The sequence below is a fragment of the Dendrobates tinctorius genome, unplaced genomic scaffold, assembly GCF_039654945.1.
Source record: "Dendrobates tinctorius isolate UK_male_01 unplaced genomic scaffold, ASM3965494v1 ptg000035l, whole genome shotgun sequence".
NCBI classification, from domain to species: domain Eukaryota; kingdom Metazoa; phylum Chordata; class Amphibia; order Anura; family Dendrobatidae; genus Dendrobates; species Dendrobates tinctorius.
The window spans coordinates 51,161,164-52,145,000 of NW_027361703.1; the positions used below are offsets into that span (position 1 = coordinate 51,161,164).

The 983,837-nt window shown below is 41.2% G+C and overlaps 1 protein-coding gene across 2 annotated transcripts; it reads right to left on the minus strand.

Annotated features, from left to right (window-relative positions):
- Positions 1–83,762: 83,762 nt before the first annotated feature.
- On the minus strand, positions 83,763–965,124 carry TAFA5 (TAFA chemokine like family member 5). Of its 2 annotated transcripts, none has more exons than XM_073573490.1 (4): positions 964,551–965,116; positions 519,791–519,940; positions 246,261–246,388; positions 83,763–86,372 (listed from the first exon to the last, which is right to left on the minus strand). In XM_073573490.1, exons 1-4 carry the CDS (start codon positions 964,639–964,641, stop codon positions 86,364–86,366), a joined length of 378 nt encoding a protein of 125 aa, XP_073429591.1. In that variant the 5' UTR covers positions 964,642–965,116; the 3' UTR covers positions 83,763–86,363. The 2 variants fall into 2 exon arrangements, with proteins under 2 accessions (XP_073429591.1, XP_073429590.1); XM_073573489.1 differs by lacking the exon at positions 83,763–86,372 and adding an exon at positions 245,298–245,538 and having other exon boundaries at positions 964,551–965,124.
- Between the last annotated feature and the right edge of the window lie 18,713 nt (positions 965,125–983,837).

Genomic DNA, 983,837 nt, shown 5'->3' on the forward strand with positions numbered 1-983,837 from the left:
TCTTGTTTGCCTGACTTCTGCTTCTGCACTAGCCAGCATTTCATCTGTCTCAGCCCTTCGTCTTCATCTTGAACACATCCCCATTCTTCATTGGTTCTCCACAGAGATCGGGGTAGAGCATAGGCCTATCCTACTTGACTGGACAGCAACCACTGGGGTCCTGAACTTACGGAAGTCTGGGGTTTCTTCCTCTTTGAGTTTTTCATCGAGATCCCTCACTGGTGTTTCCACCATCACTCGTGACTTGCCGTCAGCATTTGCTTTTTCAGTGGCAGAGCGATAACGAATATTAAAGTCAAACTTGGCCAGGTGAGCCACCCACCGTTGTTCCAAGGCCCCCAATTTAGCATTCTCAAGGTGGGCCAGGGGGTTATTGTCCGTTCGAACTTGAACTTTGGTCCCTGCCAAGAAGCCCGCAAACTTCTCTGTCATGGCCCACACCAGGGCCAAGAGCTCTAACAGTAAAGAGCTGTAATTGTGGGGGTTTATTTCGCTGTCTTGCAGGGACCTGCTAGCATACCCGATGACTCTCTCATTTCCATACTGTATTTGGGAAAGTACTGCACCGAGTCCATGAAGGCTACCATCTGTGTACAACAGGAATGGTTGATCGAAATCTGCGTAAGCCAAAATCGGGGCTGATGGAAGAGCATTCTTTATAGCCCGGAAGGCCTCATCTCGCCTCTGGTCCCAAGGGAAGCACTGGGTCTTCAGCCGTCCAGCGGTCCCCCTCAGCAGCTCATTCAGGGGACCCGCCACCTTTACAAAATCTTTGACAAACCGTCGGTAGTACCCTGCTCGCAGCACCACTTCAAGCGATGGCCTGGGGACCACCACAAAGCAGGGAGTCTATGGTACACAAGAAGAGGTGCAAGCAACAAAGGGTTAATTTATTCACAGTCAAGGAATGCAGTGTTTAGGAAAATGCAGAAACAGGGGTATGCTATGGAAGCAGACAATTTACAAGGATACTATTCTTTAGCTCGGCCATCAAACAGCATGGAGCACCAACTATAACAGCTCAGTGTATTTATCCAACTGGCAAGACAACACAGTAATGTAATGTATGCTGCTACACTAACTATAGCCTATCTGGCCTTTGCTAACCAGGCCACACAGCTGCCGTGCTCTATCTATTGCAGCCTATCCTAAACCCTAGCATGTGCACAGAAGAGGTTAACACTCACAGTAGCGTTGGTATCTCAGTCCATTCCTGGGGGCCTGCAGCTTTGCAAGATGGTGCGCACTTCTTCCTGGAAGCTCTGTGCAACGTGGTATTTTCCTTGTGTGCAGGTCCAGTGATGCTCCTAGAAATGATGGATTCCCTCCTCTGGATTCCTTTCTTGTCTTTTCTTCATGGCTCCTCACAGCAACACAGGAAAGCCACCTTGCTATCCCCAGAATAGTTTACAAAGTCACAGTCTCAGACTAAACGTTCTTTTCCTCACAGCTCCAGGCAGGCACGTCTGCTTCCTGCAGAAATCTGGGCTCTCTACTCACAAACAGAAAAGCAGCCTGTCCCCTCTCCAGTGCTAGCAGAAGAAATCATACAGTCTTTACTGCATGAGAGAGAGAATGTCCCGTTGCTCTAACCAAGGGGGGATGCTGTCTCTTAAAGTGGCAGCTTGTCTCTACGATCCATACAATGCCACCCCTACAGCTGCACAAGACAATGTGATGTGATTGCTGCAAGGCATGGCGGGTGCAACCATGCTTCATGTTATAAACCCACTGTCTTTCTCATGCAACATTCAGCAGTGGACAAAATGGTGTCTACTAGAAGAGCCAACATCGGCAATATTCTTAATATTGAGCACTGGACCTACATTAACCCCTTGATGAATCCAAATGTTGTAAGCGAGAATAGAACATAAAAGACATGTTTAGCAATAGGGGAGATGACACATGATCTGTTTTGCCACCAAAGTCCATGTAGTTCTTTCTTACTATGGGCAAGTGCAGACACCTGTTTTCTTCACAACACAGATTTTTTTGGAAGTCGAGAGAAAAAAAGGTTCTCCACCTTCTCTATTTCAGTCTGTGAAATTTGGACTGCGCTCGGATGTCATTCGAGTGCAATCTTATTTTTTCCACTGACCTATGTAGTTGAATGGATGAGTGCCAACTGATTCTGAATGGATGAGTACCATTTCATCCTAGATCTGAGGAAAAAATCTGATATGTGCACAGCCCCATAGAATAACATGGGGAAGAGTGCTATCCATCAAAACAATAAATAGCACTTATCTGAGTAATATGGTTGTTACCGCTCTTCACAATAGCTGGGTCTCTTGGAGCGCAGCGTCCATTTGTTTTACCTTTTTTTTCAATTCATGTTGTCCTTTAGGCTCTAGTCACACAATGTGTTGCATTTTTTTGCACCAATCGCTGTCGAGCAGCAATATTTTTGTCACGTTTTTGTAAAACTGAGGCAAAACGCAATGCAGTACAATGTATGAATGCAACTTTAAATAGGTAAATCTAGGAACAAAAGTAGATTTTAATCAATAGATACTGGAGTATTAAGAAGTTCTAAATTGGATGTGATTAAAATAACTGCAGCTGTGATAAGTTAATGAAGGTGTCCCTGCTGTACATTGTGTAGCTAGTCATGTCCAACCATATAGAGATATTGCAACTGATGGTCGTGCATGCACAGCTTATGTAAAAGGGAGGAAGCATTAGTGAATATATCATTGTCACTGGCAGAGACTCTTTCAGCTGCTTCTTTTTGTGAGGTAACTTATTTCTCTGCCTGATTGTTTTATCAAAGACACAAATGTGTCTGTTTCTCTGCTTCTATAAGCTCTTCTAAATAAATCAAGTCAGTGAAGAGCCTCAGTGGCCTGTATAACCTGAAGCTTCAATTTTTCTCTTTAGGTTGCTTATATAAATGTGTACATAAGCAATTTTTATTAGATATTGCAATTGTATTTAGATTTTCACATTAGATATCCTTGTACCCTTCAGATTCGGTTTTCCTTTGATTCTGTAATATCTCATTTTTTGTAGCATTGATACTCTTTTGCTAATTTTTGACTTATAGTCATCTAGATATTCTGATGTATCCCATTCATTCATGAACTTGCCCTATTCATAATACTATAGAGGATGCTTCGTGTTCAATATAACATTTTTTACTAAATACTTTTTTTTTTAAAGGGCCTGTCACACCTGTTCGATATCGCTAGCAAAAATCGCTATAACTTGTGACGTTATAGCGATATTGCTAGCGATATCGCTGTGTGTGATACTTACCTACGACCCGCTCCCCCGCTGGTTATCGCTGATCGAGCGAGAATGTCCAGGACTGTTTCTTGTCGTCAGCTTCCTGTGGTGCTTCCTGTGGAGCGACGAGCGTGGAGCCGGGCGGGAGGACGCAGGATCGTCTAGTGTGACAGGTAAGTAGCGACCCCCGTCCCCAGCGATGTCGCTGGTGAGATCTGCCCGTGTGGCAGCTCACTAGCGACCACTTAGCGATGTACCAGCGATCCTGACCGCGTCATATCGCTGGTCGGGATCGCTGGTACATCGCTAAGTGTGACAGTACCTTAATAGTGCCATACACACCTTCTGCTTATTACCATATTTTTTTGGACTATAAGACACACACTTATAAGACCCAAAATGAGGAGGAAAATAGGGGGGTGCATCTTATAGTCCAGATGTACCGGCTCTGGCTGTGGTGGGGAGCTGGGGGAGCGGTTTTGTCACAGCAGCAGGTCACAGAGGCAGAAGCCGGCGGCTGCGGCTAACTCCTGTTCCCACTGCTAAAGAAAAATGAATATTCACTGCATTCCATGTCCATGGGCATGAAGGGCAAGTAAATATTCCCTAACAGGGATGAGAAATAAAAAAAGAAAAGTATGTTTTATTCAGGTCTTCATCCACTTTATGTTGTGGCCCGTATTGCATTCAGAAATGCTTAAAAGTCCTCTTTAATACATTTTCTTATTAATAAAATTGAAGATCAATCACCAACTAGAAGTAGTCCAGAGTGGATATGATAAATCCCCTAGAAGTATGCACCAAAACCCCCAGCATGAGCAATGTTTCACAATTAGCAAAATGCAAAGTGAATGAACAAAAGGAATATCTAAAACAAAGCAATATTTGATGAGACCAAATAATTGATGCCTTTAAAACAGCAGCAATTATTCTAGGTGTATGTGCAGAAAGCCAGGCATTTTGTAAGGTTAGCCATTTGTATGTCCAATTATACCAAACTGGTGAAAACGATCGGTATTTTGTGCTTATGTTAAACACAGTCATTAACAGAGATATAAACAGCTATGTAGGCAGCTTAAAACTGGGTGAAGAACAGCCAAATGATGGTACAAAGCTAAGGTTATGGAAGACTGTTTTATGTCACAGGTCAAACACCATGGCAAGACTAAGCATAGTAACAAGACACAAGGCAGTGACATAACAGCAAAGTCTCTCCACAGTGTGACCAGGAGATTTCAAAGCTGACCGGGTGTTTCAAGATATGCTGTTCAAGCTCTTTTGAAGAAGTAAAAGTTAAGGACTGTAGACACCAAGCAAACTTAAATAAGCAGCTGAAAGACGCGTTATGCTCACTTCCCTTTAAAATCAAACAATGTTCTGCAGTGCCATCAGCTCAGAACAAGTAGCAACCAGTGGGAGACAGCTCCACCCATCTACTGTTGGGAGAAGTATGGCCAGAACTGGTGCTAATGGAAGAATTGTAACCAAAAAGCTTTACCTTCAACATGGAAACAAGCTAAAGCCTTTAAACTACGCATAAAAATATTTGTATGTAGATGAATGTGTAGAGATGAACAATTGGTCCTCAGAATTAATGTTCCTAATGAACCTGTGGCAACCTAAAACAAAACCAGATCAAACCAAGAGCTGTCAGACAGTTATCAATAATGTAAAGAGAAGCTTGTACTCTTCTGGCAGAGATTTGATTTATTTGACTAATCACTTTATGCCAATCCGCTATTTCTCTTTTCCAATATTTTTATTGACAAATTTTAAAACCATACAGTAATGACAAAAGTGTTTCACAGCTGGATATTAATAGGAGGGGGGAGGGGGACAGGAAAGGGGGAGGGGGTGAGAAAAAGGTAAGGGAGGAGGGGGAAAAACACACAGAGAACTTATGCTTTATTAAATATTACCATATTAGAAAACAGTGAGATAATGAGATCTACAGTAACATGGCAATTCTCTTAAGACATTGTTATGGTTCAAAATATTACATTAACAAAAAGACTATCAAAGCCTAAAAAAAAAAAAAAAAAAACAAAAGCAATAATAGCACAAAAGTTTCCTAACCAAAGAGGTATAGGTTAGACTATAGACGAAGGAAATGTCAGGTCCCATCTAGACCATTTTTTATAGAATTTTGCAAATTGGCCGTTTGCCAAGGCGAACTTCAGCTCATAAGATCTGTGTAGAGCTATTTTCCGGATAATGTCGTCCTTGTTCGGAAGAATTTGACTTTTCCAATGAAAGGCAATTGTATTTTTAACTACCAGGCAGATGTGAATGAACAATGGTTTTATTACTGTCTATATTTTCTAAATCAAGAGAAAGTAAGGCCGATTGTGGGGAAATATTTATGTTTTTACCAGTTAATTTATTTATAATGGAAGAGAAAATTTGCGACCAGAGTGATTTAACAGTAGGACAATACCAAAAGATGTGAAGTATGTCGCCTCATTGACCACAATTTCTCCAACAAGTGTGTGATTTATCAGAGTCAAAGTGTGCCATTCAAACTGGTGTGTAATACCACCTTGATATTACCCTAAAGTGAGTTTCCTGTAGGGGCATTGACAAAACTGAGGCAAATGACAGGGTTAGGGCGTCTTCCCAATTTTCAGGGGAAAAGGTGGCTTTGGTTTCTTTTTCCCATCTATCCATAAATGGGCTTTTAACCAAATTAGTGTCTTGGTTAAACCAATCATAAATGAAACTATGATTCCAAAAGATCCCATGATTAATATTGCTTAGGATCTTCAAGGAGGCTTCAGAAAACCTTGCTTTCAGTTGGAGAAACAACAAAATGTTAACCTTCAAAATTGTGTACTCTAGAAACAGTGATGAAGGTACACCATATTTAGTTTTTACATTGCTGAAGTCTAGAAATTTCTCTCTATCAAAAATATTTCCAAGCCTTTCAATCTGCTATTTCTCAAAGCAGCTGCTAAATTGAGGGAACCATTGGAGTTTTGTCAATAGCTTACTTACTATTACCTTATTTTGCATACCTTGATAATTTGCACCAGCACCAGCGATCCCGACCATGATATGACCCAATCAGGATCGCTGGTACATCGCTAAATGGTCACTAGTGAGCTGCCATACAAGCAGATCTCACTAGCGATGCAGCAGCGGTCAGCGGTCATACTTACCTTTCAGAAGCTGCGAGGGTGTCTGTCTTCCACCTGCGTCCATGGCTCGCTCATCGGCACCAGCTGGAAGCCGACGACGAGAAATGGACCAGGCCGATCTCGCGTGATCAGCGATAGCCAGCAGGGGAGGCGGTCGGAGGTGAGTATCACATGTAACGATATCGCTAGCAATATCGCTGCTGCGTCACGAATCGGTGATGCTTTAGCGATATTGCTTGTGATATCGCTATGTGTAAAGCCCCCGTAAGCTGCCTAGCTAACTATCTGACCCCCTTGCTTGCAACAGCAGCAGCAGCTGATGTCTCACTATACTGTTACAGTCACAAAATGGCATTGAAGCCACATGTTCACTTTTTATATGGAGAGGGACAAATGATTTTGTCAGCCAATGACACAAGCCCTTGTGTCTCGACATTGTGAATGGTTTCTGAGCCCTGATTGGCTGCCAGAATCTCTACATATTAAATTAATTAAAAAAAACAATAAGAGTCGGATGCTCTTTTGCACCACTATCCTAGTCAAAGTTCTATCAAAAGCATTTGTGGAAACGTAATCATTTACTAAACTTTGGCTAAATTTTGCCAATTTGGTGGATAATTCTTGGGAATCTGACATGAATCCGAATGTGCAACGTTCGTGCTGAATTTGAGATTGGCAAATGTTTTTCAAACAAGTTTGCTCATCTCTACTTAGCAGAACATTTGTTCAGTTGGTCACTGCTCAATTTAAATATGAGCCTACTATTTCTCATATTCCATACTGTTCTGTTTCTGTGGGCATGAAATTGTACATAAGATAGGGAAACAGCCAGACAATTTTGCTCTGTATATATATATATAAAAAAGAGATAGTGGCTCATGTAATTGATTACAATGGTTTTAATACGACAAGTAATATGCTCAATTGGCTAAATGTAGATATACTCCAAGCTAAGGTTTGGCCTAAAAGAGACTGTATCCAAGAGTTTTAAAGGAAAACTCTGCTATTGCTGTGCCCCTTTACCTAATTTTTATAGGCTCTTTATAAGGAAGGCTCTTTGGAATTTGCCTCTTCAGCAAGAAAGAGGATTTAAACTCTAGTGCTACCTATTGTAAGTAGCAATCCTAAAAGTCACTATAGACCCTTTAACAAACCTTGCGTATATTACTTAGGCTAGGTACTGTTAGGCGTAGTAGCATTAGGAATAAGAAATTCCATAGACACCCATTTGGTGTCATCCTAAACATCCTTTTGCATCCAAAGGATTCTCTAATTTTTTGATTGATCTCAATGGACTGAGAATTGTAGGGATCTTAGTACAAAGAGTGTATTTATTAATACTGTGTATATAAACTGAGTCACTACAATCTATTGTCACTGTTTTCGAATCATTTGTTTATACATGGCCTAATACTACACATGGCCGAATACCATCACTGATTCATTCTTTGTTTTTTTTACATAATGTTGTTGGAACAACATTGGCTTCCAAATGTGGACCTTGATATGGGGAATATACATTCAGACAATGGAAAGGTGCTCAGAATTTCACTATGCACTTTATTTTGATTCTATACTGCACTTTATCTGCTAAATGTCTTCATATCTTCTATGTGTGAATCTTTGAATTTTTTATCACTTTGAACTCTAATTGATAACTAGCTATAGTCACATTTAAATGGTCCCCTTCACTGTCTGCCAATGCATGTTTAATGAGGCCCGTTATGCTATGATACACCTACACAACTCCACATGTTCCTATGTGTATGTTTATGTAGGCTTTTCCTGCTATTTTTTATAATAACACCTCTTTAATATATTTTTGAACAAAATAAATGTATTTGAATGTAATCTATGCATATTTTTCTTTTTGAATCCAGGAATAGAAGCATCTTGGCTTGTGAAGTTATATTCAATTTGAAGTGGTATGCAACTATTACAAATCAGGACAAATGTGTTAACTATTAATCAATAAAATATTGGGCATAGGTCTGAATTTTTTTTTAATTTAGATCATTATTTTTACTTTTCCACTTGAAAAGATTTCAGTTTATTTTTCAATTTAAATGTGCAGATTATCGTTGACATTAAAGGTGGAAAAAGTTATAAAACGGTTCTTTTATAGCAGAAAAGTTAACAATTAATTAAAATATGTAGCAGATACATAAATATTGTTACCTTTTCAGACAGTTCTACTTTTTATTATTTGTACCTAATGTTTTTTCTAATTAGAACACATGTTGCAAATTTCAGCTATTGAAAATAGGTTTAATGGATATGGAATACAATTTACAGTAATTGTTATTTAGCACAAAATGTGTTATATCGGTGGCATAAGGCAATAAAAACACAAGGTCTCATGCCATTAATCTAGAAAACTACTGAAGCCTGAAACAGTATCAACACTTCCATCATTTTGTTGTGACATGCAATCTTTAACTTTAAGCATTTCACCATCGATTAATTTAAAGATAAGAATTACATTTAACTTTTTGACCTATACTTTACCCTTCATAAAACAATGAAACATTTCTAAACTGTTTTGAAAATCTTTCTGTTTATGTGAAACAATAGCATGATTGTGGCTCGGCTACTTGCATTGCTGTCGCTATAACTGTTTGAAAAATAATGAACAGAAAAACTGAAACATCAGAAAGGAACATTAAACAATGAAGATACACAAAAAATATCATGCTTAACCATTAAAAAAACAGCCTATTTAGATCTCCAGGAGCCATTACTTTTATTTTTTTTGTTCACCACAAGCTTCATTTTTGTTGGATAAACTTTATTCAACAGCTTCAAATTTTGGTACAGAATTAAATAACTAATTTGTGTTTTATGAAGAGGAGTGGAGAACAGCGAACCTGAACAGTAAATTATTCAGGTTCGGCTGCCCGAACACCGAATGTTTGTTGCAAACACTGCTTCTGATCGACGGTGATATCATCCCCATCAGTCAGAGAGCTGCAGTTACCACGCTGTCAAAAGACAGCGTGAGAACACAGCTGTGATCGGAGCTAGAACATTTACCTCCAGTCACTGGTGTCAACGGATGGGACTACTGATCCCATCATCCGACACCTGCTGCTGCTAATAATAGTGAAAGGAGGAGTGGCGGATGGGAGTATTCATTAGCTGTCTTCTCCTCTGTTAATAAAAAAGAAACAGCATAGGTTCCCCTGTATTTTGTTAATCAGCCAGGCAAAGCTCAAAGATGGGGGCTGCAACCTCAGGTGTCAGCTTCAGCAAGGCTGGTTATCAAGAATAGGGGGTCCCCATGCTGGATTTTTAGTTATTTAAATGAATAATTAAAAAAATGAAATGGGGTCCCCCCATTTTTGACAACCAGCCAAGCTAAAGCTTACAGCTGGGGGCTGGTATTCTCAGGCTGGTAAGGGGCCATGGATATCCATAGCCACCACTACAGTGCAAGTGGAAAGAGCAGTCAAAGTGCCAGAATTGGTGCATCTAATAGATGTGCCTTTTCTGGGCAGCTGCAGGCTGCTATTTTTATTCCTGGGGGGCCAATATCCATGGCCCCTTAACAGCCTGAGAATACTAGCCCCTAGCTGCCTGCTTTAGCAAGGCTGTTTGTCAAAAATGGGGGGACCCCATGCCATTGTTTTTTAATTACTTATTTAAATAATCTAAAAAAACGGCATGGGGACCCCTCTATTCTTGATAACCAGCCTTGTTGAGGTTGACAGCTGAGGGTTATAGCCCCCATCTATGAGTTTTACCTGGCTGGTTATCAAAAATTCAGGGGATGTCACATCAGGTTTTTTTTTAATTATTTAATTACAGCGCTGGAGCTGGCTAATGAATACCCCCATCAACGGCTCCTGCTCTTGCTGTTATTAGCGGCAGCAGGTGTTGGATAATGGAAGCAGTTGTCCCATCTGCTGACACCAGTGACTGGAGGTAAACGTCATGCCTCTGATCACAGATGAACGCTCCCGTTGGGAACCATGGCTCTCTGACCAGCGGGGATGATTTCCCCGCCAATCAGAAGGGGTGCTTGCTGCACATGACAGCACAGCAAACACTGGATGTTCGTGCCCCCCATTCAAGCTAATGGGGTCCGGGTTCAGGTCCAGTTACTGTTCTGGTACCCGAACCCAAACTTTTTGTAACTGTTCGTCAGAACCCACCGGACCTGAACATCCAGGAGTCCGTCCATCTCTAAAGAGGAGTAAAAGAACAACAATGCTGCCATTATTTATTATTTTTTTTGGCATTTTACATTTGACGTTATTCATGTGCTGCAAAAATACAGAATTAATTATATTATGTGGGTCTGTATGCTTGCGTTGATGTCAAATTTATTTATATTTTTATTTTTAAACACATTTTTATTGTTCTTTGCATGAACAGTAATATGGTGTCTGTATATATCTACAATAAGACAATGCTACAGAGTTTACAAATATTTTTGTATGCAGTTACTTTATAGTGTACAAATTTGTACAAATACACAAATATATCAGAATCATTACTTTTTTTTTACAATATATTCAATTAAATAGTCTTATATTCCCGTAGATGGAAGAAGAAACAAAATATAATAAAGTATACACCTATACTTTCAGCAATTCTTGACAATTTTTTGTCTGTTATTTATTTTTTTATTGCACCCATATCTTTTATAGGACTAGTCTATAGCTAAAAAAAGAACATAAAAAAGAGAAATAAAAAAAAAACGAGTACCGTATATACTCATGAATAAGCCAAGATTTTCAACCCATTTTTTTGGGCTGAAAGTCCCCATCACGGCTTATACACGAGTCATATACCTGGGGGTCAGCGGAGGAGGGGGAGCGGGGGTGTCAGAGATCATACTTACCCCCCTGGCGCGGTCTCTGTAGCACCCCCATTTCTCCACAGTCTCCATTCCTGCCTCCAGCGGTCACGTGGTACCGCTCATTAAACTCATGAATATGCTCATATTCATGAGAGTAATGAGCGGTATCAAGTGACCGCTGAAGGCAGGAAGGGAGACCGTGAAGAGGTGGGGCTGCAGAGACTGTGCCAGGAGGGGGTAAGTATTACGATATTCACCTGTCCGGGGTCTGTCATTGCTCACCGCTGTCTGCTGTGTCCTGTGTCAGAGATGTTTAGGCAGCAGAGGGAGCGTTGACATGCCCTCTGCTGCCTGAACATCACTGACAGACGATATGGCAGACAGCGGTGAGCACCGATGGACCCCAGCCTTGTAAATATCTCAGGTGCTGGGTCCTGAGCAGGAGAGGTGAGTATGGCATTTTTTTGGCAGCAGCAGCTTATGGGGGCATAATATATGGAGCATCTTATGGAGGCAGCATATGGAGGCATATTCTATGGGGCAGCATAGGGACATAGTCTATGGAGCAGCATATGGGGGCATAGTCTATGGATCAGCATATGGGGCATATTCCATGGAGCAGAATATGGGGGCATATTCTGTGGGGCAGCATATGGGGGCATAGTCTATGGAGCAGCATATGGGGCATAGTCTATGGGGCAGCATATGGGGCATATTCTACGGAGCAGCATATGGGGGCATAGTCTATGGGGCAGCATATGAGGGCATAGTCTATGGATCAGCATATGGGGCATAGTCTATGGGGCAGCATATGGGGGGCATATTCTATGGAGCAGCATATGGAGGTATATTCTATGGAGCAGCATATGGTGCTTATTCTATGGGGCAGCATATGGGGGCATAATCTATGGAGCAGCATGTGGGGGCATATTCTATGGGGCGGCATATGGGGGCATAGTCTATGGAGCAGCATATGGGGCATATTCTATGGGGTAGCATATGGGGGCATAGTCTATGGAGCAGCATATGGGGCATAGTCTATGGGGCAGCATATGGGGGCATAGTCTATGGAGCAGCATATGGAGGCATATTCTATGGAGCAGCATATGGGGGCATATTCTATGGGGCAGCATATGGGGACATATGGAGCAGCATGTGGGGGCATATACTACGGAGCAGCATATGGGGGCATATTCTATGGAGCAGCATATGTGGGCATATTCTATGGAAGAGCATATGAAGGCATAATCTATGGAGCATCATATGGGGTATAATCTATGCAGCATCTTACTGGGGCATAATCTATGAAGCATCTTTTGGGGGCATAATCTATGGAACATCTTACAGGGGCATAATCTATGGAGCATCTTATGGGGGCAAAATTTATGGTCTAAGGAGCATCTTTTGGGGCATCTTATGGGGGCATAATCTATGGAGCATCTTATGGGGGAATAATCTATTGAGCATCTTATGGAGGCATAATCTATGGAGCATCTTATGGGGTCATAACCTTTATGAAGCATTATATGGGGCATATTATTCTATGGAGCATCTTATGGGGGCATTATTAACCTTTGTGCAGCACTATATGGGGTTTATTTTGTATGGAGCTTCTTATGGGCCCATCATCAACTGTATGGAGCATTATATGGGGCTCCTGATTCAATATGGATATTCAAAAGCATTTAACCTACTGATGTCTCAATTAATTTTACTTTTATTGGTATCTATTTTTATTTTTGAAATTTACCAGTGGCTGCTGCATTTTCCATCCTAGGCTTATACACGAGTCAATAAGTTTTGCCATTTTTTGTGGCAAAGTTAGGGGTGTCGGCTTATACACGAGTATATACGGTGTAGATACAGATAATAGATGTACTTTTTCTCTAAAGGTGAAATGTAGGGATGGTCTGTCAAACAGAGGATATAGAGCTCTATGTAAGTGTGGCGCCCTACATCTTTATCGCCAAAAAACGGTTACATATGTACTGTTTTGTATGTGTTTTGTGAGCAATGGGAGTTATGCTTTCCGTGCTAGAGACCACAACACACACACACAATTTGCCTCACTCCCTCACTTGTCTGAAGCTTAGAGCTTTGCAGACATGCCCTAACTGGGAGGAGGGGCCGAGTTGTTGCTTCAGTGAACAAGAAGAAGGAAGTGCGTCTTGGAGGCCATGTTTAGACATGTGCTCGATCCAGGAGTGAGAGCTAAGAAGCATCAGGGACCAGCCCCTTGACCATCCATGCTTTCAGAGCAGGGTGGTAACCTGAGAGACTGCATGGGATTATATGACCAGCAGAAAAGTGTTTTCCCTCAGAAATACTACAACAAGCTAGGATCAGTGAAGGATAGTGCAAGTGGGAACTTGGGCTGCTTCAAAAAGGATTCAAGCTGCAAGTTGCTGAAGGTGAAATACACAGTGAGTAGAGGCAATACTGGGAAGTTCTAAACTCCGTGAAACCTTGGTCCCAGAAGAGATTAGAATATCAGGAAGTTACACTGAGTCACAGCAGGGAAAGATAACTCCCATTCTGCAGAGCAGACTGTAACCTGGTGAGAGTTGTAATAACTCCTTTGAACTGCACCTGAACTACAGTAAATGATAAAGTGACTTTTCTTGTCTCCTGCCTTATTACTCCATGCCTTCTACTTTCATCACAATCTTTGGGGGGTCTGCACTGGTTGGAAAGGGTTTAACATCTGCACTGCCATCACCATCTACTCCCCCAGGGATCATCTGCAGTGCCGACTATACTACAGTCAAACACTCCAACTGGCATCACGAATCACTACATAAACTTTAACCCCATCCAATTCTACCCCTTTTACATGACTGCCTGGGGCCACAGACCGGGTCACCGCCACTGTGACATCTCCCATTGAAGTTAACGGGCTCGGTACCGAGTATCCCATGGCCCCTCTGGCGTGTCATAAGCGAGAAAAATAATAGCCTCCCATTATTTAAATATTTTTAATTACATTAATAAATTCTTATATTGAAAGGATGACAACTTTTTTCCATATTTTAGCTATCAGCATCTTAGTAGCGATTATGATTGGAAAGTCAATGTTTTTGCCATCTGGTTGGAAATCTTGTAAACTTATATAGAGTAATGCTTGTTCTGGGGACCATAGTGCAGAAAATAGGAGTACCTTCCTCAACAATAATGGGTTCTGTGACTCCATGGATAACACTTTAGCCTTGCAGCACTGGGGTCCAGGGTTCAAATCCCACCAAGGATATCATCTGTCGTTTGTATGTTATTCCTATGTCGGTGTGGGTTTCCTCCATGTATTCCAGTTTCCTCTTACACGCCAAAGGCATACTGAGAGGTAATGTAGATTGTGAGCCCCATGTGATGTTGATGTCTGTAAAGTTCTGTTGAATTCATGGTGCTATATAAGTGAGCAAAATAAATAAATAATAGTATATTATTCCAAATGGACTGAATGGAGATACAAGTCCAGAAAATACAGAAACATGAGAGTATACACTACCGTTCCAAATTTTGGAGTCACCCAGACAATTTTGTGTTTTCCATGAAAATTCATACTTTTATTAATCAAATGAGTTGCCAAATGAATGTAAAATCTAGTCCAGACATTGACAAGGTTTGAAAAAAAGATTTTTATTTGAAATAATAATTTTCTCCTTCAAGCTTTGCTTTCGTCAAAGAATGCTCCCTTTGCAGCAATTACAACATTGCAGACCTTTGGCATTCTAGCAGTTAATTTTCTGAGGTAATCTGGAGAAATTTCACCTCATGCTTCCAGAAGCCCCTCCCACAAGTTGGTGTGGCTTGATGGGCACTTTTTGCATACCATATGATCAAGCTGCTCCCAGTTGGGGTTGAGATCTGGTGACTGCACTGGCCACTCCATTACAGATAGAATACCATCTGCCTGCTTCTTCCCTAAACATTTCTTGCATAATTTGGAGGTGTGCTTTGGGTCATTGTCCTGTTGTAGGATGAAATTGGCTCCAATCAAGCGCTGTCCACAGGGTATGGCATGGCGTTGCAAAATGGAGTGATAGTCTTCCTTATTCAAAATCCCTTTACCTTGTTCAAATCTCCCACTTTACCAGCACCAAATAACCCCAGACCATCACATTACCTCCACCATGCTTGACAGATGGCATCAGGCACTCTTCCAGAATCTTTTCAGTTGTTCTGCATCTCACAAATGTTCTTCTGTGTGATCCAAACACTTCAAACTTGGATTCATCTGTCCATAGCACTTTTTTCCAATTTTCCTCTGTCCAATGTCTGTGTTCTTTTGCCTATATTAATCTTTTCCTTTTATTAGCCAGTCTCAGATATGGCTTTTTCTTTGCCACTCTGCTGTGAAGAAAACAGACCTCAAAAAATATTTTAGATAGGATTATAAAGTCGATTGAAACACCAGAAGCAAAGCAAAAAAAAACCCCTAAAATATAGCTTTTAATTCAATCACTAAAAACATTAGTAGTAATGACTAAAAAGGGGAGGGGTAGGGGACAAATTATGAAGGGTAGCAGAATTAATGTTTTAAATCTATTCAGTTATGACAAAAATATGGGCCACAGGCTAAATCGCCCTAGTCCACCCTATTACAACCCTTCCTAGCTGCGGAGGTTGGCACCCTAGTTGTTGACGATATGGCGCCCCCGCTCAACGTCGGTATCCCTAAAAATCCCTAAACCTCCCTAAGTATACAAAAAAGGACACAAAAAAGTTATACACACACACTTATAATACCGAAAAATTGTTTTAAAGAGACATAAATAGTCTCATAGATAATACTAATGTGCTATGAACTTATCTCGTACTAATTCTGATAGTATAGATACTCCACAATATACACTTATCTCGTAATAAAGAAAAAAAAGGGGAGTATCAAAAAATGCAGCTTTAGGTACAACTTATCTCGTAGTCACCAAAAATACTAATAAGGCTAGTTTCACACTTGCTTTTTTTTGCAGCGCGTTTTTCCCGCAAAAAAAAATGCATTGAAAAAACGCATACAAAAGCATACAACTGCTGCGTTTTTTTCAAGCATTTTTATGAGCATGCATGAAAAAAACGCAGCGTTTTTATGCGTTTGTATGCATTTTTAGTGCGTTTTTACCGCGTTTGCGGTTTTTTCCAACATTAGGTGGCCCCTCACACTAACCCAAACCATGACTTTACTAACCCTAACCCTGACCCTAACCCTAACCCTGACCCTAACCCTAACCCTGACCCTAACCCTTAACCAAACCATACTTAACCCTAACCCAAACCCTAAACCCTAACTAACCCTAACCCTGACCCTAACCCTGACCCTAACCCTAACCCTAACCCTAACCCTGACCCTAACCCTTAACCAAACCATACTTAACCCTAACCCTGACCCTAATTCTAACCCTAACCCTAACCCTGACCCTAACCCTTAACCAAACCATACTTAACCCTAACCCTGACCCTAACCCTAACCCTGACCCTAACCCTTAACCAAACCATACTTAACCCTAACCCTGACCCTAATTCTAACCCTAACCCTAACCCTGACCCTAACCCTTAACCAAACCATACTTAACCCTAACCCTGACCCTAACCCTAACCCTAACCCTAACCCTAACCCTGACCCTAACCCTTAACCAAACCATACTTAACCCTAACCCTGACCCTAACCCCAACCCTAACCCTGACCCTGACCCTAACCCTAACCCTAAACCCCTTTAACTAACCCTAACTCTAACCCAAACCCCTAAATTCCATGGTTAAAAAAAAAAAACGCTTGTGCAAAAAAACGCATACATAAGCATGCCAATGCGCACATATGCGCACCCATAGGCTATAATGGCCATTTTTAGCGCAAAACGTGCGCATATGTGCGCATGCGCTTTTTTGCAGGGCCAAAAAATGCAACATGCTGCGTCTGGAAAATACCAACGCACACCCCAAAAAAACGCAGCGCATGAAAATCGCATACATGCGCATGCCAGCGCGCAGGTATGCGCACCCATGTTAAATATAGGGGAAAAAACGCATGCGCACATATGCGTTTTTTTCCAGCGCTAAAAAACGCAAATGTGAAACCAGCCTAAGCTGCACAAAACAGACCCAGATATCAAATAACAAAGTCAGTAAAAAACAACTACAAGGGAATTCAATATATAGCACATATGTACACATATGTATACTTAGGGAGGTTTAGGGATTTTTAGGGATACCGACGTTGAGCGGGGGCGCCATATCGTCAACAACTAGGGTGCCAACCTCCGCAGCTAGGAAGGGTTGTAATAGGGTGGACTAGGGTGATTTAGCCTGTGGCCCATATTTTTGTCATAACTGAATAGATTTAAAACATTAATTCTGCTACCCTTCATAATTTGTCCCCTACCCCTCCCCTTTTTAGTCATTACTACTAATGTTTTTAGTGATTGAATTAAAAGCAATATTTTAGGGTTTTTTTGCTTTGCTTCTGGTGTTCCACTCTGCTGTGAAGGCCAGCATCCCGGAGTCGCTGCTTCACTGTACACATTGACACTGGCGTTTTGCGTTTACTATTTAATGAAGCTGCCAGTTGAGGACCTGTGAGGTATCGATTTCTCAAACTGCAGACTCTAATGTACTTGTCTTGTTGCTCAGTTGTGCAGTGGGGCCTCCCACTTCTCTTTCTACTCTGGTTAGAGCCTGTTTGTGCTCTCCTCTGAAGGGAGTAGTACACACCATTGTAGGAAATCTTCAGTTTCTTGGCTAATTCTCGCATGGAATACCCTTCATTTCTTAGAACAAGAATAGACTGTCGAGTTTCACATGAAAGTTCATTTTTTCTGGCCATTTTGAGAGTTTAATGGAACTAACAAATGTAATGCTCCAGATTCTCAACTAGCTCAAAGGAAGGTCAGGTTTACAGCTTCTCTAATTAGCCAAACTGGTTTCAGTTGTGCTAACATACTTGCACAAAGGTTTTCAAGGGTATTCTAACCATCCATTAGCCTTCTTACACAGTTAGCAAACACAAAGTACCATAAGAACACTGGAGTGATGATTGTTGGAAATGGGCCTCTATACACCTATATACCTATACACATATTTCATTACAAACCAGACGTTTGCAGCTATAATAGTCATTTACCACATTAACAAAGTATAGAGTGTATTGCCGAATCATTTAATGTTAGCTTCATTGGAAAAAAACTGCTTTTCTTTAAAAAATAAGGAAATTTCTAAGTGACCTTAAACGTTTACACGGTATTGTATTTCCCAGTGGACAGCCAGGAGATATGTGAATGGTGTGGCTATGCAATTGCAATGGCAGGAGCAGCACGATAGAGAGTTAGGATGGGACAGGCAAGAAGATTCTTAGCTGTTTAGGACCAACAGTGGCAGTTCAGTCTAACACTATTAAACAGGCAGGCAGTGTGGGCAGACTATAGATGTGTTGCTTCCGTGACTGTGCAGTGGAGGCGGGAGAAACAGATAGAGAGATGAGATGGGGCAGGCAAGTAGATGCTTAGCAGTTTAGGGCCAGGAGCCCCAGTAGCAGCAGTATAACAGTGGAGATGACATGATGCACATGGAGTCAACAGCATTCGTGGCAGCAGAACAGTGTAGACCACAGTAAACACAAAAGCAGGCAGGTAGACAAATGGTATGGCTGATATAATCATTGGCAGCAGCAGTCGGTGCATGAAACTCTGCACTGATCCATGCCTGATTCATTTTGACAAATGTTAGGTTTTTCATGCTTATGACAGATAACCTGGTTTACTTTAGTGTGTCACATCCTCTAGCTGCACTGAATACCCTAGCTGATATGACACTAGACATGACAGAACTACTATATCAAACTGGGCCAGTTCTTGCCACTAGACCAATTTATTGACTCAGAAGTCCATGGTATCAGAGCTGAGGGTATCTGTCTGAGAAAGGATATTGTTTACTTATGAAAGTACCTGGCTATTCAGAAAGTGCACCTATGATTACAGGAGTGTGCCAGGTTGTCACAATGGCAGAAAAAACATGTGGTCAATCATGTCAAATATACTGTAGGTGTTGCTGTTGCTGCTTAGCCTACCTGCTGAAGCCTTAATGCTGGCACATGTGAGGGAGCATTTTGTGTTTGTAGATCACAGTGGAGTATGCTGGTCAGTCATGTGGGTGGCAGGCGCTTGCTCAGAGAAATTTTTGCAGAGCAGGTAACAGATAATACTGGTATTAAGTCAACTTAGCTTTCCTTTTGGAAGTTGGAATAAAATCCCCCCATTTTACTTTTATAGAGAGAGTCTATAAGCGTGGCTATCCAATAGTCATCATTTTGCTTCATGTTAACAATATGTCTTTCCTCCCACAAGCATTGCAGTATAGAGTTTGCCATACCTTCCTGCACGGATGAGTACCCTGTTATTTCATTGTTGTAACCCAACTATGATGCTTGATTGTCATTACAAGCATCATAGTGATCATAATTTTGGCTGTAACTGTCTTGTAATTAGCCTGCACCAAGTCTATGTCCTCCTCCACTATCCACATTCTCATGTTACTCCTCCTCTTCCTCACCAAAACCTGCGGCATATGTCACGGATCTTGAGAACCTGTAACAGACACAGGGCAGTGGTGAACAGGTGCAAATTGATGTTATTCCTCCATTCATTCTTGAGTGTTGGTGTTTGTTAACAAGAAATGAGACACTCCATTCTGTAGTTCCGTAAGAAGGAAGTTAAAATCATACAATAGGTGTTTGCTTTCCTGGACTGTTTGTGAAGGCTACAGCCACAAAGCTGGTAGAAGCATGAAAGTAATTGGGATCAGCATGTTGCTGTACCAGCTGAACTGAAAGGAATCTAAGTGCCGAATGTTGGTGGAGAAAGAAAAGAAAAAGGTTATGTGACAGTCACTGGTAATGTAATATAGGTAAGAGATGTTTCACTACGCCTAATGGCATCAGTGTTATAAAATCCAGAGTTGTATTTCCTCCAGCACAGTAAGTGTTGTGAGGGTTAAGTTATGTTATGGGCTGGTTTTTAAGGGAACATTCATGGAGCGGGTGGGAGAGTGTCCCCCCATATCTCCCCCTACAGAGCTAGCACCACTGTGTGCTGACAGGACCTTCGTGAGTAATAAAGTAACTTGGCACTCAACTGAATAATCCTTTGCAAACTAGATTTATTTTATAATTTATTGCAGTCCTGGAAACGTTTCGGCCTATTATCGGCCTTCCTCAGTCTGCTATATAAAGGTACAAAATATATACAGAAGAAAATCATAACAGGTCCTCATACAAATAATATACAATGTTGTACAAACATATTGATTAATAATCTTGATGTAGATCACAGGTGATATAATCATATAGTGGTATCTGCATTGTATACAGAGCAATATATATCACAATATTGAGAGAGGAGAACCAGGTGAAAAGGAAAAACAAAATTGAAATAAAATTGAAATAAAAGAGAGAGGGGACATACCTGACTGTTATCGCGAAATACTAATCCGGTACCCAAGTAAGAATTCCTATGGAGATCTATGGTGAATCAGGTGAATGGTTATGGTGGTGAAATATCAACTGATAGTGATATCAATAGGTGAATGTTGTGGTCATACCTACTTCAGAATGTCATGTTGATCTTAATGGTATCTCCTATTATTATAAGAGTAGATAAAGTGATTTAAATGCCTGGGAAAAAATAAAAAACAAAAAGAAAAAAATAAAATAAAAATTATGTAATGATTTATTTTTATAACGCAAGGATGAGTAAAAAAATGAGTGGATATAGTCAGATTTTATACCTTGCAAAAAGGAATATATAGCCATACATAAGGAGATGTATAGATCTCCTTGGAGATATCATGGACGCTTGATCTGTTTGAAACTAGTGCTGTATAGTCCAGGAGATAAATGGGTCCATATGAAGCTGAGGCACAAGAGGAAAAACACATGTATGCTCAGCAATAAAGAAACCTCTACCAAGCCCTCTAATTAAGTGGAAAGGGGACTCTGCTGTAAAAGCTTACCTTGTTTAAATATGGAAGCGGCATACACTGGTGGGACGCGGTATTCCCCCGCTCGTCAGCTGGCCACGTGTGCCCGTGCCAGCAATCCTAAATAATGTGGAGGCGGGACAGCGTCCTCGCTCACCGGAAGTGGTGAACAGGACGTGTCCAGCTCACTGTGTCAATCATGCAGAGCCCCGTGTCTTGTGTATAGGAGCTTCCGCGCTCCAATGACAACGGAGGAGAGTGTGTCATGTGGGAGGACTGGGAGGAGCTGAGTGAATGGGATTAATCTGAACCTTTGCATAGGGAGAGAGGAAAAAAATGTATGTAAAAAAGAGAAGCCCTAGCGTTCTGAACAGTAATGTCCCTAACGATCAGAAGGGACAACTGTAGTATGGCAGTAGTGACAAAATGATGAAAAAATTTAGTGGCCAAATAAATGGGAAAAAATGGAAAAAAATGAAAAAGGGGGGGGACCTAAAATAAGGCTAATTGAAGGTGTAGAAGAAGGTGTAGGTCATGACCTGTGGCTGTGCAAGATTTCCTTTAATGAAAGCACTACAATTACTATACCCGTAGTGCTATAGTACAGTATAGTGAGGAGTTACAGTTACCAATATCAATATTTTGCGGTCAGGTGAAAGGGTGATAAAGTGAAGTCCAGATGGACGTGATACATGAGGATAGCCAATTGAGATCAGTAGAGGCGACTCTAGAATAAAGAAAAAGACAAAATTAATCTTCATAGTATCGGCCAATAATTGACAGGTAAATATTCAATCTTACAACTTAATATTCAATTCCTTTGTCGCCCACAGGAAATGAACACACGAATATAGCGAATCGGACATCATGGTCAATAATTCCACATCATAAGTAGTATTACCTATTTAAAGAGAATTATCCTGAAATCATATGATGGATAATAGGTCATAGTCTCTATTTAATCCCCGAGGGGCAAGTGTTTGCAACTCATGAATCCAATAGGATTCTCTCCGTTTTAATAACCTGATCCGATCAGCCCCCCGTCTGGGCATTGGGACATGTTCGATCACTTGGAATTTAAGCTGTGTGACATTATGTCCATGTGTGTGAAAATGGTGGGGCAAAGGGAGGAGTAAATTCTTACATCTAATGGTCGATTTATGCTTACTAATCCTGTCCCTTATGGCCTGAGTTGTTTCCCCTACGTAGAGGAGCCCACACGGGCATTTTATGAGGTAAACTACGTAATTTGTGTCGCAAGTGGAGTAGTCTTTAATGGAATATTTTTTCCCGGAATATGGGTGAAAGAATGCGTCTCCTTTTTGTACATTATTACATTGATGACAATGTAGGCAAGGATATGTACCCATGCGAGGATTCTTCAAAAATCTCTGTGTGGATTTTCTATGTCTAGGGCCAATGTCAGCTCTAATGAGAGAGTCACGTATGTTGTTGGGCCTTTTATAACATGGGAGAAATGGGTTTTGGAATTCTGGAACCTCAGGGTGTGCGGTAGATAACAAGCTCCAATGTTTCCTGATAGTTTTATGCAAAATGTTAACATAGGGATGATAAGTATGAACAAATGGTATCCTGAAGTTATCTTTCTATGGGTGGTCACTGGTGGACCCAGAGCCTCAGCTAGTAATTCTTGTGGATAACCGCGTTCCCTGAACTTGGAATCCATCTGCTGTAATCGTATCTTTTGTTTCTCCGGGTCTGAGACGATCCTACGGACCCTCGTGAACTGAGATTTAGGGATAGCCTTTTTGACAGCTGGCGGGTGTAAACTCGAGTAAAAAAGAAGGCTATTCCGGTCCGTGGTCTTGGTGTATAGGTCAGAAATCAGATTACCCTGCTCATCTTTAATGATCATTGTGTCTAAAAAACTGACCTGTGACACACTACTTGTGACGGTAAACGAGAGGCCGGGCCAGGATGTATAAAGGACATTAAAAAATATGTCTAGTGACTCAGAGGTCCCAGTCCAGATGCAGAATATGTCATCGATGTAACGTTTCCACACTAAGCAATGTAATTGAAATAATGTGTTGGTATACACTATTTCTTCCTCAAAAGTTGCCATGTAGCTATTTGCATAGGGGGTGCCATGTTGGATCCCATGGCAGTACCCCTAGTTTGAAGGTAGAAGTTTTCCTCAAACATGAAATAATTTCGTGTCAGTACTATCCTCAGGAGATGTAATATTAGGTCCATTATGTCCCTGTGTATGTTAGCTCGAGTAAGTAGACTATGGACACAATCTAAGCCTTTGTCATGTGGGATAGAGATGTACAGGTCCCTGACGTCAAAGGAAACTAGTATCGCTCTTGTTGGTATTGGACCTAATTCATTAATTTTTCTAAGAAAATCACTCGTATCTAGAAGAAAAGAAGGTGTATCTTTAATCAGGGGTGTTAGAATTTTCTCAATGAAGACCAATAGAGGAGATAAAATCGACTCTGTGGATGCCACAATGGGGCGTCTGGGGGGATTTTCCAGGTTCTTATGCACTTTAGGTAAAATGCAAAAAACAGGGGTGATGGGATGGGAATTAGTAAGAAATTCCACTGTTTTCGTGTCTATAATTTTGCGTTGGCAAAATTCTGTTAACACTTCCTTGATCAATTCCCTAGTATCGTATAGGGGGTCTTTTTCCAATTTCTTGTGTACAGTAGAGTCATTAAGCTGATGGTAAACTTCCCTCATATAATCAGATTTGTTCATAACGACGATAGCTCCACCCTTATCGGCTGGTTTGATAATTATATCCACATCGGACTGTAAGCTTTGTAGGGCCTGAAAGTCCGTGGAGTCTAAATTGGAGGCATAATGGAGTGTATTGTTGTTAATATCCTGTCGTAACTTACCAAGCGATTTATTGACAAAATCAATAAACGTTTCTAAGGCGTGTGACCCCTGTGGAGGAATGAAAGAGCTCTTTGACCGTAGGCCTAAACTGGCAGCAGACATAAGACATGAATCTATGGTAGGTAAGGAGCATGAGGTATCGGGTGTATCCTTCTTAGCAAAATGGACCTTCAATCTAAGTGAACGGTAGAACTTTTGCAACTCCATATCCATTTTGAACGTATCAGGTTTATATGAGGGGCAAAATGATAAGCCCTTCTGTAATAGATGATGTTCTGCTATACTCAAAACTCTGGAAGAAATGTTTATCACCAGCTGGTTAGTACCTGGGATCGCGTTACTCTGTTGGAATCGGGATCTCTTCTTTCCTCTGCCCCTGTGGATCCTCTTCCTCGTTGTCTCCGTCGTCTTTGTCCTAAAAAACGATTCTGTTCGCCAAAGTGTTCTTGTTGTTCACTCTCTGAGCCCGTTGAAGATTGATCCGTGGAAGACCTAAATGTAAACCTGTTATGAAAGGGACGGGGGTTAGGATTGAACTGCCACCGATAAACACGGCCTTGCTCGTAATCGTCCGTGTCACGCTGGAACTTAACCCTCTTCCTGCTTTCCGTATCCCTTCTATGCTGTTCAGTCACAGTTTTTATACGAGCTTTAAGCTCAGAAAGCTCCTCAACAGTCCCAATAGTGTTCAATTGGGATTCAATATTATTAACAGACTCTTTAGAGATTGTGATGGCTCATTGTAAATGTTCGATAGTTAGAGTCATTAAATCAAATGAACACTTATTAAGGATATATTCAAATTTTTGACAAAATTCCGTGGATTCTCTAAACAGAGTCGGACGTAGAGGGACTCTTAAGCCCCTAGGGATCCTCTGTACACGTAGATATTCACTCAAGGTAGCACAATGTAGCTCGTAGTCAATCTGGCGGCGTAGCTCACGTTCAAAGTCTCTCCCCCTGGTCTCCTTCGGTGGTAATTTAAGGAAATCGCTGGGGAGATTCAACTTGGACAGAATATTAGAGGTTTCATCATTGTTATATGAAAACGTATTGGAGGACATTACGTGCAGTGTGCTCACGAAAAGGAGGAAACTGTGTCAAATATAGCGTGGCACTACCGCAGGGTGCGCAAGTAGGTTACCCAGACCAAAGTGAATAATAAAGTAACTTGGCACTCAACTGAATAATCCTTTGCAAATTAGATTTATTTTATAATTTATTGCAGTCCTGGAAACGTTTCGGTCCATTATCGGCCTTCCTCAGTCTGCTATATAAAAGTACAAAATATATACAGAAGAAAATCATAACAGGTCCTCATACAAATAATGTACAATGTTGTACAAACATATTGATTAATAATCTTGATGTAGATCACAGGTGATATAATCATATAGTGGTATCTGCATTGTATACAGAGCAATATATATCACAATATTGAGAGAGGAGAACCAGGTGAAAAGGAAAAACAAAATTGAAATAAAATTGAAATAAAAGAGAAAGGGGACATACCCGACTGCTATCGCGAAATACTAATCCGGTACCCAAGTAAGAATTCCTATGGAGATCTATGGTGAATCAGGTGAATGGTTATGGTGGTGAAATATCAACTGATAGTGATATCAATAGGTGAATGTTGTGGTCATACCTACTTCAGAATGTCATGTTGATCTAAATGGTATCTCCTATTATTATAAGAGTAGATAAAGTGATTTAAATGCCTGGGAAAAAATAAAAAACAAAAAGAAAAAAATAAAATAAAAATTGTGTAATGATTTATTTTTATCACGCAAGGATGAGTAAAAAAATGAGTGGATATAGTCAGATTTTATACCTTGCAAAAAGGAATATATAGCCATACATAAGGAGATGTGTAGATCTCCTTGGAGATATCATGGACGCTTGATCTGTTTGAAACTAGTGCTGTATAGTCCAGGAGGTAAATGGGTCCATATGAAGCTGAGGCACAAGAGGAAAAACACATGTATGCTCAGCAATAAAGAAACCTCTACCAAGCCCTCTAATTAAGTGGAAAGGGGACTCTGCTGTAAAAGTGTACCTTGTTTAAATATGGAAGCGGCATACACTGGTGGGACGCAGTATTCCCCCGCTCGTCAGCTGGCCACGTGTGCCGGTGCCAGCGATCCTAAATAATGTGGAGTGCGGCATTGTCATTGGAGCGCGGCAGCTCCTATACACAAGACACGGGGCTCTGCATGATTGACACAGTGAGCCGGACACTTCCTGTTCACCACTTCCGGTGAGCGCGGACGCTGTCCCGCCTCAACATTATTTAGGATCGCTGGCAGGGGCACACGTGGCCAGCTGACGAGCGGGGGAATACCGCGTCCCACCAGTGTATGCCGCTTCCATATTTAAACAAGGTACGCTTTTACAGCAGAATCCCCTTTCCACTTAATTAGAGGGCTTGGCAGAGGTTTCTTTTTTGCTGAGCATACATGTTTTTTTCCTCTTGTGCCTCAGCTTCATATGGACCCATTTACCTCCTGGACTATACAGCACTAGTTTCAAACAGATCAAGCGTCCATGATATCTGTTATGATTTTCTTCTGTATATATTTTGTACTTTTATATAGCAGACTGAGGAAGGCCGATAATAGGCCGAAACGTTTCCAGGACTGCAATAAATTATAAAATAAATCTAATTTGCAAAGGATTATTCAGTTGAGTGCCAAGTTACTTTATTATTCACTTTGGTCTGGGTAACCTACTTGCGCACCCTGCGGTAGTGCCATGCTATATTTGACACAGGACCTTCGTGAGGTCATAGTCATGTGATCAGTCATGTGGTTGAGGAGTCACATGGTCTAAGCTAAAAATGGCTGAGAGAAGCAACTCAGTGTTCAGTGTGTGGGCCTGGAGAAGGAGTAGTGCAGGAGAGTGCTCCATGGACTAGAGAACCTGAACCGTGTGTGTTCTGTCAGCTATGAGCGGGAGGGACCCAGCTCACAGAAGGACTCTGTTTGTTCTGCTATGTTTTCCTGTTTTGCTCAGTGGGCTGTATTTTCTTTACTACCTCCCCCTTGGTTTATGCTGCCTATAATAAACCAAAGGAAGTTCTCAAAGCCACAGTGTACCCGTGTCTACAGCCGTGTACAGCCGACTGAGACGCTCTACCGCAGTTTATTAATATGTGTTTTGGAGAAGATATAACTCCTTCACTTTGTACATATAGGCAGAATAAATATTTAGTTTTATACACTTAAAAGTGACGCATTCAAATCACCTGATTAATTAACTATTTGGGTAAATAGGTCATTAGGATGTTACCTGGTACAGAGTTAATATTAAAAAAATACTTGAACAAGAAAAAAAATTACTAAATATGCTTGCAAATATTTTGAAAAATAAAAAGTATATTATTTATCATTGAAATGATCATGGGTGAATGATTAATGTATAGTATATCTAAATTAGTGAACATTAACAGTTTTTTTTATAGTTTTATGTAGGTACTCAAACATTTTCTTTGAAAAACTACAATTGATTTTAAACCTGCAATGAAGCAAGATGAGTATAATAAAACTAAACTTTTAATAAAACATGTATAAAAGCCAACTTGGGTAATATAAACTTAAAAATGAAAACGTCATTGTATTCCCATGTACAGTTGAAATTACATACTTTTTACTTTTACTTACTTTTACATTTTTATTACTTACTGCAAAGCTAAAAGTTTACATATACTAAGATTGCAATGTCTTTAAACAATTTTGGACTGGTCATATGATGATGTCATGTGTTTGGAAGCTTCTAATAGGTTTTATGGCAACAGCTAAGTTAATTAGAGACACACCTGTGGATGTATTTTAATGCACACCTGAAACACACTGCTTCTTTGTGTAGCATCATGGGGAAGTCTAAAGAAATCAGCCATGATACCAGGAAGAGAATTGCAAACTTGCACAAGTCTGGTTCATCCTTGGGTATAAATTCAAGATACCTGAAGGTGCCTCGCTTTTCTGTAGAAACAATTATACACAAGTACAAACAAGATGGGAATGTCCAGCCATCATACCGCTCAGGAAGGAAATGGGTTCTGTTTCCTAAAGATGAATGTACTTTGGTCCGACATGTGCATATCAACCCAAGGACAAAAGCAAAAGACCTTGTGAAGATGATGACCAGAAGCTGGTAAGATTGTGTCAATATCCACAGGGAAACGAGTACTGTATCAACATTGGCTGAAAGACCACTATACCAGGAAGAAGACATTACTCCAAAAGAGACATAAAACAGCCAGATTAATGTTTGCAAATGCACACAGGAACAAAGACCTTAATTTTTGGAGACAGGTCATGTGGTCTGATGAAACTAAAATTGCACTTTTTGGGCATAATAACCATCGTTACGTTTGTAGGCCAAAGGGAGATGCTTGTATCATGTCACTACTTACACTGAAAGTGGTCAGTGCTAGTGACATGATACATGTATGTATTTATAAAATGATTTGTGTGTTTGTGTGTTGCACTGTTTTGCACTTTAGATCCAGCTGGACTATTTTCGTCAATAGGTTTTATACTTTGCATTTTGATTAAAAGTTAAATCTTAATATACCACATACTGTAACTCTACTGCCACCCTTAACAGCAACTACTGCAATCAAGCAGCAATGAGTCTTTAACATCCATTCTGGATGAATTTTGGCCTGCTCAACTTTACAGAATTGTAATTCAGCCACAGCAGTTTCCGAGCATGAACTACCCTTTTAAAGTCATGTCACAGCATCTCAATCGGATTAAGGTCAGGACTAAAGATGAGCGAACCTTTCAAGGTTCAGTTTGGATTCAGCGAACGGTTCGTTGAATGCATCCGAACCTCATTGAATTCAATGGGAGGCAAAACCAAATGCATAAACAACACCTTCAGGGGAGGCAAAAAGCTGCCCAAAAAGCTCAAATTATGGACAGACAACTGGAAAAGTGGCATCAATTGACCCACAGCACAAATTTGATAATTGCACAGCAGCAGTCAGCCATGGGCCATGCATGTGTTTTACTGTCTGGGCCACCATTTACAGCTTTGAATTTAAGTTTAAATTAAGAGAAGATGGATGAGGGACCAGTGAAAGCTTGGTGTTCCTGAAGTGCTAATATCTCATGCAACAGCTTAAATGTGATTTTTGATCAGCCCCACTCAGATGTCACAAATATCAGCTTTGTATACCACAAGTGTTATAAATATTTAAGGATAGTAACACAGATAGTTGACTGAAAGTAATTTTGCAGGTCTGCAAAAAAAATTTTTTTCGAGAGCTGTTTTGGTTATTCCACGTAATCTTTGTGTTTTTGAGTGCGGTGAATCCAAAAATGACCTCCGTTTTGTCATAGGACATCACGTTTTCTGACAATTTAAGTAACTATGTTAAATAAGACAATACCTCAAAATAAATGAAAATAGACTCATATTATTAATTTTTTATTACAAATGTTTCATGAAAATCATTTTTTTAACTGCAATGAGCTCACTAACACACACTAAAATTGATTCTTTTTCCCTGTGAGGCTTCTCTTGGTACATTTACGCTTGTGAGTAGCATCTGTAATGTCTCTCTGAAGCGTCCAACAGTAGTCTGCCATCATTGTAATGCTCCATCTTCCCTGGTATCTTCTTTCCATCTCTTTAATGTCCTGGTGGAATCGTTCACCTTGCTCTTCACTCACAGCTCCCAAATTTTCAGGAAAATTGTCAAGGTGGGAATGGAGGAAATGCACTTTCAAACTCATCAGGCAACCTAAAGCTTGAAATGCTTTCAGCATTCGTCCGACGATTTTTTTGTAGTCAGGGTCTTTGTTATTGCTTAAAAATTTCTCAACGACCTCTTTAAATGCAATACACCCTTCTTTTTGAGGATGCATCATTGTATTGATAAACTCTTGATCAGCTATAAACCTAATGTCTGGTCCGACGAACACACCTTCATTCAATTTTGCCTCCGAGAGGCCTGGAAACTTGGTGACCAAGTATTTGAAGCATTCTCCATCTGTTGGAAGTGATTTTACGAATTGCTTCATCAATCCCAATTTGATGTGGAGAGGTGGTAGAAGAACTTTATGGGGAGGGACCAAAGTTTCTCGGAGGACATTTTTTCACCAACTGTGAGCACCCTCAGCTGCCAATTCTTCTTGGTCCAGTGATTTTGTCAGTCTCGACTGTCCCATAGACACAGACAACAATGGCATTTGGTATACCCAGCTTGTTGCTCGAGCAGCATGCACAAGACTTTCAAATCCCCGCACACTTGCCAACCGTGGTCTTCATATTTAAGTTTACGAAGAACCAATTCCAATTTCTCGCAGGTTTCCTTGAGGTGTATGGAATGACCTACAGTGATAAAAACATAAAAACCGCCATTGTGGAGTAAAACTGCTTTGAGACTTCTTTTTGAAGAATCTATAAAAAGATGCCATTGCGCTGAATCATATTGGATTTTGAATTGACCCATCAAACCTTCGACATCGATGCAGTAAACCAACTTATCTTCCTGGGCAAAGCAAGGAATGAACTCGTCTTCACGATGTCTGAACCATGAAAAACAACAGCCGCGGAGACACCATCACATGTTTCTCAACGCAAGCAATGACTAGCCAGGTCTTTCCCCGGGAAGGAACAACCACGGGAAGGGCAGTCTCCAATGAAGGAAACCACCTATGCCAAAACATGGTATCCATCCACAGACAGCTGTTTCGGGGTATTGCCCCTCATCAGTGTGGAGTAGGAAACTGGCTAGTAGGAGCAATGCCTAGTGAAAGGCTATGAACATAAGGATGAGTGACCTCATGGAGATCAACATCCAACACTGCGGAGACACCATCACATGTTTCTCAACGCAGTGATCTAGAGCAATGCCCCCATCCCTTATGGGAAATATGCAAAAGCATGTAAATCAACAGCCGAGGAGACACCATCACATGTTTCTCAACGCAAGCAATGACTAGCCAGGTCTTTCCCCGGGAAGGAACAACCACGGGAAGGGCAGTCTCCAATGAAGGAAACCACCTATGCCAAAACATGGTATCCATCCACAGACAGCTGTTTCGGGGTATTGCCCCTCATCAGTGTGGAGTAGGAAACTGGCTAGTAGGAGCAATGCCTAGTGAAAGGCTATGAACATAAGGATGAGTGACCTCATGGAGATCAACATCCAACACTGCGGAGACACCATCACATGTTTCTCAACGCAGTGATCTAGAGCAATGCCCCCATCCCTTATGGGAAATATGCAAAAGCATGTAAATCAACAGCCGCGGAGACACCATCACATGTTTCTCAACGCAAGCAATGACTAGCCAGGTCTTTCCCCGGGAAGGAACAACCACGGGAAGGGCAGTCTCCAATGAAGGAAACCACCTATGCCAAAACATGGTATCCATCCACAGACGGCTGTTTCGGGGTAAAGACCTGGCTAGTCATTGCTTGCGTTGAGAAACATGTGATGGTGTCTCCGCGGCTGTTGATTTACATGCTTTTGCATATTTCCCATAAGGGATGGGGGCATTGCTCTAGATCACTGCGTTGAGAAACATGTGATGGTGTCTCCGCAGTGTTGGATGTTGATCTCCATGAGGTCACTCATCCTTATGTTCATAGCCTTTCACTAGGCATTGCTCCTACTAGCCAGTTTCCTACTCCACACTGATGAGGGGCAATACCCCGAAACAGCTGTCTGTGGATGGATACCATGTTTTGGCATAGGTGGTTTCCTTCATTGGAGACTGCCCTTCCCGTGGTTGTTCCTTCCCGGGGAAAGACCTGGCTAGTCATTGCTTGCGTTGAGAAACATGTGATGGTGTCTCCGCGGCTGTTGATTTACATGCTTTTGCATATTTCCCATAAGGGATGGGGGCATTGCTCTAGATCACTGCGTTGAGAAACATGTGATGGTGTCTCCGCAGTGTTGGATGTTGATCTCCATGAGGTCACTCATCCTTATGTTCATAGCCTTTCACTAGGCATTGCTCCTACTAGCCAGTTTCCTACTCCACACTGATAAGGGGCAATACCCCGAAACAGCTGTCTGTGGATGGATACCATGTTTTGGCATAGGTGGTTTCCTTCATTGGAGACTGCCCTTCCCGTGGTTGTTCCTTCCCGGGGAAAGACCTGGCTAGTCATTGCTTGCGTTGAGAAACATGTGATGGTGTCTCCGCGGCTGTTGATTTACATGCTTTTGCATATTTCCCATAAGGGATGGGGGCATTGCTCTAGATCACTGCGTTGAGAAACATGTGATGGTGTCTCCGCAGTGTTGGATGTTGATCTCCATGAGGTCACTCATCCTTATGTTCATAGCCTTTCACTAGGCATTGCTCCTACTAGCCAGTTTCCTACTCCACACTGATGAGGGGCAATACCCCGAAACAGCTGTCTGTGGATGGATACCATGTTTTGGCATAGGTGGTTTCCTTCATTGGAGACTGCCCTTCCCGTGGTTGTTCCTTCCCGGGGAAAGACCTGGCTAGTCATTGCTTGCATTGAGAAACATGTGATGGTGTCTCCGCGGCTGTTGATTTACATGCTTTTGCATATTTCCCATAAGGGATGGGGGCATTGCTCTAGATCACTGCGTTGAGAAACATGTGATGGTGTCTCCGCAGTGTTGGATGTTGATCTCCATGAGGTCACTCATCCTTATGTTCATAGCCTTTCACTAGGCATTGCTCCTACTAGCCAGTTTCCTACTCCACACTGATGAGGGGCAATACCCCAAAACAGCTGTCTGTGGATGGATACCATGTTTTGGCATAGGTGGTTTCCTTCATTGGAGACTGCCCTTCCCGTGGTTGTTCCTTCCCGGGGAAAGACCTGGCTAGTCATTGCTTGCGTTGAGAAACATGTGATGGTGTCTCCGCGGCTGTTGATTTACATGCTTTTGCATATTTCCCATAAGGGATGGGGGCATTGCTCTAGATCACTGCGTTGAGAAACATGTGATGGTGTCTCCGCAGTGTTGGATGTTGATCTCCATGAGGTCACTCATCCTTATGTTCATAGCCTTTCACTAGGCATTGCTCCTACTAGCCAGTTTCCTACTCCACACTGATGAGGGGCAATACCCCGAAACAGCTGTCTGTGGATGGATACCATGTTTTGGCATAGGTGGTTTCCTTCATTGGAGACTGCCCTTCCCGTGGTTGTTCCTTCCCGGGGAAAGACCTGGCTAGTCATTGCTTGCGTTGAGAAACATGTGATGGTGTCTCCGCGGCTGTTGATTTACATGCTTTTGCATATTTCCCATAAGGGATGGGGGCATTGCTCTAGATCACTGCGTTGAGAAACATGTGATGGTGTCTCCGCAGTGTTGGATGTTGATCTCCATGAGGTCACTCATCCTTATGTTCATAGCCTTTCACTAGGCATTGCTCCTACTAGCCAGTTTCCTACTCCACACTGATGAGGGGCAATACCCCGAAACAGCTGTCTGTGGATGGATACCATGTTTTGGCATAGGTGGTTTCCTTCATTGGAGACTGCCCTTCCCGTGGTTGTTCCTTCCCGGGGAAAGACCTGGCTAGTCATTGCTTGCGTTGAGAAACATGTGATGGTGTCTCCGCAGCTGTTGATTTACATGCTTTTGCATATTTCCCATAAGGGATGGGGGCATTGCTCTAGATCACTGCGTTGAGAAACATGTGATGGTGTCTCCGCAGTGTTGGATGTTGATCTCCATGAGGTCACTCATCCTTATGTTCATAGCCTTTCACTAGGCATTGCTCCTACTAGCCAGTTTCCTACTCCACACTGATGAGGGGCAATACCCCGAAACAGCTGTCTGTGGATGGATACCATGTTTTGGCATAGGTGGTTTACTTCATTGGAGACTGCCCTTCCCGTGGTTGTTCCTTCCCGGGAAAAGACCTGGCTAGTCATTGCTTGCGTTGAGAAACATGTGATGGTGTCTCCGCGGCTGTTGATTTACATGCTTTTGCATATTTCCCATAAGGGATGGGGGCATTGCTCTAGATCACTGCGTTGAGAAACATGTGATGGTGTCTCCGCAGTGTTGGATGTTGATCTCCATGAGGTCACTCATCCTTATGTTCATGAACCATGAAAAAGACACTCCTGGCAACAATAAATTCTTGCTTTTGAGCCTTGATCCGAGTAACTCAGCGGCATCTTTGGGAAGATTCAAGTCTCTTACCAAATCATTCATCTCCTCCTGGGAAAACAATATTGGTCTTGTATCATCTTCAAAGTCAGAACTTGATTCATCATCTGGTTCAGGTATGACTCCACCTTCATCGGAGCTAGTTATCTCTTCCAAGGTAGCAGGGGCCTTGGGTACTGGTATATCTGTGCCATGAGGGGTGGGATGGGATGAATTGCTGGGTGAATATTGGGGTATGAAATGGAGTGCTTCCATTTTGAATTATACCCTTTCACATCGCATGAACAAAAGTAACCATCGTCACTATGGTTCTTTTGCTCTCGCCATACCATTGGAATCCCATAATGGAAAGCTTTTTTCTTGCCCTTGAACCAATTTCGGAGGTCCTCAACACACCGTTTGCACACTTTATGAGCTTTATCTTGATCTCCAAGCTTTAGTCCGAAATATGCAAAGTATACTTTTTTCACAAAGTCTAATATACAGCTGTTGCTTCAACACTGTATATTCATCACAAATGTAACAGAAACTGTCAGGCGAATTAATACACTTCCGCTGAGCCATAATGCTAATTTTCGGAAACACGGTTGAATATGACGAGCTAACACGAACTGAGATTAAAAAGTGTGAAAAGGCGAGAACCAAGATAAAACAAATGAAACAAGCCCGGGCATGTCAGAGCCCATTCGTTCAGTTTGCAACATGTTGATGCTGGTTTCATTAGCTCACTCTGAAAGTTCTTTTCTTTGAAAGTTATATTTTTTTGGCATTGTATATCTTCAATGCATTGATGTGAATTAATTAATAGTAATTTTGACTTTCAAAACCCTAAGATAAAAAATACCAAAAATTGAGAAAAATTTACTAAATTTGAAGAGAATTTTGCATTTTGTGGCAAATCCTGAAGTCCAGGATTTTTTCAATATTTTTTTTGTTTTCAGCACACCAAAATACATGGAAATTAGGTGAAAATAATCAAACAGCTTTTTAGTTGCAGACTAAATTACAGTAATTACAGGCCTGCCGGTCTGGGAGCCCTACTGCTACATGCAACACAGATGAAGGAGACCCAACTTGGAGTGCAAACATTTCTAAAAGTAGTGGACACACACCACTAAAGTGGTATTAATTTCCCAGAGTAGAAATATTATAATTGTGCAGTTTTTTAAAACTTCAGTTACTGTATGGTCTACTTGACTCCCTTTCTTTGGCAGCCGCACTGTGGCATTATTAATATTTATTCTTATAGTGCCATATATGTGAAAAGGGGTATACATAATAAAAACAAGTCCAATAATCTTAAACAATACATGTCACCGATTGATACTGGAGAAGACAGCAGGACCCTGCCCATGAGGGCTTACAGTCTACAAAGGATGGGAGAGGATAGAATAGGTGAGGGTAGAGCTGCTTGTTCAGCAGTATTGTGGAGCGATGGTTATTGTAGATTGAAGGATTGTCAGAGGAGGTAATTCTTCAGGTTTCCTTTGAAGGTTCCTATAGTAAGGGAGAGTATGATATATTAATATGTTGGGGTACACAGTTCCAGAGTAGAATCTCTAATTGTGGAAAGAGGAGATAAAAAGGGAGTAGAGAAGAATATCTTGTGATTGGAGATTGCATGCAGGTTAAGTACCTGGATAGTAGGGCACAGATGTGTGGAGGAGCCAGGTTTTGGATCATTTTGTATGCTAAAGTTAGGGTTTTGAAAAGAAGTTTCAAGGCAATGGGGAGCCAGTGCAGAGATTGACAGAGGGTAGAAGCTGGGAAATAGTGCGGTGACAGGTGGATTAGTCAGGCAGCAGAGGGATATATTTAGGAAATATTGGATGGGTGCAATAGTGTTATAAGGGAGGCCACAGATCTGGAGGTTGCGGTAGATGATGAGGGCATCCACTAGTGTTTTTGAAGATTCATGGTTGAGGAATCAGGAGATATTTTTGAGTTGGCATTAGCTGGAAGGACTTGGATCTCAGATTTGAAGGAAGGATCAGAGTCAAGCCATTGATTTTGATGGATAAGTCAAGTGGGAGTTGAATGTGATGGTGGAAAGATGATGAATTCAATTTTATCCATGTTAAGTTTTAGAAATCTAGAGGAGAAGAAAGATAAAATAGAGGACTGACATTGTGGGATTCTGGTTAGTAAGGAGGTGATATCAGGTCCAGAGAGGTAGATCTGTGTTTCATCAGAACAGAGGTGATACTTAAAGCTGTGATACTTCATTAGCTGTCCCAGTCCGAAGGTGTAGATAAAGAATAGCAGTCATCTTAAAACTAAACCCTGGGGGACACTGACAGATAGAGGACGAGATGAGCAGGTGGTGTGTGAGTGGGAGACACTAAATATCCTGTCTGTTAGGTATGAGGAGTGTTAGGATTGTCGGAATGCATCAAATACGAAATAATAAGGTGCATTCACAACCCTGGGTCCACCATGCATTGATGGAGAAACCACAGCTAGCACAATGGTGGAGCAAGGCTGTGAGAAAACACTTTAAGTACACTGAGTTAAATGTCACTCAGTGTGCACAGAGTGCAAAGTACCAAGCTCTATTACAACACAGAATGCTACTATGAAGCCACACAAAAAGGAATGTACCCTGTTAGACTGCACAGGCATATAGAAAAATACTTGTTGTCCCTATTACTTAACAAACTGAGGACTAAGAGCACTACACGTGTTCGAAACGCGTCCAGTTATCTAGGACATTCTTTCCTCCAGTATACACTGATTATCTAGCAGCTTATTACCTTTTAATTTGTTTCAATAAAGATTTTGGATTTTATCTCCGGAGCTGGATACCTTCTTTTTTCACAAGTACCTGACGTCAAGCAGAGACGCTTCCTTGCTCGGATAGAACTACTCATGTGCGGTGTGGACATCACTATAAGGGTGAGCTGAATCAACTTTTTCCTATTACTTAACCCCCCAGAGAAGAGTAACTTTGTAGTTGACCCTACTCTGACACATGGTATGCTTTAGCATGCACACCTGAGGATGCCCGGTACAGATGCTAAGTTAAAGCGGGAGTTCCCACCCTACACTGCCTGTCTAGACAAACACTAGCAGTGCTATTAGTGGCACATATGCAAACAGGGTGGTAAAGTAGCCACCAACACACTAAACACACAAGATATTAGTGCACAGGCATGCGCCATTGAGAGATTTTTATACTTTAAACTCAAGTCCAGAAAGACAGGACCTTGCCTGTGGACCAATCTGACGCTGCCACCTTACCAGAGCAGCTGACATCCGAGCACCAATGAGAAGGCGCCACATCATGGACATGCTCAGTAGGGTGAAATCTGGACATAGGCTCCAGAGTACAATGCTGCAGGTGTATACCAGTATTCACCATAGGCTTAGCTGGAGAGCCAGCAGCGACTACACATGCAGCATGAGCTTGGGCAAGGAGCTGAGTCCGGAGTCTTTGCTGAGCAGTCATCCCAGTGGCCAAGCCTGAATGCAACTGTTAAAAGAAAACTTAGCAAGAGGTAAAAATGAAGACCAGCCCTCCTGCCGAGCTGCAAGAAAGCACCTTCAAATTTGTTCCAAGGATTGATTTGTCCTCTTAGTCTTACCATTGGTTTCAGTGTGGTAAGCAGATGAAAATGACAAGTCAATCCTGAGTTTACTACAAAAAACACCCACAATCTAGGTACATAGGCACAAATAATTTGAGCCCTGGAGTAGCGGAAGGTGCTCATAACTGGACTTTACGGTTCTCCTCTTCCAATTCCAAGATTACCATAGAAACCACAAATACCCTGAGGAATAATTAAGGATGGAGGTTATGGAGGAGAAACTGAATCAAGACTACAAGATAATGAATCGCCTTTCATATTCTTAGACCAAGACCAGTAGCGTAGCTACCAGGGGGGCAGAGGGGGCGGTTGCCCCAGGCCCTGCGCTCTGAAGGGGCCCACCCAGAGCTGCCTCCGGTCAATGATCATCTTTTTTCCCCTGCATTTGTACTGTGCATGTATCTAAGTAACATGCACGGTACAAAACCTGATCACAGGGAGTTAACAGAAGGAATGACAGGCCTCCAATCAGAGTGCAGGGAGCGAGTCATGTGACCACTCTTCTGCTGTCTGTGGAGGAGAGGGGGAAGGGAGGTCACTCACCCAATCCTGACTGAGCGCGCTCTCCTTGAAAGCTCCCTGCTGCAGAGAAGTCATCAGCTCCAGCAGCAGCAGCCTGGATGCAGCAGGGTTCTGCATCTGCCTGTGACCTCGGCTCACTGTCTGCATCTGCACTTGTCTGCTTCTGCCTGCCCAGGGAGAAGCCTGACAGCCGAAGAGCAGCACCAGGACCAGTGGACACACTGCATACAGCATGTGGACTGATGAGTATCTTAGCACATGTCATTTACTATTTTATATGTCTAATCTGTTGCTTTGGATGTATACATACAACTTACTACTATTGGGGTGTAATATTCATTGCATGATGCTCTCCTTACGTGTTACATAGTTTTCAGGCACTTTGCAGCGGTCACTGATGCGCTAAATGGCGATGCTTTGTCTTAGCCTGTGAATTTACTGCACTTTGGGACTGAAAGAAAACCAGGAAAAGTGCAAACTAGAGATTACACTGATGGCTGCAGTCACTGACCTGTGCAGAGAAAGCGGCGCATCCTCCCTGGCAGGCAGAGGGAGAGTTAAACCAGTGTAATGATCACCTTATCTCGCTGTTTGTGCCGGCGTGTAATTATTAGTCTGTTTGCCCATGTTGCGTTTGTTTAGCATTTCCACCGTGTTTTTGCAGCTGCGGAAACACTAAAAAAACCGCTTAAACGCATCCCCATGCAATCCTATGGGATTCTGCAATTGCTGTGCCCATGCTGTGGATTTTACCACTGCGGAATCGCATAGCCTTAAAATCCGCAGCATGTTCATCATTTCTGCGGAATCGTGGCGGAATGCATTGAAAAGCTCACTTTCCGCATGTGGCTATGCCCACCATGCGTAAAGTGAGCGTTTCATGTGCGGATGGTACCCAGGGTCTGGAGGACAGGAGACTCTCCTCCATGCCTTGGGTACAATAATCCTGTGAAAAATAGAATTAAAATTAAAAATAGTGATATACTTACCCTCTGTCGGCCCCCGGAGTCCTCAGTGATGCTCCCGGTTCGTTCCGTTCCCATGGATGCATTGCGGAACGTACCGGGACCATCGCTGAGTACTCTGGGGGGCCGTCAGAGGGTAAGTATATCACTTTTTTATTTTTTTATTATTTTTAACATTCTATCATTCACTATTGATGCCGCATAGGCAGCATCAATAGTAAAAAGATGGTCACACTTGTCAAGCACTATGCTTGACAAGTGTGACTAACCTGTCAATCAGTTTTCCAAGTGATGCTTCAAATCACTTGGAAAAGCGCAAGCATTCTGCAAGCTAAAAACTCTTGCGAAACGCTATTGTTTTGCCCAAACTGTCATTTTATTAGACTGTATAAGAGAGCATTATACTGTGTATAGGGGAGCTGTACTAGGGGGAGACTTGGGACATTATTAAATGTAAAGTGGGCACTTATTGCTATAGGAGAACTCAGGTTACTGTGACTGTCAAAGGGGCCCAAATGGCAGTATTACTTCCTAGGGGACAAAATGTGGGCACTGTTTTCTAGGGCACTTTCAACCAGGCATTACTATATTCTAGAGGGTTGCTTTAGAATTTAGAGGTCACACAGAACCACACAGCAGGTGCAGTAATAGGGACACATATGACAGCAGCGGCTCAGCATTGGGGTATCAGGTGCAGTAATAGGGACACAGATGGCAGCAGCAACTCATTATTGGGGTATCAGGTGCAGTAATAGGGACACATATGACAGAAGCGGCTCAGCATTGGGGTATCAGGTGCAGTAATAGGGACACATTCGGCAGCAGTGGCTCAGTATTGGGGTATCAGGTGCAGTAATAGGGACACATGGCAGCAGCGGCTCAGCATTGGGGTATCAGGTGCAATAATAGGGACACATACAGCAGCAGTGGCTCAGCATTGGGGTATCAACAGAATGAGGAGTTGGGAATTGTCCCATTGGTGACAGTGCTGAAAATATGAGAAGTGAAATGTGTCTTTGTTGTAATCTCTGCAGACGAGTCCTGGCTGGAAGAAGTTGTCATGGCAGTCTGGGCCAGGTGGAAAAGACGTGAAAAGTGAACAATTCCATCAGAAAGAACGTCAGCGGTAAGTCACCATCTGTAACTCTGCTGTAATCACTTATATGTTCTGTAGGACTGGTATCTACCACTGACTATATGGCGGTAATATCAATATTGGCCTTTATTTAGAAATTATATTCAGCAACAGCGCGGTCCTCTGCTGAGGTTCTCCTCCACTATTAGGGTGCGTCACCCAGTTGTAATCAAGGTTACCTGGTTAGGGGCCCACTCAGAAGCTTCACCCCCCCTGAACCAAAACCTTAGCTACGCCTCTGACCAAGACCTGAACATAATCGAAAAATTAAACTTAGAGAGAAGCAAGGACCTTCTGACCTATCTAGGAGTTATCCTTTTATCTGATTCAATGTAAGCTAGATTCTTGTGATCAGTGATTACAGTAACTGGATAAACCACTCCCTCAAAAAAGATACCTCCATTCTTCAAAGGCCAATTTGACAGCAAGTACCTCGCAATTCTCAACATAATCATTTCGTTCCACAGCCAAAAAATTGTTAGAAAAAAATCCCATGGACACAGGTTAGTCAGAGTTAAAAATGCCTCTACTTTAAGCTCTAAGGCATCCTCCTACACAATGTATGATTCTTGGAGATCAGGTCAGAGCAGAATGGTAGCAGACATGAAACACCCTTATTTTTTTGAAAACCTTAATATCACCTGGTAACAAAACCTTGAAATTTGCCCACTTACGTTTAAGGTCAGTAAGAGGAGGTTTAGCAATCTGAGAAAAACCCTTCATAAATTTTCTATAATAGTTATTTAATCCAAAAAAGTGCTGCAAATCCTTTAGATCACTAGGTTGAACCCAATCAATTATGACCTGCACCTTTCCAGGATCCTTCTCAAACCCTTCTGCTGACAAAATAAACCCAAAGAATGAAATATACTTAACAGAGAAACACATTTCTCTAATTTAGCAGACAAAGAATTCTCCCTCAACGTTTCTAACACAACATTGACATGCTTCTTCTCAGAGTCCAAATCTGGCTAGAAAATAAGAATATCATCAAGGTAAATCACAGCATATCTTCCAATGTAATCAGAGAAAATATCATTCGTAAAGATTTGAAACACAGCAGGTGCATTGTGTAATGGAAATGGCATGACAAGGTTTTCCAATACATCCTGAAACATTAAAAATACCATTTTCCACTCATGTCCCTTCCAAATGCTTATCAAATTGTAAGCCTCTCTAACATCAGGTTTAGAAGACACCCTTGCCCCCAGAAGCTAATTATATTGGTTTCGGATGAGTGGAAGTGGGTATTTTTAACTGTGATTTTGCTTAGTTCACAGAAATCAAGGCAAGAATAGAGACCCCCATCTTTCTTTTTTAAGCAAGAGAAATCCATCAGCTAAAGTGGAGGAAGTAGGATGGATTTGACCCTTCCGTAACTTCTATTAACATATTCTTTCATGAAGATCCCTTCAGGCCCAGACAAATTGTAAAGGCGATTTTTAAGCAATTTGGCGTTAGGAATAAGATCAATAGCATAATCACATGGTTGATGAGGAAGTAGTATATCTGCTTTTTTTAAAAAGACCACATCTATGAAGTTCTTCATGTACCCCAGCAGCCCCTTCGGACTAGCCGAGCATATTTGTACAGTTTTTACAAATGTCATGCTACAATTGGGGCTCCATTTAAAAATCTCTTTCTGACATCAATCGATAACAGGATTGAGGATCTGCAACCATGGAAGCCCCAGTACCAACCCAGCAAATAAATTATCCAAAACAGGACAGGAGATGGATTAAGAGTAGAGTGAACCCACTTGGAGAGTGAAATCCACCGTTACCCTCTCGACCAAATTCCAGGCTATCGGTGTCTTGTCAAGGGCAAAGATTTGAATGATTTGAAAGATTCTAAATTAATTATCCCTAACTTCAGCACTAGTCCTGAATCAATAAAGTTAGCAGCAGACCCAAAGTCAATGAACGCTAATGTTGATAACACCTGGTTCTCAAAGGATCGCACCATATTTATCAATAATTTATTAGAGGAAGAAAAGGGTACCTTGGAGTCTGGGTGATCTTCTCCGATATAACTTAGATTCAAATTTTCTCCCAATGGTTTGCCAGCCTGAGGATGAGTTGGGCAATTCTTGAGAAAATGTCAAGAGGGACCACAGTACAGACAGAGTCCAAGATCTTGGAATACGCAAAGAAGAAAAAGAGCAAAAATTGCCCCAGCTAAAAAATATCAAATTTTATTCAAGAAATACTTTTAACACAAAAAAAGTAGCCTAAATCACATTAACCGACAAAGTGGATAGATGATTTACACAGGTGTAAAGCAAGGGTTCCACAGTTAATATAGAGTATTGGAAGACCAAGAAAAAGCAACAAATCTCATAAAGTCGCAGTGCCTATGAAGTTGATGCTCCAATGCGTAAAACATAATAATTGTCAAGAAGCATGTGTAAGAGATCAATGTTGAGGAAGTGTATGTCACCACCCGGTGGTTGGCGCTCATAGCAAGTGAGGTAGTCTGCTACATACAGGTGATCTGATCATTGCCTGTGTGTAGCAGAGCTGATCGGGTTATGGCAGCTTCTAGTCTCCCATGAAGACTACTGAAGCATGCCAAAAGTAAAAAAAAGTTTTCAAAAATATAAAAAAATATAAAAGTTCAAATCACTCCCCTTTTTCCCCATTCAAAATAAAACAATAAAAAAGTCAAACATACACAAATTTGGTATTGCTGCGTTCAAAATAGACCAATCTATAAAAAAAGGATTAACCTGATCGCTAAATGGTGTAGCGAGAAAAAAAGTCGAAATGCCAGAATTACGTTTTTTTGGTCGCCGTGAAATTGCATTAAACTGCAATAACGGGAGATCAAAATATTGTATCTGCACCAAAATGGTATCATTAAAAATGTCAGCTAGGTGCAAAAAAATAAGCCCTCACCCAACTCGAGATCACAAGAAATAGAGATGCTACGATTATTGGAAAATGACGTAATTTTTTTTAACAATGTTTGTAATTTTTTTCACCACTTGGGTTAAAAAGAACCTAGATATGTTTGGTGTCTATGAACTCGTAATGACATGGAGAATCTTAATGGCAGGTCAGTTTTAGCATTTAGTGAACCTGGTAAATAAGCAAAACAAAAAACCACTGTAGGAATGCTCATTTTTTGCAATTTCACTACACTTTGAATTATTTTTCCCATTTTCTAGTACACGATATGTTAAAACAAATGGTGTTGTTCAAAAGTACAACTTGTCCTGCAAAAAAGAAGCTCTCATATGGTCATATTGAAAAAATAAAAAAATTATAGCTCTGGGAAGAAAGGGAGCAAAAAAAATGAAAACGCAAAACCAAAAATACCTCCGGTCATGAAGGAGTTAAAGAGCTTGACATTAGTTGAATACAGTTCCAATAGACCACAGAGGGTTACATGCAGTATGTCTTTTCAGGGAAATTGACGCTTTTGCAATAATACAATTCAAGGCAAATCAATTTGTTGTAAATCACGGTGTTTTGAAAAAATTATTGCATTTGGTGAATTATATTTGAAAAGATTTGATCATCTCAAATAAAAAGTGGTCAACAAAAATAGTGTCTCTTATCTCTCTTAGAATTTAGTGTCATTCAATAATGCAAAAAACAAGTTGGCATACTTATAAAAAAGGTAAAAAAATGAAAAAAGGCCTGGTTTTTAACATGTTAAGGAACCTTATCAATTTTATTATTTAAGTGTTATGTTCTACTTCCAATTCTTGCATTACATTGATAAGCTGCAACATGGTTTTGGGAGGATGGAGACCTAGGTATATTATATAGCTTGCGTTTATGTCTTTAACTATTAAAAATGCTTTTTTTACTGTGTTTGGGACAGCCATTTGTATAAACTGACAGTCACTGATCTGCTAGTACAGAGTAATCTGTTCTAGCACTGTGGAGAAGAAGAAATAATTTTTCTGTATTCACGTTTGTCTGTTAGGTTACAAGCTACATTCTCAGCTGGTAAACTTCCAGAAAAAAAAAAATTGGAAGCAAAAAAAAAAAAAAAGGAGTTTACAAGACTAATTTTCCCCATAGATGTAGAGCTACTATACACTTGGGAAAGAGATTTCCCCAAATATTTACTCAACAAACATGCAAATACCCAAACTCTGCTTTTAGGGTACCGTTACACTTAGCGATGCACCAGCGATCCCGACAACGATATGGATCGCTGGTGCATCGCTAAGTGGTCACAAGTGAGCAGACAGGCAGATCTTACCAGCGTCATAGCAGGGGTCGAGGGTCGTTACTTACCTGTCAGACGCGGCGATCCTGACGTCCTCCCGCCTGCGTCCACGTGTCGCTCGTCGGCGCCACAGGAAGCCCAGCAAGGAAGCGCCCGACGAGAAATGGTCCAGGACGTTCTCACGTGACCAGCGATGAGCAGCGGGGGAGCCGGTCGGAGGTAAGTATCAGACATAGCGATATCGCTAGCAATATCGTTGCTACGTCACAAAATCGGTGACGTTACAGCGATATTGCTAGCGATATCGCTATGTGTAACGGGCCCCTTAGGTAAGTAGGGTTTGGGTACTCAGGTATAGTTTAAAAAAAACCAAAAAGATGACAAATATATAACTGATCTGCAAAGTGCTGTGCACGCAATAGGCTATTTGTAGCTAAAGACCTGATCAATTTCAAGGATGGCAACAAAATGATGACATGATATGTTATCAGGTAACAGCCAAACATAATTTCATTTGTACTACATTCTCCATAGAGCCAATTGCCAGCTAATGCCCCAGGGATGAAAATCAAAGCTTAGATTTGTATGTGTGAAGATTCCTCAGTTAACATTCAAAATGTATTGATAGTTGCCTTTGATTATGCTCTCTGATAACTAAGCCATTAATTGAGGAACTTGTGAGTTTGGAACCTATTTTATCTCCTCTGACCTTGTCTCTATCATTGGAAACACAACAAAGAACATGTATGAGTTCAAAGTATTGGCATCTCCCCCTTCATGTTAGCAATGCTGAGGAAGGCAGCTGTGAAAAACATATTAGGTATTGATTTTTCACACAATCTTGAATAGTCTTTAATTAGATTTAGACTACAGACAATGTCGGTGGTTCCAATCCGCTCCACTATTATCTGCATACCAGGTGCTTGCAATTTATATTTAATCTGAATGGTTACTCTCAAATATACTTTGTAGATTTTTTAATTACAAGGCATTGTTGGAAAATCTTTGCTTTATTGCTATGTCATACCTTTCTTTTTAATAATTTATTCAAGCACTACTGCAAACACAAATAAAACAATGAAATCAATGTGATATGCATATTCATTTAAAACAGTAAAGTGTTTTATTCAAATGAATACAGGAGATGTCATCTAATTCCCGCATAACGAATCACAAGGTCACCTAATCCTTGCAATCCTGATATATTAAGCATAAAATAAAGTTTTGCTTACTTAATTGCTATTTCTCAGCAGTAATGTAGTCTGACAAACTTTTATGTTAAGTAATGAAATGAAGGTACTGTTGGGTATCAAAGGCTTAAATGCTGAAGTGTTATTTGAAACAATGTGTAATAAAAGTAAATAATTAATATTGCGCAACAACAAAATTAGTAAGCTTGACTCGGTTTTTTTTGGCTGAAGTGAAGTAACATCAGTTATGCTCATTCTGGGCATTTGTGTCAGTTTTCTTATTTGATGAAATTGCACTGCAGCTGCATGTATGACTATATACATTATTAGGGCTCATACTCACTTGTGAGAAACTCGCACGAGTCTCACACATCAATACCCAGCACTGCCGCCGGCACTCGGATCAAACCGTTCAGCTGCATATATTTCTATGCAGCTGAATGCTCCGCTAATGAGTGCCAGCATCAGTGCCAGGAATTGACGTGCGAGACTTGTGCGAGTTTCTTGCAAGTGAGTATGAGCCCTTATTATTATTCTACTCACTTATATAGCGGCATTATTCAACAGCGCTTTACACACATCATTATAACTCTCCGCAATGTGGCTCACAATCTAAATTTTCTATCAGCCTGTCTTTGGGGTGTAGGAGGAAACCAGCTTACCTGGAGAAAAAAACCCACATAACATTTTTGGAGTATTGGCTAAAACATGTATACAGTAAACACATGGAAAGCATACTATCAAATACTGTCTTTGGTGAGATTTGAACCCAGCAGTGCAAATCTACAATGCTTACCACTGAGCAATCATCCTGTCATGTATGAAGTTCATTCACTGATTTAAAGAGACTCCATCAGCAGATCCAACAATATAATCTGTGTCCATCAAAAAATAAATCACTTAGCCCTAATAGATGTTATCCTTACTTTGCAAATCCTAGACATAATTTTTCTGAAAGTTCAACATTTTTTGAGCCAGTTTTTCAAACTATAACTAAAGGCACCTTTACATTTAGCAATGCACACGCGATCCCGACAACGATACGACCCGGTCGGGATCACTGGTGCATCACTAAATGGTTGCTAGTGAGCTGCCACACAGGCAGATCTTACAGCGATGCAGCGACGCAGCAGTGGTCATTACTTACCTTTCAGATGCGGCGATCCTGACGTCCTCCCGCCCGCATCCACGCATTGCTCGTCGGTGCCAACAGGAAGCCCAGCAGGAAGTGCCTGATGAGAAATGGAGCTGCACGATCTCGTGCAATCAGCAACAGACAGCGGGGGAGCCAGTTGGAGGTAAGTATCACACATAGCGATATCGCTGCTGCGTCACAAAATCGGTGATGCTTTAGCGATATCGCTATGTGTAAAGGCCCCTTAAGCAACGTGCATGCTTAGTTACCCGCGTCATCGCTGGTCCTGATCTCTTGTTATGAATGAGTCACCGAAGGAGGAAAAAACAAAAAATACAAGCTAAGTCCAGAAAACTGGAGAGGTTGGTAGCTATCGGATTGCAGACCCCTGATCCTATTCAAACAACTAACAGTAGCCGTGGGGGGTTCCTACGGTGCCCTAGACCCCTCGTTCACAGCCGGAGAACTAAATAAGCCTAAAGAAAGAAAGGGGAAATCTAAACTGCCCCAGAGCAGACCCCAAAGCAATAGACAGCCCCCAACATGTATTGTTGGTGAAAAGCAGATGAAAACACAGACAGAAAGACAGGTTGAGCAAACGATGGGGCCCAACTAACTAAATAGGAAAGGACAGAAAAGATGCTGGCTGCAATCCGCAAAAATTCTGCCAAAATAATGTCCAACACGTCTGATAGAAAAAAGGCCCTGAAGTCAATAGACTTCAAAATCACTATATCAGCACTCAGGTATATTCTGAAGACTGAGCAAAAGATCAACTTGACCAGAGACAAAAAGGAGCTCAGCCTGTACCAACAAGGGCAGGCAGAACACAAACACTAAGTACACAGACACAATCTCATGGAAAAATAAGAGAGCAAAAACTTAGCTTTCAGAAGACAGGTACTGAACTGGTTTGCAAGAGCTCAGAGCAGAAAGGATCACCAGCACCCCTGTAGGGCGTCGGCTGCCTTATATCCACTCAGTGATTCCGGGTGTCCAATCAGGCTCCACCTGTTCAGATGACAGGTTCTTCCCAACACAATCAATTTCACTACCTCTCTTCACCAGCAGAGGGAGTTCATCAGACATCAACGGTGAAGAGGAAAATGAACTCACAATAATCTCTGTTGAGTCTGCCTGTTTGACAGCTCACCAGCGATCATGTAGTGACACACCAGTGATCCTGACCAGGTCATGTCATTATCAGGATCGCTGGTGCGTCGCTATGTGTAATGGGACCCTAATAGCGTTCCTGTTTCCAATGCTAAAATTTTGCACATGCTCAAGGGAAGCTAGAGTCTTCATAGCACTGTAGTAAGAACAGCCTGTCTCCCAGCAGCAGTTTCAGTGTGTAATAATAAATCTTTATTTATATAGCACCAACATATTCCTTGCTAACACCATCAGGTCAAGAACCATGTTCACCATGTGTAAGTCTGCATATGTGTGTGTTATATCTATGAATAGTGATGAAACACCAGCTGACTTAACAACCCCTGACATAATTTACAAAGCGATGACTGACAAGTCTTTTTCATTGCCTGTTAATCAAGTTAATCAACTAGAGCTATGCTCTGATTAATGCTGCTCATTCACGGTTTGGGAAGCATTAATCAGATGATAGGTTCATAGTTATATAGGTTGAAAAAAGACCTAGGTCCATCAAGTTCAACCTTTCTCCACCAATTGTGCATTTTTTCACTAAATGAACTATAACCCACAATGTTATGTGTATTGAGGAAATCATCCAGCTCTCTTTTTAAAGGCTGCTATAGTGTCTGTCATTACTACCTCTTATGGTAAGACATTTCGCATTCTGACTGATCTGTTAAGAACCTTTTTCTATTTAGTCTTTCTTCCACCTGTAATGATTGTCCCCTGGTCATTACTATTGTCTTTAGAAGGAATAAGTCATGTGCCAGTCCCCTGTACAGACAACACAAATATTTAGCCCAACTTTTCCAACCTCTCATCATCTGAGAGTAATTCTATCTCTTGTAATAATTTATTTGGCCACTTTTGAACTGACTCTAACTTCTGAATATTCTTTTTAAAATGTGGAGCCAAAAATTGGATCACATATTTGAGATGTGGACTCACAAGTGATTTATAGAGTTATAACAATGCTTTGGGTATTAGGGATTTTCTCTCTCTTTTTATACACCCTAAAATCTTGTTTGCTTTTGTGGCTGCTGCTTGACATTGAGTACTACTGCTCAGCTTACTTGTAACCAGAATACCCAAATCCATCTCCTGTTCTGCAGTCCCGAGTATCCTCCCATTTAATGCATATGCAGCAATAACATTACTCTGTCCTAGGTGCATTACTCTACATTTATCAACATTAAATTTCATTTTCCAAGTGGTTGCCCATTCAGTAATTTTATTTTTCGTTTTGCAATATTGTAATGTCAAGGTCAGATTTTATATATCATACATAGCTTGGTGTTGTCAGCAAACTTTACAGCTAACATCCACAAGGTTATTAATAAAGAGGTTAAAAATAATCAGTCCTAGTACAGATCCCTGTGGTACCCCACCTCTGACTACATCCTGTTTAGAAACCGTACCATTTATGATGACTCTGTTTCTTGTCTTTTAACCAATACCTTCCCCATCTACATAGTTTCCCCCAGTACTTGCTTCTGTAGCTTCAGTATAAGGTATGTGCTACAGTATCAAATGTCTTTGCAAAATCCAGGTAATCAGAGAAAAGAGGGAGACACAAAAGCGCAAATAGGGTCTTATCAAACGTTACACAGAGTTGCCCACCAAGAGAACTACTCACCTGGTGAGAGTGAAGGAAAGACATATATTAATGGCGGCTGCTGCAGATCCACAGGTCAGTGTAGGACCTGGTTGAAGCATACACTTAGGTAGGAAGGAAGGATCATCCCCGCACTGCCGCAAGAAGAATTCTAAAAATTGTAGAGGTTTCATCGTGGCTTATTCTATGCATTTCAGGGTTCAGGTGACCCTTTCATCAGGACATACCATAAATATTGTACAAGAGTCATAGGCATACATCAGCATTTGAAAACGAAGTTCACATGAAGATTAAAAGTCATCAGAGAAATACAAATTAATATCTTACACATTTAACCTTATTTTTGTTTGTAGGATAATTAAATAGAAATAGAGAGATATCATGGAAAGAGAAAAAAAAAGGGGCGAGAAACACAGTCTCACTGAGAAAAAAGGTGGACTTGAACTCACATAGGAGTGATGGAATCAATTCAGAGGTGAAGGTGATTGAACTTTTTATATTTCTTAAATATTGGTATCACGTGAGCCATCCTCCAATTCTGTGGCACCACCCCTGTTACAAGAGAGTCTAAGAATATAAGATACAGCGATCTGTTAATTACTGAGCTCAATTCCCTCAGTATCTGTAGAGGAATGCCATCTGGGCTGGGGGGGTTGTCAAAGTTTAATTTGCTCAATCATTCATTTTTTTTTCTTTTTGGTATTAATGTATTTCTTGCATTTTTTTGGATTTATTTTAATTTAATATCAATGGTGATTTGTTTCTCTGCAGATAACTTTTCTACCTTTAAAGCAACAAATATGAACCTAGCACTCAACTTAAAGGTATTTGTAAGGCAGTTTATTGTAGTATAAACCACCTTACAAATACCTTTAAGTTGAGTGCTAGATTCATATTTGTTGCTTTAACGGTTTGGGAACCTAACCTTAGCACCATCTTGAGTTGTGCTCACGGTGTTCTTTCTAAACTTTTCTACCTTGACTTCTTTTTTAGATTTCTTATTGAGATCATTATACTCCTGAAATGCTATTTCTATATTCTCGGCCTTCAAAATTTTGAATGTCATTTGTTTTTGTCTTATTATTACTGTTGAGCGATACCACCCGATACTGAAAAATATCGTATCGGAATGGATAGGCCGATCTAAAAAAAGTATCGGGTATCGCCGATTCCGATCCCGGAAGTCCCATTCAAGTCAACGGAAAAGAAATATCGGAATTAAAAAAATCCCTTTCTTTCCCTGTTAGTTAATTCTACATGGAGAAAAACAACTAATAATAATGTAGAATGTATTGTGGGAGGTGTAGGAGACATTAAAGCCATAGAGGTTTAGCCCAATGAAATGGAATAGCAGGAATTTTTTTTTTTTTTTAAGACGTTCGTAGTTACAAAGATATTGACTATGTTAAAGTCTTTAATTTTTTGTCAGATATGTATGTTTCACTACTTCCATGCTCTTCACCTTCTTTTTTACTTCTCCCACACTTTCTCCTTCATCATCTTCAGCAGCAGCAGCAGTATCTTCTTCTTCTTCTTCTTCTTCTTCTTCTTCTTCTTCTTCTTCTTCTTCTTCTTCTTCCTATTCTTCTTCTTCTTCTTCTTCCTATTCTTCTTCTTCTTATTCTTCTTCTTCTTCTTCTTCTTCTTCCTATTCTTCTTCATCATATTCTTATTTGTGTCAGGCATTCCTGTAGTTGTAATCTATAAAAGTTTAAAGATTACACCTTCCGTTCAGCCTGTCACAAAAGATTTACAACAGGATTTGTCCGCGTTCAGTTTGGCCTGCAGCAGCAGGCCTTTTCCAGGGGCACCACGAGGAGGAACGGACTCACCCCCATACACTGCTTAGTCTTCTTCTGCTTATAAATTTGATAATCTCATTTGCTCAGATTTTTAGTCTTATGCTTAATGTTCTTCTGCTTTTGGTTTTTATGCTTCTTGGTCTTCTGTCTCTTGTTGTTCTGCATCTTGGTGGTTGTCTTCCTGTTCTTTGTCCTCTTGGTCATCTTCTTCAGGGTCATCTTTTAGGTATTCTTCTGTGTGGTCTTCAGGGTCGTCGTCTTCAGGGTCATTGTCAGGGACTCCAGAGTAAGAATCAAAAAACATTTCCACAAGCTTGAACTTTGAAAAGTAGCAGAAGTTACAAGAAGGCTGAGGAACTGGCGAGAACCTGCTGATGGCACTGGAACCCGGAGTGGCAGCAGAGTGAACAAGAGCCAATGGCACAACCGTTGACCAGCTGACGGTGCTGGAACACGGTTACTAAGCAGTAGGTACCTGTGCTCCAAAGCACTACCAAGGACCAGCAGATGTTGGTGGAACTCGGATATCGCCAAGGAGGCACCTAGGCCAAAGGCACTGCCGAGAACCAGCTGACGGTGCAGGAACCCGGATGGGCAGCAGAAGCTGCAAGAGCAAATGAAACAAGCGAGGACCAGCTGACGGTGCTGGAACCCGGAGGGGCAGCAGAAGGGACAAGAGCCAATGGGACAACCGTGGAACAGCTGACGGTGCTGGAACATGGTTACTAAGCAGGTGGTACCTGTGCTCCAAAGCACTACCAAGGACCAGCAGACGTTGCTGGAACTCGGATACCGACAAGGAGGCACCTAGGTCAAAGGCTCTGCCGGGAACCAGCTGACGGTGCTGGAACCCAGATGGATAGCAGAAGGTACCTATGATTAACAAAGCGTCGCGTCCGCGAGCAGGCCGCAGTTACCGAAACCCACAGTCCTACAGGGGGTGCTTTTCCTATTGGCACTATGGAACCAGCCTTTGTTACCAGAACCCGCAGTCCACATAGGAAGCACTGAAACTGCAGGCACCATAGACTCGGCTAACCCGACCGCAACACGACAGGACAACGTATCAGTGGCAAAGTGACGTTGATACTACCCGGAAACAGCAGGCGTGCTGTAACCAGGCGGGCAGAAGGGAGTGCCCATGCCAAAGACACTTCCAAGAACCAGCTGATGGTGCTGGAACCCGGAGGGGTAGCATTAGCTACAAGAGTCAATGGAACTACCGAGTACCAGCTGACGGTGCTGGAACCGGAGGGGCAGCAGAAGGAACAAGAGCCAATGGGACAACCGTGGACCAGCTGACGGTGCTAGAACACGGTTTCTAAGCAGGAGGTACCTGTGCTAAAAAGCACTACCAAGGACCAGCAGACGTTGCTGGAACTCGGATACCAAGAAGGAGGCACCTAGGCCAAAGGCACTGCCGAGAACTAGCTGACGGTGCTGGAACCCGGATGGGTAGCAAAAGGTACCCAGGAAAAAGCAAAGTTGCAAGGCCGTGAGCCGGCCGCAATTACCGAAATGCACAGTCCAACAGGGGGTGCTTGTCCTATTGGCACTACGGAACCAGCCTTTATTACCAGAACAAGCAGCCCACATAGAAAGCACCAAAAATGCAGGCACCATAGACTCGGCTAACCCAACTGCAACACGACAGGACAACGTATCGGTGGCAAAGTGACGTTGACACTACCCGGAAACAGCAGGCATGCTGTAACCAGGCTGGGCAGGAGGGAGTACCCGTGCCAAAGACACTTCCGAGAACCAGCTGACGGTGCTGGAACCCAGATGGGTAGCATTAGCTACAAGAGTCAATGGAACTACCGAGAACCAGCTGACGGTGCTGGAACCCGGAAGGGCAGTAGAAGGAACAAGAGCCAATGGGACAACCGTGGAACAGCTGATGGTGCTGGAACATGGTTACTAAGCAGGCGGTACCTGTGCTCCAAAGCACTACCAAGGACCAGCAGACGTTGCTGGAACTCGGATACCGACAAGGAGGCACCTAGGTCAAAGGCTCTGCCGGGAACCAGCTGACGTTGCTGGAACCCGGATGGATAGCAGAAGGTACCTATGATTAACAAAGCGTCGCGTCCGCGAGCAGGCCACAGTTACTGAAACCCACAGTCCTACAGGGGGTGCTTTTCCTATTGACACTATGGAACCAGCCTTTGTTACCAGAACCCGCAGTCCACATAGGAAGCACTGAAACTGCAGGCACCATAGACTCGGCTAACCCGACCGCAACACGACAGGACAATGTATCAGTGGCAAAGTGACGTTGACACTACCCGGAAACAGCAGGCGTGCTGTAACCAGGCGGGCAGAAGGGAGTGCCCGTGCCAAAGACACTTCCGAGAACCAGCTGATGGTGCTGGAACCCGGAGGGGTAGCATTAGCTACAAGAGTCAATGGAACTACCGAGAACCAGCTGACGGTGCTGGAACCGGAGGGGCAGCAGAAGGAACAAGAGCCAATGGGACAACCGTGGACCAGCTGACGGTGCTAGAACACAGTTTCTAAGCAGGATGTACCTGTGCTAAAAAGCACTACCAAGGACCAGCAGACATTGCTGGAACTCGGATACCAAGAAGGAGGCACCTAGGTCAAAGGCACTGCCGAGAACCAGCTGACGGTGCTGGAAGTCGGATGGGAAGCAAAAGGTACCCAGGAAAAAGCAAAGTTGCAAGGCCGTGAGCCGGCCGCAATTACCGAAATGCACAGTCCAACAGGGGGTGCTTGTCCTATTGGCACTACGGAACCAGCCTTTATTACCAGAACCAGCAGCCCACATAGAAAGCACCAAAAATGCAGGCACCATAGACTCGGCTAACCCAACCGCAACACGACAGGACAACGTATCGGTGGCAAAGTGACGTTGACGCTACCCGGAAACACCAGGCGTGCTGAAACCAGGCTGGGCAGGAGGGAGTGCTCGTGCCAAAGACACTTCCGAGAACCAGCTGACGGTACTGGAACCCAGATGGGTAGCATTAGCTACAAGAGTCAATGGAACTACCGAGAACCAGCTGATGGTGCTGGAACCCGGAGGGGCAGCAGAAGGAACAAGAGCCAATGGGACAACCGTGGACCAGCTGATGGTGCTAGAACACGGTTTCTAAGCAGGAGGTACCTGTGCTAAAAAGCACTACCAAGGACTAGCAGACGTTGCTGGAACTCGGATTCCATGAAGGAGGCACCTAGGCCAAAGGCTCTGCCGAGAACCAGCTGACGGTGCTGGAACCTGGATGGGTAGCAGAAGGTACCCAGGAAAAACAAAGTTGCAAGGCTGCAGGCCGGCCGCAGTTACCGAAACCCATAGTCCTACAGGGTGTGCTTGTCCTATTGGCACTATGGAACCAGCCTTTGTTACCAGAACCCGCAGCCCACATAGGAAGCACGGAAACTGCAGGCACCATAGACTCGGCTAACCCGACCGCAACACGACAGGACAACGTATCAGTGGCAAAGTGACGTCAACACTACCGGGAAACAGCAGGCATGCTGTAACCAGGCTGGGCAGGAGGGAGTACCCGTGCCAAAGACACTGCCGAGAACCAGCTGACGGTGCTGGAACCCAGATGGGTAGCATTAGCTACAAGAGTCAATGGAACTACCGAGAACCAGCTGATGGTGCTGGAACCCGGAAGGGCAGCAAAAGGAACAAGAGCCAATGGCACAACCGTGGACCAGCTGACGTTGCTGGAACATGGTTACTAAGCAGGAGGTACCTGTGCTAAAAAGCACTACCAAGGACCAGCAGACGTTGCTGGAACTCGGATACCATGAAGGAGGCACCTAGGCCAAAGGCTCTGCAGAGAACCAACTGACGGTGCTGGAACCTGGATGGGTAGCAGAAGGTACCCAGGAAAAAGCAAAGTTGCAAGGCCGCTAGCCGGCCGCAGTTACCGAAACCCACAGTCCTACAGGGTGTGCTTGTCCTATTGGCACTATGGAACCAGCCTTTGTTACCAGAACCCGCAGCCCACATAGGAAGCACGGAAACTGCAGGCACCATAGACTCGGCTAACCCGACCGCAACACAACAGGACAACGTATCAGTGGCAAAGTGACGTTGACACTACCCGGAAACAGCAGGCGTGCTGGAACCAGGCTGGGCAGGAGGGAGTGCCCGTGCCAAAGACACTTCCGAGAACCAGCTGACGGTGCTGGAACCCAGATGGGTAGCATTAGCTACAAGAGTCAATGGAACTACCGAGAACCAGCTGACGGTGCTGGAACCCGGAGGGGCAGCAGAAGGAACAAGAGCCAATGGGACAACCGTGGACCAGCTGATGGTGCTAGAACATGGTTTCTAAGCAGGAGGTACCTGTGCTAAAAAGCACTACCAAGGACTAGCAGACGTTGCTGGAACTCGGATTCCATGAAGGAGGCACCTAGGCCAAAGGCTCTGCCGAGAACCAGCTGACGGTGCTGGAGCCTGGATGGGTAGCAGAAGGTACCCAGGAAAAACAAAGTTGCAAGGCCGCTAGCCGGCCGCAGTTACCGAAACCCATAGTCCTACAGGGTGTGCTTGTCCTATTGGCACTATGGAACCAGCCTTTGTTACCAGAACCCGCAGCCCACATAGGAAGCACGGAAACTGCAGGCACCATAGACTCGGCTAACCCGACCGCAACACGACAGGACAACGTATCAGTGGCAAAGTGACGTCAACACTACCGGGAAACAGCAGGCATGCTGTAACCAGGCTGCGCAGGAGGGAGTACCCGTGCCAAAGACACTGCCGAGAACCAGCTGACGGTGCTGGAACCCGGAAGGGCAGCAAAAGGAACAAGAGCCAATGGCACAACCGTGGACCAGCTGACATTGCTGGAACATGGTTACTAAGCAGGAGGTACCTGTGCTAAAAAGCACTACCAAGGACCAGCAGACGTTGCTGGAACTCGGATACCATGAAGGAGGCACCTAGGCCAAAGGCTCTGCCGAGAAACAGCTGACGTTGCTGGAACCTGGCTGGGCAGGAGGGAGTACCCGTGGCAAACACACTTCTGAGCAGCAACATGCGATGTTGAAGCCCAGGAGTCAATCAGGCAGCAGGCTGAGGCCAACTTGGAGCGAGTTTTACATTGGTTGTACACAACTACTGATTGTAACCGTGATCCACTTTGGCCTCTGGCTCTACTGTCTCTAGTATTTCCCCTGACCTCCAACCACGGCAGTTGCTGCTCTGCAGAGTTGTCTGCAAAATCCACACTTGTTCCTGAGTTACTGGGGCTCAGTCACGTCAGTTGATCCCCTGATGTGTGTCCGGCAAGGTGTCCTGCTCTGTCCACATTCCCACAACTATTAATGGGAATGGGGACAGAGCAGGAGACATTGCTGGACACACCACAGGGGATCAACTGACGTGACTGAGCCCCAGTAACACAGGAACAAGTGTGGATTGTGCAGACGGCACATCAGAGCAGCGACTGGCGGGGTTGGAGGCCAGGGGAAATACTAGAGACAGTACAGCCAGAGGCCTAAGTGGACCATGGTTAAAAGTCAGTAGTAGTGTGATGTTGGAGGCAGCAGGAGACTTTACCATCCGCACAGCAGGGGAACAGCTGGCGTTACTGAACCCCACAGACAGAGGAGCGAGTGTTTCTCTCTGTGCGGACGGCACTTCCAGGCTACAACTGGCTGTGTTGTAGCCCAGGATGAAGCATGCAGCAGGCGGAGGACAACTTGCAGCTGGTTTTATAGCGGTTGTAGACTACTACTGATTGTCGCCGTGCTCCACTATGGCCTCCAGCTCCACTGTCTCTAGTATTTCCCCAGGCCAACAACCCCGCCAGTTACAGCTGTGAAGTGGCGTCTGCACAATCCACACTTGTTCCTGTGTAACTGTGGCTCAGTCCCCTCTGTTGATCCCCTGATGTGTGTCTGGCAAGCTCTCCTGCTCAGTCCTCATTCACACTACTAGTAATGGGAATGTGGACAGAGCAGGAGACCTTGCCGGACACACTTCAGGGGATCAACTGACGGGACTGAGCCACAGTAACTCAGGAACAAGTGTGGATTGTGCAGATGCCACTTCACAGCTGTAACTGGCGTGGTTGTTGGCCAGGGGAAATACTAGAGACAGTGGAGCCAGAGGCCTAAGTTGACCAAAGTTACAAATCTGTAGTAGTTTGCATGTGGCGGCAGCAGGAGACTTTGCTGTCCACACAGCAGGGGAACAGCTGACGTTACTGAACCCCACTAACACCGGAGGTTGTGTGTTTTTCTCTGCGGAGATGGCACTTCTGAACACCAACTGGCGTTGTTGGAACCCAGGATGAGGCATGGAGCAGGCTGAGGCCTGATGGTGTTGGCATGTGTATGGAGCAGGAGACATTGCTGTCTACACAGCAGGGGAACAGCAGGCATTCCTGAACCCCACTGACACTGGAGCTAGAGTGTTTTTCTCTGTGGAGACGGCACTTCTGAACACCAACTGGCGTTGTTGGAGCCCAGGATGAGGCATGGAGAAGGCTGAGGCCTGATGGTGTTGGCATATGTATGGAGCAGGAGACTTTGCCGTCTACACAGCAGGGGAACAGCTGGCATTACTGAACCCCACTGACACAGGAGCTAGAGTGTTTTTCTCTGCGGAGACGGCACTTCTGAACACCAACTGGCGTTGTTGGAGCCCAGGATGAGGAATGGAGCAGGCTGAGGCCTGATGGTGTTGGCATGTGTATTGAGCAGGAGACATTGCTGTCTACACAGCAGGGGAACAGCAGGCATTCCTGAACCCCACTGACACTGGAGCTAGAGTGTTTTTCTCTGTGGAGACGGCACTTCTGAACACCAACTGGCGTTGTTGGAGCCCAGGATGAGGCATGGAGCAGGCTGAGGCCTGATGGTGTTAGCATGTGGAGGCAGCAGGAGACTTTGCCGTCTACACAGCAGGGGAGCAGCTGGCATTACTGAACCCCACTAACACAGGAGCTAGTGTGTTTTTCTCTGTGAAGACAGCACTTCTGAACAGCAACTGACGTTGTTGGAGCCCAGGATGAGGCCTAGAGCAGGCTGAGGCCTGATGGTGTTGGCATGTGGAGGCAGCAGGAGACTTTGCTGTCTACACAGCGGGGGAACAGCTGGCATTACTGAACCCCACTAACACAGGAGCTAGTGTGTTTTTCTCTGTGAAGACGGCACTTCTAAACACCAACTGACGTTGTTGGAGCCCAGGATGAGGCATGGAGCTGGCTGAGGCCAACTTGCAGCACGTTTTATAGAGGTAGTAGACTACAACTGATTGTAACCGTGCTCCACTATGGCCTCCGGCTCCACTGTCTCTAGTATTTCCCCTGGCCTCCAACCCCGCCAGTGACAGCTCTAAAGTGGCGTCTGCACAATCCACACTTGTTCCTGAGTTACTGTGGCTCAGTCCCGTCAGTTGATCCCCTGAAGTGTGTCCGGCAAGGTCTCCTGCTCTGTCCACATTCCCATTACTAGTAGTGTGAATGAGGACAGAGCAGGAGACCTTGCCGGACACACTTCAGGGGATCAACTGATGGGACTGAGCCACAGTAACTCAGGAACAAGTGTGGATTGTGCAGACGCCACTTCACAGCTGTAACTGGCATGGTTGTTGGCTAGGGGAAATACTAGAGACAGTGGAGCCAGAGGCCTAAGTTGACCAAAGTTACAAATCTGTAGTAGTTTGCATGTGGCGGCAGCAGGAGACTTTGACGTCCACACAGCAGGGGAACAGCTGACGTTACTGAACCCCACTAACACCGGAGCTTGTGTGTTTTTCTCTGCGGAGACGGCACTTCTGAACACCAACTGGCATTGTTGGAGCACAGGATGAGGCATGGAGCAGGCTGAGGCCTGATGGTGTTGGCATGTGTTTGGAGCAGGAGACATTGCCGTCCACACAGCAGGGGAACAGCTGGCATTACTGAACCCCATTGACACAGGAGCTAGAGTGTTTTTCTCTGTGGAGACGGCACTTCTGAACACCAACTGGCATTGTTGGAGCCCAGGATGAGGCATGGAGCAGGCTGAGGCCTGATGGTGTTGGCATGTGTATGGAGCAGGAGACATTGCCGTCCACACAGCAGGGGAACAGCTGGCATTACTGAACCCCACTGACACAGCAGCTAGAGTGTTTTTCTCTGCGGAGACGGCACTTCTGAACACCAACTGGCATTGTTGGAGCCCAGGATGAGGCATGGAGCAGGCTGAGGCCTGATGGTGTTGGCATGTATATGGAGCAGGAGACATTGCCGTCCACACAGCAGGGGAACAGCTGGCATTACTGAACCCCACTGACACAGCAGCTAGAGTGTTTTTCTCTGCGGAGACGGCACTTCTGAACACCAACTGGCGTTGTTGGAGCCCAGGATGAGGAATGGAGCAGGCTGAGGCCTGATGGTGTTGGCATGTGTATTGAGCAGGAGACATTGCCATCTACACAGCAGGGGAACAGCTGGCATTCCTGAACCCCACTGACACTGGAGCTAGAGTGTTTTTCTCTGCGGAGACGGCACTTCTGAACACCAACTGGCATTGTTGGAGCCCAGGATGAGGCATGGAGCAGGCTGAGGCCTGATGGTGTTGGCATATGTATGGAGCAGGAGACTTTGCCGTCTACACAGCAGGGGAACAGCTGGCATTACTGAATCCCACTAACACAGGAGCTAGTGTGTTTTTCTCTGTGAAGACGGCACTTCTGAACACCAACTGACGTTGTTGGAGCCCAGGATGAGGCCTAGAGCAGGCTGAGGCCTGATGGTGTTGGCATGTGGAGGCAGCAGGAGACTTTGCTGTCTACACAGCGGGGTAACAGCTGGCATTACTGAACCCCACTAACACAGGAGCTAGTGTGTTTTTCTCTGTGAAGATGGCACTTCTGAACACCAACTGACGTTGTTGGAGCCCAGGATGAGGCATGGAGCTGGCTGAGGCCAACTTGCAGCACGTTTTATAGAGGTAGTAGACTACAACTGATTGTAACCGTGCTCCACTGTGGCCTCCGGCTCCACTGTCTCTAGTATTTCCCCTGGCCTCCAACCCCGCCAGTGACAGCTCTGAAGTGGCATCAGCACAATCCACACTTGTTTCTGTGTTACTTGGGCTCAGTCCCGTCAGTTGATCCCCTGATGTGTGTCCGGCAAGGTCTCCTGCTCTGTCCTCATTCACAATGCTAGTAATGGGAATATGGACAGAGCAGGAGACCTTGCCGGACACACATCAGGGGATCAACTGACGTGACTGAGGCCAAGTAACAATGGAACAAGTGTGGATTATGCAGATGCCACTTAAGAGCTGTCACTGGCGAGGTTGGAGGCCAGGGGAAATACTAGAGACGGTGGAGCCAGAGGCCTAAGTGGAGCAGGGTTAAAAATCAGTAGTAGTTTGAATATGGATGGAGCAGGAGACTTTGCCGTCCACACAGCAGGGGAGCAGCTGGCGTTACTGAACCCCACTAACACAGGAGCTAGTGTTTTTCTCTGTGCAGACGACACATCTGAGCAACAACTGGCTGTGTTGAAGCCCAGGGATTATAGTTCAGGTGGTAGAAACATGAACACAACAGGAGACCCGGATACAGTTGCCAACCAATTATTTAGTCTGGAAGAGGACTGGCAAATTCTGGGGAGATCCAGGCCTTGTTCATTTTCAGAAAAGTAAGCCGGTCGACGTTATTGGAAGAAAGTCGCGTGCGACGGTCTGTTAGTACACCACCTGCGGCACTAAAGACGCGTTCCGATAATACACTGGCAGCATGGCAAGCCCGCACCTCTAATGCATACTGGCTAAGCTCTGGCCATGTATCCAGCTTAGAGACCCAAAACTTGAAGGGGGAAGAGCCATCTGGGAGTACACTCACAGGGCAAGACATGTAGTCTGTCACCATGTGACGGAAACGTTGCCTCCTGCTGACAGGAGCTGTCAGTGATGGTGTAGACAATTGTGGCGGACACACAAAACTTTGCCACATTTGGGCCATAGTGGTGTTGCCTTGTGCTGAGGTGCTGCCTCTGCTCCCTCTTTGTGCCGAGTTTCCTCCACTGGGTCGACGCACAGAGGTGCTTTGTAAAGCACTAGTACCACTGCTCTCGGGTGGAATGGAAAGCATGATGGACTGCACCAGTGTGTCTTGGTACTCCTGCAGTTTACGCTCCCGGTTCAACGTTGGTATGAGGGTTTGAAAGTTGTCCCGGTAGCGGGGATATAGGAGGGGGTACACCCAATAATCAGCCGTGTAGAGAATGTGGGAGATGCGGTGGTCGTTTCTCAGGCACTGCAGCATGAAGTCAACCATGTGCTGCAGACTCCCAACTGCCAAAGAACCGCTGTCCTCTGCTTGAGGCGTGATCTCTGCCTGCTCTGCATCACCCCACCCTCGCTGTACATGCTGTGTCTAATATCATGTCCTCACTATATCTGAAACTGAACCTGTCAAAGACTGAACTCCTGGTGTTTCCTCCCTCTACTAATGTACCTATACCCGACATTGCCATTTCTGTGTGTGGTTCCACTATTACTCCCCAGCAACAGGCCCGCTGTCTTGGGGTCATACTTGATTCCGAGCTTTCCTTTGCCACCCACATTCGATCACTGGCTCGCTCTTGTCATCTGCACCTCAAAAACATTTCTAGAATTCGACCTTTTCTTACCTTTGACTCTGCAAAAACTCTTACTGTTTCTCTTATTCATTCTCGTCTCGACTATTGTAACTCTCTTCTAATCGGTCTCCCTCTTACCAAACTCTCCCCTCTCCAATCTGTCTTGAATGCTGCAGCCAGGATCATATTCCTCACCAATCGTTACACCAATGCCTCTACCTTGTGCCAGTCATTACACTGGCTACCCATCCACTCCAGAATTCAGTATAAACTTATTACCCTCACTCACAAAGCCCTCCATGGCTCAGCACCACCCTACATCTCCTCCCTTGTTTCAGTATACCACCCTACCCGCGCCCTCCGTTCTGCTGATGACCTGAGGTTAGCATCCTCAATAGTCAGAACCTCCCACTCCCGTCTCCAAGACTTTACACGTGCCGCGCCAATTCTTTGGAATGCACTTCCCAGGTCAATACGATTAGTCCCCAATCCCCACAATTTTAAGCGTGTCCTGAAAACGCATTTATTCAGACTGGCCTACCGCCTCAACACATTAACCTAATCTATCCCTGTGTGGCAGAGCCAAAAGTTTTACCATAACCAGGTTCCCCGCATCATTCTCCCACATGCTTTATGCATCCATTAGCCCTCTGTGTCCGTACTGTTACACACCTAACATTATGGCTGGTCCATACAATCAGGGCAACTGTTACCACCCACCTTTCGTGTCTCCCTCTTTCCTCACAGACTGTAAGCTTGCGAGCAGGGCCCTCTTTCCTCTTGGTATCTGTTATGATCTGTGTGATTATTGTTATTCTGTAATGTCTATTGTCTGTACAAATCCCCTCTGAAATGTAAAGTGCTGCGGAATATGTCGGCGCTATAAAAATAAAATGTATTATTATTATTATTACATACTGACTAGAGCTTTGTGTACCTCCCTCCTGTGGAGAGATGTCTTCCTCCTCCATCGACTCCTCCTCATCCTCCTCACAAAGTGTCCCCTGCCTAGGCCTTTGTTTGAGGAAGCACGTAGCGCAGACTGTCCAGAAGCAGATGGCATTTGGGACTCCTCATCCTCCACCTCTTCCAAAACCTAATCCCTTAGTGCTTGCAGTGTTTTTTGAAGCATGCAGATAAGGGGGACAGTCATGCTGACTAGTGCATCATCTGCACTCGCCATCCGCGAGGAATCATCAAAGGCACGCAAAACGAGGCAGATGTCCTTCATAGATGCCCACTCAGTGGTGCTGAAGTGTGACCGGCGCACATTGCGACTTGTTTGCGCCTGATGCAGCTGGTACTCCATGACTGCTGCCTGCTGCTCACACAACCGCTCCAACATATAAAGCGTTGAATTCCACCTGGGAGTAGGTCACCTATGATGCGATGTTCCGGAAGGCGTAATCGGCGCTGCAGAGCAGCAAGGCGCGATCTTGCCGTGCTGGAACGCCGCAAGTAAGCGCACTCTATGCGGACCTTGTGCAGCAGTGCATCAAGATCCGGATAGTCCCTCAGAAAGCTCTGCACGACCAAGTTGAGCACATGTGCCAGACGTGGGATGTGAGTGAGGTTGCCAAGGCCAAGAGCTGCCACCAGATTTCAGCCATTGTCACACACTACCAAGCCCGGCTGGAGATTCGCTGGCAGAAACCACACGTCGCTCTCCTGCTTGATGGCATTCCCGAGCTCCTGCGCTGTGTGGCTTCGATTCCCCAATGAAATTAATTTCAGTACGGCCTGTTGACGTTTGGCCACGGCTGTGCTCATATCGTTCGTAACAGGCTCCTGCTGCGCTGTTTCAGAGGAACTGGAGTAGGAGGAGGAGTTAATGTGTATAGACTGGATTCCTGCAATCCATGGAGTTGGCAGAACACGTAGAGCGCCACTCTCCAGATCTGTACCCGGCTCCACAACATTGACCCAATGGGCAGTGAGGGAAAGGTATCGTCTCTGTCCATGGTTACTGGTCCACGCATCGGTGGTCAGGTGGACCTTGCTACTGACGGCGTTTAGTAGCGAATGTTTTATGCTTGCCTCCACATGTTTCTGCTCGCCTGCTGAAATAAAAGCGGCTGGGCACAGTGTATTGTGGGACTGCCAATGCCATGAAGTCCCGGAAGGTGTCAGTCTCCACCAGCCTAAATGACAGTATTTCAAGGGCCAGTAGTTTGGCAATGCCAGCATTCAGAGCCTGTGCTCGGGTATGGTTTGCCGAGTATGGCCGCCTTTTCTCCCATGCCTGTGCTACCGGTGGCTGCCGAGTGGCCTGGTAGTGTGAGGATGACTGGGAACGTGGTGCTGTGGGTGGAATGTCACAGGGTCTCCGGACAACAGTTCCAGAGGTTCTTCCTTGGCGATCCTGTGAGGAAGCCGAACCAGCTGTGTGTGAGCTGGAGGAAGAGGCCCCAACACGAGCTGAAGAGGTGGTAGGTGGTGCTGTACGTTGGCCTATGTCTTCAGTGTGTCTGTGTAACTCCAGCTCGTGCTTGGTCCGCACATGTTTCCACATATTAGTGGTATTGAGGTTGCTGACATTTTTCCCTCTTTTGACTCTCTGATGACACAGCTTACATTTGACAAAGCAAATGTCATCTGCAACTGTGTCAAAAAAGGACCACGCACTGCAAGTCTTGGGAGCGCCCTTTTTGCCTTTTGAAAGTGGAATGCTCCTAACGGGTGCCGAAGTGGAGGCTACAGGCAACCAAGTCTGCCCCCTCCCTCTCCCTCTGGTTTTGGCCATTCGGGGAATCTCTTCCTCAGAGCTGCTCCCACCACCTTCCTGTTCCTCACGCCATGATGGGTCAAGGACCTCATCATCTACACTCCCCTCTTCAAACACCTGCTTCTCCTGGGTTGTCTCGCCAGCACCGTACGCACCAGAAAGTGGTAACTGAGTCTCGTCATCATGTGATGCGTACTGAGGTGTGCTGACCATAGGCACTGGCCCACCCGCCTCTTCAGATTCAGAGGGACAAAGAAGTTGCGCATCACTGCATACTCCCTCTTCTTCACATTCTGGAATGCTGCTTGGCTGGCCCCCTCTTTCCAAACCAACAGATTCCGAGAACAGAAGTAGAGACTGTGATGGCTCCTGTCCAGGGGTCTCTGACTGCCTGGGCACTTTGTCAGGTGGTGAAGAGACAGATGGTTGCTCTTCAGTGCTCTGGCCCTGAGAGGATGTGGAAGTAATTGAAGTCGATGCGTTAGCTGCCATCCATCCGACAACGGCTTCAATTTGTTCCTCCCGCAGCAGTGGGGTACGGTGAGGTCCTACAAAGCTGCGCATAAAGGACTGTTGCCTGCTAAAACTGGGGGATGCTGACTCACTGGTGCCAACAGCAGGCACAGAATCCCCACGTCCTCTCCCTGCAGAATCCCCACGTCCTCTCCCTGCAGAATCCCCACATCCTCTCCCTGCTGAAACTCCACGTCCACGGCCAAGTGTCTTACTCCCTGCCTTCTTCATCTTGCTAGACTGAGAAAGATAGGCAGAAAAGTACAAAGGGGGGCCTTAGTGTGCTTATTCCTGAACAGCTGGTTACAGGTATAAGAAACACTAATTTTATGAAGTGTGTGTCAACTACACTTTAATGGGAGCTAATGTGGCCTACACAACTTTCAAATGTAGTGTTTGGTGAACTTTGTTGTTTTTTTGGGGGGAAAAAACTAAAAGGATGTGACCAAAGATTTGAAAATCAGAGTATCACCAACTTTCTGGAGCTATTACAATGCAGGCAGGTAACCTACAATGCAAAATATGAGGCTCCAAAAAAATTGAGTAATACTAATCTGGCTGCAGCTGAATGGCACAAGCCAGAAAAAAGGCTCCTCTATCTACTCCTATATAGTGTTTGCAACCAACCAATGTAGATGGATATGGATGGATGCACACTAATAGGAGAAGAAAAAATGAGCTGCAATTAAAGAAATATAGTGTGAGGCAGTGACGCACGCTGAGCAGCTTACAACCAGATGTAGCTGCAGGACACACTACTCAGCGTGAGCTGCACTCACACACAGTCAGAGACCTCTCAGACAGCCGTGAACAGTGTAGCTAAGTGGGCACTAGCACTGACAGGATGCAGAAAGGCTCCGCTGTGTACTCCTAGAGTGTTTGCAACCACCATATATGGATACGGATAGATGCACACTAATAGGAGAAAAAATGAGCTGCAATAAAAGAAAAATGTGTGAGGCAGTGACACGCTGAGCGGCCTACAAGCAGACGTAGCTGCAGGTCACACTACTCAGCGTGAGCTGCACTCACACACAGTCAGAGACCTCTCAGACAGCCGTGAACAGTGCAGCTAAGTGGGCACTTGCACTGACAGGCTGCAGAAATGCTCCGCTGTCTACTACTAGTGTTTGCAACCAACGTATATGGATACGGATGGAAGCACACTAGATAGAATTTTTTTAAAATAAGCAGCTCAAAAAGAAAAATATGTATGAGGCAGCAGTGAGGCACACTGGGTAGCCTACAACCAGACGTGGCTGCAGGACCCACTCCGCAGCGTGAGCTGCACTCACACAGCCCTTGCAGACAGCTGTGAACACTGCTGCTAGGGAAAAGCAAGCTACAGTGGTGGTTTATGTAGCCTGGGTAAAACACAATATTGTTTTGAGAATCGCTATTTCTAACTGTCCCTCACAGTCTTCAACAGCAGCCTGTCCCTAACTGAATTTACAGCAGAGTGACCAGAAATGGCGGCGGCAGTGGCTTTTATAGTGCATCATGACATCATTTCAGCAGCCAATCACAGCCATGCCAATAGTTAACATGCCTACATGCCTAACAGGATGTGCCCACACTTCTGAGGAATCCCATTGGCTGAATCAAAGCGAGCAGGCTGATAGCATTATGGGAACTTCCGATTCCGGTATCCGATATGAAAAAAGTATCGGAAGTCAGTATCGGAATTCCGATACAGCAAATATTGGCCGATACCCGATACTTGCGGTATCGGAAAGCTCAACACTACTGATGGCATATCTACCTTAAAACTGCGGCTTGGGGGAAGAACAAGGCAGAGGAGGAGGAAGTCACCAATGCAATTGAGCACTACCACCACCTTGGAAGGTAAGGTTAGCATGGCTGAAATGTGGCACAACTTTCTCAGTGCTCCACAACATCCAGCAGCACCATTTGATACGGTTTGTATTGGCAGTGTAAAGCCCCCTTCACACATAGCGAGATCGCTAGCGATATCGCTAAAGTGTCACCGATTTTGTGACACAATAGCGATATCGCTACATGTGACACTTACCTCCGACCCGGCTCCCCGCTGGATATCGCTGATCGCGCGAGATCGTCCAGGTCCATTTCTCGTTGTCGGCTTCCTGCTGGCGCCAATGAGCGATTCCATGGACGCGGGCAGAAGACATCACCCTCGCTGCATGTGACAGGTAAGTGACGACCACCGACCGCTGCTGCATCGCTGGTGAGATCTGCCTGTTTGACAGCTCACTAGCAATCATTTAGCGATGCACCAGCGATGCTGACCAGGTCGTATCGTTGTCGGGATCGCTGCTGCATCACTAAACGTAATGGGACCTTTACAACAACATGTTGGACACGTCCACATACTAACTGATGGGTCTGTCCAATTTAACTTCTGGTTCTCCAAATTGGACACATGGTCTGAGCTTGCACTCTTTGATTTGGAGGTGCTGGCCTGTCTTGTACTGTCAAAATGTGCAATTAGCTTGACTGGGTGTGTGATCTTAGGCAGGCTTTTTTAAAAAATAACAGAGAAACAGTAAGTCTACACGTTTCAAGCATAACAAGCTTTTAGTCATGGCACTATTCACATGTGAATGGAATCCTTGAGTACCTATGAGCACCATGATGTAAGTCTAGTATGTCGCCCATAGTTAGTTTTAAAGGGAATATGTCACCCCCTGAATGCTTTTAAGATATTACTATGAAAATGCATGTAATAGAATGGTTAAGCCAGTCTTAGGCTGGGTTAGGGTTGGGGTTGGGGTTAGGGTCAGGGTTAGGGTTAAGTATGGTTTGGTTAAGGGTTAGGGTCAGGGTTAGGGTTAAGTATGGTTTGGTTAAGGGTTAGGGTCAGGGTTAGGGTTAGGGTTAGGGTTAGGGTCAGGGTTAGGGTTAGGGTTAGGGTCAGGGTTAGGGTTAGTAAAGTCATGGTTAGGGTTAGGGTTAGGGTCAGGGTTAGGGTTAGTAAAGTCATGGTTTGGGTTAGTGTGAGGGGCCACCTAATGTTGGAAAAAAACGCAAACGCGGTAAAAACGCACTAAAAACGCATACAAACGCATAAAAACGCTGCGTTTTTTTCATGCATGCTCATAAAAATGCTTGAAAAAAACGCAGCAGTTGTATGCTTTTGTATGCATTTTTTCAATGCGTTTTTTTTGCGGGAAAAACGCGCTGCAAAAAAAAGCAAGTGTGAAACTAGCCTTACCTGTATGCCTCATAGCTGCGGTGTAGTGAAGAAATAGAGCTTTAATGTTTTAAGTTAATTAATTCTTCCTGGCTCTGGGGCATGTGGTGCCTAGAAGAAATCTCTGCTTCCTGACTTCATTATAATACCACCCCTCCCATACATGTCACACTGTCCTGTGACTTGCAGTTGTGGCACTGTAATCCTGCTTCTGCAGTGCTCCCGCACTCACACTGTTCTGGGAACCTTTTCCACCCTTCTATGCACAGTATCTTGATCCTGCTTCTGTGCAGGCGACGGTAAAGTTTTATTCCCCATTATTGCAATGATTCTAGTTTAATCTATAGAAAAGACAGTAGAGAAAGTAAGTGGTGTTTCTTTGTTTTTGGTGCGCTTTTTTAGAATATTTACTGAAAAGAGCATCGTGTCTAATGCCATTCAATGCAATTGACATAGCTATCTTAAGGCATGTATTTGACTTACCCCTCAATCCAAATCTAGTTTTTTTATAACGGTTTTTGATAACAAGTTGGCAGCTATCAGCTTGTAAAAAAGTGTTAATTGACTTAGGTTTTCAGTATAATTTGGTCACAACTTTCCCTAGGGATACATTCCCAATCAAAAATTCACCCAAAATATGCAGTAGCATTCTCTTTTTTTTCTGATATAAATTCTAATTTCACATTATTATTATTTAAAAAAAAGGCAAAAACATCTGGAATGTCATTGTGAAAGATAAAAATCAATAAAACTACCACACAATTTTATGTATTCGTTATTTGGATTATGAGTAGAAAAAGTTCTTCCCATCACAAAATATAGGTGTTCGCCAGCACTGGAGAGCAGTTTGCCCCATTGGACCATCCAAAGTCTGTAAATAAAAAATCCCATTAAACATAAAACAATTTTATGTTAAAAGAAAAGACACTTGGGTCTCATAATTTTCTCCAATTGTCTGTATATTTTATTCACATGATTCTGTTCTCTTTATCCTCAACTGTCTGATTCAGAACTGGATGTTGCCCAATCCATACACCTGTTATTTTAATTGTGTTGTAGTGTATATGTCTCCCATGTTTCAGCATTCCATGATTAAGACCCTTACGGGTCGAAATGCGTTGGTTGCAGCTTGTATCTGGGACCCCATCTATGAGATGTTATTCCTTGAATTCTGTGTTTTTTTAATTATGTGATTTAATATTCAATTTTTTTTTCCATCATACAGTATTGTCACCACAGCTCCTCATATACATTTCTGTTCCCATTGACAGACCCTCATTTCATGGCCTTGTCCAAACACACATCTCCTCATTTGATGGCCCCCACATAGCCCCATATTTCATGGCTGTGGAGGTCATTATACTGGGGACTGTGGTGACTATACTGGATAGGTGGCTGTGGTGAATATCATACTATTTTACTGTTTGGGGTGTTGTTTGTGGGCCATAATACTGTATGGGGGGCTGTGGGGCCCATTGTAGCATACAAGGGGGCTGTTTTGTACATCATAATATTTATGGGGGCTGTAGTGGTGATCATACTATATATTGGGAAGATGTTGCGGAAATCATACATTATGGGTGACTGTGTTAACCATCATACTATGTAGGGGACAGTGTGAAGAGTGGATACAGATTGAAGAGGACATTGTGGTGGGCAGTCTGAGTGAATAGTGTAAAAAGGGGCAAAGAATATACATAGAGAGGGGACAGCGGAAAATGAAGGTAAAATATGGAAATGGGTTAGCATGGTGGGGGACAGTATAGAGATATAGAAAATGTCATGGAAAATTATAGAGGGGACAGATGGGAGTTGGAAGTTTCGCCCCCAGCAGTTCGCCCCCAGCAGTTCGCCCCCAGGTACACTTCGCCCCCGAACATTTCGCCCCCAGCATTTCACCCCCAGGTTGTTTCGCCCCCGCACATTTCGCCCCCAGCAGTTTGCCCCCGGATGTTTCGCCCCCGGATGCTTAGCCCCCAGCAGTTCGCCCCTGAATGTTTGGGGGCGAACTGCTGGAGGCGAACTGCTGGGGGCGAACTGCTGGGGGCGAAACTTCCTAAAACCGGACAGACATGGTATAGGCTGTGTTTCATAAAGGCTGATGGTGTAGTGGTTATAGCTGATAATTGTAGACAGAAGTGTTGAGCATTCCGATACTGCAAATATCGGGTATCGGCCGATATTTGCTGTATCGGAATTCCGATACCGAGTACCGATATTTTTACAATATTGGATACCGGAATCGGAAGTTCCCATAATGCAATGAGCCAGTGTTGTGGCTGTGACTGGTTGCTAAAATGATGTCATCATGATGCGCGGTCTGTGCGCATCATGATGTGCATTCTGTGCGGGCCTGCCAGGGGTCTGTGCGGACTGCTTGGGGTCTGTGCGGGCCTGCCAGGGGTCTGTGTGGGCTGCCGGGGGTCTGTGTGGGCCTGCCGGGGGTCTGTACGGGCCTGCCGGGGGTCTGTGCGGGCTGCTGGGGGTCTATGCGGTCCTGCCGGGGGTCTGTACGGGCCTGCCGGGGGTCTGTGTGGGCTGCCGGGGGTCTGTATGGGCCTGCCTGGGGTCTGTGCGGGCCTGCCAGGGGTTGTGTGTGTTTGTGCAGGCATTGTCCGATGGGACTACAAGTCCCATCGGGCTATGCCTGCTACAATGACAGTGATTGACACATTAGCCAATGATGGGACAGTAGTAGTCCCATCATCCGGCTAATGTGTTGAATGTAAAAAAAAAAAAAAACATACATACTACATACATACTACATATATACAACATTCATACAACATGCATACATACTACATATATACTACATTCATACAACATACATACATACTACATACTACATATATACTACATTCATACAACATACATACAGTCATGGCCAAAAGTATTGAGACCCCTGCAATTCTGTCAGATAATATTCAGTTTCTTCCTGAAAATGATTGCAAACACAAATTCTTTGGTATTATTATCTTCATTTAATTTGTCTTAAATGAAAAAACACAAAAGAGAATGAAGCAAAAAGCAAAACATTGATCATTTCACACAAAACTCCAAAAATGGGCCGGACAAAAGTATTGGCACCCTCAGCCTAATACTTGGTTGCACAACCTTTAGCCAAAATAACTGCGACCAACCGCTTCCGGTAACCATCAATGAGTTTCTTACAATGCTCTGCTGGAATTTTAGACCATTCTTCTTTGGCAAACTACTCTAGGTCCCTGATATTTGAAGGGTGCCTTCTCCAAACTGCCATTTTTAGATCTCTCCACAGGTGTTCTATGGGATTCAGGTCTGGACTCATTGCTGGCCACCTTAGAAGTCTCCAGTGCTTTCTCTCAAACCATTTTCTAGTGCTTTTTGAAGTGTGTTTTGGGTTATTGTCCTGCTGGAAGACCCATGACCTCTGAGGTAGACCCAGCTTTCTCACACTGGGCCCTAAATTATGCTGCAAAATTTGTTGGTATTCTTCTGACTTCATAATGCCATGCACACGGTCAAGCAGTCCAGTGCCAGAGGCAGCAAAGCAACCCCAAAACATCAGGGAACCTCCGCCATGTTTGACTGTAGGGACCGTGTACTTTTCTTTGAATGCCTCTTTTTTCTCCTGTAAACTCTATGTTGATGCTTTTGCCCTAAAAGCTTTACTTTTGTCTCATCTGACCAAAGAACATTCTTCCAAAATGTTTTAGGCTTTTTCAGGTAAGTTTTGGCAAACTCCAGCCTGGCTTTTTTATGTCTCGGGGTAAGAAGTGGAGTCTTCCTGGGTCTCCTACCATACAGTCCCTTTTCATTCAGATGTCGACGGATAGTACGGGTTGACACCGTTGTACCCTCGGACTGCAGGGCAGCTTGAACTTGTTTGGATGTTAGTCGAGGTTCTTTATCCAACATCCGCACAATCTTGCGTTGAAATCTCTTGTCAATTTTTCTTTTCCATCCAAATCTAGGGAGGTTAGCCACAGTGCCATGGGCTTTAAACTTCTTGATGACACTGCGCACGGTAGACACAGGAACATTCAGGTCTTTGGAGATGGACTTGTAGCCTTGAGATTGCTCATGCTTCCTCACAATTTGGTTTCTCAAGTCCTCAGACAGTTCTTTGGTCTTCTTTCTTTTCTCCATGCTCAATGTGCTACACACAAGGACACAGGACAGAGATTGAGTCAACTTTAATCCATGTCAACTGGCTGCAAGTGTGATTTAGTTATTGCAAACACCTGTTAGGTGCCACAGGTAAGTTACAGGTGCTGTTAATTACACAAATTAGAGAAGCATCACATGATTTTTCGCACAGTGCCAATACTTTTGTCCACCCTCTTTTTTATGTTTGGTGTGGAATTATATCCAATTTGGCTGTAGGACAATTCTTTTTGTGTTTTTTCATTTACGACAAATTAAATGAAGATAATAATACCAAAGAATTTGTGTTTGCAATCATTTTCAGGAAGAAACTGAGTATTATCTGACAGAATTGCAGGGGTGTCAATACTTTTGGCCATGACTGTATATACATACTACATACATACTACATATATACTACATTCATACAACATACATACATACTACATACATACTACATATATACTACATTCATACAACATACATACTACATACATACTACATATATACTACATTCATACAACATACATACATACAGACTACATACTACATACATACTACATATATACTACATTCATACAACATACATACATACATACTACATACAAGCTACATATATACTACATTCATACAACATACATACATAATACATATATACTACATTCATACAACATACATACATAATACATATATACTACATTCATACAACATACATGCATACATACTACATACATACTACATATATACTACATTCATACAACATACATGCATACATACTACATACATACTACATATATACTACATTCATACAACATACATAATACATATATACTACATTCATACAACATACATGCATACATACTACATACATATTACATATATACTACATTCATGCAACATACATGCATACATACTACATACATACTACATATATACTGTACTACATTCATACAACATACATACATACATACTACATACTACATACATACTACATATATACTACATTCATACAACATACATACTACATACATACTACATACATACTACATTCATACAACATACATACACACTACATACATACTACATATATAATACATTCATACAACATACATACATACATACTACATACAAACTACATATATACTACATTCATACACCATACATACATACAGACTACATACTACATACATACTACATGTATACTACATTCATACAACATACATACAATACATACATACTACATACAAGCTACATATATACTACATTCATACAACATACATACATAATACATATATACTACATTCATACAACATACATACATAATACATATATACTACATTCATACAACATACATGCATACATACTACATACATACTACATACTGTATATACTACATTCATACAACATACATGCATACATACTACATACATACTACATATATACTACATTCATACAACATACATACATAATACATATATACTACATTCATACAACATACATGCATACATACTACATACATACTACATATATACTACATTCATGCAACATACATGCATACATACTACATACATACTACATATATACTGTACTACATTCATACAACATACATACTACATACTACATACATACTACATATATACTACATTCATACAACATACATACTACATACATACTACATATATACTACATTCATACAACATACATACACACTACATACATACTACATATATACTACATTCATACAACATACATGCATACATACTACATACATACTACATATATACTACATTCATACAACATACATACATACAGACTACATACTACATACATACTACATATATACTACATTCATACAACATACATACATACATACTACATACAAGCTACATATATACTACATTCATACAACATACATACATAATACATATATACTACATTCATACAACATACATACATAATACATATATACTACATTCATACAACATACATGCATACATACTACATACATACTACATATATACTACATTCATACAACATACATGCATACATACTACATACATACTACATATATACTACAGTCATACAACATACATACATAATACATATATACTACATTCATACAACATACAACATACATACTACATACATACTACATATATACTACATTCATGCAACATACATGCATACATACTACATACATACTACATATATACTGTACTACATTCATACAACATACATACATACATACTACATACTACATACATACTACATATATACTACATTCATACAACATACATACTACATACATACTACATATATACTACATTCATACAACATACATACACACTACATACATACTACATATATACTACATTCATACAACATACATGCATACATACTACATACATACTACATATATACTACATTCATACAACATACATGCATACATACTACATACATACTACATATATACTACATTCATACAACATACATACATAATACATATATACTACATTCATACAACATACATGCATACATACTACATACATACTACATATATACTACATTCATGCAACATACATGCATACATACTACATACATACTACATATATACTGTACTACATTCATACAACATACATACATACATACTACATACTACATACATACTACATATATACTACTTTCATACAACATACATACTACATACATACTACATATATACTACATTCATACAACATACATACACACTACATACATACTACATATATACTACATTCATACAACATACATACATACAGTGGGGAAAAAAAGTATTTAGTCAGTCAGCAATAGTGCAAGTTCCACCACTTAAAAAGATGAGAGGCGTCTGTAATTTACATCATAGGTAGACCTCAACTATGGGAGACAAACTGAGAAAAAAAAATCCAGAAAATCACATTGTCTGTTTTTTTTTTCATTTTATTTGCATATTATGGTGGAAAATAAGTATTTGGTCAGAAACAAGCAATCAAGATTTCTGGCTCTCACAGACCTGTAACTTCTTCTTTAAGAGTCTCCTCTTTCCTCCACTCATTACCTGTAGTAATGGCACCTGTTTAAACTTGTTATCAGTATAAAAAGACACCTGTGCACACCCTCAAACAGTCTGACTCCAAACTCCACTATGGTGAAGACCAAAGAGCTGTCAAAGGACACCAGAAACTAAATTGTAGCCCTGCACCAGCCTGGGAAGACTGAATCTGCAATAGCCAACCAGCTTGGAGTGAAGAAATCAACTGTGGGAGCAATAATTAGAAAATGGAAGACATACAAGACCACTGATAATCTCCCTCGATCTGGTGCTCCACGCAAAATCCCACCCCGTGGAGTCAGAATGATCACAAGAACGGTCAACAAAAATCCCAGAACCACGTGGGGGGACCTAGTGAATGAACTGCAGAGAGCTGGGACCAATGTAACAAGGCCTACCATAAGTAACACACTACGCCACCAGATCCTGCAGTGCCAGACGTGTCCCTCTGCTTAAGCCTGTACATGTCCGGGCCCGTCTGAAGTTTGCTAGAGAGCATTTGGATGATCCAGAGGAGTTTTGGGAGAATGTCCTATGGTCTGATGAAACCAAACTGGAACTGTTTGGTAGAAACACAACTTGTCGTGTTTGGAGGAAAAAGAATACTGAATTGCATCCATCAAACACCATACCTACTGTAAAGCATGGTGGTGGAAACATCATGCTTTGGGGCTGTTTCACTGCAAAGGGGCCAGGACAACTGATCCGGGTACATGAAAGAATGAATGGGGCCATGTATCGTGAGATTTTGAGTGCAAACCTCCTTCCATCAGCAAGGGCATTGAAGATGAAACGTGGCTGGGTCTTTCAACATGACAATGATCCAAAGCACACCGCCAGGGCAACGAAGGAGTGGCTTCGTAAGAAGCATTTCAAGGTCCTGGAGTGGCCTAGCCAGTCTCCAGATCTCAACCCTGTAGAAAACCTTTGGAGGGAGTTGAAAGTCCGTGTTGCCAAGCGAAAAGCCAAAAACATCACTGCTCTAGAGGAGATCTGCATGGAGGAATGGGCCAACATACCAACAACAGTGTGTGGCAACCTTGTGAAGACTTACAGAAAACGTTTGACCTCTGTCATTGCCAACAAAGGATATATCACAAAGTATTGAGATGAAATTTTGTTTCTGACCAAATACTTATTTTCCACCATAACATGCAAATAAAATGAAAAAAAACCAGACAATGTGATTTTCTGGATTTTTTTTTCTCAGTTTGTCTCCCATAGTCGAGGTCTACCTATGATGTAAATTACAGACGCCTCTCATCTTTTTAAGTGGTGGAACTTGCACTATTGCTGACTGACTAAATACTTTTTTTCCCCACTGTACATACTACATACAAACTACATATATACTACATTCATACAACATACATACATACTACATATATACTACATTCATACAACATACATACATCATACATACTACATATATACTACATTCATACAACATACATACATACTACATACATACTACATATATACTACATTCATACAACATACATACATACATACATACTACATACATACTACATACAATACATTCATACATTCGTACAATACATACATATAGACATACAGTACATATAACATAGAGTACATACTCACCATCACTTGTCACTTTGATCCCCGAAGCCAGTGTCATCTCACTGTAAAAAACATTAAAATAAGAAACAACCGAGATACTCCCTGATCCGCAGAAATCCACTAGTGTCCCACGACGATCTCCTGCAGTGCATCACTGAGAGGCTACTATAGTTCACTGGTCTCACTTTATGGCAAAAGCTGCGTGGGAACTTTCTCACACAGCAATACCAAAAGTGAGACTAGGGACTATTTTTTTTACAGTGGCGGAGGAATACAGTGCGGAAGGATACCTACCTCCCGTCATTGTATTCCTGGGGCCCCTAGAGAGCGGTGGCATCAGCTGATGCTGCTGGTCTCCACGGGAGATCTCGTGGGATACTCATATATTTCTGTGGATCAGGGAGTATCTCGGTTGTTTCTTATTTTAATATTTTTTAAAGATGACACTGGCTTCGGGGATCAAAGTGACAAGTGATGGTGAGTATGTACTCTATGTTATATGTGCTGTATGTCTATACGTATGTATTGTATGAATGTATGAATGTATTGTATGTAGTATGTATGTAGTATGTATGTTGTATGTCTGTAGCATGTTTTATGCATGTTGTATGTTGTATGTATGTAGTATGTACTATGTATGTATGTTTTATGAATGTAGTATATATGTAGTATGTATGTTGTATGTATGTTGTATGAATGTAGTATATATGTACTATGTATGTAGCATGTAGTATGTATGTATGTTGTATGAATGATGTATATATGCAGTATGTATGTAGTATGTATGTTGTATGAATGTAGTGTATATGAAGTATGTATGTAGTATGCATGTATGTTGTATGAATGTAGTATATATGTAGTATGTATGTAGTATGTATGTATGTTGTATGTAGTATATATGAAGTATGTATGTAGTATGTATGTTGTATGAATGTAGCATATATGAACTATGTATGTAGTATGTATGTATGTTGTATGAATGTAGTATATATGAAGTATGTATGTAGTATGTAGTATGTATGTATGTTGTATGAGTGTAGTATATTTGTAGTATATATGCAGTATGTATGTATGTTGTATGAATGTAGTATATATGAAGTATGTATGTAGTATGTAGTATGTATGTATGTTGTATGAATGTAGTATATATGTAGTAGGTATGTTTTTTTTTTACATTCAACATATTAGCTGGATGATGGGACTACTACTGTTCCATCATTGGCTAATGTGTCAATCACTGTCATTGTAGCAGGCATAGCCCGATGGGACTTGTAGTCCCATTGGACGATGCCTGCACACACACACAACCCCCGGCAGGCCCACACAGACCTCCAGCAGCCCACACAGACCCCCGGCAGGCCCGTACAGACCCCCGGCAGGTCCGCACAGACCCCGGCAGCCAGCACAGATCCCCGGCAGGCCTGCACAGACCCCCGGCATGCCCGCACAGAAGACCCCAGCAGCCTGCACAGACCCTCAGCAGGCCCACACAGACCCCGCCCGCACACACAGACATGCACAGTGTCCGCCCACGCACCGCCCACACTCTTCCCCCCTCTCGAACTGAATGTGCAAGTAAAGAAAGGGGTTTTTTTTTACTTCCAATATTTCTGTCCCATTGACTTGAATGGGGTTTCTGGTATCGGAATTGGTGATACCCGATACTTTTTGGGTATCGGTCCGATCCAATCCGATCCGATATTTCCCAATATCGGAAAGTATCGCTCAACACTAGTAGACAGTGTAGAGGCCATATACCATAGGAGGCTTGTTTAGGTTAGAATATGAAAAGATATTTGTATACAGAGAGCATTTTAATAACACTGTTATTTTTAAGGGCTCTGTGTCGGGGTATGTTGCAAAGACCGGAGAAGAGGGACATCAACAGAGAACAGCTGTGGATTTGAAAAGTAATTTTGGCATGTGTTGCACTGCTAATGGTGCCTTTGCATGGTGTACCCTTCCCCCTCCATGCAGGGACACGGGCTTATTCACCATCACAGCCCTGCAGGGTGGTATCCTGGCATGTCCCTCATGCTTCCTCATGTGTGTGCCTAGTATGTGCACGGGCTTCGCAGCTCTTAAAGGGGCAGCGATTGCATATACTAAATGCTTTCAGTTTGTTTAGTATAATATAGTGCACCTACAAGATGGCTGCCAGACAATAGCACATTGTATAAAAGACTCCCTCTCCATAGTCGAGTCGCCAAGCAATGAGTAGAATCATTAGTCAGTAAGATGAACTACTAGTGAGGTGTTAGGTTCCATGATCTCGTGATTAGTATTCTGAACCTTTATCCTTGGTTCCGATGTGACCAGTCCTGTATACGTAGTCCCCTAGTAGCGGAGTGGCCAGTCCTATATCTATAGTCCCCTGGAACCAGAGCAACCAGTGCCTGAACCTTGTTCCCTGGTCTTGGAACAGCCAGTTCACTAGTCCCAGATTGGATAAGGCCTGAACTTTGTTCCCTGGTCCAGGAGAGTCAAGTGCCTTAACCTCATTGCCCTGGTCCTTGAGTGACTAATGCTTGAACCTCATCCCCTTTTCATGAAGCAGCCAGTGTCTGAATCTTGTCCCCTGTTCTGGAGCAGCTAAAGCTTTAACTTTGCCTCTTGGTCCCAGAGCGGCCAGTGTCTGAACATTGTTCCCTGGTGGTTCCAAAGTGGACAATGCTTGAACCCTGTTCCCTGGTCCAGGAGAAGCCAGAACCTGAGCCTCATCCCCTTGTCCTCGAGCAGCCAGAGCCTGAACCTCATCCCAGTGGGTCAAGTACATAAACAATATTACCCTGTTCATGAGTGGCTAAACCTTGATCCAGTATTCTTGACTGGTGTGTCTGAACTAAGCCCTAAATCAGTGTCAGTGTACCTGATCCCTGGGGTCAGCAGCTGCAGTAACTGGTTCTGCTCAGGAGTGGCATCTGGCGGCTACCTACTGCACAAGGTACCTGCTTACTTACTGCCCTTCCAGGGTAGTTTTGGCCCTGTGGGTGTAACAGCATCTAGACAAGATGAAAATGAAAAGAAAGAGACAACTCTAGAGAAAATGTAAGGTACTTGGATGTAGATGTTTATTTGTGATACTAATTAATTCTCATCAGTACTGTGGTTCCTGTATGGTCTGTAGTCTGATTATGACTGTTAATGAAAAACTCCCAGTATTTCCTTACCATACTTAAGGAAATGCTAGGAGCTGTAAGGTTATCGGTTCATGAGATAAAATTGGTTATAGGACTCACTTGATATCCCAATTGATCATTGTACTAAGCTTGATTCTTGTATTCAAGTACTCTTGGTTCTGGTTATGTATTCATGCACTTAAGGTGGTTCTGGTGGCATATTAATCTACTGATAGAGGTTCTGGTGACATTCATGTACTGATGGTGGTTCTGATTATGTATGTATTTACTGATGATGTTTCTGCACCAAAGTCATGTACTATTTATGGCTCTGATGCTTTAATTATGTACTGATGATTACTTTGGCTTCATATTTATGTACTGATGATGATTATGATGATTACTATATCACCCAAATCATCATCACTACATCAATATAGCACGAAAACAGCCATCTCTACATGAATATATCTCCAGAATCAAAAAAATCACCAGAACCACCATCAGTTTTGTGCATGATGTATTTGTCACATGTCGAACACAAAAACCATCAGACATATCACTTTATTTACAATGTGTGTCTGTTTATTTTTCAATAGGGTATTTACCAAATGCTTTAGTTCTACATTGAAAATATAGGACTCAGGGAAGAACATCGCTAATTTTTACCCAGTAGTATGTAAATGGTCAGCAAAAAATTATTGATTCTGCCTCTAACTGTGAAATCGGTCTGTTAAATTACATCCCTAAAGTACATTACTTTATATATTTTTGATGACTTTTTGTGAAAAAGCTAACAATTCTAGTGGAAGTAGTGAACAGTAGAGAAGGGCAAACCTGTGCAGTAAAGTTCGGCGTCCATAGAGAACACCTACTGCTCGTGCACGGTCACCGAACACGGGCTTCACCAGGAAGTCCATGTTACTGTTTGGGATAAGCCCTTCGAACATTGGGGGTTTGTTGTGCTGTCATGTGCATGACAGCACGGCAAACACTGATCCAATTGGTGGTAAAATCATTACCGCTGGTCAGAGAGCCGTGGTTCCAATGCCGTCAAATGACAGTGTGAGCCTGCAGCTGTAATCAGGTAAAAAAGTTCACCTCCGGTCACTGGAGTTGGCTGATGGGACTACTGATACTGCTAATAACAGCGAGAGCAGGCGGATGATGGGATTATTCATCAGCTGATGCCTGCATGATAAAAAAATTAAAAAAAATCTGACTTGGGCTCACCTTGTGTTCTCCTGTATTTTTGATAACCAGATAGGCAATACTGACATCTGGGGGCATCTGTCAGTGTTATCAAGGTTATCAAGATCAGAGGGGTCCCCACATTGTTTTTTTAATTATTTAGATAAGTAGTTTAAAAACAAACAATGTGAGGTCCCCGCCATTTTTGACAACCAGCCATGCTAAAGCAAACAGCTGGGAGCATGTATTCTCAGGCTGGTATGGGGCCATTGATATTGGCACCACCTGCCTAAAAATAGCAGCCCATAGCCACCCAGAAAAGGCGCATCTATTAGATACACGTATTCTGGCACTTTGCTCAGCTCTTCCCATTTGCCCTGTGGCGGTGGCAAGTGGAGTTCATATTTGTGGGGTTGATGTACGGCCAAACCTGCGAGACATGAACATCCAGGAGTCTGCTCATCTCTAATCATCAGAGTTTGCTACCTAAACCATCGGAGGGGAAGGGGGATGTGCTTTAGAGGTTCTGTTACCTTAGCCCGTGAGCCATTCCTTTGCTTTGGTGGAGGGATGGGGCGCCATTGGCTTCATCTGCCTAGGGCACCAAAATACTTTTTCCCGGCCCTACCTCAACCTAATGTTTGAATTACTGATTGCAAAGTAGAGTCTCATAGAGTGATCATGGAAAAGACTTTGGGATTTTATTTGAATAACAGATTTTCACTGACAAATCTTGTTTTAACTATATTAATGTAATAGTATTAAAAAATAAACATTTTTTAGCTTTTGTTTTTGATGATTACTATAACATTTCACTTACCTTATTACTTACATTTTTTCCTGTTGGCTCGACTCCAGATTTCTGTACACAATTCATCATAGATTGCTGACTTGGTTGATTTTTGAAGATAATTTCACTTATTTTACCTTAACATAATGTCTCATAGTAACTTCCAGTTATTAATGCTTTCAATGTTTGAATTCAAGTTAAAAACACACTGTATTTCCTTTCAGTAGGTTTAGAAGTTCATAATGCATTGCAATGTGCACACGATAGCGAATTAGCTAAGCAGACTCATTATCGTACAGGAAACAACAGGTAACATAACAAAAAATAATCAATAATCATAAAATTAGTCTTTGACTCCTGGTAGGCCAACACTTTTCACTTTTGTGAAGATTTCAATACCTTTAAAATCAATATAAGCTATTCATTGCATGAAAACATTTTTTTCATAAGAAAAGTAAAAATGAAATGGCTGACTTTTAACACCATTATAATTTTTGCCATTAAAGAGAGCCAAAGTTATGTTCTAATACATTTCAAAATTAGAATTGATCTAAAAGACTGTTAGTCTGTGTAAGCCTGACCAGGGCCCTGTGAACCTCCTTCTATCTGCTGGCATTCCCAGCACCTCTTCTGATTAGCATTCTCAGTTCCTCATCATCATATTTGTGTCTTGATATTATAACAATGATCTCGCGCCTGCAGGGCCTGTTAATCAGACATTTTGGAAATGATGGCAAGTATGAGTAGATTGCAAGGGTCTGTTCTAGTGGCAAAAGCTACCAGTGTGGACCAGGGTCATGTAAAGTATATATTTAATATTTCTTCAATAAAGAATAAGGCTCAATTTTTAGGTTTAAATGCTGCAAATAGCCAAATAACTAAATGAAACAATAACTAGTTCTTGCGACCATGATTATGGATGACTGTCTACACGCGCATTTATATAGCTTTAGCTGTGCTCACCCTAGTGAAGATTGCAACCTTGCAGAAATTCATCATTCAACTCGGCAACTTTGAAGAAAATCAGGATATAGCTATCTTTTTAAAAGTAAAAATGAGTTCAAACTCTTATAAGATAAATGATGAAATTAATCAGCATAGAATTTTGGACCTAAAAACAAGTTGGTGCTAAAAGGTTATGTCTGAAAATTATAACTGTGCATAATTCTGCGCATGCAGTAGTTCCATCTGGTAAAACAAACGCCATTGTAAAAGATAATGTACATCCTCATAAAAAATAAAGCTTCTCTGCATAAATGGCACTACCCGCATGGTGTTTTAGTGAACAAAAGGCTCCATAAAAAGACTTATCTTTATTTTTTTTTTTATAATTTAGCTATACCAATACAACAGCAAATACTTTAAAGCAATAAAAATGGAACACCTTCAGCTGCTCTGAGTGCATAAAATATAACTACTTGCTCCATAGTATGTACATTAACCCCTTCATCCCTGAGTTTAAAGTCTACAAAAAAAAATGACACAACATCAGCTACAAAATTAATTTCAAAGAACTTTACTGTGTGCACGTTGTCACACTCGGATGTAATTTGGATGCCATATGAAGTATTCACACACTATTGTTTTAGAAATTGATATCCCACAGTTGATAAAGATGTAGAATTAAACTGAAATCCTTGTAGCCATACACTGTAGTTGAGTTACAAAGTAAACTGAACTTTATTAAAAGGGTAACATTGCTTGTAGTGCAGAAGGAATGGGAATCTGAGAGCACAGACTTTGATCTTTTCAATACTTAATAAAAGTTGGCTCTCTGCTGTTAGAAGGGCTTTCATACTTGCGGAATTTCCATTAGAACTCAGCAGAAAAGTTATTTCCATGACTTTGTATCAGCCTCATACCATCACTTGAGGGATATGAATTCAAATAGGTGAGCTTGCTTCTAGATAAATATTACTGTTACCAGTGGTGATGACTAACTCTGTGAGGTGAAGGAGTTAACGCAATGAGTTGGAAACATGGGAAGAAGAATTTAATCTGAGAACACCATTTATTGCAGGATATTTGACTTAATACTATGAAATGGTGTCTGTCAAAAAACACTGGGCAAACACCCAAGATAACTCATATTAGTCAAACGAAAGGGAACAAAAAGTGATTATGCCAAAATATATTTAATCTCATGATAACTTAAACAATTGAAACAGCAGCCCTACAGTAAAATAATTGGAAACCTTTAATCCGTCTGTAGCCTATAGGTGCCGTACTACCATTTCTATTTCCTCCAAGATCATTTTTGATTTTTCTGAATTTAACCTGCAATTTAATGTTGCATGTAGTTTAGTATGCTAGAGCTAGACAAACGTAAAGAGTAAAGACTTAAATGTGGTAGTTTGCAATGCTTCTGTTGAGACCATTGTAACATAAGTAAGGGAAATAACTAAAAACAAAAAAATAAAATCTGCCCGGAAGACAGTACACTAATTTTTAACACACTAGCTATGAAAATACAACCAAAGCTATGAGTCTATATTGTATGCTAAATGTCACACAACTTAATTTTAATTGCTTGCTTCATGAAACTGAAGAATAAAAATTGATTTCTAACGATGAGGTAATCTTGTACAGAATACGGGTGATATCTATTAAGGTACACATATGGTCTACAATGATAAATATCATTAGCGTCTGCATAAACAATTGGACTATATGTGCACTTCAAACATATCCCGATAAACTGTAGAATAGGTGCATCCTTAAGAAGGGCTGAAAGTAACTTGAAAAAGAAATGTAGATATGTTTTTGACTACTTTTACCAGTACGCAAAGACCAAAAAAAATGCCTTCCAACAGTGCAATGGTTGAATGCATTTATATTATATAAACATTATTCTTTGCTTTTTCTACAGAGTCCTCTCTGCTCATGCTTTACATCCAAAATGTCCCAATGGAAGAAAGCAAAACTACACTGGTGACTTCAGAGACAACTGAAGTAATAAACACAACAGAACTCTGACATTTTTCCATGGCAGAGTTACCACGTTAATTGTTAAATAGGATTTTCTACAAATATACAACATATAAAAACTGTTAAATATATAACTTTAGGCTTTTCAAAATACATTTAATGATCTCTTTCAAACAAGTGTCACGTTTTTTTTCTTTAATTTTCTTTCTGGTGCTAAATGGTGTACTGAATTAGGCCACGGGTGACCAAACATGCTCTTTTGCAAATACCGTTTTATCCAATTTCAACTATCAAAATGGAATTGTAGAAGAGGCATATTTTACTGGTTAAAACTGAAAATGAGTTTAGTATGGGAATGCCATTCTAAGTACAGAGGAATAAAGATATCATTAAGACAGTTTCTGTTTTGTGAAATGTGTTTTAAAACATAGGCTGTTACTGTTTTCTCCATGCTCCATTAGGTTCTTTAGATGTTCTCGTGAAGAGCTATTTCTGCATCCATTTTGCTGCAGTTGTCCATACTGATGTCCCCTATATAGTAAAACTCCAAAGTTGGAAAGGCTGAAAACATGTCCTTTTGATAAATCATAAGAAGCATTCATGTTTAACCTTTACATTTAACCCCAATATGCTTGATGATATTAGGTTGGTGTCCTTTTTAACATAGGCTTTACTCTTTGGTCTATTGTATTTATATCCAACATATAAGAAAATAAAAGCAATTCGGACAGTCCAGGGCACAAGGAGTCACTCTCTTTTGCACATTAGTCCTCTTGTAGACAAAACAGTCTTCGTTCTAAGGCTGATAAGGGGAAGAATACTCTTCAAAATGGTAGAATATTCAGTTTCAGAGGAGTTGGTATCATCAAGTCTAGTAGTGGTGTACACATATCGTAAATGAAATGTTAACCATGATCTGTATTGCTAATGCCCAAGCATATCTCATATCAACATACAGTGTTCTTGTTGCCAGTGATCCTTTACGTGGAAGGTCAAAGTTTAGCTCGTAATGTGGAGAAATTAGGCCGTCTTTTATGAGATACCGGGGAACAGACAGAGTTGATGACATACAAGATGAGGATCCACAGCAGTGAATTTGTCTAAAGTACATAGCTTTCACGAGCCTGAACTCCTTTTTTCAGGGGATGGTTGTTGCATTTGTCAGGAGACCTGTGGATCAATAAACACACACACTGTAAGTCAATATTTTACTTTCACGTCTCTGTTGTCCTCTGGTAATTGTAACCTTTAGTAAGTATGCTCAGATCTCAAAGGAAACTATAATGAACTAAACAATGCTCATTCCAGTGGCATAAAAACTACTCAGAAAATGACATGAAGATAAGGTCCTTCTATTATATTGCCTAAAATAACATAAATAACAAACATGGGTCATTATGTACTGGTTTTACTAAGCAGTAGACTATTCAGACATAGAAATGTACCTATTCAATCATCAGATTGTGCAGATCATGCTGAAACAGAAATACTACATCATGATTAAAAGCATTATAATAAAATGTTAATCAAAACAAAGAATTACATGAATCATAAGCATGAATAAATCAACACAAACATAACATATAATGGGTTCCGAATATGTAACAAATGCATTGATTATGAAAAATTCTTGTACTTTTAATATAGTAAATTATCTAATTTGTAGATAGACCTAAACACCGTCCAAAATATCTAGCATAGCAATAGATTAGTGGCCCTACCTGAATAACTGTAAATAATTCTCCTACATTTTTACCATGTGAACTTTCTAGAAATTATACCAATAAATAAATTGCTATGATGTCATGTGATTAAATGTCAACACAATGCTATATGTAATAACTGTTTTCATAGCATATCCATGTTTGTTTATTTTGCCTGCATAGGTTTTGCTTCTGCATGTTTTCACAAAAAATTGAACATTTGCACAGGATAATTACAATTTTAAGTTAGCAATGATGGCTAGAACACTCTTTATTATAAAGTGGATTGACAGCGTTGCTTCATCTTCTTTTAAGTTGCTAGCATAACGGAATAGAGACTTGATTCTAGCTGTTAGCCTTTGATCTCAGCTGATATGATTGCCAGTTTGAAGTGGGACAACTATGGATAAGTTGTACAAAAATACAAGTTCCTGGATACTTTACTTTATTTTAGTTGCAAAGATTATTGATTAGAGATGAGCGAATTTATTTGAGTGGAATTGAATTAACTTTCACAATCCTAATTTGCAAAAAAAATTGTATTCTTCAGAATATAGACTTATTTCCAATTTGCTACACATGAATTCAGCAAAATAGCACCCGACTGACCACCTGTTAGCTGAACCATGAAGGGAAAGCAAAAGATTGAAAAACAAATAGTATTCACTTGAGATGAGATGATTATTTGAAATTTGAATTTGCCAGCTTTGTTGAATTTTCCAGGAAAGTTTGATATGCGGTGAATAAATTTGAACTAATCTCAATAATCAAAAGCTTGTAATTGCTAAGTGAGAGGAGAGAGAAAACTCACTGACCATAAGTACTTAGACTTTACTAGAGACAGAGAGAGGACCGCACTGATCATAAGAACTTACACACTACAAAAGAGAGAAAGAGCGAGAGGACTGCATTGATCATAAGAGTTTACACTCTGCAGAATAGATAGCGTTACCCTTTAACTCTGATGATGGACTCCACCAGTGTACAAGGTATGATAATCTGTAAGATGTCATAGCTGAATTGCATTACAGGGAAGTCCGTGTGACATTACAAAATGATTTTTGCCTTCACTCTTATCCTTCAACAGTGAAAGAAATGGTGGTGGGTACATTTTTTTCTGTGAATCGAATCTCAATGTCTGAATTCTCATGAAAAAGGGAATTTCATTTCATTTAACTTGATACATGGATTTATCTGCTCATCTCTATTATTCCCCTCACCAATCTCCCATCCTCCAGACCTGGACTTGGGTGACAGTGATATCAGTGGGCTAGTTGGATAGAAGCCACAGCCGAGACTGAAGCAGACTGAGGATGATTCATCACTTACGGATAGAGTGCAAGAGTGTAGAATTGAGAATAAATATTATGTGTACACTTATTCTCTCATGGTCCTTTGCTACTCCGTTTAGCTTCTAGTTTTGGTACATTATTTGCAGTACTCAACTTCTGTGTTTGTATATTGGTCACATGTTGGAAGAATTTGACCCTAATATGCTCTCAGCCCCAATATATAAATTATGCCTATTGATTACTGTTTTAGTCTGATTCTCTGTAATAGCAGGCACACATGATTGCCTGTCAGCTGCAGGAAGCCAGCGGCTGCTACCACTGTGGCCAATATTAAAGATCAATGAATATTCACTGCTCTCCACACCAATCCCCTTTAGTAGCGGGCACACGTTATTTTAGTAAGTCAAGCATAAAATCAGACTAAACACCATACATGTAAGAATAACAGACATAGTAAGAAAACAGAATGGCGGATACATGAAGGGAGGCAAGGGATAGGCTAGGGATCAGTATAGAACCTGCTTACCCATGGTAGGTCCAGACCACTACAGCCTTCCTTGCTGCCCCTGATGTGCATTTCATCTGCTTGCTTTATCAAAGGGGAGTAGGGTTGCAAGGAAGGCTGTAGTGGTCCGTACCTACCATGGGTAAGCAGGTGCACTTCATTCTATTTACATATATGTATATCCTACAACTATCCACAGTGTACCTCACTTCGTGTCACCTATATGCATCATTATTGTGATTCTCATTTACCCTGCTTCGCCAGGGGATCATGCATACCAGGAAAGGGATGATGGGGCCATGCATACCAGGATGGGGATGAGGAGGCCATGCATACCATGCTAGAGATCAGGGGGCAATGTATACCAGGATAGGGATGAGGGGGTCATGCCTACCAGGATAGGGATGAGAGTGACTGTGCCTACCAGGCTAGGGATGATGGGGTTATGCCTATCAGGCTAGTGATGAGGGTGTCATGCATACCAGGATAGGGATGAGGAGGCCATGCATACCATGCAAGAGATGAGGGGGCAATGTATACCAGGATAGGGATGAGGGGGTCATGCCTACCAGGATAGGGATGAGAGTGACCATGCCTACTAGGCCAAGGATGACGGGACCATGCCTACCAGGCTAGGAATGATAGGGTTATGCCTATCAGGCTAGTGATGAGGGTGTCATGCATACCAGGATAGGGATGAGGAGGCCATACCTACCAGGATAGGGATGAGGAGGCCATGCCTGCCAGGCTAGAGATGAGGGGGTCGTGCATACCAGGATAGGGATGAAGGGGCCATGCATACTGGGATAGGGATGAGGATGCCATGCATACCAGAATAGGGTTGAGGAGACCATGCCTACCAGGGTAGGGATAAGGGAGCCATGCATACCAGGATAGGGATGAGGGGGCTATACATACCAGGATAGGGATGAGGAGACATGCATACCAGGATAGGGATGAGGAGCCATGCATAGCAGGATGGGGATGAAGAGACCATGTACACTTGGATTGGGGATATATATATACCAGGATAGGAGATATTAGTACAGAAGTTACCATATTTTTTGCTTCAATTGTTTTTTTCTCATTTTCTCCTCTTAAACCTATGTGCATCTTATGGACCAAAAATATGGTATATACATTATGTAGCAATGTTTTTTTTACCACTGACTTACCTGTAGCTACTTTCAAATAATCTTGGACATCATTTTTTTTCTCTAAACTGATCTCATTTAATAATTTTGTTACTGCTGAAACCAGTTGTCAATTTCTGCAATGTAGGTGTCTTTTTGTAATGTGATGAATTGACATTTAATTCTGCTATGTATAATAACTAAAATGAAAGAATATTGATGATAAAGTGCAGTTGAAAGATGTATGGGTCAATTTATCCAGACTGTTAACTGGAGTAAGATACACTAAATTTGTGTGGCTCTTAATGAAATTGTCACATCTTTCATCTGCTGTACAAATGCATCAGAAATGTACTTAAAAACTTAAGTCAAAGAATGCAGTACATTTCTGTCTTAATCTATGGCACTTCTGTAACATGAATTTGCTGAGTTGCGCTGGGCTATGCCCTTGCTGCTGGGCTCTACCCATTTTTCTAACAGTTAACTGAGCTCACTTTAAAAAGCCATGCAAAAAATGTAGATATTTCAAATTGATTTATGTCAGATTTCTAGAGCAAATTTGATGAATAACCCCTTACCCTCTAGAAGTTCATTGTAAGGAGAATTATAATTATGGAGCAGATTTTTTATTTTCTTGTATCACTTTTATACTGTATTACTACAGTATTACTATCATATTAGTATTTTCTATATAGAAAAATGGATAATATAAAGTACAAGTGTAATTGCAAAAAAAAATCACACATTTATTTTGCATTTGAAAAACACAATTTTCTTGTTCTTTCCAGAATATATTACTTCTGTCCGGCTTCGCCCTGAAATAAGAAAACAGAGGAGCTCTCTTGGTAAGCTAGAGACAAAATAAATAAAGAGGCCTATGACTGACAGGTTTCATGACTGCACGAAAATGGCAATGAAATAGCAGGCAGACAGTGACATTGAGAGAGATTACATTTGTTAGGACAGGAAAAGCATTGTACATAGATATTGTTCACAAGCTTTTCAAGATCATACGGGACCACTTGAAAAGATTAAATGCGGTTTAGAAACTGTGTGAAAGAAATCTTTTTAAAACTTGTGTGGTATAAATTCTATGGGATCTATGTCACTCGCACTGTGTAAATATATAGTTTTTTTCCCACAAAACAAGAGTAGAAAGATCTATGCACATGAGCATTGCACTTCTGTAACTACTGATAATAATAGTAATAATAACGTAAAAAAAATCAATATTTTCTGGTTTAAGGCTGCCTCAGAGCAAAATGTACCATTATTACCAATAACAGTCATATTTAGACTAGTGGTTTCAGTTGCAGTTTTGGCTGTAATTTATATATATATATGTATATATATATATATATATATATATACATACACCGTATATACTTGAGTATAAGTCGACCCAAGTATAAGCCGTGCCCCTAATTTTGCCTCAAAAAACTGGGAAAACTTATTGACTCGAGTATAAGCCGAGGGTGGTGCTGCACAAGGGTTAATGGTGGCCCGAGGAGATGATCCATAGATATATACCCCCATGTATTGCTGCACAAGGGTTAATGGTGGCCCAAGAAGATGCATCATCGATATATACCACCCATATATTGCTGCACAAGGCTTAATGCTGGCCCAAGAAGATGCTCCATATATAAATGCCCCCATATATTGCTGCTGCTGCTGCAATAAAAAAAAGGACATACTCACCTCTCGTCACTGGGGGCCACGTGCTAGTGTCACCACTTGCTCAGGCCCCAGGCACTGGCGATATTTACCGGTCCCCGCTCCAATGCCATCAACCGCTGTGTCTCCCGTGTCTCTGCTGTGACGTTCAGCAGAGGGTGCGCACTTACGTCATCGCGCCCTCTGCTGAACGTCACAGCCAGAGGACCCGGGAGACAAAGCGGTGGATGGTGATGGAACGGGGACAGGTGAATATGGCTCCCCCTGTCATACTCACCCCCTCCTGGCGCATGGTCTCTGCAGCTCCTCTTCTCCTATGGTCTCTGTGCCGCAGGTCTCCAGGTTTCAGCGGTCACGTGGTACTGCTCATTAGACTCATGAATATGTGCATATTCATGACTTTAATGAGCGGTATCACGTGACTGCTAAACTCAGTAAGAGCTAGGGCACTGAAACTGAGACCATAGGAGAAGAGGGGCTGCAGAGACCATGCACCAGGAGGGGGTGAGTATGATCTCTGACACCCCTCCCCCGCTGACCCCCTTAAATGAGTATAAGCCAAGAGAAGGACTTTCAGCCCCAAAAATGGGCTAAAAATCTCAGCTAATACTTGAGTATATACAGTATATATAACTCAACTTTGCTGCAGCAAAATGATGTAAGTCAACCCAGCAGTAAAAATACTGTAAACATCTGCATTATTCAAATGTATTCTAGGCACACCACATAAATTTGTCTGATGCGACATGTATTTGTGCACAAATTAAATGAGTAGCCACCTCACACAGTGTTAGCAGGAGTGCCATGACATCAGCATAACAATATCATCTTTTTTTGTAACTAATTAAAGCCGGATAGTCAAAACATGTTTTCTTATCTGTTTTTATTCTCTGGTTGTAGTTTTTTTCATTATATACTCTGAAAATTATTATGGGGGCAGTCATCTTGCTTGAGTGCCTGTCAACAGTCATGAGAGATATCTTTTACAGTAGCTACATATACACTGCTCGAAAAATAAAGGTAATACTAAAATACCACATCCTAGATATCACTGAATGAAATATTCCAGTTGCATATCTTTATTCATTACATATTGGAATACATTGAGAAGAAAACAACATAAAAAAATCACTGAACAGTAAATCAAAATGAATATCCCATGAAGGTCTGGATTTGGAATGATACTCAAGATCAAAATGGAAAATTAAATTACAGGCTGATCCAACCTCAGTGGAAATGCCTCAAGACAAGGAAATGATGCTCAGTAGTGTGTGTGGCTTCCACATCCTGTATGACATCCCTACAATGCCTGGGCATGCTCCTGATAAGGAGGCAGATGTTCTCCTGAGAGATTCACTCTCAGACCTGGATTGAAGCATTAGTCACCTCTTGGACAGTCTGTGATGGAATGTGGTGTTGGTGGATGGAACAAAACATGATGTCCCAGATCTGTTAGATTGGATTCAGGTCTGGGGAATGAGCAGGCCAGTCCATAGCATTAATGTCTTCATCATGCAGGCACTGCTGACACACTTCAGCCGCATAAGGCATAGCAATGTCATGCATCATAAGGAAATCAGGGCTCAATGCACCTATATATGGTCTCATAATGGATCTGAGGATCTCATCCTGGTACCTAATGGCAGTTAGGGTCCTCAGCACATGGAGGGATGTGCTGCCCTCAAAAGAAATGCCTCCCCAAACTATTACTGACCCACTGCAAAACTGGTCATACTGGATGATGTTGCAGACAGCAAAATGTTCTCTGCGGTGATTCCAAACTCACATCTGTCACATGTGCTCAGAGTGAACCTGGTCTCATCTCTTAAGAGCATAGGGTGCCAGTGTCAAATTTGCCAATCTTAATGTTCTCTGGCAAATGCCAATATCCCTGCATGGTGCTGGGCTTACAGCCCAACACCCACTTGTGGATGTCGAGCTCTCATACCACCCCATTGGAGTCTGTTTATGATAGTTTGAGCAGACACATGGATGTTAGTGGCCTGCTAGAGGTCATTTTACAGGGCTCTAGCATTGCTCCTCTTGCTCTTCCTTGCACAAAGGAAGAAGTAGCGGTCCTGCTGCTGGGTTGTTGCCTACATACGACACCCTCCACATCTCCTAGTGTACTGGCCTGTCTCCTGGTGTCTGGTCCATGCTATGGACACTGTGCTGACAGACACAACTACCCTTCTTGCCTCATATCATTGATGTGCCATCCTGGATGAGCTACGCTACCTAAGCAACTTTTGTGGGTACTCCTATAATACCTCTAGGAGTGAGAGCAATGAAAAAATGCAAAAGGGACCTAAAACTGTCATAAAGGATGAGAACAGAGAAATGGTCTGTGATCACCTCCTGCAGAACCACTACTTTCATTTCTACCTGTTGTCTGTTCCATTTGCACAACAGCAGGGGAAACATATAGGAATTGTAACCATTTTTTCCTCAAAGCCTCCTCATTTCAGGAGCTCAAAAGTAGTTGGGCAAATTAACTTTACCATTTTTAATATTTTGTTGAGAATCCCTTGCTGGCAATGACTGCCTCAAGTCTGTAAGTCATGGACATCACCAAACACTGGGTTTCCTCCTTTGTGATGCTTTGTCAGGCTTTTACTGCAGCTGACTAAAGTTGTTGCTTGCTTGTGCACTTTTCTGTCTTAAGTTTTTTATTAAACTTTAAAAGCATGCTCGATGGAGTTGAGATCTTGTGATTGACTCTAGCATTGGAGAATACTTAGCTTCTTTACCTTGAAAAGCTCATGGGTTGCTTTTGCAGTATGTTTTGGGACACTGTCCATCTGTACTATGAAGCGCTGTCCAATCAATCTTGCTGCATTTGGTTGAATATGAAAATAAAGTATAGCTTTGTACAATTCAGAATTCATCGGCATCAGTCACATCATGAATAAACACTAGTGACCCAATGTCATTGGATTGCATGCATATCTATGCCATCACATTGTGTCCACTATGCTTTACAGAGGATGTGGTGTGCTTTGGATCATAAGCCTTCTTCATACTTTCTTCTTCCAATCATTCTTACAGTTAATCTGTGCTTCATTTGTACAAAGAATGCTTTTCCAGAACTGGGCTGGCTTCCTCTGATGTTTTTTGTCAAAATCTAATTTGGCCTTTCTATTTTGAAGGCTGATTAATGGTTTGTGTCTTGTGGTTAATCCTCAGTCTATGCTCTCATTAAGTCTTCTCTATATGATAGCCTTAGACACTGAAACATCTACTTCCTGGAGAGTGTACTTCACTTGGGTGGATATTGAAAAGGGGTTTTTCTTTACCATGAAAAGGATTCTAAAATTAGCCATCACAGTTGTCTTTTGTGAACGCTTCTGTGTGCTCTATTTTTTTGCAGAATGTAGGAAATTATTTATCTGGCTACTCCTAACATTTCTGCTTGCTTTCTGATGGATTTATTCCCTTTTTTCAGCCTACTGAAGCTCTGTTTCACTTCCAGTGAGAGCTCTTTTGACAGCATCTTGTAGATTCACAGCAACAGCTTCCAAATGCCACACCTGGAATCAACTGCAGACCATTAAACTGCATAATTGATTAGGCATTAACATGGGAATAGCCTAGGCTGCACATTAAAGAGCTATTGAGAAACTTGTCCACTTATATTTGGTCCCTTTAAACAGAGGCAGCTAAATATTAAAGAGATTTCATTCCTAAACCCTTATTCAAATTAGGATGTGAAAACCTACAAATTAGAGCTGAGAATGAACTTTAACCCCATATTGATTGTATAACTGTATCTTGAATATGTTTTGGGAAACAGCTAAAATGCCAAAACCCGTGTCACTGTCCAAATATTCCTGGACCTAATAGACATATTGCAGGTGTAGCCAATGCAGCTGCACTGGGACTCAGAGGTGGAGGGGGGCCTGCAGGCACCAGTGACTGTTTCAGCTGGATGTGTGTCCTCAGGTGCACATTCAGCTGAATTGTATTGCGGCACAGGAAACCCGCCAGCTCCCTACGCTGCAATACATGCCACTGGCCAATCAGAGGCCAGAAGCTGACATCGGCATGCCCATTACTGGGAGTGCATGGCAGTGACATCATGCTCCATGTCAGAGACACTGAAGTCAACTGCAAGCTCCCACGCTGGCTGTAGAAGGGGATCCTGTGTGGCGTGGGAGTGTGGGGGAAGGTAAGTAGAGATGAACCAATATGTTTCAAAAATGATCGCCAAACATACATTTGGCATGAATATGGTACATTCAGATTCGTTATCATTAACACAAGCATTTTTCTTAAAATTGAAAAAATGTTGGGAACATTCTGTAAAAGGTAGAATAAAAGATGTCAATTTATGTGCCGCGACAGGTTAGACTAGATAGAATAAATATATACACATAGAATAGATAGATATATAGATGTCAGTGACACACACACATTTATATATACACTCACTGGCCACTTTATTAGGTACACCATGCTAGTAAGGGGTTGGACCCCCTTTTGCCTTCAGAACTGCCTCAATTCTTCGTGGCAGAGATTCAACAAGGTGCTGGAAGCATTCCTCAGAGATTTTGGACCATATTGACATGATGGCATCACACAGTTGGCGCAGATTTGTCGGCTGCACATCCCTGATGCGAATCTCCCGTTCCACCACATCCCAAAGATGCTCTATTGGATTGAGATCTGGTGACTGAGGAGGCCATTTGAGTACAGTGAACTCATTGTCATGTTCAAGAAACCAATCTGAGATGATTCGAGCTTTATGACATGGCGCATTATCCTGCTGAAAGTAGCCATCAGATGTTGGGTACATTGTGGTCATAAAGGGATGGACATGGTCAGCAACAATACTCAGGTAGGCTGTGGCGTTGCAACGATGCTCAATTGGTACCAAGGGGCCCAAAGAGTGCCAAGAAAAAATTCCCCACACCATGACACCACCACCACCAGCCTGAACTGTTGATACAAGGCAGGATGGATCCATGCTTTCATGTTGTTTACGCCAAATTCTGACCCTACCATCCGAATGTCGCAGCAGAAATCGAGACTCATCAGACCAGGCAACGTTTTTCCAATCTTCTACTGGCCAATTTCGATGAGCTTGTGCAAATTGTAGCCTCAGTTTCCTGTTCTTAGCTGAGAGGAGTGGTACCCAGTGTGGTCTTCTGCTGCTGTAGCCCATCTGCCTCAAAGTTCGACGCACTGTGCGTTCAGAGATGCTCTTCTGCCTACCTTGGTTGTAACGGGTGGCAATTTGAGTCAATGTTGCCTTTCTATCAGCTCGAACCAGTCTGCCCATTCTCCTCTGACCTCTGGCATCAACAAGGCATTTCCGGCCACAGAACTGCCGCTCACTGGATTTTTTTTCTTTTTCGGACCATTCTCTGTAAACCCTAGAGATGGTTGTGCGTGAAAATCCCAGTAGATCAGCAGTTTCTGAAATACTCAGACCAGCCCTTCTGGCACCAACAATCATGCCACGTTCAAAGGCACTCAAATCACCTTTCTTCCCCATACTGATGCTCGGTTTGAACTGCAGGAGATTGTCTTGACCATGTCTACATGCCTAAATGCACTGAGTTGCCGCCATGAGATTGGCTGATTAGAAATTAAGTCTTAACACACAGTTGGACAGGTGTACCTAATAAAGTGGCCAGTGAGTGTATATAGTGATAAATCACTCCGGGATCGCCTTTGCTGGGGTCAAAGGTCACGTGCGTTCAGCATGAAACGCAGGCGCAGAGCTGGGATTCGGGTATAACTGACACTGGGTCAGGTTTATTAATGGTGAAAGCAATGCATAAAGAAATAAAACATAAAACAAATCCTTGCCTGTCCGGCACTAACTAAACAATGTACCACCTAACTACCAACTGGCGGGCTTCTCCCGTCCAGCCAAACCACAGTTGCAGTGGGCACTGCTTTCACTCACGTGTGTCTCTCACACAGACAGACTCTCTGTGTTCCCAGGCTGAGACACTCACACAACCACCTGGCATCCTTTTATATCCACCTACCTACCACCTTTTATATCCACTTTTATATCCACCTACCATTATTCATTAGTAAGCAGGTGCGATACTGACCAGACTAGGCCACATAGGAAAGGAATCTGGGCGAGATATACCTGCCCTCATCCACTATTCCCACATGATTCTCACATATCCCCCCCCTCTGCTCAAACCACTCCGGTTGAGCAATGACACCCGCCAAACAGTGCACTCGGGACAGGGCATCTGCATTCCCCATCTGTACCCCTGGGCGGTCCTCCACCGTAAAAGTGTAGGCCTGCAGGGCAAGGAACCACCGGGTCACCCGGCTATTCCGTTCCTTGTTCAAGTGCATCCACTTGAGAGGGGCATGGTCAGTGATAAGCCTGAACTTTCGGCCCACCAGGTAATATTTGAGGGCCTCTAGAGCCCACTTAATGGCGAGGCACTCTTTTTCCATGACTGCATACCTTTGCTCGTGTTTATTCAGCTTCCTGCTGAGATAGAGGACTGGGTGTTCCACTCCGTCCCTCACTTGTGAGAGTACGGCCCCGATACCGGTATCAGAGGCATCTGTTTGTACCACAAACTCGCTGCGGAAGTCCGGAGTCACCAGTATGGGCTGAGAGCAAAGCGCCCGTTTTAGGCTATGGAAGGCTTCTTCAGCCGCTAAACTCCATTTAATCATGATGGAGTCTTTCCCTTTTGTAAGATCCGTCAGGGGGTAGCGATGGCTGCAAAATTGGGTATGAACTGGCGATAATAGCCGGCGATCCCCAGGAAGGCTTGCACCTGCTTCTTGTTGACAGGTTGTGGCCAGTCCTGAACCGCCTGAATCTTATCAACCTGGGGTTTAACAACACCCCTCCCAATTACATACCCCAAATACCGGGCTTCTTCTAGCCCGATATGACATTTCTTGGGGTTCGCGGTTAGACCTGCCTCCCACAGGTCGTCAATCACAGCTTGTACTTTCTGGAGATGAGTCTCCCAGTCCAAGCTGTAAATGACAATGTCATCCAAATAGGCCGAAGCATACTGCCTATGCGGCCTCAGGACACGATCCATCAGTCTCTGGAAGGTCGCCGGTGCTCATTGCAGTCCAAACGGCATATACACATACTGAAATAGACCTTCCGGCGTAGCAAATGCCGTCTTTTCTCTGGCAGCCTCCGCCAAAGGGATCTGCCAATACCCCTTTGTTAGGTCTAGGGTCGTAATATACCGGGCTTTTCCTAACCGATCTATTAACTAGTCGACCCCGGGCATAGGATAGGCATCAAATTTTGAGACCGCATTCAGTTTCCTGAAGTCATTGCAGAACCGGATTGTGCCGTCCGGTTTAGGAATTAACAAAATCGGGCTGGACCAAGCACTGTGCGACTCCTCAATGACTCCTAACTCTAACATTGCCTTTACTTCTCGGGAAACGGCTTCACGGCGCGCTTCCGGAATTCTGTAGGGTTTCACATGAAATGTGACACCAGGTTCCGTTATGATGTCATGTTTCATTAGTGTAGTCTGCCCGGGTTTTTCTGAGAAAAACTTTTGGTTGGTTGTGAAGTAGAAACTGCCTGACCTCAGTCTTTTGCCGCTCCTAGAGAGTCTCTGCAACCCGTACCTTCGGTACGATATGCGAGCAGACGGGACGGGCCAGCTCCGCTGACAAGGCAGACCGATCTTTCCAGGGTTTTAGCAGATTTTCATGATAAATCTGTTCAGGTTTCCGTTTACCTGCCTGGTATACTTTGTAGCTTACTTCACCAACTCTTTCCTTAATCTCAAAGGGGCCCTGCCACTTTGCCAGGAACTTACTGTCCACCGTGGGGACCAGGATCAACACCCTATCTCCGGGTGCAAACGTACGGATCTTGGCGCCCCTATCATAGATTCTTTTTTGGGCTCCTTGAGCCTGCATCATGTGTTCTTTGACGATAGGCATAACAGCCGCAATACAGTCCTGCATTTGTGTGACGTGATCTATCACCGTTTTAAACGGAGTGACCTGACCCTCCCAGGTTTCTTTTGCAACGTCTAACAGTCCGCGAGGACATCGGGCGTACAATAACTCGAAAGGCGAGAACCCCGTGGAAGACTGGGGCACTTCCCTGATTGCAAAAAGCAAATACAGAAGTAAATAGTCCCAGTTCTTCCCATCCTTGTCTATCGCCTTTCTCAGCATCTGCTTCAGAGTTTTATTGAACCGTTCGACCAACCCGTCTGTTTGAGGGTGATACACGGATGTGCGTAACAGTTCGATTTGTAACAATCGGCAGAGCTCCTTCATTACCCTGGACATAAAGGGGGTCCCCTGGTTGGTGAGTATCTGTTTTGGTATACCGACCCGACTAAACACATGCACCAGTTCCTTGGCAATCGTCTTGGTGGCCGTGTTACGCAAAGGTATGGCCTCCGGGTAACGAGTGGCATAATCCAAGATGACCAGGATATGTTGGTGTCCACATGCAGACCGTGGAAGGGGCCCAACTAAATCCATCCCAATCCTCTCAAACGGGACCTCAATAATAGGTAGGGGTACCAAAGGGCTACAGAACCGGGGCTTAGGTGCAGAGGCTTGGCAGTCAGGACAAGACTCACAATATACACGAACATCGTGATGCATGCCTGGCCAAACAAAACAGTGTAATATCCTTTTGGTGGTTTTCTGGACACCCAGGTGACCTCCCATCACATGTCCGTGGGCCAGGTCCAGCACCTGCCGCCGGTAGGGTTTTGGCACGACTAATAGTTGCACCTGGTCTTCCCCCTTTTTCTCTATCTGATAGAGTAAATCATTCTCCAGAACCATGTAAGGATATGCCAGCCTAGAGCCAGGTTCTACGGGTACCCCATTTATCACTTTTACATTTGTCCTAGCCTGAGAAAGGGTAGGATCCTTTATTTGCTCACTTTGGAAGTCATCTTTCTGAACTTCTAAATCCGGCAAACGGGGAGGTGGACGGCTGTCGGCCTCCTCCTCTTTCCCGGTCTCCTCCGTATCACCCGCCATGACTGAAAACGGGAACTGTAGGTCATTTCCAGCAGACTCTTCCCCCGAGTCTTCCGGGGAGACCTCTTCCAGGAGTTCGGGACCCACACGTGCCCGGGGAGAAGAATCATGTACATTATTACCCTGGGGTATCAACTGATTCTCCCACAATTGCCAGAAGTGGGGAAAATCATGGCCCAGGATCACATCATGCAATAACGCCGGGAAAAGTCCCACTTTATGTTGCACAGACCCATAGGAAGTAGTAATGCATATGACCGTGGTGAGGTACAAACAGGTGTCTCCATGCACACACGTTACAGAAAATTTGTCTGATGGTCCAGTCGGGGCTGACACCAGACGGGCTTCACCAGAGTCACCACACTTCCCGAGTCTAACAATGCCACCACATTTTTTCCATCAACAGTTAAATCACACAATTGTTTTTCCACCTCCTTTTGACCAGCATTCACACTCACTACCAGTGCAACCATAGACATGCGGTTTTTAGAGTCTGTGATGTCGCACTGCATGGGTTCAGTAGTGAGCGGACAGTTCGCAACAATGTGTCCCATCTCTTGGCAGCGGAAACACCTAACGGGCCCCTTGCTTAGACCATAGTTCATTACTCTCGGCCTCGCAGTGCGGGCAGTCCCGTTTTCCTCCCCCACTGTCTTAGGGATTTTTCCGTCTCCCCTACTCCCTGGAACAGTCTTACCGGTTCCACGGGGAGACGATGAAGAACGAGGTGGGGTAGCGTCGTCTCGGAGTCCTTCCGCCACGGAGTAACGTTCAACCAGATCCACCAGTTGATCTGCCGTCATAGGATTTCCATGGCTTACCCACTTCCTCAGGGCTGGAGGTAGAGCACTCAGGTACTTGTCCATGACGACTCTCTGGATTATCTCTGGCGCTGTCAGCACCTCGGGTTGTAGTCACTTCTTCGTCACATGGATCAGGTCGAACATCTGTGACCGCGGTGGTTAATCCGGCTGATAAGTCCATTGATGCACTCTCTGTGCACGGACAGCGGTCGTCACTCCCAGCCGGGCCAAGATCTCGGCTTTCAGTTTGTCAAAGTCCTGCGCAGCTTCAGGCTCTAAGTCATAATAAGCCTTTTGGGCCTCACCGGAAAGAAACGGGGCAATCAGGCCGGCCCATCATGCCTTCGGCCATTTTTCTCGCACTGCCATCCGTTCAAACATGGTCAGGTATGCCTCGACGTTATCTTCGGTCGTCATCTTCTGCCAGTACCGACTCACGTGAATCACTCTCGACTCGGCTTCCAGGTTAACCTCATGTAGGCTTGCCAGGCGTTGCGCCACCTGCTGGAGAAGCGAACGATCGGTAGCTGTCATGTCCACCAACTCCTTCAGCTGGGCCATCATCACCTGATTAGCTTCTTGCTGGACGGCGGTGGACTGTACCAGCGCTTTCACCACATCCTCCATGATCATGCTTGCAACGTGATGCCCGCGTTCTCCACCACAATGTGATAAAACACTCCGGGATTGCCTTTGCTGGGGTCAAAGGTCACGTGCGTTCAGCATGAAACTCAGGCGCAGAGCTGGGATTCGTGTATAACTGACACTGGGTCAGGTTTATTAATGGTGAAAGCAATGCATAAAGAAATAAAACATAAAACAAATCCTTGCCTGTCCGGCACTAACTAAACAAGGTACCACCTAACTACCAACTGGCGGGCTTCTCCCGTCCAGCCAAACCACAGTTGCAGTGGGCACTGCTTTCATTCACATGTGTCTCTCACACAGACAGACTCTCTGTGTTCCCAGGCTGAGACACTCACACAACCACCTGGCATCCTTTTATATCCACCTACCATTATTCATTAGTAAGCAGGTGCAATACTGACCAGACTAGGCCACATAGGAAAGGAATCTGGGCGAGATATACCTGCCCTCATCCACTATTCCCACATGATTCTCACAATATATATATATATATATATATATATATATATATATGTAACAAACCATCCCATAAATGTATATACGGGACTAAGAAGAGGTCCCAAAATTAATAAAAACAATTTTATTACATGCTTATTAAAAAATACAACAATAAAAAAGCAAAATGCCGTCTATGGGGACAATGGAGCACACCAATATAATGATCCTTAATGGGGTAAATTATAACAACAGTCCAGAAACATTTATATTAATACAGGGAAAAAAAAATAATCAAAATCTGGCATACAGGTATTTTGATTCAATACAGCAATCAATAAACAATGCTCAAGATGCTAACATATACTGGTGTAAGAAGTGCCGATAACATTATAATAAGAATGACTAAACCAGAATACCCTGTTATGTTTAAATATAATAGACAATAGCAGACCGATATACTCAAAAAATACCCCAATCAAAGTACGTTTGCATCACCTATACAATGCTAGCTGAAAATGCCCAAGTGTATGGTAACACTATAAATTAGGTCATAGGGCAGGGAGGAACAGTCCTGACATTCCCCAAGATGATAAGGTAACTGATAAGAAATGCAATCAAGAAAGCATATATTAGGTTATAATTACCAATAATTCATGGAGATGCTCCTGGCGTTCCCTCACCCCGACGCGCTTTTCGCCGCTAGCTTCTTCCTGAGAACCACTCAGGATTGAACTGAGCAGCGGTGATGTCAATGAGGTTATCGCCGGTCACTGAGTGTGCATTCTCAGCAGGACCCCTGAACTGCAGTGACCTCAGTGTGATCCCCGCTAGCACCATGAGAAAGTCTCATTGTGCAGTGATGAGCTTAGATAATTCACTGCAGTTCACTTTGAGAAATTTCTTGCAGTGAACTCACTGCTGCATCAAGGCTTTTTCTCACTCCCCCTTCCCACACAGCCCCTCATCATCCCCCTTCTCCGCAGAGTCCATCATCATCCTCTTTCTCTGCACACTCCCTCATCATCCTCCTTCTCCACACAGCCCCTCATCATTCTCTTTCTCCACACAGCCCTTCCACGCAGCAGTCTCTCATTTCCTTCCTCTTCGGCACACTGAGCACAGCACTGCTTCCTGCTCTTAGGTCTTCACTGGACTGAGTGAGGCCCTGCCCGATCCTATGACATAATTCCCCCCAAAAATCAACTTTGTTCTAGATGCTCTCATGCAGTGTGCACTCAGCCTGTGATTGTGCTGTGCTTTGATGTGCAAGTGTGCGTGAGTTATTCCATTCTTTGTGCCGGCTGCCGTCTGCACTGCTCAGCAACAAGTGATGTGAAGTGAGCGCTTTCTCATCACCTGCTGCTGCCAGTTTCTACTGATCTCATCGAGCACTGTGCATCTGAGAGAGCAGTGAGTGCATTGAGATCTGCTGAAGTGGCAGCAGTAGGTGATGAGAAAGCGCTCACTGCTCGTCACTTGTTACTGAGCAGTGCAGACGGCGGCAACGGGAATGGAATAATACACTCACTGCTTGATGCAGGTGATAGGAATACAGGGCAGAGCAGGCACTATCATGAAAGAGGCAGGGGTTGTGGAGCAGGTCAAGGGACGGGGCCCACCGGAGGACTCTCCGATTTCCCGATGGGCCAGTCTGACCATGGTTCAAGGCATCACATTTTACTGTTGTAACACACAGAGTCCTAATATTAATTACATTGCATGTATATGTGTCTGGCATTTTTAATCAAGTAGTTGATTTTGAACTTAAGAGCTCATTGGAAATATGAAGATATTGTTGAAATTAAACAAAGCATGAAAATGAACAGTTAATCATTGACTTCAAAGTAACATTTTCATGTCTTACTAGACAACTAAGAAGTTTAAATCTACATTCTAATTACAGAACAGAACAGATAGGAACATTTGTAGGCTGGCAGATGATTGACAAGACGCAATGCTGAAACTTGCATTCATATTTAGCAGCATGTCTTTTAAAGTAACTGATGAACATCACAAGTCAGCTAAAATGAAGGACGCATCATCACAAAATAATACAAGACTGAGGGAATAATAATTATATAGATGTATACCAGGCACTAGTTTTACATCACTAATCAGACTTCTTTATAGCTACTGTATGGAGGACTTGTATCACTGGAAGAGAAATAGCTTGAATCTATTTTTTTAACATAATATTTTTGTACTGTTGTACATATATTTCTTAAAGTATCAATATGTAAAAGCAAAAAGAAAATTCTCTTGATGATTTATTTTGCCATCTATGCATCCAACAATGAAGCTGCCAATAGACAAGGATGTTGCCATATTTTATACTCTGGATGATTCATGGAGTATGCCAGACAGAAAGAGTGTCTGCTTCCCAAAATGCTATTTGCTGTACACCTGTATAAGTGTTCTAAATAAATTAACAAGCTAAGTCAACTACTGAATCTTTAACTGTAGCAAAACGTAAATGTGTGCTCCTGGGTATTATAAAACCAAACTGAACTGAAGGCAGAGGCTTTTAAATGGAAAAGATGAAAAGACTTTGATATTCTGTCCTCCTGAAATGTATGATGCAAGGAAAATTCTAAAAATTGCATGCCCTACCAAGATTTGTCACTGGGGAGTAAATTAGTGAAAAAGTTAAGATTTTACTACAAAAAATGAGCCCATCCTATGCTCAGCCCAGTTACACAAACCTAGATAACCTTTTCAATGAGGACACCAAACCTGCCTTTGGTCTTATTCCTTAACTTTTCTAATTTAATATTTTTTAAAACATAAATTGTAGAAGTATTGGTTTCACCATGAAGTTTTAGTATGTTGTTATATGTATGACCACAAAACCAAGGATACCCATCACATCCTCATCTGTACTAAAAATATGATAAAAAGTACCAAAGGGGTGATAAGGTAATTTAATGCAATATGGGATGGGTAAACAAATTAGAGGCTGGATATGACAGCGCCAAAATTCCAACATGAACTGCATATGCATAAGATTGTTTGAAACCAACCCACCAACCTACTGTCTCCTTCCCCACCATCCTGTAGAGTGTAAGCCCGAAAGGGCAGGGTCCTCTCTCCTCTGTATCAGTCTGTCATTGTAAGTTTGTTTACTGTAAGTGATATCTGTAATTTGTATGTAACCCCTTCTCATGTACAGCACCATGGAACAAATGGTGCTATATAAATAAATATTAATAATAATAATAATAATAACCTTTGAAAGATTCAAGTAAATGGGACCCTATCAAATAAAAAATGCTGTTAACTAGCATATATAGGGTTAATCTTCAGGTTAATATCTTTCTAAAGCCATGTGGCAATCTCACTGAAAGCCCAGCTGCCAACACTGACTGACAGCCCACATCTGTGCATCAGTACTGAGACGGCTGTCTGTCAGTATTGAGGTGTGGTGGCAGCTGCCACTCACTATGACTCGCTGGTGACTCCAACCTTGCCGGCCCCAGCTCTATGACTGAAAGCCCAAGGCTGCCAAGAGGAATAAAGTTCTTTACCTTCCAACAGCCATGCTTTTGAAGACTATTAAACTGCAGATTAACCCCATATCTGTAGGCTAATAGCATTTTCTGAAATGACAGGTTGATTTTAAACATTATGAGAATAGAAATTTTCTGCAATGAACCCACTATAGTCCCTTAAATCAAGAATTTAAAATACTATGTGAGTGTAAATAAGAATAATAAATAATGCATGTATCTCTTTGTCATTAAAAACTGTTGTTGAAAAATGGAGTCACTGTTCACTCCAAGTGCTAACACTGTAAGTTCTCAATTGGTTGCTAGGATCTACACATGCCTGCTTTTACTGTCCACTACCCATTGACTCCATGGGTTAATACTCAATGGTCCGTAAGTATGAAGGGGACTTTAGAGCTGAGCTGTATCTACTGTATGCTAACTGTTACATAGCAGGCATATATCTCTAACAGCAGCATCCAAAGCTAAGCTCCAATTGCTGATGTTAACCATTTAGATCCTGCTGACAATCTTTGACAACTGCATTTAAATAGAATAATCATTGATGCATACGCACGCACAATGGCACCCATTGGCCCCACACTACGTGATCATGTGATCATTCCTCCCATTAAACTAAGGCTGATTTTCATTATTAAATAAAAAACAAATCTGAACTGAGAAAGTAAATTAATGTGTATGCACAATGTAAGTGCATATTAACACATGACCATTAACCAGAAAAAGCAAAAAGCAAAAAACACACAAATATCCTGAACTAAAAGGTAAAAAATAAACTGCAAATAATGCATAAAGGTAATAATAATAAGGGTGTTTAGTAAACATAATTTTGATCAAAATAATGTACAAGCCATCCCGCCACGTCACGGCAACCCTCGTGGGACAGTCCCTACTCTAGTATTTAAAACCTTTTCACTTGCCAAGTGGCGTAAATGTGAACAAGGGTCGAGCGGCTGAACCACTAGTAACAGCTTAGGCCAGACAGGATGGCTTTCCCAGCTCAGAAAAAGGGCGGTCACACCCATATATGCACTGAATGCACAATGAAATAAATAAAAAACAAATCTGAACTGAGAAAGTAAATTAATGTGTATGCACAATGTAAGTGCATATTAACACATGACCATTAACCAGACAAAGCAAAAAGCAAAAAACACACAAATGTACCTTTTAGTTCAGGATATTTGTGTGTTTTTTGCTTTTTGCTTTTTCTGGTTAATGGTCATGTGTTAATATGCACTTACATTGTGCATACACATTAATTTACTTTCTCAGTTCAGATTTGTTTTTTATTTATTTCATTGTGCATTCAATGCATATATGGGTGTGACCGCCCTTTTTCTGAGCTGGGAAAGCCATCCTGTCTGGCCTAAGCTGTTACTAGTGGTTCAGCCGCTCGACCCTTGTTCACATTTACGCCACTTGGCAAGTGAAAAGGTTTTAAATACTAGAGTAGGGACTGTCCCACGAGGGTTGCCGTGACGTGGCGGGATGGCTTGTACATTATTTTGATCAAAATTATGTTTACTAAACACCATTATTATTATTATTACCTTTATGCATTATTTGCAGTTTATTTTTTACCTTTTAGTTCAGGATATTTGTGTGTTTTTTTCTTTTTGCTTTTTCTGGTTAATGGTCATGTGTTAATATGGACTTACATTGTGCATACACATTAACTTACTTTCTCAGTTCAGATTTGTTTTTTATTTATTTCATTGTGCATTCAGTGCATATATGGGTGTGACCGCCCTTTTTCTGAGCTGGGAAAGCCATCCTGTCTGGCCTAAGCTGTTACTAGTGGTTCAGCCGCTCGACCCTTGTTCACATTTATGCCACTTGGCAAGTGAAAAGGTTTTAAATACTAGAGTAGGGACTGTCCCACGAGGGTTGCCGTGACGTGGCGGGATGGCTTGTACATTATTTTGATCAAAATTATGGTTGCTAAACACCCTTATTATTATTATTACCTTTATGCATTATTTGCAGTTTATTTTTTACCTTTTAGTTCAGGATATTTGTGTGTTTTTTGCTTTTTGCTTTTTCTGATTTTCATTATTGCTGCATTCCACTTGCCTTAAGACAAAAAGACTTTTAGCCCTGGAGAAAAAATGTCTGATGAAAATTGGTTTAGGGTCTCATTAAAGAAAGTTATTCCTTACCAAAGCTAGTGGGCTTTCATAAATTGGCCAATTTGTGCGCTAAGTAGTTTCATTTTATAAGTATATTCTATACTAGCTGAAGAGCCCGGCGCTGCCTGGGCATAGTAACCAACTGTGATTAGTTATAACAAATTATAATGATTATATTGCACATAAAAACATTTCACATCATATATTCAACACTACAGATTTGCAACACAAATTAACTAAACGATTACCCAAGTATCCTCTCCTGTGTGATACTTTCTGCTCAGCCGTGTATCTAACCCTATCCTGTGTGATACTTTCTGCTCAGCCGTGTATCTAACCCTATCCTGTGTGATACTGACTGCTGAGCCGTGTATCTAATCCTATCCTGTGTGATACTGACTGCTCAGCCGTGTATCTAATCATATCCTGTGTGATACTGACTGCTCTGATGTGTATCTAATCCTCTCCTGTGTGATACTGACTGCTGAGCCGTGTATCTAATCCTATCCTGTGTGATACTGACTGCTCAGTCGTGTATCTAATCCTATCATGTGTGTTACTCACTGCACAGCCATGTATCTAATCCTATCCTGTGTGATACTGACTGCTGAGCTGTGTATCTAATCCTATCCTGTGTGATACTGACTGCTCTGATGTGTATCTAATCCTCTCCTGTATGATACTGACTGCTGAGCCGTGTATCTAATCCTATGATGCTTTCAGAGTCCAGACGTGTGACTGTGCAAAATTTTGTGGCTGTAGCTACGACAGTGTATATATGTAGTATGAATGTAGTATATATGTAGTATGTATGTAGTATGTACGTTTTTTTTTTTCATTCAACACATTGGCCGGATGATGGGACTACTGGTGCCCCATCATTGGCTAATGTGTTAATCGCTGTCATTGTAGCAGGCATAGCCCGATGGGACTTGTAGTCCCATCGGACGATGCCTGCACACACACACACAACCCCCGGCAGGCCCGCACAGACCCCCGGCAGCCCGCACAGACCCCCGGCAGGCCCATACAGACCCCCGGCAGGCCCGTACAGACCCCTGTCAGGCCCACACAGACCCCCAGCAGGCCCGCGCAGGCCCGCACAGACCCCCGGCAGGCCTGCACAGACCCCCGAGAGGCCCGTACACACCCTGCCCGCACACACAGACACGCACAGTGTCCGCCCACGCACCACCCACACTCTTCCCCCCCTCCCGAACTGGATGTGCAAGTAAAGAAAGGCTTTTTTTTAATTCCGATATTTCTATCCCATTGACTTGAATGGGGCTTCCGGTATCGTAATCGGCGATACCCGATACTTTTTGGGTATCGGTCCGATCCAATTCGATATTTCTCAATATCGGAAAGTGTCGCTCAACACTACAGACCACTTCTCTCTACTTCACGCCTGAATGCACTTTCTAGCAAATATATTTGTATATATATATATATATATATATATGTATATATATATAACCTAAGTCTACCAAGATGTCAGTCTGCAGTTTGTATCCTATAAGTGTGTATCATACAAGTGTGAATATTCAAAATTAATCCAGAATTGAACCAGTAGGGAAATGAAGGTAACTGGATAGAGACTGTAAACAATGTTTCTATTTGTTTTCACTCTGACCCCTATAATCCTTCACTTTCTGCTAACTCTCTAATCTCTACAACTAGGAAGGATCTGTTCATCTCTTCTTCAATCCTCCCCATCCATCTCACCTCCTCCTCAGAACTTTTCCTCAACATACAATCCTCTGTCTTCAAACACAGACAGCCCCCTCATGCCCTCTCCTGATCCCAAATCCTGGTCCTCCTCACCACAGTCACACAGTCATTTCTACCTCCCATCCACACTCTATCGCAACTTTCCGTAACCTCTCTAACCTTATTACCATTTGCTCTGCCCCCACTTCTGCAGTCCCACTAACAGGAGCTCTATGGAAAGCTCACTCTATCTGCAGCAAACTTTCCTACATCCATGATCTCTTCATTACTAACAAACTTTCCTTCCTTGCCACCATTGAAACCTGGCTCACCCCCTTTGACACAGCCTCTGCTCCTGCACTTTCATATGGTGGATTCCACCTTTCCCACACCCCTGCCCCAGCAGCAAGCATGGAGGAGGAGTTGGTTTTCTCCTGTCAGATAACTGCTCCTTCACCACAATCACAATGCCAACCTCTGTTACCCTCCCTTCCTTTGAGGTGCACTCTGTGCACATCTACTCCCCCTCCAACTTCCAACTGGCTCTCATTTACCACCCTCCAGGGCCAACCACCACATTCTTTGACCACTTCACCAACTGGCTACTTCATTTCCTTTCTGCTGACATTTCCACTATCATCTTGGGTGACTTCAACATCCCTATTGACACTTTCCTCTTAGCTGCCACTAAACTTCTATCTCTCACTTCCTCCTTCAGCCTCAATCAATGGTCTTCTGCAGCCACTCACAATGATGGCCACACACTGGACCTCATCTTCACCCACTTCTGTTCGCTATCCAAACTCTCTAACTCACCTCTTCCCCTTTCTGACCACAACCTTCTTACATTCTCTTGCCTCTCCTCTCTTGGTCCACAATCCCCACCCCACAAACGTGCACACCCTCACAGAAATCTTAAACACCGCAATCTACACTCACAGTCTGAATCCCTTCCACCTCTCACAGACATAAGTTCCTTCCACAATGCGGATGCCGCTGCCACTCTAAATAACACCACAATAGCTACAGCACTGGAATCGGTTGCCCCTCTCACACATACCAAAACTTATATAATCATCAGACAGCCCTGGCACACCAGCCTGACCAAAGAACTGAGGCAGGCTTCCAGGGTTGCAGAGTGGAGATGGACAAGATCCCACTCCAACAAGGGCTTCATCGCATTTAAACTGTCCCTCACTATAAAGGCCACATTCGCTGCAGCAAAGCAAACCTACTTCTCATCTCTCATATCCTCCCTGTCTCACAAGCCTAAACAGCTATTCAACACCTTCAATTCTCTCCTCCATCCCCCAGCACCTCTTCCCTCTCCACTTATCTCAGCTGAAGACTTTGCCTCATTTTCCAAGCAGAAGATTGAAAACAACAGAGACAGTTTTGGCCGACAACCCCCAGAGCCCATTCTCTTAACTGCCCAGCTCTCCAAAACTAATTTCTCCACCATTACAGAAGATCGACTCTTTACTCTAAAGATCACATCTCACCACCTGTGCACTTTGTACGATCCCATCCCACTTCATCCCAAACCTCCCCACAGTCTTCATCCCAACCATAACCCATTTCTTCAACTTATCACTAGCAACTGGTGTTTCCCCTCAAGCTTTAAACACCTATCCTCAAAAAGGCCTCTCTTGACACATCCTCTGTATCTAGTTATTGCCCTTTATCACTTCTCCCCTATGCCTCAAAACTACTGGAACAACAAGTCCATCTTGAATTGTCCGCCCACCTCTCTTCTTGCTTCCTCTTTGACTGCTTACAATTTGGATTCCGGCTGCACCACTCCACTGAAACTGCCCTAATTAAGGTCACCATTGACCTATTAACCACAAAGGCCAAGCAACTCTACTCTGTCCTCCTCCTCCTGGACCTGCCCTCTGCCTTTGACACCATGGACTACTCCTTATTACTACAGACCCTCTCATCTCTTGGCATCACAGTTTTGGCCTTATCTTGGATCTCGTAATACCTAACAGACTGGACATTCAACGTCTCCCACTCGAACACCACCTCCTCACCTCGCCCCCTACCTGTCAGAGTCCCACAATGTTCAGTCCTAGGGTCCCTGCTCTTCTCCATTTACACCTTCCTCCTCAGACAGCTCATAGAATCACACAGCTTTCAGTATCACCTCTATGCTGATGACACACAGATCTACATCTCTGGACCAGATATCACCTTACTACTAACCAGAATCCCACATAGTCTGTCTACTATTTCATCCCTCTTCTCAGCTAGATTTCTAAAACTTAATATGGACAAAACAAATGGCTGCCCACTCTCCCCAGTCCCACAAGCTCGCTGCCTCGGGATAATCCTTGACACTGATCTCTTTCAAACCACATATACACTTCCCTTTCCCCTTCCTGCCGACATCAACTCAAAAATATTTCCTCAGCCAAGAATCTGCAAAAACCCTAGTCCATGCCCTCATCTCCTTCCTTGACTACTGCAACCTCCTGCTTTGTGGCCTCCCCTCTTAAACTTTCGCACCCCTCCAATCTATTCTAAACTCTGCTGCTCAACTAATCTACCTGTCCTCCTCTATTCCCTGGCCTCTCCCCTCTGTCAATCCCTGCACTGGCTCCCCATTACCAAAAGACACCAGTTCAAAACCCTAACCATGGCATACAAAGTCATCCACAACCTGTATCCTCCATATATCTGTGACCTCGTCTCACGGTGCTTACCTACACGCAACCTCTGATCCTCACAAGATCTCCTTCTCTACTCCCCTCTTATCTCCTCTTCCCACAATTGCATGCAAGATTTCTCCTATGCATCATCCCTACTCTGGAGCTCTCTATCACAACATATCAGACTCTTGCCTACCATCCAAACCTTCAAAAAGAACCTGAAAACCTACCTCTTCCGACAAGCTTACAACCTGCAGTAACCACCGATCGACCAAGCGCTCCAAGACCAGCTCTACCCTTGCCTACTGTATCCTCACCCATCCCTTGTAGATTGTGAGCCCTCACGGGCAGGATCCTCTCTCCTCCTGTACCAGTAGTAACTTGTATTGTGATTACTTTCTTCATTTTTATTATCCGTAACCATTTCATGGAAGCAAAACCCATTTAAACAATTGTAACAGATTAATTATATAGCACATATTGAAATATGGTAATATATAATGGGTTTGCATATGGACGTGAAGGGACAAACGCAGAAAACATCAAAATTATAAGAGATAAAAGGCGATCAAAAGAGTCCAAAACCACATATTTATGAAAATATGAAATGCAATTTTATTGTGATTTTAACAGGAAACAGGAAAACAGTGGGATAGAAGTCAAATGACCCCAAAAGCACATGGGCAAAAATGGGGCATACAAAGGGTAAAAAAGACCAAAGGGATAAAGGTAATTTTAACATAGCCATGGTGTCATGGTTCAAATGTATATTGCACTTATCCCTAATCCAAATAATATAGCCAGACCAAATATACAAACAGTATTCCTCTGTTGAATTACAATATATGTATGCTGAATTAATTACATATTCCCATTACAAATAAATTTAGTTGAATCACTCAAACCCTTAACTAGCCACTCAGCAAACATTAAAAAAACAATGCTTTAAAAATAGCAATTTTAATAGCTTATTTTAGTCAATGACCAAAATTTATAGATTAATGAACATAAGCGAAGTCTAAATCAAATATGTGATAGTCACAACGCTTAGCTATAGAATGAGAGTCATTACCTGTCGGGGTATAAAGGTACTGTCACACTAAGTGATATCGCTAGCAATATGTGACGTTATAGCGAGATTGCTAGCGATATCGCTGTGTCTGATACTTACCTCCGACCCGCTCCCCCACTGGTTATCGCTGATCGCGCGAGAACGTTCAGAACTGTTTCTCGTCGTGCGCTTCCTGTGGAGAGGCGAGCGACGAGCATGGAGCTGGGCGGGAGGACGCAGGATCGCCTAGTGTGACAGGTAAGTAGCGACCACCGTCCCCAGCGATGTCGCTGGTGAGATCTGCCTGTGTGACAGCTTACTAGCGACCACTTAGCGATGTACCAGCGATCCTGACCATGTAATATCGCTGGTTGAGATCGCTGGTACATCGCTAAGTGTGACAGTACCTTAAGGTAGAGGTCCACCCTGGCATGCCCCCCCCCCCAATTTGAACATTTGAACCATGACACTATGGCTATGTTAAAATTACCTTTATCCCTTTGGTCTTTTTTACCCTTTGTATGCCCCATTTTTGCCCATGTGCTTTTGTGGTCATTTGACTCCTATCCCACTGTTTTCCTGTTTCCTGTTAAAATCTCAATAAAATTGTATTTCATATTTTCATAAATATGTGGTTTTGGACTCTTTTGATCACCTTTTTTCTCTTATAATTTCTCATTTTTATTATGTATACCACTTTTCACATGTAAAGCGCCATGGAATAAATGGTGCTATAATAATAAATAATAATTTGTGCGTTAAGTACTTTCATTTTATAAGTATATTCTATATGGCCGTAATGCAGTCAAAATTTTATATATTGAGTGTTTGCATACATCTTATTGTATGCAGATTGAAGCTGTATTCATTTGTTTATATAATATGCAGTTAATGCAGCATGCGTGGATTCACGATTAGTTTATTCTATCCGGAGGTGCTGGACAGTTTTCCTTTTTTTGCAGGATTTCTTGTTCTATCTACAATTTCTATCTATCTATCTATCTATCTATCTATCTATCTATCTATCTATCTATCTCTATATTTCTATCATCTAATATCTATTTTGTTTGAGTTACTTAAACTATTGCTAATTATGAAATATCTTTTTCAATATATGCCCCAATGAGATTAAGCAGACGTTGTTTGTATGGTTTCAATTCTTTCCATAGCTCCGGCAGTGCTTCTCAGATCTGACCTACATTAATAATACTGTTCCACTCTACAGATTCCTTGATCAAAAACTGACATTTGTGTTGAAAGATGCCAAATTTTATAGAGATTCTGTGATAAGGACAAATGTCCTTAAGGCACTGTGTTTACCAAACAGTATTCCCTGCTGAATAACCCTTTCTTTATTGTGAATCTTACAACATTTTAAAAAAAGCAAAATGAATTACAAAGTGAATTACAATATATATATGCTGAATGAATTACATATTCCCATTGCAAATAATTTTAGTTGAATCACTCAAACCCTTAACTGGTCACTCAGCAAACAATGAAAATAACAATGCTTTAAAAATAGCAATTTTAATAGCTTATTTTAATCAATGACCAAAATTTATAGTGAATGAACATAAGAGAAGTCTAAATCAAATCAAAATCTGGTGTGATCACCATTTGCCTTTAATATATCGTGAATTCTTCAATGTACACTTATACACAGTGTTTTCAGGAATTCTTCAGGAAGCTTGCACCAACTAACTGGAGAACTAACCACACATCTTCTGTGGATGTAGGCTTGCGCAAATGCTTCTGTCTCTGCATGTAATCACAGATTTGATGACATTGAGATCAGGACTCTGAAGGATTCATTATCACTTCCATTGCTCTTTTTTATGCTGATGATAGTTTTCCACTGACATTGACTGTATGTTTGGGGTCATTGCCCTGCTGTAGAATAAATTTGGAGGCAATCACATGCCTTCTTGATAGTCTTGCATGATGTTGTTGATGATAAATTTCTAACTGTATTTCTCAGCATTGAGAGCACCATTAATCCTGTCCAAATCCACAAATTCATTGTCTGAAATGCAGCCTCAAAATTGCAATGAACCTCCAACATGCTTCACTTTAACTATTGAATGCAGTCAATCTTTGTAGTACCTCTCAACAGTCATTCAGCAAACAAACTGCCTTCTGCAGTTTCTCAATGTCAAAAGTATACCTTTTTGGTCATATTTCTTTAATAAAGATTACTTTTGATAAGACTTCTCCATACAATAGATCAGTGTCGCTTGGTCCTAAAGGCTACTGCCAGTTCTGAGCTGATGTTGCTCCTGAACACCTTGCGATTTAGAATGGAAGTAAGCATGATTAATCACTCATATGCTTCTCTAAGTTACTTGGCAGACCTAGGCATCAATGTTGCCCAGTTCTTGGTGCTTTTTCAAAAGAGATTGTACAGCACACCTTGAAACTTCAGTCTGCGTTGAGGTCTCTGCATGGGAGAGACCTTACTTATGCAGTACAACTACCTTGTTTTCTGTTGCTATCCTAAGTATTGCCATTATGAATGAGCTGTGATGTATTGTCTTCTAAAAACTCACCTTTATAGCTGTTCCATGCCAAGTTTTACTTTTTAAACCAGCGTTTGGTTGGTTTTCACCCAGTTGTAAGCCTTCTACACACTTGGTTATGTTTCAGGTAATGACCGTGTATCAACCTTTGTATAAAAATAATGATCACTATCGCCTGTTTGATATAATTGGTTACTCATATACCTGACAAATCATACAAAATCCCGTATAAGTGTAACTGAAAGAATTGCTGCTATTTTGAAGTTACAGGGTGGTCAAAGCAAATATGCATTTGTTAATTGATAAAGCTAAAACATTAACACTTCTATGTTTTAAAGTATTCTTACTTTGCCGCTTTAAAAAATGCAAAGATTTACTGTGCAGAAGTTTTAGACAGATGTGGAGAAATGATGCAAATTAAGAAAACTAAAAATGTTTTTTTTATCAATTAACTAAATTAAATGTGAACATAGAACATACTGTATGTGTTAGCAGTCAGGATTCTCCCACTGCACAGGATAGATCCCAAGTCTTGTCTGATGCAGCGGCCTACTATTCAGGCTCAGCCGCTGGGATGACTGCTCAGCACAGACTCCAGACCAAGCTCATGCTGCATGTGTAGTTGCTGCTGGCTCTTCAGCTAAACCTATGGTGACTGCTGCTATACATGTGCAGAATTATGCTCTGGAGACTAAGTCTGGATTTCACCTTACTGAGCATGTCCATGATGTGGCACCTTCCCATTGGTGCTCAGACTTCAGCTGCACTGGTGACGTGGCAACTTCTGATTGGTCCACAGGCAAGGTCTTGTCTGTCTTGACTTGAGCTAAAGGTATATAAGGATCTCAATGGTGCATGCCTGTATGCTAGTATCATGCTTATTTGCTGTGTGTGTGTAGATGGGACAGCTACCACCCTGTGTGCATGTGTGTTGCTAATAGCACTGTTAGTGTTTCTAGACAGCGGTTTCGCCATCACCACATGGTGGACCCTGGGTTGTGAACACATCTTATTATAATTTATATTTGGTGCGATCCGCCAGTCCTAACAATATGTGCAAATATGTACATAATATTTCCAAAAGAAAGATTGGGGCACCAATTTGAAGCTGTTTATGTGTGTCAATACACCCCATTTGCTTTATGAACATCTTGGAAGAACCCATAGAAGCGCAAGGCGTGAAACAGCCATAGTCCATCAGGTCTTTTGTCTTTCCTCAAAACTTCCCTGTTACCTGCACAACCGCACTTTATGATGTTGTCCATGTAAAGCAATAAAGGACTTTACATCCAATAATCTGGTGAGTGCTGCCATTTTTTTTTTCTCTTCTCTCTACATTAGATATACATAATATATTCTTCCCATAATGATTTTGCCATACCCTCTATAAATTTTCAATACATTTTCTCTTTGAATAGAGTTAAGTGTTCACTTATGAAATAGCCATTGGCATATGGGAGGATGCAATGGTGGCATAAGCACTGACATGAAATAATTTTGAGCCAAGCAGATGACATGCCTATGTTGTGCTGACTAATGGGTTAATTGACAAACAATATATTTGACTTTAAAAGTCATTAACTTTTTTGTTTTTGCTAAGGAATCCCTTGCAAGCATCAAATTTTTCATAGATGCAAGGTATTGACCGTTTTAAGTGAAATAGCTTTAATATACAGCTCTGGCAAAAATTAAGAGACCACTGCAAAATTTTCAGTTTGTCTGATTTTTCTCTTTATAGGTATATTTTTGAGTAAAATGTAAATTGCTCTTTTATTCTATAAACTACTGACAGCATGTCTTCGAATTTCTAAGCAATAAATTTTGCATTTATTTTTAGAAAATGAGAAATGTTCAAAATAACAAAACAATGCAGTGCTTGCAGACCTCAAATAATGTTAAGAAAACAAGTTCATAATCATTTAGAAGCAATAATATTAATGTTTTAACTCAGGAAGAAGTCAGAAAGCAATACTTTGTGGAATAACCATGATTTTTAATCACAGCTTTCATGCATCTTGGCATACTTACCACCAGTCTTTCACATTGCTTTTGGGTGACCTTATGCCACTCCTGGTATAAAAATTTAAGCAGCTCTTCTCTGTTTGATGGCTTGTGACTATCCATCTTCCTCTTGATTACATTCCAGAGATTTTCAATGGGGTTCAGGTCTGGAGATTGGGCTGGCCATGACCTTTCCCATTTTAGGTCAATTAGAATTACCATAGTTATTAATATTTGCCAAATGCCAGAATTATGAGAGAGAGAGAATGTGTTAAGGAATTTTTATTACTTAATGCAAAGTCAAAAGCTTATATACATTTTATTAGTATTTGGTATCATTTCCCTTAAAATGAATGACTTGGGTCAAATGTTTGGTATATACTTCCACAAATTTCTCTCACTAGTTGGTGGGAATTTGGGCCCATTCTTCCTTTCAAAACTGGTGAAACTGATCCAGGTTTGTAGGTCACCTTGCTCGCACCTGCCTTTACAGCTTTGCACATACATTTTCAAAAAAATTGAGATCAAGGCTTTGTGATGTCCTCTCCAAAACATTGACTTTGTTTTTCTTAAGCCAATTTTTTTTACCATTTTGACAGTATTCTTCAGGCCATTGTCAATTTGGAAGACCCATTTCAGCTCAAGCTTTAACTTCCTAGCTGATGTCTTGAGATGTTGCTTCAGTATTGTCACATAATCTTCTTTTCTTATGATGCCATATATTTTGTGAAGGGCGACAGTCACTCCTGCAGCAAAACAACCCCACAACATGATGCTGCCACCCTCGTGTTTCACAGTTGGGAAGATGTTCTAAGACTTTCAAGTTTCTCCCTTTTTCCTTCAAAGGTAATGATGGTCATTATGCACAAAATGTTCAATTTTAGTTTCATGAGACCACAGGACATGTCTGCAAAAACTAAGGTTTTTGTTCCTGTGTACATATGCAAACATTAAACTGGCTTTTTATGTTTATTTTGGAGTAAGGGTTTCTTCCTGGCAGAGTGGCCTTTCAGACCATGTTGATATTCATGGATATTGACATAGTCTTACCAGCTTCCGCCATCATCTTCACAAGGTCTTTTGCTTTTGTCCTTGGGTTGATATGCACATGTCGAACCAAAGCACATTCATCTCTGGTACACAAAACCCGTCTACTTCCTGAGCGGTATGATGGCTGGACATTCCCATTTTGTTTGTATTTGCAGTTTGTACAGATGAACAAGGCACATTCAGGTATCTTGAAATTGTAGCCAAGGATGAGCCACAGTTGTGCCAGTCCACAATTCTCTTCCTGATATTTTGGCTGATTTCTTGAAACTTTCCCATGATGTTACACAAAGAAGCAATGTGTTTCAGGTGTGCATTAAAATACATCCACATGTGTATATCTAATTTGCTCAGATGTTGCCAAAAATCTATCAGAAGCTTCCAAACACATGACATCATCATATGGGCAGTCCAGAAATACTTAAAGGCATAGTAATCTTAGTGTATGTAAAGTTTTGACTTTGCAGTAAGTAATAAAAATGCCTTAAACATTCTCCCTCACTCTGTCTCATTATTCTGGAATTTGGCAAATATTAATAATTATGGTAATCCTAACTGACCTAAAATAAAAAAAAGTTTATTCTTATTTCATGTCAGATATTGAGAAAAACATGCATATGTGTCTTTTTATAAAGTGTATGTAAATTTCTAGTTTCAACTGTATATTTTGTACAAGTCTCAAATCATGCTATAATATCAAACCTCTTACAGACACTGTTTTTTCATTATTATTATAAAGTAGTAAAAATACAATATCAAATGCAACATAAAGATTGTAAATGAAAGAACAATTGAAAAAAATCTAATTATTCTAGCTAACTGTCACTAAGAAGCTTTCAGCATCCAGTAAAATGTAATTACAATTCTTCACTTTGTTCACTATCAATTGATTAAATGATTCACTCATTATAAAGTCCCTAAGCAATTTATGGTTCGGGTCTCATATCTTCCTAATTTTGTATAGGATTCTGCAGTGGTGTAGATTGTGCGGTGACACCCTTTATACACTCACATGGTTTCAAGAAATAATTATGTGATAAATACTGACCCTAGTCATTGATAATTATTCTCTAAGGAAATATTCATATGAAATTTCACTGAGTTAGCAGAGAACATCTAAATCTGGCTGTAAACATTCTAGAGTGAAGCAAACAAATGTACCAGGAACATTTTATACTGTAATTAGACAAAATGAAAGATATTCTTTAGAATTTGATGCAACTTCATTTTATACAATAATAATAATAATAATAAATTTTATTTTTATAGCGCCGACATATTCCGCAGCACTTTACATTTCAGAGGGGATTTGTACAGACAATAGACATTACAGCATAACAATAATCACATACAGTAGATTATAACAAATACCAAGAGGAAAGAGGGCCCTGCTCGCAAGCTTACAGTCTATGAGGAAAGAGGTAGACACGAAAGGTGGGTGGTAACAGTTGCCCTGATTGTATGGACCAGCCATAATGTTAAGTGTGTGACAGTACAGACACAGAGGGCTAATGGATGCATAAAGCATGTGGGAGAATGATGCGGGGAAACTGGTTATGGTAAAACTTTTGGCTCTGCCACACAGGGATAGATTAGGTTAATGTGTTGAGGCGGTAGGCCAGTCTGAATAAATGCGTTTTCAGGACACGCTTAAAATTGTGGGGATTGGGGACTAATCGTATTGACCTGGGAAGTGCATTCCAAAGAATTGGCGCGGCACGTGTAAAGTCTTGGAGACGGGAGTGGGAGGTTCTGACTATTGAGGATGCTAACCTCAGGTCATCAGCAGAATGGAGGGCGCGGGTAGGGTGGTATACTGAAACAAGGGAGGAGATGTAGGGTGGTGCTGAGCCATGGAGGGCTTTGTGAGTGAGGGTAATAAGTTTATACTGAATTCTGGAGTGGATGGGTAGCCAGTGTAATGACTGGCACAAGGTAGAGGCATCGGTGTATCGATTGGTGAGGAATATGATCCTGGCTGCAGCATTCAAGACAGATTGGAGAGGGGAGAGTTTGGTAAGAGGAGACCGATTAGAAGAGAGTTACAATAGTCGAGACGAGAATGAATAAGAGAAACAGTAAGAGTTTTTGCAGAGTCAAAGGTAAGAAAAGGTCGAATTCTAGAAATGTTTTTGAGGTGCAGATGACAAGAGCGAGCCAGTGATCGAATGTGGGGGGCAAAGGAAAGCTCAGAATCAAGTATGACCCCAAGACAGCGGGCCTGTTGCTGGGGAGTAATAGTGGAACCACACACAGAAATGGCAATGTCGGGTATAGGTACATTAGTAGAGGGAGGAAACACCAGGAGTTCAGTCTTTGACAGGTTCAGTTTCAGATATAGTGAGGACATGATGTTAGACACAGCGTTTAGACAATCGCCGGTGTTTTCTAGAAAGGCTGGCGTGATGTCAGGAGAAGAAGCGTATAATTGGGTGTCATCAGCATAGAGATGGTACTGGAAACCAAATCTACTGATTGTTTGACCAATAGGGGCAGTGTACAAGGAGAAGAGGAGGGGGCCTAGAACCGATCCTTGGGGGACCCCAACAGTAAGGGGAAGATGAGAGGAGGAGGAACCGGCAAAAGATACAGTAAAGGAGCGGTCAGAGAGATAGGAGGAGAACCAGGAGAGAACGGTATCCTTGAGGCCAATGGAACGGAGCATAGTGAGGAGGAGCTGATGATCCACAGTGTCGAATGCTGCAGAGAGATCCAAGAGAATTAGCATGGAGTAGTGACCATTTGATTTAGCTGTTAGCAGATCATTAGAGACTTTAGTGAGGGCAGTTTCAGTGGAGTGTAAAGAGCGGAAACCGGATTGGAGAGGGGCGAGAAGAGAGTTTTCTGAGAGATAGCGGATAAGACGGGAGTGGACCAGGCGTTCCAGGAGTTTAGAGATGAAGGGAAGATTAGAGACAGGTCTATAGTTAGCGGCACAGTTTTGGTCGAGGGATGGTTTTTTAAGTAGTGGATGTATGATGGCATGCTTAAATGAGGAGGGAAAAATACCAGAAGAGAGAGAGAGGTTAAATATTTTAGTTAGGTGAGGGGTGACAGCAGGGGAAAGGGACTGGAGGAGCTGTGACGGAAATGGGTCACTGGTGCAAGTAGTTGGGCGAGAAGATGCAAGGAGCCTGCTTACTTCTTCTTCTGTGACTGGTTCAAAATCAGAGAGTGAGTTAGATGCAGTGGGGGAGGGAGGACAGTGCATGGTATGAGGTGATTGGGAGGTAATTTCCTGTCGGATCTGGTCAATTTTTTCTTTGAAGTAATTGGCCAGATCATCAGCTCGGAGCTCCGTGGTTGGGGCCTGTACTCTTGGATTGAGTAGAGAATGAAAAGTGTCAAAGAGACGTTTCGGGTTATTGGACATTTTATATCTTCTGCTAGAGATATGTAGACAACATTTTGCTAGAATGAATAGTATTGAGAGGCAAAGCATTTTAGTTGTGTAGCTGCTTCATAGGTATTTTGAGCATTCAAAGGAGTTGACATCATTCAAAAAACTTCTGCCCACAGGCTATGTTAAGTGTTAAATCCCCCAAAATAACCCAATCCCTTTAAGATTGATTTTCTTTTGCCGAGTCCAACTCTGTGACTTTGCCACCACCTCAAACCTTGTTTGGCTGCAGCAGTGACATTACATCTACAGAGCTGCAGCAAATCACTGGGCTCCATGGCTTCACTTTAGATATCATGAACTGTTAAGCTCAGTATTTCACTGCAAAGCTGTCAACACAACTTCAGCACTGCAGCCGACCACCAAACACTAGGGCAGCTGCAGAGACACAGTGATGGAATTGGGGAGGGTATGTTAATCTCAATTTTTTTGCTTTTAACCTAACTGAATCTGCAGCCTATTGCGCTATTGTTTAAACTCCTAACAACTGCCTTTTAACAGCTGTTAAGGTACATATGCCACAGCACCGTTTTTTTTTAAAAAAGTGCATAGTGCCCCCAGAGTCAGATTTTCTCTGGGGTCTCGGCTACTGAGGGTAGCTGAGACCCCAGAGAACATGATTTGGGGCAGTTTTTACCAACCCCAGTGTTGCAATCACCATTATTAATGGTATAATGGTGACTGCAAAAAAAGTCTGATTTCTCATTTAATTTCTCTTTCCTCTGATGTGATCGCACATCAGGGGAGAAAGAAATGGGGTCCTCCAATCCGCTGATCCCCACTGGTACCTCCAGAGTCTTTGAAACCCCCTCGTCTTCTTCCTGGAGAAAATGGCAGGCACATGCACAGTGCACCCACCGAGATCGGCCAGCCAGCACCCGGCAACAATAGGAAATTTTCCCTATTGGTTAATTTTGATCATTGTAATAGACCGTGTCATGGTGATCAAAATAAAAAAGTAGTAAATCAAACCCCCCTTAATCACCCCCTTAGCTAGATAAAAATAGTAAAATAAAATAAATGTATTTATTTCCATTTTTCCATTAGTGTTAGAGTTGGGCAAAAAGAGTTGGGCTAAAAGAGTTGGGCTAAAGTTAGGGTTAGAGATGGGTTAAAGTTAGGGATAAGGTTTGGCTAGAGTTAGGGTTGTCGTAACGGTTGGGATTACGGTTAGGGTTGTGATTAAGGTTAGGGGTGTATTGAGGTAAGGGTTATGGTTAGGGTAGGGATTAAGGTTAAGTATGTGTTGGGGTGAGGGCTGGAGTTAGAATTGGGGGTTCCACTGCTTAGGTACATCAGGGGGTAATCAAACGTGACATGGCACAACCATTGATTCCAGCCAATTTTGCATTCAAAAAGTCAAACAGTACCCTCTCCCTTCTGAGCCCTGCCATGTGCCCAAACAATAACCTTCCCCCACATGTGGGGTATCAGCGTGCTAAGGAGAAATTGCACAATACATTTTGTTTTCCATTTTCTCCTGATACCCTTATGAAAATAAAAAAATAGGTTCCAAAATAAATTTTTTGTGAAAAAAGTAAAATGTTCATTTTTTCCTTCCACATTACTTTAGTTCTCGTGAAGCACCTGAAGGGTTAATAAACTTCTTGAATGTCATTTTGCGCACCTTGAGGGGTGCAGTTTTTAGAATGGCATCGTAATTTTTAACCCTTATAACGTCCTAAAAAAATATGTTTCCAAAATTGTGTTGATGTAAAGTTGACATGTGGGAATTGTTATTTATTAACTATCTTGTGTGACACTCTGTTAGGCATCGAGTTCCCGCCACAGCACAGGGGGAATCTCAATCCTTATCCTCTGAGGTCTCCCAATCTTCTGCAGCCACAGAGGTTCCTGCTCAGCAGAGACATCGGTCCCAGTGTCTTTCTCAGGCTAATGGTATGCGTCTGATTGCTGCTGCTGCCCCAGGTTCAGTTATTGCATCCAGCACTAGTCAGCGGCGAGCAGATGCTCCTGGGACTAAGTCCTGCTTTTCTCCATCTGAGCAGGCCCGTGAGATGACCGTTCATTGGTGGTCAGAGGTCACATGCTCAGGTCCTCAAGCAGCTCGGATTGATCCATCAGGAAGGTCCCAGAAGGCTGCGGTTATAAAAGGATTGCACGGCCATGCACTAGTATAGACAATATGGAGTGAGTGCTGTATGCACGTATGAATGTCTCTGGTGACTGACTCATTATGAAACCCCTACCCTTGGTACGCATGTGTTGATCAGCCTTGCCAGGTAGTGCCTAGGCTGATAGTGCAGGTCGGAGTCAGAGTCAGGGCCTAGCTTCAGCGCCAAGTAGTGGCTTTGCCTGTACGCCATTGTGCACTTGGTGTGCACTCCACAGCAGCCAGCGTCCATTAGTGGCATTCGCAGGTGTGACACCATGCGCCTAGTGGGTCTAGAGAGGCTCTTACCCTGCATCTTTGGGGCAGAGTCTTGTGACCATACACTAGCGCTGACTCAGCTGTGCCCTGTGACAGCTAACAGGGTACGGCATCCGTTTTATGCGGTACCATGGCTCTGTGAAGCAACAGAACCCGTCTCTACTACATACTGGGTGGCGCTTAACTCACGTGTGTCCAGTGCGATGCCGACATTTTGGTTCCGCCATTACCGAACATCTCTGCACGGTGGACCCTGGGTTGCAAAAGCACCTTATTACCATCTTTTTATTATTTGGTGCATTCCGCCAGCCCTAACACACTCTGATTCAATATGTCCAAAAATTAAAATTTGGAAAATTGCAAAATGTTCAGATTTTTTGCTAACTTTCCATTTTTTTCATAAATAAACGCAAAGTTATATCAAAGAAATTTTACCAGTAACATGAAGTACAATATGTCATGACAAAATAATCTCAGAATCAGTGGGATACATTGAAGAGTTCTAGAGCTATAACCTCATAAAATGACAGTAGTCAGAATTGTAAAAATTGGCTTGGTCATTAAGTACCAATTTGGCTCTGTCACTAAGGAGTTACAGTCATATGTTAAAGTTTGGGCACCCCTATTAATGTTAACCTTTTCTCTTTATAACAATTTTGGTTTTTGCAACAGCTATTTCACGTTCATATATCTAATAACTGATGGACTCAGTTATATTTTTGGATTCAAATGAGGTTTATTGTACTAACAGAAAATGTGCAATCTGCATTTTAACAAAATTTGACCGGTACAAAAGTATGGGCACCTCAACCTAAAAGTGACATTAATATTTCGTAGATCCTCCTTTTGCAAAAATAACAGCCTCTAGTCGCTTCCTGTAGCTATTAATGAGTTCCTGGATCCTGGATGAAGGTATTTGTGACCATTCCTGTTTACAAAACAATTCCAGTTCAGTTAAGTTTGATGGTCGCCGAGCATGGACAGCCCGCTTCAAATCATCCCACAGATGTTCAATGATATTCAGGTCTGGGGACTGGGATGACCATTCCAGAACATTGTAATTGTTCCTCTGCATGAATGCCTGAGTAGATTTGGAGCGGTGTTTTGGATCATTGTCTTGCTGAAATATCCATCCCCTGCGTAACTTCAACTTCGTCACTGATTCTTGCACATTATTGTCAAGAATCTGCTGATACTGAGTTGAATCCATGCGACCCTCAACTTTAACAAGATTCCCGGTGCCGGCATTGGCCACACAGCCCCAAAGCATGATGGAACCTCCAGCAAATTTTACTGTGGGTAGCAAGTGTTTTTCTTGGAATGCTGTGTTTTTTAGCCTCCATGCATAACGCCTTTTTGTATGACCAAACAACTCAATTTTTGTTTCATCAGTCCACAGGACCTTCTTCCAAAATGTAACTGGCTTGTCCAAATGTGCTTTTGCATACCTCAGGCGACTCTGTTTGTGGTGTGCTTGCAGAAACGACTTCTTTCGCATCACTCTCCCATACAGCTTCTCCTTGTGCAAAGTGAGCTGTATTGTTGACCGATGCACAGTGACACCATCTGCAGCAAGATGATGCTGCAGGTCTTTGGAGGTGGTCTGTGGATTGTCCTTGACTGTTCTCACCATTCTTCTTCTCTGCCTTTCTGATGTTTTTCTTGGCCAGCCACTTCTGGGCTTAACAAGAACTGTACCTGTGTTCTTCCATTTCCTTACTATGTTCCTCACAGTGGAAACTGACAGGTTAAATCTCTGAGACAACTTTTTGTATCCTTCCCTTGAAAAGCTATGTTGAATAATCTTTGTTTTCAGATCATTTGAGAGTTGTTTTGAGGAGCCCATGATGGCACGCTTCATAGGAGAATCAAATAGGAGAACTACTTGCAAGTGGCAACCTTAAATACCTTTTCTCATGATTTAATACTCCTGGCTATGAAGTTCAAAGCTCAATGAGGTTACAAAACCAATTTAGTGCTTCAGGAAGTCAGTAAAAAGTAGTTAGAAGTGTTCAAATCAAGAAAATGATAAGGGTGCCCATACTTTTGCACCGGTCAAATTTTGTTAAAATGCAGATTGCACATTTTCTGTTAGTACAATAAACCTCATTTGAATCCAGAAATATAACTGAGTCCATCAGTTATTAGATATATGAAACTGAAATAGCTGTTGCAAAACCCAAAATTGTTATAAAGAAAAAAGGTTAACATTAATAGGGGTGCCCAAACTTTAACATATGACTGTAAGACTTGGCAGTCAGAACTACAGAAAAGCAAATAAAAAAGTTTTATACTGTACATCACTGAATATTGCAAATTTGGGATGAAGAGTAGTGTTGAGCTTTCCGATACTGCAAATATCAAGTATCGACCGATATTCGGTATATCGGAATTCCGATACCGAGTACCGACATTTTTTCAATATCAGATACTGGAATCGGAAGTCCCCATAATGCAATGAGCCACTGTTGTGGCTGTGATTGGCTGCTGAAATGATGTCATCATGATGCGCGGTCTGTGCGCATCATGATGCGCGGACTGTGGGGGGTCTGTGCCGACTGTCGGGGGTCTGTGCCGGCTGCCGGTGGTCTGTACAGGCCTCTCGTGGAGGTCTGTACAGGCCTGTCAGGGGCCTGTGCCGGCTGCTGGTGGTCTGTACGGGCCTCTCGGGGGCCTGTGCCGGCTGCCGGTGGTCTGTACGGGCCTCTCGGGGGCCTGTGCTGGCTGCCGGTGGTCTGTACGGGCCTCTAGGGGGTCTGTAAAGGCCTGTCAGGGCCTGTGCCGGCTGCCGGTGGTCTGTACGGGCCTCTCGGGGGCCTGTGGTGGCTGTCGGTGGTCTGTGCCGGCTGTCGGTGGTCTGTGCCGGCTGCCGGGGGCCTGTGCCGGCTGTCGGTGGTCTGTGCCAGCTGTCGGTGGTCTGTGCCGGCTGTTGGGGGACTGTGCTGGCTGCCGGTGGTCTGTACGGGCCTCTTGGGGGCCTGTGCCAGCTGTCTGTGGTCTGTGCCGGCTGCCGGTGGTCTGTGCGGGCCTGCCATGGATCTTGTGTGTGTGTAGGCATTGTCCGATGGGACTACAAGTCCCATCGGGCGATGCCTGCTACAATGACAGTGATTGACACATTAGCCAATGATGGGACAGTAGTAGTCCCATCATCCGGCTAATATGTTGAATGTAAAAAAAAAACATACTACATACATATTACATATACACTACATTCATACAACATACATACATACGGCATACATACTTCATATAGACTACATTCATACAACATACATATATACTACATACTACATACATGCTACATATATACTACATTCATACAACATACATACATACATACTACATACATGCTACATATATACTATATTCATACAACATACATATATGCTACATACTACATACATGCTACATATATACTACATTCATACAACATATATACATACTACATACATGCTACATATATACTACATTCATACAACATACATACATACTACATACTACATACATACTACATGTATACTACATTCATACAACATACATACATACTACATACATGCTACATATATACTACATTCATACTACATACATATATACTACATACATGCTACATATATACTGCATTCATACAACATACATACATACTACATACTACATACTTGCTACATATATACTACATTCATACAACATACATACTACATACTACATACATACTACATGTATACTGCATTCATACAACATACATACTACATACATGCAACATATATACTACATTCATACAACATACATATATACTGCATACTACATACATGCTACATATATACTACATTCATACAGCATACATACATACTACATACTACATACATGCTACATATATACTACATTCATACAACATACATACATACTACATACTACATACATGCTACATGTATACTACATTCATACAACATACATACATACTATATACATGCTACATATATACTACATTCATACAACATACATACATACTACATACATGCTACATATATACTACATTCATACAACATACATACATACTACATACTACATACATACTACATGTATACTACATTCATACAACATACATACTACATACATGCTACATATATACTACATTCATACAACATACATACATACTACATACTACATACATGCTACATATATACTACATTCATACAACATACATACATACTACATACATACTACATGTATACTACATTCATACAACATACATACATACTACATACATGCTACATATATACTACATTTGTACAAAATACATACATACTACATACTACATACATGCTTCATATATACTACATTCATACAACATACATACATAGTACATACTACATACATACTACATACATACAACATGCTACAGACATACAACATACATACATACATACTACATACTGCATACATACTACATACATACTGCATACAATACATTCATACAATACATACATAAACATACAGTACATATAACATAGGGAACATACTCACCATCACTTGCAATTTGATCCCCGAAGCCAGTGTCATCTATGAAAAAATATGAAAATAACAAACAAGCCATATACTGCCTGATCTGCAGAAATCCACGAGGGTCCCACGCCGATCTCCCATTGAGAACACCAGCATCAGCTGATGCGACCGCTCTCTAGGGGCTTCAATAATCCAATGACGGGAGGTAGGTATCCTTCCGCACTCTATTCCTCCGCCACTGTAAAAAAAAATAGTCCCTAGTCTCACTCTTGGCATTGCTGTGTGAGAAAGTTCCCACGCAGCTTTTGCCATAAAGTGAGACCAGGGACTATTTTTTTACAGTGGCGGAGTAATACAGTGCGGAAGGATACCTACCTCCCATCACTGGATTCCTGGAGCCCCATAGAGAGCGGTCGCATCAGCTGATGCTGCTGTTCTCCATGGGAGATCGGCGTCGGACACGCGTGGATTTCTTCGGATCAGGGAGTATATTGTTTGTTTGTTATTTTCATATTTTTCCACAGATGACACTGGCTTCGGGGATCAAAGTGACAAGTGATGGTGAGTATGTACCCTATGTTATATGTACTGTATGTCTATATGGATGTATTGTATGAATGTATTGTATGCAGTATGTATGTAGTATGTATGCAGTATGTAGTATGTATGTATGTCTGTAGCATGTTGTATGTATGTATGTATGTAGTATGTATGTATGTTGTATGAATGTAGTATATATGAAGCATGTATGTAGTATGTATGTATGTATGTATGTTGTATGAACGTAGTATATATGTAGCATGTATGTAGTATGTAGTATTTATGTATGTTGTATGAATGTAGTATATATGTAGCATGTATGTAGTATGTATGTATGCTGTATGAATGTAGCATGTATGTAGTATGTAGCAGGTATGCATGAATGTAGTATATATGTAGCATGTATATAGTATGTAGTATGTATGTATGTTGTATGAATGTAGTATATATGTAGCATGTATGTAGTATGTAGTATGTATGTATATTGTATGAATATAGTATATATGTAGCATGTATGTAGTATGTATGTATGTTGTATGAATGTAGTATATACTGTATGTAGCATGTATGTAGTATGTAGTATGTAGTATGTTGAATGAATGTAGTATATATGTAGCATGTATGTAGTATGTAGTATGTATGTATGTATGCTGTATGAATGTAGTATATATGTAATATGTATGTAGTATGTATGTATGTTGCATGAATGTAGTATTTATGTAGCATGTATGTAGTATGTAGTATGTAGTATGTATGTATGTTGTATGAATGTAGTATATATGTAGTATGTATGTAGTATGTTTTTTTTTTTACTTTCAACACATTAGCCGGATGATGGGACTACTACTGTCCCATCATTGGCTAATGTGTCAATCACTGTCATTGTAGCAGGCATCGCCCGATGGGACTTGTAGTCCCATCGGACGATGCCTGCACACACACAAGACCCCCGGCAAGCCCGCACAGACCACCGGCAGCCGGCACAGGCCCCCGGCAACCGGCACAGACCACCGACAGCCGGCACAGGCCCCTGAGAGGCCTGCACAGACCACTGGCAGCCGGCACAGACCACCGACAGCCGGCACAGGCCCCCGAGAGGCCCGTACAGTCCTCCGGCAGCCGGCACAGGCCACCGACAGGCCTGTACAGACCCCCCAAGAGGCCCGTACAGACCACGGGCAGCCGGCACAGGCACTCAACAGTCGGCACAGACCCCCGAGAGGCCCGTACAGACCACCGGCCGCCGGCACAGGCCCCCGACGGTTGGCACAGACCCCCGAGAGGCCCGCACAGACAGGCACGCACAGTGTCCACCCACGCACCGCCCACACTCTTCCCCCCTCCCGAACAGGATGTACAAGGCAAGAAAGGGGTTTTTTAATTCCGATATTTCTGTCCCATTGTCTTGAATGGGACTTCCGGTATCGGAATCGGCAATATCCGATACTTTTGTGTATCGGGCCGATCCAATCCGATCCGATATTTCGGAATATCGGATGGTATCACTCAACACTAATGAAGAGGCTTTCACTAAATAGCAGAGATCATTTTGAATAACAAAATTGTGTAGAATATGAAAGAAGGTAAACATACAGTGCAACTTACTGCACAGGAGACAAGACTACTGAAGCTCTATTGATACTTACTATGTTAGAAAACCTAAACAATCAAAGCTGTCCAATTTCATATCTATATATCTACAGTGGCTTGAGAAAGTATTAACCCCCTTGACTGTTTTCATGGTTTGCTGCTTCACAACTTGGAATTTCATTTTTTTTAGGCTTTGCATTAGTTCATATAAGAACATGCCTACAACTTTGAACATTTGGTTTTCTTATTTTTGTGAAGAAAACACAGATAAGATAAACTACCTCAAAATTTCAGTGTGCATATCTTTTCACCCCCTAAAGTCAGTACTTTGTAGAGCCACCCTTTGTGGCAATTACAGCTATAAGTCGTTTTGGATAAGTATGACCTTTCCACATCTTGCCACTGGGATTCTTGTCCATTCCTCAAGGCAAAACTGTTCCAGCTCTTTCAAGTTAGTTTCCTCTGGAAAACAGCAATCTTTAACTCTGACCACAGATTCTCAAGGGGATTAAGGTCTGGGCATTGACAAGGCAACTCCAAAACATTTTCACGTTTCTCCTTAAACCACTCGAGTGTTGCGTTAGCAGTATGGTTTGGTTCAATGTCTTGTTGGAAGGTGAATCTCCATCCCAGTCTCAAATCAATGACAGATTGAAACAGGTTTTGCTCAGAAATATCCCTGTATTTTGCACTATCCATCTTCCCTTTGACTAAGACCATTTTCCCTGTCCCTGCAGCCGAATAACATCCCTACAGCATGATGCTGCCACCACCAACTTCACTATCAGGTTAAGGGATGAAGGGATTAGGAAGGCTACTGAGTTTATAATTACATCATTAAATAATGGAGATGGTGGTCACACATTTAGACAACATATTTCTAAAGGTGCTATTAACATGAAATTCTCACCAGATGTCGGCAACAGCTATCAAATCCACAAAGGAAAAGAAATAAAACCATAGATGTCTGTAAATTAATTTTTTTGTAATAATGAAAAATGACACAGGGAAAAAGTATTGAACACATGCAGAAAGAGAGGTGCAAAAAGCCATGGAAAGTCATAACACCAGCTGAAATTTATCAGTAATAAAAAGCAATCCTGTGACTTATTGAAAAATAGAATCAGCTGGTTCAGCTGATGGCCTGTAAAAAAGTGTCTCATTACCAAGATGCCAAACAAGAGACATCTTATGATGAGTAAAACTAGTGTGCTTATCGTTGCCAAACATACTGATGTTATTGATTTCAGAAGAATTTCTAAAACACTTAGGCTAAGTGCACACGTAGCAGAAAATTTCTGCTTAAAAACCAGACTCCCTTCCCAGAAACCGTGCGTTTTTTTCTGTGCGTTTTCCGAGCGTTTTCTGTGGGTTTTTTGCGCAAAAAACGCACGTTTTTTATGCGTTTTTTTCCCGCGCGGTTCCAGACCCATAGAATTAGCCAGAAATGCGGAAAAATCCACGAAATTAATGAGCATGCTGCGTTTTTTACCGCAAAGCGGTTTTTTCGCGGTAAAAACGCATCAATATGCACAAAAATTGAAAAATGCATAGAAATGAATGGGAAGCTTATTTTTAGTGTTTTTATGGTGGATTTATTGGCAAATCCTCTAAAAAAACGCTGTGTGTGCACACAGCCTTAAGGTTCCAGTGAGCAGTCTACTAGGTCTACCGCCAGTAAGCATATACTCACAAAAATTAACAAGTGTGCAAACATTCATTCTGTTGGCATCATTATAGTCTATGGTCTGTTCAAGTCATATGCGTGAATCCTTTTTTGCAGGGGTTTGAACTTAAACCCCGATGGGGCAATGACCAGGTGCTTGAATGTTATGTGAAAACCCCTTAGTCTATTGCTGCTAATTTACATGTTTTTTCCTGAGGGAACAATGAGTATTAGCCTAGAATGGCTTCAGTAGCCAGTTTAAAAATGGCAAGATTTCTCATATTTTTAATACAAGTTATGATATGAAAAAGATATTGCCATTTTTTTTAGAAAATACATTAAGCATAAAAATCTGAGTTAAAAATAGGTCATTTTCTTAATATGCATTCTTCTTAAAGTCAATGTGACGCCATTAATTTCTGACAGGGAGCTTTTATGGGGTGACATTTAGGCAATGTGCACGCGTTGAATATTTGATTGCAAAAAGTTCTGCAACATTTCTACATCTGTAAGAATGTGTTGGCAGCAAAAATGTAATGAAAAAATGCACATTTTTTGGTGCATTTGTTATGCATTTTTGCGCACTAATGAATACTTTTTGGAGCTAAATAAAGATATTTGTTAAAAAGGAAAAAAAAAACTGTGGTTTAATTTCCTTCTTCAACACCTTTTCCATGCTTATTTGCCCCGACCCAGGCTAAACATACCAGCCCGCAACTGCCCCAGAAATGGCACTTCATATTTGAAGAGCCAATTCTGGCACAGCCCAGGCTCTTCCCCATGCCCTGGTGCAGTCACATTGGTTTAATGGGCTGAGGGGTATGTGTTAGCAGCTGTGGCTGACACCAAGCCCTAGGTTTAGTAATGAAAAGGTGCCAGCCAGACACCCTAATTACTAAATCTGTAAGTAAAGAGTTAAATAAACACATATGCAATGAGAATAAAACAGGAGAGATTTTGGAATAGAGGATACAGTAATAGATGTATCAAACAGAGTTGTGCTAGAGCTATAAGAGCCCCCAGAAACTAACTACTACTTTCTAGTAGGAGAAAACCTCAAGATGGTGCCATACATTTTATATCTGCATTTAATCACCAATGAGATGCCATTAGAAAGATACTCCAGAAAAATTGGCAGGTACTACAAACCTAATGTGTGTTATCCAAAATCATTCCTAAGTCACCACTACTAACAGCAAAGAGAAGTAAACCTTGAAGGACATCCTTGTAAGAGTCACTATGTGCCTAAACACCATGACCCATTCAAAGCAGGTAGACAAAAATGGGGATATTACCCATGTGAAGGCTGTCTCGCGTATAAAAATCTTATCCGGAATACATCATTCACATCTGCAGATGGACAACATGAATATCAAATCAGAGATTATAGTTCATGCAGCACAGCACATGTTGTCTACTGTGCCAGATGCTCCTGTGGACTGATGTATATCGGGCTCTCTTCACGTGAAGTATGAGGTAGGACATGTGAACACATTAGTGACATAATAGCAGCTAGGATTGTGAAAGACATTAGTACTCTGAAAACAATTCCTCAGTATTTTAGGACTCACCTCAACTGCAATCCAGGAGAGCTACAAATGTGGGGGATGGATAGAGTTCACCTGGCCATTAGGGGCGGTGATGCTAATTGGCTACAAGCACAACGTGAATGCTGATGGATCACAATACAGGGGACTATGGCACCAGCAGGTTTAAAGAAACATCTATGCTTTGTACCATTTCTATGATCATACATCAATTGATTTATTTTTAATTTTGTGTGTTGTTCTTTATTGTAGTTATATATACAGTATGTCTAGTGATTGTGGACTGGTTCTACTGAATCCTTATTCCATGTATGGTACGACTCTCTGGCTTATGTATAGGCAGTGGAGAGGCATCTATAAGACGCCCCCATTACTAACTCCATAGTTATATTATATAAAAAACACACAATCACCCAGAATAAAGTATTTTATTTGAAATAATGACACAGATTCCCTTAATGACTGTAAATTAAACCATGTTTTTGTCATCGCCCAGTCTGCTGAAGCCAATGTTTTCTGTAAATGAATTAAAATAATAAACAACAATGCTACTCACGTGACTGCTGAGAAGATAACAATCCATAACATCCCATGACAATCCTGATGTCTTTGAGACCTGTCACTGATGCTCTACAAGTAAGTGGGCAGCACGGTGGCTCAGTCCTTAGCACTGCAGTCTGTCAGCGCTGGGGTCCAGGGTTCAAATTCCACCTAGGACAATATCTGCAAGGAGTTTGTATGTTCTCCACGTGTATGTGTGGTTTATTCTGGGTACTCCGGTGTCCTCCCATATTGCAAAGACATACTGATAGGGAATTTAGATAGTGAGCCCTATTGGGGACAGCGATGCTAATGTGTGTAAAGTGCTGTGAAATATGTTAGCACTATATAAAAATAAATACTATTATTAATCCGAATCATTACAGGACAGTGTGGATTAAGGCAGAGAGGTGAAGGATGATATGGTGGTTTACCATTTTTTCTCTTTTCCAGGTGACATGGGAATCGGGGATTAGGTGTTAAGGTGAGGATATGGTTTTTTAATTATTATTTTTTACGAGATCCAAGGGCTTTAGGGATTAGGTGTAAGGTGAACTGTGTTATTTTTATTTTCATTTCCATATTTATTTCTTTATTTTAACTTTTTTTACTTTGAGCACAGGCACTGGCTGATGACTATGCCCACCAGCTGTAAACAGTGACAGCGGTAAGCTTTTTACCATGGGTGATAGTCACATTTGAGGGGTCATATTGGTATATGATAGCTTGATCCCACATCACTCTGACCGGTGGTAATGATGTTACTGGTGTTAATATTATCGCCAATCAGAGCTGCCGCAACGGTGTTTCTCATGCTGTCACAAAGATGACAGTGTGGGAAACACCCATTTTTAAACCTGAATATTTATTTCGGACTTGACCGACTCAATTTAAGTCAATGGGTGAAAAATGTGGCAAAAACGCACAAAGAATTGACATGCTGCAAATTTTAACGCAATTCAAATCCTGAAAAGAAAATTACTGATCATGTGCACAGCACTCCATGATTCTCATTTACTTACCTGGCATAAAGATTCCATTGCGTTTTTGATCCAATTCCGTGCCTAAAAACCTTCACAAAAATGCACTATGTGCCACAACCTTAAGCACTGAGTACTGGTTTTATTGACTAGAGAGTTCATATAAAAGGAAAAAATACTGGTGTGCAATAATTACACATTTGATGGCCAATGCTGCTTGTATATCCAAATGTAATAGTTTTTCCACATTGGACCTTTCTGTACTAGAATTGGAAAGTAATTTTTTAACCATGGAACTTTGTTCTTTTTTGTTTGTTCTTTTTTTCAGTAGTTGCTTTCATAAGATGCAATCTTACATCATAATGTAATATTAACTGTTTTGTGTATCAAGTATCATTTTTTACTAGACTATCTTGAGTTAGATAAAGGACTTAATTTTACCTGATATAAAAAATATGCCTTAAAGAACAGATATCCTTGACATGAAATCAGATATCATTTTTTAAGGAAATGTTGTATAGATTTTCTTGTTCTTAAGTACTTGAACTTTCCTGAAAAATATTTTATAAGAATTTTGGTGTGATGTGAAATCAATAAAATGTGACTGGTTGAAAAATGTCTATGGAAAAAGAGGCAACATAGATGGAGGACATCTAAAATGTTTCTGGGTTATTTCCAAAACCACTTGCATTTCTCTAAAACGATTTGCTGTGCATTCACAATGATTCAAATCTCAAACATAGACAAAAGAGACATCTGCTGGCTAAAGTATAGATTACAGAAGCCCAATTTCCTAATATACTTTCTACCAATCTACATGTTTTCATGAATGTTTCAAAGTAGACATGTCCATTGCTCAGTTATACCCTAAATGTTTGTCATAGAATGTATCAAAGTACAAAAAAATTGCATAAAACATGTATTTTAGCTTAAAGAAATTAAAAGTATTTTACAGTTTCTGCAACGTCTTAAGCTTCACATCACAAAGATTTTTATTATTTGGTTTATCTTCAGTCTTTTATTTTTATACTTAAATTGAACCTTTCAACTACAGAAATGTGATTTAGCTGCAGGTGCGGTAATAAGCTGAAGGTAATTAGCATTTACATTCCGCAATATGGAGAAATTTGGCAATATGGAGAGAATGAAGTCAGGTTCTCCCAGAATCTGCTCTATTCCGGTCATCAGGGTGGTGTAGGGAGCTGTTACAGTCACCGCTCACGACACAGTAAGTTATCACTCCTCAGCTATTATCATTCCCCAACACTTTGATTGACAGCTTGCTCTTCACACACGTGGAAAACATGGCGCAAAGCAGGCTGTCAATCAAAGCACCTAGGAGTAATTAAAGCACGCTCACTGTATAGTAAGCAGTAATTGTAACACCCCCTGCATCATCCCACTGACTGGCAAATATACATATATCAATAGTACAAACAAATAGAATTCAGAAAAGTAGGTACTGAGGCTGAGGAAGGATTGGGCGATCACTGCTCCTAATTGTAACGGTGTGCAGAGTATGCTCATACAGCTTAACCATGTGGTAAAGGAAGGAGTCATGGTCTCTCAACTGTCACGGTCACGCGTGTGTCTGGACGCAGTGAGTACCGCAAGGCAAACCCATGTGACGCACGTGACCCTGGATACACCGCCTCCAGTGGGGCAAATTTAAACAATAAACACGTGCAGCTGGATACACCGCCTCCAACTGGCGAATTTAGACATTACACGTATATACAAGTCTGGAAACCCCGCCTCCAGTAAGGCGAATTTAAACAACAAGGGAAACCTGGGAAACATTAACAACGGTGGGCCCCTGCGATAGGGAACAGGGAAGTGGAGACCTCCTGAGCTCCCCTGAGCCAGTGTCCCTGCACTCCTAACGTTCCCTATGCCGGTTCCGCACCGGGCACAAAAAAACCCTAGCTCGTCCTGACCTAAACCCTCACTAGGGAATTGGTCGGTGCGGAAACCAATCCCACCACTGCACTAAAACACACATGAGGAAAGACGACAAAACAGGGGAAACACCACTCAGCTTTGCTCTGTTGCGTACGCTCCTAGCAACAGAGCCCACCACCTGTGTGCATCTTCTCCTCCACCCGGATCCATCACCATAACTGGATCCTTCACCATAGTGCAGCCTTGGAGCAGAACCACCAATTGCAGAAGTCCAGTAACAGAGTCCCAAAGATGAGTTCAGCTCCTGCCCAAAAAGACAAGCATGCTTGAGTCCAGCTCTCAGCAACCAAGTCCCGCATGCTGAGTGCAACTCTTTCCATAGTCATCACTCCACCAAGCCATGCAAGCACTTCCTGCCGACACCATAAACTGTGACTCCACCACGCCATGACAGCCCTTCTTGCAGACCACCTAGCTGCCACTCGTCCCCTCTGGCTGGGCTGCGCAGGACTCATGTTCAGCTCCTTTTTTCACCCAGGCTTCCTTGTGAATGACTAACACACAATATCACCAACAGTCATCAGACACACCTTGCTCCCTTTTACAGAGCCTAACACCTGATTTGTAATTAAGTGCACATTAAACCAAAGAAACTAAAGTGCACTACCGCTCACCACCACCGGGGCAACTTAGAATGAACGACACCACGTGTAATAATTCTAATGGCCACCGGGGGCAATCAACCCACTTTGGCACCAAGCCAAAGGAAAAAAGTTCACTTTGTGCATTTAAACTGTCAGATCCACCTTGGATCATGACATCTGCCCTACGACTTTCAGTTCTGTAGGTCACAAGTCACTTTAGGGCTGAGATCTACAGAACATCAGGGGCATGCACATGTCCGAGTCCGACCATATAGGCACCCATGCATTTTATAGAATTTGTACACCACTCTGTGAGCACACTGAGGCAGAAGCTGTGCATTTCCTTCTGCTGAGCTGTGCCCTGTTCAGTCTATTAAGCAATCAGTGTCCAGAACCTTATCAATCTGCAGGCAATTAAAGTGACTTCCAAATTTTAAAAGAAAAAAAAACAGCAGGTTCATAGTTTGGTTCCTTTTTAGAGAGCACACTGGGGGCATTTTATTATGCAAGGGCACAGTAGTGGGCATTATAAGGCAGGGCATTAAGAGGAACACTGTTTTTGGGGACACAGCAGGTCCAATAATGGGGACAAATATGTCAGCGGAGGTTCAGCATTGGGGAAACAGTAGGATGAGGAGTTTTTGCAAGTTGGTAATAGATGGGTATGTTGTGAAAATAAGAGAAGTTAAATGAGTCTGTCTTGTAAACTCTTTAGTGGAGTCGTGGCTGGAATAAGTCGTTATGGTGTTATGACCCATGCAGAAAAGCCAGGAAAAGATAACAACCACATCAAAACTAATGTCACCTGTATATCTCTATCTATAACTGCATTGTAATTTCAATATGTTCTGCAGAACTGGTATCTACCACTATATGGTCACCGTTTAGTGGAAACACCAGCTTTGGCTTTGTATAGTGATTTTTTTCACTAACAGCGTGGTCATCTACTGAGATTCCCTGTTACCCATCATGACTAGGGTGCACCACCACAGCTGTATACAACCCGTTCAGATTTGTTTTGGCCTCCACTAGCTGAACCCCTAGCTTCACCAACTACAGTGGGGAAAAAAAGTATTTAGTCAGTCAGCAATAGTGCAAGTTCCACCACTTAAAAAGATGAGAGGCGTCTGTAATTTACATCATAGGTAGACCTCAACTATGGGAGACAAACTGAGAAAAAAAAATCCAGAAAATCACATTGTCTGTTTTTTTTTTCATTTTATTTGCATATTATGGTGGAAAATAAGTATTTGGTCAGAAACAAAATTTCATCTCAATACTTTGTGATATATCCTTTGTTGGCAATGACAGAGGTCAAACGTTTTCTGTAAGTCTTCACAAGGTTGCCACACACTGTTGTTGGTATGTTGGCCCATTCCTCCAGGCAGATCTCCTCTAGAGCAGTGATGTTTTTGGCTTTTCGCTTGGCAACACGGACTTTCAACTCCCTCCAAAGGTTTTCTATAGGGTTGAGATCTGGAGACTGGCTAGGCCACTCCAGGACCTTGAAATGCTTCTTACGAAGCCACTCCTTTGTTGCCCTGGCGGTGTGCTTTGGATCATTGTCATGTTGAAAGACCCAGCCACGTTTCATCTTCAATGCCCTTGCTGATGGAAGGAGGTTTGCATTCAAAATCTCACGATACATGGCCCCATTCATTCTTTCATGTACCCGGATCAGTCGTCCTGGCCCCTTTGCAGAGAAACAGCCCCAAAGCATGATGTTTCCACCACCATGCTTTACAGTAGGTATGGTGTTTGATGGATGCAACTCAGTATTCTTTTTCCTCCAAACACGACAAGTTGTGTTTCTACCAAACAGTTCCAGTTTGGTTTCATCAGACCATAGGACATTCTCCCAAAACTCCTCTGGATCATCCAAATGCACTCTAGCAAACTTCAGACGGGCCCGGACATGTACAGGCTTAAGCAGTGGGACACGTCTGGCACTGCAGGATCTGAGTCCATGGTGGCGTAGTGTGTTACTTATGGTAGGCCTTGTTACATTGGTCCCAGCTCTCTGCAGTTCATTCACTAGGTCCCCCCGCGTGGTTCTGGGATTTTTGCTCACCGTTCTTGTGATCATTCTGACCCCACGGGGTGGGATTTTGCGTGGAGCACCAGATCGAGGGAGATTATCAGTGGTCTTGTATGTCTTCCATTTTCTAATTATTGCTCCCACAGTTGATTTCTTCACTCCAAGCTGGTTGGCTATTGCAGATTCAGTCTTCCCAGCCTGGTGCAGGGCTACAATTTTGTTTCTGGTGTCCTTTGACAGCTCTTTGGTCTTCACCATAGTGGAGTTTGGAGTCAGACTGTTTGAGGGTGTGCACAGGTGTCTTTTTATACTGATAACAAGTTTAAACAGGTGCCATTACTACAGGTAATGAGTGGAGGAAAGAGGAGACTCTTAAAGAAGAAGTTACAGGTCTGTGAGAGCCAGAAATCTTGATTGCTTGTTTCTGACCAAATACTTATTTTCCACCATAATATGCAAATAAAATGAAAAAAAAAACAGACAATGTGATTTTCTGGATTTTTTTTTCTCAGTTTGTCTCCCATAGTTGAGGTCTACCCATGATGTAAATTACAGACGCCTCTCATCTTTTTAAGTGGTGGAACTTGCACTATTGCTGACTGACTAAATACTTTTTTTCCCCACTGTATACCCCATGAACACAAATACGGATATTGTGAAAAGTTGCAAGACTCTTTAGAAAGCATTATCTTGACTTATAAGGTAGCTACCTGAAATAGATAGCCCTAGAGGGATACTTTTATTTATTAGTATTTCTTTACACTTCATTTCCTTAAGTCTGTAAGTTTTCAGGGTGCATATAGTCAGTCACTTATGAAACATATTGTTTGATTGACAGCATTCCAGTGAAATGCTTCCTAAAGACTTATTCAGACATCAGTGTTTTTCCTCATTTTTTGTCATTTTTTTCACTGACAGCACACTAACATCATGGGCGGACATAGCACTGTTGCAACTTGTGCAGCTGTATCGGGGCCCAAGAAGCAAGGATGCTCAATACCACCTCTCGAGCAGGTAGAATTGTGTATTATGATGAGCTATTGGACTACAAAGTGCCCATAAATTGTTCTTGTACAGGGGCCCTCATCTGCCTGTATCCATTCCTGACTGACACATATTCGATGAAGTTATTCATGTTAGTTTTATTGGTTTTTCTAGTAATGATCCACATATAAAAATCCAGACATGTCCAACTCTGGTCCATTTTGCAGATAGAAATTACTAATTCAAGGAAATAGGGTTAGACAATAACATCCGTGTGCTGTCCATTTTTCACTGCCTGCTAAGAAACCTCTGTCATTTTTTTGCATATGAGAAAATGGATGGTACTTGGATAGGAAAACTGACACACAGATCAAAAATAGATGAAATATTGATGCAACACATGGATGAAAAATGGTCTGATGTGAAATAATTGTGAGTCCTTGAGGTCCATTCAGAAAAGCTGATTTTTAAAGATCGATTGTATATACCATATATACTCTAGTATAAGCCGACCTGAGTATAAGCCGAGGCACCTAATTTTACCACAAAAAACTGGGTAAGCTTATTGACTCGAGTATACACCGGAAATACATTGTCCCCTCATCGCTGTACTGGTATGCATGGCCCCCCCATCCCTGTCCTTGTATGCTTGGCTCCTCTGTCCCTGTCATTGTATGCATGGCTTCCCTGTCCCTATCCTTGCATGCATGGTTCCTTATCCCTTATCCTTATATGCATATTTCCTATTAAGAAAAAACAAACATCCTACTCACCTTCTTGCCTGCAATAACTGCATCTCTTTGGTTCCGGCGCATATTCATTACCTTAATCAGGGGGCCACATGATCGCTTGGCCGGAAATGCGGCTGATGCCGTAATCAATGAGATGCAGCGAGGGCACGCAGGAAGGTGAGTAGGATGTCTTCTGGAAGCCGGCATCTGTGGGTGGCACTGTGTGTGCTATATGAGAAATAAATATTAATTTCTATTTAGCAGCGGGCACAGTTACAGCCACAGCCGCCGGCTCCTGCCTCCTGTGACCAGCTGCTCTGCTGCTCCCCCTCCTCCACTTTCCCTCTGGGACAACTGACTCTTGTACAAGCCAAGGGGGGCGTTTTCAGTACAAAAAAATGTGTTGAAAAACTCAGCTTATACATGAGTATTTACGGTAAGTCAATTGTTAAAACAATTTTTCTGTGCCCTTACAGCATCTAGCTATCAGCTGCACATCCCCTATTTACACAAAGTGTTGTACTGACAATAAGGATTTTTATGTTGACATAGTCAGTCTAGTTACCCCACAATTGAGCATTTTGCTTGTTCATTGGGTGATCATCACCACAAGGGCAAATAATCAGTCTGCCAATTATTGGCTTTTCTAAATGAAACTTTATTCTGTCTGACATCGTGAAATTATATTTAGACTCTCAGCTCCTACAAGTGTCATTACCACCCATATACAATGCTGTGGTATATGTTGGTATTAGTAGAAAAGAAAAAAGTATGCATGTATCCACTATTTTCAGGGAATGCGTTTATGCAGTATATATGCCTAGAGTCCAGGTTCATCTTGTTGAGCATTGCTTTGATTGTAAAAAGTATTAGATCTGCGTATGTTTTAAATCTCTGCATGTAAATGAGATTGTTTTCATCCACTGACAGAAAACAGAAATAATGAGAATTGGATAAAAATGGAAACACGAAAGACATGTCAAAACAGATAGCCTTATTATCTTACAGTATTATACAATAGGCCTTTACATACAATATGACTGAAAAATAGATATATAGATAGAAGAGAAAAAGTAAGAAAGAAAAAAAAGAGAAAGAAAGAAAAAAGGAATTAAGAAAAAAGAAAAAGAAGGAAGAAAGAAAAAAAAAAGAAAGAGCCGCACCTTGGAATATTGGGTGCTAGACACTGATGTGAGTTTCACTATATAAAACGTAAAGTCGGCATGTAGCAAATAAAAATGATGAGTACTTTATTTACCCATCTCAAAAGCAATGTAATGGCTGCAGAAAAAAAGACAGTGGTTGAGAAAGGTTGGCCACTAATTTTTCGGGAGCTGAAACATCACATTGAGATGTGCCAATAAAGTATCCATCCCTGTTTGTATTTTGTTTGCTGTCCTGCATGCATTCTTTATATTTTAGGTAGACAGACCATTATAGAGAATTTACATATACTGCCACACGATAAAAATAACATATTGTAAGGTAGCCCTGTCATTCGGGTAGGGGATACTTGCTTGGTAGCCAATAAATCACATCCGGCACAGGTTTTCCATAAAAACAATCACAGTGCATGCGGTTTATTTAGGCATCATAAACCATGACCAGCAACATAAAGTTCATATTAACAGCATAGCGTCCATGACAGAGCTTCCCTCTGTTATCCCTGTGGCCACACAGGTTAGGCCATACGCAGGCTGTCTTAGCCTCACAGTTATATCCCCTCTCCATGTTTACCTCATGGCCACTTCACCACGCTGCAGACATCCATTCCCTCCAGGGAGCTATCAGGCACGTGCAGCCATTAAACACAGCGTTCACTTGTTGTCAGAAAGATATCCCCATCTCTCTCAGACGGGACCTTCCAAAACGGACCAACCAGGTCCCAGCATTCACTCCATGTGACCTACCCTGGCCACCTTATATGGTCTGTAGCCACGCCCACCGGGTCACATGGCTATAACCTCATCACAGGTCCTTCAAACACTCATACACACTTTACAATAGCGTTCTTAAACACACCCCCTTGGTGGGTTTGTAGGTAACTGGCCAGTCTCACCAGCTAGCTGGAGACTTCTCCCTGACACATTGGAATGAAAGATCAGCTCTGCTGATCAGCACATAAGCAAGCCTCCATCCCAAGGCCACCCACCTTGAGATACATAAAGGTCCTTTAGCACCATGCTCCTGTTACCACTCTGGACAAGGCTATCTGATCGTCCTGGGACACCAACACAGTGCCCCCTAGTGGACACAGTGGTCACTACACCACAATATGTACTGCAGGTATGTTATATGATATAAAAACAGACAGCTCTCTTGGTATGTACCGTAGATCTGAAAATTGTTAAACAATGGCCATAACTGAAATAAAGAATAAAAAGCACATACACTTTATAGATACAGCTGAGGTAGTCATTCGTCCTTAGAGAACACTACATAAGAATGAGTAAGGCTGGGTTCATATTGCGTTATGGCGCTGAGTTTAACGCATCCGCTGCATAGCGGCATTAACGCTATGTAACGGATGTGTTAACGTACCCATTGACTGCCATAACGTAGTGCATCACTAACGCATGTCATAATCGGCATGCGTTAGCGATATGCCGCCATTCTGTGACGGACCCATCGGACGCGGTCTGCAGCGCTCGAGGGTCCGTCACTGCTATCGCAGATGGAGCATAACGCAATCAAAAATAAGGAGAAGCATTAGCGCAGTCCGTTTAACAAATGAGTTGAATGGACTGCTCTAACGCAGTGTGAACCTAGCCTTAGAGTTATTGAACATGATATATTTTACCTGTTATTTTCAACTGCATGCATAATTTACAGTATGAAGTCAATAACAATTTAAACTAATAGATGGTCAAATACATGTGAGTGTAGTCTCATAGAAATATTTTATCATCTGTATTTGCCTTGAGCTAATTATTCATGTTATTCTTCTGAAAGTTCTCATATGTGCTAATTATGATATGACTGTCTACAGAATTTGCAGACTGGCACAATTATCATAATTGTAGCATCTGATGAGTTGCCGCACCAAGGTTTGCATGGCTCACCTTCCATTTAACTGGATCAACCAACATGTAAACATAATACCTGGTCTCACGTGGTGCATTAGCATTAGATACTGTAGATGCTGCAGGTATAGCGCTGTATTGTATATGTATGTCTCCTTCCTGGGATTAATTCAAACAATCCTTTAATGAGCACATGCGAGCAAATGCCTGCACAGTGGTGGCTACAGAGCAGGACGCAGCGGTAACAAAGCTCTCTGAATATCACAAACCCATCAGGATCATTGGTGCTTATGTCCGCATTCTTGTGCTGTTTACATGAGCAGCATGAGAAGCACCGAACACTATTATGCAAGCTCAATTCTTTAGCGTTGATCTTTTCCTTTCTTTTAAATCACTGTTCGTCCTAACAGCAGATAAGGGCAGGGACCAAAATCAATTATCCTGATGCCAGCAAGACGTTCAGAGCAGGTTGTACATGTTGTACTCTGTCTGGAATACCACTTGCAATCCTTTTTATAAAATGCTTGCTAAAATCTTTGCATACAAAATTCTTCCACTCAGTAGCTTATGTAATGTATGACGATGGAAAATAAAATAAGGGAATTGTCTGCTACATTTTTAGATTGCTACGTCACCCTAGAAGCTCATCATTACAATATGGAGACGTAGAGCTATGCTTACTGTACAAATGTATTGGCATGTAGTAGCAAATACATCATTTCTGTTTTCCTTCTGTGGTTTCAACAACACTGAATGGACTAGATTCACTTTACAGATCGATTACAGTTTATATCACTGCATGCAGTATTGTGGCAAACAATATTTCATTACAAAATTGTGCCCAGTGCTCACTGCATCATAGCATGAGCAGCTATATACAAGCCACAACCTGAGAAGAATTTAAAGGGAATCTGTCTTTTTTGTGCAGTATACTAGTAGTATGCTGAAATAGGGCTTGGGCAACCCTTTCAGGATATGTAACTTTTATTTCTCTATGTGGCCTTGTTGTGTTGCTGTAAGCCCCGGACAAAATTATAGTCATGGATCATCAAGTCAAGCATGTGTACATGGCAAAGGAATATTCATTGCTCCCCTTGCCCATAATCCCACCCACCCTTCTGAACTGGTGTCATTGATTCAGTCAGACTGCCGTATGCCCAAGGATCACACCACAATCCTCGGGCTGGCCGTATGTTCTCCTGACCTGAGAGTGACATCTGCATAAAAATACATGTCACGCTCAGGTCAAGAGAGTAGACAGACAGTCAGAGGATTGCTATGCGATCCTGGGGGAGTAACTCAGAAGTCTGACTGCATCCATTCAGTGACGCTGGCTAGGACCATATACACAAATTAAAGCCTTATATCCATAAAGGGCTACCCAAGCCCTATTTCAGGGCATAATTCACTATTATTATATCACACAAAAATGACCTGACAGATTCCCTTTAAATACAAAGTATGACTACACATCTGTGTTCTGTGTATTACATAAATGAGGAAATCATTTTTTATTATAGTTTTCATTTTAAAATACTACTTTCAGCTTACAGTAAAACATACTACTCCCAAATAAGACTCAATGAAGAATAGGGTGTGCGGTGTTTGGGGATGAACAATGTATGAGACTGAATAGAGGGGAGTAGGATTTGTGAATGGTGATAGCTTGCAAGTGTTTAGGGAGTAGTTTCCATTTTTTATTTTTCTACAAAGGATCTGTTTTTCACATTACATTAAAGGGCTAACTCACATAATAAGTAACTTGCACATAGTATAAAGAGTGAAAAAATGTTACTGTATAGTGATCCCTCACTGATCTGCCCCCTAGTTTGCATAATGAATATGTATATACTTTTAAAAAAACCTTCTGCAGGCAGGTGCTGAGCAGGTGCAAGCGGTGCCATCTTGGAGGAGGAATTTTTTTCTTCTTCAGTAATATAGCGCTGCTGGCACATGCGCAATAGCAGCCATCAGATCACAGCCGCAGACACAGATAGCAGCTACTGTGCAGGCATGGCGGGCGCCATTTTCAAATTGATTTTTTTCCTCTAGCTGAATAACCTGAAAAAAATGTATTATTGGCCCACAAAACATGCGATTTTGCTGCAGCGGCCGGCACCTGCCTGCAGAAGTGTTTTTTGTCTCTTTCTTCAGTATGTGCTGGCATTCATTATATAAACTAGGGGGCAGGTCAGTGAGGGATCAGTGACCTGTCGGCTGTCTGCATTATGAATATCTAATCAAAGCACCACATACTCCAGCCCCGCATTAGAGCGCGAGAATCTCATTAGCACAAAACTGAAAATAAAGATTAAACAACAACCACAAGACGGATTTTATCAATCCAGGCATCATTTTAATCAGTATAATGGTGCTGACCTGACAGTGTGTGTACTTTACTGTGCACAATCTTTTTGACACGTTCCCTTTGATTCCAGTTCTTTGCGCTTTCATTTTCTCCTCCCCTTTTTACAAAAGTCATAACTGTTTTATTTTTCCGTTGACATATAAGGGCTTGTTTTTTTGAGAGATGAGTTGTAGTTTTGGATGACATCAGTCACTATGCCATATAATGACCTGACAATGTTGATTTTCTAGGTCAGTAAAATTATCACGTGAGATTGCCAGCAATCACGCAATTGTCTCCTATTAGGTTCATTATTCCCTTAGTGCAATAAGAGACAGCTTCTATCTAGGTGATAAGTTGTAATTATTAGAAAAAAAAAACTAAAGTTTACATTTCTATTTATTTGCCCAAAAGATGTCAGTTCATCAGAGGACCGAAACGTGATTAATCAGATCATCAACAGTTGATATCTAAAATATAAAACCCATTAAAAAAACAAATAAATCATATACACTAGAGCAAGTAAATCAGTAAATGGTTATAGTACATGTAAATAACATAGGGTACATAGTAAATGCTAATTTGATCAAAAACGCATAAAAGCCATCCTACCACGGCAAGGTTTTGATCAAAATAGCAGTTCCCCAATACCCTATGTTATTTACATGTACTATTACTATTTACTTATTTACTTACTGAAGGGAATATGCTCATCTTGCATTTTTCTTGTTTTTTTCTGTGAAATGGCCACATAGAGTGATCTTTACTACTGAATACAAACAGCAAAAGCAATGAGGAGTTGGCCTTTTTGTATTTAACGCTGTGGTTTAGTGAAGGAATGGTTCTAGCAATGCCACAATTAAATAATCTATTTTCTCTAAACAGTTAATAGATATAAATTTGCTTTTTGGGGATTACTGCTTGTTTAAGTGCTGGGTGAAACTGTCATTATGAAATTTGTATACATTACAATTCTGCATCATGTTACAAACCAATTATTCTCTGTAAAATACTTACCCAAGGCCAAAATAATGAGTATTTTCTGCTGTGGCTTAAATGACAAAAAAATGACATATTGTTCAAAGTTATTGAAAATGTATTCCTCATCATCAGAATATTTGAGTAAAATGACTTAAGGCAAAAAAGTGTTGACCTATCACTTCATACAGAATATTCACAATCATAATATTTTAATGTTTAAAGCATATTATTAGCAAACTAATTCTTAATGTTGTTCCCTGTGTCTCTTAAAGGCTATGTGCCCATGGTGCGTGTTAAAACGCACACCAAAAACCGGACTCCTTCCCAGAAATCGCGCATTTTTTTCGCGCGATTTCACCGCGATTTTACAGCGATTATGATCGCGATTTTGCCGCGATTTTCGCGTGCGATATTCAAGCACTTTCCAAGCGATTACAAGCATCGCTTGGAAAGTGATTGACAGGTTGGTCACACTCGTCAAACATAGTGTTTGACAAGTGTGACCAGGTTTTTACTATTGAGGCCGCCTATGTGGCCTCAATAGTAAAAGATAGAATGTTAAAATGCTAAAAAAAAATAAAAAAATTGGGGTATATTTACCTTCCGGCGTCCCGCGCTGCATTCCCGGGCCACAGCGTTCCCAGTAATGCCTTGCGAGACCTGTGATGATGTAGTCTCGCGTTGCTATAGCGATCTTGCGAGACCGCTAGAGTCACGTGAGACTACGTCATCACTGGACCGTGCCGCAAGGCATTACTGGGAACGCTTAGGCCGGGAATGCAGAGCGGGACGCCGGAAGGTAAATATACCCGATTTTTTATTTTTTATTCTTTTTTTTACAGGGGTATGGTATCCAGGGCCTGGAGGACAGTCTCCTCTCCTCCACACCGTGGGTACCAACCGCACATGAGACGCTTAACTTCCCGCATGGTGGACATAGCCATATGCGGGAAGTAAGCGATTCTCATGCATTCCTATGGGTGCGGAATCGCGGCAATTCTTTGCGATTCCGCACAAAAAAATGAGCATGCTGCGATTTTTTTCCGCAATGCGATTCCGCTGCGGAAAAAAGCGCAGCATTAGCACAGCATGTGCGGAATGCCATAGGAATGCATGGGGTGCATTCTGTACACGATTTTTAAATGTTTTCGCTGCATTTTCGAACTGAAAATCGCGGCAAAAAATCGCTACGTGGGCACACAGCCAAAGACTACATGACTTATGGGTTACACTATATACAATATATTTAAATGGATTTAAATTCAACTCAAATTTTTTTAAAAAGTTGACAAAATTTAAATTTTCACACTCTTCTGTGTGATTTTAGCAAGATAATGGCCTCTGGCCTCCCATATTCAAAACTGTAAAGAGCCATCAAAAAGTTAAAAAAACAAAGACATTTCTAATACTCACCTCACTGCTAACTTCACTTCACCAATGATCTCTGCTTGCATTGACATACATGAGCCAGTCAGACTAGGCTGGGACTTACAGCTCTGTTGAGGCCCGGAATGGTTCTGAATTTGGGGACTTCAATGCGAGCAGCGGTGATCAGAAGATGTGGTGAGACCAAATGAGTGCCAAAGAGGAGAGCCGTGAGGCGAGAATAAGGTTTTTTTTTATTTTTTACATATTAGGTTTATTAGAGATAGGCGGACACCTGGATGTTTGGGTCTGGCGGGTTCTAAAAGGGGGCCTGAATGTCCATTGTTTGACACGCTGTCATGTGCATGACAGGAAGGCAAACACCACTACTGATCGGTGGTAAAATTATCACCGCCGGTCAGACAGCTGCGCTTCCCACTCTGTCAAATGACAGCGTAAGCCCGCAGCTGTGATTGGAGGTATAAAATTTACCTCTGGTTACTGCTGTCGGCTGATGGGAATACTGCTTCCATCAGCCAACGCCTGCTGCTACTGATAACAATCTGAGTAGGAGCGGCTAATGGGAGTATTCATTAACTGGCTCCTGCTCTGTAAATAAATAATTAAAAAACCAGCAACAGTTCTCCTGTATTTTTGATAACCAGCCATTCAAAACTCACTGCTGAGGGCTGCAACCCTCAGCTATCAGCTTCAGCAAGGCTGGTTATCAAGAACAATTGGGTCCCCAAGCTGTATTTTTTTTTCTAAATAAATAAATTTAAAAAATTGTGTGGTGGTCCCCACATTTTTGACAACCAGCCTTGCTAAAGCAGACAGCTGTGAACTGGTAAGGGGCCATGGATATTGCCCCAGCCTAAAAAAAGCAGCCCGCAGTGGCCCAGAAAATGTGCATCTATTAGATGCATCAGTTCTGGCACTTTGCATTGGCAAGTGGGGTTCATAGTTGTGGGGTTGATGTCACCTTTGTATTGTCAGGTGACATCAAGCCCACAGATTGCTAATGGAGAGGTGTCTATAAGACACCTATCCATTAGTAATTCTATTGTTATTTGGTAAAGTAAGATACAGCCAGAATAAACTCTTTTAAATGAAATAAAACAAAACACTTTTACTTTATTATTTAAAAATAGCAAACACAGGTATACTCACCTAACATCTAATTCCAACAAAGCCCTTGTCTTCTGTAATAAAACAAAAATAAAAAAGCTACAATATCCCTCACCTGTCCATCGATTTGTCCCACACCGTAATCCTTGTCTGGGCGATAAACTCTGGTATCATTTTATTCAGCTTCCCATGACCTGCATGCTCATATTGACGGCTTTGGGGGGTTGATCCTTCTAATAGATTCCCTTGAAAGCATAAATCCATCACAGACATTTAAAGATAGAAATTCCCCAGTTATTGATAAAAAGAAACTTTGTGGTTCATAGGTGTTCATGCTTTGGTGTATATTGAATACTTTGCATTGAAAAAGTTGCTGTAAGTCAAAAATGGCTAAAATTGTTTTTGCAAATAGCAAATCCCTCAACTGATGAAGACGTCATGAACACACAGGACAAAATTAATTTCCATTCAAACTGAACAAAAATAGCCCTGAAAAAGATCATGGGATAGTCACTGGTAAAACGCTTCAATCTTGTTCTGGAGCTATCAAAAAAATTACCTTTCTTTTATTGATGTCAGGGTCTCACATTGTTAAACACATGGATAATAGATTCTTCTTAAAGGTTGATACTTGGTTCTTGCTCAATTTAGTAATTGGTTTAAGATCAAATTATTGTAATATAATTAGACATTGCTTATATTAGACCTGCTCATGAAAGAACAAAGCTAAACGCCTATTAGTTCTATGGTTTAGCGCAAATGTTAGCAAATGAACCCAAGAGACTTATGTAATAAAGTGTGACATATTTCTGAGAGCAACGTGTGAAATGTCAAGCAACATTTGAGATTTGAGACTGATTGTCACATCGGTTGAAAAAATCCCTCCCAAACTATGTACTCTTTTTATTTAGTGTACTTTCTAGACATTTTATTGTAAGCACAAAATCTTGAGTAAATAGCAAACTTTATAATATTTACCCTGAGCAAATCTTATTAAAGGGCCTAGAAAATAAAACTTTTTCATACTCTGCACTAAATTTTCTAATTGGGAGATTTAAAAAAAATCCCAAAGTAATATACACATACTTATGATGACGCCTGCGGAAGAAGCAGTGTGAAACGCGCGTCGGGGCTGAAGGGACATCCAGGAACCCCCACAGCTGACATTAACAGGTATTTAGCTTTTTACTCCTCACCCTACCTACGGTTAGCGCCATCTAGGAGGAAAAATATAAGAGGGGATTGTTACACTTGGTCATCTATATATGTCTGTTATAGACAATAATATTCATTACTTTACCTAATTGGTTGTGTTCCTAGTTTCCCCCATTATTATTATCGAGCTTTGGCATATTATATGGGTGTGTTAAAATGTCTATGACAACTTTCTGTGGTGGGGTCTCCTATAGACTTTTTTAGTCCCTTTACCTATTGTTTGACACTTTTCTTTTGTACTTGTGTTTTGTAATGTTAATAAAGATGTGGTTTTAAATAATTATATACCATTGTGTGGTACCAGATCTTCTTCGTACTTTTTGGTTGCCATAAAGTGAGACATACTTATAATCTAGTGCCAACTGAAATCATGACACTTTTCTCGATTCACTTCTATTGAGTAATGTAAACGAGTCTTGTCGGCATCTGACCGCAAATATGTGACTGACCATTCACACTGTAACTAGTAGAAACAACAAGGCACTCATCAAATGGTTCGTGGCAGGTGCACAAGTAGGGTCTCCAGCCCATATAGTAGTATAAAAGAACTTGGCACTCAAATGGTAAATGTAGTGAATCTTTGTTTTATTCGCATCCAGAAATATGTGTTTAAATGTTTTCGATCCAACAATGGATCATCATCAGAAATTCTCTGGATTGTATGTCTTAAGCTTAAAGAGGAAATTGCGCTATTGGAATGGCGACGTGAGTCACTTTTTGTGGCGCTGCTCCTGTGGCTCTGGTCGCATGCGGTATACACCGCTGAGTGGAGGATGCCAGTGGTGTATACCGCATGCGACCAGAGCCACAGGAGCAGCGCCACAAAAGACATACAATCCAGAGAAATTCTGATGAAGATCCATTGTTGGATCGAAAACGTTTAAACACATATTTCTGGATGCGAATAAAACAAATATTCACTACATTTACCATTTGAGTGCCAAGTTCTTTTATACTACATTCACACCGTAAAAACCAGGGAATCGCAGCAAAGTGAGCACCACATGGTGTCACAGTTCATAAGTCTGAAGCCACATGGAGTGACTGCAGACTTTTCTCACAATGCTAAATGCTTTTATAGTCTCCAACACATAGTGATAATTGTTATATTTGCATATATAATCAATACTTCCTTACAACATTAAAAATACTATGTCCTTATGTATTATGTTGTGCACATTTCAAATAAACACTATGGTTAAGAGGAAAAACCATAGTTAAATATTTACTTTCTAGGACTGTAAACTTAGTAAATATTTAGAATTGCTAATTACAAGAAGAAAATGTTATTAATTATTCATAGGCATATATTGGTCTTTTCCTTTTTTTAAGATCCTGGTTAGTATTATTGTCTTTGAGATTGTGCAGTTCATAGAATGCTGCAAGTTACAGACCAGATGCATTGCATAGTGATGACTAAATTAAAAGGGCTAGTTGCCAATGATCCAGCAGTAAGTAATAAATAAAGAACACTCCTGCATTGGTATCCTCTTGACCAAGCAGAACAATCATTAAGAATTAAATGCTGTGATTCAGCCCCTCCGTCCCAAGGGGCAATGCCTCATACACTACCAAGTATGCCGTTATCTGGGACAACAGCCAAGGCTGAACTCTCTGTCTACATTATAAACACAACTGTTCCAGCAAATTTAGTCAAACAAAACATTTTGTCACACTTTAGCAAGTTTTTTTCATGAAAAAAATAGACTGGTCATTTGGAAGGAACACATGATCCGTTTGTTATTGCTTTATTGCTTTACATAGCATATTATTGCTATTTTGCTACACTTTACTGAATGTAATAATTTTGCAGTGGCAGTAGTAATATTAATAACAATGAGAATACAAAGCAATGATTATTATTATTATTATTGAGCAGAACCAAAACAAATGCAATAATAATTACGCTAGTGCATGATAGCACAGTTGTAGCAGAGCTAAACTAGTCAATGTAGCATAATATTTAGTGATGTGTTAGCAATGGTTTTGTGTTTATATTTGGGTCTTACATGGGTTGTCTGGTCTAAAGCTACAGGACTGTAGCCACTGCATGTGACTGCACACTTGTGAATCCTCACGCTGCATGCACTGTATGTCGGGAGGATTCTCCAGTCTTGGCCCTGGCAGTGGCCGATCTTGTGAGCCCAAGTATGCGATATGCATAGTCTCGGCCACCTTCCTTTATTAGATGGGCGCAGAGCTGCTCAATCCAAAAGCATTGAGCGAGGTCGAAAACAGTCTAGTTGGAATGTGGCCGAGATTAGATATATCACATACTTGAAATCACGTGACCACCGGCTCAAGGCGCCTGCACCAAACAATCCTCCCAGAATGCAGTGCACTTCATTTGATGATTCATAAATCCACATAGAGTGCCTGCAGACTTGTAGCTTTAGACTAGACAAACCCTTTAAGGGAAATGAATCAATAAGTCTACTGCATTTCCACTAACTGTAAATTGAAATCTGTTGAGCCCATATCAAATAGGAAAGCTGCGATAGGAATAGTAACAGGAAAAAAAAATCCTGCCCATTTATCACTGCCACACTTTTTATCCATTTCTGATTTAGTTACATTTGGACTTAATATTCATAGCTCTTGTAATTATTAATATTCATACGATTTCCAATATAGACATAAAGGTATTGTGGCATTTTTTTTTTAGTTTTACAATTAATACAGAGCTCAGCATAAATGAGTACACCCCATTTGAAAAGTAAGATTTTAATCAATATCTCACTGAATACAAAAACTATTTCCAAAATTCTGAAAAAACTGAGTTTCATTGAATATTTTTTTACTCATTACAAAGTAGGGTCAATAATACAACTTCCATCACTCAAATGAGTTGATGCAAAAATGAAAACACCCCACATAAAAATAGCTACTATAACTGCCATGATTAATAAGGACAGCACCACAACAATGATCCAAAACACACATCTGTTGCATTGATGGGGAGCAGGGTGAAAGTGATTCAGTGGCCAAGTATGTGTCCTCACCTGAACCCAAACGACACACATACGGAGAATTCTGAAGAGACAAGTTGAGCATCACTCTCCATCCAGCATCCAGACTATAAAACAGGTCATTATTGAAGAAAAGAAAAAGATAGATGTTGTAATGTCTCACTAACTTGTCCATTTCATGCCTAGAAGACTTGGTGCGGTCTGTAAAAATCCTGGCAGTCATACAAAATACTAGATGTAGTAGTTTTGATGTGAGGTGTACTCATTTTGAATCAACTAATTTGAGTAAAACTGAAGATTTTGTCATGAAAGTAATATTATTAACCTTACTTTCATGTTATGGGTTCAAATGAAATTCAATGTTGTCAAAAGTTTGGAAAGTGTTCTTATGTTCAGTGAGATATCAAATAAATCCTCACTTTTCAAAGTGTACTCTTTGATACTGAGCAGTGTACACCTAATGTTGCAAGTCATGTTTTAAACTTGTAACATTTGCTAAGATGCTTTTAATTTAGTTCTGTGACTTGCATGGTAACTCATGCCTACAAAAGTATCTACACTACAGTGAGATAGAGGGTGATATATGCCCAATATGCCAACAACTATCAATAGTAAAAGAAGTGCAGGACTGAGCAGTGAAATGTGCAACATTTTGCACTTTAAAGCCACAAAACAGGCCCAGAACAAAAATAAACAGCAATTTTCCTATTGAACAAACTTCATAAACCACATTTGCCATTTTGAAGAATTTAGCTCAAAAAACATCAATGAACAGAACAAGACAAAAAAAAGTCACTTCAAATAGCTGCAAATAGTGAAACGTGCCCATGGTTCTTACTTCATTCTGTCCATATTAAAGGATACATATGTTTCCTGTATCATAGACATTTAGAAACTGAATGTAATCTACATATTGTATTGCTAGTGATATAGGATCAGGGGATCTAAGTTTGTTTGTGTTTTTTAAATATTTTATGGCCTATTAGTAACTTTACTCACAATCTGATGCATTGAATTTACCTGTTTCATTGCTAGGGATATTGGAACATGGGATCTGTTTTGCTCACATGTTGTTTTCTTTTTGTCTAATATTATGTATGTTTTTATATTTTTTTATCAATCAGGACTTTTATTGCTTTCTACATTTCAAGTCATGCACTGTTCTTATTATATGTAGTGACTTACATAGAAATTTTGCCAGCCTAATTTTGCTGATGCAGATTTGCATCTTTTTGGAAAAACTGGATTATTTAATGAGACTGAATAGTATATCTGCCCATAACAAGGCTCACATTGAACACACAGCAAAGAGTATATTTTCCCCGCATATGCTCCATAAATCAAGCGCACACAGTAGATGAGATTATTTGCATAATGTGACATAGTAGTAGATGTAGGCCTTCACGCAAAAATGCATAAGGAAAGACCGGATGAACTACTGATTGCAAATGGACTTACGTACAAAATACTGATGACAATCTCATCCAGCACACTGATGGAAATGAATCCATATTGTTCACGTATGAAAGAAAAAGGATGTAAGGCTTTAAAGTAATGACCCTAACAGGCAGCACATATAAATGCTGTATTGCATATTACTATGGTTGTCCATACATGGCACAGCCTTTGCATTTGGTTCTATCCTGATGAAGAAGTCTGAAGACTTTGAAATGTATTGATAATAAAACTCCCATCAAGTCTACTTAGTATCATAGACCATTATATCCGTTCTCCATCTGCAGCACAGATGGCGCAGCTATTGTTTATCTTCCAGCGCAACAAGTCATTTTGACATTGCTGTGCATATATTCATTATTATTAAAGCTTATTGAGCACTTTTTCAGGTGGATACGGACAGGAATCCACCTGAAAAGGACCCTTAGGCTGGGGTCACACTTGTGAGTGTGATGCGAGAAACTTGCATCAATACCCGGCGCTGCCACCGGCACTTGGGACCGGAGTGTGCGGCTGCATGTATTTCTCTCATAGGGTATTGATGGGAGAGACTTACGCGAGTTTCTTGCATCACACTCACAAGTGTGACACCGGTCTTGAAAGTCAATCAGGATTCCTTGGGATCACTTTGCCAAACTAATGCATCTTAGCTGTTCTGGCGTCTATGTGACCAAAAGTCATGAACCTAATGTGAACATGGATCGGGACCGATTGACCAATTTCATGTAGATTATTTCTTCATACTATGTGTGAACAGCAGTTTGCTACAAACTGAAACAAAGCCTACCTTTCATAGAAACATTAATCCAACTGTCAGCAGAGATTTATTGCTTGCGCCCTCATTGTAAAATAAATAACAATAAAATAGAATTCACTTACAGGTATTTACAATGTAAACTAAATGCTGCAAAAAAATATTACGTTGTAATCACAAAACTAGAAATTTATATCTATTTGTATTAACGATCGCTTTTGCTGACATGTTTATACTGCTGTTAGTTTTCCAATTTATGCAGTTCTCCTTCACTGATATTTGCTTGTAAATGTGGAGATATCTCAAAGTACATTTTTGTTCTTTTTATTACTTCCACGAGTTATGTAACTATTACTGCTATAAATGCCAAATATTTCTATTTAAGAGGATGCAATGGAGATAATAATTTTAAGAGCAGTAAGCGGATATTCATGCATGTTAGAAACTAAGCAGTTAATTAGATTGCTACTTTGCCATTTCACTGTAAATAGCTTTATACACGATAATCTTCGTTTAAGCACATTTCATTTGCTAAGGATCTTACAGACTTTCAGAAGAAATTGAATTGCATGTTGGCACTGGCCATAGTAACAAATACTTTTAGTAATGGTTCTTAATCAGTAATCATGTTCTTCTAAAACACAGTATTAATGTAGTAAAGACTGTATTCCCCTGATCCAATATTCGCAGTAGGGTAGTATCATTTACAGATTGCTATAGATGATTTTTAGGAAAGTCACACTCAAAAATCACAGGAATTTGTATTTGTAAGATCCTACTTGATTACTACTACTACTACTACTACTAATAATAATAATAATGATAATAATGTATGTTTTAATCAGAAAAGGTTAGACTAAATATAAAAAAAGATTTGCCAATACTAAAGGACCTCTACATTTTTCTTACAACACAGCACACAGGTAGCCAAGCTTTCAAAGTCTCTTTGCTTCCCAAGGTACACGAAAAATGGTGTAGCTATAATCTGTCTTTCCCCTGAGTCATTAGAAAAAAAAGCTAAAAAATTAAGTTTCACATCAGTATGTGGTATAATAAGTGACTAATCTTTAGTCTTTTCTTGATCATATACTAACATCTATCCTAAACAGTAAACTTTGCTTATTTAAACAGTGGATATACATGTTCATTTATTTAATTAATAGGTATATGAGGTTTTATGGTATATCTAGTATGCAATGTAATCATGTATAACATTAAACGTTACTTCGGTCAGACAGGGCATCACTAATATGACCATATGTAACACTAACAGAAAACAAAGGAACAAATGTCCTTCCTTTAATGCCCAGCAACTATGAAATTATTGTAGTAAGAGAGTTGAGTGTGGTAGCAGTTGAAAATACAGAGCAGGGAGTAAATGTAACGTGAAAGAAGGGAAAGAAGAAGAGAAGAAAAAGAAGAAAAAGAGACAAAAAAGCTGAGGGCAAAAGGTGGGGAGAGGACTCTTAAGGCCCCTTTACATTTAGCAATGCACCAGCGATCCCGACCATGATACGAACCGGTCAGGATCGCTGGTGCATCGCTAAATGGTCACTAGTGAGCTGCCAAACAGGAAGATCTCACCAGCGATGCAGCAGCAGTCGGCGGTCCTACTTACCTTTCAGATGCGGCGAGTGTGACTGTCTTCCACCCGCGTCCATGGCTCGCTCGTCCGCGCCAGCAGGAAGCCGACGACGAGAAATGGACCAGGACGTTCTCGCGCGATCAGCGATAGCCAGAGGGGGGAGCCAGTCGGAGGTAAGTATCACATGTAGCGATATCGCTAGCAATATCGCTGCTGCGTCACAAAATTGGTGACGCTTTAGCGATATTGCTAGCGATATTGCTGTGTGTAAAGCCCCCTTTAGATGGGGGAGGGTTCACTAAGAGTTCAATCAAATGTGGAGCAATTAATGGACGAATAATATCTGAAACTTAGAAGAATCTTTGAAAATAGTGCTTCCAGAATTGTAGCAATTTATCATTATCAACTTAAATTCCGCAGACTGTGCCAAATGGCAAAGATGTGAAACTAACTGATGCCACTTAGAGAAGGCAGGTATCTATGTGGAGTGCCAGTGACATGACATGCAAATGTTAGGTAAAAACACAGAGATTATTTGTGTTTGATGGTAGACTTTTAACAAGAAACATGGGCTCTTACTGCATTCCCACCAAACAATAGTCCACAACAAAAGCAAATGTCATAGACAGAGGGGTAGATGGCATGAAATTGGATGAGAATAAATATGACCTAGTCTATACCTCATAATTTTTGCTTTGAAATACCACTAAAGAAGCATTTCAATGCTTTAAAGTTTTCTCGAGCAGATGATGCTCCATTCCAAGAAGTGATGGCTATTGAGGGAATTCAGGGGAAGTTAAAATCCCCACCCACAATCTAGATAATTTCTGAAAATTCAAAGAGAAATGCTAGGAAAGTGCATTATGGAGAAATTTGGCCTTGATTGGAAATATAACATAATGTAATCATACAAGTTGTGTATGCTACCTTTAGAAAAAAAAAACAAATCTACTTTAACTGTTAATTTGTGAATCCAGAAGGGTATGGAAAAGAGACTTATGTACAGCTATAGAAACTCCTTCAGATCGGACATAGGGGTTGACATTGTGAATCCAATGGATGAAGGATCTATATTTTCAAGGTAGGTTTATTACTAGTGTTGAGCATTCCGATACCGCAAGTATCGGGTATCGGCCGATACTTGCTGTATCGGAATTCCGATACCGACTTCCGATATTTTTTCAATATCGGAATTCGGCATCGGAATCGGAAGTTCAGTTGATTGACGGCCTGACGTCATCATGATGCGCGGTGTGTGCGCATCATGATGCGCCGTCATTTCGGGCCTTCCGGGGGTCTCTGCCGGCCTGCCGGGGGGCTGTGCCGGCCTGCCGGGGGGCTGTGTGGACTGCCCGGGGTCTGTACCGGCCTGCCGGGGGGCTGTGCCGGCCTGCCGGTGGTCTGTGCACCCTGTGGGGGTCTGTACCGGCCTGCCGGGGGGCTGTGCCGGCCTGCCGGGGGGCTGTGCTGATGTCCGGGGGTCTGTGCAAGCATCGTCCGATGGGACTACAAGTCCCATCGGGCGATGCCTGCTACCATGACAGTGATTGACACATTAGCCAATGATGGGACAGTAGTAGTCCCATCATCCGGCTAATGTGTTAAATGTTAAAAAAAAAAAAAAAAAAAAAATACTACATGCATGCTACATACATACTACATGCATGCTACATATATACTACATACATACTACATACATGCTACATACATACTGCATGCTACATACATACTACATACATACTACATACATACTACATACATACTACATATATACTACATACATACTACATACATGCTACATACATACTGCATGCTACATACATACTACATACATACATACTACATACATACTACATACATGCTACATACTGCATGCTACATACATACTACATACATACTACATGCATGCTACATACATACTACATATATACTACATACATACTACATACATGCTACATACATACTGCATGCTACATACATACTACATACATACTACATGCATACTACATATATACTACATACATACTACATACATGCTGCATGCTACATATATACTACATGCTACATACATACTACATGCATGCTACATACATACTACATATATACTACATGCATGCTACATACATACTACATACTACATATATACTACATACATACTACATACATACTGCATGCTACATACATGCTACATACATACTACATACATACTACATACATACTACATGCATGCTACATGCATGCTACATGCATGCTACATACATACTACATGCATGCTACATACATACCACATACATACTACATGCTACATACATACCACATATATACTACATACATACAATACATTCATACAATACATACATAGACATACAGTACATATAACATAGAGTAACATACTTACCAATACTTGTCACATTGTTCCCCGAAGCCATTGTCTATTCCGGGATAAATATTAACATAACAAACCACAAAAATACTCACCCACGATCCGAAGCAGTCCACGAGTGTGTCCCACGACGATCTTGGGTAGAGAACTGCAGCATCAGATGATGCTGCCGTTCTCTACGGGCTGTAGGAATCCAATGACGGAAGGTAGGTATCCTTCCGCACTGTATTCCTCCGCCACTTAAAAAAAAAAAGTCCCTAGTCTCACTTTATGCCATTGCTGTGTGGGAATTTCCCACACAGCAATGGCATAAAGTGAGACTAGGGACTTTTTTTTTTTTAAGTGGCGGAGGAATACAGTGCGGAAGGATACCTACCTTCCGTCATTGGATTCCTGCAGCCCGTAGAGAACGGCAGCATCATCTGATGCTGCAGTTCTCTACCCAAGATCGTCGTGGGACACACTCGTGGACTGCTTCGGATCGTGGGTGAGTATTTTTGTGGTTTGTTATGTTAATATTTATCCCGGAATAGACAATGGCTTCGGGGAACAATGTGACAAGTATTGGTAAGTATGTTACTCTATGTTATATGTACTGTATGTCTATGTATGTATTGTATGAATGTATTGTATGTATGTAGTATATATGTGGTATGTATGTAGCATGTAGTATGTATGTGGTATGTATGTAGCATGCATGTAGCATGCATGTAGTATGTATGTAGTATGTATGTAGTATGTATGTAGTATGTATGTAGTATATATGTAGTATGTAGTATGAATGTAGTATATATGTAGTATGTATGTAGCATGTAGTATGTAGCATGCATGTAGTATATATGTAGTATGTATGTAGTATGTATGTAGCATGCATGTAGTATATATGTAGTATGTAGCATGTAGTATGTATGTAGCATGCATGTAGTATGTAGCATGTAGTATGTATGTAGCATGCATGTAGTATATATGTAGTATGTATGTAGTATGTATGTAGCATGCATGTAGTATGTATGTAGCATGTAGTATGTAGCATGCATGTAGTATATATGTAGTATGTAGCATGTAGTATGTATGTAGCATGCATGTAGTATATATGTGTTATGTATGTAGCATGTAGCATGCATGTAGTATGTATGTAGTATATATGTGGTATGTATGTAGCATGCAGTATGTATGTAGCATGCATGTAGTATATATGTAGTATGTATGTTGCATGTAGTATTTATGTAGTATGAATGTAGCATGTATGTAGTATGTAGTATGAATGTAGCATGTATGTAGTATGCATGTTGTATGTATGTAGCATGTAATTTTTTTTTTTTTTTTTTTTTTACATTTAACACATTAGCCGGATGATGGGACTACTACTGTCCCATCATTGGCTAATGTGTCAATCACTGTCATGGTAGCAGGCATCGCCCGATGGGACTTGTAGTCCCATCGGACGATGCCTGCACAGACCCCCGGAGCCTGCACAGACCACCGGCAGGCCGGCACAGCCCCCCGGCAGGCCGGCACAGCCCCCCGGAGCCTGCACAGCCCCCCGGCAGGCCGGCACAGCCCCCCGGCAGGCCGGCACAGCCCCCCGGAGCCTGCACAGCCCCCCGGCAGGCCGGCACAGCCCCCCGGCAGGCCGGCACAGCCCCCCGGAGCCTGCACAGACCACCGGCAGGCCGGCACAGACCACCGGAGCCTGCACAGACCCCCTGGCAGGCCGGCACAGCCCCCCGAAAGGCCCGTACAGACCCCAGAGAGGCTGTACAAGGGCAGGAAAGGGTTTTTCTTATTCCGATACCGGAAGTCCCATAGACTTGAATGGGACTTCCGGTATCGGAATCGGCGATACCGATACTTTTTTTAAAGATCGGCCGATACCATCCGATACGATACTTTGAAGTATCGGACGGTATCGCTCAACTCTATTTATTACCAACTTTGAAATGAATTTCTTGTAAGATTAAAACCTGCACTCTGCACTTGAGAGCACTTTTATGTAACACTGTGGTGTCTGTTATTATTGAGCCAAACTTAGCTGAAACCATTTAGGGTGGTTGAGAGCTGGAAAAAATGGGGGTAATAAGAAGGGGGAAAAAAGAGAAAAAAGCAGGAAATCAGAATCTTTACAGAGTTTTCCCCAATCCGGTAGCAAGAAAATTGGTTAAATTACAGGGTTTTTCCTCTACTAGGATAACCTCCTCTTAAAATTGATATTTCCTAATGTAAAATAAAAACAGATACTCATCTCCCATACTGGTGCCATTCCAATGATGTCAGCACCAGGTTGTCAAATAAGAATTATCAGAAATGATCAGAAATCAATAGTTGGCCGCTGTGTTTCCTTTTCCTTCAGATGTCCAAGTTTCACGCAAAGGAAGTGAGAGCACAGCAGCTATAAAATGGTTGTTGAATTTCTGCAGAGCTCAAGTGGTTTAACAAGGTTAAACTAGCCTTGGCAAACAAGACACCAACATGGCCGGAAGGGTGCTGGTATGGGAGGTGGGTATATTGTGTTTTTACTTTACATTTTGAAATTTTGAATTAAGAAAGGGTTGTCCAAGTGCTGGAAAATCCCTTAAAGCATCTATTTTGAAAGAAAAGTGGAGCAAAGAGTAATACTCTGACAAGCAGTGTGCAGATCTCAAAGCAGATAACAGACTTTCTACGAGATTAGTGTGCAACTCACTGTCATCATATTTTGAGCATACACAAAACTGTGAATAATAAAGATCAAAGTGCATAATAGAGAGAAGTGGATGTAATATACCATAAAAACTTATGCTTTAAACAGATTAATACTTTCAGATACTAAAAGAAAATAACTAGAACTGTTTAGACATGAGAGTAAAGTTGAAAGTGAAATGAATAGTTTACTCTGTAATCATAGCCAATAGTAAAACGTACCAATAACTATAAGATCAAACATCTTGTTTAATCAGAAAGAGGTAGAGATAATAAAGCATTCAGCCTATAGGTATAACTGTGTACAGTGGAGCATTTCCTGTCTTATGGTAACTACAATTACACAGTACTAAAATGTCAACAATAAGGTCAACAAGGATGAATTCTATTACAGATTGGAATGCTATAGATCATAATAGAGATATACTTGTAAGGAACAATGATGTACAGGAAAAAGGAAAAGATCAATGATAGGAATAGTCCAATAAATCTGCCTATTCATCTCAGAACCTGTGAGAGTCATTTTCCATCAGGATAGTAAGAATCCAAGAGGTATGGTTTCTTCATGTGAGGAATGGCAACCTGTTTGCCCCCCATAATCCACTCATGAACAGCAGTCAGAGAAGATTTTCATTCACATGAAAACTAGCCAAAGTCCATGCAACAGTGGGAGAATGGTCTCTTGGCTATTTCACCTCCTGGGTTCCCTTCTAGGTATGTGCTGTGATTTCCTATGTGACTGGAAGGTAGTGGATCCTTCAATAGACCTTCAGGAAGGTTTGGCCACTCTGGTGCAAGCATCAAACCATGCTAGGGAGTCTGAGGGCTGTAGTAATGGAAATGGTGCTCGGCAAGTTTAAAAAGTTTAAAAATTTATATTTGGTGGAGAATAGCTGAACTTGATGGACATTAGTGTTTTACCAATCTATATAACTATATAATGATGAACTATGAATTGAATCTCAGAATGTTTGAATTTGCGTGAAACAGTGAATTTAAAGGAATTTAACTCAAACAATCCTGCATAGATTTATCCATTCATCTCTAGTAGAGATGATCCAATGTAGAATAATTATATTGAGAACATATGTAAAATTCAGAAGTTGTTAAAGACATTAGATACCAAGCAGTTTAGTATCTCAAATATTTACTTTTTTGCAGGAAATTTTTAAGCAAATGAATTGTGTTATATTGTTCAATTTTACGTCAGCTAATACTTTGCAAATTGTCTCTTGAGAGAGGAAGAGGACTAGAACTCTAGTGCCACCTAGAGGAAGTAGCAATCCTAGAAGTCAATGTTGACCCTTTAAAAAACCTTGTCACCTGACTTGGGATAAAAGCCAAACCAGCCAGATCTCAATTTTCAGACACTGTGTTTTGGGGTACTGCCCCTCATCAGTGCAAAGTGTGACATCTGGTTTGGCTGTGTGAGAGGCGTCTGACTGGGGTACAAGGGATAATGTTTCGCCTTGCAGAGAGTGACATGTTAAGCATGCCAAGATGACAAGTCTTTTAAGTCGCAATGCTACTCTAGGAAATATGCAAATCATTTCTTCAGAGAGGATGAGCTAATACTGTGTGATACTCTTACAACTTGGATTAAAATGGATTATATCTGTCATACATGGAAATGGTCATGTAGTCCCTGAAAATCCCAAAAGCAGCTTTGTCTTCAAAATATACAAATTTTCTGTATTTCTTCTACTTGCTTATGTAGCACCAGCAGTTTACAGACATCCTCATCATTTGGGCTCACACTCTAAATTCCCTATGAGTAGGAAGATCCCTTCCAACTCTACGATTCTATGATTCCATGAGTATGTCTTTGGAGTGTGGGAAGAAACTGGAGCACAAGGAGTAAACCCAAGCAAATTCGGGGAGAACATAAAAACTCCTTCAAGATATTGGGATTTGAACCGAGGACTCAAGTGCTGCAAAGCAACAGTGCTAACCACTAAGCCACCATGCTACCCTTAGGCCTCTTTCACACATCCGGTTTGTGCCGTCAGGCACAATCCGGCATGTGTGTAAAAAAACGGATCCGTTTTTTTTTACCGCCGGATGCGTTTTTTTGTCATTGAGAAGCACATGCGCCGGATCGCGCCGCATGTGCTTCCGTTTGTTCCGGTTTTTACCGGATCCGGCTGAATTCCTCTGTCCGGCGGCCGGACAGGACGGGTGCTGCAGCGTTTTTTTGTCCGGCGAAAAAAGCCGGACATGGCCGGATGCGGCCCTCCCGGCTCTGCGGGACAATGTTACGCTATGGCACATTCCGGCCGCCGGATCAGGCTTCTACCTGTGCGCATTCCCCGATATCTCTCTCTCTCTTTCATACCCCGTTCTCTCTCTCTCTCTTTCATACCCCGTTCTCTCTCTCTCTCTTTCATACCCCGTTCTCTCTCTCTTTCATACCCCGTTCTCTCTCTCTCTCTTTCATACCCCGTTCTCTCTCTCTCTCTTTCATACCTCGTTCTCTCTCTCTCTCTTTCATACCCCATTCTCTCTCTCTCTCTCTTTCATACCCCGTTCTCTCTTTTTCATACCCTGTTCACTGGCTCGTGGATCCTTTTCTTCCCCGGCGACTCCGCAACATAGCTGTGTCAGGCGCCGTAAGATGCGCCGCATATACTTCCGGTCCCTCCATTCACGGCTGGATCCGGCACTCCATCTTTTTGCCGCACGGAGCCGGAATGCCACCGACGGACGTGTGAAAGTAGCCTTAAACATAGCTAACAGTATTGTACATTTCCAATAATATTGATTGATGAACTAGTGTTTATAATACATCTTTTCCAATTTCTTATCTTCATGTATCAGAGTTCAGTTATGGAGTAGACTAGACCTGTGCTACACAACATGAGTTTTGAAGTGTTGCAAGGCAACATAGCATTCACTGATTCTGATTGCCAATGGGGTCACACTATGACAATGGCTAAATATTATATCCACACAAATGTAGAAATCAAAATCAATATTGATAGAGCTTTGACAAGAGATGGTGAACCACATTTGAATTTTCTTCCAATAGACTTCAAAGAAGGTCTTGTGACTTCGACTTGCATGCAAGCCATCTGACCATAGTTTTTCAACCAAATTGCGGCTATAAATTTGTCCAGAGACAGCAAATCACAAACACATATCACTCTGCAGCCATAGTTTAAGTAAGAAAATATAATATTCAGATTTTAGCTTCTATTTTTCATTTTCAGTATCTGAAATCAAACTCCAAAAGCTGTTGACAGTCACTATAAACAGATTTACAGCAACAGAAAACAAATGATTATACCAGTACTTTGTATTGTAAAGGCCATGGCATGCATCAAATGTCCACTTGATGCTTGCTACATTTTTATTCTCCTCAACATCAATTACTGTATTTCTTCTAAAACAACATCCAGATTGTAATTGAGAGATATACAGTTAGGTCCATATATATTTGGACAGAGACAACATTTTTCTAATTTTGGTTCTAGACATTACCACAATGAATTTTAAACAAAACAATTCAGATGCAGTTGAAGTTCAGACTTTCAGCTTTCATTTGAGGGTATCCACATTAAAATTGGATGAAGGGTTTAGGAGTTTCAGCTCCTTAACATGTGCCACCCTGTTTTTAAAGGGACCAAAAGTAATTGGACAGATAAAATAATTGTAAATAAAATGTTCATTTCTAGTACTTGGCTGAAAACCCTTTGTTGGCAAAGACTGTCTGAAGTCTTGAACTCATGGACATCACTAGACGCTGTGTATCCTCCTTTTTGATGCTCTGCCAGGCCTTCACTGCGGTGGTTTTCAGTTGCTGTTTGTTTGTGGACCTTTCTGTCTGAAGTTTAGTCTTTAACAAGTGAAATGCATGCTCCATTGGGTTGAGATCAGGTGACTGACTTGGCCATTCAAGAATATTCCACTTCTTTGCTTTAATAAACTCCTGGGTTGCTTTGGCTTTATGTTTTGGGTCATTGTCCATCTGTAGTAGAATCAGTTTGGCTGCATTTGGTTGGATCTGAGCACACAGTATGCCTCTGTATACCTCAGAATTAATTCGGCTGCTTCTGTCCTGTGTCACATCATCAATAAACACTAGTAACCCAGTGCCACTGGCAGCCATGCATGCCCAAGCCATCACACTGCCTCCACCATGTTTTACAGATGATGTGGTATGCTTTGGATCATGAGCTGTACCACGCCTTCGCCATACTTTTCTCTTCCCATCATTCTGGTAGAGGTTGATCTTGGTTTCATCTGTCCTAAGAATGTTCTTCCAGAACTATGCTGGCTTTTTTAGATGTTTCTTAGCAAAGTCCAGTCTAGCCTTTTTATTCTTGATGCTTATGAGTGGCTTGCACCGTGCAGTGAACCCTCTGTATTTACTTTCCTGCAGTCTTCTACTTATGGTAGATTTGGATATTGATACACCTACCTCCTGGAGAGTGTTGTTCACTTGGTTGGATGTTGTGAAGGGGTTTCTCTTCACCATGGAGATTATTCTGCGATCATCCACCACTGTTGTCTTCCGTGGGCGCCCAGGTCTTTTTGCATTGATGAGTTCACCAGTGCTTTCTTTCTCAGGATGTACCAAACTGTAGATTTTGCCACTCCTAATGTTGTAGCAATTTCTCGGATGGTTTTTTTCTGTTTTTGCAGCTTAAGGATGGCTTGTTTCACCTGCATGGAGAGCTCCTTTGACCGCATGTTTCCTTCACAGCAAAACCTTCCAAATGCAAGCACCACACCTCAAATCAACTCCAGGCCTTTTATCTGCTTAATTGAGAATGACATAGCAAAGGGATTGCCCACACCTGTCCATGAAATAGCCTTGGAGTCAATTGTCCAATTACATTTGGTCCCTTTAAAAACAGAGTGGCACATGTTAAGGAGCTGAAACTCCTAAACCCTTCATCCAATTTTAATGTCGATACCCTCAAATGAAAGCTGAAAGTCTGAACTTCAACTGCATCTGAATTGTTTTGTTTAAAATTCATTGTGGTAATGTCTAGAACCAAAATTAGAAAAATGTTGTCTCTGTCCAAATATATATGGACCTAACTGTAACACATCAAAAAAAAGAGAAACCAGATATAGTACAGAAGAATATTTAGAATTGAGAGTCCTCAGTGGTTGGTACCTTTTAATGGCTAACTGAAAAGATGGTAACAAATTGCAAGCTTCAGAGACTACTCAGGTCTCTTCATCAGGCTAGACTAATACAACATCTGAAGAATCACATATTTATACACAAGACAGCACAGAAATAAAGCAATATATAAGACAAGTGATGTGAAGGAGAATTGTAATTATGGGAGAGGGTTAAATATTGGAGCAGTTCCTAGATAAGGAGCCTGAAAGCTTTATTGCCCTCTGATGGGGTCTAGTTCTGTGTTGTGATGACCCCAGAAGGTCACTATATTATTTATGTGCTGTCATGTGTATAAATATGTGATTCTTCAGATGTTGTATTAGTCTAGCCTGATGAAGAGACCTGCGCAGTATTGAAAGCTTGCAACATGTTACCATACTTTCAGTTAGCCATTAAAAGGTATCAACCACTGAGGACTCTCAATTCTAAATATTCTTCTATTTACTGGCTAACATGGTACAAAGATATATATATATTTCCTGTATCAGATATAGTACAATCACTCCAAGTCCCCATAACCAGAAACACCCTTATTTTGAAATTACAAATTCAAAAATGTGTATAGAAACAATAAAACTATTGAACTGATCTTATCCTTTAAAATGGGATATGTAGATAATTTTCTTAAATGTTTTGAAATGTTATTTCCATTCTTCATGCATTGGAGTCAGTCTGTAAATTACTGTTTCAGGTCTTTGAGGCAGCTTCCTGCAGAAAAAATTACCTTCAAATTACTCAAAAGTTATTTTATAATGCTTCAGTGATTTAATAATCACAATCAAATTGAGTCATTTGAAATGCCATTGAGACAATGAAACTAAAACATTCTCAATTTCAACCTTTCACCAAAAGAGATGTCAACCATGAGTGCTGAGTGAGATAGAAAATTATAATTGGTGTCGTTTGCAATTGATTTGATGTCAAAATGTTCCGAGGTCACCATCATTATATTTGCTAAAAGGGCAAAGACATATAAACAGAACTTAAATCTTGCCATAAAGCACAAGATTTGCACAACTGTGCTACAGTATCCAGAATAGGTCACTGGTCCCAAGTTAATAATTACTAACCAAATTATTAATTTTTTGTAATGAGGTTTAAAGATAGAAAACTACACTAACCCCTGTAATCATCTCAATTTCTTAATTAGCATACTGATATACATATGGGAAAATATGCCACTTTGGTGAAATGTCAAGTCTTAATCAGGGCATGTTTAATGTCATCATGAACAATTACAAATTTACTAAAAACTCTAACACAGAATAAACTGTGCGAGACTCCAGTGCAAAATGGCATCTAAAAATAAACATTGACAAGTTGATCACAATATTGCCCATCTTTACCATCTAGTTTGCCTATCTTATAATATATATATATATATATATATAAATGTATAAATTACACACATATATACAATATATACACATATTCTATTGAATGTGTTTTTAGTCATTTAGATGCTTTTGATCTTTTATTTCTATGCATTTTGTGTTTATTTTGTGTGACTATATTGTTCCTATACTTTTTGAATGAAAACTAATCAATAGTTTGACACACTGAGTAAAAAAAAGACATAAAAAATGAAAATATAACAAAATGGCAATACTGACAGTTACAATGCTAAAGCCTGTGGCATAGCTAACTTCAAAGGAAAGCCACTTGTTACATTGAAGTACTGTTTACTGCGGACATTGAACCCCCTGGTGAAAAGCCTTCAGTTATCTGGATAATCCAAACACTTATCACACTAAACTGTCTCTATGGTTTGGTATGGTTTTTTTTTGCTAGCAACCTACTTCTGAACTAATATGTGGTTGCCGTTCATTATTTTTATTGGTGATTTACAAAAATACCGATGTATTATTCTTCATTAAATACTCAGCTGAAAGTTGTGAAAGTTTTGATGCTTTGGAGACTGAGGAGGATCCTGAAGACTGAAAGAGGTCACTAGGGCAGAAAAAGCAGACCTACCGGCAGCAGGAATGGGAGGAAGTTAACACTTTACCATGATAATGAGATATACAGGGTGATTAAAAAAATATGGTGGCAAATACAGCTGAGGTTTAACCCCTTAGTGACATAGCCAAATTTTAAAAATCTGACCAGTGTCACTTTATGTGGTAATAACTCTGGGACGCTTCAACAAATTCCATTGATTTTGAGATTGTTTTTTCGTGACACATTATACTTTATGATAATGGTAAATTTAGGTTGATATGTTTTGTGTTTACCTATAAAAAATATCAGAAATTTGACAAAAATGTAAAAAAATAGCAATTTTCAAACTTTGAAATTATCCCTTTAATTCAGATAGTCATACCATAGCAAAAAAATAATAAATAATAATTCCCACATGTCTGCTCTACATCATCGCCATTTGTAAAATTGTGCTTTATTTTGTTAGCATTTTAGGAGGTTTAAAAATGTAGCAGCAATTTTTCAAGGAAATTTAAAAAATTATTTTTTTAGGGACCTATCCAGGTTTGAAGTGACTTTAGGGGTCCTATATATTGGGAAACCCCCAAAAGTTATACCATTTTAAAAACAACACCTTGTGACGTACTGAAAACTGCTATCAGACAGTTTATTAACCCTTCAGGTGCTTTTCAGGAATTAATACAAAGTGGCATGATAGGAATGAAAAAGTTGATTTTCACCACCTAATTGTCACTGACTTTTGAACATGTTATTATAGCTGGCAGACTCTAAGGCCACTATTTGCTAGTGAATTGCCATGGCAAACATCAGGTCCACACAATAATGATCTCAGGGTGCCAATAGGGATAAAGAGGGAGAAGCCACACTCTCTTAAACATTTATATGAAGTAGTCAGTATTGGCAGCAGCATCTAAGGGGTTAAACAGATACGGACGGTGACAACACTGATCGTGGCTGATGCAGCAAGTTGTCAGCTATAGTGTACAGCTATCAGCTGCTGGATTGTTACTTGTATGGGGATGCTAGTCTCTTATATCTCAGGTCAGTTAAAAGAAGTATTGACGGTCATTAAGGGGTTAAATAGCTGAGGGAAGAAAATACAACATTTATTAACAGGGAAGGACACACAAACTATCCAAGTTTTATCTACATGCTATAAATGTTCAAATTGATTTTTATTGGCGACACATCAAATGTCTAGGTGGTAGTCTAGCTCTGTCAGGACGCTTGCGGCCATATCCTCAGATAAGGACTCCACTGTTTTAATGATTTGTTGTCTCAGGTCTTTCAGATATTGTGGCTAGTGAGAAAGGTGGGGAGGGGGATTGTGATACACTGAACCCTTGAAGTAGGCCCATAGAAAGACATTCCAATGTCTTAGATCTGGTGATCATGGAGGCCTGTACAACATTAGGTAATCAGCTAAAGACAATGCACCACTGAAACAGCAGAGCACATATATGAGGACAAACTGGCTTTAATCTGGACAGAACTGTACTACCGCCTACACATCGGCCATGTCACCAATGGAAATAATTTTGAAAATATGTAATGTATAGATTGGATAGATTGTGTTTTTTCATGTTAAATTTGTGTTGTGTTCTCTCGGTTGTGAAGAGCGAGGCTGTGATTGTGTACCATCCTTTTTTAAACAACTTATTATATCTATTCTATTATTTCTGAACACTGTTTTTTGGTGATTCCTTTGTATCCCCGTTCATACTGCACCCACACACACAAATGATACACCATTTGAAAGGTAAACTTGCCCCCTTCAGCAAGAAAATAGCCAAACAAACCACTCATCCACAATTTGATCACAAAGTACAGATTAAACATTAATTTTTATAAACCTGCAGTAAGGAAAAGTGACCTGTAGGTGGAATCACAGTACCCCAAAGCACACTACCGACACATTTGTATACATGCACTGCTTTTTCAGGGATTACTTCGCCCCACACACACACATGATACACCATTTGAAAGGAAAACTTGCTCCCTTCAGCAACAAAACAGACAAACAAACCACACATTCATGATTTTATCACTAAATACAGTTTTAACATTCATTCTCATTGACCTCCAGAAAGACACAATGATCTGCAGGTGGCACTTCAACCGGAAAACATTTTTTGGCCTCTACTTATCAAAACAATTTATTGTATTACCAATTTACATATATAAATACCTGTCTGTGTTCAAGCTAGTATATATATTATGATAGATAGATATATAAATGTCATATATATATCATCATAACTGATAATGATTTGTGTAAAACGGATATAATCAGGTATACATCTACATTATGTTCCTGGAATACATATCGTTATATGTGATTATGAAGGATATTACTCCCTAATGTGGGCTATAAATATTATGCCTATGCACATATTTTCTTTTTCTGGAATAAAGTTAGAAAATATTATTTATAAAGAAGATCTTCACAGGTAATATTCCACATTCAATATAGTGAATAAAACAAAATTAGTCTAAAAATAAACATTTGAGTGTCTCCCGTACACCTCCAAATACTATCATTATTCTGGAATGTCTGTTAGAGAATAATATTATGCCCTTGCTTTAGTATTATCTAGGTCCAGCTTATTGCAAAGTGTCATTCTAGGATATCTTAATATTTTATTTCACATTGCATCAGACAGAAGTGCATCTTGTTGAAATATTAGAAGAGATGAGGCCTACAAGTAAATGTTAGATACAAAGCTATAAAAGAATTGAAGACCCCAGAGAATAGCAGTGGGAAGTGTATTTGACAGCTATAAATGACAGCAGTGAGTTCTCAAAGTTATCAAATGGAAATACACTAGGCAACAGAATGGACAACAACGCCTTACTATAATATTAGAACCAGAATGAAGAAAAGACTGTCAGGGCAGGGTCGTCAACTAATTCAGAAGCTGTGAACTGTTATCAATCTCTCGAAGTTCAATGAAAATTCACTTTTCAGCTGTTGGGTGGAGATATCCTTTAATCTTGATTTGCTAAAAGTCTTATCATTTTAGCTTCTAAAAATTGAATTTTGTATCCAGCAAGGACATGCTGTAAAATGTAATTTGATTTCTTATAATTCAACATAATATAATTATATAGATTGAAACATAATTAAAGTTAATGCTTTTCAATAGGAAATAGTCTGGAAACTAGGTTTAAAACCTCCGACATGAGACAGTATACTGGATCTCTATTGAAACATTTTATCATTATTTCTGCAATCGATTTGCAGGACTGTATTTGACATACTTGAATTATTTTATGGCTCTAGCAACATAAAAAGGAAATTTACTATTTTAATATTGTTTTTAGAACTTTGTTCTAAGCATGCCTCGGTTGTTTAAGGCTCGTCTATTTTGCCAATATATAACATAAACTTCAAAAAATGCAGATTAAGATTCTGGTCGGGTCGTTTTATCATTGTGAGCGGAGTATAATAACGATTCACTGAAGGTTGTCAATCACATAGTTTCCTATATTCATTGGAAGAGAAAAGAAACTGCTATTTCTAATATTAATATCACTTAATCAGGACGTCCTGGTCTTAAACCATTCTTTTTTTTATCAAAGAAGCGCCAACATTGAGACTCCTACTAATTATCAGAATAATTGCTGCTGCTATATTACCTTTCATAATAATCCAGGCATGGACAGACCCCTCATAAAAGTGATATACTATAGTTTAAAACACACCCCATGACACCTCAACAGTGGACTCTTTAAACAAAGTTTCTAATAATATTCAGATATGTAGAACTGTCTCTTTTTCATTAAGTATCCCAAAATATTTTTCTTTATTAATTATACACAAAACATTATAAAAACATAAATAAAATAAAATTGGGAAACAATTCACAGAATTAATTCCGGTGATCAATAATATACTTAATAGACAGATGGTACTGTATAAGGCTGGTTTCACATTTGCGTTTTTTTTCGCGGTAATTTAGCGCTAAATAGCGCATGCGTTTTTTTTCCTATACTTTGCATGGGATGCGCTTATGTGCGCATACACATGCGTTTGTACGCGTTTTACCGCGCATGCGTTTTTTGCGGTATGCGCTCGGGCGCACAAAATGCAACTTGTTGCATTTTTTGTGCGTCCGATTTGCCTCAAAAAAACGCATGCGCGCGCAATGCGTTTTTTTACAGCAAGACACCCATTATAAGTGTATGGTGAGCATATGTGCGCATTGGCATGCTTATGTATGCGTTTTTTTGCACATGCGTTTTTTTTTTTACCATTAGTTTAGACAATGGAATTTAGGGGTTTGGGTAAAGTTAGGGTTAGTTAAGGGGGTTTAGGGTTAGGGTTAGGGTCAGGGTTAGGGTTAAGTATGGTTTGGTTAAGGGTTAGGGTCAGGGTTAGGGTTAGGGTTAGGGTCAGGGTTAGGGTTAAGTATGGTTTGGTTAAGGGTTAGGGTCAGGGTTAGGGTTAGGGTTAGGGTTAGGGTCAGGGTTAGGGTCAGGGTTAGGGTTAAGTATGGTTTGGTTAAGGGTTAGGGTCAGGGTTAGGGTTAGGGTTAGGGTTAGGGTCAGGGTTAGGGTTAGGGTTAGGGTTAGGGTTAGGGTCTGGGTTAGGGTCAGGGTTAGGGTTAAGTATGGTTTGGTTAAGGGTTAGGGTCAGGGTTAGGGTTAGGGTTAGGGTCAGGGTTAGGGTTAAGTATGGTTTGGTTAAGGGTTAGGGTCAGGGTTAGGGTTAGGGTCAGGGTTAGGGTTAGGGTTAGGGTCAGGGTTAGGGTTAGGGTTAGGGTTAGGGTCAGGGTTAGGGTCAGGGTTAGGGTTAAGTATGGTTTGGTTAAGGGTTAGGGTCAGGGTTAGGGTTAGGGTTAGGGTCAGGGTTAGGGTTAGGGTTAGGGTCAGGGTTAGGGTCAGGGTTAGAGTTAAGTATGGTTTGGTTAAGGGTTAGGGTCAGGGTTAGGGTCAGGGTTAGGGTTAAGTATGGTTTGGTTAAGGGTTAGGGTCAGGGTTAGGGTTAGGGTCAGGGTTAGGGTTAAGTATGGTTTGGTTAAGGGTTAGGGTCAGGGTTAGGGTTAGGGTTAGTGTCAGGGTTAGGGTTAAGTATGGTTTGGTTAAGGGTTAGGGTTAGGGTCAGGGTTAGGGTTAGGGTTAGGGTCAGGGTTAGGGTTAGGGTTAAGGTTAGTTAGGGTTTGGGTTAGGGTTAAGTATGGTTTGGTTAAGTGTTAGGGTCAGGGTTAGGGTTAAGTATGGTTTGGTTAAGGGTTAGGGTTAGGGTTAGGGTTAGGGTCAGGGTTAGGGTTAGGGTTAGGGTTAGGGTCAGGGTTAGGGTTAGTAAAGTCATGGTTTGGGTTAGTGTGAGGGGCCACCTAATGTTGGAAAAAAACGCAAACGCGGTAAAAACGCACTAAAAACGCATACAAACGCATAAAAACGCTGCGTTTTTTTCATGCATGCTCATAAAAATGCTTGAAAAAAACGCAGCAGTTGTATGCTTTTGTATGCGTTTTTCAATGCGTTTTTTTGCAGGAAAAACGCGCTGCAAAAAAAGCAAGTGTGAAACAGGCCTAAAATACATTAACCCTCTTGGCTTTTCCATATTTATGTTTGTCATACAAGCAATAATAACTTACTTAGTAACACCCATGGGAGAATACTTCACTATCAATATAACTCTACTAGACACAGTGCTCTCATTGTACATAGGGTCTCAATAATACTTTAAATCTATGACAGTGTGAAACAATATCACAAGTACAACTCCCCCAAGTGTGCTTTCTTACATAGTGCAGATGCAGTGTCAGGATAGAGAGTTTTTTTGCATGCTGTACATACAAATATAGTGGTGAAACATATGGTGAAAGTATAAAACACTCTATAAGTACTGTCCCAAACAGGGTAAATGATATTCCCTAATAAGGTATTCACCCTAAATAAGAGTGAGGGTTATTTACCTTATAATTGGTGCCACTGGTATCCTCCTTCTCTTGCCAAATAAGCTTGGCTGCCACTTCTGAAATAGGTTCTACTTAAGACCCCTCATGGTTCGAATTGAGTCATCCATATCCATTTGATTTTATAATTTTATCTTGCTTTTTTTACCAGGTTTTTTGTTTTTTGAAATAAATAATAGCTTTTAATATTTTGGGATTGCTGGATCTGAAATTTCTTTCTTGACTATCGTGAAGCAACCATTCTTAAGAAAGTCCAGTGTAAATGGACCTTAAGTCACTTTTAATCACCTCGGATAGCAGCTCATCTCTAGAGAGAACTGAATGATTGGATGATTAAACTCAAACTAAAAGATTATTCTTTCACACATTATTATATGCTAGGGGACAGCAGGGAGGCTCCTGCAGACATAAGATGGTCAACATTTCATGATAATCCAATGAAGTAACCCTAATGGTGCTCCTAGTCTTTGTTTGCAAGTGGCTGGCATGTGACTGCTACAGTTATAGTGACTCATCTGTCACATCCTGTATTGCTGTTATTATTGCTCAGTGACAAGAGCCATGATGTCAGTAATGCAGGTTTACAGCGTAAATAACTGTATACTGCATTATGGAGATTTTCTGTTCTAGAAGCATTGTTTTTAGGGGAGACATAATGAATCAAGAAAGCTCTGACTACAGGTTCTCTGTCACGTAAAAACAATATATACATGCACGTGATTGTGCCGCATAGACATCCCATATTATAGAAAAGTACCCACTACATTTTTACACAATTTAACTTTTGCGCTAAGGAAATATGTTCCGAATTTTGATTTTGCACAGTCAATTAATGATGATTCAGAAACCTATAACTCATGCTTTTAACTGAAAAAAAAGTTAACAATTATTCCAATACTGTTCTTCAAATATTTTCTCATGTTTTTATAAAGTTTTCCATCATGGACTACATAATTATCTGAAAAGCTCTACTTTTGCTACATCAGTGACCAAGATAAGTATACAGTAACACCATTTTATTAATAACCCTCGTACCCCATTAGGCTATGAGGATGAATTCTGACAAAAGTAATTCTCCCATGCTGAAATCTCCAGATCAATAATTTGCATGCTAGACTACTCTGAATTCAACAGGAACGCAGCTATTCATGCAGCAACTGCGCTACTGAACAAGAATGTTCTCTAGGTAGATAAGTACATAATACAAATTTAATCAGAAATTCACGGTATAGAATATTATTGGACTAACATTACAGATTACACATTTGATAGTAGTTTATAAAGATGTTAGTGAATTCTAACTGTATATTTCATCTTGTAAAGAGCATAACTACACCTGTGATCTCTTAGTATATACAATTTAAAAAGAACCTGACAGCTGAACCACAGGCCACATGTTTCAGGCACTGAATTCATGATCTCAGCCAGGTATGTTTGACTCGGAAATGCTGCAGCATTTATGAGTAAAGCATACTTTAAAAGCTACCAAGGACCGAGTTGCCCAGGGGACTAGTTAGACAGGTGGGTCCCCAGCCATGTCCATTTAACCACTCCCCTGGAGTTATACATCTGTCCCATACATGCATGCAAGAAGAGACCTGTCAATCCAGGGCAGGTGGCAGGTAGTAGCCGCCGGGCACCCACCTGTCTGACTAATCTCCTATACACCTTTTTCAACGATGGCTCTTACACTGTTTCTCTCTGAAATGCCACAATGTTTCAGAGTCAAACATACGTGGATGAAATCTTACAACCGCCAGTGTCTGATATATGCTTCATGTAGAAAGGGCAGCATGCATCAACTGTTAGGTTCCCTTTAAACACTGCATTAGAATGATGAAGAAGTGAAGAAAAGTGGAAGAAGAAGAAAGAAGCAGAGAGTTATTTTTTTTCTGTTTTGAAGTATTATCAAGTTGCACAAACATAAAAATAATTTCCAGAAATTTATTGGATGCTGGAAATAGGCATGTGCCTTCACTTGGGTCATTTCTATGGTTATAAATAGCATATGCCAATCTTGCACATAATTAGATAATAATGGGGGCTTTCGGGCTTTGATTATCGACATCAGTGAGAGTTACTGACATCAGATAACTTCTTCACTGTAAAGGCCTGTGAAGACAGCCGTAGATTCTCTAATTAGGGAGAATTGGTCGGATTATTCAAATGACACTCTCATCAAACTCTGTTCTGAGTTTGATCATAGTGTCTGCATAATGTGGTCAGATTTTCTTGGACTGGAGAATCAAAGCACACTGTGAGGAGAAGATGGAGAACAAAATTTCTCTTTTTTCTCAATTGTAACAGTGTGTGGAAATTGGACTGCACTAAGATGTCATCTGAATGCAGTCCAAGGTTCCCACACACTCATTGACTTGCATGGCCGAGTACGATTTGAAACATTAAACTGGGTCATGCAGCATTTTTTTTCCTCAGACAGTCTCTGCCCTTAGAGCTATAAATGAAACACAAAGCACACCATAGGGTAATAGGGTAGTACACTAATAACAATGATAAATAGTGATAGCGTAAAGGAGTCTGTTCACCTCTCCATGTTATGTGCATTTAGGCACAACACCATAGTAGATGCATGATAGAGTTCAGGAGTAGAGATGAGCAAATTTGTTCGGATTCAGTGCTGAAGATGATCGGCATCAAATATTGTTTTTGCAATATTCGTAGAACATCGCCGAATGTCATTAGAGTCAATGGGAGTAGAAATTACCGAAAATGTTCAGAACCGATCATAAGACATACATTCGGCACAAATAGTGTTAGAATATGGCCCGAGTATGTCAAAATCAGATTTGGGGACAAAATCCAAACACATTCGCTCATCTCTATTCAGGAGTCCATCAGTTCCCAATACACAACAGCCAAAATAGCACAGTGTAAAATGTATGTACACGAAACACTGGAGTTAGTTATGCTGCCAGCTGAAAGTGATGAAACATCCAGATAAAGTCCAATGGATAAAATATTTATTCCCGGACAACATGTTTTGGAAAGGGTCCTGGACCTGGTAAAGAGAACATGCCATTCTTGGAATATATTGTCCTGGAATAAAAATATATTGCACCTTATTTTTTCTGAACATCCTTGACTTTTTGCTGACAGCACATTTCACTGACTTTTATCATGTCAGATTAAAAAGGCGGCACAACATTCAGGAGCCTGATACGTAAGATCGGTCATATATTTTTTTCTTTAAAGGCAAATTTAGTGATATCTGTAATTCTTTATTTTTCTTTACTTCGTGTTATACTTTTGTAGATTAACTTTAAAAGTGTACACGTAGGGTATTTTATGCTGTTCTATCCGAAAACAAGGAATGATAGGGGAGGAGAAACTGAGCTCAGGAGGATATAGGCTTATATAATTTAAAACATGATATTTAAGTAAAAAACATAGTAAATCCTGGCAGGACCATTAGGAGAGTCACAAAAAGTCTGACTTACCCCAATACACATAGTGGTTGACAACCTTTTCTGCATTCGGATACAGGGAAAGCTAGCCAATCGTCCGCTTTGAAGTCTTTTTTTTTCAGATAACACAGAAAATATAACCTGACCATTTCAGTGTAACTACATTACAGACAGAGATATTGAATACAAGAATGCTTAGAATAAGATTAAATGATGAAATATATATAAATGTAGTCTGTTGGGCCACAATATTGTTGAAAATCTTTTTTCCTTCTACTCAGAATTTTAAGAAATGAATCTTAACAATGGAGAGACCCTAAATGAAAGGTCTCCAATACTGCATTTATTTCAGTTATTAGAGGTATGTATATATATTTATGAAATGTTCAATAAAAGAAATAAGAGGCTAATGTACTATAATTACTATAAACAGTCCTTGGCAAAGTTTCCTGTTGCTACTTGTCCAACATTCCTGCCAAAAATGTAGTTTGTGTTTATTGCCGCTAATGGATTTCAGCTTTTGTGTTGAGCTAGTTACGTACCGAGTCCAGTGTTATTGATTGTTATTGAAATCCTAAATAAATTCAACAATTATTAACCGACTTCATGTGTCAACCAGAACATGGTCACAAATAGCAAGGATAGACAAGAAAGACTGATGTGATAAACACTTTTACAGTGCAACTTAATTGTGTTATTTGAAGAAAGATTTTTGGCTCAATTAAATCCTTAAATTATGTGCCAATGTACAGCCATTAAAGGGAATCTACAAATTGGCTCCACGACTTTCAGCACTTTAATTGCACATTTGCTTTTTTTAAGAATGGACATTAATTAAACTATATCTTTGCATGCGCAATCTCATTTCACTGGTGACATTGAGTTGCTAGTTCACCACTATAAATACGGTGTAGTAACCACCTGCCCATTATTTTTTCATGAAAAAAGGGCAGATGTCCTGCTTAACAGATGTATCAATTTAAGATGAGCAAATATATTCAAGTGGAATTAAATTCTACTCGAACTGAACAAATATCTGCATTTGCGAAAATACAGATTTTTGGGGGAATTCACTTCTGGGCAGATTCAGCCACTGCTGGCCATTTTCTAAGCAAAAAAAGGCTATCAAAATGTAAGAAAATAACTAAAAAACCTTATACTCACTTCTTCGAGAGGCATAACATCACAGTGTGCGCAGCAACCTTTGCAGATGAGTGTGCAAAACCCTCTCATACCTACAAAATCCAGAACCCTCAATATAGCGACCATTGCGGAAAGGTGAGTGGTAAAATAAGTTTAAAGATTTTTATTATTTTTTTGCTAGACAGAATAAAAAAATCCAGAAAATCACATTGTATGATTTTGACATAATGAATTTGCATTTTATTGCATGAAATAGGTATTCAAAACAATAGAAACACACAATTTAATATATGTTAGAGAAACCTTTATTAGTCTTGAAATGCTTCTTACTGAGCCACTCCTTAGTTGCCTTGGCTATATGTTTCAGGTCATTGTCAAGCTGGAAGACCCAGCCATGAGCCACCTTCGATGCTCTTACTGTGAAAAGGAGGCCCCATCTATACTTTTTGCAGAAAAATCCCCAAAGTATATTGTTTTCCATGCCATACTTCACAGCTGTAATGGTGTTCTTGGGGTTGTACTCATCCTTCTTCCTCCAAACGTGACAAGGGGAATTGATACCAAAAAATTATATTTTGGTCTCATCTGACCACATGACCTTCTCTCATGCCTCCTCTGGATCAACCAGATAGTCATTGGTGAACTTCAAATGGACCTGGATATGTGCTGTCTTGAGCAAGGGGACTTTACATGCCCTGAAGGATTTTAATCTTTTAATTCATGATGGTGTAGTGTTACTAGTGGTAATGTTTGAGCCTGTAGTCCAAGATGTCTTCATGTTATTGACCAGGTCCCCTCGAGTAGTTCTGGGCTGATTCCTGACTTTCAAGGAGCCCTAGACCAAGGAAGATTGATAGTCATTTTGTGCTTCTTCCATTTTCTAATAATTTCATCAACAGTTGTTGGCTTTTCAACAAGCTTCTTGCTTACTGTCATGTAGCCCATCTCAGCCTTCTGTCCCGCCTGTCCTTAGACAGGTCTTTTGTGTTGGACATGGTGGGGAGGTTGGAGTGTGATTGATTGAATTCATTAACTGTATAAAATACACATGTACACACACTCAAACAGGTGCAATTAATACAGGTAATGAGTGCTGAGTAGGAGGGCTCCTTAAAGAAAAAAACTAACAGGTCTGTGAGAGCAAGAATTCTGGCTGGTTGGTAGGTGAGCAAATACTTATTTCATGCAATAAAATGCTATTTAATTATGCAATAATCATACATTGTGATTTTCCCGATTTTATTTTTAGATTCTGTCTCTCACAGTTGAAGTGTATCTACGATAAAAATTACAGACCTCTCCATCCTTTGTAGGTGGGAAAGCCTGCAAAATCGGCAGTGTATCAAATACTTATTTTCCACGATATATATACATATATATATATATACACGTGTTCTTTCTATTTTGGAATATGGTGCATTACACCTGTATAGTGACACATTGACACCCTAATCTCTTTGTTCATCATCACTGAAATGCATTATTGTGACTATTAAAATTTGTTTTGACTGTAAGACTAAACATAGCAGTATGGTAGACAGATGCCAATGTCCAAAACACATTTAGACACTATTCCATAAATGAAGATATTTGTGTACAGTGCAAAAAAAAGTCAATGTGTTTTGGGGATCAACCCCTTTATTACGTATGTTATACAAGGATGCCAGTTATGGGATATAGGTGCCGAACCCAGTCTGAGATATTAGTGAGGAAAGCTTAGATATTTTTAGATATGGGTGTGAAGGAATGTTAAGGTATTTTCACACGGTGCTTATATTTTATACACCAAAAACCAGATTGGTGGCAGGAAAAATGCTGTGCTATATAAGTGTGTTTTATTGTGTTTTTATGTGCTATTGCAGCATTTTTATCAATTTTCACCAATTCATTTTTTTCTGCATCTGCGTATATTTTATTGTGGTAGCTCTGTATTTATTATCCTTGTATTGTGACTTCTCTTTGCATTTTTTCAGTTGTAGCTTTAGCCATTGTAACATGGTGTTTGAAGAAATTTTAGTTCTATATTGTTATACTATATGGTGGCCCAATTCTAATGAATCGGGTATTCTAGAATATATATGCAGTTTATTTTTGAAGATTTAATAATAATGCAATAATACACTCCCCAATCCTGATATGTATGGTTCTCTCACCCCCAATCCTGATATGTATGGTTCTCTCACCCCCAATCCTGATATGCATGCTACCCCTCAATCCTGGTATGCATGGTCCCCTGACCCCCCAATCCTGGAATGCATGGTACTCTCACACCTCAATCCTGGTATGCATGGTCCTCTCACCTCTCTTTCCTGGTATGCATGGTCCTTTTACCCCCCTTTCGGGGTATGCATGGTCCCCTCTCCCCCCAATCCTGGTATGCATGGTCCTCTCACCCCCCCTTTCCTGGTATGCATGGTCCCATCACCCCCTATCCTGGTATGCATGGTCCTCTCACACCCAATCCTGGTGTGTATGCTCATCGTCACCCCCCTTTCCTGGTATGTATGGTCCCCTCACCCCCCAATCCTGGTATGCATGGTATCCTCACCCCCCTTTCCTGGTATGCATGGTCCCTTCACCCCCCAATCCTGGTATGCATGGTCCCCTCACCCCCTTTCCTGATATGCATGGTCCCCTCACCCCCCAATCCTGGTATGCATGGTCCTCTTACCCTCCTTTTGGGATATGCATGGTCCCCTCACCCCCCAGTCCTGGTATGCATGGTCCTCTCACCCCCCAATCCTGGTATGCATGGTCCCGTCACCCCCCTATCTTGGTATGCATGGTCCCCTCACCCCCCTTTCTTGGTATGCATGGTCCTCTCACACCCCAATCCTGGTATGTATGCTCACCGTCACCCCCCTTTTCTGGTATGTATGGTCCCCTCACCCCCCAATCCTGGTATGCATGGTCCTCTCACACCCCAATCCTGGTATATATGCTCACCGTGACCCCCCTTTTCTGGTATGTATGGTCCCATCACCCCCCTTTCCTGATATGCATGGTCCCCTCACCCCCCAATCCTGGTATGCATGGTCCTCTTACCCCCCTTTTGGGGTATGCATGGTCCCCTCACCCCCCAGTCCTGGTATGCATGGTTCTCTCACCCCCCAATCCTGGTATGCATGGTCCCCTCACCCCCAATCCTGATATACATGGTCCCCTCACCCCCCTTTCTTGGTGTGCATGGTCAACTCACCCCCCTATCCTGATATGCATGGTCCCCTCACCCCCCAATCCTGGTATGCATGGTCCTCTTACCCCCCTTTTGGGGTATGCATGGTCCCCTCACCCCCCAGTCCTGGTATGCATGGTTCTCTCACCCCCCAATCCTGGTATGCATGGTCCCCTCACCCCCAATCCTGATATACATGGTCCCCTCACCTCCCTTTCTTGGTATGCATGGTCCCCTCACCCCCCTATCCTGGTATGCATGGTCCCCTCACCCCCTTTCTTGGTATGCATGGTCCCCTCACCCCCCAATCCTGGAATGCATGGTCCCCTCAACCCCCTATCCTGGTATGCATGGTCCCCTCACCCCCTAATCCTGGTATGCATGGTCCCCTCACCCCCCAATCCTGGTATGCAAGGTCCCCTCACCCCTTATCCTGGTATGCATGGTCCCCTCACCCCCCAATCCTGGTATGCATGGTTCCCTCACCCCCCCAATCCTGGTATGCATGGTTCCCTCACACCCCTTTCCTGGTATGCATGGTCCCCTCACCCCCCAATCCTGGTATGCATGGTCCCCTCACCCCCCAATCCTGGTATGCATGGTCCCCTCACCCCCTATCCTGGTATGCATGGTCCCCTCACCCCCCAATTCTGGTATGCATGGTCTCCTCACCCCCCAATCCTGGTATGCATGGTTCCCTCACCCCCTTTTCCTGGTATGCATGGTCCCCTCACCCCCCTTTCCTGGCATGCATGGTCCCCTCACCCCCCTTTCCTGGTATGCATGGTCCCCTCACCCCCTTTCCATGTAGCTGTGACCAATCAGCGTCGCGGCCCTCTGTCCGTGACCAATCAGCAACGCGGCCCTGTAGCCACGACCAATCACGGCCGCGGCCCTGTACAAAAATAATACTAAAAAATAAACAAAAGTTCTTCTCACCTTCCGACGGCCTCCTGTCTTCTTTCCACGTGCCCGGCCTCGCGTTCCCAGTAATGCTTTGCAGCTTAGACCGCTGATGATGTTGGTCTTCTTTCTCGCTCTAGCGAGAGTGATGCCGGTCTTCTTTCTCACTCTCGCGAGAGTGACGTCATCAGCAGTCTAAGCCGCAAAGCATTACTGGGAACACGAGGCCGGGCGTGTGGAAAGAAGACATGAGGTCGTCGGAAGGTGAGAAGAACTTTTTTTTATTTTAATTCTCTTTTTTACAGATTAAGGCCTGTGCCTGCCGCTGATTGGTCGCGGCCTGGCGGCCGTGACCAATCGGCGGCACGTGCAGCTTACCGTTACAAACAGCTGCGCCTGTAGCTGATTGGTTGCGGCCTGGCGGGGGCCTGGCGGCCGCGAACAATCAGCGGCCCGCGATTTCGGTTACAGACAGACACGATAAAGCGTTTATATATATAGATTTATGTTTACATTCTGAGTCAAAATATCTATTTATATCTATTTAAATTGAGATGTGCTTTTAATTACATTCCCATAAAAGTTGAATCTGAGTAAACAGCCATGATCACACATTCAGAACGGAGCAGGCAGCTGACATCCTTGTGTAACTCTTTAGCAATGTAACTTACCATTGCTCTGTTCACCTCATTCTCTGCCTTATACAAAATATCTTCATAATCTGTATTGTGTTTTATGTGTCGCAGCAATAATGCAGATCAATGTGCAATGGCATTAATAATGGCTTCTTGGGAAAATTACAAGGAAAAGTCAGTAGAAAATGTAAATAGCATTGAATTTTGAAAAAAAAAGTAGGATTTGTTTGCAGCAAATTTGCCATTAAAATAAGTTACTTTTACAGGGTTTCTATATGCTATGGATTTTCCTGGAACAGAAAGTGATTTCTTGTATGGCAAATGTTTACTTCAATCCTTGTATTGATTTCTTGAACATTCGTATGTGGGCCAGCTACAATACAGAGGAAAATGACTTGGAACAATATTGTGCAAGTCACATGTGTGTTTGTCTTCCAGATTATTCTCTCTTAAGATAAAAACATCATAGAAATAATAATATTCAGTATGTAATAAGATTCAGTGTCCTGGCAGTGGAGGAGACGGAAATTTTGTCTGTTTTGCATTTTGCTAGTCATTTGGGATGTACTGTGACTTATTTTGACATGTACAGTATGTATTTTGGTTATGGCAAATTTATAAGAATAGGTGATTCTCCCATTATATGCTATGCACCAGTGCTTAAAAAAAGGAGACCAATCAATCTGTTCACCCTGAATCTTGACAGATCTGGGAACAAGGCACCATTTTTCCATTCAATTACTGTAAAGTATCAGTTCTCCTCCCTCACAGTTGGAATTTCACACAGAAGAGATAAGCATCAAAATTTGGGCTCACTATAAGGCTGAGTTCACACGTGGTGTATTTTTCGCGTTTCCGCGGCAATTTTAACTGCGCGATTTAGCCACAAAAACGCGAAAAATAAGCATCCCATGCATTCCTATGGGATTCCGCAATGCTGTGCTAATGCTGCGGTTTTTACCGCGGCGGAATCGCTTCGCGGTAAAAAAACGCAGCATGCTCATTAATTTCGCAGAATCGCGGCGATCCCGCACCCATAGAAATGCATTGTTCTGCTTACTTTCCGCATGTGGCTGGGCACACCATGCGAAAAGTAAGCAGAATATTTGCGGATGGTACCCACAGTCCGGAGGAGAGGAGACTGTCCTCCAGGATTTGGGTACCATATCCCTGTAAAAAATAGAATTTAAAATAAAAAATATTGTTATTCTCACCTTCCGACGTCCCGCGCAGCCTTCCTTCCTCTCTCCACGCTCCCGGTCCCAGTAAGCCTTTGTGAGCGATGACGTCAGTTCTCGCAGGATCGCGAAGTCTCGCGGTCAATTGCGCGACGTCATCGCGAATGACCACGAGACGTCATGATCCCACGAGAACAGACGTCATTGTGGTAATTGGCGCAAAGGATTACTGGGACCGGGAGCGTGGAGAGAGGCGGGAAGGTTGCGTGGGACGTCGGAAGGTGAGAATAACAATATATATTTTTTATTATTATTTTTTACATTCTATCTTTTACTATTGAGGCCACATAGGCAGCCTCAATAGTAAAAAGTTGGTCACATTCGTCAAACACTATGTTTGATGAGTGTGACCAACCTGTCAATCAGTTCTCCAAGCGGTGCTCCAGATCGCTTGGAAAATGCAATCAATTATGCAAGCTAATTACGCTTGCAAAATGCTAGTTTTTCGGCGGGAAAATCGCAGGAATTTAAAATGCGATTTTCCCACGGAATTGAATTCCGGAATTCTCGCGGTAATTTCCGCGAGAGTTCCGCTACGTGTGAACCCAGCCTAAATAAAAGTAAAATCTGTGTCCCTGTATGGCTGCATTCATACACCCATTTAACATGTCTGAGAACTGTCCGATATTTTATTCGACAGAACTCGTAGCCATAGAGTAGAATGGATGTATTCACACTCCTGTTAAAATTATGGATTCAATAATGAAATCTGTGTGACGCATGTTCTATTTAGATCTAAATTTGAAGTGCAGACTTGGTCAAATAAAGTCTATGGGGATGGAGATGCAGAAGCCTTACCTTCTGAATAGCTTAGTGCAGATTTCTCAGTGTTTGAGATTTAACAAGTCAGCCTGATCTCCTGGTATAACCTCCTGAATGAGTCAGTGTGGGAAGGAGCAGTGCTGCTGAGTTTAGCTGTGCAACATTATAAAACCCTTCTATCAACTCTACCCCACTCCTAGTACTGTCAACTCTGCTGTATCACTGTATCATCTGGAGATGAGAGCTCAAAGTGTCAGTATCTCAGTTTTATCTGTTGTGATCAACTTTTAATTGCTCTGTAGTGAGATAAGAGCAGGATCTCTTTTTAAGTTACACATGACTAGTGCAGAACAGGCAGGCAAGACATAAGTGATATGAAAATGTCAGCCTGATCTCACTGCATAGCCACTACAATTTGCCTTATCAACACCAGACATACCTGTAAGTATGGTCACATCTCCATACTTATAAGAGCCAATAGAAGTATTTGTAATCAGGCAAAGCTAAACTCAGCTGCACTGCCCCTCCTCCCATACTGACTATGCAGGAGGTTAGCCCAGGAGATCAGGCTTTATCATTACATCACACAAAATGAGAGATCTGATCTAAGCTATGGTGGTGTCATCTTCTTCTTTCCTCTGATAGTTGTTGACTGCTTATGATTCATCACATTATACAAGGAGAAGTACATGCCGCCAGTGAAAACTGTCTGATATTACCCACATGAACTTCAAAAAAGTTAACTCATTGGGTGCCAAATACTTTCATTGCTAATATCTCCTCAACTAGGCAAAATTAAAAAAAAGCTTTATTCATTCTGCAGACATTATTACATTCTATGTCCAGTTCAACATTGAAAGTTTGGTGAAAGGTCCTTTCTAAAGGCCTGCCGATGTTTTCATTTATTTAATATTGCATTCTCAGATCCAATTTTTTTTCCTTCAATGAAGCTGCATAAGTGCTTGTTTTTTTGTCTAACTGCCTAAATTTTTAAATGGCATAATTTTTGGATATACTGTATATAAGTTAGTTGTTAACTTGTATTACTTTTTAATGGACAAGGTTGTAATCACAGAAAAAAACACTAATTTTCTTTCACATTTTAATACAAAAACAAAAAAGTTCACCTAATTTATTAGTTTATGAATACAGCAATACCAAATAATTAAAGGTTTTTTCATGTTTTGGTACTTTTTGCGGAACTTATTGGAAAGTGGTTATTTTTGCATAGCTTTATCTCAACAGCCATAACATTTTTATTTTTCTGCCAAAGTTGCTGTATTAGTGCTTTTTTTTTGAGGGACAGTTAAAAGCTTTTATCCTTACTGTTTGGGGGTACATATAATCTATTGCTCCATATTTATAACTCATAGGATGGTAAATAATAAAATTAAAATTCCACAATTTTTTAGTTGTTTATTATGCATTAAAGAAAAAAAAAAGATATATATATATATATATATATATCAGCAGTAACAAATGTACATTTTTTGTTATTGCTACCTTTACAATGAAAACATTTTTAATTTTAATATTTTTGGATGAAAACCTTTTTTTTATTCAACTTTATCAAACTTAGCTGTATTCTTTACTGATTTTTCAGCAGCAATCACTTGATCACCTACTGTACATAATTCTTTGGCATATATATAATATTTCATGTTTATCGCTAGCAAAAAAATTGCAAGTCCCACCCTCATATCATCATGTTCTGAGATTAGCTGTCAACAGTTACTGTAATCTTTTACAGAGATTGCCATATGTGCAGGCTTTACGTTTACTTTTCCTGTAAATCTTTATTTTCAGATATGTAATTTTCTACTCAATCAATAATTGAATAGATATAAAAACAGTAAACTTCACAAAATACTTTAACACTTTCAATACTATTGCTTACCAGACCGAAAATAATTGGGGAATGAAATGTTTATGTTTTCCAAAAATGTATAGATCCCAAGTGAAGCTTAATCTTAGATTATCTCAAGGGGCTCATTCACACTTCCACATAAAGGATCTTTAATCATCTTATTTTTATTTTTCTTTAATTAACAAAAAAGTGCTGCATTTAAGATATTTTTTCTCATTTCAATATTATTTAATATTGATTTTTTTCTATGTGGAGCTTTTTTTCAATGTGCAGCATGATTCAACAGATTTGTATTGTTGCTGTTTTTAGCTCATAGACGTCAGCACATTGAATTTATAATTGCAAGTTCCATGTTTGCAGAGATAATACTGTGTGTGTTCCTTGTTTTATCATGAAAAATCAGGAAAAGAAGCATTAGGGACCATATGTGACTCTACATAGGCTCTGTACAAATGATTTGTGCATAAGTGGCACAAAAGGTTCCTGAATTAAGTGCATTTTAATTGCAAAAGTAGTGGTTTCCCTGTAAAGGGATTGTGTCCTACTTGGACAACCCCTTTGTAAGTACTGTGTTTCTTAATATTAAGAAAAAAAGACATATACTCACTTCGCATGCCGGTGCCATTCGAGCAATGCTGTCAGCGGTTCTCACAGTTCATATGTGACATTGTTATATCATGTGAATGCTGCAGACAATCAGTGGCTGATGATGATCTACAATGATCACATGTTTAAATTTCTTCCAAGGGAAGTTTTTCCATCTGCACCACTGATTATCTACAGCTCTTACATGGCATAACAATGTCATACAAGTGCTAATAGGTCAGGTGCCAGCATCATAGGAATGGCTTTGATGCTGTTCATTTTACACTGAGGGATAAAGTACTCAAAAGAAATTTGTTGCTAAGTTTTTGCCTTAAAATCTGAGAGCAGCATAATGTAGAGACAGAAACCTGATTCCAGCTATGTGTCACTTACTTGGTTGTTAAGCTTAGATTTGATAAAATTACTGTTTTATTAGCAGGGGATTATCACTAGAAGACCAGTAAACCTGATGCCAGGTAATCGAGTATATTCATAACCAATGTATTACACCCCCACCACCATCACTTATTGTCAGCTTTCTGTAAACACTGTACATGGGCAGAAAGCTCCCAATCATTGGTGGGGGCGGGGTTATACCGAGCTCAGCATTCAGAGAACTGCTAGATCTATAGCAAAGTAAAAGAGATTTTATGAATAACAGAGCATGCAGGTCAGTAAGTGATACCTCATTGGAATAAAAGTCTCTGCCTCTACATTGTGCTCTTTTCAGATGGGGAAGTAAAAATTTGGTGAGAGATTCCCATAAAGATGGAGGTGTCCAAGGAGTGCACAGCCCTTTAAGCCTTTTCTATGAAAAATAACCTTTATAATTGATAGTGATTAGTTAAAGTTATCGGCTATTCTTCAATGAATCAAATAAGTGAAAAAATCAACCTGGAACCCATTTATGGATGTGAAACTTGAAGATTACATGGCACATGCCGAGCATTTGCCTCATGTTAATGAAGAGATACTATAGTGAAAAGACAATTATTGGAATTATAGTTTTCAATCTTCTCGCCTGCACTTTATAATGAAACTGTAACCATCATTTTAGTTTTTATTTCATAAATCAATAGAACAAATGAAAATAAGCAACTTGGTAAGATATCATATCAGAAAAATATGCTTCTTTCTCTGCCAAAATTGATCAGTCATTATCATTACCTAGGAATTGAGAATTTTGATAATGACTGATCTATTCTGGCAGAGAAAGAAATGGATTTCTCTGATAAGATATATTACATAGTGGCTTATTTTCATGTGTATTATTAATCTATGAGATAAAAATTAAAACAACGGTTGCACTTTAACCCCTTCCTGACATCCGACGTACTATCCCGCCCACGGTACCCGGGCCCGTATGACCATGGACGGGATAGTACGTCTACCGCGATCAGCGGCGCCCACGTGGTGAGCGCCGCTGATCGCGGCCGTGTGTCAGCTGATTATCACAGCCGACACCCGGCACAATGTGTCAGGGGCGGTCACAGACCGCCCCCGACACGTTAACCCCTTGCACACCACGATCAAACACGATCGCGGTGTACCGGGGGTTAAAGGGAAGCATCGGCAGGGAGGGGGCTCCCTCCGTGCTTCCCTGAGCCCCCCACGGCAGCGCAATGTGCAGCGCTGCTGCGGGGGGCTCCTTTCCTCCAGGCCCCCGAATCCAAGATGGCGACGGGGGCCTTCGGGGGCCTGAGGAAGCTGGCTTCCTCAGTGCCTGCAAAGCGCAGGCATGAGGAAGCCTTCTGCAGTGCCTGTGTCAGATCGCTGATCTGTCACAGTGATCTGTGATGTGACAGATCAGCGATCTGTCACAGGACAGTGATGTCCCACCTGGGACTATTTAATAAAGTAAAAAAAAAAAAAAAAAAAGTGTAAAAATAATTTAAAAAAAATCGCCAAATATATTAGAAAAAAAAAAAAATATTCCCCCAATAAATCCATTTTTGGGAAATAATAAAAAAACAAAACAATAAAAGTACACAAATTAGGTATCGCCACGTCCGTAACGACCCACCCTATAAAACTGTCCCATTAGTTAACCCCTTTAGCGAACCCCTTAAAAAATAAAAATAAAAAACGAAGCAAAAAATAATGATTTATTATCATACCGCCAAACAAAAAGTGTAATAACGCGTGATCAAAAAGACGCATATAAATATCCATGGTACCACTGAAAACGTCATCTTGTCCCGCAAAAAACGAGCTGCCAAACAGCATCATCAGCAAAAAAATAAAAAAGTTATAGCTCGCTGAATAAAGCGATGCAAAAATAATTATTTTTTATATAAAATAGTTTTCATTGCATAAAACCAACAAAAACAAAAAAAAGACCTAAATGAGGTATCGCTGTAACCGTACTGACGTGAAGAATAAAACCTCTTTATCAATTTTACCGCACACGGAACGGTGTAAACGCACCCCCCCAAAAGAAATTCATGAAACGCTGGTTTTTGTTCATTCTGCGTCCCAAAAATCGGAATAAAAAGCGATCAAAAAATTCCACGTGCCCGAAAATGGTACCAATGAAAACGTCAACTCGTCCCGCAAAAAATAAGACCCCACATGACTCGGTGGGTTAAAATACGGAAAAATTATAGCTCTCAATATGTGGTGATGCAAAAAATATTTTTACAATAAAAAGCGTCTTTTAGCGTGCGACAGCTGCCAAACATAAAAACCGCCATAAATAGTAAATCAAACCCCCCGTTATCACCCCCTTAGTTAGGGAAAAATAATAAAATAAAAAAAATGTATTTATTTCCATTTTTCCATTAGGGTTAGGGTTAGGGCTAGGGGTGTGTTGGGCTAGGGTTAGGGCTAGGGTTAGGGCTAGGGTTAGGGCTAGGGTTAGGGCTAGGGTTATGGTTAGGGGCGTGTTGGGGTTCGGGTTGGAGTTAGAATTGGGGGTTTCCACTGTTTGGGCACATCAGGGGCTCTCGAAATGCAACATGGCGTCTGATCTCAATTCCAGCCAATTCTGAGTTGAAAAAGTCAAATGGTGCTCCTTCCCTTCCAAGCTCTGCTATGCGCCCAAACAGTGTTTTACCCCCACATGTAGGGTATCAGCCTACTCAGGACAAATTGCAAAACAATTTTTGGGGTCCAATTTCTCCTGTTACCCTTAGGAAAATAAAAAATTGGGGGCAAAAATATCATTTTTGTGGAAAAAAATGATTTTTTTATTTTCACGTCCGAGTGTTATAAACTTCTGTGAAGCACTTGGGGGTTCAAAGTGCTCACCACACATCTAGATAAGTTCCGTGGGGGGTCTAGTGTCCAAAATGGGGTCACTTGTGGGGAGTTTCAATAGTTTAGGTACATCAGGGGCTCTCCAAACGCACATGACACCCGCAGACCATTCCATCAAAGTCTGCATTCCAAAACGTCACTGCTTCCCTTCCGAGCCCCGACGTGTGTCCATACAGTTGTTTTCTCCCACATATGGGGTGTCAGCGTACTCAGGACAAATTGGACAACAACTTTTGGGGGTCCAATTTCTCCTGTTACCCTTGGGAAAATGAAAAAATTGGGGACTAATTGATCATGTTTGTGGAAAAAAATACGATTTTTTTATTTTCATGCCCGGGCATTATAAACTTCTGTGAAGCCCTTGGGGGTTCAAAGCGCTCACCACACATCTAGATAAGTTCCTTAGGGGGTCTCGTTTCCAAAATGGGGTCACTTGTGGGGGTTTCCACTGTTTAGGTACATTAGGGGCTCTCCAAAGGCAACATGACACCCGCAGACCATTCCATCAAAGTCTGCATTCCAAAACGTCACTACTTCCCTTCCGAGCCCCGACATGTGCCCATACAGTAGTTTTCTCCCACGTATGGGGCATCAGCATACTCAGGACAAATTGGACAACAACTTTTGGGGTCCAATTTCTCCTGGTACCCTTGGGAAAATAAAAAAATGGTGACTAAAAGATCATGTTTGTGGAAAAAATACGAATTTCTTATTTTCACGCCCGGGCGTTGTAAACTTCTGTGAAGCACTGGGGGGTTCAAAGTGCTCACCACACATCTAGATAAGTTCCTTGGGGGGTCTAGTTTACAAAATGGTGTCATTTGTGGGGGGTTTCCACTGTTTAGGTACATTAGGGGCTCTCCAAAGGCAACATGACACCCGCAGACCATTCCATCAAAGTCTGCATTCCAAAACGTCACTACTTCCCTTCCGAGCCCCGACGTGTGCCCATACAGTAGTTTTCTCCCACGTATGGGGTATCAGCATACTCAGGACAAATTGGACAACAACTTTTGGGGTCCAATTTCTCCTGGTACCCTTGGGAAAATAAAAAAATGGTGACTAAAAGATCATGTTTGTGGAAAAAATACGAATTTTTTATTTTCACGCCCGGGCGTTGTAAACTTCTGTGAAGCACTGGGGGGGTCAAAGTGCTCACCACACATCTAGATAAGTTCCTTAGGGGGTCTAGTTTCCAAAATGGTGTCATTTGTGGGGGGGTTCCACTGTTTTGGTACATCAGGAGTTTTCCAAATGCGACATGGTGTCCGATCTCAATTCCAGCCAAAAACGTCAAATGGCGCTGCTTCCCTTCCGAGCTCTGCCATGCGCCCAAATAGTGGTTTACCCCACATGTGGGGTATCAGCGTACTCAGGACAAATTGCACAATAACTTTTAGGGTCCTGTTACCCTTGGAAAAATAAGAATTGAGGGTGAAAAGATCATTTTTGTGGAAAAAATATGATTTTTTAATTGTATGGCTTTATGTTATAAACTTCTGTGAAGCCCATGGGGGTTCAAAGTTCTCACCACACATCTAGATAAGTTCCTTAGGGGGTCTAGTTTCCAAAATGGTGTAATTTGTGGGGGGTTTCCACTGTTTTGGTACATCAGGAGTTTTCCAAACGCGACATGGTGTCCGATCTCAATTCCAGCCAAAAACGTCAAATGGCGCTGCTTCCCTTCCGAGCTCTGCCATGCGCCCAAATAGTGGTTTACCCCCACATGTGGGGTATCAGCGTACTCAGGACAAATTGCACAATAACTTTTAGGGTCCTGTTTCCATATGCATCAAGTGGCTGATAAGTATAATGTTGTACATTATTTTTGGCAGATCCTGCGGTGGCACTATCTATTTAGATTTAATCTACTGAGCAATTATGCTATGTGACTTTGTATGCATTGCTACTAGAACATTGGTGTACCACGCTGTATAATCAGAGATGAATATGGTAGCCGTATTATTTTTTACTGTATTAGGGTGATTCTGCCCTCACTTGCAAGGTAATGGCTGCCGCAAGTGCTATATAAGCTTTTTTCACTGCCTCTAGTGTGCAATATTTATTCAATGTGATGTGCTTTTTCTTGTAGCCGTTTTTTAATTTTGCTATCTGGTAATTGGGTCTGCCATTTGCAGCTTATTAGCATTTTTGTGACTACGAGATAAGTCCTTCTCTAAGCTGCCGGATATTAACCCCATTATATTCTTTTGACTCCGAGATAAGTCTTTTTGGGGTTCTTATACTATTAGAAATACTACGAGATAAGTTCATAGCAATTTAGTATTATCTATGAGACCAATTTTTGTCTCTTTATTCTTTCGGTACTATAAGTGTGTGTGTGTTTTTTTTGTGTCCCTTTTTGTATATGCAGGGAGACGTAGGGGTTATTAGGGATACCGACGTTGAGCGGGGGCACCATATCGTCTACAACTAGGGTGCCAACCTCCGCGGCTAGGAAGGGTGAAATTAGGGCTGACTAGGGTAACTTAGCCATTGGCCCATTATTTGAATACTGAAGAGAACTAAAAACAATTTTTTCTCCCTTCATTTTTTTGTCCTCTACTACTCCTTCTTTTAGTCATTTTCACTAATGTTTTTAGTCATTGAATTAAAAGCTAAATTTTAAGGGTTATTCTTTTTGTGCTTCTGGTGTTATTATTGAATATATAATCCCACTGATTAATTTTGAGGTCTGCCAGGGTCCTGTTACCCTTGGAAAAATAAGAATTGAGGGTGAAAAGATCATTTTTGTGGAAAAAATATGATTTTTTAATTGTATGGCTTTATGTTATAAACTTCTGTGAAGCCCATGGGGGTTCAAAGTTCTCACCACACATCTAGATAAGTTCCTTAGGGGGTCTAGTTTCCAAAATGGTGTCATTTGTGGGGGGTTTCCACTGTTTTGGTACATCAGGAGTTTTCCAAACGCGACATGGTGTCCGATCTCAATTCGAGCCAAAAACGTCAAATGGCGCTGCTTCCCTTCCGAGCTCTGCCATGCGCCCAAATTGTGGTTTACCCCCACATGTGGGGTATCAGCGTACTCAGGACAAATTGCACAATAACTTTTAGGGTCCTGTTACCCTTGGGAAAATAAAAATTGGGGTGAAAACATAATTTTTGTGGAAAAAATATGATTTTTTAATTGTACCGCTGTACGTTATAAACTTCTGTAAAGCCCTTGTGGGTTCAAAGTTCTCACCACATATCTAGATAAGTTCCTTGGGAGGTCTAGTTTCCAAAATGGGGTCACTTGTAGGGGGTTTCCACTGTTTAGGTACATCAGGGACTCTCCAAACGTGACATGGCGTCCAATCTGAATTCAAGCCAATTTTGCATTGAAAAAGTTAAACGGCGCTCCTTCCATTCTGAGCTCTGCCATGCGCCGAAACAGTCGTTCCCCCCACATATCAGGTATCTGCGTACTCAGGACAAATTGCACAATAACTTTTGCAGTTCAATTTCTCCTGTTACCCTTGGTAAAATAAAAAAAATTGAACCTGAAATATTTTTTTTATGAAAAAAAGTTAGATGTTCATTTTTTTTTAAATATTCAAAAAAATTCCTGTGACGCACCTAAAGGGTTAATAAACTTCTTGAATGTGGTTTTGAGCACCTTAAGGGGTGCAGTTTTTAGAATGGTGTCACTTTTGGGTATTTTCTATCATATAGACCCCTCAAAGTGGCTTCAAATGTGATGTGGTCCTAAAAATAAAATGGTGTTGTAAAAATGAGAAATCGCTGGTCAACTTTTAACCCTTATAACTTCCTAACAAAAAAAAATTTTGGTTCCAACATTGTGCTGATGTAAAGTAAACATGTGGGAAATGTTAGTTATCAAGTTTTTTGTGTGCCGTATCTCTGTGATTTAAGGGCAAAAAAATTCAAAGTTGGAAAATTGCGAAATTTTCAAAATTTTCGCCAAATTTCCGTTTTTCTCACAAATAAACACAAGTTATTTGAATGAAATTTTACCACTAACATGAAGTACAATATGTCATGAGAAAACAATGTCAGAATCACCGGGATCCATGGAAGCGTTCCAGAGTTATGACCTCATAAAGGTACAGTGGTCAGAATTGTAAAAATTGGCCCGGTCATGAACGTGCAAACCACCCTTGGGGGTGAAGGGGTTAATCAGCAATGCATGGAAAGCTCAGCAGTCAGAAGGAGAGCTGCTGCAGGAACTGTCAGGATAGCTGCTGCAGGAACTGTCAGGAGAGCTGCTGCAGGAACTGTCAGGAGAGCTGCTGCAGGAACTGTCAGGAGAGCTGCTGCAGGAACTGTCAGCAGAGCTGCTGCAGGAATTGTCAGGAGAGCTGCTGCAGGAACTGTCAGGAGAGCTGCTGCAGGAATTGTCAGGAGAGCTGCTGCAGGAACTGTCAGGAGAGCTGCTGCAGGAACTGTCAGGAGAGCTGCTGCAGGAACTGTCAGGAGAGCTGCTGAAGGAATTGTCATTTTATGCCACTCATCAATTGTTCTACTGTAAATGTTTTTATTAATTTACAAACATCCAAAGCTGCAAGTAAATGAAGAATAATGGAAGTGCAGCCATGATTTATATAGCTGTGTCATGGTACAATGCAAACGGAAATTTCCAGCTTTCATGTATGCGTCTCTGAGGGACAATGCTATGAAGAGTTGTGATGTAAAAAACAACATACAGTTGTGGCCAAAAGTATTGACACCCCTGCAATTTTGTCAGATAATACTCAGTTTCTTCCTGAAAATGATTGCAAACACAAATTCTTTCGTATTATTATCTTCATTTAATTTGTCTTAAATGAAAAAAACACAAAAAGAATTGTCCTAAAGCCAAATTGGATATAATTCCACACCAAACATAAAAAAGAGGGTGGACAAAAGTATTGGCACTGTTCGAAAAATCATATGATGCTTCTCTAATTTGTGTAATTAACAGCACCTGTAACTTACCTGTGGCACCTAACAGGTGTTGGCAATAACTAAATCACACTTGCAGCCAGTTGACATGGATTAAAGTTGACTCAACCTCTGTCCTGTGTCCTTGTGTGTACCACATTGAGCATGGAGAAAAAAAAGAAGACCAAAGAACTGTCTGAGGACTTGAAAAACCAAATTGTGAGGAAGCATGAGCAATCTCAAGGCTACAAGTCCATCTCCAAAGACCTGAATGTTCCTGTGTCTACCGTGCGCAGTGTCATCAAGAAGTTTAAAGCCCATGGCACTGTGGCTAACCTCCCTAGATGTGGACGGAAAAGAAAAATTGACCAGAGATTTCAACGCAAGATTGTGCAGATGTTGGATAAAGAACCTCGACTAACATCCAAACAAGTTCAAGCTGCCCTGCAGTCCGAGAGTACAACAGTGTCAACCTGTACTATCCATCGGCATCTGAATGAAAAGGGACTGTATGGTAGGAGACCCAGGAAGACCCCACTTCTTACCCTGAGACATAAAAAAGCCAGGCTGGAGTTTGCCAAAACTTACCTGAAAAAGCCTAAAACGTTTTGGAAGAATGTTCTCTGGTCAGATGAGACAAAAGTAGAGCTTTTTGGGCAAAGGCATCAAGATAGAGTTTACAGGAGAAAAAAAAGAGGCATTCAAAAGAAAAAAACACGGTCCCTACAGTCAAACATGGCGGAGGTTCCCTGATGTTTTGGGGTTGCTTTGCTGCCTCTGGCAATGGACTGCTTGACTGTGTGCATGACATTACGAAGTCTGAAGACTACCAACAAATTTTGCAGCATAATGTAGGGCCCAGTGTGAGAAAGCTGGGTCTCCCTCAGAGGTCATGGGTCTTCCAGCAGGACAATGACCCAAAACACACTTCAAAAAGCACTAGAAAATGGTTTGAGAGAAAGCACTGGAGACTTCTAAGGTGGCCAGCAATGAGCCCAGACCTGAATCCCATAGAACACCTGTGGAGAGATCTAAAAATGGCAGTTTGGAGAAGGCACCCTTCTAATATCAGGGACCTGGAGCAGTTTGCCAAAGAAGAATGGTCTAAAATTTCAGCAGAGCATTGTAAGAAACTCATTGATGGTTACCAGAAGCGGTTGGTCGCAGTTATTTTGGCTAAAGGTTGCGCAACTAAGTATTAGGCTAAGGGTGCCAATACTTTTGTCTGGCCCATTTTTGGAGTTTTGTGTGAAATGATCAATGTTTTGCTTTTTGCTTCATTCTCTTTTGTGTTTTTTCATTTAAGACAAATTAAATGAAGATAATAATACCAAAGAATTTGTGTTTGCAATTATTTTCAGGAAGAAACTGAGTATTATCTGCCAAAATTGCAGGGGAGTCAATACTTTTGGCCACAACTGTATGTGCTCGACCCATTTTTTATAGCCTCTGATGTCAGATAAAATGAAAGGAGGAAAATGCTGTCTTAGGCTAGTTTCACACTAGCGTATTTTTTTTGCAGCGCACGGCGTCGCTAAGCCCCGCCCCCTGCCTGCTCCCTGCCCGCCCCATCCGGTTATCGTCGCCTACTATCGCACATGGCCGCATGCGATCTGCGCACCCTATCTTTAGCATACACCGTGCACTGGCCGTGCGCTAGTAGGATTTTAGCGTGCGCTGCGCACTTTTGAAGGTGCGCCGAGAGCGCCAAAATGCAACATGGTGCTTCGGCGCACACGGGCGCACCATCAAAAGTGCGCAGCGCATGCTAAAATCCTACTAGCGCATGGCCAGCGCACGTTCTGTGCACCCTATGCTAAAGATAGGGTGCGCAGATCGCATGCGGCCGTGTGCGATAGTTGGCGGCGATGACCGGATGGGGCGGGCAGGGAGCCGGCAGGGGGCGGGGCTTAGCAGCGCCGTGCGCTGCATGGAAAGTACGCTAGTGTGAAACTAGCCTTAAGCTGGCATCACACTGCCATATTTCTTATGCGATAATCGCATCGCACAGCATGTACCGGCCGACAGCTCTCCTGACCTGAGCATGACAACGTCATGGATTACTATGCAGCTGTCAAGCTCAGGTCAGGAGAGCCAACAGCCAGTTGAGGCTTACGATGCAATTCTCGCACGAGAAATACGGCAGTGTGTCTCTGCCCTTAAACTGCAGTAAGCAAGGGGCATCCCAAGCAAGTTGTTTATTTCCTTCTGCTGCAGAAGTAACAAAACCCATACAAATCTCCCACAATCTAGGCTATATAAGGGAAATACAAAACCAATGCTGCTTAGCATGATCATCATAGCACAGAAGATTGAAAACACTATTTCCATTCATGTATAGTTCACCTAATCGCCATTTTAACCCTTGTCAATTGGCTTTTACAGATGTAACATTCAACAGGATGCGGCTAATCTTCAGAGCTGGGCATTTTTAACCCCTGACAAATTACCGTTACGGAAAGTGCAAGTGCCAACTTAATATGTGCTGGGAGCAAGGGCAGTAGGATAGCACACTTAAGCTATATGTGTAGTGTGCCTTCCATAAAGATAGCACGAGCTATGCATATAATATATATATGAATAACATATTGTGCATTTATTTGGCTCTTGCTACATCTGAATTGTAGAATTAGGGTCTTTCCTGATGGGGTACACCTAGTCGCAGTGGGATGGCTTTCATACTCTTCTGATAAAAATGATGCCAGCTAAGTGCCCTGTGTTATTAATTTACTGCAGAATATCTATTCATTGTTATTATTCTACATTTTGTCTGTAAATGTCCACGGTGTGAATGTGTAACTGCACATTGCACTTATGCCAACAGGTATCCTAGTCCATGATTTTAGTTTTGCATTAGATTCTTGCATGTGATAGATTTTGGGACATAGACCACTCTCCTATACTGTTTATTTAGCTTCCATGGGCAGGTATAAAATGGTCATGTCTAGGTCCTGCTCTGTCTCATTTATTTGGAGGTCTGCTGGCACATAGTGAGGTGTGTTACTAGAGTTAGGGGCATCCTTATTGAGTATACCTTGTCGCGGGTGGATTGGTTTTACACTCTTTTGATGATGTGAACTAAGTATCTTATGTTATTTACATGTATTACTTTTATTTATTTACTGCAGGATATCTATTCAAAGTTTTTATTTTATGTTTTCTTTGTTAATGGCCATAGTCTGAATGCATGCCTACACATTACATTTACACCAACAAGTATTCTGATCTATGATTTCAGTTTTGAATTAGTCTCTTGTACTTGACACATTTTGGACACTGGCCACTTCACTTTGGGCTGTGCACCTTGCCTATTTCAAACAAATGCTGGGGAGAGAAGATGGTGCAAAATAGGGTTTTATCCACATAGAGTATGGGTATAAGCATTAGATTGTGCTATCCTGATTAGACTTCTTTTGTGCTTGAAGTATTTAATAGCTGCTGCAGATCGATGAGTTACAGCGTAACATAGAAGAGTCTATATCCAGAAGAAATGTTTATTGGAGATTCTCTGCGCTGCTAGATGATTGAAGATATGTCAGTCTATGTATAGTTTAATAAGAAATTATGGCTTTATTTAACGCGTTTCAAAGTTTCAAGAACTTCTTTTTCAAGAAGGTCCTTATCTTTCCTGAAGAAGTTTTTGTAACTTCGAAACTCATTGAATAAAGTCACAATTTATTATTAAACTATACATGGAATGATGTCTCTTCAATCATCCAGCAGCACAGAAGATGTCCACTAAACATGTATCCTGAATATAGCATCTTGTCTATTTAAGTTTCCATGAGCAAATATAAAATGATCAAGACTGTTTCCTACTCTGCCACATCTATCCCCACCTATTTGGAGGCACATAGTGACGTAAGTTACTAAAGTTAGAGACCATCCTGATTGGGTGTACAACTTGTCATGGTGGGATGGCTTTTATGTTCTTTTGGTCAAAATGGTGTCAACTGAGTATCCTGTGTATTTTACATGTATTACTATTACTTATTAACTTAAACATCAGAAGCTTGTAGATCCCAGTGAAGGTGAAATGCCCTGCAATGCACTCACAACATTAGCAGTACTGAAAAAGAATTGTGCCAGAACCAAAATTATGAAATGTAAAAATACTAACTTCATGGAACACAAAATTACACATAAATAGATTTTAAAAATTCCAAAAATTACAGACACACAAAGAAAATCCCGGTGGGCAAGAAATCCCAATTGACTTCTGGGTGCTCTGATAATTCAAAGATACAGTACAGTATTGTCAGGTGACATAGGAATATAATATTTTAAATATAGAAAAGAGTCTACAATATAACTAATCAAATATTCACCATAAGAACACATTAAAATGCAACAAAGAGTAAAGAATAGATCCCACAAATACAAATAATACAGTATATCACAATACTGAGTACATAAAATGTATATACAGTATAGATCATTAATTAAATGGGTATAAATATCCCAATATAATGATATAAGGAGCAGCAAGGTACATCAGAAATGCAGTGTAAAAATAGGTAGTGGTATTCACCCACCAGGCAACCGATGCTCATTTCAGAGTTGCTTTGTCAGGGGTCTACCTGTGAACTCTGAAATGCGCGTCGGGTAGAGTTGAGCGATACCGTCCGATACTTCAAAGTATCGGATCGGAATGGATCGGCCGATCTTAAAAAAAAGTATCGGTATCGCCGATTCCGATACCGGAAGTCCCATTCAAGTCTATGGGACTTCCGGTATCGGAATAAGAAAAATCCTGTTTTTCCCTTGTACAGCCTCTCTGGGGTCTGTACGGGCCTTTCGGGGGGCTGTGCCGGCCTGCCAGGGGGTCTGTGCAGGCTCCGATGGTCTGTGCCGGCCTGCCAGGGGGCTGTGCCGGCCTGCCAGGGGGGCTGTGCAGGCTCCGGTGGGCTGTGCCGGCCTGCCGGGGGGCTGTGCCGGCCTGCCGGGGGGCTGTGCAGGCTCCGGGGGGCTGTGCCGGCCTGCCGCGGGGCTGTGCAGGCTTCGGGGGTCTGTGCAGGCATCGTCCGATGGGACTACAAGTCCCATCGGGCGATGCCTGCTACCATGACAGTGATTGACACATTAGCCAATGATGGGACAGTAGTAGTCCCATCATCCGGCTAATGTGTTGAATGTAAAAAAAAAAAAAAAAAAATTACATGCTACATACATACAACATGCATACTACATACATGCTACATTCATACTACATACTACATACATGCTACATTCATACTACATATATACTGCATGCAACATACATACTACATATATACTACATGCAACATACATACTACATATATACTACATGCATGCAACATGCATGCTACATATATACTACATGCAACATACATACTACATATATACTACATGCAACATACATACTACATATATACTACATGCATGCAACATGCATACTACATATATACTACATGCATGCAACATGCATACTACATATATACTACATGCTACATACATACTACATATATGCTACATACATACTACATATATACTACATGCATGCTACATACATACTACATACATACCTCATATATGCTACATACATACTACATATATACTACATGCATGCTACATACATACTGCATGCTACATACATACTACATGCTACATACATACTACATATATGCTACATACATACTGCATATATACTACATGCATGCTACATACATACTGCATGCTACATACATACTACATACATACCACATATATACTACATACATACTACATATATACTACATGCATGCTACATACATACTACATGCTACATACATACTACATATATACTACATGCATGCTACATACATACTGCATGCTACATGCATGCTACATACATACTACATACATACTACATGCTACATACATACCACATATATACTACATACATACTACATACAATACATTCATACAATACATACATAGACATACAGTACATATAACATAGAGTAACATACTTACCAATACTTGTCACATTGTTCCCCGAAGCCATTGTCTTTTACAGAATAAATATTAACATAACAAACCACAAAAATACTCACCCACGATCCGAAGCAGTCCACGAGTGTGTCCCACGACGATCTTGGGTAGAGAACTGCAGCATCAGCTGTTGCTGCCGTTCTCTACGGGCTGCAGGAATCCAATGACGGAAGGTAGGTATCCTTCCGCACTGTATTCCTCCGCCACTTAAAAAAAAAAAAAGTCCCTAGTCTCACTTTATGCCATTGCTGTGTGGGAAATTCCCACGCAGCAATGGCATAAAGTGAGACTAGGGACTTTTTTTTTTTTTAAGTGGCGGAGGAATACAGTGCGGAAGGATACCTACCTTCCGTCATTGGATTCCTGCAGCCCGTAGAGAACGGCAGCAACAGCTGATGCTGCAGTTCTCTACCCAAGATCGTCGTGGGACACACTCGTGGACTGCTTCGGATCGTGGGTGAGTATTTTTGTGGTTTGTTATGTTAATATTTATTCCGTAAAAGACAATGGCTTCGGGGAACAATGTGACAAGTATTGGTAAGTATGTTACTCTATGTTATATGTACTGTATGTCTATGTATGTATTGTATGAATGTATTGTATGTAGTATGTATGTAGTATATATGTGGTATGTATGTAGCATGTATGTAGCATGCATGTAGCATGCAGTATGTATGTAGCATGCATGTAGTATATATGTAGTATGTATGTAGCATGTAGTATGTATGTAGCATGCATGTAGTATATATGTAGTATGTATGTAGCATGTAGTATGTATGTAGCATGCAGTATGTATGTAGCATGCAGTATGTATGTAGCATGCATGTAGTATATATGTAGTATGTATGTAGCATATATGTAGTATGTATGTAGCATGTAGTATGTATGTAGCATGCAGTATGTATGTAGCATGCATGTAGTATATATGTAGTATGTATGTAGCATATATGTAGTATGTATGTAGTATATATGCAGTATGTATGTAGCATGTAGTATGTATGTAGCATGCATGTAGTATATATGTAGTATGTATGTAGCATGTAGTATGTATGTAGCATGCATGTAGTATGTATGTAGTATGTATGTAGTATATATGTAGTATGTATGTAGCATGTAGTATGTATGTAGCATGCATGTAGTATATATGTAGTATGTATGTAGCATGCAGTATGTATGTAGCATGCATGTAGTATGTATGTAGTATGTATGTAGTATATATGTAGTATGTATGTAGCATGTAGTATGTATGTAGCATGCATGTAGTATATATGTAGTATGTATGTAGTATGTATGTAGTATGTATGTAGTATGTATGTAGTATATATGTGTTATGTATGTAGTATGTATGTAGTATGTATGTAGTATATATGTGGTATGTATGTAGTATGTATGTAGTATGTATGTAGTATGTATGTAGCATGTAGTATGTATGTAGCATGCATGTAGTATGTATGTAGTATTTTTTTTTTTTTTTAACATTTAACACATTAGCCGGATGATGGGACTACTACTGTCCCATCATTGGCTAATGTGTCAATCACTGTCATGGTAGCAGGCATCGCCAGATGGGACTTGTAGTCCCATCGGACGATGCTTGCACAGACCCCCGGACATCAGCACAGCCCCCCGGCAGGCCGGCACAGCCCCCCGGCAGGCCGGCACAGACCCCCACAGGGTGCACAGACCACCGGCAGGCCGGCACAGCCCCCCGGCAGGTCGGTACAGACCCCCACAGGGTGCACAGACCACCGGCAGGCCGACACAGCCCCCCGGCAGGCCGGTACAGACCCCGGGCAGTCCACACAGCCCCCCGGCAGGCCGGCACAGACCCCTGGCAGGCCGGCAGAGACCCCCGGAAGGCCCGAAATGATGGCGCATCATGATGCGCACACACCGCGCATCATGATGACGTCAGGCTGTCAATCCACTTTGAACTTCCGATTCCGATGCCGACTTCCGATATTGAAAAAATATCGGAAGTCGGTATCGGAATTCCGATACAGCAAGTATCGGCCGATACCCGATACTTGCGGTATCGGAATGCTCAACACTAGCGTCGGGTGTCTGGTGGGTGATTACATCTATTTATGTTCACACTACATATCTGATGTACCTTGCTACTCATTATATCAGTATGTCTATACCCTTTTATATAATTATCTAAATAATTAATATTTTTCAATGTCATAATTTTGTCCTGGCACAATTCTTTGTTACTGCTATTTATTCGCTTACTGTTGGTATGAAATTATTGTTTTTATTTTAGGTTTAGTTTGTTAATGGCCGTGTTGTGAATGTGCTCATACATTGCAGTTATAATGACATATATGACTGCCCACGATTCTGGTTGTACATCTATTTCCTTGGGATATCAATGTGCTACCTCTGCAGGGGAAGAAGTGTGTGATACCCATGAAAATGAATGAACAAGTATGTCTTCACAGCAGTCCTTTGGGGGCACATCAAACAGTACAAAAAATCATTTTATTAACAAAAAGTTAATAACGTACTAATATACATGATACTCAGTGCAGTGCTTATTTGTGATCATATCACATTCCCCCATCACCAGAAATTTGATATTATTGTGCTTATCTCCTGCTCTCGCTATAAAGGGAAGTAGGGGGTTCAGTGCTAACCGATGAACTAATGCACTCTTGGTGGGGAAAATGCTGTATTATAAAGAAAATATATTGGTAAGTTATTAGTTTATATCAATAACTGATTTTTGTGCCAAAAAAAATTTCATTCAGCAGAGTTCTTCTTTTCAGCCACCTGTTGGCACTTTGGGAGCAGTGTGTTCATTTACTCTTACAAGCATTGTTCTATTGTGATCTCAGACAAGTTCTCCAGATATTGCAGCTTGAATTGGCTAAATCAATAAATAAAATAACCTGTTAGGTGGAAGCATATTCTGCTGGCTCTACAGTCATCCTTAGCTATAGGCAACAACATGTACCCACCTGATGCAAGACTTAAGGCCCCGTCACACACAGCGAGATCGCTAGCGAGATCGCTGATTTTGTGATGCATCAGCGATCTAGCCAGCGAAATCGCTGTGTGTGACATGCATCAGAGATCGGCCCCCCGCTGGGTATCGCTGATCGTGCAGGAGTGTCCTGGGCCATATTTTGATCATTGGTCTCCCGCTGGCCAGCGTGCATCGCTGCGGGTGGCAGCGGGAGACCAACGATCAGCGAGCTCCCAGCGCTGTAAGCAGATGCTGGGAGCTGGTATACAAGGTAAATATCAGGTAACTAAGGGCGCATTGCTTAGTTACCCGCTGTGTACCTTGGATACCTGCGTGCTTGCACTGGGAGCTGGTATCCAAAGTACACAGCGGGTAACTTAGTGACGCGCGTGCTTAGTTACCCGATATTTACCTTGGATATCAGCATCCTCGCTGGTCCTGATCGCTGGTGACTCTGCCTGTTTGGCAGCTCACCAGCGATCATGTAGCGAGGCACCAGCGATCCTGACAAGGTCATATCGTTGTGGGATTGCTGGTGCTTCGTTTAGTGTGACGAGACCTTTAGAGAAACAGATTACATAACGCGAATTCACAATACTTTTGTGAATACTGTTGGGGTAATTTAATAAGCAAAGTATCCTATAAATAGGAAAAAGATAAAATATATAATGACCCTTTATTATTTACACAGTTTATGCGATATGGGTGCACTAATATATAGCTCTTCCTTAGATAACTGCATGAATATCCAATCATCAGATTGAATCTTTCACAGGTCTAACTTTAAAGCAGAAAATGAAAATTTCCTTTTTTTTTTGGAAGTGCATTGAGCAGCAAGGTGGTGTGCTGGTGAAAGGGGGAAAAACAAAACAAAAAAAAAAAAAAACTCTTTTAAATCTTCTGCCTGAGCGAGTGTGAACGAGCTGAGTGTGACCTGAGCGTAAGTGCGAACTGTGGTAAGTGTGTGACTTGAGATTCAGTGAAGAGGTGTTTGGAAAACCTATAACAAATACCTGTGTGAGTTGCTGAATTGTAGGTTGCTGAGTGCTTTCTACCTGTTCAATTTTTGGGGGGCTTGGGGGCTTGTTTAACCTATGTTTTCTCTCTACAGGGTTAATCTCTTATTTTACTATCTGTTTTTAAGGGTTAACTATATTGCATTTAAATCTTGAGGTGTAACTATATTAGCAAGGGGTTAATTAAGGGTGGGAGTTCATACAGTAATTAAGGGTTTATAAGTGGCAGCTGGTTGGGGCTCATCTCCTTTTGGAAGTGCATTGAGCAGCAAGGTGGTGTGCTGGTGAAAGGGGGAAAAAAAAAAAAACTCTTTTAAATCTTCTGCCTGAGCGAGTGTGAATGAGCTGAGTGTGACCTGAGCATAAGTGCGAACTGTGGTAAGTGTGTGACTTGAGATTCAGTGAAGAGGTGTTTGGAAAACCTATAGCAAATACCTGTGTGAGTTGCTGAATTGTAGGTTGCTGAGTGCTTTCTACCTGTTCAATTTTTGAGGGGCTTGGGGGCTTGTTTAACCTATTTTTTCTCTCTACAGGGTTAATCTCTTATTTTACTATCTGTTTTTAAGGGTTAACTATATTGCATTTAAATCTTGAGGTGTAACTATATTAACAAGGGGTTAATTAAGGGTGGGAGTTCATACAGTAATTAAGGGTTTATAAGGGGCAGCTGGTTGGGGCTCAACTCCTTTTGGAAGTGCATTGAGCAGCAAGGTGGTGTGCTGGTGAAAGGGGGAAAAAAAAACAAAAAAAAAACTCTTTTAAATCTTCTGCCTGAGCGAGTGTGAACGAGCTGAGTGTGACCTGAGCATAAGTGCGAACTGTGGTAAGTGTGTGACTTGAGATTCAGTGAAGAGGTGTTTGGAAAACCTATAACAAATACCTGTGTGAGTTGCTGAATTGTAGGTTGCTGAGTGCTTTCTACCTGTTCAATTTTTGGGGGGCTTGGGGGCTTGTTTAACCTATTTTTTCTCTCTACAGGGTTAATCTCTTATTTTACTATCTGTTTTTAAGGGTTAACTATATTGCATTTAAATCTTGAGGTGTAACTATATTAACAAGGGGTTAATTAAGGGTGGGAGTTCATACAGTAATTAAGGGTTTATAAGGGGCAGCTGGTTGGGGCTCAACTCCTTTTGGAAGTGCATTGAGCAGCAAGGTGGTGTGCTGGTGAAAGGGGGAAAAAAAACAAAAAAAAAACTCTTTTAAATCTTCTGCCTGAGCGAGTGTGAATGAGCTGAGTGTGACCTGAGCGTAAGTGCGAACTGTGGTTAGTGTGTGACTTGAGATTCTGTGACTTTGGATTCAGGGAGTTTCCAAGGGAGGTCTTACTGAATTGCTGTTATATTATATTAATACTTTTTTTTTTTTAATTTATTTTTGCTTATCTTATTGTCTGGTGCAATCCCCATTAGGATGTGCTCCACTATTGCCGATGCCATCCAGTGCACGTCTTGCCGCATGTATGAAATCCTTGAACAGCCGGTCGAGGGTGCATACTGCTGTGCAAGATGTGAGCACATTGTGCATTTGGAAGCCCAGATACTGGATCTAAATGTGCAGCTGGCAACACTGAGATCCATTGACAATATGGAAAGGAGTCTTCTGCTCACTGAGCAGACGCTCAATGGGATAGATGAGGGGGGGATGCTAGGTTGGAGCTGCAGGACAATGAAGCAGCTAGCTGGGTGACAGTTAGAAGGTGGGGTAGAGGGAAGAGCACCAGGGAGGCTAGTCCTGATCTGGCACACCCCAATAAGTTTGCTAAGTTGGCAGATGAGGGGAGTGTTAGTGCAGGAGTAGCACTGCTGCAGCAAGGCATGTCCTCTGAAAGCCGGAGGAGTGTCTGCTCCAGTAAGGGGGGAAATAGGAGAGCAGGGCAGGCCAGACAGGTTCTGGTAGTGGGAGACTCAATTATTAGGGGAACAGATAGGGCAATCTGTCACAAAGACAGGGATCGTCGAACGGTGTGCTGCCTACCTGGCGCTCGAGTCCGACACATCGCTGATCGGGTTGACAGATTACTGGGAAGGGCTGGTGAGGATCCAGCGGTCATGGTGCACATTGGCACAAATGACAAAGTTAGAGGTAGGTGGAAGGTCCTTAAAGATGATTTCAGGGAATTAGGCTGCAAGCTTAAAGCAAGGACCTCCAAGGTGGTATTTTCGGAAATACTTCCTGTACCACGTGCCACGCCAGAGAGGCAACGGGAGATTAGGGAGGTTAATAAGTGGCTCAGGAATTGGTGTAGGAAGGAGGGGTTTGGGTTCCTGCAGAACTGGGCCGACTTCTCAGTTGGCTACAGGCTCTACGCTAGGGACGGGCTGCACCTCAATGGGGAGGGTGCAGCTGTGCTGGGGGAGAAAATGGCTAGAAGGTTGGAGGAGTGTTTAAACTAGGGATGGGGGGAGGGTATTCCTTTTATAGGAGGGGAAGACAGTGCAGCTAGAGACCTGGGCACAAATAATGAAATTGGGGGTGGGGGTGGCATGGGGGTGGGGTTAGAACAGTTAATAATTTAAGAAAGAATAGAGGTACAGAGAGATACATAAAGTGCATGTATACTAATGCCAGAAGCCTTGCCAACAAAATGGAGGAATTGGAGTTAATGTTGTTGGAACATAATTATGACATGGTGGGGATATCTGAGACATGGCTGGATGAGAGCCACGACTGGGCGGTTAATTTACAGGGCTATAGTCTGTTCAGAAATGACCGAACAAATAAGCGAGGGGGAGGCGTGTGTTTATATGTAAAATCATACTTAAAACCCATCCTTCGTGATAATATATATGAATCTAATGAAAATGTAGAGTCCCTGTGGGTAGAGATAAGGGGAGGGGGGAAAAATAATAAATTACTGATAGGGGTTTGTTATAAGTCTCCAAAAATAATGGAAGCAACAGAGAATATCCTCATAAAGCAAATAGATGAAGCTGCGACTCAAGGAGAAGTCATTATTATGGGGGACTTCAACTACCCTGAAATACAATGGGGAACAGAAACCTGCAGTTGCAGCAAAGGTAATAGGTTTTTGACTACTATGAGAGACAATTACCTTTCACAACTGGTTTAGGACCCAACAAGAGGGGGGGCACTGCTAGACCTAATATTAACCAACAGGCCAGACCGAATATCAAATGTTAGGGTTGGGGGTCACTTGGGTAACAGTGATCACAAATTAATAAGTTTTCATGTATCCTTTAATAAGATGTGTAGTAGAGGGGTTACAAGGACACTAAACTTCAGGAAAGCAAATTTCCAACGGATGAGAGATGATCTTGGTGCAATTAACTGGGACGATATCCTGAGACATAAAAATACACAAAGAAAATGGGAGATGTTTATTAGCATCCTGAATAGGAGCTGTGCACAATATATACCGTATGGGAATAAACATGCGAGAAATAGGAAGAAACCACTATGGCTAAATAGAGCTGTAAGGGGAGCAATAAGGGACAAAAATAAAGCATTTAGCGAATTAAAGCAAGTAGGCAGTGATGAGGCATTAACTAAATACAGAAGATTAAATAAATTCTGTAAAAAGCAAATCAAGACAGCAAAGATTGAGACAGAGAGACTCATTGCCAGAGAAAGTAAAAATAATCCCAAAATATTCTTTAACTACATAAATAGTAAGAAACTAAAAAATGATAGTGTTGGCCCCCTTAAAAATAGTCTGGGTGAAATGGTGGATGAGGATGAGGAAAAAGCCAATATGCTAAATGACTTTTTTTCAACAGTGTTTACACAAGAAAATCCCATGACGGATAACATGATCAGGGATAAAAATTCTCTGTTAAATGTCACCTGCTTAACCCAGCAGGAAGTACGGCGGCGTCTAAAAATCACTAAAATTGACAAATCCCCGGGCCCGGATGGGATACACCCCCGAGTACTGCAGGAATTAAGCACAGTCATAGATAGACCATTATTTTTAATCTTTAAAGATTCCATAATAACAGGGTCTGTACCACAGGACTGGCGTATAGCAAATGTGGTGCCAATATTCAAAAAGGGGACAAAAACTGAACTTGGAAATTATAGGCCAGTAAGTTTAACCTCAACTGTGGGTAAAATCCTGGAGGGTTTTCTAAGAGATACTATACTGGAGTATCTGGAGAAGAATAACCTCATGACCCAATATCAACATGGGTTTACAAGGGACCGTTCCTGTCAGACTAATCTGATAAGCTTTTATGAAGAGGTAAGTTCCGGACTGGACCAAGGGAATGCAGTGGACGTGGTGTACATGGACTTTTCAAAAGCTTTTGATACGGTGCCACACAAAAGGTTGATACATAAAATGAGAACAATGGGGATAGGGGAAAATATGTGTAGGTGGGTTAAGAGCTGGCTCAGGGATAGGAAACAAAGGGTGGTTATTAATGGAGCACACTCAGACTGGGTCACGGTTAGCAGTGGGGTACCACAGGGGTCAGTTTTGGGCCCGCTTCTTTTTAACATATTTATTAATGACCTTGTAGGGGGCATAGAGAGTAGAATTTCAATATTTGCAGATGACACTAAACTCTGCAGGGTAATCAATACAGAGGAGGACAATTTTATATTACAGGAGGATTTATGTAAACTAGAAGCTTGGGCTGATAAATGGCAAATGAGCTTTAATGGGGATAAATGTAAGGTCATGCACTTGGGTAGAACGAACAAGATGTATAATTATGTGCTTAATTGTAAAACACTGGGCAAAACAGTCACTGAAAAAGACCTGGGTGTATGGGTGGACGACAAACTCACATTTAGCGGCCAGTGTCAGGCAGCTGCTGCAAAGGCAAATAAAATAATGGGATACATTAAAAGAGGCATAGATGCTCATGAGGAGAACATAATTTTACCTCTATATAAGTCACTAGTGCGACCACACTTAGAATACTGTGTACAGTTCTGGTCTCTGGTGTATAAGAAAGACATAGCTGAACTGGAGCGGGTGCAGAGAAGAGCGACCAAGGTTATTAGGGAACTAGGGGGTCTGCAATACCAAGACAGGTTATTACATTTGGGGTTATTTAGTTTGGAGAATCGAAGGCTTAGGGGTGATCTTATTACAATGTATAAATATATGCGGGGACAATACCAAGAGCTTTCTAATGATCTTTTTACTCTTAGACCTGTGACGGGGACAAGGGGGCATCCACTACGTCTGGAGGAAAGAAGGTTTACGCATACTCACAGACGCGGATTTTTTACTGTAAGAGCAGTGAGACTATGGAACTCTCTGCCATATGATGTTGTAATGAGTGATTCCCTACTAAAATTTAAGAAGGGACTGGATGCCTTTCTTGAAAAGTATAATATTACAGGGTATATACACTAGTTTCCTTAATATTGCGTTGATCCAGGGAGCTAGTCTGATTGCCGTATGTGGAGTCAGGAAGGAATTTTTTTCCCCAATGTGAAGCTTACTGTTTGCCACATGGGTTTTTTTTTGCCTTCCTCTGGATCAACATGTTAGGGCAAGTTAGGATAGGATATCGGTTGAACTAGATGGACTTAAAGTCTCCCTTCAACCTTAATAACTATGTTACTATGTACAACATTAAAAAATTAAATTACTAAATATGTCAAATTATCCAATAAATGATTTTCACATATATCTGGATCACATAGCAAGAAGAGTATGGTAAATTTAGCACATAAAACATTCAGCTGCAATCTAGTCATGTTTATGAGGAAGATGCAGTAATCATCTGTTAAGTTGGTAATTTCTTAGCCAATTCTCCTAGATGCTGTAATAAATAGTGATTTCATTGGCTCTAATTAGCATAAATAGAGATTTTGGATGAAAATGTAATCTTCACTTTGTAGTTTTAACCCCACCTAAAAATCTGTATGATCTGCCAGTTCCCCACAGAGATCCCATCTGGTGTGCTGTTTGTAGCTCTAGAGTTGCAGCTGAATGCTATGCATGACAGTTTGTAACTCTGAGAAAGAGCTTTGTAATATATACAGTATATGGTTCTATGACAAAGAAATATTAACAGTTTAGAATTTGCAATGTGCCCAGTAATAAACCTCTGCATTTGGGAAGTCAGTATATTCATGACTTGTCTTCATAATTAAAGGGATATTCCTGTTATAAATATGTACCAACAGTATATGCGATAAATGCTTGCCTGGTGCAGAGGTCTTTATGACCCTCACTAATTAGTAAAAAGAAGAATCTGTGACTCCTGTTCTACAAATCAGGTTGGACGATGCTTCCATAGAAATCTATAAGATTTATCAAAACAAATGTGTCTTCTGTAGTTTCTGTGTTCCAACAATATTAAAAGTGCACCTATCTACCTATACCCACACAACTGGACTGAATGAAACACTCTTATCAAAGTTATTATCCTCATAATTTATTACAATCATAGTATTATATAGCACTGTGTACAAACAATTGCTCATTTTGCCTTTCAACCCAGCTAAATAATCTGTTTTCTATTAGGTCTAAGATATCACATGATTAAAAACTGACTAGCTGAATCCTTCCAAGCTGTATGTAGAAACAGGAGTTCAATTTTCTATGCATGAGTCATAAGTCACTGTATAAGAGACTTCCTGTTTCTACATAGAGCAGAGAAAAATGAAGAATTAACTGGGTAGAAAGGCAAAATGAGCAATTGCAATAACACAGTGCTAAATAATATGATGATTGCAAAATATTAAGATAAAAGTTCTCCAAAAAATATGACCTAGTGGTCAAGGGAGATTTCAACTATCCTGATATTTGTTGGGAATCTCTCCCAGGCAAAACTAACAGGTCAAGCAAATTCTTATCCTCGCTTTATCTTCTAAAGGAGAAAACAAAGGGATCTGCTACCTTGGATCTAATCCTTACAAACAGGGAGGAAATGGTTGATGAGGTAAGAGTGGCTGGGACCCTAGGAGGTAGTGACCATGCTATTTTAGAATTTTGGATAACTAGAAGAGAAAGACCTGAGAATACTAAGACTTCAAGGTTAGATTTAAGATAGGCAGATTTTAAGGGACTCAGAAAGAGAATGGGAGGGATCTAATGGCTGGATATCCTTAAGGATAAAAATGTCCAGGAAGGACGAGAAATTTTTGAAAAAAGAGATTCTCAAAGAACAATCGGTAACAATTCCAAAAAGAGGGAACTATAGGAAGCATTTAAGGAAACCAGGATGGATGAACACAGAACTTGAACACATGATAAATAGGAAGAAAGAAATGTTTATCAAATGGAAAGAGGGAGGCATATGTAAAGAAGAATATAATGCAGTCTGCAGAACCAGCAGGGCACGAATCAGATTATCTAAAGCTGACAATGAATTAAGGCTTGCAAGATATGTCAAAAACAATAAAAAATGATTTGGGAGATATGTCAAAAGTAGAAGAAAAGTCAAAGATGCTATAAGATTTTTACAGCATGAAAATGATGAAATGGTAAGAAAGGATGTTGAGAAGGCCGAACTTTTAAATTCCTATTTTGCATGATTTCCCTCAGAAAGGAAATGTAACATCAACTGATCTTCACTGTTCTATTAAAGGAATATAAGAATCCAGGATATCTATAAGCAGAAAGATAGTGAGGAAACACTTAGCTAACCTAAATGAATTCAAGTTTCCAGGTCCAGATGAATTACAGATGAGTACAGAAGGAGATAGCCAAAGAAATCTTTGAACCACTCTCCATAATCTTTGAATGTTCTTGGAGAACAGGAGAAGTCCCAGAATAATGGAGAAGAGCAAATGCTGCTACTATCTTCAAAAAGGGGAAGAAGATGGACCCAGGGAACTATAGCCTGTGAGTCTAACTTCTATACCAGGAAAGATATTTGAACAATTTATTAAACAACATGTACAGTATATAAGTACCTGGATAAGTAGTGTTGAGCATTCCGATACTGCAAATATCGGGTAACGGCCGATATTCGCTGTATCGGAGTTCCGATACTGAGTTCTGATATTTTTACAATATCGAATACCGGAATCGGAAGTTCCCATAATGCAATGAGCCAGTTGTGCTAGCCATGTTAACTAATAGCATGGCTGTGATTGGCTGCTGAAATGATGTCATCATGATGTGCGGTCTGTGCGGGTCTGCCAGGGGTCTGTGCGGGCCTGCCGGGGGTCTGTGCGGGCCTGCTGGGGGTCTGTGCGGGCCTGCCGCGGGTCTGTGCGGGCTGCCGGGGTTCTGTGCGGGCCTGCCAGGGGTCTGTGTGGGCCTGCCGGGAGTCGGTGCGGGCCTGCCGGGGGTCTGTACGGGCCTGCCGGGGGTCTGTGCGGGCCTGCTGGGGGTTGTGTGTGTGTGCTGGCAATGTCCGATGGGACTACAAGTCCCATCGGGCTATGCCTGCTACAATGACAGTGATTGACACATTAGCCAATGATGGGACAGTAGTAGTCCCATCATCCGACTAATGTGTTGAATGTAAAAAAAAAAACATACATACTACATACATACTACATATATACAACATACATACATACATCTACATACTACATACATACTTCATATATACTATATTCATACAACATACATACATACTACATAATGCATAAATACTACATATATACTACTGTTATGATTGAGTCACCGTAGGAGGCAAAAACAGAAATGCTAGCTAAGTCCAGAAAACCAGAGAGGTTGGCAGCTATCGGATTGCAGACCCCTGATCCTATCACAACAACTAACAGTAGCCGTGGGGGGTTCCTACGATGCCCTAGACACCTCGATCACAGCCGGAGAATTAAATAGGCCTAAAGAAAGAAAGGGGAAATCTAAACTGCCCCAGAGCAGACCCCAAAGCAATAGGCAGCCCCCAACATATAATGACGGTGAAGCAAGATGAAAACACCAACACAGACAGAAAGATAGACTGAGCAAAGACAGGGCCCAAACTACCTAGATAGGAAAGGACAGGAAGGCTGCTGTCTGCAATCTGTGAAAAACCCTATGAAAATAAGAGCCAACAGACTGACAGTGAAAAAGGCCCTGAAGACGCTAGGCTTCAAAAAAGCTATGTCAGTACTCAGGAATATTCTGAAGACAGAGCAACCGGCAAAAGGAGATTCAGCTCATCCCAGCAGGGAATGGCAGAATCCAGAAAAGCAAGGAAAACAAAAACAAAACATAAATGCAAACAGGCAAAGTAGAAAACTTAGCTTTACTTAACTTAGCTTTAAGGAAGCAGGAATCAGACTGGTGTCCTAGAAGTCCACAGAGAAATCACCTGCAGGGCAGAAGGGCGTCAGCAGCCTTATATCCAGTCAGTGACTCCACTCAGCCAGTCATCCTCATTAGGCTCAGGTGCCTGATAATCAGGCTCATTACCTTCCTTTACCAGAATAGGGAGTTCACCAGACCTCAGTGACGAAGGGGAAAATGAACTCACAACATACTACATTCATACAACATACATACATACTACATATATACTACATTCATACAACATACATACATACATACTACATACATACTACATATATACTACATTCATACAACATGCATACATACATACTACATATATACTACATTCATACAACATGCATACATACATACTACATATATACTACATTCATACAACATAAATACATACTACATAATACATACATACTACATATATACTACATTCATACAACATACATACATACATACTACATACATACAACATACATACAACATGCTACATACATACAACATACATACTACATACATACAACATACATACTACATACTACATACAATACATTCATACATTCATACAATACATACATATAGACATACAGTACATATAACATAGAGTGCATACTCACCATCACTTGTCACTTTGATCCCCGAAGCCAGTGTCATCTGTAAAAAATATTACAATAGCAAACTCCCTGATCCGCAGAAATCCACGAGTGTCCCACGACGATCTCCTGCAGTGCATCACTGAGAGGTTACTATAGTTCACTGGTCTCACTTTATGGCAAAAGCTGCGTGGGACTATTTTTTTACAGTGGAGGAGGAATACAGTGCAGAAGGATACCTACCTCCCGTCATTGTATTCCTGGAGCACCTAGAGAGCGGTCGCATCAGCTGATGCTGCTGTTCTCCACGGGAGATCGTCGTGGGACACTCGTGGATTTCTGCGGATCAGGGAGTATATTGGTTGTTTGTTTTTTTAATACTTTTTACAGATGACTCTGGCTTCAGAGATCAAAGTGACAAGTGATGGTGAGTATGTACTCTATGTTATATGTACTGTATGTCTATATGTATGTATTGTATGAATGTATGAATGTATTGTATGTAGTATGTTTATAGTATGTATGTAGTATGTATGATGTATGTATGTTGTATGTAGTTTATGTATGTTGTATGAATGTAGTATATATGTAGTATGTATGTATTATGTTGTATGTATGTATGTTGTATGAATGTAGTATATATGAAGTATGTATGTAGTATGTATGTATGTTGTATGAATGTAGTATATATGAAGTATGCATGTACTATGTATGTATGTTGTATATATGTAGTATGTATGTAGTATGTATGTTTTTTTATATATTTAACCCCTTAAGCCCCAAGGGTGGTTTGCATGTTCATGACCGGGCCAATTTTTACAATTCTGACCACTGTCCCTTTAGGAGGTAATAACTCTGAAACACTTCCATGGATCCCGGTAATTCTGACATTGTTTTCTCGTGACATATTGTACTTCATGTTAGTGGTAAAATTTAATTCAAATAACTTGCGTCTACTTGTGAAAGAAATGGAAATTTGGCGAAAATTTTGAAAATTTTGCAATTTTCCAACTTTGAATTTTTATGCCCTTAAATCACAGAGATACAGCACACAAAAAACTTGATAAGTAACATTTCCCACATGTTTACTTTACATCAGCACAATTTTGGAACCAAAATTTTTTTTGTTAGGAAGTTATAAGGGTTAAAAATTGACCAGCGATTTCTCATTTTTACAACACCATTTTATTTTTACGGACCACATCACATTTGAAGCCACTTTGAAAGATCTATATGATAGAAAATACCCAAAAGTGACACCATTCTAAAAACTGCACCCCTTAAGGGGCTCAAAACCACATTCAAGAAGTTTATTAACCCTTTAGGTGCGTCACAGGAATTTTTTGAATATTTAAAAAAATGAACATTTAACTTTTTTTCACAAAAAAAAATACTTCAGGTTCAATTTTTTTTATTTTACCAAGGGTAACAGGAGAAATTGGACTGCAAAATTTAGCTCAGAAGGGAAGGACAGCGATCTGTCACAGGCAGTGCAGCAGGCTTCCTCGTGCCTGCGCTTTGCAGGCACTGAGGAAGCCGGCTCCCTGCAGGCCCCCGAAGGTCCCCTTCGCCATCTTGGATTAGGGGGCCTGCAGGGAAGGAACCCCCCACAGCAGTGCTGCACATTGCGCAGCTGTGGGGGGTGCAGGGAAGCATGGAGGGAGCCCACTCCCTGCCGATGCTTCCCTTTAACCTCCGGTACACCACGATCGTGTTTGATCGCGGTGTGCAAGGGGCTAACGAGTCGGGGGTGGTCCGTGACCGCCCCTGACACATTGTGCCGGGTGTCAGCTGTGATAATCAGCTGACACCCGGCCGCGATCAGCGGCGCTCACCACGTGGGCTCCGCTGATCGCTATGACGTACTATCCCATCCCTGGGAATTAAGTCCCAGGGCACATGGACGGGATAGTACGTCATATGGGATTAAGGGGGTAACACATTAGCCGGATGATGGGACTACTACTGTCCCATCATTGGCTAATGTGTCAATCACTGTCATTGTAGCAGGCATAGCCCGATGGGACTTGTAGTCCCATCGGACGATGCCTGCACACACACACAACCCCTGGCAGGCCCGCACAGACCCCCGGCAGCCCGCACAGACCCCCAGCAGACCCGCACAGACCCCCGGCAGCCCGCACAGACCCCTGGCAGGCCCGCACAGACCCCCGGCAGCCCGCACAGACACCCGGCAGGCCCGCACAGACCCCCGGCAGCCCGCACAGACCCTCGGCAGGCCCACACAGACCCACGGCAGGACCACACAGACCCTCGGCAGGCACGCACAGACCCTCGGCCGGCCCGTACAGACCCCCGGCAGGCCCACACATACCCCCGGCAGCCCACACAGAACCCCGGCAGGCCCGCACAGACCCCCGGCAGGCCCGCACAGACCCCCGAGAAGCCCGTACAGACCCCGCCCACACACACAAGCATAGTTTCCGCCCACACACTGCCCACACTCTTCCCTTCTCCCGAACTGGATGTGCAAGGAAAGAAAGGGTTTATTTTCATTCCGATATTTGTGCCCCATTGACTTGCATGGGTTTCCGGTATCGGAATCGGCTATACCCAATATTTTTGGGGTATCGGTCCAATCCAATCTCATCCGATATTTCCCGATATCGGAAGGTATCGCTCAACACTATGGATAAGAATGAAGTCATTAACCAGAGTCAGCATGGGTTAGTAACTAATAAGTCATGTCAGACTAACTTAGTTTCCTTCTATGACAGAATTACTGACTGGGTGGATCAGCGAAATGCTGTTGATATAGTATATCTCGACTTCAGCAAAGCATTTGACAAAGTATCTCACGTCATCTTTATTGAAAAAATGACTAAGTATGGAATGGACAAGACAACTGCTGAATGGGAGGTATAGTGGTAAGCAACAGCACATCTGAAAAAGACTTGGGTATACTAATAGATCACAGACTGAACATGAGTCAACAATGTGATGCGGCAGCAAAAAAGGCAAATACAATTGTGGGATGTATTACTAGAAGCATACAGTCTAGATCACATGAAGTCATTATTGCCCTCTATTCCTTTTTGGTCAGACCTCATCTGGGATACTGTGTCCAGTTTTGGGCACCACATTTTAAAAAGGACATCAACAAACTGGAGCAAATTCAGAGAAGAGCTACCAGAAGGGTTACCATTCTGCAAACTACATCTTAGGAGGAACGGTTACAGGATTTGGGAATGTTTAGCTTGCAAAAAAAAAGACTGAGAGGAGACTTAACAGCTGTCTACAAATATCTCAAGGGCTGTCACATTGTAGAAGGATCATCTTTATTCTCATTTGCACAAGGAAAGACTAGAAGCAATGGAATGAAACTGAATGGGAGGAGACACAGATTAGATATTAGAAAAAACTTTTTGACAGTTAGGGTAATCAATGTGTGGAACAGGCTGCCACGAGAGGTGGTGAGTTCCCCTTCAATGGAAGTCTTCAGAGGCTGGACAGACATCTGTCTGTAATGATTTAATGAAGCCTGATTTGAGCAGGGGGTTGGACCAGATGACCCAGGAAGTCCCTTCCAACGCTATCATTCTATGATTCTAAGATTTAGTTCCTAACTTCTAGGTTGTGGGATGCTGCGCACCATCGGACAACCCTCCACCACTGCCTATATTGTAAAATTGTGAGATCTCATACTTGTGGCTATAAAAGCATTGCATGCATTATTTAAAAAAGTAATGTTTGGCAACATTAAGTAAAGGCAGTTACCAATTAAAAGCAAGATATTTCATAAAAACACATACTAAAGGCTGGTGTGAATGTGGATGGCTGTATAATGCCGCTTAGCCTGCCCGAATCCCTCATTCATAAAGATGGCACCTGACTTCCACTGAAGAGTTCTGATCTTTAGTAAATGTCCAGTTTTCTACTTTTTTATTTGTTATTTTTACACAATTTTGGACCGATAGCTGCTGCATAAATAAACAGGGCAGAAACAGAGCAGTGCTAGGTATATTTTAACCCTCTAAGGCCTGTTTCACACATCTGTTTTTTGGCATCAGTCAAAATCCGCCAATTTCCGAAAAAAAACGGATCCGCCAAAAAAGGGGCGGATCCGTTTTTCCCCCCATAGACTTACATTAGTGGCGGATCTTGACTGACGCTCGTCCGTCACACCCGGTTTTTGACGGATCCGCCAACATTTTTTGGTCTCCCGGGCGGATGGGACGGACACTGCAACTTTTTTTTGACTTGACAGACCGCTATTTTTAACTGCGCCTGCGCGGAAGCTCTGCTCCAGGAACACTTTTAACCCTCAAATGCCATTCTGGGACAGGAAAAAAAAATTCTCTCTCTCTCCTTATTCCAGACACGGTTCCTTTAAAATTCTACCTTACACGGATCCGTCAAAACAACGGTCCGGTGCCACCCATTTTTTTCAATCCGCCTATGGATCCATTTTCCGCCATTTTGGCGGATTTCGACTGAGCAGAAAAACGGATATGTGAAACAGACCTAAGGACTATAAGCTCATTCAATTACAATGAGGGAAGTTTAAAACTATGGGGTAGATATGTCCACTGGTCCTCAAAAATTAAAGTGCTAGATTTTGACTTACCTATAGGTGGCACTGGATAGAAAGTTTTCTCCCTTATGGAACATTGCTAGAATGTTATTTCATATTTAATAAAATAATAAAAATTAATAATTAAGAGTATCCTAAATATTTTAACTTATGCTCTAAGTTTATTTTGGTGTATAATTTAAAGGTAACATTAAAAAAAATTATGCAATTGATTTCTTTAAATATTAATGTTTTCTTTTAAATAACTTGTATGTTAATATCAAAATGATTAAAAGATGTTTAAATATTTTTAACTTTTGAACACTAAGGGGAGCAGTTGCTGACATTTGACATGAACACCAAGTGTACTACTAGCTTGCATTTTGACTGCAGTAATTATGCGCAGGAACTGTTTACATGTGTCTGACATCACTCTTACCCTCTCCTTCTGGGTGTTTGAAAAGAAGGGGGGAGCATAACATTTAGGATGACAGTGCAGAGCCATTTTGCTGGTGACTGAATAAGATACAGACATGTAGACAGTGTCACTAAGGATTGCCAGTAGGGCTTATTCTCATCTTCCTGTTAGCCGAGGGAACAACTGAAGTGGTGCCACTGCCCAAAATGCAATAAAAAGGTGTAGGAAAGAAACACAATTCCTTCATTTTTTTGGGAGGGGGAGGAGAGTTGCTTACAGTGTAGTGTGCTCTATTTCCTTTCCATAAGGCGATGCGGAATCTGAATAAGCCCCATTCTGGAATTTGGATTATTATTTTTCTATTTATGGCATTAACTGTAGGTGTTCATATATTTTATATTTTGATAGGCCAAACGTTTATGAATGCAGAAATGCCAAATAAGTTTTTTATATTATTTAAATTGGTTAGATTGATTAAAATTTAGTTTATCTACAAATATGTTTTTATTATTTTAATTATTTCTAGCTGTGCAGAGTGCAGTAATCTCTCTCTCGCTCATCTCTAATAACTGATTGAGCTACAAGGCCGGGCTCACACATGTGAGAAACACGGCCGAGTCTCACATGTTAGTATCTGGCACTGCTGCCGGCACTTGGGAGCGGAGCGTGTGGCTCCATGTATTGCTCTGCGGCCACACGCTCTGATCCGAGTGCCGGCGGCAGTACCGGGTATTAACATGCGAGACTCGGCCGTGTTTCTCTCATGTGTGATCCCAGCCTAAAAGTTAAAAGCCTCACACAGGCATCTGTGATGCACAAACATGTGAATGAAGCTTTACTTGCAAAACACCATAGATAGGATGACTTTTGTCATTGGTTACTGCACTTTGCACATGTGAGAAAGTCATCTTATCTGATGCACTTTGCACAGGAAGAAATAAAGTCTCATTGTCTCATTCAGGTGTTCATGTATCACAGACATCTGAATGAGGATTTATGCTGTCTGCGCAGAGCTAAGTCACAGTTCAGACCACTGCAGCATAATGATTACACTGCAGAATTCTGGACAGTGAAGTCAGCAAGGCTGCAGTGGTAGATTCTTCCAGCTGTGAGAACAGGTCGCTGTCCTTACATTAGTAATACAATGCCTCGTGCCAATATTTTCTCACCGCCACAACTCTGGTGCCCGGACAGAAGGAAATTGCAGCTAACTGCATAATGCTAGGTTACAATAAAATAGCACTTTGCTCCTCCCGTAGTTGTGAACTGTACATGGTCTTGCACAGTTCACAGATGATATGGCTACAAAATAGTATATGCTGTCAATGTCCTACTGCAGCCTCCCACTGCCTGGAGCTGCTATATTTGTGCAGTATACGTCTTGTGGTCTGACACTTATGCACCAACAAAAAATGCAAATGGCAGTCCCCCATGGATAAAGAAAAATACAATTAATTCAGTAAGTTTTATATTGCTTTAAATATATATGCTTATATAAGTATTCAAAAATATATATAAAAAAATGTGGTACATTCCCTTTAAGAAGTTAAGTTGGACTGTGACTAAGTTTATAATTTCTGAGGATTTGTGCCCATGATGCATTTTTGTGAGTTTCTGCTGCTGTGTATTTTCACTGAATCAAAAATGCAGCACCTTACAGCTCCAGCAGAGTGGATGGGATATATAGAAATCTCTTTTACAGGCCGGTTTCACAAGTTCAGATATTTCCGGTATCAGAAAAAACAGTACAGGAGATATCAGTGTCCGTGTGTCCACATGTGTAATGCTTGCGGCACACGTGTGGCAACCACACATATCAGCGCCTGAGAAGCAGCGGTACAGTAAGCGCTGTTCCCAAGGGCTGGATGCTGAAGACCGCTTGGCAATCAGCACGCGCAGGGGAGAATGATGAGAGTTATATTCAACTGATAACAGTGACAACAGGCGGCGGCTGATTGGAGTGTAAATCACCCGCCGCCTGCACTGTAAATAAGTAAATAAAAATGGCGTGGGACCCCCTGTATTTTTAATAACTAGCCAGGAAAGCTTACAGCTGTGGCATGCAACCCTCAGCTGTCAGCTTCAGCAAGGTTGGTTATCAAGAATTGAGGGGTCCCCATGATTTTTTTTACTTTCTTGAAAAAATAATTTAAAAAAATGGCATGAGGTCCCCCATTTTTGACAACCTGCCTTCCTAAAGCAGACAGCTGGGGGATGGTATTCTCAGGCTGGTAAGGGGTCATGGATATTGACCTCCCAGCCTAAAAATAACAGCCCACTGCTGCCCAGAAAAGGCACATATATTAGATGCATCAATTATTTGATATTTGACCTGCGGTAAACTCACTGAGCTGAACTGCAGTGAACTTAGTAACTTTTTCTCACTGTGCTGAGGTCACTGCAGTTCCGCTGGGTTATGCAGCCTCAGTGACCAGTGGTAACCTCGATGATGTTACCGCTGTTCACTGATGCTGCGCTCACAGCAGCTGATTCACCAGTGGTTCTCAGTCTGGACGGTTGAATCTTGGCCCCATCCAGGTTGAAAACTATTAATCCCCAGACAGAGATTACAATGACGTAGGACAGAACATCAGACAAGTGAGGGATATTGTTGATATTTTAGTTTTGTTTTATTACAGGGGCCGAGGGATTCAATGGAATGAGCGTTAGGTGAGTATAAATATGTTTGTTATTTTTAGTTAAAAATGGAAATGTGTGTTTTGTTTTGATTTCAAATAAAAGATTTTATACGTGCATGTCTTTATTTACAATGCAACTATAGGAATAGTAATGGATAGGGGTCTTAAAGACACCTCTCCATTACTAAGCCATAGTGCAAATTTCAAAATTGGCCCTTTGTCAAATTCTGTCAGGAAAAAAAACAAGCTTGTCCATGACATTGCTGAAATCCCATAGCTTTCACAGGTACTGTAAACATCAGCTTTTAATTTGAAAAAAGAAAACACTGCATGTGAACATAGCCTTAAAGTGCACATTTCATCTATAATTTCAGTTAACATTTCTCAAGAAACCGGATAAAATTTTGATAGAATTTTGACATTTGTCGAATGTACTGAGTGTCCATTCCAATAACCGACTCTAAGTGACAGGAGAGTGGCAACAAATGACATACCAACTGTGGACATTGTGTGTATAAGTCCAGCTCAAAGTCGCAAAATGGTGGTAACACATTACATGCCAACTGCGGACATCTTGTGTCTAATTCTAGCTCCATGTCCCAAGAGGGTGGCAATATATGACACCCAAGAAGGTGGCAACAGATGACAAGCCTAATGCAGACATCGAGTATTTAAGTCCAGCTCAAAGTGCCAGGAGGTTGGAAACACATGTCATACCAACTGCGGACATCATGTGTCTATGTCCAGTTCAAAGTCCTAATAGGGTGGAAACACATGGCATGCCAACTGCAGACATTGTGTGTCTAAGTGTTATGAGTTGGGAAAAGATCTGGTGACCTATCCCACTGTCAATGTGAAACTTCATGGATCAGAATCAATTTACCATGCACTGTACAAAGAATGAACAGAATTCATTAAAAATTGGGGTTGTCTTCATGAGACATCAATTAAAATTATATATATATAACTAGGGATATAAAAGAATTTAAATTTCCGAGGTAATTGTTTATGTATGTATTGTGGTGCAGCAAAGGGTATAGTGCTGGATGGAAGATATATTTCTCCCAGCAGGATAAAATTTGATCGGGATTTTCCCTAAGGTTGAGGACCTGCAGTGATCTCACGATCATGTGATCAGCCCATGTGATGTGTACCTCTTGTGTGGGTGTGGTTATGGGCTATGTAATGGAGTTTATTGCTTTGGCACATGGTCTGTGTGTGCAAGGTGTCCTGAGGAGCTAGGCTGGAGTTAGCCTGAACTTGTTATATTGGACTACACCTGCTGCAAAGGTTTTGCGAGTAGACTCACAGCAACCCTGGGAATGGCACCTAGTTGATGCCGCTGACCAGGCAGCCGCTTAGATAAGCCCGTCCCGTGCAAGGGTGAGTCTGAGACCAGTGGTTCTCCAAGTTGGAGCATGTTTGTGTTTTTTTCCTTACTTACTGCTACTTACTGTTTAGTGTCATTAAACCACTGAAGTTTGAAATCTAAGCCTATGTGTTGCCTCATTACTGTGGCCCACCACTGCCTATCAGAGCAAATCCCAACAGTGCATAGGTTGGCTAACTAGCATTTGAATTTGTGTTGGTATCACCATAGAAAAATGTAGTGCTTTCCCACACTTCTAAAACATTATAATATGTGTTATTTCTCTCCACCAACTCAATAAATGTGTAAACAAACATGAATTTTATTTGAATCAAGTGAAAAGCATGATGCAATGAAGTGTGTGGGTGCACGTCTAGTACAAAACAGCATCAAATGCTCTTAGTTTCTTTCTTACTTCAAAACATATTTTTTCAGGTCAGACTTTTTGTTTTAAAAAGCTTTCAAAGAAAAGATGTCAAGTGCCAGTACAAACCTAATGTGTTATAGGGAGACATGACTGTGCTACGCTACAAAATAAAATTTTATTTACAGACATTTCACTTGTCTCTACATCTTGCATGAAACTGTAAAACACATAAACACATTATAATTGTCCTCCAAATATAATGGACATGAAAACAAGGTTTTCTTCCTAACACCTGTATAGTACATCTAAGGTACTAAAATAATCATGTCTGAAGCTTCACAATTAAGGGACAAGTTAGAAAACAAAGCAACACTATGAGTGCTTTTATGTCTAGTTGGTAATATTACAGATGAGTGAAATTGTGCAGATTTTACCTGCAAATTTGATTTCTAACAAATTTATTCTCCTCAAATTGGATGATTTCTATTAATTTCTGGTGTCTCTCTAGACCCCACATCATAATTGACCAAACAAGGCAAGTTTTCATTGTTCAACCACCACAAACCCAGACCAATACCCAAACCCCATAACCTCCCTCACCAACATCACTGAAGGGGAGCTTAATTGTCTCTTCTCCAAATCGCACCTCACCACTTGTGTACTCGACCCCATCCCATCCCACCTCCTCCCCAACCTCACCACCACTCTTATCCCATCCCTAAGCCACCTCTTCAACCTATCACTAACTTCTGGTACCTTCCCTTCTGCTTTTGTACATGCCACAATCACGCCTATTCTTAAAAAGCCAACTCTCAACCCAATCGCTATGACCAGCTATCGCCCAATATCACTGCACCCATTTGCTTCCAAACTCCTGGAGCAGCACATCCACACTGAACTTTCCTCCCACCTCTCATTTAACTTGCTCTTTGACAATCTACAATCTGGTTTCTGCCGCATCACTCCACTGAGACAGCCCTGACCAAAATTACTAACAACCTACTTACAGCCAAAGCTAACAGACAATACTCTATACTTATCCATCTAGACCTGTCCTCTGCTTTTGACACAGTTAACCACTGCCTCCTACTACAGATCCTCTCCTCCTTTGGCATCGAAGACCTCACCCTATCCTGGATTTTCTCATACCTTTTCAACTGCACATTCAGTGTCTCTCACTCCCACACTACCTCCTCATCCCACCCTCTCTCTGTTGGAGTCCCCCAAGGCTCTGTTCTTGGACTCCTACTCTTCTCAATCTATACACTTGGCCTGGGACAACTCATAAAGTCCCATGGATTTCAGTACCACCCTTATGCTGATGACACTCAGGTCTACATCTCTGGCCCAGACATCACCTCTCTGCTGTCCAGAATCTCAGAGTGTCTATTAGCCATATCCTCCTTCTTCTTCTCTCACTTCCTCAAACTCAATGTGGACAAATCCTAACTCATCATCTTTTTTTTCATCTCACAGAACTTCCTTATCTAACATATCTATTACAATTAACAACACCACACTACCACCGTACCGGAAGTCCACTGCCTCGGAGTAACCCTTGATTCTGCCCTGTCCTTTAAACCACACATCCAAGCTCTTTCCACCTCCAGCTCAAAAATATTTCCAGAATCCATCCTTTCCTCAACCCTCAATCTACTAAAATGCTTGTGCATGCCCTCATCATCTCCCACCTCGACTACTGCAACATCCTTTTCTGTGGCCTCCCTGCTAACACCCTCTCACCTCTCCAGTCCATCCTTAACTCTCCTGCCTAACTAATTCATCTCTCTCCTTGCTACTCCTCCACTTTTCCCCTCTGCAAATCTCTTCACTGGCTCCCATTCCCTCAGCATATCCAGTTCAAATTACTAATACTGACCTACAAGGCCATATGTAACTGTCTCCTCCATATATCTCTAAACTAATCTCCCAATATCTTCCCTCACATAATCTCTGGTTCTTCCAAAACCTCCGTCTCTCCTCCACACTTTTTCGCTCCTCACTCAACTGCCTCCAAAACTTCTCCCCAATACCCTCCATCCTCTGGAATTGCCCCAACACGTCCGACTATCAACCACATTCGGATCCTTCAGATGGAACCTGAAAACCCACCTCTTCAGGAAAGCTTACAGCCTGTAATGACCTCGCTGTCTCCTCACCACTAAAGAAGCTACCACCTCACCAACACCGGAGCTGCTGCAATCCCCCAACCTACTGTCTCTTTCCCCACCATCCTGTAGAATGCAAGCCCGCAAGGGCAGGGCCATCTCCCCTCTGTATCATTCTGTGATTGTTAGTTTTTTTTACTGTAAGTGATATCTGTAATTTGTATGTAACCCCTTTTCATGTACAGCACCAGGGAATCAATGGTGCTATATAAATAAATAATAATAATAATAATAATAATAAATATAAGATATAAAGCAAAAATAAAACTCATATTGACTTCACTAACTCACCCTCGGGCCACCTCCACTGCTATCTCCATCGCATTCGATCTTTGGCCTAGTGCTCACTCTATACCAGGACTTCAAGCAGCGATTAGGCCCCAAAGTCCACTGAAAATTAGTTTTACGCCAAATAAATATTATTGAATTTTCCTGCCAAATTTGAGCAAATCCAGCAAAAAAATTTTTGTCAGACTCACTCATCTCTATTTACGATGCCTAGGCTAAATATTTATTAACCCCTTATTGACCGCTGATACGCCTTTTCAAGGCGGTAGTTAAGGGTACTTAAACCACAGCGCCATTAATTCACGGTGCTGTGGAAAAAAGTGTATAGTGCCTCCCAGAGTCGAATTTTCACCAGGGTCTCGGCTGCCAGGGGTAGCCGAGACCCCATAGAGCATGATTTAAATACACAGTAATCTCCAGTGAACTCAGGCAGGAAGGTAGTTTTAAAAAATATTCCTTTATTTCTTTTTGTTAAAAGAGCATGTTACAGGTAGTGGATACCCCAGTGGATGGTAAAAAATCCAACACGTTTCAACTCAAAGGAGTCTTAATCATGGATTACAAATTCTGACAAAATGTGACATTTTAAAAGTCTCCAGAAAGGAGTGAGGAGGTGGTAGGCAATGCCCTCATTAGCATGATTAATTGATGTTTCTAATTGTCCACACCCAACCTCCTGGTTGAAGACAAGTGGAAAAGAGAGAGAAAGAAAAAAAAACAACCTCTCAAAATTATTTACTTTGCATGCAATACCAAAAAAGATTAACATTAAAAGAATATATATAAGAGGACTATACACACCTATTTCTAAACAGTCAAATACATGCTTGACACAGCAAAAGCAATTATTTTGGCGATATTATCTTACTTGTACTGCATGATCAAATCTTGTCTTGTGTTCAGACCTGTTGGGACTCTTGTACATAATTTAAATATCCAGTAAGATTCCCGATTGAGGGTTTTTCTCTGAAAATTTCCACCTCTTACAGATTTTTTTTATTTTTTCTATGCCTATAAATCTGAAATGGGTGAGGTCTCGGTTATGGCAATTAATGAAATGCTTGGACACTGCAGAGATATTCAGTGCATCAGGATTAGTAGTGTCGGATAGATGTCTTCTAATGCGTTTCTTTAAGGAAGTAATAGTGCAACCTACATACTGAACATCATATTCCATGCACTGAATTAAATACTGTATATGACACCGGGAGTATTACAGTTTATAAAACCATGAATGGGATAAGAATTTCCAGTTTGTACCAATGTGAAAGACTTACTTTTAAGTGCATAAGAACAAGAGATGGACGCTAAAGGGTAAGATGAAACATTTTTTTCATAGAGAACATGATTTGGGTTGGTTTTACTGACCCCGCTTTTGCAATCGCCGTTATTGACCGTATAACAGCGACCACAAAAAAAGCCGAAATTTTGCATTTACTGTCTCTCTTCTCTGATGTGATCGCACATCCGAGGAGAGAGAAATAGAGTCCCCAATCCCCCGGTACCTCCCGGTGGTCCTTGGGCCATCCTGCATCTTCCGGTGGGCGCTGCCATCTTTGTCCAGGAAGAAAATGGCAGGCCATGAGCAGTGCACCCACTGAATCTGCCGGCTGGCAGATTCCATTCATTCATTCAATGTACATTTTGATCACTGTGATAAGCCCTATCAAAGTGATCAAAATAAAAATAGTAAATAATCCCCCCTTTATCACCCCCTTAGTTAGGGAGATATAATGAAATAAAGAAAATATATTTATTTTCATTTTTTCAATAGGGTTAGGGTTAGGGTTAGAATTAGAGTTAGGGTTAGAATTAGGGTTAGAATTAGAGTTAGGGTTGGCATTAGGGTCAGGGTTAGAATTAGGGCTAGGGTTGGGATTAGAGTTAGGATTAGGGTTGGGATTAGAATTAGTGCTGGGGTTATGGTTAGGGGTGTGTTGGGGTTACGTTTGGAGCTAGAATTGAGGGGTTTCCACTACCACTATTTAGGCACATCAGGGGGTTTCCAAACACGACATGGCACCACCATTGATTCCAGAAAATTTGGCGTTAAAAAGTCAAATGGTGCTCCCTCCCTTCCGGGCCCAGACGTGTGCCCAAACAGTGGTTTACCCGAACATATAGGGCATCAGCGTACTCAAGACAAATTGCACACCAACTTTGAGGGTCTAATTTCTCCCATTACCCTTGGGAAAATAAAAAAATTGAGGGCTAAAAAAATCACTTTTGTGGAAAAAAAAATATTTTCACGGCTCTGCATTATAAACTTCTGTGAAGCACTTGGGGGTTCAAAGTGCTCACCACACATCTAGATAATCTTCTAGGTGGGTCTAGTTTTCAAAATGGGGTCACTTGTGGGAGGTTTCCACTGTTTAGGCACATCAGGGGCTCTGCAAATGCAACATGATGCCTGCAGAACATTCCATCAAAGTCTACATTTCAAAGTAGCGCTCCTCCCTTCTGAGTTCTCTCATGCACCCAAACAGTGGTTCCCCCCACATATGGGGTATCAGAGTACTCAGGACAAATTGCACAAGTTTTGTGGTCCAATTTCTCCTGTTACCCATGGGAAAATAAAAGATAATGGGTTTAAAAATCATTTTTGAGGAAAAAAAATGATTTCTTATTTTCACAGCTCTGCGTTTATAAACTTCTGTGAAGCACTTGGGGGTTTAAAGTGCTCACCACACATCTAGATAAGCTCCTTGGGGGTCTAGTTTCCAAAATGGGTTCACTTGTGGGGGGTTTCTACTGTTTAGGCACATCAGGGGCTCTGCAAACGCAACATGACACCCGCAGAACATTCCATCAAAGTCTGCATCCCTAAATATCTCTCCTTCCCTTCCAAGTTCTCCCATGTGCCCAAACAGTGGTTCCCCGCCAGATATGGGGTATCAGTGTACTCAGGAGAAATTGCACAACAACTTTTGTGGTCCAATTTCTCCTGTTAGCCTTATGAAAATAAAAAATAGAGGGTTTAAATATCATTTTTGAGGAAAAAAATTGATTTTTTATTTTCACTGCTGTGCGTTATAAACTTCTGTGAATCACTTGGGGGTTCAAAGTGCTCACCACACATCTAGATAAGCTCCTTATGGGGTCTAGTTTCCAAAATGCTGTCACTTGTGTGGGTTTTTCACTGTTTAGGCACAGCAGGGGCTCTCCAAACGCAGCATGGCGTCCAATCTCAATTCCAGCCAATTCTGCAAAAGTCAAACAACGCTCCTTCCATTCCAAGCCATGCTGTGTGCCCAAACAGTGGTTTACCCCAACATTTGGGGTATCGGAGTATTCAGGAGAAATGGCACAACAAATTTTGTGGTTTGTTTTCTCTTTTTACACTTGAGAAAATAAGAAAAATGGTTCTGAATAAAATGTTTGTAAAAAAAAAGTTAATTGTTAATTTTTTGTTGCTTTTGCCTGCATTCTTCACCAATTGTAAGGATTTGTACTCACTTAGGTGCAGCAGGAGGAAAAACAGGAGGCGTGCTTCTTTAAAAGAGTCTGTGTGGGTTTATTTGCTCCATAAACCCAAAAGCAACAACACAAGGTAACCGGCCTTCACAGCAGGCCAAAGCAACACAAAACAGTCCTTAGCTCGCCTTTGTTCCCTCAGGTCCTGTGAGCACACAGGCTAGGGCAATGTCCAGCCCGGAGGCTCCGTCTTGAGCCATACACACAGGAGGCCTTCTTCCTCTCGAGTCACAAGCTATGTGCTAAACCACAGCCTCCATTATGTAGGCTGTAACCACACCCACAGGTGAGGTATGGATGACATGGGCTGGTCACATGCTCATGACCTCACTGCAGGTCCTGAAACACCTGCAGGTCCTGAAGGAAAACGGGGGTACAGTCAGCACCCTCACCCAGAGGTGAGGTAATATGGGTAGCCAGACCCTCCCATCTCTCATAGCTATCCACAACCCGGACCCAGGTGCACTAAACGACATATTAGTGCTCATGTGAACTACAGACAAAATACTCCAGGTTTCGTAGCAGGGAGCATCCATCCCTGTGACATATACCTCCCATTAACCACGCAACCACCAGTCACACCACAATATATACTAATTCATGTCCCATAGCCTTGTCATTTTTCCTTAGTTATTTGTATTTTTGAGACTACCCCATTACACATTGCCTTCAATTTAATAGATTCACAGTTTGCACCAGACAGAAGAGACCTCTCTGATGCAAATGGAAAACAGGTTTCTATGTCTTAGGGTCCCATTCAAATATCATTGCTTAGATATGTATGTGAAAAAATCGTACCGTCTCACCAGTGTGTCATTAATGTGTCATCCGTGTCGCTGTTTATACCATCAATGTATCATCTGTGTATCCGTTTTTACCATCTGTGTGTCATCCTCATGTCTGGTTTACCATCAGTGTGCCATCCGTGTGTCATCCATGTGTCCATTTTTAACATCAGCGTGTGATCAGTGTATCATCAGTGTGCCCATTTTTACCATCAGTGTGTCATCCATGTGTCCATTTTTACAATCAGTGTGTCCATTTTTACCATCAGCATGTGATCAGTGTGCCATCAGTGTGTCCATTTTTACCATCAATGTGTCATCAATGTGTCATCAATCTGTCTGTGTTATCATTAGTGTGTCATCTGTGTGTTCGTTTTTACCATCTCTGTGTCATCAGTGTGTCCGTTTTTAAACTCTGTGTGTCATCAGTAGACATGTATTCCTGTGTTTTGCATGGACACAGAGTCTATGAAAAACATGGACATGTGAGCAACAACATAGATTATAATGGGCATGTGTGGTATCCGTAAAAAGAAATGGATTCAGCACGTACATGTAACATGGCCGCCTGAATGAGGCCTTATAATATAGGGTGGGTCTGAGCTTTCAGATTGTTACCCATAAACAATTAGGAATCTTCCTATCAATTTGTTAATAAATGTATAAATTGGGAAAAGAAAATCTCTTTAATATTATGGATCATGCTCCACCAAAAAGAAAAAAAAGGGCTTGATGAGTAAAAATGCCAGCATCTGGGATCTATATCCTAGAGATGATGCATTTTACTGTACAGCTACACGGATATCATCTGCTGTCCACAGTACTTCTTCAGCTCTGTGTGACATGAACTGATGCATGTATAAAGCAATAAATATATGCAGGGCAGCAGAGCGTGTCCACAAAGATGTATACCACACAATGCACAGATGGGAGAGTGGAGCTAGCTTCCACACCCTGAGAATCCAAAAACTGATTTCCACCATTGAGCCACCAGTTGCCTGCCACTGGTTGACAGATTACCATTAACTAAGCAGCGGTGAATACTTTGGTATTGATAACCCTTGGCTCTGCTTGTTGACGTAACAATATTTGAAGACTTTTTTCTCTTTTCTGTCCTGTTGAATGGCCTTGACAACAGAAAAAAAAATATTACAATTAGGAAATAACATGACTAACGCATAGATTATTTCCTGTAAGAAGACAGATTTACTGACTTCAGGCTTGTTATTTTTCTTAAAGATATTATGATAATGCTTCTGTCACTGTAAGGGTATGTTCAGGGTCAGCACTAGAGGATATCCAAGCTTCTTTTGCTTTAATAAATCTACAAATATGCTGTAGTTATAAAAAAAACACAAAGTATTCCAAATTTGCGGACGTTTGTGGTGCTGTTTTGCAGAAAATCTACTCATTTCTTAATAGGTAAGAAAAGCAGCTACTTTTACCATATGTTGTGAGCATGAATGATCAAGCATGACAGGAGGCAGGGGAAGAAGCAGATGTTGGGAAACAATCCAAAATATTGTAGAAATACTGCTTAACATATTTCTAGTTATTTTTCTTTTTTCCTAAATAAAATTGAAAGCCATATCATTAATGACCTTCTATTGGAAGCTCTATACGCGCAAAACTATTTCCATTTATACAAGTCACAACAATTAATCCATGTAATATCCCAGAATTAGTGATGGGCAAACACGAGCGGTAAAGTTCGGGGTCCGTACCGAACACCTAGTGTCCATACATGTACCCCAAACATGGACTTCTTCAAGAAGTCTTTGTTACTGTTCAAGTTCCGCAGCCCAAATATCAGGTGTTTCCCACGCTGTCATCTGATAGCAGCAAGACCAGGTGTATGATGATGAGAGTATTTGCCAGCCAGCACCTGTGTAGCAAATAGATAAAAGAAAAAATAGTATGCGTTCCCCTCTATTTTTGACAACCAGCGCAGGCAAAGCTGACAGCTGAAGCACTGCAGCCCTTAGCTGTCAGCGTTATCTTGAATTGGTTATCAAAAATAAAGGGGTCCCCAAGCCATTTTTTCTCTTATTTATTTATTGCACAGGTGCCGGCTGGTAAATACTCTCATAATCGTATACCTGGTCTTGCTGCTTAAAATTATTTAAATAAATATTTTTAAAAAATCGTGTCCCATCTATTTTTGACAACCAGGAAAACTAAAGCAGACAACTGGGGGCTCTCCCAGCCTGTAAAAGGAGCCCGCAGCCTCCCAAAAATAGGCACAACCATTAGATGTCCAAATTCTGACACTGCCCAGCTCTTACCACCTGACCTACAGTACTGCAGTGGCAAGTGGGGTAATAGTTGTGAGGTTGATGTCATCTTTGTAATGTCAGCTGACATCAAGCCCAAAAGTTAGTAATGGAGAATCATCTATAAGACACCCATTATTAACCCCATAGTAAGGTTGTAATAAAGGCACAGAAAGAATAAAGTCCTTAATTTGAAATAAAACTCCCCACCATCTTTTACCCATTTATTTAAAAAAATTAAAAATAATAAAACACCATATTCCTTACCAGAACAACGAGAAATAATCCATATCTGTCCATGACAACATGGACATGGACTCTCGTCAGCTGATGCCTGAGACTGGCGGCAACCTTTTTACTGTCAGTCACAGCTGCTGATGCTCACACGCTGTCATCTGTATGACAGTGTGGAAACTGCAGCACTCTGACTGGCAGTAACAACTTTACCGCTGATTATAGCCGATTTTCTCATACTGTCACAAAGATGACAGAGTAGGAAAACACATGATGATTCCTTCACTTGAATCAGGTAAGTGTTCAGGTACCGTTCTGGTACCTGAACCAAAGTTTTTAAAAATGTTTGGTTGAATCCGCCTGACTTGAACATCCCTGGGTTCGCACATCTCTATCCAGAATTCAAATCTATGCAATCAAAGAACCAACATTATTAATGTTCCTGTAGGCATCAGGATTTGGATGAAGAGATTACTGAATAATACTGTACATAATGCTGGCTATTATCTTTGAAGCATGCACATGCTCTGATATAATGGTAAGGTTTTGTTCTGAGGAAGAGGTCCTGCAGGGCCTCGAAACACGATGACTGTTAACCTGTTTGAAATAAAGCTTGAAGAATATTGTCTGGCCTCCATCTTTATGAGCAGCACAGATTTGGACTCATACACCCCTGTTTCACCATTATCCTCGTCTTTGGTCTTGTGTCCAGCAGCAGCTGATTGATGCTTTTCACATGTTGCTTAGTTGCAACAAAACAAGGTGAGCCCCATGTTTTTAACCAGTTAAGACCCTATTTGCACTTTTTTTGGCTCTCCAGATTTCTACTTCTATTATCACTGTAAAAGGGGAGTTCTTTGATGAATTTAAGGTTTAATATATATTCTTGACTATGTCACAGGTTTCTTTACTTCTTGTTTCCATATGTGTACCTTCATAGGGCCATCCCTTATTCCATAGCATCTGCTCTATGTGTACATACAGTAAGTATACATGCAAAAATTTGTAGTGCTATAGGTTAATTACATGTAGTCTAGTTATTAGAGATGAGCGAGTATACTTGTTGCTCGGGTTTCCTCGAGCATGCTCGGGTGGTCTCCAGTAGTGTTGAGCATTCCGATACCGCAAGTATCGGGTATCGGCCGATACTTGCTGTATCGGAATTCCGATACCGACTTCCGATATTTTTTCAATATCGGAATTCGGCATCGGAATCGGAAGTTCAGTTGATTGACGGCCTGACGTCATCATGATGCGCGGTGTGTGCGCATCATGATGCGCCGTCATTTCGGGCCTTCCGGGGGTCTCTGCCGGCCTGCCGGGGGGCTGTGCCGGCCTGCCGGGGGGCTGTGTGGACTGCCCGGGGTCTGTACCGGCCTGCCGGGGGGCTGTGCCGGCCTGCCGGGGGGCTGTGCACCCTGTGGGGGTCTGTACCGGCCTGCCGGGGGGCTGTGCCGGCCTGCCGGGGGGCTGTGCACCCTGTGGGGGTCTGTGCAAGCATCGTCCGATGGGACTACAAGTCCCATCGGGCGATGCCTGCTACCATGACAGTGATTGACACATTAGCCAATGATGGGACAGTAGTAGTCCCATCATCCGGCTAATGTGTTAAATGTAAAAAAAAAAAAAAAAAAAAAAAATACTACATACATACTACATGCTACATACATACTACATATATACTACATACATGCTACATACATACTACATGCATGCTACATACATACTACATATATACTACATACATACTACATATATACTACATACATACTACATACATACTACATGCATGCTACATATATACTACATGCATGCTACATATATACTACATGCTACATACATACCACATACATACTACATGCATGCTACATATATACTACATGCTACATACATACCACATACATACTACATACATGCTACATATATACTACATGCTACATACATACCACATACATACTACATACATGCTACATACATACTACATACATGCTACATACATACTACATGCATGCTACATACATACTACATGCTACATACATGCTACATATATACTACATGCATGCTACATACATACTACATATATACTACATGCATGCTACATACATACTACATGCTACATGCATGCTACATACATACTACATACATACTACATACATACCACATATATACTACATACATACAATACATTCATACAATACATACATAGACATACAGTACATATAACATAGAGTAACATACTTACCAATACTTGTCACATTGTTCCCCGAAGCCATTGTCTTTCCGGAATAAATATTAACATAACAAACCACAAAAATACTCACCCACGATCCGAAGCAGTCCACGAGTGTGTCCCACGACGATCTTGGGTAGAGAACTGCAGCATCAGATGATGCTGCCGTTCTCTACGGGCTGCAGGAATCCAATGACGGAAGGTAGGTATCCTTCCGCACTGTATTCCTCCGCCACTTAAAAAAAAAAAAGTCCCTAGTCTCACTTTATGCCATTGCTGCGTGGGAAATTCCCACACAGCAATGGCATAAAGTGAGACTAGGGACTTTTTTTTTTTTTAAGTGGCGGAGGAATACAGTGCGGAAGGATACCTACCTTCCGTCATTGGATTCCTGCAGCCCGTAGAGAACGGCAGCAACAGCTGATGCTGCAGTTCTCTACCCAAGATCGTCGTGGGACACACTCGTGGACTGCTTCGGATCGTGGGTGAGTATTTTTGTGGTTTGTTATGTTAATATTTATTCCGTAGACGACAATGGCTTCGGGGAACAATGTGACAAGTATTGGTAAGTATGTTACTCTATGTTATATGTACTGTATGTCTATGTATGTATTGTATGAATGTATTGTATGTATGTAGTATATATGTGGTATGTATGTAGCATGTAGTATGTATGTAGTATGTATGTAGCATGCATGTAGCATGCAGTATGTATGTAGCATGCATGTAGTATATATGTAGTATGTATGTAGCATGCATGTAGTATATATGTAGCATGTATGTGGTATGTATGTAGCATGTAGTATGTATGTAGCATGCATGTAGTATGTATGTAGCATGTATGTAGTATATATGTGGTATGTATGTAGCATGTAGTATGTATGTAGCATGCATGTAGTATATATGTAGTATGTATGTAGCATGCATGTAGTATATATGTAGCATGTATGTGGTATGTATGTAGCATGTAGTATGTATGTAGCATGCATGTAGTATGTATGTAGCATGTATGTAGTATATATGTAGTATGTATGTAGTATGTATGTAGCATGTAGTATGTATGTAGCATGCATGTAGTATATATGTAGTATGTATGTAGCATGCATGTAGTATATATGTAGTATGTATGTGGTATGTATGTAGCATGTAGTATGTATGTAGCATGCATGTAGTATATATGTAGTATGTATGTTGCATGTAGTATGAATGTAGCATGTATGTAGTATGTAGTATGAATGTAGCATGTATGTAGTATGCATGTTGTATGTATGTAGCATGTATGTAGTATATATGTAGTATGTATGTAGTATGTATGTAGCATGTAGTATGTATGTAGCATGCATGTAGTATATATGTAGTATGTATGTAGCATGCATGTAGTATATATGTAGTATGTATGTGGTATGTATGTAGCATGTAGTATGTATGTAGCATGTATGTAGTATGTAGTATGTATGTTGCATGTAGTATGAATGTAGCATGTATGTAGTATGTAGTATGAATGTAGCATGTATGTAGCATGCATGTAGTATGTATGTAGCATGTATGTAGTATATATGTAGTATGTATGTAGTATGTATGTAGCATGTAGTATGTATGTAGCATGCATGTAGTATATATGTAGTATGTATGTAGCATGCATGTAGTATATATGTAGTATGTATGTGGTATGTATGTAGCATGTAGTATGTATGTAGCATGCATGTAGTATATATGTAGTATGTATGTTGCATGTAGTATGAATGTAGCATGTATGTAGTATGTAGTATGAATGTAGCATGTATGTAGTATGCATGTTGTATGTATGTAGCATGTAATTTTTTTTTTTTTTTACATTTAACACATTAGCCGGATGATGGGACTACTACTGTCCCATCATTGGCTAATGTGTCAATCACTGTCATGGTAGCAGGCATCGCCCGATGGGACTTGTAGTCCCATCGGACGATGCCTGCACAGACCCCCGGAGCCTGCACAGCCCCCCGGCAGGCCGGCACAGCCCCCCGGCAGGCCGGCACAGCCCCCCGGCAGGCCGGTACAGCCCCCCGGAGCCTGCACAGACCACCGGCAGGCCGGCACAGACCACCGGAGCCTGCACAGACCCCCTGGCAGGCCGGCACAGCCCCCCGAAAGGCCCGTACAGACCCCAGAGAGGCTGTACAAGGGCAGGAAAGGGTTTTTCTTATTCCGATACCGGAAGTCCCATAGACTTGAATGGGACTTCCGGTATCGGAATCGGCGATACCGATACTTTTTTTAAAGATCGGCCGATACCATCCGATACGATACTTTGAAGTATCGGATGGTATCGCTCAACTCTAGTCTCCAGGTATTTGGAAGTGCTCAGAGATTTAGTTTCTGTCACCACAGCTACATGATTTGACAACCTGAATACATGTGTGGCATGCCTGTTTGTTTTTCATCATCAGCACTATGGCACTTTACAAGTTTAGTCCCCGGATGATTGTACTTGGATGAAACGCGTCGGAACATCGCCTTAGGGAAAGTGCAGGGCATGCGTTGTTAGGGTCAGCTGTGGACTGCCCTTGTTAGGGCAGGAGTCTGGGGTTGAGCCAATATTAGGTGTTAGGGATGTGACAGGGTATTGTCTCCCCCTATTGTATCCTCCAGTTGGATTGAACAGAGGATCCTCCCGGACTCCTGACCCATCCATCCATTTGGTGAGATCGTTACTCTTTTATTATTTTTATTCTCACCTGACTGTCAATTTTTGGTCCTTGGTGACCTTTTTTGCTAAAACTGCATGATTCTTCTATATATATATATGCAAATGGGTTATGGCATTTATGGGAAAAGTGATCTCAATTGCTGTACCCTATAGATGTTTTTGTACACCCATATAGAAATTTCTGGGTGACCATCTATATTCCTGTATTCAGGCTTGGCTTTTTCTCTTTTTTAAGTGAAGGTCTATATGCTTGACAAGCAGCTGCATGCTGCGTTTTATTCTCACAGGGTGACACATGATTAGTACTTTTAATTGACTTATTAAAGGTTATATTTTATATTTCACCTATTGCTTTATATTATAACATTTTTTGGTGAGACTTATGTCAGTTGTTTTGGAAACTGTCTAGTGCTTTATTCAGAATTTCAGGGAAGAAAAAAAATTTCCAACATGTTGAAAAGTATCCATGTTATGATGATAACATGGATACTTTTCAACATGTTGGAAATTTTTTTTCTTCCCTGAAATTCTGCAAATTGGCTCCTCTCCAGAAGGCAGAACATGTTCTCTCTTTTTTTTCTAATATTAAATATTGTAGATAAGGAGAAGTTTACAATATCAGTGCTTACACCAGTTAAATGGAATCTGTCACCAGGTTTTTTGCCCCCCATCTGACAACAGCATGAGGTAGGGGCAGAGATCCTGAATCCTAGGATGTGTCACTTTGTGGGTTGTTTGCTGTCATTTTGATGAAATCATTGATTTATTTGCTGCAGATCTAGCAGTCATCTAAATGTTGAGATCTGTATAACTCCGCCCACACCACTGATTGGCTGATTTCTGCCCATGTACAGAGAAAGCTGCCAATCAGTGCTGTGGGTGTGGTTGGACTACCTGGCAGCAGGTCTACTAGTCCTCTAGTGATAATCTCTTGCTGATAAAACAGTGGTTCTATAAAACGGCACAAGTAGTCCTGCAAATGATTGAAGTTTTTGTCTCTACACTATGCAGCTCTCAGATTAAGGGGCAAAAAATATTCCCTTTAACAATACCAGCCCCACAAGTATGTTCAGTTGTTGGTGTAACCTTTGCATTGATAAGTGTGTAATGTAAAGATTATATGACATGGGAATGTTATACCATTGTGTACTTAGTAAAGGAATGTAAAATTGCACATTAAGAACTTTTATGTTTCATCAGCGTTACACTGAATGCAATACAAAAACAGTTTAATCTCCAGGAAAACCTAATTTAATTTCTAGCTCAGATAGCATGTAATTGTGCTAATAGAGAGGAGTGTTTTGTTGCCTTATCTGTAAATAAAGTCTATTAAGAAATGCTCTTCCCTGGTTGAGAGTGGATCTTTGGTTTATTTTACTAGCTAAGCAAGGAAATCTGTGTCAGAGTGATTACACCTTTTATCCACTGCGAGTTCTCTCTTTAGGTTTCTGATACTCTTTAATTTCCCACTTCAGCTAATTTAGCAATAAAATTACAGAGGTTTAGTGAGGTTAGCTACCAAGGAAGTGGAGCATGAATGTTCTTTTAAGTTGAATTCAACAAAATCGCATAATCTAAAAGAAAGAATTCATTAAATAACAATTAAGCAGAAATGGATCATTGACAAAATATATACAGTTTGATACTAAAATTAATTTATTTTCTCAACGGTATAGAACATTTGGTAATGCAACAAATAGGATTGGATTTCTAAGGTTCATTTAATCTGTCTTAATTGAGATACAGATAGCAAATGATTGATCATAAAACATGATGGGAATATTGAGATGGTAGACATTTTGTTATACATGCTTTAGTGCTGACTTTGCCCCTTAAACAAGTAATACTGAAATTATGAATGATTCCCTATTTTCAAGAAAAATGATAACGAATCTGGTTTATTTTGTTTAGATCATGATCAAAACCAATGAAGCGATTCAGAAAAACTTAGGCCTCCACCGATCACTGGAAAGACAGCCGAAATATATGCAGGTTGTGAAGCCAGAGCTCACCGGACGTGCCTCACATGAAGCAAAGTACAGATATAATAGAAAATCTATGACTATAAATCACTTGTGCAACATAATTTACTTGTGATGCTCATATGTAGACTTCAGACACACGCTACCGTTAGGTTTCATTGTACTGAGCCATGGGGACGTCAAATGCCACCATATGATGAGCCATGTAGTATGTGAGATATATGAGATATATTCCTTTATAGTACATAATTAAATTGTAAAGACATATAACTATATGGAGGCATGATGGGAGCCCAGAAAAGTCCATAGGTATCCTATTTCAGCTCTGTGAAACCTGGACGTTGTGTGCTCAATGTCTTACCTTGTAATACACGTTTTATGGTGGAATGCTCTGTACATGTTTCTTCTTTTCAGTGTAGACATAAACTAGTTAAATGTATGCCGAAAGAACATTTCTTTTTGCCTTGAAAGCATTTGAAAGTGTAGAGTTTGTAGATATTTTCTTAACGTATAAATAGCAAAAAACTACTAATCCTATACTATAGAGTACATCAAAACTAACACAGCTCTAGGGGCAATAGGGGGATGACAAAGCAAAAATAGCCAAATATGTAGACTTAAAAAACTCACACCATGAGCGAGTTAAGATCACTTCAATTCTAGAAGCATGGGTTTTAATTAAAAATAAGCAAAGATATTTGAGTGGAATTAAATTCTACTCAAATACTGCAAAAATCCACTTTCATCGAAATGCACACTTTTTGTAATTTGCTTCCCCGTGGACTTAACAAAGTGGTGGTTGACCAGCTATGTTGGTGAACATAAAACAGACATCAAGAGGCTAAAAAAAAATACTCCCCTTACCACTCGCCTCTCTAGTCCCTTTGCTCTGCATTGTCTCCCAACTGGTCATCAGCGCTTCTTCTTATGCTTGGGTCTCTTCACGCCAGGCCAGAACTAGACCAGGACTTTTGGCTATGATGAAGTCTGGGGATACAGCGCTCACACTGGTGATAAGAAACTGCTCTGAGGACCGGATGGATGATGGTGAAGAGTGGACAATCCAGAGAGGTGAAGTAATTTTTTTTTCTACATCTTATCCTTATTATGTTTCTGGGTGGGGTCTGGAGAGGGAAATTTTATTTACATAGAATAACTTTGCTAAAAATTCAAATTTCCTGGAAAATCCACACAATTTGGCAAATTTGACAAAATTTTGTCAGATTTGCTCACCTCTAGTTTTAATTTCAAAATTCCTGGATTATGACAATAGTTCAGCCAGAATACTTTTAGTGCGGAATCATTTAATTCACTGATATGTGCATGTTTTGTGTTCATAAATGTTTGCTCAATTTAGTTTATTAACATATATAGACCCCAATTATTCCTTAAATTCTTTCATTTTAGTTAAATCTACTGTGATTATTCTGGTAAAGGAAGAGTCAGACGGCCACATAACTCGGACATGGATTGCATTGCGATGCTCAGACTGCCCGTCAGCTCCTGACCCAAGCGTAACAGCTACATAAAAATATATGCTGTCTCACTTGGGTAGGGAGAGCTGCCGGCCAGTCTGAGCATTGTGATGCAATTCTCGTTCGAGTTTTAGGCCATCTAACTTTTCTCTAACATGTATGTATCACAAAGATACAAAGCATATTCTATAACTATAGCTTCTAATAGGCGCTTGTTTTTTCAATTGAAAAAATGTTCAAAAACATAAGATCCATATATATATATATATATATATATACCATGTTAGGTTGAAGAAGGTAAACAAAAGAGCCATTCTTATTTGATATATAACTGATGTAATATTTAAACACATATAACACTTTCTACTTACCGTAGTTGTCTTTATTCGTCCACCTGGTTGCGTACAAGTCCAACCTGACTTATTGATTAATAAATCACAACCTTCTCCTTCTAAACATGGGAGCATTTCACACCACTGTTTCGTTCTTATAATACGCGCTGTAAACAGAAAAGGAGATAAAACCACACGGATAAATATTTTGCGCCTCTGAGATTTTACATGTCCATGTTATCATTGTCCTTTGTGATAACTAGTTCAATGAAAAATGGGTCAACGACTTATCCTAGTTAAATAACAATTAACAAATAAAAAATATTGTGACATAATAATGCTAAATTAGAGATCCTTGTCTTAGTACATGAATGTTTCATTAAAAGGTAAATATAGCATGAGCTTAGTATCAGAACTTGACTAAGGTGGAAAAGTGCTATAATCAGTCCAGATATAGATTTCCTTGATTTCAATGGAACACACAAGCTACATTATGTTAACGGGGTTGTCCACTACTGCGACATTAGGGGTGAATTCTTAGTATAGGTCATATATATCAGATTGGTGGAGGTCTGACACTAGGCACCCCTGTTTGTCAACTTTTGCCAGCTATGGCAGTGACCAGATGTAAACCATGTCAAAATAGAACAGCATAGCTCCAGATACTGATTAGTGGCTGCAGCTCAGCTTCGATTCAACATTACCATTCATCTCCATTCAATGTTTACAACCGGTCAGAATCGATAACAACCCATTGTTAAGGGTACAGGGTGTCAGACCTCAAAAATCTGATATTGACAACCTATCCTAACGTTATGTAATCAATATTACAGGATTTGACAACTTCTTTATGGCTCTCTGACAACAGATGACTACACATAGTGAGCAGGGCAATATCATTGTTATTTAGAAAACTATATGCAGAATGAAGAAAGAAGAAGAAAGAAATTATCTCAGTGACAGTGATATTTTTATAGTTGTATCCTTATTTTTTATCTTAAATAGACATTTGAACATCATTCAAAAGGTCCAGAGCCAAGAACTGCCTTACATGAACTAGTGGTGAAAACCACTAAGCAATGGCCAGTTATTTCACTGGCAATTAGGGAACATATGGCTGAACTCTACTTACTCTGGCAATACCAGGTGCTTGCTAGGGGTGTCAGAAGCTAAATTCTCTGTGATCCATCATTCTCCAGATCAGTTTCAGTATAGAAAAGGATTTTTCCAGAGATAATCCTTTTCAACATGAAATTAATTACTTAAATAATTGCGTGTTTAGGCTTTGACCAATGTTATATGATGTGGACTGATGTTATCTGTAGGTGACACCTTTCATTGGTGACTGATCAGTTACTGGGAGCCAGCGATAACCCTATTGTAACTGATACTTCTCCTCACACCACAATTAATTTCCAGAAAGTAAGAGCTCTATAGGGTGCTTAAAACCCTTTCAGTTCCTTGTATTCTGCCACAACATTCTAACTAAAGAGTCTTTGCAATTAATGACCTTGATAACATTCTCTATAGAGTTATAGATTTTTGTTCCATATCCAATCCCCTGGAAAGGCCTTTTAATTTTTACTGTGCTATGACCCTTGCCTTATTATTGTTTCCCACTATAAAATAAGATACACAATATCACCTTGATAAATCTTATGTATAATATTATGTGTCTGCAGAAAAAATGAGCTTCTACTGATGATCCCTGTCAGAAGTGATTTAATATCTCTGACGTCTGTAGGCACAATATATCTTCTGCCTTTAACACCACTAGAGATGAGCGACTTTGCCTTTTTTCGGGTCGAGTCGGGTTTCATGAAACCCGACTTTCGCAAAAGTCAGGTCGAACGCAATCGGCCGATTATCATGAAAAGTCGAAGGCCGACTGAAACACGAAACGAAACCCAATGCAAGTCAATGGGGAAGAATAGTCGGCAGTGAGTGGAGGACAGGAAACACACCTACAGTGCCCATTTTTATGCCAAAAACATTAATTCTTATTACTTAAGCTTGTCAACCTTAATTTACTTTATAATAATAGTTAGGCATTGAAAACTGGGGGTTATTTGGCTAAAGTTGTGGGGGGTAGGGCTGGCTCCAGATTTTCATGGGCCCAGGGCCAAAGAGTGTCACTGGGCTCCTTTAACACATGCCACAATTCATGATCCTCTGATACGGCAGAGAAATAGCGGTATAGTACAATGAAAAATACTTCACTTCTTACATCATATGACTGATATCCATTTTAAATTCTCCAATAGCTCCAAAAATGGACAGTATATTACTCCATACAGTATTATGGCCACCGCATAGTGCGCTATACAGAGTAATGAGGCCCATATATTTCTCCATACAGAATCATTGGTCCCATATAATGTTTGATACAGTACATGATGAGCTCCACATAATGCTGCAGTATATGTTGGTCCCCATGGATGAAGCTCCACTGTCTTATGGGCCCAAATAATGCTCCATATATAATGGGCCCCATTTCTAATGCTCCAGTGTATAATGGGCCCTGTAAATGCTGCTCCAGTGTCTGATGTCCCCCATTTGGAAAGCTCCAGGATATGATGAGCCTCACAGATGATGCTCTAGTGTACGATTGGTCCAAATAATGTTCCATATATAATCTGCCCCATTTACAATTCTCCAGTATATGATGGGCCCCATGGATGATGCTCCAGTGTCTTATGGGCCCAAATAATGCTCCATACATAATGGGCCCCATTTCTAGTGCTCCAGTGTATAATGGGCCCTGTAAATGCTGCTCCAGTGTCTGATGTCCACCTTTGGAATGCTCCAGTGTATGGTGGGCCCCATATATCATTCTCCAGAGTATAGTGCTCCCTAAAAATTGCTCCCAACCTTTAAAACAATTAAATAAGTCTCCTTGCTAGGGAATCCCTGTACTCTGGACTCCTCATCATCCCCATCTTCCATCTCTCTGCACTTGGACTGTTTAGGCAGAGGGTGTACAGACGTGATGTCATCGCTCTCTCTGACCAGAATGTAACTGTCAGGAAACGCGGAAGACGTCATGGCGGTGGAGCAGGGAGAGGTAAGTATTTCAACTTTGCAAATGCTGTGATCCTGAGCAAGCAGGGGGCCCACTCGTTGGCGACAGCACTGGCACAGGGCCCCTCATAGTACGGCGGTGTGTCTGATGGCAGGTGGAGGGCCCTCCCACCGGCAGAGACACTTTTGTTTACTATGAGGGGCCCTGTGCCAGTGCCGTCGCCCATGAGTATGCCCCCCACCTGCTCAAGGAACCAGCACTTTCATCTGCACCTTTCTCTTTGTCACTGTGTAAGGTGGTATAGTATGCGGGAAGGGGCACCTGAGTTTCATCAGGGTCAGATTCTGGCTCAGTACACTGCGAGGACAATGTAGTGCTCTGAGTGAATGTACCAGGAGAAAAATCTAGCAGTGGCTGTGCATCAGTGCACTCCATGTCAGATTCATCTTGGATCGGGGAATTCACGATTTCACTTGATAACCCAGGCATGGTATGTGAAAAGAGCTCCATGGAGTAATCTGTAGTGTGGCCTGCCGCATCCTTCACTTTTGGTAGAGGTGAAGGGCACAAGGAAAGGTGTTGTTCCTGACCAGGAGCCTTCACTGATGACTCAGTGCTTTTATTTTTTGAAACTTCAGAAGAGGAGGCGATAGAGCTGGAGGCTGTGTCAGCAATGTTAGCCAAAACATGTTCCTGAAGCTCCGGCTTTAAAAGTGGTTTACCTACTCCCAGAAAAGGGAGCCTTCGAGGCCTTGTGGAGCCAGACGATGATGCAGGCTCAACACCTCCTGCCTTAGGTGCTATTGTGCTTTTACCACTACCAGCTGATGCACCACCACCATCAGTACCAGCTGGCAACCCCCACCCACTTCCACTGCCTCTTCCACCATACTTTCTCATTTTTGGGAAAATGTACCCAAAATACCACCAGCTATATGGTACTGTAAAACAAGGTACAAGGTGTATATAATATTGGGGAGAATTTGAATCTCCCTAGAGATTTTAGGAGGCTGAACAATTATCTCAGGCCCACTATAGATTACACCTCAATTTAACAGGCTGAAATTGGCTGGTGTATGACAAGGTACAAGGTGTATATAGTATTGGGAAGAATTTGAATCTCCCTAGAGATTTTAGGAGGCTGAACTATTATCTCAGGCCCACTATAGATTAAACCTCAATTTAACAGGCTGAAATTGGCTGGTGTATGACAAGGTACAAGGTGTATATAGTATTGGAGAGAATTTGAATCTCCCTAGAGATTTTAGGAGGCTGAACAATTATCTCAGGCCCACTATAGATTACACCTCAATTTAACAGGCTGAAATAGGCTGGTGTATGAGAAGGTACAAGGTGTATATAGTATTGGGGAGAATTTGAATCTCCCTAGAGATTTTAGGAGGCTGACAATGATGCTCTCAGTCCAAGTATGGCAGCAGGCAGCCTAATAAGCAGGACTGCTGCACACAAAAGTGTGGAAAAATGAACGCTTGGTAACTGCAGAAAAGAGGAAGAAAAGTATTTTTGCTTTTAAAAAAGCAGTTTGCACAGCAGTGTGCAAACAGCAATGCAGCTATCAGGGAGCTTTATAAGGCAGCCTAATAACCAACAGAGCTGATGAACAAAAATATATCCTCCCCTGTCACTGCACACAAAATGTTGTGTTGTACAGTGAAAATCACTACCAGCAGAAGCAGTTTTTTTTTTCTTCTTCCCTTCCTAACACTCTCCTTTATTCAAAATCAGCAGCAGCAACCTCTCCCTATGCTAAGATCAGCAGAAGTAAGATGGCAGTTGGCATGCACGCCCTTTTATAGCCCCTGTGACGCCACACAAAGCAAGTCAATCACTTGTATGCCCTTCTCAAAGATGGTGTTGACCACTGCCCATGTCATCGCGTTGCCCACAGTGTGCGTCCTCCATCATTGGCTGAAAAAGGGTACTGGAAGCATCATTTGAAACGCAACTTTGGCGCTCTGGTCGCCGACATCATGGCCAACCTCACGCTATGGTCGGGTTTCGTTTCATGAAACCCGACTTTAGCGAAAGTCGGCGACTTATGAATTTGGCCGACCCGTTTCGCTCAACTCTAAACACCACCTATTAATAAACACACAACAGAGGCCAAACTTAATATTATTGACCCAGAGCATCAACCTTGACACATATTATCTGGAAACATAACTATATTAATGTACATAAATATAAAATAAGCACTACAACTCTTAACTCCGAAAGTGCACAATCTATTCCTGACTCAGTGCAACGGGCACCCATCTTCTCTCTACTGCTCCTAGGCTCATGTCTCTTGCATCAAGTTTGAATTTCGAAAAATTTCAAATCATAGTCAAAAAAAATTCCCAAAAATGTGTTATTACTATAGCAAAAATGCAATAGTATTTACAAGGTTCCAGAAACTAATACATAAACAGAATGCAGCAGGCTCCCTTAATAAAGATTGAGGTACCACAGGTACAACATACTGATAAAACAGCCATTTACAACCAACCAGTTAATCAAGGGGGTGATTGCTTAGTATTAGAATTGCCAACAGATGAGGCTTGAAATAAAGCGCAAGTCACAAACATGCAAAGCACAGTGCCCAGCCAACAGCCTGTTACATACTCATACTACTAGATCAGGTAGGCATCCCGACAATCAGTGCATCACAGAGGTGCTGACTACTAGTTTGCAAGGTCACCATTGATGGGCCTGGCTGCACCCTGTATAAAATGTGGCAAAAAATATAAATATGAGGTATTGGTCAATATTTTGTCCAAAATGAGCAAGCTCACAACCCATGTCAAGGATCCTCACTGTCTTGCGAGTCCCTATAGATGTATGTATGTGTAAAATGAGGACTACAGGTCTCAACTGTCAAAGTGCACAATCTTGCAGCAGGCAAACCATCTTCTCACCACTGCTCATAGGCACTTGTCTCTTGTGCCTAGCTTCAAATTCGGTTCTGTAGATCTAAATCTCTAATATATGTCATTACAAAAATAATATTCTGTAACCCAAATAACTGTAGGAACAATAAAGGTTAAATATAGGATATTGTAGATTATTACACATTTCCAAACATTGATTTTAAATGCAATTATTATCTTGTATATTGTGTTACCAATGTACAATAATATTTCTGAGAGTTTATAAACTTCATACACATTTTATTTCACTTACGACTTGATATTAGCAGTTTTAAAGCCAATTAATTCTCCATATGGTGACAGATTTCACTCGAGTCCTTTGACCATCTTGCTTTCTACTTTAACTGGTGTTATCAAAATATGTGTTTGGATAGCTCTGAACACTGCATTTGCTGATCATTCATTCATACAGTCACCAACTGCCAAAGCCATGGTAAATCTCCCAAGTGGGAGTAAGCATATTTTTTTTACAAGAAAAAGTGAGATAAACCTTGTCCGTCAGCCATAAATTTGTCCAGACTTATCCTCCTCGTAAGAAATGACTGATTAAAACACAGAAGAACCTTTAAAGAATCCTACTCGCTATATCTACAAAAAAGGAATTAGGAAGATTGCGTTTCACTGGCGACAGCTGAACGGTGAATATTAAACCCCGGATAGCAACGGTGGGCTTTTTAAGGATGGAATTAAAAATATAATTCTTTCCAGTTTAAATATATATTACCTCGGCTTTACTACAGTACCTCTAGAGGGAATTCTAAAACAACACAAATGAATCGATGTATTTTGCAAGCAGCAAATTGAGAGCAGTAATTATGCTGCGATAGCCCTTGAGCCCCAAGGATTCATTTACTTTACGAGACAACAAAGAAACATTACTTTATATCATTTTGCTCTCAGAGTTCTTATGTTACCTTTTACGTTTTTATCGTATCATTACATTGTTTGGTGACCTGTCACGCTAACATATAAACTATCTATTCACTTATTTTAACAACAACAGCTTGGGTTTAATTTTTCTTCCGCAGTCTGTATGTTACTACAAGCAAATCTTCCTCACATTCATTTTGTACTGAAATCGAAGCACCCAGCATTCCAAAAAAAGAAAATTGTTTCCATATATTCATGGTGCTGTACACAGACTTTTATAGTTTGTTCAAGCAGGCTCAATATCCCACAGTGCTGAACACTGGAGAGGCGATGAAATCTTGCCATGTGCATGCAAATCAGCACATCGAGAGCTTACTCTTTGGCTACAGAATTCTTTGTAGAGACCACCTAACGGCCACATCTTGCTGCCTCATACATATACTATCCAACCGCAAGTCATAGCGCATTCTTCAAAAGACGCTTGTGCCTGCCTACAGGGACTGTTTACCATGATGTTCTTCCAAACCCCTTTCTGCCTCAAAACATTTGAGAGAAACCTGATGTACATGTTTTGTAGTATACCAATTTGACAAAACTGTAAAATAAAATGTTAAATCGACAGATTATTAGACGTATCACTGGGCTAAGCTTGTTACACGCACAGATTAACCAAATGACACATTGTACGAAACAGAGAACAAAACACCACTACCTACTATTTATACTACAATGTTGTCTTTGTTTCAAAATGAAAAAGTATTAAAATAAATCCAGACAAGCAATATTTTTAGATGTACGCAGCAGGAAAAAACAAATGGTCCAAACGAAGCTCCAATCTGCATAAATTAAACATTTGACCTCTTATTGAGTCATGTCCTCTTATTTGGATAAGATCAGAGAATTATCAAGCACCTTCTGTGGAATCAGAGCAAAGAAAAGGAATAGAAATGCAACAAAAGCAGAAAAAAATGAAGTATACTTTGCCAGTTCCTTATTGATCCTTCCATAATGAAATAAGTGTTAGTTGACTGAATACTCAATATTGATGGTAACATTTAGTGACCTTATAAATTACTGAAGGGTTCTCATTGCCATACCTCTACTAAGAAATATAGTGGTTTCCATGAGATAGCACCAAAACATTTCTCTGACTGTTAAAACTCATACACATGACCATGACGGACCGCCATTACTATGGAGTCATAATAAGGATGTCATCAAATGAATGAGACCTCTACTGCATCTCAAGACAGAGATAACAGAGTATTTTCTCTTTAACCCCTTAATGTCCAATGACGGACACAGTCCGTCATCAGACATTTCCCCTGCTTTGATGAGGGCTCCGGCGCTGAGCCTCATCAAAGGCGCGAGAGGAATCGCCATCCTCCTGCGCCTATTAACTAGTTAAATGCCGCTGTCAAAGCTGACAGCGGGCATTTAAATAGCATTTCCGGTCGCATATCTGCTCATCGCCCATATGTAGCAGAGCCGATCGGGTTGCGCAAGCTTCTAGCCTTCTATGGTGGCTATTGAAGCATGCCAAAAGTAAAAGAAAAAATGTTTAAAAATAAAAAAAATTAAAAAAACCTAAAAGTTCAAATCACCCCCCTTTCGCCCCAATCAAAATAAAACAGTAAAAAAAAAATCCCACATACACATATTAGGTATCGCCGCATTCAGAATCGCCCGATCTATCAATTAAAAAAAGCATTGACCCGATCGCTAAACGGCGTAGCGAGAAAAAAATTCAAAACGCCAGAATCACGTTTTTTTGGTCACCAAGACATTGAATTAAAATGCAATAAAGGGCGATCAAAAGAACATATCTGCACAAAAGGGGTATCTTTAAAAACGTCAGTCCGGCACGGAAAAAATAAGCCCTCACCCGACCCCAGATCATGAAAAATGGAGACGCTACGGGTCTCGGAAAATTGCGCAAATTTTTTTTTTTTTAGCAAACTTTGGAATTTTTTTTCACCACTTAGATAAAAGAGGACATAGACATGTTTGGTGTCAATGAACTCGTAATGACCTGGAGAATCATAATGGCAGGTCAGATTTAGCATCTAGTGAACCTAACAAAAAAGCCAAGCAAAAAACAAGTGTGGGATTGCACTTTTTTTGCAATTTCACCGCACTTGGAATTTTTTTCCCGTTTTCGAGTACACGATATGGTAAAACCAATGATGTAATTTAAAAGTACAACTCGTCCCGCAAAAAATAAGCCCCCACATGGCAATATAAACGGAAAAATAAAAAAGTTATGGCTCTGGAAAAAGGGGAGGGAAAAATGAAAATGTAAAACCAAAAATACCCCTGGTCGTTAAGGGGTTAATACCACAAAAATTCAACAAAATGGTGACATGCTCCATCCTCCATATGCCTTATTGCATGTATGTCATTCTCCCCCAAAAGCATTTCTTCTATGAGAGAATATGTCCAAACAGCACCCAATCTAGGCAGTAATGCAGCACACGAAGGATGCATGGCCCCATACTTAAGACCTCTATATCCATCGATATAAAATGGATTCCATTACATGTCTTATATTACAGCCTGAATTTTTGTTTAACACATTTAGCACTATTTAACAATACTCATACAAAGACAACATTCAATGACAAAGTGGCCCGATGTGACTAATGAATTTCATTTGGAAATAAATACTAGGTTATTTTCCACACTCTGTAGGCTTTAATTGGGGAGACTGAAACAACTTAGGCTAGTTTCACATTTTCACATTCACTTTTGAAGGTGCGCCGTGCACGCCGAAATGCAACATGCTGCGTTCGGCGCACACGGGTGCACCTTCAAAAGTGCGCAGCGCACGGCAAAATCCTGCTAGCGCACGGCCAGCGCACGATCTGCGCACCCTATGCTAAAGATAGGGTGCGCAGATCGCAAGCACCCATGTGTGCTAGAAGGCGGCGATGACCGGAAGGGGCGGGCAGGGAGCCGGCAGGGGGCGGGGCTTAGCGACGTGTGAAACTAGCCTTACTGGGCTTTTAGTAACATAAATTGGTGAGCATATTTCAACAAATCTGTCATGTATACGCATATTTCAAGAAAGTCTAAAAACTTTTTCCTAGTTAGATAATAGGTTTATGATAGCAATTTTTATGGAAATTCATCTCCATACATCTTCCAAACACTTTTTGATACTTTTGAGAGTTTTTCCTCCTTTTATTAGACAGTTGTATTAACATAATGTTTACTGCCATTAAAGCAGTATTAAAATAATGGTTGGCCATGATTGCAGATGGGCCTTTAATGTCATATTTCATTTACTTAGGAAAACGTCCCACTTTTTCTATGTCATTCTAGATTTCACCTACAACACTGTCATCACAAGCAATGGTGCGGCTCAAAACTATACTTATAGTAAATTTTCTAAATGTCCTTTCAGCCTTTTTTAAATTATCTATAATCTAATAATCTTGATATATTACATTCACACACAATGCCAAGTGTTATATAAATCAAATATGACATATCAGTAGTCGCTCTATTGATACAAAATTTATCTCCCCCCTTGACAGATGACCTCGTCACTGAGAGTGCTGTAGTCCACTGGTTGAAAACGTAGAGGTCACCTCTAGTTTAAACATAGATGTGAATATATATATATATATATATATATATATATATATTTGTGGGTATGTATATATACAGTGGGAAAAATAAGTATTTTAAACACTATCGATTTTGCAAGTTTTCCCACCTACAAAGAACGGAAAGATCTGTAATTTTTCTCTTCAGTACAATTCATCTGTTAGAGACAGAATCTAAAAAAAAAAAAAAAAAATCACATTGTATGATTTTTAAATAATTAAATTGTTCTATTGCATGAAATAAGTATTTGATCATCTGCAAACCAGCAATAATTCTGGATCTCACAGACCTGTTAGTTTTTCTTTAAGAAGCCCTCCTACTCTACACTCAGTACTTGTATTATTTCCACCTGTTTCAACTCATCACCTGTATAAAAGACTTCTGTGCACACACTCAATCCATCACATTCCAACCTATCCACCATGACCAAGACCAAAAAGCTGTTTAAGGACACCAGGGGCAAAATTGTGGACCTGCACAAAGCTGGGATGGGCTACAGGAGACAAGGCAAGCAGCTTGGTAGGAAGGCAACAGCTTACCACAAGATGACTGTTAATCTTCCTTGGTCTGGGGCTCCATGCAAGTTCTCGCCACGTGGGGTAAGGGTGATTATGAGAAAGGTCAGGAAAGAGCCCAGAACTACATGGGAGGACCTGGTCAATGACCAGAAGAAAGCTAGGACCACAGTCTCAAACAATATAGTTAGTAACACACTGCGCCGTCATAGACTAAAATCCTGCAGGACATGCAAGGTCCCCCTGCTCATGGTAGCATGTGTCCAGGCCAATTTGAAGTTCACCAATGAACATCTGGATGATCCAGAGGAGGCATTGGAGGAGGTTATGAGGTCAGATGAGATCAAACTACAACTTTTTGGTATAAACTCCATTCGCCGTGTTTGGAGGAAGAAAATAGATGAGTACAACCCCAAGAACACCGTCCCAATCTGAAGCATAGTAGGGGAAAAATCATACTTTGGGGCTACTTTTTTATGCAGGAGACATGATGACTGAACGGCTTGGTCAAGAATTACCAGAAATGTCTGACTTCTGAAATTGCAAACAAAGGTTTCTGTACCAAATATTAAGTTCTGCTCTGCTAATGTATCAAATACTTATTTTAAGCAATAAAATGGAAACTAACTATGTAAAAATCATACAATGTCCTTTTTTAGATTTCTTTAAGATTCTGTCTATCACAGTTAAATTGTAACTACAATAAAAATTACAGACCACTTCATTCTTTGTAGGTGGGAAAACTTGCAAAATTGACAATGTATAAAATACTTATTTTCCCCAATGTATAAAACTATATATGTAAACAGATATATGCATCCATAGATATGTACACATTTGGTCAAAAAAATAAAGGGAACACTTAAACAGCACAATGTAACTTCTAGTCTATCACACTTTTGTGAAATCAACAGTTCCAGTTATGAAGCAACACTGATTATGAATCAATTACTCCTGGTTTTGTGCAAATGGAACAGACAACAGGTAGAAATGGTAGGCAATTAGCAAGACAACCCCTATAAAGGAGTGGTTCTATAGGGGGTGACCACAGACCATTTCTTTGTTCTTATCCCTTTTGGCTGTTGTTTTGGTCATCTTTGCATTTTGTCATTGCTATCACCCCTAGAAGTACTGTACAGTAGCATGAGGTGGTGTCTACTACCCACAGAAGTTGCTCAGGAAGTGCAGCTCATCCAGGATGGCACATCAATGTGATATGTGTCAAGAAGAGTAAGAGTAGCTGTGTCACTGTATCAACAAAGTGTCCAAAGCATGGAGCAGATACCAGGAGACAGGTCAATACAGATGTGGAGAGGGTCAAAGGAGGGCAACAACCCACCAGCAGGACTGCTACATCCTCCTTTGTGCAAGGAGAAACAGGAGGAACAGAACCCTGCAAAATGACTTCCAGCAGATCACCAACATCCATGTGGCTGCTCAAACTGTCATAAATAGACTCCATGAGGTGATATGAGGGCCCAACATCCACAAGTGTGGGTTGTGCTTACAGCCCAACACCATGCAGGGCAATTGGCATTTGCCAAAGAACACCAAGATTGGGAGATTCGGCATTGGTGTCCTGTGCTCTTCATTGATGAGAGCAAGTTCACACAGAGCACAAGTGAAAGATATGACAGAGTCTGAAGACGCCATGGAGAACATTCTGCTGCCTGCAACATCATCCAGCTTGACCAGTTTGGCAGTGGATCAGTAATGTTATGGGGAGGCTTTTCTTTAGAGGACCTCACAGCCCTCCATGTGCTAGGCAGTGGAACTCTGACTGCCATTAGGTACTGGGATGAGGTCATCAGACCCATTGTAGGTCCATATGCAGGTGGAGTGGTCCCTGGATTCCCTCTGATGCATGACAATGCTAGGCCCCATGTGGCTGAAGTGTGACAGTAGTTGCTGCATGATGAAGTAATTGATGCTATGGACTGATCTGCCCATCCCCCAGACCTGAATCCAATCGAGCCCATCTGAGATATCAAGTCTCATTTCATCCACTAACTCAAAGTTGCACCACAGACTGTCCAGGAGTTGACTGATGCTTTAATCTAGGTCTGGCAGGAAATCCCTCAGGAGAACATTATTATTATTATTATTTATTTATATAGCACCATTGATTCCATGGTGCTGTACATGAGAAGGGGTAACATACAAAGTACAGATATCACTTACAAACAAACTAACAGTCACAGACTGATATAAAGGGGAGAGAGGACCCTGCCCTTTCGGGCTTACATTCTTACAGGATGGTGTGGAAGGAGACAGTAGGTTGGGGGGGCAGCAGCTCCAGTGATGGTGAGGCAGTAACTCCAGTAGTAGTGAGGAGGCAGCGGGGATCATTGTAGGCTATAAGCTTTCCTGAAGAGATGGGTTTTCAGGTTCCGTCTGAAGGATCCGATTGTGGTTGATAGTCGGACGTGTTGGGGTAAAGAATTCCAAAGGATGGGGGATATTCGGGAGAAGTCTTGGAGGCGGTTGGGTGAGGAGCGAATAAGTGTGGAGGAGAGAAGGAGGCCTTGGGATGACCGGAGATTACATGAGGGAAGGTATTGGGAGATTAGTTCAGAGACATATGGGGGAGACAGGTTATAGATGGTATTGTAGGTCAGTATGAGTAATTTGAATTGGATATGCTGAGGGAAAGGGAGCCAGTGAAGAGATTTGCAGAGGGGAGAAGCGGAGGAATAGCAAGGAGAGAGATGAATTAGTCGGGCGGCAGAGTTAAGGATGGACTGGAGAGGTGCAAGGGTGCTAGCAGGGAGGCCACAGAAAAGGATGTTGCAATAGTCGTGGCGGGAGATGATGAGGGCATGTACAAGCATTTTAGTAGAATGAGGGTTGAGGAAGGGACGGATTCTGGAAATATTTTTGAGCTGGAGGCGACAGGAGGTGAAGAGAGCTTGGATGTGCGGTTTGAAGGACAGGGCAGAGTCAAGGGTTACTCCGAGGCAGCGGACCTCTGGTACGGAGAAAGCGTGATGTTGTCAATTGTTATAGATAAGTTGGGTAAGGAAGATCTGTGAGATGGGGGGAAAGATGATCAGTTCAGATTTGTCTACATTGAGTTTGAGGAAGCGAGAGGAGAAGAAGGAGGATATGGCTCAAAGACAGACACTCTGGGATTCTGGACAGCAGAGAGGTGACGTCTGGGCCAGAGAGGTAGATCTAAGTATCATGGGCATAAAGGTGGTACTGGAATCTATGGGACTTTATGAGTTGCCCAAGGCCAAGTGTATAGATTGAGAAGAGTAGGGGTCCTAGAACAGAGCTTTGGGGGACTCCAACAGAGAGAGGATGGGATGAGGAGGTAGTGTAGGAGTGGGAGACACTGAATGTGCGGTTTGAAAGGTATGAGGAGATCCAGGATAGGGCGAGGTCTTTGATGCCAAAGGAGGAGAGGATCTGTAGTAGGAGGCAAGAACATCCGCCGACTCATCAGTAGCATGCCCAGGCGTTGTAAGGAGATTATAAAGGCACGTGGAGGCCATACACAATACTGAGCATCATTTCCTTGTCTTGAGGCATTTCCACTGAGGTTGGATCAGCCTGTAATTTGATTTTCCATTTTGATTTGGAGTACCATTCCAAATACAGACCTTCATTTGCTATTAATTTTGATTTACATTAATCATTTTTAATTTTTACTGCTCTCAACGCATTCCACTATGTAATGAAAAAAAATTTTCAACTGGAATATCTCACTCAGTGATATCTAGGATGTGGTTAGGGTGTGATTTTGGTGCTCTTTTTATTTTTTTGAGCAGTATATATCTATATATATAGATATATATATAAACAGAAGAGAAATCTCAATCAAGTCAATGTTTAGTGTGACTGCCCGATGCTTTCAAAACAATATCAATTCTTCTAGGTGCGCTTGCATGCAGTTTTTGAAGGAACTCAGCAGAAGGTTGTTTCAAACATCTTCCACAAATCCTTCTGTCTCCACACAGACTTGATCATGTTGAGATCAGGCATATGCGGAGTCCACAATCATTACTCCCAGCATTTAAAACATTGATTTAATTTACATTTTTCATTTTTTTACATGTTCTGCATTTTGTTAATTGATTACAATAAGCTATTAACAAATATTTTTTAAAACATTCTTACTTTGCAACATTGCTTGCCTAAAAATTTGGCACAGTACTATACAGTGTATTAGAAATCTAGATTACAATATCAAGTGAACCTTAACTTAAAAGATATACAACCACCACACACTAGGCAGAGTGACATACTTTTAACCATGATTTTGACATATGAGTACCTCATTTGAAAAACACATTAATTTCATAGTTTTGTGGGTCTGAAAATCCATAGGGGAGGTTAAGAATACTTATTCTGCACTGTGCTGACTAGAAGGGGGTCTTTATTTTGTGTCTTGAAAAGCATGATTCAAAGTGCTTTATCCCGCTGGGAATTCATATATCCTTCATGCTTCACTTTAAAATATGCACAGTGGGGGGCAGGAATAAGTTCATGGATGAAACTTTCATAGAATATTACCATTAAAATAAAATGGTAAAACTGCTTAGCCCCTTATATGTCCCCTGTGCCTATAACTTTTGACCTTATTGTCACATCATAAAAAAATGAAAATCAATCCAAACTACACAGTGCTTGCTTATATAAAAAGTAACCCAGTATATGACCACTAATAAAAATATTGCAGAAAGTATCATGTCATAAGACTATAGCAACATTTTTCACCCTTAGCAAAAATTAAGCAGCTTTAACAATACTGTCTAATTATAAGACAGTGCAAACTTAGACAGTTTTAAAATGTGCAAGATTTATCACATGTAATGCACCATGGAATAAATGGTGCTATAATAATAATAATAAATATTAATAATAATAATAATAGTGCTTCTTGCTGATAATTCTGTCTAATTGTACATCTGTCTGTTTTTGTGCACACCTCAGACATCTGCCTCATTAGAGTGTGTGGCCTTGCCGGTGCCTCTGCTGCAATCCCAATTTTCAGGGCTTCAGAAGGAAGCCTCAATATAGCCACTGATGTGTTACTTAAGCGCAGGTGAATAAACCCTTAGTTGGCTTATTTGGGAGAGAAATTTGCAATTTTGGCTAATTTTATTGATGCATAGTGTCACCCATTAGTCTATGCCCCCTTCTTCAAATAAGCCATGCCTATTTTAAATGAGGTTTCAGCCCCTAGTCAAAAAAGTCATAGCAAGTGTCTTATTTTCATGCAAAATATGCACATTTAGCTTGATAAAACTGCCCCAATGATTTAACTGATGCTATAACTTCCCAAGAGGCCAACGTCTATTGTGCAGTTCAAACAGGCTGCAGTTCACCTGATGAATGAGCAAAATGCTTGTTTGTTGGGACAGTTGATCTTTTGGACTGCACAGAGGAATATTGTTCTTGGCAGCACATTATCCTATATAAACAGGTATGTGCTGCCGAGAACAATTGCAGCCTAAATGCACTTTAAGATCTATTATAGATCGTTCAGTGCATGTTTGAACAGGTCGGGCTGTAAAAACAGGCTAGCAGACAATTGCTGACTGGTTAGCATGTTTTGGTTGACGATTGTCTAACACTGAATATTGTACAGTATAAACAGACCATTTCAGCAGGATCAGAAAAATGGTATTGTCAAAGGGTATAAGGGTATGCAACAGTACAGCCTACATACAGCAATTGATACCACAACAAACAGTAAACAGAGAGACATCCTTAATTAGCAGTTAGCTAAAAGATAAAGTCCGAGGTACACAGGATGATGTGCTGCTGAGAATTGTGCAGTGTAAATAGGCCTTAAATGGATTGTTACTTTTCAATTAAAAAGATAATTCATGACTTTGGTTATTTCTTCCTATGCATCTAATAACTTACAAGCAGATAGTTGCTAAGTGCCTGCCTGTTTTACCTGGCGATGGTCTCTGCTAGCTTAGGGCCCCATCACACATAGCGACTCACCAGCGATCCCGACAATGATATCAACTTGTCAGGATCGCTGGTGAGTCGCTACATGATCGCTGGTGAGCTGTGAAACAGACAGCTTCACCAGCGATCAGCACCACCGACGCCGCACGTGGCGTCGCTGTGTACTTTAGTTACCAGCGCACTGATGCAGGGAGCTGGTAACTAAGGTACACATCGAGTTTCTAAGGGGTGTGCGTCACTTAGAAACCCAATGTGTACCTTGGTTACCAGCTCCGTGCATCAGTGCGCTGTTAACTAAGGTACACATCGGGCTTCTAAGCACCGCCCGGTGCTTAGAAACCCTGCGTTTACCTTAGTTACCGGCAGGGGGGTCGGTTGCTGGTCAGTGTCAAACACAGCGATCTCGCTTGTGACTCAGCAGTGATCTCGCTAGCGACATCGCTATGTGTGACAGGGGCTTTAGAGTGGTCACAGATTACTCCTGTCGGTAATCACTTTGATAGAGCAGCTTCTTTTCTTCTGCTCTGTAAACAGGGCATTGTTGTCGGTCATGCTTATTGATACCCTGCTCCCTGCTGTCTAATTGGGTAGTGACTTCGTGTTGACAGAGCAGATGAGAAGCTACTTCTCTGTTGACATGAAGTAAAATGAAGCAGGAGAGTCACTGCCTGGATCCAAAGATATCAAAGATATCAATACCTGGAAGAGTAAGCAGGTAATTAGCAATTACCTGCAAATTCTAAAGCACCCATCACACACAGCGATCTTGCTAGCGAGATCGCTGCTGAGTCACAAGTTTTGTGATGCAACAGCTACCTCACCAGCGAGATTGCTGTGTGTGATGCTTACCAGTGACCGGCCCCCCTCCAGGTATCACTGATCGTACTGGAATGGCCAGGACATTTTTTTCATCGCTGGTCTCCCGCTGGCCAGCACGCATCGCTACGTGTGGCAGGCGGGAGACCAGCGATCAGCAAGCTGGGGCTGGTGACGAAGGTACACATCGGGTTTCTAAGCGGCGTGCAGTGCTTAGAAACCTGATGTGTACCTTACACATCAGGTTTCTAAGTGCCGTGCGCCGCTTTGAAACCCATTGTGTACCTTGGTTACCAGCTCACTGCACCAGCGCGCTGGTAACTAAGGTACACAGTGGGTAACTAAGCGATGTGCGTCGCTTGTTACCCGCTGTCACTGGTGCTGATCGCTGATGAAGCTGCCTGTTTAGCAGCTCACCAGCGATCATGTAGCAACACACCAGCGATCCTGACAAGGTCAAATCGTTTTCAGGATCGCTGGTGCCTCTCTATGTGTGACGGAGTCCTATTGGAAAAAATAAACAAAGTATCAAATAACTCCTTTGAACTTTTCTCCTGGCTGCAATCTGCCTAAAAAACAGCAGCACTGTTCTCACCTTCCCTGGAGTTCATCAGTGATTCTCTGCAACTGTTCCCACAGTATCTGCCTTTGTCTACGACAATGCAAACATCAAGTCAACAGAGTAGCAGTCAATCAGTGAGCTCAGCAGCTCTGAATGCGGTCTTATCTATACTGCAATGCTCTCTTAAGGCCCCGTCACACATAGCGACTCACCAGCGATCCCGACAAAGATATCAACGTGTCAGGATCGCTGGTGAGTCGCTACATGATCGCTGGTGAGCTGTTAAACAGACAGCTTCACCAGTGATCAGCACCAGCAATGCCGAGCACATGGCGTTGCTGTGTACTTTAGTTACCAGCGCGCTGATGCAGGGAGCTGTAACTAAGGTACACATCAGGTATCTAAGGGATGTGTGTCACTTAGAAACCCGATGTATACCTTAGTTACCAGCTCCCTGCATCAGCGCACTGGTAACTAAGGTACACATCGGGTATCTAAGGGACGCACGTCCCTTAGATACCCAATGTGTACGTTAGTTACCAGCTGATTGCTCGTCTCCCACCTGTCACACGCAGCGATGCGTGCTGGCCAGTGGGAGACCAGTGATCAAAGAAATGTCCAGGGCTTTCCAAGAGCGATCAGCGATACCATCAGGGGGGCCGGTCGCTGATCACTGTCACACACAGTGATCTCGCTGGTGAGATCGCTGTTGTGTCACAAAACTTGTGACTCAGCAACGATCTCGCTAGCGAGATCGCTGTGTGTGATGGGGCCCTTAGAGTTGATGAGCTCAATGATTGGCTGTTGTGCTGTCAATGTGACGTCAGCATTGAAGCCAATTTGGGACACCGACATCAGTGGCGGAGACTCATCGCTGGACCAGGGGAAGGTGAGTATAGTGAAATTTATTTTTACAGCAAACTTCAATCAGGGGAGAAATTTAACTGAAAGGGATAACCCATTTCAGATCTATTTACACTGTATGGTTGTTATAAATAAGCTTTCTCGGCAGCACATCATCCAGTCTACACAGGACTTACTGTATACTGCTGAAAACAATGGCAGCCTATTGAACGATTTATTACAGATCATTCAGTGTGCCTGATGCTGGGTCTGCTTGTGTAACTAGACTTTTAAACTACCACCAAGAGTCAAACATATAAACATATAGTCGGTGCCTAGTCACTTAACACTATGCATCGCACAGTATAAACCATCCTTAGTAATTGTCCATATAGAAAATAGACAGGTTAAGACCATGTTTTCAGTTCTCGGCACTTTGTCCGGTAGGTTTCGATGCCTTTCAGCCAACATCAAATGTGCTCATCAAGGAGCAACTTAGGACTTTTCAATGATTTTCTGACCAAATAGAGCTAAATAACTACCAACTTGAAAAAAATAAGATCTACTGATGATGCTGATCCTGAAACTGGGAGGGGGCTGGTATTATATCAGGTAAACCCACAATACCTGGAATATTGCTAGAAAGCTCACTGTGATTAAGGCTTCTAACACATTTTATTTGACTACAGTAAACATTTTTTCTAACTTCATCATAAGAGATAAGACCTATGTGTTTGAAAAGAATGTGCAACCTTACTTTTGGCTCCTTTTATAAATAAATATTTTTATGCGGCATAACAAAAATACTATAAATATAGTTGTAAAATTGAAAGTACTAAGTCAGAGGCCACTGTTCTTGGAACAAACCTCTGTATGAGGTGATATTGGCTTTCCTAACAAAGCAAACTAGGAGAATAAAGTGCTGTAAGATGTGAATTGTGGAATTACATTTTTGTATAAACAAGGGCTAACTCATACTATATCCTACAATATGTATATCACTACTCATTTTTGCTCATTTCTATCTTTTTGTTTGTGTCCTACACTACAGTATACATGTCTTAAAAAGAATCTATCAGTAGGGTTTTGCTCTGTAATCTGACAGCAGCATGAGGTAGGGACAGAGACCCCGATTCCAGTAATGTGTCACTGATTTTGCTGAGCGCAGCTGTAATGATAGTCACAGAGTTCTCTGCTGTAGATCTAGCAGAACTCAGATGTTGAACTGTGTATAACTCCACCCACACCAAAGCTTTCTGTGTACACTGTATATTGTTAATCAGTGCTGGGGGCATGACTGGACTAGGAGGCACGAGTCCAGTTGTCATGTAGCCATAATCTTCTGTTGATAAAACACTGATTGTATTAAAACAGCAAAGCACAACACAGTAAGTGACACATCACTGGAATTAGGGTCTCCTACATTAAGGTGCTCTCAAATTACATAGCGAAAACTTGGCAAGAGACTCCCTTCATAAGTCTATAAGGGAAACGAAGTACATATGTACAGTGCCATAAATTGGAGAATCCATACTTATAACAAATATTTAAAGAGTTCAACCTGTTTCATGGGTTTCTTTTATTAACCTATAGTAATATAGATGAAGGTTTACTGTTTCATGTAAATTAGGAAATTGGATTTACAACAAGGCCCTAACATACTGCATTACACAAATCGCTGTCTTTACAAGCAGCAGCAATTTATTTATTGGATAAAAGCAGAGGATAGAAAATCACATTTGCTGCTGTAAGCTTTCCTCTACATGATCTAAAAAAGGCATTTTTTATGGTGTCCGTATTTTGTCAATCATGAGAAAAAAGGAGCTGTCAAGACAGACATTACCACATCACAAGAATCAGCAGAATCAGCACAGTCCCATTCCTAACTCTTTCTAACCCTATATGACTGGCACAAGCGTCAATATAGGAAATCCGCTTTTCTTGTGTGAGCAACAGAAGGACCCTTAGGGTACCGTTACGCTTAGCGATGCACCAGTGATCCCGACAACGATATGACGTGGTCAGGATCACTGGTGCATCGCTAAGTGGTCGCTAGTGAGCTGCCAAACAGGCAGATCTCACCAGCGACATAGCAGCGGTCGGTGGTCGCTACCTGTCAGACGAGGCGATGAAGACGTCCTCCCGCCTGCGTCCACGCGTCGCTCGTCGCCACAGCAGGAAGCCCAGCAGGAAGCTGATGGCGAGAAATGGCTCAGGATGTTCTCGCGCGATCAGCGATAACCAGCGGGGGAGCCGGTCGGAGGTAAGTATCACATGTAGCGATATCGCTAGCAATATTGCTGCTGCGTCACAAAATCAGTGACCTTATAGCGATATTGCTAGCGATATCGTTATATGTAGTGGGCCCTTTAATCTCGTAGTTTGGAAGGGGACAGACCACCACTGATCAAATATGATGGCCCGATGGCTATCTCTTCCAGATCCCCCATACAAAAGAGAATTTGCCTAGGCCAATATCAGTGGACTCATGCCGGTCAGTCATCACCCAACAAAAGAGCGAAATGCTAGTTTGATGGACGAAATGACTTTTAGGCAAAATGCTTGTAAACAGGACATGTCCTGCTGAGAACTTGATATCTTATGTGCACCAGAATGATCAAATTAACATTTGTTCTGTGTGCATGAAAGTATAGTCAGCCTGCCTAAACAGACATGAAATGACCACCAACCAGCTTGAATTAAGCTGATCCTTTAATTGCCAAAAATGACTAATGGCGGCAGTCGGATAAACTATATGCCACAGACGAGTCTACTCACAGTGACCATCCTAAATGTCTAGTCCATATGGATTCCAAGCACAGTACACAGACCACAAATCTTGCTACAAGAGCTGTATTATGGGATGTTCTTAAGACCCATTAGTCAATGTCTTTATAACCATCTTATACAGTAGAAGATGACCTTGTATAACATTTCTCTACCACAAGTACCATTGCCAACAGTCAAGGTCTATTAACTATGACAAATAATCATTATTTTATACCTTATTTTATTTAATGCATCACATCAGTTCTGTGCCCACTGGGGCCACAATCTAATTTCCCTATTTCAAGAACAGAGACACACTGGAACCAATTGTGTCCGCAGGAAATAACATTTTAACTCATGGCACAGTGCTAAAAAGCAGCATCTCTAAGGACCATAACTGATTCATCTATTAATTTGCTGTATTTTGTGCAAACTATTACAGTGTGTTTATAATTCAAAAGTAATTAAATCATGCACATACTCAATAATATATTTTATTTTTCCCTAGGAGTTTATTTGAACCCCAAAAACACCATCTATTCATTCTAGCAAATTCCTAACCAAATAATTGTTTCATTTATCACAGCATTTTTAATGCAAAATCTATTAAGATTAAAAAGCAATTTCTTATTGCAGCTTCCCATTCTCGTGCTACAACAAATCCATTTTAGAAATAAGGTCATTTTGTGTATGTTTAATACAATGCAAATGATGCACATTAATATGTATTTATTCACAGTCCACACCTGCCAATATTTGTTTCTGACTAGCTAATATGATGATTTCATATGCTGTTTCCCTATTTGATCCTTCTAAACCCCATCCATTTTAATGTTTGGAAAACTGGTATGATAAACCAGTGTTAACAGACAATGTGACTCATATTAAATATAATTATTAGCATAAAGAATATGCTCTAAAGCAAACTTGATACCTAAATGAAGAATGCAAAACTCCTATGCCGCTTGTAGTCTATGTTAAATAAATATCATGCAAGGAATATTAAAAGTACTTATATTTTCTCAGTTAATGCAATAATCTAAATAAATGAAAACTTAAAGAGTTATTCCAATCTTATGGCGTGATGTCTCTTTGGTAGGATATACCAATCTCTGGGATCCCCAGGAATCCTGAGAACAAATCTTGACTGATCACTGAGTCCCATTCACTGTTTGACCTTGCACATTGTTAACGCAGTGGCTCACTGACTGCTACATTGTATCAACAATCTTTGTTTTTTTATTGCTTATTTTAACAAGAAATAGACAAATCTCCTAAAATTTAATTTAACAGGTTCATTTAAATTCACCCAACAGATTCAACTTGGTGAAAACTGCCCCGATTGCTGTCTTTTTATGCCTCTTACGCCATCCCTACCACAACTCTGATGACTGTGGAATTGTGGAAAAGGTGGTGTATATATGGGAAAGGTGAAAATAAAAGTCCTTTTCTATCTAACCCCATATTTACGCTAAATAAATCCAGCAAAATGCCTGTAATTAGACAAATCAAGTCTGGAAAAATCTAGGTTCTTTTACTTTTGGGGATTTTTGTGATGAGTTTGATTTATTTTGAAAAAAATTGCTACTCTCTAGATCTAACTAGATATGGGCGGACACCTGGATGCTCGGGTCCGACGGGTTCGGCCGAACAGTTACAAAAGTTTGGGTTCGGGTGCTAGAAAAGTACCTGTACCCGAACCCCGACCCAAACCAGGACCCCATCACTTGAATGGGGGACCCAAACATTCAGTATTTGCTGCGCTGTGATGTGCACTACAGCTTGGCAAACACCACTTTTGATCAGCGGGGAAATCATCCCTGCCGGTCAGAAAGCCACAGTTCCCACGCTATTAAAAGACAGCAGGAGTGCTCAACTGTGATTGGAGGTATAAAGCATACCTCCGGTCACTGGTGTCAGCTGATGGGGCTACTGATCCCATCATCCAACACCTGTTACCGCTAATTACAGTGAGAGCAGGAGCAGTGGATGGGAGTATTCATTAGCCGCTCCTGCACTGTAAATAATTTTTAAAAAAACGGAGTTGGTTCCCTTGCATTTTTGCTAACCAGCCAGGCAAAACTCTCAGCTGGGGGCTGCACGCCTCAACTGTCAGTGTCAGCAAGACTAGTTATCAAGAATAGAGGGGTTCTCATGCTGTTTTTTTAATTATTTAAATAGACAATTAACAAAACGGTGTGGGTCACCTCATTTTTGACAACCAGCCTTGCTAAAGCAGACAGATGGGGGCTGGTATTCTCAGGCTGGTAAGGGGCCATGGATATCATCCGCCGCCTAAAAATAGCAGCCTGCAGCTGCCCAAAAAAAGTACATCTATTAGATTAGCGCTATGAAGCTATTGAATGAAGTCACAGTCCACCCTCTCTGCCCCCACCATCTATATGCACTCTATTGGGAATTACACTGACAAATCTTTACTCTTATTTAGATCAAAATCTAAGACAGAAACAAAATGAGCATATACAGTATCCTGATGTAAGTACTGGAAATAGTAATAGTGCATTTAAATAACATAGGGTACTTAGTAAACACTGTTTTTGATACAAAAAGAGTAAAAGCCATCCTACCTTGACAAGGTGTACCCAAATCAGGACGGTCCTATCCTATAGTATTAAAAATCTCACCTTGTGTCAGGCAACTTCAATATAGATGGGGCAAATCAGGGAGACTAGGGTCCAATTGCTCAGACATCTGTCCAAGGGATTACACTGACAGATCAATACTCTAATTTAGATTATTCTGCTTTACTTTACTTAGATAATTTACTTAAATTATTCTGCTTTATGGTTCTGATGCAGAGTTGCATTATTATGAGTAGAGTAACTACGAGGGGTGGACCAAGCAGGATGCCAGGATGATTAGATACAGCTTTAGCCAATACCTGCAGAGAGTGAAGTGACATCTCATTGGCAACATTCGCTGTACAACCTAGTAACATGCAGCCATTTTGTTATTTCTTGTGGGGTTAGTGATCTATAGTGTAAATAACAACTTGGCAACTAACATTTAAGAGGCCAGAAAGAAAGAAATAAGTGATAATAGCAGTAGTTTTGTTCCAATATGGCAAATTATCACTATGGGAAAATAATCAATAACCACAATGGACTACCGGAACATTGGTGCTGGAACAATGTGCACGTTGAAAAAAAGTTATATTTTCATTTTATTATTATTTTTATTTTACAATATTTTCCTGCAACTAATTTACTTTCTGTGACCCATTGATAACCCTTTTATGGCACAAAAGAACAAATAGAATGTAAAGCACCTGAGAAATATTCAGTATACATAGAGCAAGAAACTGGTTCATAAGAAAAGGACCATATACAATAGTAATTGTAATGAGTAATTACAATCTGTGTGTAGCATTATGGAATATGTTAGAGCTATGTACTTTGTAGGAAATTTATGAATACATAAACATAATTTATAAGATGTTTCGATACATTCAATATGCAAAAGACTTAATGAACCTTTACCAAAACCAGGTCATGTAAATAGTTAATGCATCAGTAGCTTATGTTATCAAGCAGAAGGCTGGAAACACTTGAAGAGAACATTTAGATGGACGCTTTCCCTGTCTGGTTCATGGACTCCAGACTGATGATATTAAGACAGACTTTGAAAAGTGATCATTATTATGAAGATCACAAAGGTCATTCACGCAGACACTTGAAATAAAGCATGCAGAATGCTTGGTGAAGCAGAAAGGTTTCTCCATCAAGCAAATTTCCTGCACTGTCCTAAGTAGCAATATGAATTGATCTGAGGATTTATTTAAAATATCTACTCTATGGTTTTCTCGAGATAAAAATGTGCACAGTGGATGACTCAGCTATTACCATTAATTAGAATGAGTGAATTTCTGACTTTGCATAAATTTCCCCCCAAAAAGACTGCAGATTTTCCATACTGATTTTCTGGGAGAAAAAAAATCACCATTTATTATAATACCAAGAAAACAGATGAAATTTAAACATAATTCATTCATTCTACATAAAATATCTGCGCCTATCCCGCATAGATATTTAAGTGCATTTTTTTACATGTACAACATGTGATTTTTACTGTGGATTTTGCTATTTTCTATGCTTAGAAAGAGAAGAGCAATCCTACAGCAAAATTTGCACCAAATCAGAATGTATAGTATGTATAGAACGCTGACTGTGCTGCTAATTTGTTGCGGATTTTGCCACAGATTAACATCAAGTCTATGGCAGATTATTTTCCATAATTTATGCTCTACATAGTTGTACTCAAAAAGTAGCATCAGTAAAATATACAATTTATACTCTAATTTGAATACATATTAAAAGCATTAGAATGTAACATGTTGTATGTTATAATAAGATACAAGTATTGAACAAAAAATGAAATACACTGACCCCACTTAAATTATTAGCTAAACATTTAATTGATAGAACTCTGTATTGGAGGCTGAAAGCAGGCTTGGATTGGCTCACAGAGCAACAGGTGAAACCCCCGGTGGGCCAACAGGAGTAATAATTTATAATAATAATTTTATTTCTATTGCGCCGACATATTCCGCAGCAATTTAAATTTCAGAGGGGACGTGTACAGACAATAGACATTACAGCATAACAATAATCACATAGATCATAACAGATACCAAGAGGAACGAGGGCCCTGCTCGCAAGCTTACAGTCTATGAGGAAAAAAGGTAAGCCCCTGCCCTCCACAAATGAGCACTTGATGGCAAAATACACTTGATTCTTTATGCACAGAGGCAGCATCTCATCACTCATGTAACAAACTACCCCATATACTATTATAAACATGGGTACTTTTGGGAATTTGTAAATTTGGGAATGAGGGTCAGGTAAAATTGCATGTTGTTTCCAAGAGTCATTGTTACTAGTTGTCCATCGATATTGGATGGAAGTGGATGTCTGGTGCCACTATTTTGGAAATTTTGATCCAGGACAAATTCTCTTCTGCTCTCATACTTTGAAATGTTTCTCTGATATTTAGAAATGTAAATTAAATAGGCTCTCTGGGAAGTAAAAATCGATAGCCTTAAATGGTTAAACCTTTTAAGTATAAATTGCGCTGACATGATTTGTTTAAATTTTTTACCTATTTTTTAACCTTTTTCTTTACTAGCAAATATTTTTGGTTGTAACTGTCGTTGTTATATTTTATAGAAATATCTCCTTTAAATAACCTGCCAGAATTGCTCTGTTGGAAAGTGAGTGTTATTTGTTAGCACCTAAGTTAATGCGGCACTATTTCAATCTGAAAGTAAAGACAGGAATGTTATTCTGCTACATGAAAGGTGACTTTACAGAATGGAGGCAATATGAATATGCATGGCAGCTCGTTAGGATTATGTAGGGTTATATTGTTAACGGTGACAAACATCATCTTGGTTTTTGTGTTTGTGACAAATATTAGGTGCTGTACAATAATTATGTGCCTTTCCTTCCTCGCGTCTCGTTGTTGCATTGTATGGGACAATGAAGTTGTTACGGCAAAATTGTGCAAGCGCATGGAACATTTTCTAGTAAACATCGCCCACTTACAGCTCACACAGAGAACGCATTTATATTCTTCATTATAGGCTACTTAGTAAATAGTAGCTACAACATGCGAGAGGTAATATGAGTCAAATTTTGGTTTAGGAAATTCGAAGCAGATTGCTAATGACATTTTCTTGGCATCTGTCGTATGGGGCAAAATGTTTTCAGTCATCAAAGAGATAAACTTATTACTAAAATCAAGATTCGCACACACAATCCTGTGAAAACATAAATATTCAGTTCATCTAATGTGTCATTGCGGATATGTGAGCTGTGGAAAATGTTAACAACTTCTGTCTGGCAGCAAAATTGTCACAAGGAATATTAGAAGTTCTGTTGTGCTGTTACGGCTTAGAAGGAAATACTGATACTCATTCATATCCAGTTAAATAAGTTGTTCACCGCTTTTGTTCTTAAAAAGGACCCAACATAGTTAAAATAAAAACAAAAAAAACATATGCTCATCTACCAATGCCATGCCACTCCTCCATTCTGCTGTCCTTGCCTGTTGACAGACGCGATATTTGACCACTGAAACTCATTTGTGACATGTAAAGTCTTCACTAAAAGCATGGGGAATGCTGGAGGACTTGGACCATCATACAGAAAAGTGTGAGGGGCTTGGTATGTATGTGTGTGTTTTCTTTCTATTTTTGGACAATACATTTTAGAAAAATAAAGGGAATCAACAACCCCTTTTAAAACACCAATTGATCAGTTTGTTTTTTTCACTGCTAGAGTGGAGCTTTAAATGTAAACCCCCAAACTCTGTTCTTATAGTCACCTTCTGACAGCTTCACCTTTAATCGATGCTGCTTCGGACCCATGGCGCCATCTTGTGCAGGTAATTTCAGACTGGATGAAAGTCAGAAGTTACATCACAAGAGCTCAGTGGAACTCTATGAGAGTCACATCAAGGCTCTCACAGAGATGTATTGAAAAGTGACTTCCGGCTTGCTCCATGAAAACTGATGCTGCCGGCAGGTCCTTTTTCGCTGGAGAGTCATGCTGGAAAAGGATGAAGACAGCGGCAGGTGAGTATGAGACCAAGAACAGGAAATGACATTTAATGCACCATTCCACTGCTGATATAAAAAAAATACACTGGAGTGGTGCTTTAAGAATTAGTATCTAATCCATTCAATGTGTACAAAATTTGATCATAGAGAGTGAATTAAGTTTCGAACAAACAATTAGATGACTGTTGGCCCAATGATCCATCGGCCGCTCGTTCATCTGACTCAGCTGAGTGCTCCTGTTTTCCATATGAGAAAGCTGCTAAAATACATCACTGCTGGTTACTTTTCTCCAGGACAACAAAGTAACCAGCAAACCAAAGCTGCACAGGACATACCAAATCAACATCTCCTTCAAAAATCAGCTGGTGCCCCCATTAACATTAGAAAGTCAGTCAAATCTGTTGATATTTGTGTATTCAGCTGACAGTAGTCTAAAGTATATAAGGGCATTTAAAGGGGTTTTCAAAGACTGAACTAAGGCTAGTTTCACACTAGCATTTGGCAGGGCTGTGGAGGGCTGCAGAGGGCTGCATACTTCCTCCTTTCTTCCTCTGCTAAGCCCCGCACACTGCCACACCTCAGCTATTCAGCTCCGCCTACATCGGCATATGTCCCGCATACCTATCTTTAACATTGAGTACGCAGGACATGCGAATGTTTGCACATGCCTGCGCATGCATTGTTTTGACACTGTGCCGAGCTGCACTGAACACAACATGTTGCATTTTGTTGTGGTTGGCACAGCGTCAAAACGATGCATGCGCAGGCATCCACATACATTTGCATGGCCTGCGTAGCCAATGTTAAAGATAGGCACACAGGATGCATGCCGACGTAGGCGGAGCAGAATGGAAGAGGTGCAGCAGTGGGTGGGGCTTAACAAAGGTAGAAAGGAGGAAATACGCTGCCCTCCGCATCCCTGACAAATGCTAGTGTGAAATTAGCCTGAGTTATAGGACAAATGATCAAAATTAGATATGTGGGGGTTTGTCACTCCACTCCTCCATATATTAGATGAAAATTGCCACTGTATGGGGTACAAGAAATGCAAAGAAGGAGCAGGAAGCAATAGCTTTACACGTTGCTTAGTGGCTGTTTCTGTATACTGTACTTTCACATCTCTTTATTGGGAAATAAAGCACAGTACTTGGCAGTGCTCCACCTCACTGCTTAACCACGATGTGGGGCACATTTAATGGTGCAGTGGGTAAGTGAATGGATGGTGCAGCTCAAATATGCAGAGCTAGTAGAGACTGCTACATACAGCCCTATAGACAATTTATGCCTATCCTCATTGTGATGCTGCAATTAAAAAAAATCCTATTTTAGTTAAGTGATATGTAAAAAAAAGTGCATAGTGGGAAAACCATTTAAAATATTTCCACTTAAAACTGTGAAAAACATTTATAATACAAATTAACATTTATCTTTACAATGTCATGAAAATATGTACATTCTATAATACATGTAGTATATGGCAGGCAAGGACATAATCTTTAGTATCTTACAAATATGAAGAATGAAAAATGTAATAAACAATTAAAACAATGAAGTATCCAGAGACTTTTCAGGGCACTGTTGGTTACCATGTAATGACCTATACTATAGCCATGCATAACCACACTGGTTATAACTAGTTAACCGTAACCAGCTCTCAATTCTACAAAGACATATGCTAATCACCTTTATGCAAAGTATAAGAATGTTAATGAGGAAACAAATGTGCGGTTCATAAGAAAATTGTTTTACTCTAATGTTAACAAGCTCCCAAAAGCATTTTACATTTCAACTTACTGTTCCAAAATAATTTACTTTACCAGTCATGTTTCCTGCTTGCAAAACCTAATCTTCCATTTAAAATTGTAATTAAAAAGAAAATAGGTACAAGCGTCAACACAATCTCTAAATGTATCGTATTCATTATAAAGATCAAGGTATGAGGAATGTTTCATTTCTCCTGAAATTGCATAGCAGTTCTGAATATTGGCACATTGGGTTTGCGTAAAAATCCTACAATATCACATATTTGTTGTGAGTCACACTGCTGCCTATCTATAGTCATACTTCAGTCTTGGAAAGAAGACATGATTCTAGACACATAAAGGACAGTAAAAAATGAATGTGTCTACACTTTGGAGTCTTTATTTAGTGGTCTATTTTTTTCTAAGTATCATTTCATTGGTGAATTTATATTTATGTATTACCAGCACATAAAATCAATGTCTGGTCAGTGAGTGATCACTGTGATCTACAATGATCAATGGAAAATACCATTAGTCTCTATTCATCTTTGCTTTAGTCTGTAGTCACATGACTAGCACAGCCTTTAAGTCCAGAATAATTATATGGATTTAAAGGGTTAATTTTCCCACCCAAAACAAAAAAACAAAAAAAAAAATTACTGGTCTCTGGCTCTGCAGCCATGCCCTGGATGGTATATAGGTGCACATGCTTGGTTTCCTCTCCATTCATTGTCTATTGGACTGCCAAGAATAAGTGAGCTTTTGCTTACAAACAATGGATGGAACAGAAGCCAAACATGCAAACTTCATTTTCAATCAGAACATGGCTGCAGAGCCCTGCTCTCGTAGTTCAGTGCTTCAATTTTGAGGCACAGAAGTTGGAATCCCAGTGAGCATCAATTATCCTCTATCCTGTGGATAGGAGGTAACTTGTTTTGTTTTTTGTAATAATCCCTTAAAGACCATTTACAGAGCCAAATGTATGCCCAATGAGCACTGATTAATTTTATAACATATTCACACTTATGTGTATCTGTTAAAATTAATACCACAATAATAATTATTATTATTTTTATTTAGATAGCGCCAGCATATTCTGCAGCGCTTTACATTTTAGAGGAGACATGTACAGACAATAAATTCAATACAAGTTAAGACAATTTAAACAGTGACATTAGGAGTGAGGTTCCTGCTCGCAAGCTTACAATCTACACGATAAAATCTCATACATCTTAAAGATAATCTATTTTAAATGAAAAGGGGAGGGCATGTAGACCAGGAGATGAAGCTGTCAGTCATTACAAGTCTCACAATGTTAAAGTCCCCTTTTATTTAAAATAAGCTCTAGGGGCAGATTCTCTGGGAGATCTGTGTCCAGCCCATAGATTTTAAAAGCCCATTTATATATAAGAAAAACATGGATTTCTCTAGAATGAGACATCAAAACTCAGATATCACGGTAATATAGCTAATACTAGAGAAGAGAGAGAGGATTCAAAAAGATATAAATAAACTGGAGAAGTGGGCAGCAACTAACAGAATGGTTTTTAACAGGGAAAAATGCAAAGTACTACATCTGGGCAATAAAAATGAAAAAAGCATATACAGAATGGGAGGAATAGGGCTAAGCAACAGCACATGTGAAAAAGACTTGGGTATACTAATAGATCACAGACTGAATATGAGTCAACAGTGCGATGCAGCAGCAAAAAAGCAAATGCAATTCTAGGATGTATTAACAGAAGCATACAGTCTAGATCACGTGAAGTCATTATTTCCCTCTACTCCTCTTTGGTCAGGCCTCATCTGGAATATTGTGTCCAGTTTTGGGCACCACATTTTAAAAAAGACATCAACAAACTGGAGCAAGTTCAGAAAAGAGCGACCAGAATGGTGACCGGTCTGCAAACCCTGTCTTATGAGGAAAGGTTGCAGGATTTGGGAATATTTAGTTTGCAAAAGAGAAGACTGAGAGGAGACTTAATAGCTGTCTATAAATATCTCAAGGGCTGTCACATTGTAGAAGGATCAACTTTATTCTCATTTGCACAAGGAAAGACTAGAAGCAATGGGATGAAGCTGAATGGGAGGAGACACAGATTAGATATTAGAAAAAACTTTTTGACAATTAGAGTGATCAATGAGTGGAACAGGCTGCCATGAGAGGTGGTGAGTTCTCCTTCAATGGAAGTCTTCAAACAGAGGCTGGACAGACATCTGACTGGGATGATTTAGCGAATCCTGCTTTGAGCAGGGGGTTGGACCAGATGGCCCAGGAGGTCCCTTCCAACTCTACGATTCTATGATTCTATGATTGTATTCAGCTTTCTATGACCTATATGTTTATTTAGAAGGCTTAAGAGGGGTGTCCTACTGACAGATTTTTACATTACTGGTGTAACCCATCATAATGATGGTATCCAGAAACTTACAGGGTCCCTTTTATTCAGTTCATGCTGCCCAAACCACAAACAGAATGAATCAGAGTCTTGCTGCACATCTGAAGCCATTTAAGTCTTTCTCTGAAATGCTCTGGCGATTCAGAGAAAACATAGCTTAAAGAGCCTGCCAGTGACTATACAGAGAGAGACTTGACTCCTTTGGGGCCGCCCCCTGGCAGGCTTCTCTCCACACAGCTCAATTTGATTGACAGGTATCTCACAGTATATAAGGATAAAAATGATGGTAAACAGTCCAAGATAATGAAAAATATATCTAATTTTGTTAATAGAAAATACATTTACAGAGCAAAAGGGAGATGGAACACATATACACGTGCAATGATAAGCTGTAAGCAAAGGGGTGTGCAATATAGGAAAAATCACAATAGTATATATCATATCTACCAGAGTAGAGCAAAATATAAAAAATATGAAAAAGACATTTTATCATATAACAATTCTTGCCAGAGTACCGATATGATGTATTATGTATTATCACGCTGAAAATTCTGACATGGTACCAGTAACAGGAAATAATGGTGTCAAAGTATATGTATATAAGATATATTTGTCAAAGACAGGACCAAAAACGCACGTCAAGGAGGGTGTGCAATCTCTATACAGTGCAAGCTGATACTGATGCATATTGATATATCTTATATAAATTTACCTTGACACACATCATTATCTATTTCTTGCTGTTGGTACCATGTCAGAATTATAGATCATATCGGTACCATGGCAAGAATTTTTATATGATAAAATAATTTTTTTACATTTTGCTCTGCTCTGGTAGATATGATGTATACTATTGTGATTACTCCTATATTGGGAGTCCCTTTGCTTAAAGTTTGTCATTTCATTACATGTGTTCCATCTCCCTTTTGCCCTGTAAATGTTTTTTATACTAATAAAATTTGATATATTTTTTCATTACCTTGGACTACTATATTTACAGTCATTTTTTATCCTTATGTATGCATCTCGTGACGAGTTGTCCTGCAGAGTCCGCGTAGCATGTTCATGCAATACCTTGACTTGCTTAGGCTGGTTTCACACTTGCGTTTTTTTGTGCTGTGTTTTAGCGCAAAAAAATGCATGCGTTTTTTCCCTATACTTTAACATGGGGGCGCATATGTGTGCATACACATGGGTTTGTACGCTTTTGTATGCACATGCGTTTTTTTGTAGTGTGCGCTCGGGCGCACAAAACGCATCCTGTTGCATTTTTTGTGCGTCCGACTTGCCCCCAAAAACGCATGCACACACAATGCGTTTATTTACAGCAAGACACCCATTAAAGTCTATGGGTGCGCATACATGCGCATTGTAATGCGCACATATGCGCAAAAAACGCATGCGTTTTTTAAAAAAAGTACCAAAACCTGCAAAAAAAGCACACAAACGCATGATGCGTTTTTTCATGCGTTTGTGTGCGCAAAAAACGCGCAGCAAAAAAACGCAAGTGTGAAAGTAGCCTTAGATTGCACTTGGCATGCTTCTATTTTCTATAAGTTATCTTTTGAGATATGTCACAATGTAGACACATAGGGAGACCTGTCAAGTAACTACTGTATTTTTCGCTTTATAAGACGCTCCGGATTATAAGACGCACCACAATTTTTGAGGAGAAAAATAAGAAAAAAATATTTTTTAATAAAATGGTGGTGCCTCTTATAATCCTTGCATCTTATTGCTTACCGGGGTTGGTGGCTGCGGTGTAGAGGGGTCCCAGGCTCGCTGCTGGAGGAGGCAGGCGTGGAGTGATGCTGCAGGCCGCATTCAGGGATGAGGGGGGGCTCCGATGTGTGCTGTTGCTGCTGCAGAGTCTTGTGCTGGTGTCAGGTTTCTCCACTTGTCCGGCGGTTGGAGGCCGGTGCTTCAGGTGCTCCGGTGCGGCGTTGTGTGTCCATCGATGCCCGGGGCTCTGCCGACATTGTTTGACAGACCAGAGCCCCAGCATTTCCTTGGTTCCCTGTATATGTGCGCTGAAGTGCCGGTAAAAAAAAAATGGCCGCCGGCGTGTGCGCAGATGGGATCTCGGGACCAGTTCTCGAGAGATGAGATCTGAAATCTCATCTCTCGAGAGCTGGGTCCCGAGATCCCATCTGCGCACGCGCGGCGGCCATTTTTTTGCAGGCACCACCGCGCGCACACAGGGAACCCAGGGAAAATGGCCGCCGGCGCGTGCGCAGATGGGATCTCGGGACCCACCTCTCGAGAGATGAGATTTCAAATCTCATCTCTCGAGAACTGGGTCCCGAGATCCCATCTGCGCACGCGCCGGCGGCCATCTTTTTACCGGGCATCGACGGGCACACAACGCGGCACCGGACACACCCGCAGCAGCGGCCAGCAACCGCCGGACGCCCCCGATCACAGCCTAGGTAAGGCATGTCCGCTTTGTAAGACGCACCCCTGTTTTCCCCCCAAATTTTGGGGAAAAAAAGTGCGTCTTACAAAGCGGAAAATACGGTACATTGTGGCATGGAAAAGGGCGCCGGAGACAGCGTCTGACTAGTCAGGTCCCTCTAGAGTCCTCAGTCGTCTCTTCAAGCGATGTTTTCTTTCGTAGATGCAATCACGCAGTCAGTGTGTGATTCATGATGCTCATGGTTTGGGAAGTATGTATATAGTTACATGTTCCTTTTATTTGTAGGAAGGGCTTTGAAAAAGCAAGGTTCAATACCAAAGACAACCCTCCAATATAATGCATGTTTAATATAATTTTATATCTACCACGTAGTAATTTATTTCACATTTTCAGTATTGTGCTATCATTAAATGTGTAATAAATTTACACTATTTCAAAATATACCAGGTCAATTTAGAAATAATTACCCATTTAGCTGTGCTTACAAGTGACCTGATGAGCATTTTATTAAAAGGTGCCAGTGTGATACATATGCATGACTCCAATGTTATTCTGACTGATTACCCATTATGTGATGTTTATTCACTGCATAAACTTATTATCTTATGAAATTAAAATGAGTTTAGGAAAATTATCTCTAAGTTATGTTTTATTTTAACATAATGAAGAAATATGTATTATTTGTATATGTTTCAATCTTCTCAATGTACTTTCATACAAATTGAAGAGAACAATGACCCAGATTCTAGAAATATCAATTAAATGGACAAAATTAATGGGAGTGTACTTAAGAATGCTAGTCGTTTGTTCTTCATTAGGGATGAGCTTTCCGATATTGAAATATCGGAAATCGGCCCGATATTTGCGATATCGGAATTCCGATTTCCGATTCCGATATTTTTTTCACATCGGAAATTGGAAATCGGAAATCCCATAATCCTTCAGCCTCTGAGCGCTCCGTGGAGCCAATCAGGAGCTGAAGAATTGCTGACAACATTGTGTAACTCCCCTAAGCTTGGTAGGAGGCGTCCAAACTTGCTAGCTAGGGGCTGCGCTGCGATTGGCTGGCTGGATGGTGTGATCAGGTAGTATAAAAGGCTGCGCCTGCCACTTTAGCCTCACTCTACTGTGAAAGCAGATAGGGATAGGTTGCTGTTGGATATAGGGAGAGATCTCGGATCTAATAGCGATAGAAATTGTATTTCAGCGACTGTAGCAGCCCCTGTGTGTTACAGAAGCAGTCTTTTTCCTCACTGACCCCGCTCAGTTTCATTTTTTGTGATGTGCAGGCTCTCAGTGAGGTGCTTAGTGAGACAGTGCAGAGCACATTCACTGCAGCTGCTGCAGCTCCTCCTGCTGCAGCACTGTGTGGTGGGTGTCTCACTGCCTTTTCTGTTCATCCCTTAAATCCCCTTCCCCTATTTTTTCCTAAAAGTTAAACACTATATAGGGATTGTGCTGTGAGGGACCCAAACAACCTCTGTGGCTGGTGCCACACAGCACCTGGCCCAGTCCTGGAGAATCCATTTTTTTTTTGGTATCACAGCATTGTCATTTACTGCACTGTGACATCCGACCGTGACGTGTACACCAATACCACAAACACACATTACTCTTGTGTAGGCCACACTAGATTCAAATAAAGTGTAGCAGACACACCATCATCATACAGTGCCATTAGTGTTTCTTATACCTGTTTGTAGTCCTACAGGAATAAGCACACTAATTCCTAATAATTACTTTCTTGCCGTTCTGAATCTATCGATAGAGATGAAGAAGGCAGGGAGTAAGGAACATCCCCGCGGCGGCCACGGAAGAGGTGCATCAGCAGCTAGACATGGTGCACATCCAGAGCAAGCAGCAGGCCCAAGTCACTCAGCACCTACTTTCACCTGGCAGCAGTCATTTATGTGCAGCTTGTTAGGAGCGTAGGGCCATAGGCTGATAAGAGAGGATCAAGTAGAAACCGTTGTTGGTTGGATGGCAGCTGAGGAATCCACCTCAATGAGCACAGCATCCTCCAAGGACCTCTCCACCACATCGGGTCAGGCCACTGAAGAGCAGCACCCATCTGCTTCTTCACCGCCCACTAAATTGCCCAGACATTCAGAGGGCCAGGAGCCAACCTTAATTCTCTTCTCAGAATCTGTTGGCTTGGAATCTGTGTGCCATCCAGACAGCATTCCTGCAGCTGAAGAAGATGTAGTTTTCACAGATGCGCAACCACTGTGTCCATCTGAGGAAGAAGTGGAGGGTGGGCCAGTGCCCACAGTGACCAGACCCCAGTCAGTAGATGATGATGAAACTCAGCTGCCAGTTTCTGCTGACGAAAGTGTATTGGATGATGAGATCCTTGACCCATCATGGCATGCTGAGGGGCAGCAAGCAAGTGGGGATAGCTCAGAGGAAGAGCTTGCAGGTGTGGTGCAGCGTGGCCATCCACGTGGGAGAGGAAGAGGGAAAAATTGGTTGTCGGCTCCCTCAACTTCAGCACCTGTTAGGAGCAGGGCTCTTTTAAAGAACACAAGGGGTGCGCCCAAGAGTTGTGGTGCATGGGCCTTTTTCGACCAAGTTGCAGATGACGTTACAGTAGTCAGATGCAAGCTTTGTTGACAAACTGTGCGGAGAGGGAAGAATGTCAGCAACCTTAATACCACCAATATGTTGACGCATGTCAGGAAGAGGCACCCTGTGGAGTGGCAGCATCACACCCAAGATGATTCGCCACCTGCAGCTGGTTCCCCACCTTCCACCTCTTCAGCCACAGCGGCCACCTCTTACTCCAGCTTGCAAACAGCTGCTCCCGCTTCCTCGCCAGAATGCCAGGGTGCATCTGCAGGCAGAGTTGTACGGTAGCACACTGTCTGTACTTCGTCAGCATCCCAATCTCTGGCATCCTCACATTTCCAATCCAGTGTGCAGCCATCTGTCACACAGGTGTGGGAGAAAAGGCGCCCATACTCGGCAAAACACCCACGAGCACAGGGCATGAATTCTTCTCGCATTGCCAAACTGCTTGCAGTGGAAATACTACCATTCTGGCTAGTGAGGAAGCCAGCCTTTATCGATATGTTGGGGTTTGTAATCCCACAATACAGCATTCCCAGCCGCTTCTACTTCAGCAGGCAAGCCGTCCCCACCCTGCAACAGCATGTGGAATGTAAAATTAAGCAAGCGCTACAAAATGCAGTTAGTAGCAAGGTCCACCTGACCACCGACGCGTGGACCAGTCAGCATGGCCAGGGACGCTACATTTCCATCACCGCTCATTGGGTAAATGTAGTTGAGCGTGGAACTGAAGTAGACAGTGCAAGTGCACGGGTCCTGCCAACTCCACGAATTGCAGGCCTCTCTTCCGTACAAATTGACTCCTCCTCATACTCTTCGTCAGACTCGCCTGCACTCAGACGTACCACAACAACCGATTTCAGCACTGCATCGGCCAAACATCAACAGGCCATGTTGAAATTGGTTTATCTGGGTGATGTTAGCCACACTGCAACCGAGCTGTGGAACATGCTCAAGGAGCAGAGCGACATGTGGCATGTGCCACTCAACCTCCAGCCAGGTATGGTGGTGTGTGACAACGGCCGAAACCTGGTCGCGGCTCTGGGCCTAGGTGGTCTGACTCACATTCCATGCCTTGCCCATGTCCTAAACTTGGTGGTGCAGAGTTTCCTTAGGAACTATCCTGACCTTGAGGAGCTGCTGCACAAGTGCTTTCATTTACGGCGTTCAAGCATGGCTGCATCGCGCCTTTCAGTCTTGCAGCGCAGATTGGGCCTGCCCGAGCACCGCATCATTGTTGACCTCCCCACCAGGTGGAATTTGACTTTGCATAAGCTGCGGAGGTTGTGTGAGCAGCAACCTGCAATTATGGAGTTGAAGCTGCAGCAGGCGCAAAGTAGGCGACACACCTCTCAGCCCTCCCACTTTACAACCACAGAGTGGGCATCCATGAAGGACATATGCACCACTTTGAAGTGCTTCAAGGACTCCACTCTGATAGTGAGCATGGATGCTGCCCTACTCAGCCTGACTATTCCCCTTATATGCCTTATAGAATCATCACTTAAAGGACTAAGGGATGAGGTTTCTCTGGAGGAGGAGGAGTATGATGAGACACTTGCACCAACCAGGCAATCTTCATCAGCCCGGTTGGTACAAAGCTCTGTGGGTGCCTCACAAAGGTCCAGGCAGGACACAGCAAGCGAGGAGGATGAGGAGGACTATGAGGATGAGCCAGAGGAGGAAAGCACACAGCGCTCTACTAGTAGTCACCAGCTAGAGCGTGGATGGGGTGATGCAGAGCAGCCAGAGCACATTCCTCCAGCTGGTGACAGCGATGCATGGCCAGTTGGCAGCCTTCATCACATGAGTGACTTCATGCTGCAGTGTCTGAGAAACGACCCACGTGTGGCTCGTATTCTCCACACAAATGACTACTGGGTAGCCACCCTCTTAGATCCACGTTACTGGGACAGCCTTCAAAGCCTAATTACACCATTGAACCGGGCGCGTAAAATGCAGGAGTACCAAGATGCACTGGTTAATTCATTCATGTACTCTTTTCCACCGCACAGCAGTGATGCGCGTGCACTAGCAGGCACCTCAGTGCGTCCTGGCCCCAGCGGAATCCGTTCAGAAGCCGGTAGCAGAAGCAGTACATCTGCTACTGAAAGGTTCAGTATACCCAACCTGTTCCAACGATTTCTGAACCTGCAAACAGTTCGGGCACCATCAGCACAGACAGTGCAACGCACTAGGAGGCAACGTTACCGTGACATGGTGGCACAATACCTCTCCACCCCTGTCAGTGTGCTTCAGGATGGATCTGCCCCTTCAAGTTTTGGGTCTCCAAGTTGGATACATGGCCCGAGCTTAGCCAGTATGCCTTGGAGGTCCTGGCTTGTCCTGGTGCCAGTGTGATTTCTGAACGTGTCTTTAGTGCATCTGGCAATGTACTAACAGACCAACGTACCAGACTATCTGCTGCAAATGTGGACCGGCTTACATTCCTAAAAATGAACCAGGCCTGGATTTCTGGTGACTTTGCTGCCCTGGGCCAGAGTAGACAGGTTACATGCATGGTTGGTAGCAGTATGCATGCTCTGTCATGTGCCTACGTTGCACACAGCATCATCTGTTATGCCAGTGCTCTGGCCTCTACTACCAACATCTAGCACCTGGTTCTGTGACTGACTCACCTCATACTGGTTTCCATGGGCTCTAGTACCGCCAGCTAGTGCCCATTTCATTGACTGCTGATTTCACAGCATGCCATGTTTCTGGGCTCTAGTACCGCCAGCTAGTGCCCATTTCCGTGACTGCCACTTTCACAGCATGCTGTGTTTCTGGGCAACAGTAACACCAGCTGTACCTCGTTAGACCAATGTGGAAAAAAGGACGACAGATGCCAAACACCTATAGGCAGAAGCACAAGAGGCGGGATCCAGCCATGCCGGCTGTTTCCTGGCAGTGAAGTGCGGACACAGGTGCCTCCCCCGAGGGGTAAACCGAGTTCCAGTATCGCCAGCTGGTTCTCAGGAGTGCCCAAGGGCACGGGTACCTCCTGCTCCAAACCGTGTTTCGACAACGCTCGCCGTTACACAGTTGTGTCCGCCACACTGTTCCACGCCTCCGCCGTACATCATTCCAGCTCAGTTTGCTGTTACCCGTGGTGTCGGCAGTGTAGGAGCCCCCTACGTGGACTCCGGGACCTTACGCTCAAGGCTGGTCTCAACAGTGCCAGTAGGCCCTCCTCCTCCCCTGCTGCGACTGCAGAGAAAAGAAGACTGTGTCTGAGTTGCGGGGGCAAATGTGGCTCTTACACCTTCTGCCGAGAAGACATTAGTCCGGTAGAAGACCCAAGACAGGAAGACAGATGCAGAAGACCCAAGACAGGAAGACAGATGCAGAAGACCCAAAACAAGAAGACAGATGGAGATGTCCCCGGACTCCTGTCTTTTTGCTCTTGAACTTGCATCTTTGTGGGGGTTTTTTGGGCTTCTCGGCAGTGCTTTTGGCTTATGTCACCACTACTGTGGTATCCGGGCTACAGTAATGTCAGTCGTTGCCCAGTACAGCCACTGGCACATTTACCTTCTGCTGCTTATCTGGGTTCCAGTAACGTCAGCTGGTTCTCAGTAGAGTCAATGGCTTAGGTCCCTCCTTTGTGGTATCCGAGTTCCTGTAACGTCTGCTGGTACTTGGTAGTGCATTCTGGCACAGGTTACCTCCTGCTTAGTTATCGGCCTCCGGTAACGTCAGCTGGTGCCCGTTAGTTCCATTGGCTCTTATGCTGATTTCTGCTGCCTATACGGGTTTCAGACTCACCAGCTGGTTCTCTCAAGTTCCTGTGCCTACTGTTACTTCTGCGTATTTCCTCTGGGTTTGGGACATTCTGCGACCAGCCAATAGTAGGATAACCATAGACAGAAGTTTAGGAAGCAGTAGGAGCAGATGTACATGAACCAAAAGCAGAATATCAATATGCTGAATTACTGAATAACAGTAATATAATCAGCAGAAGAAGACCAAGCATGGTTTAAAGGGAGTGTATCTGTTCCTCCACGTGCTGCTCCTGGAAACTCCCTGCAAAGCAAGGTGAGCTGAAAGCGGACACATGTCAGTCAAAGGGCATATTGACACCACCACCGGCAGTTTTAATTTAATAATGTAAAATCACTACCCCTAACTATCCCTAACCCCTAACCATTACCCTAACCCTTACCCTACTAACCATAAACCCTAACCCCACCCCAATTAATCCTAACCCAAAGAAAAAACACCGCTGTTAAGAAGATAGCGACCAGTTTTCCTGCTACAGTTTTCGCTCTGTGCATTTTTCTAGCGATTTTTTTGCTCCTCTGCCTCTGCAAACTCCTTCCCCATTATCCTGAGGTGTTTCCCCTCCATTTTATCCATTATATAGCACTGTAGTGGTCATTTTGTAATTCCAATTTTTTTCTCCCATTGACTTTCATTGATATCAGAAATCGGAAATTCCGCTATCCGATATTTTTTCAATATCGGAAATCGGAATTCCGATACGATATCGGGCAATATCGCTCATCCCTATTCTTCATTGTATATTTTCATTAGCAGAGCTGATGATTATGGGTTAATACTGGGTGTGTGGTTGCACAGAATATCATATATTAAGTCAGGTTTACAGATGTTCTGCTAATTTTTGTGTTGTAGTTCACTGTTTGCAGCATATATTACAATTTACTAGTGTGAAAATATATATGATAACTCATTGCACATAATGTATGATAATATATTTTTAGCAGTTGTTACAACACTCAACTATCCTGTAATTACTCCTTATATAGGATCTGTCAGCTCTCTTGAGTTGCCTGTTTTAGTAAATGCATGCATTACCCATGAAATGAAAATTTCAGAGCATTCTTTCTCCTTACTCCTAAAAATTATGTAGCATTATTTCTCTTAAAGAGTTTGTGTGGCCTAAAACTACTAGTCTGCAGTCACTCAATGTTACTGCAGACTTGTGAATTCTCACATTGAGCTCATTGTGCTGTGATGATTCTCCTGTGCTGGGAGCGCAGTGCATGTGACCGCAAGTATGTGATTTGGATACATACACCCACCTGCCGACTAGATGGGTGCTCAATTCAAGTGCATTGAGCAAGGCCAGACAAGTCATGTTGGAATGTGGCTGAAAGTATATGTGACTGCAGACTTGTGACTGTGAGGATTCTCTGGTGCCAGCACCAGGAGTGGGCAGTCATGTAACCGCAAGTATGCAATATTCATACTCCTGGTCACATTCCGACTAGGCTGTTTCTGGACTCACGCAATACACTTACATTGAGGCAATGCACATCTAGTTAGAATGTGGCTTCAAATATGCATATCACATACTTGTGGTCACATGAGCATCGCAGAATCTTCACAGTACACAGTGTACACAGAGTAACTGCAAACTTGGAGCTTTAGACCAACAACCCCTTTAACTCTTCATTTTGTTAACTTTGCCTAGGTGTTAATGTTGCCATGTCAAAGGAATGTTTTCCTGGCCAGTCTGTCATTCAGCATTTAATGCAAGATCAGACTGTGAGGGTACAACTTACTGACATGGGGAGTGGTAGCACCTAACTTACAATTTCTTTTTAAATTTCCTGGAGGAATAACAGAGGTGCAATGAAAACAGAAAAAAATATGCTCAGCACAATTATTTACTCAACTGTCATAAGTTCAGACATTTTCAAACTAATAGCACCAATGAAAAACTTTAAGTTACTAGTATAATTTGCTATAGCATGTATATAACAGAGCCAGACTACAAATCACTATGTTGGTATCATTATTGTTCTGCCCTCTGAATATAGGGCAAATATGTTTGTATTATGTGCTGGTTTAGTTATAGCACCATCTAGTGGTGGCTGAATTTATAGCTGTGTCTTTAATAGCATTTGCAGCCTGTGTCTTTAACAGAGTGTTGCATTGTGGGATTGAAGCAATGTATCTGGGACGAGGAAGATGCCATTTTCTTCTGTATATTTCATGGGACACACGTATTTATGTGTCCTCTTGTAACTCCCCTACTTGAGTTCGCTATCCTGGTAAAGCATATCTGATAAGATTAACATCTTTTCTTACAATGCAGTGTTGTACAGAGATGTTATTAACCGTATAGCAGCTAGTGCTCAGTAGATGCAATTAGACACCTGTGTATTCCATGTAAAGTTTGCTTCACACTGCATACTTACTGTAATTTTGTTAGCTGTGTGATCATCTGCCCAATACTTACCCATGTTGTTTGTATTCTTTATAGTTTTACCGTATGTTATATACTCTTCACCAATAAACACGTTAGACTACAGAGAGCAGTCTGCTTATTTTGGAAGATAGAAGGTGGTTTATGCTGTGTGCTAGATTGCACACTGTGTCAATGTGTATGTCAACGTGTATGAAGGCAGAACAATTATAGTTATACATAGATGCATGTATGGATTATACAAGCACAATGCAGTTAATATTCCTATGATTTAAAGAGATTTTCTTACTGGAAACCTCGTTTACTGAAAATATAATTTAGTTATCCAATTTACTGTACAGTACCATAATTTTCTGACAATAAGATGCACCTAGATCTTAGAGGAGGAAAATAGAAAAAAATTGAAGCAAAAGATGTGGTCATGATGAACTGTTATGGGGGATCTGTTATTGACACTGTTATAGAGGTAATGTCCCTCAATTCTCCACTAATGCCCTCTCTAGTATATTTGGCATTCCCAGCCTTATAAATATGTCACAATCCAGGTTTATATAATACCCATCCAGGTATATATGGCCATCCCCATCCTCCAGCCTGATATATATGGCCCCCATCCAGGAAAACATGGCTCAGCATTCAGATATACATGGTTTCCCATCCTGGTATGCAAGGCCCCCCATCCTGGTATACATAGCCCTCCATCCTTGGTAACAGCCCTCCATCCTTGGTATACATAGCCCCATCCTTAAATACATGACCCTCCCATCCTGGTATATATGGCCCCCATCCAGGTATACAAGGCCTCCCATCCAGGTATACATGACCCCCCGTCCTGGTGTACATGACCCCCCATCCTGGTGTACATGACCCCCCATCCTGATATACATGCTCCCCCAACCTGGTATATATGACCCCATCACACTGCACAAACAAAAAAACAATTCTATCTTCCCTCTGCTTCCTCACAGCGCGGGTCCAGTTCTGATGCCAGCAGCTGACTTCAGAGTGTAAGCAGCTTAAGATGTCACTGGCATGTGCCCTCACATGCTGACTTCAGCAGTCGGAATATTCACTGCTCCCCTCACCCCCTACTATGGCACTGGGGAGCAATGAATATTAATTTTCCTTAATAGCAGACACAGCCAGACTATAAGGTACATCCAGATTAAAAGAAGCAGACCCAACTTTGTTCCAAAAATTTTTAGGGGAAAAATGCATCTTATAGTCAGCAAAATACTGTATGTTCTAAAGCAAAAAAAATCACAGTACCCTGGTCCAGTGACCACTGTGAACCTTCTAATACCTGTGACATCAGCAATGACCCCAATGAGTAGCAGGCTACTATGATGTCATCTGCATGTTTTGCCACAATGTAATGATGTAACGGATGTTTGCTAATCCAAAGTCGAGCTGGGAATCTCATAGTGAGTAAGAAGTTCACAGTTCTATGTGTAGACGGCCAAAAACTACTGATGTCGTTGCTTGACTAGAGTCCGCAATGTGTCAGCATAGTTTTGCAAAGTAATCTACACTAAGTGATCTACACTTGTCACAACAGGAGATTATCACTACAGGACTGTGTATTCCTTGTTCCCACCACTGATTAGCAGCTTTTTGCCAATGTGCAGTGTACACACAGAATGCTGCCAATCAGTGGTGTAGGTGGGGTTATACAGAGCACAGCATTTGAGCACAGCTAGAACTGCTTCACAGAAAACAGTGATTGTATCCAAATGACAGCTATTAAATAACACATCACCTGAATCAGGATACCAGACCCTACATCGTGCTGCTCTCAGATAGCAAAACCTTGGTGATAAATTCCCTTTAAAGACTCGAACAGACCTAACTATCCAAAAGAGCAAACATACAAGCTTCCTCTAATGCACACACTAAGAGAAATACATGCATATATATAAATGGGTAACAAACACAATAGAAGAGGTGTAACATACACTCTAGTACATATCTTCTGAATAATATAAATTAGGTTATGTTAGGTGTCGGGTTCCTGTCGCTGCACAGCGGGAATCCCGAGCCTTGCTTCTGGCAGTCTCCCATTCCCCTCCAGCCGCAGAGGAGGTTGCTCAGCAATCTCGTCGGTCCCGGCGCTCTGCTCAGACCAGCTCTGTGGGTTTGCTTGCTGCTGCCATCTCTGGCACAGCTATGGCAATGCATGCAGCTCAGCAGCGAGATTCTCCAGGGACTAAGTCCCCATGTCGGGCCACTGAGCATGCCCGTGGAGTGATCTCCCATGATCGAAGGTCACGTGCTCAGGTCCTGCTCGTGTTCGGATTGGCCCATCCGAGAAGTCAGGAAGGTTCCCGACGCTCGCGGCTATAAAAGGCTCGCATGGCTGCTCGGCCATGAACTAGGATCAGACTGCATTTTCAGACTATGTGGAGTGAGTGATGTATGCACGTATGAATGTCTCTGGTGAATGACTCATTAAGAAACCCCTACCCTTGGTACGCATGTGTTGTGCAGCCTAGCCTGCTAGCGCCCAGGCTTAAGCCCCCGTTACACACTGCGATATCGCTAGCAATATCGCTGCAAAGTCACCGATTTTGTGACGTTGCAGCGATATTGCTAGCGATATCGCTGCATGTGATACTTACCTCCGACCGGCTCCCCCGCTGGTTATCGCTGATCGCGCGAGAAGCTGCTGGACCATTTCTCGTCATCAGCTTCCTGCGGCGCTTCCTGCTGTGACGACGAGCGACGCGAGGAGCCGGGCGGGAGGACGCAGGATCGCCTGGTGTGACAGGTAAGTAGCAACCCCCGTCCCCAACGATGTCGCTGGTGAGATCAGCCTGTGTGACAGCTCACTAGCGACCACCTAGCGATGCACCAGCGATCCTGACCGCGACATATCGCTGGTCGGGATCGCTGGTGCATCGCTAGGTGTAACGGTACCCTTAGGCTTAGGTAGGTCAGAGTTTGAGTCAGGCATTAGTCCTCACCAGTGACTCGGCATGCCTCAGTGCACGTGCTCCACACTCCTTAGCCAGCGTCGATAGCGGCATTCGCAGCAGCGACGCCGCGCGCTCAGTGGGCCTAGAAGGACTCTAACCTCGTGTCCTTGGGGTAGAGTTCTGTGGCCGTACACTGTGTGCTCTTTTGGCCGGGCTCTGTGAGCTAAACAGGCTCCGGCATCTACGTTCAGCGGTCGTGTGACTCTGTGAGTTAACAGAGTTCGCTCTTGTTCACATTGGGTGATGTAACCCACGTGTGACTGTTTTCACACCGCTTAATTCTTCCGCCATTATCTAGCAGCAGTGTACCACCTCTGCATGGTGGACCCTGGGCTGCAAACGCACCTACTACTATATTATAATTTGGTGCGTTCCGCCAGCCCTAACAGGTTTATAGAGTTAAAGTTCCCTTTAAACCTTAAACAGTTGTTGGCTTAGTGAGACTGCCCAGCTTTTCTCTAATGTTTATGGGGGCTGTCATACAATCCAAATACTTTGGAAGGGTTACTCAACAATAAGTTGATTATAATTTGACCCACTGCTGGGGCTTCAAGTACTCAGTTGCAATTGGGAGACCAAGCAGTAAGTGTTGAGTGTTCGCCTTTCCAGCAGCACCATCAGAATAGATATTAGGTATTACTCAATGTCTATTTAAATCAAGAGATTGATAATGTAATGCGGAACAAGGCAGATCTCCCAAAGAAAAGGAGGTTTGAGAGCTTTAAAAACATAAAGAAGTGTATAGAAATATATGGTATTAATAAACTAAGAACTAACTAACTCCCAGTTTGCAAACATGTCTACGCACAGACTTATGCCGCAGTAGAATGAAGTAGAATTTGCTGAATTCTATTTTTTTTAGAACTAATTTGTCCTCTTACTGCATAACAGCAAATGACACTGTCAGTCCTGACGGAATGTGGCCTATGCCAGTTTACTAAATATCAATACTGAAATAAAAATATATGATGGGAGGTGGTGAGGTTAAAACTTACCTTATAGTGCCATGTTTGATGATGAATTCTGACAGAAAAGATTACGAAGGTAAAACAGCAATGACATAAACGTGAACTCAGCTAAATTGTTCCAGCTAGCAGAAAAGTATATAATCAAAAGTGAAAAAAATACATGCTAAAGTAACTTTGTAGTCTGTGACATGTGACCTCTAGAGAAAGGTAAAATATGTGCACATTGATGCTTGGAATGAATCTTGCATGAGCACTTCAGTCTTCGGTCAACATTTCAAAAAGTATTACAAAATTGCTAAAAGTATTTTCCCTCTTTTGACTACAAAAGCCCATAACGTTTGGAAATATAATATTTCTCTATTACATTTTTTTGCTGTTTTCAAATATTTCCAGTTTGTTCCTTATTTTTGCTGTAATGATTTTGTTGCACATAGAAACTGATTCACCGTGAAAAAACCCTTTAAAAATGAACTTTTATTGAGATGCTATCTTAAATTGACCCATAAGGGGTGAAAAAAGTGCAAGGCGCACTATTTGCTAGGCTGAAGCGTAGTATTTGTAACCAATTATATTGGTGCCATTAATACCTGGCGCGCTTAAGAAGTGGACTGTTTTGACCTCTAGCGTCTGACCGCAACTCGGTCATGCACACTGTAGTACTGAGGGACATCATCCTATTGGCACAGCTGTTCTTCCTATTCACTCTGAAATCAGAAGTGACGCACCTGTGGAAGAGGTCAGTAATTGTATTTATAAGTAGATAGAGGGTGAGATTGGTAGCCACCTCATCTGCTGGACACTCGTCTGTTCACAGTGCCATCAATGATCTCCTGATGAACCCAAAACTAAAGGGGGTTTTACACTAAGCGATATCGCTAGCAATATCGCTAAAACGTCACTGGTTTTGTGACGTTATAGATAGAGTTGAGCGACTTTGGTCGGATCGGGTTTCGTGAAACCCGAATGAAACAAAATAAGTTTCAGATGAAACTCGTCCGACTAGAGCAAAACAAAGTCGGAGTTTCGTCCGACTTTTATTTCCCATTGACTTGCATTGGGGTCGGGTTTCGGACGAAACTCCGACTTTGTTTTGCTCTAGTCGGACGAGTTTCATCTGAAACTTATTTTGTTTCATTCGGGTTTCACGAAACCCGATCCGACCAAAGTCGCTCAACTCTAGTTATAGCGATATTGCTAGTGATATCGCTATGTGTGATACTTACCAGCGACCAGCTCCCCCACTGTCCATCGCTGATCGCGCGAGAATGTCCGGCTCCATTTCTCGTCGGGCGCTTCCTGCTGGGCTTCCTGCTGTGACGTCCAGCGACGCGTGGACGCGGGAGGGAGGACGCAGGATCGCTGTGTGTGAATGGTAAGTATCGTGCGCTGCGTCGCTGCTGCATCGCTGTGAGATCTTTCTGTATGAAAGCTCACTAGCGATCATTTAGCGATGCACCAGCGATCCTGACCGGGTCGGATCGCTGGTTGGATCGCTGGTGCATCGCTAAATGTAAAAGGGCCTTAAGGGGGAAATGCGTCAAGATCACTAGTTTACTAACCAGCAGGAGAGTATCATCTTAAGATGAGTAACTTTATCTCTATCTGTATACCTACTCCTCACTAGGAGCTATCCAGTTGCTATTTTGAGACCAAGTGATTTTTTCATTGCATCTGCTCACACTGTGCTCCTACTGGAAAATTATATGTATATTAATTGTTTGGCATCCTCTCTATTTTATATGGTGAACTAATATCTTTGGAATGTGCAATATATTCACGTATTATTATTTTTGAGATCCTGTGGCTAATATTTACTTATCAGAAAAAATCACTAATTCATGGAGATTGGAAAAAACTTAGTGTACATAAAAATCCCCTTAAAACACAATTTTATTAATGCCGCATTTGTTGCATGGTTGTGCATTTGTTTATATGTGCTTCATGTATCGGACTGTCCTTTTTCATATACGTGCCTGATTTATTAACATCCTCTGACACTCTAAATACATAATGTAGAGTAGATTGAACCTTGCTCTATGCCTTGAAGGGCAGCTTGCATGATACTCTTCTTATAATCAGCTTTACCCCTTGAGCATTGTTTTTATACACAATATATCTTTCTATCTATATGGCTAATGATAGGGCTTGTTAGGGCAGCTTAGGGACAGTTGACAAGTAAGCGGGGCACCATCGCTTGTTGTGTTTAAGGTGTCAACCTTTGCAAGTAGGAAGGTGTTCAGCAGGCTTCTAGCTAGGAGATAGTGCACCTCTCCTTGCATCGGGCCTTGTGTGACTGTATGCTGGACTTTTTCCTGCACTTTGCTAATCTAAATGCATGTATATTTATTTAAGCATAGGATATTTTTGATATTACCATTTTAGTATGAGCAATGTCCCTTGGCTGGCTTATCATTCAGCTTTAGAGTTTATGCCATAGCGCGTTTCTTTTTGCACACTCCCCCTTTTTTACATGCTCCTCTACATATGAGATGTGTTTTATGAAGGACACCGCCAACTTCTAATTGGTACGCATCTAAATTGCTTTGGGATTGGCAAAGTGCTGAGCGCTCACTCTCGTACCCACAGTTACATTTACTGCAGTGTGAGACTGTACTGTCTCCCTGCTGAATGTCCCTTTCTTTCTATTTGGTACTCTGTACTTATTTTGCACACTTGCACTTTTTTCACCCCTTGTGGGACTATTTTAGATAGGATAATAATAAAAGTTATTTTTTAAGGGTTTTTTCACAGTGAATCTTTTTTTTATACCCTAGCTTGATTTACAGTATCTAAGTCAACTGTGCACAGAAACTGTCAGTAAGTAGCTTAGCTGTCGATGGTATTTCTATTTATGTCTCATTCATTTTATAACCTACATTACATATAAACTCAAAGACATAGCTCAGTTCATTAACATATCATCAAGAAGTACCTCAGCTCATGAAGACATCAAAAGGTAGCTCAGCTCATGATGAACACATTAACAAGGAGTAGTTCAGCTCATGAAGACATCAACAAGTAGCTCAGCTCATGAAGACATCAACAAGTAGTAGTTCAGCTCATGAAGATATCAACAAGTAGCTCAGTTCATGAACACATCAACAAGAAGTAGCTCAGCTCATGAAGACATCAAGAAGAAGTAGCTCACCTCATGAAGACATCCACAAGAAGTAGCTCAGCTCAGCTCATGAAGACATCAGCAAGTAGCTTAGTTCATGATGAACACATCAACAGTAAGTAGCTCAGCTCATGATGAACGCATCAACATAGCTCAGTTCATTAACATATCATCAAGAAGTAGCTCAGCTTATGAAGACATCAACAAAAAGTAGCTCAGCTCATGATGACCACATCAACAAGGAGTAGTTCAGCTCATGAAGACATCAACAAGTAGCTCAGCTCATAAACACATCAACAAGAAGTAGCTCAGCTCATGAACACATCAAGAACAAGTAGCTCACCTCATGAAGATATCCACAAGAAGTAGCTCAGCTCATGAAGACATCAACAAGTAGCTTAGTTCATGATGAACGCATCAACAGGAAGTAGCTCAGCTCATGATGAACGCATCAACAAGAAGTAGCTCAGCTCATGATGAACACATCAACAAGAAGTAGCTCAGTTCATGAACACATCAATAAGTAGCTCAGCTCATGAACACATCAACAGGAAGTAACTCCGCTCATAAACACATAAGCATCAAGCTATATTACACAATTGTAATTGTAGTATAATTTGATATTCTTTTCAGATCCTCATCATCAATTCATTTTTACCTGAATTTGAGTTAGTTTTATACACATGGGTTTATGACAGTTCTTTATCCTAGGTAATTAATAATTAATTCTGGAAAACACCTTTAATTTCATAAAAGTTAGCCTCCTACTCTGCTCTGTTTTGTAGAATTATTTTATATTACCAACCAGAACAGACCAGGAGGAAATATTTTAGAATACCATCTTTCCCTTGTTTTTTTTAAAAAAAAAGTTGTAGAGGATTTGCCTCCCTCCATAGTAGGAGATCTAGTGTTACCAATTACTGAAGTAAGAGCAGTACAAATACAGAAATAATTATTACATACTCATCTGACCCTATTTCTGCATTGTTTTCCTCTGCAGTCAGGTGCAGTTGGCTGGACATCCGGCCTGCCATTCTAATAAACGACAGATCTGATCTTCTCATCAAAATGATTAAAGCCCAGCTCTTTTTGCTTTTAGTTGCTGACCATTCGATAGCTGGGACCAATCAGCAAATCAATGGCATGGTGGTGTTCGGTGGCCAACAGCAGAATATCACACTCTATACTCTGACATCCTGCCCAATGTCAGTTTTCAGCATTTATTCTGTTTATATTGCCAGATTTCTGATAGATATTTCTGATAACTTAACTATTTGTATGTTAACTGGATTGCTACTGGAGTTTGGACTGCCATAACTTCATGCTTACCTGTTGATTTTGGCTTTGATTGCACCACTCTGGTTTTGACCCTGGCATTTCTTATGACCACATCTCTACCTGTTAATGTTTCCCTAGGTACTGGCCCTCTGGTTTTTTAATTGACTGATGAATTACCTTACTACCAACTCGCTCAACCAGTCAGCAGCTACTCCCTGGACATATCCCAGGAGACTTTGCATGAACGGTAGATCCTTATAGAGGGAAAAGGGGGTGAATATCAAAGCATTGTCTGGACCTGCTAAGCCAAGAGGCTATTACACTGAATGTTCATTGAAACTCTCTTAAGAGTTGCCAGAAACCACATAGCATCCTATAACAGTGTTGCTAATCCAGCTTTTCAGACACCAAAATTCTATATACTTTCATCTCTTGAAAGTCCACAGTCATTATTTCTTGGTTTCTAGTTATTATAGCAGTAAATATTAGATTACAGCCATATAGTTGAACTCCTGCATCACTGAACTCTGTGCTGAGCAGATATTATTGATTATTAAGAACCCAACTTTATTATTCATTGTGGATAATAAAAGGAAAAAAAAATCACACAGGAAGCACAAATATAATATGCCTTTAAGACACAATTAGCAGCAAGGTGATTTATGAAGTATCTTAAATTGAAATCCCTGGTGATTAGATAGTCATTTCAATGTTTTACTGCTTTACAATTATGTCTAGTTTGTAGACACAAAGCTTTACAGAAATGAATAGTTGTATATGTTTTTCGTGTGTGATTACTTTTTTTTCTCACTTGTAAAAACTAACTATTAATATTATATGATTCTTCCTGAGATACAGAAAAATTGTGCTATCAAATTGATCAATTATTCTCTACAAATATGCAGATGTACACACAACCTTGTCATTACAATCTCATCTGAAAAAGTGCCAGTAATTCTTGACCATGCATTAGGGCCCCGTCACACACAGCGAGATCGCTAGTGAGATCGCTGATTTTGTGACGCATTAGCGATCTCTCCAGCGATATCGCTGTGTGTGACGGGGATCAGCGACCGGCCCTCCTGACGGGTATCGCTGATCATGCAGGATCGTCCTGGGCCATTTTCTGATCGTTGGTCTCCCGCTGGCCAGCATGAATCGCTGCGTGTGGCAGCGAGAGACCAGCGATCAGCAACGCGGGATGCTGGTTTCCAACGTAAATATCGGGTAACTAAGAGCCGCATGGCTCTTAGATACCCAATGTTTACATTGGAAGCCAGCTTGCTCACTGGTACTGATCGCTGGAGGGGCTGTCTATGTGACAGCTCACCAGCGATCAGCCTAACGATGTCCCAGCGATCCCATTCATGTCGGATCGTTGGTGGGATCGCTGGGACATTGTTATGTGTAACGGGGCCTTTACTCTTGCAATCTCAGGATAAAGCAAAATTAGATTACACCAGTGACTAAATAAAAGGCAATCATGGTGAAGGAAGTGAGTTGATACAAAAATGGAGCAATTTAATTTGTTGGAGAAGATTTTGATAATTTAAACACCGCTTTGATATTTTTTTTGCTACTTGCTCCCCGAAGTGGCATCACAAATGTATCAGTATCATCCCTACTTGTAGAAAAATACTTACCGGTCGCTGTCTTCTGCTGTTCGCTAGTCTTCCACTAGCTGTGACTATCCAGGACATGCCAGTGTTTGTTGGGCCTGCCAAAATTTACTTCTCAATGAAAATCTACGGCAGACAGAACAAGGCTCCTATAGACTTACAATGAGAGGTAGTGACTGCTAACTGTGGCTCCTGGTTAGGAGCTGAGGTCTGAAAATTAGGGCTTGGGACTGTGGCAGCAGGGAAAAGCAGAAGACAGCAGCTAGTAAGCTATTTTACTACGGGCAGGGAGTAGATATTAGTGATATCACTCTGGGGGTTAAATATAAAAACCCCACTTGAGTGGTGCTTTAAATACATTTCCAGACAATGAATATAATACAGTACCTTTAATCATTTGTAAGACGATATTTATGTATGCCACATACCTTCTCTAATTTACATTTCACCCATTTCTAGACATTTGTAAAATGTAATATAAAATCTGAAGATTACAAGAGTAGGGAAGTCTGAAGAAGTCAGGCAAACACTGAAAGCTGGAAACTAGTTCAAAACTTTAAAAATAAATGACATTTATTTTCATGGTCAATATGGCATCTACATGTAATTTGAATATAATTTACAATTCCAAATTGCTCCAAAATTGAAAAATTATTCTAGCCTAAAAATAATAACGTATTCTTGATATATGTGGATATCTAGACAGACCAGGATGTATAATCACCCAGACTAAGTAATGTATCAATATTTTCTCTTTCTTGTTATGTATAAAGCACTTTCATCTGAAAGTGACCTACATAAGTCCCAGTACAGTACATCAAATAATCCATTATTTAACAAATCAGTGAAGCACCTCCACAGAATGAAAGCAACCAATAGCTTTAATCCTGCTTCGATTAACTTCCCCCTCCACAGAAACCAGACCTTAATTTATATCAATTTGCAGTAATCTTTGGAAGAAAATGCAACTTCACTTACACATGCTGTTTGACAGCAAAATGGATTTCACTGGCTTGTGGATGCCCTGTGATGGTGCTTAATAAAAATTGCTCTTGGAAACAATGAGGGAGGCTGAACACTTTTTGTATGCTTAAACAGTCTTTGTGGTTAGATGGATGATGAGGGTTAATGATGTATGTTCTGCCTTTTTTCCCACTAACATATGCAGGCATCACTTTGATTACCGAGAAGACCTCAAGGACACTTTCACTATAGTTTGAAGCCATCACTATAGGTAACCCTTACAAGTTCTTATATTAATATAGGTTTTATATTTTACATTACTAACAAGCTCATTTAGTTTTGGTAAAGTGATTACTATACACACAATACAGACAAAAACACAAATTAAATGTTAAATTACAAACAGATCATAATAATTTTCTAAGAAATGCTATGATATATTGTTAACAGTGAAATTGCTCTTTTTGCAAGCAGGCACAAAAGAACAAGGGTGAAATGCAGATGTGAAAAAAGCTTGTGTACTGAAAACAGTCAGCAGTATATACAAGTGCTTCTCACTAAATTAGAATATCATCAAAAAGTTAATTTATTTCAGTTCTTCCATACAAAAAGTGAAAGTCATATATTATATAGAGTCATTACACAAAAGGCCATTGCTAAAGAAGCTGGCTGTTCACACAGTGCTGTATACAAGCATATTAATGGAAAGTTGAGTGGAAGGAAAAAGTGTGGTAGAAAAAGGTGCACAAGCAACCGGGATAACCGCAGACTTGAATGGATTGTTAAGAAAAGGTTACTAAAAAATTTGGGGGCGATTCACAAGGAGAGAACTGCTGTTGGAGTCATTGCTTCAAAAGCCACCACACACAGACGTATCCAGGACAAGTGTCACATTCCTTGTGTCAAGCCATTCATGACCAATAGACAACACCAGAAACTTCTTACCTGGGCCAAGAAGAAAAAGAACTGTTACTAAGTGGTCCAAGGCGTTTTTTCAGATGAAAGTAAATTTTGCATTTCTTTTGGAAATCAAGGTCCCAGAGTCTGGAGGAAGAGTGGAGAGGCACACAATCCTAGCTGCTTGAGGTCTAGTGTGAAGCTTCCACAGTCAGTGTTGGTTGGGGGAACCATGTCATCTGCTGGTGTAGGTCCACTGTGTTCTATCAAAACCAATTCTCTAACCTTTGTTTGCATTTTAAATATGCCGTTTACCATGCTGCAAAAATAGTGTTTGTTTTATTCTGTAGAGCAGTATAAATATGCATATACCAAATTGATACACAATAAATATTCACTATGAAAAATAAATCACTTGTTTATTTTTTGTGTGACCAATTGTAGTATTTATTGCCACCATTTTGTGTTATAAACATCTTTTATATAGTCAATGGGAGGCAAAATCGCCAAAAAAGTAACTTCTGAAATTTTCTTTTTTATTTTAGCTATAATTGACTTGTTACCTTTACTGATGAGTTGATGCAATCACAACATTTTTACAATGAAACTTTTTTAATTATAAAATTGGGAAATTAGTTTTTTTATTATATATTTTTTATGCTTAAAACATTTTTTTAAGAATATTCAGTCCCACAAGGGGCTTGAGCATGCAACATTTTTGATAATACACTGTGCAACTTAAGTAGTACAGTGCATTATCCAACTTGTCAGTGTATAACTGACAGGTAGCCTTTTAGACCCTAACCTTTCTGGGATCTGATAGACTAAGGACTTTGGCAGCTATGAAGGCCATTGTTATGCCTCACTGCCACAAAATCATCAACACTGCGTGAAATAGAAAGTCATCATCCTCAACCAAACTCCAAACATGCAGCTGTAACTACTGACATCGGCACCTGATGTGCTAAACTGCTGGGATCAGAGATAGCTCTAGTTCCAATGCAAGCACCAGAAATTTGACTGCAGAAGGCATGGGCAAAATTCTAATCTTGTGTCATCCCTGTTATGTAACTGCACATAGGATTGTGGGAAAAACCTGTCAATTTGTAGGAAGGGCTAAAACTTGTTGCATCATGAAGCCAACACCTTTCAATATGCCCCATTAGAGCATAAAGCTGTCAAGAAGGGAGGTCTATGCGCCAAGTTGGATACATTTCCTTAAACAGTTGCCATAGCAGCTAAATATCTGTCTGTTCTGGCCTCATATTATTGTGAGGCATATAAATGACATTGGGCATATTTATTAATACTATCTCAAAAAGGCTAACTTAGTTTAGAACAGTCTTAAATCAAAGTGGTTCATACTGTTTGATAAATCTGTCTATTTTTAAGACTGTCTAGTCTAAGTTTACACCTACTATTAACTGGCTTAATTTATGCCAGAATTGTTTCTACATTTTTGGACACATTGTGTTGCATGTTAGATCACTCCTCATTTCAGATAACCATCAGCAAGGTCACATCCTCTTATTGGACAAGTTGTAAAATGTGTCTGAAACATATAATGAATATGGTGGAAACCATAAAAGATTTTTGAGAGCAAAATTTGCAAGAGTTCTAACGTATTTAGCTTGATATATATACTCCAGTGTTTGTGGTGAAACAACGCATTTAAATAGGAATTGTAGCCAGGTCACAAGTGGCCGCTTTATGCTCTTATTTTATTTCCGCTGCTGCCCTAATTATTACGTTGGTTTTTTTTGTATTTTTCTTTAAACCAGCCATATAGTCCCAGATATATGATCATTTTTATTTTGTGCTAATTTCTATGGTCTTAAGGAGACATTATTAACAGGATAATAAAGCAGAGCAGCCTAAAGGCACATCCTTTATCTTTAAACCTAATCCTAATCCTGTGAGCAGTTCTTCCTTGGTAAAGATGATAGAAAATAGCACTAAATGAAAAGGCCCATATCTCTGGAGTGGAATGAGAGTTTGTCACGATCCCACCTGGTACCACCGATATGTCATGGACCGGGGGATGTGACCTTTGGCCGCACACAGCTATCACAGGCACAGGGGGGCTTATCTTACTTATTCCACCGCTGGCACCATGTGATAAGAACAGCAAGCTAGTCTTGCCTTAACAATTTACCGCAGGGGGGTTTATTTTGGCTATCCCACCACTGCTACAATATGTTACAATCTGTCGGGATTTATGGATATCCCACTTTCTCAGTTCCACTTTGGAACTTGCAGCTCTCCGGTGCCCCCCTTACCCTCAGGTCAGTCAGGGAACTACACCTAGGATAATTGGTCACCGGACAGGCCGCTCCCTGTGGACTGGCTGGTAAGCGCACTTCAGTGAGGGAATAATCAATGCTCTGGCCACAGCTACAAAAAAGCTTATAAAACCCCTTCTGTCACCGCCAGCTTCACTCACCCAACTGGGACCACACTTCGCTGCCACCAGCTTCAGATTTCTCCAGTTAATATTTAAAATTAATAGAGGGGTTCGAAGCAAACCCGAATCAGTAGCGTAATTAGCTTTTAGGCACATGAATTTGTCACAGAGCATGGAGGCATAACTAATAAATTTTATAGTGTATTCCCAAAAGATGGTCAGTGTTTTACAGAAGATAAAAAGGTTTTACGATATAAGACAAAAAAAGTATGTACAATGCAATTGCAAATAAAAGGGATTTAAAAGCAGAGATAACTTACATATTGCTTAGATCATTTCAGGCAGAACCATGCTGGGGGTGGAGCCAGACATCGTAGTTCATGGATGATATCTTGTGGCACAGAGCTCCCAAGCAGCAACTAACTGGGGGGCTCAGTGCAGACTTATAAGTCTGGGCTTGTGACATCACCAAAAGGGGCTGGCTGGTGACGGTTCTCCCCTTTCTCAAAGTACAGATTTGGGTCTTGAAAACTTACAACCATCATATCTGGGGCTTGAGAACCTAGCAGAATATTGGCAGAACCATCATTCATCTTATATTGAAAATAGCTTTGTAATGACATCAAACACTAGCTGTTTATTCCACTCTGTTCAGGAGAACTCTGTTTCTCAGATTCTGTTGATGCTAGAATTTAGCAAGAACCACTGTAGTGAAGCCCGATCGGTGCACATTACCAAAATGTAGTTTTCATATTTTTGTCACGGACGAGGTCCAAGGTACAGCCCCTTTAATATTTCCCACACTTTTATATCCACCACATGTTGAGGACAAAGGAAAATCCTCTCCTGGCTAATTAACATTCCTTGCAGTGAGGAGGGGAGGAGGGGGACAGGGAAGACCTGGGGTAGTGTTACAGAGAGCTTGTGTGAAGCTGCAGGCAGGCACAGGGCTGCAATGTGTGACAAGGGGGAAGAAGAAGGGGGGTCACTTGCCTCTGTGTAACTGAAAGTTCTAGAAAAAGTGTAGAGAATGGAAGATTCTAGAATGTTCCGTAGAAATCATACATGATATTTTACATTACCATTATAGAGTTAAAAATAGGAATACTCAGAAGAGCAGCATGAATAAAATAATGGCATAAACTGCCCACTTTTGGCCTGGTGGCAGGGCCTTAACATAAAATGAAGACCTCAGATAGAAGGGGTTATCATATTACCAATGGGCATTTACTTCTCTACCAATTCTCTTTATGTTAAACTCCCAAGACCAAAATAAAAGTTTACCAGGGGATCTATTAGGGTTCCCTTAGTAATCAAATGCAAAATCCATGCAAATACTTTTATGCCCAAAAATGACAAATGTATTCTAGACTCCTTCAGACAGATTTCATTCTTCTGCCTGAAGGAGCCTCTGTGCTCTGAAAGCTTGCAAACATAGTTCTTCTCAGTTAGCCAATAAAGCTATCACTCCTAGAATACTTTTGAGGAATAAAAGTATTTACATCCATCAGCTATGACAAGTAATGCTATCTATATTCTTTTGCCGGGAATGCTGTTTTTCTCTACTGTTGAATTGCTATAATATTATTATGTTACTTACAATGCCCTTTCATAATATGTAAAGCAATTTTTAGCCAAGGTTGAATATTTTGTATTCAGATTATTCTATTTCACATATATTACATAGGAATATACTTAGGAAAGTATGCCATATGCATTTTCATTTTTTTATTATTTATTTTATTATTATTATTTTTTTTTAAGTACTCATTTTTTTCTTATAAAAAAGTAGCCTAACACCTATAAAGAAATTATATTAATGGAAACAATATACAAAATACAGCTTTTCCAAGGGCAAATGAGCAACCTCTATAATGACTCCTATACTCAGCAACACAAGAGCAAGCATACTATGGAGTGTCACAAAGATTCCCCACGGGGCTTTATTACAGAAGGTGTGCACTATGTGTGCTGCTATGTGGGTCTTAATTACAACTAGAAACAATCACTGGTGTAATAAGGTATCGCTTCTTATTATAAGGAAGTTTGAAACCATCTTTATATATCTTTCCATATTGCTTTTTCCATTTTTGATGCTTTATAAAATTAATGACCATTTGCTGACAAGACAAACCTGCAGACAAAATTAAATATCCCTGTAAATTGAACCTGATAAAATCTCATTATACACGTGCTAAAATAACCCAGCTAATTAAAGACATAGTGTTATTTTAAGTTGGCGTCCTGTCAACCATGACTATGACTGATGGTATACTTAATCAACTCTAGTCAGGGCAGTAAGGAATATTGCAATAAGACTCTATGATGTACCGCTTAAAAAAAGGACCAAAAGAGATAAATTTCACCGATAAGGAAAATGGGATCACTTTATCTAGCCGGGATCCAAGTCTTCGTCTTCTTTCCACATATGATCAAGAAGTAGTTTGATAAGGGACTATTCTTCTGTTAAGTGCAAGCTATGAACTGAGAAAGGAAGCACTATAAGGGTATACATTACCAGCTATGAAGCATCAATTATTAAGAAATCTAAGAAATGCTTTGATGAGTGCATGAGGACTACTTGTTACTGCTAGTCAGTTAAAGAACTGATCGCCTAGAGTCGTTTTCCATAAATTACATGTAAAGTCTCCATTATACTGTATAGTATGTGACACTCCAGGATTTATAGAACATCAATTAAAGGAAACAGAAAATAATTATCACCTTCAAAATGTTAAAACCAATTTATGTGGAAAATTGCCCTAAACTTACAAAGCATAAACTCCAAAGCAAGTATTGGATATAAATCCCATGCCACCACAACAGCCATGAGATAATTGGATGTAAGGAAAGCTTCATAAACAATGTAAATGTTATTTGTATATTATCAATATGCAGAAAAGAAGCAACACAATAATTATATTTCCTCCTGCATAAAAAGAAGACATTCTATGAAAATCTAGATTTATCAACTGTAAAGACAACAGGTGTGAGGCGACTTTCATGACACTCCTGTTATGGTTTTGTTCTTTTTTGAATATAGAAATTTTCTGTATGTTGTTTTTCTTCTATTTCTGCGAACATCTCCTTGGTTACAAAAAGCTAAATGGATGCTAAATTTGTACTTGTACAGAAGAAACACATAAGACACAGCTATACTATTTGTCTCCATAATCTCATGCGCCATAGTGTCTAAGACAAATAGTTTTTCCGATGGTCTAATATTTTCTTTTTTATACACTAAGAAAATCTTTCTTTCCATTTTAAAGGATTGTGTAGTAATCTAATAAATACATGTTTAAGTTGAGAGCACTTTTTTATTTCAGCAAAAAAATCATCAATTAATAAAGTTATGGAAAATGTGTTAAGTATGCCCAGTTATGGACTGTTTGGACTGCAGATGATCATAGGGGGTCTCACAGCTGAATGTCCCTACATAAATGCGTTACCTGCTGAGAGCTGGAATGTAAACGCTCATTTTCCATGCAGAGGGACTAACGCATAATGGCTCTCCTAGCCAAATCTATTAATTATAATATGGAATTGGCGGCTCTTGTGCACTAAGAGCTACATACATAGGAATGATTCACAGGCAAGTGAAGCCTGTTGAACATGTTTAAGTGGAACTTACCACTAGGAGAATACTTTCCAATAGTCTGGCATTATATTATAGACAAAGAGAAGCTTAATATATTGAAATTAAAATATTTGTGTTAGTTCCTGTCTCACCTGTTTGCCCTTCACCCCATGGGCAGCGCCATGTTTTATTCCTGGGACTTTTGGTGCCAATAAATCAGGGAGTCATGAAATAATTAATTTTGGGTTTTGATTTCTCTTTCCTGAGAGCTCTAGCAGGCTGTCAGTTATTTAAACCTCTGAATCTCTGACTTTCACTCCCAGTCCATAAGTTTTTCTTACCTGGTCTATAGCACTATTCCTTGATCTTGTTGTAGCATCCTGGCTTATCTCATTTTCTGACCTTGGCATGTATTTTAATCACCTGCTTGCTTTCTGATTTTGTTTCTAATCTGACATCTTGTTATCAACCTAACTTGGTGTCCATTACCACCAGCTTAGAAGCATCTGACTCTGTAGTCACTGTGTTACATTAGGGTGGTATATAAAACTGCAAAAAAAATATTTTTCTGGATTTAATTAGTCATCTATACAGTGTAACGTAGTTACTGTTACATTAAATTGGTATTTAAACCTCCCCAAAAAAGTTTTTTTTCTGGATTCATATAGTCATCTATAGAGTTTAACGTGGTTACTGTTACATTATGGTGGTATATAAAACTCAAAAAAACTGTATACATTTTTTTCTGGATTCAATTAGTCATCCATAGAGTTTAATGTGGTTACTGTTACATTTCGGCGGTGCATAAAACTCCAAAAAATGTTAAAAAACATTTCTATATTGAATTAGTCATCTATAGATTTTAACGTGGTTACTGCTACATTTGAGTGGTATATAAAACTCCAAAAATAGTTCAATTTCTTTTTCTGGATTCAATTAGTCATCCATTGAGTTTAATGTGCTCTGTGTGAAATTATGGCAATTTAAAATTTTTAAATAATGCTTGGCCTGCAACAATTGACCAAATTTTTTGGTTCATTAAAAATTGTCGTTTCACTTAATAGAGAAAATTTGGTTTCCAGAAACCTACCTTCAACTGTTCGGTTTCAAAGCTGGACACTTGAAATGAGCTGCCCTTCCATGCCTTGAAGGTATTGTGCTGACCTGCTGCTAGTGTCTTGTCTGAGCGGCTTTTTAGTGTTGCCAGGGGGTCATAACAATACAGGCACTTTTGGCTGTCAACAGAAAATGCTGACAGGCTCACTCTGATAATAAATTAACAAAGCATGGATTAGCCCTGACTTTTTCCAGTCCATCAGATGACAGCAGCAAATAAAGTGTTTATAATCTTCAATATTTGAATGAGATCTGCCAATTGTTGGATTCAAGGATCTATGGATGACTGGATGACCTTCCTTATATTTTTTATGTGCAAAAAGCTTTATGAGTGTATAAGTGCCACAACTAGCAGAATATCATCAGAACCATTATTCATCTTACATTGAGATTAGCTTTGTAATGACACCAAACACATGCTGTTTATTCCGCTCTGTTCAGGAGAACTCCATTTCTCTGGTTCTTTTGAAGCTAGAATTTAGCAAGAACCACTGCAGTGAAGCCCGATCGGCGCATGTCCCAATATGTAAGTTTCATATTTCTGTCACGGACGAGGTCTGAGGTACGGCCTCTTTAATATTTCCCACACTTATATCCACCACATCTATCCTCTCCTGGCTAATTAACATTCCTTGCAGTGAGAAGGGGAGACAGGGAAGAGCTGGTGTAATGTTACAAGCTGTAAATGCAGACACAGGCAGAGGCTGCAATGTGTGACAAGCTAAGGAAAGGAAGGTGGGTATAACCCCCCACACTGACATAGTATAGTTCAGTGTGTAAATAGAAGATTCTGCAATGTGATAAATCTGGGGAATCTTACATCATATTTTACATTACCATTACAGTTGGTGCCTTAAAGGGTGTATGGACAACCCTGCTTCTAATTTTTGGCTGCCGTTGCACTTAGTGCATAGCCTTTATGAGTCTAGGAGTACCATCGCATGACTATTTGAATAGAATGTGTATGAGACAGTTTGTTTGTTCATCCTCATCCTTTCCTATTTGGTTTCACCTTCTTATACCTCACCTGTATTCCACTCTTTTGTTTGGTGGGAGTATTTTGTGTGATTGTAGTTTTCATTTATCCCTTTCCTTCTTCCCTTATTTGTCTGGTTAGTGTCATCTTATACACTTCAGCTTCACACCTCCCTGGGTGGGGGAGGGAACAAATAATGGATAATATATGAGCATAGCAAGTACATGACCACGGTGTCTTCAGCTTCTGGAGTAATCCAGAGGACAGAGAAAGACTAGGGCATCCTTATTTGAAGGGATTTGGTAGGCACCCACAGTTTGTAGATATTATGTGACAGCAACAGTGATAAATATATACCGTAATTTTTTGACTATAAGATGCACTTTTTTCCCCACAAAATGTGGAGGAAAATGTGGGGTGCGTCTTATAGTCCAGATGTACTGGCTCTGGCTGTGGTGTGGAGGAGGGGGAGCAGTTTTGGCGGAGCAGTGGAGAAATGAATATTCACTGCATTCCACGGGTGTGGAGGGCAATGAATATTCATTTTATGTTGGCACCCTGGTATTATTGGCCCCATCCAGTTCCTGGTATGATTGGTCTCATCCTTATTCTGGTATGATTGGCCCCATCCCGTTCCTGGTATGATTGATCCCATCCTTATTATGGAATGATTGGCCTCATCCCAGTCCTGATATGCATGGCCCCATCAGAAAAGATTAAAAAAACATTACACTTACCTTCCTTCACTCCCTCACAGTGTCCTACTCCAGCTTCCTGCTGCTACTGGCGGTCACGTGTGCCAATACTTAAGAGAACTGAATATTCATAATATTCATGTCTCTTAAGTATCGGCACAAGTGACCGCTGGCAGCAACAGGAAGGCTCTGGCTGACACTGCGCACTACTGAAGAGCAATGAATACTCACTGCTCTCTGCGATGAACAGTCCCAGTGAGTTTTCCGGCAGCTGTGCTCTGCTTGTGAGCAGCGCATGATTTCCCTGCCGTGCGCTGCTTACAAGCATTAAGCAGCTGCTGGCAGCGGAGCAGGACACTGTGAGGGAGCGGAGGTAGGTATGTGTAATGGTTTGTTTCTTTAATATGATGGGACCATGCATACCAAGATGGGGGTGGGACCAATCATGCCAGAATAAGGATGGGATCAAGCATACCAGGGCCAGGATGGAACCAATCATATCAGGAAAAGAATGGGACCATGCATACCAGGACCAGAATGGGACCAATCATATCAGGATAAGGATGGGAAAAGGATGGGACCATGCATACCAGGACTGGGATGGGGCTAATCATACCAGGATAAGGATGGTGCCATGCATACCAGGACTGGGATGGGGCCAATCATACCAGGATAAGGATGTGGCCATGTATACCAGGATAGGGATGGGGCCATGCATACTTGGACGAGATGGGGACCCTGCATACCAAAATGAGGGATGAGGGTGATCATTCCTGCCAGGATAAGGATGAAGGGGTCCATTCCTACCAGGATAGGGATGAGGGGGCCATGCATATCAGGCTACGGATGAGGAGGCATGCATACCAGGATGGGGATGAGGGCCATACATATCAGGATAGGGATAAGGGGACCATCAATTCCAAGCTAGGGATGAGGGAGCCATGCATACCAGGATAGGGATGAGGGGATATGTGTACTAGGATGGGGATGAGGGGACGAGGGGACCATATTTACCAGAATAGGGGATATTAAGTACAGAATTGACCAAATTTTTTGCTTCAGTTTTTTTTCCTAATTTTCATCTCTAAAACCTAGGTGCGTCTTATGGTCCAGGGCATCTTATAGCCTAAAAAATCTGGTAGTTTCATTGAAAAATATTGTGTATAACCTGCATAATATGGATTTAAATCCCTGCTCATTTAAAGAGGTTATCTAAACTTCAACATTTAAAATAAAAAATAAACAGATGCAAATGGTTTAAAAAAATGAATGCTCATCTCTTATTCCTACTGATGAATATCCATGAGCCGTCAGTTCAATAAATATTCACAAATAGTATTCAGGATGATCATAATGAGTTACTATATGTGATGAAAATAAACCTCACTTAATGCAAGATATATATATCACATCATTTCGCAGTAATTAGAAAAAAAAATAATGTCAGATGTTCTTTAATCTATCCACCTCTACTTTTCTTTTCTTTAATAAGCTACCATTTGCAGTATACAAAATTTAGTAACATTGGAATTTGATTGTTACATATAAGCCTAATGCCACAAAATTAACAAATATTTTGGGTTAAATTATTAAATGTATACTAGAGAGACTGGAAATTATTAATATACATGCTTGCCAGGTACTTCTCACTTCCAGAACTTTCACAACACTAAAATGCTAGTAAGTGCTGGTAAGAAAGAAAAAAAAAAGTCATTTCAAATTCCACATTGTGTGAAAGATTTTTCCTTGCAAAAGTATTATATGTCTCACCTATTGCTCTCCTTTCCTAGCAAATTCATATCTTCACAGTCAGTTTGCAGACTGACCCTTCACTCCTCTGAATATTCAAAATAGTCTTATGCCTAACCCAAGCATTTTGGTTTTTTTTCTTATTGTATTAGCCTTTCACCTTTCCTGGAAGCAATTCCATTAATCTACTGCCCTTTATTTAAATGAGCTGTAGTTTCCCAGACTTCCTACAAAATCTTATGTATATAATTTAAGAATGTAATTGACTTCTAAATGCAACTATGTCGGCGACAAATATTTGTTTTATCCGTTGCTCCATAATTAGATAACAGATTTATTTATTAATTATGCTGATAAATGTAATAAATGAAAGAAATATATTGGTTATCTACATTTCCACTCTGTCCTTCAAATCCATATAATGGACAATATTTATTCACTGTTTTAGTTTTTTATTATATTTTTTCTTATTTTAGACCTTTATTCAATGTATATTCAAACTTCAACATTTAAGGTCAAAATTTAAGGTTACCCTTCTCGTCGTGAAGTTGCACGTTGATATGTTTTAAAACTCAAAGAAATTGTCTGTTCCTTCTCTTTTCAATTATGTCAATATTGTACAACACTTTTAGGCTTTAAATATGGGACATAGTTCTGATCTGTCCTAAGTTTTCTGATGGGCATGTAACCATTTAGTTACTGACATCAGATCATATTTCATACTGTGCAAGATTGATTCAATCAACCATATCTCCTTACAAACATGGGAAGTGAAGGCTTCTAATACTCTGGCTGACAGGGAGACCAGAAGCAGGGGTAAGGAGGAACGTTTTAGCTGTCTGAGGGATGAAAAAACAGCTGAGCTTATAAGAAGAAGATTACACACAGTCAGGGCACATAACTTATTGCAGCTCCATTAGATAACGGTGGACCAACAAACTCGAAGAACTGTTTTGACTTAAGGAACTTGCAGACACATCCCAGCACTCAGTTCCCCAACTCCAGAGTATTTAATGCATGCATCATTTACTTTAGCCATCAATATTGATAATTAATTAAAGCATGTCTTACCTTTTGGTTATATCCCCACCCAACCTTTTCCAAGGCGTGCACACAGACACAAACGTGCACGCACCACACACACACGCCTGCAAACGGACTGTATAAGTAATTTTCCATATTTATCAACTTAAGGCAATTTGTATCATTCTGCAATGTGATTTCTATCAAAATAAAAATTATTAGTGAAACTCTTATGAATGAAAAGTGGGCAAGAGAAAATTATCCAGTGATTGGGATGACTCTCCTTTTTAAGGTACAGTAAATAGTGTTGACCAGATAAGTTTTAACAAAAAATAAACAATATTCTAATGTTTCATAGCATACAGGAACATACTGCACATAATCTAGCTGTGAGTGTTCCATGAATTCTCTATTAATCCATGGCTTCATAATTCTTAGAAATGTAGTAAAAAGGATAAAATGTTTTAAACACTTATGTGGCTCCAATAAAGCATAAATGGCATGTGAATTAGCCCCTTATGAAGGAACACAATGGCTACGGAATTATGGCACTTCCTTGAAAGGGGGTTGTCTTATTCAATTTTAATGAGTGAATTGGGGTCTTCTGATTGGTTAACAATTTGTTCTTGCGGCATTGTTGTGCCACTGGTCCAAGCAGTGCACTTTTTAGATGCAGTTTTGCCTTTGCAGCATCAGAAAAGAGCAGAAGCACTGAAGCAGGCTAGGTCCATTGATCTGGCTAACATCAAAGCAGTAATTGCAAGCTTGAAGGCAATGCATGCCTTGCCTAGGAGACTAGCCCCCTATAGACTACAGCTGTGGCTGGTCACCTAGGCAATGAGTTGTAAATGGTACTATGGAAAATGTTCCCACTCTTTACAACTGAGAAGACTGGCAATTGCAAAGTTACTTGTTTTTAGAAGTGCATTACAATTCCCCTTTAAGATGATGAGACGCTCCTTTTAACCCCTTTACAACATCGAGCGTATATTTATGCCAATGTTGTACTCCCTCCCTTTGATGTGGGTTCTGGTGGTGAGCCCACATATTTCCCAGGACATGTCAGCTGTTTTGAACAGCTGACATGTGCCCGCAATAGCCACTGGTGGAATTGCTATTAAATAGTTAAATGCCACTGTCAAACACTGACAGCAGCATTTAAATAGCACTTCCGGCAATTGAGCCAGAAATATGCACACCAATGACCCCATAACGTGATCGCGAGTCACCGATGTGTCGGCATGACATATCGAGGTCTCTTGGAGACCTCTATGGTTGTCAATGCTGGATTGCTGTGAGCAACACCCTGTGGTCGGCGCTCATAGCAAGTCAGCAATTCTACTACATAGAGGTGATCTGACTATCACCTATATGTAGCAGAGCCGATCGGGTTGTGCCAGCCTCTAGTCTCCTATGGAGACTATTGAAGTATGGCAAAAGTAGAAAAAAGTGCTTAAAAATATAAAAAAATAAAAGTTCAACTTACCCCCCTTTCACCCCATTCAAAATAAAACAATAAAAATAAAATCAAACACACACATATTTGGAATTACCGCAATCAGAATCGCCCAATCTATTAGTAAAAAATGGATTATCCTGATCGCTAAACGGCATGGCGAGAAAAAAAGTAAAAACTCCAGAATTACGTACTTTTGGTTGCTGCGGCATTGCATTAAAATAAGCCCTCATGAACCTGAGATCATGAAAAATGGGGACGCTATGGGTCTCGGAAAATGATGCAATTTTTTTTAGCAAAGTTTGGAATTTTTTTCACCACTTAGATAAAAAAGAACCTAGAAATTTTTGGTGTTTAAGAACTCATAATGACCTGGAGAATCATAATGGCAGGTCAGTTTTACCATTTAGTGAACCTAGCAAAAAAGCCAAACCAAAAACAAGTGTGGGATTGCACTTTAATTGCAATTTCACCGCACTTGGAATTTTTTCCTGCTTTTTAGTTCATAACATGGTAAAGCCAATGGTTTCATTCAGAAGTAAATCTCGTTCCACAAAAAATAAGCCCTCAGACGGCTATATTGACGGAAAAATATAAAAGTTATGGCTCTGGGAAGGAGGGGAGCGAAGAACGAAAACACAGAAATGAAAAAAGATCCGGGGGTTAAGGGGTTAATAGACACGTTATCTCTCCCTTCAAACCAAATGAAAATCCCATTAAGACTAATGTAAATTATATAACTACTATAATTCAGCATTTGGGAGGCTCAGCTCCATCGATGTGATCCTTTTCACATTGATTGTTACTGTCAAAATACTTTTTTTTAATTATCTGGATTATTCTGCTTGCAAAAAAGGAACAGTCCGTATTTCTCAGAGCAATTTCTTGAAAACCCTTGAACTGTCGGAGAACAAATAAGATACAAAAATAATCCATACTTCAATGAATAAAAAGTTACAGCAATATGCATCTTTTATCATTCCAAACTGAATAGGTAATATTGATTGGCCTTTTTTAATTATTCTTTTTCTTTTTTTATTTTTACAAAAGATCATAATGTGGACAATTGAATTACAGAAACCTGTGGATTCCGTTTCCTAATGACAGGAACTGAAAGTAGGTTCAATCGTTATACAAACCAGCTAAGGTGAGGAAGTACTTAATGTGAAATGTCTTAACATGAACAAGTTGAGGCAAACAATAGCTGAAAAATTCATTGCCTAAATGCTATGCAAAGCAGAATAAGGCAATTTTTAGTACTGCTGAGTTCAAGTCTTTATGCTCCATAAAACTTTAATTAAAAATGAAGAATACTAACTGCTCTGAGAAATGCCATGATATTGAAAGGATTTTTTTAGGTAAAATTAACCTAAAGATTTCCTGTATTCATAAAACATCTATACAACCTATTAAGAAATTATCTACATCTTTCATAAAATAAATGAAAGCTCATTTGCATTTGGGCCTTGAAGTATTTTCTTTCTTTCCTACTGGTGGTTGAGCTCAGCAGATTATAAAGGTTATATCACATAAGGAAGCAATTTGCCCTCCCACTACATAGCATTCAAAAAAGGCAATAGGTAGCTAGAGAAAGAAAGAATGGCTCCATAGAGAGAGATGAAATGTGGTTGGCTTGGGTGATGATGAAAGGATTCTTATTTTTTTTTCACCTTGGATGTGCTTCTTTAGTTTTTGGATTTTTTTGTCATTAGAATATAGGATATTGAACTAGTACATTTGGAGGAGTTTTGCACTCAACTAAACTTTGCTGCTATTTTTTTGGGGAATAGAAAAATAGATATGTAGTTAGATAGGCCGATAAATAGGTAGATAGACAGAAAACTTAGATCTGTTACTTAGATAGATAGATAGATAGATAGATAGATAGATAGATAAATAGAAAAACAGACAGCAGCGCAAACTTGAGCAGATTTTGGGTGCAATAGTCCTGAATAATGCGGTTGTCCAACGCAAAAATATAAATAGGAAAAAAAACAGGCAGCACTCCAGTTACAGGAAAAATGTGGACTTTAATCCAGCACCAAGTGGTGCAACGTTTTGACCACACAGCACGGTCTTTGTCAATCAGATAGATAGATAGATAGAAAACTTAGATCTAGATAGATAGATAGATAGATTGATAGATAGATAGATAGACAGAAAACTTAGATCTGTTACTCTGCTTTCAGCAACAAACACCAGGAGAGTGTCTACAACTCTTGCAAATGGCCATCAGGGTTGCCAACTTAACATATTTTTTATGGACAGCTTATCAAAGATTGTGGACAGACACTATATTTGATATGATGATAATTACAGTGAAAATAGTCTGTACAAACGTATTCAACTTTAAAAAAAAATCGTGTAGACCTCAGATCTCAGTGACCTTTTTAACAGACTGTCCTGGAATTTCTGGATGGTTGGCAAACCCTGATGCCCATACCTTTTGCTAGGCAACTGAACATTCATTCTCTTGCTCCAGCTCCTGACTTCCAACATTGTCCTGCTGGTTCAGTCTGTGACTCACTTGATAGGTCTCAATAACAACCAGCTTGGCAACAAGCACCGAAAGATTCCATCAGTCCAGTTGCCAATTCAATGGGGAATCATTTTGCCATTTATTGCCTTGCGACTGAGGTATATAACTTCCCTGGCTCTTGTTAGTTTCTCATGCTATTAACTGTACTGCTTGCTCCTGATCCTGACATCTGCCTTCTCCCTGAACACACTCCCTTGTCCTTTAGTTTTTCTCTTGGAGACGGCCCTTAGAGTCCTTCCTGTCAATGCCACTATTCCATATCAGTTAAAACTAACAGTCCATAAGCACTGACATGGGGGGTGGTGGTGAGATGATTCCACATGAAACAGCTTTTTATTATCATTTTTGTAATGGAATTTCATTTTGATCTTTTATTTTTTTAATGAAACGGAGATCTTCCATTCAGTTTATTTTTTACATCTCCAGTGCATGCTCTCTATCAACTCGAGCTGAGAATTGAAATGCTTATTTTGGATTTGGCCACACTAAGGAAATATTATGTCCCTGCCTGTCCCACGAGTCCATTGATTGGAATTGCATGCTTATTAAATATCTTACGACTATTCCATATATTTAAGATCTTCCTAAAATGCAATCATCAGTAAGTACCATGTGAGACTTAACACCTGTACTGCTTTAGAAAAATGTTCTACACCACACAATCCACTTAATTAACCTTTTGTAAATTAGAATATTCCAGTTGTACTGTGTTTTCAGATATTTTTACTTGACCTGGATTTTACAAATGTCGCTTCCGCCGTTCTGATTTATCGCTCCTATGAATATTAACAACTCCAAAACCTTAGAGCAGGAATAAATAATTGCACTTTGAGTTGATGACATAGCTAACCACTTGTTCTTTGTTGTTTGCTTCTGGAAGATACTTTTTAAGATTTTAGTTCTAAACAGCACTAATTGTATTCTTTTGTTCACATTTCAAAGCTAATTTACACAAAGTAATTCTTCTGATGCTATTTGTGTTTTATTCTTCAGACATAGCAAAACAATCTAAGGCTCAGCTTCCAGTATTTAGCCTAACTTGGCCATTTTGCTGTAAAAAATAAAAGGAAGCACAAAACCTATGCAATAAAATAGGAAATCTTTTGGTAACTTTCAATCAATACTGAAAGATAGCCTTAAAGGGGATTTCCTTTTCATGAGTACTTTCTTGATGCATCTGAAAAAAACGAAAAAATACATAAAAAACTGATCCCTAATGGTTTCTCTGCCCTAAAATATATTCTAGTCTCTTTTTCAAAAACTTTTTGTACAAAGAATGGTATATATACATATGATGAGTAGAGTTGAGCGACTTTGGTCGGATCGGGTTTCATGAAACAAAATTTGTTTCAGATGAAACTGGTCCGACTAGGGCAAAAAAAGTCGGAGTTTTGTCCGAAACCCGACCCCAATGCAAGTCAATGGGGAATAAAAGTCGGCATTGAGTGGATGAATGTCATGCGCTCAATGCCGACTTTTATTCCCCATTGACTTGCATTGGGGTCGGGTTTCAGTCGAAACTCTGACTTTTTTTGCCCTAGTCGGACCAGTTTCATCTGAAACAAATTTTGTTTCATGAAACCCTATCCGACCAAAGTCGCTCAACTCTAATGATGAGTTAATGTATTTAGAGACCGTAGCAATAAGAATGAAGCTCTATGAATGAGTAGTGTATGGCGGCACATAGAGCCCGGTGGGTCAATACTGGTGCCTCATAGGCATATCCCAAAAAGGAACTAAGCAAATATAGCCCAACTGAAAGGTATTTATTCATGCTTTTGTATATAAATATTATGTCCTTATACAATAATGATGTCTTCATTTTTGGGGACTTGTATGTGAACTGTCAGGACCTTGGACAGTGACTCCTTTATACCCTCTTGTTCTCATACTGACATCGCTGGCACCTTTGAAATTGGTGTGGCCCCTATATAAAATTGTTACTGATAAGTAAAGTATATTCCCAAACTACTGATTCCAGGTTATGACTATAAATCACATAGATCTCCAAATCATTTTTGTGCTTGTACACTTGCATTTCCATCTGAGGACAACTCATTAGTACATATTTTCCACTTGTTATTGAAATTTATATTCATACAATTATAGATTTAATAATACATTTTATAACATTAATAATAATAGTAATAATAAGAACATTAATTGTGTTGAGTTATTAGGAAAATCACACAAACAATAGTGACAAAATAATAACATTTTACATCATATCCAATAAAGTGTGACTCCAACTATCTAATATGGTCATATCATTTACTGTATCCAGATTATTTAATTCATATAAGCTTTTTTGGCCTTCTCTGTCACTGTGTGGTCATTTTAAGATGGATCTGAATAGAAACCTTTTGGATCCAAGTGTATTGGTCTCCAGTCCACTTAAAGATTTCCAAGCTTAAAAGGAATCAGTTCTTTGAATGTGAAATTCTGTATAACCCTGCCCTCAAAACTGATTGGCAGCTTTCTGTGTAGAAAGGAGAAATTATCCAGCTCCACACGAATTTCGATTTTAAGGATTTATTCCAATGAAGACAATATTGGTCAGCTCCAGGACTGCATCAGTTCACACAGGAGCGATATTTGATGTCGCTCCTGTGTGAGCTGATGCAGTCCTTGAGCTGATCTATATTGTCTTCATTGGAATAAATCCTTAAAATCGAAATTTGTGTGGAGCTGGATAATTTCTCCTTTCTTCGTTGAATCAACCATTGCAGGATGGTGATCCGTGCTCCTATGGAAGTCAGTGAGCTGGCTTACACTGTTTGAATGACAGCTTTCTGTGTACACTGCATAGGCAGAAAGCTTCTAATTAGTGGTGGGGTGGAGTTACACAGAGCAAGAGGATGAAATGGCATGAGACAACTAGTCCTGTAGTGATAATCTCCTGCTAATAAAACAGTGGTATAATTGAGATTACAATAAGCAGCACTAGTGAGAGGCACATCACTGGTATCAGTGTGTCTGTCCCTCCAACATGCTGCTCTCAGATTAAAAAGCAAAAACCTGCTGACAGATTCTCTTTAAGGAAATTGAAACTGCTTATGGCTATGCTTGAAATTTTCTTGCTTATAGGCATCATTATTGGGTTTTCTTGTGCATAGGTGTAGTAGAACCTATCAGGCATTTAACCTTTCTTTTGAAAGAATGAATTTAACATAAAAGTTGTGTACAGGACAATTGCTAATTCATCAAACTGAATTCTATTGTTAACAAGCATATATTACTATTTTTTTGTTTTTCTCACCTTTGTACTTTTACAGATTTCAAAATAAACACTATCTGTGCTGCAGTCGGATAAATAAAGCACTTTTTGTGCGACTTAACACAAGCTTCGGCAGCGTATCTTTGTAAATGCCATCTATTCTCTGTGCTACTAATGAACCCAAACAATGAAATGCTTTAGGAATCTTCTTAGCATATTAGTGCAGGATGGATTACCATAACTCCATTTACAACTTTAGATGAATACATTACACATCTCATTTAAACATTATAATAAGTTCACAGAGATATGCACTCTCTCACAAAATGGCGCATATCTGATAAATTGCAACATTCTCCCAGGGCAAAAAATGACTTGTTCTGTGCATGAGGAACTCAAAGCACATAATCCATATTAAAATAGATACTGTACAGTCTACTTGCTGTAGCCCAGGGTCTTTGAACAATCAGCCTGATATCATAGTCTGTAACGTATGAAAGGATAGATTCATTTTAGTTTTTTGTTAGAACAGGATTGATTATTATGTTACTCTCTAATATTAACATTAGTATTTCTGTTTTCCTTCTTTACCAAATCGTTCCTTTTATGTATGATACTACAAATGTATAAGGAACGCCATCAGTAATGCTGATATGTGTCAAGAGAGCTCAGGATTAGGACATACTTTGATGGTATACCACTAGTGATGAGCGAGTGTGCTCACTACTGCTTGATACTCTGCATCCGAGCACCCCGATGCTCGGCGCTCATTACTCCATTGAATATTGCAGATGCTCAAGCACATCCATAAATCCCAGCCCCGCACAGTTTGCTGCTTTTAGACAGCCAATAAACATGTGGGTATTGTCTGCCATACAAGACAATGCCATAAACATGTTGGCTACTGGCATTATTGTGATTGAGCGGCTTAATCACGTCATCGGGTCTTATATAATGCCCTGTGATGTGATGCTCGGCACACTCTCCTCTGAAAACAGTTCAGGGAGAGTTATTCTATGAGATTAGAACAGGCATATAGGCAGTGTATAATTACCATTTCTGTACTTGTATACCGCTGCAGCATCATTAAAACAGAAGTCATTTTCAGGGCTACACACATCCTACACCATATCAACAGGGTCATCATGCTGCCCTTGCTCCAATTTTAACATGCACATACAGGAAGCACGTTATTATCTCCTCCCATCGGCGCCCGTGTAATATGACCGTGGGTCGACAATGGGTTGGCATGACAAATCGGGGTCAGCAGCAGAACCCTGTGATTGTCATTGCTGGATCGCTATAAGTGCCATCTGGTGGTCGCCGCTCATAGCAAGTGAGCTACTAGCTACTTAGAACAGAGCTGCAACCCTGCTTTATGTAGCAAAGGTGATCGGACAACTGCAACTTCTAGTCTCCCATGGAGACTATTGAAGAAAGCAAAACGTAAAAATAAATAAATTTAAAAACTCAAATTAAATATACACATATATGGTGTGGCCGCATTCAGAATTGCCCGATCTATCAATATATAAAAAAGAATTAACGCCAGAATTACATTTCTTTGGTCGTTGCACCATTACAACAAAATGCAATAACAAGCTATCAAAAGATCGCATGTACACCAAAATGGTATCAATAAAAACTCCAGATTGGCGTGCAAAAAATAGGCCCTCATATAGCCTCAGATCCCAAAAAATAGAGACGCTATGGTGTCTCTGAAAATGGCAACTTTTTTTTTTTTTTTACAAACTTTGGAATTTTTTTCACCACTTGCATAAAAAAGAACCAGACATGTTTGGTGTCTATGAACTCATTATAACCTGGAGAATCATAATGGCAGGTCAGTTTTAGCATTTAGTGAACCTAGTAAAAAAGTCAAACAAAAAACAAGTGTGGGATTGCACTTTTTTTTGCAATTTCACTGCATTTGGAATTTTTTCCCGTTTTCTAGTACACATGGTAAAGCAAAGGTGTCATTCAAAAGTACAACTCTTCCGCAAAAACAAGCCATCACATGGCCATTTTGACCAAAAAAATAAAAAAGCTATGGCTCTGGGAAGAAGGGGAGCAAAAAATGAAAATGCAAAACCAAAAATACCTCTGGCTATTAAGGGGTTAATTGGTGAAAAAAATCCAAACTTTGGTTCAAAAAATAGCAATCTTGCAATGACAACCACAGAGGTCTGCTTCAGACCTTTGGTTGTTATACCTACCGATAGGTGACCCGTGATCATATGACGGGGTCACCGATGGGCAGGTTTCATGACGTGCTTATCAAAATGACAGTGGCATTTAACTATTTAACAGCCGTTGCAATTCCACCCAAGGCTGTGCAGGCACATGTCAGCTGTATATATCAGCTAACATATGTCTGGAAAGATGTGGGCTCAGCGCTGGAGCCTGCACCAAACAGGTGGAGTCTGACATCGGTGTACTAATATACCCAATGTCGGAAACGGGTTAAAGAAAAATCAATGAAAAAGTAAAAACCATGTGCATATACCAACAACAAAGAATGTAATTAAATATGTTTTCCTCATTCCTATCTATCTATCTATCTATCTATCTATCTATCTATACCGATAGATTGATTTGACTCTCTATATATAAATCCCTACAGTGAAGGAAATTAGACAGGGAGCTCAAAAAATTGATACAAATGGATATACTCTCTGCAATATAGTGGTGCATATAAATGAAAAAAAATCTTATATGTCCATCATGCTATATATTGTTTGACTTGTATGGCTAAGGCTACTTTCACACTTGCGTTTTTTTGCACTGCACTTCGTGCACAGTGCAAACGTATCATGCGTTTTTTAATGCGTTTTCTTGTTTATTGTGCATGGTTTTTGCAAAAAATTGCATGCATTTTTTGCGCTGATGTGTGCACGTCATGCGCACATCAGTGCTCCCATAGAATTTAATGGGTTTTGGGTGAATTTCGTGCACATTGCGTGCGCATGCTTTTTTTTGAGACAGGTCGGATGCACAAAAAAGCAACAGGATGCATTTTGTGCGCCCGGGCGCACACTACAAAACAAACGTGAACAAACGCATGACAATGTGCACCCATGTTAAATACAGGAAAAAACGCATGGGAAACATTGAATCCATATTAGTTTTCAGTAGAAAATCTTCATCGTAGGCCATTACTACAATAAACAGCGTGTAATGATAAAGGCAAGTGCATTTTCCTCACATTTTATAAAAATGAAAAAATGAAGAAACCCTTAAATGTAGTAAGATAAGGTTAACAGCCTGGAAGCTGTTACATGGAGAAGTAGCCAAAAGTGAACAACTGCTCTTGCATATAAATATTTAACAGGCAGTGAAGAGGAATATATATCTCATGGGCACAGAAATAAGTCACTCAGAAAACATTCTAGGAAACAAACTGCAGCCTCTCCAATGTCAAGCTGGGTTATGGCACAAAGCTTTGACTAAAAAGCTGAACTAATTGTTGTTACTTTTGTTGTTAAAGATGTTGTATTTCTCGCACATTGGCTAGAACCCTTGACCTGACAACTGTTGTGTGAAGAGCGGCTAAGATAGTTAAGACCTGCACAGAACAAGTCAAATGATCATTTACTAAGTGGTGCATGGATAAAATGGGAAAGAGAAGCATACGGCGTGCGACTCATCATTTCCATTTACTGGACTCATATTGGACCTGACCAAAGTTATGTGTAAATAAGCAATTCCTCCAGTTTCTAATGAGTCTAATGGACCATCATGTAAACTGGATTGTTGGATGGAGAGAAAAAAAAAGGATATTTATATGAAGCGAGAAACTGCATGAGGTCCATTAGAGGTAAACTCTTCTAATTCTTTAATTATAACTTTCTAAGCAACGGGAACTCATATGGAAAGAAACTGCAATTCAGAATGATAATGATCTTATCTTCTATTTCGGTGTCTAAGGTAAAGACAATGCTAACGATGTGATGATTCAGATTGCCTAAAGATAGGATTCCGACGGGTGGACACATAAACAATATAACATATCTACTAACTTGACAGCTAACACATACAGCTATTTTTTTAGCATTTCATTTGTAAATATTAATGTTATGTATTTTATCAAAACCCAAGAAATGAGCCGAGACATAAGTTGGTATAAATGCAGTGTGTAGGAGCACGATAACACTATGGCCATTTAACAGACAAAACCTAAGAAAATACAAAATGAGCAAATACCCTGTAGTGAGTAAATAAGTACATTTGTAATAGTACTTGTAAATTACATAGGGTAACTATTTTGGCTTAAAAAAGTGTAAAAGTCATCCCACCACGGCAGGGTGCACCCAACCGGGATAGTCCTATACTGTCTCTAGAATTAAAACCTTACCATGTGTCAGCTGATCTCAATGTAGATGAGAACAGAGCAGGATCCAGGCCTGCCAGTCGAACCTTGGTCCAGCTCTACCCCGATCTTTGTTTCTTATGTATTTTGTGATCAGGTTGTATTTCAATCTGACAAAAAATAGATTAGAGCACTGATTTTTATTTTAGACAAAAAAAAAAAAAAAATTCCTGTGTTAATATTGTTGAAGGTTGATTGCAAAAATGTATATATCTTGTATCAAGAAAAAAATTCCACTGGTGAAAATCTAGCATCTGGCTTTCTACACATTGTGGCGCTAAAGCTATTTCTTTTTTCTGTATCATAGCCAGAAAAGCAGACAGTCATCTAGATCGATGCTAAATGTTAAAATATACTAGATGTAAATGATGTATAAAAATGATTGGGGGAAAAAAACAATAGCTATAAATGGATAACATAATGAACCTGTCAGTCAAATACTTATATACTCTAATTTATGAAAAATCCATAATTAGAAAATGAAAAATTCAACCACTCATCAGTTCTCATATCTTTCTGCATTTTCCGTCTCTTGTATGCAGATATATGTTAGAATTATTTCATTTGGTTATGCAATTTGAATGTCTGCATACTGCTTAGCAACATGTTTGTTGCTTAGCAACAAAAGAACAGTATTTTGGATCAGGAATTGCAATGTAGTATAAGGATAAGAATGTAAAGATTCAGCTATGTTATCTACATTGTTTTAAAATGTAAGTGAGATCATTTTTAGACTATATCCTATAAATATCTGGAATGATGGAAATAGGGAAATAGATATATACTGTAACTCAGAGAGATAAAAGACCGCATTCAACAGTAGAACATATCATATATCAGTAAATACAAAAATCAAGACAAAAATAGACTAATTGTAAAGTGCTAAAGATATTCAACTCTAGGATATATATATATATATATATATATTAAGAGACAACTTCACAGTTTTATAAAAATCAGCTTCTCTACATGTCTGACAGCCATTCCGTTCCAGTATCAGCTGAATTCCAACCTCATTCTACTTGATGTGCTTCTGATTAGGTGATCACCTGAACCAAATCTTATTTAATGAAGGAAAGTATAAAAACCCAACTGTGGGGTTCACAATCCTCTTGCAATAGGACAAGCTGGATGGCAAAACAAGTGCTAGTAGTATCCCAAAAAGTAATAGGAATGAAAAAATAATTTTTAACCATGCCTAAGGAATTGAAAAGAGAAGTCTTGAGTGAAGAAAAGAAGGGCTCAATTCTGGATTTACTAGCAGAGGGATACCGTGAGCGTCATGTTGCCTCCATCCTTAAAATATCTAAGATGGCAGTCCATTACAATAGGGTCAAGCAGCAGACATATAACTTTATTCTCTATAACTTTATTCTCATTTGCACAAGGAAAGACTAGAAGCAATGGGATGAAACTGAATGGGAGGAGACACAGATTAGAAAAATCTTTTTGACAGTTATAGTGATCAATGAGTGGAACAAGCTGCCACGAGAAGTGGTGAGTTCTCCTTCAATGGAAGTCTTCAAACAGAGGCTGGACAGACATCTGTCTGGGATGATTTAGCGAATCCTGCTTTGAGCAGGGGGTTGGACCAGATGGCCCAGGAGGTCCCTTCCAACTCTACGATTCCATGATTCTACATTGGGGACAACAAAACTACCGACCAGCAGAGGGAGAAAACTACTAACCTTGATGACCATCATCTTGTTCGAATGTCACTCAGCAACCGCAGAATGACATCAAGTGACCTACAAAATGAATGGCAATTGGCAGCTGGGGTGAAGTGCACAGCAAGAACAGTTCCTAACAGGCTCCTAGAGGCAGGGCTTAAGTCATGTAAAAATAGAAAAAAGCCTTTCATCAATGAGAAGCAAAGGAGAGCCAGGCTGAAGTTTGCCAAAGATGATAAGGATTGAACCATAGAGGACTGGAGTAAGGTAATCTCTGATGAGTCTAATTTTAAGCTTTGCCCAACACCTGGTCATCTAATGGTTAGATGGAGACCTGGAGAACCGTACAAGCCACAGTTTATTGTGCCCACTGTGAAATTGGGTGGAGGATCCGTGATGGTCTGGGGATGCTTCAGTAAGGCTGGAATTGCCCAGGTTAATCTTTGCGAAGGACGTATGAATCAAGCCGCATACAAAGTTATCCGGGAAAAACAGTTGATTCCTTCTTCTCAGGCAATGTTCCCCAACTCTGAGGAGTGGTTTTTCCAGCAGGACAATGCGCCATGCCACACAGCTAGGTCAATCAATGTGTGGATGAAGGACCACCACATCAAATCCCTGTCATGGTCAGCCCAATCTCCAGTCCTGAACCCCATTGAAAACCTCTGCAATGTAATCAAGTGGAAGATGGATAGTCACAAGCCATCAAACAAATAAAAACTGAGTAAATTTTGGTACCAGGAGTGGCCTAAGGTCACCCAAAAGCAGTGTGAAAGACTGGTGGAAAGCATGCCAAGATGCATGAAAGCTGTGATTAAAAATCATGGTTATTCCACAAAAAATTGATTTCTGAACTCTTCCTGAATTAAAACATTAGTATTATTATTTCTAAATGATTATGAACTTGTTTTCTTAGCATTACTTGAGGTGTGCAAGCACTGCATTTTTTTGTATTTTGACAATTTCTTATTTTCTGAAAATAAATACAAAATTTAGTGCTTGGAAATTCGAAGACATTTTGTCAGTAGTTTATAGAATAAAAAAGCAAATTACATTTTACTCAAAAATATACCTATAGCGAGAAAAATCAGACAAACTGAAGATTTTGCAGTGGTCTCCTATTATTTGCCAGATAGCTCTGGCAAAAAAAGAGACCATCACATCAAAACCCTGTCATGGGCAGCCCAATCTCCAGACCTGAACCCCATTGAAAACCTCTGCAATGTAATCAAGAGGAAGATGGATAGTCACAAGCCATCAAACAAAGAAGCACTGCTTACATTTTTGTGCCAGAAGCAGGGTGAAAGACTGGTGGCAAGCATGCTAAGATGCATGTAAGCGTTTTTTAAAAGTCATGGTTATTCCACAAAATGTTGATTTCTGAACTCTTCCTGAGTTAAAACATTAGTATTGTTGTTTCTAAAAGATTATGAACTTGTTTTCTTTGCATTATTTGAAATATGAAAGCAACCCTGTTTTTTATGTTGACCATTTCTCCTTTTCAGAAAAAAAGCAAACAAAATTTATTGCCTGAAAATTCTGAGACATGTTGTCAGAAGTTTATAGACTAAAAGAATAATTTAAATTTTACTCAAAAATATATCTATAAAGAGAAAAATCAGACAAACTGAACATTTGGAAGTGGTCCCTTAATTTTTGCCAGAGCTGTATATTATAATATACATGCACAAGCTGCATTATTCCGCAGACCGCAGATTCTCGGGTTTATAGACTGTAATACATTCCACCGTATTGTGCAAGAGGGGAAATTAAGCAAATATATCACAGAAGAGGAATTGCAGCAGCAATAACCTCTGATTCTATAATGTCTCCCTGAAAGATAATAAAAGGAGAAATCCCTTTATCACACAGCTACATTTAACTCACAAAAGAAAAGGCATTATATTTACTCTTCATTTATTAACGTGTGGGGTGTGATGTGGGATTGGCTTTCATTGAAGAGATGAAAATGTGTTTATAGACTTATTTACAGGCAATTCTCCGTGGAAAAAAATGCATATTAGCTATTCTCTACAATGAGAGCCAGTATCCCCCATGAGATGTATCTAATGTGACTCATACAGCAAAACAGGACCCTGCACAGTGAAGGACAGGACCCCAAAAGCCTGCCTGTGGAGCTCTCTGCATTTAAAGGGAATCTGTCACCACGTTTATGCTACCTAATCTGAGTGTTGTGTCACTTACTGGGTTGCTTGCTGCAATTTGCATAAAATCCCTGTTTAATCAGTAACCACCCCCACTACTGATTGGCTGCTTTCTGCCTATGCACAGTATACACAGAGAGCTGGCAATCACTGGTATGGGCGGGGCTATAAAGAGCTCTGCATTCAGAGAACTGATAGATCTGCAGCAAATAAATCAGGGATTTTATCAAAATCGCAACAAGCAGACCCATAAAGATGGAATCAGGATCTCTGTCCCTACATCATGATGCTTTTCAGATGGGTGAGCAAAAACCTGGTGACAGATTCCATTTAATCAATCGTATAACATGGCCTAAATAAACACTCGATCAAATAAGACCTACAAAGTGGCACAGTAACCCTTTGAAACTGGTGTTTCCTAATGTGCGGGGTTATTCAATTAGCACACAATGATAAATAGATGATAAAAAGGGATGTCAAGCTATTTTCATGATAAAGCACTCCATCTTTTAAAAAAACGCCAAGACATTTCAATTACATAAATAATTAAGTAATTATTTCAGGAGCCTGCAGTATTTGGTCCTTTTGGCACATTAACCCAATCATTTACATGTATCATTAATGCAAAATACATATGCTGTGAAATGCTGCTAAAGGAAGCATGCATCAATTAGGGTGAACTGTGGCAGACTCAGCAGAATGCCAGCAACTTAATAAAATGATGCATGGATATGTAAAATGAATATAACATAACTATACAAGTGTAAAATCAGATTTATGTTATTATTCATTTCCTATTTTCTGTATCGCAGTGAGTGAGGAAAATGTCAGAAAGTGGACGTCCATCAGATAAATTACAATTAGCATTGCGTTGTGAACGCACTCTGTTCTACAATAAAGGGCAGCATAACGGCCCGAACCTTAATGTATAGGAATGGAATGTACTTGATAGATTGCCCTTCTGCATGCCTCGCCATAACATATGGGCAAGTTACATTGCAGCACATAGTGAAATGCTAGCTCAGATAAACTGCCTGTCTTTTTTAATAATATTGTGAAAAAACATCCCTAAATTATATCTAATATTATTTTGGGCAATAAGTCCTCACCATTGGTGTGTGCCTATTAGAGGATGTTCACATGCTGCATTTTTGCCACATTTTTCCCTCGCGCTTTAGAGTCACAGCACTTCACTGTACAAGCAAAGGTAATGAGAGTTCTGAAATCTCATGCCAATGTTGCCTTTTTTTCCTTACCTGTTTTAGATTAAGCTGCAAGCATGTTAATTCTTTAAAGTTTGTGCAGTTTTTTTTTACCCATCCAAATAAATGGGGAAAAAAATGCATCAAAAATTTATGCAATAATGTGGCAAAAGTGTCCATATTTTACACAGTGGTTTTTCTTCATTCACTCCAGTATTTTCAGCAGATTTTTCTGCTACAAATACTGAATTCCTACACATACCCTTTCTTGGTTTTTGTGGTTTTCTTATCCTAAAGGTACTGTCACACTTAGCGATGTACCAGCGATATGACGCGGTCAGGATCGCTGGTACATCGCTAAGAGGTCGCTAGTGAGCTGCCACACAGGCAGATCTCACCAGCGACATCGCTGGGGACGGGGGTCGCTACTTACCTGTCACACTAGACGATCCTGCGTCCTCCCGCCCGGCTCCACGCTCGTCGCTCGTCTCTCCACAGGAAGTGCCGCAGGAAGCTGACGACGAGAAACAGTCCAGGACGTTCTCGCGTGATCAGCGATAAGCAGCGGGGGGAGCGGGTCGTAGGTAAGTATCAGACACAGCGATGTCGCTAGCAATATAGCCATAACGTCACAAGTTATAGCGATATTGCTAGCAATATCGATTAGTGTGACAGTACCTTAACAATATGGTTCTGTATGAGAGGTGGTGAGTTCTCCTTCAACGGAGGTCTTCATGGTTTATGGTTTAGTGAATCCCGCAATGAGCAGAAGGTTGGACACGATGACCCAGGAGGTCCCTTCCAACTCTACCATTCTATGATTCTAGTATAGAAGCTTTGCAAGTACAAAAGTCTATTTTTGACTTTTTACCTTGCAAAGTGACAAACATCGTGGACCACCATGCCTTCTCCAAGTCACAGGTAGCTACAGAGTTCCATAAGTCCATTGTTCTCTAAGAGAGGGCTTCATAAAAAGTGTCATATATATCTTCTTCTTGGATCTTTGTGAATGTAAGCATTACTGGTATGATACCTGAAATTCCTGCACCTTCAATCCCTTAAATATCTCCTTATACCTAACCCCTTCCTGATGCGACTATTCTCCATTTTTTCAGTTTTCGTTTTTAACTTCCCCCTTTTTCCAAGAGCATGACTTTTTATTTTGCTGTCCACATAGCTGTAGAAGGGCTTGTTTTTTTTGCAGGACAAGTTGTACTTTAGAATGACACCATTCAGTTTATCATGCGAAGTACTGGAAAGCAGGAAAAAAAATTGCGGTGCATTGAAATTGTAAAAAAAGTGCAATTCCACAATTGCTTTTTGTTTTCCTTTACCTTTCTCACTATACCGTAAAACTGACCTGGCAATATGATTCTCCTCCAGGTCAGTACACTGATGCAGATATCAAACATGTATATCTAGATTTTATATTTGTGATGAAAAAAATTTGCAATAAAATAAATTTTGCCTGTGTCACTACATTCCTAGACCCGTAACATTTTCATTTTTCAGGATATGGGGTTGTGTGAGGGATTATATTTTGCTCCCTGCAATGTTGCGGCAGCCAAAAATAACGTAATTCTGAAGTGTTGATTTTTTTTCTCGCTACAATTTACCAATCGGATTAATTTATTTTATATTTTGATAGAGCAAACTTTTACGAATGCAGCGATACTAAATGTGTGTATTTTTTTGTTTTATTTTTAATGGGGCAAAAGGGGGTGGGTTTTTTCCTTTTTTTTCATGTTTTTTAAAAATTGTCTTTTGTACTGTATTTATTAGACCCCTTAGGGGGCTTGAAGCTGTGATCGTCTGATCGCTTGTACTATACATAGCAGTGCTTCAGCACTACTATGTTTAGTAAAAATCATGATCTCCAATGAACGCCAGCTAAAGCCAACAGATCCTCGACTGTCGTGGCAACTCATCGGCACTCCACAATCATGCGATGGACATGCGGAATAGCACTCCCCCCTAACTGCGCATGTTAAATGCCGCTATCAGAGACTGACAGCGATGTTTAATAGGTTAACACAGGCAGAGCTCCTGTCCACCCACTGCTAAAGACACATGATGACTTATTAAATCAACCATCATGCGCTGGGAAAAATGCGAGCTTGCAAAAAGTTAGGGAGATGGAATATGACGTCATGAGTTGTGTTCTATTTGTAGGGTCCAGTTGACATGACGTTTTACTTGCAGAACTTACCTAGAGAAAATATTGTACTTAGTGCAGGATTTTATTCCCTATCGCATATCTGTAAAAATATACCTTGCTGGTGTTTGACTGATGTATGAATTTTCTATTAGGTATCAGATTTCTGCATATAAGACTTGATAATGAGAGGATGAAACATGAATCTGTATTACAGGCGCCATTTTCTTACAATCGGGAAGCTCAGCTCCATTGGTGTTGACAATCTTCAGGCGTCCCCTTAATTATTATATACTCAAGAGTAAACTTTAACATTTGACTGCAGTTAGGCTGTAATACGACATATTTCACATATCTTTCCCACACTTATTGCTTGCTCCTAGAGAGGACGTATTCATACCCATAAGAAAGAAGAAAATTCTGATGGCCCGCAGCGCTCTCTGTACTCTGGCAGCATGGATGTCAGAGGGTGTAAATTAAGCTACAGTACTAAAATGTGACTGCCTGGGTCTTCACCAATGTTTCTAATTCATCTTACTCAGCAGAATGTTGTGAGCTGTAAATTCAGTCCGAGAGACTGTTTTCCAAGCCTTTTCTACCGCACCGATCTTTCAGGTTGCTTGTCATTACTTTTCAGTAACAGCAGGAAGAAATTTTTACTGACTGGACTACGGTATCTATCTATCTATCTATCTATCTATCTATATCTATCTATCTAATATAGCTTGACAGCTTGATGTATAAATATATATATATATATATTAACAGAATGAAGGAAGGAAATTGGATAAAGCAGTTAACTTGGGAAGGATAATAATAGGATTCCCATTTACCATTTGCTCCCTATTAACAGTCTGTATTCTGGCGGCACAATCAGTGGCAAATAGTTGGGAATATGGATGTTCCTATTGCCACACTGATCTATTCAATTAATTACTTTACAATTGGGAATTGCTGTTTAATCAGTCTCCTACCATATTTATAGACAGTCTGGTAATGCTGTCCTACGTATTCTACCCACCACATCCATCGCTCTCTCTGACTTATTCTCTCTCTCTCGGACTCTGTATATATTTATACATTCTGGTTTCTGAAGCTCTAGTTGTACATAAATTTAGCACAGACTTAGTCACTATTTTATATTAATATATTCAATTCCCCATGTAATCTTACGCAGAAATGCAAAAGAAATAACACATTTATAGGTCATCTAGATTTCAGAACTCAGCAAAAAATTCTGACTGCCGAAACTCCCTTTGAGAGGAACGTTACGCTGTACAAGTAAAAGAGAACCTGCTGTCAAAATGCATAGTAGAGATACGACATGAGCACAATTAATGCATTACCGCCATCAAATGCATAATAAGAATTTAAAAAAAAATGTTTGATTTTTGGATCTACACAATTAAAGCTAGAATATGATGTGTACAAAAATAGGGCTATCTTATACTGTAACTTGGCAGTTACAAGGCAGAGCAATTATTACCAGTCTGGCAGCTAATAAAGCTTTCCGGAGCGTTACATTAAAAATCTTGAAATTTGTGTGATTTGGCTTTAGATTGTTTGGCATGGCACATAATATTAAGACCGTTTAAGCAAAGCAATGCTTAAATGTTTTATTAAATAAGCAGATATTAAGAAAATGTCTTGTAAATATTTTTCCATGGCATGTCTATCATTTAGATGTGTACTCAACTACTGGGACAAGACTAGAAGTGGGATCCAGTCGGTTTCCTTCAGTTCAGCAAAATCAGTTATTTAAATACCAGTAGGTTTAGGAAATTGGGAAGAAAAGGTTACTTGTAAATATGTGAATAAAGTTTCCTGTGGATTTTATCAAGTCTTCAGTGCCGGATCTTCCTTCTCTTCTTGCATTTACTTGTAAAGGAGACTTAATCATAGAATCACCGAGTGTTCGAGTTGAAAGGGACCTCAAGGGTCATCATGTCAACCCTGTGCTCAATGCAGGATTCACTAAATCATCCCAGACAGATGTCTGTCCATCCTCTTTTTGAAGACTTCCATTGAAGGAGAACTCACCACCTCTCGTGGCAGCCTGTTCCACTCATTGATCACCCTAACTGTCAAAATTTTCTTCTAATATCTAATCTGTACCTTCTCCCTTTCAGTTTCATCCCATTGATTCTCGTGTTTCCATGTGCAAATGTCATATCCCTTCACATATTTGTAGACAACTATTAAGTCTCCTCTTAGCCTTCTTTTTCTGCAAGCTAAACATTCCCAGTTACTTTAACCATTCTTCACAGGGCATGCTTTGCAGTCCGCTTAGCATCCTGGTAGCTTTTCTCTGAACTTGCTCCAGACTTTCAATGTCTTTTTTAAAATGTGGTGTCCAGAACTGTGCACAGTATTCCAGATGAGGTCTGACCAAGGAGGAGTAGAAGGGGAAAATTACTTCATGTGATCTAGACTCTATGCTTTTCTTAATGCATTCTGTGTTTGCCCTTTTGGCTGCTGCAGCACACTGTTGACTCATGTGCAGTCTGTGATCTGTCAGTATTCCCCAGTCTTTTTAACAAGTGCCGTGGCTTAGTTCTATTCCTCCCATTCAAACATGTAATTTTTATTTTTCTTGCCCAGATGTAGAATCTTGCATTTATCCCTGTTACAGTCCTGCTCATCATTATTGGCACTCATGAAGTTTAAGTACATAATGTGGAATATCTCCTGAAAAAAAAATCAAATGAAACAGTTTTTATGCCAAACAGTACATTGACAAACCACAATTCTTCTGGGAAAATGTTCTGTGGACAGATGAAACAAAAATAGAGCTTTTTGGCAATGCAAAGCAACAGTTTGTTTGCAGACAGCACAATGAAGCTTATAAGGAAAAGAACACCCTACCAACAGTTAAGCATGGTGGAGGATCCATAATACTGTGGGGTTGCTTTGCTGCTTCTTATACTGGAGGACTTGAGCGTATCACAGAAATCATGAAATCTCAGAATTATCAAGAGATTTTAGAGCAAAATATCCTACCTAGTGTAAGCAAACTTGGTGTGAGTCGAAGATCATGTGTTGTGAGTTCATTTTCCCCTTCACCGTTGATGTCTGATGAACTCCCTCTGCTGGTGAAGAGAGGTAGTGAAATTGACTGGGTTGGGAAGAACCTGTCATCTGAACAGGTGGAGCCTGATTTGACACCCGGAATCACTGAGTGGATATAAGGCAGCCGGTGGAGTCTTCTGCCTGCCCAGGTGTTGACACTGTGGTGGAGAGAATGCACCAGATCTGGGACCAAGTGGTGGATAGATTGTCTCTCTCCCAGGAAAAGGCCCAGCGGTTTTCCAACCGTCATAGGACCATTTGTCCCGAGTTTAAGGTGGGTAATATGGTTTGGTTGTCATCAAAGAATATGTCTATGATGGTGGCTTCTCCAAAGTTTAAACCTAGATTTATTGGACCTTACAAGATTTTGGAGATTCTTAATCCTGTCTCTTTTCGATTGGCTCTTCCTGTTACATTTAAGATCCATAATGTGTTTCATAAGTCTCTGTTAAAGAGGTTTGTTAAGCCAGTAGTTCCTGTGGTGGCACCTCCTGACTCTGTATTGGTGGAAGGTAATGTGGAATATGAGGTTGAGAAGATGCTGGATTCTCACCTGGCTAGACGGAGACTCCAGTATTTGGTTAAATGGAAGGGTTATGGCCAGGAGGATAATTCTTGGGTCCCTGCATCTGATATTCATGCCGAAAGATTGGTTCATGCTTTTCATCGGGCCCATCCTGATCATCCTGGTGGCGTGGATGAGGGTTCGGTGACCCCTCCTCAAGGGGGAGGTACTGTTGTGAGTTCATTTTCCCCTTCACCGTTGATGTCTGATGAACTCCCTCTGCTGGTGAAGAGAGGTAGTGAAATTGACTGGGTTGGGAAGAACCTGTCATCTGAACAGGTGGAGCCTGATTGGACACCCGGAATCACTGAGTGGATATAAGGCAGCCGACGCCCTACAGGGGTGCTGGTGATCCTTTCTGCTCTGAGCTCTTGCAAACCAGTTCAGTACCTGTCTTCTGAAAGCTAAGTATTTGCTCTCTTATTTTTCCATGAGATATTGTCTGTTTACTTAGTGTTTGTGTTCTGCCTGCCCTTGTTGGTACAGGCTGAGCTCCATTTTTATCTCTGGTCAAGTTGATCTTTTGCTCAGTCTTCAGAATATACCTGAGTGCTGATATAGTGTTTTTGAAGTCTAGTGACTTCAGGGCCTTTTTTCTATCAGACGTGTTGGACATTATTTTGGCAGAATTTTTGCGGATTGCAGCCAGCATCTTTTCTGTCCTTTCCTATTTAGTTAGGTGGCCCCATCATTTGCTCAACCTGTCTTTCTGTCTGTGTTTTCATCTGCTTTTCACCAACAATACATGTTGGGGGCTGTCTATTGCTTTGGGGTCTGCTCTGGGGCAGTTTAGATTTCCCCTTTCTTTCTTTAGGCTTATTTAGTTCTCCGGCTGTGAACGAGGGGTCTAGGGCACCGTAGGAACCCCCCACGGCTACTGTTAGTTGTGTGAATAGGATCAGGGGTCTGCAATCCGATAGCTACCAACCTCTCCGGTTTTCTGGACTTAGCTTGTATTTTTGTTTTTTCCTCCTTCGGTGACTCATTCATAACAATCATGGGTCCTCCAGCAAGGCAATGACAAAACACACACATCCAAAAATACACAGGTATGGGTAAAAATAAATAGTGGACTGTTTTAAAAAGGCCAGCAATGAGTCCTGACCTCAACTCCATATAAAATCTTTGGAGTGATCCGAAATCTGCCATTGGGAAAAAGAACCCTGCAAACATTAAAGAACTTGAACAAACTGCAAAGGAAGAGCTGAGAAGTGCCTAAAGCTTATAGATGGCTACAATACATGTTTGGAGCCTGTCATCATTTCTGAAGGGTTTGCAGCCAAGTATTAATTAGGGATGCCTTTATTCCTGCACATGCTGTTTATTATGTTTCTTGTACAATTCCCTTTCTTTCTGAATATATTGTAGAGTTTTTGGAAAAAGTGAAGGGGTGCCAATAATGGTGAGCAGCACTGTAAATACCATTCTATTAGTCACTGTCCATTGTTCAAGCTTATCTAGATCCTTCAGAATCCTTTCCCTGGCTTCTCTAGTGTTAAGGTACTGTCACACTTAGCGATGCACCAGCGATCCCGACCAGCGATATGATGCTGTCAGGATCGCTGGTGCATCGCTAAGTGGTCGCTAGTGAGCTGCCACACCGGAAGATCTCACCAGCGACATCGCAGGGGTCGGGGGTCACTACTTACCTGTCACACTAGGCGATCCTGCGTCCTCCCGCCCGCGTCCACGATCGTCGCTCGTCTCTCCACAGGAAGCGCCGCAGGAAGCTGATGATGACAAACAGTCCAGCCTGTTCTCGCGCGATCAGCGATAACCAGCGGGGGAGCTATTTGTAGGTAAGTATCACACACAGCGATATCGCTATAACGTCACAAGTTATAGCGATATTGCTAGAGATATCGCTTAGTGTGACAGGTCCTTTAGCAATCCATCCTAGCTTTGCATCATCTGCAAATTTGATTAGTTTACCTTCTGTTCCCTTATTTAGATCATTTAGAAAAATGTTGAACAACACTGGGGCCAGGACAGAGCCTCGTGAAATCCCACTTGAAACATTTTTCCAATTGGATGTGCAATCATTTATTATCACTCTTTGAGTACGATCACTGAGCCATGTATTAATCCATGTAACTGTAGTCTTGTCAATCCTATACTGGGTCATTTTTTAAAATAAAAATAGTATGAGATACTTTATCAAATGCTTTGATGAAGCCAAGATATACTATATCTACTGCATTTCCCTGACCCACCCAGTCAGTGATTACATAGAAGGAAATTAGAGTAGTCTGACATGACTTGTTTGCTACAAACCCATGCTGGCTCTGGTTAATAATTGTATTTGAATCCAAGTACTTACATACAGTACATGCTGTTTAATAATTTTTCAAACATCCTTCCTGGTATAACTGGCCTGTAATTTCCTGGCTCCATCTTCTTTCCTTTTTAGAAGATAGTGACAACATTTGCCCTTCTCCAATCTTTTGGGACTTCTCCTGTTTTCCAAATGTATCTGCATTCTTAGAACACAAATGCAATTTAATAGTAACCTGCTCATTTAGAGAAAGAGGGTCCTCAGCTCCTTACACCAGTATTCTGATACTGCCTAACCTATTCTAGACAGACATGGCTACTGGATATGAGTGCATGAGGCAAAATTCAAATTCGCACTGAATTTCGTAGGAAATTTGATTTACAGAGAAGTTATTCTTTGAAATTATAATCTCCCTTATTAGGCTTTGGGGTCTCATCAGACCCCAAAGTATAATGAACGTAACATGTATAAAATTAAAAAAGACACATAATCACCTCACCGTTCACCTCTCTGAACACTCCACACCTCACCACCACCCATCCATTCCATGCTGCATCTTCAGATGGTCACTTGTCACACTACAATGAGACTTCTGACTCAAAGCAGGTCTAGCAGGTTTCTGCACATGCGTATACAAGGTCACAGCACACACCATGATGTCATGACGTTGTTACCTTTTATGCCCTTGCAGAGAATCTTCTTGGGACTCATCAAAGCCAGAAGTTCCGACCCAGCATGAGAGGCATGAGAGGTGGGAATTTCAGCATGAGCGGAGGCAATCTGAATATTCAGACTTTGGCAAATTCAGATTTTTGTAAACTTCAATTATTCTTGAATTAATTTGTTCATCTCTACTGACTAATGTGAAAAAATGCAGCAACTAAGAATGAGCAGATCAGGCAAAATTCGAATTTGCCTTTGGATGAATTTTGCTGGAATATGTGATTTGTGGAGGATTTAGTGTCCCTATACATGCTCTGGGGCCTCTCCTTATCCCTGACCATAATAAATATAAGTTATAAAACAGATAAAAAAAGACCTATGCTGACCTCACTGCTCACCTCTCCAGCCCCTCTGCTCCTCATCATCACCAGTCTGGTCTTAACCACATCATCAGATCATAACCACTTGTTACGATGTTATGATGCCGTGACCTTTTCTCCCAATGCAAGTAGAGGCTATCTAACAATGCGCCGAGGACCAGATGAGTCACATGGGGATCCGGAAAGGTGAACAATAAGGTGAATATTAGTTTTTTTGGGTTTTTTTTACATTTTGATAAGCCACTGCCATTTTGGATGACAGCATGAGAGCTGGTTCAAAGGTGGATGCAAAACATGTCATGAGCTTATATTGCCATGGTTTAATCAGAACATTTTTACGTTATGGTGACAACAAAAATCTTTTGATTACACCACAGCAAGAGAAGTTTTTTCCATCAATGCAGCCTGTTTTTAAAGTAATTTTAGGATTCACTGAAAAGGGATAATAAAACTTAACTATAATAGAAACAATTAAATAACCCAAACTAGACATGCTACAAAAGTACAATTAAGTAACTCAAATCCTGGTGAGTACCAGAAAATAACTGAACAAACACAAAGAAACTCACTCAAAGTCTCACTAATGTGATCTAAATCACACATATCACTCTCTGTCTCAACGCGTTTCATATAAAGACTCATCAGGAGACACTGTAACATATTCCCATTTGAGGAGAGACTGCTGCCCATAAAAACATTAATTATGCACCAAGCCGATTACAGTATCCTCATTGATATGTCCCACAATAACAAAATAGGACATCCACTATTTCGTGCGGTGATTGCACTATGCTCTAAATTGCACAGACTATATAAGACAGATATATTATTGTTAACAAATGCAAAAGGAGGTTGATCTCCTGAAAATAGAGCAAGTCATACTGAGTAATATATTACAGCTAAGGCCGGGGTCACGCGTATGGCATCACATGCGAGAGCATCGGATGCGATATGCTAATGACCCTCAGCTCCTGCTCTGCTGCGAGCGGAAGCCAAGTGTCATGCGACTGTACTCCGGGCATCTTACACAGAGAAGATTGGAGCACAGCTGTGGAGGAGGCAGAGAAACTAATTTCTCCATCTCCTCCATTGCCAGGGTCAGGGTAAATCGCACAGCACTCGAGTGATATCCGAGTGTTGTGCGCTATGTCACTCGCACCTATAGACTTATATGGGTGCGAGTGAGCCGAGACTTGCCGAGTCTCGGTGCCAATCGCAGCATGCTGCGATTTCTCTCACATGTAAAATACGGGCGAGAAGAAAACCGGTGATAGGAGCTGCCCCATACAGTATATGAATACTGGTCCGAGTGCTATGCGATGTTTTATTGTATAGCACTCGTCCGTATCCAACGCAAGTGTAACCCCAGCCTAAATCTGAGGCTCAGTGCATATTTCCCAAATAACATTGACATGCCTTGTGGAAAATGTAATTTGCCCATGTTTTAGTGCCCCCTCAGTGTACATATAGTTTTAGGATGATTATACCTGTCCTTTTATGATTTATGGTTGCACTGCACCTTCATGCACTATTTCCAAATATGGACTCCATACTCTATACCTGGATTCTATTACATATATTGCACCACTGCCCAAGTCCTGTACTAGTATGACCCTATATAGGTAAAATATGTTGATCATAGCCTATGCGCATAGTGTGCATTCATACTGCTCTGTATGTATGATCGAGGAGAGCTGGGGTGAGATGATAATCATCATTTACTAAACACAGCCCCATTGCCTAAAGAAGAGAAGGACGCTGAAGGTGATTCCTGCTTGTGAATAAGAATAAATTTAAAAATCCCTTTTCAGTGAGTCCTATATTTTGAGAGATTTTTTTTCAGATGATACAATGATATTCCTTTAAAGTGTTTTTATCTACCTTTGATCAAGCTCTTCAGGTGGATTTCTCCACAGCCACGAGGCAGCAGTAGGTGGTATTCTAAACTCCAACAGTGGTTTTGTCTCACACAACCCCCTCAGGTGACTGTCTATTTGCCGTCCTCCATTAGGGTTATACCCTATGTGAGCGCTCTCTTCTCATTATAGCTTTTACTTCCCTCAACATGAGAACTGGGATAGGTATGTATTGAGTGACAGGCACATTTTATTTGGGACACAGTATATATTATCCTTCATTTTATTGTGAGGAAAGTGCTTATCATAATTGATTTCTATCTGAGGGAACATGTATACTATAGTTGATTTTAAAAGGCGGCCACATTGTTTTTTATAATTCATTGCAATCTGTATTATTTTGTGGCCTCAGATATATATATATATATATATATATATATATATATAGTACAGACCAAAAGTTTGGACACACCTTCCCATTCAAAGAGTTTTCTTTATTTTTATTTTATACTTCACTCTGAAGGCATCAATACTATGAATTAACACATGTGGAATTATATAATTAACAAAAAAGTGTGAAACAACTGAAAATATGTCTTATATTATAGGTTCTTCAAAGTAGCCACCTTTTGCTTTGATTACTGCTTTTCTCGCTCTTGGCATTCTCTTGATGAGCTTCAAGAGGTAGTCACCAGAAATGGTTTTCACTTCACAGGTATGCCCTGTCTGCTGCTAGAACCCTGTGTGGCATTGACCTGGTCTCTAATCTGAGCTACTGTTAACCTGTGATTTCTGAGGCTGGTGACTCGGATGAACTTATCCTCCACAGCAGAGGTGACTCTTGGTCTTCCATTCCTGGGCCGGTCCTCATGTGAGCCAGTTTCTTTGTAGCGCTTGATGGTTTTTGCCACTGCACTTGAGGATACTTTCAAAGTTTTCCCAATTTTTCGGACTGACTGACCTTCATTTCTTAAAGTAATGATGGCCACTCGTTTTTCCTTACTTAGCTGCTTTTTTTCTTGCCATAATACAAATTCTAACAGTCTATTCAGTAGGACTATCAGCTGTGTATCCACCAGACTTCTGCACAACACAACTGATGGTCCCAACCTCATTTATAAGGCAAGAAATCCCATGTATTAAACCTGACAGGGCACACCTGTGAAGTGAAAACCATTTCCGGTGACTACCTCTTGAAGCTCATCAAGAGAATGCCAAGAGTGTGCAAAGCAGTAATCAAAGCAAAAGGTGGCTACTTTGAAGAACCTAGAATATAAGACATACAGTATTTTCAATTGTTTCACACTTTTTTGTTAATTATATAATACCACATATGTTAATTCATAGTTTTGATGCCTTCAGAGTGAATCTACAATTTTCATAGTCATGAAAATAAAGAAAACCCTGAATGAAAAGGTGTGTCCAAACTTTTGGTCTGCATATATACTGCTCAAAAAAATAAAGGGAACACTGAAACAACAAAATGTAACTCCAAGTCAGTCACACTTCTGTGAAATCAACACTGATTGTGATTCAATTTCTTCTGCTGTTGTGCCAATGGAATAAACAGGTAGAAATGATAGGAAGGTCAGTAACATCCATGTGTCTGCTCAGTAAGAGTGTCTAGTGTTCCCTTTATTTTTTTGAGCAGTATATATGTGTGTGTGTCCCTGGTCCAGTCCAGCTTCAGCTTTGAAATCTTCCAGAAAAGTCACACAGCTAGGCGTAATTATTAGTTATTTTGAGATTTACTGTAAAGTCTATATTATTTCCCATATTAGCTTGAGCTATAACTTTAATACTAATATAGGAGACATGCTTTTGAGTAAAATATGATTCTGATTATATATTAGCTACATAATTAGCTGTTACAGAATCAGCCACTTAATTGATTATACAGTAACTGGGCAGAAATTTGATTTTCACTCCATATACGATCCAAAATATTTGCTAAACTACTACTACTGTGGCTCAGTGGATAGCATCGCAGCGCTGAAGTCCTGGGTTCAAATCCCACCAAGGACAACATCTGCAAGGAGTCTGTATGTTCTCCTCGTATTTGCGTGGGTTTCCTCCGGGCACTCCGTTTTCCTCCCACAGTCCAAAGACATACTCATAGGGAATTTAGATTGTGAGCCCCATCGGGGACAGTGTTGATAATGTGTGCAAACTGTGAAGCGCTGCGGAATATGTTAGCTCTATATAAAAATAAAGATTATTATTATTATTACTACTATATGCTACTTCCATGTTCAGTACTGTACCATAAAAGAATGCAGAAAATACTTATGATGTACAAATCTTAAATGACCCAAGGTTTGACTAATGGAAAAAGTTAAGGCAAAGGTTTAATACCTCAGTTTTTGGGTCATTCCTGTAGTATATGTTTTTAAGGCACACCTAATTTATTAAAACTAGTATTGTGCACTCTAGTCTTAATGAAGGGCTTTCTGGAGTGCTATGTGTCAAATTCATTGAGTGTTACATGCTATTTAAAGGGAATGTGTCAGCACCTTTTTACTATGTAACATTGCCATGAGGAAGGGACAGAGACCCTGATTCCAGCAATGTATCACTTTGTTTACAGAGTTCACACATTGCTACCTATATAACCTCAGCCACACCATAGATTAGTAGCTTTGTGTGTGCATTGTATACTGACATAGAGCTGCTAATTAATCCTGCTGGCATAGTTGGGCTAGGAGATATGAGGTCAGTTGTCCTCTAGTTATAATCAACTGCTGATAAAGCACCGATTGTACTGAAACAGTAAAACACAGCCCTGTAAATGATACATTGCTGGAATCAGGGTCTCTACCTTTATATCATGCTATTTTCAGATAACATAGCAAAAACCTGCCTACAGTTTTATTTTAATGAGTTTAGTGCATCTTTTCAGTGGTATAAACATGCTCCTGGATTCAATCTCTTGAGTTTCTGTTCTGAGGTCAGCTTTTTTTTCTGCCTAGCCACAGCAGACATGCCTTTTATTTGGGTGTTTGAGTTCTTCATTTCTGGCTGCAGTCTGCTTAGCTTAACACAGGTGTTTTAATTTGTGTGTCTATCACCTTTCAGGTGCAGCTTTATATTTTGTTCTCCTGATGGCGTTTTTGGATGGTGAGAGATTTATTTAGATACTATGACATTCTATTGATGTTTTTAAGCCAGTCTATGAGATTCCAGCTAAGGGTTTTTGCTTTGCTGTTTCTTTGCTATAGTTTATCATAAGGAAATAGGTATCATATTTGTTAACAGCAGTTGCTTTTCTCTTTGTTTGGTATTTCATTATTTATTTTACTCACTCTGGGATATCTTTCCTTTGTTCGGCACACTTCTCTTCTTTATGTAATTCACACTCTGCCCTGCCCTCCAGTTCTTTAGGAGGAACATGAAGCAACTCTTCATTCTTTTAGGCAGAGTTGCCATCTCCTAGTCTGTCTTTAGGTCTATCTTTGCACCCAAGGGACAGCAGAGTCAGGATATCTAGACTGTACAGGAACTGACATGGTCAGTTGCAGTTTTTAGAGTATAACCTATTTTCCTGAGTGCGTTGCTTCACAGGCACAGCTATACTAAGGGCTGTTAGGAATAGCCAGGGGGAGGCATCATCAAGTGGGGGCGCCATTGTGTTATCTTCTGGTGCCAACCTCTAGGTCAGGCAGGTACAGGTCTGGATCAGAGTAGATCTTTTAACAGTCTGAAAAGAGATCTGTCAAGTTCAGGTATTTTTTCCCCTTGATTTGTACTCTACCCGTGTGCATGTGCAGTCATAACAGGTATGTTCCTCCTTGTGTCTTGTTAGAAATCCTATTCCATTCAGGGAATGGAGTAGCAGTTTTGGCATAGAAAATCTTGTCCCTCTCCTCCAGCTCTGCCCTTTTTGGCATAGCTGCTTATAAGTGGAGTGAAACCAACTTTTCAATGCAATTTGCGCTAATATAGCTTGAAATCCTTGATGAATTAATAGCCACTTTTGACTTTTAAGACTTAAGTCTAAGGAAAAACATATCAGAGTATGGATGTAGGACAGGAGAAGTGTTAGTGACAGGAGTGAGAGGTTATTATTAGGAAGGATGGTAGCTATAGGTTTTTTTTATTGCCTAGGTAGAAAATGTAAGGTAGGTTGGAAGAGCTAAAAAACGAGATGTTAAAGGGTAATACATTGTGGACAGCTTTATGGAATATATACCCAATGTAGCTTGCTATTTAATCTTGAAAACGCAGGCACAGAATTCATGATCTTTATCCTGCTGTTTCCGGTACATTACAGTAATAGAAAGAATATATACATAGATAATATAAGAAGAAAACAAAGAATAATTACTAAGCTTTTGTGCTTGTTTTCATATAACTAAGTTAGAGATAAGGGCAGTGAGTGCTTGTCACAAATACAGTAAACTAAAGTGACATCAGAGTATTCTTAGTAACTATCTCAAGTACTCCTGAGGATACAAGTTCACTAGGTTTCCAGATCCTGTTGTTATCTATCAGCTTTCTGATGGTTGAGCTTTATATTGTCCTCCTTTATTAACAGTTAATGGCTATATCCGTCTTATGATATTTACATCATAAATAGAAAAAAGTCATCATTTCTGCAGAAAACTGTCATCCAAGGTTCAACATGACCATAGAAATGCATAAAACTACACCGTCATAATAAGCATTCTAGCTACTTTTGCCATCTAAAGAGATATCCAGTTCTATAAGCTTTCATCTGAAGCACAATTGCATTAAACAAATGCAGCCGATGGCAAAGTGGGGATCAGGCGATAGACACTGTAATAGTCCCAAGGATCCTGAAAGACCCTGGCAGAAGAGAAGACAAAACAAAAAGTAATGGATCTTATAATAACTAACAGAACCCCAGGCCATAAACTAAAGCTCAGAGAATAGTATCATTAGTAAATAGTTGATTCTGCATTTTTTGGTTCTCACTTGACTGCATTTGATATTTCCCTCTATTTCTCCATACCGTAAAAAAAATATATTTTTTTCAAGCTGATTGGATTATTTTATCACCCTGACACATATACTATTTTAGTGTTTCCTTTTCTCCATCTTGTGAAGCTCTACCTGTTTGGCTGTGCACATATGTTCATTTTGAACTACGATTTTCTATTGTTTTTACAAGTGAACGCTTATTTGAACATAGCAGAGGATACACTGCAGTGGCCGTTATCATTACTGTCAATCATCAAATCACTGCTGGACAGTTGCTGTTGTGAACATTAAAACAAACTGATGGATGCTTCATACAGCGATGAACACCGAGGTCCAAAACATCCAAACTAAAATCAACAGCTTCGACTAAAGAAATTACGATGAACCATAGGGACCTGCTTTTTTTTTGTTCACCGGTTAAATAGTGAAAATGGCGTGAATGGAAATGATGCAAATGTATTTTCTGTTTTTGATACATGGCTTAAAAGCAATGCACCATCCTTAACCTTTAAATGTGATATGCTAGGTCTCACCTTCCTTGTCTTATAGCAGCAACATGAGCAGATCAATGAAAAGAAGAATTCAGTATTTAACTGTCCTTTAGATCTTCATGGATTCTGAGGTGTCCATCCTTTTCTTGGGTTAATAGTCACTCAATGCATGCATTTTAATGGAGAACTATTGATTGCTAATGTTTGGCTAAAAATAATAAAAAGGGAAGTATGAGAAAGGAAGGCATCACACTGGAATACCTCTAGTTGCCACAATAATATATTAGTGCCTACAAGTAGTATTCAACCCCCTGCAGATTTAGCAGGTTTACACATTCGGAATTAACTTGGCATTGTGACATTTGGACTGTAGATCAGCCTGGAAGTGTGAAATGCACTGCAGCAAAAAAGAATGTTATTTCTTTGTTTAATTTTTTTTTAAATTGTGAAAAGTTTATTCAGAGAGTCATTTATTATTCAACCCCTCAAACCACCAGAATTCTGTTTGGTTCCCCTAAAGTATTAAGAAGTATTTCAGGCACAAAGAACAATGAGCTTCACATGTTTGGATTAATTATCTCTTTTTCCAGCCTTTTCTGACTATTTAAGACCCTCCCCAAACTTGTGAACAGCACTCATACATGGTCAACATGGGAAAGACAAAGGAGCATTCCAAGGCCATCAGAGACAAGATCGTGGAGGGTCACAAGGCTGGCAAGGGGTACAAAACCCTTTCCAAGGAGTTGGGCCTACCTGTCTCCACTGTTGGGAGCATCATCCGGAAGTGAAAGGCTTATGGAACTACTGTTAGCCTTCCACGGCCTGGACAGCCTTTGAAAGTTTCCTCCCGTGCCGAGGCCAGGCTTGTCCGAAGAGTCAAGGCTAACCCAAGGACAACAAGGAAGGAGCTCCAGGAAGATCTCATGGCAGTGGGGACATTGGTTTCAGTCAATACCATAAGTAACGTACTCCACCACAATGGTCTCCGTTCCAGACAAGCCCGTAATGTACCTTTACTTTCAAAGCGTCATGTCAAGGCTCATCTACAGTTTGCTCATGATCACTTGGAGGACTCTGAGACAGACTGGTTCAAGGTTCTCTGGTCTGATGAGACCAAGATCGAGATCTTTTGTGCCAACCACACACGTGACGTTTGGAGACTGGATGGCACTGCATACGACCCCAAGAATACCTTCCCTACAGTCAAGCATGGTGGTGGCAGCATCATGCTGTGGGGCTGTTTCTCAGCCAAGGGGCCTGGCCATCTGGTCCGCATCCATGGGAAGATGGATAGCACGGCCTACCTGGAGATTTTGGCCAAGAACCTCCGCTCCTCCATCAAGGATCTTAAGATGGGTCGTCATTTCATCTTCCAACAAGACAACGACCCAAAGCACACAGCCAAGAAAACCAAGGCCTGGTTCAAGAGGGAAAAAATCAAGGTGTTGCAGTGGCCTAGTCAGTCTCCTGACCTTAACCCAATTGAAAACTTGTGGAAGGAGCTCAAGATTAAAGTCCACATGAGACACCCAAAGAACCTAGATAACTTGGAGAAGATCTGCATGGAGGAGTGGGCCAAGATAACTCCAGAGACCTGTGCCGGCCTGATCAGGTCTTATAAAAGACGATTATTAGCTGTAATTGCAAACAAGGGTTATTCCACAAAATATTAAACCTAGGGGTTGAATAATAATTGACCCACACTTGTATGTTTAAAATTTATTAAAATTTAACTGAGCAACATAACTTTTTGGTTTGTAAGATTTATGCATCTGTTAATAAATCCTGCTCTTGTGTGAAGTTTGAAGGCTCTAACTTATTTGCATCTTATCAAACCTGCTAAATCTGCAGGGGGTTGAATACTACTTGTAGGCACTGTAACTGTCCTTTAGATCTTCATGGATTCTGAGGTGTCCATCCTTTTCTTGGGTTAATAGTCACTCAATGCATGCATTTTAATGGAGAACTATTGATTGCTAATGTTTGGCTAAAAATAATAAAAAGGGAAGTATGAGAAAGGAAGGCATCACACTGGAATACCTCTAGTTGCCACAATAATATATTCATTGATAGCAATTTCCAATTTCATTCATCAGATTTTTTTCCAGCGTCAAATAGTCTCAATCATTGTAGGCAATTTTGATGCACTGGTTAATAGTAGCACAAAGTACATAAATACAGGGGTGAAATGTTTGCGCTTATACCTGGCCACTGAAGCCTTAAAAGATCCAAAGGTCAATCTTCCCTATATGAGAAGACCAATTGTATAAATGATGGATCACAGTTGAGAGCCCTGATACAGTTTGCAATAAGGCTAAGGAGTTAGAGGTTACACCTCTGTCGAAATGAGCAAATCTTCTGAAATTCTTCTTGTATAGAATATAGATTTTGTATAGATTCTCTCAATTTGATCTGTAGACTTATTCAGTCTCAATAAAATTGGTTTGGATCAAAGGTCTCTAAAGATCCCAAAGGAAAATAAGAGGAGAAGATGGATAGTGTGAATTGATAAAAAATCACATTATACTCTTCCACCCTAGGTTGTCACCTGTCTCTGTACACCACTGCAGCAAGTGTTCTATTCTACCTGTATTGAGTCCCATGTTGTCATGGATGTCAATGAAGCCTTGGCCCCAAAGTGACCACATGGGCATCAATGCTGGAAGATCCTGAAGATGAATGTGGCGTATTGGAGAGCTGCGGTGGCATGAGGAGTCAGGTATGTGCCTAAGTCAGGAGAGTGTTCTTCACTAGAGTTGAGCGACTTTTGCTTTTTTAGGGTCGCGTTTCGTTTCGTGAAACCCGACTTTTCCAAAAGTCGGGTCGAGCAAGATCGTCCGATTATAGGGAAAAGTCGGGGTCGTCCCGAAACACGAAACCCAATGTAAGTCAATGGGGAATAAAAGTCGGCAGTGAGAGGAGGACAGGAAACACACCTACAGTGCCCATTTGAATGCCAAAAGCATCAATTCTTCTTACTTAAGCTTGTCAACCTTAATTAACTTCATAATACAAGTTACGCACTGAAAAATGGGGGTTATTTGGCTAAATTTGTGGGGGGGGGGCTGGCTGCAGGTTTTCATGTGCCCTGGGCGAAAGAGCGCCCCTTTAACACATACCACAACTCATCATGCTACGATACGGCAGAGAAATAGCGGTATAGTACAATGAAAAATACCTCACTTTTTACATCTCATGACGAGGCCCATCTATTTCTCCATACAAAATCATTGGTCCCATATAATGTTTGAAACAGTATATGATGAACTCCACATAATGCTACAGTATATGTTGGTCCCCATGGATGAAGCTCCACTGTCTTATGGGCCCAAATAATGCTCCAAACATAATGGGCCCCATTTCTACTGCTCTAGTGTATAATGGGCCCTGTAAATGCTGCTCCAGTGTCTGATGTCCACCTTTGGAATGTTCCAGTGTATGGTGGGCCCCATCTATCATTCTCCAGAGTATAGTGCTCCCCAAAAATTGCTGTCCCAACATAGAAAACCATCAAATAAGTCTCCTCGCTAGGGAATCCCTGTACTTGTCTGGACAGGTGCTGTAGCTTGCTTAAGAGCTCGCCAGCCGTTCTCACGCCCAGTATGGATTGCACGTGATTGCACAAAGGTTAGAAAGGGTACCGTATCCCTGGATAACATGTATGGATAGCGTACACATTCAAAATATATGTCTATACAGCATGAGGCAGGCTCAGACGGTGTTAGGCCCAGTATGGATTGCACGTCATTGCACAAAGGTTAGAAGGGGTACCGTATCCCCGGATAACATGTATGGATAGCGTACACATTCAAAATATATGTCTATACAGCATGAGGCAGGCTCAGACGGTGTTAGGCCCAGTATGGATTGCACGTCATTGCACAAAGGTTAGAAGGGGTACCGTATCCCCGGATAACATGTATGGATAGTGTACACATTCAAAATATATGTCTATACAGCATGAGGCAGGCTCAGACGGTGTTAGGCCCAGTATGGATTGCACGTCATTGCACAAAGGTTAGAAGGGGTACCGTATCCCCGGATAACATGTATGGATAGCGTACACATTCAAAATATATGTCTATACAGCATGAGGCAGGCTCAGTGTAATGATGTATAGTAGGTTTCTATGAAGACAGTGGCTAGATGATAGAGTCACAGACACAGGTATACGTGAAAGTAGTTTGTATTAAACAAGTAGCACAGAACAGCACAGGTGCTGGCAGAGCCAGATAATGACAGCAGTGGTAACAGCAGCAGAACTCAGTCCAGTAGATAGCAAGTTGTACACCAGCACTATGTAGATGTAAGCAGACACAGTCTGAAGAATGCAGGCAAGGACAGTCACTTAGCCCTCTCCCTTGCGGGAGGGGAGTCTTCGGGCACAGTGCAGTGGCAGAGAAAGTCACTAGGTAATTGATACTGGATGTGCAAAGGTAGCAGGGATAGTCTCTCAGGTGGAACGCACACAGCAGTCAAGATCTTCAGCGCATACCGTGAGTGCTGTAGTAGCGGTGAGCGGTGGAGGCAGGGCTGGAAGGAGCCTTCAGGCCGACCCCGTCAGAAGGTCCAGGCAGCGGCAGTTAGGCAGCAGGTAATCCAGGTGGATTCAGCAGGAAGGAAGGAGGTAGCACAGCGTGCAACTCCCAGCTAGCAGATCAGGTACAGGACGAGATATACAAGCAAGGTAGTCACGTCCAGGAAAGCTATTTAAACCCGGCGGGCGGGACCAACAGGCGGTGATGTCACAGGAACCAGTATGGCCGAACGAAGCCAGGCTTAAGGGCAACAGTAAGGGCAAAGTCCGGAACACAGCAGAATAGGAACGATGCTTACATTATTCCCCCCTTAAAGAATGTCCTCCGGACAATCTTCGACCAGGCTTGTCCGGGTACCTTAGATGAAACTGCTCCAGCAGCCGCGGAGCACAGATATTCTCCACCGGTTCCCAGGAATTCTCCTCGACAGAGTATCCTTGCCACTTGACCAGATATTGCAACTTCCTTCTGAAGATCCGTGAATCCAGAATCTTCTCCACGACATATTGTTCATGTCCATCAACGAGCACTGGAGCTGGAGGAGAGGAAGTACGCCCTGGGAAAGAATTTGGTACAACTGGCTTTAGTAGGGAAACATGGAACACCGGGTGAACCTTCCAGGCAGGGGGTAATTTCAGACGCACCGCTACCGAATTCACTAGAGCCACGATCTTGTATGGCCCTACAAACTTCTGCCCCAGCTTGACAGTCGGTGCCCTCACCCTCAGATTCTTGGTAGACAACCAGACCGTATCTCCCACCCTATACACCGGAGCCGGCCTCCTGGTACGATCTGCTGCTCTCTTATACCTTTCCTGCGCAGTCGTCAAGGTGGTCTTCAGAGCTTCCAAATTCTGCTGTAAGAAAGAAAGATGGTCAGACACAGCAGGCACTGCAGCCTCCTTGGGGAACTGCGGCAAGATGCTTGGGTGGTAACCCTGATTAGCAAAGAACGGTGACTGCTTAGTCGAGGAGTGCTGCGAGTTGTTATATGTGAACTCTGCCAGGGGAAGCAGATCTACCCAATCGTCCTGCAGATGACTTAAGTAGCAACGGAGGTACTGCTCCAGGGTCTGATTCGTACGTTCCGTCTGTCCATTAGTCTGTGGATGGTAAGCCGAAGACAGACTTACTCTAATATCCAGAGCCGCGCATAAACACCTCCAGAACCTAGACGTGAACTGCACCCCACGATCCGAGATCACCTCATCCGGGACTCCGTGCAGACGGACCACCTCTTGAATCAACAAGTCTGCAGTCTGTTTTGCTGTGGGTAATCCAGCGCAAGGGATAAAGTGTGCTGCCTTAGTGAGGCGGTCCACGACCACTAGAATGGTGTTCTTACCCTTGGAGACCGGTAGCTCAACAATAAAGTCCATTGAGATGGATCTCCAGGGACGAGATGGTATAGGCAAGGGTTGTAACAACCCGGAAGGCGACGCACGAGGCGTCTTGAACCGAGCACATACCTCGCAGGATGACACGTATCCCTCCACGTCCTTCCGGTACGAAGGCCACCAGAAGTACCGAACCAGGAACTCTTGGGTCTTCGTTATTCCACGATGTCCCCCAATCTTAGAATCATGGATCAGTCGGAGGACTTCAAGTCTTGTCACCTCTGGTACATACAGCCGATTCTCCTGTAACCACACTCCTCCATTGTAATTTAGGCTTACTTCGGGGGTAGGTTGCCTTAGCAACGGATCTGCTGCGTATGCTGCTTTGATCTCAGACAGAAGATCCTGATGATGGATTGCAGAGATGAAATGAGCGGGAGACACAACAGTACTAGGAGACGACTTAATCACTTCCTCAGGAGCAGCAATCCTAGATAGCGCATCTGCCTTACCATTCCGTGCCCCCGACCTGTAGGAGATGATGACGTTGAATTGGTTTAGAAACAAGCTCCAACGTGCCTGACGTGGGTTCAAACATCTTACGGACTGCATGAATTCCAGGTTTCGGTGGTCGGTAAGAACTGTAATCGGAGTTGAGGACCCCAGCAGCAAGTGTCTCCACTCCTTGAATGCCGTCACAATCGCCAGTAACTCCTTGTTCCCTACGTCATAGTTCTTCTGCGCCGGGGATAGCTTCTGAGAAAGAAAGGCACAAGGATGAAGAACTGCCTTCTCACCTCCTCTCTGTGACAACACTGCGCCGATGGCGACATCCGATGCGTCCACCTCAAGAGTAAAGCTCAGGTCTGGGTCTGGATGTCTTAAGATGGGAGCCGACACAAATTTGTCCTTCAGCCGTGTGAACGCCTCCTGGGCTTGCGGAGTCCACCGGAACGGTACCCCCTTCTTGGTCAGTTGGGTGATGGGAGCCACAATCTCAGAGAAGTTACGGATGAAGCGCCTATAGAAGTTGGCGAATCCCACAAACCTCTGAACTTCCTTCACCGATCCTGGCGCTGGCCACTCCTGGATCGCTCTGGTCTTTTGATCGTCCATCTGGAGACCCTGTGGAGAGATGACATAACCGAGGAACTGCACTGTTGCCCTGTGGAACTCGCATTTCTCCAATTTGATGTAAAGATGGTTATGCAGCAGGCGTTGCAGCACTGTCCTCACGTGGAGCCGATGTTCCTCGAGATCACTGGAAAAGATTAAAATGTCATCGAGATACACAACCATAAATACATCAAGCACATCTCGGAAAATGTCATTAACAAAATGCTGAAAGGTTGCAGGAGCATTTCGTAGTCCGAACGGCATGACCCGTGATTCGAAGTGTCCATAACGGCAGCGGAAGGCCGTCTTCCACTCATCTCCAGACCTAATTCTCACGAGATTGTAGGCTCCCCGAAGATCCAGTTTGGTGAATATCTTAGCCTGCTTCACCCTCTCCAGTAGTTCAGAGATTAAGGGTAGCGGGTGCCGATTCATGACCGTTACCTTGTTTAAATCACGGTAGTCCATGCAAGGACGCAGACCCCCGTCCTTTTTCTTCACGAAGAAGATTGGTGCACCCGCAGGAGAAGTAGACGGTCGGATGAAGCCCTTGGCGAGATTCTCGTCGATGAAGTCCTTCAAGGCCTTTAATTCAGGACCAGACAAAGGGTAAATACGCCCGAATGGGATCTCCGCCCCAGATATCAGTTCTATCGGGCAATCATAAGGCCGGTGGGGAGGTAACATATCTGCCCTCTTCTTATCACATACCTCTGCCAGATCCTGATACTCCATTGGTAATTGTCCCTCAGTCGTAGCTACTACCTTGGGGATAGCAGCGACCTTAGGAATAGCGGGGTTGCTGTTAGAACTTGGAGGGAACTGCACTTCCCTGGTCTCCCAGTTGATGCGAGGATTCTGAACCTGGAGCCAAGGTAACCCCAGGATAATAGGAAAGTGAGGAGAAGATATTAGTAAAAAGGACAAATGTTCCACATGTTCCTCTCCAATGCATACCTTCACCGACTCAGTCTCCATGGTTACCGGTCCCGATGTAAGTGGTGACCCGTCTACTGTCTCCATCAAGACTGACGACTCCCTCTTCACTGCCCTGATTCCATGCTTCCTTGCAAACGCGATATCCATGAAGTTTCCACTGGCCCCGGAGTCCAACATGGCGGCGCTCTCGACACACCGACCCTGGAAGCAGACCCTCAAGGATAGGTAATAGTGGGAATTCTTCTTAGTAGCGAAGGAGGAAACGACGGATGTCATCGAGATCACCACTGCGTTCAATGGAAGAGATGCCAGCGAATTCATATCGGCAAAGTCCAGGTCTCTCTGATTGTCTCTGCCCCCCGAATTGTTCAGATCTAGGACGCAGGACTCCCCCGCCTCGGAGTTACAATCAATGATAGCTGCAGCCATCTTACGTCTCCTGACTGGACACTCGGAGATGAAGTGACCGGTCCCCCCGCAGTAGAAGCACAGGTTTTCCTTAAAGCGATGCTCCTTGCGGGCATCAGGAGGATTTCTACGTACGGCATCCACCTGCATCGGTTCGGGCTCGGGCTCGGGATTCCTCCTGCTGGTGACATCTCTGGAGGGAGAAGAGAACGGAACAGTGTTATTAAACCGTAGATCAGACCAGCGCTCCTGTCTGCGCTCAGAGAGTCGATTGTCAATGCGGATGCAGTGGTTGATGAAGTCCCCAAGAAGCACGGGCGAGTCCCCGCGTGCCAGTTCATCCTTAACTGCCGTAGACAATCCCCTGCGGAAGATGGCCTGCTTGGCTGCCCCGTTCCAGGTGGTGTCTAAAGCCCATCTACGGAAGTCCAATGCATACTCCAGCACCGAACGCTTCCCCTGCCGAAGGGTCAGCAGCGTCGTCTCAGCAGTATTAGCTCGGTTCGGGTCATCAAACATCTGCGTCATTGCGGCAATGAAATTGTCCATAGAGTTAAGCAGAGGGTCGTCGGTCTCAATCAAAGGGTTGGCCCACGCGAGCGCCTTACCAGACAGCAGCATGACTATGGTCAGAACTTTGGAGCGTTCCGTAGTGAACTGTGGGGCATGAGCAGCAAAGAAGATCCGACACTGGTTCAAAAATCCTCGGAATTTATCCCTCTCACCAGCGAACCGGAAGGGTGGAAGCTTCGGGAAGGTCGGTGTAGTATCCCGGGCAACACCTGCTACCTGCGCGGCTGGGGCCTGTTCCAGAGCAGCAATCCGATCGAGCTGCATAGGAATCGCTTGCTCCAACGCCAGAACACGATCACCCTGAAGAGGAGCTGCTTGTTCCAGCGCCGTAATCCGATTTGCCAGTCGTTGCAACTGTGCCTCTGCTGTCCCGGCGTTGTGTTCGATACGTTGCTCCAGCGTGTCCAGCTGGGTCCTAATGCCTGCCACATCCTGCCGTATCAAAGCAAGCTGCTTGCTTACACGTTTCTCCAGGGACTCTACACCTGTGGTCTCCATATTGGTGGCTTGTATATCCTGTAATGATGTATAGTAGGTTTCTATGAAGACAGTGGCTAGATGATAGAGTCACAGACACAGGTATACGTGAAAGTAGTTTGTATTAAACAAGCAGCACAGAACAGCACAGGTGCTGGCAGAGCCAGATAATGACAGCAGTGGTAACAGCAGCAGAACTCAGTCCAGTAGATAGCAAGTTGTACACCAGCACTATGTAGATGTAAGCAGACACAGTCTGAAGAATGCAGGCAAGAACAGTCACTTAGCCCTCTCCCTTGCGGGAGGGGAGTCTTCGGGCACAGTGCAGTGGCAGAGAAAGTCACTAGGTAATTGATACTGGATGTGCAAAGGTAGCAGGGATAGTCTCTCAGGTGGAACGCACACAGCAGTCAAGATCTTCAGCGCATACCGTGAGTGCTGTAGTAGCGGTGAGCGGTGGAGGCAGGGCTGGAAGGAGCCTTCAGGCCGACCCCGTCAGAAGGTCCAGGCAGCGGCAGTTAGGCAGCAGGTAATCCAGGTGGATTCAGCAGGAAGGAAGGAGGTAGCACAGCGTGCAACTCCCAGCTAGCAGATCAGGTACAGGACGAGATATACAAGCAAGGTAGTCACGTCCAGGAAAGCTATTTAAACCCGGCGGGCGGGACCAACAGGCGGTGATGTCACAGGAACCAGTATGGCCGAACGAAGCCAGGCTTAAGGGCAACAGTAAGGGCAAAGTCCGGAACACAGCAGAATAGGAACGATGCTTACACTCAGACGGTGTTAGGCCCAGTATGGATTGCACGTCATTGCACAAAGGTTAGAAGGGGTACCGTATCCCCGGAAAACATGTATGGATAGCGTACACATTCAAAATATATGTCTATACAGCATGAGGCAGGCTCAGACGGTGTTAGGCCCAGTATGGATTGCACGTCATTGCACAAAGGTTAGAAAGGGTACCGTATCCCTGGATAACATGTATGGATAGCGTACACATTCAAAATATATGTCTATACAGCATGAGGCAGGCTCAGACGGTGTTAGGCCCAGTATGGATTGCACGTCATTGCACAAAGGTTAGAAAGGGTACCGTATCCCTGGATAACATGTATGGATAGCGTACACATTCAAAATATATGTCTATACAGCATGAGGCAGGCTCAGACGGTGTTAGGCCCAGTATGGATTGCACGTCATTGCACAAAGGTTAGAAGGGGTACAGTATCCCCGGATAACATGTATGGATAGCGTTCACATTCAAAATATATGTCTATACAGCATGAGGCAGGCTCAGACGGTGTTAGGCCCAGTATGGATTGCGCGTCATTGCACAAAGGTTAGAAGGGGTACCGTATCACCGGATAACATGTATGGATAGTGTACACATTCAAAATATATGTCTATACAGCATGAGGCAGGCTCAGACGGTGTTAGGCCCAGTATGGATTGCACGTCATTGCACAAAGGTTAGAAAGGGTACCGTATCCCTGGATAACATGTATGGATAGCGTACACATTCAAAATATATGTCTATACAGCATGAGGCAGGCTCAGACGGTGTTAGGCCCAGTATGGATTGCACGTCATTGCACAAAGGTTAGAAGGGGTACCGTATCCCCAGATAACATGTATGGATAGCGTACACATTCAAAATATATGTCTATACAGCATGAGGCAGGCTCAGACGGTGTTAGGCCCAGTATGGATTGCACGTCATTGCACAAAGGTTAGAAGGGGTACCGTATCCCCGGATAACATGTATGGATAGCGTACACATTCAAAATATATGTCTATACAGCATGAGGCAGGCTCAGACGGTGTTAGGCCCAGTATGGATTGCACGTCATTGCACAAAGGTTAGAAGGGGTACCGTATCCCCGGATAACATGTATGGATAGCGTACACATTCAAAATATATGTCTATACAGCATGAGGCAGGCTCAGACGGTGTTAGGCCCAGTATGGATTGCACGTCATTGCACAAAGGTTAGAAGGGGTACCGTATCCCCGGATAACATGTATGGATAGTGTACACATTCAAAATATATGTCTCTACAGCATGAGGCAGGCTCAGACGGTGTTAGGCCCAGTATGGATTGCACGTCATTGCACTAAGGTTAGAAAGGGTACCGTATCCCTGGATAACATGTATGGATAGCGTACACATTCAAAATATATGTCTATACAGCATGAGGCAGGCTCAGACGGTGTTAGGCCCAGTATGGATTGCACGTCATTGCACAAAGGTTAGAAGGGGTACCGTATCCCCGGATAACATGTATGGATAGTGTACACATTCAAAATATATGTCTATACAGCATGAGGCAGGCTCAGACGGTGTTAGGACCAGTATGGATTGCACATCATTGCACAAAGGTTAGAAGGGGTACCGTATCCCCGGATAACATGTATGGATAGCGTACACATTCAAAATATATGTCTATACAGCATGAGGCAGGCTCAGACAGTGTTAGGCCCAGTATGGATTGCACGTCATTGCACAAAGGTTAGAAAGGGTACCGTATCCCTGGATAACATGTATGGATAGCGTACACATTCAAAATATATATGTCTATACAGCATGAGGCAGGCTCAGACGGTGTTAGGCCCAGTATGGATTGCACGTCATTGCACAAAGGTTAGAAGGGGTACCGTATCCCCGGATAACATGTATGGATAGCGTACACATTCAAAATATATGTCTATACAGCATGAGGCAGGCTCAGACGGTGTTAGGCCCAGTATGGATTGCATATCATTGCACAAAGGTTAGAAGGGGTACCGTATCCCCGGATAACATGTATGGATAGCGTACACATTCAAAATATATGTCTATACAGCATGAGGCAGGCTCAGACGGTGTTAGGCCCAGTATGGATTGCACGTCATTGCACAAAGGTTAGAAAGGGTACCGTATCCCTGGATAACATGTATGGATAGCGTACACATTCAAAATATATGTCTATACAGCATGAGGCAGGCTCAGACGGTGTTAGGCCCAGTATGGATTGCACGTCATTGCACAAAGGTTAGAAGGGGTACCGTATCCCCGGATAACATGTATGGATAGCGTACACATTCAAAATATATGTCTATACAGCATGAGGCAGGCTCAGACGGTGTTAGGCCCAGTATGGATTGCACGTCATTGCACAAAGGTTAGAAGGGGTACCGTATCCCCGGATAACATGTATGGATAGTGTACACATTCAAAATATATGTCTATACAGCATGAGGCAGGCTCAGACGGTGTTAGGCCCAGTATGGATTGCACGTCATTGCACAAAGGTTAGAAGGGGTACCGTATCCCCGGATAACATGTATGGTTAGCATACACATTCAAAATATATGTCTATACAGCATGAGGCAGGCTCAGACGGTGTTAAGCCCAGTATGGATTGCACGTCATTGCACAAAGGTTAGAAAGGGTACCGTATCCCTGGATAACATGTATGGATAGCGTACACATTCAAAATATATGTCTATACAGAATGAGACAGGCTCAGACGGTGTTAGGCCCAGTATGGATTGCACGTCATTGCACAAAGGTTAGAAGGGGTACCGTATCCCCGGATAACATGTATGGATAGCGTACACATTCAAAATATATGTCTATACAGCATGAGGCAGGCTCAGACGGTGTTAGGCCCAGTATGGATTGCACGTCATTGCACAAAGGTTAGAAGGGGTACCGTATCCCCGGATAACATGTATGGATAGCGTACACATTCAAAATATATGTCTATACAGCATGAGGCAGGCTCAGACGGTGTTAGGCCCAGTATGGATTGCACGTCATTGCACAAAGGTTAGAAGGGGTACCGTATCCCCAGATAACATGTATGGATAGCGTACACATTCAAAATATATGTCTATACAACATGAGGCAGGCTCAGACGGTGTTAGGCCCAGTATGGATTGCACGTCATTGCACAAAGGTTAGAAGGGGTACCGTATCCCCGGATAACATGTATGGATAGTGTACACATTCAAAATATATGTCTATACAGCATGAGGCAGGCTCAGACGGTGTTAGGCCCAGTATGGATTGCACGTCATTGCACAAAGGTTAGAAAGGGTACCGTATCCCTGGATAACATGTATGGATAGCGTTCACATTCAAAATATATGTCTATACAGCATGAGGCAGGCTCAGACGGTGTTAGGCCCAGTATGGTTTGCACGTCATTGCACAAAGGTTAGAAGGGGTACTGTATCCCCGGATAACATGTATGGATAGCGTACACATTCAAAATATATGTCTATACAGCATGAGGCAGGCTCAGACGGTGTTAGGCCCAGTATGGATTGCACGTCAGTGCACAAAGGTTAGAAGGGGTACCGTATCCCCGGATAATATGTATGGATAGCGTACACATTCAAAATATATGTCTATACAGCATGAGGCAGGCTCAGACGGTGTTAGGCCCAGTATGGATTGCACGTCATTGCACAAAGGTTAGAAGGGGTACCGTATCCCCGGATAACATGTATGGATAGCGTACACATTCAAAATATATGTCTATACAGCATGAGGCAGGCTCAGACGGTGTTAGGCCCAGTATGGATTGCACGTCATTGCACAAAGGTTAGAAGGGGAACCGTATCCCCGGATAACATGTATGGATAGCGTACACATTCAAAATATATGTCTATACAGCATGAGGCAGGCTCAGACGGTGTTAGGCCCAGTAAGGATTGCACGTCATTGTACAAAGGTTAGAAGGGGTACCGTATCCCCGGATAACATGTATGGATAGTGTACACATTCAAAATATATGTCTATACAGCATGAGGCAGGCTCAGACGGTGTTAGGCCCAGTATGGATTGCACGTCATTGCACAAAGGTTAGAAAGGGTACCATATCCCTGGATAACATGTATGGATAGCGTACACATTCAAAATATATGTCTATACAGCATGAGGCAGGCTCAGACGGTGTTAGGCCCAGTATGGATTGCACGTCATTGCACAAAGGTTAGAAGGGGTACCGTATCCCCGGATAACATGTATGGATAGTGTACACATTCAAAATATATGTCTATACAGCATGAGGCAGGCTCAGACGGTGTTAGGCCCAGTATGGATTGCACGTCATTGCACAAAGGTTAGAAGGGGTACCGTATCCACGGATAACATATATGGATAGCGTACACATTCAAAATATATGTCTATACAGCATGAGGCAGGCTCAGACGGTGTTAGGCCCAGTATGGATTGCACGTCATTGTACAAAGGTTAGAAGGGGTACCGTATCCCCGGATAACATGTATGGATAGTGTACACATTCAAAATATATGTCTATACAGCATGAGGCAGGCTCAGACGGTGTTAGGCCCAGTATGGATTGCACGTCATTGCACAAAGGTTAGAAAGGGTACCGTATCCCTGGATAACATGTATGGATAGCGTACACATTCAAAATATATGTCTATACAGCATGAGGCAGGCTCAGACGGTGTTAGGCCCAGTATGGATTGCACGTCATTGCACAAAGGTTAGAAGGGGTACCGTATCCCCGGATAACATGTATGGATAGCGTACACATTCAAAATATATGTCTATACAGCATGAGGCAGGCTCAGACGGTGTTAGGCCCAGTATGGATTGCACGTCATTGCACAAAGGTTAGAAGGGGTACCGTATCCCCGGATAACATGTATGGATAGCATACACATTCAAAATATATGTCTATACAGCATGAGGCAGGCTCAGACGGTGTTAGGCCCAGTATGGATTGCACGTCATTGCACAAAGGTTAGAAAGGGTACCGTATCCCTGGATAACATGTATGGATAGCGTACAAATTCAAAATATATCTCTATACAGAATGAGGCAGGCTCAGACGGTGTTAGGCCCAGTATGGATTGCACGTCATTGCACAAAGGTTAGAAGGGGTACCGTATCCCCGGATAACATGTATGGATAGCGTACACATTCAAAATATATGTCTATACAGCATGAGGCAGGCTCAGACGGTGTTAGGCCCAGTAAGGATTGCACATCATTGCACAAAGGTTAGAAGGGGTACCGTATCCCCGGATAACATGTATGGATAGTGTACACATTCAAAATATATGTCTATACAGCATGAGGCAGGCTCAGACGGTGTTAGGCTCAGTATGGATTGCTCGTCATTGCACAAAGGTTAGAAAGGGTACCATATCCCTGGATAACATGTATGGATAGCGTACACATTCAAAATATATGTCTATACAGCATGAGGCAGGCTCAGACGGTGTTAGGCCCAGTATGGAGTGCACGTCATTGCACAAAGGTTAGAAGGGGTACCGTATCCCCGGATAACATGTATGGATAGCGTACACATTCAAAATATATGTCTATACAGCATGAGGCAGGCTCAGACGGTGTTAGGCCCAGTATGGATTGCACGTCATTGCACAAAGGTTAGAAGGGGTACCGTATCCCCGGATAACATGTATGGATAGCGTACACATTCAAAATATATGTCTATACAGCATGAGGCAGGCTCAGACGGTGTTAGGCCCAGTATGGATTGCACGTCATTGCACAAAGGTTAGAAGGGGTACCGTATCCCCGGATAACATGTATGGATAGCGTACACATTCAAAATATATGTCTATACAGCATGAGGCAGGCTCAGACGGTGTTAGGCCCAGTATGGATTGCACGTCATTGCACAAAGGTTAGAAGGGGTACCGTATCCCCGGATAACATGTATGGATAGTGTACACATTCAAAATATATGTCTATACAGCATGAGGCAGGCTCAGACGGTGTTAGGCCCAGTATGGATTGCACGTCATTGCACAAAGGTTTGAAAGGGTACCGTATCCCTGGATAACATGTATGGATAGCGTACACATTCAAAATATATGTCTATACAGCATGAGGCAGGCTCAGACGGTGTTAGGCCCAGTATGGATTGCACGTCATTGCACAAAGGTTAGAAGGGGTACCGTATCCCCGGATAACATGTATGGATAGCGTACACATTCAAAATATATGTCTATACAGCATGAGGCAGGCTCAGACGGTGTTAGGCCCAGTATGGATTGCACGTCATTGCACAAAGGTTAGAAGGGGTACCGTATCCCCGGATAACATGTATGGATAGCGTACACATTCAAAATATATGTCTATACAGCATGAGGCAGGCTCAGACGGTGTTAGGCCCAGTATGGATTGCACGTCATTGCACAAAGGTTAGAAAGGGTACCGTATCCCCAGATAACATGTATGGATAGCGTACACATTCAAAATATATGTCTATACAGCATGAGGCAGGCTCAGACAGTGTTAGGCCCAGTATGGATTGCACGTCATTGCACAAAGGTTAGAAAGGGTACCGTATCCCCGGATAACATGTATGGATAGCGTACACATTCAAAATATATGTCTATACAGCATGAGGCAGGCTCAGACGGTGTTAGGCCCAGTATTGATTGCACGTCATTGCACAAAGGTTAGAAGGGGTACCGTATCCCCGGATAACATGTATGGATAGCGTACACATTCAAAATATGTGTCTCAGGAGGCAGGCTCAGACGGTGTCAGGCACAGTATGGATTTGACGGCCCAGATTACACAGCGGAGGAGCAGGGAGAGGTAAAGATTGCAAATGCTGGGGCCCTGGCCAAGCAAGGGGGGCCCACTCGTGGGCGTCGGTACTGGCACTGGGCCCCTCATAGTACAGCGGTGTGTCTGACGGCGGGTGTGCACCACCGCCGTCAGAGACACTTGATTGCACTATGAGGGACCCTGTGCCAGTGCCCGCGCCCAAGAGTCGGCCTACCCACCTGTCCAGGGCAACGGCACTCGCACGGTGTCGTGCGCTAGGTGGTGACCCCGGCCATGGGGGGGGAGGCAGCACAGTTAGGGAGTTTTAGAAAGTGGCATATGTTGATGTTGGACATTCAACTGATGCAAAAGGCGAAATAGGTGAAGTACCAGGAAGAGGTGGACCAAAGCAAGCCATTTTTCTGTCACCCTATGTGTCATCAGGGGAAGGTGGGACAAAATCCTTGGAAACCCATGCGTGGTTCATTTTAATGAAGGTTAGATCATCCACATTTTGGGTTGACAGACGGGTCCTTTTTTCTGTCAGGATTGATCCAGCTGCACTGAAGACTCTTTCCGATAGCACACTTGCAGCTGGGCAAGCGAGCTCCTGTAAGGCATATTGGGCCAATTCAGGCCAGGTGTCCAGTTTAGCGGCCCAATAGTCAAAGGGGAATGACCTGTGTGGGAGAACATCGATATGGGAGGAAAAGTAGTTTGTAACCATAGTTGACAACTGCTGTCTCCTGTCACTTTCCATCGATGCAGTATTACCAGTTGTGTGAGCGGTATTTGAAAAATCAGTCCACAACATTGTCATGAAACCCCTGTCTCCAACGCCACTTCTGCTGTGTGCACCACGAACACCTCTGCCAAGCTGCCCCCGGCCCGTACGGCTCGTGTGAGAACCATTACCGCTGCTGTGTGCTGGGAATGCCTCAAGCAACCGATTTACCAGAGTTGCTTGTTTATTAGCCAATATTAGGTCAAGGTTCTCCTGTGGCATGATGTTTTGTAATTTGCCTTTATAGCGTGGATCCAGGATGCTGGCCAACCAGTAGTCGTCATCGTTCATCATTTTGGCAATGCGGGGGTCCCTTTTTAGGATCCGCAAGGCATAATCTGACATGTGGGCCAATGTTCCCGGTGTCAATGATACACTGCGAGTGCTGGGTGGAGGAGCACTTTCTGGCAAATCCACATCCCTCCAGTCACGCACAAACCCTGTACCAGACCTTGCCACGCCAACATTTTCACTTGCCCCACGAGATGCATCCTCCTCCCCTAAGTAATCATCCCCATCATCCTCCTCCTCCTCCTCCTCTTCTTCCTCCACCTCGTCCAGGAGAGGTCCCTGAGCAGACAATGGCTGAATGTCATCAAGGATTCCCTCCTCCTCTTCCTCCTCATCAACATTGGCTGCAGACGCCTGCTCCTTAAGGTGCGTCAAAGTTTGCATGAGCAGACGCATAAGTGGGATGCTCATGCTTAGGATGGCGTCGTCTGCGCTTACCAGCCATGTGCATTCCTCAAAACACTGAAGGACTTTACAAAGGTCTTTCAGCTTCGACCACTGCACGCCTGTCAACTCCATGTCTGCTCTCAAAGTGCCTGGCCGTGTATCCTCCCACAAATGCATTATGGCCTGCCTCTGCTCGCACAGCCGCTCCACCATGTGCAGGGTGGAGTTCCACCTTGTTGCAATGTCGATAATGAGGCGGTGGTTGGGAAGGTGGAGCAATCGCTGCAGCTTCTGCATACGAACGGAGTGTACAGGCGACCGGCGGATGTGCGCGCACAGTCTTCGCACCTTCAGGAGCAGGGCTGTTAACTCCGGATAATTTTTGAGGAAGCACTGCACCACCAGGTTCAAGGTGTGAGCCAAGCAAGGTATGTGGCTGAGTTTTGAAAGGGCTATGGCTGCCACAAAATTACGGCCGTTATCACTAACTACCTTGCCTGCCTCAAGATGTACACTGCCCAGCCATGACTCAGTTTGTCGCTTCAAGTACTCGGCCAGCACCTCGGCGGTGTGTCTGTCGCCCAAACACATCATCTGCAACACAGCCTGCTGACGCTTTCCACTAGCTGCTCGATAGGGGGACACATCGTGTGCAACAGTGGCAGCTGCAGATGGAGTGCTCGTACGACTGCGCTCTGTGGACGAGCTGTCGCTTCTGGAGGAGGAGGAGGAGGAGGAGGGTCGAACACCTACAGCCAACTGTTTCCTATACCGTGGGCTAGGCAGCACTGTCCCACCACCGCTGTCCCCTGTGGACCCTGCATCCACCACATTAACCCAGTGCGCAGTGATGGACACGTAACGGCCCTGGCCATGCCGACTGGACCATGCATCAGTTGTGAGGTGCACCGTTCCGCTCACTGACTGCTTGAGTGCATGGACAATGCGGTCTTTCACATGATGGTGGAGGGCTGGGATGGCTTTGCGAGAGAAGAAGTGGCGACTGGGTAGGTCATAGCGTGGTACTGCATAGGCCATGAGTTCGCGGAAAGCTGTGCTTTCCACCAACCGAAAGGGCATCATCTCAAACAAGATTAGTTTGGCAATGTGGGCGTTCAAACCCAGTGTACGCGGATGAGAGACTGAGTACTTTCTTGACCTACTCATAGTGTCTGGGAGGGTGAGCTGGACTTGAGAGCTGCATATGGTGTAAGTAGCGGTGGACAGGGCGGACTGAGAGAGGGTTGATGATGGTGATGGAGTTGGTGTTCTTTCTGATGGCCTAGAATCAGTCTTTCGTTGATATAACAGTGGGATTCCCTGACTGCTGTGGCCTTGCAACGACACCTCAACATTTGCTGCTGTGCTAACCGGTGGGCTTACAGTGGGGGAAACAATGTAGCGTTGCTGACTACCTTCATTGTGATCAGTTGCACATGTGGCACTTGAGGTTTGGTGTTGTGTCCACGCTTGCAAGTGCATGCTGGTTAAATGTCTAAGCATGCAACTGGTATTCAAATTTTTCAGATTTTTCCCTCGGCTAAAGGTCTTTGCGCACTTCTTACAGATAACCTTGGCCTGATCATGAGGATTTTGTTCAAAAAAGTGCCACACTGCACTCTTCCTACTTTGGCAGACATTTTGCGGCCTAGCATGCTGTGATCTTTTGACCCTCTGGACAAGCTGTCCAGCAACTCTTTTGATGTTTGGAACCTGTCTTTGGAGTGCTCCGGGCCTGCCAGATAACAGCTGTTGCGATGTCGATGTCTGCTGTGGATGCTCCTCATCTGAGCTATTGGAAGCAGCACCCTCTTCCCCCAATGGATGCCAATCTGGGTCAACAACTGGGCCATCCATCACCTCCTCTTCTATGTCATGTGCACCTTTCTCTGTGTCACCGTGTATGGTGGTATAGTGTGCGGGAAGGGGCACCTGAGTCTCATCAGGGTCAAAATCTGGCTCTGTACACTGCGAGGACAATGTAGTGCTCTGAGTGAATGTACCAGCAGAATCATCCATCAGCGGCTGTGCATCAGTGCACTCCATGTCAGATTCATCTTGGCCTGGGTAATTCACCATTTCACTTGATAATCCAGGCATGGTATGTGAAAACAGCTCCATGGAGTAATCAGTAGTATGGCCTGCGTCATCCTTCAATCTTGGTTGGGGTGAAGGACACAAGGAAAGGTGTGGTTCATGAACATGAGCCTCCAATGACGACTCAGTGCTTTTACTTTTTACAACTGAAGAAGAGGAGGCGATAGAGCTGGAGGCTGAGTCAGCAATGTAAGACAAAACTTTTTCCTGATGCTCTGCCTTTAAAAGCGGTTTGCCAACTCCTAGAAAACTAAGCGTTCGAGGCCTTATGTAGCCAGACGATGACGCAGGGTCAGCACCTCCTGCTATTTTGCTCTTGCCACTACCATCAGATCCACCACCAACACCATCATTACCAGCTGCCAACCCCCGCCCAATTCCACGGCCTCTTCCACCAGCCTTCCTCATTTTTGGTAGAAATGTAGACAAAATCCAACAAACTATACAGTAATGTAAAACAAGGTACAAGGTGTCTATAGGACAGGGGAGTTTTAGAATTTCTGCACACACTTGTGGACAGTGGACACTTGTGGATTTTGTGCGGCCCACTGATATCTGAGCGCTATGTGACATGCTCGATGGCACAGCTGCCTGTGACCAAAGTGACGAGAGGATAATGGAGATTTTGAATCTCTGCGTACACTTGTGGACAGTGGACACTTGTGGATTGTGTGCGGCCCACTGATATCTGAGCGCTATGTGACACGCTCGATGGCACAGCTGCCTGTGACCAAAGTGACGAGAGGATAATGGAGATTTTGAATTTCTGCGTACACTTGTGGACAGTGGACACTTGTGGATTGTGTGCGGCCCACTGATATCTGAGCGCTATGTGACACGCTCGATGGCACAGCTGCCAGTGACCAAAGTGACGAGAGGATAATGGAGATTTTGAATCTCTGCGTACACTTGTGGACAGTGGACACTTGTGGATTGTGTGCGACCCACTGATATCTGAGCGCTATGTGACACGCTCGATGGCACAGCTGCCTGTGACCAAAGTGACGAGAGGATAATGGAGATTTTGAATCTCTGCGTACACTTGTGGACAGTGGACACTTGTGGATTGTGTGCGGCCCACTGATATCTGAGCGCTATGTGACACGCTCGATGGCACAGCTGCCTGTGACCAAAGTGACGAGAGGATAATGGAGATTTTGAATCTCTGCGTACACTTGTGGACAGTGGACACTTGTGGATTGTGTGCGGCCCACTGATATCTGAGCGCTATGTGACACGCTCGATGGCACAGCTGCCTGTGACCAAAGTGACGAGAGGATAATGGAGATTTTGAATCTCTGCGTACACTTGTGGACAGTGGACACTTGTGGATTGTGTGCGGCCCACTGATATCTGAGCGCTATGTGACACGCTCGATGGCACAGCTGCCTGTGACCAAAGTGACGAGAGGATAATGGAGATTTTGAAACTCTGCGTACACTTTTGGACACTGGACACTTGTGGATTGTGTGCGGCCCACTGATATCTGAGCGCTATGTGACACGCTCGATGGCACAGCTGCCTGTGACCAAAGTGACGAGAGGATAATGGAGATTTTGAATCTCTGCGTACACTTTTGGACACTGGACACTTGTGGATTGCGTGCGGCCCACTGATATCTGAGCGCTATGTGACACGCTCGATGGCACAGCTGCCTGTGACCAAAGTGACGAGAGGATAATGGAGATTTTGAATCTCTGCGTACACTTTTGGACAGTGGACACTTGTGGATTGTGTGCGGCCCACTGATATCTGAGCGCTATGTGACACGCTCGATGGCACAGCTGCCTGTGACCAAAGTGACGAGAGGATAATGGAGATTTTGAATCTCTGCGTACACTTGTGGACAGTGGACACTTGTGGATTGTGTGCGGCCCACTGATATCTGAGCGCTATGTGACACGCTCGATGGCACAGCTGCCTGTGACCAAAGTGACGAGAGGATAATGGAGATTTTGAATCTCTGCGTACACTTGTGGACAGTGGACACTTGTGGATTGTGTGCGGCCCACTGATATCTGAGCGCTATGTGACACGCTCGATGGCACAGCTGCCTGTGACCAAAGTGACGAGAGGATAATGGAGATTTTGAATCTCTGCGTACACTTTTGGACACTGGACACTTGTGGATTGTGTGCGGCCCACTGATATCTGAGCGCTATGTGACACGCTCGATGGCACAGCTGCCTGTGACCAAAGTGACGAGAGGATAATGGAGATTTTGAATCTCTGCGTACACTTTTGGACACTGGACACTTGTGGATTGTGTGCGGCCCACTGATATCTGAGCGCTATGTGACATGCTCGATGGCACAGCTGCCTGTGACCAAAGTGACGAGAGGATAATGGAGATTTTGAATCTCTGCGTACACTTTTGGACAGTGGACACTTGTGGATTGTGTGCTGCCCACTGATATCTGAGCGCTATGTGACACGCTCGATGGCACAGCTGCCTGTGACCAAAGTGACGAGAGGATAATGGAGATTTTGAATCTCTGCGTACACTTGTGGACAGTGGACACTTGTGGATTGTGTGCGGCCCACTGATATCTGAGCGCTATGTGACACGCTCGATGGCACAGCTGCCTGTGACCAAAGTGAAGAGAGGATAATGGAGATTTTGAATCTCTGCGTACACTTTTGGACACTGGACACTTGTGGATTGTGTGCGGCCCACTGATATCTGAGCGCTATGTGACACGCTCGATGGCACAGCTGCCTGTGACCAAAGTGACGAGAGGATAATGGAGATTTTGAATCTCTGCGTACACTTTTGGACAGTGGACACTTGTGGATTGTGTGCGGCCCACTGATATCTGATCGCTATGTGACACGCTCGATGGCACAGCTGCCTGTGACCAAAGTGACGAGAGGATAATGGAGATTTTGAATCTCTGCGTACACTTGTGGACAGTGGACACTTGTGGATTGTGTGCGGCCCACTGATATCTGAGCGCTATATGACACGCTCGATGGCACAGCTGCCTGTGACCAAAGTGACGAGAGGATAATGGAGATTTTGAATCTCTGCGTACACTTGTGGACAGTGGACACTTGTGTATTGTGTGCGGCCCACTGATATCTGAGCGCTATGTGACACGCTCGATGGCACAGCTGCCTGTGACCAAAGTGACGAGAGGATAATGGAGATTTTGAATCTCTGTGTACACTTTTGGACACTGGACACTTGTGGATTGTGTGCGGCCCACTGATATCTGAGCGCTATGTGACACGCTCGATGGCACAGCTGCCTGTGACCAAAGTGACGAGAGGATAATGGAGATTTTGAATCTCTGCGTACACTTTTGGACACTGGACACTTGTGGATTGTGTGCGGCCCACTGATATCTGAGCGCTATGTGACACGCTCGATGGCACAGCTGCCTGTGACCAAAGTGACGAGAGGATAATGGAGATTTTGAATCTCTGCGTACACTTGTGGACAGTGGACACTTGTGGATTGTGTGCGGCCCACTGATATCTGAGCGCTATGTGACACGCTCGATGGCACAGCTGCCTGTGACCAAAGTGACGAGAGGATAATGGAGATTTTGAATCTCTGCGTACACTTTTGGACACTGGACACTTGTGGATTGTGTGCGGCCCACTGATATCTGAGCGCTATGTGACACGCTCGATGGCACAGCTGCCTGTGACCAAAGTGACGAGAGGATAATGGAGATTTTGAATCTCTGCGTACACTTTTGGACAGTGGACACTTGTGGATTGTGTGCGGCCCACTGATATCTGAGCGCTATGTGACACGCTCGATGGCACAGCTGCCTGTGACCAAAGTGACGAGAGGATAATGGAGATTTTGAATCTCTGCGTACACTTGTGGACAGTGGACACTTGTGGATTGTGTGCGGCCCACTGATATCTGAGCGCTATGTGACACGCTCGATGGCACAGCTGCCTGTGACCAAAGTGACGAGAGGATAATGGAGATTTTGAATCTCTGCGTACACTTTTGGACACTGGACACTTGTGGATTGTGTGCGGCCCACTGATATCTGAGCGCTATGTGACACGCTCGATGGCACAGCTGCCTGTGACCAAAGTGACGAGAGGATAATGGAGATTTTGAACCTCTGCTTACACTTTTGGACACTGGACACTTGTGGATTGTGTGCGGCCCACTGATATCTGAGCGCTATGTGACACGCTCGATGGCACAGCTGCCTGTAACCAAAGTGACGAGAGGATAATGGAGATTTTGAATCTCTGCGTACACTTGTGGACAGTGGACACTTGTGGATTGTGTGCGGCCCACTGATATCTGAGCGCTATGTGACACGCTCGATGGCACAGCTGCCTGTGACCAAAGTGATGAGAGGATAATGGAGATTTTGAATCTCTGCGTACACTTTTGGACACTGGACACTTGTGGATTGTGTGCGGCCCACTGATATCTGAGCGCTATGTGACACGCTCGATGGCACAGCTGCCTGTGACCAAAGTGACGAGAGGATAATGGAGATTTTGAATCTCTGCGTACACTTGTGGACAGTGGACACTTGTGGATTGTGTGCGGCCCACTGATATCTGAGCGCTATGTGACACGCTCGATGGCACAGCTGCCTGTGACCAAAGTGACAAGAGGATAATGGAGATTTTGAATCTCTGCGTACACTTTTGGACACTGGACACTTGTGGATTGTGTGCGGCCCACTGATATCTGAGCGCTATGTGACACGCTCGATGGCACAGCTGCCTGTGACCAAAGTGACGAGAGGATAATGGAGATTTTGAATCTCTGCGTACACTTTTGGACAGTGGACACTTGTGGATTGTGTGCGGCCCACTGATATCTGAGCGCTATGTGACACGCTCGATGGCACAGCTGCCTGTGACCAAAGTGACGAGAGGATAATGGAGATTTTGAATCTCTGCGTACACTTGTGGACAGTGGACACTTGTGGATTGTGTGTGGCCCACTGATATCTGAGCGCTATGTGACACGCTCGATGGCACAGCTGACAGTGACCAAAGTGACGAGAGGATAATGGAGATTTTGAATCTCTGCGTACACTTTTGGACACTGGACACTTGTGGATTGTGTGCGGCCCACTGATATCTGAGCGCTATGTGACACGCTCGATGGCACAGCTGCCTGTGACCAAAGTGACAAGAGGATAATGGAGATTTTGAATCTCTGCGTACACTTTTGGACACTGGACACTTGTGGATTGTGTGCGGCCCACTGATATCTGAGCGCTATGTGACATGCTTGATGGCACAGCTGCCTGTGACCAAAGTGACGAGAGGATAATGGAGATTTTGAATCTCTGCGTACACTTTTGGACACTGGACACTTGTGGATTGTGTGCGGCCCACTGATATCTGAGCGCTATGTGACACGCTCGATGGCACAGCTGCCTGTGACCAAAGTGACGAGAGGATAATGGAGATTTTGAATCTCTGCGTACACTTTTGGACAGTGGACACTTGTGGATTGTGTGCGGCCCACTGATATCTGAGCGCTATGTGACACGCTCGATGGCACAGCTGCCTGTGACCAAAGTGACGAGAGGATAATGGAGATTTTGAATCTCTGCGTACACTTTTGGACACTGGACACTTGTGGATTGTGTGCGGCCCACTGATATCTGAGCGCTATGTGACACGCTCGATGGCACAGCTGCCTGTGACCAAAGTGACAAGAGGATAATGGAGATTTTGAATCTCTGCGTACACTTTTGGACACTGGACACTTGTGGATTGTGTGCGGCCCACTGATATCTGAGCGCTATGTGACACGCTCGATGGCACAGCTGCCTGTGACCAAAGTGACGAGAGGATAAGGGAGATTGGATTGCTTTTAAAAAAGCAGTTTGCGGAGCAGTGGGTAAACAGCAATGCCAGCGTGTCAGGAAGCCTTAAAAGGCAGCCCAACAACCAACACCACTGATACACCACAATATAGCCTCCCCTTGCACTGCACACACAGTGACTTGTGTGTTGTGCAGGCCAAATCGCTAGCAGCAGAAGCAGTTTTTTTGTCTTCTTCCCTGCCTAACGCTCTCCCTACAGAATCAGCAGCAACCTCTCCCTATACTAAGATCGGCAGAGGTAAGATGGCGGTCGGCGTGCACGCCCTTTTATACCCCCTGTGACGCCCACCAAAGCAAGCCAATCACTTGCATGCCCTTCTGAAAGATGGTGGGGACCCGTGCCTATGTCATCACGTTGCCTACAGTGTCCGTGGATCCTGATTGGCTGAAAAAGAGCGCAAAACAAACTTTTGAAACGCGACTTTGGCGCGTAAGTCGCCGACCTCGTGGCCGACCTCATCCTAGGGTCGGGTTTCGTTTCATGAAACCCGACTTTGCCAAAAGTCGGCGACTTTTGAATTTTTTCGACCCGTTTCGCTCAACTCTATTCTTCACCTTAATCTCTTTGAAACCCTAAAGTGAATCTCAAAGATTTTGAATTCATCAAGATCCGAAAATTTTTAGGAAATTTGTAACAAACTGATTCTCTTACCATTACCCCCCTGTAATGTAGTTAGCACACACAACATGACTCAATAAAACACATGGTAATCTATCGCCTGCTTCTCCAGGATCCAGCACTGTTCTGCTCCTCTTATCTGTGACATCACTGCTATTCAAACTCTTTGGGTCACATTGCACTCTGCATCACCTGGAAGCAACTTTTACATTGCAATGCTATGCAGCTTCAGAAAAAGGCTCCTTAGGCTTACATTGTAAAATAGATTTCCAGGTCACACATAGAGTATAGCATTAAATGGATAGTATGAAGAGCGGTGATGTCAGGGAACACTACTCTGCTGAATGATAGCACTGACATTAGGAAACGCTGTTGTGGCGCCCCTGAGGCTCAGTCACCACAGAGGTACTGCACCTTCTCCTAAGGTGTAGTGCCCTACCATTCAGGTAAGGTGGGAACTCCTTTCCACACTCCAACACTCGCACCCCCCACACAGGATAGTTCAGCAGGACCACATTGCAGCTCCATGCTTAGAGGGTAGCAGAGCACCTTTCGTGGGTCCTTGCTTCGTAACACGAGATGTGCTGGGAGGTGGGTGGAGTTAGATATAAAAGAGTGGGAAAGCGTAGAATTGGGGTTCAGTCTAGGTCAGTCTGACAGAGGGTCAGTGAGGAAGGAAGCCACTCGGGAGAAGTGGGGATCCCTGGAATAAGGGATGGAGGAAGGAGTGCTGCAGCTGCCTCAGTGATCTGAGCCAGCTGGCACAGGAAAGGAACAGAAGGAGAAAGACGTAGAACTGCAACCTAAGTTTCCATAAGAGAGAGAAAGAACAGTGTAGAACGAAGGAGTAGGAGAACAGAGAGGAGTTGTGGGTTGGAAGAGGAACCCTGCCTATAGGTTCTCAGCGCAAGGCCGGGGCCCGGTCCCCGAGGTTGTATGGAAACTTATGGTTCTGCAGCAGACACCGGTGGAGTAGTTGGCAGTAAAAGTTGGCTGTAAATGCTCTAGTCCCATCCAAGACTTGGGGCACAACAGCAACTGAATAGAGAGCCAGGACTCCGGAGAAGGGAGTCCCTGAGAGAGGCTACTGCTGTCTGCCATACAAGTGGAGTTGTTAGGAACATCTGACAGGAGGAACTCCAGAGTACCACGGTACTGGAGCTCTTCACAGCTTAAGGCGCAATAGAGGAGTCGTTCGGGAGAGGTACATGTTGGAGGAGTGATAGAGAGGAGAATCCTGACTTGCCCGGGAGGTTGATTGAGTCTCTGCCCCAGAGGACACGGCATGGAGGCAGGCACCAGTGTGTACCACGGACTGTGAGTAAAGCTTTGGAACTGCAAGCCCTGGTGTCTTCCACTCATTTGTGCGCCAACACCGTCAGCACCGCTACATCTGGGTACCAGCACTCCTCACACCGCCTACGCCTATTCTCATCTATTGCCATTACACTGCCCTGGGGTTACAGCTTCACCTGTGGGGAGCTACACCATCTATGCTGCAACACACCATCAGCCCCAGAGGATCTGCATGCAGCGTTGGCTTAACATCTTGCTTGCCAAACACCACAGGTGGCGTCATGAACTATCACATAAACTATATCACAAACCACCATTGATTTGGGCGCCCAGGGCCACGGACCGGGTCACCGCCGCTGTGACACACATCCTCCTGACACCGGCCCGGTACCGAGTACCCCACAGCCCAGGGAGGGCGACCCACTGTTGCCATAAAGGGATCTGCAACAATGTTTAGTTAGGTGGAATGTGTTAAAGTTTCATCAATAGGAATGCCAACGTTTCCCAGCAGAACATTGCCCTTATGATTATTCTGCCTCCACCAGCTGGACTTCCTGAAATATTGCATCCCAGGACCATCTCGTTCCTAGCTAAATTACTTGAAATATAGAAAAGAAAACATGGTGGGCAGAATTTATTATTTGTCAGATCTACAGATTCCTAGCTCCTTATATACAAAGTTGCATTATATTTTGCTTTTTTTATGATACAGTTGCTCCTCTGTGGCATAAGGCAAGATGTGCTAGGTTTTGCTCCCCTCTTATTATTCAGCCTTGTTTTACACTGGTTGTTGGTTTATTGGTTTACAAGATTATTGGTTTATATTTGGTTCCTTCTACCAGCACACTAACTTCAAGAACTGACATTTCTCACTCTGTCTACGATTTCCCACAACCCTTGACAGTAGAGTTGAGCGACTTTGGTCGGATCGGGTTTTGTGAAACCCGAATGAAACAAAATTTGAGTCGGATGAAACTGGTCCGACTAGGGCAAAAAAAGTCGGAGTTTTGTCCGAAACCTGACCCCAATGCAAGTCAATGGGAAATAAAAGTCGGCATTGAGCGGATGACATTCATCCACTCAATGCCGACTTTTTCTTCCCCATTGACTTGCATTGGGGTCGGGCTTCGGACGAAACTCCGACTTTTTTTGCCCTAGTTGGACCAGTTTCATCCGACTCAAATTTTGTTTAATTCGGGTTTCACGAAACCCGATCCGACCAAAGTCGCTCTACTCTACTTGACAGTCTTCATTGTCACAAGATAATCAATATAATTCTTTCAGATGTTAATGGTCTCCAAGTTATACAGTATACAGTATATGCTGCATGTAATGCTCAACTACTAACAACCAGAAAGGGACTTCATTTCCCTTAAAGAGTAAAAATGAACCATGTCCGCCACATTATGGTCAGGTTATATTGGCCTCATAAGAGCTTTTCACCTTTCTCTGATTCAACCACAGACAACCCTGGTTGCCAATATCCTTCTTCTATCCCCCATGGTTGAAAAAAATACTTCTGTTACTGTAACACACAGCATTCAACATTGTCAGTTATAAAGAAGATAGATAGATAATAGATAGGTAGATAGATAAATAGATAGATAATAAATACATAGATACATAGATTCATAGATAGATAATAGATATATAGATAGATTCAGTGAATTATTGCGTAGGTGCATTGCTATTATGAATATTTATTCTATTTTTATTTATTTTAGCATGACCATACTTTAGTGCAATTAAATTGATTTATCACATCCCTGCCAAACATCATAAATATGCTTAATTGAAGAGAATGTACTCAGCATGCATGAACACAGATCCAAATGAACAATGTAAACCACAAGAGATTTATGTAATCAAGCACAGCAGTTTATTGCACTGTATGCTGTATCTGGTGTAAATGCTGCACATAATAATTCTATAAACTGTATTTCACTGGCAGACCTTATATTTTAGATGTTATATTGCTTTTCCACATGTGCACAGTACAGTCCTACCCTTGAGCTCATAATGTCAATGAAGCTGTAGCCGGCTCAGGAGTATTTGCTTATTGAATCTGGGGTAGTACAGTAGATATTTTTGTTGTAATACATGTTTTGGAAAGGACAATGGCTTCCTAAACACATTCAAACCTATTGTTACCAATAGGGCAGAAGACATTTCCTTTACTAAATTCATTAACCTGTAACTGTCATTCAGATTTTTTATAAATAAAACAGAAGATTTATTTAGCTATTTCACCCTCAGAGGATTTATTTAAGGCTGGGGTCACACTTGCGAGTGCAATGCGAGAAACTTGCATCAATACCCGCCGACACTCGGACCGGAGCCCTCAGCTGCATAGAAATACATGTATCCACACACTCCAGTCACAAGTGGCGGCGGCAGTGCCGGGTAGTGAGGCGAGAGACTCGCACGAGTTTCTCGCATTGCAGTTGCAAGTGTGACCCCGGCCTAACGCTGAGAATCTTAAGAGGGCTAAAAGATGATCCATTGAAGTCCTTCATGCTCAATGACGTATTATTACATTATAGATGGTGGCAGAAGTGGAACCCGCTTGATAGAGGGCAGATTCCGGATATATTGTATAACTGGCATCTGCCTCTAAGACTGGTTATTTGTTTGCTGCTGTTTACCTCTTTAATGCCACTATTAAGCACAAACAGCAATATGTAATTGCCAAGATCTGGCCCTGACATTAGTTTAGGTGCCAATCGGCCTCTCCACAATGCAATCGCAGGGAGCTGATGGGTTGCTATGATAGTCAGGAGCTGTTTGAAGGCCTCTGTGCTTGTTATGTGACCTTTTCCATGATATACAATAAGAGTGCAGTATTAATATATAAAAAACAAGAGTTCAAATGATCATAGATTCAAGTCTACAAGAAATAAAGTAAAAAGCATAAAAACAAATACTGCAAAAATATATAAAAAGTATGAAAATTAAAATCCCTTTTTTTCCAGTTATCAATAAAGAAATGTAAAAAATAAATATATACAAAAATAAAAAAGATATTTTTATTTGATGAAAGAGAAGAAAAAGTTAAAATGCAAAAATTAAAATTGCGAGGAGGTTAAACTACTTTTTAATATAAATGACTAACTAGAGATGATCGAATCAATACACTGCAAATCGTCAAATTTGAGGCAAATTTCCTGAAATCTGTAGGAGTGATTTTATTTGCCATCATCATTTCACAAATTGTAGAAGATTGCATAAGTCACAGAAAGCACATTTCTCTGAAGTGACCCAGGATTCAGATTTCAATGTGACAATGCCAAGTCGCATGTTGCTTGTGTTACTGTGAGCAGCCTTCATGGCCTATACATGCTACAATGACCTACAACATCTCTGGACTTATCTCCCATCGAGCACTTCAGGAATGTTATTGCTCAGCAATTTCAAAGGACGTTGCCAGCAGTGGATTCTGATGATTTTTTACCCAAGTGCATTCAGCGAAACAAAATATTCCTCAGACCACCATTAGCAACCTCATTGATAGCAGTCAAGATGTATAAATGTATGAAACTGAATAAAATTAGTGGCGCGTTTATACCCCCTAGAAACCGCAAGACAAAAATTAGGGACTAATACCAGCAAGACCAAAAGATAAAACAGTACCAAATCCAAGTGAAAGTAATAGAGACAAAAATTAGGAGTTACCTTGGTTCCTTAAGTTGAATGCCGGCAGTATAAGGTGCTGCATTGCTTGAGTGCTTGAGATGGATGCTTCCGTGGATGAGTATTTGCCCGAGATGTGGAGAAAGAAAGAAACTAATAGCTGATAAAAAGTTGACTACAGCGCTGTAACAGATGTTTGATATCGGCGTCCTGCTTTGCTGTAGAGAGCATGTGTAAGCACGTGTATCTGGCTACAGGACCTGAAAGACCTTCGTGATGAAGGAAAATGTCATTTTTTTCCGAAACTCGTAGAAATGGTCCTAATCGTCTATCGTTGTGGAAGAGTGCGCACCATATGATCACAAAAGAGTCACATGACTGAAGACGTCATGAAGGTCCTACAGGTCCTGTAGCCGGATATACCCGCGCTCGCTACAGCACCGCAGGACGCCGATATCCAGCATCTGTCATCGGCTGGGACAGCACTGTTATCAACTTTATATCAGCTATTAGTTTCTTTCTTTCACCACATCTCGGGCAAATACTCATCCATGGAAGCATCCATCTCAAGCACTTAAGCACTGCTGCACCTTATAGTGCTGGTATTTGACATAAGGAACCAAGGTAACTCCTAATTTTTTGTCTCTATTAATTTCACTTGGATTTGGTACTGTCCACTTGATTATTATAATATAGGGGTATGGACAGCTAATTGCACTGGGAACCTGTACAAAATGTATTTCATTTAAGATGTCTAAATGAGTGTATTTCTGTGTATTTCATACTCAATAATGAATAAATCAAGATTTTTTTCCCCTTTTTTCATCATTTGCATATCGCTAACTTCATAACGATCCTGTGATTTTCATAACTCCATGACTTTTCCTTCTTGATGTTGCAAATTCAACATTGAAGAGTATACGCCAGCATGAGACAGTAGTGCTGGCAAGCATCAGAGTAGAGAGGTCCTTCCAAACAAACTGTTACTAAGGAGGCGGAGAGGAACGTCTAAACTTCACAGAACAAAACTGTTTCATTAGCTGGGCTCCACAAAGATGATATAAAGTCTTGTGCTCTTAGCATTTCTTTGTGAAATGACAGTTACACTTTAATTAAAGAAACCATAAGTGTGTGACTCCCACTTTTTCGCCACAGTTCATCATATTCCAGATAGATATTATTAATTTATAAGATGATTTATATATTTCTACTTTTTTCAACATAGTATAGAAAAAGGAATCAACACAAAACTAAGCACGATGGAAAAAATACAGCTAAAAATGTGTTTGCGTTCAACTTGGGATACATCATTTTTTCGGACTGCATTTCCATTCTATTTTGGCTTTCAAGTAATTCATTTCAAATAGAGCAGACTGAGAAACTCCAAAATGTAACGCAACCCTGATAATTTGATATAATGAAACCTACAGAAATCACAATTTTCCTTTCATCTAGTTAAAATTGAGAAGGATGAGGGCAATAAGCTGGGTAATAAGATTAATAAATAAATAGTAAATAACTCCAAAAGTCCATATATCTGTAATTTACTGCTGTTAGTGGCAAAGCTCTTGAATCATTTCTGCTCATCCCTGTCTTCATGTAACAATATTCTGAACTAAGAAAGATAAACTGTGGCTGACCTTTCCCCCAGACAATTGAACACTTAGTGCATTTTGCTAGCAGTAGTTGAATTAGCCTACACTATTTCTCAAAATATTTTTTTCCCCAAAACAGACAGTTTGGTTAATTAAAGGTGTAAATTAATCTGAGATACTTATAACATATCGATAAGATATGTCTGATAAAAACAGGTTCCACATCATCTTAAGAAAGGAGCATTGACCTGTTTTGTCGCACATTTTTTACATTGATGGCTGATCACAATTTCTGTAACCTAAAAGCCACAATAATTGCAACTAGTGAATCTGTATATTTGAAATAAATAAATTTTCCAAAAAGCTTAAACGATTTGTTGATTTTGTTGACGTTATCTTTATTTTACCAAATGTGCTACGGACATGATTTTGTGGCCCTTGTTAAAATATCAGTATTATATGTTTTCCTACTGTTAATGGGGTATTCCAATCTCCAAGATCCTATCCCAATATATAGTAGGCGTAATAATATTAGCATACATCTCCCATGAAAAAATGTAGTATAGTTCTTCTGATTTGCTATGGTGTTACTTCATGTGAAGGGCATTGTAGTACCTTAGGTATCCATGGTTGCAACCACTGATATAGTGACAATTAGATGTTAGTTGTCGTAACCTTGGATACCTATGTTATTGCAATGGTTTGCACATAGGTTAAGCGACACAGCGAATCAGAATTGTTAACATTTTTATACATTGCTTATACTGCCATTAATTACACAGCACTTTACACACATTATTTCTGCTGTCCCACAGAAGAACTATACTACATTTCTAATTGCTATTATTATTGCACCTACTACATATTGGGATAGGATCTTGGAGATGGCTATATTAGGCTATGAACTTTTGGTGAGTTTTTGATGTTTCCATTTCTACCACCCATTTTGTACCACTTCTGCATCTATTACTTGAGTTTTTTCATTGTGTTTTATTGTGTGTGTTTTTTTCATGTGCTTTTATCACATTTTTGATGCTTCAGCTTTTGTTTCTTTTAATGTCATGTTTTAAATAAAGCTGCTTTTTTTTATATTTCCTGGTATTTCGCTTTGACAAAACTTTGTTGATATAGTCATGTGCGGATTACATGTGTACTTAGAGCATTTCTGCTGTGCAGAAATATACCAAAGTACACGTGCATTTTTTACCAGTGTTTTTTACACATCTGATACAAGCTTAAGGGAAAAACCTGCACATAAAACTAAGTGTTGAATATACTGAATAAAAGTAAGGTGGCACTCACCTGTAGAAGCTCAATAGAGCGAAACGGCCATCGTCACTCGCACGCTCCATATCCCTGTGAATATGCTGTGAACCGCTTGCTTAATAAAGTATGGACTTTTACTGGTGAGTGCCACTTTACTTTTCTTCAGTATATTCAGCATGTATACTCTAGTTCTTACTTGGTGAGCACCTGAAGTTTTGGTTCGCATGTGTGGGTCATGGTGCAGTGAAATATAACACACCTTGCACATTTGGCATTTTTGTTTTTCTTGCATTGATACAACTAATTGTGCCCGCAAGAGAAAGTGACATGTTTTGGACTTAAAATGTGCATTGATCAGTTTATGCTGAGTAAACACAGTGGGCATGAGATTACTACAGATCCCATCCACTTCTCTGGAACTGGAAAATGCTGCATTTTTGACATAGCAATAATACACAGCATCAAAAACTCAACATGGCCACACAGCCTTAGATTTCCAATACCATTGGTAATAAATTACAGTTAATGAGAAATTTAGGCAAATGATAGATCTTAGATACTGTGAAATTATTTCCAAAATTGGATTCCAAATTTTATTCCAAAATGCCACTTAAAATTGGAAACATGGAAGTCTTGTCAATATGGAGGTATTATAGAATAGTAGTATAGCAATTTCAAGTAGTTAACAGTAGAGTTGAGCGACTTTGGTCGGATCGGGTTTCATGAAACAAAATTTGTTTCAGATGAAACTGGTCCGACTAGGGCAAAAAAAGTCGAATGAATGTCATCCACTCAATGCCGACTTTTATTTCCCATTGACTTGCATTGGGGTCGGGTTTCGGACGAAACTCCGACTTTTTTTGCCCTAGTCGGACCAGTTTCATCTGAAACAAATTTTGTTTCATGAAACCCGATCCGACCAAAGTCGCTCAACTCTAGTTAACAGTCAATAATTAAAGATCAGGCTCTTCAATGCTGTAGGCAGAAGCTGGTGATAGCATTCTCAAGTATCGGCCCTCCCACTCAGCCCTGTATACCCATGAAGAAGAAGAGCACCACCTCACAGAAACCTGGCATTTTATTAGGAGGGCATATGCAGCACAAGGACAATAGTTACACACTGAAAAGTTGACCAATTCCACAAAAAAAAAAATATTATATAACTTAATACATGTTCAAAGTATGGAAACCAAATAAACAGATATAAAGATAGATGACAGATATATAACTATAATAACGGACAGACTAACACACAGAGAAGGTATCTCATCTAATGCTCTTTAAAAGATTATGTCAAAATTGATCTTCTCTGAGGGCATGTTCACAGTTTTCTTCATTGTAGTGCGAAAATGACAAACTCCACATCTGTCAAAAAGCCTCAATATTAAACTATTTCAACATGCATACACTATACTCTCAAGAAACCAGGAGCAGACCTGACTCAATTTCAATAATAATAGAATTTAAATTAAATATCAGTTTTATAAGAATTCATCAATTTTCAAAGTGGAGAAACTATTTAAATCAAAGTTCTGGTAAGTATTAGCAAGTTAAGGAATCTAATTTCATAACATTACCATCATAACACTGGTAACCTTCTTCAAACACTTTTTACATGAAATTAACAGATGGATAAAGGTAAAGGATAAATATGTTTACCATCCGGCTGCCCTCCGTAGCTGAAATAGAAGAGATGCACATAGAGAAGATGATACACTGCTTTATCCAATGACCATCACAATCATTAGCAATTAATCTAAGTGGTCTTTAGCTTAGATATTATCTGAAAGATGAGTTATAGTTTCAATATGGGTGGGAGATGGCAAATTAAGTAAAAAAAAACTCAAGTTTCATCTTCCTTTTTGTCTGTGGATGACATATTGTACATAAGATACAAAAATATCTCTTGATGAACAAAAAAAATAGCAGTGTGAACAGAGTTTTAGAGTTATACATCTGAAGGATGGCCATTACCACAATAGGAGAGAGAATAAAAGGCATCAAGCAGGATAAAAAAGGATGCTTATTTTAGAAAAGTGGTAGTGATGTATCTAATAAGATAATTACTGAGCCAAAATAAAGCAGGGCTGGATCTGTCACTGAGTTACAGGCTCAAATGTCATGCATCATGTACCATATGACTGAAGCATCTCTGTCTTCTCCCACTAACAACAGTGGTCAGTGCCTGGAGCACAAACTGCCACTAAGATGCTTTTTCTTAATCATGTACATATTACAGGTCCAATATAAAGGTGCATACTACTTGAACAAGCAAACAAACTAAGCTCCAATGTTTCCATGTGCAAGTGCTTTGTTGAATTTGATAGTACCTGGCACCATGATTGCATGTGCATGATGAAAAATATCTTAAGTGGACTCTGTCAGCATATAAATACTAGCAAGTACACCCTTGGTGAGGCCAAATAATTAAGTGCACCTTCCCATCTACTTGTTTTCCATTTATCTCCACCCTTCTCTAATTCTATAAATCCAGAGCTGTCAGTAAAAGAAGTTGTAGATATGGAGGGAAAACAAGCAGGTGGGAAGAAGTTTTTATCCTTTTAAGATATTGCATTCATCATATTATATAGCACTCTGTACTTATAATTGCTCATTTTGCCTTTCTACCCAGACACCATGGGTGCGGAAAATATTCAGGTCCCTTTAAATTTTTCACTCTTTGTTTCATTGCAGCCTTTTGGTAAATTAAAAAGGTTCCTTTTTTTCTCATTAACCCCTTCGCACCCGAGCCTGTTTTTGCCTTCGTGACCGGGCCAATTTTTTCAATTCTGACCAGTGTCACTTTATGAGGTCATAACTCTAGAATGCTTCAACGGATCCTACTGATTCTGACATTGTTTTCTCATGACATATTGTACTTTATGATGGTGGTAAATTTTTTTAGATATGATCTGTGCTTATTTGTTAAAAAAATCAAAATTTGGCGAAAATGTAGAAAATTTTGCAATTTTCAAACTTTTAATTTTTATGCCCTTAAATCAGAGAGTGATATCGCAAAAAATAGTTAATAAATAACATTTCCCACATGTCTACTTTACATCTGCACAATTTTGGAAACATAATTTTTTTTTTTAGGAAGTTATAAGGGTTAAAAGTTGACCAGCGATTTCTCATTTTTACAACAAAATTTGCAACACCATTTTTTTTAGGGACCACCTCACATTTGAAGTGAGTTTGGGGGGTCAATATGACAGAAAATACCCAAAAGTGACACCATTCTAAAAACTGCACCTCTCAATGTACTCAAAACCACATTCAAGAAGTTTATTAACCCTTCAGGTGCTTCACATGAATGAATGGAATATGGAAGGAAAAAATAAACATTTAACTTTTTTTCACAAACATTTTACTTCAAAACCATTTTTTTTATTTTCACAAGTGTAAAAAGAGAAAATGAACCACAAAATTGTTTGTGCAATTTCTCCTGAATACGCCGATACCCCGTATGTGGGGCTAAACCACTGTTTGAGCACACGGCAGAGCTCAGAACGGAAGGAGTGCCGATTGAATTTTTCAATGCAGAATTGGCTGGAATTGAGATCGGATGCCATGTCGCATTTGGAGAGCCCCTGATGTACCTAAACAGTGGAAACCCCCCACAAGTGACCCCATTTTGGAAACTAGACCCCTTAAAGAACTTATCTAGATATGTGGTGAACACTTTGAACCCCCAAGTGCTTCACAGAAGTTTATAACGTAGAGCCATGAAAATAAAAAATCATTTTTTTTCTATAAAATGATCTTTTAGCCCCCAATTTCTTATTTTCACAAGGGTAACAGGAGAAATTGGACCTCAAAAGTTGTTGTCCAATTTGTTCTGAGTACCCTGGTACCCCATATGTGGAAGAAAACTACTGTTTGGGCACACGGTGGGGCTCGGAAGGGAAGTAGTGACTTTCTGGAACGCAGACTTTGATGGAATGGTCTGCGGGTGTCATGTCGCGTTTGCAGAGCCCCTGATGTACCTAAACAGTGGAAACCCCCCACAAGTGACCCTATTTTGGAAATAAGACCCCCCCAAGGGACTTATCTAGATGTGTCGTGAACACTTTGAACCCCCAAGTGTTTCACTAAAGTTTATAATGTAGAGCCGTGAAAATAAAAAAAATCATTTTTTTCCCACAAAAATGATCTTTTAGCCTCCAATTTTTATTTTCCTAAGGGTAACAGGAGAAATTGGACCCCAAAAGTTGTTGTCCAATTTGTCCTGAGTACATTGGTACCCTATATGTGGGAGAAAACTACTGTTTGGGCACACGGTGGGGCTCGGAAGGGAAGTAGTGACGTTCTGAAATGCAGACTTTGATGGAATGGTCTGCGGGTGTCATGTCGCGTTTGCAGAGCCCCTGATGTACCTAAACAGAGGAAACCCCCCCACAAGTGACCCAATTTTGGAAACTAAACCCCCCAAGGAACTTATCTAGATGTGTGGTGAGCACTTTGAACCCCCAAGTGTTTCAGTAAAGTTTATAATGTAGAGGCGTGAAAATAAAAAAATCATTTTTTTCCACAAAAATGATCTTTTAGCCCCCAATTTTTATTTTCACAAGGGTAACAGGAGAAATTGGACCCTAAGAGTTGTTGTCCAATTTGTCCTGAGTACGCTGGTACCCCATATGTGGGAGAAAACTACTGTTTGGGCACATGGTGGGGCTCGGAAGGGAAGTAGTGACGTTCTGAAATGCAGACTTTGATGGAATGGTCTGCGGGCGTCATATTGCATTTACAGAGCCCCTGATGTACCTAAGCAGTGGAAACCCCCAATTCTAATTCCAACCCTAACCCCAACACACCCCTAACCCTAATCTCAGCCCTAACCATAACCCTAACCACAAACCTAACACCAACACACCCATAACCTTAATTCCAGCCCTAGCCCTAGCCCTAACCCTAGCCCTAACCCTAACCCTAGCCCTTGCCCTAACCTGTGTACCTGCTTTTTTTTTTTCTTTACTTTTTTCTTTTTGTGACAAGATCGCTGCCCTGCGATCTGACTCATAGTAACGCCACTTCTCCTCTGATCTCACACTGACAGATGATCAGAGGTGAAGCAGTGTTACTATGTGACAAGATCGCTGCCTGGCACATAGTAACGCGACTTCTCCTCTGATCTCACACTGACAGATGATCAGAGGAGAAGCGGCGTTACTGTGTGACAAGATCGCTGCCTGGCACAGCTGTGTCAGGCAGCAATCAGCTGTGTCAGGCAGCGATCTAGTCACACAGTAACGCTGCATCACCTCTGATCATCTGTCTGTGTGAGATCAGAGGAGAAGCCGCGTTACAATGAGTGAGATCGCCGGGAACAAGCAGCTTTCCCAGCGATCGCTCCCATTGGCTGCTGCGACGCTGACGTCATCAGGACCTGAACTAATCAGGTCTCGATGACGTCGGGGGTCCCAGCATGCATTGTGCACCGGGATCCCCGCGTTATAAGGTATGTGGAGGTCCCAGGGGGCACAAAACCGCCGACAGTAGATAAACATCGGCGCTGCACAAAGCCCAGCAAGCGCCAACGTTTATCTATAGTGGGCGGTCGGGAAGCGGTTAATGCACACCTTGCACCCCATCTTGATGGAAAAAAAACAGAAATGTAGAAATTTTTGCAAATTTATTAAAAATGAAAAACTGAAATGTCACATGGTCATAAGTATTCAGACCCTTTGTTAGGGCTGGCGGAATGCACCAAATATTAAAAGATGGTAATGAGGTGTGTTCACAGCCCGGGGTCCACCGTGCAGAGATGGTAGACTGCTGCTCAGTAATGGCGGATGGAAACTGGTGGTATAGCAAACACACACGGATTAACTGCACCCGGTGAATAGGAGACGGGCCCTTTTGCTTCACAGGGCCACAATAAAGCACAGTGAACGCTAGTGTTTTGGTCACAGGACCCTGCCCCAAGGACACGGGGTTAGAGTCACTCTAGACCCACTAGCGTTCGGCGCCGCAACTGCGATGCCAGGGAGAGATCCGTACTGAATGCTGTGCCCTGTTAACAGTCACAGGGTGCAGCTAATAGATGAATATCGCACGAAGTATGTACAGCGCAGCTCTGGCGGATGCCACTAACCAGCCTAAGCTTTGGTCTGGAAAGCGCATTAATGGCGCACGGCTCCGCTCTAACTGATGTTGCTAAACGTGTGGTACTGTAGTGCCTAATGTAGCGTTGCGCACACTGGTGCTAACATGTGATAGGAGCTGGGAGCACTGCGGCGCTAGGCAGTGCCACTACTCGGCGCTGACTCAAAACTCTAAACCCTACTAACATGCATGTCAGAGGGAAGGGGTTTCACAATGAGTCAGTAAGCGGTTCACAAGCATCCATCATCACACACCACTACAAATTACAGCCTATACTAGCGCACAGCTGTGCGGCCATGAGATCCTTTCATAGGCGCAGCCTTCCGGGACCTTCCTGATGGCCCAATCAGAGCTGCTTGAGGACCTGAGCGTGTGACCTCTGACCTCCAATGAGAGGTCGTCCCATGGGCATGCTCAGAAGGCTGCAAAAAGGACTTATCTCAACCCGTCTGTCCCACCGGTAGTGTGAATTACCCCAAAACAGAAAGAGCACTATATAAACTCATAATAAAATATATTTTATTGAAACATATTAAAACAATGTACTGATGAAACCTCTGTTGTATGACACAAAAGGCTAAATACATCCTAGAGCATGGACTAATGTAGGGTAGAATGACCGAGTTATGCTTAACAATGTTCAACTAAATAGAGCAAGGTGTTAAATTACTAAGAGGTAAACCAAACTAACAATTAATTGCGTTCAGCCTGAAAATCTATCATAGCGAATGCTAGGTAAAGTAAGGCTCCCCATAGAACTAACAGCATGAATAGCACTGGCTCACTCTCTCTCCAAATTACAGAGATCACTGGGTAATCATACGCCCCCTGATGAAGAGGACGAAACGCGCGTCGGGGAGAGGGACACACGGCTATTTCCTATCCATGTAAGCTATTGACGTAATACTTTGTTTGACCGCGGGTTATGCATTGACAGGCTCACACTAGCTTATTTTTAGCAGTGTTAGTAAGCTATGAATTTTGTCGGGGCACTTGCTTATACTTGGTATGCAAGGATAATTACCCAGTGGTCTCTGTAATTTGGAGAGTGAGCCAGTGCTATTCATGCTGTTAGTTCTATGGGGAGCCTTACTTTACCTAGCATTCGCTATGATAGATTTTGAGGCTGAACGCAATTAATTGTTAGTTTGGTTTACCTCTTAGTAATTTAACACCTTGCTCTATTTAGTTGAACATTGTTAAGCATTACTGGGTCACCCTATCCTCACATTAGTCCATGCTCTAGGATGTATTTAGCCTTTTGTGTCATACAACAGAGGTTTCATCAGTACATTGTTTTAATATGTTTCAGTAAAATATATATTTTATTATGAGTTTATATAGTGCTGCTTCTGTTTCGGGGTAATTCACACTACCGGTGGGACAGGCGGGTTGAGTCATTGCACAGTGGCACTTGAAATTATTATTTTGGATTTGGTGTTGATTTAATGCAAAAAGGACTTAGCCTCTGGAGCTGCTCACTGCTGGCTAGTGCGGATTGCCAAAGCTCACCCATAGGTGGCAGCAGCAACCAACCTGATAGCATTAGCCTGAGCAAGACGCTGGGAATGACATCTTTGCTGAGCAGGCTCCTCTGCAGCTGGGACTGAATGGGAGACTGCAGAAGGCAAGGCTCGAGATTTCTCCTGTGCAGAAGCAGGAATCCAACGCCTAACACCCTGTTAGGCATCTGGATTCTCCTGCTGTGCGGGTTAGTTTCCAAGTCTTGTCTGGTGCAGTGGTCTCCTATTCGGGTCCGGCCGCAGCGGGCGGGTGCTGCTCAACACAGACATCAGTCCCAGCGCCTTGCTCAGGCTCATGGTGTTCACTTGGTTGCTGCTGGCTCTCCAGACAAGTCTATGGTAATCAGTGATAAATTGGGGCAAAATTGCGCTCTGGACTCTTAGTCCACAGATCATCCTATTGAGCATGTCCGTGATGTGGCATCTTCTCAGTGGTGTACGGATGTCAGCTGCTCTGGTGATGTGGCAGCTTCAGATTGGCCCACAGGCGATGTCTCAGCAGACTGGGCATGTGTGTTTGGGGTGAACCCTACCACATAAAAAGTCCTCAGCAGCACACGCGGGCACACTAATGTCATGAAAGTTATGGTGTGAGTGTAGATACTCTACCACTCTGTTTGCTGGTTGTGTGAGTCTGTCTAGCTTTGGGACTGTACTCATTGGCAGTCAGTTAGCGACAGTGGGGGCAATTAGCTCTTGACTTAGCACCTGTTTCCTACACGTGTGCGGTTAGCACAGTGGAGTTAGAAGGCAAGTTCAACCCTAAGTCAGGGTATTATATCCAGCGTCATATGAATTCTTCTCACGGCTTGCATCTGATTCATTTTAGAGTGCAATTGGCACTATTCAGCTGCAGAGCAAGCTTAATCCTTGTGCTATAACCCTGTGACGTATAACATGGTATTGCACTCAGTATTCTTTTGATCAATACGTCTCTGTGGCCAACAGAGCTTGAAACTCAGCACTCTGGGCACACTGAGTGGCGTTAACTCTGTGTGTTCAAGCAATCGCTCGCTGTGTGTTCCGTCATTGCTTACTAGCAGCAGTTATACATCTCTGCACGGTGGACCCCGGGTTGCGATTGCACTTTATTATTAATTTTTATTTAGTGCAATCTGCCAACCCTAATAGACCCTTTGCTCAGATACTCATATTTAAGTCACATGCTGTCCATTTCCTTGTAATCCTCCTTGAGATGGTTCTACTCCAGCTGTGTTTAATTAAACTGATAGGACTTGATTTGTAAAGGCCCACACCTATCTAAATAAGACCTCACAGCTAACAGTGCATGTCAGACCAAATGAGAATCATGAGGTCAAAGAAACTGGCCAAAAAACTCAGAGACAGAATTGTGGCAAAGGCACAGATATGGCCAAGGTTACAAAAGAATTTATTTCTGCAGTACTCAAGGTTCCTAAGAGCATTGTGGCCTCCATAATCCTTAAATGGAAGAAGTTTGGGACCACCAGAGGTCTTCCTAGACCTGGCCATCCAGCCAAAATGAGCAATCATGGGAGAAGAGCTTTGGTGAGAAAGGTAAAGAAGAATCCCAAGATCACTGTGCCTGAGCTCCACAGATGCAGTAGGGAGATGGGAGAAAGTTCCACAAAGTCAACTATCGCTGCAGCCCTCCACCAGTCGGGCCTTTATGGCAGAGTGGCCCGACAGAAGCCTCTCCTCAGTGCCAGACATATGAAAACCCACATAAAGTTTGCCAAAAACACATGAAGGATTCCCAGACTATGAGAATTAAGATTCTCTGGTCTGATGAGTTGAAGATAGAACTTTTTGGTGATAATTCTAAGTGATATGAGTGGAGAAAACCCAGCACTGCTCATCATTTGCTGCATACAATCCCAACAGTGAAACATGATGGTGGCAGAATCATGCTATGGGGGTGTTTTTCAGCTGCAGGGACAGGACGACTGGTTGCAATTGAAGGAAACATGAACGTGGCCAAGTACAGTGATATCCAGGATGAAAACCTCTTCCAGAGTGCTCTGGACCTCAGAATTGGCTGAAGGTTCACCTTCCAACAAGACAATGACCATAAGCACACAGCTAAAATAACAAAGGAGTGGCTTCAGAACAACTCTGTGACCATTCTTGACTAGCCCAGCCAGAGCCTTGACCTAAACCCAATTGAGCATCTCTGGAAAGACCTGAAAATGGCTGTCCACCAACGCTCACCATCCAACCTGAAGGAACTGGAGAGGATCTGCAAGAAAGAATGGCAGAGGAAACCCATATCCAGGTGATAAAAACTTGTTGCATCATTCCCAAGAAGACTCATGGCTGTACTAGCTCAAAAGGGTGTTTCTACTCAATACTGGGCAAGCGGTCTGAAAACTTATGACCACATGATTAGAGTTGAGCGATACCGTCCGATACTTCAAAGTATCGTATCGGATGGTATCGGCCGATCTTTAAAAAAAGTATCGGTATCGCCGATTCCGATACCGGAAGTCCCATTCAAGTCTATGGGACTTCCGGTATCGGAATAAGAAAAACCCTTTCCTGCCCTTGTACAGCCTCTCTGGGGTCTGTACGGGCCTTTCGGGGGGCTGTGCCGGCCTGCCAGGGGGTCTGTGCAGGCTCCGGTGGTCTGTGCCGGCCTGCCGGTGGTCTGTGCAGGCTCCGGGGGGCTGTGCCGGCCTGCCGGGGGGCTGTGCCGGCCTGCCGGGGGGCTGTGCAGGCTCCGGGGGGCTGTGCCGGCCTGCCGGGGGGCTGTGCCGGCCTGCCGGTGGTCTGTGCAGGCTCCGGGGGTCTGTGCAGGCATCGTCCGATGGGACTACAAGTCCCATCGGGCGATGCCTGCTACCATGACAGTGATTGACACATTAGCCAATGATGGGACAGTAGTAGTCCCATCATCCGGCTAATGTGTTAAATGTAAAAAAAAAAATAAAAAATTACATGCTACATACATACAACATGCATACTACATACATGCTACATTCATACTACATACTACATACATGCTACATTCATACTACATAAATACTACATGCAACATACATACTACATATATACTACATGCATGCTACATACATACTGCATGCTACATACATACCACATATATACTACATACATACTACATGCATGCTACATGCATGCTACATACATAACACATATATACTACATGCATGCTACATACATATTACATGCTACATACTACATATATACTACATGCATGCTACATACTACATGCTACATACATACTACATGCTACATACTACATGCTACATACATACTACATGCTACATACTACATATATACTACATGCATGCTACATACATACTACATACATACTACATATATACTACATGCATGCTACATACTACATGCTACATACATACTACATATATACTACATTCATACTACATACTACATATATACTACATACATACTACATACATACTACATACATACTACATGCATGCTACATACATACTACATGCATGCTACATACATACCACATACATACTACATGCTACATACATACCACATATATACTACATACATACAATACATTCATACAATACATACATAGACATACAGTACATATAACATAGAGTAACATACTTACCAATACTTGTCACATTGTTCCCCGAAGCCATTGTCTATTCCGGGATAAATATTAACATAACAAACCACAAAAATACTCACCCACGATCCGAAGCAGTCCACGAGTGTGTCCCACGACGATCTTGGGTAGAGAACTGCAGCATCAGATGATGCTGCCGTTCTCTACGGGCTGCAGGAATCCAATGACGGAAGGTAGGTATCCTTCCGCACTGTATTCCTCCGCCACTTAAAAAAAAAAAAGTCCCTAGTCTCACTTTATGCCATTGCTGTGTGGGAAATTCCCACACAGCAATGGCATAAAGTGAGACTAGGGACTTTTTTTTTTTTAAGTGGCGGAGGAATACAGTGCGGAAGGATACCTACCTTCCGTCATTGGATTCCTACAGCCCGTAGAGAACGGCAGCATCATCTGATGCTGCAGTTCTCTACCCAAGATCGTCGTGGGACACACTCGTGGACTGCTTCGGATCGTGGGTGAGTATTTTTGTGGTTTGTTATGTTAATATTTATCCCGGAATAGACAATGGCTTCGGGGAACAATGTGACAAGTATTGGTAAGTATGTTACTCTATGTTATATGTACTGTATGTCTATGTATGTATTGTATGAATGTATTGTATGTATGTAGTATATATGTGGTATGTATGTAGCATGTAGTATGTATGTGGTATGTATGTAGCATGCATGTAGTATGTATGTAGCATGCATGTAGCATGCATGTAGTATGCATGTAGTATGTATGTAGTATGTATGTAGCATGTATGTAGCATGCAGTATGTATGTAGTATATATGTAGTATGTATGTAGTATATATGTAGTATGTAGTATGTATGTAGCATGCATGTAGTATATATGTAGTATGTATGTAGCATGCATGTAGCATGTATGTAGTATGTATGTAGTATGTATGTAGCATGCAGCATGTATGTAGTATGTATGTAGTATATATGTAGTATGCATGTAGTATGCATGTAGTATGTATGTAGCATGCAGTATGTATGTAGCATGTATGTAGTATGTATGTAGTATGTATGTATGTAGTATGTATGTAGCATGCAGTATGTATGTAGCATGTATGTAGTATGTATGTAGTATATATGTAGTATGTATGTAGTATATATGTAGTATGTAGTATGTATGTAGCATGCATGTAGTATATATGTAGTATGTATGTAGCATGCATGTAGCATGTATGTAGTATGTATGTAGCATGCAGCATGTATGTAGTATGTATGTAGTATATATGTAGTATGCATGTAGTATGCATGTAGTATGTATGTAGCATGCAGTATGTATGTAGCATGTATGTAGTATGTATGTAGTATATATGTAGTATGTATGTAGTATGTATGTAGTATGTATGTAGTATGTATGTATGTAGCATGCAGTATGTATGTAGCATGTATGTAGTATGTATGTAGTATATATGTAGCATGCATGTAGTATGTATGTAGCATGCATGTAGTATTTTTTTTTTTTTTTTTTTTTTTAACATTTAACACATTAGCCGGATGATGGGACTACTACTGTCCCATCATTGGCTAATGTGTCAATCACTGTCATGGTAGCAGGCATCGCCCGATGGGACTTGTAGTCCCATCGGACGATGCTTGCACAGACCCCCGGACATCAGCACAGCCCCCCGGCAGGCCGGCACAGCCCCCCGGCAGGCCGGTACAGACCCCCACAGGGTGCACAGACCACCGGCAGGCCGGCACAGCCCCCCGGCAGGCCGGTACAGACCCCGGGCAGTCCACACAGCCCCCCGGCAGGCCGGCACAGCCCCCCGGCAGGCCGGCACAGCCCCCCGGCAGGCCGGCACAGCCCCCCGGCAGGCCGGCAGAGACCCCCGGAAGGCCCGAAATGACGGCGCATCATGATGCGCACACACCGCGCATCATGATGACGTCAGGCCGTCAATCAACTGAACTTCCGATTCCGATGCCGAATTCCGATATTGAAAAAATATCGGAAGTCGGTATCGGAATTCCGATACAGCAAGTATCGGCCGATACCCGATACTTGCGGTATCGGAATGCTCAACACTACACATGATATTTCAGTTTTTCTTTTGTAATAAATTTGAAAAATTTTTGCATTTCTGGGGGTTTTTCAGTCAAGATGGGGTGCCGAATGTACATTAATGAGAAAAAAATTAACTTTTTTGAATTTATCAAATGGCTGCAATGAAACAAAGAGTGAAAAATTTAAAGAGGTCTGAATACTCATTCAGGGAAAAAAGGCTTAAATATAGAGCTTAGAAGGATTCATCTCGCCGGATTTAATCAGGTGATGTCATAGACATAATAGAAAAAAGAAAAAATAGCTGGGTAGAAGAGAACAATGAGCAATTGCAAGTGCACAGCTCAACATAATATGATGACTGCAATAAATTAAGAAGATAAAAATTTTGATGTGAGTGCTTCTTTAAATAGGCAAAGAGCAGAAGGATCCAGCGATGCAGGCTGTTAGTCTGGTATTAATAAAATATAGCTTTTATTTGAGCCATTAAAAGAGCAAATTTAGTCCACATGTTTGCACACTTGGTTGTAAATGTGTACTTAGAAATGGGACCTATGCGTTTTGACTTTGGTAAAATAAAAGTTATATTTTATTAATACAAGACTTACAGCCTGCATTGGGAGCTACACAATTATTTTTTTTTATTGCTTCTTTAAATGGTTGGCCACGCCATAGTGCACATACGCCTTTACTTGGTTTGAACAGTCATTCTGTGCTGACAGAGACCCTTTAAGTCTAAAGCTTTTATTTGCTGCAGGATCTCAAAGTCACCGATATGCAGGCTGCATGGTTATTGCAGCATGCCCCCCGAGGAAGCGGTCTTGCATACCGCGAAACGCGCGTAGGGGTACACAAGCCGGCGCCTGCTACACACCAGGACATGATGGGTATGTTTATCCAGCTTATTTAAGCTTATTCTGACTTTTCCCACAGGGTTTATTGTCACATGTTTTACTATATGCTGCTGATATGGTGTACTGCTGAGTTCTGAACAAGACTCAGCTTAAGGATATACCACGGCCAATGCAGGAATCGGTGGTTGCCCTCTTTTCCCTCACTTTTATACAACAGTGACAAACAATTGTGTTAACTGTCACTTTATTTTTCAATATATGGGGGCGACACAACCGATCTCAGCACTGGCTGATTCATACCCAGTCTACCAGCAATTGGCACTGTTATCTTTTTTCTGGGTTCAGTGCAATATATAAGATTGCCCAGGGGAAGCCTCCCACAAGCGAGCTCTGAACAATATACCTCACCATACACCACCTGGTTGGTGTAATGACTACCTTCAATGCCATTTTACTACCAGTGCTGCACTTCTAATTGCTTTTTCTCTCCCATCTGATTACATATATATTGGATTATTACATACGGGAGCCACACAATTGAAAAACTTCTCTTTTTGCAACACTGGTGATTCACATCTAGTGTATTTATTTACCAGCTACTGGCATTTGCATTTAGTCACCAACCGGGGTTAACATAATATTTTATACATAGAATCATATATTCCCTGCGGGATTTGTTTGGGCAACAATACCCATCACAGGTCGTACACTTGTTTTTTCTAGTATCGGGCCTTATGTGATTACTCATTTTATTGGTTCTTTTCATTATCCTGTATCTCTGATGTGTGTCTACTTTTTGACAAATAAATATATATATGTTTGAAATGGATTTGGATTCTATGTTCTCTTTTTTCTCATTTAATTGAGAATCGTCTCCATACTATAAGATTTCATGAGGCATTATCTATGTACTTCACTAATAATGGAATAAGGATGTTCTTTTGGAGTATTTTTCACATAATATGATGACTGCAATAAATTAAGAAGATAAAAATTTTGATGTGAGTGCTTCTTTAACCCCTTCACCCCGAAGGGTGGTTTGCACGTTCATGACCGGGCCAATTTTTACAATTCTGGCCACTGTACATTTATGAGGTCATAACTCTGGAACGCTTCCATGGATCCCGGTGATTCTGACAATATTTTCTCGTGACATATTGTACTTCATGTTAGTGGTAAAATTTCATTCAAATAACTTGCGTTTATTTGTGAGAAAAACGGAAATTTGGCAAAAATTTTGAAAATTTCGCAATTTTCCAACTTTGAATTTTTATGCCCTTAAATCACAGAGATATGGCACCCAAAAAACTTGATAACTAACATTTTCCACGTTTACTTTACATCAGCACAATTTTGGAACCAAATTTTTTTTTTGTTAGGAAGTTATAAGGGTTAAAAGTTGACCAGCGATTTCTCATTTTTACAACACCATTTTATTTTTAGGGACCACATCACATTTGAAGCCACTTTGAGGGGTCTATATGATAGAAAATACCCAAAAGTGACACCATTCTAAAAACTGCACCCCTTGAGGTGCTCAAAACCACATTAAATAAGTTTATTAACCCTTTAGGTGCGTCACAGGAATTTTTTTGAATATTTAAAAAAAAATGAACATCTAACTTTTTTTTCACAAAAAAAGTATTTCAGGTTCAATTTTTTTTATTTTACCAAGGGTAACAGGAGAAATTGGACTGCAAAAGTTATTGTGCAATTTGTCCTGAGTACGCTGATACCTGATATGTGGGGGGGAACGACTGTTTCGGCGCATGGCAGAGCTCAGAATGGAAGGAGTGCCGTTTGACTTTTTCAATGCAAAATTGTCTGGAATTCAGATCGGACGCCATGTCACGTTTGGAGAGTCCCTGATGTACCTAAACAGTGGAAACCCCCTACAAGTGACCCCATTTTGGAAACTAGACCCCCCCAAGGAACTTATCTAGATATGTGGTGAGAACTTTGAACCCACAAGAAGTTTATAACGTACAGCAGTACAATTAAAAAATCATATTTTTTCCACAAAAATGATCTTTTCACCCCAATTTTTATTTTCCGAAGGGTAACAGGACCCTAAAAGTCATTGTGCAATTTGTCCTGAGTACGCTGATACCCCACATGTGGGGGTAAAAAACTATTTGGGCACATGGCAGAGCTCGGAAGGGAAGCAGCGCCATTTGACGTTTTTGGCTGGAATTGAGATCGGACACCATGTCGCGATTGGAAAACCCCTGATGTACCTAAACAGTGGAAACCCCCCACAAATGGCACCATTTTGTAAACTAGACCCCCCAAGGAACTTATCTAGATGTGTGGTGAAAACTTTTAACCCCCCAGTGCTTCACAGAAGTTTATAACGCCCGGGCGTGAAAATAAAAAATTCGTATTTTTTCCACAAACATGATCTTTTAGTCACCATTTTTTTATTTTCCCAAGGGTACCAGGAGAAATTGGACCCCAATAGTTGTTGTCCAATTTGTCCTGAGTATGCTGATACCCCATATGTGGGAGAAAACTACTGTATGGGCACACGTCGGGGCTCGGAAGGGAAGTAGTGACGTTTTGGAATGCAGACTTTGATGGAATGGTCTGCGGGTGTCATGTTGCCTTTGGAGAGCCCCTAATGTACCTAAACAGTGGAAACCCCCCACAAATTACCCCATTTTGAAAACTAGACCCCCTAAGGAACTTATCTAGATGTGAGGTGAGCACTTTGAACCCCCAAGGGCTTCACAGAAGTTTATAATGCCCGGGCATGAACATAAAAAAATCGTATTTTTTCCACAAACATGATCAATTAGTCCCCAATTTTTTTTATTTTCCCAAGGGTAACAGGAGAAATTGAACCCCAAAAGTTGATGTCCAATTTGTCCTGAGTACGCTGACGCCCCATATGTGGGAGAAAACTACTGTATGGACACACGTCGGGGCTCGGAAGGGAAGTAGTGACGTTTTGGAATGCAGACTTTGAGGGAATGTTCTGCGGGTGTCATGTTGCATTTGGAGAGCCCCTAATGTACCTAAACAGTGGAAACCCCCCACAAATGACTGCATTTTGGAAACGAGACCCCCTAAGGAACTTATCTAGATGTGTGGTGAGCACTTTGAACCCCCAAGGGCTTCACAGAAGTTTATAATGCCCGGGCATGAAAATAAAAAAATTGTATTTTTTCCACAAACATGATCAATTAGTCCCCAATTTTTTCATTTTCCCAAGGGTAACAGGAGAAATTGGACCCCAAAAGTTGTTGTCCAATTTGTCATGAGTATGCTGACACCCCATATGTGGGAGAAAACTACTGTATGGACACACGTCGGGGCTCGGAAGGGAAGTAGTGACGTTTTGGAATGCAGACTTTGACGGAATGGTCTGCGGGTGTCATGTGCATTTGGAGAGCCCCTGATGTACCTAAACTATTGAAACTCCCCACAAGTGACCCCATTTTGGACACTTGACCCCCCACGGAACTTATCTAGATGTGTGGTGAGCACTTTGAACCCCCAAGTGCTTCACAGAATTTTATAATGCTCGGACGTGAAAATAAAAAAATCATTTTTTTCCACAAAAATGATATTTTTGCCCCCAATTTTTTATTTTCCTAAGGGTAACAGGAGAAGTTGGACCCCGAAAATTGTTTTGCAATTTGTCCTGAGTAGGCTGATACCCTACATGTGGGGTAAAACACTGTTTGGGCGCATGGCAGAGCTTGGAAGGGAAGGAGCAGCATTTGACTTTTTCAACTCAGAATTGGCTGGAATTGAAATCAGACGCCATGTTGCATTTGGAGAGCCCCTGATGTGCCCAAACAGTGGAAACCCCCAATTCTAACTCCAACCCGAACCCCAACACACCCCTAACCCTAATCTCAGCCCTAGCCCTAACCCTAGCCCTAACCATAGCCCTAACCCTAGCCCTAACCCTAACCCTAATGGAAAAATGGAAATAAATACATTTTTTTTATTTTATTATTTTTCCCTAACTAAGGGGGTGATAACGGGGGGTTTGATTTACTATTTATGGCGGTTTTTATGTTTGGCGGCTGTCGCATGCTAAAAGACGCTTTTTATTGTAAAAATAGTTTTTGCATCACCACATATTGAGAGCTATAATTTTTCCGTATTTTGATCCACCGAGTCATGTGAGGTATTATTTTTTGCGGGATGAGTTGACGTTTTTATTGGTACCATTTTCAGGGCACATGACATTTTTTGATCGCTTTTTATTCCGATTTTTGGGACGCAGAATGAACAAAAACCAGCGTTTCATGAATTTCTTTTGGGGGGTGCGTTTACACTGTTCCGCGTGCGGTAAAATTGATAAAGCGGTTTTATTCTTCGGGTCAGTACGGTTACAGCGATACCTCATTTAGGTCGTTTTTTTATGTTTTGTCGGTTTTATGCAATGAAAACTATTTTATATAAAAAATAATTATTTTTGCATCGCTTTATTCCGCGAGCTATAACTTTTTTAATTTTTCGCTGATGATGCTCTGTGGTGGCTCGTTTTTTGCGGGACAAGATGACGTTTTCAGCGGTACCATGGACATTTATATGCGACTTTTTGATCGCGCGTTATTACACTTTTTGTTTGGCGGTATGATAATAAATCATTATTTTTTGCTTTGTTTTTTATTTTTATTTTTTAAGGGATTCGCTAAAGGGGTTAACTAATGGGACAGTTTTATAGGGAGGGTCGTTACGGACGCGGCGATACCTAATATGTGTACTTTTATTGTTTTTTTTTTTATTTTCAAAAAATGGATTTATTTGGGGGAATATTTTTTTTTTTGTAATTTATTTGGCGATTTTTTTTAAATTATTTTAACACTTTATTTTTATTTTTTTTACTTTATTAAATAGTCCTAGATGGGACATCACTGTTCTGTGACAGATCGCTGATCTGTCACATCACAGATCACTGTGACAGATCAGCAATCTGTCACAGGCAGTGCACAAGGCTTCCTCATGCCTGCGCTTTGCAGGCACTGAGGAAGCCAGCTTCCTGCAGACCCCCGAAGGCCCCCGTCGCCATCTTGGATTCGGGGGCCTGCAGGAAAGGAGCCCCCGGCAGCAGCGCTGCACATTGCGCTGCCGGGGGGGGCTCAGGGAAGCACGGAGGGAGCCCCCTCCCTGCCGATGCTTCCCTTTAAACCCCGGTACACCGCGATCATGTTTGATCGCGGTGTGCAAGGGGTTAACGTGTCGGGGGCGGTCCGTGACCGCCCCTGACACATTGTGCCAGGTGTCAGCTGTGATAATCAGCTGACACCCGGCCGCGATCAGCGGCGCTCACCACGTGGGCGCCGCTGATCACGGTAGACGTACTATCCCGTCCATGGGCATAGGGGCCCGGGTCCCATGGACGGGATAGTACGTTGGATGTTAGGAAGGGGTTAAATAGGCAAAGAGCAGAAGGATTCAGCGATGCAGGCTGTTAGTCTGGTATTAATAAAATATTGCTTTTATTTGAGCCATTAAAAGAGCAAATTTAGTCCACATGTTTGCACACTTGGTTGCAAATGTGTACAGGTACTTAGAAATGGGACCTATTCGTTTTGACTTTGGTAAAATAAAAGTTATATTTTATTAATACAAGACTTACAGCCTGCATTGGGAGCTACACAATTATTTTTTTTTTATTGCTTCTTTAAATGGTTGGCCCCGCCATAGTGCACATACGCCTTTACTTGGTTTGAACAGTCATTCTGTGCTGACAGAGACCCTTTAAGTCTAAAGCTTTTATTTGTTGCAGGATCTCAAAGTCACCGATATGCAGGCTGCATGGATCCAAAATACAGATTTAAAAATAAAAATCCTAATCATGGCTTAGAATTGGAAACTTTTAAAATGTGTAATTTAGCAACTTTGTGTATTTCCTATCTGGGAGCTGTTTTGCTCAAGTTATATTAGTAGAGGCTCATGCATTAATGTCAATGAAGCAGCAAAACTACTTTTCCTTGATAATAAGTAACAGAATCCAGCAGTCCCACAAACAGCTTATGCCAATTTAAAGTTGTTAAATTAAAGAAATAAAGTTGTGCATTCACTGACACAGCCATTTCCCTTCATATTATTACAGTACATGATTTTATCCATTTATGACATGAAACATTATAATGCATAAAATGAGAATAAAAAGACACGAAATGCGCATGATAATATGTACTAAGAATTATATGTTTATTTTTGAAAAATTAAGCTTAGCAGAAATGGATCATTTTAGAAATTATGTGCCGTCCATGTCATTTTTTTTTTCCTTTTCTTAATAGAATAAATTGTCCTCTGAAATAAATATATAACCACAAGTTTGTGAAGAAGAGCGTTACAACACACAGAGATTCACCAGGCAGGATTAAATCAGTGAACACTCCATTAACTGACACAGGAATGGTCATTATTTTCCCTGTGGTAACTCAGTGTTGACTAATAAGGGTGTACAAAAATAGCTTTTCTAACAGATCATTAGAATTTGGTTAATGGGGCATAGCAAATATGTGTGCAGACTGCTTCATAAATGCACACACTACCCATGTAAGACATTGCAACCTACTTAAGAAAGCGTTAAGGCTCTTTCATCTTCTTCTTGCTTCCTTGTCTTAAGCTATATGATCATATGTGTATATAACATTGTAGAGGCGAATAAATTAATATTAAATTGATCTTCCTTCCAGTAATATGTTAAAATAATTGAAGAAGTAGATTGATTTGTTTTATTCTAGCTTACTGAGCAATTTGTTACTGTATAATACACAATACTCATATTATGTACAGTACATGTTTCCATTCCTCTACAAAATATTACTTTAGGATTAAGCTAATTACATAGTAATCCACATTATTGCTGCTGCTTGGTTATAATAGCATACACAAAAGCACGCTCATCCTGCATTCTTCCAGATTTACAGTAAAAAATGATAACTGTTTAACAATTTTAATATGAATCATATCTGAACTTTATTCTGGTAGAGGGGAAAATTGGGATACATTAGATAATATTCTAATATATTGCATCTGAAATCTAAAAAATACAAATCTATCACTCATTTCACATCATATTTGGCAGAGCAGTGTCTTTGTATGCTGTATGGTCTAAAGAGGACCCTAATGGCTGTATCAATGATGGATGAATAATTACCCATATATTTCTCCTCTCCTCTCCTGTCTCTTGTATTGCATACTGATCTGCCTTTGAACTGGAAAGACGTATTGGGAGAATAAATCTATGACACATGATGTAAAAGGGGTCTTACTAACTTAAAGTACTACCTCAGCGTGTTTTTTGTTTTATTTCTGCAGTGGTGCCACTAAGATAAGTTCTCTGCCCTTAGTCTTATACATACTAGCTGCTGTTTTCATCTGTTATCGGCGCTGCTCCGGCTGGTTGCTGCAGTAAGCCAAAAGTCATAACACAATGTAAGACTACTGTATGAGAGACAGAACAAGGCTCACATAGACTCACATTGAGAGTTTGTGACCATTACCTCTGACTTTTCAGTCTGGAGTTGAGGTCACAAGGTGGTGGTTTGGGACCGGAGCAGAACCGGGAAGAGCTAAAGACAGCGGCTGATAAGTAGAATACTAGAGTCAGGGAACTTATATTAATGGCACCACTCCAGCTTTGAAATAAAAAAAAGCTGGAGTGGAGCTTTAACCCCTTTACCCATGAGGGTGGTTTGCACGTTAATGACCAGGCCAATTTTTACAATTCTGATCACTGTCCCTTTATAAGGTAATAACACTGGAATTCTTCAATGGATCTGAGAATGTTTTTTCGTGACAATTTGTACTTAATGATAGTGGCAAAATGTATTTGATATGACGCGTTTATTTGTGAAAAAACGAAATGGAAATTTAGTGAAAATTTTAAAAATTTTGCAATTTACCAACTTTGAATTTTAATGCCGTTAAATCACAGAGATGTCATGCCAAATACTTAATAAGTAACATTTCCCACATGTCTACTTTACATCAGCACAATTTTGGAACCAAATACTTTTTGTTAGGAAGTTATAAGGCTTAAAAATTGAGCAGTGAGTTCTCATTTTTACAACACCATTTTTTTAGGGACCACATCACATTCAAGTCACTTTGAGGGGTCTATATGATAGAAGACACCAAAAAGTGACACCATTGTAAAAACTGCACCCCTCAAGTTGCTCAAAACCACATTCAAGAATGTATTAACCCCTCAGGTGCTTCACAGGAATTTTTGTAATATGGAAAAAATTAACTTTTAACTTTTTTCCCCAAAAATTTACTTCAGATCCAAAAGTTTTCATTTTGACAAGGGTGACAGGAAAAAATGGACGCCAAAATTTGTTGTGTAATTTCTCCTGGGCATGCCGATATCCCATATGAGGGACTAAACTACTGTTTGGGCTCATGGCAGGGCTCAGAAGGGAAGGGGCGCCATTTGACTATTTGAATGCAAAATTTGCTGCAACAAGTGGTGGACACCATGTCGTGTTTGGAGAGCCCCTGATGGACCTAAACAGTGAAAATCCCCCACAACTGACACCATTTGGAAACTAGACCCCTTTGGGAATTGATCTAGATGTGTGGTGAGCACATTGAACTCTCAGGTGCTTCACAAAAGTTTATAACATTGAGCCGTAAAAATAAAAAAAATCAAATTTTCCCCACAAAATGTTTTTAGCACAAAATATTGCATTTTTATAAGGGTACCAGGAGAAATTGCACCATGCAATTTGTTGTGTAATTTCTCCTGAGTATGCCGATACCCCATATGAGGGAGAATACCACTGATTGGGTGCATGGCAGAGCTCAGAAGGGAATGAGCGCCATTTGACTTTTTGAATATAAAATTTGCTGGAACAAATTGGCGGATGCCATGATGCATTTGGAGAGCCCCTGATGTGCCTAAACAGTGGAAACCCCCCACAACTGACCCAATTTTGGAAACTAGAACCATCAGGGAACTGATCCAGATGTTTGGTGAGCACATTTAACCCACAGATGCTTCACAGAAGTTTATAACGTTGAGCCATAAAAATAAAAAAATAACATTTTCCCCATAAATATTTTTTTAGCACAAAATATTGCATTTTCATGAGGATAACAGGAGAAATTGCACCTTTCAATTTGTTGTGCAATTTCTCCTGAGTACGCCGATACCCATATGAAGGAGAAAAGCACTGTTTAGGCACATGGCAGAGCTCGGAAGGGAAGAAGCACCATTTGACTTTTTGAATGCAAAATTTGCTGGAAAATTTGGCAGATGTGCAGTGTTATGTGTCAGTGTGCATATATATATATAATGTGCATCTATAAATATTTATATATGTGTGTGTGCCCATGTGTGTATGTTTTGATACATATTTATACATATACTGTATATATACACACACATTAATGTAAATATGTGTTAATGCATAGTGTGTGGGCCATTTATTTGGATACACCGAAATTAAGTGGGAATGGTTGGTGACTCTGATCGGCACACTGAATTTGCAGAATGGGCAAAACAAAAATTGGAACAGGACCCTGAGTTTACACAGAACATTATGTTCAGTGATGAGGCAAACTTTTTGTGGGTGGGTAATTTATATGGATACACCTAAATAAAATGGGAATGGTGACAGTTTTCTTGTGTAGGGTGTCTTGCATTGTAATCTGCTGCAATGACCCAGGTACTGCGTTCATCAGACATCAACACAATTTCTATCCGCTCCTCAAGTGTTAACCTCTGTGACATGTCAATGGCTGTAAACAAAGAGAAACTTAAATAACTCATGAAAGAATAAAGTTACATTAAACCAAGTACACCATTGTTTTTCTTGTGAAACTCTCAATAAGTTTGATGTGTCACGTGACCCTCTTCCCATTGGAAAAAATAAAGTTGGATCCAAAATGGCAGACTTCAAAATGGCCGCCATGGTCACGACCCATCGAGAAAAGTTTTTCCCCTCCCATATACTAATGTGCAAGAAACAGGAAGTTGATATCACCAACCATTCCCATTTTATTTATGTGTATCCATATAAATGGCCCACTCTGTATATGTATGTATAATCTGAGTATATGCCAGCTATGTGCTAATGTGCAACAACAGAGGTGTGAGTGGGTGATGTGTACATATGTATACTGTGTGTATATTTTTTTAAACCTAAGAATAATGTGAAAATATGTATACATTTTTTGCACATGAATAATAGGAATATTATATATATCTTTATTCACACAGTATTTGTCAGTATATTATGTATGTATTCAACATAATGCATTCTAAAATTTCTTCTTCTCAGCTAGTATATTGGGTTCTTAATGGGTCATCTACTATCAGATGCAGGGAAACACTTTTTTACACCATCTACCAGGTATTATATAAATGGCCTATTAATTACAACACACACGAGTGAGGCTATAAATAGACACCAGTGTTATAGCAGTCTTGTAGATGAAGACTATTACAGCTGCTGTAGAAACCTATTTCTTAGTAGTGGTGCCTTTATTTTAAATAATCTTGACATCCATCAAACGCTGGTGCGGCTTGTGAGGGGAGACATGTGAGTAGACAGGTGAACGACGGCCGTTTCGCGCTCAGGTAGCGTTCTATGGGTCCAATCACTAGACCCGTAGAAAACCTGATTTCCGCACTTGATTTAAAATAAAGGACTTTTAAATCACAGAGGAAACTGGTGAGTGCTGCCTTTCATACTTTTTCTCTTGGATAATTATTAATTAGGACACATGACGATGCCAACTGTACCTTACATCAGTCACCTCTGTGAATGTTCTGGCACACGTGCAGCAGTATTTCTCAGTTATTGTTGTCATATTGTGTGTACAAGATAGATTGAACCCTTTTAAGGTCTATTTAAAACCATCCTTTAAAGAGAAAGTGTTGCAATATTTATTTATTAATTATTATTGATTGTATAATCAATTATTTTTAATACAAAAAGAAATGTTGTGTTTTATCAATTTTTTTTTCTGCAGCCGCTGCCATTTTTATTTGCTGGTGTGTAAATGTGTCTGAGCATGACACTTACACACCACAGATATGGCAACCCCTGGATATAGGAGATTGCAGTCGTTGTCCAACTACATCTCCTATATTGTAGCTGCCTTAGCTGTAAGCTGATTGCCCTATCTACAGCTGTGGGAGGATTAGGTACCATTTTAATGTAGTCCAGAGATATACTTTGAAGTACAGTTTCCCCCTGTCACTGCTCACAGTGTTCAGTGGCGAGTGTTGAAAAGAGCAGCAATTGGTGACAGGAGCACCGATGGCTATGCAGGACAGGCTGCAGCTGTGACAGGACCTCCCAGGCTATGGTAGTCAGGGCAGATCAGCAGACTGGTATTGTACTACTAGTCCCAGGCTACTGAGCTCTTTTCACCACTAGAAGAAGTCACCACCACAAGACTGGTCTGTATGATGAGAACAATGCTGCATTAGAAACATCTTCAAGCAGTGAGAACAGCTCAGCAGCCTTGGATTAGTTGTACAATATCAGGCTGCTGACAAGCTCTCATCACTACAGTCTATGCAGTGTTCAGAGCTTAGCAGTGTAAACATTATGCTGGTGTGCTCTGAACACTGAGTCAGCTGTGCTCAGTTACCGTAATGCCTCATTCAGTTGCCTGTGTGTGCAAAGAAGTCTAAAAGAGGATTTACTACTGAGTCTGCAAATCACAACCGAAGTTGACAGTAAAGCCTCAGTCAGAAGTGCCTGCTTACAGACATCTGAATGAGGCATGCATCTCATCCCATCAAGAGTGATATGGTTCACTGATCTTTGCTTCTAATCCCATCATATTTCACATGGTCCGCTGAGCCATGCATCTAATTCCATCATATGTGACATGGTCAGCTGAGCCATGTGACTAACCCAATTCTATGTGATGCACTCTATGTACCTAACCCCATGGTGTGTGCATTCTGTATATCTAACCCCATCCTGTGTGATACACTCTGTGGGAGAAGTACTGAGGAGAGCATTTGCATATTCCCAGTACATTCTGGGATAAGTGAAGAGTCTCCGTGAGCTCAAAGAACACTGGATTTTGGCCATTGCAGCTGAAAGGAGGACATCGGTAAACCAGGGAAGGAGTACTGAGGAGAGAATTTGCATATTCCCAGTACATTCTGAGATAAGTCATGAATCTCCGCGAACTCAAAGAACTCTGGATTTTGGCCATTGCAGCTGAAAAGAGGACATCGGTAAAACATGGGAGGAGTCCTGAGGAAAGAATTTGCATATTCCCAGTACATTCTGGGATAAGTGAACTGGATCTTGGCTATTGCAGCTGAAAGGAGGACATCAGTAAACCAGGGGAGGAGTTTTGAGATGAGAATTTGCATATTCCCAGTACATTCTGGGATAAGTGAAGAGTCTCCGCAAGCTCAAAGAACATTGGATTTTGGCCATTGCAGCAATGTTGCAGATGTTGTTCCTATCATCAAAAAGGGGAAGAAGGTGGACCCAGTGAATTATAGGCCGGTGAGTTTGACTTCTAGACCAAGAAAGATCTTTGAACAAATTATTAAACAACATATATGTAAGTACCTGAATAAGAATGAAGTGAATAACCAGAGTCAGCATGGGTTTGTAACTAATAAGTCATGTCAGACTAACTTAATTTCCTTCTATGACAGAATCACTGACTGGGTGGATCAGTGAAATGCTGTAGATATAGTATATCTTGACTTCAGCAAAGCATTTGGCAAAGTATCTCACACCATCCTTATTGAAAAAATGACTAATTGTGGAATGGACAAGGCAACTGTTAGGTGGATTCCTAACTGGCTTAGTGATCGGTCCCAAAGAGTGGTCGTAAATGGCTGCACATCCAGTTTGAAGAATTTCTCAAGTGGGGTACCACAGGGTTCTGTCCTGGGACCTGTATTGTTCAACATCTTTATCAATGATTTAGATGAAGAAATTGAGGGAAAACTGATTACATTTGCTGATGACCAAAGCTAGGAGGGATAGCTAATACTAGAGAAGAGAGAGAGATGATTCAAAAAGATATAAATAAACTGGAGCAGTGGGCAGCAACTAATAGAACGGTTTTTAACAGGGAAAAATGCAAAGTACTACAACTGGCAATAAAAATTAAAAATGCATTTACAGAATGAGAGGAATAGGGCTAAGCAACAGCACATGTGAAAAAGACTTGGGTATACTAATAGATCAAAAACTGAACATGAGTCAACAGTGTGGTGCAGCAGCAAAAAAGGCAAATGCAATTCTGGGATGTATTAACAGAAGCATTCAGTCTAGATCACATGAAGTCATGATTGCCCTCTACTCCTCTTTGGTCAGACCTCATCTGGAATACTGGGTCCAGTTTTTGGCACCACAGTTTAAAAAAAGACATCAATAAACTTGAGCAAGTAGAGAGAAGAGTGACCAGAATGGTGACCAGTCTGCAAGCCATGACCTATGAGGAATGGCTATAAGATTTAGGAATGTTTAGCTTGCAAAAAAGAAAACTGAGAGGAGACTTAACAGCTGTCTACAAATATCTCAGGGCTGTCGCATTGTAGAAGGATCATCTTTATTCTCTTTTGCACGAGGAAAGACTAGAAGCAATAGGCTGAAACTGAAAGCGAGGAGACACAGATTTGATATTAGAAAAAAACCTTTTTGATAGTGAGGGTCATCAAAGAGTGGAACAGGCTGGCACCAGAGGTGGTGAGTTCTCTTTCCATGGAAGTCTTTAAACATAGGCTGGACAGACATCTGTCTGGGATGATCTAGTGAATCCTGCTTTGAGCAGGGGGTTGGACCAGATGGCCCTGGAGATCCCTTCCAACTCTACCATTCTATGATTCTATCTAAACCCAGAGCATTAAAACAGTCTAAAGCAGGATGGGGAACCTCCAGCCCTTGTGCAGATTCCCAGTTTTGCTAGCTGCTGGCCGTTTAATTCCTTCTAGCATTCACAACAGTAGATGTAATAAATTATTAAGTCCTTATGCTGGCAGTGCCAAGGTCAGGTCAATATTTAACTGTGAAGTTATTGTCTTTTGCACTTTTCTCGATGATTCATAAATTAGTCTCAGTGTCTTCTATGCAATGAATACAGCTGCTTTTGTCTCCTATGTGATGTATATATACCAACCCCAGCTCCATCTCCTTTGTAGTGCAAGTATAGCAGTCCCAGCATCCCATACATGATGCATATGCTCCAGCCGAAGTGTCTCTCTTTGCAATGTACATATACCAGTCCCAGCATTTCCCATGTAATGTATATACACCAGCCCCATGGTCTCCTATATGATACATATGCTGGAGTCCCAGCGTCTACTGTGATGCATATACATCTGCCTCAGTGTCCCAGCATGGTGTGCCTGCTGTGTCAGCAGTGAGACCAAGTATTCAATATGCATGTCTCCAGCCATGTACGCGGCCTCACTCAATACAAGTGAATTGAGTGAGACCAAGCATGTCTGATCAGAATGAGGCTAGGAGTACTCTTATCGTATAATTGATGATCACTTGGTCTTGCTGTCGGCACCAGAGAATCCTCACAACATACATTCCCTATAAGTATGTCTTTGGAATGTGGGAGGAAACCGGAGTCCCCGGAGGAAACCCATGGACACACGGGGAGAACATGCAAACTCATTGCAGATGTTGTCCTTGCTGGGATTCGAACCCAGGACTCCAGCGCTGCAAGGCTACCCACTGAGCCACCGTGCTGTCCTGCAGTTACATAGAATGCAGCAGATATTCATGAAAAATATGGATAACTTCTTGCTATAACATGTACAGTATAGTATGTAATTATATATATTTATCTTTATATTTACATAACTATATGAAGGAACAATTATAGATACATGCATGTCTAAAAACAGATAAATGCATGTATATATCATTACATACATATACAATGGCATGTAAAAATGTGTGCAACCCTGGTGAAAATTACTGTTATTGTGAACAGTTACAGATGAAATGATCTCTAAAAGGCCTAAAGTTAAATATGACACATTTCCTTTGACCTTTAGGCACAAAAAATATATTCGTATTTTTTTATTTTTAAATATTACAAAAAGGGAAGAAGGCAGATGGAAAAGTTTGGGCACCCTTAGAGATTTGTGTGGTCAGATAACTTTTACCAAGGTTTCAGACCTTAATTAGCCTGTTAGGGTTATGGCTTGTTCACTATCAGAGAGGCCTGACAGAAGCCTCTCATCAGTATAGGACATATGAAAGCCTGCATAGAGTTTGCTAAAGAAACTCATGAATGACTCTCAGACTATGAAAAATAAGATTCTATGGTCAGAGGAGACAAAGATACAACTTTTTGGTGATAATTCTTAGCGTTATGTGTAGAGAAAACCAGGCACTGCTCATCACCTGCCCAATACAATCCCAACAGTGAAACATGGTGGTGGCAGTAAAACATGCTATGGGGGTGTTTTTCAGCTGCAGGGACAGGATGACTGGTTGCAATTGAAGGAAACATGAATGCGGCCAAGTACAAAGATATCCTGGATGAAAACCTGTTCCAGAGTGCTCTGGACCTCAGACTTGGCCGAATGTTCACCTTCCAACAAGACAATGACCCTAAGCACACAGCTAAAATAACAAAGGAGTGGCTTCAGAACAACTCTGTGACCATTCATGGCTGGCCCAGCCAGAGCCCTGATATAAACTCAATTGAGCATCTCTGGAGAGACCTGAAAATGGCTGTCCACTACCGTTCACCATCCAACCTGACGGAACTGGAGAGGATCTGTAAGGAAGAATGGCAGAGGATCCCAAAATCCAGGTGTGCAAAATGTGTTGCATCCTTTCCAAGAAGACTCATGGCTGTACGAGCTCAAAAGGGTGTTTCTACTCAATACTGAGCAAAGGGACTGAATACTTATGACCATGTGATATTTCAGTTTTTCTTTTTTAATAAATTTGAAAAAATTTCTACATTTCTGTTTTAAAGACAAGATGGGGTGCAGAGTGTACATTAATGAGAAAAAATGAACTTTTTTAATTTACCAAATGGCTGCAATGAAACAAAGAGTGAAAAATTTAAAGGGGTCTGAATACTTTCTGTACCCACTGTACATAGTAGTAATGCCAGACTCCTTTTTTTTCTAGTGGTGGACTCATTTCTATATAAGCAGTAGAATATTAGCATGATCTGTTTGAGTAGCTTAAAAACAGTAATTTAGTAATGGTTGGTCAGAAATACTCTAAAATTGTAAAGAAATGTTAAAAAGGCACAAACACTGCACATCACAAAGTTGTTGTTTTTTTATATTTAAGTAATGAAAGTGTCAAGAGGAAAATTAGAAAAGTCAACCAATAACTGTAGTAGTGAGAGAAGAAGAAGATGAAGAAGTTGAAGAAGAAGAATAAAAATATTTTTATTGCTAATTTCTGATTGCCTCTGATGGTAAACTAGTTTCCAAGTGTCCTGCTAGAAAAAAGAGGCTTGCTAAAGCTGCATACCTGATGTTCTCCACCAGAGGAAACACTGCTCTTCACTACAGCTCTTCCCTCTGGCCAATACCTTATAAATAACCAGGGGACAGGTTTTTATCACAACCAAGAGGCAGTTAAAAAAATCCGTAAAACCAACATCCGCACATTTACTGTTAAGCCAAATTATAAAAAACAAAGCCTATCCAGAGCACGTACTGTAAACATCTCTTGCAAATGTACAAAGGTGCCTTTAAAGGGTTATCCCATAGATATTAGCTTACAGAAATGGCCATGTGGGCATTGATTCAACTATTTTAAAACATGAAACTATAAAAACATAACCTGTCAATCATCATTCTCTCTGCAAATCATCATTCATGTGTTACCTGTTAGGCATTCCTGATTCATTCTTGAGTCATTGAAACGAGGACGATAGGCAGAGATTCAAAACACACTTTACTGCCTACGTGACTAAGTGTTTCAGTAGATGGCAGCTTTGTGCAAGCCCTTTAATCTCACGACTCTGAGAAAATTACGATCTTAAAAATAATGTTCTACAATGATGTTCTAAATGTCAATTGCTCCAATTCCCTGTGAATTTTCGTCCTGACAAATCGGTTCTGCCATCTCTACTTGCACCTAATACATTAACTCTTTAAGGATATCATCCAAGTGTTTCCAGCCAAACTCATATATAACGCAATCTTGTGTTTTTGCCTCCAAGGTGCACAATAAAGGAGTAAAATAATAGGAATTGGATTTCTAATACAGATCAGACCCTAAGGCTATATTCACAAGTGGTAGATTTGTTATAGAAATTTCTGCACTGAAAAACAGATTCATTTATCTGAACAGGGGTATTTTGGAATCAAGAAAATTGATTTCTACGAGCCACATTTAGATGAATTGGCAATCACAGACATATCTTCAACAAATGTGGCACACTTGAATATACCCCAACAGGTCATTGACACATTATCCTAGACATACCACACAAATATAATAGTGGGCTTCAGTTCTTTACAAAATTGATGGCTTAACAACCAAAATGGGAATTAACTGTGATACCACTAATGGCACAGAAATGAGAGTGGTGCTGTATCTGCTAAAGATCAAGAGGGTCCCAATGGTCAGACTACATGTTAATATAAGATGGTGACACATCAAACATTAATGTCGTACTAGGTGGACTTCCAAAAGAAAGAACAAAGAAGGATGGGAACCACAAAAAAATACAACCTGTATACAGGGGTGCTGCAAACAATGTTGCAAAATAATTATATATGATGAAAAAGAAAAATAACCATATCAATTGAAGCCTGTGCACACTCAATACATTAGAAATAGCCATAAGTAAAGTTATTGAAATATATAGTGATACATTAAAACAATAAAAAACACACTAAAATATTTCCCCATAATAGAGTGAGGGCCATTTATATGGATACACCTAAATAAAATGGGAATGGTTGGTGATATCAACTTCTTGTTTGTGGCACATTAGTATATGGGAGGGGGAAAACTTTTCAAGATGGGTGGTGACCATGGCAGCCATTTTGAAGTCAGCCATTTTGGATCCAACTTTATTTTTTCCAATAAGAAGAGAGTCATGTGACACATCAAACTTAATTGAGAATTTCACAAGAAAAACAAATGTATGCTTGGTTTTAACGCAACTTTATTCTTTCATGAGCTTTTTACAAGTTTATGACCACTTATAAAAAGTGTGCAAAGTTCTGCCCATTGTGTTGGATTGTCAATGCAACTCTCCTTTCCTAGTCTTGACACACTGATAGCAACACCGCAGAATAAATGCTAGCACAGACTTCCAGTATCTGTTGCTTCAGATGCTGAACATTTCATATCTTCACAGCATAGACAATTGCCTTCAGATGACCTCAAAGATAAAAGGCTAAGAGGGTCTGATCGGGAGACTTTGGTGGCCATTCAACTGGCCCACGACCACCAATCCACTTTCCAGTAAACTGTACATGTAGCAATGCTCGGTCCTGACACTTATAATGTGGTGGTGCACCACCACGTAGGTGCATTCCTACATGAACAGTTTCCTGGAAAGTGGATTGGTCATCATGGGCCAGTTGAATGGCCACCAAGGTCTCCCAATTTTTTAAGTAGACAGGTAAAATTAATAGAAAAAAGCACTAACACCAGCTCTACAAATTATGGAAATACCTTATCCCGTCTCTGTCATATGATGTACTATTCCATCCATGTGCCCTGGGACTTAACTCCCATGGACGGAATGGTACAACATTTGTGATCAGCCACGCTCACGGGGTGATGGTGATGCAAAAACTATTTTTTGCAATAAAAAGCATCTTTTAGAGTGTGATAGCTGCCAAACATTTATCACCCTCTTAGTTAGGGAACAATAAAAAAATAAAAAAGCATTTATTTCCATTTTCCCATTAGGTTAGGGTTAGGGTTGGGGATAAAGTTAAGGTTAGGGTTGGGGCTAAAGTTAGGCTTAGGGTTGGGATTAGTTTTAGGGGTGTGTTAGGGTTAGGTTTGTGGTTAGGGTTATGGTTAGGGTTGGGATTAGGGTTAGGGGTATGTTGGGGTTAGGGTTGGAGTTAGAATTGGGGGGTTTCCATGGCGTCCGATCTCAATTACAGCCAATTTTGCATTGAAAAAGTCAAACAGCGCTCCTTCCCTTCCGAGCTCTGTCATGCATCCAAACAGTGGTTTACCCCCACATATGGTGTATCAGCATACTCAGGACAAATTTCACAATAGATTTTGGGGTCTTATTCCCTTGGGAAAATAAAAATTGGGGGTGAAAAAAATCATTTTTGTGGAAAAAATATGATTTTTTAATTTTACGGCTGTGAAGCCTTTGGGGGATAAAAGTTCTCAACACACATCTAGATAAGTTCCTTGGGGGTCTAGTTTTCAAGATGGGGTCACTTGTGGGGGTTTCCGCTATTTATACACATCAGGGGCTCTCCAAACGCGACATGGCATCCAATCTCAATTCCAGCCAATTTTGCGCTAAAATAGTCAAACAGCGCTCCTTCCCTTCCATGCTCTGCCATGCACCAAACAAGTGGTTCACCCCCACATATGGGGTATCAGCATACTCAGGACAAATTGCACATAACTTTTAGGGTCCAGTTTCTCCTGTTACCCTTGGTAAAATAAAAAAAAGGACATGAAGTAATTTTTTTGTTAATGTTGTTATATGTTCATTTTTTCCACATTACAAAAGTTCATGTGAAGCACCTGAAGGGTTCATAAACTTCTTGAATGTGGTTTTGAGCACCTTGAGGTGCAGTTTTTAGAATGGTATCACTTTTGGATATTTTCTATCATATAGACCCCTCAAAGTGACTACAAATGTGATGTGGTCTCTAAAAAAATGGTGTTTTAAGAATGAGAAATCGCTGGTCAACTTTTAACCCTTATAATTTCCTAACAAAAATAAATTTTGGTTCCAAAATTGTGCTAATGTAAAGTAAACATGTGGGAAATGTTACTAATTAAGTACTTTTTCTGTGCCATATCTCTGTGATTTAAGGGCATGAAAATTCAAAGTTGGAAAATTGCAAAATTTTCAAAATTTTTGCCAAATTTCCATTTTTTTTCACAAATAAACGCAAGATATATCAAATACATTTTACCACTATCACGAAGTACAATATGTCACGAGAAAACAATGTTAGAATCACCAGGATCCATGGAAGCGTTCCAGAGTTATTACCTCATAAATGGACAGTGGACAGAATTGTAAAAATTGGCCTGTCATTAACGTGCAAACCACCCTTAGGGGTAAAGGGGTTAAATACAGAGGCTCCAGACCAGGTAATGGGAGCAGCATGAAATGAGATGGCATTCCAGCATCTGCAAAAATGAGGGTAGTTTAAAACTTTCATTTTTCTGTCCACATAACCATATAAGGGCTTATTTTCTGCAAAACAAGTTGCACTTTTCAACAATATCATTCATTTTATCAAGCGTTGAAACTGCAAAAAAGTGCAATTTCCCAATTTTTTTTTTCTTATCCATGTTCACATTATGATAAAACTGACATTGCATTACGATTCTCCAGGCCAGTATGATTAAGCAGATATTAAACATGCATAGTTTTTTTATTTAAGTAGTGAAAAATATTTTAGAAATTTGTAAAAAAAAAAACAACAAAAAAATTGCTTGTGTTGCCATTTTTTTGATACCGGTAACAATTTTTTGTTTTCTGCATGTAGACCTATTTTTGCTGATACCATTTTTAGGTAGATACAATGTTTCCATCACATCACATGCTGGCTTTCCCAGAAGTATGGGGGGAATCTTCAGCAAACCCTCAGCTGTCATGGCAACCCAGTCACGTCATGGGCATGCTGATGGGTGTATGGAATGACGTGCCTCCCTGCTGGCACATGTTAAATCTTGCCATCAAAGATTGACAGTAGCATTTAACAAATTAATAGATGTGGGCGTAGCTAGCTATCAACCGCAGCCGTTAAAGGCACATGATGGCTGATTAAATCAGCCATTATCTTCCAGGAAAGATGTGGGCTCAGTTTGCAGCCTGCATCAAAGTCAAGGACAAGGATACAATATATGATGTAAATGTGTCATATGTCGTGAAGGGGTTAAAGATATCTAAGACTAATAATTGCTATAAAAATGTTACCTGCAGATAATATGGTTTTGATGCTATTACCATATTGTAGTGATATTATGATCTCCAGATGCCACCAGTGCATGATAATATCTGCACCTTCCAAGTGCTGGGCTGGTTCCCAAGCCAATGATTGGTCTAGAATATAGATTTAAAGCTTAAAACAAAGTTAAGAAGGTTTAAAGTAGAGTACGACCATTACAACTGTGTGACTCGTTTATCCTCTACCTCTAACTGTACTATCTTCATACCTCTAAACCTAGATTTTAGCAGAGACAGTATGTTTAATGGCGATCATTATATGGCTACAAATATAAAGATGCTGAGTGGCTATTTCATGATGAATCAATCCTTCAGCGCTTGATGGCTGCACACAAAAAGAAGATGACAAGTCCTCCTAAGCTGGAATAAATAAGTACAGCTTTTTAATACCTTAGGTCTCTGGTGGCATTTTTAGCTATTCAGCTTACCAAGCATTTTTTTTTTGCATATTCTTAATTGTTTATCGCTATAAACTACATTTGTGCTTAAAGCAAAAGCTCCCTTGGATAAATGCACCACATTCATTACATTTACTAATTATTGCTTACCTTAACATTGCAGACAATAAATACTATCATTGTTCTAGAAAATAAATAGCTTTAAAATGTTGGCATAGCCATAGACATATTCTATGTACTCAGCTGAATGTGTGGCTTTCAAAACCTCACTATACAAAATTAATGCTAAATAAGCACATTTTTATCTCATTGAATTGCAGAATACATAGCTGTATGATACGTAATGATATAGAATCTATTCCAAATGTGAAGGAATGCATTAGTGGATTGCTGTTCTTCTATAGTTCCAGGATATTCTATACAGCAATCAGTACTAATATGATGCTGGGTCCATTAACAAGCTTTGGCATAACTTGTAAGGAAGCAGAAAGTGTATTTTCAAGGCATCTTTCCCACTTACAAAATAATCATACTGCATTTTGCTATATGTAATTGCATTAATATGGATAAGTTAAGGATCAAGCCAAAAACAAATGCAGTTTGTCAAAACAAATACTCAGAAAATAAACAGGAATATTCAATTAAAAAAACACATAGGCATGATACAAGGACCTCAGGGACACTTTACCATCATTATTTTTGTTCCGCTAGTTTGTGTTACAGTTACACTAAATATTGCTATGTTGGTGCATTCGAAAAAATAATATATTTGTGCTAAAGAAAGATGCTCATTGGAAGGTAACATGAGTGATTTTTATACAGTAGATAAAGTTATATAAACACTACGGACAAATCATATTTACATTTTGAATGCAGAGTCCTGCAGACTGAATACACGCTATATGAAGAAAAGGATTGGATACAGACATTTTCATCAGTGAAAGAAGATTTTTCATTCTGTCCCAAAACCGGAGGTTTATAAAATCCAGCACCGAGTCTGCATTTGCCAACATTTATGAAAGAATGGCTAATTCTAAAGAGCACTCTGAGTTTGAGCGTCGTACTGTTATAGGATGCCAATATTGTAACAAGTCAGTTTATGGAATTTATTCTCCATGAAATATTCCAGGATCAGCTTTCAGTGGTATTATTGAAAAGTCCAAGCATTTAGCAACCACAGCAAATTGGAGACCACGCAAAGTTATAAAGCTGAATCGTTGAATCCTGTGGCATATAGTAGGTTAAATTAACCAGCGTTGTACTGAATCCATAACTGCAGTTTCAAATCTCCTCTGGCATTAACATCAGCACAAGAACTGTACTCTGGAAGCTTCATGGCATGGATTTCTGTGACCAAGCAGCTGAATACAAGTCCTACATCACAAAGCACAATGCCAAGTGTCAGATGAAGTGATGTAAAACATCTTGCCACTTGACTCTGGAGCCATGGAAACATTGTATTGACTGCATTGTACCAACTGTAAAGTTTGGTGAAGGAGAATAATGCTGAGGGTTTTTTTTCCATGTTTTGGCACAAGCTAAAACTGAATGCTTCAGCAAACCAAGAAATTTGCATTTGCATTTTTGGGGAAGCCTCATTTCTGTGAGAGCATGGCTAAGCCCAGGTTCAAAAAGCATGGTCCATAAAAACATGGTTGAATAAGGTTTGATTGAACAAACTTGACTGCCCCTACAGTCCCCTGACCTCACCCTCACGAAACACTTTAGGGAACTAGAACAGAGATTGTGATCCAGGCTTTCTTATCCAACATCACTGCGTGACCTCACAAATGAATTCCTGAATGAATGGGCAAATATTCTCACAGACACACTCCAAATTCTTGTAGAAAACTACTGCCTATGATTTTAGGATTGGGATGTCATAAAAGCACCTCTAGGTGTAATCTCTATGTGTCTCAATACGTTTTTTCATATAGTTTATGAACAAAATCTAAATATATTCAGGCAGCTGCTGAGGGATACCAGTGGATCAACACAATCTTCTAGAGGTCCACTAATGCTTCTGTTTATATTTTAGGAGAACTAATGGATTTTTGGACATGCACCACCTTCTGTGAGGCTGAGAGGCCACATTTCCCTGGAGTTTGAAGGTAAACGCCTTGGTAAATATTTATGTTTATAACTTTTTCAATTTTCAAGGTAGACGAAGGAGGATCTTGTAGGAAAATATTTGCCTACCTTCATTACTTTACCTTTGTTTGCTTTAACCCTGGTGGCTAGTACAGGAATTTACAGCTGCTCTCTCTCTCTCGCAATCACACTGACATATTTCAAAGTCAAACTGGGAATTACCTACTGCTTATTATGCTCATTTATTTCAGCCTATGGTAAGGAGTTAAAGAGAAAGTTCACCACTGACGTATTCTTTTTTATATGACTCATACTCTAGGTACAAATGAATTGTACAGTGCTGACTATTTTTAAGTTTTTGCCAATTAGTCATCTTGGTGAAAGTGACTTTCTATTGATTACTGAACTGTAGAGCAGTGTTCCCCAAACTCCAGTCTTCACGGCCCAAAACATGTAATCTTTTTAAGATTTCCTTCCTTAGTATTGCACAGGTGATGGGAGTATTATCAAGGCATCAGGAATTCTCTCACCTCTGAAACATTATGGAAATCCAGAAAGCATGACTTGTTAAGGGTTGTGATGGCTGGAGTTTTGGAAACACTGCTCTAGAGCATGAGGACATTGATAATGGTGATGGTAATAAAATGTTTCATCTCCACTTCGCTAAATCTCCTTATAACTTTGACAAGTTTTCCTTGTTTTTTTGCTAGAAAGGTAACTTCAACTTTTACTTAGTCCTTATAGTGCTCACAGGCCATATACTCTGTTACAGTTTCACAATTTATGTAGCAGGATTATGTTTCTGCACTCTCCATAATTTGTCACAATTAGTGGTATGATAAAATTGTAGGTTTATTGTCACAACATTTCAGAGTTCACCGAAGCCTTCTTCAGGACAATCATACATAAATAGGTTATTTATTATTAAGTAGCAGAAACACATCCAATTCTGCTACTTAAATCTACTGTTTCATTTTAGATGCTCCATCTGGTTTTCTGGCTCTATAAGTGTTGTGTCTCATGCAATCTCATAAGCAGCGTTGGACTGGAGCACCTTGGGCCCACCAGAGAAAATCATTCTTGGGGCCTACTATATATATACATAGAAATAAATGCAAGACCACCAATTGTGTGGTAAAATAATTTAATATCACGGAATAATATAAGGCAGTGCACATCTTAATTATGTAGCAGGGGTTGGGGTAGCCCCCTCATAGAATATAAAGCAGCCCCCTCATTGAATATAAAGTAGCCCCCTCATAGAATATAATGTAGCCTCCCTCATGGAATATAATGCAGCCCCCTTCATGGAATATAATGTAGCCTCCCTCATAGAATATAATGTAGCCCCCCTCATAATGTATAATGCAGCCCCCACAAAGTATAATAAAACCCCCTCATAAGGTGTAATGCAGCTCCCCCACAGAATATAATGTAGCCTCCTCCTAGGGTACAATGCAGCCCTCCTCATATAGTATAATGCAGAATATAATGTAGCTTACTCAGAGTATAATGCAACCCCCTCATAAGGTATAATGCAGCCCCCCATAGAATATACTGTAACCCCCTTATAAAGTATAATGCTGCCCCCTTCATAGGGTATAATGCAGCCCTCTTATATAGTATAATGCAGCCCCCTCATAAGGTATAATGCAGCCCCACTCCATCTCCATCATTGTTTTCCCCCACCCCCCATCATTCATCATTGTCCTTATCACCACCTCATCATTGCTTTCTCCCCCACCACCCCATCATTGTCAATTCCACCACTTAAATCATTGCCTCCTCCCCCCACCACCATCATTTTATTTCCACCACAACCATCATTACCTTCTCCCCAACACCTCATCATTGCCTTCTCCCCCACCACCCCTATAATTGTCCTTTCCACCACCTCTATCATTACTTTCACTCCCACCACTGCCATCATTGCTCTCTCCATCTCCTCCATCATTGACTCCCCCCACCACCACCATCATTGTCCTTTCCACCACCATCACTGCCTTATCCCCCACCACCCCACCACTGCTCTCTCCATCACCCACATCATTGCCCTCTCCAATACACACACAGCACCACTCTCACACACAGCACCACACACACACAGCACTGCACCTCTCACACTCTCAGCACCACACCACTCACATACACACGCAGCACTGCACCACATACCCACACATGCATATAGACAGACAGACACACAGCACCACTCACCTCTCCGCATATTCCGCCGCAGCACATTCCTGCAGCATCTTCATCGCCGGAAGTTCTCTCTCTGAAACAACTTTGCGCTGCATGATGATGTCATCCAGCTGTGCTGCTGTTTCAGACAGGAAGCGCCGGGCAGGAAGCAGCCGCCTTCTGGAGCCCCGATGCAGCCGCACTGGCTTTACATGCGGTATGTTCGCCCCTGCAGGCAGTGTTAGCCTCAGCCTGCTAACTGCTTGCTATTAAAGTGCAATAAATATTCACTCCTCTCCATGCCCATGGGGGCATGGGGAAGCATGAATATTCATTTCTCTTTAGCAGTGGGGACAGGCTCCGCTGGCACTGGACTGGCCCCTCTGACTATTTGGCTTCATAGCAGCTGGGTGTGCCGCTATTAGCAACATGCCACTGGGTGGGGGCCCCTGAAGCAGTGAGGGCCCTAGGCAGCTGCCAGCCCTGCATGCCAGCAGGTGTAGGTGCCTTGAACCACCGTAGTATCCTCTGGTTCCCCAGTGGGCCAGCCCAACCCTGTTCATAAGGAGAACGGTTCTACCTTTAATTATCAACCTTTCAACATGGATAGGACCCTATTGCGTTTTTGCACTAGTTTACAGTTTAAAAATTGTAATATTTCTTTTTTCTTTATGTTTTATACAAGGTGTCTTAGATTTGAAACAAAAATCATTGAATATTAAAAAATTGATTTAACATGTCCCTTCTGTTCAAACTAGTTTTGGAAAACATGTTATTTATTTTGCTCACAATAATTCTCCTTTTATAAATTTTATCAAAAGATATTGCTCTTCACCATCAAAGTATCTATTCAAATCTGTATGATAAAACACATTCCTCCACATGTTTGTCAACAGTATACCTAGATTCAGTACATATTACAATAATAAGCTATATATATGGAAAATCTCCAGTACAATGAAGCACATTCCTCAAAAAATATTATTGCTTATGCTTCTTGATTCATTGATGTTTTCTACATGAACAAGTCAGCAAAGAATCCTTATAGGATGAGTATATTTATAATCTGTAATATCCCACATAGAGATGTACAAATGTATTAGACTAGAATTGAATTCTACTCAAATAGTACAAAAATGACCAAAATGTGGATTTTTTGTTATTCACTTCTGCTTAGATTCAGCAAAATGGCATTGGCTGCTATTTTACTTAACTGTAAAAGAAACATCAAAATGTAAAATCTAAAGAAAATGCTTATGGTCACCTTACTACTTACTGTCTAGTCTTTAGTGCATTTTCTTATCACTGTCATTGAGCACTTAACCTCCAGGCCTCTTCACGATAGGCTATGACTTCTGGCTCTGATGAGGGCCAGGATGTTTTTGTACATAGTCATAGAATATATTGGGACATTATGACATTGTGACTTTAAGCACAGTAGAGAAGAAACATTCAGGGCCTCATCAATGCTGGAAGCCACAGCCTAGTGCGAAGAGCCCAGGGATTCTGTGCTTAGTGGTGGTGATAAGAGGTGCAGTGGACAAGACTGGTGATGGTGAGTGTCATGGTTGAATCCCTCAGTGCGCCTGGGATGCAGTTACTGACAGCTCAGCAGTCCAATCTGATACAAAGGCATGATGAAACTGTCAGTAATTTTACAGCTCAGCCATCCTATCTGGTAAAGGGGGTGCTGAACTGTCAGTGTGTAGATTGACAGCTTGACTATCCAATATGAGACTGGGCGGTGTCAGTTGTCTCCAAGTGTTCATTATCCCAGGTGTTTGCCATGCTACTTAGCTGAGCTATTTCTCACAGACCTCTGCCAGATGTACACTCAACCAATGAAGTTTGTGCTCCCTGTGCCTTGAGTTCTGTATGCTTTATCTTTTGTTGCCTGACCTTGGAATTTGTTCTGACGGTCCGTTTGTTTAATCCCTTCTGCTCTGATCCATTATATCCCTGGTATTTTGACCTCAGAAAGTTACCTGGCCTCGCTTTTGTCTGTTCCTTCTGTTTATGATGTACCCTCCTGGCTTCTGACCTTGGACTTGTTGACTATTCTGACTCACAGCTTGGCCGTGAGAAGTGACTAACATCACAGTGAGAAGCAGAGGGGCCATGGCAGTGAGAAATAAGGTGTGTATAAGCATTTTTCATATTTTTGCATCTTGAATTCATTATGATGTTGGCTCTGGAGAAACCCCAAAGCCCTCAGTGCGCCTGGGATGCAGTAACTGACAGCTCAGCAGTCCAATCTGATACAAAGGCATGCTGAAACTGTCAGTAATTTCACAGCTCAGCCATCCTATCTGGTAAAAGGGGTGCTGAGCTGTCAGTGTGTTGATTGACAGCTTGACTATCCAATCTGAGACTGGGAGGCGTCAGTTGTCTCCAAGTGTTCATTATCCCAGGTGAATACCATGCTACTTAGCTGAGCTGTTTCTCACAGACCTCTGCCAGATGTACACTCAACCAATGAAGTTTGTGTTCCCTGTGCCTTGAGTTCTGTATGCTTTATATTTTGTTGCCTGACCTTGGAATTTGTTCTGACAGTCCGTTTGCTTAATCCCTTCTGCTCTGATCCATTATATTCCTGGTATTCTGACCTCAGAAAGTTACCTGGCCCCGCTTTTGTCTCTTCCTTCTGTTTATGATGTACCCTCCTAGCTTCTGACCTTGGACTCTTTGACTATTCTGACTCACGGCTTGGCCGTGAGAAGTGACTAACATCACAGTGAGGAGCAGAGGGGCCATGGCAGTGAGAAATAAGGTGTGTATAAGCATTTTTCATATTTTTGCATCTTGCATTTTGAGAAACCCCAAAGCATAATTAAGGGACATTCTAGTCATAGAGAATAACTTTTCGGCATATCAAATTTCCTCGAAAAATCTATGCAAACAGGTGAATTAAAATTTTGCCTAATTCACTCATCTCTAATCCCATAAATTTGCTTTATAACTCAAGTGTTACTTAAAGAATAGGACATAAAATGTATATAAAAATCACCCAATCATGCATTAAAGTATGATATATTATGGCCCAAGGCATAATTTACCAGTAAAGTTTAGCGCCCTGATTTATCAGTGACTCTGACAGAAATCTGATGTAAAACAGTCAAGTCAATATGACATTACACACCAGTTTAATCCAGATGCGCCAAAATTAAAGTCACTGGGGTAGGGGTGTGACATCACAGCTCATCTATTTCCTGACGAGCTGTCAAAAAACAGTCACATCTGGAGTAAAATTTGTGCTGAGGGGCACATAGACATATGTCACTTTTCAGACGTGTCTTATTCCTTCACCTCTTAATGAATCAGGAGCCTCACACTCCACCTCGCCCCTTCATCAAGACTGACCAGAACAATGACAGCAGTTTTGATGGATTGTGTCTACATGTTATATATCAAAATAAAATGTAAAATCATATTGCTTTTTTCCTATTATGATAGCTATATTCTATGGTGGCTTCTTTTGTGGCTATCAGTAAACGTAGTTAATCAGTGGCAGCCTTTTTTTTCTAAAGTAAGTTTTATAATAATGACATTTGGTCAATTCTATTATAAGAAGCTATTTTAGCTGGGATTTTCACAGCAGTCAGACTTGTTCACCAAAGGACCCCACATTGGACTAAGGTTATAACATGCCCGAAAGATCCAGCTGAAGAGAACAAAACTTGACGTCCTTTTCGAGTCAACCTCTTGCCTTTAGGGAATACTTTTAGGGCTAATAATTTTTTTAATTTTTTTTATATTTATGTGCAAAAAAACCCACCATAACGTACGCTAAAAATGCACAATCATAGGAAAGTGGGATGATTGGCACTAAGAGTCTTTTCTTGTGAACTTAAAGAGAACCTGCCAGCTGGATTTTACAAAATAAACTACAGACACTGTCAGTTTGGCAGTGTTAAACTGATTAAAATGATACTTGGGGTGAAGAAATCCATCCTGTGTTTCTTGTGCAATCAGTATTAGAAGTTTTCAAATAATGATATGCCTGTGCTCTGTGGTGAGACTGTAGACAGAGTCTTATCTTGGTGATCTAAGTTAGAGAAACCAATGAAAGACCTGCCCACACACCCACCCCGAAGCACAAACATGTTCCTCATTGTAGATACAAACTGTTTATGTTTTATGACAGTTTTTGGACATGTCTTTCCTTGGTTTCTCTGGCTTAGAGCAGGAAGATATGATCTGCCTACAGTTCTGCTCAAGCATATAATTAAATGAAGCCTAACACTGATTACAGAAGAACCACAAGACAGATTTCTTCAGCCCAGGTAGCATTTTAATCAGTTTAAAACAATCTGACCACAGCCTTAAAGTACCCAAAGCCCAGATAATGTTAACAAAGTTTCTATTCAGATTTTTAGAAATGTTAATAATAAATTTAATGACAATTTTAAAGGAGCTGGCCTTGTTAAAATAAAAAGACCTCCTGTGTTAAGGGCATGTCACACTAAGAGATATCGCTAGCAATATCGCTATAACTAGTGACGTTATAGCGATATTGCTAGCGACATCGCTGTGTGTGATACTTACCTACAACCCGCTCCCCCGCTGGTTATCGCTGATCGCGCGAGAACAGGCTGGACTGTTTCTCGTCGTCTGCTTCCTGCAGCGCTTCCTGCTGTGACGACGAGCGACGCGTGGAGCCGGGCGGGAGGACGCAGGATCGCCTGGTGTGACAGGTAGGTAGCGATCCCCGTCCCCAGCGATGTCGCTAGTGAGATCTGCCTGTGTGGCAGCTCACTAGCGACGACTTAGCGATGTACCAGCGATCCTGACAGCGCCATATCGCTGGTCGGGATTGCTGGTACATCGCTAAGTGTGACAGTACCCTTAGTGTGACTCTAATGGTGTTGGCACTTGTGTTCCCAGGGCTCTTGTGCCGTTGTCATGACATATGAACTCTGCACCTAATCAGGGCCATCACTGGCCCCACCTTTGGGCAAACTGAATATCAAGAGGAAGTAAGAGAGCAGCTGCAGCCCTGGCTTCCTGTTGATGATCAATAAATGAGAAGGTGGGGAAAGTGATGCAGACGCTGATTGGATGCAGTGTTCGTGTGACATTACAAACTCATTTGAGACCTGGGGACATGTGTGCCGACTCTGTTGGAACGACACATGCACCAGAGATTAATGTGTTTTTATTTTAATGGGGCAAACATAAGTAATGAGAAGGAGGTTGTCCAAGTAGTGAACAACCTCAAAAATAGTAAATTTTAACAACATATATAGATTATATGTTCACTCAGTTTCTCCAGAAAAAAAGAACAAATATGTATAGTTTTTAGTTTAATCAATATACACTGACCAAAACATCAGCCAGAAAGCATTGGTACTGAGCTGTGGTCTGTGGTCCCCACCTGCAGAACCACTCCTTTATTGATGGTGTCTTGATAATTGCCAATAATTTCCATCTGTTGTCTATTCCATTTGCACAACAGTATGCAAAATTGATTGTCAATCAGTGTTGTTTCCTAGGTGGACAATTTGATTTCACAGAAGTTTGATTTACTTGGAGTTATATTCTGTTGTTTAAGTGTTCCGTTTATTTTTTTGAGCAGTGTTTAAGGGAGGTTTCACACGTCCAGATATTTCCGGTAATGGAAAACATGGTACCGGAGCTATCCATGTCCATGTGCCTGTGTCACACATTCGTGTGTCACACATGTGCTGCATCAGTACCACACAGACAGCCGCTGGAGAAGTAGCACTACAGAAAGCACTGTTCCCCTGCATATGGTGCTGAACTCGGCTGTTATTCTCCCTGTTCTGCTGGCAACAGCGCGAGGAAGGAAGAATGAATGAAAAAAAACGATATGGTGTCCCCTTTATATTTTGAACCAACCTGGCAAAACTAACAGGTGCGGGCTGCTATTCTCAGGCTGGTAAGGGGCATGAATATGGCCCCCCCGCCTAAAAACAGCAGACCGCTTCTACCCAGAAATGGCGCATTTATTATATGGGCCTATTCTAAAGCTTTGTCGGGTTCTTCCCACTTGCCCTGCTGTAGCAGTGGTAAGTGGGGTCATAAGGGGTTAATGTCACCTTTCTATTGTAAGGTGACATTAAGCCCAGCTTAGTAATGGAGAGGTGTCAATTATAAACCTATCTATTACTAATCCTATAGTAAGTAAAGGTTTAAATAAACAAAAACACAGTAAGAATAAAGTCTTTTAATGAAATAATACACCACACATTTTTTCCATCTTTATTACACTGCTAATCCCATCACGAATCCCTCGATCTCCTGTAAAAAAATGAAAAAAAAACAAAACAACAATATACAATACCTGTCTGGTGTTCAGTCAAGTCCAACGGCGTAAATCCATATCTGGGGGGGTTAATCAGTTTACAGTTTTTCTGTGCTCGCTGACGGCATGAACTCTTCTGACCTCAGCACCATAGGAAAATGACGGTGCTGAGGTCACAGGAGTTCATGCCATCAGTGAGCACAGACTCAGTGACGTCACCGCTAGTCACTGAGCCTGTGCTCGCTGCTTTCCATTCATTCCCCAGTAGTTTACAGCCCAAGCAGTCGCATTAGCACTGCTCCGGTTGTAAACTGATTAACCCCCAGATACAGGAAAGATGTATATCTTTGTAACTTGTTAGCCAGTAGATAGAAGAATATTCAGAATTGAGAGTCCTCAGTGGTTGATACCTTTTAATAGCTAACTGAAAAGATGGTAACAAATTGCAAGCTTTCAAGACTACTCAGGTCTCTTCATCAGGCATTGACTAATACAAAATCTGAAGAATCACATATTTATGCACAACACAGCACAGAAAAAATGCAATAGATAAGACAAATGACATGAAGCAGAACTATCATTATGGGAGAGGGATAAACATAAATATCGGACCAGTATATAGATAAGGAGTGAAAGTTTTATTGTCCTCTAATTGGGGTCTCCTAATGTATTGTGAAGCATCCACAAGGTCTTAGGAGCAAATTCCTTAATTGAAGTAAAAAGGCATAAATCCATGTGACACATTCATTCCTGCATTGAGAGTGTCAAGGGTCGTCATGAGCTTGTACTCCCAGGCTTTTCTGTCTCTTACCAATGTGTTACCATCTTTTCAGTTAGCCATTAAAAGGTATCAACCACTGAGGACTTTCAATTCTGAATATTCTTCTACCCCCAGATATAGATTTGCACCATGGGACTTAACTGAGCGCAGGACAGGTATTGTATATTGTTGTTGTTTTTTTTTTACAGGAGATCAAAGGATTCAAGATGGGATTAGCAGTGTAATAAAGATGGAAAAAATGTGTGGTGTATTATTTCATTAAAAGGCTTTATTCTTACTGTGTGTGTTTATTTAACCCTTTACTTACTATAGGATTAGTAATGGATAGGTTTCTTATTGACACCTCTCCATTACTAAGCCTGGCTTAATGTCACCTTACAATAGAAAGGTGAAATTAACTCCTTATAACCCCTAACACAGTAGATGCATCTTTTCTAGACAGCTGCAGGCTGCTGTTTTAAGGCTGGGGGGCCCATATTCATATCCCCTTACCAGCCTGAAAATAGCAGCCCGCACCTGTTAGTTTTGCTGTATTGATTAAAAATATAAGGGGAACCCTACGTGGGTTTTTGTCATTCATTCTTTCCTGCTCATGCTGTTGCCAGCAGAGCAGGGAGAATCATAAATCATAGAATCGTAGAGTTGGAAGGGACCTCCTGGGCCATATGGTCCGACCCCCTGCTCAAAGCAGGATTCACTAAATCATCCCAGACAGATATCTGTCCAGCCTCTGTTTGAAGACTTCTATTGAAGGAGAACTCACCACCTCTCGTGGCAGCCTGTTCCACTCATTGATCACTCTAACTGTCAAAAAGTTTTTTCTAATATTTAATCTGTGTCTCCTCCCATTCAGTTTGACAGCCACGTTCAGCAGTACATGCAGGGGAACAGCACTTACATTAGCTGCTTCTTCCCAAGCCACGTCCATGCTCATGGAGGACAGTGCACACTGTTCTCCGTGTGCATGTGTGCTGCACGTTTTGCGATCTGCGTGTCAGGACCAAAATAGACATGTCTGCGTGTTTTGCACACGGACACATGGTCCGTGAAAACATGCTGACATCTGCATAGACCCATTCATAGACCCATTCACTCACCCGGAGCTACTGACGTGTGAAACAGGCCTAAGGGTGATCAGAATCACTCTTATTTCTTGATCACTGTAAGTTAAGTGACATAAGATAGAGAGTTAGAGAAAAATTTTAGGTGGAGTTAGTCCTTAGCTATGTAAAGTTTTCTTGCATTGCACTGACTGATTTTAACTATTAAATGACAGCTGCAGTCCATAAGATTGCACACAAATTAATCTATTGCTTTGGACTGAAATGTAGCTTGCATTCAATCAGTGAGCATTCAACAAGTCTCAATATAGCCCTAGCCTTGTTCTCTTATTATATATACCATTGCACAATAAAATATCAAATAAAATCCCATTAAGTTAATAGTATTGAATTTTGATAAAATCACATCAATTTCCATAAAATCAATATTTTACTATGTAACTACAAGCTTTGATTTTTGAACTTTGAAATGGGTGGTGAAAATCTTAAATGGCTACACAGATACATAAACTGAAATAAACTGAAAAAATAATGAGGTGATTTTTTACAATTTTGTGCATAACTAACTGTTGAGCAAAGCTTTGAGAACGGCAACTTAAATTGATACATCAAATGAATTTATGAAGCCAACTCCTCTATTTTTTTCCATTAGTTTATCTCGTCAGAGAACATCAATACTCTGAATGTATTAAGAAAAACAGCATTCAGGACTCCCAAGAAAATTGACTTTCAAAGATGACATGGTATTGATTATGATTATAATTAACATCTATTCAGCTACCCCAGAATAGATTGACAACAGTGATTGAAAGACTTTACAGTACCCATCCACATGAAGTTTATACAAAGGTCACAAAACAATTGAGTGATTTGAAAATGAGCAGGATGCAAATTACCATTTAGTAGGACAACAGGATAAATTTAATATTTGGTGACAATTTCCTACAAGTTTGTAAACTGTCAACATGTTTTACTTAAAGAAGCAGTACATTTTGGAACTTGATACAAAATCTAGGAATAAAAAAGCAACAATAAATTGATCCTTTTTCACAGTACACCAGTACAATGCATGAAGAACAATGCTGCAGTACATTAAATTCCAGAGTTTTTGGAAAATAGATAATTCTTTTGTCCAGTTTGCCAGACCTAAAATAGGAAAAAAGTGAATAAAAGTTATATTTCAAGATGGCTTAGACTAAAGCTAGAGTCACACATAGCAATCTCGCTAGCGAGATCGCTGCTGAGTCACAACTTTTGTGATGTAACAGCGATCTCACCAGCGAGATCGCTGTGTGTGACAGCGATCAGCGACCGGCCTTGTACAAGGTGTTAGAATCATCACTTGTGTAGGTGATTAAATTATCACCTGTGCAATTACTAAGGAAATCCTGAAAACATAGACTGTTGGTGGCCCTTAAGGACTGAAGTTTTTCACCCTTGGCTTAAATGTTTAGTTTGGGAAGTAAGCTAAATTCTAAGTAACAATATTCCAGAAGGACTTATGTACAGAAAGAGTGACAGCATCTGCTTAACAGATAGCAGCAAAGTGGAAAATAATTTCATATATTTACTAAGCAATATACACATCCAGTGAACCTGGATATTCCTTTCAAATAATTCAACCAGTGGTACTTCCCTAAATTTTAATTTTTGTTAGTTCTTAGGTGTAGAGATGAGCGAGCTAGAGCTTAAAAGTTTGGGGTTCGTACCGGACAGTTATAGTCTGGTGCTAAATTCCAAACGCGGTCTTTTCTCAGAAGTCTGTTGCAATGTTCAGAGTTCTGGGGTGAGAAAAAAAGAGAATTTTCCAGCTTAAAACTGTGGGTCCTCATTGATTTCAATGAGGTTTGGGTTCTGGTTTAAGTTCAGTTACAGTTCTGGTACCAGAACTGAACTTTAGAATGCAGGCCCAGCAGGTGAATGGTGAAGAGGAGAGAAGCAGCTGAGTAGGTGATTGAAGAATCTAAAGGAGAGACAGTAGGAAGCTGGGTAGTCAGAGAAAGCTGATGGGCTAAGTGCACAATTTGGTGTGATAATTTGTTTTTAAATCTTTCCCGACACATAAAAATCCATAAAATGGCAGATGGCCAAAAAATCGATTTGCTCATCTCTAGCAAATTTCTCTAACAAATCTAACTTTTTAGGAATTTCTCACAAATATTTTTCCAGGATTCTTATGAGGGCCAAGACAGAATTGAAATAAAAAACCTTTATACTGATTTTCTTCTACCTGTTCTTACGCCAACTCCACTGCCTCCACTTCAGCTCCTCAATTTTATTTTCTTCTGTTGTTCCATTCTGTGCTTAGGCCAACATAAAGGTACTGTCACACTTAGCAATGTACCAGCGATCCCGACCAGCGATATGACGCGGTCAGGATCGCTGGTACATCGCTAAGTGGTCACTAGTGAGCTGCCACACAGGCAGATCTCACCAGTGACATCGCTGGGGACGGGGGTCGCTACTTATCTGTCTCAATTGGCGATCCTGACGTCCTCCCGCCCGTGTCCATGCTCGTCGCTCGTCTCTCCACAGGAAGCGCCGCAGGAAGCTGACAATGAGAAACAGTCCAGGATGTTCTCGCACGATCAGTGATAACCAGCGGGGGAGCCGGTCGTTGGTAAGTATCAGACACAGCGATATCGCTAGCAATATCGCTATAACGTCACAAGTTATAGCGATATTGCTAGCGATATCGCTTAGTGTGACAGTACCTTAAGGCTTGTGATTATCACTCTGCAGTCGCATCAGATTGCAGATATATGTCATGACATGTCACTCACACCCCCATGTGATGGCATAAAGATAATCTGAGGCTTGTGATTGGCCTCTTGTGGTCACACATGTCCTGACGTCACCAATCACAATCTTCAGCTATGGAATTAAGCCGAGTAATAGAAGACCTGTGATTTTCAGTGGTTGAAAACTAGGGAGCTCTTTTCCTCCCCTCATTTGAGGCAATTTTGGATCAGACCTAATTTTTTTTACCTGTCAAATTCAAGCAATATGTTTTTTTTCTTCATGTGTGTGTGTTTTACTTTTTTTTGTTTTTATATCTGGGATTTCAGTTCTTCTGAAAAATTATAAAAAATACCAATTTATGTAATCTTTTTAACCCCATAGTGACCACCAATATGTCTTTTAACTGACATGCGATATATGAGACTAGCATCGCTCGACGAGTGACAATTCTGTGGCTGTCGGTTGTTCACTATAGCAGACAACTTGCTGCATCAGTCACGATTAGTGTTGGTACTGACTATAGTTGTTTAAACTTTTAAATGATGCTGTCAACAATGACTACAGCATCTAGATGGTTAACAGAGTGTGGGGCTCCCTCTTTAACCCCATGGGTACCTTGAGATCTTGATTGTGTGGTCCTGATGTTTTCCAAGGCAATTCACAGCCAGATAATGGCCTTAAAGTCTGCCATCTACAGAGGCCTATTCAGAAGTTATCAACATTTTGATTGTAAAAATACATTTCTTCATTCCTGTTATGCCACTTTGCATTAATTCCTGAAAAGCATCTGAAGGTTTAATTAACTACCTGAAAGAAATTTTGAATACATTGAGGGGCACTGTTTTTAAAATGGTATCACTTTTGTGGGGTTTCCAAAATATAGGACCCCCAAAGTCATTTCAAAACTTAATAGGTCACTAAAAAAATAAGTTTTGTAAATTTCAATGAAAAAATTAAAAAATGATGCTACATTTTTAAACCTTCTAAAATGCAAACAAAATAAAACAACATTTTACAAATGGTGCTGATGTAAAGCAGACATGTGGTAAATGTTATTTATTGATGATTTTGTGTGGTATGCCTATCTGGATTAAATGGATCATTCAAAGTTTGAAAATTGCAATTTTTTTGAAATATTTAAAAATCTCTGATATTTTTATAAATAAACACAGAAAATATCGACAAAAATTTACCATTATCATAAACAGTCTCAAAATCATGAAAAACAGTCTCAAAATCAATAGGATATGTTCAAGAATTGCAGAGAAATTATCACATAAAGTGACACAGGTCAGATTTCAAAAATTTTGCCCGGTAACTAAGGGGATAATACAAAATAAATAATAATATTTTTCCCAATTATCAAAGCAAGAAGTTTACCTAAGTGAAGTGGGACAAAACATGGTATCCTATATTGTAACCTATCTCCTATCCAAATCTTTGTTAAACAATTCATTACTTAATTGTTCCAATGTTTTGTAAGGCCTATTTTGCATCCAAGTTTTGCAGTGCAAATAAAAGACAAAATGTCTGGATGTACCGCAGGTCTCCTCACTTGAACACACCACCCTCATAGGCATATATATATGAAACTGTTCGGCTCAGGCAAGGATAACCCATTCTTTAAATTCTTTAACCGCTGTTTTAATCTCTATTACATAAATCAATTGTACATGTGAAAATAAGCAACATTGTAAAGCATCTTATCAGAGAAATTTGCTTGTTTTTCTTCCCGGATTGATCTTTCAATCTCGCTTTATGGTTAAAATCTATATTATCTGTAGTCATTGAAGACAGATTTTCTCATTAATATGGATATTTGATGCTTTTAAAATTCTTTGTACAGAGATCTTTTAAATGAACTTTTTACAGCTACACCTGCGATGGTGACAAGAGGGCATCATCTACATCTAGAACATAGGAGGGTTTAATCATAATCACAGACTGCAATTCTTTACTGTAAAAGCAGTGAGACTATGGAACTCTCTGCCACATAATGATGTTGTAATGGTCAACTAACTAAAAACCATTCAAAGATAGCCTTTCTAGAAAAATGTAATGTTACAAGTTATAGGTGCTAAATTTTATGTTGGGATAGTCACCCATGGAGCTAGTCTGATTGCCTTATGTGGAGTCGGGAAAGAATTTTTACCACGAAATTGGGCAATTAACATTTGCCTCCTGGGGTTTTTTGCCTTCACCTGGAAAAACATGTTAAGCTACAGGTGAACTCGATGGACTTATGTTAACCTTCAACATTAAAAACTATAAAAGAAACTATTAGAGGGGAGGAGTTAGCGGCAGACCCAGATATTCTGCAGCAAATTCTCCTGAAATGGCAATTACAGTTCTCCAAAAAAAATTAAAGCACTGTCATTTCCTATCAGAAATTGGAAGGTCTGCATTCACTGAAGATGGATTTTTATCCATCATTTGAGAATTTTGAGAATGAAAGATCAGTCCAGGAGGATAATGAAGTAGATTTCTCTATTAAGATACATTACAAAGTCTCTTATTTTCATGTATACTATTGTTTTTTTTTTTTTAAATACTACACTTTAAATAATCTAACTACTCATAATATGGTATTCTTCACTTATCCATGAGGACAATAATATTGCACAGAAGAACAAAACTTGTTTTCTAAAAAAAAAAAGAAAAACATTTTGTAAAAAATAAATCACAGTAACTTAATAAAACAAATTATATAGAGTTTGTTCCAACTGGAAAATGCAATAAGGCCCTAACTGTCTACTATTATTCACTTAAATTAATAATCAACACAAACTTCTAGTTTGTTGTTTTCATTTTATTACTTGGATGTCAGAAATAACCATTAACAATGGATAACACAGAGGTCTTCTGGAACAACAAACTAGAGTTATATAAAAGGAAATTGGCTTTAATTAATCATCATCATCATCATCATCTTCTTCTTCTGATTATTATTATTATTTATTCAGTACCCACATAAAATTAGAAATGAAAATTTGTATTATTCTCCCAAAGTAAACTCTAGAGTAATAGGTAAAGGTTTGATGATGATCAATCACAATTGTAGCTTTATACTCTTATCTCCCTCATGTCCCGTTAATATATTTCTAGAGGAAAGTACATTTATCATAATGTATTTTGGGCATGCACAGAAGTTAAAAAGCTCTTAATTGGCCAAGGACGCTCAAATTGTACTTTCCTTGGTACGTCACTCACTATTTGTTCTACAATCTCAAAATAGATGTTTGGTTTTGTTAGAATAAAGGTAGTACTTGGCACATTTTATATTCATACTCATAACATGTAGTTTGAGTTTTTCCAGCAATGTCATAGTGTGGTTCATATTGGGTATTGTGCAATACGCTCCTGTAATTCTGTAAACCTAATCCAATGTTCCAGAAATAATTTAAGTACGCAGATGACCAATTTATTTTCAATCTGTGATGTAAAAAAGCGGTAGTGTTTAAGTCTACAATTGGTATTCTACAGAGAAAGTATGTGCAAGCCAAACAACTATATTATTTGGTTATCCACTTCCAAAAATGACAATGTGTTTTTCTAGCTTCTTTCATTGACAAAAGCAGTGATGGCCTAAACAATGAAAATTCTTAATGAAAAAAAAAGACTTTTATGCCAAGCACAGTGCATTTCATTATTTACAGCGCCTGCAACCTTCAAGCATGCTCAGCAAAGTACATCGGACTGAAATATTAAAGCCTCAAAATGAAACAGGTGCAGATGAATTGTCGCCTTCTGTTCTGGGTTGATCGTTCAATAAGTTACTTAGGTCTCTGACCCAGTTGCTAAAAGTTTTTCATGCAAATATTTCAGATTGAAATAAAAATGGAAAGTCAGAATAATGCCTCATTCAGACGTTTGCGATTTTTCACTTTGTTTGTAATGTGTTTTAGATCTAATTTTCATCAGTGCTTGGTCAGTGTTTCTATCTCTAATGTGTTTTATGGGTGATTTTCATGTATGAAAAAATAAATAAATTTCAAAACTTCTCCTGTCTACTGCAATGTTAGTCACTGACAGCACACCATTAGCACACAGAACCCATCCGTGTTATGTCAATGATTTTCAAGGACCTACAAATTTGTATAGAAAGTTTTGTTTGATGAAATAAAACTGTGAATCTTTGGAGGACACATGATCTGCAAGAAATACAGATATGAAAAGCACCAAGATTTTAACAGATATGTGTTCTATCCATAATCACGGACATCTGCATAGTGCATAGAGTGAAACATGGTGGTGGTAGTGTCCTTATGTGGGCTGCATGAGTGCTGCTGGTGTCGGGAAGCTACATTTTGTTGCAGGTAACAAAAATTCACAGATTTACTGCTCTATAATGAAAGAGGAGATGCAATACTCCGTGTCCTTTGTAGACGTGCATTTTTCCAACATGACAAAAATTCAAAACACACATATGTTGAATTTTTGAAGAACAACAGGGTAAAAGAGATTAAAAGAGGCCAAGTTAGTCTCCTTATCTGAACCCAACCAAAACACCAATAGGGAATTCTGAAGAGACAAGTTGGGCATCTCTTCACATCCAGGCAACAGGCTCTAAAAGAATCATTTTTTTAAAAAAGGAAAAAGATAGCTGTTTCAATATGTCACCAATTTGTTCATACCATGCCTAGAAGATTCACTGCTGTCCTTAAAAATCATGGAGGTCATACAAAATAGTAGATGTAGCTGTTTTTTAAATTGGGTGTTTCATTTTTTAATCAAATAATTTGAGGAAAAAATAAAGATTTTGTAAAGAAAATTATATTATTAGCTTTATTTTCATGTTATGGGTTCAAAAATGTGAACTGAAACTCAGTTTTTTTCTAAATTGTTCATGTGTTCATTGAGATATTGAACCGAAAATAATGAACTGGAGTATAAGTTGGTATAAGATGGTAGAACCATGTCAAGGAGGATCACAAGGAAATGGACAGCATGTGACTTAAATATGAGTGTATGAGCAAAAGTTCTGAATACTTATGACCATGTGATATTTCATTTTTTCTTTTTTAATAAATTTGCAAAAATTTCTACATTTTTGTTTTTTTTCAGTGCAGAGTGTACATTAATGAGAAAAAAAATGAACTTTCTTGAATTTACCAAATGGCTGCAATGAAACAAAGAGTGAAAAATTTAAAGGGGTCTGAATATTTTCCGTACCCACTGTGTATATATATTTCAAACCACATAACCAAGCCCTTTCCACTTCCTGACGACTTCAACTCAAAAATATTTTGCGGATCCGTACATTCCTCAGCCAAGAATCTGCAAAAACCCTAGTCTATGCCCCCACCATCTCCCGCTTTGACTACTGTAACCTCCTGCTCTGTGGCCTCCCCTCTAACACTCTCGCACCCCTCCAATCTATTCCAAACTCTGCCGCCCGACTAATCCACCTGTCCCCCAGCTATTCCCCTAGCTCTCCCCTATGTCAACGCCTGCACTGGCTCCCCATTACCCAAAGACTCCAGTTCAAAACCCTAGCCATGACATACAAAGCCATCCACAACCTGAGTCCTCCATACATCTGTAACCTAGTCTCCTGGTACTTACCTGCATGAAACCTTCGATCCTCACAAGATCTCCTTCTGTACTCCCCTCTTATCTCCTCTTACCCCAATCGCATACAAGACATCTCCTGAGCATCCCCACTACTCTGGAACTCTCTACCACAACATATCAGACGCTCGCCTACCATGGAAGCCTTCAAAAAGAACCTGAAGACCTACCTCTTCCGACAAGCATACAACCTGCAGTAACCACTGATCCACCAAAACACTGCATGACCAGCTCTACCCTCACCTACTGTATCCTCACCCTTTCCTTGTAGATTGTGAGCCCTCGCGGGCAGGGTCCTCTCTCATCCTGTACCAGTCATGACTTGTATTGTTTAAGATTACTGTACTTGTATGTATTATGTATACCCCTCCTCACATGTAAAGTGCCATGGAATAAATGGCGCTATAATAATAAATAATTATATATATATATATATATATATATATATATACACATTGTTTTATATCATATTATCATAGAAATTATTTATTGTCAGACTAAGACAAAATAAAAATGTTGGCCCCCAATTCATCATTTGCATTTTTTAAGTCACATTCCCTTTTTGTTTTATGGTATTCGTTGATTTCTTTTGATGCCAAATGTCACAAAAACTGCACCAAAAATTTGACAAACTCAAAATTATACCAGGTGAGGACTGGAGTGGTGTTATACCAAATTTAATGTGTTCTTAAAAAGATGCAATGATGAATGAGGAGAAAACATCTGGAATCGGTAAATTGCACCCACAAAGAGGAAACAACAACGCAGGAGATAAATCAAATAAACTTCAATAAGGTGAAATAAAATAATGAATTGAGTGTGTATAAAAAAGTTCAAAATACAAAAATAGACAAAAAAAGGTGCAAAGGCATTGATGAATTGTGACCTTTGTCTGATCTATTCAATGCAAGTAACACCTGTAGTAACTAATTATATCTGCTGTTATGTATAGTTTTTATTTGGTCAAAAGTACAACTAAAAGAGCTTACATATAGAGAGATAACTGACTGATACCGAATAGACAATACCCTGAGAGAGAAAAAGGGGCAATTGGCTAAGAAGGTGTACATTGTGCTTTTCAAGTATATATGTTACTAATTTAAAGTCAAGCTGTTTGCATCAATAAACTAGTAAATATACAGTATGCAATATATAGCATACCAATGAATGGAGAACCATGTGTGTGGTATAATGAACACCCATGATCTTAAGAAAATACATTTTATGGATTTGTGCAAGTAAAAACAAATCAATCGCACCTCCACAGTGATGTCTACTATAATAACTAATCTACTATAACTGTCAAACTATAATAATAATCTTTATCTTTATATAGCGCAGCGCTTTACAATTTCCACACATTATCATCACTGTCCCCAATGGGGCTCACAATCTAAATTCCCTATTAGTATGTCTTTGGAATGTGGGAGGAAACCCATGGAAACACGGGGAGAACATGCAAAACTCCTTGCAGATGTTGTCCTTGGTGGGATTCAAACCCAGGACTTCAGCGGTGCAAGGCTGCAGTGCTAACTACTGAGTCACCGTGCTGCCCGGTATAATATCTAATATAATAATAATAGAGCAGAAAATATTATTTACTGTAGTAAGGGGGTGGATAAACAAGCTTTTATCCATCATGACTGAAGAAAAAATATAGAAATGCTGCTTTTCTAAAAGTAATTACTTACAATGTTGGATCTAAACTCCTTATAACCTTTCTTAGTGTGCAGTATGCCAAGCAGATCTTGTAGATGGGGAGGTATCTCTTGTTGGGACGTCATGAAATGATTACCTTGTTAGTAGTTATTTAACAAAAATGAAAAATCAATATTGTTGTTCGAATCTATGTTTAAAAAAATGACTTAATATACCTAATATAATTAAATTTAAAGGGGTTGTCCACCACTTATTTTTATATAAGCCTGGTTTACTGTAAAATTGAAGACTAAAGTGTAGTTGTATTCAACAACTCCTTGGAAGCCTCGTCTCAGTCCATGCTTCCTATCCTACAGTGGAAGCGGATGTAATCACTGCAGTCAATCACTGTCCACAGCTGTAATGCATAGCTCACCACAGCAGCCAGGGATTGAGTCCGTATGACCAAAATAGGAAGTACAGAGCTAGTCTCTTTATATTCTGTTCTGGTTTTACGAGTATTTGATTTCTGCAAGAATTTATTGGCTGCAACGATGGTGTGCTGGTCATGCACTGCTCGTATTTCAAGGTTTGTCTGAGGATCGGTAGGTGAGGAAGTAAGTAAAAAAAATAATGCTTGGTCCATTTCATTAAGTTCTTTGATTCCACCCCAGAATTGGACATTTCATTTAGACATTTATGGTAGGGCGACCCACATATATGTATTAGCCACCTGTCTACCCTTAAAATTTGTCATGTGTTCTATAGGTACAGCTGTTGAAACATGCATGCCCATGACATTTGGACCTTATTTAACCTTTTATTTTGCCACTTTAGTGTTTTTCATTATTCACATTCACATGTGATTTTTAGCAAGAATCAGAATGTGGTCAGAAGCTTGCAAATCGCATACTTGAGGTCACATGACTGCTTAACCTTGTTGGCAACTCCAGAGAATCTTGACAGCACAAGCTGTAAGGATTCAGAAGTGTGTAGTCACATAGAGTGACTCTAGACTTTTTCATAGTCTTTTTCATAGTCTAGATTTTTTCATAGATACAGGGTGGGCCATTTATATGGATACACCTAAATAAAATGGAAATAGTTGGTGATATCAACTTCCTGTTTGTGGCACATTAGTATATGGGAGGGGGTGAACTTTTCAAGATGGGTAGTGACCATGGCGACCATTTTGAAGTTGGCCATTTTGGATCCAACATCATTTTTTTCAATGGGAAGAGGGTCGTGTGACATATCAAACTTATTTACAATTTCACAAGAAAAACAATGGTGTGCTTGGTTTTAACATAACTTTACTCTTTCATGAGTTATTTACAAGTTTATGACCACTAATAAAATGTGTTCAAAGTGCTGCCCATTGTTTTGGATTGTCAATGCAACCCTCTTTTCCCACTCTTGACACACTGATAGCAACACCGCAGAAGAAATGCTAGCACAGGCTTCCAATATCCATTGTTTCAGATGCTGCACATCTCGTATCTTCACGGCATAGACAATTGCCTTCAGATGACCCCAAAGATAAAAGTCTAAGGGGGCCAGATCGGGAGACCTTGGTGGTCATTTGACTGGCCTACTATGACCAATCCACTTTCCTGGAAACTGTTCATGTAGGAATGCTCAGAACTGACACCAATAATTGATGATATGGTGTGGTATATGGGGTACAAAGATAGTGGGGCCATTCTTCTTGAGTGGAAACCTCAATGCCACTGGATATCTGAAATTACTACATGATGATGTGTTGCCCTCTTTATGCACTGAAGAGGGCATGCTCCCTGAGTTTTCCAGCAAGATGGTGCACCACCACATTATGGGTGTCAGGTCCGAGCATTACTACAAGGAATCTGACCCCATAAGACTAGCATTTCTTCTGTGGTGTTGCTATAAGTGTGTCAAGAGTGGGAGAAGAGGGTTGCATTGACAATCCAACATAATGGGCAGCACTTTGAACACATTTTTTGTAAGTGGTCATAAACTTGTAAATAACTCATGAAAGAAAAAAGTTACGTTAAAGCCAAGCACACAATTGTTTTTCTTGTGAAATTCTCAATAAGTTTGATGTGTCACATGATCCTCTTCACATTGGAAAAAATAAAGTTGGATCCAAAATGGCCAACTTCAAAATGGTCACCATGGTCACCACCCATCTTGAAAAGCTTCCCCCCTCCCATATATCAATGTGCCACAAGCAGGAAGTTGATATCACCAACCATTCCCATTTTATTTAGGTGTATCCATATAAATGGCCCACCCTGTAGATAGATACAGTGCTGTGCAAATTAATTGGGACAAAGCATTTTTTTAAGTAAAATTGTAAGTTGGTCACCAGTCAGTGATTCAAACCAGTTTTAACTGCTTTGAACAGGTGTGAGTGCCTGTTCAAAGCTATTAAAACTGGTTTGAATCACTGACTGGTAGCCAACTTACGATTTTACTTAAAAAAATGCTTTGTCCTAAATAATTTGCACAGCACTGTAGCTAGATAGATAATACATAGATAATAGATAGATAGATAGATAGATAGATACCACAAAAGAGTAGTTGACATCATGAAGACAAGAAATAAAGCTCATCTGCAGATGTTAATGCATGTGGAGCTCATTCCAATAAAATATATATGCAAAGATTACAGCCCATCACTGGAAATGAGGATTGTGTCTGAGGCTAACGCTGACAGTGTTGGAGCTCCATCTCTCTTCATATTAATAAATGTTAATATCATTTATTATATCAGAGTGATAATAACTGTCATTATAAAGCAGAGGTCTCGTTTAATCAGATGCTGTTGCTCTGCTGTTCTATCAAATCTTTCTAGTCGCTTGCGCTAGACTTCAGTTAATATGAACTCATTCACATGTCCTTTTATATCATTGTGCCAAGAAATTTATTTAGCGTAAAGCAGCCTCATTATTAAAGTGAAATTTCCCACAGGGCCATGGGGTACTCGGTACTGGGCCAGACGGGTCTTAAAGGGGGATGTCACGGCAGCAGTCACCCGGTCCATGGCCCTGGGTGTGAAATTAAGAAATGTTGATGATGAGATAGTTTGTAGGGGATTTAGTCGTGATGCCACCTGTGGTATTCGCAAGGGTAGCAGATGATGCTATGCAGATCCTCTGGGATGTTGTTAGGGTAGCAAAGATGGTTAAGCTCTCCACGGGTAGAGCTGTGTCCCAGGGCAGTTAGAATGTTATAAGTAAAGATAGTGGCTGCTGTGGTGAGTGCGGTGCAGGGCAGGTGAGACGTAAATGACTCAGATGACACAGCAGGGTGCAGTTTCCAATGTTTTACTCACAGTTCTCTTGTGCACAGATGCCTGCTTAGTGCCGCGTTCTCCAGGTGAGGGGTCCAGCAAACTCCCAGATAGATTAGGATACACCTTCTCAGGACACCTTTCTGTGTGTTTCCCTCCTGACCGTCTCACTGCACTGGTTTCCACTTCTTCTGCCCAGCACCTTCACAAACAGTGTCCCCAAGCCAGCCGCCGCAGACCTTGTCGGGTGACGTCCTCTGAGTCCCCTTGCTCCTATATGGCTGCCTTTTTGGTGAATGAATGTGGTTGTGGCTGAGGTACGTACAGTTACCCCAGCCTCCGGCTTGCTAGCTGAGTCTCGTAGTCCTCCACTAGTCTTAGGGGCAATTCCCCCACTGCAAACTGGTCCCTCCACTTCAGGATACAGGTCCCACAGGTGGCTTCCTCACTTCCTGTGCCCCAAGGACCCCTTCTGTCCTCCCAGGAGCTTCCGTCAGGCTCCTCTCATAACTCTCTCTCTCGCTCTTCCTACTGCAGTCCTCCTTCTCCATCTCCTCACCAACTCTTCTTACTTCAGCAATAACTCCTCCCACCAACTGTCACTCACTTAAGCTCCTCCCCCTTTCCCTACCTTCCCCACTCACTCCCAACACCCTTTCCTAACCAGCCTGGGATGAGGCCATCGACCCTAAGGGTACAACCAGAAGCTCTGACTGAACTGGTTTGTGTTGGGTGTGAGTTTTAAAGACCTGGGTAGTGTTCCCTCCTTACCTGAGAGTGGGATAGCACACCTCTTGATGAGGTTCAGTACCTCTGTGGTGAATAGACCTTCAGGGGCACCACATATACAGATAGGCAAGATATTTTATATTATAGGATCTAACAACAAAACCTAAACAAGCTTAACCCCTTAGTGACAGAGCCAATTCTGTCCTTAATGCCCAAGCCAATTTTTACAATTCTGACCACTGTCACTTTACGATATTATAGCTCTGGAACACTTCAATGGATCCCACTGATTCTGACACTGTTTTTGTGACATTTCGTACTTCATGTTAGCCGTAAAATATCTTCGATATGACTTCCATTTATTTATGAAAAAAAATGGAAATTTGGCAGAAATTTTTAAAATTTTGAAATTTTCAAACTTTAAATTGTTGTGCCCTTAAATCAGAGAGTCATATTGCACAAAATAGTTAATAAATTACATTTCCCACATGTCTGCTTAACATCAGCACAATTTTGGAAACATAATTTTTTCTTGTTAGGAAGTTGTAAGGGTTAAAAGTTGACCAGCTATTTCTCATTTTTCTAACAAAATTTGCAAAACCATTTTGTTAGGGACCACCTCACATTTGAATTGAGTTGGGGGGGTTAATATGATTGAAAATACCCCAATGTGACACCATTCTAAAAACTGCACCCCTCAAGGTGTGCAAAAAACACCTTCAAGATGTTTATTAACCCTTCAAGTGCTTCACAACAACTAAAGCAATGTGGAAGGAAAAAATTAACATTTTACTTTTTTCACAAAAAATGTACTTTGGAACCAGCCTTTTTTATTTTCACAAGGGTATTAGGAGAAAATGGACGACAAAATTTGTTGTGCAATTTCTCCAAAGTACGCCGATACCCCGTATGTGGGGGAAAGCTACTGTTTAGGCGCATGACAGAGCTCAGAAGGGAGGGAGTTTGACTTTTTGAATGCATAATTGACTGGAATAAATGGTGGGTGCAATGTCTATTTAGAGACCCCCTGATGCATATAAACAGTGGAAATCCCACAATTCTAACTCTAACCCTTACACAGCAATACTTCTGACCCTAATCCCAACGCTAACCCTAATCCCAACCCTAACTACAATCCTAACCCCAACTCCAACACCACTCTAACCCCAATACCCTAACCGTAACTCCATCACAACTGTATCCCAAACACAACCCTAACCCAAACACAATCCAAACCCTTGCTCCACCCCTAACTCTAGCCCAACCCTAACACTAACTCTAACCCAAACCCTAACCCTATCCCCAACCTTAATCCTGTCCCCAACCCTAACCCTATCCCCAATCCTAACTCTATCCCCAACCTTAACCCTACTCCCAACCCTAACCCTAGCTCCAACCCTAACCCTAGCCCCAACCCTAACCCTAGCACAAACCCCAACCCTACCCTCAACCCTAACCCAAGCTCTAACCCCAACCCTAACCATATCCCCAAACCTAACCCTAGCCCCAACTCTAACCCTAACTGTAAATAATGGAAAAAAATGTATTTATTTTATTTTATTATTCTTACCTAGCTAAAGGGGTGATAAAGGGGGTTGATTTACTATTTTTTTATTTTGATCACTGTGATAGGGTCTATTACAGTGATCAAAATGAACCAATAGGAAAAATCTCCTATTGTTGCTGGGTGCCAGCTGGAAGATCTTGAAGGGCACACTGCATGCGCTCTCCATTTTCTTTCAGGAAGAAGATGCTGAACGCCAGGGAACAGAGCCTTCTCTCTCTTTTGGTAGGCTAGATCTATATCACAGGAGAAAGACATTAATGGGAAATCTGACTATTTTTGTGATCGTAGTTATTCAGTGAATAATGGAGATCACAAGACTGGGGACGGTAAAAATTGACCCCAATCATGACCCTGGAGATTTTTCGAAGTTGTGGGCACTCTAACTGTATTTCTCAGTGCCATAAAAAGCGGCACTGAGGAATAAGCAGACTTAACTGCCGCCGTTAAAATGAATATCACTGGTCGTTAAGGGGTTAAAGCTGGCCATACCCATAAAATGGTTGTCAGCTGAACGATGCTTTTGCCAATTTTAGGCTGGTAGCCATCTCAGCTGAATCTCCCGTACAAAGGTGCACTTGTTAATCTGGTAGTCTTGTATATGGGAGAAAAAAAATTACAGTAAAAAAAAAATGATATCTTTGTGGACAATAAAGTATCCAGGACACCCATACATGAATGTGTTGGCCAAATCTGTCTATCTCAGCAGGTTCAGCCTACATTAGCCTAATGTGTAGGGGACTTAAAGGGAACCTGTCACCTGTTTTGGCTGCTATAAGATGCAGCCATCACCTTTCAGGGCTTATCTACAGCATTCTATAATAGTGTAGATAAGCCCAGGTCTGACCTGCAAGATAAGAAAAATAGGTTTTTTATACTCACCCGGGGGGGCGGTCTGGTGCGGTCCAGTCAAATGGATGTTGCAGGTCTGGGTCCAGCGCCTCCCATCGTCTTGTGATGCCACCCTCCTGCTTACTTCCTCGCTCCCTGGCATAGCTCTCCTGTGAAGGCGTGCTTCTCTGCCCCGTTGAGGGCAGAGCAAAGTACTAAAGTGCGCAGGCACCGAGAAAGGTCAGAGAGGCCCAGGGTCTGTGCACTGCAGTATTTTACTCTGCCTTCAACAGGGCAGAGAAGTACGTCTGCGCAGAAGAGTAATGCCTTGAGCAATGAAGCAATCAGGAGGGCGTCGTCGCAAGAAGATGGACCTGCGACACCCATCGGACCAGATCCCCCCGGGTAAGTATATAAAATAAAACCTATTTTTCTTACCTTATCCAGGAACCTAAGTCTTTACTGATTGGCTAAAATAATTATTTACAGCTCCAGAGATGCATTCTCTTATCTGCATTTTTCAGTGAACTCATTTGGAGCTATGTTGTATGCGTCATGATTACCCACTATATTACATCTAGTCAGATGTAAAATTAGTTATAACACATTGTTATATTGCAAGATGACAAACTTAGCCAACTCCAGTATTTCACCAGCTATGTTATATATATAGCAAACCACTATATATAGCAAATGCAGTGGGTATGGAAAGCATTCAGACCCCTTTAAATTTTTCACTTTTTGTTTCATTGCAGCCATTTGATAGATTCAAAAAAGTTCATTTTTTCTCACTAATGTACACTCTGCACCCCATTTGCTTCCCATAAGAAGATGCCGGCAGCCAGGGGGATGCAGGAGGGCCCAGGGATACCAGAGGTACCAGGAGGGAATCAGGAGACCCCATTTCTCTTTCCTCTGATGTGTGATCATATCAGAGGAGAGAAAAATTAAATGGAAAATTGTACTTTTTTTTGTAGTTGCCGTTATTCTGTGAATAATGGTGATCGCAACACACTTATTTCTCAGCACCATTGAAAAGCGGCGCTGAGGTAATAAGTACCCTTAACTGCAGCCGTTAAAAGGCGTATCGGTGGTCATTAAGAGGTTAAACAATAGCTCATCTTCTAATGACACATTCACTTTAAATTAGAAGCTAAAAATGTTGCAAGAATCATGTTGGTAAAATCTCTGTTGGTTTTAAATTCATTAGGACTGTAACTTTCAATCAATGTTATTCAACTATTGCTCACTATTTTTGTAGCATTGCATACATATTGATCCCTACAATGTTAATATTAGACACAATCTCTGTATTCTTGATTATGCTCCAATAAGAATCTGGATTATCATGAGTTTAACATGTCTAACCTTGAATGGAAGGCATTCTATTAGACTGCATTTCCAACCAGAACTACCATAGTCGTCTGTTATAGAAGGAAAGAAGGCGGGGGGAAAACCTCCACTGATGTAATCCAGTAGAAAAAAATTAGTTAAAAAATGACAATTTATTGAGTACATTAGTACATTAGAAAAAATGGATATTGGTCACCACAACCTGGGATTAACAACCAATGTGTTTCAGCTAGGAGCCATAATCATACCATACAACCGTGTTGGTTGTTAATCCCAGGTTGTGGTGACCAGTATCCATGTCTTTTTTAGTGTACTGATGTACTCAATACATTTTCATTTTTTTGACTATTTTTTTCTACTCGAATTCATCCTTGGATGTTTTTCCCCGTCTTCTTTCCTTTTATTGCTGACGTCCAAGACTGAGACAGTTTCGTTCGATATCATTCTATCATTCTATCATTCTATTCAGCAAGGTGCTGAAACATATGGCGAGCTCAATATTTTCCCTCTGTTGCTTCCTTCATAGTCGCCTGTTGTTACATGGGGTGTGCCAGCTGCCTCCTCAATTTCTGTAACACAAAGCTAGCACACATGTCAGGATTTTGGTTTTCCCATAAAAGACCTTTGTAGCATGTTATAGAATATTGTTTTTGGTGCCAGCTACAGGAAAATTGACCAATGTCTGGTTCAGAAAATCAGTTCAAATGGATGGATAAGACTTTCAGAAAAAATAGAGCTTCTACATAGTGGAAGTAGACTGTTCATTGAATAAGACATCATAAGGGCTCGCTCACATGAGCGTTTACATCAGAATAGTGATATCCAATGTATGTCAGATAGCAGTCGGACCAATATAATACTATTGGCCTGTGCTCATCAGAATTCTTTTCTTATGCTGTTTAAGCATGAGAAAAAATTGCAGCATGTTGTAAGTTGCTTAGCAAATCGGATTGCACAAAGGCCACTTTCACACTTCAGGCTTTCGGTATCCGGCATGGTGCGGCGAAAAACCAGACTGCTGGATCCGGCGCCTGTTACGACCAGATCCGGCTTTTTCCCCGTGCTGTTTCATTGCTGCCGCATTGCGCCAGATGGCAAAGGGGCGCGTCCGTTTTTTTCCGGATCCGGAGAAAATAGCCGGTCCGGCGTCTGAAAAAACGTTGCATGCAACGTTTTTTCCCAACGCCGGACCGGTTTTTCACTCTGCGCATGCCCGGAAACCTTCTCTGCCAGGAATATATCAGGCAGAAAGAAGGATCCGGCGTCTGCGTCTGCGGCCGGATCCGGTAGTCCGGTTTTTCGCCGCACCATGCCATATACCGAAAGCCTGAAGTGTGAAAGCAGCCTAACCCATTCAGTCTATTGGTGCGTGGAAACCATCGGACTGCGCTCAGATGAAATCCAAGTACAATCTGATTTTTGCCCACTTAATGGAGAAGATGGAAAAATCTTGTTTTCCATCTTCTCCTCACCTGTGCTACAGATGAGAGAATTGGTTCACTGTAAGCTGACATACTTATCAAGCTCTAATCAGAGTTTGAGCTGAGAGTCATTTACATAATCATCCAATTCTCTCGCATAAAGAGAATCTACGCTCATATGGGTGAGCCCTGAAGATCAGACAGACGATGGTCTGACATCTAGGACTTTATGTAATGTCTGATTGATGACTGGTTGGCTCTGTGATTGGCATAGATGCAACTCATCATGATATGTTTTTCCAGTCTTACAAGATATAGGTGCAGTGTAAAAAGCAATATTTTATTGGAACTATTAAAATTATACATTACTGAATAGGTAACACTCCTTAATTATAAATGCATTTTCTATTCACTATTTTTGATACCGGATAATGAATAAACAAGGCTGAGGTTCAATTTCAGCAGTTCATGAAGCTGCAAGCAGAGTCAGAGAGACAATGACACGGAATGTCAATTATTTTCAGCATTGTATGTACGTTTGATATTGATATGTTAATGATGTAATGAATCTACTTAGTTCTAAGTACTAATCTGGAAGCAATTGTAGAGGATTTGATAACATCTGCCCTTAGCACAGTGACTTTCTACTTTGTATTACTTGAAGGAACATCAAATTGGTTTGAAAATAGGGTCTGAGACACTAATCGAGCTGTACTGTTTTCCCCATTTTTAGAATGGATTAGATTTGGGTTTAACGTTCTCATATACCTGCATTGCCTGGGCTTTACATAGAATTCTCATTTTAAAGTGTTTTGGAGATGAATCAATGAACATTTGAGCAGATCATTCTCTCCTTCTCTCTCATCTTGATTAATCCATTAAAGTTAATGCTTCAGTCATAGCCTTCTAAAGAATCTCCTTGAAAACCTGCAAAGGTAAGGTAATCCTAGGCAGCAGACGATGTCACATAGTGGTACACATAGCTAGACTTTGGCATATCTAGACTGCTATGTGAGCAGAGAGTGATCGGGATCGCTACAGAAATAAATGATGTCACCACTGCAATAACTGTTGGGTTTGTTCTTATTAAAAATGGACTCTATAGATTTATTAGCTGGGTTATAGCTTTTGTGCATATAAGTCTAAAATCTAAATTTGGCAAAATAGTGCACTTTGTATGACAGCACACTAACTGTATGTCTGGAATACATACAGTGGGTAGGGAAAGTATTCAGACCCATTTCAATTTTTCACTCTTTGTTTCATTACATCCATTTGGTAAATTCAAAAAAGTTAATTTTTTTCTCATTAATGTACGCTCTGTGTTAGGGCTGGTGGAACGCACCTAATAATATAAAGATGGTAATAAGGTGCGTTTGCAGCCCAGGGTCCACCATGCAGAGATATTAACTGCTGCTCGGTAATGGCGGACACTAAATGGCGGTATCGCGTTGAACACATGTGGGTTAGACGTTACCCAGTATATAGTAGCAAAGGACTCTGTTGCTTCATAGAGCCATGGTACCGCATAACACACATGCCGTACCCTGTTTACTGTCACGGGGCATAGCTGAGTCAGCGCTAGTGAACGGTCACAAGACTCTGACCCAAGGACACGAGGTAAGAGCCTCTCTAGACCTACTAGGTGCATGGCGTCGCACCTGCGAATGCCACTAATAGACGCTGGCTACTGTGGAGTGCAGACCAAGTGCACAGTGGTGTACAGGCAAGCCACTACTTGGCGCTGAAGCTGGGCCCTGACTCTGCCTCCTTCCTGCACTATCAGCATAGGCACTAACTGGCAAAGATGATCAAAACATGCGTACCATGGGTAGGGGTTTCATAATGAGTCAGTCACCAGAGACATTCATACGTGCATACAACACTCACTCCACATTGTCTATACTAGTGCATGGCCGTGTGGCCATGTGATCCTTTTATAACAGCAGCCTTCCAGTACCTTGCTAATGGCCCAATCGGAGCTGCTTGAGGACCTGAGCATGTGACCTCCGACCACCAATGAGCGGTCATCTCATGGACATGCTCAGATGGAGAAAAGCAGGACTTAGTCCCAGGAGCGTCTCCTCGCCACTGACTAAAACTGAATGCTATAGCTGCACCTGGGGCGGCGACAGAAACCAGACGCATAGCATTAACCTCAGCAAGGCACTGGGACTGATGTCTCTGCTGAGCAGGAACCTCTGCGACTGCAGAAGAATGGGAGACCGCAGAGGACATGGCTTGAGATTCGCCCTGTGTAGTGGTGGGAACTCGATGCCTTACACTCTGCACCCCATCTTGACTTAAAAAAACAGAAATGTAGAAATTTTTCCAAATTTATTAAAAAAGAAAAACTGAAATATCACATGGTCATAAGTATTCAGACCCTTTGCTCAGGCACTCATGTTTAAGTCACATGCTGTCCATTTCCTTGTGCTCCTCCTTGAGATGGTTCTTCTCCTTCATTGGAATCCAGCTGTGTTTAATTAAACTGATAGGACTTGATTTGGAAAGGCACACACCTGCCTATATAAACCTCATAGCTCACAGTGCATGTCAGACCAAATTAGAATCATGAGGTCAAAGGAACTGGCCAAGGAGCTAAGAGACAGAATTGTGGCAAGGCACAGATCTGGCCAAGGTTACAAAAGAATATCTGCAGTACTCAAGGTTCCTAAGAGCACAGTGGCCTCCATAATCCTTAAATGGAAGAAGTTTGGGACCATCAGAAGTCTTCCTAGACCTGGCCGTCCAGACAAACTGAGCAATCATGGGGGAAGGGCCTTGGTGATAAAGGTAAAGAAGAACCCCAAGATCACTGTGGCTGAGCTCCACAGATGCAGTAGGGAGATGGGAGAAAGTTCCACAAAGTCATCTATCACTGCAGCCCTCCACCAGTCAGGCCTTTATGGCAGAGTGACCCGATGGAAGCCTCTCCTCAGTGCAAGAGATAGGAAAGCCCTCGCAAAATTTGTTAAAAAACACATGCATGACTCCCAGACTATGAGAAATAAGGTTCTGTGGTCTGATGAGACAAGGATAGAACTTTTTAGTGATAATTCTAAGCGGTATGTGTGGAAAAAAACAGGGACTGCTCATAACCTTCCAAATACAATCCCAACAGTGAAACATGGTGGTGGCAGCATCATGCTATGGGGGTGTTTATCAGCTGCAGGGACAGGACAACTGGTTGAAATTGAAGAAAACATGAATGTGGCCAAGTTCACCTTCCAACCAGACAATGACCCTAAGCACACAGCTAAGATAACAAAGGAGTGACTCCAGAACAACTCTGTGACCATTCTTGACTGGCCCAGTCAGAGCCCTGACCTAAACCCAATGGAGCATCTCTGTAGAGATCTGAAAATGGCTGTCCACCAACATTCACCATCCAACCTGATGGAACTGGAGAGGATCTGCAAGGAAGAATGGCAGAGGATCCCCAAAATCCAGGTGTGAAAAACTTGTTGCATCATTCCCAAGAAGAGTCATGGCTGTACTAGCTCAAAAAGGTTGCTTCTACTCAATACTGAGCAAAGGGTCTGAATACTTATGACCATGTGATATTTCAGTTTTTCTTTTTTAATAAATTTGCAAATATTTCTACATTTCTGTTTTTTTCAGTCAAGATGGGGTGCAGAGTGTACATTAATGAAAAAAAAGAACTTTTTTGAATTTACCAAATGGCTGCAATGAAACAGAGTGAAAAATTTAAAGGGGTCTGATACTTTCTGTACCCACTGTATAACCCACACTTTTTCTAATAAATAGCACATCAAAGGTTTGTATAGACAACAGCGAGCCAATGTGCAAGAAGAAAATATATCAATCCTTGCACTAAACATATATAAACTTATAGCAAATCGTTTTCCGGGTGACACTGGCTAAGTTTTTAAGATCCTATGTGACTGTATAGCTTGTTTATATCATAAGACTGGTCCAACCCTTGTATATGTAAAAAGGGTTGTCACAACTTGTCCTGTAGAAGCAGATTATTCCCAGCCTTCAAGCTTCTTTCATGCTTTTGGGTGGTGTGCTCCTCCTTGATTTACAGTTCGGACCAGTGGCATCATTGTGACACTGGATAAAATGGTGCACTCTATGAAGTGGATACTGTATGCAAGGTAACTTGTCCTCTCCAGCATTGGAAAAATGCAGGGTCATTGAAGCTGGCCAGATCGAGAGCTTATAATGTGCACCAGCGATCCCGGACACCATCAGAGCATCAGCTGCAGTAACCACCAAACTGCTGCACGACCAGCTCTACCTGTTATGATTGAGTCACCGTAGGAGGCAGACACAAAAATAGAAGCTACATCCAGAAAACCAGAGAAGTTGGAAACTATCAGATTGCAGACCCCTGAACCTATCAACACAACTAGCAGTAGCCGTGGGGGGTTCCTACGATGCCCTAGACCCCTCAATCACAGCCGGAGAGCTAAATAGCCTAAAGACAGAAAAGGAAACCTAAACTGCCCTAGAGCAGACCCCAAAGTAAAAGGCAGCCCCCAACATATAATGACGGTGATGCAAGATGAAAAAACACTCACACAGATAGAAAGATAGGCTGAGCAAACGAATGGGGCCCAAGCTAACTAAACAGAAGAGGAAAGGAAGGTTGCTGTCTGCAATCTGCCAAAACCCTATCAAAGACATGAGCCAACAAGCTGATATGGAAAAAAACCCTGAAGCAGCTAGGCTTCAAAAACTAAATCAGCACTCAGGTATTTTCAGAAGACAGAGCTAAAGGAATACAGCACACCCCAGCAGGGAATGGCAGAAATCCAGAAAAACAAAGCAAAACAAAGTCAAAGCACAAATGCAAAAGGCCGAGCAGAAAACTTAGCTTTAGAAGAGCAGGAATTCAGACTGGTCTCCAAGGATCCCACAGAGAAATCACCCGCAGGGCAGAAGGGCGTCGGCAGCCTTATATCCAGTCAGTAACTCCACTCAGCCAGTCATCATCATCAGTCTCAGGTGTCTGATAATCAGGCTCACTACCTTTCTTTACCAGAAGAGGGAGTTCCTCGGACCTCAGTAGTGAAGGGGAAAATGAACACACAACAGTACCTCCCCCTTGAGGAGGGGTCACTGAACCCTCAACCACACCACCAGGGCGATCAGGGTGAGCCCGATGAAAGGCACGCACCAATCTTTTGGCATGAATATCAGAGGCAGAGACCCAGGAATTATCCTCCTGACCATAACCCTTCCACTTAACCAAATACTGGAGTCTCCGTCTAGCCCGACGGGAATCCAGTACTTTCTCTACCTCATATTCCATGTTACCTTCAACCAATACAGGGTCTGGAGGTGCCACCCCCGGAACAACAGGTTCAACCAACCTCTTCAACAAAGATTTATGGAACACATTATGGATTTTAAATGTGACAGGAAGAGCCAAACGAAAAGAGACCGGATTAATAATCTCCAAAATCTTGTAAGGTCCAATAAATGTAGGCTTAAACTTAGGAGAAGCCACCTTCATAGCAATTTTTTTTATGATAACCACACCATATCACTAACCTTAAACTGGGGACCAATGGTCCTATGTTGGTTGGAAAACCGCTGGGCCTTTTCCTGGGAGAGAGATAACTTATCCACCACTTGGTCCCAGATCTGGTGCATTCTCTCCACCACAGTGTCAACACCTGGGCAGGCAGAGGGCTCCACTTGCCCTGAAGAAAATCGAGGATGAAACCCAAAGTTACAAAAAAAAGGTGACATCAAAGTGGCAGAACTAGCTCTATTATTTAAAGCAAATTCGGCCAAGGGCAAAAATGAAACCCAATCATCCTGATCAGCAGAAATAAAACATCTCAAATATGACTCCAAGGTCTGATTTGTTCTCTCTGTCTGCCCATTGGTCTGAGGGTGAAAAGCAGAGGAGAAGGACAACTGAATTCCCAGCTTGGAACAGAAAGTTCTCCAAAATCTAGACACAAACTGGACTCCTCTGTCAGATACAATGTTCTCAGGAATCCCGTGCAAGCGAACCACCTGTTGTAAAAACAGCGGCACCGACTCAGAGGAAGACGGCAACTTAGGGAGTGGTACAAGATGAACCACCTTAGAGAACCTATCACAAATCACCCAAATAACAGTCATCCTTTGAGAGACAGGCATATCAGAGATGAAATCCATTGAAATATGGGTCCATGGCCTCTTGGGGACAGGCAAAGGCATCAACAACCCACTAGAGCGAGAACACGATTTAGACCGGGAGCACGTCCCACAGGACTGCACAAAATTCCTGACATCATGAGACAAGGAGGGCCACCAAAAAGACCGACTCACCAGATCTCTAGTACCAAAAATACCTGGATGACCAGCCAAAGCAGAGCAATGAACTTCAGACATCACTCTCTTCTTCCACTGGTAAGGAACATACAACTTTCCACTGGGACAACGCTCAGGTTTGTCCTCCTGGAACTCTTCCAGAGCACGTCTCAAATCGGGCGAGATGGCAGAAAGAACTACCCCTTCGCCTAAGATGGTAGCAGGCTTGGTCACCACAGGAGAATCAGCAAAGAAGCTCCTAGAGAGGGCGTCTGCCTTGACATTCTTAGTTCCAGGAAGAAAAGAAACCACAAAATCAAAACGTGTAAAAAACAAGGCCCACCTAGCCTGTCTAGGGTTCAAGCACTTAGCCGACTCTAGGTAAATCAAATTCTTGTGGTCAGTGAGGACCACGACTTGATGCTTAGCTCCCTCCAACCAAAGTCTCCACTCCTCAAATGCCCATTTCATGGCCAACAGTTCCCGATTCCCCACATCATAGTTACGTTCAGATGGAGAGAACTTTCGGGAAAAGAAAGCACAGGGATTCATTTTAGGTGTTACAGGATCTTTTTGGGACAAAACAGCTCCTGCACCAATCTCAGTAGCATCCACCTCTACCTGGAACGGAAGTGAGACATCAGGTTGCCGCAAAACCGGGGCAGAGGTGAATCTTCGCTTCAGCTCCTTAAAGGAAGAAACAGCCTCCGGAGACCAATTTAACACATCAGCACCCTTCTTAGTCAAATCAGTCAATGGCTTGGCAATACTAGAAAATTTTTCTATAAATTTCCGATAAAAATTAGCAAAACCCAAAAACTTCTGGAGGGCCTTCAAAGAAGTGGGCTGAACCCAATCGTAAATGGTCTGTACCTTGGCCGGGTCCATTTCAATAGTTGACGGGGACAAAATAAATCCCAAAAAAGAAATCCTCTGTACTCCAAAAAGGCATTTAGATCCTTTGACATACAGGGAATTCTCCCTCCATATCCGGAACAGTCCGAATATGTTCCACATGAGAATCCCAATCCTTGGAGAAGATCAAAATATCATCCAGATAGATAATCAAAAATTTATCAACAAAATCTCGGAAAATATCGTTCATGAAGCACTGGAAGACAGAAGGGTCATTAGTGAGCCCAAAAGGCATCACCAGGTACTCAAAATGTCCCTCTGGAGTATTAAACACCGTCTTCCATTCATCCCCATGCTTAATGCGAAAAAGATTATACGCCCCCCTGAGATCAAGCTTGGTAAACCAGCAAGCACCTTTAACTCTGGAGAATAGATCAGAAATCAGGGGTAACGGATACTGATATTTAACAGTAATTTTGTTGAGGGCACGATAATCAATACAAGGTCTTAATGATCCATACTTTTTGGCTACAAAAAAAAACCCGGCACCTAAGGGTGACGAGGATGGTCTAATCTGACCCTTCTCCAACGCCTCCTTAATATAGGATCGCATAGCCTCGTGCTCGGGTACAGATAAATTGAAGAGCCGACCCTTGGGAAATTTACACCCCGGGCTCAGTTCAATTGCACAGTCATAACTCCTATGAGGAGGCAGAGACGCAGACTCATTCTCACTAAATACATCATAAAAGTCTGCCAAATAATCAGGAACATCATGCAACTGAGGAGAGGTGGAAAAAAACGGAGCCTCACTAAAGGCACACCGACAACCCCAACTCACCACAGACACAGATTTCCAATCCAAAACTGGATTATGAATTTTTAACCAGGGAAACCCCAGAACAATAGTATCATGCAGATTATGCAACACCAAAAATCTGCAATTTTCTTGATGGTCTGGGGCGACCCGCATTACCACCTGGGTCCAAAACTGAGGTTTATTTTTAGCCAAAGGAGTAGCATCAATCCCCCTCAAACGGATAGGCGTCTGCAGAGGTGTCATCGGAAATCCACAACGTTTAGCAAAATCCAAGTCCATTAGGTTTAGGGCTGCTCCCGAATCCACAAAAGCCTTGGCGGAAAATGTGGACAGGGAGCAGATCAGAGTAATAGCCAGAAGAAACTTAGGTTGAGCACCACCAACAGAAAACGTGTGTGCAAAGCGTTTCTCTCGTTTAGGACAGACAGAAATAATTTGCGAGGCATCTCCACAGAAAAAACACAACTTATTACGCCTTCTGAACTCCTGACGCTGCTCTCTGGAAAAAACTCCATCACATTGCATAGGATCAGACATTTGTTCAACAGGTGGCAACACCTCTCGTGCAGCTTTGCGTTCGCACAAACGCCGATCAACCTGAATGGCTAATGACATAGAATCGTCAAGACCAGAGGGAACAGGAAATCCCACCATAGTATCTTTTACGGTTTCTGACAACCCCTTCCGTAAGAGAGCAGCCAAGGCATTATCATTCCAGGTAGTAAGTACTGCCCACTTTCGGAATTTTTGACAGTACAATTCTGCAGAATCACGACTCTGGTTCAATGCCAGCAGGGTCTTTTCAGCCTGATCAATGGCATTAGGTTCGTCATACAACAACCCCAAGGCCTGAAAAAATGCGTTCACATTAGTCAGAATAGGATCATCTGGTTTCAAAGAAAATGCCCAATCCTGGGGATCGTCACGCAGCAAAGAGATGACAATTTTAACCTGCTGCGCGGAGCTCCCTGACGAGTTAGGCTTCAAGGCAAAAAATAATTTACAATTATTTTTGAAATTCAAAAATTTAGACCGATCCCCAAAAAATACATTAAGTGTAGGAATCTTTGGTTCAGCAGCATGTGAATGAGCAAGGTAGGCGGAAATTCCCCGCACTTCCGCAGCGAGCTGCTCCACACGATCAGACAATTGCTTTATCTCCATTGAGAGAAAAAAAAATTCCCCCTACGGCCTCAGAGATATAGAGGAAAAAATATACACTTTTTTTCTTTTTTTTTTTTTTTTCAATTCTTTCCTGCTATTGAGTACCCTAGGATCTGCGGTATGGCGGGTGATTCTGTTATGATTGAGTCACCGTAGGAGGCAGACACAAAAATAGAAGCTACGTCCAGAAAACCAGAGAAGTTGGCAACTATCAGATTGCAGACCCCCTGAACCTATCAACACAACTAGCAGTAGCCGTGGGGGGTTCCTACGATGCCCTAGACCCCTCGATCACAGCCGGAGAGCTAAATAGCCTAAAGACAGAAAAGGAAACCTAAACTGCCCCAGAGCAGACCCCAAAGTAAAAGGCAGCCCCCAACATATAATGACGGTGAAGCAAGATGAAAAAACACTCACACAGATAGAAAGATAGGCTGAGCAAACGATGGGGCCCAAGCTAACTAAACAGAACAGGAAAGGAAGGTTGCTGTCTGCAATCTGCCAAAACCCTATCAAAGACATGAGCCAACAAGCTGATATGGAAAAAAACCCTGAAGCAGCTAGGCTTCAAAAACTAAATCAGCACTCAGGTATTTTCAGAAGACAGAGCTAAAGGAATACAGCACACCCCAGCAGGGAATGGCAGAAATCCAGAAAAACAAAGCAAAACAAAGTCAAAGCACAAATGCAAAAGGCTGAGCAGAAAACTTAGCTTTAGAAGAGCAGGAATTCAGACTGGTCTCCTAGGATCCCACAGAGAAATCACCCGCAGGGCAGAAGGGTGTCGGCAGCCTTATATCCAGTCAGTAACTCCACTCAGCCAGTCAACATCATCAGTCTCAGGTGTCTGATAATCAGACTCACTACCTTTCTTTACCAGAAGAGGGAGTTCCTCGGGCCTCAGTAGTGAAGGGGAAAATGAACTCACAACATCTACCCCCATCTACTGTATCCTCACCCATCCCTTGTAGACTGTGAACCATCACGGGAGGGTCCTCTCTTTTGTACCAGTTGTGAGTTGTACTGTTTAAGATTATTGTACTTGTTTTTACTATGTATGACCCTTTGCACATGTAAAGCACCATGAAATAAATGGCACAGTAATAATAAATAGTAATAATATTAATAATCATAGCTGTGTTTGCAAACGTACCTGCTAGGTTACTGGTCATTGCCTGCAGCGTTGGCTCGTAACCTTGGTATCAAGCTGCCCACAATAAAATTAAAAACCCATCTATTTTTGAGAACAGAGAGGATTTTTAATAAGGGTTAACTAAGAGTATATAGAGAGAAAGATTTTAAGAGAGATTTGCTAGATAGATGGATAGAGAGAGATATAAAGAGACATATACATACATTAATAGATAATATAAGAAAAATGTAAAATATTCTTAGAAAATAAATGCCAAGAAAATGTTGTTGTTTTTTTGTTGGAATTTTGTTAATCTTATAAATCTTGATATTTATACCAGTCTCAAACTTTTAGATGAAGAACTCCGCAGGAATCATTTCTGGAAGGGCACACTGCTGTGTCCCAATATATCATTATGTGGTATACACATTTTATAATCTATATACAAAATATTTCAGCTTCAGAACACCTGGTGATAAAAAATATCTTCTCTGTTTATCTTCTTATCATTCTTCGCTATTACAAGGCTTAAAGAAAATTTCTGTAGTTTTGTATAGTATACATTCCACACACATAATATGCCTGGCTGGATGTTCTTCTTCTCTGTTGTTAATCAACCCTACAAGGTTTTGGATTTGATCTTTCAATATTTCCGTGTCCGTATTTTCCATGAGTTTACATGGAAGGAGCCAGACATGACAAGTTCAGCTTCTGTACATTGGAGGCACTTACTACACAACTACAATAGGCACCAGGATTACAGGTCCAAAAATTAGAGGGAAAAAAGCAAATATATATATATTATTTTTAACACATAAAAGTGTTTATATGTATACAGTATATAAATCCAACAATGTAGACCAGCTCACTCCTGTATATATATATATACTGTATATGCAAATCTACCTGCTCATCTGTTTTCTCTTACATAAGGCAAATCTACAGTATATATTTTTCTCAGCTTCTTTTATATATATATATATATATATATATATATATATATATATATGGTGTGGATTGGATGAGCTGTTCCTGACATCTAATGAAAATGTCATGTCAATAGCACCTTTAGAAATATATTTACTTAGAACACTGGCGACGTGTTCAATATTTATTTCTCCTGCTGTATAGATATATGTATATACAGTAGTGTTCAGAACAATATGACTAACTAGATTAACCCCTTCATGACCGGAGGTATTTTTGGTTTTATGTTTTCATTTGTTATTACCCTTCTTCACAGAGCCATAACTTTTTTATTTTTTCCATCAATATGGCCATGTGAAGGCTTGTTTTTCTTTTGAGACGAGTTGTACTTTTGAACGACACCATTGGTTTTAACATATCATGTCCTGGAAAACAGGAAAAAATTGCAAGTGCGGTGAAATTGCAAAAAAAGTGCAATCCCACATTGTTTTTTGTTTGGCTTTTTTATTAGGTTCACTAAATGCTAAATCTTACCTGCCATTATGATTTTCCAGGTGATTACGAGTTCATAGACACCAAACATGTCTAGGTTCTTTTTTAGCTAAGTAGTGAAAAAAATGTCAAAGTTTGTTAAAAAAAAATTGCCCCATTTTCTGTAGCGTCTCCATTTTTCATGATCTCAGGTCGGGTGAGGGCTTATTTTGCTGCACGCCGAGCTAGCATTTTGGTGTAAATACGATCTTTTGATCACCCACCGTGACCAGAAAAACGTAATTCTGGCATTTTTACTTTTTTTTTTTATCTCTATGCCATTTAGCAATCAGGTTAATCCTTTTTTCATTGATAGATTGGAGGATTCTGAATGCGGCGATACCAAATATGTATAAGTTTGATTTTTTTATTGTTTTATTTTGAATGGGGCAAAAGGAGGGTGATTTGAACTTTATATATTTTTAAAAATTTTTATTTTTAAAAACTTTTTTTACTTTTGTCATGCTTCAATAGTTTCCATGGGAGACTATAAGCTGCCATAACCCGATCAACTCTGCTACAATGCAGGTGATGGTCAGATCGCCTGCATGTAGCAGAATACCTCTTTGCTATGAGCGCCAACAGCCGGGTGACGCTCATAGCAATCCAGCAGTGGCAACCATAGATGACTCCAGGACACCTCTGGTTGTCATGACAACCCATGGGTGACCCGTGATCAAGTGACGGGGTCACCAATGGGTGGAATTCCAATGCGATTGCCAGAAATGCATGTTAAATGCGGCTGTCAGCATTTGACAGCGGCATTTAATGGGTTAACAGACATTGCGATTCCTCCGCGGCTGTTAGTGTCACACGCCAGCTGATCAGATCATCACCAGAGCCCTCACCAAACATGGGGAAGCGTCCAGTAAAGGATTGATCCATCATTGGTTTTTAAGGGGTTAATCCCTGTTTTTGATATAAAATATATTACCACATGTCAAACAATTTACCAGTTGGTACAGTAGATTCTAAGGAAACCAACAGACTCAGCATTCATGATCTGCATGTTTTTGAGCCTTTGTATTAGTAATTAATTGAAAGAGGGTGTGTTCAAAATAATAGCAGGGTGGAGTTCAATTAGTGAGGTCAACCATGCTGTGAAGACACAGGTGGGAATCAGATGACCCTTAATCCCTTAAGTCCCGGAGGTATTTTCATTTTTACGCTTTCGCTTTTTGATCCCCTTCTTCCCAGAGCCATAACTTTTTTATTTTTCCATCAATATGGCCATGTGAGGGCATATTTTTTGTGGGATGAGTTGTATTTTGAACGACATCACTGGTTTTAGCATGTTGTGTACTCGAAAACAGGAAAAAATTCCAAGTGCAGAGAAATTGCAAAAAAAGTGCAATTCAACACTTGTTTTTTGTTTGGATTTTTGCTAGGTTCATTAATTGCTAAAAGTGACCTGCCCTTATGATTCTCCAGGCCATTATGAGTTCATAGACACCAAACATGTCTAGGTTCTTTTTGGAATAATTGGTGAAAAAAATTCCAAAGTTTGCTTAAGAAAAAAAATTGCGCCATTTTCAGATACCCATAGTGTCTCCATTTTTCATGATAAGGGGTTGGGTGAGAGCTTATTTATTGCGCACCGAGATGACGTTTTTAAGCATATGATCTATGTGCAGATACGATCTTTTGATCGCCCTTTATGGCATTTTATGGCAACGTCACGATGACAAAAAGAAACGTAATTCTGGCGTTTACATTTTTTTCCTGCTATGCCGTTTAAGGGGTTAATCCTTTTTTTTATTGATAGATTGGGTGATTCTGAATGTGGCGATACCTAATATGTGTATCTGCGATTTTTTTATTGTTTTTGAATGGGGCGAGAGGGGTTGATTTAAACTTTTATATTTTTTTATTTTTTTCATATTTTTTAAAACTTTTTTTTAATTTTGACATGCTTCAATAGCCTCCATGGGAGACTAGAAGCATCCATTACTTGATCGGCTCTGCTGCATATAGGCGATGAGCAAATCGCCTATATGTAGCAGAATTACAGCATTGCTATGTGTGCCAACCACCGGATGGCGCTCATAGCAATGCCTCATCAACAACCATAGAGGTCTCTAGGAGACCTCAGGTTGTTATACCAATACATCGCTGACCCCCGATCACATGACAGGGATCGGCTAAGCGCTTATTTCCGACCTGGTGCTGGAAGCACTGGCTAAATCCCGCTGTCACCATTTGACAGCAGGATTTAACTAATAGCCACGGGTGGATCGTGATTCCACCTGCGCCTATTGCCGGCACATGTCAGCTGTTGAAAACAGCTGACATGTCCCGGCTTTGATGCAGGCTCACTGCCGGAGCCCTCATCAAAGCGGGGGTACTGCCTTTGACGTACTATTGTGTCCAATGGCAGTAAGGGGTTAATTAGGGGTGAAGCTAGGGCATGTTGTACATGCATTTCTCCTTGAAATCCTGAGAAATATGGGTCATTCAAGACATTGTTCAAAAGAACAGTGTACTTTGATTAAAAAATTGATTGGAGAGGGTAAAACTTGTAAAGAAGTGCAGGCAATGATAGGCTGCCCAGCTAAAATGATCTCCAATGCTTTAAAATGGAAAGGCAAATCAGAGACGTAAAAGAAAATGGAAGACTATCATTCAAATTTTCGTAATAATAACCAGAATGGCAAAGGCTCAGTCAATGATCAGCTTCAGGATGATCAAAGATAGTCTCAAATTACCTGTGAGCACTGTGACAGAAGACATATGTGTGAAGCTAATCACTTAGCAAAAAGTCCCCGCAAAGTCCCACTGTTAAAAAAAGACATGTACTGAAGCAGATACATTTTGCCAAACAACACATCAACTGGCCTAAAGAGAAATGGAGAAACATTTTGTGGACTGATGAAAGAAAAATTTTTCGTTTTGTGTTCAAGGGCTACAGACAGTTCATCAGACAACACCTAAACTCTGCATTCAAGCCACAGTACACTCTGAAGACAGTGAAGCATGGTGGTGCAAGCATCATGATATGGGCAGGTTTCCCTATTTACCGCATACCTGGGATGATGGACCTGTTTGCATGTATTAAAATGTTGCCTTACGTTGAAGAGGATATTCCCTTGAAATGGGTGTTTCAACAAGACAACTACCCTAAACACACCAGTAAACAATCACAATCTTAGTTCTAGTCCAATACAATTAAGGTTATAGAGTGGCCAGGCCAATCCCTGGACCTTAACCCAATAGAAAACTTGTGGGGAGACATAAAAATGCCGTATCGGAGGCAAAGCCAACAAATGCCAAAAAATTGTGGAGTGTAGTCCAAGCATCCTGGGCTGGAATAACAGATGACAGGTGCCAGAATTTGGTTGACTCTATGCAACATAGGTGTAAATCAGTTCTAAAAAACTGTGGGTACATAGCTAAATATTAGATTAATGATTCACAGCAATGCTAAATCCACAACAAAAAAGTACATATTGAATTTGTAAAGACAGACACTGCTATTTTTCTGAACAGCCCAATGTTCATTTTTTGTTATTTTCTGTGAGTAGTTAAACATTATATACATATCTCTTCATTTTTTAGTTAGAAAACAGTGTGCAATGTTCTAAATGCATGGAAATAAAAACTAGTATAAAGATTTTGTAATTAGAACATGTTTTTGAACACTCTGCTATTATTTTGAACACTACAGTACATGTATGCACTCGGTCCATTGATCACATAAGTACTCTGCTTCAATTGGACACGAGTCCTGAGAATATTCTCTTGCCTGATGGTAGGTCTAATTTTGTTTAGCTGGCCTGGCACAATGTCACATGTGCGTCATGCCGCAATGATAATGTCGGAAGACATCATTGTTGTAGTATGATGCACATGTGACATCATGCCAGGCCGGCTAATCACAAGAGGATCTGCAAATGACGTCAGGTAATAGGTGGTTCTCAGGGTTCCTGTCCAACAGTCACAGGTTACTTTCATGGCTAATGTACCAAATCATAATTCTCACCAACTTTATACTTTATGAAATCTGTGAAGGTCACTGATTAACTTTTACACCAAGAGCACTTGCAAGTGTATACATCTAACTTATCCATTCAGCAGGATGTGAACATGGCCTAAACCTTACATGAATCACACATCTAGCAATAAATGTATCATATACTGCTTACCTCAATGCATAAAGAAAAACAGAAATGCTAGCAAAATTCACAGATATGTAAGCACTTGTAACTATTACCACAACTGAAAGTATTTGATCCAAGGTAATGGCACTGTAAGGACTTCCAGTTAGTAATCCATAATTACACTTAATAATTATCATTAATTACAAATCATAACAATTAATTGACATTAACATGCTTCTTATAGAAGAAAAAACACTTTGTATTTAACTGCACAGCGAATGGTAATAAGACAGATTTAAGGCTTAGAGCCCTTTTAGCCAAAGTGATAAGTACATCCTTATTCTAACTCTCTCTGGCCATCACTTTTGAATGACTGGTGAAAGTGAAGCTCAACAACCTTCTCTGTCTTATCGTCCCACAGACGCATTATTTCAATCATACATTGCACAAACTCAATACAAGCAGTGAGTGATGGTCTTTTTTCTCCTTCATAAATCATGACTTTGTAAATACAGGGAAGTAATATGCCAGAAAGATCTCTAAGGATATCCTTTACTACCCTTTACAATATTAACTCGTTACTGCCTATCTTCACAACACTTTCTATACATCTATTCTGCTACTATCTTTCTAATTCGGCAGCTGTCAATCTTCCCCAGCATATTTATCCTGGGAGATTGAAAGTTGTGTAAGTCTAAAGGCAATCACTGAAAAATACACAACAGAAAGTTCTGGTTAGTAAAAACATCAGTGTGAAAAAGTCTAGCAATCTGAGGACTTCTTGAAGATTACCTACGAATAGATCATAGACTATGATGTTAGACTTGGCATGGGCAACACAGAGGATGAGTTAGAAGTAGAGTTGAGATTAAAAAATGTTGAGAAAGAGGACAACAACGGGGAAGGAGCAGGAATAGAGGGCAAAAAGCAGATGGCCTGATGTGTATTTAGTGAGTCTTGTCAGTACAATACAACTTGACAAATGTGTTAGGTATATGTACAGTAAACCTTTGATATGACTTAGAAAGTAATGTCACTCACTACTGTAATGACCCTGTTTATGCATTCATAGGAGCCTGTGGAAATGCTTTGATGTATTGCCTGGTATCATTCTGTCAGATTAAATGTAAATTGTTGATCTGTAATACCACTGGAGATCAGCAGGTGGAGTTATAAGGGTCAGCAAGAGACTGTACAGGAGGATGTCTGATCAAAATCCTCTATAGTCTGCGTTAGGCGATGGGATTCTCCCACTCTGCCGGATAGATCCCAAGCATCATCTGGTACTGTGGTCTCCCACTCATGTCCAGCCACTGCAATTGCTGCTCAGCACAGACGTCGGTCCCAACGTCTTGATCAGGCTCATGGTATACATTTGGTTACTGCTGGCTCTTCAGCCAAGTCTATTGTAATCAGCGATATGCAGGTGCAGCCTAGCACACTGGAGTCTAAATCCAGAGATCACTTTACTGAGAATGTCCCTGATGTAGCATCTTGTTACTGGTGGTCGGACGTTAGCTCCTCTGGTAATGTGGCAGCTCCGGATTGGCCTGCGGGCGATATCTCGACCGACTGGGCATGACTTTTTGAGATGGAGCCTAGCGTATAAAAGGCTCTCAGCGGCGCACACGGGCATCTTAGTGTCATTTATGATTTGGTGGTTACTCTACCAATCTGTCTGCAAATTTGTGTGTGTCTGTCTATGCTCAAGGACTGTACACGTTGGCAGGCAGGTAGCACACTAATGCGGTTTTGTACCCATGGCTCAACGCCTGAGTCTCTAGTCTGCTACATGCTTAGGGTGCCAGTCAGACACAAGTTCAGTAATGTCAGGACTGGGGTGACTAGCTGCTTGGCTTAGCATCTGGTTCGTTTCATGTGTGCGGTTAGCACAGTTCAGCTACAGAGCAAGCTTAACTCTTATGCTTCCTATCTGTGAAGGTAACAGGGTATAGTACTTAGCTTTCTTAGTGCAGTACCTCTCTGTGAAATAACTGAGCTTTGTACTCAGTGCTCCTATCACACTGTGTGGTGTTAGCACAGTGTGTCTAAGGTAACACTTGCTGTTTTCTTTCTGTCAGTGTTCAAAATAGCAGCAGGTTCATCTCTGCACGGTGGACCCTGGGTTGCGATTGCACTTTATTTTATATTTCATTTAGTGCAATCTGCCAACCCTAGCAGCCTGTTACAATGGTGACTGGAGGTTATTAGCAGTTGGAGTAGATCAGCGGTGAGGCGTAGGGTACAAGGGCTGCTAAGATTGAGTACCTTGCCAGACAGTCTTTTTAGAGTCCTGACAACCAAGAACAGACAGCAGAAAGAATATAAAGTCGTGTTCCTGCCTTATGCAGAGAATCTAAATACAGAACCCAAGCAGGTCTGGACACTGGCGAGTGGCACCCAGCATCCTGCCTACTATACTAGGTAGTCCAAGAGACTGAGGGTATAACTGGAAAGACACTAATGGTACAGAGCCCATCGCAGGAATACCAAACCTTGGTTAAAGATTTGCCATACCAGAGTATCAATCCCATTGCCATCCACCCGGGACCTGTATGGAAATCCAGTGTAGTGGCTAAATGCTGAAGAAGCTGTGATTCATTTATCTGTTTCCTAGTTAATCATTTGAACTGTTGATGTAAAGGTCTGGTCTGCCTTCTTCCTACCTCTAAATCTTCTAGATGTACCCTGGGAACAGGTCTGGAGCACCAGGAACCAGGTTGGAGCACAGTGACACCTCAAACTGCACAACACCACAGAACAGCCATACCATCACTTGGCACCTATGTCTGGGCCTAATAGTACCAGCCCTACTACTCGGGTGTGGTATACACTGCACTAGCTCATCAGGGCATGTTCAGATCTTGTGAAATTGCCAAAATTGTGCTGCAGATTTTTTTTCCCTTAAACAGCAGAGCTTGTAAAAAAATACTAATTCTCTTCACCTGACACTTTCTTGGCTCTTTCACCTAACCCTTGCTGGTCCCTATACAATCCAACCTTCTGCAATAACAACTCATTGAATGTGACAGCTGCAGCCAGTGATTGACTACATCATTCATAAAGGATAACATGTTAATGCTGGAGTAAGGTTTCAACAGAGATCTGAAAGGAGAACCAGAAGTGACAGGGGAGTTGAGAAGATTTTAGAGGATTTTTCTTCACTTTTGTGAAAACTGTTTTTTTTTTACAGGCTACACAGATTTTGCAAACCGAGAATCGAAACTCAATGAGTTCAAATTCATGTGAAACTGCAAATTTAAGGAAATTAATAGGCTCATCTTTATTAATCACTTGATACAACATATCACAAGAAAGCAGGATTGTGCATGGGCATATGCAAGATACTACATTAACTGCTGTTGTATGGTATCGTCCATACTTCCGGCATAGTAGTTTTATTTAAATAGTGAAAAGCTCCTCTAATTTCACCTACCTGTATGTGACATTGTTTTATAAAAAAAATTACGTTTACCAAAATGATATACAGTATATGAAGGGAAATCTGATCTTAGGGCAGTTATCTTTGCAGTTGGCACGCTACAGTCAGTCTGTAATCTTCACTTCAACCCCTAAGTTATTTGTTTTTCGTTATCCATTTTTGCTCAGCACTTTTATAGAAAAAATGTATACAATATGTAGCAATGCTGTGGTTTTTATAATAGTGGCATTTTTATATATTTTCACAGTAGGAATCATAGAATCATAGAATCATAGAATCGTAGAGTTGGAAGGGACCTCCTGGGCCATCTGGTCCAACCCCCTGCTCAAAGCAGGATTCGCTAAATCATCCCAATCACAGACCTCATATGGCAACTTGCATCTGTAGCTGGATAAAGAATGAAAGTTGTACACAGAGAGATAAGAATAATGACCATAAATGTGTTTGTTTGCAGAAGAACACAGCATGTGAAAGGGAAATCATAAAGGGGCAAATAGAACTGAGAAAAGTTTTTCCCCTAATACCTTTCTAAGATAAGAATATAAACTATGAACATATAAAATGTAGTATTACAACCAGTGTGACAGGTAAGCCATATTCTTAAATATTTTACTTGAACACAATCTGACTAGTGTTGAGCATTCCGATACTGCAATATCGGGTATCGGACGATATTCGCTGTATCAGAGTTCCGATACTGAGTTCCGATACTTTTAGAATATCGAATACCGGAATCGGAATCTCCCATAATGCAATGAGCCTGTTTGATTTCATTCAGCCAATGAGGAATCCTAAGAAGTGTGGGCACATCCTGTTATGCATGTTAGGCATGTTAACTAATGGCATGGCTGTGATTGGCTGTGAGCAGACCACCCAGCTGCTCCTCCCCCAGACACCTGCTGAACAGTGATCTATGGAAAGTGAAACTAGTGAGGAAGGAGGAAACGACCAGTTCTCATTTCAATGCCAGAACACCCCCCCAGGATGTTTATCTTAGAAGCAAGAGATGATATCTTGGAAACTGTGCAGACTAGCCACAGAAGGTAAATTACTTATTGTCAGCATTCTGCAGCCCAGATATGCACTGAGATTATATGAAAAGCCTGGACAACCCATTTAACATAGTCAATATCTTTGTAACTCCGAACGTCTTAAAAAAAAAATTAATTCCTGCTATTCCATTTGATTGGGCTAAACCTCTATGCCTTTAATGTCTCCTCCACCTCCCCCAATACATTCTATATTATTCTTAGTTGTTTTCCTTCGTGTAGAATTAACCTACAAGGAAAGTAAGGGTTTATTTTCATTGCGATATTTGTGTCCCATTGACTTGCATTGGTTTCCGGTATCAGAATGGCGATATCCGATATTTTTGGGGTATCGGTCTGATCCAATCCGATCCGATATTTCCCGATATCGGAAGGTATCGCTCAACACTAAATCTGACGCATCAGTAATTACATTTCCAATTTGATGCTGTAATATTATATTATTGCTAGAAAGTTTAGAGTCACATGCTTTGTTCATTACAAAGGCTTCTATGGCTTCTGAGTAATGATGACTGAACCCGACCTTAAAACTTGGAGGTTTGCACCAGAAAGTTAGTGTCCAGTGCCAAATGCTGAACACGGACTTTCCCCGGTGGTCCATTGCAATGTTCAGAGTTCCAGAGGAAAGAGAGCGAGAGAGAGAGAAAGAGAGAATTTTTTTCTTACCCAGATCCAAAGTTTGGGCCTCCATTGTTTACAATGGAGTTCAGTTCTTGCTCAAGTTTGGGTACAGTTCTGATATCCGAAGCAAACTTTGGAATAAAGTTTGGATCAGTTACCAGAACCTGAACATTCACAGGTCCACTCATCTCTCATCCCTACTACTGAGAATGCTACTCAGCAAAAAAGATATAACTTAGAGTTTGAGTTCTGGCTCAAGTTTGGTTCATTTCTGGTACCCAAACTGAACTTTGGAATAAAGTTCAGGACGGGCACCAGAACCTGAACTTCCACAGGTCTGCTCATACCTACTGAGCATGCTACTCAACACATATAACTCATACATGCTATCCAATAGGGGTCATAGATGAATTCAATTAAGCCAATTAACTACATGGACACAAATGCATATGTGAAGGGTCCTTGCCATTTTCCCCAATATTCTAACCCAAAGGGTAAGACTTTCATTAGGAATAATACTGTCAAAGACTCTAGATGACTCTCTATGCCTACCTCATATTTACCATTAGGATTTTTAACTAAAAATACATTATAAACCTAAAGTTGAATTTTCTGCCAGTAATTCTGTTACTAGCTTCCCCAGGTTAGCAGCTGTCAATTTTATCTGGCATGTTTATCTCCAGATGGCAAAAAACAGCATTTCACCATATGATTTTTTGTTGCATCTCCTACAAGTATCTGAGATGACCTGGTCTGGCACACTTTCCCATACATGATGACACTGTCCTTTAAACAAAGACTAGCATTAAAATGTGTTCTATTCAATATCTATAGTTACTGATTCTAATCCTAATTTGCAGAACCAATCCCATATTATCACAATATTCGTACTCTTTTACTGACCATGGCAAAGCTGTTGACCCCAGTATTCTGGCGTAAAACAAAATCATCCACAACACAACTGTGGTTGTAAAAGGTGGAGCAAATAAGAAGATAAGCACATTGAGAAAATATGAGTGAAACTTCTTAAAGGGATTGATCACTAATATATTACTAAAGACCTGTCCTTTGGGATTGTCATCAATATCATATCATCGGGTCCTCTCACTTATCAGCTGTTACCAGCTCTAGTAGTAGGTGGATGTATACAGTGCAGAGATCAGAACACCACAGCTCCCTACATTGTTTAGTGTCTACTCTCAGGTATTGCAGGTCAGCTTTTTTCATTTAAATAGGAGCTGATCTGGCAAATACAGTGTAAAGGGAGCACAAATTTGTAATTTTTATGCAAATATATGTGAGTTTTTTGGGGTAAAATTGAAAAAACACTGTACTACAACATTGGGTGGAAATAGAAGAGAGCTCACCAAATACAAATAAAGGATAATGTGAACAGAGTACTTGATTGCCAAGTAATCAGTCCAGTAAAAAATCAATATTGAAGCAACCAATATCCATGTAAACATCATTATTCAGATGAAGTGGATAAATCCAGGTGACAAACTGCTTACACCGATATAAAGGAATACAGTGTCCAGTTTAGTGGATCTACATCAGTATTTCCATGATATTTGCCAGGAAAAATATATGTAAAAAATAGACTCCTGGTGTCCAGATAGAGCTTTTTGCGCGCTCTGTATGGAAACAAGACTGAAAACATGAACATAACTTTTCTTCTTGTGCTGTAAAATAAAACCTTGCTCTGAGTTTGCAAAAAGTAATAAATTAAAATAAAAACAACCTCTTAAAATAATTGTTATATGCAAATGGCAATCTTTATTAAATCTTTATTAAATATACTTCAAAATCTCAGTTTTTCACAGTTTGACAAAAGTTTTCTTTCCTCCCACCTAGGAGTTGCTATGGTAAAAAAACAACATAATAGAAGATGGGGAAGACACTGGCACAACACTCCGTTATTCTTCATCACGCCATAAACCTACAAGTTTACACCTGTGCGATGGATGCATCTTTTGGGCTGTACAGCCATTTCATTATTCTTTTTATTTCTCCTTATCCTTGGAATTTTTAAAATTACAAATCCTCCAGAGGTTTTCTACCTTTCATTTCTACATGTTGCTTTATTTTTCTATCACTGTACTGCAGTGACTTATTAGGCAGCAAGCATTTCAAGGTTTCTCAGTAAAAGTTTAATGTGAAATGAACATTAATTATTGATATACTATTCAAAGGAACAATTATTTATTCACATAAGTTCTTCAAACCTATCTGCAACCTTCCTGCCTCCTTTACTATCTGCCATGACTTTGCCAGGGAAAAAATATTGAATGGCTAAAAACTGAAGCATTTCCTATAAGATTAAAATACACTGCTCAAAAAAATAAAGGGAACACTTAAACAACAGAATATAACTCCAAGTAAATCAAACTTCTGTGAAATCAAACTGTCCACTTAGGAAGCAACACTGATTGACAATCAATTTCACATGCTGTTGTGCAGATGGAATAGACAATAGATGGAAATTATTGGCAATTATCAAGACACCCTCAATAAAGGAGTGGTTCTGCAGGTGGAGACCGCAGACCACATCTCAGTACCAATGCTTTCCGGCTGATGTTTTTGGTCACTTTTGAATGATGGTTGTGCTTTCACACTCATGGTAGCATGAAACGGACTCTACAACCCACACAAGTGGCTCAGATAGTGCAGCTCATCCAGGATGGCACATCAATGCGAACTGTGGCAAGAAGGTTTGCTGTGTCTGTCAGTGTAGTCTCCAGAGGCTGGAGGCGCTACCAGGAGACAGGCCAGTACACCAGGACACGTGGAGGGGGCCGTAGGAGGGCAACAACCCAGCAGCAGGACTGCTACCTCCACCTTTCTGCAAGGAGGAACAAGCGGAGCACTGCCAGAGCCTTGCAAAATGACCTCCAGCAGGCCACAAATGTTCATGTGTCTGCACAGATGGTTAGAAAATGACTCCATGAGGATGGTCTGAGTGCCCGACATCAACAGATGGGGGTTGTGCTCACAGCCCAACACCATGTAGGATACTTGGCATTTGCCACAGAACACCAGGAATGGCAAATTCGCCACTTGCGCCCTGTGCTCTTCACAGATGAAAGCAGGTTCACACTGAGAACATGTGACAGATGTGACAGAGTCTGGAGAAGCTGTGGAGAGTGATCTGCTGCCTGCAACATCCTTCAGCATGACCGGTTTGGCAGTGGGTCAGTAATGGTGTGGGGTGGCATTTCTTTGGAGGGCCGCACAGCCCTCCATTTGCTCGCCAGAGGTAGCCTGACTGCCATTAGGTACAGAGATGAGATCCTCAGACCCCTTGTGAGACCATATGCTGGTGCGGTTGGCCCTGGGTTCCTCCTAATGCAGGACAATGCCAGGCCTCATGTGGCTGGAGTGTGTCAGCAGTTCCTGCAAGATGAAGGCATTGAAGCTATGGACTGGCCCGCCCGTTCCCCAGATCTGAATCCGACTGAGCACATCTGGGACATCATGTCTCACTCCATCCACCAACGTCACGTTGCACCACAGACTGTCTAGGAATTGGCGGATGCCTTAGTCCAGGTCTTGGAGGAGATCCCTCAGGAGACCATCTGCCGCCTCATCAGGAGCATGCCCAGGCGCTGTACAGTAGGGAGGGCATACAGGCATGTGAAGGCCACACACAATACTGAGCATTTTCCTTGTCATGAGGAAATTCCACTGAAGTTGGATCAGCCTGTAATTTCATTTTCCACTTTTATTTTGAGTATCATTCCAAATCCAGACCTCCATGGGATATTCATTTTGATTTACATTGATAATTGTTATGTTTTATTGTTCTGAACACATTCCACTATGCAATGAATAAAAATTTGCAACTGGAATATTTCATTCAGAGATATTTAGGATGTGGTACTTTATTGTTCCCTTTATTTTTTGAGCAGTGTATATAAGATTAATATGTTTGTACTTTCTGTTTAATATCTATAAGGTGCAAATAATATCCAGGTGAAAAATATGGAGAAAAAAATAATAAAAGCAGGCAGCACTCCAAAAAATAGAAAAAAGTGAACTTTACTTAGCCCATATAGCATGGCAATGTTTTGGTTACAGGGATCCATTTTCAAGCTTGGGAAGAGTTAACTGTAACCAAAACATTGCCATGTCATATGGGCAAAGTAAAATTCACTTTTTTTCAAATTTTTTGGAGTGCTGCTTGCTTTAATTATTTCTGGATAGACAAGAAAGTAGTGTTGTGCTTAAAAGGTGAACAGGCTCCAAACCTCGTATTACCTACTCAGTATCTTCATTTACAGGGCTTGTTCCCACTCTCCATTTTTGTCACTTATTTTGTGCGATTTTGCCATGAAAAAATTGCAATATTTTATGGTACTAGCAAAGTGAATGAGATTTCTGAAATATTATGCACATTCTGCTTATTTCTTCTATGGAGATTCAAACTATCAAATTGTTTTAAAAATTTGCAACATGGCATTTTTGCAGCATTTTTCATTTATTCATATGAATAGAAAAAGAAGGCATGTAAAACACAAAAAAGTACATATTTTATTCAGCATTTTTTCTTTTTTCATGTTTTTCTCAATATCTGACATGAAATCAGAATAAACCTTTCCCGTTTTAGGTTAATCAGGATTACCATAGTTGTTAATATTTGCCAAGTACCAGAATAATGAGAGAGAGAATGTTTTAAGGCATTTTTACTTACTGCAAAGTCGAAAGTTTACATACATTTCATTAGTATTTGGTACCATTGCCTTTAAACTGTATGACTTGGGCCAAACATTTGGGATAGCCTTCCATAAGCTTCTCACAATAGTTGGTAGGAATTTGAGCCTATTCCTCTTGACAAAACTGGTGCAACTGATCTAAGTTTGTAGGTCGCCTTACTCACACCTGCCTTTTCAGCTTTGCCCATAAATTTTCAATAGGATTGATATCAGTGCTTTGTGATGGCCAATCCAAAACATTGATTTTGTTATCTTTAAGCCTCTTTGTTACCATTTTAGCAGTATGCTTCTGGTCATTTTCCATTTGGACGACCTATTTCCACCCAAGCTTTAAGTTCCTGGCTGATGTCTTGAGATGTTGCTTCAGTATTACCGCATAATCTTCTTTTCTCTTACTTTTCTCATGATGCCATCTAATTTTGTTAAGTGCGCCCTCCCACCTGCAGCAAAACAACGCAAAACATGATGATTCCACCCCAGTGTTTCACAGTTGGGATGGTGTTCTTAGGATTCCAAGCTTCTCCCTTTTTCCTCCAAATATAACGATGGTCATTTATGCCCAAAAAGTTAAATTTTAGTCTCATCAAACCACAGGACATGTCTCCAGAAATTAAGATCTTTGTTCCTGTGTGCATTTGCAAATATTAATCTGGCTTTTTATGCTTCTTTTGGATTAATGGCTTCTTCCTGGCAGAGTGGCCTTTCAGCTCATGCTGATACACTACTCGTTTCACTGTGGATATTGACACAATCTTACCAGCTTCCGCCATCATCTTCATAACGTGTTTTGATTTTGTCCTTGAGTTGATATGCACATGTCAGACCAAAGCACGTACATCTCTGGGACACAGAACTGGTCTTCTTCCTTAGCGGTATGATGGCTGGACATTCCCATCTTATTTGTACTTTCGCATAATTTTTTATACAGATGAACGAGACACCTTCAGGTATCTTGAAATTGTATACAAGGATGAGTCATACTTGTGCAAGTCCACAATTCTCTTCCTGATATCTTGGCTGATTTCTTTAGACTTTCCCATGATGCTACACAAAGAAACAGTGAGTTTCAGGTGTGCATTAAAATACATCCACAAGTGTGTCTTTAACTCAGATGTTGCCAAAAAAAACATTAAAAAGCTTCCAAACACATGACATCATCATATGGGAAGGCCAGAATTGTTTAAATGCATATCAATCTTAGTGTATGTAAACTTTTGACTTTGCAGTAAGTAATAAAAAATGCCTTTAAACATTCTCTCTCTCTCATTATTCTGGCATTTGGCAAATATTAATAATTATGGTAAATCTAGTTGACCTAAAACTGGAATGGTTCATTCTGATTTCATGTCCAATAATAATCCGATGATAGATGAATAGATAGATAGATAGAATTGCGAGGTTGTTACACCAAATCTTAGAAGGAAAAAATAGCACAGGTAAGGAATTCAGCACAAAGTTTGACCTGGTATAATCTTTACAATGGCAATGAAATAGCATTTTATTAAAATAACCATAGATTATGCAAAATGGCGGGAACTGGGACTTGATCCTAATGTATGAGACCTGTGGGATAATGCATGCTCCCAGTTGTATAAGCTTATCACAGTAAGATTCAGTTGTGCAATTATAAATCAATGAATAATATATACAGAAGCAATTAACTTACTACACAGCTGTACTTAGGGTAGTCTTTCCATATTAAAATTGCTACTGAGTATTTTTGTTCCCTAAAATAGCCTGGAGCAATAGAACATTTCTGGATGTGTATGAACTTAACGATTAACTTCAAGTTTTTAGAAATGGCTGTTTCTTACAAAAAAAGTTCTGATTTCTAAGTTTACCGAGACTTTCAAAGCTGAAAAGTCTTATGGTACAAAATACTCTCATAGTACGCTCGTGACCAAATCTTATGATCAAATAATTATGGCAATACAATATCACACTACTAATAAATTGTCAAGAAACTGATTGAAAAATTATCCCTTGTGGAATGCAATTTTAATTTTTATAGTGCACCTTAGCCATGTATCTAAATATTCTATTCAAGGGCTCTAGTAGACGACCGAATTTTTGATCCAAGTGAAATTCGACAATACTTTTGATCACACTCGGACGAATCGGATTATCATGGAAACCATCAGAGTGCACTGAGGTAACATCCGTTTGGGGTTCGATTTTCACCAACTGGCAGAATGGAGAAGATGGAGAAAGTCTTTTTTTCAATCTTCTCACCCGAGAAAATTGGATCACACTATAGTCACACTCTGATATATCTCTGATCAGAGTTTGATCAGAGTGTGATTTGCATAATTGGCCCAATTCTCTTAGATAAGAGAAAATATGGTCATCCTAATAACACCCAATATCTCACACTAATCAGTGAATTTAGCTTTCATGTTTCTAGAATAGGAATGTGACAAATATTGCTGATACTACAGAAATTCACACAAAATGGTTTAATATTGCATTATCTGACAATGATTTATAGCAAGCATGGACACTTAATGGTGTACTAGTCACAACAGCTACACAACCAAAAGCTACATGGATGCCACCAGGTGTCCAAAAGACAGTTTTCTTTATAGACTTCCCATTTTGAAATATGAAATGTCTCTACTCTTTTAAAAGAAGCTATGCTGCCATCATTCCTTAGTCATTAGTCATTCACACAAACCAGATCCCATGCAATTAAGTGGTAAGATATTACCGGAGCCTGTGAGAATTACTTGCATCAAGTGACTATGATAAAATGTGATTTTTCTAAGTTTTTGCATGATTCTGGAACTAAGAACCCATCTGTAAAGAGCGTTAGGTCAATAAAGTGTCAGCAGATATTTACAGTGGGAAAAAAGGCATTTAGTCAGCCACCAGTATGCAAGTTCTCCCACTTTAAAAGATGAGAGAGGCCTGTAATTGACATCATAGGTAGATCACAACTATGACAGTCAAAATCAGAAAACAAATCTAGAATATCACTTTGTCTGATTTGGCAAGATTTATTTTGCAAATTATGGTGAAAAATAAGTATTTGGTCACATAAAAACATGCAAGATTTCTGGCTCTCACAGACCTGTAACTTTTTCTTTAAGAGGCTCCTCTGTCCTCCACTCATTACCTGTAGTAATGGCACCTGTTTGAACTCGTTATCAGTATAAATGACCCCTGTCCACAACCTCAAACATTCACACTCCAAACTCCACTATGGTGAAGACCAAAGAGCTATCGAAGGACACCAGAAACAAAATTGTAGCCCTGCATCAGGCTGGGAAGACTGAATCTGCAATAGGCAAGCAGCTTGGTGTGATGACATGAACTGTGGGAGCAATAATAAGAAAATGGATGACATACAAGACAACTGATAATCTCCCTTGTTCTGGGGCTCCACGTAAGATCTCAATGATCACAAGAGCGGGGCGACCTAGTGAATGACCTGCATAGAGCTGGGATCACCGTAACAAAGGCCACCATCAGTAACACACTACGCCGCCAGGGACTCAGATCCTGCAGTGCCAGACATGTCCCCCTGCTTAAGCAAGTACATGTCCTGGCCCATCTGAAGCTTGCTAGAGAGCATTTGGATTATCCAGAAGAGTATTGGGAGAATGTCATATAGTCTGATGAAAGGAAAGTAGAACTGTTTGGTAGAAACCAAACTCATCGTGTTTGGAGGAGACAAAATGCTGAGTTGCATCCAAAGAATACCATATCATACCTACTGTGAACCATGGGTTCAAGCTTTGGGGCTGTTTCTCTGCAAAAGGACCAGGACAACTGATCCATGTACATGTAAGAATGAATGGGGCTATGTATCGTGAGATTTTGAGCACAAACCTCCTTCCATCAGCAAGGGCACTGAAGATGAAAGATGGATGGGTCTTTCAGGATCATAATGATCCCAAGCACATTGCCAGGGCAACAGATGAGTGGCTTCATAAGAAGCATATGAAGGTTCTGAAGTGGCCTAGCCAGTCTCCAGATCTCAACCCCATAGAAAACATTTGGAGGGATTTGAAAGTCTGTGTTGCACAGCGACAGGCTCAAAACATCACTTGCATGGTTTTAGGTGACCAAATACTTATTTTCCACGATAATTAGCAAAATAAGTCTTGCCAAATCAGACAAGGTGATTTTCTGGATTTGTTTTCTCATTTTGACTCTCATAGTTGTGGTCTACCCATTAGGTCAATTACAGGCCTCTGTCATCTTTTTAAGTGGGAGAACTTGCACAATTGGTGGCTGACTAAAAACTTTTTTCCCTACTGTAAGCATACAAGTGACAGCGGATTACTGCTAGCAATAAATATGGACATTTCTTTGAGTGCTATAGACAATTCATATTAGAACTTGCCCACTTGTTGGAGACATTAATCTCAGAAGTAAGAAAAGATACCCAGCAGCAGCTATACTGTACATTGGCATAAAGCATTTATGAAAAAATAGACTGACAGTAAGACAAAATGCCACTGCTGAAGTAACATAAGTAGCCCACGTCTCAGTTCACTCTCATACTATAAATTGGGAAAAGAAACTATTTTGTATTAGATATGTATAGCAGGCATGCTATGATTTGTGTACATGTGTGTATATACAGTCATGGCCAAAAGTATTGACACCCCTGCCATTCTGTCAGATAATACTCAGTTTCTTCCTGAAAATGATTGCAAACACAAATTCTTTGGTATTATTATCATCATTTAATTTGTCTTAAATGAAAAAACACAAAAAGAATTGTCCTAAAGTCAAATTGGATATAATTCCACACCAAACATAAAAAAGAGGGTGGACAAAAGTATTGGCACTGTTCGAAAAATCCTGTGATGCTTCTCTAATTTGTGTAATTAGCAGCACCTGTAACTTACCTGTGGCACCTAACAGGTGTTGGCAATAACTAAATCACACTTGCAGCCAGTTGACATGGATTAAAGTTGACTCAACCTCTGTCCTGTGTCCTTGTGTGTACCACATTGAGCATGGAGAAAAGAAAGAAGACCAAAGAACTGTCTGAGGACTTGAGAAACCAAATTGTGAGGAAGCATGAGCAATCTCAAGGCTACAAGTCCATCTCCAAAGACCTGAATGTTCCTGTGTCTACTGTGCGCAGTGTCATCAAGAAGTTTAAAGCCCATGGCACTGTGGCTAACCTCCCTAGATGTGGACGGAAAAGAAAAATTGACAAGAGATTTCAACGCAAGATTGTGCGGATGTTGGATAAAGAACCTCGACTAACATCCAAACAAGTTCAAGCTGCCCTGCAGTCCGAGGGTACAACAGTGTCAACCCGTACTATCCGTCGGCATCTGAATGAAAAGGGACTGTATGGTAGGAGACCCAGGAAGACCCCACTTCTTACCCCGAGACATAAAAAAGCCAGGCTGGAGTTTGCCAAAACTTACCTGAAAAAGCCTAAAACATTTTGGAAGAATGTTCTTTGGTCAGATGAGACAAAAGTAGAGCTTTTAGGGCAAAAGCATCAACATAGAGTTTACAGGAGAAAAAAGAGGCATTCAAAGAAAAGTACACGGTCCCTACAGTCAAACATGGCGGAGGTTCCCTGATGTTTTGGGGTTGCTTTGCTGCCTCTGGCACTGGACTGCTTGACCTTGTGCATGGCATTATGAAGTCAGAAGACTACCAACAAATTTTGCAGCATAATTTAGGGCCCAGTGTGAGAAAGCTGGGTCTACCTCAGAGGTCATGGGTCTTCCAGCAGGACAATAACCCAAAACACACTTCAAAAAGCACTAGAAAATGGTTTGAGAGAAAGCACTGGAGACTTCTAAGGTGGCCAGCAATGAGTCCAGACCTGAATCCCATAGAACACCTGTGGAGAGATCTAAAAATGGCAGTTTGGAGAAGGCACCCTTCAAATATCAGGGACCTGGAGTAGTTTGCCAAAGAAGAATGATCTAATATTCCAGCAGAGCATTGTAAGAAACTCATTGATGGTTACCGAAAGTGGTTGGTCGCAGTTATTTTGGCTAAAGGTTGTGCAACCAAGTATTAGGCTGAGGGTGCCAATACTTTTGTCCGGCCCATTTTTGGAGTTTTGTGTGAAATGATCAATGTTTTGCTTTTTGCTTCATTCTCTTGTGTTTTTTCATTTAAGACAAATTAAATGAAGATAATAATACCAAAGAATTTGTGTTTGCAATCATTTTCAGGAAGAAACTGAGTATTATCTGACAGAATTGCAGGGGTGTCAATACTTTTGGCCATGACTGTACAGTGGCATGTAAAAGTTTAGGCCCCCCTTGTCAAAATCACTGTTATTGTGAAAAGTTAAGCAAGTTGAAGATGAATTGTTCTCTAAAAGGCCTTATGTTAAAGATGAGTAGTGATGGACGAACCCAAACAATAAAGTTCGATGTCTGTACCAAATACCTAAAGTTCGGACACATTCGCTGTTCACGGACTTCTCCAGGAAGTTCGTTTTGCTGTTCAGGTTCAGTACCCTGAACATTGGGTGTTTCCCTTGTTGTCATCTGCATGACAGCGCAAGAAACACTGGCAGCTCTGATCAGCGGTAAGATCATTACCATCAATCAGCAGCTGTGACTAGCTGCAAAAAGTTTGCCTTTAATCACAGAGGCATAAGCTAATGTGATTATTACGCCTGTTGACCCTAATAGCAGCGAGAACAGGTGCAGCTGATGGGAGTATTCATCAACCTGCCCCAGAGCTACAAATTAAATGCTGGTAATCAAAAATAGAAAGACCTAAAGTAATTTTTTTAAATATTTACTTATAGCATAGGCAATGGCTGCTGAATATTCCAATCAACCATACCTGTTCTCATTGTTATTAGCGGCAGCAGGCGTAGGCTGATGGGAGTAGCCTCTGTGATCGAAGGTAAACTTTTTACCACCGGTGACAGCTGCTGGTGCTCTGATCGATGATAATGATCTTACTGTATAAAACATGTAGTTTCTTTACTTTCATTTCACAAATAGAATGCATATTAAACAGCAAACTCCCCATTTACATAATATATATGCCCAGATAAGGTTTTGCATACAATAAGTGCCAAGAGTAAACTGCTGAATATAAAGTGCATGTGTGCCTTGAATCAAAAAGCCTGGTAGGCGTTAAGTGTACCCAGAGTGAAAAACTGTGTATGCAAATTCCAAAGTGAGATACAATGGCTGCATTGAAAGTAACAACTTACATGTGCTGTATATGTCGCTGTGAAACCTTCCGCCCCTACGCGCGTTACGCCGCAGCTTCCTCAGGAGGCTTAATAGCTCATTTATGAGATTTTTTTGCTATAATATTTCCAGTGAGTTGAGCCTTTGAAGAAATTTTTTCCAGTATTTGGGATATATTTGTACTTAAAATATATATATATATATATATATATATATATATATATTCAAAAAATACAGAGCAGCACAATAATAAGACAATAAGTCCGGGTGCAAAAAGCCCCCCTAGGCAAGTACCAAACCTTGTATCCAGAGATCCAAGAAAATAGGAGCAGCACACCATACTGAGTGAAATAGAGCTATTTTATTTTTGCCCATATTGTCGATATTTCGGTACTAAGTGCAGACCTTTGTCAAGCTTGTAAAAGGTCTGCAATCAGGACCGAAACGTCGCCATTATGGACTAAAATAAAATAGCTCCATTTCACTCATTACGGTGTGCTGCTCCTATTTTTTTGATCTCTCTCTCTCTCGCTATATATATATATATATATATATATATATACACACACACACACACATGTAGGCACACATGTGTCATGATCTGAAGTGATCTGACAGTTTTAAATCACTGGGTGAACTTTTTTTACTTTGGAAAGTTCCAAGGTGTCTTGACTGTCCCCGGTGGTGGTTTTGATATTGCACTTTAGGTTTTGTGCACTTAATCATGTATCAGGTGTTACACCCTATAAAGGTGTGCTAGAGGTGTGCAATCACTGCCTGTGATATTGTGAGTTTGTGTTCACTCTGTTTTTGGAGAGCCTGGATGAAGGATGGAGCTGGTGAGGAGTCCTGCGCAGCTTAGCCAGGGGGATGTGTTTCAGCTATGGTGTCTGGACGAAGGGCTGGCATAGCGTGGTGGAGTCGCAGTGATGGTGTCAGCGGGAAGTGTCTGCATGGGCTGGTGAAGTGGCGACTATGGAGAGTGGCACTCACCATGTGGGACTTGGCCGCTGAGCTGGACTCAAGCATGCTCGACTTCGTGTCAGCAGCTGAACTCATCCTTGGGACTCTGGTTCTAAGCAGCTGCAACTGGTGTTGGACTCTGCTCCAAGGCTGCACTAAGGTGAAGGATCCTGTTATGGTGATGGATCCAGGTGGAGGAGAAGATGCACTCAGGTGGAGGGCTCTGTTGCTGGGAGCGCACGCAACAGAGCAAAGCTAAGTGGTGTTTCCCCTGTATTGTCTCTTTCCTCATGTGTGTTGTTAGTGCAGTGGTGGGATTAGTCTCCGCACCGACCTATTCCCTAGTGAGGGTTTAGGGTCAGGGCGAGCTAGGGCGTTGAGGTACGCGTGCGGCGCCCGGTGCGAAACCGGCATAGGGAACGTTAGGAGTGCAGGGACACTGGCTCAGGGGAGCTCAGGAGGTCTCCAATTCCCTTTTCCCTATTGCAGGGCCCACCATTGTTAAAGTTACCCAGGTTCCCCCCTTTATTATTTAAATGCGCCTTACTGGAGGCGGTGTTTCCAGATATTGTATGTATAACGTGTAATACCCAAATTCGCCAGGTGGAGGCGGCGTATCCACCTGCACGTTTTATTATTTAAATTCGCCCCACTGGAGGCGGTGTATCCAGGGTCACGTGTGTCACGTGGGTTCGCCATGCGGAAACATCTGCGTCCAGACACACGTGATCATGACAACATGTACACAAATCATAGCATGCCTGCTGTCATAATAATAATCTTTATTTTTATATAGCGCTAACATACTCCGCAGCGCTTTACAGTTTGCACACATTATCATCACTGTCCCCGATGGGGCTCACAATCTAAATTCCCTATCAGTATGTCTTTGGAATGTGGGAGGAAACTGGAGTACCTGGAGGAAACCCACGCAAATACAAACTCCTTGCCCATGTTGTCGTTGGTGGGATTTGAACCCAGGACTCCAGCGCTGCAAGGCTGCAGTGCTAACCACTGAGCCACTGTGCTGCCCTACATGATCATGGTCATGGTCATGATCCATTTTTGGATCTATGTCAGTTTGGGCTGCTCCCGTTTAAACTGTTTCCCTTTCTGGCCATCAGGGGGGTTAATGTCAGTTTTTGCCCCGGTGGCCACTGGTGTTACTATATATTTAGTCAGTCTGCTGGTGGTGACCACTCCCACCTTCCTATATAAGGTCACCTGAGGCATCAGCTGGTGTTGGTGATACACTTCCTTTTGGATACCAATGGTGGTGAACACAGGAGCTGGCTGAGTGCAGTGGAGCTTCAGCTGAATGCTGATCTGGAGCCTTACTCTGCTGCTCGGAGCATTGGCAGCAGAGAAAGCTAAGTGTTGTTTGTCTTACCTTGTCTGTTATCTTTCCTTGGTGTTATATTAGTGCAGCGGTGGGACCAGTGTCCACACTTACCAATTCCCTATTGAGGGATAGGTGCAGGGCAAGTGAGGGCTTAGGTATCCTGCTCGGTGACAGGTTGAAAGAACCTGTAACCTGTATAGGGATGTCAGGGAGATCAGGGCACATCATTATGTGAGTGCAGGAGGTGACCCTTTCCCCGTTCCCTATAGCAGGGCCCACCGCTGTAATTGTTTCCCTGGCGTTCCCTTGTTTATCCAGTTGTTTTGGTGACCGATCGATCGTCGGGTCGCGTCACGCAGGGCCAGTCACATATCGTGACATCTGCAGTGTCATGTAAGCTGGAGGTTTATTTGGACCACTAAAAATAGTTATTATGGATTGTGATGGCCCTTTCACCATCTGCATAAGCAATTCCTTGACATTCAAGTAAATATCTATAAAGTCAAATATATTATTTTTAACCAATAGAAAATGACTTTGGAGTTGACATGTGCTGGAACTTGTTTTTCATTAGGTCCAAATTATCATGTCAGAGCTCCCCCAAAAAACATAAGATGACTGTCAGCTGCCATTTGGCTGCTAGCTATATTGGCCATTTCTCTTATACACAGGAGCACTTGCCTGGCCAAGCACTACTGTGTTTTCTTTTAAAGAGCATGTCTGGCAGTGGCTTACATCAGTAAGAACAAAAGGATCGTCAGTCCGAGATTGCACAAGATGGATCCCTACATCATCTGTTGGGGAAGAGTCAGAAGATTCCATATACACAAGATGTTACTCTAATCTGTATAGCGCCATTTAAAGTCTAATTCCCAAACAATTATCTGACTGTTGTCCCCATAGATATAAGACTGTTGGCCGAACCTCTCATTATTGACGGGTTCTGACTATATTAATCTAATGTGTATTTGGGCTTCAGTTTCTCTGATGTTTTTGTAGGCACAGACCCAGCCAACCCACTGTGTTATACATATTCATTATGACCATATATAAAGTCATGGCAGAAAGTGTTGGCGCCCTTGAAATTGTTACGAAAAAAATGGCGACATTATCCCAGAAAATCATTGCAATCACACATGTTTTGCTATACACCTGTTTATTTCTTTTGTTGTTATTGGGACATCACAAAAAAACAGAGAAAAAGGCAAATTGGGCATAATTTCACACAAAATCCCCAAAATGGGTCAGACAAAATTGTTGGCACCCTTAACTAAATATTTGCTTGTACACCTACACCCTTTAGAATAAATATTGTAATTGCAATCAATTGCTCCTATAACCATCAACAAGCTTCTTACACCTCTCAATTAGAACTTTGGGCCACTCATCTTTTGCATAATGCTCCAGGTCTCTCATATTTGAAGGGTGCCTTCTCCGAACATCAATTTTAAGATATTTCCACAGGTGTTCAATGGAATTTACATCTGGACAAATTGCTTACTGTTTCAGAACTCTTCAGTGCTTTGTTTCCATCATTTTCTGGGCTTCTTGAAGTACAGTCATATGTTAAAGTTTGGGCACCCCTATTAATGTTAACCTTTTTTCTTTATAACAATTTTGGTTTTTGCAACAGCTATTTCAGTTTCATATATCTAATAACTGATGGACTCAGTTATATTTCTGGATTCAAATGAAGTTTATTGTACTAACAGAAAATGTGCAATCTGAATTTAAACCAATTTTGACTGGTGCAAAAGTATGGGCACCCTTATCATTTTCTTGATTTGAACACTCCTAACTACTTTTTACTGACTTCCTGAAGCACTAAATTGGTTTTGTAACCTCATTGAGCTTTGAACTTCATAGCCAGGTGTATCAAATCATGAGAAAAGGTATTTAAGGTGGCCACTTGCAAGTAGTTCTCCTATTTGATTCTCCTATGAAGAGTGGCATCATAGGCTCCTCAAAACAACTCTCAAATGATCTGAAAACAAAGATTATTCAACATAGCTTTTCAGGGGAAGGATACAAAAAGTTATCTCAGAGATTTAGCCTGTCAGTTTCCATTGTGAGGAACATAGTAAGGAAATGGACGAACACCGGTACAGTTCTTGTTAAGCCCAAAAGTGGCAGGCCAAGAAAAATATCAGAAAGGCAGAGAAGAAGAATGGTGAGAACAGTCAAGGACAATCCACAGACCACCTCCAAAGACCTGCAGCATCATCTTGCTGCAGATGGTGTCACTGTGCATCGGTCAACAATACAGCGCACTTTGCACAAGGAGAAGCTGTATGGGAGAGTGATGCGAAAGAAGCCGTTTCTGCAAGCACGCCACAAACAGAGTCACCTGAGGTATGCAAAAGCACATTTGGACAAGCCAGTTACATTTTGGAAGAAGGTCCTGTGGACTGATGAAACAAAGATTGAGTTGTTTGGTCATACAAAAAGGCGTTATGCATGGAGGCTAAAAAACACAGTATTCCAAGAAAAACACTTGCTACCCACAGTAAAATTTGGTGGAGGTTCCATCATGCTTTGGGGCTGTGTGGCCAATGCCGGCACTGGGAATCTTGATAAGTTGAGGGTCGCATGGATTCAACTCAGTATCAGCAGATTCTTGACAATAATGTGCATGAATCAGTGACGAAATTGAAGTTACGCAGGGGATGGATATTTCAGCAAGACAATGATCCAAAACACCGCTCCAAATCTACTCAGGCATTCATGCAGAGGATCAATTACAGTGTTCTGGAATGGCCATCCCAGTCCCCAGCCCTGAATATCATTGAACATCTGTGGGATGATTTGAAGCGGGCTGTCCATGCTTGGCGACCATCAAACTTAACTGAACTGGAATTGTTTTGTAAACAGGAATGGTCACAAATACCTTCATCCAGGATCCAGGAACTCATTAATAGCTACAGGAAGCGGCTAGAGTCTGTTATTTTTGCAAAAGGAGGATCTACGAAACATTAATGTCACTTTTATGTTGATGTGCCCATACTTTTGCACCGGTCAAGTTTTGTTAAAATGCAGATTGCACATTTTCTGTTAGTACAATAAACCTCATTTGAATCCAGAAATATAACTGAGCCCATCAGTTATTAGATATATGAAACTGAAATAGCTGTTGCAAAAACCAAAATTGTTATAAAGAAAAAAGGTTAACATTAATGGGGTGCCCAAACTTTAACATATGACTGTATGTTTGGGGTCATTGTCCTGCTGGAAGACTCATGACCTAGAAAACAAACCCAGGTTTCTGACACTGGCCACTATATTGCGACCTAAAATCCCTTGATAGTCTTCAAATTTTATGATGCCTTGCACACAGACAATGAAGTGATTCTAAAGCAATGCCCCCATCCCTTATGGGAAATATGTAAAACATGCAAAACACAAGCCGCGGAGACACCATCACATGTTTCTCAACGTAAGCAATTAGAGCAATGCCCCCATCACTTATAGGAAATATGTATTGCCCTTCCCGTGGTTGTTCCTTCTCGGGGAAAGACCTGGCTAGTCATTGCTTGCGTTGAGAAACATGTGATGGTGTCTCTGCGGCTTGTGCTTTGCACATAGACAAGACACCCAGTGCAAGAGGCAGCAAAACAACCCCAAAACATCTTTTAATCTCCACAATATTTGACTGTAGGTACTGTGTTTTTTATTTGTAGGATTTGATAAATAGTAAGAATGATGTGCTTTACCAAAAAGCTCTATCTTGGCCTCATCTGTCCACAATATGCTTTCCCAGAAGGATTTTGGCTTATTCACATACATTTTAGCAAACTTCAGTCTAGCTTCTTTATGTCTTTGTGTCAGCAGTAGTGTCCTCTTGGGTCTCCGGCTATAGCCTTTCATTTCATTCAAGAGTCGACAGATAGTTCATGCTGACACTGATGCACCCTGGGTCTACAGGACAGCTTTAATTTCTTTGGAACTTTATTGGAGCTGCTTGTCCACCATTCAAGCTATTCTGTGTTGCAACACATCCACTGAGATTGGCTACAGTGCCATGGGTTGTAAACCTCTGGCTTATGTTGCGCACCATGGACAAAGGAACAGAAAAATCTCTGGAGATGGACTTGTAACTTTCAGATTGTTGATATTATTCAACAACTTTGGTTCTCAAGTCATCCTAAGACAGTTATCTTCTTCTCTTTCTGTTCTCTAGCTTAGAGTGGCATACACAGGCATACAATGCAATGATTGAGTCAACATCTCCCCTTTTATCTGGTTTTAGGTGTGATTTTCATATTTCCCACAACTGTTCTTTTCCACAGGTGAGTTTAAATAAGGATCAAATGCTTGGAACAAAGCTGTTTACTCATAATTTTTTATAAAGGCTCCAACAATTTTGTTTGGCCAATTTTTGGAGTTTTGTGTGAATGAAGCCTATTTTTTACAAGTGTAATGGAAATTATTTTCTGGAAGAAATATTTTATTTTTCTGGAACAATTTCAGGGATGCCAACACTTTCAGCTATGACTGTATGTAGTTCAACCAAGCAGGATACAGATATTCTATTGAGCAAGAATGAAATAGTTAATCATTATTATTATTCCACCACCATTTTATACAACTTGGAAACATTAACGGATCTTCCCTTTTTTTGTACAGATTTAAAAGTTACACTATGTAATGGACCTCATTAAAATAATAGATTTATAAAACACTTGTCCGGTATGAAACAAATCTACTGCCAGGATAACTTTATAAAATGCTTGTGTTACAAGAAATATCTTTTTTTTAAGATTTAATAAAATTCCACATGCCAGTTAACTTCCTACCATTTTCTATCTTTTCTCTTTTATGCAGTTTGCACTATGCTTCACCTGTCTAATCATCTTCCGACTGCATGCCAGATGTTTCATCCTCACAACATTATGGTTCTCCTCTCCTGAGTCCTTGTTCATTGTATAAAGCCATCTGGTCCTTGGTCTTTCATGTCTTTTGAGGCAGGGAAGCTCAGAAACAAGGCAGAAGGTGTTTGTCATACAATAACCACTTGTGTGACACCCATTTTCACACTAAAGATGTATATAACCTTATTCTTGAATTTGCTGAGCAAAATCAGCTCATTAGAGAAAGGTCTTGGACATTCCGATAACAATAGATCCTATCAACTCCTCAGCATCCTTGACATGCGTTTATTTAAAATAAATCTTCAATTTATGGGAAAGTTACAGCATCAAACCATTGTTATATAGGTCATCCAGTGCATGAATCCAGTTCTGTAGACAATACTCCTTTCATTCTGTTTGCTTCCTAGCAGATGTAAAGTTTTTTGTTACTAAAGAAGTGTATTTCAATATAAAAGCATAATAAATATCTTGACCTTTTTTTCAATTTTTTAAAAATGTTCTAAAATTTATATACGGTACGTACATTATGATAATATAATATTCAATGCTATATTATTGCTATACAAGGGGATGGATTTATATGACATACAATGGTCAAATAACGGGGTCAGGTGACAATTTTGGTCAATTCTGAGATTTTCTGTATTTATCTGTTTTTGTAACTTTTTAGCAGGATAGGTAAAATGTTTAGCAAAATGTATATAAAAAAAGGCCAAAAGATCTGGCGTATATAAAGGGAGGGGAGGGACTGGAGTAAAGTTGTACCAAATGTTGTAATTTAAAAAAAAAATCCCATTTCATGAATCTGTCCCATAGGTCTGTAAAAGTCACAATGATGTAAAAATCAGAAAATTAACTAAACCATAAAAGACAACTTGAAAAACAGTGCAAATTGTTTGATTCATTTATTGCAAATTAAAAATGTCACCAATTGAGAGGTATTCACAAGGAAATGCAATGGTAAATTGGATCCTATCAGGCCAATTAACCAAGAATGGCATAGTGCACACTCATTCTATGCCAGTTTTACTCAAACAGACGGCACCAAATTCATTAAGAGGGGAACACCACTTAATTAATTCAGTGCCTCTTGCAAGTTTTTTGCCAGAAATACTACTCCAGTCGGGAACAGAAGTAGCATTTATGGCATACAAAACACCATCCCTTTTGATGAATTGGATGGGCGAGTGTGACTACATCTTTTCTCCCCTGGCTTCCGCCCATTCCAGCTGAGCTTACTCAAACTGGCATGAAAACGCTAAATTGGCAAATTATTTTCGCAGCTCCCAATTGCGCAACAATTTTGTGACTTTTCAAAACTTTTAAGACAGTTTTCTGACTTAAAGGCTTTGATGAATTAAAAAAAAGGTAAAACAACTGCAATGATAAATAAAAGATAAAAAATAGTACCATTTATTGTGTGCAACCAAATACAACTTGAAAAGTGAGACGCACAGAAGAGAGAGTCATTTTATGTAAAGTCAGTAGGTCAAGCAGAATGGGCTTGCATATTATATCCACAGTAGTTATATGCATACGTTGGGTTTAGCTTTAGGCTATATGTAAATTATTGAGATTAAAATACAATTAACAGATCTGTTGTTGCACATATCTAAAAGACAGATTACAATATAATATAATAATGAAAGTCATTTTCATGTAATTTCCACTGGAGTTATAGGCAGCATATAGATCACTACTTAGGATTTTCTAACAGATCATTCCCAGACATTAATTCAGCCTCTTATCAAAATGTAGCTTGAATACATCTTCACTGTTCAGAACGTCACTAATCAGAGTGACTGATGATCATTGCATATGTGCAATACCCTCAAGCATTTGCAAATTATATTGTAACTCTTGCATCCAGAATGTACGCAGTGAGCCACCTAGCCAAACGTTTGCTTCACAGTAAAATCATTTACTGCAGCTGCTTACATCAAGCAACATGGAGTCATTATGGCTCTATGTAACTAGAGAGCTATTACGGACCAAAAACATACAATTTATATTACAGCCATTGTCTCTGATCCAGTATAAACAGAGTAATAATGGACCTCAATATACACACATGGTCAAAATTGTTGTTACCCCTCATTTAATGACAGAAAAACCCACAATGGTAACAGAAATAACTTGAATCTGACAAAAGTAAAAATAAATAAAAAATCTATGAAAATGAACAATTGAAATTCAGACATTGCGCTCAACCAAGATTCCACAGAATTTAAAAAAAAACTCATGAAATTGGCCTGGACAGAAATGTTGTTAGCCCTGAAAATAATGTGACAAAAGGGGCATGTTAAATCAAGGTGCGTCCACTAATTAGCATCACATGTGTCTACAATCTTCGAATCAGTGAGTGGGCTTGTATAGAGGACTACGGATACTCACTGTGCTGTTTAGTGACATGATGTGTATGACACTCAGCTGACACATCATCTCGATGTTCGCAGATGGAAAAATGAAGCATATCAAGAAAAGAACACTGTCCCCACTGTGAAACATGGAGGAGGCTCTGTTATGTTCTGGGGCTGCTTTGCTGCATCTGGCACAGGATGTCTAGAATCTGTGCAGGGTACAATGAAATCTCAAGACTATCAAGGGATTCTAGAGAGAAATGTGCTGCCCAGTGTCAGAAAGCTTGGTCTCAGTCGCAGGTCATTGGTCTTGCAAGAGGATAGTGACCCAAAACACACAGCTAAAAACACCGAAGAATGGCTAATAGGAAAATATTAGACTATTATGAAGTGGCCTTCCATGAGCTCTGACCTAAATCCTATTGAGCATCTTTGGAAAGAGCTGAAACATGCCGTCTGGAAAAGGCAACCTTCAAACACGAGACAACTGGAGCAGTTTGCTCTTGAGGAGTGAGCCAAAATACCTGTCGAGAGGTGCAGAAGTCTCATTGACAGTTACAGACATCGTTTTCATTGCAGTGATTGCCTCAAAAGGTTGTGTAACAAAATATTAAAATAAGGGTACCATCATTTCTGTCCAGGCCTTTTCTTGAGTTTTAATTTTTAAAAAATTCTGTGGAAGCATGGTTGAAAAGCAATGTCTGACTTTCATTTGTTAATTTTCATGAAATTACTTTTGTCAGATTCACATTATTTCTGTGACTATTGTCGGATTTTCTGTCATTAACCCCTTCATGACCCAGCCTATTTTGACCTTAATGACCTGGCCATTTTTTGCAATTCTGACCAGTGTCCCTTTATGAGGTAATAACTCTGGAACGCTTCAACGCATCCTAGCGATTCTGAGAATGTTTTTTCGTGACATATTGGGCTTCATGTTAGTGGTAAATTTAGGTCAATAATTTTTGCGTTTATTTGTGAAAAAATCAGAAATTTGGCGAAAATTTTGAAAATTTCGCAATTTTCAAATTTTGAATTTTTATTCTGTTAAACTAGAGAGTTATGTGACACAAAGTAGTTACTAAATAACATTTCCCACATGTCTACTTTACATCAGCACAATTTTGGAAGCAAAATATTTTTTTGTTAGGAAGTTATAAGGGTTAAAAGTTGACCAGTGATTTCTCATTTTTACAACAAAATTTACAAAACCATTTTTTTTAGGGACCACCTCACATTTGAAGTCACTTTGAGGGGTCTATATGGCAGAAAATACTGAAAAGTGACACCATTCTAAAAACTGCACTCCTCAAGCTACTCAAAACCACATTCAAGAAGATTATTAACCCTTCAGGTGTTTCACAGCAGCTAAGGCAATGTGGAAGGAAAAAATGGACATTTTAATTTTTCCAACACAAATTTCCTTTCAGCATCAATTTTTTCATTTTCACATGGGCAACAGGATAAAATGGATCCTAAAATTTGTTGGGCTATTTCCCCTGAGTACACCGATACCTCATATATGGTCATAAACCACTGTTTGGGCGCACGGCAGGGCTCAGAAGGGAAGGAGCGCCATTTGACTTTTTGAATGGAAAATATGCTGGAATATTTAGCGCTTGCCATGTCGCGTTTGGAGAGTCGCTGTGTGCCTAAACACTGGAGCTCCCCCACAAGTGACCCCATTTTGGAAACTAGACCCCCCAAGGAACTTATCTAGATGCATAGTGATCACTTTGAACCCCCAGGTGCTTCTCAAATTGATCCGTAAAAAAAAAGTACTTTTTTTTCACAAAAATTATCTTTTAGCCTCAGTTTTTTCATTTTCACATGGGCAACAGGAAAAAATGGATCCTAAAATTTGTTGGGCAATTTCTCCTGAGCACACCAATACCTCATATGTGGTCATAAACCACTGTTTGGGTGCACGGCAGGGCCTGGAAGGGAAGGAGCGCCATTTGACTTTTTGAATGGAAAATTAGCTCCAATCGTTATCGGACACCATGTCGCGTTTGGAGAGCCCCTGTGTGCCTAAACATTGGAGCTCCCCCACAAGTGACACCATTTTGGAAACTAGACCCCTTAAGGAACTTATCTAGATGTGTAGTGAGCACTTTTAACCCCCAAGTGCCTCACAAAAGTTTATAACATAGAACAGTGAAAATAAAAAATCATTTTTTTTCCTCAAAAATGATTTTTTAGCATGCTATTTTTTATTTTCACAAGGGTAACAGGACAAATTGGACCACAAAAGTTGTTGTCCAGATTGTCCTGAGTACGCTGGTACCCCATATGTGGGGGGGCACTGTTTGGGTGCACGGCAGAGCGCAGAAGGGAATGAGCACCATTTGACTTTTTGAAATGAAAATTAGCTCCAATCGTTAGCGGACACTATGTCGTGTTTGGAGATCCCCTGTGTGCCTAAACTTTGGAGCTCCCCCACAAATGACCCCATTTTGGATACTAGACCCCCTAAGGAACTTATCTAGATGCATAGTGAGCACTTTGAACCCCCAGGTGATTCACAGAAGTTTATAATGCAGAGCAGTGAAAAAAAAATCTTTTTTTTCCTAAAAAAAAAATTTTTTAGTCGGCAATTATTTATTTTCACAAGGGTACCAGGATAAATTGGATCCCAAAAGTTGTTTTCCAGTTTGTCCTGAGTTCGCTGGTACCCCATATGTGGGGGGGACAACTGTTGGGCACACGTCGGGGCTCGGAAGGGAAGTAGTGACATTTTGAAATGCTGACTTTGATGGAATGGTCTGCGGGCGTCATGTTACATTTGCTGAGCCCCTGTGTGCCTAAACAGTAGAAACCCCCCACAAGTGACCCCATTTTGGAAACTAGACCCCCCAAGGAACTTATCTAGATGTGTGGTGAGCTCCTTGAACCCCCAAGTGCTTCACAGAAGTTTATAACGCAGAGCCGTGAAAATAAAAAATCATTTTTTTCCCTCAAAAAAAATGATTTTTAGCCCGCAATTTTTTTTTTCACAAGGGTAATAGGATAAATTGGACCCCAAAAGTTGTTGTCTAGTTTGTCCTGAGTACGCTGATACCCCATATGTGGGGGATGACCACTGTATGGGCACACGTCAGGGCTCGGAAGGGAAGTAGTGACGTTTTGGTATGCAGACTTTGATGGAATGGTCTGCGGGCATCATGTTACATTTGCAGAGCCCTTGATGTACCTAAACTGTGGAAACCCCACACAAGTGACCCCATTTTGGAAACTAGACCCCATAAGGAACTTGCCTAGATGTGTGGTGAGCACCTTGAACCCCGAAGTGCTTCCCAGAAGATTGTAACGCAGAGCCATGAAAATAAAAAATCTTTTTTTTCCTCAAAAAATGACTTTTTAGCTCGCAATTTTTTATTTTCACAAGGGTAACAGGAGAAATTGGACCACAAAAGTTGTTGTCCAGTTTGTCCTGAGTACGCTGGTACCCCATATGTGGGGGGGAACCACTGTTTGGGCACACGTTGGGTCTCAGCAGGGAAGTAGTGACATTTTGAAATGCTGACTTTGATGGAATGGTCTGCGGGCGTCATGTTACATTTGTTGAGCCCCTGTGTGCCTAAACAGTAGAAACCCCCCACAAATGACCCCATTTTGGAAACTAGACCCCCCAAGGAACTTATCTAGATGTGTGGTGAGCACCTTGAACCCCCAAGTGCTTCACAGAAGTTTATAACGCAGAGCTGTGAAAATAAAAAATCATTTTTTTCCCTCAAAAAAAATTATTTTTAGCCCGCTATTTTTTTTTTCACAAGGGTAACAGGATAAATTGGACCCCAAAAGTTGTTGTCCAGTTTGTTCTGAGTACGCTGATACCCCATATGTGTGGGGGAACCATTGTTTGGGTACACGTCAGGGCTCGGAATGGAAGTAGTGACGTTTTGAAATGCAGACTTTGATGGAATAGTCTGCAGTCGTAATTATGTTTGCAGAGCCCCTGATGTGCCTAAACAGTGGAAACCCCCCAAAAGTGACACCATTTTGTAAACTAGACCTTCCAAGGAACTTATGTAGATGTATGGTGAGCACTTTCAACCCCCAAGTGCTTCACAGAAGTTTATAATGCAGAGACATGAAAATGAAAAAAACATTTTTTTTCCACAAAAATAATTTTTAGCCCCCAATTTTTTATTTTCCCAAGGGTAACAGGAGAAATTAGACCCCAAAAGTTGTTGTGCAATTTTTCCTGAGTACGCTGATACCTCATATGTGGGGGTACACCACTGTTTGGGCACACGTCGGGGCTTGGAAGGGAGTGAGCACCGTTTGACTTTTTGAACGCAAAATTGGCTGGAATCAAAGGTTGCACCATATCGCGTTTGGAGACCCCCTGATGTGCCTAAACAGTGGAAACCCCTCAATTCTAACTCCAACCCTAACCCCAACACACCCCTAACCACAACCCTAACCCCAACACATCTCTAACCCTAATCCCAACCCTAACCATAAACCTAACCCCAACACACCCCTAACCCCAACACTAACCATAACACTAACCACAAGCCTAACCCTAATTCTAACCCTAACCCTAATTCCAACCCTAACCCTAATTCCAACCCTAACCCTCTTTTCAACCCTAACCCTCTTTTCAACCCTAACCCTCTTTCCAACCCTAACCCTCTTTTCAACCCTAACCCTCTTTCCAACCCTAACCCTAACCCTCTTTCCAACCCTAACCCTCTTTCCAACCCTAACCCTAACCCTCTTTCCAACCCTAACCCTCTTTCCAACCCTAACCCTAACCCTCTTTCCAACCCTAACCCTAACCCTAACCCTCTTTCCAACCCTAACCCTAACCCTGATGGAAAAATAAAAATAAAAATATTTTCTTTATTTTATTAGCTATGCCTACCTATGGGGGTGATAATCGGGGGGTTCATTTACTTTTTATTTCATTTTGATCACTGTGAGGGTCATTCAGTGGCAGGGGGGCCATCGCCGGTGGGGGGGTCGAATCGGTGTCTCCAGCCATGTCCGATGCTATTGCAGCATCGGCAATGGCTGGATTGTAATATTTCATCAATTTTCATTGATGAAATATTACTATCGCTCTGATTGGCTGTTTCACTTTTAACAGCCAATCAGAGCGATCGTAGCCACGTGGGGGCGAAGCCACGCCCCCTGTGGTGAATTACAAAGCCCCCTGTATCTGCGGGTCAGGTGACCTTTCATTGACCCCGGTCACCCGACCCGCAGGGGGGCTTTGAGTTCATGACACAGGGTATGCGTCATAGGTCGGATTGGCACCGACTTTCATGACGCATATGCTGTGTCACAGGTCGGGAAGGGGTTAAACAAGGGGTAACAGCAATTTTGACCACATGTGTATATTCTAAACACAAATACCATTTAATATATATTGCAACGTGGTTCTTCATCAATATGAATAAATTGAGAATCCCATATGTACATACGGTACACATAAATAGTAGTAATTCTGTTTCCATATATCACTGGTAAAGGAAAGTACAGAATGCACTATAGGGCTTGTCCAACACTGTCATAAAAAAAGCTTATCCAATGGTATGAAAAAATTACAAGGAGCCAAACAAAATTGCAAAGAGAAAAGAAATGATACAACAGTAATATTAATAAATATAGTTGTCCTGTAGTAGTGTACAAACATTAGTGCCAAAACTTTTCATTTTACCTGCAGTACTTTTTCCTTACATTTTGTACAATATTAGTTTAGTCTCACCTCTCAGTATTCTGAGAGACACATACAAGTAAGTCTGGCAATGCTAATACTTTTCTTGGCATTTGTATATTGTGCCCATTTTTTGGTGGTATATTGATCTTTTTCTTAGGTTAGTTGCACATGACCATTTTCTCTCCAACCGAGAAAAACAGTCTGATTATTCTGATGAGACTCTGATCAGAGTTTGATCAGAGTAGTATCAGTTTTTCTCAGAGTTGGAGAGAAAAAAAATGTTTCGCTACTTTCTCCATTCTTTAAGTCCATGAAAATCGTACTGCGTGTCATCTGAGTGTGGTCCAATGTTTTCCATGAACCCATAACCTTGCATTGCTGATTTTGATGCAACACTGACAACTAATTTTGACATGCCTCCATTTTTTCCTCAAGCCAATCGGTCCGAGGAACAAATTGCCCATATGCACAGCGCCATAGAATATCATATGTATGAATGTTATCCATGAAAACCGTGGATAGCACTCATCCAATATAATCAATCTTGTGTATGGGCCCTTATTGGTATTATCTTCCCCTTTAGCTCTTCATGATCTTTGGTTAATTCTATGCGTAGTTCTCAATGAATAATGATGTTTCTATTTCTATTCCTTTCCAGTTAGCAGTATGTTTAACATACACACCCTAATATCTATAGCATTCCTCACCATCACTGACTCAATGGTGACCCAATATATGGCCCTTGTTAACCCAAGTCCTACTGTGAGATGGACACTTCATCTTCAGTTGTCTAATACATGGTGATAGTAACAATGACTCTGATCTCTGACAGTTGAAAATGGCTACCTAATTCCATGGCACAAATAGTAGTTCTCTTAGGTCTGGCTATTCATTAGTGACCTTTTACCATCATACAAGCAGGAAATGTAATGACCCATTGCATTGAAAACAGTTGTATCCCACCAATACTTTGTGAAAAAAGGTCAAATGCTGCTGGAGAACTGTCTTCCACTTTACTTTGAACTTTTTGCTCCAAACTTGATGAAAGCAAGAGAACTCAACAAGGAAACCATGTTGTTATACTCTTGGTACTCTATTATTGAGAAGATTGCGATCCATGTAAAACTAAGCATGTGTGGCTGCTTCAACTTTGGGTAAACTCTCTTTGTGTCCTTATGTATTTATGTATAAGAAAATGTTGTGGATTCAAATCACCTTAAAGAAGTTTACCAATTACAGCAAACTAGACTCCAAATGCATACAGTCATAGAAAATAACAAAACCAAATTGTTCTCACTAGAGTTGAGCGACTTTGGTCAGATCGGGTTTCGTGAAACCCGACTGAAACAAAATTTGAGTCGGATGAAACTGGTCCGACTAGGGCAAAAAAAGTCAGATTCGTCCGAAACCCGACCCCAAAGCAAGTCAATGGGGAATAAAAGTCGGCATTGAGTGGATGTATGTCATCTGCTCAATGCCAACTTTTACTTCCCATTGACTTGCATTGGGGTTGGGTTTCGGACGAAACTCTAACTTTTCTTTGCCCTAGTCGGACCAGTTTCATCCGACTCAAATTTTGTTTAATTTGGGTTTCATGAAACCCGATCCGACCAAAGTCGCTCAACTCTAGTTCTCACCCTTCACCATTGCCTCTATGATGCTGCTTTAATCTCTGTGTTTTGGATGTATAGGTGATGTCAAGTTGACAACCCGCATCAGTGCTGTAGCCATTCAGTTAAGTGGCTTATGCCATCTACATCAGCACAGCTACTGAGACCAGTGATTAGATACAGCACTAATGTGTTCTTGATGTGATGTCACCGCTGCAGCCAAGACACAGAAACTGAAACAGCAGCATATAGGTGGCCCTTTGGTGGCGGAGGGTGAGTGCCATCTGGATTTGTTATTTTACATGCCTGTAAGTGTTTGACTCTAGTTTGCTGAAATTGGAAATCCCCTTTAAATGTGAATAACACATCATATCCAACTTAAATTTTGATGATTATTGATGTATATGTACATTAATATAGAGTGTGATCTGTAGGCACCTACTTAATATGTGTAGGCAACAAATTGAGAATGGCCTTCTTGCATTTATTTTTTACTTTTTGCATATACCAATGCTGCTGACTTTTGCAGTCTTCATTGGTGATATCTATCTATCTATCTATCTATCTATCTATCTATCTATCTATCTATCCATTGAGTAACCATAAACAATGTACAGCCTATCATATCAGCCCAACTGGGCATGCATTTGTTGTGATTAAATTGGTTATATACTATTTACCATTCTCTGACATAAAGTTAAGCTTTTAATGATGTCTTCCATTAAGCACTTCCATTAAAGGTCTAGTATATGTGATTATTCTTTATTATAAAGAAAATACAATCAATATCTCTACCCAGCAGCAGGCAGTGGAATAGGCATACCATGAAATACTAAAGGAGAACAAAGAAAGGGAAAAAATATTAACAACAACTGCAACAAGAAGAGTTACTGCATCTTATAATTATCTGGAGCTTCAAAGAGATGAGACTTAACTTTAGTGACATCACCATGGCTTTTCAATAGAATTTTTATAAAGGAAATAGAAGCGAAATCAATCTGCTCCTAGAAATGCATTGAAAAGGCATCAGGGTTATTATTTGTCAGAAACACTAATAAGTAAGTTCTATAAAAATGAATTTATACAGTACTCTGCAAAAATTTAGGCAGGTGAGGAAAAAATGCTGCATAGTAAGAATGCTTTTAAAAATAGAAATGTTAATGATTTAATTTAGCAGTTAACAAAATACAAAGTAAGTGAACAAAGCAGAAGTCTAAATCAAATCAATATTTGGTGTGACATCCCTTTGCCTTAAAAAACATCAATTCTTGTAGGTACACTTGTACAAAGTCAGGGATTTCATAGGATTATAGTCAGGTGTATGAGTAACCAATTATACTAAAGAAGTAACAATGATCATTGTCATTTTCAATATGTGGGCAGTCTGATTTAACCAGTCATCATGTGCCTTTAACAGCCACCAGTGGAGCAGTACTCCACCCACAGCTGTTAACTAGCTAAATCTCGCTATCAATGACAGCAGAATGTAACACACACTGGCCAGAAGTGCAACATTCTTCTCATCCACCTGCGCCTCTGTCACATGATCAAGAGTCACCAATGCATTGTCATGACAGCCAAGAGTCTGCTGATGACCCCGTCACTGTAATTACAATCCTCCTTTGAGTGCCGACCCGCAGCCAGCATTCAAAGGAGATCACGATTTCTGCTATACCTAGCAGTGCATTAGCTATGTATGGTACAAGCAATTGGATGATCACAGCTTTAACTCTCCTAAAGCGACTATTAAATAAAGTTAAAAAAAAAGTTTTTTAAAAATATCAAAAAAATAAATAAAACACAAAAGTTCAAATCACCCCCTTTTGCCCCATTAAAAATAAAACAATAAAAAACACATATATTTGGAATCGCTCCCTTCATAAAAGTCTGATCTATCAAAATATAAAATAAATTAAACTAATCGGTAAACAGTTTAAAGAGAAAAAAATTAAAAAATCCATAATTTTTTTAGTTGCAGCAACATTGCAATAAAATGCAAACAGGGCTATCAAAACATTGTTTCCACCCCAAAAAAGTATCAATAAAAACATCAATTCAGCGCACAAAAAATAAGCCCTCACCTGGCTCCAGATCACAAAAAATTAGAATGTTATGGTACTTGGAAAATAGTGACACAAGTGAAATTTTTTCTTACATATTTCCAAATTTATTTTCACAAATTAAGTAAAAAAAAAATACATTCTTTGCATCTGCGTACTCATACTGATCTGAAGAATCATATATCCCAGGGAGTTTTACCATATAGTGAACATGGTAAATAAAAAATCCAAAACACAATTGTTGAATTGTACTTTTTTGGCTATTTCAATACACTTGGAATTTTTTTTCCTGCTTTAGAGTGCATCATATGATAAAATGGATGGTGTCATTCAAAATTACAATCTATTTCCAATAGGTGGTGCTAGAGTTCTAGTCCTCTTCCTCTCTGAAGAGCCAATTTGCATATTTCCCAAAGGAGCATTGCAGCTTTAAGTCTCCTTATCTCGGGATACTTAGCATGTCAATCTTCGCAAGGAGAAACGATACTTCTTGGATATCGGTCACATGCCTCTCACACAGCCAAACTAGATCTCATACTTTGCACTGATGAGGGGCAGTACCCCAAAACACAGTGTCTGCAAATTGAGATTCTGGTTTGGCTCTTATCCTAAGTCATACGACAAGGCTCATGAAGGGTCGACATTGGCTTTTAGGATTGCTACTTCCAATAGGTGGCACTAGAGTTCTAGTCCTCTCTGAAAAGACAATTTGCATATTTCCCAAAGGAGCATTGCGGCTTTAAGTCTCCTCATCTTGGCATGCTTAAAATGTCAATATCCGCTTAGGAGAAACAATACTTATTGGATAAAATTACAAATCGTAACACGAAAAACAAAGCCCTCATACAGCTATGAAGATGGAAAAAAGTTATCGCTCTTGGAATAAGAGGAGGAAAAAACAAACACGCAAAAATGGAAAATCTTATGGTCATGAAATGGTTAAAGTCCCAGATCATATACCAGGCCAAGACTGAACACAACAACAAGAAACAAGCTAGTTATACTGAATCAGCAAGGTTTTTCCCAGGCAAAAATTTCAAAGCAGATTTGGGTTTCAAGATGTGATGTTCTAGATCATCTTAAGAAGCACCAGAAATGGACAACCCTTATTACTGTAGATGTTGTGCACAGCATTTTGTTAGCTGCTAACAAATGAACTATTAACACTTTTATTTTGAAAGGAATCTTACTTTAATGTACAGCATTTTTATGTACATGCCTAAAATCTTTGCTCAGTACTGTATATATAAGAAAATAGCAGCATTGCCCCTCCTTATAACTTGCAAAGTCCCTCCATGTATTAAAAATTAAAGATAGACAGAGAGATAGATAGACAGACAGGCACAGATAGATAGATAGATAGATAGATAGATAGATAGATAGATAGATAGATAGATAGATATGTGATAGATAGCTAGATAGAATAGATAGATGGGTTGATAGGTACAGTTGAAACCAGAAGTTTACATACACTATGTAGAAATACACATCCACATGTTTTTCTCAATTCTCTGACATAAAATCAGAACAAACCTTTCCCATTTTAAGTCAATTACGATTACCATAATTATTAATATTTTCCAAATGCCAGAATAATGGAGAGAGAATGTTTTAAGGCATTTTTATTACTTTCTACAAAGTCAAAGGTTTACATTCACTAAGATTGGAAGCTTCTGATAGGTTTTTGGCAACATTTGAGTTAATTAGAGAGACACCTGTGGATGTATTTTAATGAGCTCCTGAAACACACTGCTTCTTTGTGTAGCATCATGGGAAAGTCTCAAGAAATCAGCCAAAATATCAGGAAGAGAATTGTGGACTTGCACAAGTCTGCCTCATCCTTGGGTACAATTTCAAGATACTTGAAGGTGCCTCATACATCTGCACAAACAATTACATGCAAGTACAAACAAGATGGGAATGTCCAGCCATCATACCACTCAAAAAGGAGCCAATTCTGTGTCCTGGAAATAAACGTGTTTTGGTCCGACATGTGCATGTCAACCCAAGGACAAAAGCAAAAGACCTTGTGAAGATAATGGTGGAAGCTGGTAAGATTGTGTCAATATCAACAGTGAAAAGAGTACTGTATCAACATTGGCTTAAATGCCACTCTGCTAGGAAGATGCAATTACTCCAAAAAAACATAAAAATCCAGATTATTGTTTGCAGATGCACACAGGAACAAAAAACTTAATTTTTGGACACTTGTCCTGTGGTCTGATGAAACTAAAATTGAACTTTTTGGGCATAATGACCATTGTTACGTTTGAAGGAAAAAGGGAGAAGCTTGGAAGCCTAAGAACACCATCCCAACTGTGAAAAACAGAGGTGGCAGCATCATGTTGTGGGTTTGTTTTGCTGCGAGAGGGGCTAATGCACTTCACAAAATAGTTGGCATCATGAGAAAAGAAAATTATGTGGTTATACTGAGCAAGCAAGGCGATCTACAAACCTGGATCAGTTACACCAGTTTTGTCAGGAGGAATGGTCTCAAATTCTATTCAACTATTGTGAGAAGCTTGTGGAAGGATATCCCAAATATTTGACCAAAGTCATTCAGTTTAAGGGCAATGGTACCAAATACTAATGACATTTATGTAAACTTTTGAGTTTGCAGTAAGTAATAAAAATGCCTTAAAACATTCTTTCGCTCATTTTTATGGCATTTGACAAATATTAATAATTATGGCAATCCTAATTGACATAAAATATGAAAGGTTTATTCTGATTTCTTGTCAGATATTGAGAAAAACATGCATATGTGTATTATATATAGTGTATGTAAACTTCTGGTTTGATCTGTAGATAAATATAGGAACAGGGCAGTAACTATGCAATGCTGTCATGTAACATCATTGTGGACAGCATGGCTTTCCTATGACTTTATGGCCCCTATTCATCAAGAGTGACATTTTGTATGTCAGTCTTAAAGACAAGTGCACTGGAGTAAGGTGCACCAAAGTCATTAACTCCACCATGACCAGAGGTATTTTTGGTTTTGCGTTTTCGTTTTTTGTTCCACTTCTCAGAGCCATAACTTTTTAATTTTTCTGTCAATATGTCCTTATGAGGGCTTTTTTTGTTGGACGAGTTGTACTTTTGAACAACACCATTGGTTTTACCATGTCATGTACTAGAAAACGGAAAAAATTCCAAGTACGGTGAAATTGCAAAAAAAAAGTGCAATCCCACACTTGTTTGAATTTTTTACTAGGTTCACTAAAAGCTAAAACTGATCTGCCATTATGATTCTCTAGGTCATTACAAGTTCATAGACACCAAACATGTCTAGGTTCTTTTTTTCTAAGTGGTGAAAAAAATTTCCAAACTTTGTTTAAAAAAATGTGCGCTGAGAAGCCTCCTGCACTGCCTGTCAGATCGCTGATCTGACACAGTGCTCTGCAAAGCGTCAGATCAGGTATCTGACACTATATAGTGATGTCCCACCCTGGGACAAAGTAAAAAAGTAAAAAAAAATAACATGTGTAAAAATAATTTTAAAAAAATTCCTAAATATAGAAAAAAAAATATTCCCCAATAAATTAATTTCTCTATGTAAATAAAAAAGAAACAATACAAGTACACATATTTTGTATCGCCACACCCATAACGACCTGCCCTTTAAAAGTGTCCCACTAGTTAACCATTTTAAAAATGAAGGCAGACGCTGAAGCACGCGTCGGGGTCGGGCGCTTACTGGGAACCTGGCACTAACCGTTATTAGGTATTTATTGTCATCTTTGTAATTATGTGTCTTTGACATTTGTATATAGTATGGTACGGCCATTAAGGTTGCAGCACACAAGTGCACATAGAGATGAAGCTCATTAACCCTGATATTTGGTACTTATTGACATCTCTGTAAACATGTGCCATTGACAGGTGTATATAACACAGCATGGCTATTTAGTGTACGGCACACATGTGCATATGGAGCTTACTAATCCTTACTACATTGGCGTTATTTTACAGTATATAAGTGTGCATTGTGGAATCATATATTTATTTTTATTATATTGACACTGGGCTGTAGTAAAATATGTATGATCATACTATTTAGTATTCATTGTTCATTATTTGTCATTATACCTCAATTTTCATACCTATTGGTTTCCAGTATTTTGTTTTTTGGTATTGGGATCTTACCCCCCATTCATCGGAAAAATTTTGTACATTCCTGTATATGTTTTAATTATTATAATAATAAAAAATATTTTATTGGATATTTGTTCGGTTTTTCGTAGTTTAATTTGGTTAGTTATCCGAATTGTCCTTTCAATTTGTCCATTTGTGCGTAGAAATTGGTTCATTATAACTAATATACTGAGATATAATAAGCACTATTGTCTTGGAATCTTTTGTACTTAGGACAAATTGTACAATAATTTGTGGGATCCAATTTCTTCTGTTACCCTTTGGAAGAAAAATTGGGGTGAAAATATTATTTTTGTGGGAAAAAATATGATTTTTTATTTTTATGGCTCTATGTTATAAACTTCTATTAAGCACTTTGGGTTCAAAGTTCTTACCACACATCTAGATAAGTTCCTTGGGGGGTCTAGTTTCCAAAATGAGGTCACAATTATGTGTTGAAAAAGTCAATCGGTGCTCCTTCCTTTCTGTTCTCTGCCATGCGCCTAAACAATGGGGTATCAGCGTACTCAGGACAATTTGAACAATAACTTTTGGGGTCCAATTTCTCCTATTACCCTTGGGAAAATAAAAAAAATTGGACCTGAAATAATTTTTTTGGGAGAAAAAGATAAAGGTTCATTTTTTTAAACATTCAAAAAATTCCTGTGAAACACCTGAAGGGTTAATAAGTTTATTAATGTGGTTTTGAGCACCTTAAGGGGTGCAGTTTTTAGAATGATATCACTTTTGGGTATTTTCTATCATATATACCCCTCAAAGTGACTTCAAATTTGATGTGGTCCGCCAAAAAATGATGTTGTAAAATTGAGAAATCGCTTGTTAACTTTTAACCCTTATAACTTCCTAACAAAAAAAAGTTTTGGTTCCAAAATTTTGCTGATGTAAAGTAGACATGTAGGAAATGTTACTTATTAAGTATTTTGTGCACCATATCTCTGTGATTTAAGGGCAGAAAATTTCACATTTGAAAAATTGCGACATTTTCCAAATTTTTGCCAATTACCATTTTTTTGACAAATAAACGCAAGTTATATCAAAGAAATTTTACCACTAACATGAAGTACAATATGTCACAAGAAAACAATGTCATAATCACCGGGATCCATGGAAACATTCCAGAGTTACTACCTCACAAAGATGCAGTGGTCAGAATTGTAAAAATTGGCCCAGTCATTAACATGCAAACCACCCTTGGAGGTAAAGGGGTTAAAGAATGCGCCCATATGAGGTGCAGAGTGTGCAGATAACTTCCTCTGCAATGATTCCCAATGTTTTATCTGCCACGTGAGAAGAAACACTTGCCAAGAGCAGTAAGATGACTGTGGTACAAATTTTGTTCTGAGGTTTGTGAATTAAATGGGTTTTTCCAGGATCAAAGTTAATTTTAATCAACATTTTAATCAATAGATCTTTGAATAATCAGTTCCACAAAAAATGTTCCTGTGCTGAGATAATCTTATACATGTGCCCCTGCTGTGTTCTGTGTAATGGCTGTGTCTGACTGTACAGGAACATGGTCTGATCATACCACAGCTCCTGGGCAAGGGGTGGAAACAAAAGAGTATACAGACAGGACAGAACAGGATCACAGCTGATTCTTTTGTTTTGGTAAAACGTTGCTCAAAAACAGGCAGTGAAATGTTTTACCTCACAAAAAGAATCAGTTGTGATCACCAGCATTAATGTCTGTATATTCTCTTTTGCTTCCTCTGCCCAGGAGCTGTGGTATGATCAGACCATGTTCTTGCACGTGTTGTGATCCTGTCCTGTCTGTATACTCTTTTTTGTTTTCCCCCTGCCCAGGAGCTGTGGTATGATGAGACCATGTTCCTGCACAGTTAGACATGGCCATTACACAGTACACAGCAGGGTCACATTTTTAAGATTGTCTCAGCACAGGGACATTTTTTAACACATCCAATTGTAGAAATTATTATTCCAAGATCTATTAATATATATATTGTTGGTGGAAAAACCCCTTTAAATATATACATGTATTTTTTACATTTTCTACATTTCCACAATGTTAAAAACATCTTAAGAACAAAAAAACCAAACAAAATGGAAATCTAAAATCGTTAGATGTGAAATATAAAGACAATATTTTTTCACTCCTATATCACTGTTATATACAACCAGTTTTGCTTATGGCTCTCTATGATGCAATAACAATAATTAGTATAAAGATGCCCAAACCTTAGATAACAGTCTACCAACAACAGCTATCCTTCTCAATTCCCCAAAACACATGGCTAGCATGCATTTGTTTTCATGGAAAGAGGTGTAAGCTGACGCCAGCCAACATTTCAAAGCTTATCTCATGGCAGAAGAAAAGGATTGTACAAGTGCGATAGTCTCTCTCCAAAATCAACTCTTATGGACAAGTCAGGTAGCCCACCATGCACATCAAATGGTCCCAATGACAATTTTTATCCAATGAATAGAGAGGTGATGGGGTTGTCCTAGGCCCTCAGCTGTCCATATAGTCCCTACAAAGCTTCCAGTTCCTCTTCCCCAGTCTTTGTTTCTTTCTTCCTTTTCAGCAGTAATGCCAGTGATTGGCTTCACATGATCTTGTGAGGGGGGTCAATGCATGTCATAACATGTTTAAATCAGTATGTTTGCCCCCAGTAAAATAATAACACTTATACATACATCCGGTGCTTGTGCCTTTCCAGTAGTGTCGGCACTGGCTCTCCCAGTATCCGTGACATTGTTATATTACGCAATCCCCATGGTCAATCAGCAACCACTATACTTTTCTCTGCCTTTGGACAAATAACATACATTCAGAGTAAGTGAAAGCTGAAGCAACTGCTCTTTGCCCGCAAGGAGCACGAGATATACCAATGTCATATGAGCCTCAGAAAGACCAACACAGACACCACTGGAATGGTGCGTACACCAGAGATGAATATAGGTGTTATTATTTTACTGAGGGCAAACATAGGGATGGCGAAGGGGTTGTCTAAGCAGTGGACAAGCCCTTTAAGGCTAAATATGGTCAATAGTAGGAAATTAGATGCTGCAAATACAGCCTGTATTTCATACAATTTATGGAATGTGAATTCCTTAGATGCCAAAGTAGTTGTCAATGCTGTACTATACCTGTGCACTGGCACGACCAAAGAATGTCACCTGCAGAGCATGTGCAATATGTATAAATGTGTCATTGTGTAAATGTGTCAATTATTTTAACTAAATTGTGAATTGAAATAAATTCAAATCATTAGTTAAGATAATTGACCCTTTCAATTATATGCATTCACTTTAAATATGTATAAAAGTCCAAGACTTTGTAATATCTCAAAGATTGTTTATTGTGGTTTACTGCACTCAGAAATAGTGGAAATATAAACAAATAACGCAGAGAAAGACAATTGTCGCGGCAGGTGGCATTAAATAATTTGCAATTAAAAGTTGAATTTGTCACTTAATTTTATTGCAGAATGTTCAATTTATGTAAATTTTCTCTTGGCAGTAATGTCTTGCTATTAATACACTGAAAAAGATGTATGGGCTTATTATTCATTGAATCAGCAATCAAGTTTAATATATTATTCTTGAACATATGCTTTTGAGAATACTATCAGCATTCAGCAGATATATTGTATTATTCCTTGAAATCATTCCGTGGATCATAATTGATAGAAGCAAGACGTCCTGGAAGATCTAAAAAAAAGCGGATCAACGTAACAAATAATAGTTATTGATTGATTGAATGAATATAAGAAGCCATATGTAGGACAGAAATAATGGTGCTCTGTGGGGATATTTACAAATGTCACTTTTATACAAAGACATTTTAGTATAGTTAGAGTATTCACATGTGTATGGGCATTAGAGTTGAGCCACCATATGAATTGCTTTGGAAAAAAAAGTACATACCTTTGTCAGTATAGTATTTAATATTAAAAGCAAACCCCAATATTTGACAAAAAAATGTTTTGGGCAGATTTTCTTGATTTAGGTGACGGATTTGGTTCAGTCTGAATAAAATCATTTTAAATCAAATGTTTCTTGATTGCTGTGAAAAAATGTACATTGTGCTCTTAGTTCTCTCTTAACAATCAGAAGGATTAAAAATAATAAAAGACATTATAGTTATCTGTCCTAGGCCCTCCGCAGGCCTTATGGGGCCTACACAGCTCCCAGTTCCTCTTTCAAGTCTTTGCCTCCTCCTTGCTCCCTTCCTGGTTTAGACCAGTAATTGGCTTCATGTGGCCCTGTGGGGGGATCAATGCATGTCATAACATGTGTCACACCTATGTAAAAGGTACAGAGGCCAGAGGCTTCTGTGGGAGAAGGGTGATGCGTATTATCACTGGCCTCAGCATCAATAGGGAGTTCTAGAAGAACCAATGACTGGCATGGATCGCTGAATAGTTACAACAGCCGATACGCCCCATGGCAGGAGAGGGAAGGGACAGGTGAATATAATGTACTTTACTATTCCAACCCCTTCCCATCTGCCTAAAAATAAGCCACTAACACAGCTGGAGTCATGTTAATAAAATCTAAAACATTTCTTATTCTCCAGTATACATAATTTTGGGGAAATTTATAATATATTTGATTTGCTAAGTATCAACTCCTTCATCTCCAATTCCTTCTGTAAAATAACCATACAATTGGCATTGACAGTGAAGATGTATGAGAGGCATGGAAGTAACCTTTCTATATGCTCCCCATTCAATAGAGGCAACCATTTTTCTCACTGAGAAATGGGCTCTGAAATGGGGTTAATAGGGAGAACAATACATTAGGAATGTACAGTGACTTTTTCATGGCCTCATCATTTTTTAATTATTATTAGAATGGTTGTTCTTTAACAAGTTTAATAAGCAATGCTTTCACTCTCCATTTTTTAGACAATTGATCCCTTTGTACTGTGCACTCCTGTAGAGGGGCTAGCCATTCCTCAATGTATTGATGTATACTCGTCTTACTCTATCACCATAAATCTGTCCTGAATAAACTACTTTTGCTGTGAGTCAATTGCAGCTACAAAATAGATACACTGCAAAATAACAGTTGTAGAGGCCAAACAGGTTTGGAATAGTGCTTTTCTTTGAATAAATCAATATTTGACCCTAACATTTCCCTTGCACATAATGAGTAGACGACACAAGCATTTATTGAGCATGGCTAATGTGATACAATTCCCCTCACATTTCTATTAAATCCTATGAAGAAATCCCTGCACTCTTGTATGTGGCTTAGAGAAGTGAGAATGGACATATCAATGCGTTTTACCTGCTGTCTGATTTCGCTGAACTTGCTGAATGTTTTCTATTAGTTCCTAGCATGGCCGCTCTGCCTGGCCTTCTTTCAGATGTGACAGTAGTAATCAATAAAGCATATATTATTCACCCAATAGGTCACAGCAGAAAATAGTAGAATTGAGTCCTGAGCGTACAGAGTAAATTAGCAAAGTGACTCCCGGTGCTCATATTTTCTAATTGTGAGTGAATAAACAGATACATGTACAACGCATACATAGCGATAATATGAGAGTTTTAAAATACTGTAAGATGATGCTTTACTCCTTAGCTTATTTAAGTAGGGTGAATTCTCTTCACAAGCCAAATTTTATGGACAGAATTAAATATTTTACTGACCAATCTATTGATATTGCATACCAGTAAAAGTTAGGAAGATCTCAGCCGTATGGAGATGTATGGGCTAGAATATACAGGGTCAAGTATTATTAGTGTATTTCTAATGTCAAGTATCTATGAAATAAACACATACCTTTATATATAGAATAAAGGAAAGCAATGAAATGGTTACGACATCTCATAAAACCATAAAGTAAAAAAATTCTCCTGTCAGAAGGTGACTTACATTTAGCTACAATTCTTTCCTACATATGGCATTAAGTACTAATAGCTTTTGCTGCACAATTTCCAGTCATTGTATCATACTGACATCTCATACTTTACCCTTGTAGAAGCATCTGTCATAAAACTGCATTTGTATATATTTTCATAGATAATTTTCAATGTACATGACACTTAAACAATGTGCACACTATAAGATTTTTCTTCTATTTATTCCCAAATTGTGTATTTATTTAGTACTCCATTTTAGGCATCTGGTTCACACATTATTATTTTTATGCAACTGTGAATTACAGAACAAAAGATACAACACTTTGACTTTACCTCTTTTTCATGTATACTTTTGCTTTGGGTAAAAAAAAACTGTTATGTACCTTCTTCTTAGCATGTGACTGGGGGTTTCACATGCAAGGGTTAATCTCTCTCCTCTCACCCAGCATTCAACCTCTGCCCTATGCAGCAATGGGAGCATAAATCACACAAACCACACACCCCATTTCATACATGCTGCCACCACTCACCGAAAACACGGGCGATGAGTCCCGGAAATATTACTACTACTGTCTGTCAATCACCAGGATCACACACTTTAAGGCTATGGATTCTTTAGAGCTTGCAAGGCTCAAACTTTTTAAATTTTTAAGCTTTAATAGAAAAGGTACAGTGCTTACAATAAAAGGATCCCTAAAATATGGAAATAAAAAGTGACATACAAATATGCAAAAACAGTGATAAAATAAAAGAGAGAAAACTGAAATATTGAACTTTGTGGTCTGGTATTCTGTCCCTAAGGGAAAGGGAAATATGAAATGGATCACATCAGCCTAGTTGCCCCTCAACTGTGAACATCTTTCTTTGTGTAAAGGCCTAATTTACAGATTTAACATGGGGATCAGATTTCTAGACCAGCCTCTCATGCTAATATTCTAATTCTTGGTTTGTGACTGGATCATAGCTATTTTATCAAAGAATACATTATTTTTACTTGAACACTATTTGTGTGACTTTTCTCACAGTAAATAGTGTCAGGATGCAATTGGCATCTCTCTTCAAAAGAGTCAGAAGGTGTGAAGTGTTTCTAATTCTGTGTGCTCTCAGGAAGCCCCCTGGAGAGACTGGAGGAAGGAGACTGTCTTTCTCTGGATAACATATGTTGTGACCTTTGTGAAGAGCTGCAGCTTGGAAACATATGCTATCACCTTTGTGAGAGCTGCACTCTAAGGACAGATGTTAATCCACTGCTGGTCATACATCCATACATATACATATTTCATTACAAAAACCATTGTATTTAAAATCATGACTGGCAAATCTGATTTCTATACTCTTATAGCTCTTATTTGGATATATTGTAAGAGATCTAACTGTAGAAGGCGATAGCAGTGATAGCAGTTGCACCTAGGCCTTTGTGACTGAAGTCAACAAAAAAGCCCCCAGCAAATGAGAGAACAACAGTAATTGATGGTGTTGCATGGGTAGGCAGCAGCCAGGGTAAGGTAAGTATGGTGCATCTCAATTCAGTAATAATGACCCCTGAGTAGCTCATGAAACCAATATTTTCTGAGTGCTTCCTTAAAACAATTAATGACCTATAGGATAGAGATTGGTGGTTCTCTGCTCTACCACAAAATCCAACTATTGTGGCATCATGATGATATCAATACTGTTCAAAGTTCTCTCAGAGATCCTGGGAATCTAGCCAAAAGTCCAGGTATGCTCATTTTACTGGTATTTTCAACACTAATGAGGCCACTTCTTAGGAACTCAAAAGTTAAAAAAAGAAGATAGAACTTTCTTTTTTGTACTTTCGGAATGTTGGCCCTGATTCATTAAGACTGGCATTGCCAGTGGTGGCATGGTGATATCTGATGCACCTAATGTATTAAGATGCATACACCATTTAATGACTTTGGCAGAGATGACTAAAACTAGAGTGAAAACATCAAAGTCTCAATATTTGTTATGCAACTCCATGTTGCACCAAAATATTGTGACTTTAAGGTGTTTGACAGCAGAATATTTTCATATATACCTTAGCATATATGATATATACACTCACTGGCCACTTTATTAGGTACACCATGCTAGTAAGGGGTTGGACCCCCTTTTGCCTTCAGAACTGCCTCAATTCTTCGTGGCAGAGATTCAACAAGGTGCTGGAAGCATTCCTCAGAGATTTTGGACCATATTGACATGATGGCATCACACAGTTGGCGCAGATTTGTCGGCTGCACATCCCTGATGCAAATCTCCCGTTCCCCCACATCCCAAAGATGCTCTATTGGATTGAGATCTGGTGACTGAGGAGGCCATTTGAGTACAGTAAACTCATTGTCATGTTCAAGAAACCAATCTGAGATGATTCGAGCTTTATGACATGGCGCATTATCCTGCTGAAAGTAGCCATCAGATGTTGGGTACATTGTGGTCATAAAGGGATGGACATGGTCAGCAACAATACTCAGGTAGGCTGTGGCGTTGCAACGATGCTCAATTGGTACCAAGGGGCCCAAAGAGTGCCCAGAAAAAATTCCCCACACCATGACACCACCACCACCAGCCTGAACCGTTGATACAAGGCAGGATGGATCCATGCTTTCATGTTGTTTACGCCAAATTCTGACCATACCATCCGAATGTCGCAGCAGAAATCGAGACTCATCAGACCAGGCAACGTTTTTCCAATCTTCTACTGTCCAATTTCGATGAGCTTGTGCAAATTGTAGCCTCAGTTTCCTGTTCTTAGCTGAGAGGAGTGGTACCCAGTGTGGTCTTCTGCTGCTGTAGCCCATCTGCCTCAAAGTTCGACGCACTGTGCGTTCAGAGATGCTCTTCTGCCTACCTTGGTTGTAACGGGTGGCAATTTGAGTCACTGTTGCCTTTCCATCAGCTCGAACCAGTCTGCCCATTCTCCTCTGACCTCTGGCATCAACATGGCATTTCCGGCCACAGAACTGCCGCTCACTGGATTTTTTTTCTTTTTCGGACCATTCTCTGTAAACCCTAGAGATGGTTGTGCGTGAAAATCCCAGTAGATCAGCAGTTTCTGAAATTCTCAGACCAGCCCTTCTGGCACCAACAATCATGCCACGTTCAAAGGCACTCAAATCACCTTTCTTCCCCATACTGATGCTCGGTTTGAACTGCAGGAGATTGTCTTGACCATGTCTACATGCCTAAATGCACTGAGTTGCCGCCATGTGATTGGCTGATTAGAAATTAAGTCTTAACACACAGTTGGACAGGTGTACCTAATAAAGTGGCCAGTGAGTGTAGGTGTCTCTAAGAATTTTTCAACTGCCCTGCACCCCTTCACACCCACTGCATTACCGACAGTTAAATAAGCAGGAACCTAATTGTTACAGGAAACATTCTCAAGTTTAAGTTACTTCATCCCTCATATTCATACTGTAGAAAAGATGCATGTGAAATGTTTTGTGGACAAAAGAGAGAATGGCACAATAATAAAAATAATCGACTCTCGGGAATATTCAAAAGATTCTATTCTGGACAGTGAAAATGTATAAACTTGTATGTTAGAGTCTTCTGTTTGCATGAATAACTATGAAGATGATGATTGGTGTGGAAGGATTGTAAATCACAGCTGTTACTGTCTGAACTAACAGAGGGGTCGTAACCCTGTTGTGTTATGTAACTCAGTTGCTTCTGTATAGTGACTGTGCAGAGTTTAATTGTAACAGTATAATCCACCATGTAATACAATCTGCATCTGACACAAGAATAAAATCCCCTCTATAACATTTATGAAAACAGGTACTGTTGCTTTATGTTCTGAGCAATCTACCATAAAATGGTGCATGGCAGCTTTAGCTGGATACAGAATAACTAAGCTATTTGTATTCATTGAAAATAAGCCAAAGACTCTGCAAGGTAACAAGAAACACAACTAAAATTGTTCATGCACCTTAGATCACTGTCTTATAAACTCCTGTTCAGAAGTCAGCTATTTCTCCTGAATCTCCTATACACATGCATGCTTGAATTGACTGAACACACAGCCAGGGCAACTATGGAGTGGTTTAGTAAGAAGCATTTCAAGGTCCTGGAGTGGCCTAGCCAGTCTCCAGACCCGAACCCAATCGAAGATCTTTGGTGGGAGCTAAAACTCAGTGTTGACCAGTGTCAGCCCCGAAACCTGAATCATCCCTATGGAGGAGTGGGCCAAAATACGTGCTGCAGTGTGTGCAAACTTGGTCAAGATCTACAGAAAACATCTGACCTCTGTAATTGCAAAGGTTTCTGTACCAAATATTAAGTTCTGTTTTTCTATTATATCAAATACTTATTTTTTGCAAGAAAATGCTAATTAATTATGCAATAATAATACAATGTCAGTTTCTGGATTTTTTTTAGATTCTGTCTCTCACATTTGAAGTGTACCTATGATACAAACTACAGACCTCTCCATTCTTTGCAGGTGGGAGAACTCACAAAATTTGCAGTGTATCAAATACTTTTCTTCCTCTATATATATACAGTTGTGGCCAAAAGTATTGACAACCCTGCAATTCTGTCAGATAATACTCAGTTTCTTCCTGAAAATGATTGCAAACACAAATTCTTTGGTATTATTATCTTCATTTAATTTGTCTTAAATTAAAAAACACAAAAAGAATTGTCCTAAAGCCAAAATGGATATAATTCCACACCAAGCATAAAAAAGAGGGTGGACAAAAGTATTGGCACTGTTCGAAAAATCATGTGATGCTTCTCTAATTTGTGTAATTAACAGCACCTGTAACTTACCTATGGCACCTAACAGGTGTTGGCAATAACTAAATCACACTTGCAGCCAGTTGACATGGATTAAAGTTGACTCAACCTCTGTCCTGTGACCTTGTGTGTACCACATTGAGCATGGAGAAAAGAAAGAAGACCAAAGAACTGTCTGAGGACTTGAGAAATCAAATTGTGAGGAAGCATGAGCAATCTCAAGGCTACATGTCCATCTCCAAAGACCTGAATGTTCCTGTGTCTACCGTACGCAGTGTCATCAAGAAGTTTAAAGCCCATGGCACTGTGGCTAACCTCCCTCGATGTTGACGGAAAAGAAAAATTGACAAGAGATTTCAATGCAAGATTGTGCGGATGTTGGTTAAAGAACCTCGACTAACATCCAAACAAGTTCAAGCTGCCCTGCAGTCCGAGGGTACAACAGTGTCAACCCATACTATCCGTCAGGGTCTGAATGAAAAGGGACTGTATGGTAGGAGACCCAGGAAGACCCCACTTCTTACACCGAGACATAAAAAAGCCAGGTTGGAGTTTGCCAAAACTTACCTGAAAAAGCCTAAAACGTTTTGGAAGAATGTTCTCTGGTCAGATGAGACAAAATTAGAGCTTTTTGGGCAAAGGCATCAAATAGAGTTTACAGGAGAAAAAAAGAGGCATTCAAAGAAAAGAACACGGTCCCTACAGTCAAACATGGCGGAGGTTCCCTGATGATTTAGGGTTGCTTTGCTGCCTCTGGCACTGGACTGCTTGACCGTGTGCATGGCATCATGAAGTCAGAAGACTACCAACAAATTTTGCAGCATAATGTAGGGCCCAGTGTGAGAAAGCTGGGTCTCCCTCAGAGGTCATGGGTCTTCCAGCAGGACAATGACTCAAAACACACTTCAAAAAGCACTAGAAAATGGTTTGAGAGAAATCACTGGAGACTTCTAAGGTGGCCAGCAATGAGTCCAGACCTGAATCCCATAGAACACCTGTGGAGAGATCTAAAAATGGCAGTTTGGAGAAGGCACCCTTCAAATATCAGGGACCTGGAGCAGTTTGCCAAAGAAGAATGGTCTAAAATTCCAGCAGAGCATTGTAAGAAACTCATTGATGTTACCGGAAGCGGTTGGTCGCAGTTATTTTGGCTAAAGGTTGTGCAACCAAGTATTAGGCTGAGGGTGCCAATACTTTTGTCTGGCCCATTTTTGGAGTTTTGCGTGAAATGATCAATGTTTTGCTTTTTGCTTCATTCTCTTTTGTGTTTGTTCATTTAAGACAAATTAAATGAAGATAATAATACCAAAGAATTTGTGTTTGCAATCATTTTCAGGAAGAAACTGAGTATTATCTGACAGAATTGCAGGGGTGTCAATACTTTTGGCCACAACTGTATATATATATATATAACAATAAAAAAATAGAACAAAACACACACACACATATATATATATACAGTCATATGCTAAAGTTTGGGCACCCCTATTAATGTTAACCTTTTTTCTTTATACAATTTTGGTTTTTGCAACAGCTATTTCAGTTTCATATATCTAATAACTGATGGACTCAGTTATATTTCTGGATTCAAATGAGGTTTATTGTACTAACAGAAAATGTGCAATCTGCATTTAAACAAAATTTGACCGGTGCAAAAGTATGGGCACCTCAACATAAAAGTGACATTAATATTTCGTAGATCCTCCTTTTGCAAAAATAACAGCCTCTAGTCGCTTCCTGTAGCTATTAATGAGTTCCTGGATCCTGGATGAAGGTATTTGTGACCATTCCTGTTTACAAAACAATTCCAGTTCAGTTAAGTTTGATGGTCGCCGAGCATGGACAGCCCGCTTCAAATCATCCCACAGATGTTCAATGATATTAAGGTCTGGGGACGGGGATGGCCATTCCAGAACATTGTAATTGTTCCTCTGCATGAATGCCTGAGTAGATTTGGAGCGGTGTTTTTCGATCATTGTCTTGCTGAAATATCCATCCCCTGCGTAACTTCAACTTCGTCACTGATTCTTGCACATTATTGTCAAGAATCTGCTGATACTGAGTTGAATCCATGCAACCCTCAACTTTAACAAGATTCCCGGTGCCGGCATTGGCCACACAGCCCCAAAGCATGATGGAACCTCCACCAAATTTTACTGTGGGTAGCAAGTCTTTTTCTTGGAATGCTGTGTTTTTTAGCTTCCATGCATAACACCTTTTTGTATGACCAAACAACTCAATCTTTGTTTCATCAGTCCACAGGACCTTCTTCCAAAATGTAACTGGCTTGTCCAAATGTCCTTTTGCATACCTCAGGCCACTCTGTTTGTGGTGTGCTTACAGAAACGGCTTCTTTCGCATCACTCTCCCATACAGCTTCTCCTTGTGCAAAGTGCGCTGTATTGTTGACCGATGCACAGTGACACCATCTGCAGCAAGATGATGCTGCAGGTCTTTGGAGGTGGTCTGTGGATTGTCCTTGACTGTTCTCACCATTCTTCTTCTCTGCCTTTCTGATATTTTTCTTGGCCTGCCACTTCTGGGCTTAACAAGAACTGTACCTGTGTTCTTCCATTTCCTTACTATATTCCTCACAGTGGAAACTGACAGGTTAAATCTCTGAGACAACATTTTGTATCCTTCCCCTGAAAAGCTATGTTGAATAATCTTTGTTTTCAGATCATTTGAGAGTTGTTTTGAGGAGCCCATGATGCCACTCTTCATAGGAGAATCAAATAGGAGAACTACTTGCAAGTGGCCACCTTAAATACCTTTTCTCATGATTTGATACACCTGGCTATGAAGTTCAAAGCTCAATGAGGTTACAAAACCAATTTAGTGCTTCAGGAAGTCAGTAAAAAGTAGTTAGGAGTGTTCAAATCAAGAAAACGATAAGGGTGCCCATACTTTTGCACCGGTCAAATTTTGTTTAAATGCAGATTGCACATTTTCTGTTGGTACAATAAACCTCATTTGAATCTAGAAATATAACTGAGTCCATCAGTTATTAGATATATGAAACTGAAATAGCTGTTGCAAAAACCAAAATTGTTATAAAGAAAAAAGGTTAACATTAATAGGGGTGCCCAAACTTTAACATATGACTGTATATATATATAAAACATATTAATAATATATTATAATTATATTAATATATTAATTATATTAATATTATAGTGATGTGTGTGTGTTTTGTTTTCTTTTTTTTTTTGCATTTGTTAATCACGCTTGCCTAAGGGTGTGTGCACACGTTGCGGATTCTACTGCGGATCCGCAGCGGATTTTGCCCTGAGGATCTGCAGCAGTTTTTGCTGCGGTATACAGATCCTTTATTTTCAATGGAAAACAAAAACCACAGTGCACATGGTGCAGATTTTTCCACGCGGACTTGCTGCGGGTTCAAAACCGCAGCATGTCATTTCTTTGTGCGGAATCCGCAGCGGTTTCACACCTGCTCCATTGTAGAGGTGTCAAATCGCAGGGGAAAACCGCAGGCTAATCCATGAATAAACCGCAGGTCTTTTGACCTGCGGATTTATCTGTGGATTTTGCAAAATCCACGCGGAAAAATCTGCAGCACAATCCGCAATGTGTGCTCACACCCTCACAGTTCCAGGCGGTTTTCCTTGGATAATTATTTATGAGTTTCTTTTCTAATTTGAGTTTAGACTGTTCTCATTGTGGCAAATTTGGTTTTGTGCTTGTTTTTGAGAGGTTTGAATTTGCTATTCTGATTTTTTTGCATCACTTAAAAAACCAATATATTTTGGGATGTGCTTGTTGAAGAACAGTTTCTTTTTCTCTATCCTATTGTTAGGTGTTCATAAAGGACCATTTTGAGTTCAACCGAATTAATTCAGATTGAATTTTATCTGCTGGCTGAATTTGAGTGAATCTGCCCAAATTGAATCTACTACTTCTTTTAACTAAAACAATCAGGGCAACTGTTACCATCCACTTTTCGTGTCTCCCCTTTTTTCCTCATAGAATGTAAGCTTGCGAGCAGGGCCCTCATTCCTCTTGGTATCTGTTATGATCTATGTGATTATTGTTATGCTGTAATGTCTATCGTCTGTACAAGTCCCCTCTGAAATGTAAAGTGCTGCAGAATATGTTGGCGCTATAGAAATAAAATTTATTATTGTTATTCATTTTTTCTCCTAATTAGCATTTGTGTGACTTAGATTTGCAGCATAAATTAGGTAGAGCATATTCCTATAGTATGTGAAATGAGTATAGAGCTCCTTTTCTATTTCATAGAGTGATTCCTTTACTCTGTATACTTCTATATTTTTCTTTTGATTGAAGAAAGTCTAAAGATTGGCCTGTAATTTTTATAATAGCTTGTGTGTGGTTTAACAGAAGGACTGAGCACTAAGGAAACAAGCACAATGACCTAAGTATAATACAAGAACGCCCCAAATGTTCTATGCTGCTTTCTACTTAGAAACCAATGGGAACTCTAGGTGCAATTTAATGAGACCAAAAACGATAGAGCCAAAAACCAGACTTCAGTCGTGATAGGCTCAGAACATGTGTTTAGTTTCCTCCGGAGGATTGCTGTTTACAGGTATAAAGAATGAACCTTCCAATAAAATGACAGTACCTGCAGGACAATTATTACTTGTTTATGGCATACAAAATTGCTATTTTTTTTCTAAAGACAAACAATTTCTTCTTAGGATAAGTATGTGAGGAAGCTCCAGGCTGCTACTATTTGGCAGTGAGTCATATGCAGTGATAATTTTAATGAGACAAAATACTAGAAATAAAGAAAAAAATATAATATTCTAACAATGCTGCAAGTGCTTTTTTTCCAACAACATTAGCTTGCACGCAGAAGTCACATTAGCCTAAGGGTGGCATTAAAACTCTGAATCTGAATTGGAGCAAAATGCATTTTTTAAGCTACTAATCGGGTAGCAGTGGGTACATCTCATAAGCTATATTTTTATTGCATTATTCAAAATTGTTTTGAGTCCAGTTATTCAAAAATTCAAAGAATATTAGAACGCTTCATTAAATGTCTGGCTCATTCTTTTACATCTTTATCCTCGTCTGTACGGCTATAAAACAGCGCTTTGATACACACCGCTGAGAAACATAAACATGTTTGGAAATGCATACGTGTATCACAAAGTGTCCTGCATGTATGCAATGTGGAAACTTCAAAGAAAGACTGCAAAAGAACCACTGCACATATATGCGCAATACAATAATCCGAATGATGTGGAAAAAATAATAAAACATGCCTACCATCTACGCAGGCTGGTCTTGCTCTTGTTGTGCCGGCAATCTGTCCTTTTCTGCATGCACAGCGAGCAGTTTGTCGGGCTATGGTTCTTCGTGGCTGACTGCTATCTCTGTCGTATGTAACAACCTCACACGTACCTGCAGCCAGTTGACCTGAAAAAGAGCCAGCAATAGGTACCAATGTCAGAGAAGGGTCTGTAAGCAATCAATTATAGGTAAACAGAGTGAGGCCCCATGCAGCAAAAGCCACTTCGCTACAAATGGGAAATAAGCTGGAGGATGTAATCAAACTGAGATGACATATAATTTTTCTCAGAGCTGGACATGTCAAAACCGAGCAAAGTGATGCTGTCAAGAAAATTGTTATTGGCCTACAGAAGGAGAGTTGGGTCAATCAGGTCAGAGCTACTTTGATGCAGTTTTGAACACAGGTAAAATGTAGATATGCTCCTAAAAGCAAGGGTAGACGGTATGAAGTCAAAAAACAAACGCCCACGAACTTACCTATGAATATATATAAATGTTTAAATATATAGATAGTTATATTGATACAATCCTCAACATTGAAATTGCAACAACAAAAGTCAAAAGTATACAGGTTAAGGATTTAAAAAAGATGAAAAAAATAAACTAAATTTTTAAAACATTTCAATTTATTCAGTGTCGAGAATGAGAACAATGCACAGAAATACACAAAAATATGCACTTAAACTTCTTGTTATGCTATCAATTAGGTTTATAATGATTGTCTGAGGAATGCTTTGCTTTGGCTGAATGCACTTTGCAATGCAAATCATCAAGATCTGCTACTTAGGCTTTATTAGGTTCTATTGCCTAGATGTGTATGTGTTTGTAGAGGTACACATATATATATAAATATATATACACACATACATAGTATATACACTAGACTCAGGACCACAGAAAATCACAGGATCAATAGGCATGTTACTGATATGCAAATAATGAGTGTGAGGAATGTCTTGCCACTCTGAATGCACTTGGCCATACAGCTCATCAATATCTACTGCTGGCAGCTGTCTTTTTTTAATTGCCATCCAAGGATTTCCCAAATGTGCTCAATGAGAGACAAGTTTGGGGATAGTGCAGGCAATGGTAACACATTTAGGCCAGGCAGGCAGCTCACCACAGCATAAGCAACATGCAGCTGTAAGGAGAAGACCTGGACCAGGCCTACCTACTCCTTGACGGATCCAAAACTGTTGGGGCTGTCACGCAGGTTTCACGGGGGAAAGCGTAAAGCCCTGGATCAACCTCTGCACCTAGGAGTAGGGGGCATGGCTAAGATATAAGTGCAACACTGCATGGAAAATCAGTTAGTTGCCATGGGAACGTGCATCACGGAGGAGGGCAGTGTCAGGGCTTCTGCGGGGGGGCAACTGCCAGAGTGAGCAAAAATCAACAGAGGCTAAAAGCTGTTAATAGAGACTGCAGACAATGACCTACCTGGTCCTCGCTGACATCGCTGACCATGAGTGACAGGACGCCCAGTCAGGACATAAGCCTGCACATGCACCGACGGAAGAATTGGGACACCCGCTGTGAGGGGTTTCACTTTGTACCTGAATCGAGTTGCTTGTTGTTCCTGTATGCTGACAGGGGGAAAGACTGTGTTCTGTCTGGCTCATCGTTTCCTGACACACCGATCATTGACTGGACCAAAAGGAATCACTGTCGCAGCCAGGAGCCAAGACATCATCTTTTCCAGGACTACACTGGACCACGAGGAATCACCACCGCCACCAGGATCCAGGACGCCATCTTTTCCAGAACCATACTGGACCACTTATGCGCCACTGCTTTGACGCCAACATCCACATCCAGAACTAACCGCGTTCTGAAGTCATCAGACCAATAAGTTTGCTATCCTTGAATTTCTTACCCTATGCTTCACACCTGCTTCCCCTGAGTTACATCTCCTGTGTTCCTTTATACTGTGTTATCTGTTTTCTTCCTGCGAGGAGCATACCTGTTTAATTAAACCCCATGTTAATGCTTGCTCTGCCTCCGACCCATTACTGCATCTTCCTACCTGCCCACACTTGGCGTAGTCAGCAGGATGCAGTCTACTGGCATGGAGGGGGCAGACCAAGCATCTGGGTGAGAGCTCTAGGTCCAGCATTTCCCTGGGGGCAATGTTAAACAACCTACCTAAATTTAATGGGAGTAACACCATGTTGTGGAGCTGGACTGAAGATAAAACGATCCAGGTGCCATTTGTTTGGCACCCAAATCAAATACCTAGGACATGTGGTATCTGCAGAAGGAGTACATCTGTCCCTTGAAAAGATTGCAGCAGTGCAAGATTGGCCCACCCTGAAGACCGTCAAGGATGTCCGGGATTTTCTGGGAATAACCGGGTACTATCAATGGTCTGTGAAAGACTTCACTCACATGGCAAATCTGTTATTGGATCTGCTGAGAGGAGTTCCGTCTGCAGCCAAAAAACGGGAAATCCAGTGGGGAGAACGGCAGGAGAAAGCATTTCAAGCCTTGAAAATGGCTTTAAAAGAAGCACCCATCCTGGCCTACGTTGACTTCTCTTGGCCCTTCATTCTACATACTGATGGAAGCTTGCATGGACTAGGAGCTGTGTTGTCGCAGGTTCAGGATGGGAAGGAGCGAGATATTGCTTATGCAAGTGATTGTCTTCAGGAATCTGAACGGAATCTGGACAGCTACAGTTCGTTCAAGTTGGAGCTGCTGGCGTTAGTGTGGGCTATGATGGAGAGTTTCATGGAATACCTGTCAGGGTCTGAAGTTCTGGTGCACACCGACAACCCACTGGCCCACCTGGAAAGTGCCAAGTTAGGGGCCCTGGAACAATGGTGGGTGGCAAGAATGGCTAAATACCGGTAAAAGATTGCCTACAGAAGGGGAGCTGAAAACATTCACGGGAATGCGTTGTCCAGAGTGATATATGAGAAGCCTGGTCCTAGCCAAGATGAAGAACTTGAGGCTGAAGAGGTCCCTGGGTTCTAGAGTCCTGCCAGAACATTGGCAGTCACACAGGAACAGGTACAAGCGGAGCTCCAGGAAAATGTAATTGGACTGCCTCGGGATGAGTGGGTGTGGTTTCAACAGAAAGATGTAGAGTTTGCACAAATTCGACAATGGGTAACCCGCAAACATCTGCCTAGCAAGAATGAGAGGGAGGCCCTGTCTCCTGGGGCCCTACAAATTCTTCAACAATGGGAAAGATTACACCTAAAGAACAGAGTGTTGTACAGGAAAATTCAACTACAGCAAGCCCTATCCATCACTTGGCAGGTGATGGTTCCCGAAGCTATGTTGCACAAAGTTGCCACGGAGGCACACAAAAAAGGAGCACATTTCAGCCAAGATAAGATTTATCAATGGCTTCAGAAATTAGTTTATCTACCCTTACTGAGGGAAAAAGTAGAAGAAGTGTGTCAACATTGTAGAAGCTGTGAATTGCCCAAAGCCCAGGAACAGAGTGCCCCCACGCAAACTATTGTGACCTCGGCCCCAGAGGAGGTCTTGATGATTGACTATGTGACAATTTGGCAGGCCCATAAAGGGTATGAACACTGCTTGGTAATGGTGGATCATTTCACCAAATTTGCCATTGTGACTCCTAACCGAGACTAAACTGCAGAGTCCGTGGCCTATGCTATCTGTAAAAACTTTATCCAGGTGTACAGCTGTCTGAAGAGGATACACTCAGACCAGGGGGCCTGTTTTCTAGGATGATTGATGGAGGAATTTCATCGTATGTACCAAATTGGGAAGTCTCAAACAACACTTTATCATCCACAGGGTAATGGAGCATGTGAATGATTCAACCGGACTCTCATTCAGATGTTGAGAACACTGGAGGAAGATTGTACGATGCGCTGGCCTGAATTTGTAGCAGAACTGGTGTGTGTATTCAACAACCGCGTACATCGCACCACAGGGTACACCCCTTACACCCTGCTCTTCGGCAGACCAGGCAAAGAGATCACAGAGCGGGAGCTGGACCCAGAGGAGGACTACCCACGGATGGGGGTGTCCACCTGTGTACGAGAATATCGCCATCGGCTGCAAACACTACATCACCTGGTACATACCTGGTTTCAGGAGTTGGAGCATTCTGAGAAAACTCCTCTACGAGGGACAGCTCTACAGGCTGGAGACTGGGTGTTGGTATGAGAGAAGCACCCTCAAGATAAACTTGACTATCGATGGGAGAAAACACCGTACCGGATAAAGCAGCGAGTCAGTTCTGGAGGACCCATCTTTGAAGTCCAGCCTGAGGGGGAAGAAGATGCCCCCACTTGCACAGTACACTGAAACATGCTCCATCACTGCCTGTCCAGGGATCCTGTTTTAGATAGAGAAGAAAACCCAGTGTTGCTGAGAGCCCTCCCTTAGTTCATAGCGATTGTGAAGAAGAATAACTGAGGCTACTGATAGTGAGGCCGAAAGGAGAGCTAATATCCGAGACCCCTGGAATGTCTGAAATTCCTAAAATGGCTGCTTCACCAGAACTGGGCGCATCCCTGTCCCCATCAGTTCAACCTGATTCAACTACTCAAATGGATTCGACAGAAACTCCCAGTTGACAACGTTCTGAACCTTCGACAGCAGGAAAAACCCCTAACCGCTTTGATCAGGATCATTTTGTTTGGCGAAAAATCGTTCAAGGAATGGGAGAATGTCAGTGCTTACTGCTGGAACTCTCGCCCGTGGAATGGCGAGCACAAAGAGTGGGAGAATGTAAGGAGAAGACCCAGATCAGGCCTACCTACTCCATGATGGATCTGGAACTGTCAGGGCTGTCACGCAGGTTTCACAGGGGAAAGCTTAAAGCCCTGGACTGACCTTTGCACCTGGGAGTAGGGGGCATGGCTAAGATAAAAGGGCCACAGCATGTGGCAAATCAGTTAGTTGCCATGGGACATGCATCGCGCAGGAGGGCAGTGTCTGGGTTTCTGCGGGGAGCCAACTGCCAGTGTGGGCAAAGTGAGTGATAGGATGCCCAGTCAGGACATAAGCCTGTGCACACACCTATGGGATAATTGTGACACCCGCTGTAAGGGATTTCCCTTTGTACCTGAATCTAGTTTCTCGTTGTCCCTGTATGCTGACAGGGGGAAAGACTGTGCTCTGTCTGGCTCATCATTTCCTGCCACACCGATCACTGACTGGACCACAAGGAATCACCGTCGCAGCCAGGAGCCAAGATGTCATCTTGTCCAGCACTACACTGTACCATGAGGAATCACCACTGCCGCCAGGATCCAGGACGCCATCTTTTCTAGGACCATACCAGACCCCTTATGTGCCACTGCTTTGGCGTCAACATCCACATCCTGAACTAACCGCATTCTGATAAGACTGCAGACTGATAAGTTTGCTATCCTTGAACCTCCTACCCTATGTTTCACACTCGCTTCCCCTGAGTTACATCCCGTGTTCCTTTATACTGTTTTATCTGTTTTCTCCCAGCGAGGAGTATACGTGTTAAATTAATCCCCACGATAAAGCTTGCTCTGCCTCTGACCCGTTACTGCATCTTCCTACCTGCTCACACAGCCTTGCATTATCTTGTTGAAAAATGGCTGCTGGGATAAGATTAAATCGTTCTGTACTGGATGTCACTGACCAAGCCTCAGGCAACCATTAATAACCTTGTTGATAGCATGGCAAGATATTTAGGTGAGTGTATTTCTGCACTTTTTGCGCATACTCGATACTAAATAAATCGAGATGTTTTGAATAATTTATTTCTATTTTTGCATCATTTGCATTTCATTACTATGTCTAATCTTCCTGTGATTTCCAGATGTCTACTATACATATACTGTACATACAAAGAGTAGTATCAGCAAGCATAATATAGTGGAAAAAAATGGAAGAAAAACCTCCACTAATATCATAAATGCCAATAAATAATGTATTAAGCAATTCCACATCTTATGGACTAGAATAAGGGCTCACTGCAACCAACATCATATACAAACAGATAAAAAAGAAAAACAGTCATAAAGCCCATTAGAAATAACCAAATATGAATCTTTATTTAATACCAAGTACAGGAAAAGGGGCAAATGGGGCTAAAATAGTAAAATTGATGTTAATACAGCATCCAGAAATCACAAAAGGCAGGTAGGTCACAGGAATCAAGTACACATGAAACAGATAAATATGTATGATCCATAGTATAAGGCACCCCAAAGTATAAGCAAATAGTAGTGAATACTAGTACCTTCATAAGTTGCAGCAACAGAATCGCTGTGGCATACCTGCTCACCCGGATACGCGTTTTGATCAGATGATTATTCTAAAGGGGCGTGATTTCTGGATGCTGTATTAACATTCATTTTATTATTTTAGCCCCATTTGACCCTTTTCCTGTATTTGGTATTATACACATACAAAGGATAAAATTAAAGCAGCAGAGGTAAAAAAGAAAAATAGGAGCTAGGTCCAGGACAATTACCCAAATGTCTGAAAGTTTAATCCAAGGAAAAAGAGGCAGCACTTCAACGTTATTCAAGTGAAAAAAACTGAGTATTTTTATTCTCCAATTAGAGCTTATACATTGAGTTTTAGCTCCAAACACAATACTGAGCCTTCCTCAGCTTAGGCTAATTTTATAACAAATATATATGTTTATTTATAAAATCTTATATACAGCATGTAGTTTACAAGCCCTATGAGTGCTGTTCATTCTGCCTGAATAACTTCATTAGCATGTGCTGCCTATATCTTCAAATGCTATTGTAATTGTGAATTATTATCTTCCCAGGTGTGAAATGTATAAATTATGCAGCATCTAATGAAGGTGAAAAACTGTTGTTAATGAGGCAACTGCTATAATTTCTAACATCCGCTGGAGATGTAATACAACTGTTTTCTAAACTTTCTTCAGACTCAGAGCTTGTAAATGGAAAACACGGTTAACCTAATTCTGTTCAATCAATTTATAGAAAGAAAGAGGATTTCTTTTCACTTTTTATATCATTAATAAGCACAATTGTATACTTTGCACATTTCATTTCTGTCATTAACGTTCCAAAAAATGATTTTCATTAATTTTGGGGATATATATTATATTATATTATATTATATTAGGCCACACTCATACGCAGCAGATTTGCAACTGTCCAATTGATCTGTATAAGGTCTACCAAGAAATCATGCATTCACTGCACAATGAAACCCCAAAATATTCATATACATGGAATTAATCTTTGGTTCTGTGTAAACATACAACTACATGAATATGTTTCCATATATTTTTCATTTGGAAGAAAGTGCATTGGATCCCAGCAAAATTGTTAATATAAACCACTACTGATATCGGCAAATTTATACAGAAGCAGCGCAGATAGAGCTGTGTAGATGAACTCATGCATATGTACACTGAAGCAGATATGCAGTATGTGCCTATGGATATGATTCTGTTTCTATAATACACGTTCATATAACAGTATTTTTGGTCTGAGTGATGTCCATGGAAAAATATATCTTCCCACGAACAGCACTAGAGCCAATGTTATTCAGTTGGGCTGTTCAAGTAACAGTTTCCCTGTATGGACCAAATGCCTGCATGAAAAAAATGTCAGCGTGCAGTAATTTCTATTGTAAGTCTTATGAAATGTGCCTATTCAAATCTATGGATGCACAAAAAAACGGATTCCATACAGAGCAACCATATAGCATTGATTTTTACGGATATAGTGCAAATCTTAACATAGGAAATTGCATTTTGTCCTGGAATTTTTATAACTGCTGATGAACAGATATGCATATGGTTTACTAAAGAATGAAAAATCAAATGTTTTTCTGAATTAAACTTAGCCTAAGGCCTCTTTGACATGGCCGTGATTTATCACATATGCAAAATAAGTGTCGAGTATTACCAGTGTTTTGAATTTGAGTTTCGTCGGTGCTTAGCCAGTGTCTCAGTTTTTATCATCAGTGTTTTGGATCCAAATGGAATTAGCGTTTAGTCAGAGTGTCAGTTTTTAACATTAGTATTACATTAGTGACAGTCACATATGGGTAAATAAATAAATTACAAAGCTTCTCCTATGTTTTGCACGACTGCACGTTGATGCACTGTGATTTTCATAGACCCATAGATTGGTATTGATACTTTCATTCCTTATTGATGTTGATAAAATAAATGACTTCTCCATAATTTTTGAATGAACATAAGGTCCAAAATAGACCCAGACATGTGTGCAGCTCCATAGACAATAATAGTTATGCGGTCTATGAAAATCAAGGATAAAACAATGTACAATGTGTCATGGTTTACTGAGGCTTCAGGTTAGGCGGTGCAGAGGTTAATATGGAAAGCCTCTCTATTGACCTGGGGAGGGTTCTTATAGCCTCATGGACGAGTTTATACTCCTAGCTGTGTGTGCCTGACCCTGTTCTGTCTGTGCTTCATGCCTGCCTCTGTATGCTTGCTTGATGCTTGATCCGGTCCCGTCACGGTTAATGTCTCTTGTATTCTGACTCTGTACCTTGCCGCCTGTTCTGTGTATGACCCCTGGCTACATATTGACCTCTCTGTGATTACCCCTCCTGTACCTCGCTGCCCATCCTGTGTATGACCGCTGCTTTGCCTGCCTGACTTGTCTATCGTTTTCTCCTCTGTGCCACGGTATTATCAGTGTTACTGTTGGCGCTGAGGGGTTCGGTGGTAATCCCTTCCCTCTCCCTGACACGCAGTCACATGCTCACAGGTCCTGTGTGCACCCAGCTCTTGACCGTTGCTCCACCTCCCACAGGTCCTTAAGCTGACCTGCTTATACCCACGTTAGATGCCAGACTCTCGCAGCTGTGGGTAAGAGTCCTCCATGTGAACTATGTCTGCGTCCTTGTAACTTGAGGTGGCGGTGCTGCTGAACTGCTCCTGATATTATAAACGACATGTACAGCCTTTTCTTTTACTGCTGGGGAAGGAGATTGTTTGTGGTATTTTCAGATTAATATCCCATGCATCCCATGCATCCAGATCCCATGCAAGCGCTATCTGATCAAGTGAAACATTTGACTCAGATGTTCCAAAAAATGAATGTGGAACAGTGCTCTATGGCCCATACCCAGCAGCAGCTGGTGGACACAGTGCAGGGGTGGTCGCTGCAGGGGCTTGCGGTCCTGAGATTAAAGGTGTGTCCCTTATGTCCCCTGAGTCTCCTGTCAAACTCCCTGATCCCTTCTCTGGGGATAAAAAATAATTCAGGGCTTTCAGGGAAGGATGTAAATTGTTTTTTTCCCTGAGACCCCGGTCCTCCGGGGATGAATTTCAGAGGGTGGGGGTCATTATTTCCTTACTTCGGGGTGCCCCACAAGCATGGCTATTCTCTCGTGCCTCCACGGCCCCGGAACAAATGACTGTGGATGCTTTCTTTGAGGCCCTGGGTCGTAATTATGATGAACCAGACAGGGTTCCAATGGCTGAGGATATGGTGATGAATGCACGTCAGGGTCGGCACTTGGCAGAGTGGTTCTGCTCAGAGTTCCGCCGGTGGGTAGCAGAGGTCTCCTGGGATGATGCCGCTCTTCGGGGGCTTTTCCATAGAGACCTGTCAGAACGCCTCCAGGATGCTTTAGCCCTGCATCCCCCATCTGACACTCTGGATGATGCCATGACCCAAGCAGTGCGGATGGATCACCGATTAAGGGCCAGAGAAGTTATGAATTCCGAAACCTCACTATTATTTCACTATATAAGGAAGCCAGTGCAAGCCCTGTGCCCATGGAGATTGGCGTCACCTCATTTAAAGAGAGAGGAAAAGGCATTGGGAGAAGCAGCTTTGTTTCTACTGTGGAGAGTCGGGACATTGGAGAAGGGATTGTCCATCATGTCCGTCATCCTCTAAGGCGACGGGAAACTACTAGGTCTGGGTAGTGGTCGAGGAGGCTGTCCAGACCTTCCGGTAATTCTTTCCCCATACACAAAAATCTTGCTTAAGGTTGAATTATTATAAGACAACTGTCATTTTGTTTCCACAGCGTTGGTGGACTGTGGTTCATCCCTCAATTTGGTCAGCTCCTGTATAGTCTCCCAACTCAGGATAGGGACAATCAGGCTGGCGACCCCCTTAAAAATTGTGGCCATTGACTCTTCCACCCTCACAAATTCGGGGATTCTTTATATTTCTGAAAGTTTTGTTTTACAAATTGGTCCATCTCATCGAGAAGAAATAAGATGTTTTGTGATGGACAAATTGCCAGCAGGACTGCTACTGGGCATGCCTTGGCTTCAACGGCACAATCCAGTAATTGATTGGGAAAAAAGGGACATTGTCAATTGGGGGTCCAACTGTATTGATTGCTGCTATAAATCTGTTCTTTGTGTGCCACCAGCAAAACCTGTCTGTGAGTCTTTTGTCAGTCTGGAGGGTATTCCGGAGTACCTTAACCCATTCACCCCAAAGGGTGGTTTGCACGTTCATGACTGGGCCAATTTTTACAATTCTGACCACTGTCCCTTTATGAGGTAATAACTCTGAAACGCTTCCATGGATACCAAAATACTCAGGATTGAGAGTCCTCAGTAGTTGATACCTTTTAATGGCTAACTGAAAAGATGGATACCAGTGATTCTGACATTGTTTTCTCATGACATATTGTACCTCATGTCAGTGGTAAAATTTCATTCAAATAACTTGCATTTATTTGTAAAAGAAATGGAAATTTGGCAAAATCACAGAGATCCGGCACACAAAAAACTTGATAAGTAACATTTCCCAAAAGTTTACTTTACATCGGCACAATTTTGGAAACAAATTTTTTTGTTAGGAAGTTATAAGGGTTAAAAATTGACCAGCGATTTCTCATTTTTGCAACACCATTTTATTTTTACGCACCACATCACATTTGAAGCCACTTTGAGGGGTCTATATGATAGAAAATACCCAAAAGTGACACCATTCTAAAAACCCCTTAACGTGCTCAAAACCACATTCAAGACGTTTATTAACCCTTTAGGTGCATCACAGGAATTTTTTGAATATTTAAAAAAATGAACATCTAACTTTTTTTCACATAAAAAATATTTCAGGTTCAATTTTTTTTATTTTACCAAGGGTAACAGGAGAAATTGGACTGCAAAAGTTATTGTGCAATTTATCCTGAGTACGCTGATACCTGATATGTGGGGGGAACCACTGTTTTGGCGCATGGCAGAGCTCAGAAGGGAAGGAGCGCCGTTTGACTTTTTCAGTGCAAAATTGGCTGGAATTCAGATCGGATGCCATGTCGCGTTTGGAGAGCCCCTGATGTACCTAAACAGTGGAAACCCCCCACAAGTGACCCCATTTTGGAAACTAGACCCCCAAAGGAACTTATCTAGATATACGGTGAGAACTTTGAACCCACAAGGGCTTCACAGAAGTTTATAACGTACAGCGGTACAATTAAAAAATCATATTTTTTCCAAAAAAATTATCTTTTCACCCCCAATTTTTATTTTCCCAAGGGTAACAGGACCCTAAAAGTTATTGTGCAATTTGTCCTGAGTAAGCTGATACCCCACATGTGGGGGTAAACCACTATTTAGGCGCATGGCAGAGCTCGGAAGGGAAGCAGCGCCATTTGACGTTTTTGGCTTTAATTGAGATCAGACACCATGTCGCGATTGGAAAACCCCTGATGTACTAAAACAGTGGAAACCCCCCACAAATGACCCCATTTTGGAAACTAGACCCCCAAGGAACTTATCTAGATGTGTGGTGAGAACTTTGAACCCACGAAGGGCTTCATAGAAGTTTATAATGCCCGGGCGTGAAAATAAAAAATTCGTATTTTTTCCACAAACATGATCTTTTAGTCACCAATTTTTTTATTTTCCCAAGGGTAACAGGAGAAATTGGACCCCAAAAGTTGTTGTCCAATTTGTCCTGAGTATTCTGATATCCCATATGTCGGAGAAAACTACTGTATGGGCACATTTCGGGGCTCGGAAGGGAAGTAGTGATGTTTTGGAATGCAGACTTTGATGGAATGGTCTGCGGGTGTCATGTTGCCTTTGGAGAGCCCCTAATGTACCTAAACAGTGGAAACCCCCCCCCCCATTTTGGAAACTAGACCCCCTAAGGAACTTATCTAGATGTGTGGTGAGCACTTTGAACCCCCAAGTGCTTCACAGAAGTTTTTAACGCCCGGGTGTGAAAATAAAAAAATCATTTTTTTCCACAAAAATGATATTTTTGCCCCCAATTTTTTTATTTTCCTAATGGTAACAGGAGAAATTGGACCCCAAAAGTTGTTTGGGCGCATGGCAGAGCTTGGAAGGGAAGGAGCACCATTTGACTTTTTCAACTCAGAATTGGCTGGAATTGAGATCAGACGCCATGTTGCATTTGGAGAGCACCTGATGTGCCCAAACAGTGGAAACCCCCAATTCTAACTCCAACCCTAATCTCAGCCCTAACCCTAGCCCTAACTCTAGCCCTAAACCTAGCCCTAACCCTAATGGGAAAATGGAAATAAATACATTCTCTTTTAAATTTAATATTTTTCCCTAACTAAGGGGGTGATAATGGGGGGTTGATTTACTATTTATAGTGGGTTTTTATTTTTGGCAGCTGTCACACGCTAAAAGACGCTTTTTATTGTAAAAATAGTTTTTGCATCACCACATATTGAGAGCTATAATTTTTCCGTATTTTGACCCACCGAGTCATGTGAGGTCTTATTTTTTGCGGGACGAATTGACGTTTTTATTGGTACCATTTTCGGGCACGTGACTTTTTTTATCGCTTTTTATTCCGATTTTTGGGACGCAGAATGAACAAAAACCAGCGTTTCATGAATTTCTTTTGGGGGGTGCGTTTACACCGTTCCGCGTGCGGTAAAATTGATAAAGCAGTTTTATTCTTCGGGTCAGTACGGTTACAGCAATACCTCATTTAGGTCTTTTTTTTATGTTTTGTCGGTTTTATGCAATGAAAACTATTAAATATAAAAAATAATTACTTTTGCATCGCTTTATTCTGTGAGCTATAACTTTTTATTTTTTTGCTGATAATGCTCTGTGGTGGCTCGTTTTTTGCGGGACAAGATGACGTTTTCAGCGGTATCATGGAAATTTATATGCGTCTTTTTGATCGCGAGTTATTACACTTTTTGTTTGGCGGTATGATAATAAATCATTTTTTTTGCTTCGTTTTTTATTTTTATTTTAAGGGGTTCGCTAAAGGGGTTAGCTAATGGGACAGTTTTATAGGGCAGGTCGTTACGGATGCGTCGATACCTAATATGTGTACTTTTAATGTTTTTTTTTTATTTCCATAAAATGGATTTATTGGGGGAATTTTTTTTTTTCCTAATTTATTTGGCGATTTTTTAAAAATTATTTTAACACTTTTTTTTAACTTTATTACATAGTCCCAGGTGGGACATCACTGTCCTGTGACAGATCGCTTATCTGTCACATCACAGATCACTGTGACAGATCAGCGATCTGTCACAGGCACTGCTGCAGACTTCCTCATGCCTGCGCTTTGCAGGCACTGAGGAAGCCAGCTCCCTGCAGGCCCCCGTCGCCATCTTGGATTTGGGGGCCTGCAGGGAAGGAGCCCCCCGCAGCAGCGCTGCGCTGCCCTGCCCTGCGCTTGCACTGCCGTGGGGGGCTCAGGGAAGCACGGAGGGAGCCCCCTCCCTGCCGATGCTTCCCTTTAACCCCCGGTACACCGCGATCATGTTTGATCGCGGTGTGCAAAGGGTTAACGTGTCGGTGACAGCTGTGATAATTAGCTGACACCCGGCCGCGATCAGCGGCGCTCACTACGTGAGTGCCGCTTATCGCTGAGACGTACTATCCCGTCCATGGGCATAGGGGCCCGGGTCCCATGGACGGGATAGTACATCTGATGTCAGGATGGGGTTAAGGACTTTGAGGACGTGTTTTCTGAAAGCAAGGCAGAGGCATTGCCACCGCATAGGCTATTTGATTGCACAATTGATTTGATTCCAGGGCCAAATTGTCCAAAGCCCGTTTGTTTAGTTTGTCAGGCCCTGAGCGCCTGGCTATGAAAGAATACATCACTGAAAGTCTCTGTAAAGGATATATAAGACATTCAGAGTCCCCAGTTGCAGCGGGGTTCTTTGTTAAAAAGAAGGATGGTGGCCTGCGTCCCTGCCTCGACTTTGGAGAACTGAACAAAATTACCATCAGGAACACATACCCCTTACCGCTGATTCCAGATTTGTGTAACCAGCTCTCAGGGGCTAAGTGGTTTTCCAAATTAGACCTCAGAGTTGCCTACAACCTGATAAGAATAAGGGAAGGAGACAAATGGAAGACAGCTTTTCTTACGTCAGAGGGATTGTTTGAAAATTTAGTAATGCCATTTGGGCTTACTAATGCACCAGCTGTCTTCCAGAACTTCATTAATGCGGTGTTTGCGGATCTCATCGGCCGCTATGTTGTTGTCTATTTAGATGATATTCTGATATATTCTGCAGACAAGGAGTCTCATTTCTTGCATGTCAAAACGGTTTTGCAAAGGCTCAGAGAAAACCAGCTGTTCGTCAAGCTTGAAAAATGTACATTTTTTGTCCAGGAACTAACATTTATGGCTCATAATCTCACCACAGGGGTTTTGAATGGATCCCAAGAAGGTGCAGGCCATCATGGAGTGGGTCCAACCTCAGGACCTTAAAGGTCTCCAACGCTTCTTTGGATTTGCAAATTATTATCGCAGGTTCATCAAAGGCTTCTCGCAGATAGTTAAGCCCCTTACTGATCTCACGTGCAAAGTGGCTGATGTTAGGAATTGGTTTTCTGCAGCTAAACAATCTTTTTTATTTTTCTAAATAACCATTTCATGTCTGCCCCAGTGGTGATTCAACCAGACCCATCTATGCCATTTATAGTGGAGGTGGATGCTTCAGAGGTGGGGGCTGTGTTGTCTCAGGGGTCTGCCACTCTGACTAACCTTAGGCCTTGTGCCTATTTCTCAAAGAAATTTTCTCCCACAGAGAGAAATTAAGATGTGGGAAATAGAGCACTCCTGGTGATCAAATTAGCATTTGAAGAGTGGAGGCATTTTTTGGAAGGGGCAGATCACCCTATCACGGTAATCACTGACCACAAAAATTTGGAGTATATTAAAACTACTAAAAGACTAACGCCCAGGCAGGCCCTCTGGTCACTTTTTTCCTCCAGATTCCAATTTTCTATTACTTTCCGACCAGGGTCTAAAAACGTGAAAGCAGATGCATTATCACTTAGTTTTGAGTCGCTGTCCGCCCCTGACCCACCCTCCTCCATTCTTCAACCCGGGGTGGTGATTGCAGAACTGTCATCAGAGTTGGAGCGGGAGATTGTGGGGGCTCAATCTTTAGCTCCAAACTCCAAACCTGTGCATAAATTGTTTGTTCCACAGCATCTGCGCACCAAACTCCTGTGGGAGTTCCATGACTCGAAATTGGGTGCTCACCCAGGTATTACAGCCTCATGTGAAGCAGTAAAGAGAGTTTTTTGGTGGCCATTAATGTCTGCTGAGATCAAGAAATATGTCGCAGCGTGTGGGGTATGTGCCCGTTCCAAGAGCTCTCACTGCCGGCCGGCCGGGGAATTGGTACCTTTACCAATTCCGAGAAGGCCTTGGACTCATTTGTCCATGGACTTCATTACTAACCTTCCTCCATCCCGGGGTAGCACTGTAGTTTGGGTAATTGTAGACAGGTTCTCCAAACTAGCACACTTTGTACCTATGGCTAAGCTACCGTCAGCAGATGTCCTGTCTAGACACTTCCTGTCCCAAATTGTTCGTCTTCATGGAGTACCCATGAACATTGTGTCCAATAGGGGAGCGCAATTCGTAGCTAAGTTTTGGCAGACCTTTTGCAATAAGCTGGGGATATCTCTGTCTTTTTCCTCAGCTTATCACCCAGAGAGCAATGGACAGAAGGAGCGCACCAATCAGTCGCTTGAGCAGATTCTCCGGTGTTTGACTTCCACTTTACAGGATGACTGGTGCGATGCCTTACCGTTGGCGGAGTTCGAATTCAACAATCGAATTAATCAATCTACTGGTAGGTCACCGTTTTTTATTAATTACGTATTAAACCCCCATTTCGGGGAATTTTCGCGTCTGGATTCCAACTGTCCAGGGGCTGAGGACTGTATCAATTGGATTAGTGATCTGTGGTCTAAGATTCAATTAAATATTTCCAGAGTGCAAGGGAAATATAAATATTTTGCAGATAATAAGAAGGACTCTGGTCAGATGTTACAGTGCGGAGATAAGGTGTGGCTTTCCACACAAAACATAAGCCTAAGGTTACCCTCCACTAAACTAGGGCCAAAATTCATTGGCCCGTATGAGATAACCGAAGTGGTTAACCCGGTAGCGTATCGTTTACATCTTCCATCATCGTTAAAACTCCATGATGTTTTCCATAGGTCCCTGCTTAAACCCTTAGGTTTGGTGGTGGAGGATCCAGGTTCCCTTCCAACCCTGGTACTGGTTGATGGACATATGGAATTTGAAGTGCAACACATTGTTCATTCTTGATGGGTTTGTGGGTCTTTATAGTACTTGGTACATTGGAAGGGGTACAGTCCGGAGGACCGGTTGTGGGTACCAGCCAGATTGGTGCACGCTGATCACCTGGTTAGGGCATACCATGCTCGATATCCTGAGAGACCTGGGGGTCCAGAGGCCCCCCGTTGAAGGAGGGGTACTGTCATGGTTTACTGAGGCTTTAGGTTAAGCGGTGCAGAGGTTAATATGGGAAGCCTCTCTATGGACCTGGGGAGGGTTCTTATAGCCTCATGGAGGAGCCGTCCCCTGTTGTTTATACTCCTAGCTGAGTGACCCTGTTCTGTCTGTGCTTCATGCCTGCCTCTGTATGCTTGCTTGGTGCTTGATCCGGTCCCGTCACAGTTAACATTTCTTGTATTCTGACTCTGTACCTTGCCGCCCATTCTGTGTATGACCCCTGGCTACGTATTAACCTCTCTGTGATTATCCTTCCTGTACCTCGCTGCCCGTCCTGTGTATGACCGCTTTGCCTGCCTGACTTGTCTATCGTTTTCTCCTCTGTGCCACGGTATTATCAGTGTTACTGTCGGCGTACAAGGGTTCGGTAGTAATCCCTTCCCTCTCCCTGATGTGCGGTCACATGCTCACAGGTCCTGTGCACACCCAGCTCTTCACAGTTGCTCTACCTCCCACAGATCCTTAAGCTGGCCTGCTTATACCCACATTAGACGCCGGACTCTCGCGGCTGCGGGTAAGAATCCTCCACATGCACTTTGTCTGCGTCCTTGTAACTTGAGGTGGCGGTGCTGCTGAATCGCTCCTGATACAATGTGCTTGAAAATCATGGATAGAACATGCATGTGAAATACAGACATCTAAATGAGATAACTGTTCTCAATATATTTATAACGTTATCAGCTATTGTCGCCACAACGTGCCTTTAGCCATTCACTGGTCATTTCACATCTGTGTTTGTGCCATGTAAATCCAGCCTAACTGTATTTATCAGAACTTGATACCAGAGAGATTTTTTACCAGTAGAAGCAAACGTCGCTTTGAAATGGATGGATTGTCTCTCAATTTATGTGTAGATTATATGGTGATGACTAGAGTTGAGCGAAACGGGTCGAAAAAATTCAAAAGTCGCCGACTTTTGGCAAAGTCGGGTTTCATGAAACGAAACCCGACCCTAGGATGAGGTCGGCCACGAGGTCGGCGACTTACGCGCCAAAGTCGCGTTTCAAAAGTTTGTTTTGCGCTCTTTTTCAGCCAATCAGGATCCACGGACACTGTGGGCAACGTGATGACCTAGGCACGGGTCACCACCATCTTTCAGAAGGGCATGCAAGTGATTGGCTTGCTTTGGTGGGCGTCACAGGGGGTATAAAAGGGCGTGCATGCCGACCGCCATCTTACTTCTGCCGATCTTAGTATAGGGAGAGGTTGCTGCTGATTCTGTAGGGAGAGCGTTAGGCAGGGAAGAAGACAAAAAAACTGCTTCTGCTGCTAGCGATTTGGCCTGCACAACACACAAGTCACTGTGTGTGCAGTGCAAGGGGAGGCTATATTGTGGTGTATCAGTGGTGTTGGTTGTTGGGCTGCCTTTTAAGGCTTCCTGACACGCTGGCATTGCTGTTTACCCACTGCTCAGCAAACTGCTTTTTTAAAAGCAATCCAATCTCCCTTATCCTCTAGCCACTTTTGTCACAGCTGTGCCATCGAGCCTGTCACATAGCGCTCAGATATCAGTGGGACTCACACAATCCACAAGTGTCCAGTGTCCAAAAGTGTGCGCAGAGATTCAAAATCTCCATTATCCTCTCGTCACTTTGGTCACAGGCAGCTGTGCCATCGAGCCTGTCACATAGCGCTCAGATATCAGTGGGCCTCACACAATCCACAAGTGTCCAGTGTCCAAAAGTGTGCGCAGAGATTCAAAATCTCCATTATCCTCTCGTCACTTTGGTCACAGGCAGCTGTGCCATCGAGCCTGTCACATAGCGCTCAGATATCAGTGGGCCTCACACAATCCACAAGTGTCCAGTGTCCAAAAGTGTGCGCAGAGATTCAAAATCTCCATTATCCTCTCGTCACTTTGGTCACAGCTGTGCCATCGAGCCTGTCACATAGCGCTCAGATATCAGTGGGCCTCACACAATCCACAAGTGTCCAGTGTCCAAAAGTGTGCGCAGAGATTCAAAATCTCCATTATCCTCTCGTCACTTTTGTCACAGGCAGCTGTGCCATCGAGCCTGTCACATAGCGCTCAGATATCAGTGGGCCTCACACAATCCACAAGTGTCCAGTGTCCAAAAGTGTGCGCAGAGATTCAAAATCTCCATTATCCTCTCGTCACTTTGGTCACAGGCAGCTGTGCCATCGAGCGTGTCACATAGCGCTCAGATATCAGTGGGCCTCACACAATCCACAAGTGTCCAGTGTCCAAAAGTGTGCGCAGAGATTCAAAATCTCCATTATCCTCTCGTCACTTTGGTCACAGGCAGCTGTGCCATCGAGCGTGTCACATAGCGCTCAGATATCAGTGGGCCTCACACAATCCACAAGTGTCCAGTGTCCAAAAGTGTGCACAGAGATTCAAAATCTCCATTATCCTCTCGTCACTTTGGTCACAGGCAGCTGTGCCATCGAGCGTGTCACATAGCGCTCAGATATCAGTGGGCCTCACACAATCCACAAGTGTCCAGTGTCCAAAAGTGTGCGCAGAGATTCAAAATCTCCATTATCCTCTCATCACTTTGGTCACAGGCAGCTGTGCCATCGAGCGTGTCACATAGCACTCAGATATCAGTGGGCCTCACACAATCCACAAGTGTCCAGTGTCCAAAAGTGTGCGCAGAGATTCAAAATCTCCATTATCCTCTCGTCACTTTGGTCACAGGCAGCTGTGCCATCGAGCCTGTCACATAGCGCTCAGATAACAGTGGGCCTCACACAATCCAAAAGTGTCCAGTGTCCAAAAGTGTGCGCAGAGATTCAAAATCTCCATTATCCTCTCGTCACTTTGGTCACAGGCAGCTGTGCCATCGAGCCTGTCACATAGCGCTCAGATATCAGTGGGCCTCACACAATCCACAAGTGCCCAGTGTCCAAAAGTGTGCGCAGAGATTCAAAATCTCCATTATCCTCTCGTCACTTTGGTCACAGGCAGCTGTGCCATCGAGCGTGTCACATAGCGCTCAGATATCAGTGGGCCTCACACAATCCACAAGTGTCCAGTGTCCAAAAGTGTGCGCAGAGATTCAAAATCTCCATTATCCTCTCGTCACTTTGGTCACAGGCAGCTGTGCTATCGAGCCTGTCACATAGCGCTCAGATATCAGTGGGCCTCACACAATCCACAAGTGTCCAGTGTCCAAAAGTGTGCGCAGAGATTCAAAATCTCCATTATCCTCTCGTCACTTTGGTCACAGGCAGCTGTGCCATCGAGCCTGTCACATAGCGCTCAGATATCAGTGGGCCTCACACAATCCACAAGTGTCTAGTGTCCAAAAGTGTGCGCAGAGATTCAAAATCTCCATTATCCTCTCGTCACTTTGGTCACAGGCAGCTGTGCCATCGAGCGTGTCACATAGCGCTCAGATATCAGTGGGCCTCACACAATCTAAAAGTGTCCACTGTCCACAAGTGTGTGCAGAAATTCTAAATCTCCCCTGTCCTATAGACACCTTGTACCTTGTTTTACATTACTATATAGTTTGTTGGATTTTGTCTACATTTCTACCAAAAATGAGGAAGGCTGGTGGAAGAGGCCGTGGAATTGGGCGGGGGTTGGCAGCTGGTAATGATGGTGTTGGTGGTGGATCTGATGGTAGTGGCAAGAGCAAAATAGGACCGAATGCAGGAGGTGCTGACCCTGCATCATCGTCTGGCTACATAAGGCCTCGAACGCTTAGTTTTCTAGGAGTTGGCAAACCGCTTTTAAAGCCAGAGCATCAGGAAAAAGTTTTGTCTTACATTGCTGACTCAGCCTCCAGCTCTATCGCCTCCTCTTCTTCAGTTGTAAAAAGTAAAAGCACTGAGTCGTCATTGGAGGCTCGTGTTCATGAACCACACCTTTCCTTGTGTCCTTCACCCCAACCAAGATTGAAGGTTGACGCAGGCCATACTACTGATTACTCCATGGAGCTGTTTTCACATACCATGCCTGGATTATCAAGTGAAATGGTGAATTACCCAGGCCAAGATGAATCTGACATGGAGTGCACTGATGCACAGCCGCTGATGGATGATTCTGCTGGTACATTCACTCAGAGCACTACATTGTCCTCGCAGTGTACAGAGCCAGATTCTGACCCTGATGAGACTCAGGTGCCCCTTCCCGCACACTATACCACCATACACGGTGACACAGAGAAAGGTGCACATGACATAGAAGAGGAGGTGATGGATGACCCAGTTGTTGACCCAGATTGGCATCCATTGGGGGAAGAGGGTGCTGCTTCCAATAGCTCAGATGAGGAGCATCCACAGCAGACATCGACATCGCAACAGCTGTTATCTGGCAGGCCCGGAGCACTCCAAAGACAGGTTCCAAACATCAAAAGAGTTGCTGGACAGCTTGTCCAGAGGGTCAAAAGATCACAGCGTGCTAGGCCGCAAAATGTCTGCCAAAGTAGGAAGAGTGCAGTGTGGCACTTTTTTGAACAAAATCCTCATGATCAGGCCAAGGTTATCTGTAAGAAGTGCGCAAAGACCTTTAGCCGAGGGAAAAATCTGAAAAATTTGAATACCAGTTGCATGCTTAGACATTTAACCAGCATGCACTTGCAAGCGTGGACACAACACCAAACCTCAAGTGCCACATGTGCAACTGATCACAACGAAGGTAGTCAGCAACGCTACATTGTTTCCCCCACTGTAAGCCCACCGGTTAGCACAGCAGCAAATGTTGAGGTGTCGTTGCAAGACCACAGCAGTCAGGGAATCCCACTATTATATCAACGAAAGACTGATTCTAGGCCATCAGAAAGAACACCAACTCCATCACCATCATCAACCCTCTCTCAGTCCGCCCTGTCCACCGCTACTTCCACCATATGCAGCTCTCAAGTCCAGCTCACCCTCCCAGACACTATGAGTAGGTCAAGAAAGTACTCAGTCTCTCATCCGCGTACACTGGGTTTGAACGCCCACATTGCCAAACTAATCTCGTTTGAGATGATGCCCTTTCGGTTGGTGGAAAGCACAGCTTTCCGCGAACTCATGGCCTATGCAGTACCACGCTATGACCTACCCAGTCGCCACTTCTTCTCTCGCAAAGCCATCCCAGCCCTCCACCATCATGTGAAAGACCGCATTGTCCATGCACTCAAGCAGTCAGTGAGCGGAAAGGTGCACCTCACAACTGATGCATGGTCCAGTCGGCATGGCCAGGGCCGTTACGTGTCCATCACTGCGCACTGGGTTAATGTGGTGGATGCAGGGTCCACAGGGGACAGCGGTGGTGGGACAGTGCTGCCTAGCCCACGGTATAGGAAACAGTTGGCTGTAGGCGTTCGACCCTCCTCCTCCTCCTCCAGAAGCGAAAGCTCGTCCACAGAGCGCAGTCGTACGAGCACTCCATCTGCAGCTGCCACTGTTGCACACGATGTGTCCCCCTATCGAGCAGCTAGTGGAAAGCGTCAGCAGGCTGTGTTGCAGATGATGTGTTTGGGCGACAGACACACCACCGAGGTGCTGGCCGAGTACTTGAAGCGACAAACTGAGTCATGGCTGGGCAGTGTACATCTTGAGGCAGGCAAGGTAGTTAGTGATAACGGCCGTAATTTTGTGGCAGCCATAGCCCTTTCAAAACTCAGCCACATACCTTGCTTGGCTCACACCTTGAACCTGGTGGTGCAGTGCTTCCTCAAAAATTATCCGGAGTTAACAGCCCTGCTCCAGAAGGTGCGAAGACTGTGCACGCACATCCGCCGGTCGCCTGTACACTCCGTTCGTATGCAGAAGCTGCAGCGATTGCTCCACCTTCCCAACCACCGCCTCATTATCGACATTGCAACAAGGTGGAACTCCACCCTGCACATGGTAGAGCGGCTGTGCGAGCAGAGGCAGGCCATAATGCATTTGTGGGAGGATACACGACCAGGCACTTTGAGAGCAGACATGGAGTTGACAGGCGTGCAGTGGTCGAAGCTGAAAGACCTTTGTAAAGTCCTTCAGTGTTTTGAGGAATGCACACGGCTGGTAAGCGCAGACGACGCCATCCTAAGCATGAGCATCCCACTTATGCGTCTGCTCATGCAAACTTTGACGCACCTTAAGGAGCAGGCGTCTGCAGCCAATGTTGATGAGGAAGAAGAGGAGGAGGGAATCCTTGATGACATTCAGCCATTGTCTGCTCAGGGACCTCTCCTGGACGAGGTGAAGGAAGAAGAGGAGGAGGAGGAGGATGATGGGGATGATTACTTAGGGGAGGAGGATGCATCTCGTGGGGCAAGTGAAAATGTTGGCGTGGCAAGGTCTGGTACAGGGTTTGTGCGTGACTGGAGGGATGTGGATTGGCCAGAAAGTGCTCCTCCACCCAGCACTCGCAGTGCATCATTGACACCGGGAACATTGGCCCACATGTCAGATTATGCCTTGCGGATCCTAAAAAGGGACCCCCGCATTGCCAAAATGATGAACGATGACGACTACTGGTTGGCCAGCATCCTGGATCCACGCTATAAAGGCAAATAACAAGCAACTCTGGTAAATCGGTTGCTTGAGGCATTCCCAGCACACAGCAGCGGTGATGGTTCTCACACGAGCCGTACGGGCCGGGGGCAGCTTGGCAGAGGTGTTCGTGGTGCACACAGCAGAAGTGGCGTTGGAGACAGGGGTTTCATGACAATGTTGTGGACTGATTTTTCAAATACCGCTCACACAACTGGTAATACTGCATCGATGGAAAGTGACAGGAGACAGCAGTTGTCAACTATGGTTACAAACTACTTTTCCTCCCATATCGATGTTCTCCCACACAGGTCATTCCCCTTTGACTATTGGGCCGCTAAACTGGACACCTGGCCTGAATTGGCCCAATATGCCTTACAGGAGCTCGCTTGCCCAGCTGCAAGTGTGCTATCGGAAAGAGTCCTCAGTGCAGCTGGATCAATCCTGACAGAAAAAAGGACCCGTCTGTCAACCCAAAATGTGGATGATCTAACCTTCATTAAAATGAACCACGCATGGGTTTCCAAGGATTTTGTCCCACCTTCCCCTGATGACACATAGGGTGACAGAAAAATGGCTTGCTTTGGTCCACCTCTTCCTGGAACTTCACCTATTTCGCCTTTTGCATCAGCTGAATGTCCAACATCAACATATGCCACTTTCTAAAACTCCCTAACTGTGCTGCCTCCCCCCCATGGCCGGGGTCACCACCTACCGCACGACACCGTGCGAGTGCCGTTGCCCTGGACAGGTGGGTAGGCCGACTCTTGGGCGCGGGCACTGGCAAAGGGTCCCTCATAGTGCAATCAAGTGTCTCTGACGGCGGTGGTGCACACCCGCCGTCAGACACACCGCTGTACTATGAGGGGCCCAGTGCCAGTACCGATGCCCACAAGTGGGCCCCCCTTGCTTGGGCAGGGCCCCAGCATTTGCAATCTTTACCTCTCCCTGCTCCTCCGCTGTGTAATCTGGGCCGTCAAATCCATACTGTGCCTGACACCGTCTGAGCCTGCCTCCTGAGACATATATTTTGAATGTGTACGCTATCCATACATGTTATCCGGGGATACGATACCCTTTCTAACCTTTGTGCAATCACGTGCAATCCATACTGGGCCTAACACCGTCTTAGCCTGCCTCCTGAGACATATATTTTGAATGTGTACGCTATCCATAAATGTTATCCGGGGATACGGTACCCTTTCTAACCTTTGTGCAATCACGTGCAATCCATACTGGGCCTAACACCGTCTGAGCCTGCCTCCTGAGACATATATTTTGAATGTGTACGCTATCCATACATGTTATCCGGGGATACGGTACCCTTTCTAACCTTTGTGTAATCACGTGCAATCCATACTGGGCCTAACACCGTCTGAGCCTGCCTCCGGAGACATATATTTTGAATGTGTACGCTATCCATACATGTTATCCAGGGATACGGTACCCTTTCTAACCTTTGTGCAATCACGTGCAATCCATACTGGGCCTGACACCGTCTGAGCCTGCCTCCTGAGACATATATTTTGAATGTGCACGCTATCCATACATGTTATCCAGGGATACGGTACCCTTTCTAACCTTTGTGCAATCACGTGCAATCCATACTGGGCCTAACACCGTCTGAGCCTGCCTCCTGAGACATATATTTTGAATGTGTACGCTATCCATACATGTTATCCGGGGATACGGTACCCTTTCTAACCTTTGTGTAATCATGTGCAATCCATACTGGGCCTAACACCGTCTGAGCCTGCCTCCTGAGACATATATTTTGAATGTGTACGCTATCCATACATGTTATCCAGGGATACGGTACCCTTTCTAACCTTTGTGCAATCACGTGCAATCCATACTGGGCCTGACACCGTCTGAGCCTGCCTCCTGAGACATATATTTTGAATGTGTACGCTATCCATACATGTTATCCGGGGATACGGTACCCTTTCTAACCTTTGTGCAATCACGTGCAATCCATACTGGGCCTAACACCGTCTGAGCCTGCCTCCTGAGACATATATTTTGAATGTGTACGCTATCTATACATGTTATTCAGGGATACGGTACCCTTTCTAACCTTTGTGCAATCACGTGCAATCCATACTGGGCCTGACACCGTCTGAGCCTGCCTCCTGAGACATATATTTTGAATGTGTACGCTATCCATACATGTTATCCAGGGATACGGTACCCTTTCTAACCTTTGTGCAATCACGTGCAATCCATACTGGGCCTAGCACCGTCTGAGCCTGCCTCCTGAGACATATATTTTGAATGTGTACGCTATCCATACATGTTATCCGGGGATACGGTACCCTTTCTAACCTTTGTGCAATCACGTGCAATCCATACTGGGCCTAACACCGTCTGAGCCTGCCTCCTGAGACATATATTTTGAATGTGTACGCTATCCATACATGTTATCCAGGGATACGGTACCCTTTCTAACCTTTGTGCAATCACGTGCAATCCATACTGGGCCTGACACCGTCTGAGCCTGCCTCCTGAGACATATATTTTGAATGTGTACGCTATCCATACATGTTATCCAGGGATACGGTACCCTTTCTAACCTTTGTGCAATCACGTGCAATCCATACTGGGCCTGACACCGTCTGAGCCTGCCTCCTGAGACATATATTTTGAATGTGTACGCTATCCATACATGTTATCCGGGGATACGGTACCCTTTCTAACCTTTGTGCAATCACGTGCAATCCATACTGGGCCTGACACCGTCTGAGCTTGCCTCCTGAGACATATATTTTGAATGTGTACGCTATCCATACATGTTATCCAGGGATACGGTACCCTTTCTAACCTTTGTGCAATCACGTGCAATCCATACTGGGCCTAACACCGTCTGAGCCTGCCTCCTGAGACATATATTTTGAATGTGTACGCTATCCATACATGTTATCCAGGGATACGGTACCCTTTCTAACCTTTGTGCAATCACGTGCAATCCATACTGGGCGTGAGAACGGCTGGCGAGCTGTTAAGCAAGCTACAGCACCTGTCCAGACAAGTACAGGGATTCCCTAGCGAGGAGACTTATTTGATTGTTTTCAATGTTGGGACAGCAATTTTTGGGGAGCACTATACTCTGGAGAATGATAGATGGGGCCCACCATACACTGGAACATTCCAAAGGTGGACATCAGACACTGGAGCAGCATTTACAGGGCCCATTATACACTAGAGCAGTGGTCCCCAACCTTTTTTGCACCAGGGACCGGTTTCAAGCAAGACCATTCTTCCATGGCCCGGCAGGGCGGGGATGGAGGTGTGGCAGGGGCGGGGCTTTGGCCATAAGGGGGCGGGGCTATGGACACGGTTGTAGTGTAGCAGTGCATACTTATAATTAAATAACATTTATAATGTGACTCAACTCACCATAGGTTTTGAATGAGTGCTCCATCACCCCCTTCTCCCCATCATTGCCTTCACCCCATCACTCCCCTCTCCCCATCATTGCCTTCACCCCATCACTCCCCTCTCCCCATCATTGCCTTCACCCCATCACTCCCTTCTCCCCATCATTGCCTTCACCCCATCACTCCCTTCTCCCCATCATTGCCTTCACCCCATCACTCCCTTCTCCCCATCATTGCCTTCAGCCCATCACTCCCCTCTCCCCATCATTGCCTTCACCCCATCACTCCCTTCTCCCCATCATTGCCTTCAGCCCATCACTCCCCTCTCCCCATCATTGCCTTCACCCCATCACTCCCTTCTCCCCATCACTCCCCTCTCCCCATCATTACCATCACCCCATCACTCCCTTCTCCCCATCATTGCCTTCACCCCATCACTCCCTTCTCCCCATCATTGTCTTCAGCCCATCACTCCCTTCTCTCCATCATTGCCTTCACCCCATCACTCCCCTCTCCCCATCATTGCCTTCACCCCATCACTGCTGTCTCTCCATCACTCCCCTCATGGCCTTCTCCTCATGTCCCCATCTCCTCCAGGGCCAGGCTACACAAACACAGACCAACACACACATACATACACACACACATACACACACACACATACATATACATACACACACATACACACACACACACATACATATTATACGTACACACACACAGACACCACCTCTCTCCTCTCACCTGCCCGCCGCCCGCGCTTCCTTGTTCTGACACAGCAGCGGCCGCGCTCCTCTCTGTGTCATTCAGAGACAGGAAGCGCGGGCGGCGGGCAGGAAGCTGGACACAGTGGACGGGTCCTTGCAGCTCCGCTCCTGCTATTCCCTCTTGCAGGCAGCGGAGCTGCTTGGATCGCTCCCTGCCGCCACTACACACGCCGCCCCAGCCCCCGCTACGCCACTGACCGCCCCTGGCTCCCCTTGTGTCCGCGGACCGCCAAGGGCACTGCAGCGGCCCGGTGCTGGGCCGCGGACCGGCGGTTGGGGACCCCTGCACTAGAGCATTAGAAATGAGGCCCATTATGTTTGGAGCATTATTTGGGCCCATAAGACAGTGGAGCTTCATCCATGGGGACCAACATATACTGTAGCATTATGTGGAGCTCATCATATACTGTTTCAAACATTATATGGGACCAATGATTCTGTATGGAGAAATAGATGGGCCTCGTCATGAGATGTAAAAAGTGAGGTATTTTTCATTGTACTATACCGCTATTTATCTGCCGTATCGGAGCATGATGAGTTGTGGTATGTGTTAAAGGGGCGCTCTTTCGCCCAGGGCACATGAAAACCTGCAGCCAGCCCTCCCCCCCACAACTTTAGCTAAATAACCCCCATTTTTCAGTGCGTAACTTGTATTATGAAGTTAATTAAGGTTGACAAGCTTAAGTAAGAAGAATTGATGCTTTTGGCATTCAAATGGGCACTGTAGGTGTGTTTCCTGTCCTCCTCTCACTGCCGACTTTTATTCCCCATTAACTTACATTGGGTTTCGTGTTTCGGGACGACCCCGACTTTTCCCTATAATCGGACGATCTTGCTCGACCCGACTTTTGGAAAAGTCGGGTTTCACGAAACGAAACGCGAACCTAAAAAACCAAAAGTCGCTCAACTATAGTGATGACTAGCAGGGATGGAAAGATCTTTTGAAATTCACATTTGACCAAATTTGCAGAATTTCCCCACAAGATTTGATTTGTAGCGAAAAAATTAAAGGGAAACTCAGTACTGGAAAACATGTAATTACAAAAGGCAGAGAGGAGAGAGTTAGATAGAGAACCTCCCTGACCATAAGAGCTTAAACGTCTGCTGATCAGAAGAGTTTAAACTCTACGAGAGAGACTGGACCCCGATAACCATAAGAGCATACATTTTACAGACAAGAATGAGTGGATTCCACTGACCATAAAAGCTTACAATTTATTGTCGACAGAGCAAGAGGAACTAACTGAGTATAAGAGCTTAGATTTTACAAGACATAGAGAGGTACTCCACTGTCCATAAGAGCTTACACTTTACAGGAGAGAGAGAAAGAAAGAAAGAAAGAAAGAAAGAAAGAAAGAAAGAAAGAAAGAAAGAAAAAGATGGGACTCCCTAAACAATATGAGCTTACACTTTATAGGAGGATGTCATTGCTGCAGAGCATTATAAGGAGGCCCTTGTGGCAACACAAAATTATGTTAGCCTGTTATCTTATGCTTCAGTAGTATGGGAAAACCGCAAATCGAATCTTACAGTGTTTGAAATCGTGAGAAACCACACATTTCAGATAATTCTACTCAAACTCAATCCTCTGCAGAATAATCCACTCACCTTCAATGACTAGTAACTGAAGGAGTTTCCTAGCCTGCAGAAACTGAAAGAACAAACGTTAGCAAAATGCACCAAAATGAAAATTGAAGTTATCTAATATTAGGAAATGAGTCATGTGTTGATTTGTGAGATAAGGCTTAGTTTATACATCAATGGGGTCCTAATATTTGTCAGGGTTGCCAACCATAAACAAATTCCTGGACAGTCCATAACAAAGGGGCAATTTTTTCTCATGTCCGTAAAAACAATTGGTATGTCCATAATTTTTTTTTAATCTGGAAGAAATTTTAGAGATTATATTTTTACAGTTTATAGTGAAGGGTGCTAGTTAGGGATGAGGGCATTAGGCAAAATTTGAATTCACCTGATTGTGCATTTTTTTCCTGGGAAATGTAACTTGCAGAAAAGTTATTGCTGAATTTGTCTAAAAGTTAATTATCAAAAAATCAGCATTTTGGCCAATGTGGATTCTTGTAAAATTGAAGTAGAATTCAATTCTACTGTAATTTATTTGCTCATCTCTAGTGCTTATGTGTTGATTATCTAGAAATAGGCGAACCCAAACAGAAATGTTCTGCGCTCGGACCTGGCTGTCACTGTTTGGGCCTGAATGCCAAACACAAACTTTATGATGAAGTCCAATGCAGTGTTCGGGGTATGTTTGTGGTGACGCGAAGGAGAGAGACTTCTGTAATTTCAATTATTAATTATGACTTTACAATGCGTCTGTAAAAAATGTTGGCTATCTGTAATTTTTGGATATCTTATCCAGATAACGTAAAAAAATAAATTTAGTAACACTAATATTTCTTCACCATCACTTTTTTTTTCATTTTTTATATACTTCAAATTTTCCTGAAGGGTTTCCAAGCGATTAATATATCCAGCTAATTTACAACCAAATACAGAATATTTAATTAATAAATGTATATTTATGGGGAAATTCTTTTAAACAGTAGGATCCATTCAGTTAACTCATCAATATATTTGTATGAGACTATACATGTCTTATAGTATGGTAAGAACTGCATGATGGCAGCATCCCAGTCCTGGCTCTTAAGTTGTCAGAATTTCGGCACTTGTCACTGAAACTTTGGAATCAGTCTTAAGTAGGTCATAAAATGAAGCTGCATATATTTTACATATCATTATCCTTGTTGTTGTGCTTTTCAGTTACACCACCATTTGTAAAGCTGTTAAACTGCAAATTAAACATTAAAGTGTTATACTTCATTTTTCCAAGTACCAAGCAAAGGTGCACCACTTTTAATATTTATTACATGAAAATGTCTTTTTTTTTATATTTCCTTTAACTAGATAACCCTTACAGTGAGCACACCCAAAAAACATAATTAACAGGAAATATAATGTAAAAAAACTCCCCAATTTAATATATCTATTCTATGCTTAGAGGATGCCCTACTTGGATTTTCTGCTGACAATACTTTCTGCTCTGATTTCTTAAACTGAATGGAGTAAAATGTATACCTATCTGATTCCAGTAAGATGCAGTACTGTCATAAGATAATGTGTGTATTCACACATATGCATGTACTCATCTCAATATACGTATATATACACATTACTGTCACTGTAGCTAGCAATCAGGATCAGAAACATGTCTCTGTCAGATTGCAAAACGTGACATAACACAAATGTTCCTCAGAAAAGAACGTGTTGATCATTTTCTGCACCCAGCATAATATAAAGCTTATAGTCAATATTTTCTAAAGACATTTTTTTTTTAATACCATTGTTTTATCATTTGTAATATTTTCTAACTAGACACATAACATGATACATCACAGGGAGATAACTAGAAGAGTCAGGGTGCCATAGAAAACTTTTGGAATCTTCTGTCTTGCTCATCTTCATCTCTTCTGTGGCCACCTATTGTACTGCTTGGTGCTACACTTAGAGAGATGTTGGGTGAATGTTTGCTTGGCCAACATCTAACTCTGCCTACTTCCCCATATGCAAGAATGGTAAGCTTAAAGGGGCTTTTACACATGGCGATACCGCTAGCGATATCGCTAAAGCGTCACCGATTTTGTGCCACAGAAGCAATATCGCTAGCGATATCGCTATGTGTGATACTTACCTCTGACTGGCTCCCCCGCTGTCTGTTGCTGATCGCGTGAGATCGTCCAGTTTCATTTCTCGCCGGGCGCTTCCTGCTGGGCTTCCTGCTGGCACCGACGAGCGACGCGTGGACCCGGGCGGGAGGACATCAGGATCACCGCGTCTGAAAGGTAAGTAACGACCGCTGCTGCATTGCTACATCGTTGTGAGATCTACCTGTGTGACAGCGTACTAGCGACCATTTAGAGATGCACCAGTGATCCTGACCGGGTCGTTTCGTTGTCGGGATCGCTGGTGCATCGCTAAATGGTTGCTAGTGAGCTGCCAAACAGGCAGATCTCACTAGCGATGTAGCAGTGGTCGGCGGTCGTACTCACCTGTCAGACGCGGCGAGGGTGACCGTCTTCTGCCTGCATCCATGGCTCACTAGTCAGTGCCAGCAGGAAGCCAACAACGTGAAATGGACCAGGTCGATCTCGCGCGATCAGTGATAGCCAGTGGGGGAGCCGGTCGGAGGTGAGTATCACATGTAGCAATATCGCTAGTGATATCGCTGCTGCGTCACAAAATCGGTGACGCTATAGCCATATCACTAGCGATATCGCTATGTGTAAAGGGCCATTTAGCCAATTGTTTTTTGTGCTCTAAAGAAAGTGATAATAGAATGCCGCTGCTAGATTTCACTCTTGGCAGCTTATCTCAATGTACAGTAGAAAATAAAGATAGTTGGATTTGAATTCAGATTGCCCATATATTTCTTTCTCACTACATCATTTGAATCAACACAACCCACTTGAAAAATGTTAAAAAGACTGAAAGGAGATGTTGTCATGGGTGTAAATGATCTGCAAGTAGCAAGAGAAAAAAATATCAAACAAACTTTACTAAATGTCAGAAGAGGTTAAAAAGTGCTCAATAGCAGCCCCATAACAATTATTAGTAATACTCAGCAAAAATTCTAGAGTGTAAAAAATGATTGAAAAATAGGTTAGATAGAGGACGGATTAAATAGAGGACATGTTATAAGAAGTGGTAGTGCCCAGACAGTAAAAAGCTAAACCCCTAGCAAAGGAAGCATATACTCCATTGCCAAATTACTACATCTTATTAATATAAAAAGATGAAAAATATGTAAGGGCAGATCAAAAGCCCAGATAAGACTGCAATTTGTGTAAATTGGCACCCTAACCATACAATCATAGAATGATAGAGATGGATGGGACCTCAAGGGTCACCGTGTCCAACCCCCTACTCAATGCAGGATTCACTAGACCATCTCAGACTGATGACTGTCTAGCCTCTGTTTAAAGCCTTCCATTGAAGGAGAACTCCCCACCTCTCATGGCAGCATTTTCCACTCATTGCTCACCCTCACTATCAAATATTTTTTCTGACATCTAATCTATATCTTCTCCTTTTCAGTTTCATTCCATTGCTTCTCATGTTTCCATGTGCAAATGAGAATAATGATGATCCCTCTACAAAGTCACATCCCTTCAGATATTTGTAGACAGCTATTAAGCCTCCCCTTAGCCTACTTTTTTGCAAGCTAAACATTCCCATATGCTTTAACCATTCCTCGTAGGACATACTTTGCAATCCGCTCACCATCCTGGTAGCTCTTCTCTGAATTTGCTGCAGTTTTTCGAAGCCTTTTTATAAAATGTGCTGCCCAGAACTGGACACAGTATTCCAGATGAGGTCTGACCAAGGAGGAGTAGAAGGGGATAATTACTTCATGTGATCTAGACTCTATGCTCCTCTTAATATATCCTAGAACTGTTTGCCTTCTTTGCTGCTGCATCACACTGTTGACTCATGTGCAGTCTGTGATCTATTAGTATGCCCAAGTCTTTTTCATATGTGCTATTGCTTAGTTCTATTCCTCCTATTCAATCCTGAATCCTTTCTCTGTCTTCTCTAGTGTTAGCTATCCCCCTAGATTTTCATTGTCTGCAAATTTGATTAGCTTACCTTCAGTTCCCTTATCTATATCATTTATAAAAATGTTAAGCAACACTGGTGCCAGGATAGAGCATTGTGGTACACCACTAGAAACATGCTCTGCCCTTGTTACATGTTGTTAGTGCTTTCTGTATTAGTAAAATGCAGTGTTTTTGTACATGGAGTGTTTATTTAATTCCCAATGGGTATAGGCATTTACTATCTGGGCACTACCTCTTCTTAGACCATGTCCTCTAATTAATGTGACCTCTATCTAAGGCTACTTTCACACATCAGGTTTTCGGCGTCAGGCGCGATCCGGCGTCGTGCCGGAATGCCGGATCCGGCAAATGTTTTGTAAAACCTGATGTGCCGGATCCGGTTTTCTGCCGGATCTGTCTTGTTCTTGACAGACAAAACCGGATCCGTCTCATCCGGTTCATCCGTTTTTCTATCCGTTTTTCGACGGATTACGCCGGATCCGGTTTTTAAAATTGACCCTTGTGGCCTTCCGAACGGGATTGGCTACTGGAAAACTATATATAGCATGTTCCTTCTTTGACAGGTTGTAGAGAAGAAAGTGCAGGTTGGAGAGAAGAGCAAGTTACTGGCGAAGATGGATGTTGTCATTGGAAATATTACCACTAGAAGTTCTGTGACGGTTTCAGGGACAATTTTCCACTATACTTTATGTCACCTCAAGGCAGAGTACACTGGGATGACAGAGTGTGAAAGATTTGTGCCCTAACCAAACTTGTGTACCTTCTGGACCAACAGTATATACCTTTGCCAACCAAAGTTGGCTATCTTGTCATGGTCTTACTATTTTTACCTTTAGGCCACAGGTGTGTACCTGGTTGTGTTTTATGCAAAGTATTTCACCTTTTAACAAAAGTTGTGTACATTGGTAGGAAATCACCAACAATAAACACAACTTTTTAGGTGAAATACTTTGCTTCAAACACAACCAGGAACACAACTGTGGCAAAAAGCTAAAATTTACCCACAGTTATATACCTGGTTTTGAATACCTTTTTACCTTTGAAATACCCTGTATTTAACCTTTTTTTTAAACATAGTTCGCCGCAGAAAGAAATGACAGACAACCATTGTGAAACGATAATTTAACTTTTATTTAAAATTTTTTTTTTTTGTAAAATGTTTTTAAAGTGCAAAAAACTTTTTTAATAAAGGTTTTAAACCCAATGGGCATTTTTATTACAAAAAACACACATTACAAATCTGTGTACTGTGGGGTGGAAATACTGCTGGAGGGGCTGCGGGACACTTCGACACTGGGTGTGTGGAGAGAGGACTGGGATCGTGGTGGGGAAGGAACAGTTAGAGGTGAAGGTGTGGAAAAAGCTACAGAATGGGTGGACATGTGGGAGGCAGAAGAGGTGGTGGGCGGTGGAGTGGAGGGTAGGGCAGGGACTGTAGGAGCAGATGATGTTGATGGAAAGTTGTATGGGGAAGGAGTTTGGTACGGGGAAGGAGTTTGGTACGGGGAAGGAGTTTGGTACGGGGCAGGTTGCTGGAAGTGGGGAGATGTCTGGTACTGGGGAGGTTGCTGGTACTGGTGAGGTTGCTGGTATGTAATAGGAGGGGGAGGATGGAAAGTGGCTGGAGGGGGTGCAGATGTAATAGGAGGGGGAGGATGGAAAGTGGCTGGAGGGGGTGCAGATGTAATAGGAGGGGGAGGATGGAAAGTGGCTGGAGGGGGTGCAGGTGGAGGAACTACAGTGGTGGGAGGTGGAGGTTGGGAGGTAACCTGCTATAGAGCACCGTGGCACGAATGCATTACATGCATCTGCTGGGTAGGAGATAGTGTTGCCATGCGCTCCACAACAGACCTGAAAAAGGTGTGGTTTGGCGAAGATCTTGCTTCTGAATGCATGGTTTGCAGAAGTGTCTTCACCTCCAGAATGCTGGAGTTGATCTGCTGAAAGCCTGTGGAGATTTGCTCTGACAAGACTTTTAGACAGTTCTGGAAAGATGCATTCAGATGCAAGAACTCTTGCGCATAACTCTTTTCCTGACCCCTCTGCCGCTGCCGCCCAGTACCCGCAGGTGTACTAGAGGTGGCAGGGGCAGAAGGGTGGGGTAAAGGGAAAGCGATCTCCTCACCAGCAGCTTCATGTAATGTAGGCGGCCACGATGCTCCTGTGCTGGTGGATGGGACAGATGGGTCGAATGTGTGGGAAGGCTGGGAAGGTGCAGATGTACCGGGGCGGTCGAAGTGTCCCTCGGTGCCGGTCTCCTCAGGGATCGCCTCAGAAGGGTCCAATCGTGCAGGCTCCCGAGTGCTGCTCACCGTGCTGTGGAATAAAGAGAAAAAAAACAATTAAAATACTGACATGGTATGGCCCTGGCTGAAAAAAAAAAGTTACATCTAACATTTTTTTCACATGTGGTGTGTAATATTTACCTTCTGGTGAGCATTGTTTCCCGGAGGAACGACAGGGCTTGTGCGTACTTGTACTTGCTCCTGCGTCCTCCAGATCCACTCGGGGCCCGCATCTCTTTATTGAACTCCTTCTTGAAACGATCCCTCACAGACCGCCACCGATTCACAATTCTGTTCCCTGAAACGAGAAAGGAGTGGTTAGTATACAACATCAGTGTTTCACAAACTCCAGTCCTCATGGTCCCCAGGGGTCATGTTTTCAGGATTTCCATAGTAAATAGAAATCCTGAACACATGATCCGTGGGGACCACGAGGACTGGAGTTCGGGAAACACTGGTTTACATCAAGCAACCGGTACTGTATATACTTACGCTCTTTAATCTGGGCCCGAACATCGAGGTCCTCCCAGCGGCCCACAAGGAGCGAACAGATTTCCTCCCAGAGTCGTCGGGTAACGATCAGGTCAGCGTGGCGGCGGTCAGCCATATTCCAGAGCGGCTCCCTTTCTCTGACGAGATCGATGAGGCGGTCCACATCAATCCCTCCATCCTCACCGTCAGAGTCGGGAGCACGCTGTGAAGGCTGTTAAAGAAAAAGACAAAAATAACATAATTAGCCTCCACAAAAGAAATGAAATAAAAAGTGCAAAAAAACAAAGCAAAAATATTTATACTTACACGCTGGTGACCGCCGCGTTGCTGTCGCCGACGACCCTGGGAGGCACTGCGAGGACCTCTTGGCCGAGCACCAGATTGGGAAGACTAGAGAAGAAAACAAAAAATGTTATGTCTTTGGATGTAGGCATTTGTTTGCTGTGTGTGGTCTGCAGAACATTGTTTTCTATGTGTTGTGTGTAGTGTGATGTTGTGTTTCTGCCTTTGATGCAAAAAACTTACCAATTGTGAGCCCACTCCAGGTGTCTGTCCACCCCTTCCTTCTTCTTCTGGGAGCTCCTCTTCATCTTGTGATTCCTGTTTTGAAATAAAAGGCAATGAATAGACATATATTACAGAGATGATGGATTTTGGAAATAAAAACTTACCGTCAAACGCTGACGATGCGAGGGAGGGCTCCCAGAAGAAGATGTGCTGTCCTGTTGATGGCCAGACTCCATGGCTGTGGGTATTGCTGCTGCTGTTGCTGCTGCCAGTGATGCCATTTCTGCTGCTGCTGCATCTCTTTGGTGGCTGTTGAATAAAGAGAAACAAAGGGCCAATGAATATCTTGATATTCCATGGCCCTAGTTTGGAGGAATGGGGGATTTGATAATTACCGTCTCTCATCTGCTGCTGGACTCCCCTCCTCAGCATGTTCCATTTGCTGCTCCATTTGGGGTGGTGCTGATGGTGCTGCTGCTGCAGATGTCTGCTGCCTTCTCCTGCTCCTGGTTCTTGGCTTGGGTGGCATGTTGGGTGTGGCTGAGGGTCCCATTGTCTTGCTTTTATATATCTCCTGTGGGCAGAGCTACTGAGCATGCTCAGACCAAAAAAACGGATCCGGCGCATTGCGGCGCTCATAGGCTTTCATTGTGTGAAAAAGCCGGACGCGCTGGATCCGGCGTGTCCGGCTTTTTCGCCGAAGACAAAAAACGTTACAGTAGCCGTTTTTTCCAGACGCCGGATCGCGACACATTGCCGGATCCGGCGAAAACCGGATGAAACGCATGGCCATCCGGCGCGATCCGGCGCAAATGCAAGTCAATGGGGGGGAAACCGGATCCGGCATTGCATTTCGCCGGATCCGGTTTCTGTCAAAAGCGCCGGATCGCGCCTGACGGCGAAAACCTGATGTGTGAAAGAGGCCTAAGCCCTTTTTCTGTAAAACTTTCACCTTAGCTACCACCAGAGTTTGTGTTGTCATGGAAGAAAAGCAAACTAATGAGACATATTTCCCTCATTCGTCCTTTACAATTAAGGACATTTCATTCAATACTTTTAGGATATTTCCTCTCTCACACTCTATTGAGATTTCAGCTTAAAATGTAACATTTTTGGTAATGTGTGCATGTTTGTCTATAGATGGTAAGAAAAAATTCTGACCCTTCCATAAAAAAACACAATAGCAAATCTACTATATTTTAAGTAATGAATAAAATGTTTTCTAAAATATATGTTAATATCGTACAACTAGAAGGTACAAATTTGACTATTTTCTGAAACACTGTTCTATATCAGTTGATAAAATACAATACTCATATTTTCTTTCCTGCATTGATACTGTAATAGTACTTAACAGTGTCAATTTACTTCTGCTTCTGCTATACTTTATAAAGTCTGGTTTGATAAGTATCTTCCATGCAAATGTAATGTTTTGATGAAAAGAAAATATAATGAATTTACAAATTGAAACAAGAATCTTTCATTTAGATAGAAAAGTAATTAAATTATATGACCAGTTTTGCATATGCATAACGACACACTTGCTTCAGAAGGAAAAGCTGATTGGATTTAATCTTGAAAATTGAGTGAAAATAGAATTAACACCATTATAGCTTGCCGCTGATACAATGTATTATAACAAAATTTAAAAAACTTGTACAAAATGAAATAATATAATAACATGTTTAATGTTCTTGAATTTCTTTTCTGATATTATAGGTAAGATACAGTAAGAGTACACAGATAGATCTGCATTTTTCATATTTATTTATTTACATGTTTGGCAGTACCATGCTCTTATCAGATTCCTGCTATCATAACAGTCTCACCCACAACTGAAGGAAGACTAACCTCCCAGAAGGAAAAGTACTGTTAGGGTTGTCGGATTGCGCTAAATAAAAATAAAAAATAAAGTGCAATTGCAACCCGGGGGTTCACCATGCAGATGTATAACTGCTGCTAGTGTGAACAATGGCGGAAAGAAGCAGCGAGGGTTCACCTTAATCAGACTGCGTAATTCCACACAGTATGAACAGAACACAGAATACCCAGCTCTGTTAACTTCACAAAGAGGTAGTGTAAAGGGGTTGAGCTTGCTCTGTAACTGAATTGTGCTAACGGCACACTAGAAAGAAACAGATGCTAAGTCAAGAGAAATAACTCAAATGACACTAGGTACAAAACCCTGTTGACTTCACAGAGAAGTACAGCACATAGGTTGGGCTTGCTCTGTAACTGAACTGTGTTAACTGCACACATTAATGAGATAGATGCTAAGCCAAGCGGAATAAACCATAAGAAGCTCAGACTCAGAAAGTAGACAAATACACACACTTGCAGACAGAGTGATAGTGTATCCACTCAAAACCACCAAACCTAAATGAAACTAGCACACCTGCATGTGCTGCTGAGAGCCTTTTAAACCCAAAGCTCCACCCCAAACGCTCACGCCAAGCCGGCCATGAGATCACCCGGGAGCCAATCCAGAGCTGCCACATCACCAGAGCAGCTAACGTCCGACCACCAATGAGAAGACGCCATATCACGGACATGCTCAGTATGATGATCTCTGGACTTAGACTCCAGAGTGCAAGAGTTCACCTGAATGTCACTAGTTAACATAGACTAGGCTGGAGGACCGGTAGTAACCAAACATATACCATGAGCCTGAGCAAGACATCAGGACTGATGCCTGTGCTGAGCAGCAATCCTGGCAGCTGGACCAGAATGGGAGACCACAGCACCAGAGAATGTTTGGGATCTTTCTCGCGCAGTGGGAGAATCCTGGTGCCTAACAAGTACTGCTTTAAAGAAGCACTCCCATCAAAGATTTATCCTTTTAATAAATTGCAGTCATCATATTATATAACACAGTGTACTTACAATTGCTAAATTTGCCCTTCCATCCAATTAATTCTTCTCTTTTCTCTGCTCTATGTAGAAACAGGAAGTCTCTTTTCCCTGAATTTATAATTCCCCTCGTCCTGTTTCTATATATAGAGTTTAGAAGGATTCAGCTAGTCAGTTTTTGATCATGTGATGTCATAGACCTAATGGAAAACAGAAGAATTAGCTGTGTAGAAGGCAAAAAATAGCAATTATGCACTGAAGAGCAAAAGAGCTGAGAGACTGCTAACAATGGGCTGGATGATGCTCTTTCTCTTTTCTAAGAAATTATTCTTTATGGCTCTTCTTTGACTCAAACCAATGACCTTTTGCTTGGGAATCAAGCTAATAGCACACTGAGCTATTAGTGAATGTGAGAACAGGTTGTAATTTGTAATATACAGGAAAAAAAGATTTTTCCACCATCAGGATCAAAAGAGTAACATTGCAGTGACATGACAAAAATCTGCATAACTAATCATATGCTAAATAGTTGCAAGTCAAATTTATGTGTGAGATAGCCAAGATGATTGTCTATAAAATGATGGTAGTCTCATGTTCGAAGCAGTAGTGGATGGTGAGATATGGAGCCTGAAAGTCAAAAATTCAAAACATTGTTACCCTTTAGCTCGTCGTTGTAAGTACACAGTGCCATATAATATGATGATTGAACTATATAAAGAGGCTGAAAATTTTGATGGAAGTGCTTCTTTAAGCTGGCCACACATATGAAATAGCTGTCAGCCAAATGACACCCTCATACACATAAATGCTGAGTATTCATGTATTCAATCCGCAGTGGAGAGAAAGCTGCTGCCAGACTACTCTATCAGCAACATATGCCCCCTGAAAACAAAATAATTGGGAAATTCAATTTTAAAAGACCGATTCTTACGCCTTCTGACATCAGCAGCCGAAGGTCAGAAGGTTTGCATACACATCAAATGGATGTATTAGAACACTTTTATCTAATGTCTATGAGGTCTTTTAGACAAACTAAAGGGCCTGTCACACTAAGCGATATCGCTAGCAATATCGCTATAACGTCACTGGTTTTTGTGATGTTATAGCGATATTGCTAGCGATATCGCTATGTCTGATACTTACCTCCGACCGGCTCCCCCGCTGGTTATCGCTGATCGCGCGAGAACGGCCTGGACCATTTCTCGTCGTCAGCTTCTTGCTGGGCTTCCTGCTGTGGAGATGAGCGACGAGTGGAGCCAGGCGGGAGGACGCAGGATCGCCTGGTGTGACAGGTAAGTAGCGACCCCCGTCCCCAGCGATGTCGCTGGTGAGATCTGCCTGTGTGGCAGCTCACTAGCGACCACTTAGCAATGCACCAGCGATCCTGACCGTGTCATATTGCTGGTCGGGATCGCTGGTGCATCGCTAAGCGTGACAGTACCTTAAATCTATTATCTGTCTATTATATATCTATCTATTATCTATCCCATATCTCTAATTATCTGTCTATCATTATCGATCTATTTATATATCTGTATAGCTATTTTCTACATCTATCTAAGCATCTTTGCCATCAGTTTACAGCAGCATAATAAAGTGCTTTATATCCCATTTCTTTGTTAGGTTCATGAACCAAACATTCTGATACAGTAAAACACAAATTTAATGGACAGTGAATATAAATTGATTTACAAGACTGATATTTAGCCACCCCAGTCCAATATCCATTGAACTTGACATCACTGTTTCTAACTGTTTTAAGCTCCTTGAACAATGGGAAGGTCATACTGTGCTAATTAAACAAAGGCCTTAATGTTCTACCATAAGAAACTGCTGTAAAAAAGAGTTTTAAAGCATGACATTTGCAAGATGTCTTTGGAATACGAGATGGACCTCTTATTACCACTGATAATTGTTTTCTTTGTGTCTTGTCTGGAAAGCTTTCCTTAAACACCCTGCATGGATGGCAAAACAATTACCATCATTCTTTAAATAAGAGCTTTAGGATGGAAACACCTCATTAACAGTGCAAATAAAAATTAAATGCTAAAAGTCTCCTCAAGCTTCATAAAAATTCCCATTTATGTACATGACTTAAGTGACTGACAAAGACAGTCTACTTTCCCAGTCTTAAGACTGTTTAATGATGAAGGAATCACCATTTACAAAAATCCCCTCTTGCTAATTCACAGTGGCACAAAGGAGATTTTTTATTCATCCATTCATAGTTGTGAGAAAAAAGCTAAGATGTATCTTCTCATTGTTTATTTCCATACAATCGACTTTCCTGTGATTTTTTTCCCATTTAAATGGATTTGAAAACATCCTTTTATCCTTACTAGCTACACCAGACATGCAGAAAATTATAATCTTCACAACAAGAAAAGGATAATCACTCACCGGCTGATGCACAGCTTTGAAAAATGGAGAAATCAGAAGGCCAAATTGCACACTGAAAAGCTGTTGCTGCCTAATAATTTTGCTATAGTAAATTGTCAAACAAAGGCTAATAGATAACTACAGTAACACTGAGATAAAACATAAAAGAATTTGCCATGCTTGTTGCAATAAAAATATAGCCGTTCCCTCATTCACTGAAAGCTTTTAAGTCATTTCATGCCAATGTGCTTTGCAAAATGATATTTCTTCCATGAAATCATTTGTATTAAAAAATATTTCACTTATTTTCTCAGATTTATTGCAAATGTTTTCTCTCAAAGATATCTACCAGCATATACAGTGGGGAAAAAAAGTATTTAGTCAGTCAGCAATAGTGCAAGTTCCACCACTTAAAAAGATGAGAGGCGTCTGTAATTTACATCATAGGTAGACCTCAACTATGGGAGACAAACTGAGAAAAAAAAATCCAGAAAATCACATTGTCTGTTTTTTTTTCATTTTATTTGCATATTATGGTGGAAAATAAGTATTTGGTCAGAAACAAAATTTCATCTCAATACTTTGTGATATATCCTTTGTTGGCAATGACAGAGGTCAAACGTTTTCTGTAAGTCTTCACAAGGTTGCCACACACTGTTGTTGGTATGTTGGCCCATTCCTCCATGCAGATCTCCTCTAGAGCAGTGATGTTTTTGGCTTTTCGCTTGGCAACACGGACTTTCAACTCCCTCCAAAGGTTTTCTATAGGGTTGAGATCTGGAGACTGGCTAGGCCACTCCAGGACCTTGAAATGCTTCTTACGAAGCCACTCCTTCGTTGCCCTGGCGGTGTGCTTTGGATCATTGTCATGTTGAAAGACCCAGCCACGTTTCATCTTCAATGCCCTTCCTGATGGAAGGAGGTTTGCACTCAAAATCTCACGATACATGGCCCCATTCATTCTTTCATGTACCCGGATCAGTCGTCCTGGCCCCTTTGCAGTGAAACAGCCCCAAAGCATGATGTTTCCACCACCATGCTTTACAGTAGGTATGGTGTTTGATGGATGCAACTCAGTATTCTTTTTCCTCCAAACACGACAAGTTGTGTTTCTACCAAACAGTTCCAGTTTGGTTTCATCAGACCATAGGACATTCTCCCAAAACTCCTCTGGATCATCCAAATGCTCTCTAGCAAACTTCAGACGGGCCCGGACATGTACAGGCTTAAACAGTGGGACACGTCTGGCACTGCAGGATCTGAGTCCATGGTGGCGTAGTGTGTTACTTATGGTAGGCCTTGTTACATTGGTCCCAGCTCTCTGCAGTTCATTCACTAGGTCCCCCCACGTGGTTCTGGGATTTTTGTTCACCGTTCTTGTGATCATTCTGACCCCACGGGGTGGGATTTTGCGTGGAGCACCAGATCGAGGGAGATTATCAGTGGTCTTGTATGTCTTCCATTTTCTAATCATTGCTCCCCTAGTTGATTTCTTCACTCCAAGCTGGTTGGCTATTGCAGATTCAGTCTTCCCAGCCTGGTGCAGGGCTACAATTTTGTTTCTGGTGTCCTTTGACAGCTCTTTGGTCTTCACCATAGTGGAGTTTGGAGTCAGACTGTTTGAGGGTGTGCACAGGTGTCTTTTTATACTGATAACAAGTTTAAACAGGTGCCATTACTACAGGTAATGAGTGGAGGAAAGAGGAGACTCTTAAAGAAGAAGTTACAGGTCTGTGAGAGCCAGAAATCTTGATTGCTTGTTTCTGACCAAATACTTATTTTCCACCATAATATGCAAATAAAATGAAAAAAAAACAGACAATGTGATTTTCTGGATTTTTTTTTCTCAGTTTGTCTCCCATAGTTGAGGTCTACCTATGATGTAAATTACAGACGCCTCTCATCTTTTTAAGTGGTGGAACTTGCACTATTGCTGACTGACTAAATACTTTTTTCCCCACTGTATATAAGTGCTTCCTTTTTTCTGAAAGGGGTAACAGAACTTAGTAGCCTGTAAAAATGGAACAACACGGTATACCCAGCAAATAAAGACGTGGCAGTCTATATTAGCCCGTGTTAGTGCCTTGGTTGTATCCATAGAATTTACAGTTACAACAGATGATTTCAATTTACTTAATCAAGATTCAACGTCCAACTAACATTTTACAAATTCCTCAAACCAATTTGGCAGTGATATGGAAAACTGCATTTCTAGCAAAGATCACGTCTTCAAAATTGATTTGCACAGGTGGAAATTTATTTTGAATAAAAATGGATAAAGATACATTTTAACTTGATATTGTAACATGCATTCCCCACAATCAAAGAGACGTTTGGCTTGCTGCCCAAAATGTGCAGATTTTAAGTCAAAATTCTGGCACATAGCTAAATGGCTTTTGCGCATGTCCAAACCAAGGAATTTTACACATTAAGCTGCAGTAAAGCAAGACATAATCAATCAGCAAATTTCAAGGATCATTTTGTCTGACTCCCAAAGATTTCTGGTTTCGAAACAGACCCACTAGAAACATGGCCTTATTGGAAATTCCAAGGATATCAGTAGCATGGCCTAGTTTAAAGGGCACCTGTCACGTGCAGAAACTCTGTTCACCTATAGATATGGAGATAATATGCCAGTTAACAGCATTCTGAACCTGCCCAGGGCACGCACTTAGAGCCCCGCTGCCGGGAGGAGATTAACTTCATTACACCTGGCAATATCTTGTGCTATATCATGGGTATGATGCAGGCTTTGTCACTACTCTGTGCACGAGAGCCAACAGCTCGAAACACCGTGTCTGCAAATTGAGATTCTGATTTGGCTTGTATCCTAAGTCATACTATAAGACTCGTTAAAGGGTTGATTGTGACTTGTAGGATCGCTACTACCAATAGGTGGCGCTGTAGAGTAAAAGTCCTCTTTCTTTCTGAAGAGGCAATTTGCACGAGAGCCAACAGCTCGAAACACCGTGTCTGCAAATTGAGATTCTGATTTGGCTTGTATCCTAAGTCATACTATAAGACTCGTTAAAGGGTTGATTGTGACTTGTAGGATCGCTACTACCAATAGGTGGCGCTGTAGAGTAAAAGTCCTCTTTCTTTCTGAAGAGGCAATTTGCATACTCTGTGTTTAGAGAGCAGTTGCTGTAACTGTGCCCCTTACACTGGCTGAAAGCAGGCTCTGTATTGGGGCTGGCCGTCAGTCAGTGCCGAGGGCATGGTTACATCTTCCGCTCTCTATACGCAATCATAATGCCCAACTCAATGACATGAAGGCCATGCTTTTGTGTGCACTGGGAGCAGGAACCTAAAGCAAAACCTAAAAAGAGGAACTGGAGTATACTGTATGTTGGTATACATGTAACGTGTAGGAGCATGTTTACACTGGTCATTACACAGACAAAAGGAAAGAAACAAAATTAATTTATACCCTGCTATAAATAAATAAAAATCAATAGTGCATATAAATAAAATAGAGTACTCAGTAAACATTGATTTTGATCAAAAAAGCACAAAAGCCATCCCACCAGCACCTAGGTGTACCCAATTGGGACAGTCCTAACCTCTAGCATTAAAACCTTTCCGTGTGTCAAAAATGACCTCAATGTCAATAAGGGACTCTATACACAAAGCGGTGTCTGAACCCATGCCAGCGCTACTCCTATTACTTAAAGAGAAAGCCTATGGGTGGGGGAGTAAAGTTCATTTCCTCCTGGCAGCGGGGCTCTAAGTCTGTGCACCATGGCAGGTTCAAAGTTCTATTAACATGCAGGTTAACTCTATATCTGCAGATTATTAGCATTTTTTTCACTTGAAAGGTTCTCTTTAATTTTGCTGGAATTAGAAATCATGATTTTAGTAAAACTGTTATATAGCTGGTACAGAACATGCAAAATTGCCAACTTATAGTTAATAAAAGCTGTATTGATTATTCTCTTTTTCACCTCCCTACTTTGGTTTATACATAAACACCTTTATAAGCCACAAATCAATCAAAACCAGTAGATGAATTATGAGATAGTAGAACACTGTCTCAAAATACATATGAAGGTTTGAAATTCATGTAGAATTAAGATAAGAACAAGGATTACAATAAATAGCTTGAGAAATGATCAAATCAAAATAACTCATGTAATCAAGCTCCTATGGAAATCATCCATGAGAATGAGTCCCTTTCACCCATCTTAGAGATTACAGTGGTTAGCAGATATTTATGTAAGAGGAAGATCATGGACTTTGGAATGTGAATATTTATTGACATAAGAATATAGATGTAATGGAGATAACAAACACTTGTTGCTACAATGTAGAAATCAACTCTTTTAGCTAATATATGGAGTCCCAAGGATTTATAATGTAAAGATAAGGAACAAAACAAGACACCTTGTAGAGGAAAGGTTTCCTTTTTCTTGAACTGTTTAGAACAAACTAGAAGCAATACAAGGCAAAAGAAAACTCCTTAAAAATATAAATTTACTATTAATTAAAATTTAAAGCAATAAGGTATATTAAATATGACAATCATATTGTAATAAGTGTTATAGCAGCAAGCTAAACCAGAGAAAAGATGGCTATTTACATCCAATAGCTGTCGGCTGAATGCTTGCTCAGCCAAGTGGTAATCCTCCCAACCTTACACATGCATTCTCAGTTTGGGGAATCTGTATGTACTCTGAATGAAGAAAGGGGTACATTCCACTGCCAAATACCCTCAGTCGAGAGCTATCGCCTTTGAAGACAAAGAAATGGACATACTGAAATTCAACATGCTCAATCATTTTTATCCCTATATAGATTGAACATATGTTGGCTGAACATCAAATAGCCTAACGTGGATGACCCAATTTACTATGCTCTTGAGTTTTTTGGCGACAGAATTCAGTTTCGCAACAGAAAATAACAAAGCCACTGCCTATTAAAAACTGCGCAATGGTGGCAGATCGAAGACATTAAAAATTGCTAGGTTGCTAATTGAAATCATAATCAAAGGACAGCACTGAATATATAACATTCATACCTCCATTGCCTGGCACTTCTAAAGATGTGCAACATGTAATGCAACCAATTTCCACCCATTAAGCTCAATGTGCACCGTGTAATGTTTGATTTCCTCCAAAACAAGCAGCAAAAAATGTATTAATTAGAGATCAGCGAACCCCTGGATGTTTGGGTTCAGCAAACAGTTAAAAAAGGTTCAGTTTTGGTACCAGAACAGTACCAGACCTGAACCCGAACCTGAACTCCATTCACTTGAATGAGGGGCAAGAAAATCCAGGGCTTGTCCCGCTGTTTTAATGATGCCTCTCCATTACTAAACTGTGGGATTAATGTCACCTGACAATATAAAGGTGACATCTACCCCACAAATATGAGCTGTCTGCTTTTGCTTGACTGGTTGTCAAAAATGGGGGGGCCTCAAGCAATTTTTAAAATTATTTTTTTAAATTAAAGAAAAGGAAAGGGGACCCCTCTATTCTTGATAACGAACCTTGCTAAAGCTGAGAGCTGAGGGTTGCTGCCTGCAGCTGTCAGTTTTGCCTGGCTGGTAATCAAAAATACACAGCAACCCACTCTGCTTTTTTAAAAATATTTATTTAGAGCACAGGTGGTGGCTGATGAATACTTCAATCAGCTGAGGCCTACACTCGCTGTTATTAGCATCAGCAGGTGTTGGCTGATGGAAGTAGTAGTCCCATCAATTGACGCCAGTGACCAGAGGTAAACTTTTTACCTCCAATCACATAATCTGACAGTGGATCCCTGCAGCACTCTGACTTATGGTAATGATCTTATCATGATAAGAACCACTGGTAATATCACAGCCTTAGCGAATACGCGATCATTTACCGAATTTTGTGGAAAATGCTTGGGAATCCGAACATGAATCCGAATGTGCAACATTCGTGCTGACTTTGAGATTGGAGAACGTGTTCTGGACAAGTTCGCTCATCTCTAGTAATAATGTCGCCAGGGTCATGAAACTCTAGAAATACATTAAAAATCTTTGAGATATAGTCTTAGATAAACAATAAGACTTTTAAGTTACACTGGACCTAAAATAAAAAAGTTAAAATGTTTAAAATATATACAGTATGTAGGATTAGTAAAATCTAGTGTACACATTTTAGAAATGTAAGAAAAGGTCCTTTGTGGAAACAAAAAATTGTAAACGTAATATTTTGATATGAGTAAAGTATTTTTTAGGCTATTATGTTATGTACTTTAATTCTTCTATTCATTTAATACGTAATATATACAATATTCTGTCTGCTCCATGGTGATAGTGGTAGGTACAATTAATTACAATGTTTGCACCTAGAAATAACCTTGACGGTAAAGCATGGTAATCCAAATGTTGGACAAGGAACAAAACTTCATCACTCATTCAACTCACTATAATGGAAGCAGTTCCAAATCCTCTCTTACATACATTAAGAATTCTGGGAAATTTAAATTATTACAGCAGATACAAAGAAATTAATTTGAGTTATATCTATAAAAGGCTTGTTCCAGAAAATTTATCTATGCTGTACAGAGCATGGTAAGTGCACCGAATTAAACAAGATCAGCAATGAAAAGGGCAGCTGTCTCTGCTGGAGTACATGAAAATCAAAGATGCTTTTCAGGGTTAGTAAAGCAATGAATCACTACTGCGTTCTTTCCTCTCAAACATGTTGTATCGGTGTCATAAGACACCATCACTCAGTTAATCTTACAACTGTTATCCAATTAATGGCACAGTTCTAGTTTTATACTTTGCACAATGCATGCTAGGATGGCACTGTTTATGTAGAATATCTATGGTCTCCTACATCATCTGAAACTAGTCTTATGAGATGGCACATGCACATTAATCAAGGGATATATCAAGAAGTATATGATTCAGAACTTGTCTCTATTTCCAGATTTCTGTTCATCAATATATCTGTATGTTTTGAATGCATTTGCAAATATTTAAATACATTGAACTTTAGATTGTATCTAACATTCACATATTCATATACAGGTGCTGAAGCATATACGTGACTTGGCAACTTTTAGTGTAGAATAGAGTGAGGTTGACAAAAATAAGGAAATAAAAAAATTCACTAAAAAATCTAGAAAAGCAAACGTGTAATAAGAGGCATAGTAGTGCAGAGTTAAAAGAAAGACATAGGCCCTGGTGCTTTGGAGAAGAGGGCTAAAGGTTTTTCTGCAACTAGTTTTCTAAATGTCATATAGTTGGGCCTGTTTCCTGATGTAGGTACCATACAACAATGAGGCCAATGAACTTCATGTTACGTCCCTTAATTAACTTGAAAGTTCTTTCAAATACACTTATTCATTTACAATTGTGCACATTAGTACCTTTCAACTTTTGCAATATAAAAGCCCTTATTATATATGAATTTTCATCCTAGTGATTTAAAGTCTCAATGCATGGCCCTCTGAATGTCGTATATCCCAATGTACAAATAAACAAATGGTACAAAAGAAATTACTTTCAATGCTTTGTTATAAAGATAAATTTCCATAATACATTCAATCTTCAGTATATACTAGAATAACCCATGACCATTCACACCATTTTGAATTAAGTCCTTTTCAACGAGGTGTAGCCAGCTCCATTAAATCTCTGCTTAAGCCCCTGTTACACATAGCGATATCGCTAGCAATATCGCTGTAAAATCACCGATTTTGTGACGTAGCAGCGATATTGCTAGCGATATCACTACATGTGATACTTACCTCCGACCGGCTCCCCCGCTGATTATCGCTGGTCATGCGAGAAGTTCCTGGATCATTTCTCGTCGGGCGCTTCCTGCTGGGCTTCCTGTGGCGCCGACGAGCGACACGTGGACGCGGACGGGAGGACTTCAGGATCGCCGCATCTGACAGGTAAGTAGCAACCCCCGACCCCAGCGATGTCGCTGGTGAGATCTGCCTGTGTGGCAGCTCACTAGTGACCACTTGTCGATGCACCAGCGATCCATATAGTTGTCGGGATCGCTGGTGCATCGCTAAGTGTAACGGTACCCTTACTTGGCTACAAGGGAGCTACACCTTGTTGAAAAGGAATTAATTCATTAATTCACAATGATGGGAATGGAGATTAATTATTACATTGAAATGTAACTTTCCAACAAAGCACTGGAAGTTATTTGCACATTTGCATGTAAGCATACAAATGTCTACAATAATATGTTGCAAAAAAATGCATCCGATGGCTGGCTAGTGGCTATTACTTGTTAATACACTAATCATTCATCAGTCACTTAGGGGTTTGAAATTTGTTGCTGAGTAAACTCATCTTTATGCTAAGCAATTCCATAAAAAGAAAAAAAAATCTGCACATCTGAGATTAATGGATTTTTCTGGACCTCAAATATTAATAACATGTTGATCAAATCTTATCCTATCTCAGTGAACTATTATGATACAAAAATAAAAAGCCTATGAAAAATTCAGCCGTGTCACTTCTGTAAGGTCATTGAAACTAAACTTAGAATAAAGGGCAAAGTAATATAGAAACATCTTACTCTGCCACTTACTCTAATATAAAAAACTGCTTTTAACCACAGTAATTAGGATGTTTCACAAAAAAAAAGGTTCTGCTGCTCTTGGGTGTAGACTTACACCTATTAATGGGTTAGTATAACAGTTCTCCTTTGTGTATAGCAGACAAGAGTCATACTGTAGCTAGGCTTTTCTTAACACAGGGTGAAGATTCACTTTGCTGTCCTTAGCCTTGTTTCTAAGCATCGTGCCACGACAGAGTTGCTTATTGACCTCATAAAACCTAGAACTACCATATCCACCCTTTTAGCTACTTCCCTGAGAAGATTGCAACGTGATTTTGAAACATGAAAAAATAGTTATTTTTTTGCCATAATTATCATTATACCTTAAAAGACTTTTCCGCAAAGTTTTTGTTAAGTTTCTGCTGCTATTATGGCTTAGAAACACACTCACGATTCTGTCTCGTTTAGGTCAGCATCAGCAGTCCAAAATGAAAAGCTACACTTTTTATAAATACATTTTGATATATAGAATGAGCAACTGGCACAATATTATTATATTTCGAAAAAAACTAATGTTGGTGACTGCTGTGCATATTATTTAGGTTATGTGGTCACACAATTATTGTCATGTATAAAGGTATTAGCCCTATGCGCTACTATAAATTAGAAATTCAAAAACTGCCTCTTTACCAAATTGAATTTGGTACAAAAAGCTACAGAAAGTTACTTTGTCTATTATGTTTCTCTAGAGGGAAAATGGAAAGAAGACAAAAGCTGAGCTTGTTATAATAATTGGTATGTAGGTAGGAAAAGAAATGGTTCTTTGTACGAAAGATGAATGTGAGAGATAAAAAGAGAGGAAGAAATGACTGATTCAAATTCAGGTTTGTTTCTGCTCCAGTAGAGAAAAATGACAACATGCTAGTTTTTCTGAGAAAGGACATAATTGTTTCATCAAATCAACATGTGCATTTGCAAATCATATTTTGTTTTCTGCGGCAAGCTATTTATAACAGAGACAAATGCTGAATTTGTTTTTGATTTTAAGACAATCTAGATATGATTTGAAGATGTAATTGCTCAGCATTCAATGGGTTCTGAAAAGATAAACACACCTTAAAAATAAATGACAAAAACCTTTTACAGGAGTCTCCTCTCTCATTATATACATGTAAAGGGCCCATCACACGAAGCGAGATCGCTAGCGATATCGCTTAAGCGTCACCGATATTGTGACGCAGCAGCGATATTGCTAGCGATATCGCTATGTGTGATACTTACCTCTGACCGGCTCCCCCGCTGGCTATTGCTGATCACGCGAGAATGTCCTGGGCCATTTCACATCGGCCACTTCCTGCTGGGCTTCCTGCTGGCGCCGATGAGCGACGCGTGGACGCGGGCGGGAGGACGTCTTCATCGCCGCGTCTGACAAGTAAGTAACGACCGCCGACCGCTGTTGCATCGCTGGTGACATCTGCCTGTTTGGCAGCTAACTAGCGACCATTTAGCCATGCACCAGTGATCCTGACTGGGTCGTATCGTTGTCAGGATCGCTGGTGCGTCACTAAATGTGACGGTACCCTAAGCCAACTATATTTACTCACTCCTTTAAAGAATTAAATCTAATTATATATTGTTTTGCCCTTTTTTTCTTGGGATGTCAGACAAAAAACATTTAACAAGTACACAGTCCCAAGAATGTTCATTCTAATAGGAAACTTTCAAGGTTGTAGAGGAGCAAAGATGGGCGAACCTGAATCCCACAAATATAACCCCACTTGCCACCACACCAGGGCAAGTGGGAACAGCCTAGAACAATCTATTAGATGTGCCTTTTCTGGGGCAGTTGCATGCTGCTATTTTTAGGCTGAAGGCCAATATCCATGGCCCTTTCCGAGTCTGAGAATATCAGCCCCCAGCTGTCTGCTTTAGCTTGGCTGGTTGTCAAAAATAGGGGGATTCCATGCCGTTTTTTTAATTATTTTTTTAAATAGTATAAAAATGGCCTGAAACCCCTCTATTTTTGATAACCAGCCAATATACAGCTGACAGCTGGGGGCTATCAGAATTCCTTGTGTTTCCTCTGACTAGTAGCCCCAACATGACATTTTTGCTGTGGTATGACTCATGTGACTAGGATGTGGTGTGCAGGGATCCCTTCTGGTGGCTATGGAATGCTGTTAAGGCTGCTGAGCTATCAATTTGATAATTTTTACTAAAGAGATTTTTATTTCTGGCAGATAACCTTCCTTATTATTTGCCTACAATACACTATAATTACATAAAAAGTATGAAAGTTTTGAGCAAAATGTTGTGGCTTTGATATTTGAAGCAGAAGAGCTCCACTGTTAGCCTATCATTTTCATCCATCCCTTCTGCACCAAGAGGCTCTTAGGAAATCTCCTTGATTTATCTGTCATAAAAACCATCATACTCATTTCTTTAAGAAATGAATTATAAGGTTTATTATACAGAGATTGGCAAATATGTTTGAAGTTCCCAGTGTGCAATAATGAGCACTTACCATCAAAAGCTGTGTTCATCACATGACTCTTTCTAATCTAATCAGCAAACCTGTCATTCTCTTATATTTTTTCTTTAGCCAACTGTAAATTAACTATTTTAATTAAACTTTGTGTCACTGCGAGATATCTGTTGTATTCATGTGAATATTTAGTGCTTAAACATTACAATGTTGTCAGCTGTGATAAACTGTATATATATATATTTCAATATAGTTCACACAGTGGAAAAGATATTGATGGGTATATCACTAAAATTTATGAATTTTCGCCATATATGAATTTCTTTTAGAAACAAGGTAGGACTTTGAACTGTAATTAGCATATAATGGGGCAAAAAGTGAATATAGTTTCTCTGTAGTTTTCGATGCCTAGGAAGATGAGGTACATGACTTGTCTTTGAGTTTTCTGGAAATTATCAATTAGAACTTGCATCCATAGATCATTTTGAACTACAGTATATCCAGGACATTGGACATTGTTGCCCATAAAAGATTTAAAAAAGTGGTCTTTTAATTACCAGATTTTTATTAACATATTTATTTATAATTTCTGAAATACAATCAGGACAATCGGAAAGAAAACAAAATATACAAAAAGCATATCAACCATGGAAACCTGTTACTGACACAGCTCCACATCATTGTTCATTCTAGCACAGCAAATGACACTGTAAATAGTGCAGCATCAAACAAATCTTCAGTTTTCCCATTGTTGCTTTCTTTCTATTGGTATCTGACCTCCTTTGATCTCAATAGAATCAATGCCTAAGGTTCCATACTCTTTAGCCAGGCATATTTGATATGATTTTCCTGGTTAATATATTAAAGTTTAATAAAAGTGAACTAAAGAGAAATAACATTTGAAAATATAACAATGACCTTTCCCAGTTTACTAATTGGGTTTAGGTGTCAAAACAAACATGTTTTCAAGTCAGTACTTTAAAGTCCTAGACAAGTCCTACCGCAACTGAAAGATCATTAAACTGTGCCCAAACACACACATAAAATTTATGTGACTTCCAATATGTGGATATTTGAGTACCTAGCAAATCTTGTAGTCAGATAATTTAGTGGTCCCATAGGCAAAGGGTTTTCAACTGTTATTTAGTGCTGCAATCGGATTGTTAAATTTAGGAAATGCATAGGATTATTATACTATTACAGAGCTTAAAATGAACATGTGGCACCCCTGAGGGTCCAGTCACCACAGAGGTACTGCACTTCAGCCAGAGGTGTGGCACCCCATTCTCGGGTAAGGAGAGGGCACTACCCAGGCCCCACACACTAGCACCCAACACTAGACCTCTTTAGGCCAGGGAGGAACTAGGTAGAGGGTGTGGGTGGAGGAAGTAGATAAGGGTAGGACAGCTAGATAGAGAGCTGACAGTTGGTAGTGGAGAGTTGTCATGGTAACAGAAGTGACAGTTGTAGGAGAGGTCAGGAAGGAGAAGTCAGTTTGTGGATAGGACTGGAAGTGAGGAGCTCATCCCATGACTGGAGAGGAAAGTGGAGTCAAGAAGGGGTCCTAGGGGCACGGGAAGTGAGGAATCCACCCATGGCGCCCAAATCCACTCCGACCATAGTCGGGTGGAGGGACCAGGTCACAGGTGAGGACCAGCCCCAGACTAGTGGAGATATTGCAAGACTCAGCTAGTGAACCAGAGGCTGAAGCATCTGCATGTGCAACAGCCAAATCCACACATATTTGCTGGAAAGGCAGCCACATAGGATCAAGGGGACCAAGAGGACATCGCCCGACAGGATCCGAGGTTGCTGGCATGGGACACTGTGTGTGAGGCACAGGGCAGGAGAGGAGTGAGCCAGCACAGACAGATGACATGGAAAGGTACACAAGGGGGTTCTGGAAAAGTGCACCCAAACTACCCAAGAGCTGGCTGGACCACCAAGCTGGAGGACACAGCACCCCCATTGGGGATTGTAACTTGAAAGACCTTGCGTAAAAGTTTGAAGACTGCACCCTGCTGTGTCCTCAGATTTATTTATTGCGTCATCTGCCCTGCACAACAATCATTACCACCATCTTCTATCTTATATCTGCCCTGGGGCCTACCTCTACATGTGGAGATCTGTAGCATCTTTGCTGCATCACCAACTGTGCCAGTGGATCTGAATTGCAGCGTCGGTCATCTTCTTTTTGTCAAACACCACGGGTGGCGTCACATTAAATCAGCTAAAAACTTTCCCATATTTATTCCCAAAATCATCTTTATTTCCATTGCATGCGCAGGGACATGGACCGGGTCACTGCTGATGTGACATCCCCTGAAGAGCTAACCGGCCTGAACCAAGTACCCTATGGCCCTAGTGGGCACCTCAAGCATATACCCTGGCTATGAAATTTGTTATGTGTAGTCACTCTTCTGGTGCCCTCTGTTTACCTGCTTCTGGCCTCACCACTAAAGCTTGTATTATGGTCTTTCTACATCCAGGATGGCCACCACAGTATACTGGGGAGCAGTTGTGAGTCTGATCTTCACCTCCCTTGCCTTTTTTTGTGCTAAGGAGGCTCGGTCCAGACATATAATGCCCCTACAGTGACCATTTTGAATTCAGGAGGACCAAAATGCTAGTCTCAGCCCAATAGGCAACTTCATGTACAAATGTAGGGCAGATATGAAACACTTTCCTGGCTAAAGTATGCTTTATTATCCTTCCATTTCAAAATGTGGCATTAATGAAGAATGGGATATAAAAAGCTGTACATAGAATCCACAATCAAACATTAATATTATTATTTACTTCCAAGTAAAACATGGTGTAATATGGAAATAAAACCATAACAGTGTGTGACCATACAATAACAACACTTACAAACTTGCAAAACAATTTATCACTGTTATCAAACTAATTTGATTTTACATGCATGGCCTCTAGCTTTCCTTATTTTTTGTATTTATAATTTTGTGGGAGATAAGTTAATAAAAACTTTTAAAATTTAAAAAAAATCCCATCTAGTTGCATAGACCTACAAATTGACAGTGTGTATAACATGTAAATGACACAATCTATTTCATTGTCCAGCTACTATCATGCTACAATTGCTGTGACAACTATAACAGTACCTAAGGAATTAGAAGTGCGGAGGCATTCTACACTTTGATTTGGCAGTAGTATGCCCTTTATCAGATTGGGTATTGAAGCAAAGTTTATAACATATTACAAACATTTGCATTGTCTTTTTGATTTGCATTGTCCCATCTAGCCTCAATTATCTCCTTTCAGTGTAATTTTCTTAAAAAGTAATTCAACTTGTGAAAAATAACACTTTTTTATGCTTGGCAAAATAATATTGTAAGTAATAATCCCTTCTTGAGATGCAATGTCCACAGACTACCAATATAACAGCTCAATTCCTATAATTCTTCTTGTTCTCATGGTTACTGTGTGATTAACACAATAGTTCACTCTTTGCAAAGCTTTCTACACATACAATGCTTTTTATGATGCTAACCTGGGACTCACGACAATATTACTGGAGACTCAACATTTAAAGCTCACTCCCACTAGCATATAACGGCCAAGTACTATCCCATGTTTTATCAGAAAGCACTAGACCTAATGTTATTGTCACGGGTGTACTGAAAGGTGACAGAAGATCACAGTGTATGAATTCTCCTAGTACTGCACGGATTAGAAGCACTTCACCTTCTTATTAAATGGTGTAAGTTTATTTTAGCAGTGCAGGGGTTAATCTGCTTTGCTCAGTGAGCTCCTGGCAGCTTTCCTGCATTAAGGCTCTCAGCTGTGCACTGTTAGCCACTCCCATCTCCTATATAAACTGGGTCCTGGGCAAGCACTCTTTGTCAAAGGTAGCTTATGCTGCATGGCTGTAAATTGTTGGTTATTATTGGAGAAGGCATTTGGTGGATTTATCTGAGACTGTTGCTATGTTTTGAGTGTGAGATAATTCCCTTTCTCCTCCTACTTTGGTTTAACCTCATCCTCCACACCCAGGTGCATACCTCTGCTATATGTGTAAATATGTTTGCATGTTTTATAATTTTTGTTATCCCTGTTCATATTACTTTGTTAGTCTAGTTGGTGTATTATGGTACACTATTACTTTACTCTTCCCTGTGTGGGGGAAGGGTACAGACTGAGGGCAGATTCAGTAGCTAAGGCAAGGTATGTGAACCTGGCATCTTCACCATCAGAAGTAATCTTGGGAACAGGGAAAGCTAGGGCACCCCAAGCTTTAGGGACAGTGAAGGAACCCCTGGTCTTGGGACAACCGACAACAGAGTTGTGACACTTAAACTATGGGGCAGTGCAGAACTGTAATTTTTTTATCATGCCAATTACTATTATTATTATTTATTTATATAGCACCATTGATTTCATGGTGCTGTTCATGAAAAGGGGTTACATACAAATTGCAGATATCACTTACAGTAAACAAACTAACAATCACAGATTGATATAGAGGGGATAGAGGACCCTGCCCTTTCGGGCTTACATTCTACAATTCAGCATGAGAAAAAAATAGCAGCATGCTTCAAGTGGCTCCGATTATAGGGTCATGCACACCCGGAAGTATTTCGCTGCCATTTCTGTGTTCCAGGACATAGTTCATCGGCGCATGCGCACTAATGCTTTTCAGCTTTGCCCGCAGTTGGGCAAAGCATACTGCGCACGTGCATATTATGGACGACAACTATGGAAATTACCTGAAATATTGCATACAGCGACCAAGGGGGGGTGGAGGGAAGGAGCCAAAACACTGCCCATCAGACCGGACACAACTCATTTACATACAGCACCAAATTGAGGTGACAGATTCCCTTTAAATTCCTGAAAAAGCAATTCTGAAATAGTTTTGGGGTTTTGTTTTTATTGCATTCATTGTATGGTAAAAATATGATACAATAGGTCAGTATGATTATGGTGAAAAAAGCTTATATAACCTTTTTTTATTTCAGTGGTGAAAAAATATTTCTGAAATTTCTGAAAAAAAAATTCTTATGTCACTCACCATATTTTGAGACACGTAACACTTTCATTTTTCGGTCAATGGCATGCTTTTGGTACCCTGAAATGATGTTTTCACTGATTCCATTTTGTGGCACATAAGACATTTTGATCACTTCTTACATTGCATTTTTTTTGTGCTGCAGTACCTAGAAAAACAGCAGTTCTGACTGTCACGACACAGCTGCCAGGTGACCAGGGACAAGGGGCTTCTTCAATGTCCCTAACACTAGGTGGCACCCTAGCTCGCTCTGCTCCCCAAGATATTTCAGATGGTGAAGATGCCGGGACCTCCACCCTCGCCTTATCTCCTGAGTTAGCCCTCCATCTGTTCTCTTCCCCCACCCAGGAAAGAAAGGGAGCTCCTGTGCACTGTAGTACACCAATCTGACAAACAAGGCAACACAAATAAGGCTTAACAGAAAACTCCAACCATACAAAATATTCACTCACATATAACAGAGGAATGCACTGGGCTATGCAGGAAGGGGAAATAACACAAATAGAGAAGGATAAGCAATTACCACACAGACAAACCAAGCAACAGTCACTAATAACTCCTTCAGTTCTCCTTCTCATACCAACTGCTCTCCCTCCATTTTTTCTCACTATGCCATTTATTGATTGGATTAACTAATTTTATATCTCCATACATTAGACTTTTAAAGACGTGGAGAAACCTAATATGTTTATCCTGATTTTTAATGGGGTAAAGAATATTGATTTGAATTTTCATACTTTATTTTTTATAATTTTTATATTTTGCTTTACTTTTGAATGCATTTGTTGTTGCCCCTAGTTGATTTGAATCTTCAAGTGTCCAATTGCTAATACTTTGTACTGCAATATTATAATATTGCATTATATAGGAAAAATCCAAAGGCTGGTCTTCACAAGAGCACAGTCTCGTGGCTGCCATGGCACCCCATCATCACCCAGTAATAAAGCCATGAAAGGGGAGGTAGGGTTGGGAAAATGGGTGTGTAGAATGGCCATACGTTGTATATGATGCTATCACAGATTGACTGTGGCATTTAAGAAGTTTGCAGCAGATGGAGCTCATCTCCATTCACTGATAAGAGACAGATGATGGCTCAATCCCATAGTCATCATCTTCTGGCATAAATACAGGCTCAGCTACTACACCTACTTCAAAGACAGGGTCATTAGATATGACGTACAAATACGTCATATGCTGGGATGGGGTTTAAGTGATTGTCTAAGCAAAATAATCCTTATTTTTATGCCCTTATTAGGATAAAAGAAATTAAAGAAGAGTTGGCAGAAATTAATGCTATGCATGTCTATTTGTCACTGCCAGTGGTTGTGATGTAAAATTGCAGCTTGTTGAGGATTTTACTTGAATGTTCCAATAATGTACTGAATTTCTGAATTGAATTGGTGTAGTTGAGAAAAGGGTACAGGTTGACATATTTGTCACATATGTTGGATATGTTCTCAAATTAAAAGCTATGAAAGGTATTATAAATCCATTTTGAAAATAAATGTCAACAAATGTAGACTGACGTTATTATAATTTGGAATCCATTGGGTTTTTGATATTGTGAAAGAAAGAATAGCGCAGCAGAATAGGGCATTCATATACGCAAAAAAAATAAAAAATACATCGACCTGATAAAAAAACACAACTCATCAACAATGTGAAGCAAATCCGAAAACTGTGATGAGGATATATACGTCAAAACGTAGCAAAGCACTACATTTTTTGTCAAAACATAATGGAAAATTACTGGACACGGGACTTAATTAACCCTACAGAGCCTCTTTTTACTTGACAAATAAAAAATATCTTTAACTGCACATACAATCTGCAGAAACAAGGACAGCTTTTCAATAAGTAGTCCCTGGATATAGCAAGTACTGTAAAATAAAAGTTTAGTACAGTCCTAAAGCTAATAATGTCTATATGATTAATACTAGTGCACAAATGTTACTATTATATCATAATGTTGTTTATTTTTCTACTGTAGCTTCCCTGCTTGAATGTACTATGTACACAATGATTTTAGTACTGTTGAGATGCTTCTCCTTTACAGTTTAATCTATCAAATTGTGCTTCATACCAATATGCAAAATATATAATTAAAACCTGTTCCATGTAAAATCCCCCTAAACTCTAAGCTTTCCTTACTGTACGAGCTCTGAAGCCATTACACAGGCTACCTCAGGAGCTGTTTCTAGCAGTTTCATCAAAGCAATGGAAGGTTTATTAAATAAAATGTAATAATTTGACATCATTATCTGATGTCATTTCTTAACTGTGATATGTCATTATAACAGTTTCCTACAATTTGCTAAATTGTCAAAGTCAACCTTTTTGTAAAAATAATTTCAATTGGCTATAGAGATTAGATATCTATATTCATACACATATTAAAAAACATACACTCACTGGCCACTTTATTAGGTACACCTGTCCAACTGTGTGTTAAGACTTAATTTCTAATCAGCCAATCACATGGCGGCAACTCAGTGCATTTAGGCATGTAGACATGGTCAAGACAATCTCCTGCAGTTCAAACCGAGCATCAGTATGGGGAAGAAAGGTGATTTGAGTGCCTTTGAACGTGGCATGATTGTTGGTGCCAGAAGGGCTGGTCTGAGTATTTCAGAAACTGCTGATCTACTGGGATTTTCACGCACAACCATCTCTAGGGTTTACAGAGAATGGTCCGAAAAAGAAAAAAAATCCAGTGAGCGGCAGTTCTGTGGCCGGAAATGCCTTGTTGATGCCAGAGGTCAGAGGAGAATGGGCAGACTGGTTCGAGCTGATAGAAAGGCAACAGTGACTTAAATTGCCACCCGTTACAACCAAGGTAGGCAGAAGAGCATCTCTGAACGCACAGTGCGTCGAACTTTGAGGCAGATGGGCTACAGCAGCAGAAGACCACACCGGGTACCACTCCTCTCAGCTAAGAACAGGAAACTGAGGCTACAATTTGCACAAACTCATCGAAATTGGACAGTAGAAGATTGGAAAAACGTTGCCTGGTCTGATGAGTCTCGATTTCTGCTGCGACATTCGGATGGTAGGGTCAGAATTTGGCGTAAACAACATGAAAGCATGGATCCATCCTGCCTTGTATCAACGGTTCAGGCTGGTGGTGGTGGTGTCATGGTGTGGGGAATTTTTTCTTGGCACTCTTTGGGCCCCTTGGTACCAATTGAGCATCGTTGCAATGCCACAGCCTACCTGAGTATTGTTGCTGACCATGTCCATCCCTTTATGACCACAATGTACCCAACATCTGATGGCTACTTTCAGCAGGATAATGCGCCATGTCATAAAGCTCGAATCATCTCAGATTGGTTTCTTGAACATGACAATGAGTTCACTGTACTCAAATGGCCTCCTCAGTCACCAGATCTCAATCCAATAGAGCATCTTTGGGATGTGGTGGAACGGGAGATTCGCATCAGGGATGTGCAGCCGACAAATCTGCGCCAACTGTGTGATGCCATCATGTCAATATGGTCCAAAATCTCTGAGGAATGCTTCCAGCACCTTGTTGACTCTCTGCCACGAAGAATTGAGGCAGTTCTGAAGGCAAAAGGGGGTCCAACCCCTTACTAGCATGGTGTACCTAATAAAGTGGCCAGTGAGTGTATAATCGTAGTTATAGTGGCTAGAGACATGTCAATATTGATCTCCCCATTAATATTCTGTTTATAGGTGGTGGTTTACTACATAATACATGTTTCTTCTCCCCTTGAGAAAGCATTAGAGAGAAACGCGCATTGGGGCGGTAACAGCAGTACTCACGGTCTGTTGATCTCATCATGGGTAAGCAGTGAACTTATTTAATTTTGCCAAAATGGCCTAGCTGGTTTTAATGAAATTTATATAGACTATATATTTATTGGGAATTTGGCAACTACTATCTTTTTGGCATTGCACAACAACTATTAGTATACCCGTGGCCAGACCTGACTCACCTGCTCCTTTACCTACACTTGATTTATCTTCTTTTCTGAATCCCCAAACAAGCATCATTTTTTGCATGGTTCATGTTAAAAAAGGTTACATTTTTTTGTTTATCAAAATAGCACTGAATTTTATATTGTGTGAGTGGTTTTCATGAATATTCTGTATTCATATGTAGGTTGTACACATTAGATAATTGTTGACTGAATTATCACTTGACTGAGAAAGCTACTAGAATGTACTTTTTTATTTTTTTTCTATGGAAGAGAAGTCATAAAAGTTGCCAGAACTCCTACTTCTGTACATGTGGCTAAAAATCATTTCTGCAATTGGATTTCATTAAAAAATGTTCACCATTTGGCATTTACAGCCTCTTTGTTTCCCTGCACATTCATATTTGACATGATCTATGGCCATAAATCAGTGCTGAGAGGAGCTTAGTAAAAAGACAGATAAAAGAGTTACAAACTCCCTGTCTGACTGTCATAGCAGACTGACTGACAGATTACCATTTAACTCATTCTGCAGCCAATAATGGACAATGCAACACAGTGCCTATAAAAAGCAAATGGTGCAACATGTTTCAACATTTTTAATGAAACCCAATAGCAAAATTATTTTAACCACTATTACATGCATTTAAATAATGAAAAAGTCTCTATAGGTGGTAAAAAATCAATATGACAGATGTTTCCCCATGACTTATGTCAGTGGACTGTCACCATGAAGCAGTAGATTGCTATCACTAATGTGATTTAAGAAATAAAGTTAAACTTTGCATGACACAATATATAGTTTTTCTCCACTTCCATTTAGCTTGCTTTTATTTATTTTGTGTGTTGAAACAATGTTTTTGTGTAGTACAGTATGAAGAGACAGTTAAAGGCAATCTGTCAGAATTTCACCTACCAAACTATTTATTTTTTTACATGGATATATATTGATATATATTGTAACGTTCCACACTATGAGTGGACGGGGATTACTCACTTTGCTGGTCGTTGAGGCATACACTGGGACACTCAGGGTTATAAACAAGCCCAATGGGTTTATTAGTAAGCAGCATAAACATAGTCTCTTTCTGACCCCAGTCAGCATAATACGGATTCCTGTCCGTTACCTGTTGGTGTCGGCCACACAGGTTCCCAGATTTCTCTTATCCTAAGTGGTGTTCCATAAACATAGAGGAAACACAGTCTCTCTCTCTGACCTCGGTCAGTATAACACGGATCCCTGTCTGTTAACTGTTGGTGTCGGCCACACAGGTTCCCGGATGCCTCTTATCCTCAAAGACATCCCAAAAAACATCTCTCACTGACCCTGGTCAGTAACACTCATGGTTGTCAGACCGTCCACTCCGGAGGTATCTCACAGACCTCCTTCCTGTGGCTCAGACTAGCCAGCACTGCCACATGTGCCAAACACACAGGCTCCATTACATAGCCCTAACCACTCCCATGTACCTATCACATGGCTAGTCAGGTGATTGTGACATCACCACAGGACTGCAAACACACAATCACATACAGGCTTCACCTTGGGTATTCAGACACACACCCCTTGGGTGGGTATGTAGGTGACTGGACCCACCCATCTCTCCAAGTCACCTGGAAGCCTCCCAATGTCTGCGATATATACCGCCCACCAATCACATGACTAGTTGCCATGCCACTATATACATATACATATATATATATATATATATATATATATATATATATATGCAGTGTGTCCGTAAAGTCATGGTGGACTTTAACAATTTACATTTTGGTGCCCTTTCTCTGGCCCAATCATATCAGACCTGTACATGAGGAGAGATAACAAGAACTGATCAAACAACGCAAGCTCATTTAAGCTGTTACTGAGCCCCCGATCAGATTAACCCCTGATAAACTGAACTCTGATTAATACAAGTTTGGATGTGTGTAGGGCAACAAATGGAGCCCACATTGAACTGCACTGAATAGGTATGAAACTGGGAGAGTTTTCTTTCATTCGGAGCAGATATCACATTTATATTGTCTTTTGTTGCTTTCCAGTGACTGGTCAAAAGTGCACCATGACTTTACGGATACACTGTATATATATATACTGTATATATATATATATATATATATATATATACGCACAATGTGGCCATTTATGTGGATACACCTAAATAAAATGGGAATGGTTGGTGATATCAACTTCCTGTTTGTGGCGCATTAGTATATGGGAGGAGGAAAACTTTTCAAGATGGGTGGCAACCATGGTGGCCATTTTGAGCTTGGCCATTTTGGATCCAACTTTATTTTTTCCAATGGGAAGATGGTCATGTAACACTTCAAACTTATTGAGAATTTCACAAGAAAAACAATGGTGTGCTTGGTTTTAACGAAACTTTATTCTTTCATGAGTGATTTACAAGTTTCTCTTTGTTTACATGTTTACAGCCATTGACAAGAGGTTAACACGTGAGGAGCGGATAGAAATTGTGTTGATGTCTGGTAAACGCAGTACCCAGGTCATTGCAGGTTTCAATGAAAGATGCCCTACGCAAGAAAACTGTCACCATTCCCATTTTATTTAGGTGTATCCATATAAATGGCCCACCCAAAAGTTTGCCTCATCACTGAATATAATGTTCTGTGTAAACTGAGGGTCCTGTTCCAATTTTTTTTTGCCCATTCTACAAATTCAGCACGCCGATCTGGGTCACCAACCATTCCCATTTTATTTAGGTGTATCCATATAAATGTCCCACCCTGTATGTATATGTATATATATATATATATATAAACATGCAACTCTTTCAAAGTCTGGTCCCGCCATACCTAGACAGTCCATTACTGCATTACCAATAAATCTGCATGTGAGTGAATATGCAAAGGAAGCTGAAGTGCTTTGAACAAATAGTAGCTCTTCCCAAGTCTCTGTCACTCCAGTTCTGTTCTCCACCCAGAGCTGCCTTCTCTTGCTTGACCGACAACTCATTTGCTGTGTGACTTCAAGCAAAGGAGCTATCATTTAAGCAGAAGGCAAACTTAGAAGAATAGAGCTGCAGTGACAGAGGCATGGAAAGTGTTTTCACATGCCGAAAGCACTTCAGACTCATTACATATGGTTGGACTTGTCTTTGCAAGCGATACAAGTGCAAATAAATCGTTTGAGAGGTGAAATACTGATGACAGATTTCCTTTAAGTAGATATAACTAAGATGTTCGTAATGCAAAAAAATTATACTGAAATAACCAACTCCTTTACATATTCCTTTCCTTGGCATGGGAATGTCCGACATAGTCACCCTAATTGTGTGAATGGTGACAATATACAGTGTGTTAACAAAGTACTGTTGCATTAGTTTCATTCCAGAGCCAAGCAATCATATGGATGAGCTCAATCTCTACAGCTCTTTTCTCCTTTTTGTTTATTTACCAGACCTTGCGCTAAGGAGCATTGATCTGCAGACTAGCCTTACGGTTTGTATCCTAAAGAGCTCTAATGAATTTCATCTTTGGACTGGTCGATTTGATTGTCCGTATAAGATGAGCCTAAATATAGTAAAGTCGTGATAAGAAGGCACATTACCACCATATAAGAAACTTTTTAAAAATTGCTATTGATATTTTACTGTATCTCAATTAACCATCTCTATGCTTAGTTCTTTCAAAGAGTCCCTTTACGTACGTTAGGCACAGAATTTAATTTAAGCTATGAAATATAAATTAGAAGGGATGCCACAAGTATGCATCCACTCTTAAAGGAGTATTTCAATACACCAAGGTATTACAAAAAAATCACCTTAAAATATTTATTTTATACTCAATGATTTCTAGGATGACATATTTTTCTGTTGTATGATGGTTTTTATTGTCAATATTATATGCACTGGCATGGTTTGCCTATGTTGTTTAGATGCCACAAAAAACATGTTTTATTTTCTCCATGTTATTAGTTTTGCCCTCCCATTATCCCACATATTGTAAAAGAAAATACTACAGCATATTACAATAATGTGTGAAATAATGAACCTTAAATTGCTTTTCATTGCTAATGGCAAGTGACTTAGCTTTTGAAAAATAGCAGGCCAACACAATTGTTTATTATGTAATTGTGCACAAAGAATAAAACACATGCTACTATTGGTTCATACTCTCAGGAGACAGCTCATGGCAGCAAAGCATTAAAAACTAACCATTATCCGAGCAACGAAATGGCAATTCAGTTGGCATTCACTTGGCCTCAGTCATAAGGATAAAATTGCAATATGAACTCTTGGCATATAACTGCTTATCTAGCTTGAGAATAGAAAACAAGATCTGCATTGCTGTCTCAGATGTAACATTTTACAGCAACAAAGAGGAAAAAGAAAACTAAAACACAAGATGATAAATGGAAGCTTAAATGAAATGTAGCTATTCGAATACACACTACACACACGGCGTTTGGTGCAGGCAATCCTTTGTAGTCCTTAATATTGTATGTTTTTCTAAATAACTGGAGAAAATGAATGAAAATAAAACTGTTACATTAACACTTCTAAGTTGGGAGAGCATGAATGAAAGTCATTATAAGAATTTTCTGGGTTTAACAAAAGCTTGGCTAAAGGCAGTAAATTGAAAAAAACAGCAAAAGAGCCATTGCTTGTCTCACCTTTTGCTCCAACGTTAACACTCTGGTGTTACCCACATGACTGCTAGTGCCAATCGCTGGCCATAATTGGTCGCATAAATAGATAGCATGTATTTGCTGCAGGGTAATAGTCAGAGGCCAGCAGGGTTAAAACAACAAGGCACCATCAAGTATTGGCTGTTCTATAATAATCATAATAATAATTTTATTTCTATTTTTCTATAGCACCAACATATTCCGCAGCACTTTAGATTTTAGATGGGACTTGTACAGACAATAAAAGACATTACAGCATAACAATAGTCACACAAACAACAGATACCAAGAGGAATGAGGGCCCTGCTCACAAACTTACAATCTATGAGGAAATAGGGGAGACACAAAAGGTGAATAGTAACAATTGCTTTCATTGTTCTGACCAGCAATAATGTAAAAAATCGGGTGTTCATGTAATGCTGCATGAACCAATTATCAGCCAGAATATGTAACGGTACAGACATGGAGGGCTATTAAATGCATAGAGCATGTGAGAACATGATACGAGGATCCTGGTTATGGGGAGACTTTTGAATGGGCAACACAGGGATAGTTAAATACGTGTGTTGAGCTGGTGGGCCAGTCTGAAAAAAATGCGTTTTTAGGGCCTTTAGGGCATGCTTAAAACTGTGGATATTTGGGATTAATCAAATTATCCTGGGCAGTGCATTCCAGAGAATTGGTGCAATACATGTGACATCTTTGAGACAGGAATGGTTCTGATTATTGAGGATGTTAACCTTAGGTCATTGACAGAATGGCAGGCATGGGTAGAGTGGTAGACTGAGACGAGGGAGGAGATGTAGGGTGGTGCTGAACTGTGGAGTGCTTTGTGGGTGAGAGTGATAAGTTTATATTGAATTTTGGAGTGGATGGGTAACCAGTGCAATGAATGGCACAAGGTAAGGCATTAGTGTAATGGTTGGTGAGGAATATGATCCTGTTCTGTTATTTTTATAGCATTTGCTTCCTTTTGCCAATTTTCTTTTATTTAAGTAAAACCTGTTTTAGTATGATCCGTCATTTGCCATAAATATGTAACTTTTTACCTGGTTTATAAAATGCTGCTCCCTAGATTAGGATTCTGATATTGTTAATTTTTTCTTCATCGTTCTTGATAGATGGCCCCTTCTTCACTGTATACTAACACTTTGTGATTCCATTAGTAAGTAGTGATGAGTGAACCCGAACTTAAAAGTCCGGTCCGGTGCTAAACTTTGATCACATACTTTTTCTGGAAGTCCATTTTAATGTCCAGAGTATCGGGGAAAGTCCAAGAGGAAAGAGAGAGATTTTCCAGTTCAGATTCAAGTTCGGGTACAGTTCTGGTACACGAATTGAACTTTCGACTAAAGTTTCGGTCAGGTACCAAAAACTGAACTTACACGCATCTGCTCATCCCTATTAGTAAGGATTGCAAAAAGTCCAAATTCCCAATGGCATTTCATATACCGCTGATGAGTTCTGCAGCTCAAGAGAAGGCTAATGATATTAGGTGCGGCAATGCTAGCTTACACGTATTGCTTTGCAGCTATTATATCACATGTTCTAGCGCAGCCAATTGGAGGGACTATCACAGCTAGTGTAAAAGATGCGGGTCAGCCAAGTATGGAAATTAAAGGATTTTACAGTCTAGTAACAGAGGTCAAAGTGCAGTTAATTCCAAGAGGGTTAGAAAGAAGCCTAATCTGATTCTGTTGTACTAATGCAGTCCTGAAGTAGTTTGATGCTGTATCTGTCCATTCACTGTGACTGAATTGATTGATTTCAGACATACTGCAGTAACAGGTAGCATCTCAATAACACCATTTTTTATTATTATTCACACATTGCAAACAAGGAGGGCAGTTTAAAAACCATTGATCCTAATTTTGGTTCAGTAGAAAAAACCTGAAACCAAGGCTTGTGTCAAAGAAAGTGTGCATCCTGGCTTATGAAATATAAGCAAACCATATTTTTTTTTAAATACTAAAAAACTCCAGATTCCAGAAATGTAAACTTAACTTTCTACCTTACACCATGCATATTGTAGAAAAGACTGTTATTTCAATACAGGACCTGTACATCCGAATACAGATATTGGTTACCAGTGCCAATTAACATGTTTTTGCCCTAAGCTAGTTGAGCCTTTCATGAGACTGTGTTTCTATTAAAAAGATGGGTTTCAGTATAGGCTTAGAGACCTCAGAGTATTATACATGTATTTTCCAGTCACTTAAAGATTTTTCGGTATTCACATTTAATCAATTTCATTAGATAAAAGCCTATGTAAAGTATTTGGGACATCAAAAGATGGGAATATAGTTCTTAATGATTCTTCAAAATAACATACATCTCCTTCAACTATTTGTCCCAAATAATAAAGGTTATAATCTATTTTTTTGCCTTTCATTATTAAAACGAAGATGTTAAAGCTTAAGACTGAAAGAAATTCTGTGTAAAAACACAAATATAAAGATTATAAAGATATAGGACATAAATCATGAGCTGTCAATATGACCAATTGCACAATGTTATTCTATAGAAAGACATATCCTGTATGCCATAAGGTCCCCAGAACAGAGGCTTCAGGTGACAATACATGATAACAATAGAGATTTTTTAGCTTAGGAAACAAAGCTGTTAGACTATGCCCCTGGGTCTTTGTGCTTTTGGTGACCTTTTCTAAAATATACAGAAAAATGAGGATACTGAAACTAATAAAGCCATTTGGGGTTATGTGTAGAAAATGCCGAGCCATGCTGAATGGTAAGTGCTGTGAATTTGGAAACATTAAATATATCTTATATGTATTAACAAAAGAATAATAAGTTCAAAATGTTACAATGTGATTTTTTTTAAAGACATTGATTTCAGTAGATGTTCAAAGATACTGTAAATTCAAATTTTGAATAAAATATTTCACATGTTATTTAAACAACGCGCACATGGGCATATGTTACTATGTGATAGAGGGTCAAGGAAGCATCTGCTAGTCCTCAAACTCCTCACAGATTCCTGAGACCATGGCCAGAAATTGTGAGGTTACTCATACGCTAGTTAAAAATCTATGTAAATAATGGTTGAGATTAGTGATGACCGAGTATACTTGTAACTTCCCGTTACGTTATTTCCTGAGATTTAGTTTATGTCGCAGTAGTTGCATGATTTGCAGCTGTTAGCCTGAATTTGTGTGGAGATTGCCTGTTTGTTAGGAAATACTTGGGAAATCTCGATTAATGAGTATACTCCCTCATCACTAGTTGAGAAGCAACTGATCCTGGAACAAATGTAACATTTCTTAATCCTCATTCAATGGTTTCATCTTTTTTATTTACTAATCTAATATATAAAACAATCTTAAAAAAGCTATCAACTTTTCCCAAAAGCAACTTTCAGCCCCTTGCTACCAAAAAGCCCTCCCCCATGTCTCCAAGAAGAAAAAATATAATGGTACTATTAATAATATAATAATAAGAAATGAGTAAATGTATTCAAATGAAATTCAACTGTCCTTAAATTTTAACAATATTCACATTTTCCGGAATATAAATATTTTGTAATTTACTCAGCACAAATTCAGCAAAATGGTGGGCAGCTGATGCTGCTAATCTGCTGAATTGTAAAAGAACAGGCAATGCTCTCTTGAGCCACCACCCCCGCAGTTCACCAATTTGTCCTTCTCACATTGTCTTTTTCCTTTTCTCATCATGAGCATCCTCTTGAACCTTCACTCCAGGTCCAGCGTTTCAGCACAACTAGTTCTCTGATATTCCTTCTCACCATGCCGCTGGAAAGCATGCCATGACATCAAGACATTGCTGACTAGCTTTTATAAATATAGCAAATAGCATTCGGGAGAGGGGACACCCTGCTAGTGCCTCTAATCAAGCTATGATAGTTCAACATTGTCCCCCGCCCTGGCCCTAGGGTATTTATACTTTACATCAAACAAATCCACTGGGCAAAATTATTATGGAACCCAAAACTTCTCATTACTATCCAAAGGAAAAACAATTATTAATCCAGGTGCTCGTGTACATGGACTGGTCTGGAAATGCCATCACTCAGCCCTAGAGTTCACTGGTTTCACACTCAGAGCAGCAAACCAGTGTGGGCAGTTAGGAGGAGAATAGGAACGTCTTATTCTCCTCCCATTTCTCCATGCACATTCTGGTATGACAATTTTGTCTCTGTGGATGTGATATTAGCAAACAGCAGTGCCATAAACGTGTGCTGGGATTAAACATTGTTTTTACATACTCTGTTGTAACACATAGGTCTTGGCTGCCCACTCTCCCCAGTTCCACAAGCTCGCTGCCTCAGGGTAATTCTTGACACTGATCTCTCTTTCAAACCACATATATAAGCCCTTTCCACTTCCTGCCAACATCAACTCAAAAATATTTCATGGATCCGTACAGTCATCAACCAAGAATCTGCAAAACCCTAGTCCATGCCCTCATCATCTCCTGCCTTGACTTTTGCAACCTCCTGCTCTGTGGCCTCCCCTCTAACACTCTCGCACCCCTCCAATCTATTCTAAACTCTGCTGCTCGACTAATCCACCTGTCCCCCCACTATTCCCTGGCCTCTCCCCTCTGTCAATCCCTGCACTGGCTCCCCATTACCCAAAGGCTTCAGTTCAAAACCCTAACCATGGCAGACAAAGTCATCCACAGCCTGTCCCCTTCATACATCTCTGACCTCATCTCCCAGTACTTACCTACTCGCAACCTCCAATCCTCACAAGATCTCCTTCTCTACTCCCCTTTTATCTCCTCTTCCCACAATGGCATACAAGATTTCTCCCGTGCATCATCCCTACTCTGGAACTCTCTACCACAACTTATCATACTCTAGCCTACCATGGAACATGAAGACCTACCTCTTCCGTCAAGCCTACAACCTAGAGTAAGCACCAATCGACCAAGCCACTGCACGACCAGCTCTACCCTCGCTTACTGTAATCCACCCCTTCCTGGAAAATTGTGAGCCCTCAAGGGCAGGGTCCTCTCTCCTCTTGTACCAGTCATGACTTGTATTGTTTAAGATTACTTTACTCATTTTTAGTATATATACCCCTTTTCACATGTAACACACCATGGAATAAATGGTGCTATAATAGTAAATAATAATAATAAAGGTATAATTAAAAATATTATAAAACACTCCTAATGCATTATTAGGATCAATGCCCTTAACAGGTTCCCATTAATTGGTTCTTCAGATTCTCAGTGCGGATTTCACTCTATGCAATACATCCACTGTGTTAATCTTAATCCACTATGATATCACTGTACGGTATAATTAATTTACAGCATGGCAGCAGAAATGGTGAATAAATTCAAATGGAATTGAATTTTACTTGAATTTTACAAAAATTTGCATTTGACTAAATGTAGGATTTTTTATATTAACTTCTGCATAAATTAAGCAAAATGGTGGCCACTGGCCACCATTTTCCTAAACAGTAAAAATGCCAAAAAAAGGGTAAAAAAAAATCCTTATACTTACCACACCACTCACCATTTTGGTGCAGCCATCAGCGATCAGAAGATGAAACAATTAATGGACAAGTGGAATTGACGTGCAGAGGACCAATAATTAACCCCTTAAGCCCCAAGGGTGGTTTGCACGTTCATGACCGGGCCAATTTTTACAATTCTGACCACTGTCCCTTTATGAGGTAATAATTCTGAAACGCTTCCATTGATCCCAGTGATTCTGACATTGTTTTCTCATGACATAATGTACTTCATGTTAGTGGTAAAATTTCATTCAAGTAACTTGCATTTATTTGTGAAAAAAATGGAAATTTGGCAAAAATTTTGAAAATTTCACAATTTTCCAACTTTGAATTTTTATGCCCTTAAATCACAGAGATACAGCACACAAAAAACTTGATAAGTAGCATTTCCCACATGTTTACTTTACATCAGCACAATTTTGGGACCAAAATTTATTTTTGTTAGGAAGTTATAAGGGTTAAAACTTGACCTGCGATTTCTCATTTTTGCAACACCATTTTATTTTTATGAACCACATCACATTTGAAGCCACGTTGCGGGGTCTATATGATAGAAAATACCCAAACGTGACAACATTATAAAAACTGCACCCCTTAAGGTGCTCAAAACCACATTCAAGAAGTTTATTAACCCTTTAGGTGCATCACAGGAATTTTTTGAATATTTAAAAAAAATGAACATTTAACTTTGTTTCACAAAAAAAAATAATTTGGGTTCAATTTTTTTTTATTTTACCAAGGGTAACAGGAGAAATTGGACTGCAAAAGTTATTGTGAAATTTGTCATGAGTAAGCTGATAACTGATATGTGGGGGGAACCACTGTTTCGGCGCGTGGCAGAGCTCAGAAGGGAAGGAGCGCCGTTTGACTTTTTCAATGCAAAATTGGCTGGAATTCAGATCGGATGCCATGTCGCGTTTGGAGAACCCCTGATGTACCTAAACAGTGGAAACCCCCCACAAATGACCCCATTTTGGAAACTAGACTCCCCAAGGAACTTGTCTAGATATGTGGTGAGAACTTTGAACGCACAAGGGCTTCACAGAAGTTTATAACATACAGCCGTACAAATAAAAAATCATATTTTTTCCACAAAAATGATCTTTTCACCCTCAATTCTTATTTTTCCAAGGGTAACAGGACCCTAAAAGTTATTGTGCAATTTGGCCTGAGTACTCTGATACCCCACATGTGGGGGTAAACCACTATTTGGGCGCATGGCAGAGCTCGGAAGGGAAGCAGCGCCATTTGACGTTTTTGGCTGGAATTGAGATCGGACACCATGTCGCGTTTGGAAAGTCACTGATGTACCAAACAGTGGAAACCCCCCACAAATTACACCATTTTGGAAACTAGACCCCCCAAGGAACTTATGTAGATGTGTGGTGAGAACTTTGAAACCCCGGTGCTTCACAAAAGTTTATAATGCCTGGGCATGAAAATAAAAAAATTGTATTTTTTCCACAAACATGATCTTTTAGTCACCAATTATTTTATTTTCCCAAGGGTACCAGGAGAAATTGGACCCCAAAAGTTGTTGTCAATTTGTCCTGAGTACGCTGATACCTCATATGTGGGAGAAAACTACTGTATGGGCACACGTCGGGGCTCGGAAGGGAAGTAGTGACATTTTGGAATGCAGACTTTGATGGAATGGTCTGCGGGTGTCATGTGCGTTTGGAGAGCCCCTGATGTACCTAAACTATTGAAACTCCCCACAAGTGACCCCATTTTGGAAACTAGACCCCCCACGGAACTTTTCTAGATGTGTGGTGAGCACTTTGAACCCCCAAGTGATTCACAGGAGTTTATAACGCCCAGGCGTGAAAATAAAAAAATCATTTTTTTCCACAAAAATGATATTTTTGCCCCCAATTTTTTATTTTCCTAACGGTAACAGGAGAAATTGGACCCCAAAAGTTGTTTTGCAATTTGTCCTGAGTAGGCTGATACCCTATATGTGGGGGTAAAACACTGTTTAGGCGCATGAAGGGAAGGAGCACCATTTGACTTTTTCAACGCAGAATTGGCTGGAATTGATATCCGACGCCATGTTGCATTTGGAGAGCACCTGATGTGCCCAAACAGTGGAAACCCTCAATCCTAGCTCCAACCCTAACCCCAACACACCCCTAACCCTAATCTAAGCCCTAACCCTAGCCCTAACCCTAGTCCTAACTCTAGCCCTAGCCCTAACCCTAACCCTAATCTCAGCCCTAACCCTAGCCCTAGCCCTAACCCTAATGGGAAAATGGAAATAAACACATTTTCTTTTAATTTTATTATTTTTCCCTAACTAATGGGGTGATAACAGGGGGTTTGATTTACTATTTATGTTTGGCAGCTGTCATAGGCTAAAAGACGCTTTTTATTGTAAAAATAGTTTTGCATCACAACATATTGAGAGCTATGATTTTTCCATATTTTGACCCACTGAGTCATGTGAGGTCTTATTTTTTGTGGGACGAGTTGACGTTTTTATTGGTACCATTTTCAGGCACGTGACATGTTTTGATCGCTTTTTATTCAGATTTTTGGGACGCAGAATGAACAAAAACCAGCGTTTCATGAATTTCTTTTGGTGGGTGCTTTTACACCATTCCGCGTGTGGTAAAATTGATAAAGTGCTTTTATTCTTTGGGTCAGTACAGTTACAGCGATACCTCATTTATGTCGTTTTTTAATGTTTTGGCGGTTTTATGCAATGAAAACTATTTTATATAAAAAATAATTATTTTTGCATCGCTTTATTCTGCGAGCTATAACTTTTTTATTTTTTCGCTGATGATACTGTATGGTGGCTCGTTTTTGTCCGGGACAAGATGACGTTTTCAGCGGTACCATGGATATTTATATGCATCTTTTTGATTGCGCGTTATTGCACTTTTTGTTCGGCGGCATGATAATAAATCATTATTTTTTGCTTTGTTTTTTATTTTTTAAGGGGTTTGCTAAAGGGGTTAACTAATGGGACAGTTTTATAGGGCAGATCATTACGGACTTGGTGATACCAAATATGTGTACTTCTATTGTTTTTTTCTTTTTTATTTCCAAAAAATGAATTTATTGGGGAATATTTTTTTTTTCTAATTTATTTAGCGATTTTTTAAAAATTATTTTTACACTTTTTTTTTAACTTTATTAGGTTGTCCCAGGAGGGACATCACTGTCCTGTGACAGATCGGTGATCTGTCACATCACAGATCACTGTGACAGATCAGCAATCTGTCACAGGCATAGACGCAGACTTCCTCATGCCTGCGCTTTGCAGGCACTGAGGAAGTCAGCTCTCTACAGGCCCCCAGAGGGCCCTGTTGCCATCTTGGATCCGGGAACCTGTAGGGAGAGACCCCCACAGCAGCGCTGCACATTGCGCTGCTGTGGGGGGCTCAGGGAAGCACGGAGGGAGCCCCCTCCCTGCTGATGCTTCCCTTTAACCCCCAGTACACTGCGATCGTGTTTGATCGCGGTGTGCAAGGGGTTAACGTGTCGGGGCAGTCCACGACTGCCCCTGACACATTGTGCCGGGTGTCAGCTGTGATAATTAGCTGACACCCGGCCGCGATCAGCGGCGCTCACCACGTGGGTGCCGCTGATCGCTGTGACGTACTATCCTCTTCCTGGGAATTAAGTCCCAGGGCACATGGACGGGATAGTACGTCACATGGGATTAAGGGGTTAAGGGACATTAAGTTTACAGAGAATAACTTCTCTGCAAATTGAATTTCCGGGAAAAAATGAACGAACAGGCAGATTCGAATTTTGCCTAATCTATTCATTTCTATATGACAGTATTTTTTGTTGTGAAAAAATAAAAATGTTGGTAGATGAACAGCACTAGTTAAAGATCAATGTGCAACTGTTAAGCTTGGCGGATCGCACTAAATAGAAAATAATAATAAGGTTCGATCGCAACCTGGGGTCCACCTTGTGGTGATGGAGAAACCAGCAGCTAACACAATGGCGAAGAAAGGCTGTGAGAAAACACTTTAAGCACACTGAGTTAAATGTCACTCATGGTGCACAGAGCACAAAGTACCAAGCTTGTTACACCACAGAGCGGTACAATGAAGCAACGCATAAAAGACTATACCCTGTTAGACTGCACAGGTGTATAGATAAAACAAAATACTAATTGGGGTCTATATAACTTAACCCCCCAAGGAAGACTAAGCTGGTGGTTGAACCTGCTCTGCTACATGGTGTGCTTTAGCATAACCGATGCAGATGTAAGTTCAAGCGGGAGTTCCCACTTTACACTGCCTGTCTAGAAAAACACTCGCAGTGCTATTAGCGGCACACATGCACACAGGGTGGTATAGTTGCCACCAACACACCAAACACACATGATGCTAGCTCACAGGCATATGTCATTGAGAGCTTTATATACCTTGCTCAAGTCCAGACAAACAGGACATTGCCTGTGGACCAATCTGAAGCTGCCACATCAACAGCACCAATGGGAAGGCACCATATCATGGACATGCTCAGTAGGGTGAAATCTTGACTTAGGCTCCAGGGCACAGAGCTGCACATGCAAACTAGTAGTCTGTTATGAATGGGTCACCGAGGAGGATAGCAGGACCAGGCTATGCCACCAGAAAACGAGAGAAGTTGGTAAATAAGTGGATTGCAGACCCCTGATCCTATCCACACAACTAGCAGTAGCCGTGGAGTGTACCTACGATGCCATAGGTGCCTCGGCACAGCCGGAGAACTAACTCAGCCTAAAGCAAGAAAGGTGAAATCTAAACTGCCCCGGAGCAGACCCCAAAGGAATAGACAGCCCCCAAACATATATTTTCAGTGAGACAAGATGAAAACACAAACGCAGGCAGAAAAATAGACTGAGCAAATGATGGGGCCCAAACTGACTAGACAGGACAGGAAAGGAAAGACACTGTCAGCAATTACGCAAAAACCCTGAAAAATCCAACATGTCTGATGCACAAAAAACACTGAAGTCACACGACTTCGACCCCTACTATATCAGCACTCTGATATATACTGATGGCAAAGCAAAAAGAGACCAATATAACAGGGGACAGAACAAACTGACACAAGCAGCAACATATGGGCGGTGATCCAGCACAGCCCCAGCAGAAGAAAGCTGACACGCACAAAGCAGAGATAGACAAAACCAGATCAAATGCAAAAAGATTAGCAAATGAACACTTAGCTGAACCATGCAGGAATAGAGCAGGAGACATCAGACCTCAGAAGGCACAGGAAGAAAATCACCAGCAGGGATTGAAGGAAGTCAGCTGTCTTAAATACACCTGTCAGGAACACCACACTACACTCGCTGAGCCAGTGCGATTGTCCTGAGCACAAAAACAGTGCTCAAAGATACCTGTGGAGCAGGGCAGCAGCGGTGACAATGCGTGCTTCAAACTATCAGTGTCAGGATCCTGTCAGCGCCGGAAAGTAAAGATGCACAGGACCTGTGGACGCTGAAGTTAGCATGCTGGCATAGGACCTACGGTCATGTGACTGCAAGGGGGAGGGGCTTAGCATCCTGCTTTCAGAGATGGCAGGACACCATACAACAACTCAGAGTCAGGCAAAACGGAAGTCATGCACAGTACGGACAAATGAGGTACAGGAGGGATATACAGAGGGGAGGTCAGACAAAGCCAAAGGTCATACACAAGAGAGCAGAGCGGTACCAAAGGGACGAGCAGAGAATAGTCAAGTCACAAGCAGAGAGTCATACACGAGAGAGCAGTGCGGTACAAAAGGGACAGTCAGATCTCGTAACAGGGACAGAACCAGATCAAAACCAAACAAGCAACAAGTAGTCAGGCACAAGGCACACGTACACCAGAGGTCAACTAACTCAGACGAGGGCAGAAGTGTATCTGACATCAGACCTAGATCCAATGTGCATTAAATAGCCGCCCTCTGCCAGAGAGAGGCAGAAACAATTAACCCCCTGTCTGACCAGGATGGGCCATAGCGAAACTCTGTCCTGGATCATGACAACACCAGTCAGAAACCCCAGATCTCCAATCATCATCATCATAATCAGGTGGCAAGCCTCTGTCAATCTGACCAGCTCCACTACCTCCAGTAACCACCAGAGGAAGACCAGAAAGAGAACTCGCAACACCTCTGTCAATCTGACCAGCTCCATTACCTTCAGTAACCACCAGAGGGAGCCCAGAAAGAGAATTCACAACAGTATCCCCCCTTGATGAGGGGTCACCAAACCCTCATCCACGCCTCCAGTCCGGTCAGGATGGGCCCGATGAAAAGCACAAACCAATCTTTTGGCATGAATGTCAGAAGCAGAGACCCAAGAATTATCCACCTGGCCATAACCCTTCCACTTGACCAAGTACTGGAGTCTCCGTCTAGCCAAACTAGAAGCCAATATCTTCTCTACCTCATACTCCAAATTACCTTTAACCAATACAGGGTCAGGAGGCACCGCCATGGGAACTACTGGCTCCACAAACCTCTTCAACAAGGATTTATGAAAAATGTTAGGAATCTTAAACGTAACTGGAAGAGCCAAACGGAAAGAAACGGGGTTAAGGATTTCCAAAATCTTATAAGGTCAAATGAATCTTTACTTGAATTTTGGAGATGCAACCTTCATTAGAATATTTTTTTAAGACAACCAAACCATATCACCCACTTTAAACTGGGGACCAATGGTCCTATGCCAGTTGGAAAATCATTGGGCCTTTTCCTGAGAGTGGGACAACTTATCCACTACTTGGTCCCAAATCTGCTGCATTCACTCTACCACAGAATCCACACTTGGGCAGGCCAAAGATTTCACCTGCCCTGAAGAAAATTGAGGATGAAACCCAAAGTTACAGAAAAAGGGCGACTTCAAAGTGGCTGAACTAGCCCTATTGTTTAGCGCAAATTCGGCCAAGGGCAAAACTGAGACCCAGTCATCCTGATCAGCAGATATGAAAAATCTCAAATAGGATTCCAAAGTCTGGTTTTTTCTCTCAGTCTGCCCATTGGTCTGAGGATGAAATGCAGAGGAGAAGGATAACTGAATTCCCCGTTTGGAACAAAAAGCTTTCCAAAATCTGGAAACAAACTGGACTCCTCTGTCCGACACAGTGTTCTCAGGAATCCGGTACAAACGAACCACCTGTTGTAAAAACAAGGGCACAAACTCAGAAGAAGATGGCAACTTTGGGAGTGGTACAAGATGGATCATCTTAGAAAATCTATCACAGATCACCCAGATAACAGTCATTCTCTGAGAGACAGGAAGATCAGAAATAAAATCCATTGAGATATGGGTCCATGGCCTCCTGGGCACCGGCGGGGGCATGAGCAAACCACTAGAACGAGAACAGGGCTTGGACCGAGAACAAGTCCCACAGGACTACACAAAATTCCTGACATCATGAGATAAAGCAGGCCACCAAAAAGACCGACTCACCAAATCTCTGGTACCAAAAATACCTGGATGACCAGCTATCGTGGAGCAATGAATTTCAGATATTACGCTTTTCCTCCACTGGTCAGGGACATACAATTTTCCCATAGGGCAACGTTCAGGTTTGTCTTCCTGAAATTCCTCCAGGGCAAGTCTCAAATTGGGTGAGATGGCAGAAAGAACTACACCCTCATTTAGAATGTTAGTAGGCTCGGTCACATCTAGAGAATCTGCAAAGAAACTCCTAGAAAGGGCGTCCGCCTTAACATTCTTAGTGACCGGAAGAAAAGAGATCACAAAATTAAAACGCGTTAAAAACAAGGCCCACCTGGCCTGTCTAGGATTCAAGCGTTTAGCTGATTCAAGATAAATCAAATTCTTGTGGTCGGTGAGGACCACAACTTGATGTCTAGCTCCCTCCAACCAATGTCTCCACTCTTCAAATGCCCATTTCATGGCCAACAATTCCCGATTCCCCACGTCATAGTTACGTTCAGATGGGCAACATTTTTGAGAAAAGAAGGCACAAGGATTCATCTTAAAAGTCACCGGATATCTTTGGGACAAAACGGCTCCTGCACCGATCTCAGAAGCATCTACCTCCACCTGAAATGGGAGTGAGACATCAGGTTGCCGTGAACCGGAGCAGAAGTGAATCTCCGCTTAAGCTCCTGAAATGCCGAGGCAGCCTCTGGAGACCAATTCACCACATCAGTGCCTTTTTTAGTCAAATCAGTCAGTGAAAATTACTTATAAATTTATGGTAGAAATTAGCAAAACCCAAAAACTTCTGGAGAGCCTTCAAATAAGTGGGCTGAACCCAATCATAAATGGCCTGTACCTTGGCCGGGTCCATTTCAATAATAGACGGGGACAAAATGAATCCCAAAAATGAAATCCTCTGTACACCAAAGAGACACTTCGATCCCTTAACATACAGAGAATTTTCCCTCAAAATCCGGAACACAGTCCGGATATGTTCCACATGAGAATCCCAATCACTGGAAAAGACCAAAATATCATCCAGATAAATGACCAAAAACTTATCCACAAAGTCCTGGAAAATATCATTCATAAAAGATTGGAAGACAGAAGGGGCATTAGTGAGCCCAAAAGGTATCACCAGGTACTCAGAATGTCCCTCCAGGGTATTAAATGCCATTTTCCATTCTTCCCCATGCTTGATGCGAATAAGATTATATGCCCCCTGAGGTCAAGTTTGGTAAACCAACAGGCACTTTTAACTCTGGAAAATAAATCAGAAATCAGGGGTAACGGGTACTGATATTTAACAGTGATTTTGTTAAGGGAATGATAGTCAATACATGGCCTTAATGAGCCATCTCTCTTAGCCACAAAAAAACCAGCACCTAAAGGTGAAGAGGATGGTCTAATATGACCCTTCTCCAATGACTCCTTGATATAAGATCGCATAGCATCATGTTTGGGTACCGATAAGTTGAAAAGCCGACCCTAGGGTAATTTACACCCAGGCATTAACTCAATTGCACAGTCATAACTCCTATGAGGAGGCAAAGACGCAGACTTACGCTCACTAAATACATCAGAAAAATCAGCAAAATAGTCAAGAATATCATGAGACTGGGGAGAGGTGGAGAAAACAGGAGTGTCACTAAGAACACATTGACAACCCCAACTCACCACAGACATTGATTTCCAGTCCAAAACAGGATTATGAGTTTGCAACAAAGGAAAACCCAGAACAATAGTATCATGCAAATTGTGCAACACCAAAAATTTACAATTCTCTTGGTGGACGAGGGCAACCCGCATTATCACCTGGGTCTAAAACTGGGGTTTATTCTCTGCCAAAGGAGTAACATCAATACCCCTCAAAGGGATAGCAGTCCGCAGGGGTATAATGGAAAAAACCACAACGTTTGGCAAAGTCAAAATCCATCAGATTCAAAGCTGCTCCTGAATCAACAAAAGCCTTAGCGGAAAATGTAGACAAGGAGCAGATCAAGGTAATTGCCAAAAGGAACTTAGGCTGTACACTGCCCACCGCAAATGCGTGAGCAAAACGCTCTTCTCATTTAGGGCAGACAGAAATAGTGTGAGAGGCGTCCCCACAGAAAAAGCACAACTTATTATGCCTTCTTAACTCCTGACATTGTACCCTAGACAAAACCCTTGCATGGGTTCAGAAGTTCGTTCGAAAGGCGGCAACGCCTCTCGAGTAGTTTTACACTCACGTAAACGCTGATCAATTTGAATGGTCATTGACATAGAGTCGTCAAGAATAGGGGGGACAGGAAATCCCACCATAACATCTTTTACGGTTTCTGCCAAACCCTTCCGAAAGAGAGCTGCTAGGGCATCGTCATTACATTTAGTAAGGACCGCCCACTTTTGGAATTTTTGACAATATAACTCTGCAGAATCCTGACCCTGGTTCAATGCCAATAAGGTTTTCTCAGCTTGATCAATAGCATTAGGTTCATCATACAACAACCCCAGGGCTTGAAAAAAATGCATCCACATTAGCCAGAATGCAATCTCCGGGTGTCAAAGAAAAGGCCCAATCCTGGGGATCGCCGTGCAGCAGGGAGATGACAATTTTAACCTCCTGCAAAGAGCTCCCTGATGAGTTAGGTTTCAAAGCAAAAGTAGTTTACAATTATTCTTAAAATTCAAAAATTTAGACCGATCCCCAGAAAACACATCAGGAGTAGGGATTTTTGGTTCAACAGCAGATGATTGAGCGAGAAAGGAAGAAATTCCCCGCACTTCAGCAGCGAGCTGCTCAACACGATCAGACAACTGCTTAGTCTCCTTTCAGAGAAAAAAAAATCTCCTCCTGCAGCCCCAGAAAAAAAAATAGGAAAAAATATATAAAAAAAAAATTCTGACACTTTTTTTTAAAAAATTCTTTCCTTCTTTAGAGGACCCTAGAGTCTACAGTAAGGCTGGTGATTCTGTTATGAATGGGTCACCAAGGAAGATAGCAGGACCAGGCTATGCCACCAGAAAACCAGAGAGGTTGGTAACTAAGCGGATTGCAGGCCCCTGATCCTATCCACACAACTAGCAGTAGCCGTGGAGCATATCTACAATGCCGTAGATGCCTCGGCACTAGAGTTGAGCGACTTTTGTTTTTTTAGGGTCGCGTTTCATTTCGTGAAACCCGACTTTTCCAAAAGTCGGGTCGAGCAAGATCGTCCGATTATAGGGAAAAGTTGGGGTCGTCCCGAAACACGAAACCCAATGTAAGTCAATGGGGAATAAAAGTCGGCAGTGAGAGGAGGACAGGAAATACACCTACAGTGCCCATTTGAATGCCAAAAGCATCAATTCTTCTTACTTAAGCTTGTCAACCTTAATTAACTTCATAATACAAGTTACGCATTGAAAAATGGGGGTTATTTGGCTAAAGTTGTGGGGGGGGAGGGCTGGCTGCAGGTTTTCATGTGCCCTGGGTGAAAGAGCGCCCCTTTAACACATACCACAACTCATTATGCTCCGATACGGCAGAGAAATAGCGGTATAGTACAATGAAAAATACCTCACTTTTTACATCTCATGACGAGGCCCATCTATTTCTCCATACAGAATCATTGGTCCCATATAATGTTTGAAACAGTATATGATGAGCTCCACATAATGCTACAGTATATGTTGGTCCCCATGGATGAAGCTCCACTGTCTTATGGGCCCAAATAATGTTCCAAACATAATGGGCCCCATTTCAAATGCTCTAGTGTATAATGGGCCCTGTAAATGCTGCTCCAGTGTCTGATGTCCACCTTTGGAATGTTCCAGTGTATGGTGGGCCCCATCTATCATTCTCCAGAGTATAGTGCTCCCCAAAAATTGCTGTCCCAACATTGAAAACAATCAAATAAGTCTCCTCGCTAGGGAATCCCTGTACTTGTCTGGATTCCTCGTCGTCCCCATCTTCCATCTCACTGCACAGTATTTCAACTTTGCAAGTGCTGTGATCCTGAGCAAGCAGGGGGGGCCCACTCGTTGGCGACGGCACTGGCACAGGGCCCCTGATAGTACGGTGGTGTGTCTGATGGCGGGTGGGCCGAACCTGCACTTTCATCTGCAGCTTCCTCTTTGTCACCGTGTAAGATGGAACTGTATATGGGAAGGGTAACCTGAGTTTCATCAGGGTCAGATTCAGGTCGTGTAGCGTGCGAGGGGAATGTAGTGGTCTGGGTCAATGTACCAGCAGATTCATCAAGCAGTGGCTGGGCATCAGTGCACTTGTGTCGCCCCCAGGAGTACGGTCGCCACAGTGGCATTACCTTCTTCCTAGGGAGTGTGATGTCATGCTTGGGAGCAACGAAGGATCTCTCTAGCAGGTTAATTGATTGGGCGGCGTTATTCCCACGAGTCATGACCCTCCAAACAGCGTTCATGAAGGCAAAGTGTTTGTTTTACGTGGGCAGTATGGTTGAAAAGCTGAACCTTAAAGGAATGTCCAGAAGGACACCACCAGGAGTGGAGCCTATGGTTAAATTCGACTCCACCTGGGAAACCTCAACCATGCCAGCTACAGAACAGATGCACACATTGCAAGCTTAATTCCGTTAACGAACGAGACTCCGTCATGCCCCGCGGTCCGAGTCCGGCTTACTAGAGGTACACGTGAGGCTCTGGCACATGAGATTGGCCAATAACTGGTGTGTCATGCCCTTACATGTCCGTGGCTGCATGTGCGCTACACTGAAAAGGCCAGCGTTTGTAGCTTACAGGTGCAGATAACCCGCTGAACAACGTTAGTGATGGGGATCACTGATTACAATTATTACCCGCGAACAATGATTTCCCAGTAAGTGCAGGTCAACCGCAGTTCCGGAATTAGGCCTAACTGTCATTCCTGAAAAAATGAAAAACTTACGTGTGCAAACCACAGGTGCTGTAGCTTGCTTAACAGCTCGCCAGCCGTTCTCACGCCCAGTATGGATTACACGTGATTGCACAAAGGTGAGAAAGGGTACCGTATCCCCAGATAACATGTATGGATAGCGTACACATTCAAAATATATGTCTCAGGAGGCAGGCTCAGACGGTGTTAGGCCCAGTATGGATTGCACGTGATTGCACAAAGGTTAGAAAGGGTACCGTATCCCCGGATAACATGCATGGATAGCGTACACATTCAAAATATATGTCTCAGGAGGCAGGCTCAGACGGTGTTAGGCCTAGTATGGATTGCACGTGATTGCACAAAGGTTAGAAAGGGTACCGTTTCCCCGGATAACATGTATGGATAGCGTACACATTCAAAATATATGTCTCAGGAGGCAGGCTCAGCCGGTGTTAGGCCCAGTATGGATTGCACGTGATTGCACAAAGGTTAGAAAGGGTACCGTTTCCCCGGATAACATGTATGGATAGCGTACACATTCAAAATATATGTCTCAGGAGGCAGGCTCAGACGGTGTTAGGCCCAGTATGGATTGCACGTGATTGCACAAAGGTTAGAAAGGGTACCGTATCCCCGGATAACATGTATGGATAGCGTACACATTCAAAATATATGTCTCAGGAGGCAGGCTCAGACGGTGTTAGGCCCAGTATGGATTGCACGTGATTGCACAAAGGTTAGAAAGGGTACCGTTTCCCCGGATAACATGTATGGATAGCGTACACATTCAAAATATATGTCTCAGGAGGCAGGCTCAGACGGTGTTAGGCCCAGTATGGATTGCACGTGATTGCACAAAGGTTAGAAAGGGTACCATTTCCCCGGATAACATGTATGGATAGCATACACATTCAAAATATATGTCTCAGGAGGCAAGCTCAGACGGTGTTAGGCCCAGTATGGATTGCACGTGATTGCACAAAGGTTAGAAAGGGTACTGTATCCCCGGATAACATGTATGGATAGTGTACACATTCAAAATATATTTCTCAGGAGGCAGGCTCAGACGGTGTTAGGCCCAGTATGGATTGCACGTGATTGCACAAAGGTTAGAAAGGGTACCGTATCCCCGGATAACATGTATGGATAGCATACACATTCAAAATATATGTCTCAGGAGGCAGGCTCAGACGGTGTTAGGCCCAGTATGGATTGCACGTGATTGCACAAAGGTTAGAAAGGGTACCATATCCCCGGATAACATGTATGGATAGCGTACACATTCAAAATATATGTCTCAGGAGGCAGGCTCAGACGGTGTTAGGCCCAGTATGGATTGAACGTGATTGCACAAAGGTTAGAAAGGGTACCGTTTCCCCGGATAACATGTATGGATAGCGTACACATTCAAAATATATGTCTCAGGAGGCAGGCTCAGACGGTGTTAGGCCCAGTATGGATTGCACGTGATTGCTCAAAGGTTAGAAAGGGTACCGTTTCCCCGGATAACATGTATGGATAGCGTACACATTCAAAATATATGTCTCAGGAGGCAGGCTCAGACGGTGTTAGGCCCAGTATGGATTGCACGTGATTGCACAAAGGTTAGAAAGGGTACCGTATCCCCGGATAACATGTATGGATAGCGTACACATTCAAAATATATGTCTCAGGAGGCAGGCTCAGACGGTGTTAGGCCCAGTATGGATTGCACGTGATTGCACAAAGGTTAGAAAGGGTACCGTATCCCCGGATAACATGTATGGATAGCGTACACATTCAAAATATATGTCTCAGGAGGCAGGCTCAGACGGTGTTAGGCCCAGTATGGATTGCACGTGATTGCACAAAGGTTAGAAAGGGTACCGTATCCCCGGATAACATGTATGGATAGCATACACATTCAAAATATATGTCTCAGAAGGCAGGCTCAGCCGGTGTTAGGCCCAGTATGGATTGCACGTGATTGCACAAAGGTTAGAAAGGGTACCGTATCCCCGGATAACATGTATGGATATCGTACACATTCAAAATATATGTCTCAGGAGGCAGGCTCAGACGGTGTTAGGCCCAGTATGGATTGCACGTGATTGCACAAAGGTTAGAAAGGGTACCGTTTCCCCGGATAACATGTATGGATAGTGTACACATTCAAAATATATGTCTCAGGAGGCAGGCTCAGACGGTGTCAGGCACAGTATGGATTGCACGTGATTGCACAAAGGTTAGAAAGGGTACCGTATCCCCGGATAACATGTATGGATAGCGTACACATTCAAAATATATGTCTCAGGAGGCAGGCTCAGACGGTGTTAGGCCCAGTATGGATTGCACGTGATTGCACAAAGGTTAGAAAGGGTACCGTATCCCCGGAAAACATGTATGGATAGCGTACACATTCAAAATATATGTCTCAGGAGGCAGGCTCAGACGGTGTTAGGCCCAGTATGGATTGCACGTGATTGCACAAAGGTTAGAAAGGGTACCGTTTCCCCGGATAACATGTATGGATAGCGTACACATTCAAAATATATGTCTCAGGAGGCAGGCTCAGACGGTGTTAGGCCCAGTATGGATTGCACGTGATTGCACAAAGGTTAGAAAGGGTACCGTATCCCCGGATAACATGTATGGATAGTGTACACATTCAAAATATATGTCTCAGGAGGCAGGCTCAGACAGTGTTATTCCCAGTATGGATTGCACGTGATTGCACAAAGGTTAGAAAGGGTACCGTTTCCCCGGATAACATGTATGGATAGCGTACACATTCAAAATATATGTCTCAGGAGGCAGACTCAGACGGTGTTAGGCCCAGTATGGATTGCACGTGATTGCACAAAGGTTAGAAAGGGTACCGTATCCCCGGATAACATGTATGGATAGCGTACACATTCAAAATATATGTCTCAGGAGGCAGGCTCAGACGGTGTTAGGCCCAGTATGGATTGCACGTGATTGCACAAAGGTTAGAAAGGGTACCGTTTCCCCGGATAACATGTATGGATAGCGTACACATTCAAAATATATGTCTCAGGAGGCAGGCTCAGACGGTGTTAGGCCCAGTATGGATTGCACGTGATTGCACAAAGGTTAGAAAGGGTACCGTTTCCCCGGATAACATGTATGGATAGCGTACACATTCAAAATATATGTCTCAGGAGGCAGGCTCAGACGGTGTTAGGCCCAGTATGGATTGCACGTGATTGCACAAAGGTTAGAAAGGGTACCGTATCCCCGGATAACATGTATGGATAGCGTACACATTCAAAATATATGTCTCAGGAGGCAGGCTCAGACGGTTTTAGGCCCAGTATGGATTGCACGTGATTGCACAAAGGTTAGAAAGGGTACCGTATCCTCGGATAACATGTATGGATAGCGTACACATTAAAAATATATGTCTCAGGAGGCAGGCTCAGACGGTGTTAGGCCCAGTATGGATTGCACGTGATTGCACAAAGGTTAGAAAGGGTACCGTATCCCCGGATAACATGTATGGATAGCGTACACATTCAAAATATATGTCTCAGGAGGCAGGCTCAGCCGGTGTTAGGCCCAGTATGGATTGCACGTGATTGCAAAAAGGTTAGAAAGGGTACCGTATCCCCGGATAACATGTATGGATAGCGTACACATTCAAAATATATGTCTCAGGAGGCAGGCTCAGATGGTGTTAGGCCCAGTATGGATTGCACGTGATTGCACAAAGGTTAGAAAGGGTACCGTATCCCCGGATAACATGTATGGATAGCATACACATTCAAAATATATGTCTCAGGAGGCAGGCTCAGACGGTGTTAGGCCCAGTATGGATTGCACGTGATTGCACAAAGGTTAGAAAGGGTACCGTTTCCCCGGATAACATGTATGGATAGCGTACACATTCAAAATATATGTCTCAGGAGGCAGGCTCAGACGGTGTTAGGCCCAGTATGGATTGCACGTGATTGCACAAAGGTTAGAAAGGGTACCGTATCCCCGGATAACATGTATGGATAGCGTACACATTCAAAATATATGTCTCAGGAGGCAGGCTCAGACGGTGTCAGGCACAGTATGGATTTGACGGCCCAGACTACACAGCGGAGGAGCAGGGAGAGGTAAAGATTGCAAATGCTGGGGCCCTGCCCAAGCAAGGGGGGCCCACTCGTGGGCGTCGGTACTGGCACTGGGCCCCTCATAGTACGGCGGTGTGTCTGACGGCGGGTGTGCACCACCACCGTCAGAGACACTTGATTGCACTATGAAGGACCCTGTACCAGTGCCCGCGCCCAAGAGTCGGCCTACCCACCTGTCCAGGGCAACGGCACTCGCACGGTGTCGTGCGCTAGGTGGTGACCCCGGCCATGGGGGGGGAGGCAGCACAGTTAGGGAGTTTTAGAAAGTGGCATATGTTGATGTTGGACATTCAGCTGATGCAAAAGGTGAAATAGGTCAAGTCCCAGGAAGAGGTGGACCAAAGCAAGCCATTTTTCTGTCACCCTATGTGTCATCAGAGGAAGGTGGGTCAAAATCCTTGGAAACCCATGCGTGGTTCATTTTAATGAAGGTTAGATCATCCACATTTTGGGTTGACAGACGGGTCCTTTTTTCTGTCAGGATTGATCCAGCTGCACTGAAGACTTTCCGATAGCACACTTGCAGCTGGGAAAGCGAGCTCCTGTAAGGCATATTGTGCCAATTCAGGCCAGGTGTCCAGTTTAGCGGCCCAACAGTCAAAGGGGAATGACCTGTGTGGGAGAACATCGATATGGGAGGAAAAGTAGTTTGTAACCATAGGTGACAACTGCTGTCTCCTGTCACTTTCCATCGATGCAGTATTACCAGTTGTGTGAGCGGTACTTGAAAAATCAGTTCACAACATTGTCATGAAACCCCTGTCTCCAACGCCACTTCTGCTGTGTGCACCACGAACACCTCTGCCAAGCTGCCCCTGGCCCGTACGGCTCGTGTGAGAACCATCACCGCTGCTGTGTGCTGGGAATGCCTCAAGCAACCGATTTACCAGAGTTGCTTGTTTATTAGCCAATATTAGGTCAAGGTTCTCCTGTGGCATGATGTTTTGTAATTTGCCTTTATAGCGTGGATCCAGGATGCTGGCCAACCAGTAGTCGTCATCGTTCATCATTTTGGCAATGCGTGGGTCCCTTTTTAGGATCTGCAAGGCATAATCTGACATGTGGGCCAATGTTCCCAGTGTCAATGATGCACTGCGAGTGCTGGTTGGAGGAGCACTTTCTGGCAAATCCACATCCCTCCAGTCACGCACAAACCCTGTACCAGACCTTGCCACGCCAACATTTTCACTTGCCCCACGAGATGCATCCTCCTCCCCTAAGTAATCATCCCCATCATCCTCCTCCTCCTCCTCTTCTTCCTCCACCTCGTCCAGGAGAGGTCCCTGAGCAGACAATGGCTGAATGTCATCAAGGATTCCCTCCTCCTCTTCTCCTCATCAACATTGGCTGCAGACGCCTGCTCCTTAAGGTGCGTCAAAGTTTGCATGTGCAGACGCATAAGTGGGATGCTCATGCTTAGGATGGCGTCGTCTGCGCTTACCAGCCGTGTGCATTCCTCAAAACACTGAAGGACTTTACAGAGGTCTTTCAGCTTCGACCACTGCATACCTGTCAACTCCATGTCTGCTCTCAAAGTGCCTGGCGTTTATCCTCCCACAAATGCATTATGTCCTGCCTCTGCTCGCACAGCCGCTCCACCATGTGCAGGGTGGAGTTCCACCTTGTTGCAATGTCGATAATGAGGCGGTGGTTGGGAAGGTGGAGCAATCGCTGCAGCTTCTGCATACGAACGGAGTGTACAGGCGACCGGCGGATGTGCGCGCACAGTCTTCGCACCTTCTGGAGCAGGGCTGTTAACTCCGGATAATTTTTGAGGAAGCACTGCACCACCAGGTTCAAGGTGTGAGCCAAGCAAGGTATATGGCTGAGTTTTGAAAGGGCTATGGCTGCCACAAAATTACGGCCGTTATCACTAACTACCTTGCCTGCCTCAAGATGTACACTGCCCAGCCATGACTCAGTTTGTCGCTTCAAGTACTCGGCCAGCACCTCGGCGGTGTGTCTGTTGCCCAAACACATCATCTGCAACACAGCCTGCTGACGCTTTCCACTAGCTGCTCGATAGGGGGACACATCGTGTGCAACAGTGGCACCTGCAGATGGAGTGCTCGTACGACTGCGCTCTGTGGATGAGCTTTCGCTTCTGGAGGAGGAGGAGGGTCGAACGCCTACAGCCAACTGTTTCCTATACCGTGGGCTAGGCAGCACTGTCCCACCACTGCTGTCCCCTGTGGACCCTGCATCCACCACATTAACCCAGTGCGCAGTGATGGACACGTAACGGCCCTGGCCATGCCGACTGGACCATGCATCAGTTGTGAGGGGCACCTTTCTGCTCACTGACTGCTTGAGTGCATGGACAATGCGGTCTTTCAGATGATGGTGGAGGGCTGGGATGGCTTTGCGAGAGAAGAAGTGCCGACTGGGTAGGTCATAGCGTGGTACTGCATAGGCCATGAGTTCGCGGAAAGCTGTGCTTTCCACCAACCGAAAGGGCATCATCTCAAACGAGATTAGTTTGGCAATGTGGGCGTTCAAACCCAGTGTACGCGGATGAGAGACTGAGTACTTTCTTGACCTACTCATAGTGTCTGGGAGGGTGAGCTGGACTTGAGAGCTGCATATGGTGGAAGTAGCGGTGGACAGGGCGGACTGAGAGAGGGTTGATGATGGTGATGGAGATGGTGTTCTTTCTGATGGCCTAGAATCAGTCTTTCGTTGATATAACAGTGGGATTCCCTGACTGCTGTGGCCTTGCAACGACACCTCAACATTTGCTGCTGTGCTAACCGGTGGACTTACGGTGGGGGAAACAATGTAGCGTTGCTGACTACCTTCGCTGTGATCAGTTGCACATGTGGCACTTGAGGTTTGGTGTTGTGTCCACGCTTGCAAGTGCATGGTGGTTAAATGTCTAAGCATGCAACTGGTATTCAAATTTTTCAGATTTTTCCCTCGGCTAAAGGTCTTTGCGCACTTCTTACAGATAACCTTGGCCTGATCATGAGGATTTTGTTCAAAAAACTGCCACACTGCACTCTTCCTACTTTGGCAGACATTTTGCGGCCTAGCACGCTGTGATCTTTTGACCCTCTGGACAAGCTGTCCAGCAACTCTTTTGATGTTTGGAACCTGTCTTTGGAGTTCTCCGGGCCTGCCAGATAACAGCTGTTGCGATGTCGATGTCTGCTGTGGATGCTCCTCATCTGAGCTATTGGAAGCAGCACCCTCTTCCCCCAATGGATGCCAATCTGGGTCAACAACTGGGTCATCCATCACCTCCTCTTCTATGTCATGTGCACCTTCCTCTGTGTCACCGTGTATGGTGGTATAGTGTGCGGGAAGGGGCACCTGAGTCTCATCAGGGTCAGAATCTGGCTCTGTACACTGCGAGGACAATGTAGTGCTCTGAGTGAATGTACCAGCAGAATCATCCATCAGCGGCTGTGCATCAGTGCACTCCATGTCAGATTCATCTTGGCCTGGGTAATTCACCATTTCACTTGATAATCCAGGCATGGTATGTGAAAACAGCTCCATGGAGTAATCAGTAGTATGGCCTGCGTCATTCTTCAATCTTGGTTGGGGTGAAGGACACAAGGAAAGGTGTGGTTCATGAACATGAGCCTCCAATGACGACTCAGTGCTTTTACTTTTTACAACTGAAGAAGAGGAGGCGATAGAGCTGGAGGCTGAGTCAGCAATGTAAGACAAAACTTTTTCCTGATGCACTGGCTTTAAAAGCGGTTTGCCAACTCCTAGAAAACTAAGCGTTTGAGGCCTTATGTAGCCAGACGATAACGCAGGCTCAACACCTCCTGCATTCAGTCCTATTTTGCTCTTGCCACTACCATCAGATCCACCACCAACACCATCATTACCAGCTGCCAACCCCCGCCCAATTCCACGGCCTCTTCCACCAGCCTTCCTCATTTTTGGTAGGAATGTAGACAAAATCCAACAAACTATATAGTAATGTAAAACAAGGTACAAGGTGTCTATAGGACAGGGGAGATTTTGAATTTCTGCACACACTTGTGGACACTGGACACTTTTGGATTGTGTGAGGCCCACTGATATCTGAGCGCTATGTGACAGGCTCGATGGCACAGCTGTGACAAAAGTGACTAGAGGATAAGGGAGATTTTGAATCTCTGCACACACTTTTGGACACTGGACACTTTTGGATTGTGTGAGGCCCAATGAATATCTGAGCGCTATGTGACAGGCTCGATGGCACAGCTGTGACAAAAGTGACTAGAGGATAAGGGAGATTTTGAATCTCTGCACACACTTTTGGACACTGGACACTTTTGGATTGTGTGAGGCCCAATGAATATCTGAGCGCTATGTGACAGGCTCGATGGCACAGCTGTGACAAAAGTGACTAGAGGATAAGGGAGATTTTGAATCTCTGCACACACTTTTGGACACTGGACACTTTTGGATTGTGTGAGGCCCAATGAATATCTGAGCGCTATGTGACAGGCTCGATGGCACAGCTGTGACAAAAGTGACTAGAGGATAAGGGAGATTTTGAATCTCTGCACACACTTTTGGACACTGGACACTTTTGGATTGTGTGAGGCCCAATGAATATCTGAGCGCTATGTGACAGGCTCGATGGCACAGCTGTGACAAAAGTGACTAGAGGATAAGGGAGATTTTGAATCTCTGCACACACTTTTGGACACTGGACACTTTTGGATTGTGTGAGGCCCAATGAATATCTGAGCGCTATGTGACAGGCTCGATGGCACAGCTGTGACAAAAGTGACTAGAGGATAAGGGAGATTTTGAATCTCTGCACACACTTTTGGACACTGGACACTTTTGGATTGTGTGAGGCCCAATGAATATCTGAGCGCTATGTGACAGGCTCGATGGCACAGCTGTGACAAAAGTGACTAGAGGATAAGGGAGATTTTGAATCTCTGCACACACTTTTGGACACTGGACACTTTTGGATTGTGTGAGGCCCAATGAATATCTGAGCGCTATGTGACAGGCTCGATGGCACAGCTGTGACAAAAGTGACTAGAGGATAAGGGAGATTTTGAATCTCTGCACACACTTTTGGACACTGGACACTTTTGGATTGTGTGAGACCCAATGAATATCTGAGCGCTATGTGACAGGCTCGATGGCACAGCTGTGACAAAAGTGACTAGAGGATAAGGGAGATTTTGAATCTCTGCACACACTTTTGGACACTGGACACTTTTGGATTGTGTGAGGCCCAATGAATATCTGAGCGCTATGTGACAGGCTCGATGGCACAGCTGTGACAAAAGTGACTAGAGGATAAGGGAGATTTTGAATCTCTGCACACACTTTTGGACACTGGACACTTTTGGATTGTGTGAGGCCCAATCAATATCTGAGCGCTATGTGACAGGCTCGATGGCACAGCTGTGACAAAAGTGACTAGAGGATAAGGGAGATTGGATTGCTTTTAAAAAAGCAGTTTGCAGAGCAGTGGGTAAACAGCAATGCCAGCCTGTCAGGAAGCCTTAAAAGGGAGCCCAACAACCAACACCACTGATACACCACAATATAGCCTCCCCTTGCACTGCACACACAGTGACTGGTGTGTTGTGCAGGCCAAATTGCTAGCAGCAGAAGCAGTTTTTTTTTCTTCTCAGCAGGACAAAAAAAAAAATTGGGATTGCTTTTAAAAAAGCAGTTTGCGGAGCAGTGGGTAAACAGCAATGCAGGAATGTCAGGAAGCCTTAGAAGGCAGCCCAACAACCAACACCACTGATACACCACTATATAGCCTCCCCTTGCACTGCACACACAGTAACTGGTGTGTTGTGCAGGCCAAATCGCTAGCAGCAGAAGCAGTTTTTTTGTCTTCTTCCCTGCCTAATGCTCTCCCTACAGAATCAGCAGCAACCTCTCCCTATACTGAGATCGGCAGAAGTAAGATGGCGGTCGGCGTGCACGCCCTTTTATACCCCCTGTGACGCCCACCAAAGCAAGTCAATCACTTGCATGCCCTTCTGAAAGATGGTGGTGACCCCTGCCTATGTCATCACGTTGCCCACAGTGTCCGTGGATCCTGATTGGCTGAAAAAGAGCGCAAAACAAACTTTTGAAACGTGACTTTGGCGCGTAAGTCGCTGACCTCGTGGCCGACCTCATCCTAGGGTCGGGTTTCGTTTCATGAAACCCGACTTTGCCAAAAGTCGGCGACTTTTGAAATTTTTCGACCCGTTTCGCTCAACTCTACTCGGCACAGCCGGAGAATTAACTCAACCTAAAGCAAAAAAGGTGAAATCTAAACTGGCCGGAACAAACCCCAAAGGAATAGACAGCCCCCAAACATATATTTTTGGTGAGACAAGATGAAAACACAAACGCAGGCAGAAAAATAGACTGAGCAAATGATGGGGCCCAAACTGACTAGAAGGGACAGGAAAGGAAAGACACTGTCTGCAATCACGCAAAAACTCTGAAAAATCCAACACGTCTGATGCACAAAAAACACTGAAGTCACACGACTTCACCCCCACTATATCAGCACTCTGGTATATACTGAAGGCAAAGCAAAAAGAGACCAATATAACAGAGGACAGAACAAACTGACACAAGCAGTAACATATGGGCGGTGATCCAGCGCAGCCTCAGTAGGAGCAAGCTGACCCGCACAAAGCAGAGTTAGACAAAACCAGATCAAATGCAAAAAGATTAGCAAATGAACACTTAGCTGAACCATGCAGGAACAGACCAGGAGACATCAGACCTCAGAAGGCACAGGAAGAAAATCACCAGCAGAGATTGAAGGAAGTCAGCTGTCTTAAATACACCAGTCAGAAACCCCAGATCTCCAGTCATCATCATCATTATCAGGTGGCAAGCCTCTGTCAATGTGACCAGCTCAACTACCTCCTGTAACCACCAGAGGGAGCCCAGAAAGAGAACTCGCAACACCTCTGTCAATCTGACCAGCTCCACTACCTTCAGTAACCACCAGAGGGAGCCCAGAAAGAGAATTCACAACAGTAGTCACCATAGGCTTAGCTGGAGGGCCAACAGTAACTACACCTGCAGCACAAACCCGGGCAAGGCGCTGGGACCGAAGTCTGTGCTGACCAGTAATCCCAGCGGCCAAGCCTGAATGGGAGACCACAGCACCAGACAAGGCTTCAGACACATCCCATGTAGCAGGAGAATCCTGGCAACTAACAGCACCTTTTGCATATACTATATGTTGTATATACTGTAGATGAGTGAATCAAATTAGTGTCAAATTTTTAGAAATTTGTTGAGCCCTCAATTTGAACAATTTGTGACTTAGAAAAAAAGAGAGTGACCCCACGAAAGAAAAAATCAACAATGGTACAAAACTTGAGTGAAAAAATATTCATAAATATTAATTGAGAACCAATTTAGAGTTTTAGATATCACGATAGACTAATACTATTTTGCTATGTTGTCATTAAGTAAATTCTGAAACTGAAGCAATAAATTAGGCCATCAAAAACAAGTAAAAGAACAAAAATCAACTCTTATTGCACAAACAGTTAATCAACCACCACTAAGATTTTCATTTCTCTGCAGAACATAGAACAATTATATAGAGTTTGCTAAAAAATATATTTTGATTTTGATAGGTGCAATTATAATTTAGCACTCAGTGTGTTCATTCATCTTGTTACTGTATGTGACTGCTTTGCTTATCACACAGAACATTTGCAAAGTCATAATATCACTGAAGGCTGACAGATAAAGCACATTTTAACTAGAAAAGTAAGCCTACAAAAATTTGTTTTTAAATAACTTCATATTGGTTATTGGCACCTTACATCTCTTACATATTTCAATATCATAACATAATACACAGAAAGGAATAATATAAGTAAATAACTAAAAATTAGTTATGGGTGAGCATGCTCTCCAGTCACCACTGGTATTTACTCAACAGAGCATTTAGGTGCTCGATCGAGTACCATGCAGTGCCGAGTATCAAATAGTGCTTGGGTCCCTGAGCCATGCAGCACCTGAAGCTGGGAATTCTCTCTCTCCTCTCTGTCCCATCGAATAGAAGTCTGATGGAAAAATGCTCAACTTCTTCATTGATGTTCATTATACTGGGTATTCAATTTGAGCAACCAAGCATTAAAAACTGCTTGATTTGAGCACTGAGCACCCAAGCAGTTTACTGCTCGCTCATCACTATTTATAATCCAAAAATATAGCTGTAAAAGACACTTAATAATACAATAACTGCAGGACAGACATGGAAATATGGTCAGGCATAATGCACAAATCATAAAGATTTAACAGTGTTTTTTGCGTGCTTGAATAATATGTTCATGTCCCTGCGGCAGCATGTCTCGCTGCTGTTAGACAGCCGCAACACATGCAGGGATTACCTAACAAACAGGCAATCCCTGCTTTAACCCCTTCCTGACATGAGACGTACTATCCCGTCCACGGTACCCGGGCCCGTATGACCGGGGACGGGATAGTACGTCTACCGCGATCAGCGGCGCCCACGTGGTGAGCGCCGCTGATCGCGGCCGGGTGTCAGCTGATTATCACAGCTGACACCCGGCACTACGTGTCAGGGGCGGTCACGGACCGCCCCCGACACGTTAACCCCTTGCACACAGCGATCAAACATGATCGCGGTGTACCGGGGTTAAAGGGAAGCATCGGCAGGGAGGGGGATCCCTCCGTGCTTCCCTGAGCCCCCCACGGCAGCGCAATGTGCAGCGCTGCTGCGGGGGGCTCCTTTCCTCCAGGCCCCCGAATCCAAGATGGCGACGGGGGCCTTCGGGGGCCTGGGGAAGCTGGCTTCCTCAGTGCCTGCAAAGCGCAGGCATGAGGAAGCCTTGTGCACTGCCTGTGACAGATTGCTGATCTGTCACAGTGATCTGTGATGTGACAGATCAGCGATCTGTCACAGGACAGTGATGTCCCACCTGGGACTATGTAATAAAGTAAAAAAAAAATTTAAAAAAAGTGTAAAAATAAATTTAAAAAAATCGCCAAATAAATTAGTAAAAAAAAAAAAAAATATTCCCCAATAAATTCATTTTTTGAAAATAATAAAAAAAAAAAACAATAAAAGTACACATATTAGGTATCGCCGCGTCCGTAACGACCTGCCCTATAAAACTGTCCCATTAGTTAACCCCTTTAGCGAACCCCTTAAAAAATAAAAATAAAAAACGAAGCAAAAAATAATGATTTATTATCATACTGCCAAACAAAAAGTGCAATAACGCGCGATCAAAAAGACGCATATAAATATCCATGGTACCACTGAAAACGTCATCTTGTCCCGCAAAAAACAAGCCGCCACACAGCATCATCAGCGAAAAAATAAAAAAGTTATAACTCGCAGAATAAAGCGATGCAAAAATAATTATTTTTTATATAAAATAGTTTTCATTGCATAAAACCGACAAAAACATAAAAAAACGACCTAAATGAGGTATCGCTGTAACCGTACTGACCCGAAGAATAAAACCGCTTTATCAATTTTACCGCACGCGGAACGGTGTAAACGCACCCCCCCCCAAAAGAAATTCATGAAACGCTGGTTTTTGTTCATTCTGCGTCCCAAAAATCGGAATAAAAAGCGATCAAAAAATTTCACGTGCCCGAAAATGGTACCAATAAAAACGTCAACTCGTCCCGCAAAAAATAAGACCTCACATGACTCGGTGGGTCAATATAAGGAAAAATTATAGCTCTCAATATGTGGTGATGCAAAAACTATTTTTACAATAAAAAGCGTCTTTTAGCGTGCGACAGCCGCCAAACATAAAAACCGCCATAAATAGTAAATCAAACCCCCCGTTATCACCCCCTTAGTTAGGGAAAAATAATAAAATAAAAAAAATGTATTTATTTCCATTAGGGTTAGGGCTAGGGTTAGGGCTAGGGGTGTGTTGGGGTAGGGTTGGGGTAGGGTTAGGGCTAGGGTTAGGGCTAGGGCTAGGGTTAGGGCTAGGGTTAGGGCTAGGGTTAGGGCTAGGGTTAGGGGCGTGTTGGGGTTCGGGTTGGAGTTAGAATTGGGGGTTTCCACTGTTTGGGCACATCAGGGGCTCTCCAAATGCAACATGGCGTCTGATCTCAATTCCAGCCAATTCTGAGTTGAAAAAGTCAAATGGTGCTCCTTCCCTTCCAAGCTCTGCTATGCGCCCAAACAGTGTTTTACCCCCACATGTAGGGTAGCAGCCTACTCAGGACAAATTGCAAAACAATTTTTGGGGTCCAATTTCTCCTGTTACCCTTAGGAAAATAAAAAATTGGGGGCAAAAATATCATTTTTGTGGAAAAAAATGATTTTTTTATTTTCACATCCGAGTGTTATAAACTTCTGTGAAGCACTTGGGGGTTCAAAGTGCTCACCACACATCTAGATAAGTTCCGTGGGGGGTCTAGTGTCCAAAATGGGGTCACTTGTGGGGAGTTTCAATAGTTTAGGTACATCAGGGGCTCTCCAAACGCACATGACACCCGCAGACCATTCCATCAAAGTCTGCATTCCAAAACGTCACTGATTCCCTTCCGAGCCCCGACGTGTGTCCATACAGTAGTTTTCTCCCACATATGGGGTGTCAGCGTACTCAGGACAAATTGGACAACAACTTTTGGGGTCCAATTTCTCCTGGTACCCTTGGGAAAATAAAAAAATGGTGACTAAAAGATCATGTTTGTGGAAAAAATACGAATTTTTTATTTTCACGCCCGGGTGTTGTAAACTTCTGTGAAGCACTGGGGGGTTAAAGTGCTCACCTCACATATAGATAAGTTCCTTAGGGGGTCTAGTTTACAAAATGGTGTCATTTGTGGGGGGTTTCCACTGTTTAGGTACATTAGGGGCTCTCCAAAGGCAACATGACACCCGCAGACCATTCCATCAAAGTCTGCATTCCAAAACGTCACTACTTCCCTTCCGAGCCCCGACGTGTGCCCATACAGTAGTTTTCTCCCACATATGGGGTAGCAGCGTACTCAGGACAAATTGGACAACAACTTTTGGGGTCCAATTTCTCCTGGTACCCTTGGGAAAATAAAAAAATGGTGACTAAAAGATCATGTTTGTGGAAAAAATACGAATTTTTTATTTTCACGCCCGGGCGTTGTAAACTTCTGTGAAGCACTGGGGGGTCAAAGTTCTCACCACACATCTAGATAAGTTCCTTGGGGGGTCTAGTTTACAAAATGGTGTCATTTGTGGGGGGTTTCCACTGTTTAGGTACATTAGGGGCTCTCCAAAGGCAACATGACACCCGCAGACCATTCCATCAAAGTCTGCATTCCAAAACGTCACTACTTCCCTTCCGAGCCCCGACGTGTGCCCATACAGTAGTTTTCTCCCACATATGGGGTAGCAGCGTACTCAGGACAAATTGGACAACAACTTTTGGGGTCCAATTTCTCCTGGTACCCTTGGGAAAATAAAAAAATGGTGACTAAAAGATCATGTTTGTGGAAAAAATACGAATTTTTTATTTTCACGCCCGGGCGTTGTAAACTTCTGTGAAGCACTGGGGGGTCAAAGTGCTCACCACACATCTAGATAAGTTCCTTGGGGGGTCTAGTTTACAAAATGGTGTCATTTGTGGGGGGTTTCCACTGTTTAGGTACATTAGGGGCTCTCCAAAGGCAACATGACACCCGCAGACCATTCCATCAAAGTCTGCATTCCAAAATGTCACTACTTCCCTTCCGAGCCCCGACGTGTGCCCATACAGTAGTTTTCTCCCACATATGGGGTATCAGCATACTCAGGACAAATTGGACAACAACTTTTGGGGTCCAATTTCTCCTGGTACCCTTGGGAAAATAAAAAAATGGTGACTAAAAGATCATGTTTGTGGAAAAAATAAAAAATTTTTATTTTCAGGCCCGGGCGTTGTAAACTTCTGTGAAGCACTGGGGGGGTCAAAGTGCTCACCACACATCTAGATAAGTTCCTTAGGGGGTCTAGTTTCCAAAATGGTGTCATTTGTGGGGGGGTTCCACTGTTTTGGTACATCAGGAGTTTTCCAAACGCGACATGGTGTCCGATCTCAATTCCAGCCAAAAACGTCAAATGGCGCTGCTTCCCTTCCGAGCTCTGCCATGCGCCCAAATAGTGGTTTACCCCCACATGTGGGGTATCAGCGTACTCAGGACAAATTGCACAATAACTTTTAGGGTCCTGTTACCCTTGGAAAAATAAGAATTGAGGGTGAAAAGATCATTTTTGTGGAAAAAATATGATTTTTTAATTGTATGGCTTTATGTTATAAACTTCTGTGAAGCCCATGGGGGTTCAAAGTTCTCACCACACGTCTAGATAAGTTCCTTAGGGGGTCTAGTTTCCAAAATGGTGTCACTTGTGGGGGGTTTCCACTGTTTTGGTACATCAGGGGTTTTCCAAACGCGACATGGTGTCCGATCTCAATTCCAGCCAAAAACGTCAAATGGCGCTGCTTCCCTTCCGAGCTCTGCCATGCGCCCAAATAGTGGTTTACCCCCACATGTGGGGTATCAGCGTACTCAGGACAAATTGCACAATAACTTTTAGGGTCCTGTTACCCTTGGAAAAATAAGAATTGAGGGTGAAAAGATCATTTTTGTTGAAAAAATATGATTTTTTAATTGTATGGCTTTATGTTATAAACTTCTGTGAAGCCCATGGGGGTTCAAAGTTCTCACCACACATCTAGATGAGTTCCTTAGGGGGTCTATTTTCCAAAATGGTGTCATTTGTGGGGGGTTTCCACTGTTTTGGTACATCAGGGGTTTTCCAAACGCGACATGGTGTCCGATCTCAATTCCAGCCAAAAACGTCAAATGGCGCTGCTTCCCTTCCGAGCTCTGCCATGCGCCCAAATAGTGGTTTACCCCCACATGTGGGGTATCAGCGTACTCAGGACAAATTGCACAATAACTTTTAGGGTCCTGCTACCCTTGGGAAAATAAAAATTGGGGTGAAAAGATCATTTTTGTGGAAAAAATATGATTTTTTAATTGTACCGCTGTACGTTATAAACTTCTGTAAAGCCCTTGTGGGTTCAAAGTTCTCACCACATATCTAGATAAGTTCCTTGGGGGGTCTAGTTTCCAAAATGGGGTCACTTGTAGGGGGTTTCCACTGTTTAGGTACATCAGGGACTCTCCAAACGTGACATGGCGTCCAATCTGAATTCCAGCCAATTTTGCATTGAAAAAGTCAAACTGCGCTCCTTCCATTCTGAGCTCTGCCATGCGCCGAAACAGTCGTTCCCCCCCACATATCAGGTATCTGCGTACTCAGGACAAATTGCTCAATAACTTTTGCAGTTCAATTTCTCCTGTTACCCTTGGTAAAATAAAAAAAATTGAACCTGAAGTATTTTTTTTATGAAAAAAAGTTAGATGTTCATTTTTTTTAAAATATTCAAAAAAATTCCTGTGACGCACCTAAAGGGTTAATAAACTTCTTGAATGTGGTTTTGAGCACCTTAAGGGGTGCAGTTTTTAGAATGGTGTCACTTTTGGGTATTTTCTATCATATAGACCCCTCAAAGTGGCTTCAAATGTGATGTGGTCCTAAAAATAAAATGGTGTTGTAAAAATGAGAAATCGCTGGTCAACTTTTAACCCTTATAACTTCCTAACAAAAAAAAATTTTGGTTCCAAAATTGTGCTGATGTAAAGTAAACATGTGGGAAATGTTAGTTATCAAGTTTTTTGTGTGCCGTATCTCTGTGATTTAAGGGCATAAAAATTCAAAGTTGGAAAATTGCGAAATTTTCAAAATTTTCGCCAAATTTCCGTTTTTCTCACAAATAAACGCAAGTTATTTGAACGAAATGTTACCACAAACATGAAGTACAATATGTCACGAGAAAACAATGTCAGAATCACCGGTATCCATGGAAGCGTTCGAGAGTTATGACCTCATAAAGGTACAGTGGTCAGAATTGTAAAAATTGGCCCGGTCATGAACGTGCAAACCACCCTTGGGGGTGAAGGGGTTAAACAATGGGGTGAATTTATAAAGACTCAACCAAGAAGTAAAGAATGTCAAACATGCACATTTTTAAATTTGGTGCATCTCCTGGGCTATCTGGCACTAGAGAATAGAATCTATGCCAGCTATGATCTGCTGTAGATTTCAACTGGAATGGAAATAGGGAAAGGTTCTTTATAGTTAGGCAGTGCTCACATGCAGCTGCTGGCTTTTTTCTGCAGCCAAAACATGCTCTCTTGGCAGGGAAAATGCTACATTCAAAACACCTGTTTTATGGCATTTTTCAGCATCTTCCTGGCATTTTTGTGGATTTTTTGGGGACAAATTTTATGAGTGCTGATTACACATATCCTTTGTCTACAGTTTAATAAAATTAGTTTTTTACCGCTAACTTTTTGCAGTGTTTTTTCACTTTCTCATTGCTTTCTATGAGTGGCAAAACGCTGCAAAAATGCTGAAAGAATTGACATGCTGCAGATTAAACAAATTCTACAGTTCTCGCTCAAATTCAGTAAGGGAAAAAAGCAAAACAATAGATGACATTTTTAAAATGTCATAGCTTTAGCTGTTACTGTAAAAAACAGTTCTTTTGTACATTACAAATGCTGCAAAAATGTTGCAAAAATGCTGAATGGGAATATAACCTTAGAATAGAGACTGTATAACTGGTAGACAAAGAATGAACCTATGCTAAAGGACGGACCTACATCTATGTTCAATCTATATAACTATGGAAGCCAGTTTACTGATATATTTTCCAATGTATCCAGACCAAAAACTCAATAAAGATTACCCATCACATGCTATTAAAAGGTTACTATAAATATCTATTTTCATTGCTTTTTTGCCTCATGGATTTCTGCTTGTTAGGTAATCAATGCATTCCTGAACAGGGAGAAGTGGACCTGTGGAAGATTGAGTTGTGGTTCCCGACCAAAACTTTAACCAAAGTTCGGTTCGGGTACTAGAACAATATGCGAACTTGAACCAGAACCTGAACTCCATTGAAAACTGAAAACAAATGGGGACCTGAACTTCTGAAACCAAAACAGCTTGCTCTCTCTTTGCAACAGACTTCCCCGGAACTATGAACATTTTCACAGACTGCTGGAGAAAGTCTGTGCTGGTGTTTAGCACCACACAGTAACTGTCCGGTAAGAACGCCAAACTTTGGGTTCAATAATCTCTACTTCTCATAACTCTAGCTAGCAGCATGGCTGTGCTGCCGGTCTGAACTATTTTTATCCACTACTGCTAGCAGAGCTAGCCATATCTCAAAAGCATCATGAGAAAATAGGGGTTCTAGAACTGATAGACTGCAAAGGTGGCTGGTAACCTAGGTGATGAGTTGTAAACAATATCATAAAAAATATCTCCTTTCTTGAGAGCACATAGGATTTTTTGTCAGAGGTATATTGCAAAGTTGCTTGCTTTTACAAGTACTTTGCAATTTTACCTGTTTATGAGAAGTCTCCTGTAACTACTTCTCTGGTGCACTCTCCAGAAGCTCCTTAAATGTTTACTAGCTTTATGTTGCAAGAACAGTATGTTCCCTCAATTTCTGAGAGAGAAGAATAGGGTCACTGGGAGTTCCATGGCTTGGTCACAGTGACATTATTTAACTTATTTTACCTTCTAATTTGAAGTCACAGCAAGCACCAGATATTATATAACGCAATTGGTAGTTACAGGGCACTACTCTATCACTGGCACAGAGATACACATATTCTGTATCTAATAAGGATATCTTATCTCCACATAGTATTATTCATGCTTGTTCTGTAAATTATAGTTTAAATATCTTTGCACAATGCTCCAAAGCAGCCGTAACACATAATTACATTTAGCCCATTATTTCTCTGTGCCATACATACAAATTGTCTATGTATTAATATATTAGATTTTTCTATAGTCATGTAAGCTGTGAATACAGTAAAGTTATTAAGTAAATTCCATTGTGGCTCATTAACAGTGGTACTCCCAGTAGCTTTAGTCTTTACTCAAGTAAAGTAATATATTGCGCTCATTAATCTATAGAGGTCTGCAAATATTGAAATAGAAGTTTTATTAGGTGTGATGTATGTTGTTAAAAAGTCACGTAATGGGTAAAATTGTCACGAGTGTGACATGTCCTCTTGTGAGACCTGAGGTTGGAAGATCACTACATATTTTGAATCACAGATATTCCATTTAGCGTGAGTCATTAACCCCTTCACTACCAAGGGTGGTTTGCACGTTAACTACCGGGCCAATTTTTACAATTCTGACCACTGTACCTTTATGAGGTCATAACTCTGGAACGCTTCTATGGATCCCGGTGATTCTGACATTGTTTTCTCGTGACATATTGTACTTCATGTTAGTGGTAAAATTGCATTCAAATAACTTGCGTTTATTTGTGAAAAAAACGGAAATTTGGCGAAAATTTTGAAAATTTCGCAATTTTCCAACTTTGAATTTTTATGCCCTTAAATCACAGCGATACGGCACACAAAAAACTTAATACATAACATTTCCCACATGTTTACTTTACATCAGCACAGTTTTGGAAGCAAAATTTTTTTTTGTTAGGAAGTTATAAGGGTTAAAAATTGACCAGCGATTTCTCATTTTTGCAACACCATTTTATTTTTAGAGACCACTTCACATTTGAAGCCACTTTGAGGGGTCTATATGATAGAAAATACCCAAAAGTGACACCATTCTAAAAACTGCACCCCTTAAGGTGCTTAAAACCACATTCAAGAAGTTTATTAACCCTTTAGGTGCGTCACAGGAATTTTTTGAATATTAAAAAAAAAATGAACATTTAACTTTTTTTCACAAAAAAAATAATTCAGGTTCAATTTTCTTTATTTTACCAAGGGTAACAGGAGAAATTGGACTGCAAGACTTATTGTGCAATTTGTCCTGAGTACGCTGATACCTGATATGTGGGGGGGAACCACTGTTTCGGCGCATGGCAGAGCTCAGAATGGAAGGAGCGCCGTTTGACTTTTTCAATGCAAAATTGGCTGGAATTCAGATCGGACGCCATGTCACGTTTGGCGAGCCCCTGATGTACCTAAACAGTGGAAACCCCCCCAAGTGACCCCATTTTGGAAACTAGACCCCCCAAGGAACTTATCTAGATATGTGGTGAGAACTTTGAACCCACAAGGGCTTCACAGAAGTTTATAACGTACAGCGGTACAATTAAAAAATCATATTTTTTCCACAAAAATGATCTTTTCACCCCCAATTTTTATTTTTCCAAGGGTAACAGGACCCTAAAAGTTATTGTGCAATTTGTCCTGAGTACGCTGATACCCCATATGTGGGTGTAAATGACTATTTGGGCGCACAGCAGAGCTCGGAAGGGAAGCAGCGCCATTTGACGTTTTTGGCTAGAATTGAGATCGGACACCATGTCGCGATTGGAAAACCCCTGATGTACCAAAACAGTGGAAACCCCCCACAAATGACACCATTTTGGAATCTAGACCCCCCAAGGAACTTATCTAGATGTGTGGTGAGAACTTTGAACCCCCAAGGGCTTCACAGAAGTTTATAACGTACAGCAGTACAATTAAAAAATCATATTTTTTCCACAAAAATGATCTTTTCACCCTCAATTCTTATTTTTCCAAAAGTAACAGGACCCTAAAAGATATTGTGCAATTTATCCTGAGTACGCTGATACCCCACATGTGGGGGTAAACCACTATTTGGGCGTATGGCAGAGCTCGGAAGGGAAGCAGCGCCATTTGACGTTTTTGGCTGGAATTGAGATCGGACACCATGTCGCGTTAGGAAAGCCCCTGATGTACCAAAACAGTAGAAACCCCCCACAAATGACACCATTTTGGAAACTAGACCCCCCAAGGAACTTATCTAGATGTGTGGTGAGCACTTTGAACCCCCCAGTGCTTCACTGAAGTTTATAACGTCCGGGCGTGTTTTTTCGTATTTTTTCCACAAACATGATCTTTTAGTCACCATTTTTTATTTTCCCAAGGGTAACAGGAGAAATTGGACCCCAAAAGTTGTTGTCCAATTTGTCCTGAGTACGCTGATACCTCATATGTGGGAGAAAACTACTGTATGGGCACACGTCGGGGCTCGGAAGGGAAGTAGTGACGTTTTGGAATGCAGACTTTGATGAAATGGTCTGCGGGTGTCATGTTGCGTTTGGAGAGCCCCTGATGTACCTAAATAGTGGAAACCCCCCACAAGTGACCCCATTTTGGAAACTAGACCCCCTAATGAACTTATCTAGATGTGTGGTGAGCACTTTGAACCCCCCAGTGCTTCACAGAAGTTTATAACGACCGGGCGTGAAAATAAAAATATCGTATTTTTTCAACAAACATCATCTTTTAGTCCCCATTTTTTATTTTCCCAAGGGTAACAGGAGAAATTGGACCCCAAAAGTTGTTGTCCAATTTGTCCTGAGTACGCTGATACCTCATATGTGGGAGAAAACTACTGTATGGGCACACGTCGGGGCTCGGAAGGGAAGTAGTGACGTTTTGGAATGCAGACTTTGATGGAATGGTCTGCGGGTGTCATGTTGCGTTTGGAGAGCCCCTGATGTACCTAAACAGTGGAAACCCCCCACAAGTGACCCCACTTTGGAAACTAGACCCCCTAATGAACTTATCTAGATGTGTGGTGAGCACTTTGAACCCCCCAGTGCTTCACAGAAGTTTATAACGACCGGGCGTGAAAATAAAAATATCGTATTTTTTCAACAAACATCATCTTTTAGTCCCCATTTTTTTATTTTCCCAAGGGTAACAGGAGAAATTGGACCCCAAAAGTTGTTGTCCAATTTGTCCTGAGTACGCTGATACCTCATATGTGGGAGAAAACTACTGTATGGGCACACGTCGGGGCTCGGAAGGGAAGTAGTGACGTTTTGGAATGCAGACTTTGATGGATTGGTATGCGGGTGTCATATGCGTTTGGAGAGCCCCTAATGTACCTAAACTATTGAAACTCCCCACAAGTGACCCCATTTTGGAAACTAGACCCCCCACCGAGCTTATCTAGATGTGTGGAGAGCACTTTGAACCCCCAAGTGCTTCACAGAAGTTTATAACGCCTGGGCGTGAAAATAAAAAAAACATTTTTTTCCGCAAAATTATATTTTTGCCCCCAATTTTTTATTTTCCTAAGGGTAACAGGAGAAATTGGACCCCAAAAGTTGTTTTGTAATTTGTCCTGAGTAGGCTGATACCCTACATGTGGGGGTAAAACACTGTTTGGGCACATGGCAGAGCTTGGAAGGGAAGGAGCACCATTTGACTTTTTCAACGCAGAATTGGCTGGAATTGAGATCAGACGCCATGTTGCCTTTGGAGAGCACCTGATGTGCCCAAACAGTGGAAACCCCCAATTATAACTCCAACCCGAACCTCAACACACCCCTAACCCTAATCTGAGCCCTAGCCCTAACCCTAGCCCTAACCCTAACCCTAGCCCTAACCCTAGCCCTAACCCTAACCCTAGCCCTAACCCTACCGGGAAAATGGAAATAAATACATTTTCTTTTAGTTTTATTATTTTTCCCTAACTAAGGGGGTGATAACGGGGGGTTTGATTTACGATTTATGGCGGTTTTTATGTTTGGCAGCTGTCGCACGCTAAAAGACGCTTTTTATTGTAAAAATAGTTTTTGCATCACCACATATTGTGAGCTATAATTTTTCCGTATTTTGACCCACCGAGTCATGTGAGGTCTTATTTTTTGCGGGACGAGTTGACGTTTTTATTGGTACCATTTTCGGGCACGTGACATTTTTTGATCGCTTTTTATTCCGATTTTTGGGACGCAGAATGAACAAAAACCAGCGTTTCATGAATTTCTTTTGGGGGGGTGCGTTTACACCGTTCCGCGTGCGGTAAAATTGATAAAGCGGTTTTATTCTTCGGGTCAGTACGGTTACAGCGATACCTCATTTAGGTCGTTTTTTTATGTTTTGTCGGTTTTTTGCAATGAAAACTATTTTATATAAAAAATAATTATTTTTGTATCGCTTTATTCTGCGAGCTATAACTTTTTTATTTTTTTGCGGATGATGCTGTATGGTGGATCGTTTTTTGCGGGACAAGATGACGTTTTCAGCGGTACCATGCATATTTATATGCGTCTTTTTGATCGCGCGTTATTGCACTTTTTGTTCGGTGGTATGATAATAAATCATTATTTTTTGCTTCGTTTTTTATTTTTATTTTTTAAGGGGTTCGCTAAAGGGGTTAACTAATGGGACAGTTTTATAGGGCAGGTCATTACGGACGCGGCGATACCAAATATGTGTACTTTTATTGTTTTTGTTTTTTTTTATTTTGAAAAAATGGATTTATTGGGGAATATTTTTTTTTTTTTACTGATTTATTTAGCGATTTTTTTTTAATTATTTTTAACACTTTTTTTTTTTTTTTTTTTTTACTTTATTACCTTGTCCCAGGTGGGACATCACTGTCCTGTGACAGATCGCTGATCTGTCACATCACAGATCACTGTGACAGATCAGCGATCTGACACAGGCACTGCAGAAGGCTTCCTCATGCCTGCGCTTTGCAGGCAGTGAGGAAGTCAGCTCCCTGCAGGCCCCCGTCGCCATCTTGGATCCGGGGGCCTGTAGGGAAAGAGCCCCCCGCAGCAGCGCTGCACATTGCGCTGCCGTGGGGGGCTCAGGGAAGCACGGAGGGAGCCCCCTCCCTGCCGATGCTTCCCTTTAACCCCCGGTACACCGCGATCGCGTTTGATCGCGGTGTGCAAGGGGTTAACGTGTCGGGGGCGGTCCGTGACCGCCCCTGACACATTGTGCCGGGTGTCAGCTATGATAATTAGCTGACACTCGGCCGCGATCAGCGGCGCTCACCACGTGGGCGCCGCTGATCGCGATGACGTAATATTCCGTCCATGGTAATTAGGTCCATGGACACATGGACGGAATATTACGTCAATTGTAGGTAAGGGGTTAAACTGATTTGGTTTCCTTTGGTGCTGAAGAGGTTAACAACCCTTTCAATGCTAGTCAGAAACTTGCAGCTCCTTTTTCAGTTGCTTCTGATCTGGTAATTACCTCTCCCTATTAAAGCCTTTACTTCCCAGCTACTTGGAGACGCTGTGCTGAATAGGATTTCACTGCTGTTACTGGCGATTGTTGCTTACTGTTTTGGGGTGTATGCTTTCTTCATTGTCCTCATTGTTCTAACATGTTCCTCTATGATCAAGAAAATTGTTGTGCTTTGGGGAGGCCTGTGGGCAGGTCTTTCCTTGGATTTTCTAAGCTTAGAGATGGAAGATAAGACTCTGCCTACAGTCCCATCCCAAATCACAAGTGTATCATTAACTGTAAACTTCTAACACTGATTTCACAAGCATTACAAGATGGACTTCTTCACCCCAGGTATCATTTTAATCAGTATAACAGCAGCAACATGACAATGCCTATAGTTTACTTGATACCAATTGTAACACAATGTATACTGATCCCTAGCAAAAAGAGGCACCACCAGATTTTGTTTTCATGCACCAATGGATGGATTAGAAGTTTCCAGGTTCACTGGAATTTTCATTCTGATCACAAACAGTCTGCAGAACTCAGCTTCATAAAAAATGCCATATAACATAAAAAACACATTCACCATTCACCATATAATAGAATGATAGCATCCAAAGTGTTAATTCGCTCAGTATTTCTCTTAAAAAATTATAAAATGAATATCTACAAATATATTCAAATAAAATAGTACATTTTGTCTGAACAACCTGCCATCACTGTAAATTGTTAGGATACAAAGTCTTAGGCCTCTTTCACACATCAGGTTTTCTGCTTCAGGCGCGATCCGGCGCTTTTGACTAAAACCGGATCCGTCGAAATGCAATGCCGGATCCGGTTTCCCCCCCATTGACTTGCATTAGAGCCGGATCGAGCCGGATGGCCATGCGTTTCATCCGATTTTCGCTGGATCCGGCAATGTGACGCGATCCGGCGTCTGGAAAAAATGGTGACTGTAACGTTTTTTGTATCCGTCGAAAAAGCCGGACACGCCGGATCCGGCGTGTCCGGTTTTTCATACAATGAAAGCCTATGAGCGCCGCAATGCGCCGGATCCGGTTTTTTTGGTCTGAGCATGCTCAGTAGCTCTGCCCACAGGACATATATAAAAGCAAGACAATGGGACCCTCAGCCACACCCAACATGCCACCCAAGCCAAGAAGGAGCAGGAGAAGGCAGCAGACATCTGCAGCAGCAGCACCATCAGCACCACCCCAAATGGAGCAGCATGCTGAACAACGGGAGGGGAGTCCAGCAGCAGATGAGAGACGGTAATTATCAAATCCCCCATTCCTCCAAACTAGGGCTATGGAATATTAAGATATTCATTGGCCCTTTGTTTGTCTTTATTCAACAGCCGCCCAATAGATGCAGCAGCAGCAGCAGCAATGGCAGCAGCAGAAACACCACCCACAGCCATGGAGTCTGGCCATGAGGAAGACAGCACATCTTCTGGGAGCCCTCCCTCGCATCGTCAGCGTTTGACGGTAAGTTTTTATTTCAAAAATCCATCATCTCTGTAATATATGTGTATTCATTGCCTTTTATTTCAAAACAGGAATCACAAGATGAAGAGGAGCTCCCAGAAGAAGAAGGAAGGGGTGGACAGACACTTGGAGTGGGCTCACAATTGGTAAGTTTTTTGCATCAAACGCAGAAACACAACACCACACTACACACAACACATAGAAAACAATGTTCTGCAGACCACACACAGCAAACAAATGCCTACATCCAAAGACATAACATTTTTTGTTTTCTTCTCTAGTCTTCCCAATCTGGTGCTCGGCCAAGAGGTCCTCGCAGTGCCTCCCAGGGTCGTCGGCGACAGCAACGCGGCGGTCACCAGCGTGTAAGTATAAATATTTTTGCTTTTTTTTTTTTGCACTTTTTATTTCATTTCTTTTGTGGAGGCTAATTATGTTATTTTTGTCTTTTTCTTTAACAGCCTTCACAGCGTGCTCCCGACTCTGACGGTGAGGATGGAGGGATTGATGTGGAGAGCCTCATCGATCTCATCAGAGAATGGGAGCCGCTCTGGAATATGGCTGACCGCCGCCACGCTGACCTTATCGTTACCCGACGACTCTGGGAGGAAATCTGTTCGCTCCTTGTGGACCGCTGGGAGGACCTCGAAGCTCGGGCCCAGATTAAAGAGCGTAAGTATATACAGTACCGGTTGCTTGATTTAAACCTGTGTTTCCCGAACTCCAGTCCTCGTGGTCCCCACGGATCATGTGTTCAGGATTTCTATTTACTTTGCAAATCCTGAAAACATGACCCCTGGGGACCATGAGGACTGGAGTTTGGGAAACACTGATGTTGTATACTAATCACTTTGTCCTTTCTCGTTTCAGGGGAGAGAATTGTGAAGCGGTGGCGGTCTGTGAGGGATCGTTTCAAGAAGGAGTTCAATAAAGAGATGCGGGCCCCGAGTGGATCTGGAGGACGCAGGAGCAAGTACAAGTACGCACGAGCCCTGTCGTTCCTCCGGGAGACAATGCTCACCAGAAGGTAAATATTACACACCACATGTGACAAAAAAATGTTTAGATGTAACTTTTTTTTTTCAGCCAGGGCCATACCATGTCACTATTTTAATTGTTTTTTTTTTCTCTTTATTCCACAGCACGGTGAGCAGCACTCGGGAGCCTGCACGATTGGACCCTTCTGAGGCGATCCCTGAGGAGACCGGCACCGAGGGAGACTTCGACCGCCCCGGTACATCTGCACCTTCCCAGCCTTCCCACACATTCGACCCATCAGTCCCATCCACCAGCACAGGAGCATTGTGGCCGCCTACATTACATGAAGCTGCTGGTGAGGAGATCGCTTTCCCTTTACCCCACCCTTCTGCCCCTGCCACCTCTAGTACACCTGTGGGTACTGGGCGGCAGCGGCAGAGGGGTCAGGAAAAGACTTATGAGCCAGAGTTCTTGCATCTGAATGCATCTTTCCAGAACTGTCTAAAAGTCTTGTCAGAGCAAATCTCCGCAGGCTATCAGCAGTTCAACTCCAGCATTCTGGAGGTGAAGACACTTCTGCAAACCATGCATTCAGAAGCAAGATCTTCGCCAAACCACACCTTTTTCAGGTCTGTTGTGGAGCGCATGGAAACGCTCTCTCCTGCCCAGCAGATGCATGTAATGCATTCATGCCATGCTGCTCTCCAGCAAGTTACCTCCCAACCTCCTCCTCCCACCACAGTAGTTCCTCCACCTGCACCCCCTCCAGCCACTTTCCATCCTCCCCCTCCTATTACATCTACACCCCCTCCAGCCACTTTCCATCCTCCCCCTCCTATTACATCTACACCCCCTCCAGCCACTTTCCATCCTCCCCCTCCTATTACATACCATCCACCTCCCCAGCACCATCCACCTCCCCAGCACCATCAACCTCCCCAGCACCATCAACCTCCACAGCACCAGCAACCTCCCCAGTACCAGCAACCTCCCCAGTACCAGCAACCTCCCCAGTACCAGCAACCTCCCCAGTACCAGACATCTCCCCACTTCCAGCAACCTGCCCCGTACCAGACATCTCCCCACTTCCAGCAACCTGCCCCGTACCAGACATCTCCCCACTTCCAGCAACCTGCCCCGTACCAGACATCTCCCCACTTCAAGCAACCTGCCCCGTACCAAACTCCTTCCCCATACAACTTGCCATCAACATCATCTGCTCCTACAGTCCCTGCCCAACCCTCCACTCCACCACCCACCACCTCTTCTGCTTCCCACATGTCCACCCATTCTGTAGTTTTTTCCACACCTTCACCTCTAACTGTTCCTTCCCCACCACGATCCCAGTCCTCTCTCCACACTCCCAGTGTCGAAGTGTCCCGCAGCCCCTACAGCAGTATTTCCACCACACACTACACAGATTTATAATGTGTGTATTTAAATAAAAATGACCAGTTTTATGGTTTCAGTTTTATAGTTTCAAAGCTTTATTAAACAAGTTTATTAAAATTTTAAAAAAGTTTACTAAAAAAAACATTTTTCAATAAAAGTTAAATTATTTTACAATGGTTGTCTGTCATTTCTTTCTGCGTCGAAAAAGGTTAAATACAGGGTATTTAAAAGGTGAAATGGTATTCAAAACTAGGTATATAACTGTGGGTAAATTTTAGCTTTTTGCCACAGTTGTGTTCCTGGTTGTGTTTGAAGCAAAGTATTTCACCTAAAAAGTTGTGTTTATTGTTGGTGATTTCCTAACAATGTACACAACTTTTGTTAAAAGGTGAAATACTTTGCATAAAACACAACCAGGTACACACCTGTGGCCTAAAGCTAAAAATAGAGACCATGACAAGATAGCCAACTTTGGTTGGCAAAGGTATATACTGTTGGCACAGAAGGTACACAAGTTTGGTTGGGCACAAATCTTTCACACTCTGTCATCCTGCCAGTGTACTCTGCCTTGAGGTGACATAAAGTATAGTGCAAAATTGTCCCTCATTACTGAAACCGTCACAGAACTTCTAGTGGTAATGTCATGGTAATCTTGCAAGGTGGTTTCTTCAGAGGTGTCCTCAATGGAAATGGGTTCCTTGCAGATAACAAAATTGTGGAGTACCACGCACGCTTTGATCACCTCGTCCACAGTTTCTGTCTTGAGGTTGATCGCAGTCAATAGGACCCGCCATTTGGCTGTCAGAATACCAAAGGTACATTCAACCATTCTTCTTGCTCTTGTGAGGCGGTAATTAAAAATGCGTTTTGGTCTTGTCAATCCTCTGCTAGAGTATGGTTTCAAAAGGTGTTCTGACAGCTGGAAGGCTTCATCCCCTACACAGACAAATGGCATAGGTGGACCAGATGTTTGCGGCAGCGGTCTAGGTGGTGGGAACTGGAAGGTGTTTCCATACAGTTTACGCCCCATGGCAGACAGTTTGAAAACTTGAGAGTCATTGGAGCGGCCATAGGCCCCAATATCAACCGCAATAAATTTGTATTCCGCGTCAGCGATGGCCATGAGGACAATTGAAAAATATTTCTTGTAATTGAAATATTCCGATCCCGATCCAGCTGGCTTTACAATGCGGATATGTTTCCCGTCCACAGCGCCCAAGCAGTTGGGAAACTGACATATCTGTTGAAACTTGTCAGCAATTTCAATCCACCTCTCTGTTGTGGGCTCTGGTAAAAACTCTTCAGCTAAGGAGTCCCACAGTGCACGGCATGTGTACTTCACTATTCCAGATATGGTGGAAATCCCGAGTCTGTACTGGAAATGCAGTGACGAAAGGGATTCTCCAGTTGCAAGAAATCTGTGGGGAATTAAAAAACAATAAATTAGTTTTAAATCACAGCATTACATACCAAAACTGAGCTATAACACTTGGAGATACAAACTACCACCAACAAGATTGCAGTGAAAGTGTGCTCTGATGCGATCACATCCAATAAATGTGGCTTACCTTAAAGTCACCATCAGACGCTCTGCGGGTGAAACAGAGAAGCGGCAATAGGTGTCCGCTTTTCTTATGAGGTGTGCAATGCACTCCACCAAGTAATCAAAATTCTCCATTTTCATCTTAACATATCCAAAAAATTTATCCGGGTTTCGTCGAAGGTCCATGCAGAGTGTAGAATAGACCCCACGCGTCATTCTCTTGGCTGTGATGGGGTGGATCCACAAACGTCATCTACGATGCCTGATGCGCTGCTGTCTCGCTCTCTCCTTCTCCAGAACAATCACCCTCAAACGATTCGCCTCCGCTATAAAATCCGCCAAATTCTTCAAAATATTTCCAATGACAACATCCATCTTCGCCAATAACTTGCTCTTCTCTCCAACCTGCACTTTCTCATCTACAACCTGTCAAAGAAGGGCTGTAGGAACATGCTATATATAGTTTTCCAGTAGCCAATCCCGTTCGGAAGGCCACAAGGGTCAATTTTAAAAACCGGATCCGGCGTAATCCGTCGAAAAACGGATAGAAAAACGGATGAACCGGATGAGACGGATCCGGTTTTGTCTGTCAAGAAAAAGACGGATCCGGCAGAAAACCGGATCCGTCACATCCGGTTTTACTAAACATTTGCCGGATCCGGCGTTCCGGCACGACGCCGGATCGCGCCTGACGCCGAAAACCTGAAGTGTGAAAGTAGCCTTACTGTTATGTCAATTAACTATTACAATTATTTGTAGTTTGAAATTAGGTTTCCAAAAAAGCAAGACAAAACTCATGTTGCATGTAATCCAATGTTAAAGGGATAGTCTCATGTTATTAAAATGTTTTAGTTAATAAGACAGCATGAAAATAAGTAAAGTTGCAATTAAATTGCTTTGTCTATCTACTTTCATTCTCCTGCTGTAAGAGCTTTTATCTTACAGAGTGCTCAGCTTGGTTTTAAAGAGCTCAGCCACTAGAGTATTTGCAGTAGCTATATTCCGGGAAAGGAGCTAATTTGTAACATCCCAGTCACCTCTCTCCAGTCCACTGACTTCTATACATGTTAACTGCTCACTTCTCTCCCCCTCACTCTCAACTCTTGACAGGGCTCTTATTAGTCCTGTAATATCACAATCCCATAGAATTCAGCATCAGCAGTTTTTAGAGAAGTCTTCCTAAAAATTGCCTTTCATTTTCCAGAGCTCTGTGCTTGTTAAACTGCCCGGTTATCACTATATTTTAATACAGTAATAACCGCATACATTCAGAAAATTCACTGGCAGACCACTATTGTGTTTTAATAATACAATTTCCCAATGGCAGAGATCATAATCAGTAGTGGTCAAAAAGAGGCAACCAAACCACCAAATGGCATTAGCTGAAGGAAAACTCCATAAAGTTTGAAGACATGCAGAAAAAAGAGGAGTCTATATCCTCAAATAAAATCACCACATAATTTTATCATTCATCACAAAACATATATTAAGAATGGACAAGTAGTTACAACCATAAGTATGGCAGAATGTCACAAATAGAGACCAAGGTGCATTATAAATGCGGCATCACTAACAGCAAAGAATCTTAGCATGTAAATAGCTAGTGCAATATATATAAGAGGCCCCATAGGTCCTGATTAACGCAGGCAAAGTGATCCCCCATTGAGGTGCGTAGTACTAAATATTCCCTCACCAATCAGTCCATAGGTCATAATCCCATGATTGCTGCTTAACCATAGCTGTCAGGTACACCGCACGTGACGACAGTTGTCAGGTAAATGCTTGTATTCAGTAGCCAGCTATTCCTCCTAATGCCCCATTCATACTTCACATACACATGAACGTCTACTTCAACCCAAATTCTTCTTCCTCAATACCATTTGTTGGCAGAAAGTCAGGAACACCCACACAACTATAATTGTTCAGTCCCAGTAAAATCTTTGTCATCTCTTAAAGCAACCTTAATGTAAAATATATATATATATATATATATCATTCAGCATTTATATTTTTTCTTGTAGGATATACCTATATATATATATATATATATATATATATATATATATACATATATACACACACATGAATGTACAGTATATGTGTACTTTAAGCACTTCCACTGCTGTCTACTGCAGCATTTGCTTGTTTGCTTAGTCAGTGGATGAGGTATATTGCTTTAGAAGGGCATGCTAGGCATCCTGAATCAGTAATCTTAATGAATGTCAAGGAAATAAAAACATATGTCGTTTTCTCACGTGGACCCAAGGTTTTTCAGATTTTGTGCACAAATTGCTAAAGGCAAGCAGTCAGTGGTTCCCAAGAACCTGAGAGATTTAGTCAACCTGCAGACTGTAAATCATTACCTGATTAATTTAGGAAAGGTCATGGGTTCAGTAATTCAACAAAACATTATGCTGACCTATTTATTGGTCTTAAATTGATTACAGTTTACATTGCCTAAATGGCAATCACTTTCAATTAATCAGATTGATAAAACTTTATGTGGAATGCATTATATTGTAAAGGTCTTAGCTATTTTCACATCTGTCAGACAGAAAACAGACAGTACTGTGTCTACTGATCTGAATACATTTTTCATAGCTTACGCACCATGAGTGCATACGTTTCACGGACATATTTTTAGACATGCTGACGTATTACACAGAGTGGTATGGAGAATGAAATTATTTCAATTTCACTGTCTTATTTAAACTAATGTAGACTAAAGCTTGATACTGGTTCTAGAGAATAAAAAGAGGTATTAAATACATTATGCAGCTTATTGTGTTTTTTTCTTAAGGTAAATTAGCAGAGAACAATATAAATTCTGATGGAATAATCATATAATAAACTGGGACAGTTTAATATAAAGGAAAATACTGTTATATATATTTATACCTTATATAGATTTATATTTTATTTACAAGTTTCCAATATGAGAGATTTAACCCCTTAGTGACCGAGCCAATTTTGTCCTTAATAACTAAGCCAATTTTTACAATTCTGATCACTGTCAGTTTATGAGGATATAACTCTGGAACACCTCAACAGATCCCACTGATTCTAAGAATGTTTTATCAAGACATATTGTACTTCATGATAGTGGTAAAATGTCTTTGATATAATTTGCACTTATTTATGGAAAAAAAAAACAGAAATTTGGCCAAAATTTTGAAAAGTAGCAATTTTCAAATTTTTTATTTTTGTGCTCTTAAATCAGAGAGTTATGTCCCACAATATAGTATATAAATAACATTTCCCATATGTCTACTTTACATCAGCACAATTTTGGAAACATCATTTTTTTATTAGGACATGATAAGGGTTAAAAGTTGACCAGCGATTTTTCCAGAAAATTTTCAAAGCCTTTTTTTAGGGACCACATCACATTTGAAGTGACTTTGAGGGGTCAATATGCCAGAAAGTACCAAAAAGTTACACCATTCTAAAAACTGCACTCCTCAAGGTGCTCAAAGCCACATTCAAGAAGTTTATTAACCCAAACATTTTTTACTATAAAATTTGTTTTGCCTAATTTCTCCTGAGTTTGCCAATTTCCCATATGTGGTGGAAATCCACTGTTTGGGCACATGGCAGGGCTCAGGATGGAGGGAGCACCGTTTGACTTTTTGAAAGCAAAATTGGCTGGAATTAATGGTGGGTACGATGTCACGTTTGGAGACCCCCTGATGTGTCTAAGCAATGGAAACCCCCAACAAGTCACACCATTTTGGAAACTGTACCCCTAAAGGATTTCATCCAGGGTTATAGTGAACATTTTGAACCCACAGGTAAGGCACAGAATTTGATAACATTAGGCTGTCATATTGAATATTCCGTCATTAGTGTTGAGCGCAAGTGCTCACTATTCCAGTTTGCATTGGGTGCTCAGGTATGCACAGAGTATCGCGGGTGCTCGAGTGACATGCTTGACTCCCTGCCCCGTATATTTTGTGGCTGTTATACACCCCCAAAAAAGCATGTGGGGATGTGCAATACTTGGTGCATGGCCGAGCACATGATGCAAACTCGCATGGCATCACTAATGCAGCACTTGCGCTAGCCATCATAACATCATCTATTTTTTTACTTTTGAAATCCCCAATTCTAAATACAACCCTAACACAGCCTTAACCTCATCCATAACCCCACCACACTCCTAACCCCAACACAACTCTAACCCCAACACTACCCTATCTCCAACACAACCCTAACCCTAACAGAACCATAACCCCAACCCTAACCAATAAAACAACCTCAACCTTAACACAACCCAAACCCTAACACCAACACAACCCTAAACCAAACACTAGCCCTATTACAATCATAACCCCAACCCTAACCCTAACACAACCCAAACCCTAACACAACCCTAACCACAACCCTAATCCTAACACAACCCTAACCCCAACCCCAACTCCACATCTAACCCCAACACAAACCTAACCCTAGCTGAAAAGAATAGTAAAAAATGTAAATTTTTTATTTTATCATTTTTATCTAACTAGGGGGATAACAAAGGGGGGTAATTTACTATATTTTTTACTTTGATCACTGTGATAGGATTTATCACAGTGATCAGAATGAATCAATAGGAACAATTTCCTATTGTTGCTGGCACATGTCGGCGGGAGCACTTTTCTTCCAGGAAGATGACGTGGGGTGTCGGGGACAGAGCAGGAGGGGCCAGGGAAGGAGGAAGTACCGGTGGGGCTCAGGAGATCCCATTTCTCTCTTCTCTGATATACCAGATCATATCAGAGGACAGAGAAATTAATTGTAAATCTGACTTTTCTGTGATTGTCATTATTCGATGAATTGGGTGCCGATCACCAAATAAAAGAGTAATAGCCTGCCTTGCCAACTGGATAAAATTATTTGAACAAGCTTAAAGAAGCACTCCAATAATTTTTTTTACAGCAATCGTCATATTACAATGGGAAAAAATGTATTTCGTCTGCCACCAATTGTGCAAGTTCTCACAATTAAAAAGATAAGAGAGGCCTGTAATTGACATCATAGGTAGACCACAACTATGAGAGTCAAAATGAGAACACAAATCCAGAAAATCATCTTGTCTGCTTTGGCAAGATTTATTTTGCACAATTGGTGGCTAGCTAAATACTTTTTTCCCCACTGTATATAGCACTGTGTACTTAAAATTGCTTATTTTGCCTTTCTATCCAGGTATTTCTTCTCTTTTCCTTTAGGTTTATTGCATCACATGACTAAAAACTGACTAGCTGAATCCTTCTAAGCTCTATATAAAAACAAGAAGTCTGCTTTCCCAGTCTGCACAAGAGCTACAATTCTAGTCACTGCAAACTCCTGTTTCTATATTGAGCTTAGAAGGATTCAACTAGTCAATTTTTAATCATGTGATATCATGACATAGACCTAATGAAAAAGAGAACAATTAACTTGTTAGAAAGGCAAAATGAGCAATTGAAAGTACACAGTGCTATATAATATGATGACTGCAATATATTAAGAGGATAACAACTTTGATAGGAGTGCTTCTTTAAATGTCATCACTCTCATTAGCACATTGTCCTTTATAAATGATGATCAATATAATCTGTTGGTTAGAAAATCTGTTGCTTTTTAAGATATGCAGTGCTTTAGAGGTTAGTAACTGAAAGGTTCCATATTTTCTGCAATCATTTGTGCAACAGACCGATATTAATCAATAATATCTTTGCTCGACTAATTGCATTTTAACAACATGGTTAGCAGACCATTTATCCTGTTTTCTCACTGGTGTCATATGGAGGGTCGTATGCCTTTTTCTTTAGATTATTTGGACATATATTAGCGTTTTGCTGAATACTATTCTTTTCTGGAAAGCCAAAAAAGATAAACATCCCCCAATGTATAAGCTAATTGTTTGCATGCCAATTGGACTGGACAAAAAGGATCATATATTTCCACCCTGATATATGTTAGTGGAAAGGTAATTTTGCTTTATTTACTTATCTTCGCTTAGAGTATGAACTCTAAGCAAACATTTCCTTTATCATTGGACTTTGCTTTATGCAGCAGAGATGATGTTCAGGTGACACATCTTGAATGACAGCATTTCCCATTGAATGGATTTACAGCTACAGAGCCATAGCACTGAAAAGAGCAGTGTGACATTAAACATATCAGAGAAATCCCTATTTACACCTGTCCTTTCAATCACATCCTATGTTATTTAAATACCGAGTGTTAAGCCTTGGATAAACTGACACAGGTATGCATCCAACACCGTCAACGCTCACAGGCAGAGTTTATCCACACATACATCATGTCCATTCTTGTCTATAAACACAACATTCTATCATCTGAGAAAACAGCAAATTAGATTGCCATGTGGTATAGACAGATGTACCCATCAAAAGACAGGAAAGAAATACAATTTGTTTAAAGGTAAATGACACCACATGCTAATCTACAACAGGACGACAGATGCAATGACATTTTTTAATTAGCATGCGTTAAAGGTTAAAGTTTGGTAAATGTCCCCCAAGATGTGCTAGGCTTCTTCAAAGCAATCATCAGGGTCATGCATAATAACATGGAAAAGATTTCATTATGTTTACATCCAAACAGACCCCTGGGAATCTTGACTGATGGCTGCAAATCGTGGTGTAAGGAGAACATTTACATACATTGGCTTTTTCATTTAATCATGTATAGCTGTCACTTTCCTTGTGTCATTGCTCTAGAATGCTCATTTATTTCCATGCATAATTATACAGGAAATATCTAATTTCTCATAATAAGAGACTAAAGGGCCTGTCACACTAAGCGATATCGCTAGCAATATCGCTATAACGTCACGGGTTTTTGTGACGTAGCAGCAATAATGCTAGCGATATCGCTATGTATGATACTTACCTCTGACCGGCTCCCCCGCTGGTTATCGCTGATCGCGCGAGAACGTCCTAGACCGTTTCTCGTCATCAGCTTCCTGCTGGGCTTCCTGTGGCGCCGACGAGCGACGCGTGGATACGAGCAGGAGGACGTCAGGATCGCCTCGTCTAACAGGTAAGTAACGACGTCCGACCGCTGCTATGTCGCTGGTGAGATCTGCCTGCGTGGCAGCTCACTAGCGACCACTTAGCGATGCACCAGCGATCCTAACCGCATCATATCACTGGTTGGGATCGCTGGTGCATTGCTAAGTGTGACAGTACCTTTAAGGTACTGTCACACTTAGCAATGCACCAGTGATCCCGACAACGATATGGATCACTGGTGCATCGCTAAGTGGTCGCTAGTGAGCTGCCACACAGGCAGATCTCACCAGCGACATAGCAGCAGTCGGGGTCGTTACTTACCTGTCCGGCGAGGTAATGAAGATGTCCTCCCGCCCGCATCCACGCATTGCTCGTCGGTGCCACAGGAAGCCCAGCAGGAAGCTGACGGCAAGAAATGGTCCAGGGCGTTCTCGTGCAATCAGCGATAATCAGCAGGGGAGCCGGTCGGAGGTAAGTATCACACATAAAGATATCGCTAGCAATATCGCTGCTGCGTCACAAAACCAGTGACGTTACAGCGATATTGCTAGCGATATCGCTTAGTGTGACGGGGCCTTAATAGTAAGGGATACAGAAAAATATTGGTAAAGAGCACTAGCTATAAAACATTCTGTATGTAAACATTTTAGTGTCTAGAACAATCCAGTTACATAATTGGTATTACTCAAGCACGCCTTTAAAGTGTGTTCTGCATTGCTATATTGTGCAGATTGTCTCTTCTGCTGAGCCTTGATGTTATCGAGGTGCTTAAAAAATACTGAAATGTATGCAGTCCACTCTAATTTCACTATTGTCATATAAAAGCCAAGAAAAGACAACAAATCATGAATTAAGTGCTCTTAAGATGTACAACAACGCAGGTGTGTGCTTACTATTATATGTTATCAGCTGGAAATGAAGAAACAGCCATAAAAAATAACATCATCCGGAGATGAGAGAAGAGCGAGGGTTCTTCTGATCTCACTGAAGCTGTATAGCGGCTTTTCCCTTCCTTGTTTCAAATAAATCTTATTCCTTCATAAAATAAAGTACAAAAACCACCAGTAAATATGAATCATTGAGTTGTCAGCTTCTGCCTACTTGTTAAAAATTCTATGTAGCTGTTTTTTACTTGTATCACTATGGAGGAAAGCTAGGTGAAAACCAATTTAGTGACATTTACAGTTCCCAAAGGGTTGGGGCCCGGCTTTTCTAGAGTCCTGAGCTGCAAATTTGTTTTATGGCGCATCAATAGTAGAGAAGGACTCTGAAGTTGCTTATCAAAACTGATATTTAGCTATTTAGATATTTCGAGACATCATTCAGAAAACATCTAAAGCTTTGTATCCAAGAGTAATACTATTAAAAATAGAAATATCTGGTGGCCAAATGGCACAATGACACTGTTCCCAGCCAAAACGTTACCTAGAAAACCAGTTGGGTGATCTCTACTTTACATGTAAGATGGACCTATATATATATCTCAATTAGTTGTCATGTGGCATTGAGCATTAATTACAGTTTGACACTGACATCTCATTCTGTTTACAAGTTGAGCTATTGTCTGCTGGGGCATGACATCCAGCTCATCTTGAAGGGCGGCTATCAGGTCATTGAGTTTCTGGTGTATGGAGTTTTGAGCCTTTACATGGTGATTCAGCTGATGCTATAGGTTTTCAGGTCTGGAGAAGGTATAGGCCACTCCATTTGAGGTACCCCAGTTTTCAGTGGCCATTCCCTAATGAGGTGACCTTGATGAGCTGGAGCATTATTGTACATGAAGATGAAATTAGGCCTTTGTTGTTTGTGCAGAGGCACAATGACTAGATTAATGATGTTATTCAATTAGTGGGGGCTTGTCACTAAAGTGTAGGGCAGTTCTGAGCACCATCACCAAAGGCTTGTCTGGTGACAACAGTGACTGATGCATAGGTCACTCGACATCCCCAACATCATTGTCGGCCATCATTTCTGCTCAGCTCAGCTTTGATCAATAAACAGCACTGAGTTCCAGTGGTCAACCATATGACGACGCCTGTGCCTGGTATTGTGGTCAGGTACTCTTGCAGTTCCTGCTGTTCTGTTCGGGTCAATATGACCCAAAATGAAATTTGAGACCCTGCAGATTTTTTATTATGTGAATCAGAAAATTGTGTGGTTTTTTTGCTTTTTTGTTTACTTTTTGCTACACGCTGATTGTTACACTTGTACTGTTTGGGTCAATATGACCGGATAACATTATATTCTGTTCAACAGGTCACTCATTATTTTTTCTGCCTGCAAAATTTATGTGTACTTCATCTGATTATTCAAAGGAGTGGAGGTTTCACTGTTCTTATCAGTGAGCAAGTACTCATCCAGTCATTTCTCTTTCATTTCTGTGAGATAGGACACGGAGCTGTGAATACACATCTTTACAGGAATTTATCAAATAAGCCATGCTTTTCTTTTAAAATTGTTCAGTTCTGTTCTTTAGACTGCAAATTGTAAAGCCATTTTTTGATTACTATGTCATGATGTAAGCTTCATTTTTCATTTTTTTATGATCAACCATGTTCACATACAGTTTAATAATGAAATAGGTATTCAAATAAAACACTTACAGCAGCTAAAATCAAACTTTTTAATAGGTCGGGTCATATTGACCCGAAACAGTACAAGTGTACAGTGAATGTGATCAGAATAGCAGGGTTAAAAGTGGCTGGAGTTGTGTGGCATTCATCATATGGTTCCAAAGGGCATTGTTCACAAAGAAGCAGTCATCAGTTTGAGATGTGGCCAAAGGACGTCCACTTCTCTGTCTTTCTGTGACTCTTCCAGTCTCTTTTTATCATTGTTGCAACCTGCTAATGACACTCTGAAACTCCAAGGTCAAAGGCCACTTCCACCAAGAACTTCCAGCTGAAAGCCTCACAATGGCGAGGTACTGTTGATCAGTTGTTTGATGTCATCTTGGTCTCATGATGTCAAAATGTGATCAGCATGATGTGGAGGAGTGTTTAAATAACAATTCTAAATGAACCCTGAAATTTATTGGCCGATTCACGGATCAAACATGTGTTGTGAATTTTGCCATTAAGGTCCTTGTTAGAGAATAGCAAGTTGTGCAAAAAATACAGCTGGACATGTGCATTCAAAAGTTTAGAGATGATCACATTAAGTTCACCTGAGAAGGTTAGAGTGCGTTTTAGATGAATCCTGAAATTTCAACCCAAAAGCCAAATATCCCTAACTTTTTGTGAGTAGTGTGTGTGTGTGGGTGTGTGTATAACTATATGTAAGCATTCCCTGGCTGGTTAACCACATTCCATTTGCTGTCTCCTAGAAAGATGTTTAAGTGGCTTACAGTGACTCAGCAGTACTAGTGGGTTTTCAAGTGGAATGGGGTGTGTGCCCCTACTTTTAGAAGACATATGTGATGCAATGTGTTAAATAGTCATTTATTGTAAGGCACATATGGTGACTCAGTTCAATAAAGTTTATGCCATTAACAATCAATAAAAAATTTATCAAAGATATTTCAACCCTCAGAATATTCACTGAATGTGAAGATGGATAAAAGAGTATAAAGAATGATTGCCTGGTGTATCCAGACACAGCATGACCTGCGCTACCAAACGTTTCACTTCTTTACCCATCAGCCACTTTTTTTAAAGTCCCAGTACGTGCCATCCAACAACTCTATTGAGAAGCCAAACAAGGGTCAAAATGTCTTTGAAGAACATTGTTTTGATTGCTAATGGCAAAAATGTTACCGAACTTTGTCACCTTACGTGGATCACAGAAAAATTATAAGAATCACTGTCCTATGATAACACTCAAGTGAAAAGTGTTATCGGGAAATTAAACATTTGTTTGGAAGGTGGGTAGTGCTGCGCTTCCAGTAGATAAAGAAATTCAGAATTCTTGATGTCTTGAAAGATATGCAGTTTATTTTCATTTTTGAAGTCAATTCTTTTCTGTGGGACTCCTGAAGAAGAAGTCAGACCTGACTCCGAAACATATTCAGAATAAGCCACATATTTTTTAAGACATCAAGAATACTGGACTCATGTATCTACTGACAGAAGAGCACTGCCCACCTTCCAGACAACTGTTTGATACCTAATTTGGAGTCTCCAGCTGGTAGAGCCGCAGCAGTTGTATGCAGCATTGAGTCTTTATAAAATCTGTGCTTTTCACAACTCAACTAGGTGAGCAATTACTGCATCTAATTTACACTTGTGTCTGGATAATGTGTTCATTCCTAGCTTTTTATCATGGGAGATCAGCCAGATATGTTCTTCTTATAGTAAGCTTGCAAATTTGGATATTGGCAACTTGCACAGGAATATAGGCTATTAAAAATATTTTATATATACTCAAAAGGGGCTTTAATATAAAAATGTAGATTGTTTTTATAGACTTGATTACAAAAATAAAATGCATAGGAAACTAAAAAATCTATTAAATATTTATAAAAGTGAGAAAAGTTGCATTTCTGGCCACTCAGAACAGAGCATATATGGCACTGTAGCTCATTGTGCCAAAAAAAAATCATCAATCTAAAATGTACCCATTTGTAGTACATGAGTATAGAAGTGTCCTTATTTCTAGAAATACAAATTATTTTTTTCAAGGAAATAAAAAAAACAAAACAAATGTCATTTTCATCTGACAAACTGGCAAATGTATCCGTGTGTTTATGGCAAATTATCCACTCAAACATTTTGGATATCACAGACAAAAAAAAAATTCAATGGAAAAGAAAAATGTAAATGTATTCTATTTTTCTGCTGCCTATTAGGTAGTTATCTATAGAATACGCCCTGTGGTTTAAACTCATTTGTCTTGCTGTCTAAAGAGAAGGAGATGATATACCCCCCGGAGAGAGAATCAATAATTAGAACATTGTTACTGATTGTCAAGCACCGGATTGATCCCCATAAATCATGTCAGGAAGTCAAAATAAAATAACACTAGCTGAAAATGAGATTGTATAATAGAAGATCAATTAGAGAGATTTTCTGCCCTTTGTGGCTCACAGTACTGCCTGACACTGACTTGATTAGACCAGCATTTTCAGATACTTACATCATTTGTCTGGATATTGTTTCTCAGTATTTAGAATGATTTCTTTGCTGGTGCTGTAAGTAACATGTAAAATTGCTAGGCAAAGTAATTTATATATTTCATATCTCAGAAATAGGTATTTAACAAAACAAATATGCTGATCACATTTTTGTTTGCTACAGTTTTCATGTTAAATCATAGGATAATTAAATGTGCATTTCTTTCAAAATATTTTAACTGCACATAAATATTGGATAAAAATTATCCAAACCCCCAAATTTTAATAGGACCAGGCAACTATTTATTCTATAGGGGTCTCCACACTTAGGAGATGAAATAGTAAGCTTCAAGATTTTTCTTTAAATATATATTTAATAATTAGTCCTAGATTAGCTCTGTCACTAGCTTTACATGCCTTATTAATGACTATAGGAAGCTTATGCTGAGCCTTTTAGGCATAATTTCAGTGGCAATATCCTACAGTGGTAAAACCGATTATGCACATTCAACTTCTGTTCAATTTCTGCTAAGACTCCAGCTAAACCTTTATCATATCTGGATCAAGTGGTCTTTATAGCCATACATTCATCTACAGTATTATCTTTAAATGACTCTTCATTTTCTTCCCCGATAAAAATAGGTTAAGTTGCTTTTACAACAAATTGCCTTTAAAGTAAATGACCACCTTGAAAAACAGTTTGTACTTTTGATACAGGCTTCCATATTCCCACCTTATCTCAAGAAAACCTACATAGTTGGAAAATAAATTCTAGCTTATTAAAACTACATAGAATATCTAGAAATAATATGATAAACCCCTCTAAGAAATTATTTAAACCAAAAAAAATCCAACAGGACAGAAACCAGTAAATACTCAGTTTTACCCAAAATAAAAAAATGGGGCAGAAACAAAATAATAAAAAAATATATAATGAATGTATTAAATAATCAACCCCTTACCGATGTACAGGTATGTCATATGCTGGTTCCCTGACTTTGATGAGGGTTCGCACACAGAGCTCACATCTTTCCCAGCACATAATGACTGATTATCCAACCATCATGTGTCTGTTAAAAGGAGGAACGGAGCTCTGCCCGCAGCAGGTAACCGGTTAAAGCCCTCTGTGTACCTTTGACAGTGGCATTTAGCATGCGCTAGCAGACGGTGTGCATTATTCCATGTGCCCATCGCGGTCTGCTGAAGACCCCTGTGCCTGTCTGTGAAAGCCAGTGTTTAGCTTGCTTTTTTAAGAGATCATGATTTTCTCTGTACATAGGAGTGCTTATGTACTGCTATGAATATCACAAGTGATTAGACAATTGCAGCTTCAAGTCACCTAAGAGAACTATTAAATACAGTAAAAAGTAAAAAAAATGCTTTTAAAAATATAGTTCAAAAGCTTTTCATTATTAAAAATATTGCTGCATTCGTAAAAGTCTGATCCATCAAAACAGAAAATAAATTAATCTAATTGGTAAATGACATAATGAGAAAGAAAATTAAAATGCTAGAATTACGTCTTTTCAGCTGCCACAACCTTGCAATAAAAGTAAATAAGAGGTGATCAAAACAATATGTCTACTGAAAAAAGTGTTAGTAAAAACATCTGCTCAGGGCATAAAATATAAGCCATAATACAGCCCCATATCATGAAAATTGAAAGCAATATGCGTCTTGGAAAATAGCGATACAAGCACAATTTTCATTTTAACAAACTAACTTTTTTTTAGCACTTAAAAAAAATGCATTTTTGGTATCTGTATAATAATATAATCATACAGCCAGGTATGTTTTACAGTATAGTGAACATTGAAAATAAAAAAACAAACAAAAAGAAATTGTGAAATTGCACTTTTTTTTGCAATTTCAACACATTTGGATTCTTGTCCAAATTTCAAATGCATCACATGCTAAAAGGAATGCTGTCATCCAACTTGTCCCACAAAAACAAGCCCTCATCTACTATATAATCGTCTAATTCTATCTGTCTGATTGTAACGGAAATCCCGCATCTCTGATTGGTCGCGCCCGGCTGGCCGCGACCAATCAGCGACAGGCTCAGCCCAGCTGCGAATCCCGCATTGCTGAATGGGCGCGCCCGGCCGGCCGCGACCAATCAGCGACAGGCGCAGTCCGGCCACGAATTGGTGTGGAATTCAAATGACGCACGCCACCTCTACCATCAGGAGATCTTCAGCGCTAGCCGCTGATCTCCGGATGGTTGCCGTGGGTCATCTCCTGTCGCAAAGAGGTCAGCGGCAAAGGCAGCCAGGAGATGACCGGTGCTAGCCTGATTGGTCACACCTGGCAACCAATCAGCAATATTGGCGTGGAATTTAACCCTCACAGCGCGATGTAGTTCACTCATCTATACTGAACAAGTTCTGTCTTAAATCTTCATAAATAAACTACATACATATTCTAGAATATCCGATGCGTTAGAATCGGGCCACCATCTAGTATGACGATATTGAGGGAAAAATAAAAAAAAATGGCTCTTGGAATTAGGGGAGGAAAAAATGAAAAAGAAAAATGGATACAGTATGAAGGAGTCAAATGGTCATAAAAATATACAATGCCATATTTGAATAAATAGACAATATAGTGGAGATTAAAATAAAAACGCAAACATAAGAGGAAGACATAGATGATATAATAATCCAAAAAGAGAAAAAAAATCTTCCTGATGTGAAAAGCAAAAATAACGCTTCCTACCCCCACTTGCTTTATATGAAATAAATTACATTTATTGTACATACATAGTGAAGAAAAGTAATGACTTTTAGCATTGTGTTTTTAGTTTATAGCCATATTGCTTACATTCATGTTGGACACTATTTTTGTGATCAAAAGTACTTTTAGCTCTATGAAAAAAATGGACTTAATAAGCAAAAGTGTGAATGCAACCTTAATTGGGTATTCCTGTGTGACTAAATTGCTTTAATTAGACCGTATGAAAATATGCAAGTTTGCAACTGACTAGCTTTTCCTACATGCTGTCATTGCCCTGCCATGGGAGCTTTTATCTTATATAGTGTACAGGTGGATTCTATGGGACTCAACCACAACTTTTAATTCAGTAGAATGTGATGCAATAGACAAGAAAAATGAAAAATATAAACAAAAACGCCATATATTAAATAAGCATATATAGTATGTAATGTATTGAGTTACCTTAAGTGGATACTTATAACATGCACTTCATGACAGAGTTTTTGTAAGACAAGTTAAACTTTCTCCATAAAAGTTTTGACTTGAAAGCTTTGTGGAATATTTTTGCATCATGTCAGTAATATTATATCTATAAGTTTTTCAGTCTGGACTTTATCTCTAGATGCCAATTTATACCAAGAGAGTTATCTCCCTGTATACATTCCATTCAAAAGTTAATGATGCACATAATATACTCTAAGTAAGGCCAGTTTCACATGTCCTAACCACATATTGCCTATGAGGCTATAAAGCTTAGATTAGGAGACCCAAGGCAAAACTGCAAAACTCGAATGTGTGCAACCAGCCTTAAGCCAACTTAGATGTGTGAGAGCAGCCTCAAGCTCTATCAAGACAAGAAGAGTTACAATTTCAGTGATCCCATAGCCATTGGCATATATCAAAATATCAAAAACATTTAAATTCCATAAATTCATGATATTGCTCAATTGATTACTCACGTTGTAGTAATTCCCAGAGATATACAAAGACATTATTACTTACTAATCCATTTATTCCAAGTGTTAGTGGAGTACAAGCAATAATCACTATTGCCTGAAATATACTGGAAAGGAAGTACATGGGACCATTCATGACACTTCATCAGCATTCAGCGCGCAAACAAAGTGACTGCAATGATTGAATACAGGCTTAGACTACTGGCTTTAATCTCCATCTTATTCATTCAGCTTCTACTTTTGGCACAGCTGTATGATAAACATTTCAACCTTCTTTCTTCTATGCCCTTGTCCTGGTTCTCATGACTGCATGTACATGTTGATCACACAAACATATTATGAAGTGCTTGTGTATACCCAGATGGGAAAACCAAATTCATAGTGGATAAAATGTATATATTAACCTATTGTCTCTTGAGGTTTATTTTAACCCTAGACTATGCTTCTTTTTCGAGGACAAACAAGTACTCAATGTGAATATGCTCGATAAAAGTAAACGTTGTTCACAGCTCTATGTCACTAACTACTGTTTATTTTGTGGACAGAAAGGAGTGGTTGCTAGGAATTGCAGCAAATCAGCTCACCATGCTGGTGGATGCTAGTTATAGGAGAATAGAAGCTGTAGATCTACAGGAAAAATATAAGCCTATGAAAATCAATAAAATTAAATTTTTATCTCAGAAAAAATTCAAATAAACTTCACGTTTTATGGAACGAAGTGTTTGAATAACTTCATGCTTACAACTGTAAAATGAATAAAGTTACACTGAAATAAAACAACACTATGACCCCTTTCTAGTGTTTTTTGAAAAGGAACTTGTCACAAAAAAGAAGCACTTCTCTGCAGTCATAGTGCCACTCTGCAAGTAAATATCACTTTAAAGGGACTCTGCTGATGATGACCTGCTGAGATTCAAATTCAACAAATCTCACAGATTTTATAGGGAAATTTTATTCATAGCAAAGTTATTGTAAGTCATGTCATGTAAGTCATGTAAGTTTAATATTCCTTATTATGCTTCAGGGTCACGTTGTACAAGGATAGTAGAGGCCTAGTCATGTTGGAAGTAATGGTCTGAAGTGAAGAGGACGAAGAGAAAATGCACGTGATAGAGGAAGTGGAAAAAAAAGGTTCAAAAGACAGACAGTGGAGGCTGTGGGACAGGTACGGGTGAGGTGAGTAGCGGGGACCTCTCTCCTACTGTACCAGTCGTGACTTGTATTGTTTAAGATTACTGTACTTGAATGTATTATGTATACCCTTCCTCACATGTAAAGCGCCATGGAATAAATGTTGCTATAATAATAAATAAGAATAATAACAATATATTTTTTAACCATTTTCCTGACCGTCTATGGCTTAGCAAAATTTGTGTCACAGCTAGTTTCTATTTTGCTGAAATTGTGTGTAGCAAAATACAAAAAAATCAAATTCTGATGAATATAAATTTTAGCAAATTTTGGGGAGGACTCAATTCCATACATTCATCACCAATATATATAGTGATACATATAACATATAAATTGTTTCTTATGTAAGTATCACTTCCAGACCCTAGCCTTCACATCCAATTTTCATTTTTACTTTTGCATTTTTACTTTCTTTCAATAACCATAACTTTTTTTTATTTTCTGTCAACATAGCCATAATATGAGTGCTTGTCTTTTTTTGCAAGAAGAGTTGTAGCTTTGAATGACATGTTACTATATAACAAAATCTATGTGACAAAAAAATGCAAACTCTCCATAGTTTTTAATTTTTGTTTTTACAGTATTCATTGTATGGTAAAAAGCACCCAAAACTTGATTATCCATGTCAGTATGATTATGATGATATCAAACTTGAGAAATTTGTAAAATAAAAATTGGTTTTGTCACCATTTTCTGAGACCCATATCATTTTTATTCTGGAAATAGAGCTATCTAAAAGCTTGTTTTTTTGAGTGGCAAGCTGACAGTTTTACTGATACCAATTTGAGGTACATATGAGATTTTGATTGCTTCTCACTGTGTTTCTTTTTTATATAGTGGAGAGGTGACTGAAAAGCCAGAATTCTGTTTTTTTATTTTTTGCAGTGCATGGAATATAGGTAAATTATTTTTATATTTTTATACAGTATATTTATTAGATTCATCAATACCAAATATGTTTTTGTTTTGTAAGTTCTGAATGTGGGAAAGGTGCTGTGATTAGAATGCTTATTGCTTTTTTTTCTTACACTTTTTTATTTTTTAATCTATTTTTAAGTCCATTTGGGAGAATTGAATCTGTGATCATCACACTGCTTATACTTTATACTGCAATTCCAAAGTATTGCAGTGGGTAGTTTATAAATCATGGTTTTCTAAGAAGCTTAGCCTGTTGTTCATTGTCAAAGTGGTACCAATATGGTAATGACAAGGAATTTCAGTAGACCTCAAGCTGTCATGTAACCCATCAGTGCCAAACAATAATGTCGCACATACACCATGGCAACTACTCTAAAGACTGACAGCAGCATCTAAATGGTCAACCTCAGGGGTCTGAGCTCAGCTCCGGCAGCTGCTGTTAGAGACAGATACTGGCTACATAACATAGCTAGTATCTAGACTACAACATGTGGAGGGAGAGCAGCTCTTGCGTCCCCATCCACACATGCAGACTCTTGTTTTGTCATATAGAAAAATCACTTTGCGCTAAAAGTTTAAAGACAAGTGACTGTTTAAAAATGTTATTTTCCAAAATGTAAGTCATACTGTTGCAAATGTTAAATTTGCCAAATTGACTTTACAATCTCTATGTATGAGTACATTTAAAAAAATGTCTTCACTAGTTATTATAACATATGTGTCTTGACCTTTTTCATTGGGAATCTCAAACCTAATGAATTGTTTCTAACATTTCTAATAACATCGCAGCATAATACAAGAAGTATGTGACAAAATCAATGTAAAATTAATTATCTCATGGTACAGAGAACAAATGAAACCTGTTATCAGTAAATTACATTAAATACCAATCTTTTTTGCAAAAATATGGAAACATAATAAACTTAAAACTGTTTTTTATTCGATTGTTTTAATATATTTGAAATATAGTAGGTTACTGTAGGAATTATTTATGGCTCAGATGTTCTGACAAATTACAATAAACACAGCCACAAAAGAACATATGTTCAAATATCCTTGAGGAGTATGAACCTGTTTAGAACAATGGCCTCAAAGGGCAAGTATATGAAAGTCTTGTGTGGAAATAACCAGTGAAGACAGATGTAATGTCAATTGTATGAAAAGGCAGTACATTTTTATGGAAGAGTTGGTCAATTTCTTAATTTCCAAAGTGAGTCAACAAAATATTCCATTTCTTTCCTATATACAACTCTCATAGAATATTTATTATGATATTTTTATGTATTGTACATGTTTATCTTAAGTTTGTATATATAGATATATAAATATTTTAAATAATGTCGTAAACTACAATAAAAGATGTATACTGCTTTTAAAAAATAAATACATTAAATCTAATGCAAAATTAACTGGTATTGATGTGCAGAAAATTAAATAAAAAAAAAACTGTTTTCAACAAAGTAAGTTGCTGTTTATTCACTTCATTTCATCTAGATAAAATTGAGATAATTTCTTCCAGCTCTGTGATTCATCAGACAAGACCACCTGCTTCCATTGCTCCAAGGTCCAGTTTCAATGTTCAGTTGCTCAATATTGCAACTTTTGGTCCAAGAAAGGAATCTACATGAGCACTGTGACTGGTCTATGGCCCATAGTCACCCAACTATGTACTAAAACCTTTTCATAATACCTGGATTTAATTCTTCTGAAACTTGTGCCATAGTAGTTGTTCTGTGGGATCATACCAGAAGTGCTAGCTTTTGCTTCAAACACACATCAAGGAGCCAGAGTATCCACAACTATGTTGCTAGTTCACATATTATCTTTCCTTGGACCAGTAGGGTAGATACTAATCACTGTAAACCTGTATAATATCACAAGTATTGCTGTTTTGGATATGTTCTAACCCATTCAGCTACCCATTAAAACTGGACCCTTGCCATTTTGAACTAATTGATGAGTCCAATTTTTTTGGATGGCGGACTGGGTCAGAACATCTCTAAAACAGCAGTACTTGTGAAATTTTACAGGTTTCTTAAACTTGCCCAGTTTCCTGTTTTTAAAACATGAACTTTGATGTTTTACTTAGCTGTCTTGTACTTCCTTTCTCTTAAAATACCACTCCAGCATTTTGCTTTTTTCAGAGATGGAGTGGTGCTTTAAATCTAAGGTCACTGCTTCTTGTCTTATACTAACCCTCCGGCGTTATCACCTTTTCTCGGTGCCTCTCTGGTTCTGTGGCTCTATCTTGTGACTGCAGCTTCTGATAGGTCGAATGTCAGAAGCTACATCACAAGTAGAGATGAGTTAATTTGTTCGGATTCGGTTCCGAACATGATCAGATTTGAATTTTGCTTTCGTAATATTCGTTAAACATAGCCGAACGTCATTAGAGTCAATGGGAGTAGAAATTACCGAATATGTTTGAACTGATCATAAGACAAACAATCAGCACAAATCGTGTTTGAATATGGCTCAAATATGTCAAAATCAGATTCGGGGACAAAATCTGAACAAATTCGCTCATCTCTAGTCAAACACTCTCTATGAATTTCTATGAGTGTCAGAAGGAGACTCTCAGAAACTTGTACAGTATTAAGTTGTGAGTGACCTCTGGAGCGCTCCATGAAACACTGGAGCAGCCACCAGGTCACAAACTGCTGGAGACCTATGGTATCGGCCGTCATAACAGATGGGACTTAAATTTGAAGAACTACTCCAGCGGTAAAATAAAAAAATGTGCTATAGCAATGGAATAATCAAATCTATCTGCTTCATATTTTAGAGGTTTTAGTGTTACAATTGCTGGTAGTCATATGGTGTAGAAATTAACAAAGGACCTAAACAAATTGAAAAGTTCAGTGATATTCATGAGTTCTCCATTATTGATTTAATGATAATATTGATAATATTTGAAATGAACAGTAAGAGTTATTTTAACCTAATTACAGAGAGATAATACTTGGCAGGAAAGTTCTCTTTCATTATGTGTTTTTTAGGTTATTAATTTAGTCACTCCTCAGATTTCAAAGCTCAAAAAGGTTTTCTATGTAAGGAATCTGCATGTTGTACAGTTCTGACAGCTGGATATTGTAAAATAACATTTCAAATTGTTTTCAGAGTAGTACTCAGAAAGTTTCAAATCTCCGTATCCATAGACTGGAACAAAAAGACTTGTGGGCTGCCAGAAAATATTATAGTCCTTGTTGAAATAAAGTCCTTGACCTGTAATCAAAGTTGTGGGACATGGCTCACTTCAGATAATTCAAACTCTTGAAAATACTTCTGATTTACACTAAAGTAACTAGATAATATAGCAGGTTTATCACAAGTGCTAAGACTTCTGCACATGTTCATACTATATGAGCATGAATATAGACATCAGCAAAGCATTAAGGGATATATATTCAGAAAATTTAAAAATTACATGCTAGACTCAAAAGTAAAAAATGGCTTTGCAAAAGATATAACTGTTTGTCATCCACACTGCTATGTCCTAAAGCAAATCAACAGAATACACAGGTAATAACCTCTGGTAGGAAACTACTGTAACTTAAGTACCAGAATCCTCCTAAAATCTCCCAATATCAAATATACCTGCAATGAAGATATAGAATGGTTTCTAATGTGTTATCCTATAGATATTTCTTTTACAAATGGCAGGATCAATTTCAGGTTTGTAATTCATACTGAACTGGGTAATCAATGTTAGTAATGAAGCAACTTTTATATTGTTTGCCTAACTATAAAAGATGAGGAATTCATTCCCTATTTTTGATAGTTATAGTAAATTAAGTTAATTGTTCACCTAAAGAATAAGTAAAAAAATATAATTTTTGAACAATCACCCATGTATTAATTACTTAAAAAAAAGGTAAAGAAAAAACTAATTTAAAAAACAAACAAAAAAATAGAATTTCAGATCTAGTGGTATATATTTTTTAGTAAAACAAGAGAGAAAAACATAGCTGAACATAATTAGGAATTGGAATGCATCTGCTACGCGTCCAAGAGGTTGTCCTGAAGGACAGCATTCTGTGTTTCTTTCAGTAAACATTGTCTCTTTTGTTTGATATACCAGACACTCAGGTACAAAAGAGATGCGGTATAAAAAATATATTTCCTAAAAAAAGTTCCTTTCAGTGACTAAAGCTACTGTCACACTTAGCGATGTACCAGCGATCCCGACCAGCGATATGACACGGTCAGGATTGCTGGTACATCTCTAAGTGGTCGCTAGTGAGCTGCCACACAGGCAGATCTCACCAGCGACATCGCTGGGGATGGGGGTCACTACTTACCTGTCACACTAGGCGATCCTGCGTCCTCCCGCCCGGTTCCACGCTCGTCGCTTGTCGTCACAGCAGGAAGCCCAGCAGGAAGCTGACGACGGGAAACAGTCCAGCCTGTTCTCGCGCGATCAGCGATAACCAGCGGGGGAGCGGGTTGTAGGTAAGTATCAGACATAGCAATATCGCTAGTAATATCGCTATAACGTCACAAGTTATAGCGATATTGCTAGCGATATCTCTTACTGTGATAGTACCATAACAATTAGAGTTGATGTCTAGCAAGCAACATAAGTAGCCTAGCACTCCCCAGCTTTCCTATTAGGCCATATGGAGACTTTGCCATTTACAGCACAACCTTCTAATAAATTACATGAGTGTCTGAGAACAATACCGTGTATTTGTGAATGGAGAAGTGGAATCACATGCACAGCTCTCCCCAATAGATTTTGGAAAATGTAATGTTCCAAAATGGTACCACAAGGTGACTCCAGCAAGGTATATAAGGTACAATCCTAATGTCCCATATTGCAGGTTACAACATATGTTCTGGTACCCATATCTCCAAGGAATCAGAAGGATTAGTGCACACCAATTAAGTACAGGAAAGATGTATGTCTTTGTACCGTGTTAGACCCTTTATTTACACCTAATTGTTTTTTTGTACGTTTGTTGTTAATTTATAATAATTTTTCCAACTCTCTCCTGGGTAGTTCATATAGGCTTTGTACATATCCGTTAATTCAAGTCTATGTTCACTGTGAATATATACAAGCTTTCGGCAACTACGCACTTTTAGGTCCTCAAATAAGGTCCTCCATATTGCTACTAAATTGGTGTGCGCTTACCCTACTGATCTCCTTGGAGATATGGATACCAGAACATTTTTTGTGATGCATTAGGAACCACTAGGATTTTACCTTATATACCTTGTTAGACTCACCTTGTGGTCCCAATGTGGAACTTTACATTTTCAAAGATCTATTGTAATTAAATGGGTGTACTTATTGTATTCTACATTGACATTTTAGCATCTAGTTTTCCATTATTTATGATCTTTGATGTATATTCATTTTTACACGATACCCAATATGTTTGTTACGCAGGAAGTTTGATGACATATATATTTTTATAGGGTTTACAGTGTGAAGTGTGAAGGCCTTTGCTTTTACCTCTCCTTTTATTTTTACATTACATGATACGTAATTATATTATTTTTATTTAATAGGTCTATGATACTCTTTTTTGCATGTAGAATTTATATTTGCTTTGGGAAAGCCTTTTATTATTGGGTTCATTTATAGGGTTCTAGCTTTATGCATATTGACAGTGAGCTTCTTATCAGAGAAGGGGGCATGGTTGATCTAGCAGGTGTGTGAGCTGTAGTCCAGGTAGTGATAATGTCATGGTGATAAAACCTTCATTGTAAGAGAACAACTACAGACAGGTTGATAAGTGACACATCGATGAATTCAATGTTTTAACCCCTATATCATGCTGACCTCAGATTACATAGGAAAAACCTGCTGACAGATTCCCATTAACCAATTTTGCAATTCCACTAAAATTGCAAGGCTTAATCAGGTTGATGGATCTTGATGCTAATAAAAATGAGATGCAGTTAGGAATTCCTATAATCTAAATTACACAAGTCTTTTATGTCTTTTTGATACAAAGGAAGCAGGCATATATCTGATGAAGATATATATGTAAATCTAATCATTTCCCCAATTTTAATGCTCCTTTTTAGCATAGCGCTTACCGTTTTTAATTATACTTGTATATTGATGCATTTTATGACTTTTCTACTTTGTCTCATATAATACGCAAAGCTTTTTTTTAAAATCATAAACCCTTTCCATTTTTACTCTACAAGGAAACTCTAAAGCATAAAAGTTTTATTAGCTGCATATTGTTAAATAAATATGAGTGCAGCAGTAATATATCCAAGACTATCAAACCTAATGACAACATATTTTTCATAAGCCCTGTCTATGTAGTAAACACCGCTACTTATTAAGAATTTCTCCAAACCAATTATTCTTAACAACAGAAACCCTTCTTCAATAAAACAAAGAAAGGATATGTTAATTAAGCTGTGCATTGTCATTACCATCTGAGCCAAAGAAATACACAGCAAATATTGTAGCTCAGATGAGATAGTCTTTAAGAAGTAATATTTCAATTTTCATACAATAGAATTGTAATCTGATTCTCTGCTAAGATGGCTTAAAGCAATCGTTCATGGTGCTCCAGTGATTATTCAGAGAAGCCTCAATTGTGAGTCAATGTAATTTGATTAAAAACACATGCCAATGCTTGTGCTGCTATTGATACATCACAGAGATTGCATGTATTCTGTGGGAAACACTCCAGACACAGTCAACTAGTGCGGATGAATAGGGCTCAATACAACTTGCAGCAAAGCTACCGTTCATTACCTTCAAGGTGAAAGTAGTGTGCAGAAGGTATAAAATTCTATCGCATGTTCACATAGCATTTCAAATTGTCCTGTCGCCTCAACAAGCTGTGCAAATGAGGATATCTTTCAGGTGCTGTTTAGGTATAAAAATAGTGAACAATAATTGCAGATGTCTAGGAACCCCCATACAGCTGCCTAAGGGGATGCAACTTGTACTTTTCCCACTCAAGCTCAAAAAAAGATGCAATATGAGCTAATTAGTGAATGTGCTCTCCCAATTATCCAACAATACATGTCATTACTGACGGCAAATATGATAGATTCATATTTGGTTCTACAGTAAAAATTCATACAGCACCGATAGCAGAGCTTGACCTGAGGCACTACGAGTTATTTGTGTTTTTCCACAAAAAATCTAAAACATTATTTTAGCTTAATGAATTATTACAATACATACATGGAATAATACCACCAGAAATCCTTTATTTCTCAGCCTTAATGTCAATTTACACTGCTCAATTATCATAATTGTCATTTCCTAGGAATGCTTGCTCGTGCACAATAATCATGAAGTCTAAACAGGCTGCTGATCATCTGAAAGAACTAGCAAAATGTTAGTTCATTAGGTGACATGAACTTTTCGTTTGAACAAAAGATCATTGTTCCTGGCAGCACAACCTCTTCTACCATTGTTCCACTCCTGAGAACAATGGTATCATATTCACAATAGACAATCAGCTACAGATCAATCAGTGCCCATCTGAAGCAGAGTCTGTTAAACAACTGCTGGTAGGTAAACATTTACTGATTGGTGGTTATTTAACACCTTAACATTGTTTGATATAAACAGTCTTTTAAGGGCCCATTACACACAGCGATCTTGCTGGTGAGATCGCTGATTTTGTGACACATCAGCTATCTCTCCAGCAAGATCGCTGTGTGTGACACCAGCAACGATCGGCTCCCCTGTCGGGTATTGCTGATCGTGTTGGATCGTCCTGGGTTATTTTTTCTTCACTGGTCTCCCGCTGGCCAGCGTGCATTGCTGCGTGTGGCAGCGGGAGCCATCGATGAGTGATGCTGCACGCTGGTTACCAATGTAAACATCGGGTTTCTAAGGGCTGCGGGGCCCTTAGAAACCTGATGTTTACCCTAGATACCAGCATGCACTGCAGGCAGGGCGGGAGGTGGAGGCAGAGCAGTGCACAGACAGACCGGAGTAGCTCTGCTATCTGCTACTCCAGTCTGTCGTTGGGACATCGTTATGTGTAATGGTACCCTTAGTCTATTATTCCCTATATTCTCTGTCTTTTCATTTAGTCATACAAAAGTCGAGCCACATATAAACTCCTAAGGTTAGGTTCACGTGACCACGCGAGTCACGTGACCCGATTACGTCACGCAGGTCCTGTCAGCGTTCACCGCGGGTACCCATGCTTCAGTGTCTGGCACAGTGAGCACCCGCCACTGGCCGGGGCAGCGCTCCAGGACTCACCTCTCCTCTGGAGAAACTTAAAGATTCAAGCTAAGTACTAAATATTCTACCAGAACGGACTCTATTCCACATAATTAGTTACAGGTATCGGACTTGCCTAAGTGTTTGCTGCTAACCGCTCACTTATTCCTCTGGACATACCTAGCACCATTAGCACCTTAGTGCAATTACCATATGCTTGTTTGCACAGTTTTGTATTTTTGCATCCCATGAACGCCCTGGCACTTTAGCGCTGTCTCTCTACTTAATTTCTCTGCACACTTTTTATAGCTATAAGTATTTAAAGGTACCTAGCACTCTTTGCACTTTTAGTGCATTACCATTTGCTCATTTGCACAGCTACTAAGGCACGTAGTCAGTGCCATATAATTGAGTCATTCCTTATTATTTTATATTCACAGTTGCAAGCGCGTTTTTTACCAGCTTTTTTTAATCAATCATCTTATCCCTTCAATCTAGTTCGCCATATTGACCTTACATCTGACTCATTAACTTTCACTTCGTATATGAAAATGTGCTATACTATCACAGGTATTTAACATTGATCAGTATTTGTGTTTATATGCTTGAATCTTAGCGCGAGTACTCCTTATATACATTTATATTACTTGTTTTCCCTCCTTGTGGTGGGGGCTCTTGTATTTGCAGCTGATCCAGCATATATATATATATATATATATATATATATATATATATATCCAACAATGTAGACCAGCTCACTCCTGTGAACCACCTGGAACCTCAGCTGACCTGGTTAACTCCGTTGTGCCCAGATCTGGATGTAGGAGTCCATCCATACAAATGTGAACAACAACAAAGCAAAGTCCAGCAATAACGTGAGCAATCCAGGATGCTGTTAAAATTTTTTTTCTTTTTATTCATAAATCCATTAAAATGCAATGGTCCAAGCAGTTCAAAACAGCAATAACACAGGAATTCGTGCAGATAGGACTACGCGTTTCAGCGGTAGAACCCGCCTTATTCACGGTCCAGAACTGTGAAGAAGGCGGGTTCTACCGCTGAAACGCGTAGTCCTATCTGCACGACTTTCCTGTGTTATTGCTGTTTTGAACTGCTTGGACCATTGCATTTTAATGGATTTATGAATAAAAAGAAAAAATTTTTTAACAGCATCATGGATTGCTCACGTTATTGCTGGACTTTGCTTTGTCGTTGTTTATATATACACTCACTGGCCACTTTATTAGGTACACCTGTCCAACTGTGTGTTAAGACTTAATTTCTAATCAGCCAATCACATGGCGGCAACTCAGTGCATTTAGGCATGTAGACATGGTCAAGACAATCTCCTGCAGTTCAAACCGAGCATCAGTATGGGGAAGAAAGGTGATTTGAGTGCCTTTGAACGTGGAATGATTGTTGGTGCCAGAAGGGCTGGTCTGAGAATTTCAGAAACTGCTGATCTACTGGGATTTTCACGCACAACCATCTCTAGGGTTTACAGAGAATGGTCCGAAAAAGAAAAAAAAAACAGTGAGCGGCAGTTCTGTGGCCGGAAATGCCTTGTTGATGCCAGAGGTCAGAGGAGAATGGGCAGACTGGTTCGAGCTGATAGAAAGGCAACAGTGACTCAAATTGCCACCCGTTACAACCAAGGTAGGCAGAAGAGCATCTCTGAACGCACAGTGCGTCGAACTTTGAGGCAGATGGGCTACAGCAGCAGAAGACCACACTGGGTACCACTCCTCTCAGCTAAGAACAGGAAACTGAGGCTACAATTTGCACAAGCTCATCGAAATTGGACAGTAGAAGATTGGAAAAACGTTGCCTGGTCTGATGAGTCTCGATTTCTGCTGCGACATTCGGATGGTAGGGTCAGAATTTGGCGTAAACAACATGAAAGCATGGATCCATCCTGCCTTGTATCAACGGTTCAGGCTGGTGGTGGTGGTGTCATGGTGTGGGGAATTTTTTCTTGGCACTCTTTGGGCCCCTTGGTACCAATTGAGCATCGTTGCAACGCCACAGCCTACCTGAGTATTGTTGCTGACCATGTCCATCCCTTTATGACCACAATGTACCCAACATCTGATGGCTACTTTCAGCAGGATAATGCGCCATGTCATAAAGCTCGAATCATCTCAGATTGGTTTCTTTAACATGACAATGAGTTCACTGTACTCAAATGGCCTCCTCAGTCACCAGATCTCAATCCAATAGAGCATCTTTGGGATGAGGTGGAACGGGAGATTCGCATCAGGGATGTGCAGCCGACAAATCTGCGCCAACTGTGTGATGCCATCATGTCAATATGGTCCAAAATCTCTGAGGAATGCTTCCAGCACCTTGTTGAATCTCTGCCACGAAGAATTGAGGCAGTTTTGAAGGCAAAAGGGGGTCCAACCCCTTACTAGCATGGTGTACCTAATAAAGTGGCCAGTGAGTGTATATATATATATATATATATATATATATATATATACATTAGTGCCGCTATAATATACCATAAACTTTTCTAAATTTAAATATATCTTCATATACTTGTATTATGCTAATTCAATAACATACATCAAAGCCAAATATCTTGAATACAAAAAGATAATGGTAAATGAAAAGTTAAAGCTCAGAACTGCAGTTTATGCATCCAACAATCACAAATCATTCAATAAATAGTCTTTACTCAACTTTTTACATAGCTGGCATTTACGTAAAAATGTGCAATGGTGGAATTATGGATTTTATCAATGATTCCACCAATACACAAGGAATAAGAATTTGCATTTTAAAGCATTAATCATAGTATTTGTTTGCAAATAAATTATCAGTAACTTCAAAATGGCTTATATCAAATAAAGCCCAGCCTTAAAGGACTATTTACTGACAACCTTGGTTATCGAGCAGAGAAATAAAAGATAGCAAAGATCTATAACAAGACACCCCTCTTAATTTATGCAATGATGACTTCTTATGTGGCAGAGGGGCCTTAGGGGCTCCTCATTGTCCCAAGGTCTGATGCTACTGCTCCCTTCTTAACCCCCAGTAAAACTATAGAAAAAATGCAAACTGAAACAAATCTCTGTATTGTACATTATCTGTACAATTTATATATTCATTTTTTATAAGGTCTCACTTTGTTTTAAAAGGAATCTGTCAGTAAGATCAACCCTCTTAAGTTGTCTATATGGGCATGTAGGTCATATGAAGCTGAATAAAATTATATCTGGTTATTGGTGATCCATTGTCTTATTCCAGACAAATCTACATTTTTCTTATATGTAAATGAGCTAATCCAGGACAGTGATTTGCATAAGACTCTGCCTCCAGAGCTTATTTTACATGAATGGAGAGTTACCAGTGCGATGTGTAATGGCCAATTTCTGCTCCCCTGATCTCACTGTAGACCTGTGTGTGATTATACCGGACACATCTGCATGTTCCGCTGAGCTTCAGCTTCCAGCTCACAGGCAGACAGGGTTGCAATATTGTTGTAATATAGTCGATCTATGAAAGCTGCAGCAAATGTGTTTGTTATGAGACAATGTTCAGTTCTACAGTTCTGCAATAGTTACAAGTCTCACACTGGTAGTGCCTTCTTTTATTTAAAATAATCTCTATAGGCGGATTCTCATTTGGTTAAGTGTCCGGCCCATAGCCTGGACAGCTCATTTACATGTAAGAAAAATGTGGACTTCCCTGGATTAAGACCTTGAATTGGAGAAGTCAAGGTATCATTTTATCCAGCTTCCTGTCACCCGCATACCCATATAAAAGGTTTAGGTAGGTTGATCCTTCTATTGCAAGGGAGGAATACTGCAATACTTGCAATATTGAGCTAAGTGCAATAATACTGTGTACGTATTTAACATTAATTATCAGGTCTCTTCGTGATTTTCAGGCTGCTATTAAATTCCATTTATCATATTTCCACTTTTGATTTTTTCCTTATAGTTTCTCCAGTTTAAATAACAGAGGTTTCATGTGCGCGAAACCATTAACATATTTATATACTATTTTTGACAAATCTGTGTTTTTTTGTCTGGTCTCGCAGCACTGATACTCCTCTCTCCAGAGCCGCTGAAATCATAGTATTTGCATTAGGTTGATCTTTCTGACAGATTCTCTTTAAGAATCAACACAGAGCATCCAAAGAGGGACTTGTCCTAGAAAGTTTGTGTTAAAAATGTGGCAACTACAACAAAAATCTATTCCAGAGTATCAGTTTATTTAATAATACACAAAACAATTACACATTGGGGAAACAACCAAGACAGGAACATATTCAGGACACACTAGGTCATCACAGCTGGGTACATAAAAAGCTAGGATCACAGCTTAGGCAAATATTGTATGATCTTCTGAACTCTAATCAAGCCAACACTCCAAAGGGTCTGTTAGTAGGTTTCTGCTATTTATTTGAGACAGCATGAAGTAGAGACTGAGGCACTGATTTCAGTAATGTGTTTCTTATTAAACTGGGTGCTATTGTTTCAATACAATGAGTGTCTCATCATCAGGAGATCATCACTGCCAGACTACAGCTCACACGACAGGTGGGCTAACTCTGCCCCAGGCAATGATTTGCAGTTTACTGTTAGTAGGCAATGTACAGTACAAAGATAGCTGTGGCATGGAAGGGATTAGCTTTCTGAGCTCTGCTACATACTACACATGCTGTCTTTTTATGCAACTAATAAAGTTTCTTTCACCAGTGTCCAAGGAGTACCACCCTTCATCTTTTCTCCAGAATATCTGAAAGAGTTCATCTACTGGGGTGTTCACTTGCCCCATGAGTCTTCGATGCAAGAATCAATCTGTCCCCAAGCTGAATCCTATGCTCGCATGGATGGAGGTATGCGAGTTTGTTAAGTGCCATATTTTTCTTTTCCTTTTACTACATGCTACACCTAAAAATTTAGATTGTATTAAACTGCTGCACCCAGTAAACTAAGTGATACATCAATGACATTGAGGTCTATTTTCCTACATTATGCTGCTCTCAGATTACATAGTAAAAACCTAGTGATGGACTCCATTTAAGCCATACATGAAATAAGGTGTGTTCTACTTAAGCAGAGTCTACAATTCAAATGTCTGAGGGGATCACCATAGCAAGGAGTAGAAGTGAAGTGATGGGAAAATCGATACACGGGAGACTGATCCATCAGCCAGGATAGTATTCCATGTCCACTGTAAAGGAGGCAGATGAATTGCCAGTTATTTGTGGTAATTTCTTATCTTTCCAGGCTTGAGCATCATTATGTGTCTATTACTTCACAATGATGACATTGCACCAGCCCAGCTAATCAAAAGAAGAGCTGAGGATGACAGCAAATAAGCCAGTCTACCATCTTTAGACAGGATGCATCACTGCAAGGGCACTTATTTAAAATATTCAATAATCTGTTGAAAGAGCTGTCATAAATGTGAAAAATAAAGATATAAAACTAATTCTGCACTGATAGTTACAGAGCAACTTCAAAATAAATATTAGTAATTTCTTTTGCATTTAAATAGTTATATAATTTGGACATAGATCCAACATTTATTGGCTTTAAAAAGAAACTGTCATCACGATTACATAATGTAAAGACTTGTCTGTAATGGCGCTGTAATATAGATTACATTGGTACTGTCACGGGTGTGTCAGAGGCTGCAGACTGTCACTCTGCATGTGACTGCAGAAGGCCTCAGCAGTTTGCTTTGCAGACTTCATCCTAGTCCTTCTGACTCTAAGACCCTGTGGCAGCCCTTCCCTGGCTCTAGTTGACACACCTGGATCGGGGTGTTTATCACTCCCAGCTCGCTTCTGGGAGTGGCCAGTGATATTTCCATTTCTCTTTTGAGGCTTGGAGCTATAGCAGTTGGCTAGCTTCCTCTTTGGTGTTTTGAGGACATCTGTGCTTCTCTCTGAGTCTACTCAAGCTAAGTGTTCCACTTGTTTGTATAGCCCATCTGTCTTTAGTGGTAGTGGGGATTGAGCATTGCACATCCTGTCCTTCCCTATGCAGGGCTTATAATCTGGGTCAGGCAGGGGTTAGGTATCCTGCTCAGTGATAGGTGCAAATCCTATTGAGGGATGCTTAGGCAGACAGGGTGACATTACATCTGACTGGGGTCGCCACTCCCCCTTCACTAGTGTTTGGTTCCCTTCCCCCTATCACTTTGTGTTGCACTTATTCTTTCCTACACTATGCCTGGCAGATACATTTGGCAAAGAAATCCACTTTGTTGTTCTTTAATCACCATTTGAAGTTTTCTGCTGATAAAAGTAAAGTGCACAGGGGCCGGACTGTACACAAGGTCTTCTCCTCCCTGTCTGAGTTTCATGGCCCCTCCGTCTGTCTCTAGTCTGTCAATGACCTGCCTCTTGTTTAAAATGTCAGCAGTGACCTGTCATTTACAGACCAGAGGTACGCAGAGAGGTCGGGAATCCCTCTGACTCCTGTGTACCAAAATCTAGTTAGCAGCAAATATCAAATAGTGATTAAAGAAGAACAATAAATTAATTTTATTCACCAAAGGTATCAATGAAATCAATATTACAGTGACATTACAGCCATGTCTTCAATTCACATTACAAAATCGTGCTGATAGGTTCTCTTTAAAGTATGATTTAATCGAGTTGACCAGCAATTTTCAAAAGAATATGACACAAGCACAATACATGCCTGTTGTGCATATCCTGGCAGGCATGTGGGGACAAGACATCAGTCATTAGTTACCTCCCAATGTGGTACTGAGCGATGCCATGTAATCCATTCAAATCTTTTGCATATTTTGCAACACTGAAGCCTTCCTACAGTATGTGGCAAAGAAATCTTAAAGGCCCCCTCTGGTCCAAGGATTTGAAAAACACTGTTATTTCTGCATCTCCCTCAGCAATTAACTCAATACTTGTAGGCTCAACAGTACAAATACTTTGCTTGTACATCTAGTACAGCACTATCTATCAGTCTTCTGCCTTTCTATCTATCGATCTCTCTGTCTAGCATTCCCGTAGTACCAATAATAAATACTGCCAATGCTAACTTGGATGGTACAGTTCTTTTACTTTTTTTATTGCATATGGAATGCCTAGCTTGCTTAAAACAATACATAAATAACTTTGGTTTTAATAAACACCATCTTATTAAGAGAAAACATGATTACTTAGTTGGTAAAGTGGATAAATCTCCCAATTAAATGTGTAAATGTATAAAATTAAAATAAAAAAATGTGCACCATAAGGCTAAATTAAATTGATTGTTGTTACCCTAGCTGCTTTCCTGAAGTGAGCAGTTGGTTGTATATATTAAATAATTAAAATGATCTAATTAGAAAACACAAGAAAACCAATGGAACTTAATGTTCACTGCTGTGTAACAGCATCTAATGTACAGCAGCTTTAAAATTCATATTGCAACATTTGGTTTCTGTATGTTGCATATTACATTTGGATGTCTCTGAGGAACTAATCATAATTTGTCTAATTTATTACCGCTTCTGTTTCAGAAATGGGAACATTATTCATACTGTCTTTATTGACAAAAGTAGGAAGATTGAAATAAAGAGATATGAGATGCTACTGGTAGGTCTTTATAACCTTAGCTGTTGCACTACACACATACTACTATAAAATATTGCTTTAATAGTGTAATCCATTCTATATGAAAACATTACTGTATGTATTCTTCAAATATAGTGAATTTAAAGGTAATTTAAATCTATAGAATGAATGTCAAGGCACACAAAGCAATAGTCAACTGGTATCTTTTATTGATGTGATCCCCAGTATAGGTTCTGTGGGATCCTGAAGTTCCCCGACCTCTTTCTTTGTTCAAGAAGATAACAGAAAGAGTTGGCAACTTTACAGCCAGGAAGAGATATTTGAAGTTGTTCCATCAATGGGCAATGTGGTAATAAAAAAGAGAATAAAAATATACTAGTTTTTGACACTCAAGTCAAAGTAACTGAAGATGAGCATTATGATTATTGATATCAATAGTAAAATATTTCCAAATTGTAAAAAAAACCAATCATATAATAACCAGATGTAAAAAAAAAACAAAGAAAGAACTTTAAAGAGACTTTTGAGGTACATAAAATATTTTCTGCCCAGCTTGATATATTGTTGCCTTCATCTGTAGTTTGGATACAGCAATGATCATTTTAATTTATAATTTCTGCAGACTTTGCTCCTGTTCTTTGACCCTAACTAAACTTTGATGTTATGATCACAGAGTAAAAAAAAATAAAAAATAAAATTGTAGCCATAATAGTACACAGAAGAATAAATGTAATCAGAAAAATCTTCAGGCAAGAAATATTTTGCAGTAACGTTTTATAATTACCTCCACTAATTACTTCCATTTTATGTTTTATATCACCTGACAATAATTAGTCTTAGTTACTACATATTACAAATGGATTATTTCACTCAAGTCTCAGAAGGAGACAAAATGTTTATTAATTTTAAAACAACTTCATGTCAAGAATAAGCACATCTAAGTAATAGGAGCAATCCAATCTTTACAGATTCTGCATAAATATGCTTTGTGAATAGTACATGGGCATATGCATAATGACTTGTAGCATTTTTTAATATATCATAGAACTTTGAAGAGAACTCATCACAATATTTTTTACTTATCTCTAAAAAAAGATAAATGTAAAGAACACCAAATGCATTTTCTCCTTTTATCTCCATAGAAATATGGAAATTTTGGAGTGTAGGTAACAGTATATATGTTCATATTTTCAAAATATTTTCTTCCCCTTGATAACTACAGATGGCATATTGACATATAAAGTCATAGGGATGTGGGTAGAAATGCTGGAAAGCCAGTGAAATCATTTGTATATTCCATAGATGAAAACATTTTAGGGAACCTTGAACAAAAATCAGAATGAGAAACTTTGAATATCTTCTATGAAAAAAAAACTGAAAACCAATTCTGAGAGTTTAGCTCAAGCTGGTTTGAGCAGCGTATCTTTAAACTACCTAGCTAGCCAGCCGATAGCACTGTTGTCCGCTTTAAAAAAAAATGGCATTTGTTTAAAGGTTACCTAAACAATTAAATGGCCACAGAAGCAAATATAATCTGTGCTAAAACTTTAACAGCATTAAAAGGTAGAGTTCAGCGACTTTGGTCGGATCCGGTTTCATGAAACAAAATTTGTTTCTGATGAAACTGGTCCGACTAGGGCAAAAAAAGTCAGAGTTTCGTCTGAAACCCGACCCCAATGCAAGTCAATGGGGAATAAAAGTCGGCATTGAGCGGATGACATTCATCCACTCAATGCCGACTTTTATTCCCCATTGACTTGCATTGGGTTCGAGTTTCGGACGAAACTCCGACTTTTTTGCCCTAGTCGGACCAGTTTCATCTGAAACAAATTTTGTTTCATGAAACCCGATCCAACCAAAGTCACTCAACTCTATTAAAAGGGATTGCCCACTTAATCTCTTTAACAGTGCATGATTTTGTAGACCTTAGATTTGGTTCAAACAAGTAATCATAACAAGAAACGTGATGCATCCTATGAAGGATACAAATTGTACCAGAAGCAACTCAATGGCTATAATGGAGTCAGTTTGATTTTCATTAAGGTTTTTTTCATTTCAACAAAAAACAAACTAACAAATGAACAGCACAGGAAGTTTCATCAGAGCCTTTTACTAAAGTTGTAAACACAAATGTGAATCCATACTTACTAACATGTAATTATTTCAGGTTCAGTGCCAATCTCCTCCTAAAAGTTGTTAGATTTTCCTGAATATCCATGACATCTTGCTTATTAACCCCTTCACCCCCAAGGGTGGTTTGCACGTTTTACAATTCTGACCACTGTACTTTTATGAGGTCATAACTCTGGAACGCTTCCATGGATCCTGGTGATTTTGACAGTGTTTTCTCGTGACATATTGTACTTCATGATAGTGGTAAAATTTCATTAAAATAACTTGCGTTTATTTGTGAAAAAAACGGAAATTTGGCAAAAATTTTGAAAATTTTGCAATTTTCCAAATTTGAATTTTTATGCCCTTAAATCACAGAGATACGGCACACAAAAAACTTGATAACTAATATTTCCCACATGTTTACTTTACATCAGCACAATTTTGGAACCAAAATTTTTTTTTGTTAGGAAGTTATAAGGGTTAAAAGTTGACCAGCGATTTCTCATTTTTACAACACCATTTTATTTTTATGACCACATCACATTTGAAGCCACTTTGAGGGGTCTATATGATAGAAAATACCTAAAAGTGACACCATTCTAAAAACTGCACCCCTTAAGGTGCTCAAAACCACATTCAAGAAGTTTATTAACCCTTTAGGTGCGTCACAGGAATTTTTTTGAATATTTAAAAAAAAATGAACATCTAACTTTTTTTCACAAAAAAAATACTTCAGGTTCAATTTTTTTTATTTTACCAAGGGTAACAGGAGAAATTGGACGGCAAAAGTTATTGTGCAATTTGTCCTGAGTACGCTGATACCTGATTTGTGGGGGGGAACGACTGTTTCGGCGCATGGCAGAGCTCAGAATGGAAGGAGCGCCGTTTGACTTTTTCAATGCAAAATTGGCTGGAATTCAGATCGGACGCCATGTCACGTTTGGAGAGTCCCTGATGTACCTAAACAGTGGAAACCCCCTACAAGTGACCCCATTTTGGAAACTAGACCCCCAAGGAAGTTATCTAGATATGTGGTGAGAACTTTGAACCCACAAGGGCTTTACAGAAGTTTATAACGTACAGCGGTACAATTAAAAAATCATATTTTTTCCACAAAAATGATCTTTTCACCCCAATTTTTATTTTCCCAAGGGTAACAGGACCCTAAAAGTTATTGTGCAATTTGTCCTGAGTACGCTGATACCCCACATGTGGGGGTAAACCACTATTTGGGCGCATGGCAGAGCTTGGAAGGGAAGCAGCGCCATTTGACGTTTTTGGCTGGAATTGAGATCGGACACCATGTCGCGATTGGAAAACCCCTGATGTACCTAAACAGTGGAAACCCCCCACAAATGACACCATTTTGGAAACTAGACCCCCTAAGGAACTTATCTAGATGTGTGGTGAGAACTTTGAACCCCCAAGGGCTTCACAGAAGTTTATAACATAAAGCCGTACAATTAAAAAATCATATTTTTTCCACAAAAATGATCTTTTCACCCTCAATTCTTATTTTTCCAAGGGTAACAGCACCCTAAAAGTTATTGTGCAATTTGTCCTGAGTACGCTGATACCCCACATGTGGGGGTAAACCATTATTTGGGCGCATGGCAGAGCTTGGAAGGGAAGCAGCGCCATTTGACGTTTTTGGCTGGAATTGAGATCGGACACCATGTCGCGATTGGAAAACCCCTGATGTACCTAAACAGTGGAAACCCCCCACAAATGACACCATTTTGGAAACTAGACCCCCTAAGGAACTTATCTAGATGTGTGGTGAGAACTTTGAACCCCCAAGGGCTTCACAGAAGTTTATAACATAAAGCCGTACAATTAAAAAATCATATTTTTTCCACAAAAATGATCTTTTCACCCTCAATTCTTATTTTTCCAAGGGTAACAGCACCCTTAAAGTTATTGTGCAATTTGTCCTGAGTACGCTGATACCCCACATGTGGGGGTAAACCACTATTTGGGCGCATGGCAGAGCTCAGAAGGGAAGCAGCGCCATTTGACGTTTTTGGCTGGAATTGAGATCGGACACCATGTCGCGATTGGAAAACCTCTGATGTACCTAAACAGTGGAAACCCCCCACAAATGACACCATTTTGTAAACTAGACCTCCCAAGGAACTTACCTAGATGTGTGGTGAGCACTTTGAACCCCCCAGTGCTTCACAGAAGTTTATAACGCCCGGGCGTGAAAATAAAAAATTTGTGGGGATTTATCCCTTCCCGATGGTTCTATATGGTACTGATACTGTGTCTCACGTCTGCAATTATACAAGGTGTTTGTACCTTAAATTCTAATACACAGAGTGAGACATATGATTATATATTATAAACGTCGGAGATGCCATATAACGACAAGGCTAGATTGTTTTTTTGTTTGGGAGAGCTATAATATTGGATTTTTGTCATTTATTATGCAGGGATATTATGATTATTCATAGAAGAATATTTGTCTGTATTTATAGCCTGTGCATTTTCCCCGTTGGGGTATGTTATTGGTTAAGTATTATGTAGTCTGCAATTTTTTATGAAAATTGGTGTATTTGATGTTTAATAAAATAATATTTCTATTAATATGGTTAGCTGGTTCGCTTCTTTTTGGGATAATTAGTAAATTCTTCTTATCCCTATGTGTACTATTGTGTCTGAAGTGCCAAAATAGTTGTAAGGACAGTTTAGTGTCTTGATCCCCTAAGGAACTTATCTAGATGTGAGGTGAGCACTTTGAACCCCCAAGGGCTTCACAGAAGTTTATAATGCCAGGGCATGAAAATAAAAAAATCGTATTTTTTCCACAAATATGATCAATTAGTCCCCAATTTTTTTATTTTCCCAAGGGTAACAGTTGAAATTGAACCCCAAAAGTTGTTGTCCAATTTGTCCTGAGTATGCTGACACCCCATATGTGGGAGAAAACTACTGTATGGACACACGTCAGGGCTCGGAAGGGAAGTAGTGACGTTTTGGAATGCAGACTTTGATGGAATGATCTGCGGGTGTCATGTTGCCTTTGGAGAGCCCCTAATGTACCTAAACAGTGGAAACACCCACAAATGACCCCATTTTGGAAACGAGAACCCCTAAGGAACTTATCTAGATGTGTGGTGAGCACTTTGAACCCCCAAGGGCTTCACAGAAGTTTATAATGCCCGGGCATGAAACTAAAAAAAAATCGTATTTTTTCCACAAACATGATCAATTAGTCCCCAATTTTTTCATTTTCCCAAGGGTAACAGGAGAAATTGGACACCAAAAGTTGTTGTCCAATTTGTCATGAGTACGCTGACACCCCATATGTGGGAGAAAACTACTGTATGAACATACGTCGGGGCTCGGAAGGGAAGCAGTGCCATTTTGGAATGCAGACTTTGATGGAATGGTCTGCGGGTGTCATGTGCATTTGGAGAGCCCCTGATGTACCTAAACTATTGAAACTCCCACAAGTGACCCCATTTTGGACACTAGACCCCCCCACGGAACTTATCTAGATGTGTGGTGAGCACTTTGATCCCCCAAGTGCTTCACAGAAGTTTATAACGCTCGGACGTGAAAATAAAAAAATCATTTTTTTCCACAAAAATGATATTTTTGCCCCCAATTTTTTATTTTCCTAAGGGTAACAGGAGAAATTAGACCCCAAAAATTGTTTTGCAATTTGTCCTGAGTAGGCTGATACCCTACATGTGGGGGTAAAACACTGTTTGGGCGCATGGCAGAGCTTGGAAGGGAAGGAGCACCATATGACTTTTTCAACTCAGAATTGGCTGGAATTGAGATCAGACGCAATGTTGCATTTGGAGAGCCCCTGATGTGCCCAAACAGTGGAAACCCCCAATTCTAACTCCAACCCGAACCCCAACACACCCCTAACCCTAATCTCAGCCCTAACCCTAGCCCTAACCCTTACCCTAACCCTAGCCCTAACCCTAACCCTAACCCTAACCCTAGCCCTAACCCTAATGGAAAAATGGAAATAAATACATTTTTTTAATTTTATTATTTTTCCCTAACTAAGGGGGTGATAACGGGGGGGTTTGATTTACTATTTATGGCGGTTTTTATTTTTGGCAGCTGTCGCACGCTAAAAGACGCTTTTTATTGTAAAAATAGTTTTTGCATCACCACATATTGAGAGCTATAATTTTGCCGTATTTTGACCCACCGAGTCATGTGAGGTCTTATTTTTTGCGGGACGAGTTGACGTTTTTATTGGTACCATTTTCGGGCACGTGACATTTTTTGATCGCTTTTTATTCCGATTTTTGGGACGCAGAATGAACAAAAACCAGCGTTTCATGAATTTCTTTTGGGGGAGTGCGTTTACACCGTTCCGTGTGCGGTAAAATTGATAAAGCGGTTTTATTCTTCGGGTCAGTACGGTTACAGTGATACCTCATTTAGGTCTTTTTTTATGTTTTGTCGGTTTTATGCAATGAAAACTATTTTAAATAAAAAATAATTATTTTTGCATCGCTTTATTCTGCGAGCTATAACTTTTTTATTTTTTGCTCATGATGCTGTGTAGTGGCTCTTTTTTTGCGGGACAAGATGACGTTTTCAGCGGTACCTTGGATATTTATATGCGTCTTTTTGATCGCGCGTTATTACACTTTTTGTTTGGCGGTATGATAATAAATCATTATTTTTTGCTTCGTTTTTTATTTTTATTTTTTAAGGGGTTCGCTAAAGGGGTTAACTAATGGGACAGTTTTATAGGGCGGGTCGTTACGGACGCGTCAATACCTAATATGTGTACTTTTATTGTTTTGTTTGTTTTTATTTTCAAAAAATGAATTTATTGGGGAATATTTTTTTTTTTTTCACTAATTTATTTGGCGATTTTTTTAAAATTATTTTTACACTTTTTTTTATTTTTTTTTACTTTATTACATAGTCCCAGGTGGGACATCACTGTCCTGTGACAGATCGCTGATCTGTCACATCACAGATCACTGTGACAGATCAGCGATCTGTCACAGGCAGTGCCGAAGGCTTCCTCATGCCTGCGCTTTGCAGGCACTGAGGAAGCCAGCTCCCTACAGGCCCCCGAAGGCCCCCGTAGCCAGGGAAAGAGCCCCCCGCAGCAGCGCTGCACTTTGCGCTGCCGTGGGGGGCTCAGGGAAGCACGGAGGGAGCCCCCTCCCTGCCGATGCTTCCCTTTAACTCCCGGTACACCTCGATCATGTTTGATCGTGGTGTGCAAGGGGTTAACGTGTCAGGGGCGGTTCGTGACTGCCCCTGACACATTGTGCTGGGTGTCAGCTGTGATAATCAGCTGACACCCGGCCGCGATCAGCGGCGCTCACCACGTGGGCGCCGCTGATCGCGGTAGACGTACTATCCCGTCCATGGGCATAGAGGCCCGGGTCCCATGGACGGGATAGTACGTCGGATGTCAGGAAGGGGTTAAGTCAATGAGCTGTCTATGTACAATATATCATAGCTAGATCCTATAGATCAGTGTTTCCCAAACCCTGTCCTCACGGCCCCCCAGCTCTTCATTATTTAAGGATTTCCTTAATATTCCAAAGGTGAGAGAACTTGTGGCAGTTTCTGATGCCTTAATAATAATTCCATCACCTGTTCAATACCAAGGAAATCCTAAAAATATAACATGTTGTGGGCCGCGAGGATGGGGTTTGGGAAATACTGCTCTGGATTGAGAGGTGATATTGTAATTTTTCCACTCCGAGAGATGAGGGAATCTCCAGATATTCAATTTTGGGACATTAACTTTAAATTGGCTGGGAACTTTAATATGAATTACACTTATTAACCCCTTTACCCCGAAGGGTGGATTGCACATTCATGACCGGGCCAATTTTTACAATTCTGACCACTGTTCCTTTATGAGGTAATAACTCTGAAATGCTTCCATGGATCCCGGTGATTCTGACATTGTTTTCTCATGACATATTGTACTTCATGATATTGGTAAAATTTCATTCAAATAGCTTGCGTTTGTGAAAAAAATGGAAATTTGGCAAAAATTTTGGAAATTTTGCAATTTTCCATATTTGAATTTTTATGCCCTTAAATCACAGAGATATGGCACACAAAAAATAATAAGTAACATTTCACATATGCTTACTTTACATCAGCACAATTTTGGAACCAACATTTCTTTTGTTAGGAAGTTATAAGGGTTAAAAGTTGACAAGCAATTTCTCATTTTTGCAACACCATTTTATTTTTACGGACAACATCACATTTGAAGCCACTTTGAGGAGTCTATATGATAGAAAATACCCAAAAGTGACACCATTATAAAAACTGCACCCCTCAAGGTGCTCAAAACCACATTCAAAAAGATTATTAACCCTTCAGGTGCTTCACAAGAATTTTTTGAATGTTTTAAAAAAAATGAACATTTAACTTTTTTCACAAAAAAATTACTTCAGGTCCAATTTTTTTTATTTTACCTAGGGTAAAAGCAGAAATTGGACTGCAAAAGTTATTGTGCAATTTGTCCTGAGTGTGCTGATACCTGATATGTGGGGGGAACCACTGTTTAGGAGCATGGCAGAGCTCAGAAGGGAAGGAGCGCTGTTATGAATGGGTCACCAAGGAGGAAAACAAGACCATGCCAAGTCACAGAAAACCAGAGAGGTTGGTAACTACACAGATTGTAAACCCCTGATCCTAACCACACAACTAACAGCAGCCGCACAGCGCACCTACGATGATTCTAGATGCCTCGTCATAGCCGAAGGACTAAATAAGCCTAAAGCAAGAAAAGGGAAAGCTAAAACTGCCCCAGAGCAGACCCCAAAGGAATAGACAGCCCCCACATATGTATTGATGGTGAGACAAGATGAAAACACGAGCACAGGTAGGAAAATAGGCTGAGCAAACGATGGGGCCCACAATAGCTAGAAAGGACAGGAAAGGAAAGATACTGTCTGCAATCACGCCAAAAAACCCTGCAAAAATGTCTAACACTTCTGATAGCAAAAATACCCTGAAGTCACTATATCAGCACTCTGGCATATTCTGAGAACAGAGCAAAAAAAGGCCAATCTAATAAGGGACAAAAAGCAAATTGGCACATACAGTGATATAAGAGTGGAAATTCAGCACAGCCCCAGACGGGGCTGGCTGACCGCACAAAAAACTGAAGAGACCAAACCAATTCAAATGTGAACATTAGCAAAGATAACTTAGCTTGAGAAGGCTGGGACTGAGCTGGAAACTAAGACCTCAGGAGGCAGGAAAAAATCACCAGCATGGGAATAGGGAGTCGGCTGTCTTAAATCCAGTCTGAGACTCCAGATGTCAACTCCTCATCCTCATTATCAAGCAGCAGGTCTCTGTTAATTAGATCAGCTTCACTACCTCCTGCCACCACCAGAGGGAGCCCGGAAAGAGACCTCACAACTCCTCTGTCAGCACAACCAGCTCCCTCACCAGAAACCAGAGGCAGACCAGAAAATTAGTTCACAACAGTACCCCCCTTGAGGAGGGGTCACCGAACCCTCATCCACGCCACCAGGCCGATCAGGATGGGCCCGGTGAAAAGCACAAACCAATCTATTGGCATGAATATCAGAGGCAGAGACCCAAGAATTATCCTCCTGGCCATAACCCTTCCATTTGACCAAATACTGGTGTCTCCGTCTAGCCAAACGAGAATCCAATATTTTCTCTACCTCATATTCCACATTGCCTTCAACCAATGCAGGGTCAGGAGGCGCCGCCACAGGAACTACTGGCTCAACAAACCTCTTCAACAGAGATTTGTGAAATACATTATGGTTCTTAAATGTAACTGGAAGAGCCAATCGGAAAGAAACAGGATTAAAAATCTCCAAGATCTTATAAGGTCCAATAAATCTTGGCTTGAACTTGGGAGACACAACCTTCATAGAGATATTCTTTGACGACAACCAAACCATATCACCCACTTTACTTTAAACTGGGGACCAATGGTCCTATGCTGGTTGGAAAACCGCTGGGCCTTTTCCTGAGAGATTGACAACTTATCCACCACTTAGTCCCAAATCTGCTGCATTCTCTCTACCACAGAATCCACACCTGGGCAGGCTGAAGATTCCACTTGCCCTGAAGAAAATCGAGGATGAAACCCAAAGTTACAGAAAAAGGGCAACATCAAAGTGGCAAAACTAGCTCTATTGTTTAGCGCGAATTCGGCCAAGGGCAAAAATGAGACCCAGTCATCCTGATCAGCAGATATAAAACATCTTAAATAGGACTCCAAAGTCTGGTTTGTTCTCTCAGTCTTCCCACTGGTATGAGGATGAAACACAGAGGAGAAAGATAACTGAATTCCCAGATTGGAACAAAAGGCTTTCCAGAATCTGGAAACAAAGTGTACTCCTCTGTCTGACACAATGTTCTCAGGAATCCCCTGCAACCGAACCACCTGTTGTAAAAACAAGGGCACCAAATCTGAGGAAGATGGCAACTTTGGGAGTGGTACAAGTTGGACCATCTTAGAAAATCTATCACAAATCACCCGGATAACAGTCATTCTCTGAGAGACAGGAAGATCAGAAATAAAATCCATTGAGATATGGGTCCATGGCCTCTTGGGCACCGGCAGGGGCATCAACAACCCACTAGAATGAGAACAGGGTTTAGACCAAGAACAAGTCACACAGGACTGCACAAAATTACTGACATTACGAGATAAGGCAGGCCATCAAAAAGACCGACTCACCAAATCTCTGGTACCAAAAATACCTGGATGACCAGCCAAAGCAGAGTAATGATCTTCAGACATCACTCTCTTCCACCACTGGTCAGGAACATACAATTTTCCCATAGGACAATGCTCAGGTTTATCCTCCTGAAATTCCTCCAGGGCACGTCTCAAATCAGGCGAAATTTCAGAAAGAACTACCCCCTCACCTAGGATGGTAGTAGGCTCGGTCATAATAAGAGAATCAGCAAAGAAACTCCTAGAAAGGGCGTCTGCCTTAACATTCTTAGTGCCAGGAAGAAAAGAGACCACAAAATTAAAATGCGTGAAAAACTAGGCCCATCTAGCCTGTCTAGGATTCAAGCATTTAGCCGACTCCAGATAAATCAAATTCTTGTGGTTGGTGAGGACCACAACTTGATATCTAGCTCCCTCCAACCAATGTCTCCACTCTTCAAATGCCCATTTCATGGCCAACAATTCCCGATTCCCCACATCATAGTTACGTTCAGATGGGGAGAACTTTCGAGAAAAGAAGGCACAGGGATTCATTTTAGAAATCACATGAACTTTATGGGACAAAACAGCTCCCGCATCAATCTCAGAAGCATCTACCTCCACCTGAAATGGAAGTGAGACATCAGGTTGCCGTAAAACCAGAGCAAAAGTGAATCTCCGCTTAAGCTTCTGAAATGACGAGACAGCCTCTGGAGACCAATTCAGCACATCAGCGCCCTTCTTGGTCAGATCAGTCAGTGGTTTGACAATACCAGAAAAATTACCAATAAATTTACGATAGAAATTAGCAAAACCCAAAAACTTCTGGAGAGCCTTCAAAGAAGTGGGCTGAACCCAATCAAATGGCCTGCACCTTGGCCGGGTCCATTTCAATAGTCGACGGAGACAAAATAAATCCCAAAAATGAAATCCTTTGTACACCAAAGAAGCATTTTGATCCCTTAAGAAACAGGGAATTCTCCCTCAAAATCCGGAACACAGTCCGGACATGTTCCACATGAGAATCCCAATCACTGGAAAAGATCAAAATATCATCCAGATAGATGATCAAAAACTTATCCACAAAGTCCCGGAAAATATCATTCATAAAGGATTGGAAAGACAGAAGGGGCATTAGTGAGCCCAAAAGGCATCACCAGGTACTCAAAATGTCCCTCCGGAGTATTAAACACCATCTTGCATTCATCCCCGTGCTTGATGCGAATAAGATTATACGCCCCCCTAAGGTCAAGCTTAGTAAACCAGCAGGCACTTTTAACTCTGGAGAATAAATCAGACATCAGGGGTAATGGGTACTGATATTTAACCATCATCTTGTTAGGGAACGATAGTCAATACAAGGTCTTAATGAACCATTTTTCTTGGCCACAAAAAAAACAGCACCTAAGGGTGAAAAGGATGGTCTAATATGACCCTTCTCCAACGACTCCTTGATATAAGATCGCATAGCATCATGTTCGGGTACTGATAAGTTGAAAAGCCGACCCTTGGGAAATTTACACACAGGCATCAACTCAACTGCACAGTCATAACTCCTATGAGGAGACAAAGACGCAGACTTACTCTCACGAAATACATTAGAAAAATCAGCCAAATAATCAGGAATATCATGAGACTGAGGAGAGGTGGAGAAAGCAAGAGCATCCCTAAGAACACACTGACAACCCCAACTCACCACAGACACAGATTTCCAATCCAAAACTGGATTATGAGTTTGCAACCAGGGAAAACCCAGAACAATAGTATCATGCATATTGGGCAGCACCAAAATTTTACAATTTTCTTGGTGGTCTGGGGCAACTCGCATTATCACCTGGGTCCAAAACTGAGGTTTATTCTCCACCAAAGGAGTAGCATCAATACCCCTCAAAGGAATAGTCATCCGCAGAGGTATCAAAGTCCAAATCCATCAGATTCAAAGCTGCTAAAGCCTTAGCGGAAAATGTGTGGATAAGGAGCAGATCAGAGTAATTGCCAAAAGAAACTTAGGTTGTACACTGCCCACAGCAAATGTGTGTGCAAATCGTTTCTCTCGTTTAGGGCAGACAGAAATAGTATGAGAGGCGTCTCCACAGAAAAAACACAGCTTATTACGCCTTCTAAACTCCTGACGTTGCGCCCTAGACAAAACCCTATCACATTGCATAGGTTCAGACGTTTGTTCAAAAGATGGCAACGCCTCTCATGTAGTTTTATGTTCACGTAAACGTCGACCAACTTGAATGGCTAAAGACACAGAATCATGAAGACCAGAGGGAACAGGAAATCCCACCATCATATCTTTTATGGTCTCTGATAAACCCTTCCGAAAGAGAGCTGCCAATGCACGATCACTCTATGTAGTAAGGATCGCCCACTTTTGGAATTTTTGACAGTATAACTGCAGAATCCTGACCCTGGTTCAATGCCAATAGGGTTTTCTCAGCTTGATCAATAGCATTAAGTTCATCATACAACTACCACAAGGCTTGAAAAAATGCATCCACATTAGTCAGAATAGGATTTTCAGGTGTCAGAGAAAAAGCCCAATCCTGAGGATCGCCGTGCAGCAAAGAGATGACAATTTTAACCTGCTGCACAGAGCTCCCGGATGAGTCAGGCTTCAAGGCAAGAAAAAAATTTACAATTATTCTTAAAATTCAAAAATTTAGACCGATCCCCAGAAAACACATCAGGAGTGGGGATCTTTGGTTCAACAGCATGTGACTGAGCGAGACAGGTGGAAATTCCCGTCACTTCAGCAGCGAGCTGCTCAACACGATCAGACAATTGCTTAATCTCCATTAGAGAAAAAATCCTCCTACGGCCCCAGAGAAAAAGAGGAAAAAATACAAAAAAAAAATTCTGACTTTTTTTAACAATTCTTTCCTGATTTTGAGTACCCTATAATCTGTGGTATGGCTGGTGATTCTGTTGTAAATGGGTCACCGAGGAGGAAAACAAGACCAAGCCAAGTCACAGAAAACCAGAGAGGTTGGTGACTATGTGGATTGCAGACCCCTGATCCTAACTACACAACTAACCGCAGCCGTGGAGCGTACCTACGATGATTCTAGATGCCTCGTCATAGCCATAGGACTAAATAAGCCTAAAGCAAGAAAAGGGGAGATCTAAAACTGCCCAGAGCAGACCCCAAAGGAATAGACAGCCCCCACACATGTATTGATGGTGAGACAAGATGAAACCATGAACACAGGTAGGAAAATAGGTTGAGTAAACGATGGGGCCCACACTAGCTAGAAAGGACAGGAAAGGAAAGATACTGTCTGCAATCACGCCAAAAAACCCTGCAAAAATGTCCAACACTTCTGATAGCAAAAATACCCTGAAGTCACTAGACTTCTCCCACTATATCAGCACTCTGGCATATTCTGAAAATAGAGCAAAAAGAGGCCAATCTAATAAGGGACAAAAAGCAAACTGGCACATACAGTGATATAAGAGTGGAAATTCAGCACAGCCCCAGATGGGGCTGGCTGACCACACAAAAAACTGAATAGACCAAGCCAAATCAAATGTGAACATTAGCAAAGATAACTTAGCTTCAGAAGGCAGGAACTGAGCTGGAAACTAAGACCTCAGGAGGCAGGAAAAAATCACCAGCATGGGAATAGGGAGTCGGCTGTCTTAAATCCAGTCTGAAACTCCAGATGTCCACTCCTCTTCCTCATTATCAGGTGGCAGGTCTCTGTTAATTAGATCAGCTTCACTACCTCCTGCCACCACCAGAGGGAGCCCGGAAAGAGACCTCATAACTCTTCTGTCAGCACAACCAGCTCCCTCACCAGAAACCAGAGGCAGACCAGAAAATTAGTTCACAACAGAGCACCGTTTGACTTTTTCAATGCAACATTGGCTGGAATTCAGATTGGACACCATGTGACGTTTGGAGAGCCCCTGATGTGCTTAAACAGTGAAAACACCCAACGAGTGACCCCATTTTGGAAACTAGACCCCCCATGGAACTTATCTAGACATGTGGTGAGAACTTTGAACCCACAGGGGCTTCACAGAAGTTTATAACGTACAGCCGTACAATTAAAAAATCATATTTTTTCCACAAAAATTATCTTTTCACCCCCAATTTTTATTTTCCCAAGAGTAACAGGAGAAAATGGACCCCAAAAGTTGTTGTGCAATTTGTTCTGAGTATGCTGATACCCCATATGTGGGTGTAAACCACTATTTTGGCGCATGGCAGAGCTCGGAAGGGAAGCAGCGCCATTTGACTTTTTTGGCTGGAATTGAGATCGGACACCTGATGTGCCAAAACAGTGGAAACCCCCACAAATGACACCATTTTGGAAATTAGACCCCCCCAAGGAACTTATCTAGATGTGTGGTGAGCACTTTGAACCCCCAAGGGCTTCACAGAAGTTTTTAACGTACAGCCGTACAATTAAAAAATCATATTTTTTCCACAAAAATGATCTTTTCATCCTCAATTTGTATTTTCCCAACGGTAACAGGAGAAAATGGACCCCAAAAGTCATCGTGCAATTTGTTCTGAGTACGCTGATACCCCATATGTGGGAGAAAACTACTGTATGGGGCTCGGAAGGGAAGTAGTGATGTTTTGGAATGCAGACTTTGATGGAATGGTCTGCGGGTGTCATGCTGCCTTTGGAGAGGCCCTGATGTATCTAAACACTGGAAACCCCCCACAAATGACCCCATTTTGGAAACTAGACCCCCTAAGGAACTTATCTAGATGTGTGGTGAGCACTTTGAACCCCCAGTGCTTCACAGAAGTTTATAATGCCTGGGCGTGAAAATCAAAAAATCATATTTTTTCCACAAACATGATCATTTAGTCCCCAATTTTTTTATTTTACCAAGGGTACCAGGAGAAATTGGACCCCAAAAGTTGTTGTCCAATTTGTCCTGAGTACGCTGTTACCCCATATGTGGGAGAAAACTACTGTATGGGGACACGTCAGGGCTCGGAAGGGAAGTAGTGACGTTTTGGAATGCAGATTTTGATGGAATGGTCTGCGGGTGTCATGTCGCACTTGGAAAGCCTCTGATGTGCCTAAACTGTTGAAACTCCCCACAAGTCACCCCATTTTGGAAACTAGACCCCCCACGGAAGTTATCTAGATGTGTGGTGAGCACTTTGAATCCCCAAGTGCTTCACAGAAGTTTATAACGCCCGGGCGTGAAAATAAAAAAAAAATATTTTTTTCCACAAAAATGATATTTTTGCCCCCAATTTTTTATTTTCCTAAGGGTAACAGGAGAAATTGGACCCCAAAATTTGTTTTGCAATTTGTCCTGAGTAGGCCGATACCCCATAGGTGGGGGTAAAACTCTGTTTGGGCGCATGGCAGAGCATGGAACGGAAGGAGCATCATTTGACTTTTTCAACGCAGAATTGGCTGGAATTGAGATCAGACGTCATGTTGCACTTGGAGAGCACCTGATGTGCCCAAACAATGGAAACCCCCCAATTCTAACTACAACCCTAACCCCAACTCACCCCTAACCCTAGTCCTAGCACGAACCCTAGCCCTAACCATAACCCTAACCCTAACCCTAATGGGAAAATGGAAATAAATACTTTTTTTAATTTTATTATTTTTCCCTAAGGGGTGATAAAGGGAATTTGATTTACTATTTATGGCGGGTTTTTATGTTTGGCAGCTGTCATACGCTAAAAGACGCTTTTTATTGTAAAAATAGTTTTTGCATCACCACATTTTGAGAGCTATAATTTTTCCATATTTTTTACCCACTGAGTCATGTGAGGTCTTATTTTTTGCGGGACGAGTTGACGTTTTTATTGGTACCATTTTCGGGCACATGACTTTTTTGTTTGCTTTTTATTCCAATTTTTGGGAGCAGAATGAACAAAAGCCAGGATTTCAAGAATTTCTTTTGGGGGGTGCATTTACACCGTTCCGCTTGCGGTAAAATTGATAAGGCAGTTTTATTCTTCGGGTCAGTATGATTACAGCGATACCTCATTTATGCTTTTTTATGTTTTGGCGCTTTAGTGCAATGAAAACAATTTTATATAAAAAATAATTATTTTTGCAGTGCTTTATTCTGCGAGCTATAACTTTTTTATTTTTCCGCTGATGACGCTGTATGGTGGCTCATTTTTGTGGGACAAGATGACGTTTTCAGCGGTACCATGGTTATTTATATCCGTCTTTTTGATTGCGCGTTATTGCATTTTTTGTTTGGGGGAATGATAATAAAGCATTATTTTCTGCTTTGTTTTTTTATTTTTTAAGGGGTTCGCTAAAAGGGATAACTAATGGGACTGTTTTATAGGGCGGGTCATTACGGATGCGGCGATACTAAATATGTGTACTTTTATTGTTTTTTTTAATTCCAAAAAATGAATTTATTAGCGAATTTTTTTAAAAAATTTATTTAGAGATTTTTTATAAATTATTTTTACACTTTTTTTACTTTATTATACTGTCCTAGGGGGGACATCACTGTCATGCGTGAGATCGCTGATCTGACACATCACAGATCGCTGTGACAGATCTGCGATCTCACACAGGCACTGCAGAAGGCTTCCTCATGCCTGTGCTCTGCAGGCAGTGAGGAAGCCGGCTCCCTGCAGGCCCCAGAAGGACCCCACCGCCATATTGGATCTGGGGACCTGCAGGGAAGGAGGCCCCCAGAGCAGCGCAGCACATAACGCTGCGCTGGGGGTCTCAGGGAAGCACAGAGGGAGCCCCCTCCCTACCGATGCCTCCCTAAACCCCGGTACACTGTGATCGTGTTTGATCGCAGTGTGCCAGGGGTTAATGTGTCGGGGACGGTCCGTGACCACCCCTGACACATAGTGCTGGGTGTCAGCTGTGATCAGCTGACACCCGGCCGCGATCAGCGCCGCTCCCCCCGTGAGTGCCGCTGATCACTATGACGTACTATCCCGTCCATGGGCATAGGGTCCCGGGTCCCATGGATGGGATAGTATGTCAAATGGCAGAAAGGGGTTAATTGCGGATCGAAAGTGCCATTAAACGTCCAAAAGGTATAATAAACAGAAGGCTAAGAATTGGTTAAAAATGATGTGTATGCTGTCCTGTCATTCTGAGACATGCAAGAGTACTAGGAGTCAGATTAAAGGGACCAAGCAGAGTCCAGGTAGCAAGCTTCGACAGCACAACAGGTGAAGTATGAGGTGAGTTTTATTTTTTATTTTTATTTTATTATTTTTAACCTCATCTGTGCATTTAAAACAGTCCAGCAAAAAGGTAGCCAGTCCTTATCTACTTAGCTGCATTGAGCAGATCAAATAGTCAAAAAATTGGCATTATAGCATGTTGGAAGTAAACATGGACAATGTATGTATCATAAGAACATTTAACTCACAATTGGGTCAATGAACTCTAGACAACACCAAAGGCCTATATCAAAGAGACCAACAATCAGCTGTGAGGGGAGTCACAAGACATTTGAAGCAGGAAGGTAGTTGTGTGTCCTGTGTCAGGTAATAGAATATAGGTACATGTTGAATATACAGTATATCTATAGCCTCTTTGAAGGTATATAACTCATGTGGTGCTTGAATTATTATTGTTCTTGAGTTGGACATCACGTCTCTGGGCCCTAGGAAGGTATATCTACATGCATTCCCTGTGGTGTTTGGGTTACAAATCATTGTTCTTGATATGAAATGAATATTTAATCCCTGTCCCAAATGGGGCTTGAACCTACCCTCAAGCCTTTTGACTTGAGGACTTTAACCTAAAGACAAGGACACCATTCACAGGAAGATTAGGACCATGGCAAACATATATTTTTTCATATTACCGGAATATGATTTCAAATTCTACCTCAAATGACAGAGGGGAAGGGTGGAGTTGTGGGTTGTATTTGGGTGTTGATGTGATTGCCTTTTTGTGTATATGGAAGGATTAGTTAGACTTAGGGCCCTGTCACATATAGCGACTCACCAGCGGTCCCGGCAACGATATCACCTTGTCAGGATCGCTGGTGAGTCGCTATGTGATCGCTGGTGAGCTGTCAAACAGGCAGCTTCACCAGCGATCAGGACCAGTGACTCTCAGGTAACAAGCGACGCACGTCGCTTAGTTACCCGCAGTGTATCTTAGTTACCAGCGCGATGATTCAGGGAGCTGGTAACCAAGGTACACATTGGGTTTCTAAGGGGCACACAGCACTTAGAAACCCGATGTGTACCTAGGTTACCAGCTCCCTGCATCAGCGTGCTGGTAACTAAGGTACACATTGGGTTTCTAGGCACAGCGCGCCCCCTTAGAAACCCGATGTGTACCTTAGTTACCAGCTCCTGCTCGCTTGTTGCTGGTCTCCCGCCTGTCACATGCAGAGATGCGTGCTGGCCAACAGGAGACCAGTGATCCCAAAAATGTCCAGACATTTCAACAGCGATCAGCGACACCCGGCAGGGGGGCCGGTCGCTGATAGCTGTCACACACAACGCTCTCGCTGGTGAGATCGCGGTTGCGTCAAAAAACTTGTGACTCAGCAGCGATCTCGCTAGTGAGATCGCTGTGTGTGACGGGGGCTTTAGACACTAACATTCTTTTCTCCTTTTGAAGATTGATATGCATATAGATTAGTCAGAAGTTAATAGCTATATTGCTAATATTATTTTCTCTAAATATAGGATATTGAAAAATTCAAAACTGGATATTGCCAGAAAATCCTTAACATCATGTATAGCAAAATTTATTGATAGTGGTGATACCTTAAAACTAGACAACTACATTCTTAAGCCCATCGCTGGCACAATATTTAACTGAAAATAACTGGGATATAGTATCCAAATTTGTTTCCCTTTTGCAGCCTAACTCAATTCTCAAAATTTTATTCTGAATATGAGAATGCAGAATATTCCTTTAATAGGGTTGTCGACTAGTAAGACAACCCCTTTGCACAGGCAAAAGCTAGAGAACAGCCGCAGCTTTCACTTCTTCCAAATGTCAATTATGTTAGTTGGAGAGGGAAGTGAAGCCTGCGTTGACTGGCCACTTGAATCGTATGGCATAAAAATGTCAACCTGTGCCAACACCCTGGAAGAGTGGCAGCATCGGAGACAAGTATAAGGGTTATCATTTTACAGGGTAGGAAACATAGGGATTCAGCAGGGGTTGTCTAATTAGTGGACAACCCCTTTAGATGTGTTGAAAAATGGGAATTAATGGGTTAACTACAGCCAATCAAGACTTGATTGAATAATTATTAATTAGCAAAAGCATAAAGTATTCATCTTTATAGCAGCATCGCTGTTACTTGTCTGTGAGCGCCCTCTGAACAATATCCTTATTTAGCACATGTTCTGCTCTTTTTGACAGCACTGTAGCAAGTTAATTTGCACTGTATTTCGCAGATGAATACTACTGGCCACTGTGAATAAAAGGTCCCAGAAGCTTTGTAGCATGAAAACTTGAGGGCAATAATGTATAATATGTTGAGTTAATATATTACCTTTGTGCTTGATTTACATAAAACACAAAGTAAGATATTCAGCAACAGACAGAACACCGAGAACCCTAGAGGAAATTGACTTTAATAAGCACAGAGTATGCTTTCATTTACTGCAGTAGATTTTAGTGCGCATTTACAGGAAGTAATTACCATTCTGGACAAAATATGAATATCCAGTAATATTTATTATTACCCGATAATGGTATCTAGAATAGAATGTCAGCTAAATAAATGATACTAAACTTTCACAAACTAACTTTGCTTTTTGACTACAATAACAGCTCACCTTGCTTTGAGTTCATCTATTTTACTGCAGAATGTAGAAACACTTCTAATATATAGCCCAATCTATTTCAATTTATGCCTAATTATGGCATGTAGCCACACTCAAGGATTATCTCATAAATAACATGTGCAAAACTGCTAAACACTATTTACAAGAAGCATTGATTTATACAGAAAAGTACAAATAATCACCATCATGATAGACATAGTACAGCAAACAAAAACCATTAAAAGGTATGGCCTGATGTTTACAGGTCACTTAACATGCAGTGGAGGATTGAAGGGGATTTATCTATTAAATAAACAGTATAAAGCTGCTATTCTAAATTATTAACACACACCTAAAATCACATAGACATACAGTGTGTTAATACAATATATATATATATATATATATTTTAATAGTAGTTTTGTTTCTATAGCGCCGACATATTCCGCAGCACTTTACATTTTAGAGGGGACTTGTACTGACAATGGACATTACAGCATAAAAATAAACACAGATCAAAACAGATACCAAGAGGAATGAGGGCCCTGCTAGCAAGCTTACAATCTATGAGGAAAAAGGGGAGACTCGAAAGGTGGATGGTACCAATTGCTTTCACTGTTCGGACCAGCCATAATGTAAGAAGGCGGGTATTCATGTAATGCTGCATGAACCGGTTACCAGCCTAAGTATGTAACAGCACAGACACAGAGGGCTATTAAATGCATAAAGCGTGTGAGAACATGATATGAGGAACCTGGTTATGGTAAAAATTTTGATTAGGCAACACAAGGATAGTTAGATTAATGTACTTAGGCAGTATGCCAGTGTGAAGAAATGCATTTTTAGGGCACGCTTAAAATTGTGGGTATTCGGCTACTTTCACACTTGCATTTTTTTGCTGCGCGTTTTTTGCGCACACAAACGCATGAAAAAAATGCATCATGCGTTTGTGTACGTTTTTTCTGGGTTTCGGTGCATTTTTTAAAAAAAAGCATGCGTTGTTTTCGCATACGTGCGCATTACAATGCGCACGTATGCACACCCATAGACTTTAATGGGTGTTTTGCTGTAAAAAAACGCATTGCGTGCGCATGCGGTTTTTTGGGGCAAGTTGGATGCACAAAAATGCAACAGGATGCATTTTGTGCGCCCAAGCGCACACTGCAAAAAAACGCATGCACATACAAACGCATACGTGCGCATATGTATGCGCACATATGCACACCCATGTTAAAGTATAGGGGGAAAAAACACATGTGTTTTTTTGTGCTAAAAAGCAGCGCAAAAAAATGCAAGTGTGAAACCAGCCTTAGGGATTAATCAAATTAACCTGGGTAGTGCATTCCAAAAAATTTGTGCAGCACGTGAAAAATCTTGGGAGACAGGAGTGGGAGGTTCTGATTATTGAGGATGTTAACCTCAGGTCATTAGCTCAATGGAGGGCACAGGTAGAGTGGTAGACTGAAACAAGGAAGGAGATGTAGGGTTATGCTGAGCCATGGAGTGCTTTGTGGGAGAGGGTAATAAGTTTATACTGAATTCTGGAGTGGATGGGTAACTATTTAGTGTGATGGCTGTCACAAGATAGAGGCATCAGTGTAACGATAGGTGAGGAATATGATCCTGGATGCAGCATTTGAGACACATTGCAGAGGGGAGAGTTTGGTAAGAGGGAGACCGATTAGTAGAGAGTTACAATAGTAACAATAGTTACAATATACTGTGAGACTGTGACCGGCATTGTGATGAATGGTCGGTATGTGGCACAAAGGAGGAGTTCTTCTGCCCTGTAAGCTTGGGATGTTCTCTTGGACTTATAGTGAGCATCTCTGTGAAGAAACCTGGAGTATTTTGCCTTTAGTACACCTGAGCACTTATATGTCATTTAGTGTACCTGGGTCTGGGTTGCGGGTAGCTATGAGATATGGGAGGATCTGGCTACCCGTATTACCTCATCTCTGGGTGAGGGTGCTCACTGTACCCCTGTTTTCCTTCAGGACCTGCAGGTGTTTGAGGACCTGCTGTGAGGTCATAACCATGTGACCAGCACATGTAATCCATATACCTGTGGGTGTGGTTACAAGTTATGAAATGGAGGTATGTTTAGCACATGGCAGTGAGTGGGAGTGTGTCAGTGTGGACAGATTTCCATGTGTCCAGGTTGGACACTACAGAGTGGTCTGTGTCTTGAGAGGGAGAAGCCTTCCTGTGTCTGTGGCTCCAGATAGAGCCTGAGTGCTGGACATTGCACATCCTGTGTACCCACAGGCCTGAGAGAGCAGAGCTCTGCTATGGACATTGATGCTGTGTCTTCCTGATGTAAAGACTGTTTACTTTTTTGTTGCTGACTTGAAAGAGGAAAAAAAAATAAATTCCATGGACCCGTTGGTACAATGTCCGCAACACCTTCAGCTTTATAGAAAAAAAGGCTTTCAATGACCCCCGTCAGCATAACACGGACTCCTGTCCATTAAACACTTGGCTTTACAGCGTCTCTGGATACCTCTTATCCTCAGAGGCACCCTATAGCCACTTCTCACTGACCCAGGTCAGTATCACTCACAGTTGTCAGACTGTCCACTCCTCTGGCTCAGACTAGCCAGCACTGCAACATGTACTTCTTGGACCATTGCCCGCAGTCTAGCACCAATTGTAAGGATTGTACTCACTCAGGTGCGTAGGAGGAAACAGGAGGTGCATACTCTTCAATGTCCATGTGGCTTTATTTGCTTCACAAACCATCAAGTCAGCAACAAAAAGGTAAATAGTCTTTACATCAGGCAAACACAGCATCAATGTCCATAACAGAGCTCTGCTCTCTTAGGCCTGTTGGTACACAAGCTATGCAATGTCCAGCACTCAGGTTCTACCTGGAGCCACAGATACAAGAAGGCATCTGAAGGAAAAAACAGCTCACCTGCATTGGCTTGTGGTGCGAGGAAGCACGGATCCAGTGTAGTCGTCACGTGCAATTATCAAGAAAAAAAGAGATGATCCAGCTTCCAGAAATATTCCAAAATTTATTGCAACATATTAAAAACAGAGAGCAGCGGACAGACCGCACATGTCATCCACAGCAATGCGTTTCAAACAATCAAATGTTCTTACTCAAAGCTGCTCCCAATTACTGATGATACGGTTATATACCCATTCAAACCAATAAAAATTGACACAGTCATATGGTGCATGATCAATATATCCACTGTAACCTCTGTCTAGGAGACACCGATGTGGTTGGTAAATCTTTATTGCTCTCCTCTTCCTCACATGCAAAACACACTATCAGATCTATCCCATATGGTGAGTTTAAGAGAGTGAACAAATTATGTTCCAGTCGTGAGGTTTTTATAGAAGAAAGTACAATTGTCAACCAGCGTCCCTAGACAGAGGTTACAGTGGATATGATATCGATGCTGCTTGCAATAAGGTTTTGATAGAGCCACATTTTTCAAATAGCTAAAAATCTTTGTTCAGAAAAAATTCCAAATTGTTTTTTTCAACTCTTTACAGTCCCCAGTTTCATCGCATTAAAAACATCATTAAAAAATATCTCCCCATTGTTAATCAGGATGAGAAACTATGCATGATTGTTTCAGATGGTTGAAATTTTGTGGCCAGAAGGCATTACAGCTTAGGTAATGCGCTTTCTCCCAGCCTTTTAAAACACCAGTCCCCTTCAAAAACCTGGTTATCAGCCAAAGGTTTTTTCAAGTGTGCCAGCAGCAGGTGCAACGTTTGCAAATTTGCTATGGATAAAATTAAATTTGTTAGTTCTTTTGGAGATTTTTCTGCCACTATTAATTCCTTTTTGAATTGCGACACTCAGTATGTAGTATATTGTATTTGCTGTGTTTCTTGCCAAATGCAATATATTGGGTGTACTACAAGACAAATTAAAAAATGCATTACTGAACATATTTCTAACATTCATAACAGCAATGCGTCTTATTCGGGTGCATCCAAGCATTTTGTCAATATTCATTGATATACATGTTAGGTTACTCAGCTTACAATGACAGTGTAAAATAAGGTAGAAAAGGTGTTGCTCAAGAAATGTGCTCAATGTGAGACAAGTCTAGGGATGCGAAAAGCCATGGTGGTACATTAAGGTCATGTCGGAAGATCATGGTAGCAAGAACAACATATGGCTTGGCATTATCGTCTTAAAAAATTGGTTCTGTAAAACATTTGAAAAATGGCTGCACCACTGGCTCTACCACCAAATCAATTAAAGGCAGAGCATTAGCGTATTTGTAATGAAGATTAGGGGGGTCCGACTACAATACATTATAAGAACCCACACCATAATCCCAGGAGAAGAACCAGTGTGATGTTTCATTGTCAAGGCCAATTCATTGTTGTCTCACATGATCTTACTTTCAAGACAAAAGCAGGGCTCATCGCTGTAGAGGATAGACATCTATTTCAGCTTTCATTGTCATTTTGCTTTGCAATGTGATAGCTTTGAAAGTGGTGGCATGAGGTCAATGGAAGACCTCGTAGCTCAGTGTCATGTAAACACCTTCTGATAGTTTTGTAGATACTACTTGATGACTTAAACTTGGCATGTGACTTCCAATTTCACTTGCGGTGTACAAATGGATCAATTTTAGAACAAGTGGCTTGATCATTTCTTCAAATTGTCCCTGAAGTCATTTTTCAACATGACAATTCCAGGCTGCATGTTAATCATGCAACAGTGATCAGCCTGCATGGTTTAAATGTGCTGGAAAGGTCTGCTGCATCTCTGAAATTGTCTCCCATCAAGCATATCTTGGACATTATTGGTTGGAGATGGCAAATTGAGCTCTTAGCAGCAGATCTTGATTTGTATACACAAGTGCATTCCTAAGGCATCAATTAAACTGCACTGATATCAACCTAAGACATGTTGTTAGTGTTGGGAGATTGCACTAAATAAGAATAAAAAATAAAGTGCAATTGCAACCCGGGGTCCACCTTGCAGAGATGTATAACAGCTGCTTGTGTGAATAATGGTGGAATGAAGCAGCGAGCATTCACCTTAATCAGAATGCGTTAATTCCACACAGTATGAACAGAACGCAGAATACCCAGCTCTGTTAACTTCACAGAGAGGTAGTACAAAAGGGTTGAGCTTGCTCTGTAACTGAACTGTGCTAATGGCACACTAGAACGAAACAGATGCTAAGTCAAGAGAAATAACTTAAATGATGCTAGGTACAAAACTCTGTTGACTTCACAGAGAAGTACAGCACAGATGAATTACACCCCAAAGTACTGAAGGAGATAGGCAGAAGAAATTTTTAAACCCCTCTCCAAAATCTTTGAAAATTCTTGGAGAACAGAAGAAGTCCCAGAAGACTGGAGAAGAGCAAATGCTGTTCCTATCTTCAAAAAGGGAAGAAGGTGGACCCAGGCAACTATAGGCCGGTGAGTCTGACTTCTAAACCAGGAAAGATCTTTGAACAAATTATTAAACAACATGTATGTAAGTACCTGGATAAGAATGAAGTGATTAAACAGAGTCAGCATGGGTTTGTAACTAATAAGTCATGTCAGGCTAACTTAATTTCCTTCTATGACAGAATCACTGATTGGGTGAATCAGGGAAATGCTGTAGATATAGTATATCTTGACTTCAGCAAAGCATTTGACAAAGTATCTCATACAATCCTTATTGAAAAATTGGCTAAGTAGGAAAAGGACAAGGCAACTGTTAACTGGATTCATAACTGGCTTAGTGATCAGACCCAAAGAAAGGTTGTAAATGGCTGCACATCCAGTTGGAAGAATGTCTCAAGTGGGGTACCACAGGGCTCTGTCCTGGGCCCTGTATTGTTCAACATCTTTATCAACAATTTAGATGAAGGAATTGAGGGTAAACTGATTAAATTTGCTGATGACACAAAGCTAGGAGGGATAGCTATTACTAGAGAAGTGAGAGAGGATTCAAAAAGATATAAATAAACTGGAGCAGTGGGCAGCAACTAACAGAATGGTTTTTAACAGGGAAAAAAGTAAAGTACTACATCTGGGCAATAAAAATGAAAAAAGCATATATAGAATGGGAGGAATAGGGCTAAGTGACAGCACATGTGAAAAAGACTTGGGTATACTAATAGATCACAGACTGAATATGAGTCAACAGTGTGATGCAGCAGCAAAAAAGGCAAATGCTATTCTAGGATGTATTAACACAAGAATACAGTCTAGATCACATGAAGTCATTATTGTCCTCTACTCCTCTTTGGTCAGACCTCATCTGGAATACTGTGTCCAGTTTTGGGCGCCACATTTTAAAAAGGACATCAACAAACTGGAGCAAGTTCAGAAAAGAGCGACCAGAATGGTGACCGGTCTGCAAACCCTGTCTTATGAGGAAAGGTTGCAGTATTTGGGAATGTTTAGCTTGCAGAAGAGAAGACTGAGAGGAGACTTAATAGCTGTCTACAAATATCTCAAGGGCTGTCACATTGTAGAAGGATCATCTTTATTCTCATTTGCACAAGGAAAGAGTAGAAGCAATTGGATGAAACTGAATGGGAGGAGACAGAGATTAGATATTAGAAAAAACTTTTTGACAGTTAGAGTGATCAATGAGTGGAACAGGCTGCCATGAGAGGTGGTGAGTTCTCCTTCAATAGAAGTCTTCAAACAGAGGCTGGGATGATTTAGTGTATCCTGCTTTGAGCAGGAGGTCCCTTCCAACTCTATGATTCTATGATTCTACATAGGTTGGGCTTGCTCTGTAACTGAACTGTGCTAACTGCACACATGAACAAGACTGATGCTAAACCAAGTGGCATAAACCTAAAGAAGCACAGACTCAGAAGGTAAACAAATACACACACATGCAGAGTGGTAGAGTATCCACTCACACCCACTGAACCTGAATGATGCTAGCACACTCTTTAAAGCCAAGACTCCACCCCAAAACACTCATGCCCAGCCAGCTGTGACATCGCCCGCAGCCAATCCGGAGCTGCCACATCACCAGAGCAGCTAATGCCGACCACCAATGAGAAGACGTCACTTCACGGACATGCTCAGTAAGGTGATCTCTGGTGACTTCAACTCCAGAGCGCAAGGCTGCACCTGTATATCACTGGTTAGACTTGGAAAGCCAGCAGTAACCAAACATACCACGAGCCTGAGCAAGATGCTGGGACCAACGTCTATACTGAGCAGCAACCGCAGCGGCCGGACCTGAATCGGAGACCACAGCACCAGATAATGCTTGGGATCTATCCCTCACAGCGGGAGAATCACGACGACTAATACGTGTGTGTGCATGTGTGCATTTTTGCATGAAGTACTCAATATATCAAGATGTTTTGAAAATTTTGTTTCCATTTTTCCATCATTTGCATATCATTAACATATCTATCGATCCTGTGATTTTCATAATGTTAAGACTTTTCTTTCTTGGCTTTACTATTGCAATGTTAAGAAGTGTGTTTTACATTAAATTTTACAACTCATTTACACTTAAGAAAAACATGAATTTCTCTTGAATAAGACATCAGATTTAAGATATCAAGGTATCATTTAATTCAGCTTCCTATGACCTGCATGTCCATATAAATAGTTTAGGAGAGTTGATCATACAGAAAGATAACCTTTAAAAGACCTGTAGGGGTTCAAAATAGACCCAGTGTCTTGTACATCTTTGATGTTTTAAATGTACCATATTTTATGCATTTTTCAATAAATGTGAAGTTTTTACTTCTTGAATCTGTAAATGCTGGATCACCTTCTACATGGTTCCACAATGACAATGTGACATTATACTACATGCAGAGTATATTTATGTATCTTACTTGCTGACATTACACCATTAATTTGCACTTCACTTTTCATTTTCATTATCACTGTCCCCATTTGTGACTCACAATCTAAATCCTCTATCAATATGTCTTTAGCATATGGGAGGAAACCAGAGTACATAGAGGAAAACTAAGCACACATGGGGACAACATAGAAACTCCTCATAGATGTTGTCATTGATGGATTTTGAACCCCAGACCCCAACACTGGCTAAAGTGCCAACCAATGAGCCACCATACTGCCCTATATCTTCTAAATTGTGCACCTAAACTCAGTTGTGAGGGCATAAACCCCTCAACTGGATTTGACATAAGCAAAATACTTCTAAACTATTAAGCTATGATTATTTGTACAATGACGCATCATTAATTATGGTTTAAGTTTTTGTAATAACTACAGTTGTGTCCTTTCATCCTTTATTCAATATCCTATAACTTTGTGATACTTTATACCAAGATACCTATAATATATTTTTCTAAGTGTGGCCACTTGGTGATTAGGATGCGCAATTAGTCATGAGTTTTTACAACCAAATTTTCAGAAAGATATGGGTGGTAAATAGTGTTGAGCTTTCCGATACCGCAAGTATCGGGTATCGGCCGATATTTGCCGTATCGGAATTCCGATACCGAGTACCGATACTTTTTTCGTATCGGATACCGGAATCGGAAGTCCAAAATGCAATGATTGGCTGCCGAAATGACGTCATCATGATGCGCTGTCTGTGCGCATCATGATTCGCCGTCAGTTCGGGCCTTCGGGGGGCTGTGCCGACTGTCCGGGGGTCTGTGCCGGCCTGCCGCTGGTCTGTGCAGGCCTGCCGGTGGTCTGTGCAGGCTCCGGGGGTCTGTGCCGGCCTGCCGGGGGAGCTGTGCCGGCCTGCCGGTGGGCTGTGCAGGCTCAGGGGGTCTGTGCCGGCCTGCCGGGGGAGCTGTGCCGGCCTGCCGGTGGGCTGTGCAGGCTCCGGGGGTCTGTGCCGGCCTGCCGGGGGAGCTGTGCCGGCCTGCCGGTGGGCTGTGCAGGCTCCGGGGGTCTGTGCCGGCCTGCCGGGGAGCTGTGCCGGCCTGCCGGTGGTCTGTGCAGGCTCCGGTGGTCTGTATGTATATACTACATATATACTACATGCTACATACATGCTACATACATGCTACATACTACATACATAATACATATATACTACATGCATGCAACATACATACAACATATATACTACATGCATACTACATATATACTAAATATACTACATGCATACTACATATATACTATATATACTACATGTAACATACATACTACATATATACTACATGCTACATACATGCAACATACATACTACATACATGCTACATACATACTACATACATAATACATATATACTACATGCATGCAACATGCATACAACATATATACTACATGCATGCAACATGCATACTACATATATACTATATATACTACATGTAACATACATACTACATGCTACATACATGCAACATACACACTACATGCTACATACATGCAACATACACACTACATGCTACATACATGCAAAAAAAAGTCCCTAGTCTCACTTTATGCCATTGCTGCGTGGGAAATTCCCACGCAGCAATGGCATAAAGTGAGACTAGGGACTTTTTTTTTACAGTGGTGGAGGAATACAGTGCGGAAGGATGCCTACCTTCCATCATTGTATTCCTGGAGCTGGTAGAGAACGGTAGCATCAGCTGATGCTGCTGTTCTCCATGCAAGATCGACGTGGGACCCTCGTGGACTTCTGCGGATCGGGGTAAGTATATTGGTGTTTTTTTATTTTGATATTTATTCCTCAAGGGGACAATGGCTTCGGGGATCAAAGTGACAAGTGACGGTGAGTATGTACTCTATGTTATATGTACTGTATGTCTATATGTATGTATTGTATGTAGTATATATGTATGTTGCATGCATGTAGTATATATGCAGTATATATGTAGTATGCATGTTGCATGCATGTGGTATGTAGCATGTATGTAGTATGTATGTAGCATGTAGTATATATGTAGTATGTATGTTACATGTAGTATATATAGTATGTATGTAGTATGCATGTAGTATATATGTTGTATGTATGTTGCATGCATGTAGTATATATGTATTATGTATGTAGTATGTAGCATGTATGTAGTATGTAGCATGTATGTAGCATGTAGTATGTATGTTACATGTAGTACTGTATATATAGTATATATGTAGTATGCATGTTGCATGCATGTAGTATATATGTTGTATGTATGTTGCATGCATGTAGTATATATGTATTATGTATGTAGTATGTATGTAGCATGTATGTAGTATGTAGCATGTATGTAGCATGTAGTATATATGTAGTATGTATGTTACATGTAGTATATATAATATATATGTAGTATGCATGTAGTATATATGTTGTATGTATGTTGCATGCATGTAGTATATATGTATTATGTATGTAGTATGTATGTTGCATGTATGTAGCATGTAGTATATATGTAGTATGTATGTTACATGTAGTATATATAGTATATATGTAGTATGCATGTAGTATATATGTTGTATGTATGTTGCATGCATGTAGTATATATGTATTATGTATGTAGTATGTAGCATGTATGTAGTATGTATGTAGCATGTATGTAGCATGTAGTATATATGTAGTATGTATGTTACATGTAGTATATATAGTATATATGTAGTATGCATGTTGCATGCATGTAGTATATGTTGTATGTATGTTGCATGCATGTAGTATATATGTATTATGTATATAGTATGCATGTAGTATGTAGCATGTATGTAGTATGCATGTTGCATGTAGTATGTATGTTACATGTATGTATATATGTAGTATGTATGTAGTATGTATGTAGTATGTATGTAGCATGTATGTAGCATGTAAATTTTTTTTTTTTTTTTTTTTTTTACATTCAACACATTAGCTGGATGATGGGACTACTACTGTCCCATCATTGGCTAATGTGTCAATCACTGTCATGGTAGCAGGCATCGTCCAATGGGACTTGTAGTCCCATCGGACGATGCCTGCACAGACCCCCGGAGCCTGCACAGCCCACCGGTAGGCCGGCACAGACCACCGGAGCCTGCACAGCCCACCAGCAGGCCGGCACAGCCCACCGGCAGGCCGGCACAGACCCCCGGCAGGCCGGCACAGACCCCCGGAGCCTGCACAGCCCACCGGCAGGCCGGCACAGCCCCCCCGGCAGGCCGGCACAGACCACCGGAGCCTGCACAGCCCACCGGCAGGCCGGCACAGACCACCGGAGCCTGCACAGCCCACCGGCAGGCCGGCACAGCCCCCCCGGCAGGCCGGCACAGACCACCGGAGCCTGCACAGCCCACCGGCAGGCCGGCACAGCCCCCCCGGCAGGCCGGCACAGACCACCGGAGCCTGCACAGCCCACCGGCAGGCCGGCACAGACCACCGGAGCCTGCACAGCCCACCGGCAGGCCGGCACAGCCCCCCCGGCAGGCCGGCACAGACCACCGGAGCCTGCACAGCCCACCTGCAGGCCGGCACAGACCCCCGGAGCCTGCACAGACCACCGGCAGGCCGGCACAGCCCCCCCGGCAGGCCTGCACAGACCACCGGAGCATGCACAGACCACCGGCAGGCCTGCACAGACCACCGGAGCCTGCACAGACCCTCCGGCAGGCCGGCACAGCCCCCCGAAAGGCCCGTACAGACCCCAGAGAGGCTGTACAAGTCAAAAATAGGGTTTTTCTTATTCCGATACCGGAAGTCCCATAGACTTGAATGGGACTTCCGGTATCGGAATCGGCGATACCCGATATTTTTTTTAGATCGGCCGATACCATCCGATACGATACTTTTAAGTATCGGACGGTATCGCTCAACACTAGTGGTAAAGTAAAACAAATGTGTAAATAAAAGATCTTACCTTTATTACTTTTACAATATCAGAAAGATAAGAGACACACATTATTTGTTATTTACCATTATCATGTGTTTAGTATTCAGTATAAATATACCAGCTCATCCTATTATTATCCTTACTACACTGATTCAGGATTTCTTCATATCTCCATTTATGCAACAATTAAGTCTACAAATTATAGACTTCTATACTAAAAAAAGTACAAAGAGCAACTATTCCCATCCTTATGTAACTAGGTGAGAAGTATATAATAAAGCAACTACTGTTAACATAGAATTCCCCAAGTCTTGTATGTCATCATACTAGAAATGTTCATTGTTGGACTCACTAAAAAAGTAATAATAAGTTTCACCAAATAATGATTCTTAGTCTTCAATTAAAATTACAAGTTGACTAGCTGAAGAGCCCGGTATTGCCTGGGCTTAGTAACTAACTGTGGTTAGTTGCAGTATAACAAATAATGATTATCTTCCATGCCATAATCCAGTGCCCATATACCCATCATACATATCCTCCATCCCATAGTCCCATGCCCATGTTGTTCCTATCTTCAAAAAGGGCAAGAAGGTGGACCAAAGGAACTATAGAACTGTGAGTCTGACTTCTATACCAGGAAAGATCTTTGAACAAATTATTAAACAACATGTATGTATGTACCTGGATAAGAATGAAGTGATTAAACAGTCAGCATGGGTTTGTAACTAATATGTCATGTCAGACTAACTTAATTTCCTTTTATGACAGAATCACTGAGGTGGATCAGGGAAATACTGTAGATATCGTATATCTTGACTTCAGGAAAGCATTTGACAAAATATCTCACACAATCCTTATGAAAAAAATTACTCAGTATGGAATGGACAAGGCAACTGTATGGATTCATAACTGGCTTAGTGAGCGGACCCAAAGTATGGTCATAAATGGCTGCACATCCAGTTGGAAGAATGTCTCAAGTGGGGTACCACAGGGCTCTGTCCTGGGCCCTGTATTGTTCAACATCTTTGTCAATGATTTAGATGAAGGAATGGAGGGAAAACTGATTAAATTTTCTGATGACACAAAGTTAGGAGGGATGGCTAATACTAGAGAAGACAGAGGATTCAAAAAGATATAAATAAACTGGAGCAGTGGGCAGACACTAACAGAATGGTTTTTAACAGGGAAAAATGCAAAGTACTACATCTGGGCAATAAAAATGAAAAAAGCATATACAGAATGGGAGGAATAGGGCTAAGCAATAGCACATGTGAAAAAGACTTGGGTATTTTAATAGATCACAGACTGAACATGAGTCAACAGTGTGATGCAGCAGCAAAAAGGCAAATATAATTCTAGGATGTATTAACAGAAGCATACAGTCTAGATCACGTGAAGTCATTGTTGCCCTCCACTGTTCTTTGGTCAGACCTCAACTGGAATACTGTATAAAGTTTTGGGTACCACATCGTAAAAAAGACATCAACAAACTGGAGCAAGTTCAGAGAAGAGCAACCAGAATTGTGACCGGTCTACAAACCATGTCTTATGAGGAACGGTTGCAGGATTTGGGAATGTTTAGCTTGCAAAAGAGAAGATTGAGAGGAGACTTAATATCTGTATACAAATATCTGAAGGGCTGTCACATTGTAGAAGGATCATCTATATTCTCATTTGCACAAGGAAAGACAAGAAGCAATGGGATGAAACTGAATGTGAGGAGACACAGATTAGATTAGAAAAAACTTTTGACTGTTAGTCCCGTGCCCATATACCTATCATACATATACTCCATCCTGTAGTTCCGTGCCCATATACCAATCACTCATCCTCCATCCCATAGTCCCATGCCCATATACCCATCATACATATTCTCCATCCCATAGTCCCATGCCATGGTGAATATTATGTTATAGTAGGTTGCAACCATTCTGACATCATCGCCATGGCAACCATTCTGACATTGTCACCATGGCAACCTATTATGACATCATATTTGCCATGATAACCATTATGACATCATCTTCGCCATGGAAACCTTTATGACACCATCGTTGCTATGGCAACCTATTATGACATCATTGTCACCATGGCAACCTATTATGACATCATCATCGCCATGGCAACCAATTATGACATCATCATTGCCATGTTAACCATTATGACATCATCTTCGCCATGGAAACCTTTATGACACCATCATTGCTATGGCAACCTATTATGACATCATTGTCACCATGGCAACCTATTATGACATCATCATCGCCATGGCAATCATTATGACATCTTCTTCACCATGGCAACCTTTATGACATTATCATCGCTATGGCAATCTATTATGACATCATAGTCACCATCGTCAACATGGCAACCTATTATGACATCATTGTCACCATGGCAACCATTATAACATCATCGTCAATACACACACACATATACTCACACACATACACACGTACACTCGGTTCTATATATATAGATATGTTCTGACTATATCATGCTTACATTGTAGAAAACAAAAATGTGTAATTGATTAATGGTAGAATTGAGTAAAATAATCTGTATTACCTTGGTCTCTCAGCCACATCGGTAGATTTGTGGCCGCCAACCAGATCTATGCATACCAGCTCCTACCAGCTTTCTTGTTCTGATCAATGTGTGTGTTGTGCAGTAACAATGGTATTGTTTCCAGTAGAGATGAGCTAATTAGTTTGACTGGAATTAAATTCACATTGAGTTTTACAAAAATCCGCATTTGTGAAAATGAGGATTTTTTTGTAATTCCGTCTACTAGCTGCCATTGTTCTGGCACAAAGTGGGTCATCAAAAGGTAAAAAAACATTATTGTCAACTCTGCTCTCCTCTATTGTAATCCTTCACTACTCACTGCGATCAACAAGATCCAGAGAGGACCAAACAGGTTGCAGCGATTAGTGGAGGAGCCAATGAAATGACTCGAGGGTGAATATAATTTTTTTTTACATATTGCTTTTATTATGCTCTTTGGTTCTGATGCAGAGATCCCAGAGCAAATATGAGACAATAAATTTGAGGAGAGTAAATTGTCCACAAATTGAATTTCCAGGGGAAAAATTTGTGCACAGGCAAATTCAATTTGATCCACTCATTTCTAGTTTCCTGACTACTATTCAGAGATTCCAACAGTTAGCTAGTTTGCAGGGCTCTTTTCTATGGTAACTGACTACTGACATCTTGTGAATTTTTGCAACCATCTCTAGTAATGTCAAAATGTCTCTGTCTTATCTATGCGGCCACATCAATGGAAAGACAAAAAATTAAGCTAAAATTTGTTTGTAAGTTGGAATTGTCATGATAATAATGTCATATCCTGACAAAATTACATTAAATACAAAGATTATTAGACAAACCTTCGAGTGTTTTACAATATTTCAAAGCAAGGTCATATTGTTATCAAATGTTAATGAAATCCAGATTTTTTTAAAGAAAGCAAATTGTCTGTTGAAATAAATGAAAGATGTCAAGAGGCTGAGAAGTATGCTGAGCAGCATGCACTGCCTCCGACTCTTCTTCTTCAAGGAACCTGACCCTTTCCACCTGCTGTCCAAGTCTTGAAAAAGAAAGCAGCAAAGAGCAGCTGATAGCCTTGCTAAGTATATCTAATGGAAGATATATAAGAACATCAGAGAAGTCTGGGTTTCATTATCCCCTAAGGCTCATTTATCCCCTCCTCTTAGTTCATTAATGATGATATGCCAGTACGAAGTCTCCATCTTTTCAGGTAAATGTTGGACTGAAGCACTAGAAACTGTCATTACCATGGACCTTTGGTGTGCCTGTTTTTCATTACCACCATACACATTTACACATCTTTCTGCTATCTGCTCCAGTAAATTAATAGAACTACTCTGCGATAAGATATAAATATGCTGCAAACATTCCATGATTTTGCTCAATTTTAGAGAAAACATTTGCATGCTGTACATGTCTGATTATATATTTGTGTGAAAAAAAAAGGAAAAAAAAATTCTTAACCACTGCTTGTTGAAAAAATCCTAAAATGGTTTCTCTGATCTTCATTATTCTGAAACAAATTGCTCCTCAGTCTACCGACTTGCTGATTGCTTGTTTTATCTTGTCGCATCTAAACTTCCTTAAAACCCACCCGACATATGATATACTGGTATGTCATATTTGGTAAATGCTTCCTGCCAATAAAATCGTTGAAGCCCCTTGGAGGGACAAAACAAAAATGTAAAAAAAATAAAAAATCTACATGAATGTGTTATCACTGTTATCAAAATGACGCAATAAATAAAACTGTATTCCTACTTTTAACACGCAGTGAATGGCGTAATTAGACCCCCCCAAATAATTTCTTCATTCTGCTCCCCAGAATTGGAATTTAAAACAATCAAAATGTTATGTGCTTTATAATGGTGCCAATAAAAACTTCAACTTATCCTTCCAAAAACAAGCTCTCACCTGACTCTGAACAGGGAATTAGAAAAATGATCGCTTGCAAAATATGGAGATGTTAAATGCTTGTTTTATTTTTTTAAGCATTACTAGTGTATGATAGTAACAAAAAATGAAAACATGGATATACTGTAAACCTGTTATCACTGTCATCCTACTCACCAGTACAATACAGCCATTTTATTACTTATAATGAATAGTGAATGCTGTAAGAAATAAATAGAAGCAATTCTTGATCTGCTGTTAATTTTGCTTATTCTGCCACTCAAAGATCACAGTTAGGCTGTGTTCACACGTTGCGTTTTTTTCACGTTTTTACCAAATAAATGCCTAAAAACTGCTTAAAAGAAGCTTCCGATTCATTTTAATGAATTCCGCACTTTCTGTGCATATTGATGCGTTTTTTTCCGAGTATTTTAGCGTGCTCGGACATTTATTTTTCATCTTCTAATCTGCATGATTTGTGACTTGTAGACAGGCTGAATACATGTGGGAATTCCCTAACAAACAGGCATTCCACACATGTATTCAAGTTGTCTAGCAGTCGCAAATCATGTCGCTGAGGCGATGAAAACGAAATCTCCGAGCACGCTAAAATACTCGGAGGACACCCGAGCACACTTGGGAAAACCCGAGCAGCGAGTATACTCGGTCATCAGTAGTGTTATCCTAAAACTGCCATAGGTGCATATTGAGACATATGGTAAATATGAGTAAGCTCCCGCAAGTAACGTTCCTGGTCTATACACGCCAAGTATTTTGACAACGCACTCTGTTGCCAACTCATTACTGCTGATCAAAGAAGCCAGAAATAAAGAGCATGTTGTCATGCAGGGAGTAGCCCAGTCCCTGAAACGAGTGTAACTGATGACACTTCATTTCAGGTAGGAGGCAGGGGCTGCGGCAGTGACCATAGCCTGTGCCCTTTCATGACATACCGTTTCAGTATCCCAGCATGCATTGGGATTTTCAAACGAAGCATTATCAAAAAGGAAGGGGGGAAAAACAGGTATATAGTGTAGTTAAGAGAGGATAAGGAATTTTTAATTCACGTTTAACTTTTTGTGTAATATGAAAATTTTAAGGCATAAAAATTCCAAGTTTGAAAATTACACATTTTTATACATTTTTACCAAATTTTCTATATTTTTTTAGAAATAAATGTAAATAATATCAACCTAAATTTACCACTAACATAAAGTACAATATGTCACAAAAGCTTTCATTGAATCCCTGAGATATGTTGAAGCATTCCAGAGTTATTACCACATAAAGTGACACATTTGAAAAATTCAGTCAGATTTATACAATTTGGCCTGGACAGCTAGGTGAAAACTGAAATTGAAAAGTGTTAAAGAATGAAATAAGAATTTATGACAAGAGATATTTAAAAAAAATTAATAACTCAAACAATGAGCAGCTAGAAAACTACAGGTCTATCCTAAACAGTGCTAACTCTTTTGTCAGTGAAGCAGGACATTTTTTACTTTGGCACATCTTAAAGAGATGGGCCACTTTATCTTCATCTTAACAGATATGTTGTGAACAAAATGTTGTGGCATATACTAATATATATATATATATATACAGCCTTCTTCACAGATAGAACAGCTCTCTATCCACAAAATGGCTACTGGTGATCAGACATGTCCATCAGCCAATTGAAAACTATTTTTTCTTTGCCAAGTGTTTTTTACTTACAGAAGGCTGGTCAGATGTCCCAATTATCAGTCAATTTCAGAACTGTAGAGTAGAGATGAGCGGACATGAACTTAAAAGTTCAGTGTTCGTTCCAGACAATTATTGTCCAGTGCTAAGCACCGAACACAGACTTTCTCTGGAAGTTATTGCAATGTTCGGAGTTCCTGGGAAGTGTGAGAGATAGCTTTTTTACTTCTTACCATGACCCAAAGTTCAGGTCTACATTGCTTTCAATGGGATTCTGGTTCTGGTTCAAGTTCAGATACAATTGTGGTACCCGAACAGGACTTTGGAATAAAGTTCAGGTTGTGTACGGAACCCGAACTTCCATGAGTCTGCTCATACCTACTGGAGAGACGTGCTTCACAAAGGAGAAAAACCAATTGTTTTAATATATTTGGAAATCTTTTTAAAATTATGTCCATAACACATTTTTAAACTAAAAAGGAAGTTGCATACTTTTTAATTTTCTTTTTACTATTAAAATATATATCTACCTCATTATGGTTAGAGATAGGCAAATATGTTTGGAAAACGATCGCCAAACATAAATTCAGCACAAATATGGTACATTTAGATTTGTGACTGGTAACATGAGCATTTTTCTTAAAATCGGAAATAGTCGGTAACATTTGGTAAAACATAGAATAAAAGTCGGTAATTCAAGTGCTGCGTTCAGTGAAATCACAGCAAGATAGGTTAGAATAGAAAAGATAGAATAGGTATATACACATAAAATACATATACTGTATATATAGATGCAACCTACAAAAATTGGGAAGTATAAGCCACTTTATAGAAAATCCATTTTATTAAATATTACTCAATATTAAAAGTCATTGACAGAGATACAAAAATGCAAAATAATAGCTACCAGCAGCTGGTCACATACAAATTATTATGGATTGAAACATACTAGTGCACCAGATTACATACTTGGCATAAAAATATGATTAAAGCTATCCACTATAACATGTCCTAAAAATTTTTTAGCACTAAAATATAAGTGGTTAAGATAGAATAGGTATATACACATAGAATACATATACTGTATATATAGATGTCAGTGACGCACACACATCTATATGTATTACATAGATAGATGGAAGAAAAGCTGGTAATTCAGCATCCGTGGTAGTGTAAAATCACTGCAGGAGCCGACAGCATAGAATAGATGGATTACTCACAGTAAATACAATTAGAATACAGAAATATATAGATTCCACTGTCAAATACAGTTAGTACAGTGTGTGTGCAAATTACTGTACATGTATTTAATTAATAAAAGATTGTTTTTCAGAAAAAAATGGCGTGGGCTCTCTCGTAATTTTCATAACTAGCAGAAGGAAAGTCGACGGCTGGGGGCAGATTTTTATAGCCTGGGAAGCGGGTAATACCCATGGAGCTTCCCAGGCTATTAATACAGCTCACAGATGTATACTTAGCTTTTTCTGGCTATTAAAATGAGGGACCCTAAAAAAATGACGTAGGGTCCCACTATAGTTAAGAGCCAGCAAAGGCTATGCAGACAGCTGCGGGCTGATATTAGTAGCCTAGGAAGGGGCCATGGATACTGTCCCCTCAGGTTAAAAATATCAGCTCAGCAGCCACCCCAGAAAAGTCGCATTTCTAAGATGTGCCAATTCTGGCACTTAACCTCACTCTTCCCTGGTGCCCTGTAATGGTGGAAAGTGGAGAAATAGTTTGGGGGTTCATGTCACCATCAGGTGACATCAAGCCCCGAGGTTAGTAATAGAGATGTGTCAATAAGATGCCCCCATTATCGTCCACATAGTCACATTGTATAAAAACACAGACACCCAGAATAAAGTCCTTTAATTGAAAGAATTATACAGACTTCTTTAATAATCTCAGTTAAACCATACTTATGACCTTGCCTAATTCCACCAAAGCTGTTGTTCTCCTGTAATAAACCAAAAATGAAAAAACAATATACCATACCTGTTCATTGCTCTGTCCCACTCCATAATCCATGTCTGGGCGATAATTAGTTTTCAACATGGACGGTGCCAAGATGTGACCATTCAGGCTGAAAACCACCCATGAATGAACAGCTGCGAGCGCAGCCTCAGTGACTAGCAGTGACGTCACTGAAGCAACCTCAGTGAGATCCCCGCTAGCACCATGAGAAAGTCGCACGGTGAGGTGGGCTCACCGCAGTGAAATTCTCCCGGTGAGATTCTCCCGGTGAACTCTTCTCATTGACATCACTGAGGCTGCGTTTCCAGCCGACCTGAACTGTGGTGACCTAAGGATCATGGCAAATAGTCAGTGATGAGGTCACCGCAGTTCAAGCTCAGTGTCTTCACAGCAGATCACAATGAGAATTTTTCTTGGTGATCTGCTATGAAGACACTGAGCTTGAACTCCGGTGACCTCATCACTGAATTTTTCCCATGGTCCTGAGGTCACCGCAGTTCAGGCCAGCTGGGAATGCAGCCTCAGTGATGTCATTAAGGCTGGATCACTGCATCTCATTCCCCAGTGGTTCTCAGCCTGGATGGTCGCATCTTGGCACCATCCAGGTTGAAAACTAATTATCCCCCAGACATGGATTACAGCGTGGGACAGAATGATGGACAGGTATGCTATATTGTTGTTTTTTATTTTATTTTTATTACAGGAGATCGAGGGCATCAGTGGAATTAAGCGATGTCGTAAGTATGGTTTAATTGAGAATATTAAAGGAATCTGTCATTTTTCAATTAAAGGATTTTATTCTGCCTCTTTTTAATATATAACTATAGGGTTAGTAAAGGAGAGGTGTCTTATAGACAACTCTCCATTACAAAGCCATGGGCTTGATGTCACCTGACAATATAAAGGTGACATCAACCCCACAAATATTAACCCCGCTTGTCACCGATACAGTGCAAGTGGCAAAGCGCCAGAATTGGCTCATCTAATAGATGCACCTTTTCTGGGCAGCTGGAGGCTGCTGATTTTAGACTGGGGGACCTATATCAATGGCCCCTTACCAGCCTAGGAATACCAGATGTCTGCTTTAGCAAAGTTGGTTGTCAAAACCAAAAAACACCAGCATAGGGACACCTCTATTCTTCATAATCAACCTTGCTGAAGCTGACAGCTGAGGGTTGCGGCCCCAACTGTGAGTTTTACCTGGTTGGTTCAAGAAAATAGGGCAGAACACAAGCTGGGTTTTTCATTCATTTATTCCATTATATTGTAGACAGCGGCTGAGGAATACCCCTATCATTCGCTCCTGCTCTCACTGTTATTAGCGGCATCAAGTGTCAGCTGATGGGAGCTGTAGTCCCATCAGTTGACACCAGTGACCAGAGGTAAACTTTTTACCTCTGAGCACAGCTGCGGGCTCACACAGTCTTCTGACAGTGTGGGAACCACAGCTATCTGACCGGCAGGGATGACTTCACCGCCAATCAGAAGCGCTACCACAGTGTTTCCCACACTGTCTCACAGCTTGGGAAACTCCGGATTTTGTGCTGGATATGTTCGGCTATATTCGATGATTTAATCGTCAATTAAATCAGGGAATATTGCAAATTTGCCAATCATGAGCCAACCCGAACATTGAAATATTCGCTCATCTTTAATCATGATGTCATCTCTCTGCTCTGCACAACATGTTGAAGCGTGTTATATCAGACGTGTTTCATAAGACTCAAATATCAAACATAGGAATTCTTTAATATTAAGTTGGCATTCAAAACAAGCATCTAGGGGAACAAATGTTTTGTCAACAGTCAGCGAACATTAAAATCTTTATTAGCGGAAATATCTGAACAATGATAGAAATGTAAGAGGCATGCCTATCTCAAACCAACAGTAATGCTATTATGACTATTCATTTATAATCCATTCTGTGGTATAAGAAAAGACGGTGACACAAACAATTGGGAGCAACATACGAGAACCAACATCTACATCAATAAAATAATATTATCAAACTTGTAAAACTTTTAGAACAGATAGGGAAGTTGAAACAACAACAGTTACCCACCAGATTCTATTAGATGCGGGCTAATGTATAAAAACCTATATGTATGGGTAATTGACTAAATATTGGTTGTTGGAAAGAGAAGTCTCTATTTTGATGACCGATGTACAAAGCAAGTATGAGTAGCTCAAAACTGCATTTAGGAGTAACATGTATAATATACAGTACATAATGCACAAAGTGCAGACACCACACTATATCCAAAAGAGTCCAAGTAAAGGATGGAAAAGCTACTTACAATATTTCACAACCCAACAAAAGCTACATGCATACAACCTCATGACCAAGTATATTGCAAAAAACTGTCTTAATTTACAGCATGAGCTCTATTTATATAGGACATTGCACCGCCAAGAACTATGAATTTTAAGCCTGCTTAAAAATTAATAACCCCAATAAACGAGTATTTTGGTGATTGGAAGCCTGTTTCCATTGCAAGGTAATTGTAAATCAAACATTTTTGGGAAATCTGGTTCATGATAATCTTTCAGTTTAGCTGCACCTTAATATTAGAGCCACCAGAATAGTTGCATAAAACAAGGCTCCAGACCTAAGATAATGATAAATTGATGTACCCACATCATGTATGTTTGGGTATTCTTCAGAGGTCTAAGCCTGGAGACCCTCCCGAATTATACCTCAGATGGACATTATGCTGTGTGAAAAGGCCCCAGTCTAAAATGACACCCTGATATTTTGGAGACCTCAGAACAGTCTTATTTATGCAGTTTTTGCATCTAGATCAGAAAAGCAGAGAAAACTCAGTTTGTGTCCAGTAGGCGAATCATGCCCGCTAATTGTACTCTCTCACTAGACCTTCTTTATGATGTTAACTGATGGCTGAAGAATTCATTTTTGGCCCTTAGCCTGCTTTGTATGTTCCAAAGACTGTACAAGTGTCATACATTATTAAGGCCATTGCCCATCCAAAGAAAAATCTGTAAGTGAGCCACTGGTGTATTCAGTTAACTTTGAAAAGGAGGGGTTTAGGGGTGTAGAGTTTAGTGATGATAGCCAGAGCACTTGGCAGACTTGTAAACACTCACTGGGCACTTTTAAAGGAAATCTGTCAATAGGCTCTTACTATGCAACATGAAAGCAGCATGATGTAGGTGCTGAGACCCTGATTCCAGCAATATGCCAATTTCTGGTCAGTACGCTGTCATTTTGATACATAGTTTTCTCTGCAGTAGATGCAGCAGTGCTCAGAAAGCTGAGCACTGTATAAACCTACATATACCACTGATTGGCAGCTTTCTGTGTTCACTGAACATTGACATACAGATGCTAATCAGTGGTGGGGTGCTGGCTATACAGAGTAGTTGACTTGGAAGCACGAGACATCTAGTCCTGTAGTGATAACCCTCTTCTAATAAAACACAGCAACAGACAGCCCAGTAAGTGATACATCACTGAAATCAGATTTTCAGCCCCATCATGATGCTTTCAAATAACATGACAAAAACCTGCTGACACCTACATATTAAAATAATTCACCCATGAGAATAACGTTAATTTGTATTGTTACTCTTTTGCTATAAATGCACAAAAAGATATTTTATCACTTATTTTTAAGCCACTACTCAGCACTGAGCATGGTTTGGTAGGCAGAAATCTTATTACAGGCAACCTCAAAATCTATTCTTCACAGAATCTCCATAATGGGAATCATTCCGATTGGAAGAAACTGAATCTTTAGCTACCTTTTATTCACACCAATAGAAAAGTTAAAAGTTATTTTTTGTGGCATGACAGTTATGCAAATATTTGCAATCTAGAATTTGCTCATTACAAACTGCAATCTGTTTAGATTTCTAAGTGAGCTGCACCATTTGGCATATTCTTACCTCTACATCTTATATCATATGATCACATACAGTACACATAGAACATAATATTCTCTCTCAGGCTTCAAGAATTCACACTGGAAGAAATGCAGTAGGCTGCAATAATGACACAGTTATTTACTAAAGTATATATGTTCCTTTACTGAACCTGGAAAATGGATGCCATTAAAGTGAGGCTTTTATAGACTTAAATTTACAACAAAGATATCATTTCTATGGCATCCTGAAGAATGTGCTGTGGGAAGAGACACTGAAATAGGTGAGGGGAAAGTAAGATTACATACAGTGCAAATTGAGCAATTGTGAGCACTACAGTGTTACATTGTGGGAACATGGATATAAAGATACTGATAAAATACAGTACAGGCGACGGGTAAGGCACCGAACTACAGACAAGAATAGAATCACTGAAGCAGAAGTTATAACATTTAACAAAAGAGCAGATATGCCATAGCAAACATGTTCTAAAAAGTCTTCCAAGATAGCACGTAACTCAGCATACTGGAACACTAAAGGTACTGTCACACTTAGCGATATCGCTAGCAATATCGCTATAACTTGTGACGTTATAGCGATAATGCTAGCGACATTGCTGTGTCTGATACTTACCTACAACCCGCTCCCCCGCTGATTATCGCTGATCGCACGAGAACGTCCTGGACTGTTTCTCGTCGTCAGCTTCCTGCGGCGCTTCCTGTGGAGAGACGAGCGACGAGCGTGGAGCCGGGCGGGAGGACGCAGGATCGCCGCGTCTGACAGGTAAGTAGCGACCCCCGTCCCCAGTGATGTCGCTGGTGAGATCTGCCTGTGTGGCAGCTCACTAGCAACCACTTAGCGATGTACCATCGATCCTGACCGCGTCATATCGCTGGTCAGGATCGCTGGTACATCGCTAAGTGTGACAGTACCTTAAGGTTAAAAGACTTATATTCACAGAATATGTAAGAGACACTACAAATCCGAGCCTGACATAAAGATTATGTTAAGGAGAATGGCTACACTGCACAACAATCAACAATTACTGAGAAAAACACAATAAATATAAATCACCCAGAGTTGTATGTGTAGATCATTGACATTCAAGATGAAACACATTTTATTTGTCCTAAACTTATTTATACATGGAGCAGAAATGAATAAATCACTTAAAACAATATTCTCAAAATTGAAAAATATATTTTATTCAAAGGATAAGTGATAACTTGCTGTTTGGTGGGGGTCTGTCTGACTGCTAGGATCCCTGCAGATCCCCAGAACATTGTTCTGAAATGACTTGGAAGAATATGTGCCACCTTGCCAATAATGCATGTGCATTACTAAATAGAGGACAACGAGGTTTACTGTACTCCACTATCTCTGGCAGTCCCATAGACAAAAAAAATCAGCAATGTTGAACATGTGCTTCTATTGAGAAAGGACATTTTACAGCTCTGTTCATGGGATCAATTGAGTGATAAAGTTCAATGTTGGGTTATCTCTTAATATGCTTGGGTAAAAAGAGTGGAGGGTATGTAAGAGGAACATCTGACTTAGTAGATATGTATGAGGAGCACATGTCCACATGAAAAGGGAAGCTAGTATACCATAGAAGACAAACAGAGAACATAAAAATAATGAGTAAGAGAGTAAACTCAAAGACTGATGTGCAGATATCCTGTGTGTGAAACGAAGAGAAGCTGGTGGTTATACCATGAATTGTCATGGTCTTTGAAGAAGCACTCCCAAGAAAGAGTTTACTCTCGTAATATATTGCTGTCATCATATTATATAGCACTGTGTACCTACAATTGCTCATTTTGCCTTTCTGCTCAGCTAATTCTTCTCTTTTCCATTAGGTCCATGACATTTTGTAATTAAAATCTGACTAGCTGAATCCTTCTAAGCTCTATGTAGAAACAGGAGGTCAATTTTCCCTGTATGAGTTATAAGTCACTGCAAAAGTAGATGGATGGGGGGGACGATGAAGCATCTGGGTCAGGAGTTGAAAAAGGGAATTATAAATGCAGGGACAAGAGACATCCTGTTTTTACATAGAGCTGAGAAAAGAGAAGAAAGGTAAAATGAGCAATTATAAGTACACAGTGATATAACATGATGACTGCAATATATTAAAAGGATAAAAACTTTGATGGGAGGAGTGAATCTTTAAAAGATTTTTTAACTATGTAAAACTACAGCATTTGCTAAGAAAGATTAAACAAAATAAGTTGGTAATGCCAAGGACATATGAGCTTACTCATACAGCCCATTATGTTTCTTTTGCCCCAACTTATACGTGTCCATTGCATAAACACTTTAATTTGCATAATAACTAAGTTTTTCTGAAGCTTTGTGTAGAGCAACTGACAGAAGATGGTGAAAGAAAGCCTGAACAGCACCAACCATGAACCAAGATGGAAAAGTAGTGAATAAAAAATAAAATCAAATGATTTTCTAAAAAATAGCCTTTATTAATCACAGTGGCACAACAATAAAAATATCTTATTGGTACATTTATACATGATAGGCATTCAAACCGCTTTAATATATTAGATAAATAGAATCATACTAAAAAGATATAATATACACATATAATAGATTCAAATAAAACTAAAAAAATATTAAAAAAATATATTGAAAATGCCTAAACTACCCAGGCCTGTAGCAGGTAAGTATATAAATATGAACACCAATGGTTTAGCCACAAAAGAAAGTGCATATGGTGATAAGCACTCTGTAATCAGTATGCTAGTGAAAACAATTATTATAAGTGCAATTAATATATGTATTGTGCAAAAAATCACAAAAAATATAACAATCTCAATAAATATTGGCTGTGCAAATTTGCTGACAAAAAAACTGGTGTAATTAGCAGAAAAACAGAAGAACATATGTGCACATGTGAGCAAAGAAAATCCTGCTCATGAGGCTGCCAGTGGTAATGATATAAAGTATAAAATACCTGCAATACCAGTGACTGTGCAAAATAGCTAAAGAGGAGCTGTTGATGTAATTGACAGAAGAACACAGAAACATATGTGCACTTGTAAACTGAAGAGGTGATCCTGCTAATGAGGCAAGTGTCAATTTACCTGCAATGCCAGGACAAGGGAGGTGAAGCGGTGTGCCTAGATGACGCACCCCGACGCGCATTTTGGATCTCTCCTTCATCAGGGGGATGGCGGAGACTCAGCGACAGGGGTTTTTTATTGTCCATTACACCCGGGGTGATAGATATAATGGTGCATGCGCAGTCGGCGTGAACCAGGAAGCGGCGTGGTTTTTAGAAAATCATTTGATTTGATTTTTTATTCACTACTTTTCCATCTTGGTTCATGGTTGGCTCTGCTCAGGCTTTCTCTCACCATCTTCTGTCAGTTACTCTATTTGATACCGGATGGTCTGCCATCCACCACTTGTGAGAGGGCACTTTGGCTATACGCACATTAATTAGTCATCTAATTTAATTTTTTTTCTGTGCTCCTCTTTCTAATTGTATAATTCTGTAGCTTTGTGGTAAAGTTTGAAAAAGTCAGAAGGTTTATTAAGACTGACGTGGGTGCAGCCAGGGATAGAGAGATACAAAAAAAGAAAAACAAGAGCAACACTAACAATTAGTATTTGGGTGCCATGCCCCCCAGGTATCCACCAAACCTTCAATAAAATTCTGAGATTTTAGTAGATCTAGGTGGCTTATTTTTTGATAATTAGGTGTTTAAGCAACTACTGCTGTGTAAAATATCACCTCACTAATTGACATGGCAAGACAAGTCATCCATAAACTCTACCTCCAGATAATCGGAGCTGTCAGAAAGATACAATGCATTAAGATTACCAATTTATTTCCAGATAGCACAGCACTGCAGATGTCTTTTCAAATCTCCATCTAAGCAATTCAATACGGTGATAAACTACTTCAACTTGCACAGAAGATTCATTAGATCATTGCAATTTGCCTGTGCGCACCACTGAATTCAGCTATTGGAACACAAAATGCAGTTACATTTGAGACTTATTAAAACATCTAAAGGGACAAATCAGCATTGACATCCCAATTTTATCCTTTATAGATGATCAGTTTTTATTTCATGAAGACTTGGCACACACAAACCAATATTGGTGAAAATGGTCTACTAATAATGTTGGCTGAAAGACCACTCAATGGCATGACTTTCAGGAGAACTGTCAAATATATTCAGCTTGTCAACGATTCTTGGAAAGTAAATACTGAAAAATTGCATTTCAAAATAATTAAATTTTTGCTTTAAAAAATATTTGCAATTTTTTTACAGTTAATTAGTAATAAAATAAGCAGTATATTGCTATTATAGCCAAAGCTTTTGCTTACATTGCAGATTATTTCATAGAAATGAATATGGGATTTTCATTTGAGTCATCCAAATCAGTTCAAATTGGACTCAGGGTAGGTTTCTTTCCATCCAACACTCGGACCAAAATTGGATATGTCTCCAATTTTGGTCTCGAAACACTTGATCTGAGGAAAAAATTGGACATGTGCACAGCCCTATAAAATATCAGTTACCAGTGATAACCGTGAAAACCACAGATAGTGCTCATCCAACACAATCAGTCGTGTACATGAGCCCTAAGGCCAATTTACTCAACTAAGAGGTAAAATCTTATTTGCACTACAATAATTTGATAGAATAAAATAGGCCAGGAAGAGGTAAAAAAAATTATTTATATCTGCATCTTGTTTTCACTATTCATACATGTCCCAGCACTCCTGGCGAGTGTTTCGGGTACCCATATAGGGTTCAACCTGTAATCCAGTAGTAGCAATAAACTTGGCACTCAGAAATTAATAAACGTGAAACAGATTTATTGGCAATCCACAATATAATGTTTCAGTCTGTTTAGACATTCAGCAAAACTGATTGCCTTCTGGGGGAGACTTGCGGTGAGTGGAAGCAGCGCTATGTCAGAGCGCCATACTGCAGTGACATGGATAGCGCTCTGACATAGCTCTGCTTCCACTCATCTTAAGTCTCCCACAGATGGCAATCAGTTCTGATTGTCTAAACTGCACCGTATGCAGCCACTTTAGGCATGATGCAAGCTTTAACATGCATTGTTCTTAACATGATTGCTTGGGGCATAATGAATGGAAGACTGAGCAGAAAATATGCTGGGAGATGGAATAAACAAGATGGGAGACAAAAGATAACAGAGCTTATTGGAGCACTGATGGTGGCAGAGAAGATACAGAGGGGAACAAGAAGAGGTGACTATAGGATTTCCTATCTTTTAAAACTATTACCAATCCTCTATAATCCAGCAAAATGGCGGTTGCCTGACTCGCCTGAAACAAATTTGGATTATGATGAATTAATTTTTTTTTTAAACTCAAAGTGATTTTGATTTGATTTAATCTCTAATTATGACGTTTGACAAGTTGATGAAGATAAGAGTCAGTAATTTCTGCTGGTCTCTTCATGCACAAAGCAAAGTGGGGGATGTATGAACTGTAATATATCCATGTTTATGAAACTTTCAACTGCCTGTACCCAGAAGATAAAACTTTGCCGAAATAGAGGATGTTGGCCATTTTGTACAAACATCATTTAAATATCATATGAAAGCGACCGTTCACAATGGTAAATGACATACCACTGTCTGCCAAAAATGTTATCAGTGAGGTTGGATTCTTTTTTTTTTGTTACCTGAAGCTACATGTACATGACATGATCAGTTGAATGAAGAATATTATTTGTCACGTTGTGCAAGTACATCTCCCAGATTTGGCAGTTTAGTCTGACATGTTGATGGTAAGATTGTTCGCACTAGCAATTTGAGATTTTACAGCCACATTCTTGATGATACTTTTGTGCATTGCACTAGTTTCATAGGGAAAAAACTTTTTCAGTAGCAAATAAATGTCTTAAAATGTATAGGAGCACAAATCCTCACAGGAGTCCAAACATAACAAACTTACTAGACCAAATTAATAATAAAGCAGCCTCAGTATATAAGGACTGTAGGCACAACTGATTACTATGGTACAGTATCTATGCTATTTGTATATAGGTGTTACTGCGTATATCGAAGAATTATACAAGAACTCATACTGGGGAAAAGGAGTGGTAATTACAAATGTAGCTGATTGAGGGGTATCATCTGTAGGAAGGTTCAATTTTGATCTTTCAAACCCTTCCTCTTTATAGTCCATACACTTCAGAAGAATGTGGGCAAACCTCAAATATTTCATTGGTACCTATAGGGTACCTATAGACTATCTGATGTATATGGTGGAGTCCCAAGTCTTCTGACATCTAGTGTCAGATGAGAGTTGGGACACCACTATATACTACAAGGATGGCCAGTCAACATGTCTGAGCTGATTTGTCAAACAGTAACTTTCTTTGTTGCTCTATTTAAAAAACAGGCATGAGCCAAGAAAGCAAGTTTATTGTGAAAGGGGGTCAATAGAAATAGGTGTTTTCCAAAAAGCTACCTAAAGTGTGTAACAGACCTGCAGTTTCTTCACCATGTACAGGGGCGGGCTGGGCCGGGTGGCAGAAAGGCATTTGCCCCCCGGGCCGGTTAATTAGTATCAGGCAGGGCCGTGCCGCTTGCCTGCCAGCCCAGCAGCCGCAGCGTGTACATACATGATTGAAAAAAACATGACCGTGGCCCACGGTAGTGGAGAGGAGAGTGAGCAGCCGGCCACACACAGAGCAGACACAGCGCGGGGCAGGACTCAGTCACTGCACTGACTGCAGGCTGAGACCACATTGCCGTGGCAACAGGCGGCACGCTGGGATTGGAGCAGTAGTGTAGCTCTCTAATCTCTTCTCCTGTGTGCACAGGACCTGTGATGAGGTCACAGGAGGGTCACATGATGAGGGCCCTCAGTGACTGCAGGACGCTGCTGTGCTGCTTGTCATCCTGCTGAATGAGGTAAAGTTTATGTGTGTTGTGAGGAGAGGTTTACAGGGTTGATGTAGCAGAGCCGTGTGTGTATGAGGTGTACCGAGAGGAGCCGCGTGTGTACAGGGTGTACGGAGCGGAGCCGCGTGTGTACAGGGTGTACAGAGCGGAGCCGCGTGTGTACAGGGTGTACAGAGCTGAGCCGCATGTGTACAGGGTGTACGGAGCGGAGCCGCATGTGTACAGGGTGTACAGAGCGGAGCCGCGTGTGAACAGGGTGTACGGAGCGGACCCACGTGTGTACAGGGTGTATGGAGCGGAGCCGCATGTGTACAGGGTGTACGGAGCGGAGCCGCGTGCGTACAGGGTGTATGGAGCGGAGCCACGTGCATACAGGGTGTACGGAGCGGAGCCGCGTGTGTAAGGGGTGTACAGAGCGGAGCTGCGTGTATACAGAGCGGAGCCGCCTGTGTACGGGGTGTACGTAGCAGAGCCACGTGTGTACGGGGTGAACGGAGCCACGTGTGCACGGAGCGGAGCCGCATGTGTACAGGGTGTACGGAGCGGAGCCGCGTGTACAGGGTGTATGGAGCGGAGCAGCGTGTGTACGGGGCGGAGCCGCGTGTGTATGAGGTGTATGGAGCGGAGCCGCGTGTGTGCGAGGTGTGCAGAGGCATATGTGTACGGAGCGGAGCCATATGTGTATGAGGTGTACGGAGCAGAGCCATATGTGTACAGAGCAGAGGCCGTGTGTGTACGAGGCGTGCGGAGCCATATGTGTATGAGGTGTACGGAGTGGAGCAGAGATGCATTTGTACGAAGTGTATTGAATGGAGCCCTGTGTGTACAAGGTGTACGGAGCAGAGCCATATGTGTACAAGGAGTACGGAGCGAAGCTGCTTGTGTACGTGCGGAGCCACGTGTGTATGGAGCGGAGCCACATGTGTACGAGGTGTACGGAGCGGAGCCGTGTGTGTACGAGGTGTAAGGAGTCATATGTGTACAAGGTGTACGGAGCAGAGCCGCATGTGTACGAGGTGTACGGAGTGGAGCCGCGTGTGTATGAGGTGTACAGAGTGGAACCGTGTGTACGGGGTGTATGGAGCGGAACCACGTGTGTACGAGGTGTACGTACAAACGCATCTCTGCTCCGAAGTGTATTGTGCGGAGCCCTGTATGTACAAAGTGTACGGAGCGGAGCCATGTGTGTACAAGGCGTACGGAGCAGAGCCATGTGTACGAGGTGTACAGAGCAGAGCCGTGTGTGTACGAGGTGTACGCAGCTGAGCTGTGTGTGTATGGGGTGTGCGGAGTGGAGCTGCGTGTGTATGGAGCCGAGCCATGTGTGTACAGAGCGGAGCTGCGTGTGTACGGGGTGTACGGAGCGGAGCCATGTGTATGGGTTGTACGGAGCGGAGCCGCGTATGTACGGGGTTTGCGAAACGGAGCCCTGTGTTTACGGAGCTGAGCCGTGTGTGTATGGAGCAGAGTAGAGCCATGTGTGTACCGGGTGGATCCGCATGTGTATGGAGCGGAGCCGCCTGTGTACGAGGTGTACGGAGCAGAGCCGCATGTGTACGAGGTTTACAGAGTGAAGCCATGTGTGTACTGAGTGGAGCCGTGTGTGCGAGGTGTATGGAGCAGAGCCGTGTGTGTACGAGTCATAGAAAGTGGAACGTGTGTATGAGGAGTGCGGAGCCAAGTGTGTGTACAAGGTGTATGGTGGGGAGCATTTATACCTCCCAACTGTCCCAGATCCAGCGGGACAGTCCCAATTTTGAAAGAGAATCTGCCCCGGATGGGAGCTTTTCCCATGGACACAGGAGTACACGGCGGAGCCCCGAGGATCACTTTAAAATTTGCACGTGATGTTCCACTGGAAATGACGTGCTAGAAGCTGACCAGAAATGAGGTAATTTCAGGAGGAGATTGTGACGGAACCATGGAGGCACTTCAGGGAATGCTTCAGATCCATCACTGTGTCCTCCTCCGACAATGCGGACAGTGGGGATGTCGGCCATGAAAAGTCCTGCATCGGGAGGCTCAAGTGGGCATTACAATGGGAGCCGGGCTGCTATAGTATCTTTATAGAATCTTTCTTTTTCTTTCTGTTTCTTTCGCTCTCTGTTCTTTCTTTCTCTCTCTAATCTTTCTTTTTTTCTTTCTCTCTCTGTTTCTTTCTCTCTGTTCTTTCTTTCCCCTCTTCCCTTCTCTCTCTCTCTGTTTTTTCTTCCCCCTTTCTTTCTCTCTCTAATCTTTCTTTCTCTCTCTAAACTTTCTTTTTTTCTTTCTCTCTCTGTTTCTTTCTCTCTGTTCTTTCTTTCTTTCCCCTCTTCCTTTCTCTCTCTCTCTTTTTTTTCTTCCCCCTTTCCTTCTCTCTCTAATCTTTCTTTCTCTCTCTAATCTTTCTTTTTTCTTTCTCTGTTCTTTCTTTCTCTCTGTTCTCTCTTTCTTTCCCCTCTTCCTTCTCTCTCTCTCTGTTCTTTCTTTCACTCTGCTCTTTCTTTCTTTGCCCTCTTTCTTTCTTTTTTCTCTGTTCTTTCTTTCTTTTTCTCTCTCTGTTCTTTCTTTCTTTCCTATCTTTCTCTGTTCTTTCTTTCTCTCTGTTCTTTCTCTCTCCATATTTTAGAGGGCCACATCCCCATTACAGAGGGTCACATCCACATTACAGAGGGTCACATCCACATTTTAGAGGGTCACAGCCACATTTTAGAGGGCCACATCCACATTTTAGAGGCTCAGATCCACATTTTAGATAGTCATATCCACTTTTTAGAGGGTCACATCATGTGACCCTCTAAAATGTGGATGTGACTCTCTACAATGTGGATGTGACTCTCTACAATGTGGATGTGACCGTCTATAATGTTTGTGACCCTCCATAATGTGGATGTGACCCTCTGCATTGTGGATGTGACCCTCTGTGTTGTGGATGTGACCCTCTGTATTGTGGATGTGACCCTCTGTATTGTGGATGTGACCCTCCATAAGAGGGGTGGGCAATTAATTTTCCTGAGGGGCCACATGACAGACCATGACTGTCGTGGAGGGCCAAACCAATAGGCCAAAATTAATTCTTCTCAATATTAGCAATGATATTTTACAATTATTATATTATTGATAATTTTATTAATATTAATTGTATCAGAATTGTATATTGAGCAGAATTAAGAATGCCAACACCCCCTATATATCGTTTGAACCCAAGCACAGCCCCTTCAGTATATTATATGAGCGCCCCCAACAACCCCTTATATGCGGCATGAGACCCACACAGCTTCCCTATATATACAGCATGAGCCCCACACAGCCTCCCCATATACTGCATGAGACCCACACTGCCTCCCCATATAATGCATGAGCCCCACACAGCCTCCCTATATACTGCATGAGCTCCACACAGCCTCCCCATATACTGCATGAGCCCCACACAGCCTCCCCATATACTGCATGAGACCCACATAGCCTCCCCATATATTGCATGAGCCCCACACAGCCTCCCCATATACTGCATGAGCCCCACACAGCCTCCCCATATACTGCATGAGTCCCATACAGCCTCCCTATATACAGTGTGAGCCCAACGCAGCCTCCCCATATACTGCATGAGATCCACACAGCCTCCCCTTATACTGCATGAGCCCCACACAGCCTCCCTATATACAGCGTGAGCCCAACACAGCCTCCCCATATACTGCATGAGCCCCACACAGCCTCCCCTTATACTGCATGAGCCCCACACAGCCTCCCCATATATATACTGCATGAGTCCCCACTCAGCCTCCCCATATATATACTGCATGAGCCCCACACACCATCCCTATATACACCATGTGCAGCAGCACCATATCACCCCCTCATGTCACCCCAGGTGTGCAGCACCATGTCATCACCCACCATAGGTGTGCAGCACCATGTCGTCACCCCCATAGCCTCCGCATGCCCACCCAAATGACCCATACACATAAGGAAAAAAATACCACATACTCTCTTCGTCCTGTTCCCTGTCACTGTGCTTCTCTCCCTGCCTCCGGTTCGCGTGCTTTCAGACCTCAAATAATGCAAAGAAAACAAGTTCATAATCATTTCGAAATAACAATACTAATGTTTTAATTCAGGAAGAGTTCAGAAATCAATATTTGGTGGAATAACCATGATTTTTAATCACAGTTTTCATGCGTCTTGGCTGCTTTCCACCAGTCTGTCACACTGCTTTGGGTGAACTTATACATCTTCTGGTACAAAAATGTAAGCAGTTCTTCTTAGTTTAATGGCTTGTGACTATCCGTCTTCCTCTTGATTACATTCCAGAGGTTTTCAGTGAGGTTCAGGTCTGGAGAATGGGCTGCCCAGGACAGGGATTTGATGTGGTGGTCTCTTAGTTATCGGCTGGTTGTATAGGCACTACTACAACCACTACCAATAATTTAGTAAAATTACGGTACTATTACCATGTACTGATGGTGGTGGTATAGTGTGCCGAGGGTTCAGAGAGCTGGACCTGCAGCATGGCAGGATTTGTGCTGATATCAATATATAGTATGTTGTGGACCCCTGGCTAACACGCTGATATGAAGCAAATGAGAGAAATAAATTTGTTAATTGAGCACTTACTTATGTTTTCGGTGGTGATACACTAACAGAGCCTTTTTCTATTGATAAGTATTTATTGTTCCTCAACCATTTTTATGAAATGGGTTGTTAGAAAGTGTACTTCTGTCGCACATGTGCTATACTCAAGTGCTACTACAGGAGACCGAAGCCTTAAAGGGAATCTGTCACCCCCTTTTTTGAATATGAGCTGCCGGCACAAACATCAGGGGCTTATCTGTAATGTTGTAGATAAGCCCCCGATGTAACCTGAAAGAGAAGAAAAACACGTTAGATTATACTTACCGGTGGGTGGTCCGGTCTTGGTCCAATAGGTGTTGCGATCCGGCGCCTCCCATCTTCATGCTATGCCGTCCTTTTCTTTCCTTCTTGTCGAGGCTCCGGCGCAGGCGCACTGCTCTGCCCTGCTGAGGGCAGAGCAGAGCAGAATACTGCGGTGCGCAGGCACCGGACCTCTCCCAGTGCGCACTGCAGGACTCTGCTCTGCCCTATACAGGGCAGACCAAGAATTGTGGAAACCACAGTAAAAAATTTGCGACCATAGATCCATAATAATAAAATTACTTCTCTTTATTGAATTGTAAATAGGACAGGACAAATAATGGGGAACTGTGCAAGGAACAATAAAAAAGTGCAATAGTATAAGTGCTCATACAAGCAGGACCCGCCCCAGTCAGCCTGAACCATCATATACCAAGATAGATGCATATATTTCCTGTGTTAATGCTCCATATGAGGAGCATTATATATCTAGCATAAAGAGGGAAACAATGCCCATCAACTATCACACAGGATAAATCTGTGCACTATCACAAAAGAAGGTAACTAGAGGGGTTAACGAATAAACAATACTACCCTCGGGCCATATAAACCATATCTTACATATATAGAAAGACGGAGGATGGTGCAGCAAACAATGCCCGAATTGCACCGGCAGGCAATTACCCGCCCTAGGAAAATAAGGACCCAAACCGTTACCTTAATGAGGCTCCAGGATGACCGGGCGGACCGCTCGTTCCCCGACGCGCGTTTCGGAGCGATAAGCTACTTCCTCAGGGGGCATAAATACCAGCCACAAAAGCATCTTATTTAAATGCGCCTGCCGGAAGTGCCGCAGCACGCGCCGTCCATCCCTCCCCCCTGCGGACACATCCCCCACCGGTGACGAGGCCGGAAGCACGTGGGCCCACGTGATCCGGCACCCGACGTCGGCAGGATACGCCACACCAGGGGAGGAGAGTGCGCGCATGCGCAGTATGATTGAAGCTCCGGCGGCCATATTGCCATTTTTATTGTTCCTTGCACAGTTCCCCATTATTTGTCCTGTCCTATTTACAATTCAATAAAGAGAAGTAATTTTATTATTATGGATCTATGGTCGCAAATTTTTTACTGTGGTTTCCACAATTCTTGGTGTATACATCAGCGATTGATTCTATTTTGTCCAAACAGAGTGACACCTATGAGGAATGATATATAATATATTTAGGATGCGGCTCTGTACCGTTGCTATTATAAATTATCTATACAGGGCAGAGCAGTGCGCCTGTGCAGGAGCCACGACAGGCAGAAAAGAAGAGGACGTCACCGTTAGAAGATGGGAGGTGCTGGACAGGACCGCGAAACCCATCGGTCCGGACCCGGACCGCCCCTGGGTGAATATAATCTAACTCATTTTTCTTGTCTTTCAGGTTACATCGGGGGCTTATCTACAGCATTACAGAATGCTGTAGATAAGCCCCTGATGTCGGTGCCGGCAGCTCATATTCGAAAAAAGGGGTGATAGACCATGCATGCACATAGACAACACCCATCTCTAAAACCATATATTACTTTTAATTCTTGAATATCTATGGTTACTAAAAATACATTCTGAAGTGGTCACTAGCGGTAGAATTGATCTTTTGGATTCTAGATTCACTAGCGACAGAGCAGAATAGTATTTGAAGGATTAGTGTTGAGATTTACCAATATGAAAGTGCTGAGGGCCTGCAGATCGGTAGGATTTTATCAGATTCACTTAAATCTGATGATCACTGGGAACTGTTAATGCAGTCTTATTTTCTTCTGGTATATTATACACTAGATTTATTTAGTGTTTAGTTTATTAAACTGGAAATAAATACCATTGTTTTAAATATACCTACGAGTGCCAAAATTACAACTATTTATTACGCTTGCTACCAACTTCCATGTATATATTAAATATAATAAACCAAATCCATTGTCTTTTCATTAGTCATTCAGTGGAATAACCACATTAATAACAATTCTTTCTCTCCTACACACTGGAAATATTGAACAAGAGCTCTTTTACATACATTTCTCATTCTGATTGACGTTAATAAATGTAGAAAAGCTTCTAAAGCCTGGTATATGTGGCTAACCATTAACACTTAGATGCAAGATTTCTACCTGACCATTTACAGAACACATCTTGAACCTTAGATAGAGCTGGAAAAATGTCAATTTCCGTTGTATCACAGCATTGAGTGTAATGCTCGCTTGGCATGCCCTGAATCAAACAGCATAATTAAGACATTATCACACAGCATTAGGAAAATTCTGACTTGAAGAACCTGACTGTCATGTTTTATTTGCTCTAAAAATATAAGAATATGTCTGAATGAAACAGATGCCACCACCATGTTTGTCGCTTCATTTGTGTAATAGAGAAAAGAAAACGTCCTCCTCTATGTAATGAGTGCTAAAGATAGATTAAGAGCGAAATGCTCTTAGCCACATTCTCCATTTACATATGAGGCCTGTAACAGTGACATGTTACAAAGAAAAGGACTTAACGTCTTTAAATAAACCATCTTTTTAATGCTATTCTAGAAGCTGACAGAAGAATATATGGAAAATTATAAAAAAGCAATTCATCACGATTAGTGGCTCCATTTTGTGGATATGAGACAAGGAAATTACCAGGAGGCATTCATAAAACAAAACTATGTGCTGTGAGCTTAGATGCCTGGTACGACCCTTGCTGCATAGAAAAGAAGTAAAGATCAGAAATAGGTTTCCCATTTACGTTGGGCACAGACCTAAACTAGCCCAGTCTAAAAGTCAGTAGGTTTTAAAGAAGCACTCCCATCAAAATGTGTATCTTATTAATAATATATTGCAGTCATCATATTATATAGCACTGTGTACTTACAATTGCTCATTTTGAGCTTTTACCCAGCTAATTCTTCTCTTTTCCATTAGGTCTATGGCAACATATGATTAAAAACTGACTAGCTGAATCCTTCTAAGCTCTATGTAGAAACAGGAGGTCGATTTACCCTGCATGAGTCATCACTGCAAAAGTCCCTTCCAGGAGGGAAAAGCAGAGCTGTTGAGTTGGGAGTTGAAGAGAGAAAAGATAAATGCAGGGAAAAGAGACAGAATTAACTGGGTAGACGGGCAGAATGAGCAATTGTAAGTACACAGTGCTATATAATATGATGACTGCAATATATTAAGGGGATAAAAACGCTTGATGGGTGTGCTTCTTAGTGTACACTGATATAAAGCTCAACTAAAAATGGGATCTTTTACATGTTTATAGTTAAATATATACAAGGAAACAGAACTATCTCTAAAATGCCGTTTTATATGTGTGTCCCGTATGTGAACATCTTTTTATAGAAAAGGGCCTTAGAACCAGAGTTAGGTAAAGCCTTTCCACAAACACCTATGTATGGAGAAAAATCCTTTGGTCTCGTGGGCCTCATCAGTACAGAGTAAGAATCCATGGATATGGTTTACTGGAATAATAACTTTCATAGGGACTATCAAGGGAAGGTAGTGAAGGTTTAGCCAATGTCCCTTAGGGAAAACATACAACTTGCTCAGCGCCATGAAAAAAACATTGCCTTTGACAGTTTGTCCTATGGAATTGAACTGTTTCCATATATTTCCTCAGTATGTTATCTACCTTCCCGTCTATACTCTACAAGAAAAATAAAGATTAATAATAATGTCTATATGGCACAGAGTCATTTTATATGTTTGGATGTGGAGACAAGACTGCCAATTGTAATATACAGCACTAAATGACTGTGAGGGGGCTAATCCTTAGACTGAGCTTGTGTGTGGGTAAAAAGCACCACAATTGTTTTCTAGCAGGTAGTGTTCATCAGTAAGCAATGCTGTGTGCCTGTGAAAATAGCATCTGAACTAATACCTATTATTATACTTACAGCTGTAATGAAGAAAGAAGGAGACTATCAGACAAAGATTCCACCCAAGAATAAAAAATATGGACCTAATAGAATTAAAGGGCCAGTTATGGCTACCAGCAAATTAACAATTCAATGGAGAAGGAAATCTGGTCATAACTAAACCAGGTTACATATAATAGATTCCTTGGAATATAAAAATGCCAGATGTGTCTGTGGATCTATAGTGTATGTTATAGACAATAACCACTTCAATTCAGCATACAAATAGGAAAGTACATCTATGAATAGATATATTCATATTTTCTGCACTATAAGTTCTACATGATGCCATAAACAATGTAGAATATATATATATATATATATATATATATATTAGCTGAAGAGCCCGGCGCTGCCTGGGCATAGTAACCAACTGTGGTTAGTTATAACAAATTATAATGATTATATTGCACATAAAAACCGTGCATCTAATCCTGTCCTGTGTGATACTGACTGCTGAGCCGTGTATCTAATCCTATTCTGTGTGATACTGTCTGCTGAGCCGTGTATCTAATACTATTCAGTGTGACACTGTGTGCTGAGCTGCGTATCTAATCCTATCCTGTGTGATACTGTCTGCTGAGCCATGTATCTATTCCTATCCTGTGTGATACTGACTGCTGAGCTGTGTATCTAATCCTATCCTGTGTGATACTGACTGCTGAGCCATGTGTCTAATCCTCTCCTGTGTGATACTGTCTGCTGAGCCATGTATCTAATCCTATCCTGTGTGATACTGACTGCTGAGCCATGTATCTAATCCTATCCTGTGTGATACTGTCTGCTGAGCTGTGTATCTATTCCTATTCTGTGTGATACTGACTGCTCAGCTGTGTATCTAAGCCTATCCTGTGTGATACAGTCTGATGAACCGTGTATCTAATCCTATCCTGGGAGATACTGACTGCTGAGCTGTGTATCTAATCCTATCCTGTGTGATACTGACTGCTGAGCTGTGTATCTAATCCTATCCTGTGTGATACTGACTGCTGAGCCATGTATCTAATCCTATCCTGTGTGACACTGGGCTCCCCCTGCAGTCTGTGTCAGAGGGTGGCCTGTGTTGGCATGGTAATAAATTGTGTTGTTTCCAGCTTTACAGAAGGACGATAACACCATAGAAATGATAAGAATAATAGGCCTCAGTTACCACAACTGTCTACAAAGAAAACTGTTGCTGATAGCAACCAATCACAGCTCATTTTTCATCTTTTAAACAGCTCTGGGACAGCGTGGCGAGTTTTGAATGGCGACTTTTGTGTTTCGACTTTTATGTGGCGAGGTTGGTGTATGTGTGGCAAAATGTGTGCTGAGGGTGGTATATGTGTTGAAGCATGTGGTAGTGTGTGGCGCATTTTGTGTGTGTGTTCATATCCCCGTGTGTGGTGAGTATCCCATGTCAGGGACCCACCTTAGCAACTGTACGGTACATACTCTTTGGCGCCCTCGCTCTCATTCTTTAAGTCCCCCTTGTTCACATCTGGCAGCTGTCAATTTGCCTCCAACACTTTTCCTTTCACTTTTCCCCCATTATGTAGATAGGGGCAAAATTGTTTGGTGAATTGGAATGCGCAGGGTTAAAATTTCACCTCTCAACATAGCCTATGACGCTCTCGGGGTCCAGACGTGTGACTCTGCAAAATTTTGTGGCTGTAGCTACAATGGTGCAGATGCCAATACATACATACACTTTTTCCCCATTATCTTTATGTTGATAGGAGCAAAATTGTTTGGTGAATTGGAACACGCGGGGTTGAAATTTCGCTTCACAACATAGCCTATGACGCTCTCAGGGTCCAGACGTGTGACTGTGCCAAATTTTGTGGCTGTAGCTGCGACGGTTCGGATGCCAATCCCGGACATACATACATACATACACACATTGAGCTTTATATATTATATATATGTATCTACTATATGATTGTCTATTTCTGTCTGTAATGGAAATACTGCCTCGCTGATTGGTTGTGGCCGTTAGGCCGTGACCAATCAGCGACAGTTGCTTAGTCATCGCGGCCACACGGCCGCATCGCTTATTGTACAGGCACATTACAGCCGTTAAAGGCATCACTACTGCATTGCTCATTACACAGGCACAGTCCTTTACATTTTCTAGAATACCCGATGCATTAGAATTGGGCCACCATCTAGTATATGTATATATTATATAATTAATTATTTAAGGCTTATATGTTGAAAATGAATAAATAATAATATTCACTACATGTAGGGAGCTGAAAACTTGCAATCAATTTACCGTAACTAAGGATGATGATACTTCCATGGTCCAACAAGAACTATGTCTGGTGTGGACATACCATTGGTGCAAGCTATGCAGCCACATAAGGGTTCAAGAGGAAAGGTGGTCACTTACACTTCCAAAGCAGGTGGAATTGTGCTTTGTAACGAGCTTTTAGAAGGGAAATGGCTCATATATTGTTTTTGCATAAAGGCCTTAGTCTGTCTGCATTCACTCATGAGCTATTCTGTTCAGTAAAAATGAGTACTTCCCATCTGAAAAGTGATCAATCTCTCACATACAAGAATTTCCCAAATTTTGACAAGACTAAGTTGCACAGAACATTTATTTAACCCATATCATGAAAGTAAGGTTAACAATATATTTAATTTAATGTACCAAATTAGTTGATGCAAAAATAATACACTCCATATAAAAAATTACTACATCTAGTGTTTTGTATAACCTCCAAGATATTTAAGGACAGCACCAAATCTCCTAAGCATGGATTGAACTAGTTACCAATATATTGCCACATCGTCTTTTTCTAATCTTCAAGAACAACCTCTTGTAGAACCTGTATGCTGGATGAAGGGTGATGCGTTACCTGTCTCTTTAGAATTGTAAATGGGCTTCTGATTAGGTTCAGATCAGGAGACATGCTTGGCCACTGAATCACTTTTACACAGTACTTCTTCAGAAATGCAATAGTAAAATTATATGTGGATTTTGGACAGTTGTCATGTTGGAAATGTGCACGTCTACCAGGGGTACAGAGTGAAATAAAATGAAGAGACTGTGGGAAAAGAGCACAATATAGAGTCATAAATGATAACAATGTGATGAAACAGGAAAAAGGAACTGCTCACCTGATGAGGTTGAACCTAAGAAACGTGTACTTCACATAAATTAGCTGCTGCAGGACACGAGTCCAAAGGACTTGAACAAAAGGAATCCGGGTGAAATGTCACTTGACGCACTGCTGATGGAAACTGACGAAGAGATGGTATACGTGCAAACTTTATTTAACAGGTTTTAGAGTCAATGCATTTTGAGGTCAATGCAGGGCCTCTTCCTTAGGACAAAAACCTAATTAGTAACACTACACCCGGATTCCTTAGAATACAGAGTGATGATAGCATCTTCTCTTTCAATTCGAAGCAGTACATCTATGCATTCTTGATATCAATGAATTGTAGCCCACAGACACCAGGAGCAGTATTGCAACCCCACATAAGGACACTGCAACCACTCTGTTTCCCTGTAGGCATCATGCATTTTTCATTGCACTGCTCACGTTTGCAATACCATAGTGTTTTGAAGACATCGGTTCCAAAAAGATTTATCTTGCTCTCATCACTCCAGAATATAAAGTCTCAGTAGTCTACATATTTTTAGACTGAGCCCTGAGTAACTGTAGGCAGGATTTTTTGTACATGTGCTTTAGGAGAGGTTTCCATCCAGGACAACACCCATGCATGCCATTCCACTGCATTTTATGCCATAAGATGTCACGGGAAACACTAGCCCTGTCTTGGCTTTCTACTTCTTTAGCTGACTGCAGTGAACTTTGCATGTCAAATTTCTTCAACTCTTCTCATCAGAAAATGCTGCTAGTTGTTAGCTTTTGTGGTCAGCCTGGATGACTTTGTGAGATGTTTGCAGTTCCATCTTTGTTAATTTTTTTGCTACGCTAACTTTCGTTATGGAGTTCTGACTTTTAAGAGAAGCTTTGCTGATCTTCTTGTAGACTCCACCTCTCTTGTGTACAAGATTTATTTTCTCTCTCTAATGACGTTTCTCTTCCATGTGGTGCCATTGCTGACAGCATGAAATGGGACATTTTTTTGCTAAATAATTCTTTTTATAGTCAACTGTATGCTGGAAATCACAGTTCAATTAATAATTAGACTTACTGTGGTGGAATTTGTTAATTATATTTTTGGGGCGTACTCATTTTTGTAACATGACCTTGAATGATTTTGTGAGGAAAGATACTTTTTTGGGTGTGCAAAATAACAAATATTACTTGCAATCAATTGTCATTTTTGTGGGAGTATTTTGAAGCACATCATCCAACAGAAAATGTTGATTCTAACATGAAACTAAAGGTTTTCTGACAAATCTGTTGGGATGTACTAATGTATCCTGAACATTATATATGCAATGAGGTAATTACTGAAAATCTTCCAATTAGTATACATGTATCAAAGTTGAACTGCAAAATCTACCTTGTACAAAACTCAAAAACTATAGAAAAAGATAGATGTGGGTGGTATAAAGCATATGAGGTATGGCCAAAAACATAATCTAATACTTAATGTTCATACACGCATAAATATAAAATGAGCACCATGTTAGAATGTTTCAGAAAGAAAGTTGGCTTTTAGTTTTAGAGTATTACTAATCGAATAGTATTTTTAAGGCTGTGGGCGAATATTGTCCATAATTGTGTGATGTATTCTATAATGTGAGCTATATGGAAGGCAGTTCAGTTTAGGCTAGCATATTGCTCAGTAATAGACTAATCATAATTTAAATACTTCTGTGTGTTAGTGCATAAAAACTAAAGCAAAGATGTAGATTTATCAAACTACAGTAAATACACTAGAATTTGGGCAAAATATGGGGCACAAACTGTCTTTCATGACAGTCTTATATTGTCTCTAGCATTAAAGCCTTACCTTGTGTCAGCAATAGAGTTGAGCGACTTTTGTTTTTTTTAGGGTCGAGTTTCGTTTCGTGAAACACGACTTTTCCAAAAGTCGGGTCGAGCAAGATCGGCCGATTATGGGGAAAAGTCGGGGTCGTCCCGAAACACGAAACCCAATGTAAGTCAATGGGGCATAAAAGTCGGCAGTGAGAGGAGGACAGGAAACACACCTACAGTGCCCATTTGAATGGCAAAAGCATCAATTCTTCTTACTTAAGCTTGTCAACCTTAATTAACTTCATAATACAAGTTACACACTGAAAAATGGGGGTTATTTGGCTAAAGTTGTGGGGGGGTAGGGCTGGCTCCAGGTTTTCATGTGCCCTGGGCGAAAGAGCGCCCCTTTAACACATACCACAACTCATCATGCTCCGATACGGCAGAGAAATAGCGGTATAGTACAATGAAAAATACTTCACTTTTTACATCTCATGACGAGGCCCATCTATTTCTCCATACAGAATCATTGGTCCCATATAATGTTTGAAACAGTATATGATGAGCTCCACATAATGCTACAGTATATGTTGGTCCCCATGGATGAAGCTCCACTGTCTTATGGGCCCAAATAATGCTCCAAACATAATGGGCCTCATTTCTAATGCTCTAGTGTATAATGGGCCCTGTAAATGCTGCTCCAGTGTCTGATGTCCACCTTTGGAATGTTCCAGTGTATGGTGGGCCCCATCTATCATTCTCCAGAGTATAGTGCTCCCCAAAAATTGCTGTCCCAACATTGAAAACAATCAAATAAGTCTCCTCGCTAGGGAATCCCTGTACTAGTCTGGACTCCTCGTCAGCCCCATCTTCCATCTCACTGCACAGTATTTCAACCTTGCAAGTGCTGTGATCCTGAGCAAGCAGGGGGGGCCCACTCATTGGCGACGGCACTGGCACAGGGCCCCTGATAGTACGGTGGTGTGTCTGATGGCGGGTGGGCCGAACCTGCACTTTCATCTGGAGCTTCCTCTTTGTCACCGTGTAAGATGGAACTGTATATGGGAAGGGTAACCTGAGTTTCATCAGGGTCAGATTCAGGCCGTGTAGCGTGCGAGGGGAATGTAGTGGTCTGGGTCAATGTACCAGCAGATTCATCGAGCAGTGGCTGGGCATCAGTACACTTGTGTCGCCCCCCAGGAGTACGGTCGCCACAGTGGCATTACCTTCCTCCTAGGGAGTGTGATGTCATGCTTGGGAGCAACGAAAGATCTCTCTAGCAGGTTAACTGATTGGGCGGCGTTATTCCCACGAGTCATGACCCTCCAAACAGCGTTCATGAAGGCAAAGTGTTTGTTTTACGTGGGCAGTATGGTTGCAAAGCTGAACCTTAAAGGAATGTCCAGAAGGGCACCACCAGGAGTGGAGCCTACGGTTAAATTCGACTCCACCTGGGAAACCTCAACCATGCCAGCTACAGAAAAGAAGCACACATTGCAAGCTTAATTCCGTTAACGAACGAGACTCCGTCATGCCCCGCGGTCCGAGTCCGGCTTACTAGAGGGACACGTGAGGCTCTGGCACATGAGATTGGCCAATAACTGGTGTGTCATGCCCTTACATGTCCGTGGCTGCATGTTCGCTACACTGAAAAGGCCAGCGTTTGTCGCTTACAGGTGCAGATAACCCGCTGAACATCGTTAGTGATGGGGATCACTGATTACAATTATTACCCGCGAACGATGATTTCCCAGTAAGTGCAGGTCAACCGCAGTTCCGGAATTAGGCCTAACCGTCATTCCTGAAAAAATGAAAAACTTACGTGTGCAAACCACAGGTGCTGTAGCTTGCTTAACAGCTCGCCAGCCGTTCTCATGCCCAGTTTGGATTACACGTGATTGCACAAAGATGAGAAAGGGTACCGTATCCCCGGATAACATGTATGGATAGCGTACACATTCAAAATATATGTCAATACATCAGGAGGCAGGCTCAGACGGTGTTAGGCCCAGTATGGCTTGCACGTGATTGCACAAAGGTGAGAAAGGGTACCGTATCCCCGGATAACATGTATGGATAGCGTACACATTCAAAATATATGTCTATACATCAGGAGGCATGATGGTGGAGGGCTGGGATGGCTTTGCGAGAGAAGAAGTGGCGATTGGGTAGGTCATAAGGTGGTACTGCATAGGCCATGAGTTCGCGGAAAGCTGCGCTTTCCACCAACCGATAGGGCATCATCTCAAACGAGATTAGTTTGGCAATGTGGGCGTTCAAACCCAGTGTACGTGGATGAGAGACTGAGTACTTTCTTGACCTACTCATAGTGTCTGGGAGGGTGAGCTGGACTTGAGAGCTGCATATGGTGGAAGTAGCGGTGGACAGGGCGGACTGAGAGAGGGTTGATGATGGTGATGGAGTTGGTGTTCTTTCTGATGGCCTAGATTCAGTATTTCATTGATATAACAGTGGGATTCCCTGACTGCTGTGGCCTTGCAACGACACCTCAACATTTGCTGCTGTGCTAACCGGTGGGCTTACAGTGGGGGAAACAATGTAGCATTGCTGACTACCTTCTTTGTGATCAGTTGCACATGTGGCACTTGAGGTTTGGTGTTGTGTCCACGCTTGCAAGTGCATGGTGGTTAAATGTCTAAGCATGCAACTGGTATTCAAATTTTTCAGATTTTTCCCTCGGCTAAAGGTCTTCGCGCACTTCTTACAGATAACCTTGGCCTGATCATGAGGATTTTGGTCAAAAAAGTGCCACACTGCACTCTTCCTACTTTGGCAGACATTTTGCGGCCTAGCACGCTGTGATCTTTTGACCCTCTGGACAAGCTGTCCAGCAACTCTTTTGATTTTTGGAACCTGTCTTTGGAGTGCTCCGGGCCTGCCAGATAACAGCTGTTGCGATGTTGATGTCTGCTGTGGATGCTCCTCATCTGAGCTATTGGAAGCAGCACCCTCTTCCCCCAATGGATGCCAATCTGGGTCAACAACTGGGTCATCCATCACCTCCTCTTCAATGTCATGTGCACTTTCCTCTGTGTCACCGTGTATGGTGGTATAGTGTGCGGGAAGGGGCACCTGAGTCTCATCAGGGTCAGAATCTGGATCTGTACACTGCAAGGACAATGTAGTGCTCTGAGTGAATGTACCAGCAGAATCATCTATCAGCGGCTGTGCATCAGTGCACTCCATGTCAGATTCATCTTGGCCTGGGTAATTCACCATTTCACTTGATAATCCAGGCATGGTATGTGAAAACAGCTCCATGGAGTAATCAGTAGTATGGCCTGCGTCATCCTTCAATCTTGGTTGGGGTGAAGGACACAAGGAAAGGTGTGGTTCATGAACATGAGCCTCCAATGACGACTCAGTGCTTTTACTTTTTACAACTTAAGAAGAGGAGGCGATAGAGCTGGAGGCTGAGTCAGCAATGAAAGACAAAACTTTTTCCTGATGCTCTGGCTTTAAAAGCGGTTTGCCAATTCCTAGAAAACTAAGCCTTCGAAGCCTTATGGAGCCAGACGATGATGCAGGCTCAACACCTCCTGCATTCGGTCCTATTTTGGTCTTGCCACTACCATCAGATCCACCACCAACACCATCATTACCAGCTGCCAACCCCCGCCCAATTCCACGGCCTCTTCCACCAGCCTTCCTCATTTTTTGTAGAAATGTAGACAAAATCCAACAAACTATATAGTAATGTAAAACAAGGTACAAGGTGTCTATAGGACAGGGGAGATTTTGAATTTCTGCACACACTTGTGGACACTGGACACTTATGGATTGTGTGAGGCCCACTGAATATCAGAGCGCTATGTCATAGGCTCGATGGCACAGGTGTGAAAAAAGTGACTACAGGATAAGGGAGATTTTGAATTTCTGCACACACTAGTGGACACTGGACACTTTTGGATTGTGTGAGGCCCACTGAATATCAGAGCGCTATGTCACAGGCTCGATGGCACAGGTGTGAAAAAAGTGACTACAGGATAAGGGAGATTTTGAATTTCTGCACACACTAGTGGACACTGGACACTTTTGGATTGTGTGAGGCCCACTGAATATCAGAGCGCTATGTCACAGGCTCGATGGCACAGGTGTGAAAAAAGTGACTACAGGATAAGGGAGATTTTGAATTTCTGCACACACTAGTGGACACTGGACACTTTTGGATTGTGTGAGGCCCACTGAATATCAGAGCGCTATGTCACAGGCTCGATGGCACAGGTGTGAAAAAAGTGACTACAGGATAAGGGAGATTTTGAATTTCTGCACACACTAGTGGACACTGGACACTTTTGGATTGTGTGAGGCCCACTGAATATCAGAGCGCTATGTCACAGGCTCGATGGCACAGGTGTGAAAAAAGTGACTACAGGATCACAGAGATTTTGAATTTCTGCACACACTAGTGGACACTGGACACTTTTGGATTGTGTGAGGCCCACTGAATATCAGAGCGCTATGTCACAGGCTCGATGGCACAGGTGTGAAAAAAGTGACTACAGGATCACAGAGATTTTGAATTTCTGCACACACTAGTGGACACTGGACACTTTTGGATTGTGTGAGGCCCACTGAATATCAGAGCGCTATGTCACAGGCTCGATGGCACAGGTGTGAAAAAAGTGACTACAGGATAAGGGAGATTTTGAATTTCTGCACACACTAGTGGACACTGGACACTTTTGGATTGTGTGAGGCCCACTGAATATCAGAGCGCTATGTCACAGGCTCGATGGCACAGGTGTGAAAAAAGTGTCTACAGGATCACAGAGATTTTGAATTTCTGCACACACTTGTGGACACTGGACACTTTTGGATTGTGTGAGGCCCACTGAATATCAGAGCGCTATGTCACAGACTCGATGGCACAGGTGTGAAAAAAGTGACTACAGGATAAGGGAGATTTTGAATTTCTGCACACACTAGTGGACACTGGACACTTTTGGATTGTGTGAGGCACACTGAATATCAGAGCGCTATGTCACAGGCTCAATGGCACAGGTGTGAAAAAAGTGACTACAGGATCACAGAGATTTTGAATTTCTGCACACACTTGTGGACACTGGACACTTATGGATTGTGTGAGGCCCACTGAATATCACAGCGCTATGCCACAGGCTCGATGGCACAGGTGTGAAAAAAGTGACTACAGGATCACAGAGATTTTGAATTTCTGCACACACTTGTGGACACTGGACACTTATGGATTGTGTGAGGCCCACTGAATATCAGAGCGCTATGTCACAGGCAGAAATTGGCTAGTGTATCACAAACTACAAGGTGTATGTAGAATTGGGCAGAATAGGAATCTCCCTAGAGTGTAGGTCTGTAAGAACGGAACAAGTCCTCCACTTATCCTTCCACAGTGACACACAGATAGCTTCACTGTGGCCATGATAACAGCCGTTACACGGTACTGAGAGGAGCGTGCACGTACACGGCTGTCCGGTGTACGTAAAATTGTCAAGCTCCGTGTTTTTTAAGTATACGGACTGACACGCTGTCTCTCTATAGTTTTGAATGTGATCAAACAGCAAATATATTTAACTGTTTGAAAGCTAGACAAAACTAGTAGGTGCAGGTCTGTAAGAACGGAACATGTCCTCGACTTATTCTCACAGAGTGACACACAGATAGCTTCACTGTGGCCGTGATAACAGCCGTTACACGGTACTGAGAGGAGAGTGCACGTACACGGCTGTCCGGTGTATGTAAAATTGTCAGTGTTTTTTAAGTATACGGACTGACACACGCTGTCTCTCTATAGTTTTGAATGTGATAAAACAGCAAATATATTTAACTGTTTGAAAGCTAGACAAAACTAGTAGGTGCAGGTCTGTAAGAACGGAACATGTCCTCGACTTATTCTCACAGAGTGACACACAGATAGCTTCACTGTGGCTGTGATAACAGCCGTTACACGGTACTGTGTGAGGAGCGTACACCGCTGTATGGTGTGAAAAAATGCACGCTCAGTACCTCAGCAGTACAAAAAAAAAATTGGGATTGCTTTTAAAAAAGCAGTTTGCAGAGCAGTGGGTAAACAGCAATGCAGCTGTCAGGAAGCCTTAGAAGGCAGCCTAACAACCAACACCGCTGATCCACCACAATATAGCCTCCCCTTGCACTGCACACACAGTGACTGGTGTGTTGTACAGGCAAAATCGCTAGCAGCAGAAGCAGTTTTTTTTTCTTCTTCCCTGCCTAACGCTCTCCCTACAGAATCAGCAGCAGCAACCTCTCCCTATGCTAAGATCGGCAGAATTAAGATGGCGGTCGGCGTGCACGCCCTTTTATAACCCCTGTGACGCCCACCAAAGCAAGCCAATCACTTGCATGCCCTTCTGAAAGATGGTGGTGACCCCTGCCTATGTAATCACGTTGCCCACAGTGTCCGTGGATCCTGATTGGCTGAAAAAGAGCGCAAAACAAACTTTTGAAACGCGACTTTGGCGCGTAAGTCGCCGACCTCATACTAGGGTCGGGTTTCGTTTCATGAAACCCGACTTTGCCAAAAGTCGGCGACTTTTGAAATTTTTTGACCCGTTTCGCTCAACTCTAGTCAGCAACCTCAATGTAGATATGATATGTCATCCCCTGATGAAGAAGTGGTATACACTTTGAAACGCGTTGGGAAATAAACAGTTAATCTTTCTTACAACCTGGGTTTGTGTATCTGTCAAGCTGCGCACTAAAGTCCATGAATTTGTTCCATAAAAATCTGAAGTTTTGGCGGTCACGGAGCTGACCTTTGGACGTGCAGCAAGCTGACTACGGATCTTATATGCTTTAACCCCTCCTGGAAAGGGTGAGTGAATTTTTGTTTATTCATTTAGCAAATACTCGGGTAAGACCCTATTGCGCTTTCTGTTCCTACAGTTTATTTGCATTCAATGTAGATAACGGCAGACCGAGGCCTGACTGTTCAGACACCTGAAGCCACAGCTCTGACTAAAATTAAGAGGCCCACCACATCAAATCCCTGTGATGGGCAGCCCATTCTCCAGACCTGAACCCCATTGAAAACCTCTGGAATGTAATCAAGAGGAAGATGGATAGTCACAAGCCATCAAACTAAGAAGAACTGATTACATTTTTGCACCAGAAGCAGTGTGAAAGACTGGTGGAAAGCATGCCAAGACGCATGAAAGCTGTTTTTAAAAATCATGGCTATGGCTCAGCATGAGCGACTGTAATAAACTGACCCACTCTAAAACTATCTACTTTAAGTTTGCTTTGTCAAATACATAGCATTGATAAATCTTCTCAAATATGTCACATTTGTAAATATGTAACCAGACATAACTCCAAGCAGGAGAATAATCTTTAAGATCTAAAGATAAAATATAGAACATATACTCATCCGGTTGGAGCGCTGTCTAAACAAGGGGGTCCAAACAGAGGACATGTTACAGGACATGTTACATTTTCCAGCCAGCTGTTCATTTAGACATTTACTTATTTTGCACATTCAATTCCACAGTGTTTTGCAGTCATCACTATCCCCATTGGGGCTCACAATCTAAATTTTATGTCTTTGGGATTTTTTTATCTCTGTCTCCACCTAATCACAGATATAAGAACTTGTTGTAAAGTTTGTAAGTGTAAATATTTTGCTGCAACCATCGAAACTCATACTTTGAAATAATACAGCTATACTCAATCAAGCAAAATAGATGTTAGGATTGGCTGAACGCACCACATAAGAAATTATAATAAGGTGCGTTCACAACCCGGGGTCCACCATGCGGTGATGGAGAAACCGCAGCTAGCACAATCGTGGAGCAAGGCTGCGAGAAAACACTTAAAGCACACTGAGTTGAATGTCACTCAGTGTGCACAGAGCACAAAGTAACAAGCTCTGTTACATCATAGAGCGGTACTATGAAGCAAAGCAAAAAGGACTATACCCTGTTTGACTGCACAGGCGCATAGAAAAATACTAATTGGGGTCCCTATAACTTAACCCCCCAGGAAAGACTAAACTGGTGGTTGGACCTGCTCTGACACACGTTGTACTTTAGCACACGTGCCTGAGGATGCCTGATGCAGATGCTAAGTTCAAGCGGGAGTTCCCACACTACACTGCCTGTCTAAACAAACACTCGTAGTGCTATTAGCGGCACATGTGCACACTGGGTGGTAAAGTAGCCACCCACACACCAAACACACATGATCCTAGCACATAGTCATGCGCCATTGGGAGCCTTTTATAGCTAAAGCTCAATTCCAGACAGACAGGACCTTGTCTGTGGACCAATCTGAAGTTGCAACATCACCAGAGCAGCTGACATTCGAGCACCAATGAGAAGGCGCCACATTATGGACATGTCCAGAAGGGTGAAATCTGGACTTAGGCTGCAGAATACAATGCCACACGTGTAAACTAGTAATCACCATAGGCTTAGCTGGAGAGTCAGCAGCAACTACACATGCATCTTGAGCTTGGACAAGGCCGTGGGTCCGGAGTCTGTGCTGAGCAGACATCCCAATGGCCGAGCCTGAATGGGAGACCACTGCACCAGACAAGATTTGGGGTCTATCCTGTGCAGCGGGAGTATCCAGGTGCCTAACAATTGTTCAATTAAATATTTTTGAGGTTTTCCAAATATTGAATACATCTATGAGTACCACATAAAATGTACAGTATATTTTGAATTAACGTGGCTCCCTATAAACCTTTAATATACAGTACATACTAATATACTTTCTAAATATACATCATTTGACTATTCCTAGCTATATCACAATGTACGTAAGCAATAAAATAAATCTCTAATATAAATGTATGGTATTTCACATCCTCTGTGCCTATTGTGATGACTTAACCATGATCTTACATGTGTTTGTGATTCATTTCATCCACGTTAAGACGTTTTAGGTAATGTACAGCCTATGCATTTGCTTTACACCCACTCAACCATTTCAAGATCGGAAGCTAAATCTAGGTGACTCAGACACAAGTTCTTAGAACTGGGGGCTTCTATTGATCTGTAGCCTATATTGGCTGCTTGGAATTATTGTAATTTTTTTACTTTTTCGAGATATGCCTGGCCGTCATTTAATTGTATGGCAAAAGTGGCTTAAAATTGCGACCAGAGCTATAAAATGTATTCAGGTAGATTTCTAATATCACTTAAACGAAGTGTATGTTTTTCAACATGTTATAAAAACAGGTAATAAAATGTATTAATGCTTTGCCTTCTCTGTTGGAGAATTCCATTAGCTTAGTGCTGCCTTAAAGACATTTACAAGTAATGTGGACAGGGATGTGCAGGGATGTTGACACAGTTAAGGTTATTGAATTTAATGTAGAATTAAACATCAGATGTACTGAAAAGAAAAGAGCAGAAAACTCAGTCTGACCAGCTATGCTTGAACCGTAACAAGTACCACAACTACAGTATTTCGGTCAGGTCACAACTCCCAATAGAGTGTTTGAAGGGCAAGAATAAAATGAAACACTCTGAAGTCTTTTATTGTGAAAAAGTTGGCAATGGGCACTCTTAGAAGCAAAAGATTTACATTCTGAGCAAAGTCAAAAGATGAACTTGAATGGTTCTATTCTTAAAAGTTTTGTCGTAAAGGGAAACCGATATCCAAACCTATAGGCCTGCCTTTCTAAAGATCCAACATGACTCAGTATGACTACTGCAGCCATAGCGGGCACATCTTCCGCAAAGGAAGTGCATTCTTTTATTAAGCCTTTTAGTGCTGCTGGGGCTATGGTTTATTGCTTGGCAATATGCAGCAACTCCCCTCAGCACTGAAGGATTAAACAGATGTGATACATCTTTAATTGTCAAGTTGCTTTGAGTCCAAACCTTTTTCATTGCACTTACAGATAGTGATACTGTAGGAATTTCATTATAAACAAATCATTTTCATATTGTGCTTTAGGACTCACAAACACAGACATGTGTCATAGCTCGTGAAGAGAGAGAATTGCATGGCTTCAAGAATGTGAATCTCATTTTTACTATGTTACTGGCATAAAATACACTTGTTTAGTTGTGCAAGCAGAAATGCATTTGATTTTGTCAGCATAACCCACTGATTTTGGCACAATCCACAATGAATGTAGCATCCTTATTACTCCCAAACTGCAAATGCTAAAGGCAATAAGGAGTAGGCTGTTGGAATACAACATGTCCAATCCTGTTGTTCTTATAGTGTAGCTATTATAGTGTAGCTCAACTTTCTTAATTTTACTAAATCACATTACAGTTTTTTGCCATAAAAAATGTTGGTGAGCTCCAGTACTGTACAATACCAATAAATTAGCCGGCACAGGAAGCATAAAAGAGACCGTACAGACTAGCTGGTCTATGCTGCTACTTAAAGCATAATGACTAACGCAAGAGATTTAGAAAAACAATTATTGGGTAGGTTCCTGGTTTTAGAATATTACTCTCATTTTCTCCAGCACATCTGGTACCATAACTAATAAAAGTTTGCACAATGATATGGCATTATTACCCTTGAAGAACACTGCTCTGTGAAAAACTATCAGTATCTAGTTGTTGAATAGCATGAGAGAAAAATTGGGAGCTTGGATCTCTAATTTACAACAATTCTTAATCACACAGTTTTGGGCACCACATTTTAAAAAAGACATCAACAAACTGGAGCAAGTTCAGAAAACAGCGACCAGAATGGTGACCGGTCTGCAAACCCTGTCTTATGAGGAAAGGTTGCAGGATTTGGGAATGTTTAGTTTGCAAAAGAGAAGACTGAGAGGAGACTTAATAGCTGTCTACAAATATCTAAAGGGCTGTCACATTGTAGAAGGATCAACTTTATTCTCATTTGCACAAGGAAAGACTAGAAGCAATGGGATGAAACTGAATGGGAGGAGACACAGATTAGATATTAGAAAAAACTTTTTGCCAGTTAGAGTGATCAATGAGTGGAACAGGCTGCCAGGAGAAGTGGTGAGTTCCCCTTCAATGGAAGTCTTCAAACAGAGGCTGGACAGACATCTGACTGGGATGATTGAGCGAATCCTGCTTTGAGCAGGGGGTTGGACCAGATGGCCCAGGAGGTCCCTTCCAACTCTACCATTCTATGATTTTATGACATAATAATTAAATCCCCAGTTTAAATTTGAAATTACAAAAAAATCTTTATTAATAATTCAAAAACCAAGACAAATACATGTAAGAAAACCATAAGTTAGAAAAATTAGTAGTAAAACCAGGCGGGGAATAAGACAACCGTGAGGCAGCACAATGGGCAAATCAGAGAATGCGGTAAGGGACATAAATGTTATATAGGGTAGAGGTTTGGATTTATCATTGAGACAAGTGTAGCAAAAATCCCACTGAGCGAAGCCTGTATAGCATGCCAAGCGGTCCCCAGTGTGAAAACGGTAAACGTGTAATGCCAATACCACCGCATACTAAGGTAAACAGGCAAGCACCCACAGGGGCATGATAATCCCAGACCCTCCCTAACCCTGACACAGACAGAGCAATCACAGGATCCCCTTACCCATAGTTGGAGTGCCCAAGCACTGCACTCGAGCCCCAGTACCTAGTTGTTACAGAACTTCTACTCCTGGAACAACATCTTGGAATTTTTAGGGCTTGTTTGCATTGTTGCAATAACTGGATTCCTCCTTAATCAGATTTGCTTATCATAATAATAATAATAATCTTTATATAGCGCCAACATATTCCACAGCACTTTACAGTTTAACAGTTTCAAAAGACAAGTCATAAGTAACAACGTTAACAATACAATAATTAAGGCAAAATAAGACGACCCTGCTTGTGAGAGCTTACAGTCTACAATGAGATGGGGGAGATACAAAGTACAGGTGTGTATTTACAATGATGTATTTACAATGATGGTCCAGCTGTCTTGAGGGATGGATGGAGATAGTGAATGGGCTACATATGCACACTTACACATAGAATGACTTTGATCAGTGAAGGTGATAGGCCGCTCTGAACAAATGAGTTTTGAGAGAGCGCCTGAAACGATGCAAATTGTGGATAGTCCTAATTTCTTGGGGTAGAGCATTCCAAAGGATTGGCACAGCACGGGAGAAGTCTTGGAGTCGGGAGTGGGAGGTACGGATTAGTGCAGAGGTTAGTCGAAAGTCATTTGTAGAGCGCAGCAGTCAGTTAGGTTTATAGACAGAAATGAGGGAGGAGATGTAGGGGGCTGCACTGTAGAGAGCTTTGTGGGTGAGAACAAGTACTTTGAATTGGATCCTGTAATGAATGGGCAGCCAATGTAAGGACTGGCGAAGAGCGGATGCATCCAAGTACCGATTAACCAGATGGATGACCCTGGCTGCTGCATTAAGGATGGACTGAGGAGGGGATAGTCGAGTCATGGGGAGGCCAATTAATAGAGCATTGAAGTAATCCAGGTGGGAGTGGATCAATGCTACAGTGAGGGTTTTTGTTGTTTCCATGGTGAGAAAAGGGCGGATTCTAGAGATGTTCTTTAGGTGTAAGCGGCAAGCGCGGGCAAGAGATTGTATACGGGATGTGAAGGATCCATGATCCAGGCAGTAGGCTTGGTTCAGTAGAGCTATGGGAGTATATATTTTACACTTGGATTCCAAACAGTAAAACAAATTCTTAAAATTTTAGATCCCTAAGGTTTTTGGCATGAGTCCTGCCAGCAATTAAGCAACTTTTTACATCAAAATCCGGACTGAAACCATTAATATCTACTGTACATATATCTAAATTCTGTGTCTCCTCTTTTGCCATCTGCTGCCATCATATGCAGAGCATAAGAGAAAATAAAGTTCCTTATTCTTTGCCATTTTGGAGTACATATTAGTAGATGAATATGGAGCGTAGTTCCCTAAACTCATGCTATTGATGGAATCATTGAGAAAAAATTTCCCTGTTCTACCATCCAGTAATTAGTCCATGAAGTTTCAACCTTTTGAAGGCAACTCTTGAATGAACTGTCTCATGTCCAAGTCTATTTCCCTGAACATGAAGACAAAGTGGGGTGGGAAGGAGGGTGGTTATGAAGGGCTTCTATTAAGCAAGTTCATGTTGATTCTCTCTCGACCAAAGCTACTGATTAAACCTTGGCATGCAGACAAAGTGGTAATTACAAATTCAGAACTTACTGTGATACTGAAATTTTTTGTCATATTATTTTATTCTATATCTAAATAATCATTATGAAGTATTTAATAATCAAAATCCTAATTTTTTTTATGTTCTTTTTTTCAGACAGTGATGAAAATTTATGAAAACTGTCAAAATTCTACACAATATTAACTTAGATTAGAAATATGGTTTGGTTAGCCCATGTTAATACGTACACATAGTTTGTGTCTGGCACCATTCCTGGCACGTGTGAGATTTTTAACTTGTTGCATTACTTTCCCCCTGTCATATCCTGTCTATCATATGGTGTCATACATTATTGTACATGGTAAATGACATAAATGCTTGCATTTTATTCCTGCTGCTGCTGTATAGATTTGATTGTCTATCTTGGAGCCTGTGTTACCTGCAGCATCAATTGACCATTCTTTCCTTAAGGTACTGTCACACTTAGCGATGCACCAGCGATCCCAACCAGCAATATGATGCGGTCAGGATTGCTGGTGCATTGCTAAGTGGTCGCTAGTGAGCTGCCACACAGGCAGATCTCACCAGCGACATCGCTGGGGACGGGGGTCGCTACTTACCTGTCACACTAGGCGATCCTGCGTCCTCCCGCCCGGCTCTACGCTCGTCGCCCGTCTCTCCACAGGAAGCACCGCAGGAAGCTGACGATGAGAAACAGTCCTGCACGTTCTCGCGCGATCAGCGATAACCAGCGGGGGAGCCGGTCGTGGGTAAGTATCAGACACAGCAATGTCGCTAACAATATCGCTATAACGTCACAAGTTATAGCGATATTTGCTAGAGATATCGTTTAGTGTGACAGGCCCTTTACTTTGTGTAAACTTTTAAAATAATCAGAAAATGGTTTACTTTTTAAATTATGTTTTTGCTTGAAGTGAACTGAATTTTAAAACAATTTTGTCATTTTTTAAATAGCACAATCTGTATTAAAAATGAGAAATTTTGAAAGTTTAGCACTGGACAATGCATGCAAACAGATTAAATGTTCTATAAAAATATAAACATTTTATTAAGAAAACAATACGTGTTTCAAATGCATCCAGCTTTATTCTGGTGTATAAGAAATGGTCACATAGTAAGCTCGTATATAGCCCTCACAAGGAATGGGCAGAATTATCGTTTAAGATTTATAAAAAACACGTAATACATTGCAAAAACAGTTTTATGATTCTCCCAATGAAAAGGTATACACATTGAATTGAGATAATGAAGATATATAATTGCAGTAGGGTAGAGAGAGAATAAAAAAAAATGAAAAAAACATACTGTATATATATATATATATATATATATATGTATACACACATATATATATATATATATATATATATATATAAAAAGTAAAAAAATAGGCAGCACTCAAATTAAATGTGAAAAAAGTGGATACTTTACTGATCCTCAAGTGGCAACGTTTCAACGGTGACCTGTCTTTATCAAGCTATGTTGTGAGGCGAAATTTTAACCCCGCGCATTCCAATTCACCAAACAATTTTGCCCCTATGTACATAATGGGGAAAAAGTGTATGTATGTATGTACAGTTTGTGTGTATGTCCGGGATTGGCATATGCACCATCGCAGCTACAGCCACCAAATTTTGCACAGTCACACGTCTGGACCCCGAGAGTGTCATAGGCTATGTTGTGAGGCAAAATTTTAACCCCACGCTTTCCAATTCCCCAAACAATTTTGCCTATTATTCTTATCATTTCTATGGTGTTACCGTCTTTCTGTAAAGCTGGAAAAAATACAAATTATTACCGTGCCAACACAGACCAGCCTCTGACACAGACTGCAAGGGGAGCCCAGTATCACACAGGATAGGATTAGATACACAGCTCAGCAGTCAGTATCACACAGGATAGGATTAGATACACAGCTCAGCAGTGAGTATCACACAGAAGAGGATTAGATACATGGCTGAGCAGTCTGTAACACACATGATAGGATTAGGTACATGGCTCAGCAGCTAGTATCACACAGGCTAGAGTTAGATACACGGCTCAGCAGACGGTATCACACAGGATAGGATTAGATACACTGCTCAGCAGTCAGTATCACACAGGATAGGATTAGATACATGGCTCAGCAGTCAGTATCACACAGGATAGGATTAGATACATGGCTCAGCAGTCAGTATCACACAAGATAGGATTAGATACACAGCTCAGCAGTCAGTATCACACAGGAGAGGATTAGATACACAGTTCAGCAGTCAGTATCACACAGGATAGGATTAGATACACAGCTCAGCAGTCAGTATCACACAGGATAGGATTAGATACACAGCTCAGCAGTCAGTATCACACAGGATAGGAATAGATCCATGGCTCAGAAGACAGTATCACACAGGATAGGATTAGATACACAGCTCAGCCCACAGTATCACACAGAATAGTATTAGATACATGGCTCAGCAGACAGGATCACACAGAATAGCATTAGATACACGGCTCAGCAGTCAGTATCACAGAGGATAGGATTAGATACACGACTGAGCAGTCAGTAACACACATGATAGGATTAGGTACACGGCTCAGCAGTCAGTATCACACAGGATAGGATTAAATACACGGCTCAGCAGACGGTATCACAAAGGATAGGATTCCATGCAAAGAGAAAAGGTCGCACTCATCGAGATGGAAGTTTCACTGATTTATTGACATATCATAAACATGTCAAGTCGGGGGAGTGACATAAGGAGTGCAAGAAAGGCTGACAACGGCCGTTTCGCGCTGCTCGAGCGCTTCAACGGGTCAAACAGTGGGGAGAAGTGCCGGGTTCATATGCAAATCACATCACTCCGTACCTCCTTCCTCCACAGCTGCTGTCTAAATGACATTGGTGAATTAAAAACATGCTGAGATGCATTACAACATACAAAAGCATAAATACAACTTACTGCACAAGCAGAAAAAATGGTTACATCGAGAGATAAATTACAATGCATATTCATATATCGAAGACTACTGTTATTTTCATATGTCGAAAACTACTATTTTTTTCTTTTCTTTTTTCTTATGGAAAACATCTACAATCATATGTATTCAGAGACCAAACTGTCTCACTATTATTATAATGAACTATTAATATACTCACAGAAAGAAAAAAAAAAAAAAATCCCTTCCAAAAATTCTCCCAAAAAAATTTTTTTCAAAATGTTTTTTTTCTGAAATAAAAAATACAGATTGTGTGCAACTTAATATCTGTTTTTTCATAAACGACTATGTACATACATAGCTATGTCTTATTATGGATAAACACAAAAATGGACTATCAATCACAAATCTCAATCCTAGCGGGCAGAAACCGCTGCACTGAAAATGCACAATGTATATGTGCACTTATACTAAACAAACAAAAACAAGTCACTAAACGATTCAAATGTTACAGGAAAGAAAACCCACCAAATTCAAAAAGATGTCTTTGCCTCAAATATGTGAAAGTTCATCAAACTGCAATAAGAGACTCCAGAAAAAAGGTTCCAACCAGAAAGCCACATGTATACATATGTGACCTAGTTCTCCTATCAACATCAAGGGAAATGAGGAAAAATATAAACTCCTTCATAAAAAAAACAGCCATGTCTATTCTATCATTAAAACCCAGCGGACCTGTCACCTGTGTATTCATAATCCACCTGGATTCTCGTTTTAATAAGATTTTGTTTAAATGCCCTCCATGCGGCGGTAAAACCACCTTCTCGATTCCTGCAAAGGAGAGAACATTAGGGTCATTTCAATGTGCATCTCTTACATGGATAATTAAACGTGGGACTCCTTTTCCCGTTCTAATGGACTTAAAATGCTCACGAAAACGAATGTATAGCGGACGTATGGTTTTACCTATGTAGAAAAACCAACATGTGCAAAAATCACATAGACTACATGGTCTGTCTTGCATGTGATCAAATCTGTTACTGTATGCGTGACCGCGCCCATGTGTAATGTACGATCAGTACGATGAAATTTACAATAAGGACAATGGCCACACCTATAATTCCCTTGTAGTGTTCCTTTACTCAGCCAAGTGTCACGCTTAGTGACGATCCGATTCTTAACCAAAATATCTCTAATTCTTGTACTCCGCTTACATGAGATAAGGGGCCCTCTGGATACTATGTCGCTTAAATCCCTATCTTGTTCCAAAGTATGCCAATTTTTTCTAATTGCTGCTCGTATCTGACGATCCATGGGACTATATCGAAAACGAAAGGTAAATCTCTTATAATTTTTGACTCTTTTTTTTTTTAGAGGCACAACTCCTCTAACTTTATTACTGTGCTGAGATTTTACTTTTTCAAGTGTGGTATCTAATAGAACCTTAGGATATCCCCGTTGTCTGAACCTATTATATAACTCTCGAGATTGTGTTTCAAAGCCCTCCAAGGTATTATTTAAACGGTGGACTCTCAAAAATTGGCCATATGGCAATGAATTAATGGTATGTGATGGATGGAAACTATCATAACGCAATATGGAATTGGTAGCCAAAGGTTTCCTGTAAACTGACATGCAGATTTCATTATCCTTTACTTCCAGCAAGACATCAAGAAATTCCAGCCGTGTCCCTCCAAAATTGTGTGTGAACAGCATGTTCATCTGGTTCACCTCATTTAGGTGACTGACAAACTTGTCAAAAGAATCTCTGGTGCCATCCCAGACAATGAACACGTCGTCCACATACCTAAGATACAGTCTGATATGTTGAAAAAATTGTTTGGCATTGTAGACATATTTTTCTTCCAGGGCACATAAAAAGAGATTGCCGAATGTACATGCTGCCGGGGTACCCATCGCGGTACCCACATTTTGACGATACCACGTACAATCAAAAGTGAATGCATTGTGAGTAAGTATGAAATTCAAAGCTTCACAAGCAAAATCCACAAAGCCCTGCTCTTTGCCTGTGGAGTTCAATATTTCTCTAATAGTATCCACACCCAACTTCTGGGGAATTCATGTATATAAGCTCTCCACATCTATGGATGCCAGCATGAAGCCGGGTTGCCAAGCAAAGTCCCATATCACATGCAGAAAAGCATTGATGTCCTTTATATACGACGGGATCTCTCCCAACAAAGGGCGCAGCAACCAATCAATATACTGGGACAGGGGTTCCGTGACGGATCCTATCCCAGATACGATTGGGCGTCCTGGGGGACAAGAAGCAGGCTTGTGGATTTTGGGTACGTGGTACCAGTGGGGGCGCGTGGGAAACTCCGGCAGCAATTTCTCTGCCTTTTTCTCAGAAATAACATCCATCATGACATATTTCCTGAGTAACGACCTTAATTCCCTGATGTACCTGGGAGTGGGATCAGTCTTCAATCTGGTATATGTTACTGTATCAGATAGCTGTCGGTGTGCCTCAGAAAAATACATATCTCTGGGCAACAAAACCATGTTGCCGCCTTTATCTGAGGGTCTCACTATGGTATCAGACCATTCTCTGATCTCCACCATGGCCTTCCTTTCTGAGTCTGTCAGATTAGAAGGCACTACAGGATATACCAATGATTCAATGTCATTTGTAACTTGCATTTCAAACACATCAATAAGGTTACCCGGGGATATGGGAGGCATGTATTGTGAAGCAACCCCCCCTGTAAACGGTCTATTGATCAACTGTGATTCATAAATAGTTACCCTATCTGAGCCTGTGATACTGAGTAGTAAATTGGCATCTTTATGTAAATCAGCTAATGCTCCTGTGCCAGCCATGAAACCTAAAGGGCCCACCCTACATTGTGCTTCCCCAGATAATCTACTATCAATGGGGGGTTTTGCTGTAAAGTGTTTATGCAAATGGATCTTCCTGATAGACTTAAATAAATCAATTCTAAATTCAGTCATATCGAAAGGCTGTGGTATGCAAAAATTAAGACCTTTAGATAATAATGCAAAATGGGAATCATTCAAAACATGTCCTGTCAAATTGATCACTGAAAATGGTTGAGAGTCCGTTATTACTTCTGTCTCCACGAGACCTGTTTCCTCTTGCGGTACTGACAGAAAACTCTTCCTCCTTCCTCTTCTAACTCTCCGCCTAAAGGGACATTAGATCCAGCTCGGGCTACTTCACATGCTGATTGCTGGTCGGGTGAGGTAGTATTGTAACTGACCCCCTCCCCCACGCTGGAATCTGAATCTGTAGTGAGGTAATCTTTTTTTACTGGTGCCTGTTTCTGTTTGTGATAGAAACGTTTATTTTTCCCTTTACCAAAATGCCCAAAGTTAGTATTAATATTGGATCGTTGTTTATTCCAATTAAAAATCTGACCACTGGCGAAATCATTTTTGTCCCGTAGAAATTTATCACGTTTTCTTGATTTAATTTCCGCCTGTATCGGTAGAAGTTTACTGTCCATCTTTTTATTAAACAATGTCCACTGATTTTCTGTCAGTCTGGATTTTAATTCCTCTTGTGCTCTAACAAGATCATGTTTTACTGTCTCATAATTATGTAAATTCGTGGCCAAAACTAGTTGCAACAAATCCTGTGAGCATTTCAATAGAATCTTCTCCCATTCTGTACGGAACGAAGTGTTATCACTAAAATTAGAAATTTTTTTCCATACTCGATTCCTCGTGGTACTCGTCCACAATCGCTGTATGACTTTAATGAATTATTAGTCCAAAACAATTTTATCTCTCTCTCAGCCAAATTCATGAGTTTAAACTCTAATGATTTTGTGCTTAAAGTTTGCACCTCATCACAAGTTTCGCACTCCTTAAAATAGTTGTCCACATCCTCCCAACCTGCTTGCAGGTTACTGCCCAGTGTGGTTACTTCTGACTCCATGTTAACTGACATGGTTATATATAATGTTCAAGCCGTTAAAACATCACTGTGAAAGGCAAAACAAGCGTGCACAGTCCTGGAACTAGTCCAATATTAAATCACAAAACTCAAGATAAAAAGCGGATGGCACCGCTGTTACCGTGTGACTTCAAATGATGTGCGGCATACAGAAGCCCAGCAGCTGGGAATCTCAGGTGCCAGACCTGGAAACAGTCAATCCTGGGAATCCATGCAAAGAGAAAAGGTCACACTCATCGAGATGGAAGTTTCACTGATTTATTGACATATCATAAACATGTCAAGTCAGGGGAGTGACATAAGGAGTGCAAGAAAGGCTGACAACGGCCGTTTCGCGCTGCTCGAGCGCTTCAACGGGTCAAACAGTGGGGGGGAAGTGCCGGGTTCATATGCAAATCACATCACTCCGTACGGGAGATTTTTTGGAAGGGATTTTTTTTTTTTTCTTTCTGTGAGTATATTAATAGTTCATTATAATAATAGTGAGACAGTTTGGTCTCTGAATACATATGATTGTAGATGTTTTCCATAAGAAAAAAGAAAATAAAAAAATAGTAGTTTTCGACATATGAAAATAACAGTAGTCTTCGATATATGAATATGCATTGTAATTTATCTCTCAATGTAACCATTTTTTCTGCTTGTGCAGTAAGTTGTATTTATGCTTTTGTATGTTGTAATGCATCTCAGCATGTTTTTAATTCACCAATGTCATTTAGACAGCAGCTGTGGAGGGAGGAGGTACGGAGTGATGTGATTTGCATATGAACCTGGCACTTCCCCCCACTGTTTGACCCGTTGAAGCGCTCGAGCAGCGCGAAACGGCCGTTGTCAGCCTTTCTTGCACTCCTTATGTCACTCCCCCGACTTGACATGTTTATGATATGTCAATAAATCAGTGAAACTTCCATCTCGATGAGTGCGACCTTTTCTCTTTGCATGGATTCCCAGGATTGACTGTTTCCAGGTCTGGCACCCGAGATTCCCAGCTGCTGGGCTTCTGTATGCCGCACATCATTTGAAGTCACATGGTAACAGCGGTGCCGTCCGCTTTTTATCTTGAGTTTTGTGATTTAATACAGGATAGGATTAGATACACTGCTCAGCAGTCAGTATTACACAGGATAGGATTATATACACGGCTGAGCAGTCAGTATCACACAGGATAGGATTAGATACACGGCTGAGCAGTCAGTAGCACACGATAGGATTAAATACAAAGCTCAGCAGAATGTATCACACAGGAGAGGATTAGGTACACAGCTCAGCAGACATTATCACACAGGATCGGGTTAGATACGCAGATACACGTGTTGTTTATCAAAAGGCTCTTGAATGAGTTGAAACTAAAATACTATCAATACTTGGGTAATCGTTTAGCTAATTTGTGTTGCAAATCTGTAGTGTTGAATATATGATGTTTTTATGTGCAATATAATCATTATAATTTGTTATAACTAATTACAGTTGGTTACTATGCCCAGGCAACGCCGGGCTCTTCAGCTAGTATATATATAAAGAATATATATATATACATATATGTATATTTATAAAAAATACATTACATTATATATGATTAAAAACTTACTATGTAACCATTTCTTGTACATCTAAAGTAGGCTGGATGCAGCCAAAACATGTAGTGTTCTTTAAATATTTTTTTATTTTTATTTTTATATAACTTTTAAGCTATTTACACTCATTGGATCAATTTGCCTCTTTTCCTCATGCTGGGAGCGCCCGCTATCTATTTTTTTATTTTTCATTTTATCTGGCTCTGCTGGAACTCTCCATGAAGGATTTTCCAATAGTAAACCAGGTTGGCTGCACCCACTGGAATCCACTTTAGCTGTGGAGTTGTGCCTACAGCACAACTTTGCCGGGTGAGAACATTTTCTACAATTGGCTTTCTTACTTACTTCTCTCAGAATTGAGCACTCTTCTCTCTCCTTTTTCTCTTAAGGAAAATCCATATATTAGTTTAGACATTTGCCAGGGTGACTTTTTAAGACCCATACTTCCTGTTATTTTAGTAAAGCTGTGAAATGTGATTTTTGGATCCTGCATTATCAGATGTGTATAAAGGTGTTACTTGTCATTGTAACCCTGCCTGTAATTATAAGGAACTCTCCATAAATTGATTTGATTTCTTTTTGTACAGTTTGTAATATAAAAACAAAATTGCCAAAATTTAAAAACGTTATCACAAAAACCTGATTTTAAAATGTAATTTCTTGACCTATTCCCTTCTTTCAACCACTGGGACAGCTCCTTCACAATTGCAATATTCTCCCGCGTAGAGTAAAAACATTACATACTCACCTTCCGAGCTGGCGCCATTTTAGCGATGTTTCTGATGGGTCGACTGTGAGTTTGTTATGTCATGTAAGCTTTGCAGCCAATCAGCGACTGCTAATGGGATGCTTCACTCTGACTTCCTTGGAATGATACTGACAACCAGAAGAAGTGAGAGCTGCTCCCGCTCGCTCACTTACTGCTGATATCAGTTTTGTCCAAAGGAGGTGAGAGTGAAGCGACTGCTGCTTGGCTGCAGACCTCATGTGACATAACAACATCAAAAAAGCACTGGGAGACCTGTGGTCAGCATCACTAGAATGGTGCTGGAATGGTGGGGGACTATAAAGTGTTTTTACTCTTCATTGGGGCATATTGTAATTGAGAAGGTGTTGCCCAAGTAATGGACAATCTCTTTAAGTGATTGCACGAAAACACATGAATAGGATACATTCTTAATATCAAAAAGTCTTGATTTTTTACCTTTGTAGGTGTCTACATATCAACAAGTTGGCTTTCTTTGTGTCAGATTTCAGTCACAATTTTTTGCACATTTTCTAATTTAATATTGATGACCTATCATTATGATAGATCATCAATGTCTGATCAGTAGGGGGGTGCAACCCAGGCACCTTTACCAATCAGTTGCACCTCTTATTGATTTAGCAGCACCCTCAATACAGTCAACAGAGCTGCACCATAACTGAGCAGTTCAGGCTGCCGCCGACACTGAGAACAGTTGATCGGTGGGGGTGCCAGGTGTTGTATCCCCACAGATCAGATATTGATCCTAAAGGTACTGTCACACTTAGCGATGCACCAGCGATCCCGACCAGCGATATGACCTGGTCAGGATCGCTGGTGCATCGCTAAGTGGTCGCTAGTGAGCTGCCACACAGGCAGATCTCACCAGCGACATAGCAGCGGTCGGGGTCGCTACTTACCTGTCAGACGAGGCGATCCTGACGTCCTCCCGCCCGCGTCCACGTATCGCTGATCGCGCGAGAACGTCCTGGGCCGTTTCTCGTCAGCCGCTTCCTGCTGGGCTTCCTGTGGCGCCAACGAGAAACGGCCCAGGACGTTCTCGCGCGATCAGCGATAATCAGCGGGGGAGCTGGTCGGAGGTAAGTATCAGACATAGCAATATCGCTAGCAATATCGCTAAAACGTCACAAAACCAGTGACGTTATAGCGATATTGCTAGCGATATCGCTTAGTGTGACAGGCCCTTTAGGATAGGTCATCCATGTTAAAGTTGTGTACAACCTCTTTAAATGCGATGTAATGGATGTAGCTTTTGGTACAAAGTATGCCAGATTCTGGTGCATGTAGCACCATTGATCTCCACCATTAATCTGTGTTTTTTCTCAGGTAACAATGATACTTCACATATTATAAATTTCTATGTGCTGTAAATGAGTTTCTCTGAAGGCAGTGATTGGAGAGAAATATTCTATTCAGCAAAACAAATGTACAAAGTTCTGGAGTCTGAAAGATGGTTTTTATATATCACTACTATATGTACACGGAAATAATCTGAGCATACTACTGTCTGTTCTGTCAGCAATAAACAAAATTACTGAAAAAAGAGCTGACGTACAATTAATTGAATTCAGATTCCAAAAGGGCCATCATTCTCATTAATGGAAAATAGAAGGTTTATGATTTCACAAGAATTATAATTGCTTTTTTGTAATTGCACATAAAATACTGCTGTAACAAATAAATAATCAGATAATAGTTCATTGTTTATTAAACTCAATTTCCACCAGGATTCGCACTCTTCTGTTTTATCACTATTTATATTCCTTTACTGCTTTCCTACAAACCAAGCAACATAGGTTCCATTTTAACACAGATGTAATTGTTTCATAAGTTCTCTTCAAATCAAATCACTGAGGCCTTATTCCTGCAACGTGATACATATTCATCTGGCAGCTTTGAAGCGTATTAATATGTCTGGAGAGCTGTGAATATCTGTAGTGAAATAAAACAAACATATCAAGAATATAAATAGTCTAAAAGAATTGGAGCAAACTAGAAAAGCTAGTAGAAAACTACCAACCTTTCACTAATGGAACGGGCAGTGGAGTTTTATGTGGAGTCTTGTTAACTTAGCTTAATGGGCCATATATTTTATGAATTTAATGCTCTCGTTATAGATATTTAACCAAATTATCCACATACATGCAGGTAACATCTGTTTGTAGATAATGTAAACTGACTTCAGTAAGTCCATCCACTATTGATGCTTTATCTTGTATATAGGCCATAGGTATCAAGTAATTAAGAAATGTGTAGAGCAGAAATGATTTTATTCTGCTGCTTATAAAAACACATGCATAATACATAGTATTATAAGACACAATATACTTACAATAATGGCTTATTGTCTGAAGTGTATATATTTATATATATCGAGCACTTACTATAGCTGACATTATTGGAAAAAAATAAACATACACTTTAGATAGTAAGCAATTAATGTAGATATTGGGCATATACTACAGTCAACATTATAGAAAAGAACAAGTCTAAAGCCTACACAGCTATACAACAAATACCTGTCAACTTATCAATGATTATGATCATTCAGAAGACATCTATCTCTACTGACTCTCCCACACACTGGAGCTCTCAACACACCTGACGCTCCTGTCCACTCTATGAAAGCCGCTGCCAGAATCCTCTGGCAGTGGCTTATCTTGCGGAGAACAAAAGGATAGGAAGTCGAATAACTGACATGCCAGACCTTTTTCTCCTTCGACATCATCTATTAGGCAACAGTTCCCTATATGCTATAGACATTTAGCTAAGTCTAAGTCTGCCGTTATCAGTGGGTTCTGTCATGCCAGACCTTTTTCTCCTTCGACATCATCTATTAGGCAACAGTTCCCTATATGCTATAGACATTTAGCTAAGTCTAAGTCTGCCGTTATCAGTGGGTTCTGTCAATGTTAGTCTAATGGTCCTGTCACACTAAATGTTGCACCAGGGATCCCGACAACGATGCGACCTTGTCAGGATCGCTGGTGCGTCGCTACATGATCGCTGGTGAGCTGTCAAACAGGCAGATTTCACCAGCGATCAGGACCAGCAAGGACGCTGGTATCCAAGGTAAATATCAGGTAACTAAGTGAGCATGTCGCTTAGTTACGCACTGTGTACCTTGGATACCTGCGTGCTCACGGTGGGAGCTGGTATCCAATGTAAATATTGGGTAACTAAGCGTGCGCCACTTAGTTACCTGCTGTGTACCTTGGATACCAGCTCCCAGTGTGAGCACACAGGTATCCAAGGTACACAGTGGGTAACTAAGAGATTAGTTACCTGATATTTACCTCGGATACCAGCTCCCAGCATCTGCTTACAGTGCTGGGAGCTCGCTGATCATTGGTCTCCCGCTGCCACACGCGATGAGTGCTGGCCAGCGGGAGATCAATGACCAAAAAATGTCCCAGGACATTCCTGCACGATCAGCGATACCCAGCAGGGGGCCAGTCGCTGATGCGCGTCACATACAGTGAGATTGTTGGCGAGATTGCTGTTGCATCACAAAATCAGCGATCTCGCTAGCAATCTTGCTGTGTATGACGGGGCCTTAATGTGTATATAGGCTTTTAGCATAGGAGCCTCCTGATAAAAATGCATACAAGGACATACCACTTCCATTCAGATGAGGTCCTTGGATTAATTTGGACCTATAATACAAGCCAACAATCACTGATGACAGCAAAGTCAAAGGAAGATCCTAGGTAAACTAAGCTTAGCATTATTAAACATACTCAAAATAACAGAAAATGGCTTTAACCATAGCAAAATCTATGTAGCAAGAAAAAAAGAACATTTTTCTTGTGATCACACAAGCAACACAGTCTAGGTGTGACTGCTACTCCTGCACTCCTTAGAACTGCTCCACTTTATCTTCAACTGTCTGTCACATTTTTAATTAGCTAGCCACATTAGTATGCCAGAGGGTATATCTGCACCCAATAAAAGCCCTCCTGTGTCATTGCTTGGCAATAACTTTGTCTTTTATGCCTCCCACTTCCAGCGGGTCCTCTCAGCCTTTCAACAAAGTTAGAAAAGTTCACATGACAAGATCCCTTTGAGAATAAATAAAGTGTAGACTCTATTGAGTCTTGTCATTCAATGTCTATTAGTTGCTTCTTTGTAACAAATTCCACACTGACTACATTTAATGAAGAATTGTACTAACAAATGGACAAGCTTTAGTCTATGGCAAGCAGATGGCTGAAAAGCAACAATCTCTATTCAATATGGCAACTTTAAAGGAAATGTGTTATCAGCAGATGATCAATTGTTGACATCAGGTTTATGTGTTACATGTTTTTAAATATTTGGTAATGGGTTTTTTCATTGTCACATTCTATATTAAAAAAGTAAAATTAGTAATCGTGTAATTTTTACACCGAGAACAATTTAGAATGATGCCTGTCTTTTTGCAAAAGCATATTATCAGAGCAGGATTACAAAGTCAGGCAACATCTCCATACACAGCTGATAACACAAGATCCAACATTCATAAGTGATGCCACAGGTGACCATATGCCCCCTCCCTTCACAGTAACATTTGAGCACACTGATTAGATGCTTCAATGTAAAGGCTTGGGCCAGAATCGGTCTATTGCTGCTAATGTGCAAATGAACTTCTGGAACAAATAGGACATTAGAATCCAGAACAGCACCAGTGGCCAGTGTGAACATTGCAGAATTTCTAATTTATATTTTAATACAGGCTGTTATATAGGGAAAAAAATTCTGAAAGGTAAGAGAGTATACAACTTACACAAAGCCTTGATTAAAACAATAGTTAATTATCTAATGACATAGTCTTTTTAAGACAGATCCTTTTGTTTAAATTTGCTTTAACTCCAAATACAGTATGTATGTCTTGGTCAATGACCAGGGTGGATTCACATAGTGATTTTTGTGGCGCTTTATGACTTTTTTCATAGAATTTTATACAGGTCTTCTAAAAATTAATGTTCCAAATGAAATAAAAAATAAAACAAACATTTCTTGTATAAAATGCCTTGAGCAATATTTTACATTTATGGCATTTTTTTACAAGAGTTCATGATGAATAAATTGTTTGCAAAGAAAGTCTAAAGCACCCAGTTGAATGAAGATTCTAATCAAGAGAAAACATCAGGTGTAAATGGACTACACCATATGCCCTATATATAAGTACTATTTTTATGCTTAGCAAATCACCATATTTGGCCTGAACCAAATTAATGTATTAGAAAATGTCATATAGAAAAAGTAAAAATGCATGAGACATCTCCATAGAGGGGATGTATCCCCCTAACATTGAACATCTGGGAATTATAACACAGAAAGTTAATGAAAGAGAGCTGCTCCTTTGAAGCAAAGACCCCCTGCAGTGTCCAGGGAATTAAACAGAATATCAGCAGGGGAATAGAGAGTAAACTTTGAGGAGGAAAAGTGCAAGTGCTTCCTGGGTTCAAATGATTTTTATGAGAGTGTTCTAGACTTTGTGTCTCCATTGTCCAGATATGAATAATGGGGTTTTGCATCAATCCAATATTTATGGCATATATATTTTTGGCATCGTAGCGAAGGGAAGGACGTGGCACATTGATTTACATCGCCATGGGGCCACTAAAACCCCTCCAACTTAATATAAGATGATGCATATAAACCATTTTTGACGCCTATGTAATGGTAAAATCACGATAAAAAATATGAAGTCAATATCTACTGCCTGGAACCTTCAGACACAAATATATCCTGTAAGTTGGGGATCTCATAATCATCAAGGGGAGGTATGTGGGCATAACCTTGAGTCATTTTTTGAGTCCTTGGAAGACATAGTTATCTGTAGGTTCTATCCATTTTCCCAATCGGAGTGCTTCTCTCCGCTAAGCTCTAAGCCATTTTCGTGACCAGATTTAATAGTTTTCTTTCATTACTCCTTTTTATTTTATGCAACTGTATATACTGTATTGTTTTGTTTCCATTTTGTATCATCTTGTAAAGTTTGAGTACTGTCTATCTTTCTGGATTAAATATTTAAAATGTAATAGTGCTTTTCCTCTTGCTCCATAAACCGCACCCCTGAAACTAAATGCTTCCTATAAAGGGGTCCAATCAGCCTGTATAAATGATTGGTGGTGGCAGCTAGTAGTTCTTTTGATATTGTGGAGCTGGCAGTGACTGTTTAAGGGGTATATACATATATTCCATGAGTTAGAATGGGAGGTGTATATACCATACGCTCACTCTTAGTTACCTAATAACCAACCTAGTAGTGGAAGCTGCCACAGTTTTGTCCACCACCTGTCAGCCAATTGTGTAATTGTCCTGACAATTCGAGGCAGTGGAGTTGTGTTCCCTTCACATACTGGTGGGAGCAGTGAGATCTGTGTGATCTCTCCAGTGTTCTGTGACAAATCGTAGTTGGTTCTGCATGATACCCCCCATTCTGTGGCATGACATATTGGTGGCAGCAGTGGGATATGTGTGCCCCCCAGCTTTTTATTTGACAGACAATATTACATTTTAGTATATATCTGTTTAGTCTGTTATTGTAAAAGATAACAGTTAACAAAATTCTGCTATTGTAAAAGATAACAGTTAACAAAATGTATAGGTGGAGATTGAAAGAAAAATAGACCATTTTATTTTAAGTACAATGTACATGATCATTTATCCAAGCCATCCTACTGAGCAGTTACATATGAAAGAAATGCAAAGTTATTCTAGAAAAATACTATACATTGATCTCTGTAGAATTCACAAAACTGAACACGAGGTTCTTATTCAAAATTTTTATTTCAATTCATAAGCCCACTGCCATGTCATGACAAACCTGTCAGTGAGTCTATAACCTGCCATGCATAGTTTGTTCTCACCTTTTTTGTCTGAGACCATGTGAAAGGTGAGTTTTCTAGATCTGTTCACAAGGTGTTAGTGCTGTGTAGGGGCCAATGTTGCTGTGCTTGTGGTGTGATGTGATCCAAATCTGTGGGTGCTTTGCCAGCAGCATGGATGATGTTTGGCACCTTAGTTGATTGATCTGCTGGTGTAGTGTGGTGGTAGTGATGATGGATTTCACCAAGCACTATACTGGAAGGTTAGAGATCCACCAAGATGTTTTCCATCATGTAGCAGTGAGCTTATACATTTTGATCAAAATATTAACCAGGAAATTTTTGTAAGCTGCAGTAGCTCAATGTGTAATATTTGGATGAATGGTCCTGGTCTTTCTGTTGAGTTGTTAAATAACTTATATTACAAGTAAATGAATTGTTTTATTAGAATTGTAGTTGGAAACAATTTATCACTCTATGTGAATCAATTCATAGGCTAGACTTTTACATGTGTTAGCACTACTGAGTACATTACTGCAAGTGCTGAGAAAGCATCCATAGACCCCCATACACTTGCAAGATGACAACTTGGCCTCCATTTAGTAGGGATATGTCATGGTTCCTAATTTTTAATTATATGAAATAATACAGCAGATTGAGCTACTCCAAACTATGGAATCTAGATCCAAAAAAAGTCTACAGTGTAGTACTCATTGTTATACAATGTAATCCTATGGATGACATCTTGAACAAGTTTCAGTTAAACATAAATGTCGGAAGCTTTCCCAGTGTTTACCGTAAGTTTAAAAGGGGTTGGGTGGAAAAAGCCTAAAGGTAGCAAATAAAGATTTAAATGAGTTGGCATGACTACTTTAGAAATGTTCAAGCTCAAACTAGCAAAGTAAAATGCTTACACAGAACAGTAAATAACATAGCTAATCATCTAAACTTTCTACTTAATTGGTAAACTACAGGTGCCAGGTGATGCATCAGTAGGAATAAATATGTCTGTCATCCAAAAGACATACAAGTACATGCTGTAATAGGGAATAATATACACAAATGTATAATTATTGTAATTGTTATTTTTATTATTAGCATACAAACCAGACACCATATGGAATAATTGAGAATATGCAGCTCAATTAGGTAGCAGAAACAAATTACAGAAGGTAATAAGATGCACTGCAGATGAAATAATTATTCTAGTTATCGCTTAGATAAAATGCCGCTGTTTGATTCAGAGGGCTTGTCTCTTCTTACATTTGTATGTTAAAGGTTTCTTCATATCAATGTACTGTTGGGTCTATAAATAAAGTTTTATCAATAAAGTTTCCGTTCATATACATATCAATATCATGTAGCAAGCACAAGTAAAATTTTTCTTGTTCTTGAATGTAACCCTATCAATTCTCTGAGAAGTTATAAATAGTGTTGAGCATTCCGATACCGCAAGTATCGGGTATCGGCCGATATTAGCGGTATCGGAATTCCGATACTGACTTCCGATACTTTTGTCATATCGGATACCGGAATCGGAAGTTCCCATCATGCTATGAGCCTGCTTGCTTTGATTAAGCGAATGGGAATCCTCCGAAGTGTGGGCACATCCTGTTAGGCATGTAGGCATGTTAACTATTGGCATGGCTGTGATTGGCTGCCGAAATGATGTCATGATGCACTATAAAAGCCACCGCAGCCGCCATTTCTGGTTCACTCTGCTGTGAATTCAGTTAGGGACAGGCTGCTGTAGAAGACTGTGAGGGACAGTTAGAAATAGCGATTCCACCAAACTTCTAGTGCTTTACCCAGGCTACATAAACCACCACTGTAGCCTTCTTTGCCCTAGCAGCAGTGTTCACAGCTGTCTGCAAGGGCTGTGTGAGTGCAGCTCACGCTGTGGAGTGGGTCCTGCAGCCACGTCAGGCTGTAGGCCACCCAGTGTGATCACTGCTGCCTCATACATCTTTTAATTTTTGAGCTGCATTTTTTACATAATTTCAATCTAGTGTGCTTCCATCCGTATCCATATACGTTGGTTGCAAACACTAGTAGTAGACAGCGGAGCCTTTCTGCAGCCTGTCAGTGCTAGTGTCCACTTTGCTGCACTGTTCACGGCTGTCTGAGAGGTCTCTGACTGTGTGTGAGTGCAGCTCACGCTGAGTAGTGTGTCCTGCAGCCACGTCTGGTTGTAGGACGCTCAGCGTGCGTCAGTGCCTCACACATTTTTCTTTTATTGCAGCTCATTTTTTCTTCTATTAGTGTGCATCCATCCGTCTCCATCTACGGTGGTTGCAAACACTATATAGGAGTACACAGCGGAGCCTTTCTGCAGCCTGTCAGTGCCAGTGCCCACTTAGCTGCACTGTTCACGGCTGTCTGAGAGGTCTCTGACTGTGTGTGAGTGCAGCTCACGCTGAGTAGAGTGTCCTGCAGCTACGTCTGGTTGTAGGACGCTCAGCGTGCGTCACTGCCTCACACATATTTGTCTTTGAGTGCAGCTCATTTTTTCTTCTCCTATTAGTGTGCATCCATCCGTATCCATCAACATTGGTTGGTTGCAAACACTATATAGGAGTAGATAGAGGAGCCTTTTTTTCTGGCTTGTGCCCTGCCGGCGCAGCCAGATTAGTATTACCCAATTTTTTTGGAGCCTCATCTTTTGCATTGTAGGTTACCTGCCTGCATTGTAATAGCTCCAAAAAGTTGGTGATACTATCAGTTTCAATTCTTTGTTCACATACTTTGAGTTTGTTTCCAACAAAGAAACCACAAAAAAAGTTCACCAAACACTACATTTGGAACTTGTGTAGGCCACATCAGCTCCTATTAAAGTGTAGTCCACACACCCACACTTCATAAAATTAGTGTTTCTTGTACCTGTAGCCAGCTGTTCAGGAATAAGCACACTAAGGCCCCCCTTTGTACTTTTCTGCCTATCTTAAGCAATCTGGCAAGATGAAGAAGGCAGGGAGTAAGGCGCGTGGGCGTGGGCGTGGAGTTTCAGCAGGGAGAGGACGTGGGGATTCTGCAGGGAGAGGATGTGGGGATTCTGCAGGTAGAGGACGTGGGGATTCTGGCCCTGCTGCGGGCACCAGTGGATCAGCATCCCCCAGTTTTAGCAGGCAACAGTCCTTTATGCGCAGCTTTGTAGGACCTCAATGTACCCCACAGCTGCGGGAGGAACAAATTGAAGCCGTTGTCGGATGGATGGCAGCTAACGCATCGACTTCAATTACTTCCACAGCCTCTCAGGACCAGAGCACCGAAGAGCAACCATCTGTCTCTTCACCACCTGCCAAAGTGCCCAGGCAGTCAGAGAGACATGGACAGGAGCCATCACAGTCTCTACTTCTGTTCTCGGAATCTGTTGGCTTGGAAAGAGGGGGCCAGCCGAGCAGCATTCCTGAATGTGAAGAAGAGGGAGTATGCAGTGATGCGCAACTTCTTTGTCCCTCTGAATCTGAAGAGGCGAGTGGGCCAGTGCCTATGGTCAGCACACCTCAGTACGCATCATGATGACGAGACTCAGTTGCCACTTTCTGGTGCGTACGGTGCTGGCGAGACAACCCCGGAGAAGCAGCTGTTTGAAGAGGGGAGGGAAGATGATGAGGTCCTTGACCCATCATGGCGTGAGGAACAGGAAGGTGGTGGGAGCAGCTCGGAGGAAGAGATTCCCCTACCGGCCAAAACAGGAGGCAGAGGGAGGGGGAAGACTTGGTTGCCTGTACCCTCCACTTCGGCACCCGTTAGGAGCATTCCTCATTCCAAAGGCAAAACGGGCGCTCCCAAGACTTGCAGTGCGTGGTCCTCTTTTGACACAGTTGCAGATGACATTTGCTTTGTCAAATGCAAGCTGTGTCATCAGAAAGTCAAAAGAGGGAAAAATGTCAGCAACCTCAATACCACAAATATGTGGAAACATGTGCGCACCAAGCACGAGTTGGAGTTGCAGAGACACCCTGAAGACGTAGGCCAACGTACAGCACCACCTACCACCTCTTCAGTTCGTGTTGGGGCCTCTTCCTCCAGCTCACACACTGCTGGTTCGGCTTCCTCACAGGATCGCCAAGGAAGAACCTCTGCCACTGTTGTCCGGAGACCCTGTCAGATTCCACCCATAGCAGCACGTTCCCATCCATCACAGCCATCGGTAGCACAGGCATGGGATAAAAGGCGCCCTTACTCGGCAAACCATCCCCGAGCACAGTCTCTGAATGCTGGCATTGCCAAACTTCTGGCAGTTGAAATGCTGTCATTCAGGCTGGTGGACACTGACACCTTCCGGGACTTCATGGCATTGGCAGTCCCCCAATACAACGTGCCCAGCCGCTTTTATTTCAGCAGGCGAGCCGTCCCTGCCCTGCAGAAACATGTTGAGGGCAAAATAAAACATGCGCTACTAAACGCCGTTAGTAGCAAGGTCCACCTGACCACCGATGCGTGGACCAGTAACCATGGACAGGGACGATACCTTTCCCTCACTGCCCAATGGGTCAATGTTGTGGAGCCGGGTACAGATCTGGAGAGTGGCGCTGTACGTGTTCTTCCAACGCCACGGATTGCAGGACTCCAGTCTGTACACATAGACTCCTCCTCCTACTCAAGTTCCTCAGAAACAGCAGAGCAGGAGCCTGTTATGACCGATATGAGCACAGCCGTGGCCAAACGTCAACAGGCTGTACTCAAACTAATTTCTTTGGGGAATCGAAGCCACACAGCGCAGGAGCTCTGGAATGCTATCAAGCAGGAGAGCGATGTGTGGTTTGGGGCAACGAATCTCCAGCCAGGCTTGGTAGTGTGTGACAATGGCCGAAATCTGGTGGCAGCTCTTGGCCTAGGCAACCTCACACACATCCCATGTCTGGCACATGTGCTTAACTTGGTCGTGCAGAGCTTTCTGAGGGACTATCCGGATCTTGATGCACTGTTGCACAAGGTCCGCATAGAGTGCGCTCACTTGCGGCGTTCCAGCACGGCAAGATCGCGCCTCGCTGCTCTGCAGCGACGATTTGGCCTTCTGGAACATCGCATCATATGTGACCTACCCACCCGGTGGAATTTAACGTTACATATGTTGGAGCGGTTGTGTGAGCAGCAGGCAGCAGTCATGGAGTACCAGCTGCATCAGGTGCAAACAAGTCGCACTGTGCGCCGTTCACACTTCAGCACCATTGAGTGGGCCTCTATGAAGGACATCTGCCTCGTTTTGCGTGCCTTCGATGAATCCACGCGGATGGCGAGTGCAGATGATGCACTAGTCAGCATGACTGTCCCCCTTATCTGCCTGCTTCAACAAACACTGCAAGCACTAAGGGATGAGGTTTCGGAAGAGGTGGAGGATGAGGAGTCCCAAATGCCATCTGCTTCTGGACAGTCTGCGCTACGTGTTTCCTCACAAAGGGCTAGGCAGGGGACACTTTGTGAGGAGGATGAGGAGGAGTCGATGGAGGAGGAAGACATCTCTCCAGAGGAGGGAGGTACACAAACCTCTACTCAGTATGTACAGCGAGGGTGGGGTGATGCAGAGCAGGCTGAGGTCACGCCTCAAACAGGGGACAGCGGTTCTTTGGCAGTTGGGAGTCTGCAGCACATGGTTGATTTCATGCTGCAGTGCCTGAGAAACGACCGCCGCTTCGCCCACATTCTCGTCTCGGCTGATTATTGGGTGTACACCCTCCTAGATCCTCGCTACCGGGACAGCGTACAAAGGCTCATACCAACATTGAACCGGGAGCGTAAACTGCGGGAGTACGAAGAGTCACTGGTGCAGTCCATAATGTTTTCCATTCCACCCGACAGCATTGTTGCTAGTGCTTTACAAAGCAGCTCTGTGCGTCGAGGCAGTGGAGGAAACTCTGCACAAAGAGGGAGCAGAGGCAGCGCTGCAGCACAAGGCAAGACCACTCTGGCCCAAATGTGGCAAAGTTTTGTGTGTCCACCACAATTGTCTACACCATCAGCAACGCCTCGAGTCAGCAGGAGGCAACGCTTCCGTCAGATGGTGTCAGACTACATGTCTTGCCCTGTCACTGTACTCCCAGATGGCTCTTCCCCTTTCAAGTTTTGGGTCTCTAAGCTGGATACATGGCCAGAGCTTAGCCAGTATGCATTGGAGGTGCTGGCTTGCCCTGCTGCCAGTGTATTATCGGAACGCGTCTTTAGTGCCGCAGGTGGTGTACTAACAGACCGTCGCACGCGACTATCTTCCGATAATGTTGACCGGCTGACTTTTCTGAAAATGAACAAGGCCTGGATCTCCAAAGACTTTGCCATTCCTCTTACAGACTAAATTAGTGGTTGGCAACTGTATCCAGGTCTGCTGGTGTGTTCATTTTTCTACCACCTGAACTATAATCCCTGTGCTTCAACACAGCCAGTTGTCGCTCAGATGTGTCGTCTGCACAGAGAAACACACTAGCTCCTGTGTTAGTGGGGTTCAGTAACGCCAGCTGATCCCCTGCTGTGTCGACAGCAAAGTCACCAGCTCCATCAACATTCAAACCACTACTGATTTTTAACCGTGCCCAACTTAGGTCTCTGGCTCCACTGTCTCTACTATTTCCCCTGGCCTCCAACCCCGCCATCTACATCTCTGAAGTGGCGTCAGCACAATCTACACTTGTTCCTGTGTTCCTGTGGCTCAGTCCCATCAGTTTATCCCCTGATGTGTGTCCGGCAAGGTCTCCTGCTCTGTCCACATTCCCATAACCAGTAGTGGGAATGAGGACAGAGCTGGCGAACTTGCCGGACAAACATCAGGGGATCAACTGACGGGACTGAGCACCAGTAACACAGGAACAAGTGTAGATTGTGCTGACACCACTTCAGAGATGTAGCTGGCGGGGTTGGAGGCCAGGGTAAATAGTAGAGACAATGGAGCCAGAGGCCTAACTGGAGCATGGTTAGAATCAGTAGTAGTCAACAACCTCCATAAAAACCGCTGCCCATTGGCCTCTGCATGCGGCATGCGTAATCCTGGGCTCCAACAGCGTCAGTTGGTGTTCAGAAGTGTCGTCTCCACAGAGCCAAACACATTCGTTCAACTGTTAGTGGGGTTCAGCACTGCCAGCTGTTCCCCTGCTGTGGAGATGGCAAAGTCTCCTGCTGCCTACACATGCCAAAATCCAGTAGGCCTCAGCCTGCTCCACGCCTGATCCTGGGCTCCAACAGCGTCAGTTGGTGTTCAGAAGTGTCGTCTCCACAGAGCCAAACACATTCGTTCAAGTGTTAGTGGGGTTCAGCACTGCCAGCTGTTCCCCTGCTGTGGAGATGGCAAGTCTCTCCTGCTGCCTACACCTGCCAAAATCCAGTAGGCCCCAGCCTGCGCCTCGCCTAATCCTGGGCTCCAACAGTGTCAGTTGGTGTTCAGAAGTGTCGTCTCCACAGAGCCAAACACATTCGTTCCAGTGTTAGTGGGGTTCAGCACTGCCAGCTGTTCCCCTGCTGTGGAGATGGCAAGTCTCTCCTGCTGCCTACACCTGCCAAAATCCAGTAGGCCCCAGCCTGCTCCTCGCCTAATCCTGGGCTCCAACAGCGTCAGTTGGTGTTCAGAAGTGTCGTCTCCACAGAGCCAAACACATTCGTTCCAGTGTTAGTGGGGTTCAGCACTGCCAGCTGTTCCCCTGCTGTGGAGATGGCAAGTCTCTCCTGCTGCCTACACCTGCCAAAATCCAGTAGGCCCCAGCCTGCTCCTCGCCTAATCCTGGGCTCCAACAGCGTCAGTTGGTGTTCAGAAGTGTCGTCTCCACAGAGCCAAACACATTCGTTCCAGTGTTAGTGGGGTTCAGCACTGCCAGCTGTTCCCCTGCTGTGGAGATGGCAAGTCTCTCCTGCTGCCTACACCTGCCAAAATCCAGTAGGCCCCAGCCTGCTCCTCGCCTAATCCTGGGCTCCAACAGCGTCAGTTGGTGTTCAGAAGTGTCGTCTCCACAGAGCCAAACACATTCGTTCCAGTGTTAGTGGGGTTCAGCACTGCCAGCTGTTCCCCTGCTGTGGAGATGGCAAGTCTCTCCTGCTGCCTACACCTGCCAAAATCCAGTAGGCCCCAGCCTGCTCCTCGCCTAATCCTGGGCTCCAACAGCGTCAGTTGGTGTTCAGAAGTGTCGTCTCCACAGAGCCAAACACATTCGTTCCAGTGTTAGTGGGGTTCAGCACTGCCAGCTGTTCCCCTGCTGTGGAGATGGCAAGTCTCTCCTGCTGCCTACACCTGCCAAAATCCAGTAGGCCCCAGCCTGCTCCTCGCCTAATCCTGGGCTCCAACAGCGTCAGTTGGTGTTCAAAAGTGTCGTCTCCACAGAGCCAAACACATTCGTTCCAGTGTTAGTGGGGTTCAGCACTGCCAGCTGTTCCCCTGCTGTGGAGATGGCAAGTCTCTCCTGCTGCCTACACCTGCCAAAATCCAGTAGGCCCCAGCCTGCTCCTCGCCTAATCCTGGGCTCCAACAGCGTCAGTTGGTGTTCAGAAGTGTCATCTCCACAGAGCGAAACACATTCGTTCCAGTGTTAGTGGGGTTCAGCACTGCCAGCTGTTCCCCTGCTGTGGAGATGGCAAGTCTCTCCTGCTGCCTACACCTGCCAAAATCCAGTAGGCCCCAGCCTGCTCCTCGCCTAATCCTGGGCTCCAACAGCGTCAGTTGGTGTTCAGAAGTGTCATCTCCACAGAGCCAAACACATTCGTTCCAGTGTTAGTGGGGTTCAGCACTGCCAGCTGTTCCCCTGCTGTGGAGATGGCAAGTCTCTCCTGCTGCCTACACCTGCCAAAATCCAGTAGGCCCCAGCCTGCTCCTCGCCTAATCCTGGGCTCCAACAGCATCAGTTGGTGTTCAGAAGTGTCGTCTCCACAGAGCCAAACACATTCGTTCAAGTGTTAGTGGGGTTCAGCACTGCCAGCTGTTCCCCTGCTGTGGAGATGGCAGTCTCTCCTGCTGTCTCTGCATTCCAAAGACAGTAGGCCTCAGCCTACACCCTCCTATTTCCTGGGCTTCAACACAGCCAGTTGTAGCTCGGAAGTGCCGTCCACACGGAATGAGACACTTGCTCCCGTGTCTCAGTGGGGTTCAGTAACGCCAGCTGTTCCTCTGCTGTGTGGATGGCAGTCTCTCCTGCTGTCTCTGCATTCCAAAGACAGTAGGCCTCAGCCTACACCCTCCTATTTCCTGGGCTTCAACACAGCCAGTTGTAGCTCGGAAGTGCCGTCCACACGGAATGAGACACTTGCTCCCGTGTCTCAGTGGGGTTCAGTAACGCCAGCTGTTCCCCTGCTGTGTGGATGGCAGTCTCTCCTGCTGTCTCCGCATTCCAAAGACAGTAGGTCTCTGCCTACACCCTCCTATTTCCTGGGCTTCAACACAGCCAGTTGTTGTAGCTCGGAAGTGCCGTCCACACGGAATGAGACACTTGCTCCCGTGTCTCAGTGGGGTTCAGTAACGCCAGCTGTTCCCCTGCTGTGTGGAAGGCAGTCTCTCCTGCTGTCTCCGCATTCCAAAGACAGTAGGTCTCTGCCTACACCCTCCTATTTCCTGGGCTTCAACACAGCCAGTTGTAGCTCGGAAGTGCCGTCCACACGGAATGAGACACTTGCTCCCGTGTCTCAGTGGGGTTCAGTAACGCCAGCTGTTCCCCTGCTGTGTGGATAGCAGTCTCTCCTGCTGTCTCCACATTCCAAAGACAGTAGGTCTCTGCCTACACCCTCCTATTTCCTGGGCTTCAACACAGCCAGTTGTAGCTCGGAAGTGCCGTCCACACGGAAAGAGACACTTGCTGCCGTGTCTCAGTGGGGTTCAGTAACGCCAGCTGTTCCCCTGCTGTGTGGATGGCAGACTCTCCTGCTGTCTCTGCATTCCAAAGACAGTAGGCCTCAGCCTACACCCAGATTTTTCCTGGGCTTCAACACAGCCAGTTGTAGCTCGGAAGTGCCGTCCACACGGAATGAGACACTTGCTCCCGTGTCTCAGTGGGGTTCAGTAACGCCAGCTGTTCCCCTGCTGTGTGGATGGCAGTCTCTCCTGCTGTCTCCGCATTCCAAAAACAGTAGGTCTCTGCCTACACCCTCCTATTTCCTGGGCTTCAACACAGCCAGTTGTTGTAGCTCGGAAGTGCCGTCCACACGGAATGAGACACTTGCTCCCGTGTCTCAGTGGGGTTCAGTAACGCCAGCTGTTCCCCTGCTGTGTGGATGGCAGTCTCTCCTGCTGTCTCTGCATTCCATAGACAGTAGGCCTCAGCCTACACCCTCCTATTTCCTGGGCTTCAACACAGCCAGTTGTAGCTCGGAAGTGCCGTTCACACGGAAAGAGACACTTGCTGCCGTGTCTCAGAGGGGTTCAGTAACGCCAGCTGTTCCCCTGCTGTGTGGATGGCAGTCTCTCCTGCTGTCTCTGCATTCCAAAGACAGTAGGCCTCAGCCTACACCCTCCTATTTCCTGGGCTTCAACACAGCCAGTTGTAGCTCGGAAGTGCCGTCCACACGGAATGAGACACTTGCTCCCGTGTCTCAGTGGGGTTCAGTAACGCCAGCTGTTCCCCTGCTGTGTGGATGGCAGTCTCTCCTGCTGTCTCTGCATTCCAAAGACAGTAGGCCTCAGCCTACACCCTCCTATTTCCTGGGCTTCAACACAGCCAGTTGTAGCTCGGAAGTGCCGTCCACACGGAATGAGACACTTGCTCCCGTGTCTCAGTGGGGTTCAGTAACGCCAGCTGTTCCCCTGCTGTGTGGATGGCAGTCTCTCCTGCTGTCTCCGCATTCCAAAGACAGTAGGTCTCTGCCTACACCGTCCTATTTCCTGGGCTTCAACACAGCCAGTTGTAGCTCGGAAGTGCCGTCCACACGGAAAGAGACACTTGCTGCCGTGTCTCAGTGGGGTTCAGTAATGCCAGCTGTTCCCCTGCTGTGTGGATGGCAGTCTCTCCTGCTGTCTCTGCATTCCAAAGACAGTAGGCCTCAGCCTACACCCAGATTTTTCCTGGGCTTCAACACAGCCAGTTGTAGCTCGGAAGTGCCGTCCACACGGAATGAGACACTTGCTCCCGTGTCTCAGTGGGGTTCAGTAACGCCAGCTGTTCCCCTGCTGTGTGGATGGCAGTCTCTCCTGCTGTCTCCGCATTCCAAAGACAGTAGGTCTCTGCCTACACCCTCCTATTTCCTGGGCTTCAACACAGCCAGTTGTAGCTCGGAAGTGCCGTCCACACGGAAAGAGACACTTGCTGCCGTGTCTCAGTGGGGTTCAGTAACGCCAGCTGTTCCCCTGCTGTGTGGATGGCAGTCTCTCCTGCTGTCTCTGCATTCCAAAGACAGTAGGCCTCAGTCTACACCCAGATTTTTCCTGAGCTTCAACACAGCCAGTTGTAGCTCGGAAGTGCCGTCCACACGGAATGAGACACTTGCTCCCGTGTCTCAGTGGGGTTCAGTAACGCCAGCTGTTCCCCTGCTGTGTGGATGGCAGTCTCTCCTGCTGTCTCCGCATTCCAAAGACAGTAGGTCTCTGCCTACACCCTCCTATTTCCTGGGCTTCAACACAGCCAGTTGTAGCTCGGAAGTGCCGTCCACACGGAAAGAGACACTTGCTGCCGTGTCTCAGTGGGGTTCAGTAACGCTAGCTGATCCCCTGCTGTGTGGATGGCAAAGTCTCCTGCTGCCTACACAGTCCTACTACTACTGATTTTTAACCGTGCTCCACTTAGGCCTGTGGCTTCACTGATTTTCGTATTTCCCCTGTCCTCCAACCCTGCCAGTTACAGCTCCGAAGTGGCGTCTGCACAATCCACACTTGTTCCTGTGTTACAGGTGTTCAGTCCGGTCAGTTAATCCCCTGATGTGTGTCAGCTATGGGAATGTGGACAGAGCAGGCGACATTGCCGGACACACATCAGGGGATTAACTGACCGGACTGAACACCTGTAAGACAGGAACAAGTGTGGATTGTGCAGACGCCACTTCGGAGCTGTAACTGGCGGGGTTGGAGGACAGGGGAAATACGAAAATCAGTGAAGCCACAGGCCTAAGTGGAGCTTGGTTAAAATTAGTAGAAGTCTCCAACCAATCTTAAAATTTCTTCAATGCAGCCTTAGCCTGCTCCGAACTTGTCCCTGGGCCTCAACACAGCCAGTTGTTGCTCGGAAGTGCCGTCTTCACAGAGTAAAACACTAGCTCCTGTGTTAGTGGGGTTCGGTAACGTCAGCTGTTCCCCTGCTGTTTTGATGGCAATCTGTCCTGCTGCCTCCTAATTGACAGCACATCAGGGCTCAGCCTGCTAAGTGCTTGTCCCTGGGCTCCAACATCGCCTGTTGCTGCTCATAACTGACTTTGGCATGGGTACTCCCTCCTGCCCAGCTTTGTTCCAGCCCTGCCTGCTGTTTCCGGGAAGTGTCAATGTCAGTTTGCCACCCCAAGTTGCCATGTCGTGTTGCGGTTGGGTTAGCCGAGGCTAGGGTGCCAGCAGTTTAGGTGCTTCCTATGTGGACTGCGGGTTCTGGTAAGAAAGGCTTGTTCCGTAGTGCCAGTAGGACAAGCACCCCCTGTAGGACTGTGTGATTCGGTAACTGCGGCCAGCTTGCGGCATGCCAACTTTGCTTTTCAGGGGTAACTTCAGCTGCCCCTCCGGGTTCCAGCACCATCAGCTGGTTCTCGGCAGAGCCTTTGGCCTAGGTGCCTCCATCTCGGTATCCGAGTTCCGGCAACGTCTGCTGGTCCTTGGTAGTGCTTTGTAGCACAGGTACCTCCTGCTTAGTAACCGGGTTCCAGCACCGTCAGCTGGTCCTCGGTTGTGCCATTGGCTCTTATTCCTTCTGCTGCCCCTCCGGGTGCCAGCACTGTCAGCTGGTCCTCGCTATTTCCATTTGCTCTTGTAGCTTATGCTACCCATCCGGGTTCCAGCAACGTCAGCTGGTTCTCGGCAGAGCCTTTGGCCTAGGTGCCTCCATCTCGGTATCCGAGTTCCGGCAACGTCTGCTGGTCCTTGGTAGTGCTTTGTAGCACAGGTACCTCCTGCTTAGTAACCGGGTTCCAGCACCGTCAGCTGGTCCTCGGTTGTGCCATTGGCTCTTATTCCTTCTGCTGCCCCTCCGGGTGCCAGCACTGTCAGCTGGTCCTCGCTATTTCCATTTGCTCTTGCAGCTTATGCTACCCATCCGGGTTCCAGCACCGTCAGCTGGTTCTCGGCAGAGTCTTTGGCCTAGGTGCCTCCATCTCGGTATCCGAGTTCCGGCAACGTCTGCTGGTCCTTGGTAGTGCTTTGTAGCACAGGTACCTCCTGCTTAGTAACCGGGTTCCAGCACCGTCAGCTGGTCCTCGGTTGTGCCATTGGCTCTTATTCCTTCTGCTGCCCCTCCGGGTGCCAGCACTGTCAGCTGGTCCTCGCTATTTCCATTTGCTCTTGCAGCTTATGCTACCCATCCGGGTTCCAGCAACGTCAGCTGGTTCTCGGCAGAGCCTTTGGCCTAGGTGCCTCCATCTCGGTATCCGAGTTCCGGCAATGTCTGCTGGTCCTTGGTAGTGCTTTGTAGCACAGGTACCTCCTGCTTAGTAACCGGGTTCCAGCACCGTCAGCTGGTCCTCGGTTGTGCCATTGGCTCTTATTCCTTCTGCTGCCCCTCCGGGTGCCAGCACTGTCAGCTGGTCCTCGCTATTTCCATTTGCTCTTGCAGCTTATGCTACCCATGCGGGTTCCAGCAACGTCAGCTGGTTCTCGGCAGAGCCTTTGGCCTAGGTGCCTCCATCTCGGTATCCGAGTTCCGGCAACGTCTGCTGGTCCTTGGTAGTGCTTTGTAGCACAGGTACCTCCTGCTTAGTAACCGGGTTCCAGCACCGTCAGCTGGTCCTCGGTAGTGCCATTGGCTCTTGTTCCTTCTGCTGCCCCTCCGGGTGCCAGTACCGTCAGCTGGTTCAAGAGGACAAAGAACAGGAAGACAACCACCAAGATGCAGAACAACAAGAGAGAGAAGACAAAGAAGAATAAAAAAAACAAAGCAGAAGAACATTAAGCATAAGACTAATACTCTGAGCAAATGATATTATCTTATTTATAAGCAGAAGAAGACTAAGCAGTGTATGGGGGTGAGTCCGTTCCTCCTCGTGGTGCCCCTGGAAAAGGCCTGCTGCTGCAGGCCAAACTGAACGCGGACAAATCCTGTTGTAAATCTTTTGTGACAGGCAGAACGGAAGGTGTAAACTTCTAACTTTTCTAGATAACAACTACAGGAATGCCTGACACAAATAAGAATATGATGAAGAAGAATAGGAAGAAGATGAAGAAGTTGAATATGTAGAATAATAATTGTTGAATAAGAAGAATATGAAGAATGTAAGAAAAGGAAGAAGAAGAAGAAGGTAAAAAAAGGAAGAAGAAGAAGAAGAAGAAAGAAGAAGAAAGAAGAAAGAAGAAGACATACATGTCTGGCAAAATATAAAAGAGGCTAACATAGTCAATATCTTTGTAACTCCTAACGTCTTTAAAAAAAAGTTTAATTCCTGCTATTCCATTTGATTGGGCTAAACCTCTATGGCTTTAATGTCTCCTCCACCTCCCACAATACATTCTACATTATTCTTAGTTGTTTTTCTTCATGTAGAATTAACCTACAAGGAAAGAAAGGTTTTTTTTTAATTCCGATATTTTGGCCCCATTGACTTGCATTGGTTCCCGGTATCGGAATCGGCGATACCGATACTTTTTTTAGGATCGGCCGATCCATTCCGATCCGATATTTTCAAGTATCGGCTGGTATCGCTCAACTCTAGTTATAAATAATCCTATACTAAGGCAGCAGGCTTTATTATCTGTAGCCCCCATCTACCTTCAGTGATAAAACAGTGTGAATCAAGGATCAGTTTTCCTGTACTTATTTAGCAATCATCTATTCTACATTGACTGTGCAGCTCATCACCCTTGATATCAATTTATCTGCTTACTGCCGCTCTTCGCCAATTAAAATATTTTTATCAGTCAAAAAACTCACAGCGAGATTGTAGTATTTAAATGCAAACTAGATCAAAAGCAATTCACTGAAAATGTTGTACTTTAAAAAAATAATAAAATATAACCTTTATTTAATTAACCCCTTAGTGACGGAGCCAATTTGCAGCTTAATGACCAGGCCAATTTTTACAATTCTGACAACTGTCACTTTATGAGGTTATAACTCTTGAACGCTTTAACGGATCCCGCTGATCCTGAGACTGTTTTTTCAGGACTTATTTTACTTCATGGTAGTGGTAAAATTTCTTCACTATGACTTGCGTTTATTTATGAAAAAAATGGAAATATTTTCAAAAATTTAAAAATTTTGCAATATTCAAACTTTTTATTTTAATGCCCTTAAATCAGAGAGATATGTCACAAAAATTACTTAATAAATAACATTTTCCACATGTCTGATTTGCATCAGCACAAGTTTGGAACCAACATTTTTTTTGCTAGGAAGTTATAAGGGTTAAGTTGACCAGCGATTTCTCGATTATGCAGCAAAATTTACAAAACCATTTCTTTAGGGACCACCTCACATTTGAAGTCACTTTAAGAGGTCAATATGGCAAAAAATACCGAAAAGTGACACCATTTTAAAAACAGCACCCCTCAAGGTACTCAAAACTACATTCAAGAAGTTTATTAACCTTTTAGGTGCTTCACAGGAACTGAAGCAATGTGGAAGGAAAAAATTTACATGTATCTTTTTTTACAAACATTTTACTTCAGAACCAATTTTTTTTATTTTCACAAGTGTAAAAAGAGAAAATGAACCACAAAATTTGTTGTGCAATTTTTCCTGAATACGCTGATACCCCATATGTGGGGGTAAACCACTGTTTGGACGCACGGCAGGGCTTGGAATGGAAGGAGCACCGTTTGACTTTTTCAATGCAGAATTGGCTGGAATTGAGATCGGACGCCATGTTGCTGTTGGAGAGCCCCTGATGTGCCTAAAGAGTGGAAACCCCTAACAAGTGACAACATTTTGGAAATTAGACCCTTTAAGTAACTTCTAGATGTGTGGTGAGCACTTTGAACCTCCAAGTGCTTCACAGAAGTTTATAATGTAGAGCCGTGAAAACCAAAAATCATATTGTTTTCCACAAAATTATATTTTCACCCCCCAATTTTTATTTATACAAGGGTAACAGGAGAAATTAGACACCAAAAGTTGCTGTGCAATTTGTCCTGAGTATGCCCATACCCCATATGTGGGGGTAAACCACTGTTTGGGCGCATGGCAGAGCTCAGAAGGGAAGGAGTGCCATTTGGCTTTTTCAATGGAGAATTGGCTGGAATTGAGATTGGATGCCATGTCGCATTTGGAGAGCCCCTGATGTGCCTAAACAGTGAAAAAAACCACAAGTGACACCATTTTGGAAACTAGACGCCTTAAGGAATTTATCTAGATGGTGTGGTGAGCAATTTGAACCCCCAAGTGCTTCACAGAAGTTTATAACGCAGAGCAGTGAAAATAAAAAATCTTTTTTTTCTCAAAAATGATTTTTTAGCCCGCTATTTTTTATTTTCATAAGGCTAACAGGAGAAATTGGACCACAAAAGTTCATGTGCAATTTGTCCTGAGTACACTTATACCCCATATGTAGGGGACAACCATTGTTTAGGCACATGGGAGTGCTCGGAAGGGAAGGATCATTTTGGAATGCAGACTTTGATGGAATATTCTGCCGGCATCATCCTGCGTTTGCAGAGTCCCTGATGTCCCTAAACAGTAGAAGTCCCCCACAATTGAACCCATTTTGGAAATTAGACCCCCAAAGAAGCTTATCTAGATGTGTGATGAGCACTTTGAACCCTCAAGTGCTTCACAGAAATTTATAACGCAGAGCTGTGAAAATAAAAAATCATTTTTTCCCTCAAAAATGATTTTTTTAGCCTACTATTTTTTATTTTCCCAAGGGTAACAGGAGAAATTGGACCACAAAAGTTGTTGTGCAATTTTTCTGAGTATGCTGATATCCCATATGTGGGTGAACAACTGTTTGGGTGCATGGGAGAGCTCAGAAGGGGGAGGCATGCCATTTTGGAATGCAGACTTTAATGGAATTTTCTGCGGGCGTCATGTTGCGTTTGCAGAGCCCTTGATGTGCCTAAACAGTAGAAAACCCCGACAAGTGACCCCATTTTGGAAACCAGACCCCCCAGGAGCTTGTCTAGATGTGTGGTGAGCACTTTAAACCCCCAAGTGCTTCACATAAGTTTATATCGCAGAGCCGTGAAAATAAAAATTCATTTTTTTCCACAAAAATTTTTAGCCCTCAATTTTTTTATTTTCCCAAGGGTAACAGGAGAAATTAGACCCCTAAAGTTGGTGTGCAATTTGTCCTGAGTATGCTGAGGGTCCATATATTGGGGTAAACCTCTGTTTGGGCACAAGTCTGGGCTCGGAAGGGAGGGAACAACATTTGACTTTTTGAATGCAAATTTGGCTGGAATCAATGGTGGAGCCATGTCGCATTTGGAGACTCCCTGATGTGCCTAAATAGTGGAAACCCCTCAATTCTAGCTCAAATCCTAACCCCAACACACCCTTAACCCTAATCCCAACCCTAACCCTAATCCCAACCGTAACCCTAATCACTAACCCTAATCCTTACCTTGATCCCAACCCTAACCCTAATCGTAACCCTAATTCCAACCATAACCCTAATTCCAACCCTAACCCTAATTCTCACCCTAACCCTAATGAAAAAATAGAAATAAATATATTTTCTTTATTTCATTATAATTCCCTAACTAAGGGGGTGATAAAGGGAGTGTTATTTACTATGTTTTTTATTTTGATCACTGTGATAGGGTTTATCACAGTGATCAAAATGTACTTTGAATAAATGAATGAAATCTGCTGGCCGAAAGACCACGGTGGGTGCACTGTGCATGTGCCTGCCATTTTCTAACCGGAAGATGGCAGTGCCCATGGAGGGGAAGCACACAGGCCGAGACCCCGGAGAAAATCTCTGTGGGACGCTATACACTTTTTCCTCAGGGCCATTAATCAACGGTGTTGTGGTTTAAGTACCCTTAACTACCGCCATTAAAAGACGTATCCGCGGTCATTAAGAGATTAATATAAAAAGGTAAACATATATAAAAGACAAACAACAATTCCAGATAAAAGCCTAAGGGGACAATGTCTATCTCTGTCTAGTTTCTCACTCTTTTCCTACCTTGCTGTGGAGGTGGGCACCTGTGCTAATTGCAGCCCTGCTCACCAACAGCTGTCCTTTCTTGTCTTGTTTTATCCTGTAGTTTTAGGGACCAAGGGAAACATTAAAACGTGCTAGTGCAATTAATTTGGAAAAATGCATTGTCAAACTATACAACATAGTATCCAGGAATATCAAAAGGATTATTTATTGCCAGTGCAGTCTATATAAATAAATGCATTCTAATGTAATACAAATTTGTACCAAGGGACCACAAATCCAATGTATAGCACCTTAATGGAAAGAATAATTCTATTCATCAGAACTTCATAAATATAATTTCATCAATCAAATCATAAGTATTTAATATAAGATGCCATTGTTTTGTTTAGAGCCCTCAAAAGACCTTTAGAATTGAAAAACCCAAAACAAGCAAAAAGGTTTATCAGTCGTTCAGTAAATTCCAGTTGTGATATCAAGAGGAGAATGTGGATGAGTTTCAGCAGTAGACTTCCATTGTTTATTAACTCTATGATGCTGTATATTGTTTTATAAGAAGATATCGTATAATTGAAACACCATTGCACAAAGTAAAACATTCACAATCTTCAATCTTAAATTAGTGCTGACTGGAAAGATGAAATGTGAGAAACACTATATTTATAGAGGGTCTTCTTGAGCAATCACATGCTCTGATTGGGCTCAGTTGTGGCTACTTTTTCACCCCTTTGAACTATTAAAGCATTTTCTGATTTCCAGTTAACATATGAGCATTCTCAGTGCCTATGTCTGCTTGAGAGACAATACAGATGTAGCACAACCATATACCGTATTTTGCGGTTTATAAGACACACTGGATTATAAGACGCACCCCAAATTTTGAGGAGAAAGGTATGAAAAAAAACTTTTTTTTAATAAAATGGTGGTGCTTCTTACAATCCATGGATCTTATTGCTTACAGGGGGTGGTGGCTGCGGTGAGGCAGGCTCCCAGGGTCGCTGCTGATGGAGGCAGAAGTGGGGTGATGCTGCAGACCCCAGACTGGGAAAAAGGGGTGTTTGAATGTGCGACGTTGCGGGTGTTTAGTGGTGCAGGGGGCTTCACTGACATTCACTGACAGAGCCCCTGTACTTCCATGGCTTACTTTGAGGTGGACTCTGTAAAAATGGCCACCGGGGAGGCGCATGCACACATAGGGATCTTGATGCTGAGATCTTGATGCCGAGATCTCCATCTGTGCATATGCTGCCCCAGGCAGACATTTTCCTGGAGTCCACCACAATATAAACCATGGAAGTACAGAGTCCTAGGCATTCACAAAATGTCGGCGGAGGCCCCACACCACCAAACAACCACAGTGTCACACCACCAAACACCCCCTCATCCCAGCCTGCGGTCTGCAGCAATGCACCACTCTTGCCTCTTCCAGCAGTGACCCTGGGACCCTGGTCCACCGTGGTCGGTAAAATATATTTGAATTAAAAGATGCACCTCCATTTTCCCCCCAATTTTGGAGGGACAAAATGCAACTTATACTCCAAAAAATATGGTACCTGTAGCATGCAGAACATTTTGACCTTCCTTAGAGGCAGTATAGTGGGCACAGACAATTTCTATTTTAGCATTATCAGATAAGTGTTCTCAGCATATTCCAAACTGTAGGTATCAAGCAAATTTTACTATAAATTCTAACTTATGAGGTTAACAGAAAATCTAAAATTTCTCCCCAAGTAATTTCAATCCCTTAATGTAAAACATAAGATTAAAAACTATCAAAATATCATCGATTGCTTGCCCTTGAGGATTGACTTTTCTGGGCTGTGAAGCAGAGTATTTAAATGTACACAGCTGAAGATCTTAACGGCCTTGAAGGACTTTTACTTATTCCTTTCTTCTTTGCAATCTAGGCTTTACATGTATTAATGGATAGTATGTGTCTTTTAAAGGGAGTCTAAGGTATCTAATTGTTTATTCTATAGCCCTAGTCCTTTCTACAAAAGAAACTACTTGCAATATAATTTCAGATAGCTTTCTTAATTTTCTGTAAATTCACCACTGATCTGTCAATAAACTTGCATGTCAAACAGTAATTCTGAAAATAATTTACATACCAAAGACACTTTGCAACATGGATCATATTTGGAAATATCATTATAGCAAAACCCTTGAGATGATAACACATAATTTGCCATATCTAGTAACATTTCACTATTTAATTGTAAAACTAAGGCATTTTTACAGCAGTTGTTGACAAAGCTCAAAACCAATTGATTATATTTTATAATTTATAGCGCTATTTCTTAGGACTGTATATCTCAAGAAACACGGCTTCTCGCCTCACTTGGGAGCACGTGAAAAGTTAATAGTATCCCAAAGGCATCTTTTCATGGTCTAAAATAATTCAGAATATGTCAGACATGCCACTACTAGAACACAAATAATCCTAATTTCACTTTTCAATGTGATATGAAAATATTCTATAAATTTATGAATTTGACAATAAGTATATGCACTGCACATTCTAGAAATTGAAAATATTGTGTGGAGTGGCAGTTTGCTTGAATTAATCACAAATTTTGGTACAAAATCATCCAAACTTATTATTTAAGAAACTATAAATATGGAATGAGTGAAAAAACATTGATTTACTGCACTATGACTACAATGAAAAGAGCTAAACTAAGAATGTTCAGTGTACTTTTCTAGAGTTTGCTGATCACAGGCTCTCGCTAGACACAGTGAAACATATTTCTGGGTGTTTGATTCTATCAAGAAAGTAGATTTGTCATTCAAATTTAAAAACTGAGTATTTCAATACTGTAATATAATATATTAATGATAAGTAGAGATAAATGAATTTGAGAAAATTTTAATTTGCCAAATAAATATTTGACATAGATATTTGATATAGATATTTTCAGGAAATTCAAGTTACAGTGAAGTTATTCTCTGCAAATGGAAAGTCACTTAGTATGCTCCAGGGTTCACTGTAAGCTGCAGCCAGAAATCTGAAAGTCCCAGCCTATAGGAAACAGATGAGGGCTACAATGGCAGGAAGAAGAGGCCCTGAGGACCAGATGGCAAACAGCGAGTAGCTATGCTTACCTTCAAGTCCTCATTTTTCCACTTTCACATCTTCAACCTATTCATATCAGGCCAGGATTGCCAGTTACAATGAGGCCTTAGAGGTCAATGTACCTTATGACATGTCATGCACAATGACTCCCAAAACCTGGTCACAGTCGTAAGACCCAGACTGAAGTGAACAGGCCAACAGATACAGCTCAGGAAGCCAGAATGAAGAGCTAGCTCTGAGGAGAGGACAGCGGGATGTGAAAATTGGATGGTAAACTGACTATAAGCTGCTTTGTCTTTTAAAACTTTTGCTAGCCAACTTTGGTTCAGAGATCCATTTGACTGCTATTTTGCTAAATCCATGCAAAGCAAGTTTGCAAGGATTCATATTCTCAAAAATACAGATTTTGCATATTTTGAACCATCTGCAATGATAAGTCCTAAGAGATGAGATCTCAGTACTACCACATCAAGATTTCAATGTGCTTTTATACTGTAAATGTGCAGTTATATAGCAGGCTTAATTCATCAAAATAAATGAAATGATAAAGCCCCTGTACTCCTTGATTAATATGGTGCATGCTGTGGTAGAGGTATGCAATCACACTATTCATCATTATTACAAATTCCCCATTGAGGAAGTAAAGTCTGCTTTATTGTTGTCCTTATTTACAGGGGACCTACTGATAATAAGAATATCATAAAAAATGATAAATTACTTTGTAAGACTTTTATCAAATATATAATGACCGAGCAGGTCGAAACGTTGTATGATGGCGGAATAAAGTCATTTTCTCTATTTTTTCACCAGGATTGGATGCTGTTTCTTTTTTCTTATTTGAATTTTTTATCAAATATACGTCATCAGCAAATCAGATGATTTCCCTCAGTATCACACTGAAGTAGGTTTCACTTTCAAGTTACCATAGTGAGTGTAAATTTGGTGAGATTCTCTTCCTTAGGAGATGCCAACCATGGGAGGAGGAAGAGAGTAGATTATATATTCCATCTTAATGGTTAGGTGGAGCTGTTTCCTCACATTTGGTGCCAGCCAGTGTGAGCAGACAAAGCTGTGGCATGCTACTTAAAGGGGACAAAGCGCGGGAGCGCTACCCAGATTACCTACTCTCTAAGACCACACAGGCATTACACATCACAAGGCGACATATTGAATAAGACCGGTGAACGGGTGAAATGTCAGAGTCGCTTTATCACGTTTTTTCCTTCTCTGCTCCACGAACATTATATGCGAAACATATAAATAAATTTCTTCTTGGCATCACTTTATGGATAGAGTGTGCGGTGAATTTACTTCATTTTTGTTTACTCACAGCTGACAGATTTTGACCTGTTTTGCCATTTTGTAAAATAGTTATACAGCTCAAAGCCCCTAGCTTAACGTTTTTCTTAAAGAGTTAGATTTACTCTCACTAAATTTTTCATTACAGGATATTTTTTAGCTTTCATAATTATACAAATTGAAGAAAGCTTTTGTATGCTTGTCTCCTTTTACATCATGAAGTTTTCCAAGAGGTGATAGACCCAATTTTAACATTCCAAAAATTCAGCATTTTTATGGATCTCTCACAAACAGTGCTACACCTGTTTCCATGTATATGACATTGCAACTCAGCCTCATTTACTTGAAACTCACATGAATGTAACTACTGACAAAAAAGTGTGACATTAACCGTCACACACGTGATTCGGGAAATATTTTACAGCATTTTCACAATTATTTGCGGGGCATTTCTTGCCAAAATGTTGCTGCCAAATGGTTGCTATTAGTTTTTCAGAACATATTGATATCTATACACATATACAAGTGCTTCTTACAAAATTAGAATATCATGAAAACTTAATCTATTTCAGTTCTTCAATACAAAAAGTGAAACTCTTATATTATATAAAGTCATTACAGAGTGATCTACTTCAAGTGTTTATTTTTGTTAATATTGATGATTATGGCTTCCAGCCAATGAAAACACAAAAGTCATTATCTCAGTAAATTTGAATAATTTACAAAAAATATCTGTAAAGACTTCCTAAGTGTTTAAAAAGGTCACTTAGTCTGTTTCAGTAGGCATAACAATCATGGGGAAGACTGCTGACTTGACAGATGTGCAGTAGGCAGTCATCCGAATGAATCAGTATTAAAACACTCTAGCTAACCTGAAAATTCAGATTTAGGGCTCATAATGACATCAGTGATTTTTCTTCTACACAAAAAATGGACTAATTTTCATCAGCATTTGGGGTCAGCTTTATATCAGTGTTTAGTCAGTGGATAAACATCCACCTGATGAAGACGGATCCTCCGTTGAAACACATTATGGTTTAAACCCATCTCTTGTCTGAGTCTCTTCCCTGCGCTCCTAAGACCATTTTCCATTTTCTCATTGCTCCTATCCTCCATTGGAGGTTTTTGGCTGGAGCTGCGGTGGAGACCTGACATCCTTGTCTGCCCTTGGGTTGCTTCCTAAGCACGTCTTTATGACCACTTATCACTGACTCTTAAAAAGGTCCCTTAGTCTGTTTCAGTAGGCATAACAATCATGGGGAAGACTGCTGAGCTGACTTGACAGATGTGCAGTAGTCAGTCATTGACACTCTACACAAGGAAGGTAAGTAACAAAAGGTCATTGGTAATGAAGCTGGCTGTTCACAGGGTGCTGTAGCCAAGCATATTATTGGAAAATTGAGTAGAAAGAAAAAGTGTGGTAGAAAAAGATGCACAAGCAACCGGGATAACCGCAGCCTTGAAAGGCTTGTTAAGAAAAGGCCATTCAAAAATTTGGGGGAGATTCACAAGGAGTGGACTGCTGTTGGAGTCATTGCTTCAAGAGCCACGACACACAGACATATCCAGGACAAGTGTTGCATTCCTTGTGTCAAGCCACTCATGACCAATAGACAAAACCAGAAGCATCTTACCTGGAACAAGGAGAAAAATAACTGGTCTGTTGCTCAGTGGTCCAAGGTTTTATTTTCAGATGAAAGTAAATTATGCAGATGTGGTGCCCCCAGGAGTATGGTCGCCATAGTGGCATTGCCTTCCTCCTAGGGAGTGTGATGTCATGCTTGGAAGCAATAAAGGATCTCTCTGGCAGTTAACTACAACACACAACACAGTTCCATTCCAGGTCAGCAGAGGGAGCTCTGAACCAAAACTGGGGGAAGAGTTACTTTCTGGGGGCCAGGGAGGGGAAAGGAGGAGTTCGTGTGAGGAGGGCAACGTGTGTGGACGTGAGGAGAAGAGCTGGGAGATTGAGCAGAGAGTTCAGGCTCATTCCCAGCTATAGCGCATGATCTGGAGCCCGGTCTCTAAGGCTGTACGGACACTGATGGTCCTGCAACAGAAACCGGAGGAATAGGAAGCTGTAAATCCTCTATTCCCACATAAGACTCGGAGGCACAACAGCGACGTGTGAGCCAGAAGAGAAAGGCAACAGCTGTCTGCCATACGAGGGAGTTCTAAAGAGAATAAGCAAGTGGAACTTCAGTGTAACACTGTACTGCAAGTACGTAATAATAAGCGCTAGGAAGGAGACTACACAACCCATCTGCATAGAGAGATTCCTAAGTTGCTTCCAGGCTAGCCAGCTCCTGTGCCATCTGTAATCTAGACCCTGGACTGCATTTTCCAAGCAAAGTAAAGGTAAAGAAACTGCACCCTGTTGTGTCCTTGCCTTCTTCCTGCAACCCCCGTTAGCACTGCTACATCTCTGTGCCAGACACTACATCCTCTTCCTCAACACCTATCCTCACTGCCCTGGGATTACTTCCCTACCTGTGAAGGGCCACAACATCATAGCTGCACCGCACCATCTGTCCCAGGGGATCTGTCTGCAGCATTAGCTTAACATCTTCATTGCCGAACACCACAGGTGGCGTCACGAATCATTCAATCATAAACTTTATTCCATCACTTAACCCCTTTTACATGGGCACCCAGGGCCACGGACCGGGTCACTGCTGCTATGACATTCCCCTCTGAGAGACCGGCCCGGTACCGAGTATCCCACAGCCCTGGGAGGGCGACCCACATTTCATTTGAAAATCAAGGTCCCAGAGTCTGGAGAAAGAGAGGTGAGGCACATAATCCAAGCTGCTTGAGGTCTAGTGTGAAGTTTCCACAATCAGTGATGGTTTGGGGAGCCATGTCATCTGCTGGTGTAGGTCCACTGTGTTTAATTAAGACCAAAATCAGTGCAGCCATCTACCAGGAAATTTTAAAGCACTTCATGCTTCCCTCTGCTGACAAGCTTTTTGGACATGGAAATTTCATACTCTAGCAAGACTTGGCACCTGTCCACACTGCCAAAAGTACCAGCAAACTCGCCTGACCTTAACTCCATAGATAATCTATTTGGTATTGTCAAGAGGAAGATGGCAGACACCAGACCCAGAAATGCAGACAAACTGAAGGCTGCTATCAAAGCAATCTGGGCTTCCATAACACCTCAGGAGTGCCACAGACTGATGACCTCCATGCCACACTGTTGTTATGCAGTAATTAATGCAATTGGTGCCCCGACCAAGTACTGAGTGCATTTACTGAACATACATTTCAGTAGACCAACATTTCAGACTTTAAAATCATTTTTCAAGTTGGTGTTATAAAGTATTCTAATTTACTGATATTGACTGTTGGGTTTTCATTGGCTGCAAGCCAAAATCATCATCATTAACAAAAATAAACAACTGAAATAGATCAGTCCATTTGTAATGACTCTATATAATATGAGTTTAATTTTTTGTATTGAAGACCTGAAATAAATTAACTTTTTGAAGGTATTCTAATTTAGTGAGAAGCCTGTGAAATATTTAGAAAATATAGTCTTGTCAGATGAGACCAAAATTGAATTCTTTGAATGCCATGATAACCACCATATTTGGAGGCTAAAAGGCACTGCATATCACCCCAAAAACACCATACCAACAGTAATGTTTGGAGATGGGAACATTATGCTGAAAGACTGTTTTTCAGCATACGTCACTGGCAAACTTCATGTGGTTGAAGGAAGGATGAATGGACAAAAGTACCAAGACATTCTTAATAAAAATCTGCTGCCATCTACCAGTATGATGAAGATTAAACTAAGGTAGACATTTCAACAACACAATGATCCCAAACACACAGCCAAGTAAACTCTCAATTGATCTCAGAGAAAGAAAATAAAGCTGCTAGAATGGCCCAGCCAATCACTTAACCTGAATGTAATAGAAAATGTATGTAAAGAACTAAAGCTCAGCATTCATAGATGGAATCTAATGAACCTTCATGATTTGAGAGTGTGTGGAAGAATGGTTAAAAATCACACCTGAGTAATGCATGCGACTAGTTTCTCCATACAGGATGTGTCTTGAAGCTGTCATCACCAACAAAAGCTTTGTACGAAGTAATAATTAAACTTCAGTAAGCATGTTCAATATTTTATCCTTGTGTCATTTCTCATTATTACAAATAATTTAATTTATGAACATCTATGGTTTGATTTCTTTTCCTGTGTGGATTGGATGGGTTGCTACTGACATCTGGTGAAAATTTCACATCAGTAGCACATTTGGAAATATATTTACTTAGAAAATTGGTGGTGGCTTCTTTTATGTCTAAGCTTGTTTCATTAATTTCAATATGATTTAACAAAGCATCAAAAAATACAAAAGACATTGTTTAAAAATTTTGATAAATGCCAACAAAAACTATATGTAATGACTCTTGCACATCACATTTCTTGGTACAAGTGCCACGCATACTTTTATAATTATAATGAATGTGCCTTTTAAATATCCTTTGTTTTTTTTAGGGGTTGACCAATTGTCAGCAAAAACAGAATGGAGGCATGTTCTACTTTGATCCAATTTGAGAATAAAACTCACCAATGCAAATTGATGGCTCCATTTAAAAAAAAAAGCATCACACACAAATGACATACATTTGCTGTTCATGTTTTACCACCTAATAGTTAGGAGAAGCTAAGTATTTATTATTCATTAAAAAAAATACAGATGCAATAAGTATTGTAAAATCTAACACATGGAACAACAACGTATCCGGCATACTGAGAAAAACAATGTCTGTTTTTCATGAATTAGAAAAACAAAAATGATGTGCATCCAGCCTAAAACTTATAAAATGTTATTTGTAAACTTTAGATCTCAACTGGGCAATTAAACATCAACATCAATCAGCATGAATCAGGATTAAAACACTCTAGCTAACCTGAAAATTCAGATTTAGGGTTCATAATGACATCAGTGATTTTTCTTGTATACAAAAATGGACTAATTTTAATCAGCGTTTGGGGTCAGATTTATATCAGTGTTTAGTCAGTGTTTCCATTGTTATCTTCAATGCTTCACCATTTTTTGTTTCTCTTAATTTGGAATTTGGATAACATAGACGAGTTTTAATGAATATGATCACTTATTTTGATTAAAATCAAACATGTTTCCATGTTTGGTATTTATGATTTAGCCCAACAAAACAAGAATGTGTGAACATCCCGGTTATAATTGTTATGAGCTGTATATGAGAAAAACATGGTGAAAACTTGTACGTGAAAAACTAACATCTACGAAAGCCTAGAAGTGCACTTAAACTTAACGTCTCTCTTACCCAAAACAATTGTTAACAATGTTTGTGAAGCAACAATGTACTTTAGACTGCTGTATGCAATTTGCTCATGGGAAGAGTGACCAACCAGCAGCATTAAATGACAACTAATCGGTCAATATTTACAGGTGGCTGTCTAGAAGCCTGTTTACACAGACTGCAGGTATACAATGTGCACTGAACAATCTGTCATACTGCCATAGATTGCTCAGTGCCCATAGGATGCTACAATTCTGGGCAGTATAAAGCCCCTGTCACACACAGTTTTGTGACGCAACAGCGATCTCACAGCGACATCGTTGTGTGTGACACTTACCAGTGACCGGCCCCCCTGCCGGGTATCGCTGATTATCCTGGAATGGCCAGGAAATTTTTTTGATCGCTGGTCTCCCGCTGGCCAGCATGCATCGCTGCGTGTGGCAGGCGGGAGACCAGCGATTAGCGAGCTGGCGCTGGTAACTGAGGTACACATCGGGTCTCTAAGTGGCGCGCAGCACTCAGAAACCCGATGTGAACCTTGGTTACCAACGCGCTGATGCAGGGAGCTGGTAACCAAGGTACACATCGGGTTTCTAAGTGCCGTGCACCGCTTAGAAACCCAATGTGTACCTTGGTTACTAGCTCCCTGCACCAGCGCGCTGGTAACTAAGGTACACAGTGGGTAACTAAGCGACATGCGTCGCTTGTTACCCGCGTGTCGCTGGTGCTGATCGCTGGTGAAGCTGCCTGTTTGGCAGCTCACCAGCGATCATGTAGCGACACACCAGCAATCCTGACAAGGTCATATCGTTGTCGGGATCTCTGGTGGCTCGCTATGTGTGATGGGACCCTAAGTTTTATTTACACCGAACGATGAACTTTTAACACTGATTCACAAGATTAACAAGAGCTTTGCTCATTTTTTGGGTGATCAGCAGTTTACGCTGAAAGATTATCGGGAAAAGAGCGTTCTAAAGAATCCTAACTCACAATAATCGTTCAGTGTAAATGCGCCTTAAGCTGCAGAGCTGATATGGAAAGAAAAAAGTAGTCACCAATTAATTTAGTTAACTAAAAAACTAGTGACTCAGCAGTACCAAAAAATATTTTCTTTCAATATCCTCATACCCCTATAAGCAAAAAAATATTAGAACATACTTTTTTTATCAGTGCACCAAAGTCTGGATCAGCCCTTATGTAAGGCTAGGTTTAGATTGGAGGTGTTATTTAATTTTGTTGCACTGTATGTAATACTTACTGCTTTAGATCCATGACTGGGGCCTTTCTAGATCTTATCAGGTGGAAGGTGCTATAGCATATTGACATATCTTTGTCTAGTGCCTTTGATCATCTAACCATCCCATGGTCTGCTGCTCCCAGCTGCCAAATTATACCCAACCAGCTCCCACAATCCCTCTCTCCTGACCCTGTAGTGTGGCCTTTATATGTAGTAGTTCCTAAGGGGAAGCACGCAGTGTGGGGTGCAGCACGCAAGCATCCCATAAGCAAAGCATCACAGAAGCTAAGCATGGCAGTTAGTCAGGGCAGGAGTCAGGTAATACACACTTTGCTCTCTCTTTAACCATGTGCTTTATTTTTATCCTCCTGTGTTCCCTTGACATCCACATTCACCACCCTATCCCCCCTCCATCACGACTCATACACATCAGCCCCTCTATACTTCCCTATCCCATGTACAGCTCCCATGCACTCCTCACCTTCTTGAGAAACCTCAGCCCATCTTGCCCAAACACATCGCAGAAAAAAACTACTTACAATTCTAACCACTATTTGCTCTTTATCTTCCTACTCCTACTGATTTCAGGGGACATCTCCCCCAACTCTGGTCCACCTTCCCCCAACCTCAACCCCTACCCTACCTCATATCGAAACCATAATAATCTTATTAACATTACTTGCACTCCCTCATCTCCATCTTTTAATTGTGCCCTCTGGAATCCACGGTCTGCTTGTAACAAGCTTCCTTTCCTACACAACTACTTTCTGAACAACTCTCTTAATCTGTGGGTCCTCACTGAAACCTGGATTCAGGATTCTGACACTCTCTCTCCTGCTGCCATTTCCTATGGTGGCTTACAATTCTCTCACTCCCCGAGACCCACAAACAGACATGGTGGTGGAGTGGGCATACTCCTGTCCCCACAATGCACTTTCCAGGTCATCCCCCCAGTTCCATCACTCTTATTCCCTTCTTTTGAGGTCCACACCATCAGGTTCTTCCATCCCCTCTCCCTCAGGGTAGCGGTCATATACCAGCCCCCAGGCTCACCCACCCACTTCCTTGACCACTTTTCAGCCTGGCTGCCGCACTTCATGTCTTCAGAGCATCCAACCCTCATCCTGGGAGACTTCAACATCCCCATTAACAGCCCTACTTCCACATCTGCATCCCAGCTTCTATCACTAACCACCTCTCTAGGCCTCTCACAGCTTTCAACCTCTGAGACACCCAAGGACGGTAACACCCTTGATCTGGTCTTCGGCCAGCTCTGTTCAATCTCCCACCTAAATAACTCACCGCTTCCGCTCTCTGACCACAACATTCTCTCCTTCACGCTCACAATTCCTAGCCCACCCCAGCTCACTCCTACCTACCACACAGTCAGAAGTCTATAAGCTATTAACCCTCAGAAACTTTCAGATTCCCTAAACTCATCACTGTCCCCAATCTCCTCTTTTTCCTGTCCTAATCAGGCTGTTCATCACTACAATGACACTCTTAGAAGCACCTTTGACCAAGTAGCTCCCCTCACCCTCAGAACCTCCAAACACAGAGTAAAACAGCCCTGGCTCACATCGCAAACTCAACTTCTCCAGCGATGCTCTAGGAGTGCTGAACGCCTATGGAGAAAAACCTGCACACCAGAAGACTTCATCCACTTCAAATTTATGTTAAGAACCTATAACGCTGCCCTTCACCTCGCCAAACAGACCTACTTCACCACCCTGATCTCCTCACTAGCCAACAACCCCAAGAAACTTTTTGACGCTTTTCACTCCCTCCTCAGGCCAAAAGCACAAGCCCCTATCACAGACATTTGTGCTGATGACCTGGCCTCCCACTTTACAGAAAAAAGAGATAATATCCATCAAGATATCTGCTCCCAACCACCAAGTGCTGTGACTCCCATCCCTTCCTGCATCTCCCCTGGCTCACTTTCCACATTTGATCCCATCACTGAAGAAGAAGTCGCCAGACTCCTCTCTTCTTCTCGTCCGACTACATGCACTACCGACCCCATGCCCTCACATCTCCTCCAGTCTCTCTCTCCAGTCGTCACAACCCACCTAACTACGATCTTTAATCTCTCCCTCTCCTCGGGCATTTTCCCATCCTCCTTCAAACATGCCATTGTTACTCCATTACTAAAGAAACCCGCTCACGACCCATCCTGCACAAACAACTACAGACCAGTCTCCAATCTCCCCTTCATCTCTAAACTTTTGGAACGCCTAGTTTACTCCCACCTTACCCGTTACCTCTCCACTCACTCCCTTCTAGACCCTTCACAGTCCGGCATCTGCCCCCTACATTCGACTGAAACTGCACTCATCAAAGTGACCAATGACCTTCTGACAGCAAAACATAACGGTGACCACTCTCTGCTCATTCTTCTTGACCTATCTGCAGCTTTCGATACTGTTGACCACCATCTCCTACTCTCTAGGCTCCAATCACTAGCCATTAAGGACACTGCACTCTCCTGGTTCTCTTCCTATCTCTCTGACCCCTCCTTCAGTGTTTTGTTCTCTGGCTCCACATCATCTCCTCTTCCTCTTGCTGTCGGGGTACCTCAGGGCTCAGTCCTTGGCCCCATTCTTTTCTCTCTCTACACAGCCCCAATTGGACAGACCATCAGCAGATTTGGCTTTCAGTACCATCTTTATGCTGATGACACACAACTATATACGTCTTCTCCCGACCTTACCCCCACTGTACTACAGAACGCCAGTGACTGTCTGTCCGCAGTCTCCAAAATCATGTCCACTCTCTATCTGAAACTCAACCTCTCTAAAATTGAACTTCTTCTGCTCCCGCCGTCTACTAACCTCCCTAAATCTGACATTTCCCTCTCTGTGGGTGGTACCACAATAACACCCCGGCAGCAGTCGCGCTGTCTGGGTGTTATGTTTGACACCAATCTCTCCTTCACATCCCATATACAATCTCTTGACCGCTCTTGCTGCTTACACCTAAAGAACATCTCTAGAATCTGCCCTTTTCTCACCATGGAAGCAACAAAAACCCTCACTGTAGCATTGATCCACTCCGGCCTGGACTACTGCAACGCTCTATTAATTGGCCTCCCCGTCACTTGACTATCCCCTCTCCAGTCCATACTTAATGCAGCGGCCAGGATCATCCATCTGGCTAATCGGTACTCGGACGTGTCCACTCTTCGCCATTCCTTACATTGGCTGCCCATTCATTATAGGATCCAATTCAAAGTACTTGATCTCACCCACAAAGCTCTCCACAGTGCGGCACCCCCTTACATCTCTTCCCTCATTTCTGTCTATCGGCCTAGCCAATCGCTGCGCTCTGCAAACGACTTTCGACTAACCTCTGCACTAATCCGTACCTCCCACTCCCAACTCCAAGACTTCTCCCATGCTGCTCCTATCCTCTGGAATGCTCTACCCCAAGAAATCAGGACTATCCACAATTTGCATAGTTTTAGGCGCTCCCTCAAAACACACTTGTTCAGATTGGCCTATCACGTTCACTAATCAAAGTCATTCTATGTGTAAGTGTGCGTGGGTAGCCCATTCACTATCTCCATCCATCCTTCACTCCCTCAAGATGGCTGGACCTTCATTGTAAATACACAATTTTAAATACACATCTGTACTTTGTATCTCCCTCATCTCATTGTAGATTTTAAGCTCTCACGAGCAGGGTCGTCTTATTTCGTCTTATTTTGCTTTAATTATTGTATTGTTAGCGTTGTTACTTATGACTTGTGTTTTGAAACTGTTAAACTGTAAAGCGCTGCGTAATATGTTGGCGCTATATAAATAAAGATTATTATTATTAATGCTAATTTGTTTTAATACAGATCTTGATACATAACATCCACAGGTGTTTTGCTTTAAAATAAAAAAATATTGCACTATTTACATTCTTCTCTGTTATGCATTGTCTAATATGAGCAGCAGAGTACTAGAACTGTACAGACACTGCGGAAACTAGCCAGCCAATGAACTGACTACAAAGGAAATAATGTTAATGCAGGAAGTTGTTGCTAAGCAACTAGGACACACAACAATTTCACACTATCCAGAGACAGGTGTCATGACTAGAATTAGTGGCCGTGAAGTGCGAGGATGTACGACAGCTTTTGCTTACCTACAGAAGGATATTGTTGCAGTCCTGCATGTGACATTTTGCTATTAGTTTTGTGAATATAATCAATGTTGTATTTAATATAAGTGGTGTGCAAGTTATCTGCATTAACATTTGTCGTTCCTCGTTTAGACTACATAGAATAGATCCTTGCAGAGGAGATATGTAATGAAAAATAATTAGGAAACTGCGATCTCCGTTAAATTTACAGCTTTTGTTTAAACAAATTAATGCACAAAGAGCTACGGGTTATAGTTACCTTGGGATATGATTTATACATGTGTTGTTTGATATTATATCATAACATCAAATTAAATTAGCATCACAAATCAGGATGCGAAAAATAATGAAATAATGTGGTGAAAGTCTTATTAAATGGTTTTGATAACGCAGTAATAACAGAACAGCGAGAATTTTATTGTGCAGGTCCTAAAGGGTTGCTTCTCATATGTTAATATACTGGCACTGCATTTGTCAGTTGAAATGTATTGTACAGTATGCTGTAATAATGTAGTGGGATTCATGAAGCTGTAATCCTACTAGTACTACAGTGATCCTGTTAGTCCGCTAACCCTACTGTGGGATCGACTGTAGTTGCATTACCCTTTGCATCCTTAATATAAGGAGCACAAAGTTATGTCCTTCTCAAACGTAGCTTTTTAATGAGGTCCACACATTAATTGGTCATATCCAAAGGCAACCAGCAATGAGGTAGGCTGCAATTTCAAAAAAGATGTTATACAGTCATATGTTAAAGTTTGGGCACCCCTATTAATGTTAACCTTTTTTCTTTATAACAATTTTGGTTTTTGCAACAGCTATTTCAGTTTCATATATCTAATAACTGATGGACTCAGTTATATTTCTGGATTCAAATGAGGTTTATTGTACTAACAGAAAATGTGCAATCTGCATTTAAACAAAATTTGACCGATGCAAAAGTATGGGCACCCTTATCATTTTCTTGATTTGAACACTCCTAACTACTTTTTACTGACTTCCTGAAGCACTAAATTGGTTTTGCAACCTCATTGAGCTTTGAACTTCATAGCCAGGTATCAAATCATGAGAAAAGGTATTTAAGGTGGCCACTTGCAAATAGTTCTCCTATTTGATTCTCCTATGAAGAGTGGCATCATGGGCTCCTCAAAACAACTCTCAAATGATCTGAAAACAAAGATTACTCAACATAGCTTTTCAGGGGAAGAATACAAAAAGTTGTCTCAGAGATTTAACCTGTCAGTTTCCACTGTGAGGAACATAGTAAGGAAATGGAAGAACACAGGCACAGTTCTTGTTAAGCCCAGAAGTGGCAGGCCAAGAAAAATATCAGAAAGGCAGAGAAGAAGACTGGTGAGAACAGTCAAGGACAATCCACAGACCACCTCCAAAGACCTGCAGCATCATCTTGCTGCAGATGGTGTCACTGTGCATCGGTCAACAATACAGCGCACTTTGCACAAGGAGAAGCTGTATGAGAGAGTGAGGCAAAAGAAGCTGTTTCTGCAAGCACGCCACAAACAGAGTCGCCTGAGGTATGCAAAAGCACATTTGGACAAGCCAGTTACATTTTGGAAGAAGGTCCTGTGGACTGATGAAACAAAGATTGAGTTGTTTGGTCATACAAAAAGGCCTTATGCATTGAGGCTAAAAAACACAGCATTCCAAGAAAAACACTTGCTACCCACAGTAAAATTTGGTGGAGGTTCCATCATGCTTTGGGGCTGTGTGGCCAATGCCAGCACCGGGAATCTTGTTAAAGTTGAGGGTCGCATGGATTCAACTCAGTATCAGCAGATTCTTGACAATAATGTGCAAGAATCAGTGATGAAGTTGAAGTTACGCAGGAGATGGATATTTCAGCAAGACAATGATACAAAACACCGCTCCAAATCTACTCAGGCATTCATGCAGAGGAACAATTACAATGTTCTGGAATGGCCATCCCAGTCCCCAGACCTGAATATCATTGAACATCTGTGGGATGATTTGAAGCGGGCTGTCCATGCTCGGCGACCATCAAACTTAACTGAACTGGAATTGTTTTGTAAACAGGAATGGTCACAAATACCTTCATCCAGGAACTCATTAATAGCTACAGGAAGCGACTAGAGGCTGTTATTTTTGCAAAAGGAGGATCTACGAAATATTAATGTCACTTTTATTTTGAGGTGCCCATACTTTTGCACCGGTCAAATTTTGTTTAATTGCAGATTGCACATTTTCTGTTAGTACAATAAACCTCATTTGAATCCAGAAATATAACTGAGTCCATCAGTTATTAGATATATGAAACTGAAATAGCTGTTGCAAAAACCAAAATTGTTATAAAGAAAAAAGGTTAACATTAATAGGGGTGCCCAAACTTTAACATATGACTGTATATATACATATATACATATATATATTTATATATATATAAAAGGAAAAAAAATTGGCAGCACTCAAATTAAATGTGAAAAAAGTGGATACTTTACTGATCCTCAGATGGCAACGTTTCAACGGTGACCCGTCTTTTTCAAGCCAACGGGTCACCGTTGAAACGTTGCCATCTGAGGATCAGTAAAGTATCCACTTTTTTCACATTTAATTTGAGTGCTGCCTATTTTTTTTCCTTTTGTCATTTTGGCTGTTTGCACACTGCTGAATAGGTTTTGCACCTGCTGTATTATTTTGGTAGTGCTGCCCTTTTTTCTTGATTTATTTATATAGATATATATATATATATATATATATATATAATTTTCTGTGAATTACATAGGAAAAATACTGAACTACTAAAAAGTCCCTTAAACAGGCTGTCTGCCTAATTGCCTTGTTATTCAAACCTTATCAATATAACCTTGGGCATGTAATGGCTTGACTTCTGCCTAGCTACTTGATCCCTTCCCTGCTACCAATACAGTATCTAAGATAAGAAGCTGAATTAAGTTTAAAGGAACATTTAAATGAGCCAATAATCAGGATTGAATTATAGCTTGCCGATTGTCAACTTGTAGCCGATGTGGAGCACAATCAGCTCACCTGTCCGGTGCTTGGCAATGGTACTCTTCCAAGAATGTAAGTCCAAAATGGAGCCAGCACTCATATCTTCCTTAACAAATGTTAATTATTTGATCCCATTAAACAACAATGATGGCTGAAATCCATGGCACTTGATAACTAAATCACAAAATGGCAAAGAGCAAACATGTATTCCTCAAGGCAACCCGTTTCTGACCAACATGGTTATTAGTCAAGACTAAAAGTCCTGTTTGGACTATAGGCCCCGTCACATACAGCAATCTCGCCAGCGAGATCGCTGTGTGTGATGGGGATGAGCGACGAACCCCCTGCCGGGTATCACTGATCGTGCTCGATCGGCCTGGGTCATTTTTTGATCGCTGGTCTCCTGCTGGCCAGCACGCATCACTGCGTGTGGCAGTGAGAGACCAGCGATTAGCGACACTGGACGCTGGTTTCTAATGTAAACATCGGGTATCCAGGAGCCATGGCTCTTGGATGCCTGCTTTTTACCTTGGAAACCGGCGTACACGCTGGTTTCCATGGTAAACAGCGGGTATCCAGGAGCCGCACAGCTCTTAGATACCCGATGTTTACCTTGGAAACCAGCGTGTACGCTGGTTTCCAAGGTAAACAGCAGGTATCCAAGAGCCGCGGCTCCTGGATACCTGTTTACATTAGAAACCAGCTTGCTCGCTGGTCCTGATCGCTGGAGGGGATGTCTATGTGACAGCTCACCAGCAATCAGCCTAGCGATGTCCCAGCGATGCCATCCATGTCGGATCGTTGGTGGGATCACTGGGACACCGTTATGTGTAACGGGGCCTTTAGATTATCGGCTTGTGTAATCGTAACCAAAATAGGTATATTCAAGTGGATAAAAAAATAATATGCACTAAATAAATGGTATTTATAATCTAATGAATAAAACAATCACAGAGAGAATGAAGAAATATATTCAATTTATTATCAAAAATATTAATTACACAATTATGAAATATCATATGACCACAACACTGACAATGGAAATGGGAGAAGTACAGCTGAGAGTGGCATGGGGAAAGATGGAAATAACCCTATGTACAAGAGAAGTGAAAAAAATCCAAATATTGGCTGAAACCTCAAATAACTGAAAAACGTCTAACCTGAAGAATAATAAAAGGACTGGTGTGTAATAATACACATCTGTGTTATGAATGAATAGTGCAGTAGTGGCATATAAAAAGATGTTGGTAGCTGTGATATCTACCTAAATACCGCTTATTTAGTACATATTAATTTTTCTTATCCATTTGAAGATACCTATTTTGGTTATGTTGGTTGTTTGAGGATCACACTTCACTTTTTTTGTAATCTGTGTTATAGGTTGGCTTGTGCAATCATGTAAGCAAACATCTGAAAAATGAGCAAAATGCTCATTTGTCAGGTCTTTGGATTATTCATGCTAACATTAAAACCACCATTCTTGGTAGCGCATCTTCATGTCTAAATAGAAAATGTGCTACTAATAACATGATATAATATGTACATTAAACATTTGAATTAATAATCGTTTAGTACATATAGAATTCTGCTCGCCTATCAAAAGAGGCCATAAAATGACTGCCGAGCGGCTTGTACCTAACTGATCAGTTGTCTTCCCATGGCCACAGTTGGCTTGTCTAAATGGGCCTTAACAGTCTGGTTGCTATGAATAACCAGAATCTTTTTGTAGGGTTGTCAGGCACCAATTTGTCTCACATTACTTATATATTAATCTCAAAGAAAACTGCCATAGAAAAAGATAAGGTTTTTAGGGCTTAAGAGGAATTTATCCATGCATTCTTCCATTACAGCTAAATAGTGATTGCAAAAAATGCAGACTTAGCAGCAGCCAAGGTAATGTCACTAGTGATAGTGTCGCATGTGTACACTATTCCAAAGAGCACTACTCCTTCAAAGTGAATGAACATGGCAGCACAACACAAATAGCATATAGAGCTTTGAGTTTGCAATTAACAAAGTGTAGCTTTCATGTAGTTAGCTGCTCTATCTTTACTTAGTTGAGCTGAAATAATTGAGTTTGTAATAGGCTAACTAAAGGAAAATTAGGTAGGAGGATATAGAAATGTCTAATAGAAAAAAACAAGTTTAAAATTATTCTTTGTTAGTAACAATTAAAAGAGAACAAAAATATCATCCCAAACAAAGATGGTAAGTGTTAGGTAATTCATCATGTAGAGCTCGTGACGCATGGATTTTTGCATGTCTGTTCCCAGTACTTAAAGTAAATTAAATAAATGGATCCCTATCCAAGTCCTTGCAGTGCTGTGTACATATGTAAAAAAAACAGGCCACTGACGCCATTGCATATACAATGACGTATATTATCTATCCTGCCGGTGAGCGGCATACGGCTTGTGATTGGCCAGTGTTGGTCATTTTGCCGAAAACTGGGGAAACATCATATAATTGCCAGTGGTGGAGACAATGTCACCTTCGGACATATCTTTGTGGGATCTAATGGATAAACTTTTAATATCTCACCAATATTGAAGACACTGTACAACTTTTATTTCCTCACCATCTATTCACCAATATGGGCCTAAAAATAGGGACAGACATATCCATGCATCACAAACTCTACATGATAGATTACCTACCTTATACCTCCTGATAAACCAGTACCACAATTAGGAAACACGTCAAAGTCGCTGTGAACAGGTGGATTTGTGAGGTTTTTTTGGTCTGTATTTTGCCCCCTACGGTGGTTGTGGTGGCTTTTGATATCTAGTGTGCAAGAAACGTTGTCTCCAGCGACCACAGGAAATATGATTCTAAAAACTTGACATTTATTTGATCCCGCGATTTGATCCCGCGAGAACGGACGCCATCGCGGGCATTTTCGCAAAGGCTTACTGGGACCGGGAGCGTGGAGAGAGGCAGGAAGGCTGTGCAGGACGTCGGAAGGTGAGAATAACAATACTTTTTATTTTAAATTCTATTTTTTACAGGGATATGGTACCCAAAGCCCGGAGGACAGTCTCCTCTCCTCTGGACCGTGGGTACCATCCACAAATGTTCTGCTTACTTTCCTCATGGTGTGCTCAGCCACATGCGGGAAGTAAGCGGAACAATGCATTCCTATGGGTGCGGGATCGCTGCGATTCCGCAAAATTAATGAGCATGCTGCGGTTTTTACCACGAAGCGATTCCGCCGCGGTAAAAACCGCAGCATTAGCACAGCTTTGCGGAATCCCATAGGAATGCATAGAATGCTTATTTTTCGCGTTTTCGTGGCAAAATCGCACGGATAAAACCGCCGCAGAAACGCGAAAAAAATGCAACGTGTGAACTCAGCCTTACCCTTTACTAAGTATTGGTAGTCTGTTGTTGTGAACTTTTGGGCCACTTACCACTTTTTTGTTTGTGACAACATTTTTGGTTCTCTTTTACTTTGTTACTAGCAAATAATCTAAACTATACAATGTATTTATAAACTGGATCATTGCTTTACAGTAGTGGTTTTGGATGTATTGCTGACGGTAGGAATAAGTAGCCACAATTTTTATGTCTCTGTCCGCTAACCTTAAATTCAGATAATTTTTATATCTCAAATTTTGATGTAAACCATGACAATAAAGCTCTGTGATAATGTTATCAAAGTGTACAATATGATTATAAAAAACTCAATTCTGTCTCTATAACTGCATAGGCTAAGTTTAACCAAATTGTGCAAAATATAAGCTAAAATGAAAAAACTTTCTATTTTCATATTATATTACTAGATAATTTCTATATCAGGTGAAGGCCGGGGTTACATTGCGTTATGGCAGTCCGTTAGATGGACTGTGTTACACCGCGGCATAACGCGGTGTAACGCAGTCAGTTAACGCTGCTATTGACCCCCATTATCGGGTGCATCACGACGCATGCCCTAAAGCGGCATGTGTTCACGATGGGACGCCGGCTGCAGCATCTGAGGCTCTGTCACCACTAGCACAGATGAATCATATATAGCATAACGCGTTTTTAGAAACAGGCAGATGAGTAAAGAAGGCAGACTATGATTTTCTCTCTACTTTAATACCACTAATCAGTCTTTTTGCTGTCATTATGTCTATACCTCCCTTGACTGTTCAGTTTTCACAGACAGATTTTGTTTTGATTATTATTGTCTTCATACTTCATTGTGTTTATATTAATTTACATTTTTGCTTGGAGACTTGTTTGTTTATTCATGTATCACTTACACCTTACTTTCTATTTCTTTTGGTTTAATTACATTTGTCTGACTTTGTCCTTTTACAATTTGCATGCATAAATGCTCATTTTATGTGGTTTACTCTAAAAGTGAAGCTTATACCTACTCTGTACTTTCAGTATAACATGATGAAATCTAACTCCTAAAGTCTCCAGTGTGTTGTATAATTAATTACATATAGAACCTACGGAGCGGAAAAATGGTGATAAATGCAAAATACAAGTCATATAATGGAAATAATGTGACTTCTCATGTACATACACATGATAGCTTATTCTGAAAATTCACCTGAAATGATGAGTTAATTAGAAATGTAAACCCTAATCACACACAAAAGGTACAAAAATTACTTTCTATTGGATATGACTTATGTAGGTACTTTCATACATACAGTCATGGCCAAAAGTATTGACACCCCTTCAATTCTGTCAGATAATACTCAGTTTCTTCCTGAAAATGATTGCAAACACAAATTCTTTGGTATTATTATCTTCATTTAATTTGTCTTAAATGAAAAAACACAAAAAGAATTGTCCTAAAGCCAAATTGGATATAATTCCACACCAAACATAAAAAAGAGGGTGGACAAAAGTATTGGCACTGTGCGAAAAATCATGTGATGCTTCTCTAATTTGTGTAATTAACAGCACCTGTAACTTACCTGTGGCACCTAACAGGTGTTGGCAATAACTAAATCACACTTGCAGCCAGTTGACATGGATTAAAGTTGACTCAACCTCTGTCCTGTGTCCTTGTGTGTACCACATTGAGCATGGAGAAAAGAAAGAAGACCAAAGAACTGTCTGAGGACTTGAGAAACCAAATTGTGAGGAAGCATGAGCAATCTCAAGGCTACAAGTCCATCTCCAAAGACCTGAATGTTCCTGTGTCTACCGTGCGCAGTGTCATCAAGAAGTTTAAAGCCCATGGCACTGTGGCTAACCTCCCTAGATGTGGACAGAAAAGAAAAATTGACAAGAGATTTCAGCGCAAGATTGTGCGGATGTTGGATAAAGAACCTCCACTAACATCCAAAGAAGTTCAAGCTGCCCTGCAGTCCGAGGGTACAACGGTGTCAACCCGTACTATCCGTCGGCATCTGAATGAAAAGGGACTGTATGGTAGGAGACCCAGGAAGACTCTACTTCTTACCCCGAGACATAAAAAAGCCAGGCTGGAGTTTGCCAAAACTTACCTGAAAAAGCCTAAAACATTTTGGAAAAATGTTCTTTGGTCAAATGAGACAAAAGTAGAGCTTTTAGGGCAAAAGCATCAACATAGAGTTTACAGGAGAAAAAAGAGGCATTCAAAGAAAAGAACACGGTCCCTACAGTCAAACATGGCGGAGGTTCCCTGATGTTTTGGGGTTGCTTTGCTGCCTCTGGCACTGGACTGCTTGACCGTGTGCATGGCATTATGAAGTCAGAAGACTACCAACAAATTTTGCAGCATAATTTAGGGCCCAGTGTGAGAAAGCTGGGTCTACCTCAGAGGTCATGGGTCTTCCAGCAGGACAATAACCCAAAACACACTTCAAAAAGCACTAGAAAATGGTTTGAGAGAAAGCACTGGAGACTTCTAAGGTGGCCAGCAATGAGTCCAGACCTGAATCCCATAGAACACCTGTGGAGAGATCTAAAAATGGCAGTTTGGAGAAGGCACCCTTCAAATATCAGGGACCTGGAGTAGTTTGCCAAAGAAGAATGGTCTAAAATTCCAGCAGAGCATTGTAAGAAACTCATTGATGGTTACCGGAAGCGGTTGGTCGCAGTTATTTTGGCTAAAGGTTGTGCAACCAAGTATTAGGCTGAGGGTGCCAATACTTTTGTCCGGCCCATTTTTGGAGTTTTGTGTGAAATGATCAATGTTTTGCTTTTTGCTTCATTCTCTTTTGTGTTTTTTCATTTAAGACAAATTAAATGAAGATAATAATACCAAAGAATTTGTGTTTGCAATCATTTTCAGGAAGAAACTGAATATTATCTGACAGAATTGCAGGGGTGTCAATACTTTTGGCCATGACTGTACATTACAAATATTGAAGAAAATCAGAGGTAAAAGGAATAAAATATAGATTCCTGTAGTCTACAATTACAAATTATTCAAATACAAGTGTACTTTCCGTTTCACAACTTTTCGGCTAACTGAAAAAATAAATGAAAGGTAATAGAAATTTCTTTCAAGCTTGAAAACGTCTTATGATAAGCTGAAACTTTTCACATTATTGCTGAACTGTATGGAAAATTGAAGAAAGAAGTCTGATATTGGGGAATGATGATGTACTTCTGCAATTTGTTGGATTCAGGGAAAGCATATGTTCACAATTCTAACAAATTTAGACCACTGAGGTCATGGCATATTTTTTTACTTTTGTGTATTTGTCTGATTGCTTAGACATTAATCACTCTAGGGCTTCACAAACTTTTTTTTTCTGGACCTCATCAGAAAGACCCAAGATCTTGTTAAGGCCTCACCATTGGTATTGAAATTTCATACTAAAATAATTTTTCAATTCTACTTTATTCATCTCCTGAATCCACCAAAAAATATAATAAGTACATAATAAGTTGCTAAAGAAGAGAGTTTGCTGCAGTCGTAAAAAGGTTTGTGCAGCATTTGGTAACTTCTATGTAAACTGCCTCTTCAGCTTTAAGTCAACAGCAACTAGCTGAAATCTCACTGATGAGGCCAACCTCATAGTTTGAGAAGCACTGCTCTAACAAACTACTGAGTTTTCATGCTTACCAATAAAGGATACATTTTAGTTCTGTGAATGAAACATATACTGTGATGTACCTTATTTTCAGTTAGTAGGTAATGTTGATAGTAGAACTATACCTTAAAGGGAATATCTGGGAATAAAAAAGTTAACTAAAGGATATATAATTATAAACTAGATGGTGGCCCGATTCTAATGCATCGGGTATTCTAGAATATGTATGTAGCTTATTTATGAAGATTCCGCGCCAATATCGCTGTGCGGCAGGAGATGACCCGTGCCGACGGTAGCGGTGGCAAGCGTCGTTCGAATTCCATGCCAATTCGCGGCCGGACGCGCCTGTCGATGATTGGTCATGGCCAATCAGCGACGTGGGATTTCCGTTACAAACAGAGAGACAGAAGGAATATATATATTTTTTTCTCCTCATACAGACGTGTATATATATATATTTCTCCTCATACAGACGTGTATATACAGTGGGGAAAAAAAGTATTTAGTCAGTCAGCAATAGTGCAAGTTCCACCACTTAAAAAGATGAGAGGCGTCTGTAATTTACATCATAGGTAGACCTCAACTATGGGAGACAAACTGAGAAAAAAAAATCCAGAAAATCACATTGTCTGTTTTGTTTTCATTTTATTTGCATATTATGGTGGAAAATAAGTATTTGGTCAGAAACAAGCAATCAAGATTTCTGGCTCTCACAGACCTGTAACTTCTTCTTTAAGAGTCTCCTCTTTCCTCCACTCATTACCTGTAGTAATGGCACCTGTTTAAACTTGTTATCAGTATAAAAAGACACCTGTGCACACCCTCAAACATTCTGACTCCAAACTCCACTATGGTGAAGACCAAAGAGCTGTCAAAGGACACCAGAAACAAAATTGTAGCCCTGCACCAGGCTGGGAAGACTGAATCTGCAATAGCCAACCAGCTTGGAGTGAAGAAATCAACTGTGGGAGCAATAATTAGAAAATGGAAGACATACAAGACCACTGATAATCTCCCTCGATCTGGTGCTCCACGCAAAATCCCACCCTGTGGGGTCAGAATGATCACAAGAACGGTGAGCAAAAATCCCAGAACCACGCGGGGGGACCTAGTGAATGAACTGCAGAGAGCTGGGACCAATGTAACAAGGCCTACCATAAGTAACACACTACGCCACCATGGACTCAGATCCTGCAGTGCCAGACGTGTCCCACTGCTTAAGCCTGTACATGTCCGGGCCCGTCTGAAGTTTGCTAGAGAGCATTTGGATGATCCAGAGGAGTTTTGGGAGAATGTCCTATGGTCTGAAGAAACCAAACTGGAACTGTTTGGTAGAAACACAACTTGTCGTGTTTGGAGGAAAAAGAATACTGAGTTGCATCCATCAAACACCATACCTACTGTAAAGCATGGTGGTGGAAACATCATGCTTTGGGGCTGTTTCTCTGCAAAGGGGCCAGGACGACTGATCCGGGTACATGAAAGAATGAATGGGGCCATGTATCGTGAGATTTTGAGTGCAAACCTCCTTCCATCAGCAAGGGCATTGAAGATGAAACGTGGCTGGGTCTTTCAACATGACAATGATCCAAAGCACACCGCCAGGGCAACGAAGGAGTGGCTTCGTAAGAAGCATTTCAAGGTCCTGGAGTGGCCTAGCCAGTCTCCAGATCTCAACCCTATAGAAAACCTTTGGAGGGAGTTGAAAGTCCATGTTGCCAAGCGAAAAGCCAAAAACATCACTGCTCTAGAGATCTGCATGGAGGAATGGGCCAACATACCAACAACAGTGTGTGGCAACCTTGTGAAGACTTACAGAAAACGTTTGACCTCTGTCATTGCCAACAAAGGATATATCACAAAGTATTGAGATGAAATTTTGTTTCTGACCAAATACTTATTTTCCACCATAATATGCAAATAAAATGAAAACAAAACAGACAATGTGATTTTCTGGATTTTTTTTTCTCAGTTTGTCTCCCATAGTTGAGGTCTACCTATGATGTAAATTACAGACGCCTCTCATCTTTTTAAGTGGTGGAACTTGCACTATTGCTGACTGACTAAATACTTTTTTTCCCCACTGTACCATATATACTTGAGTATAAGCCAACCCGAGTAAAAGCCGACCCCCCTAATTTTGCCACAAAAAAACAGGGAAAACGTATTGACTCGAGTATAAGCCTAGGGTGGAAAATGCAGCAGCTACTGGTAAATTTTAAAAATAAAAATGGATACCAATAAAAGTAAAATTAATTGAGACATCAGTAGGTTAAATGTTTTTGAATATCCATATTGAATCAGGAGCCCCATATAATGCTCCATACAGTTCATGATGGCCCCATAAGATGCTCAATACAAAATATACCCCATATAATGCTGCACAAACATTAATAATGGCCCCATAAGATGCTCCCTAGAATAATATGCCCCATATGCTGCTCCATAAAGGTTATGGCCCAATAAGACGCTCCATAGAATAGGCCCCATATGCTGACCCCATAAGATGCTCCATAGATTATGCCCCCATATGCTGCTCCCATAAGATGCTCCACAGATTATGCCCCAATATGCTGCCCCCATAAGATGTTCCACAGATTATGCCCCTATATGCTGCCCCATAAGATGCTCCATAGATTTGCCCCTATATGCTGCCCCTATAAGATGCTCCATAGATTATGCCCCTTTATGCTGCCCCTATAAGATGATCAATGGATTATTCCCCCATATGCTGCCCCTATAAGATGCTCCATAGATTATTCCCCCATATGCTGCACCCATAAGATGCTCCATAGATTATTCCCCTATATGCTGCCCCTATAAGATGCTCCATAGATTATACCCCTATATGCTGCCCCCATAAGATGCTCCATAGATTATGCCCCAATATGCTGCCCCTATAAGATGCTCCATAGATTATGCCTTATATGCTGCCCCTATAAGATGCTCCATAGATTATACCCCTATATGCTGCCCCATAAGATGCTCCATAGATTATACCCCTATATGCTGCCCCCATAAGATGCTCCATACATTATGCCCCCATATGCTGCCCCCATAATATGCTCCATAGATTATGCCCTCATGTGCTGCCCCCATAAGATGCTCCATACATTATGGCCCCATGTGCTACCCCCATAAGATGCTCAATACAGTATGCCCCCATGTGCTGCCGCTGTTGCTGCTGCATTTTAAAAATAAAAAAATTACATACTCACCTCTCCATCACTGGGGCCAGGTGCCGCTGCTTGCTGCTGTCTGACACATCATCTGTCAGTGACGTTCAGACTACAGGGGGAGCGGCGTGCACTAACCACGTCACCGCGCCCTCTGCTGTCTGAACATCACTGACAGATGACATGCCAGACAGCAGCAAGCAGCGATGGACCCGGACAGGTGAGTTTCGTTATACTTACTGGTCCTGGCACGGTCTCTGCAGCCCCCAGCTTCTCCGCAATCTCCCTTCCTGTCTTCAGCGGTCATGTGGTACCGCTCATTACACCTCATCAATATGCGCATATTCATGAGTGTAATGAGCAGTACCACGTGACCACTGATTGAAGGAAGGGAGATCGCGGAGAAGCTGGGGACTGCAGAGACCGTGCCAGGATGGGTAAGTATGACCTGACACCCCCACCCCCCTTCCCCCTCCGACCCCTGGTGTATATTACTTGAATATAAGCCGAGAGGGGGACTTTCAGCCCAAAAAAATGGGCTGAAAATCTCGGCTTATATTCGAGTATATATGGTATATACATCTCTCCTCATACAGACGTGTATATATATATATATCTCCTCATACAGACATGTATATATATATATTTCTCCTCATACAGACATATATATATATATTTCTCCTCATACAGACGTGTATATATATTTCTCCTCATACAGACATGTATATATACAGACGTGTATATATATATATTTCTCCTCCTACAGACGTGTATATATATATATTTCTCCTCATACAGATGTGTATATATATATTTCTCCTCATACAGACGTGTATATATATATATTTCTCCTCATACAGATGTGTATATATATATATATATACTCTATACATTTCTCCTCATACAGACGTGTATATATATTTCTCCTCATACAGACGTGTATATACATTTCTCCTCATACAGACGTATATATATTTCTCCTCATACAGACGTGTATATATATATATTTCTCCTCATACAGACGTGTATATATATATATATATATATGTCTCCTCATACAGACGTGTATATATATATATACATATTTCTCCTCATACAGACGTGTATATATATATTTCTCCTCATACAGATGTGTATATACCATATATATATATTTCTCCTCATACAGATCATACAGACATGTATATATATATTTCTCCTCATACAGATGTGTATATAAATATATATATGTCTCCTCATACAGACGTCTATATATATATATATTTCTCCTCATACAGACGTGTATCTACTACATAATCGTCTAATTCTGTCTGTCTGTCTCTCTGTTTGTAACGGAAATCCCGCCTGTCGCTGATTGGTAACGGCCTAGATGGTGGACGGCCGCGACCAATCAGCGTCAGCCGCAGCTTACAGTTACTAGCTTGGACCAATCAGCGATGCAGGATTTCGGTTACAGACAGACAGACAGAATAAGACAATTATATAGTAGATTTCTAAATAAATGAATTAGAGAATCAAATGCTACTAAGGTAAGAAGAATAAATCACTGTTTGGACCCATAAAATAAACGAAAGGCTCCAAAATAATGGTACTGATAAAAATCCATTTTTATTTAGACAATATGAAAAACATGTAGTCTAAGAGATGTGCATATCAATACATGAGGGACATAAATCACCTATAGGATATCTCAAAATAATTCCAACCACAAAGAATGTCATCAAACAAGGTGACCATGTGAACTGCACCAAATATATAGCTCCAATGTGACAAGCCTCTACTCTTATTGTGCAAAACAATGCATAACATATGAACATAAAGTTCATAAATATAGCTCAATATTTGTTCACCAGACAAAAATATCAGTAATGATATATATGTATTAAAACCAGAACAGGCTTGCTGTCATATTAAGACTACTCAAAGCGGATCCATGTGAATCATGGCATAAATTGCTGAAATGTGGCAAAAAGCTTATTCTATTGTTATGCCAAGCAATACATGAAATGTGAACCAAAGTTCATAAATGTGGCTTAATATTTGTTCACAGGGCAAAAGTTCCCGGTAATTATGTGTGTCAAATTCACCAGGTAAGGGCTTGCTGTCATATAGAGGCTGCTTAAAGCAAATGCATGTAAGACAGTATGCTTGCCTTCGCATGTGAACCATCACACATAAAACTACAAGAAAGCTGTGGCTAAACAAATGTAGCAGGCAATCCAAAAGCAGATCATACCATAAGGTTAGTGTGGAGTCTCCTTGGTGTCCCTCAGCCCCGATGCGCGTTTCGCTGTCGCTTTCTTGTAGTTTTATGTATGACTGTTCACATGCGATGGCAAGCATATTGTCTTGCATGGATTTGCTTTAAGCAGCCTCTATATGACAGCAAGCCGTTACCTGGTGAATTTGACACACATAATTACCGGGAATTTTTGCCCTGTGAACAAATATTAAGCCACATTTATGAACTTTGGTTCACATTTCATGTATTCCTTGGCATAAAAATAGAATAGGCTTTTTGCCACATTTCAGCAATTTATGCCATGATTCACATGGATCCACTTTGAGTAGTCTTCATATGACAGCAAGCCTGTTCTGGGTTTAATACATATATATCATTACTGATATTTTTGTCTGGTGAACAAATATTGAGCTATATTTATGAACTTTATGTTCACATGTTATGCATTGTTTTGCACAATAAGAGTAGAGGCTTGTCATATTAGAGCTATATATTTGGCGCAGTTCACATGGTTAACTTGTTTGGTGACATTCTTTGTGATTGGAATTGTTTTGAGATATCCTATAGGTGATTTATGTCCCTCATGTATTGATATGCACATCTCTTAGACTACATGTTTTTAATATTGTCTAAATAAAAATTATTTTTTATCAGTACCATTGTTTTGGAGCCTTTCGTTTATTTTATGGGTCCAAACAGTGATTTATTGTATTCAGGTTTTTGGTACACACCAGGTCTGTTCATGGTGATATTTGTAACTGGGCAAAAGAGTAATTGTGATTAAGGTAAGAAGAGTTTGGTCTATTTTCCTGATCTAATATTGTAGACACCAGCGGTGTTAACCCCTTTCTGACATCTGACGTACTATCCCGTCCACGGTACCCGGGCCCCTATGACTGGGGACGTGATAGTACCTCTGGGGGGGGCGCCGCTGATCACGGCCGAATGTCAGCTGATTATCACAGCTGACACCCAGCACTATGTGTTAGGGGCGGTCATGGACCACCCCCGGCACATCAACCCCTGACACACTGTGATCAAACATGATCGCAGTGTACCAGGGGTTTAGAGAAGCATCGGCAGGAAGGGGGCTCCCTCCGTGCTTCCCTGAGACCCTCAGCGCAAAGCGATGTGCTGCGCTACTCTGGGGGCCTCCTTCCCTGCAGGTCCCCAGATCCAATATGGCCGCGGGGGCCTTCGGGGGCCTGCAGAGAGGAGGCTTCCTCAGTTCCTGCAGAGAGCAGGCAGTGAGGAAACCTCTGCAGCGCCTGTCAGATCACTGATCTGACACAGCGCTGCGTGAAGTGTCAGATCAGCGATCTGACACATGACAGTGATGTCACCCCCTGAGACAATGTAATAAAGTAAGAAAATAAAAGTGTAAAAGTAATTTATAAAAAAATCGCTAAATAAATAAAAAAAAATATTCCCTAATGAATTCATTTTTTGCAAATAAAAAAATACAATAAAAGTACACATATTTAGTATCGCCGCGTCCGTAACGAACCACCCTATAAAACTGTCCCATTAGTTAACCCCTTTAGCGAACCCCTTAAAAAATAAAGCAAAAAACAATGCTTTATCATCATACCGCCGAACAAAAAGTGCAATAATGCGCGATCGAAAAGACAGATATAAATAACCATGGTACTGCTGAAAATGTCATCTAGTCCTGAAAAAACGAGCCATGACAGCGTCATCAGTGAAAAAATAAAAAAGTTATAGCTCGCAGAACAAAGCGATGCAAAAATTATTATTTTTTATGTAAAATTGTTTTCATTGCATAAAAGTGGCAAAACATTAGAAAACAACATAAATGAGGTATCGCTGTAATCGTACTGACCCGAAGAATAAAACCGCTTTATCAATTTTACCACACGCGGAACGGTGTAAATGCACCCCCTAAAAGAAATTCATGAAATGCTGGTTTTTATTCATTCTGCATCCTAAAAATCGGAATAAAAAGCAATAAAAAATGTCACATGCCCAAAAATGGTCCCAATAAAAACGTCAACTAGTCCCGCAAAAAATAAGACCTTGCATGACTCGGTGGGTCAAAATATGGAAAAATGCAAAAACTATTTACTATTTACAAACTATTTACAATAAAAAGTGTCTTTTAGCGTGTGACAGCTGCCAAACATAAAAACCCACCATAAATAGTAAATCAAACCCCCATTTATCACCCCGAGTAAGGGAAAAATAATAAAATAAAAAAAAAAAATATTTATTTCCATTTTCCCATAAGGGTTAGGGTTAGGGCTAGAGTTAGGGCTGGGGTTAGGGCTAGGGTTAGGGCTAGGGCTGAGATTAGGGTTAGGGTGTGTGTGGGGTTAGGGTTGTAGTTACAGTATAATTGGGGGGGTTTCCACTGTTTAGGCACATAAGGTGCTCTCCAAACGCAACATGGCATCTGATCTCAATTCCAGCCAATTCTGTGTTGAAAAACGGAATTGGCTGGAATGGTGCTCCTTCTCTTCCAAGCTCTGCCATGCACCCAAACAGTGTTTTACCCCAACATATGGGGTATTAGCCTACTCAGGACAAATTGCAAAACAACTTTTGGGGTCCAATTTCTCCTGCTACCCTTAGGTAAATAAAAAATTGGGGGCAAAAATATCATTTTTGTGGAAAAAAAATATTTTTTTATTTTCACGCCCGGGCGTTATAAACTTCTGTGAAGCACTTGGGGGTTCAAAGTGCTCACCGCACATATAAGTAAGTTCCTTGGGGGTCTAGTTTCCAAAATGGGGACACTTGTCGGGGTTTCAACAGTCTAGGCACATCAGAGGCTCTCCAAATACGACATGACACCTGCAGACCAGTCCATCAAAATCTGCATTCAAAAACGTCACTACTTCCCTTCCAAGCCCTGACGTGTGCCCATACAGTAGTTTTCTCCCACATATGGGGTATCAGTGTACTCAGGACAAATTGGACAACAACTTTTGGGGTCCAATTTCTCCTGTTACCCTTGGGAAAATAACAAAATTGCAGACTAAAAGATCATGTTTGTGGAAAAAATATGATTTTTTTATATTCACGCCGGGGCGTTATAAACTTCTGTGAAACACTGCGGGGTTCAAAGTGCTCACCACACATCTATATAAGTTCCTTGGGGAGTCTAGTTTCCAAAACAGTGTCACTTGTTGGGGGTTTCCACTGTTTAGGCACATCAGGGGCTTTCCAAAAGCCGCATGGCGTCTGATCCCAATTCCAGCCAAAAAAGTGAAATGGCGCTGCTTCCCTTCCGAGCTCTGCCATGCGCCCAAATAGTGGTTTACCCCCACATGTGGGGTATCAGCGTACTCAGGATAAATTGCACAATAACTTTTGGGGGTCCTGTTACTATTGGGAAAATAAAAATTGGGGGTGAAAAGATCATTTTTTTTTTAAAAATGTGATTTTTAATATTACGGCTGTACGTTATAAACTTCTGTGAAGCTCTGGGGGTTCAAAGTTCTCACCACACATCTAAATAGGTTCCCTGGGGGGTCTAGTTTCCAAAATGGTGTCATTTGTGGGGATTTTGACTGTTTAGGCACATCAGGGGCTTTCCAAATGCGACATGATGTCCGATCTCAATTCCAGCCAAAAAGTCAAATGGCGCTGCTTTCCTTCCGAGCTCTGCCATGTGCCCAAATAGTTGTTTACACCCACATATGGGATATCAGCATACTCAGGACAAATTGCACAATAACTCTTGTGGTCCTGTTAGCCTGGGGAAAATAAAAATTGGGTGTGAAAAGATCATTTTTGTGGAAAAAATATGATTTTTTAATTGTATGACTGTACGTTATAATCTTCTGTGAAGCCCTTGGGGGTTCAAAGTTCTCACCACATATCTAGATAAGTTCATTGGGGGGTCTAGTTTTCAAAATGGGTTCACTTGTGGGGGGTTCCACTGTTTAGGCACATCAGGGGCTCTCCAAACGTGACATGGCATCCGATCTGAATTCCAGCCAATTTTGCACTGAAAAAGTCAAACGGCGCTCCTCCCTTCTGAGCTCTGCCATGCGCCAAAACAGTGGTTCCCCCCACATATCATATCAGGGTACTCAGGACAAATTGCACAATAATTTTTTCAGTCCAATTTCTCCTGTTACCCTTGGTAAAATATAAAAAATTGGACCTGAAGCAATTTTTTTGTGAAAAAAAGTTAAATATCCATTTTTTTAAAACATTCAAAAAATTCCTGTGAAGCACCTGAAGGGTTAATAAACTTCTTGAATGTGGTTTTGAGCACCTTGATTGGTGTAGCTTTTAGAATGGTGTTACTTTTGGGTATTTACTATCAAAGTGACTTCAAATGTGATGTGGTCCGTAAAAATAAAATGGTGTAGCAAAAATGAGAAATCGCTGGACAAATTTGAACCCTTATAACTTCCAAACAAAAAAAATTTTGGTTCCAAAATTGTGCTGATGTAAAGTAAACATGTGGGAAATGTTATTTATTAAGTTTTTTGTGTGCCATATCTCTGTGATTTAAGGGCATAAAAATTCAAAGTTGGAAAATTGCAACATTTTCAAAATTTTCACCAAATTTTCATTTTTTTCACAAATAAACACAGTTATATCAATGAAATGTTATCACTAATATGAAGTACAATATGTCATGAAAATACATTGTCAGAATCACTGGGATCCATGGAGGCGTTCCAGAGTTATTACCTCATAAAAGGACAGTGGTCAGAATTGTAAAAATTGGCCTGGTCATGAACGTGCAAACCACCCTTGAGGGTAAAAGGGTTAAGGTAAGAAGATGCTGCTTATACTGCTATCCACCATCTTTTTGACCTTATACTGGACATTCCCAAAGTGCAAGAATAGGCTACTCACACTGCTGCCCTTAATGTGTTAGTGATCAAATCCTGAAGATACCAGAAATTTTGAGATAAAAAGATGCTGGAAACATTTTCCACTCCGTCTTTCCAATTTAATAATAAAAGTATGAAGGGTGCTGAATTAAGAAGTGATTGCTCACACTGCTATCTACGATATCTTTCTGATCTAATATTGGTGATACAAGGGGTGTTGAGGTAAGAGGAAGCTGCTCACACTGCTGTCCACGTTATTTTTTTAGTCTAATATCTGATATGCCCAATCTTCATAGTTTAACATCTAAAGAGGTAAGTAGAGGCTGCTCATACTGCTGTCCACCCTGTCTTTCTGATCTGATACACTAAATACCAGGGTTGGTGAGGTAAGAAAAAGCGGTCTAATTGATATCCACCATGTCTTTTTGATTTAGTACTGAAGATACCAGGGATGCTGAAGAAAGAAGTGACTGCTCACCCTCCTGTCCACCATGTCTTTCTCATCTAATGCTGGAGATACCAGTGCTGCTGAAGCAAGAAGAGACTGCTTACACTGGTTTCCACGTTGTCTTTCTGAGGCTGCTCACATTGTCTGATCTAATTCTGCAGATACTAAGGGGTATGGGATAAAAAGAAGCTCCTAACACTGCTACCTACTTTGTCTTTCTGAATTCGGAAATGCCTATTGTGACCTGGATATAGCTGACGGTACATGGTATGGTTTATGTCCAGGTTATAGCAGCAGAGTATCCTACTGCACATGCTTAAAGGCACTTGTCCTATTAACCTATTAACATTCATGGACAAGTGTCTGTCAGTGTAATAGGACTATGGTCATTTTAATTCAATAGTCATTGACTACTTAGAAAAAATGAGCTTGATCTGCTAATTGAAGGTATTTACGATTTTATTCATAATGACATCTCGTTTAGTTATTTATTTGTTTCAATTCCCAAAGAAACCCTTTGATGTCAAATATTTTCTCCTTGTTTTGTTGATTAAGGTTAGCTTATTACATTCCAGTGGTAGCTCCTTGTAACTTTGAGAAAGTCACGATATATGGAAATTCTGCTGTGTGTTCTGGTGAGTAAAATATGAGCACAATAACAGAATACAGATGACTGCTGTATGCTGACTGCAATAATAATGTTTAGAATCGGAGAAAAGACTACACATACAAAACCTTTATGGAAATAAAGGCGCTTGTAGTGAAAAATGTACCTTAGTACAATGATCCTTAAACATCTGCTTTAACGTTAGATAATTGGAATATAATACTAATCTCCATATTAATTGTAATGATGACAAGCAGGAACACAGGTAAGATTATTTGCATATACTGTTAATTCCTGGCTGTTTTGTCTCTTAGTAGATCCATTCCTTTTGCATTGTAAGAGGGGGTGTATAGTATATCATTTGCTATTTGTGATATTTCCCTACTAATACAATGTTGCCTGGCAACTGGCATCAAGTTAAAACACAAATTAACATGGAATATTTTGAATATAAAAATCATTTTGAATCAGAAAGATTCATGCAGTACGGACAATGCGTGGAATACTAAATAATAGCAATACTGATAACAAAAATGACTGCGGGCAATTGGCTGCAATTGAATGATTGTGAATTCCATTTACATAAACTCATCACATACATTGGTAATTTAAATACTATTTGTGCAAGGATGCTGTCATTTTATTATGCTGCTATTTTAAGTCTAGCACTAAAGCTGGATTAAAGTCTCCCCAATCTTTTCAAATGGAATGTTGTCACTTTCTTGCATCCATAAACTAGGATGACTAACAAAGGCAAAAGCAACAGCTCATATCTCACATGCACAATTTACTGCATACAACACTAAAATAATATTATGTAGCCAATATAGGGTGTCAATTGTAATTTTGGAACTAATTAACGGCCATTGAAATCTATGATTTGCAATGAAAGCAGAAGCATCATCTTACTAACACCCACTTTGCATGTACAGGACTGTCAAGAATTAGGGATAAGTGAAAAGCTTTGGATAAGCACTTATCCAAATAACTATACAACTGCATCAAGAACCTGGATACCTGGAGCGCTCCCGATGATCAGCTGTTCGGTGCCGCATCTGCATGTGTCGTGGCTGTGTGATAGTCACATCACATCTATGCAGAGCCTGTGTGTTGTACCCTCCATGCATGTGTTCTGACTGTAACACAGCCACTACACATGCAGCTGCGGTGCCAAACAGCTGATCAACAGAAGCGATCCACGTATCCGAGTTCTCGATGCAGCTATTCGGTAAGTGCTCTAGCTATTTGGATAAGTGCTTATCCGAATCTATTCACTCATGCCAATCAGGAAGTACTTCGCGCTATCCCCTGTACATTGATGACATGAGGATGATGTGGACTCAACTCCTGAGTTCATACTACCATCATCAATATAGTACCGGTCTACCATCTTTGGACTCCTATTAAGTCTTACACATTTTTATTATGCACAAGGACTAAAAAATAATACAATATAAATGTGCCAGTGTTGTAATTGTACTGAAATGCAGAGCAAAGTTACAGTGTCACATATACCATGCTATAGACACTGGAAAAATGCATTTTTGCCAGCACACAGCAAAAATGAATGATATTTCTAAAAAATCATGTTGCTTTTTTTTCCTTGCAGATTTGAAACAGTTTTAAATATGCAGAATGTCAAATTTCTCTGTATTTTTGCAGCATTTTTCACCAACTCAAACTTATGGGAAAAAATACATAAAAAACAAGAAAAATGCTGCACAAACTATATTTTATGCAGTGTTTTTTCTTGCACCAACACATTTTTGGTGCGGAAATGTTTGCTGCAAATACTCAATATGTGCATGTATCCTTAGGCTATGTGCCCACAACGAGTTTTTGATGCTCAAACCAATGCAAAAAAGATCAGAGCTTTCAGCTCAAAGAAAGAAGTATCTGCACCATAGGTACAAAAATGTATCAATTTTATTGAGAAACTAGCGGAAGAGGCCGGCGTTGCCTGGGCATAGTAACCAACTGTGGTTAGTTATAGCAAATTATAATGATTATATTGCACATAAAAACATTTCACATCATGTATTCAACACTACAGATTTGCAACACAAATTAACTAAACGATTACCCAAGTATTGATAGTATTTTATTTTCAACTCATTCAAGAGCCTTTTGATAAACATGTTTGGTTTTTCCTTTCGGTGCAAAGATGAACAGATTTTTGGGAGTTCCAACTCTTGAACAGATCACATAAAGTTGCCCATGAGAAAAGCATGGAGATTGCAAATCAATCCCTACTACTTTCAAGGACTGTCCCTGAGCATTGTTAATGGACATTGCAAATAGCAGTTGAACTGGAAACTGGAGGCGTTTAAAATCAAAAAAACAAATTAGATGGAATGAGTGGAATTCTTGGAATGAAAATGTCCTCTCCTTTGGCACATCCTGTTTCTGAGCTGTGTGAGCTGTGTATCTAACCCTATCCTGTGTAATAATGTCTGCTGAGCTGTGTATCTAATCCTATCGTGTGTTACTGACTGCTCAGCCTTGTATCTAATCCTATCCTGTGTGATACTGACTGCTGAGCAGTGTATCTAATCCTATCCTGTGTGATACTGACTGCTGAGCCATGTACCTAATCCTATCATGTGTGTTACTGACTGCTCAGCCGTGTATCTAATTCTGTCCTGTGTGATACTGACTGCTGAGCCGTGTATCTAATCCTATCCTGTGTGATACTGACTGCTGAGCCATGTATCTAATCCTATTCTATGTGATACTGTCTGCTGAGCCATATATCTAATGCTATTCTGTGTGATACTGTGTGCTGAGCTGTGTATCTAATCTTATCCTGTGTGATACTGTCTGCTGAGCCGTGTATCTATTCCTATTCTTTGTGATACTGTGTGCTGAGCTGCGCATCTAATCCTATCCTGTGTGATACTGTCTACTGAGCCATGTGTCTAATCCTCTCCTGTGTGATACTGACTGCTGAGCTGTGTTTCTAATCCTATCCTGTGTGATACTGACTGCTGAGCCGTGTATCTAATCCTATCCTGTGTGATACTGGGCTCCCCCTGCAATCTGTGTCAGAGGGTGGTCTGTGTTGGCACGGTAATAAATTGTGTTATTTCCAGCTTTACAGAAGGATGATAACACCATAGAAATGATAAGAATAATAGGCCTCAGTTAACACAACTGTCTACAAAGAAAACTGTTGCTGATAGCAACCAATCACAGCTCATTTTTCATCTTTTAAACAGCTCTGGGACAGCGTGGCGAGTTTTGAGTGGCGACTTTTGTGTTTCGACTTTTATGTGGCGAGGTTGGTGTATGTGTGGTGAAATGTGTGCTGAGGGTGGTATATGTGTTGAAGCACGTGGTAGTGTGTGGCGCATTTTGTGTGTGTGTTCATATCCCCGTGTGTGGTGAGTATCCCATGTCAGGGCCCCACCTTAGCAACTGTACGGTATATACTCTTTGGCACCATCGCTCTTATTCTTTAAGTCCCTCTTGTTCACATCTGGCAGCTGTCAATTTGCCTCCAACACTTTTCCTCCCACTTTTCCCCCATTATGTAGATAGGGGCAAAATCGTTTGGTGAATTGGAACGCGCGGGGTTAAAATTTCACCTGACAACATAGCCTATGACGCTCTCGGGGTCCAGACGTGTGACTGTGCAAAATTTTGTGGCTGTAGCTACGACAGTACAGATGCCAATCCCGGACATACACACATACATACATACACTTTTTCCCCATTATGTAGATAGGGGCAAAATTGTTTGGTGAATTGGAATGCACGGGGTTAAAATTTTGCCTCACAACATAGCCTATGACGCTCTCAGGGTCCAGACGAGTGACTGTGCAAAATTTTGTGGCTGTAGCTGCATCGGTGCAGATGCCAATCCCTGACATACACACATACACACATACAAACATACACACACATTGAGCTTTATATATTAGATATATTTAAAAACAAGAAACAAACAACAGTAATCACAGATTAGTGTGTATAAAGGATGCCAAAAAAGCACCTGGTGCACATTCAAAGAGGGCACATATTCAATACTCTAATCCTAAGAGGCTGTCGTGAGAAAAGTCAAATGGATGGATTCGATAGATTGTGGGGATACCCCAATCATACTACTCACTTCAACAGTCAAAAATAGTCACCAACAAAGGGTGTAATTATCTAATAGTGGTGAAGTCACCATATACCAGTTTACAAGTTGGCAAATGACCATTGAAGCATGTAGTAGAGTGGTCCCCACAAAAACAGGAAGCAGCAGAAAATGAGAACCGGGAGCTAAACAATCATATATGCCATAGTGGCTGATCACTCCAAGATAAAGTGCCAGGAAAAGTGCAGAAAAAGTGCCACTAGTGCTTACCCAAATGGGCGAATGTGCAGTACCAGGAGCGTGCAGTTTTTGATGCTGCATATTTTTGTTGTGTCAAAAAAGTCAGCATCTTACAGTTCCAAAACAGTGTATGGGATTTATAGAAATCTCATGCACATTGTTTTCTTTTTTACTGACCTGCAGTGCGTGTTTAAAATCTGCAACGTCAATTTCTCTTGCGGGTACACTGAGTTTTATGTGCAGATCTTTCCTATATTCTAGTATTAGATGCGGAAAAACCACAAGTATAAAACACATGTTTAGTGCATTTCTGCCTAAGGTCTAAGGCTATGTTCCCACTGTGAGCATTTGATGTTGCAGATTTTCTGCACCTATTAAGAAAATTAAGTTACTTGTGGTTTTTTATTGCATTTTTGTGATTTTTTACGTTTTTATTGCGGTTTTGACACTGAAGTTTCATACTCTTTTTGGTATAATAATAATAATCTTTATTTATATATGTGACCGCTCACCAAACCATCTGGATTATCGTGGGACATGGGCATTAATGAAGTATTGGTGGAAAGATGAGTATAACTTTGCCTTTTTATTATTATTTTTGTTGAATAATTGGGTAAAAGAGGTTTGCGGAGTTTTAATTAAAAAAAGGACTTTGTGTGTTTATTTCATTTAAAGGACTTGACTCTGTGTCTTTATTAAATTTGGCTATGACGATAGTAATAGGGGTGTTTTATAGAAGTCTCTACTTTACTAACCCCTGGTCTTTATGTCAGTGACCATAAACCAGCTGTCATCAACCACAAAACTATTTCCCCACTTGCCACTGCACCAGGGCAAGTGGGAAGAGCAGAGGCTAATCACCAGAATTATATGCGCCATTTCTTGGGAGGTTGAGGGATGATGTTCTTAGTCTGGAAGGGGGCAAATATCCATGGCTCCTTCCTAGGCTATTAATATCAGTCCGCAGCTGTCTCTCTAGCCTTTGCTGGTTAGTCAATATAGGAAGGACCTCATACCACTTTTTGGGGGGTCTCCTATATAGTATATACTAATCAATAAAGGCTAAGCAAACAGCTGTGAGCTGATGTTAAAATCCAGGGAGCATTTATGGCTATAGGCCCCTTCCTAGAATATAAATATCAGCTTTCCCTCAGCTGGATATGAAAACTAAAGGGGAACCTCACACCATTTTTTTATTTATTTATTTAAAAAATAAATACAAGTACAGTACAAGTCTATCATGTTCCTCATCGCTATCTATCTCTATCTTTGAACATCGTTAATACATAAAACTCTTTAATTTCTATGCTGCATTTCACTTCATATGTGTCTCACCAACAGCACACAGACACATGAACACGGGTAGCACACTGCCACACGGATGTCATATACATATACATGAATGGCACATGGACACGGTCCACGGATCTCGCCAGTTCTAATTCTTCCAGTACAGGAATCTCCAGGACATGTGCCTTAGACCACATTCACACGTTTAGTATTTGGTCAGCATTTTTACCTCAGTTTTTAGTAAGGCAAAACCAGGAGAGGGTGATAAACACTGAAGTGGTGCACAAGTTGTTTCTCTTAGGCCGGTGTCACACACAACGATCGGTCCGATTTTTTTCACTAGTGTGACGCTGGCCTTACAGTTGTTTCTCTCCTGGTTTTGTCTTACAAATACTGATGCAAAATACTGACCAAATACTGAACGTGTGAAGTTGTCTTACGTAACATAAACTACCCAACCTTAGGTAAATAGTCTTAATTTGTAGCATTTTCACTGCTTATAATCATTTCGTGTCTCTCTCCCTCTATTATCTTCTTAACAAAAAAGGAAAAATAATTGTACTGAAATTCAATGATCTTTTCCTGATGGACGATTTGTGAGACATTATCATGCATGAGAGGCTTAGATATGCCCACTAAGCAGGAGAGTGCACCTGGAAATTAGTCGAAAACATTGGCAACCATGATATTGATATTAATATGTTTCAATAATAAATGTAAGGGACACATATGCTTTTCCTGGCTGTGTATTAAACAGAAAATAAAAATTGGAATGAAACATATGAGTTGGATATTTCTATATACACTGTAATTTGCCGGAAGAAACAAGATGGCAGACAAATACCAAATGTCACTATGCTATGAGAGAAGTGATTTTTATCTTGCAGGCTGTCAGTTAAGACTGATTAGGCAACTAACTGAACCATCAGTAATTTAGAGCAACATACTCTGACAGTCTGCGCTTCATACAAAGGCTTCTGTGGAAAGGAAATGGACTTGTTCCTCGTACCCTTACTATAGTAGTTATCAGGCTGGAATAGAGTTCAGTAACATGAATATAAAAATATTGAATATATCTCTACCTGTAAGAAAGCACAATTTCATTGATGTGTTTTAGAAACAATATAAACCGTTCAATCAAAGGGCAAGAATGCATCATTTTTCTGCAAATTACATTTCAATCTCAGCCTGCCCCATGGCAAATAGAAATAGTAAGTTCTGCGGCACGAGGTTACTTATTTTAAATGGGACTACATATGTAATAAAACTATCAAGCTGTGCTGTGCAAAAACATTAGTGCAGATGGATCGCTGCTCGAAATTCGCAGTCTTGCTGCACTGTTTAAATATTTCCTTTCTTACCAAATCAGAATGAAGCATTCAGCGGGGTTAACCCACAGTGACTCTGGAAATGAAATCAATCTGTCAACTAATTAGGATATTTGGCACTCAGAAATTAAAGCAGGCAATAGATAATGCCTTTTAGGGTTCGCTCACACTAGCGTATAAAACACTGTCCCATTCTCATTCAGGAGATAGGGACAAATTTTTCTCACTTATCATCCATATGGAATCCAATTATTAATCTTTTACACGAACATTTACAGCTTCCTATGTTTCAGAATTGTAATGTATCCATAAAAATCGGTTGCCGCATAGATGATACATATGGCAGACGATTTTTTTCTCACACCCATCTGATTCCAGACTGAAATCACAGTGTAGGGAATTTAGATTGTGAGCCCCATCGGGGTCAGTGATGATAATGTGTGCATACTGTAAAGCGCTGCGGAATATGTTAGGGCTATATAAAAATAAAGATGATTATTATTATTACAGCGTGCTGTATTTTTTCTCATGCTGAATACAGAGAACAAATACGCAGATATGCACTGCATCACTGAGTAACATTAGTCTGAGCGCAGTCTGATCTTTTCTCGCACTGCACTCGTCCGATTTATGCACTAGTGTCAGCGAGCCCTTAATGAAATTGTTGTAGGTAAGAATACTGCACAAAAGCAAGATTAACCTTGGAATTTTCAGGGTTTTTATATTTCTTTTTTTCTTTCCCTCTTCCAAGAGTTATAACTTTTTTCATTCTTCCATCGACATACATGCAAGAGGGCTTGTTTTCTTTTTTTCCAGGGATAAGCTTAAGTTTTGAAAAGCATCATTTATTTTATGTGCTGAAAAATGGGGAAAAAACTCACTGGAATGAAACAGTGAAAAAAATGAAAAATTGCCATTTTTTTGTTTTTACAGCTTTCATTGTAAGATAAAAATGACCAGTCTGTCTCTACGATGAACATGTTTGTGCTTCGGGGTGACCTGTGGGCAGGTCTTTCCTTGGTTTCTCTGGCTTAGAGCAGGAATATAAGACTCTGTCTATATTCCTGCCCCAGAGCACGGGCATTTCAGTAGCTGAAAACATCTAACACTGATTACACAAGAACCACAAGACAGATTTCTTCACCCCAGGTATCATTTTAATCAGTTTAACAGTGGCAACATGACAATGCCTATAGTTTACTTAGCAAAATTATGCTGACAGGTTCGCTTTAAAAGCATTTTTATTTTTTAAATTATTGTTTAGTCCCTTTAAGGACTTAAATCTGTCATCATTTATTCATTTTTACTATATAGTGGAATATCACAGTATTGCAGAGTATATTGAAAATCTTGGTCTTCTATAGCTGAACATCATAGGAGTATCAAGATGGCAGCCATGGTATCCCATCAGTCTCCTCCAATCATGTAACGGGGAGCCAAGGATACTGAATGTGTACGAGCACTGACACATGTTCCATTTAAATACCGCTGTTATAGATTGACACTATTATCCAAATGGATAACAACTCTAATTACAGCTGTTAGATACCTGTGCCTGCCATGTAATATAGCTGGTATGCAACATGTGTGGGGAGAGCTGATGTCCTAATCCCCTGCACATACATAGACCTCTGCCCCGGACGTTAATTTACCTTGTAATGTGGGAATGGGTGAAACATTATATAGAGATCATCTTGAAACTCTAAATTATGGAAATGCAGATTTCATCTTGAAAGTGTTTAATTATAAGAGTGAATGTTATTATTGAGTGCATTTCCAGAAATTAAAATCAGGCAAATTCACAAGGCTTAGGTGGAATCATTGTTTTATCAGCAGGAGATTATCAATAGAGGACTAGTTAATCAGATGTCAGAAAGTCCAACCATGCCTTATACTGTATATAAGTTTATCTGTAAACTTTTGAAACAAATGTTTTTTCACAATTTTGAAAAATCAAAAATACCAGTTTCCTCTATTTCCACCTACAGTATTTGATGTAATTATCCAGCCTATACAGTAAATCTTGATTGTTACGTAGTTTGCGCTACACCCGCTGAATAACTGTAGCAGATCATTATCCATGTGGAAATGACAAAGTAGGTGAATGATGCGTGATTGAAAATAAACTGATGAGTGACAAATGGAGTAGGCTAACACGATGACCCCGTTTACCAAAAGCAGCATCATTTTAGCTAATTTTTAATATAAACCTAGATTACATTTTTGACATATTTTGTTTTTTTAATAACTTTCTCACAGAAAGCCCGCACCTGCCCTTTCTGTCTGCTGTCGCTCTTATGTAGTGTGGGGAATTCACCTTCACTGTGTCCCGAGGAACACTGAGACTGGAAATTATAGCACTCTCCGGAGCCTGTGCACGTGAAAATTGAATACAATGTCCACAGAAAGGAAGAGCAGAGGAGTGATGGCAGGCAGAATGTGCAGGCGCAGGATTTCCAGCTGTGCGCATGATGTCAATGGGATTCTGAAGAGAGAGGGAGGAGAAAAGCTGTATAATGAAGACCGGAGGCAGTCTTATCTTCTGGGCAGCCTATGCCCCATAGCCTGGTAGATTGAAGCTATAAAAGATGATTTTTACAGAACAAGGCCATATCCAGGAATCATACAGATAGGACTAATTTCACCTGTATACAACCTGTATGCCCATATTATTAACTCAAAAAGCGCAAAAGAGTGACAGATTCCCTTAATATACAAAGACAATGGTTGCTGCAAAACGACTACAATGACCTGAATGTAACCTTAAGGTTTCCAATTAAGAAAGTGGAGAGTGATGTTGTACAAATGTGTCAATTACGTCCACTTATCAAAAGATATAGATTTGACAATGAAAAGCAGTTTCATCCTTTATATGGTACACCATTATGTTTCGTATCATTTGAATGTCGGTGTTCTTATATCGACTTGCTCTGCTTATTTCTATGTAATTATATCTAATGTCTATGTGTCAGTTTATCCTAAGATAAGCCGTATCATTCTAATTATTGGTATCAATTCATTATATGTAATTGGCACAGATGTTGATTACAGGGTGAGATGGTTGCCTTTTCTTCCTAGAACTTAAGTAAGGTTATATATGTGATCATTTCTTAATAATATGTTACCTACATTAGAGACCATTAGGGCCTAATTGAGTAATAAGCCAATAATAAGTTATCATTAAAAGTGAAAGGTGTCATACCAATCAGGTCTCAAAATGAAATCTGAGAATGGTCTGTAGGGTTAACTCTCACCATATTTCATAATATAAGTAGGATAAATGATTTAATAGATCTCCGAGTCTGGATGAGACTGTAGCACTTACTTTGAAAATCCATGTCTGAGTGGCTATATAATACTTTTCTGACAGTTTGATATTAACATGATTATAATGCTTTGGTCACATGTTGAGTATTTGGTGAGATTTTTTTACCTCAGTATGTGCAAGCCAAAACCAGGAGAGGAACAATCAGAGGAAAAGTATAATGGAGACACGTCACCACTTCTGGATTTATCACCCCCTCCTGGTTTGGGCTTACAAGTAGAGATAAGGGAATTTGTTTGGATTTTGTCCCCAAATCTGATTTTGACACATTCATGCCATATTCGAACAATATTCATGCCGAATGTATGTTTTATGATCGGTTCTGAACATATTCGGTAATGTCTACTCCCATTGACTCTAATGACATTCGGATGTGTTCGATGAATATTGCAAAAACAATATTCTTATTCAAATATTAGCTCATCTCTACTTACAAGTATTGAGGTAAAAACTGACCAAATACGGATAGTGTGACCATCCGCTAAGGACTTGCTCACACTAGTGTATAAATAATTGGTCCCATTCTCATCCAGGAGAGTGGTACGATTTTTCTCTCACTCTGTCATCCATGTGCTGTCTGCACGCAATCAGATTTTTTACTCAGCAGCTATTATTATTTTACACAAACATTTACAGTTTCTTATGCTACACAATTTTAATGTATCCGTAAAAATTTGGTGCCGTACTGATGGTTTGGATAACATTTGATTTTTTCTGGCGATGTCTGATTTGGGAGTGAAATCACAATGCGCTGCAATTTTTTTTCTCATGTTGAATATAGCTAAGAACAAATATGCAGATTTGCACAGCCTCAATGAATATCAATTGGTCCGAGGGCAATCTGATTTGTTTTCAGATTGCAATCGTCCGATTTATGCACAAGTGTGAGTGTGGCCAAAAGCATCGGATAGCACGCGGCCATGTTACACGGCAGTGTGACTGAGCCCTTATAAGGTGCAGTTTTATAACTTTACAGCACTTAGTTAATATTTGGTAAATTTCTTTTGATTATGTGATTCCCTTAACTAAATCCCCCATCACACATAGCGATCTCGCTAGCGAGATCACTGCTGAGTCACAAGTTTTGTGATGCAACAGCGATCTCACCAGCGAGATTGCTGTGTGTGACACTTACCAGCGACCAGCCCCCCTGCCGGGTATCGCTGATCATCCTGGAATGGCCAGTACATTTTTTTGATCGCTGGTCTCCAGCTGGCCAGCACGCATCGCTGCTTGTGACAGGCAGGAGACCAGTGATCAGCGAGCTGCCGTTGGTAACTAAGGTAAACATCGGGTTTCTAAGCGGCACACAGCGCTTCGAAACCCACTGTGTACCTTAGTTACCAGCACGCTGGTGCAGAGAGCTGGGAACCAAGGTACACATCGGGTTTCTAAGTGCCGCGCGCAGCTTAGAAACCCGATGTGAACCTTGGTTACCAGCTCCATGCACCAGCATGCTGGTAACTAAGGAACACAGTTGGTAACTATGCGACATGCGTCGCTTGTTACCCGTGTGTCGCTGGTGCTGATCGCTGGTGAAGCTGCCTGTTTGGCAGCTCACCAGCGATCATGTAGCGACACACCAGCGATCCTGACAAGGTCATATCGTTGTCGGGATCGCTGGTGCGTCGCTATGTGTGACGGGGCCCTAAGAGTTAATGTTTGAGGCCTCCTGCTGTTCTAGTCCTGACATATTAGTATTTGAGACGATGGATTCAAAGGTCATTCTTCACAACACAAATTAACCCTTTCATGCCGCAGCAAATTTTTATTTTTTTGCTTTTGCTTTTTCCTTCTCTTCTTCCAAGAACCATAACTTTTTTAGTTTTCTGTCCAAATTGATGCTGTGATCATATGATTGCTTGCATTATATATAGCAATGCATCAGCACTTCTATGTTCAGTGAAAATTACAATCTCCAATGAATGCCAGCTAAATGCTGGCTTTTGCAGGAGAATTGTCATGACATGCACAGAGGTTTACAGTAGACCCCTGGCTATCATTTCAACCAACCGGCACCCCATGATTACAGTTGTGGCCAAAAGTATTAACACCCCTGCAATTCTGTCAGATAATACTCAGTTTCTTCCTCAAAATGATTGCAAACACAAATTCTTTGGTATTATTATCTTCATTTAATTTGTGTTAAATGAAAAAACACAAAAGAGAATGAAGCAAAAAGCAAAACATTGATCATTTCACACAAAACTCCAAAAATGGGCCAGACAAAAGTATTGGCACCCTCTGCCTAATATTTGGTTGCACAACCTTTAGCCCAAATAACTGCGACCAACCGCTTCCGGTAACCATCAATGAGTTTCTTACAATGCTCTGCTGGAATTTTAGACAATTCTTCTTTGGCAAACTGCTCCAGGTCCCTGATATTTGAAGGGTGCCTTCTCCAAACTGCCATTTTTAGATCTCTCCACAGGTGTTCTATGGGATTCAGGTCTGGACTCATTGCTGGCCACCTTAGAAGTCTCCAGTGCTTTCTCTCAAACCATTTTCTAGTGCTTTTTGAAGTGTGTTTTGGGTCATTGTCCTGCTGGAAGACCCATGACCTCTGAGGGAGACCCAGCTTTCTCACACTGGGCCCTACATTATGCTGCAAAACTTGTTGGTAGTCTTCAGACTTCATAATGCCATGCACACGGTCAAGCAGTCCAGTGCCAGAGGCAGCAAAGCAACCCCAAAACATCAGGGAACCTCCGCCATGTTTGACTGTAGGGGCCGTGTTCTTTTCTTTGAATGCCTCTTTTTTTCTCCTGTAAACTCTATGTTGATACCTTTGCCCAAAAAGCTCTACTTTTGTCTCATCTGACCAGAGAACATTTTTCCAAAACGTTTTAGGCTTTTTCAGGTAAGTTTTGGCAAACTCCAGCCTGGCTTTTTTATGTCTCGAGGTAAGAAGTGGGGTCTTCCTGGTTCTCCGACCATGCAGTCCCTTTTCATTCAGACGCCGACAGATAGTACGGGTTGACACTTATGTACCCTAGGACTGCAGGGCAGCTTGAACTTGTTTGGATGTTAGTCGAGGTTCTTTATCCAACATCCGCACAATCTTGTGTTGAAATCTCTTGTCAATTTTTCTTTTCCGTCCACATCTAGGGAGGTTAGCCAGAGTGCCATGGGCTTTAAACTTCTTGATGAAACTGCGCACGGTAGACACAGGAACATTCAGGTCTTTGGAGATGGACTTGTAGCCTTGAGATTGCTCATGCTTCCTCACAATTTGGTTTCTCAAGTCCTCAGACAGTTCTTTGGTCTTCTTTCTTTTCTCCATGCTCAATGTGGTACACACAAGAACACAGGACAGAGGTTGAGTCAATTTTAATCCATGTCAACTGGCTGCAAGTGTGATTTAGTTATTGCCAACACCTGTTAGGTGCCACAGGTAAGTTACAGGTGCTGTTAATTACACAAATTAGAGAAGCATCACATGATTTTTCAAACAGTGCCAATACTTTTGTCCACCCTCTTTTTGATGTTTGGTGTGGAATTATATCCAATTTGGCTTTAGTACAATTCTTTTTGTGTTTTTTCATTTAAGACAAATTAAATGAAGATAATAATACTAAAGAATTTGTGTTTGCAATCATTTTCAGGAAGAAACTGAGTATTATCTGACAGAATTGCAGGGGTGTCAATACTTTTGGCCACAACTGTATGTCATGCACCACCCTGCCTGCACATGTTAAATGCCTCTGTGAAAGATTGACAGTGGCGTTAAACAAGTTAAAAGCCTTGGGTAGAGCTCCGCTCCACCTCTGTGTTAGAGGTAGATGTCGACTGAGTAATTCATCCAAGATGCGGGCTCGGAAGCCGCAAAAATTACTGCCATGACATATGACGTAACTCAACATCAGATGTCATGAAGAGGTTAAATATCCTATTAAAATAAAGAAATCTGCATGTATTCATCTATTGTAGTGGTTGGGGACAGACAGGGGACCTGAGAGGTTACTGTTAATAACATAGCTTTTCCAAGAAAGTACAACAGTCTCAGCAGGTCTAATTGATCTATTTAATATTGCATACCGTTTGTATTGTAAAATTTGGTGAAATATTCCTTTTAAAGAGATTCTCCAGGAATTGCAATAAACAATTTACTGTATTTAGAGATGGTGTTGAGCTACCATATACTGAATACTAATATATATTCGTTTTACAGTAATTTGCCCCAGATACATCTGCACATTCTCATATACTAAGTGGGCATGGTATACCTCTGTGTTTAATTGTCCTAAAACATGTACAAATTACGTACCAAAATAATACAGATGCTCAAAAATTGCCCCAGGGATTGAGGAGATGGTGCATTTTGCAAGGATTCAGTAATATATAGTCCCTGTGTTGTGTGCTTAGCTCGAGCCGGACACAAGCAAAACTCGTATCAGTATTTCTCTGAGGGTTTCTTTATACATGAGACTGTCTAGGTAAATTATCCAATTCTATTAATAAAAATGTAAAAAAAAAATCAGTCAAGTGGTTAAAGAGTTTCCGACTACTGCATTCCCCAATTATCCTGAGGTCATAAGGCAGTGCTTGGGATAATGGGAGTCAGGGGGTATTGAAGATTACCATATTGTACCGAAGAATCCAGGGAAATGTCTGTTAGAACATCTTCATCTATTAAAACTGCAAAACTCACATTGGTTTATGGTTAATCCAGATACATTTTGTATGATTTTAATTTCATAACTTTGCTTTCAGTTTACGCAAAAACAAACTGAGAAAATATTTAACAACATTAAAAAAGATCCTTATATTTTTATCTCGCTTAAAGTCCTGCCAGCAAATTTCTGTCTATGTTCTTGGATAGATTTCTAAAGTTGATCTAATAAGTACTAGTTTTCACTACATCATTATAAAAGGAACTAAATCAGATGAGAATAATTATTAAGTGAGAAGCAGCAATAAACATTGGAACAGAGTTTCAAAAGCTGCCTAACTTTTAGACAGCGCAAACGAAACTAGACAGTCTAAAAATACACCGAATATATAAAAGTGGTTTATTCTGGGTAATGGGTTTGATACATCTTTAGACTGTCTAGTCTAAGTTTATTAGTTGTCTTCCTTTGTAGCACTTTATGGCTACAAAATGGCAATTTAAGTCACCTCCTTTTCCCAACCCACATCTCGACGGGGTTGCCAACCATCTAGAAAGTCCAAGATAGCCTGTAAAAACAGGGAATTTTTTTCCCTGTCTGTAAAAAATTAAGTCCATGATTTTTTTTACACTGAAGAAACGATCCTAATTATCATAATTTTACAGTTTGCAGTGAATGCAGGTAATGTCCTCATATCACAATTATAGGCTGCAGACATGTATCCCTGATTATCTTAACGACTTATGATTTTCCAATGTGTCTATAAAAAATATTGTCTGTCCGTGATTCTTTGATAAGCTGTAAAGAAAAAATAAATAGTCAAGTTGGGAACCTTGTATTCAGCCATAGGTTGAGATTGTTGAAAAATGCTATATCTAAAGAAAAGACAAAAAGCGCTCCAGCTCCCATAAAATTGTTGAACTTTATTCTTTCATTAAAAGCATTTAACAGATGGCATGCTCATTTAAAGCAGCTCAGGGCCAAGCGACGCACTTTGATCGGTAAGATCTTTGTCGCACAAAGATCTTACCGATCGAAAGGCGTCGCTCAGCCCTGAGCTGCTTTAAATGAGCATGCCATCTGTTAAATGCTTTTAATGAAAGAATAAAGTTCAACAATTTTATGGGAGCTGGAGCGCTTTTTGTCTTTTCTCCATGTTGTATACGCTCATCCTGGCGGAGCTCCGTGCACCCATAGCAAACCGGTGAGCTGGTTACTTTTCTTTTTTGCTATATCTAAAGCACAAAAATGTGGTGAACGGCCTCCAAGAAAGTTTGGTGGCCTGTTAAGATATTTGAATAATTTTAATGAAAAAAATTATTCCAATGACTATTTGATCATTTATTATGTTTCATTTTTGGCACTAATTAATATAGAAGTATGATAGGCTCTCCGAGACCCTTTGTGAAGAGGCACGCTGTGAAGTGGCACAATGTGTTAACTAAAAATTTGGATTCGAGAATACATTTATAATATAAATCTAGGTTTAGAGACACAAAGGAAATGTATAATTTGCATTTCTTTTGTCACATACCTTTTCTGCCTTATGACATTTGTTGATGTTTTCAGCCAATTTTTCAAAATAGAGCAGGTGGTTTATGAATTGTGAAAAAAAAATTCAATTAATTTTTGTCTTCAACCACTTCTGTGACTTTGCAGCACAAAAATTTGCAGGTTCTGCATAAAATATATGCAAAATTTGAACAAAAGAAAAAACAGGCTATTTAAAATCACTCTAAAGGTAGGGTGGACTAGAGTACATTTCATTAAAGTTGCAGTGATTTTTAAAAAGCATCTGGAAACCCCAAACTCTGCCTACAATCACAAATATCAAAGAACAGGCAAAACTAGGGAGGAGCGAACTTGCACAGTGATACTTGGTTATGACTCAAGTGTCATGGTGCTCGGATGTGCTCATTGCTTAGAGAGTAATGAGCAATGCTCGATGTAAAACTCAAATCCCCACCCGCATATTAGATGCCTGTTACACAACCAATAAGCATGCAGGGATTACTTTTAAGTGTAATGCTGTAGCCATCTTGGTTGCGGCATTACTGTGATTGACTGGCAGCCTGACATAATCAGGGACTATAAAAGGACTGGTGCCACCCGGCTCAGTACACTGGCGCAATTGCACAGCGTTCTGACACTTCATATTGGAGGGAGAGAGTGCTTGTCTAGGCCTGCCCTGTGTGTACAATATATCAAATCAGTGGCCTGTAGTGTTTATACTGGTTCTGAAGCTGAGCCCTCATAATAACAGCCTTTTCAAGGCCTAATCTTTTGCAGCACAATCTGCTTTTAAGGTACTGTCACTCGATGCACCAGCGATCCCGACCAGCAATATGACGCTGTCAGGATCACTGGTGCATCGGTAAGTGGTCGCTAGTGGGTTGCCACACAGGCAGATCTCACCAGTGACATCGCAGGGGTCCGGGGTCGCTACTTACCTGTCACACAAGGCGATCCTGCGTCTGCCCGCCCGGCTCCACGCTCGTCGCTCATCTCTCCACAGGAAGCACCGCAGGAAGCTGACGATGAGAAACGGTCAAGGACGTTCTCGCACGATCAGCGATAAGCAGTGGGGGAGCGGGTCGTAGGTATCACACACAGCGATATCGCTAGCAATATCGCTATAACATCACAAGTTATAGCGATATTGCTAGAGATATGGCTTAGTGTGACAGGCACTTTAGCCTAGGAAGGGAGAGAGATTCACAGGAGCAGTGAGAGACAGAATCCAGTCTTTTGACAGGGTTTAGGCCTGTGCAGTCTGTTGGCAAATATATAGCTGCAGGTTTTTGTGGGGGTGGAAAAAGTAACATATATTTTATCCATCAAGTAATATGTGCTTTGAGGTCCTTTTTTGTGCCATTTAACACACCTAAAAATTGAAACATTTTCCTGGATTATATATCTCAGTCTCACACTATTCTGTAGTGTGGAGTACATTTCTGTGATCTTCAAAACTGCCAAAAAGCTTTTTAAAAATTTTGCAGGCTTCCATTTCTCAGACATACAGTGTTACATGGTTTGTGAACACTTCTGTGATCTCTAAAAGTGAACAAAATCTTTTAAAAAATGTTGTAGGTTCTCAGATATACAGTGTTACGTGATCTTTGAACATTTCTGTGATCTCTAAAACTGCTAAAAAGCTTTTAAAAATGTTATAGGCTTCCATTTCTCAGACGTACAGTGCTACATGCTCTGTGAACACTTCTGTGATCAATAAAAGCAATAAAAGTGTACAAAAACTTTAAATTTTTTTAAAGAACCTTACCACCACCAACATGATCATGCACATGTCATCTAATCACCTGACTCGGTTTACCAAAAGCCTAGGTCCACAATTGGTGTCATTGGGTGACACCACTGCCTCTACTCCTGTGCTAGGTTTTTCCCAATCTCCTGTTCAAAACACTGGCACAGATGCCTCTTGCCCTCCACTTATCCTTGTGATGCGCCCCAGGGTCCTTGGGATACTCGATACCGGGCCCGTTAACTTCAATGGGAAATGTCACAGTGGCAGTGACCCGGTCTGTGGCCCCAGGCAGTCATGTAATTTGGTGTGTAATTAAATGAGAATAAAGTTTATATATGATTCGTGACGCCACCTGTGGTATTCTGGTCAGAGGCGACCAGTGCTGCAATGCCGTTCCCCTGGGACCATTGGTATGATGCAGATGAGGTGAAAATGGCTCTCCACAGGCAGAGCAGCAGTCCCAGGGCCATTGAGAGTAGGTTTTGAGGTGGTAATATAGTGGGGAGTGAAAACTGAAGCAGTGCTGGGTTGATGACACAGGAAGGAAACAGATGACGCAGTTGAATGCACTTCCAAGACTTTACTCACAGTTCTGTTCATGATACAGATGCCCGCTTTAGTGATTTGTCCTCCAGGCAAGGGGGTCCAGTCAACTCCCAGGCAAAATAAAGTACACCCTCCCAGCACTCCCTGTCAGTTTGTACCTTCCCTGGCCATCTCCATATTGCTGCCTGCTAATTTCCTTCCTTTCAGCATCTCACAGTCAGTGTCCTAGGCCAGCTGCCACGGATCCTGTCAGATAACGTTACTCAGGCGTTTCTTTGATCCTATGTGGCTGCCTTTCTGGCAAAGATAACTGTGGTAATTCGCTGTGGCCCATAAAGTAGCCACAGCTGTCAGCTTGCTAGTTAAGTCACGATATACTCTCCACTAGGTTAGGGGCTGAGACCCTTCTGCGACCTGGATTCTTCCCCCACCTGATGGTTGTCAGCATGGGACGAGCCCCATGGTGAGCACTCTCCACCTGTGCCTCTAAAAGAACCACTCTTTCCTTCAGGGAGCTTTCCTTCAAAGCCAATCCGCCCAGCAGCTCCTCCTGACAGGAGCTGCTCCAAACACATCCTGTCACTTCCCCTCCCTCTGAGGGAACTCATCAACTGACTACAAATCTCCCGCTCTTTTTCTAAGTTCCGCCCACCTCCCAACACTCTTTATGAACCAAGCAGGGGCCATAGAGGGTGTTCGGCTGTTCAAAGTGTGTGTGGGATGCAGGTGTAGAGTGTGGTCAGGTGTCCCCATCTTACCTGGTCATGAGATAACACACCTCTGGGTGAGGTGCAGTACCTCTGTGGCTACTGGACTCGCAGGGGTGCCACATTTGCGCATTCTGACTTACTGTCATCAGGCATCTATGCTAGATTGACAAGTGCACAAAGACTGCCATAGTTTCATCAATGTGTCCTGTTTACACAGGACAATGCAAAGCTAAGAACAACGCAAAGCTAGCAACAAAAGATCATTTCACCCAATGAAAGTGCATTTTTCTCACTCATCAGGTGATCGGCAGACTGTTTACACAGGAAGCTAACCATGAAACGAGTATTTTTAACAATGCTCTTACATGATTATCTTTCAGTGTAAATGCACCTTAAGCCTTTGCTCTAAACAATTGTTTGAAATTGTGATTGGGTCTCATGAAAGAGGCTGGGAAAGCTTTTTACCATCAATTGTTTTTTCCTATTTGATTGTTTTTAATGTCTGGAAATGCCAGCTTGAGTGTTGATTGGATCTTCTTGAGCATGTGTTTTATGGAGTGTTTCATAAATTAGTTTTCCCTTTTGGGTAGTTTGAAAAGGCTATTAAGTTAGTTAAAGAAGTCTTTTTGTCGCAATGTTAATGTTTCAATATTGTGAACGGATGTGAGTAACTTTTTATTGGTTTTATTTTTTCATTTGAAAGGCACATATTTGTTGAGAGCTAGAAAGTGTTATTTTTATATGGGTGTTTTTAATGTTTTTATGCTATATATGTCGATATGTGGACTTGTGGGTTTACTACAAATCAACTACAAATGGGAATAGAATTGATTATTTAGACATGCCCTGGATGAAGCTGATTTTGCTAAATCCAATTTGGGCAAAGGTACATAGCACTTTTTTTGCACACTGTTTGGACCTGTATCCTGTGATAATAATACATTCAGTTTGTCATAAATCCCAGGAACTTAAGTATTTCCCTATTGTAGATTGTTTTTGGAGTCTAATGCCTTCAAATAAATTCAAAAGATGGATATCAATAATACATAATAAAATATTGTGTATCCTGTGTTGAAAATTAGTAACCTTCACTAAATTTTAACAAAACCAGCTGAGTCTTCAAACCTGTGCAATGTCATTGTATATAGACTTAAAGCTACTGAGTAGTTGGACCTGCTTATCTAATACTTCTTGTCACTTCTCTGATACTTTTCTGCACTCTTTGGTGAATATATCTGAACTGAATTATGGGAAGCGTCACATGCTTAGGGGATGATGGAGGGAATGTGACTGAAGTTATCCATCAGCCTCCTCAAATTAAAAAAAAGCTTTCCTATGTGTAGCGTTTTTCCATTGGAAGAGGCTAATAGACAGGTCTAGTCAAATATTGCACCACTAAATGCCAAATTGAAAACAGTGGTGTTGTGCACTATCTTAGGAAGTGGAACTACGAGAAAAGTGAGGAGCAGTGCTACAATCTGTGATGCTTATATATTAGTAGCTTTCACAAATCATGGCCCCAATGTATTTGATAAAATAAAGAAAAAGTTACCAAACTATTTAATACTAATCATGTAACATGCATTATCAAAGTTGGTACAATTAAGCAATCTCTACTCTATAGCAAACCACTTTCAGAGATCAAATCACATTTATCTCTTATGAGCTTACAAACAATGAAATATAACAGGAAGACCTAACCACATGAACCCGCCATATACAATTGTGTGGAATTAACAAGAACTGGCAATATAGAGTGCTGTGCAAATTAATTGGGACAAAGCAATTTTTTAAGTAAAATCGAAAGTTGGTTACCAGTCAGTGATTCAAACCAGTTTTAACTGCTTTGAACAGGTGTGAGTGCCTGTTCAAAGCAGTTAAAACTGGTTTGAATCACTGACTGGTAACAAACTTAAGACTTTACTTAAAAAAATGCTTTGTCCCAATTAATTTGCATAGCACTGTAGAAAGGTAGGGTTAGAAATCAACAAAAAACATATGGAGAGTAAAAAAGTTAATACAGTATAAAGTAACGCTCATGAACATGAATGTATTACAGCTTCTATTTTGCATGGAATTATATTAGGAATAACAAAGAGATTAGAGTTTAGAGCATTGATTCTCTAGACTCCGGCCCAACATCGAGGTCACTGGTACCTGGCAGTTAAATGTAAGGACCATAAATCTCTTACCTTCTGGCATCCCCGACGCGGCATTTGATTCGTCAGGGCTGGCACAACAATATCTTTGCGATTTGATGCACAGATCACTGCGTGGTAATCCTGGCTACTCAAAAGCAGCATCAGGGATGTCGGAATGTAAGAGTTTTGTTGGCCTTCCATCTAGCTGCCAGGTACCACTGATATGGATGCTGTACATGACTGCTGCGAATCAATCCAATCAGAGATGCATAAGCTCAATAAATACCATAGAAGAAACAATTCACTTATAAGGTGAACTTTTTCACCAAAGCACCCCAATTTTCAATGAAATGCAAATCAAGCAAACTTTTTATTTCAATTCAATCAGCGTTCTGAAATGTATTTCACACTAAATATTGTCCTATACAGTATCATATGACGTAAAAAACATTTGTGCGTTTACATGCTGCACTCTCCAAGACTCCCACCAAAAATGGTATCTTCTAGCTCAAGCACAGAATTAGGAAGTCTCACATAAGTATCAAAATAGTGAGACAGAGGAGGGTCCAACTTGAGTCAACTTTTTCTTCTCTTAGAGGGCCAAGTCTTTTATCACTAAATGAGTGAGGAAATGTTATAATTTAGTAATTAGATATAATTGAGAAAGGATTACTTTTGTTCTTATTTCACTTCATAAGGTTTCCTATAATGTATTATGTTTCTCTTTAAGATTCTAAAGGTGTAAAACATGATAAAATAGTATCTGTTGGTATAGCAAATCTCATTAAAAGACTGATCACAAAGGAATCTTGGTTCCAGGTCTAATAATATAGAATACATTTGTCTTATACAGTGAAAATTAAACCATGTTTGCAGCTAATGAAGTGTAATACAAATTAATGACACTGACTTAATGTCATATACAGTTATATGCCTTCCAATTCACACGTTTAAGCAAATGTCATTTCTCTGGGGACTATTCATGATTCCACACTTTATAAGCAGTACTCAATTTATGACACACGGATCAAAGCACACATAGCAATTCATGGAAAATAACAAGAGAAAATGAAAAGGTACAGTACCTTCATACCAATATATGGGATGCACTTGGAATAATTAATGCATTTAAAATGTCACAGGGGAAACTGCAGTGAATCTTTAATCAGAATACTCAGGGTTATCTCTTATAGTAACCCATTTCAGTAATTAAAAAATAACTGTGCCCCTACCCCCACTTAATCATAACATTTCATGACTGCTGGTAAGCTGTGCTTCATTATTAATTACAAGACTATTTGCCTGACAACTAATTAATTAACACATTAGTTAGCATAGTATGCAACTAGGGATAAAGGTTTGTTTGTTGGTCAGAGAAACCTGAAAGCTGTAACACAGAACCAACATATTGTTAGGCGTCAGATTCCTGTCACTGCACAGCGAAAATCCCGAGCCTTACTTCCAGCGGTGTCCCATTTCTTTCCAGCCACAGAGGAGGTTGCTCAGCAAACTCATCGGTCCAGGCGCTCTGCCCAGACCAGCTCCTTGGGTTTGCTTGCTGCTGCCACCTCTGGTGCAGCTATGTCTATACATGCTGCTCAGCAGCGTGATTCTCCAGGGACTAAGTCCCTATGTTGGGCAACTGAGCATGCCCGTGGAGTGATCTCCCATTGGGGATCGAAGGTCATGTGCTCAGGTCCTGCTCCTGTTCGGATTGGTCCATCCGAGAAGCCAGGAAGGTCCCGGACGCTCGCGGCTATAAAAGGTTCGCATGGACGCTCGGCCACGCGCTAGGATAAGACTGTAATAACAGACTATGTGGAGTGAGTGATGTATGCACGCATGAATGTCTCTGGTGGATGACTCATTAAGAAACCCCTACCCTTGGTACGCATGTGTTGTGCAGCCTAGCCTGCTAGCGCCCAGGCTTAGGCATAGGTAGGACAGAGGTTGAGTCAGGCATCAGTCCTCAGTAGGGACTCTGCGCGCCTCAGTGATCGTGCTCCATAGCCAGCGTCTATAGCGGCGTTCGCGGCAGCAACGCCGCGCATTCAGTGGGCCTAGAAGGACTCTAACCCCGTGTCCTTGGGGTAGAGTTCTGTGGCCGGACACTGTGTGCTCTTTTGGTCGGGCTCTGTGAGCTTAACAGGCACCGGCATTTATGTTCAACGGTTGTGCGGCTCTGTGCATTAACAGAGTTCGCCCCTGTTCACATTGGGTAACGTAACCCACGTGTGACTGGTTTCACACCGCTTAATTCTTCCGCAATAACTTAGCAGCAATGTACCACCTCTGCATGGTGGACCCCGGGCTGTGAACGCACCTACTATTATTTTATAATTTGGTGCATTCCGCCAGCCCTAACACATATCCATATATAAAATATGTTAGGTTTTTATAGTGTATAATAAATACACAATCTTATTTTAATCATCTGGTGTAAGGTTATTGAAACAATTAACGGCATTATTTGCCATATACAAACATAGCATTTACCAGTATGTGCCAGATGAGTACCATAGTGCACCATGAGTTGTTTGCTATTTTGGTAGTATGGTAAGAGTCCACCCTAAAGGTAACTAGTGACATCAAAAGTTTTGATCAATGGCAGTGTGGATGTTGATATGCACTGTAAATGAAAAAAAATTGCTTGATTTTACACTATTATTTTGGCTTTCCTTGGAGATCGGCTAACACAACCTCTCTAAAGAGAGCCAGAAAGTAGAAAAACATTAAGGCGGTTGTCTGGCCTCAAGTCACAAATTTGCAGTCACCTATGTGGCTGCAGATTTGTAAATCCTTACATCTTGCGCACTGCACACTGTGATTCTCCGGTACCAGCAATGGGAACAGCAGCTCATGTGAGTGAATGTATGCGATATGCTTCCAGCCACATATGGATACTTCTGTCACATTCTGACTAGATGGGTGCAGCCTTGCGCAATGCAAGTGTACTGAGGCTAGAAACAGTCTAGTTTTAATGTGGCTGGGAGTATGCATATCACATACTTGCGGTTACATGATCATCGTTCCCAGCGCCAGAGACTCTTCACAGTGCACTTTGAAACTGGAAAACCTCTTTAAGCAAATCAGTTTTTCCCTTTTTCTAACCAGTATGTGACCATAATGTATCAAAAGATACTAATAAAAATAGTGATAGAACTTCTCATTGATGGAAAAGATACAATATATATTTAAAAAGTCAATGTGAAAAATAAAATACTCATCTTTATTTATAATATTATATGGGACAGGTAATGGTATAATTATAATTTTTATCAAATATAGTTATTTCATTTTATTTGCACAAATTTTACTGTTAATTTCAAACAGGCTTTTATTATTTCTGATTATTTTGATATTCACATGTTTACAGTTTCTGTTGAAAGTAGAAATATATGAGGTTCATTGTGTTTTTAGACCTAATCCATGCATTTTTATGTTAAATTCTTAAAGCATAGTTGAAAAGCAACTCACTGCTCATTTAGGTAGAGTATTTATAAGTACAACATTCAGTATCTATTTAAAACTACTCTCTGACAGTAATATCAACAAAAAGTAGGCCAAGAATGGGCCATGAAAAATGCAAATTCATGAAAATGATGCTAGAATTGCATTACCATGTCATTATCTGGCTATGTAAATAAGTGGTTCATATTCTATGTGGATTAAAATACATTCTTCCCAGATAAAATCCTTAGGCATTTTATTGCCCTCCAAGTCTTAGAAACTTAATTTTTAATGTACATCTTACCAAAAGTCCGATAACATATTTGCATACCTTGTAAATTAATGTAACTCTTCATCAGTAACTGAACCTAGTTTACACCATTATATCACAAATAGTGATGAATGAACATGGTTGGATAACATGTTATCCGAGCATACTTGGGTATTATCCGAGTATCTTCGGCGTGCTCAAAAAATATGTTTGAGTCCCTGAAGCTGCATGTTTTTCAGCTGTCTAACAGAAGCAAAACATGCAGACACAGGGATTCAAACATATTATCTGAGCACACCCAAGATACTCGGATGACAACCAAGCATGCTTGGATAACATGTTATCCGAGCACGTCCACTCATCTTTAATCACTACCAAAAAAGATTTTGATTAAAAAAAAGTAAAAAAAAATCAAGTTATCAAAGTAAGTTAAAGAAAAAAATCACCAACATCATTAACCCTTGTAACAGAGTCAGTGTCACAGGATTAGAGGATGGTTGACAAGGTACCAATTTTCAAGAAATATAAGAAGGTGGATTCAGGGAGCAACCATTAAGTAAATTTTACCTCAATCTTGTGCATAATATTTGAGGGCTTTATAAGAAGTGACCTGTAAAAATATGCTGCTAAGAATAACATAATAACTGACAACCAGTATGGATTCATGAAAGACAAGTCGTGCTTAACATGCAACTTGGTGAGTTTCACAATGCATTATTAGCTCTCAATAAATCACTTGTAAGGTCACGACTTTGGATCCAGTTTTGGGAGCTACATTTAAAAGGATATTTAGACGCTAAAGTTAAGTCAAAGGTAGGCAACTAGATTATTACAAGGATGGAAGGAGTCTCATATGAGGAGAGGTTGGGAAAGTTGCACTTGTTAAGTAGGGATGATACCCAACCCGAACTTTATTTGAGAACCAGAACTTGAACCAGAACAAGAATCCCATTGAAAACAATTGGGACCTGAATTTTTGAGCAGGAAAATATTCTCTCTCTGTCTGCAACAGACTTCCCCCTGAACTCCCAACATTGCTACTGACTTCCAGGAGAAGTCATGTTTGACGTTTAGCATCGGCCACTAACTGTCCAGTACGAACACCAAACTTTTAAGTTAGGGTTAGCTAACCTCTATTGTTAGGCGTAGAAAAAAGACGCTTCAGAGGTGATCCCATTTACATACATAAATACATGTGTGGCAGTACAAAGTACTGGCACATGGCTTATTCTCTCCAAAGACCTTACAAAGGACTAGTGGGAACTCATTACATGAGGAGGAAAGGTGATTCTAGCAGTTAAACAGGAAAGTTGTTTTTCACAGTTAGAGCAGTCAGGCTATAGACTTCCTTACCAGAAGAGGTAGTAAAGGCAGAAAATATGTCAGCATATATAAAAGGGCTACATGCTTTTCTCACAACAAATGACAGTGTGGGTTATAATTAGTCCAACAGTAGTGAATATAGAACTGGTGGATTGAACTTGATGGACCTTTGTCTTTTTCAATCTATATAACTATGTAACTGTATGTAACTATGTAATAGCTTGTGAATTAACTGCCCTTTTGGAAGTGAATGGCTTAAAACTCCAAATGGCTTGCCTTTCAATAGACCATTATGCCTTACAATCTGCATTTATTTTTCATTTTTTCATGGTCCTCTGCTTCTGATTAATAATGTAACTTAACTTACAATTAATAAACCTTTGCAAAGACAGATAATGCTTGGATCAGAAAATAAAAATGGTTGGTTTGTTTGAAAAGTATCTGTAATTATTCTTTGGTTCACATTTAGTGTGCCTGGCATGCTGTTCCAAGTTATCTCTTTGATGCTGTATCACACTGCTCTGTCCATGGGTTGTGTGCAGGCACTGATTTCTGTTGTCCTAAGAGCCAGAATGGTGCTAATTTCACCTCATTATAGCCAACATCCAGACCTATTTAAAGACTCTTTACCCACTTACCCTCTTTTTGCAATGAGGCCCTTGGATTCCTTAAGTTTGTAAGGAATCAATATCACCTTTCATATCCTGTGCACTGTACTACTATAATTCTAGAAAAACAGCCAGCAAGGTATATGTGTAAGAGGCCCTTATAACTTAATAACCAATGCATTCCACATCATTGTAGGACAGATATATCAGTATTATCTGAATATACATATACAATGGTATGAAAAAATGTTTGCCCCCTTTTAGGGATGGGCGAATCCTGAAATACTCGGAATCGCTAGACTCTAACGAGTCCGACTCGGAAACTCGCTATTCGTTGCAAGTCTAGCGAGTCCAATGTTAATGAATGGGGATGCGAGTATTGCAGCGATTCCTGTGCTGCCATTTTTTTACTCTTTACTCTCGCAAGTGGCCCCTAGCTTAGCGATTTAGAATTCATCCCTAAAGCACAGAAAATCGTTTCTACATCACGCTAGAAGCTAAACAGGAAGTCGCCTGTGCTAACCGATTTACTGCACAGGCTGATCTGATATTCTGCACACACAGGCAGATCTGATCTGCACACACAGGGTGATCTGATCTGCACACACAGGGCGATCAGATCTGCACACACAGGCCCACCAAAGATGTGTAGCAGACGTGATACAGAGAGGCTGATCGGCCTGGTTGAAGAGTGGCCCCAGCTGTGGCAGCCCACCCACCCTGGCTATGGTGATGAAAGACAGCGAAATATGGCTTGGAGGTCCATTGCCAGAAGTATGTTCCCATCATTTGATCACGCTGGAGAAGATGGGCAGGCAAACATGGGTAAGAGTTATGTGATGTCATTTCTTCTATTTTCTTTTACTGTACCCTTTTTTGGATTAGGAGAGAGTGAGATTTCTTGTGTCACCATTGGCGTCTGTGACGCACTGAAACCGTGGTACCCAGCACCGGGCCGGGGTCTGCTTCACTGGGGGATGTGATGTGACCCGTGCTGTAGTCTCAGGGGATGCACAGTGCAAAGGGGATAACTACAGGGGACTGTAATAGGAGGACAATCAAGGCTAGTGATGCGTATTGGCACAGCAGGAAGGTAACATGCGTGCTTTTAGCTGGTAGCAGAGAAGCCCTGCACTCTCCCTGAAAAAATTGTTTAGTGCGCAAAGGCAGTCACCTAGGTGGACTGTGGTGCTGTCTGCGTCACCGCTTTGGGGTGAAGTGCGTGATGCAACTTAGCAGAGAAGCAACGCACTCTCCCTGAAAAAATTGTTTAGTGCACACAAGCAGGCAGCGTGCGTGCTATTAGCTGGTGGGATAGAAAGCAGCAACGCACTGGTCTGCCACAGAAACAATAACGCTGCAGGGGTAAATATGACCCCAATAATATCTGGTGGAAAAAAAAAAGAAAATTTGCTCAGCTATGCTTCTGATTTCAGCTCTGATGGAAGCTGAGTGAGTAAGCTAAGCTCTGAGGATGGTGCTGTATGCACTGTAAGGCTGCTCCTGCCTTTCTCCCTGCCTACAGTCCTCTACAGTACTCCTCCGTCCTGGTAGTTCTGAAAAGAACTTTTGTGTTATATGTGAGGAATCTTGAGGTCCTACACTGACTAACAGTCCCTAGATCTGCTCTATGTCTCCAACTTGCCCTGCACTAGCTCAGATCGTCACAGGAATGTGCCCAAAATGGCGGGGGCAGGGTTTATATACAGCCTTGCCTGTGATACATGACATAGCCATCACGATGGACAGCAGCCAATCATAGTAGTGCTCTTCACAGTTTTCTCACCTAACAAACTAGGCTGTCTCTGAAAATTAACATATTCTGTATTCTGCGAGTCCCGAATACAGTATATAGGAGTCCTAGACTCGCTAAGACTCGCTGCTGACAGCGGGACACAAAATCGCTAAGAAACTAAGATTGCTTGTATTAAACTCTGAAAAAACTAGGATTGCCATTGATTTGCATTGGACTCGTTACTGTGCGAGTAATCGCTTGGAAACTCGCAGAGTACCGACTCCTGCGAGTCCCCTACTACTCGCAGAGTAACGAGTCCTAACGAGTAGATTCGCCCATCCCTACCCCCTTCCTGATTTCCTATTGTTTTCCATATTTGTGTCACATATTTCAGATGACCAAACAAATTTATATATTATACAAAGATAACACAAATAAGCACAAAATGCAGTGCTCCACTGTTCCATGTTTTCGCCTATTGCGGATAATAGCTCTCACTGTGGTTTGCAGGAGTCCCAAAGCTTGAGAAATAGTTTTATTACCTTTTGCAGACGGACGGATCTCAATTACTTTGTTTCTCATATGTCTGAGAATTTTTTTGGATTGCGGCATGATGTCTAGCTTTTGCGCATCTTTTGGTCTACTTCACTTTGTCAGGCAGGTCTTATGTAAGTGATGTCTTGATTGAGAACAGGTGTGGCAGTAATCAGGCCTGCATGTGGCTAGGGAATTTGAAATTTCCCAAAGATGTGATAAATCACAGTTAATTTATGTTTTCAGAGGGGAGACAATCACTATGCTGCAACTATTAAGTTATGTACGTTTCAGGCTATGTTATTTCTGTACCAAAAGGATTTGCGTTTGCATCATACTTGGACTTTGTACGTTACATCATCTATTGGTATTATTATGCCCCTGGTGTTTCTTCTGCAGACATCATTTATGCACTATTCTAATTTGTGGCCTTCTGTAATGGTTTTTCCATGTGCTATCATCAAAGCTTCTATAGATTTTTGTACCTCTGCAAAGTCTGCAGACATACATATAGCGACCCCTTGTGGGTCTAGGCCACCTGCGCGTAATAATATTTTTTACACATCTTCTAGCATTAATGTGACAAATATGGGGTATCTTTATTTGGCCAAACAGAATTAGCAGTCAAAAGTAAGGGTCTTTTAGGGACACTCCACGGTGAGCAGGGGCGCCATATCATATCTGTGGGTGCCAAGCTCCATGGTCAGAAAGGGACAGCATATAGAGCGAGTTATCCCACAGTGTCTACTGTCTCAATTCAACAAATCTTTGACCATAATTTTTTCTGCCTTTTGGAGATTTGTATTTATTTTATATACAATTGTTCGTGTTTTTAATATATTTATTATAAAAAATGAAATATATTGTTTTTAGGGGTATTTTGTTCTCCGGTTGTTAAACTACTATAATTCCTGTCAAATGGCTTGGTAGAATGACTAGGTGCCTTCAGTCCTCCAATGTACCATCTGTTGCCATTTGAGAATACTCCAGGGGTAATAACCCGGGAATTCTTATACCCCTGTGTGAGAATTAATGATGAAGAAAGCCTATTTAATCTACTCCTTGATTTAGTAGTAGCCAAATTCATTAGCATTGGATGAGCGAGGTTGACTTCTTCAGTTAGCTTACATATTATTCAGTGTGACATCTGTCAAAGAAGCTGGTAGAAATGATATCACAGATAATCGTTGATATACTGCAACCTGTCTATCTAAAGAGTGAAGCTTTTTAAAACTTACAAATGCCATTCAAGCTGTGTTTAAAATGCAACAATTAGTAGTAGTTGTAAGCAATGCATCATGTCTAGTCTGTGTATAGCAGGGTTAGAGAGTATTAGGAATCTCATGCCTATCAAGAAGCATTAAGGTTTTTTTTCTTCATATGACCCCAATAGCATATTCTTCTGACATGTGTTTATACTTAGTGAATAGTTGTACTACAAGATTCACATTTGTTAAAAGATTCCCTACAACATAAATGTGGATTTAAAGTGCACAAAGTGAGAGTTGTTCTAATACCAATATATATTCAAATCCTATAACACCACACTTACTTACTGGTAGAAAAGCCAACTTAAATGTCAGCATGCTGTCATTCAGAATTGCGAGATCTGTGTTCTTTAGATCTGATGAAGAAAGCGATTCCTTCCAAAATACTGTAGTCTAAACAAAAAAAAGTATCACTGAGCACTGCAATGCTCATCTATATTTTATGCACCAGGAAAGAAATACTCTTCTGTGTTAAATCATTTACGCATTAGTACCTGACCTTTCCTGCTAGCATTTCTTTTATTAGCTCATCTATAAATACACCGCTCAGGTATTTAAAAGGCAGTATAACAATAGTAATAGCCATGAGCTATGGAACCTTTTCCTCTGGAACAGACCAGAAGACATTACAGGGTCTGAATAACCTTATTGACCTAAGCAAAGCTTAAAAATGGAAGAAACTGGGAAAAACAAATTAGTTTCTAATGTGGAACGTAATTGGTTTACTGGAATAGTGACTATATTATTGTCATTTTTGCCTTCATTTTTAAAATCTGCTACACGGTTCCAAGGATATGGCCTTTTTATTAAGTGTTAATTTTTCTTTTGATCTTTACCAAAGAGGTATGGCTCACAGGATTCTCATGGGTATGTCTTTAGGCTGCTTTGCAAGATTACTCTGTGAGCAATGCTCCCTTGTAAAGACCATAAAATTAACACTAAATAATAAGTCCAATTTTCAACATAACTGTATTGAGAAAATGGAAATGGTCTTAGGAGCGCAGGAAAGAGACTCAGACAAGAGATGGGTTTAAACCACAACGCGTTTCGACGGAGGATCCGTCTTCATCAGGTGGAAGTTTTAAAAACTTAAGACCGTTTCCATTTTCTCATTGATCCTATGCTCCATGGGAGGTTTTCGGCTGGAGCTGCGGTGGAGACCTGACATCTTTGTCTGCCCCTGGGTTGCTTCCTAAGCCCTCCACTATGACCGCTTATCACTGACTCTTATCAACATAACTGTATGGCAGATTAAAAAAAGAAGCAAAAACTAAAAGGAATACTCAAGGGAACAGAGAATAAAATAGGAGAAAAACTGTCTACTTATGACTTGGTGATAAGTCCTCTTTTAACATGAAAACTGGGCAATTTTCAAAAATGAACATAACCCCAAATATGTAAGTTATATGACAGTTGAGCTGTATATCTAATGTTGTAATTTATTAAACTACATTTTTTATTTAGAAATTATCCACTACTAATGCAGTGAATTCAAAGAAAATCTGCACGGATGTCATTTTGGATATTGTTTTCAGCATTTCAGTCCATGCTCAATATGCTGCTGTGAGTAGAAAGTGTTTTGGTATTATAAGGAATGATGTACGCATTGGAGAGAGTGATTGATAAAATAACATTTGATTATATTCTGTTTCATTAAGACTTGCAATGCACACGCCAGTCTTAATGAGCAAGCTTGCTGGTGTGCGATACTCCTTATTCATTTGGAAGCTATCGGACATGTACTACAGTCAAAAACTGCAGTACATTTCCAGAGTAAGTTATGTTACTAAAGTGGCATAATTATTCATGAATTTGATGAGTGGATGTAGCAGTTCCCGACTCAGCCATGTTCCGCTCATACTTTGATGATATAGGCGTACAGTAGCTAGGCGGTGTGTAAACGCCAAAAGTCACTAAATTTTTGAGCAAATTCCAAGTTGTGACTTTGTAAGGTGTTTATGTCAGAATTCTGGTGTATATACCTTAATAAATCTGGGCAATCATCATTAAAGGACCAACTTCTAACATCTTAAGGCCCCTTTACATTTAGCGATGCACCAGTGATCCTGACCACGATACGACCTGGTCAGGATCGCTGGTGCATAGCTAAATGGTCGCTAGTGAGCTGCCACACAGGCAGATCTCACAGCGATGCAGTGACGCAGCAGCGGTCGTTACTTACCTTTCAGATGCGGCGATCCTGACGTCCTCCCGCCCACGTCCACGCGTCGCTCATCGGCGCCAGCAGGAAGCGCCCGACGAGAAATGGAGCTGCACGACCTCGCGTGATCAGCGACAGACAGCGGGGGAGCCGGTCGGAGGTAAGTATCACACATAGCGATATCGCTAGCAATATCGCTGCTGCGTCACAAAATCGGTGATGCTTTAGTGATATGGCTAGCAATATCGCTATGTGTAAAACCCCCTTTAGCTAACACAGACAACTTCAGGGGTTTTGTGGAGATCATGCCTTGAGAAGTCACAATGGTCGCAGCATAAGAGAGACCTATACAAGATTAGGCAGATGGATTTAATATTTCGGCTGTTCGATGTATATTTACTAAATGCTAGCAATGTAAATACACAAAATTCTAGATTTAGTCAGTAACAGCAAAACAAGAAAAGTACATCGTAAGTGTTATGCTACGTGATAATTAACAAGAAATCTTGTCCAAAGTGCTAAATAAAATGTGAGGAAGTAAAATGTTTACATCTTTTCACATTGATTACATTTTAGACAGCATGCAGATAGTGTTACCATGTCGAAAAATCTGCCTGGAGAAATCTCTAATTAGACTAACAAATTGTTAAAGAAACACATAGTGAGTTATAAAAGTAGAGAATATATACAGTATATTGCATATATACAATATACACAATATACCGGTACATACATGAAATTAAATTTTGGGACATGAGTCTGAATCATTTACACTCAGTTCCATTGCCACAGGTATATAAAATCCATCCCCATGCAGTCTGCCTTTACAAACGAGATGAGATGCAGGGAGAGAGATGAAAGAGCTTACCACCCTGGGAATATATAGTAGAAAATTGACTTGGAGTTCCTTCTGAGGGTTCCGTTTCCACTGGTGATCACAGGAAAGTAGATGAAAAAATGGGGAAAAAATTCCAGCACAGCCATCCAGGGAAAATTTGATTTCTTTTTTGAAACAAGGTTAAAACATTTAAAGGTGAGGGAGGCCTTGCTTTTTAATGTTTTAACCTTGCTTCAATAAAGAAATCACATTTTCCCTGGATGGCTGTGCTGGAATTTTTTCCCCGTTTTTTCTTTTGTCTATACAAACATTTGTGAAAGAATGGCTCCTACTAAAGAGCTTGCTGAATTTGAGCATGGTACTGTAAGAGTTGCCACCATTGCAATAAGTGAGTTGATTATTTATTTCTTCTAAAATATTCCATGGTGAACCATGATTGATAATATTAAAAAATTGAAAGCATCTTGTAACCACAGCTATTAAGACTTAGTCTGGATTCACTGACTGCTGAGGTGCACAATGCATAAAAGCCAGACCTTTTCTGTCATTAACATGAACAAAAAATTGTAAACCAGGAGCTTCATGACATGGGTTTCCAAGCCTTACATCACCAAGCACAATACTAGTTGTCAGATGGAGTGGTGTATAGTGCCCAACCACTGGACTCTGTAGTACTAGAAACATGTTTTGTGAATTGGCAAAGCATGCTGTTCTGACAGTCTAACAGATAAGCGAGGGTTGGTAAAATCCAAAATAAATTTACCTGTCTGACTGAATTGTACAAACTGTGCAAAGTTTGGTTAAGGAGCAAAACAAACTATAGGCTTGTGTATCAGGGGCTGGCCTAGGCCTCAATGTTCCATTGAAGGGTAATAATGCTTCAATATTACAAGACATTTTAGACTATTGTATACTTCTAACTGTGGGAACATGTTGAAGAAGGCCCGTTAGTTCCTACATGACTGTGCTCCCCTGCTCAAAGTAAGGTCTGTAAATATATAACTGGGAGAGAAGGGTATTAAAGAACTTGACTGGCCTAACAGAGGCCCGATCACAATTCCATGGAACACCTTTGTAATGAATTAGAATGTAGCTTGCAAGCCAAGTATCCAAGTCTAAGAATAGTGTGTGACTTCATAAAGGTGAATTGGCAAAAATGACCATAATGCCTGTAGAATATAATGGCGGCGATATAAAAGCTCCTATAGGTGTAAAGTGTTGGTGTTCCACTACTTTAGTCCATATAGTACATAAATATCTCTGCCCCCATTTTTTTGGATGTGCATACAAAAGATTTTGGTCATAACCTCTGGGCATTGCATCCATTTTTGCATGGAAAATACTGATTTTATTTTTTTAAATCTTTTTATTTCTTCATTTGCATGCCATGCCGATGTTCATGTATTCCTAAACACTTCACAAGGCTAAATTTACCGTATGCTTAATGAAATTTTATTAAAAGTTCATATTCAGCATTCTAGTGCAAGAAATCATAACACGGACATTTGCAATAACTAATTTCATCAAAAGGAACTCATGCTGTACCAAATTCTCATTCATCTTTCTTAAAATTGCTGTCGTCTGATTTAACTTCAAAAAAATAAAAATGTCTCATGCAGAATAACTTGTTAGCTCCCTAAGTTGTAAGAAAATGAGTGAGTGCACAGATAAAATTAAAATGATTAGAAACAGAGAAGCTGAAGCTGAAGTAAAGACGCAGATAAAAGATACTAGTCTACATGTATTACATAGAATGAGAGTGGAAATAAGAAAACATCTTTAATTGTACGTCAAGAACAGTACACTCCTCACAGCATTACTGTACACTATCACTGATAAGTCATTGCTTCATTTTGAGGAACATGCCATTAACTTACTGGTGTTAGTCATTCCCTATTTCTCTGTTTCGATTTTTTTAATCTAGTGTGTGCAAGAAGATATGTACATGGTGGCTCAGTGATTAGCGCCGCAGCCTTGCAGTGCTGGGGTCCTGAGTTCAAATCCCACCAAGGACAACATCTGCAAGGAGTTTGTATGTTCTTCCCGCATTTGCATGGGTTTCCTCCAGGTTTTCCTCTTTCCTCCCACATTCCAAAGACATACTGATAGGGAATTTAGATTGTGCGCCCAATGAGGACAGTGCCGATAATGTCTGTAAAGTGCTGTGGAATTAATGGTGCTATATAAATGAGTATAATAAATAATTAAAAAATACTCCAAAGTGATGCCACTAAATCGTACAACTAGTCAATCAAAAATGGGAAAAAAGGAAGGTTATGTATCTTGAAATGCAAAAATAAAAAAAAGCTTGGCTTTTTTATCACCACATGTAAGGTACATCCAAATCAAATCTTGATAACAGGTCGTGTTAGCACCTCCATAAATAAAGAGGTAGCACATGTGCACATCTCTCCATTCACTTTTATTTGGGTACTGAAAACAATCATGCAAATATGCCCTGTATTTCTTATCACTTCCAAACAAAAAAAAGTGTACCAACACCTTTCTCCTTGCATCAGTGCTCAATGGCCCCAGTCTAGAGACAGATTGGACGAACATCTATTGGACTTTTATGACTTGCTCTGTGGGTTTGAGGTAAAGGAGGGGACATCACCATCAAGACCTAAACCATCCTGTATTAAAGCCGTAATAAAGATGAAAACTATGAAAGACTGATTCACAAGCACAACTAGATAGAGGGCTTTCATTGAAGCATGATTTGAACTTATTGCAATGTTATGCTTAAAGGGAATGTGTCATCAGAGAATGACCTTTTTAAACCTCTATGACCTCTGTACACACTTATTAGATGCTTCAGTAAAAAAGATAGGATCAGAGCCTGTTTATTGTAGCTGATGTACACGTGGATTTCCTGAAACAAGAGGTTACAGTCGATAAAAACCACAATGATCAATGTGAAAAAAAGCAAGTTTTTAAAAAAGGACAAAAAGTAAACAAAAAATACCGTATTTTTCAGACTATAAGACGCACCGGACCATAAGACGCACCCCAATTTTCAGAAGGAAAATAGGGAAAAAAATATTAATGTGTCAAATGGGGGTCCGTCTTACAGTCCGAATTCAGCTTACCTGGGAAGGGATCCGGCACAGGTGGAGGAGTGGTCACAGGGGTCATTCAGTGGTCCAGGCTGGTGCGATGGTGGCGGTTCTGTGCTGGAGCAGGTGGGCTGTGCTGGGGCAACTGGGCTGTGCTGGGGCAGCTGGGCTGAGGCAGCAGTGCTGGGCTGGGGCAGGTGGGCTGGGCTGGGGCAGCTGTGCTGGGCTGAGGCAGCTGTGCTGGGGCAGGTGGGCTGGGCTCGGGCAGCTGGGGCAGGTGGGCTCTGTGGAGTGAGGGTGGCGGCGGGCTGTGCTCCGGTTCAGGGGCGGCGGCTCCGCCGGCATTTCCTCGAAGCCCGGAGGCCCCCACACATCCATTGCTGGCTGCGGCCATGTTGCGGTGGCCTCCGGGAACATGGACGCCGGGAAGATGGCCGCCGGTCCGGGGACGGTGCATGCGCAGGTTCAGATCTCGTCCCGAGATCTCGGGAGACGAGATTCAAATCTTGGCAGCGAGATCTCGTCCCCCGAGATCTCGGGACGAGATCTGAACCTGCGCATACGCCGTCCCCGGACCGGCAGCCATCTTCCCGGCGTCCATGTTCCCAGAGGCCACCGCAACATGGCAGCAGCCAGCAACGGATGTGCGGGGGCCTCCGGGCTTCGAGGAAATGCCGGCGGAGCCCCCCACAGAGTACAGAGAGCCGCTACCCCTGCACTGGAGCACAGCCCATGCCACCACCGCACCACAGAGCCCCGTGGCACCCGCACCAGCCATGGATGGATGTACGTAAATTGCAACCATAAGACGCACACAACACTTTCCCCCAAAATTTTGGGGGAAAAAAGTGCGTCTTATGGTCCGAAAAATACGGTACATTTAAAGCAGAGACCTGATTAAATCAAGAGGCCATTTTCTGATGTCATATTCCCTTTAAGCATACTCTATTAACAGAGGTTAAAATGGACCAACGTTCTGACCATATACACTTAGCTATGTCCACTCCTACCTTTTAGGAATTTGGTTAAGTGCTTCAAATATATATATATATATATATATATATATATATATATATATATGTATAATATCACAAAATCATGTTTTGAAAAACTGGCAATCTTCTGCCATCTCTGGAGTGTAGCTTAGAGAAAAAAATAAAGCATACAAATGTATCTGTCATGAAAAAATGTTATGATCACTTTAATCCTAAAAGCTAGAAGGAGTCCTTTAAATTGCAAATCTTAAATTCAAAGTAAGTATCTGTGTTATATTTCATAATATGATAAATAATAAGATCAAATCCTCATTCATAACTAATTTTAATTGCATATTGGAGATGAATTGTGGAAAAACAGTGGATTGAAATTTGTGTGTTTTGCCCACAATTCTTACAAATGACTTATTTATACCGGCAGCCAACTAATTAGTCATGTTTTGTTGGCTGGCTTGCTTGCGTGTTTGGGAAAAAGAACAGAGATTCCGATGATAAAAAAGAAACATTTGCAGATACTGTAATTATCATTTTATATTTTAAAATAAATTGTAATATGTATTTGGAACAGGCACATTTACTTAAAGGGAAAAAGTCAAAAGAAAATAACTGGTTTTACGTGAAATGTATTTTTTTTATTTTGATATTGTTTTTTTTTCTTTTTCCATTTTTCAAATGCCTTTATTAAAATTAAATCACAAAGCTAGCAACTTTGACACTGTTCACCAGGCACAATATTCATGTTCTTTAAAGGGATACAGCAGTCTCATTGTCATCAAAACAGGATTGCAATGAAAGGTATCTTCCTCTATGTATAGCAGATAACACAGGAGCCACAGTTCACAGTAAGAGGTGGTCACAGGTCACCTTCTCACCCTCCCTACACAATGACCTTTGCCCAAATCAAAGAATGAGCAGAATAACAGTTATATTCAAGTCAATAGGATCAGAGCCAGTCTGTTTCTAACTATGTCCATATGACATCCAGTACAACGTAGAAAGGATGAGTCTAAACTTAGACCCATGTGAAAATTGCTAAATTTGTTTTGCTCTTTCTTTATATATCACAATAAGGGAAGTGAAAAAATATATACCGTAATAAGGCATTTAGTGGAAAAATCTTACCACAAAGGAAATGTACTCCAATTATGAGCATAGATATCCCACTGTCATTTCTGCCAGTTTCTGGACTTAATTATACTCAATTTGTCAGGCTATGGAGCCAACCATTCAGGAAAGTTATGAGGAAAGGGGACAATGGTTAAAAGTCCACAAACTTTTGTGCTAGTGTGGCTTGTGCGAAAACTTACAAAATAAACTACGAATGAAGGAATTAACCCACTACATATAAAAGAAAGAATAAAATGTAGCACTATAACTGAACGTAGGAACTCTAGTTAAATCCATTTATAAATCCTTATTAAAGGGAAGGTACCGTGTTTGTAGATCATTAATAAATCAATGTAATGCAGCATAACATGGTGTTAAAACCAAATTTTGATTGTATTTGAAACATATTTTGTGTGTTATAGGAGTTTAAAGAAGGCACTGGGGGCTGACATCATGCTTTCACAGTAGCAACACGACACTTTCATTGTCATAATATGGCACCCCATGGTCATAGGAGATAACAGATGGACGCCGAGCCTATCTATTATAATGGAGATGTCACTACTGTGAGCTGGGCACGCCTCTGTGGGCTGCAGAGTAGTGAGAGTGTTCTGCTGCCATTTTCATGGAGCCCTCGGATCTGATATCGTAAGCAGTAATTCTTCCAGCAGAACAGATCCTAGATTGACAGGAGTAAAATGCGTGAGAAAAGCGCAGGCATAGTACCAGAGACTGCAAGACACCAAGGAGGAACACTGTACCATGAGCATTATCGGAGCAGGAACTGTGATTCATCCCTCAGTAAGATAAGGAGCTGCAGGTCTGCAGTGAATGGCCAGGCATTGTGGAGGGGGGTGAGAGATATATGTAATCTGAGTGAGAGAGACATATGAAGACTAATGGGAGAGAGACCGTAACTGCTGGTGATAGCAGATCACAGGGCAGTCACCCACAAAATGGCGCTGCCCTGTGATGCTGCTCTTCATTCTGCTCCAGGGACACAAGAACACCCTAAAGGGGGGGAATGGTGATGTCAGCAGTTACTGCCCCAATTTTCTAGCTAACAGTAAAGCTGGTAAGTCTTAATATAGCTGCTTGAGGTCAAAAATGGAAAATGCTCCACCTAGTGGTAATTATATATATTTGTAAAAAATATATATTTTTCATACAGAAATGTTTGCAAACAGAGCAAACTTTGCATTAATACATTTTAATTACTATTTTAAGCATAATTTCACAAAAAAACAAACTACAAGAAAACTGGTGGCACCTTCCCTTTAAAAATGAGCAACCTAATAATTGAATAAGATATGTAATTATTAATAAATACACAAATAACAACATTGACATGTTTAGAAGCAAAAATACACAAAAAACACTTGAAAAATGGAAGCAGAGGAGCACAGAAATTATGGACCTAAAGGCAAAGGTACAAATGATGTACTGTAAATACAAGAGTACATGCAGTTAGTAAGCTGATGTCTAGGTGTAAGGCGCGTAACGCGGAAGACTATAAACTGTATGACATGTATAGATATCGTGGGAAATCACAAGTCATTGATGGAAAAATTATGTAAACCCTTCTTCTTCCCTTAAAAGATAAGGAGAATAACTATATATACTTAATGGTAAATAATGCTATAATCACCTACTTCCAGTGAAAAATGGAAATCTATTACCAATAAATATGATGATTTAAACCAACTCCCTACAAAGATGAATATGATGTCTTACTGAAGACATTAATAGAATCGACTCCTTCCAATTAGGATTTAAAAAAAAACCCTTACACCCAATAGAGAATAAGATGGAACTGACTCCTTCTAAAAGGTATTAGAAAAAGTACTATTTAGAGCCAACAGAGGATAAACATTGAATATGAATAAAATTGTTCAGGTAATGATATAAATACCATTTATGATACAATGATATTATATATACCACAATAAAAAACCTGTTCCTTCTAGTAAGGTAATAAGAAGACAGTATATATAAATAGGAACAAAGCAGATCAAACTAGTGGTGTATATAATAAACAATAAGTCACTCAATAAAAAATTAGAATCCTAAATCCTAAGCAGAAATCCAACTTAGTGTAATTTAATTGCATAACCGTGGGTATAAAAGTAAGAGAATATATTTAAAAATGGAACAATTATTAATCCAAATGATTTTTTGTAGACTACTTTAGCCCCACAATCTAACTCGAGTTTCACATGTGCTTCCTCAGGGAGTTATAGGTGTGAAAACTCAAGCACAGACTTTCATATATGTCCCTTTAAGTGTCTATGTTTTGTATCCATTGTTTCTATTAATAAAATATATTGGAACACACCATAGTTCACCTGTTTAAGGGATTTTTTACAAGCTTAGTTCAGAGATCAAAAAGATTGATCTGGAGTACATGTATATATACTGTATAGGCATCTAGTGCATGGTTCACACTTGTTCACAGTGACAGAAATATCAATGGCAGTGAGGCATACTTGTTTAAAATGCTTGTATGTGTAGTAAAAAAATGGAAAAAATAAACAATAACCTTACCAATAATAATTAATAACAATAATTACAATAGTAATGCTCTTAATTAAAATTAACAGCACAGTGTTGACTAAAGTTCACTCTTTTAATATCTACAAGAAAGGTGATAAATGTAATATTGGTGGAAGTCTGACTGTTGGAATATTTACAAATTCTTAAAATGAGGATCAAAATGTCTCCTGTGAATTGAGAGGTAGTACGTATGCATGACCATTGCAAATAGCAATAGAAGACATACAAACAGCCTCTTCTTAGAGGAAGATGGCTGGAACCTATTGGATGAAGTGATCTTAAAAGCCAATATCAAGATTTTAACAAGCCTTTCCTAGACATGCGTTGGCACTACTAGTCCATTCACATGGGTGACATACAGTACAGCCGAACTCTTGCTCTTGTGATTGCAGAGATCTCAACGATCATACATTTATCACCTACCCTGAATAGCTGACAAATGTTTTTAGCGGGATATAAAAAATATTAATATTTGAGAGTCCTCAGTGGTTGATACCTTTGAATGGCTAACTGAAAAAATGGTATCAAGAAGCTTTTGAGACTACTCAGGTTTCTTCATCAGGCAGAGACATGAGTAGTCTCAAAAGCTTGCTATATGTTACCATCTTTTCAGTTAGCCATTCAGAGGTATCAACCACTGAGGACTCTCAATTTTTTCTACTATTTTTCTATCTACTGGCTTACATGGTACAAAGATATATTTTTCCTCTATCAATTTGGCAGGATAACCTTTTAATCTTATCTCTACAGAATTCATTTCCCTCTTCATATTCATCTCAAAGAAGGAGCGCCAATATAGACCAATCATCATTTCTGCAATTTTTTAGGAAACGTAAGAGAAAGTACAGAAAGAGAACATTATCTTATAGTAACCGCAGTTACATGTAACTGGAAAAAAATTCCATCTGACAGAATAAGAACAACCACGCTACAATTTTGTTAAACATTTCTAACTATTAGTCAAGATGACTAAATGCCACTTGTTTTCTTTAGCTGAATTTTTGTAAGAAGCACAACTAAAATTAGCTCGGCCGTGCTTCTGCTGTATCCATTTTCCTTCTGGCTATAATTTGCTATGCATATCTAGGCACAGAGCACTGATTTCTGATATCAGAACCATCTACTAATAACAGTCCCTTCTTCAAGATTACATCCCGTAACTCATCCATCTATGTCCAACTAATGATACATACTTCTTATCACGAAGCAAGTATTGTAATGTCTAAACATTAAGTTTGGGAAAAGAGCTGGCAAAACTACAATGCTGCTCTTAGAAGAGGCTGACTCATTTACAACACATCATTGACATGCCTGTAAGTGGTAAGTCCTTAGCATCGAATAACCACAAATAGAACAAACAACCAAGTACTTTATTCAACACTAGCTATTGATTTCTAAAAATGTACCTTGCTTGCTTCTTAAAAAAAATAATTCCCCAGCTAGTCACTGTTCTAAAAATACACAAATTAATGCATTTATTCTGCATGAGAAAAATGATGAATACGGGGATACAAATGGCAGCCTTTTATGAAGTCAGATACAAATAATAGGAAAAAATACACGTCATGTTCTACTGAATAAACAAACAGTTCTTGATAGCACGCAAAATATGACTAACAACACTTTCCTTTCACCGTCTTCAGATGTAGATGTAGCTCGCATTCTGACACCGTTTGACATGATGTGAATGGCTATCTGGCATATCACAGTTCTGCAGATGATGTCTTACCAGGAAGTGTATTAGCTGAAGGCACACAATTGCATCACTCGGTAAAACACAAATGCATCATACCATCACTGCTCGGGTATGGAACGACAACCGTGAGATGTAAGGTAGCAAGAGAGAAAACACCATATATAAAGTTTACATGGCAACAGCTATAAATTGTATCCAATCTGTTCAGCTGGAAGAAATACAGTGAAAGTGACCTTCTTAACTATGTAAATCGTTCCTTCCAAGGAAAATAATACGTACAAGTACTGTACACTGACAGCAGCAATTCTTTAGAACTATGGCTTCAACCACTGAACTTAATGAAGAACTACACATCTATAGGTCATTAATTGGTTATTCTAAACATATTATGCTATCCCCTACTGGCTTTTGCTGCCAGTCTCATAAAGATAAAGATCTACACCTCTGATCCATTCAAATCAAGGCTCTGCAGAGCCAGGTTCCCAGGTTCCCTATGCCCAATCTCAGGATTGCTCATGGTTTCTAGTGGTGGGAAACCCAACAACCAATAAATTATTCCTTATCTAAGAAATAGAGGATAACTTAGAGGGAACCAGTCAGCAATAAAACCCTGCAGCGGTTAGTGGTAATGTGCAGGTAAATATATTTTAAACACAAGTGCAGTTACAGGGAGAAAATTAAGTTATATTTCTCCTGCAGCCGCTTGATTCCAGTCATTGATGAGGTACTCATAATGGGTTAAGCGCTGAAGTCATGCGTACTTTGCCTCTCGTGAAACATGCTGCACAGCATGATGTAAGTGAAGGACCAGGTGGAAGATATTACAGTAAGCTTACTGTATAGTGAGCACTAACTACTCTTAGCCTCCAGCATCTCCCTAATGACTGCAGAGAGCAGGTGCAAAGACAATTTACCTTCATTTACTCCCTGCAACTGCACTTCCAACTAGATACCTGGAAATATTTAAAACTATGTCTGCAGGTAAATATCATGTTTTTGCTCATCGGTTTTCCTTAATATTTTGGAAACAACCCTTTAAACAGACTAAGATATGAAATTTAAATATAAAACTGCCATCATAAAATGTTGCTCTACTATTCTATCTTCAGGAGCACACGACTCCTGGCCCCTGCTTTAAACAATTTTACCAAGGGTAGTGCACTTCTCAAAAATGACAGTTCGGACTAGTGGCATGGTTGCACCACTGATCTAAACTGTGTGCTCTTCACAGGCTGTTAATAGAGAGAGCTTTGCATCTGCAGCATAGGGGTAGTGCAGGAGCACTGAGGCTGGTCGGATGCATCCAGCTTCAGAGCAATTCAGCCAGCTTCACAGTGCTGCATGCAGGCTCTAAAGCATAAAGCTGAAAGAGGCACATGCCTCCTACCTAATCAGCTATTCTTTCTAAAGGTACTGCCACACTTAGCGATGCACCAGCGATCCCGACCAGCGATATGATGCGGTCAGGATCACTGGTGCATCGCTAAGTGGTCGCTAGTGAGCTGCCACACAGGCAGATCTCACCAGTGACATAGCAGCGGTTGGGGGTCGTTACTTACCTGTCAGACGAGGCGATCCTGACGTCCTCCCGCCCGCATCCACGCGTCGCTTGTCGGCGCCACAGGAAGCTGATGACGAGAAACGGTCCAGGACGTTCTCGCGCGATCAGCGATAATCAGCGGGGGAGCCGGTCGGAGGTAAGTATCACACATAGCGATATCGCTAGCAATATCACTGCTGCGTCACAAAGCCAGTGACGTTATAGCGATATTGCTAGCGATATCGCTTAGTGTGACAGTCCCTTAAGACTGCAGATAGACAACAAGCTGCATTCTATAAAATGAAAAGGCCTTTAGTTTCTGAGACTTAAATTGCAAAGTTGCTTGTTTCTACAAGCAGTTTGTAATTTTATCTATTTAAAAACTTGAGACAAGTCCTTTAAATAATAATGATGCAATGCGATTACCATATTATACTTTTTGATATTTGTCTCCCCCACCCATTGTTTCCATGGATCCTGACTATTGTCATTTAGAATCTTTCTTGGTTGTGATTAAACATTAAACACAAAAACACATACACACTAATAATGGCCAATTCTAAAGAAAGCAAATGAATCAATATTTTCTGGCTCTGTGGAAAGAAGATGGAATGAACAGGAAGAAAACGTAGTTCATTTGTGCCTAAGCTAAAATTACATTTTTTTATGTAAGTGCTCACTACGCAAACAAACATCTCTGTGATTTCATGGTATTGCAAAAGGAGATTTGTATTAAAAGCATATTGATATCATTTAAAGAGATGGCCTAATTCTAGGATATACTTTTTAAAAAGAGAAAAAATACAAGGAATGAAATGCAACAATCTTTATTAAACTATTGCTGCTAAACATAATTTTTTAAACATAAAAATAAAGTTCCCAGCGTGCATATTGATGACATTGTGTAAGCGCATTAGTATATTTAACAACTAAACCCAACAGCATCACAGATTCTTATGATGTCACTAGACCAAAATACATCAGAAGGATCAAAAACCCAAACCAACAGCACCACAGATCCTTATAATGTCACCACACTAAAAGATGTTATAAGGATCAACAACTCAAAACAACATCACCAGAGATCATTGATATGTCACTAGACCAAAATTCATCATAAGGATCAACAACCCAAACTAACAGCACCATAGATCTTGAGATAACACTAGACCAAAACACATCATAAGGATCAACAACTCAAACCAACTGCACTACAGATCCTTATTATGTCACTAGACCAAAAGACATAATAATCAACAGTTCAATCCAACAGCAACACAGATCCTTGAAATGTCAGTAGACCAAAATACATCATAAGGCTAAAGAACCCAAACCAACCGCATCACAGATCCTTGCAATGCCACTAGACCAAAAGGACATGATCAGGATCAACAACCCAAACCAATAGCACAACAGTGCTTTATGATGTCAATAAACCAAAAGACATAATAAGGATAAACAACTGAAATCAACACCACAGATCCTTTTGATGTCACTAGACCAAAATACATAAGGATCAACAACCTAAACAGCACCACAGATCCTTGAGAAGTCACTAGCCCAAAATGCATCATAAGGATCAACAACCCTAAATCAACAGCACCATCCTTATTATGTCACTAGACCAAAAGACATCCTAAAATTTAACAATCCAAACTAACAGCACCACAGATCTTTGAGATGTGACTACATCAAAAGATGTCATATGGTTCAAAGACACAAACCAACTCAACACAGATCCTTATGATATTACTAGACTAAAATACATAAAGATCAACAACCCAAACAGCACCACAGATCCTTGAGAAGTTACTAGTCCAAAATACAAAAGAAGGATCAACAACAAAAATCAACAGCATCACAGATCCTTATGATGTCACTAGACCGAAAGACATAAGGATCAGCAACCCACACCAGCAACACCACAGATCCTTTATATGGCACTAGACCAAAAGACATCATAAGAATAAACAACCCAAACCAACAGCACCAAAGATCTTTGAGATGTGACAAGATCCAAAGATGTCATATAGTTCAAAAACACAAACCAACAGCACCACAGATTTTTATGATGTCACTAGACAACAAGACCTGTGGCTGCACAAAGACCCTAACTCACAACAAAGAAAAAATAAACACCACCCATTTTTTTCTTGGTTTACACCTAGTACTCCTAGGATGTGCAATCACTACTGCTATTGATAAGGGGATGGAATTCTGGTTTAGTGTCTCTTTTCAGTAGAAGTACACAAGTACTCTGACTTTCTTTACTCTCAGAACTCATGGAGGTCCCAGAAACTAGTGTATTTTAGCAGAATGGCATAACTTTATAATATGGAATTATCTATTTTCTTTAGAAAATGCAACAAGAGGACACAAGGAATCTAATCTGACCTTAACCCCTTCCTGACATCCAACGTACTATCCCGTCCACGGTACCCGGGCCCGTATGACCGTGGACGGGATAGTACGTCTACCGCGATCAGCGGCGCCCACGTGGTGAGCGCCGCTGATCGCGGCCGGGTGTCAGCTGATTATCACAGCTGACACCCGGCACTATGTGTCAGGGGCGGTCACGGACCGCCCCCGACACGTTAACCCCTTGCACACCGCGATCAAACATGATCGCGGTGTACCGGGAGTTAAAGGGAAGCATCGGCAGGGAGGGGGCTCCCTCCATGCTTCCCTGAGCCCCCCACGGCAGCGCAATGTGCAGCGCTGCTGCGGGGGGCTCCTATCCTCCAGGCCCCCGAATCCAAGATGGCGACGGGGGCCTTCGGGGACCTGAGGAAGCTGGCTTCCTCAGTGCCTGCAAAGCGCAGGCAAGAGGAAGTCTGCTTCAATGCCTGTGACAGATTGCTGATCTGTCACAGTGATCTGTGATGTGACAGATCAGCGATCTGTCACAGGACAGTGATGACCCACCTGGGACTATGTAATAAAGTAAAAAAAAAATAAAAAAAAAATGTAAAAATAAATTTAAAAAAATCGCCAAATAAATTAGTAAAAAAAAAAAAAAATATTCCCCAATAAATTCATTTTTTGAAAATAATAAAAAAAAACCAATAAAAGTACACATATTAGGTATCGCCGCGTCCGTAATGACCCGCCCTATAAAACTGTCCCATTAGTTAACCCTTTTAGCGAACCCCTTAAAAAATAAAAATAAAAAACGAAGCAAAAAATAATGATTTATTATCATACCGCCAAACAAAAAGTGTAATAACGCGCGATCAAAAAGACGCATATAAATATCCATGGTACCGCTGAAAACGTCATCTTGTCCCGCAAAAAACGAGCCACCACACAGCATCATCAGCGAAAAAATAAAAAAGTTATAGCTCACAGAATAAAGCGATGCAAAAATAATTATTTTTTATATAAAATAGTTTTCATTGCATAAAACCGACAAAAACATAAAAAAACGACCTAAATGAGGTATCGCTGTAACCGTACTGACCCGAAGAATAAAACCGCCTTATCAATTTTACCGCACGCGGAACGGTGTAAACGCACCCCCCCAAAAGAAATTCATGAAACGCTGGTTTTTGTTCATTCTGCGTCCCAAAAATAGGAATAAAAAGCGATCAAAAAATGTCACGTGCCCGAAAATGGTACCAATAAAAACGTCAACTCGTCCCGCAAAAAATAAGACCTCACATGACTCAGTGGGTCAAAATACGGAAAAATTATAGCTCTCAAAATGTGGTGATGCAAAAACTATTTTTACAATAAAAAGCGTCTTTTAGCGTGTGACAGCCGCCAAAAATAAAAACCGCCATAAATAGTAAATCAACCCCCCGTTATCACCCCCTTAGTTAGGGAAAAATAATAAAACTAAAAAAAAGTATTTATCTCCATTTTCCCGTTAGGGTAAGGCTGTGTGCACACGCTGCGGATTAGGTGCGGATTCATCCGCGCGGATTTTGTAAAACCCGCTGGTGAAACCGCATGTCAAAAGATTCGTGGGGGGTCTAGTGTCCAAAATGGGGTCACTTGTGGGGAGTTTCAATAGTTTAGGTACATCAGGGGCTCTCCAAACGCATATGACACCCGCAGACCATTCCATCAAAGTCTGCATTCCAAAACGTCACTGCTTCCCTTCCGAGCCCCGACGTGTGTCCATACAGTAGTTTTCTCCCACATATGGGGTGTCAGCGTACTCAGGCCAAATTGGACAACAACTTTTGGGGTCCAATTTCTCCTGTTACCCTTGGGAAAATGAAAAAATTGCGGACTAATTGATCATGTTTCTGGAAAAAATACGATTTTTTTATTTTCATGCCCTGGCATTATAAACTTCTGTGAAGACCTTGGGGGTTCAAAGTGCTCACCTCACATCTAGATAAGTTCCTTAGTGGGTCTAGTTTTCAAAATGGTGTCATTTGTGGGGGGTTTCCACTGTTTAGGTACATTAGGGGCTCTCCAAAGGCAACATGACACCCGCAGACCATTCCATCAAAGTCTGCATTCCAAAACGTCACTACTTCCCTTCCGAGCCCCGACGTGTGCCCATACAGTAGTTTTCTCCCACATATGGGGTATCAGCATACTCAGGACAAATTGGACAACAACTTTTGGGGTCCAATTTCTCCTGGTACCCTTGGGAAAATAAAAAAATGGTGACTAAAAGATCATGTTTGTGGAAAAAATACAAATTTTTTATTTTCACGCCCGGGCATTATAAACTTCTGTGAAGCACTGGGGGGGTCAAAGTGCTCACCACACATTTAGATAAGTTCCTTAGGGGGTCTAGTTTCCAAAATGGTGTCATTTGTGGGGGGTTTCCACTGTTTTGGTACATCAGGAGTTTTCCAAACGCGACATGGTGTCCGATCTCAATTCCAGCCAAAAACGTCAAATGGCGCTGCTTCCCTTCCGAGCTCTGCCATGCGCCCAAATAGTGGTTTACCCCCACATGTGGGGTATCAGCGTACTCAGAACAAATTGCACAATAACTTTTACGGTCCTGTTACCCTTGGAAAAATAAGAATTGAGGGTGAAAAGATCATTTTTGTGGAAAAAATATGATTTTTTAACTGTATGGCTTTATGTTATAAACTTCTGTGAAGCCCATGGGGGTTCAAAGTTCTCACCACACATCTAGATAAGTTCCTTGGGGGGTCTAGTTTCCAAAATGGTGTCATTTGTGGGGGATTTCTACTGTTTTGGTACATCAGGGGTTTTCCAAATGCGACATGGTGTCCGATCTCAATTCCAGCCAAAAACGTCAAATGGCGCTGCTTCCCTTCCGAGCTCTGCCATGCGCCCAAATAGTGGTTTACCCCCACATGTGGGGAATCAGCGTACTCAGGACAAATTGCACAATAAATTTTAGGGTCCTGTTACCCTTGGAAAAATAAGAATTGAGGGTGAAAAGATCATTTTTGTGGAAAAAATATGATTTTTTAATTGTATGGCTGTATGTTATAAACTTCTGTGAAGCCCATGGGGGTTCAAAGTTCTAACCACACATCTAGATAAGTTCCTTAGGGGGTCTAGTTTCCAAAATGGTGTCATTTGTGGGGGGTTTCCACTGTTTTGGTACATCAGGGGTTTTCCAAACGCGACATGGTGTCCGATCTCAATTCCAGCCAAAAACGTCAAATGGCATTGCTTCCCTTCCGAGCTCTGCCATGCGCCCAAATAGTGGTTTACCCCCACATGTGGGGTATCAGCGTACTCAGGACAAATTGCACAATAACTTTTAGGGTCCTGTTACCCTTGGGAAAATAAAAATTGGGGTGAAAAGATCATTTTTGTGGAAAAAATATGATTTTTTAATTGTACCGCTGTACGTTATAAACTTCTGTAAAGCCCTTGTGGGTTCAAAGTTCTCACCACATATCTAGATAAGTTCCTTGGGGGGTCTAGTTTCCAAAATGGGGTCACTTGTAGGGGGTTTCCACTGTTTAGGTACATCAGGGACTCTCCAAACGTGACATGGCATCCGATCTGAATTCCAGCCAATTTTGCATTGAAAAAGTCAAACGGTGCTCCTTCCATTCTGAGCTCTGCCATGCGCCGAAACAGTCGTTCCCCCCCACAAATCAGGTATCAGCATACTCAGGACAAATTGCACAATAACTTTTGCAGTCTAATTTCTCCTGTTACCCTTGGTAAAATAAAAAAAATTGAACCTGAAGTATTTTTTTTGTGAAAAAAAGTTAGATGTTCATTTCTTTTTAAATATTCAAAAAAATTCCTGTGACGCACCTAATGGGTTAATAAACTTCTTGAATGTGGTTTTGAGCACCTTAAGGGGTTCAGTTTTTAGAATGGTGTCACTTTTGGGTATTTTCTATCATATAGACCCCTCAAAGTGGCTTCAAATGTGATGTGGTCCTAAAAATAAAATGGTGTTGTAAAAATGAGAAATCGCTGGTCAACTTTTAACCCTTATAACTTTCTAACAAAAAAAAATTTTGGTTCCAAAATTGTGCTGATGTAAAGTAAACATGTGGGAAATGTTGCTTATCAAGTTTTTTGTGTGCTGTATCTCTGTGATTTAAGGGCATAAAAATTCAAAGTTGGAAAATTGTGAAATTTTCAAAATTTTTGCCAAATTTCCATTTTTTTCACAAATAAACGCAAGTTATTTGAATGAAATTTTACCACTAACATGAAGTACAATATGTCACGAGAAAACAATGTCAGAATCACTGGGATCAATGGAAGTGTTCCAGAGTTATGACCTCATAAAGGTACAGTGGTCAGAATTGTAAAAATTGGCCCGGTCATGAACGTGCAAACCACCCTTGGGGGTGAAGGGGTTAAAGGGGTCTCCTGTCATATGACACTGATGATCTATCCTTAGGATAAGTCATCAATATAAGATCAGCTGAGATTCTGACACTCAACAACCTTACCCATTTGTTGCTATTGTCACGACACAGCTGTCGAGTGACCCGGGACCAGGAGCTCCTTCCCGGGTGCCCTAGCTCGCCCTACTCTCTGGCATGAAGGTGAAGATGCCAGGACCTTTACCCTTGCCTTTTCTCCTGAGGCAGCTCTGTTTGTTCTCTTCCCCCACCCAGGGAAGTGTGGCACTACTGTGCACCGTAGTACACCAACTCGACAAACAAGGTGACACAATCAAGGGTTAACATAAAACTCCAGGCATACAAAACATTCACTCACATATAACAGAGGAATGCACCAGGTCGTGGAGGTAGGGAAATAAACCAAAATAAAAATAGGGATTTACCACACATACAAAACAAGCAACAGTCACAGATAGCTCTACTAACTCTCCTTCTCATATGAGCACCTTTCTCTTCATTAGCCATGTAGCAAATGCTTGCTCTGACAAGAATTTGTATCAGAGCCCAGATTATAAAGGGGAAAGCAGTGGCTGAGCTCAGCTGCGAGCTCAGAGATTTCCAACATGGCCGATTAACCCATGTTCTCCCAGAAGGAATTAACACCATTTAAAATGAAGAAGTGCTTCTTCTCAGCACCGGGGTAGGAGCAATCAAATGCTGCAGTTTTTTGGCTTCACACTGTCATGGTAACCCCTTGACAGTTATTAACTCTAGAGGATGTAAAAATTTAATAGAGCTGTACAGCACAGGTCAATTTGATGTGTAGTTTACTGCCGAGTACTCCGGAATAGCTCCTTTTGTCTTGAATAAGAGCTAATATGCAGTACCCAGCAGTAGCCACTACAAATTAAATTTAGTTGAGCTGTAGGGCTCTATTTAATGTTTACATACAGCCTCAAGGGCTAATAACAGCTGATTTGTGTGCGTATGAGGTGTTTGTCCCCACCAATTAAATACTTATTACCCGCATCAACATCAGATTCATGGATAATTTTTTTAAATACAATTAAAACTGAAAAATACAATAAATGGCAAAGAAACATTAAAAACTCCAACCCATAAATATTCAATCTTTTACACTGAAGACATGACTGCCATATTTAAATAACATATGTTATATGCTGTTTTGACCCAAGATGGAGTGTTTTAAAGCCAAGAAAGCAGCTTGGATCGGTTAATTATGTGACTTATTTATAGCGTGCTACTGTGAGCTTTAGATAATAGATGCTGAAATCTGTACTGAAATGACAACTGAATAATAAAATAGTATAAGAAGAAAGTCTGCATGTATTCTTAAAAAGTAAATGTCATTGTAATCTTTATTTCTTAAATCAATAGTACACTTGAAAATAAGAAACTTATTAGTGAAATCTACTTCTTTCACCCTTTTGGGCTGATCTTTCAGTCTCAATTAATGGGTAAAATCTGAATTGAGTGAGACAGACTTTCGCATTACTGAGGTAGGAGAAGACAGTTGGTGCTATTAAAATTCTGTGGAGGGAGTAGTTGGAGGCCGACACAATCATTCTGCTGAACATTCTCCTGAAATGAGAGTTACAGTTCTCCATAAAAATGTATGCACACCAACTGCCATCTCCTATCTCAGAAATGGGAAAATCTGTCTTCACCGAAGACAAATTTTACCTGTGAACTGAGAATTCTGAGAGCAAAAGATCAGACCCTGAGAATAAAGAAGCAGATAACTCTGATAAGATACAATATAAAGTTTTTTATTTTCATGTGAACTATTGATTTATGAGAAATATTAAAACAGGGGTTACTTATTAACCTTATGGAGCCAAAGCCTCTGTAACAAGATTGGTGCTAAGATAAATTAAATGTTCATTGATGTCATCATAAAAATTAATGCTGCTATCAATAATGGCCACGGTATGATACAGTTCTTCTATCGAAGTAGCTTTCCACTTTCTAATTAAATTAAAAAGAATCCTCCCAAAATAGGTTTCTGCTAAGGGGGCTTCTCCCAGTCTGTAGATGAAATGAAACATTACATTGAAATCAATAAACATCTATGTACTGCTTGAAAACCAGAGGACCTGCAAAGAGGGAGAACTGAATGCTTAATATCTACCAGTTTAGATCTACATATCTAATAAAGTATTCATGTTGTGCACAATGTGTCCACCAGAGGGCATTATGAATGGAATATTAGAAATCAGGGTATACCTTTCCAATAATTAAAATTATGCATGGCGATCATACTTTTTTTCAAAAGACAAAGCTATTCAATAAAGAAGAACCTTAAAAAGTTCAATTTTCAGTTTTAATAGCATGTGCAGCTTCTTTAAATAGCTTCCTTTAAAGCTCCTTTGTACTGCAATCATAAGAAAATGGCTTATGCTGTCACGTCTACAGTTTGAAAGGCTCATTATTGCTGGATTTGCTGTGCCGCGTTGAGTCTGCACTTGCATTTGCACAGATTTGCTTTTCCCAGCTACCAGCTCTACGTCTGATTTTCATTGTCAAATGTGATAGTTTTTAATATTATAAAAGGCATTGTTTTGTTTGTATGATCAATAAAAATAATGTTCTATTTTTCAAATGTTAATCTTCTAAGTGGCATATTTCATCACAACAATATTAAATGAATCTGACTGCAACCAGCCAGATGCAGCTTATTCCTGGCTTATTCATCAGAGTTTAATAACATTTGCATTTACTACAGGATTTCAGTCCTAGCAAAGTCTAGATTTTTTAGTTTTACAAAAAGTTATTTTATTAGTAGATTCCCAATTTGATTAAACAATACAAAATATATTTCATGCTGCATTCCAGGCAGTATTAACAACGTATAGACACTATATAAACCATAACATGGTACAGCTCTATTTTTTATAAGCATTCTAAGTTAGGAAGGCAGGCAGTCATGACCTATGAACGTTCGACTTACATATGACCTCTAGTTACAATTGCCACATAATTAAAAGGCCTTATATTCACCTCACTGCAGACCGTTCCATACACCAACTACTCCTCTTCTTTCCGCCATTGCGTGCTGCAGCTCAGGTCTCACTGTGCGTATAAGGCCAAGTCATCATCACAACTTTAGGGCACAAAGTGAGCTGTGGTCTGGACGAGTCAGAGGTCTTGGCCTATAGTTAAGCAACAGGAGATGTGGTCTGCCTGATGATTGAAAGGAGAGGAAGTGATTATGAGTAGCATCGGGGTAGTCAGAGAGGTGAGTATTGGTTAAAACAAAAACTAATACCTCCCCGGCTACTCCGCTACTGTCGTCCATTTCTTTCCATTATTGAATGCTGCATCTTCAAGACTTTCGGCTATGTCCACGCTCCAGAGGCCACTGCGGGTCATAAGGTCGTGAAGCTGAACTCACGACCTTATGATGCGCAGTAACTTCTGAGACATGGATGCGGCAGGAAGTCCTGGTCTTTAGTTTACAGGCCGGGAACGTGGCACGTGACGGTTCAATGAAAAAGGCCAGATTGCAGGTAGCAAGCAGCATGGAGGCTAGAGCTGCCAGCAGTGAGGTGAGTATACTTTTTTTATTCCAGCCCTATTACAACTTACATAAATATTCAGGTTATGAACAAACCTATAGAACATGTCTAGTTTGTAACACAGGGACTGCCTGTTTTTAGTGTCAAAATTGGACTGGAACCCACAGGACAATTCAGGAAAACCTTTTCCTGGTATTTAAGTTTGAACAGGTATTTTTGCATGCCCTGACAGGATCCAATCTTCTGTTTGGTGCGAAGTATACCTCATGCACACTGAGCTATTATATAGCAAACCTTAGGAATAAAATCTTATTAATAAAAAAGTATATGTATGAATTTGAAACAAAATTACTGGTACTTCCAATTAAAGCAGCACTTCCATCTATTTTTTTAATAAATATGTATATATTGCTCAAAATTAAAGGGAACACTATTCCATTTGCAACAGGCTGTTTGTGTTCCCTGTATTTTTTTGAGCAGTATGTGTATATATATATATATACCGTATATATATATATATATATTTATACAGTATATGCATGCAGTGTGGTGTGAGTGTATTAATATACCCACCTACTCTCTGGTGTACAGCGCCGTTCTGCTCCTATTCTCAGTGACATCATAACTTTTCAGGCTTTATGTGAATCATGAGTCTCTTTTACAATATAAGATTATTTTGCCTAATTGTAACGCTCCATAGACGTCCATTGTAAAATCTACTTTCTGGTCACACCAAGCAGAGTGTGACCCGGAGAGTCCACAGAGCAGTGACGTCACTGAAAAAAGGAGCAGAATAGCACTGTACATCAGAGAGAAGAGTGGTAGGTGGGCATATTAATACACTTACACCACACTACATGCACATACATATTATTTAATAAAAAAGTGGTTGGAAGTGCATTTTTAATAAAATCCAAATGGTATGCTGCCCCCTATTCGCTACCTTTTGGCATAGGCATGGCTTGTTCATATGATTATACAGGGTGGGCCATTTATATGGATACACCTAAGTAATATGGGAATGGTTGGTGATATCAACTTCCTGTTAGTGGCACATTAGTATATGGGAGGCAGGAAACTTTTCAGGATGGGTGGTGACCTTGGCGGCCATTTTGAAGTCAGCCATTATGGATCCAACTTTATTTTTTTCAATGGTAAGAGGGTCATGTGACACATCGAACTTATTCAGAATTTCACAAGAAAAACAATGGTGTGCTTGGTTTTAACGCAACTTTATTCTTTCAAGAGTTATTTACAAGTTTATGACCACTTATAAAATGTGTTCAAAGTACTGCCCATTGAGGTGGATTGTCAATGCAACACTCTTCTCCCACTCTAGACACCCTGAATTTTATATATATATGTACATGTATATACATATATATTAGTAAATACCTCAATCAGGTCTGCAATAGATAATATTCAACTACAACTCTACCTGTATATTAAATGCTGGTGGTAATGTACAATAGTATTTGCAGCAAGGATGGATATTAATTAGAGTAAAACCCAACTTTTAATATGTATCATGTAAAAAATGAGAATTGCACACTAGCCACAAGTGCTATATAAACAAAATACAAAAAAGTGCTCAAGAAAACCAGTGCATACTAATAAAATGGTATGGTCACACCCCTTTGATGTCCCAGATGAGCCACCCAAAGGACAGCATGGGGGATCATTTCACCCATGCATGTCTACTATCCTGTTAAGGACAGTACCCAAGTGTGGTCCTGCCCTCACTAGTGTCCCTTAATTCCCTCTTGATGCGTTTTGTCTCCCAGTATAGGTGGCTCATCAGGAGAGCATTAGTAATTCTTGGAAGTTAATATGTTTCCAGAATATAGAATCCAGAAAGCAGAGTTACAGGACTCGGGGTGCTGAGGAGTAACCCATGTTAAGGGATACTCTCCCTTGTTGGCAGAGTGCTGCCTGCTTCACACAGTACCTTGACATTTACTCTGAATTTGATGTGAAGCTAAAGTATTATCTCCCAATTTGAGCAGTTGACATGGATTGGGATGCAGACATTACATACAGCTTCACAACAATTTAAGAAGTTTTAAGCAGTGAAATGTTTCAAATCTTTATTTGCAGGAAATCTGTTAGGATGGGCATAGTGTCCAATCTGCAAGCTGCATGACATAGAGTAGGAGGGACAGAAAATAGTGATATATACATGTGTATGCTAGAAATCAGCAAACCCCAAGTTATACTGAATCATATACAAATTTATTTATCTAAATCCAAAGTCATCCTTGGCTTAGGAGTCTTGTGGGTAGTCTTACTTAGTGAGTAGCAGTTGTCAATCACTGGATAGTAGCTCCAACTGGACTCCTAAGACTAGAATTAGCTCAGATTAATATTAATGAATTTCAAAATATACTGAATTCTTTACTACAAAACTACAACTTATAATATGCTGCTGACAGAGTGAACAGAGCAATCAACATTTAGACAGGGGCTAAAAGGTGAATTTGGTGGCATAATTCTCTTGAAAAGAATGGTGGTTTGGCTGAACTCCGTCTACTCCCAACACATTTTCTGGTACTTACAAATTTTCTACTACAGTAAGGGCACATGACACATATTAATTATAGAGTTAGAGCATTTCTGCAAATTGAAAAGTTTTGTTGAGTTACCAAAGAAGCAAAACAGCTGACATCAGTAGCTACATTGCAAGCCTCAATCCATGTTGGGGAAAATGATGCACCGAGATCATGTTGTGGCACACCAATGTGCCCCGATGTTGTTCAATCATTGTAATTGATTAAGGGATATTTTATTTCAAAATGCTGCCATGTTGAAAAAGTAACAAAATCCAAATTATTTTTTCGTTCTTCATGTATATTGCAGCTGTATGTCCTTACAGGAATACTAATGTCTGGTGGATAAATGATGAATATTAATAGCCAACTCATTCCATCAAGCTTCGATACAAATGTTCAACTATAATAAAGAGCTAGAAATGAATTTGCTAGATGCAGTCTGCATTTATCCTGATTGTCATGTATCATGTTGTTAAAGTGGTGAATCAGAATGACGTTCAGAAATGGGAGAATAAGCAGGAAATCATATGCTGTGCAGCACACTCACACAATACTAAAATCACTGAATTCACTGTATGTCTTTGTATAAAAGATTTAGCATAAAAAGCATTCAAAAGGTTACGGGTCCCAATAATTTTATAGAAAGTAGCGATATTATAGCTGTGCTACTATTACTTACTAGCAAATATGCATTATTATCCAGTATCTGAAGAAAGAGTTAAAAAGAAAAACGTAAAGTTCTCCATTAAACTAGGTATATACCATACCGGCAGAGAGAGCACATTCAGATTCCCTTCTGGCCCTATTGTCACTGGACATAGAGGTTGTTAGTAAGGCCTTTGAGTCCCACATTCCTGTAACAGGACCTTTTTATGACTCTACTGAGCTTGAGCTTTTTTTCCTTTCTTACCTTACTGAGTATCAGGATAAAGACAGCACTGCTAACTAGATCTAGTATGCTTGATAAAGTGCAGGAGTAGAGGTGATGTTTCAAAGCCTGATAGGGCAAGTACAGGTAGAGGAACTTTTACACTGGCCGATAATTGGAAATACTTATTTCTGATAACTGGCCGGTAGACAGGCTGCCATTCACCAGCAGAATGAGCAAAATGCTTGTTCATCATGTCAAAGAATTTTTAAACATGCATGAAAATTGTCATTCTCGTTAGCAAAATATCCCATATAAACAGGACATGTGCTGCAGAGAACGATAGCCTGTGCACAAGAAAACAGTGGTATGACCGATCAATCTGTGCGCATAAAACTGTGGTCATCCTGGTTAATCAAGAAATAAAATGACTGCGGATTGGCTTCTAAGTAGTTGGCTGGCAGATGCTTAACAGCCACAGGTTGGCCAATGTAAATGTGCACTAGGACTTAGAACATACCTGTCAATATAGTTTTAGTATTTTTAGTAGCACCTGTCCATAGATAAAACTTTGGAATATATTTTTTTAGGGGAAAGTGGAAAATTCTTCCTGATCCAGCGGCCCGCAGTTCCACTTACCATGACTGTAGCCTCTCTTAAATTGTACTGTAACCTCATCAACCTCTAAAACTTTGATTGGAAGTACATTAATGAGTTATTTTTATTATTATTATTATTATCATTATTATTATTATGCATTTATATAGTGCCATTTATTCCATGGCGCTTTACATGTGAAAAGGGGAAATATAGATAAGCATAATAAACATGTGTAAGACAAGGGACACACAAGTACATATGGAGAGGGAACCCTGCCCGCAAAGGCTCACAGTCTACAGGGATGGGTGAGGATACAGTAGGAGAGGGTAGAGTAGGTTGTGCGGTGGTTCAGTAGACCGAGGATCATTGCAAGCTGTAGGCTTGTCGGAACAGGTGGGTCTTCAGGTTCTTCTTGAAGGTTCCCGTTGATGGTGAGAGTCTGATGTGTTGCGGCAGAGAGTTCCAGAGTATGGCGGAAGCACGGGAGAAGTCTTGTATGCGGTTGTGAGATGAGATAAGGGGGAGAAGAGAAGGAGATCTTGAGATGATCGAAGGTTGCGTGCGGGTAGGTACCTAGAGACCATGTCAGAGATGTATGGAGGAGAAAGGTTGTGGATGGCTTTGTATGTCATGGATAGGGTTTTGAATTGGAGCCTCTGGGCAATAGGAAGCCAGTGAAGGGCCTGCCATAGGGGAGAGGCTGGGGAGAATAGCGGGGAGACAGGTGGATTAGTCGGGCAGCAGAGTGTAGGATGGACTGGAGTGGAGCCAGAATGCTTGAGGGGAGGCCAGAGAGTAGGAGGTTGCAGTAGTTGAGGCGGGAGATAAGAGCGTGCACTAGTGTTTTTGTGGTTTCGTGGTTGAGGAATGAGCGGACCCGGGAAATATTTTTGAGTTTGAGGTGGCAGGAGGCGAGGGCTTGGATATGTGGTTTGAAAGAGAGCGCAGAGTCGAGGATCACCCCAAGGCACCGAGCTTGCGGGACTGGGGAAAGAAAGCAGCCATTGACATTGATGGATAGGTCTGGTGGAGGGGTACAGTGGATGGGGGAAAGATGATGAATTCTGTTTTGTCCATGTTCAGTTTGAGAAAGCGAGCAGAGAAGAAGGCTGAGATAGCAGACAGACATTGTGGGATTTCAGTCAGTAAGGAGGCGAGGTTGGGTCCAGATAAGTAGATCTGCGTGTCATCGGCATAGAGGTGATACTGCAAACCGTAGGATTCTATGAGCTGACCCAAGCCAAAGGTGTAGATGGAGAATAGTAGGGGTCCTAGGACAGAGTTCTCTTATTCTGGATATGAGCAGAATAACAAAATCAACAGCAGGCTGGATCAGGACATGATGGCACCCAGCAAAGAGGTAACATCTATATGTTCTTCCTCCATCATAAATATATGGGTACTGGTGAAGATTTTAGAGTAAAATACCAAGAAAAGTATAATGCAGAGCACTTTCCATGGTCATTTAATAAAATTTGAATGATATACAATAAATAATTATATTGTGGTACCGTGTTAGCTATAAAAACCCATGTAAATACTTTTATGCCCAAAAATGGCAAAAGCATTCTTGGAGTGATACCTTTACTGGCTAACCAGGCTTCTCTGTGCTCTGAAAGCTTGCAGACATTTTTCTGATCAGCCAATAAAGGTGTCACTCCGAGAATACTTTTGTCAATTTTGGACATAGAAGTACTTACAATAAAATTTGTATTAATTGAAGCAAGTAATTACAGTGAAGAAATCAATTATTGAATGTAGTTCTAGTCAATGATTTTGAATAATCAAAATTAACATTTTAGCAATATTAATCTGGTTTCAATGGTCATCAAACAAGTCTGTTTGGAAAAACTTAAGCACAGCTTTTCTTCCTAACCAGTGATCAGAATAAAAAATGTAAAATTACTATTGTGCATCAAACCAGGATCCCGCTGCAGTAAAACAACTAAATATGTTCAATGTTTTTTCAGCAGTCTAAATATGACCTTGACAAACCACAGCTGTGGGGAAGGTGTTTCTGTAAATCGTAAGCATCTTGGTGGCTAAGATCTACACTCACTGGCCACTTTATTAGGTACACCATGCTAGTAACGGGTTGGACCCCCTTTTGCCTTCAGAACTGCCTCAATTCTTCGTGGCAGAGATTCAACAAGGTGCTGGAAGCATTCCTCAGAGATTTTGGACCATATTGACATGATGGCATCACACAGTTGGCGCAGATTTGTCGGCTGCACATCCCTGATGCGAATCTCCCGTTCCACCACATCACAAAGATGCTCTATTGGATTGAGATCTGGTGACTGAGGAGGCCATTTGAGTACAGTGAACTCATTGTCATGTTCAAGAAACCAATCTGAGATGATTCGAGCTTTATGACATGGCGCATTATCCTGCTGAAAGTAGCCATCAGATGTTGGGTACATTGTGGTCATAAAGGGATGGACATGGTCAGCAACAATACTCAGGTAGGCTGTGGCGTTGCAACGATGCTCAATTGGTACCAAGGGGCCCAAAGAGTGCCAAGAAAAAATTCCCCACACCATGACACCACCACCACCAGCCTGAACCGTTGATACAAGGCTGGATGGATCCATGCTTTCATGTTGTTTACGCCAAATTCTGACCCTACCATCCGAATGTCGCAGCAGAAATCGAGACTCATCAGACCAGGCAACGTTTTTCCAATCTTCTACTGTCCAATTTCGATGAGCTTGTGCAAATTGTAGCCTCAGTTTCCTGTTCTTAGCTGAGAGGAGTGGTACCCAGTGTGGTCTTCTGCTGCTGTAGCCCATCTGCCTCAAAGTTCGACGCACTGTGCGTTCAGAGATGCTCTTCTGCCTACCTTGGTTGTAACGGGTGGCAATTTGAGTCACTGTTGCCTTTCTATCAGCTCGAACCAGTATGCCCATTCTCCTCTGACCTCTGGCATCAACAAGGCATTTCCGGCCACAGAACTGCCGCTCACTGGATTTTTTTTCTTTTTCGGACCATTCTCTGTAAACCCTAGAGATGGTTGTGCGTGAAAATCCCAGTAGATCAGCAGTTTCTGAAATACTCAGACCAGCCCTTCTGGCACCAACAATCATGCCACGTTCAAAGGCACTCAAATCACCTTTCTTCCCCATACTGATGCTCGGTTTGAACTGCAGGAGATTGTCTTGACCATGTCTACATGCCTAAATGCACTGAGTTGCCGCCATGTGATTGGCTGATTAGAAATTAAGTCTTAACACACAGTTGGACAGGTGTACCTAATAAAGTGGCCAGTGAGTGTACATATCTATATTTTTTTTATTTACTACAGGTATAATAAAAGAATATAATCCCAAAACCAGGTTGGGCATCAAAGGGTTTGTTCCCACAAAGGAAATTAATCCATTGTAGGGAAGCCCACTTAACCCCTTAGTGATGGGGCCAATTTTTTAAATTCTGACCATTGTCAGTTTATATGGTGATAACTCTGGAACGCTTCAAAAAATCCCATTGATTTTGAGATTATTTTTTCGTGGCACATTATAATTTATGATAATAGCAAATAGAGGTTGATATGTTTTGTGTTTATTTATAAAAAAAATCAGAAATTTGACAAAACCATAAAAAAATTGCAATTTTCAAACTTTGAATGATTATCCCTTTAATCCAGACAGTTATTCCACACAAAAACATTAATAAATAACATTTCCCTCATGTCGGCTTTACATCAGCACCAGTTTTAAAATGCTAATTTATTTTGTTAGCCTTTTAGGAGGTTTAAAAATGTAGCAATAATTTTTCATTTTTCCAAGGAAATTTACAAAATGTATTTTTTTTGAGGGACCTATCCAAGTTTGAAGTGACTTTTGGGGGTGCTATATATTGGGAAACCCCAAACATGATACCATTTTAAAAACGGCACCCCCTGATACATTGAAAACTGCTGTCATATAGTATATTAACCCTTGAGGTGATTTTCAGGAATTAATGCAAAGTGGTATAGCAGGAATGAAAAAGTGTTTGTTTACCACCTAAATGTTGGTAATTTCTGAACTGACTGCTAGAGCCAGGAGAATCTAAAGGGCCCATTACACATAGTGATATCGCTAGCAATATCGCTATAACGTCACTGGCTTTGTGACGCAGCAGTGATATTGCTAGTGATATCGCTACATGTGATACTTACCTCCGACCGGCTCCCCCGCTAGTTATCGCTGATCGCGCGAGAACGTCCTGGGCCATTTCTCGTTGTCTGCTTCCTGCTGGGCTTCCTGCTGTGGCGACGAGCGACGCGTGGACGCGGGCGGGAGGACGTCTTCATCGCCTCGTCTGACAGGTAAGTAGCGACCGCTAACCACTGCTATGTCGCTGGTGAGATCTGCCTGTTTGGCAGCTCACTAGCGACCACTTAGCGATGCACCAGTGATCCTGACCAGGTCATATCGTTGTCGGGATCACTGGTGCATCGCTAAGTGTAAAGGTACCCTAAGGCCGCTATTTGACCATGAAATGCTATGGCAAACATCAGGACCACACAATCATGATCTATGTGTGTCAATTAGATTAAAGTGGAAGCCCCCACAATCTATTAACCATTTATTTGATGTAGTCACTTTTGACAGCAGCAACTAAGGGGTTAAACAGATTTGGACAGTGTCAACACTGATCATTTGTGATACAGCAAGTTGTCAGCTATAGTGTACAGCCGACAGCTGCTGGATTGTCACCTGTATGGGGATGATATTCTCTTACATCTGAGGTCAGTTAAAAGACGTATTGGCTGTCATTAAGGGGTTAACAGTACAACAGGCGATGAGTCATTTATAACCAGTTGCGTAGATCAGTTATGCAATACCTATATGAAATGAGGTATATTCATATAATTAAAAGTTCCCTTTAACCTTTGGTTTCCTTTATGAGAAGTGCCAAGAAAATGCCAAGATTTAGTGAAATAATTTTGTCTTCTTATTTTCAAAGCATTAGCTAAAGGATAAATGAAAGAAGAAAATGGCTGTGAATTACAGAACATCTATTTGTCTGCTCATTTCCATGTACTCCTTGCTGTACTCTATGCGATCCTGATAGAGTGCTATACCATAAACCATAAATCATAGCCTTTGCTCTGCAATATCATTACATATTTTAAGCTCTAGTATGATTTACAACCATAAGTTACTGAACACAGCACGAGCTGCTGAAAATAAACCTTGTCCCAGAATAATTAAACATTATCTAATCTTAATGTAGGCTTCAAACAGATCTTACCGACTCTTGCTAAAGGTTAAATTAATTTATTATAAGCATGCAAACAACAAAGTGTTTAGAAGAAAAATGCATATCATGTCAAAACTAGAACCAGGCTTAACACACTCATAATTTAGTTAGCACAGTGTAGCATTTTACTGCATTAATATTTCAATTTGTCCAAAGCTCTAGACACATTATTTTGTGTATGTTTCAATGCGGAGATTGGAAAAAGTCATAGGTGGAAACTTGTGGCATAAGTTTAACTCCTGCCGGTAGAAAGGATTGCATATTTTTAAATCCAATATGATCAGATATTGTGTCCTGCTATTCAGCGGTAATCTGTGAGGGACCTAAGAAGCAAGTGTTCAATCTCAAGCAGAGACACCACAGGCAAAGTGAAGAACGAATTAGTTCCTACTGAAATGAACGAGTTGGTTATGAGAACATCTCCATATCTGTGGACATACTATCGTTCTCGAGGCTCCGTCACCAGTCTTCCTTCCATATATGAGGGATAATTTAGAGATACTTAATCTGGAGCAAATAATATTAGAACCAAAGATGTCACTTGTTAGCCTTTAAGTGAAAATGTAATACAGCTCTACTCCAGTGGGGAGGCCATGTGCTCCAACATATGCTAATCTCTTCCTTGGCAGGAAGGATCAATTTGTATTTTTCAGACAAGATGGAAATATGAACCAGTAAAATAAACATTTGGGCCTGATGAATATGGAATATTGTTATTGTTATACTATTGTCTGGCTCGAAAGAAAACTTTAACTAGTTTACAAGAGGGTGGACTGACAACCAGTTAAGTCTTACATTTCCATATAAAATTCATTATAACACTGTTACCTTTATGGATCTTTTAGTCACAAAGGCTATAAGGTACTGAAGATTAAAAACTGCATGCACCTATGGAAGATCTTTCTAATGCCCTAAAAGGTATAGTAATTTCTAAGGGTGAATATCTTAGATTGTAGAGCCAATATACAGTATACTTAAAGGGAGCCTATCAGCTGATACATGCTGCCAAAACATGTATGATCACAGCCTTGTATGTTTGTGCGCATAGAGGCAGAGGCTTGTCAGTCACTGTCAGTGGGGAGAAGCCACCGGGGACCCGCTTGTGTAGTCAATAGCGTAGCATGGTCACTGGCAGCTATTAAATGTAGGTTTTTGTCTGAAACGCCGGAGTGTTTCAGAGACAAACAAACATGGCTGTTATCATACAGCCAGTTGCTGATTCATGCTCTGCATGGTTTGGGCAGCATATAGTATCTGACAGGATCCCTTTAAGTTTAATTTGCACTGAACAATTATCATGAATATGCTTTTCTAGGAACACGTTTTCATGATAATCGGTCAGGTTGCTAATCAATTGGCAAATAAGCAATGATCAATGATCTTTTGGACTGCACAAAAGATTATCATTCTAGGGAGCACATCATCCTGTGTAAACAGTGGCACCCAATCATCTATTATTCATTGTTCAGTGCATCACATTTGAAGAGCAACCTGAACGTGTAAACGGGGTATTAAATGACAGCCAATCTGTGGTAATTTAAAGGCTTTTTCCTGTGAACAAAGTTAATTTTAATTCACATTTTAATCAAAAGGTCTTTGAATAAAAATGCGTTTGAATGTGTGTAAAAAAACTGTTCCTGTGCTGAGTTAATCTTATAAATGTGCCCCTGCTGTGTACTGAGCCATGGCCCTGTCTGACCCTACAAGAATGAGTTGCCCTCCCAGGGCTGTGGGGTACTCGGTACCGGGCCGGTCTCTCAAAGGGGAATGTCACAGCAGCAGTGACCCGGTCCGTGGCCCTGGGCACCCATGTAAAAGGGATTAAGTGATGGAATAAAGTTTATGAGTGAATGATTCGTGCCGCCACCTGTGGTGTTCGGCAAGAAAGGTTTAAGCCAATGCTGTGGATAGATCCCCTAGGACAGATGGTGTGGTGTAGCTATAATGTTGTGGCCCTCCACAGGTAGGGCAGTAATCCCAGGGCAGTGAGGATAGGTGTTGAGGAAGAGGGTGCAGTGTCTGGCACAGGGATGAAGCAGTGCTGACAGGGTTGCAGGAAGAAGGCAAAGGCACAACAGGGTGCAGTTTCTTTACCTTTACTTTGCTTGGCAAATGCAGTCCAGGGTCCAGATTACAGATGGCACAGGAGCTGGCTAGCCTGGAAGAAACTTAGGAATCTCTCTAGACAGATGGGTTGTGTAGTCTCCTTCCTAGCGCTTAGTTTTAGGTACTTGCAGTAATGTGTTACACTGAAGTTCCACTTGCTTATTCTCTCTAGAACTCCCTCGTATGGCAGACAGCTGTAGCCTTCCTCTTCTGGCTCACACGTCGCTGTTGTGCCTCCGAGTCTTATGTGGGAATAGTGCATTTACAGCTTCCTATTCCTTCGGTTTCTGTTGCAGGACCATCAGTGTCCGTACAGCCTTGGAGACCGGGCTCGAGATCATGTGCTATAGCTGGGAATGAGCCTGAACTCTCTGCTCAATCTCCCAGCTCTTCTCCTCCACGTCCACACACGTTGCCCTCCTCACACGAACTCCCAATTTTTCCCTTCCCGGCCCCCAGAGAGCAGCTCTTTCCCCAGCTTTGGGTTCAGAGATCCCTCTGCTGGCCTGGAGTGGGAACTGTGTTGTGTGCTGTGGTTATCTGCCAGAGAGATCCTTTATTGCTTCCAAGCATGACATCACACTCCCTAGGAGGAAGGCAATGCCATTGTGGCAACCATACTCCTGGGGGCGCCACGTTAACATGGTCTGTTCATACCACAGCTCCTAGGCAGGGGAGGAAGCAAAACAGTATACTGACAGGACAGCATGGGATCACAGCTGATTCTTTCTGCGAGATAAAACAATGTTCAAAATCAGGTAGTGAAATATCTTGCCTCACAAACAGAATCTGCTTTAATGCTATAATGTCTGTATACTCTTTTGCTTCCTCCCCTGCCCAGGAGCTGTGGTATAATTAGATCATGTCCAGATACGGACAGACATGTCCATTACACAGCACACAGCAGGGGCATGTGTATAAGATTATCTCAGAACAGGGACTTTTCTAACACATCCAATTGTGGAACTTATTTTTATTCCAAGATCTATTAACCCCTTAACCCCCAAGGGTGGCTTGCACGTTCATGACCAGGCCAATTTTTACAATTCTGACCACTGTCCCTTTATGAGGTAATAACTATGGAACGCTTCCATGGATCCTGGTGATTCTGACACTGTTTTCTCTTGACATATTGTACTTCATGCTAGTGGTAAAATTTCATTCATATAACCAGCGATTTCTCATTTTTGGAACACCATTTTATTTTTATGGACCACATCACATTTGAAGCCACTTTGAGGGGTCTATATGATAGAAAATACTTTTTATTTTACCAAGGGTAACAGGAGAAGTTGGACTGCAAAAGTTATTGTGCAGTTTGTTCTGAGTATGCTGATACCTTATATGTGGGGGAACCACTGTTTTGGTGCATGGCAGAACTCAGAAGGGAAGGAACGCTGTTTGACTTTTTCAATGCAAAATTGGCTAGAATTCAGATCAGATGCCATGTCACGTTAGGAGAGCCCCTGATGTACCTAAACAGTGGAAACCCCCACAAGTGACCCCATTTTGAAACTAGACCCACCAAGGAACTTATATGTGGTGAGAACTTTGAACCACAAGGCCTTCACAGTTTATAACGTACAGCGGTAGAATTAAAAAATCATATTTTTGCACAAAATTGATCTTTTCACCCCCAATTTTTATTTTCCCAAGGGTAACAGGACCCTAAATTTTATTGTGCAATTTGTCATGAGTACGCTGATACCCCATATGTGGGTGTAAATGACTATTTGGGCGCATGGCAGAGCTCAGAAGGGAAGCAGCGCCATTTGACTTTTTTGGCTGGAATTGAGATCGGACACCATGTCACGATTGGAAAACCCCTGATGTACCAAAACAGTGGAAACCCCCCACAAATGACACCATTTTGGAAACTAGACCCCCCAAGGAACTTATCTAGATGTGTGGTGAGAACTTTGAACCCCCAAGGGCTTCACAGAAGTTTATAATGTACAGCCGTACAATTAAAAAATCATATTTTTTCCACAAAAATGATCTTTTCACCCTCAATTCTTATTTTTCCAAGGGTAACAGGACCGTAAAAGTTATTTTGCAATTTGTCCTTAGTACGCTGATACCCCACATGTGGGGGTAAACCACTATTTGGGCGCATGGCAGAGCTCGGAAGGGAAGCAGCGCCATTTGACGTTTTTGGCTGGATTTGAGATCGGACACCATGTCGCGTTTGGAAAGCCCCTGATGTACCAAAACAGTGAAAACCCCCACAAATTACACCATTTTTGAAAATAGACCCCACAAGGAGCTTATCTAGATGTGTGGTGAGCACTTTGAACCCCCCAGTGCTTCACGGAAGTTTATAACGCCCGGGCATGAAAATAAAAAAATCGTATTTTTTCCACAAACATGATGTTTAGTCACCAATTTTTCTATTTTCCCAAGAGTACCAGGAGAAATTGGACCCCAAAAGTTGTTGTCCAATTTGTCCTGAGTACGCTGATATCCCATATGTGGGAGAAAACTACTGCATGGACACAAGTCGGGGCTCGGAAGGGAAGTAGTGACGTTTTGGAATGCAGACTTTGATGGAATGCTCTGCTGGTGTCATGTTGCCTTTGGAGAGCCCCAAATGTACCTAAACAGTGGAAACCCCCCATAAGCGACACAATTTTGGAAACTAGACACCCTAAGGAACTTATCTACATGTGTGGTGAGAACTTTGAACCCCCAAGTGCTTCACAGAAGTTTATAACGCCCGGGCGTGAAAATAAAAAAATCATTTCTTCCACAAAAATATTTTTGCCCCCAATTTTTTATTTTCCTAAGGGTAACAGGAGAAATTGGACCCCAAAAGTTGTTTTGCAATTTGTCCTGAGTACACTGATTCCCTATATGTGGGGGTAAAACACTGTTTGGGCGCATGGCAGAGCTTGGAAGGGAATTGGCTGGAATTGAGATCAGACCCCATGTTGCATTTGGAGAGCACCTGATGTGCCCAAACTGTGGAAACCCCCCAATTCTAACTCCAACCCTAACCCCAACATACCCCTAACCCTAATCTCAGCCCTAACCCTTGCCCTAACCCTAGCCCTAACCCTAACCCTAACTCTAACCCTAACCCTAATGGGAAAATGGAAATAAATACATTTTTTTATTTTATTATTTTTCCCTAACTAAAGGGGAGATAACGGGGGGTTTGATTTACTATTTATGGCGGTTTTTATATTTGGCAGCTGTCACACGCTAAGGCTAGTTTCACACTTGCTTTTTTTTGCAGCGCGTTTTTCCCGCAAAAAAACGCATTGAAAAAACGCATACAAAAGCATACAACTGCTGCGTTTTTTTCAAGCATTTTTATGAGCATGCATGAAAAAAACGCAGCGTTTTTATGCGTTTGTATGCGTTTTTAGTGCGTTTTTACCGCGTTTGCGTTTTTTTCCAACATTAGGTGGCCCCTCACACTAACCCAAACCATGACTTTACTAACCCTAACCCTGACCCTAACCCTAACCCTGACCCTAACCCTAACCCTGACCCTAACCCTTAACCAAATCATACTTAACCCTAACCCAAACCCTAAACCCTAACTAACCCTAACCCTAACCCTGACCCTAACCCTAACCCTGACCCTAACCCTAACCCTAACCCTGACCCTAACCCTAACCCTGACCCTAACCCTAACCCTAACCCTGACCCTAACCCTTAACCAAACCATACTTAACCCTAACCCTGACCCTAACCCTAACCCTAACCCTGACCCTAACCCTTAACCAAACCATACTTAACCCTAACCCTGACCCTAACCCTGACCATAACCCTAACCCTAACCCTGACCCTAACCCTGACCCTAACCCTTAACCAAACCATACTTAACCCTAATCCTGACCCTAACCCTGACCCTAACCCTTAACAAAACCATACTTAACCCTAACCCTGACCCTAACCCTAACCCTGACCCTAACCCTAACCCTGACCCTAACCCTTAACCAAACCATACTTAACCCTAATCCTGACCCTAACCCTGACCCTAACCCTTAACAAAACCATACTTAACCCTAACCCTGACCCTAACCCTGACCCTAACCCTAACCCTAACCCTGACCCTAACCCTTAACCAAACCATACTTAACCCTAATCCTGACCCTAACCCTGACCCTAACCCTTAACCAAACCATACTTAACCCTAACCCTGACCCAAACCCCAACCCTAACCCTGACCCTGACCCTAACCCTAAACCCCCTTAACTAACCCTAACTCTAACCCAAACCCCTAAATTCCATGGTTAAAAAAAAAAAACGCATATGCAAAAAAACGCATACATGAGCATGCCAGTGCGCACATATGCGCATCCATAGGCTATAATGGCCATTTTTAGCGCAAAACGTGCGCATATGTGCGCAAGCGCTTTTTTGCAGGGCCAAAAAATGCAACATGCTGCGTCTGGAAAATACAAACGCACACCCCAAAAAAACGCATACATGCGCTTACAAGCGCGCAGGTATGCGCACCCATGTTAAATAAAGGGGAAAAAACGCATGCGCACATATGCGTTTTTTTCCAGCGCTAAAAAACGCAAATGTGAAACCAGCCTAAAAGACACTTTTTTTTGTAAAAATAGTTTTTGCATCACCACATATTGAGAGCTATTTTTCCATATTTTTGACCCACTGAGTCATGTGAGGTCTTATTTTTTGCGGGTGGAGTTGACGCTTTCATTTCTTTTGATGGCTTTTTATTCCAATTTTTGGGACGCAGAATGAACAAAAGCCAGCGTTTCATGAAATTTTTGGGGGGTACGTTTACACCGTTCTGCGTGCGGTAAAATTGATAAAGCCTTTTTATTCTTCGGGTCAGTACAGTTACAGCAATACCTCATTTAGGTCGTTTTTTTATGTTTTGATGCTTTTATGCAATGAAAACAATTTTATATAAAAAATAATTATTTTTGCATCACAATATTCTGCGAGCTATAACTTTTTTATTTATTCACTGATGATTCTGTGTGGCAGCTCGTTTTTTGCGGCACAATATGATGTTTTCAGCAGTATCATGTATATTTATATGCGTCTTTTTGATCGCGCGTTATTGCACTTTTTGTTCGGCGGTATCATAATAAATCATTATTTTTTGCTTCGTTTTTTATTTTTATTTTTTAAGGAGTTCGCTAAAGGGGTTAACTAATGGGACAGTTTTATAGGGCGGGTCGCTACGGATGCGCCGATACCAAATATGTGTACTTTTATTGTTTTTTTTATTTCCAAAAAATGAATTTATTAGGGAATTGTTTTTTTTTTATTTATTTAGCGATTTTTTAAAAATTATTTTTACACTTTTTTTTAACTTTATTACATTGTCCCAGGTGGGACATCACTGTCCTGTCACAGATCGCTGATCTGTCACATCACAGATCACTGTGACAGATCAGCGGCTTCCTCCTTGCCTGTGCTTTGCTCCCTGCAGGCCTCTGAAGGTGCCGTCGCCATCTTGGATTCGGGGACCTGCAGGGATGGAGCCCCCTGCAGCAGCGCTGCACATTGCGCTGCTGTGGGGGGCTCAGGGAGACATGGGGGGAGCCCCCTCCCTACCGATGCTTCCCTTTAACCCCTGGTACACCGCAATCGTGTTTGATCGCGGTGTGCAAGCGGTCCGTGACTGCCCCTGACACATTGTGCCGGGTGTCAGCTGTGATAATCAGCTGACACCCGGCCACGATCAGCTGCGCTCAACACGTGTGCGTACTCTCCCCTCCCTGGGAATTAAGTCCCAGGTCACATGGACAGGATAGTACGTCACATGACAGAAAGGGGTTAAATAAAATCCCTTTCAATGCTGCCAATCAAGTGTAAACATGGACTATGGGTATCATAATTATGATCCAAAAGAGGCAAGAGATTCACCGCACTAGTGTCCTTTCAGTATTGCAAGGTTTTTATGCATTCATAAAAGCAAATATAAACAGAATGCTGCTGTGAAATGTGCGACAAAGTTAAGATGTTTCGACCCCGCCTGGGTCTTTATCACAGTCATTTGGTTGTTGTGACAAGGAGATTATTTCTCAAGAAAAAAAGGATTCAAATGGTAAAGGCAATAAGGTGCTGTGCTGCCATGGCTTCATATGGTGCTCCCGTGCCAAACAGCTACATAGGCACAGGAGCACCACATGAAGCCATGACAGCACACCACCTTATTGCCATACCATTTGAAGCCTTTTTTTGCACATTACACAGCAAGATTCTGTCCATATTTTGCTTTCATGAATGAATAAAAACCTTGCAACACTGAAATAAAGTGCAGAGAATCTCTTTTGCCTTGGTTGTGGGGTCACGTACCTCATTATACCAGCACCTTGAAACATGACCAAGTGTTCACCAATCTTCTAGCATATGATCTAAAAGAGGCCAATATATCCTTCAGAAAACAACAACCAAAGATCAAAAGATTTACATGAGCTGATAACTGTTTACACGATCAACGATGCGATAGTAACTCATGAATGTAAAAGAAGGTCAGACAAGTATTTATACAGAATGAGAATAGTGAATGAAATGGTTGAATATTGATTGTTACGTCATAACATCGAGCATCGTGCACTTTGTTCATGTAGACTAGAAGTGGGCGAATGCATTCTAATTGAATATTACATTTTTTTGTAATTTGCTTCAAAGCAGGTTCAGCAAAATGGAGGCCACTGGCTTACATTGTTCTGATCCACAAAGAGCCATCAAAAGTTTAAAAAATAAAAAAATATATATTCACTTTACGGCTCACCTCTCTGGCACCTCGATTCCTTACAGTCACCTGTATAGTACTCGTCGCAACTTCTGATCACTGCAGTGAGCCTGGGTGATCACGCAAAATCCTTTCAGGCCTCATCACAGCCAGAAGTGCTGGCCATGGGTGAGAGCCCCAGGGATATCAGTGGTTTCAGGCACAATGAGAAGATTTTACAAGGACCATACAAGTGATATTAAGTAAAGAAGGTGCCAGAGTAGTAGGGTGAGTACACAGAATTTTTTTCATCTTATGTTTATTATGCTCTGTGGCCTGTGAAGACCCCAGAGCACATTTGGAGGCATTACATTTGCAGAGAAAAACTTCTCTATGAATTGAATCACCTGGGTGTCCATGAACAAGTGAATTCAAATTTTTCCTGAACCGCTCATCTCTGATAAAAACAGACTCTAATACAAAAGGACTTGACTTTTCACTCCTCCTTTTTGTCAGTCAAAATAATACAATTTTTTGAAAGTTGAACGAAAATTTTTTTTACTCACCTTAATGATTTCATACACAATGAACATGCATTTTGGACACATCATTCAGTTGCTCAACCCATTAACACTACACAATTATCGTGGGTCATTGCCAATAGAATCTGACAAATTATTAATGTAACAGGATTTTGCTGTTACATTAGTTTCAGACCCAGACCTTCTGTTCATTTTTTTTTATTTTCCTTCAGCCTCTATAGTAGGATATTAGACATTACAATATCTTCCATCTTTTATGCATCTTCAAACTAATTAGCTTAGAACTGTAATAAAATCTGTTGTAGAGAGAGAAATTTTTTGAGTAATGGTACAGTTGAGAGTTTATCCCCTTCACCTTGTCTCTTCTTTTCATTTTGGCTATCCCCTTGTCAGTAATTTTCTAATCTGTGGGGGAACCTGGAAGTAAATATTTAATTCTCTGCAGCACGATTACAGGGGAAGTGAAGTATTGCACATTTCCCACTAAATTTAATGAGCTGTCTATGTAATACCTGGCAAGGCCTCTGGAGCATAAAATACTCCGACTCTGCTCTCTACTTCAGATAAGTCTTTACATCTTTGATCAGAAATTAAGGTCACTACATAAAAATCTCATTAATTCCCATTGAAAAGATGTATCTAATTTGTAGTGAAATTATTCCCTATATTTTTACAATTAGATTTCTCTATTGTGGAATAAAATAGATATTCCACTGTCTATTGGGTGGCAACGTTTTCATGTTCTACTCAACTTTAGAAGTTAGCTGTTATTTAAAAGGAATGAAAAAAGGTATAATAAAGTGGAAGATCCAGAATAGCAGTGATTGTAATGCTCCATGGTCTGCTATTGCGATATTTAAAGAATCACCAATGCATCATTAAAATGTCCTGAGAAATTATTTAACCATTTTTGTGTGGTGCAGGTGATTTTCTAACATAATGTGAAAATATTCCGGATACTTATTAACCACTGTCTGATTGCTGCTAAATATCTGACAAGCAATCACTTCAATATGTCAGCTATCTCATCATGAAATAAAAAGAGTCAACGCATCATGTCAGTAAACTTCTGGTATTCTGGTTGGAAATGAGTGACATTTCCTTTTCCCATGTGGCAACATTACATGAGCCATATGTTCTCACATATGTATGCCACTAGACATATTAGAAAGAGTGATCTGCTTCATTCACACAGGACGTATATGATTCTAATTTTCTAATTAAATCCTTAATTACAAACATATAGGATTGAAACATATATAGAAATACCATTTAAAGTGGTAGGATCATTAGAGGATCAGAGCGATATTCACAAATGTATCTAAAACCATTATTTTGTACAAATGTCATGTTATTATGGTATTACATATGATCTACCCATGTGAGAATGGGGAAAGAGGAATAATTTATATACTGCTTGGGGGCTGAAAAAGGAACTGCTACTGTGAGCGCGAATTGTCACTTCCTTTCACACACAAGGCAGTGACGGGGAATGGAGTTCTAGCTCAAGTGGAACATCATGATGAAAACACATTCTGAAACTGTGAAAATAAATTTAGTGGTGGTTTAGGGAAAAAAAATCCACACCATTTATTCTATATTTACACATGGATGAAGATATTGCAGATACTCTTGGTTGAGAAATCATTTAACCTAAAGGCACAAAGCCATTTCATGATGCAATAAATGGGTATACAAGTGGAAAAAATGCAGAACTGCAATTTGGCTTTTTAAGGTTTCCATCAACTCTAACTGCAAATAATGATGTAATATTTAGCTTACAGCAATGTCCTACTATACACGCAAAACCAGATAACTTTAAAACATTTAGTGACCATGATGGCTCAGTAGCTATTACTGAAGTCCCAAGTTCAAATCCAAACAAAGACAACATGTGCATGGAGATTGGAGCTCTTATAGTTTCTACTACTCTCTAAAATCTGACATTCATTGGATTCCTGTGAATTTGGCCTTAATGTGTGTTTGAGATTAGGAAAACTAGATTGTGAGTCCTATTTGGCACCTAGACTGATGTGCATTATGAAAACCTCTCTATATTGCCACCCATTTTGTTGGTGCCACATAAGCAATAGGACATACATATAGAAATCTATTCCGTATACAGCTAAAGCAGTTTGGTCTACATGCTTATACATATGTATGATATGACATGACGGTCAGGTGAGTGCAGGGTTGGACTGACCCACCAGAGAACCGGAGAATCCTCCGGTGGGCCCTGACTTCTTCAGGAGAGTTCATAGTGCAAACACTGCAGCTGTTATTGGCCCCTTGAGTGGGGGAGAAAGATGGGCCTTCAGGATCAAATCCTAAGGTGGGCCCCATGTTCTTAAGTCTGACACTGTGTGAGTGTAGTGTACACAGTGTCATAATACAGTATCTACTAAAGAAGTCACTAAAAAATAAATACAAAATGCATTATTATATTGGAAACCCAAAACATGAAATGCTTCTATGAATTTCCAAGTTGATGGATCAGATTTTACATATAATATTGCAAAATATTAATGTTTTTACTGTAAATGTGATCATTAAAGGCTAAAAATGGAAGTATTATTTTGTGGTTATTTTGTGTCTGGTTTGGTGGATGGGTCACCAGAGATCTCTACACAGAGACAATTGAATAGTAAAAGTATACGGTAATTGCATTTTAGGGGTGCTGGAGGGATACTAGCTGTAGTGCCCCACATCAGAGAATTGTTTCATGTATGTTTATTATGAGATTGATTGTGAGGAGAAGCACATAATAAAGTGTAAGCCGGCGATTCTAAGAAATCATGAGCATCAATTCTATAAAGATGCAATGAGTCTAACAAGAACAAAAGATAGTGTGCCTCGTCTCATCTCCGTATGACAAACCGGGTTGTGTATTTAAATCTGCTAGAAATAGAAGTTATAGTACATACTGTCCTTTGGGGTTAAAACAATCAAGACTGTAAGCAAAATGCAAAAATCCATGCAAATCAACAAACAAGAGTCTATAATAATCAGGGTTTTTATTTTCAATTGTACATAAACGCTGATACATTAAAATACACTGTTTCCTACTGATTTCAATTGACTGAACCGATGAATGATGCATGTCATGAGCTCAGAATGGTATTTTTTCTCCATGTTTAATTGCTCTCCACGCATAAACCCATTCGGCATAGAGAAAGACTAATGGTTTCAGAAAATTACTCACATATACAGAACACACCTGAAGTCAAGTTGGACAGGAGTTGAGATAACATTTTTTAATGTTTAGAAATTAGCTTCTCCTGAATAATGAACAACCCACGGGATAAGCTGAGCTTCTGTAGCGTTCGAGTATGAAATTTAATAACATCGAGCTCTAAATGTACAAAAAATGAAAACCTCTAGTGATTTACCAACAATGCTGCTCTTGAAAATGTTCTCAAGATATCCTGCAGGTGAAGTAAAGTATCTTATGTAGGAGGCATTAGAGCAAAGAGTCAACATTAGTGGTAATCAGGCGTATCTGCAGAAAACTGTTACAAAGAATGGAACATAAAATTAACATTAGGCAGCTATACAAAATACATACTAAAATGTCTTCATAAGCTGATCCTACCTCTCATAAGGAAATGTATTCTGCATAAAATGTTAAACTATATCATATAGGTGGATTTAGATATTGTAAATATGCTGTACAGTAACCTTTATATGCCATTTAACCGAAATATAAATATATTAAACGGAAATATAAATATAACGGAAATATAAATTAGAATTACATTCTAAACGCTTAACAAAAATTTGCGTAAATGCCTATTTGAACAAAAATAAATAGAATCTGTCTCCAGATTTTTGCCACTTTATCTGAGAGCAGCCTGACACGCAGGGGCAATGACCCTGATTCCAGCAATGTGCCATTTACTAGGCTGTAGTTCTAAAATCAATGTTTTATCAGTAGCTGTTTATCATTAGAGGTTGTCAGGACTCAAGTGTCAGGACCCTGTCAGCGTCGGCAAACTGCCAAGCTGAGCAGGGTGACTTACCCCCACTATGGGAGAGCACGAGGTCCAATACAGTAGTGACAGTTCTAGCAGACAGGACTTGCGGCACTGAAAATAGTAAGGAGTCCCAGGACCTAGATCATGTGACTGCAGGGGGCAGAGCTTAGCATCCTACTGCTGCAGATGATATAATGTACCTACTGCAGCGAAACTGTAGTAGAGGAAAACGCAGGTCAGACAAGCGAGGGTTCGTACACGGAGAGGGCTGTGCGGTACCAGAGGGACAAGCAGAGAATAGTCAAGTCACAGGCAGAGGGTCATACACAGAGAGGTAGCGCAGTACAAGAGGGACAGGCGGAACTCGTAACAGGGACAGAACTGGATCAAAACCAAACAAGCAAGCAAGATATCAGGCACAAGGCACACGTACGCACGAGGTCAACTAACTCAGCCGAGGGCAGGAGTATAACTGACACCGGACCTAGGTCAAGTGAGCATTAAATAGCCGCCCCTTTCCAGAGAGAGGCAGAAACAATTAACCCCTGTCTGACCAGGATGGGCCAAAGACAAAGCTCATCCTGGATCATGACAGAGGTCTTATTTAACCTGCTGCCCTTCAGACTTCCATAATCATGAGATCCATATAACCCCTGACCCCCACCATTGTTCAGCAGCTTTCTGCCAATGCACATTGTACACATACATAGAAAACTGTCAATCAGTCACACAGGCGGGGTTATACAGAGCTCAACATTCAAAGCGCTGGTAGATCTACAGAAGATAAAGCAGTGATTTTATCAAACATAGACCAAGCAGCCCAGTAAGTTATTTTTCGGATTATAAGATACATTTTTTCCCCCAAATTTGGGGGGAAATAGGGGTGCATCTTACAGTGGCTGGGAAAATGGCCGCTGGGGGCGGTGCATGTTCAGATTGATATATCGGAAACAAGATCTGAGCAATCGAGATCATCTTGCCAAGATCTCAATCTGAGTATGCGCCACCCTGGCGGCCATTTTACCAGAGGCCACCGCATCGCAGTAATGGATGTGCGGGGAGCTCCAGGCTTTCCCAAATGCCGGTGGAGCCTCCTGTACCACAGAGCACCACAGCCATTTTCACCCACAGTGGAACACCCCCTCATCTCAGCCTGTGGCCTGTAGCAAAAAGTGGTCTATTCAGGCTGAAAAATATATCTTCATTCATTGGTCCTCACTTATATAGCACCATTAATTCAACAGCGCTTTACAAACATCAGCAATCAGCATCTCTTCCCACCTTGAGGCTCACAGTCTAAATCCCCTATCTGTAAATCTTTGGAGTGTAGGAGGCAACCCACGCAAACACAGGGAGAACATAAAAACTTCTTGCGGATGTTATCCTTGGTGGGATTTGAACCCAAAGCAACAATGCTAACCACTGTTGTACAATTGAAGTTTAGTGCAGAAATGTATTGCGGCGAGGTTCTGGGTAGCCTTGCCTGTCATGATTCAAATTTTGAAGTGAATATTCTGGGCAATGGGTAGTCAGTGAATAGATTTGGAAGAGGGGAGAGGCAAAAAAGAATCAAGGGATGAAGAGAATGATGGTAGATTGGAGTGATGCAGGACTGCTAGATTAAAGGTTACAAAGAAGGACGGAGTAGTTTAAATGGGAGATGTTGAGAACAGGCACCGGCATTTACATTTTTGCTGACTCAAGACGGAATTGTGAAATGTTTTAGATATCGAGGCTCAGATACGCTGCACTGGGCAAATGCAAAGGTTAAAGAGAGGAAGATGAACTCTTTCTATGTTGACTTTTAGAAAGTGCAAAGATGAGGATATAGTTAAAATATAGGCAAATTATGGGTAACAAATGTGAATACCAAGAAAGTAGGATATTTCAGTTATCTCCAGCAGTTCCATAGAGAATGCATGGAATGGAGATGCACTGTCATAAGCTCTGCAGATGATTCAGATGGAGCTCAGCAGAGATAAGTTCTCTGAATCCCTTGTGGCCTAATGGTTGGACACCCAGCAATCAACAGGTTTTCCCATATCCTATCACTGTGGGATAACTTTAATGCATACAGTAAGCACGTGTGGATGACATTTATTTCAGAATGTCCAGTTTCAACTAACGTATTTTTCGCTTTATAAGACGCATCTGATTATAAGACGCACCCCCAAATTTGGTGAAGAAAAAGAGAATTTTTTTATATTAAATGGTGGTGTGTCTTATAATGCCAGTGTCCGTCTTTCAAATCATATATATGTCCCTCATCCTGGTATCTATATAACCCCCATCCTGGTACATGGCCCCCTTGTGCTGGCACATAGCCCCCCCATCAAATCCTTCATATGTCCCCCCGGTCACTATATGCCCCCCGCTGAAGCTGACACGCACATGGCCCCCCTGTCCCTATATTCACCCCGCTGGCATGCACACAGCCCCGTCCCTATATTCCCCCCTGCTGGCATGTAAATGACCCCCCAGCCCCCGTAATGAGCGGGAGCACTGACCACCTGCTGTCTCTGCAGCCAGCCCACCCCAGCCCCCTCCTCTACAGCACACATTCGGATTATAAGACTCACCCCCCACTTCCCCCAAAATTTGGGGGAACAAAAGTGCGTCTTATAATCCAAAAAATATGGTATATGGACTGATTTCTAACTTTTGGATTAATAATGTAACTCATTTTAAAGAAATATCAATGGAAATGTCTGCTGAATTCACCATCAAGTTCCTTCAACTATGCACAGATGAACGCTAATGTGAAAGTAATATTCTTAAATTGAGAGCTATAATTTTTTTAAGCAGCAACACTTTTAAAGCTTATATAAAATGTGTACCCTTTAACATTTGTATAATATATAGAAATATATCATCATAAAGCACACATTGATTGCAATAGCTATCGAGTCATAAAATATGTTTTGTCTCAGCAGGATTTAATATTTGGGTTTTTTCTTTTAGTAATGCATTATCAGCAGATGAAAAATCAAGTCCCTGAATGCTTTACAAAGAAAATTATGAGAAATGAGCTCCTGAAAGCTCAATATTTCAAAACTGTGTGGATAGCAAGTGGCAATGTTAATATGACCTTGTGTTGTGTTACAGGATATGTTGCAGTTGTTCTAAGAGTTATGCAAACACATCGTCCCATAATACTCATTTACATCATTCATTTGCCATGTGGCAGACATTGATTATTGACTTTTGATACATCAGATAATGAAAAGAGTATGATATGGAAAAGTGCCAAAATATATTGAAAATGAACCCTGATATATTTACCTTGATAACCTGATTAAAACTGTGCACAACACAGAAAATGTTTATTTAGTGTGTCCACTTTTCCACTAATCATATTCCCTACAAATATATCTAATTCAATACATATGAAATGATAACAATTAAACAAATTGAAAATACATGAAGACATAAGATAGCGTACATTACTAAAACGTATCTAATATATTAAAGGAGTTACATCAAGAAGAAAACTTTTTTGAAAGTGAACATAAGAACATATCATGTTGAAAAACATATCTGATGTGCAGGCAGGATGTTATAGAGCACGAGGAGCTTATCAGAATTTTGGAAAAGTTTCTGCAACATTTGCATTTTATTTATTGAAATCGCTGTTGTTTTCATGAATGAGTCCAGAGGGTGGTCATACTCTGTGGCTGTCTGTATAATTTCACAGGTAAAGATATCTGTCAATCACTAGCCCACCCAATGGACTTATACTTAGAGATGACCGAACCCAAACAATTAAGTTCGGGGTTCGTACCGGGGTTAGTGTACGGTGCTAAATGCTGAACATGGCCTTCTCCCGGAAGTCCATTGCAATGTTTGGAGTTCCAAGCAAGAGAGAAGATTTTTTCAAGTTCAAAAATTTGGGTCCACATTGTTTACAATGGAGTCCGGGTTCTGGTTCATGATCAGGTACAGTTCTTGTCCCGGAACCGAACTTTGGAATAAACAAGTTATATTGAATGTTTTCCAACAAATTCAAATATAATTCTTCTCAGCTTCTCCTAATCTATAAGAAGTACTTTATAATCACAAGTTGAAGCAATGTATAGCCAGGCAGGGAAAATATAGCATTAAATGGCCATGCAAATTATGAAATTTATGGATCGGCTATATTCACCATATATTTGTGTGCTATCCACACTGTTAGGGTTTGCTGATCGCATCAAATATAAATTATGAGAAGGTGCAATTGCAACCCAGGGTCCACCATGTGGTGATGGAGGAACAGCAGCTAGTTAAACAATGGCAGAGCGATGCAGCACGCAAGCACCGTAAACACACAGACATAAATGTCACTCCGTGTGGAAAAAGTGCAAAGTACCTGCCTGGTTGCTCCACAGAGCAGTACAACAAAAGATAGCACTCAAGCATGTTAGGCTTCACAGGAGTATAGTGATAAAGACACTAATTGGAGTCCCTATAGCTACCCCCCAGGAAAGTCTAAGCTGGTGGTTGCGCTTGCCCTGACATTCGGTGTGCGATCAGCACATGCGACTTAAGATGCCAGGTGTCATATGCTAAGCCAAGCAGGAGTTCCCACCCTATAATGCCTGTCTAGATACACACTCACAGTGCTAGTAGCAGCACATGTGCACACAGGGTGGTAAGGTATCCACCAACACACCAATCACAAATGATCTTAGCATGCCGATCCTCCCTCGAGGGAATCTTTTATACATTCCTGTTCAAGTTCAGTCAGCCAGGACCTTGCTCATGGACTAATCCGGAACTGTCACGTCACACGAGCAGCTGACGACCAACCACCAATGAGAGGTCGCCATTTCACGAGCATGCTCAGTAGGGAGATTTCTGGACTTAGCCTCTAGAACGTCTATTCACCACTGCCTGTTGCTAGTTACTATAGCTTTGGCTGGAGAGCCAGCAGTAATGAAGTGCACAGCAAGAGACTGAGCAAGACGCTGAGACCAACATCTTTGCTGAGCAGCCTCCACTGCGGCTGGAGCAAAATGGGAGTCTGCAGAGTCAGATAAGGTTTGGGATCTACCCTGTGCAGTGGGAGAATACTGATATAATGTGGAGGGTTCTGTAATGGTGACTTCCAGTATTTTTATATGTCCATTTAACAGGCATTACTCTTCATTGTGATGCTGCGATTTTCTTAAACGTCATATATACCATAAATTGGAAAAGTCAAACCTATGAACAAATATTTTTAGAGGGTAAACTGGCCAATATAATTTCTGATGAAACCTACAACTTTTTACACTAAATAGCCCATATAAGAAGCATAGTGGACTGCTGCTCAATTTACAATTACCTACAGAAAAAAAATCTAAGGACCATCGAAACTGATCACCTTCCAATTGTGAAAATGGTTCTTTACAATGTAATATAAAGAGTTATTAAATTTATATTAAAAAACCTAGCTAAATATTGATCTACGAAGATTGCCTCGAGGTCGAGTAAGGAATTTTTCCTGCGTTAAGGTAAATTGGATCATGCTTTCTCAAGGTCAACCAGGGTTAAAAAAAGGTTTTTATATTTCTCATTGATCTTGCAGGCATGTGTCTTTTTTTTAACTGGTCTAACAAATAACAGCGATAATGTATATTAGCAACATAAACATTGAATAGAGAAGTATCATTCCTTACCTCTGCTCTTGACCTTGGAAAGAGATTTCTAGCTTCGAAAGATAAACATGATTTTGTGGTACTCTGTCATGAGATGTCTGTGTGTAGCTACTGAGTGAATTGCAGCTAATGGTTTTGAAGATACCTGTAATGCTAACATGGCACAATACTGCACAAAATGTGTTTAATGAAAACCGGGAGTCTATAACTAAATTCAAGGTGAGGGTCGGCACATCTCTATGAAGGGTCATCGAATTACTGAATTTATATTGATATAGTATCAATCCTGACCTTGATTAATTAAAGTCCATAAGGCGTTGTAATCAGGTTCGTAATCACAAACTAAAGCAACATACGAAACACAATATGTACTAACAAAACTTCAAGACAGATTTAGAAAAGTGTGATTGCGTCATGAACATACATTGAACACGCCATGTTTGTGTCCACAAGTTGTGCAGCACAGCTCAGTCAGTACAAGTTATTTAGGCATCAATGCTACTGTGGTATGGTGGGTGCTTGCCACCTCTGTATGTTGCAAAATAGTGACTACTGTATATATTAACAGATGAAAGCAAATTAATAACTAAACGCTAGATCTTAAAAGTAGGTTTAAAAGTCCATAATAATTATAATGTACTATTGAATTAGTACAAAATGACTTGATTCAAAATGCATACACTATCACAGCAAAAGTCAGTATTGTCTAAAAACTCCCAATAAAAATACCATAAATAGGCAATAAAGCCGCACTTAAATTGTAACCTAAAACAAATAAATACCAAGAATTAAATGGTGAGTCAAAGTAATCTCATAACATAAATAACAGGATGTCACACCAAAATGCCAAGTAATTTCACTAAAGGCAATGGTGTTAAACCTAAGATGCTTCTATAAGCCACCGAATAGGCTCAAATACCCGCCAAGCATTATCATTACCAAGTACTGCCCTTCTCCCAATACTAGACCTTACCTATAGTTGGTCTTGGTACATCTTTTCATTAAGCTATCTACCAAAACACTGGAAAGACTCTTTTGCACCAAAATTATACATCTACTGTAGCTTCCCATCAAGAATGACTTGCTGCAGCAACTCATGACTGATGGTTACAAGTTTACTATACCTACCCTTCATATTTATGCTACAAATTGTGTGCCCGGCTCCCTTTATAGAAAGAAGTTGTATTTTACCACCAAAATATGTTACAATGGAAAATATTTTTTCTATTACGGTGAAGAGGATCTACAGTATAATGCTGTCAAAAGTATGCGCTTTTTATGTCTCCATATCAATAAATTCTTTTTAGCAATTCAAAATCGTTAATGTAAGATTAAATGACAGACAATAGCGTATTCTTAACAATTATCTGTCAGCATATCTTCATATTTTACAAGTGGAAGTTATCCACAGAGCACAAACATTATACTGATCACCAAATTTCATAAAGGGAATGTACTGAACAAAAGAGACACATCAGTTTAGGTTTCCCATGTGTAGTCTGTGGGTATACAATGCATGGAAAAACTGTATTGCTGTTCTGATGACGGCCCATTGTCTTCTTCTGTGTGCCAATCTTTGCACAACACTAGATGCATTTTCCTCTTTCCTCATAGCCAGCGGCTGGATGTGTTTTGGCTTTGAACTCATTTAATTTCTTCAAAATTGCTATACTATTTCTAGCTCAGGTTCAATGTAATCTTCCCGATTCATCCAATGGCAAGCTAAAAGCTGTATACTCTAAGGGATAGCTTCAGATGGAGGTCTTTAGCCAACATCTTATTCTCTTTTAGCCCTCAGAGAGGCAATGGTACAAGATTTGATGTAAATAATTTAAAAGTTATTTAAACCCAGCAAAAACATGTCCACATAATTTGCTGTTCACTGTCTGATAGTCCCAATATTATCTGTAAGATAATGAAAATACTCTATAGAATTATCTTTTCTGATCTTAGTTTGTCCTCATATTAATCAGTTCGTATATGAAGAATCAGAGTCAGTAATATATTATTTTGTTTTCCTCATAGGCAGAATAGAAGCAGAAAAATATATAAAGAATACACAATGTGTCTCTACCATTACCTCCTTGTTGCCTTGCCCTGTTTTTCATTGACAATGTCCTTTCGAAAAAGAGATTTATTTTTACAATAGGTGGACCAATTTCTACTTTTATTTTCAAACAAATATCTCCACTGAAGCACTTACATATTAGGGGAATTGGATCTTGCAAAGATCAATTACGGAAAATTTTTACAGGTATCACTTCCTGGAAAAAAGTATGCAAACTATCACTGTTACAGAAGGAAAAAAATATTTTATTTTACAAAAGGAAACTAGATGGATTTTTCATCTGAATACCGTGGCCCTAGCAGGCCTTAATGAACAACTGAATTACAGATGTTTCATTTGAGATTCTATAGTTGTCTGCCTGTTTCCTCCTCATTTTCAGTCCGTTAATACCTTACTTACCATCATTTAGCTACCCATTGGTCCCAATTTTTCGTCTTTAAAAACACTTACCTATCTAATGCATATACAACTAAGGCCTGTTTCACACTTCCGTTTTTGTGTCCGCCAAACGGATCCGTTTCCGTTTTTTGACGGAAACTGATGCAAACGGATCCGTTTTTAAAAAAACGGATCCGTTTTTTTGACGGATCCGTGGTAACCACTAATGGAAGTCTATGGGACAAAAAAAACGGATCCTGCAAAAAAATGGCGGATCCGTTTTTTTACGGAAACCAATGGATTTTGACGGATTTGAAAAAACGGAAGTGTGAAACAGGCCTAATACATTTATTTATATATAGATGTAATTTATTACGGGCACACATTTATCTTGGATATTAATTATTCTCTTTATTAGTAATCTACAAACATCTAGTAGATTTTATGTGCCCTCCATGTCATTGATAGACCCCTAGAGTGGTGACAGGTCCCCTGAAGACTCACGGAATGAAGAAATGCATCAGGATGCACAGGGTGAAATTAGGGCTATATATAAGGCCTAGCTGTGGACTGCCCTTGTAAGGGCGGGAGTCTGGGGTGATAGGTTTATGCCAGCTTTGACAGGGCTTAATAGGGCAATTTAATCCTTCCCTGCCTACACCCCGCAACAACACTTGGGTGAGATTGTTTTATGTTATTTTTGATTATTGATTTAATTTCTCACCCGCTGTATGGTCTATTGCATTCATTGTTTATTTGGGTCTCAATTGCTGCATTTGGAATGATCTACTTGCTGTTTTGAGTGAACTTTATCCCTGGACAGCCCTGAGATCAAGTTTTGCATTGTATCCAGTCTGATTGACATATAGAGAACTGGGATCCATTGCATTTTTTCCTCTTGGACATAGAGATTTGTATTACTCTCTTTGTGGTTAGTTATATTTTGACAACCAAGTGTTCTTAATATACACTCCCTTTCAGGGTAGCTTTTAACATGTCTTAGTAAAAGTTATGTTTGATTACTGTCTCTTTGCTGATGATACACTACATTTGTGAGAGATTGTGGGTTCTACCCAATTTTTGCTGTTTTCTGCTACATTTACACATATCTCCACTGAAGCACTTACATGTTAGGGGAATTGGATCTTGCAAAGATCAATTAAGGAAAATTTCTACAGGTAAGGGTACTGTTACACTTAGTGATGCACCAGTGATCCCGACCACGATATGACCCGGTCAGGATTGCTGGTGCATCACTAAGTGGTCGCTAGTGAGCTGCCACACAGGCAGATCTCACCAGCGACATAGCAGAGGTCAGGGGTCGCTACTTACCTGTAAGACGAGGCGATCCTGACGTCCTCCTGCCCGCGTCCATGCGTTGCTCGTCAGCACCACAGGAAGCCCAGCAGGAAGTGGTCGACGAGAAACGGCCCAGGACGTTCTCGCGCGATCAGCGATAATCAGCGGGGGAGTATCACATGTAGCGATATCGCTAGCAATATCGCTGCTACGTCACAAATCCTGTGACGTTATAGCTATATTGCTAGCGATATCGCTATGTGCAACAGGCCCTTTACACTTCCTGGAAAAAAGTATGCAAACTATCACAGTTAAAGAAGGAAAAAATGTCTATTACCACCTGGTCTGAATTTGGCATTTAAGGAGCCATATTACATGGGATACTACTGAGTTGTTTTTTTTTCAAAGTTGTTTACTTAAAGCCATAAATTAAAATTACTGTATATTTTTTGTTAAGATTTCTACTTTTAGACTTTCTAACTATAATGCAGATATGTATTTATATGCCAGTATATTATCTAGTGTAAAATTATACACCCGTATTTCCTAGGACAATAAACTTAAAATAAACCTGTTATGTTTAAAAAACACTATAAACCCATGCATATGGGATTAATCAGCAGGTTGATAACGTTATAAAGCTGCCCGGCAGCGTTGAGCAGTTAGTCACAGGGGTGGGCCAGATTGGCTTCAGTTAACCCTCAGTATACAGTGAAAGGCAGCTTTAACCGGCACTGACTGACAGCGTTAAAGCCAGAGTCGGGCAGTGGTTACAGCTGTCTCTCACTATGCACTCAGCAGTGATTGTAGCTGTGCTGGCCCACTCCTACGACTGCAACCCCTTTGTTAACTGAAAGTAATAAAGTTAATTTCCTTCCAGTAGTGGGTCTCTTTGTGCGGGGGGGGGGGCGGAAAGCCTTAGAATGCTGTCAACCTGCAAATTAACCTATGCTTACAGGTTAATAACATTTTTACATGAAAGGTTTCCTTTGAGATACTAGTGATTGTGGAGGTGGGGTTCTATAATTGCTTCAGATAGTACACATCTCTTTCTCTTTTTCATATCACAGTGATCAGTATTTGGCTGTCTCCATTAGTAGAGTAGAGAATGGAGCAGAGATGTGCATGCTCAGCCACTGCCCTACTACACAGGGGACAGAAGTTCCCTGTGCTGGGATTAGTGGTGGTATCAACAGTTGCACTCATAACAATCATTGAGTTAACACCTATCCTGTGGATAGATAACATCTTACCAGAATACCTCTTAAAACAGCTGAATTGCCAAAAAAGTTTTGACAGAGCCTGTCTCTCACCTACCACTTGTGAGTAATAATTGCATTAATTTGGACCAACGAGTTAATACATTTGTTAGGTACACTGAATATACTAGCCATTTATTATCATACATCCTAATATTTTTCTGCACTATTGTGAGAATGAAAAAGATTTATTTTTTTATAACAATTACTTTTGGATTAACTGTGATTGTTACATCTATGACAAGTTTTCTAAAAATTTCCATCCAGATCATTGATGGGATATCTTAATCTTTGAAGTGATTTATATCACTCATGTTACTGTCGACAAACGACAAGCCATCTTGCTGTTAAAAGATCAATCATGTAAACACTAAATATATCCTTTAATCTGGTGCATCATAAACAGGAAAAAAGCAACAAAAATATATCACCTAAGAGCATCCCTGTCTGTACTGTTTCCTTACGTATTCCTACATTATTCTTGTTGTATCTCAAGAATACAACCAATCCTATTTCATTTCAGTGAAATGTCCTATAAACGTAAGCATGTGTCCCAGGACTAAAAAGGCATAAATGTAAATAATCACTCTATAAAGTTTAAAGAGCTGTTAAAATGAGGCAGCCAATAGAACTGAAACCTTATGAACGCATTTAGATTCACAGACTCTTTTTCCAGTTGACAGTCTCCAAATCTGTGCTATTACAGTTTGGACACCTTCCAAAAGCTTTAAAAATATTAGAATTTTGTAAGCAAATCTTTGGAAAGAGGAGTAGCTAGTTAATTTACTTATTGTGCTTGTTAATTTAGGTTATTATTGTAGTAATATTTACAACAGGGAATTAGAAAACATATCAGTCATTATCTATGCATTACAGCCACGTGTTTCAGTTGGACACTAGCAGTTTCTATCAGGACCATAAGCGACTGATTACCCATGAATGAATCTATATTAAAAATCTAAGTATATTGACAATATACCTACTTTTTTATTTACCTTTATAAAAAACACTCAAGAGATGACAATAGGAAGTCAAAACGTTTAGAAGCTTGAATGTGGTGAAGCAGAACAGTGTTATGTGCAAATAATGAGCATACCATTACTAAAAATGATACTAAAACATTGATACCCATTTAATGTATATTTCAGACATTAAAGAAGACACACACTTGACATAAATGTCATTTTTACCTGGTGGACCACTGTTCCTTTGAATCTGGTGTTGCATTATTCGTTCCTTTGCCTCTCTGTTACTAAAATATGGCACTCTCTTCCTTTTTGCATACTGTATGTATATTTAGTCTTGTTAACTAAGGGGGTGTGAGTTTTATTGAGACACCCACAGAGAAGAGTTGAGGGGTATTCCACCCTTTACATATAAGGAAGTGGGGGCCTTATCTCAGAAATGGAGAGACACAGAAGAAAAATCAACACCAAACTGAGGAGAGAAGCAGCATTTACACCAAATATAAAGGGCCTGTCACACTAAGAGATATCGCTAGCAATATCGCTATAACTAGTGACGTTATAGCGATATTGCTAGCGATATCGCTGTCTGATACTTACCTACGACCGGCTCCCCCGCTGGTTATCGCTGATCACGCGAGAACAGGCTGGACTGTTTCTCGTCGTCAGCTTCCTGCGGCGCTTCCTGCTGTGAAGGCGAGCGACGCGTGGAGCCGGGCGGGAGGACGCAGGATTGCCTGGTGTGACAGGTAAGTAGCGACCCCCGTCTCCAGCGATGTCGCTGGTGAGATCTGCCTGTGTGGCAGCTCACTAGCGACCACTTAGCGATGTACCAGCGATCCTGACCGCGTCATATCGCTGGTCGGGATCGCTGGTACATCGCTAAGTGTGACAGTACCTTAACACATGTGTGTGTATACTTATGTATGTACTGTATATATATATACTGTATATATATATTTATATATAGATATATATATATATACACTGCTCAAAACATAAAGGGAACAATTAAACAACAGGATATGACTCCAAGTAAATCAAACTCCTGTGAAATCAAACTGTCCACTTAGGAAGCAACACTGGTTGACAACTAATTTCACATGCTGTTGTGCAAATGGAATAGACAACAGATGGAAATCATTGGCAATTGCACCCTCAATAAAGGAGTGGTTCTGCAGGTGGGGACCACAGATCACATCTCAGTACCAATGCTTTCTGGCTGATGTTTTTGTCAATTTTGAATGTTGGTTGTGCTTTCACACTCGTGGTAGCATGAGACAGAATCTATAACCCACACAAGTGGCTCAGGTAGTGCAGCTCATCCAGGATGGCACATCAATGCAAGCTGTGGCAAGGTTTGCTGTGTCTGTCAGCGTAGTGTCCAGAGGCTGGAAACGCTACCAGGAGACAGGCCAGTAAACCAGGAGATGTGGAGGAAGCCATAGAAGGGCAACAACACAGCAGCAAGACTGCTACCTCAGCCTTTGTGCAAGGAGGAACTGGAGGAGCACTGCCAGAGCCCTGCAAAATGACCTCCAGCAGGCCATAAATGTGCATGTGTCTGCAGAAATGTTTAGAAACTGACTCCATGAGGATGGTCTGAGTGTCCAACATCCACAGATGGGGTTGTTCTCACAGCCCAACACTGTGCAGGACGCTTGTCATTTCACAAATAACACCAGGATTGGCAAATTTGCCACTGGTGCCCTGTGCTCTTCACAGATGGAAGTAAGTTTACACTGAGCACATGTGACAGACGTGACAGAGTCTGGAGACGCCATGCAGAGCGATCTGCTGCCTACAACATCCTTCAACATGACCAGTTTGGCAGTGAGCCAGTAATGTTGTGGGGTGTCATTTCTTTGGAGGACCGCACAGCCCTCCATGTGCTCACCAGAGGTAGCCTGACTGCCATTAGGTACTGAGATGAGATCCTCAGACCCCTTGTGAGACCATTTGCTGGGGCGGTTGGCCCTGGGTTCCTCCTAATGCAGGACAATGCCAGACATCATCTGGCTGGAGTGTCAGCAGTTCCTGCAAGATGAAGGCATTGAAGCAATGGACTGGCCTGCCCATTCCCCAGACCTGAATCTGATTGAACACATCTGGGACGTCTCGCTCCATCCACCAATGTCACATTGCACCACAGACTGTCAAGGAGTTGGTGGATGCTTAGTCCAGGTCTGGGAGGAGATCCCTCATGACAACATCCACCGACTCATCAGGAGTATGCCCAGGTGTCATAGGGAGGTCAAACAGGCACGTGGAGGCCACACACAACTGAACATCATTTCCTTGTCTTGAGGCATATCCTCTGAAGTTGGATCAGCCTCTAATTTCATTTTCCACTTTGATTTTGAGTATCCTTCCAAATCCAGACCTCCATGGGATATTAATTTTGATTTACACTGATCATTTTTATGTTTTCTTGCTCTCAACGCATGCCACTATATAATGAATAAAAATTTGCAGCTGCGCTATTTCAGTCAGTAATATCTTCAATGTGGTATCTTAGTGTTCTCTTTATTTTTTTGAGCAGTGTATATATATATATATATATATATATATAGCAAGTGACAGGTCTTGTTAAAGAACTTTTAATAGAAGATACACTATAATATTTGCCATAAAATGTGGGTGAATGGGTTCGATAATCCACATGTAAACTTTCTATTAGAGAATTATGAGATAATATTGACAGAAACCATCCTGGAACATCATGTATTTTTCCAAAGGCATAGCAGCTAGAAAGATCATCAATAACTCAGGAGGACATTGCTGTCTGCGAAATATAAGGGCAACCTAATAAGTATAAAGAACAAACGGCAATACTTCATTTTCCCTGTGGTGGCGCTTTAGGAAAATTAAACACTAGCTTCTAGTTCCTCTTACAGATTACAGCTGATTAATGGGAGTTTCAGCAGTGGGACACTCTGTGATCCTTAGAAAGATGATTTCCCATAGCAGAAAATCCCTTTAATAAGCATGCATCTGTTCTGTTTTCACAAATATCTTACTTCCTTGGAGCAATTGTGATTTCAAATGCTTTGCATATTTATATTTCTGCTTTATCTGTGAAATTACTAGAACAGATCCTTTATTTTGATATCTATTAAACCAAATGTGAATACAGAATCCATATTATTGCTGAAATGAATGAAACAAACTGAGACAAATTGTATGGGATTTCACTTCCAGTTATTGTTAGAGAATAAAAATGCCTTGAAGTTAATGGTCATCAATTCCAGCATATGCTGTAATTACATGGTTATAAAAAATGTAACATGTCTGAATATCCAAGTCCGATAATATTAACTGGTTTTTAAAGCCATTAAAATATTTGACTCGTTAAACCAAGCCACCTAATAAAAAGTCAGGCAAGTGGAGGAACCTCAGCATATGTGTAATTCTTCTTATTCTTTCTCTATCACTTCTTAAAGTAAAGTCCTAATATTTGACAATAGTTATGATTCCTTCCACTGTTTAATCTTAGTCAAAGGCAGAATCCTCAAACCTGTAATAATTGCTCTATGTATCTATTATTACTGCAAGTATTGTAATAATAAAACATTCACACCTTCACAATATTTGTTCAGATATGGACTGAAAATGGTTTCAAATTAACTCCTGTGTCACTTGTAAGGATTGGAGTCATGTAACAGCATTTTAGTTACCATATACTTGCAAAAAATCTAGTTTATCACATCAACCAATACTTCAAAACATAATAAATCATTATTTTTTATTTAATAGTGACTGCCATTTCTCACTCACCCAGAAAGATTGCACAGTAGAGGCAATGTAATATTCAGATGACTAACAACATAATATCACTATTATTTATTATGCATTCTATATAAAAATCATCAGGAACACTATCAGATCTTAAGGGCAGGAAAAGACAGCTGCTAGACTAGACTGCTCACCTGGTGGGGTTGTGTAAGATGCAACACTTAGACGGACAGCGCTCCAGGTACTGCAGCTCCTTTGGTTGGCATATCCAACAAGGCAATGAGGGTAGTTTGGAGCTAGCTGGTGACCTTTGTGGTTCTTCTGAAGAAGTTGGAATAGTTGAAACTGAGTAGAGACTAAACTGCACTACCAATACTTTTGCCTGGTGCGGACTCCTTGATTGGATACACACCAGCAGCGCAGATCATCCACTATCTGCAAACTACCCATGTGCATAATCTATTTGGGATAAGTTGTAAAACTGTCACATAATTGTGTAGGTACCTATGAAGTCACACATACTGTAAGTAACTATTACAGTGGCATTAAATGAGTGATCATCTTCTCTCTTCTGTAGCAGACCACTCCTCTGCCTTCGGGCTTCCAGCTTCCATCTGAACTGTGCATTCTCCAATGCTGCATGCAGAGGCAGTTTTACCTCTGCCGCATAGGAAATGTGCAGGGACACTAAGACTGACCAGATCAAGGAAAAGCATAGCAAACAGCTTGCAAGCTCCATGCCTAGAAAACCAGTCTCTCTGATTTGGTCAGTAACGCAGAAAATGAGCAGCAAACCAGTTGACTAAAAATCCTTCTGATTTTAAGAATAAAGAACATTTTTAATGATAAAGTTGTTATTTTAACCATTATTGAATATGAAGCAACCTCTTTAAGTCACAGAGTCTGTATGGCTCAATGGTTTTCAATTGGTACTTTTGTAAAAGGAGAATAAAAATTATGATACATATCAATGACCTAAAGTAGAGATAATTATTCCTCCCTACATAATTAGTAATTATAATTTGACACTAATATAATCTATTTAAGCACTTTTAATAGTTCATAGTCTAACATGTAATTTATCAATGTTCTCCATTTTCACAGCTATAAAAAAAATAAAAACACCAAAGCAGAGGCAATGAAGTAAGTAGTATACTTTTAAGCTTTGTTTTAGACTTATTCTTGGTAGGAGATACATAACTCATCTTTACATATGAGAAGTAATCATGCGGTCCAAGCTGTCGCATTGTAAAAGAGATAATCAGAATTTTTTTTTAAACTGAAAAGTAACAGAGCCACAAAGAAATAAGAAAAGCTAGGTCCAAATGAAATATAAAGTAGATGGAAAGATGAAATTATGGAACAATAGTGCTCATTTTTGCAATCACATAGGCCTTGATTCTTCAAAACCGGCATTGTTCCTTCCAGTCTTGATGAGGGTGTGTATTGGTGTCATAAGCACCTGATTCATTAGCAGGCAACTCTTAATGACAAGTGGCTAACACTTCCATGAGCTTCACCACAAATCTTACTCCCGTTACCTGTTCTGTCCCAGCTCAAAAAATATTTGCAAAGCTGTGCAAACTATTGCAAAAATGCTAGAAGTTACAAACTATATGCACAATCTCACATTACGCAAAAATTTTGTGATTTTTCAAAGTGTTTTACACCTGGCATACAACACACTTTGGGAAATCGGGGCCATAGCCTTAAATAACATTACTGCTTAGTAAGCTTTTACCCTCTATACAGGTATTTAGACTTACAACTGGGCCACCAGTTTGCTACCATGGAGTATCTGAGCATTTATACTAGCTGGTAAATAAATGGAGTGACAGGAATATAGCCAGGATCAGGCACCAAAACATCAATCAAAGCAAAATTAAACAAGATGAAGTCAAAATCAGGGGAAATTTCAGAATCAGATAAAGCTGAGGTGACTGGCAGGGTAAGCTTCAGGATAAAATGTAGTATACCAGAAACAAACCAAATTTTATAACTCAAATCCAGTAGACCCCCGAGCTTTTTTCGGTTTTGCGTTTTTGTTTTTCACTCCCCTCTTTCCCAGAGCCATAACTTTTATATAGTTCCATCAATATGTCCATGTGAGGGATTATTTTTTGCGGGACGAGTTATACTTTTGAACGATACTATTGGTTTTACCATATAGTGTACCAGAAAACAGGAAAAAAATTCCAAGGGCGGAGAAATTGCAAAAAAAAGTGCAATCCCACACTTGTTTTTTATTTGGATTTTTTACTAGTCTCACTAAATGCTGAACGTGACCTGCCACTTTGATTTTCAAGGTCATTACAAGTTCATAGACATCAAACATCTCTAGGTTCTTTTTTATCTAAGTGGTGAAAAAAAATTCCAAACTTTGCTAAAAAAAATTGTGCCATTTTCAGAGACCTGTAACATCTCCATTTTTGGTGATCTGGGGCTGTGTGAGGCTTATTTTTTGTGTGCAGGGCTGACATTTTTAATACCATTTTGGTGCAGATACGATCTTTTGATCGCCTGTTATTGCATTTTCAAAAAAACGTAATTCTGGCGTTTTGACTTTTTTTCTCACCACACCATTTAGCGATCAGATTAATCCTTTATTTTATTGATAGATTGGGTGATTCTGAATGCGGTGATACCAAATATGTGTATGGTATCTTTGATTTTAGTTTTATTGTTTTATTTTGAATGGGGCGAAAGGGGGGTGATTTGAACTTTTATATATTTTTTTACATTTTTAAAAACTTTTTTTTTACTTTTAGCATGCTTCAATAGTCTTCATAGGAGACTAGAAGCTGCCAAAGCTCGATCAGCACTGCTACATAGAGGCGATGGTCAGATCCCCTCTTTATAGTAGAATTGCTGACTTGCTATGAGCGCCGACCACTGGGTGGCGCTCACAGTAATCCGGCACTGACAACCATAAACGTCTCCAGGAGACCTCGGTTTGTCATGCCGACACCCTGGTGATCCGCGATCATGTGACGTAGGTCATAGGTGTTCATATTTCCTGCCCGATGGCCAGAAGCACCATTTAAATGCTGCTGTCAGCATTTATCAGCGGCATTTAACTAGTTAATAGCTGTAATGGATCGTGATTCCACCCGTGGTTATTGCCGGCACATGTCAGCTGTTCAAAACATCTGACATGTCCCAGGAAAGATGTGGGCTTACCACCGGAGCCCACATCAAAGGGAGGGAGTCCGACATCACGATAAATATACGCCTGATGTCAGAAAGGGTTTAAACAAGGAGTGATATTGCACTATTGGCCACAGAAGGAGATGCTGAATTCTCCTGCTGACCATCTTAATAGGCCAGTCATCCAAAACAAAAACTATCTAGCAGGATAGCATCACCGCACCAATCAACAATACACTTAGCAGGATGCTTTCGTGTCATCCAACTGGAGGAATTAAGGCGATTGGGTGGCACCCATGCCACCCAACAATGGAGAAGGCATTTTTATTACATGCTGGCCACTACTGACTACATCACAAGTGCCTCCTATAGAGTGCAGTGGGGTTTGGCTGTAGAGGTAAATGTCGATGGAGCAGGGTCAGGTAAGTATGTAACAGTGAGGAACTTAGAAAATGAGACAAAAAAGATGGCATCCCAGAGCAAATCTCGTGATACCCTGGATATTTTGCCAGTATTTTTCAACCAATAAAAAAAGACATGGTGTTTTTTTCTTTACTAATTTCACAAAGCTTTGGTACCTTCCTCTAGATACTGGAGTATTTCAATGGTTCATGACACCTAATAGCAAAGAGGAAAGAACACACAGATTGGGGCCCTCTTTTTTCATGGGTTCCCACAACATAAAATGTTCTTTATATAGTTTGCTTTGAGTGAATGATATAAAGTGACATGGGTGCAATTTCACACTCTCCCTTGGGTATCAGAAAAGCTAAATCACTCCCATTGCCAAACTATTTCATGTTTTTACATTCTGACACTTTTTTGCACCTAATTTCTTCGCTAATGCTATCACTGCTACATTCGGGATCTATTTTTACAAATCGTGTCATTATCCAGTATACCTTTCCTTCTCAGCACTGTGACTGTACTGAAAGGTGTTTCGAGTTTGACACATTTTCAAATTTTTCTTGATGGCATAATTGAGAAAGTGTTAACAAACGTAGAACATCTTGTCAGTGACAGAAATCTGAGACAACATGTATAGGTGCTTTTTATGGGGTGTTTGATAAAATCAAAAATAAAATATTTACAATATATTGAAAATAAAACCAACTTCAGATATATATATAGACTCTTTCAAATGCATAGCAGACATTTAAGCAATGAGCTTGATATTATGGATCCATTTGTATATATTTAGAAAGAAGGTTAACACTTTTACAGCTTATGCAAAGTTTGGATACACAAACGGTATAAGCAATGCTACCTTAAGACTGTACAGGCCTATAAAACAATAATATGGGCAGAATACAGACATACTATTTGACTTAATGTGTCCTTTAAATAGTTTACCTTATTTATAATGACACTATTTTATTTTAAAAATTACTGTGGATAAAATAATGAAGGGTTACATACAATGCAACTGATATTATTGTTAAATATTTCCAAATGACTTTCCATGTACAACGACTTTGCACAGTTCCATTACCTTTGTCATATTTGCTATTTAGTAACCATTTAATTATCTCCTGGGATAATTAAATATCTCAGTATCTCGTGGCAAAGATCTTTAACAAGTGGTTTTTCCTCAAGATTCGTGTTTTTGACTGATAAATGTATGAAAGGTGACCAGCATGTAATGACACATTTAGATTCGCAACAGACAAAGAATAAAAAGAGTGGTTGGATGATTTGGATGATTTGGCCTTCCTGAAATTTACTTCTGAAGCAGGTATGAAATTACAGTTCATAATACTATTGATTCTACAGTCCAAAGCCCAAGGAGCAACCCAGAATATCAATCTCCTTGCTGCGACTTAAGAGCAGGGCAGTCAATAATACTCCTATTTTACCTTACAGGTTGTCTTTTAATTTCTCAGCCAAGCTGCCAAGTTATTTTCTCTTTTTTATTTAGCAGCAAGTCTTTCCTTTCATAACATAGTGCCTCACTGAGTAGGATTGACTGCTGTAGGACTCAAAAAAGTTACAAGACAAGTAGACAGTTTTAACTTTCTGGCAGAATAATGCTTTGCACTAACTTAAAAAGCTACTCAAACATTACATTGAAACCTATCCAATCAGATTGTAGTCACCTTGCCGTCAAATGGGCTGTCATTAAGTGACAACCCTAGAAGACTGCGAGGTGATCCCATTTCTTGTTATTAGGGTTTATTGTAACGCTGTTTCTGTATGTTTCAGCTCTGTGTATGTACAATATATATGCTTGGCTAACGTCATCAGAAGTGATTATTATCCATAAATGTAGCAGTGTTCAAAAACATATGTATGGCCGAGTTTCATGAATCTAGGGGTTGTCCTAGGCTTTAATCCATTTGGAAATACCAGCATAGCATGAAGATGAGGTAGTGGTAAGAAGATGTACTGAGGACCGTACAGGGGAGAACGAGCAGTGGAAGTGGCCGGAGATGAGAGTGATGAGGTATCAGCTTTTTTATAACCTTTTGTCACCAATCTGTAGTTCAGCAAGACACCATTTTGTTGAATTTTGGCAGAGCAAATTACAAAAAAATCTGCATTCTGGAAATTACAGATATTTGCAGAATTAGGATGAATTTCAATAACTCTTGAATAAATTCACTGAACTTTCATGCTGATGTTAAAATGGCATTAATTGCCATCTGACTTATTTTATGACTTTCTACTGGTTAGTGAGATCAACACATGTAACATACAATTTTCTGAAAGGTCCAGTGCAATAAGTGATATGCTGGATGGAAACATTCCCATTGAAAATATGATCTCTTGTTAGGAAGACAAAAATCCTAATGATTAGTTATGTGGGAACCTGGCCCAAGAAATGAACTAGAAAAAATATCTTAATCAATTCTTAAATGCACAATAAGTTACATCACTAAACATCCTTCTTACAAAACTATAGAGAACAGCAGAAATCACTCGGAATATCATACTTCAGATCAAGAAACAAAAACAATAAAATTCTAGCGATATATTTTATTGGGAGGTGGGGATAATATCATCACTGGGACCTTCATTCATTGAGGGAATGGAGGCCGTGACTCTTGTTAGCCGATTTTTTGTTTCTATATACATTCCCCAGTGAATATATTGGAAAGGTAGTCATGCCATTATGTTTTGTGGAAGTTATGGAAATAGCAACGCATGCAGCACTTTTCCTTTTTATATAACAACAATGGGGAACAAGCAACAAGCATGCAATCACTTCTCCTGATTAAAAAATGGGTATAGCCCCGTAAAGTAAATGCATCACCTATATTGATGTAACTAATTTAAAAAAAGATTGAGACTTATTGTTATTTCTGTAATTGATTACAGGAGCAGTTTTCTGACCTGAGCTGCTGCTAACTACATTCAGGTTAGCTTTGCTGCAGTCATGTGGACTATATGAGATGTTTGTTTTCATGAATGAGAATGTTTCCTAGCCATACTCTGTGATATGTGCAGTAACTAATGTGAAGGGAAAGGAGGTAAGTTCTTTCGATGAAATGTTTTCAATAGTGAAACCTCTGTTATCTGCCTGCACAGTTATAAAAAGGTGCTATCAAATGCTGAAATCCTGCCTATAGTGATAGATGACCGCTAAGACGTGATCTCTACAAAACAGAACATTCTTATTGCGAGATCTAGTGGCCAGTGTGAAAAATGCAATACTTTCAGATTATTTTTTCAAATCTAACTTATGACCTTGCAAAATTACATAATAAACAATATTTTTAAATGAAGCTAACTGTACACTTTTTTTTACAATATAAGAAATATCTTATGCTCTGCATTAGTCACAAGAAGGTGGAACTCCATAGACATTGTAGCTAAATGTGCTCCGAAATCTTGTTAGAGGGGCTGTCTTATGACTACAGTTTAGGCATACATTGCTCCCTGAGTCGCAGCTTCTTGCTTGTTGTAGGGGGGTGGTGTTCTAACTGACTGACAATTCAGACTATTGATATCATCATGCCACTGACCACCACTATGTGTTCTCTGATGCTGCAAGTAGCGGCAGTATTACCGCTTCAGCATCAGATAATCCAGTGATCTAGCAAGCTTCAAAGTAGTTATCACCACCTCAATAGGAAAGAGCTTGTGAGCATTGTGCTCCTTGGCTAGAAGACTAGCTGCTACTGACAGACTGCAGCGGTGGTCAGTAATAAAGGCAATGAGTAGTAAACCATAACATTGAGAATAGCTCTGCTCTTGAGAATGTCAAGGATTTTTAAGAACAAGAAAATAGAAAAGTTGCTTGCTCGTATAAGGACTTTACACTTTCACTCATTTAATATAATGGCAATAAAGCCCTTCAAGTCTCTTGCACTTGTACAAAAGATATGGATACGATGTAGCTTGCTCAGCTCTTTCTAAAGTCCTGTGGCCAGAGTTAGATATACCTGTGTCATCCATAATTACAGTATAGAATACACTTTCTAATATATCCAATGATTAGACTTTGTTGTGAGACTCTCTTACTTTTGAGTTTCAAAAATGATCTTTAAGCGATTTATCATTTGGATGCTCTTCTAATGTATTTTTCAATGCAACAGTTAGCTTAGACACCATGAAATTCTGGAATAATATGTCATACTTGAACAAGAGCTGTTTAGCTGAGATTCCCAGCATTTAAATTACTTCTGACTTTTTTTTTACAAGTTCCACCATTGTCACACACTTCATTCCTCTCAGAAGGGTCATCATTCACCAAAAAATGTTTGACAAAGATCATCGACACTGAAAGTACATCCTGCGTCATTAGAGCACTTAGAACACTTTCTTACAAGAAGCACTACATGCATTTACTTTGAAAAGTGTGAAATCTTTACTTTGAGAGGTCTTTAATAGTATCCTTGAGAGGTTTGCCCCTGGGAATAAGCAGTGGAAATCAATATTGTATGGGAGAAAATTCAGAATTGCAGATACTAAAACAAATCAATAATGCAAGAAGATTATTATACATCTGATCATGTGTATTTAAACAGAAAATGAAATAAAAGGTAACTCATCGCAGCAGAATTTCGGAGCCCTAAATATGACTGTCATATAATCAGCATTCTGCTTTATTGAGCAGCATTATGTTATAGGTACTTAGAATGGCCGCACTTTCAAGCAGTTCAGATACTATTATTATTATTTTCTTGTTGGGCTGCTTTAACATCAAATAAGCTTTGAAGATGCATTATGCAAGCTAATGAATACCCTGGTACGAATGTAGAAAACGACAGGTAAAAATGGATTTCTTCAGTAATGCCACTAAGCGAAAGCGTGACTTGTCTCAAAGAACACTGTCGGATAACTGCTGTCCTATAACAAATTGAACAAAAAAATCTATTAGCAAACTTAGATATTCTCCGCATAATCTTGACACTTATTATGTTTTAACAAAGATATCAAGTTCCATGCATTTTAATTTGCACAAAATGTAATTTAACGATAGCTGGAGGCTGTTTTTCTTCTAAAATCATTGGAATATGATAGTAAGGGAAATTATTTAAAATATTTTTTATTCACTGATTGTTTTTAACATATTTTGTAAGTTTCAGAGCACAAAGTAGATGACATTTAAAAATTGGATGACAGTAAAGGTACTGTCACACTTAGCGATGTACCAGCGATCCCGACCAGCGATATGACGGGGTCAGGATCGCTGGTACATCGCTAAGTGGTCGCTAGTGAGCTGCCACACAGGCAGATCTCACCAGCGACATCGCTGGGGACGGGGGTCGCTACTTACCTGTCACACCAGGCAATCCTGCGTCCTCCCGCCCGCGTCCACGCGTCGCTCGTTGTCACAGCAGGAAGCACCGCAGGAAGCTGACAAGAAACAGTCCAGGACGTTCTCGCGCGATCAGCGATAAGCAGCGGGGGAGCCGGTCGTTGGTAAGTATCAGACACAGCGATATCGCTAGCAATATTGCTATAACGTCACGAGTTATAGCGATATTGCTAGCGATGTCTCTTAGTGTGACAGGCCCTTAAGACCCATTTTATTCTGTAATACCTGCAATTACATGGATAGGAATTAAAGTTACCCACTTATATGTTTTCCAAGGTATCATGCCTATACTATTCTACAATGCCCAATATTGGCATAGCCCACATTCTATATAAATACATACGGACACATTTTCAAGCATTAGGATATGTTCACAAGTGACAATTTTGCAGTTGTTAATATTTTGTACATTTTTCGAGCAGAACAGTTGCATTTTACGATATCAGCAAAAGCACTGAGATTTCAGAAGTCTCATGTACATGTTTGTTTCTGACAGAATTTGAGCATTGCAGAGTATTTAAAACTCTGCAGCATGTCAATTCTCAAAGCTTTTTTGGAGCATTTTTCAGTTGAAAGACTGAAAAAGCCCACATAAAATTTGCTCTACATTTTTGTAACAGTTTTGTTGAATAAAATTTACTTCATTAATATGTACAGTAGACAAATCACGTATATAACCCACCTGAAAAATGCAGCAAAAAGAGCAAAAATTCAGCTACCTCCTGCATTTTATTTGCAGCATTTTTACAGCCAAGAGCAAAGATTTTGAATGCAGAAAAAAAAGCACTGCAAAAATGCCACTTATGGCCATACGCTTATAATTCATGTAGCCAAGCTATGAATTATAGTGCAGTTTTTGAGTTATTCTTTTCTGTCTAGTTAAAACCCCAAGCTTTTTTTTAATGCTGTTTCCACTGCCAACATGTGTGCTGTTTTTATCGAGTCCATGATCTTGATGGATTCCATCAACTTGATTCTGTCAGGTTACAATAATTTCTCTCAGGCAGAATTATAAATCCCAACACACTATTCTGCCTGTTGGGCAAAATGAAAAACCTAAAAGAATGAAGCAAAGGAGAACAAAGCCTTGCTATTTTCTAATTTTTGCAGACTGAGTCCCTGGATCTATACAAGATGCAGTGTCATTACAAATATTTTTTGTCTATCTAATACTGTATATGATGGTCAAAGATGGACAAGTATTATAAGATTCGACTCAAACTAAGTAGATGTCAGCAATATACACAGATTAACAGACAATCCACATTAAAGTGAAAGTATTGTAAAAAAAAAATCTTATTGTTTAAATGACATTTTTGTGCTATTATATGTATTTTTTAACAGTTTGACAATTTTTTCTATATCATGATCTTTCTTATAAACAAAAATGGTAATTTTGTCTGTTCATTGCAGCTAATAAACATGCGAATGTCATGAAACAAAAGTAAGTTATAGTCTTAAAAAGCCCTAGTGGCCAATCTGAAAATTGTAAGATTTTAATTTTTCCTTTACAAAAAATATATTTAACTCAAAATCAGTTTTAAACAATAGGTAAATTCTAATGGCATTCCTTTTAAGCTTCTTCCTAACTTAAGGGCAATATCTATGAACAATCTCTATGAGGGTGGTTTCTCCATTGCCATGTTAATAATATTTGAAGCTTTAACTAGAAAAGGATCAAAAAAATGTAGAGTAGAATCTTTTACATACACTTCCCTACCCTTTATGATCCACTCATGGTACTTACTTAAAAAAGCTTTCCATATTCAATGGACAGCTGTCAGCCCATGACTACTCCACTCTGTTTAACTCTCTTGTGTTCTATATTAAAGAGCTGCTGCCAGACTCCTCTGACAGTGGTTTATCTCGCCAAGAAAAAATTGATTGGCAGTCTGAAATTAAACATGCCGATTCCTCATCTCCGATGACATTATTTGTCAGGGAATAGTCAGTAGGCCCAAATACACGTGTAGCAGAAATGAGAAAAATTAGAAAAATTTGAATGGAAAGGGTAAAATGTGTTAAAGATATACCAGATATACCGGTCAGCCATACCACTGACAGGTAAAGTGAATAATATTGATTATCCCGTGATAATGTCAATTATCATGGAGAAGAAATATTAGGCAAAAAATGAAGTCAGTTCTTGAAGATTATGCTGAAAGCTAGAGTTTGATAACAAATTACCTAAGTATACTTCCAAATCTGAAGTTTGAAAGTCACAATGGCATTTGTTATTGAGCTACTTGAGATGGTGAAGGACATATTATTTATTCCTAACCAGGAAAAAACATGCATTTTTTGTTACAAGAGTCAATGATCTCAATAGTGTTGACTGACTTAATCTGCTAGATGATTAACGGTCCCATGCTCCACAGAATGTGATTAATTGTGAGGCTTGCAGCGAGCTATGTATAATTATCAGGTGTTAGCAGGTAAATATGAGATGGATGCAACCAGGAATGACTTATAAATAGAATTGAAGGAGAAAGAAATTCTATTGTGGGTTTCTTGATAGCTAAAACGAATCCATCTGCACTACATAACAATTTGATTCATTAATCAGGTTCTATTCATCTGTTTTTAATTAATTTCAAACTCACAGCTAAACTATACTACTACACAAGGGTAAATGTACAAAAGGTTGATCTGTTACATTCCAATTTAATAAATTGTCTCAATTTGCAAGCTTAAGGTTTATATATATATATATATATATATATATATATATATATTAAAGGGGTTTTCCGACACTAAATAAGTTTTAAAAAAAAGTTTAAATATCTGTACATAACTCAATAATGTCTCCCAAACCCTTATTTTTATACCTTATACTAACTTTACTAGTATTTCTGGGGTCACCTGTTTGCTTAAATTTAGCTCCTCTGGCTGCACTGACTTTCTGTACTACATTTCCCACAAAGCACAATATAATTTGCCATATCTACAGAACTGATTGGAATTTTTAATCACTATAATTAAGAAAAATATTTACCTTTAAAGAATGATAAATGCAAAATATGATTTTCTGTATCTCTTTAAGAATAAAAGGGGTACTCCAAGGAGATAAACAAAATTGTACTGTCATGGCTCTCATAAACTATAAAGATGAGGTGCTCAGTGCATTTTAATTATCCTTATATGACAGCAGCTGCTCCTCACTGAAGTGTTCACCTCCCTCCCGTAACAGCCAGTCTTAGAAGAGGGGGCATGGCTATAAAACATTATCAGGAGACTGGCTGAGAGTAGCAGAATGGAGCTGCACACTGCTGTAATGTCCAAAATGAGAGAGGTGAACAGTGAAGAGCAGTTCATCATGCCAGCCCCTTGATAATGTCTCCTTGTCTGCAGTCCAAGGTGATGGGTGGTGGTGAGAGAGTAACCTGTCTTTCCCTGACAAAGCTGTGCATGTCACAGCAATACATGTGGGGTCTTTTTTGCCTTTCCGAACCCCTGTTATCTCTTATTGCACTTTTTAAAAAATTTCTCCCATAGCTGTAGGTGTCGGCATGTATACACCTATCTTTCTATACAGCGTATTGAGGCTTTACTCTATATGACCAGGGTTGAGCCCCTTTCCTCAGGGCATGATCCTACCATTTAATCTCTTACCTTGCATATCAGCCATGCTATATTTTAGATATATTACAGTTGTGGCCAAAAGTATTGACACCCCTGCAATTCTGTCAGATAATACTCAGTTTCTTCCTGAAAATAATTGCAAACACAAATTCTTTGGTATTATTATCTTCATTTAATCTGCCTTAAATGAAAAAACACAAAAGAGAATGAAAAAAGCAAAACATTGATTATTTCCCACAAAACTCCAAAAATGGGCAAGACAAAAATATTGGGACCCTCAGCCTAATACTTGGTTCCACAACCGTTAGCCAAAATAACTGCGACCAACCACTTTTGGTAACCATCAATGAGTTTCTTACAATGCTCTGCTGGAATTTTAGACCATTCTTCTTTGGCAAACTGCTCCAGGTCCCTGATATTTGAAGGGTGCCTTCTCCAAACTGCCATTTTTAGATCTCTCCACAGGTGTTCTATGGGAATCAGGTCTGGACTCATTGCTGGCCACCTTAGAAGTCTCCAGTGCTTTCTGTCAAACCATTTTCTAGTGCTTTTTGAAGTGTGTTTTGGGTCATTGTCCTGCTGGAAGACCAGTGACCTCTGAGGGAGACCCAGCTTTTTCTCACTGGGCCCTACATTATGCTGCAAAATTTGTTGATAGTCTTCAGACTTCATAATGCCATGCACACGGTCAAGCAGTCCAGTGCCAGAGGCAGCAAAGCAACCCCAAAACATCAGGGAACCTCCGCCATGTTTGACTGTAGGGACCGTGTTCTTTTCTTTGAATGCCTTTTTGCTCTCCAGTAAACTCTATGTTGATGCCTTTGCCCACAAAGTTCTATTTTTGTCTCATCTGACCAGAAGAACATTCTTCCAAAACGTTTTAGGCTTTTTCAGGTAAGTTTTGGCAAACTCCAGCCTGACTTTTTTGTCTCGGGGTAAGAAGTGGGGTCTTCCTGGGTCTCCTACCATAGTCCCTTTTCATTCAGATGCCGATGGATAGTACGGGTTGACACTGTTGTACCCTCGGACTGCAGGGCAGCTTGAACTTGTTTGGATGTTAGTCGAGGTTCTTTATCCAACATCCGCACAATCTTGCATTGAAATCTCTTGTCAATTTTTCTTTTCCGTCCACATCTAGGGAGGTTAGCCACAGTGCCATGGGCTTTAAACTTCTTGATGACACTGCGCACGGTAAACACAGGAATATTCAGGTCTTTGGAGATGGACTTGTAGCCTTGAGATTGCTCATGCTTCCTCACAATTTGGTTTCTCAAGTCCTCAGACAGTTCTTTGGTCTTCTTTCTTTTCTCCATGCTCAATGTGGTACACACAAGGACACAGGACAGAGGTTGAGTCAATTTTAATCCATGTCAACTGGCTGCAAGTGTGATTTAGTTATTGCCAACACCTGTTAGGTGCCACAGGTAAGTTACAGGTGCTGTTAATTACACAAATTAGAGAAGCATCACATGATTTTTCAAACAGTGCCAATACTTTTGTCCACCCTCTTTTTTATGTTTGGTGTGGAATTATATCCAATCTGGCTTTAGGACAATTCTTTTTGTGTTTTTTCATTTAAGACAAATTAAATGAAGATAATAATACCAAAGAATTTGTGTTTGCAATCATTTTCAGGAAGAAACTGAGTATTATCTGACAGAATTGCAGGGGTGTCAATACTTTTGGCCACAACTGTATGTGTACTAGATGTACCTGTTACTAACATGTTCCACCTAATTAGTACCATATTGTGATTAGCATTCTATTTTCCATCACAGATGCTACACCAACTAATATATATTGTGGATTTACTTTAGGAATGTAATTATTATAAGGTTCCTTGTAACATACATCTTTCTACATTCCTATATGAATTGACTTATAATATTAACAAATATGCATGCTCTATTTCATTATAGGCTCTGTAAATATTAATGTGTTTGTTTGGGACCTTTCTTGACTTACTGTACATATGATATAACTTTTTCTGGTCACTTTGTTCTCTGAGATGCTGTGGTTATGTTATAATTGTGCAATACTGAGAGCTATTTCACCTATTGTGCATTATTGCTGTTACTTTGGTACTTATACTTGGCTATTGTATACCTCAAGGTTTTTTTTTATTCTATTGCTATGTGGTTTTAAATGTTTTTAGGTGGTGTTTATTTTCCCAAATAAACTTTACATATTTTGTGAATATCTAGGCATACTCATCCCTAAGTAGTTCTTTCCCTTCAATAAATTTGAGTAGACACACTCATTCTATGTATGGTCTGGGAAGTGGATGCATTCATTATAGCACTGCTCACTCTCAATTTTTTCTCCACCACTGTGGTATTCCCTTGATAAACCCCTTGATTAGCAGAAGAGGGTGGATACATGTCAGGAATATGGAGACTCTGCTAGTATGATGTATATCATCTTTCAGCTCCTCAAACTAAGTACACTTTTTTTCAGGCCATATTGGCTCCATTAGAGCTCATTTATATTTTCTATCATTTTGTGTGCTGTCCATTATCAGGGACATACGCCCTTTGACTATGTCTGAAAACTATTGCAATGTCACTTTATATATTATGTATAGGGTTACTAGACAGGGTCAAAGAGGGATGGTCTTCATTGAGAAGGGGTGCCATATCGTATTTATAGGGTGTCAACCTCCGACAGGAAGGGAACAGTATAGGGCTAATTAGTCCCAAAATTCCCTATTATGCTAGACGACCGTTTGTAAATAAATATATTTATCTTAGTATTTGCTTACCTCCAGGTGCTTAAGTACCTTTTTTAGAATTATATTACTAATGGATACGTTTACAAAGGGTTATGTTTTTTGCTGTACAAATACAGGAAGTCGAATGGTTCAAAACTTTACATAAAACATACAGAAAAAAAACCTTTCATCCAAAAATACAGGCATTTAAATTGTAAAAAAAAACTCATCCTAAAGATGTTGATATCTTTTACGGCTTAGAGCAGAGATGTGTGAAAAAATTTGAGTATAATTAAATTCCACAGACCTTACTGCTCATCCCAGAAAAAAAGGCAGACTTACTTATTAACAACAGGTTGCTATACAAATGGACTAGCAGAATGCAGCAGACCCCCATGATAGGTTTGTGAGTGGTTGCTTCATCAATATTTTGCACCCCGCCTTTATTATGGGGTTTGTTGCAGCCTGTAGGGCATTGGTATTGTATCCTGGTGTTGGTGAGTAAGGCTGTCTTTTTTCTGTGATTTTCTTCTTCGTGTCCTTTTTCTGTGAATCGCCTTACTGCTCAGAAAAAGTGGGTTGCCACTACCATTTCTATATTGGTGCTCGTGGAGAAATAGCAGTAGATTAAATAGAATCCTGCCACTCCCATGAATTGAAGTTCATTTAATGCACATAGGGAAATCCAAATCACAGACATTTCAGTCCATCCCAGGCATTCATCAATAATTTGTGATAATGTGATTTTGATTTCCCTGTGTGCATTAAGTGAACTTCAATGCATGTGAGTGCCAGGATTCTATTTTACTCTCTCTGTATTGTCTGCATGATGTTTTTATTACAAATTTTCCATCTACTGTCGAACAAATGAAAGAACATTTGAAGCACTGGGCCAAATGTCACTTTTAGGAATCTCAAGAAGTTGAACATTGTACTTGACATGGAATTTGCTTCAACTCTGGATAACATTATATCTAATTCAGAAGCATATTACTATTTTTATAGAAGTGTAACTTTAACTCTGTGATTAAAAATGCAAGGAAAAGTATTATGCTTCCTTTCTTCAAAACTACAAATATATTTACAACACTCTTTGAATAAAAGTTTTTGCAGCTTGTATAAATGCAAAAGGGCATTATTAGTATTTTTATAAATATTGCTAACTTCCACAGTGCTGGACAAATATATTAAATATATACCTTAAAAAAAGTAAAAACAAGGATAACTGTAGCAAGTGTTAAAATAAAAAAGCAAGCTACATCCATGATGATACACATTGCTACTTGAGAACATCTTATAACAGCAAAAATTGTAGAGCAACATGGTGCACTATGTTACTAGAGTAGGGCACCGGTGGTTAGGTTAACATCTGCTACATCTGTAAGTACAATAAACATGACCTTCTTGGAAAAAAGATTAATACAAAAGACCCTGAAGTGACTCCGCTAGATATACCTGTATATTGCTACATGTTTTGAAAACAAGTTGACTCCATACTACTGTATGTGAAGAAATGCCATCTTCACTGAAAAAAACCATAACTCTTCACAGGATCCTTTACTTAGTAGCATGTAAATGACAAATATTTTTTTCTGATCTATACTGTGAATGTGATATGTAATTGAGGATCAACACCTGTAAGAGCGAGGGCTCAGCTTACAATTTATTCAACTCAACAAATAACTAACGGATATACAGTCATGGTCAAAAGTGCTGGAACCCTTGAAAGTGTTTGAGAAAATGAGGTATTTGAAACAGAAAAATATTGCAATTATATGTTTCATTATACATATATTTATTTCCTGTGTGTGTATTGGAACAACACAAAAGATACGGGAAAAAAAGGCAAATTGAACATACAGTCATATGTAAAAGTTTGGGCACCCCTATTAATGTTAACCTTTTTTCTTTGTAACAATTTTGGTTTTTGCAACAGCTATTTCAGTTTCATATATCTAATAACTGATGGACTCAGTTATATTTCTGGATTCAAATGAGGTTTATTGTACTAACAGAAAATGTGCAATCTGCATTTAAACAAAATTTGACCGGTGCAAAAGTATGGGCACCCTTATCATTTTCTTGATTTGAACACTCCTAACTACTTTTTACTGACTTCCTGAAGCACTAAATTGGTTTTGTAAACTCATTGAGCTTTGAACTTCATAGCCAGGTGTATCAAATCATGAGAAAAGGTATTTAAAGTGGCCACTTGCAAGTAGTTCTCCTATTTGATTCTCCTATGAAGAGTGGCATCATGGGCTCCTCAAAACAACTCTCAAATGATCTGAAAACAAAGATTATTCAACATAGCTTTTCAGGGGAAGGATACAAAAAGTTGTCTCAGAGATTTAACCTCTCAGTTTCCACTGTGAGGAACATAGTAAGGAAATGGAAGAACACAGGTACAGTTCTTGTTAAGCCCAGAAGTGGCAGGCCAAGAAAAATATCAGAAAGGCAGAGAAGAAGAATGGTGAGAACAGTCAAGGACAATCCACAGACCACCTCCAAAGACCTGCAGCATCATCTTACGGCAGATGGTGTCACTGTGCATCGGTCAACAATACAGCGCATGCATAACGCCTTTTTGTATGACCAAACAACTCAATCTTTGTTTCATCAGTCCACAGGACCTTCTTCCAAAATGTAACTGGCTTGTCCAAATGTGCTTTTGCATACCTCAGGCGACTCTGTTTGTGGCGTGCTTGCAGGAACGGCTTCTTTCGCATCACTCTCACATACAGCTTCTCCTTGTGTAAAGTGCGCTGTATTGTTGACCGATGCACAGTGACACCATCTGCAGCAAGATGATGCTGCAGGTCTTTGGAGGTGGTCTGTGGATTGTCCTTGACTGTTCTCACCATTCTTCTTCTCTGCCTTTCTGATATTTTTCTTGGCCTGCCACTTCTGGGCTTAACAAGAACTGTACCTGTGTTCTTCCATTTCCTTACTATGTTCCTCACAGTGGAAACTGACAGGTTAAATCTCTGAGACAACTTTTTGTATCCTTCCCCTGAAAAGCTATGTTGAATAATCTTTGTTTTCAGATCATTTGAGAGTTGTTTTGAGGAGCCCATGATGCCACTCTTCATAGGAGAATCAAATAGGAGAACTACTTGCAAGTGGCCACTTTAAATACCTTTTCTCATGATTTGAAACACCTGGCTATGAAGTTCAAAGCTCAATGAGGTTACAAAACCAATTTAGTGCTTCAGGAAGTCAGTAAAAAGTAGTTAGGAGTGTTCAAATCAAGAAAATGATAAGGGTGCCCATACTTTTGCACCGGTCAAATTTTGTTTAAATGCAGATTGCACATTTTCTGTTAGTACAATAAACCTCATTTGAAACCAGAAATATAACTGAGTCCATCAGTTATTAGATATATGAAACTGAAATACCTGTTGCAAAAACCAAAATTGTTATAAAGAAAAAAGGTTAACAAAAGGTTAACATTAATAGGGGTGCCCAAACTTTTACATATGACTGTAATTGCACACAAAATCCCAAAACTGGTATGGACAAAATTGTTGGTACCTTTACAAAATTGTGGATGCACAACTTTACTTCAAGCATGTGATACTCGATCAAACTCACCTACGGCAATTAACAGGTGTGGGTAATATGAAAATCACATCCTGATATCAGATCTTTGCATTGTGTGCCTGTGCATGTTAGGCGCCGGGATTCTCTCTCTGCACAGGATGGATACCAAGCCTTATCGTCTCCTGCCATCTCCCATTCAGTCTTGACCGCAGTAGATGCTGCTCAGCAAAGATGTCGATCTCAGCGTCTTGCTCAGACATGGGCTGTGCACATTGTTCCTCCTGCCTCTTCAGGTTCAGCTATGGTAACTAACAATAGACAGCAGGGAGCAGTTATTCCTGAGACTAAGTCCAGGATTCACTCTACTGAGCATGTTCATGAGGTGGCGATCTCTCATAGGTGGTCAGTAGTGTTGAGCATTCCGATACTGCAAATATCCGGTATCGGACGATATTTGCTGTATCGGAGTTCCGATACCGAGTTCCGATATTTTTACATTATCGAATACCGGAATCGGAAGTTCCCATAATGCAATGAGCCACTTGTGTTAGCCATGTTAACTAATGGCAAGGCTGTGATTGGCTGCTGAAATGATGTCATCATGATGCGCGGTCTGTGCGGGCCTGCCGGGGGTTTCTGCGGGCCTGCCGGAGGTCTGTGCGAGCTGCTGAGGGTCTGTGCGGGCCTGCCAAGGGTCTGTGCGGGCTGCTGGGGGTCAATACTTTTGTCTGGCCCATTTTTGGAGTTTTGTGTGAAATGATCAATATTTTGCTTTTTGCTTCATTCTCTTTTGTTTTTTCATTTAAGACAAATTAAATGAAGATAATAATACCAAATAATTTGTGATTGCAATCATTTTCAGGAAGAAACTGAGTATTATCTGACAGAATTGCAGGGGTGTCTATACTTTTGGCCACAACTGTATGTAGTACGCATTTTTTTCATTCAACACATTAGCCGGATGATGGGACTACTACTGTCCCATCATTGGCTAATGTGTCAATCACTGTCATTGTAGCAGGCATAGCCCGATGGGACTTGTAGTCCCATCGGACGATGCCTGCACACACACCCAACCCCCGGCAGGCCCGCACAGACCCCCGGCAGCCCGCACAGACCCCCGGCAGGTCCGCACAGACCCCCAGCAGCCCACACAGACCCCCGGCAGGCCCGCACAGACCCCCGAGAGGCCCGTACAGACCCCGCCCACACACACACACACGCACAGTCTCCGCCCACGCACCGCCCACACTCTTCCCCCTCCCGAACTGGATGTGCAAGTGAAGAAAGGGTTTATTTTCATTCCGATATTTGTGCCCCATTGACTTGCATGGGTTTCCGGTATCGAAATCGGCGATACCCGATATTTTTGGGGTATCGGTCCGATCCAATCAGATCCGATATTTCCTGATATCGGAAGGTATCGCTCAACACTAATGGTCAGCCTTCAGCTGCTCAGGTCCTGTGCCAGCTCCGTATGGGTCCACTAGCAAGGTCCTGTCTGATTAGCAATGTCTATAAAAGGATCTTTGGCGTGCCTATTGGTGTGCTAAGATCATTCATATTTTCTGTGTGTGTGTTGGTGGGTCAGTTACCACCCTGTATACACGTGTGTTGCTAATAGCACTGAGAGTGCATTTCTAGACAGGAAGTGTAGGGTGGAAAATCCCACTTGAACTTAGCATCTGCACTGGGTGTCCTTAGGCGTGGGCCCAAAGGCCACGTGTAGCAGAGGAGGTTCAATCACCAGCGCAGTGGGGGGTGAGTTATAGGGACCCCACTAGCATAATTTCCACTATGCTCCTGTGATGTCTAACAGGGCATAGCTTAGAGTGGTTTCAGGTTTCATACTGCTCTGTGGAGTAACAGAGGCAGGTGCTTTGCACTCTGTTCACACCAAGTGACATTTAACTCGGTGTGTTTACTGTGCTTACTCGCGGCTACACTTCGCCATTGTTTTCTAGCTACGGTTTTTCCATGACCACATGGTGGACCCCAGGTGGCGATCACACCTTCTCATAATTTATATTTGGTGCGATCCACAAACCCTAGCAGTGTGTGCCTCACTAATAATAAAAAACAGAAAGAGAAAAGAATTGTGAGGACTTAAGAACCAAAATTGTTAAAAAATATCAACAATTTGAAGGTTACAAGTCCATCTCCAGAGATATTGACATCCCTTTGTCAACCTAATCAAGAACTTCAAAATTCGTGGCACTATAGCTAATCTCCCTTGACATGGATGGCAGAAAAAAAATTGATGAAAGGTTCCAGCGCAAGATATCTGGAAGGTAGATAAGCTGCCCCAATTAAGTACCAAAGAAATTCAAGCTGTCCTGCAGGCTCAGTGTACATCAGTGATGAAGGAAAAAAGTTGTAGTGGTCTGTGGAGCGCTGAGATAAGGGATAAATTGTAGGGACAACAATCTGGTTAACGAATCTTTATTAACCCTTCGATTTTCAAAAACTCATTTTGATAGTATAACACTATCTTCATCAGGTGGTATCTCCCTTCAAGCACAAACTGGGGTTGTGTAGGAGCGCACAACCCCATTAAGAGAGAGAGGATTCAAAAAGATTTAAATAAACTGGAGAAGTGGGCAGCAACTAACAGAATGGTTTTTAACAGGGAGAAATGCAAAGTACTACATCTGGGCAATAAAAATGGAAAAAGCATATATAGAATGGGAGGAATAGGGCTAAGTGACAGCACATGTGAAAAAGACTTGGGTATACTAATAGATCACAGACTGAATATGAGTCAACAGTGTGATGCAGCAGCAAAAAAGGCAAATGCAATTCTAGGATGTATTAACAGAAGCATACAGTCTAGATCACGTGAAGTCATTATTTCCCTCTACTCCTCTTTGGTCAGACCTCATCTGGAATATTGTGTCCAGTTTTGGGCACCACATTTTAAAAAAGACATCAACAAACTGGAGCAAGTTCAGAAAAGAGCGACCAGAATGGTGACCGGTCTGCAAACCCTGTCTTATGAGGAAAGGTTGCAGGATTTGGGAATGTTTAGTTTGCAAAAGAGAAGACTGAGAGGAGACTTAATAGCTGTCTACAAATATCTAAAGGGCTGTCACATTGTAGAAGGATCAACTTTATTCTCATTTGCACAAGGAAAGACTAGAAGCAATGGGATGAAACTGAATGGGAGGAGACACAGATTAGATATTAGAAAAAACTTTTTGACAGTTAGAGTGATCAATGAGTGGAACAGGCTGCCACGAGAAGTGGTGAGTTCTCCTTCAATGGAAGTCTTCAAACAGAGGCTGGACAGACATCTGACTGGGATGATTTAGCGAATCCTGCTTTGAGCAGGGGGTTGGACCAGATGGCCCAGGAGGTCCCTTCCAACTCTACGATTCTATGATTCTATGATTCTAAGGTGAGTGGCCACTTGGTCCCTCTTTGTTAATCTATTTAATCACCAGGCTTCACGCATTTTGCACTCCTTTTCTTATTGTTCTCATTACAGAGTACATCAGTGTCAGTGGGAACTATTCATCGACATTTGAATGAAATAAAAAACTCTAACAGGTGACCCAAGAGGACCTCACTGCTGACACAGAGACATAAAAAAGCTAGACTGCAGTTTACCAAAATTTATGCTAGCCAAAATAATTCTGGGAAAGCATCTTGTGGACACATGAGACTGAGAGCTTTTTGGTTAAGCATATAATTCTACTGTTTACTAAAAATGGAATGAGCCTACAAATAAAGTAACACTATACCTACAGTCAAATATGGTGGAGGTTCAAATATTTTCAGAGATACTCTACTGCCTCTGACACTGTGTGCCTTGACTGAAATCAAGAAAATCTGAAAATTAACAAAAAATTTTGGGTTGCTATGTAGTGCCAGTGTTAGAAACGTGGGTTTGCATCCTAAGTCATGGGTCTTCTAGCAGAACCAAGACCCCAAACAATCTTAAAAAAGCACCCAGAAATGGAAGGAAACAAAGCACTTGAGAGTTCTGAAGCGGTAAGCAATGCGGCCAGATCTAAATCCCATAGTACACCTGTGGAGAGATCTTAAAATTGCTCTTAGGAGAAGGCATCCTCCTAATATGAGAGACCTGGAGCAGTTTACAAAAGAAGAGTGGTTCAAAATTTCTCACTTTATTAAATACAGCAGCATGTAAAATGCATACATCGACCCATTTTCCTTTTTGTAATGTTTAGAATGCAAAAGATCAAAATATAATTTTTATTTGCTTAAAATACAAAGGAAATGTGTCATTTTTAACTTTAGGTATTTTAGAAATAATTTCAACTTCAACTTGCTTAACTCTTCACGATAACAGTAATTTTGACAAGGAGTACCCAAACTGTTACATGCCACTGTATTTGCAGTTGAAACCAGAAGTTTACATACCCTATATAAAAAGACACATATGCATGTTTTTCTCAATATTTGACATGAAATCAGAATGGACCTTTCCCATTTTAGGTCAATTAGGATTACCATAATTATTATTTGCCAAATGTCAGAATAATGAGAGAATGTGTTAAGGCATTTTTAGTACTTACTGCAAAGTCAAAAGTTTACATACATTTCAATAGTATTTGGTGCCACCCTCGTGTTTCACAATTGGGATGGTGTTCTTTTGCATTCAAGCTTCTCCCTGCAGATGAACGTGGCACCTACAGGTATCTTGAAATTGTACCCAAGGATGAGCCAGACTTATGCAAGTCCACAGTTCTCTTCCTGATATCTTGACTGGTTTCTTTAGGCTTTCCCAGGATTCTACACAAAGAAGCAGTGTTTCAGGTGTGCATTAAAATTCATCCACAGGTGTGTCTCTAATTAACTCAGATGCTGCCAAAAATCTATAAGAAGCTTCCAAACACATGAAATCATTATATGGGCAGTCCAGAATTGTTTGAAGGCATAGTGACCTTAGAGTACGTAAACTTTTGACTTTTCAGTAAATAACAAAAATGCCTTAAAAAAATGTTCTCATTATTCTGGCATTAGAAAAATGTTAATAACTATGGTAATCCAATTTAACCTAAAACAGGAAAGGATTATTCTGATTTCATGTCAGATATTGAGAAAAACATGCATGTCTGTAAAGTGCTGTGGAATTAATGGCGCTATATGAGTAAACTAAATAAATAAATAAATGTGTCTTTTTATACAGTGTATGTAAACTTATAGTTTCAACTGTATGTACAGTATATATATAATCTAGTGGTGCTCTTATTCAACATTGGTAAGGCAGGAACAATTCTATTGCCACTACTAGTATTATTCACGCATTTAATGCATTTGCAGTGATATCAAAAACAGTGTAAAATATGTTTTCACTCTATTTACAGTGAATAATTTGACAGACATATTTTCTTTTGTTAATTGAATGATATGTCTTTTAGCTTCACTTTCAAAAAGGAAATGGAGGTGTTACAGCTGCTAGGAAAGCAAAGACTCTACCTCCGGAATTATATTAAAATGTATGTTTCTTTTTATTTGTCTACTTTTTGAACATTGGTGAGAGTAAGTAACAAAGAAGAAGATGAAAGGAAAAGAAGAATAATTTGATTCTAATTACATTTGTATGTGAATACTGAAGTTTTGCTAACTTTGATCTGTAATAGTATAATGATAATGTTGTTAGGTTGTAATACAATAGAATAACTTACAATTTTTAAGAACTAAAGCACAATTTATTCAACTTGCTAAAAATGATATACTGAGGAGATAAACATCTAGATCTCGTAATCATGGGTACATGCCTTGGACGAGATTAAAGACTCTTCCAATTGTTACTAAGCCATGGCGCAGATTTCGCATTGCTTCACATCCACGTGTGCACTCTGGAGAGTTACTTCTCAGCCTTCCTGCTTCACTTCAGTTATGTAATACACTATAAGCACATGAAGCCCCTTCTGATCCTTATTACAGAGTCCAAGGCAATACCTGTGCACGCACATGTTGTCTTTGTGTCAGCAAATATGTCTCTTTGAGGCACCATATTTCCATTCCCTAGGCCACTAAGTAATAAAAAAAAGTCCTTGTTTCAAGATGGGTTATTAAAAGAATTCTGGCAAAATGAGACCACAAGGTTTATCTATTGTATCCCTCACATGAGCAAAGTCACTTACTATTGATTTTCAAACCAAATTTGCTTAATGCTTTTCCCAAGCATCTATTTATAGTTTCTGACATCACTTCTGATCTTGTCCCAAACTCAATTCAGACTGCCCCCATTTCTTGTGTTTAATTTCTTGTACTGTAAAAACATGTTCCTCTGAACATTATTTAAAGGGAATCTGTCAGTCGGTGCTTGCTATGTAATCTGTAGTGACAGTGACACTGATTCCAGTGATTATCACTTAGTTGGCAGGGTGCAGCAATTATAATGCAATCACTGTGTTCTCTGATGTACATATAACAGAGCTTAGAATGCTGAGCTATGTAATTCCACCTACACGACTGACTGTATATTGACAGAAAGCTACCAATCAGTGCTATGGACATAGTTGGACTAGGAGGCATGCGTCACCTAGTCCTGTAGTGATAATATCCTGCTGATAAAACTATGATTGTATTGAAACAGCACAACACAGTCTAGTAAGTAACACAATGCTGAAATCAGGTTCTCAGACCAAAATCTGCAAAATCTCCTGAACCTAAAGAGAGGATTTGTCACCACACTTTACAATATAAACTGTATCCATTATTAAATAGATCTCTTAGACCTGATGATACTTTAATTCTAAAATGTGTCAGAATGCCTTTATAATTCTATAAATCCAGCAATAGAATGCATTGGTTTAAGAGTCTAAAGCCCGCGGCACACTAAACGATGTCCCAGCGATGCCACCAGCGATCCGACATGATGGGATCGCTGGGACATCGTTAGGCTGATCGCTGGCGAGCTGTCACATAGACAGCCCCAGTGATCAGGACCAGCGACGCTGCACGCTGGTTTCTAATGTAAACGTCGGGTATCCAGGAGCTGCACGACTCCTGGATACTCGACGTTTACATTAGAAACCAGCGTGTACGCCAGTTTCCAAGGTAAACATCAGGTATCTAGGAGTCGCGCTGCACCTGGATACCCGACGCTTAGGCTGGTTTCACATTTGCGTTTTTTAGCGCTGGAAAAAAACGCATACCTGCGCATGCGTTTTTTCCCCTATATTTAACATGGGTGCGCATACCTGCGCGCTGGTAAGCGCATGTATGTGATTTTCATGCGCTGCGTTTTTTTGGGGTGTGCGTTGGTATTTTCCAGACGCAGCATGTTGCATTTTTTGGCCCTTGAAAAAAGCGCATGCGCACGTATGCGCACGTTTTGCGCAAAAAATGGCCATTATAGCCTATGGATGCGCATACGTGCGCACTGGCATGCGCAGGTATGCGTTTTTTTAGCGCTGCGTTTTTTTGGTGGTGTCCACTTGTTGTCCTAGTTATAATCTTCTAAAGTCAAAAAAAAAGTCTATATAAAGGAGGTGCCTGCCAAAACTCTGCCACTACTACACTGAAAGTTTGAAGAGCAGACAGTCAACAAGGAACCCATCTTCTATCAGCGAAGAATGTGAGTATATTACATTATATGCCTGTCCTTTTAAATTATGTATGTACTAATGATTTTTATTATTTTTACATGCAGTATGTCTTCAGAATCAGAGTATTCCCCATCGCGGCAGGAATTGGCGCAAGCAGACCGTGAGGTGATTATTTTCGTGCATCTGGTAAGTATATCTGCTGCTTCTCCAAATCTCTTACGTTTTTTTCAACTTTTTTAAGACATCGTCATCATCATCTTCTGCGGACGGGACTAGTGAGGGCGAAGAGCAGGAGCAGCGAAGCCAAGTCCCGGTGGTGATACGGAATGTAAGTATCAAATGATTTGTAATGTTCTTTATTTTTTATCTTCTATTTTTACTCTTTTTTATGTTTCTTTTTTTGTAACTTTTTATTCAATTTAAATTTGATTATTCTAATGAATGTGTTTTGTCTAGGTTCCACAACGGGATGAAGACGTCTACCTGGATAATGAGCAGCTCATCAGCCTGGTCCAGGAGCGTTCGCCGTTGTGGGACAGCCGTGACCGGCTGCACAAGGACATTGTGGTGACCCGGCGGCTATGGAATGAGGTGGCCGCAGCGTTGATGGATGGCTGGGACAGCGCCACAGCATCCTCCAAAAAGGCGTTTAGTGAGTATTTCCCTGCTCTGTATTGTGCCGCAGTGACTGTTGTCCTTGACGGCACTGTTGGGTTTCGTGCTAGGTGTATTCTAGCAGGAAACCCAACAGTGTCATCGGGGTCTACAGTGACTGCTTTGAGTATTGTATTGCTACATTGTGCCGCAGTGACTGTTGTCCTTGACGGCACTATTGGGTTTCGTGCTAGGTGTATTCTAGCAGGAAACCCAACAGTGTCATCGGGGTCTACAGTGACTGCTTTGAGTATTGTATTGCTACATTGTGCCGCAGTGACTGTTGTCCTTGACGGCACTGTTGGGTTTCGTGCTAGGTGTATTCTAGCAGGAAACCCAACAGTGTCATCAGGGTCTACAGTGACTGCTTTGAGTATTGTATTGCTACATTGTGCCGCAGTGACTGTTGTCCTTGACGGCACTATTGGGTTTCGTGCTAGGTGTATTCTAGCAGGAAACCCAACAGTGTCATCGGGGTCTACAGTGACTGCTTTGAGTATTGTATTGCTACATTGTGCCGCAGTGACTGTTGTCCTTGACGGCACTGTTGGGTTTCGTGCTAGGTGTATTCTAGCAGGAAACCCAACAGTGTCATCGGGGTCTACAGTGACTGCTTTGAGTATTGTATTGCTACATTGTGCCGCAGTGACTGTTGTCCTTGACGGCACTGTTGGGTTTCGTGCTAGGTGTATTCTAGCAGGAAACCCAACAGTGTCATCGGGGTCTACAGTGACTGCTTTGAGTATTGTATTGCTACATTGTGCCGCAGTGACTGTTGTCCTTGACGGCACTGTTGGGTTTCGTGCTAGGCGTATTCTAGCAGGAAACCCAACAGTGTCATCGGGGTCTACAGTGACTGCTTTGAGTATTGTATTGCTACATTGTGCCGCAGTGACTGTTGTCCTTGACGGCACTGTTGGGTTTCGTGCTAGGTGTATTCTAGCAGGAAACCCAACAGTGTCATCGGGGTCTACAGTGACTGCTTTGAGTATTGTATTGCTACATTGTGCCGCAGTGACTGTTGTCCTTGACGGCACTGTTGGGTTTCGTGCTAGGTGTATTCTAGCAGGAAACCCAACAGTGTCATCGGGGTCTACAGTGACTGCTTTGAGTATTGTATTGCTACATTGTGCCGCAGTGACTGTTGTCCTTGACGGCACTGTTTTTTTTTATCAACAGTGGACAAAGTCCGAACACGTTGGCGTTCGATCAAGGACCGCTTCAACAGTGATGTTCGTGCTGAGGGCCAGGTTCGCAGTGGATCTGCGTCAAGGACCAGAACTAGATACCGTCACTATCACGCGTTGCAGTTCCTAAGACCGGTCCTTGCCACGAGATCGTAAGTATTATAAATTTTGGGTTTTTATTTTTATTAATCTGTGTTTTTCTAATCCACAGCTGATGCTTCTTGTAAAGGCATGGTAGTAATGATTTTCCTTTCTTCAACAGCACCTGGAGCAGCACCCTGCAACCTGGCCCTGGAGCGGTCCTTCCTCGGACGTCCTCTGACCCGTCCCAGCCATCCGACAGCCAGGAAGCACCTTGCAGGTCAACCACACACACAGCTGGTGACCAGGAAGCTGGGCCATCAGGTGTTCCCCTGTCCCAGGTCTCTGCCACTGGTTATGCGGACACTACCCGCCAGCGGCAGAGGGCCTTGGACAGGAATGTCTTGCCCGAGTTTATGCATTTGAGCGAGACATTTAATTCCAGCCTCAAGTCACTGTCCGACAGAGTTGAAAGCGGTTTTGCACTCATGGAACGTGGTTTTAACCACTTTGAACACCGCTTCAATTCTGTAGAACAGCGCCTTGACCGTCTGGAGGCCGACCTCAACAGACCAGCACACCATTTTTTTAGTAAGATTGAAAAGGGCATGGCGGAACACCTTAGTCCTGATCAACAGCTGAATGTGCTGCAGGCCTGCAACAATGCTTTCTTGCAGGCTATGCAGCATAATCGGTACGGTCAGCAGTCAGTGGTGTCCTTTCCACCTGTGCCACCATTGACTCGCTTCACCTCACTACCGACTTGTGCTGCATACCACTGCACGGACACCTCTATTCAAAGCCAGGACACCCACCGTTACACCACCACAAGTCTGAGTGCAGCTGGTCACTTCACCGACACCACCATGGCAAGCGCTGCTCCTGTCTGGAGCACCACCGCCACTCCCATGCATGCGTGGAGCTCAGCCACCACTAGGCAAACATGGAACAGCCCTGCCGCTACAACAACATGTAGTAGCCCTGCCACCACCACTCTGCAAACCTGGACCATCACTGCCGCCACCAGTCCTCCTGCAAGGACGAGCACTGACAACGAAGAGCAGCAGCAGCAGCCACCTCAGCAGCAGCAGCCACCTCAGCAGCAGCAGCCACCTCAGCAGCAGCCACCTCAGCAGCAGCAGCAACCACCTCAGCAGCAGCAGCCACCTCAGCAGCAGCCGCCACCTCAGCAGCAGCCGCCACCTCAGCAGCAGCCGCCACCTCAGCAGCAGCCACCACCTCAGCAGCAGCAGCTGCCACCTCAGCAGCAGCAGCAGCCACACCTGCAGACGGGGGACCTACACTCAATATTTGCCCCTAGTTCAAGGCGAAATCTATCAAGGCGGGCATTGGGCCAAAGTCGGTCCAGGCACACAAGCCTACGGCGACATGCCATTACAACTAATGTACCTGAACAGATTTCCTCTCCTCCAAGTGTTCCTAGTTTAATTCCCTTAACTGGACTACCTTCCCCCACAAGTTTTGTTGCCCCTTCCCCTCAAACACCGTCTTCAACAGCAAGTGTTGCATATTCCCTGCACACCCCCAAATTGAAACCATCTGCCCCCAAACGCCGGAAAAAATAATTTTTTGGTTTATTTTTGTGATAAAAAATAAATTTACATTTGTGGTTCACCATTACTAAGTTTCATTAATGTTGTTTGCGCCGCTCACACACACTGATGGGTAAATACATGTTAAAAACCAACCCAAGGCCTAGTATAGTCATATGTGAAATAACACGGACTAGTATAGTCATACCAAGGCCTAGTGTAATAACTCGAGTTTTACCAACTTGGATCTGGTTTCATGAAAAACAAACTGTTGAAACTTGTCTTAAAAATAAGTTTCTTTCTAGTTTCACCAGTTTGTTTTTTGTGAAACAAGATGCTAGTTGTTAAAAATCGAGTTATTACAGTAGGCCTTGGTATGACTATACTAGGCCGTGGTATTTCACATATGACTATACTAGTAGGCCCAAGGCCTACTATACTCATATTTGAAATACCACGGCCTAGTATAGTCATTCCAAGGCCTAGTGTAATAACTCTAGTTTTACCAACTAGAATCTGGTTTCATGAAAAACAAACTGTTGAAACTTGTCTTAAAAATAATTTTCTTTCTAGTTTCACCAGTTTGTTTTTTGTGAAACAAGATGCTAGTTGTTAAAAATCGAGTTATTACAGTAGGCCTTGGTATGACTATACTAGGCCGTGGTATTTCACATATGACTATACTAGTAGGCCCAAGGCCTACTATACTCATATTTGAAATACCACGGCCTAGTATAGTCATTCCAAGGCCTAGTGTAATAACTCTAGTTTTACCAACTAGAATCTGGTTTCATGAAAAACAAACTGTTGAAACTTGTCTAAAAAATAAGTTTCTTTCTAGTTTCACCAGTTTGTTTTTTGTGAAACAAGATGCTAGTTGTTAAAAATCGAGTTATTAGAGTAGGCCTTGGTATGACTATACTAGGCCGTGGTATTTCACATATTACTATACTACTAGCCCCAAGGCCTACTATACTCATATTTGAAATACCACGGCCTAGTGTAGTCATTACAAGGCCTAGTGTAATAACTCTATTTTTACCAACTAGAATCTGGTTTCATGAAAAGCAAACTGTTGGTTTCAAGTTTCACCCGTTTGTTTTTCGTGAAACAAGATCCTAGTTGGCAAAAATTGAGTATGCCTTGTTATGACTATACTAGGCCGTGGTATTTCACATATGACTATACTAGTAGGCCCAAGGCATACTATACTCATATTTGAAATAACACGGCCTAGTATAGTCATTCCAAGGCCTAGTGTAATAACTTGTAAGTTGGAAAGAAGCAGATTACATTCATCCACTCAATGCTGACTTGTATTCCCCATGGACTTTCATTGGGGTTGGGTTTTGAGGGTTGTGTTTTGAGAAAATCACATACTTTGTTTTCAACTAGTTGCACAATTTTCTCTTGAAAAAAAATGGTTTCCTGATTCATGGCCTGCAGCTTTGCTCGTTCCAATATATTTCACGCAGACTAGCAATGCTGCATTTTAACTCATATGTGTATTTACCTGCCCAGGTGTGTGAACATCAAAAAATTCAGTTATACATGGGAAGTTTTTTATTAAATTGGAGTTTAAAAAATATAGTGCACTCAGTAATGGTATCAAATAAGGTTTTTTATTACCATAAACAAACAAAAACATTACACCATTTCATCTTGCCAGTGCACCCGTCCTACATCAGAAATAAAGTAGGCCGCAAATTGGTCCCTCATTTGGCCAACTTCAACGGATGACCTGAGAGTGTGCTGAGTGAATTCAGGCAATGGGTTAGGAGCATCATCGTCCAGTTCAAAGGTCGGGTGCTCTTTAGCCATCACAAAGTTATGTAGAACCACACAGGCCTTCACCACCTCATCGACTGTTTCAAGTTTAAGATTAATGGCCATGCCCAGAATTCGCCATCTGGAAACAAGAATCCCAAAAGCACACTCGACAGTTCTTCTGGCCCTGGTCAGCCTGTAATTAAATATTTTTTTGGTGTGGTCCAAGTCCCGGCTGGAGTAGGGTTTCAGTAAGTTTCCGCACATTTGAAAAGCCTCATCGCCAACCATTACAAAGGGCAGTGGCGGAGCTTCGGTGTGAGGAAGAGGCCGTGGCATAGGGAAATTAAATTGGTTGCCATACAACCTCCGGCCCATGTCTGAGTTTTTAAAAGCCTGTGAGTCATTACCACGGCCAAATGCTCCAATGTCCACTGCTACAAACATACATCCGGCATCCGCAATCGCAATGAGTACTATTGAAAAGTACTTTTTGTAATTATAGTACTCAGATCCCGTTCTTTGGGGTTTGATGATCCGTATGTGTTTACCATCAACAGCTCCCAAACAGTTGGGAAAATTGCATACTGTCCAGAATTTGTCAGCAATTTCCATCCACTTTTCAGCGGTGGGCAGGGGCATAAATTCTGGGCAAAGAACATTCCAGAGAGCCCGGCAGGTGTCAGCAACAATTCCAGACAAGGTAGAGATTCCAATAAGGTACTGGAAGTGTAGTGAAGATAGGGTTTCTCCAGTCGCCAGGAATCTGTGAACAGACAAAGAAGTAAAATTAATATTTATGTATATTATTTTAAAAAACTATAAAATAAAATATTAGTACATTCACGAAAACTAATTACCCACGGTTTTGAATACTAAATTTAAAAAAAAAACATCAGACCGCACCCCTTGGTTTTTAAAACATACCGTAATGTCACCAGTAGCCGTTCCTCAGGAGGAATCGCACGACGGAGCTGTGTGTCCTGTCTCCGGATGGATTGTTGGACACGAGCAAGCAAATCCATGAAACTTTCGTGGGACATCCTGATATAATCTGTAAATTTCTCCGGGTTTGCCTGTAGCTCGCTGTAGAGGGTGTGGTATGCCCCACGGCTCTCCCGGAGTTCAACAATCGGATGTATCCACATACGCCGCCGTCTTCGCTGCCTCTCTCTCTTCCTTTGTTCATGGCAAGCAACTGCATACGCCTGAGCCATCGCGATGTCCAAATCCAAGTTGAAGTGAAAACTCTTCCAGCGCAGATCCATGGTCACGAGAAGAATCAAGCAAATGTGAAGAATACTGTAGACAGGGTCTATATATTAACATACCACACCCACAATGAAGTCCCATTGGTCTTGTGTGTTGTTGAATGGTTGTTTTTTCATTTTTGTGGGGTTTTTCCAAAATCTGTAAAAAAACGCAAACGCACAAAAAACGCATACAAACGCGCAAAAACGCTGCGTTTTTTTCCTGCATGCGCATAAAAATGCTTGAAAAAAACGCAGCGTTTGTATGCATTTGTATGCGTTTTTTTAATGCGTTTTTTTGCGGGAAAAACGCGCTGCAAAAAAAAGCAAGTGTGAAACTAGCCTTACATTAGCAACCAGTGTCCAACGTCGCTGATCGCTGGTCTCTCGCTGTCACGCAGCGATGCGCGATGGTCAGCGGGAGACCAGCGATCAAAAAACGGCCCAGGCCGCTCGAGCACGATCAGCGATACCAGTCAGGGGGGCTGGTCGCTGATCCCCATCACATACAGCGATCTTGCTGGCGAGATCTCTGATGTGTCACAAAATCAGCGATCTCCCTAGTGAGATCGCTTAGTGTGACGGGGCCTTAAGTGTATACAGTGTCTGCTCGCCCAGCATGACTAACATTTGCAGCTTGTTCTGAGCAGTGTGAGATTTCAACAGCTGGAGAGACACTGAGGAGTGTTCAATCAGACTAATTGGGTGGAAATTGAAGTAAACTTTCATAAAATAAATGCACAATCAATCTTAAATGGATTTTAAAAGTAAACACAACATCTTTATCAGGAATAAATGAACTATTTACTAATCTGTGCAGGTTTTAATATAAATTCTGATGACAGATCCACTTTAATAAATGCAGTGCTCGCAATGTGATCCCATTAGCGATTCAGTATACAACCGTATATAAATATTGGAATGTAAGTAGTTCTTTTATAATAGCTCTGTAAGTCATAAATCAGTAATGTATAGACTACAATTGCAATACTATGCAAACTTAGTAGTTTGGAAATTACACTTCAACCAAAGTAACCTTTTCATAACAACGGTTAGTTGCTTTAATTACTTTTTCTACCTTCAAACTAGCATGCTGTCCAATATCTGAAATTTGCCTGAACTATTCACATGGTATTGCTGTGTTAATAAACACTAATCATGAGATTTCCAGCATCGATGAAACAAATCCATTTACATGTGAAGGAGCAGGTGCCAATATATGCTAAATACCGTAGATAATCACAATTCTTAATAGCAGCAATCAAAGTTAATCAGAGAGCTAGAAAACGCAAATCATTGTGGCATCTACATAAAGTATTTAGCTGCAATTCCAAAGTAAGAGGCTTCTTATAAATATGACATTGTTTGAGTGTGAAACGCCTCCTCCGGCACATTATTAGCATGAAATAACAAGGTATACAAAATGTACATTATATCTGGAGTACAGTTATTGGGTTGAGGTAGTGCAGATGCTAGGTAAGGCATCTGACAATATATTTTTCAAAAAATGCATATTTTTAGACATTTTTCACTTGCGATTTTAATGTCTGCCGTCAAAATTATTTATAGATTTTTGGGCATTTGATAATTCATCTCAATCAAAAATGTTGTGTTCGGTAAAATGTGTTCTTTATAGGAAACATGCATTTTGTCTTCTTTGTAAAATGTCACAGAATAGAAACTTGCAATCATTTCTGCCAGAGGAATCCGACATTTGGCTGACCTAGTTGGCAAGGAGTTTATTCAACGTTACCGTCAAGCAGCAGCAGAAAATGGCCCAGTTTGCGCTTCTTTTTTTGCTTTCTTTGTCCTACGGTACACTTTTTGTCACAAGGATCAGGATTAAAACCTTTGAAGTTACAGATGAATACTTCAAGCTAATGAACCAGATTGAGGAAAACAGTGAAAAAAAATGATTGTGTGCAGTAAAGAAAGACGGCTGAAAAAAATGTACTATTTATCAAAACTAGTTAAAGGACATAGAGGAGTTTCCTACGACCAACCAATCAAATAGCAGCTCTTATTTACTTTATTTCTTATTTAAGTCGCTCTTTGAACAATAAAAGCAAAAACCTGACTAGCTACGACTATTCAATATAACCAAGAAACTACAGCTGCACACTGAAATATGCAAATATTGAATACCGTATTTTTCGCTTTATAAGACGCACTTTTGTTCCCCCAAATTTTGGGGGAAAGTGGGGGGTGCGTCTTATAGAGCGAATCTGTGTGCTGCTGTGCTATAGAGTGGGGGGCGGCTCTGGCATGGAGTCAGGGGGCTGGGGTGGGCTGGATGGGGGCTGCAGAGACAGCGGGAGCTCCTGTGCTCCCGCTCATTAGGCTCATGTAATATTCACTGCACCCGCTGTCCATCACCTCGGTGCTGAAACAGCGCCGAGTTGGTAGACAGGGGAGCGGTGCATATTACATGTGCCTGCACTCACCCCCAGTCACTATAGACACTTACCTACTGATGATCACTCCTGCTCTCAGCTCCCCGTGGCTTTCCTGTGTCCAGTCTGCTGTCATCCTCCTTCTGCAGGGTGAGCGGCAGCAGCAGCTCATTCAGGCAGCTCATCGCTTCAGGACTTTGCATGATGTGACCATAGGACCTGCGGTCACATGACTCCCAGTGTGCACTGCGAGTCACATGACCACAGCTGAGCAGCTCCTATTGGTCACATCATGGAAGGTCCTGTAGCTACAATGAGCTGCTTGAATGAGCAGCAGCTGCGTGTGCCCTGCAGGAGGAGGATGACAGCAGACTCAGCACAGACACAGGTAAGCCACAGGGGAGCTGGGAGCAGGAGCGATCATCAGTAGGTGAGTTAACTGTTTATTATTTTAGCATATGCTTGCCAGCAGGGGGGAAATATAGGGACGGGGGCCATGTGTGACAGCAGGGGGAAATATAGGGATGGGGGACAAGGTATGCCAGCAGGGGGAAATATATGGAGGGGGGACAATGTGTGCCAGCAGGGGGAAATATATGAACAAGGGGCCATGTGTGCCAGTAGGGGGGAATATAGGGATGGGAGGGGGCAATATGTGCCAGCAGGGGGGAATATATGGAGGGGGGGACAATGTGTGCCAGCAGGGGGGAATATATGGAGGGGGGGACAATGTGTGCCAGCAGGGGGGACTATATGGAGGGGGGACAATGTGTGCCAGCAGGGGGGAATATATGGAGGGGGGGACAATGTGTGCCAGCAGGGGAAATATATGGAGGGGGGACAATGTGTGCCAGCAGGGGGGATTATAGGACCGGGGGGACAATGTTTGCCAGCAGGGGGGATTATAGGACCGGGGTGACAATGTGTGCCAGCAGAGGGGAACATAGGGACAGGGGGGCTGTGTGAATGCCAGCAGGGGAGAATATAGGGACAGGGGGACAATATGTGCCAGCAGGGGAAATATAGGGACGGGGGGCCGTGTGCGTACCAGCTGGGAGGCATATAGAGAGAGGGGGGCCATGTGAGTGCCAGCAGGGGGGCATATAGTGACTGGGGGGGTCATATCCAGGATAGGATGGGGGGCTATGTGCCAGCACAAGGGGGCCATGTGCCAGGATGGGGGTTATATAGATACCAGGATGAGGGACGTATATATGATTTGTAAGATGGACACTGGCATTATAAGACACACCTCCATCTAATATATAAAGCTCAAAGTGTGTATGTATGTGTGTATGTATGTATGTGTGTGTGTGTATGTGTGTATGTACGGGATAGGCATCCGCACCGTCGCAGCTACAGCCACAAAATTTGGCACAGTCACATGTCTGGACCCCGAGAGCGTCCTAAGCTATGTTGTGAGGCGAAATTTTAACCCTGCGCGTTCCAATTCACCAAACAATTTTGCCCCCGTCTACATACTGGGGAAAAAGTGTGTGCGCGTCAAGCCCCGCCCCTCATTATGTCATAATGCCCCTATTTGCATACTGGGGAAGCAGTGTGTGTATCAAGCCCCGCCCCTCATTATGATGTCACAATGGTTGCCATGGCGACACTGATGTCATCATAGGTTGCAAGCCCTGCCACCGCTCATTATGATGTCATAATGGTTGACTATGAGATGGAGGATGTTTGATGGGTATATGGGCACTGGACTATGGGATGGAGGATATGACGGGTATATGGGCTCGGGACTATGGTATGGCGGATGTGTATGACGGGTATATGGGCACTGGACTATGGGATGGAGGATATGTATGATGGGTATATGGTCACGGGACTATGGGATGGAGGATATGTATGACGGGTATATGGGCACGGGACTATGGTATGGAGGATATGCATGATGGGTAGGTATATGGGCATGGGACTATGGTATGGAGGATATGTATGACGGGTATATGGGCACGGGACTATTGGATGGAGGATATGTATGATGGGTATATGGGCACGGGACTGTGGGATGGAGGATATGTATGACGAGTATATGGGCACGGGACTATGGGATGGAGGCTATGTATGACGGGTATATGGGCACGGGACTATGGGATGGAGGCTATGTATGACGGGTATATGGGCACGGGACTATGGGATGGAGGATGTGTGATGGGTATATGGGCACTCGACTATGGGATGGAGGATGTATGATGGGTATATGGGCACTCGACTATGGGATGGAGGATATGTATGATGGGTATATGGGCATGGGACTATGGGATGGAGAATATGTATGATGGGTATATGGGCATGGGACTATTGGATGGAGGATGGGTATATGGGCACTCGACTATAGGATGGAGGATATGTATGATGGGTATATGGGCACGGGCCTATGGGATCGTGGATGTGTGATTAGTATATGGGCACGGGACTATGGGATGGAGGATTATTATAATTTGTTATAACTAACCACAGTTAGTTACTATGCCCGGGCAGCGCCGGGCTCTTCAGCTAGTTTAACATAAAAAAACATTTTTTCTCTTTTTCTCCACCAAATTTGGGGGTGCGTCTTATAATCAGATGCGTCTTATAAAGCGAAAAATACGGTATATCTAAAAGGCACCTTCATGTTTATAAATGTATTCTATATAGCAGTAATGCAGTTCAAATGTCATATATTCAGTGTTTGTAAACATCTTAGCACTTACAGAGTGATGCTGTATTTATCTTGCTTGTATCTATGTACTTATCTATCTTAATTCTTTTTTCTTTATTTTTTTGCTCCTATCTTTTATTTATGTTCTGTATGAAGTGTTTAAGAAACATTTTTGCACAAGGTTCCAGAGCTTTAAAAAAAATGTTAGAAAATTACCAATTGGTTTTTATGCTAAATGCAATTTTTTAAAACATTGTTGGCAATGCTTTTTTCTCATATCACAATCTTTATTAGAGATAAAAATAAGTAATCTTGTAATTTTTTTCAAATTAAATGACTTTTTTCGGGGTGTCTGTGTTTTCTTACAATGTGACTATGGGGTTTGTAATGAGGTGTGTTATAGACACCTCTCCATTGCTAACCTCCTTGATGTCACCTGACAATACAAAGGTGACATAAACCCCCCCAACTATCACCCCACTTGCCACCGCAACAGGGCAAGTGGGAAGAACTGGAAAAAGTGCCAGAATTGGCACATCTAATGTGCCTTTTCTGGGCAGCAGCGGGCTATTTTTAGGCTGGGGGGCCTGAGAATACCAGCCCCCAGCTGTCAGATTTCGCAAGGCTGGTTGTGAAAAATGTGAGGACATCACGCTGTTTTTTTACATTATTTATTCAAATAATTTAAAAAAAAGTGTGGGGAGACCTCTATTCTTGATAACCAACCTTGCTAACACTGAAAGCTGAGGGTTGCAGCCCCCAGCTGTGAGTTTTGCCTGACTGGCTATCAAAATACAGGGGAACCCACGCCGATATTTTTAAAATTATTTTACGGCGCAGGATCAGCTGATGAATACTCCCATCAGCGGCTCCTGCTCTTGATATAATTAGCAGCAGCAGGTGTCGGATAATGGGATCAGTAGTCCCATCAGATGACACAGGTGACCAGAGGTAAATTTTATACCTCCGATCACAGCTGAGCACTCATGCTGTCTTTTAACAGCATGGGAACCGTGGCTCTCTGACAAGCGGGGATGATTTCACTGCTGAACAGAGGCGGTGTTTGCCGTGCTGTCATGCACACAACAGCATGGCAAATACCGGATATTTGGGCTCCCCATTCAAGTGAATGGGGTCCAGGTTCGTGGTCCGGGTACTATTCTGGTACCTACCTGAACCCAAATTTTTTGTAACTGTTCGGCCAATCCTATCGGAAACGAACATCCAGGTGTCCGCCCATCTCTATTAGGAAGTTTACAGGAAGCTATAACAGCCACAGTGGCTAGTATAACAATTGTGAGATCTTTTATTTTATTTAAATTTTATGTTGGAAATAGTGGACTAGTGGATGTTCAGGTTATGTTACCTGACTGAAATTTATGCCCAAAGTTTGGTTTGGGTACCATAACTTTACCCATATTTGAACATGAACCAGAACCCCATTGAAATTTATGATTGTGATGTAGTGATTAGGGACTGTGGGCCCATACCCAATCCCTCTAACTAGTGGAGCCCTAGCCTATCCCTGTCCTCTGGATTATTCCTGAAGGTGGAGACACCGGGGTCATGTGCCTTGCTATGCTTCTATATCAACCCTTAACTGTTCCCTATCCCACCCAAGGATGTGTGAAACTGAAGTGTATAGGATAACACTAACTAGATAAACAATGGATGGATATGAAAAAATGAAAACTACAATCATCAAACAACAGAGTGGAATACAGGGGAGATATAGGAAAGCGAATCCAAATAGGAGAGGATGAGGATGTATACTCAAACTTTACGCAACTGTCTCCTGACTAACTCTTCAAATGCCTTCTCCAAACACAAACTTCACCTCCAACTCCTAACCAGGCAGTAAGAACGATCACTGGCAATTCCCAAGTGCAAGTGGTGAACATATATAGCTAAGGGGAGTGTACAACACTGAACAGCTGAGACAATACAGGATGGAGAACTCCAGATCATTTGAACTGAATAAGCCTTGCACTACCAGCTTGAAAAAAACCTGCACTGTTTTATAAGATGGTGAAGCAGTTCTAATCAGAGCAGGAGTTTGTAAAACCAGATGCTGCAATCAACTGGCCCTTCTCAGTTGTGGTATCCCTGTGTCAATGGTGATCTGAACTTTGGAGCTGGAAAATTCTCTCTCTCCCAAATGTCCCCCGGAACTCCGAACATTAAAACGGACTTCCAGGAGAAGCTTGCGTTCGGAGTTCAGCACCGTTAAAGTTCGGTTCCACTCATCTCTAATATGTAAAAAAAAACAACAAACTGATTTTCATTATCTGATGACAAATTCTTTTTTAAGTTGCTCTTATGATTTATTAAGGTTTTCTTATGCTGGAGATTTACTTTTTCAAAGTATTGTAGATATTTTTTATTAACTTTGTTAACGGGATATAAATATTACATTAATTGATGCTGCATTATGAATGTTCATGTCAAATGTTTATCTGCATTTATATTGCAATTGCATGTAATAGAAACATTTAATCATTGTTATCAATGTATCCATGTTTTGAAACACATTTGTGGTGCAATTATCCATTCTATAGGACATACTAAAGCAGCTATGTCACTTGATTGACTTCCTTTGCATGGTCTTTTCTTAAATTAGAAGTGAGCCACAGTCAGTGATACTAGTAATTATGTGCCATATCTAAAACAAAAGTCACCAGCACAGGAGAGTAAAAGAAGGAAAATGAAACTTTTAAAATCAATAAACATTAGCATTTTATCAGATGTACACTATGGCTGCAATCCATCAATATATCATTATGAAAACCTATTTGGCAGCAGATAAGCAGCCTGTGAAAATGCTGGCAACAACTGATATGCCTTAAAGATTGAATATAACAATAATATAAATGACCACATAGCCTATGTAAATCTGTTGTACATGAAATATCCGCAATAAAAACCAACATCCTAAAATATACTTCCTATCATTGATATTTTATTTTATCTATATGCAAACAAAAAACTGCATCACAAATTTCTGTCTTATGTGAATATAACCCGATAGGTTACATACAATTTTTCATATATGGAAATCACCCAAACAAATCACATTAACTAAACACTAAAAAAAATGACTCATTCTCTAGTGAGAGCAAATAAAGGATAAAAAATAATACAGAGGCTTACATACGTGAGAACAAAGGATATCCTTGAAATATCCAATAGAGAGGCAAGATATAAATACTTTGATCCTTAAGAAATTAATTAATCCATGAAGATAATAATCCCTTATACTCAGTAGTCTATAATCGACTCTCTTAAATTGTAACAAAGGAATAATAAAGTGATTACTCAATTTATAAATCACATACTCAAGGAAGAGGGGAGATATTAATATTCATATATGAACTCACCATTTAAAGCAAATAAATTAGTACAAAGACCAGTAATCACAGTGACCTACTTATTGTATGTAAAACTCTTTCTACCCATTGTAAGTAGCCCATGCTACGACAAACTATGTCAGAGTTTTAAAGTAGTAATTTAAAATGCATATCAGTTTTGTTCCCTCGGGAGTTTGCAAAGAACTGTATCTAAGTGCAGACTCCTTACTAAACCTAATTTGTAAGATCTTTTTATACTAGGAATATAGGTTGAACTGGATGAACAAATGTCTTTTTTCGGCCTTGCTAACTAATACTACACTTAAAACATCAAGAGTTACATTTCTTGATAACATATTTTTACACTATGACTTTTATACTACAGTATTTAAGGTTTTTGCTACTTCATCTGAAAGCAGAAAGACGAAGGGGCAGAGATCCTGATTCCAGCATTCTCTCGCATAGTTGGCTGCTTGCTACAATTTCAATAACATCAATGTTGAAACTGCTGCAAATCTCAGAGTGCTGAGCTCTGTATCATAGAATCGTAGAGTTGGAAGGGACCTCCTGGGCCATCTTGTCCAACCCCCTGCTCAAAGCAGGATTCGCTAAATCATCCCAGACAGATGTCTGTCCAGCCTCTGTTTGAAGACTTCTATTCACTTCTTCTCGTGGCAGCCTGTTCCACTGATTGAGCACCCTGTCAAAAAGTTTTTTCTAATATCTAATCTGTGTCTCCTCCGTTTCAGTTTCATCCAATTGCTTCTAGTCTTTCCTTGTGCAAATGAGAATAAAGATGATCATTCTACAATGTGACAGCCCTTGAGATATTTGTAGACAGCTATTAAGTCTCCTCTCAGTCTTCTCTTCTGCAAGCTAAACATTCCCAAATCCTGCAACCTTTCCTCATAAGACAGGGTTTGCAGACCGGTCACCATTCTGGTCGCTCTTTTCTGAACTTGCTCCAGTTTGTTGATGTCTTTTTTAGAATGTGGCTTCAAAAACTGGACACAGTATTCCAGATGAGGTCTGACCAAAGAGGAGTAGAGGGCAATAATGACTTCACATGATCTAGACTGTATGCTTCTGTTAATACATCCTAGAATTACATTTGCCTTTTTTGCTGCTGCATCACACTGTTGACTCATATTCAGTCTGTGATCTATTACATCAATGAATATGTATAACCCCACCCACAACACTATACATAGGCAAAACTGCCAATCAGTGTAGGGAGAGTAAAGTTATGCAAAGTTTATGAATATGGAGGACTAGAGAGCAGCAGCTTTGCTAGTCCTGTAGTGATAATACCTGGCTAATAAAACCATGTTTTTATCAGAACTACAGCAAGTAGCCCAGTAAGTGACACATCGCTGGAATCGGGTTCTCTGTTTCTACATTTTGCTGCTCTCAGATTATATGGCAAACACCTGGTGAAATATTATGTTTAAATTAGCAATTGTGCCCAGGAATTGAGCCTTGAAAGGATTCCAAGTTTTCAAAAAGAGAAGGTTTCAATGTTTAACTAGCTCCCCTACATATTAAATGAGAGCTTCTACATAGTGTTTAGAGTGATTGATGGGTGTCTCAGGACCAGGACCCCAACAAGTTAAAGATCTTTTGCAAAAGTAATGTCCTTAAAAGTGACATTTACTGTTTAAAATTGTATTAATGGATTTGTCCACTACTTGAGCAACCCCTTCTCAGTCTTTATGTTCCCACTTATAAAATAGTAACAGCTATACACATCTCCAGTGTGAGTGCCGCTCCAGCGGTGTTGACACTGGCTCTCCAGGTGCTTGCGTGACATTATGTCACATGAGCCCTGCAGCCAGACAGTGGCCGCTTCACTCTCACCTCTTTCGGACAAATCAGACACTCCTAAACGAGTAATACTTAATCATCTTGAAATAAATTCTTGAATTCATCCTAAACTCTGATCTCACCCCTGAAATCCTCATGTAGACAACAAAATGTATATATACACAGAGTTGTACTGTGTGTGTACTGCATGTCTATGTGTGAGATCTATTTGTAAATATAGAGATTTAGCGTATAACACATGTTAAAAGAATTATTTTGAGACTTTGAATCACAAAAATATTTATGTATCTTATGTGCTTGTAACAATGGAAGTATACCTTCCTATGAGTAATATAGAAAAAAGGAAAAGTCCGGCTGATAAAAAAGGCTATTTATTGAAAAATTCAAGTTAAGATCAGCATCCCGCAGACAATTAGCGGTAACGTGATTCATGAGGGGGAGTGGTATCCTTATAGGGTGTGTATAAATTGTTCTTCTAAATGTCAATGTGCAGCTCTGACAAAGAACACATGTAGTGTTCGAAACGCGTAGCTGCGTTACCGCTAATTGTCTGCGGGATGCTGATCTTAACTTGAAATTTTCAATAAATAGCCTTTTTTTTATCAGCTGGACTTTTCCTTTTTTCTATATTGTTTCCAAGTGGTCTTCTTGAAGTCCGTGCTGACAACACGCCACAACAGGTGAGCTGGCTTTACTTCACTTCTTTCCTATGAGTAATGCCTATTTAAGTCAAAACCAACATTGACTTTTCCTTGCGCTTTCTTTGGAATGAAGGCTCCTCTATATAAATATATCTGTATGAGCGGTAACAGTGGTAAATGGCAGCCTTCCATACAGAGAGATTTGGATCAGCTCCAGTGAACAATGAAATGAAATACAGCTTCACAATTTTAAATGAGTTTATACATTTACATTCTATTTTTCTCGAAGAAAAAAAAACTGAAACCCTCATCTTCAGGTCATCAAGGCTAACCTAAATTAACCTAACAAAAGTGGAGAGGAAAGCGATTTCTACTTTGAGGGACGTCCTTCATCATCAAGAACTGTCTGCCTCTGTCTCCTCTTGATGTGAAATACAGTGGTGAACAAGCAAAGCATTTCAAAATACCCTCAAGAATTTGCAGTGCCCAACGTACGAGATGCAAATCTGGCTCAAATATGTGCATTTATTTTTCAAAGCTAAAAGAAACCTATCTCAGACATGTGACAATTTGGAATCTATCCATATCATTTATCTGCAGTCAGTTTCAAATATTTAAACAAAAAGAAAACCAGAAATGTATATTTTAAAATTGTTGATGCCTGGGTCGTAGTCTATAGCGTTATATCTAATGACTATAGAAGCAGGTTCTAGCACAAGCTCCATGGTCAAGAGCGACAGCTCCTATGTGTTGTGTAGTGATAAATAGGAACCTGCATTAAGTCCCTGTTGAATATATTATAGCTCACTGTAAGTGGATATGACAGGAACTGGTGGATCATGTAGAGATATAAACCCCTTAACCCCCGGAGGTATTTCAGTTTTGGAATTTCCGTTTTTTGCTCCCCTTTTTCCCAGAGCCATAACTTTTTCATTTTTCAGTCAAAGTGGGCCACGTGAGGGCTTGTTTTTTGCAGGACCAGTTGTACTTTTGATCGACACCATTGCTTTTAACATCATCTACTGGAAAAATGAGGGAGGAAATGGTGAAATTGCAAAAAAGTGCAATCCCACAGTTGTTTTTTAACTATGCTCACAAAATGCTAAAACTGCCAATATGATTCTCCAGGTCATTACGAGTTCATAGACAACAAACATGTCTAGGTTCATTTTTAGTGTAGTGCTTAAACAATTAAAAAAAAATTGGTAAAAAAAAAAAGAAATGGCACCATTTTCCGAGACCCGTAGTGTCTCTATTTTTCGTGATCTCAGGTTGGGTGAGAGCTTATTTTTTGCGCACTGACCTGACCTCATTTTTATTGATACAATTTTGGTGCAGATATGTTCTTTTGATCGTCCGTTAATGTATTTGATTGCAATGTAGCGGAGGCCAAAAAACCTAATTCTGGTGTTTTGTATTTTTTTCTCATTACATCGTTTAGCGATCAGGTTAATCCCTTTTTTATTGATAGATCGGGCGATTCTGAACGTGGCAACATGAAATATGTGTATATTTGATTTTTTTATGAAAAAAGGTGCGAAAGGAGAGTGATTTGAACTTTTATACAAATTCCTCAAAAAATAAAGGGAACACTTAAACAACAGAATATAACTCCAAGTAAATCAAACTTCTGTGAAATCAAACTGTCCACTTAGGAAGCAACACTGATTGACAATCAATTTCACATGCTGTTGTGCAAATGGAATAGACAACAGATGGAAATTATTGGCAATTATCAAGACACCCTCAATAAAGGAGTGGTTCTGCAGGTGGGGACCACAGACCACATCTCAGTGCCATTGCTTTCTGGCTGATGTTTTGGTCACTTTTGAATGTTGGTTGTTCTTTCACACTCGTGGTAGCATAAGACGGACACTACAACCCAAACAAGTGGCTCTGGTAGTGCAGCTCATCTAGGATGGCACATCAATGCGAGCTGTGGCAAGAAGGCTTGCTGTCTGTCAGCGTAGTGTCCAGAGGCTGGAAGCGCTACCAGGAGACAGGCCAGTACACCAGATGTTGAGGGGGCCATAGGAGGGCAACAAACCAGCAGCAGATCCGCTACCTCCGCCTTTGTGCAAAGAGGAACAGGAGGAGCACTGCTAGAGCCCTGCAAAACGACCTCCAGAAGGCCACAAATGTGCATGTGTCTGCACAAATGGTGAGAAACCGACTCCATGAGGATGACATGAGTGCCTGACATCCACAGATGGGGTTGTGCTCACAACCCAACACCATGCAGGATGCTTGGCATCTGCCACAGAACACCAGGATTGGCAAATTCACCACCCTTTATTGAGGGTGTCTTGATAATTGCCAATAATTTCCATATATTGTCTATTCCATTTGCACAACAGCATGTGAAATTAATTGTTAATCTGTGTTTCTTCCTAAGTGGACAGTTTGATTTCACAGAAGTTTGATGTACTTGGAGTTATATTCTGTTGTTTAAAGGTACTGTCACACTTAGCGATGTACCAACGATCCCGACCAGCGATATGACGCGGTCAGGATCGCTGGTGCATCGCTAAGTGGTCGCTAGTGAGCTGCCACACAGGCAGATCTCACCAGCGACATCGCTGGGGACGGGGGTCGCTACTTACCTGTCACACTAGGCGATCCTGCGTCCTCCCGCCCGGCTCCACGCTTGTCTCTCCACAGGAAGCGCCGCAGGAAGCTGACGACAAGAAGCGGTCCTGAACGTTTTCGCGCGATCAGCGATAACCAGCGGGGGAGCGGGTCATAGGTAAGTATCAGACACAGCGATATCGCTAGCAGCTTATATTTTTTAGATTTTTATATTTTTTTTCTTTTTGCATGCTTCAATAGTCTCCATGGGAGACTAGAAGCTGCAGTACTTTGATCACTTCTGCTACACACAGATCAGATCGCCTGTGTGTAGCAGAAATGCTCACTTACTGCGAGCACCAACCACAGGTGCTCATAGCAATCTGGCAATGACAACCATAGAGGTCTGCTGCATAGCTCTTGTTGTCATGCCTCTGGTTGTCACCAATGGGCAGGATTATCAGCACGCTTGCGAGTTAAATGCTGCTGTCAGTGATTGACAGTAGCATTTCACTAGTTAACAGCCATGGGTGGATTGTGATTCCACCCAAGGCTGTTGAAGGCACATGTCAGCTGTATAGATTGTATAGATAAGCAAGGAGCAAGGAGGTCTTGCATGGGCGTAGGAAGGGGTCAAATACACATATGTGCTAAAGAAGGTGTGGTCATATAATTAACATGGCACCAATTCTAATATATATATATATACATATAAATATATATATATATATTCCACGAAAAACACAGAGAGAACATACAACCCACTTGCAGATGCTGTCCTTGGTGGCTGCAAAACTACCGAACTTCCCACTTAATATAAATATATACAAAAATATATACAGTACAGACCAAAAGTTCTCTCTGTGTTTTTCGTGGAATATATATATATATATATATATATATATATATATATATATATTAGAATTGGTGCCATGTTATTTTCGTAATCATGAAAATAAAGAAAACTCTTTGAATGAGGTGTGTCCAAACTTTTGGTCTGTACTGTATATATATATATATATATATATATATATATATATGAAATCACGGTTAGCTTTGTAACCTTGCAGTGCCGAAGTGTGTTCTATAAGATGAATTTACATCATTTGGATGTGTATAATGGAACGTTTGCAAAGTTAAAAGTGCCAAAATAATTTCTATACCCCATTTCCCACGCTAATAGAGGATAGAGTCTTCTTTTTAAGAGATGATCATGAGCTTCACTTCATTATGCAGCATCAAGCAGATTAAGATTGCTTTGCTTGTGCTACTTTTACTAAAGGATCACTTTTTGGAAGAAGCACAATGAATGAAATGTTAACAACAGCTAATTTCTCACCACATTTGTGCTCAATTTTAGATGCATACCTTACAAACAAAAGTGCTGAAAAGGAGAAGCACTCGTTAGCTGTTTGGATGCTTCTTTTCACGTTTAAACAAAAATATACAGTTGGTATGCAGTTGCATAAAGATGGCATCCATTTAAAGAGCACATAAACTTTCCTTTTACATGTTTTATTCATTTAATTCTCTGCAGATCGGTGGGGTGTTTAGCATAAGCATATCCAATTCTATACTAATACATTTGGATACGTCGGTCATTGGCCTCCATTATTAAAAAAATACATTTAAAGGGATTGTCCGCTACTGGGATAACCCATTCTTAATCACTATGCCCCCACCCAATTAAAGGACTACCCTTTTAAGAGGTTTTCCCACTATCAGTTTGTTCAATATCATCAGTCTGTCATTTGCTGTAAAGGGGTATTCCCATCTCCAATATCTTAACTCAATGTGTAGTAGGTGTAATAATATTTAAAATACCTCCAATTAGAAATGTAGTATACAACCACTAGGAACAAGCTGTCACTATGAGTGGTAATAACAATGGATACCTAAGGTCCTGCAATGCCTGCACATGAGGAAAAAGACATAGCGAGTCAGAACTGTACTACCTTTTTAATTGGAGGAATTTGGTGATATTGTTATTACATCTACTATATATTGGAATAGGATCTTGGCGATGTGAATACGCCTTTAACTTTGAAAATGCCTCTATGAAAAACTAAAATTCAGTGATTGAACTGATGAAATATGGTCATGTAATGCACAGATATTTGTGTCTTTTTTGTGTCCCTGCATAGTGAAATACAAGGAGAGGGGGAAAGCAGAAGTGGCGTGTCTTGCACCAGGACAGACTATCAGAGTTAGGACGTTTGTAGTAGATGTGATTAAGTATATTAGAAAGCTCAATGTTTCTATATTTCAAATACTATGAATAGGTTTTTCTCCCATCAGACAACCAGATAAACCTTTCGTAGTTCCAGGTGTAAACTGCAGACTCTATCTACATCACCACTATCACTGTGCGTAGAGGAAATCACTTCCCTTCCAAACAGTAGACTTGTTTTCCAATTTAGATGGGTGGTTTCACTTCTTTTAGGCTGTAGAAGGATAATTTTCATGGTGGTAACTGTTACACTTACATATTTTTGAATAATAAACTTAAAATACTCTTGTATTAATGGACTTATAAAATTTGGGAATGCCCCGAAATTACTATACTGGTAAAAAGTGCACATAGTACTCTAAAAAGTAATTGGATGCTTTACTAAAGATAGGGTAAGAGGGAAAATTGCTAATAAGTTCCAAACTGCCTTAGAAGTATTGAAGCTATGACCCAATGTCCTGTTAGACGTCATCCCTATATAGTCTCCATCGTTTTATAAATCATACCCCTGCTCCCAATCTAAAAGCATTACTGGAAAAAGTCAGGTCAGCTTACTTATTGGTCTTGCTAGGTCTTTGATCAATACAAACTACTAGAATCTTGATCTATCCCTAGAAGACCTTGAATAACTTCTTCACAAAGCAAAATGTAATTAGCAACCATTGTGAAAACAATGGAGTGACCTAATTCAACCTCTACATAGCCTATAGCGAGTTGTAGGTTATTTACTGATCCTTCTGGAAATTTGCACTTTCATTAAATATACAGTATATGTAGCTGATAATTGCCCATGTGCAGTATAAAGCAATGTTGCATTATCATACAAGAGCCAACATTATTCTGGAACGTAAAGCTCCAAAACAGGGGCAACTGTTTATTTTACTCACTTACAGTATATAGCGCCATTAATTCCACCGATATTATCGGCACTGTCCCCATTGGGGTTCACAATCTACATTCCCTATCAGAAATGTGTTTGGAGTGTGGGAGGAAACTGGGGAACCCGGAGGAAACCAATGCAATCACTATACAACATACAAAGTTCTACAAGAATTACTAAATATTCTAATCTATGACCCCATTATACCAAAAAACGAATATTTATCACAGTTGAGGTATTAATAATCCAGTTAGAACTTTTTATGTTTAATCATTTAGTTACAATGTGCTGACAGTAGGAAGGGAACAGAAAGAAAAAGTGTTCAAGATTGAGTGGAATAGCAGAAATTGGAGGTGGTTTAAAAAAATCTAATGATAAGTCATTTTTAAGGCTGCTGCAATCGAAAGCCTTCTGAACTTGCCACTTTTCGTGAAATGTTGGTTGAAAGAAGGGTAATGTAAAATGTAACGGTGAACACTCTCTGCTCATTCTTCTCGACCTTTCTGCAGCTTTTGACACTGTTGACCACCGTCTCCTACTCCATAAGCTCCAGTCACTAGGCATTAAGGACATTGCTCTCTCCTGGTTCTCTTCCTATCTCTGACTGCTCCTTCAGTGTTTTGTTCTCTGGCTCCACGTCATCTCCTCTTCCTCTTGCTGTCGGGGTACCTCAGGGCTCAGTCCTTGGCCCCCTTCTTTTCTCTCTCTACACGGCCCCAATTGGACAGAGCATCAGCAGATTTGGCTTTCAGTACCATCTTTATTCTGATGATACACAACTATATACGTCTTCCCCCGACCTTACCCCTGCTGTACTACAGAACGCCAGTGACTGTCTGTCTGCAGTCTCTGACGTCATGTCCGCTCTCTATCTGAAACTTAACCTCTCAAAAACTGAACTTCTTCTGCTTCTGCCATCTACTAACCTCTCTAAATCTGACATTTCCCTCTCCGTGGGTGGCACTATAACACCCCGGCAGCAGGCACGCTGTCTGGGTGTTATGTTTGACACCAACCTCTCCTTCACATACCATATACAATGCCTTGCCGGCGCTTGCCGCCTACACCTACAGAACATCTCAAGAATTCGCCCTTTTCTCACCATGGAAATAACAAAAACCCTCACTGCCGCATTGATCCACTCACGCCTGGACTACTGCAATGCTCTATTAATTGGCCTCCCGGCTACTCGACTTTCCCCTCTCCAGTCCATAATTAATGCAGCAGCCAGGGTCATCTATCTGGCTAATCAGTACTTGGACGCGTCCACTCTTCGCCAGTCCTTACATTGGCTGCCCATTCACTACAGGGTCCAATTCAAAGTACTTGTTCTCACCCACAAAGCTCTCCACAGTGCGGCACCCCCCTACATCTCCTCCCTCATTTGTGTCTATTGGCCTAGCCGACCGCTGCACTCTGCAAAAGACTTTTGACTAACCTCTCCACTAATCCGCACCTCCCACTCCCGACTCCAAGACTTCTCCCGTGCTGCGCCAATCCTCTGGAATGCTCTACCCCAAGAAATTAGGACTATCCACAATTTGCACAGTTTTAGGCGCTCTCTCAAAACACATCTATTCAGAGCAGCCTATCATGTTCACTAATCAAGGTCATTTTATGTGCAAGTGTGAGTATGTAGCCCATTCACTATCTCTGTCCCCCACCTTCTCAAGATGGCTGGACCATCATTGTAAATACACCATTGTAAATACACACCTGTACTTTGTATCTCCCTCACCTCATTGTAGATTGTAGATTATTGGATGAACTTTTACTTTCAGAGAATGAATCCACTTTTGTCCACTTTTCTTCAGTATGTAAAGTCATTGGACATTATGCGCACACTGTACGTTTTCTCATACTAATGTAACACTATGAGCGGAAGTAGTTAATAGAGTTTTAATGTGCACTTCTGTGAATAGAAACCATTGCATAAGATGTTGTTTGACTGTGCAAACTGGCATTAAAGCTAGATGACTGTAGTATCATTATCTGCATCTCGGCACTCATACCTTTTCTGAACCTTTATGGTACTCTCTGAGATGTGATTTGAAATCTTGAAGAATTGTAAGAGTCTCGAGAAAGCCATTCATATGGCCAATTATGGTAATGGTGGTTGGAGTAAATACAGAATTGTTTCCCTGTAGCATGTGAACATCAAACACCTGTCATGTAATCTCATCAGATACTAAACAAAGGCTATGCCCTCTCATTAGACCCTAGTCAACAGCAACAAACTAACTAATGAGGTTGTGATTGCAGGAGGAGGATAAATGAACAAATCACAAAAGAACAAGTGCGAGAACATATCTTCCTAAATAAAGCCAGATCAATGATACCACCAAAGGCAAGAAGGTTTATCCATAAGCAAATAGCTTTACCACAACAACACAGCTAGTATGAATTTTCAAAACTCTGATTGCTGGTTAAAGAATAGAATATAAAAATATTTTTTGCAAATCTGCTTGTAGCATAAGTTATTACTTTTCTTACATACATTAAAATGGTTGAATGGACACACAGAATAGGTAAATCCTACAAAACAACTGTCCTTGGTGGTTTTTGGAGTATAGGTATATATATATTTATGTATTATTCACATAGCAGCATTGACTAACAGCACTAGATTTGTAGGCTATGTACTACTTTATGTATACATCATCCTCATCATGGTGGTACTGCTACCACTTTTGGAGCCCCGAGATCCTGGGACATGCTATGTTTTCATCTGTTATCTGATTTATTTTCCTGTTCTGTCATAGGTGCAGAATCACTGAATTGAAGCAGTTGCAGATCTGTCACACGGTGCAAGGCAACAGCACCTGATGGCTTCCAATAAACCTGTAGGCTTTCCATTCTGGTATCAGTCAAATCTTAAAGAGTCTCCTAAGCACTTGTAAACAGATCTTTATATTGTGATAAAAAAAAAGTGTAAAAAGTTGGTCCCCTTTATAATTATGCACATTCTGCAAGAAAATTAGAGCAAAATAAAAAGAGAAGGTGACGCAAGAACACCAAATAGGCAATACAATTAACAGAGCAACCCGTGATGTCTGGATGCCTACATACTGATAGTAGATGTAGAAATGGACAATTAATATGTTACCTCAATGATAATGTGCCAGTGATTTGTATGTATCATTTCTAACAATAGTAAAACTGTTTCTAGTGAAAAAATCACAGTCATTTCGCATGGACGATAAGATTTGATAAATCAGGACTGGACAAATCCCAGGAGTCAAGTTAACAATGCTCCTAAAATTCCACTCTACTAGTTTTTCTTCTTTGTCTATGAAAGTTCTTATGACCTAGCCACTGAAAGCACAAAGTGGTTCCAAAAGCCTTAATCAGTTTGCCCATCCTTGAGGTAAGCTGTCCAAACATTCAGCAAATTACCTGAAAATGTTAAGCGCAGTGAAAGCATTATAAAATCCAGGCTCCTCACATCCATTTAGGTGTCAATATTATCCAGGCTATTCCCATTCATTTTGATGTCAGCACTATCTAGGCAATTGACATCCATTTTGGTGACAGTATTAGCAACTCTCTATCAAGCAGCATGTGTAATTACAACTGAACTCTAATTTTTATGCTGCATTACTAAAACACATCTCCATATAGCAGCGATTGCCCTCATTTTTTTCTGGGACAGCCTTAGTTTTCCTGATATAATGCAACGCTGAAAAAACGACGACTACTTTTTTTTTTGTCAGGCTGCACAGATTTTTTTTTTTTGTTGTTGTTGCTGGGTACACATCTTCAGTAGCTTTCTATTGCGGAGTGATACATTTTTGCCAGGAAATGGAGCTGCTGTTGGTATCCATCATCCTCGCAAACAAAAGCTGCATTATTATAGAATCATGTCACTTCCATTATTTCCTATGAGAAGCATAAAACAAAGCACTAATGGACTCAGTGTTACTATATTCATATTTAATAAATAGATGAGAATTCTATGTAAATATGATTGTTACATTACCCATTTATCTGTTTACTTAACCTTCATGGGTAGACTGCGAAAGACTAAATATGTAATAGAGCCTTGGTTAATGCCTAGACAGGCATGGGACTGCAATTATAAATTACAATGCCCTTTCCTCAGTTCACAGTTCTATTCATCTTTCCGAAACATTGAGCGACAGATTGGACATCAGGGAACGGATTAGCCACAGGACGACCTGCATTTTGAAACAAAAGCCTAAGTGTGGAAAAATGGCATCATGTGTCACCCACTCTTTACTTCCTGAAAAAAAAAAAGCAAAAAAAAACCATATTCATGGAAATAGCCATTTAAACAGCTCTTTCCCACTCATGGCAGAACAAGTGCTGATTGTCTACCCCCGCACATATCAAAAGCTAAGATCGCCAATACCGATACAGGCCTCTCTTCAAGTCAACTCAAGGACAGGAAATGGTTACATAAAAAGCGCTCATTAAAAATAACTCATTATCTTTATAGAGACCATTAATCCAATTCAGAAATGCACAATTAGTAAGAGTAAAGTGCAGAAAGATGATATCTTTATTCATCGGAACCGGTGATATTCATACAATTTATTAGCAAGTCTTTTAACGTTGATATTATCCTTCTTTAAGGGCTATCAGTGTCATAGTGGTCAGGGTTTTAGATGTAAGACCATCTTTAACAAGGACAAAACCAATTAATTGTACAAGTGCATATGGCTTTACCCTGACAATATGCCATATAACCAAGTACTAGCCTCGTAACGGTAGTTTAAGGCATCTATGGCTGCATGGGGACTACAGAGCGTAAATCAGTCCCATGCATATTCCGCATGACGGTCCATTTTGTGGCTAATAATTCAATAAGCCCCGATCAAGTCTCATGTGAAGAGTTTGGCTACAGAGCTAGTCTGAAGGGGAAATCATTTCATATGCATGATGTGTTAAGCCACAACTGCAATCATTAAACACATCATAAAGTCCACTGTACATTTCTCATTAAAGCTGTGAGGGAAAGGAAAAGAGAAAAACGTCCTCTAAACTGTGCTTTCAAAAAAAAAACAGAGACGCAAGCAAGAATAAGAATGATATGCGATTAATTAGGAGGATTCTTCTCATGAACTTTCCATATTCTTGTTTTTCAAGGATCAAAATTTCGGCACCACAGGAAACATCCCCCTGGCAAGTTCTCCTTGACATTTATAAAAAAAAATGGTGCTTCATTAAGACACAGAGATGCAAAACACAAGTTACCTTGTATAATACGTTACTAGGCTGGAAATAGGGTACACATACATATGAGAAGCCAACCTCCAGACATTTCATGGCAGTCAGAGCAGCCTGGAGATGTTCACCCATAAGCCACACACAGGATCTCCCTGGATCTAGAATGCTCCCAAGCACTTAACTAACCACACACATTAACTGGCTCTTATTGAGGAGACATAGCAGGCTCTAAATCATGGAAAAGGCATCTACACAGCATATGATGCCCATGCCATAGGCAGGTCAGTGCCCTCTGACCAGCAGCCTGGCTCTCCTCACATACAATAGTCTCGGTGTAATAACCCAATGAGCCATTTCCTGTGATGTTTGCTGAGAACATACCAGAAGATCCACACTTCCATCAATCCTCCTGCTAATAAATACTGCTATAGCAACAGATGTGAGATTTGTCATCCTCAGTGACAATCTTTACAGAAAAGCCATGGTGCACCACAAGTAAAGCTGACTGGCACCACAGACGGAAGGGCAACGCAAAGTCTACAGGTCAGGGGGTGAGAACAATGGATGGTACTCTTTCCAGAATTCATGCTTTATTCAGACATAATGCGACATCAGGGGAAGAAAAAAATGGAGAAGAAACCAGCATCTGCATAGACAAGAAGGGACAGACTTATAAGCTCTGCAGGTGCCCAGGGGTGCAGGTAAGGGCACAATCTGCTCCCATGCCAGCCTGCACAATCAGTAGGCAGCAGATCAGGAGTAATAAATGTGGAAAGAGCATATCATCTAGCTCCAGTAACCTCTCACACTGGATTTCCAGGGGGACGACTGCTAGTCAGTGACCACCCAATATGCAGTGGAGCAGTGAGTGAGTGTGGAGGACAGTGGGGCAGTGAGTAAGTGTGGAGGACAGTGGAGCAGTGAGTAAGTGTGGAGGACAGTGGAGCAGTGAGTGAGTGTGGAGGACAGTGGAGCAGTGAGTAAGTGTGGAGGACAGTGGGGCAGTGAGTGATGGGGCCTGAGCTGCAGCCTCCTCCGTGCACTCCGCTGCCCTTTCCATAGAACTTTAGTGCCATCTATTGAGGACTTGCTGAATAAAGGGGAGCAGGCACCTATTATAGATTCCAAACAAGCCAATTCCTCAGCTGCACATGCCCACCACAGTGCCCACCATGGAGTAAGGGAAGCATATTTACCTTCTTTAAGGAACTGAGAGTGGATGAGAAAGAGAAGCAAACAGCAGACGGCCGCCCCTGCTAGTGCCCATAAAGCCTTCAGGAGCTGCATGTCGCTGCCCAAGTCACAGGATCCCCACAAAGTGACACAGTGAATCCCACACGGGGGGCTCACAGCTCAGGCGCCAGGCTGTGCCCCACGGCTGGCGGCACGGAGCCCCCGAGCGGCCATGAATCAGCTTTCTGTTCCTCGGAGTTGGCCAGGAGACTGGGCGCGATGGCGCAAGAGGTGGGAGCCATCAATTAGCCCCTCAGTCCCGGCCCATCGGGTGCCCGGCTGGCAGACTGCGCCCTCCCGTGTGCGCCAACTTGTCCTGTAGTAGCTGTTGCTGTGCAGAGGCTCGCGCCGGGCACTGCTGCTACTCCGGGATGCAGCTGGCGGGGGGCTCCGCGCTCATTCCGATGCAACGATCCGGTGGTGAGGGGCGGGCAGAGCCGGGCACAGTCCGCGCTGCAGCTTCTGCTGCTGCTGATTGCGGAGGCTGCGCTGCTTCTCCCTCCTGTTCTCTGGGAGGAATGTGTGATGCTGCCGCTGCCCTCCCTCCCTCTCTCCCTCCCTCCCTCGGCGGGTACTGGGCTGGATTCTGTACTGTGTGTCCGTGCCCGCTGCTGCCCGCTTATTTACCCAGTGGCAGAGCTCAGCGCAACTTTCCCTGTGCCGACACTGTGACGTCACGGTGGGCCCCCCGAGCTGTGACCTGTCACCCCCTCCCACAGCACTCCACCTGTGCCCACAGCCTGGCACCCAGTGTCATCACTCCACCTGTGCCCACAGCCTAGCACCCAGTGTCCCCCCTCCCACAGCACTCCACCTGTGTCCACAGCCTGGCACCCAGTGTCCCCCCTCCCACAACACTCCACCTGTGCCCACAGCCTGGCACCCAGTGTCCCCCCTCCCACAGCACTCCACCTGTGCCCACAGCCTGGCACCCAGTGTCACCCCCTCCCACAGCACTCCACCTGTGCCCACAGCCTGGCACCCAGTGTCCCCCCTCCCACAGCACTCCACCTGTGCCCACAGCCTGGCACCCAGTGTCCCCCCTCCCACAGCACTCCACCTGTGCCCACAGCCTGGCACCCAGTGTCCCCCCTCCCACAGCACTCCACCTGTGCCCACAGCCTGGCACCCAGTGTCCCCCCTCCCACAGCACTCCACCTGTGCCCACAGCCTGGCACCCAGTGTCCCCCCTCCCACAGCACTCCACCTGTGCCCACAGCCTGGCACCCAGTGTCACCCCCTCCCACAGCACTCCACCTGTGCCCACAGCCTGGCACCCAGTGTCCCCCCTCCCACAGCACTCCACCTGTGCCCACAGCCTGGCACCCAGTGTCCCCCCTCCCACAGCACTCCACCTGTGCCCACAGCCTGGCACCCAGTGTCCCCCCTCCCACAGCACTCCACCTGTGCCCACAGCCTGGCACCCAGTGTCCCCCCTCCCACAGCACTCCACCTGTGCCCACAGCCTGGCACCCAGTGTCCCCCCTCCCACAGCACTCCACCTGTGCCCACAGCCTGGCACCCAGTGTCACCCCCTCCCACAGCACTCCACCTGTGCCCACAGCCTGGCACCCAGTGTCCCCCCTCCCACAGCACTCCACCTGTGCCCACAGCCTGGCACCCAGTGTCCCCCCTCCCACAGCACTCCACCTGTGCCCACAGCCTGGCACCCAGTGTCCCCCCTCCCACAGCACTCCACCTGTGCCCACAGCCTGGCACCCAGTGTCCCCCCTCCCACAGCACTCCACCTGTGCCCACAGCCTGGCACCCAGTGTCCCCCCTCCCACAGCACTCCACCTGTGCCCACAGCCTGGCACCCAGTGTCACCCCCTCCCACAGCACTCCACCTGTGCCCACAGCCTGGCACCCAGTGTCCCCCCTCCCACAGCACTCCACCTGTGCCCACAGCCTGGCACCCAGTGTCCCCCCTCCCACAGCACTCCACCTGTGCCCACAGCCTGGCACCCAGTGTCCCCCCTCCCACAGCACTCCACCTGTGCCCACAGCCTGGCACCCAGTGTCCCCCCTCCCACAGCACTCCACCTGTGCCCACAGCCTGGCACCCAGTGTCCCCCCTCCCACAGCACTCCACCTGTGCCCACAGCCTGGCACCCAGTGTCACCCCCTCCCACAGCACTCCACCTGTGCCCACAGCCTGGCACCCAGTGTCCCCCCTTCCACAGCACTCCACCTGTGCCCACAGCCTGGCACCCAGTGTCCCCCCTCCCACAGCACTCCACCTGTGCCCACAGCCTGGCACCCAGTGTCACTCCCTCCCACAGCACTCCACCTGTGCCCACAGCCTGGCACCCAGTGTCCCCCCTCCCACTGCACTCCACCTGTGCCCACAGCCTGGCACCCAGTGTCTCCCCTCCCACAGCACTCCACCTGTGCCCACAGCCTGGCACCCAGTGTCACCCCCTCCCACAGCACTCCACCTGTGCCCACAGCCTGGCACCCAGTGTCACCCCTCCCACAGCACTCCACCTGTGCCCACAGCCTGGCACCCAGTGTCCCCCCTCCCACAGCACTCCACCTGTGCCCACAGCCTGGCACCCAGTGTCACTCCTTCCCACAGCACTCCACCTGTGCCCACAGCCTGGCACCCAGCGTCACCCCCTCCCACAGCACACCACCTGTGCCCACAGCCTGGCACCCAGTGTCACCCCTCCCACAGCACTCCACCTGTGCCCACAGCCTGGCACCCAGTGTCCCCCCTCCCACAGCACTCCACCTGTGCCCACAGCCTGGCACCCAGTGTCACCCCCTCCCACAGCACTCCACCTGTGCCCACAGGCTGGCACCCAGTGTCACCCCCTCCCACAGCACTCCACCTGTGCCCACAGCCTGGCACCCAGTGTCACCCCCTCCCACAGCACTCCACCTGTGCCCACAGCCTGGCACCCAGTGTCACCCCCTCCCACAGCACTCCACCTGTGCCCACAGCCTGGCACCCAGTGTCCCCCCTCCCACAGCACTCCACCTGTGCCCACAGCCTGGCACCCAGTGTCCCCCCTCCCACAGCACTCCACCTGTGCCCACAGCCTGGCACCCAGTGTCCCCCCTCCCACAGCACTCCACCTGTGCCCACAGCCTGGCACCCAGCGTCACCCCCTCCCACAGCACACCACCTGTGCCCACAGCCTGGCACCCAGTGTCACCCCTCCCACAGCACTCCACCTGTGCCCACAGCCTGGCACCCAGTGTCCCCCCTCCCACAGCACTCCACCTGTGCCCACAGCCTGGCACCCAGTGTCACCCCCTCCCACAGCACTCCACCTGTGCCCACAGGCTGGCACCCAGTGTCACCCCCTCCCACAGCACTCCACCTGTGCCCACAGCCTGGCACCCAGTGTCACCCCCTCCCACAGCACTCCACCTGTGCCCACAGCCTGGCACCCAGTGTCACTCCCTCCCACAGCACTCCACCTGTGCCCATAGCCTGGCACCCAGTGTCACCCCCTCCCACAGCACTCCACCTGTGCCCACAGCCTGGCACCCAGTGTCCCCCCTTCCACAGCACTCCACCTGTGCCCACAGCCTGGCACCCAGTGTCCCCCCCCCACAGCACTCCACCTGTGCCCACAGCCTGGCACCCAGTGTCACCCCCTCCCACAGCACTCCACCTGTACCCACAGCCTGGCACCCAGTGTCACCCCCTCCCACAGCACTCCACCTGTGCCCACAGCCTGGCACCCAGTGTCACCCCCTCCCACAGCACTCCACCTGTGCCCACAGCCTGGCACCCAGTGCTGCGGCTAATGATGCGGCCTGAGAAATGGCCAGTGCCGGAGCCCTATTGGGTGGGAGTGGGCAGCTTCCCCGGCGGCAGTGACTGCTGAGGTGGCGGAGGGTCTGGCGCCTCATTCACTCACATACTCGCGGGTTGTCGTGGACACTGAGGAGAAGAGGAGGCTTTCATGTCTCCTTGTGCCACAGACTCAGGCGAAGTTTCATATGGCTGAGTGACAGTGCTGCCCCTGTGCTACACTGTCTGAGCTGGGATGTGGGACACGTACATATATATATATATATATATACACACATATACATACACAAACACACATATATACACATATACAGTATATACACACATAAACACATATATATACATACATATATACACACATAAACACATATATATATATATACAGTGGGGAAAAAAAGTATTTAGTCAGTCAGAAATAGTGCAAGTTCCACCACTTAAAAAGATGAGAGGCGTCTGTAATTTACATCATAGGTAGACCTCAACTATGGGAGACAAACTGAGAAAAAAAAATCCAGAAAATCACATTGTCTGTTTTTTTTTCATTTTATTTGCATATTATGGTGGAAAATAAGTATTTGGTCAGAAACAAGCAATCAAGATTTCTGGCTCTCACAGACCTGTAACTTCTTCTTTAAGAGTCTCCTCTTTCCTCCACTCATTACCTGTAGTAATGGCACCTGTTTAAACTTGTTATCAGTATAAAAAGACACCTGTGCACACCCTCAAACAGTCTGACTCCAAACTCCACTATGGTGAAGACCAAAGAGCTGTCAAAGGACACCAGAAACAAAATTGTAGCCCTGCACCAGGCTGGGAAGACTGAATCTGCAATAGCCAACCAGCTTGGAGTGAAGAAATCAACTGTGGGAGCAATAATTAGAAAATGGAAGACATACAAGACCACTGATAATCTCCCTCGATCTGGTGCTCCACGCAAAATCCCACCCCGTGGGGTCAGAATGATCACAAGAACGGTGAGCAAAAATCCCAGAACCACGCGGGGGGACCTAGTGAATGAACTGCAGAGAGCTGGGACCAATGTAACAAGGCCTACCATAAGTAACACACTATGCCACCATGGACTCAGATCCTGCAGTGCCAGACGTGTCCCACTGCTTAAGCCTGTACATGTCCGGGCCCGTCTAAAGTTTGCTAGAGAGCATTTGGATGATCCAGAGGAGTTTTGGGAGAATGTCCTATGGTCTGATGAAACCAAACTGGAACTGTTTGGTAGAAACACAACTTGTCGTGTTTGGAGGAAAAAGAATACTGAGTTGCATCCATCAAACACCATACCTACTGTAAAGCATGGTGGTGGAAAGATCATGCTTTGGGGCTGTTTCTCTGCAAAGCGGCCAGGACGACTGATCCGGGTACATGAAAGAATGAATGGGGCCATGTATCGTGAGATTTTGAGTGCAAACCTCCTTCCATCAGCAAGGGCATTGAAGATGAAACATGGCTGGGTCTTTCAACATGACAATGATCCAAAGCACACCGCCACGGCAACGAAGGAGTGGCTTCATAACAAGCATTTCAAGGTCCTGGAGTGGCCTAGCCAGTCTCCAGATCTCAACCCTATAGAAAACCTTTGGAGGGAGTTGAAAGTCCGTGTTGCCAAGCGAAAAGCCAAAAACATCACTGCTCTAGAGGAGATCTGCATGGAGGAATGGGCCCACATACCAACAACAGTGTGTGGCAACCTTGTGAAGACTTACAGAAAACGTTTGACCTCTGTCATTGCCAACAAAGGATATATCACAAAGTATTGAGATGAAATTTTGTTTCTGACCAAATACTTATTTTCCACCATAATATGCAAATAAAATGAAAAAAAAACAGACAATGTGATTTTCTGGATTTTTTTTTCTCAGTTTGTCTCCCATAGTTGAGGTCTACCTATGATGTAAATTACAGACGCCTCTCATCTTTTTAAGTGGTGGAACTTGCACTATTGCTGACTGACTAAATACTTTTTTTCCCCACTGTACATACACAAACACATACATACATATATACACACACATATATATACACATATACCATATAAACACATATATACACACAAATATACATACACAAACATATATACAGTTGTGGCCAAAAGTATTGACACCCCTGCAATTCTGTCAGATAATACTCAGTTTCTTCCTGAAAATGATTGCAAACACAAATTCTTTGGTATTATTATCTTCATTTAATTTGTCTTAAATGAAAAAACACAAAAGAGAATGAAGCAAAAAGTAAAACATTGATCATTTCACACAAAACTCCAAAAATGGGCCACACAAAAGTATTGGAACCATCAGCCTAATACTTGGTTGCACAACCTTTAGCCAAAATAACTGCGACCAACTGCTTCCGGTAACCATCAATGAGTTTCTTACAATGCTCTGCTGGAATTTTAGACCATTCTTCTTTGGCAAACTGCTCCAGGTCCCTGATATTAGAAGGGTGCCTTCTCCAAACTGCCATTTTTAGATCTCTCCACAAGGTGTTCTATGGGATTCAGGTCTGGACTCATTGCTGGCCACCTTAGAAGTCTCCAATGCTTTCTCTCAAACCATTTTCTAGTGCTTTTTGAAGTGTGTTTTGGGTCATTGTCCTGCTGGAAGACCCATGACCTCTGAGGGAGACCCAGATTTCTCACACTGTGCCCTACATTATGCTGCAAAATTTGTTGGTAGTCTTCAGACTTCATATTGCCATGCACACGGTCAAGCAGTCCAGTGCCAGAGGCAGCAAAGCAACCCCAAAACATCAGGGAACCTTCGCCATGTTTGACTGTAGGGACCGTGTTTTTTTTTTAATGGCTCTTTTTTTCTCCTGTAAACTCTATGTTGATGCCTTTGACCAAAAAGCTCTACTTTTGTCTCATCTGACCAGAAAACATTCTTCCAAAACGTTTTAGGCTTTTTCAGGTAAGTTTTGGCAAGCTCCAGCCGGGCTTTTTTATGTCTCGGGGTAAGAAGTCGGGTCTTCCTGGGTCTCCTACCATACAGTCCCTTTTCATTCAGACGTCGACGGATAGTACGGGTTGACACTGTTGTACCCTCGGACTGCAGGGCAGCTTGAACTTGTTTGGATGTTAGTCGAGGTTCTTTATCCAACATCCTCACAATCTTGCGTTGAAATCTCTTGTCAATTTTTCTTTTCCGTCCACATCTAGGGAGGTTAGCCACAGTGCCATGAGCTTTAAACTTCTTGATGACACTGCGCACGGTAGACACAGGAACATTCAGGTCTTTGGAGATGGACTTGTAGCCTTGAGATTGCTCATGCTTCCTCACAATTTGGTTTCTCAAGTCCTCAGACAGTTCTTTGGTCTTCTTTCTTTTCTCCTTGCTAAATGTGGTACACACAAGGACACAGGACAGAGGTTGAGTCAACTTTAATCCATGTCAACTGGCTGCAAGTGTGATTTAGTTATTGCCAACACCTGTTAGGTGCCACAGGTAAGTTACAGGTGTTGTTAATTACACAAATTAGGGAAGCATCACATGATTTTTCAAACAGTGCCAATACTTTTGTCCACCCTCTTTTTCATGTTTGGTGTGGAATTATATCCAATTTGGCTTTAGGACAATTCTTTTTGTGTTGTTTCATTTAAGACAAATTAAATGAAGATAATAATAACAAAGAATTTGTGTTTGCAATCATTTTCAGGAAGAAACTGAGTATTATCTGACAAAATTGCAGGGGTGTCAATACTATTGGCCACAACTGTACATATATAGTATATACTCATATATACACATACATACATACAGTACACACATATAAAAATACACAAACACACATATACCCACATATACATAGACACATATATACACATATACATACACACATTTATACACACAGATACACATACATAAACACATACATACACATATACACATACACATACAGGTGCTTCTCACAAAATTAGAATATCATCAAAAAGTTAATTTCTTTCAGTTCTTCAATACAAACAGTGAAACTCAGATATTCATTACAAACAGAGTGATCTATTTCCAGTGTTTTTTTCTGTTAATGTTGATGATTATGGCTTACAGCCAATGAAAACCCAAAAGTCTTTATCTCAGTAAATTAGAATACTTTAAAACACCAGCTTGAAAAATGATTGTAAAATCCAAAATGATGGCTTACTGAAATGTATGTTTAGTACATGCACTCCATACTTGGTCGTGGCTCCTTTGGCATCAATTACAGCATCAATGCGCTGTGGCATGGAGGCGATCAGCCTGTGGCACTGCTATGGTGTTATGGAAGCCCAGGTTGCTTTGATAGCAGCCTTCAGCTCGTCTGCATTGTGTGGTCTGGTGTCTCTCATCTTCCTCTTGCCAATACCCCATTGATTATGGGGTTAAGGTCTGGCGAGTTTGCTGGCCAATCAAGCACAGTGATGCTGCTGTTTTTAAACCAGATATTGGTACTTTTAGCAGTATGAACAGGTGCCAAGTCCTGCTACAGAATGAAATTTCCATCTCCAAAAAGCTTGTTGGCAGAGGGAAGCATGAAGTGCTCTAAAATTTTCTTGTAGATGGCTGCTCTGACTTTGGTCTTGATAATACACAGTGGATCTACACCAGCATATGGCATGGCTCTCCAAACCATCACTGATTGTCAAAACTTCATGCTAGACCTCAAGCAGTTTGGATTGTGTGCCCCTCCATTCTTTCTCCAGACTCTGGGACCTTGATTTCCAAATGAAATGCATAATTTACTTTCATCTGAAAACAACACCTTGGACCACCGAGCAACACTCCGGTTCTTTTTCTCCTTAGCCCAGGTAAAACACTTCTGGCTTTGTCTATTGGTCATGAGTGGCTTGACACAAGGAACTCGACACTTGTAGCCCATATCCTGGATATGTCTGTGTGTATAGTGGCTCTTGAAGCAATGACTCCAGCAGCAGTCCACTCCTTGTGAATCTCCCCAAAATTTTTAGTGGCCTTTTTTTAACAATCATTTCAAGACTGCAGTTATCCCAGTTGTTTGTGCACTAGGATTTTCTGTTGACATCTAGGCTAACAGAACCTCCTAAGTTATCAGCATTCCAGGGATCTCCCTGGGCAAGACTGCATTGGCTCAGAAGGGAGTGTACAAACTGGTCCATTACAACTTGTTTCATCTGCCCTCATTTAGAGGACACCAGCTATAACCACTTTTGGACGGGGTGCAGTAGATCAAACATCTTTGAGCTGGGAGGTTTGTCACAGTCATATCGCCAGCGTAGGACCCGTTGTGCCCTTACAGACATTGTCACCCCCAAGTGCACCAAAAGTTCTGTTTTAAATTTTGCTTAATCTTTGACATCCTGTAAGGCTAAATCATAGTAGACCTTTTGTAGCTCTCCTGTTAAGTATGGCGCCATGACCTGCACCCACATCTCTGGCAGGAGTTTTTTTCTTATAGGCAACCCTTTCAAAGACCTTTATGTCATGATCTGGGGTCATGTTCTGCAAGGCTCTCATCACTGCGTTACGGACAGAGAAATCATCAGTTGACATTGGGGGTCAAAGCTGCCACCATGCCACGAATCACCTCTCTGAGTAACTCAAATTGCTGTTGTCAGTTCTGTTGCAACAGCAGCTTATTTGTTTCCTGGTGCATCTGTTGCTGGTGCTGCTGCTGGTCCTGCTGCTGGAGCAGCTGCTGGCTTTGGACTAGATGCTTGATCAGCTCCTCCATTTTGTCTGACTGCTGTTCCATCCTTACAGCTGCCTTCACCCAGGACATGCAGTTTGTCAACAGTCGTCAGGCTTTCTTCCTGAGGATCTTGCCTGCACTTCTAGCACAATTGTGGAAATTTGGCTCACTTGGTTGCATATAGAGATGGATAGGAACAATGTCTCTTTAAATTTTCCACTTTTTTTTTTTAAAGTACTGCATAAACCAGTGCAACGTTAGCAAAAACAAACACAAAAGCATAACATATGGCACAGTCCTTGCTGCTGTGGGTATCCGCCTGCTTCAGAAACATACAAAAGATTCAGCTTTTCTTAACATGAAAACAGCTCCAGAGCATTGCACCTCCAGATCCAACTCCTCTGAATGCTTAGAAGGTTGGGCATTTATCCTCTGGACTCCTTCCATTCTACAGCTATTCAATCAACCTAGCACTAATCATGACTGATTAACCCCTTTCAGCACTTACTGTGCTGGACCAATTTCCTTGGTTGCTATCACTGAAGCTAGCACCCTTAGTGAAACATACCTTCCCTCCAGACTTTGCCAGTGACTTTGTTACAGTACAAATACATGCACAAATAAATATACATACCTATAAACACACATTTACATACCTAAAACACTCATTTATATATATACACATGTATATATACACGCACACATATATAGATACACTCATATACATATCTATACCATATATCACACATATACTGTACATACCTATATACACACACATGCATACCTATATGCACACATATACATACAGAAGAGAAAATACATATTTGATAGACTGCCGATTTTGCAAGTTTTCCCACCTAAAAGAATGGAGAGGTCTGTGTTTTTTTTATCATAGATACACTTCTCCTGTGTGGGACAGAATCTAAAAATAAAAAACATTACATCACATTGTATGATTTTTCAATAATCACATTTTATTACTTGAAATAAATATTTGATCACCTACCAATCAGCAATAATTCTGGCTCTCACACACCAGTTTGTTTTTCTTTAAGAATCTTTCCTATTCTGCATCCATTACCTGTTTGAACTCATTACCTGTGTAAAAGACAACTGTCTACACACCCAATGAGTCACACTCCAATCTTTCCACCAGGGCCAAGACCAAAGGGCTGTCTAAGGACACCAGGGACAAAATTGTGGACCTGCACAAGATTGGGATGGGCTACAGGACAATAGGCAAGCAACTTGGTGAGAAGTAAACAATTGTTAGCACAATTATTAGAAAATGGATGAAAACATATGACTGTCAATCTTCAGTATGGAGCACCATGCAAAATCTCCCCTCGTGGGATAATGATGATTCTGAGATTGGTCAGGAATCAACCCAGAACTTCATGGGAGGATCTGGTCATTGACCTGAAGAGACCTGGAACCACAGTGTCAAACATTACCATAAGTGAGGCACTTCCCCAGCGTATGTCCAGGCCTATTAGAAGCTTGCCAATGACCATCTGGATGATCCAGATGAGGCACGGGAGAAGATTTTGTGCTCAGATGAGACCAAAAAATAATTTTTTGGTATCAACTTCACTCATCCTGTTTGGAGGAAAAAGAAGGATGATTACAACCCCAAGAACACCATCTCAACCGTGAAGCATGGTGGGTTAAACATCATAGTTTGGGGGTGCTTTGCTGCAAAATGGACAGGACAACTGTATCTTATTGAAGGGAGGATCAACGGGGTTATGTATTGCGATATTGAGGCCAATAACCTCCCAACCCCAGAAAGAGCATTGAAGATAGGTCGTAGCTGGGTCTTCCAGCATGAGAATGACCAGAACGCACAGCCAGGGCAACTAAAAAGTGGCTTTGCTAGAAGCATTTCACGTTCCTGGTGTGGACTAGCCAATCTCCAGAACTGAACATAATAGAAAATCTTTGGATGGAGCTGAAGCCCAATGACAGCCTCAAAACCTGAAAGAGCTGGAGATTTGTATGGAGGAGAGGGCCAACATCTCTGCTGCAGTGAGTATAAATTTGGTCAGAAGCTACAGAACATGCCTGACATTACAAGGGTTTGTTTTTTATGAATAGATGTAAGAGATGGGCAGGATCCCTACTCACCATATCTCCACCTCAAGGCTGAGGATGGGGACCTCAAGTGGGAGCTGAAATGTACTTGATCCTGAGAGGATGAATCCTGTAGATATTTAAACTGCTATAAGTAATCTTTTGTTTTGCCGTTGTGCCAGAAAGGTCATGTTTATTTTGTTAAATATTGCCATGGTTTATGCTGTGTTTAATAAACCTGCAGACTATTGACTCAAAAATCGTTCCTGTGTTCATCTGAAAGCAGCTGAGTGAGTCAACCTACCACAATTGGTGGAGAATGCGGGCAGTGTTCTTAGAACATGTGTAACTGCTACAGAGAACATCATATGTCCTGGGTGAATGCCGCCATCCAGCAGATGTCTGGCAGCATGGAGGAGATAATTAAACACCTGGTCCAGATACAACAGCAGCAACAGGAGCAGCGGCAATAGATGCAGCTTCTGGTGAGAGCCTCAAAAGGCCAGGTCAACCTTTCCCATCCCCAAGTTCGGCTGATGACTCCCACATCCAGAAGGCGGTAAAGACGGGCAGAATGTGATCCCCAGGAATGACATGGAAGCTTTTCTTACTGTTTTCAAGAGGGTGGCTGAAAGGGAGAAACTTCCGTAAGAGCAGTGGGCGGAGATGCTGACGCCATATTTAACAGCCAGAGTATAAATATGTATACACACATATAAGTGTGCTCTACCATTGACTAGCGAACCCCAAAAAGCATATTATGACTTAGCACTACAGGATACCAAGGAATACACCAAGATAAAGACCAAGATCTTGGCACGCCTGGGAGTAACTATGCCAGTTAGAGTCCAACGAGTCCACCACTAGGCTTATGCTGACGAAAAAACCCCTCGCTCGCAGATGTTTGATTTGCTACATCTAGTCCAAAACTGATTGCAGCCAGAGTCGTCCACTCCTGCCCAGATAGTCGAGCATGATGGACAGATTTATCCACTCCCTTCCCAGCCTAATACAGATTCCAGTTGCCCATTTGTTTCTGTGACCTTCTGTGACTGTGGCTCCTTTTTGTTGTGTTAATTATTAATTTCAGCTTTACAAACCTTATATCCACATATACATTCAGACATCTTTTTATATATACACACAAATGCATACACACTTACACATACAAGCACACATATATATATATATATATATATATATATATATACACACATTTGTGGCCAAAAATATTGACACCCCTGCAATTTTGTCAGATAATACTCAGTTTCTTCCTGAAAATGATTGAAAACACAAATTCTTTGTTATAATTATCTTCATTTAATTTGTCTTAAATGAAAAAACACAAAAAGAATTGTCCTAAAGCCAAATTGGATATAATTCCACACCAAACATAAAAAAGAGGGTGGACAAAAGTATTGGCACTGTTTGAAAAATCATGTGATGCTTCTCTAATTTGTGTAATTAACAGCACCTGTAACTTACCTGTGGCACCTAATAGGTGTTGGCAATAACTAAATCACACTTGCAGCCAGTTGACATGGATTAAAGTTGACTCAACCTCTGTCCTGTGTCCTTGTGTGTACCACATCGAGCATGGAGAAAAGAAAGAAGACCAAAGAACTGTCTGAGGACTTGAGAAACCAAATTGTGAGGAAGCATGAGCAATCTCAAGGCTACAAGTCCATCTCCAAAGACCTGAATGTTCCTGTGTCTACCGTGCGCAGTGTCATCAAGAAGTTTAAAGCCCATGGCACTGTGGCTAACCTCCCCAGATGTGGACGGAAAAGAAAAATTGACAAGAGATTTCAACGCAAGATTGTGCGGATGTTGGATAAAGAACCTCGACTAACATCCAAACAAGTTCAAGCTGCCCTGCAGTCCGACGGTACAACAGTGTCAACCCGTACTATCTGTCGACGTCTGAATGAAAAGGGACTGTATGGTAGGAGACCCAGGAAGACCCCACTTCTTACACCGAGACATAAAAAAGCCAGGCTGGAGTTTGCCAAAACTTACCTGAAAAAGCCTAATACGTTTTGGAAGAATGTTCTCTGGTCAGATGAGACAAAAGTAGAGCTTTTTGTGCAAAGGCATCAACATAGAGTTTACAGGAGAAAAAAAGAGGCATTCAAAAAAAAAACACGGTCCCTACAGTCAAACATGGCAGAGGTTCCCTGATGTTTTGGGGTTGCTTTGCTGCCTCTGGCACTGGACTGCTTGACCGTGTGCATGGCATTATGAAGTCTGAAGACTACCAACAAATTTTGAAGCATAATGTAGGGCACAGTGTGAGAAATCTGGGTCTCCCTCAGAGGTCATGGGTCTTCCAGCAGGACAATGACCCAAAACACACTTCAAAAAGCACTAGAAAATGGTTTTAGAGAAAGCACTGGAGACTTCTAAGGTGGCCAGCAATGAGTCCAGACCTGAATCCCATAGAACACCTTGTGGAGAGATCTAAAAATGGCAGTTTGGAGAAGGCACCCTTCTAATATCAGGGACCTGGAGCAGTATGCCAAAGAAGAATGGTCTAAAATTCCAGCAGAGCATTGTAAGAAACTCATTGATGGTTACCAGAAGCGATTGGTTGAAGTTATTTAGGCTAAAGGTTGTGCAACCAAGTATTAGGCTGAGGGTTCCAATACTTTTGTCTGGCCCATTTTTGGAGTTTTGTGTGAAATGATCAATGTTTTGCTTTTTGCTTCATTCTCTTTTGTGTTTTTTCATTTAAGACAAATTAAATGAAGATAATACCAAAGAATTTGTGTTTGCAATCATTTTCAGGAAGAAACTGAGTATTATCTGACAGAATTGCAGGGGTGTCAATACTTTTGGCCACAACTGTATATATATATATATATATATATATATATATATATCTAGCCATTGCAAAAATTAAGAGACCACTGCAAATTTTTCAGAAAATGCTAGCACAGGCTTCCAGTATTAGTTGTTTCAGATGCTGCACATCTCCTATCTTCACAGCATAGACAATTGCCTTCAGATGACCCCAAATATAAAAGTATAAGGGGGTCAGATCGGGAGACCTTGGTGACCATTGAACTGCCCCACGATGACCAATCCACTTTCCAGGAAACTGTTCATGTAGGAATGCACAGACCTGACACCCATAATTGATGGTATGGTGAGGTATATTGGGTATAAAGATAGTGAAGCCATTCTTCATCAATGAAAACCTCATTGCCACTGCATATCTGAAATTTCTACAAGATGATGTGTTGCCCTCTTTATGCACTGAAGATGGCAAATTCCCTGAGTTTTTCCAGCATGATTGTGCACCACCACCTTTTGGGTGTCAGGTCCGAGCATTCCTACAAGGAATCTGACCCCCTTAGACTAGCATTTCTTCTGCGATGTTGCTCTCAGTGTGTCAAGAGTGGGAGAAGAGGGTTGCATTGACAATCCAACAGAATGGGCAGCACTTTGAACACATTTTATAAGTGGTTATAAACTTGTAAATAACTCAAGAAAGAATAAAGTTACGTTAAAACCAAGCACACCATTGTTTTTCTTGTGAAATTCTCAATAAGTTTGATGTGTCACATGTACCTCTCCTCATTGGAAGAAATAAAGTTGGATCCAAAATGGCCAACTTCAAAATGGTCACCATGGTCACCACCCATCTTGAAAAGTTTCCCCTCTCCCATATACTAATGTGCCACAAACAGGAAGTTGATATCACCAACCATTCTGATTTTATTTAGGTGTATCCATATAAATGGCCCATCCTATATATATATATATATATATACATATATATATATATATATATATATATATATATATATATACACTGCTCAAAAAAATAAAGGGAACACTTAAACAACAGAATCTAACTCCAATTAAATCAAGCTTCTGTGAAATCAAACTGTCCACTTAGGAAGCAACACTGATTGACAATCAATTTCACATGCTGTTGTGCAAATGCAATAGACAACAGATGGAAATTATTGGCAATTATTAAGACACACTCAATAAAGGAGTGGTTCTGCAGGTGGGGACCATAGACCACATCCTAGTAACAATGCTTTCTGGCTGATGTTTTGGTCACATTTGAATGGTGGTTGTGCTTTCATGCTCGTGGTAGCTGAGACGGACTCTACAACCCACACAAGTGGCTCAGGCAGTGCAGGTCATCCAGGATGGCACATCAAAGCGAGCTGTGGCAAGATGGTTTGCTGTTTGTCAACGTAGTGTACAGAGGCTGGAGGCGCTACCAGGAGACATGCCAGTTCACCAGGAGATGTGGAGGGGGCCGTAGGGGGGCAACAACCCAGCAGCAGGACCGCTACCTCCGCCTTTGTGCAAGGAGCAACAGGAGGAGCACTGCCAGAGATGTCCACAGATGGGGGTTGTGCTCACAGCCCAACACCGTGCAGGATGCTTGGCATTTGCCACAGAACACCAGGATTGGCAAATTCATCACTGGCACACTGTGCTCTTCACAGTTGAAAGCAGGTTCACACTGAACACATGTGACATACACGACCGAGTCTGGAGACGCTGTGGAGAGTGATCTGCTGCCTGCAAGATCCTTCAGCATTACCGGTTTGGCAGTGGGTCAGTAATGGTGTGGGGTAGCATTTTTTGGAGGGCTGCACAGCCCTCCATGTGCTCTCCAGAGGTAGCTTGACTGCCATTAGGTACTGAGATGAGATCCTCAGACCCCTTGTGAGACCATATGCTGGTGCGTTTGGCCCTGGGTTCCTCCTAATGCAGGACAATGCCAGACCTCATGTGGCAGGTGTGTGTCAGCAGTTCCTGCAAGATGAAGGCATTGAAGCTATGGACTGGCCCACCCATTCCCCAGACCTGAATCTGATTGAGCACATCTGGGACATCATGTCTCGCTCCATCCACCAACATCACGTTGCATTACAGACTGTGCAGGATTTGGCAGATGCATTAGTCCAGGTCTGGGAGGAGATGCCTCAGGAGACTACTGCCTCATCAGGAGCATGCCAAGGCATTGTAGGGAGGTCATACAGGCACATGGAGGTCACACACTACTGAGCATCTTTGCCTTGTCATGTGGCATTTAAACTGAAGTTGGATCAGCCTGTAATTTGATTTTCCACTTTGATTTTGAGTATCATTCAAAATCCAGACCTCCATCGGATATTGATTTTGATTTACATTGATAAATGTTATGTTATGTTGTTCTGAACACATTCCACTATGCAATGAATAAAAATTTGCAACTGGAATTTTTTCATTCAGAGATTTCTAGGATGTGGAATTTTAGTGTTCCCTTTATTTTTTTGAGCAGTGTAAATAGATATACAGTGCTGTGCAAATTAATTGGGAAAAAGCATTTTTTTAAGTAAAATTGTAAGTTGGTTACCAGTCAATGATTCAAACCAGTTATAACTGCTTTGAACAGATGTGAGTGCCTGTTCATAGCAGTACAAACCCATCCAGGTGTCTGAATGCCCAGGATAAAGCCTGTGTGTGTGTGGCTGTGTGAATTAGGACCTTTGGTGAGGTCATAACCATGTGATCCATACCTCACCTGTGGGTGTGATTATGGACCATATAATGTGCCTGAGGTCTGGTCACATGGGGAGAGTTTATGGACCTGATTGGTTCATGTCCAAGGCCCTGGAAGGCCTATGTGTTGGAAGGTGTGCTACCACCCTGAAGAGCACATGGAGGCTTTGGACCTGGTAGCCTGTGTGATGGACGGTTCCAAGTGGGGACAGAAGTCCTGAACAGCACACAAAGAGGCCGTGTTTCCAGAGTCAGTGACAGCTCTGCATTAGGAAGTTAATGTCCCGTTGAGGATCTGAAACTGTTAGGTGGCCTAGTGAGCAAGGTGTTGTCTGGGATGGTGATCCCGGTTTGGCATCATCCCTGACAAACGTGAGTGATACTGACCGAAGTCAGAAAGAGACTGGGTTCAGCCCGCATCTGGAGCAGGAGCTCCTAAGAGGTAACCCCAGAGAGGGGGAAATAACTGTTGAGGCTATAGAGCTTGTTTACTGGACATGGCACAGCCTGTGTGGCCACAGGTCTGAGAGAGAGGAGCCCTAATATGAACACTGACCTGTCCGATGTAAGACTGTTGTGTTTTATGGTTTATGCTGTATAATAAATCATACGGACTATTTAAGTGGAAAGTGTTCCTGTGTGTCGTGAATCCACTGCCAAGTGAGTGTTCCCCAACACAAAACAGGAGGCGCTACCTTAACCCTCCGTCAGGAACAATATTCGCACTAACTCGTAATGGAACAATGTGCCTGTCAAGCGCAGGCTAGAAAAATGCCTAGAATATCTAATTTTCTCAATTTCAGTGATCTAAAAGTGATCAGAGACCTTCATAGGGATGTAATAAAAGAGACTACACATTATCAGGTGCAAAACAAACCCATTTACTCAACATAAAAGTAATAACTTTGATATACACAAATTTCAAAACTCCTGAGAAGTACACTTTCATTTGTAAGAAAATCTGCCTTATTTACATGAAATATCCACAAACCTTTCTCTATCCATTCATAAAACAAGCTAAATAAACAATAGTAATGACTAAAAACATTACATACCAACCTTATAAAGTGTGATGTGTTCGGGACCAATGAGCCTGAGAAGCCAGCACAGCTATATCTTCCTTCCTGAAGCTCTGCAGACCAACTGTGGTATCAGGTTTCACACAGCAGCTAGAGCCAGGAGACTATCTAGAGGGAGGGGGTTTCCTGAAAATCTGGTGAGAAGGGAGAAATGAAAGTAGAAGAGCTGCGCCTGTCAGATCCATTGTTCCTGATGGAGGGTTAATATATATATATATTCAGATACACACATACACACTAGACAGACGAATACACACAAACATATATAAACATATAAACATATAGATCATGCACACCTACTTACACACTCATATTCAAAAACATACATATACATACATATGTAAACTCACACATAAAAACACATACATATCCATACACCCATATAACAACACTCTCTCATAAATAAATACACACACATAGGTATTCACAAATATACAAAAGCATGCACACATATACAAACATATACATATGCATAAAAATACATACATATAGAAACTCATACAATAATGTACTGTAATATGCAAAAGTTTTAGGCAGGTGTGGAAAATGCTGCAAAGTAAAATGCTTTCAAAGTTACAAATGATAATAGTTTATTTTTTAATAATTAACGAAATGCAGAGTGAATGAACAAAATAGAAATCTAAATCACATAAACATTTGCTGTGACCACACTAATACTTCAAAACAGCATCAATTTTTCAAGGTATTTTCTAGGTACATTTGCATGTGGTATTTAAGAACTTGAAAGGCAGGTTGTTCCAAACATTTCAGAGAACTAACCACATATCTGTGGATGTAGGCTTGTGCAAATCTTTTTTTCTCTTCGTACAAACCCAGAAAGATATGACTATTTTGAGATCAGAGCTCTGTAGGAGTCATATAATCACTTTCAGGACTCCTTGTTCTTCTTCTGAAGATAGTTCCCAATGACTTTTGCTGTATGCTTGGGTTGTTGTCCTGCTGCAGAATAAATTTGGAGCCAATCACATGCATCTCTGATGCATGATGGATAAGTAATGTCTGTATTTCTCAGCATTGAAGACAAATAATCTTGATGAAATCCTCAACTCTATTTACTGAAATATAGCTAGAAACTAGCATTGAGCCTCCACCATGTTTCACTGTTCCCGATGAACACCCATTTTTGCACCACTCGTCAGCCC

What these genes read in the sequence shown, in the direction of transcription:
- TAFA5 (XM_073573489.1), bottom strand. Translation starts at nt 964,641, where the DNA reads ATGCAGCTCCTGAAGGCTTTATGGGCACTAGCAGGGGCGGCCGTCTGC. An exon ending in CTCTCAGTTCCTTAAAGAAG is followed by an intron (nt 519,941 to 964,550) that starts GTAAATATGCTT and finishes GCTCTTTTTCAG; the next exon opens with GTCAACTGGCTGCAGGTACG. An exon ending in GACGAATAAAGACAACTACG is followed by an intron (nt 245,539 to 246,260) that starts GTAAGTAGAAAG and finishes TTCCCTCTCCAG; the next exon opens with ACCCCACCCAGAAACATAAT.